The following is a 989,988-nucleotide window of genomic DNA, read 5'->3' as shown; positions in this document are numbered from 1 at the left end:
TACGTCTCCGCTCTGGCTGCACTTTCCTCTGTGTTGGCTTCATGCAAGGCTGACTCTTCTCAAGAGGTGGCATAAAGGCCACCAGCAGTTCCAGGCTCTGCAAGGCCTACAGAAAGTGGTCTTCCCTTTCTCATCTGTTCCAGCACAGTTCCCAGGTAGGGCTCTCGTCGGCCAGGCCTGGGTCACCTGATAGCCCCTAAGCCTATGATCAGGCTGGGATGGGGATTCATCCTCTGACTGGCCAGACCTGGGTTACCTGCTTGCCTCTGCAGCCAAAGGTAGAGTTAACCCCACAGAAACCAAATGGTCTGAGGGTGGGGACAGGAAGGAGCCCAAAGAAAACCTCAGGGGCTTGTTTCTAGAGGAGGAGGGCCAGAGACAGCGTGGCCAGAACCAACAGCGGGCCAGAGGGGAGGGACTCTATGTCAGTGACGCCCAGCTAGTCCAGCCTCCCCCCACAGCGGGGACCCGCACAGAAGATTCCCACGGGGCCCCCGCGGGTCTTACCCTCCATCTCAGATGCCGAGTCGGGCCAGGCACGGCAGCGGGAGAGACAGTAGCATTTCAGCTCGTCTGCCTTGCAGGCAGCCCTGTCCTCTCACTCCCACACCCCAGTCAACTTATTCTGAGGATTCAGCCTCACATCCAGAGAAAAAATTTACTCTAAAATCAGAACATTCGCTGGCTTTTCCTGATAGAGAGAAAAGCCTCCTTACTTCCTTAATTTATAATTGGTTTGACAGCCACTGATGGAGAACCTGCCATAAATAAAGGCAAAGAGCTGCTGACTGAGGCTGGAGAGAGGGTGTCACCCAGCTCATGTCCAGGCTCCAGGAAGCCAACAGGTTTATGGAGTGCCTGTTGTGTACAATCGTATCTTCACTCAACCCAGTCTAAGGAAGCTGACCCTAGGCCAGGACGTGCTGGGGACTCAGAGATGGATTGGAGGGAGCAAGTCTCTGGGCTGTGACCTGGCCAGCGTCAGGGCCACAGAACTCTCTCACCCCTGATTTTGCCTCTGGGAGGAGAGCGCATGAACCTCCACCCCAAGGCAGCAGGGCTTGATGACAGCCTGCCCCTTGCCCTCTAGTAGAGACATGTGTTCCACATACCCCAAAGTGCCCCTGGGAGACAGTGGGTGCCCTTCCCAGCTGTGTGACCTCAGGCCAAATCCTTGAACCTCACTAGGGCTCAGGCCCCTCAGCTTTAAAGGGGAGAATCAATCATCCCAGTTGGTAGAATTGTCTAAAGGGACTGAGATTATTGATACAAGAGATGAGGTGCATAATAGGCATTCAATAAATGTGAGTTCCCGTCCCAGAGACATGAACCAAGTTCAAAGGAGCAGCTCCTGTTATAGTGAGAGATAGATGTGTAGAGAGATTAAAATAATGGAGGTGTCTCAGGAAAGGCGGAAGCAAGTGCTAACTGCCCCCAGTATTCATTCCCTTTCTTTCTTTTAGTATTATCAACCCAAGTTCTAGCTAGGCACCTTGCCACCCAGCACAAGACTGCATCTCCCAGCTTCCCCTGCATCTGCAATGGCATGTAGGTGACATTAAGGTCTAGCCGAAGGACTATAATCAGAAGTGATATGTGCAGTCTCTGGGTTGTGCATTTCAGAGAATAGAGGTGTCCACCATGTCCTCTCTTCTTTCCTTCCTGGTGGCTAGAATGTTGTCACGATGACCAGCACTGCAACAGCTTCTTGGATCATGAGGTAGAATCTGTGGGCAGATAACGGCAGAGCATCAAGAATGAAGGAGCCTGGGTCTCCCATGCTGCCTCACCAGCCCTGCACAACCGAGACTTGAGGGGTTTCATGAGAGAACAGTCTCCTGGTTTCATGTTGAAGCCACTGTTATTTTGGAGTCAGGGATGGTTTCTTAACTAAAGCAGAGAGCTTCCAGGTTGTAGCCCAGGGTCTGGACTTAGGGAGACCTGATGCAGGTCCTCTCTGAACTTTAGCTTTTTCACGTATAAATATAACAGTGAATATAAAATACGTGGACATTGAACACGGCAGCTCTTTCTACCCTGCCCTCTATGCATTTATAGACCTAAAGTCACAGATGTCCTCATGCTACAGGGGTTAGAGTTAACACAAAACAGGCACTGCTTCAAAGAGTTTAGAACTGAAACCTGCAGAACTGTAAGTTCACACATAGGAAGACCTCATTCAACGTTACAAGATGGCAAAAAAAGTTTTTGGCGAAACTTCCATTTCGTACAGGCCTCAGTAAACGCGTCTCATGAGTGCACCAAGGAACCTGTCCTCTCTCCAGAAGCCTGATCCCCACAATTACCATTTCCCTGTGAAAAGGCAATCCTCTAGAAGAATTTTTAGATCACGCAGCACATTTTAGAACTTCTTCCCTCCAAATGCAAAACTCTGTCCTGGCACAGCCCTGGAGCAGGGTTTCAGATGAAGCTCGTGGGAATGTTTGTATCACTGAGTCTTTCTCTACTTCTCAGTTCTTGGAAATGTGATCAAAATTGCTGCCCCCATTGGCACCAGCTTCCATGCGCCTCTTTGCCTCATTTCATCTCCTGCTCTAGATGGTTCTCACAGATGGTTTTCAGGCCTCCCTCCACTGAGCCAAGCTGGGTTCTGGCACTGGGGCTTCCACAGCAATGGGTGCTGAGAACCTACTGCGTGCCAGGTGCTGTGCTGGGCACCAGGGAACACCACCAAGAACAAGACAGACACAGCCCTGCCCACCCCCACTCCCTCTCAGAGCTCAAGGAGACAGGTAAGGCAGTGTTTTAACTTGGGGTGCTAGAGGCTCCCACAGAGCAAGTTGAAGGGCTGCTGGCAACACAAGCGGGGGCCCCGAACATCCTAGGGTGTCAGGGAGGGCTTTTCCAAGGAAGTGATGTCTACACTGAGGCCAAAAGGATGAGTGAGAAATGGTCCAGAGAAGGTAGGTGGAGATAAAGGAGGGCCTTCTAGGAAGAGTGTATCAGCTAGCTTATGCTGTGTGACAAACAACCCCCAAATCTCATGCTTCAAACAACACACCATGTATTGTTGCTCGTGACTCTGCAGGTCAGCCAGGTGATCTGGACCAAGCTTGGCTGATCTCTGCTGGGCTCATTCAAGCATCTGTGGTCAGCTGGAGGGCTGGCTAGTTGGCCAGCTGTGGGCTGGGTGACAGGGGAGACTGGGCCATGGGATGCTCAGCATCCAGAAGCCTTGTTCACATGGGACTGGGACTGGACATCATTTCCACCGTGCAGGGTTGGTCAAAGCAAGTCATAAGGCGAGCTCAGATCCAAGGCATGTAGGAGGAGCTGCAAACTTATACTGCCAATGGGCATGGATATGGACAGGGGTGAAAAACTGGGGCCATTGTGACATCAATCTAACAGATACACACACAGAAGAAACACAAAGGGGAAAACCCAGCTCTCAACACCTAACCAGTTCCAAGAGCCTCATTGTGGTTGGACTGTGGGTTTCCGGGGGGAAGGAGGCTCCATAAGACAGAGGTCAAGCTTTCACCCATGGCGGTGGGGAGCCACGAAGGGTGCTAGGCAGGGCAGTGATACCCAGTTTCACTTTAGAACACGTTGCCTCCCTCAATCCAGACCTCTGGTGATGGAGAGTCCCCTGGAAAAATCCCAACAATAGGACTACAGAGAGAAAACTGCAAGTCTGTTCTAAACCTGTCCCCTTCAAATCCTACACCCTCCTCAGAGGTAACCACTGCTATTACCTTGGAATGAACACTTTCAGACCTTCTTCTGTGGCTTCACTTACACACACACACACACACGCACACGCACACACACACACACACACGCGAGTTCTGTCTTCTCAGAAGTGGGGACATATTCCACAGATACTTTCTGTTTTATTTCATTTTCACTGCTGTGTACTATTCCACCGTGTGAACAGATCACAGTTTATTTGTCCAATCTCCCCTTGGCGGGCATTTAGGTTGTTTTGAATTTTTGCTAAGATTGCAGTGTATCAGTGTAAGAGTTCCTCTCAGATTTATACCCAGAATGACGTGGATGGGATGTGGCACGAATCCATCTTAGTTGTATTGGACGTTACTCAATTCTTTCTATGTGGCCACCAACTTACCTTCCCGACAGCTGTGCCTTTCTTCACATCCTAGACACGCGGTATTGATGGGCATTTAAATATTTGTCATTCTACTGGGTGTGAAATACCACCTCGTCCTTGTTTTAATCCATCTCGTCATTTTAAATGGCTGCAGAGTATTCTGCGGTAAGGGTGTAATTCAGCCAGAGCCTGAGTGATTCATTTGGAACTTCTTTTTTTTTCCTTTTCCAAATAATGCAGCAATTATTTCTTTTCCGACTAATGCACTCCTAGGAGAGAGAAGTGGAGTGCTGGGCTCAAGGGAATACCTTTTCCAAGTAGGCTGCACCCAATTTATGCCCCTGGAAGAGGCAATGAGGGCCTGGTTCCCTGCATCCTTGCCAATGCTTTGTCTTCAATTTTTATCAATGTGATGAGAAAACAGTATCTCATCATTGTTTCAATTTAAAATTTCCTGAGTGTCAAAGAAGTCGAAGATATTTTCCTGTGCTTATCAGCCTTTCTGATGAATCAATATTCTTTGTTTATTTTCCCAGAGGACATTGTCCTTTTTTATGGAGACTTTTGGGAAGTAATTTAAAAATTGCTCATTCATCCCTTAAAAATTCTTTCTTATAAAACAAAACAAAAGGAGGCCACAGGTTGACCTGGGGTGTCTGTTCCAGGTAAACCCACTGGTCGGCCCCCAACTGCTGCTTCCTGAGGGACCGAGGCCAGCAGTGGCCTGGGAACAGGAGTGGACACTGGGGCAGTGGGATTGGAGGGCCTCAGCAGCTACCTCCACAGCCCAGGTGTGCCCAGTTCCCCATCAGCATTCCAGGTTCTGCTGAGCAGAGGGCGCAGGAGGGATCAAGCATCTCAGCCCCCATCATTTTGCCATGGGGGCTGAGACCCAGAGAAGTCAAGCGATACACCCAAGTTCACATAGGAGCAGGTGGCCCGGCTGAGGCATCAGCACGCAAGGCAGGGCTGCAGTGCCCCCTCTCAGCTTTCCTGCCCAATCAGCGGCTCGGAGCCTCCAGCCCAATCAGGGGCTAATTGGAGTGGTGGGGCCGGGCCTGCTGGTATGTAAGGCGAGCAGGCAGGCTTGGGGGCCTCACGCCTGGGTAGGGGGCCATCTGCATCTGCCTGTGAAATGGCTCCTGGGAGCCTCGCCTCCAGTGACACCTCCTCAACCTCCACACTGGGGTCGTCCAGGTCATCTGGGTCTGAAAAGCCAGGTAAGCAAAGGGAGCGGCTCCTCCCTCATCCGCGCGAGCCCGTTCCCTGGGTGTCCTGAACCCTTCTTCCCCCACCCTGCTCCTCCTCTCTCAGTCTGGCCCCTGAACCCACCCCAGGGGCAGAAGAGCTGATGCCAGTGGTAGCGGGGGCCAGGGAAGAGAGCAGAGGGGGGGCCTCCCCAGCTGGAGCCCATTTGCTGTGGGCGAGGGCTGGCAGCCCAGCTGCAGCTGCAGGGCAGCTAGTTGAAGGGGCCGGAGCAACGACGAAGCAAGCGTTCGGCGCTTGACTGGGCTTTGGATTTAGGGCTGCATCCCAATTTTCAATCAACAAACAACGCCTCAAGGATTCTCTGGATATGGGGTCCACTGAGGCAAAGAGACCCATTTCATTCCTTCCAGGTGCTCCCAGTCTGGTAGGCGAGCTTGCCTCATTATAGATGCCATTTGATAATGTGGCGTGTGCTTTAGTGGTGGGGACCCAGAGGGCTGTAGGAGCCCAGAGGAGTCGCCTAACCCCCTCTGGGAGGTCAAGGAAGGCTTCCTAGAGGAGGTGACTCTGAAGGAGGGATAAGCCTCACCCAGGGGAAGGAGGGCTGAGGCAGGGGAAGTGTTCTGAGTACTTGCAAAGACTCCTCTGGAGGAAGTGAGCGGTCCCATCTGCCTGGGAAGCACAGGGAGAGTTGCTCAGTTTGGCTGGGGTCCAAATCTCGGTGATGTTTAGGCCTTGAAGGATGAATGAAAGCTGCCTGGGTGGCCACGGCCGCCCAGGCCTAGGGAACAGCATGGCACAGGCTGTGGCCTGGAGGGGAGAGTGCTGGTGGAGTGCTTGGGTGCTGCGCCGTCTTCCTGCTGGCTGGAGCAGAGTTGGGGGAAACGCGGTGATGGGGGCAGGGGCTGATCAGACTGGGCCTCCAAGGCCAGGTCAGGTGTGTTGGCCCTTGTACTGAAGGTAATGGAGGAGAGGGTCGGAAAGGGGGAGGAGACTGTGCCCTGGGGATGGAGGCAGAGAAGCCTATGGGGAGCAGGAGGGGTTCCAGGATGTTCCCCGGGCGCTTGTTTGGGTGTCTGGGTAGGTATGGGGGTGGGCACATTTGTGGGAGAGAGAAGATGGGGGACAGGTTTTTGGGGACCTGTGAGTTCTGTTCTGGACATCCTGGTATACAGCAGGCATCGAATAACTGGAATGAGAAGCTGAACACAGTTGGAGGGTGGGGGTGGGGGGGAGGAAGGAGAGTTGGCGGTGGCTCTCTGGGACAGGGCATGGTTTGGGGGAGACAGGGCAAGGGTTAGAGCTGTCACCCCAGGCTAGGCCCCTCCAGAAACCCTCTAACACTGCAGCTGGGAGGGCTCAGACTGCCTTAGGGCCCCTCCCCACCGTGGGAGATGGGGGATGGGGAGAGTGAGACTCTCCTGAGGTCCCGGCTGACCTCAGGTTCTACCGATTAGCAAAACGAATATTCTCAGACACTGGGCTCCTCCTGGCCAGGAAACAAAAGAGGTTGAATTTGATGAAGTCTCTTTACAAGTTTTGCTGAGATCTAGAGTTTTGGGATGGTGGTTTTTTTCTACTTTAAAATGCGGTTTTTTAAAAAAATATGTTTTAGCCATGTGATTCCTTTTTTGAGTCTTCAGTTTTTGCAGATTGGTCAGAAATCAACGTTTCTAATCACCATGTTTAAATCAGGTTTCATATTTAAACCACTTTTATGTGCTTTATGGTGACTGACAACTGTCTCTCTCCTCACCCCTGGATCCTACTCTCTTTTGCAACTTAAAAGAAAAAAACCCAGCTTATTGAGATCCTCAATAATTCACGTAGCATACAATCCACCCGTTTAAAGTGTACAATGGCTTTTAGCACATTCACAGTTGTGTACCCATCTCCACAGTCAATTTTAGAATATTTTCATCCCTTATAAATGAAAACCTGTACCCATTAGCTGTCACTCCCCATCCCTGCCCACCTCCCAGCCCCTGGCAACCACTAATCTACCTTCTGGCTCTGATTTGCCCATTCTGGACATTTCATATAAACTAACTCATACAATATATGACTTTTTGTGACTGGCTGCTTTCACTCTGCATAATGTTTTCAAGGAAATACTTCATTCCTCCTGTTGCCTGGATGACATTGCATTTTATGGCTATACCACGGTTTGTTTATGCATTCATTAGTTTATGGACTTTTGGGTTGTTTCTACTTTTTGGCTGTTACAAATAATGCTGCTATGAACATTTGTGTACACGTTTAGGTGTGGACCTGTATTTTCTTTTCTCTTGAGTATATACCTAGGAGTGAAATTCTTTTGTTACTTTTTATGATGAAAACTTTCAAGCGGACAGAAAAGTAGACTGAATGGTACAGTGACTCCCAGCTTCCCCACCCACACATATGTTACCAACCAGCTGTTCTTGGCCTCCTTAATCAATAGAAATTGATCAGAGGCCAGATAAGAAATTCAGGCAAGGCTTTATTGAGGCCCCTGCTGCAGCAGCAGGGATTGAGAACAAGTAACAGTTTCCCTTGCTAGCTTGCTCACTCAGGTGGGAGGCAAACTTTTTCCTTCTATGGGGTGAGAGTAGGAGTGTGTCCAGGGATCAGGCCAGAGGGGTGGCCTAGGAGGCTTGCCCACCTCTGTGGTGGCGTTGTGTGCAGGGGGCGTGCCCAGTACCCTGCTTTGGCTCCTGGCTCTTCAGAAGAAGCAGTTGGGCGCCTTGGTCTTTTTGTATCTTGTTGTCTATAATTTGCCCCAACTGGGCATGCACGCAGTTATTTTTAGTCCCTTATAGTTTCTTTTTTTTTTTAACATCTTTATTGGAGTATAATTGCTTTACAATGGTGTGTTAGTTTCTGCTTTATAACAAAGTGAATCAGTTATACACATACATAAGTCCCTTAGAGTTTCTTTGTATGTCATTGATCGAGGAGACATTTGTCCAGGGGCAAGCACTGCAGCAAAGTGTCCCAGGTCCCAGCCTGTCTCATTCCCCCCTGAGGGATTCTACACCCCTTATTCTTAAAGGGTAAGGGGCCAAAGGTCTCTCCTTTTGAAACTTCCTGCTAGACGGGGGCCGCAGACCCTAGCCTACCCTAGTGGTGTAGAAATCCCTCACTGACTATTCCAAGGACCTGTATGGACGTGGGCCACTCTCCCCTGGAATGGGTTGAATTCCTTGAGACATCATGAGTCTTTACTTGAAACTGTTGGAGGCTGGAAGACACAAACTTAACCAGAAGGTTAAACAAACAAGGGCCCTAAAGGAGAAGAACAACAATAGCCATTAAAGGGCCTAGAAAGGGAAGGCACCAGGTTAACTTTGGGAGGGCTTCCTTAACTGTTGACCAGACAGCGGAGGCGATGTCGCCCCTGCCAAAATTGTGAAGCTGCTCTGCCTGGGCATATATTTCCTTAATATTAAATTCTACCTGTCCTGTTGCATTGGTCCAGGTGCAGCAGGTTGTATTAATTATCGCACAAACTCTACTTCGTTCTGCCAGAAGGTAATCAAGAGCTAGACGATTGTCAAGAACTACATTAGCCAAAGAAACAAGAGATCTTCAGTCCCGTTAAGGCTTGTCTTGTCTGTTCCATCATATAACCAAGCTGTCTAGTGAGATTTCTCAGTGTTGTTTCATGATAGGTAAAGCCTCCCCACGGAGCTGCCAGCCCAATGGCCAGCCCTGCCCCTGTTAAGATCACTTCTAGTGCTCTCTGGGTTCGCTGATGAGCTGGAGTGGTCCTGTTACCAATAAAACCCCCTCTTATCCCTATAGTCCCTAGAGTGCACTCTCCTATGAAGTGAACATTATCAATGCATTTATATGCTATAGCTTGGTTGGAAAAGGACAGGGGCCTGGCCATAATTCCATAACATCTGATGGTTTGGGTGTCCGCAGAGGAAAAACAAACACTTCTGGGGTGCAGAACTGAATGTCTGTCTCACGGTTGTTAAGAGAGGACAGTCCTTGAAGGACATAACTCTTGTTAGTACTTAAAAAATTAGGGGATAGGGCTTCCCTGGTGGCGCAGTGGTTAAGAATCCACCTGCCAGCACAGGGGACACGGGTTTGAGCCCTGGTCCTGGAGGATCCCACGTGCCACAGAGCAACTAAGCCTGTGCCAAAACTATGGAGCCCGTAAGCCACAACTACTGAGCCCACATGCTGCTACTGAAGCCCGTGCGCCTAGAGCCCGTGCTCCGCAACAAGAGAAGCCACTGCAATGAGAAGCCCGCACACCACAACGAAGAGTAGCCCCTGCTCGCTGCAACCAGAGAAAGCCTGCGTGCAGCAACGAGGACTCAATGCAGCCAAAAATAAATTAATTAATTAATTTTTAAAAAATTAGCAGACAGCAGACCCTCATGTTGATAATTCAGCACATAAAGCTCTACAACATTTTTAACAAGATGCTCGTGTATGCTCCTGCTGAGCACAATAGCAAGAATGGAAAATTGGAGCCCAGTCTACCACATCATTTTACTCATCTGTTGATGGTGCCTGTCTTTGAATAGGTATCTCACATTTTCCACTGGCTCACAGGTGTATTGTTCTGTTGGAACCTTCCAGGTTTCTGGAGGTAAAAGCTTTAGTCTGGACAAATGTACCCAACTAGATATCCCTTGCAGTTTGACAGCAGTAGGGGTGGTTAAAATTACTTTATAGGGGCTCTTCCATTTTAGCAATCGTTGGTCTTTGGGGGACCCCTCTTTCCAGTTCTAAGAAGAACCTGGTCCCCGGGGTTTATTTGTGAAGGCCCTGCTCCTTCCTCTGTAGTGTTAGTGGGGGCTGGCAGTGCCTTGTGGGCACAGTCCTGGATTGCCTCCTGAACTTGTCCTAGATTAATAATATATCTCAGGGCCTGGTTCACTTCCTCATCCAGTAGAATGTCAGTAGTAAGAAGAGGCTTCCCATAGGTCATTTCAGATGGGCTAAGCCTCAGACCACTCCTGGGGCTACATGGACCCTGAGGGGTGCAGTAGGAAGCGAGTTGGTCCAGGGTACATGAGTCTCTTGGCAGAGTTTTGCTAAGGTTTTCTTCAAAGGATGGTTCATTTTCTCTACCTTCCCTGAAGACTAGGGGTGCCAAGAGGTGTGTAGTTTGTAGTCTATCCCTAGGGCCATTGTGAGCCCCTGTGTGATTCTGGCTATAAAACAAGGCCCGTTATCACTGTGGAGGAACTTTGGAAGTCCAAACCGAGGAACTGCTTCTTTTAAAAGGGACCTACAGGCTTCCATAGCCTTTTCAGATTGGATGGGGAAGGCTTCAGCCCATTCTGTGAAAGTATTGACAAACACCATAAGATATTTATATCCTGACCGCGGGGGCATTTGGGTGAAACCTAACTGTCAGTCTTCCCCCTGATATGTCCCTCGGCATTGAATTGGCCTGAGTAATGAAGGGGGGATTGGATGGGCCTGTGGGTTATTATGGGCACATAAATCACAGACAAGTGTTGCTTGTTTTACTGTTCTTTTAAGCCCCTTCCCTGAAAAAGCCTTTTGCATCAAGTCCCGCAGTGATCCCTCCCATAGTGGGTGGCACCGTGTAAGCTCTTAGTGAGTTTCCATTTTTGGGCCTCAGGAATTAGAACCGTATCCTCCTTTCTATACCGGCCTGTGCTTCTCTTCTCATAGCCCCGTTTCTCAGCATTTTCCTGTTCCTGTGGGGAATACTGGAGAAGGCTAGGGAGTTCAGGGGGGCCAATCACTGGGGCCATAATTTGCTCAGGCTCTTGCAATTGAGCTGCCTGTTTTGCAGTTTGATCATCTTTGCTGTTCTTTTGACTTGCAAGGGATCCACCCCTCTGATGGCCCCTGCAGCGGATTACTGTTACCTGGGTCAGGAGCTGCACTGCTTCTAAAAGAGCCAGAATCAAATCTTTATATTTTATGGGGGAATTTGTAGCGATTAACGTTGCTCTTTCCAAATGGCAGCATGAGCATGTAGCACGTGGAACCCATATTTACAGTCAGTAAAAATATTTAATTTCTTATCCGTCCCTAATTGCAAAGCTCTCATTAATGCAATTAGTTCAGCTTTCTGGGCTGATGTCTGTGGCGGGCAGGGCCTTGGCTTCGATTCCGTTCATCTAGACTAACTGGCATACCCCGCCTTTTGGGTTCCCATTTCTATAAAACTGCTCCTATCAGTAAACTGTTTGACCTCAGGACTGTCAAGGGGCTCATCTATGGTCTCTTTATGCTGATGCACTAAGTCTCCACTCTAGACAGCTGGAAGCAGAGTCGCTGGGTTCAGGGTTTGACACACCTTTAAGATAATGCCGGGGGCGTCCAATAGGAGGGCCTGATATCTTATTAACCTTCCTCCAGTCAACCAATGATGTCCTTTGACTTCCAGCACAAATTGTACCTGATGAGGGGTTGACACGCCTAAGTGTTGTCCCAGGGTGGGCTTGGAAGCTCATTTACCAACAGGGATGTGGCCGCTACTGCCTGCCGGCAGCTTGACCATCCCAGGGCCACTGAGTCCAACTGTGTTGAGAAGTAAGCCACTGGTCTCTGATCCAGTCCCAGCTTTTTGGTCAGGACTCGTGGTGCTATCCCTGACCTCTCACGAACGTGTAGGGTAAGGGGCTTGTGCGAATTTGGAAGCCCCAGCACTGGTGCTCTACTCACCGCAGTCTTCAGAGTCTCAAAGGCCTGCTGGTGGTCCTTATTCCGTTGAAGGGGTTCCCTTTCTTCTCCCTTTAGACCCTCACATAGGGGTTTTGCTATAAGGCTATAATTTGGAATCCAGATACGACAGAACCTAGCCATCCTGAGAAAGCCTCAGAGTTGCCTTTTTGTGGTTGGAGATAGTAATGCATTAATTGCTGTTTTTCAATCTATGGCAAGGGCTGGTGCCCCTGGGGTCAAACCCAATCCTAAATATTGAAACTGTTGCTGGTTGAAGATACTTTATATTGGTTGAAGATACTTTATATCCCCTTCTTGCCAGAAAATTTAGGACCATAACAGTATTTTTATCTGAATCTTATTTGGTCTCACTACTTATCAATAAATCATCAACACATTGTAGCAGAGTTCCCTTCTCAAGGCTCAATTCCCTCGGTTCCCTTGCTAACGTGTTTCCAAAAAGATGGGGGCTGTCCTGAAAACCCTGCGGAAGTACTGTCCGGGTGTATTGGGTAGCCTCCAGGTGTCAGGGTCCCTCCATTCAAAGGCATAAAGGCATGGAGAGTCTGGATTTAGGGGAATACAGAAAAATACATCAGTGAGGCCCAAAACAGAAATACTGTGTGCCCCCTGGCACTTGGGTGTGGTGGGTGTATAGCTTTGACACCAGTGGGTGAATAGGGATGACGGCCTCATTCACTGCTCATAAGCCTTGCACAAACCAGTACTCCCTGTTAGGCTTCTGAACGGGGAGGATTGGGGTATTGCAAGGGGCTGGCAGGGCCTAATGAGTTTGTGTTTTAGGAATTTGATGAGCAGTGGTTGGATTCCTCTCGGGGCTTCAGGCTTTAAAGGATATTGTGCGTTTTTTTTTCCCCCATAATCAAAACTCGATTAAAAAACTGAACCCAGATAGAAGAGTGCTGTTGTATACCTTACAGAATTAAACATAATTACATTATCTTGGTAGATTAACTGGAATTACTGAACTGATAAGGCTTTCTGCGATAGAACACAAATTCAGGAAGTTGTGTGGAACATTAGTGTTGCTTTCTTCTAAATGACACCCTTCTGTGGATCTGGCCTTTCCTCCTGTTGGCCGGCACAACACTGTTGAACAACCTACGTAAAGCACCACTGTCTGAGCACAGCTGAAAACCGTGGTTATCTTGTAGCAACCTGGACATTTTACATCCATAAAATAAGAATTTGTGCTTTGAACCAGCCGTTTCTTTTTTTTTTTAATTAATTAATTTTATTTATTTACTTTTGGCTGTGTTGGGTCTTCATTGCTGTGCGTGGGCTTTCTCTAGCTGCAGCGAGCAGGGGCTACTCTTCGTTGTGGTATGTGGGCTTCTCATTTCTCATGGCAGTGGCGTCTCTTGTTGCGGAGCACGGGCTCTAGGCGTGCGGGCTTCAGTAGTTGTGGCTCGCAGGCTCTAGAACTCAGGTTCAGCAGCTGTGGCACGCGGGCTCAGTAGTTGTGGCACACGGGCTCTAGAGCACAGGCTCAGCAGTTGTGGTGCACAGGCTTAGCTGCTCTGCGGCATGTGGGATCTTCCCGGACCAGGGCTCAAACCTGTGTCCCCTGCATTAGCAGGCGGAGTCTTAACGACTGTGCCACCAGGGAAGCCCCGAGCCATTTCTTTTTATGTTTTTTCTTTTCATTTCCAAGGAAGGATCTTGGAATCGCTAGCCAAAGGCATGTTGATCCTTTCACAAGCGCAGCCCATGCAGATCTCTAAGGCCAGGCACGTGGCATCTAAAGGATATTGTCTTTTCCAGGGGTATTTTTCCCCAGGCCTTAACCATATTTTTATTGGGGGAACAAGTTTTGCCCTTCCTGGCACCGAGGTATCTCAAACTGCAGGATCTACCGGTTCTCTAATTTCCTGGGGGATGTCTTGGGGAACATTTTGATGACCAGCAGGTGGGCCATCTGGGGCTACAAATAGATGCATTCTCTGTTTGAATTCTTTACCTCCTTGGATTCCCCTGTCCTGAGAATATACTAGCTCCTAATTTATTTAGCAAATTTCTTCTGAGGAGGGGGACAGGGCATTCTGGCATATACAGAAAGGAGTGAGTAATAATAATGCACCCAATTCCACAGGCAAGGGGAGACCTAAATTGCCTTACCTTTGGCTGCCCATCGACTCCCGTCATAGTAGTCACGGTTGGAGAGAGGGCCAGCTGGCCAAATCGGAACAGAACAGGAGCCTCCAGTGTCTGCAAGAAAGTCAGTTCTCCTACCTGCCACATCAGGGGTGACCTAAGGCTCCCCTGGAGTGATGAGGATGGATCGAGTGGGATCTGGAGCCGGGCAGGCAGGCGCTCCAGCCCCCTCAGTCGGTGTGCAGGAATCTCTTATCCGAGAGATTTGCAAGGAACTGGGGCGGGGCAGGGTTGCCCCTAGGGCATCCCACAGGAGGGCCCTCAGGACATTCCCCCTTCCGGTGCCCCCTTCCAACAAAAGGCACACTGGTTCTGGCCTAGGCAGCTTCTTGGCGGTCTGTCCAGCCTTCTCGGCCCTCCAGGATCCCCTCGAGGCGGTGGATGGATCAGAGCAGCCAAAAGTTGCATTTTCTTTATTAGCCTCTTATTCTTATTGGTCTCCTCCGTTAAGTCTTGGTTGTTACAGACCTTGAAGGCCTCCTCTACCAAGATTGACAACGGGGTTTGGGGCCTGGCCTCAAGCTTTTGTAATTTTCTCCTGATATCAGGAGTAGCCTGGGTGATAAAATGCATGGCCAACAGTGTCCTCCCTTCTGTGGACTCAGAGTCTGTACTGGTGTCCTTCCTGAATGCCTCTGTTGCCCGGCTCGGAAGACTGCCAGATTTTCATCTTTTTCCTGTGTAACCTCTCAGACCTTATCATAATTTAAAGGCTTCACCATATACCCTTTCCTTCCTTCTGATAGACAAGTAATATAATGTCTCATCCTAGCTTGACCTGCACAATCTCCACAGTCCCAGTGGGGGTCATGTTCTAGGATTGCATCCCCACCCACCTGATAAATTTGGTGGTGTGGATTGGTGGCCACCAGGCCATCTGCGTGTCCCCTGGCCTTTCTCAGTATGCGCTCCTTTTAATCCAGGGTGCGACAGTGGGCCAGAATAACCATGATGTCCTGCCAGGTGAGAGAGAATGTCAACCCCAGCCTGATAAATTCGTCCCTAAACTTGTCAGAGTTCTCTGAGAACCTGCCAAACCTCTCCTTACAGATTCGCAATGGAAAAGGCCACAGGGGTCAGAACCTGAGGGCCTAGAGGTGGGAGTATTCCCACAGGGGATTTTTGGACATAGAATAAAGTGAGAGTAGTTACTCCTTAAGCTAAGGTGAAAAAAAGATTTCAAAAGTAAATACAGGAACTCATACGATCTTTTATCACAAGCAGCACTCCAGGACAATTTTGTTCTCCTAGAGAGAGAAACCAAATCCAGTCTTGCATCAGCCTCCTCTTAATAAAATCCATTTTCCTAATTAAATTTGACCCAACCTTAGAAAGTCCTGACCACATACAAAATTCTTTTTCCAATGATCCTTTTCTACAAACCTTCTGCAACTTTGTGTAGCCATATTATCCTGTCCCTTATTCTTTCCATTCAGAAATAACCAGCCCTAGGACAAAAATCACTTTTTCCTTTTAATAAAATATATTTCTGTTCCTCATATCTTTTTTTTTTAATTAATTTATTTTTTGGCTGCGTTAGGTATTCGTTGCTGCACATTGGCTTTCTCTAGTTGCGGCGAGCGGGGGCTACTCTTCATTGCAGTGCATGGGCTTCTAATTGCAGTGGCTTCTCTTGTTGCGGAGCACGGGCTCTAGGCACGCAGGCTTCAGTAGTTGTGGCATGCGGGCTCAGTAGTTGTGGCTCATGGGCTCTAGAGTGCAGCCTCAATAGTTGTGGCGCACGGGCTTAGTTGTTCCGTGGCATGTGGAATCTTCCCGGACCAGGGCTTGAACCCGTGTCCCCTGCATTGGCAGGCGGATTCTTTTTTTTTTTTTTTTTAAGTCTGGCAAGGATTTATTAGGAAGCTTATTAGTCACAGTGAATAAAAATCCATGAACAGAAGAACTGAGATCTCCAAATTGGCAACTGGGCTTACAACACTAGTTAGAAGCTAATAAATATTAAGGATGTCCCAAGAGGAATCTTATCTAAGTCCCAGTCTCAACCTGACCAGGATCCCAACAAACACAGAAACGATGCCCATGCTCTCCTCAGACTGCTTACCTGGTTAGCAGGAAAAAAGAACTTCTTCTCAAGCTATTACGCATTATCAGGAGATTCTTGCTCTTCTAACTATAACCATGGGACACTAGCGCACGACAGACAACTCCAAGCTGGGCAGCTTGACAAGAATGGAGAAAGGTGACAGGGAGAAGGAGCATGCAGGGACAAGGACTTCTAGCTCGACACCCTCCTGGTGGTTAACATGGGGCAGGCGGATTCTTAACCACTGTGCCACCAAGGAAGCCACCCTCATACCTTCTTTTCTGAAAACACACATCCTACTTTCCTTAAGCAACCATGAACTGTCTTTTACATTAGCATTCCTTGATTGGAATATCTCATAACATCTAGAAACATGTATCTTCCCAAAACACAATTTCTTTCCTTAATGTGGTGCAAGACATGTGTCTAATAAACCCAAACATCTTTAGTTTCCCTCTCACAAGAAGACAAAAGTAGGTAAATACAGACCTGTTTAGCCATTGATGTTCCAGTATTTCATCTCATTTGAAATGGCCTGGATACTCGATGGATTCCTATCATTTGCCTTAATTTAGTTTTACGTTACCAAAATTTGGAGGGACTATTGTAGATGGAAGTTTCCAAAACATAATTATTCCCATAGAGTTTATCAAAAAGCTCTTATCATAGTTAAATTTACTTAAAAGTTTAATCACATCAGGTCATTCTCCTTGATGACAGATTTTAAAACAGGAACAATATGTACTTATTGACTTTCAGTAACCCTAGGTACAAATGAAATATTATAATTAATGTTGATGACTCTAAAGACAGGTCTGTATCAATTAAACTGACAAGCTTAAGTTAGACAAGTTAATTTCTACAGAATCAGAGATCTCATAGTTTTCCCTCTTGAAATTAAAAAGGCCTCTTTTTTTCCCTCAGACTAGGGGACTACAGATGGATCAGGTAATTCTTGGAGCTCAGGCCGAATAGTTACATTGCAAAGGCAAAGGAGAGAAATGCAAGCCCCTCTCTCTCTTTTTTTTTTTTTTTTTTGTTGTTGTTCTTTAAAATCCCACCAAGTAACCCACGACTGGAGTTTCAGGCGATGTGGCTGTGTGTGTTTGTACTTCAAGGCTTAAATGCTCCACTGTGCTTTGGCAGAGACTTGCAAGAGCAGTTGGACAGACAAGACTACATAATACAAAGACACCAGTGACAAAAACTTAAACACACAAACAAGAAATCTTTAGGATTAAGGGTATGAGAGTGCAGGGCTGGGAACCGAGGGACAGGTGAAGGGAAGAGGGAAAGAAAAGACTGAAAGAGAGAGAGAGATTGCCCTTTCAACCCGCCCCCTGTGGGTATCTATTCAGGCACCAACCTGCGTGCTTCCAGAAAGAGCCAGTGAAGGAGGGAAGACCCTATCCACTGCCCGTTGCGGTGATCAAGCCTGGAAATCAGCCAGTTGTACATCATCTGTGGGAGTCTCACCCACGCATACACCAGTATATAGAAAACTGCCGCTTTAGCCCATTCCCAGTGGGACTTCTCCTTTTCCTTTTTTTAAACTTTTAATTTTCTGTTGGAGTATTGTTGATTAACAACATTGTGATAGTTTCAGGTGTACAGCAAGGTGATTCAGTTATACATATACATGTATCTATTCTTTTTCAAATTCTTTCCCCATTTAGGTTATCTTATAATATTGAGCAGAGTTCCCTGTGCTATACAGTAGATACATGTTGGTTATCCATTTTAAATACAACAGTGTATACATGTCAGTCTGAAAATCCCTAACTATCCCTTCCCCCAACCCTTCCCCCCTGGTAACCATAAATTCATTCTCTAAGTTTGTGAGTCTGTTTCTGTTTTGTAAATAAGCTTGTTTGTATCATTTCTTTTTAAATTTATTTCTTTAATTATTCATTTTTTTTCTGTGTTGAATCATCCTTGCCATGCACAGGCTTTCTCTAGTTGTGACGAGCGGGGCCACTCTTCACTGTGGCGCATGGGCCCCTCACTGCGGGTGATTTCTGTTGCGGAGCACGGGCTCCAGATGTGCGGGCTTCAGTAATTGTGGCGCCGGGGCCTAGTTGCTATGCGGTACGCAAGATCCTCCCGGACCAGGGCTCGAACCCGTGTCCCCTGCATTGGCAGGTGGATTCCTAACCACTGCGCCACCAGGGAAGTCCAGTATCATTTCTTTTTAGATTCCGCATATAAGCGATATCATGCAATATTTCTCTTTCTCTGTCTGACTTACTTCACTCAGTATGACCATCTCTAGGTCCATCCATGTTGCTGCAAATGTCATTATTTCATTCTTTTTTTATGGCTGAGTAGTATTCCATTGTACACATGTACCACGTCGTCTTTATCCACTCCTCTGTTGATAGACATTTAGGTTGCTTTCATGTCTTGGCTATCGTAGACAGTGCTGCAATGAACACTGGGGTGCAGGTATGCTTTCAGACCATGTTCTTCTCTGGATATATGCCCAGGAGTGGGATTGCAGGATCATATGGTAGCTCTCTTTTTAATTTTTTAAGGAACCTCCATACTGTTCTCCATAGTGGCTGTACCAATTTACATTCCCACAAAAAGTATAGGAGGGTTCCCTTCTCTCCACACCCTCTCCAGCATTTATTGTCTAAGGGGACTTCTCTGGGCGGCAGGAAAATAAAGGTGAGAATATTGGGATGATCGGACATCCAGCCACATGTTCAGGTTTGAACCTCTATCATTCTCATAAATCTCCTGTCAGGAGAGCCTGCTGGACCAGGATCTGCACTGTGTGAGGCGAGCCTCTCCCACCTCTGCTTGTCACCTGTCGAGGTGAGCTGTTGCCGGCCAGAGCGAGCAGGTCTCACAAGCTGAGAGGAGTGATGCTGTAGCTGCCCGATGTCCACTCTCTTGGAAAGACAGGACAGAAGTAGGAGAGGACAGAGAGAGAAGCAGAGAGATTTCAGGAGAGGAAAAGGGACAAAGGGAAAGCGGGGAGGGAAAAAGGACAAAGGGGAAGGGGAAAGAGTTGCCTGAATGAGGGTACTGAGGCCCCCAGGGGCCAGGAAGGCAGACTTACCAAATGAGGTGACCCTGAAACACGAGGTTCAGAAGCCCATTTATCACCCATGGGGAAGCTGTGTTCAGTGGTCCGGAGGTGCATAGATGCTCTTCTGGGAAGCGAACAATTGTCCCTTTGAGGTGTCACCACAAAGTATGTTACTGAACAGGGTTCTTGGCCTCCTTATCAATAGAAATTGATCAGTGGCCAGATAAGAAATTCAGGCAAAGGGACTTGCCTCGTGGGGCAGTGGTTGAGAATCCGCCTGCCAACGCAGGGGACACGGGTTCAAGCCCTGGTCCGGGAAGATCCCACATGCCGCAGAGCAACTAAGCCCGTGTGCCACAACTACTGAGCCTGTGCTCTAGAGCCCACGAGCCACAACTACTGAGCCCATGTGCCACAACTCCTGAGGCTCGCGTGCTTAGAGCCCGTGCTCTGCAACAAGAGAAGCCACCGCAGTGGGAAGCCCACGCACCGCAATGAAGAGTAGCCCCCGCCCGCTGCAACTAGAGAGAGCCCGCGCGCAGCAACGAAGACCCAAGGCAGCCAAAAACAAATAAAAAAAAAAAATTCAGACAAGGCTTTATTGGGACCCCTGCTGCAGCAGCAGGGGAGCGAAAACAAGTAACAGTTTCCCTTGCTCACTTGCTGAGGGAGGGGTGCAAACTGCTTCCGCATATGGGGTGGGGGGGAAGGGTGTGTCCAGGGGTCGGGCCACAGGGGGCGCTTAGGTGGTCTGCCCACCCCTTAGGTGGTGTGTGCAGGGGGCATGCGCAGTACCCTGCTTTTGCTCCCAGCTCTTCAGAAGTAGCAGTTGGGTTTTTGGTTTTTCTGATTCTTGTTGTCCGTAATTTGCCCCACTGGGCATGCATGCAGTTATTTTTAGTCCCTTATAGTTTCTCTGTATGTAGATGTTTGAGGAGATGTCTGTCCAGGTGCAAGCACTGCAGCAGACGGTCCCAGGTCCCAGCCTGTCTCAGAGCTGTCACGCCAGGCCAGGCCCCTCCAGAAACCCTCTGACACTGCAGTTGGGAGGGCTCAGAGCTCCTTAGGGCCCCCTCCCCACCACGGGAGATGGGGAAGTTTTTATTTGCAAGAGGAGAGTGAGACTCCAGAGGTCCTGACTGATCTCAGACTCTACTGATTAGCAGGCTCTGGCCCCAAAATGAATATTCTCAGACACTGGGCTCTTCCTGGCCAGGAGGCAATAGAGGTTGAATTTGATTAAGCCTCTTTACAATTTTTGCTGAGATCTAGAGTTTTCAGGTGGGTTTTTTCCCACTTTATTTTATTTTTTTAATTTTTATTGGAGTATAGTTGATTTACAATTTTGTGTTGGTTTCAGGTGTACAGTATACATATATCCACGCTTTTTTAGATTCTTTTCCCATATAGGTCATTACAGAGTATTGAGTAGAGTTCCCTGTGCTATACAGTATGTCCTTAGTAGTTACCTGTTTTATATATAGTAGTGTGTAAATGTCAATCCCAATCTCCCAATTTATCCCTCCTCCCTTTCCCCCCAGTAACTGTAAGTTTGTTTTCTACATCTGTGACTCTATTTCTGTTTTGTAAATAAGTTCATTTGTACCTTGTTTTTTTCAGCTTCCACATATGAGTGATATCATACGATATGTGTCTTTCTCTGTGTGACTGACTTCACTTAGTATGATCATCTCTAGGTCCATCAGTGTTGCTACAAATAGCATTATTTCGGTTTTTCATGGCTGAGTAATATTCCATTGTATATATTGTATATATGTACCACATCTTCTTTATTTATCCATCTTTCCATGGACATGTTGATTGCTTCCGTGTTTTGGCTATTGTAAATAGTGATGCAATGCACCTTGGGGTGCATGTATCTTTTTGAATAATGGTTTTCTCTGGATATATGCCTGGGAGTGGAATTGCTGGATGATATGGTAGTTCTGTGTTTTTGTTTTTGTTTTTTTTTGCGGTATGTGGGCCTCTCACTGTTGTGGCCTCTCCCGTTGCGGAGCACAGGCTCCGGATGCACAGGCTCAGCGACCATGGCTCACGGGCCCAGCCGCTCTGCGGCATGTGGGACCTTCCCGGACCAGGGCACAGACCCGCATCCCCTGCATCGGCAGGCGGACTCTCAACCACTGCGCCACCAGGGAAGCCCTATGTTTAGTTTTATAAGGAATCTCCATACTGTTCTCCACAGTGGCTGTACCAATTTACATTCCCACCCACACTGTAGGAGAGTTCCCTTTTCTCCATACCCTCTCCATCATTTATTGTTTGTAGACTTTTTGATGATGGCCATTCTGACTGGTATGAGGTGAAACCTCATTGTAGTTTTGATATGCGTTTCTCTAATAATTAGTGATGTTGAGCATCTTTTCATGTGCTTTTTGGCCATCTGTATTTCTTTTGAGAAATGTCTAGTTAGATCTTCTGCCTATTTTTTGATTGGATTACGTTGTTTGTTTGTTTTTTTGATATTGAACTGCATGAGCTGTTCATATGTTTTGGAGATTAATCCCTTGTCAGTCACTTCATTTGCAAATATTTTCTCCCATTTCATGGGTTGTCTTTTTGTTTATTTTTTCTGTGCAAAAGTTTTAAGTTTAATTGGGTCTCATTTAAAAAAAATTTGTATTGGAGTATAGTTGATTTACAATGTTGTTAGTTTCAGGTGTACAGCAAAGTGAATCAGTTATACATATACATATATCCACTCCTTTTTTTTTTTAAAGATTCTTTTCCTATATATGCCATTACAGATTGTTGAGTAGAGTTCCCTGTGCTATACAGCAGGTTCTTATAAGTTATTTATTTTATATATAGTAGTGTGTATATGTCAATCCCAACCTCCCAATTTATCCCTCCCCCCACTTATCCCCTGGTAACCATAAATTTGTTTTCTTTTTTAAAATCATTTACTTATTTATTTATTCTTGACTGTGTTGGGTCTTCGTTGCTGCGTGCGGGCTTTATTTAGTTGCGGCGAGCAGGGGTACTCTTTGTTGTAGTGCGTGGGCTTCTTATTGTGGTGGCATCTCTTGTTGCAGAGCATAGGCTCTAGGTGTGCAGGCTTCAGCAGTTGTGGCATGCGGGCTTCAGTAGTTGTGGCTTGTGGGCTCTAGAATGCAGGCTCTGTAGCTGTGGCACACAGCCTCAGTTGCTCTGCAGCATATGGGATATTCCTAGAACAGGGCTCAAAACCTTGTCCTTTGCATTGGCAGGCAGATTCTTAACCACTGCACCACCAGGGAAGCCCTTAAATTTGTTTTCTTTATCTGTGACCCTTCTGTTTTGTAAACAAGTTGATTTGTACCCTTTTTTTAGAGTCCACATATAAGTGATATCATATGATATTTGTCTTTCTCTGACTTACTTCACTCAGTATGAAAACCTCTAGATCTATCCATGTTGCTGCAAATGGCATTATTGTGTTCTTTGTTATGGCTGAGTAATATTCCATTGTATATATGTAGCACATCTTTTTTTTTTTTTTTTTTTTTGGCTGCAGCACACAGGATCTTAGTTCCCCGACCAGGGATCGAACCTGTGCCCCCTACATTGGGAGCACAGAGTCTTAACCACTGGACTGCCAGGGAAGTCCCCACATCTTCTTTTTCCAATCCTCTGTTGATGGACATTTAGGTTGCTTCCATGTCCTCACTATTGTAAATAGTGCTGCAATGAAACTGTTTTGATTACTGTAGCTTTCTAATATAGTCTGAAGTCAGGGAGCCAGATTCCTGCAGCTCTGTTTTCTTTCTCAAGATTGCTTTGGCTATTTGGGGTCTTTTGTGTTTCCATACAAATTGTAAAATTTTTGGTTCTAATTCTGTGAAAAATGCCATTGGTAATTTGGTAGGGATTGCATTGAATCTGTAGATTGCTTTGGGTAATATAGTCATTTTCACAATGTTGATTCTTCCAATCTAAGAACATCTGTTTGTGTCATCTTTGATTTCTTTCTTTTCTGAGTACAGGTCTTTTGCCTCCTTAGGTAAGTTTATTCCTAGGTATTTTATTCTTTTTGTTGCAATGGTAAATGGAATTGTTTCCTTAATTTCTCTTTCTAATCTTTCATTGTTAGTGTATAGGAATACAAGAGATTTCTGTGCATTAATTTCATATCCTGCAACTTTACCAAATTCATTGATGAGCTCTAGTAGTTTTCTGGTGGCATCTTTAAGATTCTCTATAGTATCATGTCATCTGCAAACAGTGACAGCTTTACTTCTTCTTTTCCAATTTGGATTCCTTTTATTTCTTTTTCTTCTCTGATTACTGTAGCTAGGACTTCCAAAATTATGTTGAATAATAGTCGTCAGGGTGGACTTCCTTGTCTTGTTCCTGATCTTAGAGGAAATGCTTTCATTTTTTCACCATTGAGATGTTTCCTGTGGGTTTGTCATATATGGCCTTTATTATGTTGAGGTAGGTTCCCTCTGTGCCCACTTTCTGAAGAGTTTTTATCATAAATGGGTGTTGAATTTTGTCAGAAGCTTTTCCTGCATCTACTGAGATGATCATATGGTTTTTATTCTTCAGTCTGTTGATGTGGTATATCATAGTGGTTGATTTGCAGATATAGAAGAATCCTTGCATCCCTGGGATAAATCCCACTTGATCATGCTGTATGATCCTTTTAACATGTTGTTGGATTTGGTTTGTAGTATTTTGTTGAGGATTTTTGCATCAAGGTTCATCAGTGATATTGGCCTATAATTTTCTTTTTTTGTGGTGTCTTTGTCTGGTTTTGGTATCAGGCTGATGGTGGCCTTGTAGAATGGGAGTGTTCCTTCTTCTGCAATTTTTTTTGGAAGAGTGAGAAGGATGGGTGTTAGCTCTTCTCTAAATGTTTGATAGAATGTGCCTGTGAAGCCATCTGGTCCTGGACTTTTGTTTGTTGGAAGTTTTTAAATCACAGTTTCAATTTCAGTACTCATGATTGGTCTGTTCATATTTTCTATCTCTTCCTGGTTCAGTCTTGGAAGGTTGTACCTTTCTAAGAATTTGTCCATTTCTTCCAGGTTGTCCATTTATTTGTGTATAGTTGCTTGTAGTAGTCTCCTTTTTCATTTCTAATCTTATTGAAAGGGGAAGCCTGTCCCTTTTTTCTCTGATGAGTCTAGTAAAGGTTTACCAGTTTCGTTTATCTTTTTAAAGAACCAGGTTTTAGTTTCATTGATCTTTTCTATTGTTATCTTCATCTCTGTTTCATTTATTTCTGCTCTGATCTTTGATTTCTTTCCTTCTCCTAACTTTGGGTTTTGTTTGTTCTTCTTTCTCTAGTTGCTTTAGGTGTAAGATTAGGTTGTTTATTTGAGATGTTTCTTGTTTCCTGAGGTAAGATTGTATTGCTATAAACTTCCCTCTTAGAACTGCTTTTGCTACATTCCATAGGTTTTGGATTGTTGTGTTTTTATTTTCATTTGTCTCTCTTAATTTCCTCTTTGATTTCTTCAGTGATCCATTGGTTGTTTAGTAACATATTGTTTAGCCTCCACGAGTTTGTGTTTTTTACAGTTTTTTTTCCTGTATTTTTTATTTCTAATCTCATAACGTTGTGGTCAGAAAAGATGCTTGATATTTCAATTTTCTTAAATTTACTGAGGCTGGCTTTGTGGCCCAGCATGTGGTCAGTCCTGGAGAATGTTCCATGTGCACCTGAGAAGAATGTGTATTCTGCTCCTTTTGGATGGAATGTTCTATAAATAACAATTAAATCCATCTGGTGTAAAGTGTCATTTAAGGCCTGTGTTTCCTTATTGATTTTCTGTCTGGATGATCTGTCCATTGGTGTCAGTGGGGGGGTTAAAGTCCCCCACTTTTATTGTGTTACTGTCAATTTCTCCCTTTATGGCTGTTAGTATTTGCTTTATATATTGAGGTGCTTGTACGTTGGGTGCATACATATTTATAATTTTTATATCTTGGGTTGATCCCTTGATCATTGTGTAGTGTCCTTCCTTGTCTCTTGTAACAGTCTTTATTTTAAAGTCTATTTTATCTGATATGAGTATAGCTACTCCAGCTTTCTTTGTTTTCCATTTGCATGGAATATCTTTTTCCATCCCCTCATTTTCAGTCTGTATGTGTCCCTAGGTCTGAAGTGGGTCTCTTGTAGACAGCATATAGATGGGTCTTTTTTTGTATCCGTTCAGCCCGTCTATGTCTTTTGGTTGGAGCATTTAATCCATTTACATTTAAGGTAGTTATCAATACATGTGTTCCTATTTCCATTTTCTTAATTGTTTTGGATTTGTTTTTGCTGCTCTTCTTTCTTCCCTTCTTTTGTTCTCTTCTCTTGTGGTTTGATGACTATCTTTAGTGTTGTGTTTGGGTTGCTTTTTCTTTTTTGTGTGTGTATCTATTGTAGTTTTTTGGTTTGTAGTTCCCACGTGGCTTTGATATAGCAGTCTGTATATGTACAAGGTTGTTTTATTTTTTCACTTTAAAATGTGGTTTTTTAAAAAATATATTTTTTATGGGCTTCCCTGGTGGCGCAGTGGTTGAGAGTCCACCTGCCGATGCAGGGGACACGAGTTTGTGCTCCGGTCCGGGAAGATCCCACATGCCACGGAGTGGCTAGGCCCGTGAGCCATGGCAGCTGAGCCTACGTGTCTGGAGCCTGTGCTCCGCAACGGGAGAGGCCACAACAGTGAGAGGCCCGCATACCTCAAAAAAAAAAAAAAAAAAAAAAAAAAAATATATATATATATATATATATATATATATATTTTAGCCACTTGATTCCTTTTTTGTCTTTAGTTTTTGCAAATTGGTTGGAAATCAACATTTCTAATCACAATGTTTAAATCAGGTTTCATAATTAAACCACTTTTATGTGATTTACGGTGACTGACAACTTCTCACACTGTCTCCCTCCTCACCCTTGGGTCCTACTCTCCTTTGCAACTTTTTAAAAATAACAGCTTATCGGGCTTCCCTGGTGGCGCAGTGGTTGAGAGTCCGCCTGCAGATGCAGGGGACACAGGTTCGTGCCCCGGTCTGGGAAGATTCCACATGCCGCGGAGCGGCTAGGCCCGTGAGCCATGGCCGCTGAGCTTGCGCGTCTGGAGCCTGTGCTCCGCAACGGGAGAGGTCAGAACAGTGAGAGGCCCGCGTACTGAGGAAAAAAAAACAACAGCTTATCGAGATATCTCAACAATTCACATACCATACAGTTCACCCATTTAAAGTGTACAGTGGCTTTTAGTATATTCACAGTTGTGTACCCATCTCCACAGTCAATTTTAGAATATTTCCATCCTCTCTAAAGAAAACCTGTACCCATTAGCTGTCACTCCCCATCCCTGCCCACCTCCCAGCCCCTGGCAACCACTAATCTACCTTCTGGCTCTGATTTGCCCATTCTGGACATTTCATATAAACTAACTCATACAATATATGACTTTTTGTGACTGGCTGCTTTCACTCTGCATAATGTTTTCAAGGAAGTACTTCATTCCTCCTGTTGCCTGGATGACATTGTATTTTACGTCTATAACACGTTTTATTTATCCATTCACTAGTTTATGGACTTTGGGGTTGTTTCTGCTTTTGGGCTATTATAAATAATGCTGCTATGAACATCTGTGTACACATTTTTGTGTGGATGTATATTTGCTTTTCTCTTGGGCATAGGAGTGAAATTCTTTTGTTACTTTTTATGATGAAAACTCTTTTTTTTAAATAAATTGATTTATTTATATTTTATTTTTGGCTGTGTTGGGTCTTCATTGCTGCGCACGGGTTTTCTCTAGTTGTGGTGCGCGGGGTCTCCTCTTTGTTGTGGTGCATGGGCTTTTCATTGCAGTGGCTTCTCTTGTTGTGGAACGTGGGCTCTAGGTGTGTGGGCTTCAGTAGTTGTGGCATGCAGGCTCAGTAGTTGTGGCTCACAGGCTCTAGAGCACAGGCTCAGTAGTTGTGGCGCATGGGTTTGGTTGTTCTGCGGCATGTGGGATCTTCCCGGACCAGGGATCGAACACACGTCCCCTGCATTGGCAGGTGGATTCTCAACAACTGTGTCACCAGGGAAGTCCCATGATGAAAACTTTTTTTTTGTGGTACGCGGGTCTCTCACTGTTGTGGCCTCTCCCGTTGCGGAGCATAGGCTCCGGAGGCGCAGGCTCAGCGGTCGTGGCTCACGGGCCCAGCCGCTCCGCAGCATGTGGGATCTTCCCGGACTGGGGCACGAACCCGTGTTCCCTGCATTGGCAGGCGGACTCTCAACCACTGCACCACCAGGGAAGCCCCGATGAAAACTTTTAAATGGACACAAAATTAGACTGAATGATACAGTGACCTGCACCCCTACCCCAGGCAGCCATCACCCGACTTCAACAGCTAACAGCCTGTAGGTACCCTTGTTTCACCTACTGTCTTATTTCGAAGTAAATGCTAGACTTATCATTTCATCTGTAAACAGTTCTGTATTTATCTTTTATTTATTTATTTATTTGGCTGCACGTGGTCTTAGTTGTGGCAGGCAGGCTCCTTTGTTGCAGCCCACCAGCTCCTTAGTTGCAGCACATGGGCTCCTTCGTTGTGGCATGCAAACTCTTAGTTGTGGCATGTATATGGAATCTAGTTTCCTGACCAAGGATCGAACCCAGGCCTCCTATGCTGGGAGCACGGAGTCTTACCCACTGTGCCACCGAGGAAGTCCCAGTTCAGTATTTATCTTTAAAAGATAAGAACCTCTTAAAATAATTGCAATACCATCAGCACACTGGAAACAGTATCATCCTGAATATCATGAAATATTCCAGTGTTCACATTTGTCTAGTTGCCTTTTTTTTTTTTTCCAGTTGGATTGTCCAAATCCTATTCTGAGTCTGAGCAAGGCCCCCATGTTGCATTTGGTTAAAGGGGTTCTTAGGATCTTTCCTCTCTGAGGCCCTTCCCACATTGTCTTTTCCTCCTTGCTTGTTTGTAGGAGAAACCGGGCCGTGTGTTCTGGAGCGTTCCTCACAGTCTGGGTTTTACTGATTTCATGCCCGTGGCCCTTGCATTTCCTGTAAACTGGTAGTTAGAGCTAGACAACTGACCTGGTGTAGGTTTGTTTGTTAAAGAACGCTTTAATGCTTTTATTGAGCCTTCGTGGAGGGCTGCTGCGTGCCCAGCCCCACGGTGGGCACCGGGAGACCCCGGGTGGCCAAGCAGTGCCCCCACGTCTGCTCCCAGGCCAGGGGGCAGTGGCCCTGACCTGGGGTGGGGGTGAGGGGTGTGTACTTGATCCCCCGGCCGCTTGCTCACACACAGTGGGGCCTGGCCAGCGCCTAGTGGGTGTTTCACTAGGCATGTTTGTCTTCAGCGGGGTCTGAGGGAGGTCTGGGCCCCGGGTGATGTCCTGCTGTCTGTCCGTAGGCCTGATCCGGAGCGGCGTCCGAGAGCCCCGCCACCACCCTCCGGTGCTGCGCATGGTGCTGGAGGCGCTGCAGGCGGGGGAGCAGCGCCGGGGTACCTCGGTGGCGGCCATCAAGGTTTACATCCTGCAGAAGTACCCGACAGTGAACGTCCTCCGGTTCAAGTACCTGCTGAAGCAGGCCTTGGCCACAGGCATGCACCGTGGCCTCCTTGTCAGGCCCGTCAACTCCAAGGCCCGGGGAGCCACTGGCAGCTTCAAAGTCAGGCACTGGGAATGGGGTGGGGGGTGGCGAGAGGCCCCAGGGTGCAGGTGGACTTGCCCGAGGGCTTGAACCCCAATTCCAGCTCTTTCTTCCCAGCCTCTGGGTGCTGGTTCCCTGCCCTGTTCCCTCTCTCCTTCTTTCTCTTCTCGTTCTTCCTCTGTCTTTGCCGAGACCCCCCGTCTCCCCGGGAAAGCTGAGCACCCACACGGCCCCAGTCACCCTGCTGCTTCCGCCTCCATCCCTGTCGGGTGTGTTGAGTGACCAGAGACCGTCTCAGCTGTTCCACTTCTGGGTCCTTGGCGCCCGTGACCCCTTCCTGGAATTCCTTACCACGGGCGGCACAGACCCAACCTTGGCCTCTATGGGGTTACAGAAATGGGGTTTGTTCCCCGTGCTGTCTGGCTCCAGACCCGTGGTCTCCAGACCAGGGCTGACACCTCCCTGAGCCCCTACATCCTCCTCTTTCAAAGGGGAGGGTCACCCAGAGCTAAGGGCAAATTTGGCCACAGAATTAAGCCCCAGCATCATGACTGCCAGCTGCCACCAGGGAAATCTCAGCGACACAGACATGGGGTCTGTCTTGTCACTGCTGTGCCCCAGCAAGTAGCAGTTCCTCTGACAGGCTCCATGGAACACGGTGGAACGTTCTCAACCTCCACGTTCCAATCCCTGTGGGAATAGGGTGGCTGAGCACAGGGGATCCCCCCTCCTGGAACTCTGGGTGTGTGGGTCAGAGATTGGACACCAGCCATGGCAAGGCCAGGGGCACAGGGTGGGGTGAAGGGAAGCAAGAGAGGGCACTGGGAGTGCGTGTGACTGGGAGACGGTCAGGAAAGTGGGCCAACGAGCTGGGAGGCAGGGAAGGGGGTCTTGGGTACCACGGAGTCAGGAATGTGTGTGTGCAGAGAGTGGGAGTTGATTCTGGTCTTGGTGGGTAACGGGGAGCCGTGAGGGTCCAGGGATGCTGGGAGCAGCGTCATCAGCTGGGCTCTAGAGGGGCAGGGACCACCTGTTTGCCGGGGACGCTTGCATCCTCCTGCCACTTGTACCCTCTCTGTTGGCCCCATTGTAAAGATGAGGAGACCGAGGCCAGAGGGGGAGGAGAAGACTTGGGCGAGTCGCCCTTGGGCTGGGGTTGAGGCCCCAGGAAGCCACGAACTCTCAGCCGTCTGACTTCCATGTCCGTGTCCAGCTACACAGAAGCGAAGCGGCAGGGAGACTTGGGGACACAGTAGTGTGAGGCGGGGAGGTGGGGAGTCCGAGCCACAGTCTGTGGATGGTGTTGGGGGGTCAAAGGAGATTATAGGTTAGCATCTCAGAGATACCGTTAGGGCTCAGTGTGCACGATGTGCTCCCAGAAGCCTGGCTCTGAGGCTTCCGGGTGCGGGGGTGGGAGGCGCGTGCCCGCCACCTGTGCAGGGAGGGTAGGAGAAGCTTGGGCGAGTTTTGGAGACTCGGGTTCCTTAGCTCCTAATGGCAGCACCGTTCCTCACAGTGCATGAATGGGTGGAATGCATTACTGGCAGCCGGCATTTAGGAGGTGGTTTTGCGTGCTCTCCGCAAGCCCTTGGCCGCCTTCCTCTCCCCCTCCTTTGGGATGGGGTCTTCTCTGAGCCTCATGTAGGGTATAGGGGCGTAAGACATCCAGAACCTCTGCTCTCAATCCCACCCCGTTCTCTCCTCCTCCAGTTAGTTCCCAAAGACAAAAGGAAAATCCAGCCCCGGAAGACGTCCACCATGACGGCCCCCAGGAGGCCTGGTCAAGCTGAGGGAAAGGACTCCAAGAAACCAACTGAGTCAAAGAAGAACCCACCCAACCCAGGCGATGTGAAAAAAGGATCCAGGAAGCCGGGAGAGGGGAGGACAGCTCCCCCCAAACCAGGTGCAGCCAAGAAGGCCCCCAAGAAAGGCCAGCAGACCAAGGACCAAGAGGCAAGACTGGGTGAGGCCAAGAAGTCCTCCCAACAGCCAGACAAGGCCACACAGGCCCCTCCCATTGCCAGTGGGCCCAGTGGGAAGTCAGAGGTCAAAGGTGGAAGGAGCAGCCGAGGTATGGATGTGAATGGGGTGAGAGGAGGGCATGGGAGGGGGTTTCTGGCAGCCACGGGACATGAGCTGGAATGGAGGGGCCAGCTCTGGGAGGAGGGGTTTCTAGCCAGTGTGCCCTGAGCACTTGGCTTGACTCAGAGAGACAGAGAATGCATGGTAGCTGGTGGGGGTGGGTATGGGGGAGAAGAGCGCAGAGAGAGGAGGAGGGGTCATCTCTGAGAAGGATCAGGGGAGGCTTCCTGGAGGAGGTGTCCCAGGCAGAACAGCTTGTGCAGAGGCCTGGAAGCATGAAGAAGGTGGAAAAAGTACAAATAGTTGTGTCTGTGTGCACTGGGGGAGGGGGAGGGGAGGTTGTGAAGGGCAGCAGGAGGCTGGACTTTATCTGGAGGACGATGAGGAGCCACAGAAAGACTCTGAACAGGGGAGAGCTAGGGCCCAAGGTGTTCTTAAAAATGTATCCTGGGGCTTCCCTGGTGGCGCAGTGGTTGAGAGTCCGCCTGCCGATGCAGGGGACACGGGTTTGTGCCCCGGTCCGGGAAGATCCCACATGCCGCGGAGCGGCTGGGCCCGTGAGCCATGGCCGCTGAGCCTGCGCGTCCGGAGCCTGTGCTCCGCAACGGGAGAGGCCACAGCAGTGAGAGGCCCACGTATTGCAAAAAAATAATAATAATAAAAGAAAAATGTATCCTGGCTGCCATGTGGAAGATGGGTTAAAGGCTAGAGGCAGATACACCTGTCGGGGGCATTTGGTGTGGGCAGGCGTGGAGCTGTGAACGGAGTGAGGGGTGGTCATCCACTGTCCAGTTAATCCTCCAACTGTCCGTGGGAGAGAGGCTGCTACCTTCAGTTGGCAGACTAGGGCACCCAGACTCAGAGAGGCTAAACTACTTGCTCCAGGTCACACAGCCAGCAAGTGTCAGAGTGAGGACTGGGCCCTGGGCAGGACGAGGGCTGTGGGACCCCTGAACCTTCCTGCCCAGCAGCAGCTCCTCCTGAAAGGGGTGTTTCTCACATGCCATCCCCTCTTCCAGCAGATACCAAGGCCCACAGGAAAACAAAGCCTGGGAGTCAGAGTTCCAAACCCACGGTCACCAAGGTAGGTGCCTGGGTGACTTCCTGCTCCGGGTCTCCAGCGACCAGAGCTTGGGCATCCCCACCCGGCCCCAGAGGGGTCAGCCGAGGAAGGGGGCAACTTATTTTCCTACAAAGTACAGAGCACTTTCCTCCCCTCCCCGGCCCTTCAGCGCCGTGAGGATCACCATCCCCATTTTATAGATAAGAGGCTGAGACTTAGAGAGGTGAGGTCACTTGTTGAAAGTGACCCAGCACTGGGATTTCACCCCTAAGTTCGTGGGCTCTGAGCTGTGCACCCAGCCCTGCCCAGCTCTGTCCCCTTGCTCCTGGTTTGCTTTCTTATAGGGCGAGGATGCTGCTGCTTCCCCAGCCAAAAAGAAGATGGGCAGCAAGGTCCCTAAAAAGGCTGCTGTGCAGGGGGCCGGGGAGGGGCCTAAAGCCAAGGCCCCTGTTCCTCCCAAGGGCAGTGGGTCCAAGATGGAGCCTGTACCACTGGCCAGGAAGGCAGAGGCCCCTAAAGGCCCGAGAAAGCCTGGCATTCCCACCAAGTCCTCTGCGTCCAAAGCGGCCAGTAAGAAGGCAGAAGCCGAGAACTAGAGGCGGGGTGGAGACAGACTGAGATTCTACTTTTTTATTCCCCTAAAAACTATCACTCTATTTCACTGTAACCTATTTATCAATAAAGACTTTTCCCCCCACAAATTGGTGTGGAAGGAGGCTGAGGTCTAAGGATTTGGCCATCCAGTGCTAGGACCCAGATAGAAGCTTCTGCCCTGGGGAGATGCAGACCGCTGCAGGGATCCAAAGTCACCTAGGCACCCATGGAGGCACTGGAAAGGTGTTTAATGCAGCCTGAGATCTGGGACTGCTTCCTGGAGGGGGCAGCTTTTGGTTTTAAAGGATGAGTAGGAATTGCCAGATAGATGAGGGGAAGGGCCTTGCAGGCAGAGGGCCCAGAATGTGGGGTGGAGCTGGGAGGATGGGGATTTGTGGTTTTGAGAGGAGAACAGGTGGGGGAGGGGTGGCATGAGCCCCGGGCCATGGAGATGGGGCAGGAAGGTGTGGAAGGGTGGACTAAGGAGGGCAGACATCGTCTTGGGGGCATTGGGGAGCCAGGGTGGGTTATAGGCAGGGAAGAGGCTGACGTGGTGTGTGTTGAGAAGGATCCCTGTGGCTGCGGAGAGGAGGGGTTAGAGGAGCTGAGAGGAGGTGTGGACTGTTCGACTAGTCACTGAGTAGGACTGTGGGCCCCTCGGGAATCCTCAGAAGGAAGAGAAAGCGCAAAGGCTGTGGGGTGGGAATGCTCTTGACAGGCATGTGTGGCTAAAGCCCAGATGGAGACAGAGGTGAGGTCTGGGGTGTTTTAAAAACGTATGTGACACTGTTCCCATGGAGAGCTGGAGTCTGTGCCCCTGCCCCTTGAGCCTGGGCTCGTTGATTGCTTGACCAATAGACTACAGTGGAATTCACGTTAGGACAGTTGCTGGGCTCAGGCCTTAAGAGACTGGCAGCTTCTACTTCCTGTGTGGGGGTTGTTTCTTGTTGTTTTTTCGCTTTTTAATAGTTGCTCTTAGAACTCAGCCACCATGCTGTGTGGAAACCCAAACAGCCGGTGGAGAAGAATTGAGGCACCCCAGTTGTCAGCCCCAGCTGGGCTCCCTGACCAGCCAGCACCAATTTGCCAGCCATGGGAGTGCACCATCTTGGAAATGGATCGCCTATCCCAGTTGAGTGGCCCCCCTGACACCACGTAGAACAGGGACGGGCCTTCCCTGCCGAGCCCTGCCCCAGGCAGACACATAAGCACCACAAATGTATTGGGGTGGTTTGTTACGCAGCAGTAGATACCATAACAAGGGCTGCAGGGTAGACTAGGGCAAGATCCTGAAGGGCCTTGTAAGCCAGGATAGGAATTTTGGGTTTTGTTTAATTGTGATGAACAGCCATTAGAGGCCAGTGAGCAGCGGAGTGCCTGCAGGGGGGACACGGGAAGCAGCAGGGGGCTAAGGAGGCAACCCCTGCAATGGTCCAGCTGAGGGGTGGGCCGCCATGGAGGGAGGGGTTAGAAGTAGTGGATTCTGGGTAGAGGTTTAAGCAGGGTGGATGGGATATGCTGAGGGAGTGGATGTAGAAAGGGGTCCACAGTTTGGGGTCCACACAAGTGCTTGTGTGGCGATCACCTCCTGGGGCGAGAACAGCTCGTTCAGGGGGCTGCCAAGAGGTGGTCCAGATGAGGGGTGACTGCTGAGCCAGGGAGTGCGCAGAGACGGAAGGGGTGGATTTGAAGGGAGTCAGAGGTAAGCTGGATGGCACTTGGGAAGGGGAAGATGGGACACAAAGGGAAACTGAGGCAGCCCAGCATGGAGCATCAGACTGTCCCCTTTCTGCCGCTGCTCCCTCAGCCCTGCTCTCACGTCCCCGAATCCCACGTGAGGCTTTGTCTCACTGCCGATGGCTTCCTGACTTCCCTGGGGCATCTGTAACGTGGCTGCCAGCAGAGCCCCGAGGGGCACAGTGAGCAGACGGTAGTGAGCTGGGTTGGCGCTTCCCCCTTAGGGGTTCTGGTTGGGGGAGGCACCCTGGGCAGCTTCTGGGGGGGGCGGTTGGGCATCACCGGGCATCCCACCCCCACGAGCTGGCAGCAGGCCAGTAGCCCTGAGCTGGCAGAGGCCGGACAGCACCCAGCACCCAGCACCCACGAGACTTGGGAGGGCCTCCTCCCCTGCTTGAGGACAGACATTACGCCAAAGTTTCCACCTCCTGTGACCCTCAGACGGAGCTAAGGGACACCTGTAGCTGCAAGGCAAGTCTTCAGGGCCCCAGACAAGGACTGGGGGTGGTTCACAGTGGTTGGCCACCTTCTGTGCCGAGAAATGACCCTAGAAACTAGAGATGTCCTCCCTGTGCAAATGCGTTTTTAAGCTTCAAGAAGGAATTGCATGTTAATCAGGCATTAAAACAGGCCGTGGAATAGTTAATGGCATAGGAAGATGTTGCATGGGGGACGAGGCAGCTGCGAAATGGTGAGTACATCCTGATCTCGATTATCACTCCTCAGCCTCCGACCCAGGCAGGCACACGATTTGGAGTTTGGAATGGCATGCTCTCAGATTTTAACCATGGGTGGGTTAGGGTAGCTTTTATTTTCTTCAGGCTTTTCGTACTTCCTGACAGTTCTGCAGAAAACATGTATTCATTCTAGCATCACACCCCCCCAAAAAATTCTTATCAAATTGTGTAAATAACTTAGACTAGAAAGTCTGCTGCTTAATAAAAAGGCATCAGTGATCAGAATAGAGAATTTGAAAAGATAAAGAATCTCCGCCCAGAAGGCACTACAGGAAGAGGCTATTTTTAAAGCTAAAGATTGTTTACTTTTCTCATTTTTCTGTTCTCAATTCTAGAACTGGTATTTTTGGGATTTTGTTTAAATTGTACGAATTTTTCTGTCCTGGCTCTTACTCCTGATTAATGTGTGTGTGTGGGGGGATTATTTTTCCTTCATAAAAAGAAAAAACTAACTTACGCCGCTTCTGATTTGGAGGTGGTCCTTTAGTGACCTTTCCTGGGGGTCAGTGAACCTCAGCCCCAGCTCAGGCCTAGAGCCAGCTGGGTGGGCTGGGGGTCTCTGTGGTATTTGCTGATCCCAAGTCATGTGCTGAGGTGAGAAATAGTGCAGGGTTATACCAGCCTGGGAGAAACTGTCTCTGTTTCCTCATCTGAATAATGGAGTTAATGGTATACATTTATGACAAATTCAGGGCGAGTGTGTAAACGGCAGTTCTCTTTCCAGGGTGGTCACCTTGGAGCTCCCCACACGCTTTGGGGGCCGCTGTGGGAACTCCAGCCTGGAGGAAGCATGGAACAGAGGAATGAGGGGCCCACGCAAGCTGGTTTTTGGCTTCCCTGTGCCGTGACATGGGAAATTCCTCGACTGTGCTGAGAGTCAGTTTCTACATCTGTAAAATGGGGATGATATTCTGTTCCTTATTACATAGGTAAGTAGGTTAGGAGCAGGGCCTACCCAGGGGTAGATGGCACACAGCAGCTGTGACATATTCCTGGCGGTCAGTGGATGCCCGCGTTTCCCCACTGAACCTTCTTGGAAGCGGAGTTGGTATCTGCCCACCCCTCACGAGGGGAGCCGGGCAGGGTCCTAAGCCAGGCCCCCCTCCCTCCTTTCTGCTACAAGTACAGCCATCTCAGGATAAAGGCTGGAGCCCACGGCAGGTTTTCCTATCAGGCTTTTATTATAAAGAAGGTTCCAGAGCATCCCAGCCTCCCCCTCCAGCCCAGCCCCAAGGTCTGCGACCTGTCCCAGCACTGGCTGGGTCAGCCCCAGCCAGCCGCTTCTGGCAGAACAGAAAGGACGGTGTTCTCAGGGCGCGGGGGGTCTCTGCCAGGTCTGCCTGTCCCCTGGAACAGTCATTTCCAGTGTTGCGCTGGGAGCCCCTCGGGACCCCTCCCCGGGTCCTCTGCACTAGTGGCAGCTATTCACAGTTGGCGCGCGATAAGTTTTTTAATATATAAAAGCTTTTTTTTAAAAAAACAACAACAAAAAGTGGTGCTCTCTTTAGAAACACTTCCAGCAAGATCAAGTAGCCCAGCTACAGCCTCGGTGCAACTCAGCCCCCTCCCCTCCCTCGAGACCAGGATCGCCCAGCACCTGTCCCCTCGGCCCCTGCCCGCCTGGCTCCCAGGGCAGCACAGAGCCTCCCGCGGGCGGTGGATGCTGCCCACTCAGCCAGCGGCCGCTCAAGAACAGAAACCTGACACTGCTGGATGGCGTGTGGCCAGGGTCCTCTGCAGGTGAGTAGAGAAGGGGACGACATTTTGGTGGTTGAAGAAGTGGAAACCAGCTGAGGGCTGGTTCAAGGGGCCTCCCCTCCACCGGGTAGGATGAGGTAGTGTTTCCGGCTGCGACCTCAGGGCCGGGTGGCCTGTTCGCCCATCGGTGGGTTCGTTAGCACTGGGCCGTGCAGGGCAGAGCAAGTGGGGTGCCGTCCAGGCTGTGCTGGGTGGACGGTGGGAGCCTTACCGGGGAACGGCTGCAGCATTTGAGCCCCCAGCCCAGAGCCGGGTCTGGGGGCAGGTGGGAGGGGATGGTGCCCAAGGGGCCAGGGCTGGGGGCTCCGCTGGCTGGCTCAGAGAGGCCCCTCGTGCTGCGTTGTTTCCCAGCCGGAGTCCGAGGCACTGGGGACAAAGCGAACTCGAGGGAGGGCGCCCGTCCTGCCATCCCCCAGGCTCAGGCCTCGCTGTAGCACTCGTAGATGTTGTCCTCCATCAGGGCCACCACCTGCTCAAACTTGTGCTGCAGCTGCGTCCTCCGGGCTGTGGGGTTTGCCTCCAGGGCGCTCATGATCTGAGGGGGAAGCGGAGGGAGCTGGGCCAAAACCCGGGCCCAGGACCCCCGGGTCCCACTGCACATCCTGGGGGAGAACACACCGCCTGGATTTCCACTGCTGGTGGCCACCCCAAAGCGGAAACGTCCTGGGGATATGAATGCCTGAGAGGGACCCTCACCCTGGGTTTGTTTCCCTGAGCAGGTGGCAGTGAGCAGGGCTGACATGGGGGCATCGTAGCTCCGAGGGGGGCCTCGCACTAGGGGCTACTCACCTGTGGGCGATACCTCTTGGCGTATTTATAAATCTCTGCCATGGCCACGTTGGTGTTGAACTCATTCTGGTATTTCTGTGAGGAAAGACAAGGCGGAAGTCGGAGAGAGGTTGACTCCATGGTCAAAACCAGGCCCAGCCCAGCCTAGACTCGCTGCTTAAACACAGCTCCTCGCTGACGGTCAAGTCCCGCCCGGCAAGGTCCTGCGGCGCACCCGTGACTCCTCCGCCAGGTGCGCGTTCATTTCCTGCTCGCTGAGCGGAGTCATGTCATGGATCTGTTTGTAGTAGCGCTGCACGATTTTCCGGTACTCGGGAATCTCCTTGGCGTAGAGGAGCTTGTTGGTTGGTGAGTCCTGGGCAGAGAGGAGTGAGGGATTCAGACACAGACTCGTTTTCTCCTGGATGAGCCCTCGTCTCTCCTGCCACACAAACGAGCCCATCACTGAACGTCCCCGCCCTGCGGGCTTTGGACCAGGGACCCCCACCCCTCTCCTCTCCGCCCTTGTACTTGGAACCCCTGCCCTATTTTCTACGGAAGTGTCAGGGCGATGACCTCAAGGGGGGACCGACTTCTGGGGGGAAAGTGCATGGGCTTGTGCCAGCTCTCTGACACGCAGGCTGTTTTGTTTGTATCCTTGCTTAGGGATATGGGTCTTGGTGGCTAAGATTTCTGGAAGCCTGACTGCTGTCTCAGTGGAATATTTCCCACCACATGTTTCCTACGCCTGAAAGCAAAACGTGCCAAGTATGTTCCCAGTTCTCTGTCATGGGCGTCCTGCTTTCCGAGATAGTGTGTGAGAGGTGACGGCATTTTCTGCCTCTCGTGGCCTCTCTCTGAAAGTCATGGGCTAAACACAGGGCCAGGCACTGGCCCTCCTGCAGGGGCAGGTCTAACTCTACCATTTCATTAACGCTCACAGCCTCCCTGCCCGGCCCAGGCCCTTCCCTCGGCCTGGAATGCCGCTCTCTCTCCTCCGGGCCTGCTAAAGCCAGCTGGGTCCTCTCCCTGCAGACAGATGCCTCAGGGGTCTCCCTCCTGCATGTATTCAAAGGTCTTGGTCACTTGTGCCCCCCTCTGCCCACCCCTTCACTCAGTGCCCACTGGATGGCTCTTGACCATCAGGGCTGCCGCCCGGAGCCCACAGGTCTCTGATGGTGTGCCAGACCACACAGGCTTTCCGCGTTCACTCTGGCTTCTCCCGGCCTGGCTCCACGGCCTCAGCGTTGGGAACTGGTGCGGGGCACACCTGAGGCAGCTGCAGCCAGTCTGCAGCCACGTAGTTTGACTGTGGGTGGCGGTTTCTGGGAGTCCCCCCGCCCCCGCTTCTGATGACCGCGTTCATTCCCACGTCCCCCAGATCTGAGCTCTTTTGTTTCCCCTCCCAGGAAGATCTCCGTCCCCATCAGCACCAGATGGCCTGCCCAGGAGCAGCTGACCTTGCCCAGCTGCAGGTCCGAGATGGAACAGGCGTCGATGAAGGCCTGTGCGATGACTGAGAGGCAGGCATCGATGTGGTCCGTCTTCTCGATGTCAAAGACAAACTGTGGGTTTTTTAGGATGTTCACCCAGAACCGGAGAGGAAGGCTGTGGGACAGAGAGTGACAGGGGCAGCGGCGTGAGCCCCCCCCGGGGGTGGGCAGCAGAGGCAGTGGTTGCCGAGGGGGCTTGGGACAGGCTGGCTTTGCCCCTCGAGGCCAGCGGAGACTAGTCACAGGACGGAACCTCTGGAAACCTCGGTTTGCTCCCCCACAAATGCGGCTGATGGCCATCCCCGGCCGGCTGGGGCAGCAGAGGGGCTGGGAGCCGGGTTTCCTGTGTGGAGAGGGCCACGGGCTGCGGCAGGAGCTGCAAGGCCTGACTTCACCCTTGCTGCCCGCCCCACCCCTGCAGAGTCGCCCGCTCTCACGCAGCAGCCTGGAGCCAGCGAGACAGTCCTGGTTCCCATTAGAACCCCCGCCCTGCCCCCGCCTCGCAGCCCATGGCTCCTCCTCCAGCCCCTGCATGGCTGCGGGAAGTCCATCATTAACTGGGTCACCAGGCAAACTGAGGGAGGGAAGAGGCCTGGATCCTTAGCCTCAGGGGGCCAGAGGGTTGGTAACACCCTCCTCCCCAGTGACTGGGCAGCCTGGGACATACAGACCCCCCACCCCACCCCAACCAGAGCTCTGAGCAGCCCCTGCAGCTACACAGAAACTTCTAGGTCTGCGGCATGTTTTTCTGAGCGTTAGGCTAAGGTTTTCAACAACTTCTTGTTGGGGTTTGTGACCATGAAAAGGTAAACCGTGCCTCAAAGGAGGGATGTGATCGGGGGCAGGAACATCTCCACGAGCCTCAGTGTGCTCATCTGTAAAACGGAGCTGACGGTGCCCACCGCAGAGGGGTGGAGGAGAGTGATGGTAAGGGCAAAACTTAGACAATGCTCACTTTTAGTTAATTCTTACAATTAAAGTGGGTTACTTTTACTGCCCTGGTTTTATAGCTAGGAGAAACTAAAGCACAGAGAGGTTAAGTCACTTACCCAAGGTCACACAGCTTGGAATGGCATAAGGGATTGAACCCAGGCCGGTGGGCTGAGAGACCAGGCTCTGAACCCCCGCACCACTGCTGCCCCCAATGATAGAGTGAATCACACAGCCCTCCCCCCCTGGCCTCCCACCCACACCACACTGGCCCACCACCTGTTGGTCTTCCAGATGTGTAGGGTGTCAGGGTCTGAGATCCCCCTCTTCTCTGCTTGCTCTTCCAGGAAGTCAAAGAAGTACTTGACAGCCAGTGGGGGCTTGTCTTCACGGATACTCAGAATGGCCTTGAACAGGTCATCCAGAAACTTCTGCAGCGTGCCCTGCATGGAAGGAGGTGGCCGTCGTCAGCCCAGGACCACACAGAGGGGGGTAAGCAGGCACCTCTGGCAGTTCAGGGGAGCCCGTGGTGCTGGGACTGAGCAGTGCTGGGTGAATGGGGAAGCTACGTGGCATCAGGCTGGTCATCTAACCTCTCTGGGCCTCGGTCTCCCTGTCTGTGAAACGGGTTAGTGCAACCTACCCCACAAGGGTGTTGGAAGGACTGAGACATAGAGCAGGGAATTGCTGGGCTGGAGTGTGAGCTCTCAGGCGCCCACTCTGCTGCCCCAGCAGTGTGGCCTTGGGGGCATCACTGGGCCTCTGCTGCCCTCCATGTCACACGGGCTGATAGAGAAGTTGTCATCGGGCACCCTTCATGCTGGGAGCAAACCCCTCCTCAGCTGGGACCCAAAGCCCTCAGCCTCTCGCCCCAGAGCCTGGCTGGCCCCACAGGGGAAGCACTGTCCCCCTCACTCCAAGTGTGTGCTCACAGCTGACCCACTGGAGTGAGGACACAGAGATGAGGGTGGGCCCACCTTGGTGGACAGCAGGCGGGTCAGGTAGATCTCTGGTAGCACCTTCTTGCGGTGGCTCTGCCGGTGGGACTTCTTGGGCTCTGCCAGCTCATCCGTGGGCAGCACCTGGGAGGCCAGGGCAGTGGTCAGTGCTGGCGCCAGGCACCATCCCCGGCCGCCCGTGGGCACTGGGCTCTCTTTGTGGTGCACGCGAGCTACCCTGGGTCCCGTTCCCGCTCCCCACTCCAGCCTTTCCCAGGGCCTGCAAGCACTGCCCCCAGAGGCCCAGGGTGGCAGGAAGCCAAGCCGACACCCAGTGAAGGGCGGGCACGCCCAGGGCCGGAGGCAGGGCACTCACCAAATGGAAATACTTCTCTGTGTCCAAGTCTTTCACTGCGAGAGGGAAAACACACACAATAAACGAGAGAGGAGTGGGGAGAGAGAGAAACAGAAATGGAGACCAAAAGATGGAGAAAGAAACTGAGCTCCATGGACAGAGCGAAACGGACATGTGGAGAGAACAAGGCACAGAGAGAGAAATGCAAAGTAAGAGAGCTGAGAGCGAGATCCAGAGACACACGCAGAGAATGAGGTAGAGAGAGAAAGACAGAGGCGTTGACAGACAGAAACATCCACCAGGTGACGGCAGCAGCAGGGAGACGGTCACGGCCCCTCGAGTAGGGCAGGGCGGCGGCCCTCACCCCCCAGCCCAGACCTCACTGGGAGAGACCCGAGAGCCTGCTCCTTGCCTCAGGAGGGAACCCCAAGACCCAGAGGAGCCTAGGACCCCAGGCCTGGGGCATCTGAAGGTATGAATGGGATGTTTGAGGCGGGGACACAGGCCAAAGCCCACATGGCCTCTTGGAATCACATCCCACCCTCCTGGGGCCTCTCTCTGCTGCCTGCAGGAATCCAGCGCTGAGAGGCCTGGCCACAGGCCCTGCCAAGCAGCCCTGCGGCAGGGGGGCCCGGCCCCGCCCCCAGCAGGGAGCCTCAGCCCGGCCCAGCCCCGTCCCTCCAAGCCTCAGCTTCCCCACTGGGGCCGCTCAGAAGGGGCCCTCCCCACGTCCACCAGCACTACCTCGGCCCAGGGTGTTGTCCTTCTTGTCTGTGAGGCTCATGGCCAGGGAGGCACCTTCAGGGATCTGAGGGGGAGAGAGGCCGAGGTCAGAGGTCGGAGGTCAGGGAGGTTGGGAGTGGTGGGAGGTGGGTGGAGCCGGGGCCCACCTTGTAGTGGGCCAGCGTGTTGAGCTTCTTGCGGCCGTCCTCGACCACCGAGGTGTCGTCCAGGTCCCGCAGGATGTAGCTCTGCGTGCTCGAGGCGAACCACTCTGCGGGCAGGGGGAAGGGCATCAGGGCTGGGAGCAGGGGCCACGGGGAGGCAGGCTCCCAGCGGGCCACACGGGGAGAGAACCGGGGGCACCCACACCTGTCTCTGAGCCTCTACTCGTCCATCTGGGAGACGGGGAGGGGAGAGGGTGCCGGGCGCAGAGCAGGAGCTCTGGAAAGGCCTCATCCTCGGGGCTATCACTGGGATCTCAGAGCTGCTGGGGCAGCAGCCTGCATCGGCCTCCCACCGCAGGCCCTGTCTCCCCTCCCCGCCCCACACAGAGCTCCCGGCAGCTGATCTGTCTGCACGTCCCCAGAGCCACAGCTAGCGCACATCTAATGAGCGGCGGGAGTGTGTGCGCCCAAGGCAGGAGCCTGCGCTGCTGAAGCAGCCCCACGCCTGCCGCCCCTGCCCTACCCTGCCCACCTAGGTCGACGTCCTCGGCACGCGGCCACTGGGAGTAGGGCACGTTCTTGCAGAAGGCTTCCAGGATCTTCTCCTTCACCTGCGTCAGCGTGTCTGTGTCCATGGCCCGCACGCTCAGCGAGTCCATACCGCAGCCCTGGAAGGACACGTTCAGATTCTGCAGGAGAGAGGGGGAGGGTCAGCGGGCGACCACCGGGCCCTGGAGGGGAGACAGCCTGTGGGGAGTGGGGGGGGCGGGCAGCAGTGGAGCCGGGACTCTCCGGGGGTGCGGGACCCCTCCCTGCCCGCCTGCCCGGCTCACCCGGGGCTTGGCCTCGATGTTCTCCCGCAGCAGCCACTCCTCGTTGAGCGTGTAGCGGGCCTTGCCTGTGATGGCGTCGATGGAGCCCTTGTTGATCTGCTGCTTGATGGCGCACAGGAGCAGGAAGAACGGCTCCCCCACCGTCTCCTGCGGAAGGTGCGCGCCTGTCAGAGGCTGAGGCCAGACTGCCTGGCCCAGCCCCTGGCCTCCAGCCCACACTCCAGAGTCCGGCCCCAACCTGGAATGCCTTCGCTACCCGCTTCTGCCAATACCTCCGTGGCTGCCTGCTCATACCCTCCTTTTGATCCTGGTGCCACTGCCTCCCATCCCCCACCCAGAGGTGTCTCTGTGGACTCCAAGCTCGAACATCGCCTAATGTGGGTGGCCACATTCATTTCATCCTGCCAGCAACCCTTCCAGGTATGGGGTGTCATTCTCATTGCTGAGACGCCGAGACTCAGAAAGGGCAAGCAACCTGCTCAGGGTCACCCAGCAGGGAAGTGGCAGAGCTGGACTCAAAGGCACATCAGGGGGCATATGAGGACTGAGAAAACAATCTTCTGAAACAATGCCACTGACAGAGCCTCTGTTCCGTCCTGGGCTGGCTCTGAGCCCTTGCAGGAAGTCAGGCCTTCTCTGAGCCTCAGTTTCCCCATCTGTATAATGGATCCTATGGGGCTGTCCCTGTGTCCTCTGAGCCCCCCATTCCACATCTGCACAAAGAACATGATAATCCCTTCGGCAGAGCTGGCATGAGAATAAAATGAAATCAGGTCCAGGCGGCGGCACAGCTGCCCGGCACCCTCACCCTCAGGCAGCTGTACATGCAGATGGACATCCAGTTGGTGAGCATCTTCTCGACCACGGACTCCGTGCGCCTCAGCATGAGCTTGGGGTTCTTGGCGGCCGAGGCGTCGATGAGGTCCACCAGCAGCTCCTTCATGATGCCCGTATAGTACTCGAGCTTGCCGTGGAGCGCAATGGTCATCAGGGAGGCCAGGCTGCACCTGTGGGTGGGCATGGGCTGGGGGCGTCAGCACCACCCGCACCGCAAGGCCCTGGGCTCCGAGGACCACGCAGTGGGGGTTCTGCTGCTACCTTGTCGCTGGATGGACGGGTGAGTGTGACTAAAATCTCGCTGGAGAAAGGGCTACCTTCCCTACCATGCACAGCAACCGCCATGCCCACGAGCCCTGTCCTGGCAAGCAGACCAGGAAGGGGAAGAATGGGGAGGGGGTCTCAGGACCTCCAACGCCCCAGCACCCAGGGTCTGACGCTGGGGAGATGCCAGCTGCCCCAAGGACATGGTGATTTGGAAACTGGCCCAGGCTTGGATCCAGCCAGGCAGACCCAGGACCGGCTGGGTGGCCTCCAGCAGGCCCCTGGCCTCCCCCAGAGCCTCGCAGCCTGACCTGTCCCGCACTGCGAAGTCCTTCTGTTGCTCCAGTGCGTGGACGAAGACGATGAGGAAGTGCTTGTTGTTGAGCAGCGAGGAGAACAGGCTGATGCCCTCTTCCATGTTGGGCCGGCAGCTCTCGGGGATCTGCAGAAGCATTCAGTGAGGGGGTGTCCACAGAGGTCCAGTGTCTCTGCCTGGCCTAGGAGTCAGCACTTAGGATGCCCTGAATGGCTCCTCAAGTGCTTCCTGGGAGGGGGAGCTCATTACCTTTAGTGGTAGACGCCTCCTACCTCCCTGTGAATGGGAACAGTGGCTCAGTTGAATTGAAAAGTGAGGCTCAGGCAAGGGTGCCTGAAGGCAACCCAGTATCCCTGTGTGAGGTGGGGGGGGGACCCTCTCACCTTCCATTCTCTAAGCAGCAGGGGGAGTGGGATGTCCAGGGGGACCCAATCCTCTCCCATCTCTACCTGGCCTGGGGGTCAGCACGTAGAACACCCTGAATGGCCCCTTGAATACCTCCTGTGATGGAGGGCTCACTACCATACAATGGCAGGTTCCTCCCAACTTCCCATGATTAGGATCAATGGGTCAGATGAGCTGGAAAGTGGGGCCCAGAGAGAGATGGGGTTGCCCTGAGGCAGCCCAATGTGTGTGTGTGTGTACGGGTGGAGGGCTACTCACCTTCCACTCTCCCAGCAGTGGATGGGTCTCCTGCACCAGGGAGCTGCCCGGGGAATTGAGGGTCTGGGAGGGCAGGATGTAACGCTCTTCATAGAGGGAGGAGCACTGTGGAGGCAGACCCCCAGCCCTTCAGCAGGGCCGCAGACCCCCAGCATCTCGGCAGGGCTGCACCTTCCCCTGACGCATGCAGGGGCCACTCGACAAACGCCAAAGCCCACTTTACAAAGGAAGAAGAGGCAGTGGGCCACACCCAGGTGCCATAGGACTCCAGAGGAGAGGGGAGGGGAGTCCTCGGGGGCTTCCTGAAGGAAAAGGAGCAGAAGCAGCATGAGCCCAGGTGTGGCAAAGCTCGAGTGCACGAGGCTGAAGGGGAAGCCACAGCAGCTCCGTGCAGAATGAGGGAAACAGGCAGAAATGCCTGCAGGGACCACAATATGGGCTCTCTGTGGCTGCTGCATGGAGAACAGTGTGGACAGGGCCAGCGGAGGCTGCTGGCCACTGGCATAAACACTCCTGACAGGCCAGGGAAGGTGGGGACAAGGCAGCGGCCCCTGGAGCAGCACAAGGAGGCATGGAAGGGATGGGACAGAGTCCAGTGGACAGAAGGAGGAGAGGTGGAGACCCAGCGAAGCCTCCCTGGGAAGGGGCTCAGAAAGGAGAGGGGCTGGCAGTGAACTGGTGCCTCTACTCACCCCCTGAGAGGGGAGGCATGCCCAGCACCCCAGGAGAAAAGTGGGCCTGGCCGCCAGCTTCTGTATGGACAATTAAAACATCAGTGGGCAGAGAAGGAAAGTGGGGGAAACTGGGCCCTCTCCCGCGGCAGGCCAGGGCAGGGGCCCAGGCTGCCACAGGCAGGCGTGCAGGTTTCGTACTGCTCAAGGGGCCCAGGCTGCACTTGTCAAGTTCTCCCATCAGCACAGAAGTGCCCTCTAGGTTCTCAGGGCCCAGGGAGGGGTTGAGGAGCTCCTGAAGTAGCCGGCAGGGGCCCAAACTGACCTTAGGGAAGAAGGTGCGGGTCACAAAGTGCTTGTACTCCAGGAAGGGGATGCCCTGGCTGCGGTTCAGCTCCTTGGTGAGATCCGTCATGTCCGTCTGCAGCTCAGCAAAGCCTGGTAAACAGGCAGTGGCTGTGAGTGGATCAGATGGTGAAGCTGAGGCCCAAGGTCCCGCATGGTCGCCACCCGCTACCTTTACGGATTTCCTCTCGGATCTGGGATTCCATCTCCTCCATCTGCAGCAGTGTCTTCTGCCAGTAGCGCTCAGCGCGGCGGCTCTTGGTGCAGAAGACAAACAGGGCTGTGGGCAGCAGAGAGGCGGGTCAGGCCAATGAAAGCCCTTCGGAGAGCATTTGTTGGTACCTGCCCTGTGCAGGGCCTGGGCCTGAAGGGAGAGGTCCTGCCTGCACCCCTCAGCTCCAGCTCCTTGCGGTAGGCGCCTCAGCTCATGGTCCTCTCCTCCCCAGTGGGTTGAAAACTACAGGGCCAAGGGCTTGGGAAACGGCCAGGAAGATAAGGCTCCATGTCCCATTCTTATAATAAGAAATGTGTGTTTGTTTAAAATAGTGATAAACACCTACCCTTCTGAAGCTATTCCAAAAAACTGCAGAGGAAAGAACACTCAAACTCATTCTATGAGGCCACCATCACCCTGATACCAAAACCAGACAAAGATACTACAAAAAAAGAAAAATACAGGCCAGTATCACTGATGAATACAGACGCAAAAATCCTCAACAAAATACTACAAACCGAATCCAACAACACATTAAAAGGATCATACACCATGCTCAAGTGGGATTTATCCCAATGATGCAAGGATTTTTCAATATCTGCAAAAAAAATCAGTGTGGTACACCATATTAACAAATGGAGAAATAAAAACCATATGATCATCTCAATAGACGCAGAAAAAGCTTCTGACAAAATTCAACACCCATTTATGATAAAAACTCTCCAGAAAGTGGGCACAGAGGGAACCCCCCTCAACATAATAAAGGCCATATATGACAAACCCACAACAAACATCATTCTCAATGGTGAAAAACTGAAAGCATTTCCTCTAAGATCAGAAATAAGACGAGGATGTCCACTCTCGCCACTATTATTCAACATAGTTTTGGAAGTCCTAGCTGCAGCAATCAGAGAAGAAATGGAAATAAAAGGAATCCAAATTGGAAAAGAAGTAAAACTGTCACTGTTTGCAAAGGGCATGATACTATACATAGAAAATCCTAAAGATGCTGCCAGAAAACTACTAGAGCTAATCAATGAATTTGGTAAAGTAGCAGGATACAAAATTAATACACAGAAATCTCTTGCATTCCTATAGAATAACAATGAAAGATCCGAAAGAGAAATCAAGGAAACAAGCTCACTCACCATTGCATAGAAAAGAATAAAATACCTAGGAATAAACCTACCTAAGGAGGCGCAAGACCTATACCCTGAAACCTATCAGACGCTGATAAAAGAAATTGAAGATAACACAAACAGATGGAAAATATACCATGTTCTGGGACTGGAAGAATCAATATTGTGAAAATAACTATACTACCCAAGGCAATCTACAGATTCAATGCAATCCCTATTAAATTACTGATGGCATTTTTCACAGAACTAGAACAAAAAATTTTACGATTTGTATGGAAACACAAAAGACCCCTGAATAGCCAAAACAATCCTGAGAAACAAAGATGGAGCTGGAGGAATCAGGCTCCCTGACTTCAGACTATACTACAAAGCTACAGTAATCAAAACAGTATGGTACTGGCACAAAAACAGAAATACAGATAAATGGAACCGGATAAAAAGCCCAGAGATACACCCACACACCTATGATCAATCTATGACAAAGGAGGCAAGACTATACAGTGGAGAAAAGATGGTCTCTTCAATAAGTGGTGCTGGAAAAACTGGAGAGCTACAGGTAAAAGAAAAACTAGAACATTCTGTAACACCATACACAAAAATAAACTCAAAATGGATTACAGATCTAATGTTAGGCTGGAAACTATAAAACTCTTAAAGGAAAACATAAGCAGAACACTGACATAAATCACAGCATTATCTTTTGTGATCCACCTCCTAGAGTAATGAAAATAAAAAGAAAAACAAACGGGACCTAATTAAACTTAAAAGCTTTTGCACAGCAAAAACAAAAACCCAAAAGACCATAAAAAAACAGAAACACAACCCACAGAATGGGAGAAAATATTTACAAATGAAGTGACCGACAAGGGATTAATCTATAAAATATACAAACAGCTCATGTAGCTCAATACCAAAAAACAAACAACCCAATCAAAAAATGCGTGGAAAATCTAAACAGACATTTCTTTAGGGAAGACAAACACATGGCCAAAAAGCACATGAAAAGATGCTCAACACTGCTAATTATTAGATAAGTGCAAATCAGAACTACAATGAGGTATCACCTCACACTGATCAGAATGGCCATCATCAAAAAGTCTACAAACAATAAATGCTGGAGAGGGTGTGGAGAAAAGGGAACCCTCTTGCACTGTTGCTGGGAATGTAAATTGATACAGCCACTATGGAAAACAGTAAGGAAGTTCCTTAAAAAACTAAAAACAGAATTACCATATAACCCAGCAATCCCACTCCCAGGCATATATCCAGAGAAAACCATGATTCAAAAAGATACATGCACCCCAATGTTCATTGCAGCATTATTTACAATAGCCAAGACATGGGAGCAACCAAAATGTCCATCAACAGAGGAATGGATAAAGAAAATGTGGTACATATATGCCATGGAATATTACTCAGCCATAAAAAATAATGAAATAATGCCACCTGCAACAACATGGATGGACCTAGAGATGATCATACTAAGTGAAGGACATCAGACAGAGAAAGATAAATATCATGGTATCACTTATACGTGGAATCTAAAAAAAAATGATACAAATGAACTTATTTACAAAACAAACAGACTCACAGGCTTTGAAAACAAACTTACAGTTACCAAAGGGGGAAGGTGGGAGGAGGGATAAATTAGGAGTTTGGGATTAACATACACACACGACTATATAAAACAGATAACCAACAAGGACCTATTGTATAGCACACGGTACTGCACTCAACACTCTAATAACCTAGATGGGAAAAGAATCTGAAAAAGAATGGATATATGTTTATGTATAACTAAATCACTTTGCTGTACACTTGAAACTAACACAACAATGTAAATCAACTATAATATAAAATAAAAATTAATTTAAAAAAATTACTTGAGTGAAAAAAAATAAAATAGTGGTAAACAGTGGATTTCTCTAGATGAGAGAATTATGGGTGATTTCTGTTCTTCTGCTATTTAGCATTTTCAGTTCTTTCTACAACGACGAGGTATTACTTGTGAATTAAGAAACTTTTAAAAGATTACAAAGCAGTATTATATTATAACCCCTTTCTGGGATGTAACACATCTCTATATATCTCATATAACGAGATGCATAAAATATACATGGGGCTTCCCTGGTGGCGCGGTGCTTAAGAATCCGCCTGCCAATGCAGGTGACACGGGTTCGTGCTCTGGTCGGGAAAGATCCCACATGCCGCGGAGCTACTAAGCCCGTGCGCCATAACTACTGAGCCTGAGGTCTAGAGCCCACAAGCCACAACTACTGACCCTGCATGCCACAACTACTGAAGCCTGCGTGCCTAGAGCCTGTGCTCCAAAACAAGAGAAGCCACCGCAATGAGAAGCCCGTGCACCGCAACGAAGAGTAGGCCCCGCTCACCGCAACTAGAGAAAGCCCATGCACAGCAACGAAGACCCAACGCAGCCAAAAAATATGTATAATATTTTTATATATTATATATTCTATCCCAGTTTTCCCTAAATTTTCTACATTGAATATATTACTTTTTTAAAAACAGTTTTATTGAGATATAATGCACATGCCATATAGTCTATCCATGTAAAGCATACAATTGAATGGCTTTTAGTATATTCACAGGGTTGTGTAACCATCACCACTATCTAATTTTAGCACACTTTCCCTGCCCCTTGAAGACCCATAACCACAAGTAGTCAGTCCCCATCCACTCTCCCCCTGCCCCTGGCAACCACTAATTTGCTTTCTGTCTTTATCGATTTGCCTATTCTGGACATTTCATATAAACGGAATCAAACTATGTGATCTTTAATGTCTGGCATCTTTCACTCATCATGACATCCTCAAGGGGCATCCATGCTGTACCATGTGTCAGAACTTCTAAAAAATTACAAAGCAGTACTTATAACGCCTTTCTGAGATACAATATATCTATATATATATATCATACAATGAGATGTATCAAATATATGTATTCCTTTATGGCTTAATACTATCCCATGGTATGGATAAACCATCCTTGCTTTATCCATTCATCAGCTGATGGACATCTGGGCTGTTGCCACTTTTGGTGATGAATAATGCTGCTATGAACATTCATGCACAGGTGCTTGTGTGGACATATGTTTTCATTTCTCTCGGGCAGATACCCAGGACGGGGACTGCTGGGTCACACGGTAACTTTATTTAACACGTCGAGGAACTGCCAGAGAGTTTGCCATGGCAATGGCACCATTTAAATTCCCACCAGCAGTGTATGAGGGCTTCAATTTCCATGCTACATTGAATACATTACTTTCATAACCATTATTTTAATAGTGGTATAGCCTACCTAAGAGGAAGGTTAATCTTCCTGAACAGCCCTCTTATAAGTACCTTCAGCAGGCCCTACTGACTGGAGAACAGGATCCGAATCCCTCTGCATGGCACTCAGGGCCCATCGCCTGGGCCCAGCATACTTCTCAACAGCTATTGTCCTCCACCCTTTGTGCTGTGGCCGGGGCACATTCCTCACCACCCTCTGAGCGCCTCACCCATTCCTACCTTCACGCCTTTGTTCAGTCTGCCCCGGCCCACTATGCCTTCTCTCCTACCCACTGGTCTTCAGAGGGGCTGAGGCAAAGTGGGGTAGGTCTGCCCCCCAAAACGACACGAGGGTGGGGCTCCTTACCAACTACGGAGAGCAGCAGCAGGACACTACAGATGACGATGGACACGATGATGGCGGTCTCACTGCCCCCCAGCTGCAGTGTGGCGATGGTCTGGTTGAAGTTCCCTACCTGGATCTGCACAGAGGTGGGGGGAGGGGATTGTATCTTCCCTGGACTTACGCCCTGGCTCTTCTCCTTGCTAGCTGTGCGTTCTTGAGCAAGGCACCTAACCTCTCTGAGCCTCAGATGCCACAACTATAAGACAGAGAGAGCCCCACCCATCTCCTGGGGATGCTATGAGGGCTAAATGAGATGATGCTTGTCAAGCCCTTAGTCCCGAGCCTGGCACAGAAGGGAGACTCAATAAATACAGGCAACTGTGATTATTATTACAGCCTGGGAGGAGCAGCAGAAGAGCCAGTGGCCGGGCAGTTCATAGAGCCTGGCCATGTCCTGAAGTATCTGTGGGGCTGCCCAACGACCAGGGGAGCAGGTGAGTTCTTAGGACTCAAAGGGCAGAACTGGGACTGGGGTACAGGTGAAAGGGAGCTTTTGCAGTCGGAGCCATCCTGGGTGGCATGTGCCACCCGGGAGGGAGTGAGCACCCCATCTCAGGAGGCATGCAAGCAGGTACAGTGCAGAAGAGATCCCACGTTCTAGGCCCTCTCTCCACTCCTGCTTCCCTCCCTCCATGACTCGGCATGGCAACTGGCGGCCCAGACTCTGGGTAGAGCAACAAGTGGAACGGGGACAACTCGTCATGGCCTCTGAGAGCCAGCTGGGGCCGATCACCGACCCTGAACAGATCACTAAGTTTCTGGGTCTCAGTTTCCTCATCCGCCAAGTGGGGAGGTAAAGCTCCTCTTTGCCATGGTTGTCTAAGCTTCTGAGCACGACAACGCTCAGCTGAGACGTGCCGGACAGGGGGCAGATGCTCGGGCACTTGGGACAAGACTGGGGGCCAAGCCCACCTCTGTCTCTAGTGCCCCGTCCACTCACTGTGATGGGCAGCTGCCCCTTGGCTGTGCCCAGGGACTCGTTGACCGAGCAGTGGATGACTCTCTCGGAGACGATCTGGATGTCACAGGCCACCTGGCCAATCTTGACCCGGTACTCGTGGCTCTCGAGGCCCAGGCCGTCCTGCTCCTTCTGCGGGAGCAGAAGGGCTGCTCGTAAGGCCTGTGGCTAAGCCCGGCCTGCTCACGCCCCCCACCTGGCACCCACTGGCACTCACGTGGATGACCAGGGTGAGGGGCTCCCCGGGGTGGTGCTTGATCCACTTCTCCCTCTTCGCCGTGGAGAACTGTGGGTCAGGGAGGTAGTCCAGGCGGAACCTGCTGCCCCGCTGGGCCTCCTCGGGGTCCAGGAGCTCCTCGTCCACGGCTGCCTCATCTGCGTAGGCCCGGCCGTTGAGGAAGAAGTCCACAGGGGCTGACGCGTTGCTCAGGGCCCCGGGCGATGGGCAGGTGATGAGGGTGGAGTTAAGAACCTTGCAGAGCTGGTTTTGGGGGGGGCCGGGGCCAAGGTGGGGGACGGGAGGGATAATCAGATGTGGGAAAAGAGGGGGAGAGAGGCAAAGAGACAGGAGAGGCAGAGATGAGGAGATGTGGTGGAGGGACGCCTGGTCAGCCGGGGCCACAACCAGCCCTGCCCGCCGGGGCCCCGCCCTCACCGTGGGCTCCCGGCCGATGTGGTGCACGGCCATGGACACCTTCTGCACCATGTGGAAACGCTCGCCGGCCACCGTGATGGTCCTGCCGCCACTGTGGGGGGACAGCAAGCCCCGTGAGCCCAGGTGCAGCCCGCCCCAGGGAGTGCCCTGGCCTGGGGTCACGTCCTGGTCTCACCTGACGTGGCTGCGGCGGGGACTGATGGCCGTGATGACCGGGTTCTGCTTGTACCAGAAGGTGAGGTTGCCGCGCACGCAGCCCCGGTGCTCGAAGCGCACGCACACGGGCACGGGGGCCGGCAGGGCGCCCCCAGGCACCGTGCAGGTGATGCTGGTGTCTGTGCGCCTGCGGAGGACGCGGGCCTCTTCAGCAGGAACCCGCCTCCGTCATTCCCCAGCGACCAACACCCCGTCACCTGGGGCACGTGGCCTGGGGTCCAGGCCTGCTCACCTGGCCCCCACCTCATACAGAAATCTTGTTTCCACATTCCCACTGCCGCACCTTTGCTTGCGCTGTCTGCCCCACCTTGGATGCCCTGCCTTCTCTTCTCTGACCTGCCCCATCCCACCTCCTCCAAGAAGCTTCCCAGAAACCCTCCCCTGGCTCTCGCCCCGGTGAGGGCCCCACGCCCACAGCCCTGAGAGCTCTGACTTCTCCCAATCCTGACCCTCCTGGATGTTCCTAGCTCCTGTGAGAGTGTCTGCTGTACCCTGAGGGCTGAGACTTTTGGGCTCATCTTGGTACCCACAGCAATGCCTATCAATGGCACCTGGTACACATTAAGTGCATAATAAAGACAAGTATTTCACCAAGAGCTTCTGGACCACAACCCTGCCACTAGCCACACCCCTGGGCCAGCGGCAGCTCTCAGAGTGTGTACAGTCATCACCATTTTCACTGCAGGTTAAGGTCACTTATGAAGTACCTACTGTATGCTGGGCACAGCACTTCCCACAAGTCACTGGTACTGTTCTTACCGGCTGAGAAAATTGAGGCTCAGAAAGAGGAAGGGGCTTGGCCAAGGGGACACAGCCAGTGAAGTCCCTGGTGATGGCTGGTACGAGGACATTACCCCCAGCCCCCCAGCCCCCCGGCCTACGGGCTTACACCAGCTCCATGCAGGGCTCCGTGTCATTCACCAGGACCTGGAGCTCGGAGCCCACATGGAGGTCGCTGCCGTGGATGGTGATCCTGGTGCCCCCTGCCTTGGGGCCCACGGCAGGCTCCAGGGAGTGAACCAGGGGCAGCTGTGGGGAGGAAGGCAGGCGGTCAGGCCTCAGGCCAGCCCGGGGCGAGCCTGGCAGGGTGGGCAGGGGATAGGCTGCAGCCTCCCTTACCACGTAGGAGAAGCGCTCCCGTGACCTGCCCTCCTTGGAGGCGTTCACCGTCACCACGTCTGAGAACGCCCCCGGGGCTGGCCCCGTGGCACACACGATCCTGGGGAAGGCAACTCTGGTCAAGGAGCAGCCAGCGGATCCTGGGGGCCCAGGCAGGTGCCATCTGGTTTCTCCCTCAAGCAATGGCCCCTGCTCCACCCCCAGGGTGTGTGAGCGCCCCATCCTTGCACTCAGCCACCCACCCTCCCACTCACACCTGGCGCTGTTATTTGGCCAGGACACCCAATGGCATTACCCATGTCAAGATACTGAGACAATTCCCCATCCGCTGGAAAACAGCCACTGAGACCCCCAGGAGTCACCCTGGTGCCAAGCTCTTCCCCGGGACCACCCCCGACCTGAGTTTACGACAGTTCTGCAGCTATAAGACGAGGGGATTGGATAAGATGGTCTTTGGGGATATTTGAAAGTTCTCCAACCATGAGAACATTTGCTGGGCTGGTAGACTGATGGCCTTATCTGCAAGCATGACTTACAGCCTTCGGAAAGGAAACCCAGCTCATTCCCTGCCCTCCGGGCCAGGCTCCACCGCTGCAGGCCCAGACCTCTGCGCCACCAGTGGCTCCCACATTTTCCTAACAGCAATGTTTTTCATCGGAGCAAGGCTTCCGTGGAGGTAGGGCTGGTCTAGGGGAACACGGGAGGGCTTCCCAGGGGAGCAGGCGCCTGAGTGGTGTCCCCAGCAGGAAAGGGCAGGACGCACGGTGGAAATGGCCGGGAGACCCAGGCGTGAGTGACTTCTGGGGAGCAGAAGGGTGCCAAGGAGAGTGGGATGGCGGAGGGGGGAGGGGGGAGAAGAAAAGGGAGATGGGAGGGCAGAGATGCAGTTGGCACTTCCGGGGCGCGGGTGGGGCCTGCAGGTCACTCAGAATGGCCCAAGGGACTGCCCTCTACTCACTCCTCTGACACCGTGTATCTGCCGGCCAGCGGCTCACAGGCCACGCTGCCAATCCACACTCCACGGACCACGTCGCTGAGCCGCCGGCCCAGGTTCCTGCCGCGGATGGTCAGCAGGGTCCCGCCATCCAAGGGGCCACTCAGGGGCTCAATCTGCCAGGCGACCGGAGAAAGGGGTGAATGGGGTTCAGAGGCTGGGATGGCGGCAGGCTCCCGGGGAGGCAGGGCCAGGCAGACCCATCACTCAGGGGAGGCTCTGAGAGCGCTGGCACCGCCAGCCACTTGGCAGGTCACTGGGGCTGCCCGTTGTGATACTGAGCTGGCTTGGGTCTGGGGACACCAGTGCATAGGGACAGAGTCACTGCTATTTGAGGGGTGTCTCCTGGGGACACCGAGGTCCACTCCCAGTGGCCATGTCTGACCACATGACCCTACATCCCAACCAGAGCTGACTGGGCCTGGGATGGGCACCTGACCCAGGCTAAGCTAAACCGACTCCTTCCCGGAGATTTTTTTCTTAATTAAAACTGAGGCTTCGGAGTTACTGGCAGCCCCCATTTCCACCTTATCAGCAAGGTTTCCCTGACCTCGCTATAAACTTTAGAGACCATCAGCCCCAGCAGACTCCCAATGCCCCCGCCCTGCCCTGCCGTAGCACTTACCACCTTCTCTATGTAAATTATTTCCTTTCTTATTGCTGTCCCCTAACCCCAACTAAAACATTAGCTCTGAGAAGGCAGGTACTCGTTTCCCTGCTGTGTCTCTAGCACCGGGCAGGGCCTGGCACCCAGCAGGTGCTCAGCGGGTAATACAGTGCGCAAGGGCCTGGGTGTGTGCAAGCACGTGTGCTGCGGGTCCCTGAGCCCACGTGGGGCGCTGTACGTGTGCACATTCAGGCATGTGGGTGCAACGGGCTTCCGAGGGGGGAGGTGGGGGCGGGGTGCTTACCGCTCGGATCTCGGGGGCGGGACAGGTGTCAGGCAGGGGCTGCAGGGTCCCCCGCAGGCGGCAGCCGTCACTCCACACACACAGGTGGCCCAGGTCCTCCCGGCCCAGGCACTGGGAACAGTCAGGGCTGCCCATGGCGCAGTTATAGACCTCCACTGCGGGAGACACGGAGGCAGCACAGGTCAGCAGGGTCCTGGTTCTTAGGATCAGGACCCCATGAAATTCTTAGTCTTCTCCAAACCCCCCGGGGGCTGTGCTAAGCACAGTGCAGCCACAGCCCCATTAACACTCATCCTCACTGTGAATCTATCCAGTGGGAGCTGTTTATTAGCTCCATTTGACAGGTAAGAGATGAGGCTCAGAGAGGTAGAGTGACTTGCCCAAGGTCACACAGCCTGTGAGTAGCAGAGCTGGATTCATACCCAGGCCCGAGTGGGTCTCCTGAGCCCCCACGGAGCTCCAGGATGCTAAGGAACCACTGAGCAATGCGGGTTCTGTGAGCCTCAGACCAGACCCTCAGACTGGCACAAGGAGGAGTGCAGGGCCAGTTCTCCAGGGCCTCAGGATGTGCAGGCTGGTTCTGGGGCTTCTGTCTGGGACCTTCATAGTATGGATGTGGGGGGTGCCCATGTCCACCGAGATGTCTGAGACTCCCCATGAACAGACAGGCCCTTAGAGAGTTGATTCAGTTCATATAATAAGAGCAAGGACACCAACCACCCTATGGGGGCACAGAGTATGTCCCAGACACCCTTGCAAGGCTTTGTGTGCACCATCTCAGCAAATCCTCACCACACCCTCTGTGAAAGGGCCTCTGCCCTTGCTTCATATGAGGACAAAGAGGCTCAGAAAGGGAAAGGTAAGGAAGTACCTGGGGCTGCACAGCCACTGGCCTGGAGATGCCCCGAGGGTGTGGTGCCTGCCCAGAGGAGCTGCTCGATAATCAAGTGCTGAGTAACTGACCAGGCACAGAAAAGCAGGGCTGGGATCTGAGGCAGCGTGTGGGTTAGGGAACACCGGAGCGGGAATGAGTCCCCCAAGGCTGCGTCCCACCCACCGCGCGAGGCCGAGTCCCCTGAGGCCGTGTAAGGCGCTCCCACCTGTCATGTGGTCAGGGCTGTCCAGGAATCGGGCAGGCCGCCCCTTTAGTTGGAGGCTGAGTGGAAACACCTGGCTCTTCTGGGTTGTGTGCAGCTGCAGAAAGACAGGAAAAACCATGAGCCGTGTGAGTGGTGTCTGGGTCTTTGTTGGGGGAGGGGTGTCAGGGAGACAGATGAGGGCAGGGCTACTGGGGGCAGGGGGTCCAAAAAGAGGAGGTAGAAAGGAAGGAGTGTAGGATCTGGACTTGCGCAGGCCTCCCCTTCCCCTCTGCCCCCGCCCCCCGCCATTAAAGCTACACCACTCACCACCACTTGGTTGCAGCGTACAGCTGATTCATTCACCCACACAGCCTCAAAGATCTCTTCTCGACCAAAGCTACATTCAAGCGCTGCACCCTGTGGGAGAGGGGGGTTGCAGAGAGTCAGGTCAGCACCCACTGCCCTGTACCTCCATCAGGACATCAGACACTGCTGTCCTGAAGAGTGGGCATGGTCCTACTATCAGGCCTTTGCCTGGGCTGCACCTCCTCCAGGATGTCCTTCCAGGCCTCCATGTCCAATGTTTGATGGAGGCAGGGGGTACATAAACACCTGGAACCTTGGCCTTGTGCTCTCTCCATGCCACTAAAAGTCTCACCAACATCTCCCAATGGCCTAAACCCGGGGCCTTTCACTCCGTGGGTAAAGCCCTGACTCTTCAGCATGACCGACATACAAGGTTCATCCCAGTGAGACTCCACCTGTCCTTTAATGTCAACACCCCCCCCCCCCCCCGCTTCTACCCCACAAGGCCTGGGACCAGCCACAGGACGCATGTCGACAGAGCACACAGGCTGTCCTGCCCTCAGCCTTTGCCCAAGCCCATTCTTCCACCCAGCAAAACTCAACACAACCTTCAAAATGCAGCTCAAATGTCCCATGTTCCAAAGCCTTCCCAGACTCCCCCCTCAAATCACAGGGGCACCCCTCACTTGATCATCCATCCATTCAGCAATGAACACTTGGGTGTGCGCCAGGGGCTCCATTAAGCTCCTAAAGCCTGTCCCCGACCCTGTAGGCCAAGGACCACCCTTATCCCCTGTGCAGGCTGTCTACACCTGTCCCCCCACCCATTGGGGAGGGTTGAGGCTGGGTTTCAGCCCCCCGGCACCTCCAAGGGCAGCAGATGGCAGCTGAAATAGCTCAGCTTCTACCTTACACAGGCCCCCCCAGGTTCGAATCCCACCTCTGCTACCTCCTAGATGTGTGACCCTGTGCAAGTGGCTCCTCCTCTCTGGGTCTCGGGTTTCTAAACTCTGCAACAGAAAGAGGCTGCTCTACTCTGCAGGATTCTAGGAAAACTGGAGATCATGTTATCTTTAGTGGGTTGCACACTGTGGGTGCCTAATATATGCTGGCGGTTATCAGTATGCAAGAGGTGCTCAATAAGTGCTTGCTGAAAGACTAAACAGGGCCAATTCCCCAATCCCGTCTTGCCCTCAGCCCAGCACAGGCCTCCGGGAGCAGCATCAGTAAATATTTGCTGAATGAACAAATCTGGGTTTTGAGTGTGTCAGGCCAGCCGCGTGGCAGGACTTCCTGTTTATGTCCCTGTCGCTGGCAGATGTGACACCCTGAGGAGATAGCAGGTCGGCAACTCCCCTGCCCTGCCCCCTCCCCGCTTCGTTCTGAAACTAACACAGGAAAGTGGCTGTTGACAGGGCTGAGAGCTCACGTGTCCCTGCCACGCTGAGCTGGGAGGTGGGTCTGTCATCCGAGTCCCTGGGCTCAGCCCTCCACATGGGTCCAGGCCCCTTGCTGCCCCTGGAGGCTCTTCCCAACCATTGCAGGGAAGAGCTTGAGGGCCCAGGGCAGGGCCGCCCTGCCCCTCACGGAGCTGCAGCCCCTGCCACGAGGCTGCCTGACGCATCCCAGATGCCTGGCGTGTGGCCCCCACGTGTGACAGGCGTCACGGGCCTCGGCTCCCCCATGGAAGCGACAGATGGCAAGTCCGCAGAAGCTGGGGAGGGGGTGGCTGGCATGCTTCCAGGACTCATCAACACTTCCCACCCAGGACGCTCCTCCAGGAGGGACCCAGAAAGGGGCTGTGTCCCTTCCCCCAGCCCAGATGGGCAGGGGGAGGGGAAGACTGGCTGTAGGGAAGAGCACTGAACAAGGAGTCCAGGGCTGGCATGCAAGTGCAGCCCTACGTTGTGTGACCTGGAGGCACCTGCATCCCCTTCCTAGGCCTCATTTTCCCCACCTGGACAATGGGGAGTCGGGCGGCAAAGGGGTTCTCTGGCCATTCTCCAGGGAAGACATGTCAGCCACGAACTGGGGAGGTGTCCAGGGTCACAACTCAGCCTGGGGTCTAGGGCAGGGCGGGGACGGTATGGACAGCGTCACCCATGGGCTGCGGCACTGGGCGGGCGCTGGGCCTGGATCAGGGGAGCTTTAGAGGGTAGAAGGGTCTGGGGGTCATGGCCAGGCTTTCCTGCGGGCACTGGGGGCGGCCTGCTGTCCCCGTGGCCTGGCCCTCCCCGCCCACTTTCCTGTTTCCCCAGCTCCGTGCAACCAGAGCGGGGCTTTCTCAAACATAGCCTGGAAACTCAGAGGAAGGAAACCAAAGCATGGGTGGTGGGCCCAGAGCAGAGTCCCCCCACCGGGGACGGCACTCTCCCAGCCCTCTGCCCCACCCCCACCCAGCCTTCACTTACCTGGAAGAAGGCGGCGTTGGCCAGATGCACCGGGATGCTCTGGGAGCTGCCTGTGGGCATGGGAGCCAGGGCTGAGGGCAGGATCTGCGGGCAGTCCTGAGGGCTCTGCAGTCAAAACCCAAGGAGGTGGGGCTGGCAATGGGGCATTTCGGAAAAGACGGGGTTCACGGCCACCCCAGCCAACCTGCGCAGCCCCGTCTCCCCGGGGAGACACCAGGCAGCCTGGGGAAGTGAGGAAACACTACTAACAAAACGTAGCAGCCGCACGCACCGAGGGCCGCGTGCCCACTGCCTCCCACATACCATCTCACTTGACCCTCACGGCAAGGCCTACGAGCAGGAGAAGGCATTGGCCCCATTTCGCCGACGAGGAAACTGAGGCACAGAGAGATGCAGTACCCTGCCCAGTGGAACTGGGTCCCCATGGCCGCTCCACCGCCTGCCTCTCAGAGGAAACCTCCCCGTCTCTGGGCCTCACCTTTCCCAGCTGTAAAATGAGGGGCTCTACCACTTTCTGAGACTCCACCTAGCTCTGGAGTTCTGGTTTCCAGATTAACTCATGATAAATGATTCAGAAAAGAGAAAGCCCAGACTTCTGAACAGCCCACGGGAAACAGGCTGTGAGCGCCCTGGTGCCGCCAGGCTCCAGACCCTTCCCCATTGCCCGGGCGAGTCAGGCCTCTGGGTGGAGGTGCCAGCGCCCGGCAAGTCCTGCGGAGGGCCTGGACATCCGCATTCCGCGGAGCCACGGAGGCGACTTCATAAAAGGAAGGAAGTTAGGGAGGGGGGAGGGAGGTATGAACCTGAGGTTCAGAGAGGAGGGGCGCTACCTGAGGGCAGAGGGCAGAGTTGCTCTTTGAATTCCCATCTGTCTGACTCTCGGGCCAGAGACTGAGTCCTGAAACTGAGGGCCAGGGATCAGGGGTCTTTACTCCTTATTGTTAATTAGACAGGGAGCTCCTTCAGGGGACCCTCAGGGGCCCAGCATAAAAACCAGAGCTCGAGGGATGCCAATGCCGTATTTACTATCATTGACCATGGTCATAGTGACAGAAGTAGCGGCCAGCTGACACAGCCCTCCCTGTGCACCGGGATACTTCTGAGCACTTTGCACAGTATTAATTCAACAAATCCTTCTCCCAACAGCCCTACGAGGTAGGTACCACCATCACACCCATTTTACAGACCAGGATATTGAGGCACAGAAAAACCAAGTGGTTGCCCAAGCACAGCGGGCTCTAGCTGTCCAGGATGGTTGCTGACCTCCAGGCCAGAAACCTCGCCCAGGCCAGTGAGTCTCCCTGGGAGCCGACCACAGGGGCCTTGGCCAAAGAGGCAACATGGCTGGGCCCAGGTGGGGCCTCAGCGGACCACACGGTGGGGCTGGGAGGTAGCAGCTGGTGTCCACTCGCTGTGTGACCCACAAGTCTGTCCCTCTCTGAGCTGCTGTCCTGTGCCATCCATGTGTAACCCCCCCGGAGTTTCCGGGAATGGAAGCCACATGTTTCTAATCGGGTCTCACAGCCGCTGCCAGCCTGCTTCACAGCTGGCTGGGGGCCCTGCAGCTCTGTCCTCCCAGCTGCACCCCACCTGAGGGTAGGTGGCCAACAGCGGGGGCTGGAGGGGTGAGGGCTGGGGAAGGGGGAGCTTCCGCAAGAGGAAGTGACGTGGGATCATCCCTGAGGGCCCCTACCCCCCTTGACCCTTATGAGCCACGGCCACCTGGATGCTTGTACCCATTGTACAGAGCGGGAGCAAGGCTGAGTGCGGGCGCATCTTTGCCCTCTTTCAGCACCTCCCCCAGGGTTGGCTAATCCTCCTTGGGGACAGCTGGTACATCTGCTGCCAGCCTCCAGCCCCCGACCATGGCCTCCAAGTCTGCCTTGGCCATAGGGGAATCTCCCCAACCCCCAGGCCTGTGGTTCGGGAGGGCTGACCCTACTCCCTAGCCCCAGGGATGGGCGGGTACCCAGGCCCGTCCTGGACTCAGCAATTGGTATGGGGAGTGAACGTGACCCAGTTCCCCTGGAACTTCCGCAGAATCAATGAGAAAGTCTCCTGGGGCTGCTGGGGGATCAGAAGCCTGCCCGGGGCTGCTGAGGCCATCTTGCTGCCAAGAGGGGAGGGCCTGCCTCAGAGTGGAGGCCACTCAGAGGGGTGGGGAGGCCCTGCTGACAGTGTTGGAGCCCCCGGACCCAGCTGTGCCTGAAGGGGACGCCGCCCCTCGGACTCTGTACTCACACAAGCCACATGATTCTGTTGGGGCTGACGCCAGTTTGAGCTAGGGCTTCCCTGCTCGCAAAGGACTGGGGCCTCCTGGTCCCACCCCAAGCAGAGTCGTCAATGCCTCTGAAAGATGCTAAGCAGCTTCTCCCCTTTGCCAGAGTGTAGCTGCAGGCTCAGGAAACCATGGCCGACTGACCGAACGAACTCTGCACAGAGCCAAGAAGGCGGGAGACCAGGAGTTGGGGGAACAGATGCCAGGGCGGCAATGCCAGGAGCCGCAGAAAGCCCAGATGTGAGCCCAGTGTGTGCCAGTTCACAGGGGGCCTCACCTGTCTCCACACTGGAGTCCACAGACTCCCCCAAGGTCTTTCTACGTTCAAGAGTTGAGAGCTCGGGTCCCAATCCAGCGGAGCACTGGGTGGCCCTGGGACCCTGAACCCACCTGACCTGTTCCTTCCCTGCCCTTCTGCACCGCTCCCAGCCCCTGTAAACTTCCCCCACATTCCCACCAAACTACCCTCTCCACCGGCTCCTAACCACCTTCATGGACGCGTCTACCCAGGCTCCCCACCAAGAGACCCTGCCCTTCCATCTGCCCAAACCCTCCTTGCTTCTAAGGCCAAAAGTCACACCGCCTTGGGGTGGCCACGCCCTCCCTGGACAACTGAAAGTGGAGGATGCAGCGCCTTCCTTATTCTCCCCCCCTCTGCGGAAAAGCTGGAGCCCTCCTCCTGGCATCCTGCACTCCCCGGTTTCCTTCCTCTGGGGCCCACGAGGGAACAGGAAGTGAGAGAAGACTCAGCCCCTAGCACCTGCCTTCCCAGAGACACCTCTCTGGCTTGGCCCAAGCCCTACCGCCTGCTCCCAGCTCCTGAGGGGTCCAGGGGGATATGCAGACCCCGCTGCCTGCCGCCCAATCAGAGGCATGGCGCCTCCACGGCTAACTGGCACTTAACTAAACGCCAAATTAAGCATCGGTTCAGAAGCTCCTGCAGGCCCAGCGTGGGAGCTGCCTCTTTTCCCACTGGATTGCCATAATCCTCTAAGACAGGCCCTCTCTGCACCCCCCTCAACCCTGACCTGCAGAGCCGCAGACCTGGGAGAGAGTGGTTCACGGGGGCACTGCCACAGATACACCTCCAGGCTGGTGAGCGCCTATGCATCTGTTAGGACCTGGCAGAAGGTTCCCCTCCCAGAGAAGTCCTCCCTGTCCCACCCAGCAGAGTGGCCACCTACTGTGTGTCAAGTATGAAGTTGGTACCTTACAGACAGGTGTAATTCCAGATGCCCGCCCCAGCTTTGGAAATAGGCTCCATTTTACAGATGGGGAAATAGGCACAGAGAGGTCTGGCAGCTTGCCTGGGATCACACAGCTACAACTCACACCTTAGGCTCTGGGTTCACAACGGGGAGGGCAGAACCGTGTCTAACCTGGTGCTTTCCCAGTGCCTAGGACACACCCAGGCATACAACAGGTGCTCAATAAATGAAGAGTGTTGAGGCTGAGTCCTCCTCGCCCCAGTATCCTAGGGCAGAGCACAGGAGGCAGGCTGCCGGCATGAATGCTTCACAATGACATTCATCAAGTCCCTACTGTATACACAGGCCAGGGCTGGGGCCGGAAGGAGATGTTGGCCCCAAACGAGAGCAGGAGTCCTGGCTGGCCTAGACTGGAGTCCCAGCGCCCACTGCAGAGGCTCGGAGCCTCCCCTGGGATTTCGCCACACAGCCTCTACCGGGCCTCTCTCCCAGCACTGGAAACCCCACTTTACTGCATCACTGCTTTGAGTTAAGCATTGCTGCTGCGGTACACCTCCTCCTCAAAGCAGTTCTGACGCTCAGGCAGGAGGGGCTGAGACCACAGGATTCCAGGCTCGGGCCATGAAGTCCCTCCTCAGCATTACTCGTTGGTACCTGCCATGGGCAGACAAGGCTTTGGGGATTCCTGACGAGGTTCCCTGAGCCCAGAGCCAAGAGGCTGGGGCTTCAGTTGCTCTGGGGACTGGTACTCTCTAGGGTTGCTGGAAATGTTGAAGGTAAAATTGAAAAGTAGCACAAAGTGCAGAAGGGGGCCTCCTCCTACACCTGGAGGCGTAAACTGGCTCGGGCTTTCCTGGGGGTCAGCTGAGCTAAAAGTGAAAAACACGGCCAGGCTTTCACCCCAAAATGCCACTTTGAACAACTGGTCTCCAGGGAATAATCAAGGCCGTGCACAGTGCCCTGGACGTATCAGAATGCAAAAAAGAAACAGGAAGGATCAGCATGTCCAACAAGAGGGGGTTGGTTAAATGCACTGTGATGTGACAAGCCCGGCACAGCTGTTAAATCTGGAGCGAAGGAAGAAAATTTAACGATACGGAAATGTTCTCAACATACTAAATGGGAAAAAACGGACCACTGGAGGCAGAGGGCACGCCTTGGGCCTGGCTTACCGTGGGATTCGGTGAGGCCTCACACCGAGACTGGTTGGAAACACAGGAGTGCTGCTGGGCGCACCAGAAACAGGGCCACTGTGCCGACAGGCAGCTGGTGCAGCTGGAAGACAAGGGGGGCCCTCAGCTACCCGGCTCCCAGCCCCGGTGCTCAGGAACCGGGACCCAGGGATGCAGATCCCAGCACAGGGCAAGGTCTTTCTCAACATCAGAGCTGCCGAGAGGGGCTGGGCACTCTGTTAGGTAGTGAGCTTCCTGCTGCAAGAGGTATGCAAGGAGGAAATAGGTAAGCAGGGCCTTTACGACACTAAGTTAAGTGTAATCATAGCACTTCTCTCGGCCTCTACCAGCCTGGGTGCTCACAGACGCCGGGCACTGTGCCATCTTTGCCGGGCAAAGATGCCAGTTTGCTGCACAAACATGCCGGCGAGTGAACAACCAAGAGTCCTGTCTGCCTCTGGGACACCATCATGTCTCTTCCCCGGGCTTCCCCAGGAGCAGAACCTCCTCCCGCCACCTGGAAGCGGGCCCCGCGCCACTCACGCTGTGTAGGGATACACCTGCCCAACACGGCCGCAGTCGTAGATGGTGAAACTGGCCCTGACGATGTTCTGCCCGTTGACCCTCACTGCCATCTCGACGGTTACGTGGTCTGGAACAGAGCAGGGGATCCAGGGAGAGAAGAACAAGGGAGCAGGGGGTCTCCACCGACATCAGAGGCTGTGATATCAGGACCCCCATGCCTGAGATTCCACCACCTGAGAGCCCCCATCTGGCTGTCCCCACAGCCCAGGCAGTGAAATGCTTACCTTGGTTGGGTGGGAAGGGCGGGAACCGGTTCCTCGGCAGGAGGTTGCAGTAGGCGATCTGGTGGCCAAAGGCAGGGCCCGGAACCCGAGCCACAGTGTGGATGTCGTTTCCATAGTCACAGGCCATCTCCATGCCGCTGAGGCTGGGCAGGCTCCCTGAGATCTGCAGGATCATACCCTGGAGGCCAGGGCCCTTAGCTGGGGGTGTGGGGAACGGGGTGGGGTGGGGGTGGAGGAAGGCCACTCCCCGCACCGCCCCACCCCCGCCCTGTAACCCCAGGAGAAGAGGTGGTGGGTGGTCAGGACTCCATGCCAGAGGGCTGCAGCCTACATGGGCCTCAGTTTCCCTGTTTGCAAAATGAAACTGACCATCTTACAGTAGCCAGAGGCGCTGCATGATGTGGCCCCCGTGACCTCAGACGCCATCCTCTGACACCCTCTCAAATCATGAGTCTTGGTCCCACCTCAGGGCCTTTGCACTGGCGGTTCCCTCTGCCCAGACACTCACCCTGCCTTCCTACCTCTGCTCAGATGTCGCCTTTGCAGTGAGTCCCCCACCTCGACCTGGTCTAAAATGTCAACACTGCCCCGCAACCTACTCGCTCTGCACCCGGTTCTCTGCTCTGCTTTCTTTTTCTCTGTAGTACTTATCACCATCTTGGCATTTTATCTTGCTTCGTCTCTCTCCCTGATGAGCATGTCAACCCCTCAAGGACCAGGCGTTTGTCTATCTTATTCACCGCTGTCTCCCCAAGTCTAGGCCTGTGCGTGGCACAGAGCCAGTTTGCTTGACCAGATGATGTGTGTGCAGGACTGTGACATGTAATGATGGGGAGGAGGGCGCCCAGGAGCCCCAGGGCCTGTCTGGGCCATCAGAGCCATCATCTCCCCCAGGTGACAGAGGAAGATGCCAGCCTCAGAGAAGTCACTGAGGGCAGGGCTGGGTGGGACCCAAGCCTGTCTGTCCCTCAGCCCCTGCCAGGGCCTGGAACACCGCTGCCCAGAGGCTGCCTGCTACAGGTAAGCAGGAGGCTGCAGCAGCTCTAGGCCCTCCTGGACACAGGTGAGGGGGTAGCTACTTGCCCCCATGCTGCAGATTCATGTTTCCCAGCTCGAGAAACAGCAGTCTGGCACTTGGTGGCCAGGATGTGAGATGGGGGGTGCTGGCTCTCCTCCCATCTTCTAATTTGCCCCCCCTCTTCTGTGACTCTGGAGCCCACCCACTTGAATTCAAATCCCAGCTTTGCCACTCCCTCGCTGTATGACCTTGAACAAGTCACTTCACCGCTCTGGCCTCAGTTTCCTCGCCTGTAAAATGGGGATGTTAAGACCATCCGGTCGTTATCGTTCTCGTCATCTGCCTCCAGGTCCCTGGGATGCTATGCGCAGGAGTCTCCACCTCTCAGGGTTTGGGTGCCAGGTGAAGGGCTGTTCTCCACCCGTACTTCTGAGCCCGGAGCTGGGTCCTGGCTCCCCAGAGACTCACCGGGTACTCTTGGTGCACATCGATCTCGGCCGGCAGGACGGTCATGGCGGGACAGCGGCCAGGGCCCTCGCTGGCACTGGTCCAGAAACGCGGCTGGCTGGAGTTGGCGCAGTCCTGCTGCAGGGTGCACCTGGGGTGGCACAGCGCAGGTCAGGACGCAGGGGGGCTCCCCCGCCCCGACAGCCTCCCTGGCCCAGCCCCCGTCCCAGGGGTCTCACCGCGTCTCCAGGGCACACCAGCCGCAGTAGGCGTCGGCTGCACCCACGCAGTCCCCGCAGGTGGTGTGCACAGCACACGCAGCGACTTTCACCCTGGCCATCTAGAGGCAGAGGCAGGGGCCCAGATCAGAGGGGCTGCCGGCCCCTCCCAGGGGAGTCAGCACGGCGAGGGCTGTGAGAAGCTGGGGAAACTGAGGCTCGATGCTATAATGGGGGACACACAGGGAACAAGGCTGCCCTGCAGAGGTGATGCCTGCGCTGGGAGGTGAGGATGAGCAGGCCGGGGGTAAGGGAGAAGGCGCCCCCAGCAGCAGCAGCAGCACGCACACAGGCAAGGCAAGCAAGAGAGCTCGGCTCGTCCTGGGACCTCGTCAGACCGAGGCTTGGGCCTTACCTGGTGCGACGTCATCAGATAGAGGTAGCCGGGGTCTGCGGGGTCAAACTGCATGACGTGGTGCACAGGCTCCCCGTAGGCCACCGTCACCACCTTCCTGCTCACCACCTGCATGCTCTCATTCAGGTTGATCTGGGGTGGGGGGGGAGCCGTCAGGGCACGGTGAGCCACGAAGGTGCCCGGCAGGGGGAGGCCGAATGCGGGGGACCTGCCCTGGGGGTAGGGGCTGACCCGGGCTGGGAGTCTCCACCTCTGCCCCTCTCTCGGGCCCTTCCAGGACTGGCAGAGGGTCACTCTATGCTTTTGCCTCTGCTGTGCCCCCACCAGGGCCTCCCTCGCTGCCCTTCATGGGCACATCCAACCCTGTGAATAGCTTCGGGCTTCACAGTTTACAAAACATTCTCTGGGAGGCTGTTGGGCATCATGCCAAGGAGCTGGGACTTGGGTTTGAATCCTGGCCTTGACAATTACAAGCTGCACAAAGTACAAGTTGTCCAAGTCACTTCCACTCTCTGAGCTAATGGGGCTGATGACGATACCTGCCCCGCGTGCCCACGAAGTGTGCTAAAGAAGATGCGGCGGAAGCGCTGCCAGGGCCAAGCCCGGGAGAAGCTGCAGAGCCACCCGTCTCATCCCTCCCCTCTCACGCCCATCTCACAGATGAGGAAACTGAGGCCTAGAGAAGCCAAGGGACTTGGCAAGAGTCCTAAAATGAAGATGCCTCAGGGTCGTGATGCAAGCCTAGGCCTGTCTGACCCCAGAGTCCAAGGCTGGGGCTGGGGTGTGGGGTCCAATGTCTGGGCAGGAGAAGGACCAGGACTAGCTGGGGCCTGGAAGCTTCTCTGGCTGAGGGCCCGTCTGCATGTCCCCTAGAGGACTGACAGTGCCGATCAGAGACCCATCAAACTGCTCTCTTCCGGCTGGTCTCACAATCTCAACGTGCTGCCCTGTCAGGGTCCTGCCAAGCCCTGAGCTGGGGTCAGGGGTCTAGATGCCTCCCTGGGGCCTCCTACCACCCAGCCCTCCTCGGTGGGCTCCCAAACCTTTAGTGGCTCCTCCTGCGTGTGGCATCAACTTGCTCTGGCATTCAAGGCCCTGACGATCCATCTCAGCTTACTCCACCAGCCTCATCTCCACCCACTAAACCCGACTCAACATCCCAGCCTCTGAGCCTTTTCCCATGCTGTGCTCCCTTTCTGGAACACTTCCCTCTCCCCCTTGGACCAAGATTTGTCCTCCCAAGGTCTCCAACAAAAAGGTGGGCTTCGCAGATGCCCTCCACACACCCAGTTGGAATTACTCTCTCCCCAGGTTCCCACAGGCTGCCCCCGCCCTTGTGACATCCCTCGTCCCAAGGGGCCTCTTGGCAGAGCCTGTCCCGGGCAGCTTGGCCCCATTCCCGCCCCCAGGCATCCAGCAGACATGTTTCCACTCCTTCAACAGTCTACTGATGGGACTTCCCTGGTGGCGCAGTGGTTAAGAATCCGCCTGCCAACACAGGGGACACGGGCTTCAGCCCTGGTCCGGGAAGATCCCATGTGCCGCGGAGCAACTAAGCCCGTGCGCCACAACTACTGAGCCTGCGCTCTAGAGTCCATGCTCTGCAACGGGAGAAGCCACCGCTATGAGAAGCCCACACACTGCAACGAAGAGTAGCCCCCGCTCGCCACAACTAGAGAAAGCCTGCGCACAGCAATGAAGACCCAACGCAGCCAAAAAAAACCCCAAAAATAAAACACAGTCTATTGAGCACCTAGTGTGCTCTGGGGCCTGGGCTGGGTGCTTATGATCTAAGCCCCAAGCTGGGCAAGTGGGCGGGAGATGACCCAGCACAGCGCAGCGTGGAGGGTGAAGAGGTCCAGGTTGAGGGGTGGGGTGGCTCTGTGCTGACTGGACCTGAATTCAACCAAGGCTCTCGCTGTGTGACTTTGGGGCAGTCGTTTCCCCTCTCAGAGCCTCAGTGTCCTCATCTGTGAAATGGGGATCATGGCTCTGCCTCCCTTGAAGGGATGTGAGAATTAAACAAGATGATGCCCGTGACACGCCTGTCGAGGCTGGGTAGACAGTGGTGCCTAATAACTGCAGCTTCGTGGGTGGGGGAGACTCCTGGACAGATGGGGAAATTGAGGCTGAGTGAGAAGTAACCACCCCAGGTCACACAGCTGGGAGGGGAGGATCGAGGATCCCCATCTGAGTACCTGACGCCAAAACACAAGCCCCACTGTCTGCGGACCCTCAACGGAAGCTCTGAAGGTTGAGGAGGACCCCTGCCCCCTCCCTGCTCCCACACCTGGCATCTCCCCCAGAGGGCCAGGCGGGCTGGGACTCTGACCCCCACTGCTCAACCCCAGCCTGGGGTGTCTGCCCAGGGAACTGAGGGAATTGGATTATCGGATCTGAATCAATTAGGCCAGGGCCTGGTGCCGGCTGGAGGCATGCCATGTGGCTGCCATTCTGACCAGCAGGGTGTGGTAGGTGCCTGGGGGGCAGGTTCACGCCCTCACCTGGAGGCCGCTAAGTGGGGAAACTCTCACCCCTTCCCAGCTCCAGGCAACTCAGGGCCGGGCATCATTACCTCCAGAAACCAGTCACTTTGGTTTCGGGCTGGGGCATCTGCAGAGGGCGGCCAACAGAGTGGAGGAGGAAACGGGAGGAAGAGTCCCCACTTGCCAGGCTGTGGCCTCCCCCTGCCCCTTGAAAGTCCTACAACAGTCTCAAGAGGCCAGAAGTGCAGCCCTTAACAGATGGGGAAACTGAAGCCAGGAGAGAGAAAGTTCACTGCCCAAGGTCAAACAGCCTGCAAGCGGCAGAGCCCAGAGACCTGAACTCAGATCCACCCGGTTTCAAAACCCCAGTCCTGGAGCCCTGAGAGAAGTGCCCCCTCTCAGCCCTGGTTCCCTCCTCTGCAGGACGGGTACTTACTGCTGTGAGTAAGAGTGGAAAACGCAGACGTGGAAGACGCCGCCTTATAACCCGTGGGCCCCTCCCCCCAACCCCTGCCCCCTCCCCCCCCCGGCTACCCCCCCAGCCCCAGCCCTAGCCCTACCTTCAGCAGCCGGCCACTGACTGTGCCCAGGAAGACCACCGTGTAGTTGCCCACGCTGGCCACGGCCACGGAGGAGAGGCCCTGGGCTCGGAACACGGGCGAGGCCTTCAGGGGCTGCAGGATGGATAGGGGGTGCTGCAGGTGGGCGGCCCCGCAGTCCAGCTGTTCCGGCTGCAGCTGGAAGAGAGACACATGTCAGACCTCGGCTCCGGAACCTTCTCCGGCTCCCTGCCCACACAGCCGGCTGTGGTCTCCGGCCTCAGCATCAGTGCTTTCAAAGTCCTGCTCCTGTTCTGTATGCCCAGCGCTGGGCTCAGGCCCCAACATAAGCAGGACCCCGTCTCTGGGCCCAAGTTGACCTCTGCCCTCGGCTTCAGTCACGGAGCTGCCCCAAGGAGATGGGTACGTTCCGGGTGTGCAGGAGCTGCACAGGAGGAGTCATGTGAGGAAGGCAAGAAGGCCCAGGGAGGCCAGCCTCTGCCCCAACTTACCTGCTGACACCCAAGAGGTGTCCCTCCTGTCCCGGCGAGGTCTCCACAGCAATCATGGGGTCTCCTCCCCCCAGGCCCCTGCTCTGACCCCAGCAAGCCCCTCCCAAATTCCCAGCAGCTCGCCAGACCCAGGTTGAGGGCTCCCCAAATTGAGGTCCCTCTCTCCTTTCCCAACACACGTCCCTTCATCTGCCCACATTGCAGATGGGCAAACCGAGGCCAGGTGTGTCCAAATGCACAATCCTGCCATCCACATCAGCTGCACCTCACAGGAGTGGGAAAACCACGCTGGCATGCCCAGCCCCTGCCATTCCCAGGACTTGCGCCCACCTTTTCCACCTTTCTCTGAGTTTTGTTGGTTCTTTCAAAGGTTTCTCCTGCAGTCTCCACAGAAGTACAACACAGGCCTCTAGAAGGGCCTTTCAGAAGACAACTGTGCAAACCCACAAGGATGCAGACACAAGCGTGTTTTAGAAGAGTGGGGGGTGGGGGCCACCACCTCAGTGTCCACGAGGATTGAGCACGTCATCCAGGAGAGCCACCCCAGCCCTGGGAGACACCACAAATCTGCACCGATTATGAAGAAAGATGTCTGGCTGAGAAAAGTCTCAGGATGTCGTGGGGCCTTTTTGGTAAAACTGGCACATAAACATTAAAGTAACAGTCACGACAGCAAACAATACAGGCCACGTTTACTGGGAACTGACCCTGTACCGGGCCTGTGCGTCAACTCCCTGAATCCTGGCAGCCCTCTGAGGTCCCATGTCACAGACAGGGAAACTGAGGCTCAGAGGGGATGTGGCCTGCTCCAGGTCACCAGCTGCAATATCACGCCACCAGGACTGAAGCGGCCAGCAGAACTGGCTTTAGGGCATGGCTTTAGAGAGAGGTTTTTTTCCCCTTATCTGTGCTTTTTGCAAGCCAAAGCCGCTGATGATGTGCCCACATGGGTTTTGTACAAAATCTCAACTAGTTTACAAAAGCAAACCATAAATACCAGGTCCTTCATTCTTGGGAAAATAAACAGAGCTGAGCCCTGAGCCCAGTGATGGGGTGGGGATGGGGACTGCCCTGGGCCACAACTCATGACCCGGTGGCCTTCCACAGGATGGCCAGGAGTGACCTGAGCAAGTCACTTCACTCCTCTGAGCCTCAGTTTACTCAACTATAAAATGGGTGCATCTCCAGCACCTCCCTCATAGGCACTGGGATAAGACAGTTCATCGTAAAGCGCCGGCCCGGAGCGTGGCTCACAGTAAATGCTCCCGAAGTGTCAACTGATACTATCGCTGTTTCAGATACGACAGTCACTGAAATTATTATTATAAAGTGGAATTTGGGGGCAAATCATGCCTACCTCAAAAACTTTCTAAGCTGGACCACCTGGGACCACCTTAAGGCAGCCATCCTCTCACCGAGGAGGCTCTTCCAGGCCCCTCTTCTCTGGGCCAACTCTTGCCCTCAACGTTTCCCCGAACACAGCTGCCAAGTGAGCGCTTTAAAGGTACAAAGGTCTCCTCTGCTTGAAACCCTCAGATGGTTTACACGATACTGAGAATAAACCTTGGATCCTAAACCCTCCCTTCAGGCCCCTGGGATCTTCTGGGCCCAGCCCATCCCATCCTTGCCCTCACTCCTCCACTCCAGCCACACCGGCCTCATTTCTGTCCCTCAAACAGTCCAAGCTGGGTCCTGCCACAGGGCCTTTGCCTGTGCCGGTCCCTCTGCCTGGAATGCCACTGCCCAGACTGTCTTATCACTGGCTCTTCATCTTTCAGCTTCAGACTACCCTGCCTGACCCATCCTCTGTGTTCATCTCTGCGCCCAAGTTGGGGGCCGGCCCTGGAAGGAGGCTGCTGGCCCATCTCCTCAGCGGCCTCTCCTAGCCGTGGTCCCACCCCCCCGCAATCCTGCGGCTGCAGGGAAGAGATGAGGCGGCTCTACCAGCGAGCAGGCAGGAGAGCGGGCACGTGGGCCCAAGACCTGTCATGAGGATGCTTTTCCCAGGGGTTGTCTAACTCTTCTTCACTGAAATCTGTGGATTACTTGTGTCATTTAGTAATATGTTGTTCTAAAATTAAAATAGCAAACCCTTGCCCAGGGGACAGGCGCTTCCTCCCTGAGCTGTGGGAGGGGTGGGAAGGCAGGAAGGGGACACCTGGAGGGCCTGGGTGACAACTTTGGGATTTTCTGCACTGGGCCCTGCGATGGGGGGTCCCCAGCCAGCCAGAATGGGGGGTCCTGGGAACAGCCGGACCAGGCGCCCAGATCAGGGTGATTTGTGGGCCGGGGGTGCAGAGAGGATGAGGTGGGAATGGCTGGGAATCTAGCTCTCGCCTGCCCGCCCTGACGCTCAGAGCCATTAATTCTGCACTGGAGAAATTCTCTAAAAAGCCTTTCCTCTGACTTTTTTTTTCTTATTCTAAAAATAAAATTTTAAAAAAATTTTAAAGGAGAAGTAACCCGTTGGCTGCTCTGCGTGATCTGTGCTCTGAGGGGGAAGCTGGCTCCCCAGCCGCCAGGGGAAATCACAAGGCTACAACTGACTCGAAAACGGAAGCCAGACACACGTCCATTGGGCAGGCGGGAAAGGCCTCTGCTGTTGGGGGATGTGGCCCGGGAAAGGGGGAAAGTGGGCTCGGGGGAACTGGCGGGCCGTCCCGGGTGTGCCCTCAGCCGAACCCGGTCTCCAGGGGCAGTCAGCTCCAAGGCCCAAAATACTGCTTGCCCTGACTGTGTGACACGGCCTGAAATCCCTCCATCAGCACCAGCCCGCCTTCCAGTCTCACTTGGCGTTGGTCTTTCAAAACACAAATTCCTCTGAGAGAAGGGGGAGGGCTGGACTCTCACAGTGGCCTCCTCCAACCCAGAAGGGCCACCTTCCCAAGCGCAAGACTGGAGAGCCCCTCCTTGGCTTTTGGCCGTCCTCAGGGTCAAGCCTGACATTCACGGCCTCTGTGATCTGGCTCCTGCCGGCTGCTCAGGACTGGAGTCTCACTTCTCTCTCTGCCCCGCCCTCAGCTCCGACCACATCAGTCTCTGCAGTTTCTCAAATGCGGCCACACTTTCCTCCTGGGGCGCCTGAACCTTCATGATGTTGTTCCCTCAGTAGCCAACGCCCTTCTCATACCTCTGAGCCCTCTATTTCCCCTCCTCTTGACCCACACTGTTCCCTTTGCCAGGCGTGCCCAGGTGGCAAGTTTTCAGCCAGGTTTCAAGATGCAATTCCAAAAACACCTCTCCAGCCCTCTGTGACAGCACTGTGCTGGTCACCACCTTCATTTCTCATGGTAGCGTATGCACGAGCTTCTCCAGGGTGGAGACTGTGCTCTGGGGTGAGTGTTTACTAAAGAAAGGAAACTAATTTTGACTGAAGTGTGAATGACTGTATTCAGCTTCTTCTTTTCCAAGCAGAAATAATGAGAGGGACTTCCCTGGTGGTGCAGTGATCAAGAATCCACCTGCCAATGCAGGGGACACAGGTTTGAGCCCTGGTCCAGGAAGATCCCACATGCCGTGGAGCAACTAAGCCCGTGCACCACAACTACTGAGCCCGCATGCCACAACTACTGAAGCCCACGCGCCTACAGCCCGTGCTCCGCTGCGAGAAGCCACCACAATGAGAAGCCCGAGCACCACAATGAAGAGCGGCCCCCACTGGCCGCAGCTAGAGAAAGCCCATGCGCAGCAATGAAGACCCAATGCAGCCAAAACTAACTAAATAAATAAATTTATATATATAAAAAACAAGAAACAATGAGAGCAACACTGCACTGCCATGCTGGACACTGGAGAACGGAAGGAAAAGTATGGGTCAATTGTATGTCACTGTGTGTGTGACCACACAGGGGAGCCAGGTGTTCAGTGCCAGGCGGCACCTGGCTGCTACTTTTGGTTCCTCTAAGAACCTCAGTTGATCCTTCTCTGAAATGGGATGAGCCACGGGCGGCTGCTGGTCTCAGCTCTTTTCTAAGAGCAGGACACCTCCTCCTTCTCCGCTGGCTGCCTCCGGGGGCCAAAGCTCAGCGCTGCCCACTCTCCCACTAGAACTCTGACATACTGATTTCACTATCAACTGTAATTGTGTTGACTTTCTCCCCCCGGGAAGCCAGTTGGAGCAAGAGCTTCCAGAGCCTGGCTTCTCAGCCTCCCGCCTCCTGCCTGCAGACCCCACCAAACCTCAGCCCCACTGCAGGCGGCACTCCGAGGAGGATGAGGCGTCAGTGGCAGCCAACAAGACCCGCGGTTCCGTCCCAGGTGTAGACTACACCGGCGGTCGGGGTTTCGTGCTTGGGAAGTGAGGGCACTTTCCTGCCTCAAGTTTTTGGTTGTTACCGAACCCCGATCCCGGGAAAGTGAGCTTTCACTGCTGAGGAGCTGAACGCACAGCAATCACCTTGGGGTATTAAGCAGCAGACTGCAGGGCGGCTGCCGCTCACCACACGGGGCTGGGGGCTGCACTGAGCCCCCTCCCACTCACCCTTCCGCAGCAGCCAAAAAGAGCTTTTACAACCGCAAAGCACTAAATGTGACGTGGGATCCTGGAAAAGGAAAAGGACATTCGTGGAGGAAACTCTGGAGTTTAGTTGAGAGTAAAATACTAATGTTGGTTTCTTAGTGTTGACAAATACATGTCGCATCTGTCATAACGTGTGATCTTAGCAGTGGGGAAAACTGAGGGAAGGGTATGCGGGAACTACCTGTACTATCTTTGTAACTTTCTTGTAAATCTAAAGTTATTCCAAACTAAAAAGTTGTTTTTTTCAAAAATAGAGGGCTTCCCTGGTGGCGCAGTGGTTGGGAGTCCGCCTGCTGATGCAGGGGACATGGGTTCGTGCCCCGGTCCGGGAAGATCCCACATGCCGCGGAGCAGCTGGGCCCGTAGGACATGGCCGCTGAGCCTGCGCGTCCAGAGCCTGTGCTCCGCAATGGGAGAGGCCACAACAGTGAGAGGCCCGCGTACCGCAAAAAAAAAAAAAAAAAAAAGCAAAGTGGCTTGTGTCCCTCCCACAGCTCAACAACCTTCCATAGATCCCCAGTGCCCTCAGCATAAACCCAAAATTTGCTCCTGGGCCCTCAAGGCCCTGCTCGACCTGGCATGCCCCTCTGTGGCTTCCCCCAACCCCTGTCCTGGCCAGCTCCTTCTCCCTCAGCGTGGACAGCAGAGGAGGGGCCAGGACTGGAGAACGGGGAGCCAGCAGGGCAGTAATGGGGGTCTGACAGGCACAGCATCAAAAGCCAGGCCTAGAAACAGGGCACTAAACTCTGCTTCCTGCAGAGCCTGGGTGAGTAAGCCCTCCCCCAACCTTCTCCCGAAGCTCTGAGGTTAAAGGGGGAAGTGTTCTCCAGGTCTCCAAGGGCACAGGTCAGGCCCAGACTTGAAACCACACCTGCGACTCCCAAACCCAAACTCCACCCAACCACTTCAGCCTGTGCGGGCTCTAGAAACACAACGGCTACTGGGCTACGGCTCCAATGAGCTGACCTCTCCACTGAGGGTAAACCAAGGCATGAAAAGAGCCCTGGGCCTACCGCATGCCGGTCCTGGGAGGGGGCAGGACAGACTCGGCTCTGGGGGGCCTCTGCAATGGCCCTCACACCAAGGAGGAAGCTGCCTGTTGCCAAGAAAGGAAATACCAGCACCTCCCAGTTGGTGATCAAGGTGCTCACTTCCTGAAGGGGTGGAGGTGGGGGGCAGTGGGGGAGAGAATGGCCAGCCAGGCCAGAGAACAAGTCAGCAGGCCTGGCTCTGAGTGGGAGGGGAAAAGCAGTGCTTTGGAGAAACTGAGGCACAGAGAGGGACAGAGGCTTCCTCAGGACACACAGCACAGTAATTCTCTTCCTGGCCCCAGGCTGCCTGAATCAGGCAGGAAAAACCAACAAGTGGCAATGGGCAGAACAGCTTGCGTGCACCCTTCCACAGCTTCAGAAGGGCCTGCCTTGGCTTCCCTGGCCCACTCTCTGGAGGAGGTGGATCGCCCAGCCCAAGCACTGAGGTCATCCGGGCCAGCTGGGCACCACCTGGAAGGGCCGTGTGGACCAGCCAGCCAGGCCGCCCTGAGCACAATGTGTCCACCCACCCACAACTGGCACTCCCGACCCTGCCGCCAAACAGAACACAGCCTGGAGGGACAGCCCCAGGCTGAGGTCACAGGCCGGGCTACACTGAAGACCTGCTGCGTGCAGGCATGGAGCACACACTCTTGTTGGGTTCCCATTTAACAGACAGAGAAACCAAGGCTCCTGATGTGCCAAGTCTCAGAGCTCTTAACTCACTGTGGGCTGCCCCATCCTCACTGAGCCTCAGTATTCTCACCTATAAAATGGGGGCAATAACTGCGCCCACTACAGAGGCTCAGCTCACAGCAGCCCTCAATACTGAGCACCACAGGTGCTCAATACACATTCCCAATTATCTCTGCAGGCCACTGGGCAGAGAGTCGGGGACGCCCCAGGACAGGAGGGCCCCTGGGACCAGCCGCTCCACCACTCCCCGAACGCAAGCATCTGAGGCTGGATGAGCACCGCTGCCTTCACCCGGGCTGGGGTGGCGCTGATCGGGGCCTGCCTGGGAACCGCTGCCGCAGCCGCTGGCTCAAGCAGCCATTGTTTTGTTAGCTGGACACGGCCCCCCAGACACTCAGCTCCCTCTTCTCGAAGCTGTTTCTCATTCTGGCCCAGCCTGGCCCCGTTTCCAGCCCTCCCCCCCGGGTCCCAGGGGAGCACAGTGTGGGATGGGCAGCCAGGACTCTTGCCTGGCTGGGGCGGCGCGGGTAGGGGGGTCATCCCCTCCCGCCAGCTCCAGCGGGGAAGGGGCGGCGGGCAGAACGCGGCAGCTCCGGCCCCTCCTCACCCTGGAAGAGTTTCGGTCCCAGCTTCTTCCCCTGAAGGGACGCAGGCCGGGAGAAGCTGAGAGTGCAGCTGGCTCTCCTGGGGACACAAGGCCTTCCTCCTCTTGGGGCTGAGGGGCCCTGGATACTGAATCCACACCCTCCTCCCGATCCCCTGGGGGTGCTGGCCTCGGTCCCAGAGTCATCAGACAACGGCTTCTGACCGCAGCCGAGGGGCTCCCAGCAAACATCTCTGGGCCGGGTCCCATGTACTGGAGACATGGAGGTGACATGGGGCCCTCTCTCTAGCTGTCAATGTCCCGGTTCAGAGACCATCCCCACGTGGGGAAGGGACAGCTTTATAATAGTAACAACACAGTGGAATCAGTAACACAAAAATAATAAGCAGCAATGGTTTACTTTGTGCAGAGACCTCTGCCTGTATAACCTCACTGAACCCTCGCCAGATGCTCATTAGTTGCTGCTACTTTATGGCAAAGGAAACTAAGCCACAGAGAGGTAAAGTGACTTGCCCAGGGTCACACAGCCAGAATAGGCAGAGGTGAGCCTCAAACCTAGGCCGGCTGTGGCTCCAGTACCCTTGTCCTAACCCACAGTCTCTCTGCCCCCTGCTCTGTCGGGTGCAGCCAACAGCTGCTGGGAGTTTGGCCACGTGGAGCTGGAAAGGCCCTGGGTTGCAAGCTGGGGATACTGGGGCCCATCAAGGAGCTAGCCACTTCCAGAGGGTTCAATCACCTCCAACACAGACGGTGGACGAGCTCTGAGAGGGGGAGGGGGGGCGGAGGTGACCGCCGATCGCTGTTTAGCTCCTTTCCTGGGCCTGGCCTCCACTTCAAGCCCTCTGCCCACGGCCCCCCCCATTATTTACTGATCAGAGCAGAAAGCGCTCCGTGATTAACGCCCCACTGGGGCCTCGCTGGGCCTCGTAATGGAGCTGTGAGCTTCCTCCCTCCTCCAGCGCGTGATTTATCGTGTTTCAGGGTAAAGGATGGTGGACTGGGTGGGGCGAGGCTCACTGGCCCTGCTTATCTCGGTGGCATCGGCATCGAGGATCAGAGGATCAGCGGGGCAGTGGGAGAGTGGGCGGTGCAGCGGGGCCCTTCCAGGCAGCCTGCTGGGTTCGGCCCTGGCTCAACACAGGCTTTGGAAAGAAGGAAAACAGGCGAGCTCTGGGGGGAGCCGGGATCCAAATCCACGTGGCTGGCGCCAGGAGACTTTCCGGTCCTGTCCCCACTCGGGGACCAGCTGGTTTCCATGGCAATCCCCACACCGCTGGCAGAGCTGGAGGGCCCCTTGGGAGTCACCTGGTCCAGCCCCAGCGGGGGCTCCAGGAGAGAGCGTCCTGTTCCCGCCAGCACCTGGCAGGACGAATGTGGGCCAGCAGCCACGGGGTCTCCTCTAGAACCAGATCAACTGTGTCTCACTCTTCCCCCAGGCCTTACTGGTTCCCTGCATCCCACAGCACAGTGTCCAAACCCTCGGCCTGCACCCCAAACCTCACATGCTCTCAGCTTCATCTCTGCCTGGTACCCAAACCATGTTCTACCACATCTCTGGGCCTCCGCCTCTGCCTGGAAGGCCTCCCCAAGCCCCATCTGTCAAAGTCCTGCTCCAACACCCCCCTCCTCCAGGAAGCCTTCCCTGAGTCCCTCAGACTCAGCTCTGCTTTGGCATATCTTCTCTCCTGAACTCCTCCCCGACTGTCTGGGGACTCCTGGGGGATAGGGGCAGGGTCCGATTCATGCCTTTTAACAGGCTGCCATGTAACAGAGCTGAGCCCCTCCCTGCCACACTCCAGGGAACCCTCCACCAGGAGCACAGACAGGCAGGAGATGGTGCCCAGGAGGTCTGGGCTCTGGTGGGCGAAGGTGGAGACAGCTGCAGTTGTGGGAAACAGGAGCCCTGCACCCGGGGAACCTGGCCCCAGCCTGGGACCATGCTGGGCACGGGGCTCGGCAGCTCTGCTGGCCTCACTGGGAAGTTCTCATTACTTCCCACTGCAGCCCCAGCAGGGGAAGAACATCCCTGGGCCTCAATTTCTTCAACTTTAAAAGGGACCCATTCACTCCATCACTGTGACCTTGAGGGCCTCTTTGGCTCACACCCCTCAGGTCAGCGTTTTCACAGGAACCAGGGAGTAAAGGTGATGAGCGCAGGCTCTGACAGCAGACACTCTTCCACCTTTTACCCGCCACGTGACCTCAGGCAAGTCACTTATCCTCTGTGGGCCTCTGTTTCCCCTTCCTGTAGACTTAGCATAACACTCACCCCATTCCCTTGCTGGCAGGATTAAAAGATACGCATTATACATCAAGTGCTTTTGCAAAGTGCCTGAGACAGAGTAAGTTCCCAGGACACAACAATAAAAGTAATAATAATGATACCAATGGGAGCAGTTCTGGTGACCCAGTGAGGGCTTTCTTGCCACCCCAGAGCCCAACTCAGACTGGGAAACTGAGGCCCAGAAAGGGGAAGGGATCCCTCAGGCCCTCATGCTTCTTTTCCATACACAGTGTGTCTGTTCTCCACCCTCCAGCAACCAGAACCCGGAAGCCGGCCTGTTTCCTTAATCTCCATGAAAACCGGCAGCCGTGGCAATCGGCAAATGAGACTCCTGTAGAGGGTGTTTCTGCAGGGGCTGAGCCAACTCACACAGGCCTCCGCTGAGCTCCAGGGATCCCTGTTCTTGTCTCTGCTGAGCCCACTTTACAGATGGGGAAGTGGAGGCCCAGAGAAGGTAAGTGACTTGCTGGAGGCCACAGGGAGGAGGTGCAGAGCCAGGATTTGAAGCCAGGGACTTGGTGCCAGGGTCCAGCACTGACCCGTACACCACTCTGGGCGTGTGTGGGTGTGGCAGGCTTGACTGTGGGCATGGCCAGGGCCGTGACAGATCCTCCACCCTCCTAGCAAACGCTGGACAGTGAGGGGCTGCCCTGGAGGGGAGGCGGCGGCCTGCCCAGCCCCAGTACACAGCACGGTCCGGGGCTGGGGTCAGGGTTGAAAGGGATTTGTCAAGTCATTCAAACGGACCACATCTCTCATTCACGCACCCAAAGGGCCAGGGGGTCACAATCACATTTTCAGAGATGAATGTCACTAAGTGCCTCCCTGCCTCCCTCAGGAGGCCCCCTCAGCCCCAGCCCCCACTTGTGGCGGGGCCTCTGCAGATACCCTAGCCAGCCTCAGCTGGCTCAGGAACTGAGTCACTGCAGCGGCAGCTCCCGGCTTCTACCCCGGCTTCCATCTGGGGCCTGCTGGGAGGTGCTGCCCCAGAGGGGGTTTTGTACAAAGGGCTCCACCCAAATCTCCATGGGATGGGGGGGTAACTGCAAAACCCCCAGCTGAGAGCCCACAGCTAACACCAGCGGTCACCCACGGCAGACTCCAGAGCCAGACAGCCAGCCTGCAGGTCCCTATGCCACTAGCCAGCTGCGTGGGACCCTGGGCCTCAGTTCCCCCATCTGTAAAACTGGGGATAACAGCACTTCCTGCCTCACGGGGTGGGGGTGGGGTGCTGTGAGAGCAAACACACTGGTGCCTGTGAAGGGCCCCGCGCAGCATCCCTGCTCAGAACTGGGAGGGTGGCCGTGGTCATTTTTCAGCCCCAGAGAGCTGAGAGGGCACCCAGCATCTGCACACCCTCAGGCCTACCAGATGCACAGCGTCTCACCATTAACAGAAGCGGCGCCCAGAGGCTCTCTCCTCTGCCTGTGCCTCCCGCAGCTGAGCTCGGGCTGGGAGGCACCTGACACACCTGTGCCTCACCCCTCTGTCTCGCCCACCCCCGCTCACCTTCAGGGCCTGCTTTGGTCCCATCTCCTCCCTCCTCTAAGCGCTCCCTGCCCCAACAGCTGTTCCACACGCTGAGCACACTTCTCTCAGATGTATTTCTCTTCTCCTGGTACTCATACCTCCACCTGCCATTTCCTGGGCACTTCGTGTGAGATTTCAATTCAGAAGGAGACACTGTCCCATTTTACAGTGAGAAAGCATGAGGCCCAGAGAAGGTAAGTGACTCACCCTGGGTCACACAGCTTACGGGCAGGAGAACAGGACTCACCATCAGCTCTACCCTCACGTACCTGGCAGTTGAGACTGATGACACTCCCAGGTCAGGGAGGTATGTTAACCGTCTCCTGGCCCAAGATGTGTCTGTCTCTCTAGGCTAGAAGGTCATCCCAGCCAACCCTGCCAGAGTCCCCTCTCCTAAGTGCCCCCAAGTGTCTCTTTTACCCTCGGCCAGCAGGGAGCTCACTCCCAGCCCCCAGGCCAACTCCAAATGGAAAGCCCATCTTGGAAGCTTATCTCCCTCCACCTCCACCCAGCATTTCAGCCCCTAAATTGGTTCAGAAAATGCCTTCTTGACGACGGGCACCCACCCACTGCATGCCAGTTTAAAATCGCCTGAGGGTTTTTTTTTCCACCTTTACTATAAAAAGACACCTTGAAAATGCAACATTGACATTTCCCTGTCCGTTTTCTTTTTTCTTTTAAAATACAAATATTATGGCCATTCATAGGCCAAAGGGAAAGATTCAGGGAAGGGAGTTGCACTCAGTCTGCCCTCGCCTTGCTGGGTGGCCCTGTGCCTCAGTTTCCCCACCGAGAGCACAGGCAACTTCCCAACTCACTTTCACCACATACGTGAATTGAGAAAAGGGATCCAAGCTACATGCCAGAGGCTAATTTTCTCACTTTCTCTCTCAGAATAGTCCAAAGGCCCCAAATATGCCCAAAGCAATCAGGGACAAAGTTGGGGCCCAAGGCTGGGAGGACAAGGTTCCCTGCCTCTTCACTGCCATAAAGGTGGTGAGCAGGCGGCAAAGCCTCCCAGGCGGGGAGAGGGAATGTCCAAGACCACCCCAACCGAGGCTCTGGAGCTTCAAGCCCGAGGGCCCAAGGGCAACAGCACGAGGCTGGGTATCCAGAGGCCCGGCTGAGCCACCCTTCTTGGGGGGCAGACACCCCTGGAGAAAAGATGGAAGGGCAGGGTCCTGAACCCCGTTGTCCAGCCCCACTGAGACCACCTGGTGCTGGAGCAGTCAGGCCAGACGGGGCTGGGAGGAAGAGGGACTCCAGGCCCCTGGTACTCACCCCCGCCCCCCACCAAACCCACCATCTCCCCCAGAGGCACCCCTGTCGCATCCCCGACTTCCATCCCAATGCCGGGCTGGACTGGGCAAATCCCTTCTCCATCCTGTCCGTCCCCACCTCTGGGGCTACATCCAGGCATCTGAATCCGTCCGGAACACCCCCCCCCTTCTTCTCTCTGTGCCCTCAGACCAGGCCTGTCACATCCCCCTAGAACAACACCTGGCCGGCCACCCCTACCTCTGTGCCCAGTGCCCACCACACTGTAGGTGTACACTGTAGGAGCTCAAGAAATATTTGTAAATGAAGAAGAGAACCACTTGCCTGGAAGATGGCGCCAGCCTCCTTCCTACTCTCCCTGCTTCTCCTCTCTCCTCACCAACCACCTAACGACTTTCTAAACTAGCTCCCTTAAAAACCATCACAGCAACTGCAAACACGTGTGCCGAGCACGCTGCTAACTGCTTCACCTGTAGCATCTCATTTAATCCCCACAGAGGTCCTGCGAGGTCGGTGTTTTTATTATCGTTCCTGCTCTACAGAGGAAGAAACTGACGTGCTCGTTCAGATCAGATGCTCTGGCTAAAACCCTTCATGGTTCCCCATGTCCCCAGGACACAGTCACGCCTATCCGCACCCGCATGGCAGGCCTGCCCGCCTTTCCCAGCCCTGCTCATAATTCCTGTTTCTCCTCCCCAGCCACAATGACCACCTCTCACTGCTCCAGTCCGTCTTGCTGTTTCCTACCTCCAGGCCTCTGACAGGCGAACAGCCTCTGCCTGGACCCCTCCTCTTCTCCCGCCAGCTTGGTGTGACTAACTCCTGCTCACCCACCCACCTGCGCTTTGACACCACTCTCCCCAGAGGCCTCGATGCCCTTCTCCGGGCTCTGTCTGCCAGGATGGGATCACAGCACCCATCCCTCTGGGCTGGAAGGACCGGCCACATGGTCCACGAGAGCAGACAGTAAGGGAATCACCATTGGTCCCCAGCACACAGCAACACAGTAGGGACTTAGGAAATGTTTACTGAGGCTGCCATGGGGCGCTAGAGGTGGGGTCTTCACTGTTGCAGAACAAGCCAAAATAGGTCACTGGTTGCTGTCCAGGACCAAGCCCAGACCTGTGCTAATAATGCCCCCCCGGGGTAATAATAACAAGAACAGCAGACATCTACTAGGTGCTTGCTACATGCCGGGTACAAAGTGCTTTACGTTAATTAACTCATTTGGTCCTCAGCAATCCTTAGAGATTTACTGTCCCCACTTTACAGATGAGGAAACGGAGGCTCGGAAAGGTTAAGTCACTTGTCAAGGTCACACAGCTGGGAAGTGACAGAGTAGAATTTAACCCCAGGTGCAAGGTCCAAGTTCTTAAGACTGTAACTGGGGAGCTGGCAACAGCCAGGAGCAAGAATAAGCATCACTCTCCCACCCCCGACCCGAGGCTTCAGGCCCAGACCCTGGGGCCTGTGCCCACAGCTGGGCGTGGGGAAGGGGAGAGGGGTGTGGAGGACACAGGGAGAATGGCCAAGGAGGGCCAGGAATCCACCCCACCTTGTGGCGGGGAGAAGGCCCTCGAGCACTCTGCCCCTGGGGCTGTGTCCCTGGAGAGGCCCTGCCCCCGAAGAAAAGGGAAGCCCCAGCTCCCTTCTGCAGTGAGTCACTGCACCAGGCCAGGCTGGGGACGGACCGTGGGAACGAGGACGGTTCCTGCCAGAGGGGGAGGGAGAGGGGGAGACTGTGGCGGCCTGAGGAATCCCACGGATTGCCTCTCACTGAGGGCCTAGATGGACACACAGGCCTGGAAAGGCTCGAAGAAGGCCCTTCCGACAGGGTCTTCCCTCCGTAGAGCAGCGACTGACTCCCCATTCACCTCCTCAGGCTCTGAGACCCCCGGACACAAAGCTTGTGCCCTCAAACACAGCCCACTGGGGCATGTGGCTCTGGGGAGGGGAAGAGCGCATGTCCCAACTGCAGCGCCGGGTGACCACCCTGACTAAGCTGGCCCCTGCTGGTAGCAGACCGGCTCCCGGGCCAGCCTGCCCTGCTCACCCACCGTGACCTTTACTTTTAGGGCAGCCAGCCAGCCGGGTGGTAGGCAGTGTGAGGGCCCAGCTGCAGGAGAAGGAATCTGCGTTTTCTCAAAGCCCCAGTGTTGGGCACACCCACAGGGGAATAATTAACCTCACAGCTTCTTGCCAGGGCCTGAGGATCACAGAGAAGGGATGGGGCAGAGCCACAGGGAGCCTGGCCCCAAGGAGAGCTCCGTAATCACCAGGAGAAGGCTAAGTTCTGCATTTTGAGAAGTTGAGGCTTCCTAAGGGAGTGGCCAAGTCTCCCCTGACTCAGCTCGGGATGGAGAGTGCAGAAAAGGCACAGGGGTCCACCTCCCAGGGCACTCTAAAGAAGTGACCCCTTGCTGATGCGCTTCCTTGAGTGGAACCACACACAGATCCCTCCTGCACCCCCGTGTCACGTCCACCCAGGAGCAACACACACATCGATCCCCCCCAACCTGGCTCCCTCGCTCCTGCCCTGCCCAGCCCCAGACACCTGGGCCCCATTCCCCCACCCCAGCTGCTGTGGCCCTATACCTGGCCCTCCGCATTCCCTCCAGATCCCCACAGCCCACTCAAGCGCTACATGCAGTCCTGCTCACATCCCTCCACTCTCCTGGAGCCGGCACCTCCCCACCCCAGTCGCCGGGACTCCTCCAACACACACACTCTGAGTTCCACATCTGTAAGGCGGCAAAGGCTCTACAGCACTACGAGCACAGATGCTGAGACCGGACAGCCTGGATTCAAATCCTGCCTCTGCTAGTTCTGTGGGACCTTGAGCAAGTTAGTGAATGTCTCTGTGCCTCAGTTTCTTCATCTGTAAAATGGGGACGAGAACAGAGCCTAGCTGAGAGGACTGCTGTTAAAACCTAGAGTTATGCCATGTGATGCGCTTAGTAGGCATTCCACAAGTGTGACTGCCTTCCTCGTAGCCCCCAGGCCTGGTGCATGCTACATGCTCAGTAAATGTGTGTTGGATGAATGAATAAAAAGCTGGCCTCAGGAACACACCCAGTTGCCAACCAGCGGCCTCCCCAGAGTGCCTACTGGTTCCCAAACACCTGTGTCCCCTGCCGCACACATCCCACTGTGCACCCAGGCCTGCCCTGTGGAACCAGTGTGTCCCTGCCACACGCACCGGCCTGCCCGCACGCCTGTGTGACCCAGCTCAGCGACACACAAGTCTGGGGCATACACCTTGCTTCCCCTCACCCCCCATGTGCAGGGCCCTGATGCACGCCTGCGTGCCTCCCTGCACACCTGCCACACTCATGCACACACCTGCCAACTCCCAAAAGCAGCCCTCACGGGCTCATGCAGTCGGCCCAGAACATACCTTTGGTCAGATGCTGCACTCACTTGCTGTGCACACAGCCCACTGCTGCGACCCTCACTTGCACAGCCGGGATGTATATGCACCTTCGTCTCTCTTCAGCGCACACCTGGGTACCCATCCACAACCCGACCGCCCCGCACACCTACATATGTGCACCTGTAGCCCAGCACTCATTTGAGTGCCCAACGCGCACACCTAGGCCATATTCACAGCAGTGCCCCCCACCTCTGCTGACACCTGTATCCTCGCGACTACACCTGGGTCCCCGCAAATGCACCTGTGGCTCAGAGTATACACTTGAGTCTCCATACACGCACATCTAGGTAACGACACACTCACACGTGTGACCCGCTCAGCGCACAACCTGCCCAGTTACCCGCACGCTCTCTCTCCAGCCCCCTGGGCTGGTCCCCAGCGCCCCCGCTGCCTGGGCATACCTGGATGTTGCGTTTGCGCTCGCAGGCCGGCCCGGTGCCCTGCACCACGCTGTCGAGCACGGCCACCACGTCGGGTGCGGGCTCCACGAAGCAGGCAGTGCGCGCGGCGCGGATCGCGGCTTGCACGTCGGCGAAGCGGAAGGCACAGAGCGCGGCCGGAGCCGTGCGGGCCGCCGGGGCCCCCTGCGGCCGCTCGAAGACCGCAAAGAGCAGCTCGCGCGCGGGGAAGACGGATACCAGGCGGCTGTAGAGGTCGCCGCGGCCCGCGCCGCCCGCGCACTGCAAGCCCAGCTGGATGTAGGACTCAGTGAGCTTCTTGGCGTCGCCGCCGGCGCCGCGGGGCAGGCAGATGCGCGCCAGCAGGCTCCGCGCCTGGCTCTCCTTGTCGCCCGCGCGTGCCTCGCTGTTGAGCGCCAGGTACGCATAGGTCTGGGCGCCCGGCTGCGGGTCGGGAGGGTGCAGGAAGGCGCGAACGAAGCCCAGCTTGTGCTGCTCCTTGGCGCCCTGCTTGATCTTGAGAATGTTATCGTCGGAGGGGTTGAGGTCGAAGGTGAAGAGCTTGGCCAGGTCGCCGCGCGCATCCAGGGAGCGGATGGCGATCTCGGGCGTGTTCTCGAAGCGGTGGTCCTCCAGGCTGCGGTTGCGTGGGAAGAAGGCGCTGCCGTAGCCCGTGTACGTGGCGCCCACGAGAAGGCGGCTGCCCCCGGTGCCGGCGGCCGGCGGCAGGACCAGTCCCACGGTGGACGCGTTCGGGTGGTTGGCCGCCACGTTCAGCATGCTAGGGAACACCGTGACGGGCTCGGCGGGCGGCGCGGCGGGCGGGAAGTGCACGGCCACCGCCGAGATGTTGCCCCGCCGCCGCAGCTGGCAGAAGCCCTGGTAGATGGAACCGCACACGACCACCAGGCCCTGGCCGGGGTCCAGTTGCAGGATCTTGTTGTAGTTGTCGGTGAGGCGCCGCGGGTGCTCGCAGGAGGCCTGCGGCAGCTGCGGGGCGTGACACAGCGGGCTGTCGGCCACCGGGCCCACGGCCGCCTCGGCCTCCAGGCTCAGGTTAGCGCCCGACAGCTGGTAAAGGCGGTTGACGGCCGCCAGGTACACCGTCCCCGCCGCGCCGTCCAGGGCAAAGTTGTTGGTGGGCGTGGGCGAGGGGAACCGGCGCTGGATCTCCAGGGCGCCTATCCGCGCCGCCCCCAGGAGCAGCAGCAGCAGCAGCAGTGGCGGGCACAGCGGGGCCCAGAATGGCGGGCGCGGCGGCAGGGGGCTGGCCGCGGCGGCCCGGGCGCTATGGGGTGCGCCGCCCGCGCCGCGACGAGCCATCCGGGCGTGCGCGGGCTGCGCGGCACGGCGAGTGCATGGGGCGCGGCGCGGCCGGGAGCCGGGAGCCCGGAGGCGCAGGAGGCGGGGGGCGGGCCCGGGCCGCGAGGCGCTTCCTGCCCGCGCCAGCCGCCCCCGGCCCCGGCGCCCCGGCCGGGCTCAGCCGCTCCGCTCAACCCAGGGGCGGGGCGGAGGCGGCTCCTCTGCGGACACGCCCTCGCGTCCCGCCCCCCGCCGCGCCCGGCCCGGCCGCGCCCCGCCTCCGGGGCCCCCGCTCGCCCCGGGCCCACCTCCCCACGCGCCCCGGGCCCCCGCCCCCACTGCCCGCCGGCCCCGCCCTCCGGGCGCCGGGCCCTTGCTGAGCTGTTGTTGGGTCTGGCCGCGCCCTCCAGGACCCTCCCGTGCGGCACCCGCGGCCCGCGGCTCCTTTCCTGGAGCTGCCTCCGCCTCCGTCGCTGGTTGCTTTAGTTCCTTCTCCCTCTTGGCCGCTTGGCCTGTCTCTCGAGCTTGTTTTATTTTTTCCTTTTCTGTCTCTCCCTCCTTCTCGGTAAGTGTCTCTCAGTGTCTCCCTGTCTCTGTGTGTCCCGCCCCCCACCCCAACTCCGTGCGTGCTGTCTCTCCTTTTCTCAGTCTGATTCGCTTTCGCTCTGCCGTCTGTTACCCCGCCCCTCCCCTTTCTCCCCTGTATTCTCTCTCCCCCTTCTCTCCTGTGTTTCTGCCTTTGGCTCTCTCTCCCTCTCTCCTGGTTCCCTCCGCGCCCGCCCCCTCGGACCCTCTGTCTCTCTAGATCCCTCTACCCCCTCTCTCCTCCACCTCTGTCCACCTTCCTCTCCCCCTGCCCTCCCTCTCTCCACCTGACACTCCACTCCCTGTCGCAGGACACTGTCCAGACCTTAGATCCCAAACCATGGACACCCCCAGGGTCAGCTGGGCAGGGGGCACTGCCCCCTCAGATTCCAAGATCCCCAGCCCGGAAAGGGGTCTGACAAGTGGCAGGGACCAGAGATCAAGGGTCAGACATATAAATCAGGGAAAAGTGAAGAGGAGCTTTCAGGTCTGTGCCAAGCCTCGGGGTACCCAGAGCGGAGCCTTGGTCCTGGGGGGTGATGGCCCCAGGAGGCCCACAGTTACCTCCTGTGGAGACCCAGCTGCCCTTCCACCCACTTTATTCGGGACTCCGGAAGGACCTAAAATCCTCCCAGATTTATTGAAGACCAGCCACAGGTGAGCTGGCACTGGGCCTGCTTCTCCTTTCACCTGGGAGGAGAAGGTGGGCCCTGGGGGCCAGGGCAGGCAGTGGTGCTTACAGGGTCACAGAGCTTACGTGAGGGTGCTCAAGCAGGGCTTGCTGCCTATCAGGCACTGTGCCAAGCCCTTCATGTGTTTTGACTCACTTCGCCCTCACAGCCACCTTCTGAGGCTGGTACGATTACTGTCCCACCTTACAGATTCATAGCCTGAGGCCCGAGAGGTGAATGGACTGGCCCAAGATGCACAGCTCATAAGAAGGAGAACTACAATGTTTGGAAGCCCCAGTCTGCTGGCTCTGAATCCCACCCCCAACTCTCCCCCAGCCCAGGCCTCTCAGAATGGGGGGCTCCCACATGGTGCCGTGGTCCTGGCTCTGCGGGTGGTGTGGCCTCCCTCACCTGTTCCCGCCTGGTCAGGAAGGAAGAGCAGGGGTTTCTCTGTGCCCCATGGGGGAGGTAGGAAAGGCCAAGCCGACAGCAGTCCCCCACGCCCCAGCACTGCGCCTTCCTGCCATGTGCTCATCATGCCTACCTTTCTCCACCCCCTCCGTCAGTCTGACCACTGCTCTGACAGCCACGAGTATTCAACACAGGAAATCAAAGGTTGTTTTCGGGGCCCCATCCCCCACCCCTGGGGCTCAAGGCCACTCAGGGGGCAGCTTGATAGGACCGATGTCCCCACCTCCATCTCAGGGTGGGGAGGACTTATCTTGTGCCACCTGTGGAAGCAACCTGGGAGCCCTGCCGGGGTGCACCTCACCCCACCCGTCCCCGATCATCCCTCTGTCTGTCTCCCTCCCCATCTTATCTTTCTCAGCCTTCGCCACCCCCTCTCTGGTTTTGTCTGTCTTCTTGCTCCTCCCCGTTTCTCTCTGTCTCTCTCTCTCTCCCAGTCTCTCCCCCCACCCTTCCACTGTCTGTCTCTTTGTGTGTGTATCTCTTTCTCTCTCTGTGTCTCTGCCTCTCTGTCTCCCTCCCTATCTCCCACCCCTAGCTCCCCCTCTCGCCCCTCCTAGCTTCCTTCCTGTCTCTAGGCTCATCTTGCCGCATCCTGCAGCTCCCCCCACTGAACCTTGAGGATAATGCTCTGTGTGGTCGAAACTCAGTCTGGCGCAGAGTGGATGCTTCCGGGCACTTTGGACACAAACTACCTGCCAAGCTGAGTGCTGGGTCTCAGGAGCCGCCTGGAGCTGGGGGTATGCAGGGCCAGGTTAGCCGCAGAAGACATAGCCGGGGTCCAAGTGTCTTCACATAAGCTGGCGGTGGAAGTACTGTGTGGCGTAGGGCAAGGCACTTGCCCTCTCTGAGCCTGTTTCCTTGTCTGTAAAATGAAGACAATCATAATAGCACACCAGCCCCTGGGAGGTTATATGATGTGAAGAACGGAACGTACCAGAAAGCACAGTGCTGGGCACGTGGCAGGCACTGGACAAATGCCCACTTTTCCCCTTACACTGAGCAATGGCCCATCAGGGCCTCATGGTAGCTAGCAGAGCCACTGTCTACCAAGAGCAAACTACTGCACCCAGCACTGCCCTGAACAATCTGATGCCATCCTCACAGCCAGCTGAAAAGGCAGGGGTCATCGAACCTATTTCACAGATGGAGAAACTGAGAGCTATTAGCAAGGGGAGGATTTGAACCCAGATCTGTCTCCAAATCCTGTGCTTTCTCCCCTCTGCCCATTAGTTGGGAGCTCCCTCAGGCCAGGATGGATCATGGTGGCAGCCACCCTATACCCCCGGTTGGGCAGAGAGGTGCTGATAACTTGGGCTGAGTGAATGATGGAAGGATCGAATGAATGAAAGAACCCACATCTCCCCTGGCCTTGCTAAGAGGTGGTGCGGTATCCTCCCAGAAGGGATTTTAGAGCGAACCACGGGGATATGGATGGTACCCAGGACGGCAGGTTAGGTAGCACCCAGCATCAACTCAATTTGAATTAACTAAACCAGATTTGTCAACCCTGGAGTGACTGCCGGCTTTTACACTGTGATTCAGGCCCTTTTCAGTTTTTGTTCAAGACTTCTGATTATATCAAGGAGAAGGACTCCGTTTGGGGCTAATGTGTCTTTAATGCCTCTAACATTTGTCGTTGTCCATTTTTAATAGAGAGACGGTCTCAAGCTCAGCATTCTAGAATTTACTTATAGCTCCTTGTTTTCTTTATAATATTTGCAGTTATTTTCTGGTTTTGGCAAGTGATACTACAGGCTTTCCAAGTATAATAATGATGTAAAGCTTGCTTGATAAATGCATTTATCAAAGTTTTTATTTTATTTTATTTATTTTTGGTTGTGTTGGGTCTTCGTTGCTGCATGCGGGCTTTCTCTAGTTGCGGCGAGCAGGGGCTACTCTTCGTTGTGGTGTGCAGGCTTCTCATTGCAGTGGCTTCTCTCGTTGCGGAGCACGGGCTCTAGGCGTGCAGGCTTAAGTAGTTGTGGCACGCGGGCTCAGTAGTTGTGGCTCAAGGGCTCTAGAGCACAGACTTAGTTGTGGCGCACGGGCTTAGTTGCTCTACGGCATGTGGGATCTTCCCGGACCAGGGATCGAACCTGTGTCCCCTGCATTGGCAGGCGGATTCTAACCACTGCGCCACCAGCGAAGTCCCTATCGAAGTATTTAAAATGTGAGTTAACTTAAAGACAAATATGGTCATAACCCTGGTGGTACAAAATGCCTAAAATTTGGGAAACATTGATCTAATCCGGTGCCTTTGTAGATGAGGACATGGCGGCCCAGACGGTGCAGGTCTTTGCCTGGACACCCAGGGGTAGGTGGCCAGGCTGGCCCAGAGAAGGAGGGCCTGGGCCTTTCACCGCTGCCTGGGCAGGGGCTTCCCCATCCTGCCCCGTCCATCCTCGGCTCTCTGGCTGCCCAGGGCAGAGCGTGAGGAGGAGGAGGAAATGTTTTCCTTCTTCAATTGGAAAAAATAACAGTGGGGCCAGGGCTGCACAGGGAGGAGGGGGTCCTTGCCCTCCTGTCCCTCAGGCCTGGCCTCAGTGAATGCTGCCCTTGCAGGAAGTGCTCCTGACATGCGCACTGCTCTAAGCACTGCCTTGGTGACAGGAACAGAGGCCTCTGGGACAGCTCAGCAACCCCAGCGTGGGCCCCGACGGTGCCAGGAGCTACCCCTGCAGTTCCTTGGGAGCTTTGCCCATCTCATTCCCCCTGGGAACAAGCTTGAGAGGTGGGTTTTATCAGCCCCTTTTTATAGATGGGGACACTGAGGGTCAGGGAGGTGACACCACTTGCCCACAGCTGCACAGCTCACCGGCCTCCGAACTCTGCCCTGGGCCACTGTGTCCCTCTCTACCTCTTGCCTTGGAGTTGAGAGACCTGAGCTCCAGGCGCAGCTCTGCCCCAACCACCTGGGTGAGCTTGGAGGCACCAGCTCCCTTTAAGCCTCTGTATCCTTACCTGGAAAAGGGGAGTAAAATCCACCTCACAAGGCTGCTGTGAGGATGGAAAAACACACACGTGTCAAAGGCCTGGCACGTCAGGAAGTATGGCGTCCACTGACTTTCCAGCTCTTTATCACAGGGGTCCTCTCCCCAGGGTCCTAAAATTGGTCATCTGTACCCCACTCAGGAGAGCCCCCAGACCCAGATAATTACGTCATCCTCATAGCGGCTGCCCCTGAGACGCCTCGTCGGTGCCAGTGACATTAAGGGCTCGGATACAAAAAATTGCCTTAATTAACCCTCCACCAGGTCTCCCTCCCCTCTTCTCACAAACATGGACACCAGACTCAGAGAGGCCTAGAGGCCTGCCTGAGGTCACACAGCAAATAGGTGGCCCGAAGTGACCCCAGCCCCATCTCTAGACAAACTTGCCCCTCCACACTGGGTCTCCTGTCATTGCCACCATGTCCTACAGGAGTGGCCCAAGAGGGGCCGGGTGACCCTCGACTGGCAGCACTGACAGGGGACACAGGACCCATCACACTCGTGTCTCAATTACAGACCACTGGTGCTGCTGGCGTGGCTCTGCTGGTGTTTCCCCACTGCAGACTCTGTGGAAGACCACGGGGGTTACCCCCCTTCCGAGTTCTGGAGTATTCCCTCCCCTGCCCCACTGGATACCCCTGGGTGGCAGGGTGGGGAGGGGGGGGTGCCCTTCTAGGTTTGGTATCAGGGCTCGGGAGGGGTGCCCGCCCTTGCCTGTGATGAGCTGAGCCCCTGCTCGTTTCTGTCTTTGTCTCCCCGAGGGGCTGAAGGAAATGGTTCTCATTCCTGTGTGTGACAGACGCCCTCTCCCGACTCTGGGCATATCCTTGCCCTCTGTGGTGGGGACGCAGCAGGCTGGGGTGGGGACCCAGAGCCCCCGTGCACCCATCCCGGGCGCCTGGCCTGCCGAGCCCCCGCGTGGCCCCTTTGTGCTCTGTGAGTCGGATAATGGGCGGCATTCTCAGACGTCCAGTCATGGGTCTGGGCCCGTGAAAGGACCCCGGCAGCTCCACACTGAGGCCTCTGTCCAGCAGCGGGGGTGGGGGAGGGGGCAGGGCCGCCCCCGGGGGACCCCACCCACATTCCCAGGCTGCTGCCATCTCCAGGGGACAGCTGCCCGGGGCAGGCTGGGCGGCAGGGGCAGGTGATTCCTGAGCGGAAGGTAGGGACTCCACGAAGGGAGCCACAGGGAAGCAGGGGAGGCCCAGAGCAGAAGAGGACAGGGAGTCACGGGGGCTGAGCACCTACTGTGTGCTAGACATTTCTCAGCCAATCCTTGCAAAAGCCGTCATGCTTTTGCTGATGATCCGTCATGCTGGTGATCCCATTTGACGGATGAGTAAACTCAGGCTCAGAGAGGCAAAGCAGTGGTCCTGGATTTGAACCCAGGTCTGTCTAACCTCGCTCATTCCAGCAGATACTGAGTGAGCACCTACTGTATACCCTGGGACACAGCAGCGATGATGCCCTGAGGATACACAGAGGAGCATTCCAGCAACCAGGCCCATGGGAGCAAGCAAGGCAGGCTTCCCAGGGGAAGGGGCACCTGAGCCCAGTTTAAGGAGCCCTCACAGGATTACTGATTATCCAACATAAACTTCATCTTTCACACTGCAGGGACTGTGAGGTCCATTTACAGAGGAGGAGACTGAGGCTCAGAAAAGGGAAATGACTCGCTCGGGGCCACCCAGCTGCTCAAGGTGGAGCAGGAATTCTTAGGTCTGGCTGTTCCCTCTTCTCCAGGAGTAGGGTCCAGTCAAGGCTATGGAATTGTCATCCTGTGGTCCTGGGACCTGGGTTCAGATCCCAACCCTCTGCTTCCCATCTGCATGACCCAGGTGAGTCCCTTCACTTCTCTGGGTCTCAGTTTCCGCACCTGTGAAATGGGTCTCAGAGTTCTTATCCCTCCAGGCTGTGAGGATCAAATGAAATAATCCCTAGAGAGTGTGGAGCCTCCAGCCATCCGGCCCGTGGTAAATAATCAATGACATTTATGATTAAAGTCATTGATGGGGAGGAGACGCTGCTGCTCCCACCATCCTTCCAGCTCTGGCTTCTGGAAAGTTCTGCCCCTGCCCTGCCCTAGCTGGACAGAGCTCAGAGCTGGCTTGGGTGTCACGTGCCCACAGAGGCAGCTCTTCTCCCTGTCCCTTCCTCTTCCCCCTGCCGCCAGAGCCTCACCTCAGAGGCTTTTGTCCTCTCCAGACTACACTCTCCTCTGCACCCAGGGCTGCTAGAGGATTTCCTCCTGAAACTCCAAGATTTTTATTATCAACCTTCAATAGCCTGATCTCTGTTTTGTAGCGTTCAGCCTGGTCTTGAGTGGTCTAGTCGCTGACCTTGAGTGGTCCAGCCTCTGGCCTTTGGTGGTCTAGCCCTTAACCTTGGGCAGGCCAGCCTGTGAGTATTACTCAGCCTGGCCAAAGTCCCCTCTGTTGAGGAACTTGGAGCTGGTTCTTCAGGGACTTTTGGATGACACCATCCCTCATCTTATTCAAGAGCGGCCCCCACTAACCACAGCCGGGAGTCTCAGGATGAGCCACCATCTTCTGCCTGTATTTCCCCACACACCTCCCCCAGCCCAGGTCAGAACCTGAGTCCCCAAAGCCTTGCAGTCCTCAGGGTCCTGGTGTGCATATTAAGTTTCACCATGACCCTGAACTTCCCTCCCTGCCCTGTCACCCTGGCTAAGTCCCAGGGTGTCTCCAAGACTCGGCTCTGGCCTCTCTTCTTCCAGGCAGCCTTCCCAGATCCCCCAGGCTGGATTAGTCCTCCTACTCTGGGCTCCCATGGCCCCCCTATGCTGCCGCCATCACAGCACCCACACCAGGTGACAATGTGTCTGTTGCTCTGGCTCCCCCACCAGGGGGCATCTCAGGAGCTGGATCTTGTTGGGGGCATACCTCCCCTGACTAGGCAGGAGGTTGGACTCAAAGCAGGCTCACAAGGGTGAATGAATGAATGAATGAATGGGGGAGGAGATGAACAAATGTTCTCTCATCACTTTCTTGGCTGGTACCCACTCCATACAGCTCCAGGGCCCTCCTTCCCCCCGGGATCCTGCTCATGTCCCCCCTGCTCTCACCCACCTGCCAGGGAAGGTCGACACCTGGCCAGGCCTGGCCTGGGGAGGGTTTGCGAGTCTAAAAATACAGGTTTTCCTATGAGGACGTGACTGGGCTGGGTTGAAATTTATTGGGCAATTGCACCAGCTTCACCTCCATTCCCCCAGCTTAGGGCCACAGGCAGGGGAGGCGCACTTTGGGATCCCCGTGGGAGGCCATGGGGCCAGAGTGACCAGGTTTACATCCTGCCTCACCACTTCCCAGTGGGACCTGGGACAGAGGCCTTCTCTCTCCCAGCCTCTGTTTCCCCTTCTGCAACATGGGGGTGAGGCTGCGCCTCTCTGCCTCAGAGGAGCCTCATCACCCCTTTCACAGCCCCTGGCACATGGCAGAAGACCAGGCCTAAGGCAGAAAATAAAAGCAGCTGAAGTTTATGGAGGCTGCCCACGAGGTTCACATGGATCGTGTTTATTCCTCACAACCACCCGGGAGGGAGGCCCTGTCATTACACCCACTTTGCAGGTGGGAAGTAAGGCACAGTGGAGTTAAGTGACTTGCCCACAGTCATGGACTGATGCGTCGTACCACCTGGACCCAGCCCAGGTCTCCACCGCATTGCACTCAAGGCAAAACCCAGGAGGCACCCGGACACCCCGTCCCTTCCTCCCACCTGTCCAGACGTTACCCCCAATCACCTCCCATCAGTCTGAGACTACTTCATTGGTCTGAAACTGCCCCCCCCCTTCCTGGACGCCTCCTCCTGCCTCTCCTGGAAACACTTCTCCATGAAGCAGCCTGAGGGATATTTTCAAATTGCAAATCTGTAGAATCTGTTTTTCTACAACTTGAAACCCTTCGAAAAGGGGTAAAGCCCCACCCCTTTTTCCTCATCCATAACCTCTGTGGACTCCACGGCAGGTCAGAGGCCTCCACACCCTCCCTGTAGAGGGCTCAAGGCACCTAGTTGCAGAGTTATTTGGTTAATGTCTGCAGACACCCGAGGGCAGGTCCTCATCTGTTTGTTCACTGCTGCTGCCCCATGGCCAGGCCCCCAGGGGTGCTCCTACATTCCTAAGCAAGCAATGAATGGGTCCTTGGGCTGCTTTGGCATCCAGTAGAACACAGACTTAGTGGTGGGTGCATAGGCCTGGGTAGGGGCGCGCTGTGGACACTCTGAGCAGCTGCCCGGGGAGGGAGCCCCCCAGCGCTGGCCTAGCATCCACGGGAAGCTATTTTTAGCCCCAGGAAACAGGAAGTGAGTCAGGGCCTGAGAAGGCCAGCCGGACGCTCGGCACCTCGGGTGCGATTGATGAGCGCCTGGACGGAAGGGCCGGCTGCACCTAGGGAAGCAGGAAGGAGGCCTGGAGGAAGAGGATAGGAGGGGAGACCCTCTCCCCAGCAAAACAGGCGGCCCTGTGGGGCCCCAGCGGAAGCCGGTGAGCTCAGCACAGATGGCCACCAGCCCATTGTCCTGCCACACCTGGGGTCGGTAGGTGGGGCAGCAGCAGCCCCATGCCCAAACCCCCAATCCAACTGACATCCATCCGGGGCCCACGCAGGGCGGGCCTCTACTTGTCTCATCTACTCCCCACGTGAGCACAAGGTCTCGCTGGTACCATTTTACAGAAGGCCAAAGAGAGGCAGGGGCTTGCCAAGGCCACATCAGCAGCGAGGACAGCACGGGACTTGAACTCAGCTCTGTGTTACCATGGAGATCTCTCAGAGGGTACAGCAGACTCAGGGTACACCAGCACTGACCCGGAGGCCGCCACCAAGAATGTCTGGGGCAGGCGTCTGAGGCCCTGGCTGGACTCTAGTCCTGGTTCAGTCTCTACTTGAAAAGAGGGCCAATCAAATGCCCCCTCCCTGGCCCCAATTTCCCCGTCCTCACTCAAGAGGCCTGGCTGGCCAGACCAAAGTCAGGGGTCTGAGGCTGGGATGGTCCCCCTGAGCTGAGGCTCCTTGGGCAAGGGACCAGGGGACCCGCTCCCTCCCTGCATCACAGCCCGCGGCCCCAGGATGGTTTCGGCTGGGTTTGGGGGTGGCACCACCCTGGAAACCTCCATCCGAGACAAGCAGCGGTGATGGCCAGCTGCAGTCAGCCCTGTCGGAGGTCGGGGGACTCAGGAGAACTTTCACTTCCTCAACTGGACCCATGTCACCCCATCCCTGCCCCTCCATTCTCATTTCCCCCTCCGTGCCATGGGCAGAGTTGGGCAACCCCTGCCCCTTCTGAACCAAGGGCTTCTACAGTCAGAGCTCTAATGCCAGGACATGGGCTTGGACGAGTCATGCAGCTACCAATGGGCACCCTGAGACCCCGCCACCGAGGGTGTGCACCCCGGGTTACAGGGTCGGGGAGAGGCAGAATCAGGCAGGATGAACCCTGATGCTTTGCTGGGTGGGAGCAGGGAATTCGAAGTTTTTCTTTCAAGTCTGAATGTTCTAAGTTTCATCAGAGAATGTATATTATTTGTGGTAAAGGCAACACAGGACAAGCGCCATGGGTTGGGGGATGTGGGTTCTGGTGGATTTTTGCTAGGAATCAGAGGCCAAAAGCACAGCTGCACCTACAAAGGGAAGGCGGATGCGGCGGGGAGCCTGTGGGTGGGGGGCACTCACACTGCTTCAGCCCAGCGCAGGCCCTGTCGTCGCCCCACAGCCCAGAGAGAGACTCAGCTCCACCGCAGGGGAGAGACTGAGGCTCAGGACAGCTGGCCACCTGTTTGGGGTCACCCACCCAATAAGGGCTAACAGGGTTGCCCACCCCAAACCCTCCCCTCGGACACAACTTCTAGGGCTGGACTCACCTGGGTGGCCCGCAGGCCTCCTCTGAAAGGCGGCATTGGTGGAACCCCAGCTCTGCAGCTCCCCGGCAAGTCAACGCCCAGCTCTGTGCCTCAGTTTCTTGGGCTGCCCTGGAGCATTAACTCTGAGTGGAACCAGGCAAACGCTGGGCGTGCACGCGTGCGTCTGCTATTTGACGGACAGACGGAGGCGGGGGCGGCCTCAGTGCCACGAGCATGCGTAAGGGTGGGCGGGACCGTACCATCCTGCGTGGGTGCCCATTACCTGCGAGTTACGGCCACAGGCCAGCCCTGCCTCCTTTTATCATCCAGCCCAAAGCTGCAGGTGTTTTCCCCGGTCCCTCTCTCTTTAGCCAACCTCAAGGCCTCCGGACCTCAAGGCCTCCGGACCTCAAGGCCTGGGCATTGGTAGCAGGAGCCCTGACCCTCTGGACGCCCTCGTGCCCATCCAGCGCTGTCCCCGAGTGAAAGAGGAGGCGCCGAGAGTTTAAGTGAGGAGCCTCAGAAAAGGCTCTTAAATGCTAGTCACAGCGTGATTTACTTTTGAGTCCCCACCTGACCGTAATTCACTTCCATTTGCAGGACCCGTGGCCCCCTCGCGGAGGATGCCGGGAGAAAGCAGGAGGGGGCGGGGGTCGCACTATTTTTAGCCCCAGTAGCTGAATGGGCCGCAGTGAGTTACGGGTCAGGGGCTCTGCTTTTGCCTCCATGCCCTGGACCCTCCCACACAGAGTTCCCACTGCCTCGGCACCAACCCCAGCTCCCACCCTTGCTAAGCTGGTTAAAGCACCTGCAGGGCGCCTCCTGGGGCTTGTGCTGGGGCAGTTCAAGTTAATTTCGCCAGGTGGTGCTGTTATCCCTTTTACAGAGAGGGAAACTGAGGCGCAGAGAGAACTCACTGCCCAAAGTGACACAGCGAGGGTCGTCGGAGTCCAGTCCTTGTGCACTGTCCCATCCATACCCCCTCTATGCCTGTACCCCCCACACAGAACCCCCCTGGCTTCGCATCTGAGTCTGACTCTCCCTCTGCTTTTGCCCCGGTTGCCTTCTCCTTCCCAGATCAAGACCCCTGAGCGGACAGTGAGGACCACGGTGCAGGGGGGACTGGGTCCCCCTTTCTGTGCTCTACTCAGCTGGTGTCCCCTGAGGGCCATCTTTAGGCCCTGTGCTGAGCTGAGTCTCAGGCAGAGGAGAGGGCTGTAAATCAATAGGACCAGCCCACAGTGGAAGCTGGAGTGTAATGAGAGCAGGAAGGTGCTGACACCGGTTTAGCCCTGGTGGGGGAGGTCAGGGAGGGCTTCCTGGAGGAGATGATGCCTGATCTCAAGGAGGCACAGGGCTACCCACAGGGGCAGGGGCTGAGAGCGGACAGCCCGTGCAAAGTCCCAGAGGCAAGAAGGAACACATCACTCCTTTCCCTACTGCTGGCCCTGCCTGGACCTTCCTTCCCTTTCACCTCCCCACCCAGATCCCCCCTTCCTGCCTCCCCCGCCCACGCCCATCCTCTCCTGGTGGCTCCTCCAAAGACCGGAAGATTAGGTGGGAATCCAACCCCACAGCTCTCAGATGAGGAGAAACTTCTCCAAAGAAAAAAAAAAAACAACCACCCTCACACACGTTAATTCCATTGTTTCCGCTCCCAGATCCTGCCTGAAAAACAAAAATAAAATCAAAATTAGACCCCAGCTGGGAGGCTTTCTCTGGCAGTGTTCACCTAGGGGGTTGAGTGGTGGACCAGCCCAGATCCCCCGGTGAAGTGGAGACAGGAGACCCCAGTGCCCCTTGGTGGGGGCACTGGGGCCTCCACCAGTCCCTCAGGGGGTGAGCGCTGTGGATGCCAATGCTCTTCCCTAACCAGTTCACTTAGTCCCCAAGCAGCCTCCCCTTCACACCCATAAAACTGAGGGGCTGGTTGGTCACACAGCAGAGCTGGGATTTGAATCTGGATACCTCTGACCCCAGAACCCACTAGCTTGCCCACAGTTCACAGGGTGCTAGGAGCAGTTAAAGAAGAGGAAGTGTTGGCAAGTCGCCTCCTGCACATCCAGCTGCCTGTGCTCATACGTCCAGGGATGGGGAGCTCACTCCTCACAACTAACCATTTTCACATATTTGCATTGTCAAGAATGTCTGTCCACTCCTGCCCCACCCCTGGCCTGGTTCCTAATCTCTGACAGTGACACTGGGAGGCTCTGCAGTGACAGGAACTGGACTGGAGGTGTAACCCTGTGGGACACTTTTCAGAAAATGGGAACAAGGGGCTTCCCTGGAGGCGCAGTGTTTAGGAATCTGCCTGCCAGTGCAAGGGACATAGGTTCGAGTCCTGGTCCAGGAAGATCCCACATGTTGTGGAGCAACTGGGCACGTGTGCCACAACTACTGAGCCTGCGCTCTAGAGCCTGCAAGCCACAACTACTGAAGCCCGCTGGCCTAGAGCCCAAGTTCCGCAACAAGAGAAGCCACTGCAGTGAGAAGCCCGCGCACCGCAACAAAGAGCAGCCCCTGCTCGACGCAGCTAGAGAAAGCCCGCGCACAGCAATGAAGACCCAACGCAGCCAAAAATAAATAAATTAATTACAAAAAAAAAAAGGGAACAAGAATGGGGAAGCCACAGGAGGGAGGTTCTTCTAGCACTGTGGTCCCTTGGGGGATTCCCTTGGAGCACCCTCCCCAGGCCTCTCACAGCCCTGTGGGCAGTGTCCCCCTCTTGGTGCCAGGCCCAGAGGGTGCTTCTTGCCTCCCTAGGGTCCTCTGAGATGGGTGTGATTAGGCCCCTGGTGCCTCCTTCCCACTTCCCTCCAGGGTTGACCTCAATGGCCCCTGGCTGGGCTTTTCCCAGAGCTGAGGCCGGAAGCACAGGTCCCGAGTGTTTGTTCAGGCCAGGCTGGGGCTCCGGGCAGGCGAGGCGGAAATGGCCGCAAGATGTTTGTCCAAGTGGGGGTCAGGCTCCGCAGCCAGGAGTTGGGAGGAAGGGCCGGAGGAGGAGAAGTCCCGAGTCAGCACGCCCAGGGCCTGGGCTCTGCCTCTAGGCCTCGGCTGCCTCTCCCGTGGGCGCAGCGCTGCACACAGTAGGCACCTGGTGGATAAGGAATCAAAGGGCAAGGAAGGGGAAGCTGGCACCTCCCTCAGCCAGGGCCCAGGGCGCCATCCCCCTCCTGGCCTCCCCCCTCCCAAATCCATCCTTTGGGAAACCTACAGGCCCCACTTCCCAAAGATAACAAGAGTCTGACCCCTGCTCCCCGCCCACCCTACCACCCATGTCCAGCCACCGGCTTCTAGCCTGGACTGTGGCAGTAGCTTCCTCACTGGTTTCCTCCCCAGCAGTCTATCCTTCTCTTGGCCGTGGCGCCAGAGGGATCCTATTAACAGGCAAATCAGATCTTGTCTATTCCTGCTCAACCCCTACCCAGGCCCCCACTTCCCTGAGAGCAAAAGCCAACTGTTATGGGCTGAATCGTGTCCCCCCCAAATTCATATATTGAAGTCCCAACCCCCAGTATCTCGGAATGTGACTGTATTTGGAGAGGGCCTTTCAAGGGGTGATTAAGTTAAAATGAGGTCCTATGGGTGGGCCCCAGGCCAACAGGACTAGTGTCCTTTTAAGAAGAGATTAGGACACAGACAAGTACACACACAGAGGAAAGACCATGTGAGGACACAGCGAGAAGGGGGCCATCTGTAGGCCAAGGAGAGAGACCTCAGGAGAAACCAAACCTGCCGACACCTTGATCTTGGACTTCTGGCCTCCAGAACTGTAAGAAAAGAAATTTCTGTTGTTGAGATGTGGTACTTTGTTATAGCAGCCAAAGCCGACCAAGACACCATCTGACCTGGTGCCCTCACCACCCTCGGCTCTTTCCATTGTCCCCTTTGCTCTCTGTTGCTTCAGTCCACCTAGCATGTTCCCACCTCCTGGCCTTGGCCTTTGCTGTTGCCGCTGCCTGTTATGCCCTTTCCCCAGGGCTGCTGCCTTCTTATCACTCAAGTCCCTGCTCAAATGTCCCCCCTTCAAAGAGGCCCTCCCAGACCAATGTGCTCATTGGGGGCTGTCAGCCGTCTCTCCTGCCAGACTGGGACCTTCACCAGGGGCTGGTGCTCTGTGCCAGACAGTGCCCAGCACACAGCAGATGTGCAATAAAGATGTGTTGAAGGCAGGGAGGCAGGCCCCTCCTAGCACCACCTCCCTATCTTCCAAAACTCAGATCACAAGGGGCTTCAGAGGCAGAGCCAGGCCTCTAGGTGCCCTGTGTGTTCAGGTGGTGGCCCCCAGAGGTCCAGCCATGAGAACTACTTGCCTGCCAGGTGCATGGGCTGCTGCCTTCCCTCTACATCCTCGGATTCCAAACACTGCACCTGTGTTCACTCCCCTTTCCTCATTTGTCTTTCAGTGATTCTTCCGGAGGCTCTGCTATAGACTGAGTGCATCCCCCTCAAGTTCCTCTGTTAAATCCTAACCCACAATGTGACTGTATCAGGAGGTGTGATTTTTTGGGGGTGAGTAGGTCATGAAGGTGGAGCCCTCATGAATAGGATTCGTGCCCTTTATAAAAGAGATGACAGAGAACTCTCTTGTCCCTCCTCCCATGTGAAGGCACATGGAGAATGCAGCCATGTATTGAACTTGGAAGTCGGCTCTCACCAGGCACCAAATCTGCTGTTACCTTGATCTTTGACTTCCCAGCCTCCAGAACTGTGAGAAAGAAATATCCGTTGTTTGTAAACCACTCATTCTAGGAATCCTGTTATAGCAGCCCAAGCAGACTAAGACAGGCTCTTTGTTTGGGATGGCTGAGCAGGTAGGACCCAAGTTGAAACCCAGTCCCATCCCTTTGACCTGTGGACTCAGTGCCAGCTCCTTCCCCAGGGGGCTGGGCATCTGGGAAGGACCTAAGCATAAAAAGCTTCCTGCCAGCTCAGTCCTAGGGACCGATGCGGACAGGCATCTGTCCACCCAGAGTGTGTACATGGGCTGACTCTGGCCCCTCCCTGCGCCTAAATACTGCCTGGAAGTAGGGTGAGGAAAGGCTGGGAAACTGCTGGGACTTTCTGAAGGCTGGTGTGCTCTGGGTGTTTGTTCATTTGTTGAGTCAATAATCACTCTCTTGAGACATCTCCATACCCACTCAAATGGCTGAAATTTAAGACTGACAATAGCAAGTGTTGACAAGGATGCGGAGCGACAGGAACTTGTACACACTTCTGGGGCACGTGTATGTGTGTGAAATGGTGCAGACATTGCAAAACAACATAGTAGTTTCTTACAAAGTCAAACGTAGACTTAGGCAAAACATCAATCCGACTCCTAGGTATTGACATGAAATGAGAACACACTTGCACCCAGAAACCTGTACGCAAATGTGTATAGCAGCTCTATAACTGCCCTAAGCCAGAAACAACAGTAAATTCCCACAACCGATAAATAGATTAACAAATAAGATGCAGCCCTACAGTGGAATCAAAAGGAATGAGCTATGGACACACAACACAGATGAATCTCAAAGCCAGATTCAAAAGTCTCCATACTGCAGGATTCCAGTTATGGGACATTCTGGAGAAGGCCAAGCTGTACCGACAAAGGAGGGATCAGTGGTTGCCAAGGGCTGGGATTGGGGGCAGGGACTGACTGGGGAGGAGCACCAGGGAATTATCTGGGGAGCTGGAATGTTCCGTCTTGTTCTGAGAGTTAGTTACAGGGTATAAACATGTGTAAAAATTCATTAAACTTCACATATTTGAGATCTGTCCATTTCCCTCAATGTAAATTATACCTCAATAGAAAACTAAAAACAAAAAAGTTTTTTAACCACCACTCCCTTTGCCGGCCGCCTGCGGGGCTGGCCCCTAGGGCGCCGCAGTCGGGGTCCCGCGGGGTGCGGGGGGGCGGGCGCGGCGCCCCGGCTCCGGCTCCGCACGGGGGCGCTGCCTAGTCCCGCCCGGGCCGGGACGTGCGGCACCCAAAGCAGCGCGGGCCTCCGCGGTCCTGCGTCCCGCCAACCCAGGCTGGGAAAGGCCGGAAGCGGAGCGCAGGGTGAGCGGGGCCCATTGTCCGCTTGTCCGCTCCGGCCCCGCCCGGTATTGTCCCGAGGGTGGGACCCTCCCCGGGCCTGGGCGGGGCTGGGGTCCCTGGGTCGCGGGGCGGAGCCTCCCACGGCCCACACCGCCCCTCCTCGTTTGCAAGGGGGAGGCCTGGGCTGGGGACTGAGCCCAGCGTCCCCCGCTGTGCCCCTTGCTCCGCACTGTGTAGAGCGACTGCGCTCCTGGTTCCGGCCAGCACGCTGTCCCCAGTGGCCAGGGTCACTTGAGCCATCCCCCCTCATTTCCCCCTTGGGGCTTTGAGCCCCTCAGAAACCACAGACGCCTCTGGGTGGGGGTGGGGGACATTTCCTTGCCGATGGTCACGTGGGCACAATACTGGGGAATCGAGGAGGGGGAGAACATTCCTGCCCTTGCCAGAGCCCCCGCTTTGTACCAGGCGCTGGGGACACACCGGGAAACCAGATAGGGTCCCGTCCGCAGGGGCCGCCATTCCAGTGGGGGCAGAGAGGCAGAGAGCAACAAGTAGACGACAAATAAGTGACTGCACAGTTGCACAAACGGGGAGACCAGTGAAGGAGGGCTCAGGTAGTTGGGTGGTCGCCGAAGGCTCTTGGGCAGGTGATATCCTGGCAGAAAGCACGGGAGGAAAAGGCAGCCCCGGGGGATGTCGGGGCAGAGGGACCGCGTGGACAGAGGCCCGGGGACGAGAATGTGCTGCGTGGGTGCGAGGCCGGGGGCGGGGGGGGAGGCGCGTGGCGGGCGTGAGTGAAGTCATAGAGCGGCCTCGTGGGAGCCCAGACTTGAGGCGAGAGGCCGCATCTGAGTCAAATCCAGGGAGAAGACGGTGGGGTTCGGGCCAGCAGCTTGTAGAGAACAAAGAAGTCAGGAAAACTTCGGTTCTAGCCATGATCGGCGACTTGCCCTCTCCGGGCCTCAGTTTCCCTAGTCGTAGAAAGCATCCGGGTTGGAAGCTCTGAGATTCCTACTCTCAATCCAAGATTAACGCGACCTCACCTTGGTTGCACAAGAAATGCGCCTGCAGAGGTTCACAGACGCGGGCAGACCTACGAAAGGAAAATCAAACCGGCTCAACCAGAGACGCCGTGGGCGGGAGGGGCTGATCTGCCGGGTGGCTGGGCAGAGGGACGTCGGGAGCCGCTGCCCGAGGCGGGTAGTTTAAAGGTTTCCGACACGGAGGGTGCACTCCCCGAAGAAGCCACCAGGCGGCGCCAGAGACCGGGTTTGCGGCGCCAGAGTTTGTTTTCAAATCGTTTCAAAGTTACAGAAAAATTGTGAGAATAATACAGAGAACTCTTGGACCCCTTTCTTAACTCAGATTCAAGTTTTAGCATTCTGACCCCCTCTTTGCATATTCAAGTCCCCCTCCAAGCATCGGGAGAGTAAATTGCAGACGTGATGCCCCTTGAACCCTAAATCCTTCAGAACAAGGATATCCTATTACACAACCACAGCAGAGTTTTCAAGATCAGGCGATTTAATCGTGATTCAATACTGTTATTTACGCTACAAAATATTATTCAAATATTGCCGGTTGTCCCAACGAGGTCTTTTATAGCATTCACCCACCCCCAGCCTCCATTCCAAATCTAGGATCCACTCCAGGATCACATTTAGCTGTTCATTTTTATTTTAAATGCAATTTATTCATTAGGCTTTCCCGGGCTGAAGTAATTGTAAAAGATGGATGTAAAGAGTTCCAGCTTCACCCTTCTAAACCGCATGAACCTGGGTAGGTCACACTCAGGTCTTCTCCACTGAAAGGTACCAGGTTCTGAGCAAGGGGTGTGGGAGAGGCTGGAAGGGGCAAAGAATGCACTTACATTCTGAGATGGAATCTTTCTTTCATTCTTCCTGGTCTGACCCACTTCCCCAGGTCCTTGGCCAAGGGGTCCATTACAGTCATCCACCACAGTCTTCAAATGGGGCACTGACTCCCTGAGAAAGCAGCTTCTTGCTTTGGGAAAGAAAGACAAATGCTCCCAACTGGCAAGGCCAGTTGGAAGTCCTGCTCTGGGACTGGAGAGGAAAAAGAGCTTAGAGTACTGGGAGACAAATCCTTTGGCCAGTCGAGTAGTTTCTATTTTTTGCTTGCAACAAAATTGCAGGAGGGCCCAATCCTTTTGTCAGCCAATAGAGAGTAAACATAGTGTCTTTAACTTATATTATGATAAATGGAAACATACACAAATAGTATAAGGAACTCTCATTTACCTATCACCAAGTTGCAACAAAAAATAATTCTTGATGATGGATTACTATTGATTTTGAGCATAAAACTCAAAGGGAGTTAAAATAATTGAGTAACATTGCTCCAATACTCCTTCCTTTCGTTTCTGTTCCTTATTTATGTGACAAGATTTCTGAGTGCTTATACCTGTAAAAATGAGAATGAGGAAGAAATGAAGCTGTAGAAATAAGCTTCATATTTATCCATGGGTACACACAATGGGGGAAATCCAATCAACTCATAAAAAAATGAAATATATAGTAACATTTTGTTTAATCAGTATCTATCAATATTTGTAATATTTATAGTTTTGATCAATCACATACTAATATTTGTAATCATACCTTTCCAGAATAACATTTTAAAAACACTTAGTGACTTATGATCAAAGAAGATTTTAAAATTTTAAAGCCAGTTTACATCCATAGTTTTTGGTACAGAGAAGATGGTGTGATCAATAAGAGATTTTCAGGCATAAGAATATAGTACATTAGGCTAAAACTTTGTGGGGAGAGGAACTGAATACAATTTTCAGAGATAAAAAAGTGAGGTGAAACCTCATTAATAAAGAACAGCTTGTTTGCGTGCTGTTTACATGGGTGATGATGGGGACGCAATCACTATGCTCTTTAGCTTCACTGGATGCGTCACAGAGTGACGAAACAGTTCAACCTTACAGTGTCAATATTTAAAATATCCTGGAAAGTACATCCTTTGCACCCATTTAAGCTTTTTTTAAAATTTCAATAAATTTATTTATTTATTTTTGGGTGTATTGGGTCTTCATTGTTGTAAGCGGGCTTTCTCTAGTTGCGGCGAGCACAGGCTACTCTTCGTTGTGCACGGGCTTCTCATTGCGGTGGCTTCTCTTGTTGAGGAGCATGGGCTCTAGGCGCGTGGGCTTCAGTAGTTGCAGTGCGTGGGCTCCGTAATTGTGGCACAGGGGGTTAGTTGCTCCGCAGCATGTGACATCTTCCCGGACCAGGGCTCGAACCCGTGTTCCCTGCATTGGCAGGTGGATTCTTAACCACTGCGCTACTAGGGAAGTCCTCCCCATTTAAGCCTTAATATTGTAGATGTCAACTGTAGAATGTGTGAGAGGGCACAGTGTTTCCAAATTCTTTCGGGGGGGCCACTAGCTAAACAGTTTGCAGTTCTCCAATGGGTGGATCCAGGGAGCTGGGTCTGAAGTGTGAGAACCCACCACACGCCGGCCTCCCTCCAGACTCAAGTTCCTCTGTGTACTTGTCCTGTAGCTGGGAGATTTCTATCTCAATCACTGATTGTTTCACACTTGAAACCACTGAGAGTCTGAGGTCCCCCAGGAGAGAAACTGGCCCCTCCCCTGCTCCCCTCACAGTCCAGCGGGGCTGACAGTCATGTAAACGCTCAACCACCACTCACTGTGTAGCTGTCATAGAGCCCAACTCAGCTGGCACTGGACTAGAGACAGAGAAGGAAGCGAATGTTTGGGGGATGTGGGGAGAAGGGCTGGTCAAGGAAGACTTCTGAGAAGGGGGGCTTTTTGAAGGAAGAAGAGAAATTCCCTAAGCAGACAGAGGGAGGGCAGGGCAGTGAGAACAGCACGTGTGAAGGTATGGCAGTGACTGTAAGCATGGGAACGACAGCATTTTGTCAGGTGTGGCGAAGGGTGTACAAGGGAGCCTGGCTTCTGATAACAGCAAGGCTGGTTGACGTTCACTGAGCATTTACTGCCTGTCAGGTGCTGTTCTGGGTACCTGACAACAGTTAACTCACGACACCCTCCTAACAACCTCCTGAGACTGGTGCCCTTGTTACCTCTATTCCTCAGTGGAGTTAAGGAGGTGGGGACAGCTGGAAGGATTTGCCTGAGGTCACAGGCGGCTGACTTGGGCAGAGACCTTCCCCAGAGGCGTGCTGCCCTTCCTGCCTGACCAGAGAGCCTTTGCAGGACGAACCGGGCCCTGAGTGAGCCCTGCCATTCTGTCCATGGGCTGGGCTCCCAGGAGCCGCGGGGCGGGCCTGCAGCACCTGCGGGCCCTCAGCCTCCTCTCTCACTGCCCAGGGTGCCGAGGGCAGACGGGCAGGGCGGAGGCTCTGTTACGAGACCTCCGCTCCCTGTCTCCCCTCTCTCACCCACCCACATCACTGAAAGTCAAGGCATCCCCTTGCTGTCAGCTCCACCATTTTCTACCCGGCTTCCCTCGGGCAAGACACCAACCTCGCTGGCCTCATCAGCAAAATACCATTCGTATGACACTGGGCCATGTGAAATGGCTGTTTTTATAGCTCAAAATATAGTTGACTATTGGAAATTTCACACAGTTCCACCTACTAGCATCCAGTAGGATCAAACAAGACACCCATACAACAACTAAGCATGGCTCCTGGGATGCACAAGCACTTGACATAAAGTCAGAGGTGTGTCCACGCAGGCAGGAGCCCTGGCAGAGCTCCTCACAGGTATGAATGATGCAGAAGTGAATAAGAAGTGGTTTGTGGCTTAAGACGCTTGTGGGAGACATGAGACTAGGCATATTACGGAATATGGCCTGAATTAGATTGGGCCCCCAAAGCGTGACTAGTTAGAGGCACACGGGCATGTCTTACATGACCGAACCATGGCGAGGTCTGTAGGGCCAGCATTGGCAGCTGGGCCAGGGCCCGGGGCGCTGGGGTGTGCCCTACCTCACCTCTCTTTGCCTGCCTGGGGTCTCTCCCTGCCAACAGCTCTCACGAACTTCACACTTACCTGCTCCTATGACCCAAGAACTAGGACTAACCCTCTTTCTGGTCCCAAGCTCGACAGTACCAGGCCATGAGAATATGGCTCCTCCCATGCAGACAGCTTGGCTGAAGTGTGGGGAGGTGTGGTCCTGGAAGGGAGGGTATTGGCAGACAGTCCCTTATGAGTCCACCATCATGTGTGTCTCCTGGCTGCAAGTGACAAAACCCAACTCAAAACTACCTTAGCCATAAAGGAAATTTACTGGCTCACAACACTGGGAGGTTCAAGAGACGAATCTGTCTTCAAGCATGGCTGCATCCAGGAGTCAAACTGGTTCATCAAGAACCTGTTTCTCTTGTCCATGTCTTGGCTTTGCCTCCCTCCCTCTTGACCTCATACTTGGGTAGGCTGTGCTCCTGGCAGCTCTGGGGACAAAGGGTCCTTGTAGGTAGCAAAAGGAGAAGAGTCTCTCTTTCCCAACTCAGCCAGCAAGAGCCTCAGGACTAAGTGTGACTGGACTGACTTGAATTACTTGTCCAGCTCTCGAGCCAGGATCATGGGATTAGTTCACCTGAATGATGGGGAGCGAGCATGGGGGAGGGTGTTTCGTGAAAAAGAGCTCAGTTACCACGGGAAGTGATGTAGTGTGGCAAAACCACACATAAACCAAAGAAGTCATAGTGAGGTAGGTGCTGTAACAGAGAGGCTCGCAAAGCCGGGGTCACCTGAATGTATGTGGGGAAGTCAGGGCGGGCTTCACAGGGGAGAGGCTGCCTACGTCCTCAAAAGGTTACACACAGAATGACCACGCGACCCAGCAAGTTCACTCGTAGGTGTACGCCTCAAAAGACATGAAAACAGGTACTCGGACAAGTACATGGACACCCATGTTCACAGCAGAATTATTCATAGTACCCAAAAGGTGGAAACTACCCAAATAGCCATCAACTGAGAAGGGATAAACAAAATGAGGTCTGCCCCTACAAAAGCATATTATTCAGCTTTGGAAAGGAATGAAGTCATGATCCATGCTGCAACATGGATGAACACTGAAAACATTACGCTGAGTGAAAGAAGCTGGACAAAAGGTCACAGTTTGGATGATTACATTTATATGAAACACCCAGAAGAGGCAGATTCATAGAGACAGAGCCCAGGATGGTGGTGGGAGTGTGTGGAAGGGGGAAATGGGGAGCGCCCGCTTATCAGGTATGGAGTTTCCTTTCGGGGTGATGAAGCTGTTTACACCAGATAGAGGCAGTGGTTATACAATATTGTAAATCTACCAAATGCCAATGAGTTGTTCACTTTAAAATGGTTAATTTTATGTTATGTGAATTTCACCTTAATAGAAAAAAAATGACCAGAAAAAAACCCCAAAAAGGACAAATAATGTATGCTACCTGGCATTTGTTCCAAATGGATCCAGTTTGAGGGGAGAGGAGGGCAGGTGTGGATGAGGCAAGATTGACCACAAGTTGGTAACTGTTGATTGGGGTTTATTACCCTATGCATTTATGGCCTATGTTTGAAAAATTCCTTAATAAAGAGTAAAATAAAAGAGTAAGAGGGCTTCCCTGGTGGCATAGTGGTTAAGAATCTGCCTGCCAATGCAGGGGACACGGGTTCGAGCCCTGGCCCAGGAAGATCCCACATGCCACGGAGCAACTAAGCCTGTGAGCCACAACTACTGAGCCCACGTTTTACAACTATTGAAGCCCGCACACCTAGAGCTCGTGCTCTGCAACAAGAGAAACCACTGCGATGAGAAGCCCGCACACCGCAACGAAGAGTAGCTCTCGCTCGCCGCAACTAGAGATAGCCCGCGTGCAGGAACGAAGACCCAAAGCAGCCAAAAAAAAAAAAGAGTAAGAGCTTGCCAGGCAGATAAATAGGGCGGGGGGGGGGTGGTGTCACTGCAAGAAGAGGGAAGAGCACATGCAAAGGAGCAGAGAAGTGAAGCAGTACAAGGCAGGAAGGGAGGAACGGGGGATGCGTGCGTGAGGACTTGGGCTGAGTCTAAGGTCACATGACTAGTGGGAGGCCAGGCTTCCTTTCTTCCTTCCTCCCTTCCTTCCCTCTCTCTCTCCTTCCTCTCTCTCTCTCTTTTCTTTTTTTAATAAAATCTTGGTTTTAAGCAGAAATAGTCTCAAAGCTGCTAGATCAGCAGTCACAAAGTCCAAGCACATATCTTACTTATTGTGGGGACTCATTCAGAATCCAGTTAACCTTACTTTGGATATAATTCTGACGAGCTGGGTTATATGGAATCCCAGCCCACAGTAGATGAAAAGCAGTTTTTAGTGGGGAAATGAAAGGCTTTTAGGTAAGGCAAGCACAGTGGCAATAATGAAATGTGACAGCCACAGCCTGGGTTGGGAAGATATGGATAGGAAAGCTTATGAAAAGAGATATTAGCATAAAAACACATAAAATGCAAATCAAGACCATGAGATACCACTTCACACCCATAGGATGGGTATAATTAAGACGTCAGATGATGACAAGTGCCGGTGAGGATGTGCAGACAGCTGGTAGGAATGTAAGATGCGTCAGCCACTTTGGAAACAGTCTGGTAGTTTCTCAAAAGGTTAAACATAGTTACTGTATGACCCAGCAATTCCACTCCCAGGTATATACCCAAGAGAAATGAGACAAAGGTCCATTCAAAAACTTGTACATGAATGTTCACAGCAACACTATTCATAATAGCTAAAAAAATGGAAACAACCCAAACATCCAACAACTGATGAATGGATAAAAATGTATATCCATACAATGCAATATTATTTAGCAGTAAAAAAGAATGAGGTACTGAAACATGCTACCACAGAGATGAACGCTGATAACATCCTAAGTGAAAAAAGCCAGTCACAAAGGACCACACATCGTGTGATTCCATTTACATAAAACGTCCAGAATCGGCAAACCTATAGATAGAAAGTAGACTAGTGGTTTCTTAGGGCTGAGAGAATAGGAGAGTGACAGTTAATGGGTGGAGGGTTCCATTTTTAGGTGATGAAAAAGGTCTGGAATTAGTGATGCTGGATGCACAACTGTCAATAAACAAAAACCACTGAATAGAACACTTTAAACGACTGAATTGAACGGTATCTCATTAAAGCTGGTACTTTCAAAAAAGAGTAAGTACAGTAGTCTGGGTTGTTTTAGTGTAGGGGCAAACAGCATAACATTCCAATTCTCCAAGTCAGTGTCTCTGGGCTGGCAACCTGGTCATGACGATTAAATGAATTTCAGCAGGAACTGTTTCATTTATGTTCTGGAAGATACCTACTGAAAACACGTAAGAGAGAACAAAATGCTTCCAGTGCATAAAGAAGTGTGATTGAGGGTCTCTGAGTCCAAATCCTGACTTTGCCATCTACTAGTGAAACGACTTGCCCATGGGATAAAACCCAAACACCTATCTGAGTTTGTTTTCATCTGCAACATGGAAATTACACCACCTCCTCTTCAGAGCAACTGTAAGAATTAGCAGTAAAACAAGTGGCACTGTGCCTGGCACAGACTAGGGATTCAACATGTAGCAATTTTAAAATTCCACTTTTCAAAGAGCACCCATTATGTGCGAGGCACCATTCCAGGCACTGAGGACACAGCCATGAACACAACAACGTCCTTACCTGTGGTTAAGAAGTCACCAGTAAAATCTATTGTTAGCCCCTCAGCCCAGTGTGTGTGCATCCATTAGCCAGCTTTTGTTCTCTATGGCTGGGATGCTCTCTTCTGTTGTTTCTATGGTCAGAGTATCCTTGACACATACTGATTACTTTTTGGTTTTCCAAACCAACTCAGGAGCCAGAGCTGGCTACAGACAGCCCAAACTCTGGCTACTGAGTCCTTCATCAGGTAAGAATGAGAGACACGATATAGTCTGAAGAGATTCAGATGAGTGAGACAGCTCCCTGCCCTCAAGGAATTCTCAGTCTATTAATAACAATAATTGAGACCATTTGTGGAGCTGGGTGAGGCACCGCACAATTATTTCATTTAATCCTCACAACCGCTCTCTAAGGTATAGTGGTTATTATAATTTATTTTCATCATGGTTTGCTGTACATTTTAATAGAGTCTCAATAACTACTGAAATGAAGTCTTCTAAAAGAATATTCCTTTGGACAGTTTAAGCATTCATTAAGACAGAAGCCTGAATAAATTTGTAAGCACTCTTGTTGTAGAATTTAATGCCAGAAGTGACATACATTTATATGTATGGAGTGAACTCTGAGCTTCCTATACCCTCACAACACCCTCACCTCCCAGATCAAATAAAAAGTTTAAGCTCCTTCCATTATAGGATCAAAAGGCAAAAGATCAAATACCTTGGACAGCATTTCTCAACCAGCCAAGTGACTTGGACGACATGAAAAGGAGGCTACTGGTTCCTTCCAGAAGGGCTATAATTGTCTTTAAACACAGGATGGGTCACTACACCACTCAACACCTTCCTGCAGCCACAGGGTAAACCTTCGGCATGGCATTCAGAATTTTTCACAACTTTTTTTTTTTTTTTTCTTGCAGTACGCGGGCCTCTCACTGCTGTGGCCTCTCCCGTTGCAGAGCACAGGCTCCGGACGCACAGGCTCAGCGGCCATGGCTCACGGGCCCAGCCGCTCCACGGCATGTGGGATCCTCTCGGACCGGGGCACGAACCCGTGTCCCCTGCATCAGCAGGCGGACTCTCAACCACCGCGCCACCAGGGAAGCCCTTTCGCAACTATTTTTAACTTTGTCCCTGATTCACATGTTCTTCCAGGCACCCTCTCAGCCATGTGAGGCTCTGATCCATTGCTTGACCCACTCACCTCGGCCTTTGTCACCTCCGTGGTTTTGCCAATACTGTTCCTTCAACTTGGAAGGCCCTCCTCACTCATCTTCACTCACCATAAACCCTCCTCCATCCAGCTTTTCCCAACTGCCCGGTCAGAACTGCTCCCTCCTCTTCGCTCCCACACATGGCTTCCAGCTCTATTACAACACAGGTTCCTCTCCCCTTGACTGAGCACATCTCCACAGCCTGGTCTGGTACACAGAGTGGCTCTCAAATGCTGTAGGATGAATGAAGGGCTGAACCGAACAGGTGGTACCAGCTGCTGCAAGCCCACCGCCCCACGTCCTGTCTGGCACTGGGATGGCCATCTGACCACAATGCCTAGAAATCCAGGGTGGCAAGAAAGCCCAACGGGTGGCCCAAACTTGGTCCAGAGCTCCTTCTAAGGCAATCCTAAAGCAAAAGGTGTTCTATTACAGTCTGGCATGAGTAACACTGTCATCTCTTTTCCACCTCTCAAGGGACCTGTTATTTTCTTTTTAAAAAGTGTTGATTTTTTAAAGATACACAAATACATTTCTATTAAGAGATTCATACTTTATAGGAGTCAAGCATGAAAGTCCTATTTCACCACCATTCCTCCCACTCCCTTTCCCAGAAGTAATTACTGGGGACAGTTTAATGTGGTTTCATTTCTGTATACTTACATACATATATTTATGCAAACAAACTATTTTGAACACACATAGACAATATACTATCTCACCACTTTTTTTTTTCCATTTAACACATTGATTTACACATGAGGCCAAACAGTTTCTACTGGATGCTTATTGGTGATTCATTTCTTTTTCTGTGAATCTTTGCCTATTTTCTACTTAGCTGACGGTTTTCTCGGTTTATATTAACTCTTTGTGGACACCCATCTTTTGTTACGTACATTGCACAGACCTGTTTTCCATCACATTCATTTACCATTTCTTAACAGTAAAACTTTGGGCAAGCCACTTAAGTTTCATTTCCTCAGCTAGACAATGAGGATGACAAGGCCTGTGTAAGACCCCGGGGAGAATTAAGTGAGAATTGCATTACAAGTACCAAACATTAAGCCCAGCATTCAGTAAGTACTCAATAAATGTTAGCTACTCTTCATTACCTAGATTTGGGGTCACAAGTTGGCTAGGAGTTTAGTTTAGCTCACGGAGTTTTAAAACACTACAGTTGCACACTTCAGGTGAGGCCGACATTTTCTAGTTGGCCACACACCCATCCCCTGCCTCTCCAGTCTGTTGTCTACACCACAGCTTCTCAGATTTATGTATCCAGCCTTCCACTCTCCAAAGTCTTTAATGGATGACAATAAATCAGGCTTTCAAATTATCAGCTGCGGTGAGGGCTGTTCTGGGTGCCCACTGTGCACTGTGAAACTCTAGGACGTGTCGTTCACAGTGTAGTTTTCTTACGGCCCCTTGGGATTGGCCGGCTTACAACCTGCACATCTGTACATGGCAGCCTGGTCCATATTTCAAGAAGTTTAGGGCATTCTCACAGCGAGTTTAAAAGTTTTCACAAGCAGCATCTCTTATTTTCACATCATCCACAAGGTAGGATCAAGATGGGTGTGATATCTCTAGTTTATAGATGGGGTAGGAGGCACAGAACTAGTAAGCCAGAAGTGTGGCCTAAACATCTCGACATTCAGATTGGGGGTGTGAAGGACCAAGTCATGAGGACCCTGTTTGGTACCCTGTCAAAGGCAAGATTAGGGACTTCCCTGGCGGTCCAGTGGTTGAGACTCTGCACTTCCACTGCAGGGGCCGCGGGTTCAATCCCTGGTCAGGGAACTAAGATCTTGCATGCCGCAGCGTGGCCAAAAAAAAAAAAGAAAATTACAAAAAGGCAAGATTAGAGCTTCTCGATTTCCAGAGACCTCCCAGAGATCACCAAAGAAAAGCCGTAGTAGAAACTACTACATCTATACCAAAACCATAGCTGGAGTTAGGCTAGAAGATAACCCCTTTCATGAATGTAGAACTTCAAACCTCAAATGCTTTATAAAGTAAGTTTTCACTCCCATCATAACATTGGTTTATTAACAAAGCCTTGTAACAATGGACAGGGATTATCATACCCATTGTGGGCATCAGATGCTGAATTTGGGGGGTACTGCCTCTCAAGAACTCCCTCCCAAGAACTCCCTCCAAAGCACTAAAAGGCAGTCCTACCGACCAGCCTAAAGGAACTGTGGCAAAATGCCAGTCTGAAGTGAAGTGTATACAATCCAGGGAGACGGTGACAGCTACCCAGCTATCAGCTATCGGTTACAGTTTTAAGATACTGGCTAAACACACACACACACACACACACACACACACACACACACACTCACTCACTCACTCACATACTCACAAAGTTTCTAATGCAGAAACTAGTGGAAAGTTTTCAGACTGACAAACTTGTCACCGGAACTGAATATGCAAAAATAAAGAGCAAAACAAACCCGAGTCCAACCACCTCGTTAATAGCTGAGGTCTTTATTTCAATTTGTATGTACAGTAAAAGTGCTGCTGAGAATCTGCAGCAACCAGACAAAACAAAAATGTAATTCTCTCTCAACAATTAGCAGCTTAAGATCTATCAACTACAGTGTTAATGTTCACACGTTCACAAGTGTCATTTCTGTACTTTTCAATTCGTGCAAGTGAGTTTTTATTCTTACACACTTTGATAAAACACACTTACAGTCTAGTAGTCAATCCTACTGAGGGCATCACCCAGCATACACGACACACAGACAGAAATGTTAACTCTTAGAGCCACGTTCAAAATCCCCAGCTTCACGTGGGGGTGGGAACCATAATTTTACCTGTGTCAGTTTTTTGATAATATTTGGTTTTGTTTTGGATGCACATTTTCTGAGGTTGAAAGGCAGCTCCTCACTGGAGCTCACTTGGAATTAAGCATTTCATCTGACTGTACCTCAAAGGAATATGAAATCAGAAACAAAACCAAATACAGCAAAGACCACATGCAAATTATGCTCATTGTTACGACATGGCTAGCAAGGAAGGCTTGATCTGAGTTTTTCTTCGTATCAGATTTTTACCTCAATTGGGTGGAGGGGGTACAGGGGAGAGAGAAAACCCCACCCAGCCAGGCAAGTGTAAAATTTAACCTACTTTTGCTTCTTAAGGAGCCAGTGGAATAGGAAGCCTTCCTTGCTAGGATGCACTGAATATCTTTCCAAAGAACTGAAATTGGAGCAGACAGAAGTGCTGTTCAACTATCATAAAAAAAGGTAAATGTTAGTCACTCTACAACCTGAACAGAGTCACCCAGGCTACCATAGTCAGCCTCACACACCAGCACTAACCAGTAATCCAGGAATGCTTCATTTCAAATGGAATGCTTGTAGTCTTTAAAAGAGAAGAAGCATTAGAGTGACAAGTTTCCATCCACAGAACTGTTAAACCATTAGAGCGAGGTTATAGAAGAGCTTTGAATAGATAAGAGAACCCAGGAACAGCCACAATGCAAAGAAGCTCAAAGGCAACAGGTATAGGCAGCACAAAGTGGAAGGAAGGCAAGAAAATAGATGCACGGTTACAAACAGCATTAAATGCAGACAACTGTTGGGCCTGGTGAATAATCAAGGGACAAGAGATCTAGAAAGCCATTACCGTGCCTGACCTAGCCTGGAGGTCCTTCCGAGGACATTTTGAGAATGGAGGACGGACAGTCAGCGCGGGCCTGTTTGGCTGGGAGCTCAGGGGGCTTTCCAGAGGTGAAAACCTTCCTTTGACAGAAACTGTCCCAAGGCAAATGGGAACAATTTCAATCCATCTAGCCAGTGACTTCCAGTGCCCACAATACTTCGTAGTCTCTACACAGTTCACGGGACTCAGAAGTTCTGTCTTAGAAAAACTGGAGGATTGTGGCTAGAGCATCTTTCCAATAACTTTGTGGGACTGTCTTTCCCTCACTAAAGCACAAAATTAGGAAAAACTGTGCTAGTTCGACAAGGTCATGGTGTCCTTTGGCACTTCTGCCTAAAGTCACTGCAATACCTTTAGGCAAAGTTAACATTGTAAATACATAGGCTTGAGAACAATTTGTTTTTGGCCTGAACATAAATTGGCTCCAATTATTTTTTAAAAGAAAAATCACCCCTGTGGTGCCTGCTCTGGGCACTGATTTTGAGAGGTCAACAGAGCTAACAGGTGTACTACAATCATTGGGGGATGGAGTGAAGATTGGGGTACCTGAGTTAAAATATGAAAATGATTATGGAAACAACATGCTGTTTCTGAGAAGGCCAGCCTGCCAAGCCACAGGAGGCTGGAGCTGTCATGTAAGCCATCCTCTCAGACAGACAGGCAGTGTTAACCCAGCTCCAGAAGAATTTCCTGGTATAGGGGAGATGGGCAGGGCATGCTTTGCTACTCTTTTCAGGGCAAAGTATGTGCCCCTTGCTCATCACCTGGTTGCACAGAACAGAGGCCAAGAGGCAACAGCATTTGTGATTCAATACTATGAATACGAAAAGGTTGGCCAAGCTTTCTAGATAGGCTCTAAAAGCCCAAGTTCCGCCAGGATGGTAGAACTGGTTATAGGATGGCGAAGAAGGCTCAGTCCATTTTTCTAAACTGTCTATAAAGGTCCACTGAGCATAGTTATGTTAACAAGTCAGTTTAGATGAAGAGGACGCTGACAACATTTTACACCCCAAACGTGAGTCCTTCTAACCTGACATTTGCTTTTCTGCTCTTTAGGGAGAAATCACCTTCAGTTGATTCTCTTGGGCAGACAGAATAAAGCTTTGAAATTAAAGATGCTGGGCCCAAAATGCAGACAGAAGATTCCACATCACTTTGGTTTCAGTAATTAGGGGGTGTTAAAAAATGAACTAAGAAAACACAAGGAATTATTTATGACTCTCATAGTACAGTCTCAATTTTTCCTACAGATAATCCCAGCCCAAAGTCACTGGGTAAACATATTGTTGGGGCAAAAAAAATCTCTACCCTATCATGCTGGCTTGTGGAAACAGCCTCCCCCTCTCCCTGCGCACCCCTTTCCTCTCCAACCAAGCCAAGCCCATAAAGTGGTGGTGTGGGGTGGCAGGACACCAAAAAGCAGGAGCAGCAGCCAGAGGATGGAGTTTAAGCTGGGTCTCAAAACAAGGGTGTCAGAGGGTGGCATTTACAGCAAGTGTTCCTTTACTCAAATTGTTTCAAGACAAAAGGGAGCAGCACACTTAAATATCCACACATTTCTTCATTTAAAAACATCACTTCTTTATTTCAAAGGAAAAAATAAAAGACCCTCCCAACCCTTTCCAAAAAAACCCAATAATAATAATAACAATAATAAAAAATCCTATTAGAAACCATAAGGAAGCACTGAGAGTTTGAGTATTACATTCTTCAAGTATGCTGTTCAGATTTTTTGTTTTTTAAATTGGTGACTATACACATATTTAAAAAAACCTTAAAAGTGCGGCCATGGGATTTGCTTAAAGTTAAGTATTTAGAGGGCTACTTCAAAATACTGTAGTAGGACTGTGCAGTGATCCTTTGGGGCGTGATGCTCTCACTTGTGTATCCTAGCAAAGGTTAAGGGACCAGGTTCAAAAGTGATCATACTTCCAGGGTTACCATGAGTGGCCAACTTGGGTGAGAAAGCCAGGGAGATCCATGTGTTCTTCCACGGACAAGGAAAATCCACCCTGAATCCAGAAATTCAGACATGGAATGTGGTAGGACTTCACAGTAAAGTTAGTCTGGGAGGGGGAGAGGTGATGAGCCCAGACAAGGCAGGGTGTTAGGTTTAACTGGTTTCCCTAATCAGGTTTTCGCATCTTTTTAGTGGATTTTAGTGCAGTCCTTCAAGCCACAATTTAGAATGCCCTTCAGTGTGCTCCAGATTGTTGGTTCATGTTAAAGGACTGTTTAAGATCTGCATCCCAAGGAAAATCATGCTACATAAAAATGATCCAAGATTTTTGCCCAAAAAACTTCTTGGATAAAATCTAAAAAATACTATTGCAATTGCGTCTTTTGAAGAAAAAAACATTATTCTAAATGTAAACAGATTCACTCAACTCTTTTGTTGTTGTAGAAAACTTCAGAGTAGGTAAGTTGCTGTCTAATTCTTCGCCGCATGCACTCGCCAGAGGGTAGGGGAGCACTGCCTTCTTGTGCCAGCATCATCTGGAGGAGGAAAAGAACCGTTCCACGTAGCTGAAGAGGGCATCCCAGTGCTTCCAGAGAAAGGCAATGAAAACCACAAGGAATAAAGTGCTGAACGTCCTGTTGCGAGTCTTCATGAGGGGAACCACGCAGTTGGCTACCGTGGAGACAAAGACCAGAAGGACTGCCATGACCGCCAGGAGGATGTTGATGAGTTTGCCCAGAAGGTTCCGGGCAGTGGCATTCTCCAGCCCTTCCAGCTGTACCACCTGCTGCTGCTGCTGCTGCAACTCCATCTTGGAGATGCGGGTCTGGCACGCCTCCAGGGCCTCCTGTGGGCCAGACAGGGAAGAGTTAAGCTTTCTGCTCACAAGTACTCTGAATAGCTGACATGCCCCTTGGGCAGGCCAGATGCATCTTGAGCCACGCCAATGATTTAAAATATGCTAGAGTCTTGAATGTGAGAGGCCAAATGCATAACTCACAATTCAAGTAACTATTATACACCTAAACTGCCTTCCATCGCATTCCTGTGGGACAGCTCACAGGAAGCAGTTGCCACAATTAGATTTGGTCTTGAATATTTTAATAACAAGATCTCAAATATATGATTTTCTCTTTTCTTCCATTTAAAAATTATTAAGTTGCACAGGACACACATAATTGTTCAACATAAAAACATTTCAAATAGGACACAAAGGCAGTCTCTCTTGGTATTTTCCTCAGTTCCAGTCCCTGCCCTTGACATAACTCTGTCAATTTGGTGTGTGTTCATCCTTTCACCCGTGTTTAGGTCTCTACACGTATGTCCCTAGGGATATGCGTGGAATTATTTAAAAACTGTCTGCCTTAATGACAACAGTGCCATGCCCTAGGACTGATCCACAGCTGGCTTTTTTCACTTGACAGCGGGTCCTGGAGATCTGTCCGTGTCAACGCGTAGAGGCCCACCTAGTTCTTTTTAACGGCTACCTAGCATTTATAGCTTGGATATGTCACAGTTTATTCAGCCAGTTCCCTACTGGAGAGACACAGGTTATTTCCAACTTTCCCACTATAACAATGGAGAGGTGAACATTCTTTGGACATCCCTGTACACACTACCTGGTGTTTTTCAAGTTAAATAACTCCCTGGCATCAGGGGAAAGGGCTCCCTGCTCTGTCTTCTTAAGAAGAGTTGATCTCTGTGAAGAGGACAGACACTATGCCCAAACACTTGACCAAACATTTCAGGTGATCTGCTCCTCTCAAGGCCATAATCTTGACCCATGAGTTTATATAAAATTTACCATAACACTCAGAGGACAGAACCTATTTCCTTAGCAATGGTCAGATACCCTCCAAAGCTCAGCAGTGGTGGGAGCCCTGGGTTTTTCTGATCTTGGTTTCAGTGGGCCCTGGTTTCCTGGGATTTGAGGTGAAGGCTAGGCAACTTCAGACTGAAGCTAAGCTAGAGAATGGACATACAACAGATACATTCCAGCCCAGAATGACCTTGGGGAAAAAAACTAAAACGTAAGCAGAATTCCGGGGCATGGAGAAGATGGCATCTGGGCAAATGATCTAGACATTCCCTTGATTCTTTGTAATAAAAGTTTCCCGGACCAGTTCCCTTCTCTAAGACTAGTTTATTTCAAGATGCTTTCATATGAAACCACCAACTGTTTTCTTAGAAATATCTCCCAAATGGGATGAGTAAAAGTTAAATATCGTATTTTCCCAGAGATTAAACTAGAGGAGTATTAGCCTTAAACATTATTGCCTCATGTGTTATTCTTGTAAACTGCCTGGCAATGCACCTTAAAAGGTTTGGATTTGGCAGCTAGCACAAAAGCCCCCTTTACCATAGAAGAAGATAGGTAAGATGGCCCTGAGACGTGTCACAGCAGCTCCTGAAGCAGCAACGAACAGACGTAACACATGTGCTTTTCCATGTACTGAGACAACTGTGATCCTAAGAAACATTTCCTAAGAACGCAAGCAAGCATACCACCTCCAAATGTCATACACTTTTGAGAAATGCACCTCATCTGAAGAGCAGGCGTATTACAGTTGGTATAAGCTTCTCAATATTCTACCCTCTCCATCCTTTTTTCCCATAAACATTTTTTTTTATTGTGGTAAAATACACGTAAAATTTACCACTTTAATCATCTTAAATTTACCACTTTAATCATTTAATTCTTTAAGAATTAAATGCTTTAATTCAGAAGCATTTAGTAAATTCACAATGTTATGCAACCATCACTACTATTAAATTCCAGAACATTTTCATCATCCCCAAAATAAACCCCTACCTTTTACCTATCACTCCCTTCCCCCTTCCCTTAGTTTCTGACAACCACTAACCTACTTTCTCTCTCCACAGATTTGCTTATTTTAGACATTTCTTATAAATGGAATCATACACTATGTGGCCTTTTGTGACTGGCTTCTTTCACTGAGCGTAATGTTTCAGGGTGGATCCATATCGTAGCATGTATCAGTACTTCATTCCTTTTTTTCTTTTTTTATTGTGGTAAAATACGTATAACATAAAATTTACCATCTTAACTATTCTTAAGTGTACAGTTCAGTGGTATTAAACATTTATAATGCTGTGCAACCATCACCACCATTTATCTCCATAGCTCTTTCATCTTATAAAATTGAAACCCTGGACCCATTAAACAATAACCCACCCCCCATCCCCCTAATGCCTTAGCCCCTGGAAACCAACATTCTACTTTCTGTTAGCCTTTTGCTTTTACACCTGATCCTTCATGCTAACCTGAATGTCCCGAGCCCGTTCATAGGACTGATATGCAATTTTCTCTTCCATGCTGGCCAATTCCTGCTTCAAGTTCAAGATTTCATTCTGGTGGAGCTCTGTTAGGTCATTTAGTTGTTCTTCTAATCGTTCACATCTAAGAAGGGGGAAAAGTTAAATTTTTTATGCATTCTATATTTTTCTTGGTATTGTTCACATCCAATCCCCAAAATCCATTCTGCAAAGGAAGAAAATAAAAGCACAAAGAAATTAAGTGAGTGGCCTGAGGTAACAGGGCATGCTAGTGGGTACAGCTCTTAGTGCCTGGAATGGACAGCTTGTCACAAGGCCATATCATAGCAGCAACATGGCTCTTCCACATCTCTCAACACACGGTATTTGTAGTGAGGCCAGCAGCCCTGATTAGCTTTAAGCATACCCATTATAAACGAGGCAGTTCTTATTCTGCTCTGAGCAGTACATGGGAGAGGCAAAAACTACAGCAACATTAAGCAGGTCTTATCAGAAGATAAACAGCACATAAATGGAAACTGACCTTCTGGCAATCACCAGTAGCTTATTCCAACACCCGGCAGGTCACTCACCTGTATGTTCATTATTCAGAGCCCATCATCACTATAGCCAAGCACAGTGTCTGTGACAGTGTCAACAGATATTTACTGAGAGCCTTCTGTGTGCCCGGTATGTTCAAAGTGCTGCGGACACTGTGGTAATAAGCAAGACAGAACGCCTGCCCTCAGTTTACGTTCTGCAGTCGGGGTGGAAGGCAAGAAAACCAAGATGACCGCAGGCATGGATAAGTAAACCAGGAAAGATCAGTATGGGCATATGGCAGAGTGCCCAGTGGCTGACGAAGCTGGAATGGTCAGGGAAGGCCTCTCCCCCATTCAATGCTCTAAACAATGAGAGCTGAAACCTGAGTGATGACATGAAAAAGCCCCGTGAAGCTGTGAGGGGAAGAGTATCTTAAAGCAGAAGGAATTGCAAGTATAAAGGTCTCAAGATGGGAATTAGCTTGGCAGGTTTTAGGGACAAGAAGTAGGGACAGTGTGGCTGCAGGTGAGTAAAAAACTGTGAGAATGCAGGGAGATAAGGTTACTCAGGAGGAAGGATCATTTTGTTCATCTTGCACCTCTAGCATTTAGGACTACATATGAAAAGGTTTATTCTACATAAATATGGGACCTGGGCAGGGCATCTGAGGACCAGTAGGATTGGAACAGTTTTAAAGGAAGAGATCAGAGATTCCGGGTGGAAAAAGAACACAGGTAAAGGACAGGAGGTGGAAATGTACAGGCTAACTGGAACAGTAGACCTAAGTTGGAGAAAAAAAAGGAAATCTGCCCGTAAAAGGTAGGTAGGGGAGTGGAGATTCTGGAATAGACAGTACAAGGGCCCAAAGCACACTGCTGGGCGGGGGTGGAGTACGGTGTGGTGACATGATGAACACGGTGTTTTAAGAAACTGGGTTGTCTGCTAGTGGTGAAGCTTGGGGCAGGTTGTGGGTGGAGTTCAAGGAACCAAAAAAGGAGCTAAGTAGGTAGGAGAAAGGTTGACGACTACACACTAAGAAGCCTAGAAAGGGAAGAATAAAAACAGGTCTAGCTTAGGGCTACTAGAATGGAAGCGTCTCAGTCAGACAGAGGGCTCATCCAAACAGGAGAATATATACAGTTGGGGTTCCACATCCTGCAGGTTCCACCAACCTCGGAATGAAAATATTTAGGAAAAAAAAATTCCACCAAGTTCCAAAATGCAAAACTTGAGTTTGCTGTGCGCCAGCAAATATTTACATAGCATTTCCATTGTATTTGGTATTATATGTACTCTAGAGGTGATTTAAAGTATGTGGGAGGATGTGCATAGGTTATATAAGGGACTTGAGCATCTGCAGATTTTGGTATCCATGGGGGTGGAGTAGGGGGAATGTGTGTCCCGGAACCGATGCCCCGCAGATGCTACCGCTGAGTGCTGCCCAGGCAAGCACACACCTAACACTAGCATGTGAGTCTCAGCAGACTTCGTATTAAAAAAATAAAAATGTCAGAACAAACTCAAACATTTAAAACTACCCTCCCTTTTCCTCTTGTTTTTAACCACATGTATAGTACACAAACTTTTAAGGAATACATGCAAGTTCTCTGTTCAAGGTAATTTTTATGTGGTGGCATCACCAACATTCTCCCTTCTAATAATTGTATAATGAATAATTATATATTCATTTATATCCTAAATTCCATTCCTTCTCTATGAAACAAGGATTAAAAAAAAGGTGCAGCTGACCCTTTTTACTATGTTACTGAATCCTATTTAGTTCTCCTGTGTCCTTGATAAGAATCTTTGTGCTGTTTTCTTTCCCACTGAAACTGTCACTAAAGTGACTGAACAATTGATCAGAAAGGTTTCCACTTTTTGTCCGTAACTAGGGCGGATTCTCTGTGACTCTGCCTTCTCTTTTCACTTTATCTGTGACCCTGGGCATGCTCAGAAACAGATGCCACCTCTGGAGTTGATTTTCCACCAAATTTTAAGTTCAACAAATGCCACAAGATTGTGTTAATATATTGTCTTTTTATGATTGTCCTATTAAGCTCATCGTTTGTGGTGTTTTCAGTGTTCGATGATTTCGTTATTCTTTCTCCTCACCACAGAGGGGCTAGACACTTTTAAAAAGTGGTGTTCCATTGTGTCAGTCCCTTGGGATTTAAGGGAAGGGCTGGGCCTGGCAGCAAAGAACTGTCCTAAGCTAAGGATTAATGTGGGGTGGCAGGGAGGGGAGCCTGGTGGTAGTGGCAACCAGCCTGCATGCTGATGAAAGCAGACCCAGATGACATCTTTGGCATGTGTTCCATAGGCTACCACCTCAACCCCTTAGCCCACAAATTGTATAGTCTTTCAGGCCTTTCAGGAATGTTGGAGAATCTTATTTGATATTAAACATGGCTCACAAATACCATTAGAACAAATTAAAAAGTAATAGCAGCAGCTACCATTTATTCAGTGCCTACTATGTAAATTAACTTCCACAACCCCAAGAAGGGAGTAGGTATTATCTTCACTTTACAGATGAGGAAGCTGTAGCTCAGAGAGGTAAAGAGACTTGCCCAAGGGCACACAGAAATTAAGCAGGGGAGCAAAGATTTGAATCCAGGTTGGTTTGACTTTAAAGCCAAAGTTCTTAACCTCTGTGCTATGATGCCACTTTGAAACAATTCAAGAAGCCCAGATAAACTAATTCCCTTCATAAGTAAGAAATGTGAGTCAGGTCTAAAGCTGATCCAAATCACATAGCCACAAAGGGGCCTGGACAGTACTACACTGATGTGATGGTTTGAAGCTTTATGTCAAGGTGGAGTCAATGGGAGGAGGAGTGTAAAAAAAAGATTATGGACCTAGAATAAGAAAGAAGATAATAACAAGTGTCGGTGAGGACGTGGAGATTTCGAACCCTGGTATACTGCTGGTGCAACTGTTCTGGAAAATAAATTTGGCAGCTCCTCAAAGAGCTAAACATAGAGTTACCATATGCTTCAGAAATCCCACTCCAGGTATACACCAAAGAGAAATGAAGACTTATTTCCACTCAAAATTTGTACACAAATGTTCACAGGAGCATTATTTATAATGGCCCCGAAGTGGAAACAACTATCAACTGGCGAGTGGATATATAAAGTGTGGTCTATTCATACAATGCAGTATCATTTGGAAAGAAAAAGAAACAAAGTAATGACACATGCTACAATATGGATGAGCCTTGAAAATACTATGTTAAGTGAAGCATGCCAGTAAGAAAGACCTGAAAAATGTATGATTCCATGTATATGAAATATTCAAAATAGGCAAATCTATAGAGACAGAAAGATTAATGGTTGCCAGGGGCTGGGGCAGGACTGAGAAGATTGGAGACTGATGAAAATGTCCTAAGTAGATTATGGTGATGGTTGCATATATCTATGAATATACTAAAACAATTGATTTGCGTATCTCAATAAAGCTGTTAAGAAAAATTATGGATGCCTGTAGTTTACTTTGAAATGCATCAAAAAAATACAACAGATAAAGGATGGACAGATGGAAAGATATACAATAAGACAATATTGTAAAATGTAGAATCTAAGAGTTGGGTGTATGGATGTTCACTGTACAATTTTTTTCAAGTCTGCAGTGTGTTTGAAAATTTTATAATAAACATTGGGAAAAAATGATTATAGGTGTTATAGCCAGGAGCACTTGGGTTTGATTTCTGGTTCTACCGCTCAAAGTTGCATAGCAAGTTCCTTCATCTATAAACTGAGGGTAATAATCTCTACCTTGTATATGCATTTGAGTACACAGGAGGTGTTAAAAAATGTCTCTCTCCTTTCCATCTTCACAGTCTACTAAGAACACACTGGCCCTTTCGAAAATGTTTCTACTGCATTATGAAGAAGGCATCGCGTGAGTACGTGCTCCCTGAAAGGAATTCATGGGCAATTTGAAAACCTTTTTAACTAACCAAATATTTCCTGTGGTGACTGACTCATGGCCTTAGTCTCATCTTAGGCTCATCGGCAGTCCACATCACTGTGCTAACTACAAAATAAATCCAATATCTCACACCCTGTTTTACATGTCTCTAAGATGATCACTATTTCACATACCTCCCCCTTCCCCTTTAGAGTTGTTAAAATCAGTAGGTTACAAAGAGAAATACACCACAAACAGTTAAAGTATTGTTTGAAAGATAAAAATAAGTTCCCTGACTATAAAGAATCTTAAATTCTAGGGATGAGAAAAAGCCTACTTAAATCTCTTTCCATCAAGGAACTATTTCTACAACATCCCTGACAAGCAATCTCTCTGTGAACACCTCTAGTGGCAGGGTATGGTTTTTCCTAAGGCAGTTGTTTTCACTGCTAGATAGATACAGCTATCCATCTAAAACTGAACTAAAACCTAGCGACTCATAACTCTCACCTCAAGCCCCCTCTCTCATCTACATTACCTGTGATACCTGCATTCAGCAATAGGAGATAGTTCCCTATGGATTTCCACACAACTAATCCCTAAAGTCCTGACCGCACACGCATCTGTCAGTATCATTTTTTTTTTTTTTTTTTGCGGTACGCAGGCCTCTCACTGTTGTGGCCTCTGCCGTTGCGGAGCACAGGCTCCGGTCGCGCAGGCTCAGCGGCCATGGCTCACGGGCCCAGCTGCTCCACGGCACGTGGGATCCTCCCAGACCAGGGCACGAACCCACGTCCCCTGCATCGGCAGGCGGACTCTCAACCACTGCGCCACCAGGGAAGCCCTGTCAGTATCATTTTTGAACTCAGGCTGCTGACTGGATTCTTTCAACTCATCTCTCTTGCCTTATGTTATTTGTAAAGATAAGCCTGTCTTCTATTGCACTTGTCTTCATCCTGGGTGAAGACACAAAAGGCAGGAGGTAAGGGCAAGGCCACTCAGAGCTTAGAGTTTGCTGCTAGAGAGTATCTCAGCCCCTAAGCCTGGTAACTGTCCTTGCTAGGGTGATATACATTTTGTTGTATATCATAAAAGGTCAGGTGAGAAGAAGAAAGAATAAGTCAGCCTATTTTGTAATTTTTGCCTAGGGCTCAGGAATTTCATACATAAACCTCTAATTGAAAAGCAAAATCGCATTTGCATTTGTGTTTTATTTATCCTCATGCTCTTGTGAGCACCCATCAATTTAAGGGGACAGGAATAAAGTGAACAGAAACTTGCCAGGTGGCAAGTGACAGGCAGATTAGGGTATAAGAAATGTTTTTTCTCCCAAACTTTTAACACTTTAACATTCCTTTGAAATGCAACCCTTGAATCCTATATTTTCTTCCCGAATTTTAGATCCAAATTGATGTAGACATTAAGAATTTTCAATATATATAATTTTAAGTCCCCACCTTAATTAGATTTACCAACACGCTTTATTGATTTCTTTCACCAATGGTGTGAGTTCATGTTTTTTCTTCTTGAAATATATCCTGTAGTATTTCTTTCAGCAAGGTTTTATAAGAGGTAATTTTTATCTACATGAGTCTGAAAGTGTCTTGATTTTATCCTCTTCCTTGAATAATGAATCAGGTGGACAGAGCAGCCTACATGTAGTTATTCTTCCCTAGCACTTGGAAGGTATCGTTCTGTTGTTCTCTGGCAGTATAATGTCTCATTTATTTTGTCTGTTTCACAGTGGGTTTCTTTCATCAACTAGATTTCCTTGTGACATTTGCAGCTTTTGTTTGAGAGTATTTTATGGAGTTCCCTCCTGCATGTATCTCTTTCAGGTTCCTTTTTGGGCTGTTTCATGGCTTTGGTTTGTGACAAAACATGTTTTGGATACTTACACCTATGAACAGCTAAGATGATTTATTAAATAACACCTGAGGCTGCCCCTCAGATTTTTTAACCCATTTGTGAAAGGAGAAATTCTATAATTATTTAACGCTATGCATGAGTATGTAATACTATATATAAATAATGGAGTACTTGCAAAAGTCCTCAGCACTTGTTTCTAACTCTTGAAGCTTATAAACCAATGTTTGTCATATAATGGTCATTAACATGTCACAGATTCTGGAAGCCATTTTAGGACCGAATTTTGTTCACTCCACATTATATCTAAAGGCTCTCCACCTTCACTGCTTCTGCTTTGCACCTTCTTTTGACTTAGGGATGTTTTTATGCTGTGTTATGCAGTTTGTACAAGCCGATGTATCAGCTCATCCAGGTTTTGGACTCAAATCCTGGCTCTGCGACACACTGGTGTGAGTGACCCTGTTCATCTGTTAAGAAGAAATCTATCTACTCCAAAGGGCAACTGTGTGGATTACATAGGAGGTAGATGCCTGGCAAAAAAGGCTACAACCCCTAGGTGAGGTGGTTCAAAGGCACCGCTTGTCGACTGCCATGTGATCCCAAGTACTACTATATGGCTCCACTGTTCACGGCTTCCTGCTTCTGATTTTTTCCTCTAATCCTTCATTTCTTCATCTATCTCCACATTCTCAATTTCATATATTCTGGAATTTTCATTGTTTCCAGTATATTCATGTTGTTTTTTCTATGACATCACACAAATGGGCACACATTCTGTCCTTCTCAACTCTGGGCACAAGCCTCTTCTTACTTCCTCACCAGCAGGGCCAGCACAAGCATACAAATGGCTCCTGCCATTATCTGGCTCAAGTCTGCCAGATAATTCAACTAGTTCCATTCACTGGCCTGTTCCAAGCTGTCCTTTAAATTGATAAAAAACCTCCTATCTACCTTCCTTTCATGGCATGTGTTTTGTATGTGTGTGAAGGAAAGTCTCTTAAATAAATTTTAGCTGATCTTTGCAAATCTTCAGAAAGAGTTGAGTAGAAAGTGCTAATCCTTACCATGGATTACCATACCCTTGTAGAAAATGAAGTCTTTCAGAAGTTGAACAATTTACTCACAGTTACGTGGGAATTAACAGCAAGATCTCCTCAAGCTGAGTCTTCCTAAATGGGAAAAACTCCAATGGGGTAATTATCGCTCCCAAAGATAGCACTTTATTAGCAAATAGTTAAATAGCAAAGTAGCATTTCGGTAAGTAAAATGAGCTCCATTTTCCCACAGATGAAACACAAACAAGTTAGGAGACTTGCTGAGGTGACACAAAGCTGCAGAACTCAGGGGTGAAGCAAAACCCACAAAGGGTCCAGATGAAACAGCCCCATTAATTCATCCACTAATGACTACCAGCATTTACTTCCCTCTTCAAGTCATAAGAATTACCTGGAGAATGATGGCTTTCTGAAAGAACAGAAAAGTTGAAGCTGTTATTGTGTAGCTGTAACCCTATGACACTCACACAAACAGTTGTGTTTGCGTTACCATAGTAAGCACCTCCAATCTGCAGGAAACATCAGGGAGGAGACTGAGAAAGCCATAAAATTTGAGGCTTTTGCAAAACATGATGAACAAAGAGGTTGGCAAGATGCCCCTGGTGTCCTGCAATGCAGTCTTCTGGGTTGCCTCAGTACCCTGAAAAAACTGTACTGGCTTGTCATTATTAAAACTTTCCCTAATTTTTTCACCTGGGTCACGGAAGTTTGTTCCTCAGCTCTTTTCACAACCTCACGACCTGCAAACTGAAAGCACAAACCTGACCATGCTTAGCAATTTCCAATCAAACATTTTTTCAGTGTTATCAGCCTGAGTGGCTTATGTAATCCACGTGTGAAATTACGGTCTGCAAACAGGCTAACACAAAGAGCCCAGTGAAAATGATGTGGTGTTATTTGGGGTGGAGGAGTGTGTGTGGTGGATGAATTTGGGGTTCAATCTAACCTACTTAATCACTGTAAGCATCAAAACATCAGCACCAAAAATAACAATAACAACGACAGCTACCCGGTGTCTGCCTCGGAGGAACTCAAATTCATGATGACATTTCTCCATTAATCCTCACCTCCTTCCTCTCTGGGACGTACTTCAAATTATAATTAAGAAATGGGAGACTGAGAAAAACGCTGCAACGTTCCCCTGTTAGTGAGGTGCAGGGAGGGTCTGAACTGCTTGGTTCACGCTACCTGTTTTTTGCGGTACACGGGCCTCTCTCTGTTGTGGCCTCTCCCGTTGCGCAGCACAGGCTCCGGACGCGCAGGCTCAGCGGCCATGGCTCACGGACCCAGCCGCTCCGCGGCACGTGGGATCGTCCCAGACCGGGGCACGAACCTGTGTCCCCTGCAGCGGCAGGCAGACTCTCAACCACTGCGCCACCAGGGAAGCCCAACGCTACCTGTTTTTTAGATTTGTTTTATTGTTGTCCTTTAACATCCCCCTCATTAGTCAAACGCAAAATCTGAATAACAAAAGGAAGAAAATACTTCCCACCAACTTCCTACTCCTCCCGTTTTTAATATTCTAAACTCCTTTGCTCACTTTACTTTCTAGTGGTTACTTCCTGTCTAAATTCTAAAATGGAGAAGCCAGATACCTAGGGAATTCATAGAAAGGACACCTCCATTCTCTCATTAAATATTAACACCAAACCAGCAAAGGGAAAAAAGGGAAAGTAAATTGCGTAACAGCCTTTCATATGTGATTTTTTAAAATCAAGAACTCCCTGTAAGGGATTTTAACGCCTTCATAAGACACTAATTAAAACTCTCTGGACATGAAGGGGGGGGTGTTCTTGATCCTACTAGTAGATGATTTTGACTGGCACATGCTTTCCATGTCATTCCATCTGGAACAAAAAGTAGCATGAGATTAATATTCTCATTTTGAGACTTTTTACTTAAAGGTCCTTCCTCAATCATTACAACTCAAAGGGAACATAGACAGCTAAATATTATTTGAGCTTAACTATTAGTAAACAGAAAGCTTGAACACTGTGAGATCTTTTTTAAAAAAGGAGGTTACATTATATTTGGGCAGGTGAAATTCTTCCCCCAGAAGCAAAACCTGCTCTATCTACAAAGTATTAAAACACATCCAGATTTTGTTGTAGGTTTACAATTCATAAGTGAATATGGGTCTTGGAAAGTGAAAATTCCAAATGGTCTTAGAAATTGATCCAATTTCATCCACTGGATCAGTCAACACAGTAGTCATCTTCCTAGATCAAAGATAAGCCAGGGCTCTTTTGGGTCAAATTCCTGACAAATGAGAAATTTTGGTGAGTGCACAGGTTGGGAATGCTTCACTTAATGCACCTCTGTTTGGGTGTGGCTCAAAAGTCTGCAGCCACCTCTGAGAGCCAGTGGTGCTTCCCTAGTTGGGCAATAGGTCACTAGGACAGGATGGCTGAAGAATCCTGTACAACAGGTATTGAGAGAAACAGGAAGAATTAGGTCCCAGGGCTGACTGACACCAATAGGCAACTATGAAAGCAGTCTACTGTATTATTATTTCCCAAGTGCATACCGGAGACCTGAGGTAGTTTCTGCCAGTGTTTGACCAGAATGGACAGACATAGCTGGGGCAGGAGATTATGACATGAAATGGGAGCTTGAATACACTCCTGGCTGAACTGGGGAAAGAAAGTGAATTTTCCCTCCTTACCTTTTGTTACCATATTTGTGTTGAAGCCCAAAAAGAGTCTAGTAAACACTGAACTAGCTAGCCTTCAGTTGAAAAGGAAAAAGCACAGAATCAGTCCCCAATTAACAATCAGTCCCCCAAACTTTCAGGAGAGGCAGGGCATTATCTTAAAGTCAAAAAGCAGCAGATGCCTAAAGCATATAGGGAATAAATAAAGGCTATAGGGGCTTTCTGGGCAATTTGCAGACTTGGTAATGACAGCTTTCTAATATCCTGCCACTTCTCAGACCATATCAGGTGCTTCCACAAACATTATCTCATTTAATAATCTCAACAACCCTGTACAATAGATACCATTACCCTGTTTTTACAGCGGAAACTGAGACTCGGGTGAGTTACATAAGGTCACACTGCTAATTAGTATCAGAACCGGCAGGAAAATTCAGGCTTGTCCAACCTTAATTAATTAATGAAGTAATTAATTTATTTGCTCTCCTTCTCTTCCCCTGTTCCTCCTTCCTCCCTCCCATTCTCCCTCCATTACCTCTTCAGTGGCTAAACTGGGAAGAGCCTATCTGTATGAAAGATCTCTTTGATGGAAAGTCTTACCCTTCTTATGAAGCATCTATTATGAGCACCTCTCAACTGGGCTTTTTTTCCTCTTATAAATGAAGAACTAATTTGATCCAATATTTTCAGTTTCCATTTCAAACGTATGGCCAAACTTAGTCTACATATCCTCTGGAGAGTCTCAGATCAACTTACAGTTGACAAACAGGTCTAACACACGGAATACGGGGCTAACATAGCTATATCTGACCATGTCTGTGTCTTATGCCCAGTGATAGTAAAAGTTCATACTTAAACAACAATTTCTTTAGTTAGAACTCCAATGGCCTGTGCCTAACTGGGTGAGCCTAGTTACTGACTGTTCTACTGCATGTGATGACTGCTCATGGTGACTGCCTCCTTCTGTATTTTTGCTCTTATGACTCAGTGCAATTTAAAATATCCCTGGGCTTAATACAAACAGTCTCAGAAGCCGATTTCCAAAGAACACTAATCCCCTTAAAATAGAAGCTTTCAAATGGCATTACTGTTCATCAACACCAGGAGTGTTTTCAGCCTGCCTAGCATGACACTGCTCTCTATACAGGCAGTAGCTGAGTAAAATTCCGGGCCAGATTCCCTAAGGGGAAAACTACAAAAGGAACCTGTAAAACTGTTGATGAATTGTTTTCCTAGTTCTCTCCTATTTTCAATGCATTTTGCCACAGCTGAACTTTTTCCTACTGTAGCTCAATACAGGATACCCACTTTGGGAACAGACTAATCCTCCAGCTTTTAGCAGCAAGTTAAATATATGTTAAACCATTTTACTGTGTGACCTGGCAAAAGTCACTTTATCTCTCTGGGGCTCAGTGTACTCATCTGTAGAATGAGATTAAACTAGATATCTAAGGGCCCCTTCTATCTCTGAAGTACTAAAGTGAACCCTGTTGCCACTAACAAATCTGTAATAATGCTCTAATGGGATGAAGAGATTAGCTGGATAAGGAGAATCTGAAGTCAGCACAGATCCCATCACTAAAAAAAAAATGTCTAATTCTTGTCTCCTACCTTCCCAAATTCATGATCCCACTTATATCTAAGAGTTCAATACAAAGCTCAAAGACTAAGTACCTAGTTACTGTCCCAAGGTTGAGGTGGAGTTCAGATCCGAGCTCAGCTACAATGACTTCCTGGGCTAAGTGCATGTGGGTGCTGAAGAAACACTCTTCCGTCATGGCGCAATCACGTGGGTGCTGAGAGGTTTCTGAATGCTTCTGATTATTCCAAAGTAGATGGTCTTGGGCAAAACTCTTTACCCTGGTGCTACTCACTGGGGTAGAGACCAATGGGAAGCACATTAAGTGAGTGACAGTGTTGAGAAGGGCCTCTGAAAAGGGGGAAATCAGGACGGGGGTGGAGGTTTACTTAAATAGGGGTCCCCTATTACTTACCTACACCTGAGAAAACTAGTGTAGATACTAGCTTGAGAAAACTTTCTAGAACTTGTGCATTCACAGAATTTTACAGAATATGTTAAAACAGGGACAACTTTTAGGAAAATATACACTGTGACCTGGAAAAGGCCTAATACCTCTTGCTAATAAAGTCAATGCTTCTTAGAGCTAGACTATAGGTTAGTTTTTCAATCATACAGATGTCAGGTTTGAGTTTGGGAAAAAAACTTGTTCTGGTATGAAAAGAACACAGGCTTTGGAGTCAGATAAAACTGGGTTTGATTCCTGGCTTTACCACTTAGAGAGTAATCTTTGGCAAAACTTAAAAACCTCACTGGGCCTCAATTTCCTCATCTGTAAAATGGGGTAATACAATGCACCTGCAGGGACATTGTGAGGATTAGCAAATATACATGAAGCATCCAGCACTATGCACATCATAGATGTTTAGTGAGAGAAGCTGCCAGAGGTAGAGTCCTCCTCCTCCTCATTTAATACTGTGCATGGCCTCCCTCCTGTCAACTCAGATATTAGTAAAATAAACTACAGCAGAGAAAATAAGCAGAAATGCATCTAGAGCAGCCATGTATGCGTTAACTGGTTTCTCGGTCACAGAAGAGTCCCTTAAGTCCATCCCTCCCTACTTCCTTCCTAGACAAAAAGCCAAGCCTGTAACAGAGTAGAAATAGAAATTAGCAAAGAGAGGCTGCTGCAGGCAGCTGACTAAGAGTGCGGAGAAGATGTGGAAAGGAGAAAGAACAAACTAAAAAGGCAGACGACAGAAGTTTAAAAAGCAAGCTGCCTAGGACCATTTATTGCAGAGGCATGTAAGCTGACACCCTCACTGAGCTGAGAGTATAGCTCTAAGAACACTGTTTTTTTTTTTTTAACACTACTGTTTTAAGCTATTTCCAATCATGTTAGGCTCAATGTAACTACTCTGTTAAAAGAAGGTAGAGAAATTCTGCAAAAACACTTAAAATGTTAAAAGTTTTGGTGCTTAAAAGAATAAACTACAATCTGTGGGGAAAATTTCACTTATGTAGAACAGTTCAAAGACCAACAAAATTAGATAAATATATTTACCGTGTAAAGACATATGGAACGGAGGAGAAATCCCTTACTGCTCTATACATGGAAATACTGGTGCGACGAAATAGTTGAGTAAAACAGTTGTGAGTTTTCCACTGCTTTTCTTGGGGAAAAAAAAGATTCAAGATTCTGTTTTAAGGAAAGACCATTTTCAAGCTGCAGTGATTTGACAGTCAGATTACACATCACATTATGTATCCCTCTCGCCCCCTCTGTTTTTGAAAATTCACAAGTTTCCTTTATTCTCTCTTCATTCCATAAAACAAGTCATTCACTTACTACCAAGAACCCAAAATGCAATGAAAGAAGTGCACTTCTCCTTAACGTCATACGTGGCTTGGACATGATTCTTTTATGAGGTAATAATGAGGACCTAAACTTCTGTCCTGTCTGTGAATTATTTTAAATGGATACAAAGGAGGCCTTGGGAGACTCGTTTTTCCTCCCTGATTTTCTCACACTGGCCTACACCTGACTTGAAGACGTAACAAACTCTATATGAGTTTTAAGCTCTGGAAGAATTTAAAAACTGGAATGTTTTGCTATCTTTTCAAAATAAAGGGGTCAAAACAACTGACCGTGGAACGCCCAGGTCTCCATGTTCAGAGGGGTGTATTTTAATAGCAGCAGTAGCAGCTGCTACCTAACATCAATCAAGCACTTACCGGGCCAGGCACTGAGCTATGTGCTTTCATAAATTATTTCATTGAAATGGCACAATAATCTTATGAAGGACTATTATTATTTCTATGTTAGAGATGAGAAAATCAAGACTTAGAGAAGTTAAGAATCTTGCCCAGTTTTCAAGATTAGTACGTGGCAGAACTAGAATTTGAACCCGGGAGTTAGGTTTAATGTAGTACAAAGGACCAGGTGTTTTATTTTTAGAGTCCATCTGAGTATGAGATTGCTCGCTGCTTTAGAAATTGTCTTCTGAGTATATTAAAGAATATACAACACAATGAAATAAGAATAGTCATATACTTGCTTTTAGAACTTCATTTCTCTCTCCCACACTTCTCTGTTCTTCTCCCTTAAGTCTTAAGTCAGAACCGAAGGACGGAAGAGTGAAGATAAGAGGTAGGACTGAGTGATTGATTAGCATTTTCTCCATCTGAAAACAGCTTGCTGAGGTAGCTCCTTTCAGAGCTAATTGATACACACGAAAAATTTATTTCAGGCCCTGAAATTATCTCATAAAAGTAAACTTAAAAAAAAATCACTTTTATTATATATTTTTTTACAGGAGGTAAAGGGACCTTAAGAGACTGTCTGCTCAATCCTTGACATTATAGTAAAAGTACTGAGGATTCCCTGTAGATCGTAACTGGGACAAAACCACAATCCAGGCATTTCAGGGCCTAACCTGTGGCTGTTAACAGGCTGTGTGGCTCCTGTAATATTGGCCCTTAATCTGTATCAGTGAGGTGGCCTGGCTCTGGCTGACAAAGTGTGGATCTGAATGAGTACTCCACGTGGATATTATTTCTATCTGCACGTGATGGAAGCAAGGGGAAGGGACACACATTTGGAGAAAAGCTTAGAGTGGTCTAATGTGAATACAGTTTGTAATGTGAAACACAAAAAAGAGACCAGCTTCTACCTTTAGCAGATTATGACTCAAAGCACTTAGTCCTTTGCGAATTCTCTAACTATTGTAGAACGATTTCATGTTTAAGTCCACTCTCGTTCAAACATTTGCCAATTCATAAAAGTAACAGACAGGCTTATCTGGATTTATTTCCAGTCTAATCTTTCTATACCAATTGCCCAGATAAGTGTGTTTAAAGTCAAATATCTACAAGGTTCATTACATTTTGGCTGGGCTATATCTCTGATTTCTACAGAGTTCAGAGGGCTATAGATCTTTTAAATTCAATGTATTATAACTATAGGCTGCAATTGTTTGTGGTTCTGTGATTATAAATAAGTAGGTAGAATGCCTTAGAAAGCTTGGGTTTCATTTGAAATTTGAAGACTAGAGGGCTACAGTAATCATTAACCCCTGACTGAAACACTCCACTCGTGTGTGATCTTGGGAGTCATTTAACTCTGCTTGCCTCTCTTTTGCTCTCTATGATAAGAACTCATGCAAACATCACGTAACGTATCTAAAGTGCTGTGAATACTCCAGAGAAAGACACTGTACCAAGACCTTTTAAAGCTACTCCCCAGTATCCAAAGGGAGGGGAACCTAAACATAAATAATTGAGGATTTTAATTCCACGTAGCTTACCTATATCGCTCCTCCTGTAAGGCCTGCATTATTAAGGAGTAGTCCCTCTGATAATGTTCCTTGAGGGTCTCAAAGGATTCCTCTAGTCTGGCCTGGGTCTCCCGGATCTCCTGGATCTCATGTAGTAGTGCATCAAATCCTGAGCTCTGCATGTCCAGGGTGTTTGTTTTGGAGCTGGATGCTCCTACAGCAATGCCTCCAGTGGTGCTGTTGGCTCCCACTGAGCCTGACGTGGCACTAGAACAATCTTCCTCACTACCATATTTGGGGCTGGACTGAAAGTTTGAAATTACTCCCAAAGCCTTTCCCGCATCATCCACTTGCCCTTCCTCTAAAGAGTCCTTCAGGTTAGGGATATTGTCTGCGCTGCCAAACTTATTCCGAATTAGTGAAGCGATCTCTCTGGGCTTAGAGACCACGGCCCCTGCTGCTGAATGGGTTGCCTGGGAGAAGCTGGAGAGTCCACCTTTAACACTGTCCACTACACCTTCACTGAAGCCGGTCACCTTTGCTCCCACATCCTTCAGACCCTGGTGCATGTCCCTGAAGACGTCCTTTGGCTGCCGGGGGATCCCATTCTGCTCCACCTCTCGGAGCTTCCTATGGTAGTGCTCAAGCTTCTTTTGTAGTTGGAGGATGGTCTGGGCAGATTTCTGGTTCTTCTTCTCAAAAACCTGCTTGATACGGGCGGCCTGCTGCTTGTCCGCACTGTTGGCAAGCTTCAGGTACTCGGCAACGTTGTCGTCCCGGGCTGTTTGTGCAATTTTGATTTGTTCTGTGAGCTTCAGGATCTTCTGCTGCAAGTGAGCAATAGCAGCCTTTGTGCGCTGAGGGTCTGGTGTTCCATCCACAGCGTCTGTGTGGAGGCTGCCATCAGTGCTGGAGGCCACCGCACTGGAAGTCTGGGGGAGGCTGCTTACTTCCAACCGCTCGATCTAGCATAAAAGCAAGAGGCGGATGTTAGAAGGAGCCCAAAAGGAGTAGCTCTCCAGAATCAATGGGCCCAAATGTATTGAAAATTTACTTACTCAGCACAGATAGCTGACCTAATTTCTCCTGTCCTGTACAAGCCCCATCTCCCTCTTGGATACTGTCCTCATACAAGTACCCTTTGCTTTAAGCATGAGTTCTATTTAAGTCTTTTGCTTTAAACAAAAAGACTTACACAAGACGTAAACTGGGGGTATTCTTCCTTTGCTAGAGGATTTATTACAGTATTTCTTTAAATAATAAACCTCTCCTAGTGGGTTTAAAGCATGAATTAATTCACAAACATTCAACACACATATTTTTGTTTAGAAGCATATCTATGTACAACAAGGTACATCTGTATTTCAATTTAATTATATGAATATCATCTTAGTATTCAGACATCACTGTATTCCAATTCATGCTTTCAGATTACGGTCATCTGAAAATGTTGGCAAGAAAAGGTAATTTAAGTGGCTAGATATAAAAATCCAATTGTTATCACAGTGTCTTTTTATCAAATCATGTCAAGGTTGATGCAATCATTCTCTCTGTTCTATTAGGGGCACTTAATGGGTAGCTGCAGACAGGTGAAGGAGGGAATGGGAGGGTACTGCTGAAAGGGCAAGGATGAACGTGGTATGTTCTTGAGAGTTCAAATCCCAAATCACAAGTAAATGTGATAAACTTAGGCAAGATAACATAGACAGTCAGGGACACAGACAGTAAGAGGTTAGTAATTAACAAGTCAATGACGAAGTTCAGACCTTTTGAAGCTCAAATTTTGTGAGTTCTATCTAGCAAAAGATTTTTATTAGGCAAGGGACTCCAAAACACATACAATGACTATCCTCTGGTATGCATGAGTGATCATTCAAGGAAGTTGAAGAAAAAGACAAATTGTTCAGATTTGAAAACTTACACTATAATGCTTTAAAGCCATTAGCCAAAGCTAAGGGGAGGTCATGTTTCTCTAACTCAGGAGAAAGAAGTCCTTCAAGAAGGCGCCCCTGGGTGTGGCTTGTGGTGGTGAATTAGGGAAGGGCCCATGGAAAAAGGCTTTAGAAACTTACTCTCTATTGAGTAGTAACCGAAATAAATAATAAAATAACAATTGCAGGGAAACAAAAATTCCCAGTAGGAGTGACAGTGTACAAGTTTACCATCCCGGAGACTAAGGGCACACTCTTTTCCTTGGTTCCCATCCCTAATCTGTCACCAGTAAACAATCTGCCAGGAAGAACTATATGTAGGTTACTCTCATATTTTAAAAAGTTGAATTAATTCTATAATGACAGTAATAAAACAAATCTGAAATATTCATGAAATGCTGATAATTAACTTGTCAGTCTAGAGATGCATTCTCCTTTTTTCATCTTGGCTGTATCTCCTCAGTTTTACTGTCTGAGCACGGACTATGCCGATCTCTAAAACACATTTAGTTCGTTACTGGATTCAATATATTACTACTAATGTGAACAGAAACAATATTATTTTCCTTCTAGATGAACAAACGTGAAATACTGTACATTTAAATAAAAGCAAAAGAATAATTTAAAACTGAAATGAATAACAAAAATGACATTAGGCTCCACTAATAAAAAGAATATGCAGAATAGTTAGGGACTAGCACAGTAACTGTTTTGTGTCACTTCTCCATCTGTCCTGTTCATCTTTAGGTGCGTGCTAATAAGCAGTGAAAGGGCCAGAGGGAAGGCAGCAGAAGAGAGGATGAGCCAGAGTTCCAGATAAACCAAGTCGCCAAGACTTGCAAGAGAAGCTCCTGGAAACCCACTCTCTTCAGTTCCTTCGGTTCACTCTCTTAAGCTGTACAGAGTTCCCATTGTGTGATTTTCCTTCTGAATGGAATTTCAGATCCCATAACTATAGTATGTAATATGACCCTGATTGTGTACTTATGTTTAATAGCTCAAAATCTACCACGGTATAAAAGGAAAGCAATATGAAACGTCTCTGGGCTTCCCTGGTGGCGCAGTGGTTGAGAGTCCGCCTGCCGATGCAGGGGACACGGATTCGTGCCCTGGTCCGGGAAGATCCCACATGACACGGAGCGGCTGGGCCCATGAGCCATGGCCGCTAAGCCTGCGCGTCCGGAGCCTGTGCTCCGCAATGGGAGAGGCCACAGCAGTGAGAGGCCCGCATACCGCAAAAAAAAAAAAAAAAAAAAAAAATGAAACGTCTCTAGATCTAAGACTACAAGTTTATGCATGGTCTAGTTTTCTTAGGTTCTTTCTTATTACTTGAATATCAACTTATATGCATTCTTGTTGTCTAAAGAAGTGCAGACATGGAAATCAAGTTTAACTGTTACTCTGGAAGGACAGAAATTGATCATACTGCTCAAAAGATGGCTTTGGGACTAGAATCAAGGTTTGTTGTTGTTTTCTAAATTATTATTTATTTATTTATCAAAAAATAGTTGATTTACAATGTTGTGTTAATTTCTGCTGTACAGCAAAATGATTCAGTTACACATATATAATACATTCTTTTTTTATTATATTTTTTTCCATTATGGTCTATCACAGAATACTGAATATAGTTCCCTGTGCCATACAGTAGGACCTTGTTGTTAGAATCAAGGTTTGATTACATCTCTAAAATTGAAAAAACCTGAATAAAGTTTCAATATAATTATTTACAAATCATCAGTTTAGATGTGTCTTTATTTCCCTGCACAGTAACTACAGAAATAAACCAGACTGTCTTTACTCCAACTTCTGTCCTACCTGGCTGTTCGGAGCCCCACTATGTCCTTCCAGTGTGTGACTCCCACTTAGAATCATCAATATGGCTGCAAGAGCACAGCTGACAGAATCCACTGTCCTCGGCCTTGAGAAAGAAAGCTAACCCACAGCTTCAGCAGGAGGGTAGTTTACACTTGAAACCATGAATCACTGGATTACTCAGTAACTCCTCCCAATCCTGGCAGGCACTGTTCTTAAAAAGGAAGGCGAGAGAGAGCAGGAAATCAGGAGAGGAGAGGAGGGGAGGGGAGGGGAGAGAAAGAGGAGGAAAGAGAAAGATATATTGAACTACAGAATTATAGGACAGGGGTTGTGCATACTCTCTCGGTATCTTTTGAATTATGAACCAAGTCCTTGGTGGCCTGAATACTTAGCACTGGAAGGGCCTGACTTAGCTTTGAGTTGTGAACGTACCAAGTGAAAAGTTCTCTTTTCCAATAGTCTTTGCTAGCATACTAGGCTATCCACATAAAACAACATAAAATTAGATTCCTACTTCACTCCAGACAAACAACTATTGCAAATTTGAAATGTATAATTGCAAATGTGAAAAGCAAATTTAAAACCTTTTAGAAGGCAGTACTGGAAAATAGGAAAGGGTTTTCTTATACAGGAAAAGGCATAGATCAGAAAAACAAGACTATTAAGTCTGGCTACATTTAGTGTAGCAGTGAAGCATGGATTCTGGCATAAACTGCTTGGGTTGGAAACTGGCTTTGCTACTTACTAGCCATGTGACATTGGGCAAGTTATTTAACCTCTGTCTATATCCATTTCATCAACTGTAAAATATGGATAATACTAATGCCCATTTTCAGAAGACTGTTGTGAGGAGGAAGTGGATCAATGAACATAAAAACTCTCAAAACAGTACCAGGCACAGTGTAAGCTGTTAGTACTGGCTATTATTTTTGTTCCATGTAAGCGGTTCTTTTAGAAAATTCAAATATTAAAAGATTCCAGAATATACTTCCTTCCAAGATCTTTCACATTTCAGGCATAAACTAGGGGATACGAAGAGCCTGAACCAAAGGAATAATGTAATTCAACATTACATAAAGTAACAATAGTCATCTTTCTTGACAGTTGGTCTTGTGGCTAAGCAGCTGGTTGCCTAATCTTCCAGTTCTCACAATAACCCTACAAAGTAGACACTGTTATCACTAATTTACAAGTGAACTGACTGTGAGGTGCCTCCTACTACCTTATCACTTGGCAATTTGACAACAGCAGCAGCAATATCACCTTCACAACAGGGTTTCCTCTGACCATACCCCCTGAAGGGCTTTCAAATCTAATCATACCCACTAAATAGCAAGCAGCAGCCCACTTATTGCTGAGGTTAGAATTAATTTGTATAGAAAAAGCTAGAACCAAAAGTCAGTCAGTTAAACATATTTTGACTACTTATTGTAAGTTAGGCAATATGCTACAAGCCTAGAGATATGGTCAGAAGCCACAATTAATATCTAACTGTTGCTATAACAAGCAGACTATACTGCTTTGTTTGTACTTTGTCTCTTACTATTGAGAATTCATTGTTGAAATTATCTATTCACTGATCTGAATTAACTGACCAGAAAACAGCCCAAGAGAAAATTTTCAACAGCTATACCTCAAAACACTGATTAATCAAGGACAGAACTGGAGCCATCTATGGCAGAGTTTTGATAAAGCTTTATAATGGCTTTCAATTTTCATTTGCAAATATATTAAAGATCTGTCGACTTTCTCTAAGTGGATTAAAGTGTTAGAACACGGCAGGACCCAGCTCTGAGAACAGTCATATATAAAGGCAACACGGTGGAAAGGGCAATTTCAAGAGTAAAAGGACCTGGGTTCAAACCTGACTCTGTCACCTCACAGCTGTGTGTCTCTGGGCCATCTACTAGTTCTCTTTGAGCCTAAATTTTCTCTTCCATACAATGGGGCTATCATTTTCTCATGAGATTATGTGAAAAGATGTTAAATGTGTGTTATGTCTGCCAAGCGAGGTAAGCATTCAAGAAGTTACCTTTTTCTATTCCTTACCTGGTTCATTACTCAAAATCCAAGATATGTATATTTGTAGCTAAAAAAGATTCAGAAATCCCTGACTTGACATTGCTATCTTCAATAAAAGCCACAGTCCCATTCTGCTTACTTAGTATGATGAAGTCATCTTATCTATGCTTTATAGAGTATTGTCTCTCTCAGGCAACCTCATACTCTGCACATTAAATAATCCGTATCTTTTCTGAGAAAATGAAGAAGGAATTTTATGATAAAAGAAGAAGGGGGTAGAGAGTGAGGAAGTCTTTGTAGTTAATCTGAAAACAAATACAAGCTTGACTATCTTGGTTTTTTTGAAAGTGTATCTTTTCCAAAGCCAATTTCACAGAATGGGTTGTGCCGTCGCCTGTGCAAGTTGACGCTGGGGCACCTGCAGACCACTGTTCTGCCAAATATTTTCTCAGAGATACAGTAGCCACGTTTCGAATCAAAATTGGAGTGTATGGTTCAATTCAAGTACACTTAGTGGGGGCAATAAGATAGAATATTTGATTTGGGGGAGGCCACTCCCCAAATCCAATACAAATGGTAATCCCTAGAGATTCTTAATCTTGGCCCTAAGAACCACACAGGGATGTACCTTCTAATCGATAATAAACATGAACAGGCTCTGGTTGGTCTTATAAGCTTTTCTTCTTCTGCCAGGCGGATTGTGTTGAGAACATAAAACACAAGAAAGAGTCCTGCCGTAGGTGTTACACAGCTCTGGATCTGAATTTTGCATCATCTCCTTCAGGCTTGCCTTTCCACCTCCCCCATGTCTCATCCCTAACAAAAATAAAAGAAACCCCACAGTCTATCAGCACTTTGTGAAGAAAGTATATCTTAATCATGACAATGTTTTTTCACCTATCTCCACAGTCTCACTGTAGAAACAAATGCCCTTCCCTCCTCACAGTCAGCACAACTCTGTTGAGCAAATTTCTCCTGTGCGATTCTGACCGACGTTGAGTTTGCCATGCTGTGAAATGGAGAGTAGATCTCAAGTGGGTGTAAAAAAAAATAAAAATAGACTAAATTCCACTATCCCACAGCAAGCAAGCCTTTTCTCTAAGCATTCCATATTCTGCTTTGGACCTAAAACCAAGATTCATGTCATAGTCTAAAAAACAGGCCTTTTCAGTTGTCATAAAATTTTTTCTTAATTTGATAAATAATTCTTATACAGACCGAAGAGTTTCCTATAAGTTCTAGGAATCACCTTTGTACTTTTTTTACACAGAACTTTAGTACATGAAACAACCCTAGGTTCTGTGGAGATGTGTCTGGATCACCACAAAGGGGGATAGTGAAGCCAAGTGAGCAGGACTCCTGGAACCCTGATTACCTCTTCTTTCATTTATTTTATATGGGTATCCTGGGAAATTTTTGCTTAGAAAAAGAAAAGGAAACAATGTTTTATTGCTTATTTTTAAAAAGTTTGACAGGGATGCAAGGATGGTTCAACATCTGCAAATTAATCAATGTGATAGACCACTCTAACAAAATGAAGGATAAAAATCATGTGATAATCTCAATAGATGCAGAAAAAGCATTTGACAAGATCCAACACTCATTTTTGATAAAAAATTCTCAATAAAATGGGTATAAAAGGAGGATATGTCAATGTAATAAAGATCATATATGACAAACCCACAGCTAACATCATACTCGATGATGAAAAATAGAAAGCTATCTAAGATCAGGAACAACACAAAGATGCCTACTCTCACTATTCTTATTCAACATGACATTGGAAATCCTAGCCAGACAATTAGATAAGAAAAAGAAATAGAAGGTATCCAAATTGGAAAGGAAAAAGTAAAACCATCACTACTTGCACATGATATGATTTTAAACACAGAAAATCCTAAAGATTCCAAAAAAGTACTAGAAATAATAAACGAATACAGTAAATTTGCAGGGTACAAAATCAGTATTGAAAGATCTGCTGCATTTCTATGCACTAATAATGAACTAGCAGAAAGAGAAAATAAGAAAACAATCCTATTTTCAATCACAACAAAAAGAATAAAATACCTAGGAATAAATTTAACCAAGGAGGTTAAAGACCTGTACACTGAAAACTATAAGACGTTGTTTAAAGAAATTGAAGAAAACACAGAGAAATGGAAAGATATTCCACGCTCATGAACTGAAAGAATTAACATTGTTAAAATGTCCATACCACGTAAAGCAATCTACAGATTCAGTGCAATCCCTACCAAAATCTCAATGACATTTTTCATAGAAATAGAACAAAAAATCCTAAAATTTGTACAGAACCACAAAACACCCTGAATAGCCAAAGCAATCCTGAGAAAAAAGAACAAAGCTGGACATATCACACTCCCTGACTGCAAATTATACTACAAAGCTTTAACAATAAAAACAACAAGGTACTGGTAGAAAAACAAACATACAGATCAACAGGACAGAATTGAGAGCCCAGAAATTAACCCACAATTAATTTATGACAAAGGAGCAAACAACATACACTGGAGAAAGGACAGTCTGTTCAATAAATGGTGTTGGAAAAACTGGACAGCCACATGCAAAAGAATGAAACTAGACCACTATCTTACACCATACACAAAAAATTAACTCAAAATGGTTTAAAGATTTGAAAGTAAGACCTGAAACCATAAAAATCCTAGAAGAAAACATAGGTCTTATAGTCTAACATGGGTCTTGCAATATCTTTCTGAATATGTCTCCTCAGGGAAGGGAAACAAAAGCAAACATAAACAAATAGCACTGCATCAAACTAAAAAGCTTCTGCACACCAAAGGAAATCATCAACAAAACAAAAGACAACCTAAATGGGAGAAAACATTTGTAAATGATATGACCGATAAGGGGTTAATATCTAAAATATATAAAGAACTCATACAACTCTACAATAACAACAACAAAATACAAACAATCTGATTAAAAAATGGGCAGAGTGGGACTTCCCAGGTGGCGCAGTGGTTAAGAATCCACCTGCCAATGCAGGGGACACGGGTTCCATCCCTGCCTGGTTCAGTAAGAGCCCACATGCTGCGCAGCATCTAAGCCCGTGTGCCACAATTACTGAGCCTGCACTCTAGAGCCTGCGAGCCACAACTACTGAGCTGCATGCTGCAACTACTGAAGCCCACGTGCCTAGAGCCCATGCTCCACAACAAAAGAAGCCACCGCAATGAGAAGCCTGCGCACCGCAACAAAGAGTAGCCCCCGCTTGATGCAACTAGAGAAAGCCCGCACACAGCAGCGAAGACCCAACGCAACCAAAAATAAATAAAAATTAAAAAAAAAAGTTACTTCACACCCATTAGAATGGCTATTATCAAAAAGAAGCCAGGGCTTCCCTGGTGGCGCAGTGGTTGAGAGTCCGCCTGCTGATGTAGGGGATACGGGTTCGTGCCCCGGTCTGGGAAGATCCCACATGCCGTGGAGCGGCTAGGCCCATGAACCATGGCCGCTGAGCCTGCGCGTCCGGAGCCTGTGCTCCGCAACAGGAGAGGCCACAGCAGTGAGAGGCCCACGTACCACAAAAAAAAAAAAAAGAAGAGAAATAACAAGTGTTGAACAGAGAAAAGGAAATCCTTGTACACTGTTGATGGGAATGTAGATTGGTGCAGCCACTATGGAAAACAGTGGAGATTCCTCAAAACATCAAGAACAGAACTACCATATGATCCAACTATTCTACTTCTGGGTATTTACCAGAATAATAGGAAACACTAATTTGGAAAGAGCACCCCTATAATCATCACAGCATTATTTATAAGCCAAGATATGGAAACAACTTAAGTGTCCATTAACTGACGAATGGATAAAGAAGATGTGGTGTGTGTGTGTGTGTGTATGTGTGGTGTGTGTATACACATACATATACATACACACAATGGAACACATACATATACATACACATATACACAATGGAATACCACTCAGCCATATAAAAAGATGAAATCTTAACATCTGTGACAACATGGATGGACCTTGAGGGTATTATGCTAAGTAAGTCAGATGGAGAAAATTTCACTCATATGTGGAATAAAAAACAAAATAAAACAAATAAATGAAGAAACAGAACAAAAACAAAACACGTAGATATAGAGATTAGATTGGCGGTTACCAGAGAGGAAGGAGGGTTGGGGGAGGGCAAAATGGCTAAAGGGGGTCAACTGTATGGTGCCAGATGGAAACTAAACCTTTGGTGGTGCACATGAAGTAGTGTATACAGAAGTTGAAATACAATGTTGTACACATGAAACTTATGTCAAGTTACAGACCAATGTTACAGCAATTAAAAATACACACACACAAAATCACACTCAAAAAAACTTTGAAAAATCATTGATACGCAAGTAATACTCATGACAAGAATCCTGGTCACTTGTGAATTTGGCACTACAGTCTAGTTTGTCTCAAACTTCCCTTTTCTATTGAGAACCACTTAAGGCCCCACTCTCTTTTCTACCACCAGCACTTTTCAGGTCCATCTTCATCAAAAACAAAGTTTTAAAATCACTTCACGGGTGACGTGCACTGAAATGTGAATTCTGGTGGGGTTTACTCTCTAGCTTTGTAGCTGAAGATCCTACCATGTGCAAAATTTTGACAAAAAAACTATATCATGGATCACTTGGAAATAACGGAAACTTTAAATCTATATATGCTAAGGGTCAAAACTATAATTTGGTTCTTCTGACATGGCACACTGTTTCACACTTCCAGGCTTCTGCCCACAAGGCTCCCTCGGCCAGTCCAGGGTATATTCTCCTTTCCTTTTCTGGCTGAAGGAAACCCAGTTCAGGCATAACCTCCTTCAGGAAATCTTTCCTGACAACCTCCCTCTCCCAGCTGGATTAATGGCTCCTCCTTTATATTCTTTTACCTATGTTTCTGTATCACTTGTCCCTATCACATTATGCTGAAATGACTGCTTGAGTGTGTTGCCTCCACTGACAGTTCCTGAGGGCAGGGGTCACATCACATTCATCTTTGTGCCCCAAGAAGGTACCACAATGCCTTGGACAAAGAAGATATCAAGTAAATGTTCAATATAAATGCTCACCAGCATCTCCTTAAAATGATTCTTTTAGATCTCATGTGCCATGCAGTGACTGAGCCTATGTTACTCTGAATGGAAAAAAGGTCAGAATTTTTGTAAGAAAAATAGCTTCCAACAGATGATATTCATCCCTCCAAGGCTGCTGAGGAAAAACTGCTGACTGAGTTGAATATGAGTTTAGATTATTAACATCCTAAATGGCCAACCTGTTCCAACCCCACTGCAAAATATCCATTATGGAATCTAGGGCTGCTGCTCAGAATTGCTTTGTCACAGGAGGACTGATTTCCTGGCTTACGTGAAATACATCATTGAGGATTTGCACTGCCAGATGTACTTCAGGCCTGATGTTTGGATTTAATAGGTTCATGTGAGACTGGGAGGGAGGGAGGAAAAGGGAGGAAAAGGAAGGAAGAAAGGAAGGAAGGAAGGGAGGGAGGGAGGGAAGAGAAAGAAAGAAAGAGAGAAAGAGAGAAAGAAAGAAAGAATGAAAGAAAGTCCATAAGGAGCCTACAAAATCACAGTATCGATGGTGTAAGTATAAAATTATATTCTGCTTTGTTATGGTTAGGAGTTTTTTTATAAGCACAGATTCTTTGAGCTAGAAAGGAACCAAACAGGTCATCCAGTGAGCCATGGCCGCTGAGCCTGCGCGTCCGGAGCCTGTGCTCCACAATGGGAGAGGCCACAACAGTGAGAGGCCCTCGTACCACAAAACAAAACAAAACAAAACAAAACAAAAAAACTCATATAAAACCCATGTGTGGATAAGTCAATTTGTAAAACTGCCACCAATGAGTTCCCCTTTACAAGTTAATTCCCTGCAAATACTTTTATGACACAGTCTAATTAAGACAAAAGATTTCTAAGCCTCAGCTTAATCCTATTTATTTCAAGCAATTCTGATAAAACAAATTCTAAAAAGCAATGAAAGAATTTGGAAAGCTCCATGGGTTTGTGATAATCTGGCTGTCTCTGAATTGGCTACTGTTAGGCTTGTTAGCTTGTGAAGAGTATAGGCTCTAAGCAGGGGCTGTCCAAACTGTATATCCCCAATTCCATTTTATGGCTTAATTACTATTCTTTCTCTTAAAATGGTCTTAAATATCATTTATTTGCTAACGGCTTCCAAATGCATACCGCAGCCCATACTTCCCTTAACTCTAGACTCATATATCCAACTACCTACTCAATATCTCTACTTGGATGTCTAACAATCATTTCAAATTTACTACGTAAAAAACTGTGGGGCTTCCCTGGTGGCGCAGTGGTTGAGAGTCCGCCTGCTGATACAGGGGACGCGGGTTCGTGCCCCGGTCCGGGAGGATCCCACGTGCCGCGGAGCGGCTGGGCCCGTGGGCCATGGCTTCTAAGCCTGTGCGTCCGGAGCCTATGCTCCGCAACGGGACAGGCCACAACAGTGAGAGGCCCGCGTACTGCAAAAAACAAAACAAAACAAAACAAAACAAAACTGAGTTCCTGACATCCCACAAACCTGCTTCCCCTGCAGTCTTTCCCATCTCAGATAATGGCTACTTCACTGATCCATAGGATCAGATCCAAAGCCTTAGTGTCATCTTCGACTCCTCTTTCTTTCTCATACCTTACCCAGTTAACATTAATAAAAACAGATGCTAATACATACAGTATAGTACTTACTGTGTGCCAGGCACTGTTCTAAGTTCTTTTTCAGTTTAGTAAATTGTTCAGTTCTCACAATGACACTGCAAGATGACTATTATTATTATCTCTATTTTATAGCTAAGAAAACCAAAGCATAGAGAATTTAAGTTGTCCGAGATCACAAAGTAAAGAAGTGGCAAAGCCAATGTTCGTACCCAGATAGTCTGGCTACAGAGTCTGCGTTGTTACCCCCTATGCACACTACACTGCCCCAGCAAAATGTTTTGGGCTCTACTTGCTAAAGAGATGCAGAATCTGACTACTTCTCACTATATCTCAACTGCTGCCACCCTGGTGTAAAACACTATCAGCTCTTGCCTGGACTACTGCAATGGTTTCCTACACTATTATTGCAATGATATTTTTATAATCAATTATATGAAGAGCAGACAGAGTGGCCCTTTAAAAATGTAAGTCAAATCACAACAGTCTTTTACATCTAAAACTTTCCAGTGGCTCCATAACTCAGTCAGAGTAAAAGCCAAAGTCCTTACAATGGCCTAAATGACTATGATCTGGCACCTGCCCCACATCCATAATCTCTCTGACTCCACCTCCTACTACTTACTCATCCCTTCACTCCACTGCCACCAGCTACAATGGCTTCCTTGCTACTTCTAGAATGTGCCAGGCATGCACCATTTCAGTGCTTTTTCACTTCATGTTCCTTCTGTCTGGAACGCCCCTCCCCAGACACCTGCATGGCTTACTCTATCTACCTCTTTTAAGTCTCTGCTCCAATGTCACCTTAGTAGCAAGGTCTTCCCTGACACTGTATTTAAAATTACAGCCTCTGCTTCCATTATGAACTCACTATTCTAGCTTCTAGACTTCTTTTCTCTCCATAGAACTTTTTACCTCATGACATATATTTTGATATATATCAACAAAAACTAGAATGTAAAGTCCACGAAGGTAGTGATTTTTGTGTTTTGTCCACTTCTGTTTCTCTAACACCTAAAACTGTGCATATAGCACTTAGTAGCTGCTTAAATGTTTCCCGAATGAATGAAATTATTTCCTATTCACTTATCTATTCAGAAACTATTTTGGGTACTGGCTATTTACAATTCTCTTTCATTACAACCTAAAGTGTTTTTGTTTATTGTAATACCAAGAGGTCTTAACAAGGTTATTTATAACTTTATCTGCATTATAATAGGATACTATTAAATCAAAGACTGACTTCTAACGCTCCTTGAAATATCTTACCGTCATACATTAAGAATATTTGGCTCACTATGGAAAACCATGTGGAGGTTCCTCAAAAAACTAAAAATAGAGTTGCCATATGATCCAGCAATCTCACTCCTGGGCATATATCCAGACAAAACTATAATTCAAAAAGACACATGCACCCCAACATTCATTGCAGCACTATTTACAATAGGCAAGACATGGAAACAACCTAAACATCCATCAACAGATGAATGGATAGGAAGATGTGGTACATATATATAATGGAATACTACTCAGCCACAAAAAGAATGAAATAATGCCATTTGCAGCAACATGGATGGACCTAGAGATTATCATACTAAGTGAATTAAGTCAGAAAGAGAAAGATAAATAGTGTATGATATCACTTATATGTGGAATCTAAAATATGACAGAATTGAACCTAGCTACGAAACAGAAACAGACTCACGAATATAGAGAATAGACTTGTGGTTGCCAAGGGGCAGGGAGTTGGGGGAGCGATGGAGTGGGAGGTTGGGATTAGCAGATGTAAGTTATTATATATAGAATGGATAAACAACAAGGTCCTACTGTGTAGCACACGGAACTATATTCAACATCCTATGATAAACTGTAATAGAAAAGAATAATAAAAAAATGTATATATATGTATAACTAAATCACTTTGCTGTACAGCAGACATTAACACAACACTGTGAGTCAATTATACTTTAATAAAAAATTTTTTAAAAATATTTGGCTCAGACATCAGACATTTTTCAATTCGAAAGGCTTATGAATTAAATGCCCAACATTATTACTTTCCTATGTGAACTATTTGAACATTTCTAGGATTATCTCACTAGGTTTATTCCTCAGATAGGTATCTTCTGAGGCTATGAAAGCTCAAGGTTCAATCCGCCTTATACGTAAATCTGATGATGATGGTGATAGTCTTAAATGTACTAGTAATTGAATGTTTACTATGTACCTGGTGTTGCTGTAAGTGCTTTGCTTATATTTACATAGTTAACCCTCAAAACAACCTTAGGAAATATATGCTATTATAATCCCTAATTTTACAGCTGAGGAAACTGAACTAGGAGAAGTAAAGTAACAAGGTCACACAACGGTAAGCAGCAGGGCCAGGACTTAAATCCCATAGGTTTTGGCTTCAGAGTCCTTGTCCTTAACTACTTCCCTATAATGCTTTTTGTAACAGCCACGATTACCACCAGTTGGATCAACATAAAAAGGAGGCATTGATGATTTCTACAAAGTCAGACTCCAGATGGGAATCCCATATTTAGGATTACAACCCCCTTCCTAAAGTCTATTAAATATATATATTATATATATGGAGCATGAAGTGAGGTACTACTAGAGCTATCCAGATAGTAGTAGTATGGCACTGTCCCAAAGCAGCTAACATAAAGGGAAGTACAGGCAAAAAGTAATTTAACATTTCTATGATCTTTAAAAACTGATGACTCTCAAGATATTAGATAGTTTACACAGCAGGTATTCAAACTTTATACGTGTATCTGCTTTATTCTACTGTACAAAAAAGCAGCTATGTTCTCAAAATTAAGTACAAATTCTAAGAAAGGTAAGAGCCTAGAGTATCACTTGTCAAAGATTTTATGTATTTTTTAATGAACAGAATTGATCTGAGAAGAGTTTATCAAGAGTGCAATAATGATCTGTCCCTCTGTTTAAATAAATTTATCTTAAAATAATTTTTATTTAGTTGCAAGTAATCAAATCATGGTAGAACTACAGTCATTCCTTTGTGATATAATGTTTAGAGCTGCTTAGATTTTTCTCATTCAAGATCTGTAACGACAATGGATGATATATAAACCAATGTTCTCAAATAGAACATAAGGGATACAGTCTAGTTCATATTTCCAAGTTATAATGGGACAACTACGCTAAAAGAAAGGTCTAAATTGAACACATCTATATAAAAAAAGCATAAATATGTGACTGGTATAAATTTCAGAGGGTAGTCCAATTGTCTCTCAGGTTTTTAAATGGAGGTATCTATAACTCCTAAAAGGGGTAAGAAATCACTGAAATTCAGGCTTCCAAAGAATGAAAACCAATACATACAAATATTAACTGAGATAATAGGAAGGAAATTCAACTATTTAAAGATGTCTGAAGAGACAAATTGAATGCTTAAGCCTCTGTGAAAGAATTACTTAAATGGGAAGGAGCCAACCTTCATAACTTGTTTCTGCATTTCTACACTCTGTTCCCTGGGGGGAGGCTTGCTCAACTGTGGACAGTGCTATCCTATCAGGGAGCACTAGGAAATATGTGGGTCACGCCTCCTGCAACGCACAGCCTTACCCAGTCTTAAACGCCAATAAGTGACCTCACTGAAAAAAGTACTGCATGGGTTCTAGAATTATTCCAGAGAATGGGAAAAGAGGAGACACAGAGAACAAGATCAGCTATGAATTCTGGTCCTTCCTGTCTTGGTCAATTCTTTCACGTGTGATAAGTAACAGCAAGATTTCAGCTTTTCTGATAAATTACAAATAAAGTAAAAGTAAAAAAGTATGTGATGAAAATGACTAGCTTAGGGATTTTGCGTATGAAAGGAAGAACTTTTCTACTATGTAGGTAGAAAAGTTGTATGTAGGTATCTATAAGGTACAAATGTAGGACAGCCTAGAGAAAATCAGTAGGTAGATGGACTTCATGGTGCTATGAGACTAAGGAAGCAGGGTGTAGAAAAGATCAAGGCTTCTACTATTTAATTAATTTTGCAATTATCCTTTGTTCTTCTTATCTAACGTACTGAATAAAGGTGGAATCCCTGCTCTCAAGAAACACACAACCTAGTTGGTGAGACAGAGAAATGAAACACAGGTCTGATTAAGCAAATGATATGGTAGATATGAAGGTAAAGTACTTCTTGAATACAGGAATGGAGAGGGAACAGGGAAGGCTTCTTGGAGGAGGTGAAAAACGAAATGAGCCTTGAAGGAAGAAGTTTTTGATAAAAATGAGAAGGGGTAAGGAAAGGCATTTCAGGTTGACCGCCAGTATGAGCAAAGGCCCAGAAGAAGGAAATGTAATAGTCTCTTCAAGACGACTGAATGGTTCATGAGACTGTAAAAGTATGGCACAGGAGAGGGCTATGGTGGGAGATAAGCTCCCAAGGTAGGTCTAAACTGTTTTGGACTTTATTCCGAGGATATCACTAAAGGTTTCCCAATGGTAAAGGTAGTACAATCTCCTTTGGAATCTAGATGTACAGATCCAAAGGGCTACTTGACTATATCAAAATCTACATGACCAAAACCAAACACTGTGATCCTTCTCGAAACCTGGTTCTCTTACAGTATTCTATATCTCAGGGAAAGCATTACTATCCATCAGGTTACACAAGCCAAACCAAACCATGCCAAAGCCCAGGAATCATCCTTGACATCATCTGCCTTCTACCTATATCCAATCCAATACCAAGTCCTATGTATTTTACTTTCCAAATTTCTGTCAAATTATAATACTTCCCACCTACCTCTACTTATTTCTACCGTCAAACCCTTAGGACAAAATTTTGTTCTCTCAGGACTTCCCTGGCGGTGCAGTGGTTAAGAATCTGCCTGCCAATGTAGGGGACACGTGTTCTAGCCCTGGTCAAGGAAGATCCCATATGCCGCGGAGCAACTAAGCCTGTGTGCCACAACTACTGAATCTGTGCTCTAAAGCCCGCAAGCCACAACTGCTGAGCCCGCACTCTAGAGCCCACGAGCCACAACTACTGAGCCTACATGCTGCTACTGAAGCCCGTGGGCCTAGAGCCCGTGCTCTGCAACAAGAGAAGCCCACGCACGGCAACGACAAGTAGCCCCTGCTGGTTGCAACTAGAGAAAGCCCGTGAGCAGCAACGAAGACCCAACACAGCCAGAAATAAATAAATAAATACATAAATTTATTTTAAAAAAAAGATTAAATTGAGGAACAGAAGAACTATTTAAAAAAAAATTTTGTCCTCTCTCTCCTGAATCACTCGCCCTGACTGATCTAGCTGCATTCATTTAGGCCCTCAATTAAACTAAAGAATTAAAAGAAGAAGAAAAAAAAGGAAGTCCTAAATCACCCAATGCTTAAATTATTTTAGTAGCTTTCCACACTCTTAAAATATTAAGAACAAGAATGTGAACTTGGTCTATAACGTCCTATGTGATTGATTGGGCTCTGGACCTCTCTCTAGCTTCATCTTATAGCATGCTCCTCTCACTCTAGCCACACTGGCCTTTTTCAGACCCTGCTGCTCATCCTGTTTCTTCTCACTGTGGATGAAGAATTGTTGCTCACCATCTGCCTCTACAAGGATGAAGTCACTAGCCACCATAATCGCTGACCTTCAACACACCCTGAAAGGAGCCAGGGCAGAGATCAGGAATGAGGCACTCTGTGCTCCGGGAAAAACTGGCAGAACGGGGCTTCAGATCGTTAGATATTTTTCAGATTTTATGATCCCAATTTCTTGCATCTTCTCATATTTAGAAAAGCACTTAAATCATTAATGGAGGCATCTGCTCCTTGTGACTAGTGGCAACTTTCTGTCAACATGTGTGCTTGACTGCATGAATCCCCCTTCACCAAAATCACATATATACTGAACTCCCCACCTACCTCTTTGGAGTAGTTCCTCACAGCTATCTGAGAGGCTGTCTCCCAGGCTACAGTCCTCATTTTGCCCCAAATAAAACTTACTTCACAACTCTGACGTTGTACATTTTTTTTTCAGTCGACATCAGCATAGGGTCTTTACACATGTAATACTGCCTATTGTCATTTCTTCAACTCTCAGCCAGGCGTTTTGCTAGGCGCTTTGGCATATATTGACAAAAAAATAAACTCTCTGCCTTCATGACACTTAGGGCTGAGTGGGGAAAATTGGCGGAAACAGAAAAACGGGTAATCAAATAACATAAACTGTGAAAAGTGCTGCAAAGAAAAAGAACACAGTGCTGTGAGAAAAGGAATAATGTAAGGCCGAGAAACCTACTTTAGACTGGGAGGTCACAGAATAATTCTTTGAACAGGGGCATTTAAACTGAGTTCTCAAAGATAGAAAAGGAAGTTTTTACTTTAACTGGCCCACAAATGAAAAGATGTATTAATACTGTAGGTTTCATGTGCCAAGAAAATATAGAATTTGGAATTTTAACATAATCAAGATGAAAATACACAGTTAACCCAACAATTCAATAGAAGAAAAAAGATTTGTCTATTCACTGCTTCTTAGAACTCACTTGGTGAAAGGTTGAGACTGTGTTACCAAAAACTTAAGGAGGAAGCAGAAGGGTGATGAGAAAGGAAGAGGCCAGTAAACGAGGAGGGGGCCACCTGCCCAGTAACCTAATGGAGTATATGGATAGCTGTATTTACAAGGCTTATATAACCAGTGAGTCAGCAAAAAGCCAGGTGTCAATGGTTTTCTTCTGTGCCCCTCTAAGCAGCTAGAAAACTTGGCTCTCTCCACTGGTGAGAAGTGGGGGGGCTCAAGGACAAGGTCTGAGGTAGGCTAATAAAACAGTCACCATACCATCCAGCAACACTTGCCTAAGAAAGGATGAGGAAAAGTAAACCTTCATGCTTAGAAAAACACAAGAAACAGGATCCAACTTAAGGCAGATTAGAGTAAGGTAGGATTTCACAAAACTAATGTGACTATTTCTTTAACTTGCAATAAAATGCTTATTAAAGATCCCCAAATCAAGACTCCAGAATCTGCTGAAAGCAAACCCTAGATTTTAAAGAGAAAATATCTTTACCTTTCTTGAGGTCCATAAGTATTTCAGGGCTACTTTCTACAACCATCTTTTCTCTAATAAACGTTAATATGTATTAATAATAACAGAAAAAGGCCTCATAATGATACTACTGGGCCTGGCAAAGAAAAACTGTACAAAATAAAACATAAAAGGGATTAAATCACAGTACAGGCAAAGAGATAAAGCACTAACAACCACTTGATAATGAACATCAATGCTAATGAATCTAAGATAAACACCCACCAATGCACAGCTATGAAAATAGCAGACTCCTCAACCTGCCTTCCTCCACCTCCATACTTATATTCTCAGCCTATTACTGTTCCAGCGGCAACAATTTAATAAGAGCAAGAAGACTTTATTTTTTCTTCTCCACTTCAGGCCATAGGGAAAGCTGGGGGGGAAAAAAAAAGGAGCGGGGGTAATTATGACTGTTCAAAGAAGAGAAGGGATATCTTATTGTTAGCGTTCTTTGCTCTGGAAATTCCTAGCTTCTGCCTCTTCATGGATATGGAGAAAACCTGATGATTATTTCTGAAGGTCACAAAACTGAATGACCAGAAATAATGGTTTCCTTTCAGCTCCCTTGGCTATCCCTTACCACCAAATGTGAATCTCTAAAATGTTTTAGTTATTGCTAACAGTCAATTCTATATAGCTGATACAGAAAAGTAAAACCAAAAAAACAAGAAAAGATGGGGGGCAAGGTGGTGGAGACCCAAAACACAAGCAACACATTTATCTTACCAAAACCCCCTGTCAGGCAGTCTGCTGATTTTGCTTGCCACAAAGCTCATCCTTCATTTGTGCACTGCCAGAGCAAGCTTGGATCGTGCAAACAATCACAACCTCTTTTGGCTCTAAGCTCTTTCCATTTGTCCCAGCTTCCAAACTGCAGAGGAGCTGTGGCATAGTCTGTCAAGGCTGCACATACTTGGTTTCCGAGAATAACGCTGTAAATGAGGACAGCTACCACTGGGAATGCATTCCCCCGCCAACAGCCGGCCGAAATGAAGCTTCTAGTTGATCCCTGGGCTTCTCACCTTCACAGCTTCAGAGAAGTGACTTTCACAGAACAGGCAGGTACAGCCACACCACATCAACATCCCTGCATAGCCAATCCTCCGCAGTGCCTTCCTCAGCCTTCATACAGTTCCGGTTCTGTCTCCTGCATCAACTCTTAGAGCTTTCTACATCTGGGAGCGAGGGAGGACTCTGCTGAATAAACAGAAAGCTTCTGCCAAACAAGCATCTGTGTGTGTATGTGTGTGCGTGTGTGTGTGTGTGTATGTGTATGCGCGCGCCTGGATGTGGGTGCAGTTTGCTAGAGCTGCTAATGCAAATGAATAGTTGAATAGTTTGAGAATGGAGATCACAGACAGTAGCTGCCTCTCTTCTCGAGCTGTGAGCATCTTTTATAAGAGACAAAAGCACCAAACTGGCTGAATTTAAAGCTACAGAACATTAATTCACCATCCACATTTGTATTTTCCTTTAAAACCAGATAAGGTTTAGAGAATAGCTTAAAGAAGGTTAAAAACATTCTAAATAGGATAACACTGTTTAGGTAGCTTGGTTCAATAAATACAAAGAGAAAACAATCTACCCATTTTTCGACAAAGGACTAAAAGATCGGCAGGACAAATTTCTATGCTTTTCTAATGTTTCTTCTCTTATTTTCATTTTAGGTTCACAAAGTCATTTAAATGAAAACTGAGCAAGAGAAAGACTTCAGAAAGACTTCTTGTGCAGAGCATGAGACCCTGAAGTCTTTTTCACTACGGAAAAAGGGAGAAAAAGCTTCTGAATGAAAAGCATTAAGGTCTCTGAAGTTTAAGCAACAGATTAAAACACCACAATCGTAAACCTGAGCTCAGCTTCTGTACCATCACATACTATTTATTCAATACCCACGATACTGCATGAAAGAACTGAAGAAACTGTTTCTGCACTGAAAAAGTCACTTTGGGATTTATCCTTAAACAACCTATCAGATCTGAGCTTTATTTCTTCATTTATAAAAGTAGTTTTGGGAAATGCACACAGGAATAATTTTAATGATTATAAAATATAGTGTAGCGTGTACAATGTATAATAGCTAGTAACATTTTTTTGAAGTTAACATGCACAAAGGTTAACATGAAGACAATTTGATATAGTACAGTATAGTCCTTTCTATGAGCCTAAAGCTGTGATCATTTCTATACTTAAATTTAAGTATGGGGCTGGAAGCTCAAGCCAACACAGTACCGAGAGGTCAAAGAAGGTTCTTCTATCAGCATTCACCAGCTTCCTTAGCATTTTTCATTTAAAATCAGAGAAAGTACTCTGAATGGAATCCAAAGTATCTTGAATGAATTTGAAGAAAATTCTGCGTTAAAACCATGGCTCCAGAAATTCCTCTTTTATCTCTAGAGGCACAGAACTCAGACCTTGACTCTCCAGAACAAATTAATAAAGAATTTTATGACTTAATATAAGTTGTGTCTTTGCTTAAAAATTAGGTTATAAGGTTTCAACAGAGTAAATATTTGTTTCTACAAAAACAATGACAAAAAACCAAAAAAAACCCCCAATCCTGCACTGCTAGCATCAACATTAGCAGATGTTTGCTCAATTCTGTTTATTAGCATTTTAAATATACCTTCTTTTAAGACAATTATGTTCATTGTAGAAAACTCTGAAAACACGAGTGGGCGTAAAAGAAAGCAAAATTATGTGTAACCTCATCACTTAGAAAAAACCAAACCAAACATTTCTGTCATGAGCTCTTTTATTCTCTTTTCTTCCCACTGAGATCACTGAAACAAGTGTTGAGACAAGGTGTCATAAGATCAAAACTGCCTTGACTGGATGAGCTGCCATATGTAGAGAGCAGCCCTGAAGAGTTTCCTGGGTGTGTAAGACCTTGTGTGTAAGAAATGTTCACTGTGTATTTATATGAGAGTCATGATCTTACCTTACAAAAAATTATTCTCAAACAGTTTTTGAGGTTCCACCAAGATGCTAATGAATTTACCCAAGTTGTCAGAGAAGTACCCCTCACTGGCTGCCTTAGCCTTGGTACAAGTCTTCTTGGCTCCCAAAGAAAATCTCAACTGGCAATAGAACATTAATTTTGCTACTTTCTGGTTCTTTTGATTTTTTTTCTCTTGCTGATTTTGTTGGTTTCTGCTTTATGATAAATTACTCCTCATTGATGGCAGCACAGAATGAGAATTTGATTTTAATAATTTGACCATGTGGTGGTCTCTTCAGAAAAGTGATACACAATAGATCTATTTTCTGTTGGGTAATAAACCAAAAGAGAATTCAGTTTGTTAGACTTTTCTTTTTGCCCATTTGTCTACATTGAGCTCAACTCAATTAAAAATGCTGTATATATTAGAAAGGGGAACAGCTCTTTGAGATCTGTACTGGTAAGGTTTTGCGCTTACTTTTGATTCATGGCTGAAGTTGTAGAACTGAAGCCATAGCTCTCTGTGTGTCTGTGTCTGTAATTCAGAAAGATCTTGACTTCTTGTTGTGTAAGTATAAAATGTTTTCCTATTTTTAGAAGACATTAAAAATTAATTATAATAGCTCTTAAATTAAGGGGTTCTGTTCTCATTGGTTTTATAGAGCTAAATAAGCACTTACGTATCAAATATTCTTAGAAGTCCAAGAAAACGAACTGAACATGTAATACTTCAAATATGTTAGACAAAGAAAAAAAATCCTTCTTACAGAAACTACTAGTTCTGAAACATTTAAAAAATCCAAATTCATATAATTAAGTTAAATATTTTGCAAATCAAGACTAGATTTGTAAACAAAAAAAAAAAACAAAGAAAAAAGATTAGTTTTGTCCAAGTATAATACTGCACACATTTTAATTTACTTGGGTTTGTTTTAATTCAGATTAAAATTAATCTGAACTTCCTAAATTTACTTATACAGGTTTACTAATCAAACAAGTTAATAGTATTCTTCTTATATAATGTCTGATATTTAGAAAAATGAAAATTTGTGTTCATCTAAATTGAGTCGTAATACTGAAGAACTTTTTTTTTTTTTTTGCGGTACGCGGGTCTCTCACTGCTGTGGCCTCTCCCGTTGCGGAGCAACAGGCTCCGGACGCGCAGCCTCAGCGTCCATGGCTCACGGGCCCAGCCGCTCCGCGGCACGTGGGATCCTCCCGGACCCGGGCAAGAACCCTTACACCCCGCATCGGCAGGCGGACTCCCAACCACTGCGCCACCAGGGAAGCCCCCCTGGATAACTTTTTATATCAATAGCAATTATGTGTCAGCTTAAATACCTCCAAGATCTTATGGCAATTTAAAATCTTGGACTAACGTTAAATGAAGCTAATTAACAAATAATTCTTAGATGCTCAGATAAATTTCTAAGTAAATAGAACACTAAATGTTGATTATTAAGCATAGTTTTAAGTTGATATACATTTGCTTCTTATTTCTATATGCTGTTAGAGTGGCTGTATCTTCAGGTCATATTACCAATCAGGTTCATTTTGCCACTTTAAGAAGGTGTAAGAGAAGTGTGGGGCTGTAGAAAATCTGTTATCTGTATTCAGGAGCCTTTCTGTTCTGCTAAAATCCTTGTGTGTGACAGATATTTCTTATTATCCATTCCCTCCACCTAATCTTCTCTCTGAAATATGTTATAATTGATATAAGAGGTTCGAACTACGCTAGGAGCAACAGTACAAGGTGTAAAGTCCTTTTGTTTCTGAAGGAAAAAGAGCATTTTTGTCCCAAAGTAAAGTGGCAGTTTGTTCCAGAATTTGAAAGAAAGACAAGTCTTAGAAACTGAATTTGATTTGCCTTGGTTTATACTACTGGGATCTGAAAAGAAGATATGAAATATGTCCAAATTTTGCAAAATTCAATCAGTTTTGATGGGCTAGTTTCTTTGGCTTACTGATTAATGCCTTCATCTACAATATGAAAGATTATTCTTTATCTTCTGTGTAATTTGCCTAGATAGCAGAATAACTTTCTGGCCTTACGTTGGATTTACAATGTTCTTAATGATTAAAATAACAAAACAAAACAACCAGAAAGAACAAAGGTTTTTTACTTGTGAAAGAGCTAAGTTCTTTAAAATTGCATTCCCTTACATGTTTATTATAATGTTTTATTGTCATTTTGATTAAATAACCAAGTACTGTTTCTCATCCATGCTCCTATCTTAATCAAGGGTCCAAATCTCTTTCAACAATTCTTTTGATTTGGCCTTCCCAAGACTGGCTCCTAAATATAGAAAAATGAAACTTTCAGGTTAACTGTTACACCTAAAACTATCTTTGAGAGTCTCATGGAAAGGAATGTACAAGTTACTCTACAAACTATTGCTACTCCAAAGAACAGACCCTTAGGTACATGTTTCTGAGCTGACATCACTTAGATAACTTTCAGGATTTACCAGTGGACTAGACCAGGATTTCCATGATGCTTTTCAGTCCAGAAGCAGATGTTTCATGAAAGCAGACTGCTGACCCAAGTTCCATTTGAGCAAGCAGTAACTATACAGGACGGAATGAACTGATGAAGGAAATTTTATTGTGGTTTTTTGTTTAGAATACTGTTGATGTTCTCTTAATGTTCTATTTTTTGTGGCTACATGAGGAAGCCCTTTTACTTTCTTCTTAAACTATTTCTAACTCACATTTTAGTAGACTCTGCTTTTGTGATCTAAAATAAAACATTAAGTAGTATCTGATTTTTACTGAATCAACAGCATTCAGAAACTTACTGAGTTTTCCTTAACTTTTTATGGCAATACAGTTATTTGTATAGGATCAATACTAGTATCTTATCTCCTTTTTATTAGGATATAATTGGATTTTGTAACCATACATACCTGGAATGTCATATTTGAGAAAGATTCTCATTTAATCATACATGAAAAATCATACTAAGAATAGTTGACTTTATATATGGAGCCAATGTCTAAAAAGAAGCCCTCCCAGGAAAACCGACCTGATGCCTGATTTACAGGGTCCCTGGCTTAGCGGTGGTAAGGAAGGTCACTTACTTCCTAGCAAGCCTCAGCAAATGCTGGGGACCTAAAGATGAGATTAACTCATTCAAATTCATCAGCTCTGTAGATGAAATCTAGTCAGAGAGTTTCTTAGGTGTGGTTTCCTAACCTTGGGATAGTAAATAATAGAGGTGTTTAAAAGTCCAATCTAAGATTCTTTACGAAAACTTCCATACAGAAGTTAACCTTGTAGCCTTAGTAATTGCTCAAAACTGTATCACTGTGGATTTTCAAAGAAAACTCAAGGCTGTCTGTATGATTAATTAGCACTCTTAACGCATCTATATAAATAATCAGGTCAAACCTAAAGAGACCAACTATTTTGCGATCAAGAAAAATCTTTGGAAATTATTTATGATCACAAGAGGGATGGGAGATTGTCAGCAGAAACTGTGAAAGACTAAAATGGTAAAAAATTTTACGTGCCCTTTCAAGGGAATATCTGGTGTTGTCTATTGGATATTTTGGAGTTATCTGATAGTATAAAGGTCTGCATCTTTGTCTCTGGCTAGGTTATTGTGAAACTCTGTAGAGACGGAAATTACCTTGTGGACAGCGCTGGTGATGAAATACAAATCAATTTTGTCTGGTAGAGAATATAAATTTCCGTAAGTCTAATTCTCATTTTAATATCTTAGTGGCTCCTAATAATTGGTTAATTAGTGAGTTAAATACAATCTTTGACATATGTTCATTTTGTATAAGAGTCATAATTTTACCTTTGAAAATAACCTTTAACATTTGGGTCCTTAGTTTTTATTAATATTTTGTAAAGCATCTAATTAAAAAGCAATTGTTTAATTCTGCCTGTTTTAATAAGGATCTTACAAAAGAGCTAAGAACTATTTTTAAGAGTTCTAAGAACAAAAAAACAAAGAAGAATATGTAATAGAGCACTTTTGTGGCCCTCAAAGCCTAAAATATTTACTATCTGGCCCTTTACAAAGAAAAAAAAAAGGTTGCTAACCCTTGCTTTAGATCAAAGTTATAGTATCTCAATTGGCATAGATATTTTAATAAGTGTGATCACTTGACAAACTACAAGACACCGAGGATTTAGCAGTAAAGTTAAGTTAGGACCCAGACTGAGAAAATAGGCTCCTTTACTAAATACCACCCAAAGATATATCAGGGATATTTAAACGATAACACAAAAAGTTTCCTTTACAAACAACTAAAAACGTTTAAGTGTTACTTTATAAAGAAACTGTTTAATACTATTTTTTCATTGAGTAGTTTTCAGACTTCTCAATACTGATTAAAGTTTACTGAATATGCCTTCAGATGGAAACAAAGCTGAACACAAGTTTCACTAGAATCTAGTTTTTGAAATAATTTTACACATTGCTGTATTAATAAAACAATCTGGACAATAACAAAACAAAAATAACAAAAAACCCTACTAAATTCAGAATTATATCTGACAAGAAAATATTTTTTCCCTCAGTAATACAAACCTACAATAGTATCCTTATGGTGTTCAACACTGTTGAGTATTGCGGGGGGGATGCTGAAAATTTCATAAGGAAATAGATTTTGTCCTTCCAAAATTCCTGGGGAAAAGATGTCTTTTAAAAACCTCTTTGTTATACAACATTTCAAATATATATAAAAGTAGAGAGGATAATGAATTTTATGCATTCTTTATCCAGCTTCAATTATTAATTCATGGCCAGTACTTCTTCCCTCCCTTGCAATTATTTGGAAGCAAATCCCAGACAAAAGATACTCCTTATGAAAACCAAGACTAATTCCAGAGGCTTTTCTATATTATTAAAACCTACCTCAGCTGTCAGACCTCATGGATACTACTTTATTTTTTGGATAAAATGCCTAATGTTCTCCTTCTCTTTCACGCTTTACTATATTTTATTCATGAAGGATCCACTGGGGAAAAAAGTCCGAAGACCAAGGAACTTGTTCTGTTTCTACAGACTGACCTTCTTGATGTTGATGCCTGATGACTGGCTGGATAAATTTTTCCAAAAGTGGCAAAAGATGGGGAAAAGTAAAGTTGAATCAAGGAAGAAAAATGATAAATCTAATAAATCAATTACTATCTGTACTTGTAGAAAGCAGAGAACAGATCTGCAAGGAAGGCACTGAAGTTAAAACCTGTCGCATCAGTTGGCTGTGCATTCCTCAAGGAGTCTCTTCTCTTGCCCTCCTCCAGCTGACAACCAGTTCAGCTAAAAAGTCCCTAACTGTATGAACCTCCCACTGGGATTCAATAAGTGGTAGCTTTTGACTTCAGCGGCTTTCTTTATGAAAAAGTAAACCCCCATAACCAGCCAGTGGGTGGGGGAGCAGAAAAATGACAAAGCGAGGAACTGTAAAGGAGTTTAAACTCTTTTGAGATTAGTATAGTCATATGAACCTCTAAATAAGGCAAGTACTTTATTTTACTGCTTAGAACCAATTAGTTCAGAAAGGAGAGCAACAGAAGCTTTTGCTTAGTGCCAAAGCCAATACCAGAATTATGAGGTTTTAGGAAGGAAGAACAGAGGCACTGACCTTCTTTAGAAATTAGTTAAATTACCTGCCTTCATATTCGAGACAATTAACTGAAGAAGTACAATAAGCAGTGAAGGTTGCTTATTTAGGCTCTGCCTACCTCAAAGGAATCATGTACCACCTAAGGGGCTCAAAGGTGTTGGGGAGCTATCTCACATCTGTAAAGTACCATAAAGCCCTGATGGGAATATCAGCCTCCAATCAAGGAAGGGCCAGGTAACCCCCAAGCACCACCTGCAGAGCAAGTACAGAATCATACAGCAATTTGTGTCATAAGATGAAATGGTATATTAAAATAGTATCTGTGATGTCATGAGACATAGTATAGAACAGTGGTCTCCAACCTGAGGTGTGTAAAAGGGTCAAGCTGTTTTCCAGATTTCCAAGGGCCCAATAGAAAGTGTACATTCACCCATAATGAAGTCGTACATGCAGATTAAAATGACAAATATTTAATTTTATCTGGAATTTTAAGTACTCCAGGTGGTATCATTATACTGGTGCTGCTCAAAAATGCTGACTGGCTCTTAGTTCCTAATTACTTTTCTTTTTTTCAGGAAAAATAATATATGTTGTTTGTAAACAAACATTTTCAAAATAGCAGGCTTATGAGGAAGAAAAAATATAGCCTTTAGTGGGACCAGGTTGATTTCAGTTTTCTAAGTGAGGTCATACCTTCAGTGTTTTTCAAAACATTTTTTTCTTTATTGAGGTAATATATACAAAACACAAAATTTACCATTTCAACCATTTTTAAGTGTACAATTTAATGACATTAAGTACATTCACAATATTGTGGAACCACTGCCATTATCTATTTCCAGAAATTTTTCATCATCCAAAACTGAAACTCTGTACTCAGTAAGCAGTAATTCCCCATCTCCTCTAATCCCAGATCATACCTTCAATGTTAAAAAAAAAAAAAAGGGCATGACATGATACTATACATAGAAAAGCCTAAAGATGCCACCAGAAAACTACTAGAGCTAATCAATGAACTTGGTAAAGTTGCAGGATACAAAATTAATACACAGAAATCTCTTGCATTCCTATACACTAACAACGAAAGGGCAGAAAGAGAAATTAAGGAAACAATCCCATTTACCATTGCAACAAAAAGAATAAAATACCTAGGAATAAAACTACCTAAGGAGACAAAAGACCTGTACACAGAAAACTGTAAAATACTGATGAAAGAAATCAAAGATGACACAAACAGATGGAGAGATACACCATGATCTTGGATTGGAAGAATCAATGTTGTCAAAATGACTATACTACCCAAAGCAATCTACAGATTCAATGCAATCCCTATCAAATTACCAATGGCATTTTTCACAGAACTAGAACAGAAAATTTTACAATTTCTTTGGAAACACAAAAGACCCTGAATAGCCAAAGTGATCCTGAGGAAGAAAAACAGAGCTGCAGGAATCAGGCTCCCTGACTTCAGATTATACTACAAAGCTACAGTAATCAAGACAGTATGGTACTGGCACAAAAACAAATACAGATTAATGGAACAGGATAGAAAGCCCAGAGATAAACCCATACACCTATGGTCATCTAATCTACAACAAAGAAGGCAAAAATATACAATGGAGAAAAGACAGCCTCTTCAATAAGTGGTGCCGGGAAAACTGGACAGCTACATGTAAAAGAATGAAATTAGAACACTCCCTAACACCATACACAAAAATAAACTCAAAATGAATTAAAGATCTAAACGTAAGGCCAGACACTAGAAACATAGGCAGAACACTCTATGACATAAATCACAGCAAGATCCTTTTTGACCCACCTCCTAGAGAAAGGGAAATAAAAACAAAAATAAACACATGGGACCTAATGAATCTTAAAAGCTTTTGCACAGCAAAGGAAACCATAAACAAGACGAAAAGACAACCCTCAGAATGGGAGAAAATATTTGCAAATGAAACAACAGACAAAGGATTCATCTCCAAAATATACAAGCAGCTCATGCAGCTCAAAATCAAAAAAACAAACAACCCAATCCAAAAATGGGCAGAAGACCTAAACAGACATTTCTCCAAAGAAGATATACAGATGGCCAACAAACACATGAAAAGATGCTCAACAACACTATTAGAGAAATGCAAATCAAAAGTACAATGAGGCGTCTCCTCATACAGGTCAGAATGGCCATCTTCAAAAAAATCTACAAACAATACGCTGGAGAGAGTGTGGAGAAAAGGGAACCCTCATACACTGTTGGTGGGAATGTAAATTGATACAGCCACTATGGAAAAGAATATGGAGGTTCCTTAAAAGCTAAACACAGAACTACCATATGACCCAACAATCCCACTCCTGGGCATATACCCAGAGAAAACCGTAATTCAAAAAACCACATGCACCCCAATGTTCATAGCAGCACTACTTACAATAGGCAGGACATGGAAGCAACCTAAATGTCCATCAACAGAGGAATGGATAAAGAAGATGTGATACATATATACAATGGAATATTACTCAGCCATAAAAAGAATGAAATTGGGTCATTTGTAGAGACATGGATGGCCTTAGAGAGTGTCATACAGAGTGAAGTAAGTCAGAAAGAGAAAAGCAAATATTGTATAATAATGCATATATGTGGAATCTAGAGATGATCTTATCGGCAAAGCAGAAATAGAGACATAGATGTAGGGAACAAATGTTCAGATACCAAGGGGGAAAGGGGTGGGGTGGGAGGAACTGGGAATGCACTGTGGTAACCTAAATGGGAAGGAAGTCCAAAAGGGTAGGGATATCTGTATGTATATGGCTGATTGATTTTGTTGCACAGTGGAGACTAACACAACATTGTAAAGCAACCATATTCCAATAAAAGTTAATAAAAAAGGCAAAATAAAACAACTCAAATTTCAAAAGTATATGGTAAACCATTAGAATATGTTCAAGCATATTCTATGTCTGAGAAACTACCAATTGGAGGAAATACGTAGGTAATGCTATATTGTTTTAGAAAATGTTATTCGCCACAGTAAGGAGCTGTTTTCTTGCTATGCTCCATGAATGTCAGATCTACATAAGCTATCTACTGAAAATCCTTACTTAATATCTATTTTATACCTTCCAATCACAGGTGAAGAACAGACCATACTGGGCTCTCAGGAATAAAAAAACACACATTTTTCACATTCTCAGAAAATATAAAAATTGCTAAAAGAGCAAGAAAATGGCTTTTGAGGGCTAGTTCAAGTCCATGTGAGAAGAACAAGGATTGACTCAATTTATTCTTTCCAAAATCTTACTAGCCATAGATGGCTTCGGCAGGGGAAGATATGAAGCTATTACATTTTTAAATAACCTGGCTTCATTGTTCTTTGTTGTTTAATTTCCCACTAAACTGCATACAGCCCTAGTGGTTCCAAATATTCTTTAAGAATAGCAAAATAAAAATACAACCAAGAAGCAGTAGGAAGCAAGTTGAAGACACGTATGCTATTAACTGGCTACTTATGGGAATATAATGCTCTCCAAACTTCTTAAAGTTTGTTATAAAAAAACAATTTAAGGGCCAATTTCTCATTCCTTTGCCCTTTCTCTTGAGATACCATCACATTATAGTATTCCATTGTTTCATGTCATTAAGCTTAGACAACAGGCCTTATTATATTAGTAAGATGCGGTTGGAAGGCTGCTGGTCTGCAGAAGAGGTGGAGTTGAGTCCTTGCTTTGCTATCCATCAGTTTTGGAACTTGTGTGATTTATGGAGCTTAAAATGAATCGAGGTTTAGTACCTAAGAAATAGAACTAGAGCTTGCAAGGTTGAGGTTGAAAAACTAGAGAAAGCATAAATAGGATAATTGAAGACAACACATGAATTGTCAAAGGAAAATGCAAAGACAATAAATATAATATTTAGCTATTTACACCAGAACATATACTTAATAAATACTATTAAATATTTATTAAATGAAGGAATAAATGAGTAAGTAAAACTCTGGGAATAGTTAAAATTTAGGACAAAAGACAAAGATAAATTTTACTCTGTTGCAGATTAGATGATCTCAGAGTAAATATTCACCTGTCTCCTGTTTTTTCCTGAGACATTATGTCTTAATGCATTCTGCCATCTACTTTGGTAGTTTTAACCTCAGAAGTCAAAAGCTTGAAGAGAGCTGAGAAACTAGAGGTGTTCTTAGTGAAACATGATAAGGATTGGAGTAAAGTAGTGGCAGAGGAAATGTGAAAGAAAGGCCTAGTGATTCTTCTGAAGAAGGAACCAATAGGATTTGTTGACTACATATTAGAGATGAAAGAGAAGAATGAATAAAGATGAGGCCCCTATACGGGAAAAGAATCTAAAAAAGAGTGGATATACGTATATGTATAACTGACTCACTTTGCTGTACACCTGAAACTAACACACCATTGTAAATCAACTATACTCCAATAAAATTTTTTTTTAAAGTTAAAAAAAAAAAAAAAGATGAGGCCCAAGTTTCCAGTCTAAGAGAGTGATGACGCAATAGGGAAGATGAAAAGCAGGGTTAGTTTTAGGAAGGACAATTATGAATTCAAATTTAGATATTTTGAATTGCAATAAGGAAAAGATAATCATTTAGAAATGGTCAGAAAGAAAGTGAAGCTGGTATTCTGATCCAAAGAAAAGGATCTCCTAGACATACTTCTATTAACTAGTGTCAACATTTAATGTAAGATGACAAATATGAAGCCAAATATTTACATGTTCTTCGGCCCAAGTGTGCTTACATTAAATAGGAACAGCGTATAAGGGAACAAGTCTTGCTAAGGTCAAAGCAACTAACTTCTAAATTCCAAACTCACATCAGGTTTATAGTAGTCAAAGTGGCTGAATGAGAATCTGTACTGTTCCTGAAAATATCACAAGCACAGGTTCACTAAGCTGAAGCTAGGAAACAACTCACTCCAATGAACTCACTTCAGTGAAATGCAATCAATGTATATACAACAGATATATACACACCAATAGTATACTTATGATTATAATCACAGAGGGGAAAAGGAAGAAGACAAGGAAGATAACGCACACCTTCTACTGGGGTCAATAAATATGTTCTAATATAAAAAGTATACAGAATTAATGTCCCTTCAGATGCTAACTCATTTATTATATTAAAAAAATCTTAAACTGATGTAGAGTTGATTTACAATGTTGTGTTAACTTATGGTGTACAGCAAAGTGATTCAGTTATATATATATTTTCATATTCTATTCTATTATGGTTTATTTCAGGATATTGAATACAGTTTCCTGTGCTATACAGCAGGACCTTGCTGTTTATCTATTTTATATATCATAGTTTGTACCTGCTAATCCCTAACTCCTAATTTATCCCCACCCCCATCCCCTTTCCCCCGGTAACAATAAGTTTCTTTTAAGGGAACTCTTTTTTTTTTTTTGCGGTACCCGGGCCTCTCACTGCTGTGGTCTCTCCCGCTGCGGCGCACAGGCTCCGGACGCGCAGGCTCAGCGGCCATGGCTCACGGGCCCAGCCGCTCCCCGGCATGTGGGATCTTCCCGGACCGGGGCACGAACCCGTGTCCCCTGCATCAGCAGGCGGACTCTCAACCACTGCGCCACCAGGGAAGCCCCATAAGTTTCTTTTCTATGTCTGTGAGTCTGTTTCTGTTTTGTAAATAAGTTCATTTGTGTCACAGTTTAGATTCCACATATAAGTGATATATGGTATCTGTCTTTCTTTTTGTCTTACTTCACTTAGTATGATCATCTCTAGGCCCATCTACATTGTTGCAAATGACATTATTTCCTTTTTTATTGCTGAGTAGTATTCACATTGTGTATCGATGCCACATCTTCTTTATCAATTCATCTGTCAATGGACATTTAGGTTGCTTCCATGTCTTGGCTATTGTAAATAGTGCTGGTATGAACACTGGGGTGCATGTACCTTTCCAAATTAGAGTTTTTTCTGGAAATGTGACCAGGAGTGCAATCGTATGACAACTCTATTTTTTTAAATTAATTAATTAATTTATGGCTGCATTGGGTCTTCGTTTCTGCGTGTGGGCTTTCTCTAGTTGCAGTGAGTGGGGGCTGCTCTTCGTTGTGGTGCATGGGCTTCTCATTGCAGTAGCTTCTCTTGTTGCGGAGCACGGGCTCTAGGCACGCAGGCTTCAGTAGTTGTGGTGTGCGGGCTCAGTAGTAGTGGCTTGTGGGCTCTAGAGTGCAGATTCAGTAGTTGTGGCACACGGGCTTAGTTGCTCCGCGGCACGTGGGATCTTCCCCGACCAGGGCTAGAACCCGTGTCCCCTGCATTGGCAGGCAGATTCTTAACCACTGCACCACCAGGGAAGTCCAGCAACTCTCTTTTTAATTTTTTAAGGAACCTCCATACTGTTTTCCATAGTGGCTGCACCAATTTACATTCCTGTCAACAGTGTAGAAGAGTTCCCTTTTCTGCACACCCTCTCCAGCATTTGTTATTTGTAGACTTATAATGATGGCCATTCTGACTGTTGTGAGGTGGTACCTCATCATAGTTTTGATTTGCATTTCTCTAATAACTAGCGATGTTGAGCACTTTAGATACTAATTTAGACATCAATGTTTCCTCAGAAAAATATCTTAGATGAAAAAGAGGGAATGGCACCAAATAAGTGCTGTGACAAGAGCACCAGGGTGCTAACAGCATACTGCTAACCCCTAATATCTGTACTGCTGGGGTTCTCCCTTTCCAGTGAGAAAAGAAAAGAAGAGGGAAGGGCAGAGGGAGATGAAATATGCCTGGGGGCTCTGCTTCCAACCAGGGTTACTCCTGACATTTTGGCCATTATGTCATCCATGGGCTCTATTCACTAAAGCCAGAATCACTCCCCTCTCCACATCTTTGCGACAACCAAAATACCCTCTCACACTTCCAAAAGCCAGGGTGGGCAGTGGGGTGGAGAGGTGGAGGTAGGGTAGGAGTTGATAAGTTCCTGGACACCTGAACTTTACAATTCAAGAATTTTCATGAAATATGGTTCATTCATTAAATATCTATAAGCCTTCAATCTTGATTTTACTTGTCAGAATCCAGTAATAAATGCCATCATGTTCACTGGCCTGATTTCCTTAGGCTCAACCTATTTGAAATACTTCCAAAAAAAAAATCTAATATAGCAATAAAATGATGTATTCACAGAAGAGAGAGGAAACCCTGTTCCGAGGTTTCTGTATTCTGTTAGACTACACGTAGGTTTGCTACAGTATTTGAATGGGTTAATTAACACAGGCTATCACTAAACTCTGTAATTTCACTACGGTAACAGTGAAATAAGGACTTACAGCTGCAGGTCAACAACCTGGGGTCCCAGTGAAACTACTCATAAAGTAAGGCTCCCTAAAAGTTATGAGACCAATTTATTTATAATTACATAAAAGAAGGGGGATACATATGGTGGGGCCTACATTTGCTTCTGGTTCTCCAGGACCAGGCAGACAATGTAGGCTCAATAAATGTCTGTTGAATGAATCCATAAGAAATAAGAATATAAATCATATCACCTCAAATACATGCTTATGCTATTTAAATCTACAGATAGTTGTGGCTGGTTTCTGAATTGGAATCTTCCTTTTTTTTGCATTCAATGTTTTACAGAGCCACCTCTGATTGCTAGACAGTGTTTGCCTATGAATTAATTTTAGTCCTCTAAGGACTGAGTTAGTTTCTGATATTCTACAACCACATAAAAGGTAGAGTTACAAATTTTTTTTCTCCACAGAATTCCAAGCCAGAGTTGTAACAGGCCGTAAAAGATAGTTTACCCCATGATTAAGTGAAAGCATCCACAATTAAAATGAGGAGACAAATTTCTCACATAAGACTAAGAAGCAATAAATATGGAAGACCTCTGTTTCCAAGCCATTATTTAGAAAATCAATATGGAACTGCCTCTAGTTTGTTCTTGACTTTGGCAGTCACTCAGGAAAAAAACATTTTCTATCTTCCCATGAATATTTTCTGACAAAATTACCTCTATCTCCTAATGATTTGATAAAAATTAATTTTCAAAACATTTTAAAGTTAAAATTAACTTTAAAGTTTAGATGATTGCTAAGGCTTCATAGGGTATTATAGAATTTGTAGACAATTAGTCTAGGGAGCTGGAAAGGAAAAGTCCTAATTAAAATTCCTAATAACTTAGTGCTTTCTCGTGCACATGAAGGGGAAAACTTTAATAAGACAAATTTGCCCATGATCAACTGACAACAAATGTTCTTTGTTCTTAGTGGCTCCTTGTAAACAAAACTGAGATGGGGATATTGTTAAGCATCTCTCATTCTTTTCAACTACTGGGAACTCTGTTTTCTCTCAGGGTGTTTTATGTTGTAAGTATATCAACAACAATGTTTCTGTTATAACATCCTAATATTAAGGTAATATTAATAATGCTTCTTTTCTAGAATTTTAATTTCAAAGAATGACTAAGACAACCTAATTTTTTTTTTTTTCCTTTGGCCGCGCCGCACAGCTTGTGGGATCTTAGTTCCCTGACCAGGGATTGAACCCAGGCCCTGGCAGTGAAAGCACCAAGTCCTAACCACTGGACTGCCAGGGAATTCCCAAGACAATCTAATTAAAATGTATTGCAATGTAACAAGAGCTTTGTCTAATTTAGGTTAATTAAGATCTTACCCACTAGGTAAGATCCCACAGTATCTAAAATACTTTGAGTTAAGAGATCTGCTAGAGAACCTAGTCACAGCATCTAATTTAGTCCCCATGTTTGCTTTCTCTTTAATTGAAAATGGTGTTAAGAACAGTTGATCTTTCCATAAATCACATAATGTGGTGACTTATGCTTTACGTCTGAGAATACCACTGGATTCCAACTTTACAGCTCAAAAATTTAATTATTCTTTTCAGCAGCTTGACATCTTCAACTCTAAGCATGGCAATGTCTTTAGCCAAGGATTAATGAAGAGGTTGAAAAGGACAGGAAGCAAATTGCAACAATTCATCAGAGACTGTGTTCCAGGATGATATTGTAGAACTCTTTTCACTCATTCCTTCACTTACTCAGCTATGAATAATCAGTTATAACTTCCCCCTCAAAAGATATGAAAAACTCTCTTAAATGTACTGCTGGGGCTTCCCTGGTGGCACAGTGGTTAAGAATCTGCCTGTCAATGCAGGGGACACGGGTTCAATCCATGTTCCGGGAAGATCCCAAATGCCGCGGAGCAACTAAGCCTGTGTGCCACAACTACCGAACCTGCACTCTAGAGCCCGCGAGCCACAACTACTGAAGCCCACATGCCTAGAGCCTGTGCTCTACAACAAGAGAAGACACTGCAATGAGAAGCCTGCACACCACAACAAAGAGTAGCCCCCGCTCACAGCAACTAGAGAAAGCCCGTGCAGAGAAGCGAAGACCCAACGCAGTCAAAAATAAATAAATTAGTTAAAAAAAATTTTTTTAATGTACTGCTGAAATCTAGATATTCTATGTCTTCAGAATATCCCTACTACTATAGTAATCCTATTAAAAAAGGAAATGAATTTAATCTAGGGTAATTAAACTTAGAAAATCTAATGCCCTAGGAACTAGGGCTTCTTTTGTAAAGTACTTATTTATGTACTCTTAACCTTTAATAGTAACAATTTAATGCTAAGGAGACTGAAAATTTGTCCATTTTTTGAAGAATTAATAGCAACCAGAAAATACCTTTGTACACCTAATTTTAACATTAATAAAAAAACTGAGTTCAGTTCCCCGACAGGGAGCCAAAAAAAGAGAAAAAAAACCCCTGAAGCATTACAGTTTTACCTTAAGACTCTCAATGTTTTAGAAACGTTAGATCAAGTAAATGTTTAAAGTACATATATACACCATATGGTTACACCCATTTCACTGTACATTTTTTAATTAATTTTAAATTTCTATTTATTAATTGGTAGGCTACAGAGATTAATCTCATGTAAATTAAGGTATGCCATTCTCACTTAAGGCAGATTTTGTTTCAGCAAAATAATGTGTAAATTAAGGATTTACATATAGAATGATATTTATTACATTTAAAAATATTATACTGGACTTAAAAGTGGCTATTTAAAGGAATCTAGAATGCCTGCTTTTGAAAGTAAATAATCACCCTACCAAAAGTTATAAGGCTTTGTCTAAATCCAGATTTTCCTATATACTAGTAGTTCCAGTTTAAGTCCAGTAAAATCCCTCATTTAACTTCTATGAGTACTTTGTAATCAAAGAAAAATAATCAGTTAAGAAATTGCTTTTTAAGTCTAATAAACTAGAAAGAGAAAATATGCTAAGTTTGAGACCTGTGTCTCTGTCCATTTCTGAGTCATAGGAAAATGTGTTACTTTATTTTTAAAATCAATCTATACATGTCTGTACCTGTAAATTCTGAATCTGCTAAAATCTAAAGATCTTGAGACGTTATCTTGTGAAATAGTCTTATTTTACAGGTGAGGAATAAAAGCTCTTGCATGTTAAATGAATCCCCAAGTTCCTATCTAGTTGTGATAGGGCTGGGACTATAAACCACGTCTCTTGAGCCTCAGCCTCTGGCTGATATTATTCTCCTCTTTAGAGACAACTGAGGCTCTAGTGGCACTACAGCCTAGAACCCTTGCCTCCATGGTGAAAATGTTCACTCTGATAGTCAAAACCACAACCACCTGGTCAGTGAGAACCACTAAGAGTTCTGCCTTACTCTAATCCTGCTTTCATGCCCCCAAAGAAATAATTAATTGTGTATAGTCTTTGGATCTTGCTCATTGTTTGAGGTATGAACAGCTGCCACCTGGATGTCCTGCACTTGGCTTTACTATTTCTCCCTACCCAGCTCCAAAACTCAGAGGTAATTTTTATATAATTAACTCAGTGGAGAGTAACAGTGAGTCAAATGATGCAAGCAATTTACCAGAGCTTGTACTGGGGAAACCTAAGATAAACAGACAAAAATTAGATTGTTTCATATAATAACCTTATTTGATAAATCATGTATGATAAAATGTATGTAGGATAAATGTAAATGTAATGATGTAGAATGTAAAAGCAGCATTAGTTTAGGAAGAAGTATGTAATAAAAGTTCCATCTTCTTCTACTGCTCTTGCAAATTTTGTGACCTAGTTGGCAGTTCTCTTCTTCAAAATGAAAACAGAGCTTTTAGAAATTAAAAGAATTATCTGAATAGAGAGAACAAACTACTGGTTACCAGTTAAGGAGAGAGGAGAGGGAAGGGGGAAGGGGCACCATGGGGAGAGGGGATTAAGAGGTACGAACTACTATGTATAAAATAAATAAGCTACAAGTATATATTGTACAGCACAGGGAATATGCCAATATTTTATAATAACTATAAATGAAGTATAACTTTAAAAATGGTGAATCACTATGTTATATACCTGAAACTTACATAATACTATAAATCAACTATAGTTCAATATATATATAAAAAAGAATTATCTGAAGATGCAGAATTATGGTAAACTTCCTCTAGACTACTCACTCCCCCATTTCATTCACATACTAATCCATGAAGTCTTTACTTTTTTTTTTTTTTTTTGCGGTACGCGGGCCTCTCACTGTTGTGGCCTCTCCTGTTGCGGAGCAGGCTCCGGACGCGCAGGCTCAACGGCCATGGCTCACGGGCCCAGCCGCTCCGCGGCATGTGTGATCTTCCCGGACCAGGGCACGAACCCGTGTCCCCTGCATCGGCAGGCGGACTCTCAACCACTGCGCCACCAGGGAAGCCCCCTAATAGCTCTTTTGTGAGAATTATCTTGGAGTATTAGATCTTTCTGAACACCTCATCTCCAGTGATGGCCATTATTAACAGAATAAATGAAAAGCCTTTAACTCCAGGACACTTAAAAAAATTCCTGTGAACCCACCAGATAACTGTAAAATAGGATGATATAGGATCCAATTCCCTAATAAGGAAGAAGGCTTCACTTTGGTGCAGCAGGGGATGTCAAAGACATTTAATATTGTTGAACTTCAACTGGGCATCAAAAGCTCCTTGGGACCCTCATAAGAATGTCTTCCCTGAACTTGCAATCAGTCCCTAGATTGATTAAATTAACAGGTCCCTAGATCTTTCAAATAGACAATATGTATGAGGAACCACTAAAAAAAAAAAAAAAAAAAGCCAACTTGAATTAGGCTTCTCCACTCCCCAGGAATGATTCTGTATAAACTTTTCCTCACAAGGTTCTACCGAACAAAAAATACTGTCTTCCACCCAAGTACCAATTCTAAACAGTTTGAATTCTCTATTTATCCTCAGACTTCAAACAACCACTAAACTTTTCATTAAGAGCAGATAATAATGAAAGGACATATTCTAATCATATTTCCTGGGCTTCTGTATCTCAACTTTTCTTATTTTATTTGTCTGGAAAAAGAATTCTAAATTGTTCCCCAAACTATTTAAAAATCAAAGACAGGCTCCTAAATATATCTAACTGGTAGAGGAATCCGTGTACTTTAGGTACTGAAGATGCACATGCAGTTCATACTCATACACACACATACACAAGCACACGCACACTCGTGCCCTTCCCTTGCCATCAACCCCCAACCCGCCCCTTGCATATGGAGGTTAGGACTATAAACAAGAAGATGACAATTATGGTGATTTAGAAAGGAGCATCTCTGAGGTTGTCTCTTCTGTATTAGACCTCTTTAGACTATTTATTGAAGAGAAGAATGTTTTCCTTCCTATCTCCAACCCTGTCCCCATTCCACCTTATAACACACACGCACACACACTCCTGTCCACGCTCAAGGTGAAACGTATATGAATTTAGGTACAAATGAGCCTACTTTTAGTTTAAAGGACTGTTATTTAATTAGAATCAAATTAGTGACATTCCTTACTCTCCAGCTGAAAGTAATCTCCCTTCTCTGAAGTTCTAAACTGTATCCTTTTTGTTATATATTACCTTCCTATTTTCATTTTTTTGCAAGCTTTTATATTTTCTAAAAGAGACCACAAGTCCTTAGGTCAGGGCTGTGTCCTACACATCCCTGAACTCCTTATAGCACCCACCACAGTACTTTATACTGAGTGGCCAGTCACTGTTTTCATTCTTTTTTTAAAAAATTATTATTTATTTATTTGTTATTTATTTTTGTCTGCGTTGGGTCTTCGTTGCTGTGCACAGCCTTTCTCTAGTTGCCGTGAGCAGGGGCTACTCTTCGTTGCGGTGCGCAGGCTTCTCATTGCGGTGCCTTCTCTTGTTGTGGAGCATGGGCTCTAGGTACGCGGACTTCAGTAGTTGTGGCACACAGACTCAGTAGTTGTGGCTTGCGGGCTCTAGAGCGCAGGCTCAGGAGTTGTGGCGCACGGGCTTAGTTGCTCTGCGGCATGTGGGATCTTCCCGGACCAGGGCTCGAACCTGTGTCCCTGCGTTGGCAGGAGGATTCTCAACCACTGCACCACCAGGGAAGCCCTGTTTTCATTCTTATATTAAATGAGTTCATATTTGTAAAGTGCTCTGAATAGTGCCTGCACATGCAAGTGCCACTGAAGTTTGTTAAATATTATAAATGAAAGAAACATCATTTTTCTCTTCTCTCTACTGAATTCTTCTTATGAGCATGATTTTTTTCCATCTCCCACCTTAAAGAAATTTCTTTTTGACTGCATTTCCTCTACCAGTTACTCCCTACTTCTCTGCTCCTTATTACAGTAAAACTCATAAAAATGGTATAAAACTCACTGTCTTCAAATTCCTCTCTTCCCATTCTCAAAGCCATTCAACTGGATTTTATCTCATTCTATCAAAAAGTTTTTGTCAAGGTGACCAATCATCGTCACATTACTAAATCCAAAGACGAGTTCTTAGTCCTCATCTTACTTGACCTATCGGTGTGGCATGTGACACAGTTGATCTTTCCGCCCTCCTATGAAGTCTTTCTATAGTTGGCTTCCAGTACACATACTCTCATTTCCCTCCTCCCTCACAGGCTCCTCTTCCACTTCTCAAACTGAAGTGCTCAGGGCTCAGAGCTTTTTCCTCTTCTCTTCTTTACACTCATTCTCTCTCTTGATGACTTCACCTAGTCTCATGACTTTAAATATCATCTAATTGTGATACCTTCTTAAATTTTATTTTCAGTCTCGACATCTCCTAAATTCCAGTCTCATACAGCCAACTGTCTATTCGACATTCCCACTTGGATATCTAATAGACATCTCAAACTGAACTCTTCCTCTTTCCCACAAAACCTGCCCCACCAGCAGACTTTTTATCTCAAGGACAAATCCATTCTTCCAGCTGTTCAAGCTAAAATCCTTGTAGTCATCAATTTCTCTCTTATAGCCAATCCACCAGAAAATCCTGTTGGTTCTACATTCAAAATACATCAAAAATCTAAATACTTATCATTATCTTCACTTCTACTACTTTAGTCTGAGCCATGATCATACCTCGTCTGGATTAGTACGATGGCCTCCTCACTGGTCTCCCTTGTTGCCATATAATCTATTCTCAATACAACGGCCAGAATGATCCTTTAAAAACCTAAGTCAAATCACGTCACTCCCCTGCTTAATTTTTTCTATGTGTCCTCCTTACACTCAAAGAGAAAACTAGTCCTTAAAAATGGCTTTCAGGGGCATACCTGATTTGGCCCTCTGTGTGGCAGATTAATAGCACAAATTCATCCAATCTAGTATGCCCTTCACTTTACAATTTGACTTTCCCATTCCTCCCATCAAGAGATGGAATCTATTTCTCCATCCCGTGATAAGGTCCAAGGTTTGGCCATGGACTTGTTTTGGCCCAGTGAAACATTACCAAATGTCACACAAGCAGAGACTTGAAAAGTGTTTGTGCCTAGGGCTTGCTTTCTCTTGCTATACCGAGACCTTCAGCAGGCTTTACAGCTCAGTCAACGACAACTCTATCCTTATAGCTGTTCAGGCTAAAATCCTCGTACCACAAGGAGAGAGGCTCAGCTGTACCAACCGCCAAACATGTCTTGAACGACCTAACAACTACAGTGACTCCCCAGGCAAGACCAGCACAAGAACACCTAACTGAGCCCAGTCCAAATACCTGACTCGTAGAATTATGAGCAAATAAAATAGTTGTTTAAAGTCACTAAGTTTTGGGGTGCTTTGTTATACAGCAATAGATAACTGAGGCACTCGATTACATCTTTGACACCCCAATTACTATCACTCTACACTCCCTTATTCTTACTCTAGTCACACCAATCTCTTTCCTATTCCTTGTATCCATCAGGAACACTCTTGCCTTTGTTCTGTACCCTCTGTTGGGAATGCTCACTGCTCAGACAGCTGTATGGCTAACCTGCTTGCCTCTTTCAAGCCCTTCCTCAAATGTCTTCTTTAATGAGGCTTACACTTACTATCCAATTAAAAATGGCAGCCCAGGGACTTCCCTGGTGGTGCAGTGGTTAAGAATCTGCCTGCCAATGCAGGGGATGCGGGTTCGAGCCCTGGTCTGGGAAGATCCCACATGCCACGAAGCAACTGAGCTCATGCACCACAACTCTTGAGCCTGCACTCTAGAGCCCACAAGCCACAACTACTGAGTCTGTGTGCCACAAGTACTGAAGCCCCTGCGCCTTAGAGCCCGTGCACTACAACAAGAGAAGCCACTTCAACGAGAAGCATGTGCACCACAACGTAGAGTAGCCCCCGTCTGCCGTAACTAGAGAAAGCTCGTGTACAGAAACAAAGACCCAACGCAGCCAAAAATAAATAAATAGATAAATCTATCCCCCCCCAAAAAAGGCAGCCTGCCCCCAGCACTTCCAATCTCCCTTTCCCAGCTTTATTATTTTATAGCCCACACCTAACATACTCCTAGTTAACTTAATAGGCTTATTACTTGTTGTCATCTTCCCCAACTAGAATGTAAGCTGATATACAGCAGAATCTGAATAACTGTTTGTTCAGTGAACAAATGATTGGTCTATACCATCCTCTCTTTCAGATAGGATATACTGGAGCTCTAGCATTTAATTTCTGGCGTGAATTAAAATAATCAATGACAAATGACAAATGTTTTTAAGCATTAGGTCAGAGTTCTCGACCTGTTTTCCCTCTAACAGTCTTAAGGGATATAAAACATTCTCATGAGGAGAAGGAAGGCATTTTGAGCACTGGGAGGAGGGAAACACTGCAACATGAAACAGTCTCCTGCTGCTGCCTTACCGTACACTTCTCATCCACCATTCAAATCACTATTCTAGCTAATTCTTTTGAATGAAACTCAATTAAAAAGAAATCCCACAATTACAAAATAATGTGGGCAGAACTTTGCATCGTTCCTATGGAATCTGACTTTCATGTGGCATTCTGAGCTCTATGGAGTGATGAGATTTAGGTCAAGCAGCAGTTTGAGGGTTTAGATGGGAGGGGAGTTTTATCTTTCAAAAGTTCACCATTTAATAAAGTGACAGCCCAATGTAAATAACAATTGTTTAAAAGATAGCATCTATACAGAACCAAATGATTACACATGCTATGTTCTAAATTGTCACTGTAATTTCTGTGCATTTGTACAGAAAAGCAAGGCAACTTATACAGATGAGTGGTGCTGCAGGGTTATTAAGAAAGGAAAGAGGAAATTATTCATCTTTAAAACTGGTCAACAACTGGGAATATTATCTTATGTATTTAAAATATAAATATAAGTTCAATATATATACAATGCATTCTATAATACCCCACTTCCTGAAACTCTCCATTTATTTCCTAGAGTCTGATATGTTTTCCCCTCTAGAGTTTTCTTCCTTCAAAATGTTTATTCTGTAGCTTTCACAAAGTGTGTTGCAACCTCATGCAAGGAGGTTATATGTAAACCCCTATCTAGAGCAGTTTGATGTATCCAGATAGCCATATTAAGAATTTCAGAAACTAGAGCAAGTACCTCATTTCTGAACATTTTAATCATTGTTTCAATAGGAGTATTTTAGTTCACCAGATTTGATGAATAGTTTGGGTAAGTGAGACAGAGACATGGGTAGTGAAGCAAGGAAACACAATCATTCACTCAGGTACTAAGTATACACTTTTGGCAAGCTTCCTCTACTCATGGATTAATGCAATAAATGGAGAAAATAAAATCAATTATAAATATTTAGATTATGTTTTATGTTTCCCTCCTCTTTTTGGACTGTCAATAACGGTGAAAAAGGAGTTAACTTCTGTTTTACTATCAGTCTCCACCCCCTATCCTTTTAGGGTTTACCTATGAATTCTTTCCTTTTGACCACCCCATTCAACCTGGGCTCGCATTCTTAATAAAACATAGATAAGTAAATTGACCTTTTATTACCTCAGAACAAACAGAGATGTGCCAGGGTTTTAAAATCCAAGAGACAGAACAAACAACAGAAAAAAAAGGGTACAGAGCAGGTAGGGGTACAATCTGTTAATAAAGTTGGCATTTAAATTATCAACCATAAGGAGTAAGAGGAATTTAATATCAAACTTCAGGGTGAAAAATCTGTTTGGATCTTAAATCCAATGGCTCACACCAAACAATATTAATAAACATTAGTTTTAGAATCAGGTAAAACTACAAAGAATCTGCTTTTCTTTAGCATTTATCTCAGAAAATATCTATGCATCGTTTTTAAAGCCAACACCAAAAAACCATGGTAAAATCAAGCTATAGGCAAGGTTTTGTACACATGACTATGGATGAAATGTGAAAACGGTGGTTGTGCTGCATAAAGCTGGATCACCCTCCCATCTAGCTGTATCTCAGGGACTTGCTCTGGTGATCTGAAAACATGAACTTAGCACCAAGATATGTGCATACTGCTTTACAATTCAGAAAATTGCCAAGTCTTCGGGAAAAATACACTGAAAACAAGTAGCTGAGTAATAAGAACCGTTTTTGGTTTTTTTTTTAATGTGAGAAATATTCCAAATGGTTTTAATCCAAATTCTCATTTGTTATGCATGCCTGGCATCTTCAAATTTAACCCAAGCTTTTCCCAAGCTGCCAAAGGCAAAACGAAACTCTTTTGTTCATTGAAGAAAACACTTATTTTTGGATAACTATTTAGCCTGAGAGAGTGAGGATGACATTTACTCTGCACTGAAACAGCCCATCATATGGGAGAATGGGGACACTCTGGTATGATCTCAGCATGACCACACAGCCAAAGAACACCCTGTGCATTCTGCCTAAACACCTATGGGTAAAATGAACAACTAGGAAACACATAATATGCTTCTCAGTTATTGCAGTCTCACACAAGTCAGACCCAAAATAGCAAATACCCGTGGCTGAGATCTAGTGCTGAAAAACGCTAAGTTTCAGCAGCTCACAGCATTTCCTGTGTCTGTCTATTCAACCAGCCCCCACTTAAAGCTGTAGAATTATAAGATTAAGGAAGAGATTTTTAAAAAAGACAGATACACACACATATACAACATACGGTTTCCGAGGAGAGTGAGGGTTCCATGCTTGTGAGGGAGGAGGAGGAGGAATGTGTCGAATAACCCTCGGGTTTCTCCCAGATTTGAACATGCTGTACTGTGGCATGAGGTCAGCAGAGACTGACACCAGCCCTGTGAGGCTGAATTCTACCCTGACAAAGCAGTATCACTGTAATATGAAGCAAGAGGATCCAGGGCATGTTGGCCGGTGTACAGAGTGGCTGTTCTAGAAAGTAATGGCAATTCCAAAACAAGAGATCTATGCTGTCACATGAGATAATCTTCAGCCCAGTTAAGCAATAAGCACCCAAAATACATTGAATCCCAAACACAGGCAGCTCAAAGAATCAGGAAAATACTTTTTTCATCAAACCTATTTTGTGTCTGGAGGAAATGAACAGGAAGTGGGAATCTGAAGAACTATTGGTTACTTTGTTTTGTATCACAAATAATATACTGATTCTATTCTAAGACGAGGCACAGTCTTTTGGCCACTGTGACCTAGCTGAGGAGCCCCAAAAGTTCTCTGTAACTTTACAAGGAAGAAGGGAGAATATTCTGAAAAAATATTTCTGGTAATAGATATATGCTGGAACTTAAGGTATGGTTAAAAAACTTCATTTCTCACATACACCCAAAAAGCAGAGGTTGCTACGAACCTAATGCATATTATTGTTTCTTTTTAGGTCACCAAGAATGTATACAACTGTACTGTTAGAAATTCTTCCCTGAAATAAGGGGAACACACAAAAAAACGTCCTAAATAGAAAAAGGAACCAGAAGATGGAATTTCTGTCAAGAAAAAACATAGGACAATGTATATAATCCTTTACATTTTGTGGTCTCCCTTACATTATGAAAGTTTCACTCTAGACCAAAAGTGACGCAATCCTTTTATCATTCTCAAAAAGACAAAACTATGGTGAAAAGAATGAATTATGAATTATGGATTAATGGTGGGGTTAGGTGTGACTAACAAGGCAGTCTTTCAGAGTGATGGAACACATGAACACACACATGCACATGCAAAATTAGCACACAGCATCAGCTTTCTCTCAAATGTCTCTCAAGTTTTCTTCTGAATCCCAGTTCTGCCATTTCTGAGAAGCACAACAGTATTAATGAAAACAACTCAGGCCTTCATAATTTCGGAGACTCTTACTTCCTCTTCAAGTGCTTCAGACTGCCTCACATAAAGCATGAGCCCAATGTATATTAGCTACCTTTTCTACTCATATTTGCATCACAGATGTATTCTCATAGACACCAATCACCATGGATTTCTATGCAGAAACTGAAAGTTTGCAAATCAGAATGAGAGTTCAAAGTTCTTTGCTTCCCCTGTGGCAGCTGACGACATCTCCAACAGATAAACTGCATCAAAGAGAAGCATGTCTACTGCTTGTTAATTTAGTAGCAGTAGCAGCAGCAGCAGCAGCGGCAGCAGCAGCAGCAGCATGACAACTAAAGCTTGAACTTTGCACTTGTTGTCAAGAAGAAAATGGCACAGGATAAATCAATGAATAAAAACTGTTCTGCTCGTGTATTCTTTTCTGGTCTTTCTATACTCTTTTTCTGGTCTATTAGTCTTATATTTCCAAACAGTATTTCTCAACTCAACCATGGGAAGGATAAGAAGTGTGAAAAGAGCTGAGAGATCAAAGCTATGAAGCACTCAAGACCTGCTTAGTTCCATATTTGGAAATTAATCATAGATATTTTATTGGTGGGGTGAGAAGGGTCTTCAGAGGGTATGAATATGAGAATTAATTCTAAGAAGTGACATCCTCTTGGTTCAAAGCAAAGTCTACCCATCTCCACAAACTATAGTACTATTTTGGCCTCTTGTACTCACCTCTGTTTTCCACTCAGACTTCATTACCTCACCAGTGTTCTGTCCTCCCTGTCTCCTGAAGAAAAATGTCCAAGATTCCAGAAGACACATGGATAAACTATTATATGACCGTGCTTCATAACATTTAGCTCTTCTGGGACTTACAAGTTAATCAAATGGGATATACCTATGACCATATTAACACGTGGTAGTGTTCCACCTCACCACTGAGATCACCAATCTCAGGACTTTGGAATCATCCCTTTGGAACTACATCTTAAGCTTTCATATATAATAAATTAAATCTCACTGGTGCTACCCTATTCCTTCCCCCTCCTCTGCCCACCAGGATCTACTATCTTTCAAGACAAAGTCAAGGTGGTATAAAGAAATCAGGCAGAACTGGATTAGAAACATGACTCTACTGATTCCTGACTGTGCAACTTTCATAACCACTGAACATCAGTTTCTTCATCAAAATAAGAATACAGCACACCCTTCAGAATTGTTTTGAGCACTGACACACATACTATCAGATGCTACTACTACTACAGTGAATAAAACCAAATTTCAAGAATTATCTCTTCTATGTACATGGCTCTTTATGGAAGTTTTCAAAGTAATTAATTCAATATAATCTCCATTTTAAAAAAAGGAGATTGAGGCTTGCACAAGGTCCGGAATATGGTAGGGCCTCTGTAAATATCACCTACTATTCTTTTTTTTTTTTTTTTAGATTTTTGTTGTTGTTGTTGATGTGGACCATTTTTAAAGTCTTTATTGCATTTGTTACATCATTGCTTCTGTTTTACGTTTTGGGTTTTTTGGCCCTGAAGCACATGGGAACTTAGCTCCCTGACCAGGGATGGAACCCGAACCGCCTGCATTGGAAGGTGAAGTCTTAACCACTGGACTGCCAGGGAAGTCCCTATCAGCTACTATTCTGAAGACTGACTTACTCAAGGTTACATAACTAGTGTAGGTTAGGATTAGAATGGAGGAATTCTGACTCTTCACTAACATTTTTTTTTTGTTTTTAAATTGATTTTTGGCTGTATTGGGTCTTCGTTGGGGCGCGGGCTTTCTCTAGTTGAGCAGGGGCTACTTGTCGTTACGGTGTGCAGGCTTCTCACTGTGGTGGCTTCTGTTGTTGCGCAGCATGGGCTCTAGGTGTGCGGGCTTCAGTAGCAACATGTGGGCTCAGTAGTTGTGGCTCACAGGCTCTCGAGTGCAGGCTCAGTAGTTGTGGCGCACGGGCTTAGCTGCCCCGCGGCATGTGGGATCTTCCTGGACCAGGGCTCGAACCCGTGTCCCCTGCATTGGCAGGCGGATTCTTAACCACTGCGCCGCCAGGGAAGCCCTAAAGCACCTTTTAAAAACTGATTTTTGGGGCTTCCCTGGCGACGCAGTGGCTGAGAGTCCGCCTGCCATGCAGGGGACACGGGTTCGTACCCCGGTCCAGGAAGATCCCACATGCCGCGGAGATACTAGGCCCGTGAGCCATGGCCGCTGAGCCTACGCGTCCGGAGCCTGTGCTCCGCAACAGGAGAGGCCACAACAGTGAGAGGCCCGCGTACCGAAAACAACAACAACAACAACAACAACAACTGATTTTCTGTTACTCATGGCACCCGTTTCTCTTTACGTTTTTTCTGTGTGGCCACTGGGACTCTCTCTCTTCCAGTGCCAGTGGCGGGGGTGGGGGAGGGGGAGGGCTTGCTTTGGCTTTGTGTGTGTGACATGAGTGGGACCAGGAGGATCCGAGCCTGGCAGCGAGGTCTGGGTGATGGGGGTGGTGGTGGTGGTGCAAGTTAAGAGCCCAGTCAAGGTGGGGTTGGGGTTGGTTTGCGCCGCTGTCCGTGATGACGAGTTCCTTGGCCAGCAGGACGCGGCTGTTCAGCTCCTCTCGGCCCTGGGAGGCGCCTGCATCCTGGAACCACTAAGGCAGGAGCGCCGGGGTCCCGGCTCCCGGCTCCCGGCTCCCGGCTCCCGCCACCCGCGAGTACAGGCGTCCTCTGCCTTCACTAACATTCTTTCCACTATTTTGCCATTCAGTTATTTGCATCCATTTCTGTGCTTCTGTGTTTACTTGGAGGAAATAAAATTATAAATTATATTTCTCATGCTCTAGCTCTGTCATTTATTTTTTCTACATTGGCTTTATCTTATAAATTTACAGCAGCTTTTGCATACTTAAAGTTCCCTCAAAGTTTCTCTGTACATTCATCTTAATAACTGAAGATTCCATGACTTACTTCAACAAAAGAAGTTAAGACCATCAGGTCATTTCTTTTGTTTTTTGAGGTACGCAGGCCTCTCACTGTTGTGGCCTCTCCCGTTGTGGAGCACAGGCTCCGGTCGCACAGGCTCAGTGGCCATGGCTCACGGGCCCAGCCGCTCCGCAGCACGTGGGATCCTCCCAGACCGGGGCACGAACCCGTGTCCCCTGCATTGGCAGGCAGACTCTCAACCACTGCGCCACCAGGGAAGCCCAGGTCATTTCTTGATAGACTTCTAACACTACAACTTAACTCTGTAATTCCAACACTGTAATTCCTCCTCAGCAGATGTCTCATCTATTACTTACGGTTTCCAACGGTCTGCCACGGGGAAAGGACCCTCTGATCTTTTTTTTAAAAAATATATTTATTTTACTCATTTATTTTTTTGGCTGTGCCAGGTCTTAGTTGTGGCATGCGGGATCTTTGTTGCAGCATGCAGACTTCTTAGTTGTGGCATGCATGTGGGATCTAGTTCCCAGACCAGGGATTGAACCCAGGCCCCCTGCGTTGGGAGCGCGGAGTCTTACCCACTGGACCACCAGGGAAGTCCCTGGTCTAAATATCTTGACCTCACACTCTTCACATAATTTACCTAGAAGCCAGATCAGAATTCTTTCATTTCTGCCATTTACATCTCTCCTTTTAAAACAATGCTTAAGAATCATTTCCTTTGCCAAGACAACTCAATAGTCTTTTCAACAAATGATACTGGGACAAGTGGCTATCAACATGCAAAAGAATGAAGTTGGACTCTTCCTCACACAATATACAAAAATTAACTCAAAATGAATCAAGGATCTAACTGTAAGACCTAAAACTATGAAACTCTTAGAAGAAAACATGGGTGTAAATCTTCATGACCTTGGATATAGTCAATGGTTTCTTAGATATGACACCAAAAGCATAAGCCACAAAAGAAAAAAAATAGATAAAACAGACCAAACTTCAAAGGACACCATTAAGAAACTGAAGAGACAACCCACAGAATGGGAAAAAATGTTTGCAACTCATAAGCGTTATAAGGGACTTGTACATAGATTATATAAAGAACCATTACAGCTAAATATTAGAGAGAAAACCCAATTTAGAAATGGGCAAAGGACCTGAAGAGACATTTCTCAAAAGGAGACTGACAAATGGCCAATATGCACATGAAGAGATGCTCAACATCATTAGCCATTAGCGAAATGCAAATCAAAACCACAATGAGATACCACTTCATACCTAACTAGGATGGCAATAATAAAGAAGACAGACAATAACTAGAATTGGTGAGAATGTAGAGAAAATAGAACCCTCATAGACTGCTGGTAGGAATGTAAAATGGTGCAGTCCCTTGGTAAACAGTCTGGCAGTTCCTCAAATGATTAAATAGAGTTACGAAATGATCCAACAATTCCACTCCTAGGTACATGCCCAAGAGAAATAAAGACAAATGTCCATACAAAAACTTGTGCACAGATATTCACAACAGCATTATTCATTGTATCAAAAAAGTAGAAACAACTCAAATGTCCATCAACTGATGAATATATAAAATGTGATATATCCATATAATTGAATATTATTTGGCAATAATAAGGAAATACTGATATACAACATACAGTATAATCTTATAAATTTATTTATTTTTATTTATTTATTATTTTTGGCTGTGTTTGTTCTTCGTTGCTGTGCACGGGCTTTCTCTAGCTGCAGCAAGCAGGCGCTACTCTTGCGGTGTGCGGGTGTTGCGCAGTACGCGAGCTTCTCATTGCGGTGGCTTCTCTTGTTGTGGAGCACAGGCTCTAGGTGCAGGGGCTTCAGTAGTTGTGGCTCGTGGGCTCTAGAATGCAGGCTCAGTAGTTGTGGCGCATGGGCTTCAGTAGTTGTGGCTCGTGGGCTCTAGAATGCAGGCTCAGTAGTTGTGGCGCATGGGCTTAGTTGCTCCGCAGCATGTGGGATCTTCCCGGACAAGGGCTTGAACCAGTGTCCCCTGCACTGCCAGGTAGACTCACAACCACTGCGCCACCAGGGAAGCCCCACACAGTATAATCTTGAAAACAGTATGCTAAATTAAAGAAGCTAGTCACAAAGGACCATATATTTTATGATTTGATTTGTATAAAATGTCCAGAACATGCAAATATATAGATACAGAAACTAGATTAGTGGTTGCCTAGGGGTGGGGTGAATGGGAAGATTGGGCAGTGATGGCTAAGATGTATGGGGTTTCTTTTTTGGGTAATAAGAATGTTCTAAAATTAATTGTGGTGATGGTTGCAAAACTCTGAAAAAGGTAAAAATCATAGAATTGTAGAGCTTCAATGGGTGAATTTTATAGTATGTGATTATACTTTTAAAAAACTGTTAAAACTTGTTGAAAAGCTGTTAAAACTTAAAAATCATTCTGTGATGAAATACTCCTAACAGGACTTGTGCCCTCCTCGGCCACCCCAACTCTTAAGATCAATACAGGTTTACTGCATAGATGTACTTGATTAGAGACAGCATGGTATATACCAAAGAAAGAGTCCTAGCCAGGGAGAGAAGAAAACAAACTCAATCCCAGTTTTAGCACAAATAACCTGTGCAGACAAATCTCAATTAGTCCCAGTTTCCTCATCTCTGAAGTCTCTTATGATAAAATTCTTGGCTGAATCAACTCTCTTAGAAAGATTTTCTTGTAGTTTGCACAAATTTGAACTTAATGAGCAGTTGAGAACTCTAGGGAGGCTGGGATAAGGGATAAAAAAAGAATTAAACATTCCTATAAAAGGCTTCTGTAGAAAAGTGTCATTGTACTTCATGGTATCTATTATGGTGAATCTTTGGAATATGCAGCTACTCCTCTACTGTTATATAAAGTATTCAGAGTAAAAAATTTTATCATGAAACAAGAAAAACAAAGTTGTATTTACATTACACAAATGGCACTGTGAAGTATATGTGATTGACACCAGAATTAGAAAATACTCATAAAGCTGTTACGCTGTAATGCACCATTGATTCTTTTGGATAACGAAATGTCTTTTCATCCCAAACAACATGTTACTATTTTCATTACAACTACTACTTTCGGGACTTCCCTGGTGGTACAGTGGTTAAGAATCCACCTGCCAATGCAGGGAACACGGGTTCGATCCCTGGTCTGGGAAGATCCCACATGCCGGGGAACAGCTAAGCCCGTGCACCACAACTACTGACCTGCACTCTAGAGCCCACGAGCCACAAATACTGAGCCTATGTGCCGCAACTACCAAAGCCCGTGCGCTCTAGGGCCCATGTGCTGCAACTACTGAAGCCTGTGCACCTAGAGCCTGTGCTCTGCAACAAAAGAAACCAGCGCAATGAGAAGCCTGCGCACCGCAACGAAGAGTAGCCCCAACTTGCTGCAGCTAGAGAAAGCCCGTGCACAGCAACGAAGACCCAACACAGCCAAAAACAAATAACTAACTAAATAAAAATTTTAAAAGATATATATGTATTTATATATAAACATATATAATATATACAACTACTACTATCAATAACCACCAAAAGAATAGTGACCTTCTAAGTACTAGGCTCTTCATATACATTACTTCATTTAATCCTCAAAATGCCCCACACTCTACTTATTCATTGGCCTCATTTTTAAAGATGAGGAAATTAAGGCTCAGAGAAGGTAAGCCACTTGGTTACCTTTGCTATTCGATCTATCTTCGATGTTCTCATAGAGGGGCCTACTTCAAATGACAAACCAAATCCCAAGGGACAGGCTTCATTTTATTCTACCTATCCTAAAGGAAGGTAGCTACCTTGCTAGCTTCATTTTTGTTCCTATGTCTTTAGATTCACATTGTGACAGCAGCTCAAAAGAACTGAATGGTTTGTAAACAACGTATACATTAGGACGGTATCCATCACCATTGGGCCTTGGCTCCTGAACCTCTCTCATCCTGGAATGCCCTTCTAACTCTCTCTATATCCGAGATCACCATGATCTTAAAGGCCCAAATGCCAATGCTCCCATGAAGCTTTCTCTGAGTTCCCTTTCAGGAAATCCTTTTCCCAACTCTCATAGCATTTCACGAATGAATAATAAAATACCTACTCTGAGCCAGATATTGTGATAGGCACTGAGTTAGTTATATTTACTTTTTTATTATATGGTACAGACCAAGGAAATTAACTGTATGTATGTTTCGTTCAGTGTATAAAAACTGGTAAATAGGTTAAATGGTCCGCAAAATGCACTGCCCTGATAAAGAAAAAAATCTTGATCACAGCTTCAAAAACATGGATAGGGACTTCCCGTGGTGCTGTGGTTAAGAATCCGCCTGTCAACGCAGGGGACATGGGTTTGATCCCTGGTCCGGGAAGATCCCACATGCCTCGGAGCAATTAAGCCCATGCACCACAACTACTGAAGCCCGCATGCCTAGAGCCTGTGCTCCGCAACAAGAGAAGCCACCACAATGAGAAGCCCGCGCACTGCAAACAAGAGTAGCCCCCGCTCACCGCAACTAGAGAAAAAAGCCCGTGCGCAGCAACGAAGACCCAACGCAGGCAATAAATAAATGAATGACTGACTGACTGAATGAATAAATAAAAACATAGTTAATGGAGGGTGAGAGAGGCATTTTTGAGTTCAGTTTCTAAACTCTAAGAAAAACTTAAAACTCACAACCTGGTTGCTATTTATTAACTTATTTTATTAACTTATTTAAAATTCAGGTTTTAAAAAATACTTTCACTGTTTCATAAAACCTAAATCAAAGCTTTTCTTGTACTTTGGTAGGTTTCGACTGCCAAGTTTCATTTGTTTTAAAAAACAATTACAGTCATAACAGCATCTAATGAAGCTGTTCACAGTGAAAAGCCTCTTTAATTCTAGTGACACCAAAGAGTATGACTTTTAAAAAGCTTCTTTGAAATTATCCAAATCTCTAGAGTAAATATGACTAATGTTGTGTTCCATGTACCTAATTAAATTAGGTGCAAAATGGATGCTTACATTGCTGATAAGATATTTAAACCTTAATTTCACCTTGTAACTTTAACACTGGTACCAAGTAGGTATCTAAAGGTGAGAGAGCTCTTGTAGCAACTTCAGGGAAAGAGGTAGAAGGTGGCAATGAGGCTGGTTTGTTGTAGAAGTTTTTAGAAAATCAAGTATTTTTAAGTTGAGACAACCCATTTATCTTCACTTTCTAAAAAAAATAAGAATAGCATATTATGTAATCTTAGTATACTACTATATTGAGAGTTTTACACATATTCAGTATAATCTCATAACAGCCCTAGGAGGAAGTTGCTACCACCACCATCTTCAACTCAAAGATGAAGCTGAGAGGATAAGAAACTTGCTCAAGGTAACAGAACTGATAAGTAAAGAAGAAGGGATTTGCACCTAGGTTTTTCCAGCCTATAAAGAAAGCCTATCTGTGCTTTCAACTTGTATGATAATTTTTGGTAATCATTTAGAACACAGCACGAATTTTCAAGACTTCCCCATTATCACACAATATAAAGAGAATAAAATTTCTTAGAAAACACACACTTCACTGTCATGTGTTAAATCAAATTAAACTAGATTTCAAGGTACCAGCTATTAGTGCTGGAGACACTGATCTCGTAGGAAAATTCTTCTATTCAGGAGTACAAAAAAAAAAAAAAAAACAGAGAAAAAAAATTTCCCAACAGTTTTAAACATGCATTCACATTTCTTGAAACTCACTCTTCTCTTTGGCTTGTATCATGAGATTATAAAACATTTTGTTGTCATGTCCTGCACCAACTCCACACCTTCTCTTGTGGGCTCATAATCAGAGTAACACCAACAGCTTCTCAGCCACAGTGCCAAAGCCGAGCGCTTCACTCTGTAGCTCCACCTCTTCCAAGAGCAGCTTCACATTTCTCTAACCCCAGCTGTTGCCACAAGAATCCTCCCCCTTCAAAGCAAATGCCCTGATGGGAAACCTCGTACATCTACAGTTGTGGTGTGTAGCCTCTAGGGCAGCGTTGCCAGATGTTCTGGATCCTAAGGGTATTGGTCTCTCTTTCTCCACTTCAGGAGCACAAAGCATGCATGTCCTCTCTACCCAAAGAGACAGACATGGCTGAACCTCTCTTCTTTTTGTCTATTTTTTAAATCCCAGAAAGGGAGGAAAAGAAATTAAGTACTCTTAGAGAAGATTTAATGAATATACATGTAGCTTTAAAAACTGTTTTAATTTTCAATAATATGCAGACTGATGACTACTGTGTAATATCAAGTGTTAGAAAACTTGGTCCTAAAGTGATTCCACTAATAAACTCGATGATAAGGAGACAATCATAATTACACTCAACACTACTTGTGCATTTGTATAATAAATGTTTTTTCCATAAGGATATTGGAAGGCTAAGGAAATTCAATAAAGCATTCCCAGCATTCTTAAAAGAGAAAATGGACCACTGTAAGGAATATCTGAAATACTTACATTCTCACTAGTTTTAAAATTAGATGAAGTCACACCAGGTTTATTATTCTATATACTTAGTCCCCTCACCTTCTTTTTGAGACAGAAGGGGACAGGGGCAAGTGTCTGCTGTTTTCAACACTGTGGCAACAGCATCTGTGCAATGCCCAGCATGTCACCAGTACTCAGTTGGAGATAATAGTATGGAGGAGCAGAAAGAACACCTACTTACTTTCTTATTTTGTTTTGTAAACTTGGGCAAGCTTTTTGAATTTCAGTCTCAGTTTCCTCATCAGTAAAACAGGAATAATATTTACTTTGTATAAATGCTGTGAGAATGAAATGAATTAATGTATGAGAGCTTTTTCTTCTAGGCACATAACAGGCATTCAATAAAATGTTAATCCCCCATATACTTGAAGCCTAATCTAAAATATAAATTTAACCCTGAATGCATGCTCCATTAATGCAGGCTGCAAAAGGATTCTTAAAAATGAATTTTTACAGGTTCCTCAGTTACCCACCCTCTTTTTGTTTCATTTTATTTTATAAATAGTTTATTTTCCCTACAGTTCAATTTTTTTTTTTATGGCACAATGATTTTTTTTTAACATCTTTATTGGAGTATAATTGCTTTACAATGGTGTGTTAGTTTCTGCTGTATAACAAAGTGAATCAGCTATACATATACATATATCCCCATATCTCCTCCCTCTTGTAATTTTGTTTATTATTTTATTTATTTTTCGCTGCATTGGGTCTTCGTTGCTGCGCACGGGCTTTCTCTAGTTGCGCTGAGCGGGGGTTACTCTTCGTTGCAGTGCGTGGGCTTCTCATTGCGGTGGCTTCTTTTGCTGCGGAGCATAGGCTCTAGGTGTGGGGGCTTCATTAGTTGTGGCACGTGGGCTCTAGAGCACAGGCTCAGTAGTTGTGGCACACGGGCTTAGTTGCTCCGTGGCATGTGGGATCTTCCCAGACCAGGGCTCGAACCCGTGTCCCCTGCATTGGCAAGCGCATTCTTAACCACTGCACCGCTGGGGAAGCCCCCAACCCAGTTCTTAAAAAATATTTTTAAAGATGGTTTACAATAAGAAACAGGGACATCCCTGGTGGTCCAGTCCTCAAGACTCTGCGCTCCCAGTGCAGGGGGCCCAGGTTTGATCCCCCATCAGGGAACTAGATCCTGCATGCCGCAACCAAGAGCCTGTGTGCAGCAACCAAAAGATTCCGCACACTGCAACGAAGATCCCGTGTGCCGCAACTAAAGACCCAGAACAGCCAAATAAATAAATATTTTTTAAAAAAGAAGCAAAACAAGACAACTGAAACAAGGAGAAGTAAATATGTACTACCATATAAGTAAGTAGACAAATAATTCATAAACTTAGACTAAATATTACAGCACTTGCTAAAACTAGACCTAAAGTTTAAGTCGAAGTCTTCCTGGTAGACAAAAAAAGTAAAAGCAAAACATGATGAGCAACTTTTCTCTTCTCATACATAAAAACACGGATTCTTTCAAAACTGGAATTTTTTTTTTTTTTAACTCTGTAACATTTACCATCTCCGCTGTTTGCCATACCTAGAAGAGTAGCATCATTACTCAGCCTCCACTGCTGATCAGTTGAAAGCACAGACCTGGTGATTTTCTAGGCCTCAATATAAAGATTACAAAACATTCTCTCTTCAGGCTTTAAACATGACCAGCTATCATAGTAAATTAAATGTTGAACCAAAGTTTCCCTTCATCTAGGCTTTGACAATTTCCCCAATGCCATTATACAGTTAAGCACTTCCTTTCAGTTTGGTTGTGACAACAATGGTCAAACTTCTCACTTCCTTATGATAATAATAATTCATGAGATGCTAAAGGGAAAGTAGGCTGATACAGTTCCTGCAGGCAGAACTGTAATCAACAGGTGGGGGTGAAAACTGCAAATGGGGGCTTCCCTGGCGGCGCAGTGGTTAAGAATCTGCCTGCCAATGCAGGAGACATGGGTTCGAGCCCTGGTCTGGGAAGATCCCACATGCCGCGGAGCAACTGGGCCCGTGAGCCACAACTACTGAGCCTGCGCGTCTGGAGCCTGTGCTCTGCAACGGGAGAGGCCGCGACAGTGAGAGGCCCGCGCACCGCGATGAAGAGTGGCCCCTGCTCGCCGCAACTGGAGAAAGCCCTCGCAAAGAAACGAAGACCCAACACAGCCAAAAATAAATAAATAAATAAATTTATTTTTAAAAAATCACAGCAGAAATTAAAAAAAAACTGCAAATGGAATTATAAATCATTTAGCAATTCAAGCACAAAAGAAATCATTCTTTTCAGATACTCCAAAATATTTTTTGGAATAAATAATTTTTAAATTATCTCTGGTTGGCTTGGTCCATTTTAGGTGAAAGATGGATAAAAGTTGCAGCCTGCAACACTGTACTACTGATTCAATTCCAAAATTTCAAATACTCAGGAAACAAAACAAAAACCTGGGCCTCTACTTAAAAACAGGAATTTTATGACACAGAGCATGAGTTTTAATGATCCAGCAATCCCACTCCTGAGCACATACCTGGACAAGACTATAATTCAAAAAGATACACGCACCCCTATGTTCACAGCAGCACTATTCACAATAGCCAAGTCATGGAAACTATCTAAATGTCCATTGACAGATGAATGGATGAAGAAGATGTGGTACATATATATATAAAACAGAATACTACTCAGCCATAAAAAAGAATGAAATAATGTCATTTGCAGCAACATGGATGCAACTAGAGATTATCATACTAAGTGAAGTAAGTCAGACAAATACCATATGATATCACTCATATGTGGAATCTAAAATATGACACATATGAACCTATCCACAAAACAGAAACAGACTCAAAGACATAGAGAATAGACTTGTCGTTGCCAAGGGGCGGGGGTGGGAGAGGGAAGGACTGTGAGTGTGGGATGTAAACTATTATATATAGGATAGATAAACAAGGGCCTACTGTACAGCACAGGGAACTATATTCAATATCCTGTGATAAACCATAATGGAAAAGAATATAAAAAAAAGAATGTCTATATGTGTATAACTGAGTCACTTTGTTGTACAGCAGAGATTGGCACAGCACTGTAAATCAGCTATACTTCAATAAAAAAAAAGAAATCAGGCACAAGTCTTATAATAGGTGATGAAATGGTTAGAGCCTATTATGAACAATAACTGCTTTAAAACTCTAAGAAATGGAGAGGAAAAAAAGAAGTAATGGGTAGAAAAGAATGCTTTTAATATTGGTATTTTTCAGCATAAGATCCAGTATTTACTGGCAAATAACTTTCTTATAAAAATAATTATCGGGGTGGGAACTGGGAGAGATCCTATGGTGTAAGTGTTTGTGTCCCCCCGCCAATTCGTATGTTGAACCCTAAACCCCAAAGTGATGGTATTAGGAGGTGTGTGTGGGTCTTTGGGAGGTGATTAGGTCATGATGGCGTAAACTTCATGAGTGAAATTAGTGTCCTTACAAAAGCAGCACTAAAAAGAGGCCACAGAAAGCTTCCTTGCCCCCTCCATCATTTAAGGTTATAGCAAGAAGATCCCCGAATATGAGGAAGCAGCCTCTCACCAGAAACTGAATTCTGCCAGCACTTAATCTTGGACTTCCCAGACTCTAGAACTGTGAGCAATAAATTTTCATTTTTATAAGCCACCCAGTCTATGTTTTTTTTCTGGTATAGCAGCCTGAATGGACTAAGACAGAGGGCTTTATAATCATCATCGTAGTATGCAAGATTTTTAGAATTCTAGAAAAGGAAAAGTTTACCTGACTCTTAATAAGTGACGTGTAAAAGACTGGCAAGTTTGGATTAACTATGAGTAATGAATAAAACTGTAATTTCTCATAATTCAGTAATTATCAGCACAGGCTGTGGAGAGAGGCACCTTCTAGTTGACCCAGAATTCGAAGGAATATACATATTACAGTATTAGAGCAATCTATACCAGGATATGAGGTCATCAGGATTCTAGACGGTCCTGGGTTGCAGAGCTGAACTATATTATTCGTGTATTTAGTCAGCATCCAACTAATTATCCTAATTCAACTATCTAAAAGTAAGAAGAAATTGTGACCTTCACTGTAAGAGTTTGGGAATCTCATTTCTATTCTGAAACTAAAACAAAAAAATAGAAATATCACCTATGTAGAAGATTTTGAGAGGCATTTTCCCGGACTCTGATTCAGGCATACTTGAAGCCAAATTTGTTTGGGCTAGTGTTCTCCTTAAAAGATCTACAGGAAGATTAAACCACTACTTCCAGAAGTAAATATAAAGACTGAAAGCTAAAGATGGGTTGCTGACTACTCGAAATAAGGAACAAACAGAAGGAGGGCAATGCAATAAATGCCCTCTTCTTCCTTTACTTCTGTGGAAACGGCAAAAGCAAATCAGAATAATTCTTCCATTTGATACAATCATTAATCCCCATGTGAGCTAAAACTGCTTGCTAGGTCTGAGACTAGACTGACAAAAAGAAAAGGAGAAATCAAAACTCTGATGTCCTGGGATGCCAAGCCAGAGTGCTAAATTCATTCGTTCATAAATTCATATATATAGTCATTCATCCAAATGTTTTGAGCTTATGGCATTTGTAAGGCTTTGTGCTAGTATGCATGGAGAATACAAAGATGACTGTGTTGCTGAAAAGCTGTATGGAAACTAAAACCTAATGTAAGAAAATGTAGGTTTTCAAGTATTTAGCACAATGCCTGGCACATAATAGGCAATTAACAAATGCTAGCCATTATTCTCAAAAAATCAAATGGTTATTTAGATGATATAACAATGTTCACTAAACAATTCTTTTGATAAATATTTTTTTAAATCACTTTGAGATACAATTCACACATCATTATAGTTCACCCATTTAAAGTGTACAATTCCATGATTTTCCTTATATTCACAGAAATGTGCACCCATCACCACAATTAATCTTAGAACATCTTCCTCACCTCAAAAAGGAACCCTGTACCCCTTAGCCATCACCCTCCTATTCCCCCATCTCTCCTGGCCCTAAGTAACCACAAATCTACTTTCTGTCTCTATAGACTTGCCTATTCTGGATATTCCATATAAATGGAATCATACAATACGTAGTCTTTTGTAATTGGCTTTTTTTCCTTAACATATTTTTAAGGTTCATTCTTGTTGAAGCACATATAAGTGCTTCTTTTGGATATTTTCTTAAAGTGAAGCCTTCTTTTGAAAAGCAAATAATCACTCCCTAATTTTAAGAATAAATAAATATTTCAGTTCACTTGGGGTTTGTTATAATAGATGCCAAGACACAGCTCTTCCTCATAAGTTTGAAGACATTTCATTACAAAGTAAAATTTTAAAGTCCCCATATCTAAACAACTTCTGAAAATCATTTTTTTAAATGCCCACATATTTAGACATAAGGACCTTAATGTGTCCATGAGTTTATTATAAAACAAAAAAAAAGTTTAGTGAGAGGTGCCTAGTGAGAGATAAATGATTTAAGCAACTAGGTTTAGGTATTTTGTTTTGATTTATCATAAATCCTACTGAATAGGTGTTTCTTTCCCTCTCCTATTGTCCTCTGCCCTGAGAAACTTAAACCAGCCATTCTTTTTCTAACTCAAGAATAAGATTTGAGGACTAAATTGCAAAGGAAAACGGATCTGGTTAAGGCTTTACACCACAGTCCCAAATGAAATTAATCTATCCCACAAGAGAAAATCAGGATAAAATATAACACGGCTATTTATTTAGTTCAAAGGATTTCTATTCTCACATTTAGAAGAGCCAGGCAGGCAGGATTTTTTCATCCACAAAATAAGGGGTTGAATTATGTACTCTTTAAGGTCTCTTCCATCTCTAAGAGACTATGATTTTCTCTTTAATCCTTTTGAAAACAGGCATAAGGACAGAGCTGTACTATGACTTGCCTGAGGCTAAACACAAGCTTGTCAGTATGGCTAGGGTTAGACTCCCAATTCATCCCTGCATTCACTGGGGATAAACAGAGAAGTCAGACTCATTTCTGACCTCACAGAGTTCACAGTCTAGTAGGGGAGGAAAGACAAGTAAATGGTAATGGATGTGACAGATTTTTAGATAGAGAACCAGGGGTAAGAGCTGGGAATTTTGTCCTTTCTTCTTTCAAGTACTTCACATCTCTCTGTCAAATATGATTCTTTTATAAAGCAGTCTAGATTAGACCTCATTCACTTATGTTCTTACACTAATCTCTGGAAATGATGCAAAGTTTCACATATTTACTCTTGACCAGGGGTAAAAATAAACCAAGAATAATTAAACCACTTTTCTTCTTATGGCACATTAAGTTATACTGATTTCAAGAGGGGAACAAAACTGCAAAATTTATTTTTTAAATGCTCTTTATTATTAATCAGAAACTCTGCCTGGATCAGAAGCAACAAAGAATATTTTGCCTTTAGCAATTAAAGGTCTTTCTATAAGGTGATAATTACCAAAGGATTATTTTAGCCAACATACTCTTTACTTTCTCATTTTATTATGTTTGTCATGAATTCAAATGGACCTATCCTGCACCGCATTTTTGGTTCAAAATGTAACTTTCATTTCCCTTATATTATTAAAGGGAAACATTCTGTCCTTGGCAAGCGAACAATTTTGCCTGAGGTTGGTAACTATTTGGGTCTCCAAGGGATTCTGTAATTATCTCAGGTCCAATTAAATGAAAGAGCAAAAAATTTAAAATTGTAGATGTATTTACTGAGGCATTAAGAACACAGGTTTGGGGCTTCCCTGGTGGCGCAGTGGTTGGGAGTCCGCCTGCCGATGCACGGGACGCGGGTTCGTGCCCTGGTCCGGGAGGATCCCACGTGCCGCGGAGCGGCTAGGCGCGTGAGCCATGGCCGCTGAGCCTGCGCGTCCGGAGCCTGGGCTCCGCAACGGGAGAGGCTGCAGCAGTGAGAGGCCCACGTACCGAAAAAAAACAAAAACAAAAAAAGAACACAGGTTTGAGACAATATTTTAAACACTATCAAAATACTCCTAAGCTACAGATTTTAATGCTAAAATCTATCAACTTAGAGGTTATCTCTAGAGAGTGTGAAAAATTTCCCACACCTATAGGGAACCCACTCTGAATTTGAGCTCAGGGATACTACACAGTAAAACTGAATTTGCAACTGCAATTTGTACACTTGAATAAAAAGATGGACTATAGTTAGGTTAAACCTAAAATTAAATTTCTGGTCTAAGCACTCTAACAAAAATGAAGAGATGTGGATAACAGAAGTATCACTGGCACTGCCCTTGGGAGATTAGATGAATCAGTTAAGAAAGTGTTTGTGCTGTTAGTGTTCTGTCAGTGTGATACTACCAGAATACGATTTATCAAAATCTCTGGATCTCTGATGACTCGCTCTAATACTTAATTCTAATGGTCCCCGACTAGGATACTCTCAGAAATCAACACGACTGTAGTAAGAAATGTGAGAATGGTAGAGGAGGGGTATTATAGGAAGGAAGCATCTGATCTTGGCTTAAAGAATGGGTAAGATCTGGATAAGGTGATTGGGGTGGGCTACGAAGGGAAGGGGACGATAAAGTGATCCAGGCTGTAATAAAAATCTGAGTGAAAAACAAGAGTGAACAAATATGGGAGCCTGTATAGGAAACAAGGAACAATTCAATTTGGCTGAACATTAGGCTCACTGGCTAATGAAGTTAGGTTAATTGGTGCTATGTCATGAGGGGAGTTAAACAATAAGCTGAGGAATATGAATTTCACTCCAAGTACGGAGGGGGCAAATGAAGATTGTATGGCATGATTAAGACTATGAGAGACATAGTTTAGAAAGATTTATGCGGAGCATAGGCAAAACAGATATGGGAAAGGCAAAGCTGGAGATGGGGTGGGGAACAGTTAAAAAGCTAGATTTCTCTGAATGTACCCTGTTTTGCAGATTTGACTTTGGAAGCATGTAAATGTTTTATGTGGTTATGTTAAAATCAAATTAAATCAGAATGGGAAAAGACCCTCTAAATGTAAAAAGTGAAATGAAAGAAGCCCAACAAATATCAAGTTGGTAGGTTAACAACACAGAAAATAAAATTATTTCAAGTGATTTTAAAACTTTTTTTTACCTGTTAATCACATTAGTAAAAAATATATATATATTATATATATATAATATATATACATTTTTAACATCTTTATTGGAGTATAATTGCTTTACAATGGTGTGTTAGTTTCTGCTTTATAACAAAGTGAATCAGTTATACATATACATATGTCCCCATATCTCCTCCCTCTTGTGTCTCCCTCCCTCCCACCCTCCCTATCTCACCCCTCTAGGTGGTCACAAAGCACCGAGCTGATCTCCCTGTGCTATGCGGCTGCTTCCCACTAGCTATCTATTTTACATTTGGTAGTGTATATATGTCCATGCCACTCTCTCACTTTGTCCCAGCTTACCCTTCCGCCTCCCCGTATCCTCAAGTCCATTCTCTAGTAGGTCTGCGTCTTTATTCCCGTCTTGCCCCTAGGTTCTTCAAGACCACTTTTTTTTTTTTTAGATTCCATATATATGTGTTAGCGTACGGTATTTGTTTTTCTCTTTCTGACTTACTTCACTCTGTAGGACAGACTCTAGGTCCATCCACCTCACTACAAATAACTCAATTTCGTTTCTTTTTATGGCTGAGTAATATTCCATTGTATATATGTGCCACATCTTCTTTATCCATTCATCTGTCGATGGACACTTAGGTTGCTTCCATGTCCTGGCTATTGTAATTAGAGCTGCAATGAACACTTTGGTACATGACTCTTTTTGAATTATGGTTTTCTCAGGGTATATGCCCAGTAGTGGGATTGCTGGGTCGTATGGTAGTTCTATTTTTAGTAAAACGTATTTTTTACTGTACTTTGTACCTTAAAGACCGAAAGAACTACAAAGAAATATTAAACTGTTTTCAGTTGTCATACTGGCACAACACAGAAGCAATGAGCATACTTAGTGCTCAGAATGGTCTCTAAATACTATTTCCTCCTAAAAGGAACCAGGGCTCCTTGGAAGAACATAGCTTATTCTAGGTCTGGAGAAGAAAATTTCTTGGCTTTTGTGTTACATAAGGACTGCTGGGGTCATGTCATAAAGTCTATGGGCCATTTCCAAGAATAACATTATTCAGGCCACTGATCAGTTTATCATTTAGCCAGAGGTATCAGTTTATTTATAAACTAAATATATTGAATATTATTTCTATAAAAATTTCAGTAGGCTGAATAAATTATTGTACCCCAAAATGCTATGAATGTTCTATTAATATACATTTCTTACCACAGATCACCTTCAAGAAATGTATATTAAGAATCTAGAAGTTGGAAGTATAATGGTGAACATGGAAGATTTCACCCCTGTCCTCATGAAGCTTACAGTCTAGTGGAAAACAACAGCAATTCAGAATACTGAGATAGTGGCCTGGTGGGAGGTAGTACAGGGTGCTAAGAGAACACAAAAGAGGGGCAACTGGCTTACAGCTGGTGGGTCACAAAGTTTCTCTGGAGAAATGACATCTAAGCTGAGACCCAAAGGACATTCAGGAGTTTTTATACATTTGCTTGTTTCTTGGGGATGGAAAGTGGAGAGTGAGTAGCAAGAGAATTAGGAAAAGGGAGGGAAAACAATGCAAAAACAGTCACAGCGTGGCTCACTGAGAAAAAATTAGTAATTTAGTGTGGCTGGTGGAGAGCAAGGGTGGAAGTGTGAAAGATGAGGAAAAAGAGGTGAGCAGAGGCCAGGTCATAAAAAGTCTACAGATTATGTTAGGGGAGTTTTAACTTTATCCTGAGGGAGCCAATGAAGAACTTTCAGCAGAGAAAAGCTTTAATTAAATCTGTCTGCAGCATCCAGAATAGATTAGAAAGGGGAATGATACACGATACAAGGAGACCAGTTAGAGGTCTGCTGTTGAAATTCACGTGTGACACAGGGCATGGAGACGTGCACTCAAATACTTGCAGTGTGAGAGAGATTTAGGAAGCGGAATCAGTGGCTTTTATTGGTTGGGGGTGGGTGTGCCGGGGAAAAGATAAGACTGAAGATAATGCCTAGGCTTCTGTCATAAGTAACTGGGTACATAAAGGGTGACATTTAATAAGAAAAACACTGGGAAAGAAGTAAGTTTCGGGGAAGGGGAGGGAAAGATGACTTCAGTGCTCACCATATTAAACACTGAGTGACTATGAAAGATCCCAGAAGAGACATCAAGTAGGCAACGAGCTCTTTTTCTCATTCCCCACATTTAATCCACCACCAAATACTGTCAAGACCACTTTCAAAAATCAAAATATAGTACTAATCTGTCCACCTCTCTTCATCTCCACTGTTAACCACCCTACTGCAAAGCATCAGTATTTCTCTCAATGGTCTCCATATATCCACTTCTATTATCTAGTCTCCATACTGTAGCTAATCTTTCTAAAATATAAATCAGATCACCCTTGAAGGGATTCCTATTGAATTTTAGAATGAAATCAAACTCCTTACCATAGCCCAAAAATTCCTCCATGATATGTACCCTTTTTCATCTTTTATCAACTGCTCTCACTTATTAGGCCTTACCTACATTGGCCAAGTTCTCTGCTTTTAGAATCCTTGCACTAGGGAACTGCCTCACCTCCCTTTATTCCCCTTTCCTCCCTCAACACACAAGTCCCGTTCTTTGCCTTTAGCTCTCATCTCAAATATTGATATCTCCTCAAAAAGTCCTTCTCTAACCACTCTCTACCACATTGCCATGATTTACTGGACTACAATCTGTAATCCTGTTTGTTTAACTATTCCCTACAACATAAACTCCATGAGAATTGAAATCTTGTTTATCTTTTTCACTGCTCTACTTTGTATAGATGGTACAGAGTTGCCCTTCAATAAATGTTTGCTGAATTAACAAATGAATAAACAAATAAATGGAACTGAAGCTCAGTTCAGAAGGAAAATCTCTGCTGGAGCTACTAATTTGGGCATCTTCCACATGTGCATGACAAATGATACCAAGGAAGTAGGTATTTTCCATGGGAAGTATAGAGAGAAAATAAAAGAGGGCTTAAAACAGAGCCCAGAGGAACATCAACACTTAAGGGATGAGCAGAAGAAGAGGGGTTGTACACAAAAAGGAACAAAAAGGAAGAACCAGAGATAAAAAAGGAAAACCAGAAAATATTCCCAAAATGCTGAATGCTGTAGGAGAGCATTCTTTATTAGAAAGGCAGCTTGGCATTAAGGAAAAGCATGTATCACTGAAGTCAGACATATGTTCAACAAACATATTAAGTGCTTACCATGTGCCAGGAACTATGCTAGGAGTTGGGACATAAAATTAAACAAGAAAATAGATCAAATGCTATTTGATGACTATTCAAAGACTGGTACATGGTACAATCTTCTCTAAGTGTGCTATGAGAAAGTCCCAAACTGAATCTTAATTATCACAACTGCTTAGAAGATTAAATGAGATCTTGTTGGTAAACTGCTGAGTACAATTTCTGCTACACAATAGGCACACATTCAATCACAGCTACTACTATAAAACTATCTTCCCTTCACTGATAAAAAAAAAAGTACAAAAAATTACAGCACACTATAGCAATTTACAGTAATCTTCCTAGGGGAATAATTTGATTTAAAAATTCCTATCTATTCTGAGAACACTAAAATAAGCAAAGGGACAGGATTCTTTATAGGGAAACAACTGATAAGTACCAATCCAAGGTTTCTTCCAAGATTCCAGTTTGGTTTTAGCACAGGTACAGAAGTATTTAAGTGACTTAAAAGTAGGTCAACTGACTCACTTCAATACACAGCTATGTTAAGTTCCCCACCCTTCATACACAACTCAGAGAAAGACCATATACCTGCCTTTCCCCTCAAAACACAAGCTCCTTGGGCTTATCTTATTCCAAAACAAGACTTGACTTTACTAAAACTAGACAGATTAGAAGGAAAAGTATCATAGTTCAGTTATATCTCATTTTTTTGGCTTTTATTTTGTTAGATTATATTCTTTAGTTATCCCCTTTAGAGTCAACAGGTTTGCTTGTTTTTAAATAAACAACAAAAGTCAACTGAACTGAAAGAACATAGATTCCTCAAAAACACTAAACAAGATAAAAATGCCAGAATATTTCTCACTTAAATTCCAACTGGGAACATGAGGCTGAAATACCATTGAGCAATAGGAACCTTTATTCTGCATGCCATGCAATCCAACCCCCAACCAGAATGCCTCCTTCCTACCAGCACACACTATTTTCCATTGATTTCCCTCTACTTCAGTTGTTGTCTAAACTCTAGAGATCAAGGCTTCAGTGATATCTTCCAGGCAAAGGAAAATTATTTTCCTTGCTTCTCTTTTGTTCTTCTCTAACAGACTGCTACTTCTTTTATCCAGACCATGTGGGCAGCAGGGCTAAAGAACTTCTGCCAGTCATACATGCTTAGCAAGCAAAAAGTAAACAAGACACATTCTTCTAAGCTGAAATGTTTTAAAAGCAAACTACAGCATTTAAGTTTCTGAATATTCCCAGGTAAACAGTCTATTTACTAGGGTATATTAATAGACTAAGGTGTGGAATAAAAAAAAAATTCAAAATTTAAACAGAGCAAAATTTACATTTAATATTAAGGCCAAAAGAGCATGAAATTGGAAAGTGAGACAGAGAAATCCTAATCCTGATTGTATCACTATGCAACTGTGCTTTTGCCTTTATTTGCTCATTGATGAAATAGGCTAAAGTTACTTTCCCCTTTTCTGCCTTCAAAACAGGTTGAATTTCACAATATCTGATCTCCCTGTAATACAGCATAATTGCCAGAAGTGTACTACTTTCTCAAGGTAATATGCTCCCTTTTTAAAAAGTTAATGAAACAGCCTAACTCCATTCTAACAGGGCTTTGTTTTGAGGTTGTGTGTGTGTGTGTGTGTGTGTGTGTGTGTGTTTTCTTCCGAGAATCTAGCGTCAAACAACTGTATCTTGATTTGGCAATTCGTCCGGAATTCAATGACTTTGAGCAGAAGCACAACATTCTCCATCATGATATACAGAGACTCTCTAGCAGCAGTAAATCAACTAAGAGTGGTCATGTGCCCTCAGAAATAAATTGGTAGCAGAAATTAAACACCAAGATGTAATTTCTAGCTTCAAACTCCCTTGTCAGTTTTTATTTCTAAGACATCATTGCAATATTAAAAGAATTCCTATATTTTACCTATTAATTTTCTACATAAGGCTAAAGCCTAGGAAGTCTCTTAAGATCTTTTTTTCTAATAACAACCATAATATAAATCGATATTCTGGGTCCTTAACAATCTTCAATTGTTTCTCTTTCTCCAACTTATATTCTCATTGTCTGTAATCACCATTTCAGTAAAAGTTCTTTCTAATATGACATCATACTTTAAAGCTGTAAAAAAGTATCACCTGAGGTGCCTTTTTGGAGTGGAGGGAATCAGGGAAACTTCTTCTCCCACACCCTAGCTTTACTGAGATATAAATGACATACTGAGGCACATTTAACTTACATAGTGGTTGGTTCTTTAATATCATGGGAAATATCCTCAGACTGGTGGTTAGGTAATTAAAAGTTATAAAAAAAAAAGTCCTTAAAGTATTCACACTAAAAATATGTCTCTCTGAATTCCTTTTAGATCTTAGTGGATCAAGTGGCCTGAAGAACAGGAAATATTATGAAGTCATATCTTTCCAAGTAAAATGCCAATCACACCAAAAATCAACATCTTAAACCAAAACAGAATAATGAATAACATGCAGTAAGGCATGACTCTTTTTCTGTATACACACAATCAGAAGGTTTGGTCATTAAATAGTTTCAGTAGATCTAAGGACTATTTATTTCTGGCTCCACTGATGATAATCTTAAGTCAATTACTTCATACTCCTAGGCAGCAGTAAGAGGAAGGTACGACTACTTTGTCACTTTTATCCCCTGCCTCTCATGCCAGAATATTCAGTGATATTTCTGTAACCAAAAAAACTTCGGTTTGATTTTACTGCCTCTTCCAATTGCATTCCATTTCAATCTCTTTTTTTTTCACTGCCAGCCTTCTTAAAGAAGCTGCCCACGGGCTTCCCTGGTGGCGCAGTGGTTGAGAGTCCGCCTGCCGATGCAGGGGACACGGGTTCGTGCCCCGGTCCGGGAAGATCCCACATGCCGCGGAGTGGCTGGGCCCGTGAGCCATGGCTGCTGGGCCTGCGGGTCCGGAGCCTGTGCTCCGCAACGGGAGAGGCCACAGCAGTGAGAGGCCCGCGTACTGCAAAAAAAAAAAAAAAAGCTGCCCACACTTACTAATTCCATTTCTCTATCCCATATTCCACTTTCTTATCACTGTGCTAGCTTCCAACCTGCTCTACTGAAATTATATTCCTCAATAAGATTTTCCTGTTTTGCCAACACAATGGGAAAAGGAGTAAATTGAAGGGGTCAGCAGACAATTTAGGTTCAATACTTCCCTTTGACATTTACAAGCTGTGTATATTTAAACATTTCATTTCACATCACTGAGCATCACTTTCCTCATCTGTAAATTGAATGGACTGATTAGATGACAATCTCTAGGGTCTCTTCCTCTACGACACCTATAGTTTTATGACTAAATTTAATCAGTCTTCATCTTTTTCTCTTTGGCATATGACACTAATCACCACCTTCACTCCTCTATTATTTGCTCAAAGCTCTTCCACTCATGACTTCAGGTATTATCTCTAAGCTAATATCACTACCATTGCTAACCCCAAATTCTGTTTCCAAATACACAGTCTCTCCACTTAGTCATTCTACCTTCACCAAAGACATAATATACCCAAACTTGTATTTACACCCAAACCAACAAACCACCCTTCAGCTTGCTCCAAATGTCCTATTTCCTTAATAATTCAATTCCTCATTACCCAAAGTCTTGGCTTAAAAGGCAAGTCTGAGTCTTCCTTCTTTCATCTCATTTATTAAATCCTGTTGTTCCTTCTTTCTAGATAGCAGATATTCTCCCTTTTAAAATTTCATCATTCGTGCCTGGATTACTCTAAAAGCTTACTACTTGTTTTCTTCATCCTACTCTGTTCACTCTCCACACCATCCAATATTCTCTTGTACTGTCCAATATGGTAGCCACTGTGGGTGGCTTTTTAAATTAAAATTAAATAAAATTTAAAATTCAGTTTCTCATTCACACTAGCTACAGTTCAAGGGCTCAACAGCCACACATGGCTAGTGACTATTATATTGGACAGCATACATTCCCATCCTCACAGAAAGTTCTATTGGAAGGAGATATAATCTTAGACAACACTTCTTAGCACCCTATTTACATCATGGGTTTTCTTCTATTTAAGAACATGGGCTGGATTGCTAACACAATCAAACCAGTCCAAAATCTGTATATGGGCATCTACACCTTCCAGGCTTGGCTTCATCAAACGTCTTTCTATATCTTCTTTGCCAACACATACTCTGTTGGCTAAACTGTTCTCACTGATCATGTAGGCGATAATGCTCTCATTATCACATTCATTCATTCTTCCATTCAATAAATAAACAAACTACCTGTGAGACACTTACAGGTTCCAGGAATAATGCAGAAAAGAAAAGACAGTAATCTTCCGCCTGGCTCTTTGCTTCCTCTCCTCTCACTGGCTTTCTGCCCATCTATCTGTCAAAGCCCATCTCCTTCAAGCTCTCCTAGCTTACCTTCCCCTCTCTAAGTTCTCAGAGCACTAGTATATAGCCCACATAGGGACACAATTAAATAGAACTTAGTTTTGTCTTCTTTCATTGCTTTATATTCCCACCTAGAATTTAATCTACTTAAGGAATTTGGCATTTACTACCAAAACAGGAGAAATTTCTGTGTTAATATGAATTTAACTAAAATCAAATAGTTATAAGAAACACTGAAATCTTATTTTATATATTTACTAAGTAGGACAATAACATTTGTTCTATCTAGTTCGTAGGATCAAACTAAATAAGACTGAATAACTTTGATTTTTCTTGTTGGCAAGAAGAAATCTCTAGGGATTTATTATTTATAAAAAAGCTAAAAAATAAAGACTAGGCAAAAGATCAGTTTTGCTGTTGTTACATTCAAGGGAAACGATGAAATCACTTTTAATAAGTTAAACACTAAGATTCCTGTTCGATAATAAAACACAATGATCCATGGAATATTATATTCTTAATTCAGGATGGCTCTTTTCTTTCCTTCCATTTCTTCAAATAAATGATTCATTCATGTATTCAATAAATAGGAACTAGACATCTACTATATTCTAGGTGCTGAAAATACATTAGTAAAACAGACAAAAACTCTCCAAGGAATTACATTCTTGAGGTGGGCGCGGGGAGGGGGAAAGAGAACAGACAAAATAAATTAGTAAATTATATAGTATATTAGAGTTATTATATACTAGAAGGTAATAAATGCTAGGAATAAAAAATAAAACAAGGAGATATTGTAATTTTATATTTTAGAGTGCTCAGAGAAGGTCTCACTGAGGAGATCTGAGAAGATGACATTTAAGGTAAGATTTGAAAGCCATGACCAAATGAGTGATGTAGCTACCTGGAGGAAGAAGAACCCAGGCAGATAGTAAAGTATACTGCAAAGGTACTGAGGGAGGAGAATGCTTGGTATGTTCCAGGAATACGTAGAGGGCCAGTATGGTCAGAGAGTTTAATGAAGAAACTGATTGTGTAGGGCCCTAAAGGCCATGTAAAAGTGAGTGAGAGAGGAAAGCACTGGAGGATTTTAATCATATGAATAATATCATCTGGCTTCAGTTTTATTAGTATCATTGTGTTTCTTGTGATAAGGATAAATTCTAGTGGGGCAAAAGTTGATGCTAGGACACTGGTTAGGAGGTTAATACAGTAATACAGGTGAAAGAGGGTGGCAGCAGAGAACAGATATTGGCAAATTTTAGATACATTTAAAAGTGGAGTCAAGAGGATTTAATGATATATTGGGAGTGAGAAAGAGGCACCAAAGATGACTCAAAGATTTCAGGCCTGAAGGGTGGAGGTGCCATTAACTGAGAAGGGGAAGTTCAAGAGAACCAGGGAGGGGAAAAGATACCAGAAGCTTAGTTTTGGACATATTAAGTCTAAAATGTCCAATAGACATCTTAATGGAGATGTCAAATAGGCAGCTGAATATACAGGTCTGGAATTCAAGGGGAAGATCAGGACTGGGAATATACATTTGAGAACTGTCAACATATAAATGGTATTTAACACTGTAAGACAGGATGAAATCACCAAGAAAGTAGTGAATTGGACTAAGTCTAGGCCATAGCTACATTAATTAAAAGATCAGCAAAGGAGATTGACTAGTGGGGACTAATGAGGTGGGGGAAAACCCATGAGTGTGGTATCCTGAAAGCCAAGTGAAGAAAGCGTTTCACTGAGGACAGAGTGACCAACATGCCAAAAGTTAAAATCAAGATGAGAACTAAGAACTGATGACTGAATTTAGCAACACAGAGGATGCACTGGAGATCTTGGCAAAGCATATGTGGTGAAGTGACATGCGTGAAGTTAACAATAATGCCAGAGTGAAGGTCTCTATTTCTAAGTCTTCAAAGCTATACAATTAGAGTGGTACTGACAGACACAGTCTCCCTCACTGCTTACTCCTCCTTTGACTCTCACGGGGAACTACTTTTACTTGAGTAGAAGGACTTGGGAGAAAAGGGAGACGGGCATCTATTGGGAATGTGTGCCATCTTTTCTATGACTTTTCAGGTGCTTGCTGAGTACAATTTGATTATCATATGAGCTGTAACATGTTATTACAATATAATATTGTATAGTAGTTGTAATATGTTATTTCCTTCTTTTTTTTCTTTTATTTGAGGCTAGACACAGGAAATACGAAGGGTAGTGGTAGAAAGAGCTTCCACTTATCAGCTAAAGCACAAGTATTCCTGACAACTTTAGAAGATGAAAAGTTGTTTAAAAACTCAGCTAATTTAGAGACCAGAATGGGGAATTCTATTTAGCTTGTCCTATAAGATAAGCTATTTTATAACAGCCTTTTGCCCTTTCCCTTAAATTGAAAAACAGACAAGGTGACTCTTGAAGCCACTATATATATTCAAACACAAATGTGTTTTGTGGTTAATACAACAGCTGGGTTAGGTTTGTCAAACCTAGTGACAGCTCAAGTGTTGGGTCACTATTCTCTTCAGCAGAATGAAGTATGAGTCCTTTTTCTCAGTTTAGCCAGACTGAAAGATGTCAGGTCCCTAAAAGTCTCTACATTATAATGTCTAAATACCTAAATGTATTTGTTCATTGAATAACAGAGAAAGGAAATTTCATTAGGATTTTAGTTTCTAAGTAGTGATGCTTTTATGCAGGAGTCTATATGACAAAATCTATAGAGGAACAATTTCCTAAATCTCAAAGTCTAGGAAAAATGCAGATATAACACAGAAAACTTCCCAATAGTCAGTACAGCTCTAGCATTTCTTTTGTGATCATTTTTTTCATACGATGTAGCACTCAGTAAAGGTGGCTATCACCGCTTGACACAGAGCTTTAAAAGGTGGGGAGGGAAAACCTCTATTTTCCAACATGTAATCAAAGAGAGAGAGAGAAAAAAAAAAAGACTGAAAGCCACATTAGTGGCCTTGACTATTTAGAAGTATTTGATAGTTGTAAAATGTGATTTGTAATATTACCTTATATTTAAGAGTTTTAAATACCATTTCAAACATATTCAATGTTTACTTGTTTCTATGAGGTAGCAAGAGTATCATTATGCTACTTTAAGATTCAGGAACTGAAATACAGAGAAATCAAGTGATTTGTCAAAAATCACACAGAACAGGAAACCTGTGGGTTTCTACTTCTGGGCTCTTTTCATCATATCAAAAAGATGAATTTTAAAATGTGGATACCAATAATTCAAGAACTAGAGTGAGGTTGCCAATTTATTGCCATTTCTGATTTTTAGACTTGTCTGATATCTGGGAGGGAAGGTAATATTAGCAGAGATTCATCAAATATTTAGCTGGTGTCTACTAAGTGGCAAGTCTTATCAGACATGAGATTACTCTGCAGCAGAAGGGAGGCTGGATTAGAAGCAGCCTGAGGTGGTGATGGTGGTACTAGTATGGGAAGAGATGGAAGAAAGTAGACTAGCCACTTTTTAATTATTCTTTATACTCAAATTCATTCATAAAACAAATATATATTTAGCACTTACCAAGTACCAGACACTATTCTATGTTCCTGTATATAGACATGAACAAAATAGATAAATATCATTACCATAAAGTTTACATGATTGGGGGGCAGAGTAAGAAAAATATATAGCACATATATCAGATGACAATAAATAAACTGGAGGGGTAAAAGAAAAGAAACTGAGAAGGGAAATAAGGAGAGCTGGGGAACAAGTGTGTGTGTAGGGAGTAATTTTGCTATTTTAAAGAAAACAGTCAGCCAAAGCCTTGCTGAAAAAGTGACCTCGGAGCTGAGACTTCAAGGATTTACAAGCCAATATTTCGAGAAAAAGGATTACAGGCAGAAGGAAGGACAAGTGCAAAGGACCTGAGGCTGTGGTGCATTTGAAAAAACAGCAAGGACAGGGTACAGCTCGAGCAGCTTGAGTAAAGGAAAAGAGTAGTAAGATGTGAGGGAGACGCTCATCTACATGCACGACCTCATTTACTGTGTTCCAAGTTCTCTCCAAGTTAGAATATACACAGAATTTCTACTATATGCTCTAAAATTTCTTGAAGTCCCAAACGTTGGGTGTTATCTCAATACAGTGATCAATAACATCATTTCCTAAGACTCAAAACTAAGATAAACACTCACCACTAGATACTGAATAGCCTGGGTCAGATTTTCAATTTTGTCCAAAGAGAATTTGTTAATTGAGACCAACCTTTGTGGCTAGTTTCCTAAGTCTCAACACACAGACACACACACAAACACTCTGCAACAAAAAGAGAATGGGCAATTATACTCAGGTGTTGTTTGTATCATTTCAATGTACATTTCATCAAATGATTAGAAGATGGAAAGAATGTTAGAGAAGTATGCTAAGACTCTGCAGTTAAAATTCCATACACTAAGTGGCAATATTAAACAACCCACATACATTATCTAGAAGACAGCTTCCTAGTTTTACCCCTCTGTTCACTCCACAGAAGTTATGGCATTTAGGCTGGCAACCCCCCTCATTACCTTGGTTAAATTTCCCCATGGAAAATATAAACTAACTCTTGGATTAGATTTTTAAAGGATGTTCACATTAGAACTCCCTAAAAATAACAGATATTGAATATGACATACCTCTCCCTCTCAACAAAACCATATCTGGTGATCTTGCCCCCTTCCTGGAATATTTTCCTCTTGTCCTTCATCGACATCAATGATTTGCAAAGGAATGGGTTCTCCAGGAGTATGCATCAGAAGGGTGAAGGATTTTGCAAGTCACCTTCCAAATGACTACTACCTTAAGCCTAAGTCACATTTTTTTTTCCAAAACCAAATGACAATTTTATTATAGATGCAACTAAAATACCTAGAATATATAATTCATATCAAACTATAAAGTTCAATAGAACTTCCAGGGACGTAAAAAAGACTAAGGAATCTTTTAAGTTTAGGTGATTAAAATTAATGAGAGGAAACGTTCATTTCTTTGTTCACTACAAAGAGTTATTGGACTAAGTTGCAATTCTGAAGTATGTTGGGGCTAACAGGAAGGGAAAGTCGAGAACCACTAATCCAAATCCTTTAGGTCCAGCTAAAATCCCACTTCCTCTACAGGGCTTTTCAAGCCCACCTCAGGTTCAAAGGACGAGTTAATTGGTAAAAATAAGAAGCTTCTATTAGCTTTTTACCTTTCTCCCCCCTCTCCCCCAGTTATGATTAACTTTTCCTTAAGAGTAAGAAGAGTGTGTTTTGTCCAAGAAAAAGGACTTGGATTCCAATATACCATCATAAGAAGAAAATTCTGTTGTGTATAAGGTAAATTTCCATTATAAGGAATATCTGTTTCCACAGAGAAATTTTAAATTTTCTCCTGACAAAGAAGAGGTAGAAGAAATGTACATCATCTCAGCGCTCGGTCTCTAATAAGTGTAAAACTAATTTTCTTGCTATTTTCAAATCTGAATTATCCAGAGCCGGCTAGAATCTAAACTCTAAGCCTATCCATTAGAGTCATGAATTTATTTACTTTAGCTAAGAACAACTGTGTAACATTAGATCCCTCCTGGTATAAAACTACATACTTTCCCTGGTGTTTACTATATAAAGTCATTTTTCTTAGGACTATAATCTGGCTCACAAACAGATCACATAATTTTACATCTCTCAAGGATCCTCGATGACACTTTTCAGATGAGGAGAAAGCTTCAGAGAGGTCAAATTACTTGTCTAAAGTCACACAGCCAGCCACAGTTTACTTAATTTCAATGATGAACACCTTTGGGATAAATTTTATTGAATGAAAAGGAAAGCTATGAAATGTTTATTATACGTGTTACCTTTGGATTTTAGACACTGCTGGCTTTAACATGGATTCTTCTCAAACACTAAATTTCTAATAAAGGCACACAAAGTAATCTGTTTCTTACAAAACTTTTGATGGAAACAGGTTGAAATTTAATGGCAATTTCCTGTGCTACCACAAGGCAAATTCAATTTGCATTGTTTTCTTTTTTAAAAAATATTTATTTATTTATTTTTGGCTGCATTGGGTCTTCGTTGCTGCGTGCGGGCTTTCTCTAGTTGCAGCAAGCGGGGGCTATTCTTCGTTGCAGTGCGCGGCTTCTCATTATGGTGGCTTCTCTTTGTTGCGGAGCACGGGCTCTAGGCACGCGGGCTTCGGTAGTTGTGGCTCACCGGCTCTAGAGCACAGGCTCAGTAGCTGTGGTGCACAGTCTTAGCTGCTCCACGGCATGTGGGATCTTCCCGGACCGGGGCACGAACCCATGTCCCCTGCAACGGCAGGCGGACTCTCAACCACTGCGCCACCAGGGAAGCCCCCTGCACTGTTTTCTTATTCAACATGTTTTGCAGTAGGACTGTTACAGGTCCATATATATAGCAGAGGTTAGTCGTAACTAACCCCAAGGTATCCAAAAGAGCAAATTCTTCTAATTTTCTCATGTAAGCCAAAATTATTAAGAACAAATCAGAATATTTTATTAAGTATTACATGCCACTTCTACATACAGATATAACAAGTAAAATGTCTTCTTGCCTTTATACACCATTCCCAAAATGTGCTTTCATTATAGTATGGTTAACTTACTCCAAAGAGGTCCATCTAAAAAATTTCTTAAAGGGTTGGTAACTCTATACTACAAACTTATGTGTTACATGCAAAAGTTATCTTCAGGGCTTCCCTGGTGGCGCAGTGGTTGACAGTCCGCCTGCCGATGCAGGGGACACAGGTTCATGCCCCAGTCCGGGAAGATCCCACATGCCGCGGAGCGGCTGGGCCTGTGAGCCATGGCCGCTGAGCCTGCACGTCTGGAGCCTGTGCTCCGCGACCGCGACGGGAGAGGCCACAACAGTGAGAGGCCCGCCTACCGGAAAAAAAAAAAAAAAGTTATCTTCAATCTGTGAATAACATGTATGGTTGGGAGAAAGTATCAAGCCCAGAAGAATATCATCTTCCAACCATTAACGTTTAAGTAAACTATTGGCAATGGTTTTCACTGAAGAATAATGAGTCTGAAATTCAATTCTACATTTTGATCTTTTAACACATTTGACTTAGACTATTATTTAACAAAGTGTATGTACATGGTAAATAATTTTTAGAAAGCAAGTCTCCCAGGCTTACCTGGTGGCGCAGTGGTTAAGAATCCGCCTGCCAATACAGGGGACACGGGTTTGGGCCCTGGTCCGGTAAGATCCCACGTGCCGCGGAGCAACTAGGCCCGTGCGCCACAACTTCTGAGCCTGTGCTCTAGAGCCCGCGAGCCGCAACTACTGAAGCCCGCGTGCCTAGAGCCCATGCTCCACCACAAAGAGAAGCCGCCGCAATGAGAAGCCGGCACACCGCAATGAAGAGTAGCCCCCCCACTCGCTGCAGCTAGAGAAAGCCCGGGTGCAGCAACGAAGACCCAATGCAGCCAAAAATAAATAAATAAAGTAAATAAATTTATTAAAAAAAGATCTATAACACTAAAAATGGGGATATCAATTTATTAAAAAAAAAAAGTTAGTCTCCCTCCCACCCCCAACCCAAGTCTCCCAGGTCCAATCTTCTCAGAGGCAATCAACTGCTACCTATCCAAAGATAGCCTATGTGTATGAAAAAAAAGGTGTGTGTGTGTATATGTGCATATTTCAAAGTGTAGTTTTAAAGTACAGTCACTTCTTTGCAACAATACTTACAGAATGACAGAATAATAAAAACACCATAATCTTAAATTCTTATATTAATATAGTGCTTCATAGTTTTCAAAGTGCTTTCAAGTATATCAGCTCATTGATCTTCAAAACTAACAGCCCTTGGTAAACATATTCCAACTTCAAAGAATCTAATTGAGTCATTTAATATAGCCATCTCTTTCAGGAAAATGATACTCAAGTCAACACCAAATGAAAGTTGTGTACTTAAAAAACAAAAAAGCAACACACTCCAAGGAGATTTTACTGTCTTCTCTTGGTAGCATATTCCAGTGTCTCAAATCTACAGTCAATAACTTACTGTTATTGACTATTATTTTTAAATAATAAACTGGCATCAACATCATGAAAACATTTCAGAATTACAATACACATATTTTTAAATTAGTTTCTCTATTTCAGCCTATTATTGCCAATATAATTGAATAGGAAAGCCATTCTCTATTCCTTATCTGTTCCCACCACATCCACAATATATGGAACTGATTTTACTAGGGTCTCATTTCATGTAACAGAAGAGCAGCATCCATCAGTCTTCCTATTTTGGTTATGTAATGCATCAGAATGACCTTATAACGTTGATGACATTACTACCTGACTTAAGCCTCCTAAAAGTGGGTTAATGATTAACATGAAGATGTAACATTTAACTGATAGCAAAATATAAATATAAAACATTATATTTACAAGTATGAAACGAGTTGATGTCTGAAGTAACTTATAGAAAATTAAATTTTAAAAGCTTGAAAAAGAAAAAAAAAAGCATGAAAGAAATGTTGTATACATTTTCATTATTTAAAAGCACCCATCTGGTACTGACTCCCTGGCCTATGTATTTGAGTTGTTTAATTACATAAACTACTACTTCACTGTACCCATATAGTATTTATCATTAAAAGGGTTTGAAATATTTTCTTTTTAATTGTGGTAAAAATACATAAAATTTTAGCCATCAAAATACTTTTTAAAGACCCCAATTAATGTACTTAAAATGGAAATGAGAGATCCCTATTCCTTTTACTAATAAGAGTACATTCATTGAAAGATTAAGTCAATCATGTATATTATCACAGGTCATAAACCCAAAAGAAATCAGGTGGAAATTCAAAGGAGACTACGTTTGAAAATTTAATAGTTTTAAGAATTCAGATCATGATCAACACTTCTCTAAATCTTAAGTCTCTTAAGCTGGTACCAAACTGACACCAAATAATAGGACACTATCAAATGTAGGAAGGGCAAGAGTAACCTTTTTAGACAAAAATATTTTCAAGTGCTCTACAAGTCTGAATGAAATTATTTCAGTAAGTCAACAGGTGAATTGGGGGACAAAAGTCCCACAACTCCTATTTCTCGGCCATTAATCTCTTCACAGGCCAACCCAGAATACACTGGTATGGTTTTTATATTCTATGTTTTTCACCAAATGAAAAATTTTAATATAGCCAAAGAAAGCTCTCCAACTGAGTAGGAAATAAATGTGATATGAATGAAAAAATAATCAAGTCATCATTGATTTGCTGTTATTTTAATTATCTTTGATATAGAAAGTAGATTCTGTGTGGCTATATCTGTCCTAAAGGAAGTAAGCCTCCTCTGAAAATGTGAAAATAAATGTGAACCCCAAACTGAGATAACTACTGAGCATCCATTCCTGGAAAATTAAAGTTCAAGCTATTACCTTAGAACAAACTGTATAGCCTTCATCTTTCATTTTAGAAAGGTCAGAAAATACATGTTCACATTTTCTTACATGTGAGTAAAGAAACAATGGAAGGCTAAACAAGAAACTGGTTACCTATGGAGGCAGGGATACGAAACCGTTGAAAAGACATGGAAGCAAGAGTTCACAGTTATGTAATTTCTTATTTTTGAACTACAGAAATGATTACTATTAAAAAATAAAAGAGTATAATATTCTTACTGAAACAATCTTAAAACTATTTTCTCAGACTCTCCTCAGCTTTTACCATACCTTCCAAAAAACTGAAATTCCAGAAAAGAAGAAAAAACCTGATTTTCTATTACCCATTTAAAAGATTTGAGGGGGTTGGCGGGGAGGGACAACAGAGCCAGAGTGAGTTAAAACAAGACTTTCTGAATTTTTAATTCATTGCATTTCATCCCTTAAACATTATTATAGAAACTCAAGAGTAAATTCTTCTCCTTAACAAAGACATTTTCTAAAAGGCAATACAGTTTATAAAGTTTCATGTAAGTACATGCAGTTAAGCTTCAACTACATTTAATATGGCTATCTTACTCAAATTGATGTTTCTCTGGCCAAAGAAAACAACTTTGTGGAAAACACTTACCAAGTTTGACTGATATATTCAAACCCTATCAGACATTAATTTCAGCCCTATTGAAAAGGGCTGCTCCAAAGCAGTTACCTAAGTTATTTACTACACTGTTTTCTATAAGCATGGAGAAATATCATAGTCCATGAGAGTAAACTGATTAATACACCAGAAATTTAGGGAGGCAGTTGGTGTGGGGAAGCAGAATGAGTTTAGAGTTAGACCTAAGTTTAAACCTGAGTCTGCCTCTGGCTGATCTTGGGAAAATTAACTTCTCTGAACTTTTTTTTTCTTTTCTTTTCTTTTTTTTTTTTTTGGCGGTATGCGGGCCTCTCACTGTTGTGGCCTCTCCTGTTGTGGAGCACAGGCTCCGGACGCCCAAGCTCAGCAGCCATGGCTCACGGGCCCAGCCGCTCCGCGGTATGTGGGATCTTCCCGGACCGGGGCACAAACCCGTGTCCCCTGCATCGGCAGGTGGACTCTCAACCACTGCGCCACCAGGGAAGCCCCCGTTTTTTGTGTTTTTTTTTTAAAGTAATTTATTTATTTATTTTATTTTTGGCTGCGTTGGGTCTTCGTTGCAGCGAGCGGGGGCTACTCTTTGCTGCGGTGCATGGGCTTCTCATTGTGGTGGCTTCTCTTGTTGTGGAGCACAGGCTCTAGGTGTGCGGGCTTCAGTAGTTGTGGCATGCGGGCTCAGTAGTTGTGGCTCGCAGGCTCTAGAGCGCAGTCTCAGTAGTTGCGGCACACGGGCTTAGCTGCTCCGCAGCACGTGGCATGTTCCCCGACCAGAGCTCGAACCCATGTCCCCTGCATTGGCAAGCTGATTCTTAACCACTGTGCCACCAGGGAAGCCCCTGAACCTGTTTCTTTAATGACAAAATGAAGCTGATACCACCTAAGTTTAAGGATCATTAGGCGAATTAAATGTAATGTCCAAACTGGCAGGTTTCAGACTATTTCGGCTGGCTCATGAAGAGGACTTAGGGAAGAAAGAAAAAGCTTTCCTTAGCGACTATTGTGAAGTCACATGTGAGAAAACTATAAAGGAAGAAAATAATCTAAAATGGCAAGGAAAAGGAACTTTTCTGGGAGTCAGGTAACTGGGATCTGGTCAAAAAGAATAACTGAGCATCTCGCTTTTAAAATGAAGATTTTTACTTCATCTATTTAATTTACTTCCTCCTTTTTACTTAGTTCAGATGTCAAAATACACTAGCCTGAAGGAATCATTTGAATATTCTAGGGGAAATACCCAGTGTAAGTAAACATGACTATCAAACTTAAAGATAAAAAGCAGCTAAGGACGGCTTCCCTGGTGGCACAGTGGTTGAGAGTCCGCCTGCCGATGCAGGGGACACGTGTTCATGCCCCGGTCCGGGAGGATCCCACATGCCGCAGAGAGGCTGGGCCCGTGAGCCATGGCCGCTGAGCCTGCGCGTCCGGAGCCTGTGTTCCGCAACGGGAGAGGCCACAGCAGCGAGAGGCCCGCGTACCGCAAAAAAAAAAAAAAGCAGCTAAGGAATAAAAAGAAGTTTGTTGGTGGAAAAAAAAAACATCTAAATTAGATACTGGGTTTTAAATCACTGCAAACATTTATAAATAATTTCTTTCAGAAAATTTCCAACAAAATTTAAAGATGATCACAAGAGTATTTCTTCTCATCAAAATAGGAAATTGCTTTATAAATATGAGATCATCTTAAGACAAGTCTACATTTGTGGGAGATTATCTCTTATTGACAAAAACACTTGTTCATAAAGCTGGAATCATATGAAATTGCCATTGTTCAACTGTTTTTGACCTGCAAAAAACCAATTTCACTTTAAGTGTTCCACGTGTGCCAGAAATACCATGCACTGGGGTAAAACAGGGCCTCTGTTTTCAGGTAATGTGGATTTAGCCAAAAAGACAGAATAGGGGCACAGTGCATTCACTGTAGTTAAAAAAAATTTTTTTGACATAACTATTCAGTTTCTCCTCCATATTTTAGTGCCATACAGACTGAAACAATTAAGAATATTATTTTTTCAATTCATTACTGAATTTTTTTCAATTCATTACTATGCTAAGGACTCTGGATAGAAAACAAATTTCCTTCGATTTGGTCCTGACCATCCAGTTTAGGACCCAGAAACCATGTTAAAATGGAGAGGGATGTTAGAAAAAGGAATTAAAAGAGGTCAACTCTTGGAGTCTTTTTACATAATCTGTACCTTTTATTTCTTCATGTTATAGAGAAGATGTGCTCCTAATCCCCCTAAAAGTGTTCCCCCCGCCCCATAAATCACAGTCATGCATACAGTACAGAGTGAAAAGAGTGTTAAAAGTTCACAAAATTACTGGGAGAGAAATACCTAGAAAGCAGTTATTTTCTACTTAGAAACTTATCACCTAGCTCTCACTTGTTTCAAACATCCTTATGCAGAAAGGTCACTGCCCTGACAATCTACACAACTTCCGTTTTTTAGTTGTACTATATATTTGAAAATACGTGATCAGAGGATCACGTGAAGGAGAAACAAAAATGACTCTCTTTATTGTTCAGGAGAAATGTGGAGGCCTCCCAGCCCCCTCACCCCCACCCACACACCTGGAATGAGGAGAAGGGAAGCAAGGAAAATTTATTCTAATACTCCTAAAAAGTCCCTGTTAGGCTTGGAGATGCAAGAAAAAAGACAAAATTTGACACGGGGATGAAGGCAAGAGCTTTGCTCATTTTTGCTTGAATGCACACATCCTACACTGAGGTCACCTGTGAGGAACTAAAGGTTTCCCCTTAAGACAATAACGCATTTCAGGATTTAACAATTCTGACTAACAACCAAGGAAGTGTAGAATGTCTACTGATTTACTATTTGTTTAAGCTTCTGTCTGCAGAGAATGAACTGTGACACAATTTAGCCACCAACTGCTACATTTTAAAAATAGAGCTTTTAAAAAACAGAATGGGTTTCTGAAATAAGCTCAACTCTCAGCACACCTCTTTCCAAAGTAGTTTCTGCACTCACTTAAAAAGAGAGCTCAGTGACTGCGTCAACAGAGGTCCACTGCCAAGGCTGATTCATAAAATCAGCAGCCCCTCTTCTAAGAGGGCTTTGCTTTCTTTCTTTCTTTCTTTTTTTAAATTTAAGTTTGATTTTCTTAGTTTAAAAGTTTTCCCCCAAAGCTGCACACGTGAAACCTGTTTTTGAAGCACAACTCTATAAAAATTGATTCCTGAGCCTTCAGGTACTGCTTTTCACCCACTCCTTAATGAAGGAATAAGCGAGTTTCTTAATACAACCACTCATGTTAACATTTTCAAGGCGGTCATGCTTATTGAACTATTTTATGGTAGTTTTCCCCAGTTTAATATTAAACTCTGTATGAAAGCACTGATTCCAAAGACCAATAAAGCTTTCTCATTTTGGTCAAAAGCTGCTACATGAATTGCTAATTAAACATGCACTTTTTACTCACTATTCTCTCCTTCACTCACACCCTCTGGAAACTGTAACTGAGAAGCAGACTACAACTTCCTGCAAATTCACAGATGATAGCTTTAGTTTTAGGGGAACAAAATCTGGGGTTTCCAGTGCAGTCAGCCTTAAACCTTTGTGTCTGTCTGAGGAAAGAACAAAAGGCGGCGCTTCCTCCCTCTGTCCCTCCTTAGCACCGGAGGAGGCAGGCTTGACAGAACAGTTCTAGCGAAAAAGGAGACCACGCCAAAGCTGGTGAGAGTTTCCCCTAAACACACACACAAAGCTACCCAAGGTACCCACCTTGGATAGCTGCCTCCTGAGGCTAAAGCGCTGAACCATGGTCACCCTGAGTAATCTTCAGACAAAGCAATCCACGAAGGGAAGGGCTTTTTAAAAAACAGCTTCTTGTAAAAGTCGGTGGCAAAACATTTTGAAGACTATCACAGAAGTCCAAAGAATGTGCCTGCGAGTCTTAGCAAACTTGGAAGTCCTTCATTGTTCTACGGGAGATACGGCAAAGCCCACGTAGGAGGGAGAGGGCGGCAGACGCGGCGGGGAGGGCGGAATCCTGGAGCTGCTGCGCCCAGTGCCCGGCCCTGCTAGCACTTCCTGTGAGTCAGCCGAGAGGGGTCCAGGCAGAAGGACCACCCCTTCCCTTTCCACCAAATCATTAGCCTAGGATGCCGCCGTGGTGCCACCTGAGACTCCGGGGACGGACCTGATTGTCTGTGTGGGAGGTGGACCGGAGCGCTGGGGTCAGAAGGCATCTGCCTCCAGGAGAAACTGGCAACCTCGACGATTCCTCCCACCCGACCCCTCCCAGTGGAGGGGGTCCGCGGCAAAGACAACAACCCCTACTCAACCTCCGCCGCAGGTAATCTTGCTGGGCGAAACCGTGTGAAAGAAGCCCTACTCCGAGAAGGAAACTCCTCCCCGCCGGCTCGGCAGCCGTCCGGCTTTGTCTAAGTAATTGGCCAAGCCTTTCCTCTTACTCACAGGGAGGGGTCCGGCCGGCCTGGGGCAGGAATGTCAGGTGCAGAGACGCCTATTCCGAGGGTGACTTCAACTTCGTGAGCAAGTTAAACAAATTGAAACTGTCTCCTGAGACGCTTTCCCTCTCTCATTAGAACAATGTAACTTAAAAAAATCTACACACAAAAGGAACAGCTCAGACTGAATTAATGCAGGTAAAAAAGGTATGAAAAAATGTCAATTGTGAGGGCAGTTCCAAAGATAAAAAAATATTTTGTTATCATTTACTAGTCTCTTCCTATCTATTTGATTCTGCTTCCAGACAGCAAATTTAAGGAAAAAGCTTCATTTTAATGAAACTGTCCACTCTATATGCTCCTCTCCAAATTTTTCATTACTTCTGAATGAATTTAATAACTGACCAAGGCAGAACTTTTTGGCATATATTAATTTTTTCCTGCTCCAGTGACTCTCAATTCTCTGTGAGGAGGACGACGTGTTAGGCTACATACAGCCTTTTTGAAGTGAACCTACTATATGCAGTTGTTGAGTACTTAACATCTTTCATCCCATTGATTTCTCAAACAACCCTGTGAAATATGTATTAATATCCAACTCAGATAAGCAAAGCAGGCATCTTCTCTCTAAAATCTCAATATTATAAGTAAACCATATAGTGTTACTAAATTTTTTCTTCAGGTGAGAAAAATGAATTCGAAAAGATAGATCTTGGGGCTTCCCTGGTGGCGCAGTGGTTAAGAATCCGCCTGCCAATGCAGGGGACATGGGTTCGAGCCCTGGTCCGCGAAGATCCCGCATGCCATGGAGCAACTAAGCCTGTGCGCCACAACTACTGAGCCTGCACTCGAGAGCCCACGAGCCAAAACTACTGAAGCCTGCGCGCCTAGAGCCTGTGCTCTGCAACAAAGAGAAGCCACCACAATGAGAAGCCCGCGCACCACATCGCAGAGTAACCCCTGCTCGCCGCAACTGGAGAAAGCCTGCGTGCAGCAACGAAGACCCAATGCAGCCAAAATTAAATAAATCAATAAATAAAATTTTAAAAAAAGATCTTTGAGCAATGGTTATTCTCAACTATGCCCATATCACACACTACTGTTTCCAATTATCAACAAATATGATGCACAATTTTTAAAAATTCACCTGAAATATGACACATTTCACAGTACCTTCGGAAGAGGAGAAAAGAGGTACCAAATTCAAACAAATAGCAGGATGCCAAGGCTCCAAAAAATTACTCTAACCAAAACGCATATATGAAATTTTTATTCCAAAAAACTTTAAATGGAAAAGAATTGCACATATTTAACTAAACTTTGTGAAATTCCAAAGCTTACAAAAACTACTAGATGAACAGCTCTGAATGAAAGTGAAGACTCCTTCATATCTGGGTTCAGAGTATGCAATGTAACCTAACAGTTAAACTAACTGATTGAAATTTAATTTGAAGTGGAAAGTAGGTTGACAGAAAACTTGAATTCCGTGTGTTTTCTTTTTAATGGTAAGAGTACCAGTACCTCCGTTTTTCTCCTACAAAGAAAGAAACCAAGTAATCAGAAAACTTCTCCTGGGAATGCAGAAGAATTAATGAGATGCTTTCGGCTTGCATGATCTTAGTTCCCCAACCAGGGACTGAACCCACACCTTTGGCAGTGAAAGCGTGGAGTCCTAACCATTGGACTGCCAGGGAATTCCCAAGACATAGTGTCTTTAAACATAAAAATGAGGTGTTTCTGATACAAGCAGCCAGAATCCCAGATCATTGCTGTAAGATTCTTTCTAACCCTACCCCCACCAACAAAAAAAAAAAAAAAAAAAGAAAGAGGAAACGGAATTAGAAAAAAATGTCAGAAGTCTACAGACTCAAGTACACATTAAATATCAATCATAACTGAACAGGGTATAAATCCTCAAAGTGCCATATACACATAAGAAGACTTAAAAGGATGGTGTCTTCATTCTAGGAGGAACCTACTCAGTTTTTGCCTATTAAAATAAAGATAAAACTGGAATTGTTTAAATGCAATAAAACCTGTTAAAAGTAATTCAAACACATGAATCCAATTCATTCCTTGATAAAGCAAAAAACTGAAAAGATCCTCAATAAATTGAGCTGTTAGGGGAAAGACTAGAATCTCTAAATTTCATTTATTTTGAGGAGTCTGGCAGCTTTCTGGATGAGAACAGCAGATCAAGATCAAAGGTTACAAAATAATAACAGGAAACGTTAAAATGCATAACCGAGAGAAAAATCAACAGCCCTGTAATCATTCCCTATTACTCCGGGATCCAAATATACAATGCCATTTTCAGTAGTCTGTGACTAAAAATCCACATCTTCTTTTTTTTCTTTTCTTTTTTAAAAATAAATTTATTTATTTAATTGATTGATTTTTGGCTGCGTTGGGTCTTTGTTGGCTGCGTGCGGGCTTTCTCTAGTTGCAGGGAGCGGGGGCTACTCTTCGTTGCGGTGCACAGGTCTCATTGCACTGGCTTCTCTTGTTATGGAGCACGGGCTCTGGGCACATGGGCTCCAGTAGTTGTGGCACACGGGCTCTAGAGCGCAGGCTCAGCAGCTGTGGCGCACAGGCTTAGTTGTTCTGCGGCATGAGGGATCTTCCCGGACCAGGTCTTGAACCTGTGTCCCCTGCACTGGCAGGCAGATTCCCAATCACTGCGCCACCAGGGAAGCCCCACATCTTCTTACACTCTATGCAGAAGCAGATAAGAACTGTCCATAGTGTTCTTAATACTTTTTGCATCATGTACTCTTTGTGAATCTGTTAAAACCTATGGACTCAGTCACTGGAGTGACATACAGGAAATGCATGAATGGACATACTCAGTGTTTTTGACACCATTCCAAATGGTTCATGGATTCCACTAAAGCTTGTCGACAGACGCTATATTAAGAACTCTTGGAAAAGGGAACCCTCATACACTGTTTGTGGGAATGTAAATTGGTGCAGCCACTGTGGAAAACAGTACGGAGGTTTCTCAAAAGACTAAAATAAGTAATAATAATAAATAATAGCTACTATGTAAAACAAAAACAAAACCTAAAACAAGAACTACCATATGACCCAGCAATTCCACTCCTGGGTATATACCCAAAAAACCCCAAAAAACACTAATTGGAAAAGATATATGCACCCCAATGTTCATAGCAGCATTATCTACAATTCCCAAGATACGGAAGCAAACTAAGTGTCCATCAACAGATGAATGGATAAAGAAGATGAGGCAAATATATATATTTCATTCTTTTCTACGGCTGAGTAGTATTATACATAATGGGAAACTACTCACCCATAAAAAAAGAATGAAATCTTGCCATTTACAGCAACATGGATGGACGCAGTGGCTATTAATGCTAACTGAAATAATTCAGAGAAAGACAAATACTGTATGATATCACTTATATTTAGAATCTAAAAAAGTACAACAAACTAGTGAATATAACAAAAAAGAAGCAGACTCACAGATGTAGAGAACAAACTAGTGGTTACCAGTGGGGAGAGGGAAGGGGTAGATATTTTATAATAACTATAAATGGAGTATAACCTTTAAAAATTGTGAATCACTATATTATACACCTGTGACTTATGTAATATTACTGTACATCAAGTATACTTCAATACAAAAAAAAAAAAGAACCCTTGTTCCTGTCATGACTGAAAAAGAGCTGATCATCATCAATCACTAAGCCATCTTGTTTTCTGCTTTCCCCCATAGGTAACAGTTCTTAGTAAAACTGGGAAACAGAAAGAAAAAAAAAAGCCTGTTCCTTACATTTTCCTTACTGTATGTCATAAGATAATCTACCTCCAAAGCCACAAATGGTCTTTATATGGTCTTTTATTTTGTTTTAATTTTTCTTCATTACCATTATAGAAAAAAAAAGAAAATTATTTTATTCTCCTTGTTTTATCCATCATATACAACTCCACACTGAGGATAATATTAAAACTTATTGAACTGTATGTTTTCCTGCACATGTATAAACATATTCATGTCTGTTTGTTTGACAAAACTAGGACTGTACTGTTACTACTGAAAAAAAATTCAGAAACACCTTGGATGAAAACTTATGAAATTTAAATAATTATCCCAATTTAGCTGGTTTCTATATTCAAAACACGTGCCCCTCCCTTTACACCAGCTTAATTCTTAAAATTCTCTGTAAACACATTTTAAAAATAAACTGATATTAAAGTTTTGTATTTACTATTGAACATCATGTATTACAAGTTACACTTTTACAGAGAAGGAAACTAAAGTTCAAAGAGATTTTCAAACTTGCCCCAAATCACAAAATTGGTATTAGAATTGGGACTAGAACCCCAAATACCCAAATACCCCAAATACACTGCTTTTCCCATTACATCATGCTTCCTCCTATTAGGCTAGCCCAAAAAGTTCAATCGGTTTTTTCCGTAAGATGGCTCTAGTAGCACTTAGTTGGCTCTAACTTCATTCGAAACAATTTTGTTATACTGTATTGTGACAGCTGTCATATCAGCATGCATTAAAAAAAAAACTCATCAAAACTGGTGAATTTTTGGGTAGCCATTTTAATAATGAAGACGGAAGAAAAAAAGCAACATTTTTGGCATATTATGCTTTATTATTTCAAGAAAGGTAAAACCTCAACTGAAACACACAAAAAAAGATTTGTGCAGTGTATGGAGAAGGTGCTGTGACTGATTGAACGTGTCAAGAGTGGTTTCTGAAGTTTCATGCTGGAGATTTTCTTGCTGGACAATACTCCATGGTCAGGGAGACCAGTTGAAGTTGATAGCAATCAAATCGAGACATTAATTGAGATCAACATCATACCACAGGGGAGATAGCCGACATACTCAAAATATCCAAATCAAGTGCTGAAAATCATTTGCACCAGCTTGATTATGTAAATCGATTTGACCTCTGGGTTCCACATAAGTGAAAAAAACCTTCTTGATGGTATTTCCGCATGTGATTCTCTACTGAAACGTAATGAAAACGTTTCATTTTTAAAACAAATTGTGACAGGCAATGAAAAGTGGATATTGTACAATAATGTGGGACAGAAGAGATCGTGGGGCAAGTGAAAGGAACCACCACAAACCACACCAAAGGCCGGTCTTCAACCAAAGAAGGTGATGTTGTGTACATGGTGGGATTGGAAGGGAGTTCTCTATTATGAGCTCCTTCTGGAAAACCAAACGATTAATTCCAGCAAGTACTGCTCCCAATTAGACCAACTGAAAGCAGCACTCCACAAAAAGCATCCGGAATTAGTCAAAAGAAAACTCATAATCTTCCATCAGGGTAACGCAAGATCGCATGTTTCTTTGATGACCAGGAAAAAACTGTTATAGCTTGGCGGGGAAGTTCTGATTCATCTGTCACATTCACCAGACATTGCACCTTCGGATTTCCATTTATTTTGGTTTTTACAAAATTCTCTTAATGGAAAAAATTTCAATTCCCTGAAAGACTGTAAAAGGCACCTGGAACAGTTCTTTGCTCAAAACGATAAAAAGTTTTGGTAGGATGGAATTATGAAGTTGCCTGAAAAATGGCAGAAGGTAGTGGAACAAAATGGTAAATATGCTGTGTGATAAAGTTCTTGTGCTATAATATAGGGACAGTGGTGGCACAAAGAAGGGAAAGATGAACTTTCTGTGGGACAAGAAAAATCTTAAAGTTGGAGTCTTTAAGGCTGGATAGAAATTCTGCAAATGGACAAAAACGGGGAAGGGCATTCCAGGCAGAAGAAAAAACACAAGTTAAAGACACAGAGGCGCAAAACAAGTGATGGGCTTCCCTGGTGGTGCAGTGGTTGAGAGTCTGCCTGCCGATGCAGGGGACACGGGTTCGTGCCCCGGTCCGGGAAGATCCTATATGCCGCGGAGCGGCTTGGCCCGTGAACCATGGCCGCTGAGCCTGCGCGTCCGGAGCCTGTGCTCCGCAACGGGAGAGGCCACAACAGTGAGAGGCCCGCACCCCGCAAAAAGACACAAAGGCGCAAATCAAGGGATAAGTAAAATTTAGTTTTTCCACACTAACAAGGCAACATGTTGTAAGCTTGAATATTTTTCAGAATACTTTTTCTTTGTGGAATGGGAATATAGATTACAAAAAATTCATTTATTCCTTCTTTCTAAATTGCACATGTTTTTTAACTATTTTGCTATAAACTGCCCAAATGGGTATAGCCCATCATTAACGAATAATAATGTGATAGGTTCTTTCTTTACAGAAGTTATGATTGTTTCAGTTGTTGTCTGTCTTTAAAGCAAAGAGAGAGAAAAATCTATTTTCAAAAAGTTTAGTAAATAACATCTCCAGTTTCAGGATTCCCTATGGCAATTCAGGCCCCTTGAATGATATGATCGTTCTGTCTTGCAGAAATAAATTTCTTTTGGGAATCCCACAATAGATAACAATAAGATACCATATTTTATCTACCCAAGAACAGATGAAGTAACTTGTGAAGTTATTTACAAAAGTCCAAGCCACTGTCAATATAAATAACCCTGAAAATAGTATAATTTATTAAGTAGTAAGATGTTAAAAGATATTGATGATTAAAAAAATTTGAACACCTGGGCTTCCCTGGTGGTACGGTGGTTAAGAATCCGCCTGCCAATGCAGGGGACACGGGTGTGAGCCCTGGTCTGGTAAGATCCCACGTGCCGTGGAGCAACTAAGCCTGTGCGCCACAACTACTGAGCCTGCGCTCTAGAGCCTGCGCTCTAGAGCCTGCAAGCCACAACTACTGAAGCCCACGCGCCTAGAGCCCATGCTCCGCAACAAGAGAAGCCACCGCAATGATAAGTGCATGCACCGCAACGAAGAGTAGCCCCCGCTCTCCGCACCTAGAGAAAAGCCAGCGTGAAGCAATGAAGACCTACCACAGCCAAAAATAAAATAAATTTAAAAAATTGTTTTGAACACCTACTTGTATTCAATTCCATAACTCATTGTAATGGCTGATTTAAGCAGCAGCAAACCATGTCAAATTAACATTTTTATTTTGATGAACTGGACATGGCTCTTTTAAATATGCTAGATTAAGGCTGCCTCCTTTTATTACATCAGCAATGTTTTAGGATTTGCGTTTATTTCTCCCCCAAAAAACCCATGCCATGCATCACCTGCACTGAATGCATACAAGAGGGAGAAAAGTAAAGGGAGAAGAGAGGGAGGGAGGAAGAGTTTATAATGTGCCTACTAAGTACCAAACAACCAACATGATTATTGTTTGCTATGTTGCAAAGAACACCCAGCAAGATTATGTATTTGAAATATTTAAACACTACAAAATCAAGTTCTTAAAACGGTTTACAACGTGTTTCCTGTGCTGGTCCCTGCTTTCCCTCTCCAGACATCTCACATTACTTTCAACTTAACTCCAAATCTCAGTTTAGACTTCTGCTCCTTCAGGAAAACCTTCTCTATCAACCCTCAACGACCTCTTTCTCCACCTTACTAATTGATTCTTCCTTAATACACTGTAATTTCCTTGTCTGCATCCCCTTCATCAAAACATAAGCTCCTTAGGGGCAGGGACCCTGGCACCTACTAGGCCAAATATTTATTAAATATTTACTGAATGAATGGCTTAAAAATATAATGACTCTATAAAACTTTAAAAGTTTCTAAGATATTCTGGATTTCCCTCTCTCTCCCTCAACCATCTCCCTTACCCATAAACTCCCTGATCTCCCCACCTAATTCTACTCGTTCTTCTATTCCACTTTGTGAAAATTAATTTTATTAACTATTTGTCAATTACTTATCTCCCACTTATTCTTTATAATTTAACATTTTCCAATAAAATGGTTCCTGTAAAAATTCAGAAAATACAGTAAAATATAAAGAAAATTTGTTAATAATCTCACCATACAGGAGTAACCACTAATTGTGTTTACATAAATTTTCTTCTGGGCCTTTTCTTTATTTTTAATTATACAAGTAATTTACAGATGCTTAATTGTTGTAACCACTGTTATCAGTTTAAACTTCCTTTAGTATGAATTTATATATTATTTACTTATAAAAGTATACAGTATTATTTGTAGGTTTGTTTTTAGTTTGGTTTGTTTTTTAACCCAACTAATATACCATACATATTATTTGAAACTTCCTTTGCTGTGGTCTGAATGTTTGTGTCCACCCAAAATTCTTATGTTGAAATCCTAAAACCCAGTGTGATACTATTAGGAGGTAGGGCCTTTGAGAGGTGCTACAGTCGCCATGTGGGACTAGTGCTCGTATAAAAGACACCTCAGAGCTCCCTAGTCCCTTCCAACATGTGAGGATACAAAAAGAACTCTGAGACCCAGAAAAGGGCCCTCACCCAACCACACTGGCACCCAGATCTCGAATGTCTAGCCTCTGGAACTGTGAGAAATAAATTATTGTGTTTATAAATGTCTCAGTCTGTGGTACTTGGTTATAGCAACCCAAATAAGCTAAGATATCCGTTTTTAAAAACTCAATTTACTTAGAAAATTTTGTCAGTACATAAGGATCTCCACTATTTAATTGCTACACAGCAGTCCACAGTATAGACAGAACAGTTTATTTATCCATTCTCTTTTTTAATTAATTAATTAATGGCTGCATTGGGTCTTTGTTGCTGCGGGTAGGCTTTCTCTAGTTACGGTGAACAGGGGCTACTCTTCATTGCGGTGCAAGGGCATCTCATTGCAGTGGCTTCTCTTGTTGCAGAGCACGGGCTCTAGGCGCATGGGCTCAGTAGTTGCGGCACACGGACTAAGTTGCTCTGCGGCATGTGAGATCTTCCTGGACCAGGGCTCAAACCCATGTCCCCTGTATTGGCAGGTGGATTCTGAACCACTGCGCCACTGGAGAAGCCCTATCCATTTTCTTATGACCATTGAGATTATTTCCACATTTCTGCTAGTACAAACATACTGCCTATACATGCCTGCTTTGGGATGTGTGATTTTTTTTTCCTCCAGGATAGACACTAAGATAAGATCCTACCTACTGAAGGTCCATTTTTTTGGAAGCCATTCCTGTTCAGTTCACTGTCATTTCTGCTTCTGCATAGCTCACAGTGATAGTTCTTGTACTTTTATATTTCGTATGCTGATCCTGTACTGTTAGTTTTTTATGCATTAACGTTGTCTTTCATCAAATTAAAAATGAGCACCTTGAAGGATTACATCTCATACTTTCTGTATCCCAGTTGCATAGTACCTTACACACAGTAAACGTTCAATTAAATATTTGTCAAATGCCCTGAAAACCATAAAAGAAAACATGGTCTTATCTGATAGGATTACCTTATTTCTTTATTCCAAAATAAAACATTACATAGGATAACACTGCTTTAGATTTCATCTTCTCCATTTACAGACATGAACCTCACAAAGGACAAATTACCTTACTCAAGTCCAAAATACTACATTTTTGATTCCCTTTTACCTACATGTCTTATAAAGAGAAACATTATCTGGCAGAATTTATATTTCAAAAAATGATACTAGGGAGAGTGATGTCAGCAAAATGGCAGACTAGGAAAATACAGGCCCTCCTTCCCCTACAGAGACACTGAGTTAACAACAACAGACCGACCAGAATAACCACTGCAAAAACTCTAGAGAACACTTAAGAAGCTATAGCACCTAGGCTATTGTAAATCCAACACAAGATTCCAATGAAAGGGGTAGGAAATTTTGTGATGTTTGGCATACCCGTTCATGCCGCTTCCCCTGCAGAGCATAGTGTGGAGCAACCAGGAAGAAACCCCTCATGCCAGGCTCTTCCCTTGGGAACACAAACAAAACAGACAATACATCCATTTCTGGCTGGTCTGGGAACTGCCTGAGGGACTGGCTTCTGTCTTAGGTAACTCAGAGCCCTAAGAGAATAGGAACCAGAGTTGTAAGACACTGTAAACAAGATGCAAAAAGCACCTTACAGCTGCAGTTCTGCAGGCAAATCCCAGGGGGAGCTAAGATCAGAAAAGGCTTGAGAGGTCCTAGAAGGAATCCAGTATGCAAAGGCAGGGGGTAGGTGACTGTTTTTTTCAAATGCCCCCAGCAAAAAACCACAAAGCATATAAAGAAACAGGGAGGTAGGGCCCAATTAAAGGAGCAAAATTAAACTCCAGAAACCAACTCTAAAGAAACAGATCTATGAGTTGCCTGACAAAGAATTTTAAATAACTGTCATAACAGTCACTTCAATACATGGTATTGGAAAAACTGGACAGTCACATGCAAAAGAATAAAACGGGACCACTAGCAGAAAAATTAACCCAAAATGGATTAAAGACTTGAATGTAAGACCTGAAACCATGAAACACCTAGAAGAAAACATAAGCAGTAAGCTCCTTGACATGAGTCTTGGCAATGATTTTTTGGATTTGACACCAAAAGCAAAGGCAACAAAAGTAAAAATAATCAAGTGGGAATACATCAAACTAATAAGCTTCTGCAAAGCAAAGGATCCCATCAACAAAATGAAAAGACAACCTACTGAATGGGAGAAAATATTTGTAAGTCATATATCTGAAAAGGGCTTAATATCCAAAATATATAAAGAACTCATACAACTTAACAACAAAAAATCAAACTGATGAATAAATGGGCAAAGGATGTAAACTGACATTTCTCCAAAGATGACAAAAGACAGCCAACAAGCATATGAAAAGTCGCTAAACATCACTAATCATCAGGGAAATGCAAATCAAAACCACAATGAGATATTGCCTCATACCTGTTAGGATGGCAACTAACAACAACAACAAAAAAAAACCAGAAAACAAGCGTTCGCAAGGACGTGGAGAAACTGGAACCCTTGCATACTGATGTAAAATACAAAACAGTGCAACTGCTGTGGAAAACTCATATGCAGTTCCTCAAAAAATTAAAAATAGAATTACCATATGATCCAGCAATCCCACTTCTGGGTATATATGCAAAAGAATTGAAAGCAGGGTCTCGAAACGCTATTTGTACACCCATGTTCATAGCAGCACTATTCACAATAGCCAAGAGGTGGAAGCAAACCAAATATCCAACAGATAAATGGATAAACAAAATGTGGTCTATACACACAAGGGAGTATTATTCAGTTTTAAAAAGGAAGGAAATCCCGTAACATGCTACAAGATGGATGAACCTTGAGGACATTATGTTAAGTGAAATAAGCCAGTCAGAAAAAGACAAATACTGTATGATTCCACTTATCTGAGGTACCTAGAGTAGTCAAATTCAAACACAAAGTAGAATTGTGGATACAGTGGCTGAGGGGAGGGGAGAAAGGAAGAGTTTTTAAATGGGTATAGATTTTCAGATTTGCAAGATTAAATGGTTTGGAGATCTATTTCACAACAAAGTGAATATATTTAACACTACTAAATTGTACAGCTAAATAGTAAATTTTGTTATGTGCTTTTACCACAAATTTTTTAAAGTTACACTAATTGTATTTCTGTCTATTTCCAAGTATGCTCTTTGATTCAGCACTTTTCTTTCCTTAAACCTCTCTCCTTTTCTTACATTTAGGCATGAAGATCAACCAACAGATGTCTTTTTCCATAAAAATGGAATATTCTCTAAATAACAGGACATTCTCTCCAGATAGAAATGAAGATTTTTGACAGTAACACATCACTGCAGGGCTTTAAAAACCTAATACCAAAAAAAAAAAAAAAAAAGGCTTACTAACAAGAATCCAGCTTCTCCTTTCTGATTTGTTCTTTATAGTACCTTATTACTCATAATCACACAATGTTAAAAAAGAATTCTTTGAAACATCACGTCTTTAGTCCTCATCTAAATTCTATTTCTCATGCATGGCATGTTTTAAAGGACAATAATTACATTAAAAGTAACTACAACACTAAATGAAATAATTATAATTGTGAGGCTTTGCTCTCTCAGGTGGTACCCCACACAATCGCTTACAACGCCCAGAGCATGTGCTAAAATGAACATAACCACAGTCAGACACAAAGCAACAACAACTCTTCCCTCACAGACTTCAGAAACATCTCTAGCAGTGAAAAATGACAACACTCGTGAAAAGAAAAGACCCAAACACCACACATGTATGGTCAGCAAAGCAAACAACAAGAGAAGGTTGCTTAGGATTGTTATGTCTTTCTACTGAGAGGACCATTTTAGCATTATGAAAATGTCGTTCTTTACCTTTAGCAATACTTCCTGCCTTAATGTCTAACCTATCTGATATTAACATAGCTTTAACAACAGCTTTCTTTTGGTTAGTGTTTGCATGGTCTTTTTTCTGTCTTTTTACTTCCATCTTGCTATTTGTTTTAAATTTGTCCCATGTGTTCTTTATTCTTCTTTTCTATTCATCAAGTATTTTTAATATTCCATTTAATCTCTTCTATTATTTTTTATGCATTTTGTGTTATCCTTTTAGTAGTAATCCTGTAAATTATAGGGTTACAGTCTACCTTAACCACCTTCCAAACAAACCAATCCTTCCCCCAGTCCTTTTTGCTATTGTTGTTGTATATTTTATCTCTACAATGTTTTAAATCTCACTGACAGTCATATTATCATTTTAAAGTTCAACTTTTAACTAACTTAAGGAAATACACATAAAGGTTGTATACAGAATATACAATACTAAGTGATACTATTCCAGCTAAATTGATATTTGCTGAAATCCTCTACAGATTTGTAGCCTGGCAGCCAGGTACTCAGGTAGTGTGTGTTAGTGTCCAAATTCACAGGCATCGTGTATCTAATTGGCACTCCATGGAATTTATAGCCTCCAGCCTCAGTAGTGTGGAGCTTCTAGAACACCATAGGAACCCTGATGCAACTCTTGGACGTACAGTTATACTGAACAGGGACCTCAACTCTTCCTCTTACTTATCATTTTATCTCATCCTTTCCTCCTACTGGAATATTTCCAAAAATGCTATAGAACAAATTCCTACATTGGACAGAAAGGACTGTTAACTAAACTATTAAGATCTTTTAACTTTGTTATGTTGAATCACATAAAATTACCATTTTTATAGGCTAGAACTGCTCAACTATTGGCAATTTCATATGGCTCAAAGTACTACTTAAGTATAAAACATAACAAAAACCACAGTTTGGTTAAACTTAATCTAGATTTCCTTCACCCAAATCAGGATTTCGAAAACTAAGCTTTAATACACAAATTCAAATTTTAAAAAGATTATTCTGTCTATGACACTCTAGGTCAATGAAAAGAGAATGAACTTTATGTTTAGCTGTCCAGTAAAAAGAATCTGAGACAGAAGATAACTACAAAATTGCTATAGGAATGCTATTTTTTAAGTGGCTACAGAAAGAAACAAATGGATCCTAGCCTTTTCTACTTTACAAGAGTGGGACCCTATATTTCAAAAGGCTCTGTATGTGCTGAAAAATAGACTAACCTGGATCACAACCAGTAGAAATGAAATTTTTGCTGATTTCTATTTTGAGGACAAAGAAGACTTTAGAGGGCAATTCTATATCAAAGTCCCTCACGTTTCTGTTGTAATAAAAGCTTCCTTAGAAAGGAATCATGGATTAAACATGAAGAACTGAACATATTTATCTTGGCTTTCTACTAAAATTGAATAACAAAAGGCATATACCCAGAAAGGCACAGCAAACTTGAAAGGAGACAACAGTAAATAAGAGATGTCAATAAAACTCTCTGGGAGGTGAAAAAACGATGGTCCGGTAATAAATGACAGCTTTTGGGTTTTCTCCAGTCAGATAAGTACTTGGCAGGGTAGTGGGTGGTGTGAGGAAACCAACAAGAAGCAAGCCTATTTATGCCAAAAGTATAGAAAGGTCAAGACTTAGAAGTATCAAGGGCTACTCAAAAACAAGGGCATTGGGTTGGGCCTGAAAACAGAAGGATTGGTTGTAAGTATTTATAATGAACACTTAGATCTAGATCAGCAGCTCATTCTCCTGACACACAGGAAGGTGACTGGTCCAGAGTTTTATTTTCTGGGGAAGACTGAAACAAGGGACGAGAAGGATTCTAGACTGAGAGACTCTAGACACAGCTGAGGGCTGGAATGAGGTACCATTCTAAGGACAGAAGGATTAAACTGATAAATGAGAATTTTAGTCCTCTTCCTCCTAGCGGAAGGCACTAAGCCACAAGGCAGCCAAGCTATTACCACCACCATCATTCATCCACCAGCAAATGCAAAAGTTTGAAGATTCTCTCTTGAAAAGGTGACTGTAGAACTGAAGACAAGACCTACAGATACTGACAAGTGGAGGGGTCTGCAATAAAATGGGTCTCTGCCTAATTACTCTATAGTAAAAAACCATAAACCTACAAGCCTTTCACAAAGAAGAGCTTCCCACAACATTTCAATGCCTCCCTCAAATACGAAGACAAAGCCATGGCAAGAAAGATACTTGAGAAAAGCCTGTAACAAAAAAGACAGAAACTAAAACACCCAGGAAAAAAGAAAAAGGGAAAGAAACTCTGAAGAGACAGAGACTATATAGGAAGCAAAAAAAAAAAAAAATCCTTCGACACAAAAGAAAACATAACCTATAAAAATAGGTTGTTATAAAAAAGTTTTCATAGAGGAAAAGCACTTCAAAAATTTAAAACATGATAGAAATGAAATATTTTAATGGAATTACTGGAAAATAAGTTTTAAGGAAATTTCCCAGAAGCCAGGATACAAAAGAGTCAGAAAATAAGGAAACAAAACAAAATAGGAGCTCCAACCTCTGACTGAGAAAAAGATAAATGGGGGAGAAAATTAAATAAACAGTACAAATGAACTACAACTGTATGCAATAACATGGATCGACCTTAGAAAAATATTTCTGTGTAAAAAGCAAGCCACAGAAGACTACATAAGCTATAATGTCATTTTATAAAGCCCCCAAAACAAGTATAACTAAACAGCATCACATACAATATGTAATTAAATTTTTTTTTTTTAAGTAAAGTGAGTGAAATAAAAAATTTTCAACAGTGGGAGAATCCCATACAGTTCCAAGAACATGGTGATGGTAATGTTCTAATGTTCCCATTCTGTTTTTTGCGGTACGCAGGCCTCTCTCTGTTATGGCCTCTCCCATTGCGGAGTACAGGCTCCAGACTCGCAGGCTCAGCGGCCATGGCTCACGGGCCCAGCCGCTGCGCTGCGTGTGGGATCTTCCCGGACCAGGGCACAAACCTGTGTCCCCTGCATTGGCAGGCGGATTCTCAACCACTGCACCACCAGGGAAACCCTAATGTTCCCATTCTTTACGTTACGTGGTAGGTTCACAGGTCTTGTGTGTCATAGTACATAAGTTTATTTTTATATGAATAAAATATTATATAATAAAAATTTAAAACAAAATCAGCTTTTCTCCCATCAGGTAAATGCTTGGCAGGTTAGTGGGAGGTGTGGTGAAAACAAATTTGGGAGGTTTGATGGAATAGAAATTAATATTGCAAGATAGTTTTCTAAAACTACTGTTTCTAGATCCAGTCTTTGAGTTGTCCAGATTGAAAGGACCCACAGTATACAGACCAAAAAATGCCAGGACTCACACCAAGGCACATCACTGTAAAACTTCAGGAAAACAGCGATAAAGAGAAGACTTTTAAAAACTGCTACCCAGAGGACTGCGAATCAGTATGGCACCAGAAGCTAGTAATACTAGCAGCTAGAAGATAAAGACACAATGCTTTACAAAATTCTAAGGGGAAATTATTTCCAACCTAAAATTCCACACCCAGTCAATGAAGTATTAAATTAAGTATTAGAGTAAAATAAAGAAAATCTGAAATGAGCATAATTTCTGAAAAATGATCTCCCATGCATCCTTTTTCATAAGGCTCCATGGAGAATGTGCTTCATAAAAAGTAAGGAATAAGTCAGTAAAGACAACAACATGAAACCAAGGAAACAGGGATCTTTTATTAACAGAGGAAGGAATTCTGACAAAAGGTGTGTGGTCTTGGACAGCAATCAATTCAGACTATAGGAGAAGTGAGGGCTCCAGGAGCTATACCACCAAGAAAAAGATAAAACAGAAGAACATATGATGCTTTTGAAAGTATTGAGAGAAGATTTATAGTTCTTACAGAATCTGGAGATGACCCAATTACAGCTATAAAGAACAATAAAAATCGAAGCAATTAACTCCACAGACAACAAAAAATTGTATAAAAAGGGAAATGTAATCATATACTATAAGGTTAAGGTGTAAAAAATTTAACATTGATATTGTAAACAATATATTGAAATTTAACTAAAATCTTAGTAAGATGTGAGCAGGAGAGATAAGCCACATCATCATCTTCATCATAGGAAATCAACAGATGTTATCTAAAATAGAAAAAAATAGAGTTAAGCATATTCCAGAATAAAAACTTAAAAGTTTAAATATGGTTGCCTGAGGAAAGTAGGAAATAGGATCAAGAGTTCCAGTTATTAGAACCTTGTACAGCATGGCTGTTTGATAAACATAAAAATTAAAATAACTTTTCCTTGGGTTAGATATACTGAAGAAAATACTTGTTTGTGAGAGCTCTGAGAACGAGAAAGATGGCAGTAAATGAGTCTATGGATACTTCTTCACAAAAAAACGTAAGGGAATTTCCTAGCGATCCAGTGGTTAGGACTCTGCTCTCTCACTACCAAGGGCCCAGGGTTCGATCCCTGGACAGGGAACTGAAATCCCACAAGCTACATGGAGCAGCCAAAAAAAAAAAAAGTAAAATAGCAGATTTGCAAGCAAGTAAAATATTTTATACTTCTATGTTGAAAAGCGGAAGTCTGCGACTTTTCAATTCTTGGTTTCAACAATTCTCTGAAGGACCAAAGACACAAACACATATTGAAATAAAATTAATTTTTTAAACATCATTTGTTCCTGTAGCTTATTGTTGACCTAAAGTCACAATTCAGTCTTCCTTTATCAGAATGCTTTTCAGTGTTTCCAGCTGTGATTTTAAAAATGGTAACTAGGGGGCCTCCCTGGTGGCGCAGTGGTTGAGAGTCCGCCTGCTGATGCAGGGGACACGGGTTTGTGCCCCGGTCCGGGAAGATCCCACACGCCGCGGAGCGGCTGGGCCCGTGAGCCATGGCCACTGAGCCTGCGCGTCCAGAGCACAAAAAAATGGTACTAGGACAATACTGAATTGTGAAGCCACAGACAGTGAATGACAAGAGATGCAAACTAACAGGAAGAAAAAAAATCACAAGGGTACAAATCTTAAAGAAGAGAGATAAAAGACAGTATCTATAGAAAAATATATAATTAAAACATTCAAATTACACAAAAAAGAATGGCTTTTGTTATTTTTCACATTGAACATATGATATTGTGATTTACAATACATGTCTATTTTGGTCTTGTGTCCATGGTTCCTAGATCATGGCTCCCAAGACTCTTGGAATTCTTAAGGGTAAAAGCAATGGGAGCGTCTTGTTATAATATTTGGTGTTTCGTCCTCAGTTCCTAAAATAGCTTCAGAGTATAAAGGTGAAATGGGTGTCTTATTATTCATAACAAACCCCTTTCAACTACACCTGAATTTGTGCTAATGAGGTGACTTTTATAAAGCCCCTAGGTAACCTGGCGGCTAGTTACCAGGGGAACCAAACCATGTGATTTCAGTCCATCCCATCCCACCCAACCCAACCCCTACCCCAGGGAAGGAAAGAGGGACTAGAGATTACACTCAGTCACCAGAGGCCAACGATTTAATCTATCATGCCTATGTAATGACGCTTCCATAAAAATCCCTGAACCACTGGATTTGGAGAGCTTCCAGGTTGGTGAACACACGGAGGTCCTGGGAGAGGGCAGGGAAGCTCTAAGTCTCATCCCACATACCTTTCCCTATGCATCTCTTCCATCTGGCTGTTCCTGAGTTACATCCTTTTGTAATAAAGCTGTAGTGTAGTAAGTAAAATATTTTCTCAAGTTCTTTTATCCGTTCTAGTAAATTAATCAAACCCAAGGAGTGGGTCATGTAGAGGTTCTGGAACCAGCTGGTCAGAAGCACAGGTGACAACCTGGATTTGTGATTGGCGACTAAAGGGGAATGGGAGGCAGCCTTGTGGGACTTAGCCCTTGACCTGTGGGATCTGATGCTATCCTCAGATAGTGTCAGAATTGCATTAAACTGTAGGACACCCAGCTAGTGCTGCAGAGAATTGCTTGGTGTGGGGGGAAAAAACCCACACATTTGGTAACCAACAGAGAAGTGTTCTGTATGAGTAGTAAAGTAGAAACACATAGGAATGTTTTTTCCTTTATACAAACATCAATGTCTTTTGCAAAGATTTTTTGCCAGTTTCAAGGGTAGTTAATTTTTTTTAAACCTCATTTTTAGGTAAATCCCACTAAAAGTAAAAAAATAACTACCCAGTAAAGTTAGTCTGGATGTGACAAACTGTGTCTCATCTAAATGAGGAAACTGATTTATTTTATTCAATTGATTTTATTTAGTAAAACACTAGAGCCACAAATCCTCATAATGATGAAAACAAGATGTAAAAGTCGAGGGACCTAGAGTCTGTCATACAGAGTGAAGTAAGTCAGACAGAGAAAAACAATTACCGTATGCTAATGCACATACATGGAATTAAAAAAAACGGTACTGATGAACCTAGTGGCAGGGCAGGAATAAAGATGCAGATGTAGAGAACGGACTTAATGCAGATGTAGAGAACAGAGGGGAGAGAGGGAAGCTGGGACAAAGGGAGACAGTAGCACTGAGATATACACACTATCAAATGTAAAATGGATGGCTAGTGGGAAGCTACTACATAGCACAGGGAGATCAGCTTGACGCTTTGTGACCACCTAGAGGGGTGGGATAGGGAGGGTGGGAGGGAGGCTCAAGAGGGAGGGAATATGGGGATATATGTATACATATAGCTGATTCACTTTGTTGTACAGCAGAAACTAATACAACATTGTAAAGCAATTATATTCCAATGAAGATTAAAAAAAAAAGATGTAAAAAAGTCAAGCTTATCTTGATCTCTGTACCAACCTACAAACCTCTGTATCCTAATGCAACAGAAGATAATGAGACAGAACTGTAAGCAGACAACAAGGAATACGTATCACAAACTAGTAGGTAGACCCAAGGCAGGTAATTTATACTGTGGCCTAAATTCTCCTGAGCTATAATCAGATCATAAACCTTTATTCCCACTCTCACAAAGCTAAACTTCTGATAATTAGAAAATAGGCTGAATTCTATCTTTATGCAAAGAAACTTAAGCAAGGTCACCTTATACCCTAAGGCCCTCTGGGCAAACATCCCTAGGAAGAATATATTAATCTCACGCATATTTATCTACTTAAACTTAATTTGATTCTATGTTCAGTGTAACTCATCACAATTCATGTAAAGACAAAGTATGATAACCAAGGAATATGGAAAATGGAAGAAACCTTATCAAAGAAACATTTCAAGTCATAACAATCGCACTTAACAGTAACAAAATGCGGTAGATTATTTTCTTCAGCTGTTTTGCATTCTTGCATCAGACAACAGTTCCAAGGAGTAGAAAACTTGGACCCTGTTCTTTTGCTAGAAGAATGTACAGTTGTGACCTGAACCATCTACGATCATTGAAAACAAGTCTAATGTTTTTGGAAAGCCTGTGGTAAGCTTAAGCCAGAAAGCAAAGTTTAAGATATTCTAGTCCTACAGTGGTTATTTAAATGTGCATTTGCATAACTGCTTAACAGGAGACTTTTACTAATAAACCAAGAGTATGCTCCCTAAGATTGTATATGTTCTAATAAGCCTCTATTTTGGTAAAGTCCTAGAAAACATTTTCCACAGAGCATCCATATGGGGGAGGTTATACCAATCTTCAGTTCCTCTGAAGCACTAGTCCACTATTAAACTTCTTATAAAGAAATGCGCAGAAATAAATAGATCAGAATTAGGGCTCTCTTTCACTCTTACGGCCTTTCATTCATTTCATGATTTTTACATTGTTAAGAGAAAAGTGCTGTTGAGATGCAAATCTTCTCAATAAATACAGGATCAGCCATTACGAAAAAAAAAATCTCAAGTTTTGGTGATTCCAGTATCACTTTTAGATTCACTGGTGCAGAAGGGCTTTTGCCTCTGTGTTAACAATGAGAGAGAACAGGGTATTATATAAACCAGGAAAGAAGAAATCCACCACCACAGCAAAAAAACTTCAGCAGGTACTCTATAGCACTGGAGTCACATTCACAATACTCAAATCAAGATATGTATAGTGAAGAAGTTGTAGGTTTACTGCTCACTTACCTTTGTTAGTTGCATTTCACAAACCAACCATCCCCTCACAGAAAACAAAAAAGGGAGTTTAGGGAGAAGCTAAGGTTTTTGTTTTTAAGGTGATAGAATTTTGAGGTTTAAAAGATGAAGCTGTTCAAGTTCTACTGCAGAACAGACTAACTTTAATGAAATAGTACTTATATATGCTACATGGAATTTAACAAATCGAAACATATTTACTAAGCCATCTGTGATACTATACACTTTAAAATATTTGCTCATCTATTCTAAACTTGTTTTCATTTCTCTCTCTTTGATATAATGAAGCGGAGTAAATGATAAAGTCCATTGTTGGAATCCCTTGTAGCTTATATATTTACTCTCCCATTTAGTCAGGCTATAGGCTTGAAAGAAACCTTAATACTTTTTCCTACGTAGAGATGGCTTGAGAATCAGAAACCTTCAGATTTCTAAAGGTGACAGCAGAAGAGCTGAGCAGAGGTTTGGATGAAGTTCAACAACTTCCTAGCATACTCCTGAGCCAGATCTTCATTCACAGCCTAACTTCCCCGCAGTGTTTTAAATTTAAGTGCTCAACCTATGAATTCCTATCTGTAGTCCCAGAATCTTAGAAGAAATATCAGAAGTCGTTTCGTCCAACTCTCGATTGGAGTCGTGGATTTTTCCTACAACATGCATGATGTGTGGTTCTCCAGCCTTTGCCTGATCACCCCAAGGCAGCCTACCTCAAAACTGGACAGTTCTACTGTAAAATTTGTTCTTATATTGTACTAGTGTCATATTTCTCAGACAAGTACAAATGATTTTCATATTATCCAAAAATTCTTTAGAGGGAAATTATCCTGACTTTTAATTTTGGCCTAAATACAGGATACACGCACCCCAGTGTGTATACAAGACAATCAATGAGTCATGGAAAGAAAACATTATAACTTTCATTTATATTTTTTATTCATCCCTTTCATATCTATTTTTGTGTTATATGAGATATATAATATACAGGAACAATTATATAAAATATTAAAATACATAAAATATAAAAACATTAGAGATACACTAAAAGGTGTGGGTGAGCAAAATAATTTGGAGGCCACTACTCTAGACAGTTAATGAACTTTCCGTTATTTTTTTTAAAAATTAGGTCATAGGAGGCCTACCTATATGATTATGAATTTTTAATAGATATTAAATACTCATAAACAGTGTACCACCAACCATGTATAAATAAATGTTCAGCATCAGACCTTAAGGGCACCCAAATAATCTTTCAAAATATCAAAATAATAAAGTGAGTTTCTTGGCAAAAGAGTGCAGAACTAGTGGCAAAGAAATGGACTATCCAACTCTCCATCAGGCTTACACCAGGCGTGTGGCAATTGTGTACACGTACACATACACTCATACATACGTACAAACATACACACACGCCCAGAGGGGGGATAAAGACCTGTGAGGATATCTTTCATTATCCCTCCAACCTAAATCTAAAAATTCAAACTAAGTTGACTGAATTTATCTACCTTTAAAGGCCTAAGCTGGATTCTCCAAAATCTTAATATTGGAAGTGACCCCCAGAACATACCAAGTCCATTTCAATTAACACTGAAAATACTGTTATCCTTGAAATTAGTTTTCAAGTACATTACTGTTTAGAGCACACTATCAAAATGCTTTATTATTTGTTCATGTTGTCATGAGTAGTATTCTAAAAAGAAGGCAAGGGAATAATGAATGAGTCTTTGGAAAATCACTATATCTAGCACCTTTAGAAAGACGAGCACATTTAAATTAAATTAGGTTTTCAGGGCTTCCCTGGTAGCGCAGTGGTTGAGAGTCCGCCTGCCGATGCAGGGGACACGGGTTCGTGCCCCGGTCCGGGAAGATCCCACATGCCGCGGAGTGGCTGGGCCCGTGAGCCATGGCCGCTGAGCCTGCGCGTCCGGAGCCTGTGCTCCGCAACGGGAGAGGCCACAACAGTGAGAGGCCCGCGTACCGCAAAAAAAAAAAAAAAAAAAAAAAATTAGGTTTTCACAGCACATTGTCTACTTTCTGTTATTTAAAACCAAAACAACCTTATTGACCAAAGTAAAAATCCTGAAGTTATTTACCAACCACAGGGTCTCTGCAAAAGTTCAGAATTTGTGCCAACATTTGTTAAAAATTAGCTCCAAAACCAGATTGGTAATTAAAAATAAGACTTTGGGATTATTATTAGGGTTAACCAAGAAAATTATGTTTAAAATACACTGCAGCCAGTAAGAATCACTAGTACAATGCAGAAGAATTAGCAATTTCATTAAATACTCTCAGCAGTACCAGAAGGTACCAACAGAGGGCCTCTAGAAATAGTGGTAGTAAAGCTTTCTAAAAACATCTTTCCCAAGTAAGCTAGGGAATGAATTAATTCCCTAGTACTGATTTTTGCTAAAAAGAAACTTTAAGTTCAAATTAAATTGTGAACAACTGATTAAGACTCTAGCTCAGAAATTAAATCTGGGAATTTCTCTTAAACTAAAAAAATTCACCCCCAAACCAGGACAGCAATATTCAAATGTCAAATACTGCTTTCCAGATTACAACTTTGCACTGTAGGATCAAACTTTTCTAACAGTTTAAACAGAAGTGCCAGCTCTTCAGAATATTATTTTTTAAAAAACTATGTGACATCTAAGAAGATCATAAAATCACAAATATGGTGGAAAAGCAACATTTGCTATCTTACTATCCTGAAAATAAGTAAATTGCTAACAAGAATTTCTTCCTCTTAGGGCCCTACAGACCCAGACCAATCCATATCATCACTTCTGATTTTCTGAGAGATACTTTATTACAACTTCAGAGGCTGAAATTTCTATTATTTTGAGCTGGGAATTTTTTTTTTAAGACAAAACAAAAAGTTCACTAGAAAAGTCTTCTAACATTCTCAAAATTACTGAGCATCTATATTTTTAAAGCACTATCTACAAAATTTTCAACTGCTCTGAATTAAATTCTATGATTTTCACCAGGTGAAAATCAAAGATGATATGAAAAATAAGTCAAACTGCAAAAAGGAAAAACAGCTTCAAAATAGAGCTGTGTATATTAAAAGAAGCATATAAGACCTTAGAATTAGAAAAGCAATAGCTAAGCTCTAGTCACCACTGTAACCATATATGGACGTTGTATTTTGTTCTGGAGACCATCATTTAAGAATTACCGAAGAACTAGAACAACCAAGAGTTGATGGACCAGTGTGACTAAGTATTCAAAATTACAATGTGAAAGAACACCCTAGTGCTTGCTTCAGCAGCACATATACTAAAATTGGAACACAGAGTGCAGTAACACGGCCCCTGAAAAAGGATGACATTCAAATTCGTGAAGCGCTCCATATTTTTCATGGGCCTCTAGGGTCCTTAGTGAATTGTTTAAACCACAAATTTAAATCTGTGACTGCCAAGAATCTTCCTGATTTGGAGCTTCCTGGTAGAGCCCAGGGAGATTCCAAATTCATTTGGCAGCTCAGAATCTCATAGCTAGAAGGCCATTCTTTAGGTCAGTTTTCTCTTTGAGCTATCTGCTCCAGGCCTTACTGATGGCTACAAGATTTTTCTTGGCAAGACCCACAGCAGCAAAGGGTAGTGGTCAAAAGCATGACTTTTGGAGCTAGAAAGACTTGGTTCTGATATCCAATAAACTTTTTACCAGTTGTGTGAACTTGACAATCACTTCAACCTCAATTTTTTGTTTCCTCACTTATGATATAGAGATAACTTCACAGTACAGTGTTCGCGAGGATTCACTACTGCATTCTACACTTAGAATGCTTGGATAAATAAATATTTGTTGAATTAAAAACTAAAAAAGAATATCCCAAGGACTACGGATTATTAGCCTCTAGAAGGGACTATTCAGAGACAACACACTGCCAAAGCAATTCATACCTGCAGAGGCAGTACACATTCTGATTGGCCCTAACTGGAGAAATACAAGGAACCAGATTTTGGTTTAACATGTTAGATTTGCCTAACAGAGGCATCCACAAGTAGAATGGGCTTCTTTGGGAGCCCAGACAACCACCTGGGGAGAATGTTACCAAGCTTAATGACTGCAGAAGTACCCCCCAATTTAAGATGTTGTGTTAATTCAAGGCTTAAAAAAAGAAGTAGAACTTTCTTAGGACAATGCTCCAGCACTCTTGCCTTACCCCTCCAGATGGCTATAGAAATGTGGCAGGGCAGGGGATGGCAAGAAAAAAACACAATTAAAAATAATCATTGCTACTAACTGCCATGTTACCTGCCACCAGTCAGATTACCTGGAGGCAAAGATAAATCAGTCAATTACTTCTCATTTCCTACTTTCTTTTTTTTTTTTGCATTATGTGGGCCTCTCTCTGTTGTGGCCTCTCCTGTTGTGGAGCACAGGCTCTGGACGCGCAGGCTCAGCGGCCATGGCTCACGGGCCTAGCCGCTCCACGGCATGTGGGATCTTCCCAGACCAGGGCACGATCCCGCGTCCCCTGCATCGGCAGGCGGACTCTCAACCACTGCGCCACCAGGGAAGCCCCTCATTTCCTACTTTTAAAACAGTGGAGGTTATTAAGACTGTGGTTACTTTTGGACTTTGAGCAATTTCACTGTGGTGTTTTGACATAGATATGAAAATGAGAAACACTTCTTTCTTTTAGTTAAATTCCTACTTTATTCATTTCTAACATAAGAGTTGATTATCAGACTTCAAATCTTGTTTTAATTTAATCATTAAGACCAACTGTTTAATTTTTTTCCTTAGGTGTTTCAGGAAAATTAGTCTACTTAGATGTATCTTCCAACTGGTTGGGAGGTTACCAATTTTTTGGCAGTCTAGAGCCTTCTAAGATTTTCTACACTCTATGCCCTTATATTATACTCTTCACACTAAGTACATGATAACAAACTTACAATATTAAGGCACCTGTGCTTAGTAGAGTCGAGCAAGCGACTTAGACTCAGCCATGTAAGCTCACTAGTCTTAGGCAAATTTAAAATTTTCCCTAAGCCCTACTTACCTCATTTGTAAAAAAGGAGATCAGACCTACCTCAAAAAGCTGACATGCAACTTAAATTACACAATGTGGATGTGTAATTTAAATTACACCAGATACTCAAAAAGCTGAGTATGATCTCATACAATGATATTAAAACAAAGTCACTTCCATAAAACATTCTTGCAAAGACTACTACCAACTACACGGAAAAGATTCTCAATTATCAAATGAGTCATTAAAACTCAGTATTCTTGGGTTTCCCTGGTGGCGCAGTGGTTAAGAATCCTCCTGCCAATGCAGGGGACACGGGTTCGAGCCCTGGTCCGGGAAGATCCCACATGCCGCAGAGCAACTAAGCCCATGAGCCACAACTACTGAGCCCGTGTGCCGCAACTACTGAAGCCCGTACGCCTAAAGCCTGTGCTCCGCAACAAGAGAAGCCACCACAATGAGAAGCCCGTGCACTACAACACAGAGTAGCCCCCGCTCGCCACAACTAGAGAAAGCTCAGGTGCAGCAACGAAGACCCAATGCAGCAAAAAAAAACCAAACCCTCAGTATTCTCAGGGCAGGTTTCTTGGTATCTTAAGGCCATAAGAAAGATGATAAAGGATAGTTCTCACCTTCATCCCTTAACTATAATTCTGCGAATTATGTTATGGTTAATATTAGACTTTAAGTATGAACTCTCTTTTCCACCCCAGTCTCAACCTCACAATGCAGAAATAGCTCCATGGAGGCTATTTAACTGCCTATCTAACTAAATAGAAGAGGCCTTATTTTACATACTATATACAATTAATACTTTTCCTTATTATTTTATTTAGATATCTGAGAGTCCAGAATGTCATTGCTCATATTTTAATTATAAACAGTATTAAAATAACTCTAGGGAATCATTACAGTATTCTATTTCCATCGTTACTGTAAAAGATGACAAGAGTTATTTAAAAGTATTAACATAAGAAACCAAACAAGGGTAGTGTTGAAATCAGCCTTTGTCACTGCTCTTAGATTTCTGTCCTCATTCAAAAAGCTTATCTAAGTTACCAATGTTTGGGAAAAAGGAAAAACTTTCTTGTCCCCTTTTCTTGTCCCCTACATGGCAGAACTGGTGTTCTTCAATTCTTTGACATAGTCAACAGGATAAAGAGGCGAGAATGCTGAACACAGAATCAGAAGGAACCCAGGGATCTGGTCCTGATATCACTCATAACTTAGCTGCGTTACCTCAGGCAGGTTTTAACATTTTTGGACCTGTAAAATGAGGAGCCTGATTAGGATTAGCCCAAAGGCTGAACAGTCTCTGAGTCTTTGCTAATCACCTTGCAATAGCCAGTGATCTTTTGACTGAAAATCATTTGTGTTGCAAGGGACTCATTTTGTAACCGAAGGTTTCTAAATTCTTAGCTTCCTTGTTATTACAATATCGAAATCTGTGTCAGGGCTCCTCACTCTAGTAAGATGTTACCGTGATAAAATAAAATGTAATTGTCAGTTCTTAATAAATATTTGACTTGATCTTGGGCTGAAGATATGAATATTTTTATAATATATAAACCAATAAATCCTTGCTAATCCTTTTTACAAAGGGATTTGTCATAATATTAATTTTTGAAATCAAACATTTTATATATTTTAAATGATTCTATTTAGGAAAAAAAGATGTTTTCAAAGTCTAACTATACATAAAATGAGAGACACAAATTAATGCATAATAAATATACGCTGACCCTGAAGTATGAAAGCTCAAAAGTGAAATCCGGTCTGCTCCCACTGACTGACAAGATCACAGGACATAATGAGGTAACATCAAAATAAGTCAGTTTTTAACAAACACTTACTAAAGCCCAATATTATGCTAACTGGCCAAAGTTGCCTATCTTTCTTTAGATAAAATGCTGTACTATGATCGCTGAAGAAAAACCAATCTGTTCTAGTGATTATCTTCTATAATACACAATCCTGGTCTGTCCTTCTGCCTATTTATTTACCTATAAGTCTTTGGAAGCTAACAGTCACAAGACAAATCCTTGTATCAGTGTTCTGGATAAACAGAATAGTGGATTTTGAGTGCTAAAATTCTCCCCCACTCCTAAGATTCAAGGCTATTGGTAAAGTACTCAAATCCCTTGTGAATAAAAGGGGAAAGCAGAAGTTAAGTCACATACTACAATACGTTCCTTTACAGGTCTAATTACTCTCAAGACTCTATTTATTTTGCAATATAAAGGAAAAGGAGGTTAAATTTAACTTAAAGAGTGAACTTGACTTTGCATTATGTTGAGCGTTCTCACAAAAGCTGCTGCTTGGAACAGAAGGAATACAACTCAGATTTAAAAAACAAAACCAAACAAAACTTGAGGAGGCATCCCTATGATGATAACTGTGCATGATAAACTTAGCAAGGTCAAGAACATCCTATCTATACCTTCAATTCCACTCTTAGGACAACCATATTAAAAGTCAACATAGGATCATTAAGGATAATAAACATATCTTTTAGGTCACTACATAAATATACTATATTAAAAGAAACATACACATTCTGGACATCTAAGCTAGGGTCAATAAACCTAAAAGTTACTTCCTTTGGCACGCAAGTTTTGTTCTATAAAGTACCTTTACTGGAGAACAACTAAAAAGCCAAAATACATCTTCATCTCTAACTTATTCCTACTTTTGCATTCCCATATGATTCCCTTGATAGGGAATAAAATATTCCCTTAACAGCATCAGCTACCTAACTGACACTAAATACACAAAAAAGAGAGATCTGTATTGGTTTTCATTTAAAAACTACAATTTTCAACTGTTTTTTAGGAAAACAGACATTACTTTACTAGTTCTCCCAAGCATATCTTTGGGTTTTAAATTTTGTCTTTAACTATTTTAAATTCTAACATTGTCATTAAATTCTACCTACTCTACTATTGTCTATTCCATTTCCATAGTTATCAATTCAGTTCAGTATTTTAAAAGAGCACCTACCACTATATGATAGTCACTACTCAATCCAGCCCATATCCTAACGATTCCCTGTAGTAGTTACTTCTCAAGGTATAATCCCGTCATTATTAATGGCCTGTCAGTAGGAGTCATCCCCTCACTTCCACCTACTTCTCCTGGTCTAGGGGCACCACCTTGTGGTCAGCAACAGGAATTACCCATCATCTCATTTCTTCCCCCATGGGAGAACATTACACCTGGGCCTTCTGGTTTTGCTTGCAGCTCAATTAATTCAATCTTACAAATCTCCCTTTCATTTGAACAGAGCAGAATGTCATCCTGGTGCAATTTACCACAGAGGATAGAGTTCCTTATTTATAAACGCTGGATAATTCACAAACTCTAAGTCTACAAATTATTTGTTACTGAGTAAGAATGAGAAGGAATGGGTTTTTGAGAGGTAATTCAAAGATGAACTCCAGACAGCAGCGGGTGCTGAGCTCTGTGTGCCTTTTCCAGCGTTGGCCTCAGCTGGGAAGTCCTTCCGGGCCTGCTTAGGCCCGATCCCACCTTGTGGAGATACGGGCCGATGGGGAAAGACGTCTGAAGCTCCTGCTGCTCCTGAGGTGCCAGTGTGGAAGCAGTGTAAGCAGCTGGGGCGGTGCTGCGTGGGACCTCCAGTACAGGAGGAAGGTGACAGGTGGTGCCTTTCCCTTGAGCCCTGCCCACAGCTATGTAGTCCCACTGTATGGAAAATCCACACTTAGGCCCGGAAACCATAATTCTATCAAAGGTGGTTCAGACTATTATTCAGTGTGAAATCATCCCAACATTTTGGGCTCTTAGCCACCAAAAAGTGGGAGTTACAGCAGGAAGAGTAAACCTACCTCTCTCCTTCTACCTCACCTGCCTGCCTCAACCCTTTCCTCTTTTCTCTAATCTCCAGATTCAGCCAGGCATTACCAAAAAATTCCCTTTCTTGAGAGAAATGTGCTCTCATGCACCTCAGGAGATTTGTTTGTGGCCTGTGGTTTTAAATAGCCCATTTATTTCCCAGTGGGTAGAAAATCAATTTTATGGATCTTCAAACAAATGTAATAACCATCATGAATAATAAAATTAAATATTAAAGTGGCAAAAAAAATTCCCTTTCTCTCTGTCCAAACTGAAAGCAGCCCATGAAACTTCCCTAACTGCAGCCTAATAAAGGTATATTACTTTTTCTAAATTCATCTATAAACAGGGAAGTGATACAGTGAGCTCTGAAGTGATAGTAACCTTTAAATAGAGAACCAGGATCACTAACCTCAAAGTTTCCCTTCACACTTGAATGTTGTCTTAGAAGTTGGTGGATGCTTATAATACAAGGCAGCAACTTCTTAGCTGAGCTCCCTGTTACCTCAGCTTTTTTTTCTTATTTCATTCCACCTTGAACATAACTATTTAAAAAAAGCAAATATGATATTTTCAACAAGCAACCCCCCTTTCAAAAATAATGAGGGGTCCCTATATCCAATCACATCATCAAAATTATTGTTTCCCATTCAATATGCTAAATCAAAGACCTACCCTAAACTGAAATTTTAGAAATCAGCTATATATAATCATATGCTCTTCCAATCTTATCTTTCATTACTTCCTCTAAATTTCTTACTGGTCCTCATACTGGTTAGGCCCTAGGGTTCTATGTGGGGTATAAATAAAGATAACTAGCACATGGTCCTAACTCTTGAGAGGCTCACAATTGGGGTTTCTTCTTCTTCTTTTTCTTCCCTTTTTTTTTTTTTTTTTTTGTAAAGGTCTCACATATTTATTACTGAGCCAAACACTAGTGCAGAAACACTGACACAAAGAGAAAAATGATTTTCCCAATAAAACACATCCAGCTGTTCTGATGGTAGTGATGTTTTCAGAGTGATATGGTAAGATGCAAGTGACCCTGACACAGCATAAATATGTGTGCCATCCCATGTGCGGGGCTCCTTACAGACCCAGCTTGGTTCTTCTCCTATGTCTTCTCTTGGAGACATACCTGATTTTATTATCAGCTTTCATTCGAATCCTTTGGGGAATGGGACAATTCTCTTTTGTTTCTTGGCCAGGAATCGCTTGACCCTGAAAGTTTGCGAGAAGACATGGCAAGGAGCAAATTCAACTGCACACAGGATGGCGGAGAAGAAAGAGGAATTGATTCTTCTTCTTTTTAAAAGCATATCTCAGCTATTTTGAAACATGAAATCTGCATGTATTGTGCTGTCTTACAATGGAGAAGATCTATACTGAGTGTGCTTCATACTCCTAAAACATCTCCAAGGAGCACATTCTCTATAAAGCCCCCGTCAACAACTTGACCCCATACTTAGCTCTCCCTTCTAGGAACTTCTACTGTCCTTAATTTCAGTAACAGCTGATTATAGAGTGTTCTCTAACAAAGCTTTTAACTGATGAGAAAAGGTTATAATATGCTATAGATATTAGTAGCCTCAGACCTCTTAGGTGGCCAAGTAGAGCCTACAGTGATTGGATCAACCACCTCAGTTGTAAACATGTCATCACTTTATCCTGCTTCTAATTTTCAAATTAGAAGTAACTTTAAATATTATTTAGTACAATGATCTCATCTTGAAAATGAAGGAAATGAAACCTAGAGAATTTAATTTGTTTAAGGTCACGCTGATATAAAAAAAAACAGAAATAAGGCATTCTTAGAACCCAAAACTGTACGCTCCTGACTTCTGGGCTTGATTATACCACATCACACTGCTTCTTTAATTGCCACTTAACATAAATCTTGCTGTCCCAACAAGACTGTGAGGTCTCTGAAAATAAGGTTGTAACATGATTTATATGTAGCTCTCATCTCTCTCAAAGTGCCAATCTCCAACTGAGGAGTACTTAAGGGATAATTGTTGGTGGGATAAAAGTATCTGTTGTAAAGATAGGTCTCATTTAATAAAAAAGATAATTTTAATTTACATATTTAGAAATGTGTTTGAATACTATAAACATTTGTGTGTATTCATATATGTACATAAATAGAAAATGAGAAAGAGGACAAACACACTTTAGAAGAGTGACCTGAAACTACACCTTCGACTAGGCAACTTGACTATTCTAAAAGCTACATCTAAGCACAGTAAGCTTGTTAAAAACAAGACAACAGGCCCCAAATGGAGTCACTTATGCTAATCCTCACATCGTCAAACTGAGAACTAAATTACAGTTTTGTCTCTCCCAGAAATGGACTCAAACCAGCCAATCAGGAATTGCCTGATCAGCACTAGTTAGGTAACCCCTGCCATCTTCTACAGGGAAAGTAATCTAGCAATAACCAATATACTTTTTTGCCTAGTATAACTTCCTTGTTCCTGCTCCCTTCGGCCTATAAAAGTCTTTCATTTTGTACAGCTCTTCAGAGTTCCTTCTATTTGCTTAGACTGAAGGCTGTCCAATTCATGAATCATTGAATAAAGTCAGTAAGATCCTTAAATTTGCTCAGTTGAACTTTGTTTTTTAACAAAATGAAAAGTACTAACACTTAAACCATACAACATAAGTTTAAATAATGCATACAGCTCAAATTCTCATTGGTAAGAACTATTCTAAGTATTGCTCCTCACCTATCTGGCACATGTAGACAGGAGGCTATGACTTACGGCCTTGATGTGCATTATCATTTTCTCCCCTAAACAATGCCCCCCAAAATCCAATTTCAATAAAATTTCTTTATAGTATAGGCCTTTGGGACCTTCCCCTTTGCTCTTCCCTCTGCCTGGTCTGCTCTTTCCCTAGTTATCTCCTCACATCCTTCAGGTCTTTGCTCATGTATCAGTGAGGTTTTCCCCGATCACTCTGCTTAAAATTTCCTGCCCTAGAATTCTTTATCTTCTTTCACAACTGTCATATTGTGCATTTTACTTATATGTTTTGTTTACCTCCTCTTAAACTTCACCAGGGCGAGCATTTTTGTCTGTTTTATTCACTCATATATTCTTAGCACCTAAAACTGTGGTGGGCAAAGTATGGGCCAAGGCCCAGATACTGTTCACCACAGTCAAACCCAGGCATGCCCATTCATTTACATATTATGGGTGACTGCTTTCATGCTACAACATGGTTGAGTAGTTGCAAGACAGACCACATGGTCAAAAATATTTAAATGACTCTTTACAGAAGAAGTCTGCAGATCCCTAACCTAAAACAATGCTAGGTCAAACACTCTATAAACAATATTGAACAAATGTACAAACAAACATACATAGGGGGAAAACATTTCTGATCCCACGGTATTTTATACAATATATAACAGAAGAGCATCTAAACTATCACCATGAAAGCCTTTAGTATGCTTAACCAGGCTTGCACTTTCATCTATACAATTTTTCATATTCCACATCATAAACAAAGAAAAAAATGGGCAGGAGCACTAAAGATGAGATAGTTAAGTGACTTCCCTAAAATCACTTGCTAGTAAATGGCAAATCAAGGACAGAAGCTTTTTTTTTTAACACTATTTTCCATTATAATCAAGCACATTTTAATCAATCATTTTACACTCTTCTATTTGAGAATGAGGTACAAAATCTGGCTTTATAATGTTACAAGTAACCTGAGTGTTTACAAGTTTGACTCATCATAAAACAACAATTACAATATACAAAAACTTGAGGGAACTGAACCAAATTAAACTGCCCTGAATTAGCAGGCCTCCTTTCTCCTCTAACTCTACTGTCCATTTCTCCTCTGATGACACCACGTTATTTTTAAATATAACACTAGCCTAACACTGTGGCACATTTATATACAATTGACCCTTGAACAACAGCGGTTTGAATTGCACAGGTCCACTTACATGTGGATTTTTTTCAATAAATATAGCACCTGTATTTTCATCCTACAGATCTTTAACTAAGTGTGGGGGGAAAGTCTGTGTTTGATTAGAGATCACAATAGTGAATTCAAAAGAATTAGGGTTTGAGTCCGGATTCTACCCAAACCAAACTGTTTCAGCTTCCTGTCCTTGGGTGAGTAATTTATCAACTCCTTTGGGGGTTTTATGGGGTTTTTTGTTTTGGTTTGGTGTTTTAGGCAGTTCTACACTTTATAAATCATTCCCCCCCCCCTCAAATCCTTTTCCCAATCAGGTTGCCACACAATACTGAGCAGAATTCCCCGTGCTACACAGTAGGTCCCCATCGGTCACCCATTCCAAACATAGCACTGTGAACATGTCAATCCCAAACTCCCCAACTATCCCTCCTCCCCACCCTTCCCTCCCTCCCAACCATAAGTTCGTTCTATATCAATTCCTTTGTTTTTGATGCAGAGATGGCAATATGTGGATTTTCAACTGGGTGGGGGATTGGCACCCTGAACTCCCACTTTGTTCAAGGGTCAACTGTACTACACTGAAATTTCAAAGCATTTACTTAAATAATCTCAATTTACACCATGAAATGTATACTTGACTTCTGAACCACTATGAATCTTAGCATTGCTTCAAAACATGGCCTATCTCTAACCTACTGTCATGAAAACATGTATTCAATTGCCAACTCCTTAAATTTTGATTCTTTCATTGGGCCTCTGCTGAATAATTTAGTAGTTTTTCTAAAATGTTTTATGATGTTGCATAAAATCTACATCAAAGCTCATTATTCTTTTCTTCATAGAGAATCCCTTTCTTGACATACTGTTAATTAACTCCACTTGCCTTCCAGGGACATACTATTGGGACCTTCAAAATCTTTCAAACTGACCATTGTTATTCTCTTGCTTTGATCTCTCTGACTGCTCTATTTGAGGCAGCTAAGACCCTGCTTTCAGTATCATTCTTTCTTGTCTAGATTCTACAACAGACTCCTAACAGGTCCTCCGAGTATCCACCCTCAACCCCCTGCAGTCTATTCACACAGCAGCCAGAGTGATCCTTTTTAAAAAGAAACTTTTTTTTTTTTTTTTAGATTCCATATATATGTGTTAGCATATGGTATTTGTTTTTCTCTTTCTGACTTACTTCACTCTGTATGACAGACTCTAGGTCCATCCACCTCACTACAAATAACTCAATTTCATTTGTTTTTATGGCTGAGTAATATTCCATTGTATATATGTGCCACATCTTCTTTATCCATTCATATGTCAATGGACACTTAAGTTGCTTCCATGTCCTGGCTATTGTAAATAGAGCTGCAATGAACATTGTGGTACATGACTCTTTTTGAATTATGGTTTTCTCAGGGTACATGCCCAGTAGTGGGATTGCTGGGTCACATGGTCGTTCTATTTTTAGTTTTTTAAGGAACCTCCATACTGTTCTCCATAGTGGCTGTATCAACTTACATTCCTACCAACAGTGCAAGAGGGTTCCCTTTTCTCCACACCCTCTCCAGCATTTACTGTTCGTAGATTTTTTGATGATGGCCATTCTGACTGGTGTGAAGTGATACCTCATTGTAGTTTTAATTTGCATTTCTCTAATGATTAGTGATGTTGAGCATTCTTTCATGTGTTTGTTGGCAATCTGTTATGAAGAACCTAGGGGCAGGACAGGAATAAAGACACAGACGTAGAGAATGGACTTGAGGACACAGGGAGGGGGAAGGGTAAGCTGGGACGAAGTGAGAGAGTGGCATGGACTTATATATACTACCAAATGTAAAATAGATAGCTAGTGGGAAGCAGCCACATAGCACAGGGAGATCAGCTCAGTGCTTTGTGACCACCTAGAGGGGTGGGATAGGGAGGGTGGGAGGGAGATGCAAGAGGGAGGAGATATGGGGATATATGTATATGTATAGCTGATTCACTGTTATAAAGCAGAAACTAACACACCATTGTAAAGCAATTATACTCCAATAAAGATGTTAAAAAAAAAAAAAGGTAAGTCAGATCATATCACCCTTATGCTCAAAACCCTCCAATGGCTCCCTGTCTCATTCAGAGTACAGCCAAAGTCTTTATGATGTCTATGAGGCCCTACCCCATCTGGCTACCTGTGACCTCTCTGACCCCATCTCTTACTACTGTCCCCTGCTCACTCAGCTTTTCCTCACTGGCCTCCTTGCTATTCCTTGGACATGTCAGGCAGGCTCCCATCCTGGAGTTACTTCATCTGCCTAAGTACTTATCCCCCAGAGGGCCAGCCTTGTGACTTAACTCCTTCATCTCAAGTCTGCACTCAAATGTTACCTTCTCAAAGAGGCTTACCCTTATCATCCTACTTTATACTGCAACTCACCTCCCCTCTATACACACTCCTGATCTCTTATCTTGGTCTAATTTTGTTCTTTTTTTTCTGTAATACTTATCATCTTCCAACATAACATACCATTCATTTATTGTATCTATTGTACGATATCTCCTTCAATACAAAGTAAGCTCCATAAGGACAGAAATTTTTGCCTGTTTCATTTTTTGGTGTATTCTAACTACCTAGAACATTGCCTAGTGCATAGTATGTATTTAATAAGTACTGATGAATAACTGAATGAAAGCTTACTCCATTTCAGAAACTTATCCATGTACATTCTCAAACTCACTAATTAGACATCCTTTCTTGCTCCCTATCTCTATTTACTACTAATTCATCAAACAAATAATCCAAAGGCCAAAGTATTAGGCATGGGGAATTGAAATATGAATAAGACACACTCCTGCCCTTAGGTAATTCTTCTCTCCACTCCCATCATCACTTCTTTGATCCAAACTACTGTCATCTCTCACCTGGACACGACAGCCATCTGGTTCATCTACCTGCATTCCATCTGAACCCAGTCAATCCATTCTCCATGCTATAAGCATAGTGATATTTTCTAATCACAAAGTTGAAACTGCCCCCACTTGCTTAACACATTTTTGACTGGAGATGTATTACGGCCCCAGGTGTTAGTTTCTGCAAAAATCGCCCGGTCAGTACGTGTTAAAATGCTTTGATGCTACTCATTCCTCTTAGGTAGAGAAAAACCCCTTAACACTCTCTGCAAACCTCTGTATGAACTGCTTCCTCTCTCTCTCTCCAGCCTTAACCATTGAGTGCTTCCATGTGCACACACACAGACATACACACCTGCCATCCTATCCCTCATACTCAGTAAACTTCCTTCTATCTTAGCACCTCTACACCTGCAGTTCTCATTCCATCACCTAATTACCCCAGCTTATCCTACAGATCTCTATCACTTCCTCATGGAAGTATACCCTGACTTCCTTAACTAGGTCAAATGCTCCAGTAACAGGCTCTAGTAGCACTTGTCACAGCTGAAAATTTAGATTTGTTTGAATGATTTTTTTTTAGTTTAGTTTTGTTTGTTTTGGCCGCACTGTACAGCATGCAGGATCTTAATTCCCCGACCAGGGATCGAACCCGCCCCCCCTACAGTGGAAGCATGGAGTCTTAACCACTGGACCGCCAGGGAATTCGCCAAATGATTATTTAATATGTGTACCCATCTGATAATAAACTCCATGAGAGTAAGGATCACATCTGTTTTTGTTCATCACAGTATCCACAGTGCCTAGAATATATCAATATATGTTTGTTGAATGAATGACAATGAAAGCATAAGCCAAAATATGGAAATAGGAAAAACTTTAGAGGAAGAATAAAAAGTGTGGGAAAGGAGTGCTAGTTGCTGTATGAGCTGGGAGTGGTATGAGGTAAAGAAGTCCACATGGGCTAAATCATGGAAGGTCTTGCATGTCATTTCAAGGAACATATCCCTCAGGAAATGATGGAGCCAGTGAAGGGTTTTTAAGCAGTGGAAATGACAATGATTTGTTTTGATTTTAGACAGCTCTCACAAGCTGTGCACAGCATGGAGAAAGGCTTTGAAAGGGCAATGAGATGAATGAAGGCCTAAACTAGGACACTGATTTAGGAATGGAGAATGGGGATCATGTGATTAAAGAGTAGGAGGGGTCCAGATAACTCAAAGCTTGCCAACCCGGGTGACTGGTGGCTCCAGAAATTCAGATCCAGTAATTCTTAAACTCATGGGCTGACTGCACTAGAATCATCTGACGCCTTGATTAAAAATATACATTTCTATACTGAGCCTGCGCTCTACAGCCCGCAAGCCACAACTACTGAGCCTGCATGCCACAACTGAGGCCCACAAGCCTAGAGCCCGTGCTGCGCGACAAGAGAAGCCACCGCAGTGAGAAGCCCACGCACTGCAATGAAGAATAGCACTCCCTCGTCGCAACTAGAGAAAGCCCTCACACAGCAATGAAGACCCAACACAGCAAAAAATAAATAAATAAATTTATTTTTTTAAAAATATACACATTTCTAGGCTCCATACCAGATCTTCTAAATCAGAAATTCTGGGAATGGGGCACGGAAATCTTATTTTCAACGAGTGTCCAAAGTGATTTTTACTGTGTTCACTCAAGTTTTGAAACAACTGAGGTAAAAAACACAATAGAAGGCAAAAAAGTTTATGAGAGATGATGATGATGAATTTAAATTTGTAAATGATGAGTTTGAACTGTCTATGCAGACAACCAACAGATGAATAACCAATTCCAAAGATCATATAGGATTGGTCAGGTTGGAGACCAAAATTTTGTGGAAGCATTTAAGTTCACAAAGGAGTAAAAAGAGTGGTACAGGCTATGGTTAAAACTTAGAAGGACACAACACTTAAGATATAGACAGAGAAGAGGATTTGCTCATTAGTTAGTAAATACCCTAAAATGCTATTTCTGCATGAGGTATTTGTGTGTCAAATGTTGTCCTTTTAGGTGCTCGGAGGGATACAAAGCTAAGACCTGGCGCCTGTCTTGCAAGCCCTGTGGACACTAGGCATTCTCTCAACATATCATCCAAAATGTCACAGGCCTTATTGTTCAAGTCCGTAATATACCTTGAAAGACTGTAAGTTTACTAAGAAAACACTAGTTAGTTTTATTCCAAAACGTCTTTAACGTAGAGGATATCCTTACTCCCTATTACCCCCAACAATATCCTGCTGCCCTTCCTTCAAAGCTTTCCCAGATTCCTCTGACCAATGCCCAATACATAAAAATGGAGAGAGAGTTCAGTATGATAAAAGATTTTTCGAAACAGATAGTGTCTAGCACACAGCAGTTACTAAAACATATCTAATCAAAATATAAATGGCCTAGACTTATTATTTTAGTTCTGAAACACTCTAGTTGGAAATATGCTAGCTGTGAAATCATGGCATACTTAACTGTTCTATGCCTCTGTTATTTCATCAACAAAAAAGGGAAAATACAAAAGAGAGGGCTGTTTTAGAATTAATGAGAAAATTACATAACTTGTGTAAACACACTGTCTGCCACATAATAAGCACAAGACGAATGGTAGCCTATCATTATCATCACTACCACTAGGTACTCCTAAATATCTCTTGATTAATATTTCATATAGTTTTACATAAAGGAAATCATATTGAAAATGTAAATATATTAATTTCTCCATCTCCAACTGAATATCTAAAAATGGTTAACACAAATTATGGCATTACAACAAAACATGTTATAATATTATGCAGTCAGTAAAAATCTATGAAGAATATTTATAAGTATCTAAAAATGATCACGATAGAACTTTAATAAAAAATAATAGAAAAACAAACTGTGCATTTAATAAGATTCTGGTTTTATCTTAAAATGTTAATCTTAATAAAACTAAATAAAAATAAATTTAAATTTTCTTCTATATGTTTTTCATATGTAAGTAATATATTGAGAAAAAACACCAAAATATTCGGTATTTTCAAAGTTTTCTACACTGGACATATTTCTTTCGAATTCAAAAAAATTAACTTTTTAACTTTCAAATCACAAAGCACTTATAGATAAAACTGCTTATGACTATATCAATCTGCCTGTGTAAATTTAAAGATGATCCTTTAAATAATGTAATTTGACCAAGTATATACAAGTACTGTAGCGGACTGAATTTGTCAATAAGATTTTTCTGCAAGAAAAAGATTGACGTTAGTAAACCTGAAAAGAAAGGGAATACAGAACCTTTGTATTCAACATGTCATGGCTGTTCCAACCAGGTCCCATTTCCAACATTAGGTCAAAGCCATGGTCTGCACATATTAGGCACAAATAAATACTTGCCAAATCTGATTTTTTTTTTTTAAAAAAAGTAATCCAGCTTAAAGGCCAAGAATCTAATTTAAAAACTAGACTGGGGGCTTCCCTGGTGGCACAGTGGTTGAGAATCTGCCTGCTGATGCATGGGACATGGGTTCGAGCCCTGGTCTGGGAAGATCCCACATGCCGCGGAGCAACTAGGCCCGTGAGCCACAACTACTGAGCCTGCGCGTCTGCAGCCTGTGCTCCACAGCAAGAGAGGCCATGATAGTGAGAGGCCCACGCACTGCGATGAAGAGTGGCCCCCATTTGCCGCAACTGGAGAAAGCCCTCGCACAGAAACGAAGACCAAAGGCAGCCAAAAATAAGTAAGTAAATAAATAATAATAATAAAAACAAAAACAACTAGACTGGTTATGTGGCAGATGGCTAAGGCAAAAGCAGGTAGCTGTCAAACACAATGTATACACTTGAAAATCAACTCAACATTTGTCTTCCAGTTGTGTGTGCACATGGTTACATGCACGTGCAAGTCTATAAGAATGATATTAACTCCATGGGACAGAAATAGCAGTGTACTTAAATGTTTATAACCAGTACTGAAACATTTTCATACTCAGAACTTTGACTCAAGAGAGAAAAAAATAGATATAAAAATAGAGGAGCCAATATTTAGAATTCCAAATGATCAATCTCACATACTAAGATACAGCAGAGTAGAAGTTCTCCAGACTAATCTCTACTTAACCAACTTGTCATATTATTCTTTTTTTTTTATGTCATATTATTCTTAAATTCTCTCTTTTCTTCAAAAGACATATGGACTTTATGCCCTCATGAGAATCAATGTTCATGGCTAGTACTTCTGTACATATCTTGCTCCCATATCAGTTTCTTATACTCATTATAATTAAATAGTTTAACTAAATAAACCAATCAGATATGAGTAGAAAAAGGGCTGTTGTTTCTATGAAAACTAAGTAAAGCACTTTAAGACTCAATACAGGTAAGCTGCTTTTAAAAAAAATGAATTTAAGGTGGGCAAGACATTTCAAGAGATTATTAAAACCTAAGATTCGGACCCCAACTGCTTCACAAGTGTCATTAAGATATCACTCCACTTTATAAAAATTAAATCTAGAAATTACAGTCCATACAATGAGTACAAGAACGGAACAGAAGTCCAATAGTAGATTTATGTTTTTAAAATGTTATGCTCTGGGGCTTCCCCCAGTGGCGCAGTGGTTGAGAATCCGCCTGCCAATGCAGGGGACACGGGTTCGATCCCCAGTCTGGGAAGATCCCATATGCTGCGGAGCAGCTGGGCCTGTGCGCCACAACTACTGAGCCTGCACTCTAGAGCCCATGAGCCACAACTACTGAAGCCCATGCGCCTGGAGCCCGTGCTCCGCAGCGGGAGGAGCCACCGCAGTGAGAAGCCCACGCACCGTGACAAAGAGTAGCCCCCGCTCACCGCAACTGGAGAAGGCCCGCGCACAGCAGCGAAGACCCAACACAGCCAAAAATAAATAAATAAGTAAATTTATTTTAAAAAAAAAAAAAAAATTTGGCTTTAAAAAAAAAAAAAAACTGTTATGCTCTTTGACATCAGTCTTAGCCGTATTTTTTTTTTGGATCTGTCTCCTCTGGCAAGGGCAATGAAAGCAAAAATAAACAAAAACTCAAAAGCTTTTGCACAGTGAAGGAAACCATCAACAAAACGAAAAGACAATCTACTGAATGGAAAAATATATTTGTAAATGATATATCCAATAAGGGGTTAATAGCCAAAATATATAAAGAACTTACGCAACTCAATATCAAAGAACCAAACAATCCAATTAAAAAAAATTGGCAGAGGACCTGAAAAGACATTTTTCCAAGGAAGACATACAGATGGGTCAACAGATACATGAAAAGATGCCCAACATCACTAATCATCAGGGAAATGCAAATCAAAACCACAATGAGGGCTTCCCTGGTGGCGCAGTGGTTGAGAGTCCGCCTGCCGATGCAGGGGACACGGGTTCGTGCCCCGGTCTAGGAAGATCCCACATGCCGCGGAGCGGCTGGGCGCGTGAGCCATGGCCGCTGATCCTGCACGTCCGGAGCCTGTGCTCCGCAACGGGAAAGGCCACAACAGTGAGAGGCCCGCGTACCGCAAAAAAAAAAAAAAAAAAAGAAAAAAAAACTACAATGAGATATCACCTCACAGTTCTCAGAATGGCTATCATCAAAAAGACAACAAATAACAAGTGTTGGCGAGGATGCAGAGAAAGGGGAACCTTCACGCACTATTGGTGGCAATGGAAATTGGTGCAACCACTATGGAAAACACTATGAGGGTTCCTCAAAAAAATTAAAAATTGAACTACTATACAATCCAGCAATTCCACTTCTAGGTATTTATTCAAAGAAAATGAAAACACTAATTTGAAAAGATATATGCACCCCTATGCTCACTGCAGCATTATTTACAATAGGCAAGATATGGAAGCAATCTAACTGTCCACTGATAGATAAACGGATAAAGAAGATATATACACATGGTGTATTACTCAGCCATAAAAAAGAATGAAACCCTGCCATTTGCAGCAACATGGATGGACCTAGAGGCTATTATGCTAAGTGAAATAAGTCAGAGAAAGACAAATACCATGTGAGTTCACTTATATGTGGAATCTAAAAAACAAGACAGAGAGTCCCATAGATAGAGAAAACAAACTGGTGGCTGCCAGAGGATGGAAGGGTGGGGAGGCGGGCAAAATGGGTGAAGAGGATGTAATGTACAGCCTAGGAAATATAGTTAATAACATTGTAATAACTTTGTATGGTGCCAAATGGTTACTTAACTTATTGTGGTGATCAATTCATAACGTATGTGAATGTCAAATCACAATGCTGTACATCTGAAACGAATATAATATTGTATGTCAACTATAGTTCAATTTAAAAAGGAAAATAAAATGTAAGACAACCTTAGTTTTAAGTTAAAATAAAATATTCAAATATACTTCAATAAAATTTTTAAAATAAGGGAATTCCCTGGTAGTCCAGTGGTTAGGACTTGGTGCTTTCACTGCCGGGGCCTGGGTTCGACCCCTTGTCAGGGAACTAAGATCCCACAAGCCATGCAGTGCAGCCAAAAAAAAATTAAATTAAAAGATAAAAATAAAATAAAATATTCAAAGTACATATCTTTTTAAATAATTTTTTTGATAATAACATCTTTTACTGACTGTCTGTAAGACCTATATCCAAAAGTTCATAGCAGTTTAATTCATTATAGCCAGAAAATGGAAATGATCCAAATGTCCATCAGCTGGTGAATGGATAAACAAATAGATACACAATGGAATACTATTCAGCAATAAAAATGATGCAAGAACATAGGTGAAACTCCCAAGCATTATGCCAAGTGAAAGAAGCCAAACACAAAAGACTATGCACTGTATGATCCCATTTACATTAAATTCTAGAAAAGGCAAAACAATAGTGATAGAAAGCAAATCAGTGGTTGCCAGGGGCCAAGGGTTGGTTAGAGAACAGAGGACTTACAGCAAAGGAGCATAAGAAATCATTCTGGGGTGATGGAGATGTTCTATACCATGATTGCTGTTACATGACTATTCATTTCTCAAAACTAATAAAACTGCACACTTAAAATTACTGGGTTTTATTGAAGTATATGTCAGTAAAGTTGACAAAGAACATTAAAAAAACAATTTTATTAAAAAAGATTCTCCCTTGGCTTTGTTTCTATGAAGTTTTCAAAACAATATAAATGCATACAATATGCTTTACTTATGCTTTTTCATTATAACATAAAAGTCTGTAATCCTAAAATCACTACCAATAAATTTCTTAATGTTCTCTGGTACAGATTAAGACAAATTATACAATCACATTGTTAGTTTGTATTGCCAAGTACATTGCATAATTGACAACAAATGTCCTTTTTACTTGAATTACATCATAAATATATGCTACTTTTCCTCATTTATACTTTTAATTTTAATGAAGTGAATCATTATTCTGATGATTCTGTTATTCTGGTGGATTTGCTTTTCTGACACATTTAACTTCTTAAAGTGATTTACTGTCCACTATCTGTTTGTTTCTCTTTAGTGTCTTTTTTATTTTATTTATTTATTTTATTTATTTTATTTACTTATTTTTGGCTGCGTTGGGTCTTCGCTGCTGCGTGCGGGCTTTCTCTAGCTGCAGAGAGTGGGGGCTACTCTTCATTGTGGTGCGCGGGCTTCTCATTGTGGTGGCTTCTCTTGCTGCGGAGCATGGCTCTACGCATGTGGGCTTCAGTAGTTGTGGTGCGCGGGCTCAGTCGCTGTGGCTCACGGGCTTCTCATTGTGGTGGCTTCTCTTGTTGCAGAGCACAGGCTCTAGGCGTGTGGGCTTCAGTAGTTGCGGCACACGGGCTCAGTAGTTGTGGCTCACAGGCTCTAAAGCACAGGCTCAGTAGTTATGGCGCACGGCTTAGTTGCTCCACAGCATGTGGGATTTTCCCAGACCAGGGCTCAAACCTGTGTCCCCTGCACTGGCAGGTGGATTCTTAACCACTGTACCACCAGGGAAGCCCCTAGTGTCTTCTTTAGATAGGAGAGGTTTAAAGGTCCTAGACTCAATATTTAGATTTCTAGGTTAAATATGCTGTAAAATAAACTTACTAGTGCCAGAAGGAGACACAGAATGAAAGTGATTTACTATCATAAAAGCCTTAAGGAATACAGAAAAGTAAAGCCAAAAGATAGCAAGTTGGTGACACTAAGGGACAGACCTCACCCACAAATGTGTTCTGTTTTGGCTTGCACAGTATGTTAAAAATCAAGAGATTATTCATTTAACTTTCTAGTTTCTCTTGAAAATTCAGAAGCCTTGGCAATACTGGGCTCACAGTCCTAATTTACAACAATCAGCTAAAGTTCAGAAGACACTGTCCCTTTAGACAGGGCACATACTCTTTCTTTAGTCCATCCAAGCCTCTAACACTTGAGTTCACTCATTGTCACTACGTACCTGGCTACACGTATCTGAGTTTTCAAACCCTAGTTTGAAACAATTTGAGGTTAGTGCCTCAACTAAGCATAACTGAGAGATGAAGTTAGAGTTATATGAATGGAGTTCCCATTAAATTTGTTATGCTTAGTTCTCCTTCCAGGCAGACCAAAAAAACCTGTTCATTAAGAGTAAATGATAAGAGTCCCTCCCATCAGGAAACTTACACAAGCCTCTTAGGTAGCCTCATCCACCAGAGGGCAGACAGCAGAAGCAAGAAGAACTATAATCCTGCAGCCTGGGGAACAAAAACCACATTCACAGAAAGACAGACAAGATGAAAAAGCAGAGGGCTATGTACCAAATGAAGGAACAAGATAAAACCCCAGGAAAACAAATAAATGAAGTGGAGATACGCAACCTTCCAGAAAAAGAATTCAGAATAATGATAGTGAAGATGATCCAGGACCTCGGAAAAAGAATGGAGGCAAAGATCGAGAAGATAACAAGAAATGTTTAAAAAAGACCTAAAAGAATTAAAGAGCAAACAAACAGAGATGAATAATACAATAACTGAAATGAAAACTATACTAGAAGGAATCAAAAGCAGAATAACTGAGGCAGAAGAACGGATAAGTGACCTGGAAGACAGAATGGTGGAATTCATTGCTGTGGAACAGAATAAAGAAAAAAGAATGAAAAGAAATGAAGACAGCCTAAGAGACCTCTGGGACAACATTAAACACAACAACATTTGCATTATAGGGGTCCCAGAAGGAGAAGAGAGAGAGAAAGGACCTGAGAAAATATTTGAAGAGATTATAGTCGAAAACTTCCCTAACATGGGAAGGAAATAGCCCCCCAAGGCCAGGAAGCACAGCGAGTCCCATACAGGATAAACCCAAGGAGAAACTCGCCGAGACACATAGTAATCAAATTGGCAAAAATTAAAGACAATGAAAAATTACTGAAAGCGGGCTTCCCTGGTGGCGCAGTGGTTGAGGGTCCGCCTGCCGATGCAGGGGACACGGGTTCGTGCCCCGGTCTGGGAAGATCCCACATGCCGCGGAGCGGCTAGGCCCATGAGCCATGGCCACTGAGCCTGCGCGTCCGGAGCCTGTGCTCTGCAACAGGAGAGGCCACAACAGTGAGAGGCCCGCACACCGCAAAAAAAAAAAAAAAATTACTGAAAGCAACAAGGGAAAAACGACAAATAACATACAAGGGAACTCCCATATGCTTAACAGCTGATTTCTCAGCAGAAACTCTACACTGCCAGAAGGGATTGGCATGATATACTTAAAGTGATGAAAGGGAAGAATCTATAACCAAGATTACTCTACCCAGCAAGGATCGCATTCAGATTCGATGGAGAAATCAAAAGCTTTACAGACAAGCAAAAGCTACGAGAATTCAGCACCACCAAACCAGCTGTACAACAAATGCTAAAGGAACTCCTCTAAGTGGGAAACACAAGAGAAGAAAAGGACCTACAAAAACAAACCCAAAACAATTAAGAAAATGGTCATAGGAACATACGTATCAATAATTACCTTAAACGTGAATGGATTAAATGCTCCAACCAAAAGACACAGGCTTGCTGAACGGATACAAAAACAAGACCCATCTATATGCTGTCTACAAGAGACCCACTTCAGACCTAGGGACACATACAGACTGAAAGTGAGGGGATGGAAAAAGATATTCCATGCAAATGGAAATCAAAAGAAAGCTGGAGTAGCAATACTCATATCAGATAAAATAGACTTTAAAATAAAGAATGTTACAAGAGACAAGGAAGAACACTACACAATGATCAGGGGATCAATCTAAGAAGACGATATAACAATTATAAATAAATATACACCCGATCGACAGTAACACAATAACGGTGGGAGACTTTAACACTTCACTTACACCAATGGACAGATCATCTAAACAGAAAATTAATAAGGAAACACAAGTTTTAAATGACACAACAGACAAGATAGATTTAATTGATATTTATAGGACATTCCATCCAAAAACAGCAGATTACACTTTCTTCTCAAGTGCGCACGGAACATTCTCCAGGATCGACCACATCTTGGGTCACAAATCAAGCCTCAGTAAATTTAAGAAAATTGAAATCATATCAAGCATCTTTTCTGACCACAACACTATGAGATTAGAAATGAATTACAGGGAAAAAAACGTAAAAAAACACAAACACATAGTGGCTAAACAATACATTACTAAATAACCAAGAGATCACTGAAGAAATCAAAGAGGAAATCAAAAAATACCTAGAGACAAATGACAATGAAAACACGACGATCCAAAACCTATGGGATGCAGCAAAAGCGGTTCTAAGAGCGAAGTTTATAGCTATACAAGCCTATCTCAAGAAACAAAAATCTCAAACAATCTAACCTTACACCTAAAGGAACTAGAGAAAGAAGAACAAACAAAACCCAAAGTTAGCAGAAGGAAAGAAATCTTAAAGATCAGAGCAGAAATAAATGAAATAGAAACAAACAAAACAACAGCAAAGACCAATAAAACTAAAAGCTGGTTCTTGGAGAAGATAAACAAAATTGATAAACCATTAGTCAGACTCATCAAGAAAAAGAGGGAGAGGACTCAAATCAATAAAATTAGAAATGAAAAAGGAGAAGTTACAACACACAGCAGAAATGCAAAGCATCCTAAGAGACTACTACAAGCAACTCTATGCCAATAAAATGGACAACCTGGAAGAAATGGACAAATTCTTAGAAAGGTATAACATTCCAAGACTGAACCAGGAAGAAATAGAAAACATGAACAGACCAATCACAAGTAATGAAATTGAAACTGCTTAAATATCTTCCAACAAACAAAAGTCCAGGACCAGATGGCTTCACAGGTGAATTCTATCAAACATTTAGAGAACAGCTAACAGCCATCCTTCTCAAACTCTTCCAAAAAATTGCAGAGGAAGGAACACTCCCAAACTCATTATATGAGGCCACCATCACCCTGATACCGAAACCAGACAATGATACTACAAAACAAGAAAATTACAAACCAATACCACTGATGAATATAGATGCAAATATCCTCAACAAAATACTAGCAAACAGAATCCAACAACACATTAAAAGGATCATACACCATGATCAAGTGGGATTTATCCCAGGGATGCAAGGATTCTTCAATATACACAATCAATCAATGTGATACACCATAATAACAAATTGAAGAATATAAACCATATGATCATCTCAATAGATGCAGAAAAAGCTTTTGACAATATTCAACACCCATTTATGATGAAAACTCTCCAGAAAGTGAGCATAGAGGGAACCTACATCAACATAATAAAGGCCATACACGACAAACCCACAGCAAACATCATTCTCAATGGTGAAAAACTGAAAGCATTTCCTCTAAGATCAGGAACAAGATAAGGATGTCCACTCTCACCACTATTATTCAACCTAGTTTTGGAAGTCCTAGCCATGGCAATCAGAGAAGAAAAAGAAATAAGAGGAATACAAATTGGAAAAGAAGAAGTAAAACTGTCACTGTTTGCAAATCACATGATACTATACATAGAGAATCCGAAAAATGCCACCTGAAAACTACCAGAGCTAATCAATGAATTTGGCAAAGTTGCAGGATACAAAATTAATGCACAGAAATCTCTTGCATTCCTATACACTAATGATGAAAAATCTGAAAGAGAAATTAAGGAAACACTCCCATTTACCACTGCAACAAAAAGAATAAAATACCTAGGAATAAACCTACCTAGGGAGACAAAAGACCTCTATGCAGACAACTATAAGACACTGATGAAAAATTGAAGATGATACCAACAGATGGAGAGATATACCATGTTCTTGGATTGGAAGAATCAATATTATGGAAATGACTATACTACCCAAAGCAATCTACAGATTCAACGTAATCCCTATCAAATTACCAATGGCATTTTTTACGGAACTAGAACAAAAAATCTTAAAATTTGTATGGAGACACAAAAGACCCCGAATAGCCAAAGAAGTCTTGAGGGAAAAAAATGGAGTGGGAGGAATGAGACTCTCTGACTTCAGACTATACTACAAAGCTACAGTGATCAAGACAATATGGTACTGGCACAAAAACAGAAACATAGATCATTGGAACAAGATAGAAAGCCCAGAGATAAACCCACACACCTATGGTCAACTAATCTATGACAAAGGAGGCAAGGATATACAATGGAGAAAAGACAGTCTCTTCAATAAGTGGTGCTGGGAAAACTGGGCAGCTACATGTAAAAGAATGAAATTAGAACATGCCCTAACACCATACACAAAAATAAACTCAAAATGGATTAGAGACCTAAATGTAAGACTGGACACTATAAAACTCTTAGAGGAAAACATAGGAAGAACACTCTTCGACATAAATCACAGCAAGATCTTTTTTGATCCACCTCCTAGAGTAATGGAAATAAAAAACAAAAATAAACAAATGGGACCTAATGAAACTTCAAAGCTTTTGCACAGCAAAGGAAACCATAAACAAGATGAAAAGGCAACCCTCGGAATGGGAGAAAATATTTGCAAACAAATCAACAGACAAAGGACTAATCTCCAAAATATATAAACAGCTCATGCAGCTCAATATTAAAAAAACAAACAACCCTATCCAAAAATGGGCAAAAGACCTAAACAGACATTTCTCCAAAGGAGACATACAGATGGCCAAGAAGCACATGAAAAGCTGTTCAACATCACTAATTATTAGAGAAATGCAAATCAAAACTACAATGAGGTATCACTTCACACCAGTTAGAATGGGCATCATCAGAAAATCTACAAACAACAAATGCTGGAGAGGATGTGGAGAAAAGGGAATCCTCTTGCACTGTTGGTGGGAATATAAATTGATACAGCCACTATGGAGAACAGTATGGAGGTTCTTTAAAAATCTAAAAATAGGGCGCTTCCCTGGTGGCGCAGTGGTTGAGAGTCCACCTGCTGGTGCAGGGGACACGGGTTCGTGCCCCGGTCCGGGAAGATCCCACATGCCGCGGAGTGGCTGGGCCAGTGAGCCATGGCCGCTGAGCCTGCGCGTCCGGAGCCTGTGCTCCCCAACGGGAGAGGCCAAAACAGTGGGAGGCCCGCGTACCGCAAAAACAAACAAACAAACAAAAAAAAACAACTAAAAATAGAATTACCATATGATCCAGCAATCCCACTACTGGGCATATACCCAGAGAAAACCATAATTCTAAAAGACACAGGTACCCCAATGTTCATTGCAGCACTATTTACAATAGCCAGGTCATGGAAGCAACCTAAATGCCCATAGACAGACGAATGGATAAAGAAGATGTGGTACATATATACAATGGAATATTACTCAGCCATAAAAGGAATGAAATTGGGTCATTTGTTGAGACGTGGATGGATCTAGAGACTGTCATACAGAGTGAACTAAGTCAAAAAAGAGAAAAACAAAGATCGTATATTAACGCATGTAGGTGGAACCTAGAAAAATGGTACAGATGAACCGGTTTGCAGGGCAGAAGTTGAGACACAGATGTAGAGAACAAACGTATGGACACCAAGTGGGGAAAGCTGCAGGTGGGGGTGGGGATGGTCGTGTGATGAATTGGGTGATTGGGATTGACATGTATACACTGATGTGTATAAAATTGATGACTAATAAGAACCTGCTGTATAAAAAAATAAAATTCAAAAATTTTTTAAAAAAGTAAATGGTAAGAATGCATACGTTCTACTGTAGAAAGCAAAATGTATACTGAATGCTGATAATGTGGTACAGTGTGTAATGAAATTATAAGCAATTTAGTATATTTCCATGCTAAGCACAAACCCAGATTCCAGAACTCTATTCATTATGTTCACTAATGTAAGAAAGCCAGTTCATGTGCAAAACTAAAGCAACAAGAACAAACAAAGCATCTTTATTTCTCTACCATAAAACTGAGCCTTTTCATATAATACATGAAGAGCACATGAAATATACTGAAGGTTTTAGCAAAAGGTCAAAATAAATAAAATATAGCAATATGTTAGAAAGCAAATAGGAATATAATTATAAGCATTCATTATTAGCTATAACGATTATTATTCATCTCACTTATTTAATGAAAAGGGAAACCATCTTTTGCCACAACTTTGAGGTACTTGATGAGATAGATACCTCTTTTTTTTTCTTTTTTTTTGTGGTACGCGGGCCTCTCACTGTTGTGGCCTCTCCCGCTGTGGAGCACAGGCTCCGGACATGCAGGCTCAGTGGCCATGGCTCACGGGCCCAGCCGCTCCGCGGCATGTGGGATCTTCCCGGACCGGGGCACGAACCCGTGTCCCCTGCATCGGCAGGCGGACTCTCAACCACTGCGCCACCAGCGAAGCCCAGATACATCTTTTTAGTCACCAAAGCAAAGTTTGCAGAGTCCTAGATACAAAGAACAATAAGTTAACAGATAATCTAACAGACTTACCCGTTCTGCAGATGCCTCATCCCCTGGCAGACACGCAGCAGCAGCAGCAGCAGCAGCACAAGCTATTTCCATCACAGTGGAGCTGGTAGGAGCATCAGTAGTGGATGAAGATCTGGGTCGGCCGGACTGCATAACAGTTGCCATCTCCTGGCCAGACTTCCTGTTGATTTGGGGACTTCCCTTTGGGGCCTCTGGCTTGCCCCGCCTACTATGCAAGCTCGTCCCTCTCTTCATCTTGGGTGGCACTCGGATCTGCTGCAGGACACGATTCAGAGCTGTGGGGTGGGTGGGGACACCATCAATCTCAGCACACGCGTTCTGGCTTTCTAGATCCATTTCAGGTTCTGGGTCTGCCTGAATTTGTTGCACATCATGTGGAGACACTGATGACCTCCTGCGCTGGTGCTGGAAGAGATGCTTCAAGCCTTGGCCAATCACATTAATGTTCTCCAAAGCATTATGGGTCATTTTAGACAACTTTTGTTCTGATTCTGTCTGCTTTCTGGCCTCTGCATCTTGGGATCTGCCTCCAGGATCAGGGTCCTCAAATAACTGTTCACTGCCCGAAGGCTCCATCAGTAGACTTAATACGATTATTTGCAAACTCAAAAATTTTTAAACACACCAAGACTGTCAAATTAGGTAGGCATTGCTTCAACAGTAACTACACATGCAGCTTTGAGGCGAAGGCTTCATGCCTATCTAATGTTAAAAAAGAAAAGAAAAAAAAAAAAAGAACCTCATATTATAAATCCATGCAGAAACTCCAGGGTTAAAACAAAGAAAAACATGCCACTAGCCAAACAATTAAGCAATCTTTAATCAGAAGATTAAAAGATAGTTTTCCAGATAGTGGGTAATGATTATCTTCTAGAATAGGAGAAAAAGCTCAGAAACAAGTACACAGGAAATGAAAAGAGCAACGTTTTAAAAAATCCCTACAAGTTTCAATATGAAGAAGAACTGAATACTAGAGGAGTCATCTTGGAATGGAAACCATAATATTTAAGAGAACAGCCATTACTTGGGGAATAAGAGAGAACAGAGCACAGAGCATTCAATATATATAGTCTTGCTGAGGCAATTTAAATTATTCCTCTCATTCAAAATCACAATTATCTGTACGCTAAAGCTCAGTAGAGTAAATTCAAAGAATAATAGTGAGAAGTGAATATCCCAACCTAACTATATGTGGATTTTAATGGAAAAGAGGAATTTCTGGTTAACTTTCATACTCATCAAGGTCACTGGCAACTAGAAGTGATAGTTCTGCTCTTTTGAGAAGAAAATGTAAATTAAAATCTTATAAGTTGAATTCTCTGCTGAAGCCCAAATGACCTTTTGGCACCATATGAGTGAATGATCCAGACAGAATCTGTCTTCAGAGAGACTAAAGCTTTGCTCAGTACCAGCTATCAAGATAAGATACTCAAAGAAATGCTTTTCTTTGAACAGTGTCAACCCGGACAGAGGCTTCCCATACACAGTCAGTCCTCCATATCCACAGGTTCCACATCTGCAGATTTAACCAATTTCAGACGGAAAATATTGGGGGTGGGGGAGTTCCAGAATGTTCCAAAAAGCAGAACCTGAATTTGCCATGTGCCCAGCAACTATTTACATAGCATTTACATTGCATCTATAACTATTTTCATAGCATTTACATAGTATTAGGTATTACAAATACTCTAAAGATGATTTAAAGTATATGGGAGGATGTGCATAGTTATATGCAAATACTATGCCATTTTATATAAAGGACTTGAGCATCTGAGGATCTCTGTATTTGCAGGGGTCCTGGAACCAATCCTCCAAGGATACCAAGGGACAACTGCATTCACAAAAATTCAAAAGCAAAGAAGTGACACAGTAACTGGGTATGACTGAAAGTAGAGAAAAAGAAAGGTCAAATAGCAACCACATACCAATATTAAATGCAGGAAATTAAAAGGAAGTTGAAACTAAGAGATGCAAGGTCAGCACAATTGCCATGGTTACAGGAATCACATGCCAAAAAAAGGGGGGGATGGTAAGGATGAGATTTTTCAAAGCAGAAAGTGTGTTTTTTTTTTAATTGAGTTTCTGCAAATATATAAAACAAAATTGTATTAATGTACAGAACCTGCTAGGGAGGGCAAAATATGGTGTAGGAAGGTCTTTATTTCCATATTTTACCTCAGACTTTCATTCAAACAGCTTTAAAACTCCCCTACACTACACCAAGTACTTTGAACAGTCTAAGTCACTACTAGTGAAGCACCTAAGGCGGTCACGTTCTGGGGATATGCAGACCCCTGGCAACCAAGTAGCAATCTAAAAGGCATAAATTAGCTGGATTTAAGAGTTCACTGTGACCTCTAGGCTACTAGAGGTCAAAGGGACAGGAATGCAAACCCACTAGACCTTTCTTCCTGGTAACTACTCTCAGAAGACCTTCTCATCATGTATATGGACATTGTCACTGTGGCTCTGCTGACCATATTCTTTCATGCCTATTTTCCCATCTGCTAACCTCTTCATGACTCAGGAGAGTAAACTGTGCTGACAGGGTTAAAGACCTTTGTCTCTCACCGGTACCTTCCTACTGTCTAAATACCACAAAATTCTTTGCTCCCAAACTAAGCAAATGAGTAGGAGCCATGAGAATGGGAAATTTCACGGCCTTTCACTCAAATTCTTTGTGGCCACACCGAAATCTTGCCACACCACTGGGGGCCTCCTACCTTTTTCCTGACTGTGTATTGCTTTATATTTCCTTTTCCCTTTTCAAGAGCCAAGAAAGAGGCCCTTAATCCTTACTAGATTAACAACTGTCTTGGTTTGTACTGGAGTTTTCTGTGGCTCCTTGTGGGGAAAAATGTTGACAATAGTGTATGTGTTTAATTATCCTCATCTTCTCTCAAGAGTTTGTAGCACATACTAATAGTTATTGAATTATTTTCACTCTGCAAAGCATTAAGCTTCTCAGAGAAAAAGGGCTATGTAACCAAGATAATCCAGTAACAGTGTATATCAAGTAATCTCTTCTTCCACTGTGAAAGCAGCAGGCTGATAATGAGGAAGTAATTTACTTTTTTTCTTATTTATATTGCATTAGCTAAATAATACAACTGATTTTTTTTTTGGTTGATTTTGAAAGTAAATATGTAAAATAAGCTTCTCCCATGAGAATAAAAGATACCATGAAGAGAGGAATGGTGTCAAGGTTAGCTGGAAAACCAAATGACCCACTTGTCTCATATATAAACATATCAGGAATTTATTACTCAGCAAATCAGTTTTATTAGGCAGTATTATATAAACTAATCAGGTGGTCACCTGCTTCTTATTTTTTAAAAAATGGAGAATCTGGTACATTTTAAATGTCAGTAACTTCATTTGAGATTTCACTAGCATGTCTACATTATTTATTTTCAAATAATTCAAAATGATCAATTACAAGGAAATTCCAGCATGTCTAGGAAAACCTAGAAATAAAGTGTTAATTTTCAAGCCAAAGCTTGCACAGGATATCGACATAGCTGCAAAGATTACCTAGAAGAAGAGTAATAAATTCTGGGATTTCTAAAGGCAAAACATATATTAATGATACTAACAGAAGCTTACTTAACATGGAACACTAAAGAAACTTGAGCTTTGAACATCAAGTTCTTAGACAAGAATTTTGAAAAACAACCTGTTGCACTGATTATAAAATGTAATCTGGTACTTGTACCTATCATCTGCATTATTGCTGTGATATCAACACAAACAAGAAATATTGCTTGTCCAAAAAAAAAAAAGAAAAAGAAAGAAAGAAGTATTTCTTGTCAAATACTGTGAAACTTGGTAAAACTTTCTGTAGGCCAAGAAAAAATCTTTAAGGCCACCTTTTAATTTGCGACAAATATTAAGGAAGGTCAAATGCTATGCCAAAAATACCAAAGACAGTAATGCTATAATAATTAATTATATAAAACTTGTGACAGTAAGAAAAGCAAGCACTAAAGGAATTCAATAATGTGAAAGTTTTTTAGAACTCCCCTATTTTCTTCTGTAAAACAGTAGTAAAATTCAAATCAATAATAACTGTTGCTCAGTTTATAAAATTTCTCAAATAACCATATTGGGGTCTCTGGTTTAACACAAACAAGTACAACAGTAAAGCTAAGTGTGCTTTCGAAAGAAGAAAATGTTAGCTTCTCTTTTATTCATTCAGCTTCTCTGAAAAGTAAAGTTCTTTTAGTAAACCAGAGGAAATGGGTAAAGAGCAAAGGGAACAAAAGGACATGGGAGAAAGGGGGCAGGGGGAAGGGGTGAAAAGTGGGGAAAAAAGAGGAAGAAAACTGGTAGCCACCAACAAACCAGGTATTTCAGATAACTTTGTTAAATTCTCAGAATTTTTAAGAATTTTTCTACAACAGTTTTGCAAAAAAATTCCAAATTATATATGAATTATCTTTCTTTTTTTCCTTTAAGTTTTTCTTCCCAACTGTTTAGTTTTTGTGATAGATATGATGACCAAAGCTTTCTGGTTTGGCTATGAACCAAGTTATTTCATTGATGATAAAGAGTTGGATACTTGCCTTTATCACTCTTCCTCAAGCACTTCTAAGGTGTTCTGGAATCGTTTTAGGAAAAGCTGAAAAGCAAACATTAAGAAATACAAAGTGAGAAACTTACAAGATGGAAACATCTATATAAACAAAGAAAAGTAAGTATACACATAACAAAATGTTAACATTTATCTCTCACTGGTGGGAGTAGGGTAATTTTTTCTAGTGTTTTTTAGTATTTTCTAATTTTGCAAAGGTATAATAAAAAACTGTAATCAAGGAAAAATACCTTGGGAAAAAAAGAAACTTGTCAATACTTAAAAAAGAAAGTGGCGTGTTTTATAAATAGCAATGAATATTTTTACACTATGATACTGAATTAGGAATGGTTATTCCATTAATTCTGATCTTAAAGTAACATGAAATGCAAAACAAGTACATACATGAAAAACAGCATAATTTTATAAGCAAATATTTTTCAAGTAGCTTCCAATTGTCTATCTGCATTTTATATTTAAAAGCAACTCTTAAAAACTATATCTACCCTGAACAATTGAGGCTCAAGATGCACCAAAATTGAAAATTTCCTGGAAAACAAGTTTCTGACAGCCATTACCAGAGAAGCAACTTACTTAGGCACATATTTGGGGGGCATCTGCTTTGTGCTCAGCATTATACAGACCAAATAACGTATCCTATCTTACCCTCAAGGAACTCACAATCTAGGATGGAAAGTAAGATTTACATACTTGCAACTTAAGGAAAACAGCACAAAACAACATAATTAAGTGCTAAATTGTGGGAGGAAAACTGTGATTACCATCAGAAGCAGAAGATTAGTTAGATTAGATTTGTTCAGAAAAGCTTCAAGAAGGAGAAAGAAGCTTTAATGAAGGATGAGAAGATGGATGAATAAGCAGGAAAATATAGGCCAAGATTCCCAGCTAGAGAGCAGTAAACACAGCACAGATCAGTAAATACAGTATACGTTTGGGGGCTAGTGAAGAGGCCAGATGCCTGTACTGGTGGATACTCATTTCTGAGTCATCTGGAGAACTAAGTGGCTGGTGGGCAGATGTGAATGGAGGATTTTCCATCTTTAAACTTTTTCTACCTTTTGAATTTTGTACTTTATGACTATTATTATGTTGAGAAAAAATAAACTTACATATTTGAAAAAAAGAAAGTAAATACATGTTTACATGTTTTAATCTCTAGGGTAAACATTTAAAAATAGTAGAAGAGTATATAACTACTAGGCTAATAGAAAGGAAAAGTAGAATTAAAATACCCAAATAAATGCAAAAAGGCGGGAAAGCAAGATCACAGATAAGTAGAACATATAAAAAGCAAAATATAAGATGTCAACTGTAAACCCAAATATTCCAGTAATTACATTAAAAGTAAGTGGACCAAAAGAAAAAAATCATTGTACTAAATAAAAAACAGGGAATTGGTGGTCCAGTGGTTAGGACTCGGTGCTTTCACTGCAGTGGTCCAGGTTCAATCCCTGGTCTAGGAACTAAGATCCCACAAGCTGCGCAGCATGGCCAAAAAAAAAAAATTTCAATCTTATGGTGTCTAAAAGAATCACACCAAAAATATAGAGAACAATTAAAATAAAACGTATGGAAAAGGTCACACAAACATAAACTAAACAAAAGCTGCTCTAGCTTTATTAATAGTACTCAAAGTAGATTATAATGCAAAAAGTGTTAACAGAGGAGTAATTCATAGGATTAAATGTAGAATTCATCAGGAAGACATAATTTTAAATTTGTATGCATGCAATAACATAGACTCCAAATACATAAAGCACAACTTAGCAGAACTACAAGGAGAAGTGAAATATATCCATAATCATAATGGGGAAATTTTTAACATCTATCTCAGTAATTGATAGAATAAATGACCTAAATAGGAGGAAATAAAGAGATAAATATAGATTTGAATAGCATGGTTAACAAACTGGAACTAAACAGACATTTATATAACACAGCACCCAGTAACTGCAGAATAAATACTCTATCAAGCACAAAGAGATCACTTACAAAAACTGATCCATATGCTGAGCACTAAGGCAAGTTTCACAAGTTATTCTCTGACCACAATGTGGATTCCTAAGGTTTAGAAAGAGTAGATGAAATCACATTCTCCCCACCACCCACACTGTCTCCTGACCCAACCTGTCGGCAATACAGATGGGATGAAGCAATACAGAGGCTGGACAAGCACCCAAAACCCTAAAAGAGAGAAAGCTTTCTCTCTAACCAAAGGAAATATAGCCCCAAGAGCATGAAAGAATCCCATTGCGGTCAGGAAGATTAAACCACAAATTATGATAAATTGCTGAAGACTGAATGTGGGCTAGCATGAGAGTGTAAAGTCTCTGGGGGCTGCAATCATAGGAGAGTTTCCAGCCTATTACAGGCTTTTCCTCCAGAAATCCCAAAAGGCTCTCTAATGCGGGGGCGGGGGGGGGGGAAATCTGAGAGAATGCAAAGAAAGTTCCTCATCCCTGCCCCCACCTCTGTGGAGCTTGGCAACCAATGCCAATCAGCCCAGATCTATTTCCTCTATCTCCCTATGGAATGAAAGACTTAATCTGCAAGAAAAAAAAAAATCACCAAGGCCTGTACCCTGAGAACACTGGCAGAATCTCACTATAGCTGGAAGAAAGAAAAGGAGACTACACCCAATCTTCACTATTTCTCTAAAGTAACAATCTTAATACAGGGGGAAAGGGCTTTAAAAACTTTAACTTAGGGACTTCCCTGGCGGTCCAGTGGTTAAGACTCCACACTTCCATTGCAGGGGGCATGGGATGGATCCCTGGTTGGGGAACTAAGATCCTGTGGTATGGCCAAAAAAAATAAAATAAAATAAAATACAGGGGCAGAGAAGGCTGCTTTAAATAGAAAATTCAAATAAAGAATAAACCATTATTGGTTAAAATCTATTTAAAAAAAAAACTTTGCCTTAAAAAAAGGGGGTGGTGTTGTTAGAAAACCTAACCCAGACGCAGCAGTTGGGGAAAAACAAGGACGGGGAACAACTCCACTCCTAGAAGTAGAAAGTTTTATGAAGGCCACAGCTCCGAGATCCAGGTTCTAGTGCCTGCCAAAATCTGAGGTTTAACAAACCACCACAGAACTCCCCCCACCCTCCACTACCAGGCTAATAAGCTTTGAGTAAAAATAACAATGGAATATAGCTGCAAAGGACGAACTCACTGTGTGAAACAGCACAAAGGGAAAACCCAAAGCCAAGCAGGGAGATAAGAGACACTAGGGAAATCTGAAGTCTCTGGTTTCCATGGCAACAACAAATGTCAACTCTGGTAACCATAGCAATAATAATGTTTAAACATAGCTCAACCCCTAACAGATTAATTCAAATTCCACCCTAAAGGACTAGCAGAAGGAAACTTGCAGTGTTCTCCAAGCATATCAGATATTTACCTCAGTACTTCCTGTTCTATACAAAATGGTCACGTTTCAACAAGAAATTATGAAGCATGCCAAAGGCAGTAATAAAAACACAGTTTGAGGAAACAAAACAATTATCAGAACTAGATTCAGACATGATATAGATTTTAGAGTTATCAGGGAATTTAAAACATGATTAATATGGTGAAGACTCTAATGGAAAAGGTAGACAACATGCAAGATCAGATAGGTAATTTCAGAGAGACATGGAAATCATAAGAAAAAATCAACTGGAAAAAACATGGTAATAAATAACAAATGCTTCTGACAAGCTTATTAGTAGATTTGAAACAGCTAAAAAAAGAATCAGTGAACTTGAAGACTGGCTAATAGAAATTGCTCAAACTGAAATGTAAGGAAGAAAAAGAATAGGAAAATAAAACAGAAAAAAAACATCCAAGAACTGTGGGAAAATATCAAACCGTGTAACGCTCAGAGTGCCTGGAGAAGAAAGAACAGAGCAGAAGAAATATCTGAATGGCCAAGAACTTACCAAAATTAGTAACAAGACACCAAACTACAGACTTAAAAAGGTCCAAAAACATCAAACAGGATAAATAACAAAAACAAAAAAACTAAGCATATCATATTCAAATCGCTGAAAGGCAAAGAGAAAATCTTGAAGGCAGTCAGAGAGGGGAAAAAACATATTATATACAGAGGAACAGGATAAGGATTATAATAAGCTTCTTGTCAGCAACTGTCCAAGCAAGATGATACTGGAGTAGCAACTTTAAAATGTAAGAAAAAACTGCTGAACCAGTATTCTATATCCAGTGAAAATATCCTTCATAAAGGAAGAGGAAATAAGGACTTTCCCAATGTAAGCTGGTGCAGCCACTATGGAAAACAGTATGGAGGTTCCCTAAAAAACTAAAAATAGAGTTGCCATACGATCCAGCAATCCCACTCTTGGGCATATGTCCGGAGACAACTCTAATTAAAAAAGATACATGCACCCCAATATTCATAGCAGCACTAGTTACAATAGCCAAGACATGGAAGCAACCTAAATGTCCATCAACAGATGAATGGTTGAAGAAGATGTGGTATTATGTATACAATGGACTACTACTCAGCCATAAAAAAGAATGAAATAAACTTATTTACAAGACAGAAACAGACTCACAGACAGAGAAAACAAACTTACGCTTGCCAAAGCGGAAAGGGGGTAGGGATAAACTGGGACTTTGTGCTTAACAGATACATACTACTATATATAAAACAGATAAACAAGGCCTACTGTATAGCACAGGGAGCTATGTTCAATATCTTGTAATAACCTAAAATGGAAAAGAATCTGAAAAAGAATAGATATATGTGTGTGTGTGTTTGTGTGTGTGTGTATAACTGAATCACTTTGCTGTACACCTGAAACGAACACAACGCTGTAAATCAACTATACTTCAATTTTTAAAAAATCCTGATTTCAAATTTCTTACATCATCAAGCAGTCACAATATGTCATTCAAAAGAAAAAGGAAAAAACACTCATAATAAACATATAACATATGTTACATTTCAATACGCCTTCAGAATGTCAAATTTTGCTCAACTGCCACAGAGCCAGTCGTAAATCTCTCTAGAGTAAATGGATGAACACAAAGTTTAGAAATGAAACTTCGTCATGTTTTTCAGATTTTAAAAAAGTCTCTAACTTATGCTCTTTCTCCTTCACTGTAGGTCATTTGAGATGGTTTCAATGGTAACACATACTTTATGCTTTGCTACACTGCAAATTTATTCAACAGTTCTATTCTTGAAGTCATTATTTCTTCTCATGCTTCTATTTTATAAGGGACAACATTTTTCCAGCTACCTCCTAAGGGGATTTGTGATTTAGCAACATCTTTTCCCAGCCCAGTCATTCACACTCAAAACAAATCTTTCTCTTGAGACAGAAATGAGAAAGATATAATCAAGGAAATTCAATAGACATTTACTACTTTGAAAAATGTAATCTCTTCAGTCACAAATATAGTTTTATCACACTTCCTTGAGTTTATTCAATAAATATGGCCAAAGCAAGAGGACCTTACAGTGACTACAAAGAACAGGTAGTTATAGGGCCTTAGCTTAAACTGTTCTGTGAATGAATGAACACGCAAACATGAGAATACAAAATACTAAGATACAGTGTTTCATTAAAGTGAGAAATATGGTCAAAGTGAGACTGCCCAGTGAGTAGTTGATAACTGCTAGACAGCAAATGCACTGGCAGACTCTATCTGATGTATTTTGGAACTATGGAGTCTATTTAAGGCTTGGATCTTCCAAGGGGGAAGGCTTGGACAATAAGTTGCATTTAATTTCAATTTCAACTCTTAGCACTGTAGCAGCTACACAGCTTCCTCCAGCAACATGGACGTGAGCTGAGCAAGGTTCCTACAACAGCTTGGACACAGCTTGTGGGACCTAGGGTGGGCAAAAAAAAAGACCCTGTCTTCCAAATATCACAGATCTATGCCCTGATCACTGATTATTGCTTCTGATCACAAAGTTGCAAAGAGACAGGTGCCCATTTTTGTTGCACCTTACCTCCCCACCACCCCGCACCACCCTGTAGTTGCAAGGCCCTCCCTCTCCAGCTAAGTGACTTCCAAGGGATTTATTTAAAGGACTGGTTTCCTGTTCTCCCAATCCTTCTCCCCGCCTCCTTTCCCCCCTATCGGGAGCAAGAGCCTAAAGACTAGGATGTTGGAAAGCAACTGCATACACATTCTTCTCAAGTTCACATGGGACACCTTCCAGGACAGACCATATATTAGCTAACAAATTCCTAGAAACACAAAATCTACCAAGACTAAATCAAGAAGAAATAGAAAGGGACTTCCCTGGTGGCGCAGTGGCTAAGAATCCGCCTGCCAATGCAGGGGACACCGGTTCGAGCCCTGGTCCGGGAAGATCCCACATGCCGCAAAGCAACTAAGCCCGTGTGCCCCAACTACTGAGCCTGCACTCTAGAGCCCACGAGCCACAACCACTGAAGCCCGCGTGCCTAGAGCCCGTGCTCCACAACAAGAGAAGCCACCGCAATGAGAAGCCCACGCACCACAACGAAGAGTAGCTCCCGCTCGCCACAACTACAGAAAGCCTGCGCACGTGCAGCAACAAAGACCCAACACAGCCATAAATAAATAAATAAATAATTTTTTTTTAAAAAAAAAAAAAGAGGAAATAGGAAAATAGACCTATAAAGAGTAAGGAGATTGAATCAGTAATCAAAAATCTCCAGACAAATAAAAGCCCTGACTTAATTTGTTTCACTGGTCAATTCTACCAAGCATTTAAAGAAGAACTAATACCAATCTTTCTTAAACTTTTCCAAAAAATTGAAGAGGAGGGAATACTTCCTAATCATCCTATGAAGCCAGCATTACTGATACCAAAACCAGACAAAACCACCTCAAGAAGAGAAAACAACAGGGTTATTATCATAACCCTTATTATAATATTGAGACATTTTTTGCCTTTTTCACTTTCACCCTCTCATGAGGATAACGTGACGTTCTCATGGCTCTTAGGGCTAATGGGATATAAGAATCTAGCTGTCTTGTATGAAGTCAAACACTAAAGAGATTGGCACAAATGTAAAATAATCCTACTCTTATTAAATATTATTTTAGAAAATGACGTGTTATTCATATTAACATGTAATGGGTTTATTACTTTTTAAATTAATTAAATATTCTTTAAAATCTGTTTTGATTGCTAATACAGTAAATATCAATAAACATAACCCAAATAAACAAAAGCTTTTTGGGGTCCTCAATAATCTAAGTATAAAGGAGGCCTAATACCAGTTTAATACTGGTCTAACTCACGAAAGTTAAAGAAAGACTGAGGAATCGTCCCAAATTAAAGGAGACTATACCGACTCTGCCCTAGATCTTGGACCGGGAAACAAAAGAAAAGATAATTGGCAAAATTTGAACAGGATTTATAGGTTAGATAACAGTATTGTATTGATGTTCACTTCCTGATTTTGGTAATTGTACTGTGATCAATAAAATGTGAACTTTGGGGACTCTGGGTGAAGAATTCGGGGGATTCTTTGGCTAGTTTTGCAACTCTTTATAGATTTGAAATTATTTCAAAATGAAAATTAAAATTCTTTTAATTAAATTGATTTAAAAGATCACTCAAACTAAGTATCAGAGAGGATGTGGAGCAACTGCAGCTAGTGCTAATACTAAATGGTATAACCTCTGTGGAAAACGTGTGGCAGTATGGTAGGCAGAACGGCCCCCCAAAGATGTTTCTATCCTGTGAATATGTTACCTTACCTGACAAGAGAGACTGTGCAGACGTGATGGAATCAAAGATTTTGACACTGGGAGGTTATCCTGCATTATCCAGGAGGGCTCAATGTAATCACATAGGTCCTTATAAGTGAAAGAGGGAGGCAAGAGTGTCAGAGTCAGAGGCGATGGGACACAGAAAGAGAGGTCGGTATGATTATATTTTGAAGATGAAAGGGGGCCATGAACCAAGGAGTATAAACAGCCTCTAGAAGCAAGAGGCAAGAAAATAGGATTCTCCCCTAGAATCTCCAGAAAAAATACAGCCTTGCCAACATCTTGATTTTAGCCTAGTGAGATCCATTTCAGACTTCTGGCCCCCGGAAATGTAAGACAATAAACATGTGTTGTTTTAAGCCATTAAGTTTGTGGTCATTTGTTACAGCAATAGGAAGCTAACAGCACTTTCTTAAAAAATTTAACAAACACCCTCCATATGACCTATCCATTCCATTCCAGATTTTTACCCAAGAGAAATGAAAACATACATCCAAAGACTTGTACATAGATGTTTACAGCAGCTTTATTTATAATAGCCCCCAAACTAGATGGATAACAATCCATATGATAGAACACTGCTCAGCAATAAAAACTAAAAAAAAAAAAAGATCAATACATGCAATAACATCAATAAACTTCAAAAGCATTATGCTGAGTAAAAGAAGCCAAGCAAAAATACAAGCTTTATGATTCCATTTATATAAAAAATTATATATAATATACATATATATGTATGCATATAAAATTAACCTACAGTGATTGCCTGTGCATGGAATTGGAGGGAAAGATGGATTACAAGGGACAAGGGGAAACTTTGGGGGGTGATGAAAATATTTATCTTGATTATGGTGATGGTTTCAAAAGTGTATACTTATGTCAAAACTCACTAAATTAAAAACTTTATGTGCAACTTATTGCATGTTAATTATACTTCATTAAAATTTAAAAAAATTTAATAAAGTGATAAAGAAACAAACATTAGTTTTGAACACCTACATACTCAACACTGAGCCAAGAACTGTGAAACAATCAGGAAACAAATGCAAGGAGTATGAAATAGTAGATAAGAATCTAGACCTTAGAACCAATCAGTCCTATATTTGATTGTCAGTTTCAATAATTGGTAGCAAAGGGAGTCTTGGCTTTCTAAGCCTCAGTCTCATTTTCTATAATAATATCTAACTCACATGGTTGTTGTAAGAATTAAAAGAAATAATATATGAAAATCACCTCTGCCAAATTTGGAAGTACCCAATTAATGGTAGCTATAAGAATACTATCTTTTTTCCCCCCAGAATCTGGTGAGCTGCATGCTTCTTTACAGGTGAGGCCAATCTAATTCTTGACTTACATATTAATTCTTACGTTTATTTAAATAAAAGAATTATAAGAAGCAGTGTGCACAAACAATAAGAGAACTTAGAGCAAGGGAAAAGAAAAAAAGTAGTGCATTACAGTGAAATAAATTAACTGATGGTCCTAACAAAAGCCCTGAGTTATCAAGAACAGATTCATTAGGGACTTCCCTGGCAGTCCAGTGGTTAAGATTCTGTGCCACCAATGCAGGGGGCCCAGGTTCGATCCCTGGTTGGGGAACTAAGATCCCACATGCCATGGAGTGCAGTCAAAAAATTAAAAATAAATAAATAAAGAAAGAACAGATTCATCATACACAGAAAACTGTCTTTAACAGGGTGAAAATTTTTTTCTTACAAGGCCAAAAAGGAACACACATTTCAGAAAAATTACTATTCTAAAATGGTTAATTTCTTTGAAAGCTACATTTCTTCAACAGAGGTAAACTTTACCAATCTGGAAACATTTATAACTCTTTATCCCCTTTCAATATTAAACAAATGAAATATTACCATATATGACAAAACATTTTCTGTAGCTCTAAATAATTTACTTTGTATGATTCTCAACAATCCTAAAGATATAAATTCCTCAAAGCTGAAACAAAATGGTCTACTGAAATCAGACTTTCATACAAAACCTTTCAGTATTTCTTAAATGAAGTAAAATTTTAAAACATGCAGTACATGCTATTATGGCTCACTTGCCTACTAACTGTGGGTCCTTGAGCAAATTACTGAATTTGATCTCTAAAGTGTGGATTAAAATATTTCCCATCTCATGGGGTTACTGTAAAGAATAAATGAGAAATGCATGCATGGAAAGTACTTTATATAGTGCCTGGCAAGAAGTAAGCAAATACTCAGTAAGTGTTAGCTGCTATTTTTTTTTTTAAACTACTATTAAACACATACCTCTAACCTAGCCTTACACCTAAAGCAACTAGAGAAAGAAGAACAAACAAAACCCAAAGTTAAAGTTCTCAGAGCTCCTGGTACGAGCCTCTTTCCTTGGGTGGATTCTTGGCTTTTCTCCCAGCATGGCCCCCAAACACCAGTTTTCACTTCCACCCCAAGCAAAGAAACCGAAGAAACCGAGACTGACTCCTGCCTCCAGGCCAGAGGAAATATCTGCTTCTCCGAACTTGCCGAAGGAAGAAAAAGAATAGCAAGAAGCAATTGAACATACTGATGAAGTACAAAATGAAAACGGACAGACTTGACGAACAAGCCAGTGAGGAGATTTTGAAAGTACAACAGAAATATAACAAACTCCGCCAACCATTTCTTCAGAAGAAGTCAGAATTGATCGCCAAAACCCCACATTTTTGGGTAATATCATTTGTTAACCATCCGCAAGTGTCTGCACTGCTTGGGGAGGAGGATGAAGAGGCGCTGCATTATTTGACAAGAGTTGAAGTGACAGAATTTGGAGATATTAAATCAGGTTACAGAATAGATTCTTATTTTGATGAAAACCCTTACTTCGAAAATAAAGATCTCTCCAAAGAATTTCATCGGAATGAGAGTGATGATCCGTCTTCAAAGTCCACTGAAATCAAACGGAAATCCAGAAAGGATGTGACAAAACGTTCAAGTCAAACGCAGAATAAAGCCAGCAGGATGAGACAGCATAAGGAACCAGAAAGCTTCTTCACCTGGTTTACTGATCATTCTGATGCAGGTGCAGATGAGTTAGGAGAGGTCATCAAAGATGATATTTGGCCAAATCCATTACAGTACTACTTGGTTCCAGACATGGATGATGAGGAAAGGGAAGGAGAAGAAGGTGACGATGATGATGAAGAGGAAGAAGGATTGGAAGATATTGATGAAGAAGGGGATAAGGATGAAGGAAGATGAAGGAGAAGATGACTAATGGAACACTGATGGATTCCAACCTTCCTTTTTTAATTTTCTCCAGTCCCTGGGAGCAAGTTGCAGTCTTTTTTTTTCTCCTCCTCCTCTTGTGCTCAGTCGCCCTGTTTTTGAGGTCTCTTTTCTCCTTTATACCATGGCTCACAACTTATTTTGGGGGAAAATACCTTGAGCAAAATTCAGTGAGAAAAGAATCTCTACCCTTTTCTGTTTCAAATTCATTTTTATCCCTTCTTGTCTCAACAAAAACTTTATGGAATCAACACCACCATGCTCTGTGGGAAAAAAGAAAAACCTTCTGCTCCCTTAGCTCTGCTGGAAGCTGGAGGGTGCTAGGCCCCTGTGCAGTAGTGCATAGAATTCTAGCTTTTTTCCTCCTTTCTCTGTATACTGGACTCAGAGATTGCACTGTGTCTCTATGTGAATATGGACAGTTAGCATTTACCAACATGTATCTGTCTACTTTCTCTTGTTTAAAAAAAGAAAAAAAACTTTAAAAAATGGGGTTATAGAAGGTCAGCAAAGAATGGGTTTGAGATGTTTGGGTGGGTTAAGTGGGCATTTTGACAACATGGCTTCTCCTCTGGCATGTTTAATTGTGATGTTTAATGGACATCCCTGCAGTTTAAGATGACACTTTTAAAATAAAATTCTCTCCTAATGACGACTTGAGCCCTGCCACTCAATGGGAGAATCAGCAGAACCTGTAGGATCTTATATGCAATTGACATTCTCTATTGTAATTTTGTTCCTGTTTATTTTAAAAGTTTTCTTTTTGTTTCTCTGGAAAGGAAAGATGATGCTCAGTGTTAAACGTTAAAAGTGTACAAGTTGCTTTGTTACAATAAAACTAAATGTGTATACACTCACACAAAAAAACCCTAAGTTAGCAGAAGGAAAGAAATCATGAAGATCAGAGCAGAAATAAATGAAATAGAGACGAAGAAAACAATAGCAAAGATCAATGAAACTAAAAGCTGGTTCTTTGAGAAGATAAACAACATTGATAAACCTTTAGCCAGACTCATCCAGAAAAAAAGGGAGAGGACTCAAATCAATAAAATTAGAAATGAAAAAGGAGAAGTTACAATGGACACCACAGAAATACAAAGGATCATAAGAGACTACTACAAGCAACTATACACCAATAAAATGGACAACTGAGCAGAAATGGACAAATTCTTAGAAAGGCACAACCTTCCAAGACTGAACCAGGAATAAGTAGAAAATATGAACAGACCAATTACAAGTACTGAAATTGAAACTGTGATTAAACTCTTCCAACAAACAAAAGTCCGGGACCAGATGGCTTCACAGGCATATGCTATCAAACATTTAGAGAAGAGTTAACACCTACCCTTCTGAAACTCTTACAAAAAATCGCAGAGGAAGGAACACTCCCAAGCTCATTCTATGAGGCCACCATCACCCTGATACCAAAACCAGACAAAGATATCACAAAAAAAGGAAATTGCAGGCCAATATCAATGATGAACATAGACACAAAAATCCTCAACAGAATACTAGCAAATCGAATCCAACAACACATTAAAAGGATCATACACCATGATCAAGTGGGATTTATCCCAGGGATGCAAGGATTTTTCAATATCTGCAAATCAATCAGTGTGATACACCACTTCAACAAATTGAAGAATAAAAACCACATGATCATCTCAATAGATGCAGAAAAAGCTTTTGACAAAATCAACACCCATTTATGATAAAAATCTCCAGAAAGTGGGCACAGAGGGAACCTACCTCAACATAATAAAGGCCATATATGACAAACCCACAGCAAATGTCTTTCTCAACAGTGAAAAACTGAAAGCATTTCCTCTAAGATCAGGAACAAGACAAAGATGTCCACTCTCGCCACTTTTACTCAACATAGTTTTGGAAGTCCTAACCACAGTAATCAGAGAAGAAAAAAATAATAATAAAAAGAATCCAAATTGGAAAAGAAGTAAAACTGTCACTATTTGCAGATGACATGATACTGTACATAGAAAATTCTATAGATGCTACGAGAAAACTACTAGAGCGCAACAATAAATTTGGTAAAGCTGCAGGATACAAAATTAATACACAGCAATCTCTTGCATTCCTATACACTAACAACGAAAGATCAGAAAGAGAAATCAAGGAAACAATCCCATTTACCACAGCATCAAAAAGAATAAAATACCCAGGAATAAACCTACCAAAGGAGACAAAAGACCTGTACACAGAAAACTATAAGACACTGATGAAAGACATCAAAGATGACACAAAGAGATGGAGAGATATACCATGTTCTTAGATTGGAATAATCAATAATGTCAAAGTGACTAAACTACCCAAAGCAATCTACAGATTCAATGCAATACCTATTAAATTACCACTAGCATTTTTCACAGAATTAGAACAAAAAATTTTACAATTTGTATGGAAACACAAAAGACCACAAATAGCCAAAGCAATCCTTTTTTTAAATTTTAACATCTTTATTGGAGTATAATTGCTTTACACTGTTGTGTTAGTTTCTGCTGTATAACAAAGTGAACCAGCGATATGTATACATATATCTCCATATCCCCTCCCTCTTACATCTCCCTCCCACCCTCCCTATCCCACCCCTCTAGGTGGTCACAAAGCACCAAGCTGATCTCCCTGTGCTATGTGGCTGCTTCCCACTAGCTATTTTACATTTGGTAGTGTATATATGTCAATGTCACTCTCTCACTTCGTCCCAGCTTACCCTTCCTCCTCTCTGTGTCCTCAAGTCCATTCTCTATGTCTGTGTCCCCAAGCAATCTTGAGAAAGAAAAATGAAGCTAGAGGAATCAGGCTCCCCGACTTCAGACTATACCACAAAGCTACTGAAATCAAAACAGTGTGGTACTGGCACAAAAACAGAAATACAGATCAATGAAACATGATAGAAAGTCCAGAGATAAACCCATGCACCTATGGTCACCTAATCTATGACAAAGGAGGCAAAAATATACAATGGAGAAAAGACAGTCTCTTCAATAAGTGGTGCTGGGAAAACTGGACAGCTACATGTAAACAAATAAAATTAGAACACTCCCTAACACCATAAACAAAAATAAACTCAAAATGAATTAAAGACCTAAATGTAAGACTGGATACTATAAAACTCTTAGAGGAAAACACTCTTTGACATAAATCACAGCAATATCTTTTTGGATCCACCTCCTACAGTAATGAAAATAAAAACAAAAGTAAACAAATGGGACCTGATTAAACTTCAAAGTTTTTGCACAGCAAAGGAAATGATAAACAAAACGAAAAGACAACCCACAGAATGGGAGAAAATATTTGCAAATGAAGCGATCAACAAGGGATCAATCTCCATAATATACAAACAGCTCATGCAGCTCAATATCAACAACAAAAAAACCCAATCAAAAGATGGGCAAAAGATCTAAATAAATATTTCTCCAGGGCTTCCCTGGTGGCGTAGTGGTCAAGAATCCACCTGCCAATGCAGGGGACATGGGTTTGAGCCCTGGTCTGGGAAGATCCCACATGCCGTGGAGCAGCTAATCCCGTGCGCCACAACTACTGAACCTGAGCTCTAGAGCCCACGAGCCACAACGACTGAAGCCCGTGTGCCTAGAGCCCGTGCTCCGCAACAAGACACCTCAGTGAGAAGCCCGCGCATCACAACGAGTAGCCCCCGCCCGCCACAAATAGAGGAAGCCGACGCGCAGCAACAAAGACCCAACGCAGCCAAAAATAAACAAATAAATTAAAAAACAAAAAATTTCTCCAAAGAAGACATTCAGATGGCTAAAAAGCACATGAAAAGATGTTCAACATCAGTAATTATTAGGGAAACACAAATCAAAACTACAATGAGGTATCACCTCACACTGGTCAGAATGGCCATCATCAAAAAATCTACAAACAGTAAATGCTGGAGAGGGTGTGGAGAAAAGGGAAACCTCCTACACTGCTGTGGGAATGTAAACTGGTACAGCCACCATGGAGAACAGTATGGAGGTTCCTTAAAAAACTAAAAATAGAGCTACCATATGATCCAGCAATCCCACTCCTGGGCATATATCCGGAGAAAACCATAATTCGAAAAGATACATGCACCCCAATGTTCACTGCAGTACTATTTACAATAGCCAAGACATGGAAGCAACCTAAATGTCCATCAACAGAGGAATGGATAAAAGAAGACATGGTATATATACACAATGGAATATTACTCAGGCATAAAAACAGAATGAAATAATGCCATATGCAGCAACATGGATGGACCTAGAGATTGCCATACTGAGTGAAGTCAGAGAAAGATAAATATCATATGATACCACTTATATGTGGAATCTAAAAAAAGGGTACAAATGAACTTATCTGCAAAACAGAAATAGAGTTACAGATGTAGAAAACAAACTTATAGTTACCAAGGGGTAAGGGGGAGAGGGATAAATTGGGAGACTGGAATTGAGATATACATACTACTATATGTAAAACAGATAACTAATAAGGACCTACTGTGTAGCACACAGAACCCTACTCAGTACTCTGTAATAACCTATATGGCAAAAGAATCGGAAAAAAAAAAAAAAATATATATATATATATATATATAAAAAAAACTGAATCACCTTGCTGTACACTTGAAACTAATAAAACATTGTAAACCAGCTATAAAAAATTCAATAAAAATTATTTTTTAAAGAAATGTACCTCATCGTGATCATAAATTTAATAGTAAGATTTAAGAAGGATTACATTTAATGCAAAATTGTAAACTCTTTTCTAATTAACACTCAGATTAGGTCTCATCTGAAAACTGTTAGTACTTTACTGAAATGTCTGCATTTCTTTTGTAAATATAATTGCATAATCTGTAACCAAATCTAAATCCTGATAGTCAAAAATGTAGAAGGATACAATTACCTCATCAATTCATGTTCTTCTACTTAACACTGTTCAAACACTGAATGTCCTGTTCTTCTGTCTATCCTTTTCCCACAATTCAACTAAACAAATGTTTGAATGCCTTAAAAATGCAAGACATAATATCCTAGCTGGATCAACAGAAATTAGAAAAGAATCCTACGCTTTTTTCCACTATGCTTTCCTGAAACCAGAAGAGAAAGCTTATGTTATATCCAACTCACTCATGTTTAACAATATCTACTTAGGCCAGAGCTAAGATATATTTAATTTCACGTTTTGTCTTCCTATCACACAAAGTCTCTTCCATGAACTAACTTGCGTCCAAAAAACTGGCAGTTGCTGCTGAGATGAGGCAAAGGTTTAATCACTGGACGGCACTCACAGAAAATTAAACCAGTGAACCCAAGACCTGTTCAACAGTGGGGTTCCTCGGGTGGGTTTTTTTTACTTCCCTCAGCAATCGATACAACAACTTTCCAAACTGTACTCATAATGTATTCATTCCCAAGATCACTACTCAGAAGCATATAAATAAACCATGGCACAGCCAGAACCAACCAAACCTGTTTTGACAGATCCAGGCCAACCAACTGCACAGCTTCTGAAATATGCACCCCCACAGGCCTATGCAACATCAGCCTTTGGCTCCGGAATACGTTCCTTTCCTTCCTGTAGGCCTAGTTCTGGCTTTTGAGGAAAGAAAAATAAAGCTGTCAGCTGAGTGGATCAAACTTCCAGCAGGGTAAACAGAAAAAGCTTGTCATTTAAATCCCTTCGAGCAAGCATCTGCTCAACAGAAATGAAGGCAACTTAGTTATAAAAGACAACAACGAGGGGACTTTCCTAATGGCGCAGTGGCTAAGAGTCTGCCTGCCAATGCAGGGTACACAGGTTCGAGCCCTTGTCTGGGAAGATCCCACGTGCCGCGGAGCAAATAAGCCCGTGCACCACAACTACTGTGCCCGCGCACCTAGAGCCCGTGCTCCACAACAAGAGAAGCCACCGCAATGAGAAGCCCGCGCAAGGCAATGAAGAGTAGCCCCCGCTCACCCAACTAGAGAAAGCCTGTGCTCAGCAACAAAGACCCAACGTAGCCAAAAATAAATTAAATAAAATAAATTAAAAAAAAAAGACAACAATGGGGCTTCCCTGGTGGCGCAGTGGTTGCGAGTCCGCCTGCCGGTGCAGGGGACACGGGTTCGTGCCCCGGTCTGGGAGGATCCCACATGCCGCGGAGCGGCTGGGCGCGTGAGCCATGGCCGCTGAGCCTGCGCGTCCGGAGCCTGTGCTCTGCAACGGGAGAGGCCACAACAGTGAGAGGCCCGCGTACCGCCAAAAAAAAAAAAAAAAAAGACAACAATGAAAATTCAATACAGTTTTTTTAATGATCAAAAGAATAATAAAATAAATTTAAAAAAAAACAATGAATTCAATATATTTTAGTTTTTTTAATGATCAAAAGAATAAGAAAATACTCAAATATGCTACTTTCATCAAATTATAAACCAGCTAGCACAAGTAGAGAACAAAATAACTCAAAGCTAAATAATACCATGCAGATAGCTATTTTTAATTTTCTATGTTGATTCCATTAGGTAACATGCTTCTGAGCAATCAGGTCATGGCTTATGGAAGGGGAAGGGGTTGTTGGGTAGGGAGAGTACACTATTATTAAGTGCAAATATCAATTAATAATGCAGCCTTAATTATTTGCCAACATGAGAAACATGAGCAGGAGAACACTATTTCTGGAAAGCATTAAAATTACTGATCTAGTCATTCATTCAGGAAATATTATCCAATGCCTACTCTTTGGTTAAAACTGCAGTACAGGCTTCCCTGGTGGCGCAGTGGTTGAGAGTCCGCCTGCCGATGCAGGGGACACGGGTTCGTGCCCCGGTGCGGGAAGATCCCACATGCCGCGGAGCGGCTGGGCCCGTGAGCCATGGCTGCTGAGCCTGCGTGTCCAGAGCCTGTGCTCCGCAACGGGAGAGGCCACAGCAGTGAGAGGCCCGCATACCGCAAAAAAAACAAACCAAAAAACAAACCACAAAAAACCTGCAGTACACATCAACACGTGTAAAAACCTACAGGACGGAGAAAGCACTGATAAGCATACCTGTATGGAAAAGCAATTCTCACATATGTATTTATTTGTATCTTAAGAACAAAACTATCGAACTAAACACAATAAGAGGGTATATCTAAATTTAACCAATGAGTTCTCTCCTGCACTAAGACATCTCCTTCTGTTTGTACTTTTTCACCACCTTCATCCAATTCCCCCTCCCCCCACCTCTGGTAACCACAAATCTGATCTTTTTTTCTATAAGTTTGTTTGTCTGTTGAAGTATAGTTCACCTACACTATGTAAGTTCCTGGTGTACAACATAGTGATTCGATGTTTCTATACATTACAAAATGATCACCACGCCTCCTAAATATTCCTGAATTAATTCCTTTCTATCCTCTCCACCAACGCCAGTCTTGTCTAAGTAAGTCACCACTATCTCTCACCTGAACTAGTCTAAGTTCCTAACTAGTATCTCTGCCTCCACTCTGGTGCACCTCAATCCATTCTCTGCCTTGAGGTAAAAAATGCTCACATCAAAAAGCAAGTCTGGGGCTTCTCTGGTGGCGCAGTGGTTGAGAGTCCGCCTGCCGATGCAGGGGACACGGGTTCGTGCCCCGGTCCAGGAAGATCCCACATGCCGCGGAGCGGCTGGGCCCGTGAGCCATGGCCGCTGAGTCTGCGCGTCCGGAGCCTGTGCTCCGCAACGGGAGAGGCCACAGCAGTGAGAGGCCCGCATACCGCAAAAAAAAAAAAAAAAAAAAGCAAGTCTGGGGAGTTCCGTGGTTGCCTAGTCATTAGGATTCCGGGCTTTCACTGCGGTGGCTCCAGGTTCAATCCCTGGTTGGGGAACTGAGATCCCACAAGCCATGTGGCACAGCCAAAAAGAAAAAAAAGAAAAAAAACAAGTCTGACTTTGTCCTTTCTTGCTTAAAGCCCTCTAACGGTTCCTTGTTCCTCTTAGAATAAAGGCAAAAACTTAACAAAATCTTTAATAAAAACCTGCAAGAGCAGGCCTATCTCTCCACCTCAAACCATTTCATTCTCCCTCTAGCTGTCACTTCTCAGGCCACACTAGCCTCATTTCACCATTTTCCCTTCTACCACAGGGCCTTTGCACCTGCTGTTCCTTCTGCCTGGACAACCATCCTTCCTCTCTTTGCCAAGTCAATACCTACTCTTCCATCAAATCATAGCAGAAGTACCATTTCTTGAGGATGCATTTTCTAACCTGGTCAAGTTTCACTAATATCACTTATACCACTGCTGCAGTTATAATTTTACATTTAATTTAATATTAATATTTATTTCCTCCACCAGCCCACAGGTTCCATGGGGGATGGTATCACATCGGGGTTTCCTCCACTTTATATCCTCAATGCCTGGTTACTTCAATAAAAATATGTTGCATGAATGATCAAATGCATGAACCATGCTCAAGAACCATCAAACATGGTCCACATTGCCTAGGTCAAAGTTCAGGTGCCTGAAATCACAAAACGTTCAATACTAGGTCAAGCTCCCAACATCATGATCTTTACTACATCTAATTTCCTTTAACAAGGTCCCTTTAGCAGAGATAATGAAGTTTATTCATCACAGGCCTTCTTCTGCTGGCTTCCTATTTACATGAGGAAACCATCAAAAAATCAAACTCCATTGAATACTCTAAAATAAAGCAATCTAAATCTAAGTTTGATTACAATTTTCAAAACAAAATTATTATTTTTTTAATATCTCGCTGTCAAGTCCCAAAGCAAAGATAAATCCCCGTTTGTCTTGGAATCTGAACCTCCTACTCAACTTATCTCAAAACAAATTACTGAAAATAAAAGTCTACCAAAAAATAACATTTAAACAAGTTTACCCATACAACTATGGTCAATTAATCTATGACAAAGGAGGTAAGAATATACAAGGGAGAAGAGACAGTTTCTTCCATAAATGGTGGGAAAACCGGCCACATGTAAAAGAAAGAAATTAGAACACTAACACCATACACAAAAATAAACTCAAAATGGACTAAAGACCTAAATGTAAGACCGGATACTATAAAACTCTGAGAGGAAAACATAGGAAGAACACTCTTTGACATAAATCTCAGCAATATCTTTTTGGATTCACCTCCTAGAGTAATGAAAATGAAAACAAAAATAAACAAGTGGGACCTAATTAAACTTAAAAGCTTTTGCACAGCAAAGGAAACCATACCCAAAACAAAAAGACAACCCTCAGAATGGGAGAAAATACTTGCAAAAGATGAGACTGACAACAGATTAATCTCCAAAATATACAACAGCTCATGCAGCTCAATATCAAAAAAACAACAGCCCAACCAAAAAATGGGCAGAAGATCTAAATAGACATTTCTCCAAAGAAGACATACAGATGGCTAAAAAGCACACGAAAAGATGCTCAATATCACTAATTATTGGGGAAACACAAATCAAAACTACAATGAGGTATCACCTTACACTGGTCAGAGTGGCCATCATCAAAAATCTACAAACAGTAAATGCTGGAGAGGGTGTGGAGAAAAGGGAACCCTCCTACACTGTTGTGGGAAACTGGTACAGCCACCATGGAGAACAGTATGGAGGTTCCTTAAAAAACTAAAAATAGAGCTACCATATGATCCAGCAATCCCACTCCTGGGCATATAACTGGATAAAACCATAATTCGAAAAGATACATGCACCCCAGTGTTCACTGCAGCACTAATTACAAGAGCCAAGACATGGAAGCAACCTAAATGTCCATCAACAGAGGAATGGATAAAGAGGATATGGTACAGGGACTTCCCTAGTGGTGCAGTGGTTAAGAATCCACCTGCCAATGCAGGGGACACGGGTTCGATCCCTGATCCAGGAAGATCCCACATGCCGCGTAGCAACTAAGCCCGTGCGCCACAACTACTGAGCCTGTGCTCTAGAGCCCACGAGACACAATTACTGAAGCCCGCGCGCCTAGAGCCCATGTTCTGCAACGAGAAGCCACGGCAAGGAGAAGCCCACGCATCGCAACAAAGAGCAGTCCCCGCTCACCACAACTAGAGAAAGCCCACAGGCAGCAACAAAGACCCAACACAGCCAAAAATAAATAATAAATTTTATTTTAAAAGAGATGAGATGTGTATATATATACAATGGAATATTACTCAGCCATAAAAAAGAATGAAATTATGCCATGTGCAGCAACGTGGATGGACCCAGACATGATCATACTAAGTGAAGTCAGACAGAGAAAGACAAATATCAAATGATATCACTTATATGTGGAATCTAAAAAAAATGATACAAATGAACTTATTTACAAAACAGAAACAGATTCACAGACTTAGAAAAGAAACTTATAGTTACTAAAGGGGAAAGGAAGGGGGGAGGGATAAATTAGGAGGTTGGGATTAACATATACACGTTATCATATACAAAACAATCAACGAGGACCTACTGTATAGCACAGGGAACTCTACTCAATACTCTGTAATAACCTATATAGGAAAAGAATCTGGAAAATAGATGTGTGTGTGTGTGTGTGTGTGTCTGTGTGTATAACAGAATCTCCTTGCTGTACACCTGAAACAGTGTAAACCACTGTGTAAACTACTATACTCCAAAATAAAATAAAAATTAAAAAAAATAAATTTTTAAAGAAGTTTAAATCTCTAGACATAAAAAAAAAAAAAACCTCAGTAGGAAAAGGAAAAAACACTGGGGCAATGTTTGGATGAAAAACCCTCTTCCACCATACAAAACAAGAAGACAACGTCCCCATGAATTCTGGCAAAGTCAATACTCAGCCTTATTCACAAAATTCTTGGATAGCTTCCTTGGCCTAAAAACCCCAGGCTATTTCAGTGACTGAGTAAAGCCTGTGTATAGATATGGTTGCTTAGGGGAATTGCCTGTTTTGACGGTAAGCAAACAGTTCTCAATGGTGTTTCAATAATTCAAAGTCATTAAAAACAGTGGATAAAATAATTCATGACAAAATATTAGATGTAAAAAATAAGGTTAGGCCTTGTTCACAGGGTTACACAATGGCACACGTAGAAGGAAGACTGGAACTCACAGACCTTGAACAACTTCTTCATTCATCTGCCCAAACAACTTTCCTTTTCCCACTTACTTACAACTTTCCAAATAAACTGACTTTCAGACAACCCAAAAATTTTCAGGAAAATGTCTACACAGAAAAGAAAATGCTGGTAAATAACACTGCCCCTTTATCAGTGTAAAACTACTCCCTCTGGGAACATCCCTGGCAGTTCAGTGGTTGCGACTCCCCCTTCCCCTGCAGGGGCTGTGAGTTCAATCCCTGGTCAGGGAACTAAGATCCCACATGCCTCACAGCCAAAACCCCAAAACATAAAACAGAAGCAATATTGTAACAAATTCAATGAAGACTTTAAAAATGGTCCACGTCAAAAAAAAAAAAAATCTTAAAAAAAAACTACTCCCTCTGTAGCCTGGATTAAAATTTTATTAGAAAAGCATTTTTACACAATTATGCCTTATCTATTTCTAAAAGGCTAAAGACCTTACGATCTACAGATCAGACTTTATTACAGGTTTCAAGATTCAAATTACTGATGAAACATAAAAGATTTGCCTTCACTGGCTTTCTTTTTCTTTTTTTGCGGTACACAGGGCCTCTCACTGTTGTGGCCTCTCCCGTTGCGGAGCACAGGCTCCGGACGCACAGGCTCAGCGGGCATGGCTCACGGGCCCAGCCGCTCCGCGGCACGTGGGATCTTCCCGGACTGGGGCACGAACCCGTGTCCCCTGCATCAGCAGGTGCACTCTCAACCACTGCGCCACCAGGGAAGCCCCTTCACTGGCTTCCTAATATGAATAATAAAGCACTCAAAGTGTTCAAAAAGAGGGTACTGACTGGAAAGGGGCATAAAGGAATTCTAGGGGGAGGAAAATGTTCTACGCCTTGGTCTGACTGGTAGTTATAATTATACACATACAGCAGCATACATATGTAAAAATTCATTAAGCTATATATACATCTTAGATTTATGCATTTACTAGAAATTGTACATCAAGATTTTTTGGGTTTTGTTTTTTGTTTTTGCAGTACGCAGGGCTCTCACTGCCGCAGCCTCTCCCGCCGCGGAGCACAGGCTCCGGACGCACAAGCCCAGCGGCCATGGCTCACGGGCCCAGCCGCTCCGCGGCATGCGGGATCCTCGCGGACTGTGGCATGAACCCGCATCCCCGGCACCGGCAGGCGGACTCCCAACCACTGCGCCACCAGGGAAGCCCCATTAAGTTTTTTTTAATGAAATTTTTAAAAAGGTTCCAAAGAATTACCTCATTATCCCAAAGCACATAATGTAAGAACAGTCAGATTTCGTCTTCTATTAGTAAAAAGAATCAAGCATGGAGAAGTAAAGCAATTTGCTTTGTTAACTCAAAATGAAGAAGGAAAACAAGTCTCCCAACTCTTTTCTATCACTGATCTAACCTATGTGTGTCACAGACAATGAGACTGAATCTCGAGAGCCTTCTACTGAGAGTAAAAAAAAAAGTCAGAGAAAGAAAGAGGACACAATCAATCCTAGTTCACCAAGTTACCCAGAATAAGGCTAGAAAACTGAGGAACCAAATCAACATCCTCTCTATCCCCAAGTGACATATTATTATTCACAAACAACATAATTATTTTAATCTAGAACTGGTTATGAAATAATGCAAAGAATGCAAAAGAAGTTTCAGCTTCATACTTCCTCTAAACACTATCACAGTGCTACCTCTTGCTTCATTCTGTAGTTTTTCTAAGGGTCTGAGGCACTATACTCCCCGGCCTTTACTTTAGGCCATTTACATGTCTTGAGTGAGATAGTAAGAAGTGTATACAGTTTAGGCTTCAATGGACCAAGGTAAAGTATGGCTCTTATTTCATAGTCACAGAGTTTTAGAGTTGGGCTAGATCTGAGCAGCCAGTTATTCACTTAATGAATAAAGAAAGTAAATCTTAAAATGGTTAAGGGACTTGCCTAATATCTCAGAGCTAATAAGTGGCAGAGTCAAAATTGAATCCTGGGTGTTTCAGTAGTGAGCAGCGGGTGAGCCAGAAGGGCTTGAGGGACAGGTGGAGAGCAGAGATCGGCTTCTCAGTTCATGTGAAGAAAGCAAAATTGAAGGCTGTGTAATTGAACCTGAGGGTCCCTCTTGTATATTCCTGCCTGTTTCAGTTTCCAGCGGCCCTGGTTAAAATCTACAAAAAGCCAACCTAGGGCCACAGGATGGGATCAGTGACATTCCAGGATGTGGCCGTGGACTTCACCCTGGAGGAGTGGCAGCTGCTGCGATGTGCTCAGAGGAAGCTGTATTGGAATGTGATGCTGGAGAACTTTAGAAACCTCATCTCAGTGGAAGTTATCTGCTTACTTGATGACGAGCTAGAGGGACAGGAAGGAGAAGGAAGCAAAGACAAATTTTTAAACCAAGGTATGTTCACCTTCAAGAAAACACTGACCAACAAGACAGTCCAAAATTGTAAACTGAGTATAAATTTTATTTCTTCAAGACAAAAACAACATAAGTGTGAATCAAATGGAAAGTGTTTGCAACCTAACATACTTTCTTAGTTAGAACAAAAGTTGTATCAGAGAAAACTCATGAATACAAGGAATGTGGAAAAGCCTTCAGAAACAAGTTGTGTCTTATTAGACATGAAAAAAAGCACAGAAGGAAAAAAACCTTTGGGTGCAGTGAATGTGGGAAAGCCTTCCAAAAAGAAGTCTCGTCTCATTAGACATGAAAAAAGCATACAAGAAAAAAAAAACACCTTTGAACGCAGTGACTGTGGGAAAGCCTTTAACAGTAAGGGACACCTTGCAGCTCATCAAAAAATTCATAGTGGAGAGAAACCCTTTGTGTGCAGTGATTGTGGGAAAGCTTTTACGCATAAAGCACAACCCGTGGTCCATCAGAGACTCCACACTGGAGAGAAGGCTTATGAATGTGGTCAATGTGGGAAATCATTCACCTGGAACTCCTCCTTTACTCAGCATGTGAAATCGCACACACCTGAGAACTCATTTGAATGTAGGGAGTGTGGGAAAAGCTTCAAGTATAGCTCATCCCTTTATAAACACTCCAGAATCCATACAGACGAGAAACCATACCAATGCAGAGAATGTGGCAAAGCCTTTGCAGACTCATCAGTGTTGATCATGCATCAGAGAATTCATACAGGCGAGAAACCCCACGGGTGCACTGAATGTGGCAAAGCCTTCATCAAGAGATCACATTTCCTTAAACATTACTCAACTCACAGCAGAGCAACAAAATAAATGCAACACATGTGGGAAATCTTTTAACTGGAAGATACATCTCAATCTCCAACAAAGAAGTCATAAAAACAAGGGAGCTTTGTTAAATGTGGGAAAACTTAAAATTAGCCTTTTACTGAAGCAGCAGCAAAGAATTCATCATGAGAAAAACCCTATCAGTTAAATAAATGTGGAAAAGCATGTTCTGAAATTCATGTTCTATAAGTGATATTACTAATTTTATTGAAAAGATTACAGGAAATTTTGAGCTACAGACAACTTTACAGTAAAACTGAGGAAGTTGTGAAAAAATTGAATTAAGGCATCAGACTGACTATAATTGCATGTGTACACTGCCCCTAATTTATGATTTTTACACAATTTATACAAATGTCTGCATTGCTTAAGAAATTTGTATAACTGTGGGTTTGAAATATATGCTATGCACATTATACAAAATTATATCTGTTATAACGATGGTTGCACAACATTGTGAACGTACTTAATGCCAATGAATTGTACACTTAAAAATGGTTTAGGGCTTCCCTGGTGGCGCAGTGGTTGAGAGTCTGCCTGCCGATGCAGGGGACACGGGTTCGTGCCCCAGTCCGGGAAGATCCCACATGCCGCGGAGCAGCTGGGCCCATGAGCCATGGCCGCTGAGCCTGCGCGTCTGGAGCCTGTGCTCCACAACGGGAGAGGCCTCAACAGTGAGAGGCCCACATACCGCAAAAAAAAAAAAAAAAAAAAATGGTTTAGATAGTACATTTTACATTCTGTATATTTTACTACAATAAAAAATGTATAAAAAAAAAGTTGAATCCCGCCTTCTATTCACCACACCACACCTATATCGCTGCTCAAACAGAACCTGGATACCACCTTATCTAAAGGAATAATTATACTCTGGAGAAAAAATGGTTCATATTATCCAAAGTCTCACACTCATCTGTCCCACAGCACTATTATTTTAATTTATAATCAGAATTATAACTGTCAACCAGTTTACAGTCAGTACCTTCTTTTCTCAGCAGTAAAATCCCTGGTAATTAACTGGTAAACTGAATTAATACCAAAACGTTACTTGGTAAATGAATAATCAAAGCAAACAGAGATAAGTGGTTTTAAAGAATACATGCGGCAAGTTCTTTTCATGGCAAACCACCTTACTTCATCTAAGACATTCATACGGTCATTCATCCATTCAGCAAACACTGAAATGTCCACTAGGTGTCAGGCACTGTTCTGGGCTCAAGGAATACAGAGACAGATACGGGGGACTTTGGTTTAAGTAGACAAACAACGGAATGCAGTAAGGGCCATGATGGGACAACCAGGGTGCTGTGGAAGCCCAGAGGAGCAACATCTACTCTAATCTAGAAGGTCAGGGAAGTCAGACCAGCTTCTTACTCTCTCAAGCAAGCAGGCTTCTCATCATTCTTTTTATTTATTTTTTTTGGGGGGGGTACGCGGGCCTCTCACTGTTGTGGCCTCTCCCGCTACGGAGCACAGGCTCCAGACGCGCAGGCTCAACGGCCATGGCCCACGGGCCCAGCCGCTCTGCGGCACGTGGGATCCTCCCGGACCGGGGCACGAACTCGTGTCCTCTGCATTGGCAGGCGGACTCTCAACCACTGCGCCACCAGGGAAGCCCCTCATCATTCTTGAAATATACCATTTTGGGAATTGCCTGGCCGTCCAGTGGTTAGGATTCCACCCTTTCACTGCCAAGGGCCTGGGGTTCAATCCCTGGTCAGGGAACTAAGATCCCCCAAGCTGTGCAGTGCAGCCAAAAAAGAAATATACCATCTTGAACACTGGTCTCTTATTGACACAAAAATCTCCAAAACCTATGTCTGAGGCAAAAGAAAAACAGCATTATAATATTATCCTATTTGTGTAAAATTACTTCATATTCATACATCTATATGTGTAGATACATTTTCAAAGACACATGTATGGAAAAATATTTACAAAACTTTTAATGGTAATCATCCACATGAGATGGAATTTCAGATTGTTTCAACTTCTTTACACTTTTCTGCTTTAATTTTTAAGAATACTCCTGTAATTTTTTTAATTTTCCTGTAAACAAGGTGAGTGGGAGAGGGCAAGCACACAAAAGAAAACTGAATAAACTATTAGTGTACTTGTATCAACCTGTCTCCCCTATTTGGAGTATTATTTGTCACATGGGGGACACTAATGCAGCACACTTGAGATCTTTTATTTACACTTGTAAGAAGGGCTACTTCTGGGAAAGTTTCTAGAGAAACAAGAAAGTGAGATGGTAGAAACCTAATGGGTGGTAATCACTACGTTAAGGTGTTCAGACTTCATTCTGTGGATGAGAGAAAAACACTGAGGGGTTTTTGAACAAAGTAACAATCAACTGTTTTTTAACAAGATATCTTTGGTAGCATTTATAATACAGACAGACAAGAAAGGGAGTAAAGGCAAAGAGATGCATTAGAAAGTTTTGGTTACATTGTTTTTTCTAATCTGGAGAAATGGTACCAAATTTTTATCACTGGTATCTCTGGTAGATGAAAATATAGGGAGTCTCCCCCTTTTGGTGTATATACATTTCAACAACTCTTGCACTTCTTAAAATAAGAATGTATTATACTTATAATCAGAAAAAATAAGAATGGCTATCACAGAAACTCAAAGAGGGTGCAGGGGAAATGATGAAAGCTTGGACTATAAGCTCTAAAAGGGCAGGAAACTGATCTGTCTTATTTATCACTATATTCCTAGTACCTTGCACACTGCCTAGCACATATGAGGTGCTCAATAAATGTGTCAAAATAAACAAAAGAGTGAATGAGTGAACAAATGAATATCCTGAAGGCTCAAAGAAGAAGACACATTTCAGAAGTAAAATATACGTTTGTTGATCAACATAAAGGCCAGCAATAGGAAGAAATCAAAGATAACCCTAAGTTTTTTGGACTACTTGGCTAAGAGAATGATGAGCCATTAATCAAGATAAGTAAATCTACAGGAGGTATAGGTATAGAGAAAAGCAAAGAGATCATGGCAAAATGCCAATGAACTTGGAAGACATTAAGTTTCAGGAACCAGTGGGGAATCTACCCTGAAGATACAGATTTGGAAGTCACTCCTAGAAGTTTATATCAGAGATCAGAGCTACCACACACCATAGTTTATGGACCCTCATGCTCTTTGTCGATGACAGAGTAGAACATGCAGATCAAACGGAATACACCACTCTTCTGGGTGCCCTGATGCCCTAACCTGATCTTTTTGCCTCACCGATTTTTAAACGCAGATTATGAATAAATATACTTTATAGAGTCTTCATCTCTCATTTGCTTCCTAATAGGATACAAAGGCCCACAGCTATATTTCATATTTTCACTATTTGCTACAGACAGAATTCTGGGTTCACAGATACAGGAAACATAAGAAATTCAATACACATGGTATTATTTACCATAAACATACAAAATTTATATACTAGTTTTATTCAACATTATTCACTGGCAAACTGTCATGATACAATAATTTTCCACATACTACTGACTTTTTAAAGTTTCAGTTTGAAACTTGAAATACTTTTGAAAAAACAAGTGTTTTGAGAGAGCATCCTTTATCAATAGACCATGTCTTTACAGATGTTTATTCACATGATAGGGCAGGAAAAGGGTTTTTTTGATACTTTTTTCCAACTTATTCCGGGATTACAACATGATACTTCCAACTATCCTCACCTATGCGAGTCTCTTCCCCTCCAATTCATTCTACCTATGAATTGAAAACAAAATCAAAACCTTCTCATTTCCTTTGTTCCAACTCTACCTCTCAAAATCCATCCTTCATATTTTAAACTGACCTTACTCTAAGCTCAAAAGGTCAACAAGTAGGTTAGGCTATACTCTAAATGCAGAAACACACAACGTAAGGCTAATCTGAATTGGAAACGAAGAAGTAAAACTATTCATTGTTTGCAGAAGACATGTTATTATACAAAGAAAGTCCTAAAGACACTACTAAAAACCTACTAGAGCTCATCAATTAATTCAGGAAAGTTGAAGGATACAAAATTAACATACAGAAATCTGCTGCATTTCTATACACTAACAACTATCAGAAAAGAAATGAAGGAGATAATCCCATTTACAATCACATCAAAATGAATAAAATACCTAGGAATAAGGAGGTAAAGACCTGTGCTCAGGAAACTTAAGACACTGATAAAAGAAAATGAGAACAACACAAACAAATGTAAATATATACAGTGTTCATGGATTTGAAAAATAATGCATAATATGCATAATAATTTGATTTACATACATCATGAAGTGATTATTACAATAAGTTTAATAAAAATCCATCATCTCATATAGGTACAAAATTAAAGAACTAGAAGAAAAAAATGTTTTTCTTGTGATGAGAACCCTTAGGATTTATTCTCTTCACAACTTTCATATATAACACAGAGCAGTGTTAATTATATTTATCATGTTGTACATTACATCCCTGGTATTTTGTAACTGGAAGTTTGTACCTTTCGACTGCCTTTATCCAATCCTCCCTTGACCCACCCCATCCCCCCACCTCTAGTAACAACAAATCTGATCTCTTTTTTTATGAGCTTGTTTGTCTGGGTTTTTTTGGTTTTGTTTTTTTTTTTTAATTTATTTTTGCCCTGCGCCGGGTCTTAGTTGTGGCCTGTGAAATATTTTAGTTGCCGCATGCGGACTTCTTAGTTACAGCATGCATGCGGGATCTACTTGTCCGACCAGGGATTGAACCCGGGCCCGCTGCATTGGGAGCGGGGAGTGTTACCCAGGGAACCACCAAGGAAGTCCCTGTTTGTCTGTTTTTGAAGTATAATTGACCCTTAATACTATGTTAGTTCCTGTTACACAACATAGTGATTCAATATTTCTATACATTTCAAAATGATCACCACAATAAATCTAGTTACAATACATCACCATAAAAAGATATTACACAGTTATTAACTATACTCCCCATGCTGTACATTTCACACCCAAGACTCATTTGTTTTGCAACTGGAACTCTGTACCTCTTAATCTCCCTCACCTATTTCTTTCTTCCCTCCGCCTTCTAGTTTACTTTTTAAATGGCCAAGTCCATCATCTCATTTTAGGACCACAAGAAAGAAAAGCCTAATTACCAAACCACAGTAAAAGAAACAGTTATTTCTGCAAAATAAAAGAGAAAAAGGCAATTCTTATTTCAGAATACTTGAAAGAGCAATGCAAATTCTCTAGGTACATAAAGAAATTAAGCAGCAGAGGGCAGACAGCAGAAGCAAGAAGAACTACAATCCTGCAGCCTGTGAACAAAAACCACATTCACAGAAAGATAGACAAGATGAAAAGGCAGAGGTTTATGTACCAGATGAAGGAACAAGATAAACCACAGAAAAACAAATAAATGAAGTGGAGATAGGCAACCTCCCAGAAAAAGAATTCAGAATAATGATAGTGAAGATGATCCAGGACCTCAGAAAAAGAATGGAGGCAAAGATCGAGAAGATGCAAGAAATGTTCAACAAAGACTTAGAAGAATTAAAGAACAAACAGAGATGAACAATACAATCACTGAAATGAAAAGAACACTAGAAGGAATCAATAGCAGAATAACTGAGGCAGAAGAATGGAGAGGTGGCCTGGAAGACAGAATGGTGGAATTCACTGCTGTGGAACAGAATAAAGAAAAAAGAATGAAAAGAAATTAAGACAGCCTAAGAGACCTCTGGGACAACATTAAACACAACATTCACATTCTAGGGGTCCCAGAAGGAGAAGAGAGAGAAAGGACCAGATAAAATATGTGAAGAGATTATAGTCGAAAACTTCCCTAATATGGGAAAGGATATAGCCACCCGAGGCCAGTATCACAGAGAGTCCCATACAGCATAAACCCAAGGAGAAACATGCCGAGACACACAGTAATCATACTGGCAAAAATTAAAGACAAAGAAAAATTATTAAAAACAGCAAGGGAAAAACGACAAATAACATACAAGGGAACTCCCATATGCTTAACAGCTGATTTCTCAGCAGAAACTCTACATGCCAGAAGCGAGTGGCATGATACACTTAAAGTGATGAAAGGGAAGAATCTACAACCAAGATTACTCTACCCAGCAAGGATCTCATTCAGATTCGATGGAGAAATCAAAAGCTTTACAGACAAGCAAAAGCTAAGAGAATTCAGCACCACCAAACCAGCTGTACAACAAATGCTAAAGGAACTCCTCTAAGTGGGAAACACAAGAGAAGAAAAGGACCTACAAAAACAAACCCAAAACAATTAAGAAAATGGTCATAGGAACATACATATCGATAATTACCCTAAACGTGATTGGATTAAATGCTCCAACCAAAAGACACAGGCTTGCTGAATGGATACAAAAACAAGACCTGGGGCTTCCCTGGTGGCGCAGTGGTTGAGAGTCCACCTGCCGATGCAGGGGACACGGGTTCAGGCCCCGGTCCGGGAAGATCCTACATGCCGCAGAGCGGCTGGGCCCGTGAGCCATGGCCGCGCGTCTGGAGCGTGTGCTCCGCAACGGGAGACGCCACAACAGTGAGAGGCCCGCGTACCACACACACACACACACAAAAAAAAAACAAGACCCATCTATATGCTGTCTACAAGAGACCCACTTCAGACCTAGGGACACACAGACTGAAAGTGAGGGGATGGAAAAAGATATTTCATGCAAATGGAAATCAAAAGAAAGCTGGAGTAGCAATACTCATATCAGATAAAATAGACTTTAAAATAAAGAATGTTACAAGAGACAAGGAAGGACACTACATAGTAATCAGGGGATCAATCCAAGAAGAAGATATAACAATTATAAATATATATGCACCCAACATAGGAGCACCTCAATACATAAGGCAACTGCTAACAGCTATAAAAGAGGAAATCGACAGTAACACAATAATAAGTGGGAGGCTTTAACACCTTACTTACACCAATGGACAGATCATCCAAAATGAAAATAAATAAGGAAACAGAAGCTCACAACAGAACAGATAGATTTAATTGATATTTATAGGACATTCCATCCAAAAACAGCAGATCACACTTTCTTCTCAAGTGCGCACGGAACATTCTCTAGGATCGATCACATCTTGGGTCACAAATCAAGCCTCAGTAAATTTAAGAAAACTGAAATCATATCAAGCATCTTTTCTGACCACAACGCTATGAGATTAGAAATGAATCACAGGGAAAAAAAACGTAAAAAACACAAACACATGGTGGCTAAACAACACGTTACTACATAACCAAGAGATCACTGAAGAAATCAAAGAGGAAATCAAAAAATACCTAGAGACAAATGACAATGAAAACACGATGATCCAAAACCTATGGGATGCAGCAAAAGTACTTCTAAGAGGGAAGCTTACAGCTATACGAGCCTACCTCAAGAAACAAGAAAAATCTCAAATGAACAATCTAAACTTACACCTAAAGGAACTAGAGAAAGAACAAAACCCAAAGTTAGCAGAAGGAAAGAAATCATAAAGATCAGAGCAGAAATAAATGAAATAGAAACAAAGAAAACAATAGCAAAGATCAATAAAACTAAAAGCTGGTTCTTTGAGAAGATAAACAAAATTGATAAACCATTAGCCAGACTCATCAAGAAAAAGAGGGAGAGGACTCAAATCAATAAAACTAGAAACGAAAAAGGAGAAGTTACAACACACAGCAGAAATAAAAAGCATCCTAAGAGACTACTACAGCAACTCTATGCCAATAAAATGGACAACCTGGAAGAAATGGACAAATTCTTAGGAGGGTATAACATTCCAAGACTGAACCAGGAAGAAATACGAAATATGAACAGACCAATCACAAGTAATAAAATTGAAACTGTGATTAAAAATTTTCCAACAAACAAAAGTCAGGACCAGATGGCTTCACAGTATCAAACATTTAGAGAAGGGCTAACAGCCATCCTTCTCAAACTCTTCCAAAAAATTGCTGAGGAAGGAACACTCCCAAACTCATTATATGAGGCCACCATCACCCTGATACCAAAACCAGGGAAAGATACTACAAAAAAAAGAAAATTACAGACCAATATCACTGATGAATACAGATGCAAAAATCCTCAACAAAATACTAGCAAACAGAATCCAACAACATATTAAAAGGATCATACACCATGACCAAGTGGGATTTATCCCAGGGATGCAAGGAGTCTTTAATATATGCAAATCAATCAATGTGATACACCATATTAACAAACTGAAAAAGAAAAAGCATATGATCATCTCAATAGATGCAGAAAAAGCTTTTGACAAAATTCAACACCCATTTATGATAAAAACTCTCCAGGAAGTGGGCATAGAAGGAACCTACCTCAACATAATAAAAGCAATATATGACAAACCCACAGCAAACATCATTCTCAATGGTGAAAAACTGAAAGCATTTCCTCTAAGATCAGGAACAAGACAAGGATGTCCACTCTCGCCACTATTATTCAACATAGTTTTGGAAGTCCTAGCCACGGCAATCAGAGAAGAAGAAGAAATAAGAGGAATACAAATTGGAAAAGAAGAAGTAAAACTGTCACTGTTTGCAGATGACATGATACTATACATAGATAATCCTAAAGATGTCCCTGAAAACTACTAGAGCTAATCAATGAATTTGGTAAAGTTGCAGGATACAAAATTAATGCACAGAAATTTCTTGCATTCCTATACACTAATGATGAAAAATCTGTAAGAGAAATTAAGGAAACACTCCCAATTACCACTGCAACAAAAAGAATAAAATACCTAGGGATAAACCTACCTAGGGAGACAAAAGACCTCTATGCAGAAAACTATAAGACACTGATGAAAGAAATTAAAGATGATACCAACAGATGGAGAGATATACCACGTTTTTGGATTGGAAGAATCAATATTGTGAAAATGACTATACTACCCAAAGCAATCTACAGATTCAATGCAATCCCTAGCAAATCACCAATGGCATTTTTTACGGAACTAGAACAAAAAATCTTAAAATTTGTATGGAGACACAAGAGACCCTGAATAGCCAAAGCTGTCTTGAGGGAAATAAACGGAGCTGGAGGAATCAGACTCCCTGACTTCAGACTATAGTATAAACCTACGGTAATCAAGACAATATGGTACTGGCACAAAAACAGAAACATAGATCAATGGAACAAGATAGAAAGCCCAGAGATAAGCCCACGCACCTATGGTCAACTAATCTATGACAAAGGAGGCAAGGATATACAATGGAGAAAAGACAGTCTCTTCAATAAGTGGTGCTGGGAAAACTGGACAGCTACATGTAAAAGAATGAAATTAGAACATGCCCGAACACCATACACAAAAATAAACTCAAAATGGATTAGAGACCTAAATGTAAGACCGGACACTATAAAACTCTTAGAGGAAAACACTGGAAGAACACTCTGACATAAATCACAGCAAGATCTTTTTTGATCCACCTCCTAGAGTAATGGAAAATAAAACAAAAATAAACAAATGGGACCTAATGAAACTTCAAAGCTTTTGCACAGCAAAGGAAACTATAAACAAGATGAAAAGACAACTTTCAGAATGGGAGAAAATATTTGCAAATGAATCAACGGACAAAGGATTAATCTCCAAAATATATAAACAGCTCACACAGCTCAATATTAAAAAAACAAACAACCCAATCCAAAAATGGGCGGAAGACCTAAACAGACATTTCTCCAAAGAAGACATACAGATGGCCAAGAAGCACAAGAAAAGCTGCTCAACATCACTAATTATTAGAGAAATGCAAATCAAAACTACAATGAGGTATCACCTCACACCACTCAGAATGGGCATCATCAGAAAATCTACAAATGACAAATGCTTGAGAGGGTGTGGAGAAAAGGGAACCCTCTTGCACTGTTGGTGGGAATGTAAATTGATACAGCCACTATGGAGAACAGTATGGAGGTTCCTTAAAAAACTAAAAATAGAATTACCATATGATCCAGCAATCCCACTACTGGGCATATACCCAGAGAAAACCATAATTCAAAAAGACACATGCACCCCAATGTTCACTGCAGCACTATTTACAATAGCCAGGTCATGGAAGCAACCTAAATGCCCATCAACAGACGAATGGATAAAGAAGATGTGGTAAAGATATACAATGGAATATTACACAGCCATAAAAAGGAATGCAACTGGGTCATTTGTTGAGATGTGGATGGATCTAGAGACTGTCATACTGAGTGAAGTAAGATAGAAAGAGAAAAACAAATATTGTATATTAACGCATATGTGTGGAACCTAGAAAAATGGTACAGGTGAACCAGTTTGCAGGGCAGAAATTGAGACACAGATGTAGAGAACAAACGTATGGACACCCAGTGGGGAAAGCGGCACGGGGGTGGGGGTGGGGGTGTGATGAATTGGGCGATTGGGATTGACATGTATACACTGATGTGTATAAAACTGATGACTAATAAGAACTTGCTATATATAAAAAAAAGAAATTAAGCAAACTCTCAATAAAATCAAACTAGAAATCTGACAATCATAATACTACACTTCTTCAGTACACTTATATCCATTGTCCAAAACATGACATATTTAAACATGGGAAAAATGTCTACAATTCTTTAAAAAGTTAGGTCAACTGGCTAGATTTTTCTAAACCTACCTTAAGAAAACAATTTAAAAAATAAAAAAATAATAAAAAAGCTTAAATAGTATTCATCTGAACCCGAACTACACTGCACACAGCACCATTTAGGGTTCTATATGACTGGAAAAATGATCAGTCATTTTACGAAGCTCCCATTCCATCCTCTTTGGATAGGTGCTAAAAAAAATCTAGTTATTGATAAATACCTAGTCCCAACTGAGTATGAGCAGAAAATCTAAGGTAACTCTACTAAAGAAAGAACATGTGGCCAAGCAAATACGTGAAACCACAGAGGGTGTGTAATTTCACAACACTTCCCAGTTCAGCCTATCTGGTAATTCTGTGTTTGCTTGTTTTCAAGAAACTGACTTCAAGGCCATACTGAAACTAAATTTTTAAAAATAAGGTTAAGAATAAACTGAGTCGCAGAATCAGAGCTAGAAAGGATTCTAATGACTTTAAAGATAAAAAATGATATTCTACTTAGTTTACACAGGTAGTTGGTAGCAAAGGTAGAACTGAGGCTTCTAACTCCTGGAAGAGCAACAGGTGTATATTGAGTGCCTAATACCTGTGGCGAACTCTGCTAGGCACTGTGTTAGACCACTGCCCACTACTGTATATCAAGATACCTCCTGGAGACGTTCAAAAACATTTAAGGGTTACATTCTCTCTAAGTAAATTTCTCTATAAGGACAAGGCCAAGCATATTAAAATAAGCAGACAGAGGGGAAAAAAACCTTTAAAGTAGGAACGAATTTGGAACTCAAACAATTTACCCTTCCTTCCTGGCTACGAAAGTTCACATGCTGTTTACCACTAAAAAGATTAAAACCATCAAAAGACATCTCTACCCAAATTTCATGACCCAACAGTCTAAGAAAAATGAGCCTTATTCCTGTCAGAAAAATGATCTGTTTTTATCACACTAAAGAATTAGCTCTGTCACAGGATTAGAGTACAGCCATCTGAGGACAAAAGTCTAGGCAGAAAAAGAACTGATACTGGAATTTGATAAAGACCCTCCGGAAAATGACATTTAGCTGTTTCAATGGCACCTTTCATCTAAGGTTCTCAAAACAAATGTTATTTATATTACCAAGAATCAAAACGGTGGCTCCATGGCCCAATAAAGAAACATATCAATGACCTAGAGGTAATTCAATACTGATGTTCTGAAACTCAGCCTTCTACTCTAAAAACAAAATCTAGTTTTACGTAATCGTACTACGATTGAAATCGTACTATGATAAGAAATACATATTTGGTCTTTGTCTCCAGTTCCTGACACAGAGCTCCTGAAACTCTTGGAATTTCCTGAGTTACAGCAGTGTCTTTTGTTATTCAAAAGAAGTCTCTTTCAACCATACCTGAGTTTATGCTAACAAGACGACTCTTGGTGGGAACCCTAGATAGCTTCCAGATAGAAGCTGGTTGCCACAGGAACTATCCCTGTGATTACAGGTTTGGAACTTTCAGACCCTGACCCCAATCTGTGGAAGGGAGAGACTGGACACTGAGTTAGCCACCAATGCCAATGGTTTAATCAATCATTCCCAGGTGATGGAAACTCCACAAGACCCCCTAAACAATGGGGTTCAGGGAGCTTGTGGATGGGTGAACACATCAAGGAACTGGGAGGGTGATGCACCTTCAGAGGGCACGGAAGCTCCCCATACCGGCCTTATACATCTCTTATATTTGGCTGTTTCTGAGTTGTATCCTTTATAATAAACCTGTAAATGTAAGTGAAGTGGTTTTTCTGAGTTTTGTGAGTCATCCCAGCAAATTATTGAACCTGAGGAGGGGGTCATGGGAACCCTAGAATTTGCAGCAAAGTCAGAAAGGAGTACAGGTGGCCCAGGGCTTACAACTAGTGTCTACATTGGGGGCAGTCTTATGAAACTGAGACTTTTAACTTATGGATCTGACACTAACTCCAGGTAGACAGGGTCAGAATTGAATAGCTGGACACTCAGTTGGTGTCACAGAATTGAACAAATGGTTGTGGTATGGAAAAACCCACACAAAAGTAGTTAATTCCTAGCCTATATTTGTAAAGCTTGAAGATACAACTGGATTTGTTGATATAATCTCCCAGCTTACCTTGCTGCACACACATGAACAGAAAACCCACAAAGTTAAGCAATGTTGTCAGAATAGTTGCTACTAATAATAATTAGCAGTAATTTTATGCCATCTATGTGCTTTGTACCAGGCATTAAACTTAGGATAAATTATTTCCAGTGTATGCAATTCTGAAAGGTAGACATGGGCCCCAAAAGCAGATAAGAAAATTAAATCTCATCGTTAAATTTCACACTGTACACAGCAAGTGGCAGAGATGGGGGCGAAATCTAGTTTTAACACACACATCCCTGCCTTCTTCTACACTATAGCAGCCTTTACTTTTTATTATGCAGAGTAAAATTATAAACTCTCTAACAATCCTTGAGGATAACATGTCCCAAATTATGCCCTTGAAAGACTAGTCTTAAGAGATGCTCTGTTGAAAAAATAATTATAAAGTAAAAATGAAATTCCATGTACAGATCTAGTATTCTACTTTACACACTTTTTAAAAAACTGCCTTTTTAAACTGTACTCTCTTGCTGGTTGGCAAACATTTCATTTTTTCTTTTCTTCCCCTTATTAGGGAACTAAGTCAGTAAGACTTTTTATTACTTTCTCATCATTACCGATATTAGCACTAAGGAAAGAGACCATTTGAAATTAGAAAATCTTAAGAGCTCTGAGGGATGAGAAAAACCATGCAGTCCAAACTCTTGCAGGAACTCCTCTCATATTATCTCCAGAAGACAAGCATCCAGCCTACATCTGAATATGTCTAATGACAGAGACCTCATAATTTAGCTATTCCATTGTTGGACAGATCTTATGTTTGAAAGGTCTTCCCCACAGCAGGATGAAATTCACCTCCACTGATGTAGCTTCTACCTGATGTCTGTCCTCTGGAGCAATACAGAAGAGAAGTCTGTTCCCTCTTGCTTAAAACTCTACAAATATATCTAGATAGTTAAGTTTCCAAGTGTTATCTTCTACAGCAAAATAGCTCCTGACTCTTCCACTGTTCTTCACTAGATAAAGGTAGCTAGAGCTCTCAGTAGTATTCTGTTCACTTTAATCTGGACAATTTAGATTATCATTGTCCCACTGAAGTGTAGAATCCATAGGTGGACACAATACTCAAGACATAATCTGACAGTACAAGAACAAAGGGACTATTACTTCTTTTAATCTAACACTACATCTATAAATGTTCATCAATGTTAGCCTCTTTTCACAGCTACATCATACAACTACTTTATAGATTATGGTGGCTTTCAAATGAAAAACAAACTGTTTGGGACCAGATCATTTCTGTTAAAGAGTAGGACCTTCCATTTCTATCACACCTATCTTGCCACTTTCATACTGCATCTTGCTTAGATCACCTTGATTTTCTTTGATGCAACATATTAGATACCCTCAGAGTTTTAGCATCATTTACAAAATTTTTGGTAAGCATGCATGTTATAGCACTATATTCAAATCCAAATCCATATAGGTTGGCAAAAGCAGAACTTACAATCCTGTGTAATCACTGTGCTTTGTAACAAAATAAATAAGCAAATTAAGTTTAAAAGACAAACCAGGAAAAGATATTTGCAATACATAGTAATAGGCTGATTTCATTACCAAAAATGGCTCCTACAAATTCATAAGGGAAAAAAAATCAATTAATCAATGAAAAAAGAACCGGGACTTCCCTGGTGGCCCAGGGCATAAGACTCCGCGCTCTCAATGCAGGAGGTCTGGGTTTGATCCCTGGTTGGGGAAGTAGATCCCACATGCATGCCGCAACTAAAGAGATCGCATGCTGCAACTAAGATCCCGCTTGCCGCAACTAAGACCCAGCACAGCCAAAATAAATAAATAAATAAATAAATATTTTTTAAAAAAGAAAAAAGAACCGAAGTCTAACATGAACAGCCAGTTCACAGAAAAGGAAATACAAATGATTATTATATAGATGAAAAGATCTTCAACCTCTCCCCTCAAAAAGGGCAATGTAAATTAAATCTATCAATATAATGTGATACCATTTTTTACCTGAGTGGTAAGATCAAAATGTCTGATATTGATAACACATCTAATTTGTAAGCAGTGTGGGGAAACAAGCACTCTTACAGATTGCTGATGGGAATGTAAACTGATTCCAACTCTTTAGAGTACAATGTGGAAATATCTATTAAAAACTTAATTACACCTATCTTTTCTATGGAACATGGATATTCAGCACAGCATTATTTGTAATAGAAAAAGTGCTAGACACTGTTAGTGGTCCACCCAACATCCATTTTTCCCTTCTACCTCCTTAATCAGAACTCAAATTTTGTTCAGGGTGGTTATTTGCCCAACCCCAAAAGATGACTCCTAATTGGCTGAAGCCAACTATGGCTATCACATTCTCTTTGCCAGATAATCACTTTCCAAAACACGCTGGAGGTCAGGGGCAGCAACATGACCCTCACTGAAATGTAAGAAGATGGCGTACACAGCAGTGCTACTCAAACTATGGTTTGCTGATACACAGCATCAGCATCACATGGGACCTCATTAGAAATACAAATTCTCAGGCCCCACTCTAAACCTATAGATTTCAGAATCTCTGTCAGTGGATCCCAGGAATTCATATTTTAACAAGCTCCCTAGGTAAGTCTTACACACACTAAAATTCATGAAACACTGTTTAAGAGACTTCTGGGAATTATTTCCTTCCCATTTAAAATGACAGTCTTGGACTCCCCTGGTGGTGCAGTGGTTAAGAATCCGCCTGCCAACGCAGGGGACATGGGTTTGAGCCCTGGTCCGGGAGGATCCCACATGCCGCAGAGCAACTAAGCCCGTGCACCACAACTACTGAGCCTGCGCTCTAGAGCCCGCGACCCACAACTACTGAGGCTGCGTGCTGCAACTACTGAAGCCCGCACACCTAGAGCCCGTGCTCTGCAACAAGAGATGCCACTGCAATGAGAAGCCTGCACACCACAACAAAGAGTAGCCCCTTCTTGCCACACCTAGAGAAAGCCTGAGTGCAGCAACAAAGACCCAACACAGCCAAAAATAAATAAATAAGTATAAAAAATTAATAAATAAAATGACAGTCTTCCCAGGAGAAAAATATTTTGTCCTCCATTCCCTTTCTTTAACTGCAGCTAGTTGTACTGCTTAGAGCTGAGGTGGCCATCCAACAACCATGAGGCTACACGGGAAAATGGAAAAGCCAACCTACTGAGGATTAACTGAGTTAATGACTGGAAAAATGTTGGTCCTAAGTATTACCAAACTATTGAACTAGCCCTGAGCCACCTATCTCCTTACTTCTGTTTATATCAGACAATTTAAACTTTTTACTGTTTAAGTCAGTGTTAGATATTCCGTTACTTTTACAACTGAATGTATCCTAAATGATACACTTCATGTCTATCCATGGAAACTAATGGAGCTTAAATACTTGTGGAAATGAAGTAGCAGATTTGGGGCCAAGACTTGCTAGTGGTCTCAGACTAGTCCTGGTTGTCTTAATGTTGGGCACATGGGAAACCGAAAGAAATAAAATTATAGTAAATACATGACATGGAACACTATGCAGCTGTTAAAAAAAATGACAAGTTTTTAAGTAGTGATATATTTTATGAGAAAAAAGCTCTGCACACAAAAATGGAACTGTTGGAATAGTAGGGCTCCATGTGAATTTTTAAAAGGTGAGATATAAATAAATACATATACAAACATGCATGTAAAATATCTCTGGAAGGATATACAAAAAACTGGTAAAAAAATAAATGGTCGCTTCTAAGGAGAAGAACTGGGGGTTGGCCATCAGAGATTAAAGGGACATTTTTTTTCATTCCTAAATTGTTGCAACATTTGAGTATTTCTATTCAAAAAATGTTTGAAATAAAAAAATTTAAATTGCTTTTAGACTTACATTATGCAAGAAAAAAAAAGAATTTAAAAAGCGGGTCAGGGGCTTCCCTGGTGGCACAGTGTTTCAGAATCTGCCTGCTAATGCAGGGAACACGGGTTCAATCCCTGGTCCGGGAAGATCCCACGTGCCGCGGAGCAACTAAGCCTGTGCACCACAACTACTGAGCCCACGCACCTAGAGCCTGTGCTCCACAACGAAAGAAGCCACCGCAATGAGAAGCCCGCGCACTGCAACAAAGAGCAGCCCCCACTCGCCGCCAACTAGAGAAAGCCCGCGCATGGCAACGAAGACCTAACACAGCCAAAAATGAATAAATAAAATTTAAAGAAAAAATACACTTTACTTAAAAAAAAAAACGGGCCAGAGTAGTGACAATGTCAAAATGGAAGTCAGATCATGTCATACCACTGCCCAAAATCCTCCAAAGGCTTACTTCACTCAACATAAAGCTAAAGTCTTGGGCTCCCCTGGTGGTGCAGTGGTTAAGAATCCACCTGCCAATGCAGGGGACACAGGTTTGACCCCTGTTCCGGGAAGATCCCACATGCCGTGGAGCAACTAAGCCCGTGTGCCACAACTACTGAGCCTGTGCTCTAGAGTCTGCAAGCCACAATTACTGAAGCCCGCGCGCCTAGAGCCTGTGCTCTGCAACAAGAGAAGCCACTGCAATGAGAAGCCCATGCACCGCAAAGAAAAGCAGCCCCCACTCGCCGCAACTAGAGAAAGCCTGTGCACAGCAATGAACACCCAACGCAGCCATAAATAAATAAATAAATAAAGTTATTAAAAAAAAAAAAAGCTAAAGTCTTAGAAGGACCAACAGGACCAGCAACAACTGGAAGCTTAGAAATGGGCCCCACCTCAGACCTAAAAAATCAGAATCTGAAGTTTAACAAGAACACCCTAGGTAATTTATGTGCACATTAAAGTTTGAAAAGCACTTCCATAAGGCACCATAAGATAAGAACCTACCCTCCCCAACCCTTGCCATTCCTCATGCAAGCTTGTGTCTCAGGACCTTTACACTTGCCATTTGCTATGCCTGGAATGCTCTTCTCATATTTCTGCATTTCTCTCTCACCTCTTTCAAGACTTGACTCAAATGTGACCTTCTCTGTAAGGTTGTCTGTGACCACTAAATCCCTCCCCTCAATAAGCCCTATTCCTCTTTCCCATTTTTACTTTTCTCATCAGAACTTGTCATCATAGGTTAAAAAAACTACATTTTTACTTATTTATTTTGTTTATTCTATCTCCCCATATAACATATAAAATAAGCTCTATAAAGGCAGAGATTTTTGTCAGTTTTCTTCCCCAGTGCCTAGAACACAGTAAGCACTCAATAAATATTTTTAAGACATAAAATAAACAAATGAGGTCTCTCTTCAAAACACTACCCAAAAGATCTTGTAAAATGGTTCCTTACCATACAAACCAACATTTTCTCAGCATTACATTACACAGATCCACTTTTTATAATATAATGAGCACCTACTATATAATTAGGCACTATAAACACTAATGTCCAACCATGATTAAAAATGGAGATTTAAAAATCTGATTCATACAACCTAAGTGTCCATTATCGGATGAATGGATAAAGAAGTTGTGGCACATATATACATGGAATATTACTCAGCCATAAAAAGAAACGAAATTGAGCTATTTGTAATGAGGTGGATGGACCTAGAGTCTGTTATACAGAGTGAAGTAAGTCAGAAAGAGAAAAACAAATACCGTATGTTAACACATATATATGGAATTTAGGGAAAAAAATATGTCATGAAGAACCTAGGGGTAAAACAGGAATAAAGACACAGACCTACTAGAGAATGGACTTGAGGATATGGGGAGGGGGAAGGGTAAGCTGCGACAAAGCGAGAGAGTGGCACGGACATATATACACTACCAAACGTAAGGTAGATAGCTAGTGGGAAGCAGCCGCATAGCACAGGGAGATCAGCTCGGTGCTTTGTGACCACCTAGAGGGGTGGGATCGGGAGGGTGGGAGGGAGGGAGACGCAAGAGGGAAGAGATATGGGAACATATGTATAACTGATTCACTTTGTTATAAAGAAGAAACACACCATTGTAAAGCAATTATACTCCAATAAAGATGTAAAAAAAAAAGAAATTAAAAAAAAATCTGATTCATGACTGGGCTGTACCATCAAAAAGTTTGCAGAAATAAAACCTGAGTCTTTGAGTGAAAATAAAACAGATATGCCTACAGCTCTCTCAATGCAATAACAATCCTTTATATTGATAAAACAGTCTTCCAAATTTTTTCATCTGATTCTCAACAATCCAATAAGGTTTGTGTAAAGCAAGCACCGATAACACATTTTAGAGATGAGAAAACAAACACTCTTTAACTCTCAAAGTATGGCCATAATAATGTCAAAACTGGGACTGAAGTCTCTCAATATTTAGTCCAAAACTCTACAATATCACACCTCCTCTTGCAAATGATACTGAACGAGACTTTAAAATCATATAGCCATATATTATGCTGAAGACAGTGAGCTTTCCCAAACCACCCAGTGCCTATGCAGAATGGGAGCAAACAAACTCATTAAAGTCACAACCTCAAGTTGAGGAATAAGGATTCGGACTGCTTCTTCCTGTTACTTTATAAGGTTAACCCAGAGTCCAATGACATTCACCAAGAATATAAGAAATGAGGGGCTTCCCTGGTGGCGCAGTGGTTGAGAGTCCGCCTGCTGATGCAGGGGACACGGGTTCATGCCCCAGTCCGGGAAGATCCCACGTGCCGCGGAGCGGCTGGGCCCGTGAGCCATGGCCGCTGAGCCTGCTCATCCGGAGCCTGTGCTCCGCAACGGGAGAGGCCACAGCAGTGAGAGGCCCGCGTACCGCAAAAAAAAAAAGAAATGAGCTTGTTATATTGCACATCAAGAAAGTTATTCCTGGGACTTCCCTGGTGGTCCAGTGTGTAAGACTCTGTACTTCCACTGCAGGGGGCAAAGGTTCAATCCCAAGGAAATAAGATCCCGCATGCCTCGCGGCGCAGCCAAACAAAAATAAAGTTATTACTGAGCTATGATGACTGCTAGAATAAAGGAAGAATAGGAGAAAGTAAGATGGAATAAATGAGAACTGAGTTCTACTGAGGAAAGAGTCAGCGTTATAATATGATGTCATACTGCTGAGTGCCTAAGTGATGCAATTTTGCAACAGAAGAAAAAAGACATACCTCCTCAAAATCCCAGCACAATGACTTTCTTTTCTTTGCATAGATGAGGATCAACAGTTGTAATCCAATGTTTCCCAAAAATTTATTTTTAAAAAAGACAGAGAAGGCTTCCCTGGTGGCGCAGTGGTTGAGAGTCCACCTGCCGATGCAGGGGACACGGGTTCGTGCCCTGGTCCGGGAAGATCCCACATGCCGCGGAGCGGCTAGGCCGGTGAGCCTGTGCGTCCGGAGCCTGTGCTCCACAACGGGAGAGGCCACAACAGTGACAGGCCCGTGTACCACAGAAAATAAATAAATAAATAAATAAAAAGACAGAGAAGTAGAAGATCCATATAAAAAGAAATTTAATCTGGGAAGATGGAGACTGTCTTCTAAATCTTATGCTCAAGAGCAGCTGTTCACCAACTGTCAGCATCTTAATAAAGTGCTGTCGAGTAAAGAGAGTAATACCTGCTGGAACAGAGGAGCTAGAAGAGAGTCTTAAGAGTCTATTACTCTCAAGAGAGTAATACCTGTTGGAACAGAGGAGCTAGAAGAGAAAAAAATACTACTGAATGCAAACGTCTGGCTAGCAAACAATTACCAGTTGTTACTCTGCAACATTTTTCAGGTTGACATAGTGAACATCAGAAGATCACATGGAGGTAACACAAGTGACCTAGTCCAGTCAGACTGGGGTTATCAATGACAGCAGCAATCCAGCTCTCTGATTAATAATAAATAAGCAATAAAGAAAATATAGAAATCTATTTCATGTTTTTTATTGCAAGATGATGGTCATATCATACAACCAAACAAAGGCAAATAATATTGCCAAAAACACCAAAGCACTCTAGTGCCTTATAAAACAAATACTGTAGAACTACCAATGCAGATGTCTATGTCAGCAAAAAATACAGAATAATCATGCAAAAAATACATATTTAGGTCTCACAGAAAAGCAAAGTTAATGTGGAAACTGAGGGACATTAAAGTTAATTTAACACATAGGGTGATTTTGTGTACCCCTGTTAGGTATCTTACAGAATTTGTTATATTTTGGCGGCAAATTAAGGTAGTGTTTCCTAATACCTGCCATATCACCACATTTCTATCACACTACAAATTATAGAATATATAGAAGGCGGAAATGAAATACAACTGACCCTTGACCAACATGGATTTCAACTGTACAGGTCCACTCATACATGGATATTTTTTGATGGTAAATATTACAGTACTACGCAGTTCACGGCTGGTCAAATCCAAGGATGCACAGGAACCTTAGATACAGAGGGCCAACTATAAATTATATGTGGATTAACTCCTGCACTGCTCAAGGGTCAACTGTACATTGAATGGCATTAACAGAAGATAGGGACAATGCATTAGAAAGGATTAGTGAATGTAAAGACATAACAACAGCAACTATCCAAAATGAAACCTGGAATACAAGAAGAAGAAAAAGAGCAGAGCATCAGTGACCTATGGGACAAACTCAAGGAACCTAATAATATACGTATAATTAGAATCTTGGGTGTGTATGGGAGTGGAGGAAGTTTGAAAAAATAATATACAAAAATTTGCCAAATTTGATGAAGACCATATACCCACAGAGCCAAGAAGCTCAATAAACACCAAGTACAAGAAACATGAAGAAAATGAAAATTCCAACAAGGAATAACCAAAGTCAAAATGCTTAAAATCAGAGATACAGAGGAAAAAATCTTAAAAGCAGGTAGAGGAATACAAAATGGGAGAAAACATTTGAAAATCATATATCTGATAAGTAATTAATATCCAGAATATAGAAAGAACACCTACAAATCAATGATCATAAAAAAAAATCCAATTCAAAATGGGCAAAGGACTTGAAAAAGACATTTATCCAAAAATATATGAATGGCCAATTAGCACATGAATGATGCTCAACATAACTTATCAAGAAAACACAAATCAGGGGTTCCCTGGTGGCGCAGTGGTTGAAAGTCCGCCTGCCGATGCAGGGGACACGGGTTCGTGCCCAGGTCTGGGAAGGTCCCACATGCCGTGGAGCGGCGAGGCCCGTGAGCCATGGCCGCTGGGCCTGCGCGCCCAGAGCCTGTGCTCCGCAACGGGAGAGGCCACAATGGTGAGAGGCCTGCATACCGCAAAAAAAAAAAAAAGAAAAAAAAGAAAACACAAATCAAAACCACAATGAGATACCACCTCATACTCATTAGGATGGCTACTATCCCAAAACAAACCAAACAAACAAAAACAGAAAATAACAATGTTGGCAAGGATGTGGAGAAACTGGGACCCTTATGCACTGTTGGTGGGAACATAAAACATTCCACCTTTCCACAGCCGCTATGGAAAACAGTATGGCAATTCTTCAAAATTTAAACACAGCATTACCATATGATCCAGCAATTCCACTTCTGGGTATAAACTCAAGAGAATTAAAAGCAAGATCTGAAATAGGTATCTGTACCTCTCTGTTCACAGCAGCATGAAGCACAATAGCTAAAACATAAAAACAAGCCAAGTGAAAACAAAACAAAGAACAACCCAAGTGAAAACAAAACAAACAAACAAAACAACCCAAGTGAAAACAACAGATGAATGGATAAGCTAAATGTGGTGTATACCTACAATGGAATATTATTTGGTCTTAAAAAAGGAAGGAAATTCCAACATATGCTATAACATGCATGAACTTTGACATTATGCTAAATGAAACAAGCCAGTCACAAAAGGACAAATACTATATGATTCCACTTATATGAAGTACTAAGAGTACTCAAAATCATAAAGACAGAAAGTAGATTGGCAGTTGCCAGGGGCTGGAGGGAGGGGGGAATGGGGAGTTATTGTTTAATAGGTATAGCATTTCAGTTCTGCAAGATGAAAAGCGTTCTGGAGATAGATGGCTGTAATGTTCACAAAATGATATAAATGTACTTAATACCACTGAACAGTACTTAAGATGATTAACATGGTAAATTTTATGTTATGGTAATTTTATGTTATACCAGAATTTTTAAAAATTGAAAGAAAAATGAAAGGTAGCCAGAAGAAAACAATCGCACATTATGTACACAGGGATAAAGACAAGAATGACAGCCAACTTCTTATTGGAAAGAATGCAGGCCAGAAGACAGTGAAGCAACATCTCTAAAGTACTGAAACAAAAAACAAACAAACAAAAAGACTGCCAGCCAAGAATTCTATATCCAGCGAAAACAGCCTCTATAAATCAAGGCAAATTAAAGACTTCTTCAGACATACAAAAATCCATGAAAGGATTCATTGCCAGCAAATCTGCACCACAAGAAATGTTAAAAGAAGTCCGTCTTTCAGAAGGAAAATGTACCAGGTAGAAGTCTATAACTACAAAGAAAAATGAAGAGCACTGGAAATGGTAAATAGAATACACATACAGTACTTGACAAAGGCTTTAATTACAATGAGATACCAGATTCACCTACATTATTAAAATAAAGGGTTAGGGTTAACACTAACAAGATACACATATCATAATACACGTATCTTCCAAAATGCCTGTCTCCCAAAATAAAGTACCTTGATTAACCAAACTCATTTCCCATCACACATTTCTGTAAATTACAGAGTCAATATTATCTTTTTTATAAAAAGAAACCCCAAGGTACAAGTTATTTGTCCAGTAATAGTGAGTCTCTTAGAGAAGTGAAATTAAAATATTCCTGGTTCCAGTCCAGTGTTCTATTACACAAACCCTTTTAAAGGGCCTGCCTACAGACAGTTCCCTGGAATAAAGTATGATGGCAGTTAATATATAATTTATCTATTTTCCATCATCTCCAGGGAACCCCAGAGTCACTTAGAAGCTACAAAGACAGCAAAGAATGTTCCTTGCTTCCAAGAAGTCTGAAAAACAATATTAGCTTTTAATAAATTGGTCAGGTTACCCCAAATTGGCAAAAGAAGAAAACATTTGCCAAGTCTTCTTGAGGAAAATGAATTTATCAAAGCAAAGGTGTCAAAGCAGTAACAGCAAAACAAAGCTTCAGGGTTGGGTGCTGAAATAGGAAAAAGAAAACACTAATATTTAATGCCACTCTATTATAGTCCAAACCTCAGAGGGAATGTGGTTAGTAAGAATAAAACCTCTGTAAAATCACTGATGCCAAACAGACTACAAAATGGGAATCTTGCCTACTATCCCTCTGAATACAAAATGTTAAACACAATTCATACACTCAGATTCCTTGAGACCACAGGCAGCTCTTATAATCCAACTTCACAGTGAGTGAATCTCACTCTCAGAAAGACTAAATGGTACACAGCATAATTCAGGATATTCCTCTAACAGAATTCTAGGGGAAAGCTACTGCTGTTACCCTATCTGGACCAACATTCTTTACTCTGTAAAGACAAAAGGAAAATTATGTGATTTCATAATGAATATCATGCCAAGAGAAAGTAGCATTCTTTCAGCACTTTACTCCAAGTAAGCCAACAGGTAACTGTCCTCCTAATATAAAAATAAAATTTATCAAAAGAAATATTATTAGTTATAAACCCAAGAGAATTTAAAACTATGTTCAAACAAAAACTTATACACGAATGTTCATAACAGCATTATTCATAATTGCCAAAAAGTGAAAACAATGCAAATGTCCATCACTGATGAATGATTCAACAAAATGTGATCTATCCATACAATGAATTATTATTCAGCCATAAGAAAGACATTAAGTACTGAAACACGCTACAACATAGATGAACCTTAAAAACATTAAGTAAAAGAGGGCTTCCCTGTTGGCGCAGTGGTTAAGAATCCGTCTGCCAATGCAGGGGACATGGGTTTGATCCCCGGTCCGGGAAGATCCCACATGCCGCGGTGCAACTAAGCCCGTGCACCACAACTACTGAGCCTGAGCTCTAGAGCCCGCGCGTCTAGAGCCCGCGCTCTGCAGCAAGAGAAGCCACCGCCATGAGGAGCCCGTGCACAGGAACGAAGACCCAACGCAGCCAACAAAAAATAAATAGTAAAGATAAATAAATTTTTAAAAAAGTAAAAGAAGCCAGAAACAAAAGGCCATATGTTATATGATTTCATTTAAATGAAATGTACAGAACAGACAAACCAATAGGGACAAAAATCAGACTAGTGATTGCCAGAGGATGAGGAAAGGAACTGCTTAACGGATACGAGGTTTCATTTTGGGATGATGAAAATATTCTGGATCTAGACAGTGGTGGTGGTGGTGGCTGCACAACATTGTGAATGTACTAAAAGCCTCTGAACCACACATTTTAAATGGTGAAAATGATGAATTTTATGTTATGTGAATTTTACCTCAGTAGGAAAAAAGAAGTATTTTCTAAGTGTTAGTTATTTAGTACCTGTATCTCTCACTACTTAACCAAATGCTGTGTTCATAAAAATCTTTCAAAAACACTTTTTAAAAATTTAATATACTGACATTCTAGAAAAGAATAGAGACAGTACACGGATCACTGGTTGTCAGGGGCTGGTGAGGGGGGAGTTAAATAGGTGAGGCACAAGTTTTTTAGAGCACTGAAACTACTCTATATGACACTGTAATGCTGAATATAAGATATTAAAAGTTTGTCAAAACCCATAGAACTTTAAAGCACAAAGAATAAACCTTAATGTGTGCAAATTTTGAAACAATCATTTGAGAGATAAAGAGATCTCAGCATGGAATGTAGAATGCAATAAAACAATCTAAATCTATTACACATATGAAACAACCTCATTTGGGGGTGGAGGAATAAGGTGCTGACCCCTAAGTAATGATGGAAATAAGTGGAGTCTATCAGTCTAAAGGCAAAAGGAACTATCCATAAGCACTGTACTCTAGTTGATAAAGTGTTTTCCCACAGGGGGACAGATTAACAATTCTCAAACCACTTCACATGAATACTGGAACTGAAGAATTAAGTAAATGGATGCCAGAGGGTGGGAGCCAGGTTTCTCATTGGTGGAGTGGAAGAGGTTACAATGATCCATGTGGTAAGGAATTAGCGTTGGAAATATCAGTATGAATTCATGTTTAGCTTAATAGATAAATGGCTACATACAGAAATATTTATAGATATGTGTATATACACAGCTTAATATATACACCCATCTCCTTGCTCTGTCACTCAGACTGCCTAGAAGCAACAACACTCTGGTAGCAACCAGCACATCTAGCACCCAAATCTTGGTTTCAAATACCATTTTCCAACACAAGGAACTAGAGCTCCTTAGAAAAATGACTGTACGACTGAGGAATGACATATAAAAGATGAGCCTGAAGCATTTTATGTTGCCAAAAAGAAAGTATTCACACACAAAGGGGAGGGATACAGGAGCCAACTGAAAGGGCTCCCAGTGGCCAAAGCTGGACAATTTGAGCAATGATATTTATGTAGATACTCTACCTTTAAGGAGGTAGAGCATAACTCATCACTCACCAAGTGTGGGCTATGCATAGTGACTTTCTTCCAGAGTATAGTATAGAAAGGGAGGCACAAAAGGGTAGCTTTACAGTGGAGAAAACAAACACTAGCAGAAGTTAAGTGATGAAGGTTAACAGTAACACTGATAAGTCATATGTACTCTTGATATGTGATGAGAATGGCACTTTACCTCTGTGGTCTTCCTTCCAAAATCATATTACATCAGTCTAACCATTAGAAAAACATCACACAAATGTCCAATTGAAAGACATTTTACAAAAATACCTGATCAGTTATCTTCAAAATTGCCAAGGTCATTAAAAACAAGGAAAGTCTGATATATTGCCTCAACCAAGAGAAGCTAAGGAGACATGACTATTAAATGTAATGTGGCATGCTGAATGGGATCCTGGAACACAAAAAAGGACATTAAAGAAAAAACTGTGGAACTCTGAATAAAGTATAGACTTAGTAACAATGCATCAATATTGATTAATTGTGACATATGTAACACATTAATGTAAGATGTTAATAATTGGGTGTGGGAAAGACAGGCACTCTCTGTACTATCTCTACAATAATTCACTAAATCTAACACTGCTCTAAATAAAACATTTATTATTTTTTAATTTTTTTTGCGGTACGCGGGCCTCTCACTGTTGTGGCCTCTCCCGTTGGGGAGCACAGGCTCCGGACGCGCAGGCTCAGCGGCCATGGCTCACGGGCCCAGCCGCTCCGCGGCATGTGGGATCCTCCCGGACCGGGGGACGAACCCGTGTCCCCTGCATCAGCAGGCGGACTCTCAACCACTGCGCCACCAGGGAAGCCCCTAAAACATTTATTTTTAAAGTTTATTTTTATAAAGTTGTAAACATTTATACATGGTCTTGGCCCTCAAGAAGCTTGTTGTCTCATTGTGAGGTAAGATACATGCTCATGAAAGAAGTATAAAATACAAAAGTAAGAAAATATTAAATTGAGAAATACAGATATAAGTATTTAGGAATATGGAGAAGGTCTACAAGTGTAAGGGAAAACTTCATCAAGGAGGTAAAACTTAAGTTTGTACCTTAAAATGTACTTCAGGGTACCAAAGTAAAAAAGAACGATGATAAATTGGTACACTTACAAGACACAGAAGGGTGAAGAAGCAAGGAAAAACTAAAAGAAATGAAAGTATTTAGCCCTGAAAAGTGAAGACTTAAATAAGAGGCATAAGAGCAGTGTTCAAATACTTCAAGGGTCATGTAACAGAACTAACAGAGTTACATCATATGCCCATTTAACTTACTAGCTGACCTCTGGTAAAATGTGACCAACACTCAAGGACAAAGAGAGTGACAGCTGCTCTACAGAGCCACAACAGGAAATGCCAATTTGGAAAGACAGGAAGCAGGTGGCCAAGTTCTTCTCTACAACTTTCAGAGGACAGTGTGCATGTGAGCCCAATGAAGCAGAAACTTCGATTCAAATCCTGCAAACATTTATTGACCACTTACCATGTGCCAGGTGCTTCCATACATATTATCTCATTTAATATTCATAACATAGCGATAAACATTTATTAATGTTTTGTATTTATACATTAACAGCCTCAATGTACAAATACAGTAAAATTAATCCTGCAAGAAAGCAGGAACACATTAAAATTCTCCACCATCCCCCACTCTCTGATAAGCATTTGATAGCTCTTAAAAGGCAAAATTTTTTTGAAGGCCTACATATCTACATAATTTTCTCCCTCTTGCTCCTTCCTTCAGTCAAGCTTAGTGGCTCTCGGTCTGTAAAATGCTTAAGAACTAAATAATTATAAATGCAAAAACATGCACACTGCGCTTTTTAAACAATTTAAGGGATTTTCAAATACAGTTTTCATCTTATGTAATTTTTGTCTTAAGCACTGACTTTAGAGCCAAATCCTGTGGATGAGGTGCAGCCCCATCTCAGGCTTATTCCATGGGCACTGTAAGGCAGCATCAGGGAAAGGAGGTAGAGAGGCTGACTCCTACTGCAACATGAAGAAGAACATTCTAACAACAATTAGAGCTATCTAAAAATGGCACGGGCTACCTCAAAGTAATGAATTTTCTGTCATCAAGGGTGTTCAAACAGAGGCTGAAAAATCACTGAGAACATTTGAGAAGAGAGCAATTGGGTAAGAAGCTAAAATCTCTTCCAAATCTTAGATTCTATAATGGGGAGACTTTTAAAACCTGACAGGTGGGCAATCTAGCTGAGAACAACAAAATGAAGAAAGACACCAAGGCAAGAATGACATGGTATGTGGAAAAGCCCAATGCTGGGGAAACACAGAAGCTCATTTCCATCAGCAGATGCCTGTATTTGCTATTTCATCTGCCAGGAAAGCTCTTCCATCTCTTAGGCCACAGCTCAAATATCTTCTCCTCTTTGAGGCCTCCCCACCACCCCCACCAGTCACTCACTTGTCACATCAGCTTGTTTTATTTTCTTCATGGTTCACATTAGGAGTCAGCAAACTTTTTCTTTAAAGGGCCAGATCACAGGCCAAATCCAGCTTGCCCCATGTTTTTGTATGGCCTATGAGCTAAGAATGGTTTTTACATTTTTAAATGGTTGAAAAAAATCAAAAAGCAGAATTCAAACGTTTTGTGACACGGGAAAATTGTATGAAATTAAAATTTCAACGTCCAAAGTTTAATGAGAACACAGACACACTCGTTCATGTACTGTACTGCCGGTGGCTGCTTTTGCACTAAAACAAGACAGTTGAGTAGCTGCAACAGAGACTGTATGGCCCATAAAGCCTAAAATATTTAGTTTCTGGTCTTTTACAGAAAAAGTTTGCTAATCACTAATTTGTAGCATTACCTGAAATTATCTCTATTTGCTTATTTGCTATCCTCATTCTCACACACACAGAATAAAGCTCCATGAGGGCAGGGACTCTGCCCCCCACTGTTGCTCAGTACTTACCTAGAAAAAAATCCTGGAACAAAATAAGGGCTCAACAAATACTTGACTGATAAATTAATGAGTGATCCATAAATACCACTCTGAGGAGTTCAAACTTAAGCCTTCAGCCATTATAGGTTTTGTACATATATGACAGGCAAAAGAAAAGGGGAAATATTCCAGTAGAGGGGAGCAAAGAGTTTAAAGTAATGGTGGTCATCAATTAGTCCAGGTTATTGGGTTTCTTCATTAAATTGTACAGGTTTTTTGTGCTCATAAAAGATTCTCTCAACTACTGTAAGGTGTCACAACACTGTCAGCTGACTGTGCTTCTGTTTATCATAAGATGCAAATACTCTGAGAAATCTCATTTCCTATACCTGGTACACAGCAGCCACACCATGCCAAATCTTAATAAGTACTCATAATTTTAATAGATCTAGATCACGTGCTAATGAATTTGTAATATCTGAATCCTTCCTATGCTGCTGATCATCAATCTATTCTGTAAGCAGCTGAAAACTCTTCAGAAATTAAAAGGTTACCGCCCACAGACCAGAAGCAGCTTTATAATCTTTCTATACTAGCCAGAGAGTGGGTGTGTGATTTCAAAAAAAAATACAAGTCAACTCTGTCGGTAGAGGACAAGGTATTGTTGCATTAAAATCCCACCCATAAGCATCATTTGTTACACACTAGTAAAACTACCACCAACTCATAATCTGAGTCTCACTCTTCCAATACAAGTGGAGAAAAAAATGTATCTACCTCCTGGAGGAATCTTGTCATTAACACATTAACATTTTCATAAGGTTCTCTCCTTCCAGGCTTTGCAACAATTTCCATACACAGGTACTTCAAAGACAAGGATTTGGTTTAGTCAATAACTGCCAAATGTAAGATACTGGTCAGACGGCATAAACAAATCAAAGTTTTGCTTTATTCTAAAGCAGCTACCTGCTTTTTAATTTAGGAATTCAGACCTTTCATAGAGATGCTTATGGTACAGGTACCTCTGATAAGTATGTCAGACTTAACAGCAACCATTTTGGATTAAGACAAGTGTGTGTTCATCTTCCTTTCCTCTATGACAAGTCAGGATGAAAAGGCAGCCTGCAAAAGCACTGGCTAAGATCTACCAAGACTAATGTGTAAAGTGTCACCAAAGAAGAGGGGGGAAATCAGCCAACAGTTTAAGTGGGCTGCTTCAAGAAACTACTGCAGATTCACCTGGGGGATGTTCACCATCAATGTTAGCGATGAACCAAACCAACCCCTGGACAAACACTACACATACCTTTGCTTAAGCTGAAAAAGCTGGGGTCTGCAAGCTATAAATGGATCTCTGGCCCTTTAGAGAAGGTGCAACTCACTGAGCCCCTCTTCCCTTCCTAAAAGGGTTAATAAAAGGCACCTGGGACCCAGCCCAGACTCGCATGCCACCGCGCACCACCAATTCCCCCCGTTCCCAGAACTGCCGGCTCCCTCCTCCCCTCAAACGACAAGTTCAAAATCAAAACAAAAGGTGCAAAACTGCTTTCAGGTGGCAACGGCTAAGCCCCAGTGGCCAACTTCTAGGGACGCCAGGGCAAGCGAGGGCTCGTAGGATCCCCGACCCCCTAGAGCCAGCTTCCAGACAGTCCTTCGGGCCTCGGCCCACCTCCTCACACGTCCCTCCCTCCCCGCGGCCCTGGATGGGGTGCTGGGAAGGGGGCGAGGCGAAGGGGAGGGGAGAGAAACCCCAGGGTCAAAATGACAGCGGAACGGGCCAGGAGAGGAAAGAGGCCCGGAGGGATGCTGGGGGTCGAGCCCTAGGCCCAGGGCTTCAGCCCCGAACGGTGGCGACCAAGGGTCCCACCCGCCCCAGGCCGCGAGCGGGAGGCCCGGGCCGCGTCGGCGGCGCCGCCCGGCCACGCTCCCCTCACAACTCTCCCCTCCCGGGCCACAGGGGCCGTTGAGGGGCCGCGGCCGCCGCCAGCGTCGGAGGCGGGGGCACTCACTCACCGGCGGGGAGGGGAGGAGCAGCCGGCGTCTCCGCCAGCGCCGTCGCTCGCGCTCAAGCACCGGCTCCTGCCGCTGCGGCCGCCGAGCCCGGTCCATCCCCCCACAACCACCCCCCTCCCGGCCCTCCCCCCGCGCCGCCTCAGCCGCCGCCTCCGCAGCCGCCGCGGTCGCCACAGCCTCCTCAGTCCCAGCACGGGAGCGCGAACCGGCGCGAGGAGGCGAGAGCGCGCGCGCCCGCCGCCACCACCCACAACCTCCGCCCCCGGCAGGCGACGCACGCGCGAGGCGGCGGCGGGCGCGCGCACGCTGCAGGGGGGGCACGGCCCCGAAAGACGTGGCCCCGCCCACCCACGCGGTGCCGGGGGCCTGGGCTGTTTCGCTGCAGGTTAGCTCTTCACCGCCTAAAGCTCTGGGAACCGAGTTCCTCTGGCCTGGCCCCGATTTCTGAGAGCGAAGGGCCACGGCAGCTCAGGTGTGAGCGGATTTCTGACCAATGCTCCGGGTCCCTCACCTGTTCTGCTTACCTTCAATCGTAAGGCCTTCTTTCCTCCTCGGATCCAGCAGGTTTTCGGCCGCTGCTGGCAGGGGCTTATTACTATTTCACGTCCGCCTTTACCACTCAAGGGAACACAAGCAGCTATCAGCCTACCCCTTTATTACTGCATTTTCCTAATTCATTTATTCGTTCATCGCTTATGTATTGAGGCTCCTTCCGTGTGCTAGGCCCTGTATGAGTTACTGGAAGTACAACGTGGGGATAAAGAGTCATGAAGTTAGAACCCGTGGAGAAGGAAAACGTTAAAGGGAGGATCACAAAAAAATTAAAATTTGCAAATAGTAAAATCTCTTCTGAGAGGTGCATGGTGCTAAGAGAGCCTGTATTAGGGGGAGGAAGGAAGGAGATTGATTCAGGCAAGGATTTTCCAGCTGGAATCTGAAGGCTGACTTGGAGGGACTTAATTATGTCCAGGGGATGAGAGCTTGGCGTGGCCGGAATGGGCCCCTGAATGTGGAGTGGAGTGTGAGTCGGGGCAGGGGACCAGTTAGGAGGCTGCCTTAACAGTCAAAGCAAGGTAGACTGGTGGTAGAGAAGAGTCCTTTTTAGGGAGTTAATGGACAGGACTTGATAGATTGATTAAGATTGAGGCCAAGGAGGTGGCAAGGTTGACTGTTAGATTTGAGGTTGGTGGGGATGTATCTCTAGATCTCAGGAGCTCTTGAAGAAGGCCGTTGAGGAAAGTAACTCAGAATGGATGATAAATGTAAAAGCTAAAACTATTAAGTAAATTTCTAGATAAAAACATACAGAAAAAAGTCTTTGTGATTATGACATAGGCAAAGATTTCTTAGGACACAGAAAGCATGAACCATAAAAGAAATGATTCATAAGTTGAACTTAATCAAAATTTTAAACTTTTGTTCTTTGAAAGACACCATAAAGAAAATGAAAAGGCAAGCCATAGATGGCAGGGGGGATTTGGAGTACAATATATTTGACAAAAAACTTGAATCCAGAATATATAAAGAACTCTTATAAGTGAATAGTAAGACAACCCAAAAAACAATGGGCAAAAGATTTTAATAAACACTTCACTGAAGAAGATATAAAAATGGCAAGTAAGGGACTTCCCTGGTGGTCCAGTGGGTAAGACTCCAAGCTCCCAATGCAGGGGACCTGGGTTTGATCCTGGTCGGGGAACTAGATCCAACATGCATGCCGCAAGTAAGAGTCCACATGCCGCAACTAAGAAGCCCACGTGCCGCAGTGAAGATCCCGCATGCTGCAACTAAGACCCGGCGCAGCCTAAATAAATAAATATTTTCTTTAAGTGGCCAATAAGCAACAAAAAGACGTTCAGTATCTTTTGTCATCCAGGGATTTGCAAACTAAAACCACAAGGAGATGCCTCTACACCCTCATTACAGTAGCTAGAATTAAAAAGATTGATGACCCAGCAACCACATTCCTACACATATCCTTAACTATACTTAAGCTCCAAATAAAGATAATAACAAAGTCATACTTCCACCTAACATGACACAATTAACCTGCATACAACCAAAACACATATAACACTTTCCACAAAAGAGGATGCAGCACTTTCCTGGTGGTGCAGTGGTTAAAACTCCGCCTGCCAATGCAGGGGACACAGGTTCGAGCCCTGGTCCCGGAAGGTCCCACATGCCATGGAGCAACTAAGCCCGTGTGCCACAACTACTGAGCCTGTGCTCTAGAGCCCACAAGCCACAACTACTGAGCTCTCATGCCACAACTACTGAAGCCTGCACAGCTAGAGCCCGTGCTCTGCAGCAAGAGATGCCACTGCAATGAGAAGCCCGCACAACGCAATGAAGAGCAGCACCTGCTCTTGCTGCAACTAGAGAAAGCCTGCACGCAGCAACGAAGACCCAACACAGCCAAAAGTAAATAAATTAAAAAACAAAAGAGGATGCAAACTTCTTGGGTGATATTCCCTTTCTGCTTTTGACATCCTGTAACTTAGTACTGTGCTATAAAGTTAACTGTATTATTAATACATCTCCGTTGTGCAGCAGCAATCAAATCTTTGCCTGTTGATTGAGAAGCATGAGATTCCCCAAAAGACCAAATGACAACCTCAACTTCCAATTTAACAAACATTTTTGTGTCTCCTAATGGAAACATTTTTCCCTTTGGAACTAAGACCTCTAGACTAGCAGAGCTTCTGGCCATTTCTCCTTCCAGGCAAAATGAGCAACCAGGTGCACTGCTTGAGGTTTTGCCAAAAGGTAGGCTATTCCTTCACTGTTACTCTTCAAGAGTATCCCAGAAAGGGGCTGCAGCGCTGCAGCAGTCTGTTTTCACCGAGCCTGCATATTGTACGGGACCTGTGTAAACCAGGCTGTAAACCACGACTGAATTTTCTCTTCCCCAGTCTGCTGGTCATAGAGGATGCCCCATGAGACTGTAGGTGTGGGCTGAGAGAGAGAAGACAGTGCAGCAGGAGCAGTGGCCGTGGGCATGTGGGCCACTTCTTCACACAACTTACTTGTGCCTTATGTGTGCTCATTCAAGCCCAGTCTCATACATGCCACTTCACTGAAAATGGAGCGCAGCTGGGCATGCACAACTTTATAGCTTGTGGATCAGACAACACCCAGGTCATTCGTGATGGGCAGCTCCAGTCACATGGTAACTTGATGGCTCATGGTTAAGAGTTCAGTCTCTGTTAAGGCTCTGTAGCAAGCCAAAGGCTGTTTCTCAAAAAGAGAGTAGTGGGACCTCCCTGGTGGCACAGTGGTTATTGCATATATAGTATACCCTAATGAAGTTATTGTTAAAAAAGAATTCATTTGATGGGATTTATAGCAGGTTAGAAACAGAAGAACAGAGGATTAGTGAACTAAAAGACATGCAGCAGAAAGTATTCACATTAAAGCACAGAAAGGGACCTCCCTGGTGGCGTAGTGGTTAAGAATCCTCCTGCCAATGCAGGGGACACGGGTTCAATCCCTGGTCCAGGAAGATCCCACATGCCGCAGAGCAACTAAGCCCATGCGCCACAACTACTGAGCCTGTGCTCTAGAGCCTGCGAGTCACAACTACTGAGCCTGTGTGCCACAGCTACTGAAGCCCGCGTGCCTAGAGCCCAGGCTCCGCAGCAAGAGAAGCCACAGCAATGAGAGGCCCGCACGCTGCAACGAAGAGTAACCCCTGCTTGATGCAACTAGAGAAAGCGCACGCACAGCAACGAAGACCCAATGCAGCCAAAAATAAATAAATAAATAAATAAATTTTAAAGTTTATACAGAGAGACAAAAACCCAGAAGAGTCAACACAATATTGAAGAAGAGCTTAGAGAACAGACACTATCTGACTTTAAGCCTCACTATAAAGCTACAGTAATTAAGATGGAGTGGTATTGGTGAAAGAATGGACAAATAGATGAATGGAACAGAATACAGAACCCAGAAATAGATCCATATAAATATAATCAACTTTTCTTTGACAAAAGAGCAAATTCAACGCAATGGAGAAAAGCAATCTTTTCAACAAATGGTTCTGGGACAACTGGACATTCATATGCGAAAAATGAATCTAAATACAGACTTTATAGCCTTCACAGAAATGAACTCAAAATGTATCATAGGCCTAAGTATAAAAGACAAAACTTGAAACTCCTAGAAGATAACATAGGAGAAAATCTAGACAACCCTGGGTATTGTGATAAGTTTTTAGATACAACACAAAAGCATGACCTATATGTCTTAGTCCATTCAGCCTGCTATAACAATGTACCACAGACTGGTTAGCTTGTAAACAGCAGAAATTTATTTCTCCCAGATCTGGAAGCTGGAAGTCCAAGGTTGTAGTGCTGGCATTGTTAGGTGAGAACCATCTTCTGGGTTTCAGACATCTTGTATCCTCACATGGTAGAAGGGGCTGAGAAATCTCCCTGGAGCCTCTTTTATGAGGTACTAATCCCACTCCTGAGGGATTTAAAAACCTCTTACAGGCCCCACCTCCTAATATCATCATCTTTAGGGGTTGCATTTTGAGGGAACACAAACCTTCAGACCATAGCACCATGAAAGAAATAATTGATAAACGGAACTTCATTAAAATTAAAAACTTCTGATCTGTGAAAGACACAGTCAGGAAAGTGAGAAAACAAGCCACAGACTGGGAGAAAATATTTGCAAAAGACATACCCAAAATATACAAAGAACTCTTACAACTCAACAATAAGAAAATGAACAACTGATTAAAAAATGAGCAGAAGATCCAAACAGACACCTCATCAAAGAAAATATACAGGTGGCAAATAAGCATATGAAAAGATGTTCCACATCATCTGTCATTAGGGAAATGCAAATTAAAACAATGAGATACCACTACACACCTATTAGAATGGCCAGAATCTGTAACACTGACAGTACCACTCTTGAGGATGTGAAGCAGCAAGAGCTCCCTTTTTATCGCTGGTGGGCATGCAAAATGATACAGCCACTTTGGAAGAAGTTTGGTGGTTTTTTACAAACCTAAACATACTCTTACCAAACAATCCAATAATTGTGCTCCTTGGTATTTACCCAAAGGAGATGAAAATTTACGTTCATGAAACAAACTGCATACAGATATTTATAGCAGCTTTACTCTTAACTGCCAAACCTTGGAAGCGACTAAGATGTCCTTCAGTAAGTGAATGGGTAAATAAACTGTAGTACATCAAGACAATGGAATATTTTTCAGTGTTCGAAACGAATGAACTGTCAAGCCTTGAAAAGACATGGAGGAACCTTAAATGCTTATTACTAAGTGAAAGAAGCCAACCTGAAAAGGCTATACATTGTATGATTCCAACCATATGACGTTCTGAAAAAGGCAAAACCATGGAGACAGTAAAAGGATCAGTGGTTGCTGGGGGAAGGGGGAGAAGGAGCTGAATCTGCAGGGCACAGAGGATCTTTAGGGTAGTGAAAATACTTTATATTACACTATAATGGTGGATACACGTCATTATACATTTGTCAAAACGCATAGATTGTACAACCCCAAGAGTGAACCCTAACATGAACTATGGACTTTGGGTGATAATGATGTGTCAATACAGGTTTATCGGTTGTAACAAATGTACCACTCTGGTGGGGGATGTTGATACGGTGGAGGTTGGGGGTGGGCAGGGAATATGTGGGAAATCTCTGTAACTTCTCCTTAATTTTGCTGTGAACCTAAAACTGTGTCAAAAAATAAAATCTATTTAAAAAAATACATTAGCACAGTGACACATAGTAAGTATTCAAAAAGTGCTAGCTATTATGATTATTCCCATTATTTCATATGTCCTATCCAGCACTGACATGTAATGATTCTATGACAGTAAACAGGCGAGCACAGTAAGAAAAATAACTGTAAAAATATGTCTGGTTCCTATTTTAAATCCCCAAGTTTAAATCCCCAAGTGTAAACTGACAGAGAAGGGGACACTGGAAAACATAAATACTGAGCACTTATTGAGTACCTACTAGGTGCCAAACAGCTTTATTTATTTTTTTGTTTTTGTTTTTTTTGCTGTACGCGGGCCTCTCACTGTTGTGGTCTCTTCCGTTGCGGAGCACAGGCTCCGGACGCGCAGGCTCAGCAGCCATGGCTCACGGGCCCAGCCGCTCCGCGGCATGTGGGATCTTCCCGGACCGGGGCATGAACCCGTGTCCCCTGCATCGGCAGGCGGACTCTCAACCACTGCGCCACCAGGGAAGCCCCAGCTTTATTTATTTACTCATATCACCCTCACAATATCTGCTGATGTAGCTTCTGAGAGGCAGTAGAATCCCTCTGCTGTTGGGCTGCATGATTTTGAACACTGACCCTGCCACTTACAAGCTGTGTGACCTTGGGCCTCAGTTTTCTTTCTCTCTTTGTTTTTTTTGACCATGTCGCATGGCTTGCAGGATCTTAGTTCCCTGACCAGGAATAGAACCCCGCCAGGGCCCCGGCAGTGAAAGTGCCAAGTCCTAACCACTGGACCACCAGGGAATTCCCAGTTTTCTCATTTGTTTAAAATAAAAGGTTTTCATACCAATCTTATAGGGATGTTGCATGGATTAAATAAAGCACATAAGACAGGGACTGGCACATAGCAAGCATTTTGTGTTGCTGATACTATTTTAGAGATGCAGAAACTGAAGCACAGAGAGGTTAGGTCACTTGCTCAGGGTCACACAGCTGGGAAGTGGCAGAACTGGAATTTAAACTCAGGTATTCCCTGATGATAAACAAATGTAGAGGCAATTACAAAGGTACTATAAGTGCTGTGATAGGAGTTACCTTGTAATTTGTGGCAGCCCCAAGGAGGCCTTTAGGCAGGTCTGGGACAGGACTGGAAGGCTTCCAGGAGGAGATGGTGCCTGAGTTGTGACTTAAAGGATGGGCTGAGGTTTGCCAAGTGACCTGGTGAAGAGGTGGAGGATAGCAGGGGTTATGTGCAAAAGCCTGGGATGAGACAGGCTGGGGGAGCTGCAAGGTGTTTAGGGCAGATGGATTGAGGGGTGTAACTTGGGTGTGACAGCAGCTGAAGCTAACCACAGACCACGGGAGCCAGAAAAAACCTTCACACCCTTGAAACCTCTCTATTTTAGTAGCAGAACCCTTTTTCAGATGAAACCTTATGATTCCTAGGACAGAAAATAGGTGAAAGAAGAAGAGCTTCAGGTGAAGTGGGGATGGTTCCCAGGGACCCCCCACCCCAGCTTTCCTGCCAACTTCCCTCACATCTTTGCAGAATCCCACAGGGCCTCACCCCTCACTCCTACACCTGAAGGAACTGAGGCCCAGAAGCAGGTGACAAGTGAGGGCCCACCTCTCCTGGGAGACTGGAGCCAGGACTTTGAACTCGCAGTGCAGCCCAGCCCGTGGACTTTTCTTCTCAGGATCCTTAGAAGCTTTTGTGGGAGATAACAGCTTTGAATAAAGTTGGGAAAAGGCAGGGCGGGGCGGCGGGGGGGAAGGCAGTGCAGGCAGCTCAGAAAGCCACAAAGCCTCCCCTTTTGGGGACTCATCGTTTCCAACTCTACAAAGGGGAAGGCTGGCCAAGATGACCTTGGAGACACTGTCCATCCCTGGATCCCGAGGCCATCGGCTGGGCCTCAGCCCCTCTTTAGGAGACCCCCACCCCTGAGCCCCAGATCTCAGGCTCTGTCTCTCCAAATTCCACTCCCCAGTGTCAGAGTGGGGAGTGGGTGCCCCAGAGATGCCAGTGAGTGAAGCCCACACGGAACGCCGAGCAGAGGCCGGGCAGCCTGGCGGCCAGAGGCTGATGTGATCCAACCTGGTGGCTCACAGTATTTTTAGGCCTCTGTGCCCCTGTCACTGGGCTGGAAGCATATTAGAGAAAAACAAAAATGGAATGACCTCTGCCTGACCTGACAATGCCACCAAAGGGAAGGAAAGAGTTTGAGAAAAAGCTAAACACCTTTTTTTTTTTTTTTTCTCCCTCTACTCTCAGCAGTACGAGCAAGGCTGGGACACATGATGGGGTTCAGGGGCATGGGGAGAGCCCCTCACTCCTGCAGATACCTCTCTGGAGACCAGGAATGTCCTCCCATCTGCCCTCAAAACCCATGCACCTGCCTTCACTCCCCTTTGCTTAGGGCCTTGGGTGGGTCTCCAGTGGGACTTACAGGAGCCTCTGTAACCTGCCCACACTCCCCAATCTCGCCCTCACTCAACACCATTTATTTACTTCACAAACACATACATCCCAGGCTTTACACTCTGCGCTTCCCACTACCCACTCATTTAATCCTCACACAGCCTCACTTTGACAGACAAGCAAATTGAAATCAGAGGGAGATGGACTAACCTGCGGAGTCAGGCAGCTTGGCTGCAGAGAACCCTGTGAACATCCACGCTACAACACTTCTCCAAAGTCTGATTCGCTCCAGGCTGCAGGACACCAGGCGCCCCACCTCTGAAGTAGCCCCGAGAACCCTCCAGCCCCCCACCATGACCCCTAGGGTCACTCACTCGCAGTGGGAGCCTGTGGTCCCAGAGTCATCGTGAACAGATGAATTGCTTGTTCACCCCGTCCATCAGCTGCCTCTGACCTGCTGCTCTGGGCTGCCGGGCAGGTTGTTCTGGGACCTTCCCACACTGCTCCTCTCCAAATTCCTCTGAGGAGCCCGAGTCCAGCCTGGAGTCCTTACACAATCTTGCTGAAAGCCCAAGGGAGTGAAAGGAAAGCTGAAACCCAGTCAGTAGATATCTGCCCTGGCCAGCTCCTGCCCTGGAGAGCCCTGCCCTGGGTACCCCTGCTGGCTGCTTCTCTCCTCAGCCCTTTGCCTCGGATTTTAGTGAGCGGCCACGCCATCAGAATCCCTTGTTCTCTTCCCAGAGTCTAGGAATCCTCACTTCCTAGGCCAGGCCCCAGCCAGAGCAGTAAACCAAGAAAAAAACCCAACAGTCTCTTCAAAGTTGCCGCCTCCTTGCTCTGGCAGAACTCTGGGGCCAAGGTTACTTCCTTCTAGAAGAGGGATCTCACTTTATCTTAGATAATAGAAGGGCCCTTGGAAGTGCTTTTCCAACTAAAAGAGCGATCTTTGCCCAAAGGGTAACTCTAGTGCCACCAAAGAAATGGGCCCCTATTAAGAACAGCTTTTCCCCTCCACTCCCTGACAAAATACAGGTAACAGCTGTAACGACTCAGCAATCTACTCATGAGGTAGAATCACAAATGTTTATTTTGCTTCCCATTACCTTTGTAAAAGGCATTCAGTGGAGGAAGCTCTACCCCTGTCCCTGAGTGAAAATGTGGACACTCCCGGAGGTTTTCTGATCATTCCCAGGTGTGATGGTTCATTTTATATGTCAATTTGGCTGAGCCACTGAGCTCAGATATTTGGTCAAACGCTATTCTGGGTGCTTCTGTGAGACACCCAGATGAGATTAACATTTGGATGAGATTAGCATTAAAATCAGTGGACCCTGAGGAAACAGATTGCTCTCCAGAATGTGAGTGGGCCTCACCCAATCAGTTGAAGACCTAAATAGAACAAAAAGACAAGCCTTCCCTGAGCAAAAGAGAATCCCCCCCAAAAAGAGAGAGAGAGAGAGAGAGAGAGAGAATTCTCCAGCAGACAGCCTTGGACTCTAATTCCTTATAATAAATTTCTCTCTCTCTCTCTCTCTCTCTCTCTGTCTCTCTCCCCGTAGATAGATAGATAGATAGATTAATTGATAGATAGGCAGAGAGAGAGAGAGAGAGGGATTTTGCTTCCCTGGAGAGCCCTGACAAATACACCAGATTAAGCAAGCAAACAAACAAAACTCTATTCATTTTAGGTTTGTAAACACAGCCTTAGTGCAGAAGTTAGAATGTCCGGTATGGGGAATAGCCAAAGCTTCCAACTTTTTGAAAAGTTACAGATGGCCCCTCCCCCTACTAGCATGTGGATGGATCCTTCTTTCTCTTTTCCCACCTTAAAGCCTCCTCTATCTTGCTCAGGTGGTTTCTAACCCCTGCCATGGGACAGGGGTGGAGAGGCAAGGAGGAAGGAAGGGAGGAGATGTTGGGGAGCGGAAAAGTCCTTACCTGCCTGATGCTGCTACACAGGATGGTTTTGTCCTGACCTGTGTGTAAAGCTGATCCCTCTCAGGGGGTGCTTTCGTAGATTCTAGAGACCCTTGAGAACATTTCATTTTACCTTTTTGATTTGGGCAACACATTTACCTCCTGCTGGTGACTCTCAGCTCCTGTTTTTATTCTTCCCTCCCCACAACCTGGACATAAACAACATGGAATCTCTGTTAACATGACATCATTCCTTAGATGTCCTCTGGGGCATGATCAGGTCAGCTCTCCTGAGGGGCCCACATCTCATGTAGGGGAAATCCTCACATTTGCTCATTCTTCTGACAACCTGGAAGGCAAGGCTTCCCTCTCAGCCTCTTCTCTGAAGCTCTTTTTCTCCAGCCCTTTAGAGTGCTCTCCCTGTGGGTGGGGCAGGGCTGAGGAAGAGCAAAGTCAAAGTCCTATTCTCTCCAAAGAAGTTCTCCTCACAAATTTATTTAACCTCCAATAACTACATCATTAGATCCTCAAAGCTGGGAAGACCTTTGCAGGTCTTATAATGGGTTTTTGCTAATTTCCTCTGAACATTTACGTCTTGGTCTGGAATGTCTTATCTATTTTATCTTGGTGACTGAGTAGGAAGTTGCAATTTAACATCCTGTTACACACACAATTACATGTGCAAAGAGATAGAGAACAGTTTATACTACTGAATTTTTGCAGGGAGACCTCCATGTGTTTCTGTACAGGGGCAGGAAGGAGAGTTGGCTTGGGGGTAGAAGTTGAGGGCTCTGCACACTCTGATTCTGGTGCCTTCCCTTCCCACCCTACCCTTTTACAACTTCCCTGCCCTACCAGCCCCCACCCCTAGCTCCCAGGTCAAGAAGGTGAGAGAAAATACTTTGCATGATGAAGAAAGAATTTGAAGAGCAAAAGTAGGGGAGGGGAAACAGAAGCAAGGGGGAAAGTGCAGTGCAGAAAATGTGAAAGATGGCCTGATACCTAGAACTCTCTCCCTAACGCCAAAGCCTGACAAAATTCTTCTAAAACTCACAAGCAGAATTCAGCCCCTCCCCTGTGAACAGATGCCGAACCATTGCTTCTCATCCCTCCTGTGGAGCCTGCAAAGGCAGGGATGACTGGGTCTGCCTTGGCCACCACTAGATCCCCCAGAGGAGATGAATAAAGGTCAGATGATTGACTAGGGAGCCAGGGCCGGAACCGAGCTTTGGGATGGGCTGAGATTGCCGAGCTGTGTGCCCAGAACGCCTATATATTTCTGTTCCCTCCCCTTCTTTGTTCTCCTATGGTCACACAAATTATAGCTTCATGTATTATAAACTCATCAACACAGTCTTATAATTATTGTTTTATGCAACTGTTTCTTAAATTAGACAAAAGAAAAAAAGAGCTTACAAACCAAAAACTACATTTATGCCATCTTCTATATTTACCTATGTAGTTGCCTTTACTGGTGCTCTTTATTTCTTCAGGTGGATTTGAGTTACTCTCGGGTGCCCTTTGATTTCAGCCTCAAGGACTGCTTTACGTAAGCATTAGGCAATAACTTTCTATTAGTCCCTCCTCCCTGCATCTGGGAACCTGTAATCTACTTTCCACTCTGTGAATATGACCACTCTGGGTACCTCATATAATTGGAACCCTATAATATTTGTCCTTTTGTACCTGGCTCATTCAGTTAGTATGAGTTCAAGGTTCATCTGTGTAGTGACACGTGTCAGTACTCCAGACCTTTTTATGGCTAAGTAATATCCCATGGTATATATATATCACATTTTGCTTATTGATGGACATTTGGGTTGTTTCCATCTTTTGGCTATTGTGAATAATGCTGCAATGAACATTGGCATACAAGTATCTACTTCATTTTTTTAAAAAATTACTTAATTAATTTATTTATTTTTGGCTGCATTGGGTCTTCATTGCTGCACGCAGGCTTTCTCTAGTTGTGATGAGTGGGGGTACTCTTCGTTGCGGTACGTGGGCTTCTCATTGTCATGGCTTCTCTTGTTGTGGAGCACGGGCTCTAGGCACACAGGCTTCAGTAGTTGTGGCACGTGAGCTCAGTAGTTGTGGCTTGCAGGCTCTAGAGCTCAGGCTCAGTAGTTGTGACACATGGGCTTAGTTGCTCCACAGCATGTGGGATCTTCCCGGGCCAGGGTTCGAACCCATGTCCCCTGCATTGGCAGGCGGATTCATAACCACTGTGCCACCAAGAAAGCCCTATCCGATTCATTTTTGAAGGATAGTTTTGATAGGGATAGAGGAGGGTAATCAAATAGTCCAGAAATCCCACTGGGGGATTGTAGATAGAGAGGGAACTTTAGGGGGCTTTGAGAGACCACAGTAAGTTAATGATCACTCAAGAAAGCAATGGGAGGGGACTTCCCTGGTGGCCTAGTGTTTAAGACTCTGTACTGCCAGTGCAGGGGGTGTGGGTTCGATCCCTTGTCACGGAACTAAGATCACGCATGTCATGCAGCCAATAGATAAAAAAAAAAAAAAAAAAACCAGCAATAGGAAAATCCTGAAACAATGTGGGCTTGCTTGACTCATGAAGCAGAGCAAGTTGCTTAGCATCAGAGCCAGACAGGCTTGCGTAATAATAAAACCAAGCTCACTTGCTTAGCAACAAAGCCATGCAATGAAGGCACGAGTCATGCCTCAAGATAATAAAACAATAGTGGAAAAATAAGGTCTACATCCTGCCCAGTGATATCAACAAGTTAATGACCCTTAGGAAATTCTTTCTGCACACACAAAAAACAATAATTTAGGGAAACGTGAAAGACCCTCATTACACTGAGACCTGAACTAATTTTTCCATAGCACCATGACCGTCCCAGATGAGCCATATAGGGTCAAAAACTCCCCTGCCTGACACGTAGGAAGAGTTAATGATGGAAGACTTGAAGAACAAGGAAGAAGGTGGTCTTCTCCCACTGCCCTCTTTTCCTTTGATTTTAAAAATGTAACCCACTAAGTACTCAGGGCAGTGCTGAGCTTGTTTGCCTGCCTGCTTGTAAGCCTCACAAGCATCCTATTCTAATAAATCACTTCTTATCTGTCATTTTGCCTCTTACTGAATTCTTTCTGAGCTGAGACGTAAAGAACCAGAGCTCCTCAGAGCCCTGTGCAAGGCCACCCAGTGGTTTCAGCTTTGCTAGGTATAGAATTCTTTGTTGACAGTCTTTTTCTTTCAGCACTTTGAGCATGTCATCCCATTGCCTTCTGTTCTCTATAGTTTCTGAATGAAAAATTATCTGTTAAGCTTATTAAGGACCACTTGTATGCAATGAGTCACTCTTCTCTCTTGCTGCTTTCAAGATTTTCTCTTTGTCTTTCACCATTTTGATTATGATGTATCTACGTGTGGATCTCTCTGAGTTTATCCTACTTTGGTTTATCTCTTTGAGTCTGTTGAGTTTCTGTGTCGTGTAGGTTACTGTTTTTTCATCTAATTTGGGCATTTGACATTATGTTTTCAAATATTCTTTCTTCCCCTTTCTCACTCCCCTTTCTTCTACTTCTGGGATTCCCATTAAATGTATTTTGGTGTCCTTGATGGGATGTGTCCTTGATGGTCTCTAAGGCTCTGCTGCTTTTTCCTCATTCTTTTTTCTTTCTGTTCCTCATTCTAGATAATTGCAGTTGATCTATCTTCACATTAACTGATTCTTTCTTCTGCCAAGCTCAAATCTACTGTTGAGCCCCTCTAGTGATTTTCCATTTCAGTAATTATACGTCTCAATTTCAGAATCTCTACTTAGTTCTTTTTACCTGTCTTATTTTATCATTTCTAACTCTTTATTTATATTCTCTGTTTGGTGAAACATTATTCTCATGCTTTCCTTCACTTCTTTTGACATGGTTTCCTTTAGTTCTTTGAATATATTTAAAATAGCTGATTTAAAGTCTTTGTGCACACTACCATATATAAAATAGATAACTAATAAGGACCTGCTGTATAGGACAGGGAAATCTACTCAATATTCTGGAATGGCCTATATGAGAAAAGAATCTAAAAAAAAGAATGGATCTATGTATACGTATAACTGATTCACTTTGGTGTACACCTGAAACGAGCACAACATTGTAAAACAGCTATACTCCAATAAAAATTAACAAAAAAATAATAGTCTTTGTCTAGTAAGTCCACAGTCCAGCGTTCCTCAAAGACAGTTTCAACTGGCTTCTTTTTTCCCTGTGTATGGGTCATACTTTCCTGTTTCTTTGTGTGTGTTGTAATTTTGCTGCAATGTTTACATTTTAAATAAATGTGGCAGTTCTAGAAATCAGATTTTGCCCCCTCCCCAGGGTTTGTTGTTGTTGCTATTCATTGTTGCTGTTGCTGCTGCTGTTTGTTTGTTTGGTGACTTTCCTGAACAAATTCTGTAAAATCTGTATTCTTCGCCATGTGTGGCCACTAAAATCTCTTCCTGGTTAGCTTAGTGGTCAGCTAATGATTGAACAGAGATTTCTTTAAGTTCTTTGAGCCAATAAGTCTCCCAGACTTGGATGAGAGGCTGTGTGTGTGTTGAGACATGCTTTTAATGTTCCATCAGACAGTTTTGCAACCTTCACTTTCTGCTTCAGCAGAGCCTCAAGGTCAGCCAGAGGTGAGGGATTAGGGCCATCTCAGGTATTTCCTGGGCAGGTGCCCAGCCCAGCCCATGTGCGTGGCCATCTAGATCCCCAAAAATCTATTGGAGCTTTTCAAAGCCCTCTATGGATATCCCATTCCCCAGCTTTTCTTTTAAATTTTTTTGTTCAGCTTTCTTGTTTGTTCCATCTGTTATCAGTGCCTCAGGCAGCTTCAATGTTAAATTATTGCTGCTGATCTTTTTTTTCTTTTATGAAAGAAGTCCCCCAGGGAAAAGGCTGTTCACACTGACAGAGATAAGTCAGGTCAAATAAAGACAAACTCTGGGAGTGGGGATTACCAATTAACTTCCAGCAGGTCATATAATGACAATGCTCTGGAGATAGGGCATTTTAGGGAGCACCAAAGCCTTCTTCCCCCTCCAGATGCTGCTAAGTTGCTGGTTTTCCTAGCTATTATGATCGTAAAGCTATTGGTTTTCAAGGCTACTGCAGAGCTAGGAGAGGAGAATGGAATAGGATAATAGCCACAAAGCTCACTGTTCTTACTGAGATTCAGTTTGTTCTTCTGAAAGTAAATGTTCCTGGGATTGTTGTAAGCCTTTGGTTAATTTCCAGAGTACTGAAAAAGTTAATTTTGACTATTTTTGCCAGCATTCTCATTGTTCTTATGGAGGACTGGATTTTCAGAGGTCCTTACTCCGCTATTCTGGAAGGGCTCTCCCCTCCCACAAAGACTTTTAAATTAAAAAATGTTAAATGTGCATCCCAAGTTAAAGAGCCTGCAGGTTGAGACGGTCTGTGCGCCATCAGATTTGTGGTCTCTGGCCCCTAAAATAAACCCTCTAATGTTTATTTACTTGTACAAAGTTGTAACACTTGGGGTGGGGGGGAGCAGTAAATGATTTCATAGCATGTGGTCCCAAGACTCCCTATGTCCCTTCCCACCTATCAGACCACACGCCTGGCTGTTGGCTGGGATCCATGACAACTGTGGCTATTCCCAGTGGGCCTGGGCCCTGCTCCATCACTTTTCAACCCAGGACTTTTCTCAGGTCCCCCGAGGTGGGCAGTGAGGGGGCTGACCCCTGAGGGGAACACTTTCCAGGGGAGATGCAGTGGGTACAGAGTCTGGCAGAGTCCAGAACCTGTTCTTGGGCAGTTTCTCATCATTTGATCAACACACTAACTCCATGACACAGGTGGCACAGAAAGGACCACAAAGGAGATGTCTTTTGGATGCTACTGACTGTTTAGACAATTGGGCACATCTCCCTTATATGAGTGAGTATGTGACCTTGTAAATTTTTGTGTATATGTAATTATGTGAATGTGTGAGTGTATGTGAGTGTGTGTGTATAAATATGTGAGTTGGAGTATGAACATGTGTGAGTGCTCGAGTGTGTATAACTGTATGACTCTGCATGTAAGTAAACATGTCGGCAAGTGTGTGTGAATGTGCATATGAGTGTGTGCAGGGATGGCTGTGTGGAATATATGTATATTAGGGAATGCAGCGTAGGTGTGTGAAAGTGTGAGTGTAAGTGTTGTGAATACGAATGTGTGTGAGGTATAGAACATTTGAGTATATGCGTAAGTGTATGAGTGTGTGTTAATTAAATGTGTGAATCAATGTGTAGATATATCAGCATGTGTGAATGATTGTGTGTGTGTGTGTGAATGAGTATGAGTATATGTGAGTGGAAATGTGTGTAAATGCTTGAGTGTGTATGTGTGGGAGCAGATTTAAGTATGTTTGAGTGTAAAATTGTGTGACTATATTCTTGAGTGTGCATTTAAAGGTATGAGTGTATAAGTGTGAGTGTATATGTTTGAGGGTATGTAAATATGTGGGTGAGTGAATGGACACGTGGATATAAAGTCTGAGTGTGTAAGGTATGAGCACATGTGTAAGTATATGTGTTTGAGCACATGAGTCTGAGCAGGTGAATCGTATGGGGGTGTGAACATGTGGATGTAAATGTTTGGGTGAACAAGTGTGTGCATGTATGAGTGTGTGTGTGTGTGTGTGTGTGTGAGTGAGATGAGTGTATGTGCAAAGGGTACCTGCAGGTCTGGAGAAGCAAGCAAGTGGTCAACCACAGCTTGGGGATAAAGCCAAGCTTCTCCCCTGGGATGTGCAGGGCAGCTGTCCTCAGGCAGTGTCTTAGGTCACACTGGGAAGAAGTTCACCTGCCCAGTGCCAGCCCCTGTATTGGACCCTAAGGCCCCTGGCCTCCTGCTCCCTCCTCACTCACACTCCTGAGGGGCAGCAGGTCTCCCAGGCACTGGTCTCCTGGCTGTGGCCTCGTCTGCCCCCTCCGAGTTGAAGAAGTCTGGAGTTTACAGGTCACTTTTGCCTCCAGGTTTGTTATCTGGGTAATGTAGGTAAAGCACGTCTTATTGGCACTGTTATACTTTTCCCATCAGCCTCATTGCAAAGGCTCTGAGGCAGGAAAGGCAGATGTGATCTGGAGGTTGCTTTTAAATTTATTTATTTATTTAATTTTATTTTTGGCTGCATTGGGTCTTTGTTGCTGTGCGAGGGCTTTCTCTAGTTGCAGCGAGCGGGGGCTACTCTCCGTTGTGGTGCACAGGCTTCTCATCGCGGTGGCTTCTCTTGCTGTGGACCATGGGCTCTAGGCACGCTGGCTTCAGTAGTTGTGGCACACAGCCTCAGTAGTTATGGCTCGCAGGCTCTAGAGCACAGGCTCAGTAGTTGTGGCACACGGGCTTAGTTGCTCCGCAGCATGTGGAATCTTCCCCAACCAGGGCTTCAAACCCATGTCCCCTGCATTGGCAGGCGGATTCTTAACCACTGCGCCACCAGGGAAGCCCTGAAGGTTGCTTTTAAAAGCCTGCTTCTATTTGAGGAATAATAGGGTAGCTCCATTTTTTAGAGCCAGACACTGTACGGAGGGCTTTGTGTATATTACCTTATCCAATCTTCCCAAATACCCATTAGGAAGCCCCATTCAGATTCAGACAGACCTGTGATCCTGGTAGTAGTTAGCTGTGTGACCTTGACAACCAAGAGTCCCTTCTCGATCTGGAAAAGGTTGCTGGGGTCCTTCTGGAGGGGCGCAGCCTGTTCTCATCTGCCAGGCCTCCCCCCAGAACTTCACCTCCTCACCTAGTTCCCTCCCTCCATTTTCTCCATCACATAATCCTGTTTGTTTCCTAGATCACACAATCTACAATTATCTTAGTCTTTTATTTGTCTGTTGATGTTTCCACCTCCAAACTCCTCTGAGGCAGGTACTAAATCTGTCCTGGTCACAGCTGAATCCACAGCACTTAACACAGCTTGTGGCACATAGTAGGAGCTCAATGAATAACCTCACTGACTGGCAAGGAATTAACTCATGTATATGCCATGGAGGTAAACACCTCTTGAAACCAGTTACCCACTGGAACCTCCCATTCGCAGAGCTCAGGTGTGGCATTTCCTTAATTTTCGAATTGGCTGATCCTAAGATTCTAGAATTGTACTTTTACACATTTCAATTATTTGAAAACTCCAGTTCTTGGTCCTGGGTCCACAGGCCACTGTCTGGCTATTTCTGGCACTGCAGTGCCACCTACTGGTTACAGATGGATCTGCAGTCTCTGGAACAGTCCCTACCCTGCAGTCTTCAAACTAGGAATGGAATTGTGAGGGTGGGGGGGACTGAAACTGATGAGAAACTGATAAAGTGAAGCAATGACCATGGAGAATTCTGAAAAGCAACTTGACGGTAAAATATAGGAAACTTCTCTTCTCCCTCTGTCCACTTTCTTGAAACATTAAATTCCTCTTAAGACCAATTCTCAGGTTCCAGGGACCTCAGAATCCAACAAAACTCCTCCCCCTCCCTTCAAGTCGGCATCCCCGAAGCCTTCCCCATCTCACTAATTGCTCTGGCCAAACCACTGGAGAGATCCTGGGAGAGTCTTTGACTCCTCCCTTTCTCCCATGCCCACGTGTAGTCCATCAGCAAACCCTGTCAGCTCCATCTTCAAAAAATATCTACCTTCCCTGATCTTACTCTGGTCTGAGCTGACAGCATCTCTCTACTGGAAATGACTCCTCCATAGACGTTTCTCCAAAGAAGATACACAAATGACCACCAAGCACGTAAAAAGATGCCCAACAACGTAAGTCGTTAGGGAGATGCAAATCAAAACCACAGTGAGATACCACTTCTCACCAACTGGGATGGCCATTATAAAAACCAAAAACACAAGCGTTGGCGAGGATGTAGGGAAATTGGAACCCTCATGCACTGCTGGTGGGAATGCAAAATGGTGCAGGCACTGTGGAAAACAGTCCGGCAGTTCCTCAAAAAATTAAATATAAAAGGTTAGTTCTTCCTCTCACCACAGTTGCTTGGAGTTTGGATTTTTCTCGCTCTTTCTGGGCTCTATAGTTCTTTCCAGGCTACTTCGTAGCAATTTGAAGGTCTTGAGCGTCACCTTCTGGGGAACCCAAAGATCCAGGAGGAGTCAAGCTGTGACTAGCCTTCCCATACACTCATCACAGAAGCTGAACCCAACCTGGATCCTGGCGTCTTCTCAGATGCCCAGTGAAGAAGATTCCTCACAACGTATCTCAGGAGTATTAATAAAGAAGCTTAGTAACTTTACTCTCAACCCTAGTACCAAATTACCTTCTTTTCTACTGCAATGTCCACCCCAGCAGGGCGGACAAGACAGAAAAAAGAACTTACGAGGGTTTGGTGGAGACACAGTCTACAGGAGGAAGAGTGGGGTAAGGACAATGATAAGTGCTTGGAGAGAAAGTGTGGAAAGGATGATACAAATCCAATCATTAAATACCACTACCTCAACCAACTTCCTCCACTTCAGAGAACTGCAGGAGAAGGAAGTGGATGTAAGTAGAAATTTTATGTGGGTGGGTATCTGGTTTGCTTTTTTGGAGACGAGGAAAGGGGAATTGTCTTGGACTTCCTGAATCTCCAGGAACTCTGGAGAAATCAGTTCATGTTTGCAATTTAAAAAAAAATAGTCTATTTTTCTTAAAGAGAAGTTTTAGGTTCACAGCAAAATTGAGGAGAAAAGTGAAATAGCCATGTACCCCCTGGCCCAACACATTCACAGCTTCCCCACTATCAACATCCCCCACCAGAGTGGTACATGGTTACAGCTGATGAACCTACATCGGCACATCATCACCTAAAGCCTATAGTTAACGTTAAGGTTCACTCCCGGTGTTATGTTTGTACTTTTTTTTAAAATTTATTTATTATTTATTTATTTATTTTTGGCTGAATTGGGTCTTTGTCGCTGCTCACGGGCTTTCTCTAGTTGCAGCGAGCAGGGGCTTCTCATTGCAGTGGCTTATCTTGTTGCAGAGCATGGGCTCTAGGTGCGAGGGCTTCAGTAGTTGTGGCACGCGGGCTCAGTTGTGTGGCTCACGGGCTGTAGAGCACAGGCTCAGTAGTTGTGGCGCATGGGCTTAGTTGCTCCGCGGCATGTGGGATATTCCCGGACCAGGGCTTGAACCCGTGTCCCCTGCATTGGCAGGTGGATTCTTAACCACTGCGCCACCAGGGAAGCCCTATGTTTGTACTTTGTCATGTCCTGTCACAAACATGATGCTCGTGACAATGCCATGTAGTAAGGGAACAAATACCCGAGCACAGAATGTCCCGTAGCTGAATGAGTCACATTTAAGGCATTTAGAGAACTGATACTAAGAACATTTCTATGGACTGACAATCGGCAGCTGTTAACCATTACAAAATGACCCACAATTTGGCATTCTTTGGTACCCATACATTTCAATCCTGCCTCTTCTTTTTCACCAAAACGTTTTGGTTTTGATCTTTTTTTTTTTCTGGTGTTCTGTGTTCCAAAGGTTACTCTTTTTTTTTAATTAATTAATTTAATTTATTTATTTTTGGCTGTGTTGGGTCTTTACTGCGCAGGGGCTTTCTCTAGTTGCAGCGAGCGGGGGGCTACTCTTCGTTGCAGTGTGCCGGCTTCTCATTGCGGTGGCTTCTCTTGTTGCAGAGCACGGGCTCTAGGCACGCGGGCTTCAGTAGTTGTGGCATGTGGGCTCAATAGTTGTGGCTCATTGGCTCTAGAGCGCAGGCTCAGTAGTTGTGGCGGACAGGCTTAGTTGCTCCGTGGCCTGTGGGATCTTCCCGGACCAGGGCTCGAACCCATGCTCCCCTGTGTTGGCAGGCGGATTCTTAACCACCACGCCAGCAGGGAAGCCCCCAAAGGCTATTCTAATAACCAACATTAGATTTGAGGATTGTTATATCTCTTTGGGGTAAAATCAATCCATTTCATTATTTTAATTATTAACCCAATTTTTTCCTGACAATCAAGAATGGAAAGATTCAGAAGTGGCTGTCATTAGTGCCTTTATCATAGAGGTATCTCTGAGAATTCTGGTATGGAGAATAATGATGACACAGACTCTATTTAGCCAAAATCCTTATTCTTGTACTGTTTTTTCTTGCTAGCAATTTTAGGATCATTATGGAGCAGCCTGGGCAAGCTACTCTATGCTAGAACAGACTGTATACCAATATTTTGATAACCTACAATATAAGTTCTGTGATATTTTTTTTCCTGCATCTTCTTTCTACCTTGATACCAGTAACTTATAAGGAATCTATGTAGTTTGCGTTTGAATGACTTCAAAATACTGTACTTCCACTTTTTGATTTGACCCAAAGAAACACAATAGATCTCAACTATTGCCTGTTTTAGAAGACTGAAATCAGTAAGTAAGATGAAACCAAACACCAAGAATTTGAAGCAAATTCTTAATTTGTGTGGAGGGAATGTAAAGAAAACATTGGGTGGTTTGGCTAGAACATAATTAGGGCAGGGTGCATTAACTAGATTCTCTGCTTTCAAAAATTTGAATTGCAATAAAAAACTTTGATGTGCTATTTCACTTTTCAGTAGCAAATAAATGCGTGTACAGAGGATCTTATTAAAATTTGAGACATATTAGAGTACTTTTAAAAATTCTTGTTCTTATTATTTTATATTTGTTTTTGATAGCCATGTATTCAGTGAACGGTAATTCTTATTTTCATAACATTTCTAGTATATAATTGTCTGGCACTCTAATATTTCATGATATTGTCCTACTGGTATGGAACTTTATGCATTTGGGTTAGGAAACAAGGGCACAGGTATTTGCACATATCAACTTCCTGGAAGAGATGTCAAAAATGGAGGGAGGTATGGTATATATACACAATGGAATGTTATTCAGCCATACAAAAGAAAGAAATAATGCCATTTGCAGCAACATGGATGGACATAGAGATTATCAGACTAAGTGAAGTAAGTCAGACAGAGAAAGACAAATACCATATGATATCACGTACAGGTAGAATCTAAAAAGTGATACAAATGAACTCATTTACAAAACAGAAACAGACTCACAGACTTAGAAACAATCTTACAGTTACAAAAGTGGAAAGGTGGGGTACATAATAAGGGAAGATGCAATCCAATAGTGTTTTACTTCAGTAATTTTCTCTTATAACCCATAATATACACAGACCTGAATTTCTTTGTGGAATACAAAAGATATTTGAACTTTATCTTCTATCCTCCAAAATAATTAAATATAGAATTACCATATGATCCAGAAATTTCACTTCTGGGTATACACATAAAAGAATTGAAACCAGGGAATCAGAAACAGATACTTAGATCAGTATTCATAGCAGCATTATTCGCAATAGTCAAGGATAGAAACAATCCAAACGTCCATCAGCAGATGACTGGATAAACAAATGTGATATATACACACAATGAAATATTATTCGGCCTTAAAAAGGAATGAAGTACTGACACATGCTACAACATGGATGGGCCTTGAAAATATTATACTGAGTGAAATAAGCCAGGTACAAAAAGACAAAGATTGTACGATTCCACTAATAAGAAATATCTAGGATAGGCAAATTCATAGAGACAGGAAGCAGATTAGAGGTTACCAGGGACTTGGGGGTGTGGAGAGAGGTATGGGGAGCTATTGGTTAATGAGTACAGAGTTTTTGTTTGGGATGGTGAAAAGTTCTGGAACTACATCGTGGTGATGACTCCAGAACACTGTGAATGTACGTAATGCCATTGACCATACATTTAAAAATGGTTAAAATGGATTATCAGAAAGACAAGAGGGGCTTCCCTGGTGGCGCAGTGGTTGAGAGTCCGCCTGCCGATGCAGGGGACACGGGTTCGTGCCCCGGTCCGGGAAGATCCCACATGCCGCAGAGTGGCTGGGCCCGTGAGCCATGGCTGCTGAGCCTGCGCGTCCAGAGCCTGTGCTCCGCAACGGGAGAGGCCACAACAGTGAGAGACCCACGTACCACACACAAAAAAACAAAAAAACCAAAACAACAACAAAAAAAAGACAAGAGGTAACAAATGCTGGTGAGGATGTGCAAAAATGGAAACCTTGGTGCACTGTTGGTGAGAATGGAAATTGGTGCAGCCACTGTAGAAAACAGTATGGAGGTTCCTCAAAAAATTAAAAATAGTACAACCATATGATCTAGCAATCCCACTTCTGGGTATATATCTAAAGCAAATGAAATCACTATCTGGAAGAGATATCTGCACCCCCATGTTCACTGCAGCATTATTCACAACAGCCAAGACATGGAAACAACCTAAGTGTCCATTGATGAATGTAAAGAAGTTGTGATATAGGGAATTCCCTGGCGGTCCAGTGGTTAAGACTCGGTGCTTCCACTGCCGGGGTCCTGGGTTCAATCCCTGGTTGGGGAACTAAGATCCCACAAGCTGTGCAGCGTGGCCAAAAAAAAAGTTGTGATATATGTGTATCCATGAATATTATTCAGCCATAAAAAAAGGAGGAAATCCTGCCATTTGCAACAGCATGGATGGACCTTGAGGGCATTGTGCTAAGGGAAATAACTCAGAGAAAGACAAATACCATAGGATCTCGATTGTATGTGAAATCTAAAAACAAAACCCCAAACTCATAGAAACAAAGAACCGGTGGGTAGTTGCCAAAGGCAGGGATTGGGGGGTGGGTGAAATGGGTGATGGTGGTCAAAAGGTATAAACTTCCAGTAATAAGAGAAATAAGTCCTGAGGATGTGATGCACAGCATGGTGACCATATAGTTAACACTTCTGTATCATGTACTTCAAAGGGGCTAAGAGAGCAAATCCTAAAAGTTCTCCGTACAGGGAAAAATAATTTTTTGTAACTCTGTGAGGTGATAAATGTTAACTAAACTTGTTGTGGTGAGCATTTTGCTATATACACCTATGTCATTATACTGTACACCTTAAACTTTCACAGTGTCAATTATATCTCAGTAAAACCAGAAAAAAAATGGTTAAAATGGTCAATTTTATATTATGTATATTTTACTATGATTTTAAAAAGTGGGGGACAAGGGGAAAAGAGACTCCCCTCTGGTTTCCCTCCTTGCCCTCCCTTCAGCCTCTCCCCAAGTAGGAGCCACAAGGCTCCTGTGAAACCCTGTTGGGTCACCTCCAGCCTCCACTCAGAACCTCCCATGTCCCCCCCTTCCTCAGAGTAAAAGCCAAAGTCCCCACTGTGGCCTGAAGGTCCCATGTGACCTGGTCTAAGGTCACCTCCTGACCCCCTCCCCACACTGGCCTCCTCACCGCTCCCCTATCTAGCAAGGCGCACTCTCTCCCAGGGCCGTTGCACTGTTCTGACCTTTATCGCTGTAAATGAGTTAGGCCACTTCTGGAATTCCACACAAATGGGGTCATGCGATAGGTAGTCCTTTATGTCTGGCTCCTCTGCTCAGTGTAATGGTTCTGAGATTCAGCTGTTGTATGAATCAGCGGTTTGCTACTCTGATTGGATGGACGGTCACTTGTAGATAGATGGTGGGCTGTTTCCAGGTTTGGTAATTATGAAGAGTCCGTCACAAACCTTGCTGTCCAAGCCCCCGGTGGCCCTGAGTCCTCGTGTCTGGGGACATCTACCTGGAGCAGAATGCCTGGTCAAGTGCAGGCTTACCTTCCATGTCAAATGGCAGAGGAAGAGCGGCTGGACTTTGCATTTTCCCTCCCTCTAGTAGCCCAGGAGGGTTCCAGGTGCTTCCCATTCTCACCAACAAGTGGCATAGTCAGCCTTTTCGACTTTACATTGTCTGCACAATCAAGGCTTGTTGTGGCTGGAGATTCTGCTCACCTGTCCAGCCTTGGTCCCCGTCCTGCTCTTAGACCTGTCCCTGTGCTTCAGAGGCTCCACACTGGAACCTTCTCCAGGGGCTCCTCCCTCCACAGGGCAGGGAGTTCGTACCCTGCCCGCTTCTAGGCCACACCGCAGGGCTTCAGGGCCTGGAGACTTCAAGGCTTCTCTGTCCCAAGGTCCTGGAGCCCATTTCCAGGGCCTGCGCTTCCCCAGGAGGAGCGGGTGGTGCAGCTGCAGCAGGATCTGCTCTGGAGAAAATGGAAGCTGAAGAAGCTCAAGAGAGCCAAGCAGATGTTACAGAACCAAACTTGGGTCTGCTCGCCGTCACGCAGTAAAGCCAATCTACTGACACTGGGTTGTGGCGAAGGAAAGCTCAGCATTTATAGCAGGGTGACAAGCAAAGAGGCCAGGCGGCAAATGCTCAAAAGGCCCAAACTCCCTGAAGTCTTTCAGGGAAAGGTTTTTAAAGCCAGGGTGAGGGAGGAGTGTGTGTGATTAGCTCATTGACATTCTTCTGATTGGTTAATGATGAGGTAATTGGAAGTCAACATCATCAACCTTCTGGTTCCACCTGGTCTGGGGTGCTTGTGGGCAGCAGACAGTTAACTTCTTCCACCTGATGGGGTTTTCAGTATCTGCAAAACAGCTCAAAGGATATGGCTCAGCATGTTACCTATAGCCCTTGAGGAGGAGCTAAAGGTCCTCAACTTTGTTTTATGGCTAAACTATTATTATTTTTTTCTTGCTTGACTGTTTTCCTTTCTTTCTTCATTCTCTCACTTCTCTCATTAAATTTACTCTTTGGAACTCGGAGAAGGCCTAGGAAGCAAAAGTTTTTCCACAGACAAGAGGCAGTCAGAGGACATGGGGTGGGAGGATGTGCTCTAAGAAGATCCCATAGGGTCCTGCTTGGTTATACAGAGGGCGAGCGCTGGGCTGGGCCCTAAGATGACACTTATTGGCCTTGTGACCGAGCAGCACCATTCCCCTCTCTGGGACTCAATAGCTTTGTCTGTAAAATGTGAGAGTTAGCTCCAGAGGTCAAAACCTGGCTGTTGTTTTCCTGACAAATCTGCCCCCAGACATGCTTTGCTTGACCCGCATAGTAAGTTATGAACTTTGAATTAGTTGTCTACCTGTAGAAATAGGGACGTTTCATCTAAAAGCAAGACGTGGGCCTCTTGAGAAATGAGTCCTTCCCTCATGGCTGTGGTGGACTGGGTGAAGTGGAGGCTACCCCTTTCAGAGGTCTCCTGTCAGCCTCGGGGGCTCAGCCTATGTAACTCCAAAGGCCTGTCTGAAGAATCTACGCTTCTATGAAGAGGATCCTGAGGTGGGGTGGGGATGAGGTGTTAGGTTATCAGATTTAGCAAATAAAAATATAGGACATCCCGTGTGGCAGCCCCAGGCTACTTGGGCTTTTGCCCTTCCTGGGAGCCTGCCTGACTGCAAGAAATGCTGCAAGGTTAAAGTGCAATTCTGATTCTTACCACCAGGGGGAAGCAGAGCTGCAAAGTTGACCTGAGTCTTCCAGGCTCAGTTTTCCTCTGCTGGGGGGTTAGCGGCGGGGGTGGGGGGGCCAGAAGCTGAAAGGAGAAGGAGGAGGGAGGAGCCGGGGACTGTGCCTGACCCAGTGTCCAGCAACAAGGGGAGGCCAGAGCGGGAGAATTAGTAGTGGGTGTGATCAGTGGAAAAGGAGACTGGAGCCAGGCCTGAAAGACAGTCAAGGTTTGGATAGTAAAGAAGGGCTCTGTAGCAGGGAGGCATGGCTTGAGCAAAGGCATGGAGGGAGGAATAAGTTTGCGCAGGGAGTGTAGCCTGGCTGGAGACAGTATGACAGTGTCAGAAATTCTGAAGTACTTCAAGCATTGTTTTAGTCATGATTTATGGATACAAGTGATAGAAACCCACCTCAAACTGACTTAAGAAAAAAAGAAAAAATTATGCTCTCATGTAACTAAAAAGTCCAGGCGAAGGAAGACTTCAGGTATGGCTGCCTCCAGGAGCTGAATCTAATGATGTCATTGTGCATTTGCCCCTATCTCTTGGCTCTGCCTCTCCCTGTGGTGGTTCCATTCTCAGGCAACCTGCCTTCTCCGAGTGGCAGGATGGCTACCAGCAGCTCCAGGCAGGCCCCCTAGAACATTCTAGCAACCACAAAGCAAGGAGAAAACTTGATTCACAATTCCACCAGATGTGGAATTGTGAATTGCCCCACAATTCCACCTGGGGCTTACTCTGATTGGCCTGGACTCTGTCATATGCCCATCCAGAAACTAATTGCTACAACTCTGATTGACATGGTCTGAGTCAGAGGCCACCTCTGGCATGAGGGGTGGATCCTTCTACCTCCAGGAATTATACTGAGGAAGGGGATAGTCTCCAGAGGAAAAGCAAGAGGGCTTTCTCAGAAGATGGGACAATGGGTCCTGGGTACCAGGTTCTCATCTGAGAGATGGTAAATCAGAAATTGTGGGGCAAGGAGGGGTGGGGCATGAGATTCATTTTTGTTGTCTGTTTATTTGTGGTTTTTTTGCTTATTAAAAGCATGGTTGTTTCAAAGCCATGTCTACAGCTTCCTTCTTGGCCCAGACCTCCAGTGTGCCTTACCTAGAGAGCTGCAGCCTGAACTCACTCATGTTATAACTAGTTAGTGGAATCCACCATGTGCCAGGCACTGTGCCAGAAGCTGAGAGGGCAGAGCAATGGACAAAAGAGATAAAGTCCGGGCTTCCCTGGTGGCGCAGTGGTTGAGAGTCCGCCTGCCGATGCAGGGGACACGGGTTCGTGCCCCGGTCTGGGAGGATCCCACGTGCCGCGGAGCGGCTGGGCCCGTGAGCCATGGCTGCTGAGCCTGCGCGTCTGGAGCCTGTGCTCCGCAACGGGAGAGGCCACAACAGTGAGCGGCCAGCGTACTGCAAAAAAAAAAAAAAAAAAAAAAGAGATAAAGTCCATGCCTTGCTTTCCTGGAGTTTATAATGTGGTGGGAGAAATGGATAAAAACAGAGAGACAACTAAATACATATGTCCACTGCTGATTAAATGCTGTGAAGAAAAATAAAGCAGAGTAACGGAAGGTCGACTGGTGTGTGTGTGTGTGTGCATGTGTATGTGTGTGTGATATTTCATACAGGATGGTCAGGGGAGGAATATTTAAGCAGAAATCTGAAGGCAATGAGGAGTGAGTCAAGCAGAGATCTGGTGATGAGTATTCCAGGCGGAGAGAACAGCAAGTGCAAAGCCCCTAAGGCAGGAATGAGTTTGGTGTTTTCAAAAAACAAGAGGGACTTCCCTGGCAGTCCAGTGGTTAAGACTCCTTGCTTCCACTGCAGGGGCATGGGTTCCATCACTGGTCAGGGAACTAAGATCCACATGCCGCCCGGTGTGGCACCCCCAAAAATGAAACAACAAAAATCCTCAAGGCTCTAAGTGATGGGGAGAGCAGTAGGAGGGGAGGTCAGAGGAGTGGAGGAGACAGAGGCAGGAGGTACAGGGCCTTGTGGGCCACAGTAAGAACTTAGGTTTTTACTCTCCCTAAAGCACGGAGCCATGGAAGGGTTCTGAGAAGCAGAGGGACATGAGCTGACTTTAATTTTTAAAAGAACCATCTGGGGACTTCCCTGGTGGCACAGTCGTTAAGAATCCGCCTGCCAATGCAGGGGACATGGTTCGAGCCCTGGTCTGGGAAGATCCCACCTGCCACAGAACAACTAAGCCCGTGCGCCACAATTACTGAGCCTGCGCTCTAGAGCCCGCGAGCCACAACTACGGAAGCCCGTGCGCCTAGAGCCCGTGCTCCGCAACAAGAGGAGCCACCGCAGTGAGAAGCCTGTGCACCGCCACGAAGAGTAGCCCCCGCTCACCGCAACTAGAGAAAGCCCGCATGCAACAATGAAGACCCAATGCAGCCAAATAAATAAATAAATTTATTTAAAAAAATAAAAAGGACCACCTGGTAGGAGATAGTTCACAGGGGACCAAGGTGGAAGCAGGGAGACCGATGGGGAGGCTGTTGAAGTTGCTGGGGTGAGAGGAGATGATGGCTGGACCAGGATGAGGAGGGGGGATAGGGTGGGATTCTGAGTACATTTTGAAGGATGAGACAATAGGATCTGCTGCTAGATTGGTTGTGGGATGAGAGAGAAAGAGAAGAGTCAAGACTGACCCCGAAGTTTTTGCCCGAGCAACTGTTAGGAGAGGGTTGCCTTTTCAGAGACAGAAAGCCCGCAAGAGAGCAGTCAGCACGTGTTAGAGAACCCACTGTTTGCGGCCAAGCCAGCCTTGTCCTGGAGACTGGTGAGAGAGACAGACAGTAACCTCTCACAAGCAAATAAAGGAAGATGCCAGCTGGTAGGAATGGCCACACAGATCAGAACAGTGTCATGGAGTCTGCATGCTATTCGGAGAGCAGCCAGAGACCACTGGATGTCTTTCAGCAAGAGTGACAGGGTCTGCTTGACACTTTAGGAGACCACTCTGGCCACCTTGGAGAGAACAGAGGGCCTCACCTTTGTTCACTTAGAAAATAGGGGTTGTAGACTGTGTACGTTAGGGAAAGGTGAGGATTCAAATAATTCATATTCTTGGAACAGTGCCTGACACACGGTAAGTGCTTTGGAAATGTTAGCTTATTAGTAATTACCTCTGGGGCCACGGTGGGTGTAGCAGAGTCTGAGAACCAGCAGGGCTCAGTCTCAGCCAAAAGACTGGCCCCTGCTCATGGCCTGGCTGGTTCAAAAAAACCTCAGAAGGTTTAATTCACCACCAACAAAATTGCAGAATGAGCCTTTTAAGGCCATCCAATCCAAGTCCTCTATGGCCATTTTGCAGGTGGGGAAACTGAGGAGCAGCAAGACACTTACCCAAGTAATAAATGGGAGGCAGCATTAAGAGAAATATTTGGGAACAGACAGATGTGGGCTTGAAGCCCAGCTGAGTGACCTTGGGTCAGTACATCTGCCTCTCTGGGCCTTGGGTTTCTTTCTTTTTTTTTGGCCATGCTGCTCGGCATGAAGGATCTTAGTTCCTCAACCGGAGATCAAACCCGTGCCCCCTGCAGTGGAAGTGCAGAGTCTTAACCACTGGGCCTCCGGATTCTTGTCTATAAAATGAGTCATTGCTGCACCTATGGTTGAACATTAAATGAGGCTCTCTAAATGCTTATTAAATGTCAGCTCCTGTGTCACATCGACATTATCATGAAACATGGGCGCTTATGTGGTCATTCTGGAGGGAGGGGGCCTTCCTAGCCCAGGCCTCCAGGACCCTGGCCCGGGGGGGCTTCAGCCCCAGTCTTTCCTCCTAGTTCTGGCCCCGCACGCTATCTCCCATCTTAGCAGAGGCCCCCGCCGGCCTGGGCTCTGGTCCCACCAGGAAATCGATCCTGGTTGTCTGTCACTCACCTCCCCAGCACCACGGAGCTGCTTAATTGCATAGATGGTGGTGCTGTCGCCAAGGCCTCATTCGTCAGAGCCACGTGGTCACAGCCGTGCTTGGCTGAGAGGTACATTCATTATGCAGACAGCTTTTATCGGGACTTCCAGACGGACGGGCCGAGGAGTGCGGCGAGCAGGCGAGCTCCATCCCTGGGCGCAGCAGGCCTCTCATCCAGGCTGCTGATTGATGCTCACGTGGGCCCACTCTGTGCCAGGCGTCATCCTAAATGCTTCACGAACAACACCTCACAACAGCCCTATGAGATAGGTATGTCCCCATTTTATAGATGGGGCAACTGAGGCCCAGAGAAGTGCAGTGATACGTCCAAGTTCGCTCAGATAATAAGTGGAGCCAGCGGCTCCAGGGTGGCCTCTCAGTGACACGGGTGTTGATAAGTATGACATCACTGGCAGCTTCCAGGTACTGGGAGTTAGCAGGAGCCAGGGGTGGTGCTAAGCACCTTTGCGGACCTGCTTTATTTTATTTCACTCGGACTCTCTGAGATAAGGATGAACAGCCCTTTTTATAAATGGCTGCGGAGGGTGGAGGAACTTGCCCATGACCACACAGCTGGTACAGGAAACAGCTGCTTTGTCTTGTTAAATGAGGCAGTTCTGGCTCCAAGTCTCAGCTTTAACCACCCCCTCTTGTGTGTGGCTCTGGTGAGGTCGCTGACCCTCTCTGGGCCTCAGTACACTTTTAATCCGTCAATGAGTCTTTACCAAGTTCCCGAGACTGGGGTTGGGGCAGATACAGAAGAGGGAGGGGACGCAAGTCTCTGCCCTGAGGGTGTCAGGTACCTACTTCCAGCCGCAAGGAGCGTGTCACCAGCGTTTCTCTGGGTGGGCACAGACCACCTGCAATGCCGTGATGGGGGGAGCTAATTGGTAAGATGGTGTCAGCCCCAGAAATTCTGATTCAGAAGGCATAGGGTGGGACCTGGGAACCTGCACTTAAAGAAACTCCCACAGGCTGCATGGAAGCAGATTCTGCACTCTCTGCTCTTAATCAAAAAGGCTTATGAAGAGAAGGCATTTTCTATCCAAAGCCTCAAGAAGGTTATTTGAGTCATTTAACCAATTAATATGAAATTAAACAAGTTTTAAAAATCAGAAAAGTCATAAGTATACATGTTAAAACATTCAAACAGCACAGGAGGGTGAAGGAAGAGCTTCAGCTGCTCTCCCTCCACTCTGCACCCCCAGGCCTCTCACTGTTGTGGCCTCTCCCGCTGCGCAGCACAGGCACCAGACGCGCAGGCTCAGCGGCCATGGCTCATGGGCCCAGCTGCTCCACGGCACATGGGATCCTCCCAGACTGGGGCATGAACCCGTGTCGCCTGCATCGGCCGGCGGATTCTCAACCACTGCGCCACCAGGGAAGCCCCCCTGCAGACACTATCGATCACCTTTTCAGAGCCAAACACTGAGCTGGGCATTGGGGACAGCAGGGGACCAGACAGACACAGTCCCTGCAGAACCAATGACAATGACCTTGGCAGTTGAAGTTTATTGAATGCTTGCTTACAGGGGCCAGGCCCGATCCTGATTCTTATAACGGTGCTATGATTATTCTCCTTTTATAAAAGAGGAGAATGGAGCATTTTGTCCAAATCATGATATCCCAGACTTTGTCTGAGTTCAGCCTGTATCAGAAGCACTTGGATTGGCCATGTTGAAATGCAGATTCCTGGGCTTGCACTCACCTGCTTCCTGGAGTGGGGCCGGGAGCCTGCATTTTACGCACACACCCTGGGAGTCTCTGACCCCTGTTTGATTTTGAGAACCACTGCCCCAGCTGTCCTGGGAGGTGGCAGGATGAAGAGACCACGGAGGTGGTGGGACTCTGAAGAGGAGGGAAGCAGCCCCTGAGAGGGTGCACCCAGGGCGACGGTGCCGAGCGGGGTGCGTTCACCTGCTGCGTATCTCTCAAGCTGAGCCTCGTCCACGTCTAACCACCCCCCCACCAAGGCTGCCAGCCCCCAGAAATCTCTCCCGCTCCTTCCCAAGATGTGCAATTATCCCAGCCTCCAACCCCCAGGCAATCCCAGCTGCTTTTTTATATCTTATTAGTCAAGTGGAACATTAATTAAATGTGAGAATAATAGACCCAGAGATTAAAAAAAAAAATTGTAAAGCCCAAGAAAGAAAAGAAATCCATTCACAGGGCTCTGTGGTAGCTGGAACCCTTAACTTTGTGGCAATGAAGAAAGCTATCACCCTGATGTTCGCACTCTGCCAGGTGACTCAAGGCAGCACCTTTAGGGGTGTGTGTGGGGAGGTGGCAGGCATGGAGACGGTGAGTCCAGGGAGCCTGCAGAAAACAGGGCTACCCAGGCCACCATGAGGCTCTGTGAGGGAGGGGCACAAGGTGGGCCACCACACTGGGAGAAACCAGACCCCATGGGAAAAGAAGTCCAGCTGCCTCCCTTGACCCCATCCTCACCCTCCTGCTGGCTTCCCCTAGTGAGCTCCTATTCATTCTTCAAGGTCCAGCCCAAAAGTCCCTGCCTCTGGGAAGCAGAGTTAATCGTTGCATTTCCGGGGCTGTGGCAGCACTCGGAGCAGCTCTGTCACAGTTCAGGTTCCTATTCCCATGTCTGTCTCCCTTGGGGTCCTCAGAACAAGGCCTGGCCCTTAGCAGGTGTTGATGACCATGTGTTTTGGTAAGACATGGGGCTGGAGCTGGTCAGTTCTGGTTCCAGACTCCTCCTTTCAAATTAAGTGTTGTCCCAACATCCAGCCAGTACAGAACAAGTAGACTAGAGTTGTGTGGACTTCTTTAAGTAACATTCAAGGTCCTTTGTGACCTCAGCCTCACCTCCCTCTTCAGCAGGTCTTCCCAAGCATGTTCCTGGGCCACCTGCGTCCGAATCACCTGGGGCCCCACCCTGGACCTACCGACTCAGAATCTCATGGAGTTTGAGGAGCCCCAGTCTGCAGAAGGCACTGGGCAGGGGACGAGATGGTGATGGGCAAGGTCACTGGAAACCAAGTAGACTCGCCTCTTGCCAGCCCTCACCCCCACCCCTTTGGCAGTTCTCCTTTGCCAAGCAGTACAGTTATCTAAATTAAACACATTGCTCCTAATGAAACAATGAGAGTTATTACACACTCCGCTACCTCCTGGCAAAGCCTCTAATTGACTCAGCCACCCCAAGAAGGCACCGAGAATGGGAGTGTGGTCCACCCGCACCCTGCCAGAGGGAAGGGGCTTGGAAGCTGGAAGGCAGCTCAGCAGAGCCTGCCTACCTGCTTCGTTCACCGAGGTCCTAGAGCTGCAGCGCCCGCCCTGGGGGGACTGGGGTGTGGGGAGTTCAAAGTGGACCCATGGAAAAAGTGGACTCTTCTCTAGCCTTCCTTCCTTCCTGGCTTTGTGAACAAACACTGCCATGGCTGGGCAGCTGGGGGCTTCCCAAGCAGTCCCAGCCTGAGGCTCGGGCCCCCCCTGGGCTGAGTGACAAGATGCCCTGCGTACTCTGCTACGTGCACCCTCACACGCTCACACCTTTTCCCGTCTCTGTCCCTTGGCAGCCCCTCCTCTCATTCCCCCAGCTAATAATATCCAGAGTCCTCTCTAAGACTTGCTGTAACCATTCCCACACCCCCAGCAGGAGGAGCTTGCCCTCCCCGTGCTCCTGTGGTAACTTACAGGGATCCTATGAGAAGAAGCTAACACTTACTGAGCACTTACTCTATGCCGGGCCTCTGATTCCTCTCTGGACTGTCACTGCAACAGGACTTGAGGCCCCAGTCTTTCCAGCCTGGGGAGGGAGTGGAAGAAACGGGGAGAGGGGTTTGGGTTCCGAGGTGACCTTGTGAGGTCCCTGGGTGCCCCTGTGTGGTGTGAGAAGCAGCAAAGCGATGCCCACATTCCAAGAGACATGGTGTAGCCCAAGAGGCCCAGGCAAGGGGATCTTGCAGTGAGGACCCAGGGGTCTCAGACCATGTAGACCGTGACTACAGAGCACATGGGGACACGGCTGGCGCAAAGGAGAGAGTGTGTGGAGGATTCTTCCAGACGGCCACAGGCTGGCCCATCCCCCAGGCTTATGTTGTAGGATGTCAACACCTTCCATGGAGAGGGGGACCTGGCTTCCCTCCCCTTGAGTGTGGTGTGTGACTATAGCTTGTGACTTCCAAGGCCATCATAAAAGGTGGCACAACTTTGGCCCGGTTCTTTTGGGTCACTTGCTCTTGGCACCCGACCACTCTGCCGTGAGGGAGCCCAAGGGGCTTGGAAAGGCCACGTGTAGGTTTTCTGGGCCACAGACCCAGGTGAGGTCCCAACCAACAGCCAGCATCATCTGCTAACTGAGGGAAACTTCAAGATACCTCCAGCCCCAGCCACTGTCTGACTGTAAGAGCACAAGAGACCCTGAGCAGGAACCACCCAGCTGAGCCCAGTCTGTCCCCAGAACTGTCCAGAGTATAACAGACTATTCTGTTATTCTGTCAGTTATTGTTTTAAGCCACTAAGTTTTGGGATGATTCCTTGTGCAACTATAGAAAACCAGCGCAGGGACTTCACTGGTGGTCCAGTGGTTAAGACTCTGTGCTCCCAATGCAAGGGGCCCGGGTTTGATACCTGGTCAGGGAACTAGATTCCGCATGCAGCAACTAAAAAGATCCCACATGCCGTAACAGAGATGTGGCGCAGCCAAATAAATAAATACTTTTTAAAAAAACAGAGAGAGAGAATACCAGCACAGATGGGGACTCCTGGGATTGAGTAGTAGGGGTGGAAGATTTTGAAACGACTAAGATTAAGTTTCCACTTCTTAACAGAAAGAGAGCTTGCGATGGAAATGAAGTGCCAATTTGGAGAGTCAAAATTTTTGCACATTTAGCGTTCAGGCTTTTAGACACAGAAGTCATATCCTTCATGCCAGCTGTGTGACCTTGGGGAAGTCACTTTCCCTCTCTGAGCTTCAATTTTATGAAGGACATGATGTGCTTGGCACTCACCTGGCTCTCCATGTGTGCTCATCCCTGCTCTCACCTCCACGGGGGATTGGGTGTCCTGTACATTTCTCTTGCCACCCTCCATCTCCACTCTCAGGTCATGCTGCTCCTGGGGACACACACACTCCCCCTCCTGCTTCCCTTGGTGCTGGAGTGAGCTGTGAGCCAGGTGACAGATAGCCAGACCTGCCTGGATGAGTTCTCTGCTCATTAGAAGGGCCTGCCACCTCTGCATCCCTCCTTTCCATCTCAGCAGGTACCTGATTCAGGGCAGGAATAAAACAACTAGAACTCTGTTTCTCACCCATCCCCTTCACCCCATCTGCCCAGAGCCAGAGACCTGGCTGCTTATCCTGGCCCCCTGTGCCAGGGCAGGGCTTGGATGGAGACATAGACCTTCTAGGGGATTTTGAGGCTTCTGGCCATTTACCTGCCCCCCTGGTCATTAAGCCTAAACATTTACCATTAGTCCAGATAGCAAGACCTGTTTATTGAGCATCAGCTGTGCATATATATATATATATATATATCTCAATCATTCCCAACTGAATCTCTGTGATAGGCACTATGATGAGGTCAATTTGATGGAGGAGAAACCGAGGAGCAGATTAGTCAATTTTCCTGTGGTGCAGTTGGCTAGAATCAGGCCCGTCTGACTCCCAAGGCTCCCTGCGCTCAAGGGCTATCAAAATAGCCTCCAAATTCAAGCACCATCTTGTCCAGAGATCAAAGGAAGAAATCCTGTGGTTCTGATGAAGAGATAGGCAGACAGGGACTGAGAATGGGAGTGTGGTCTGCAAATAAACAAATAAACCTATTTGTTTATTTGAGGACCTATTAAGTACCTGGCTCTGTTTCAGGGGAAGGGATAGAGCAATAAACAAAAGGAAATTCCTGCCCTCACAGGATTTGCAATCTAGTAGCCCAGGGAGGTGACATCACTTGTCTGAGGCCACACAGCCTGCAAGTAGCCATATCTGTGGGCTAACCAGAAGCAGGGGGGAGGAGATCATGGGAAGAAGTCCCATCTGATGACCCAGGGTCAGGCCAGCCAAAGCACAGAGAGCAGGAACTACTTTGGCAACAGACCAGCCAGAGTCCCAATCCCACTACTGCCACATCCTCCCCTTGCAACCTGAGCAAGTCACTTCACCTCCCTGAGCCTCTGTTTCCGCCCAGGTGAATGGGGATGGTGAGGCCCATGGTGAGATATTTGGGAAGGTGAAATGAGAGTTGGCAAGTGCTTGGGACTGGCTCATCCTCTTCCCCTTCCAGTGAGGATTTCAGGCCTCTTCTAATTCCTCTGTATGGGCCACCTTGGCCTTGGTCGACCCTCATGAACTTGGAAGAGATCTGAGCATACTATGGCCTAATCAGCCACCGCTACTTCCTGTATACTTTCAGCGGTTCATTCATGGGGTCCTGGGGCAGAAGGCGGCAAGGCCTTGGTGTGGGTAGGCAGATTAATGGTAAAAAGTTACAACACAGAAAGCACAAATTATAAAAGAAAATATTAAAAAGATAACTCCATCAGTGTGTGGAGAATAGATTAGAGGAGGGTGTATCTGTCAGCTATTGCCACAATAATGCTGCATAAAAAACCACCTCCAAACTCAATGGCTTACAACAATCATCATGTATTTTCACAGGCCTGCAGTTGGGCGGCTCTGCTCCACATGCCTCCACAAACCAGTTGAGGGATGTTCTCATGTTGATGGCAGAGGCACAAGAGGGCAGGTCCCAGGCTTGGAACTGACCCACTTCTGCTCTATTCCATTGGCCAAAGCAAGTCAATGGCCAAGGCCAAAGTTAAGGGGCAGGGAAATCCATTCCATCCATGATGAAGCCTTGGCAAAGGTGTGGCTGGAGGAAGGGGAGAAGAATTGGGACCAATTCTCAGTATACTGCAGGAGGAAGTGGGGAGTAGAGTATCCAGGTGAGAAGCCTCTGCAGACCTCCAGCTGAGCAATAACGATGACACAGACCAGAGTGGTAGCAGTGGAGGTGATGAGAAATATCTCTTGGGTGAATGAACGTTCATATACCTTGCTATGGTCTGAATGTTTGTGTCCGCACTAAATGCATATGGTGAAATCTAATGCCCAGTGTGATGGTATTAGAACGTGGGGCCTTTGGTAGGTGATTAGGTCATGAGAGTGAAGCCCTTGTGAATGGGATTAGTGCTTTCATAAAGGAGACCACACAGAGCTTCCGTGCCCCCTTGCACCATGTGAGGACACAATGAGAAGTCTGCAGTCTGGAAGAGGGCCCTCACCCGACCGTGCTACCACCGTGATCTGAGACTTCCAGCCTCCAGAACCTTGTGAAATAAATTTCTGCTGTTTATAAGCCACCCAGTCTGTGGTGTTTTACTATAGCAGCCTGAACAGACTGAGACACTCCTTGACCAATTAATGGTCACTCCTGAGAATTAAGCTAAAGACATAATCTAAAACATGAAGATATTTGTGGCAGCATTGCTTAGAATAATGAAGCGCTGGAAACTATTTAAATGTGCATGAAATGTGACCCCTGATCTCTAGGGCCTTAGAGAGTATAGCAGAAAGAGACTGGGCTTTGGATTCAGATAGACCTGAGTTCAAATCCCAGCTCTATCACTGTTGAGATAGGTGACCCTGGGCAAGTCACTTCACCTGTCTGAGCCTCAGGTGTGAAGGAAGGAAAGGAAAACGTAACTTTGTAGAACAGGAAAGAGAGAGGTCACTGGTGTCAGGAAAGGCCTCCCGGATGAGGAGGGCTCAAGTGTGGGGGAGGGGGTATGGTTTGCAGAGGCAGAGGGAGAAGGCAGGCACTCTCAATGGAAAGGATGACACGGCTAAAGGCTTGGTGGCAGGAACGACGTGGCACATCTGGGGAAGCGGGAACACTGCAGGATTGGAGCTGAAGCTCCAAGAGAAGTGGTGGAGATGGGGTGGGGTACGGTTGAGGGGCACGACTGCAAGAGACTCCGAATTCTGGGCCTGGAGACAGAGGATTGGGGGGTGGGGTTGAATGAATTGTAAGTATGACCCCACTTTGGGCTTGACCCTTGCTTAATGGGCTGTAATCCAACAAGTGCCTCTCCTGGGAGAGTCCCTGTTGGACCACTAGACACCCTTTTGTTTAAAATACGGTTTGCTATGATCTTATGGAAAAAACTGGAACAAACTTTTTGGCCAACCCAATACATAGTCCATTATGTTGTTAATGGACCACCCTTCCTTTCAGTTTTAGGGAACCAGCAGAAATTGGGTGCCCTGCCCATTAAACCCCTTACTTTGGCTCTTGATATCACTGTCCCGGTTAGTCTCACAGTGTGTCTCTCTGAATGTACAACTTTGTGTGTCCATGTGTATCCTTGATGTGTGTTCCTGTGTGTGGGACTCATGTCTCTCTGTGTCCTTGTGAGTGTCCCTGTGTGTGTCTGTATGTCTTTGGTGTCCTTGTTTATGTCCCTCGGTGTGTACCTGTGGGTGTCTGGCCCTCTTGGTGTCTGTGACTCTGCATGTCTATGTGTGTCCCTACTGAGTGTTCTTGTGTGTCTGTCTTCATGTCTCTGTGTCCTTGTGTGTGTCTGAGTCTCTGTATTAGTCTGCACATGTGTTCATCTGTGCGTTCTGAGCGTGTGACATTTTCTGCACCACCTTCCCCACGCCCCACCTCCTTGTCCACTCTACCCCATCTTAGGAGCTGGCAACCCTGACCTCTGTCCACCATGGACTTCTGTCTACCTGGTGGCTGTGACCTGGCCAGTCTCAGCACTCAGTCTTCCATCCCAACCCCAGTGGAAGTGTCAGACTTTGCAAAGGGTGCTTGAAACCCAAGCCCCCATCATCCTAACCGCTGATGTGTGACTCTCTGGATACAGACTGAAAAATGACTGGTGATAATTGCAAGAGGAGGGCGTCTCTTTCTTCTAGACTCCAGCTAGAATTTATTAAATGTTCTTCTTACAACTTCTTTTCATTTCCCTACCTGTTGGACTCAAGTGGCTCATCAATCACGGGACGTCTTCGGTGTGAAGTGCATCCTCAGTGTTCCCACTCGACATCCGGCCCTGCCCATTCCTGCAGAGCAGGGAGCGCCGTGTCCCATTTCCATTCTCAGGCTGCGTCCCTGAAAAGACCAAGCTTATCCTTCATCAGAATGTTCTCATCATTGCATTCCTCTCTCCACACTGAGGAACACTGACTGTGATTGCAATTGGAAGAGGGGGGCTTGAGAGCACATTTATGGGGAGGGGTCTCCAAGTTTCTTATCAGCAGGGCATTCTGAAACCCCTTGACTGGATCTCTCTATTTGACCATCTGGATCCACTCTCCCAACTGCCCCCCCTGCTCCGTGCTTGGGAAACCAGCCTTCAACAATGGCTTCCTTGGCCCCTGGTTTACTTTTGGGTTCAGCCAATGGCGAGTCCCAGAGAAGATCAGAGGTTGGGAGAAGAAAGAGGCCGTGGTGTCTAATCCCCTGGCTTCTCTCTGTGGGGTCCCTGAACTGAAGGCTACAACTCCTGCCAAGACCCTCTCCATCCAGCCCCTTCCTTCTCTGGGCTCTGATGACTGCTGCCTACTCTCCCCTTTTAGGCTCAGAGGTACTATCAGGTGTCCTCCACCTTCCCTGGGTGCAACACTATCCCTTGTACACTTTGCCCATATTTTTATAAATATTCCTTTTATTGAATTATCCTCAAACTATCCAACTAGAAGATGCCATCTATTTCTTGGCTTAACTCTGACCTATACACTTTTTCTACACAGACCATAAGCAGATACACTTCTGTTGTTTTAAATTTTTTTTTAATTAACTATATTTTTTTCTGATAATAGAAGTGCCCATTGGGGAAAAGTCAGAAAATAAAAAACTATCAGCCGCATAGCACAGGGAGATCAGCTCGGTGCTTTGTGACCGCCTGGAGGGGTGTGATAGGGAGGGTGGGAGGGAGGGAGACGCAAGAGGGAAGAGATATGGTAACATATGTATATGTATAACTGATTCACTTTGTTATAAAGCAGAAACTAACACTCCATTGTAAAGCAATTATACTCCAATAAAGATGTAAAAATACAAAAAACAAAACAAAAAAACCCTATCATTTTCCAAATACCTGCTCTGTTTCAGGCAAACATGGTGCCGGGAACATTCCACATCACCTCCATGAGGTATGTTTTACTACCCTTGTTGTACAGATGAGGAACCTGAGGTTTGGAGAGGTGATGCTACTTGCCCCAGTCACATAGCAAGGTAGTAGTGGGCTGAGGAATGGAAACCAGGTCTATGATATTCCAGAGTGCTTTGTGCAGCCCTGCTCCCCTCCTCAGAAGCCCTTGTTTATCTGAGCATCATTCAAAGTGTCCTGAATAGCTCTCTGGTCCCAAAACCAATAAAGGAAAATCTATTTGCTGCAGCCAGCTCAGTCCTCAGAATAGCCCTGGAGATGAGGGCAGTCTCGGCCTTTGGTACGGCCAGACCCAGGATGATTGTTATGGACCGCTCTGGCTCACCTCTCCACCCCAGCTGTGGGCTAGTGTTAAGAGAAGCCCTTCGTTGTTATCTCTCCCCCCAGAACCCAAGTCCTAGATCTGCACCCACAAATTACTCCTGGATAATTGTTGATAGAGGAAACAAGTGCTGAGGGCTCAGTGGGTCTGCAGGGAGGGAGCAAGTCTCCTGCACTTGGCCAGCTCCACTTCCCCACCTGCACAAGGTGACCTCTCCTGGTGCCTTACCGTCTTTTCTCAAGCTTTTCTAATATTACCCATTCTTCAGCACCCCAGTCAGCCCCATCTCACACTTCAAATTTGACTGAACATCTCCAGTCCATAGGGGCATCTTCCCATGAGACACATCATTGGTGCTATGTGTCTTGGCACGTAATTGTTCTCTAGTTGTTTATACTGTTTTTGTCTTATCTCCCAGTTGCCCTAGGATCTCCATAAGGCAGGAAACCAATTTACTTCTATCTCACTCACTTACTCATTCACAGATTTACTCACTTATTTATTCACTCCTTGACTCACCCATTCATTCATTCACTCAATCACCTAAAACTTTATTATCCTTAAAATTTTCTGGTCTCCCTTTGGCTACATACGAATGAAACCACTGGAAATGACCCATCTTTTGAAAGTGCCGGTCAGATGTTGTCCACAGGGCCAAGCTGAGTCCCACAACCCTGACCTTGGGAGCACAGAGTCTTTTTTTTTTTTTTTTTTTTTAGTACTTATTTATTTTGGCTGCACTGGGTCTTAGTTGTGGCATGCGGACTCAGTTGCAGCATGCATGGGGGATCTAGTTCCCCAACCAAGGATTGAATCTGGGCCCCCCGCACTGGGAGCACGGAGTCTTACACACTGGACCACCAGGGAAGTCCCACATCATTCAGTTTTTATGAGGATTTAACATAATAATGCATGGGAAAAATAATTTGCGTAAGGACTAGCATGTAGTAACCAATTAGTTGGCTGAAATCTTTTTATTATTATGAGTGCTCAAGCATTATTTTCATCTTCATTTTACAGAAGAAAAACTGAGCCCTAGAGATGTTAAGTAGTGTACCTAAACCCCCCTCCCCTCCAGTGAATCAGTGGCTGAGCTGGTACTTGAATGCACGCCTCCAGAGTCTGAGGCAAAGGCTAAGACGGGGAATTTGCTCCAGTGCAACATGGTCCCTCTTTCCTGTCCTGGGATCCCTTTACTTTTTTTTTTTTTTTTTGCGGTACGCGGGCCTCTCACTGTTGTGGCCTTTCCCGTTGCAGAGCACAGGCTCCGGACGCGCAGGCTTAGCGGCCATGGCTCACGGGCCCAGCCGCTCCACGGCATGTGGGAACTTCCCGGACCGGGGCACGAACCCGTGTCCCCTGCATCGGCAGGCGGACTCTCAACCACTGCGCCACCAGGGAAGCCCCCCTTTACTTTTTGAGTTTCATCTGTTGTCATTAGGTTGCAAGTGACAGAAAGGACAGCACAGACTGACCAAAACAGAAAAAGAACTTATCAGCTCTTCCAGTGATATGTTCAAACAGTGTCATGAGACACCAATTTACTTCCAAGTTCTTGGTTCAACTACCTTTGTGGTGGCAACATTCACAAGCAGAATCTTTCCATCAGGTGGTAAGTATGGCCCCCAACAGTTCTGGGCTTACGTCCCACAACCCCAACCTGAAAAGAACACCTCTTACTTTTAGTTTCAGTAAAAGTCTCAAGTGTGAGTCTCATTGGCCCAGCTTGGCCATACCTCTGTCCTTGAACCTGGGGCGATTCACACCCTGATTGGCCAGGCCTTGGTCACGTGGGTCTCAAGGTGATGCTAGCCCTACCCAAACCAACAGGCCCGAGGGCAGAGGAGGGTGCTTCTCCTCTGTAAACCTGGGGTCCTGTCATAAGAAAAAAGGGGACCGGAGCTGACCATTTGAATATAATAGCCGCCTATACAAATGAAATAAGACTTTCTTTCAAGTTTGTGAGAATTATTTATGATCATGCTGAGAACATTTTTGGCACACCTTTGGGCCCCTGCATGGGATTTTTTGTTTTCTTGCTGTCCTCGACCTCCATTTGACCCAGCTGTATCCCCTTACCCTTCCCAATCCCCAGCATTCCTCTTCCCTCCTACTAGCTCTCTTTCGTGAAATCACAGCAGAATCTCGAGAGATCCTAGCACAGAAGAGGAGGCCTTATCAGTCAGGATTGCAAACAGCAGACCCCAACTCTAGCTAAAGGGGGATTTATTTCTCAGCAGGAACACTAAAGGCTTGAAGCAAAAAGGAGGGCCTTGGAGGGTCCAGGCAGCAGAGACTTTCCAAACATCCTATCCCAGCACTGTCGCTGCTACTGATATGAATGCCTCCCTCTCCCCAACAACTCTGCCATCTCTCCACCCAGGAGTCCAAGTCCCAGGAGAGACTGGGTTCCACAGGCCAAGCTTGGGCCACATGCCTACCCCTTGCACTGAGACGGGGTGGTTTGGCTTGTATCCCATCAAGGCCACGCTGGATAGGGATAAGGCAACTCCCCAGGAGGAAAGATGGCTCCTTCTGCTTACTGGAAGTCAAAGGATGGATACAGGAGGCCAAAGCGCAATGGCGTCCACTCCAGACTCACAAGTGAGTTCTCATGGGGCAATGAAAAGGAACACGACTCTTAGAAGGGGCAATGGGCATCTCCTTGGGCCAGAGTAACCAGAAGTCTCCGTCAGCACCTGCTGCGGCCCTCTCCCTCCGTCTGTTGTCACCCTGACTCATGGCCTAGTGTTAGTAGCAGATTAATACCTGCTCCCCGACTTGCAGTATTCAGGGTTCAGACTCCATGTATTTTGAGGACAAGCTCTAATTAGCCAGGAACATTGGGATAGAGGCTGCTTGTGGCTGACAGCAAGATAAACATACCTAAATGGCCAAGGTGATTTGCAGTTGGTTTTCATTTTTCTCCTGTAATAAGAGAAGTGATGGCAGGGGTGGGGGCTTGTTATCTCTGGCAGGCCTGATGGATGATGAGGTGTCTCACCACCAGTGATGGTGGCTCACAGACAGCAAGTGGTTTATCACCCATCCCCACCCCACCCCGCCCAAAGCGCTTCCGTCCTCATCAGAATCAGCAGCCTGAGAGGATCCAAAGATAAGCTTCATGATATTTCAAAAGTCAGAGTCTCACTCTTTATTATGGGCCTTGAGACATCAAATAATACTCCCTTTAATGTGGTGAGGAGAAGAGGTAAACAAAACATCAAATAAAATTCTGTAAAAGGAAGAAAAATTCTCCGTATTCGTCAGCATCCTAACTCTAGCTATTTTCTTCTGGGTAGATTCCCTTCCAGTGGGATAAAGTGGAAAATCTTTGGAATAACGCAAACCTGAGTTCAAATCCATGTTCCTCTATTTCCTGGCTGTGTAACTTTGAACAAGCCACTTCACCACTCCGAGCCTTGGGTTCTTTAAAGAGGCAGAATAATTTTGACCTCACAGGACTGCATGCATTAAATGAGAAAAAACGTGTGCAGGACACCCAGGCGTTGGTTCCTACACACAATCTCTTTCTGCTGTCCCTCTCCATATTCATCTCCTCAGCACCCACTGTGTGCTAAGCTCTCTGGGAGATGAACACACTCTGTCCTCAAGGAAGTTCCTTCTGTTACATTGACACATGTTAACTTACCAGACTAGCTAGCAAAGAACAGAGAATGAAAGAGTAAACAGGTCAGTGCTGAAGGAGGCAACGAGGGTGGCTTATTCACAGGAAGAACGTTGGATCTAGAGCCTTGTGCCTCCATTGGATGGGCTCACCAGGGACCAGCTGGACCCTAGGATGATCACTAGACCCTGTCCCAGACTAGGCCACAGATAGGTGTGCAACACATGTGCACACTGACCGGTACACCTGGGCACAAACACACATGCATACATGCACACCATACAGACAAGGACTGCACATATATACATATACACACTCAAGGTGCACGTGTGATGCAGAGACATGCGCGTAAACACATATGTGTATGTGCTCCATGTCACCTAAATGCATCAGATAACACTCCAGAACCGCCCACGTGCATCCAGCTCCATGCCAGCTCTGCCGCTGGCGGCATCTCAGCAACCACCGGGCCCTCCCTGAGCACAAGCTCCATTCAGCAAGCTCCAGCTGGGCAGAAAATTGCTCTTTGGAAACAATCTGGACCACACAGATTTGCAATCGGCCTCTCGGCAGGAATGTAAGACCTCATAGGGGCACAGGGCCTCGGCTGGTGGGGCTCAAGCCTTCAGCTTGTCAGTCTAGACTGTGAGTGCAGACTCCTGGACTGGCCCTGAGCCCAGACAGGACAGACTCTGCCTGGCATCTCACAGTGAGTGGGAAACCTCAACAGTCCCTGGACATTATCCATCTCTGGACCATGCTGCTCTGGCGAGGGGAGGTTGGGGAGAAGTTGTCCCTGCTTAGGAAGGGAAGAAAAGCAGGTCCTCGAACAGTGTGGGCTCACCTGTTTCCAGTTCTGCTTGTCCTGATTACCCCCATTCTCCTGCCCATCCACCTCCGGGAAGCTTGCCCTGATTGCTCTTGCCTTCGGGTCACCTCCAAAACTGCTCCCCACCATGTTTGTTCCTCCTTCTGCTAAATGTCTTGACCCTCTCGTGCGTGTCCAGAGATGATGCAGGGAGGCTGCCTTTGTGCCACCTCAGCCCGAAAGACAGGGCCAGGCATCTTGTGCTCACCCTCTCTGGGCTGAACGCATTCATTCATGCAGTCAGTCACTCAGTAACTCTTTACCAAGTGCCAGCTCTGTGCCAGAAACTGAAAACAGCAGGGAACAAGAAGTTGTGCTCATGAAGCAAGGTTCTGGTATGGGAGGCAGACAATAAACAAGGGGCAAGGAAATAAATACCCGGTGGCACTTAAAGATAAAGGCTGGCAAGGAAGAGAAAGCGAGGTGGGCACCTGTTTCAGCCAGGGTGGCCAGAGAAAGCCTTCTGGCAGGTCCTTTCATCCAAAGTAACTCCAAGTCTTGTCCAACACGCCATCCCTGACCCTATGGGCTGGATCTCTGACCCCACTCCAGGGCTTCTGAGCACTTGGTACCCTGCAATGCAATCTATGTGGACACATTCTCCTCCCCTCCCAGACTGCTAATATCTTCAGAACAGTGCTCCTTTCGGGACCCTCTCAGTGACCCTAACAATCAACACATGACTTGCTTAGGAAATGTTTATTAAATGAGCAAATAAATGGATGAATTGATGAATAGGCATTTGCAGTAGGCGCTAAAGCTTAAGTGAGTGGCTCATAGGTGACAAGGGGTAACATGGAGGTGTGAAACTGCACAGCGTATCTGTAAAATGGGTTCCATTGCTTGATGTGGTGGGCAGTGTCTGGACGTGGAATAAAAGGAGAGCTGGCAGGGGAGGAGCTTAGATTGTGCCCAAATTATAAAGGGTCTTGAATGCCAGGCTAAGAATTTAACCCTACAAACAGAGAGAACCATGTAAAGTTTACCCTTCCCTGCATTGTCTACATGGAGGTGGCACTCAATAAACGTGTATGGAATTGAAGGGTTCTGGACAGAATGGACTGAGGTAGCTCTTCTTTGCCGGCAGCTGTGCAGTGACCAAGGGTGGCTTAAGTGGAATAAAAATAGCAGCTGTCAGGAATCCTCCTGGCACAGAAATACAGCTCTTTTCCCATCATGGTGTCTGAAATCCCTCCATTAGAGAGTCATTTATTAGGGGCTTAATGTTTTGGGGAGCTGGGACCCCCAAAGTTTCCAGAAAAGATGATACTCATATTTTATGTTTTTTATTCAATAAAGTGTTTATTGAACATCTACTATATATCAGGTCCTCTTCTCAGTGCTAGGGATAGAGCAGTGAACAAAATAGACAAATATTTTTAAAAAGTCATTTATGGGGCTTCCCTGGTGGCGCAGTGGTTGGGAATCTGCCTGCCAATGCAGGGGACACGGGTTCGAGTCCTGGTCTGGGAGGATCCCACATGCCGCGGAGCAACTGGGCCCGTGAGCCACGACTATTGAGCCTGCGCGTCTGGAGCCTGTGCTCTGCAAAAAGAGAGGCCGCGACAGTGAGAGGCCCGCGCACCGCGTTGAAGAGTGGCCCCCGCTCGCCGCAACTAGAGAAAGCCCTCGCACAGAAACGAAGACCCAACACAGCCAAAAATAAATAAATTTAAAAAATTAAAAGTCATTTATGGATTTTATGATGCATAGCTTAGAAGGTTCTGCTGTACGGTCCTCACTGTAGAATGCTGGCCTGGGCTTTCTCAACATTGCTTTTGTTGAGTTCAGAGTAGATGATACTCTTTTAATGGCAATTTGCTGTCAACAAAACCAGAACAAGATCCTGGGGGTGGGGTAGGACGTGGGGTGGAAGGCTGAACCCACTCTGCCAGCCAGAGTTTGGTCATTTCCAGCTCCTTTAGAGAAAACCCTGACCCAGGCAGCGTGAAGGAAAGACACTGGGTAGAACAGTGGTCTTGAGGTTGTTGCTAATTCACTGAGGGACTCAGGTATGCCTTTCCCCGCTCTGAGTTTTGGTTTTGTCATCTGTGCAATGGGGACACAGAAGACCTGTGTTGTCTTATTGTGTGTATTTTTTTGTTTTTGGGGGGTTCTTTTGGCCTCGCTGCATGGCTTGTGGGATATTGGTTCCCCGACCAGGGAATGAACCCAGACCCTCAGCAATGAAAGCGCCAAGTCCTAACCACTGGACCACCAGGGAATTCCCTACCTGCATTTTAAGAGATAATACAAAGAGGTCATAGGTACCCTTTCCCCAGCTTCCCCTAATGGTTAAAATTGGAAAATTATAGTACTATATTCCAGCCACTGATACAATCCACTGAACTTTTTCAGATTTCCCATTTTACTTGTACTCATGTGTGTGCATGTGTACAGACAGTTCTATGCAATTTTATCCTGTGTAAGTCTTTGTATCCACTACATGGTGGCTTTTTAATTACAGAAAATGGTAACTTTTATATATTCAGTTCTTTCCTTTGTATTCTGCTTTTGCTGTCAAAATAATAAAGGTCCTCTCTTCCCCAAGATCATAAAAATTATCTCAAGGATTCCAGGAAGAAGAGTCCATTTAGTGTCTGTCTTTTCTCCATATAAATTCACTCCAGAAACCCCCCTAATCAGATTCCATTGGAGATTTTTGACCCAGTTGATCGATGACTTTGTTGATGATGAATCCACTGCAAACTTTTCAGTTCTTAATTCAATCATGGATTTATTTCTTTATTCAACAAGTATTTCCAATATATGTCCAGGTGTCCAGCACAGTTCCAGCCCAGGCACACAGTGGGTATGGGGCGGGGAGAGGGTCATACACAATAAGAGAAAGGGGGGAAGAGGTCATTTTAAAGCAGCGACCCAGCCGGACAACAAGTTAGGGTCCTCCTTTCTCTCTCATGGAGCTAAGAGTCCAGTCATTATATTGCATATACTCTTCTAACTTGGTTTTTTCTTCATCTGATGACAAAAATGTGCTTGATTTCAAGACCCTGCCTTCCCTGAGTTCCTCTGTCCTCCTCTCTCAAAATCCCTCTGCTCCCTGTTCAGAGATGTCCCACAGATATTGCAGGGTCTTTATCAACCCTAAGCTGAAGAAGGTCTGAAGCAGCCTCACCCAGCCTACCTTTTCATTTTTTAATGAACATATAACTTTGAGTGAGGCTGCTTCAAACCCTCCCAGGGACTCAATAGCCCTCGTTCAGGAAGACGTATGTGTGTGTGTTGGGGTGGGTGGTGGTGGTAGTTGTAGGCACTGGGAGTCAGAAATAGCATACAAACTCCATTAAATTATCCCATTATTCATTTTCACAAGCATAGCCATATTAATTTGATAAGCAGCTACAGTTTTGAAATCAAGCACATTTTTATCATCAGATGAAAAAATAAAGCAAGCTAGAAAAATATATGCAATATATCGACTGGACTCTTAGTTCCATGAGAGAGAGGAGGTCCCTGACTTGTTGTCCTGGTGGGTCTCTGTTTTAAAATGTAATTTTTATCATTATTCAGGTATGGTAAGGCCAATAGATCAGGAGACGACTGTCACTGAATTACTCACAGTTCCCAAGAGGGGTGCAGACCACACCATGCAGGGCCGCAAGGGGAAGCACCAAGGTCCATCAGGAGGCAGAGGGATCAGGGAGTGGGGGAAAAGTGGGCAAGAGCCTTTATTGTGGTGTCTCGGGATGGAACAGGTGAAGTGGGGTAAACAGGTTTAGGATTGGCTAGTTTGAATAATACTAGTGAGCTCTGGGGCATCAGGGCTGTCCCTACTGGTCTGGCACCTGACCCTGGGGGATTAGGGCTCTGGATTGGTTAGTTTGTATGTGAAAGGTGTTCTCATGGGAGTTCTTTACTATCTCTAGGAACTGGCTACCCAGGGAGGGGCAGGCCCTCCAGAGTCAGCAAGACCCCAGAGGTCAAAACATCAGAAACACATCATTAATACAGTGCCCAAGGTCTTGAACAGGTCCTAGTACCTACTAAGGGCTCAGTGGATATTTGCTGAAAGAAGGAAGGGAGGGAAGGAGGAAGGGAGGGAGAAAGTTGGTTTGCTGAGGACACCTCAGATGCCTGTACTATCCTCTCTGGTCCCTTGCGCTATGTGGGAACTCCTTCCCCACGCCCCAGCCATCCAGGAACTCTCCTCCTAACAAGCATCTCAGATACCTGATTGTAGAAATGCATAGAATGGGCTCACCAGGGGGCAATGTTCCAGCCACTTCACCCTCTGAGAGGCAGCTTTTCTATCCATCCACGCATCACTCCTTTCCAGTCTCAGACTTGCACGAGATTTTGTTGTTTTGTGTTTTGGTGCTGTTTGTTGGTTTGTGGATAGGTAATCCTGCACTTAGAAAAAATCCAAACACCACTAAGGGCTGCCAGTGAAAGCAAGCCCCCAACTGCCCTCCCCTTCTCTGGCTCCCCAGCTTGCTGGCGCTGTACTCTTGCATCCCTCCGGAGGGAGTCTCTGCATAACAGCATCACGGTCCATCTCCTGCACCATCACACAGTCCATCTCCTGTACAAATTGTTCTCTTTTTCGCTTAACTTCCCTGGTGGCGCAGTGGTTAAGAATCCACCTGCCAATGCAGGGCACAGGTTCGAGCCCTGGTCTGGGAGGATCCCACTTGCCACGGAGCAACTAAGCCCGTGTGCCACAACTACTGAGCCTGTGCTCTAGAGCCCGAGACCCACAACTACTGAGCCCACACGCTACAACTACGGAAGCCCGTGTGCCTAGAACCCATGCTCCGCAACAAGGGAAGACACCCAATGAGAAGGCTGTGCAGCGCAATGAAGAGTAGCCCATGCTCGCCGCAACTAGAGAAAAGCCCATGCGCAGCAACAGACTGAACGCAGCCAAAAAAAAAAATATATATATATATCCTGGAGCTTATTACACATCCACACATGTGACACTGCCTCGTTCTTTTATTTATTTATTTATTTATTTTTGCGGTATGTGGGCCTCTCACTGTTGTGGCCTCTCCCGTTGCAGAGCACAGGCTCCGGACGCGCAGGCTCAACGGCCATGGCTCACGGGCCCAGCCGCTCCGCGGCATGTGGGATCTTCCCAGACCAGGGCACGAACCCGTGTCCCCTGCATCGGCAGGTGGACTCTCAACTACTGTGCCACCAGGGAAGCCCCCTCGTTCTTTTAAAAGCAGCATAGTACCCCATAGTTCTGGATGGGCCCTAGTTGACTTAAGCAAACCTCTCCTGATTGACAGACAACCAGGCTGTTTGCAGTTCTGGCTTCTATAAATCATGCTGCACTGAATACCCTGTGTATACAACCCATGCACAGGTGTGGGTATCTGCAGGATGAATTCTGGGAAACGCAATTGTCTTGTGGAAGGTACGTACGTGTTAAATTTTCAGGTTGCCAACGAAAGAGATGGTATCGATTTACACCTCCACCACTGTATATGAAAGATAGCAGGTCTATGTGTCTGTCTGATTTAATGCTTAGCTAGGGTGGCAATTCTTCAAATCCTGGGGTCTGGCTGTGAGATCAAGCCTGGGGACATGAAGTGTGCCTGGGAGTTGGGAAGGTGATAAGGCCATCTTGCCAGACTTCAGTTTCCTCATCTAAAAACAAGGAGCGGACTATAGCTGGTGATCTGAAAGTTCCCTTCCACCTCTAGCCTGCAGAGTCTTTCTGCCTCTCCAGGCCTCTGTGTCCCAATCTGTAAAGTGGGACTAATAGTCCCTACCTCATTTATCTTGAGAGGTAAGGATGGTGTAAGGGTGATGTAAGGATGCAGTGAGATGGTGGAGGTAGCTGGAAAGTTGGGTGCTCTGCCAAGGAAAGGAGTAACAATGAAACACTTTGGGTTCCCTTGCCAAGCCACCGGCGTGGTCTGAGACATACAACAGGTACTGAAAATTTTAGGCTGAAGAAGTATCGTATGGGGAGAGAGAATAATGTTGAGACTGTCCAGAGGTAGGAGATGCCTTCACTGATGTTGTTCGCTCTGCCTAAAATGTCGTCCCCTCTAAGTATGCCTGGCACACTTCTGTCTCTCCAGGAGGGACCAAGGAGCCTGGCACACTGTGGGTGCCCATTAAATGTTTCAGTACGGAGGCTGTGCCTAGTACTAGATGTGGCAACGCTCTCCTCCAATGCATCATCTGACTTTGGGAACTGATTGGTGGACAAGTTCCTCGGCATCTATGCTTTTCTCTTCCCTGTATCCTCTCCCCTCTTTTGCCTGGGTGAGGTAGATCCAAAAACACTTCTCATCAGGGAGTCACAAACTCCAGTGTTCCTCCTCCGTGACTAGAGCACACATTGGAAGTAGAAAATGGTGGAGAGGGTAGTGACCAGGATCAGCCAGGCTCAGCTCCAGCTGGCTGTTGTCAGGAGGAAATGCAAGACCACATTTTTCCAAGAGATTTTCAAGAGAAGCCATAAATCCATATTTTTCCTGAGTTCTCCTGGTTTTAAGATGTTGGTTATTCAGATTTTTTTCAAAAAACACTATGGTACTCAAACAAAACCAGCTATGAACTAGTGGTAGCCCATAGGCCATCAGTTTTGGAACTCTGAAAACTGTCTCCCTCTCCCACTGTACGGATGAGGAAATTTGGCCAGAGAGGGGGAGGCATTTTCCAGAGGTGACAGAGTCAAGGTCAAAGCCCAGGTCCACTTGTCCACTTTATTCATCTCTCAGTCTCTCCTATACTCTCCCTCCCTTCGCCACCTCCCATCCTGACTGTCTCTGTGTCTTTGGGTCTCTCTGGTGTGTGACTGCTCTGTATCTCTCTCTGTATGCATCTCTCGGTCTCTGTCTCTATCTCCGATTTTCTCCTGTGTGCATCTTTGTAATTGTGTGATTCTCTCAGCAACTCTCTGTCCCCTACACGAGTGTTCTCGAAGACCTTCGAAGCTGGGTGCAGAAACAGCCCACCACCAGCCCCCTATTCTGCAGCTTGTGCCTCCTCGCTCCCCCTCCCACCCCCCGCCGCCCCCGCCGTCCCCGCCCCATAGTTCCGGCGGAGCTGGCTGGCAGGCGGGCGGGCAGGCAGGCGGGCGGGCGGGGTACCCACGGGGCCGGCTGCCGTCAGCGTCCCTTCCCGGCGGCCGCGACCCCTCCCCGCTGACCTCACCCGCGCCGCCGCCTCGCGCAGATATAAGCAGCAGCCCCGCCGAGAAGCTGGCAGCCGGCGTCCCGGGTCTTGCGAGCGCTCCCCGACTCCTGACCCGCCCACTCCAGACCCCAAAACTCCGGATCGGAGCCCAGGATCCCGGACCAGTCCGCGGAGCTCGCGCCGGGCAGGTAACTACCTCCGTCCCTTCTCGCCCGCAGGCCGCGTCGGTAGCCCTGGAAAGGGGGCCCTCCGCCCGCCTTCGGGTGCGCCCCGCGGAAAGCGGCGGCTTTCGAGCCCGGAGCGCGCCCAGGAGGTGCGCTGCGCTCGTACCCCCGGATCTTCCACAGCTCAGGCCGGGGCCCGATGGAGGCACGGCGCGGGCAGTGGTGGCGGTCCCTCCCGGCTGGGCACGCATGTACCGGCCTCTGCAGCGCTCGCGCAGCGTGTCGGGGGAAGGTTCGCATCCTACCCCTGCCGGGGGGCCAGCTGGAGCAGCGCTGGGCAGGACATCGGCGGGAGATCTTGGGAGTTAGAATTCGAATCCGGACGTTAGAAACAGAATTTTCGCGGTGGAATCGAATCTCAGCCTTAGAATCTCACTCTCAGCGCTAAAATAGGATTTTAGAGGTGGAGTTAACGTTGAAATTAGGATTTTAGCGTTAGAATTAGATTCGTAGCCTAGCCATAGAATCTTAGCATTAGAAATAGAGTCAGCGTTGCAATCAGAACGTTGTAGGAGTATTGGAATGAGAGCGTTGCGCTGGGAAACTTGGGGAGAATTTTAGCCTGCGACGCTGCAATTAGCATCCTGGCCGTCGGACCCGCGCTGCAGTCTTCGTGGTTACACTCCTGGAGAGTCAGCCCCAGCGCTGGCTTCCCCAGCTCCGCGTAGCCTTGAGAAGTGGCGGTGGCGATGGGGCTCCCACGGCTTCCAGGCTCGCGCAGGCAGAACTGAGCGCGGGCAGGCTCTCCAAGCATCCCTACAGGTGAGGACGCCCAGGACCCGAGGCAGACCCTCCGGCTGTCCCCGCCCCGCCCCCCGTAAGGTGGCAGGTGGTCCTGCTCCGGAAGGGTGTTTGAACGGTTGGTTCCCCCTGGCCTAGGGAACCAACGGGAAAACGGGCGATAGAATCGGCTGGGAGGGGAGCGCGGGGCACCTATGCTCTCTCTCCCTGTCCTCCCTACCCCAGGCGCCGCGATGTCCGGCCCTTGGTTTCTGCTTGCCATTGTTTTGACCCTGACCCTGACCGGTGTCCCCGGCGGCCGTGCACAGCCGGAGGTGGCCCAGCAGGAGGCGGCTATGGCCGCCGAGCAACTGGGCCTGGACGACCTCCTGCGGCAGGCGGAGCCCCTCCTCCTCCTCCGGGAAGACCTCCAGCGACTCCGAGAGGACCAGGAAGATAGCGAATCAGGTAAGGGGCAGGATTGTGTGGGGCTGCGGGTTGAGAGGAGGATGCCCGAGAGGTTTAGGGGAAACTCGGTCGCAAAGGGGAGGGAGCGACTTGGTCATTCAGCCTCTTGCCTTTCAGAAGCTCAGAAACTCCCACTGGCCACACCCTCGGCAGGTGGTGAGTTGACCCTTTCCTGGGACCAGATTCCTTTTCCATCGCAGTTTCAGGAATATTTCAGAGGGCAGACCTTCAGTAGGAAAGATTCTGTGCCAGGGAGAGAGAGTCTTTTTGTGTGTGACAGCGTTAATTACAACCTACTAGGCACGCATATGCCTGGCACTGTTCTAAGTACTTCAAACACCTTATCACACGATGGGATCTTCCTAAGCATCAGATAAGTACTGTTATTACCCTCCCACACCCCATTTTACACAGAAGAAAACTGAGGCTCAAAGAAGTTAAGTGAGTTGCTTACGGTCACACAGCTAGGGAGTGGCAGAGCTGAGACTGGAACCAGAGGCCATGCCCTTGACCATCTGTGTGAGTGTCTATGTGTCTGTGAGATCTGAGAGGCAGGTGCAAGGCCATGCATCTGGGTGAATGCTGTGGGGATCTGCCTTGACTGGGAGGAAGGCTGAAGTGGGCATCTAGGAGTCAGGGGGTCCCTCACTGGCCTCTTTCCTTCCCCAGAGTCCCAGATCTTTCAACCGTATTGGCTCTCCAAGCGTCAGCATCCAGGCAAAAGGGAGGAGGAGTCAGAAGAGGGAGTGGAAGAGGAAGAGGAAGGAGGGGCCGTGGGACCCCACAAACGGCAGCACACTGGCCGGCAGGAGGAGGTGGCTGCATGGCCAGAGGATATAAGCCAGCAGAAGCGGCAGCACCCTGGCCGGCGCTCCTCCTGGCTTGGGTACACTTTCACCAAGAGGCAGCACCCAGGCAGACGGCTGGCAGATCCCCAGGCCCAAAGCAGCTGGGAAGAGGAGGAGGAGGAGGGAGAGCTGATGCCGGAGAAACGCCAGCATCCAGGAAAGAGGGCCCTGGGAAGCCCATGTGGGCCCTGGGGATCCTGTGGTCAAGCCAGCCTCCTGCTGGGCCTCCTGGATGACCTGAGCAGGGGCCAGGGGGATGAAGAGAAGCGGCAGCACCCTGGGCGGCGAGCGGCCTAGGCCAGGGTGCCCCTGGAGGAGTGAGCCCCGTTTCTTGTAAAATCAACTTGGGGTCTAAGAATGTCTTGAGCCCTGTATGCCCTACCCCTTTGTGACCCCCTTTTTCCGTCCTCCTTAGATGCCTGATCATACATACCTGAGCCCCTGGTATACATACACATCAAACCCCCCTGGCCTCACCCGCCTACTTCAGGGATGTGAGAAAGCCAGCCTATGAGTTAAAACCTCATATTACTCCACTTTGCGCCACTGGCAAGGGGGCAGATCCCAGAGTCCCTCTCACCCCCGCCCCTGCAGGCCTGCTCCCCTCCCTAGCCCTGGCTAAGATGACCCTGCTGTGTCTTCTAAGGCATCCCCAGAGTGGGGCAGGGTGCCTCTGGTGTGAACAGGCAGTGAGGGTGGGTGGGATTGAAGCCATGATGTCCAAATCCAGCTTCCATCCCTTGCCCGTGTGTCAGGGTTTGCCATGTGTAAACTTCACCCCCAGTACCCGGGTCTCCTCCTCTTCTTGGGCATCCTTTTGTGGGTGGGAAGAGCCCTGACCCACAGCTGTGTGGGGGGAAGCATTGTAGGTGCTGCTTTGTTGTGTGGTGGCTGTGGGAATAAACATGTGCAGGAATTTGTAAACATCACCTTGGAAGTCACGCCTTGTATGTAACCCTCTAGGCGCCTTTCCCCATCAATGATAATAAAACCTGCATCTGGATAACCTTGGTTCGTTGCAGTTCTGTCTCAGCTGGGATTTCTCTTTTCAGCATTGAGAGGGGACAGGCTGAGATCTCCCCAGCTCTGCTGAGAAGGGAATCAGGGACCTTGGCAGGGTGAAAGGTCCTCTTCACTGTCCCCATCTCAGAACAAGCTTGGGAGGTGCACTGGAGCTCTGGAGCCCATTTGACACCGGGGGAGACTGAGGCCTGGAGATGAGGAAGGGCTTGCCAGAAGACACACAGCTAGCTGAGGTAGAGCCGTGGGTGTGAGAGGCAGCTCAGGACCCTGCCTTGAGTTTGCCTGATTGTTAGAGGGCTGGTCTGGCTCAGGTTGGTGATCGTCATTGTCCTGTGGCAGGAACCAGCAGCCTGTGTCATCTGGCAGGCACAGTGAGGACAAAGGAACAGGTTGCGGTTGGCAACTCTAACCGGGGACCTTCTGGGGCCAGGCAGGGAGGCAGGCTGGGTGTAGGATAACAGGGAGTGGTGGAGACTTGGGCTAACATGAAGAGGCCATCTGAAGACACTTGAATCCAAAAACTTTGACATCATGTGAATCAAATAATAATAGTAGTAACATATAGCCAACACTTATTATGTGTCAGGCAGTTCTTATGCACTTTACATATATTAATGCTTCTACTCCTCACAATAAACCTAGGCATTACTACGATTATGCCAAATTTCCTGACAAGGAAACCAAGGTACAGAAAGGTTAAGCGACTTGTCTGAGGCTGAGTTTGGCTCACTCATTTCCACTTCGCTACCTCTGACTCAAACTCTGAAATTTCCTCAGGCCTTAGACTCTGCATTGGACACCCTCTTTTTGGTGGGCAGATGGGCTATTTGGCTTTTCTGCAAATAGCTTTTGGTCACCTTCTTGGGGAGGGAGAGGAGGGGTTGGAAGAGTGTCTGAGACTCTGCTCCTCTCCTCAGGGAACCGCAGTTCAGGTGAGGTGGGGTTGGAGGGAGACTCGGGGCTTATAAAATACACTCACACCCACCATCTCCATTAATATTCTCAGAAGCCTGCTGAAAAATTGAGCATTCGGTGGATATTTCTATTTTCTGATGAGGGACCCGGCAGAGAGGTTAGGTGCCCCGAGGTGCCTGAAGGTAGAGCTGACCTTTCCTCTAGGCCCTCTGGCTTTCTTCACTGGCACCATCAAGGCAATCAGGGCCCTAGCAGGAAACCCTCTGCTCACAGACCCCCCCTGAAGGCGGACACCCTAATACAGGTAACATGGGCCACTTACAGAGCACTTCTTAAATGCTCAGTGCTTACAGACACTTTCTCATCCAATCCCATGGCCACCCCAAAAGGCTGTCATGTCCTTTTGAAGTTGAGTTGCAGTTGAGTGTGGAGAAGTGAAGTACTTGCCCAAGAATACACCCTACCCTCTTCTCCTTCCAAACTTGCTTGGTGTGGCCACTGTTGTTACCTCCTCAGATATGGGACAATTTGAAGAGTGAGAAGGCCACTCCCCCAGCCATTTAACATTTCCCCTCTGCCCCTGAGAGTGATCAGACCAGTGCAGCATGATGGAGAGGGTCTGGGCATTGGCTTCAGTCCTGGACAAATGATTAAACCAACTTGAGCCTCAGTCTTCCCGTCTGTAAAATGGGCACAGTAATCCCTACACCTTTCTCAGAGTTGTTCAAAGGAGTAAATGAGATGGAGCAACAGGTGTCCAGCTCCAAGCATAGTGCCTAGCACCAAGTAAACCCTTACAAATGGCCTCTTTAGCTCTAGTGCTCCAAGACCAGAAGGGACTCAAAACTGAGCCTTGCAGACACACTTGTTCCTTCCTTCGTTCATTCTCCAATCACACACACAAAAAAGAAAAAAAGTAAAAACCCAGACACGGGGGTTTTGATGCGAGTTCTTGTCAGGCACTGGGGCTTTATCCTTAATAAAGTCTGCATGCTGCTCCCCAAATACCTCTGTCCTTCCCCCTCTCACACACATGCCTTTTGCTTGGCCTAGGATGCTGTGGCAGAGATGCTGCATGTGCTTCCCTACATTTCCCAGCCTCCCTTGCAGTTGGCATGGAGTCATGTGACTAGTCCTGGCTAATGGGCTGTGAGCTGGAGTGTCAGTCTGGGGCTGTGGCAGTTAGAGCCCCTTAACCCTTTTATTCCTGCCAAGGAAGGCTGGGAGGCTACCGGTTGAGAGAGCAGAGCATGTGAGGGAAGGATTCTGAGCCCTGGCGTCACCAGATGGAAGTTAGATCAGACTTCTCACATGGAAGAAATAAACTTGTGTTGTATTAAGTCACTGAGATGTCAGGGTTTCTTTGTTACCACAGCAAAACTTAGCCAATTCTGACTAACACAGATGCCTCCCACCTTGTTCTCTCTTCACTGAAATCCTTCCCATCTTTCCCTTCTCATATGTGTCTGCTTTTATCAACGCTGCCTAAATAAGGGCCTGGCATGAAGTCGGTGCTCAATATATATTTGTTGAATGGATGTTGCAAGCTTCAGGTCACTTCCATTTTAGTTTTCCAGACCGACTCCCAGCCCTTAAGGGGCTCCCCATCCAGTGGGGAGACAGACGACCACTTTGTAGTTAGCAAAGCATGCAAGGTAGACACAGATGGCAGAACAAATTGGTCTGGCTGGGCAAAGCAGGCTTCCTGGAGGAGGAAACATCCAAGCTGAGTCAAAGGATAAATAAGAGATACAATATTTCAGGCAGAAGGAAAGAGCATGAACAAAGGCTCAGTGGGAAGAAATCAGTGTCCTTAGAGTTGTTAACACTGGAAATCTGGGGTGTTTTGGCCCATTCCTTTCCTCCTTCACCCTATCTTCTAGCCCTGATTGCCAACCCTTAGAAGTGTGAGAAAGCAGTGCAGTTTGGGGTGGAATCAGGGAAGCCTTCCAGGGGGAATGTGCACTTGAGGTCAGCTCTGAAGGATGAAACAAAAAGGAAAATTTTCCTAAGCACTTACTCTGGGGCCAGACATCAGGAAAAGCACTTTTATCCCACTGCCCAGCACATAGTAGGTAATTTGTAAATATCTGTTGAATGAATTAATCACTCATCATAGTCAACTCCAGTTCAGAGAAAAGGAAACCAAGAGAGAAGTAAGGTGACTTTTCTCAGCTCATAAGGCTGAACCCTGGAGGTCGTCTCTATGCCTCCCCTCCCCTAACATCCAATTTTTACCATGTCCTATAAATTTTACCTCCTGGATATATCTCAGGTCCACCCATTTTCTCCCAGTTCCTCTGCCACCACCCAGATCCTGGCCACCATCATTTGCCGGCCTCAGGCTTCCACCCTTGTCCCCCAAGCCCATTTTCCACATAGCAACCAGAGGGAAGCGGATCTGACCATGGCAACCACCCTGCTTGAGACCTGTCAGCAGCTTCCATGTCACCTAGAATAAAATCCAAACTCCTTACCATGGCCTGCCCATTCTGTTTCCTGAACACACATCAGGGCCTTTGTCCATGTTGTTCCCTCTTTCTGGAGCCTCCTTTTCTCCTACTCCTCACATTCCCTGGGGTCACCTAGGGTGCTTCCTGAACTGTGGAGGTTGGAAAGCAAAAACTGCATTTCCAAGGCTCCCTTGCAGCTAGAGTTTTGGAAGCACAGTAAGCTCTTGTGTGAGACTGGGAAGGCCACTTTGACGATTCCTGCTGGAAAGCAAGGTGATAATGGTTTGTTTCTGCGCCAAACTCCAGCTCTTAAGTATCTAGAGACAGCTGTTTAGAGTGGCTTTCTGGCCAGGTTCATAACTATGGTCGTATGTTCTTTTCTCTTTTAAACAACTTTATTGGGGGTATATTTTACATATCATAAGATTTATTCATTGCAGGAATACAATTCAATGGTTTTTAGTAAATTTACCTAGTGGTACAACCATCAGCATAAATCAGTTTTAGAACATTTTCAGACTCCCAGTAAAATCCCTGTGTCCATTTACAATTAATCTCTCTCCCCACTCTCAGCCCCAGGCAACTACTAATATACCTTCTCTCTATCAATTTGCCTTTTCTGGATATTTTATACTACTAGAATCTATAATACGTGGTCTCTTATGCCTGGTTTTTGCCAATTGGTGTAATGTTTTTGAAGTTCATCCATGATGTAACATGTTTTGTTACTTTGTTCTTTTTGATTGCTGAATAGTATTCCAAGTAGTGGGTTCTTTTTTAAAAAATATTTAATTATTTATTTGGCTGTGTCAGGTCTTAGTTGCGGCATGCGGGGTTCTTCGTTGCAGTGCACTGGCTCTCTAGTTGCGGCTCACGGGCTTAGTTGCCCCACAGCATGTGGGATCCCCGACAAGGGTTCGAACCTGCGTCCCCTGCATTGGAAGGTGGATTCTTAACCACTGGACCATGATGGAAGTCCCCAAGTAGTGGTTTCTTAACTTGATGATTCCAATGGCAGCCTCCTCGTTTCCCAGTTTCCTGATTAGAAAACTGGGAAACAGCTTCCCTGGCAGGGCACTTCTGCGGTATTTTTCTGCAGGACAGCTCCCCAAGCTCTGACAATTTCGTCAGCACTTTATTCCAAGAGTGATATTCAAGATATTCAACAACTGGTACAAGACAGGCTTCAGCCAATCAGGGCGCATGTCCAATCAGAATGGACAGATTCTGACAAATCTGTGAGGCCACAGCAGTGCAACTAGCTGAACGCCAGCCCTGCTATGTTAAATTAACTTTTCCACTTAACATCCCTAGAGTGAGCGATATCTATTTGCTCTGCTGACGCCTGATGATTCACACTAGGTAACTCCTCCTCCTTAGCTGGCATTTCAGACAGCACTTTGCTGGATGTGGCACTGCACCTCGCTCCTTCCTTGCAGCTGTCACAGTTTGTAATTTTATCTGTCTTAGGCTGGTTCCCCCAGTACCTAACGAGGTACTGGTTCCCCCAGTACCTAAGACGAGGACTTGAGTGCGAGTGGTTTCCTTGGAGGGTGATCCCAGGAAGCAATGGTCTCGGAGTGGGGGAGGGATTTGGGAAAGGGAAGGAAGTGAATGTAGATGCATTAGTGAGCAGGGTTTCCTTGAGAAACTGTAGAAGAGGCCTCAGTCTCCCACTTGACAGGGTGAGGAAGCTGGAGATTTTCTTCTGATTCCCATTGATCAGGGGTTGAGGGCTGCTCCTAGGGATGTTAACTCCCTGGAACTTCCAGCTTGCCCCAAGCACTGACCACTAGAGGCCCTTAGGTGTAGAATCTTAGGATGCTCTTGTGTGTACCGCAAAGGTGAGCGCTGAGGGGATGGAGTGAGGGACCAGCAGCGTCTGCCAGTCTTCTTGGGCGATTTTTTCATAAATGCCTCCTCCTTCACCAAACTCTGTGCTCCACGAAGCAGGGACCACTCCTGTACCCCCAGCACCGAGGACAGTGCTGGCACAGGGCACACGTTCAGCAAACATTTGTCGAATGTGTGAATGAAGGTGGAGATGGGATTTGAGATCAGGCCTGCCTGAGCGGGAGCTGGAGACGCAAACCCAAATGTTGCAGGGTGCTACGCAGTCGCTACAAACCTGTGAGCCCAGCCTCAAGGATGACCCCGGAGCTGAGAGCTTATGTTGTGACCCAGTGTAACATCTGCCTTTTAAAATGCCTTAGAGGAGGGCTTCCCTGGTGGCGCAGTGGTTGAGAGTCCGCCTGCCAATGCAGGGGACACGGGTTCGTGCCCCGGTCCGGGAGGATCCCACGTGCCGCGGAGCGGCTGGGCCTGTGAGCCATGGCCACTGAGCCTACGCGTCCGCAAACGCAGCCTGCACGTCCGGAGCCTGTGCTCCGCAACGGGAGAGGCCACAACAGTGAGAGGCCCGCGTACCAAAAAATAAATTAATTAAAAAAATAAAATAAAATGCCTTAGAGGACATTTAACAGCCCTCTGCAGGTGCCGGTTTTTACCTCTACACTGTGCCACCAAGAACCTCCTTTGTGCGGGGACTTTCCACTCACGATTTACACCCCTACTTTATGGGTGAGAGATGCCTGGTTTGGAGAGGTGAGGCAACTCGCCCAAGGCCACACATCTCACGTGGGTGATACCACCAGGCTCACCCCAGTTCTGTAGACTCCAAGGCCAGTGGTCTTTCCTCTACCCCTGCCGTCCCTCGCTCAGGCAGCTTTAAAAGCTGGGGAACATTCTTTCAAGGAGCTGCCTCTCACAAATTCAGTGAAGCCTCCTGTCCTGCTTTGCTGTGAACGGTCCCGATGTCACGACTTCCTCTGATATGTTCTTTAATTAATTCTCTCTGCGAACCTTATTTTGATTAATTAGATGCAATCAGAGGACTGGTTTGCCAAGAGACTCAGTTCCTGCTCAGGCCTCTTGGGTGGTGGAACATGTGGGGCTTCTTACCTGAAGGATGTTGGCAATTAGAGCCCATTTCAATCGCCCGGGTATGAGCTAACTGCCTTGGAACATCAATTAGCTCAGTGGCTAAACTGTGCTGAGAGTTATGGGTTACCAAGGGGACCTGTGGTCAATGCCAGGATTTAAGTGGCTCTAGCCTTTGGGGATCATCTTTCCTGAATCGCAGCCACGTTCTGGGCCTGGTGATTATCGGCAGGCTGATTAGACCCCGTCCATTGCGGGGAGTGACTTCCTAATCACCAGCTGCCGAGGAGGAGAGCTTCCCGGCACCGACGCAGGTACACCCTGTTTGACGTGCCACAGGCTGACAGGCCCGTGGTGGCCGCTTTAGGCCTATGGCCAGAGAGGTGGCACAGGGCACATGTCAGGCTCAGTCCGGTGCCCCCTGGGAGGAGTGTGGTGTCTCAGGGCAACCCTGGAGGACATGGAACCCCAGGCCATCCTTGGGAGGTTGAACATTATCTCTGAGGAGATGCCCAACCTAGGAAGAAAAGGGAGCCCCTGCTAGTGCCAGGCTCTGAGCTAATAATCGTAACGGTCAGTGTTTATTGAGCACTTACTATGTGTCAGGCACTGCTCTAAGCACTCCACAGGAAGCAGGGCATTCAACGCTCTCAAGAAGAAAACAGAGGCATAGAGAGGCTAGGCCACTTGCCCCACATCTGATATTTACACCCAGCCAGTCTGCTTCCAAGCTGAACAGCGATGGACAGAATGCGGGCTCTCATGTGACACTGCTCTGATGACCCCTCAGGTCCTAAAACCCTTTCAGGGGAACCACGAGGTTTTCACTTTCCTGACTACATATCTGTGTGAGGCTTTCATATGCTTCAACCAAAATTTAATCTGTTGAGTAAATGCAGAAGCAGATAAGAGAATCCAGTTGTCTTCTATTAAGTCAGACAATTAAAAAAAATTGTAAAAATGTAAACCAATGCCACTTTTCTCACAAAACTATATTTTCCATGAAAACATTTTAGTTATGTTAACACATCATGGATTTACCAGTTATTTTAAAACAAACAAATGTTAAAAAATTCTCATTTTAATTTCTAATATGGGAAATAGATATAATCAAAATTCTTTGAGGGGGGTGTCAATAATTTTTAAGTGCATGAAGGGGTGCTGAGAGCAATGCGATTGAGACACACTGATACACACATACTGTCTTAAGAAGAGCTGGACTTAGCACTCTTGTGTGTTAGACACTGTTCTAAGGGCTTTACGTATTTTGACCTACTTAGTCTTCACACCCAGGAGGTAACTATTACAATTATCCACATGGGGCAACTGAGGCACAGAGCGGTTAAGTCTCTTGCCCCAAGGCTACAACCAGGACAGGGTAGAGCCCAGCTGCCAACCTAGGTCTCCAGGCTCCAGGTCTGAGCTCTTGGCCATGGCTCTGCACCCTACCTCCGGGCAGCATTGCTCACCCTGGCAGGGGGCGTCAGCATGGAGCTCAGGGCTTACTGCTTTTAATGGAATCATCCTAAGTTCCCCATGATAAGGACATTTCTGCACAAAGAGATACAGCGCTTTGCCTGGATCACACAGCCAAGGGGAAAGGGGGTTGCTCCTGACTCCCCAGTTCTGAGCCGGCCCCAGGCCCCACCTCCTCACTGCCTCAACAGTGACCGGCTCAGGGATGGGCCACACCAGGCCGATGAGAGCCGGCTTCAGGGCTTCTGTGGGAACTTTGGTCCAGAGGCTCTCTTTCCCCTCACAGCTTGCTAAGCTGGTAGGAAGTTAGCCTGGAGCTGCAGGAGGCCACCTGGCCAGGGCAAAGCAAGAAACTGGCTGAGAATCTTCACGACTCAGAAGACAATCAAGAACTGGAGAGACAGACAGACGTCTGGTGACTTTGAGACCCGATCCAGCTGTACCTTACATCTTTGGCCTTTTCGTTTACATGAGCCAATAAATTCCGTTTTTTCTCAAGTCATTTGCGTTTCAAATATAACACAACAAGTTTAACGTAATCTATAAATGTCACCCTCTTTGAGCACAGTTTTAAAGACAGCCTGGATGCAGCTCTTCAGAGGTTGGATGTCTGTGCTTCCCTTGAGCCCAGTAATTCCTGGCGATTCTATATTTTAAAGATCTCGGGAGATTTCTGGCTGAAGGTGGACAGTTGACGCACAATTAGCTCCTCTCTTTCCTGAATGAATAATCAAGAATGTTCTAAATCAGCGGTCCCCAATCTTTTTGGCACCAGGCACCAGTTTCGTGGAAGACAATTTTTCCATGGACGGCGGGTGGGGGACCTGGGGTGGGGTGATTCAGGCGGTAGTGCGATGGGAGCGATGGGAAAGAGGCACACGAAGCTTCACTTGCTCACTCGCCCTCCGCTCACCTACTGCTGTGCGGCCCCGTTCCTGACAGGCTGAGGAGTCCGTGGGCCAGGGTGTGGTGGGGGACCCCTGATCTAAGCATTTCAGGAAAACGTGCAACCTAAACAAGAGACTAAGAGAAACAGAAAAAAATGACCCCAGAGGAAACAGATAATTCTGAAAACAGAAAAGGAGAAATAAGACGAAATACAGCATCCAGGGAATTCCCTGGCGGTCCAGTGGTTAGGACTTGGCGCTTTCACTGCCGTGGCCCAGGTTCAATCCCTGGTTGGGGAACTAAGATCCCGCAAGCCGAGTGGCACAGCCAAAAAAATAAATAAATAAAATAAAATACAGCATCCATAAAACGAGTACAAGATGATACAGAAACGGATCAGTCAGGGAATGAGAAAAAACTCGGAAATTAAAAATATGATTGCTAAACATCTTAGAAATGCATCTTTTTCTTTAATCCCACTACCCCTGCCCTAAACCTAGGGCTGTTCTTCTCCTCCCTTACCTGGTCTGTTGCTGTCTCTGTTTCTTCATCTCTTCTGACTGCTGAGTATCCTTCTTTTTGGCCAGCATGGTGATCTTTTAAAAACATGGACTTCATTATATGTCCCTGCTTAAAAACTCTGATGAGTCTTCATTTCCTTCATAATAGAAGTCATTCATGGGACTTCCCTGTGGCGCTGTGGCTAAGACTCCCAATGCAGGGGGCCCGGGTTCGATTCCTGGTCAGATTCCACATGCATGCCGCAACTAAGAGTTTGCATGCCACAACTAAGGAGCCCACGTGCTGTAACTAAGGAGCCTGCCTGCTGCAACTAAGACCCGATGCAGCCAAATAAATAAATATTGTTTTTTAAAAGTCATTCATGTCCAGAACGAGTGGCAGACACTGTTAATTGCCTTCTCTACAGACATTTCCCCCATTTCTTCCTGGTCTTGTTCAGGAATCAAGCAGCCACGTGTCTCCAAAGAGGTGAATCTTCATTGGTCTAAGCCAATCATGAAAATTCAATTCTCTTGCCAGTGATCTGTTTAGGGATGTTTGTGTCACTTAGTGAAATATGAGACGTCAGTGGGGGAAAAATGGCGTCCTTGGAGAAAGGTTTGTTGCTGATAAAACAGATGCACCATGGGAAAAAATAAGCCCTCTTCTTCTACTTAATGTCATAATGTTCTCAAGTGATATCTGGAACTCTGGCAGCCATTTCATGACCATGAGGGCAAAGCCTGAGATAGAAGTCAACCCACCGGGAATGGCAGAGAGGAAAGATGGGTACATCTGAGTCCTTGACAATGTCATTGAGTCACGTAGAATTCACCAACCCTGGACGCACCACATCTCCGAACATCTTGTTACGTGGGATAATAAAACTGAATCATTGTTTAAACCACTTCTACTTGGGGCTTCTGTTACTTGTGGCCCAAAGCATCCTAACTGCTATAGAACCTGACATTTTAGCTTCGTCATCTGCCACGTCCCAGCTCTCATGCTCCCCCACACTTTGCTGTCGCTTGTCTTAGCAGTGCCCCATCCCCAAACATGCCACACTCTTTCCTGACTCTAAATCTTTGCCCCCATCATTCTGTCTGCTGAGAATGCCCTTGCCTACTCATCCTTTAGTACCCAGTGACTCAATGACACTACTGCCTTTGGGATGTTCCTAACACCCCTGGTTGGGTTGGATGACCCTCCTCTATGCTTCCAGCTCCCCCTTCACACCACTGACCACCAGGGAGCATGTCTATTCCCCATTGAAGTGTGAGATCTTTGAGGGGGGGGTGAAGAATTGTGTCCGTAGGACTCAAGAAGGATGCTTCTCATGTCCTCTGCGGTAGGAGGAAATTGCCTCCAAATTTATGCTCGTGTTTATGTGTTTATGTGGTAGAATGAGCTGGTTAAAAGCCAGGCTTTGGAATCCAGCAGACCTGGTTCTGAGTCCGACCTCAACCACTCACCAGCTGTGTGGCTTCCGATGGCTAACAGCCTCTCTGTGTCTCAGTCCCCCACGGCCAAGTGAAGATGGCAAAACCTAGGGAGTCGTGAAGATTTAATGAGATGAGGCATGTAAATCATTTAACTTAGGGCCTGACACATAGTAAATTATTCGCAAATGCCAGCTCTTGGGATTACCACTTTATTAGTTGGTATTTGGTTTTGTTGGGGGAAGAGTTTTGAGCTTTCATATAATTCTCAGAGGGGTCTACAATCCAGGAAGGTCAAGAACCGTTGGTTTGGGAATAAAAGGAGCGTGGGTCTGCCTGCTGGGGTGGGGATATTATGATAAATGTGCACGTCTCGCCTTTGTAAAGTCCGCCGGGATTGCGCCGTGTGATTGCCTCTGTGGGGTCAGGATGCCCGACCTAGCCAGGATGAGTCCCCCGCCTTTATCATCCCTCCCCCAAGGCCCCAGTCCCTGTGACCTCAGAGCTCTCCAAATGCCTCATTAGCGCCTGCTGAGAGCAGAGCCAACAAGTGGGGCTGCCGTGGCCTCTGCGGAGCACGCCCCTCATTAGAGCAGAAGGAAGCAGCAGCTCTGACAGGAGGGTGGGCAGGGCCTGCAGTCCCTTTGTGTCTGGGCCTGATGACTCAGGGAACATCGCATTTCTGAGGACATTATTGTCAGCACAAAGCAGTGGCTTCGGCCCTCTGGACCAGCACTGGTCCTCCCCCCCCACGATTCTCCAGCCCACTTTCTAAGCTGCCACAGCACCAGCCCTGAAGCCGCCTTTATAATAAACTAGTTCTTTACTAATCGGTCCTCCTAGTGGCCAAGAGAGGGTGAATCAGAACATGAGGCTCCAGTGAGGGGGGCAGAGCCAGGATTCAGACCCCGTGTCTCTGCTCCAAACCCTTGAAGTGGGGGGCAGACTTGATGTCAGGCAAACATCGTGGCTCCTGGTTCTGCCACTTTCCAGCCATGGTGTTAGGCAAATCATTTCTACTCTCTGCACCCCACTGTCCTCATCTGTAAGAAGGGGATGAATAATCACGCCTGAACCCCTACTCCCCTATCCTGCAGACAACTCATTTCACAAGTCAGCTCTGTTCACGTTTCTCTCCTGCTGACATCCCTTAGCAACGCTAACCCCGGCCCTCAGGACACAGGCCAGTTCCTCAGCCTGCCGTTCAAGGCTCTTTGTAAGCCGGACCCTGCCCATTGCTCCTGTCTCAGCACCCACCACCCACCTCATCCAGTCACACTGTACAGACCAAATGATTTCTTCCTGCCTTTCTTTTTGAAGTTGGAAAATCCCAACTTCAGACTCAGCTCAGGCACCTCCTCCTCCAGGAAGCCTTCTGTGACCTCCTCCCATGTTGCATCAGGCAACTCCTCTGGGATCCCACCTGCCAGAGTTAGATAGACCTGGCCCCAGGATCCTGGGGTCCATCTAGAACAGTGCATCTCAAAGTGTGGTCCAGCATCATCTGGAAACTTGTGAGAAATGTGACTTCTCAGGCCCCACTCCAGACCTTCTGAATCAAAACTGGGAGCAGGGCCCAGCCATCTATGTTGTAAAAAGCCATCCAGGGAATTCTGACGTTCAGGTTTGAGAACCACCAGTCTAATCCAGGCCTCTGCAACCTGTTATATTTCGGTGTTTGAAGTGCCTCATGACATGGTCCCGACTCCAGCACCTGCTGCAAGAGGGAGAGGCCTAGGCCGAGCGGTCGTCTCCTCTGGGTGCCACCAGCTCATGGAGTTGTTACGAACAAGAATTTTCCCCATCAAGTCCCCTTCTTCCACTTCCTGAAGACCCTCAACCAATTTCAAATTGTAACTTCCTTTTATTAACAAAGAAGAAATTTCAGCACCTGTCTCATTTATTTCTCATTAGCTTCTCTTCCATCCTAATCCTGCCAGGCTGGGGCCTGCTGAGCTTGAGAATCAAACCACTGGTCAGCTGCCTCTTCAGGAAAATGATGTCAATTTCATGTGGATCCTCTCAGACACACCAAATGTTGTCTGGAAAAATACTTCTTTTCTCCTCTTCTCTTGCCCAACACGCCACCAGTGTGGTTCAGAAAGCTGGGAAGGTCTCAGCAGACCAGACGTTTTCTGCACCAGGTTCTTCTCCCATCAGAAGAGTCATTTCCCTCAATCTAATCCCCTTCCTCCACTTCAGGAATCTGCTAACCTGAAGTTTTTCTTGGTGTCTAACCCAACTCTTTCTTTTTTTTTTTTAATTTTTTTTTTTTTTTTTAATTTTTGGCTGTGTTGGGTCTTTGTTGCCGCACGTGAGCTTTCTCTACTTGCGGCGAGCAGGGGCTACTCTTCGTTGCGGTGCACGGGCTTCTCATTGTGGTGGGTTCTCTTATTGTGGAGCACGGGTTCTAGGCGCGCGGGCTTCAGTAGTTGCAGCATGCAGGCTCAGTAGTTGTGGCTCGCGGGCTCGACAGCGCAGGCTCAGTAGTTGTGGCGCACAGGCTTAGTTGCTCTGCGGCATGTGGGATCTTCCCAGACCAGGTCTCGAACCTGTGTCCCCTACCTTGGCAGGTGGATTCTTAACTACTGCGCCACCAGGGAAGCCCCCCGTAGTTGTCCTTTGATGATGGGCTTCTGAAGCTGGAAGGAAGAGGAGGAGGAGCTGAGAGCAGTGGGGCAGATGCTGGCATCCGGGCAGCTAGTGCCAACAGGTCTGAGAAAAAGTCCCCTTTCCTTGCACCAGGCTGGGGATCCTGTTAGAGCAAAGCTTCAAAACCAGTGACAAGGGCTTCCCTGGTGGCGCAGTGGTTGAGAATCTGCCTGCTAATTCAGGGGACACGGGTTCGAGCCCTGGTCTGGGAAGATCCCACATGCTGTGGAGCGGCTGGGCCCGTGTGTCACAACTACTGAGCCTGCGCGTCTGGAGCCTGTGCTCCGCAACAAGAGAGGCCGCGACAGTGAGAGGCCCGTGCACCGCGATGAAGTGTGGCCCCCACTCGCCGCAACTAGAGAAAGCCCGTGCACAGAAACAAAGACCCGACACAGCCAAAAATAAATAAATAAATTAATTAATTAAAAAAAAATAAAACAAAAACAGTGACAAGCAGCAAAGACAGAGCTTGTCCCCACCAATGCCTCCCCACCACCCTGGCAAAACACGTGGCTGTTGAGTTAATGTGTCTCTTTCTTTCTTTCCCCCAAACCTACCATCATTTTTAATTTTTAAAATTTACTCAAGTAACAAATGTCAACGTAAAAAAAACAAAAAACTACACAATGTAAAAGCTGTGAGTCGAGTTTGTTCTGTGCTGCTCCGAGGACTACAGCCCAGGGGACAGCCTCTCAGGCTGAGGAACTGTCCCGAAGAGGTAAGTGGGGAGACCAGTATATATGTGATTTTGGCGAAGTGGGTACAGGCAACCGAGCACACATCTCAGTAGCAGGAACAGATAGCTTAGTTAACGGTTTTAGTGCTTTCTCAAAGTGTGGGAAAATGCAAGAGTTTAGGTTCATAAAATTTTCTCCTGAAAATATCCAGCTATCTGAAGGCCTGTTCTGCCAGTTTTCCCAGAGCACAGAGAGCCTCATTCCTGATCTCCACCCTGAACTCCTTTCAGGATGTGTTGAAGGTCAGGGACTGTAGTGGCTAGTGACCTAATCCTTGTAGAGCCGGATGGCAAGCGACATTCTTCAGCTGGCATAAATTAATACATTATTGTTTAAAAATTCATGTATATACAGATCTGCAGAGCAAAAATTAGAGTCTCATTTTGTAACTCCCCACCTCCCTGCATCCCTCTGAAGACATTATCACCGTTCACAGTTTGGAGGTAGCTGGCCCAGGGCATTGCTGCCAGGAAGTGGAGGGGCCTAGGGAGTTAATGAGGAGGGTGTGTGACCCTGTGGCCATTGCTTCATGGTAATCCTCCCAGACTGCTCACAGGTGCCACCATTTCACGGGTAACATCTCCAGACGGACTGCAAGCCTGGAGGGATCTGGAGTACCTGGAAGTCACTGCAGAGCACACCGAGGGGTGGTCTTTCAGGTAGGGAGGTGGGGGAAGGTTTTTAAACATAGATTTTGTTATTGTTCAGGTGTGGTGAGGCCCACGGGCCAGGAGACCACAGCCATTAAAAAGAGAGCTTGGAAAAAAAAAAAAAAAGAGAGCTTGGGAATTCCCTGTGGTCCAGTGCTTAGGATAGGATACGGTGATTTCACTGCCGAGGGCTTGGGCTCAATCCCTGGTCGGGGAAATAAGATCAAAAAAAAAAAGAAAGGAAGACGGAAAGAAAGAAAGAAAGAAAGGAAGGAAGGAAGGGTGGGAGGAAGGAAGGAAGAAAAGACAGTTTGTTTCCCACAGCTCCTGAGTGGAGGGGACTCACCACTCACTCCATTGCAGGTGGGGACCCAGTAGGAAGCACCAGGCTTGCTGGAAGGCAGAAAGAGGGAAAATGTGGGCAAGAACCTTTACTGTGGTTTCTGTAGGAAGGAAGGGGCGAGGCAGGGTAAGTGGGTTTGAATAATTCCAGTGGGCTCTGGGGAGGAGGGGCTGTCCCTAGCTGTCTGCAGCCTGGCCCTGGGGTGCTTAGGGCACGAGGGCTGGGGGGCGGTAATGGCTCAGGGTATAAGAGCTCCAGAAAGGAGATGATGGGGGTGTTGTCTCTGGATGGGTTAGTTTGCTTCTAAAAGTCACTCTTCCAGGTAATCCTTTACTATCTCTAGGAATTGGCTACCCTGGGAGGGACAGCCTCTCCAGAGCCTGCAAGGCCCCAGAGATCAAAGAAAGCATCAGAAATCAGAGAAGGTAAAAGGCACAGGGAGGAGCCAGAAACTCTGGGCTTGAGGCTGGTAGGCCAAGGGGGAGGGTCTGTGACGCACTTCCAGGGCCTGTGACGGATTCGCCAGCTGGGACAGGATGTGCCCCAGAGGGACGTGCTCAATGCCAGTTGTGACTTCCCTCCCGGGAGTGTTTGGAATAGAGGAGGTACAGGATCTGACTTCTGGCTTGTGTGTTGAGGAGAGGTGCAGAGGGCAAAAATGCCGAATGTGCTGGGCATATAGTAAACCCTCAGTAAGTGTCAGTTGAAAGGATGCTCAATATGTATACATATAGCTGGTTCACTTTGTTATACAGCAGAAACAAACGCAACATTGTAAAGCAATTATACTTCAATAAAGATGCTAATTAGGGCTTCCTTGGTGGCTCAGTTGTTAAGAATCCGCCTGCCAATGCAGGGGACATGGGTTCGAGCCCTGGTCCAGGAAGATCCCACATGCCGCAGAGCAGCTAAGTCTGTGTGCCACAACTACTGAGCCTGTGCTCTAGAGCCCACGAGCCACAACTACTGAGCCCACGTGCCACAACTATGGAAGTCCGTGCGCCCAGAGCCCATGCTCCGCAACAAGAGAACCCACTGCAATGAGAAGCCCACGCACCACAACGAAGAGTAGCCCCTGCTCGCCACAACTAGAGAAAAGCCCATGCGCAGCAATGAAGACCCAATGCAGCCAAAAATAAATAAATAAATTTTTAAAAATAAATAAAATAAAGATGTTAATTAAAAAATAAAAAAAATAAACTGCCAAAAAAAAAAAAAAAAAGAAAGGATACCCATTGAGTCTCTGGAAAGAAACACAAATCCTAACCATAGTAGCCCCTGCATTTGCCTATTTGCACACATCACATGTGCGCTCACACACACGCACTCTTGCAACTTGTTTCCTCTTATTTTGCATAAATGTATCGTCCCTCTACTCTATTCCTCGTCCTCAGCTGCTTTTAGCACCACATGACTGTGCCATTAGAGATATCCCCTGGGTTTTTTTGTTTTTGTTTTTGTTTTCCGGTACGCGGGCCACTCACTGTTGGGGCCCCTCCCGTTGCGGAGCACAGGCTCCGGACGCGCAGGCTCAGCGGCCATGGCTCATGGGCCCAGCCGCTCGGCGGCGTGTGGGATCTTCCCGGACTGGGGCACGGACCCGTGTCCACTGCATCGGCAGGCGGACTCTCAACCACTGCGCCACCAGGGAAGCGCCTCCTGTTCTTTTTAATCACTGCAATGGTTGACGTATGGAGGCGCCATCATTCATTTTCACACTCCCTTATTGCTGGATTTCTAGGTTATTTTCAGTGCTTCCTGATGACAAACCATGCCGTGATGAGCAGCCTTGTGCAGACGTGAGAGTTTCTGTGGAATAGAACACCTAGAAGGGAAATCTCTAGGACAAAAGTCATGGACAGATACAATTTTTGTAAATCCTGCCAATTGTTCTACAAAAGGCTGTACACAACTTATACTCCCACAAGAGTGCAGGAGATTTGAGAGTACGCATTTCCCTTCACCATTTCCAACACTGGATATTATGAGTCGCTAATATTATTTATTTATTTGTTTGTTTGTTTATTTTTATTTTTGGCTGCATTGGGTCTTTGTTGCTGCACGCAGGCTATATCTAGTTGCGTCAAACGGGGGCTGCTTTTTGTTGTGGTATGTGGGCTTCTCATTGCAGTGGCTTCTCTTGTTGCAGAGCACGGGCTCTAGGTGCACAGGCTTCAGTAGTTGTGTCATGTGGCCTCAGTAGTTGTGGCACACAGGCTTAGTTGCTCTGCAGCATGTGGGATCCTCCCGGACCAGGGATTGAACCCATGTCCCCTGCGTTGGTGGGCGGATTCTTAACCACTGCGCCACCAGGGAAGTTCCTAATATTTTTATTTTTTAATTTTTTATTTTTTTGCGTTAGGCGGGCCTCTCACTCTTGTGCGCCACAGGCTCCGGACGCGCAGGCTCAGCGGCCATGGCTCACGGGCCCAGCCGCTCCGCGTTATGTGGGATCTTCCCAGACCGGGGCACGAACCCGTGTCCCCTGCATCGGCAGGTGGACTCTCAACCACTGCGCCAGCCGGGAAGCCCCCCTAATATTTTTAAAATTAACCTATTTCTAGTATACATTCTACTTGATTCCCAAAGTGGTTCAAAGCAGCTTTTACTCAAAGATATGGGAAGGAAGCATTCTAGAATCGGGCTCAAGTTGTGTGGGCTCTAGAATCAGACCACTTAGGTTCAAATCCCAGTCACAACACTTGAAGGCTGTGTGACCTTGGCAAGTTTCTTATCTTCTCTGTGTGTTGGCTTCTTTGTGGTAGGATGAGAAAAAGAGGTTGTGGTAGATGGTAGCCATAAGAATGCGCCCCTGAGGTTTCCAAGGATGGGGTGTGTCACTGACTGCCTCAGCTGCCTGCACTGAAGGAAGGACACAAGACCCTGCCTCGGAGACCAGGTTCTCATGGCCTGCTTCCAGCCAGTGACTGAGCGCACCAGGCCCTTCCCAAGGGACAGGACACCCTAAGGGCCTGGTGGCCACACCTTTTACTTCCTCTTCTGACTCGCTTGCCTCTCTTTGCAAGCGAGGCAAGAATGCTTGTGATTACATTTAGGGCCCACCTGGATAATCCAGGATCATCTCCCCACCTTGAGATCCTCCACTCAATCCTATCTGCAAATTCCTTTGGACACATAAGGTAACAGTCACAGGTTCTGGGCATTTTGGGGGGCCATTATCAGCCTATCGCATTACCCACTTGCCCTCTTTTCCTCTCCTTCCCAAGGCAGTGAGACCTGCATTGTGGTCGGATGCCTCTCCCAGTTGCCTCCAGGGGAAGTACAGGATGCCCAGTTAAAAGTTGGGTAAACTATGAATAAATTGTTTTAACTCAGCTTCTTGAGCCATTTTATTTTATTCGTTTGTTTTGGCCACACTGTGTGGCATGGGGGATCTTAGCTCCCCGACCGGGGATCAAACCCATGCCCCCTGCAGTGGAAGCCCAGAGTCCTAACCACTGGACCGCCAGGGAAGTCCCTATATTTTTAATAGATATATGGATGGGACATACTGCATAGAATGTACTTCTACTATAAAATTGTTCATTGTTTCACTGCCATTCAAATTTAACTAGGTGTCCTGTACTTTTTGTTTGCTTAACCTGGTGACCTTACTCTGGCTCCTTCCCCACTTTCCTTCGCAGGGACGGTTGTGCCCTGGCTGAGGCCTGAGGACGCCTACATGTCCCATCTAGAGTGCAGTGGGTGTCTGGGGACTAAAACACCAGGCGTCCCCACCCTGACTCTGTGTCTCTCCTGCCTGGACAGGGCTGGACATTCTCAGCAAAAGTCAGGGCTCTGGCACTGGCGTCTCCATCATGGACACTTCTTTCTGTTAACCTATTCTGTATCTTTTCAAAAATGATTTATTGGGATTCCCTGGTGGTCCAGTGGTTAAGACTTCAGCTTCCATTGCGGGGGGGGGGGGTACAGTTTCGGTCCCTGGTCGCGGAACTAAGTTCTGGCATGCCATGTGGTGTGGATCCCCCCCAAAAAGATTTATGTTTAAAAGTGAAAAAAAAAAGTCCAGAAGTTCCAGAAGTAGCTACTTTTACAAGTTTCTTGTGTGTTCCTCTAGAGGGATTTTAAGCATTTTCAGCATCCCTGTGCTGTCCTGGACTTGGGAGTTATCCCCGCCCCCTCCTCTCCCTCTCCGTGCAAGCCTGGAAGGCAGCCTCTATTCCGTGATCGCACGTGCCCTGGGTGTTCCTTCTCTGCTCCCTTCCTGGTGTGGTGAGTGTGCCCCTGGCTCTGAAGAACATGATTTGGGTTGGTATATGGCTCAAAGTTTTAACAGTTTAGCTTTTATTTAAATGTGTATTAAAGAAAACAGACTAGTACATCCAACTCATAATTTCACATCTGCCTAAAATGTGGTTAAAATTTTAAATAAATAAATAAAATTTATTTACCTTGTCTTCAAGGTAAATAACAGGCGATTTGTAAAAGGGGTGAAATTGTACAGGAGGCACAGGGACAGCTCAGAAGCTTGGAAATGCTGCTGCCTATAACAGGTGGCTCAAGAAAGTGAGACGGATGCTTTGTGCCTAGAATGAGCCCACCCAGCAGCTGGTAGAGGGAGGCAGAGGTCCTGAGCTGTGATTCTCAGTCTTGGTTGAACATTGGAATCACATGGGAAGTGTTAAAAACCCCAGAGTCCAGGATGTGTTTCAGATCAACCTGAGGGTTCCGGACAAGCATCAGAATTCTTTAAGTCCCACCAGGGACAGGGGAGTGATTCCCAGAGCTCCCCTGAGCCTCTCAGGAGAAGAAGATGTTGGGCAGCCCCTGCTGGCGGGAGGAGCCGCTTGTTCCCCCTCTGGTGGGATTTGCTGGGAGACTCGGGGTCTCAGCTACATGGGGGAGAGTTTGGCCGGTTTACATAAACAGTATTCCAGGCTGCCTATTCACAGTTAGCCAGAGGAGGCTATTTAAAGCAGGAGGCTGGGAGGCACATGGGAGGCCACTAGGCCTGGCGCATGGGCTCAGGTCGCAGGCAGAAGACATGCCCCAAATTCTGATTCTCAAAGTGCCACCAAAGTCAAACAAAAATAAGAGCAGAAGGCAGCGGCCAGACAGCACGGGGGCGGGGAGGAGGCTCTAATTAAAATGCTTAATATGCTTGGTGAGAGTCTATTTTTTCTCCCAGCTAAAATCTTACCCATTTCCATGCTCTGGCTTTCTGCTCATAAAGTAGAAGGTCACTCATGATTCAGCAATTCATTCATTCAGCAACTATTTCCTGGGCCAGGTCCTTTGCAGGGCACTGGTGGATAATAACAAAAATACTAAGAGCTCACAGTTATTGAGCACTTACTTTGTGCCAGGAACTGTTCTACGTGCTTTGCACAAATTAACTCATTTGATCCTCATAGAATCCTATGAGGGGGGTCATTATCCCCATTTTACTGGTGAGGAAACTGATACATAGAGAGGATAAATAACTCACTCAAGTTCTGACAGCTAAAATGTCCTGGTGCGTGACTAAGACAGCGTTTCTTCCTTGAGAAGCTCACTGTGTCTGGTCCGGTGACAGGCCTGGGACTCACAAGAGATGAAATGCCACCTCCGTCTGGGAGGGGTTAGGGAGAGCAGGCCCTTGAAATGGGTTCTAAAGGTTGAGGAGGAGTTAGCCAGTCTTAAAGGGGGTGGGGGAAAAGGGAAGGGCACTTCAGGTCACGCATTCATTCGCTGAGTCCTGCAACAAACATTTATTGAGGGCCTATCACGTGCCAGCCCGTTTGGAGGCTGGGATGCAGCAGCAAATGAGGCAGAGTTGCTACCACGTGCAGCTGGCATCCAAGAGGGAGAGAGGGGAGCAATAAACACACGCAAATTCAGAAGAGATGAAGGAAGTGAATGCAGGGCACAGCCACAGAGGGAAAGGGGTCAGGAGGTGGGTGAACAGCCAGGAGCAGGTGAGGTGACTGAGGCTCCCTGAGTGCAGAAGGGAGGCCCGCGGTGCACCGTCTGAGAGCGAGCGCCCCCTTCAACTTTGTACCATGGGTGCCTCACCCGGTCCCAGCTGTGGCCTGGGATGTGCTGCTTTGATATGATGGTCGGGATGAGGTGACGTTAGTGCAGAGGCCTGAAGGAGGTGAGGGACAGAGGCATTTAGGAATCTGGGAGAAGAGTGTTCCCCGCACGGGACCAGCAAGTGCAGGTGCCTGGAGGTGGAGCATCCTCCCCAGTGAGGGCAGGAGCTGAGGCCGCTGTGCCTGAGCACTGGGGCAGGGGAGGGCGCCAAGCGATGCATCCGAGGGGGACCGGGGTCCAGGTGAGGCAGGGTCCTGTGGGCCATTGGGAGGACTTTGGTGGGAGCCTCAGGAGGGTGCCCGGCAGAGGGCCTGACCTAACTTTGGTCCAGTTGGATGCCTCTGTCTGCGAGGGGAGCAGAGGCTGTAGGGGTGCCTGGGGCTGAGCAGAGGCAGGAGGGGCAGGGAGGAGGCCACTGCCGTCATCCAGGCCAGAGATGGCGGTGTGGCAGCGAGGTGGGGAGAACTGGGCATATTCTAGATCCGTTTCAGAGCAAAAGTCCACGGGACTGGCTGATGGATTCCGAATGAAGTGTGAGAGAAGAGGGGTCAAAGACAACCCCAAGGCTTTGGGCTGGAGCACCTGGCTAACGGAGGTGCCATTTACTCCCATTGACAGGCTGTGGAAAGAATAGATTTGGGGGTGGGGTCCCAGAGAAAAAAGAACCCATGAGCTCTGCTGAAGGCATAAGGACGGTCCAGAACACGCTGTGCGACGGGCCGTCTGAGCTCCATGCTGTCGTCAGCTGCTCAGTCAAGCCCCTGCAAGAGAAAGGGGGTTCACGTTCAGCGGTGCACGGGCCTGGTCGCGGAGCAGGAGGGGGGCTGACTCTCTCGCACCAGGCCACTGGGGTGCTCACCCTCCGCTGCTGGGCAGCAGGGGGTAGCCTCGGAAGGCCTAAGATGGGGACCAGCCCACGCTGGCAACCTGGGCCGTCTGCACGGCTCGACGTGGCCGTATGGCGCCCCCTGGTGGCTGTCTCGGCTCCTCTCAGCCCTCTGCTCACCCTGCAAGCATAGCCTACAAAGAGCATGCTCTGTGAAAAGGTCTCCTCCAACCCAGCGCCCCTCCCCAGAGGCAACTACTGCCAGAATTTGCTTCCTTCCAGAGACTCAGCATGCATCCTTTTTTTTTCTTTTTTTTTTTGAATTTTATTTATTTTTTACAGCAGGCTCTTATTAGTTATCTATTTTATACATATTAGTGTATATACGTCAATCCCAATCTCCCAATTCATCCCACCACCACCACCCACCCTACCACTTTCCCCCCTTGGTGTCCATACGTTTTTTCTCTACATCTGTGTCTCTATTTCTCAGCATGCGTCCTTTACACTGACACTCATCAAGGGTTTACTATGTGCCAAGCACACGTGGCATTTCTGTCCTCTGCCTCTGTTCCCAGGACAGAAGCCAAAAGGCAAATCCTGTTCCTCTCCTGCTCCAAACCCTCCTCCTTCCCCCACCTCACTCAGAGTAAAGGCAGAAGTCGCCATAATAACCATGACCTGCCCTCTCGCCTCGAGCTCTAGGACCCAAGTCCTGTCGCTGTCTCCCTCGCTCCGTCTGTTCCAGCCACATTGGCCTCTAGTTTTTTTACTTATGGTAAACATATACATTATATTTATCATTTTAACCCTTTTTAAGTGTACAATTCAGTGGCATTAAATATACTTACAATTTTGTGTAACTAGCACCACTAACTACTCCCAAAACTTTTTCATCACCCCCCAAAAACTCTGCACCTATGAAACTCCCCCTCCTTCCCTGTCCCCAGCCCCTGGTCACCTCTATTCAACTTTCTGTCTCCGTGAACTTGCCTAATCTAGGGGCTTCATAGAAGTGGAATCATACAGAATTTGTCCTTCTGTGTCTGGCTTACTTCACTAAGCACGAAGAAAATGGTCCATCCATGTTATAGCATATGTCAAAAATTCGTCCCTCTTTATGACTGAATAATGCTCTATTGTACGGCTAGACCACATCTTGTTTATCCGTTCATCCACTGATGGATACTTGGGTTCTTCCCACCTTTTGGGTACCGTGCACAATGCTGCTATGAGCACGGGTGTTGGCCTCATCATTCTTTTTTCAACCTGCCAGGCCCACCATGCCTTAAGGATTTTGCACTGGCTTTTCCTTCTGCGTGGAATGTTTTTCCCCAAGAGATCCATGTGGCTCATTCCTCACTGCCTTCAGTTCTTTCTTCTTCAAACTGTGCCTTCTCAGTGAGGTCTACTCTAAGCACCCTACTAAACACTGTGACCTGGCCCGCCCCATCCCCTTTACTCTATTTGTTTCTTTTTTCTATAGCACTCATCACTTTCCAACATACTACATAATGTACTTATATAGTATATTTATTGTTTAGTGTCTGTGTCTGTCCACTAGAATGTCAGCTTCAGGATCTGAGTTACACATTTCAAACTGGAGGCGCAGGCCTGATGTGTTAGATGCTCTACGTGCCATACTCTCTTAAATACCTCAAATACTTAACATACCACATATTATATACAGATTACTTCAATTCTGGGCTGAAATTGGGATTAACTTCTCAACTGCCTGAGCATACATATCTCCAGAGATTTATGTCAGAGGAATGAGATCTGAAGCTGCAGACAACAAGTGTCATTTTTTTCCCCAACCTGAGGACCATGTTGACCTTTAATCTCACCTCTGTCCCTGGGACTGTAGTGCGGGTTGTGTATAGCACAGTTCAGGGGTTGAGTGGGAGCAGAAATCCAGGCCTCGCCCCACTCGCCAAGCACAGGGCTTGAGTCCTGGCACAGGGCTACATCTGCTGGAGGGAGGGGGGCATCTTTCTCATTCACCAAAGGTCCCTCTGGGTGGGTGGTGGCCCTGCTTTGTCAAAGGAGATGCCGGTCCCTGACCTGCAAATTGGGTGGCCTTGCAGTTCACGTGCCCCCAAGTCAATTCCATATTTCCTACTTTTCAGGTCTGCAGAGGCTGCCACTCCCCACCCCGTCATGGGATTCAATGAATGTGGTTACTATTTAATTCTGTTCTGAGTTCCCATCTGGCAGGGCCATGAGTCTCAAAAATATTGCCACGAACCAGACTGGATCCTCACACCTCCTATAGCACAGCTTGATACAACTGCCAAGGCATTTGAATGACGCCTCCCTTCTCTGTATTTAACAAACATTTATTTAGTCCTTCCTGTGTACCAGGCATTGTTCCAGCACTTTCCAAATATTAACCAACTTAATCCTCCAACCTAGGAGGGAGGCACAATCATGATCCCATTTTACTGATGACAAAACTAAAGCTCAGAGAACCTAAGTGACCCACCCGGGATAAGATTACAGGGCTGGGATTCAAATCTGGGTCCACTGGCTCTGGCATCTGACAACTACGATGGTTCACTACCCCTTCAGTTTTTTCTTGTCATTTTTTTCTCCCTCTTTCCCTGCTTGCGCCTCTCTCTTTTCTTCCCCTTCCTTCCCTCTGCCTGCTTCCTCCCTGACCCAGAGCAGCCTTCATCTGCCTCCCCTGGACACCACCCAGACTGGCACAATATCTGCCGATTCTCCAGACCAGGCCCTACCCTCCTGTGGCCCTGCTAGATCTTCCGTCACGGCTCTCATTTCCCTGTGCCAGTGGACGGGGTGTGCCAGCCCTCAACCCACCTGCTCCCAACCGCAGTGGCAGGTGGCAGAGGCCTGGGAACTGGGGCCTGGGCCAGCCTGGAGGGAAGCCAAGTGTCTGGGGAGTTGCATGGCGTGCCACACACCCGGCCCTGACGTACAATGCCCACATCATGAGCTCCCTCTCCTGATCAGCGATTTCACTGTGATGCCCACACATCGCGCTGCTAGGGATGGACTTAGACACTAAGGGGCCACGCGGCCATTGCTTTCTTGAGCAAATGAAATGGTGAATGTGACACTGGCTTTTGTGAATGTTAGAATAACAGGCAAAATCATGATGGTTTAATAAAAGTTTCATCGCCTGATCCCAGACATAGTCCTGCCTGGGAGCATGGCTTGCGCTGGGACTCCTCTGACCCAGGCATGAAATAAGGTGTTTTCATTCCCCAGTCCTGGCTACCAGGACCCAAGGCAGAGGCCAGTAACAAAGGCAGATCTGGGTCTGTTGCTTTGCTTCTGACAGGTTGGCAAGTCTCTTCCTTGTCTGTGCCAGTACACAAGGGGAAGTCCCTGTCCACGCCTCCCAACCCTGTAAAGTGAAAAAAATGGGGTCATCAGGTTGAAAAAATAAAAGAGTTTTGGAATCCATTTTATCTGTACAGATGGGAAAACTGAGGCAAACTAAGGGGACGGGACTTGATCAAAGTCACAAAGTAAGAGGCAGCCTGGGCTCTGGACACCTATTTAACTGCCCTTTCACTGGTGATTACCCTCCAAAAGCTCAACGTTCTCCATGCTGGGAGCCTCATGTCCTTAAACAGAAGGCTATGGAGGCCAAGTGCTAGTTGCAGAATCAGTGCTCCTGTCCAGAGTTGGAGCCACTGTTAAGACCACTCCCCATACTCCCCCCGCCCCACATAATCTCACTCAGTCTTCACAGTCCTATGAGGTAGAAACTATTTTATCCCCATTTTACGGACTGTGATACTAGGAGTCACAGCAGTCAAGTAACACTGCTGGAACATGAACCGAGGTCATCTTCTGACCCCAAAGCTCAGGATCTTCCGATTATGCTCTATAGCCCTTCCCCAGGAGCCCAGGCCGGTGCTGAAGGCTGGCACTTAGGCAGAGTACAAGCCAAGTAGCTACCAAAAGCTGGGGTGAGGTTTTGCCCCTGTGTACCCTGGGGTACCCAGGACAGTGCAGACCATGGACTGGTGCTCACTGAGAAAACTCTCATTTTTTTTTAAGGTATACTTCACATATACCATTATATCAGTTTCAGGTGTACAACATAATAATTCGATATTTACATACACTGCAAAATGATCACCACACTAAGCCTAATTAACATCTGTCACCATATATACTTACGAAATATTTTTTCCTGTGCTGAGAACTGTTAGGATCTACTCTCTAAGCAACTATCAAATATGCAATACGGGAATGTTAACTTAGTCACCATGGTGCAGACTACAACAAAAGGACTTACTTATTTTATAAGTGGAAGTCTGTACATGTTGACACCCTTCCCTCATATCTACCCCCTTACCCAGGGAACACCAATCTGTACTCTATATCTAGAGCTCGGTTTTGTGTGCGCCTATGTTTACATTCCACATATAAGTGACATCAAATGCTATTTATGTTTCTCTGTCTGACTTCCTTCATGTACTATGCCCATCTCCATGTCCATCCATGCTGCTGGAAAAAGCATTATTTCATTATTTTTCATGGTCAAGTAATATATCATTGTATATATGTACCACATCTTCTTTATAAATCCATCTGTCAGTGGACATTTTGGTTGCTTCCATGTCTTGGCTATTGTAAATACTGCTGCAGTGAACATCGATGTGCATGTATCTTTTTGAATTTTGGTGTTTTCTCCGTATATAGGCCCAGGAGTACGATTGCTGGATCATATGTTACATCTATTATTAGTTTCTGAGGGAACCTTCATGCTCTTCTCCATCGTGGCTGTTATCAGTTTACATTACCAAAAACAGTGAAGGAGGCTTCCCTTTACTCCGAGCCCTCTCGCGGATGTACTGTTTGGAGACGTATTAATTATGGCCATATTCACTGGCCCAAAGTGACACCTCTCTTTAGTTTTGATATCCATTTCTCTAATAATAAGCGATGCTCAGCATGTTCTCGTTTTATTTTTTTAAAAAGTGTGCATAAAATTTACTTCTTGAAATTGGATTCTAAAAAGTTGGCCCTGTTTTGAATTCTTCTTCGATTACCTACCCCCAGTATATTTCTTTTTTTTCTTAATTAACTAATTGATTACTTAATTTTTGGCTGCGTTGGGTCTTCGTTGCAGTGTGCAGGCTTCTCGAAGTGGTGGCTTCTCTTGTTGCGGAGAACGAGCTCCACGCGTGCCAGCTCAGTAGCTGTGGCTTGCAGGCTTAATTGCTCCACAGCATGTGGGATCTTCCAGGACCTTGGTTTGAACCCGTGTCCCCAGCATTGGCAGGCAGATTCTCAACCACTACGCCACCAGAGAAGTCACCCCCCAGGACATTTCTTGAGGGCACATGTCATTTATGGCCCCCCAGGCCTTGTGACTCTGCAGTGCCCATAAGCACCGGTTTTCCAGGTGTTGTTACGGGAGATGCCCACAAGGTGGCGGCACTTCTTCAAGTCCAACTGCGGTTACTCGGGTAACCAGAGCCATAGAGAAAGTCGTGTTCCCGGGTTAGGTAAGGGTGGAATGTGCAAGAAGAAACAGCTGAGGGCTGGTGTCTCATTGCTCCTTCGCTTTAACCTTCAGCCCCAGGCAAATCCCAACACCTGCCCACAGGACAATGCTGAGGAGGCTGTAGTACGGAGGGGGGGATTCCGAGGAAGAAGGCTACCGGTGGGAACTCACCAACAGGAGACTTGGAGACCAGGTGACTTCTCAAAACTCTTCCAGGCGAAAAACTCCACCGGGATTTGGGTGCACTCGACTTGGTTGAGCTGTACAACGGCCCGCCTGGATCTGGAGATGGTGGTCCCATCCCCAGGGAACCTGGCATTGCAGGTGCAAGGGGGGCTCATTTGCTGGCCCATTCTCCCTAGGTCATTCAGCTCCGCCACAGTCCAGCCTTGAGACACAAGTCGGCTCAGGTTCCAGGGATGTGATACCAGTCCAGGTCACTGAGGCCTGTGAGGAATATCATTGGGATTTCTTTTCTTTTCTTTTCTTTTTAAGTTTAATTTTATTTTATATTAGGACAAAGTGGATTTACAGTGTTGTGAATGTGTTGTCTGTGCAGCAACCTGATTCAGTTATGCATATACAGATATCCATTCTTTTGCCGATTCTTTTCCAATATAGGTTATAACAGATTGGTGAAGATATTCCCTGTGCTCAGGAGTAGATCCTTGGTAATTGTCGAGTGTACATATATTATTGTGTATATATTAATCCCAATGGTCTAATTTCTCCCTCCCTTCCCCCTGCCTCCCTTTCGCCTCAGGTAACCGTAAGTCATTTTCTAAGTTTGTGACTCTGTTTCTCTTTGGTAAATGAATTCATTTTTATTGCTTGTTTGATCCCAGCTCTAATTGGTCTCCTATGCTATTTGTCCTTCTCTGCCTTACGTCCTCCGCTAAGTATGATCATCTCCAGTGCATCCATGTTGCTGTAATTGACATGATTTCATCCTTTTATATGGCTGACTGATATCTCATTGTATGTACGTACCGCATCTTCATTAGCCACTCATCTGTCGAAGGACATTTTGGTTGCTTCCAAGTCTTCGCTATTGCATACCGTGCTGTAAGCAATGTTGGTGTGCATGTGCCTTCTCGCATGATGATTTTCTCCGGATATAGACGGAGGAGTGGGATTGCTGGATCAGGTGGTAACGCTAGTTTTTAGTTTTTCTCTTCAGGAACCTCCAGACTCTAGTACATAGCGCCTGTCAGCAATTTACATCCCCACCAACAGCAGAGGAAGGTTCCCTTTCTTCCACGGCCTCTCCCACACTTATTGTTTGTAGACTTTTTTTTTTTTTTTTTTCGGTATGCGGGCCTCTCACTGCTATGGCCTCTCCCGCTGCGGAGCACAGGCTCCGGACGCGCAGGCCCAGCGGCCATGGCTCACGGGCCCAGCCGCTCCGCGGCATGTGGGATCTTCCCGGAACGGGGCACGTGTTCCCTGCATCGGCAGGCGGACTCCCAACCACTGCGCCACCAGGGAAGCCCGTTTGTAGACATTTTGGAGATGGTCGTTCTAACCGCTGCGAGGTGACACCTCCTGGTAGGTTTGAATTGCGTTTCTCTAAGAATTAGCGATGTTGCGCTTAATTGCAGGTGGTTTTGTTTTAAACTTGTGAGTACAGTTTCCCTCTCGAAATTGGCTGCGTGAAGGTCGGCCCTGTCTTGAGTTTTTTTTCGATAACCTCCCCGAGGATGTTTCCTGAGGGCAGGTGCCTTTTCCAGCCCAGCCAGTTTTGTGAAGAAGCAGCGGGTTTAAAGTTGTTGTTACGGGAAAGGACCACAAGGCGGCGGCATTAACTCCTGCCCAACTCTGGTTACGAAGGCTACAGGAGCCTTAGCAAAACTCCTGTTCCTGGGTCGTGAATTAGAGTGGAAGGTGCCAGAAGAATCACCCACGGGCTTGTGTTCCATTTCTTATTCCCCCTTGTCAGCCCCTCAACTTCAGACAATTCCGAACCCCTGTAAAACCACCATGCTGAGGGTGCTGTCGTATGTACATGGAGAACGACTCTAAGGAAGGAGGCTGCACATGGGAACCCCACGACCGGGACACGTGCAGAACAGGTGACGTTTCGAAGTTCTTCCAGCCCAGAGGGCCCACCATTCTTTGGGTGCACTAGGCTTGGCTGACGTGTAGGAGGGCCCGCCAGGATCTAGAGATTGTGGTCCATGCAGAGAGGACCCGTCACCACAGGACCACGGGGGCTGCTTTGCTACCACACCCACCCCAGCTCCCTCAACCCCAGGACAGTCCAGCCTTGGGACCCAGGTCAGCTCAAGCTTTAGGTATGTGAGCCCAGCCCCAGTCACAGAGGCCTGAGGCGAAGAGAGTGGGCATTTCTTTCCTTTTTTCTTTACTTAATTTTTGTTTTCTGTCGACGTATACTTGATTTACTATTATGTCGTGTTTGTTTTAGGTGTCCAGCAAGCTGATACAATTATATATATACACACATGTATACTTTTGTGGATTCTATTCTCGTATAGGGTATATCAGAGTGTTGAGTAGATTTCCCTCTGCTGTACACTAGGTCCTGGTTGGTTATCTATTTTATACATGTTGCAGTGTATATGTGAATCCCAACGTCCTAACTGATTTCTCCCCCCACACCTGTCCCTTGGGTAACCGGCAGTTTGCGCCTCGTTGCACGTGGTTTTGTTTTAAACGGTGTGATGAGTACAGTTTCCCTCTCGAATTGGCTGCGTGAAGGTCGGCTCTGTCTTGAATTCTTTTTCCATTACCTCCCCGAGGATCTCACTTGAGGGCAGGTGTCATTTATAGCCCCCGCAGGTCTTTTGAATATGAAGTGCCCTTGAGCACCGGTTTTCAAGTTGTTGTTATGGGGGACGTCCACAAGGTGGCAGCACTTCTTCACGCTCAACTGTTACACGGGCAACCAGAGCCAAAGAGAAAGTCTTGTTTCTGGGTTGTAGATTAGGGTGGAATGTGCCAGAAAAAACAGCTAAGGACTGGTGCCCCATTGCTGCTTCCCTCTTAACCTTCAGCCCCCAGGCAAATCCCGACCCCTGCCCACACGGCAGTGCCGAAGGTGCTGTCCTTTGTAGGTGGGGGGATTCCGAGGAAGGAGGCTGCCGGTCGGAACCCACAATGAGAAGACTTCGAGACCAGGTGACTTTTCAGAGCTCTTCCAGCCGGAAGGTCCGCGGGCCTTTGGGTGCACTCGGCTTGGCTGAGCTGCAGCACGGCCCACCTGGATCTGTAGGTCGAGGTCCCATCCCCAGGGAAGCTGGTACTGCAGGCGCAAGGGGGGCTCTTTTCTGTCACATCATACCCAGGTCCCTCAGCTCCGCCATAGTCCAGACTTGGGACACAAGGCTGTTCGAGTTCCAGGGATGTGACAGTAGCACAAGTCACCGAGCCCTGTGGAGAATATCGTTTGGATTTCTTTTCTTTTGAAGTTTAATTTTATTTTATATTGGAACAGAGTGGATTTACAGTGTTGTGCTTGTGTTGGCTGTACAGCAACCTGATCCAGTTATGCGTATACAGATATCTATTCTTTGTCCAATTCGTTCCCCATATAGGTTATAACGGATTGGTGACTGGAGTTCCCTGTGCTAAGCAGTAGGTCCTTGGTAATTTTGGAGTTTACATATATTCGTGTGTATTTATTCATCCCTCCCTTTCTCCCTGCCTTCCTGCGCCCACCTTTCCCCTCTGGTAACCAGAAGTTGTTTTCTACGTTTGTGAGTCTGTTTCTCTTTTGTTAATGAGTTCATTTGTGTCGATTGCTAGATTCCACCCCTCTGTGCTCTCCTATGCTATTTGTCCTTTCCTCTCTGACGTCCTCCTCTTCGGTTGACCATCTCCAGTCCATGCATGTGGCTGAAGAAGGCATTATTTCACTGCTATTGTGGCGGAGTCATATTCCGTCGGGTATATGTACCACATCCTCTGCATTCGTCCATCTGCTGTGGGACCTTTGGTTGCCTCCACGTCTTGGCTCCTGTTAATACTGCCTCAATGAACATGGGATTAATGTATCTTTTCGAATTTTAGTTTTTCTCTGCATAGACGCCCAAGATTGGGATTGCCTGCTCATGTGGTAGCTTCATGTTAAGTGTTTTCACAAACCTCCATACTGTTCTCCCCCGTACCTGGTACCAATTTACCTTGACAAAAGCAGTGCAAGAGGGTTCCCTTTTCTCCATGCCCTCTCCATCCTTTGTTGTTTGTAGACTTTTGATGATGGCCCTTCTGACGGGAGTGAGGTGATACCTCGTTTTGATTTTGATCTTACTTTCTGTAATCATTGGCAATGTGGATCTCTTTCCATGTGGTTACAAACCAAAACAAAATTAACAAAAAGGTGTCCGTCAAATTTCCCTCTTGAAATGGTTTCTGGCAAGTCGACCCTGGATGGAATTCTTTTTCGATTACTTACCCCGGGACGTTTCTTGAGAGCAGGTGTCATTTACAGCTCCCGCGGGCCCGCTGGGGCTATGAAGTGCCCTTGAGCACCGGTTATCCAGTTGTTCTTAAGGGAAACGTGCACAAGGGGGCGGCACATCTTCAGGCTCAACTGTGGTTACTCGGGCAACCAGAGCCAGAGAGAAAGTCCTGTTGCAGGGTTGCAGGTTAGGGTGGAATGTGCCAGAAGAAACAGCTAAGGGCTGGCGTCTCATTGCTGCCTTCCCCTTACCCTTCAGCCCCAGGAGAATCCCAACTGCTGCCCACATGGCAATGCTCAGGGTGCTGTTGTCCACGGGCGGGGTGATTCCAAGGAAGGAGGCTGCCGCCAGGAACCCACAATCAGGTGACTTGGAGACCTGGTGACTTATCCAAGCTCTTCCAGCCGAAAAGTCCACCGGGCTTTGGGTGCACTCGGCCTGGTTGAGCTGTACGACGGATCTGGAGATAGTGGTCCCATCTCCAGGTAACCTGGCTTTGCAGGGGCAAGGGGGGCTCATTTGCTGGCCCATCCTCCCTAGGTCCATCAGCTCCGCCACAGTCCAGCCTTGGGACACAAGGCTGCTCAGGCTGCAGGGATGTGACATCAGCTCAAGTCACCGAGGCCTGTGCAGAATATTGCTGGGATTGCTTTTCTTTTCTTTTTAAGCTTAGTTTGATTTTATATTGGAACAGAGTGGATTTCCAGTGTTGTGTTTGTGTTTTCTTTACAGCAACCTGATTCAGGTATACAGATAGCCATTTATTTCCGATTCTTTTCCCATATAGATTATAACTGATTGGTGACTAGAGTTCCCTGTGCTAAGCAGTAGGTGCTTGGTAATTGTCGAGTTTACATATATTATTGTGTATTGTTAATCTCAATAATCTAATTTCTCCCTCCCTCACCCCCACCTCCCTTTCCCCACAGGTAACCATAAGTCATTTTCTCAGTTTGTGAGTCTGTTTCTCTTTGGTAAATGAATTCATTTTTATCACTTGTTTGATCCCACCTCTAATTGGTCTCCTATGCTCTCTGTCCTTCTCTGTCTGACGTCCTCCGCTAAGTATGATCATCTCCAGTGCATCCATGTTGGTGTAATTGGCATGATTTCATCCTTTTATATGGCTGACTGATATCCCATTTTATATACGTACCGCCTCTTCGTTAGCCTCTCATCTGTCGAAGGACATTTTGGTTGCTTCCAAGTCTTGGCTATTGTATATCGTGCTGAGAGCAATGTTGGTGTGCATGTGCTGTTTCGAATGATGAGTTTCTCCAGATATAGGCCGAGTTGTGGAATTGCCGGATGACTTGTTCTCTGTAATTTTACGTTATTTTCTTCAAAAACCTCCATACTGCTGTGCATAGCGCCTGTTAGCAACTTACATTTCCACCAACAGCAGAGGAGTGTTCTGTTACTTCCACGGCCTCTCCCGCACTTACTGTTTGTAGTCTTATTGGTAATGGCCGTACTAACCGCTGGAAGGTGACACCTCGTTGCAGGTTTGAATTGCGTTTCTTTAAGAATTAGCGATGTTGCGCATTGTTGCATGTGGTTTTGTTTTAAACGGTGTGAGTACAGTTTCCCTCTCGCAATTGGCTGCGTGAAGGCTGGACCTGTCTTGAATTCTTTTTCGATTACCTCCCCGAGAATGTTTCCTGAGGGCAGGTGTCTTTTCCAGCCCAGCCAGTTTTGTGAAGAAGCAGCGGGTTTAAACTTGTTGTTACGGGAAAGGGCCACAAGGAGGCGGCATTTCCTCCTGCCCAACTCTGGTTACTAAGGCTACAGGAACCTTAGCAAAAGTCCTGTTCCTGGGTTGTGAGTTAGAGTGGAAGGTGCCAGAAGAGTCACCCAAAGGCTTGTGTTCCATTTCTTTTCCCCCTTGCCCTCCCCCCAAATTCAAACTATTCCCAACCCCTGTCAATCTGCCGTGCTGAGGGTGCTGTCATATGTATATGGAGAACGACTCTAAGGAAGGAGGCTGCACGTGGGAACCCCACGACCGGGACACGTGCAGACCAGGTGACGTTTCGAAGTTCTTCCAGCCCAGAGGGCCCACCATTCTTTGGGTGCACTAGGCTTGGCTGACGTGTAGGAGGGCCCGCCAGGATCTGGAGATTGTGGTCCATGCAGAGAGGACCCGTCACTACAGGTGCAAGGGGGCTGCTTTGCTACCACACCCTCCCCATCTCCCTCATCCCCAGGACAGTCCAGCCTTGGGACCCAGGTCAGCTCAAGCTTTAGGTATGTGAGCCCAGCCCCGGTCACAGAGGCCTGAGGGGAAGAGAGTGGGCCTTTCTTTCTTTTTCTTTAATTTAATTTTTATTATCTGTCGACGTATAGTTGAGTTACAATTGTCGGGTTTGTTTTAGGTGTCCAGCAACCTGATACAGTTATACATATACACACATGTATACTTTTGCGGATGCTTTTCCCATATAGGGTATATCAGAGTGTTGAGTAGATGTCACTCTGCCGTAGTGTAGGTCCTGGTTGCTTATCTATTTTATACATCTTGTAGTGTGTATGTGAATCCCAACGTCCTAACGGATTCCTACCCCCACATCTTTCCCTTTGGCAACCAGCAGATTTTGCTGTAACCCTGTTAGTCAGTTTCCCTTTTGTAAATTAGTACGTTTGCATCAGCGTTCCATTCCATCTGTAAGTGATACCATATGAGATTTGCCTTTCTTTGTCTGAGGTATTTGACTTACTCTGATTACCTCTAGGTCCATCCATGTTACTGCAATTGGCATGATTTCATACATTTATATGGCTAAATTATATCCCACTGTATACAACTACCGCATCTTTGTTAGCCACTCATCTGTCGATGGACATTTTGGTTGCTTCCAGGTCTTGGCTATTGTATACTGTGCTGTGAGCATGTTGGTGTGCATGTGCCTTTTCGCATGATGATTTTCTTCGGATATAGACCGAGGAGTGGAATTGCCGGATCACGTGGTAACTCTAGTTTTAGTTTTTCTCTTCAGGAACCTCCGTACTCTTGTGCATAGTGCCTGTTAGCAATTTACATTCCCACCAACAGCCGAGGAAGGTTCCCTTTCCTCCACGGACTCTCCCACACTAAATATTTGTAGACATTTTCGTGATGGTCTTTCTGACTGCTGCGAGGTGAAACCTCGTGGTAGGTTTGAGTTGCATTTCTCTAAGAATTATCGATGTTGCGCATCGTTGCAGGTGGTTTTGTTTTAAACGGTGTGAGTACACTTTCCCTCTCGAAATTGGCTGCATGAAGGTCGGCCCTGTCTTGAGTTCTTTATCGATTATCTCCCCGAGGATGTTTCCTGAGGGCAGGTGTCTTTTCCAGCCCAGCCAGTTTTGTGAAGAAGCAGCGGGTTTAAACTTGTTGTTACAGGAAAGGGCCACAAGGCGGCGGCATTTCCTCCTGCCCAATTCTGGTTACTAAGGCTTCAGAAACCTTAGCAAAAGTCCTGTTCCTGGGTTGTGAAGCGGAGTGGAATGAGCCAGAAGAATCACCCACGGGCTTGTGTTCCTTTTCTTTTTCCTCCTTGCCCTCCCCCCAAATTCAGACAATTCCCAAACGCTGTCAATCTGCCGTGCTGAGGGTGCTGTCATATGTATATGGAGAACGACTCTAAGGAAGGAGGCTGCACGTGGGAACCCCACGACCGGGACATGTGCAGACCAGGTGACGTTTCGAAGTTCTTCCAGCCCAGAGGGCCCACCATTCTTTGGGTGCACTAGGCTTGGCTGACGTGTAGCAGGGCCCGCCAGGATCTGGAGATTGTGGTCCATGCAGAGAGGACCCGTCACTACAGGTCCACGGGGGCTGCTTTGCTACCACACCCACCCCAGCTCCCTCAACCCCAGGACAGTCCAGACCTGGGACCCAGGTCAGCTCAAGCTTTAGGGATGTGAGCCCAGCCCCGGGCACTTAAGCCAAGGGGAATAGAGTGGGCCTTGCTTTTTTTTTTTTTTTTTCTTTAATTTAATTTTTATATTCTGTCGATGTATAGTTGATTTACAATTATTGCATGTTTGTTTTAGGTGTCCAGCAACCCGATACAGTTATACATATACACACATGTACACTTTTGTGGATTCTATTCTCGTATAGGGTATATCAGAGCGTTGAGTAGATTTCCCTCTGCTGTACAGTAGGTCCTGGTTGGTTATCTATTTTATACATGTTTTAGTGTATATGTGAATCCCAATGTCCTAACTGATTTCTCCCCCGCACCTGTCCCTTAGGTAACCAGCAGTTTGCGCCTCGTTGCACGTGGTTTTGTTTTAAACGGTGTGATGAGTACAGTTTCCCTCTCGAATTGGCTGCGTGAAGGTCGGCTCTGTCTTGAATTCTTTTTCCATTACCTCCCCGAGGATCTCACTTGAGGGCAGGTGTCATTTACAGCCCCCGCAGGCCTTTTGAATAGGAAGTGCCCTTGAGCACCGGTTTTCAAGTTGTTGTTAAGGGGGACGTCCACAAGGGGGCAGCACTTCTTCAGGCCCAGCTGGTTACTCGGGCAACCAGAGCCAAAGAGAAAGTCTTGTTTCAGGGTTGTAGATTAGGGTGGAATGTGCCAGAAAAAACAGCTAAGGACTGGTGCCTCATTGTTGCTTCCCTCTTAACCTTCAGCCCCCAGGCAAATCCCAACCCCTGCCCACACGGGCAGTGCCGAGGGTGCTGTCCTTTGTAGGTGGGGAGATTCCGAGGAAGGAGGCTGCCGGTCAGAACCCACAATCAGAAGACTTCGAGACCTGGTGACTTTTCAGAGCTCTTCCAGCCGGAAGGTCCGCGGGCCTTTGGGTGCACTCGGCTTGGTTGAGCTGCAGCACGGCCCACGTGGATGTGTAGGTCGTGGTACCATCCCCAGGGAAGCTGGTACTGCAGGTGCAAGAGGGGCTCCTTTGCCGGCACATCCTACCCAGGTGCCTCAGCTCCGCCACAGTCCAGACTTGGGACACAAGACTGTTCAGGGTCCAGGGATGTGACAGTAGCACAAGTTACCGAGCCCTGTGGAGAATATCGTTCGGATTTCTTTTCTTTTTAAGCTTAATTTTATTTTATATTGGAACAGAGGGAATTCACAGTGCTGTGCTTGTGTTGGCTGTACAGCAACCTGATTCAGTTATGCGTATACAGATATCTATTCTTTCTCCGATTTTTTCCCCATATAGGTAATATCTGATTGGTGACTAGAGTTTCCTGGGCTAAGCAGTAGGTCCTAGGTAATTTTGGAGTTTACATATATTCGTGTGTATATATTCATCCCTCCCTTTCTCCCTGCCTTCCCGCGCCCACCTTTCCCCTCTGGTAACCAGAAGTTGTTTTCTAAGTCTGTGAGTCTGTTTCTCTTTTGTTAATGAGTTCATTTGTGTCGATTGCTAGATTCCACCCCTCTGTGCTCTCCTATGCTATTTGTCCTTCCCTCTCTGACGGCCTCCACTTCGGTTGACCATCTCCAGTCCATGCATGTGGCTGCAGAAGGCATTATTTCATTGCTATTGTGGCGGAGTCATATTCCCTCGGGTATATGTACCACATCCTCTGCATTCGTCCGTCTGCTGTGGGACCTTTGGTTGCCTCCACGTCTTGGCTCCTGTTAATACTGCCACAATGAACATGGGGTTGATGTGTCTTTTCGAATTTTAGTTTTTCTCCGCATAGACACCCAAGAGCGGGATTGCCTGCTCATGTGGTAGCTTTATGTTAAGTTTTTAAACAGACCTCCGTACTGTTCTCCCCTGTGCCTGGTACCAATTTACCTTGACAAAAGCAGCGCAAGAGGGTTCCCTTTTCTCCGTGCCCTCTCTATTCTTTGTTGTTTGTAGACTTTTGATGATGGCCCTTCTGACGGGAGTGAGGTGATACCTCGTTTTGATTTTGATCTTACTTTCTGTAATCATTGGCAATGTGGATCTCTTTCCATGTGGTTACAAACCAAAACAAAATTAACAAAACGGTGTCTGTCAAATTTCCCTCTTGAAATGGTTTCTGGCAAGTCGACCCTGGATGGAATTCTTTTTCGATTATTTACCCCAGGATGTTTCTTTCTTTTTCTTCTTTTTTTTTTTTTTGCGCTACGCGGGCCTCTGTTTTGGCTTCTCCCGTTGCGGAACACAGGCCACGGACGCGCAGGCTCAGCGGCCATGGCTCACGGGCCTAGCTGCTCCGCGGCACGTGGGATCCTCCCGGACCGGGGCACGAACCCGTGTCCCCTGCATCCGCAGGCGGATTCTCAACCACTGAGCCACCAGGGGAGCCCCCCAGGACGTTTCTTGAGGGCCGGTGTCATTTACATCTCCCGCGGGCCCGTTGGGACTATGAAGCGCCCTTGAGCACCGGTTTTCACATGGTTGTTACGGGAAACGTGCACAAGGGGGCGGCACATCTTCAGGCTCAACTGTGGTTACTCGGGCAACCAGAGCCAGAGAGAAAGTCCTGTTGCTGGGTTGCAGGTTAGGGTAGAATGTGCCAGAAGAAACAGCTAAGGACAGGCATCTCATTGCTGCTTCCCCCTTACCCTTCAGCCCCAGGAGAATCCCAACTGCTGCCCACATGGCAATGCTCAGGGTGCTATCGTATGGTGGGGAGGGGATTCCAAGGAAGGAGGCTGCCGCTGGGAACCCGCAATCAGGAGACTTGGAGACCTGGTGACTTACCCAAGCTCTTCCAGCCGAAAAGTCCACCGGGCTTTGGGTGCACTCGGCTTGGTTGAGCTGTACGACGGCCCACCTGAATCTTTAGATGGTCGTCCCATCCCCAGGGAACCTGGCTCTGCAGGTGCAAGGGGCCCTCATTTACTGGTCCATCCTCCCTAGGTCCCTCAGCTCTGCCGCAGTCCAGCCTTGGGACACAAGGCTGCTCAGGCTGCAGGTGTGTGATACCAGCCCAGGTCACCAAGGCCTGTGGGGAATATCGTTGGGATTGCTTTTCTGTTTTTTTAAGCTTAGTTTGATTTTATATCGGAACAGAGTGGATTTCCAGTGTTGTGTTTGTGTTGTCTGTACAGCAACCTGATTCAGTTATACACATATACATTTTTTTCCGATTCTTTTCCCATATAGGTTATAACTGATTGGTGACTAGAGTTACCTTTGCTAAGCAGTAGGTCCTTGGTGATTGTCGAGTGTACATATATTATTGTGTATTGTTAATCTCAATAATCTAATTTCTCCCTCCCTCCCCCCCGCCTCCCTTTCCCATCAGGTAACCGTAAGTCATTTCCTAAGTTTGTGAGTCTGTTTCTCTTTGGTAAATGAATTCATTTTTATCGCTTGTTTGATCCCACCTCTAATTGGTCTCCTATGCTCTCTGTCCTTCTCTGTCCGACGTCCTCCGCTAAGTATGATCATCTCCAGTGCATCCATGTTGGTGTAATTGGCATGATTTCATCCTGTTATATGGCTGACTGATATCCCATTGTATATACGTACCGCATTTACGTTAGCCACTCATCTGTCGAAGGACATTTTGGTTGCTTCCAAGTATTGGCTGTTGTAGTCGTGCTGCGAGCAATGTTGGTGTGCATGTGCATTTTCGCATGATGAGTTTCTACAGATATAGGCCCAGGAGTGGAATTGCCAGATCACTTCTTCTCTGTAGTTATATGTTTTTTCTTCAAAACCCTCCGTACTGCTGTGCATAGCGCCTATTAGCAATTTACATTTCCACCAACAGCAGAGGAAGGCTCCCTTTCTTCCACGGCCTCTCCCACACTTACTGTTTCTAGACATTTTGGTGATGGTCTTTCTGACCGCTGTGATGTGACACCTCGTGGTAAGTTTGAATTGCATTTCTCTAAGAATTATCGATGTTGCACATCGTTGCAGGTGGTTTTGTTTTAAACTTGTGAGTACAGTTTCCCTCTCGAAATTGGCTGCGTGAAGGTCGGCCCTGTCTTGAGTTCTTTTTCGATTACCTCCCGGAGGATGTTTCCTGAGGGCAGGTGTCATTTCCTGCCCAGCCTGTTTTGTGAAGAAGCAGCGGGTTTAAACTTGTTGTTATGGAAAACGGCCACAAGGCGGCGACATTTCCTCCTGCCAACTCTGATTACTAAGGTTACAGGAGCCTTAGCAAAAGTCCTGTTCCTGGGTCGTGAATTAGAGTGGAAGGTGCCAGAAGAATCACCCACGGGCTTGTGTTCCATTTCTTTTCCCCCTTGCCCTCCCCCCAACTTCAGACAATTCCGAACCCCTGTCAAACTGCCGTGCTGAGGGTGCTGTCGTATATATATGGAGAATGACTCTAAGGAAGGAGGCTGCACGTGGGAACCCCACGACCGGGACACGTGCAGACCAGGTGACGTTTCGAAGTTCTTCCAGCCCAGAGGGCCCACCATTCTTTGGGTGCACTAGGCTTGGCTGACGTGTAGGAGGGCCCGCCAGGATCTGGAGATTGTGGTCCATGCAGAGAGGACCCGTCACTACAGGTGCAAGGGGGCTGCTTTGCTACCACATCCTCCTCAGCTCCCTCAACCCCAGGACAGTCCAGCCTTGGGACCCAGGTCAGCTCAAGCTTTGGGATGTGAGCCTAGCCCCGGTCACATAGGCCTGAGGGGAATACAGTGGGCCTTTCTTTTTTATTTTGTTTCTTTAATTTAATTTAATTTTCTGTTGATGTATAGTTGATTTACAATTATCTCGTGCTTGTTTTAGGTGTCCAGCAACCTGATACAGTTATACATATACACACATGTATACTTTTGTGGATGCTATTCTGTTATAGGGTATATCAGAGTATTGAGTAGATTTCCCTCTGCTGTACAGTAGGTCCTGGTTGGTTATTTATTTTATACATGTTGTAGTGTGTATAAGAATCCCAACGTCCTAACTGATTCCTCCCCCCACACCTGTCCCTTGGGTAACCAGCAGTTTGCGCCTCGTTGCACGTGGTTTTGTTTTAAACGGTGTGATGAGTACAGTTTCCCTCTCGAAGTGGCTGCGTGAAGGTCGACTCTGTCTTGAATTCTTTTTCCATTACCTCCCCGAGGATCTCACGTGAGGGCAGGTGTCATTTACAGCCCCCGCAGGCCTTTTGAATAGGAAGTGCCCTTGAGCACCGGTTTTCAAGTTGTTGTTAAGGGGGACGTCCACAAGGCGGCAGCACTTCTTCAGGCCCAGCTGGTTACTCGGGCAACCAGAGCCATAGAGAAAGTCTTGTTTCAGGGTTGTAGATTAGGGTGGAATGTGCCAGAAAAAACAGCTAAGGGCTGGTGCCTCATTGCTTCTTCCCTCTTAACCTTCAGCCCCCAGGCTAATCCCAACCCCTGCCCACAGGGCAGTGCCGAAGGCGCTGTCCTTCGTAGGTGGGGGGATTCCGAGGAAGGAGGCTGCCGGTCGGAACCCACAATCAGAAGACTTCGAGACCTGGTGACTTTTCAGAGCTCTTCCAGCCGGAAGGTCCGCGGGCCTTTGGGTGCACTCGGCTTGGTTGAGCTGCAGCACGGCCCACGTGGATGTGTAGGTCGTGGTCCCATCCCCAGGGAAGCTGGTACTGCAGGTGCAAGGGGGGCTCCTTTGCCGGCACATCCTACCCAGGTCCCTCAGCTCCGCCACAGTCCAGACTTGGGACACAAGGCTGTTCGGGTTCCAAGGATGTGACAGTAGCACAAGTCACCGAGCCCTGTGGAGAATATCGTTCGGATTTCTTTTCTTTTGAAGTTTAATTTTATTTTATATTGGAACAGAGTGGATTACAGTGTTGTGCTTGTGTTGGCGATACAGCAACCTGATTCACTTATGCGTATACAGATATCTATTCTTTTTCCGATTCTTTCCCCATATAGGTAATATCTGATTGGTGACTAGAGTTTCCTGGGCTAAGCAGTAGGTCCTTGGTAATTAACGAGTGAACATATATTCGTGTGTATATATTCATCCCTCCCTATCTCCCTGCCTTCCCGTGCCCACCTTTCCCCTCTGGTAACCAGAAGTTGTTTTTTACGTTTATGAGTCTGTTTCTCTTTTTAATGAATTCATTTGTGTCGATTGCTAGATTCCACCCTTCTGTGGTCTCCTATGCTATTTGTCCTTCCCTCTCTGACGGCCTCCACTTCGGTTGACCATCTCCAGTCCATGCATGTGGCTGCAGAAGGCATTATTTCATTGCTATTGTGGCAGAGTCATATTCCCTCGGGTATATGTACCACATCCTCTTCATTCATCCGTCTGCTGTGGGACCTTTGGTTACCCCCACGCCTTGGCTCCTCTTAATACTGCCGCAATGAACATGGGGTTGATGTGTCTTTTCGAATTTTAGTTTTTCTCCGCCGAGAGGCCCAAGATTGGGATTGCCTGCTCGTGTGTAGCTTTATTTTAAGTGTTTTCACAAACCTCCATACTGTTCTCTCCCGTGCCTGGTACCAATTTACCTTGACAAAAGCAGCGCAAGAGGGTTCCCTTTTCTCCGTGCCCTCTCCATCCTTTGTTGTTTGTAGACTTTTGATGATGGCCCTTCTGGCGGGAGTGAGGTGATACCTCGTTTTGATTTTGATCTTACTTTCTGTAATCACTGGCAATGTGGATCTCTTTCCATGTGGTTACAAACCAAAACAAAATTAACAAAACGCTGTCCGTCAAATTGCCCTCTTGAAACGGTTTCTGGCAAGTCGACGCTGGTTTGAATTCTTTTTCGAGTATTTACCCCGGGACGTTTCTTGAGAGCAGGTGTCATTTACAGCTCCCGCAGGCCCGCTGGGGCTATGAAGTGCCCTTGAGCACCGGTTATCAAGTTGTTGTTACGGGAGACGTGCACAAGGGGGCGGCACATCTTCAGGCTCAACTGTGGTTACTCGGGCAACCAGAGCCAGAGAGAAAGTCCTGTTGCAGGGTTGCAGGTTAGGGTGGAATGTGCCAGAAGAAACAGCTAAGGACAGGCATCTCATTGCTGCTTCCCCCTTACCCTTAAGCCCCAGGAGAATCCCAACCGCTGCCCACATGGCAATGCTCAGGGTGCTATCGTATGGGGGGAGGGGATTCCGAGGAAGGAGGCTGCCGCTGGGAACCCACAATCAGGAGACTTGGAGACCTGGTGACTTATCCAAGCTCTTCCAGCCGAAAAGTCCACCGAGCTTTGGGTGCACTCGGCTTGGTTGAGCTGTACGACGGCCCACCTGGATCTTTAGATGGTCGTCCCATCCCCAGGAAACCTGGCTTTGCAGGTGCAAGGGGCCCTCATTTGCTGGTCCATCCTCCCTAGGTCCCTCAGCTCCGCCGCAGTCCAGCCTTGGGACACAAGGCTGCTCAGGCTGCAGGGATGTGATACCAGCCCAGGTCACCGATGCCTGTGGGGAATATCGTTGGGATTGCTTTTCTTTTCTTTTTAAGTGATTTTATATCGGAACACAGTGGATTTCCAGTATTGTGTTTGTGTTGTCTGTACAGCAACCTGATTCATTTATACAGATATCCATTTTTTCCGATTCTTTTCCCATATAGGTTATAACTGATTGGTGACTAGGGTTCCCTGTGCTAAGCAGTAGGTCCTTGGTAATTGTCGAGTTTACATATATTATTGTGTATTGTTAATCTCAATAATCTAATTTCTCCCTCCCTCACCCCCACCTCCCTTTCCACACAGGTAACCATAAGTCGTTTCTCAGTTTGTGAGTCTGTTTCTCTTTGGTAAGTGAATTCATTTTTATCGCTGGTTTGATCCCACCTCTAATTGGTCCCCTAGGCTCTTTCTCCTGCTCTGTCTGACGCCTCCAGTAAGTATGATCATCTCCAGTGCATCCATGTTGCTGTAATTGGCATGATTTCATCCTTTTATATGGCTGACTGATATCCCATTGTATATACGTACCGCATTTACGTTAGCCACTCATCTGTCGAAGGACATTTTGGTTGCTTCCAAGTATTGGGTATTGTATGTCGTGCTGCGAGCAATGTTGGTGTGCATGTGCCATTTCGCATGATGAGTTTCTCCAGATATAGGCCCAGGAGTGGAATTGCCGGATCCCTTGTTCTCTGTAGTTTTACGATTTTTTCTTCAAAACCCTCCGTACTGCTGTCATAGCGCCTGTAAGCAATTTACATTTCCTCTAACAGCACAGGAGTGTTCCGTTTCTTCCATAGCCTCTCCCACACTTATTGTTTGTAGGCATTTTGGTGATGGCCGTTCAGACCGTTGCAACGTGACACCTCGTTGCAGGTTTGAATTGCTTTTCTTTAAGAATTAGCGATGTTGCGCATCGTTGCAGGTGGTTTTGTTTTAAACGGTGTGAGTACAGTTTCCCTCTCGAAATTGGCTGCGTGAAGGTCGGCCCTGTCTTGAGTTTTTTTTCGATAACCTCCCCGAGGATGTTTCCTGAGGGCAGGTGTCATTTCCAGCCCAGCCGGTTTTGTGAAGCAGTGGGTTTAAAGTTGTTGTTACGGGAAACGGCCACAAAGCGGCAGCATTTCCTCCTGTCCAACTCTAGTTACTAAGGCTACAGGAGCCTTAGAAACTTCTGTTCCTGGGTTATGAATTAGAGTGGAAGGTGCCAGAAGAATCACCCAAGGGCTTGTGTTCCATTTCTTTTCCCCCTTGCTCTTCCCCCAACTTCAGACAATCCCCAACCCCTGTCAAACTGCTGTGCCGAGGGTGCTGTCGTATGTACATGGAGAACGACTCTAAGGAAGGAGGCTGCACATGGGAACCCGACGACTGGGACACGTGTAGACCAGGTGACGTTTCGAAGTTCTTCCAGCCCAGAGGGCCCACCATTCTTTGGGTGCACTAGGCTTGGCTGACGTGTAGGAGGGCCCGCCAGGATCTGGAGATTGTGGTCCATTCAGAGAGGACCCGTCACTACAGGTGCAATGGGGCTGCTTTGCTACCACATCCTCTCCAGATCCCTCAACCCCAGGACAGTCTGCCTTGGGACCCAGGTAAGCTCAAGCTTTAAGGATGTGAGCCCAGGCCTGGGCACATAGGCCTGCAGGGAATAGAGTGGGCCTTTCTTTTTTTTTTTTTTGTCCTTAATTTAATTTTTATTTTCTGTCGATGTATAGTTGATGTACAATTATGTCGTGTTATTTTTGGGTGTCCAGCAACCTGATACAGTTATACATATACATACATGTATACTTTTGTGGATGCTATTCTGTTATAGGGTATATCAGAGTGTTGAGTAGATTTCCCTCTGCTGTACAGTAGGTCCTCGTTGGTTATCTATTTTATACATGTTGTAGTGTATATGTGAATCCCAACATCCTAACTGATTCCTCCCCACACACCTGTCCTTTGGGTAACCAGCAGTTTGCTCTTCATTTCAGGTGGTTTTGTTTTAAATGGTGTGAGTACAGTTTCCCTCTTGAATTCGCTGCGTGATGGTCGGCTCTGTCTTGAATTCTTTTTGCATTACCTCTGCGAGCATCCCTTTTTAGGGCAGGTGTCATTTACAGCCCCCGCAGGCCTTTTGAATATGAAGTTCCCTCGAGCACGCGTTTTCAAGTTGTTTTCATGTGGGACGCCCACAAGGGGGCAGCACTTCTTCAGGCCCAACTCGTTACTCGGGCAACCAGAGCCATAGAGAAAGTCGCTTTCCCGGGTTGTAGATTAGGGTGGAATATGCCAGAAGAAACAGCTAAGGGCTGGTGCCTCATTGCTGCTTCCTTCTTCCCCTTCAACCCTCAGGCAAAACCCAAGCCCTGCCGACACGGCAGTGCTGAGCATGCTGTCGTTCATAGGTGGGGGATTCCGAGGAAGGAGGCTGCTGGTGGAAACCCAGAATCAGGAGACTTCGAGACCAGGTGACTTTTCAGATCTCTTCCAGCCGGAAGGTCCCCCCGCCTTTGGGTGCACTCGGCTTGGCTGAGCTTCAGCTCGGTCCACCTGTATCTGTAGGTCGTGGTCCCATCCTCAGGGAACCTGGCACTCCAGGTGCAAGGGGGTCTCATTTCCTGGCCCATCCTACCCAGGTCCCTCAGCTCCGCCACAATCCAGACTTGGGACACAAGGCTGTTCGGGTTCCAGGAATTTGATAGTAACAGAAGTCACGGAGCCCTGTGGAGAATATCGTTCGGATTTCCTTTCTTTTTAAGTTTAATTTTATTTTATATTGGAACAGAGTGGATTCACAGTGTTGTGCTTGTGTTGGCTGTACAGCAACCTGATTCAGTTATACATATACAGATATCTATTCTTTTTCCGATTCTTTCCCCATATAGGTTATAACTGATTGGTGACTAGAGTTCCCTGTGCTAAGCCTTAGGTCCTTGGTAATTATCGAGTTTACATATATTCGTGTGTATATATTCATCGCTCCCTTTCTCCCTCCCTTCCCCGCCCACCTTCCCTGTCTTGTAAGCAGAAGTTGTTTTTTAAGTTTGTGAGTCTGTTTCTCGTTTGTTAATATGTTCATTTGTGTCGATTGCTAGATTCCACCCCTCTGTGGTCTTGTATGCTATTTGTCCTTTCCTCGCTGACGTTCTCCACTTCGGGTGATCATCTCCAGTGCATGCATGTGGCTGCAGAAGTCATGATTTCATTGCTGTTGTGGCGGAGTCATATTCCGTTGGGTATATGTACCACATCCTCTTCATTCATCCATCTGCTGTGGGACCTTTGTTTGCCTCCACGTCTTCACTCCCGTAAATACTGTCACAGTGAACAGGGGGTTGATGTGTCTTTTTGAATTTTGGTGTTTCTCCACATAGAGGCCCAAGAGTGGGGTTGCCCGGTGATGTGGTAGCTTTATTTTAAGTTTTTTAACAAACCTCCATACTGTTCTCCCCTGTGCCTGGTACCAAGTTACCTTCCCAAACCAGCGCAGGAGGGTTCCCTTTTCTCCATGCCCTGTCTCGCCTTTCTTGTAGACTTTTTGATAATGGCCCTTCTGACGGGTGTGAGGTGATACTTCGTTTTGATTTTGATCTTTCTTTCTGTAATCATTGGCAATGGGGACCTCTTTCCATGTGGTTACAAAACAAAACAAAAGTAAACAAAACGGTGTCCGTTAAATTTCCCTCTTGAAATGGCTTATGGCAAGTCCTCCATAGTTTTAAATGTTTTTCGATTACCTACCCTAGAATGTTCCTTGAGGGTTGCTGTCATTTACAGCCCCTGCAAGCCCTTTGAATATTAAGTGCCGGTAAGCACAGTTTTTTTTTTTTTTAACATCTTTATTGGAGTATAATTGCTTTACAATTGTGTTAGTTTCTGCTGTATCACAAAGTGAATCAGTTATACGTATACCTATATCCCCATACCCCCTCCCTCTTGCGTCTCCCTTCGACCCCCTCCAACCCACCCCTCTAGGTTTTCACAGAGCATAGAGCTGATCTCCCTGAAGTACTGGTTTTTAAGTTGTTGTTCAAGGAGTTGTACACTAGGCGGCAGCACTTCTTCAGGCCCAAGTCTGGTTCCTGGGCAATCAGAGCCATAGAAAAAGTCCTGTTTCTGGGTTAGATATTACAGTGGAATGTGCCAGAAGAAACAGCTAAGGGCTGGCGTCTCATTGCTGCTTCCCCCTTACCCTTCAGCCCCAGGAAAATCCAACCCCTGCCCACACGACAATGCTGAGGGTACTGTCGTATGTAGGTGGGGGGATTCCGAGGAAGGAGGCTGCCTCTGGGAACCCAGCACCAGGAGACTTGGAGACCTGGTGACTTATCAAAGCTCTTACAGCTGTAAGGTCCACCGGGCTTTGGGTGCACTCGGCTTGGTTGAGCTGTACGATGGCCCACCTGGATCTGGAGATGGTGGTCCCATCCCCAGGTAACCTGGCTCTGCAGGTGCAAGGGGGGCTGATTTGCTGGCCCATCCTCCCTAGGCCCCTCAGCTCCGCCACAGTCCAGCCTTGGGACACAAGGCTGCTCAGGCTGCAGGGATGTGACACCAGCCCAAGTCACCGAGGCCTGTGGGGAATATCGTTGGGGTTTATTTTGTGTGTGTGTGTGTGTGTGTGTGTGTGTGTGTTTTCTCCACACATTGTTCTTTATCCATTCATCCGTCGGTGGACACTTAGGTTGTTTACATATCTTGGGTACTGTAAGTGATGCTGCAGTAGATAAGAGGATGTAGATACCTCTTTGAATTAGTATTTTTCTGTTCTGCAGATAAACACCCGGAAGCGGATTTAGTGAGTCCTATGTTAGCTCTGTTTTTAAATTTTTTGAGGAACCTCTGTGTTTTCCGTAGTGGGTGCAGAAATTTACATTCCCAGCAATAGTCTACATGTGTTCCATTCCCATCCTCCCCAACACATTTCTTTTGTTAACGGCCACTATAACAGTTGTAAAGTGATATCTCATTACTGTCTTGTTTGTATTGGAAAACTTCACAGATTTTCCTGAGCACTCTGTACCTGTTTTGGATGTATACTTCCTGTCATTATAAGCCCACTCTCATGCTGTTATATTCCAGACTCTCCACATCCTCCAAGCCTCTCAAATAATTCCTTTACTCTCTAGCGCTCAGGAAGTTTAATTGACTCTAATTAATTTAGAAGTGTTCGTTGCCTCATTCACTGCGCACCTCGGTCAAGGAGCAAAAAAGCACAGGCTTCAGTTTTCCCATACTTAACAGTGGGGTGGAGAGCAAGGGGCGTGGTTCAACTTCGCTGGCGGAACTACCAGAGTCGTCAAAACGTCGCAAAATTACCCAGCCTCGCCTGGCCGGTTTTTCGTGCGCCTGCGCAGAATCCGCCGCTGGCCTGCGCTTGGGGATTCCCTTCCGTGCCCTCGAAGACTTGGCGCTCCTCCGTGGTCCGTCTGCCTTTCTTTCGTTTTAGGCGTCGACGCAGGCGCGGCTGTTGAGCGCCGAGCAGTCGATGGAGATGGTGGCCTCGACCGCTTGAGGGGTCGTGGAGGCCCCGAGCTCGGGTCGGAGAACTGGACAGGCCTTCGCGGCTGTGGGACCGGGAAAGGTACACGGGGCTGGGCGTGCCTGCGGGGCTCTTGTCAGAAACCGGGCGGGCGGGCCGTGCGGGCGTGGGATCCGTGTGTGGTGGGTGTGACGTGCGTGGTGGGCGCTGGGGCTCTCGGGCCGCGCGTCTCGCTCGTGTGCCCGGGGTGTTTTTACTCCGTGGTTGCTTGGGGTTGTGTGAGCTCTGTAGCGTTACGCGGCTGGGGCGGCGGGGGGCTGTCTCCCAGGAGCGTTTTCTGGGTCTTCTGTGGAGGTTTAGGCGTTTGGCTTCGGGGTTTGTGTGGTGCCTATATGAAGTTGTCGTGTGTGCTTTGTGGGGATGAGCCTTTTCACCCACCGCACTGTGGGTGCGGTGATGCGGCGCGTGCACGTCACGTTGAGTTACGTGGAGGGTGGTCGGGCGGCCGGGGGATGTGTGGTAGCTGCGGCGTGTGGCCGGCAGCTCTCACGCTAGACGTGGAGTTGCAGGAGATGTGGGTTTTATTTGGACTTTGGACGTGATTTAGGGTGCGAGGGTCTCGCATATGTTGTGGACGTGGGGCCTGGCTTGGTGGTTTGTGGTGGGTATTTGGTATATGATTGTAGGGCTCGTCCGTTCATTCATTTATTCACCCTTGGAGCGTTGTTGAGATTTTCGGTGTTTTGTGCCGGGCACTGACCCGGGGAGTGTGGTGTTGGGAACGAGGACGTGGCTTCTGCTCTCAAACAGCTTACAGGCTGTTGGATTAAGTCGCTTTGTGTACCTGTGATTACAAATTGAGATAAATGCTATGAGGAGAGGTGCAGGGCTGCCCGATGGGAGAATGCGTCAAGCAAGAAATTCTCGAGGAAGTGAGGGTGTCTTGAGATATGGGGAGTGTGTGTTGGTAGCGTGAGTGCGTGGGAAGGAAGGGGGCTCGGGTGAACCCCTGGCTGGGAGGGGCCGGGAGCTGCTTTATCAGCGACGGTCTGGAAAAGGGGCTGAGATCTGAATGTATATAACCATTGGGCTTTTTAGCTAGAGGAAGAAAACAGGGACCTCGTGTTTCATTTGTTTATTTCCTGGGTCACTGCCACTCTTCAGCTTTGAGGGCTTAGGCAGTTCCTCCTCCGTGGCCCTGTTAGCAGGTCCATCCACAGCTCAAAGATGATGGTCATACATTCTCCCTGACTCTGTACTGTGGTTTGTGGCCTCAGGTTCTTGGGGAGAAATTTCTCTGCTTTTGTGGATTGGTTTTGTCTGCATTTCCCTATGGCTATGCATCTTTCTGAGGTGACATTGGAAGTGACTTTGCCGTGGCCTGATAAAACTGAAAATGTAACTTATTAAGCCCTGAATTGTATAAGCATCAGCTTCTTTTATTTTTGAAGCAGTGAGAACGTTAGGCTTGCTGGTTTATAAAGTCTAGTAAGTTTATTGGAGAAAAAGTACCCTACAAACGTAAGACACAGAATAGATTTTTCTTTTTGATCACTACGTTTCTAATGCTCCTCCTTAGACTGAAGCTGGAATTTTGTTTGATTTGGTTTGGTTTGATTTTTAGCGCAGGTGCTATCCCTTTTATATCAGTGCCTTTTTGACAGAGGTGCAAGAGCTCCATATATGTAGTTGAATAAATGGTCAAGGTAAAGAGAGTCAAATAAAAATTTGTGCTTGTTGATAACTATTTCAGACATTTCCCCAGCGGCTAAAGTGGAATACAGATTATGAAGCTAGATCATTGGAATGAATGTTAGTGAATTGCCTTGGTATTGTGTTTACTGTTGAAGTTGTATTTTCCTTTCTTCAAGAATCTGTGCTTTCCCTTTCACTGAGTTGCCATTGTCCAGTGATGTTCTCATATCTTAGAAAGTTTTGTGTTTTGGTCTAAGGATTCGAGAAAGCAGTTTGTGTTCTCAAACTTGCACTGAAAAATGTTAAGTACCCTTCCTGAACTGTGAAAAGGACAAGGAAAATTCTCAATTGCTGCTAATTTGCCTGAATTGGTTTCCCCCCGCTTCTTTCCTTTCTTAGGACTCCTACTCCAGAGAGGATACCTCATCCAGGGCCGTGATGCCACTTCCCCATCACTTGTGTGCTGCTTGGTTAAGCTAATGCTGCGGATCCCTTGTCTCTTGTGGAGGAATCAAGCTGACTCTTGGCATGAGGACCCTGCCTTGCGGGGGTTGAGAGTGACACTGCCATGGCTTCTCTGGATGACCCAGGGGAAGTGAGGGAGGGCTTCCTCTGCCCTTTGTGCCTGAAGGACCTGCAGTCTTTCTATCAGCTGCAGTCACATTATGAGGAAGAGCACTCTGGGGAAGACCGTGATGTCAAAGGGCAAATTAAAAGTAAGAGACAGGGACTCTCTGCTTATCTCATTCTGTCACTGGGAGCTTTAACTCGTGGGATGGTTTTCATCAGCTACCATGTTGCCACTGTAATATGATAAACAATACGAAATTAATAATAATAATAGAGAACATATTTCTAGTGCTTTCCATGTGCCAGGCATTATTCAAAATCTTCCCAGTGTATTAACTTCATTTAATTCTCACGATAACTATGTGACTATGAGCCCATCTTACTGATGAGGATACCAGACACAGAGAGATTAGACACAGAGATAACTTGCCTGAAGCTGCAAAGTGAGGTAGAGCCCGGCTTTGAACCTAGTAAGTGTAATTACTGTCCTCTGCTGTCTCTTGCTAGAATGTTTGAATTACCTAACTGCCAGCCTAAGAGGGTTTGGGGTGGAATTCCTTTCCTTTGCTCTGTAAGTGGAGGCACATTGTACACCCATTTACCTGTCACAAATTCAGGCCTTCCTGCCATCCTTCCTTCTTCAACTAGACCTTGTCCTCTGCAGCACAGGAAAAGGAAGATTATGGTTGAAATATAAGGAGTTAAACCCAAAAAGTTAAAACTTGGTTTTTGAGCTTCCAAGGACCCTCAGGTCCTGGAGGTTTGCAGAAAGAATTTTTCAGATTTTTGCTATACAGATTATTCATTTCCCGAACTTTAGATTCTAACCCCTAAGTATGATGCTGGTGCTCTGGAAATCACTTTCCTAGTGATTCAGTTAATAGCTGGCCACATTTCTGAAGGCAATGAGATTAAAAAGGTCTATTGCTGTATTCACAATTCTTTGTTGGGTGGGAGAGAAAGGAATGATCCATGTATTCCTAAGCGGACTCTGGTCTCCACACGTGTGAGTCACATGCCCCTTGTAATCAAAGTCTCACTCCATGTCTCACTTTTCAGTTCAGAAAAAAAGAGTTGTTGAAAGTATTAACATTTATAACTTCTGTCAAAAATATGACAAAGTCAAACATTTTCAAAATCCTGAAGGCTGCAGTGGACTAGGTGGCTTCTGGCTATAGAGGCTGGAGCAGAGTCATAACTCTGAGGAGACCCAAAAGGAAAAAAAAAGAGAAATGTATGTTCTTTCACATACATTGTTATTTCATTTGACTCTCCCAACAACCCTGCAGGAAGGTGTTGGTCTCATTTTATAGAGAAAAAGTGAGGCTCAGAGATGTGGAGTGACTTATCCAAGGTCAGATAGGAATTGATGGAGGTAGGCCTTGACCCCATGTCTTCCATCACCTCTAAGCCTAATGCTCCTCTTTGTGCGTGGCATCACTGATGAGGTGAGGCCCTGTATTCCAGTCACAGCATGCACTGCAGCTGGAAAACTAGCAAACGAAGGGACTGATTGTCTAAGGGTCCTTTGGATAACTGAAGGGCCTCCATGATTTTCAGTGAGCATCTAGTCTTAGTGCCAGCTCAACTGAGTCATATACCGTGATATCACTAAAACCTTGATGCCGGTGGGTGGAGAGATTAGAGAATGTCCTCACATTCCTGTGATGACTGCCCTTGTATTAGGGGAAAAATGTGTAAGATTATCGAGGGAATAACAGATATAGGACCTTCTGCTGCTGACTGAATTGAAGTGAGGGTTGATCCTGAGTAGTAGCTGGAGAGAGACCGGGAGTTATCAAATTTAGTTTCTCTTTTCTGTCAGTGTCTGTTTCTCTCTGCTTTTCTGTTTCTGCCTCCTTTGAGAGACAGTGAATTTCCTGCTCCTTTGGCTGTGAGGGGAAGACAGGCAAAATGAATAAGGCACCTAGATTTTAGTCCCCTTTTCTTTCATGTAGCTCATAATCACAAAGTCAAGAAGTCAAGACTTGGGCTTTCTTTTCACTAATGAAAAGGAGAAACCTGGTACTGAGTTGAAGAAATGCTTTGGGCCGATCAGATACTGGAAACTACCTCTTCAAGTGGAGTTCTTTCCTCCTACCTCTGCTTCCTTTACTTGGCTTGTTTTGGGCTCTTGGAAAACCTGGGACTGGAAATAACTCTCAAAGATGTTAGCTAAGGGGCCGGGCTGCAAGCACTAAAGCCCGCTTTTATTAGGAAGGGCATTTCTAATTCTCTGTTTAGTGTCCGTTACAATGGAAGGCTGCAAGAAGGTCCTTCTTTGGTTGGCTCAAGCTTTGGTTCTAACTCTAGCATAATCTCTTAAAACTAGCCTCACCATCCCTGACAAGGGCAGGTTATGGGCTACTTTCTCTCCTAACTCACAGTATCTCACATCAGAGGGAAACTATTTATGTATATAGCCCATTGTCTTCCTGGTGCCTTCACTAGGCTTATTTATAGCTACCTTCTGTTATAAAAAAGCCATCCAAACCTTTCAGGAAGGATTCAGTGTCTAGTGCATTTTGTGTCTAGGACATTTGCCTTATCTGAGATGCATTTTTTTTAACAAAGCCTTTTCAGGACACAAGGGCTGTCAGTTGAATTTAACTTTCCTCATTTTCTCTGTTCCTCTTAATCAGCCTCTTTTTTAGGAAGCTTGAAATTTGGGAGACACTCTGGTGTTCATTAAGATTCTGATTCCATTTGTCTTGCTGGAATTTGGGAGGCAAGACCCAAGGCTAGGGAATGACTTACCGGGGGATAGACTGTACTATCCATAATGTCCTCGGGACTCCCCTGGTGGCGCAGTGTTTAAGAATCCACCTGCCAATGCAGGGGACATGGGTTCGAGCCCTGGTCCGGGAAGATCCCACGTGCGGTGGAGCAACTAAGCCCGAGCACCACAATTACTGAGCCTGAGCCCTAGAGCCTGCAAGCCACAACTACTGAGCCTGCGTGCCACAACTACTGAGCCTGCGTGCCACAACTACTGAGCCTACGTGCCTAGAGTCGGTGCTCCGCAACAAGAGAAGCCACCACAATGAGAAGCCCGTGCACCGCAATGAAGAGTAGCCCTAGCTCGCCGCAACTAGAGGAAGCCCGAGCACAGCAATGAAGACCCACTGCAGCCAAATAACAAATAAATAAATAAAAACATAATGTCCTCATATTCCTGCTATTTAGCTCTCTCTCTTTACCTTTCGAGCTCTTGACTTGGTGTTTTTGTCCTCATAGAAGCACATAGTTCCTCTTGTGTACTTCCTTGGCCCCGAGCTGTTACAGTCCTTGAATTTCTTTAATTTTGTCTGAAGTAGTCTCTTTTATATTTTATGGCCCTAGGATTTTAGACTAGAGTTAATCATAATAATACTGCTGAAATCACAGTCTGCGGCTTTCTTATGGGACCCCAGACCCAAGAGTTCCCTTCCGTACTACATATCTAAAGTACAGATCTTTGAATTCAAGAATCTCTAGTTCAGAACCAACTTACTGGTACAGTTTGCTGATGTTCCTCAGCCTGCAGTTGAGTCTCTCCTTAACTTTATAATTGATTTAAGCAACAAGATCCCTGTGATGTATATGGGCTGGAGGATGGAATTGGACCAGTAAATGGGATTGTGACAGTGATTCTAGAAGTTTTCCTCCTTCCCCCATACTACTTATGTCCTCAGAAAATGAAAGAACCCTGATACAGGAGAAGCCATGAAATGCATTGGGACCCTGTTGATAGGTGAAATCTAAGTGCTTTTCCTATAGGACCTTGACTCTCTACTGGGTTATCTTCGTGGATTCATATGTTGTTTGTTCCATTTTTCAAGGTCTTGTCCAGAAGGCTAGGAAAGCAAAGAACAGGCTGTTGAAACGAGAAGGAGATGACCGAGCTGAATCAGGGACCCAAGGATATGAGTCTTTCAGCTATGGAGGGGTTGATCCTTACATGTGGGAACCCCAGGAGCTTGGTAAGAAATTCTTTTCATTCGTTCATTCATTCAGCAAATGTTTATTGAACATCTATATGTTTTAAGAGTTGGCTGAAGAGACACCAGTAAATCAGAATGGTTGTAAGCTTCTGAACCTTGTGTTCTAGTGGGGGGAGAAAATGGACAAGAATGAGCTGGGCCTCTGCTTTGTGTTAGGCACTGCATTAAATGCTTAAACTCTCGTTTAATCCTTACTGAACTCCATGGGGACCTCCCAGGGTCAGACAGCTAGGAAACTGCAGAACTGGGGTAGGGATCCAGGTCTTTGACATCAGCCCAGGTGCAGTCCATTGACTGGGCTGTCTCTTCTTGTGTAGACATTGATTACCTCCCTACTGAGAAGCACTGGTTCATGCAACTTAATTTTCTGAAGCATGTAATTGTGTTATCATCTGCTTCCTTTCAAAATTACCATCTTTTCGGGATGATGAAAATGTTCTAAAATTTATTTTGGTGATGGTTGCACAACCCTGTCAATATACTAAAAACCATTGAATTTGTATGCTTTAAATGGTGAATTGTATGTATTTGAATGATAACTCAGTAAAGCTTTTACCAAAAAGATCATGCCACATGGAGTTGAACTAGCTAATCTTACATGTCCTTTAACTGTTGAATGATAGTGATCATTAATATAGTATTTTCTATCCATGCGATGGGTAAATAATGATTCTTTCGTAGTAGTTTATTATACTTTGTTTTGTTTTGGGGCTGCTCTGCATGGCATGTGGGATCTTAGTTCCCCAACCAGGGATCGAACCCATGCCCCCTGCATTGGAAGTGTGGAGTCTTAACCATTGGACTGCCAGGGAAGTCCCATAGTACTTTATTATACTTTGATACTCATTATCTTGTTCACCTTTCACAAAAGCCTTGTGAGGTAGAAAGGGTAGTGATGCTCATTCCATTTATAGATGAGAACACAGGCTCTAAGAAGGGAAGTGATATTTACCCTGGGGTCATCTACCAAATAGTGCTGCTGCAGGATGTGTCTTTTATTTTAGTTTTTAAATAAATTTATTTATTTTATTTACTTTTATTTTTGGCTGTGTTGGGTCTTCATTGTCGCGCACAGGCTTTCTCTAGTCGCAGCGAGCAGGGCTACTCTTCCTGTGGTGCACGGGCTTCTCATTGCAGTGGCTTCTCTTGTTGCGGAGCACGGGTTCTAGGCGTGCGGGCTCAGTAGCTGTGGCTCGCGGGCTCTAGAGCGCAGCCTCAGTAGTTGTGGCGCACGGGCTTAGTTGCTCTGCAGAATGTGGGATCTTCCCAGACCAGGGATCAAACCCGTGTCCCCTGCCTTGGCAGGACGATTCTTAACCACTGCACCACCAGGGAATCCCAGAATGTGTCTTTTTGGAAGAGGAAAGTCCTAGAATTACACTATCCAATATGATAGCTACTAACTGTATGTGGCTATTTAAATAAATCAAAGTTAAATAAAATTAAAAGTCAGTTCCACAACCACACATTAGCCACATTTTAAGTGCTCAGTCTCCATGTGTGGCTAGGGGCTACCATGTTGTAGAGTGGAAACATTTTATTTTCATTATGGCAGGAGAAAAATGGCTTAAAAATAAGATTATATGCATATATTTATTAGTTACATATGAAAGACAGAAACATGAAGGAGACTTTTCAAGCATATGAATTATTAGCTTTTTGATAGCTTATTTCATGATTGCCAGTGTTAAATTATCAAGGTGATTTACTGATTAACTTACCTGTTTCAGCAACTGAAGGAAGTCACAAATTACAAAAGGTCACGTGAATGGCAAATTTTAAAAGTTAACGTGTATTGTCACTCCTAAAAATTCGAAACTAAAATTTAATTAGGTGTTAAAGTTGATTAGGGAAGAAGAAAAGCGTGGATGCTTAAGAGTGTAGCATAAAGATCTAGATATGGTAAAGCAGCAGTCCCCAACCTTTTTGGCACCAGGGACCAGTTTCAAGGAAGACAGTTTTTCCATGGACGATGGTGGAGGGTGGATGGTTCAGGTGGTAATGTGAGCGATGGGGAGCGATGGGGAGCTGCAGATGAAGGTTTGCTCGCTCTCTTGCCTTCCACTCACCTCCTGCTGTATGGCATGGGTTGGGGACCCCTGTGGTAAAGTACCTAAATGAATAGGCCATCATTGGGTGGAAGAAATGAAATGAGTGCTGGGAGGGTTGAGGGGGCAGGGCCGGCTTTCAGAAGAGGTGAGATTGAGCAGGTTATATTTCAGATGCACTGAGACAACAGGCTACTTGGTTCCATTTGTGTGAGGAGGTTTGTCCTGGGTCTTGGCTGCTGGACTGAGAAGTTACCAGTTTAACTAGCCCCCTCCAAGGGCATCTATTAGCGTTTACATTTGGGGGCTATTTTGAGAAGGATTGTTTTTATTCTGATGAAAAACTATATTGTACCAGCTTTGAAAAGTACAGAAAAGTATGAGATGTTTAAAAATTGCCCATAATGTTACTGCTTTTTTATTTAACAAAAATTCATGTGCCAGGCAGTATTCTAAGGATTTTATAAATTTTAACTTCTGTAGTCCTGATAACAGCCCTGTGGAGTAGGTACTACTGTTTTCCCCATTTTATAGCTGAGTACTCCAAGTTACAGAGAGGTTAAGGAACTTGTCCAAGGTCACACAGTGTGTGGCAGAATTGAAACTTGAGCACAGGCTGGCCCCAGAGTTCAACCTCTGTCCTTAAGGTCTTTCCTATCATACTTTGTGGCCCCAAGGTGACCACAGTTAACATTTTAGCAAATTTCCTTCCATTTGCTTTTCTAGTTTTTTAATTTTTAATAAGACTCTAATGGACTTCCCTGGCAGTCCAGTGGTTAAGACTCCACGCTCCCAACATAGGGGGCCCAGGTTCAATCCCTGGTTGGGGAACTAAGATCCCACATACTGCATGGTGTGGCCAATAGATAGATAGATAGATAAATAAATAGATAAATATAATAAAATCCTAGAATGTTTGAAATTCAAGGTAGAGAGGCTCCCTCAGGAAAACGACAAGTCGTTTATGTCACCACCTCCCCTCCTAGGTGCTGTGAGAAGCCATCTTTCCGACTTCAAAAAACACCGAGCTGCCAGAATTGACCACTATGTCGTTGAAGTCAATAAATTAATAATCAGGTTAGAGAAGGTAAATCTTTTGTTTTAAAACACTTTTTTTCTGCAAGTATAAATCTTCTGGGGGGAGAATTACATTTCTGTAGCATGTGTCTTGTATATTGTGTATATCCAATGCTGGCAAGGAAGCACCCCACCTAGAGCTGTGCTGAGGACGTGGTGGATGGTTCTAGCCTGGGCTGGCTTTACTGAAGGTGGTGGCCCAGGTTGATGACTGGCCACATATCCCGCTTCCCTTTTTCTTCCTATGAAGGCCACTTGGCTGCTGGACAGCCTTTCTGCCTTTAGATCCTTTCCTCGTTTGGGTGTCCCAGGGACAATCACGCAGTGAGGCATAGTGTGTGATACCATGTGATGGCAAACAGAGAGGCTAGTAACCAGGCGTGTGAGGAGTACCCTGCCAGGGCCAGTGTGCAGTGTGGGAACCTCTCGTCCTGTGGTTGGTTTAAGAGTGTGTCTTCAATACCACGATCGCTCTGTTTACTTTAACCCTGGAAATGCTTGTTGTGTATAAGCTGGGTTGTGTGGTGGGCATGGCAGCAACCACAGGGGTTCAATTCTTTATGTGTACTTCGTAGGGCAGAAATATGTGACCACTTTCATTGTCCAGGAGGACTGTGGCGAATCGGGGGGTTCCCATTGCTTTCAGTAGCCACCCCACCGTGCGCTTGCCTACCCCTGGTTACTGCTTAAGCGGGTAACTGACAATAAAGAGATTGGAATGGGTCATGCGAAGGGAGGTACCTTCTGGATGCAAAGCTAATACTGTATCCCCCACAAAGTTGTTTTTGTGACATTTTGGGTTTGGAGACGACAGATAAGACTTGAGCAATGCTGGTGTGCTCATTCCCACTTGATGCTTCTGCCTGTAGAAAGTGTATACACCACCAGATTAATTCCTTCTGGCACTTTTTTCTCCTTGTCAGCTCACTGCATTTGACAGAACAAATACTGAGTCTGCGAAGATCCGAGGTAACTCTAGAACTTTGCTCACATTCCTTCTATTCTTTATCTTTCTTCTTGACCAGATCTCCTTTTTAAAATGGCCTACATTTATGTTTGTTTGGTTTTTGTTTTGTTCTTCCCAAAGCAATAGAAAAGTCCGTGGTGCCTTGGGTCAACGACCAGGATGTCCCCTTCTGTCCAGACTGTGGGAATAAGTTCAGCATCCGCAACCGCCGCCACCACTGCCGCCTCTGTGGGTCTATTATGTGCAAGAAGTGTATGGAGCTCATCAGCCTTCCCTTGGCAAGTAGGTGATGGGGAGGCGGGCCCTGGACCCTGATCTCCTTTTGAGACTAACTTGTTTACTAATTACCACTGGGTGATTTGGGGGACTTTTTAAAAAAATTAATGGCCCATGGGATCTTCATTCATTTACTTGTTTATTCCTTGAAGCCCATTACAGCCTAGACCCTGTGTTAGGGACCAGTGATTCAATGGTCTGTAACAGAGGTTGGCAAACTTTTCCCATAAAAGATCAGGTAGTAAATATTTCAGGCTTTGTGGGCCACATACGGTCTCTGTCACATTTCTTCTTCTGTTTTAAACAACCTTTTTGAAGTGTAGAAACCATATGTAGCTTGAGGGTCATACAAAAACAGGCTGGACTTGGCTTGCAGGTTGTTGTTTGCCCATGTCTGGTCTATAAGCATCAGCCATTCCTTCAGGGAGTCCAGCACCCAGCAGGGGAGACACAGTGACAAACAAGTGCTTTATAAAGAGGCAAGTATGATGAGAGAATTTGTGTCAGGCACATGGGAGAGTTGACGGAATCTTTTTTTTAAAAATAAATTTATTTATTTATTTATTTTTGGCTGTGTTGGGTCTTCATTGCTGCCAGCGGGCTTTCTCTAATTGCGGTGAGCGGGGGCTACTCTTCGTTGTGGTGCGCAGGCTTTTTTCATTGTGGTGGCTTCTCTTGTTAGGGAGCATGGGCTCTAGGCGTGTGGGCTTCAGTAGTTCTGGTGAGCGGGCTCAGTAGTTGTGGCTCGCGGGCTCTAGAGTGCAGGCTCAGTAGTGGTGGCGCACGGGCTTAGTTGCTCCGCGGCATGTGGGATCTTCCTGGACCAGGGCTTGAACCCGTATCTCCTGCATTGGCAGGTGGATTCTTAACCACTGCGCCACCAGGGAAGTCCCGAGTTGATGGAATCTTTGTCAGCTCTGCTTGAAGTGGCAGGTGAGGCTTTGAGAGGAGACTGTAGGAGGTGGTCTTAAAACGAGCAGCGGGCTAGTCCTTTCCTTTGAGCAAAGAGTCACAGACAGCTCACCGTCATATAGAATAGGCTGTAATGTCGTAATATGAGAGCCACTGAGTGCTGCTGAGGCCGCTGCAGAGGCTGAAGAAGAGTGAGAGTGTGGGTGCTCAGGGTCAGGAGGTGACGTTTGAGAGCAGCCTTGAAACACAACTGGGACTGCAGAGAGGTGGGGCAGGCAGGCATCCTGGGGAGAGTGAAGAGCTGGTGCTTAGGCGTGGGATGTGGAAGGGCCTGGGGAAGGTTAGTAGATGAGCAGGTACAGTAGTTGGGGGTGTGAAACACTGCTTGAGAATGTGGGAATGAGGCTGTAAAGGTTAGATGGAACACAGTGTCCCAGTGGTCCAGAACATTGAACCTCAGCTGGTTAAAGGTTGCGAAAGATGATCTCATGGGGTTTTGGCTAATTCTGGGACTTTTGGGGTGATTTTGCAACCCTGGAGAGTTCTGCTGACCTGCATGTACCGTTGGCTGCAGGATGTCTGGATAACATGGGACAGAAGCAGATGCTTCCTCTGTCGAGCTCTGATGTCCAGCGGGCTCGCATTACCTTGATACTTCCCCTTTCTCCCTGAGGCGACTCCCTGTCTTACCTGAGACTTTATAAGCTATGTTTTGGGGACACTCTTCACCTTCCTTCTTTTGAGCTAATTAACTGACATTTACTGGGCAGCTGCTATGAGGTGGCCCTGTTGGAAAAAATATAGGGCTGCAGCTATGAATAAGACAGTTTCTACCCTCAGAATCACAGATTCCTAGGGCAGCTCTGGGGTGTACATAGAGCTATCACTACAGGGAAAAGTGGGAAGTGCTCCACAAGGGGTGATGTAGTAGAAACTGATAGAAAGGCAGATTGTTTTTGCCTCAAGGAATTGCGGGGGGGGCTTCCGGGAGGATGTGCCATTTGAGCTGAGCTTTGGAAGGGGTAGGAGTCGGGCGTTTGGGCATGGGGGAAGGCCGTGGAGGGTAGCCCAGGGAGAGCCTGGGTTGTGTCTCAGGCACGGGGCAGGGCAGTAGGTGGTAAGGCCGGGTTAGGGGTGGGCTTCAGAGCCTCAGAGACAGACTGTCGTAGGCTGCCTGGCTCTTTGGCAGCTGCACTGGGCATCCATCCCACCTCAGAGCCTGAGCCCGGAAGGCAGAGGTGTGGGTGCTTCTCGCCTGTGGGCAGAGCCTGCTCTTGTGCCACCCCCACCGTTGGACTCCACTGCTGTTGTGGCTGGTGGGGTGATTGGAGGCTGTGGGCTCACTGCTGCCTGTCCTGTGTTGTGCTTTACAGACAAGCTCACCAGTGCCAGCAAGGACTCCCTGAGCACTCATACCAGCCCCAGCCAGTCACCCAACAGTGTCCACGGCTCCCGCCGGGCCAGTATCAGCAGCGTGAGCAGCGTGAGCTCTGTCCTGGACGAGAAAGATGACGACCGGATCCGCTGCTGTACACACTGCAAGGACACACTACTCAAGAGAGAGCAGCAGATCGATGAGAAGGAGCACACCCCTGACATCGTGAAGCTCTACGAGGTGATTCGTGTGTGGCCTTGAGTCTGATTCGAGAGATCTGGCTGTTGGTTATATACATGCCTGCAGATTTTGGAGAATGCTTTGGGAAGTCATTCCCTTGAATCATTTTTAGTTTTTGCCAAAGGGCACTAGCTAGGGCCCTGGGTGAGTCGCAGAGTCACTGGGTATGTTGCAACAAACTTGTTCCCTCACCCTTTCATGCCCACTTGACAGCGGGGTGGGGGGGTGGTTAGGGGCTTCTGTGGCCCAGGGGCAGGAGGAGGAAGGGTGGTTGCCATGCGGTGTGGACAAGTTCTGTGGGTGGGCAGGAGCTGGAGCTGGTGGTGAAGAGTGGGCTGGAAGAGTCCTGCCACACTCACTTGGGAGTTTGAGAAACTGCCCGGAGGCTTAGAGCTTCCTCTTTTAAGTCCATTCAAATGCCTCAGCTCTCATTACCACCAGCAACCCTGGAATGCCTTCAGTAGATGCTGCTTTAAAGGAGCAGAGTGTGGTGCCAGAAGCTGGGATTTAGAGTCAGACTGGGTGTGAGCCTGGCTCGGCCTCCTAATGGCCAGGTGAGGCCTGCAAGATGAGAAGGATGAGCCAGGTTGGGGTTGGGCAGGGAGGTGGTAGGAAACGGGGAGAAGGAAACCCGCCCAGGCATCAGAAGCAGTTTGTGCAAAACTGAGCAGAGGAGGGGTGTATCCTTTTTTTTTTTTTTTTTAATAGATTTTATTTATTTATTTTTGGCTGCGTTGGGCTTCATTGCTGTGCGTGGGCTTTCTCTAGTTGCGGCTAGCAGGGGTTACTCTTCGTTGTGGTGCGTGGGTTTCTCATTGCGGTGGCTTCTCTTGTTGCGGAGCATGGGCTCTAGGCACGCGGTTTTCAGTAGTTGTGGCACGTGGGCTTCAGTAGTTGTGGCTCGCAGGCTCTGAGCTCAGGCTAAGTAGTTGTGGAGCACGGGCTTAGTTGCTCCGCGGCATGTGGGATCTTCCTGGGCCAGGGCTCGAACCCATGTCCCCTGCATTGGCAGGCGGATGTTTAACCACTGCGCCACCAGGGAAGCCCCAAGGAGGGATGTGTTTTTGTCTGATGATCACTGAATGGTCACTGGTAGCAGTTCTGTAGGTCACAGTGGCTGTATTTCTGAAACCACCATGAAAATACTCAGGCTACTAGAAATGGTGTTAATTAAACCCTTGCTGAGCTGCAGATGTAGCCATTGTCCATCCTTTATGTGGAGCTCATGATCTGACAACTCATTTTTGTAAATAGCTGCCACGCTTTTGGCTTCCTTCTTTTTTGAAGTGAGCCCTGGCAGTGCCTTGTGCTGCTATCTGGCATCACCTGGCAGATACAGGACATAGCAACTAATTTCTTTTCTCTACCTTGGTAAACTCAGATGACTTGTGTCCTGGAAGGCCTTGCTCCTCTCAGAAACATCCGGTCAAACATCCGGGCTTCCCTGGTGGCACAGTGGTTAAGAATCTGCCTGCCAGTGCAGGGAACACGGGTTCGAGCCCTGGTCTGGGAAGATCCCACATGCCGCGGAGCAACTAAGCTCGTGCTCCACAACTACTGAGCCTGGGCTCTAGAGCCTGCGAGCCACAACTACTGAGCCCGCGTGCCGCAACTACTGAAGCCTGTGTGCCTAGAGCCCATGCTCCGCAACAAGAGAAGCCACCGCAATGAGAAGCCCGCGCACTGCAACGAAGAGTAGCCCCCGCTCGCCGCAACTAGAGAAAGCCCGCGCACAGCAACAAAGACCCAACGCAGCCAAAAATAAATAAATTTATTAAAAAAAAAAAGTTCACCCTCGCTTTCTTTCCTTCCTGCAAGCTTTTCTTGTAGAGTAGGTCTAAATCAGGAAATTGATAACAACAAACAACACAAAACAGAGCTAAAAACCACTCTCTGCACTTTTTTCATTTTATAAAACTGCACATTTTAAATACATCTGTTGATTCAACATAACCTCTGGGTAGGCTTTTCTGTACCTTGAGAGCACAACTCACCTCTTCTTTTTTGTTCTTAGAAATTACGACTTTGCATGGAGAAAGTTGACCAAAAAGCTCCTGAATACATCAGGATGGCAGCATCATTAAAGTAAGCTATTCCTCTCTGTTTTACTAATTTAGTGGTGACTGTTTTCTGGCATTTTAGGTCAATTCTTTAGTAGGTGAAAATGAAATTCCTAACTCTGCCCAGGCTTTTCTTCTGCCACTGACTGCAGAGAATCTTCGTCATATCTGTATTTCTTTGGGCTGCATGTTACAGTCCTGTGTAGTCATGTTCAGTCATGTGACCCCAGCTTTTCTGATTGAGCGGGTTTAGGAAGGGCCTTGGACGATAAGCACCACTGCCAAGTGCAGCATCCGGAGGTGAGCAAGGGCACTGTGCCTCATGCTTGTGCCTGGGTAGATGCCATTCAGGGTGACACTGAGGTGTCAGGGCTGAGAGCAGACATTTCCTTTAGGTCAGGGGTTGGCAGACTTCGGCCCTCGGGCCGCATCTAGTGTGCCATCTCTTTTAAAATTAAGATTTAATTCACACACCATAAAATTCACCCTTTTAAAGTGTACAGTTCAGTGGTTTTGGTACAACCATCACATCACATTTAGTACAACATTCACAAAATTGTACACCCATCAGCACTGTCTTCATTCTGAAACACTTTCATCATCCTAGTAAGAAACCCCATACCCGTTAGCAGTCCCTGCTCCATCTCCCTTTCTCTGGCAACCACTAGTCTGCTTTCTGTCTATGGATTTGCCCAGTTTGGATATTTCATGTAGATAGAATCATAGATATATGATCTTTTGTGTCTGGCTTTTTTCACATAATGTAAAGTTTTCAAGATTCATCCCTGTTGTAGCATGTGTCAGTGCATCATTCCTTTTGTGTGAAGGCACCGTGTGGGTAGACCACATTTTGTTTATCCATTAGTCCCTTGGTGAACATTTGAGTTTTTCCACTTTTGGCTATTGGGAATAATGCTTCTATCAATATTCATGTATAGGTGTTTTGTGGACATATACTTTTATTTCTCTTGGGTATATACCTAGGAGTGGAGTTCTTGGGTCATATGGTAACTCTGTGTTTAACTTTTTGAGGAATTGCCAGACAGTTTTCCAAAATGACTGCACCATTTTACATTCCCATCAGCGGTGTATGAGACTTTGAATTTCTCCACATTCTTGCCCACACTTATTTCAACATTATAAATTCAATGTTATTGGGACACAGCCATGCCTGTTTGTTTGATTACTGTAGCTGATTTTGCACTACAGCAGCAGAATTGAATAGTTGCAACAGAGACTGTATGGGCCGCCATAGCCAGGGGGGAGCTACTGTTGCTAAGCATGTTTCCAGGTGTCTAACTCTTACGCCTCCAAAGACCAGTTCTGAAGTGCTTTAAGTAAGTGCCTTTCAGTCTGTCACTCATTCACTCAGTGGATATTTAGCAAGCACGAGTTACGTGCCAAGTGCTGTTCTGGGTGCTGGGGCTGCAGCAGTGGACAGTGGAGACAGCTTCATTATCATGGGAGTGCAGACCGTAATCAAGTGAACAAGTAACGCACATGATAATAATGCCAGGCATGATAGGTGCTCCGAGGAGATTATAGTTGGTTGATGTGACTGAGACCAGGGCAGTGATTTCGGATTTGGGCCAACCCTGTTATTTTCCACATGACTTGGCGTTATCAAGACAAAGTGCAAGTCTTTTTAGTTCTGATCTGATGTTCTTTTTGCAAACTGTGCAGTTAGAGATGATGAAACAACTTTATTGAATCTGCAGATTACAGCACACACCAAGATTTTTCCAGCTAGGCCTGCCTTATAGATGGAAAACAGGTAAACACAGCAGTTCTTTCTGTTTATTTAACTTAAATTGCTGTTGCCTCAGGAAGAGAGTTGAGTGGCCATTGCTGAGGCTGGATTAATAGCTTGGAGATCATTTGAAATGTTTCTCTTCACAGTAAACATTGTTTAAGCTTGTCCCATGTGCTAGTTACTAGGGGTATAAAAATGAAAAGCCATGATCACTGCACTTGGAGTTCAGCAGTCTGGTGGGAATGGCAGACTAGTAAAGGAACAATTCTAAGACCACATGATAACTGTTGCTGTTCCTCTGAGACTGGGGTTAAGCCACCTCTGGCCTTCCCTGATGTCCCATCCTCCACCCTGGGCAGAGTTACTCCCTCTCACCTCCTTCCTTGAGTTGGAGTCCAAGTGATTTTCTCACACAGGGAGCAATTGTTCGTGAGACCTGGGAGCATGGGGCAACTGACAGTGCCACGTGGGCCGTGGCTTGGATTCCTTGGTCAGCTTTCCTATCATTCCTCCGCTCCCTGGGTAGTCTTTGAGTGAGAAAAGAAAGTGCCTTCTCCTCTTACGTGGTCTGACCAACTCATTTAGTAAACCACTTCAACTGTCTTACTAGATGCACTGAAATTGTTCACGGAAAGTAGGCTGAAGTAGATTCAGTCACATTTATTTTGGCAATGAGCTTAGGAGCTGGTCCTCAAAGACCTCGGCACTAGTGTGTCCCTATGGTGTCTGCAAATTAAAAGCAGTTTCTAGTTGATTAGCACTTATATTTTGAAAAGGAATGAGCACTGCAATATATGCAAGAGTCTGAAATGCCATTTGGAGAGAATTAACTGTCTACCCCTCTGTGAGTCCTTTTACACCACACTGTCCGTTCAGTGCGATGACATTTAGATCAAACATCTCTGTGATTTCTCCCTAGTGCTGGAGAGACAACCTACAGTCTGGAACATGCCAATGACCTTCGAGTGGAAGTGCAGAAAGTGTATGAGCTAATAGACGCTTTAAGGTAAGGTCTGTTAGGTGATGTCTTACGTGCTGCCTTGAGTGGAGGAGGTGCTTTGTTAATGAGTGGTGGGCGGCCAGCAGACCTGAGCTTACCCAGTCCTGGTGATAGTGGGAGTGTGTGAGGAGGAGGCTGAGGGAGTTGCCAGCTCTGGCACTCAGTGCATCTCAGTAACTTTCGGTTAAGGATTTCTATTGTTCATTATTATTAAAGGAATAGGAGTTGATTGACACCAGCTGTGTGCCAGTCACTGACTACTTCCACACAGAGTAGCTCCTTTATTATACCATGGTTACCCTGTGAGGTAGAGATTAACATCCCCATTTTATAGGTGAGAGAATGCACCACAGCTAGAAGAAGGACTGGAGCCCAGATGGAAACACAGATTCTTTTCTTCAAGTTGACTGCTGCCTTGGTTTTTTTTTGGCCGCGCTGTGCAGCTTGTGGGATCTTAGTTCCCTGACCAGGGATCGAACTGAGGCCCATGGCAGTGAAAGCGCCAAGTCTTAACCACTGGACCACCAGGGGAGTCCCAGTCGCTGCTTTTTTTTTTTTTTTTTAGTCGCTGCTTTTTAACTGTGGATTGGCTGTTGGGGTTACATCAGCCCTTTGCAGTGTAGGAAGTACTGTGACTCAGAGATGCAGAACTCTTGTCCATCTGTACGTGCAGGGCTAGCTACGTGGTTTAGGGTCTGCTGCAAAATGAAAATTCAGGTCCCTTGTTCAAAATTAAGGATTGTAAGACAGTGATAGCAGAATATGAAACCAAGCACAGGGCCCTTCTGCTGTGCTGGTCACTCACCCACGACGCTGGCCCTGCACCAGTGGTCAGTGCCTCGATGGCTGAGTGTTTGTCGTTCACCCTGTGCTTGTTTGGGGTCTTGGGTACAGCCAAAGGGTAAGAAATGGGCTTTGCCTGCAAGGACATTTCAGTGGAGTCTCTAACCCATTTCTCTACACATGTTGCTGGCATGCAAGCCTGGTGACTCGGGACTTTTCACCCATGTTTCTGAGGCTGGCAGTGCCTGTTACAGTGATGTATTTGTTCCAATTCAGTAAGAAGATCTTAACCTTAGACTTGAAGCAGGACCCTCCACCACATCCAAACACTTTACGGCTACAGAGGATGATCAGATACTCAGCTACGCTTTTTGTGCAGGTAAAGCCATCCTGGGGTGGCAGAAACGCCGCACTCGCCTCCCCTGCTCTTCTACCACTCTGAAGGCAGATTGGGCCAATGGCTTGTTTATTTTCTGTTTGTACATTTATTACTTTTTAAGGTTATAAATGTGTCAGTCACACCTAGAGAAAAATCTGGATGTCAAAGAAAAGTAAATATTCCTTTTAGTCCTATGTCCTTAACACCATCCTGCCTCATTCTGATATATTTTCTTTTTTATTCCATTTGCACTGGTTATATAAAGTAGTTACATATGCTACTTATAGTAACTTATATAAGTAGCATATTTGCAAGTTTAGGCCTTCTTATTGCTGAATTTTATATCATAAGCCCTTTTTTTTTTTTTTGGTGGCGCCACACGGCATGCAGGATTTCTAGTTCCCCGACCAGGGATCGAACCCATGCCCTCCGCAGTGGAAACACCAAGTCTTAATGACTGTAGTGCCAGGGAAGTCCCATGAGAACTTTTTTATGTGGTCCTCAAACAGCTCTTGTTTGAATGACTACAGAATAGTGCTCTGTGTACACTATCCTTTAACTATTCCCCTTTCACTGGGCATTTGATAGATTCCCATTTTTTGCTGTTGAGGATTGCCTGATGGACATACTTGCACATAGCATTTCCTCCTTGGGATAAGCTCCTACGGGACTCTTCCTGGGCCATTGGTTTGGAGGAAACAGGTGACAAGGGCGCTCTAGACGTAGGTGGTTGGATCTAAGTTGTTTCTACCTCAGAAAGCCCTTGTGAGAGTCACAGTCAATCCCCTGTGGGGCTCCTGACAGAGATCTAAGCGTCCTGTTGGGTTAGTTTCCCAACATCGTAATGCAGAGAATGAGGCCCTTCCTGCTTTTGATTAGTGGCTGTATTCCACAGTCATTTGATGAGTGCCTGCTGAGTCCCAGGCAGTGTTCTAGGTGCTGGGTATCCTGCCATGAGTAAAGACAGACATTCCTGTTCTCATAAAGCTTGTATTCTAGAGAGGGGAATAGAAAAGAAACAACTAAAAAGTATAGCTTAAGAGGGTGGAGAGTGCTGTGGAGAAACGTAAAGAGCGTGGGGTTGGGGCTTTGACGGAGGCTTACGGATGTAGACAGGGAGGGCAGGAAAAGGCCCCACTGAGAGGGCAAATAACTGGGATGTCTGGTGTTGATCATTTCATCAGGAAAAGGCTGGCCTATTTGGAAGTTGGCTCTGCTCCGATTTCAGCGTTAGGTCCTTCCCTGCTCTGCTCATTAACGTGATTGTCCGAGAGTGGGGTAGTTTAGCTTAAGTGGGCTCTCACTAGAGGGCTTCACGTTCACTTTTTCTCCTAAAAGGGTTTAAGTGTAAAATTGCCTGTGACCCCCTACAGGAAAAGTTGCTTGGTTTGATGTCACTGCCAACCAAAGAACAGTTTGAGGAACTGAAAAAGAAAAGGAAGCAGGAAGTGGAGAGGAAGAAGATCCTGGAGAGACGGGTGAGTGAAGCTCAGGGATGCTGGCGTCCTGGCTTCTTCCCTGCGGCTCCCTTGAGCGCAGAGGCTTCCTCAGGCTCCCAGGAGGTCCTGTGAGGTTGTCGTTAAGTCAGAACCTCTCACTCTCTCTAGTTTGCATTCTCCTTCTGTTCTGTTTCTGGCCTCTCTCATCTTCAGAGGTCAGGGTAATTATTTTTCTCTCCAGGTCCTATTTTTCTTTCAGAGGTTCTACTGATTTTCTCCTGTCCAGAATACCATAGAGACTGGCAATCCTCCCCCTGGTACAAGCTGCAGAGGACCCAGACACCAGGGAGTTCTTTCTAGAACACTTTGGAATATGCAGTATTAAACAGAATAATATGTGTATTTAAGATTGTGTGAGGTTCTAGTGTAGATGAATGGTAATAGACCTCAGAGATTTAAGACAGGTACGTGGCCAGTGAATCTAAGATTGAGAAAAGCTTATCCCTTACCTTACTGTTATTTGGTATTTTAATTTTGAAAATCAGGGTGTGTCCCTCCTTCCCTTCTGATAAAAAAGCCTGATTTGATTTTAGCAGTTGGATATCGTAGTCCTGAGGTGGAGAATTGGAGTCTCACTGACACAGGGATAGCGGGACCGCAGAGGGTGGCTGGCGGTGTGGCTGTTGGCCTGGTGACCGTGTTTCTTCTCTTTGGCTTTGGTGTCTCCCCAGGCTGCCCTGGAATCCCAGCGAAGGCTTGAGGAAAGGCGCAGTGACCTGGTGTCTCATGCGACCAACGGGGAGGTGGTGTCCCTTCGCGGGGGCCATGCCCCGTTGAGAAAGGCTGAGGGCTGGCTCCCGCTCTCTGGAGGTCAAGGGCAGGTCGAAGACTCGGACCCACTCCTCCAGCAGATCCACAACATCACATCCTTTATCAGGCAGGCTAAGGCCGCGGGCCGGATGGATGAAGTGCGTACGCTGCAGGAGAACCTGCGCCAACTGCAGGACGAGTATGACCAGCAGCAGACAGAGAAGGCCATTGAGTTGTCCCGGAGGCAGGCCGAGGAGGAGGACCTGCAGCGGGAACAGCTGCAGATGCTGAGGGAACGCGAGCGGGAACGAGAACGGGAGCAGTTCCAGGTGGCATCTCTGCACACGCGGACTCGGTCCCTGGACTTCCGAGAAATCAGGCCTTTTCAGTTGGAGCCAGGCAGAGAGCCTCGCAACCACCTTGCTCATGCCTTGGATCTGGGCTGTTCCCCAGCTCAGAGCAGTGCGGCACCCAAGACCCCTTCACCCAGCTCGGCTCTCGAGCCCATCAGACTGTGGTCTGGGCCCCCAGCCCTTGGCCAGGAATTCTTCCCCCAGAGCACCACGTCGCAGCACAATGAGGTGCCCTCCCTAAATCCCTTTGATGAGGAAGACCTCTCCAGCCCTGCAGCAGAGGGCACGGCCAGCCCTCCTGCTGCAGAGCCTCCTCTCGGCCCTCCAGCCTGTGTCCTCAAGGAGTACAATCCTTTTGAGGAGGAGGAGGAAGAGGAGGCAGTGGCAGGGAATCCCTTCACTAGCCCAGACAGCCCAGCCCCCAGCCCCTTTGACGAGGAAGATGGGCATCCCCCTCAGAGACCCTCAGGACCTCCTGTTCCTGGCAGCCCCTTTGAGGAGGCCCCCTGTACTAACCCGTTTGAGATGGACAGTGAGAGCGGGCAGGAGGGCGAGGAGCCCATAGAGGAGGAGCTCCTCCTCCAGCAGATCGACAACATCAAGGCGTACATCTTCGATGCCAAGCAGTGCGGCCGCCTGGACGAGGTGGAGGTGCTGACGGAGAACCTGAGGGAGCTGAAGCACACCCTGGCCAAACAGAAGAGGGGCGCCGACTGACCATGATGGGCAGGGCGCCTTTGGGGCCTGGCAGGAGCCAGGGGAGCAGGAGGGAGGGCTGCTGGAGTTGATGGACAAGGAGGAAGGGCGAGATTTAAGCTGCACGCAGGTCAGCGGGGGAGGAATCTGCTGTTTCGTGCTGTGCACTTGGAGCTTTTTCCATGATAGTTGAATAATAAAATGGGAACTAGAACAGGAAGAATCAGCATGCATTTGCTGTTTTTCCTGTTTTTTTTTTTTTTTTTTTTATAATTGGGTTTTCCCTTTAGAAGGGAATTTAAAACTTCACTGCCGAGATATAACTAAGCGCAGTTCTGTTGGGCCCTGGGCAGAAATGGCTACTGTGTACCTCTTGCAGCCATTTGCTCCTGCCTGGTGTTTGGTCATTATGCAGTATTATAGGGCAGCCTTATATAGGGCCCTTCCTTTAGCCAAGACAGACAAGATAGAGTCCTGTAAATTTTACTCGGCTCTGGAGGAAGTCTGTCCCCATTAGGGTATTATGTTGCTTTTACCTGGGACTTCCACTGCTCTACTGGGCACATTCTGCCTGTACAATGGAAGGGGAAGGTCTTGCTATGAAGGCAGTATTTAAGACCCAGGAAAGCCCAGCACCTCTTCTTAAGAGTGGGTAATGGTGGTGAGGTTTCACCGGGGTCTGTTTCCCTCTTTGACTTCTTGTTTGTCTCTTTCAGGAAGTTAAACTCCCAGTGCAGGGGTATCACTGTGAGTCTGATCGTGAACTTTTTACAAAACAGGAGTGGGTAACTTTTTGGTTGATGGAGGTGGTATAATTTGGGAGAAGAGTCTCTATCCAAGTGTGGCTCTGTGGAACTGAATGACCGCTGGGACAATTGTCTGTCCCCAGAGAAAGCTTCCTCTAGAGCTTTGGCAAAATAACTCTGAGCTGGGCTTTTTCAGACTTTTTCATAGTTTAGGAATTGGTGACCAGGAAGCTCTTGTGGAACATTGTCAGAAGAGTTAAAGCTCCCCTGAGTCAGAAGGTCAATTAAAATAACTTCCAAGGCTAGTTGATGAGCCTTCTTCCCTTTTGGTTCATCTTGTGCTGACCGTGGACACTGGTGAGATATTTTTTTACCAATGTTTAGTATTAAGAAACTGAAATGGGGAATTCCCTGATGGTTCAGTGGTTAGGACTCGGCGCTTTCATTGCTGACGGCACGGGTTCAATCCCTGATCAAGGAACTAAGATCCTGCACAGTGCACCGTGTAGCTGGGGAAAAAAAAAAAAGAAACTGAAATGTTTGAAAGAGGCACAACCCAGGATCATTTTGGTAGAATCGCAGTACTTGAACTCTTCACCAATTAAGGGCAAAAAGGGAAATTGTTAATTTAGCTCTGGTGCTTAGGTTTACAGGAACATAACCCTTAACTGACATCTGCCATCTTGATACCCAAGTGTGCTCAGCTCTGGGTAGAGTTCCTGCAATTATGCTTGTTAACTACTGAACAATAACTGACCACTAGTCACTTTATACCCCTTAACTAACTCTGGGTCATACTCTCAATGGTTAATGGTGTGAGAGTTGAAATTCACTTTGTTACATTCTGGGACGACCTCTCTTGATCTTGGGAAGGTCTGAAAAACATTGTGGTGTAAAGGTAATCTGTTTTTCTATTGACACTATTCACATTTCTTTAGCACCTGCTGGATCTTTGGGCTGAATGAGGGGGTCCTGTATGGGGATGTGGGAATGGGGAGTGGGTGGGTGGAGGGTGTGTGGAGGACCCCTCGAGTCTGGGTTCTCTTCACAAAGGAATGTGAGTGGGTTTGAGGTCAGCCAGTTACCAACCTTGCTGATTGTCATGGTTTTGGGAAGTTGGCCGTCAGGCATATAAAATGTTGCCCGGTACAGGCATTTTTTCTTCCTCAGGGTCATTGCCCTTCATGCTGTTACTCTGGAGGGATTTATGGATGGCTGCATGCTCCTCCCTGCTCAGTCTGTCTTTTCTCTTTGACTGAAGAGAAGGAAGCTCTCTGTGCCGAAAAGCAGGTAGTTCCAAAAGCTAAATGCTGGTCTCCCTCATGATTACTTTTCTAATGAGAATATATCTCTTTTAGTTAGCTGGTGGTTTCAATTAAGACTAGTTTCCAAACATACCCTTTCTCTGAAATCAATTGCAGGTGGCAATGTATAAGTAACTAAGAGCATTGAGAGCCACTAATATAAGAAACATGTTTTTAAGCTAAAAAAAAGAAATTTTTTAACTGAATATACTAAATCAAACTAAAACCCTCTGATGTGATTGAATTCTTCCACGGCTGTATGTTTCCATTTAATTCTTCCATGGCTATATTCTCCTATAATCACAGACATGACCGGAGTTAGAATTCTCTATCCCTCGGAATTCACACGGGCACAAAGTTGGATTTACAGGGATGGGTTAACGTCAGGGAAGAGATGGCCTATGAATTGCAACCACAACTTCAGGTTTTTGCCTCGTGTGAATAGTTTCCCCGTCCTGCAGTCCTTCATCGCAAACAGCTCCATCTCATCAGAAAATGGGCAAGTCCTTGATACGGCGTTGGCAGATGTCCCTAGACACAGATCATGTATGCAAGAGACTTTGGGGATTCAGGCATCAAATGAAGCTGGCTTTTCCCTGTTATGCCTTGTCTGTATTTTCCCTTGTCTAATACACTAAGGACGCTTACTCGTTATGCTTGCTGCTCAATGTGTCTCTTCTGTTCAGATACTAAAATGTACCTGAATCAATCAAGAGCCACGTGGTAGGTTGGACGTTGGCATAGGTGATGGGACTCAGGGTGAGAAGCTGGTCTCTTTACCAGGTCACAGACTGTGGTAGTAGATTATGCTGGTCATCTGACAGTGACAGACAGTTTGAAGGTCATTGATTTGCATGCACTACTCTGAGGCCTTGTATTGGAACCTTTTTTAAAAAAATAAAATAACATGTTAGTGGTTGGGGGTGTGTGTGAGTATGTGCACACATGTTGCGAGTAAGAATTACCAGATAACATCTCTCCGCTCCTTTCTTAATAACTTCTGAGTATCAGAAGACAGCCCAGCTCCTGTGTTACCTGTGTGGTTAAGGCCTCCGGACAAAATCAAGGTCACTGGGCTCTTAACAGGGGTTAAGTATGGGTTCAAGTTCTGTCCTTATCTTTAGTTATTCCTGCAGTGTTGATTAAATGAACTGTCTTTGGCAGGTGTCGTGCAAAACCCTTTGAGGTGGTTAATCAGGTGTTCAGCTGACAGATGAAGAAACTGGTTGAGAGAGATGAGCCTGGCTGGGGTCAAAAAGCCAGTCAGTGGTGGAAGGAGGATTTAAAGCCCAGTCTGCCTCACTCGCTTGCCCTATGTAGCAAGGAGGGTTCCACGTGGGTCAGGTACAGTGGGAGTGCTCAAGCAAGGTTTGTGGCCCAAAGGTAGCGGAAGTGGGCGACGGGGAAAGAGATTGGAAGCTGCTGAGTGGATCTCTGATATTGCCATCACTTGGACCTTTGAGACCTCCCAGGACTAAACCAGGAGGAGGTAATATTTGGCGCTCACTCTGGGTCAGACAGAATGCCAAGTATTATGTATGCGTACCTCATTTAATCCTCTCAACAGCTCCAGTTTACAGATGAAAAAATGAGTGTGGTGAGGTTAAGCCTGCTCAGGGTTACACCGCTGGGATTCCAGCCCAGGTCTGTCTGCCTCCAAAACCCAAGCTGCCCTGGCCTGCTTCGTGTATGGACACTCAGGTTTCTCACATGGGGTAGGATATTTCATCCATAGGAAGCACCTCCTCTGAACTTTAAGGTCAAAAGCTCTTCTGACTAAAACTCTTCAGTAGCCTAGCATGGTTTTAAAAAATACTTCAGAAAGGACTTCTGGCTTCAGCTCAGGCATACAAAGAGTTTGGCAGTTGTCACTCCTGTCCTTACCGCAAGGAAAAGCTGGGCAAACTGAAAGTCAGTGACTCTTTGGATCCATCAGAGAACTGAGTTTGCAGGGCCTACTGCCACCTAGAAATGTGGAGAGGTGAATGCAGAATCGCAGCCAAGATCTGCTTACCTGAAGCAGAAGCCACTGGAGCCAGAGCTGCTAGGAAAACTCGCTGAATTGCTGGAGGCTGAGTGTGGACTAGCATGGGAGTAAGAAACCCCTGGGGGTCAGCCTAAGGACACCCCACACTCTCGGGTTTTACATCCTGGAACCCCACCTGGTTTTCATAGCTAATTGCTTTGGCAGGGAAAGGGGGAAGAGTTACCTTTGTAAAATAAACTCAGCATTCTCCATAACAAAGGCCTGTTGGGGGGCTGGGAGGTTTACCAGAGTCTAACCCCACGTGGGGAAGGGCATTTCACACTAGTCCCCTCTAGCCTTCCTGTCTCATCCAAGTGTGGGGAGGGTAAAATTGAAAACTCATGTTTTTCTATACATTCTACTCACACACTCTTCTGACACTAAATACGGGGTTTTTGTTTTTGTTTTTTGCGGTACGCGGGCCTCACTGCTGTGGCCTCTCCCGTCGCGGAGCACAGGCTCCGGACGCGAAGGCTCAGCAGCCATGGCTCACGGGCCCAGCCGCTCTGCGGCACATGGGATCTTCCCGGACCGGGGCACGAACCCGTGTCCCCTGCATCGGCAGGCGGACTCTCAACCACTGCGCCACCAGGGAAGCCCAATACGGGACGGGTGGGGTTTCCACAACGACCAATTCTCCAACACCAGCTGGGTGTCCAACAATTCAGTTCAATTCTGACACTGTCTACCTGGAGTTACCATCAGATCCCACACGTTAAGGGCTCAGTCCACCAAGACTGCCCCTCCACTTCAGATGCCAATCACAAGTGCGGGCCTCGGGTACTTCTGACTTTCTATGAATCAGGGGTTTCTACAACTCCTTGGTTTCGATAATTTGCTATAATGGCTCACAGAACTCAGGGAAACAGTTCACTTACTAGATTATTGGTTTATTGTAAAAGAAGACAACTTAGGAACAGCCAGACGGAAGAGATGCATAGGGCAAGGTATAGGAAGGGGTGTGGAGCTCCCATGCCCCCCTCTGGGCACATCACTCTCCAGCACCATGGTGTGTTCACCAACTTGGAAGCTCTCCAACTCCCTAAATTAGGGTTTTTATAATGAAGGCTTTATTACATAGGCGTGATTGATTGAATCTTTTGGCCATTAGCGATTAACTCAACCCTTAGCCCCTTACCTTCCTGGAGGTCAGAGGTTGAAAGGGGCTTGTTATGAATAACAAAAGCCACTCCTTTCACCTTCATCTTTCCAGAGCTGTTTCAGGAACAGGGACAAAAATTAGATATGACAAAAGAAGCTCCTATCACTCTTATCATTAAGGAAATTATAAGAGTTTTAGGAGCTCTGGCCAGGAGCTGGGAACAAAGACCAAACATATTTCTTATTCTTTATCACAGAGGGGGATTCAGAGACAGGAAGGTCATAGCCCAAGGACACAGACCCACTAAAATACTGAAATTTCACCATAAAATTACAGAATGCTTCCCTGCTACCACACCTTACTACCACACCAACAGAACTCCAGTATAAGGATGCATTACAGCTAAAAGAGCTACAAAACACAGACTCTAGGGAAGCCCAAAGTCAAGAGAGACAAAAACAGACACTAGAGGAATTTGAAGCCTCTGGGGCCTACAGCTACAGCAAACAAACACAGCTCTACTTCTAGCCAGAATAACATAACCCCTCATAGTAGAGGCTTATTTACCTCAGTTCCTATTACCTAATACAGCCAATAATGTCTCACTTCCAACAAAAAATTTTAAGTGTGCTAAAAAAGGTAAGGGAAAACCCCACAGTCTGATAAGACAAAGCACATATCAGAACCAGATTCAGATATTACACAGATGTTGGTGTTATCAGATAGAAAACTAAATGATTAATATGTTAAAGAGTCCAGTGGTAAAAGTAAATAATATGCAAGAACAGATGGGTAATGTCAGCAGAGATAAGGAAACTCTAAGAAAGATTGAAAGGAAATGCTAGAAATAAAAAAGACTAACAAACAATGCCTCTGATGAGCTCATCAGTTGACACAGCCAAGGAAAGAATCAGTGAGTCTGGAGATAGGTCAATAGAAACTTCCCTACTGCAAAGCAGAGGGAAAAAAGAATGAAAAACAACAAAAACACCGAATAGAACATCCAAGAACTATGGGACAATTTCAGAAGAGGTAAAACATGCATAATTGGAATACCAGAAGGAGAAAAAAAATGAGAGACTAAAGAAAAATATTTAAAGTAATAATGGTCAAGAACTTTCCAAAATTAATGACAGTCACTACACCACAGGTCCAGGAAGCTCAGAGAACACCAAGCAGTATAAATACCAAAAATATACACCTAGGTATATCTTATTCAAACTCTATAAACCAAAGACAAATAAAATCTTGAAAGAAACCAGAAGAAAAAACCATCTTACCTATAGTGGAAAAAAGAGAGCTGACTACTCATCAGAAACCATGCAAGAGGAGAGTGGAGTGAAATAAAGTGTTGAAAGATGCCTCCCAACCCCCAACCTAGAATTCTATATCTGGCAAAATTATCCTTCAAAAGTGAAGGAGAACGTTCTCAGATCAGTAGGAAATGCATCTCATCCACCTTTTGCTTTTCAAGAAATTGAGGTCCAGAGCTCTCAAGTGGCTAAACTAGAAAGGAGTGGATCCCAAAATCTTTTTTTTTTTCCTTTTTGCAAGTCAGGTTTTTAATTTTGTTTTTTTTTTTTAAGTCAATGTTAGAACTTGCTTAGTTCTAACCCTTCACTTTAAAACTGGAGAAGTTGAGAGAGCAAAACTGACATATTTGAGGTTGAACAGAAAGTTACTAGCCGACTTGGTGTTCAAACTCAGCTCTCCTGAATTATTTCCTACTGTAAGTTTGTTGTCTGAATGATTGAGTTTGAGCCTATATAAAATATTTTCCCTTGGCGGAGGGGAGAAAGACTTGATTCACAAATCGTGAAAACCTTAACGTTCCAACAGGAGCTTTAACGCTTAGGCGTACGTGCCGGCTCCCACCGCCCCCGCCTAAGGAAAACTCTGCCAGCCAGTACTACAAGTCCCAGGCCGCTCCGCGGCGCGCGCGCTGCCCGCCGGGAAGCGTCTCCTGTGAGTCTGCGCGGGAAGTGGAAATCGGCGCTGAGGAAAAGCGGCGAGAGGGCCGCCCGGGCGGCGTCAGCTTAGCTCGTCTCTACGCGCTGCTGGGCTCGCGGCCGGCGGTCCGGCCCCTCCGCCGCAGCCGCCATGTCCATGAAGGGCCGCTTCCCGATACTCCGCACCCTGCAGTACCTGGGCCAGGGGGACATAGTGTTCAAGGAGTCGGTGAAGGTCATGACGGTGAACTACAATACGCACGGGGAGTTGGGCGAGGGCGCCAGGTCAGTCCGAGCCGCCGGGTCCCACCAATAACTTGCGAGTCATTGAGACCTGGCGCTGCGCTGGCGCCAGGGCCCCCATTGCACGGACGGGCAGCTGTCCCGGGTTCCACAGCAGAAGAGGACCTCAGGGCCTCGTCGCGCCGGGTGGGGGCGGCGCTGACGGGGAGGCCGAAGCCTCCTCAGCCACCCGTGCCCCGCGGGCGGCGCGCGGTCCGGGTGGAACCCAGCCCGGGGCGACCGACCCGCTGGGGTCCGGGCTCTTACACCTACTGGCTTTGGGAGAGTTGCTTTTCCTCAGTGTTGCGACCGGGGTGATACCTATGTCTCAGGGCCGATTTGGGGGTGCAGTGGCAGGGGTAACAGCTGCTGGCAGTTATTGAGTCCTCGTACGTGCAGCGCGTTTCTGAATGCTCCTCGTGCACTAGCTCGTTTGATTTCTACAGAAACCTCGCTGTTCTCTTCACTCCAGGGATGAAGGAACGCAGGAGGTTAAGGAACTGGCTTGTCCAGGGTACCATAGTCAGCTGGTGAGGGGGCGGTTCTGAAAGGGGGCTTCGTTCTCGAAGGACTCGTGACCCTTAGAGTGAAGGGACTGTGAGCTGCGCAGCGGCCCCCGCCCCAACTCCTTAATGCTTTTCAGCCCGCAGCAGAGTCGGGATTCATTGAATGGATCTTGCAAGTGAAAGGTTTGAACTGAACCTCGAGGCAGCAGCAGTGCTTTGGGCTTTTCAGGTGTTAGGCATAAATTTACTGAGTGCCTCGTGCTGTTGCTGGGAATTCAAGTCCTGTCTTACAGAAACTTTGGGATTGGGTGTGTGGGATGGATCAGAGTGAGCCTGGAGAGCAACTCCCTGTGGAGGGTGGTCCCACCATGGCGCGGCCTTCAGTGCAGGGCTGTTCAGGAGAGCCAGCAGGTACCCCCTAGCCGTTTGCTTTCCACAGGTCAACGCAAGAACTTGAACCTACTTGCGTGGGGTCAGCTGGGATGAGGGTTTCGTAGAAGACTCAGTCTTAGGGCTGAATAGGCACCCAGATACTCCTGCATAACCAACTTTGCATCCATCCATCCATCCATCCATCCGCACCAGGAGTCACAGGGCAGAGGCCAGGCAGGTACAAACAAAGGAGAGAGACAGTCTGGATGGGCCTGCAGTAAACTGAAAACGTGCCCTGCCTCACGGGGCCATTCACTGCTTGGCTACATCTTAGCTCTTTGGGCTCCATGGAGAATTTCTGACCTGTCAAGGAGCCAGAAATTCAGATTTTTATGTAAATCTTTGGTTTTTAAATGGTCAGCCAATCAAAATAGGCCTGCACATACTCGCATGCTCAAGTATTTTCATACTCTCTGGGTAAATAGGAGCCAAACAGCCATTCTGTGTTTCACTGTTCCTAGTGATAAGGGCTTGACTGTCCCACCGGTGCCCTTCGGGTTTGAGCCTGTCAGACTTGCTCTTTGTAGCCCCACCGGCCTTTCTTTGCTTGTTCATGTGCCCTCAGCACTTCATCTGGCCCTCCATTCCAAGTGCCAGTGGCCAGTACAGCACCGGGCTAGCAAGTCTTAGGGTATTTGCTGGGTGTGTGGGGAGCTGCCTTATTCAGAGTCTGAGAGCTAAGTTCCTCCTCACCTCTGCCAGGTGTTCTTGCCCTTAAGATGCAATGGGAGAAGTAACAGCTGCTGGAATTTATTGAGTTCTGTGTCCAGCCTTGTGCCTCAGGATCCAGGTGAATTTGATAGTGATGGAGCCCAATGCTCACAGCCCTGATTGTTTGACTTACTGGTCATGTGACCCAGGGCAGTTTACTTTTCTGGCCGTTTTTAAAAAATTAATTAATTAATTAATTTTTGGCTGCGTTGGGTCTTCATTGCTGCACGCGGGCTTTCTCTAGTTGTGAAGACCTGCATATGTCTTTTTGAATTATGGTTTTCTCTTGGTATATGCCCAGTAGTGGGATTGCTGGGTCATATGGTAATTATTTTTAGTTTTTTAAGGAACCTCCATACTGTTCTCCATATTGGCTGTATCAATTTACATTCTCACCAACAGTGCAAGAGGGTTCCCTTTTCTCCACACCAGCATTTATTGTTTGTAGATTTTCTGATGATGCCCTTTCTAACCCGTGTGAGGTGATACTCATTGTAGGTGATACCTCGTTGTTTTTTTAAAATTTATTTATTTATTTATTTTTGGCTACGTTGGGTCTTTGTTGCTGTGCGTGGGCTTTCTCTAGTTCTGGGGAGTGGGGGCTACTCTTCGTTGCGGTGTGTGTGCTTCTCACTGCAGTGGCTTCTCGTTGTGGAGCACGGGCTCTAGGCGCACAGGCTTAGTAGTTGTGGTGCACGGGCTTAGTTGCTCTGCGGCATGTGGGATCTTCCCAGGCTCGAATCTGTGTCCCCTGCTTTGGCAGGCAGATTCTTAACCACTGTGCCGCCAGGGAAGCCCCCTCATTGTAGTTTTGATTTGCATTTCTTTAATAATTAGTGATGTTGAGTATCTTTTCATATGCTTCTTGGCCATCTGTAGTCCATTGATTCGTTTGCAAATATTTTCTCCCATTCTGAGGGTTGTCTTTTCGTCTTGTTTATGGTTTCCTTTGCTGTGCCAAAGCTTTTAAGTTTCATTAGGTCCCATTTGTTTATTTTTGTTTTTATTTCCATTACTCTAGGAGGTGGGTCAAAAAAGATCTTGCTGTGTTTTATGTCCAAGAGTGTTCTTCCTATGTTTTCCTCTAAGAGTTTTATAGTGCCTAGTCTTACATTTAGGTCTTTAATCCATTTGGAGTTTATTTTTGTGTATGGTGTTAGGGAGTGTTCTAATTTCATTCTTTTTTTTATATATAAATTTATTTTTTTTTAATTTTTTAATTTTTGGCTGTGTTGGGTCTTTGTTGCCACATGTGGGCTTTCTCTGGTTGTGGTGAGCGGGGGCTACTCTCGGTTGCGGTGCACAGGCTTCTTGTTGCAGTGGCTTCTCTTGTTGTGGAGCACAGGCTCTAGGCACAGGGCTTCAGTAGTTGTGGCACGTGGGCTCAGTAGTTGTGGTACGTGAGCTCTAGAGCGCAGGCTCAGTAGTTGTGGTGCACGGGCTTAGTTGCTCCGCGGCATGCGGGAACCTTCCCGGGTCAGGGCTCTAACCCGTGTCCCCTGCATTGGCAGACAGATTCTTAACCACTGCACCACGTGGCAAGCCCTAATTTCATTCTTTTACATGAAGCTGTCCAGTTTTCCCAGCACCACTTATTGAAGAGGCTGTCTTTTCTCCATTGTATATCCTCCAGAGGCAACAACTTTCAACTCTAACCATTTGATTAGAGTTTTACTCCCATATAGTTAAATACCATACTTAGAGAGCTCCTTACTTTCTTAGCTTTAGGCTTTATCTGTTGACTTGTCACTGTGGAAGACAAGGATTTAGCTCTTCAAGAAGCATTGCTGTTCCCTACCGCAGCACATGCATACTACTCGACGCCCCCCCATCCTCCCAATATAGTCATTTAAGAATTTTGGATAAATCAGTATTCACTGTTAAATTATTATGACTTTGTAAACACTGTACACAGTTGAGTCAAATACTTTGATTATTTTTCCTTTTTGTTTTTGCAGTTTTTTGTTTTCCCTGGAGTTATTGTCATTGCTTTTGTTTTAACTGCAGATTCTGCCCCAATTATGGACATCTCCCCAAGCAAATGTCACACAGTCAGACCTTCTGTTGATCCTATCTTTTTCTTCTTGAGACTAAACTACAAGCTGCTATCTGGACTGGTTGTCCTGCGTTGCCATCATGTTGGCATAAACACTGAGGCACACAGCAGTAACTTGCTCTGGGTTATATACAGCTGGGAAGTGGTGAAGCCAGGCAACCATGCTTCTACCCGTGTACCACTCGCACCTTTCCATCGTCTGGTATGGGGAGCAGGGTGGCAGCAGGAAGCAGAGAATGCATTTAAATTCGGGTCATTGGGGAGGCTTTAATCAAGAGACTAATTGCAAAGGTGCAGGCAGAATCTTAACCACTGTGCCACCAGGGAAATCCCTTGCAAAGGTTTTAATGTAATCAAATTTATCTGTGTTTTAAACCTTCTGAGTTTAGAGGTTTCTCCACTCCTTGATTGTAAAAGTATTCCCCATGTTTGTTTTCATGGTTTCATTTATTTTTAAATTGTGGTATAATTTACATAAAGTGCTCACCTGTAGATACACAGCTTCTCATATGAGTACACTGTGCAGCTGTCACACCAATCAAGACCGAGGACATTTCATGGTTTCATTTTTATATTTATACTTCTGTTTTGGTGAGTTTTAGGCTAATATGCAACATGAGGTAGGAATATAGATTTCTTTTCCCTAAAATGACAAACCAAGAGTCCCAACACCCACATTCAGACAACACGTTAGTGGATTCCTGAGACCTGCTTTTCCTACCTCCACCTTTTCGCGGGGGGGCAGGGTCCTCTTAGAATCTGATGAGAGTTCTGGACTTTCTCTTTAGAAGAACATACAGGTGCATACAATTTTAGGTTAAAAACTCTCATGGGTTTAATTTCTTCTGTTTTGCAGGAAATTCGTGTTTTTCAACATACCTCAGATCCAGTATAAGAACCCCTGGGTACAGATCATGATGTTTAAGAACATGACGCCAACACCCTTCCTGCGGTTCTATTTAGGTGAGCGCAGGGCCCTCTGCCATGGCCCAGGCCTGACTTGCCTCCCATGTTCCTCCTGTGTGGCAGTCAGCGGGGGCTGAGATGGGAGCACTTGTAAACCTACGTTGGTCCTGTCACCTTGGCTGTTATACCTGGCACACAGTGACTGCACAGATCTGGTCTGTCCCTCTCCAGCCGCATCTCCTGTTGCTGCCACATCTCCTACATATGCCTCATGTCATATGGGCTAGTCTTTCCAAATTCCCTTGCTGCACTGTGCTTTGTTGCCTTTGCTCACGTCGGTTCCTTTGCTGGAAATCCCCTTTCTACTTTTCTTTGCTTAATTAAAAAATAAATCCTTTGGGACTCAGCTTGGGCACCATTTTACTCAGGAAACCTTACCTACACCTTAGATTGGACTCTCCCTTCTCTCAGGGCACGTCTCTCAGTGCTGGCCACATTCTCTTGAACAGTGTATGTGTCTGCGTGTGTCCTCTATGGACCATATGCATTTACATGATGCTCTCCTGTCCCTGTGAGGAGCAAACATGAAGATGTATTCAGGTAAATTGGGCTCAGTGCCTGGAAGTCAGAAGACCATATATTCTAGCCCAACTCTCTACTCAGTCATTCTGATCCTGAGCGAGTAATGTTCCCACTTACATATTTCTAGGGGAAGGCAAAACATCTTCCTTACACGGTTACGAGAATCAAATGAAGTATAGACTGGGAAATTCGTCAGGAAAGAAAATGATGATGTTCTTTCATTCGTTCAGCAAATATGTATCAAGTTCCTGTTAGGACCCAGGCACTGTTCTAGGTGCTTGGGGTGTCAGGGGGCCATACAAACAAAGATCTCTAGCCTTGTAGAGATGATATTCCAGCAGGAGGAGATAGAATGAACAAGAAACTCAATAACATGGTTTGTTAGAAGATGAGTGCTATGGAGAAAAGAAAAATAGAGCAAGGTGGAGGCGAGGAGAATGGTGGTCGTTGGCAATTTCATGTATATATTTCGTGTTGGCGTTTTAAAAAATTAACTTTATTGAGGTATAATAAAATGGACAGGTCTCACGTGCATGGAGTGATGAGTTCTGATAGATGTGACGGGCCTGTGTCACTGTTTCCCAGTGAAGACCCAAAAAGTCTCCCAGTACTGCTTTCCAGTTCCCAGTCCCAAGAGGGGCAACCACTGTTAGCAGTTCTTTTTTTTTTTTTGGCCGCACTGTACAGCTTGTGGAATCTTAGTTCCCCGACCAGGGATTGAACCCAGGCCCTCAGCAGTGAGCACAGTCCTAACCACTGGGGCCGCCAGGGAATTCCCTCTGTTAGCAGTTCTTTCACCATAGACTAGTTAGTTTTGTTTCAGAACCTAATATAGAATCTCACAGTATACGTTCTTTTGTGTCTGGTTTTCACTTGTCTTTTTGAGATTCATCCACGTTATGTGTATCAGTAGCTTACTCATTTTTATTGCTGCATAGTGCTCCATTATCAGAACATACCACAGTTTATCCATTTATTTGTTGATGAACATTTGGGTTTTCTATAGATGCCAAGACAGAGCTACAAGTATGAGGTTTATTGGAGATGGGGGGCAGGCAGGGAGTCTTCAGATGGCAAAGCACGTCTGACATCTCTGGAAGGAGGTCTGGCCAGGAGACGCCTCAGATGAGAAAGTCGGGGCTGGTCGGTAGGAAGCTCTGGCTGCGTGTTGGGCAGAAGCGGCAGGTCCTGGACGTGGACCTGGGAGAGCCGGGTGGGCTTGGCTCTGCTGCTGCTGCAGCGGGTCTCAGAGACTCCTGCAAGGAGGGTCTTGCTCGAGGTGGGTGTTAGCGGCTGCCTGCCGAGGGTGGTTTTGGGAAGGTGCATGTCGCTGTGGACCTAGGTGTTCAGTTCTCCTGGGCACAGGCTCAGGATGGGCTTGCTGGGCCACAGAATAGGCACGTGACCTTAGAAACCACCCAGACAGGCCTCCAAAATGGTTATGCCATTTGTCTCTGCAGTCCACAGGGTGAGGGGTCCTGCTGGCCCCCCATCCTCACCCAAACTGGTCCTATTGCTCATCTGCATTTCCTGTGGCTGCTGTAAGATCACCACGAGGTTGGTGGCTTAAAGCAATACAGATTTCTTATCTTAGTTTTGTAGGTTTGAAGTCCAACATGGGCTAAAATCAAGGTGTTCGCAGAGCCTTCCTTCCTGGAGGCGCTAGGGATGAATCCATTTCCATGCCTTTTCCAGCTTCTAGAGGCCCCCACATTCTTATTTATTTTTAAATTCTTTCTTTCTGTCTTATTTTTGGCTGTGTTGGGTCTAAGTTGCTGCACGTGGGCTTTCTCTAGTTTCGGCGAGTGGGGGCTGCTTTTCTTTGTGGTGCGTGGGCTTCTCATTGCGGTGGCTTTTCTTGTTACGGAGCATGGGCTCTAGGCGTGCGGGCTTCAGTAGTTGTGGCTCGCGGGCTGTAGAGCACAGGCTCAGTAGTTGTGGTGCATGGGCTTAGTTGCTCTGCGGCATGTGGGATCTTCCCAGACCAGGGCTTGAACTCGTGTCCCCTGCACGGGCAGGCGGATCCTTAACCACTGCGCCACGAGGGAAGCCCGAGACCCCTACATGCTTTGGCTCGTGGTCCCTTCCTCCATCCTCGAAGCCAGCTGTGTTCGTGTCTGGCCCTCTCCAACAGTCACACGTCCCTCTGACCACAGCCCAGGAGGGTCTCCAACTTTAAGGACCTTGTGATTAATGGGACTGTAAGATTATCCAGGAGAATCTCCCCATTTCTGGGTCCTTAGGTATAATTTCTTCTGCAGAGGCCCCTTGGCCACGTCAGGTGTCATATTCACAAGTTCTGGGGGACTAGGTGGGGGTATCTTTGGGGGCCATTCTTGTCATCACATAAGTCTTTTCAGCCATTCCAGTGCCTGTATATCTCCTTGACATTTTAATTTGCATTTCCCTGTATCTTTCCATGTGCTTATTGGCCATTCATTTATTTCTTTTGTAAAGAGTCTGTTTGGATCTTTCGTCCATTAAAAAAAAAAAAGTGGGGGGCTTCCCTGGTGGCGCAGTGGTTGAGAGTCCACCTGCCAATGCAGGGGACACGGGTTCGTGCCCCGGTCTGGGAAGATCCCACATGCCGCGGAGCGGCTGGGCCCGTGAGCCATGGCCACTGAGCCTACGCGTCCGGAGCCTGTGCTCCGCAACGGGAGAGGCCACAACAGTGAGAGGCCTGCGTACCGCAAAAAAAAAAAAAAAAAAAAGTGGGGGCTCTTTTCTTGTTGAGTTGTTCATATATTCTGTATTCGGTTCCTTTGTGAGATGTATTGTGAATATTTTCTGTCTGTGGCTGCCTTTTCATTTTCTTAATGGTGTCTTTTGAAGAGCAGAAATTTTAATTTTGATGAATTCCATCTTATCAGTTGTTTTCTTTTATGTTTAGTACTTTTTATGTCCTGTCCAAGAAATCTCTGCCTACCCCAAAGTCACAAAGATTTTTCTCCTGTGTTTCAAAACTGGGAGAGTCCTAGATTTACATTTAGGTCTATGATCTCGTTATTTGTGTATTAAGTGAGATAAGGATTGAGGTTCATTTTAGGTGTTTCAGATTTGGGATATTCAGCTGTTATAGCACCATTTGTTGAAAGACAGTGCTTCCCCTTATTTAATTTCCTTGGCACCTTTGTCAGAAAAATTGACCATGAATGGATAAACAAAATCCGTATATTCACTCAGTGGAATATTATTCAGCCATGAAAAGAAATGAAGTACTGGCGCATGCTACAACACGAATGAACCTTGAAAACATGCCAACGGAAAGAAGGCAGATGCAAAAGGCCATATAGTGTATGATTCCATTTGTGTGAGGTGTCCAGAACAGACAAAGCCATAGGGATAGGAAGTGGTTGTCAGGGGCTGGGGCTGGGGTGGTGTGGGGAATAGGAAGTGACTGCTTAATGGGTACAGGGTTTCTGTTTGGAGTCATGAGAAAGTGCTGGAACCTAGATAGTGGTGATGGATGCACAACATTGTGAAGGCATTAAAAACCACCAAATTTTACACTTTAAGCTGGTTAAAATGGGAGAATTCCCTAGAGGTCCAGTGGTTAGGACTCCGTGCTTTCACTGCCAAGGGAGCGGGTTTAATCCCTGGTCAGGGAACTGAGATCCTGCAAGCTGCATGGCACAGCAAAAAAAAAAGAAGTATAATTGATGTACAGTAATATTATGTAAGTTACAGGTGTACAATATAGTGATTCACAATTTTTAAAGGTTATACTCCATTTATAGTTGTTATAAAATATTGGCTATATTCCCCATATTGTACAGTATATCTTTGTAGCTTGTTTTATATATAATAAATATATATATAATAGTTTGTACCTCTTACTCCCCTACCCCTATGTTTCCCCTCCCTCCTTCCCTCTCCCCACTGGTAACCACTAGTTTGTTCTATCTGTGAGTCTGCTTCTTTTTTGTTATATTCACAAGTCTGTTGTATTTTTTAGATTCCAAAAATAAGTGCTATCATACAGTATTTGTCTTTCTCTGTCTGACTTAATTTCACTTAGCATAATGCCCTCCAAGTCCATCTATGTTGCTGCAGATGGAAAATTTCATTCTTTTTTATGGCTAAGTAATATCCCATTGTGTGTGTGTGTATAGTACATCTTTATGCATTCATCTGTTGATGGGCATTTAGGATGCTTCCATAGCTTGGCAATTATAAATAATGCTGCTTTAAATATTGGGGTGCATGTATCTTTTTGAATTAGTGTGGTTTTTTTCGGGTATATACTCAGGAGTGGAATTGCTGGGTCATGTGGTGGTTCTATTTTTAGTTTTTTGAGAAACCTCCATACTGCACCGGTATACATTCTCACCAACTGTGTACAAGGGTCCCCTTTTCTCCACATCCTCACCAACCTTTGTTATTTGTGGTCTTTTTGATGAATGCCATTCTGACAGGTGTGAGGTGATATATGTCATTGTGGTTTTTTGAGTTGCATTTCCCTGAGATTAGGTATCTTGAGCATCTTTTAATGTGCTTGTTGGCCATCTGCATTTCCTTTTGGAAAAATGTCTATGCAGTTCTCCTGCCCATCTTTTAATCAGGTGAAGTATTTATTTATTTACTTGGCTGTGCCAGGTGTTTGTTGCCACAAACTTTTAGTTGCAGCATGCGAACTCTTAGTTGCAGCATGTGGGCTCTAGTTCCCTGACTAGGGATCGAACCTGGGCCCCTTGCATTGGGAGCACAGAGTCTTAATCACTGGACCACCAGGGAAGTCCCTCATTTTGTTTTATGTTTTCCTTTGCTGTACAGAAGCTTTTTTTTTTTTTTTTTTTTTTTTTTTGGCGGTACACAGGCCTCTCACTGTTGTGGCCTCTCCCATCGCGGAGCACAGGCTCCAGACGCGTAGGCCCAGCGGCCATGGCTCACGGGCCCAGCTGCTCCGCGGCATGTGGGATCTTCCCGGACCAGGGCATGAACCCATGTCCCCTGCATCGGCAGGCGGACTCGCAACCACTGCGCCACCAGGGAAGCCCCTGTACAGAAGCTTTTAAATTTAATTAGGTCCCATTTGTTTATTTTTGCTTTTATTTCCTTTGTTTTAGGAGACAGGTCCCCCCAAAAGATTGCTGCGATTTATTTCAAAGAGTGTTCTATGTTTTTTCTAGGAATTTTATGGTAGCTAGTGTTTATATTTAGGTCTTTAATCCATATTATTTTTGTAGATGGTGTTAGAAAATGTTTTAATTTCATTCTTTTACATGTAGGTGTCCAGTTTTCTCAGCACCACTTATTGAAGAGAGTGTCTTTTCTCTATTGTATGTTCTTGCCTTCTTTCTGGTAGATTAATTGACCATAAATGCGTGGGTTTATTTCTAGGCTCCCTGTTCTGTTCCACTGGTCTATGTGTCTGGTTTTTTTTGTGCCAGTACCTTGCAGTTTTGAATACTGTAGCTTTCTGGTGTAGTCTGAAGTCAGAGAGCATGATTCCTCCAGCTCTGTTCTTCTTTCTTAAGATTGTTTTGGCTATTCGAGTTTATTTCTGAACTCTTCATCCTGTTTAACTGAGCTGTATGTCTGTCCTTATGCTACCTTATGCTACCTGTGCTATGCTACTGTCTTGGTTTTTGTATTTCATAATATGTCTTAAGATCAGGAAGTGTAAATCCAACTTTGTTCCCCACCCCCCCTTTTTTTTCCAAGATTAATTTGGCCCTTGTAGGTTCTTTGCATTTCCATTCTGACTTTAAATCTGCTTGCCAGTTTCTAGAAAAAAAGCTTGCTGGGATTTTGTTCGGAATTATAGATCACTGAGGATAATGGACATTTAAAAAAAATAAATTTATTTTTGGCTGCACTGGGTCTTCGTTGCTATGCACTGGCTTTCTCTAGTTGCGGCGAGCGGGGGCTACTCTTTGTTGTGGTGCGTGGGCTTCTCATTGCAGTGGCTTCTCTTGTTGCGGAGCATGGGATCTAGGCACGCGGGCTCAGTAGTTGTGGTGCACAGGCTTAGTTGCTCCGTGGCATTTGGCATCTTCCTGGACCAGGGCTCGAACCCTTGTCCCCTGCATTGGCAGGTGGATTCTTAATCACTGCGCTGCCAGGGAAGTCCCTGGACATTTTAATAATATTGAGTATGTTTTGTGACTACTGTAAATGGTATTTTTAAAATTTTCATTTTTCAGTTCTTTGGTTAGCACCAAACAACTTTGTAGAAGTACCGCTGATTTTGTACATGGGCCTTGTGTCTTGCAATCTTGGTAATTCATATTTCTAGAAGTTTTTATTTTCTAAATTCCTTAGGATTTTCTACATACACAGTCATTACATCTGCAAATAAAATTCTTCCTTTCCAATCATTTAATTATTTTTGTGTGTGTCTTAATTCACTAGCTGATGTGGCTGTAAAATTTTGCATTTTTACTAGTAATTTAGGAAAGTTCCAGCTACTCTGCATCCTCACTAGCACTTGGTATTGTGTTTAAAAAAATTTTAGCCACCTTAATATCTCACTGTAGTTTTATTTTGTATTTTCCTAATGACTGATGATATTGAGTATCTTTTCATGTGCTTATTATTATCCATTTTTGTTGTTGTTAAATGTTTATTCAGATATTTTGCCCATTTTTTCTTTGGATTGTCTTTTTGACATTGAATTGTGAGAGTTCTTTAGTCAGGCTACAGGTCCTTTATCAGATATATGCTCTTCTTCCTCACTGAGTTGTCTTGTCATCTTTGCTGAAAATAAGTTGACCATAAATTTAGTAAGAGTTTATTTCTAGACTCAGTTCAGTTCCATTGCTCTAGGCTGTTCTTTTGCTCAGTACCACACAGACTTGATTACTGTAGCCTGTGGTTAAATTGAAATTGGGAAGTGAATGTTTGCCCATTTTCTTGTTTGTCAAGGTTGTTTTGGCTGTTTTGGGTCCTCTGCATTAATTTTAGGCTCAATTTTTCAGTTTTCTACAAAAACACCTGCTAGGATTTTTGATAGGGATTGACTGAATCCATAGACTGATTTGGGGAGGATTGCCATCTTAACAATATTAAATTTTTCTATCCATGAACATGGAGTTTCTATTTAAAATAGTATGCATGCTTTTGTACATACCTAAAGTTTATGTGTGCTCACATCTAAAGAAATACGGAAAAAGGGCAGCATAATTGGTTACATAAACACTTGTTTGACCATTAAAATGTTTCTCCTCTAAAAGCAAATCCCAAATCACCACCATTTGAGGCCAGGGAGTGCCTTGCTGTGTTCTCAGCTTTCTTTCCCTCTTCCTCCTGTTTCCAGATTCCGGGGAGCAAGTCCTTGTGGACGTGGAGACCAAGAGCAATAAGGAGATCATGGAGCACATCAAAAAGATTCTGGGGAAGAATGAGTGAGTTGTTGGGCTTGACCTGGAGAGGTGCAAAAGTCTTGGCCCAGAGATTTGAGAGGGAGGAGATGGGCGTGCTGGGAGGGGTGTTGAGAGGGCGGACTCTGGCAGGAGCCTCGGATGCTGACCAGAGAGTGGGCCGGAGTCTGTGCGCCTGAACCTCTGAGCTGCAGCTCCCTGCACCGTGAAGACAAAGATGGTCCTTTCCTCCTGGGTCCACGGGAAGCTGAGAGGCATCTGAAATGTGCGCCCTTGTGGCTGTGACCATGTCCCTCTTGGGGAATCTCAGCTTGGAGCTAGTGGGTGACCAACCCCAGGGCCTGCTGTGACACATTCCTTTTCTTCCCATGAATGGAGGGAGGGAAGATGGGAGTCTGTCTTGAGAAAGCGCACGAAGGCACTTCAGGCCCCTTGGTCCTGATTGCCTGTCCTCAGAGCTGGGGTCACCCCTTGCTACCCTTCACCAGGGTGCAGGCCTTCCTGCGCACTCCCAAGCCCCGGAGGCCCGGGGGGAGTAGGGAGCAGCGTAGGAGGTCTCCCTGGCAGATGCTGGGGCTCACGGCTGAGAAGTCCCCCACTTCCCAGCAGCTTGGAGCTGTGTCACCCACGCCTTGTTGCTGTCTGTGTTCTTTGGCAGGGAAACCCTCGAGAGAGAGGAGCAGGAGAAAAAACATCTTTCTCACCCAGCCCACTTTGGCCCCCGAAAGTATTGCCTGCGGGAGTGCATCTGTGAGGTGGAGGGGCAGGTGCCCTGCCCGGGCCTGGTGCCATTGCCCAGGGAAATGACAGGGAAGTACAAAGCAGCTCTGAAAGCCAGTGCCCAAGACTGAGGCCCCAGAAAAGCCCCTGGTCCTATTCCCCGAAAGACTGAAAATCTCTTTGCAATAAAAGGGTCTCCTTTACACACTTGTGTAAAAGTGTATGGGGGGGAGGGGAGGAGTTGGGCTGTAGCCAAGCTGCCCAGTGAACACCCTGCGCCATCAGGGCAATAAATGCTTCAGGATCACTGAGCAGTGTGGCATGAATCCGGTCTGATAGGCCTTTGTAGGGAGGGAAGGTGTAAGGCCGCAGCCTGGTGACATCTCGTCTCAGTCCTGCAGCCCTTTCCTGGTCTCTACTGGCTTCGACTCTTCTTCCAGGCCTTGCTCTGGAGAATAATGAAGAACTGCCGCGTCGCGGTCTGGCCGGAGCTGTCTGGCTGGTGGTATAGACGTCCTCTCCAGTCAGGCTCTTTGGGATTTTTCAGAAATCCCAGGGCAAGCCTGTGTGCAGCGCTCGCTTTTTAAACTAAAGCCAACTGACCACTGGGGCGAGGCTGTGCCAGAGGCCAAGAGGTCCCAGTGGAGGCTCAGACCTGCCTCCCTGGCAAGGAGAGGGCGCCCCCTGGTGGAGGGCGCTACCCTCTGGCTTGGTCAGCCTTCATTTACTGAGGTTTGGAAGAGGGTGTGAGGTCTCACTGGGGGTCTGCCTGGGAGTTCTTTCCTCACAGGACACTGATGTTGCTGTCACTTCAGTTGTATTGGTTTCATTCCTCAGGAGACACCAGGGCCCTCTAGGGTCACCTTAAGATTAGGTTTACTTGGTCAGGAGTGAAGGACTTGGGCTGAAGCCAAAAGCTCCCTGTGAGATGGGAAGAAAGGTAGTCCTTGTCCCAGTGTGCGACTGGGATGTTTTATATAAGTGTTGCAGACTACCTCATTAAATTGGGGGAAGTTTGGCTCCTTTCACATATGGTGCTCAGGTTATGTGATTTTGTACCAGACCTGTGTTCGGGGTGATGGTGTAAATGTTGGGGTTGGGGGGAGGTGGGCATGTGGGTCTGATGTATAATGGGTAGCTGTCCTGAATGACCACAGGCTTATGAGGGTTGTTTAACTGAAATTCAACACTTTGGTGCTCTCTCCCCCGTCACCATTTCCGAGGGCGGCTAGAAAAACCTGTCCCCCATCCTAATCCCTCCCTGGGTGCTGGTCTCAGTTCCTGCCATGTTTCTGATACTGCTCCCAGCTGGTGGCAGCCATGGCCTTCACAGTGGCTGACTGGGCTTTTCAGAAAGAGTTGGTTCCTCTTGGCCTTGTCTCCAGAGCTAGTGAGACAGAAGGACTTACAGAAATGGCCCTTCCCTCCATGGTCCACAGGGCGCCCCCAGGGTTGCTAAATAGGAGGATGGCCCTGAACTAAGCTAGTTTTTGACCCCTCTTTAGAGAGAGAATAAATGTCCAGTGCCTGACACGATGGTGCTGCTGTTACTGTTTGCGTGGACTATTTTATAGGTAGCAGGTAACATGCATGGAGATAAACACCACTGGGGGGCATTATTCCTTTGTCATCTATTTCCTACTTTATTAGTGGTAAAAAGATGGGTTTAAATTTACAAAAATGGGAAGAAATTAGTAGAGAAGATTGCTATGAGGATCTTTTTTTTAATTTTATTTTTTTATATAGCAGGTTCTTATTAGTTACCATTTTATATAAGTGTATATGTCAATCCCAGTCCTCTCATATGAGGATCTTGTAATTGACACATTTTCTTAATTCTGTCTGCATAAGCAGTGTTCACCAGATGGTTTTTGGCCTTGTTCTACTGAAGTGACCAGTTTTCTTCTCATCTTGAGTTCTACCTGGCAAAGCCACTTAAAGCTATTTGGCTGCCTGTGGGTTCTGCCATGAATCTGACTTTGGACCTTAGAATCCTCATCTGTAAAATGAGAGGTCAGATGACATAATGAGCAAGTTCTAAACTTCTGAAACTTTAAGAAGACGTTTTTACCCTGGATAGCAAATATCCTTACAGGAAGCGTCTGCCGGTTTGAGCCCTGGCTCTGTGCACATTTGTCTGTGCCAGCGATCTGTGCGTCCGGAGGCCCAAGCTGTGCTCTGCTCTGCTCCAGGAAAGTCTGCGTGGCTTCTGGACACCATACCAAGGAGTGGCTCCACTGGGAGGACGCAGAGGGGATGGTCCCGCCAGCATTTTCGTTAAAGGTATTTACAATCCAGTGGACCAATCAAATGGACCATCAAGGGCTAAGTCACTTTAGGGCAAGGCTAAGGTGGGATGCAAGCTGTAGGGGTCTGACGACCAGGGTGCCTCCTTGCCACCTACCTGGGTTTCAGGCAGAGCATTCTGGGTGCCTCTGGGGGTCAGGCGTTACCGATGTTACTATTACGAGGAGAAATGAGGAGCAGGATGCACATTAGTTTTTAATTCACTTTAATAGTATAAACCTCTTTTAGGTAGTAGTATTAAGCCACAACAATAATGCCACATTGAAACAGCATTTAATAAAATGCATAAAGCTAACTCATGCACTGCAATACTCTATATACAAACACAACAATGCAAATTCTTCGAGACTGAAGACATTGATTAGATATAAAATTCAGTTTAAAAAGAACATGCTGTTTTTTAAATGCCATCGCATAAACAAAGCTGATTTCAAGCTATACAGCTTTCGACAGATTTTAAACCTGGAATTAAAATGTGATGGCATAAACAATATTTTCTATATTGTGAAGGGCAGAGGTTACAGAAACGGTCCCAAAAATCTAACACCCAAATTTTCCTTTAACACACTTCTTTTGAAAGGGCTGGTAGTGCAGCTACATTTTAACAGACAGCTCCAAACTACAGGTAAAAACTATGGTTTGTACTATGAAAATGTGCAGTTTTCAGTTATAAAACTAGTTGAACACTGGTTTACAAGATAATTGGGAGAACGGAGAGAGTGTAGAAAAATACTCCAGCACTTGAGTTGTGTGTGGCAGCAGCATTTAGAATCCATGAGTGCTCTGGTTGTTAAAATGATAATTGACTACACTTTCCTAAAGAAAAGCCATTTTTAATGTAAAGACTACCATTTCTAATTGTTATCCAAGTGTTAAGCTTTATCACAGTCTGTCAATCGATAAATATTGCTGAGCCTTTTTTCCCAGCATTTCAGAATTATTATTGGCTTCTTAACTGAAAGTATAGCTGGGCATTAAAAATATCTCAGACATTCCTCACCCCCAAGATACTTTTTTTAAACTCACAGTTTAATTATTCTTAGATTAAAGTTAAGGTAAATAGCCCCAAAGGAACACTTTTAAAGATTCATTTAGAGACTGTCAGGCTTCCACTTGTTTTAACTGGAGAGCCACGTTCAAATAGTGCGATTGTCACGACAGGCAAGGACACGGGAAAGGTCGAACAATCACTGTGGGATGAGGCCAGTGAAGTAGCAGGAGCTTTTGTCACATCAAAGCTATGGGAAGCTGAAGGCTAAACGACCCACCATCTCACAAAAGGCACCGAGTACTGTGGTCTCAATGAAGTATTTTCAAACATTTCAGTAAGCTTATTTTTTTTAAAAAGTAACCTGTGGATTACGTGAGTTTTTGCAGTTATCCAGTGATTTCTTTCAGCAGGCCAGCTTTCAACCTTCCCACCATTCAGGTCTCTGCTTACCAGGTGCATGAGCAACTATTGCTGGGCTGGGCCCTGGCTCCTGAGTGCTGTATCTCAGTTAAAGCCCGATTAATGGGAAAATTCCTCAGAATAGACCTGGACAAGGAAAATTTGGCATTTGTAGCTTTAAGGGTATACATCTGTATAAAAATGCAATTTTTATCTGAAATTTAAAAATTTTAGAATCATAATTCATAGAAAGGAATAAGGTCAGTGGATTTCGTTCACATGCTATATATACAGTTAGATAATTTAAGATTTGTAATTTGTATACCATAGAAATCAACCATCAACATTCATGCTTCCTAGAGAATAGAAAGCAATGTTATCCTGCCAGGGCCTTTCTGTCTGGAACTTGCCCTGGTGCAGAGTGGACACTGACCTCAGGGCCTTTCCCAGCCAGGCTCACCCAAAGGAAAATGGAGTTAAAGTCTCAGCAAATCCATCCTGCTGAGGGGACCATGGAACACCCACATCAATTTACTGTAGAAACTCTATCATAGATTCTCTGTAAAACAAAAGGGAAGTCTGGATACGTGGCTACATGTCTGTATACATAATATATACATCTATGTACACATACGCTATATACACTGTACATATAGAGAAGGTATAAACACATGTACATTCAGTCAGTCACACAAGCCTATAAATCTGTACACACACAATGCCGCCGAAGGGACCCCAGGGCTGAACACACAGAAGTGCCTGCTGGTGGGAGGCACAGGTGAGGAGGCCCAGGACTCTGTGTACAAAAGACTCATCCCACTCGGTCATGATGCGGAGCTAGCTTTGCAAATTTACATCAAAGTTAAGACATTTTCCAAGAGCCGCACAACCTATGGAGAATGGAAGTGGGACAGTGAAGGATGTGAGTGTGTGCCCTGCTTTCTCCGGCCTTTCCAGGCTTTGAAGGGCACCATCCTCCAAAATAAAGGTGAGCATCAGAAGATGCCGCCTTTCATGACCTGGACTCAGAAGAGTTGTAATGTCACCTTCAGCCCCATTGCACGTAAGGCCACTTCCACTGGAAAGTGGGCAATGCGTTTCCAGGCTCTAATCTGATCAGGCCCTGGAACTTGGATCCCCATCCAAAGGCTGCTTGTCAGGCAGAGGGCAGGGCTGGGAGCAAGACTGCTCTGCTTGGTGTTCCCTCAAAGGATCAGGATAAAGAGCACTAGGTACAACGAGAGCCCTTCTAGTTCTTGGCTCCCTGCCGTGGCTACCCCCAAACAAGCTAGAAAGCCAGTATGCAGTGTGGCTACAGCCCTGTGCCCCAGCGAGGGTGCTGCCGCCACATCGATCAGGGAGCCATTGGTAGCCGTGTCCATTGCCACCACCTTGGGAGAGAGTCTGCATTTAATACTGACGCTGACAGGCTAGAAAACGATCCCTCTTGAGGGCGATTACATAACATCTTACAAGTGACTACACCTGAAATTAAATATAAAAACTCAAACAACAAAAGAACCCTGACCACAGCCTCAAGGCAGAGGTTAGACAATAAATAAGGTAGCCTCCCCGCCCCACCCCAAACACACACACACACACACACACACACACACACACACACACACACACACACACACAAATCAGAAGGGTGGTAACATACTTCCTTAAAAATACTTTCAAGGAATAACATGGAAAATATTTGCTTGAGTAATTTGGTCTTTTTCTACATCTCTTCCGGTCCTGTTTTATGATTATATGTAATGAACTCCACAAATTTCAATAGATAACTGTCCAACATTATCTGAAATACCGATGGAAAAGAGCCCACTTCGTCAAGAAGCAGTGGTGTACGTCTGTCCCCACCTCCCTTAGGTACCTTCCTCACGGAGGGAGGGGTGGCTGGGCCAGGATTTTCGTGGCAAAGAATCCTGATCCTGGCTTATTTCACTCAGATGCAGACTACTCAGGGCTGGTCTCACTGTACTAAATCAGAGTTTCAAAAACTACTAACAAGGGTTAAAAGCCTGGTCAAAGTTGAGCCCAAATATTTACTTGCAAATCTCTTTAAATAATTCTTGACTCTGGGTTTCTTTTAACCAGTTTGACAAGAGAGAATGGACCTGCTGTCAAAGGCTTGAGATGATCTGGAGTGGCGAGAATTCAGGTAGTGTGGAGCTGATTTTTACGGAAAAGTCCACTTCAAAGTAAGGCCAAGGGGATCTAGGAAACTAATGAGGAGTGTTCAAAGCCCAAAATGGTCCACTAGAATCAGCCATCAGCAGTGAAGGGACTCAGGGAGCAGGACCAGCTTAGAATCAGCTTTTCTCCCGAGCTGTCCTGCTGGAGTGGGGCATATGCTTATCCAGGTGTTCACTGGCTCCCTGCTGGTACCACCTTCTGTTCCCAGCAGAGACTTCAGTCTAGGTCTTGGCTAAGCTGCCCTCATACCTTAGCAACCTGAGTGTAAAAGCCTCACAGACACAGGACGCCCAGGGCAGCCGGCCAGTGTGGACCTTTTCACCATCACCAAGAGCTCAGACCTGAAAGATGTGTGACACAATACGTGTTCCCAGGGAGCTGCTACAGGATCAACAGACATGCTTATATCCAAAGTCAAAAGAACAGAAGAACAGGCAACTCGCTATGTAAGATGCACACAAGTGCTACAAAATACCCTCTGCGAAAATCCTTAGCCACTTTTTGCCTTAATTTTGAAACTTAAATCACTTCAAAGTTAGAAAACCAAAAATTTAAGCTGTCAAAATTAAATCCTTCCCATTATTTTATAACAGGTACCCCCACTATTCTCCAAAATTTGCTCCCAAGGCATGAACGATAAATGACATAATCAGATCCAAACAGGAATTTCCAAGTTGGAGACACTGTTCCCACTGATTCCCACTAATGACTTCCATAAGTGCCGCCGCCAACTGCGGAATAGAGTCCTGTCTTGCCATAAGCCCGTGGCGGCAGCCCGGCACCCACCTTGCTCTCCTCAGCTTTACACGGCCGTGGATGCCTGGAGGCAGGGGAGTGAGTGCACTGGGGTCTTTTGGGGTATCATCTGATCAAAAGGTTCCAGAAATACAAGTTTAGCCTCACACTGTATTTTCTTAATCTGGGCTACACAGAAAGAAAGTACAGGTACCTGAGGCAGCCTTGCTACTTTTCCCAAATGGAAATGTGAGCTGCTGCTTCACAACCAGGGGAACTATGGGCGCTTTTCTCCGACTAAACTTCCCAATAACCGCATTCTGTTCTTGTAAACAATGGTCACTATCACTTACAAGGAGAAAGAAGATGATAACTTTGGGGATTAAAGGTTGTTTTTAAGGAGCATGCAGCCTGCTTCTACATCCATCATGTAAAACGCTCCAGAGTTCGTCTGCTGGCACAACCGGGGGAACCCAAGTGCGTGGTACGCCAGGATCATTGAGAGACCTGCTGACAGAGGTGCTGAGCCTGGAGACACTGAGAAACATGCCACTCAGCTCCACCACACCTGCTGCCTGGGCAGGCAGCAAGACCCGCACCACAGTCCACCTCCCAGTTCGGACCGAAGTGCAGGAACACAGGCCCTTCCCGAGGGTTATTTGGGATGGAAACTGCTGAGAAGGGAGCCCTCGCACTCCTCCACCTGAAAAACATGCAACCCCCCGCCACACTGTAGTCGGGAGGTCCCGGCAAGGGTTCAGAATGCTCACCTTGCACTTTTTGGTCAGAACGCTCCAACTGCTGTAAGTGATGGAGGTGATTCGTGGATGTTTTCAGTTGCTGCAGGAATTGGCAGTTAACATCTTACTGGTTTAATCCAATTCTGAGAACCAGTCACCAGAAGAGGCCCGAGTTCAGAGGAGCCTGCAGATGCCCGTCACAGACCAGGACCAGAGGTCAGGGAACCTGACAAGCATCAGCTCTGGCTGAGGAAACTTCGAATTCAGGTCACCACGATTGTGCCACCACACTCCCCCTGACTGCACGTACAATAAGCTGCATCTTCATTCATTCCCGGGAATTTAGCTCTACACCAGCAACATGTGCGTACAGTTAGGAATGACGCCTTCCTTCCTTAAGCATAAATGATTGTCTCCTGTAACCCTATTGCATTTTCACAGAAATCATTAGTATTTCGGCAAAAGACATACACAGTTTTCCATTTGCCCTGCACACAGGCAAGATGTTGCTAACATTACACATTGATAAGAAGTGCTTAGAAAGTGCTAATATCATTACCCTGGTAATTAGTAGCTATTATTTCCAAGGACGTTTTTAATATATACACACATACTGTTGTTCTCTTAGGTTCTTTTAGTTTTCTCTAACTAGTCTCTGACATTATAAAACTTTGCTTTTTTTTTGCCCTTTGAGAATTTCTAAATAAAAACTGAGTTAAAAGATTGTTCCAAAATCTGCTGCTTCATCAAAAGGCATTAAAACATTTCTTATGGCAGGAAAGGATCCTACTAGTCTTTTAGTTGCTACTGTCTGGGATTAACAGATAAGAAGAAACCAGGTAGGAAATAGCTAAGATACTGGAAATATTTGCACATACCAAAATACCACTACTTATTTTCTTTGTATTTGAGCGGTCCTGGGCGGATCCTGTGCTCCTCGGCAGGTGTGAGGTGTGCGCTATAGGCTGGCTCCGGTGATCTGGCCGTTATACTCTGCTGTCTCCATCTTGAGGATGTAGGGGATTATGCTGTCTATTGAAACATTGCCGATGAGACCAGTAAAAAAAAGTTCTTCTGTTATGTTGGAGCTCATCAGCCTGAGTGCTGGCAGGCGGACGAGAATCCGGGCCAACCTGTAAGAGGAAGGGTCATTAGAGAAAGGGGGGTTCGCTGCACTTCAGACTTCACCCTGGATAGGCTCCCAGGGGCCCTGTCTGCACTGCTCGGAACTGAACCAAACAAACACATTCACTGTCCCACCCTTGCTTTTCTGATTTCAACAGTTCCTCTTGTAGGAGTTTATCATGAGTGCAAAGATTATGTACAGATATGTTCCCTTCATTGTTTATAACGACTCTCCTCAGCCCCACCAAAATGAAAAATCTGAAAACCTGTCAGTGGAGGGTAGGTTAAAATAAAGTATGGTGCCTCCATATAATGAATCACTACATATTCATTAAAGAGGATAATAAAGGTCTATATCCACTGATAAGAATTCCATGACATACAGCTGAATAAAAACTTAAAAGAAGGATGTGAGGGCTTCCCTGGTGGCTCAGCGGTTAAGAATTCGCCTGCCAATGCAGGGGACATGGGTTCAAGCCCTGGTCCAGGAAGATCCCACATGCTGCAGAGCAACTAAGCCCGTGTGCCACAACTTCTGAGCCTACGTGCCACAACTACTGAAGCCTGCGCGCCTAGAGTCTGTGCTCCGCGACAAGAGAAGTCACCGCAACGAGAAGCCTGCGCACCGCCACGAAGGGTAGCCTCCGCTCACCGCAACTAGAGAAAGCCGGCGCGCAGCAACGAAGACCGAAGGCAGCCAAAAATAAAAAAAAAAAAGAGGATGTGAAACAGCAAGTACAGCGTGACCTCACTTGCGTATATTCCTTTGTACGTATGTGTGTAAATAAAGTACTTGGAAGGATGGTCACCAGAATGCTAATGGTTGACCTCTGGGTACTGGGATTTGAAGTGATTATATCAATTAAAACTTTTTCTATATTGCTCTAATTTCCAGTGTTCTTTTAGCATTGTAATTAAAAATAAAGCAATAAGATTTTTATTTGGAAGGAACCCCGGGAGGGCACACCATGACCCTGTCCTGGCAGGTCACTGAACACTATCTGAAGCATCTCGTGGATGGGCCATTTCCATAGCCAGCACCCAGAGCGGTGGGCACCAGGACGCAAACTGCAGGCCAGCCCAGTCTTGAAACGACTGATATTTTCATAAGTAGGGAAATGATGAAATTATGGCATCTCCTTAGCCATGGAAAATGATTTAGAAGAATGTATACATGCCCACTGAATATTAAGTGAAAAAAAGGTCACGAAACCTTATTTTCTATTTTCTGATTCCAGTTGCACATACTAAGAAATTACTGGAAGTAAATACATAAAACGTTAACAGGGAAGTGGTATTTACAAAGAGCTAAAAGTTTTCTTTTTGCTTTCCAGAATGTTCTAATTTTTTCTACACTGAACGTTATTTTTGAAAGGGGAAAATATATTTGTATTATGAAAGCAGTATTCCAGCACCATCATCCATTTGCCCAGCCATGGTGTCTGGCAGGGCACCCAAAGGTGCCAAGGGGCCGACAGGCTGAAGGGTCTCGGGAAGTCAGCAAAGCCCAGTCAGGGAGGATATCTAGCTGGGCCTTAGACGCTGGCTAAGGTTCCTATCAGCAGAGATGCAAAGGATGGGAGAGGATTTCAGGAGGAACAAACAGCATGAGAAAAGGCCTAAGGATGGGACAGAGTAAAGCAATGACTGTATAAACAGGACGCAACCATTCTAGGGCCTTTTCTTTGGGAACTGAGTGTTCCCGAGTGCTATGAGAGAGCGCCCCTGCTCTCATTTCTGGCCCCAAATCACCTACCTGGCTTGCCCTCTTCTCCCCCAGGGTCCCTGACTGGACCAGGAGTAGTGATTCAGGAATTTTTCAGAAACATGTACTTTCAAAGGCCAGAGAGCTGCCATCGTCAAGGCAATTCTTGTGTGCTGGTGCTCTGCCAGCAGCCCCAGAGGAGCTTTTTCAGCCTCTTCTGGCCACAGGCTCTGTGTGGATTGGGCCCAGAGCCTCCTCAGGGGACAGCACGCCCACACGCCTGGCTGTATGAGCTCTGGTGTGGGTGTGTTGCCACTTTGTATGCAATGAGACAAACCATTCTAGATTCATTGTGAGGTCTTCAGTGACTCCAGTAGAAAATGGATCCTGCTTTGGCAAAAGCTGTGTATGGCCATGGCGGCGTGCCTAAAGCAGAGGCAGGCTCTCTGCCAGCCAGGCCCGCCACAGGCCCCCAGTCACACCAGAGAAACTGTCCCCCTGGGGCTGGGGCACTCAGGCCCACAGGGCACCTATTGACTGAGGTCTGTCTGCAGAGGACATGATGGGGGAAGGTGGGGAGGGAAACACTATGCTTGACAGGCCCCAGAAGTTCACATAGCCTCCAGTGGGTTAGAAGAGGTCACGAGGAAAGAGCTCTTCCACTCCTCAGCTGGAGGGAAAGCCTGCCAGCACATTCTGCCCTATTTCAGAACAACTTTCCTGGTCAAAGCTGCATGAGAAAGGCATACAGATAACATTTTTTTCCTGCTGCCCAAACATCATAAATTTTCACCCAAATAAAGGAACTTGAAAAAATCAGTTTATGTGAGGATTAAATTACTACTTTGTCCAACCCAGTCACTCTTTCTAGGGGTCAGATTTGGCTTCTGTCAAGGAAACCCTTTTGTCTAGCACCGTCTCCTCAGTGAATGCGGGGCAGGCGGGCAGAGCTGCCGACTGTTCTGGGCAAGCGGAGTCTCCGTAAGAACTCATCTCACACACAACATCAGCCCCAAAGGAGATCACGGCTCCCAACCCCTCAAATTAAAGAGCAATAACCCAAGGTCTCACCCAGTCACCCAGCAACACTGGGATGGCCTAGGACTCCTGACCCTCCCCACTCCATTTTCAGCCGTAAAATGCAAGAATTAAAGTGTGATCAAATGGAGGCTCTACCAGGCTGCCAGCAATGGGAAGGCCAATGTAACTGATATCTGCAGCTACAGATCCAGCCTCGCCCCCATTGTGCCCGTGTGCCTCACCGGTAGGTGTCTTCCGAGTAGGTTTTCTGAACATAGTCCTGCAACTCCATCTGTGCCTTTTCTTGGAATTTTTCAATCTGGCTTGTGCTGGTCAAACCTGGATGATCTGAAAAAATAAAAGTACCCCAAATTGTCTTCTGTATTTGGAAAGCCTCATTTGCAGACGTCTCAGTACTTATTTTTAGTAAAACTTCTGACAAATTTCTCAAGTGCAATAGATTGAGCTCTGAAGGCTGGTGTAGTTTGGATACTCTTGCTAGAACACTGGCTCTTCCTCTGTGCTCTGCCACACCTGAAGGTTCCCAGGAGAGGTGTGGCCCCTGGGTGCTCACACCAGCCTCAGCAGCCCCACTGGGGCTGGTTCTAGACCTGTGGCTTCCTTCCTTACTCCAGACAACATATACCACATGAAATTAGAAATTATCATCTGCTCTCTAGATATTTAATCACATAGTGTCTCCCACTTTTATTAGCTATTTTGTTATTCATGAGTAGGGGACCAGGGCAGTGGGACAGAGAGGTTAAGCTGGGTCCACCCCTGCTGTCAAGGACAACAGTCACCAAGTGGCCTCTCAGGTGGCTCAGAGAGAAGAGCTGACGGGGAGTGAGTGAGGCCAGCCCGGTCGACTCTTACTTTCCACCAACAGTCCCGCTGCCTCTTCTTCATCTGCTGTGACCACACCTTTTGGCATGCCCTGCAGCTGCTGCTGCTACTGCCCTACAGAGACTGTGGGTAAACTTGTGCAGTTTCAATCTGTACTGGATTATAAGTGCTAACATACCTAAAAATTAGCAAAGAGCAAAACAGAACAAATCAAAACAAAAAAAGGACACTGGGTGGTAGTATAGTCATCCCTCGGTATCTACAGGGGATTGGTTCCAGGAACCCCCCATGGATACCAAATCCACTGATGCTCATGTCCTTTACGTTAAATGGTATAGTATTTGCATATAACCTACACGTATCTTTCCGTATACTTTTAAATCACCTCTAGATTACTTCTAATACCTAATACATTATAAATGCTATGTAAATAGTTGTACCTAGTTGCTGGTGCGTGGCAAAATAAATTTTGCTTTTTGGAACTCCTGGAATATACTTTTCCTTGAATATTTTTGATTCATGGTTGTGAATCCACTGATACAGAACCCGTGGATACAGAGGGCCAAATGTGTACTCAATTTTGTTTGCTGTAGTCTTATTTAGCCAATGGCTTAGTTAGGATACAGATGATATCTATTTAGCATATGAAGTTACCCGGCACTACAGCATATTTCTTTGGGAATATAAAGACAGGACTTTAAAAGAACGTATGTATTTATGTTAGCTAGCAAAACACACATTACAGGAACATTCAGTCACACACAGTGTGGCAGGGCTCTCTCTACACTGCTGATAACCTGACAAACATGCTCATGTTCAGAAATATCAGTAGACACAGGTGGAAAACCGTCGTTGAGTGACCGTGACCACTGCATATCTTACCGGGGCTAAAGAGAACTATAGCTTTAAGGTATGCATACTCATAGCCGTCTATATCCAGCTTCGCCATACTGTTACAGAACTCCTGAAGCTTCCAGATGTGCTCCATGACTTGCTTTATCCGGTCGCCAGAAAGTTTATCTAGAAATCAACATCACAGATCCTCTGAGAGAGGCTAATGAGAGCAATAACATGAGCTGCTTTGAGGGGCCACATATTGAAAAAAATGAGAGAATAATTTCACTTTTAAATGAAAAACCAGTTATCTCAAGAGCCTCATTTTCCAGTTATAGGTGAAATGACAACAGGCACTCAGATTCCACTCTGTTAATATTCTGCCTCAGTAACGACCTCCAAGACCAGTGATTCTCCCCGGCCCCACCCTGGGCAGCACCTTTGGCCTGCAGGTGCTGAAGGCCCACATGCCAGTTCTTATCAAGGTCAATTCTTTCCAAGTCTCTGCAGGAACTGAATAAATATTTGTCAACCTGAACACGTTGGCATTTTTTAGTTGTCAAAATAATTTTATCCGTTGTCTGATTTAGTCTTCATGACAGTATCTTGCTGAAGGCAGTATTCTTATATTCAGTTAAAAATAAAACTAAAGCTCGTTTGCGAACAAACCTAAAATTCAATAAAATGTTACAGGGTTTTAAAAATCACCATTATATAACTATTCCAAAGGAATAACTAGAAAAACGAAGGTGTGACTAGGTGACTCACACTCCTAGGTCTCAAACACTGGGATGACTGATTGAAAAAGCAATTCAACTCCACCTCAGATGCAAGTGTGATCTGCAGGGATAGTCTAGACACTGGGCAGCGTGGGCTCCCTTGACAGTGTCTTCAGTGTGCTGCGGATGTGCAGCTTGTGGAGACCACCCCGGCTACTCCCCAGCCCTGATACGGCTGGGACCTGACCACCCGATGTCAGGTGGTTGCACAGATCTCATAATAAGAGACTCACTTGTTCATTCATGCTCTGGACTAGGGGGTCACATGACCCAGGTCTGTGCCCCAGTCCCCAGCTCTTCCACTTGCTGCTTTATCCCGGGCAAGCCAGGGACCTTACTGGGACCTGGTCTTCCCATATGTAACCCTGACATAACAGTTTCTACTGTACAGGGTTGTGAGGATTTGTGAGATACATGAAAGGGCAACCTGTCAATGAAGCTGAAAACAGAAGCTGTGACTGTTCTGCAAACATCACTCAATGTCTGTATGTCGGAAATCAGCACCTTTTCCCAATTATTTTTTTCCTTTCCTCTTCATTATATGAAAAGAAGGCAGTCGGGTAGAAATTTAAACATTCTGACGGGTAAGGGACGCTGTGGGACACAGGCTGGCTATGCAGAGGGCCAGCTGAGACGGAGCCGTCCTCACCCGCAGCCCCTGCCCTACCTTCCTGGATGCTGTTCTGCAGGTGGTTGACAATGGCGGCCAGGATGGTGGAGAGGCTCATGACCTGGGCGCACTGGGCCAGGCCGAGGGTGAAGAGCTCGTTCCAGCAGGCCCGCACCAGGCTGGTGTTGCAGTCCTGCCTGGGGACACAGAGGCGTGGTGGGTGCGGGGGCCGGTGGCACTCCTCCAAGCCCCCGCGTGTCCCAAACAAGTTGTGTCACCATGTATTTGCTGAAGGCCTATGGAATGCCCAGGATTGTTCTTCACAAACACCACTGTCTGTGACTGCCTTAACTGAAGTCCCTCTGAGGAGAAACTATTCCCTTAACAGCCCTGGTATGGTTCTGTCACAAGAGGCTGCAGCGATCAAAGGACTGAGAGCCCGAGGGTGGGCTCCAAAAGGTAGAGACACACCCAGCCTGCCAGGGAGGAGCTGGGGCTGCAGCAGGGAGGAGGGGGGAATCTACGCTCAGGACAGCACGGCTGATGCACCTCGAGACAATCTGTCTTCATCTCAGAAGCCCCCAGACGCAGTACCCTGTATTTGTCTCAAGATCACAGGACGACTCCTGCCTTCCATTCCAGTCCATCCCCTGCTCCTAGCACCAAGTCCAAGGCACATGGAGAAGGCACAATAAAGGTCTGAGGAACACTGCAGCCTTGGCCACCAAGGTTGTCCCCTTGCTACCAGTCCACCAACTGTATTTAACAAGCAAATCGGGCCAAAGGAACAAACTGGAAGGGCCCTCAGAGATCTTCCAGGCCATTCCTAGAGCAGGAAAGGCCCTGCCCAAGGATACACACAGAGAAAAAAGCCACTTACCCAAGTGCCTGAAAGGCCGGGATGGACCTGGCCCAGTGCATGGAGAGGAAGAGCAGGCGGGACGCGGACTCGCAGATGTAGTGCACGTTGAGGTACTCGGGCATCGGGCTGGGCATCGTGAGCTGCGAGAGAGAGCACACAGCACGGGGGTGACCAAGTGACAGGGGCAGCTCGTCAACACCAGTCTCTGACACTGAAGCCCCCGTGCAGAGCATCCTTGTGAAACATATGTCCTCTGCAGGGGGGCCGGCACTGACTCCCTGTGGGGTCCTGCCCAGTGAACTAGGGTCTGATGGCCCCTAGAATGTGGGAGGACGGGGACCTCCCAGCTTATCCTCACAAAGACATACATCTCAACTCTGCTTCAACTACACTGGTACTTGTTCTAAGGCAATTCCATTTTGAGCCATGGATTCAAGTCTAACTCAAAGTCGGGGACGGGTCGGCTCCACAGGCTAGCAGGGATTTGGCAGGTGGCCTCAGGGAACAGTGAATGAGAGCTGAGCAGGAGCCCAGATGGCAGGAGGAGGACACACCACCACCAGGATGTCGGGCTGGGTTCCGGGAGCCCCACTGTCTAGAAGAGGCTTGAATGCCTCTGAAGCTGGAATCCCACTGGTGACCTGTGTTCTTGGCACCCTTGGACAACTATGGCAGGGACTCAGTCTTCCTAAGTGATTGGCCAGATCTCTCTAGTGGAGAATACGAGGGGAACTGAAGACTCAATCTGCAGACCTAGAGACCAGGGGCTCAGGGAGGCTGGCAGTGTCCTGGAGAAGTGAGGCCGGGGAGGTGAGTGCAGGGAAGACTGTGGGGACCTGACCCAGTCTTCAAGTATATCTGAGATCTACTTTCTGTGGCTCTAGAGGGCAAGAGGTCAGGCCCAATGGCTGGGAACGCCTGCTGGAACAGACAAAGGGCCTGCCTGAGCCTATGCTGAAGCCAGGTCATCATGGGAAGGCGGACGGCAGAGCAGCCCGCATCAGCCTGTCTTGGCCATGACAGGTGGCCACGCCTGCTTCAGGGTTACCGGCAGAGCCAAACAGCCAAGTGAGCAAAAGACAGTGAAAATGCTTCATAATGGGAACATTGTTCTGGAACACAAGATCCTGATCAAACACAACCGTATGAAAAATGAGCTCACTTCAAGGTTTCTTTTTTTTAACTGAGACCAGCCTGGGCACAGAGCTCCTCTCCCAGCTACACACACTCACCTTAAATGTGACGTGAGTGTCTGAAAGGAGGGGGCCTTCGACCTCAATGATGGGTGTGGACTGGTCTCTGCTGATGACGTGGATGCTCCCTCCTCCACTGCCGTCTATCCCATCCGCCAGGCTTGGAGGTGAGGAGCTGTCTGTGGTGTTAAGTGCTTTAGCTAAGGTGTCGAATGCCCTGCGAGCAAAAACATAGCAAGCAAGTGTTGTGAGTCCACAGCTTCTATGAGGAGAAGAGCTCTAGCTGAGACGTAATTTAAGGAACAACACACTGGGGAAAAGATAATTAACTCTGACATGCTGAGAGGAGGGGCGGCGGCTTCCACATGCTGTCTCCATGGTGCCTTGGGTGCTAAGCTAGATATTTATTTTCACATGTAATTTGTTTTTCACAACTACTCTCCAAGGTAGAATTCTCTCCATCTTACAGATGTGAAAGCTAACTTTTCCAAGAACACCCAACTAGTAAGTGGTAGAACCAGAATTCGACCTAACTCAAATCCCATCCTCTTTCCACTGGATCCAGATTTTAATTTTCTACCAGACCACAAGTGAACATGAGGACTGGTGCACCTGAGTGGCCCCGGCCATGCACCTGCCTGGCCTGGCAAGAGGGGCAGGAGTGGCTGGCCCAATAGGAAAGGAGCAAACCTAGCGGCCCAGCTGCAAAGAGAACACACCCTTGGCAGCGGGAACAGGTGTCTGGACCAGCTGGTGCCATCTAACAGCTCATCTCTGTCTACCCTGATGAATCGATTTAAGCTCTAAACTCAATACTTGGAAAAAAGATACATAATATAAACAGAAGTGGGAAAGGGGATGCACTACTGATGTTTAGGCACCATAAGCAGTGACCAATACAAGTAACATCTCTTCCCCTGCTTCCACTGAGTTACTCAATTTAGTTTATTATCTGGAATGAAGAGTTTTTAGACTGTTTTATGTCATGTAATAAAATGCATCCACATTCCCATAGTTAAAATTTGAAAGAAGACAGACATGCAGGGGCACTGGGACAATTTTGCAATCCTTGATTAAATACAGGGTGGGTGTCAAAATGCTGCCACCCACCCTCACAACGCCATGCCTGTGTGTATGTCAGGAGGGGCCTCCACCCTCATGGGTTCGTACCGAGTAATCTCACTTGCAGACTGGTCCTCTGGCTGCATTTCTGAAGTGTCACCATTGTTAAGGGATTCACTTAGGTTGGCAAGGGAAGTTACTACATTTGCCAGTGTGCCCAGGGCTCCCTGGCTTGTTTCAGCCTGTTAATCAGAAAATAATAATATTAAAGATGAACACATATACCAGACTCTCAGGGCAATGAAGGTTTAATGTTGCTTTAAAAACAGCTTCTATGGGGGTACGGCTATGATGGGGCAGTGAGAGGAAGAGCTTTTTGGTGATGAAACAGTTCTGTATCTTGATTGTGATGGTAGTTACACAAACCTACGCATGCGATAAAATGACAGAACAAAAACAGATAAGCTGGATGTCACCAAAATTTAAACTTTTGTGCTTCAAAAGACATTATCAAGAAAGTAAAAAGACAATCTCTCTCTCCCCACACACAAAACACAACCCAGAGAATGGGAGGAAATTTTTGCAAATTATACATCTGATAATGGTTTAGTAGCCAGAATATCTAAAGAGCTCTTACAGCTTAATAAGAAAAAGACAAATAAGCTAGTTAAAAATGCAAATAAAAACCACAATGAGATATCACTTTATACCCACTAGGATGGTCACAGTCAAGACAGATAACTACAAGTGTTGACGAGGATGTGGAAAAATTGGAACTCTCATACACTGCTGGAAGGAAAGTAAAATGGTGCAGGTGCTATGGAAAACATTCTTCAAAAGTTTAAACGTAGAGCTGTTATATGACAACAGCAATTCCATTCCTAGGTACATATGTAAGAGAAATTAAAACATATGTGCACAGAAAACCTTGTACACAATGTTCACAGCAGCATTATTCCTAATAGGGAAAAAGTAGAAACAACTCAAATGCTCATCAGCTGACAAATGGATAAATAACACATGATATAGCTATTCAATGGCATATTATTTGGCAATAAAAATGAATAAAGTACTGATACAGGCCACAACATGGATGAACCTTGAAAACATTATGATAAGAGAAAGAAGCCAGTCACAAAAGGCTACATATTGTATGATTTCCCCTTATATGAAATGTCCAGAATTGACAAAACCATAGTCAGAAAGTGAGTGGCTGGCAGGGGTCAGGAGTGGGAAGAAGGGGCAGTGACTGCTTAATGGATTCAGGGTTTCTTTTTGGGGTGATGAAAATGCTCTGGAATTAGATAGTGTAATTAGATAGAGGGGATGGTTGTAACAATCTTGTGAATATACTGAAAACCACTGAATTGTACACTAAAAGGGTAAACTTTTTGGTATGGGAATTACATCTCAACTAAAAAAAAAGAAAGCCAAAGATATACTCAAACAAATAAACCAAGATACGTATACAAACATGTCTGCTGTATCTTGATTATAAAAATGAAAAACTAGAATCAGTAGAAAAGATCATAAACAGAGATGTGGTTAATAAATCACAGAACCACCACAGCAGAATATCATGCAGCTGGTAAAAGATGTAGGTCGTCATGATAGATATGTTGAAGGGAAAAAGTTGAAGGGTGAAAAAAAGAAAAAGAACGATACCCACCCCTGTCCCCATATCCTGCCCTGGTCCTGATCCTGTGCTATGGCTCTGCAAGACACGGCCTCCGGGAGAGACTGGGTGAAGGGAGCATGCAGCACTGTGGTATCTTTGTATTTATTCAAAGTAAATGATTTTGAATGTATAATTGTTTCGTAGTAAAAGTTTAAAAATCAGCTTCTGAAAATAGCTACCTTTAAGGGGCTCTGCATATGTTCTATTATTCATGACAAGCTTCTGGGGTGGGTCCTGTCACTTCCACGTCCTGGAGGAGCGGCGGGCAGGGCCTGGCTATGACCTGCAGCTGCTGCCTTCACTACAGCTCACTCACCACCGCACAGCTTGGTGCTCCTTCTCCTCGGTGCAGCGACCACAACAACTCCTAGCAGCCAGCGTTTACGCAGTGGGCACTGCATGCTTTACCAAATTAACTTACTCAGGTTTCCCAACACCCCTGCCTGGTGGGCGCTGGGGTGGGGACGGGAGGGCATGGGGTGGCCGGCTCAGTACCAGCCTCTGTGCGGGTGGCACACGGGACAGGGGCTGCGCAACCCCCTGCCATCAGGAGTTCAGGGTGCTCAGGCCTTACTTTCGGGCTTACGGTGTGTCCACCCCACCAGGTGGTCAGTCACTGTCCTGCACGTCTGCCGGGTTAAGGCAATGAGCCAGGCATGATTCATCACCACCGCCCGAGGACAACAGGCTCAAAGCCCAGCCAGGGACCAATGGGTGGAGGGCAGCTGTCCATCGGCTCTCATTTTTGCCTTTCCTTTCCCAGAAGAGGACGTTCCTTAACGTGCCACATGTGCATGACAGCAGATGAGAGGGGAGCCTGCAGGCCCAGCTCTGGCTCTGAGGGCGGCAGCAACGCCAGCGCTGTTCTAAGTCGCTCCTTCCAGAGCAGAGACTTTGGGGCTCAGTGGGGCTGCCGCCGCTTCATCGTTGCTCGAGTTATATCAGGGACAATAAGGTGAGAGAAGCAATGGGCTCCCTTGCCTGGATAAAACCCCCTCTCCTCACGTATCTCCACGGGAGGCAGCCAGCTGTCTCTTTCTTGGGATGACAAACATCTCTGTCCGCAAGTTGGATTCCCTGTAGCTGACCTGCTCTGTCCGGGTTGGAGCTGCCAGAATCCTGGCTGGACTTCTTCCTGCAGGTCATCTAATAAAAAGGAACCAGGGACTCCTGCAAAAGGCCATCTTAGGATAAGGAGCTCTTCCTCAGCCTGCCCGTAGTTTGCCAATGTGCGTCACTAGGGGGGAAAATCTTAGAAGTGAACCACAGAATTTTCACCAAATTGAACTCTAGACCCTGACATGTTAAGTGACCATGACCAGCCAGCTCTGACTGAGTTGCCAAAAAGCCATTGGCATCCCTGAAACGAATCACAGCACGGCTGTATCAGAAGTAAATGGAGATGCAGAAGGCCACGGCCTCAACTTAGTCTGAAGGCCAAGAAGAAGGTGGGTGCACACATTCAGAGAAGCAGCCTGCACTGAGACATAAAAGTGGAGAAGGCATGAGGAGAGAACATCACCTTGGAATCTGTGGCCAGGAGAACCGTACCATCCTCACGTATCAAAGGCTGCTGGATGTTCACAAGCATCCCTGGATCAAGAAGACCTGTTTGTCTATTTAAGACATAAAGAAACCCAGAGTAGCTTCCAACATTTAATGCACAGTGTGATCAGGCTGCGTTTACCTGTCCCGTCTACATCTGCAAGGCTGAGCAATAGAAAAGCTCACTAGACTCAGCCACCGAGTGACTCACCAACCCCCTTCTCTCTACAATGAGATGTGCAGAGCCGGGTCTGCAGCCTGAGACAGGATGACACAGACCGCACATCCCCCCAGGCTTCCACGTCCACTGCTGTGCCAGGAATGCTAACCTGATCTCAGAGTATCACCAGGGCATTCCCAACTCTAGCGCTTGCCATGATACATTTTGGATTTCTTGTTTCCCTCTTTCTGTTCCTTTAAGTTTGATAGATTACATTAAAAAAAAAAACACATATAAATTGACTTGTGGCACCATCTAGACCACACCTGGGTCTTAGGCCTTTTATCTCTACTGCAAAAAAGCCCCATTCCTGAGTGATGGAACAACTGTTTTCCTGCAAGAATGATGCCTGAACTACAGCACATAATCCCAGCACCTGGGAGAGGAGACATTCTGACCCCATCCTAAATCAACCATCCTCAGGCCTGGACAGAGGTGTGACTAGAGTGGCTCCAAAAAGGGTGGGATAAGGCAAGACAAGACTCAAGGCTGTGGCCCTCAGGTGGGGAGCCACATAAGCCCCCTTTCCAAGGAATATCTGTGCTTCCCCTAATCAGCTCCAAAGGCTGATTACAGTGTCGCCCTTTGTCAACACAGGGACTGACCTTGCTCCATCTTTATCTGCCACAAATGTTGGTGTGGCTATCAGAGGACTTCTCAGGTCCTTCCGGATATAGATTTTCTCCGTTGAAGCAGCACAATTGCTTGGTTTCTCCCGCTGCACATCAAAGGGCTTCCGTTCACTCTGCACAGCTTAAATCACAACAGAAATACCCATGTTTAAAAACCACATCCTTCACGGGAGAGGTAGGAGTCCTCTTGACTAAGCCCACTGCTGTCGGGATAAGCTCGGTGCTAGACACGCCTGGCTCAACTTCCACAGTGGATTTTGCAGCCAAAGGAGAGAAAGGCTCAAAGCCAAAGTGTTGTCAAATCTAAAGGAACTCAAGATGGCGGGTGCCATGGCCAAGAAAGGACCGAGTGGTGTTTGTGTGGGTATCATTCTGTCACTTCCTGCTGCTCACAGGACTCTCTCCAGGAGGAGAAACACCCCCTCAGGTGGGCCCTTAACAGAGAGCTGCCCATGCCCCACGTGGAAAAGGAAGCATCCTAATGCCCAACTCGAGCTGGACAGCTTCTGCTAACTGTCAGTGGGGCTCCATTTTACGTGACACCAGTGACCTCTTCCTTCAGCATCTGGTACAAGAGCAAGAACACATGCCAGAAACAAATGAAGAAAACAGACCTTTGCAGAAGAAAAGAGGACCCCAGACACATCATGTAAGGAAGGCAAGGGTGCTATTTCATGGATGGGGACCTGTGGCTCAGAGGCCACATGACTTCCCAAGGCCTCCCGGCTCCTGGGGGCAGGGCTGGAGCTGACGTGGTATCAGCTTTACCCCAAAGCCTGTGTTCATCCCACTCCACATGCTGCCTCCCAAATTATCTGGACTAGGTTCCCACTGTGGAAACCAACCAATCCTAGTGGTATCAGCGCCGCATCACTGAGCTGACCCTGAAGGTGAACCAAAATGAAGCCTCAGCAGATACTGTTAAGAGTATTTTAAGGCCAGGCATGGAAACCTCACTTTTGCCCTCCTTATTAACTCACGTGGTTTTTTAATAGTTACTCACATTCCATCTTCATGCCCATCTCTAAGCATTTTTTCAGCCGGCAAAACTGACAGCGGTTCCGGTGGTGTTTATTGATGATGCAGTCTTGATTGCTCCGGCAGCTGTAGGTCAAATTTTTCCTTACGCTCCTTTTGAAGAAACCTTTGCAGCCTTCACAACTGACAGCCCCATAGTGACGGCCTGAAAGAGAAAGGTAAGTCTATCGGGGACTGGTGTGCACGGTCAGATGCCAGCAGCCATGGGCCAACCACAGGCCTGAGTGCTAAGCATGGCACCCAGGGCCTTCACATTTTTCTACCATCTTTAAAGTAGCCCTGTGAGGTCATGATGGACAAATGGAAGCTCAGACAGGTTATGTGGCCGCTGGTAAATGGCACGACCTCGGTGCTCCGAGTGCACAGCAGGAGCTCGCGGATGATGGCTGGGCTGCATCATCCGTTGTACTCACCGGGCCCGGCTCTGCAGACCTGCCTGGTGAAGGCCCTCAGCTCCCCTGTCCCGTCAAGTGTCAAAGAGCAAACACAAGCTTGTGTTTTGTTAGCCCAAAGAGTCTCATCCCGCATTTACTCCCTCTGTGTGCGTCACGTCCTGGGCCCCAGACTGACCCGGGGTCGGGGGCATGACTGTGTGAGCCCAGGCCAAAGGAAGGCCGCCAGTTCTTTTTTCTAAGCTTGTTTACTTTGGGGGTCTCTAAGTTCTAATTCCCTCCCACATTAAAAAGAGCTGTACGTGAGTTTACCCTTCCTCACGTTCCCAGCTGGGACTGTCCTCGCGTATGCTCTCCTGGTTTGGTCTCATGTAACCCAGGGTCACAACTACACTGCAGGGTCAGGGTTCACAGGGTCACTGTGGACGGCGGCTGCAGAGCAACCCATGGCCCTAAGCCCTAAGCTTTGGCACGTGGAGCCGTTCTCCAACTCTGCACTTAGAGGGTCTCAATTGTGTGCCTTTAAGAAGAGTCATGCTGAAATGACTCTGTGGACATCATTCTTCCTTGCTTGCAGTGGATTTCCTTGGGCTCTCTAGGCCTTAGAGTGATCTCTAATATCTGGAGGCAATGGCACTGCAAGCCTGTCATGAGCTTTACGCGCAGAAGGGTAAGCCAAGCAGATTCTGTGGCCTCTGCTATGCACATGCTTCATTCACTTGTTCGAAAGTCTGCAGAATGTCTCTCCTTGCTGAGCAACAAGATGCGGATATAGAGATGAAGGGGTCAGACACGGTTCCTGCGCTAAAAAAAAGAGCACATTCTGGAGGGGAAGACAGGCCTGTAAGGAAGCAACTAGAAAAGAACACATCCAGTGCCCAGAGATCTGAACAAAAGGGTGATGAGGACAGAGGCAGCGCTGGCCCCTGCCTGCTGGGGCAGATGAGGGCTTCAGAGAAGGGGCGAGAGCACAGCACCTGAGGCATCAGCGGGCGGGGCTGGAGCTTCCGGCCTTCAGCTGGTGCTTGCCTGGGGTTGTCTTCCTCTTAAGAAGCTTGGCTCAGCACTTTTTTCTTTTTTTTAAAACCAGGACCACAAAGTATCCAAAGTTCCTACGAATGTAGTGACCACAGAATAAAGCAGAACCAAGTGGTCATCTCAGAACTCAGGTCAGTGTCCCTAGCATCACTTACCCTCTATGGCTCCCACTGTTAGCAGGCTGAAGTCTGAGCTTTGGGGCCAGACATCTTCTTTAGTCTCCTTGTACCCACCTCCTAACCATGGAAGCCCAGGAGTGCTTCCCCAGAGACATGGTGGGTATGGATGTTAAACTCTCCAGGCCCTGGTCCCGCCAGCTGGAACACTAAACTCTCCAGGCCCTGGTCCCGCCAGCTGGAACACCCTTCTGCTTTACCTGACAGCACACACTCAACCATCAAGGTCACCAATGTGACTTCAGGCCTTTCCTGACCCTGGGACTCCAGCCAGAATCGCATGCCCCCTCCTATTTATCACACTGGGTTACACTGGGGGCATGACAGAGGCAGCTACAGTTAGGACAAGGGAGGGAGAGACAACAAACACATCTTGTGAAACAGCAAAGAACTGAGCCGATATTAACCAGACTAATGAAATGATTGCTCTTTTTTTTTGGGGGGGGGCAGGTGCGTGGCATGTGGGATCTTGGCTCCCCGACCAGGGATTAAACCCTCACCCCCTGCAGTGGAAGTGCGGAGTCTTAACTACTGGACCACCAGGGAAGTCCCAATTTCTTTCTTACTAGTACAAAAATAACTGACACCCAACCAAGATTTACAAATCACAGAAATAATTTCTTGGTTTTTCCTTTTGATTCTTATAATCTGACAAACTGATTTGCTTATTTACATCACCACCCCAATAAGAAGAGTGGAGTTCATGTTTTGAAACCTACAACCCTCCCCCGCCCCAGATTTGGTGCATGATGTTGGCCCCTGATGTGCACCCAGCATGGCCTTTGGTTACTCACCTGAGGCTTTGTCGCCACACACCACACAGTACTCTACCACCTGGGGCCGCTGGACGTCGGCCTTCCCCAGAAGACGCTCCACAGAAGCAGAGTCCGTGACGATCTAAGAAGAATCAGGAAATACGCAGAGTGCTGATGAAAAACCAGGGCACTAAGCAAAGCCATGTTGAACTGTGAATTCCTAATCTCAGGTTTCTAAGAACTCTGGGCAGAACTGGGAAAATGCCATGTGACAGCTGAATATGCCACCAGGAATGGCGTGGCCGCTCATCTGGACCAAGCCCCTTGAGCGGTGGTGGGTGGCGGTGGGCTTGTCCAGGGTCGGACACTGGTTTTCAGGGACCTACCCTCCTATCTGGCCACCCCAACCACCTAGGAGTAGGGGCCGTGTGGGGACTCACAGGCGGATGCTCCAACATGAAGATACTCGAGGTCTTTTTGGTTGCTTCTCTATTCTCATGAAACAGCTTGAAAGTACACAGAGAGGCTTACTTGGCAGAGAAGTAATTAAGCTTTACTGACTAAATAACTAGCTCTCTCATGAGGCAGCTGGCAGTGGAGGGACTAGGATAGGTGGCCTCTGAAACCTGCTATTTCTCCTTCATTTGTAGGTGACTTTCTAGGTGACCCACAGTGCTGCTCATCTGAAGAGTAATGTAACTGGTTTCAACATGAAAAAGTGAAAAATAGCTGTTATTAAATCATGTACTAACAATAAGCCTTAAAATGATTTATGTACAGTGAGAATATATACAGACATCATTATGTGCAATGACCTCTTATAAGACATGCAAGAGAATCACCAGCCATCCTTTCAAAAACAAGGAGTCGAAGCAAGCAGGGAGGAACTCTGATTCCAGATGATCAGAATGTACACTAGGAAGTATTTACTAATGGCATTATGAGGTGTCTCAAAAGTACAGCTCTGGAAGCTGAACATATTGGTGTTCTGAACCCAGCTGCAGCGGAAGGAAAAAAACCCTTTCCTTCCTGAATTTTCTCCATAGTAGAAATCTCCCTGCAAAACACATGGATTCTTAGCAGCATTATTCAAAGTAAAGGTCGAAGCAACCCAAGTGTCCACTGACAGATGAATGGAAAAACCAAGCGTGGTCTATACATACACTGGAATATTATTCAGCCTTTAAAATGAAGGAAATTCTGACACATAAGACAAAACACAGATGAACCTGAGGACATTGTGCTCAGTGAAATTAGCCAGTCACAAAAGGACAAATATTACAGGATTTGACTTATGTGAGGTCCCTAGAGTAGTCAGACCCATAGGAAGTGGAATAGTGGTAGCCAGGGGCTGAGGGGTGGGGAACGGGAGTTGTTCAGTGGGGACAGAGTTTCAATTTGGGAAGATGAAGAGTTCTGGGGATTGGTGGTGGTGATGGCTACACAACAGTGTGCATGTCCTTAATGCCCCTCAACTGGACACCTAAAAACTATTAAGATAGTAAATTTTATATGTTACCACAAATTTTTAAAAAACTTAAAAACCAGAACCAAACAAGACCATGGATCGCACCCTGACCTGGACTAAACATGCTCCATGCTTGGCCACCATGGGACATTGGCCTTGAGTCCCTGCTTCTCTGAGTGTTGGACTTGGAAGTTCAATGCTTCCCAATAACCCTGCTCTTCTTCCAGCCCTTGCTCTCCTCCTTCCTGTACCTGCCCCAACCCCATCCCGCCTGCCAGAGTGGAGAGAACCAGGGCAGAACGGAGGGGCCCACAGGCAGCAGTTCACAGGAACAAGATCAGAATAAAGAGCCGGGCTAGTCCGAGGTAAGAGAACAAGTCGGTCCTCATCTGACTGTGGTCAGCCCTTGGTGGTGCCCCTAAAGCATCACAGGCCAAGGGCTGCCACCACATGGTCTTGGTTGAGAACCATTCTCCAGTGGCTCATGCCAACTGCTCAGGTGAGTCTCCTGTGGGACCGCTGATTTGCCGGCTCAAATTCCATCCATCTGAGCACTGCAGCGGCTGCCTTCTGGGCCTCGCCACTCATTTGCTGGTTTTTTACTTTAGCCGAGGCAGCAACCCACCATGTTTGCAGGTCCCCAAAGGACCCACTAGAGATGGATTTGGCCTCCACGGTAGAGGTAAGAGTCAAGAACAAGTGCAGTAGCAGAAGTGCTGAAACAAACACCTGTCAACAGGTCTTACTTGGATCCTGCCAGGGACAAGGTTGTCCGAGGTGGTGAATATGAGCTGCTTGGCACTGGAGGTCTCCGGGGAAGCCAGGATCACCTTCCCAGTTCCAGCTCCATCTGGGCTGGTCAGGATGAACTGCTGCTTGGGGGATCCGGAGGCGTCCACTGCGGTGACTATCTGGATCTTCTGTCCTGTCTGCTGGTCTGTCACGATCTACAAGACACAACACGGAGGCTGCTCTCACGGAGCATGTGCAGTGGCTGCCAACGCCGGCCCGGAGTCAGTGCTGGTCCAGGACAGTTTCACCAGTGCCGGTGAAATGGGAAAGAGAAAACAACAGGGAGCTTTTCAGAAACTGGTTTTCATACAGCTAATTTTATTCTAGGATGATATCATCCCTCCTACTTTTAGAATTAAAATGCCCTTTGGAAGTGGAGGGAAGGGAAACTGTATGAAGGTGGTCAGCTTGAAGGTGTCCGGAGAGTAAATCCTTAGAGTTCTCATCACAAGGAAAAAAACACTTTTTTCCTTTTTCTTTTTTCTACATGTATGAGATGGTGAATGTTAACTAAACTTGTGGCAATCACTTTACCATATATGTAAATCAAGTTATTATGTTCTATACCTGAAACTTAGTGCTGCATATCAATTACAGTTCAATAAACCTGGACAAAGAAAGGCCCTTTCTGTTATGAAATGAAGACAGTAATAAATAGTAGATGATAGGTTTAACTAAAAAAACAAGAAAAAAAATTCTTGTCCTAGGCATAATAAGAAATGTGGGCAACCCTAACTTTGTTTTTTTTTGGGCCATGCTGCACAGCATGCGGGATCTTAGTACCCCGACCAGGGACCGAATCCAGGCCCGCTGCAGTGGAAGCGTGGAGCCCTAACCACTGAACCGCCAGGGAATTCCCTACCCTAACTTTTTGAAACCCCAAAACCTGAGAATGGCTGCTTTAAAGGGCTATTTCTGAAGGGAAGGTCCTATAAATAATTCTGCCTTGAAGTGACAGAATGCAGGGAGTCCCTTGCTGACACACATCCAACTTCTCCCACCTCTTGACTCTGAGGTCTCTAAGCATAGAGATAACACCTGTTTCAGGGCTGCATCCCCAGGGCCAGCACAGGGCCTGGCACATGGAGAGAAGATGTGAATAAAAGACTGTGGAAGCCCTGGAGGCAGTGGGCGCTGACTCCGGAGAAGCCCTGAGCCTCATTTCTCCAGGGACGGCCACCAGTCATGAGCCCCACTGCCATAGCTCACCTCTTCCCTGCATCCCTGCCTAAGTGCATCAGTCACAATTAAGATAGCTGCTACGTTAGAGCAACTTCTCTTATTCCTGCTCGTGAAGTTCTTTGAAGCTGTTCTAGCCCATTCCTGTCTCTCTTCCAGGCCAAGTGCCCAACTTGGAGCATGGGGCCACCTTTTCCCTGAGGACCCCCAGCAGGCCCTCACTGCAGACAGGACTCTTGCGGTGCGTGCGCTGGGCCTTGGGAAGGGGAGACATACTGTGTCTCTGGTTGTACCCCAGCTCCCTACAGCACATTTATGGACAACATATCTGGAATCTGTGCCACCTCTTGATAGAACTGCTTTGGGTCATGGCATCCCAAGGTTCAGACAGCAAACTCACACAGAGTCCTACAGCTTTGCCAACAGTCCAATACGGAAAATCCAACAATGCTGGTAGGTTCAAAAGAAAATGACACAAGCAAGGAAAGAGTCAATTACTTAACACGTGTTTACTGGGCACCCACTAGGTGACCAGCACTATTCTCGGTACTAGAGATGGAAGTGTGAACACGGCGGGGAGCTCGCCTGCTAGAGGAAAGACAGACTGTGCACCCCGACATGAAGAGGCAGGAAGGAAACACAGAGGAAACAAAAAAGCAGGATAATGGACAGAACAAAATATGGGGAAGGAGGCAGGGGGGCAGCTTCAAGAGCAAAGACCTCTCTGAGGGAGTGACGGTGGACAAAGACCCAAATGAGGCAAGAGAGGAAGCCGTGCAGAGCTGTGACAGAGTGGGTTGCAGGCTGAGGGCCCAGTGAATGCAAGACCAGAGAGCCACAGGCTGGACACGAGTCCCAGCACATCATCGCTTCCAAGTGAATGGCCAAAAGACCTTTAAGGGGATTCCCTGGTGGCGCAGTGGTTAAGAACCTGCCTGCCAATGCAGGGGACACAGGTTCGAGCCCTGGTTCAGGAAGATCCCACATGCCACAGGGCAACTAAGCCCGTGTGCCACAACTACTGAGCCTGCTCACCACAACTACTGAAGCCTGTGTGCCTAGAGCCTGTGCTCCGCAACAGGAGAAGCCACCACAATGAGAAGCCTGCACACCGCAACGAAGAGTAGCCCCCGCTCACCGCAACAAGAGAAAGCCTGTGCGCAGCAAAGAAGACCCAGCCATAAATAAATAAATTAAATTTAAAAAAAAAGATAGGACTGCCGAAAAGAAATAGAGTAATCAACCATTATAGTTGGAGTTATCATCACTCTTCTGTAAGCAACTGACAGATCAAGCAGGCAGAAAATCAATAAGGATATAGTTGACCTGAGGAGCACTAGCAACCCCCTTGATATAACTGACATGTGTAAACTCATCCATCTAGCAACAGCAGAATATACATTCTTCTCAAGCCTGCATGGAACATTCACTAAGACAGACCACATTCTGGGCCACAAATATATGTATCAAACACACATATATATATCAAAATATATAGCTGAGTGTGTAAGGAAATGGGCACTCTCATACCAGGCTGGTGGGAGTATAAGTTGGTGGAACCTCTTTGTAAGGCAGTCTGGCAACTACTGTCAAAACTACACATAAGGGACTTCCCTGGTGGCGCAGTGGTTCTGAGTCCACATGCCAATGCAGGGGACACGGGTTTGATCCCTCTTCTGGGAAGATCCCACATGCCGTGGAGCAGCTGAGCCCGTGCGTCACAACTACTGAGCCTGCGCTCTAGAGCCCGTGAGCCACAACTACTGAGCCGGCGCGCCTAGAGCCCGTGCTCCACAACAACAGGCCACCGCGATGAGAGGCCCGCACACCGCGGTGAGGAGTGGCCCCTGCTCGCTGAGGCTAGAGGGGAGCCCGTGCAGCAACGAGAAGACCCAATGCAGCCAAATCTAACTAACTAAATAAAAGATAACATTCCTTCTTAAAAAAAAAAAACAAACAAAATAAACAAACTACACATGACACACCCTTCCAGCAATCCTACTTTGAGGAACGGATCCTACAGAAATACTCTCACATGTCTTAAATTAAGCAGGTAAAATGTTATTTATTGCAGCATCCAAAAAATGGGATATCAAACTGCCACTCAAGAGAAAGAGGCAGCTTATTTGTACCACAGGGAAATACCTCCAAAAGAGAGTGAAGTCCAGAGCAGTGTGGGCAGAATGTCGACAGGAGTGTAAAAATATGCTGTATTGTTTACATGTATGCTTGCAGGTGTAGATGCACAGCCCATCTCTGAAAGAATGAATATGCAATATGGTAACAGTGGCTTTTCTTGGGAGAGACGTGAGTGACTCCATGAAGAGGGAGGGAGGGAGACTCGTCTTTTACTCTGTATGGTGTGACTTTGTTACAGTGTGCAACTACTACCCAGTCAGCACGTACAAACAGACAACTCCTACGAGTACCTGAGAGGGGCCACTAGAATATCAGAGCAAGAAAGGAAATATCAGATGGTTGCGGATGGAGAAAGGACAGAGAACAGGTACTGGCTGCTCAAGAAGGGTGTGCAGAAATAAAGAGCTGGTGGAAGAGAGACCTAGGGAAGGAGGATGCTACAAGAGCCCAAGATGCAGTCCCCTGGGGAATGTAGTAAGGATTTCAAACTTTTAAAAAACATATAAACAGCAGAAGTCTTTTCTAGTAACATGTGAAACCTCAAAAAATAAAGTAGATAAAAAAGCACTGTATTATATAAATGTATTTTATAAGCTCAAATTTAAACATTTCCTTCAAACAATAAGTATAATTATGCTCTCCTGAAAACATAAATGTGAAATGGGGAGTGTGGAGGAATAGCTCTGGAAAACCTTAAAATCCATGGAGATGGCAAAAGAAGGTTTAAGCCAAGATCTGCCCCAAAGGGAATGAACACAGATTACAAGTGAGTGCACCAGTGACCTCCAGCATGTCAAATTTGGTATGTGACCATGTTCAAGTGTATTTTTCTTTTAATCTACTTTAATTGCTTTGAAAGCTGGACTAAAAAATGAAATTTGAACATAATGTTTGTGTAATCTGGGAAACAGTAAAGAACACAGTTTGAAAACCACTGGCCTAAAAAGACTACATATGATGAAAACCCATGAAATTTACTGAGAAGCTAGATTTTGTGATGGCATGGCTCCGACTAAGCTTCATTTTCAGACAAGCAGGTGTTCTCCTACAGCTTTTCTTATCTCCATCTCCTTCCTCCCATAGTTTCTGCCCTAGACCTCTGTACCCCAAAAAACAACAGCTCTCAACCCCAGTCACAAGGCTACCTCTCCTGCTCTGAGGACCACCACCCTTCGCACTTGGCCCCAAAGCCCTTTTGCTGCCATTAGGATGACATTATACTGATGAACACAAGTCCATCATCAGATCAGCCCTCTGTTGGTCTGCACAACTAGATATGTTGGGCTTGTGTTGACTGACACCTTAATTTTTGCTTTCATTATTTATTTATTTATTTATTTAATTTAATTTTAAGAGACGGGGTCTCGCTATGTTGCCCAGGCTGGAGTGCAGTGGCTATTCACAGGCGCGATCCCACTACTGATCAGCATGGGAGTTTTGACCTGCTCCGTTTCCGACCTGGGCCGGTTCACCCCTCCTTAGGCAACCTGGTGGTCCCCCGCTCCCGGGAGGTCACCATATTGATGCCGAACTTAGTGCGGACACCCGATCGGCATAGCGCACTACAGCCCAGAACTCCTAGGCTCAAGCGATCCTCCTGCCTCAGCCTCCCGAGTAGCTGGGACTACAGGCGCGCGCCACCACGCCCGGCTTTGCTATCATTATTAAAAACAAAAATAAATCCTGGAATGGGAAAAATAGTTATAAAGGATTTAACTGGGAAAACTGATGAAATTTTAGAATATGGACTATGGACTAGATAATGGCATGTTTCAATATTAAATTTACTGATTTTGATAACTGTATTGTAATTATGTAAGAGAAAATACATGCTGAAGTATCCAGGGCAAAGAGGCATGATGTCTCCACTTTATTCTCAAATGATTCAGAAAAAACACATTATACATACATCCAGAATGTTACAGCAAACAACTGGTGAATCTGTGTAAAGGGGACACAGGATTTATGTGTATTATTTTCCTTAAGTTTGAACTTATATGAAAATAAAACATTAAAAAATTATATAACACAGATGCTAACATTTATTGACATCTACTTCCTACAGCTTTATAGGCAGTATCTCTTAATCCTTTTACAATCCTATAAAACAGGTACTATTACTGCTGTCACTTTACAATTATAGATGTTACAGAAACGTTTCCCAGGGTCACAGTGCTGAGTGGAAGCAAGATTTGACCCTAAAATCTGTTCCATTCAGAGCCAAAGCTCCTAAATATTGCATAGCTTGCCATCCTTACTGAATAATCTTTCCCTCCCAACCTTATCACACAAGCCACTATTTGAGTTCAGAGCACTGTTGTTATTAAAATATCAGAAAATGTATTCTTTCCCCACACCTCAGGGGATCAGAGATCCATTACTGAAGTCAGGACTAGAAATGAAAACTTCATCAAAGCCACAGCACCAACATCAAGAACCCAGAAACCAACCTATGACCTATAACTTTCCTTCAAAAAAACCAAACCTTGAAAAACAGTCAGTTCTGTTGCACCGAGGTAGGTCTCTTTTTTTTTATTTTTTTTTTTGCCCCACAGCACAGCATGCGGGATCTTAGTTCCCCAACCAAGGATCAAACTCGTGTCCCCTGCAGTGGAAGCATGGAGTCTTAACCACTGGACCGCCAGGGGAGTCCCAAGGTATGTCTAATTTTATTGACAGTACACAATGAAAAGATTTTCAACTATACTTACTTTACATAAAACTCTTGCTAATGGGTTATCTTCCCTAAAGAAACTGAAAGCTCAACGCCAAAGATCTATTCTACAAGACTGCTGCTCAAGAATCTTACTGCATTCTAGCCAGGACAGTGGTGGAACCATGGGCCAAGCACCAGGGCATGGGAACAGCCCCACTGTACGGAATGGGATGCCTGAATACCCCTCGGGAAAACAGAAAGATCCTTCTTATACCAATACAGGGGGCTGTATACCCTCTCTTGAAACACAAACTAGCTACCGATGGAGTTTTCTGGAAGAACTTTCTATGTTCTCATCTGCCCTCAGATGGTTGTGAAACCATAATATAACATCCATGGTTAAACGTACAAAGTTAGTTCCTAGTTAGTTAGAGTTGGGAGAGTTATGTAGGCAGGATCCTAACACCTGCTACATAAAACTATAAAGGACTCATTTTCAAGTCACAATCAGCAAATAAGAACAAAGCAAAAGAGAAAAAAATAACTTAGTTATATAAAGTTTCTAATTCTGAGGAATAGTAAAATCTCATTAACGTTGGACCAATTATCTGAATTTCTAGACACTCAGATATGTGTTTCCTACTTGGTGTGAAGAAAAGAAGTGTATGAACTTCGTTATTTATGATAAAATATTATGTAATTCGGACATGATGGAAATATAATTTTTATCAACTCATTTCACTTTATTAGAACTCTTCTATGCTTAGTTTATAATAATCCATAAAATCACTTTTAAGAATGGGTGAACACTATGGAAGTCATCTACTTATTACAGCATACTACTCACTTAATACTGAGTTTTAAAATAAAGAAACTGTAAATGAAAGCAATCCTTTACTTATTCACTCAAATACCTGTCCACCTGCTATTCTCTCAAACTTACGTTACATAACTAGAGTTTTCTCTGCCGTTCATTTCCGTGCATGTGTTTTGGTTTGGCCTTCTGAGATAACTATGAATCTCTTCTTTTTTTTTTACATCTTTATTGGAGTATAATGGTGTGTTAGTTTCTGCTTTATAACAAAGTGAATCAGTTATACATATACATATGTTCCCAAATCTCTTCCCTCTTGCGTCTCCCTCCCTCCTACCCTCCCTATCCCACCCCTCTAGGTGGTCACAAAGCACCGAGCTGATCTCCCTGTGCTAGGCGGCTGCTTCCCACTAGCTATCTATTTTACATTTGGTAGTGTATATGAATCTTTAATGTATGTGTTTCATCAATAATTTTCCCTTCTTCTTGCTTGTTGATCATGATACATGTACCTTCTTTTTGTTCAGTGGGAAAGAGGCAGGTTCAGAGCCCTGGGAAGACTAAACCTCCCATAAGTGAATATCATCAATTAGTTAACAACAATACTAGCAATAATAGTTATTATAGATAATTAGTACATACCGAATGTTATTATGTGCCAAGCACCGTTTCAAGCATTTTACAAGCAATAGTCACTGATTCTTCCTAATAACCTTATGAGATAAGTACTACTATTATGTACATTTTCTAAATGGAAACAGTGAGACATTAGAAAAGCTATAAAATGGGGCACTGGATTTGACTTCAAGTGGAGGTCCACACTCTTAACGACTAAGACATACTACCTCTCAATTTTGAAGCACATAAGTAATAAATGGTACTTCATTCCAATAGTTTGAAGTGACAGTTCAGACTTTTAGATTGAAAGTAAGTCAGCTTAGTAAATGTAAAATCTTTCTTCTTTTATCTTTTAAAAAATAAGTGAGATTGTACTATACTTGATGCCTAAGAAGCACAGCTCCTTAGTGAAACCCTTAGGCAGGTTTGTTTTCAGAAACGATTCAGGGAAGGCAGGTCTGCCCTCAGGCAGGTGGCTGGAACCAAGTGGGACTGGTGCAGGTACCTGAATGCGCTGAGGTGAGGCTACCGCAGAATCAGTGGAGATTATCTGGATGCGCGGGGAGGGGCTGGTCATCCCTGGAGATTCCGGCCGAGAAGTCTGTGTACGTGGTACCTGCGGGTGAGAAGAGGGCTGCATCACAAGGGGGCTTAGAAAGATGCCCAGTGGTGGTTTGAGGACCATGCCTCTTGCTTTCACTGTAGCTTTTTGAGTGATAAAATTGTATAGTTTTCGATGACAAAGGAATCAATGAGATATTTCCACAGAATGATCCTAAGAAACAGCTACAATAGCTGTTTCTAATGTTGAAAATGCAAGAAAAAAATGAAAGGTATTTTCAGGTCTGCTCTGCACAGCATCAATAAAATAAAAAGCTACCAAAATAACTTCTTAGAGATCATCTTTGAATTTTTTTCACTGTCTCTAAGGCCAGCTATAAAGCACTCCTTTAAGATGACAGGTTCCAGAAGACAGGCTCTCACAATACTGTTGAGGATGGCAAACAACCAGAATTACACTGGAAACTACTGGGATTAATACTTGTGAAAGAGTCTGGCAACCTCCCATCCTCACTGGGATGAAATCGGAAAAAGCTCATCAATAACACAAGGTCAATACCCACTAAAGCCAAGGTTCAAGGTTCTGAATGGTCACTTGGGCACCTGAAGTGAGCAGATATTATTTTTCCTTGAATAAAAGTATATCATGAACCAATGCTTTTCAAACTTCAAAAAAACAAAAAACAAAAAAAGGAAAAAGAAGAAGAGGAGGAGGAGGAGGAAGCAACACTTCCCAATTCATTCTATGAGGCCAGGATTACCTGATACCAAAACCAGACAGACATCACAAGAAAACTACAGATCAATATTCCTTATGAATATAGATGCAACAATCTGCAACAAAACCCTAGCAAAATGAATCCAGAAGCATATAAAGAATCATACACTATGACTAAGTGGGATTTATCCCAGGAATGCAAGGTTGGTTCAGCATATGAATCAAACAATATAACACACCCAAGAACAGAGGACAAAAGCCAAATGATCATCTCAACGTACAGAGGAAGCATTTGACAAAATTCAACACTCTTTCATGATAAAAACACTAACGAAAATAAGAACAGAAGTACTAGGCTTCCCCGGTGGCGCAGTGGTTAAGAATCCGCCTGCTGTGTCTGAAAGGCGGATTTTTGACAAAAGTGGCGTGCCAATTCAATGCGGAAAGAACAGTATTTTCAACAAATGGTAATGGAACAACTGGACACAACATAGAAGAATGAAACTGGACCCCTCCCTCCTACTATATGGAAAACAATTAACTCAAGAGAGAGAATTCTGGGAAGATGGTGGAGTAGGAAGCACCAGGAATCTCTTTCCCTACCTAGACCACAATTGCACTAGTGGAATCTGTCTGATGTAACTATTTTGGAACTCAGGAGTCTACTGGAGGCTTGCAATTTCCAGGGGAAGCCTTGGACCATAAATTGCAGTTAATTTTGGTCAACTCCAGCTCCTAGCACAGTAGCAGCAGCTACCCATTCCCCACATCTACCCTATAACAGGCACCTGTGCACATGTTCCAGAAGCAGCTTGCACACAGCTTGTGGGAGCCAGGGTGGGCTCCCACAGGGTGGGGATCTGTGCTCCAATCAATGATTGCTTCCTCTGATCCCACAGGTGCAGACAAAGAAGGGGTATCCATTGTCTTTGTACTTCTTCCTACTGTTGCAAGCCCCTCCATTTCTGCTGAAGTGATTTCCAGGGGACTTAAAAGACTGGATTGCTTCCCCCACCTCCCCATTTTTCTCTTTATCCTCTATTGGGAACCAGACATTAAAGACAAGGACATTCAAAACTAACTGCATATACAGGGACAATTAGAAAGTAAATACACATGCTCAGAGAAAGGCACAGGTTCAGAAAAGACCCTAGAAAAGACGTTAAGTTTACATGTCAGGATGCTCCTTGGAAAACAGCTTACAACAAAAACAATAAAGTAACAAAAAACAGGAGATATTTGGAAAGGGAGAGAATCTGATTTCCACAGTTACCACATTATTAGATTTAAATGTCCAGATTCAAATGTTGTTTCAACAACAACAAAACCACATGGCATACAAAGAAACAAGAAATTATGATCCATTCAAAGGAAAAAAAAATCAATGTAAGTTATCCCTGGAAAAGATCTCATGTCAAATGTATTAGACAAAGACTGAACTAAAGGAAGACGTGGAAAACTCAACAAACGATGTAAGAACAAAATGGAAATACCAATAAACAGATATAAAACCTAGAAAGAAACCAAAAAAAATTTTTTGGAGCTGAAAACTACAATAACTGAAATGAAAAATTCACTAAAAGGATTCAAAGGAAGATTTGAACAAGCAGAAGAATCAGTTACCTTGATAGAAAGTAGTGAGTCTGAGGAACAGAAAGAAAAAAGATTGAAGAAAACTGACCAGTGCCTGTGAGGCCTACAGGATACCAAAAAGTAGACCAACATAGCATTGTGGGAGTCTGGAGGACAAAAAGGGGGTGAGCAAAGAATATATGAAGAAATAATGTCTGAAAACTTCCCAAATTTGATCAAAGACATGAACATAAACATCCAAGCCCACCAAACTCCAAGTAATAGGAACTCAAAGAGACCGAAATCAAGACATTATAATCAAACTTTCAAAAGACAAGAAGAGAACATCTTGAAAACAGTAAGAGAGAAGCAAACTATCACATACAAAGGACCTGCAATTAGACTATTTGCAGATTTCTCAGGAGAAACTTTGGAGGTCAGAAGGCAGTTGGCCAATACAGTCAAAGTGCTCAAAGAAAAGAAACCTGTCAACCCAAAATACCATACCCGGCAAAACTATCCTTCAAAAGTGAGGGAGATTATAATTAAAACGGCAAAAGTTAAAGATAAAGAGAGGACTCTAAACGCAGCAAGAGAAAAACAAAGAGTTAATTTTATAAGGGAACCCCCATAAGGCTATCTGGTGATTTCTCTACAGAAATGCTGCAGGTCAGAAGGGAGTGGCAAGATAAATTCAAAGTCCTAAAAGGGAAAAACCTGCATCGTAGGATACTCTACACAACAAGATTATCATTAGAATAGAAGGAGAGTCAAAGAATTTCTCAGACAAGCAAAAACTAAAAGAATACAGCAATACTAAACTTTTAACCTGAAAGAAATATAAAAAAGTCTTCTCTAAATAAGATAGAAGCAAAAAAAAAAAAAAAAAACAGCAGCAGCAGCAGCAGCAGCAGCAGCAAGAATCTATAGGAAAGAAAAAAAAAAAAACCCACAACTGGGGCCTTCCCTGGTGGCGCAGTGGTTAAGAATCCGCTTGCCAATGCAGGGAACAGGGGTTCGAGCCTGGTATGGGAAGATACCATACGTCGCAGAGCAACTAAGCCCGTGTGCCACAACTACTGAGCCTGTGCTCTAGAGTCTGCATGCCACAACTACCAAAGCCCATGTGCCTAGAGACCATGCTCCTTAACAAGAGAAGCCACCGCAATAAGCCCACACACCGCAACAAAGAGTACTCCCCACTTGCTGCAACTAGAGAAAGCCCATCTACAGCAATGAAGACCCAACACCGTCAAAAATAAATAGACAGATAGATAAATAAATTACTTTAAAAAAACATAATTGAAAAGTATATCACTTAAATAAGCCAGTATGCAGATTAAAAAATTTAAAAAAAATTTGGGGGGTGAAAGTGATAACTACAATGAACAGCAAAAGCATAAACATGAAGATATAAAAGAGGACATAGGGGCTTCCCTGGCGGCGCAGTGGTTGAGAGTCTGCCTGCCGATGCAGGGGACACGGGTTCGTGCCCTGGTCTGGGAAGATCCCACATGCCGTGGAGCGGCTGGGCCCATGAGCCATGGCCGCTGAGCCTGCGCGTCCAGAGACTATGCTCCGCAACGGGAGAGGCCACAACAGTGAGAGCTCCGCGTACCGCAAAAAAAAAAAAAAAAAAAAAAAAGAGGACATAAAAATCATAAAATGTGGGGAAGGGAGTAAGAAATTGTAGATTTTTTTTTTTAGAATGTATTTGGAGCCTATATGACAACCAGTCTAAAGCAAGTAGATAACAGTAATAGGTTAGCATACCTGAAAAACAGGGTAACCACAAATCAAAAACATTATTCACAAAAACTAAAAATAAGAAAACACAAGCATAATATAAAAGAAAACCATCAAACCACAAAAGGAAAAACAAAAAAAAGGAACGAAGAAGAAATATAAAATCAACTGGAAAACATTTACAATCGCAATAAATATATATCTATTAATATTTACCTTAAATTATATGCCCCCATCAAATGACACAGAGTGGTAGACTGGATAATAAAATAAGAGCCTACAATATGCTTCCTACAAGGAACCCTTTAGAGTGAAGAACACACATAGATTGAAAGTGAAGGGATGGAAAAAGATATTTCATGCAAACGGAAATCAGAAGAAAGCAGGGGCAGCAATACTCATATGAGACAAAACAGACTTTAAAACAAAATCCATAAAGAAAGACAAAGAAGGACACTATATAATGATAAAAGGATCAATACAAGAAGAGGCTATTATGCTCATTAACATATGCACCCAATATAGGAGCACCTATATAGATAAAACAAATACTAACAGATATAAATGGAGAAACTGATGAGAACACAGTAATAGTAGGAAATTTTAACACCTCACTGACATCAGTGGACAGATCGTCCAGACAGAAAAATCAATAAAGCAACAGAGATCCTAAATGACACAACAGAACAGTTAGACTTAATTGATATTTTCAGGACACTACATCAAAAAAACCCAGAATACATATTCTTTTCAAGTGCACATGGAACTTTCTCTAGGATAGACCATACACTAGGACACGTAACAAGTCTCAACAAATTTAAGAGGATAGATATCATTTCAAGCATCTTTTCTGACCACAATGGCAGCACGAAACTAGAAATCAACCACAGAAAGAGAAATGAGAAAAAAAAAAAAACGATTACATGGAGACTAAACAACATGGTGCTAAAAAATCAATAGGTCAACGATGAAATCAGAACATATGTTGAAATAAATGACAATGATAACACAACCATACAAAATCTATGGGAGGCAGCAAAAACTGTCCTTAGAAGAAAGTTCATAGCAATACAGGCTTTCCTCAAAATACAAGAAAAATCTCAAATAAGCATCCTAACCTGCCATCTAAAAGAATTAGAAAAAGGAGAACAAACAAAACCTTAAGTCAGCAGAAGGAAGAAAATAATAAAGACCAGAGAGGAAATAAACAGAGATTAAAAAAACAACAGAAAAAGAACAATCAAACCAAGAGCTGGGTTTTTGAAAGGGTAAACAAAATCTACAAACCTCTAGCCAGGCTCACCATAAAGAAAAGAGAGAGGACCCAATAAACAAAATAAACGAAAGAGGACAAGTAGAAACTGATACCACAGAAATACAAAAAAAACATAAAAGAATACAACTATATGCCAACAAATTGGACAACCTAGAAGAAATGGACAGGTTTCTAGAAACATACAGCCCACCAAAACTGAATCGAGAAGAAATAATTTGAACAGACTGATTACTAGACGTGAAATAGAATCCGTAATTTAAAAAACTCCCTGCAAACAAAAGTCGAAGACCAGATGGCTTCACTGGGGAATTCTACAAAACATTAAAAGAACTTACACCAATCATTCTCAAACTCTTCCAAAAGAGTGAAGAGGAGGGTACACTCCCAAAGTCGTTCTAGAAAGCCACCTCACCCTGATGCCAAAACCAGACAAAGACACCACCAAAAAAGAAAATTACAGGCCAATATCTTTGATGAGTACAGATGCAAAAATTCTCAACAAAATATTAGCAAACTGAACCCAACAATACATAAAAAAGATCATACACCACAACCAACTTGGATTCATCCCAGGGTCACAAGAATGGTTCAACATACATAAATGAATCAGTGTGATACAACACATCAACAAAAGAAAAGACAAAACCACATGATCATCTCAATATACGCAGAAAAGGCATTTGATAAAATTCAACATCCATTCATAATAAAAACTCTTGCCAAGTAATAGAGGGAACATATCTCAACATAATAAAAGCTATTTATGACAAACCCACAGCCTACATAATACTCAATGGTGAAAAGCTGAAAGCCTTCCTGCTAAAATCTGGAATAAAGCAAGGATGCCCACTCTTACCACTTCTATTCAACAAGTTTTGGAAGTCCTAGCCACAACAATCAGACAAGAAAAAGAAATAAAAGGTATCCAAACGGGAAGGAAGAGGTAAAATTGTCATTATATGCAGATGACATGGTACTAAGATACAGAAGACCCTCAAGACTCCACATAAAAACTACTAGAAGTGATAAGTGAATTCAGCAAGGTAGCAGGGATACAAGGTTAACATACATAAATCAGTTGTATTTCTTTACACTAGCAATGAAATATTAGAACGTAAAAAAAAAAACCCTTTAAAAATTGCATTAAAAAGTAAAATATTTAGGAATAAACCTGACCAAGGAGGTGAAAGACTTACATGCTGAGAACTATAAAACACTGATAAAGGAATTTGAAGATAATGCAAAGAAATGGAAAGATATCCCATGTTCTTGGATTGGAAGAATTAATATTGTTAAAGTGGCCACACTACCCAAAGCAATCTACAGATTTAATGCAATGCTTATCAAATTACCCATGACATTTTTCACAGAACTAGAACGAATACTCCTATAAATTTTATGGAACCATAAAAGACCCAGAGGGCTTCCCTGGTGGCGCAGTGGTTGAGTCCGCCTGCTGATGCAGGGGAGACGGGTTCGTGCCCCGGTCCAGGAGATCCCACATGCCACGGAGCAGCTGGGCCCATGAGCCATGGCTGCTGAGCCTGCGCATCCGGAGCCTGAGCTCCGCAACGGGAGAGGCCACAACAGTGAGAGGCCTGCGTACCACAAAAAAAAAAAAAAAGACCCAGAACTGCCAAAGCAATCCTGAGGAAAAAAGAATAAAGCTGGAAGCATAATCCTCCCAGATTTCAGCCAATACTACAAAGCAAGAGTAATCAAAATCTCATGATATTGGCACAAATGCAGACATATGGATCAACCAGAAATAAACCCACACACCTGTGGTCAATTAATCTTCGACAAAGGAGGCAAGAATACACAATGAAGAAAGGACTCTCTTCAGCAAGTGGTGTTGGGAAAACTGGGCAGCCGCATGTAACTCAACAAAGTTAGAACACTCCCTCACACCCTACACAAAAATAAACTCAAAATGGCTTAAAGACATATATAAAACATGACACCATAAAACTCCTAGAAAAGAACATAGTCAAAACATTCTCTGACATAAATCGTAGCAATGTTTTCTGAGGTCAGTCTCCCAAGACAATAGAAATAAAAACAAAAATAAAACGTACAAGCTTTTGCACAGCAAAGTATACCATAAACAAAACAAAAAGACAACCTGCGGACTGTGAGAAAATACCTGCAAATGATGTGACTGACAAGGGCTTAATTTCCAAAATATACAAACAGCTCATACAACTCAATAACAGAAAAAGGCAAACAACCCAGTCAAAAAATGGGCAGAAGACCTAAATAGATATTTCTCCAAAGAAAACCATACAGTTGGCCAATAGGCACATGAAAAGATGCTCAACATCGCTAATTATTAGAGAAATGCAAATCAAAACTATAATGAGGTATCACCTCACACTAGTCAGAATAGTCATCATTAAAAAGTCTACAAATAGAAGCCCTGGTGGCACACTGGTTAAGAATCCGCCTGCTAATGCAGGGGACATGGGTTCGAGGCCTGATCCGGGAAGATCCCACATGCCTTGGAGCAACTAAGCCTGTGCGCCACAACTACTGAGCCTGCGCTCTAGAGTCTGCAAGCCACAACTGCTGAGCCCACGTGCCTAGAGCCTGTGCTCCACAAGAGAAGCCACCACAATGAGAAGCCCGTGCACTGCAATGAAGAGTAGCCCCCGCTCGCCGCAACTAGAGAAAGTCCCTGTGCAGCAACAAAGACCCAACACAACCAAAAATAAAAATAAATTAAAAATTTTTTTAAAGTCTACAAATAATAAATGCTGGAGAGGGTGTGGAGAAAAGACAACCCTCCTACACTGTTGGTAGGAATGTAAATTGGTGCAGCTACTGTGGAAAACAGCATGGAGGTTTGCTAAAAAACTAAAAGAAAGAGTTGCCATATGATCCAGCAACCGCACTCCTAGGCATGTATCTGGTGAAAACTCTAATTCAAAAAGAAACATCACCCCAATGTTCACAGCAACACTATTTACAATAGCCAAGACATGGAAGCAACCTAAATGTCCATCAACAGATGAATGGATAAAGAAGATGCAGTGTGTGTGTGTGTGTGTGTGTGTGTGTGTGTGTGTGTGTGTGTATAGTGGAATACAACTCAGCCATAAAAAAGAATGAAATAATGCCATTTGCAGCAACATGGATGGACCTAGAGATTATCATACTAAGTGAAGTAAGTGAGAAAGAGAAAGAGAAACAGCATATGATATCACTTATATGTGGAATCTTTAAAAAAAATGATACAAATGAACTTATTTACAAAACAGAAGCAGACTCACAGACGTAGAAAACAGACTTATGGTTACCAAAGGCGAAGGGGATAAATTAGGAGTTTGGGATTAGCAGATACAAGTGTCGATGAAAATAATCAATAAAGAATCTATAGTAAGAAGAGTTTTATTTGAGCCAAACTAAGGACAAGCCCAAAAGCCAGCTTCCCAGATTAGTCTGAGAAGCTCCTCTGGAGAAGCATGGTTTCCAGCAGTTTTATATCTTGTCAGAACAAAGAACATTACATTTCTTCAAGGTTTAAAAACAAAAGACCCCACAAAGATCAGTGATCAGTAGGTCAGCATGGCCTTGGCACCTGGGAAGGGAGTTTTATCATCAAAGAAGGCCCAGCATTGGCACCTAAGGAAGAGAGGAATCTTTATTTTTGACATGGACATTCTTTACTTCTGGTCAGTGTGCCCTTTTCTTTAATAATTAAAGCATATGTACAATGTATGTTTGATACGCCACAAACAGGCTATTTTAGTTAGCATAAAATTCAGGTTAACTCATGCATAAGCCAGAATGACTTCCCTGTATCTCAATACGTGAAAATTTCTTTTATCGCAAACTATACACACACACACATATATATACTACATATATTTACATATATAAAATAGATAAACAACAAGGTCCTTTTGTATAGCACAGGGAACTATATTCAATATCCTGTAATAAACCATAATGGAAAAGAATATGAAAAAGAATATATATATAAAAAACTGAATCACTCTGCTGTACGCCAGAAACACAACACTGTAAATCAACTATACCTCAATTAAAATAAACAGATAAATAAATACATATTTTAAAACAGAGGGAGAAACCAAGACATTCCCAGATAAACAAAAGGTAAGGGAATTTGTGATCACTAGCTTTGCCCTGCAAGAAATGCTCAAGGGAGTCCTGCAAGGTGAAAGGAAAAAACACTAGGACATTGGAGAAATAAAGATTTCAATACAGGTAAGTACGTGGGCAATTATAAAAGCTAGTATTATTGTAGTGATGGTTTACAACTATACTTTTTTTTTTCTACAAATACATTTAAAGAAAAAAAAACCCTCAATTATCAGTGTAAAAGCTAGTACTGTTGTGACTTTAACTCTTGTTTTCTACATAGGAGACTAATGTATTTAAAAGAATTATTAGCTTATGTTTTTGGGCACACAATGCATAAAGATGTAATCTGTGACAACAACAACTGAAAGGGGTGGGGACAGAGCTGTAAAGCAAGAATGTTTTTCTGTGTGATTGAAGTTAAGTTGGTATAAATTCAAACTAGAGTGAATCTGTAACTTTAGGATGTTATATGTAATCCCCATGGTAACCATGAAGAAAACAGCTATAGAATATATACAAAAAAATGAGAAATGATTTAAACATTTCAATACCAAAAAAATCAACTAAACATAAAGAAGACAGGAATGCAGGAAATGAAGGACAGAAAAAGCTGTAAGGCATATATAAAACGAAGAGCAAAATGACAGAAGTCCCTCCTCATTAGTAAATATTTAAATGCAAATGGATTAAACTCTCTAATCAGGAGATAACGGCAGAATATTATAGAGAAACTGTGTTCCAACTGTATGCTGCCTATAAGAGACTCACTTTAGAGCCAAAGATACAAATAGACTGAAAATGAAAGGAAAAAGACCATGCGAATAGAAACCAAAAGACAGCAGAGGTAGCTGTACTAAAATCAAACAAAATAGACTTTAAATTTCAAAAGGTTGTAAGAGACAAAGAAGGATACTAATAAGAGGATCAACAGAGCAAGAAGATATAACAATCACAAACATTTACACACCTAATAACCAGAAAAATATGTGAAGCCCAAACTGATAGAACTTAAGGAAGAAATGGACAGTTCTGCAATAATAATTGGAGACTTCAATAGCCCAATCTCAGTAATGGACAGAACCACTAGACCGAAGATATATGAGGAAATAGAAGACTTAACACAATAAAAACTAACTAGATTGAACACACTATACAGAACACTCTACTCAGAAACAACAAAGACACATTCTTCTCTAGTACACATGGGACACTCTCCAGGACAGGCCATAAGTTCAGCCACAAATTAAATCTCAACAAATTTTAAAAGACAGATACCATACAAAGTGTCTTCTCTGACCATAACAGGATGAAGTTAGAAATCACCAACAGAAGGAAACTGCAAAAAATTGCAAATCTGTGGAAATTAAATAACACATTCTTAAACAGCCAATGGATCAAAGAGGAAATCACGAGGGTAATTATAAAAAACTTAGAGATGAATGGAAACGAAAACACAACATACCAAAACTTAGGGGACACTGCAAAAGTGGTGTTAAGTGGGAAATTTATGAGCTCTAAGTACTTACACTAAAAAAAAAAAATCTCAAATGAGCAAACTAACTTTTACAACTAGAATAAAAAAAGAACAAACTGAATCCAAAGCTGGCAGGAGAAGAGAAAACAGAAATATAGAAAACAGAAAATCAATGAAACTAAAAATTGATTATTTGAAAAGATCAACAAAATTGACAAATCTTTAGCTAAACAGACTAAGGAAAAAAAAGAGAAGACTCAAATTACTGAAATCAGAAATCAAAGTGAGGACATTATTAACAATTCTACAGAAATATAAAACATAAGAAAGAGTAATTGTATGCCAATAAATTGGACAACCTAGACAAAATGAACAAACTCCTAGAAACAAAACATACCATGAGTAAATCATGAAGAAATAGAAAACATGAAGAGACTTATAACTACTAAGGAGACTGAATCAATAATAATAAAAAAAATTTTCCCATAAAGAAAACCCCTGGACCCAAAGGCTTCACTGGTCATTTCTTCCAAACATTTAAAGAAGCATTCTCAAACTATTCCAAAATACTGAAGAGTAAGGAACACTTCCAAACTCATTTGAGGCCAGCATTACCCTGATACCAAAGCCAGGCAAACACACTACAAGAAAACTACAGACCAATATCCCTCATGAACTCTGATACAAGAATCCTCAGCAAAATACAAGCAAACTTGTATCAGCAGCATATTAAAAAGACTATACTCCATGACCAAGTGGAACTTATTCCTGAAATGCAAGGATGAATCAACACGTAAAAATCTATCACTGTACTACACTGCATTAACAGAATGAAGGAAAAAACCCCACAATATCATCTCAATAGAAGGAGAAAAGGCATTTGACAAAATTTATCACCCTTTCATGATAAAAACACTCAAGGAATTAGGATAGTAGACTATCTCAACATAATAAAAGCCATGTATGAAAAACCCACAGTGAACATCACAGTCAATGGTGAAAGACTGAAAGCTTTTCCTCTAAGATAAGGAACAAAAGCAAGGATGCCTGCTTTCACCACCTCTACTCAACATTGTACTAGAAGTTCTAGCCAGAGGAATTAGGCAAGCAAAAGAAAGAAAAGGCATCCAAATTGGAAAAGAAGAAGTAAAAGGTAAAAGATCTGTACCTTAAAAACTACAATACATTGCTGAGAGGAATTAAAGAATAAATGGAAACCTTTTCCATGTTCATGGGGTTGGAAGACTTAATATTGCTAGGATGTCAATATTTCCCAAAGTGATTTATAGATTCAATGCAATTCCTATCAAAATTTCAATGATTTCTCTTTTTTTGCAGAAATAGAAAAATCCATCCTGAACTTCATGTGGAATCTCAAGGGAATCCCAAATAGACAAAACTACCTTGATAAAGAACAAAGCTGGATCACTTCCTGATTTCAAGACGTGCTACAAAGCTATAGTCACAAAACTGTGGTACTGACATAAAGACAAACATACAGACCAAAGGAAAAAAGATTCCAGAAATAAATCATTGCATATAACGTTATGATTTTTTGACAAGGGAGCCAAGACCATTCAATGTGGAAAAGATATTCTTTTCAACAAATGGTACTAGGAAAACTGGATATTCACATGCATAAGAATGAAGCTGGACTCTTACCTCACACCATACACAAAATTTAACTCAAAATGGATCAAAGACCTAAAACTATAAAACTCTCAGAAGAAAACATGGGAGAAAAGTATCACACATTGGATTTGGTAATGATTTCATGAATATGACACAAAAGGCACAGGCAACAAAAGAAAAAAAACCACACACAACATGAACTTCATAAAAACTTTTAAAATTTGCGCATCGAAAGACAATATCAACAGAGTAAAAAGGCAACCTACAGAATGAGAGAAAACATTTGCAAATCATGTATCTCATAAGGCATTAATTTCCAGATTATATAAAGAACTTCTAAAACTCAACAACATTAAAAAAAAAACTCAACCTGACTAAAAAATGGGCAAAAGATTTGAACAGACATTTCTCCAAAGAAAATACACAAATGGCCAATAAGCACACGAAAGCCTGTTCAACATCACTAATCATTGGGGAAATAAAAATCAAAACTACGAGATACCATCTCATACCCATTAGGATGGCTACTATCAAAAAACAAACAAACAAAACCAAAACCAAAAAAACACACCCCAGAAAATAACAAGTGTTGGTGAGGATGCAGAGAAATTGGAACCCTTGTGCACTGCTGGTGGGAATATAAAATAGCACAGCGGCTACAAAAAACAGGATTGTGGTTCCTTAAAAAATTAAACTAGAATTACCACATGATCCAGCAATTCCACTTCTGGGGATATACACAAAAGAGTTGAAAGCAGTGCCTCAAAGAGAGATTTGTACACACATTTACAGCGGCATTGATCGTAATACTCAAGGGGTGGAAGCAACCCAAGTGTCCATGTACAGATGAATGGATAAGCAAAATGTGGTATATGCGTTCAATGGAATATTATTCAGCTTTTTAAAATGAGGAAATTTTGGCACATGCTACAACACAGATGAACTCTGAGGACATTATGCTAAGTGAAATAAGCCAGTCACAAAAAGACGACTATTGTATGATTTCACTTATATGAAGTATTGAGAGTAGTCAAATTCATAGCAATAGAAAGTAGAGTGGTGGTTCCTAGGTACTAGGAAAAGTGGGCAATGGGAATTAGTGTTTACTGGGTATAGAGTTTCAGTTTTACAAGATGAAAAGTTATGGAGATGGATAGTGGTGAAAGTTGCACAACATTATGAGTGTATTTAATACCACTGACCTGTATACTTAAAAATAGTTAAAATGGTAAATTTTATATGTATTTTATTACAATTAAAAAATGGGAAAAAATTAACTTAAAATGGATCAAAGATTTAAATGTAAGAGCTAAAACTATAAAACTCTTAGAAGAAAACATAGGTATAACTCTTCGTGAACTTGGATTAGGTGATGGTTTCCTAGATATGATATCAAAGCATAAGTAACAAAAGAAAAATTAGATGAAGTAGCCATCATCAAAATTAAAAAGTTTTGTGTTTCAAAGGACATCATTTAGAAAGTGGAAAGACACCTACAAAATGGGAGAAAAATTTTGCAAATCATGTATCTGATACATGGACATGCACATATAGACTATAAAGAACTATTATAATATTTAAAAAAAAACAAAGAGGCAAAGAAATTGAGTAGAAATTTCTCCCAAGAAGATATACAAATGACCAGTAGCATAGGAGATGATCAACATCATTAGTTATTAAGGATATTCAATTTAAGCCCACAATGAGATACCACTTCACACCCACTAGGATGGCTACAATCAAAAAGATGAGACTATCACAAGTGTTGGCAAGGATGTGGGAAAACGAACTCTAATACACTGCTGGAGGGAATACAGAATGGTACAGCATCTTTGGAAAACAGTGTGGTCAGTTCTCAAAGGTTACACAGAGTTGCCATATAAACCAACAATTCCACTCCTAGGTATATACCCAAGAGAAGGACAAACATATCTCTACAAAAATCTTGTGTAGAAATGTTCACATCAGTATTATTTGTAATAGCCCCAAAGTAAAAACAATCAAATATCTATAGACTGATGAATGAATAAAGAAAATGTGGTATGTCTATGCAATGGAATATTATTTGGCAATAAAAAGGAATGAAGTACCGATACATGCTACAACATGGATGAAATCAGTCACAAAAGACCATATATTGTATGATTTCATTTCTGTAACATGCCCAGAATAGGCAATCCATAGGGATAGAAGGTAGATTAGTGGGTGCCAGGGACTGAAGGGATGGGGGAAAGGGGGGATAACTGCTAATAGATATGGAGTTTCTTTCTTTTATTTTTAGCCGCACCGCGTGGCTTGTGGGATCTTAGTTCCCTGACTAGGGATCGAACCCACGCCCTCACAGCGAAAGCGTGGAGTCCTAACCACAGGGCAGCCAGGGAATTCCCTGGAGTTTCTTTCTGAAATGATGAAAATGTTCTAGAATTAGACAGTGGTGATGGCTGTACAACCTTGCGAAACTGCTAAACTGTACACTTTAAAAGGGTGTATTTTACGGTAAGTGAATTATATCTCAATTTTATAAAGCACAGCATGAGGGCTTCCCTGGTGGCGCAGTGGTTGAGAGTCCGCCCGCTGATGCAGGGGACACGGGTTCGTGCCCCAATCCAGGAAGATCCCACGTGCCGCGGAGCGGCTGGGCCTGTGAGCCATGTCCGCTGAGCCTGTGCGTCCCGTGCGTCCCGCAGCGGGAGAGGCCGCGACAGTGAGAGGCCCGCGTACCTCAAAAAAAAAAACAGACAACAGAATGCAATATTCTCATAGTGACTTTTAGTTTACAAAATGCTTTGTATATATTAGTTTTCTCTTGGTTAAGAGATACGCAGAATAGGCACAAACCATTTTAGAGAGGGTGTGATGAGGCTCAAATCTTGCAGAATATATCTCCCAGCATCCATGTACATATATTTCTTAGCTCTGTTTATTTGTAATTAAGAAGAAAAGGCTGGCCAGTCATTTTATCAGTGCATAGGCATTAAATCCTTCTTTAGTAATGAACGTTTAGAATTCTGGTTGAGTCTATTATTACTCTGCAAGTTAATTCCACCCATTTCAGATATTCTGAATTCTTAACTGATAGAATAATATTCTGCCTTTCTGACTCACTTTATTTTTTAGAAGTTTTAAAGGAATCAACATTATTTGAGTACCCATAGGCTATGGAATCAGATAGACCTAGGCTCTGAAACACATACTGTCACCCTGAGAAAGTCATTTAAACCCTCTAAACTTCGGTTTTCTCAAATTCAACATAGACATATTGTTACTACTTTATGGGATTGATGAGAGGGTTAGTAAATAATATGTTAAGTATTAATTCTATTCACCACATAGTTACTATTAATACTATCACAAACTTCTGAAAATTTTTTCTAAAGCCTGAGTTATAAACAGTGTATAAATATCTTTGTTACCATGATTAATTGTACTAGTGAGATGCTTCTTGAATGGAAAATTCTTATTTTCTTTTTATAAGAAAGAATACCTCACATTATACACAAAAATTAGAAAACACAGGTGTAAATCTTCATGACCTTGCCTTAGGCAATGATTTCTTAGCTATTACACTTAAAGCAAAATAAAGAAACGAAAGATAAAACGAACTTTGTCAAAATTAAAAACTTTTGGGACTTCTCTGGTGATCCAGAGGCACTCCCAATGCAGCGGACCCGGGTTCGATCTCTGGTCGGGGAACTAGATCCCACATGCATGCTGCAACTAAGATCCCACGTGCCGCAACTAAGATCTGGTGCAGCCAATATAAATTAATTAATTAATTTTAAAAAAAGGTCATTTTTAGGGAGCAGAGTGGGGGCAGTGATTGGGAGAGGACAGGAAATTCTGTTCTTAACCTGTGTGGTGGTTACATGGGAATGTTCCCTCTATGATAATTTACTGTGTTACACACTTATGAATTGTGAACCTATGTATGTTATACAATAAAAACTTTATTTAAAAGAATAACAGTATTCAAAAAGTATTTCACAGGGACTCAGAGAAACTTTCTAAGTCAGTAGGCCAAAGTGACCCTTGTCCACGCTTCACTGGAACCTGCTAAGCACTGACCCTGTGCCACCCTGGGGCTGCGCACTGGGTGTGCACAGCAACCAGAAGTGGCCCTGCCTTCCAGCAACTGCGGCGGTGGGTGGACAGCTACAGGGGAGGAAGTGCGGGTTGGGTGCCAAGACTATTTGCCAGCTTTCTTACCCTGCCTGAGCTCCAGTTTAAACCCCCTGGACTCTGGTTGCCCCACGTTAAGGAATACACTTGCAAATTTTATGATTACTTTTATATGAGAATCCCAAAGACCTCCACAGATTTGCTGAGAGGGGGCAAGGGTCATGCTGGCGATGGGCTCAGTAATAAATTTATTTTAAAAATATTTATTTATTTATTTAGGCTGCACCGGGTCTTAGTTGAGGCACGCAGTCTTCTTAGTTGTGGCATGTGAACTCTTAGTTGCGGCATGCATGCGGGATCTAGTTCCTCAACCAGGGACGGAACCCGGGCCCCCTGCAGTGGGAGCGCGGAGTCTCACCCACTGGACCACCAGGGAAGTCCCTCAGTAATAAATTTAGATTGGGTGAACAGTCTTAAATATCCCTGGGATTCAAGGGAAGGATGCTTAACTCCAGAAGTGACAAGTAAGTGGGAAAATACCTGGGATCCCCTACTCCTGTGGCCTTTAGAAAGAAGGTGTGTTCTACTGGCACCACGGGCAGTTTAGATATGATCTGGCTTGAAGGCAAAGTGATATCTTGATGGGATCGCCCAGAAATTCTTGCAGCTGTGTGAACTTTGAGCCTAATATTATGAACAGACATCAAAGCAGGAAGTCCACTTTTTTTCCTGAAGCATTCTGTTGAATATCATTTAGCACAATGATAAAAAGTCAATGACAGGGGCTTCCCTGGTGGCGCAGTGGTTCGGAGTCCGCCTGCCGAGGCAGGGGACAAGGGTTCGTGCCCTGGTCTGGGAAGATCCCACATGCCGCAGAGCGGCTGGGCCTGTGAGCCATGGCCGCTGAGCCTGCGCGTCCGGAGCCTGTGCTCCGCAACGGGAGAGGCCGCAACAGTAAGAGGCCCATGTACCGCAAAAAAAAAAAAAAAAAAGTCAATGACATAAAAATATTAGATGCATTTCTGACCGGCAGAAGCATCTCCTTTCCATCCTTTCCTGCCTACCTTTTCAGTGCCTGAAGTAGGTCTTGGCCCTCTGCCTTAGCTTACTTTCTACCCCTTCAATTTGCTCCAGCTGCAAAGGACACGCTCATTTAGTTCACAGTGAAGTGTAAACGCCCAGCAACACCCAGGTGTGTATTATACCTGGCCAGAGCGCTTGCACTTTGACACGGAAACAGCTACTCCAAAGGACTCAATTAAAACATGAGCAAGCAGAGTGTGAAAATACATTTGGATACAAGTCTTCCAGGGCATGGTGTCTGACTCACACTTAAAGGGTAAAATCGGCACTTCCATTTCACATCCTTTCTAAAGTTAACCATGCTTTACCCAACACACAAATGTTTACTGTCTAAAGAGTTCATGAAAGACCAGCTCGTCTGGTCAGCTGTCTCTGACCCCCCGGATTGGTGCACGAGTCCTGCTTTGGGCTCCCAGAGTGCCTGTATCTTAGCACTCTCCACAGGGCCCCTCATAGTACCTGCTCAAGTCTACCTCAGAGGGCAGGAAGGAACAGTTCCTTTTACTCCTAAGGCCAGGCACATATCAGGCCCAAAATGACTAGTTAGAGAATGAGTACTTTTTAACTTCAAGAATAAAGAAGTCGTCTTTTTTACAGTCCTGATGCTGGGACTCTGCCTAGACCTCTTTTTGTTTTACTCCACTCTTGTAACTATCTGCTAGTTAAACATCCTGCAGGTATGCACAACACCTGCCTTGGCAGTTTATCATATAAATAAACCAAGGCATATTGCCTCCACTGACACACGAGTATATGTGGCTGATGGGAAAGTACATACCTTTTTAACCTGGAGTGAGAACCTTCTCTATTTCACCATAACATGCCACTGCCTTGGCAGCATTTTTGGGGGAATAATTTTTAGGAAAAATTTCTGTGTTAACATGCAATCATTCGGTAAAGGATGAACATCTAGGTTGAACAGAATGCCCAAAGCATTCAGCTAATAAGCAAAAATTAAGTTTCTAAATCTATAATTTATTCTGATTCTGATTTTTGGCTGCAACATTCCCATGGGTTATTAATAGGGCAACAAAGTTCACACCCTGTGTGTGGGGGGGAAATAACAGATCCTGCAGACTCAACATGTTAGGATCTCAATCAGGAACTTCCACTTCTCCTTAACATTCCTAGTGAAATAATGAACAATGTAAACAACTGCCTAAGTGGGTAAAGGGCTTCAGGCAGGGGACACCTCCAGCCTGAACTGAAATGTACCACACCCTCCTTTTATTTTTATTTCAAAGGACCACCAAATAATAAGTGTGGTGAAGGGTCAATGGGCAAAGAGTTAACCTCTCTTTGTGCAGCAACTTGTACCGCAGAGGGAGGAAGCCAGAGGAGGCTGCTGGTCTTGAAAGTGCTCGGCCGCTCACCTCATACAAAGGACCAGAACCTTATACTGCCAAGTGTCCATGTTCCTAAAGAATTACTCCTGTTGAGTGGCAAGGGCAGCTCTTCGTTATACTAACGCCAGTGGAAGAATCAAACCTCAATATTAATAAATCCACCTCACTTAAATCAGAATTGATTAACCAGTTTGAAAATTTTCAAGTTGATAGTATGTTTAAAAAGATAAAACTACAGCCCTAAATTTCTTGGCACAAAAACAAAGATCCAAAATCAATGACTACTACCCCCAATTATATAAAACAGAGAGGTATTTAAGAACAGGTTCACATACTCTGTTCAGAGGCAGGTTAACCTACTGAAAACAACAACAACCACCACAAACAAACAGCTCTTGCTCCACTTGGGTCTACTCAGCACACTCAAATACAAGTTCCCATGAAGAAATAATTTGCTAGGTGCTAAGCATAGCAATAGACACTAAATTGATTTCCTTCAAATACATATTAGGCATCTAAATCCACTGCTTTTTACCACCTGCTATAAAAATAACTGCCTATGAAATATACTGCATTACAAGGAGACTTGCCTCCAGAAACAGAACGAGAAAAGGCTTCAAAATTAGTCTTATTTTTCTGCAGAACACTACACTTACCATGCCAGTGGCTCTCTGCAGCTTTATTTACATTTTTTCTCAGCAACTTGCCCAGCCAGAGTCCAACCAAAACAGCCAGGGTTGGTGGGGGAACTCATCGGCATGTGCTTTCAAACTGCCAGTGCAGATTCCATTCACCAAAACCAGACAGAGCTGTTTAAAGATGCCCTCTCTATGACCCTGCTCTGCTGAAGGTCAAGTACACTATCACTCCTTGTAACTAAGGAAGCAAAATTGTCATGTTCTTGCTGTTTCACCAGCTGCTGAGGCAGTTTGTCTAATAATATGATTAATTGTTTCCAGGGAAGATGTAACTTTGCTTTACCAAGTTCTCCCTTCACCTAGATTGTTGCCTTTACTAAATGCTGGCCCCCACCCCAGACCACCTTTCCTGAACTGAGAGCTCAGGAGAACGTTACCTTGGAGTACAACCAACTCAAAACAGTTTTAAAACTATAAGGAGTAAAGGGAAGATTTGGAGAACTCAGAAATACCACATTCTGCATATAGCATTTTCAACTTCACAGTACATTAAGTCAATATTTTTAAAGACATGGGGTCTTTGCAAGTTCCTCCTTCATTGAAAGGGAAGGCAACATCATAACCATCTGCATTACATATAAAAACACCCATAAGAATAACAGCACCAGGCTCCTTTAACATTTTACTACATCCACCCAACACGTAACAGGCATGTGAATACAGGTCAGAACTCTAGCCTCCAAAGCCTCCTATTCTGGTGAGAAGATGAACACGGGTAGTCAGGGCAAATGAGAGACTGTGGAATGGCTTCAAATCTAAGCCCTCCCCCCTTTCCCCAAGGCCACAGAGGAAAGGGAGCTCCTGGGGGAGGTCACAGAGAGGTGGGGCTGGGAGATAAGAGCACTTGCCTCCTGTTTGACATGGAGTGAATGCTGGTCAATCACCCTAAACCAAACAAAACAAATCAAAGCCTGGGGGAAGAGTAGGAAGAAATATATGGATATTTACTTTTATGTAGGATGGGAGGAGGGGATTGAAAGAGGAAGGAAATTAAAAAGAAATAAGTTCACACTGCCTTAAGTAATGAATTTCCACTCCACAAGTTTGTGGAGTGGAAACTTAAAACAATCTAAGTTAAAAGAATATGCCATCCATTTTTCAGATTCTAGCACAAACCTAGGCACCCCAACCGAAAGGGGAAAAATTAATCAAGAGTAAAAAAGATGATTATCCTTTTTTAAAGCAGTGACTAAAAGTCCTTCCACCTCAACAACTACTTAAAGTCCTAAGAAACATAACACTCTATTCACTAAGTACAGCCAGTAAATGACATGTTAATGGAAAGATTAATCTAAGGAAGCAAAAAGCTCCAAGGCCCAACTGTTGAGGTCAACAGGTCTGCTCCTCTCATCAAAAAAATTTGTTCATGCCCTCTGGCTTGGTAATTCTACTTTCAGGAAACCACCTTACACAAACTATCCTAAATACAGAAATGGCTTTATCAGTGTGTAATCCTAAATTATTTTTCTAGGGAATATGGAATCTCCTCTCTCAGGGGTTCAGATAAGGCAGAGCCCATCTCCAACTGTAGAGGCAGAAAATGCCAGATACTTGCAGGTCTGGCCTCCCTTGGAGGAGGGCAGGGCTTTGATCAGATGTGGAGACTTTGCACTAGCAGCAGAAGCCCCATGTCTGGCCTTGGGGTGTGGTGTGCAGCCACAGCTTCAGACCAGCTCTTCAGTGAGATCTGGGTGCAGTTCCTAGATGCAAAGCTAGTTCTCCACCTCTCCTGGTAACTCTGTCAAGTAAGTTATCTATCCATCCATCCATCCATCCTCACATATATTTTAAGTCAATGTTTTTTAAAAATCTCATTTCTCTTTACATCAGCAACAGTTGGTTTCTGATGTTATTTGCTATTAGATTCCTTGACTGGTAAAGCATGGATATATTTATCAGTGTTAATTTATAATACAGAAAGGTCAAAAGCAACTTAAATGTCCTAAACTAGGAGATGGGTTAGTAAATTATGCTATGCTCCCTTGATACAAAGTTATGTAGCTATGAAAAATGATGGTCACGTAGGCTATGTAGTAACCTGTGGAAAGGATGATGACATTTAGTCTGTGAAATTAACATTCTGTGAAATCAAAAGATACAAAGTTGTATGCACAGGATGATTACAACTGGATGACATGCATGTGAAAAAAAAGACCAAAAAAGAACATGTTTATTCATGTAATAAAGAAAGGTTGGGCTTCCCTGGTGGCGCAGTGGTTGAGAGTCCGCCTGCTGATGCAGGGGACACGGGTTCGTGCCCCGGTCCGGGAAGATCCCACATGCCGCGGAGCGGCTGGGCCCGTGAGCCATGGCCGCTGAGCCTGCGCGTCTGGAGCCTGTGCTCCGCAACGGGAGAGGCCACAGCAGTGAGAGGCCCGCGTACCGCAAAAACAAATAAACAAACAAAAAAGAATCCGCCTGCCAATGCAGGGGACACGGGTTTGAGCCCTGGTCTGGGAAGATCCCACATGCCACGGAGCAACTAAGTCCATGCGTCACAACTACTGAGCCTGCACTCTACAGCCCGTGAGCCACAACTACTGAGCCTGCACGCCTATAGCCTGTGCTCCACAACAAGAGAAGCCACCGCAATGAGAAGCCCAAGCACCACACGAAGAGTAGCCCCCGCTTGCCGCAACTAGAGAAAAGCCCACATGCAGCAACAAAGACCCAATGCAACCAAAAATAAAATTAATTAAAAATGAAAAAGCATGTAGCAATATATACATAGGTGGTAAAGTCATAGACAAAAGGAAATGGCTCCATAAAATTCAGGACGACAGCCACACACTGTTACTTCAGAGTAGATTTCATTTGACCCTTCAAAGAGAAACTAAGACAAAACACTGGAGCTAATTCAAGCCCTCTCCCTCTGTTCCTGACTTTCCCCCTCTCCACAGCACCTTCCCCACCCAAAACCAATCCATGTGCGTATCTGAGAGCCATGGGCTTGAACCCCAAGAGATAACTTATTCAATTTCATAGGGAAAATGAGTCAAATTAATCTACTTACTGAAAACTGAAGTTTATATCCCCAAAATGGGACATGCCAGATACATATTAAATAGAATTGGGAGGGTTTGGGTGCTTTTGTCAGTGACTAGTTACAAATGACACTCAAACTTACTCAAATGAAAGGGGAAATTTGTTGGAAGGACACTCACAGAACCCAGTCTCAGGATGTACGACTGTGCTATTTGGGAAGGGGAGAGCTGTGAGGCAGCTTCTCTCTTTCTCAGGCCACCTGCTCATTCCCCCTTTGCTTTTTTCTGAGAGTCTGAGAGTCACTCTCCGGCTTCTCTCTGAGGACCACCTTTCTCTGCTTCTACGTTCTGCAACAACCTGGGCTTACACATGGCATCACCTCAAGCCCTGACACTGTATGATCTTTTAACTCCAGGGTCTAATGTCACCTTTTACTGACCATATGCCAGTAGACACGTTATTTAACCCTCTCCTGTGCCTTAGCTTCCTTAACTATGAAAAGTGAGAGCACCATTTCACAGGCATTATGTTAACATTAAGCAAGATGATACAGAGCTTATGTGCAGTACCTGGCACATAGTAAGGGTTCAACAGGTATCATTGTTAGCAAAGTATGTTCTGTTGCAACGTTATTTCTGTAATGCGATTCTGATTCTACAAAATTGTAAACAGAGAAATGATGGCAGTATAACACTTGAAATCACACTGATTTACAAGTGACTGCTCCCAATTCCTTAATGCTTTGTATCACAGTGTAGAGCCACAGAATGCAAAGCCCATCGGCATCTAAGCTAACAGGAATTCAGTGTCATGCACGATGCCTATTCATAACCAGGTTCATCCTCTTGTCTCATTCTGGCCACGTGTTCTGTGTCTTGGAAAAGCTCATTGCATGGTTCTCCCTAATCTTTACGCATTTATTCAATAATTCACCATCTTTAACCCTTCCTCCTTATATCCTCTTCCATAAAGCTTTCACCTTGTTTTTAAGACAAAATCCTATACTTACTCTAATGTTTGATTATTAGGAATTTAACATGTCTTTTTAATTATACTAGCATTTTTATTAGGATTGTTATTATTTTTGTTAGTGCTCTGGGCCACGCTGAATGCTATTTTTCCATAAGCTCTGTTATTTATTTATTTATTTTTATTTTTGGCTGTGCTGTGTCTTCGTTGCTGTGCACAGGCTTTCTCTAGTTGCGACGAGCCGGGGCTACTCTTCATTGTGGTGCGCGGGCTCTAGGCGTGCGGGCTCAGTAGTTGTGCCTCGTGGACTCTAAAGCACAGGCTCAGTAGTTGTGGTGCATGGGCTTAGTTGCTCCATGGCACGTGGGATCTTCCCAGACCAGGGCTTGAACCCGTGTCCCCTGCGTTGGCAGGCAGATTCTTAACCACTGCGCCACCAGGGAAGCCCAGCTCTGTTATTTTTAGTGTGTAGAACACAAGGTTTTCCAGAAACGCATATTTCGTGTAAAAACAAAAATGCTTGTTTTCCAATTCTTAAGAGTAGGAATCTTATCAGCTCAATCAGTCCATCAGGGATACAGGTTGGCTGAATCAGCTGTAGACCAAGGAGACCAGGGGTAATGTGCTATGGACATGGCCACGCAGGTAATTCCACAGCAGGGACTATGGGTAGCCATGGTTTAAAACCAGGGAGTACCTCAAACTGCCCACCTTCAATGAAGAGAGTATGGTCTGTCAGGTCAGGGTCTGAGTGCAGCAGTTTGCACAATCAGCAGGCTCCTAGTTCAACCCTCAAAGACAGGCCAATCTCCTTCTCTAACTCTCCAATGGCTCCCCAATGTACATAGAATAAAATACAAATTCCTGACCATAGCCTATATAATCCAAGAAGACCTGGCCCTACCTACCCCACTGACCTCATCTCCCACCACGTTCTCCCTCGCCCCCTGCACTCCTGCCACACAGGTCTCTTCATGGTTCCTCTACTGTGCCAATGCTCAGTACGTTGAGCTCCCCTCTCCCCTACGCTCCCCTCTCCCCTACCTGGAATGTCATTCAGGTTTCCATTTAAATGTCACCTTCTGGGACTTCCCTGGTGGTCCAGTGGTAAAGAATCCGCCTTACAATGCAGGGGATGCAGGTTCAATCCCTGGTCAGGGAACTAACATTCCACATGCCACGGGGCAACTAAGCCCACGCGTCACAACTACTGAGCTCGTGCACCTCAACTAGAGAGCCTGCGTGCCGCAAACTACAAAGCGCATGCACTCTGAAACCCGCGCACCACAACTACAGAGCCCACACGCCCTGGAGCCTGCGTGCCACAACTAGCGAAGAGAAAACCTGCACACCACAACTAGAGAGAAGCCCATGTGCCTCAACAAAATATCCCGCATGCCTCAACGAAGATCCCACGTGCCACAAATAAGAGCTGACACAGCCAAAAATTTTAAAAAATAATTTTTAAAAAAATTTATGTCACCTTCTAAGAAGTCTTCCCTGAATGTGCTTAGATAATACTCTTATCACTTTCTATCTCTTCACTTTTCTTTATAGCACTTACTGCTCTCTTGACATTTTTCATTTGTTTAGATGTTGATTGTTTCCCAATAGGATAGAAGCTTCATGAGAGCCAAGTATCTTAAAAACTAGAACAATGTCTAGCACACGGCACACAGTAAGCCCTCCTTAAATACTCGTTGAATGGATAAGTGCATACTTATGAAGTACCTTGAAGTCTATCAGTGAACAACTTTAATTTGCTTTACTAGTAAGACTTTCCCTTACTTCCAGTTAAACATAGCAAACACATGCATTTATTATCTCTATTCCTTTAACAAATCACATTTAAGCATGAGTAAAGGATTAAGAAAATGTACAGATCCACAAGGACAAAAAGAATAGTCAAGGAGATGACAGTGGATCACAAATACTAACAAACGCTAGGAACAGGGAAAGTAGTTGGTGGAGTGGAAACTGACTCAGCAGGATGAACAAAGCTGAACTCCAAATGACTATAGAGGGGAATACTAATGAGAAACAAGCTAATTCCCCCCCACCCACCCCCAGAACCCTGGAAGGGCTCAGTAAGATCCCTCAGTTCCACAGAAAGCTGGGTTTAGAAATAGGCTGAAAACCAGAGGCTGGCTGAATACCTGTGGTGCAGCCATGTGACTCATCACATGACCACCACTTCCTCATTCCCTTGCAGGGAAAGTGCAGCTACCAGGCCCCAGACCAGAGACATCAAAACATCTTCACAGCGAGGAGGGAGCCACCCTTCTTCAGTTTGCAAAGAGTAGATTAAATATTGAACCTCAAACCCTCACTTTGTGCCATAACTTTAAAATCAACAACAATAAAAATACTGGAGAAAAGGCATAAATCACACCCACCCCCAAAGAATTCTTGCCTCCAAAACCTGAATGGCCCCAGAAAAGAAACCTATGGATAGTGACACTTGGAGCACCCTCCAAACAAAATGTGTGGGTGCCTATCTAATCACCCCAAAGTAAAATCAAACCAAAAGTTGACAAGCCTTACTCCTGTACAAAAAACATTTGTTTTTGTTTTCAGTTTTAAGTGCTTCATTTTAAAATGTGAACCAACAATAAGGATCATTAGCCATTTGAGAAAAGCTTCCTTATGAAGTAAAGGAACTAAAAGAAACAAGAAGGAACTTGGATAAAACAACACCTATGGAAGCAGCAAAAGAAAACTAAAAACAGCAAAAAACTGCAATTATCACCCTCACAAAAAGAGGACAAACTACTGCATACATGAGACAACAAAAAGTTGCCACACGGTTTGGTCTGGTTCTCCCACCGCTCCACGTCGGGTTGCAAGGCCTGGGCGGAAGAGGGCAGGAAGGGACAGCGCAGGGGGCCCAGTTCCTCGGGGATCTGGAGCGGCCCAGGCTCCACCCAAAGGAAGGGCAGCTCTCCCCAAGGGGCAGGGATGGAGGTACCCAAGAGATGGGCAAGGTTATCAGCTAAACCTGCTCCTGCAAAAGTGGAAACAAAGCCAAAAAGGGAAACGAGAACAGGGGAGCAAAGGGAAAACAGGCCAAAGTGGCTCAAGAACCAAGAAACTAAAGAAAGTTTACTTGCAGAAAACAGAACGGAAAGGGGGAGAGTCCAGCCTCTGATGAAGCAGGAGAGAAAGAAGCCAAGTCTGATGAATATCACACACTAAGTCTTATGAGTGGTCCCTGTCTCACTTCTTGTACAACGCGGAGGAATAACGTTATCAACTATTTTGTAAACACAAGGTTTTTTTAAAGTATATCTAGAAACATTTCTAAGGAGGAAATCCCACCACATCCAATTTTTCAAGACTCAATTTTTTTTTTTTTTTGAGAGGTGAGTCATTTGCTGTTGCTTATTTTTCGATACAACCAGAAAATAGTGGGGTAATTGAGTGCAGGAGGCTTTGATTGTCTTGGATGTTCAGCTTAACATGCCATGGATGGGGGTCCTTTTCATTTCCTATTATACAAATCATACTAAATGACAACTTGCAGTCCCAGTCGTGCATTTAATACGCCTTGAACATTTAAAATTACTTCTGTTCTCATGTTGTTTTCAGTAAAATTGTTTCCTAAAGAAAACCACCCCTTGATCTTGGCCCTGCCTGTTAGAACTGCCTGCTCTCTGTAACATCTTTCATCATGCTAGTCCATCTTCCTAGTAACTTTGTTAATGTGCTGTGAAAGACTGAAAATTGGAGTATGTATATGATATTAAAAATTGTGAATTAATGGGACTTAAAATGTAAGTTTATCAACACTTGAAGATACTGGTACTTGATATCCTCTTACAGAAAAATTTGCTGCCAAATTTTAAGCTGCAATAACTTTAAGAAAGACAACTACATGGTTTTTTAGATGTTCGGTACATATGTCACAAATTGCGTACAAACTGAAATGTCTGTGTACTGATGCTCAAAACAACCAATAAAATTTCAATTAAGAAAGGAAAATAAAAGAAAAAAAAGTTGCTATAAAAGAAAAACAGAAAAAAGTTTCTAAAATGAAAAATAAGATAGCAAAGAAGAAAACAATGTTGAAGAAACAACAGCAGCAACAGCAGCAGGAGCTGGGCAGTGACTACTCGCCACACTGTATTATTACTATGTGACATGCTTTAGACACACTAACTGAATTCTCACAATAATCCTCTACAATAAGTATAATCATTAACCCCATTTGATAGTTGGGGACACTGGCACAGCAAGGTTAAATAATATGCTCAAGCAACTGGTAAGACCTGAAGACAGATCTAAGTTGGAAATCTCCCTGAAAGTAGAAGCAGCAGAAAGAGCTAGAAACAGAAGAGAAAAAATGAAGAAATGATTAGTTCAAGAGCTCCAGTATCCAATTAATTAGGAGTTCTGGAAAGAGACTGGAAAAATACTGAGGGAAGATATTATCAGAGAACTACTGTAAAACAATTTCATAGAACAGGAGGTCATGAGTTTCTAGATTGAAAGGACCCTCTGAGTGCTCAGTATAATGTATAAAAGAAAAACTACACTAAGAGACATTACTATGAAATTTCAGAACAAAAGGGATGAGGAAAAGATCTTTTTTTAAAAAAAAATTAATTTATTTATTTTGGCTGTGTTGGGTCTTCATTTCTGTGCGAGGGCTTTCTCTAGTTGCGGCGAGCGGGGGCCACTCTTCATCGCGGTGCGCGGGCCTCTCACTGGCGCGGCCTCTCTTGTTGTGGAGTACAAGCTCCAGACGTGCAGGCTCGGTAGTTGTGGCTCACGGGCCTAGTTGCTCCGCGGCATGTGGGATCTTCCCAGACCAGGGCTCGAACCCGTGTCCCCTGCATTGGCAGGCAGGTTCTCAACCACTGCGCCACCAGGGAAGCCCCGAAAAGATCTTAACCATGGAGGTAGGGGACAGAAAAGGGAAGAGAGAAAGAGGGAGAGAGACACTTAAAGAGAATCAAGAATGTAAATGGCCTTCTCAAAGCTGGAAGACAATAAAATGATGCCTTGAAATTCTGAGGTAAAATTATTATTTTCAACTTAGATTTCTATCCCCAAACTATCACTCAAGCATGTGGGTGTAAATAAAGACACGTTTAGATATGCAAGATCTAAAAACAATTCATCTCTGATGCACTCTTTCTTAGGACGTTTCTGGACCATGTTATTTACATTTTTTAAAAAAAAGGAAAAAAACCCATGAATTCAAGGAAAGAATCCCAAACAAGAGACAAATAAAGGATGACAGCTGTGCAGCAGGCTTAAAAAGCAATCAGTAGGGACTGGAGCAGGTCAGAGGACTTTAGGAGGAATGTTTTCACAGGAAAATAAAGGAAACTGAAAATTCCTCTGATGTATTTGTATGAAGAATAGTATTCAGAGGGTTCTACAACTATATTGGAGATACTAGGAAGTATACGTGATAATGTCATAGTTAGGTAACAGAACATTAATTTATGCAAAGAGGATACACTTTTATTGGGAGAATGAAGGGAAGATATGGGCGTGTGAGGAACTGAATGAAAACTAAAGTTTATTTATATACTAAGTCAAAAAATGTCTAATACCAGAAATGAACTTATTACTGATTTTGCAGAAATAAAGAGGATTTTAAAAGAGTACTATGAACAACTGTATACCAACAAACTGGATAACTGAGATGAAATGGACAAATTCCTAGAAACATACAACCTACCAAGACTGAATCATGAAGAAATAGAAAATCTGAGTAGACCTATAACTAGTAAGAAGATTGAATCAGTAATGAAGCCTCCCCATCCCTCAAAAAGCCCTGGAGCAGCCCTAGTGAATTATACCGAACATTTAAAGTAGAATTAACACCATCCATCTCAAACTCTTCTGAAAGACTGAGGAAGAAGGAACACTCCCAAACTCATTCTATGAAGCTAGCATTGCCCTGATACCAGTCAGGCAAAGACACTGCAAGAAAAGAATATTGCAGATCAATATCCCTTACGAATACCAATGCAAAATTCCTCAACAAAATACGAGCAAACTGTTATCAGCAGCATATTAAAAAGATTATACTGGGCTTCCCTGGTGGCGCAGTGGTTGACAGTCCGCCTGCCGATGCAGGGGACACGGGTTCGTGCCCAGGTCCGGAAAGATCCCACATGCCGCGGAACGGCTGGGCCCGTGAGCCATGGCCGCTGAGCCTGCGCGTCCGGAGCCTGTGCTCCGCAGCGGGAGAGGCCACAACAGTGAGAGGCCCGCGTACCGCAGAAAAAAAAAAAAAAAAAAAAAAGATTATACACATGACCAAGTGGGGTTTATTCCTGACAAAATTCAACACCCTTTCATGATAAAAACATCCAACAAACTAGGAATAGAAGGAAACTATCTCAACATAATAAAGGTCATTTGTGAAAAACCCACAGCTAACATCACATTTTGTGATGAAAGACTGAAAAATTTTCCTTTAAGATCAGGAAGCCAAGAATGACTGCTTTCACCTCTTCTACTCAATATACTAGAAGTTCCAACCAGAATGATTAGGCAAGAAAAATAAGTACAAGGCATCCAAATTGGGAAAGAAGAAGTAAAATTATCTTTATTCACAGATGACATGATCTTCCACATAGGAAAATCTAAAGATGTCTCACACACACACACACACACACACACACACACACACACTCTCTAGAATAAACAAATTCAGCGAAGTTGCAGGATACAGAATCAACACAAAAATCAGTTGCATTTCTACACCGTTAACAATGATGCTCAAAAAAATTAAGTAAACAATTCCATTTACAATAGCCTCAAAAAGAATAAAATACTGCAGGGGTAGAGGGGAAGAGGGAATGGATGTTAGTGTTTAAAGGGTAGAGAGTTTCAGTTTGGGGAGATGAAAAGTTCTGATGATGGGCAGTGGTGATGGTTACAGAATAAGGTAGTTAATGCCATAGAACTATATGCTTAAAAATGGTTATAATGGCAAATTTTATATTTTACCACAATTAAAACTAAAAAAAACCTCTCTCCCAAAAAAGGGCAATGTCTAACACTGATTAAAAAAAAAATTGGAAGAAAAAATGTTTTTAATAAAATAAAAAATGAACTTACTGTGTAGTGTAAAAGTCTAGGCTCTTAAGTCACTCAGATATGGCAAAGTAATCTCTCTACCTCTCAGTTTCCCCCACTTAAAGTGGGGAAAATAATACTTTCCTTATAGTGTTAACTGAAGTATTAAATGAGGTGATGAGCTGAGCATAACACCTGGCACACTGTATTATGTAGCTACAGATACATCTGAGAAATAAATACCTTACAAAACTGGAATCAAACTGTATATACTGCATATGTAATCATGCTTTACTGTTTTAGAAAGTATATAATTCTAATTAAAAAGTAGAAGTCACAAATCCCTCTAGTTTTTTTTTTCTCCATTTCTTTTTGTTCTTTTATTTTGGAAAATACCTCTTAATTTTGGTAGTGGCATCTGGTTGCTGTTATGTATTGTTTTTAAAAAATACTTTTATTGAGCTCTAATTCACCTACCATACATTCTACCCATTTGAAGTGTATAATTCAATGGTTTTTAGTATATACACACATATGTGCAACCATCACCACAGAAAATTTTAGAAAAATCTCATCCCCTCAAAAAGAAACCCTGTACTCTTTAGGTATCACTTCCAAAATCCAGCCCTAGGCAACCACTATAACCTATTTTCTATCTCTATAGAGTTCCCTGTTCTGGACATTTCATATGAATGGAATAATATAATATGTTGTCTTTTGTGACTAGTTTCTTTCACTTAGTATAATGCTGTCAAGGTTCATCCATGCTGTAGCATGCATCAGTAATTCATTCCTTTTTATAGCTGAATAATATTCTACTGTCTGGATATACCACATTTTGTTATTCATTTGTCAGTTGATGGACATTTGACTATTTCTACCTTTTGGCTATTTTGAATACTACTACTATAAACATTGGTGCACAAGTTTTTGTGTGGACGTATGTTTTCATTTCTTTTGGGAATATAGCTTGGAATGGAATTGCTGGGTCATGTGGTAACTTCATATGTAACTTTCTGAAGAACTGCCAGACTGTTTTCCAAAGTGGCTACACCATTTTACATTATTACCAGTAATATAGGAAGTTTCCAATTTCTCCACATCCTCACCAACACTTGCTATCTGACCTTCCCCCCACCCCACCCCCCGCCATTCTAGTGGATGTAAAATGGTTATCTCATTGTGGTTTTGACGAGAGTGGAAATTAATGAAACAGAGAATATAAAAACAATAGAGAAAAATCAATGAAATCAAAAGGCGGTTCTTTGAAAAGGTCAACAAACTGACAAATCTTTAGCTAGACTGACCAAGAAAAAGATTCAAATTACTAAATAGAATCAGAAATGAATGAGGAGAAATTGGTACTGACCTTATTAATAGAAATAAAAAGGATAAAAGAATACCGTGAACAACTGTTGTGACAATAAATTAGATGACTTAGATGAAACAAACAAATTCTCAAAAAGACACAGACTACTGAAACTGACTCAAGAAGAAAAAGACAATATGAACAGACCTATAACAAGTGATGAGACTAAATTTGGAACTAAAAAACTACCTGCAAAGAAAAGCCCAAGCCCACATGGCTTCACTGCTGAATTTTACCAGACATTTAAAGAAGAATTAATATTAGCTCTTCATAAACAATTCCAAAAAACAGAGAGGTCACACAGTTTGCAAGTGGCAGGATCAGGATTTAAACCAGGCCATCTGGCTCCAGAGTCTATACTCTTGACCACTATATTAAACTGTCTCTGTGAATAACTGAATAAATCAGAGCACATTATAGGACATCAAATTGTTCGTTTGTATGATCCAACTTTTGTAGTTTATTTTGGTAATGTGACTTATCTGGTCCATAGGGAAAAAGGTTGTCCTGGGGACTTGAAAGAAAATCATTTACACTATTGACAATGTTGCTCTATCTCATTTATGGAGCAAAAGCGTGGGACCTGCTAAAGCTCCTTATACGTTTTTTTTTGTTTTTTGTTTTCTGTTTTTGCGGTACGCAGGCCTCTCACTGCTGTGGCCTCTCCCGTTGCGGACCACAGGCTCCGGACGCGCAGGCTCAGCGGCCATGGCTCACGGGCCCAGCCGCTCCGCGGCATGTGGGATCTTCCCAGTCCGGGGCACGAACCCGTGTCCCCTGCATCAGCAGGCGGACTCTCAACCACTGCACCACCAGGGAAGCCCTCCTTATATGTTTTTATTTCAATGACTTCTCAAAACAATCCCATGAGATAATAGGTTCTAGTACTACTCCCATTTTCTAGATGAGAAAACTGAGGAACAAGGCAGTCACCCAGATAGCAAATGGCAGGACCTGGATTTAAACCCCAATCTGTCTGATCCCTAGAGAGCCCCCTTTCCACTATGGAGAGCCTGTCCTCTGGTGTAGCCTGTCTCATGCCTGATCCCTGCAACACTGAGCTCTGGTGAGCAGATCCCCAGTCCTATTACTCACCTGTGTGTGCTTCTGGCAAACAGGCAGGGAAGAGGTATGTTTCTTCACTGTCTGCTGACTGAATAAACAACTGTCCCCAAATGACTGCTAATAACCCCTAATTTAAAAACTTCATTCCCACTCAATAATTGTTTAGCACCAACATGATGAACTGTAGGCTCTCTTACTCATTTCGCTGATTTAATATTATATACAGCTACCACATGTAGTTTAAAGTCATCAAACTTGAAATTTCAAAATAACAGCATGGAAATCTAGGGAATATTTTAAATAGGAAGATTGCTTTTGTTCTCCAAATTAATAATGCCTCCTACTATTTTGGATGTCTCCTCAAAATGTGCTTTTCGCCATGGGAAACAATAGTTGCACTAAATTAACACATGAAATTCCATTTCTTGATGGAAGTAAGGCATCTGACAGAAAATTTTACCTAGGAAATTTTCTGAATACATACACAAAACTTGTATTGTCCTATAAATTACTATAGGTCAGTACTATAGGTTACTTACTATACTAACCTCTTCTCCTAAAGAATTAGTGATGACTTCTTAAGGCAGTGATCCACATACTAGTCTCCAAGTCAGTCTCAACTGGAAACTGTATTAAATGCAAAATAACCCTAAATATTTGAAAAGCCAACAGTGATTTTCAAGGTAATTGTTCCTAAGACAAACTATAAACACAAGCATTTTAACCCCAATACTTTCACAGCTCTTTAGCTCTTCCAAAAATATATTTAAAAATTTGTAAAATCTATCTGCTTTCATCTTCAGTTAACACTAACCCTTATTTGCCGGGTGAAAGGGATGATTATTATACTGCTGCCTTAAAGTCAATGGTTGATTTAAAATCTGAAAAGTCTGCTCACCAATTTTACTGGTATAAACTGGCATTCGTGTACTTATTTTTTATTTTAAAAAATCCTTTCTTTAAATGTCCATCCTTTGATAAATCTGTGTCTTCACCTTAGAAATACGATTATTGGTTCAAAAACACAAATCTGAATCCTTCTAATGGCTCCTGTTTGCAGCATGATGCATGGTTTATTGGAGGAGCTCTGGAAGAAGTGAAACAGAACTGGGTCAGTGTGCCCTTGGCCAGTTACTTGTCCTTGAGCCTTGGTTTCCTCACCTATTAAATGGGAATTAGCGATCACACCAAACCTCAAAAGGTTGTTGAGGACTGAAGCCCTTGCAGAGGGCCTGGTACAGACTGAAAAGATCTGGCCCTACTTCCCTCCTTTACACCTCGAGTTGCCTGAACATTCCAAGCTACTTCATGTCTCTGTCCTGTCTTTGCATAGGTTTCTGACTTAGGATACCCTCCTCAGCATCTGCCAGTTTCCAACCCTGCTTCCTTAGGTCTGCCTAACAAATGATTACTTGCAATGCAAGACCCACCTCCAGGATTACCTTCTTCACATGGAGTTTCACGTCTTACCATTTTATAATTACTCCTTAACCAGGCCCAGAGAACACTAAAGGAAGGACCAATGGCTCATTCACCTCCATATTTCTTAGCACTTAGCAAAATCCCCAGTACATGGAAGAAGGTCAACAATGACTGTAGAATGCACAGAATCCGCTTTCCACCATACACAGTATTAACAGAGTATCAACTGTGCAAGAAACTAAGAGCCTTTGACTTAAAACTATACTCACAAGCTTGACAAGCATCATTAGACTCTTAGTTTTTGTTCAAAGTAAAATGTTTAAAGTCACCTCATCGTATGCAGCTAGGCCACCCTATTCATGCAAAGAAACTTTAGGAGCAAATGTTCTTGTCATTTTCATTTTTCTTCAATGGCAGCATCCTGCTTTGGATCTGGCTCACATGCTGACTTCATTGGGACTGTTTTGAAAGAACAGCACACACTGATGTACTTTTCCTTTTAAAAGCAAGGGTGCCAGCTATTTTGCTAGCCCCTGTCACTCACCTCAGCCACCTGCTGGGTCCCCACTCTGTGCTGAACCAGCCCCTCCATATTTGTAGCCATGGTGAAGCAAGATCATTAGAGAACCTGTTTGAAAAGATGTAGCAACTTCTATCAGGTGGAGAGAAACCAGCCTACTTGAAAAACATCAGTAATCAAAATCCTTTTTTGGTACCATCTGGTGCAGATTTTGCCCTCCACAGACAACGAGCTAGCAGACTAAGCATATCTGGATAGGCTGCACCGGCTTCTTCAATTACAGGTACTAATATTAATCAGTAGTAACATTTCAACTGGGAAACAAGACTTGCCCTGGTAAATACAGACAAGATGAATCTGGAACTTTATCAGTTCTCTTGGGTTCTAACAGCTCAGTTCACCTCTCAGGCAGGTGGGAATCGCACCTTTTTGGATAGCTCCTTGTCACAGTGTGCTGAATAAGAAGGTGGCTATCTGAGAAAGGTGTAAGATCAACTTCAATACAGAGCATTAGATTGCTATCAGCAACTGTACTTCTGTTACTAGTGACCAAGCAAGGAGCAAAACCCTGCCCAGGTGCTAACACACCTCACTCATGGGTTTAAAGGCAAACACTATCACTAACAAAGTAAGAAAAGAAGTAAGGAGACTGCATTACTAAAGTGGGCTAAGAACACGGTACTCATAAATTTATCAATTTATATTTTTAAGTCCTCATTAAATTAGAAACCCAGATAATTCAGCTTTATATTATTAGAAAAATTATGCCATCATTTGCCTTAAATTGAGGAAGTTCATCTAAAGTCCAAAAAGCATGCTAGTCTCCTGGGTCAGAATCACTTGAGTGCAAGCAGTGTTGATGAAACAGACCCCCTGGTCTCTTCAGGTCATGACATAAAGATCCCCTGAATAGTCCCTAAACCTTTTCCAATTAACTCTACCACAAAGAATTCAGGATAAAGGGATTCCACTTTGGACCTAATTCCTAGACAAAGCAAAGACTTCATTATTGACTGCACAGATCCTATGGTTAATAGGAGTTTAAAGCTCTTGTATAATTTATTTTCAGCATGTATACAAAAAATCTATATAGTCCTTCCAAGTGTGTAATGCATAAAATGCACACACAGTTTACTTGCTTGGCCCCTCCTCAATCACAAACTGGACTATTCTGCAATGCAACTTTACAAAACACTTTCCTATAGTTCTCACCTAAAGTATTATATTTATAAGCACTGATGTCTATAAACTTTTTCACTCTCTGGTAACTTTCTACGTTATTCTATCCAGTATTAGACAGCCACTTCTATTATCATTATTCAGATTATTTTATTGGCAAAATGGTAATGACAGAGAAATGGGAAACCCTGAGTGACAAATATAAAAGAAATATAAATATATAATATATAAATATATATATTTATATATAATATATATAAATATATATAAATATATAAATATATAAATATAAAAGAAATCGGCTCTGCCTTCAAGGATCAATATCCTCTAAGAGTACATACTGCATCAACTGCTATAACGATACCAGGTCACCAGTGCCAGTGAATCATCTTCTAAGAACAGGATTAGGACCAAGACTGGGGAGGCAGTGTTTCTGGCTATTTATTCTTTTAATAAGTCTTCAAGACTTTTAACTTTTGTTTACTTTTCTTTGTTTCTAGAAGAAAAAGCACAGAGAAACACTGGTCTTTTCCCCTACTCACAGTTTGATTCCAACTAATAAGGCATAGAGGAAAAAAGCATCACTTCACATGTACCAGAAAAGTCAATCAACTGTTGTTAAAAACACAACTATTGCATGTGAAAAGTCCAGAGTTCTAATCTTTTTTTCTCAAAACAGTAAGTAAGAGCTCTCTAAAGAATCAAATGGATGAAGATAGCAAATAGATTATATTAAGAAATAAAACCCAAATATGCAGCTGTGACTATTAATTTTATCACTTTTAGGTGTTATTAGCATTTCTATTGCTGTTAACTGCAGTTTTATGCAAGAAATACATGAACTTGAGTATTACAAAAATATTGTTAGGGAAATATTAGTGAGTATTAGAGTACAGAAATAACAAAGTATTAGAAAGGCATATCTTTCTATTGGGTTTCCCTAAAAGAGGTGCTTGATCCTCCAAGTTTTAAGGTATCACAATGTAAGAAGTAAGTAAAACAACATCCTCTGGTGATGTTAAGAAGGGAGGGAAAACATTTAACAAAGACTATGGGTGTCTGGATGTCAGGATATCAGGGAGTAAGATTCACCTGAGAGCCTGTTTTACTGGCTACCGCAGTCATAGGCTGAGACACATAGTGAGAAGGAAGGGTAAAGCTTTGGAAAGGGTACTGGGAGGTGGTTATCAATGAGGGGGTGTCCTTCAAGAATGAAAAGCTCCAGGGAACAGTGGGTCGTGTCTACATATTCACTAGCACAATATAATTTTGCATTTGAAATTTGAAAAACAAAAAAATCCTATTGTTTTGCCAGTACAAACTAGACAAAGCACTTCAAAACAGCCTTGCTGGTAGAGCTGAGCAGGCTAATGTAAAGAGTAACTAACACTTACTGAGTGGTTACTATACCCCAGGCACTGTATTCATAAGTACTCTGGACTGAACACTAAAGCAGCTCTGGGAACAGAAACCTGAGTCTGGGAACAGAAACCTGAGTCTTCAAAGGCTGGTGCTTGACCCACTCAGCTCCTAACCCTGAAGGACTGCCCCCAACGACCACAATGTTTCCCAATTCATTAACCAAAGAGCTATAAAACCAAGTACCTTAAGTTAAAACAAAACAACAACAACAAACACTACAGAATATTTTCCTATGGTGGTTTTAAACTAATCAAGTTCAACCACCATCAACCCTTTAAAAATAACTAAGCAATAAGTTGGCTGCTGAGAATTAGTAACAACAATAAGAAGGAAAAGAGGAGGAAGAGGAGGAGAAAGTCCTTGTCCTTGAAGAACTTAAGAAGGAAACTACTAAGAGCTGTGCCATGTAGATGCTACAGAGTGTCCGAAGGAAGAAGCACCTCTGAGAGCAATGACAGTTTCACAGGACAGGAGCTGTTTAGACTGGTCTTGAAGGAAAGTGGGAATTTAGCAAGCAAACAGAGGGCGGATGGGAGAGAATTCTAAGCAGAGCTCAAACTGCAGGTTATGAGAATGGCACAGCAGAGGAACAGCAGGCAATCTGGTGGGGATTGTTGGAGAGGTCATGGGAGGGGAGAGGCTGACACTGTAGACAATGAGAACTATCAGAAGTTTGGTAGGGAAATGTAGTGATCACATCTGGATCTTCAAAAAAAAAAAAAAATCCTTTGGGCGACAGTGTGGAGATGATAGAAAAGGACGGTCTATGGGAGGCCAGTTAGAAAGTGGTGGCAACAAAGACTATGGATGCAGGCAGACTCTTAAACTTAACCTGAACTAGTGAGTCCTTGCTGTATAGCACAGAAATGACAACAAGGCACAGTATATAAAAACTGTCATACAGACCACAGAATGGCGCAAGTAAAACTATTATTGCTTGGCCTCATGTGGCAGTAGGTTTTATAACATAAATTCTTTCAAATACAAGTAGATCAATATAACTCTTAACAGCAAAGATACAGAGAACACAATGGTGACTTTAATCAACTCTTCCAGACTTACGAAAAGTGTACAGCTGACCAAACTTTGCAAACTTTTCAGCGGAGGGCTACAAACCCCAGTGACCTGCAGTGAAAGCTAGGCTCGGCCCAGGAGCACCTGAATCCCAGTGAGTTAGAGAACAGCCCAGCTATGCTCTCCACAGGGGCAGGCTGAGAGGCCAATGTCTCAAATAACAATAAACAAATCCTGGGACAAGGAAACTCTGTCTTCACTGACAGGAATGGGTGAGCCTACCTTTCCCTTCACAATCAACTGATTCACATCATCCTTATTTACGTATTACGTGGCCCATAATCATATAACATTCAAAATATTTACTGCCTTGGTAGTTTCTCTTCTAAACAAATATACTGGGTTTAGAGGCTCTGGCAGGCACTAATTTCTCTGATACTGAACTGCATGAAGTTATCATTAAGAATAGATCTTAATACATGGGGCTTCCCTGGTGGCACAGTGGTTAAGAATCCTCCTGCCAATGCAGGGGACACGGGTTTGAGCCCTGTTCCGGGAAGATCCCACATGCCGCAGAGCAACTAAGCCCGTGCGCCACAACTACTGAGCCTGTGCTCTAGAGTCCACACGCCACAACTACTGAAGCCCGAGCGCCTGGAGCCCATGCTCCGCAACAAGAGAAGCCACCGCAATAAGAAGTCCACACACCTCAAAGAACAGTAGCCCCCGCTCGCCTGTGCGCAGCAACAAAGACTCAACGCAGCCAAAAATAGATAAATAAAATAAATTAATAAGGAAAAAAAAAAGAACAGATCTTTTTTTGTGTGTGTGTGTGGTATGCGGGCCTCTCACTGTTGTGGCCTCTCCTGTTGCGGAGCACAGGCTCCAGACACACAGGCTCAGCGGCCATGGCTCACGGGCCTAGCCGCTCTGCGGCACGTGGGATCTTCCCGGACCAGGGTACGAACCCGTGTCCCCTGCATCGGCAGGCGGACACTCAACCACTGCGCCACCAGGGAAGCCCAGAATAGATCTTAATACAATGTAAAGGGCCTAACACTGTGCCTGGCACACAGCAGGCATGCAATGCATGGGAGCTACTACTAGCACAAATTTCAAAGACATTTGAAAGCAACAACAAACTGTAAAATGCATATTATAATTAGGAATATGTCTCTCATTTTGACATAAGATCCACATGAAATTTAACTACATAGTATATGCATTATATGCTCATACAGCATTTATAACTGATTCTATTAAACTGCACAACTGAGTGAAATGAAATGGCTGAATTAGGATAAATCTCACAAATATTTAAAAAAAAACCAATACCGAATAACTATTTGCAAAATACTACTGGGTACAGAACTTCTTGATAGGCACAAGGTATTCAGTGTAAGTTTTACTATGCTAAGATTGTCAGAATTCTCTTTATACTCATGGGAAAATAAAAACAAAAATATAAATAGCCTAAGAATTAAAAAATGAGAAATACATAGCTCAAGACTTGAAATCATAGATCAAGACTTGAAAACAGGAAATGGAAATCAAGTGACAGATTTAGTATAATTTAGTAGATGTTCATCAACATAAAAGATGCTTACGGGGATGTCTCTAAGGTCAAGTTGAGATATACATCCTGTCTGTCAGAAACCCTGACACTAGTTAGACTCAAAGATTACTTACCTTTTGGGTAAGGTGATATCCTGCCCCCACAGGAAACTTGTTTCTTCCATATTACAAGTCTGGGCTACGAGAAAGGGGCAGCGATGGTATGTGGGGGCTGGGGAGATGGGTGAGCAGTGACTTGCAGGGAAGAGAAGTGGCTCTCATCTACATGGAGTTCCTAGCTACCAGAGCAGTGCTACAGGTCTGTGTGTGGAGACCTTTCCTAAAATATCATTGTACAGTGTGGGTAGCTTTCCTGTTTCACCAAGGGCCCAAGTGTAAGGGTGAAACGCACCTTCTTTGTTTCTATTAGTGTGACCCAGGGGTAGACGGATGGAAGGAAAGCAGGACAGATTTTCTGAGAACCTACAACGTGCCTTATATCAAACTAGGCATCGTTTAATCCTTAACATACCTTCTGAGTAGGTATTATTAGCTGCACCAATGCAGACAGAAAAAAACGGAGACTCAGAAGTTTAATCAACTTGTTCCAAGTCATCCAGCTGGAAAGAGGTAAACCTGGGATTCTAACTCAGGTCTCTTTGACTCTAAAACCTCTGCACCAGGGACTTCCCTGGTGGTCCAGTGGTTAAGACTCTGTGCTCCCAATGCAGGGGACCCAGGTTCGATCCTTGGTCAGGGAACTAGATCCTGCATGCGGCAACTAAAGATCCCGTACACGGCACCTAAAAGATCCCGCATGTCGCAATGAAGAACCCCCATGCCACAAATAAGACCCGGCGCAGTCAAATAAATGAATGAATGAATGAATGAATGAGTGAATAAAATAAAAAATAAAATAAAAAATAAAACCTCTGCACCACAGCACCCTTCAAAATAGTTTCCCAGAAGAGGAAGTCAAGAGAAGAGAATTTTAAAGAGTGACAGGAGACCAATTAATTATCCAAAGGAACAAGCTGCTTCCATCAATAAGCTTGATGATTTAATAACTCATTTATATAACCACTAATTCCTAAATATATGATTGATGTTTCAGTACTACTCACAGAAATTTCTGATCTAGCTCCACCAGGACAGTAACATGACAGTTCCTTTAGAACTTGAACACACCTTTCCCTTACAATTTTACCTACATAATAATCATATTGATTCAAACAGTGAGGATAATTTTATCATCATTTTTAAAGTAAAATTTTTTACTGAAGTATAACATGCAAATACAAAAGTGTACAAATCATAAATGAAACAGCTCAATGAATTTTCATTCAGAGAACACCACTCACATCAGAAAATAGAACATTACTAGCACCTTAAAAGGCTCCCTTGTACGCCCTCAGAGTCCCTTACTTCCCTTCTCTCCTGACTTTCACTATCATGGATTCGTTTTGCTTGTTTTTGAGCTGTATGTTAATATATTTTTTGTGTGTCTGGATTCTTTTCCTCATTGTTGTGATAACCATGAGTAGTCAGTGCATTTTCATTCCTGTATAGTATTCCAACATATGACTATGCCACAATTTACTTATCCATTCCATAGCTGATGAACATTTAGACTGTTTCTAGTCTGGAGCTCTTATTACTGGTGTTCCTATGAACACTCCTGTACCGATGGTCCCTGACTTAGGGTGGCTTGACTTACGATTTTTCAACTTTATCATGGTGTGAAAGTGATATGCATTCAGTAGAAATTGTACTTTGATTTTTGAATTTTGATCTCTTCCCGGGCTAGCAGTATAAAGTTACGATCCTCTCTCATGATGCTGGGCAGTGCCAGCTACAGCTCCCAGTCAGCCACGTGATCAAACAACCACTACACTTACAACTGTTCTGTTTTTCACTTTCAATATAAATTACTGGAGATATTCAATACTTAATTATAAGATAGACTTTCTGTTAGACGATTTTGCCCAACTGCAGGCTAATGTAAGTGTTCTGAGCATGTTTAAGGTAGACAAGGCTAAGTTACGATGTTTGGTAGGTTAGGTATATCAAATGCATTTTCGAATATATTTTCTTTTTTAATTAATTAATGGCTGCGTTGGGTCTTGTTGTTGCGCGTGGGCTTTCTCTAGTCACAGCGAGTGGGGGCTACTCTTCGTTGTGGTACATAGGCTTGTCCTTGCGGTGGCTTCTCTTGTTGTGGAGCACAGGCTCTAGGCGCACAAGCTTCAGTAGCTGTGGCACACGGGCTTCAGCAGTTGTGGCTTGTGGGCTCCAGAGAGCATGCTCAGTAGTTGTGGCGCACGGGCCCAGGTGCTCTGCAGCATGTGGGATCCTCCTGGACCAGGGCTCAAACCCGTGTCCCCTGCATTGGCAGGCGGACTCCTAACCACTGCGCCACCAGGGAAGTCCCCTTGACATATATTTTCAACTTACAAATAACCCCATCATAAGTCAAGGAAGATCTGTACATGCCTTTTGAAAATTTTCCTACTTTAAAAAACTGTCTTTTACCTCTTCAGAAAAGAGACATATGTTATAAATTTAAAATTTCTTAAAAAAAATCTGTACTGTATTAATTATGTCATCAAACATATCCTAATTACCACTCTTTTCAGCCAAAGGCTGACATGCACTTTGAGATTTGTGCTTTTAATCTTGGTAAAAGGTGACTTTTCAGTAATTCCAGGCTTATTCACCTCATCAACCTAGTAGAAGGAAGCATTATTGCAGAAGCAATGGATGAGTGGAGAGAAAGAGAATGAGGGCAGTACAAATGACATTTCTGTAATGTTCTACAAATAATACATAATCAGATTCACTGTACAATAAATACCACCAGGGGAAATGCATCCTGAAGCCTGCTGGCATTGTTTAACTTCTTAAGAGCCATCCAATCTCAGCTGTCTATCTTTCTCAGTGGAGACCTGCCTGCCACATAGAGGTAGGCAGTTATTGGAGTTTTTATTGGAGGTGCACGTGTGGGCAGCCAGGTAAGAAACTTTTTTTTTGGCGTAGCTTCTATTCAAACATGAACAATAAAGGTAAGTAAGGTGGCTCCCAGTAAAACCATAAAACCTTCAAGTTTGTGTCTGGCCCTGCCAGCCTCTCATTTCTCTCCCCACTCTTTGAATAGCATTCACTTCATTTTCCAGGCCTCAACACCGTCTCTCATACCTTCCACTAATCCAGTGAGAGAATGATATGCTCTTCTATCATTGGCAGAAATTCCCCCCATCAACATGTTAACACTTCCAGGGATTAGAATCATCAGGGTTACTGTCGATAATTTTGGAATGAAAGGTTTCACCTCCTATTATGGACTTCAGGCCTCTTATTAGAGTGGAAGAGGTATCACACTCTGTCCCTGAGGCTGGGTTTCATGATTATAGGCTACCTGGAGCCCAGGGGTAATCAGAAAGATAGCTGAGCATCTGAGCTAGCCTGTTCCTTTCCCATCCTTAACAATTCCCTTCCCATCCCTCTGCTCCAAGACTCCCAGATGCTGGGGTATGAATCTGCTCTTTCTGTCCCCCTAACAGTACCCTATGCCAATGCCCTGATCTGGACTTTAATGTCTTCTATCCACTCCCCCCACCATCACTGTGAGCTATGCTAGTTGACTGTTCCCAGGGAGTCTTGCCTTTTTGTACAGAGCCACTGCCGCTTAAAGCTCTAGCACTCAGGGCACCTGAAGAAAGAATGGGAAGCAAGTAGCAGCAGTGCGTGACAAGGGATATGGGGAAGGAATGGCAGGATGGGACAGAGTCACAAAGAGAATCTCAGCCCCCAGGCCTATTAGGTTGAGGCAAGTGAAACTCCAACAGGTAAGAGCGTATCTTTTACAACGTGTGACAGATTAGGTTAAAGATAATAATACATGGAGGGAAAAAGTCTACATCTAAGCTGCTCATAACCAGCAATAAAGTGAAAAGAGATAAACTAACCTCTGACAGGTGAGTTTTGCATCAGGTGTGAGGCTAGACTTGATGAGCCTTAAGACTGATTCCTTCCCAAATTCCCCCTATGCAGTATTGATTAAGGGGGACTAGTATCTGCTCTAGGAGGTGCTTTGGGACTAAAGGAGCACATGGCACATAGGTAAGCAAACTCAGGGATAAAAATCCCAAATGAAAGCCCTTAATACGTGGAGACAGTCAGGCAGCTAGACACATGAGGCCAGTGTTCAGGGCCAACGTTGAAGGTGGGCTGATCCACACAGGCCCACCTGCCTTGCTCTCTATGCCATCTGGATAACAAGTGGTCCCTGTTTCTGACCCAAATCTCAGTGTTGGCTCCCCGCCTCCCCATTTTACAACTGGGGAATGTATAAGCCTCAGAGAGGCTACCCACTCAAGGTTCCAGAGACAGGCGATACACTGTCACTTGACTCCTTGGAGACACATGCTAAAACTTCCCAGAAGTCCTCATGAAGTGACGTTATTACACATAGGTTTTCCTTCTTTCTGTAAAGGCATGTGCATGAAAACAAAACTTCAAGGTCACCATAAATACAACTGTTGAAAGCAATAAATAAGTAATTTAATGTTATAAGATAATATACACATACATATAAATATATATATATATTTAGCTTTTTCATTAAACTATCAGTTCTTTGGTTACCCTGAATTAGGTAGTTCAAGGAATCAAAAGTGTTGGATTGAACAAGTGATACCAAAAAATCCTTCAACAGGATAGAAAAGAAACATCCAAAAATAAATAAATAAAAGGGTGGCTGTTGTTTTAAAAATACCACAACACTTTATTTGTAAAATCTGTATTATATAAGTCAACAAAAATTTTCTATTTACCATGCTTTTAAGCAGAAGCTTGATATATACCTGGCAAAATGTGCTTTTAAACTTGGTAAAGCAATCACAAGGTGATTTTCAATAATTCCATTGCATGAATCAATTTATCTTTGGAAAGATTTTTTTTCTTTTTTGCGGTACGTGGGCCTCTCACTGTTGTGGTCTTTCCCGTTGCGGAGCACAGGCTCCGGACGCGCAGGCTCAGCGGCCATGGCTCACAGGCCCAGCCGCTCCGCGGCATGTGGGATCTTCCCGGACCGGGGCACGAACCCATGTCCTCTGCATCGGCAGGCGGACTCTCAACCACTGCGCCACCAGGGAAGCCCAAGATAACTATTTTAAATTAATGGCTACAGAGGCTGAACTCCCAACTCTCTGCAAACCCATTAAGTTTTCTTCTCTGTTCTTTGATCTCCTGTGATAGAATAAGACCAGCATTTTTTATTTCAAGAAAATCACACTGGTGCTTTGATTTTTCAGTTAAAGTAAATGGCATGATTATTTTTGGCTGTTTACTAATGAGTTCCATGCGAACTCATTAACTTTCATGTAATTTACCTTGTAATACAACTAATTATTAAATTATCTATTTCTTGTCTCAAAAAGACCGCCCATAAATCAACATATTAAGTGTGTAAAAAAGGATTTATGTGGGTTATCTTACCCATATTCAAGTTTGCAGGCAGTGCCATATCTGTGAGGAACCACTTCCTGAATTCATCCAAATACCATAACAGATATTTATTTTATTGCTGGCACTGCTTCTGAATTGCTAACAAGCCCACATAAAAAGGCACCATCAATGAGCAGCAACTTAGTTAGCAGTGATATCATAAATTATAAACTATTCATTCACTCAACAAGTAGTGCCAGGCACTCTGCTAAGTGCTGGAAATATAATGGTGCCCAAAATGATTCCTGCTCTCATAAGGTAAGGGGAACAGGTATCAATCAAACAATCACATTATGGAGTGTAACTATGAAATGAGATAAACGTTAAAAAGGAAAAGAAGGGCTTCCCTGGTGGCGCAGTGGTTGAGAGTCCGCCTGCCGATGCAGGGGACACAGGTTCGTGCCCCGGTCCAGAAGGATCCCACATGCCGCGGAGCGGCTGGGCCCGTGAGCCATGGCCGCTGAGCCTGCGCGTCCGGAGCCTGTGCTCCACAACGGGAGAGGCCACAACAGTGAGAGGCCCGTGTATCGCAAAAAAAAAAAAAAAAAAAAAAAGGAAAAGAACACAATGTAAAGAAAAAGAATCTGATCTAGACTGGCATTGGGCATCAGAGAGCGATTCCCTGAGGAAGCGATGCTTAAGCTGACATCTGCAGGACTAAGGTGTATGGGGGGCGGGGGGGCAGGGGGCAAATGAGGACTGCAGGCTGAGGGAACATCATCTGAAAGGGCCTGGGGTAAAGGTAAGCCACACTTTCAAGAAAACTGAAGGCAGGCCAGTGTGTTTCATGCACAGGGAGCTAGGGATTCAGGGATAAGAAAATGACGTAAAGTCTTAGAAAGGTTTTAAAATACGGAGCAGGCAAAGGACCTCTACCATTATATCCTGCTAGGGCTTTAACACTATAATGCCTGTAAGAGAATTCTGTAAACTGTAAAGCACCCCACACTTTTGTTAATAGTATTACCTACACTACTTTGTTTTCTAAATAAACTTTTGGTCTGGATGCCAAGTGACTAGCTGAAAGCAGAAGAGCCAAAACTAGTACCCCAGTGTTCTAATGCAGTGTTTTGCCCCTACACCACACTGCCTAAAAATCTCATTGTTTGCATCACTTAACCAGTCCAATGTCTTTACCAGACAGCTAGTGCTTCATGACAACAATAACTCCAATTGTGAGCATTTACTATACGTCACTTTTCTAAGCTCCTTATTTACATTAAACTCATTTAATCCTCAATTCTAGAAGGAGGGTTCTATTTACTGTCCAGATGAGGACAATGAGCCTCAAAAAAGTTAAATAACTTACTCAGAATCACAGGGCTAGTAAATATTGGCACTGTTACCCACAACACTATTTAGCTTCTGCCTACATTTGTGTGGGTATGTGTATGTATGCAGATGTATTAGGGAAAGAGGGAGAGAACAGAACTCAGGTGTATAGAACTATATTCACATACTTGACACCCACCAATGTCTTAGTCAACTAGCGCCTGGGTAATAGGGGGGTTCAGGAAATATTTGAGGAATTGAGGATGAACACAAGGGAATGACAAAGGATTTGAATCTGGAAGTAAAGTGATTTTCTGAGGCTTTCCACCAAGTCATGTATTCAACAGGTATTCATTTCACGGCTATATTTTCCTCGACTCTCTCGTTGATTATTAAATTAGAGATTTATTCTCCACCACCTTTGTCATATTTCACATACCTCAGCCTGGAGGTAGAGGGGAATAATGGACGGGACAACGAACGAGCTCTCCAGCCTCACTCACACCAAACGCCTTCCCTCCTGGGGCTTTCTTTGCATTTGCTGTTTTCTCTCTCACGCTAGTCCTTCCTTGGGTTCCTCCATTCAAACATCACGTCCTCACGGAGCCCTTCCCCGACCATTCAATCGCAGCTGCGTCAGGCTTTCAACACATCCAGTTTCACTTCACTTACTTCACAGGATTTACCACTCTCCGAAATCACCTCTTTAATTGTCTATTCACCCTACCCCCAATTATAGGAGGGCAGGGGCCTGGTCTAGCTGGTTCTCTGGATGTATCCCCAGTGCCCCAGACTAAGCAAATACGTATGTAATCAACGAATGATAAGAGAACACTCCAGATTCTCCTCTGTTCTCTCAAGCCCTCAATACCCTTAGGCTTTCCACTCCGGGTGGCTCCACACTCCATTTTCAACAACAACACCATTTTTCCATTACTCTGAGGTTCGGAAAGTAGCCTGGACTCCATTTTCTGAGTTGAGCCCCTCAAACGATCTGAGAAGGGAGGTCCGGCCTGGCAAGAACGCCCATCCTCCCATTTCACAGTCGATGAAATTGAGCCTCATACGGGCAGGAGCCCTAACGTGTCCAGATTCCAAAAAGCCCTTCCCACGAGCCAGCGCCCTGGGTTCAGGATGCTTCAACACCTTTATTACTATTGTTCCACGGCACTCATTCTGGACGCGTTCCACGCGGAGGACGCGCCCGGGCCCTAGCCGCGCGCCTCACGCTCACCCGGCCGCGCCCCCGCCCCGCCCCGCCCCCGGCGCCCTGGCCCCACGTCGCGCCCCGGCTTCTGTTCCCACCCCGCCAGGGCTCCCGCGACGCGCGGGGACCGCCCCCTGCCGACAGATCCAGTCAGCAAAGCCTCGGGGGGCGGCGCCGCGGGGCCCCGGCCCTCCTATCTGGGCGCCAACTGGCCCACCCAGCTGTCGCTCACAAGCTCGCGCCCGCACCCGCCTTCCTCCCTTTCCTCCACCCTCCCCTTCAGGAAAAAACGGCGGTTGGGCCGCAGCGGCCGCCAACTGCGGGCGGGAAGCGGAGGGTAGAGGAGCCGGGGAGCGAGAGAAGGAGGGACTGCAGAAAGGAGGAGGCGATAGAGGAGGAGGAGGGGAGCGTGGCCCAGCAGGAGCCATCTCCGCCGAAAACAAAATGGCGGCGTTGGCGGAGGGCCAACTGTGAGGCGGGGCCGCGGCCATCCCCCTCCGCCCCCACCCTCGTGCCGGCCGGGCCGGACAGGGGTAGCCCGCTCGCTCCGCCGGCCGCGGGCGGGGAGGGGAGGGGAGCGGCCCGGCCCACTATGCAAAGCGGTTGGCGCCGGCGCCGCCGCCCCGTGGCAAAGGTAAAAGGGTCGGGTTCAGCCGCCGCCGCGGCGCCTCCATGTCCGCGCGCCAGGACCGCCCCCTCCGCCGCCGGCCCGAGCCCGCCCCGGCCTTTTTTCAATTTTACCTCAGGATTTGGCGCCAAAGCGACCTCGAAGCAGGTCCCGTGTCTGCGGCGGGCGGCCCCCGGCGCGGAGGGCAGGGCGCGGGGAGGCCGGCTTCCCGGCGTCGGCGGATGGCGGGAGCCCCGGGCCGCGGGCTCGCAGGTCAGCGGGCGAGAGACGAGACGCCCAGGTGGGAGTGGGGCGGCGAGGGCGGGCCCGGAGGCGCCGCCGGGGTCGCGGGGAAGGAGGGGTTTGTTATTGTTTTTGTCAGTGAAAGGTCAGAGTTCGTGACCCCGGTGCCGCCGCCGCCGCCGCCCGCGCGCTGGTAGGAGGGCGAATGTTCTTCTTCCTCTTCCCAGAGCCAGCCTCGCTGCGGCCGCGGGGGGCGGGCGAGCACGCGATTGGCTGAGGCGCGCGCGCGCAACGGAACGCGGCGGTCGCGCTGCTCCGTCCGGCCCCTTGGCGGCCCGGCGGCGGCGGGCGCAGGGCGCAGGGTTTCGCGCAGTCGCCGGGGTGTGTGCCCCGGCTGGGTCCGCACCGCTGCAGGGCCACCATGTAGGTTAAATGCCGAGGTCGTCGGGGTAAGGGGTTGGTTGGTCGTTTTCGAAGGCCAGGAACGCCGGGTACCGTTATTCAGGGGCCAGCCCGTCCCTCCCAGGGGCCCGCGAGCTCCTCGAGGCCGGGTAGGGGCTGTGTTCTCGCTGTGACGTCCTCCACCCCGGCCCCCGCCGAGCTGAAACCTCTGTGTTGATTGAGGAAGCAATGAGAGAGCGGAGAGCCTGTAGGTCGGAAGCGGGTGGTTTGTTGGGTGGGTATTGAACTGTTTGTGCCCTACTCGGTATAGATGGTCCGAGGAGGCACCAGTTTCTGAGAGTATCAGGTCAAGTGCATAAAGAGTATCGCGATTTGAAACGAGTAAACCATGCTTAAATGTGTATTAAAAAACTCTTTGCAGGATTGCTTAAATTATATAAATACAATTGTTTTTCTTGAGCCTATGAATCTTGGGTTGTAGGTTTTCATTAGCTACTTCTCTCTTTTAAGTGGTTTTGACTTGCTTTGGAAGGTGTGGGCCACTGTTTTATCAGGGATGCCCTGAAGTGCTTAGGCCAGACTCCTTGATCACCATGCTTTCTCTGTAGGCCGAAGATCCTCTGCTAATTGATTTTTTTCCTGCACTTTTCATCTTTATTATGATTACTGACTCCAAGGTGGATGGTTTAAGCTTTTTTCTTAAACAGTGGCCATTTGGGCTTTTATCAGTGTGACCCCAGATTTGAGTATTTTGTCCATAATCTTGTAAAATTTTTATTTGATAGGAAATGCTTTAAACATTTTCCTTCCTTGTTTTCACCTTGCAAGGAAGTAAGTGGAGAAAAGAGTTAAATTTATAATGTCGTGGTGAACCACAGATCCTGAAGCTGGAAGGGGTCTCAGAGATGATATGGTTGAATCCTCTTCTGGCAGAAAGATTTTACAGGAGAGGCAGATGAGACCAGAGAGGTCAAATGATATGCCTAAGGGAACACAATGCTTTGATGGTAAATCCTTGTAAACATGGACTGCTTTGTAATTGTGTACTTTTTTCCCCAAAAATTGTTTTTAATGTTATATAATACTTACAGATATAGTTTTAAAATACACACTTAAATAAGTTTTAAGGGTTTTTTTGGCAAATTATAATTGTTCTAGATTTTTAAATGAATACTAAAAATAGTTAATGTTTCTATGATGGCTTATAGTTTTCTTAATTTTCTCCATTTAATACTCAGCAATTCTGGAGCAAGGCACTGTTATTTCATTTTACTAAGGCGCAGGAACTGACACCCAGATAAGTTAAGCAACCTTCCCAGTGCTACAGGTGCAGAAAGTGAAGCCAGGGCTCTAATCTAGTCCTTTTCACCTTAAGGTTTATGTTGTAAACCATGCTGCATCAGTTTGCTTTGTTTGTAGTAGTATTCAGTAAAATTTCCAGTTAAAACAGGGATCCTCAACCCCTGGGCCATGGACCAGTAGCAGTCCATGGCCTGTTAGGAACTGGGCGCACAGCAGGAGGTGAGTGGTGGGTGAGCAAGCGAAGCTTCATCTGCCGCTCTCCACCGCTCCCCACCGCTCTCCGTCGCTCACGTTACCGCCTGAACCACCCCGCACCCCTCCTTCTGTGGAAAAATTGTCTTCCATGAAACCGGTCCCTGGTGCCAAAAAGGTTGGGGACCACTGGGTTAAAAGGTTAGTTGTTCAATATTAAAAGTAATAGCAAAGTTCACAATCTTGATGGGCTTGAGCTCTTTTCGTCCCCTGAAGGACAGAAGCACATGTACATACACACACAGATTGCAAACAGTATCAGCAGGTAAAAGGCTTCTGCAAGCTGAGGGCACCACTGCCATAGTGCTATTTTTTGTTCCATTGTGTTTTTGGTAGAAGCTTTTAGTGAGAACTCTTAAATGGCTTTGTAACACTTGATGGACTTTATAATCACAAAAATATTATACATTTTGTGTTATACTAGCTATACTTTTTGACTGTTAATATGATGTATCCACATTTGCATTAACAGTGCTTTTAACGTTTTATCAGCCTTTAAAATAAAGTGTTCTTGGGCTTCCCTGGTGGCGCAGTGGTTGAGAGTCCGCCTGCCGATGCAGGGGACACGGGTTCGTGCCCCGGTCCGGGAAGATCCCACATGCCGCGGAGCGGCTGGGCCCGTGAGCCATGGCCGCTGAGCCTGCGCGTCCGGAGCCTGTGCTCCGCAACAGGAGAGGCCACAGCAGTGAGAGGCCCGCGTACCGCAAAAAGAAAAAAAAAAAGAATAAAGCTGCCATAAACATCTGCGTGCAAGTCTTTGCATGGACATATGTTTTTAAAAAAAATAAATAAATAAAGTGTTCTTAATTGCAGAGTGTACTTCAGAACTGCCAGGCCCCCCGTTGGGTCTGAAACTGTAAGCTTTGGGTGGGGCCTGGCATCAGCACTTGTACTGAGCATCACAGATCATTCTGATGCACACTACAGGCCCAAATCACTGATCTAATTCCAAAAATGTGTGGCAGAAAAAAGAGACAAAACTTTTTGTTTAACCTTTTAAAAGAATCTTTTTTAACTCCTTAACTATGCCTGAAGATTACTCATTGACAGGGCCAGTGGCTCAGTGGGAATGATACATCCAGCAGTACCCAGCCCTTGTGTGTGCATCGCCTCAGCACCTACCCATCCTGAGCCCTGTATCGAAATGTGCCTTGTCCTGCTCTGTCTCAAATTTTTAAAATTACTATTATCTAGTAGAGATTTTTTTTTTTTACCTGTAAGGGTATGGCTTTTGTGATAGCATAAGTAATGTTTTTTTTTATTTTCATAGACTAGGAAGACAATAATTACCTTTGTAAGTACTTACGTACATCTATATGTCAATTTTTCTATAATAGCTTGTGCTTTATTACTATATACAGTAATCAGTTTCTGAAACTTGTTTCTCATTTGTATAATTGACATGTTTATAAAATAAACTTTTAAACCTCACGTAATTGTTGCTAGCCTTTTTTTTTATGAATTTGGTATCTGAAGAGACATAATCATTGAATACCAGATTGCACATTCCTTACACTTACACATTATCCTGTTTAATCTTCATAATAACCCTGTGCAGTAGATAGTGTTATCTTTTTTCTCTTTTTTACAACTGAAGAGGCAGAGGCCTTTAACAGAGTAAGAATAACTTCTCCAAAGTCACGTGGCTAGCAGGTGGTGGAACGTTTATTAATAGTTATTTCTGCTTATTTCTTCTCTTTTGTCCTTGAGGACTTCGAAAGGAAGAAAACCCTCTTCTGCCCACCTCTGTGATTCTGTCACAGTCAAGCTCTGTCACAGTAGAAGGTTACTTGCAGAGGTCTCAACCTCTGTATCAATGGCCCTTGTTCTTCCCAGGAAGAGAAAGACCGACCCTGCGGTGGATGGATGGTTCTGGAACACTGCCAGAGTCAGTCCTGAGCCCCTCCAGAATGGCTTTCATTGAGAGTTATGACCATTTGGTTTCTGACCTGGGGCTTCCCATGCCTTAGTAAGTTGTACTTGGCTCAGGTATCTTGGAAACATGATAGAAAATCAGATTATCAGAAAAATGCACCTGCCCTTAGTCCCATTTTAGAATATGCTCAGGAGAATGTCTTGTTTTTAAATGTCCTCTAATTGGGACTCTCAGTGTTTAGGCTGTGGCCTCTCCCGTTGCGGGTGCTCCGGACGTGCAGGCTCAGCGGCCATGGCTCACGGGCCCAGATGCTCTGCGGCATGTGGGATCTTCCCGGACCGGGGCACGAACCCGTGCCCCCTGCATCGGCAGGCGGACTCTCAACCACTGCACCACCAAGGAAGCCCAGGCCTGGGGTTCTTTACTAACCCAGCACCACCTCAAGAGCTAACCCACTTGGGACTACCAGCCTTTCACTGATGAAGTCTAGAAGTTAAATAGTAGCATTCCTTGAGTTTCTTAAAGAAATTATTTCCACCCCACAGCCTGTTCACTGCAGGCCAGGGAATGCACCTCAAAGCAGAAGTTCTTTGGAAAAGCCTCTCCCTTAAGTGCTTTGCTTTGGATCCTGCCCTTTCCCTTGGGGAGAGATGGGATGCTGCCTGAGGCTTCTGGCTTTCAGGAGCCTCTGGTTACACTGTTAAGACTGAGGGTCTAAACAACAAATCCCCTTGGTTTTACCCTCAAGTTTGGCCCCTCCTCTACTGGTCCCTAGTTTAGGTCTTATCTGCATCTCTATGCCGCTGTGTAGTTCCGCTGTGTAGTTTCCTAGCCTTCCTAACCAGTCTAACTAGCTGCCTTCCTCATTCATTCATCCTTGCTCCCTTTGTGCTGCTGCTGAAACAGAGCCTCTCCTAGCCCTCTTCTATTTATGAAGGTCTTTAATAGTTCTGCATTGCTTAGGGCTGAAGTAAAACCTCAGATGCCTCAGGTGGGGCCTTGGGGGAGGGTGTAGGAGTCTGGCAGACAATCTAAGGGAGGTTAATAAACTGATACAAACACAATTAGTATGTTAAATGGTGGTAGTGACACCTGGAGAGCTCAGTACCCACTTAAAGGGGTAGAGCCCCTCATCAGCTCATGGAATGTGGTCCAGAGATGACGCATCTCAGATTTCTCAAGAGAAACCAGAAATCCAGATTTGTAAACATAAAAATTTCTTAACTTTAAAATGTTAGCAATTTGCAAATGGTTTTTAAACTGTGCAGGCCAAGCAGCGTCTCTTAAGCATGGTTCTGGGCCTCAGAACCAGTTTAGGACCTTGGACTAATCAGATAAAATACAGACTCCTCAGTCAGGGCAAATGAAAGTCCTTCATAATGGGTCTTTTCAGCCACCTTCAGATTAGAGCGTCATTCAGGGGTAGTCTCCCAACAAAAAAAATGTTGAACTCAAGAATTTTGATTCCTTCTATTGAGCACACATTTTCATCTCAAGGAGCGGGAACTTCGCAGGCAGGAAACAGGAGCCCCCCGTTTAGAAGTTGAATCCAGGGACTTCCCTGGTGGCACAGTGGTTAAGAATTCGCCTGCCAGTGCAGGAGACACCGGTTCGATCCCTGGTCCAGGAAGATCCCACATGCCGCGGAGCAGCTAAGCCTGTGCGCCACAACTACTGAGCCTGCGCTCTAGAGACCACAAGCCACAACTACTGAAGCCCACGCGCCTAGAGCCAGTGTACCTCAACGAAGAGTAGCCCCCACTCACTGCCAACTAGAGAAAGCCCGAGCGCAGCAACAAAGACCCAGTGCAGCCAAGAATAAAATAAATAAAATTAAAAAAAAAAAAAGTTGAATCCAAAGTGTGTGTGTGTTTCCTGTCTCCTTCCAGGGCAGTCACTTGTCTGTAGGGTGGAGTCAGGGGATGAGGGTCTCATGACTCCTTACAGAGACTCCACTGGTGCTCCTGTTGAGTCCCACCATGGCCTTGAGTCCCACCATGGCCTTCCCAGATACGGTGCCTCCGGCTTCCAAGCCTCTCCGGAGGCAGGGGCTGGTATGTCTCACTGGCATCTCTCCCAGGGGTCACTATGGTATTAGCTTTCTCCTCTGCCAAGTTAGCTGCCACTGTCCACGCATGTTATATCTTCCAAAAATGAGCTGACCATTTCCATACCCTATGCCTCTTGGATTTTCTTTGTCCTTTAGGTTATATCTCTTTATTCATTTACTGTCCTTTTAGTAGGTTTTGGGAGGAGCCAAGAAATGCATGTTTCGCGATTATCTAGGTGTTTCTTGAGACTCAGGTTTCAACGTGAAATTTGACTTGTTCACAGACGTTTCAGAAATGACTTAGGTAAATCAGCATTTCTCTGTATTAGGAAAGTCATTGTTTATGAGCGTATCAGAGTTTCAATCAGCAAAGTCTGTCTTTTCACCACAGGATGTAAAGTCAGTTTCCAGAATAACTGAAAGAATCTGGGTAGCTTTTCCATGAATTTTATATGTTTTCCTCTTTGTAATATTTTGAAGCATTCAAAAAATAAAACTGGAAGTGTCATTACATTTGAATATGGGTCTTTAGTTCTTCTGCTTTGGCTCATTATGTGTCTGACTGCAACTTTGTGCTCTTTATTTTTTTTTCCTTACCTGATACTCTTAGGCTAGTGGTTTAAAAATTTTTTGACCATGATCTATAAGTATAAATACATTTTTATCAACAAGCAGCATATCACATATAGTATATACATAAACGTATGATTGAAACAAAAATGTCATAAAATGGTCCTTAAGGATGATGGAATATTCTGCTGCCTTCTACTCCGCTCTTTGGTGTGTGGGGCAGGGGTCGGGTCCTGGTTGTGACCCATTACATTGATTCCATAACTCACTTGGAACTTGGGGGATACTGTCCAGTTTGAAAAACAAGAATAAAAGAAACTCATTTATGGTGCTTTCTTCCTTTTTTCTTTTTCTTCCTTTTCTCTTTTGTCTTGTGCTTTCTTAATACAGATTTTCTCTTGTCCAAGCCTCTCTTTTGCTCTCTACACTGGCTCTAGTTTAACGGCACCCTTGAAAGATGATCAAAGTAGAGAAGAGGACCGCCGTCATTCTGCTCTGTCAACACAGAATGCCCTTCCCTGTAAGACATCGTCAATTATCTGTGCACCGAAAAGACCCAGACCATGTAGAGAACTCGTCTGCAAAATCACTCCAAGATCACCAGGACATTGTGAGGGTGGCCACGGGGCCTTAAGCTTCTCCAGAGAGAGATCTGGTGGAAGGGGGTGTTGTGATGCTGGGCACTGCCTCTGTAGTCCGGCGTCTGGCTCGGTTAGGCTGGTTTCCCCTCAGATGTTCACTACCTTAGTAGTGTATTCCTCCTGATAACGTTTGGCACAGTGTGGAATTCTAAAAGGTGCCTTGCAGTCCTGTCTGACGATAACTAGTGACAGCCCTTGTGCCTAAAACATCATTTCAGACACTCTCGGGTCTCATTTTCTTCAGCTCAGGATCTGACTATACACTGCAGATAGACCCTGTACACTGGTACCACAGACTCCAAGCCTGGCCACAAGCTGAGGTCCCTGCCCACGGACTAAGTTAAGTTTTTACTCTGAAAACCTTCCCAGACCCTCCCAACCCTGGATCCCCAACTTGCCTGTCCACAGTTTCCTGAGGGCAGTTGTAGACCTAGAGAGGGGCACCCCAGAGGAGAGGGGTGGGCCGCAGGAAGAGCCTGAAGCCACCCACACATGCATAGTGGGGCAGCCGTCTCAGACCACAGAACCTATGCAGCTGTCCCCAGGGCCAGCTCTCCCTCTGCTGTTCCCTGCTGCACCCCAAGGGGGCAGCCTTGGTAAAGTGGCCCAGGTTCTGGCTGCAGCAAGTTGTACATTTGTGGTCTGTCACCCCGACACACTGCTCTGGCTTCACATGACCAACACACCCCGGGCTGTGCATTGCTTGCACTGGCTTGATTTCACTTCTGGAAATAGCCCCCTTCCCTTAGGGGTGCAACCCCCCAGGACACAGAAGTGTTCTGTGAACACGTGCTCTCTTCCCCTTGGAACCGGTGTGGCAAGGATATGATGGCTTCCTTCCCAAAATAAGACTTCTTGTCCATTCTTATAGGACACGTGTTAACTATAACCTTCGGGCTTGTCTTTTCACCACAGGACGTAAATTCATAAAGGGTTTGAGAATAGCAAGTAATTGATCAATTTTTAGGTTATTATTTATAAATCCATCATAGGAATTCTAAGCTATTCCATTATGTGAGAGAAATGTGCTGAATCCCCAAGGTTACTTACCTTAAAAATCCCTCATATTTGAGTATGCATTCTAACATGTCAATTATTGAATAACCCTAGAAATGTGAAATGTTAAATTATTTTTAAAGCATGTGTACTTTGGGTTTTAAATATCCAGATCCCCATTTTAAGTTGAGGTAAATCTTGTGCATATGATTGCAGAAAAAACAGAACTGTATTCATTGTTGCAATTAGTATATCGAAAACACTGGATTATGTACATGGATGGTACCTTACGTGACAACATCTAAGGATTCTGCTTGGAGAAAAAAATGCACAATTTTTCTCTGACTCAACATTGTGTTTGTTATACCGTTGGAAAAAAGGTCCTACTGATTGGTCCTGGGCAGTTAGAGATTTCTGTTGATTTTAGGAGGGACTTCATGTTGCAAGTGTCAGAAAATTGCCGAGTATCAGCTCACACACATTCGAGGGAGGCACCACAGGGGAGCAGTTACAAGCATGGGTTTGCCAACTGTGAGTGTGTGACCCCGGGCAAGCGACCTAACATTTCTATTCCCCAGTTTCCTCATCTGCAAAATGGGGATAATAATAGAAAAACAACTCACCTCAACAGGTCCTTGGGAGAATTAAATGGAGGAGCGGGGTTAAGGTGCTTAGAGCCCTTCGTGCCGAGATGTTTGCTATCATTTGTTGTTAATCACACAAAGGTCTTCTACGAGCCCATAAGAGATCAGTGCTGTTTGGCTGCTGATTTAATAATTGTGTTTATTAGGGGCTTAAAATACCAATAACATCAAACCAGCCTCCCCAATGCCACTTACAGTAATATTCAGCAAATATATAATAGATGCCCCAATGATGGCTGTGTAAGTTACTCTATCACAGAACATCCCCCAAATCCATGGCAAGGCACAGCCCGTGCACTACACTAATCCAAACCATAGTCTTCTTTCCAGAAGATGTGGTCCAGAGAGTGGCCACTGTGGGTGAATCCCCCCAGCCACCTCCACCAGCTCCCTCTCCCCCAGCTGACTGGTCTCTGCCAGTCATAGTGGTGCCCTTGGCAGTGACAGCTCAGTAAGTGTGGTCCTGGAGCCGTGTGGAGGGTCTTCTGGGTGCTTCTAAGAAGAAGCTACAGGGAGCTGGGCCCCCTCCTTGGGGGCTGTGAATAGGCCAGCGGTAGCTCCCATCACTGGGGGCGGTCACCGGTCAGCCTCTTGGGAACCAGCCCTGGAATCAAGCTGACAATGGACGACAGGTCAGTAACCCAAAGAGCTTGGAGCTTGGGGGATACTGTCTAGCCCTGAACCTGCCCTGCTTTCCCACTTCTTGTTGAGGTGATTTCCTAACTGTCTAAACCAGTGTGAGGTTGGTTTCCCTTTACTTGCTATTGGAAACAGACATCTTAGTGTGGATACATTTGTCCTCTTGACTGACACTTAATACGTGGAAGCACAGAAGTTTCCCTGCTCACAGCAGCCGCATATCACAGGCTGAATCCGTGAAGGGAAGAATATTCCAGCATGTGGTTGACTTTGCCCCACAGCAGAAAGAAACTCGGGGGCTTCCCTGGTGGCGCAGTGGTTAAGAATCCGCCTGCCCATGCAGGGGACACGGATTCGAGCCCTGGTCTGGGAAGATCCCACATGCCACGGAACAGCTAAGCCTGTGCACCACAGCTACCGAGCCTGCACTCTAGAGCCTGCGAGCCACAACTACTGAGCCCTCATGCCACAACTACTGACCCGCGCGCCTAGAGCCCGTGCAACAAGAGAAGCCACCCAATGAGAAGCCCACGCACCGCAACGAAGAGTAGCCCCCGTTCACCACAACTAGAGAAAAGCCCGCGCACAACAGCAAAGACCCAATGCAGCCAAAAATAAAAATAATTTTTTTAAAAAAGGAAAAAAAAAGAAAGAAACTCGGGTTCCATCAGCTCCTACCACTCCCACCCCAGGTGGCCTCAGTCCCCACGTAGAGCCTCAGTGTTCAGTGATGCCATTTATACTGTCAATCAAACGAGAGGCTGAACTAGATGGGAAAAGGACTCTGACCTGGTTCTGGGGCTACAGCAGGGCCGTCAGGGTCGGTGCACACCAGCACACCACCTGGGCATCAGCCCCTCACGCCTCACCTGCCCAGGCTGCATCCAAAAGAGAACGAGTGGTCAGGGAATCTATCAGCCTCAGCAGAACAACTCAGAGTATATTTCTGACATGTATTAATAGAAGACTTATTAGGACCCAGGAGCTCAATCAGTGTCCCGGGTCACTACCATGTTCCAGTGTGCTCTGCGTTAGTGACAACGAACAGAGTTCTTCCTGCTTATGAGTCCAGACTGGAGAGACACATCCAGTCTCAGGAAAGCTGTGAAACCACCAGAGTGTAAAGTAAGTGCTACCTGCTTTCCAGTGTCACAGCCTTCGGTCCACTTCTACAAACGCCCGGTGTGCGCTGTGTCCCCTGATCTCTTTGAGAAGCTGGAAGGGTCTCCGGGTGACAGGTGAAGGCACCGGGGATCAGGGCTCCTGGAGTGTGTTCTGGTTTCTAAGCCACAGCACAGCTTCCTCTCTAGAAACACAGCCTCTGCTAGGGATGTGCCCAGGGGCTTCCCTGTGCCTGGGGAGAGCAGGTATCATGGGGCCTTGGGCAACTACTCCTCCAGCCTCTGGGCCCGAGTTACTCTGGGCTCACCCAGTGGACAGACGGTGACATGAACATGTAAGACGAGCTGGCCAGAGAGAAGGGCAGGGGAGGGACAATGAACCAAATCAACCAGTAGAAATCGGATGAAATGAGTCCACGCAGAACCATGGGGAGGCCAGGTGAAAACAAGGCCCAGGTAACCAGGCAGATCCTCACCCAGTCACACGCGAGCTGTGCAGGACCTCTGTGGCTACTTCTTTGACAAAACCCAACCAGTATGTTTTAGCTACAACCCAGGTGTTTTTCTCAGGGTTAACTATTCACTGAGAATAAAAGCCCTATCACATCTTCTTTACGGAGTATCAGAAGTAGGATGTTATACAGTAAAAGAGGCCTTCCAGATGACTTCCAGACATAATTCTACCCGGAGCTCAGAAACTGACAATGGGCAGTGGCACGGGCAGGTTGGAGAAGCGCCCACTTCCTTGTGCTGAAGTCTTGTTGTGCTTTCTAAAGGCTCAAAGGGTCTAGAAGGCCCATTTCAATATGTCTGATGATGAAAATGAAAGTCCTCAAAAATTAATAAGAAGGCCTCTCTAATCACTTACTTTGAATCATTAATTAAATGTTTGACCAAACATTTTAAAAGAACTGCAAACTAGAAAAAAAAATTCCCCTAAAAATATTTAATGTAAATAACTCCTGGAGATGGTGCTTTTTACAAAATGTTTGTCAGCAAATGCCTTTTTCAGGGGACAGGGCAGCAGGAAGATGGGGACAGGACATCAGAAAGTGTGATGATGGTTTTTTATTTCGATGAGAGTAACAAGGAGTCCCCCCACCACTCTGCTTTATGTAAAAACACGTCCAGCATCGTGAGCAGCAGTCATCAGCGGGGAGGTGACTGAGCCCCAGGCGCCCAGAGAGGATCTTCAAGCCACTATTTCTGTGCTCCCTCGCTGTGTCCAGAGCCACTGGCCAAGACCACGAATTCACCTTCTGATTGCATCTTGTTTTCTCTCCTTTTGTCTCTTTCAAGGCTTCAGGAATACAGCAGAAGGATCACCGTGTCGAAAACAAGAACAGTTCTCACAAGCGTAACGACGTCAGCTTGTGCGGGGTAAACTCAGGAAGGCACACAATAAATTAAAGCAGACCTCTGTCTCTTCGGAGGGTCTGCAGTGACCTCTGGGGGCGGGGGCCGGATCTGCCAGCAGCGGAGTTTCCCGCACTACTCTGGTGTTGGGACTGCCGTGGGGAGGAAGGAATATCTCCTTTCGGAAGCCCTGTCGGTCTGCAGGTCGAGTGGGCGGGCGGGCACTTGGAGGAGAGAGTCCTCCCCTTGTGCTCCAGTGCCACGTGGCCCTGCACCCTCCGTGGTAAGGGAGACCCTCCTGGTGTCGCCTCCTTGCGCCACAGCCAGTACTGGTGGCAGATTAGTCCACAGGACTCCATCTACCATTTACTTAAGTAAATCCCTTGGAAAAAATAAAACTGGAGGTTGTTGCTCAGTAAAACAATAAAGTGCTTTTGATGAGAGTAGCTGTTATTTGCTGGTTGTTTCTCATTTCACCTGAGGCACTGACATCAACAACGTGAAAGGTCATCATGTTTACCAGGAGTAAAAATTGTAAAAGCTTGTTTCTACTAAAAAGCTTGCATTTCTAAAATGTACTTCTCTATTGGTTTCCACGTCTTCATGTTACTAAATTTTAACTCACTACTGGAAAAGGAAATAGTTTATGCCTGGGGCGGGGGTGGAAAACACGAAGACAGAAAAGGTCCATAAATATCCCTTAAGGGTTCCACTTGTGAAGGTGTGAGAGAGGGGTTACAGCAAACAAGGTCAGCCCCCATGCTGAATCGAGATGTGTGTCCAGATGAGTGGAGACACAGATTGGCTTCTGGAAGGGTCCACGCATCAACCTAAGAGTATACTCTGAGTCCACGTGCTTGATAACTGCTATAACACACTCGCATCTTCCATGGCTTCGATCCACCTGCAACACAGAAGAGAGGGAACACTTGGTGTTGAGGCTCTGCCTGGAACCCTGGTCACGGAACCCATGAATGATGAGACTACGTTATTATTAGCCTGAAGTCAGCAACCGTGTCCTACTATATTTGTTTCCCTAGCATTTAGCAAAACGCCTAGAGTACAGTGCAAAGGTTGCTGAATCAATGCACACCTGTGTGAATGAGTCATAATACAGGCAGACCTCATTTTATTGTGCTTTGCTTTACTGTGCTCAGAGATACTGCATTTTCTATAAATGAAGGTTTGTGGAAACCCTATGTCCAGCAAGTCTAGCAGCACCATTTTTCCAACAGTATTTGCTCAGTCTGTGTTTCTGTATCATATTTTGGCAGTTCTCACAATATTCCAAACTTTTCCATTGTTACTGTATTTGTTACGGTGACCTGTGACCAGTGATCTTTGATGTCACTATTAGAAAAACATCATGACTTGTTAAAGGCTCGGATGATGGTTAGCATATTTTAGCAGTAAAGCTTCTTCAAATCAAGGTATGTACATTTTTTTTAGATGTAATGCTATTGCAGAGGTAGCAGACTACAGTATAAACATAACTTTTTACGCACTGGCCAACCAAAAAGTTTGTGACTCGCTTTGCTTCAACATTCGCTTCACTGTGGTGGTCTGGAACCGAACCCGCAATATGTCTGAGGTCTGCCTGTGAATTTAAATCTGCTGTTCTGCTGTGGCCCGAGGGGACTTGAAAGGACAGGATGGATGGGGAAGAACAGAAGCCAAAGCCCAGGGCGACAGCTCGTTCCCTTCTGAGAGACAGGCAAGGAAACGCACGACTAGTTATTTTGGTACCTCTGAGCCGAATTGGTATCCTCTGCTTTGAAGCTATAAAATACGGTTTTCTTGTGGTAAAGGTGAAAAATAGGTCCTACTTCGCTGCTGCCCTCCTCCTTTTCTGGCGCAATGGTGAAACCTAGGAGGGGCATGCTCTCCAAGGCCACTGTGTCCTGCAGGGAGGCAAAGGGAAAACTGATGTTAAACACGGCAAGATACCCAGTCAGCAGCTTAGCAATCACTGATGCTTCCAATGTAACATGCATGATGAGCCCCTCTGTGTGGGGCATCTCTGGCAATGGTGCAATTATCACACACATACTCTTCACTCCCACTTCCCCGCCAGCACCAGTCACGAGGAGGAAAAGAAACTTAAAACATTTTGTGACAGCATTCAGGGTCCAGGCACTTTCACTTTCACATTATCTTGTTTAATCTTCGTACCAATCATAGAAGGTGTCACCCCCATTCTAAGAAGAAACTGAGGCTCAAAGAAGGTAAATAACTCCCCAAGATCACTCAGCGAGTAAGGGGCAGAGCCAGTGTTTGGACTCGAGACCACTTTCTAAAACCCCACATTCTTTCCACTGACTGGATTTATCAGTGACTCAGATTTCTAGTGTTACCCTCGTTAACGTATTCTGTACTCATTCCCCCAGGTCCTCTTTCACAGCGCTTCAATATGGAGCACTCAGGGTGTCCGTGCTATAGAGCTGCTTACAATTTAGTGAGATGCACCCAGAGAACACAGATGAATCTTAAAATCACAGTGCTTAGTGGAAAAAGAAAGAGCTTTTTATATATAAAGATATTTTTATACACACATATTTATGTAAAAATACATGTTCATAAAGAATACAACTTTATAAAATCACATATAAACAAAGATATATAATTAGTTAAGCACATTAGAATGATTGTGGGAGGAGGGGGTGGAGTAGAGTTTGTGTCTAAAAGGGAATCAATTTTCAAAGACTGCTAGATCAGTGCTCCTTTGGCAGCACATATACTAAAATTGAAACGATAAAGAGATTAGCATGGCCCCCGAGCCAGGATGACATGCAAATTTGTGAAGCGTTCCATATTTTTATTATACAGCAGAAACTAACACACCATTGTAAAGCAATTATACTCCAATAAAGATGTTTAAGAAAAAAAAGACTGCTAGATCAGAAAAAACTTTTGACAAAATTCAACATCCATTCATGATAAAAACTCGTAGCAAACTAGGAATAGAAGGGAACTTCCTTAATCTGACCAAGGGCATCTATAAAATACCTACCAGTAACATCATACTTAAGAGCGAAATAGTGAATCCTTTTCTCTTAAGATTGAGACAAAGCAAGAGGACGCTCACCCTTACCAATTAAATTCAAAATTGTACTGAAACCTCTAAAAAGAACAAAGTTGGAGGACTTACATGACCTGACTTAAGGCTTACTATATAAAGTTATAGTAATAAGACAGACAGTATGGTATTGGCATAAGGTTTGGTAAATATATCAGTAAAACAGAATAGGGAGCCCAGAAATAGACCCACACTTCGTCATTTAATATTTAATAAAGACACCAAAATAATCCAATAAGAAAAGGAAAGTCTTTTCAACAAATGGTGCTGGAACAACTGGATATCCACAGGGGAAAAATTGAGCCTTGGCCCCTATCTCACACCATACACAAAAATTAATTTGAGATAGACCTAAATGTAAAAGCTAAAACATTAAAGTTTTCAAAAGAAAATATGGGGAAAATAACTTTGTGACTTACAGTAGTCGGAAGTTTCTTAGGACATGAAAGCAACAGCCAAAAAAGAAAACATTAATTGACCTCATTAAAGTTATAAACTTCTGTTCACCAAAAGATTGATTGATTCATTCATTCATTTAAAAAAATGAACAGACAAGCCACAGACTGGGAAAGAATATTCACAAAACATCTATCTGATAAAAGACTGGTAGCCAAGGTACAGAAAGAATTCCTGTAACTCAATAACAAACAATCTACTCTAAAAAATGGGCAAGAGATCCGAACAGACACTTCTCAAAGAAAAAAATATATATAGCCAACAGACACACGAAAAATATCATTAGTCACTAGGGAAATCTAAATTAAAACCACATTAAGATACTACCACACCCTCACCAGAATGGCTAAATTAAAGACTGACAATACCAAGTGCTGACAAACACATGGAACAACCAGAACTCCCAAATTTACCTACACTGTTGCAGGGACTGTTAAATGCTACACCATTCTGGAAAAATGTCTGCTAATTTCTTAGAAGCCAAATATATACCCTTCTGTGATCCAGAAATTCCAATCCTAGGTATTAACCCAAGGTGAAATAAAAACTATTTTCACACAAAAACCTGCATGCAAAAGTTTAAATTGGCTTTATGCATAACCGCCTCAAATTGGAAACAACTCAAATGTCCCTCAACTGGTGAATGGACAAACTGGTATATTCACAGAATGGAGTACTACTCAGTCATAAAAGAAATGACCTACTACTGAATGCAACAACATGAATGAATGTCAAAAACATGCTGAGTGGAAAAAGTCACACATGATTCCATCTGTATGAAGATCTAAAAGAGATAACTAATATACGGTAGGAAAAAAATCAAAACAGTGTGCTGCCTCTGGGGATAGGAGTGAGGTGGGGATTTACAGGGATATTCATTAGTCAAAACTCAACAGATAGTATCCTTAAGCTTTGTGTACTTCATTATATATAAATTGTACCTCAAAAGAAAAAAAAGATACAGAAATATTGAACTCTTAGGAGGAAGTATACTTGAAAAGCATCAAAAAGTAAGACGGATGAGAGATGAATAGATAGATATTTGTTCAAGGAAGTATAATAAAATGTTAATTGTATAATCTAGTTGATGGTTATAAGACGGTTCACTGTAAACTTCCTTCAACATTTCTTTATGTTTGAAATTTTTTAAACATAATAATAAATATATTAACTAAATAATAAAATATTGGAAAAAATTTAAAAGATTCCTATGTATTTCTGATAGTCACTCTCTCCCAGGACTGTTACTGACAGCAAGTTACATCTGGTTTGGGTTACCTCAGGGTACATGACGGGGCTCATGGTAGTGTAGACAGTGAAAACCGGCTATCCATTTTATCAAATTTTTTTCTTTGATGAAATTTGAAAGCTTGGTCCTGTCATTGGTTTAGGCTTTGTGAGAAACTGTACAAGTTCCTCTCTCTGAAGAAGTGGCTTTGGAAGCATACTTAAATCCGTCTTTTAAAATTAACCCACACTCTCACTTCCATGACAACTGTTGCTCAGGACCCGGGGCCTCTGGGTTTTCCATTCTCAAACAGGATCCACTCTCTTTGGTGGTTGGTTAATTATCACTAGCCTTTGTTCATCTGTCTAAGCCAGTATTTCTTCCCCAAGTGTGTTTTCCATGAGATGCTCTGTGAGGAAGGGCCTGCTGTCAGGCCACCTTGGGACTCTCCACATCCTGGGGACCCACAACACGCCGTTGTTCGTTAGAGACTCAAAAGCACTACTGTGAGGAAGTCCCACAAACTGTCTACTCAGGGTTCTCTCAGAACCCAGTTCTCAGAGGGCCCCTGCGAGTGTCCTGTGGAATGCCTCCTTAGGAAGATGCCGCTCTGGGTTGCAGCACATTTCAGATTGTTCCAGAAAGATCCACATTCTCCTCAGCACGGAGAGCCCCATCTGTGGACCCATAAGTGAAAGGCCCCCTCAGGGGAGGGCTTGCCTCACACAGTGCCCGAGTCACTCAGGCCCACAGTGGGTCCCCTCTGTGTGTCTGCGTCCCTCCTGGCCTCTGGGATCCCTGAAGATGGGGAAGACTGCAGCCGGCGCAGCTGCAGGCCCCTCATGAGGGAAGCTTTATGCCCGGAAGAAGGCAGTGCCTTCTGCCCGGATGCCAGCATCTGCGGTCAGGGGAGAAGGGCCAGCCCTGTGCTGATGTGCACATCCTTGTGGGTAAAGCACCTACCCTGTGCAGCTGGGCAGAATGCATTTAAGTCCCATTTTCAAAGTGGATTTCGCCTGTGGAAACCATCAGATGGTGGGGCCTGGACATGGAAATCTTTCACATTATCCCACAGGTTCAGCCTGGGCCAGGACCAGAGCGCCCCCTGCTGTACAGCCAAGCTCACACCTATCTACTCCAGAAGCAGGCTTGACCAAGGCCCTCTCTCCGATATTTTAGTAGACGTAAATGTAAGATGTTCCATGATACATATATATATACACATAAACTTGAGTTTTACTTAGCAGAAGAGTTACCACGAGGCAATATAGTTCCCTGACAAATGCACAGACAAAAAGTAAAGTGGGACTTCCCTGGTGGTCCAGTGGTTAAGAATCTGCCTTCCAATGCAGGGGACGCGAGTTCGATCCCTGGTTGGGGAACTAAGATCCCACATGCCATGGGGCAACTAAGCCCGCGCGCCACAACTACTGAGCCCATGCGCCTCAATTACAGAGCCCAAGCACTCTGGAGCCCATGCGCCACAACTAGAGAGAAGCCCATGTGCTGCAATGAAGATCCAGCATGCCGCAACTAAGACCTGATGCAACCATAAATAAAAAAGTAAGTAAGTATGGTAGCTTCCTCCAAGCTGCTGAATTTTGTCTCAAACAACTGAAGCGGAGAACACAAAGGCGCTCTCTTTTAGGGAGTGCCAGCTTGTCCTGGATGCTGGGGCTGTGATACCCAAATGCTATGCTGCACAGGCCTGCCTGCTGTACCGCCTTAGCCCCACAAAGAAACAGTAAATTACTCAGATTGGAAATAGACGCATGGCTGCAGTAAACAGCTGACCGACGTGGGAACTGACGTGGGAACCAGATGCTAGACTCACACCGCCCTCTGGTGAGGCACAGTGCACACCCCACATAGACAGTCTGAGGCACAAGCTTAACCCACGGGCCCTCACGAGAGAGGAGAGAAAGCAGGAACCACACTACCTCACTGGCCATGTAGGTGTAGAGCACTTTGCCTTTGATGACAAACCAGAGCTTCTTCCAGTGCCTCTTCCCTTTCTTACAACGGCTGAGATAACCGCTGATGGCGGAGCCCTCTCCGGAGGCGGCCACCTGGCAGACGGAAGCAGGGCGGTCAGGGCACCAGGTAGTAGACACGGTTTACACAGAGCCAAAATGACACTGCGAACCCGCTGGCAGAGTGTTTATACTGCTTTGGAATCTGAGACTTGGATGATCTCGGGATCCACCCAGCACCTCAAAGGCAGCAAAACTGTACCATATCTGAGAGACAGGATTTACTGACCGGATTTGCGGATCCTAGACACTGGAATCAAAAACTGCCTGCAGGAGTGCTGCCCCCTGGTGGAGATTCAGATTCCTGGTTCCCTGCCCTCAACCCCCAAGCCCCCAAATTACAAAACTGCAGATATTTGGGGGAAAGTTTCTTCCTTCTAAAATTGATTCTTATACTTTTCAGCTTATTTCTTTCTTATATTTAAGAGGGGATCCCTTTTGTACTGTTTATCTGAAAGGTTTTATGACCTCCTGCCTAATGAGTTTGTTAACTCCTCTAAGTAGTAGTCGTAGTGGTTGTGGTCTGTTGAACAGGCTTCATATGGGGGCTAAGAACACAGGCTTGGAGTAGGACCAATCTAGGGCTCCAGCACAGGCTCTACCAGCTACTAGAAGGGTAATGTCAGGCCACTTACGTCCTCAAAGTCTCAGTGTCCTTACTAGTAAAACTGGAATTAAGTGACATAAGACGGGTACCTGTCAGGTACAGTGCCTGACCCACAGTAAGTGCTCCATAAATATTCACCCTACTATGAGAGCAATAAAGCCAGGTTTTGAAATCATTTCATCTTTCTCATTTTACAGGTGGGGAAACTGAGGCCCAGAGGAATGGAGGGATCTACCAAAGGTCAAATCCTGACTTAGTTGAAGAGAGGGTAAGAACTCAGATCTCTCAGCAAATGTTCTGAAGGTCAGCTAACTTCAGTGTAGGGAGAGGAAGCTACAACCAGCCGGGTGTTTTGAGAAGTACCAGGAAAGGAACCTGCCCCTCTCCGGGTCCTAGGACTTCTAACACCAGACTCGACTTCGCTCCCCACACTTGACCTGCTGGAGCAGCTCCAGAGTGAGAAAGGCAGAATGTACAGAACACATCAGGGAAATCGACTCTGCGGTCTCCCTCCCTGACAGATGCTCCAGAGGCAGCATTCCTGCAGACCTTCCCATGGGAAGCAGATCTCACTGCTAAGGTGGAGCTCCTGGGGGAAGAGGAGAGGGCGGAGAGGGACGGGCGCCCATTTCTTCTGGGGCTGCTGCAGAGCCCACGGTGTAGTCTCCGCTGAATAACAAAAAGGTTGTCACTTTGGGCAAAAACTGCCAACCTGGCTGGGGCAGATCCACACACCACCAGGATCATAGTGCCCAGATACACAAAGAGTGAGAATGGTTCTCGAACTCTGCACCCACAGAACACTCAGGTTCTATGAGCTCAGCTCATGCAGACACCACAGTGTGAGTGAGAGGGTGATCTTTTCTCAATTTGTGGAAAGGGACTAGTTAAATAAATGATGAGACAGCCACACAATGCAAGAAGTGTGAGATTTATGTGTATGAACTACTGTGAAATAATAGTATCGAAGATATTAATCGATAATAATATCGAGGACCCAGTATATCATCTTTTGGGTAAAAAAAGGACCTATGATCGTCTATCTTTATTACGTATATGCACAAAAATTTCTGGAAGGGTCCATAAGAAACTTGATGGTGGTTACCTTTGAGGGGTGGGACTGAAGGAGTCTGGGGAGGGAGAGAAACTCACTTTTTATCATATAGTCTTCTGTGTTATGAAAAAATTTTTATCACATATGTGTTATTTACAAGATTTTTAAAATGCAAAAGGAATTAAGTTAATGGACAGAACTGTACTCATTTAAAATTTGCATCCCCAACACTTTTTTATTACCACTTGCTACTCAATAATGAATATTAATGAAAAAACTTGGAAACAGCTGATCACTCTTCTTTTGACAGCATGCATATTCATGGCACACATTTGTTTGTGGTTGTGATTAGAATACAGACATGTAATCTGGTCCTGTTTCCAGAATGGAATTTAGTTTAGCTAATTCTGAGGTTTCCTGCAAAGAGCCCCACGACCCTTAGAAGGCTCACCACCTGAGCCCGTGTGGGACCTCCAGGGTGAGAGAATGGTGCAAAGCTCGGGGGCGGGGGGAGGGGGCAGGGAAGGGCTGATGTGGGAGACCTGAGCCAGGACAAACGGCTTTAGACCCAAGTGCCCGGGCGATCTGTGCAGTAACCTTGGGGACTAGGTCTAGGCTGGGGGGACAGGTGCAGAGAAGGATGGGAGAGATGTCTCCTAGCACCACCTACAACCACTTGGGCTCCTGTCCTCTGCAACCAACAGGTGTCTTCTCGGTCACCCAGGAGACGGGCCTGTGCTTCAGGGCTGCCTTTGTTAGCGTGAGTCAGGACACCTCCCATTAGGGATCCTCTTTGTCCTGAAGAGCCTGGTCCGGCTTGGGCAGGGGGTCCGTCCCTGTCCACTGAGAAGGACCGAGAAACGTCTCAATCCCCAGCCTCCCATGCAGGTAGCCCCACCTGCCTCACCTCGGTCAGTGCCGAAGGGACTTTCTTCTGCTTCTTGAAGGCTGAGGGGTTGATGCTCTGGAAGACGGATGAGAAGGCGCTACTCGAGAAGCGGGTGGAGGACAGGGGGAAGCTCATGCTCACGGGCCGCCCTACATCAAGACAAGCGCCGGAAAGGGAGGTGAGAGTCCACACGGATGGGCACAGAAGCCACGTGTCTGTGAAATCTGAGCTCCCGTCCCTCCCAAGATGGGACCCAGCCTCACTGGGGTGGTTCAGTGTGACTAGAAAGATGGGCACAGCCCCCTCTGCTAACACAAAGGCGGGGCTGGGGGCAGGCCTTCCCTGAGTGCTGGTTAGCCCCTCTTCTCCAAGTCTCCATGAGGCTGGGCTGTCCTCTCCGATGGCCTCAGGTGGTCCCGGGGGGTGGGGGAGGGGGAGTCTAGTTTTAGGCCCAGGATCCACCTGCTTTCCTTCCAGCTGACCCTGCTCTGCCGAAGCCTGTCCCCTGCGCAAGGGCTCTCACGGGCCAGCTCAGCTGCCTCGGGCTCCTTTACCGGAGGACCCTCAGCCCCTCCGCGACCATGACACCTCTGCTCTCCATCTCGTCATCCTTATTGCAAAAAGGCCCCACGGAACACAGGCCTGCAGAGAGGGCCACTACGCAGAGCAGACGTGAGCGCCGGCCAACCGTCCTCGCCACAGACGCGTGCACCCAGCGTTTCCCAAACTTAGCTGTCCATGGAACCCTTCCCCTGGGTGCACCTATGCACTTTCTACAGAACCAACGTTTGCAGAAATGGTTTCCTCCTTGAGGGCTGCTTTTGTTCAGAGCCTCCCCAGGAAGGTGGTTGGGAGAAGCCACGTGGGGAAGAAAGGGAGGGTGGTCCCCGGTACCTCTCATCAGGCCTGGGATGTCCCCGCCCCTCTTCTTCAGCTCCCCGTAGCAGCCGTCACACACCTTGGCCATGCGGTCCTTGAGGTACTTCAGAGGGTACTTGTTCCTTGAGCAGTTCCGGCAGACGATCTGGTGGGGTGATGCATGTCAGAGGGTCTCACCCTCCCAGCACGCACACAGCAACGCGTCCGCGCCCCCTGCCCACTCGCTCCCACCTCCTCCAGGGCCCCGTGCTCTGAGCACAGTAATTATGTTTCTGTGCAGCTGCTTATCTGTTTTTCTTTTCTAAAAATTTCTAAAATACATAACATTATTTTAGTTTCAGGTGTACAATGTAATGATTCAATATACATATATACAGTGGGCCCTCCATGTCTGTGGCTTCCATATCCATGGATTCAACCAACTGTGGATCAAAAATATTAGAAATATTCCAGAAAATTTCAAAAGCAAAATGTGAATTTGCCGTGTGCTGGCCACTGTTTACACGGAATTCATGCTATGTTTATAACTATTCGCATAGCATTTACACTGTATTAGGCATTATAAGCGATCTAGAGATGATTTAAAGTATACGGGAGGATGTGCGTAGGTTATATGCAGCTACTACACCATTTTACATAAGGGGCTTGAGCATCCTCGGATTTTGGTAGCCACGGGGATCCTAGGATCCTAGAACCAACCCCCTGTGGATATCAAGGGAGACTGTACGATGAAATGCTCACCACAATGTCCAGCTAGCATCCATCTACCACATACAGTTACAATTTTCTTTTCTTGCATGAGAACTTTTAAGATCTACTCTCTTAGCAACTTTCAAACATACACTACACTTTTGCTAACTATCATCACCATGCTGTAAGCTGATCTGTTTTTCTGATGAGCCCGTGCCCTTAACCATGACAGGATGCTTTTCATCCCAGGAAAACCACCACATCCGCTACGACTTCCTTTTGAGAGCTTGCTGGTGTAGTGGGATGGACCTGGGATCTGGAGTCCTGGTGGGAGGGTATCAGTAAAAGGGGAATTAACTTCACAGGGTTGGTGTGAACATGCCCCACTCTGGGCCCGACACGCAGCAGCTGCTGGACGCCCCCCGGTCCCCACCCGATGCCGCCGCCACGCCCACGGCCCCCGACGGGGACTCACCTTGCCGCAGGCGTGACAGTGGTGGCGCCTCAGGGTGAGGGAGAAGTCACAGCCACAGTTCATGCACATCATCACGTGTGTGACAGGCACTAGGGTCGGGGGCCTCTCCCCCAGGCTGACCCCCAGCCTCTCCCGTATCTGGAACAGCGGAATCGGACAAGCAGTGGGGTCAGGAGACCAACTGGATGGACACCCCCCTACCCCGTACGGGGTGTGCACGTGTGTGGGCGGGGTGGACTCCTCTTCTACAGGCTCCCCTGCAACCCCCAGGGAGCTGACCTCAGTTACAAACGGAGCCGTAGGTGCCAGGCTCTGGGCTGCACAGTGATTATCCTGAGCCGGGCACGGGGAGGACCCAGGGCCCTGATGGAAGGAGATGCGAGGTCTCGTGGGTGTGCAGGGGCCCCAGGGAAACCCAGGTCTGTGAGACGGGTGCCCCAGAAACCCCGCTCACCTCCACGCTATGCTGGAAGGCAGCCAGAGCCTGGGCCTTGGAGTCCTCAGGGAGGGCTCTGCTCAGACAGCTGTGCCACTCGTCCCTCTCTGCACAGGAGCTGTGGGCATGAGCTGGAGTGAGCGAGGGGTGCACGAGGGCTCTGCCTTCTGCCCTCTGGGGGTGGACCACGCCCTGGTGGCCCCGCCCCTCCCCCACACCAGAGTCTCTCTCCCCCACGCCTGAAACCCCACTGGCCAGCCCAGCCACCTGCCAGACGGGCCAAGGCTTGCACCGCGGCACCTCTGCTTCCGAGCAGGCGGCCCCAAATGTTACTTGTATTCGGGCTCTGCCCGTAACAAGGGAACATCCAACACTGCTCCTCTAACTCCCAGGGCTGTTGTAGGGACCAAATGACACGTGTGGTGTGGAGGACTCTGTCGAGGACACAGCACCGTGCAAAAGCAAGGGGTCCCACACTTTAGGGGGGCAGGCTGGCAGGGGGATGAGGGCCGGGTACCACTGCGAGGGTGGGTGGATAAATGCTGGCAACGGTCACCGTCCCACTCTCTCCATCTTCCTCCTCAGTTTCCCACACAACTTCCCACTCACTCATCCAAAACGAAGACTTCCCATCCCTGCTCCGAGCCTGGCGGGGTCTCCTGAGTGGTGAGAGCCACACCTGGCCTGAGCTGCCCCAGAGCAGCTTCAGAGTGGAAATTCTCACAGAGCCCCCTAGATGTCATTCCCACCCCGTACTAAGTGTGCGGACTCAAACTAGAAGAAGGGACCAGTTTGGCCTGGGAGGGAGGGTGGTGGGCAGCCAGATGCCACATCCCTAAAAGGAGATGCATGAGTCCCCTGGAAGCTTCAGCATGAAGTAACTGGGGCTAGCAGGAAGGTGACTGGCCTGACAGTGACAGTGGCTCCTTGAGGCCACTGGCCAAAGGGCAGTGCCTCTGCCTAGCAGAGACAGGCAGCCCCACCTGAAGGGCTAAGCGTGGCCTGTCACTACCCTCACTTCACGGTTGGGCAAAATGAAACCACACCCTGGGCCTCCTCATGCCCCTGATTTTACCTAGAGATAAGGAGAGGAGAGGCCATGGAAACCTACCCAGGCATCACCTCCTCCAGGAAGCCTTCCCTCACTTCCCCAGATGGAGGGGTCACTCCTTAGAATCTCCAAGGCTACTTTTTCCCCCTCAGGCAGTAGATAGTAGTGGAGAAGTGCTCTGGCTCACACAGTCCTGCGTTTGAACACCAGTTCTGCCTCACATGGATGTGGAACCCCTCTCTAGGCCTCAACTCCCTGCACACGGGAGGAGCTGCAGGCCCCACCTCCAAGGGTGGTGCTGAGGATCCGAGGAAGCGCCTGACACCTGGCAGGTGCCCAGTGTATGTCACCTTTGTCATCACTACTATTACAGCAGTTATGCTCTGCTAGGTCATAACTTTCCAACCCGTAAAGTGGGCTCTTCTGAGCAAACCAAGGCTTAGACAGTTTGCATCCTCAGCACAGGACTGGGCACTGAGGACGGGAAAGCGCATCTATGACAGAGCGTGTGCGTCAGGCCGGAAGTCCCATCTCACACCCAGAACCACGCCCACAAAGGGACCTGCTGCCGCCCGGGTCACACGCTGGCTGGGAGGGAAGACACTCCAACCTGGGGAACTCTGTACCCCTACTCTGCCCAGAGAGGCCCCTGGCAGGAGCCCCCGCTCCCTGGTTTCTGAGCCCCTCCTCCACACCCTGGCTTGACCTGGCATTGCCCCGAAAGAGGGAGGGGGGAGCCCTTTCTCTGCCAGAAGCCAGCGAGGAGGGGTCCCCGGGGCAGAGCTCGAGGGCCTAAAGAAAACAGCCATCTCTGATAGAAAGGCCTTACCCCCAAACAGGGAAAGTAAAATGATGAATGCTCACTATTTTTCTCTTGCTCTCCAGACCTGGAAGCCTAAACGCAGACCATTTTGTAAACTAAGGTGCACTACGCACTTTTCATTGGCTGTAACTTTTCTTACTGCTGCAAAGACCCAATAATCCTTAGGGTTTTACAACGATGAGATATTTTTATATTTAAGCAACGGGCTCTGGAAACCCCCGAGATTCTATGTAAAGTTTTATGTGTATGCTCATTTTTTTTTCTGGGGAGAGAAGCCATAGTTTTACCAGATTCTCCAAGAGGTCTGTGATCCCCAAAAGGACAAGAAATAATGAAAAGACAAAAGTCCTTTACCCAAAAGGATACCGAAATAAAAATGACAACACTTCCAGCACCTGTTATTCCAAATGTTCCCACCAGCAAAATCCTGCCCCTTCTGCCCCAGACCGTCCCTCCTCTCCTCTCCTCCTACCTTGCAGACAGGGTCAGGCAGGACTCGGAAGTCTCGATCTTCAGGGCATAGGGCACTTTCTCCATCACAGGGCGGCTGACCTGGAAACCAACAGCGGCCCCTCAGGATGGGGGCAGGAGGGGTTCTGCCACTGCCCCACTCTGAGCCTGAGTTTCCTCATTGTAAAGGGCAAACCTTTCTTACGTGGAAGATGGAGGGGTGTGTGTTTGTGTGTGTTTGTGTGTGTGTGTGCGCACAGGCGTGCGGTGAGGGCTCGGCTGCCGACTCCAACTCTGTGGCCACCAGCCCATACCCAGGAAGGCTACGAGCATCCCTCTTAGAACCCATCGTTCTGGACAAGTACCTGTCCAATGGCCACCCTCCCTCACGGCCTCCGTCACAGACTCCTGAGCAGAAGCTTTGGTTCAAAAAGGGAAGCCGCCTCCCAGCTGAACAAGGTGCTTCCCTTCCCCTTCTCCAGGTTAGGAGCCTCAGGAGCGGGAAAGCCCCTGCAGGGCCCCTACAGCATGTTCCCTCCCGTCCCTCCGCCCTCCCAAATGACACCCCACACCCAATTCCCCCACTTGAGTGCTCGCCTCTCTGACCCTGTCCCCACGCTGGGCTGGAATTAACTTCCTAAAACTTCCTACTCATTGAGAATCCCCTTCAGCTCCCAACCAGCCCCGTATTCGGGACCCAAGTTACAGCAAGTGAGGTCACAGCTGTGTCACCTTCCCTTCTCTCCAAGCTCACCCATGAGAATGTCCAGCTGGGCTGGCATCTCTCTCACATTTAAGAAATACCTGCCACTTGAATAGGTATTTGCACTCCCATGTACATTATTCACAGCAGCCAAAAGGTGTAGGCAACCCAAGTGTCCATGGATGGATGATGGGTACACAAAGTGTGGTCTACACATACGACGGAGTATTGTTCAGCTTTAAAAAAGGAAGGAGATTCTGACACTTGCTACCACATGGATGAGCCTTGAGGACATTATGCTCAGTGAAGTAGGGCAGTCACAAAAGGACAAACATCGCATATGATTCCACTTATATGAGGTCCCCAGAGTAGCTAAATTCACAGAGACAAGAGAGTAGAATGGTGGCTCCTAGCGCCTAGGGGAGGGGGGATGGGGAATTAGTGTTTAATGGGGACAGAGCTTCATACTGGAAAGATGAAAAGAGTTCTGGGGTGGATGGTGGCAGTGGCAGTACAACAACGTGAATGTACTTGATGCTGTCAAATTGTACACTTAAAAATGGTTAATTTATATTATGCATATTTTACCACAATTAAAAAAAAACACCTGCTTGTTTCCTCCCTCCAAGCCTTTCCTTATGCATTTCCCTCCTCCTAGGACCCCCTCCTTCTCTCCCTTCCCTATTTGTCCAAATATTATCCACTCTAAGCTCCCCCGCCCAGGAGGCCTCCCTCAGCCTCACTCTCCCTGAACTACCTACAACAGAATCCTGCTGTAACTCACAACCCAGGCTCCCTCACCTCCGCTGGTCTGTGAGCTCCACAAGCAGGGCTGTGTCTCCGCCTCCCCTGGGGTCCCCCCGCCCACCCCAGGGCACCCACCCCAGGTATCTACCTTCATGCTGGCCACTGCCAATGCGTTCTTCAGCCGGTACTTCCCATCCTTCTGGGGATACGTGTACAGGAGCACATCACTCATCTGGGGAGAGGGGAACCCCATCAGACATGTCTTGGCCCCAGAAGGCTGTGCTGGGTGTGTCCTGGAGCATCACTGAGCAGAGGCATCTTGCATTCCCCGTGACCCACACAGGAGAGCAAAACCACTCTGGAGTGAAACGGGACACCCTTCCCCACAATTCCACTCTGACATAGACACCCAGGAGGAACAAATGCAGATGCCCACAAAAAGTCAGGTATGGGGGGCTTCCCTGGTGGCGCAGTGGTTGGGGGTCCGCCTGCCAATGCAGCGGACACGGGTAAGTGCTCCGGTCTAGGAGGATCCCACACGCCGCAGAGCGGCTGGGCCCGTGGGCTGTGGCCACTGAGCCTGCACGTCCGGAGCCTGTGCTCCACAGCGGGAGAGGCCGCAGAGGTGAGAGGACCGCGTACCACAAAAAAAAAAGTCAGGTATGGGAATGTTCCTAGAGGCTTATTCATAACAGCCCCAAAAGCAAACAACCCAAACGTCCATCAACAGGTGACTAGACACAGAAACTGTGATTCATCCACACCTCACAGCCACACAGTAACCACAGAGCAGACAGATACATGCCTGATGACAGGGTTCAACCTCCAACACATGCCAGGGAAAGAAGCCAGACTCTGGAGTACACGCTGCTTCATAACATTTACATGAAGCTCCAGAGCAGGCAAAACTAATCTATACTGATGGAAACAAGGCCAGTGGTTGCCGGGGGTGGGGGTGGGGGAAGGTGCCTGACAAGGGGCACAGGGCAACTTTCTGAGGGCTGGATATGTTCTGTACCTTGACCCAGGTGGTGGTCACACGATGATATACAATTGTCAACACATACTAACACGTACACTTAAAACTGATGCATTTAACTCTATATAAATTAAGCCTCAGGGACTTCCCTGGTGGTCCAGTGGTAAAGAATCCACCTTCCAATGCAGGGGACACAGGTTCAACTCCTGTTCGGGGAACTAAGATCCCACATGCCGTGGGGCAACTAAGCCCGTGCGCCACAACTACTGAGCCCACGCGCCTCAACTAGAGAGAAGCCCGCACAACTAGAGAGAAGCCCACGCGCCGCAATGGAAGATCACGCATGCCGCGACAAAGATCCCACGTGTCCCAACTAAGACTCAACACAGCCAAAAATAAAAATAAATAAATATTTAAAATTAATTAATTAAGCCTCTACCAAGCAAAGTGAAGGAAGGAAGGGAGGGAAGGGGGAAGCTCCTTGGAGACAGGGAGCTGGTGTGTTCTATTCACTGCTGTACCTCCAGCAATGCAGTAGGTGCTCAATTAATATTTGTTGAATGAACAACTGAAGCTTCCTGCCCCAAAGAAGGGCAGAGATGAAGAAACATAAGGAAAGTCACTTCTCCTCCGGAGAGAGTGCTTCTGTTTGGCTAAAAGTTTACAGCTTGAAGAGCCGATGTCACGCTCTGGGTGGGGCTGTGGGCCGTCAGTCCTGACCCTGCTCTGCAGCAGCTCTGTGAATTTGGACAAGCCGTTGCCCTCTCTGAGCCTCAGCCTCCTCACCTGCCAAGCAGAGGACAACCCTACCCCCACATCACTACAAACATTGAGAGTGGTCCCCAGTGAGCCCCTATGCGTGGGAGCCAAGGCAGACTAGGGGTGTCCTGAGGATAGAACAGGACAAGGCATCTCGGGGTCTGAAATGGAGCAAGAACTCAGGATTTACACTCCTCTCCCTGCAGACAGAGTCTGCTGAGGGGACAGAATGGGTGAGTTTTCCTGCCACCAGCTCTCCTGGCGCTTCTGGCCAGGGTGGTGCGGGAGACCCGGCCTGGGCACTGAGCTGCTGTGTGACCTCAGGCAAACCCTTCCTCTCTCTGGGCCTCACTGTCTAAACAGAGTTGGAATAGACCAGGGTTGGCAATTTTTTTCGTAAAAGGCCAGATAGTAAATATTTCAGTTTTTGTGGGCCAGATGGTCTCTGTCGCAACTGCTCAACTCAGCTGCTACAGCCTAAAAGCAGCCACCGACAATCATAAAAGAATGCATGAGGCTGCGTTCCAATAGAGCTTTCTGAACAAAACAGGCAGCAGGCCGACCCCTGGGTCAGAGGAACCTTCAAAGCCCCTTCTGGCTCTGTTCTTCTAACACTGACAAGAACTACTGGCCATTCCACATGCACTCCTGGGCAGGCCAGGTGCTGGGCTAAGCCCCCGGAATGATCTCAATTCATCCCCCAGCAATTCCCTCAGGCAGGTGCTGTTATTATCATCCCCATTTCACAGAGGGAGAAACCGAGGCACAGACTGGCTAGACAACCTCCCAGGATCACAAAGCTCATCAGCGGCAGAGCCAGGGTCATGAGTAAATGAGGGTGCCTCCAAGTGTGTGCAGGGTAGTGTGTTGGTGGTGGCCACACCCCGCCCACCCTGGGGAACCCTGTGTCACTACCACAGCAGTTCCAGCCTTCCTGCAGCTGCCCCTGGAGCCCCTGTTGCCATGGCAACGCCACGAGCACCCAGGGCTCTATGAGTGGTCCAGGACCACGCTGCCTGCCTTGCACTGCAGCACCAGTCAGCCAGAGGGAGGGGTTCTCACGGGAGGTGACAGGTAGCTGCGAGGAGGGAACAGAGGAAGAGCCTCTAAGCTCGGCGCCCCTTGTGCTCTATGAGGAGTGGAGTGACCCACTGAGGTCGGGCTGGGGCCTCGGGACACGTGCCACAGAGGCTCCCCAAACCCTGATGGGCAGCTGCAGACGTGTCGCTTCGGTCAGGCTCAGGATTCCCCTGCTCAGGACCATGAGCCCTCTCTGGAATTCAGTCCCCAAGTGGCAGAGGGTCTATCTGAGGCCTGGTGTAGACCCAGCTCGTGAGTGGAAGACCCCATCTGCAGCCAATGACTCCACGAGATTCACAGAGGTCCGTCCTCCAGACACACCACGCTCCTCCCGCCTCTACGTTTGCCCATGCTGTTCCCACTCCTCCAATGCCCTTTCTTTGTCGGCCTGTTCCTACACACTGACTCAGAGCCTCTCTCCTTTTACTCTGCACACAATTGTAACAAAGTGTAAGGAGGCTGTTAGGGCAGCCACAACTGACAGTAACAAGAGATGACAGCTAACGGCGAAGGAGCAGAGAGAAAAATTACATCCAGCAGAGAGAAGAACTTAAAAGGCAAAACTACTCGCGGGGCGGGGGGGCATGGGCCGGGTCTCAGGACTGGGGCAAAGAGCTGCTTGTAGCTCAGTAGTCACTGAGGTTGATGTTACCATACCCCAGGCCTGGACACTCCCTGGTGTTCCAGACTGTGGCGGTAAATCATCAAAAATGTTACGTATATCCCATCCTGTGCACAGTGGAGAAAGGGCTGGGCTCGGGTCAGAACCCTAGTTCCCTTCTGGACCTCTGCCACCGACCTGCAAGGAGATCCGGCCAAGTCAACCCTCCTTTCTGGATCTCAGTTTTCTCGCTTGTTAGATAAGGCAGTTGAACAGCTATTCCCGGTTTAAGAACTTCTTGGTTTTAGGATGGGCACCTGGGTAATTAAATTTTGGCAACATTCCCCTCAAAATCGTTCAAGTAATACATTAGGGATGGGTTGTAAAGCCCTCAGCTTTCTGGAAAGCTCAGCTATTCAGAATGATCCGCACCCTAAGGATTAGGCTCTGGTCTAGTCTCCCCTTTGCTTGCAGCTGTCCTTGAGTACTGCCCCAGAACACTTTACAGAACTTGACAGTCCTGGGGCCTGGATGGGGGCCAGGTACTTACCAGAAACAGGTGTCGGGGGCGTCTGTTTTTCCCTGTTACTTTCATCAGTGTCCCTTCTTTCAGAAACTCCTGTGGGGAGAGAAGCAGACCTCCGTGGTCAGGCTGACACCCCCCTATGTCCTGGAGAAGGGTGGGGGGAGGCCCTTTAGTGGGAAACAAATTACGGCACCTCCCAGAGTACCAGAGAGCAACTCGTGGGAGAATTCCCAGCTTAGGAGACGGGCCCCGTGTTTGGCAGAGCAGCTCTGCGGACAGGCACCTGGCCTTTCAGGAGCATCCACCTTGAATTACACCAACCCCAGACACCGTTCTGGCCACAGAGTGGTCCAGACAATGACTCGCTTGCTGGTTCGCTACCACAAGGGGTCCAATTGGAACAGAGCCTTTGAAAGTTTGCTAAAACGGCTGAAGACCTGTGAACAGTTGCTACAGCCCCCTCAATTCTGGAGGATACAAATAGATGTTTAATAAATATTCACTAAACTGATGACTCGGGCCAAAACATTAGGTGTGACTTTACACCTAAGTACAATCTCTCATTCCTTTGTTCCTTGTCCTTCATGGACTGGAACAGGTAATAAACATATTTTTGACTATTCTTGAGCTGAGTTTTTTTTTTTTTTGCGGTACGCGGGCCTCTCACTGTTGTGGCCTCTCCCGTTGCAGAGCACAGGCTCCGGACGCACAGGCTCAGCGGCCATGGCTCACGGGCCCAGCCACTCCGCAGCATGTGGGATCTTCCCGGACTGGGGCATGAATCCGCGTACCCTGCATCGGCAGGCGGACTCTCAACCACTGCGCCACCAGGGAAGCCCTTGAGCTGAGTTTTACGTTTTCCATTTGGAAGCTTAAAGTGGATAAATTTGTCTCTTAAAAAATGTTATTTCTAAATTTATTTATTTATTTTTATCTGCACTGGGTCTTCTCTGCTGTACACAGGCTTTCTCTAGTTGCAGCGAGCGGGGGCTGCTCTTTGTTGTGGTGCATGGGCTTCTCACTGAGGTGGCTTTTGTTGTTGCAGAGCATGGGCTCTAGGTGCACGGGCTTCAGTAGTTGCAGCACGCAGGCTCAGTAGTTGTGGCTTGCGGGCTCTAGAGCGCAGGCTCAGTAGTTGTGGCACACGGGCTTAGTTGCTCCGTGGCACGTGACATCTTCCCAGACCCGGGTTTGAACCCGTGTCCCCTGCATTGGCAGGCAGATTCTTAACCACTGCGCCACCAGGGGAATGCCCAAAAATGTTACTTTTAAAATGCTTTGTTGGGGTTCCTGAGAGATAGTTTCCCTGATTTCCCAGCAACTGGACTAAACTAAGAATACTGGTGTCTCTTTTTCTCAGAGGGACACGGAACCCAAATGGCACTGTTTCTTTAAAGGCCCTGAAAGCGGAAAAGCTCAGGGGAGGCAGCTGGGGGACCTGGGGAGCCCAGCAGAGCCCTTGCCCTCCCCCCCACCCTCCTGGGTGAAAGGCACCTGCAGCCAGGCCTGCCTGGGGCCAGCCCAGCTGAACAATGGGGCTTATCAAGGCCTCGCCTGCCTGCCCAGCTGCCCCTTGCCCTTGCCCTTGCCCTTGGCAGCGGTGGTGGCACTCACCCTTCCTGGCTGGAGGAGATCCCCTTGGCCCCGAACGCTGTGCTCAATGTGGACCAGCTTCTGTAGGTTTTCCTGCGGGCGGGAGCAGGGCGAGGGGGAGATGGTCAGGACGCCTCATCTCCTCTGTAAGGAGTGGCATTGTTTCCACTTCAAAGAAGGAAATGCAGCCCAGAAGGGACTTGCTTCCAATCTGACCTCCTGTCGGTGGCAGGACCAGGAGTTGAGCCTGGGTCTGCAGGATGCCACCTGTGTGGACTGCCTACAAGCAGGCTAGTCTCTCTGGGCCTGGGGTCTGACACTGCCATCTTTCTGCAGGCCATGGAGATGGTCACGTGGCCTCGCTGTGCCGTCCGATACCTGTTTGTCTCCCGGCCTCTGCTCCTACTCTAGCCTGTGTCCCATGTAACGCCTGGAGCATCCGGACCTCAATAACCCAGAGGTGACAGATGTCCAAGGCCGGACTGGCTCTGTGGGCTTGCGCCCTTTGGGGGGGTGAGGGGCGGGCAGGGCCTGAGAGAGAATAACCAAAAAACCGTAGCACCTGTGGAGGAAATGCTCTGTACTCCCTCAAGAAAAACAAGTGTGCCGGGAGCTCCCTGTCGGTCCCTCACTGGGAATCCACAATACCTAAGGTGACATGCCCCCAGGCCTATGCACACCATCCCGTAAAATTAGAAATGACAAGCACCTAACCCATGGGGCACATGCCCTTTAACCTTTTGCAGAGTTGTTTCTAAAGCCAATGAACAAGGTGAAAATTGTGTGTAGAGAAACTGCCTTGAATTTCAGGCCTTGACACTGTCCCCAGTTTAGGGCATAAAATCCTACCCATTAGAAATGTATATAAGTTGTTCCACTTCCGCTTATCATGTAGGAGCTGCAAGGAAACCATGCCCCCAACCTAACAGGGAGAAAAAGCCATATCATCTGCAAAAGCATAACTCTTCTTATGCCTATGGGAGAGGTGGGGTCCCAAGGCCACTGGGTGAACTGAGTCCCAAAGACGGACCACAGCCCCACCATGGAAACACAAGAGGAACGAGCTATTCTGCCTTTGGCAACACATGGGGGAGGAGGTGGTCTGCATAAAAAAGGTGAGAAGAAAGCAGCTAAAATGTTGATAGATTCTTAAAGGTCAGGTGTGGGCTGGTGGGACAGCTCAGAATAACAGGGAGCCCCAGACACAAGGGGCATCTGCAGTCACTTGTAAGCTCTTTTCCAGGAGTTTCTGCCAGATACTTATAAGGAAGACTGGGGCCAGAGAGAACCCCCTCTTGGTGGTGAAGGCAAGCAGGCTACCACTGGGGGCTGGAATAAAACCCTGCCCACTTCCACAGGCCCCTCTCTGGTACAAAACCCTTCAGTCACTGGGGGAGGTGGGGCAACCCTCCCACTCCCAGAGCCCAGGCAAAGAGCCACCCACTGCTTCTTGAGAAAGGGCAGAAGCAAAAGATATCTGTTCCAAGAAGAGGTGGGTAACCTCTCAGGCCCAGGATTGTGCACCAACACAAAGCAGAAACCTGTCAAAGACCCGCCACAGACACACGGCAGAGTTTTGCCACCATGCAGAGGAGGGGCAGGAATGCTGAGAGAGCCTGGCTCACAGGCCCTACTTAAGACTGAGGCTTGTCCAGGAGAGCTGTGACCTATGAGCCTAGCACGGAGTAACAGGAAACAGTGGTCTGCCCCTGAGAAGGGGAAGGGGCAAGAACAAGGAGATCTCCAAAGATGGAGCAGGAACATGAGAAAAACCCTCTAGCACCTCAGGCCCAACACACAGCATCAGGTAACAGCAGCCCCCTTCTGGAGGAGCGTGAAGTCTGTGGGGCTCTGAAGGCGAGGATGGTGACAACAAAACCTAAACCCAGCTCAACTACTGACTGGATTGATGCAACTCCCACCCTCGACATGAATGGCATGAGTAAAAAAGAAGCATGTCCACTTCTGGAGGCAGACACTATTTCCCCCAGTCTCTACGGTTCTTCTACACATAATGTCTGGTATTTGATTAAACATTACGGCAAACACAAAAAACAAGAACAAACCCCAACTCATTTTCAAGAGATAAAGCATTCAAGAAAACCAGAATGTGAGGTGACACAGATGTTGGAGCCATCAGACAGGGACATTAGAATGACTATGATTCATATGTTAAAGGAGCTAGTGGAAAAGGTAGACAGCATGCATGAACAGACGGAAATGTGAAAAATAAGAAATGTGGTATCAGAAATGAAGAATTCCTTTGACAGGCTTAACAGCAAACTGAACACAGCTGAGGAAAAAAGAATGAACTTGGAGATAGGTAAGTTGAGATTCACCAAACTGAAACACAAAGAGAAAATAGAGTGTGGGGGTGGGGAGGAAGAACAGGGCATTCAAGAGAATTTTCCAAAATTAATGAACAACAACAAACCACAGGTCCAGGAAGTTTAAGAATCACAACAGGATAAATGCCACACCCCTCCAAAACACACATACTTAGATATCATAGTCAAACTTCTGAAAGTCAAATGTAAAGGGAAGATCTTGAAGGCAGCTAGTGAAAAAGGGACACTTTACATAAAGAGGATAAATATAAACATTGCAGCAGATTTCTTATCAGAAACTAGGCAGGCCATAAGACAGTGGCATGGCATCTTTAAAGTACTGAAAGAAAATATTGGTCAACCCATATTTCTATACCCAGGAAAAATATTTTTCAAGAAGGAAGGTAAACTGATCAATTAAATAAATGGATGTTGGATGGCAGGAGCCAGGTTTCTCCCTGTTGGAGTGGAAATTTACAGATAAGCCAGGGAAAGAGGCTGGAATGATCCATTTGGTAAGAATCAGAGTTGAAGACTTCAGTAAGAACTTATATCTAGCTTAATACAGGTGGTTATATATAGAAATAGCTATAGATATGAGTATATACACAGGTTGGTATATACACAGTTATTACTTTGCTCTATAGCTAAGAGAATCTAGAAGAAATGATACCCCAATAGCAATGAGCAAACCTGGTGCCCAGATCTTGGTTTCTAATACCATTAACCAATTAAAGGAACCAAGCCTCCTTGGAGAAATAGCTGATTCTAGGACTGGGGCAGGAAATATACAACATGAACCTGGAGCATCCTGTAGGGCCAGAAAGTAAGGAAGTGCTCAAAAAATAAATAAACAAAATAAAAATCCCCACCCAAACCCACATCAGTGGGGGTATATGAAAGAGGCACAGGAACCAACTGGCCAGGTTCTCAATGGCCAAAGATGGAACAATTTGAGAAATAAAATAAAGTAGATGGGATTAGAACTCAAACATAAAATAAATATATGTGAATTCTTACTGATATAAATAATTTATTTAGAATTAGTGAATACATTAATAAATGAGAGAGAAGAGACAAATCTCCCTTGCAGAAGAATTCCAAATAATTTAGGTAGATACTCTGCTCTCAAGGAGAGGGAGCATTATTCCTCACTCCTTAAATGTGGGCTGTGCATAAGTGACTTTCCTCCAAAGAGTACGGACAGGGCAGGTGGGGGTGGAACTTTACATGGAGAAATCCGACAAACACAACCTTGGCCAGGTGATCACGGTCAACATCAACAGTCATACAACAGGTTGCCAGTATGTACCCTTCATATGCTATGATGAGAATAGTACTTTCTGTGATCTTCCGCCTAAACTACAAACCTAGTCTAATCATGAGAAAAACATCAGACAAATCCCAACAGAGGGCATCCTACACTATAACTGATTGGTATTCTTCAAAACTGTCAAAGTTATCAAAAACAAAGAAAGGCTGAGAAACTGTCACAGTCAAAGGAGCCTAAGGAAACATGACATCTAAAAGTGACGTGACAAATATCTAAAAATCTTATATGTTCTGGTATAATGTTTAAGTCATAATTCTAGCTATTACTTTAAAATGTATATCTCAGAAACAACTAAATTTCCTTGTCAATTGCATTATTACGAACTTTCATCAAATCTTTAACCGTGGTCATTTTTAAGTCTTTTGTCATTTACAGACAGTTCTGGGTATACTCTGATGCTTTTGCAAAAATGTTCCTATAAAAGGGTTTCATCTTCAAGGAATTCATGGAAAAGACTCTGACAAGTACAGGTTTCTGGTAACTGACCATACTGCTGAACTGGAAGAGTAAGCATTTTCAGAACTCTAATGGAAAACTGATGAATTCATAAAAGTGCTAACAAAAGATCAAGAATGAAAAAGAAATTAATTACATGGGACTGAGTGAACTGATGAGGATGATTATAATTTTTGTGACTTTCTGTTTGAATAAAAAAAAAATCCCACAAGGACTCAGAGGCAAAAAATATACAAATCAATTTTCACTGCAAAGTAAAGGAGCTCTTACAGTGGAGGATTACTGGACTGAATGTCAATATTATGACATAGTGTGAGTGTGTTTCATGTTCGGTAATTGCAATCATTGTTGCTTGCTTTTGTTGTGGTCACCCATTTACAATGCTTGGTGTCAGTTTATTTATCTCTTGTAAAATAAAATACAGTGTGTGTGTGTGTGTGTGTGTGTGTGTGTGTGTGAAAAAAAAACCAAAACAAACAAAAAAAATAAAAATAAAAGTGATGCGATATCCTGGATGACAACCTGGAGAAAGCAAATCTGAATGGACTATGGTCTTTAGTTAATAATACTACATCAATATTGGCTCTTTACTGTAACAAATGTACCACGCTAATATAAGATGTTCGTAACAGGGGAAACTGTGGCATGCGTGCGAACTTTCTGTATAATCTTCTCAATGTTTTCTATACATTTAAAACTGTTCCCGAAAAAGCTCTATTCAGAAAGCAGAATGGTGGTAGCCAGGGGCTGGGGAGAGGTGGGGATGGTGGTGTTTCACACTGTGTGTTGGATGGTATGTGGGTCCCATTTTGGATTGGCGGGGTGGTGGGATCTGGCTTTTCCTGGAAACCATACCTCCAGCTATGACCTTTGTAAGGAACTGTGGTAATGGTTTGATGTGAGCATAAACCCCAAACGAACGCTGCCTCCTCCAAGTAGCCTTCGCTGGTCCTCACAACCAATAAGTACTTTCCAGATTCTACTGAAGGCCATCTAGATTCATGGAAGACTTTGCAAAAAGGGGTTCTGGCACCATCAAACATATTTTAATAGGATCACTCTGGCTGCCAGATGGAGAATGGAATGGCAGAGCTGGGAGGTGATGAGGCCTGAGCTGGAGGGGGACCAGGGGGGAGGGAGAGGCAGAGCCCCAGTCCATCTTTCAGGAACACTCACAGCCACTGAGCTCTGCGTCGGGGTTGGGTTATCTGGACCTGCCCGTCCATGGCTCAGGCAGAGTCCTAGCCCGATCCCAGCAGGCGTGAGGTGGAGGCCACTAGTCCAGAGCAGGCCTGGTGCAGTGTCCACAGGCAGCTGGAGAGACAACAGCCAGCCTGCATCTTGGCGTAGCATCAAGCCTGGCCCTTGGAGAAAGCCAGGAGGGCGTTTGGCCGTGGGCTACTCCAGTTGCTCCTCCAGGCAGGGGCCATGTGCAGGAGCTCACCACAGGAGGGAAGACACAGCCCTTCCTGACCTAGATTGTCCCTTTTGGAAGCAGAGGCATATCCCTCCTAAAGGGAAGTGTAGGCAGCCCAGCCCATCTGCTGCTACGTCACGACAGGGCGCCGACTCCAAAGCACCTCTGTTTTTTGGCTACAGTGAGGGAAATCTCACTGTGTGTACAAAATGCCAAAATGCCAAAATGCCAAAGAGCAGGGAGCCCACGGACACCGGAGAGGGGGGTGCTGATGACAACAGCGTGTCTGACCCCCTGGATTTTGCACCCAGCTGTCTTCAGCCTCCACACTTGCACACGTCTCCACCAGCCACCTTGACTTCTCCCCTCAGACTCTTTTCCGACCGCACCTATGCTGTTCCCATCTTCCAGCCACGCTGGGTGACCCTCTGAACTCTGACATGTCTGGCACTTTCCCATCTCCATGCCTGTGCCCAGGCCAGGCCCTCTTCCTGGACCACCCTTGCTCCCTCTGCCTTCATGGCACACGCACATTCCTCCCTGTGTGGGCTCCTCCTGTATCATTGCTTCTCAGTGATCTCCCTGCTGGAGAGATGAATCCCTTCTCTGAACCTTGTAGCACTTTCTCTCTCTCCCTCACGATGTTTATCATGGTTCTTCATGTCCACGTATTTACTGCTCCACTAAGCTGTGATTTTCTCAAGGGCTGGGATTCACGTCTTAGCTCTGCATCTCCAGACCCCAATACAAGACGTGACATGCAGCAGGGGTCCAAGAGACGTTATTCCCTTTCCCCTATTTCTATCTGCTGATGACTGATTATATGGATGCTCTGCATACCTGCCACAGCAAAGCTGAGCAACAGCTCGGCATACACACCACCATCACTCCCACTTCTGCCTGTGGAAGACATCACTAACCGATCACTGAACTCTTTCCCACTGGCCTAGGACTCGGCCTCAGAATCGTTCTTAACACACAGCTCTAGCATATTTACTGCTTAGAGGAGCAGAAAATACATGGATACAAGTAACTGTGGTAACCACTGGAACAGAGTTGGGAGGTGGGATAAAACTGGCCATCCTGGACAGAAACGCAGTAAGCATCTGATCACCTCCCGAATGCAGAGTTATACACTGTCAGAACCAGGCGTGCTTTAGAGCTCACATGTTCTCGTGGATGAACGGCTCTCAAACTTTTGTGGGCCATTTATTTGGGGTGCTTGTTAAAAATGCCTATCTCTGGACCCTATCCCAGAAGTTCCAACTGGGAAGACGTAAGGCGTGCCTAGGAATCTATAGTTTACAGACCACTCCAGGTGCTAATGCAAATGTTCTCAGACTACAGTCTGGGCACTACTTATCAGGTCTGTGCAAGTCTGCAGCCTCCCTCACTATTCAAATAAATGGTGAACTGGAGACCCAGAGAGGGACACACAGTACCTGAGGTCACACAGCACATGTCAGCGCCAGAACCCATGGCTTGTTGCAAGATCCCATGAGATAAATGGTTGCCTGCGCCCCACACCAAGAAGTGGGGTATCACAAGGCAGACCTGTGCAGGGTGGAGGGGCTCCTGGAACCTGCAGCCAACGGACGCTGCCCAGGGCTGGACTTACCCCTTGCTCCATGCTGTCATTGGCGCGGTCTGTGACCTTGGAGATGAGGGTCAGCGAACCTACAGAAAGAAGCAGAGCCGAGGGCTGGGCCTCCTGGGGCGGGCCGGGCTAGCTGCCACCTCCTCGCCTCTCCCCACGCAGGACCCCTGCAGGGCCTTGTGTATGGGTGGCACCAATTCTTCCCATGGCTGGGTCAGGTCACTGGCCCAATCCCAGCTTGGCCACTACCACCTAAGTGACCTTGACAGTCACGTGACCACCCCATGCCTCAGTTTCCTTGGCTGTAACTAGAATATGTTAAAATAGGGACTGCCCCGGCAGGTCGCATGCAGGGACAGCCACACAGAACTGGGAGGAAACAGGGAGTCTGGGTGAGATTTTTAGACCTGGCACTACCTCCTATCACTGAATTCTGATCACCTCCTTCTCCTCCTCTGACTGGACGTCAGCCCATCCCAGGGAGTCCCCATGGTTGAGGTGAAGGGGAGTCACTTGGCAGCCCCGGAGGCCTCATGTCCCCTGCACACCCAGCTGGGGGGAGGGGGCTGTGTTGTGTGCCTGGGATCTGGTGTAGAGTCCAGAGTTGGGGAGAGGGACCAAAACAGGAATGTATCCCCTTCCTCTGGGTTCACACCGGACTTACCCTGTGTGTTATCGTACTCAGCCGAGTCCGGGCAAAGGTTATTTAAATAGTCTGCAGACAGAACAAGAGCCAGGAGTCAGTTTGCCCTGGGGAGGCCAGCCCCTCGTGTCCACAACAGGAGCCCCTCTGTCTCCAGAGACGGAATGAGACTTCCAGAAGAATGAGGTGCCCACCCTCTCTTCTGTTAGCCCATCACAAGAACACAATGGCACAAAACCGGGCCCCCAGAATCACCACCAGCATCACGCCCACCACCGCTAGTCATTCATTCACTCATTCCACAAATATCTATTCAGCACCTGCTGTGTGGCTGGCACTGTGCTATGCCAAAGAAGCACACAGTCGGCTGGGGGAGACAGATGTGGCCACCAACATGGTAGAGTGGGAATGTGTCAGACCCTTAACACATTTACACGCGTAAGGCTCGACACGGGCTGGTCTTGCTCCAGCTACCTCTCCATGCCTCTCGTTTAGTGGGGCAATGTAGGCATTCTTGCTACTTCTTGAACGTGCCAAGCTTGCTCAGACCCCAGGACCTTTGCACTTACTATTTCCACCACCTGGTACTCTCTTCTTCCAGATCTTCATATCGCTCATGTCCTCACTTCACTGATATCTCTGTTCAATGTTACCTCCTCAGACAGGTCTTCCCTGAGGGATGGATCTAATACAGCATCCCTGTTCCCCTGAATGTCCTTAATCTGCTTTATTTTTCTGTAAAGCTCTTATCACGGACATATTATACTTTTATTTCCTTATTTGTTTGTTCGAGTATAAGCTCCATAGCGTCACAGAGTTCGTTTAATTCACTTCTACCTTTCCAGCATCTAGCACAGAGCCTGGTACACAGTAGGTGATTAATAAATACTGGTTGAATTAGATGAAAAAATCCTCCATCTCCTGGCCCTAATGTCTTTTCTTACAGCCTGGTTGGTCCCTGGAGTTACATGCCTGTCTCTATGTGTGTAGTTCCATCTTCCCCACCAGAGCACCAGCTCCTGAGCCAGGGGTCTCTGTCCATTTAGAAGGCAGTTGCTCAGGACAGAGGTAAGAGTGTTTCTGGCAGGCAGAGGTAGGGGAGGGGATGACACTCCTGAGGGAAGTTTGTATAGAAGGAAGAAACAAGGACCTGGGGCAGAGCCCCAAGAATCACTGACATTTATGGGGCCGTGGAGAGTGGCCAGTAGAGATGGAGAGGGAGCGGTCAGAGGGGTCAGAGGGAGGCAGGGAGAGAGTATACCACAGAAGCTCCGGGAGGAAAGGGCTTCGAGAAGCAGGAAGTGGTCAGCGGCAAAGCCACAGAGAGGGCCAGCAGGTCCAAGGGGGAAAACATCCGCTGATTCAAGAGGGCTTTGGTGATAAGACAGCTTTAGGGAAATAAGACCCACTGAGCCAGGGAGGAAATGCAGCCCAGGGGAAGGTATGAGTTCCTGTGTGTTAGGACGGGAGAGGCTTAAGGGAGACGTAGCAGGTGGCCACTCGGGCAAGTTTCCACGTGGCAGCAGGGGATCCAAAGCTCAGCCGGAGGGAAGGTGGTGGCTGGGCCTGGCACCTCTGCAGGGGGTGACGGCATTCTTCCTCTCACCCCTTCCTGCTACAGTGGGAGGGGAAGTCTCATCGCATACCTTGCCAGGCCTCCCCCACCCCTCTGCAGGTGCTTCCCCTCCCCACACCAGCTCGGTACACCTTGACCTCCTGTGGGGCCCACCTGTGAGGAGCACTTGGTACTGGAACAGGCGCTGAACCACCCTCAGCAGCCGGTGCTTCACGTTCTGGCCACCTCCTTGCTGATTCTGCTGCTCCCAAGAGACAGGAGAACAAAACTCCATCAGAGACCCCTGCCTGAGGTCTCCGGGCTTACGGCATCCCACATGAGCCCATCCACACATGTTCCCTCCATGCCTTCTCCTGCCAGGCTGAGCATCTCCAAAATCAGGTTCCCCTCCTCCAGGGTGTCCTCCCAGATTAGCACCGCCCCACCCTGACAGTTCATTCTTTCAGGCTCACAGACTGTGCTACACTCAGTTATACATCGCTCCCAGACCCTGCTTTGCACCTAATGTTAGTGGTAGAACAAAGTCCCTGATTTTGCTGCCCAGTAACTGGATCCCCAGTTGGTGGTCATTTGTTGGGCACTCCAGTGGCTTAGGGCCCCAGCTTGCTTTGTGCTTCTCTCCTGGACAGAGAAACAGCTACAAAAACTCTCCCCATGGCTGGTGCTCATGGAGTTGTCATCAATGGCCCAATAGGGGATGTTCTGGGTTTCCCCTCCTGCTGGGTCACCCTCTCCACCCTACCCCCAGGGCTGCCCGTCTGCCCCACTAAGAAGCCCCACTGATTTGCATTAAGCCCTTCCATGCCCACCCCCACCCCTGCATCCTTAGAGCGGGTTCTTGGACTACCGACAACCCACCTCAAATTCTCGGACGGCAGCTGCTAGCCGGGGGGCATGGAGGCAATTCTCACCCAGCAGACTCAGGTACCTATCAAACTGCTGGATGTGAGCGGCATGGTGCTCAAACTCCCGCTCCCGGGCCAGGAAGACATCAGCCACCTTCTGCTGGCTCTCCCTGCAGCCAAGGAGGGGGCGGACAGGACAGCAAGAACTCAGTCTTGTGACCATACGGTGTTGGACGGTGAAGGTTGGCATTGCATCCCCGGTCGACTCTCCCACGGTTGTTTTACTTTGGGTGAACGACCTAACCCCTCCGTGTCTCAGCTTCCCCACCAGTCAAATGGAGACACCATTTCACATGGTGGGATTTTTACCCCACCTCCTGCATTCCCCAAGGCAACGAGGTGGGGACGGGGGTCCGGGGCCACTCACCAGTGTGACAGCCTCTCCTCCAGCTCCTCCAGGATCCCCTGGTGAAGGTCGCGGATGGGTGGGAGCTCACTCAGGCCACGTCGCAGCTCCTCCCTGGCCAACGTGTCCTTGCCCTCTTGGTCCATCTCATCCAAGGCCCCCATGACAGCTCCATGGAAATCCTGAAACCCCGAGAGGCCTGTTATGCATGAGTCGACTGGACTGAGCACAGTCCCCCAGGCAGCTCCTCCGCGGCTTTGGAGCCCTGGGTACATACTGATGGCACGGGACCTCACACCTGTGTCTCAGACCCTGTGAAATGGGGGTGACAACATGCACCTGGTGACCACAGGTAACTGATGCCCAAAGAGCCCCCCACAGCTCCCAGTATGGAGTAGGTTTAAAGCATGCTCATTCCTCCCCTTCCTTGTGGGACCTTGGGTGCATACTCTTCTTTTACAAGATGGGTAAGAAGTTGGGTAATTCCTTCTCTGAAGAAATATACAGCTCTTGCTTTACAATTATCCATCTCTGAAGAGGTTCATGGGCTGTTCTTTCAAAACAAAGTCTAGAGAAACTATAGGCATCTGCTCCCTGGTGTAAAAATGGTGAAGATGATGACTGTAAAAACATTCATGCGTAGTGCTAAGAAATCAGGAAGGGGTACAAAGCTGTCTTCCTACCCTAACACAGCTGTGTAAAAAATGAATAAAGGAAAAAGCTGAAAGGGAATGAAATGTAAACAGTTACAGTGTCAGGGGTATAGAATTAGGAATGATTATTTTCCCTTGTTGCCTCTGTTTTCTAAAATTTCTGTATCATGATTACATACTTTAACAATTAAAGTAAATTTAGGGAGTTCCCTGATGGCGCAGTGGATAAGACTCTGCGTTCCCAATGCAGGGGGCCTGGGTTCGATCCCTGGTCAGGGAACTAGATCCCACATGCATGCCGCAATTAAGAATTTGCATGCCACAACTAAGGAGCCCATGTGCTGCAACTAAGGAGGCTGTGAGCTGCAACTAAGAAGCCCGCCAGCCACAACTCAGGATGTCACATGTTACAACTAAGGAGCTGGTGAGCCACAACTAAGGAGCCCAAGAGCCGCAGTTAAGGAGCCTGCCTGCCACAACAAAGATGCAGTGTAACCAAATAAATATTTTTTAAAAATTAAATTTAATAAACATTAAGATTATAAAGAATGTATGACTTCTTTCTCACAACAAAAATGTCTGATCTTGGGTTTCCCTGGTGGCGCAGTGGTTGAGAGTCCGCCTGCTGATGCAGGGGACACGGGTTCGTGCCCCGGTCCAGGAAGATCCCACATGCCGCGGAGCGGCTGGGCCCGTGAGCCATGGCCGCTGAGCCTGCGCGTCGGGAGCCTGTGCTCCACAACGGGAGAGGCCACAACAGTGAGAGGCCCGCAAAAAAAAAAAAAACGTCTGATCTTCAAATACACATGCTCTTACATGAGGCCCAGCACTACGGTTTTAAATACATGGACTATCCTGAAACCACCTTGAATCCTGAAGCAATGCACATCAGGTGAATCTCAGCATCAGCAGCCATGGTCCGGCCCAAATCCAGAAGGTGACATCACCTTGTCAACATTCAGGAAGGACAACCACCCTGCCTCGTTCAACTGCCTCCCTGATGGGGAACTCATTATGGGCAAGACAGTTAATCCCATTGCTGAACAGTTTTTACTGTTAGAAAAGTTTCTTTACATAGAGATCTGAAAAGGGAAAGTGCCTGAGAGGCAGGGAGGTGGATGGGGCAGACGGAGGCAAAGGTGGAGAGGGAACGAAGAGAGCAAAGAGAGCAGAGGGAGGGGTGCTGATGGAGAGAGCGAGACAGAGAACGGGAGGGGCAGAGACCCGGGGAGACTCTCTGGCTGCCCCGGAACATCTGTAAAGAGGCCACTGTGCTCCAGGAAGGGCAGCAGATGTGGAGGTTGCAAAGGTCCCCACTTCCTCAACACCTCACCCCATCCTGCGTCCGGGAACGGCAGGGGGGACACGGGGAGGGCGGCCACCCTGGCTTGCACTCCCAAGGAGCGGGGATGAGTTGGTCCTGTCTGAGGCCGGCCCTAGCCAGCCCCAACACTCAGGTCGGAAACTGGGTGGAGAGAATGTGTGTCCTTAAGTGGAGGCCACACTCTTGAGCCATAATTAGAAACCGAATCGCATTGTACCTGAGCTACCAGAGCCTTTCCTGAAAGCAAGTTTAGGAGGATGGAGAAAGTATGAATGACAATGAGAGGGCAGCTAGGTGGGGACGGCAGCCAGCAGGTGGTGCTACTGAATTCTTATTTCTGCCCACAGCTGGCTCTGGGACACTTGGGGTCATCCTGAACCTGGAGGGGAGGTTTCTCTGTTGACCTTGACCTGGCATGGGAGGGCCCACCCACTCCTCCCTTCGGCATCTCTGTGTTCACTAGGACCCAGTCTCCAGCCCTGCAGGGTCTTCTCAGCTGTGGCATCCCACAGAAAGAGAGAAAACGTGCTTGATGAGGCTGATAACCCCTCCTGCCTGGCAGCTGGTGGACAGAGGACTTTAACACACCCCCTTATCGGCTCAGTGCCAGGTTCCAGCCCAGCTACCCCAGAAGCGATCACGGGCAAGCTGTCAGCCTATCTGAGCCTCAGTCTCCTCACCTGGAAAATGGGGATAACAGTACCACCAGGTATCTACAAAGTGAGGCTCCTGAGAGGCTCATCCTGATGTTTGAAACTGCTTTCTAAACTATAAAGCGCTATTCCTGCGGCAGCAATGGTTCAATTTTAGATATGACATCTCCAGAGCAGGGCCACATCTGTTGGTTTCCTCCCATGCTTCTGAAGTCCAGCAAAGCATGCGACACAGAGGTGTTTTATAATACTTGCTGATGGATGCACTGCAGCGCCCTTATTTACCAGAAAAGGAGAATGAGTCACGGGGGAGCCAAGACCCGAATAGGGTCACCCTGATACGCAGACCACAGTACACAGAAGGGGGTGGAGAGGGAGAGGGAGTGGGAACACGAAGGACAAGCAAAGACAAGGCTGATGGCTGCATTTGCATCACACTCCAGGGAGCTTAAATATTAATGGCTTTGCAAGCTGGCTTCTCATCTGTAATTAATTCTCACTCAATTGACTCAGTCCCAATGGGCAGGACGGCCACCAACAGCATGACTCATTCCTTGAACTAGAGCACAATCGGAACCGTACAGACATCCTTTCTGCAAACTCGCATCGGCTGGAAGCGTGAGGGCCCGCCGCCCCATCCATTGCTCCCTGAACGGTTTCTGCCATCACCGCACCTGGGGGCCTGGCAGCCACCACAGAGGGAGGAAAGGGGTAGAAGATCCGTGGTCCTCATCTCCTTATCACTCAACAAATATCCTGAGCGCCTGCTCTGCCCCAAGCCCTGAGGGGACAGTGGGAACAGGAGAGACGCTGTTCTGCCGTCAAAGAGTTTGCAATCTAGGGGAAAAGCAGTGAGCAAAACGATGACGTCAACACAGGGGTGTAACTGCTGTGACGGGAAAAACACAGGGGCTGTGCAGACCACGGGAAGGAGACCCGGCTTAGCACCAGGGAGGCAACGCCCACACTGAGACAAGAGGGGGAGTGTTCCAGGTGTGGGGACAGCACATGCAAAGGCCCTGAGGTGGAGGAGGAACCGAGTTGGGTGTGGTTTGCGTGCCGTGGTGTGTGCACGCATGCCGCATGCAGGATTGGAGCATGATGAAGCTGGAGGGTCAGACAGGACCCACCCCACAGGGCCCTGCAGCAGGCTTAAGGGACTTGGGTTTCATCCTGGGGTGGTGGGGAATCACTGAAGGTGCTAAGCAGGGGAGCAAAGTGACCAGGTTATCTGTCTTTAAAAGTTCACTTTGTTGGGAGAACAAACTGGAGATGGCTGGAGTGGGAGACCAGTGAGAAGGCCGTTCCAGTCGTCCAGAACAGGGGAGAGGCCAGGACCCAATGGTGCCATTGTGGGAGAGAGTGCACGGACCAGAGTCGGTAAGGAGTACGAAGTGACTGGACCCCATGCCTGCAGGGTCCAGCCCAACCCCCTGGGGCACCGGAGGCCTTCCTGACTCGGTCTACCCTCTCACATACACGCCTCCCCCGCTCTGTGTGGAGTTCCTGTCCCAACCCTCGAGGGCTCTAGAGAACGAGGACGAGTCCTTGTCTATCTAGACGGTTGCCTCCATGTGACCTGGGGCAAGTCACTCCATCACCATGGACCTCAATCTCCCCCTCTGCTAAATGCGGACACACGTACCTCTGCACAGGGTTTGTGCAGACCTCCTTCTGTCATGTTTTAGGAAGATTCGTTTCTGGGCCTTGCTTCTCCCCTAGACTGAGTGGTACTTATCTCTGTGCCCTGAGCACCCAGCCCAGGGCAGGTGCTCAACAAACAGCAACGCTGATGGTTACCGAACGCTTGCATTATTATTATTTCTATTTTACCAATAAGGGAATTAGGCCCAGAAGGATTAAGTAACTCTCCCAAGGCCACCAGATGGTGAGATTTGAGCCCACGTCAGCCTGACTCCAGAACCCTGGCTCTTCCAGCTGCTTCACGCCAATTCCTCCTCTTATGACTGGCCCAGACAGGTAAGTGACTTGCTCAGGTCAAGGAGGGAGACTGGAGCCCAGATCTCCAGAATCCTGGCCAGGGCTCTGCCCAACCTCAGAGACCCTGGGGCAGCCTGGGAGAGAGGCAAGGACGGCCTATGCCTCTGGAGCCCAGACGAGTCTCCTGGGAGCTCACGGGGTTCCCAGGACCCTGCTCTGGACATGCCTGCAGTGGATGCAGGGACCTCACATTCAGGGGCCTGGTCCTCTGGCTCCTTTCCCCTTCTCCAAACCACTCATTGCATTTTCTGGGTGACATGGCATCTCCATTCTCTGGGCTAAACAGTTAGTGGGTGGCCAGAATGTCCTGCTCCTTGCAAGTGGTCAAACCACTGATGGTGCTGCCAGAAGTCAAGTGGACGCACTGGAATCCCATGAGTCCAAACGTACACCAACATCAACCTTGACCCACCTACGTTATAACTGCGCCCTGGCAGAAGCCGTGAGCTGTCCAGGGCACATGACTTCATTTGACCTGGCCAATCACCGGAGGATACTTTGGAACCCTGAATATGTTTCTGTGGGGCACGCAAAGACTTTTTAAACCGTATACAAAAAGTACTAACCATACAGAAAAAAACTGTTAAATTGGACTTCACGTTAGAAGATGAATATGGAAAAATGGAATTTGGTTGTTCTGTGTACTACTCCTAATCTTGTTACTTTTCTATAAATTTTACTTTTCATTTCATTTTATTTTTTGCCATACCACAAGGCATGCGGAATCTTAGTTCCCCAACCAGGGATCGGACCTGTGCCCCTTGCAGTGGAAAGACACAGAACCTTAATCACTGGATCGCCAGGGAAGTCCCTTGAATTATTTTAAAATAAAAGGCTAAGAATAATTTTAAAAGTAAATAAGATGAGAAAGAACAAAATGCTTAGGAATAAATTTAACAAAAGAGGCATAGAACATGTACTCTGAAAACAACAAAACATCACTGAAACTAAAGAAGACCTAAGTAAATGGAAAGTGTCGCATGTTCACAACTTAATATTGTTAACAGGTCAGCACTCCCGAGTTGAAAGACAGATTCACATCAACCCCTATCAAGACCCAAGTTGCCTTTTTTACAGAAATTGACAAGCTGCCCTAAAATTCATATGGAGATGCAATAGCCCAAACAACCTTAAAAAAAGAACAAAGTTGGAAGACTCACACTTCCTGATTTCAAAACTTCCTATGTGGCTATAAGAATCAAGACTGTGTGGTAATGATGGAGGGACAGACATTTATATTAATGGAATAGAAATAAACCCTCACATTTACGGTCAACTGATTTTTGACAAGGGTGCCAAGAAAATTCAATGGAAGAATAATCTTTTCAACAAATGGTGCTGAGATATTTGAATATCCATATGCAAAAGAATGAATTTGGATTCCTTCTTTAGATCATACACAAAAATTAACTTAAAATCAAAGATTAAAGGTAAGAGCTAATACTATACGGGACTTCCCTGGAGGTCCAGCTGTTAAGACTTCACCTTCCAGTACAAGGTGGGTGGGTTCGATCCCTGGTCGGGGAGCTAAGATCCCACATGCCTTGTGGCCAAAAAACATAAAACAAGCAGTACTGTAACAAATTCAATAAAGACTTTAAAAATGGTCCACATCAAAAAAATCTTTTAAAAAAAGAGATAATACTATAAAACTCTTTAAAAAATGAGAGTAAATCTTTGTGATTTGGGGCTAGGCAAAACTTTCTTACCTATGACACCAAAAGCACAAGCAAGGAAAGAAAAAAATAGATCAATTAGAGTTCATCAAAATTTAAAACTTTTATGCTTCAAAGGATACTATCAAGAGAGTGAAAAGACCACCTACAGAACAGGAGGATATATTTGCAAATCATGTATCTGATAAGGGACTTGTATACAGAATTACAATAAAAAGACAACCTATTGAAAGATGGGCAAAGGATTTGAAAAGACATTTCTCCGAACAATATATACAAATGACCAAGAAGCACATGAAAGGATGCCTAACATATTAGTCGTCAGGGAAATGCAAAATCAAAGCCACAATGAGATACCATTTTGCACCCACCAGGATGGTTATAATTAAAAAGACATATAACAACAAGTGCTGCAAGGAAGTGGAGAAATTGGAAACATCATACTACAATGGTGGGAATGTAAAATGGTGCAGCTAACTTTGAAAAACAGTCTAGGAGTTCCTCAAAAGGTTAAAGAAAGGTTACCATATGGTCCAGCATACACTCCAAAGTATATACACTCCGAAGTATATACCCAAGAGAATGGAAAACGTGTTCATGCAGGAGTTTGCACATGGATGTTCACAGCAGCATTTTCATAACAGTTAAAAAGTGGAAAGAACCCAAATGTCCATCAACTGACGAACGGATAAACAAAAATATGGTATATCCACTCAATGAAATTTTACTTAGCCATGAAAAGGAATGAGTCAATGACACACACTACAACATGGATGAACCTTGAAAACATTAAGGTAGATGACAGAAGCCAGTGTCAAAAGACCAAAAATTGTATGATTCCGTCTATATAAGATGTCCAGAATAGGCAAATCTATAGAGAAAGAACTGCACTGGTGGGTGCCTAGGGCTGAGGGGGGTGATAACTCAGGGGTATGGAGTTTCTTTGGGGTGATGAGAATGTGCTAAAATTGACTGTGGTGATGACTGTATAACTCTGAATATATTAAAAAGTATTGAATTTTATGCTTTAAACAGATGAATTATATGGTTATGAGATTTATATCTGAATTAAGCTGTTGAAAAAACTGAATAGGGAAGCCACAGATTGGGAGACTATTCACAGTACACATATCTGAAAATGGACTCGTGTCCAGGATACTTAAATAGCTCCTACAAATCAAAAAGAAAAAGACAGACAACTCAATTAAAAAATAAGCCTAGGACATTTTTCAAAAGAGGATTTCCAAATGGCTAGTAAACAGAGGAAAGATACTCAATTTCATTAATCATCAGGGAAATGCAAATTGAAATCGCATGAGAAACCACTACATGATCAGCAGAATGGCCATGAGTGAAAGGACTGACAGTGTGGGTATGCCGGCCAGTGCGTGGAGAAAGCGCTAGTCCTACACATCGGGAGTCGGGGTATACATTGCTTCGACCATGCTGTAAACCTATTTGGCAGCTTCTAATAAAGCCAAATCTATGCTCACCCTATGACCCGACAGTTCTACTCCTAGGTAAATATTGAGGAGAAATGAGTTCCCTAGAACATTCATAGCAGCTTCGTAATAGCCTCAACTAGAAACAACCCAAACGATCTTTAACAGGAGGATAGATAGACCAACCGTGGGAGATCCATACGAAAGAACACTGATAAACGGAAAACTGGTATGTATCTCACATTACATTGAGCTAAAAAAAGCCAGAGACAAAAGGAATACATAATTCATGATTCCATTCAGATGAGGTTCAGGAACAGGTTAAACCAACTGAATGTGATGGAAGGTAAAATCGTGGTACCCTCTGGGGGGATGACGTCGACTAGGGCAGGGCACAAGGTACCTTCTGGGATGATGGGGATGGTCTACCTGGGTGGTGGTTACAAGTGTGCACACAGGCATGTATTAAAAATTTGACCCCCACCCTTGAGATGTGTGCACTTACCTGTAGGTAAGTTACAAGACATTTTTTAAAAAAGCAAAACAGTTCTCTGAGGTCCCTGGGGGAGTGAGGACACGCAAGAGCTCCCCACTGCTTTCACGCTCCTCCAAACCCCTCGCGGCCTCTCCTGCCCTCACAGCCAAGTTAGTCTGCTTGGCCGGTCGCTGACGGCCCTTCAGGAGCTGGCCGCACTGGTCTCTGCAGCTGACGCTCATTCCTTTACACCAGTGGGGCTCCAAGCAGAGTGTGCATCCAAATCTCCCGCCCGGCTTATTCAAACCCAGCTTGCTGGACCCCAGCCCCAGAGTTTCCATTCAGCAGGTCGGGCGAGGGGTTGGATAATTTAACATTTCTTCCACGTTCCCTGATGTCGCTGCTGCTGCTGCTGGTCCTGGGGCCACACTTTGAGAACTGCTGCTTTATAAGAATCCTCTTTCCCAGCCTCTGTGTGTTTGTTCTGTGCCTCCAGCATCTGATCCATATCTTGCTCATCTTTCTTTCTTTCTTTAATAGACCTTCATTGGAGTATAATTCCTTCACAATACTGTGTTAGTTTCGGTTATACAAAGCTGCTTTCAAACGCCACCTCCATCATGAGGCCTTCCTGGGTTACTTCAGCAATCAGTCTAAGGGACTCTCAAGTGTCCTAGGGCCTCCAGAAATCTGGGGTCACAGCCTGAAGGGAGCCACCCCGATCTCAGAATGTCTCTGAAGTCTCATATTTTAGCTTAAAAATGAATGCATATTTTACATTATTCTCCAAAATATACCCAATTTAATTAATTTAAAATTTCACAACTAGAGCAAAGCGGAGGCTCTTAATAAATGTGCCGTGTTTATCCCGTGGCCTCAACTATGCCCCAGGCACCTACTGCATACCTGGGGCAGTGTAACCTGTATCCCAGCCTGAAAAGTAATGGCTTTACAAGGTTTTGCATCGTCAGGCTATTTACCTGCTCCGCATGTTTCTATTATCTTCCCTCCAATTAAGCAGAGAGCAGGACTGTGTCTACCCACTTTTGTTTCACCCTTGGATTGACCCGGCTTTGTTCACAACTGTGCTGAACAAAGCAACATGTTTGCTACTTTCTCACTAGGTTCTCCATTTCAGGTGCAAATTGCAATCACCTGGGGAGCGTTTCCACTGGTTTCCATGACCAGGCTGCACTCCAGACCAATTAAACACAAATCTCTGAGGGTGGAACCCAAGCATCCATAGTTTTTTAAAGCCGAGGGGCCTGTGCGGAGGGAACTTGCAAGATCACCCATCTGTGTGTCTCAAATGTTAGTACTGCCTGGAGGGTTCTGAAAACACAGATGGCCAGGCCCCACCCCCAGAGTTCCTGACTTAGCAGATCTGAGGTTCTGAGGTGGGATCTAAGACTATGCATCTCCCACAAGTTCCCGGGTGATGCTGATGCTGCTGTTTCGGGGACCACACTTTGAGAACCACTGATGTAGATGAGTCTTTCTCACACTGTACTCCGTGGAGACCCAGGGCCAAGGAAGGTGGAGTCAGAGCCGACTTTGGCCTCCACCTGCCTCTGAACAAAAGTGCCTCCACTTTCATCCACTCTTCATACTGGCATTCTGAGTAAAATTCCTTTGAAAACAAGCTTCCATGGCTAAAAATGTCTGAGTCCCATCAGCCATCTCAGGGTGAGGCATCAAGGAGAAAGAGACTTTCCAAGGTCACACAGCAGTTTCTTTTCCTGAACTGAATGAAATACAGAGGGAAGAGCCACACGCCTAGCACAGGAAACTCCTCTACTGAGATGCCCCCAACAGCCACCAAATTCGTACCTCCCAAAATGGGGAGCTCACCAACCCCCCCCGGCACTTCAGGGGGAAAGCGAGCACATTTTCTCACACGCAACTAAAATCTGTTTCTCCCAAAGATCAATGTGCTCTCTGCCAGCTAGGACTGAGAAACAGAACCCCCCCAACCCCCGCCAACTTGATTAAAAAGTATTTCTTAGTGGGCAGGGGCTGCAAAAATAAGTAAGAGACAACCTCGTTCCTGCCCCTGAAAAACAGAAAATCTTCCTGGCTATACATCAACTTCCCCAGCATGAGGCCGTCTGGGGGCTTAGTCTGGGTTAAACTTGTGGTCCTCCAGCATCGCCCCCTCCCACCAAACCCACCAGACCAACCTTCCCTACAACTCCCTCACTACATCTGCCCTGCTCGAGTCCTCAGGGCTCCCCAATTCCTATGTCTCCTTTTTGAAACACGACACATCCTGGCATTCAGGCTCTGCCTGAAGACCAGCTCTCCAGACTCTTCCTGTACACCCTACACTCCCCAAGCCCTCCCATCTGTGCACTTGTTTCTGTGGCTCCTACCTGCCAGAAGGCCTGTTTCTACTTCCTGTCCATCCATGTCCATCGCAACACCTCCTCTTCCAGGAAGCCTTCCTTGACTTCATTCCTCCCGCTCACACTGACTCCTCCCTCCTCGGGCTCCTTGCCACCTCACTGGACTGTTCCACATTTATTTGTCTCCTCCCCCTTCTCAGGGCTCTGGAGTCAAACAGCCCTGGCTCCACTTCTCACTGGCTGTGTGACTTTGGGTCAGTCACTCACCTTCTCTGGGACTCAGTTCTGGATCCATCCAACCACGTGAGAAATATTTACTGAGCACAAACTATATGCAACTAAATGAGCTAATGTATGTAAATTGCTAAGCACACATAGGAGCTCAACAAATGCTCCATGGCTGGGTGAGAAAAGAGGGGACTAGGGGGGCCAAACTGACAGCACACCAATTTAGGTAAATAAACTCAGAAAGTCGCCGAAAAGTCCCTCTAGATCCTCTGTTTGCCCCAGTCATGTCAGCACCGAGGCCGCAGCCAAATTAAACTCCTATGTGCTGATAAGGAAGGGCTTCTGAATGACTCTCCTCTTTCTCCGAGCAGTCTGAGAAGTCGGGCTGTGTCCTGGGGTGCTCCTTACGCCCCTGACACCCTTTCCAGCAGTTACCACCGCTGAGAAAAGCAGGCAGTGCTGTCAGTGGGAGGGGCACAGGGAGGATCCATGAGCCTCTCCCTGCCCTTCTGTACCGTGTCTGCCTAATACCCCTCTCCCAAAGTCCTTTCGCCCCTTCATAAAAGCCTGCCAGTCGGCAGGCTCCCCCCCTCCAGGGCACCTCCCTCCTCCCAGGGTCCCTGAGAGCCCTCTCCTGACACTGCACCCTCTCTTGGGGAAATCTGAGCCTCTCCTGGAGCTTCAGTTAACTTCTCTACACTTGACCGCTTCTGGTGCACATCCCGCACCCAGCTGACCACTAGCACGTCCTTCCCCAAGACCCCCTCCCTCGACTTAACCCATCATCTGCCCCCAAGCCTAGCCTGACCCCCTCCAGCACTTGCTGTCTTAGTGAGTCAGCAAGTCAGCAAGCCAGAAATCTGGGGTCAGCCTGGAGCCTGCCCTCCCCCTCCCACACTCGACGGCCCATCAGTCCCAGGCACACAGTCCTCAAATCTGCCTGCAGCACCGCAGCCCACTCTCACTCTTGCTAGAATCACCCAACGGCCTCCCACGGACCTTCAGCGGATCAAACCCAAACCCCAAGCATGCCTCGCGGGCTCTCCGGGCTCTGCCCCGGCTGTGCTGGCCTCAGCGCTCACCGCTCTCTTACTCACAACGCTACAGCCAGGCTGAACTTCTTTCCGTTCCCAATCACACCCTTCTCCAGCTGGCCTCTGGGCCTTTGTACATGCTGATCCCTTTGCCAGGTGCAAGCCTTCCTCACTGCTCCCCACCCAGCTAACTCATCCCCATCCTTCACGTCTCAGCTTAGACACGTCTCCTCTGGGAATCCTTCTTGGACCCCCCAGAGGCCTGGGGCGGGTACCTCCCCTGAGCCCCTGCAGCCTTTGGGTGCCCCCCACCACTGTATTAATATTGTTTCCTTCATGCCCACTTCCCTCCTGGACTGTCAGTTCCTGGAGGGCAGGGCCCTCCCTCTTGTCATTCCTCCATAAGTCCCCCGTACCCACCCCACAGGAGGTTGCTCAGGAAATAATTTTGATTGAAGAAATGGTAAGACTGTTGGAAGAACTGACCCCGCCATCATTTATTCATCAGGCATTTACTGAGCACCGACAGCATCCCAGGCATCACAAACCACTGGGGATGAGATCTGACAAGAGCTTTGCCCTCAAGCAGCTCCAAGTCTAGTGAGAGAGGCAGACAATAAGCAAGCACCTAAAAGCCCTGAAATGCACGAAGCGAAGCAGACAGAACTGAAGGGAGACATGGAGGACGCAACACCCACAGGTGGAGACTTCAACATCCCACTCTCCGGGACGGACGGAAGACGAGACAGAGAATCACAGGGTGCAGCAGACTTGAAGAGCGCTACCATCACCCTGACCTCAGTGACATCTACAGAACACCCCCACACACATCCTTTTCAAGTACACACGGAACATTCTCCAGGATATACTATATGTCAGGCCATAAAACAAGTCTCAATAAATTTAAAAGGGCTGAAACCACACAAAGCACATTCTCCAACCACAACGGAATTAGAAATCAGAAGCAGAAGGAAACGGGGGAAATTCACAAATATGTGGACACTAAATAATTTTAAATAACCCATGGGTCAAAGAAGAAAGCACAAAGGGAATTAGAAAGTATGTGAAAGTGAATGAAAATAAAAACACAACATAACAAGTAAACAAACAGATAAATTCGATCATTTCAGATAGTAAAAGGTGCAGTAAAGAAAAGAAAATGAAGCAGGAGGGAGCACAGAAGACAGGAGAGCTGCGGTTCCTTGCCCTCTCTGCATCCCCACCCTTGTCACGGCCTCATCGCAGGGGAGAGCACATCCCCGTCCCTTGCCTCTGGGCCTGGCCATGACACTTGCTCTGTCCAAAGCCACGTGGGAAAAAGCGACAATGCGCCAGTTGTGAGCGTGAATTTTAGGAGCCCTCTGGTGTTTCTACTTGCTCTCCTACCATCACTCTGGGAATAGCCTCCCCCGAGGAACCTGCTGTACCTTCAGACTGGGCCCCAGAATAAACACACAAGAAATACAGCTGCTGACTTGAACCCAACTTTGACCAAATGACTCCCAGTTGACCCAGTTTCCCTTGCAACTAGGAGTGCCAAATGAGATGAAAGCAGAAGTTGTCCAGCGAGGCTTTCAGGAAATTGGTCTCAAGTAGACTAACTCTGCCAGGAGCATAACCTTTTGATTCCCCCCATTTCCTTCTTCCTGCCTGGGACATAGATGTGATGGCTAGAATACAGCAGCCATCCTGTATTCATGATACTCCTCCCACTGAATGGTGAAGACTATGTTCCCTCCCCTTGAGCGAAGGTGGACTTTTGTGACTGTCTCAACTAACAGAGTGTGGTAGTAGTGGTGCTACTTTTATGACCTGGCTTTGTCCAAGGCTACATCATAGAAATGTCACATACTTCCTCCTGGCTCCCTCTTGGGACACTCATTCTAGGAATCTAACCACCATGCTGTGAGGAAGCCAAAACCTGCCCAGGCAGAGAGACTACCAGTAAGTGTTCTGGCCGCCAGCCCAGCTGGGGTCCCAGACAACACCCAGCACCGAGCAGCAGCTGCTGGTGTGAAGGCACCTCTGGTTGATTCCAGCCCCTGGTCATCAAGTCACTCCTTGATTTTAGTCTTCTCCAGACATCATGGAGGACAGACACACTCTCCCCACCTTGCCCTGTCCAAATTCCTGGCCCGGAAAATCTGTGAACATCATAACATGGTTGTTTTATGCCACTAAGTTTTGGGCACCACCTTTGAGAAGGTGACACTTGAACTGAGACCAGAATGAGAAGGAAGAACTTGGCTGTGAGAAGAGCAGGGGCAGGACATGCCAGTGGAGGAAAGGACAAGTGCAAAACCCATGCAATGTGACTGCGTTTGTAGCACCTGAAGGACAACAAGAAGGCCAGTGAGGCTGGGGTGCAGGAAGGAGAAAGTGGTCAGAGGAAAGGGCGCAGACGTGGATGAGGATCAGATCGCACAGGGCCTCTTGGGTGAGGAACCTCCTCCTGGGGTCTCAGATGGTGACAGCTTCCACAGTCACCTCTCCCAGTCAGCAGACTGGCTTATGCACAGGCCTACAATGCTTCGGCCCAAAGGAGGGACCCATGGTAGGAATTTTCTGCAACTGCTAGTGACACGGAGCAGGACCCTATGGTCCTTGCCCACCCCCTACCCCACGTCCTCAGTCTGCCTTTTGTCTGTGGAAAAATTTTGGCCAAAGAATAAGTTTAATGAGAGAAATGAGAAAATGCAGAAACAAATGAAAACAGTCAAAGGAGACCGAATAATAATAGTTTAGTCATTAAACATAGTCAAGGACCTTTAGTTCCTTTAGTTCCTTAAGGGCTATAGATAATATCCTGAGCCATATCCTGTGAGCTGTCTTATAGACACTAAAATGCCCACCAGGTGGAAGAAGTGAACTACATCATGACCAGGCTGTAGCCATGACATAAGCTGCCACAATTCCAAAAACTGGCCTCAAAGAGATGGAAACAAACCGAACCTGGAACTGAAGATTAACTGTACCTAATACAATCAAGATGCTGCTGGTCAGACCACTGAAGACCAATTTCAAGATGACTGTCAGAGCTGACTGTGCTGTTTCTGCGTATAGCCCCCTCCCTGTGTCTATAAAAGCTCTTGCCCCCGACTGTCAGTGGTGGGGAGTCGGCCTTTGGATAGGCGTCCGCACTGTGCCACTGCCCACCCCAGTTGCCAGCATCCAAAATAAAGCAAACTTTCCACCAACGCGGCCTCTTTACTGGCTTTTGAGTGGCGAGCAGCCAGACCACACTTTTGGTTACACTAGGAGAGGGATTTGTTTTAGATGACAAAACAAGAGAATTAAAGGTGTCTAGGGGCCACACCAGTTTAAAATCTCCAATGACTCATTATATGCAAGGAAAAGCAGGAGGCTTCTAGCTTGGCATTTTAGGTACATCTCAGTTTGGTCCTAACCTTGGTTTTGGACCCATCACTTGACCCACTTGGAAACCTGCCTTTCCAAACGTATCCACGTTCTAACAACGTGTGATGGTGCCCTGTTCTCCACACATATCATGTTCCTTTAGGCCTGTGAGTGTTCTTATGCTGACGACCTGCCCTCCTCTACCACCTTGGCCTGGTGGCTCCCTCAAAGTCCATGTCAGTGGCACCTCTTCTGCCAACTTTCCTGGATACCCCAAAGGGGAATAAGCCTCTCTGCCCCCCATGCTCGTGCAGACTTTTGCACAAATTATACTTACCACAGAGTAGCACAACTGTTCACATATATAGTTCTCCTCCCCACCTCCAACCTTTCCCTCAACAGAAAAAGGAGACCTACTCAAGGGCAGGTTGGGGGCCTTTTCCCTCTTTGGGGATCCAAGGCCTATCTCAGTGTCTACGGTGTTGTAAACATCCTGTGATGTTCTGTCCAGAAGGAACGGGTAAGTCAGATAGATAGATGGATGGATGGATGAACGGATGAACGGACAAATGGATGAATGGGTGGACAGGGAGTTTGATGAATGACTGGCTGGCTGGATGGGTGGATGGACATATCATTAGGTGCATGGACAGATGGAAGGACAGATGAGTGGGTGAAAGCCTGGCTAGATGAGTGGATGAGAGATTGATCATATACACACAGGTGGGCAGGTGGATGAATACATTTATGACTGGGTTCAAGGAAGGATAGAGCAAGTCTTTAAACCAGAAGTCAGCAAAATTTCCTGTAAAGACATGATAAGTATTTCAGGCTTTGTGACCCACATATGGTCTCAGTCATATACTCTTCTTTGCCTTTTTTTCCACAAGTGTTTAAAATATGTAAAATCCATTCTTAGTTAATAGGCTGTAGAAAAACAAGATCTTGACCATGAGAATGCACTTCTGGATGACCAGAAATTTTATGAATCCCTGAGGTAGCGCTATCTACCATTTGACAAACACAAAGTTGAATCCCTAACACAGAAGGCCAGAGGCCATCTCTGTCGCCCTCTCAACAAAAGCACAATGGAGTCAGGGACTGTTCTAGCTGGGGAGGTTTGAAATGCACAGTTGGGCCCTTCCCACCACCCGGCAGCCTTGGAATTTCAAAAGCAGCGGATCTCCACAGAGAAATTCTGAGAGTACCTGCCAACCTTAGCAATCAGACACAGACCCAGGGAGGGGAGTGGTGGAGAACGTCCCAAAGTCTGTGGTCTCCTTTGGACTAGTGTCCCTGGCTAGGACTTGGAGTCACATTGGGGCATTTCTGCCACTTCTATCCCCATAAGCACTAACATCACAATGTAGCTCCAGGCCACAATTTCCCACAACTAGCTTCTGAGTTGTGATTTTTTTTTTTTATGGGCTCTTTTTTTCCCCTCCTCAGGATATTATTATGGATTACCAGCGGCTTCAGCATCTTTCCAACTGGCAGGAAGCAGTGCAAACAGAGATGGAAGTTTCCCAGTTAGAATCCTCTTAACAAAGTCATAAAACAAAAAGGCGCAGCCCCTCTGTCAAGCTGCCAGCTCAGAAGCAAGGGAGAAGCATTACAAAAGGGAGAGTGATGCTTCCTGCAGTGCCTGGGCCACTGCGCTTCACACCTGAGGGCTTTTGGGTTTAATCACCCACACAAAGTTCTCAGCCTGAAGGGCGAAAACGAGGGGCTGGGAGTGCAGGGCCAGAGCAGTGCTCTATCCCCCCTCTCCCCGGGACCTGGGTGCCTCTGTTCACATGGCAACACGACACCAGGGTGATGTCACCGAGAGGGACCTCCGCAGGATTCGACCAAAGACCTGGCTTGGTGCTGGTGCTCCGCTGCCGGCAGGAAGGCCCCTGCCCCGAAGAGCTCCAAAGGCGGAGGGGACACGTGACTAACACAGGACGGCAGCGCAGCAGGAGTCAGGAGACCTGGGGCTTCCTCCTGGCTCAGCCAACGAGGGGCACTGGCCTTTGCATCACCACCGACAAAACGCTCAGGATGGACATTCCCAGCTCTGACATTCTTGGAAAGACACAAAGACGAATCAAAGCAGCACGGGACCAGGTGCCAGCCTACGAGGAGACTGCAGATGGCTTAGACAGCCCAGCCGAGCAGGGAGCAGTCACGAGGGCCTTTATGGGACAGATGCCCTCACTTCCCACATCTTTGCTGCACCCTCTTCCCTTGCCCCTCCTTATGACTCAGCCCCAAAGTCACCCCCTCCGGGAAGCCTGCCTAGATTCCCTGAGGTTGTCAATCACTCCCTTTTGCTCTGGATAATTACTCATTCACCAATCTGTCTCCTTCGCTGGCCAGATTGCCCCTGCAGAAGGGACCTGTCTGATCCGACTTTCCATCCCCAGCTCTTGTCACACAGCAAGTGTCCAAAAACCGTTCACTGAACTGAATTGAACTGACTGCACAGGGAGACCTTCCAGGCAGTCTGGCAGGTTGTGAAGGGTGGCAGTGCCAGAAATCCAGGCAGTCCCCAGTCTGGCCTCTTTTCCTCTGAAAAGCCAGAGGATTCCCCTGACCCCACCGGCTCAGGTGTTATTGTCCCAATACCAAGGTGACTGAGAAAGTCTCTTGATACCCCAGCTGCCTGGTCCTTGTGCAAACACATCATCTTCTCCACATAGACCTAAACATACAATGAGCGCACACACCTGTACACACACACACATGCACATGCATGTCCCCACCCCACACACCTGAACTTGCACACACACAGCTACGACCCAGAACTACATCTGTCCTCCTTCTGTCTTCTTCAAGGAGAGGGTCGAGGAGACCGCAAACATCCTTCCAGAAACCTCAGCACGTCCCCTATGTACCCTCCACTCAGGCAGAGGGTAGCTCCATGGAAAGAGTGTGCTCTTCGCCCCCTGAAGCACACGAAGCAGGAGACAGACTTCGCTGAAAAGCTTCGGTGAACAGGTGCCTCTGCTTGTGGAAAGCACCTCTGTCTCCTCATTGCTTTTCTGCCCCTTATATCACAGCCTTGTAAAAGGGCGATTCGTTTTGGACAATTAAAGTGATTAACTCACCAGATGTAGGTGCTGGAGCATCTCCACGTATCTGCAGGGGGAAAGAGGTTTGAATGTGCATTAATTCTCATTCTGTAGAAGCCGGGGAGGGGTGATGTTCTGTTAACAAGCTCAAGGCCACAGGCAGCTGCTTGGGGACTCACGCTTTCTCTGAAGACAGCAGTTCCTGTGCTATGACGTGGGCTCTGGACTGTCCGTCCACCTGTGGGAGGAAACAGAGCCATCAGGAGGGACGGTACCCATGGGGGCAGTAGAAGGGGAATCCCAGCTCCACAAGCATCAGTCAGGTTTATAGAAGGACCATCACGCTGCCGGAGGTGAATTCCACAGGCTTCTCAGGCCACCCCGGCACTCACTACCTGTGTGATCTTCAGCCTCGCCGCACCCCGGCTGCCTCATCTGTAATGTGGACATTAACAGCATCTACTGCTCAGCCCAGTGCCTGCTGCAGCCTGCATGCTCAGCCGCCCTCACGCCCACGCAGACTCTGCCCACAGCCCGGCAGGTTTTGAACAACCTGCGGTTCTCTGCGCCAAGCGAGCTCTCCTTGCTTTTTTACATGCTGTCACCTCAGTGTACTCTTCCTTTCTCTGCCTGGCCACCTCCCAGTTATCCTTGGAGACTTAGCCATGATGTCTATCACTTCCTCCGAGGAGCACTCCTGATCCCCTCCCCGAACAGGCTGGATTAGGTGTCCTTTCTGAGCAGCCCCCTCTCAGGACACCGATTACATCTCCCCCTGCAGGCAGGCACCGGGAAGTGCACCTCTGCAGGACAGTGCCCAGCCTGGGGTTGGTCCTCTTTTGTTACTGAAAGAATGAACGAGTGAATGAATGAATGAATGAATGTTCATACCACTTGGGAAGCACTGACTCTCCTGGCTAACCTCAGAAGGTGAGCCATTTAACCCATCTGAAACCCAGCCTCCGCACCTGTGAGATTCGACAATAACTGAGATTTTGTCTATAAACAGGAAGGATGAGTGGGGGCCGAGGCAGAGGCCCGGGCCTTCTGCCACGAGCAACGCTTGTGGCCCCAAACCTGCCGGATATCAGACACACCGCAGTGTATCCGGAAGAGCAGAGACACTATGGGGCAGTGACAGGACAGATGGGGAAAGACACTGGGCCTGTGCAGGCGAGGCTGGGCGGGGTGGCCGCCGCGGAGAAGAGGGCACTGACGGGACGCATGGCTCCTGGTTTCCGGTCTCCTGCCACCTTCCCTTGCAACCCTGCAGAAGTCACTTTCCGAGGTCAGGCCTTAGCTTCCCAGGTGTGAGTAGAGTGGCCTCTGAAGGCCGTTCTCTGCTGAACCTGTGTGTTATTAAACTTGAGATGCGATGATCTACTCCAGTGGCCAGAAACGCACTGCCTGTTGAGGGAGCAGCTGCATGGGGCTGTGGCTAAGAGCACGGACTCTGGAACCAGGCAGTCTGGGCTCAAATCCTGCTTCTCCCTTGTTAAACAAGTCACTTAACCTTTCTGTACCTCAATTTCCTTACCTGTAAAATGGGCACAGCAGTATAATGGTATCTCACACACACGCATATTGTGAAGATTAAATGAGTGTGTATATATACAGATAGAGACCTCTCTGTATCTGTATCCATATCTGCATCTCACAGTTGGAACAGTGTCTGGCACACAGTAAACACTACACAGTTAACCGCTATCATTATGCTTGTGCTTTTTGTACCCTGAGGAACAGAACCAGGTGCCCAGGGATGGAATAAGAACAAATAATTTACAGGGTCAAGTAGGGAAAGGCCTCAACTGCAGAGTAGAGGCTGAGCCACTCCTCTGATAGCAGTTGAGGCAGAGGAAAGCAAATGGACCGTGGAATCAAGCACACCTAAGTACCAATCCTGGCTCCAGCATCGTGTAATTGTGTCACGGCTGGCAAACCATGACCTCTGAGCCTCAGCTTTTTCACCTGAAATACATGGAGAATGACCAACCCGGTCTCACACACTGCTGTCTGGGATGATGCACTCTTAACTCAGGCTTTGCATTTGCTGTTCCCTCTGCCTGTGATGCTCTTGCCCAGATCTTCTTCTCATTCTTTTTTTTTTTTTTTTTTTTTTTTTTGGCGGCACGCGGGCCTCTCACTCTTGTGGCCTCTCCCGTTACGGAGCACAGGCTCCGGACGTGCAGGCTCAGCGGCCATGGCTCACGGGCCCAGCCGCTCCGCGGCATGTGGGATCTTCCCGGACCGGGGCACAAACCCACGTCCCTTGCATCCGCAGGCGGACTCTCAACCACTGCGCCAGCAGGGAAGCCCCTTCTTCTCATTCTTACTTTCTGACGTTTTCAGGTCTCTGCTCAAAAGTCACATCCTCAACGTGGCCATCCATGACCACCCGACCCAGAGAACTCCCAGAGTCAGTCTTACTCCGGGGTTCTCAGCCTTGGCACCACTGACATTTTGGGCCACACAGCTTTCGCTGCAAGGGCTGTCCCACGTGCTGCACGACTGTTAACAGCATCTATGGCCTCTACCCGCTGGATGACAGCTGTAGCCCCACTCCAAGTTGTGACAACTGAATGTGTCTCCAGACATTGCCAAATGTCCCCTGGGGGGCAAGAGCTCACCTTGGATGAGAACCTCTGCTCGAACCCTGTTTCTTGCTGTACTTTTCTTTATAGCAGTCACACTACCTAATGTTACCCTTGTACACGGGAGATGTTCAAGAAACGTTTGAATAAACGGATGGAATTGAGATACAGTGCCCAGCACATAGTAGGTGCTCAATAAACGAGTTCCCTTCCCTAGCTGGTGTGTCCCTAATAGCTTCTTGGCTAAGAGCACAGTGTTTTGGAGATTTCAGTCTCTCCAAGGCCACCCAAATTCAGCAAAACTTGGGCCTACGGTCAGTCTTCCTCCTGCCTCTCACTGCCACCTCTGTGGTGGGTGATGCTGTTACACCATCCACAGAGCAGGAGGGAAACTTGTGAGGCCTGCAGAGGCCTCCAGCCTCACCTGGCCTCTCACCCTCCCACGGGTACCGCATCATGACTCCCGGTCTGCCTTGTGCATCCACAGGGCTAGCGTGGGGCTCTGCAGGCAAGAGCAGCTCACTTCCCAAGCAGGGGTTCCTGCAGAGTACCACACGCAAAAAGACTTCGTAAAGAAAACCCTCACAACGGAAACGTATTCTGCCAGGACAGGCCTCAACAGTTAAGAAAACCCTGTGGTCAAGCTCCCGTAAAGAGAATTACTTTGTAGAGAAAGGACCGGGGTCAGGAAATTGGCCCTATAAGATGAAGACGAGAATCAAGATGACGTCCAATCTTCCAGGGGCCTGTGAGTCAAATCTCGTTTGTCATCCAGCTTGATGCTGAGACCTGTGTTCTGGGGTCGGAAGGCCTGGGTTCAAGTCCTGGGCTCCACCCCTTCCTACGCTTATGCCCTTGGACAAGTTATTTCTCTTCTGAGCTCCCTCTGTAAAACATGGATGATGATGATAATAATACCACCTACCTAATAATATACGAGCTAGCATTTATTGAACACTTAGTTTGTGCTAAGTATGGCTCTAGGATTTTCACATGTATTATCTCACTGAATTTTCCCAACAACCTAGGAGGTAGATGCTATTATTATGATCTCCATTTTACAGATGAGGAAACTGAGCAACAAGTTAAGTCCTACCCTTTGCCCAGAGTCACTGCTAGTAAGTGGCAGAGCCAAGGTTCAAAGCCAGGTCGTCAGCTCCAACCTTGAAGCACTTGGCAGCGTGCCTGGCACTGGGCAAGTGCTCAGTAAATCGTGTCTCTGCTCATTGGAGGAGGTGGGCTTTCAAGCTGGGAGACACCTACTGCTCTTCACCTTCACTGTGAAGGAGGCAGCAGGAGTCCAGCACTCCAGGGCACCCAGGCTAGTCCTCCCGCCACAGCCCTTTCTGATTCCCAGCCCACAGAGCAGCACCCACCACGGCACACAGCAACGGGAGCGGTGCCGGAAGCGAGGACGCGTGGATCCACACCCCAGCCAGGCCACGAGCACCTATCTGACCGAGTGCAAGCCCTCCTCTGACGCTTGTCTTCTCATCGGGAAGATGGGGGTCAGTGTTCCCCCACTGCAAGGACCAGATGATGAGACGATGGATGGAGTGTCCCCGCCCCACCCCTCCGAACTTCTGAAGTTGTCCTCATTACCACTGTCACAATCTTGAAGCTGTCAGGAGGGACTTCTGTGCACGGGCCACTCTGCACGTCCCTCCCAGGCCCTCCAGCCAGACGGGCAGACTCTGGGCAGGATGCACAGGCTGTCCCGCTTTAGTGACTCTGCTGATGATGGATGTGTCTTCGCCAGCCAGAGAAGAAGGCCTGGCGGGCCATGTGCCTGGGGCTCTCCTCAGAAGCTGCTCCTGGGCGTTGCCCAGCCGGGCCATTTAATATACATGTTTGTTTAACCAGGAAATGAACTCCGCGGTTGACGGCAGTGTCCAGGGACAGACTTCTGGGAACAGGGTTCCTCCCCGGCGTGTGGGGGCTGGGCCCGTGCTATCGCGTTTCTCAGGCTGGCGCTGTGAGGGTTACATCAGGTAGCCGCCCTTCTGTCCGAGGTCCAAGCCCAAGCGGCTTATCTCCCCTGTTCCCCTGGGCCGCCCAGCCGCACTTCCTCCCCAGGCCCCAGGCAAACCTGCCGGCTCAGTGCTGGCTATTCTGGGAGCAGCGCAGGGCGGGAGGAACAGTCCTCCCTTAGGGACCCCCCTGGCTGAACAGACCCCAGAAAGAGCTGGGAGTCCTGGTCCTCTGCCTGGGACTCAGTTTCTCCAGCTATAAGACGGGGCTTCCTAGGCCCCTTCTAGAACAGCGGTTCCCCAAGTCTGCTCTGAGAAGTCCCAGGGTTCTGCCTCCCCTTCCCAACTACGTTATCTGTGTGAGCCTGGATTTTCACTAAACTTGACCAAAACAGCATTTTCAACAGACGGAACCCGAGAAGAATCCAGGCGTCCCCTATGAAGCCGGAAGTTAACACTGTTCGCAAAAATGTGAAACCTGGTCACTCTTGTCGCTAAATATTTTGCAAAACAACTATTTTTCATAATAAGTGTTATCTATGTTAACATATAATGGTCTATTGTTGTTATTTTTAAATGAATTAAAAGATAGATGTTTTAAGTTTTTCTCAGCGTTACTTTCTCACGTGGTAACTATGGATAGATATAACTTATAGAAATAAAAACTCTTAGGGGTCTTCAATTATTTTTATGGGGTTAGAGGGGTCTCAGACCAAAAGGTTTTGAGAACCACTGTTTCAGAGGCTGTCACCCTGATTATGTAGGATTGTGGACGGAAAAGCTCTTCATTCTCAGTGAAGATCCGAAGAGGAGGCATCACTGCCACTGTATTATAATAACAATCACCATTACGGTTATTGTGAGAAGTAGGGTAATGAGCCCCAGGCTGTATGGCCTGGCCCTCAGCATGGCCCTATGTATTCCCAGGGGTCACACCATCTCTCCACAGCGTCCTGTCCTGCAGAAGAGGAAGAAACCACCTCCAAAGCTCCTGTTTTGTCACCTCTCTCCCTGCTTGCAGGCCTCCTGGGTTGATACCTGCTCTGCCTTTAAACAGCTGCCTCTTTCCTTTCACCCTCATCTCTGCCAGCTCCGGGCCAAGCCCCATGTCCGGACGTCTTGGTGCCTGGCTCAGTGCCCCCTCCCTAGTTCACACCTGTACCCTGGCCTGTGGTCACCTGGGAACTCCACCCTCCACGCCGTAACCCTCAGCCTCTCACCTCCTTGAGACTCCCTTCCCTCTCAGACGACTTTCACCTACTTGTATGTCTGCTCCACCCACCTGGGCCTTGTCCCCGCTCAGTGCCCTGCTCTGAGGTGGTGGGGACCTAAGCTCCCGAGCTCCCCTCCACCCTCAGCTGAACTCGCCTCTTAGCTCATGACAGCTGCAGCCTTGGACCTACTCCAATCCACACAAGGTTGTGGGAACTGCCTTCTGCTGTCACTTGCAGTCCCAAGTGGCTCCCCAGGACTTACAGAAAGAACCTGTCGTCCAGCTTGATGCTGAGACCTGCACTCTGGGGTCAGAAAACCTGGGTTCAAGTCTTAGGCTTCAGCGCTTCCTAAACCTATGCCCTTGGACAAGTTACTTCTCTTCTCTGGGCCCCATCGGTAAAAGAGGGATAATAACAATACATACTTAATAATATAACAGCTAGTGTTTCTTGACCACTTAGTATGTGCTAAATATGGCTCTGAGCTTTTTACATGAATTACCTCACTGAATTTTCCCAAAAAACTACGAGGAACTATTATTATTACCTTCATTTCACAGATGGGGAAACTGAGGCACAAATAAGTCCTACCCTGTACCTGTGACTCCACCTAAAGACCCTTTCCAGGCACGTACCTGCATTCCTCGGGGCCTTTTGGCTCACACAGATGCCTGTGTCCAGAACTTCCCTGTGATCGAATAAGTGTCTCTAGGTTACACGCTTCACCCCAGTGAGGCAGAGCGCCAAGGCAGGCCCCCGATGCTCCACGTCTGCCAGCCGCACATCCCGTGGGCGGGGCGGAGGGGCACATCCGCAAAGAGGGAAGGGGCTGCCGTCCAGGGCTGCTTCAAGCCCTGGGGAAATACTCCTAATGAGCCCTTGCTACTTTGAGGGTCCCAGCGAGGGGCCTTCCTGGGGTCTCCCGAGGCCACAGCTGGAGCAGGGAACGTGCTCAGAGAGCCACACTCACGGGGTGGCAGGGACCCCAGGAGAACGCTTGTCTCCAAGGCCCCTCGGGGCACCACCTGCACTGACAGTGGCCACCTCCCCCTTGGAATGCAGACCGGGGCTCCCAGCACAGCCTTCAGCGGCCACTCGAAAATTCAGACAGGCGCTCAGGGAGAGACGGCTCATCTTTCATCCCAGCTGTTGCCTCTATTCCCACAGGTGGCAGAGGAGGGATGAGGAGGGCAAAGGAGAGGCAACACCTGCAGGACAAGGGGGGAAGAAGGAGGGACCAAACACAGCCCCTCCTCCCCTCCTCCCCCAGGACCAAGTGGTAGGCTTCGCTTCCTGCTGACATCCAGCCTTATTCTAGTTCCTGAGCACAGGCTGGTGTGAATCTGGGTTTGGCCCAGATACTCTAGAAAACTTTCAGTTGCAAAGAATCTTTGGTTCCGGATGCAGTTTGTAATAGAGGACAGCACGCTATCTTGGAACACCCCGCATGAGGCATCAGGAGACCTGGCGCCTACTCCTGACTCTGCCGCCAACGTGCCAAACAGCCACGAGCGAGCAGCGGCCTCTCCAGGAGCTGCAGTCTTCCCTCCCGTGAGACGAAGGGATCTCGTGCATCACAGACTCCACACCCAATTCCCTCTGCCCCCGGCCCCTGGCAACCACCATGCTACTCTCTGCTTCTATGACTCTGACTGTCTTAGATCTCTCCTGTAAGTGGCATCAGGCAGTATTTGGCTTTCTGTGACTCCCTTGCTTCACTGAGCACCATGTCCTCCAGGTTTGTCCGTGTTGTACCACGTGACAGGATTTCCTTCCTTTTAAAGGCTGAATAACATTCCATTGTATGTGGAGACCACACTTTGTTTATCCATCCATCCCTCGATGGACATTGAGAGGGTAGATTTCATGTTAAGTGTTCTTACCACAATAAAAAAATAAAATGAAGTGACCTCTAAATGCCTCCCTCTGTCAGCTCTCTCAGCTTATAGGAGCCTGAGTGTGGTGGCAACTGTGACCAGGCCAGCTCTCACTGAACAGGCCAGCACACGGCTCGTACAAGACACAGGCTTCCTGTCCTCAGCATCTCACTTCAGTTCGGGAAAGGACCAGCCACAAGTCAAGAAGCCAGTCAGTGACGCGGCTGCATGCCTTCGTGCTGCCTGCTTTGGCCTCCCACGTACCCTCTCTCTCCTTTCTACTTAGCCGCATCCTACTCTCCTTCACAGAGCACTTATGCCTCACCTCCTCCTGGAAACCTCCCTGATTGTCCTGACTTTTGAGACTTGGGATAGTCACACTGCTCAGGGTTTAGGTCACAAAGCTGAGGCCGCCATGGCTGCCCCATAATTGTTCCATCTCACGAGCAGCCTTTGTCTTGTAAAAAACTGTCAGACGTAACCCTCATAAAAGTGTATAAAATGTAAAGTTTAGAGATTATCACATAAGGAGCTTTCTCAGTCTCCAGCCTGACAGTAAGTCCCCACGGTCAGGCACCCCAGAGAGCTGGGGGCACTGTGGGTGCTCCATACAGACTGGACGGCTGACATACAGACCAGAGTTCAAACCTGAGTGAGCATATGAGCCACCGCGGGGGGATCCTGTAAACATGCAGATCCTGACTGGACAAATGTAGGGGGGCCTGGGGTGCTGCTGGTCCACATGTCCAACTCTCAGCAGCAGGGCTGTAGACCAGGCACAGAGAGCGACTATCACGAAGCTGGGAAGGAGAAAGTGAGGGCGAGTGTGACCCTGTGGCCCGAATTCTAAACTGGTCAAAGGGGCACGTTTGAGGGCTTCCCTCGTGGAGCAGTGGTTGAGAATCTGCCTGCCGATGCAGGGGACACGGGTTTGAGCCCTGGTCCGGAAAGATCCCATATGCCGCGGAGCAACTAGGCCCGTGCGCCACAATTACTGAAGCCTGCGCGTCTGGAGCCTGTGCTCTGCAACAAGAGAGGCCGCGATAGTGGGAGGCCCGCGCACCGCGATGAAGAGTGGCCTCTGCTTGCCGCAACTAGAGAAAGCCCTCGCACAGAAATGAAGACCCAACACAGCCAAAAATAAATAAATTAATTTTTTTAAAAAAGGGGGGGCACATCTGAGACTTGGCAGAGAGGAAAACCAGCCACAGAATAAGCTCTCACGGGACCAGGGTATCCCAACGGCCCCCATCCCCAGCTTCTTGGCTCCTGACAGCCTCAAGCCCTCCAGGGCCCTGAACAAGGGGTGTGAGACAGGCGGGTACCCAAGATGCCTCCCGGACCTCTGAGCTCCTGTTTTCTCCCTTCCCCTTTGGGTTCTGAGAGTCTGCACCCTCGTCCTCCTCCGCTCAACACTGCCTGAAAATGTCTCTGCGTTACTCTGCTGAACTGCTGTGCCCTCTGCGTGGCTGCTGTGGGGCTGGTGACAGGCAGGCTTGGTTCCCCACTCCGTCCCTCGCTGTGCACTGTAAATGGTACAGGACCAAACGAGTGTTTTTGTTTATTAAACTGTCGTTCATCGAAGTTTGTTTTCCTTACTTAAACGCAGGAACTGAGTCTAAATGCATTCACTTACTTATTCGTTTTTTGGAGGATATTTACTCAGTACTATTTTATGTGCCAGGCAGCAGGGACGTAACTGTGAATAGGACAATCATGGTCTCTGCCTTCCTGGAGCTACTCTGAAAGGGGAAGGCAAACAATATGCAAGTAAGCAGAAAAATAAAGAACATAATCACAGCTTGGGATAAGCATGAGAAAGGAAATGACAGGAATGAGCAGGGTGAGCAGGGGAGGCCTCTTTGAGGAGGTGACATCTCATCTGAGACCTGCAGCCAGCAGTGCAAAGGGCAGGAAGAGCATCTAGAGTGGAAGCAAGTGCAAGTGCAAAGGCCCTGGGGTGGGTTTACAGAACAGACTGATTCGTTCTGTAGCCTTCGAGGCTGAATTTCATTTGATCCATAATTAAGACATGGCAACAGAAGATGAAATGCCAGGGATTTAAAATCTTTCAAATCTGGTGCCAACCGCCAGAATAGCAAACTCAAGTGGAGAAGCAGGCGGGCGGGTGGTGGGGAGCATGGGAAAATGGCGAGTTCAACTTGGGATGTGTTGAGTTTGAGGTGTCTGCAGGGCTTCCAAGAAGGGCCCCAAAAAGCAGTTCGTAGATGGAGTGCAGGGTCGCAGGGAGGGGTGGGGCAGAAGGTCGGCTCTGGGAACACACCTGAGAAGGGCTGGCCGCTGGCCCGGAAGGGGCTGCCTAAGCAGAGGACACAGGAGGATAGCGGGGCTGGAGGAACCCAGGCCCTGGGACGTCAACGCCTCACATGGAGGCGTGGGCAGAGAGGATGGTCAGGGGAGTAGGGAGAGAACAAGGAGAGAACGGAGCCAGAGAAGCCGAGGCAGCTCCCCGGGAAGGGAGACCACCAGAGCGGGGGCTTGGGATCTGAGGTGGACAGTGTGCAGGGCGAATGACTGCAGCAAGGGGGGCAGGACAGCAGGGAGGAACATGTCTGTGGGCGGAGCCAAGTCCTGCAGAACCCGTCCAGCCCAGCCCCTTCTCCTCTGCTCCCCCAACGCTGACCTCGGCTGTATAGGCTCATTCCCACCACCCGCCCCGCCTCTGCGCTGCTGCTCCTGGCCCGGAATGCTCTGTCCCTAGACCTTCCCGTTTCCTCCTCCCTCACAACGTTCAGCTCCCTGCTCGAAGGGTGCCTCCTTATCACAAAGGCCTTCTCTGGGAAACTGGAACCCACCTGCATCTCTGGAGGGAAAGTCAAATGGGGCAGCTGTAAAATAGTATGGCAGTTCCACCCCCAAATTAAAAATAGATTGACTATGTGACCTAGCAATTCTACTACTGTGTACATAGACAAAAGAATTGAAAGCAATGTCTTAAAGAGATATCTGTACACCCATGTTCACAGCAGCCTGATTCATAACAGTGGAAAAGTGGAGGCAACCCAAGCATCCATCGATGCAACAACACGTGATACGTACACATAATGGAATATTATTCAGCTTTAAAAAGGAAGGAAATCCTGACACCTGGAACAACATGGGTGAACCTTGAGGACGTTCTGCTAAGTGAAATAAGCCAGACACAAAAAGACAAATACTGTACGATTCCACGCATGAGAGCAGTCAAAATCACAGAAGCAGAGAGCAGAGCGGTGGGTGCCAGGAGGACTGTGGTGGGGAGTTGCTGTCTAAGGGATACTGAGCTTCAGTTTGGGAAGATGAAAAAGTTCTGGAGATGGGTGGTGAGGATGGTTGCACAATAAGGTGAACGTTTTGTTTTTCTTTTTTTTAATGTAAGTTTACTGTTTTCTCTCTCATTTTTTTCAATTTATTTATTTATTTATTTATTTGGATCTGTTGGGTCTTCGTTGCTGTGCGCAGGCTTTCTCTAGTTGCAACGAGCGGGGGCTACTCTCCTTTGTAGCGTGCGGGCTTCTCATTGCAGTGGCTTCTCTTGTTGCGGAGCACGGGCTCTAGGCGCAAGGGCTTCAGCAGTTGTGGCACGCGGGCTCAGTACTTGTGGGACATGGGCTTAGTTGCTCCATGGCATGTGAGATCTTCCTGGACCAGGGATCGAACCCACATCCCCTGCATTGGCAGGCAGATTCTTAACCACTGCACTACCAGGGAAGTCCCAACGTGAATGTTCTTAAGGCCACTGAATGTTCTTAAGGCCACATACTTAAAAATGGTCAAGATGGGGCTTCCCTGGTGGCGCAGTGGTTGAGAGTCCGCCTGCCAATGCAGGGGACACAGGTTCGTGCCCCGGTCCAGGAAGATCCCACATGCCGCGGAGCGGCTGGGCCCGTGAGCCATGGCTGCTGAGCCTGCGTGTCCGGAGCCTGGCTCCGCAACGGAAGAGGCCACAACAGTGAGAGGCCTGCGTATCGCCAAAAAAAAAAAAAAAAAGGTCAAGATGGAAGATTTTATGTTATGTGTATTTTCACAAAATTTTTAAAAATGGAAAAAAAAAAAAAAACCCCAGCATTCTCCAGCCTCCCTGTCTAAGTTTCCTCCCTCTCCTCACCCCCAGTGCTCTGTCCTCCGCCACCTTGGTCTGCTTTGTTTGTTCGTTGTTTATAGCACTTTCACCACCTAAACCCACCTTGGGAGTTTTCTGGATGATTGTTCATCCCCTTCTAGAATGTAGACTCTAGCAGAGTCTTGACTTGTGGCTGCTGTATCTTCAGCCCTTAGAAGGGTGCCTGGCACATAGTAGGTGCTCAGTAAGTACTCAGTAAATAAATAAAATTCTGTTGAAGAAGAGGAGGGACGGGTGAAACTGGGTGAGGACACAGAGAGAAGAGGTGCAGATGGGGGGGAGTTCACATCGACAGGAGAGTGTTTTCTGGGAAGGAGAACAGGCTGCAGGAGAGGAAGCTGCAGCAGGTTTGGAATGGCCTCCCCGGGGCCCAGAGGAGCGCGTGTCTGCAGTGGAGCCAACGCGCAGCCGGAACGGGGGTTCAGGGTCTCCAGCATGGAGAAGGCACAGTGTGACATTTAACACAGGCTGGAGACTCGCCCAGTGGAAATGACCAGGGTTCAAGTGGATCCTTGTTTTTGGTTTGGTTTGGTTTTTGGCTGTGCCACACAGCTGGTGGAATCTCAGTTCCCTGACCAGGGAGGGAACTTTCACCCTCGGCAGTGAACGCACAGAGTCCTAACGAGTGGACCGCCAGGGAATTCCCCACGCAGATCCTTTAACCCAGGCAGATGGTCAGGCAAGGCCACAGGTGCAAGGCTAGGGTCACGAGGTCAGCAAGGAGGCCCGGGCCAGGCCGCCAGGACCTTGGGTGCAGCCAGGGAGGGGACGTCCTGAGTGGGCGGGGACCAGGGAGGGCGTGAAGGCAGGATGGGTCTGCTCCAGGGGACAGGGCTGGGCTCAGGGGTGGACCCGGCCAGGAAACAACGTCCATGGTGACAGCGGGAGCCCGGCCAGGGAGGAGGTAGCCAGGAGGGGCTGCCAACTCCTGGGCTGGTCTCAGGGGAGCTGGTATCTCGCCTGAAAAGTCGCCATCAGCCTGAAAACCGGGCGCATTGTCAGGGAGGGGCAACTCGCCAGCCCGCCTTTGAATGTCTCCTTTCATTGCTAGATCTATTTTTAGGTCCCTCTTGATTCTCCTTTTTTGCCCCCTCTTTCCTTCAACCCACACCCTTTGTACGTCTGCGAGTGGGAGAGAGAGAGGTCAGACAGGTGGGTGGACCAGCTGGGCCCAGCATCCTGTCCTGCTCCAAAATCCTCTCCCCTCCTGACTCGGTCACCCCAAAACATCTGGGAAGGGTGGGGCTCAGCACTTTTAATTTATTGTTACATAAACCATATCACACTGAAAGAAGGGTGGGGCTCACCACTACACCCCCAAACACGCCTCCCAAGGCCCCGGGGAGGCAATTCTATGATCACGCACACTTGGTCCAGGTCTGCCCCTTTGAGACGGTTGGAGATGGTAATCTGGGTCCCACTTCCCCCAGGACAAGACGGAGGCGAGGTCTGCCTTTTGAGAAACAGAATTTTCGGAGAGAATGGAAGGCAAAAGAATAAGAAGCAAATGCCCCTCCTCCCCACCCCTGCCCCACCAAACCGTCTGCAGCAGAAAGGAGCCAGGAAAGATTGCTCAGTCCGGAAAGCTCCCAGCAATCTGGGAGCCCTTCCACCCTGAGGGCTGCCAGGGAGTATCTGTAACAGACTGGGGCAGGAGATTTAGCAGCAGGTATGAAGACTGATTGAAACTGCAAGTGTTCTCGGATCCCCTCCTGGGATCCACCCTCTGCAAAAACGTGTGTGTAAGGAGGGGTATGAACAGGTGCCCTGCAGTGCTGTCCACTGAGCAGAAAAAAGAGACATTGTAAATGTCCCTCAGCAGGGGGAGGGCAAAGTAAATGACAGCACATCCAGACACTGGAATACTATAGGGCAGGAAAATATTAAGTTAGAGCTCCCTGTACCGATGTGGGAAGATCTCTAAGATACTAGTGAATGAACCCAGCCGAGTTACCCCTCCACCCCCGTTTCTTATAGTTTGATGTGGTTTACGGGAAAAAAAAAAATCAGAACTCCACAAACAATACCATCCATTTTCCACGCATAATGATGATATATGTAGGTGAATACAGGGAAAAAGTTCTAGAAGGATACACACCAAACTGCATACCGGTTACGTCCATAAGGGCACAAGGACCAGGAATGAGTGTCCCAGGGCACGGAACCCTGCCCCGTGATGACTTCATACATGATGAGGACCATCTAGCACAGCACGCCTCGGGCAAAGAGAACCTGATTGCTAAAGGCCATTTTACCTCTGCTACATCATGAAGGCCTCATAAGGAGGAAGAGAGCATGGTGGGGGGTCGGGGGTGGCAGTCAGTCCGCTCGGCAGCTGAAGAGGCTGGGCTCCCGAGACTGGACTGACCTGCCGTGAGGAGTCTGGACCCACACTTCTCCCTCTGTGCTCTCAGGATGACAGGACCGTCCTTCTCAGGATGGGAAGTGACCAGCCAGTGGTAACACAGCTGGAGGGGGAGATGCACGTGGTCCCAGAGGAAGGTTTAACAGAGAAATCAGTGACTGGTCGGAAATCATCACGAGGTACAGAAAGTTGCACATGGGCCCCACTGCCCTCTCAGCCCTTCAACTCTTCTGGGCCTGGGATCCAGCCCCAGCTCCCAGCTTCAGAGAAAGGACCAAATCCCCGATGACAGCTATGTCTTTCTGCTCCCAGGCTCCATGACCCCAGGGATGCCCAGAAAAGCCAAAATCATCTCTAAATGGGCACCACTCACTGAAAGCTTGCCTCCCTTGTCACCCTCTCCCCACTCCAGGAGCCAATAGCTTCTTCTTGGGTGAGGGGAGGAAGTGGAGAGATAAGAGGAGGCTACCGGGACTGCAGTGGAAAAACAAACAAACAAGACTGGGTTTGGAGTCAGACCCGTTTTCAAGTCCAACCCCTTCAACCACTAGCAGTGTGGACTTGGGCAAGTTACTTAACCTCTCTGAACCTCTGTGTCCTCGACTGCAAAACAAGACAACGGTACCGGCTTCAAAGTGTTTGTAAGGAGTGAAAGAGCAGACGAGGAAGCTGGGAGTGCCCAGCAGACAGCTCGCCATCTAGAGAGGGAAGGGGAAGCGGGTGCAGACGAGCCGGTGGGAAAGCCCCCTTCACCACTCCCACAGCACTGTGTATATGGGCAGACAGGAGAGTGAATTTTTAAAAGAAATCGAGTGTACGAAACGAAATCAAAGACACGCCCATTTATAAAATGCTTGGTAGGGGCCAGGCACCTGTACCAAGTGCTCCCACAGGAAGAGTCTGTAATCAGAGGGGCCCACCTCACCTAAGCTGGGAGGGGAAGATGCCCAGAGTGGGAGACAGCCAGGAACAGGGGCCCAAGGGCACTTCCTCTGCCACCCCGGCCCCTCCCTGGCAGATGGCAGACGGGAGCGGGCCCGCGAGATGGGGGAGGGGGAGAACTTCAGGCTGGCCTCAACCTTCCGTGCAGCTGGGGTGTCCTCCTGGTCTGAATTCCTGGCCCCCAGCACCTTGTGTTGTCTCCTGGGTGACACTAGTAACAGCCATGTGGCACTGGGCAAGTTCTTCCGCTCTGACAGTTTCTGCAAACGGGAAACACGGGAGACAGCCCGTGCCTCCTGGAAGGGGTAGGGAAGGACGAGATCGGCCGAGCAGAGGTAACCACGTCACACCCAATGCCCGACACCCAGTGCGAAGGTCTCGGCCTCCACTGTGACTTGGGCCGCAACTCGCCATCTGCCTCCAGAGAAGTAACAGCCCTTCTCTGAGCCCCACCCCCTCAGCATCACTGCAGGGAACGGGGACACCAGCTCTCATTCTGAAGTTTTCACTTCACGAAACTTGCTCATAACCCTTTTAACTCATCTTACCCTCACAATTCCCACTTCACAGACGAGGTAACTGAGGCTGCCCAGGGGACCAAGGTCATTGGAATCCAGCCCTGTTTGGATTCAAATCAGGCGGCTCTATTCCGCTTCATCCCCAGGCTTCCTGGGACCCAGGAGGATGTCAGCAGTCACCCCCGCAGCATCAGCGCCCCCGTGTCTGCCACGTGCCTTCAGGCCGCAGCCCCAGCCGCCCTGTGACTCAGCCTCTGCATCCACCTTGGCGTCAGCTGTTTGAAAACAGCTCCCTCCGCACGGAGAAGGGAAGGAGTGGACCCTCTCTCCACTTTCACATCTCTGACGCCCACCTCCCACCGGCCCCCGGCCTGGGGTGGGGAGCCCTACCTTGTGGGTGAGGCTGGGGTCTCTTGGAGCACTGTCCTCCTCCTCCGAGCTTCCCCGCTCTTCATCCGACGTGAGGTCCTCCTTGGGGGCCACTGCCGAGATGGGACAGACCTTATAGGGCTCTGTGTAGGCGCTGGGGTCAGAGCAGAGGAGAGAGAGGGTTAGAGCTCCCTGTCCAACAAAGGGAAAGCGAACAGGCCAGGGGCCCTACTAATGTCATGAGCCGTTAATGAGTGCTCTGTGCTTCCATGAGGACCCAGAAGTGAATAAGAACCTCCTTCCTGCCCTCACTCCAGCCAGTCTGTTCTCCTACTAGTTCCTTGAACATTCCAAGCTCTTTGCTGCCTCAGTACCTTTACACATGCTGTTCAAGACAGACTTGTCTCCCTTAGACACGAGGTAGGCTGTGATGCTGAAGGAAGGTACAAATAATTACTATGAGGGCAAGAGATGTTCATTCTGATCAGTCTGGCAGTCTGGACTGGCCTGGTTGGGCGGCAGGGTCAGTCCTCAAGGTGGCCGTGTCCTCTGGGCCTGAAGAAGGGATGCAATGATGTGGCAGACAGAGTCTGGGATGTGCATTCGAGCCCCTCGCCCGAGCCCTGCTGCCAGCCAGATCATGGACAAGACACAGCTCAGGGTATCCGTTTCCACCTAGGCTACGCTGGAATAATGATTCCTATTCTCATTTTCTTGGCAGATGCTGTGAGGATCAGTATGTAGAAAGCTTATTCAGGAGTGATAATCTCATATCTACATAACTATGACTATTGTGTAGCCAATGTCATTAACTGATTAAATAATACATTCATTCAATAAGTATTCATTGATTGCCCGCTTTATGCCCGGCACACAGCTAGGCAGTGGGTAAAACACCGGTGAATAAAGCAGATATGGTCCCTGTCCTCAAAAAGGGAAAAGCTAATATATGATCATACATTGTGACACGTGAAGGAGAAGGATGTGCTCTCATAGAGAGTAACAGGAGGGGGGCTGTTGAGATAGGTCAGGGAAGGCACCTCTGAGGCTGAGACCAGAAGGAGGAGAAGGAGCCTTGCGATAGGAGGGGAAGTGTTCCAGGCAGGAAGCAGCACGTGTAAAGGCACCGAGGCAGCAAAGAGCCTGGCATGGGACATAAGCCGACCTAGAGCACAGGAACCCTCCTTTCTCTGCCTTCTAAACCTTCCTCACAGAGGATGCTCTGGCCCCATCACAACAGCCTCCTTGCTCTGCTCCTTGCTCCCAGCCTCCCTCTCCACACAGCACAGTGATTGTTCTGCAACAGAAATTGGGCCACATCCCCTTCTTACTCAAGAACCTTCAATGGCTCCCTCCTGCCTTTGGCAATGTGGTCCCAGACAACTTCTCACAAAACTTCTCTTCATGCTAAAAATCCAGGCATCTTATCTTATTAAATTCTTATCAAATACTGATTCCTGCCCTCTGGGAATGATGGATGGATGGATGGATGGATGGATGGATGGATGGATGGATGGACAGACGGAGGAGGGGCGGCAGGGAGGGAGCCTCCATCCTCTGGAGTGGCCCTGCCAACTCTAGCCCAGGCCTTTGGCGGGCAGGTGCAGGGCCCTTGCCTCAGGTCTGGTCCAGGCAGGGGGAAGCATGGCCGGGGTGGGTACATCAGGAGAGGAGAAACTGAGTCTTGGGCTGCAGTGCAAGTAGAGGCCCTTCTTGGAGCTCCTTCCTGACTATGATAGGAGCCAGACCACGGACACCTCTCTCCAGAACACCTGGAGCCCAGGAAACAAGGGTCCGCCTGGAGCAGAACGGGCGTCCCCTGGTCCACACACTGGCGAAGAGGCTAGAAAGATCAGCAGCCTGTTCCTGCCTGGGCTCTTGCTGTGTGTGTGTGTGTGTGTGTGTGTGTACGAGTGTGTGAGAGTGTGTGTGTGTGACAGTGCGAGTGTGTGTGTGTGTGTTGAGAGTGGTGAGGGCTTGGAGCTGTGCACTTGTCTGCAGAGGCACAGCCCTGATCCAAGCTGCGCCACAACCCGCTCTGCCATCCAACTGCACACCCTTCTGGCCACTCCTCTTTCTTCCTCTTTTTCAAGATTTACTTTGTTCTTTTCTTTCAAACTACGAGAGCAAACAAGTACTCTGCAACAAGCCATATACCATGGAGGTGTACAAAGGCATGCGAGAGCCTCCCCTCCTGCTGGGGCCACCAGTTCCCTCCTCTAAGGAGCTGTCCCCTGGCCCAGAGGTCAGGAACGCTGCAGCTGCTGAGGGAGCTCAGAACCATGCTCAAGAAAGTGATGGCGTGGACAGTCTCACTGAGCTACAGCTCCCCTCCCTCCAGAGCTGTGCATGTCCTCAGACAGGGAGCCGAGCCCTGCTCTCCCTCCATGAGGAATGGCCACATTAGGCCCCAGCAGGAGCCCATTAGGCATGTGAAGGATGGCCAGGAATGGTGAGGCAGGGAGCAGTTAACTGTGCCCCGGGACCATTCCTCCTCCTTATCAAGGAAAAGCCCCGGGACCATTCCTCCTCCTTATCAAGGAAAAGCAGGTATACGGCAGGCCTTTCCTAGAACGTGCTGTGAAGGCGGAAAGGATTCCCAGCCAAACCTCCCGCCGGGTAAAGGGTGTCTCCATCCTCCCAGGCAGCAAGCTGGAAACCCGAGCATCTTCGCACAGCCAGCCACTGCTTGAATATTAAACCGCTCCCAAATTCACCTTCAAATCTTCCCCGACTCTGCTGGCATCTCTATGACAGCCTGGTGGTCCAAGCCATCTCTTGCCTGGATGTCTGTAACACTTGCTTCCTATTGGCTCCCATTCCCCCCGACTGCCCTCCGATCTGCTCACCCAGCGGCCAGAGGGACCCTCTCAAATCCAATCTGATCTTGTCACCGTCTTGCTCAAATTGCTCAGGGATATTCCAGTGCTGTTGGGATTTGGCCCCAACAGCCCAGCCTGCCAGGCAAGGCTCCACTCAACCTGGGGCTGGGGAAGTGGGCATCCTTGGGCCCTGATGCTGCCATGAAGTCTGCCCAGCATCAGACTCCACCAGGCATCCAGGGGCTCTGCCTCAAACCAGGCAAGGGCTGGATTCCTCGGAGCAGAGCCATGGGTGACACTGGGGAGAGACCTCATGGACACCAAACCTCCGGAGAGGCGGAGAGGCTGGCTCAAGGTCACGGGGCAAATCTGGACCAACACTCATCGCTTCGGAAGATGCCCCTGCCTATGCCTGATCCCACTTTAGAGACATGAAAACAGAGGCCCAGTCGGGTTCCCTCGGTGCACTGACGTGCGGGGTTGGGTCTCAGGTTGCAAGGGCAAAAGGAGCTTTGCTTTTGTTGTCTGTGCTCTTCTTTTATTTCCCTTCTGAGAAGCAGCAGAGTGCAGCGGTTAGAGCTCACTCTTGGGTGGGACTGCCTGGGTTCAAACCCTGGCTCGGCCACTTAATGGCCATGTTTAACCTCCCTAAGCCTCAGCAGTGCCCAATTCACTGAGCTGCTGGGAGGATTCAATGAATTAAATAATGCAAGACACTCAGAACAGTTCCCAACACTTGATAACTCAATAAATGTGAGCTCTCCTCCTTACCAGCTTGGCCTGGCTGTGCACGGCTGTTCCATTATTGACCGACTGTCGTCTAATGTCAGCTCGTTTTTAACATCTGAACTATTCTGACCTCATCCTGAGTGATAATACCCATGAAGTCACAGTACGTATTCTTCTAACACTTTAAGATAAACCATACAATAATTAACCTATAACACGTTTGACTAAAATGATCTTGCCCTCCATTGAAGATGCACAGACCTTAGAGACAAACGTGGTTACTGCTGACCCACCAACCATCTGTCCTCAATCCAACCTTAGCTTCTGGCTAGAAATGTGGCTCAGGCTCTTTTTATTCTCCTTCTTCCTCTCACTTGTTTTCTAGAAAGATCTAAAAGGGAAGTCAGGAGACAAGGGTTTGGGTTCTCTGATGATATTCTGGCTCATTTATTTCACTGTCCTATTGAGGGATTGTGAGCACAGCAGACGGGGACAAACTGCCATTAAAAACATGCTTTCAGGGCTTCCCTGGTGGCGCCGTGGTTGGGAGTCCGCCTGCCGACGCAGGGGACACGGGTTCGTGCCCCGGTCTGGAAAGATCCCACATGCCGCAGAGCGGCTGGGCCCGTGAGCCATGGCCGCTGAGCCTGCGCGTCCGGAGCCGGTGCTCCGCAAAGGGAGAGGCCACAACTGTGAGAGGCCCGCGTACCGCAAAACAAACAAACAAACAAAAAGCATGCTTTCACAACATAAAAGAGCAAGTATAATCCGAGGCCTTAACAGATTCAGTGGAAGCTATAGTGACAGACCTTATATTGGACCAAAGTCATTTGTTAAATAAGGAAATCAAGACAGAACTGCCTCTATAGACCCCTGATGATATTTGCTACCAGGCTGATCTTCAAATACAGGGGAAGATAAACATCTCCAAATGTTTTCTTAATAACTTCTGCCCAAATGCTCTGACAGGCCCTGGAGAACTCGTGTCCTGGGTGAGTAACCACTTCCTCCCTCGGAGGACAGACTGGGAACCCTCACATAGCCCATCCATTGCCCTAGTCTGTCAACATAAACCTGTGAGGTGGGTCCTCTACACAGTATGCCCTAAGGAAGGCTGCAAGGTCTGTATTTTCATCTATCTGGTTCCTATCTGCTTGCTTTTTGGTCATTCAGACTCTGTACTGTAGGTACTGGTAATACAGTGGTGAACAAACACATTGTCTGTTCTATGGCCTCTCCAGTCAAAATGCCCATTATAATCATAACTAGGTGAGGTGTTGTCTCTAGACACCTTTTTTTTTCTTTTTTAACATCTTTATTGGAGTATAATTGCTTTACAATGGTGTGTTAGTTTCTGCTCTACAACAAAGTGAATCAGCTATATGTACACATATATCCCCATATCCCCTCCCTCTTGGGTCTCCCTCCCACCCTCCCTATGGTCACAAAGCACCGAGCTGATTTCCCTGTGCTATGTGGCTGCTTCCCACTAGCTATCTATTTTACATTTGGTAGTGTATATATGTCCATGCTACTCTCTCATTTCATCCCAGCTTACCTTTCCCCCTCCCCGTGTCCTCAAGTCCATTCTCTACGTCTGTGTGTCTAGACACCTTCTTTGAATATACCAATAGATTACGTGTGAGAAAGCCCTCTGATCCAAAACCTACCCGTCTACTCACTCACCCATCTATACACTTTTCCATCCACTCGCCCATTTAGCCACTCCTCCCTACCGCCCTCCTCTCCATCCACTCCTCTACCCATTCATCTATCCAATTACCCATCTACTTAGCCATCCATTGCTGCATCCATTCATCCACGCACCTACCTGGCCAGCCTTCTATCCACCCACTCAACTATCCAGCTACGCAATCATCCGTCCTCCCATCCATCCACTCCCTCACTCATTCAACAAACACAAATTAGCACCTACTTCAAAGTGCAAACACAGGGAGGCCTCAAAGATGATTAAAGCACTCTCCTGGCCTCACAGAAAGCACAGTGCAAAGTATTAGTTAAGAGGATGAGCTCAGAAGTCAGAACACTTGGTTTGAATCCCAGCTCTACCACTTCAAGCAAGTTACTTCAACTTTCCATGGCTCAGCTGTTGTTTTTTTTAATCTGTAAATCAAGGGTAATGACACATGCTGGGAAAACAGACAAAATGCCACGTGGTCAGCACTGTAGGTTTAGAGACCAAGTGGTATAAAACTTTGGCATCAGATCAAGGAGAGTCACTGGGTGACCTTAGGCAAGCCACCCACCATCTCTGTTTCTTATCTGTCAAGTGGGGATGGCTGTATAGGTTCATTGTGGGCTTCAATCATGATAGTAAAAGTAGCCATTGCCTAGAACACAGTAGGTCCTTTTTGGCCAGCCTGCAGAGGGGCCAAGTTCTAAACCCCCAGACTAGTCTTCACAGAGCTGGTCTCCCTCCCTCTGGGTTGACTTGTGCTTTAAAGGGAACATAAATTACAGCTGCCCAGAGCTCGTGACCTTAAACGACCCTCCAAATGAGCACAGTCCTTTCCAGCAGCCTAGAGTCATAAAAGGACATGTGCACCCACATGCGGGGAAGAGAACTTTGTAACCTGGTCCAGGGCTGTCCGGCTCTGCCCATTAAATGCCGTCCCATGTGACACTCACTGGGAGCCATAACCCTGAGCACAGCCAAAATGGCCTCATAACTCATAAAAAGGGAACGCTTTCCTCACTGGGAGCCCTTCAGTGGGTGCTCTGGCCCCTCGCTCCACCCTTGCCGGTGCAGTGACATATGCATGGAGGAGGCCAGATTGCAGATGTAACGTCCTCTGGCTCCTCTGAGATAGGCTGGGGCCTTCCCGGAGCTCGCCAGCTCGGCGGGAGGGGCAGGGAGGCCTCGGGGCTGTGATCTCTGGGAGCTGGAAAGTTTGAGATGGAGGAGACAGGAGGACGGACTTGGTCAATATGACTATCCTAATTAATTAGCAGGGCAGCTGGAAGAGCATGGAAGTGGATGGAGGAGAGGGCTGGGCGCGAAATGAGGGATTTCCAAATCCTCAGACATTTCATCTTGTCCTGTGTCTCCTCCCCCATCCCTCAGCACCTGCAGAGGTCACTCAAACGTCCCTCCAGACCTTCCCCAGGTGGCATCTTCTGCCCTGATATTTCCTCGTCACTCAAAACTGACCCCTCACAGATCCCCCTCCTTCAAAGGCACATGCGATTTTCTTGGATACCACCCGCACTGTAACTGGGAACTTTCAATCTCAGACAGTGGAAACTGCCCAAGAAGATGGGGGTCAGAGACGGGGGAGTCCTGCATTCACTGCTAACCCACTGCATGGTCCTCCTGGTGGGCCTCCACACCTGTAAAGTGGAGATGGAGAATAAGACACCCACAGACGTGAAACTGCGCGTTGAGACCGGACCACATGCATCCGATGGCCTGGGGGCCAGGCTCTGAGAGCAGCTGCTGCCTGGAGTCTTCTCTCTGTTTCATTCCTTCTTGGAGAGAATGCATCTTACACCCAGGGTCAGCCAAGGGATAGTGCTTGTAATGCTTCCCAGAAACATGACTGAAGGAGAGGCTTTTTAAAAAATTCAATTTCCATTTTTCACTAAGTAAAAACAGAAGTGCATCCCTGCTCTCTGTCCTGTCACATCCACACCCCTCTGCTTAAAGCACAGCCTCAATGGTTTTTTACAGGGATTTGTTTTTTTGTTATAATAGCTTTACTGATATACAATTCATATACCATAAAATTTACCCTTTCAAAGAGTACAATCCAGAGCTTTTTAGTATAGTCACAGAGTTGTGCAACCATCACCACTATCTAATTTAGAACATTTTCGTCACCCCCAAATGAAACCATGTACCATTTAGCCATCAATCACATTCCTCCCTCTCCCCAATCCCTGGCAACCACTAAATTACTTTCTATCTCTATGGATGTGCCTATTCTAGACATTTCATATTAATGGAATCATACACCATTTGTCCTTTTGTGTCTGGCTTCTTTCACTCAGTACAATGTTTGCAAGGTCCATCCGTGTTCTAGCATCAGTACTTCATTCCATGTAATGGCCAAATAATATTGCACTGCATGGCTGTGCCACATTTTGTTTATCCGTCCATCTCCTGACGGACAGTTGGACTGTTTCCACTTTTTGGCTTGTATGAACAGTGCTCCTAGGGGTATTCATGTAGAAGTGTTTGGGGGGACATACATCTTCATTTCTCTTGGTATACCCAGGCGTGGAATGGCTGCGCCATGTGGTAACTCTACGTTTGACATTTTGAAGAACTGCCAGACCATTTTCAGCCGCACCATTTTGCATTCCCACTGGCAGCGTTGAGGGTTCTGATTTCTCCATATCCTCATCAACACTTGCTATTGTCTGTCTTTGTTATTTTAGCCTTCCTAGTGGGTTTGAAGTGGTTCTATAGGGATTATCGAGGAATTTTGTTCTCCTTGATTACAATTCAGCCTCCTCCCGCCCCAAACAAACACTGCCTGTTTCCTATTCAGAGAGAAACTGTGACTATGAAGGCTTTCTTTTCAGAAAATCAGTTGAGGTTCAGAGGTCCAGGGAGAAAAAATTAATACTTTTGGGAGATCTGCAGAAGCCTCATGAAATGACAGACTAATATAAAGAGGTAACATACGAGAGAAAAACCATAAGCCACAGTCCCAGTCTCCCCAGTGTAATGGTCTCTCTGACCCCGGCTTCAGTAACAGTATCTGCCTCATGCAACTCGGGCCACCAGCGAGGACAGCAGAGGAAGAGTCCTGAGCTTCTGGCCCTTAGCAGCAGCCACGCTGTTAGCACATGGCCCTGGCCCTGCTCTGACCACTGCCCCCAGCACTGTGGCCCTCTCTGGGGCCACAGGAGAGGATAATGTTAAAGGGCACAGTGTCAGAATTCCACCTCCTAAGGTCAGGACCCAGCTCTTCCACTCATCAGCCCAACGACCCAAGGTCAGCTGCTTACCTGCCTCAGTTTCCCCATCTGTCAAATGGAGATGATACAGCACTTACCCGCCCAGGGTTTGTAAGACGGTGTGTATGAATGAGGCGGGTGGACTGCTTAGCACAGTGTCTGGCAGGTGGATTGACTACAATCAGTGTGAGCTACAGGCCACAGACGAATTAATCAGCCAGAGCTCCTCGAGGTCTCACAGAGCTGGGTTCTAATCCCACCTCTGCCACCAGCTTGCTGTTGACCCTGTGTGGGCCCTCTCCTCTCTCTGGGCCTCAGTTTCCTCATCTGTAAAATCAGGGAGTTGGAGGACTTCTGAAGGCCCCTTCCACCATGATGTTCTGTGAGTCTGTGTCCAAAGGGGTCCCCTGCAAACCTGAGGAGTTCTGTCCCGGTGATTCCCGCCACAGATCTGCTGCCGTCAGCCGTCACATGCGGCCAAACCACCACCTGCCTGACCCTCACACACCTTTGTACCTCCCCATCTCTGTGCCTCTTCCAAGGCTCCAGCCGGATGGGGCTCCCCTCACCACTTACATGTTGAGGCTGCAGAAATCTGTGTCCCTGTATCGGCTCCCCTGTCAGCCACCAGTTCTGAGGGCAGGAATCATGGGCTCGGTATGCGTTTCTGTGCATTCCATGAATGGCATATAGTAGGTATATGACGAGCACGTGTTGAGTGACCGTCCTATGCAGCTATTCTTCTGACTTCCATCAGCCTGTCAGTGAGGCCCCCTCCACTTCTGCACATCCGGCAGGAGCCTGGCGCACAGCAGGTGCTCACACCTCTGGTGGAAATGGCACTGGCAGGCACTGCGACCACCGAGGATGCTGTGGCGTGGAGTCTTAATGGATAGATGAGCTTTTTTGCTAGTTAGGCCGTAACTTTATATTGCTTCAAATACAGCTGAAGGAGGGGGGTTGGGAGAGGCACCCCCATGAGCTGGATGTGGTTCACCCACAGGTTCAACGGATTCTATGCGTTCAGTTTCCTCATCTGTAAGATGGGCTCCACAGCCCTCACTCCTGAGCAACAGCCCAAAGCAAGAGCGAACTCGGACACATCTTTGTCCTGTCATCTCTGCTCCAGATTCAGAAGCCAGAGCACAGGGGAGATGAGAAGGGCAGGGGAACCACAGCTGCACCCCCAGCAGCTGCAGATTCATGAGGGGCGCTATAATTCTAGAATGGCACACCACATCTGAAGCTGCCAGGAGCTATGAGAGAGGGTGTTTGCGGCTTGTGTGCGTGGTGGTCTGAGAAACAAACAAGCCCCTTTTCCCACCCTTCCCTGCCACATGGACACAGCCAGCCAATAACAACAGCAGCAGCAGCAACAGTAGGAGAGGCAGAAGCCAGTGATCTTGAGTGCTGAGGACGTGACGGGCACTTGAGAAATGCTTCTCAATCACTGTATCCTGTAGGTATTAAGGTGCCCATTTTATAGATGAAGAAATAAGCAGGGACACGATATGTGCAGAGCTGGGATCTGATCTGAACACAGGGACCTCGGCTTCAGAGCCTGTCCTTGTAACCACTCACCTACACTGCTTCCACCAGCAGGAGCAGCTAACGTGTGTCAGGCAAGGAGCTGCACATGCCTCAGGGATCATCCCTTGTGACCCTCTCAGCCACTTAGTGGGACAAGCCCCACTACCATCCCCATCCTGCGTCTGGGGAAACAGAGGCTCTGCGAGGCTGAAGGACTCGCCCAAGCCCACTCTGCTCTGCCCCTCGCTCAGCTTCTCCCACACAGAACCACAAACAGCTGATCCGCACCTGGGCCCACTCATGAGACATGTTCACTCATCTGGTTCACTGTTGCCCCCTCTGTGCTGGGGAGACAGACGTGAAAACGTGCGAGACGTGCCCAGACACACTGGGGGTCCTCAGTGCAGTCGGCACAAGGCGGGTAGGAGGCGGGGCCTTCCTGACACGTGAACAAGCGAGTCACGTGGGAACAAAGTGGGACGCCTGGATGGGGGACACGGAGTCCAGACAGAGACGGACACCCCAAGGCTGAGACCCAGAAGGGAAGGTGACACAGGCAAGGGCAACAGGCCTGGACCCAGACATCCAACATCGCACATACTCTTGTCACATGGCTCATCTGTGGTCGTGCCCACTCCACCAGCCTCCTTTCCCCCAAACAGGGAAGAAACATTTCCAGAGAAATGCCATCCTTTGCCAAAGGCCTGTAAGAGCCTATGAATCCACCCGGCTTCTTGAGGGCAGGGCTGCTGGCCGAGAACAGATGCCTGGGAGAGGCCCAGTGTCTCCAGGCCGATGGATTCGCCCCAGACCCAGCTCCGACCTCACCTCCTACTCCAGGAAGCCTTCCCTGACCACTGAGGCAGGTCTACCATGAACTAGTGAGGCTTAGGCTTCAGGCCCCACACCTGCACAGGTCTCTCTCAAGGCTCTGCAGATTATTTCCTATCCTTCGTTGTACATTCTTCATCTTAAAGAGACTCCCCAGATTACATAAGCTTCAGAATCTGCCCCTGCTTGGACACGCCTCCCTGCAGAGGGCCTGCTCCCCTCTACACGGCCCTGTACCCAGGGGCTCCCCTCACCTGGTTGTGGTCTTAGCTCTGCACAGTTTCCTCTACCTCACCAGCCCCCAGGGCTGAACTCTGCACACAGCAGGTGCTCAACTAACCTGCTGGTTTCAACGGACTCCAGGGGAAGCACCTCCAGCCAGATCCGTGTGTGCATCCGTGTGTGCTTCTGTGAGTAGACACGGATGTGGGGCATCCCCCGGTCAGAGCTGCCCCCAAGCACAGACACAGCAATTTCCTGCAGATGGAGCGCCTGCTGCCTGCACTCTCTTGCCCGACACACCTCACACGTGCTGACTGTCCACCCCACGCCTGAGCGGGGGACACAGAGAGGGAGGAGATACCCCTTCTCTGCCCCTGAGGCACCCACAGCCCAGCGGGAACACAGACGGACAAGCAGCGGACAAGAAGGGTGGTGAGGGCTACGAGCACAGGAAAGGGGCCCTAAACTTGTGCGTGTGGGTGTGTGTGTGGGGGTAGGGGGGCGGTTCCAGGCCAGGGGAGACCTGAGACAGTCTGAAGGTTGAACACGAGACAGACAGGAAAAAGAACGTTAGGGGAGAGATCTCAGGAAATGCTCAAAGGCACAGAAGGGAGAGACGTTGGGGTCTGCGTGCTGTGGGGTGAGGAGGGCTGGGACAAGGGGCTGGCCAGGCAGCGGGCTCTCAAATGCCCCTGGACTGTGTATCCTGGGCGGGATGGGGGCTAGCAAAGGTTCTAGCCAGGGGAAGGACCCGAGCAGTTGTGCTCCCTGGAGAGTTCACCCTGGCCACCTGGGAGGAGCGGCGGGAGGAGACACAGTGGGAGCGGGGGAAGGGCGAGGCGTGGGCTCAGGCAAGTCCGTGGGCCCGACAGGGAGGTGTGGGAAACAATAAGCTCTTATCCTCATTTCACAGATGAGAAAACTGAGGCTCTGAGACGCTGGGGGATTTGCTCAGGGTGACGCAGCGAGCGAGAGGCAGTCCCAAGACTTCATTTCAGGTCTTCCTGCCCCAAATACAACCCCTGTCTCTCAAAGGGTGAAATCGGGGATGTAAAAGCAACAAAAACAGTGCCTGAAACCTGGCACGTACTCAGTGAATGCTAGTCTCCTTTCCAGTTCTTATTCAGGCTTTTAAACATAACCCGTGTGGGACTTCTCTGGTGGCACAGTGGTTAAGAATCCGTATGGGGATTCCCTGGTGGCGCAGTGGTTGAGAGTCCGCCTGCCGATGCAGGGGACACGGGTTCGTGCCCCGGTCCGGGAAGATCCCACGTGCCGCGGGGCGGCTGGGCCCATGAGCCATGGCCGCTGAGCCTGTGCGTCCAGAGCCTGTGCTCCACAACGGGGGAGGCCACAACAGTGAGAGGCCCACGTACCGCAAAAAAAAAAAAAAAAAAAAAAGAATCCGTCTGCCAACGCAGGGGGACACAGGTTCCATTCCTGGTCCAGGAAGATGCCACAGAGCAACTAAGCCCGCGAGCCACAACTGCTGAGCCCGCGAGCCACAACTACTGAAGCCCATGCGCCTAAAGCCCATGCTCCGTAGCAAGAGAAGCCACCGCAATGAGAAGCCCGCGCACCGCAATTAAGAGTAGCCCCCGCTCGCCGCAACCAGAGAAAGCCTGTGCACAGCAACAAAGACCCAACACAGCCACAAAATAATAATAATAATAATAATCCGTGCTTCCAGTATAATCAACCCAGGGCCCATTTTCACAAAATTTCAATTCACACACACTTCTCAGGCACATTTCTGTGGCAAAAGTGAGGCCACCCTGCACTTCTTGGGTCACAGGGCTGAGTGGGGCTGGCCTGCCCTTCCTTCCTCTCACAGCTGGGCTGCAGGCTACACCAGGGCAGTGAGTGTTGCTGTGCCTTTGTTAGCGCTGCAGCAAGTCACCCATTTAACAGGTGGGGAGACTGAGTCCAGAGCAGAAGGACTAGGGGCAGATCTCCTGTCGCCCAGCTCAGTGCTCTTTTCAGGCTCCCAGGAGCCTCCCTTGGGAGGAGGGGTGGGCTGGCCAGGGATCTGGAGGCTTGCAGGGTGTGGCGTCCTGGAGGAAAAAGGCAGGGGAGGTGCAGGACTGCCTGGGAAGTGGGACCTTTCCCTTCAACAGCAACGAAAGGCCTCATCCTTGGGGCGGGAAGAGGGGCACCCGCCCTCAGCCCCACTGCCAGGCCAAGACACATCTTCCACTCCTCCTCCACCCACCTCCCAGGCCTTGTCCTGCATTTCCTGTAAACACGGGCACTTCCTCTGGCTGGCGGGGGGTGGGTGTGGGTGGGTGGGTGGGTGGGGGTGCTGGCAGTGCTGGGGCCACGCCCGGTGGCCTGCCAGCCCCGCACACAATGGCTGGCCCGGGGCTCTGGCTGGCCACTCCACACCCCAGGCCTTCCCTGGGACCCGGAGAAATGCCATCCATGGCTAGAGCTGGACAGTCCAACGCTCCCCTGCCACTGGCGGGCAGAGCAAAGCTAGGGGTGGTGGTTGCCCCTGGCCGCACAGCAAGTCTGCAGGGCAATGCAGGGGCACCTCGCTCATCTCTATAGCAGCACCTTCTACCCTCACTGCCACGTGTTCAGTCCTAGAACTGAGGAAGCTGGTTAGGAGCACAGACTCTGGAGCCAGCACATCTGGGTTTCCAAAACCTGGTTCTCTGCCACTTACCAGCCTTGCAACCTCAAGCAAGTTTTCTGTGCCTCAGTTTTCTCATCTGTGAAATGGGGGAGAATAACAGTACCGATGTCATTGAGTTTTTAAGAGGATTTAGTGAGTTGACATATATATAAAAAGCACCCAAGACAGTGCCTGGGACGTAGTAGCTATGTTACTGTTGCTGTTTTTAAGTGTTTACTGAACATTCCATCCAGGGCAGACCCACGTCTCCAGGCTACAACCCACCACGGACGCATTTTGGGGTTGGATATCCAACTTCAACACAGTTCGAAGTTAGAAGGGCGATTCTGGGAGTCAGGAGACTCTTGTTCTGTCAGAAACTCACTCTGTGACCCTAGGGAAAGCCACTTCCCTCCACTGTGCTTTCGTTTTCTCACCTCTAAAAATTAAAAATCCCTGCTCTGCCCACCTCCTGGATTGCTGGGAGATCAAATGAGACAGTGGGCAGGAAACCAAACTGACATGTGTTCGGTGTATAAGACAGAAGCCGGCATTCCCAAGCAAATCGTTCCCAAATCTCATCTTTGATGATAAACTCTGAAAACTCCTTCCGGGCAGAGTTAACGTTACGGCTACAGCGAGAGCTTCCTGCGCACCAGGACCCGGCTGAGCACCTACCCTGCGTGACCTCCCACTGACTCCCAAAGACGGGCCTCTGAGTGGGTGTTACCATGCCACGTCACGGATGACAAGACTGAGGCTTCAACCTAACACCCTATGCCTAAAAATGGGCTGCACAGGACTCGCTCACAGCCCAGCTAAGATCCACATAGCACTTTACAGTCTACAAACACCTCCCCATCTTTCATCTCAGTGGACTCTCCCCACAAACCTGTAAGGTAGGCATCATCACCTCCAACTAAGAGAGGAGAAAATGAGGACCAGAGAGGCCCAGTGACCTGCCCAGGGTCCCACAGTAGAGAGGAGAAATGGAGACTAGAATGTGTGCCTGGCCCAGGCTGAGAAAGGTCTCCCCCATGCATGACAACGCCTGTTCCCCGGATGGCAGTGGTGGTTCCTGACACTGAACCAGCCCCATAGACCCCGGGTACCGTGTGAGCAGTTTTAGAGGCCTGTGGCCTGGTGTCTGGAAGTATTTATGAACCATGCAGCTAAGCTTGCTGTGTGTGTGTGTGTGTGTATGTGTGTGTGTGTAACTGCTCTGAAATATGGGTTCTGAGATTTGTGCTACGACGCCAGCTGGCACAGCCTCGCCCTCACACGCCAAGGACAGACACTACAACAGTGGAACGCTGGGAAAACCACCATCACACAGGCCATTCTGGCTCGGGATGAAAGAAAGGGCCGGAAAAGAGGCAATGAACTGGAAAACAGAACCCTTGAGGATGGCATGGCATGGCGCCCTCCTCCCTCAGCCCCATCCTCACGAATCGGTCTTTCAGTCCTCTGTGAGGGGCCCTGAGCTCCCAGGCCAGTTGAAACATATTCTTCCACATGAAGGTCAAACTGCACACCCAGGTTCAATGATGAGTTTGCCCCTAGTTAGTGATTCAGGTGAAAAGTCTTATGTGAAATGAGCTAGAAGTACCATCGACCAGGGAAGAGTTTTCCAAAGAGAGTCGGTCGCCTTTACCTAAAGAAACCACAGGGCCTGGGGGCTGAGTTCTTGATAGACAGTCCTCGGTATCTATCCCAGCCCCAAACCCAACCTCCGAGCAGCCCAACTCCTCATCCCCTCACCCTTCCTCTCTACCTGCTGGACCACCTGGCTGCCAACTTCAGTCTTAGCCTCTCTCCAGATTCTGGATTCATTCCGCCACTAGTCAGGGAGGCGCTGGGGAACTTCATTCAGCTCCACAGCATCTGAACATAAAGCGCATCAAGGCAGTGTTCCTACTGTAGAGTCTGTAAGAGCGGGCTGGGTGATCGCCGCTCCATGGTCTTCCTCAACCATGCTGTTTCTGATACGAAGCCCACCTTGTAACCCCACTCCAGGGTCTGGGAACCCATTGTGATAAACCCTCTCACATCCCAGCCTCAGGAGTCCTGCTACCTTCATCCCACCTGCATCGCTTGTTCCCAGACTCCCTGGTTCCGAGGAACTTCCTGAACCTCTGAGAGCAGGAAGAGAACTAACAGATAAAAGTGCAATGTTGCCACAGCCTTGTGTGGGGGACGAAAACCCTGTTCCTGGAGGTACTCAAACACCAGCTTGTTGAGAACAGAAGCGTCCAGTGAGCAGCAGGGCGTCCGCATCTTGAAAGTCCTTTCCAGCCCCAAACTGACTAACGTCATTAGTTTTAATTCAAACTTCCCAGAGTAAAATAAGTTATGGGTTGATGTGGCTGGCAAGTTGAGGATGACTTCAGAATGCAGCTGGATGAAACCTTTCCTGCAGTCCACCCCAATCCACAGGGTGGAGGAGGAGAGTTGATGTCTGCCTTCAGAACACTTACCATGGAAAGGACCTGGGGTGGGATGAGGGGAATCAGGAGGGGTTTGTTGACATGTACAAGTGACAGAAAAGGAACCCCCACACACACACACACAAAAAGTTCTAGGCATCTTCTGATCTAAGGCAGAATTTCTGTTGGAACCTGGGCTGAGGCAGACACCTGTCTTTTCCTAGCTACTCCAAAACTCAGGCGTAGGGACTTCCTTGCACACCTTAGGAGGTAATGAAACACCAGTCACGGGCTATTGCATCTGACCAGACCAGCACTATCCAGTTAAGAGGACAGATGAGGGAAGGACTTTCCAGGAAGGAAAAACAGCACAAACAAAGGCACGGAGACAGGCATGTGGCCTATTTAGGAGATTTTGTATTCAAGCACAACACTGTGCTAGCCCTTCAGAGACAGTCATTTAGTTCCCTCAGCAAGTCAATGCAGCAGGGCTCTCAGCTCTAGGGCACAGAGACATGAAACCACTAACCTCAGACCACACGGCTATGAAACTGTGTAGCCAGAGTTTTAAACCAAGTCTGTCTCATGGAAAGGCAAGATGCTCACGCACTGCGACCTGTATCTACCTGTCCAGGCCGGCCCTCCCGAAGGGACCCTTCTCTTGTCCTTTCCTTTACATAAATACAGGAGTGTCAGCCAGGTCCCAGGCCTGCCTGCCCTCAGGAGTGGACCTAACGGAGGGAGAGGAGACTTCTTCATGCAGCTAGTTAAGGAGAAGTCAGACGGTTAGGGGAGTGTTTCTCTAAGGTGCACTGGGGTACCTGGGGGAAGGTCTCTTATAAATGCAGATCCCTTGGCCACACCCCATACCCTGTGGATCAGAATCTCAGGGTGCAGGTCCTGGAAACCTGCATTTTTAATTTTTTTTTTCAAAGTCACAGTAAGAGTTGAGACATGCTATAGCTAAAAGGGTCAGGAGACTCTGGTTCAAATCCCAGCTCCCTTAGCTGTGCGACCCTGGACAAGCCACTTCTGTTTCCTGAGCCTCAGTTTCTCCATCTGTCAGGTGGGAATCCCTTCCTTCCAACCCACAGGGTTGCTGTGAGGATCAAAGGACGTTAGAAGAGTTTTCTGGGTACGCACAGCTGTGGACCCCAAGAGACCTGTGCTCCTTCCAGCCACCCGACTGGTACTTTGTCCTGATGGGGAGGGGCTGGCTGTGACCTCATCAGCGGGGAGGTTGGGGGTGGCAGGGTGGACCAGGCACATCCCCAGTCAGGGCGGGCAAGCTGCTTGGCATCCACATGGCGCTCTGCAGGCAATGCCTGCTGCAGAGCCCTGGGGTGGAGGGCTGTCTGCAGCCAGGTCTGACTCAGCCCTCAAGAGAGCGTCTACAAAGGGAAGGGGGAGCCCAGTCCCAGCTTTCAAGGCCAAGAGGAAAAGACCACAGCAGGGAGGAATTCTGGCACAGCACATCAGCCTCACTCTCCTCCCAGCTCAAACTCCCTTGTAGCACATGCACGGGACGGTCTCTAAGCTGCAGAGACCCCAAGAGTTCCTTGGTTGTTGAGCATAGTACAACTCAGTTCATTTTTGTGCAGTTCACATTTACAGAGACCCTGCTGTGTGCCAGGTGCTGTGCTAAGCTCTGGACAGGGACCCTCCCTTTCATAGAGAGGCAGAGTCTAAAAAGAAAATAAATAAATCAAGCAAAACGTCAAACATGAGAAAAAGGCAACTTGATTTAGATTCTTGTTTTCTTGAAGAAATATCAAGTATTCAATTCTCAGGATTTTTAAATTAAGAATAAGAAACATAAGACTGCATTTGATAAATATAACTAACTCTTAAAAAGAGAATTCTTTCTTAAAAATTTTAATAGTGGGGAGGAAGACGGTGGGGAGAAAGAACAGCACAGAGGTCTTGGGGGCAATCCGTCTTGGACAAGGTGACACCATGGACAATGGGACCAGTGTTTGACACCCAGCCTCCTACCAAGTACCCACCCATCTGTTTGCCCACCCAGCAGCCACCCATCTTCACGTCCACACACGGTACTGCACACGCCAGATTCCTGACAGACATGGGACGAGGAGGAGAAGCGCCTGCTCACCAGGAGTTCGTGCTGTAGGGGAGCTACAGCCAGTAACAGGCACACAGCTCCAAAACAGGGAAGGCGGCAGAAAGTTCTAGGAGCCATAAGAGAAGGAGGGAGAAGCTACTGGGAAAATTCAGATGACATCAGAGACACCACTAATTGCCAAAAGATACAACGAAGGCTTCAAGCAGAGGGTGGTACTTAAAACAGGTTGAACCGTGCCCTTGGGAAGGATGTGAACCTGCAGAAAGAGTGACAGAACAGCTGGGCAAAAAGCAACAGCGTGGGCAAGGGCTCAGGATATGTAATGGGACAAGACGGAATTCCGATTGAGGGATGGAGCAGAGAGATGTTGGGAGAAATGGGTCCCGACAAGTGTGCAGGGCCTTGAGGGGGCTCTGGGGCCGCCGGGAAGAGCCGGGTCGAAGAAAGAGAGGCGGGCCTCCCAAGCCTCAGGTCAGTGCACGTGGCCAGCCTCTGTGACCGCCATACCCGCGCTCTGGCGATGGGGAGGACGCCACTCCTAGAAACGCCTGACCCTCCAGGAAAGCACTTCCCAGCCCCAGGGAGCAGCAGGTCTCCAGCTGACAGGTGAGGGCTGCCTGTGATGCTGAGGCCGGAGGTCAAAGGAGAAGCTCCCTGGGGCTCCCTGTGGGGAAACTGGCAGCGGGGCTGCTGCGAACACTGCTCCAGGGTTGAGGACAACGTGGGTTTACAATGTGGAGATATTTCTCTGGATCCCAGAAAGCTGCAGCTGCCCGAGCCAGATGCCTCTCCAGGAAAAAAGCTCACCCGACTCAACTGTCAGGCTGAGCTGCGCCAAGCAGAGATGGAAGCCAAACGCCCAGAGTTTAGCAACCGCCTGAGAGTCCTCTTTGGGGAAAAGGACTGGCAAGCCAGGGTCTGGGACCCTAACAGACTGTGGGGGTAGGTGGGGGGGATGTCTGGGACCCTGGCACACTGCAGGGGTAGGTGAGGGAGGGGTTCTAAAGCCCCAGGAAAAGCACACTCAGGTGACTGAGAACTGTGGGAAGCCGGCAGGAGACCGCTGTTTGGGGGGCAGGTACCCCTTAATCTTACCCATGAGGTCAACACTGTCTGGTGCCTGGTGACTTTCCTTTCACACCCAGATCCATGGGAGATGACTTGGGGGCCCCATCCCCCCGCCCCTTGTCCTCTGGATAAGGGAGAAAGGACAGTTGTGGGTTATAACCATGCTCTTTGGTGCCTGACTTTTCCTCTATCTTTTCTGAAATCTTATCTTAAAAAAATATGTCTTCTCCTTAACTAAGCCTGTTCATCTCCTTCCTCCCTCCAGCAGCCCCTTCTGAGTCTCAGAATCTTGAATGATTCACACCGACCGTAATCTGATCCCAGTCAGGGCAGAGCAGCGTTTAACCCAGCCGCCTGGGCACTCAGTACCAGAGGCCGCCGCCCCTCCTGCACACGCGGCACCTCCCACCCAGCTCGCACTGTCTCGCTTTTATTAACAATCATCACAACCATCCCTCAGTTCCGTCTTAGATGGGACCAACGGGGCAGGCCCAGGCGACCGCTGGCACAGCCCTCTGGACAGCACCTAGGCAACAGAGCACACCCGTTCCCCGACCGTCTCTCCTATGGAAATGACCCCAAACGCCAAAAAAGCTTTCATTACAAATACATTCACCTGAGTGTGTGGTACAACGCAGCAAGATATCACCAAGGCCCTAAATGGAGCTCCAAATGGGGCATTTGTGCAATCACTTGGTACTACTGTATCCGCAAAGCCCAACAGACTGTCTCCTCGCCAGTTTTAGTAATTCAGTAAGTTATTTAATAATGTAGGCAAATACTCACAATATGCAGTTAAATAAAATAAGCAGGATAAGAGAGTTTACGCACAACATGAGTACATCCTCGTTGAACGCTAGATATATTCACATAAGACAAGGACGAAGTACAACCCAATGCTAGGAGTGATTATGTCAGTACTGTGGGATTGTCTTTTTTTAATTTTTTTTTAAACCTTCACGTATGTTTGTAAAAGTGTGCACATGTGTATGTAAAGTTATTAACTGTAGTATTTTCAGAGGCGTATAAGACTGGAAACAACCTAGCTATCCATCAATAGGTGACCAGATACTGGAGCTCCCTGCAGTCATTAAAAACAACGGGGGCAGATGTATGTGCCTTGATAGGGAACAATGTCTAAAGTAACGAAGCAGGGTCAGGAAGAGTGTGTTCAATACACTTCCACTTATGTCTAGAAGTAGTCAAGGATCGGGGGAGCGTGTGTGTGCGTGCCCCTGAATGCACACCATAAAGCGTCTAGGGAGGGGCTGGAGAACAGGTTCAGTGGTGTGAGATTTGATTTTTTGCTGCAGATCTGATTTTTTTAAGTGCATGTCACCTTCTACAAAGCATTTTAAAAATGGTTTTTGAACCAAAATGAACTGGTCAAATTTCTCTCCCACTGGACTACCCCAAGAGCACAATTTCCTCCTTGTGGCCAGAATTCTGGCCATTGTAGTGACCTCTGTGACCCTGTGCTGAGCCACCCAAGGTGGGATCCTGCACCTCTTGTCCTCTAACCACCGGTCAATTAATCAGACTGGCATGTGGTGGGGAAGGGGTATTCCAAATGAGGAGAAGGTCCGTGGCAGTCTAACCTCCCTGGGGCAGGGGTCCCAGGGCACAGCAGGGCCCAGACCACAAATACGGCTACTATTTGCAAACAGTTCCAAGTCAACAAAACACTTTTCACATATTATTCCCACTGGACCTTCACAACAAGTCTATGGGGTACATGGTAATAGCGCCACTTCACAGCAGAGGAAACTAAGGCGCACAGAGGTGAAATGAATGTCCTCATTCTACTCAGCTAGAAGGTGGCAGATCTAATGTGAGAATCTGTACGTTTCCCACTTCCTGGTGTTGAGGGAAGGGAAGGGGGAGTGCTGGAAACACATGTTAACAAACCCTTCTCATATCAAACATCACTCCAGTCCTACCTAAATCCTTTTTGCTGTATTTCAACTAAATTCCCTATTGCTCCTAACCAACTGACACAAAGCTGTGCAAATGTATTCTCCCAACATCCCGAAGACAGGGCCAAAATATAGTCAGCCACTGCAGAGGTGAGGGTGTGGGTCTGGGGGGCTGGTGCTGTTGTGTTTTTCCCCATAGTTTTCGGAGACAGATATGAGGTTCCCTGGAATGTCATATGATTCCATTTTCCATTCTCTCCCTGTTTGAACGGGAATACCTATAACTGCTCCCATCATTGTTTTAGGGGAGCAGATAACTTCTTTAGGTTCCTAAGTTCACAAATGGAGAGGAATTATTCCCCAGGATGGATGATACCCAGAGCCTCACCCACACCCAATGAGAGGATTTAGATGATGAGGTCTGGGATTTCTGAGCTGATGAGATTCAGATGAGATTTGCTGAGCTGATGCTGTCATGGGATGAGATCTTTGGGGGCCTTGGGATGGAGTGAACTTTGCATTTGGGATGGACACAAATCTTTGGGGGTCAGAGGGTGGACTGTCACAGGCAGAATAATGGCCCTCAAAAAAATGTGCAACTCCTAATCCTGGGACCTATGGATATTTTGCATTACATGGCAAAAGAGACTTTGCAGATGTATTTAAGAGTACAGACATTTTAATAGGGAAATTATCCTGGGTTATCTGGCTGGCCCAATCTAATCACAGCAGTCCTTAAAGCAGAAAACTTTCTGTGCTGGAGTCAGAGATCCAAAGTATGAGAAAGGGTCAACCCACTGTTGCTGGAGGGGGCTCCATGGAAAGCATGAGAAAGAATGCAGGCCACCTCCAGGAGCAAAAACAAGCCCCGGCCGACAGCCAGCAGGGAGTAGGGACCTCGGTCCTATGTGGATCTGAGGTCAGCCAACAACCTGAGTGCCCTTGGAAGTAAATTCTCTCCCACACCCTCCAAATAAAAGCCCAGGGCAGCTGACACCTTGGTTTTGGCCTTGTGAGACCCTAAGGGGAGTACCCAGCCCAGTCTACTAGACTTCTGACCTACAGAACTGTGAGATTTAAAAAATGGGCATTGTTTTAAGCCAATAGATGTGTGGTAAATTGTGATGGCAGTTAGAAATAGAAAACTATATATGTCATCTCACAAGGCACTTCACCATTACCTTCATTTTTGCAAATAGGCAAACTGAGGTCCAGAGAGCAGAAAGCAACAAACGGTTACACAGCAAGAGGCAGAGAGCCCAAGAGCCCAGATATCCTGGGCTGGCTCTGGTTCTCAGAAGGAGAGATGCAGGACTCTATGCCCCAAACCAAACTGTGGACCATGTGAACAGCTTTGTGAATAACCATGATCAACCACTTCTGACGTGATGATTCACAGACAGCCCACAAGTAGTCCCAGCCTGCCTCCATCTCTGTGGGAGGCCGAGTCCACCCAGGCTTGATGTCATTTATACAAGACCCACCTGCTCCTCAGGCCAAAGAGACAGGGATGGGACAGGGCAGAGGTCGACTCAGAGACCAGGATTCTGAAAAGCCACAATCTAGAGAAGGCTACTCCTCAGGGGAAAGCCACCTAAATATATTTTTCCCACAGTGATTAGCTCTAAGTGGCCTATTCAAAGGACACTAACTCATGCATGTCACCAGGGCACCATGGATTGGAAGCAACTTGAGAATGAAGTCCCTATGAGCCGAGTAGTGGCCCATAACTGGGAGGCAGACCCAGCCTCAAAAAGACATTGTTACATCTATCCCCTTCCCTGCTCCAACTGCAGGGGGAGGAAAGTCTCATATAATCCCAGGTGGTTTCAATGGAGGCTGGAAAAGGCAGTCAGGGCAGGGAGAGCCCAGGCTGGGAGACCCCCCCCCCCACAACCTGCACTCAGCCTCTGCGTCTACCTGCTGCCCTTCAGAACCTCAAGCTTTCAGTCACTCCCTGAGCAGACAGTCTGGCCACCGTGCCCATGTCCTGTCTTTGGACACTCCAGGCCCTTTCTGACTGTGTGCCTTTGCACATGCCGTGCCTTCTTTGGAAAGCCCTTCCCACACTTCCTCACCTTGCAAACGCTTACTCTTCAAGCCCAGCTCAAATGCCCAATTTGAACCCTGCAAACTCCTCAGGGAAGCCTTTTCTTCAATGCACTTGGCTGCTCCTTCTGTGCTGCCAGAACATTGTTCATTTTCCCACTGCACTTATAATCGCATTCAGTCAGCTGTTTATGCATCTGCATCCCGCTCCCCCCCTCACCCTGAGACCACAATCAAAGCTGCACCTGTGACCCCCAGCTCCCAATCCTGCAGGGGCTGCACGTAGTAGATGACCAGTGGATGCTCCTTAAATTGATGAATATTTCTCTCCAGACGTGAGGCTCACAAATGGTTCCTAAGGTCAGAATTACATGTACTAGGGGCTTCCCTGGTGGCGCGGTGGTTAAGAATCCACCTGCTAATGCAGGGGACACAGGGTCATGCCCTGGTAGGGAAAGATCCCACATGCCGCGGAGCAACTAAGCCCGTGTGCCACAACTACTGAGCCTGTGCTCTAGAGCCCGTCAGCCACAACTACTGAGCCTGCGTGCCACAACTACTTAAGACCGCGCGTCTAGAGCCCGTGCTCCGCAACAAAAGAAGCCACCGCAATGAGAAGCCCACGCACCGCAACGAAGAGTAGCCCCCGCTCGCCGCAACTAGAGAAAGCCCACGCACAGCAACGAAGACCCAATGCAGCCAAAAATAAATAAATAAATTTAAAAAATTATATGTAGTAAAATCCCAGACTCAGGAGCCTGAGAAAGTTGGTTACCTGATCCTCTCGTTGTACAATGGAGGGAATAGAGACCTGGATCACACAGGTGATGCCAAGACAGATGAGATGCAGAACAAATGAGAAAAGGAAGGAGCCAGCGGCGAGGCCGGGGGGTGGTGAGTTCCCAGGTGCGGGAAGGGAGGAGAGCAGTGAGTGTGCACAGGCCAGCCTTCCCGTGGGAAGTGAGGGCTTTGGCCCAGCACACTGTGATGTCACCATGGCCAGCTGGAGCATCCTCATTCAGAGCAGAGCCAGCAGGAGAAAGGGTAAGGGCTCTGGAGTTAGACGGACCTGCATGCAAACCCCAGCTTCTCCTCTTGATACCCCTGTGGCCTTAGGCAAGTAAGGTTCCTGCTCTGAGTCACAGTTTTCTCATCTGTAAAACGGGCAAGATGACCTTCCTCACAGGATCCTCCCCGCCCCTCTCCCTCTATCAACTTCCTCTATCAAGTTAATTCCTCATCAGAGTTCAGGACTCATAAGCCCCAGTCTCATTTTCTCAGAGGTCTTCTCCAGCCACAAATAGATCAGGGCACCTGTCAGAAGCTCTCAGAATTGCCCGCACTTCTTTGGAGCACTCAGAACAGGTGAATTTAAGTAATTAACTGCGCAGTCAGGCATTTCCTGTCTGAGTCCCCAAGCTGACTGTCAGCCAGCCTTGTCTCTCCTGTTGTCCCAGCACCCAGGGCACTGATGGGGCTCAGGAAGAATCTGTGGGAAGCCGGATCTGGTGGTGTCCCTCGGAGATAACAGTGTCCTTCAGCCTCCAGAAGATATCCCTTTATTTAACATACTTATTGAGCATCATCTGGGTACCAAGCTCTATGCCAAGTGCCAGGGACACAGGGATGAGCTGCGGTGGTGATGCCCTGAAGGGGCCCACAGTCTAGTAAAGGAGACAGTTCCATAGTCAACACAGGTGGGCAGACTCTACAAAGAGGCACAGCAGAGAAAGTGACCAGCCCTGGGGAGGGGAGGGACGGAGGGCAGTGCTTACCTGCTGGGGTTTGGGGAACACCAAGAAGGCTTTCTGTTCCAGAATCTTATCCAAGCACGTAATACAATGTCTGAAATTCCCTCATCAGAGTGTCACGCCCCTCCTGCACGCCCTCACCGTCCTCCTTTCCATCATTACCTTATGCATTTACGCGGGTGGCAGCTGATCCAGTGGAAGGAGGAATGGAGGACCCGAGCCCCCTCTCTGGGCCTCGGCTTCCCCCTCTGTAAAGCCAGGTGGTATCCCGGACCTCCCTCCCCAACACTGGGAACAGGGGAGGGTAAACGAAAGACCAGAAATTGGGGCAAAGGCTGCAACACACAAATGTCTCTTCAGCACGGTGCTGCTGGTCGGCCTTGGATGAGACCTCAGGACCTCCTGGGGTCTGAGACTGGGTTTGGAGAGGAAGGGGCTCCTTATCCCAGAGGCTGAGCAGCTGTCTAAATTCTGGTCTCTGCTAAGCCACTGACTCACTCCATGGCTCTAAACCCAGCCTTGACCTCTGGCCTCAGGCCGGCAAGGAAACTTGGGTTTGGACCAGGGACCTCCCTGGAAACCAGATGTAGCGTCTGCAAGGAGCTTCCCAGGAGGGGAATGCAGGCCCAGAACAATCCCTAGCCTGTGACACCACCTCCTTCCTCCTGTCATCACCCAGAGCAGCTCCAAATGCGCCCAGGACCTGACACTGCCTGTCCAGGGTCCGTGCCGGGACCAGCCTTGCTCAGCTCAATTCATCACGGAACACGTGGCCAGCGGCTTCGCAGCAGGTACCCCTGAGCCCTATGGCTGGGCTCTGCCACTTGCCAGCTACGTGACCTTGTACAATACTCTTCCAGCCTCCAGCTCCTTTTCTGCTCTTCCCTGGCATTTTCCAAACCCTCGGTCTTACAGGGACCTTCTCCTCCTGCCTTTCCTCAGATCCCTTCTTCATATTCAGTACAATCATAATAATAACCATAATTGCATTCACTGAGAACCAACTTCATGCCAGGCCCTGCAACAAGCACTTGGTGTGGGTTACTCTTAACCATCAGATACCTGTCACTCCACTGTCCCCATTTTTCAGTCGAGGACACTGGGAAAACATTCCAGGAAAATGGCTAACCGCAAGCCCCACAAAGAAAACAACTCTGCCTGACTACCTTCTGTCCTCTTTCAGGTCTTTGCTTAAATTTTGCTTTTAATTGGTGTCTTGCCTACTCTAGACAGAGGTTGTTGGAAGAATCGATGGAGCTAACAGGCATGGAAAAGCTTTGTAAACTGTAAAGCGCAGTGCACACGTATGTGGCTGCCACATCGAGGTTTCATGACTTTCCGAACGTCCAGCTTTCTGACCTACAAAAGGAATCCGCAGGACAGCCTCTCTGGCAGGGGCTCAGCCAGCCCCTCTGCACACACCCACAGTGAGGGCGAATCAGTCTCCTAACGTGGGCGCAACTCTTGCCAGGAGCAAGCACTGCTCAGTGGAGCTGGGACCCCTCCGTGTGCCCACCCTGTGGGTCCTAGCTCTGTGCTCTGCATTCTCAGACCCTGTCTGTTTGCCTCCTCTGCCACATGATGTCTGGGCACCTCAGTTTTCTTACCTGTAAAATGGGGCCAATAATCAATGAGATAATGTGTATAAAGCAGCGGGGTGCACAGAGGTATGTGAAGTATTGGCAGACAGTGGAACCCACTGGGGGTTGTCTCCTTTCCCCACTCATATCATTAATTTCATTTCCATTCTTGTAAACCAGATGGTGAGGGGGTTATTATAATCCAGGAGTTTATGATCCAATAGTTATTTACCCCTAAACTGCTTCTCAAACTGCTACACCTTCCCTTCAACAAAACCAAAGCCCTGCTTTTGAAAGGTGGGCAGAAACCACCATTTCTCCACCTCCCCTGCACAGGGGTCTGTAAACCACTGATCAAATTCTCAGTGAATATGACTTATAACTATGTATATTCAACAGACAGCACTTACTAAAAGAAGCCTGCCCAGAGTATCTGGGATGAGGTGGGGTTTTCAAACTGCATTGCTCAGAAACCCTAAGCCCTTTTTGGCAAGGATTCACAAATATCTGCTTGGAATTTCATGGGTACAGACACTGCTAGAGTATCAACAGCTGGAGTGCACTGAGGACTTCCAAGGACCAGACTCCAGCTAAAGTCTTTGCAAGTGTTAACTTATCAAACCTTGAGACAATCACTTGAGGTTGGCAGTACCACCTTCCCTGCTTTTACAGATGAGGCTGCTAAAGCACAGAGAGGTTAAGTAATTTGCCCAAGGATACACAGCTAGTAGCTCATCGATTAGGGATTTGAACCCAGCCATCTGCCCTAGAAAACACATTCTACACACATGATACACCCACCACTTTGCACAAACAACACCCGTCATTAGGCCATAAGAGCAGCACTGTAATCCATAATTCCCAATTTCCAAGATTTCTATTCATTATGACAATCTTGTTAAATTAACTTCCTATGAAGTATTAAAAATTTTGAACTTGTGAAGGAGAATTATAATAATAAAGCTTTGCCTTCTATGCTGGGGTTCCGAGTAAGATTTCATTTAAAAAAGGATCCTGCTGCAACAGAAAGTTTGAAAACCACTGAGATGAAGTGTGTGAGGGAGCCCCCCCAAGGGGCACCAAATAACCAACCTTCCCATCTGCTTCAATGCAGCTGGGCCCTTGGCTCCAAGAGGGGGCCTTTTGCCTTCCCCTGAGGCAGGCCATACCCCAAAGGCTACCACCCCCCAGGTACTGCCTCTTCAGCATTTCAGAGGGTTCGGATGCAGTGGGCAGGGGGTATGAAAAACATGTTTCTCCGTAACAGGAGGTGCCTTCTGGAACCAGGCTCAGAGCTGCTATTGAGTCTTCCTATAGTCTTCTGGGGCCTCTCCAGCCCCGGGGCCTGGACACCTTTTAGCACCTGCTTCCTTGGGACTCGACCTGCCCAGCCAAAAATGACCCCCAGAGTTCAGATTTCCTGGCCTGTGTAAGTCATGATCAATTCCTGTATCCTTTCCACTGATGCTTAATTACTGACCATGATGAAGGCTCACGACCCCACAGGACAACCCTGCTGGACACCTCTTTAAGTGTAGGGAACTCTCATCCTAACAGTACAGCAGGCCTTAAGGTCTCTGAGCAGATTCTGCTTTTGTTTGGTTGGGTTTTTTTTTTTGGGGGGGGGTGCGTATATGTGTGTATCTTGTCTTCTTTATTAAAATCATGCAAGCAAGCCTGAAATGTCAAGTTCTCGGATCGTGCCCTGACCTAGAGAAACTTCTCTTGGGCCCTATTCAGGGCTCCAGATCAACCCCACGCATGTAGAGAATGGGTCTGTTTACATAGAGACCAGCCACATCATCCCCCAAAACAAGCTCAACCCTAAGACATTCGTTTTACAGGAAAACAGCCAAAGACAGAGGCCTCTCCAAGAGAGGGAAACACTGCAATTCTCAGCTGCAAGCTCAGAAGTCCCTGCACACAGCTGAGTGGCTGCCTTCATATCTGGGAGGCCGGACAGTCTTGGGACATTGTCAAGGAGCCGGATGAAACATCAATTCATCACTAAGAAATTATTATCAGTTTTTTGTCCTGTTCACCTGGAGTACTGTGAGCACGGATGATAAATTCCACAACGGCCCTTCCTGAGCCCAGCTAGGCAATCTAAGGAAGCGTTAACCTCCTGCACAATATCATCCCTTTGACTACTAACGCAACAGTGTGCACTACTCTCTTTATATATAGTTTTTACATCATCCCCTGGACATGTGGATCTAAGCAAGGGGACAGTCATTATACTGTCCATTCTGAATGCCTACACTAAGGACATTTCCGTTCTAAAGATTCATACCCCATTGTGTGTCCTCACCTTTGACATCCGGAGGGGGGTCGATTCCAGTTGGGAAGTTCTCAAAGGGGGTGAATCAGAAAAAGGGAAGAATTTATACCTAAAGATACCTTCCTTCCCGTCCTGGCTCCATCACTTACTGGCTTACAAGTCATGTTACCACTCTGAACCTCAGTTTCCTCTTCTATTAAAAAAAGTGAAATTGGATAACTACTCCCAAAGGGACATCTAAACAAATTAAATGTAGTGACGCACACAAAGTGAGAGGGAACCTCACAGCATAGTTGAAAGCACAGTTGCTGGAAACTGCCTGGGTTAAAATGCTGGCTCTGCTGCTGACCAGCTGTATGACCTTGGGCCCCTTATTGAACTTCTTTGTACCTTAGTTTCCTCATCTGCTGAGTGTAGATTTTTTTTTTTAAAGTATCTATGTGGCAAGTGGGTGTTTCGGATTAACTGAGTTAATACATGTAAAGGGTCTGAGACAGTATCTGGCATCTAGTGAACACGCAGCAAAGCCTCATCAGCTGTGGTGCACACAGCTCCCAGCAGCAAAGGCCAAGGCTGATGGTATTATTTTTTAATACCTGAGAAAGCCCTTGTGTGAGTATTATCTCTGACTCCTCAGGACAGCTCAGTGATGAAGGGACCATCATACCCCTGGAACCGGTGAGAAGACTGAGGCTCAGATGGGACAGGGGCAGAGCCGGACCCGACCTCATTCTCTTCCGGCCCTACTGCCGCCTCTCTGGTCCTGTCAGCTGTGTTGCCTACACGCCGTCAGGCACCCTGAGACCCCCACGCTGGGGAGATGCAGGCAGCCAGAGCCCTGGGTCACTCTACTCTGAGTGACTGTGCAGCCGCCGTGACTGGGGGCCATCACATTACAGAGGCTGCAGAGCGAGGCCTGTCATCATGCCTCGATCCCTTGATATTCAGACACCTTACTGGTGGGGCTTCTCTTCCCCCATTCGACCCCTCATGGCTGACAATAACTGTGCTAGAGAACTAGCTGATGACGCTCCCTTACGCTAAAACCTTCAATAGCTCCCTATGGCTCACAGATCAAATCAGTTTATGCAGGGAGCACAGGTCCAAATGTAGCACATTCATTTTCAGGAATTTTCCCAGCCTTATCACCTCTCGGCCTCCCTCTGCTGGGCGCATGTCCTCTCGGCTCCCTGGACCACCACCATTTTCTGTAAAGAGCACTCAGGTGTGGACTCAGAACCGCTGGCTCCAAGCCGGTCCAGAGCAATCACAGGTGGGAGAGAGACAAGACCCAGATGCTCAAAAATCACATAGCCAGGGGCAGAGCTGGGGCCCAAATTCAAACCTCCTTATACTCCCAGAACCATTCTCAATAGCAAATATTCTTTGCTGCATTTTCAAATTATTTGCTGATGACTGTAAACATACAAGTCTTAAAGAGTTCAGATAACGCCAACATTTTGGATCCTAACACTTCCTTCCAATGGCGTCTTATTAAAGTAAAATCCAAATCTTTTACTAAGGCCCCTGCCCACCCATCCCTGGTCACTCTCCCCACTGCGTTCTGCTCTCCAGCCACGTTGGACTCCTGGCCTCTCTACAAACCCCCAAGGGCCTCCAGCCTGAGGGCCTTTGTCCCTGCTGTTCCTCTACCTGGAACGCCCTTCCCCCTGATGAGGCCTGATCACCATTCAGGTTTCACTCCATGTCACCTCCTCAGAGAAGCCCTCCCTGACCACCCTGTCTAAACCGTACCTTCCACCAGTCACTTTCTATCACTCTGCTCTTTTTTCTTCTTTTTCACAAAAGAATAACCTCACTTGATATGAATTCAGTGAAGAAATGCACAAACTACAGAGATGACTTTTGCTCTCTGGCTGCATCCTTTGCATGGTACGCTTATCCCCAGTCCACGGGCCGGAAGACTGAGGCCCCGGATGTCAGCACCATCTACACTCAGGCTGGAACAAAGACTCCATGCCTCCTCTGGGGCTCAGCTGGTCAAGGAGACCAGCTGCTGACATTTCACCAAAGAACCATGCAATAAGTCTGTCTGCTATTAGTGAGAATTATTCTCACACCTCCCACAGAGGGAAACCCTGACTTTATGAAGGTAAAACCACATTGTGATTAACAATCAGGATTTCATCTGCATTATAGCTCTGTGAGGGAAAAAAAAATAGCTGGGGCTTTAATCTCATGCTAATAAATGTTCCAATCAGTGTGTTCCTGACACAATTTTCTTATTAGGGTCCTTCCATGTAAATTTTATTGCGTTTAATTAAAAATTATTGCTAAAAGAAACAGCTGCAGATGGTCTTATTTTAAGTCAGAAAATTAAAAACTGAATATTCTCATCAGTCAATTTCAACAAGAAGCACAGCCGCACGCAATAGGAATGTGATGGTTTTGAGATTATAATAATTTTTATGGCATTTCCAGGTCCTTTCAATGAAACTTAATGAAAGCTCTGCATGAGTTCATTTGTCAAAAACGTAATAATAATAGGAAAGCTCCCGGCTTGCAGACCAATAGAAAGATACCAAGGAACACCACTGCTGGGCTGTGCCCAAAGCCCAGCGACGCAGCTCTCAGCACCAATGCAATCAGCCAGCAGGAGGCCTGGTTGCAACTCTGCCATATACCCACTCAAGGATGTGTAGCTGAGGCCGTAAATCACCTTTGTTTTACAAGGATGCATATTTTTGTTGCTGCAGCACTGTCCACGGTTGTAAAAAAAATAAGTCAGCTTTTGCTGTCTCAGGGAGTCACTTCACCGAAACATCTACTGCATTCTAAAGATGCTGGGGGCCAGGGAGGTAAGAAGGAGGGGCCCTCATGCTAGAGTCTGTGCTGGATTTCAGAATTTTAATTGCAGCCGCTGTCCTTGGTCTGGATTGTCCGTACAATTACCTCCCCCACCTTTGTTACTCGGCTTGTATCCTTTAACTTTTATTTTAGGGACTAAATTCTTATTATTTCTTGCTATGTCTTCGATTGGAAACCAGCGCCAGCCTTTCTATTTGGGACCAGACAGACTGTAAAAGGTAAACAACAGATTAAGAAGAGAAAGGCAAAGGCAGATACAGCTAGCCCTGGAGTGAACTGACACTGGAGGACTGGGCTGCTGTGCGCATTCTAGAGACGGAACACCACACGTCCCACTCCCTGCCCCACGGGGTCTTCGTTTCCTCTGCAGGGGCCGGCGCAATGGCCTCCTGGCTAATGTCCCTGCTTCCCGTTGCTTCATCCCCTCCACTCTCTATCCTGCCAACAAGGCGTCCAGTGCAATGCAGCATCCCCACCACGGCCCTGCCCTGCTGAAAACCAGCCAGGGTCTCCCCGCTGCCCTGGGATATCAGACAGGCTCATGGAGCCGAAATGTGAGGCACTTCCCGGCTGGGCCCCAGGCTGCTTTCCCAAGTTCACCTCGCAGGCGTGGACACTGAGCTCCACCTCAACACTTCATGGTCTTTTCTTACCCCCGACTCCTGCCCAGGCTTGTGCTCCTCCCTGACTGTGTGTCTCCATCATGAACACCTTGCTGTGCCTCTGGCAATACCCGCGGATAGCCCAGACAGTGAGGGCTCCCCGCTGCCCCTCCTCAGAGCTGTCTGGATGGACCTCTAACAGGACCTTTATTACGCTAGGTTCTAAGGACCTCGGTCTGCCTTTCTCCCCAGCCAGACGGAAACACCCTGAGGGCAGGAACCGTCACCCTCCAGTGCTAAGAACAGCAGCCGATGTTTAGTGGTTGGCCAGTGAGGGAATTGGCTGAGCCAGTGCAACCTTCTACCACCAACTGGGGACGAGAAAAAGATGGTGCAAGTTTAGTACTTGAGGCTTTCAACCCAGTCTCCCCGATGCAGTCTCCGTGTCTGCAGATGATGGGAACTGTTTTCCAGAATAAAGATATCGAAGGACATGCTGAACTAAGGTTAGGTTATTTTCACTGCAGCTTCACCTGCTAAAAACCACAGTCCTGCGTGTGTCTGTCTGTGCTCATACCTTCTTCTACCTCCATATGTGGAAACCCTACTTTTCCTTCAGTGCCTGTTCAAATGTCCCCTTTTCCATGAAGCTATCCCACCCTCGTCTAGACTCCTAGTCTCTGGGTTCTGAGCATCTCCGATCTTGCATTTCAGGGACTTGGGTCTAAGTCCTCTTCCAACCACCCAACTGTACCTGCGCTGAGGCCAGTGACGGTACTGGGTCCACCTCTCCACCTCCTCCCACACATCACTTAGCACAGTTCCTATTCAGAATTGCTCATTTCTCGAATGGTCGTCGTCGGCAAGCCAAAATATTCAATCCCCTGGATGCACCCACTGCGGGTCCTCATCTCGCGCTGTATCACGTGGCCAATCCACAAACTCCACAAAGCATGTAATTCGAGCTGCATTCCAACAGGGAACAGCTCTGGAGGAGAGCCTGAAATGCTGGGCCTCGGCCCATCCACAGCTCTCTCTGGAAGGCACTGCTGCTCGGGGCTGCATCGTCTGAAGCTCCCCTTATGAGCGGTACAGACAGCTGCTCTAACCCAGAGCTCCTCCTGGCTGCTCCTCGGGCACAAGGGGCCACAGGAGGGCCAGGGTCCCCCCGAGGCCCTGAGGGAGGGAAAGACATCTAAGCACTGCATTAGCAAGTCCCAGGAGAGGCTGTCAGTCTTCTTGATGAGTTGCCAAGAGAGAAGTAAACCCACCAGCCTTGAGAAAAGAGAGTGTCCTTCTGCTTCTCCTCTGGACCAACAAGCAAGGCTACCCCAGCCTAACTCCTGCAAGCAAAGACACTTCACAGCGGTTGGATGGAGACCACCAGCTAACGTGGCATTTTTCAACCAAAGAAAATAGGACGTAGAAAGAGCATTCGGTCGAGAGGCAGAAAGACTGGGGTTTGAAGCTTGGTTTGGCTACTTACTACCTGTGTGACAGAGGATGGTTTATACCACTTCCCTGGGCCTCAGTTTTCTCATCTGGAAAAATAGGAACTGGAAATTCCTAAGGTGCCTAACTAATCCTGAGTTACAAGTGAAATAATAGCTACAGTCAGAGTCACAGAGTAGGCACCTCTGCTAGCGAGATTCCGGAATCAAAAAGCCCTGGTCCTGGGTCCGATTCAAGGCTGCTTAGGCTGTTGCCTGCAGCCCCAACTCCATCTCACGCAGAAGGCAGAGGCAGTGCTGACACCACACGCCACCACCGAAGCTCACCCCTGGTCCTGGTTTATGGATGGGAGGTCCTGAACATTGAGTCAAACACATGCAGAACAGTCGTATGTGAAAGAGACAGAGAGATACTCCCTCAGTGAAAGGGACCCGATTCCCCACCTGCATCCACTGCTGTGTGACCTTGATCATGTCACTCGATAACAGCTAGTGCCTAGTGAACATTTCACTCTGTGCTGCATTAATTCATTTCGTCTTAATGACATTGTGAGGCCAGTACTACTATCATCGCCTTTTACAGGTAAAGAAACTGCGGCACAGAGAGGTAAGTCACAGGAAGTGGTGGAGGGCAGACTGAAAGCCACGCAGCCTGGCAGGAGCCTGCACGCTTAGCCACCGTGCCCTCACAGGCTCTCCCTGGGCTGCCGTGTCCTCATCTGTAAACATAAGCCACCAGAAATGCATCAGCAACAATATGCATCAAGAGTTGGAGAGGGCGCTGGAAAGGGATGAGAAAAAGCCAGTGCAGCAGTACGTTAATGTAAAATCTAGGAGGTGGGTGTATGGACATTCACTGTTAAACTCTTTCTACTTTCCCGTAAGTCTGAAAGTTTTCATGATGAAATGGGGAAAAGGGGCCTCGGGGATCTGTGTTGAGGTAGCGATCTGTGTTGAGGTATAACACTGAGTGATTAAAGGGGACTCATCATCATGCAAAAAGCAAACTTACAATTATGGAGATTTAAATGAGACACTCAGGACAAACCAGTGTGTGGTGTTTTGCATCAAATGGATATTGAATAAGCGTACACAAAGCACCCCAAACTGTGTTTCAGAGTATACTTAATAAATGATAGTTCTTTCCCCCAGTGAAGCTCAAAATCACCAACTCATCGACATGCATTTATTAAGCTCCTAGTGCATAACCAACATACTGAGGTCCTGCAGGATATTCAGAAGTAAAGACTGGGTTCCCCAACCAAGAGTCCTGACTGAGGACATAAAACGCCCTATTTGAAAAGGATGAGTGTTGGACTGAAAACATTTTTTGTGCGTATGAGAGTCAATTCAGGAAAAAAAAGAATGCTTTGGGGATACACTTTAAACCAAAGGATGACGAAACCTCTTTTACATACGGGGGTGGGGGAGTGAGGACTGTACATAGGTAACAATGTATACGCTTTTATTTTATGAGATAGAAAACGGTTAATAAGAATATTGTTGTAGCTCCTAAAATGCTATTATCTGTGTATACAAATCTCAAAGGAAGTAACTGTGTAGAAGAAACTTTATAATCATCCATCAGACCCGGAGCTGCTGCTCAGATTTAGGGATCTCTAAGGGCTCTCGGAATTCTATTACATACTCAAAACATTTCTTGAAGGGAGGCACTGTCAGCGGAAAAAGGACTTGGATTTAAATAACATTGAATCACACCACGAGAGAGTTATTCCCTTCTCAATCCACCTGAATCCTTCTGATTATGCCAAGTAGAAAGTCTCCGTGTGGTGCCAGGATGCCTTTAACACCTCTCCCTGTTTAACAAAGGGACCAACCTCCCGCTCACAGCCTTGGCAACTAATAACCTCAAGCTAGACTTTACCCGTGCTATTTTAATTTCTCTTTGTATCCTACTTTTACAATTGCCTTCTTCTATTTATGACACCTAATACTGCTTTTCCATTTCCCAACAGTGGCATAAAATTTCCTTTTTAAATATTTTTAAAGTAAAAAACATGGACTGATTTAAAGAAAAGCAGTGAGTGATAGCGCAGGTGGTTGAGAAGTACAGATGGGCTCCAATCCTACCGTTTTACAGAGAAGCGACCGGGGCCCAGCCTCCTCCAGGATCCCACAGCAAGTCAGTGATGGGGTGGGCTCTGAACCCGCACGTCCTGCAGCACTGTCCTGCGCTCTTTCAGGACTGTCAGTATTTATTTTGGCTTCTGCCTCTGATCTTCACACTGAAGCAAGGTCTGGGGCAGGACAGGCAGCGGAAGGAGGAAGGAACTGTCTCCCACCCTCTCGTCCTGTCCTGTCCAACCCCAAGCACCCCTGGGCACGTGTCTCAGGTCAGCGGCACCCCTCCGCTCGGTTCTCAAAGCCCTTATTCAGGCGAAGAAGCATGGCTCCTCACCCCGTGGCAGTTCCCCCTGCCTCTTAATTTTGCGTATCTGAAGCCGCCCTTGCCCAGACGTGTTCCCGCCCAGGGTGGGGATGTCTCTCTCCCTCTGCTTCCATCTGTTTCATGCAGGGAAGCGGAAGAAAGCTTTGCTCACTGATTGATATCCAAGAGGATGTGGTTCCTGCACGGGAGATTCATCCCAGTCAGTCTGGCCTTCAGGGAAATAAATTCAGAGTGGGGCAACAGTGCTTTTGAAATTCAGAGTCTGACGGTTGAGTCAGACCCTAGGCCAAGGCCCTAGGCTGTAGCACCAAATGTGAGATAATACAGGGAAAGCACTAGCACGGTGCCTGGCACAGTAAGCAGTCAGGATACGGTAAGTATTAGCATTTTCTTGGGTATTTTATTCCCTTAATGTCATTATAGTTTGGATGAAGGGAGCTTTTTTGTTTTTTGGACTAAGTACAGATCAAGGCAACAAGGCCTTTGCATATGGCCAAGTAGCCTGTGCACTGCACAACCCCAGGGGCAGCATATTAGACGAAAAGATGAGTGGGACCCTGGGGTTGTGCAGTGGGCAGCCTGAACAACCAGACCTGGCATCCTTCAGCATAATGCACTACAAATTCCTGAACCAAGAGTCAGGAAATCTGAGTCCTGACACTGATTTCTCCACTAAATTGCTTAGAGATTTTAGGCAAGTCTCTTTCCCTCTCTGTGCCTCAGTTTCCTCCTCTGTAACGGGACCAAATGTTGGCTGAAGTTCCCTTCCAGCTATGAAATTCTGTGATTCAACAGAAGCAGGTTTCAATTTCCGAAGGACAGTCATACAAAAGAGGAAATGAGCTCAGCTGCCTGGCTTGAGGGGAAAGAGCCAGCATGAGTGGTGTAGGGATATTAGAGAGAATAGCTTCTGCCTCAGTGGGATAGGGACATTAGGGAGAGATAGCTTTTGCCTCAGGCAGAAAGAAAAACTTAATCAGAGTACCTAGCAACAGACGAGGCACCTCTGGGAGGTGGTGAGTTCCCTGTGGCTTGAGGAATTCAAGCACAGACCCAGTTAAGAGAGGGACCTATCAGACATGGGAGGTTTGACCGTACACTCTTTGAGGTCCTTCCCAGCATGGAGATTTCATGGTTTCAAAGCCTGGTTCTATTTTCATTAGTGCTGGAGGCATTCAGCTAGGGTTGGGTCTTGTCAAACCCCGCTGATAACTATTAACGCAATGAACTTGTCTGCTCTCCCGCTCCCACCCTCTTAAAGTTCGCACACATCCACATTCTCCAAATTAAACTGGATCCCTCCGGTGGCACTGATGTCTACCTTTGCTCTGGCAAACAAACCTAGGAAGAACCAATTCATAGCCTTACCCAGACTTGGGGCAGGGAGAAGATGGAGCCAGTGTGGGGAACCACGTGAAAAATTCAGGAGAATAAACCACACAAACACTTCTAGTGTCTACACTCCAGAGAAAGCTAATGCTAATTGCAAATCATTATCTATTCATTACTGCAGGTCCCCTGGGAATTCCGAGCAGCAACAGCTGTGCCTGGCTGTGATGAGTTACTGCACACGACGGGAAAGAATCAGGGTTTCCTTTAAAATCACCACCATTCTGACTTTTCATTAATTCAGATCAGGTGCCCCCAAGTGTGTAAATGGTTGAGGCTGAATCGCAGTGCCTTTAAGTTGCATCCATGGTGCATAAAAAACAGCAAGATTTGGCAATTATCCACCTGGGATGGTCAACAGGACATTCAGTCAGTCTCGGGAAGGTGGGGTCAGAAAACCGCCACTGTTGTCAATAATTGCAGTGTTTCACGCTCACTTCCAAGGTGACTGAGTCCAAAAAAAAAAAAAAAAAAAAAAATCAGCCTGGACGTACCTCTTAAAGACCTCTATTCAGAAATTTAGCTCAGGGCACCCTTAGCTCTTTAAACAATTTCAATAAATTGTCTTTTCTAGTTCCTTTGAACAGAGTATATATTGACACAATAAAAAGGTCTCAATCTCAATTTAGGGTATTTTCCTGATGGTGAAAGATGTTTAGTTTGACAAGATTCCAGAACCTTCTCTTTTGGTGACTTTCCCAGAAGGGGCTAGTAAAGCCATCTACCTAGGAGATGAGAAATGTACCCCAAATAATAGAAATACATACACTCACATGGGCACTATATTTGGCATCTTAGCCAAATACTTTCAAACAGATTAGGTACTCTCATCTTTTCAAACACTCTGCCTAGAGGTAGCACAAATCCATTTCCCAGATGAAGTAACTGAAGCCACTCACCCCAAGCCACAAAGCTCGAGAGAAACAGAGCCTGAGGCTAAAAAGCAAGTCCGTTCTGTCCCCTACACCTACGCTTGCCTCTCGGATAGTTACACCTGGCGAACAGCAAAGGAAATGTCATTTCACGGTACCTTTCTGCCTCCTGGTCTGCACTCTGCTGTTTGCTCTCGAAGGCGTTGAAGCTGCTCATGTCCACGTAGCCGTCATTCTCGTTTGCTGTGGACAGGGCTCTGCTCTGATCTTCAAACAGCTTCGTAAACGTCCCGGCCCTTGGGGGCCTCCGAGGTGGAATCTGGATATTTTCATAGTCCGAGTTCATGGCCGGGATGTTCTCGTAGTCCGAAGTGTCAGCATTGGGGAATGAGATGGAGCGCGGCTTGGTCAGGGGCAGGGGCAGAAAAGGAGGCCGGGAGCGGTCCTCGAAGGACTCCACCCTGGACACCGTCCTGCTGAAGGGGACGCCCTTCCTCTTGCCGTCCCTGTAGAAGATGAGGGAGGAGGGCGAGTCGCAAGCCCGGAGCTTGCCGGTCCTCGCTCTGAGCTGCGGGGAGTTGCTGAGGCTCCTCCGGTCCATCTCCAGGAGCCGGGCCGGCCCATGGTAGCTGGACTCTGAGGAGGACCTGGACGAAGACACGTTGACGTCCACGTGCACCTTGCTCTCTGTCTTCTTCTTAAACGTCAGCGCCAGGAACCGCTTAAAGGACGGCTTCTTCTTCTTGGTGTGCTTGTCCGGGGGCTCACTCTCCACCAGGAGCGAGGGGGAGCTCTTTGTGATGGGCTTTTTGGTGATGCAGGCCAGGTCAAAAGGGGGCGGGATGTCAACCACGGAAGACGGGGTGGAGGTGCCACTGGATGGGAGGTGGCCCCTCTGAGAGAAGCTGCCAGAGGAGCCAATCACACAGGGCAGAGAGAGGTTGTCGTCCTTCCTCTTGATCCCGTGGCCGTCTAGGCCACACGCCTCGGGCTCCCGGCACAGGGACATGGGGATCTCTCGGCCTTCCACGGAGAACGATCGCGGGTACAGAGTGAAGGCTCTGGGCTTTGCTGGCAAGGCCCTGCCGACGTCCAGCGGCTTCCCCTCCAATGACAGGACCGCCTTCCTCGCCTCCTTGGTGACACCCCCAATGCCAATGGCTGATGAGCCAGCTTCCGGTCCCGTTTCTTCCGGGACAGTTTCTGGGACGTAGCCAGCCATCTTCCCGGAGTGGGGCCTGGCCCTCGTGGTGACATTCTTCCTGTCGATGGGGACCAGGCTGCCCTCCGCATCAGAGCTCACCTCTTCCTTCAATCCACAGCCATTCGCGGTGCCCGAGGCAGCCTGTGCCTCAGGCTTCTCCTCCTCCCCAGGGTCCACCCCACACGCCAGGCCAACGCCCATCTCATAGGGGTTGGCGAGCGCGTCGTCCACGGCATCCTCCTCCTCTGGCATGACCACCACGTCAGGGACAGAGGGTCCCTCCCCGGCGCCACCCTGCAGGGAGCCACGCCGGCCACATCCAGGCCCAGCCACGGGGTCCTGCTGCGCCCGTTCCCCTGACCGCGGCTCCTGCTCGGACTCTAAGCTTTGTGCTGACTCGGAATAAGGAGAGCAGCTCTCGCTACAGAAAGAGGTGCTCTCGCTTGGGAAGAACTCGTAGGGACGTCCTGAGAGTGGAGCCACAAAGTCGTCCACACAGTCCCTCTCGAAAGGAATGATCTGGCAGCTCTCCTCAGCTCCTTCATCCTGCACAGGGTCCTCACCTTCTTGAGGGTCCCCTCCTGCCTCCTGGGTGACCACTGCTGTTGCTTCTGGGTCAGGTTTCTCTTTCTGATCAGCTGGCTCATCCTGACCATCCTGGCCACCACCTCCTGGGGCATCTTCACACGCCTCCTGGGAGATGTCAGGGCTGTCTGTGGCCACCTCCGCCTCCGGGACACCGGGGGCCAACCCCTCGTTCTCTGGGGGCTCCTCGCTGCCATCGGCAGCGTCCCGCTCAGGGGGCCCGTCAGAGCCCACACACTCGTCTGATGCCCCCAGTTCTGTGTTGGTGCGGCCTTCCTCACCATCCTCCTCTGACTCCCCGGGTGTCACAGGCGGCCCAGGCTCCTCACCACGAGCTGCTGGGTCCTCTGCATCTAGGTGAGTTAGAATGATATCGCTTGGAAGGACCGCCTCTCCATCCCCAGCACCCCCGTCCTCCAGGCTGTACACGCTGTGTTCTTCCACCTGCTTCTCCTCATCGTCACTTGTGAACTTCTGCTCCTCTGCCCCCGGGGCACAGGCACAGTCCTCCACCTCCATGTTCTCAGGAGTGGGGGTGACGCCTCCATCGTCCTCTCCACCCAGCACCGCTTCAGCCGGGGCTGCCCAGTCCTCTGCAGCTGCTGCCCCTTCCTGCTCACACTCCTTGCCTCTCTCTTGGCACTCCTCCCCACCGCTGGCCTCTGGAGGCACCGTGACTGCATTCTCCACGGAGCCCCCATCCCTGGGTCCGTCCTCTGCTGCCGGAGCCCCGGGGGCCACGATGTAATCCTCGTCTGCCTCGGGCTCGGAGCATTCCGGGGTGGACCGGTGCTCGTCGTAGAGCCCCCTGTCTACGCAGGGCAGCTTCCCATTGCTGCATTTGTTCAAGCTGTTGATCATGTAGATGCTGGCCCTCCACTCACTGGGGGTAGCCAGCCTGGGCTTTGGGGCGATGGGGGGTTTCGGCCCCCTGGACATGGAGTTGGGACTGTGAAGACACTCGGGCCGGGGTGACGAGGAGAATTTGGGTGCCGTCACTGGCGTGAGGGGACTGGCAGCCTTCGGCTTAGGAGCAACTGGTGGTTTGGGTGAATCTAAAGGATGAGAATAAGAAAAGGAGAGAGAGAAGGTACAGTTACCATTATTTCCTTCCACTCAGAGTCTCCTACTTACCATTCACAAGAGAACACCGAAGATGGTTTCCCAACCCACGTGAACCCAATCTACCATGTTCTGTCAGGTTTACACCCTCCACCAACATCTTTAAAATCCCTCGACCTTCCAATAAAGATTCATTCTGTAAACAAGGTGAAGAGATCTTTCTTCTATGCACAGGCCAGCTAACAGAGCCCAACTGAATGACACCCTGTGCTCCTCAAATAAAGGTGTCCAGGTCGTTGCACTCATCCACTCAACAACGACGCAGTGAATGCTTTCGATGTGCACCGGCCCATGAGACACTGCTGGTCCCAACAGTCAGATCCCTGCTGCCCTCGTGGAGCCCACAGTCATTCCACCATTCATTCATTCTTCTATCTATATACGCAGCACTGTAGATGGCAGAGGCTTCTAGGACCAAGAAGAGAAGAACACCTCTGCTGAAGACTCACAATTGAATCAGGGAGACAAGACTAACAGAACAAGTGGAGGACTGAGCCACAGACCCTTGGAATATGATGACTGAATATCTCCCTCCCTCCAGAATGATACACCACAGGCTTGGGATGGTGGCATATGATTCTTCTGAGGGTCACCTCTGAATTCTACATGCTTCAAGACTGGTTTCCAGCTAGCTGCCCTGCCTCCAAATTTCACAGGAGAAATTATATGGTATTTTCCAACATGGGATATTTGCAAAAGGCCTTATCCCCTGTGGATGTTGAGGATCTATCAGCCATGGCAGAATAAAAGATGTCGCACAACATGCACGTGTGACAGGAGTTAGGAAAGCAAGAGTTGCCATGGCTAGGGAAGACCTCTCGGAGAAGGTGAAATTTCAGCTCACTTTTGCAGGACTGGAGGGACCTGGACAAGCAGAAGGAGTAAGGGAGGAGTCGCCCACTTCCAAGTTCAGCATCTCTCCTGCCACAGCCAGCCCATGCCTTCACACCTCCTGCTGTGCCTCCGAGCCCCTGTCCACACTGCAGGCAGGGTGAGGAATGCAGATTTTCATGAAATGCAACTCCATCCTGCCAACTTCACTTCAAAAGCACTGCCTGGCTGTTCACTGCCCAGGTTTAGGATGTACAGGTCCCCCCTTCAGTCCAGTCTCAACTCCCAGTTCCATCCCCACTAAGCCTTGGGTGTGATACAAAGCAGCCCCAGCATGCCAGCCCGGCTTGTGACAGAAGGAAGACTGAGCACAGGGTCTGGAGGTCTGTCAGCAAACTCTCCTCCTCCCCACACATTTGACTCCCAGCTCAATCCTTGCAGCATCTAACCCTGGTCATCTCTAATCCAGGGCTGTCTGACAAATATAAATGTGAGCCCCATTTATCATCACACACGTAATTTTTAATTTTCTCATAGCCACATTAAAGAGTCAAAAAGAAACAGGTGAAATTAATTTTAACAGTACATTTTTCAACTCAATATATCCCAAATATTATCATTTTGGACATTATCATGTGATCAATGAATCATGTTTGCATCAACGTGTAATCAATGCACAAAAGTCATTAACAAGATATCTGACACTCTTGTTTGTCCTAAGTCCTCGAAATCTAAGGTATATTTCACACTTGAAACACGATTCAGACCAGCCACACTGCAAGTGCTCAGTGGCCACGCGAGGGTGGTGGCTATGGGGCCAGCTAGCACAGCTCTAACTGATTTTAACCCATCTCCATGGGACTGTCCCACTGGCCCCTCAGTTTCAGTATATCTGAGGCCAAAGTCAGTATCATCCCCCCCAAACTGGCACAGCTATGCAAAATTCAGCTGAGGAGCCCCAAAGGAAATAAAAAAGGCCCAGGACAGCAATAATATAGGGTTATAAAGCCCATGCACTCTGGTCCTGGAAGGGCCTGATTCCAGAGCCTCTGTACATTGCTCATAAATCTAATGAACTTAGTTGTATGGTTTCCCAGGACACAGCTAATTAGTGGGGGGTGGAGGTGCAGGGAGAGCAGCAACACTGCCAGTTGTAAGATATGGTAGCAAACAGCAAGAAATGGAGAGAAGAGGCACAGCTGTCAAGACTTTAAAGGCTAAAGCAACCACTGCATCAACGCCCTAACCCACACCTACATTCATCCGCACTAACGCCCAGGCCAGCCACTGGCATCCGGATAATAACCCAGAGTCTTCAAGATAAAAGAAGTGACTTCCCAACTTTTTGTTTCCATATGCAATCAAATATATCCTAATTTAGAAAAATTTCTGTCCAATTTAGTTTAAAACAAACTCGAATATTTGAAGCTTAAAGAGCTACCTGTCAATGTGGAGTAACAGGGTAATAATAAGCCTTTGGAGCCTGGTGGTCTGGGTTCAAATTCCGCCGTCGCCACATATAAGCTATGAAACTGACTCTCAGATTCCTCATCTGTAAAATGGGTTCAACAGTAACACCTATTATGAAGAGGTTGTTATGAAGATTAAAAGATATATATTAGCAGGACTTTGCATAGACAGGTGTTCTCAATAAGCAGTAGCTATTATTGTTCTAATAAAGTCAGTCCTTCCCTACCCCACATCTTCCCCTGGTATAAGTCTTGCTCTACACAGATATATGATGTAATACGAGCTTCACGCTCTCAATATCAGGTGTCAGGCATTGGCATGAAATTATTCTTTGGGGGTGGGGACTCTCACTTCTCATCCTTAACAGGTGGTATTTCACATGGGCACCACGAGACCTGACAGAGGTCATGGAAAATGACCGTCACCTAGGCTGCATCACTCCCACCGCCCCCCATCCTTCATCCAATCAAGCTATTGATCTGTGGGCGCCATCTCCTCAGAAAAGATTACAGTGGGTGTCTGAGGCGTGATCCTGAAAGAAAATGCCTTCCCCACAGGAGCCCCTAAGGAGTGACAGGTACACAGTGCCCATGCCCTGCTCCCAGCTCTAGAGCTCAGGGCGTTTCATCCACATCCCCTCTGAGATCAAAGGATGCCAGAGTCAGAAAGGCCTCATCTGACACCTCATTGAAAGATGAGGAAACTGAGGCACAGAAAGGGTGGGTGACTGGCCTGGAATACTCAGCGAGTCCAGAGCAGGGCCCCAGTAGATTTTTTTTTTTTTTTTTAATAATAGGATTTTTAAAATATATACTTATTTATTTGGCTGCGCCGGGTCTTAGTTGCTGCATGCAAGATCTTCCTTGTGGCATGCGGGATCTTTAGTTGCGGCATGCGGGATCTAGTTCCTGACCCGGGGTCGAAGCCAGGCCCCCTGCACTGGGAGCGTGGAGTCCTAACCACTGGACCACGAGGGAAGTCCCAGAATTGGGGGTTTCTTGCTTCCTGGTCCACTCCCTTGAACCTCTGCCTTCACCTTTCTGCCACTGAGCATTTCTTCTACAGTGCAGACTCAGGGCTCCCAGCAGAGAAGGGCAAAACGCAGGAAAACTGAGGCCAGGGAGACCAGGGACCGCTAACCAGGTGAGAAATTCACATAAGGCTGAGTTAGAAGGACTAACTGTGACCATAAAGTGAATGACTGGCTTTCCTTTGCTCCTATCCACTTTTCTTTAATCCAACTCCATTAAATAGGTATTTAACGAGCACCTACTATTTGCCAGACACTCATCTAGACTCTTTAGATACATCAATAAACAAAACACTGTGTAGATGCTGCTTAGCCTTGAGCAGAAGGCCATGCACACTCCAGCTAGTGTGATGAACAAACCAGAAGTGGTGAGGATGGAAGGAGGGAGAGCAGGGAGGAGGCGCCTGCGATAATCCAGGCCAGAGAAGATGGAGGCCTGGACCAGGCTGTAGCAGTGGAAGTGGTAAAAAAAAAAAAAAAAAAAAAGAAAGAAAGAAAGAAAAAAAAGGTCAGATTCCAAATATGAAGGTACAGCTGGTGGGATTTACAGACAGTTTGGATTTGGGGTGTAAGAGAAAGAATAATAAAGGACAACACGAAGGTTTTGAGTCACAGCAACCAGAAAAGTGAATTTGTTACCAACTGAACTGGGGAAGGCTGCAGGTGCCAGGGGAGGAAACCAGAATTTCGATTGGCACGTGTAACATCTGAGTTGCCTATCACAGCCCCGGGAGGAACTGTCAGTGGGCTCTCGGATGGACCAGCCTGGGTTCCCGGGAGAGGCCTGGAGGCAGCCATCACAGAGACAGGATTAAGGCATGAGCCGGGTGAGCCCACCAAGTGACTGAGCGGGGGCAGAGACAAGAGCAGGGCCCAGGAGGGAGCCCCAGTGGCCCAAAGGTTATGAGAAGGAGCCAGCAAGAGAGACAGAAGAGGGAGGAGAGAAAATGAAGAGTGTGAGAGCTTCCAGGTCTGCTCCCTCCCTGCTTCCCTCACAAAGAGGAACCACATAGAGCCCCTGCCCTCAGTACAAGGGTCTCAGACCAGTTCTGCCCAGAGAAGACCCAGGGGACAGATAGCATCAGGGTGCATGCTGAAGGACAGGGGGGATTTTAATAATCAAAAAAGAGGTTGGATATGATCCAGCAATCCCACTTCCTCAGCATATATCCAGAGAAAACCTAATTTGAAAAGATACATGCACCCCAACGTTCACTGCAGCACTATTTACAATAGCCAAGACATGGAAGCAACCAAAATGTCCATCGACAGAGGAGTGGATAAAGAAGATGTGGTACATGTATACAATGGACTATTACTCAGCCACGAAAAAGAATGAAATAATGCCATTTGCAGCAACATGGATGGACCTAGACATGATCATACCAAGTGAAGTAAGTAGGACAGGGAAAGACAAATATTGTATGATATCATTTATATGTGGAATCCAAAAAAAAATGATACAAATGAACTTATTTACAAAACAGAAACAGACTCACAGAAAACAAATTTAAGGTTACTAAAGGGGAAAAGTGGGGGAAAAAATAAATTAGGAGTTTGGGATTAGCATATACACACTACTATATATAAAATATATAACCAACAAGGACCTACTGTATAACACAGGAAACTCTACTCAATATTCTGCAATAACCTATATGGGAAAAGAATCTGAAAAAGAATAGATACATATATATTGTATAACTGAACTGCCTTGCTGTACACCTGAAACTAACACAACGCTGTAAATCAACTATACTCCAATATAAAATAAAAATTAAATTAAAAACATTTTAAAACAAGAGGTTGGGTGTTCCAGGCAGAAGGAACAGAATGTGCAGAGGCCCAGAGGCAGTTAGATGCAAGCCCTTTGGGAGTAAAGAGTCCAGTTTGGCTGAGCTTTAGAGAATGGCAGGGATGGGGCAATTACAGGATAAATCAGAGCAGGGCTTTCCTCCTCTGGGCTGAGCTTAACTTTCTGACTGTCCAGAACCCAGAATGGACGGAACTGCTGGACCCTCTGGCTGCTGCATGAACCTTTTCTCTCTCTGTAACACAGAGCCTGGGGGGGCACAGCCTCCCCACCCTGAGGTACCAACTCCCAAAACCTCCTGGCAATTTGCTACACCTGAGGATGACTCGAATGCAGAATACCCTTTGAGCCAAGAGGCCAAGAGTTAACTGGGGGTGGGGAGTCACAGTGACAGGAGGAACAGATTTTTAAGAGCTTCTGGTGATAGAAATCATCCCCAGCCAGGCCCCTGGTACCAGTTTATATTTTCTCTCTCTATTTTAATTAAATATCTGCCACTCACACATCCATGTTGCTGTTCCCTTGCCGGCTCTGCAGAGTTTAAATCAGAAGAGGTACCGAGAGGGGCACTGGACTGGGAGTTGGAGCTCTGATCTCCACTCCTGGCTCTGCCTTTAACTGAAGGGGAGACCTTGGGCAAGTCCCCTCCCCTCTTTGAGCCTCAGTTTCCACATGTGCAGAGTGAGGGGACTGCACCAACCAGTCAGTAAGTGCCTTCTGCTTGCTCTGGCCGACAACAGCCATTTAAACTCATGGCTTTTCTGATGACGTCCCCTGACATTCCCATCTTCAGCCCCTGTGTCTGTTTCAACTGCAGTTCACCATACTCCCTCTGGAACTCTCATAACCGTATGTTCCAAGAGTAATTATCTTCCAATTTCACCTTCCAATTGCATCTTAATTTAACTTTCATTGCTGGGTGCCTGCTGGAATGTCCCAGCGAAGCCTGATGATTTCTAATTAGGCTGCTGTTAGGCTAGTCCAGTGATGCACGACAGAGCGGGAAGAGCATGGGTCCCCAGCTCAGACAGACCTGGACTCCAACCCCAGCTCTGCCACACACTGGTTGTGTCACAATAACTAAGAGGATGGTGGTTACGAGATTCAGTCCCATGGAGTCTATGAACCACTATGCTGCATGATCGGGAACTTCAGAGCCTGGCACACAGAAATCATTATATGAGGTCTAGGACTGCCGTCACACTGCAAAAGCAACCAGGTTTATGCTGGAGGCAAATGACTGGATGGCAGATTTCCTGGGACCAAACCTGCCTTTACGTGTATTCCGGCTCACTCCATCCCCCAGATTCTCAGAGAAGGGAGGGCTTGCCCAAGCCTCATGCAGGGAAACGTGGGAATACCGGATCGGCTCTCACCATTGTTTTAAGCGAGTTTTATTAGGAGTGTAGGAAAGAGCTAGCCTGGCTCTGTCCAGGCTGTGCCAGATCAGGCAGCAGTCCACCTCCTTCCTACAAGGAGTGGCTTGCTGGGCGCTGAGACCCTGCCCCAGCCTTTTCCACTACTCAAAAGGGGAATCCCTGCTCCCACTCCCACCTCCTACCCTGCGACCAACACTCACTCACTGTCCAGGTGCGTACACGCCCAGCAAAACAGGGCCTGGACACAGGGAGGCGGCTACCACACTCCCAGGCCCCCAAGTCTCTCCTTTGTCAGATCAATCCAGCCAAACGTCTCCCATCTGCACCTCACTCCTAAGACAATGACTTTTTTCATCAAAAAGATTATACAAAGAAAAAGCCCACAACACACACACAAACACACACTTTTTACACATACTCAGGGCAGCAGGATATGGTTCTAAGACAGCCAAAATGGTGGCTTCCTGTTTCTTCAGGGATGTGTGTTTTGGAGTACGGATTCGGACAAGGGTGTTGGTCGGCGAGAGAGCTGCCTTCTGCTAAATTCTAAGAGAAAAATATTAAAAGAGCAGTAATCGCTCCTTGTCAGGCAAATGAAGTTAGCTGGGGCTGCTGCCTTGCAAACTCACCTCTAGGAGGAAACTTTCTGCCCTCCCCGCGGAGGAGTCAGGAACCCGAGAACTGGGTTCCAGGCACCGCCCATCTCTGACTCTCAGTTAATAAACCTGTTAAATGTCACTCCTCTGGAGGGATCATTATCTACTGTCAAACGCGTTCTGGATTTCACGGAATCCCTGGCCTAGCAAAGGCAGATATGGAGAGCAGAGAAGCAAGGGCTTGGGAGGGAACGCCTGGAGTGCGGCTCAGCCTTGGCGTCCCCTAGGCGTTCGGTCCCCTGGGGGAGGCACAAAGAAGGCCCCGGGCCACGGCACTGCAGGAGGTTGGGGTGCGCTGCGGGTGTGTGTGTGTGTGTGTGTGATAATCTAGGGCTTTTTAGTTCCTTCGGAGAGCGAGCTCCAAGTCTGGGCGTCTAGAAGAGAGAAGGGAGCAAGAATCCGCTAAGGGCGCGCCTCGGAGTAGCGAGGGACCAGGAATAGACCCCGCAGTGGGGAAGACCTCAGACGGTTCCCGTGGGCCAGGAGGGGCCTCTGAGGGGCCAGCGAGGGCCTGGCGGGGACCCCGAGGAGCAGGAGTGAGAATTTAGGGTCGCGACCAAGTCGCCTTTGCGAACGGAGCGTCATTCCCCGCTGCGAGGGGACCCTCAATACCGGGACCGCGGTGGGAGCGGGATACGGCCGTACGTGGCCAGGGTGCGGCCTCGCCGAGACCGAGGGTGCGTCCCCGAGGCTGGGCGTCTCGGACAGGGGCAGCGGCCCCCGATGTTCTCGTCCTCCTCGGCGAGGGCACTCGTGACCCGCCCATACCTCGGCCGAGGCAGAGCAGAGTGGGAAGGTCGAGGGTTTCTCGGCAGCTCGCTCCCGGCGCCCCGCGGGCTACAACTTGGAGCGCCTGGCGGGGGCCCCTCGCGCGCGTCCCTCGGCGCCTGAGGTCGCGCGGAGCCTCCTACCTGCTCTGTTCATCTTCCAGCGCGCGAAGCCAGGGACCGCCCGTCGGTGCGTCCGTCCTTCCGAGCACGAGTCCGCGCGCCGCCTCACTCCATGGCCGCCCCGCGGGGCCCGCACCCCGTGGCGCCTGCCCCGCCCCCGGCGCGCGCCGGACTTCGCGCAGCGCGCAGGGCAAGTGGGGGCTTGGGGGGTGCGAGCCTCCGGGGCTGGGCGGGGCTGGGCGGGGGCAGGGAGGGGAAGGGGCGCGAACGTAGGGCGCGCGGCGTCGCGTTCACTCAGGACTCCGCGCGGCGCGCAGGGCCAGGGGGGAGCAGGGCGCGAGCCTCTGGGGGCGGGGCCGGGGGCAGCGGCCGGGACAGCGCGCGGTGTTGCGTCCGCTCCTGGCTCCCAGCTCCGCGCGCGCTGCGCTCTGGTCGCCGCGCCGCTGCCCGTGCCGCCGTTGCCGCCGCTGCCCCTCCGCCCCCTCCTAGACGTTTCCTCCCGCTCCCGGAGAGGAAGACTTTTTTTTTTTCCTCTCCCCTTTCTGCTCTGTCAGGGATCAAGGGAGCCGAGGGGCGAGGCGTCCCCGCGCACATTTAAAGGGGCCATGGCCGCGGGGACTCGGGGAGCTGCACGAGGTTCAAGGCACGAGGGTGGGAGGGGCGGGGTGAAGCTGGCGAGTTGGGCTTCTGGGGACTTCCTGGTCCCTTCGCCCAGCGGACCGTCTATCACTTTATTTTCAACCTCGGGCGTTCATTCAGTCCTGGGCCCAGCACCGTGCTGAGCGCAGAACAAGACAGCCCCAAATTCTTGCCCTAGTGGAGCTTAAATGGGATGTCAGTGGAGACACAAGACAAATAAGCAATAAACATCGTTTCAGAGAGTGATGGGTGCCTTGAGGGAGATAAAACAGGGTCGTGGGGCAGAGTAATTTTTAAAAATGCAAATTCTCAGGGCCCGCCCCAGACTTAACTGAATCAGAAATCCCGTGTTTAACAAATCCTTCAGGTCCTTCCGATGCAAGCTAGTTTGAGAACCTCTGGAGTAGAGAACAGGTGATCAAGGAAGGTCTCCCTGAGGAGGTGACATTGAAAGGGAGACCTGGTAGATGAGGAGCCTTTGTCCACTCAGCGCTCACCAGCCAGCACCTCGCTGGGACCAGGCCTGGTGCTGGGTGACATGGATGACTCAAGCCTTCACCCTTGAGCACCCGTTGGATTGGCCACGCAAACATAGGCAGTTCTGCTTCCCTGGACAAGTGCTGGGATGGGGACAGGAGCTTGTGGGAACTCAAGAGGTGGCCCCTGAGTGGAGAGGGTTCCAGCAAAAAAAAAAAAAAAGGCCTTTCAGATGGAGGGAGTAGCTTGGGCAGAGACTTAGATGTGTGAAAAGGCATGGCCTGATGGAAGAGCCGTGAGGGGTTTGGCAAGGCAGGGAAATAGAGGGTGGCAACATCTGATAAGAGGCACAGAAGGTTGGGGTGAGGCGTGCTTTGAAAGCCATACCAAGGGCTTCCTTCCATCAGCTATTGAAGGCTGAGGGCAAGGGTCATGTCTCTCATCTATAACTGGCAGCCAATACTTATAGAGCACCTACTGTGTGCCTGGCAAGGTGTTAAGCTCTGTACCTGCATATTTACTCGTTTAAGCCTCACCACAACTTTATGAAGCTGGTATCAAAATTCTTCCCATTTTACATTTGAGGAAACCGAGTAAACTAAGAGTTCACATGAGCTTTCCTGACTGTTCTTGCCCTGGCTGTCCCATGTCTGCATCTCCAGGACCCAGCTCAAGGTGTGGCTTGGTCATTTAGTAGTTTGGTTGTGAGCCCACTACGTGCCAGGGTGTAGGCTCGCAGCAACCCCAGCACTCTGTGGGAGGGTGTGGGGCTGGGGCATCTCAATTCATTCAGGCGATTCAGCCAATGTATCTACTATGTGGGAGTAGGTGTGGGGGGGACATGGAACATATCCCCCCGCACCACCACCATCCCTTCCTGTCCCTCATTTGGGGACAAGAGGCCCAGAAATGGCCCCATGCCAGGGTGATGACTCCAGGGCAGGGGCTGTGTCTGCTCTGCTTACCGCTGCAGCCCTGGCATCTAATAAAGAACCCAGCACTTAGTAGGTCTTCAAAAAATATGTGCTGTCTGCAGAAATAAAGGCCTGGGACAGAGGTTCAGACTATTGTTTGGGATCACTTTGGTTTTCTGGGACTGAAGGTGGCAGAGGCTAGAATTTTTGTGACTTTGACCAGCTGTGCTGGGAGCTTGTGAGGAGGCAGAATTCCAAATGGCCACGAGACATTTCGCAGCCTTGGCTGTCCTCCCTGAACCTAGATGCCTTCGGTCCAGCATTTGGTCCAGGCAGTCCCAGACAACCATATGTTTTCATTGCACAGATGAAACACTTCTCTGAGCATCGTCTGTGGAGCCCAGCAACAGCAGCACTCAGAGGCTTCTTAAGAATGCAGAATCCCAGGCCCCACCCCAGTCCTACTGAGCTAGAACCTGCATTTTAACAAGACCTCCAGGTGATCTGTTTATACATCTGGAGAAACACTGCCCTGGATAACTCACCCCATTACTTTTTGGCCAGATGTGCTGCCAAAGTCCACAGAAGTAGAGAAGAGACTTCCCCAGGTTCTCACTGGGGTGAGAACTTAATCCTCTGACCTCTGTCTCCTTATTAATACATTATTGGAAGGTGGGTAGGTTTCTGGATATCTGGGGGCCTGCACCCAGCAGAACTCCTGGTGCATATTAGGTGCTCACTAAAACTATAAAACTTGTATGAAGGTCTGATTTGAATTGTTTCAAGAGCCAGTTGGTGCCTGACACAGAGGATGTTCAATGCACACATACTGAAGACAGGAATCAATACATTTCAGTTAGATAATGTGGAAAGGCTCTGGGGAGGTGAAACTCTTGTTTCCCGTCATTATGAAAAATCTTATGTTTTCACACTCACCAAGCACTTCCATATACCTAACCAAGTTTGTAGGTTTTGTCTTGTTTTTATCTTTTAATGCCCACAGTATAGAATCAGAGTATGTGCATTTCAGGCAAGGGCCTAGGGTGTACCTCAGTTTCTCCAAATTCAGAAATGAATTTGATCCTTTCAAAGGATTTATTCATCTCTGAACCGCTACAGAGTCCTTAAGCATCCAGCCTTTTGCGGGGAAAACCTTTTGCCTCTGAAATAGGAAATCAATGGCAGAATTTGTGTTACTTAGGCCCTTCATAAACTTTATGGATCCCTGCGTGGAAGCGGTGGAGAAGATGATGGAGGTGATGGCGGAGGTAGGAAAGGTCGTGTTGGAGGCGAAGGACGAGGGGGAGGGGGAGGTGGTGACAGGATAGAAGTAGCTGTGAACATCACGGTTAGGGTGGAAGGCGTGATGTAGTCGGAGGTGGTGGAGGACGAGGTGCATGGAGGTTATGGTTTTGATGGATGTGGTGGAGATGGTGGCCTTGGAGGAAGTGACGGAGGTGGAGGTACAGAGGGTGGGAGGTGTCCGTTTGAATATGGGTACAAATGAGTGAGTGGATCAATCACTTCAATATTTGATGCAAGAAGAAAATATGTTTTAAGAGTTGAGATCATTTCCGGGAATTAGCAATAAAACCCAAAGAACCTAGGACCCCCAAGGCAGGAGCAGGAGAGGGAGGCTCAGATCATTCAATCAACAGCCAGCTTACCCTTTGCTGTAGGGCCTGTGGAAAGAAGCAGGGAGGGCAGGAAGGGACCTCAGTGCTTGGCTAAGACCTTGCCATGACTGTTGAATTTGGGATTTGAGGCTAAGCAAAGTCTACTTTAAAAGATCATAGCACCAAGGGCAGTTGGGAAAAAAACCCCCAGGTCTGAACTTGTTTAGCTGAAACCACACGGTGGTGTGGAGTGATGGGCCATGAAGCTGAAACGCTTATTCCTTTGTTTGCTTTTCCTAATACGAGAAAATGGATGGGAAAGACCAGAGGGCTTTCCAAACATTAGGAGCTGATACTGGTGGTTGGACTTGCTTAGTCCTTATGGAATTGAGCTATAACCACTCACTGAGCTCAGGGATGCGGTCAATAACCATGTGGGGGGTGATGACCCATCATCTCTCTGGGTTTGAGCCTTTCACACACATACTCTTCCCAAGAACCCTATAAAGTGTTTCTTATCTCCCCATTTCACACTTGGGAAAACTGAGGCCCAGACTGGGGAAGTGACTTGCCCTTCCAGCCCAGCCAGGACTCACCCCCCCTTCACTCTGAGAACATGTTCTTAACTACCAGGCTACACTGATTTCTCTGTGATGGGCACAAAGTCTGCCTAGATTTCATGCTTTCCAAATCACTCACCATCTTACTTGCTCCTCTCAGCAGACATGAGCCACCCAGGGTAGGTGTTATGCCCACTTGACAGACACGGAAACTGAGTCCAGAGGGAAAAATAACTGGCCTGGGATCCTACGGTAAGTCAGGGGATTCCAGTGCTGGGATCCACACCCCCTGACATCCAGGCCCAAGTCGGAATGATGTGGAGCTCTGCATACAACTTAAGTCACCTCAGATCAAAACCACTGAAATTCAGCTCCCTGTTCCCGCCTGCCTGAAACCTCGGCAAAGTGCAGAGCCAGCACCAAAGCTGGATGTGATCTCCAGAAACAGAGAGCGCCCAGGCTCTGTGAGCTCCCCGGCCAAGCCTCCCAGACAGGCGGTAGAGTGCAGTGGTCAGGAGCCACACTGACCTGGGTGTGACCTGGGCGGGAGGGCAGGTCCCAGCCTCAGCTTCCCCATTGGTAGCTAGTATTTGCTGAGCGCTTATTTGGTGCATTCAGTAAGTCTTCTGCATATATTAGCTCATTTACTCCTCCCAACAAACAAACTCCTCCTGCCCCTGAAGTAGGCAATGTTATTACCCCTGTGTTACAGACAAGGCTACCAAGGCACAGAGAGGCTGAGGCATTCGCCCAGGGATACATAGCTAGTGAACAGTGGGGATTCCACCCTGGCTCTGGGGCTGGCTTTCTTACCCACTTCAACACGCTGCTGCCCTGTCAAGGATATGATAATAGTGTCTGCTCATTAAATGAGATGAATTATCTAAAGCATCCAAGAGGGGAGAGGGGAAGACAGGAGGTGCTCAAGAAATGATCATTATCATTTAAACATCTAGTACAGAGTTGGTGTTCAATAAATGCTTACAAACAAAGTACACCGGGAACTGGGCCACGCACACCCCACGATCAGAGCAGGAGAGGGATGGGAGAGAGCATTTACTGAGCAGCCTCTGTATACTGGGATGGGTGAGAGGGGGCAACAGGGGAGCCCCTCAGGAGCACGGGGAGGCAGACTGGACCCTGCTTCCTGGCCCCGGGGTGGGGGAACGATCGGGGTTTTGTTTACCGCTGAGATGGGGGCGCTTCCATAAAGCTGGGGCCCAAGACCAGCTACCTTCGCATCCCTCTCTATAGCAGAGTCCCCCTGGTTTCCCGGTTTCCACGAGGAGCAGCTCTATGCCTTTTGTCTCCGGGGATAAAATGCATGTTACGAAAACGGAAATGACCCCGGCTCTGCAGCCTCTTTGTGCTTTTGGACTGCTCACCCCACAACGCCACGGCTGCGACATCATCAGCTTCAGGGCTTATCTCCCCCTGGAAAGTAATTGAGTTGCCTTCCTGGCTCCAGGGGTGGGCAGATCTGAGCCAGACACCTGCCGGGGTGGACTCGGCTTAGCAAGGCCGCCCCTCCCTTCCTGTGCCCCAAAGACCGGGCCCTCACCCCCACCCCACTGCACACACCGGGCCAGGCACGAGCAGAGGGAGAAGCGGGGGTCCTGAAGGCCCCTGGTTTCACCAGTCGCTGGTTCTGTGGCCTTGGGGGGGGGGTTTCACCAGTCACTGGCTCTGTGGCCTTGGGGGGGGGGTTTCACCAGTCACTGGCTCTGTGGCCTTGGGGGCAGGGACACTTTGCCACTGTGCACCTCAATTTTGTCCTCTGTAAAATGGGAACAATGAGACCTTTCTCTCGGGGTCATGGTGAGGATGAAACGATGTTATTTCCCCTCTCTCTTCCCTTTCCTGTCCTTGAAGAGCTCATGGCTTGGTCTGAGAAACGGGTCTGGGTCAGCTAACAGTGACACAGTAGAGCTAGGGGTGAAGGCAGAAGATTGAATGGGCTCATTGGGCTGGGCTTTACAGTGTCATTTACAGGTGGAGGGGTAGGGTTGCCGTTCCAGGTGAGGGTACAGCCCGTGGGGATGGAAGAGGAGGGCAGGATTGGGGCAAGGTGAGAAGTGTGCTCTGGACAAGCACTCCAATGGCTGGCCAAAGAGTTTGGACTTTACCCTGCTGGTGATGGGGAGCCTTAGAGTGTTTCTGGGGGAGGGAGTGACATGGCCAGACCCGTGTTGTAGCCGGAGTGGGAGGGGAGCCAGAGGGACAAGTCCAGAGGTAGGATGGCCCGAGGAGGCTGGGGCAGGGACCCCAAGAGAGATTAGGTCTAAATTTATGAATGTTCCTGACCCACAATCGCAGGGCTCAAACGCATGCTAGGAGGGCTTCCAGGAGGAGGCAAGCTTTGCTCTGCACCCTGGAAAAAAATCACACAAGCAGAGGGGAGCAGGAAAGGGCCTGCCACACAGCGGGTGGGAGTGGGAACTGGGGGTCAGTGGCCCAGTAGGCTGATGTGTCCAGTGTGCAGGGATGGGTGAGAGGGACAGGCAGGGGCCTCAAAAGCCTTTGTGCAGCAGGCCTTTGACTCCCCAAGGAAGGGCTGAGCTCTGGGGGAGGGGAGTCTGAGGCTGGGCAGGGCCACTCGGAGTTTTTATCACCACTGGGTGGGATCCAGGGTCTGTGGAGGAAGTGACCGCCCTCTTCCGGCCAGCCATTTTTTTTCCTTCTGCTGCCCGTTTGGCTTTTTCCTGAGGCCGCATTTCCACAACGGCCCCTCCTGGCTGGCTGGGTGTGGGCATGGCTCCACCACACACCCAGCATTAGGGGTGGCCCGGCGCTAGGCTTCCTGTCCCTCTTTGGGCAGGCTGATTGGAGGAAAACAGCCCTCGAGCCTTCTTCAAAACAGGAAACTGCTCTCCCTGCTTCCTGAAGGACAGGAACTGTCCCCATGGCAACCATGGGACAAAGAGGCCATGTTAACCCTTCTGAGGTCAGGCCTGGCTGAGGCCCTTTCTTACCAGGCCCTCGTGGGTGTGGCACTGTACAGGTGACATCCTCCAAGTCTCACCACCATTCTGAGGGCAGGGCAGGTTGGGGACTTCATACCCATCGGATGGATGTCAACGTGGAGTTCAACTCCGAGGGCAAAGGCGTGGCCACACCGCGAGCACACGGTGGGGTCTGAGGTCAGCTGTCTCCGTTGAAATCTTGGCTGTGCTGGCTGTGTACCTGGGGCAGGTGACTGAACCTTCCAGCCTCAGTTTCTCTACCTGTGAAACAGGAAACAGCGCGGGGCTGTTGTGAGCGTCCGCTGAGTTCACCGCTCGTCCAGCGCGTACTCGCTTGTGCTATGAGCTGTTCTATGCCCTGATGGCAGCGACAATGACACGAATGACAACCTCCTGCCTCGTGGGCTGAGTGTGTAGATGGGGGTCAGGAGGTCAATAGGCCCACATGTCCGTGCAGACCAGAGACTTGCAGGGAATGACCTGCAAGGGCTGCGGGTGGGGGAGGGGAGCATTCGGGCAGCGGGGCGGCAGGTGTGCTATCTGGGGATCAGCGAGGCACAGGGGCGGGCGAGGGGGGGAGCAGAGAGCCTTTGGGTCTATCCTCAGAGCAAGGCGGAGCCAAGGAGGGTGAGGCAGGCCGGACATGTTCTGATTCGCATGTTTAAAGACCTGCCTCTGGCTGTGCGGACATGCAGAGTGACAGGGACTGTGAATGGTGTGTTTCCTGGGGGGACCTTGCCCAGGACCCTGGAGAGACCTAAGTCATGGGGAGACACCATCTGTGCTGGTGCTGGGGAGCAGGGCAGAGCGGGGACTCCATGACCTGCCCCCAGTGCTGCCACTGTTCAGGGGCCCAGCCTTTTCCTTGACGGCGCACCAGGACACACCCAGCCTCCCTCCCTCCGACGCCCAAGGGCTGATGCGAGGAGGATGCGGTGGACGCAGCTCCCGCACTGTGGCAGAGGCTGCTCTCCTCGCTGTGGCCTCCAAGATCCCACACTCCCTGCCTCACCACGCCCCCTCCCCACCCCATCTCCCACCACCCTGGGCTCCGGCCACACCGGCCTTCCTCTCCATCCCAGACCCTGCCCGGCTCCCTCCGGCCCCTGGGACTTGTCCTGCTCTCTAAAATGCCTTCCCAAATGCTCACGTGGCTGGGCTGACCCCCTCATCCGCCAGGTCTCCAATGTCACCTCTTCTCAGAGGCAACCCCACCCCTCCAGTCCCTCAGCATCCCCTCACCCAGTGTCTCTTCTTCACCTGCACTTACCTATATCTGAGATCGTCTCAGGATTTATCTGTTTCCCTATGTGATGTCCGTCTCCCCACCTGGTACGACAGCTCAGGGAGGGCAGGGCGCCCGGAGCAGAGCCTGGCACACAGTGAGAGCCACTCTAATATCTGCTGCGTACCGAAGGGACGATACTGACAGAGGCCCCCCTTCCTGGGCCTTATCACCAAACCCCTGCTCACTTCCACAGTCTGAAGAGATGTGGTCTCTCGGCCAGGAAGGCAGCTCTCAAGAGGAGTTGGTTGGAGGTGAGGGGAGCAAGGGTTAAATGCCTGCCCTGTAAGGAACTAGTTTTGTTCACAAATGTTAACAATCACCAAGAACTGTGTAGGGGACTCGTGCACGGGGAGGGATGTATCATTATCCGCATTTTTCAGATGAGGTAACTGAGGCGCAGAGAAGCAAAGTCTTGAGCCCAAGACCACACGGCTGGGAGGGGGTGGAGTTGAGGGGAAACCCAGGGGCCTGTGCCTTTCTCCTTAGTCTTCCGAAGAGCTGAAAGGGGCCTCGCACACAGATGAGAAAAGGTGATTGACTTTCTGAAAAATCTCCAAGGCTTTGTCAAGGCCACTGCCATCGGCCACATCATTGGGTTAACGTAGGTGAACACAAACTTCCTGGACTGAAGCACCCTCTGCACTGGTTAAAGCGCGAACTCCAAAACCCCATTCCAGGCCCAGTGAGTTAAGCCTCCCTGAGGTTGAGGTGGAGAGTCTTCATTTTGGGAAACACGGGATTGAGGCTGTGGAGGCCGCACTGTGAGTGGAGACTGGGCTGGGAGGAGCACAGGGATCCTTTCCAGCCAAAAAGCCTGAAGTTCCAACTGGGTCATCAGCTGAGAGCCTGTCCATTGATAATCTCAGGGTGTGGAGGAGTGTCTGAGGGGGCATGAGCATGTCCACACCCTGCCCTGCCAAGCTGGGGCAGCCCTGGGAAGGCCTGCCAGGCAGTCGATTCCATTCTCCGACCTCTGACCTCCTACCTGCTCTTGACTTACCCCAGGGACAGGGAGCTCATGTCCTCACAGGGCTCTCCTCCCCTTGTGAGACATCTTTGCGGAATGCAGGTGGCAATGTCACCTTCCAGGATGCACCAGCAAGGCTGGCGATTTTAAAACAGGCATTTGGATGAGCCACCAGGCCTGACTCCTGATTTATTTTCCGGAATGGAGCTCTGCCCCTCTGCCGGCTGGTGGCAGAGGTGGGGGGAGCAGCTCTGCAAGGACCATGTTAATTAGCTCAATAAGCGCGTGTGCACCCGTGCGGAGGGACCCAGAGGCAATGTGACCGCCTGTCATGGACACCATCAACTTCTGGGGTGAGCTTCCTCTACCTGAAATCCAGACACTTAGAGAAATGAATCCGACACCATGAAAACACTCAGCACCCTGGGCACCAGTGCACTGCCCCACAACTGGGGGTCTCCATCCTTCTAGAAGAGGCTGCAGTCAGCACGCATGGTACCCCGCGGGAGCTGCCTCCTAGCTGCCTTCTGGCAGGGGGGCTACAGGCTGGAGCCTGATCCTCTCCAGCTCAGGGGAGCCCCTAGGGAGGGGACAGCGTGTGAGGGAGGGGACCTTCAGCACATGGTCTGACAAATTCTGATGATCTCACAGTGTGAACTGGGGACAGAGCCTGACAGCTCAGAGTTTGGGACGAAGGTGTGGACTACACACTGGGGTTTGAGCCCCAACCCCCGCCCCATCTCTCAGCCCTGAGCTCCTGGCAAGTCCTTGTCCCGCTGGGTATCCCCCTCATTTATAAGATGGGGCATTTCTAGCACCTACCGCACGTGCCCACTAGGGGAGATGAAGTAAGATGATGACCCTGCAGTGCTTAGCCCGGTGTCTGTTATGTAACATGCGCTCAGAATGTTAGATATTATTCCTAAGTATTACTAGTGAAGAAGTATCTGGCACAAAGCAGGCCATCAGTTAGAATTTGATGTCTTTTATTGTTTGTGAAGGTCTAACCTCACTGACTTGACAGTTTAATGTTTAACTATAAATAAAATTTGTTCCCACTTTACTAATGAACAGGCAGCAGCATCCAGACTTTGCTCTGGGGTCCACTCAAACTCTTAAAGTCCGAGGATGATTTGCCTCCCTCAGGTTGCAGACACTCCTGCCTACATAGATGTGGGCTCGGTGCCTCCTCAAACTGGTGGAGCTGTGGTGCTTGACATGTTATGTTTAATCACCACAGGCACTCTGTGTGGCAGGTATGATTATATCCATTTTACAGATGAGGAAACTGAGGCCCAGAAATTTGCCTGGGAATACATAGGCATCGAGCAGCAGACGGTTGTGATCCCAGGTCTGTCGTAACCACACGGCTGGTGCTTTTCCCATTGCACTTAACTCAGGATCTCCCCAACCAAAATGGAGATGATTTCCCCCCAAACAGTGGCAGTCGCAGCACTGATGAGGGTTTGAGGGGTTCCCTGTGACCAGGGCACATGTGGGGCGGGTGGTAGAGCAGTATTTATAACCCCCGGCCTTTCCTCTGACATTCATTTCAACCCCATTTATGGGCACCCTTTTTGTGCCAAGCCTTGGAGGGAACCTGGGGGGTCAGACACACTCAGGGAGCAAGCGAAAAGCATCACAGCTAGGACCGGCCGTGCAATTGTGGGGCCAAGTGCAAAGCGAAAATGCAGTGCCTCTCGTCTAAAAATTAAGAATTCCAAATGGTGACAGTAGAACATGGGGGTTTAAACCAAGCACGGGGCCCTCCTGAGTGTGGGTCCCCATGTGGCTGTGATGGCCACACACTCGTGAAGCTGGCCCTGTGCACACCAGCACTGCAAAAACAGCACCTCCGAGTGCCCAGCCCACAGCCTGGCACAGAGTAGGAGCCAAGTACACATTCATTGAGCAGTGAGTTCTCCCAACTCTGTGAGATGGACACCTGATCATGAATTTGCAGCTGGGTAAACTGAGGCTCAGGAAGGCTCCCGCCTTGCCAGGCCTCACCAAAGCCCAGGTCGTGGCTTCCTGCTTGGCGTGCTGGCCCACTGTTCCATGTTGACCCCAATCCTGACCTTTGTTTTCCTGATCCCTGAAAGAAGGGGTAATGTTTACCACAGGCTGAAGTTTATTTTATTTTTGTGTTTCCCAATAATTGATTCCAACAGTTCCTACAGACGTCCTGCCGAAGGAAAACATGTTTTGCTCACTCAACCTTCGACTTCCTCGCGGCGCCAACGGTGGTGGGGGCCCACGGCCACAAGGAAAGCGTGGGGTGACTTTTCCCTTGGTTATTTTATTTTTTTTCCATCTCGCTGTCGGGGGACAACAAAACATGTTTTCCTTTTTCTCCAAAGGAAATCGGAACTTTCTTATTGACTACTTGTTGCCTAAATTTCATCTTCCTACTCCTGTGATTACCTTGGACTGGGTGAATTTTGTGAGAAAACTTCAAAATAAAGGACTGTCTGTCACTTTACTGAAAGGACAACCATCACAACCAAAATTTTCATTCACATGAAGCCACTGATGCCACCGAAATTCACCTTGCCTTCCTCATCAGTGTCTGTGCATGCTCTTGAAGTGGCTTTATTATTCCAAGTTCTCACATTTTCTCATAAGGTTACCTTCTTCAAAGTGCAGGACTAGGGAAACTTACACAGATCCAATGTTCTGGTCAAGATGATGGCTGCCTGGAGTTCACTGAAGCAGATATGGGCGTATGGTGTGAGGTAGGGGTCAAGGATCTTTTCTCCCTCATGTGCATATTCAACCAATCCAGCAGCATTTATTTAAAATTCATCATCCTTATTCCACTCCACTGCAGTGTCTCCGTTGTCATAAATCTGGTGATGCCACCCATGTTGGTCTAGTTCTGGACTTTCTATTCTGTTCTCTTAGTCTAGTTGTCTATTTCTGTGCCAAGGCCACCTGTCTTAATCAATGTTGTGTCCACTGAAATAGATAATCATGGTTTGCTTAATAACTCCTCTACTACTGAACATTTAGGTTGTTTCCAATGTTTTATTTTTATGACTTGCTTGTACTAAATCATGGTAATAAAAATAGCAATAATAGCTGAGACAGTGTGCCAGTCTCTGCTCTAAGTGCTGTCCATATATTAACTCGTTTAATCTTCACAACAAGCCTTGGAGGGAGGTGCTCTTGTGATCCCGTCTTTGAGAGACAAGGCCCTTGTGGCGCAGAGAGGGATGATGGGGCTGGAGTCTGGACCCAGAAAGGCTGGCTCTGGGACCTGCACTTTCATCCACTTCCCCCTAGAATCAGAGAGTGGATGAAAGGGGAGTGTTGAAAGGGATGAATCAAATGTAGGCTGTAATGCCTTCCTCGTCTTCTGGAATTAATGAGGTGGCCTAGTGGCTGTGGAGCCTGAGAGCCCTGGGACCCCTCCCAGGCTGCACCACTCACTGGCTGGGTGACTTTGGGCAAGTGATGACTCCTCTTTAAGCCTCGGTTTCCCTGTCCGTAAAATGGAGATACTAGGTCCACTTGTCTGGGCTATCGTGGGGCTCACGGGAGGTTCCCAGTCCTGTCTTAACTGCCTTGACTGATGGCCCAGGAGCCTCAGTGGCCCCAGAGGGCTCTCCCCAAAGAAGTTTTTGATTTGCAGGCATTCTGGGCTTTCCTGTTTCCTGGAGCAGCTGAGGGCATGGCTGGTGGCACCCCAGAACCTGCTTCTCGTGGCCTCTCTCTGCATTTGGAGATCTGAAGCTCTGGGCTTTCCTGACCATCAGCTCCCCGAGGTGGGTGCTCTCCTGAACACCCCTCCCCATTCATTGGGTGGCAACTCCTCCCCCTTTAAGGACTGCTCTCCTGACCTGCAGGCCTGAGTAAGCCTCTGATGATGTTGCCAGCCTCCTGCAGCTGGACCGTGAGCTCCGTGAGGCTGGACCTTGCCATGGCTCCACTGACAGAACCAGGCACACGCTCACAGCAAGTGGTATTTGCTGAATGGATGAATGAACCTTATCAAGCAGTTACCAGCCACCAACCATCCTGGTTTGCCCAGAACCAAGGAGTTTCCTGGAAGGCAGGACTTTCAGTGCTAAAACCATGGATGACTTGGTGAAACCAGACAAGGTGCTCACCCTGAGTTACCACCGCATGGCAGGCCTTGGGTCCAGCCTTTACAGTCACTGCTGGATCTATCCTCGTGTCTTAGGTTGGGGCCCCTAGAAGCAGAGCCCAAGTCAGGGATCCAGGTGTATGTGAATTATTGAAGAAGTGCTCTCAGCAGGAGTGAGGGATACAGGGAGGGCAAAGGCAAAACGCCAAGCGAGGCTGTGGCCCTGGCTGGAGACTGGCCTCGGCGCAGCTCTGGAGTGCCAAGAGCACCACAGAGTTAGCCCCACCTTGAGGGGAGGGGGCCCTGGAGAAGGGTGGCAGCCAAGGGCAATGCCCAGGAGAGGGGCAGCAGCTGTCAGCCATTAGGAGCCATTATCACTGCAGCTGAGGGACAGGGGGCACTGTCCTGAAACAGGGATCAGACCGTGGCACCCGTGTCCACTGGACTTCATAACAGCCATGGAGGGAGGTCAAGTATGGGTATATCCCTAACAACTCTTTTAACCTAAAACCAGCCAGTGGAATGAAATCTGAAGTCCTTACATCAGCTGCTGGCCCCCGTCTCTCTCCTCCCCACCGTCTCACTGAACTCCCAGGCACCCCGGCCTCTTCTCTTGTCCCCGTGCACATCTTTGCCCGAGCACGGCTAGTGTCCTTGCAGTTTTCTCCCTCTCCCTTGGCCCAGCTCTCTCCCTGGCTGCCTCCTGCCCGTCATTCAGGTCTCAGCTCAAACGCCACCTTCTTGGAGAGGCCAGGGCACCCCACCCATATCCCCTCAACGCTGCTAGTGACTCTCCACCGGGCGACCCAGGTTATTTTCTTCCTGGCACTCGCCACTATCTGAAATGACTCTATTTATGTTCCTCAATTGCTTTATGCCTGTCTCCATCTCCAAACACAAATTCTCTGAGGGCAGCAAGTCTTTCGCTTCTGTAGGGACTCAATAAATATTAGTCTAATGAATGAGCATGTCCCCACTTTACAGATGACAAATGGAGTCTCTGAAAAGTCACAAAACTTAAATGAAAGGTCACCTGCTGCTGAGTGGCAGAACTGGAGATCAAACCGGGCAGACCACAAGGCTGGGCTCCCAACCACCAGGTTGTCCCACCTCCTTTGCCTCCTTTGCCGTGATGGTGGAGACGGGGTCAGATTGTGCATCCCTGGCGTCCCAGCTCCCGGCTCAGAGCCTGGCCCAAAACACGGGCTGGCAGATGTGTGGGGAGCAGACGAGTGACAAGCCACTGATGAGAAACCCTCCTTGCCTCTTAGAAGGGGCAGCGGAGGTGGCTGTGCTCCACCTGCATTTCCTGGGGACTCGGGAGTCTCCCTAGCCACAACACCATCCTGTGATCAGAATGCACTGCGGTTCCAGGGTGGGGTGGCAGGTGCTGTCTGCTGGGTGATCAATGTGAATAATAAACTTGTAGACTTAATAAGCTCGAGTTAACTTCTCTCCCTTCAGTGACGAATGGGCTTCCCGGAGCCCATAACTCATGCTGTCGGCAAGCCTCCCATCCAGCCCCAGCCTGTTGTGAAACATTGCCCAGGGAAGGGGAGGGACCTGGGTGCAGCCGGGGACTTATTTATGGCAGGGAACACAGGGCTTTCAGGGAGCAGCAGGGTCTTTCTGGGTGGTTTCTGGCTCCAGAAAGGAGATGGCTGGGGGTGAGGGAGGTGGGCGATCAATCTGCCACCAGTGGCTGGGGGACCATGGGTGACTTCTTTCCCCTCCCGGGCCTCCTGTTCCTCATCCGTCAAGGAAGATAATAATAACCTGGGCTGTTCCAAGAATCAGAGATGTGATGGATATAAAAAGTGCTGGACAGGGCTTCCCTGGTGGCGCAGTGGTTGGGAATCTGCCTGCTAATACAGGGGACACGGCTTCGAGATCTGGTCTGGGAAGATCCCACATGCCGCGGAGCAACTAGGCCCGTGAGCCGCAATTACTGAGCCTGCGCGTCTGGAGCCTGTGCACTGCAACAAGAGAGGCCACGACAAAGAGAGGCCCGCGCACCGTGATGAAGAGTGGCCCCCGCTTGCCGCAACTAGAGAAAGCCCTCGCACAGAAACGAAGACCCAACACAGCCAAAAATAAATAAATAAATAAATAAATAAATAAATAATAAATAAAGTGCTGGACAGTGGGGGTGGGTTTGATCACTTCTGTTTGCAAATGTGTGAAAACTTGGGGGAGAAGATCAGGTAGCTGTGAATGGAGATTGCAAAGATCCTTGACCTACACTCCCCAAAGGGCGGTCCTCGGACCAGCAGCCCCGAATCTCCTGGGGGCTTGCTAGAAATGCAGACTCTTGGATCCTGCCCCAGACCTGTTGGACCTGAATCTGCGTGTTAACGAGATCTCTTGTGATTCCTGTTCATGTTTCAGGCTGGGAATCACTGGCCTAGACCAAGCATGGACCATCAGTGACTTTGGTGCTTCCATTGACCAGTCCCCTGACAAGAGCAGACATTGCTAATCAATCACAGCACCCTTGCCAGTGGAGCCTAGAAACGGCCTCAGAATCCCTTTCTGCATAGCAGCCTCTGCCACTGCTCAGAGCTGGCATGCAAGGTGGAAACTAGTTGTTGTCCTGGTCTCCCAAATCTTTAACCAGGATCAGGAAACCCAGCCCAGTCCCTTCGACACAGTTTCTGGAACCAGCACTATTCACAGAACAGGGAAGGTAGCATGAGGCACGGAAGAGGCAGATATGGGAAACTGAGGCAGGGAGAACCCACAAGGCTCAGTGAGCAGCGGGATGCCTGCTCATGTGAGGTGAGGCGTGGACACCGGAATACTCCTTGGAGGGTCTGCCAGACTCCCAGCTCGGCAGAGAGACGATGACCTCCTCTTATGGGCAGACCTTCATAAGAACCTCTCAAAATGGCTTTTAAGAAAAAGTATTTACTACTTAAATTATTGGAGCTATAAAAACTGACTGTGAAAGTCAAACAATACAGAAGTGACATAAAAATATAACAATCTTGCCCTTAACGATCCTCTTGCCCTGGGGTAAACAATGTTAGCAGTTTAGTGAATAGTTCTTTCCATTTTACTCTTTGCTCTTTCAAAACATGTTTACAAAAATAGATCACACCATGTACCTGACTTTGCAACTTGTTTTTTGTCCAGTAATATACACAAACACGGTTCCAGGTCCATACATATGGCTGCCAAATATTTTATAGAATGAATGTCCCAGGATTCATTCAAGCATTGCCCTATTGATCAACACTTAGTACGTGCCTTTTTTCGAACAAATACCCTTGTACCTATCACCTATGTGTCTGTATGGTTTTGCTGGATCAAAGGGCACACACATTTTAAACTTTAATAGAAACTGCAGATTACTGTCCCAAAAGACTGTGGCAACTCACACTCCCACCAGCAGTGTCAAAACTGCTTGACTGCCCCCCTCCTTGCTGGCACTGGATGTTATCAATATTTAATATTGTTTTCCAGTCTGATGGGAGAGAAATGGCATCTCACTGTTCTTTTTGTTTGTGTCTCCACCACTGCCTGAGCGCGGAGCGGCTCTGCATTCATTTATTTATTGGCCATTTGCATTTCTGGAGCGAATTGCCTGATCAGAGTCTTTGCCTGTATTCCTTCCTCTATTTTTGTTGTGTATTTTTAGGCACTCTTTGTATGTTACTATTAACTCTTTGCCTCATAAGTGGTCCACCTCTGTGCCAAAAAGAATTCCACAAGAGGAAGCAAGAGGAATAAATGCAAATCCTTCATCTTGGGTGGGCACACGCACAGTACCTTGGACAGAGGAGGCACGGCTTCTTGGCCGCTCACGGCGTCAGAAGTCGGGGGGCTCAGGGGGAGGTAACGGGGGACAGCTTCTAAAACAGCTAAATTGGGACAGAGGTGCATTCATAGAGGGAAGGGATTTAAAGTGCTGTTCCCACTTCTGGGGAAGGCATTCAGCTCTGACCCGCTGCAGAGGGGGGAGGAGGGGGCTGGAGCTCCCTTCCCATGAGTAGCTGGCCCTGCTCAGCCTGGAGCAGAGCAAGGCTATCCCAGGACTCAAGGAGCAGATGGGCTATGGGCCCATCAAGGAGCAGATGGGCCCAGGGGCAGGGTGGGGGCTGGTCCCAGCTGAGAGTGAGGAGGAATTTTCTCTTTAACCCCCTATTTTTTCAAATTGTATCTCAAGCACCTCCTGCTCCTTTCCCTGCTTTATCTTCTCATGGTGCTTATGATTTCTAACATGCTATAAACATTATTAATTTTTTATATTGTCTATGTCTCCTCACTAGAATGTCAGCTCCATGAGCACACACATTTTTGTCTATTTTGTTTACCACTGTGTCTCCTCCAGAAGCATTGCTATTGTTTCTCCCAGGCTGAGCCATGCAGAAGTGGGTTAGGCTGATATTAGGTAGTGAGCGCCCCATCGGAAGAGGTGAGCAAGTGGAATCTGCCTGGCCACCTATCAGGCTTTCTGTGTAGGGGATCCCAGTATTCATCTGTGATCCTCTCATCAAGGTGAGAGCCAAAAGGGCCTCTAGATCAATGGGAGACCCCCTGGGTCTCCCAGGGCTTCGAGGGGCCTGCATGTCAGCCAGCTGGGACACCAGAGCTCTCCAACTGGGTCAGCTTCTGTTTATGTCCTCGTCCTGGCCCATCCTGAGCCTCGCCCCACCCCCGGTCAACCCCTGTCCAACCTCAACTCTCCCCCCCAGCATGAGGCCCTCATGTTTTGGAAAATCGACCGGCATCACACCAGACTGAAAATATCTCAAAATATCGCTTGTGACTTCCTCCTGTTCCTGAGGCCCCCCGCCTGGGCGGGCAGCAACCTTTCCCTCGCTGTTGATTTTCAAGAAAGGCTCTTCCATCGCTGGGACACAGGGAATTTCCAGTATTTTTCTTCCTCTGCTCTTTTTTTTTTTTTTGGCCTTCAGACTCTTACATTGTGTTGTCCTGACGCAGCTCAGGCAGTGTTTGGCCCCAGAGGCCTGGGCTGGGTCAGCGAGGCTGGACCAGCAGCCCCGGCTCCTTGGGCGCAGGAACAATGCCTCCATAATTCACTGAAAACTCCCCTTGGATGACTTTTTCCTGTTGCTGATTGTCTCCGTGGTCCAGGCCCGCACAAACTGCTTTTTCCTGCAGCTAAATTTAAAAGAGCCAGACCTTGGAAACAGTGCCCCGGGCTGGCCTCGCTGTAGGGGCAGAGTGGGGGGAGGCTAAGTAGACGCAGAGCCCACCAGCCTGAAAAATACACATCGACAAGTGGCCGCAGCCCTGTCCTCATTTTATTCTGCAAACCACCTTAGAGCCTCTCCAGCTACAGTCACAGACCTTGGAGTTCAGAAAAGCCTCCTGGTTCTGTAGAGGTCAGAGAGGCCCCAGGTGCTATCCCAGAGCAGGGCAGCAGGCAGGTCTGGGGGTCCACAGGGCAGCGTCAGACCTCGCCAGGCGTTGGATTCACAGGGTGAGGAAGAGGAGCTTTGTCTCAGGCAGAGTGGAGCAGGGAGGGCACAGGCGGCCAGGAGGAGTGCGCCCCTTACCACTGGGGGTTGCAAGCAGAAGGGGCATGGCACCCCCGTAGCCACGGGGTTGGGAAAGGCACAGTTCTGAGGCCCCCACCTCCGTTCATCTCCCCCGCCCTTCCCACGTGGTTCTTTCTTGAGGCCTGGGGGCCCAGCCCGGCACCACTATCAGTGTCACCCTGGATCAGCTGCCCGTCTGCCAGGGGACCTCACCAGCCCTGTCACCTCTCAGTGTCAGTCCCCATATCCCAGGGCTGCTGAGCAGCAGAGGGCAGACAGATGGCCCGCAGAGGGGGGCCTCGACGCGGGAAGCCCTGGCAGACGGGCAACTACGCAGTGCTGCTCCGGACCCCTAAGGACCAGGGTGGAAGGAGTAAGGTCAGTGTGAGTGTGGGCAGGTCGCGCCATGTGGAGACGCCCCCCAGTGGATTGGGGACCACAGGACACGGACCTGAGGCTCTCAGACGGTCCAGAGCCCAGCGAAGTTGGCGGTGGGGGGAGCAAAGGTTGGATCCCACCTGTTCCTACTTCCTAGAGGAAACGGCCAGGTGATGAGAAGGAAGAAGGGAGCAAATATCACAGACAGAGGCAGACACAGCACGTGCCCCAAACAAAATGACAAACCTCACAGCAACCCTACAAACACACTAATTAAGAGACGTTTCCCAATTGCTGGGTATTTACACATCACCTCAATGATGTTTGCCACGTTTATTTATTGAATGCCCATTACTAGACCCATTCACATTTTCAACTTAGATGTATTTAAAAGAAACTTCGATCACTGTTTAATTTGCCACACGTACAAGGTCACAGTAGACTGGAGAGACAGAACGTAAAGCGACATTGCTAAATTCTAGCCAAACACTGTTGCCTGCAAAGGCCCTGAGCTTCAGACCCTGTCCCTTGGTTAAGAAGGGAGATTAGCAAGTGTCAGAGAGGTTTTAAAGATGGCGTAGCACCCACCCAAGACTCTCCTTGATGTAATGGGAGGGCAGGAAGAGGATGGAAGGAGTACCTTTCTCACGCTGTGCCCTGTCTGCTTCCACCTAAAATGAATTGCTTACAACTGGTGACACAGCTGACAAGTGTCCTTGAAAGTACTAGCGAGGTGAGAATCCCAGCCATCCTCGGGGAGTCCCCTCCTGACCTCCCTCCCCACACAACCCCCAGGCCAGCTTGCAGAAGGGTCCCGGGTCTCAGGCTGGGAAACCCCAGGATCTGATCATACCCCAGCTGTCAAGGTATGTGATCCTTTCTGGAACCTCCTTTACAGCTTGCACCTCCAGTGCCTCACGTCTCCGAAAGCTCCTCCCTGAGCAGAGAGGTCTCCTTCCTCCTTCTTTCACCTGCACAGGTGACATGCCGCACGGGAACCTGGGGGAGGTGGCATCAGTCCTCTCCACCTGGGTGACTACAGGGCGTCTTTAATGAACACAAACCTAACCAGTTCCTAATCCCCACCCCCAGGCAGGCTCCTCTTGCAGCCTCCCCCACTGCAATAGCATCTCCATCCTTCCGGAACACTGGAGTCATGTCCACTGTCCCTCTTCTCTCCTCAGCCCAAATCCAATCTGTTAGGAAATCCTGTTGGCTTCCAGATCTTCAAAACACATCCACACTCTCCCTGCGCCCACCTTGCCCCCAGACTGTTCTTCCCAGCTTTGGAGGAGGAGAGACCCAGGTTAGTATTTGTGGGGAAAATTGTTGCTTTTTATTTTTTCTGACATTCTCCTCTCCTTCCCTGTTTTTTTCTTTTCCCCTCTGTCTGTCTTTTCCCATTTCCAGTGTTTTAATCTCTGTCCTAAGCACAAGCTTTGTAGTCAAAAGGCTTGAGTTCAAATCCTGACTCTGCCATTTACTGTGCATTTTGGGGCAAGTTACTTGACTTTTTGGTGTCTCAATTTCCACTTCTAAAAAATGAAGAGAATAGAAAAGCAAAGTCAGAGATACTACCCAAGGTCAATACTTACTCTAAAGCTACAGTAATGAAGACAGGATGGTACTGGCAAAAGAACAGACAGATCGGTGGAACAGAAAAGAGAGCCCAGGAACAGACCCACAAAGATATAATAAACTGATCTTTGACAAAAGAGCAAAGGCAGCACAATGGGGAAAAAACAGTCTTTTCAACAAATGGTGCTGGGACAACTGGGCATCTATGTGCAAAAAAAAAAAAAAAATCTATACACAGAGCTTACACCCTTCTATAAAAATTGACTCAAAATGGATCACTGACCTAATGTAAACTGCAAACTATACAACTCCTAGAAGATAACACAGGAGAAAATCTAGATGACCTTGGGTATGGTGATACCTTTCTAGATACAACATTAAAGGCACTATTCATGAAAGAAATAACTGATAGGCTAGACTTCATTAAAATTAAAAACTTCTGCTCTGCAAAAGACAATGTCAAGAGAAATGAAAAGACAAGTCACACTGGAGAAAATATTTGCAAAAGACACATAAAGGACTGTTATCCAAAATACACAAATAACTCTTAAAATGTAACAACAAAATGAACAACCTGATTAAAAAATAGGCAAAAGACCTGAACAGACACCTCACCAAAAAAGATATACAGATGGCAAATAAGCATATGAAAAGACGCTCAAAATTATATGCAAATTATATGAAATTATGAAAGCGTAAATTAAAACAACAGGGACTTCCCTGATGGCGCAGTAGTTAAGAATCCTCCTGCCAATGCAGGGGACACGGGTTTGAGTTCTGGTCCGGGAAGATCCCACATGCCGCGGGGCAACTAAGCCTGTGCGCCACAACTACTGAGCCTGCGCTCTAGAGCCCATGAGCCACAACTACTGAGCCCGTGTGGCACAACTACTGAAGCCCAAGAGCCTAAAGCCTGTGCTCTGCAACAAGAGAAGCTACCACAATGAGAAGTCCGCACACCGCAACGAAGAGTAGCCCCCACTCGCAGCAACTAGAGAAAGCCCGCACGCAGCAACGAAGACCCAACACAGCCAAAAATAAATAAATAAATAATAGATTATGATTATATGAAGGAAATGATTAAAAAACAGCAACAATAATGAGATAATACTTCACGCCTGTTAGAATAGCCAAAATGCAAAACACTGACAAGACCAAATGCTCCACTAAATATGGAGCAACAGGAACGCTCATTCATTGCTGGTAGGAATGCAAAACAGTACAGCCAGTTTGTAAGATAGTTTGGTGGTTTCTTACAAAACTAAACATACTTTTACCGTATGGATTAGCAATCACACTCCTTGGTATTTTCACAAATGAGTTGAAAACTTATATTTTCAAAACATAAATGAAAACCTTCACATGGATATTTATAGCAGCTTTATTCATAACTGCCAAAACTTGGAAGCAACTAAGTCCTTCTTGGGTGAATGAATAAACTGTGGTCCATCCAGACAATGGAATATTATTCAGTGCTAAAAAGAAATGAGCTACAGGACTTACCTGGTGGTCCAATGGCTATGACTCCACGCACCCAACTCAGAGGGCTAAGGTTTGATCCCTGGTTAGGGAACACATGCCGCAACTAAAGATCCCGCATGCTGCAACTAAAAAGAAAAAAAGGAAAAATCCTGCATGACACAACTAAAGATCCTGCACGCCACAAGTAAAAGATCCTGCATGTCGCAGCAAAGCTCCCACACACAGCAACAAAGATCCCACATGCCACAACTAAGACCTGACGCAGCCAAATAAATAAATAAATATTTTTTAAAAATAAATTTAAAAAATAAAAAGCATTAGTACATTATAGCATTAATACCATAGTTAAACTCTGAACAGCAGGGTCACTGACATAACAAAGAGTAAAAAGAAAAGAGATGAGCTACCAAGCCATGGAGGAACCTCAAATGCATATTATTAAGTGAAAGAAGCCAATCTGAAAATGTTACAAACTGTATGATTCCAACTATATGACATTTTGGAAAAGGAAAACCCCCAGACAGCAGGGCTTGAGGGGAGGGAGGGATGAACAGGTGGAGCACAGAGGATTTTTAGGGCAATGAAACTACACTGTGTGACACTATAATGGTGGATACACATCATTACATCTTTGTCCAAACCGACAGAATGTGCATCATTGAGAGTGAACCCTAATGTAAACTACTGGCTTTGGGTGATAAAGATGCATAAGTGTAGGTTCACCAATTGTAACAAATACACCACTCTGGGGGCCGATGTTGATGGTGAAGAAGGCTGTGCTTGTGTGTGTGGTGGGGACCGGGTGGGAATAGGGAGTAAATGGGAACTCTCTGTACTTTGGGCTCAGTTTTGCTGTCAACCTAAAACTGCTCTAAAAGACAGAGTCTATTTTTTTAAAAATTGGAGAGAATGAGAGCCCCTTCCTTCTGGGCCTAATGTCAGGCCTTAAGGGGGGCATATGAGGACGGCTCCCAGTGCAGAGTCTGCAAGAAGTTCATTAATTTGGAGACCAAAGGAAACACAGGGTGGGGGCTTCTGATTGGGCAAAGTCATCCTCAACATATGGCGGGAGGTGTAGGCTGTGGAGGGCTGTGCACACACGGACCTGCCTCTGGGGACTCTGGCTTTTCCTTTTCCCCTCAGGATCCTCTCTTCTGATTTACTAAGAGCAGGCCCCCTGCACCCCGAATTCTTGCTGTAGACAGGTCCTGTCCCAGTCCTCAAATCCAGTGGCTTTCAGCTTTTTGTGACCCATCTCCCAGGGAAGAAAGACGTTTTACATGAGGATTAAAAGAGCCAACAGCCATGGCGGCTCCACATTCCCTGAGCTCTCCCGAACCCCTCCTTCGTCTCTCACAATGACCGAGGTGTGGGTGCCACTCTTCTCCACGAACAGATAAGGAAACAGAGGTCTGGAAGGTGGCACAATGCATCCGAGGTCACGGGCCCGGGCAAGTGGGCTCTGGCCCAAGGCCCACCTTGAGTGCAGTTTTTGGCCACTGCACTCAAGGTGACTGAAATAAAGCTTGTGGCTTTATTATCTGCAATGCACCCTATTTTCTATTCCAGTTCTCTTTTTAAAAATGCAGAACACAACTCATTAAATGGCTTTCACAGCTCACTAGTGGGTGTTCACCTGCAGGTCCTTGGCAGCATGTGTTGGTTCTCTGAGACCCCAAGTGCCTGGGGTGCACCCACTGGGTCCTCCCCAACCTGTCAGCACCCCTCCCAGCTCCCCCCTCCCCACTTCACTTTCCTCCAACCCCACAGGGCCAGGAACAGAACAACCCAACTTCTCTCCCACATGTGAGCTGACAGCTCCGGGGCAGCTCACCACCCCTGTAGCCCCAGAACTGGGGAAGCCAGGGAGGGCGCCTATCCCCACCTCCCTGGTGGGGAATGTCATTGTGATGCAGCTGGCGAAGGAGCTTCTGCCTAAAGGGGCTTTCATTTCCGCAGTCTCAAGCTGTGGGGCGGGAGGAGATGGCTCAGAGATAGGGAGCTGCTGCTGGGCTGGTGCTTTATTCGTGCTCCCCAGCAGCCAGCCAAGCTCCTTAACCCTTGATGGAGCTGGAGACTGGGAGACAGCCAGCGGTGGGCCTTGCACTGGAGCTTGGCATGGGGTGGGGGCTCTTCAATCACCTGGTTATTAATAAATAGTTATTCTCATTCACGTTTGCTGAGCATGAGCTGAGTCTTTCCTCTGCATTATCATACAGAATCCATCCACAGACCTGGAAGGTTGTTACTGTGATTATCCCCACTTTACAGAGGGGGAAGTGGAGGCCCAGGGACCAAAGTTGCTTGCCCACTGTCCAAAGGCTTGGACGGGAGGAGCACAGGGTTTTGTTTTTTGAAGGGGGAGACACTTTCAGGTTCTGGGGGAGGGATGTCAGGGGCCTCAGCAACTGGGAGCCTTGGATTTATCCTGCATCTTCCAGAGAACTCCTGGGCTCTCAGCAGAGAGGCCCCATCCTCTCTCATGCAAACCCCCTGCTCTGTCTTTCTCCTGCCTCAGTTTATTCCTGGCATTAATGCCGCTGTGCTGTGCATCTCATGCTGGTTCTCATCCACTCGAGCTGTGTGTTTATGACCCCCACGTCGCTGTGCGTGCAACCTGGCCCACTGCTTCTCACTGTGAGAAGTTGACTTTATGTGTTGTTCCTGTGTCCAGCATCTTGGTGAATCCATATTAGTTGTTACTTGTCTATTGATTCTTGGTTGGTTGTTCCATGCAGATGACTGAATCACCTGCAAATAATGGATGTTTTTATAATTTCCTTTCACATCCTTGTATCTCTTTGCTATGGACATTTGTGTTTCTCCCCAAAGTTTATACACTGGAGCCCTAACCCACAATGCAATGGTATTTGGAAGTGGGCCTTTCAGAGGTAAGCAGGTTTAGATGGGGTCATGAGGGTGGAGCCCCCTAAGGAGATTGGGGCCCCTGTGAGAGGAAGAGACCAGCGATCTCTCTCTGTGCGCACACACCAAGTAAGGCCAAGCCCAGGAAGAGGGCCCTCACCAAGAACCCAACCATGTTGGCACCCTGACCTTGGACTTCCAGGCTCCAGAGGATGAGAAATAAATGTCTGTTGTTTAAGCCATACACTCTGCGGTATTTTGTAAGAGCAGTCTGAACTGACTATGACACTCTTATTTCTCTTTCTTTCCACATAGTGTTCAGGATTTCTAATACAGTGCTGTTGACTGTAGTATCCTTATCTTGTTCCTAACTTTACGGAGAATGCATTACAGTGTCTCCACTAAGAAAAATGTTTGCTGCACGATTAAAAATAATTTTTTGAGGTAAAATACACATAAAAGTTGCCATCTTAGGCATTTTTAAGTGTACAGCTCAGTGGTATTAAATACTTTCACATTGTTGTGCAGCCATTTTCACCATCCATGCTCATAACTCTCTTCACCTTGTAAAACTGAAACTGTCCCCGTTAAACACTAACTCTCCATTGCCCTCCCCACAGCCCCTGGCAACCACCACTCTACTTTCTGTCTCTACCATTTTGATTTCTCTGAGTACCTCATATAAGCGGAATCATGCAATATTTGTGTTTTTGTGACTGGTTCATTTCACTCAGCTTAATGTCCTCAAGGTTCATCCATGCTGTAGCATATTGCAGAATTTCCTTCCTTTTTAAGGCTGAATGATATTCCATCATGTGTACAGACCACAACTTTGATTATCCATCACCTGTCAATGGGCCCTGGGGTTGCTGCCACATTTCAGCTATTGTGAATAATGCTACTATGAACATGGGTGTACAGGTGTTTTTTGGAGACCCTGCTTTCAATTCTGTTGGGTATGTACCTAGAAGTGGAATTGCTGGAATATATAATTCTATTTTTAATTTTTTGAGGCACCACTATACTATCCCATAGCAGCTGTACCCTTTGACATTCTCAACAAGAGTAAACAAGGATTTCAATGCTTCCACATCCTCACCAACACTTGCTGTTTTCTGGCTTTTTGATAGTAGCTCTCCTACTGGGTGTGAGGTGGTATCTTGTTGAAGTTTTGATTTGCATTTCCCTAATGATTAGTAAGTTGAGCATCTTTTCATGTGCTTATTGGACATTTGTATGCCTTCTTTGGAAAAATGACTATTCAGGTCCTTGGTTCAATTTTGAATGAGGTTCTCTTAGATATTCTCTATATATTCTGGATATTAATCCCTTATCGGATATATGATTTTCAAATATTTTCTCCCATTCTGTGTACTGACTTTTTACTCTGTGAATACTGTCTTTTGATGCACAAAGTTTTAAAAATTTTCATGAAGTCTGATTTGTCCATTTTTGCTTTTGTTACGTGTGCCTTTGGTGCCATATCTATGAAATCAGTGCCAAGTCCAATATCATGATGCTTTTGTCCTGTGTTTTCTTTTAAGAGTTTTATTTTTTTAGGCCTTACATTTGGGTCCTTGATCCATTTTGAGTTAATTTTTTAGTATGGTGTTATGGAATGGTCCAACTTCATTCTTTTGCATGTGGATACCCAGTTTTCCCAGCACCATTTGCTGAAAAGACTGTTCTTTCCCCATTGAATGGTCTTCGCACCCTCATTAAAAATCATTTGACCATATGTGTGAGGGTTTACTTCTGGGATTTTCTACTCTATTCCATTGGTCTATATGTCTATCATTATGCCAGTACCACACTGTTCTGATGACTGTAGTTTTATAGTAAGTTTTGAAATCATGAAGTGTGAGTCCTCCAGTTTTGTTCTTTTTCAAGATTGTTTTGGCTATTCAGGGGTCCTTTGAGATTCCATATGAATTTTAGGATGGGTTGTTCTATTTCTGGAAAAATGTCATTGGGGTAATAGGAATTGCACTAAATCTTACATCACTTTGGGTAGCACTGACATATTAAGTCTTCCAATCCACGAACGTGGAATGTGTTTTCATGTATTTATGTCTTTAGTTTCTTTCAGCAAGGCTTTATAGTTTTCATTGTATAGGTCTTTCGCCTCTTTGGTTAAGTTAATTCCTAAGTGCTGCATGTTATTCTTTTTAATGCTATTGTAAATGGAATTGATTTTATAATTTCCTTTTCAGATTGTTCATTGTTAGTGTATAGAAATGCAACACTTTTGCATTTTGACTGTATCCCGTTCCTTTGATAAATTCACTAATTAGTTCTGAAAGGTTGTTTTTTCTGGTAGAAGCTTTAGGATTTTCTACATACAAGATCATATCATTTGTGAACAGAGATCATTTTATCTCTTCTTTTCCAATTTAGATGCTCTTTATTTATTTTTCTTGCCAAATTGCTCTGGTTAGAACTTCTAGTACTATGTTGAATACAAGTGGTGAGAGCAGACATCCTTGCCTTGTTCCTGACCTTAGAGGAAAAGCTATCAATCTTTCACTATTGAATATGTTTTCTGTACATATGACTTTCATTATGTGGAGGTAGTCTCCTTCTATTCCTAGTTTGCTGAGTGGTTTTTTTTGGTTTTTTTTTTGCGGTACGCGGGCCTCTCACTGTTGTGGCCTCTCCCGTTGCGGAGCACAGGCTCCGGATGCGCAGGCTCAGCGGCCATGGCTCATGGGCCCAGCTGCTCCGCGGCATGTGGGATCTTCCCGGACTGGGGCACGAACCTGTGTCCCCTGCATCAGCAGGTGGACTCTCAACCACTGCGCCACCAGGGAAGCCCTTGCTGAGTGTTTTTATCATGAAAGGGTGTTGAATTTTGACAAATGTTTTCTCTGCATCAATTGAGATGATCGTGTGGGTTTCCCTCTCCTTCATTCTGTTAATGTGGTGTATTACATTGATTGAGTTTTATATGTCAAACCATCCTTGCATTCCAGGAATAAATCCCATTTGGTGTCATGGTGTATAATCCTTTTGCTATGCTGCTAAACTTTGTGTTGCTAGTGTTTTGTTGAGGATTTGCATTGATGTTCATAAGGATTTTTTTTTCTTGTCATTTCTTTGTCTGGCTTTGGTATTAGGGTAATGCTGGCCTTACAGAATGAGTCAGAAAGTGTTCCCTTTTCAGATTTTGGGGAAAGTTTGAGAACTACTGATTCTTTAAATGTGTGACAGAATTCACCACTGAAGCCATCAGGTCCAGGGCAATTGTGGTCCAGGTGGGGAGACAGATTCATGGTTCTTCCTACTCGGTCTCCTTCCATTTGTGTCTCCTATTAATTCTTACCTTATCAGTATACTTACCTACTCTACCTCCTAAACAGCTAAATATTTTGTCACATGAGCATGTCCCTTTAGTTCATCTACTCTTACCCTTAAGTACTTTACCTTCAAGTCTTTAAAAAATATCACTTCATTCTTCTTGCATCTCGTGTTGCTGTGAAAAATCTGATGTCAGTCTGATCCTTACTCCTTTGTAGGTGGTCTTCCTTCTCTACCTGGTTTCTTTTAGAATTTTATTTTCTCAAATTTCACTCTGATATGTTTCTGTCTGGGATTTTCCTCATCTCTTCCATTTGGTACTCTTATTCCTTTCATTCTAAAGTCTTTCATTTTTCTTAAAGATGGTATATTAATCTTCATTATTTCTTCAAACAGTCCCTCCTCTCAACTTTTATTTTCTGTTATTTTCTCTTATTTTTTAACATCTTTATTGGAGTATAATTGCTTTACAATGGTGTGCTAGTTTCTGCTTTCTAACAAAGTGAATTAGTTATTCATATACATATGTTCCCATATCTCTTCCCTCTTGCATCTCCCTCCCTCCCACCCTCCTTATCCCACCCCTCTAGGTGGTCACAAAGCACCGAGCTGATCTCCCTGTGCTATGTAGCTGCTTCCCACTAGCTCTCTATTTTATGTTTGGTAGTGTATATATGTCCATGCCACTCTCTCACTTTGTCCCAGCTTACCCTTCCCGCTCCCTGTATCCTCAAGTCCATTCTCTAGTAGGTCTGCATCTTTATTCCCATCTTGCCCCTAGGTTCTTCATGACCTTTTTTTTTTTTTTTTTTTAGATACCATATATATGTGTTAGCATATGGTATTTGTTTTTCTCTTTCTGACTCACTTCACTCTGTATGACGGTCTCTAGGTCCATCCACCTCACTCAGTTTTGTTCCTTTTTATGGCTGAGTAATACTCCATTGTATATATGTGCCACATCTTCTTTATCCATTTATCTGTTGATGGACACTTAGGTTGCTTCCATGTCCTGGCTATTGTAAATAGAGCTGCAATGAACATTTCATTGCGGTACATGACTCTTTTTGAATTATGGTTTTCTCATGTTACTTTCTCTTATAATCTGGGTTTTGGCACTTTTATCCTCCACATCTTTTCAATGGGTTTTATATATCATCAGCCTTCCCTGATGCTTTCTTGGAGAGTTCCTCAGTTTGATCTTCCAACCTGTTAATTGGTTCTTCATCATTTATCTTATACATGTTCTTCATTTTAACTATCATACTTTTTTTTTTTGCGGTACACGAGCCTCTCACTGTTGTGGCCTCTCCCGTTGCGGAGCACAGGCTCCGGACGTGCAGGCTCAGCGGCCATGGCTCACGGGCCCAGCCACTCCACGGCATGTGGGATCTTCCTGGACCGGGGCATGAATCCGTGTCCCCTGCACCGGCAGGCAGACTCTCAACCACTGCGCCACCAGGGAAGCCCAAACTATCATACTTTTTAAACTTAGAATTTACACTTTTTTTGTGTGATTTCTTTTACTTATTTCATATTGCTAATACATTTCCCTATGTACTTAGGTATACTGACTGTGCTTACTTTTTTCTGGTCTTACCAACAGTCCTGCTTCAAATGGTATTTCTTGTCCAGTTTCTCATCTTCTTTTGCAGTAAATGATTCTTCTTATATATTTAGTTATCTTGGCCTTTGAGCTCAAATTTCCTCGATCATGTCAGCTACTCTGATTATGTGTTTTGGGAAGTATAAAAGGACAGGTCCCATTACATCAGAGTTGTAAAGGGATGAGCCACACATGCCACAGAACTTCAATACTCAGATTTGCTGTCACCCCACCAGGCAAATCCTCTGGATAAGTTATGACCTTAAAAACCCCTGGGGGAAGCAGCACCATCTAAGGGGGCTTTTCCTTGCCTTGTAACCAGAAGCCCCTGAAGTCTAGAGGGGAACGGGAGAAGGCATGAATGACCAAAGGTACCTGGTCAGTCAGCATCTGACACCTGGCCAGTTAGCACCAGCTTTCATCAACATCCTAATGGACAAGGCCTTTACACTCCTTCAATATCACCACCTGCACCTGTACTAGTGGCCTGGCCTATTGCTGTTGTTGCTACAGTGAAGAAGCAGGTGAAGACTGTCCCAAAGCTATGTTGAGGAGACGCAAGACAGAGCTGAAAGGATTCCACACTATCCTCCATTGCCACCTCCACCTCCTGTCCTCCTCAGGCTGCAGCCACCCACATTACCCACATAAACCACTGCAAAACATGTTTAGCCTTCTGGGGTTTTCTCAAAGGATTTAGGTCTTGGTATCCATGCTTTTCTTTTGCTTCCACAGTTTCTCTGGGGTTGATTTGCAGGGAAGTAGCCAGCAGTCCATGCCAGTTTGCCATGTTGACAAGAACCAGAATTGCTCTCAGTGGATGTTTATATCTTGAGGAGTGGACACCTTGCTGGCTCTACCTCTGCTCCCATTGGTCTTTGGACAAAGAGGCAGATTTCTCACTATGTTTTTGGGTTTCAGCCTAAGAAACACCACCTTATTTCAATGGAAAGGTGCTAAAAACTGTCTGACTTCTCTTTTACGGTCTCAGGCCCTGGGACAGCCCTGCTGAGATGGAGACAGTGATGAGCTTCCTTGAGGCTTTGGGTTCAGGATGAACCATCCCAGGCCCTCCAGCCACTCCTCACCGATTGGGGTCTGCAGCCCACTCCTCAACCTGGCTCCTTCCTCTGGTCATATAAAAAGTGTGACTTATATGTGCCACATCTTGTTTATCCATTCATGGAATATTACTCAGCCATAAAAAGAAACGAAATTGAGTTATTTGTAGTGAGGTGGATGGACCTAGAGTCTGTCATACAGAGTGAAGTAAGTCAGAAAGAGAAAAACAAATACCGTATGTTAACACACATATATATATGGAATCTAAGGGAAAAAAAAGGTCATGAAGAACCTAGGGGTAAGACGAGAATAAAGACACAGACCTACTAGAGCATGGACTTGAGGATATGGGGAAGGGGAAGGGTAAGCTGTGACAAAGTGAGAGAGTGGCATGGACATATATACACTACCAAACGTAAAATAGATAGCTAGTGGGAAGCAGCCGCATAGCACAGGGAGATCAGCTAGGTGGTTTGTGACCACCTAGAGGGGTGGGATAGGGAGGGTGGGAGGGAGGGAGACTCAAGAGGGAAGAGGTATGGGAACATATGTATATGTATATCTGATCCACTTTGTTATAAAGCAGAAACTAACAAACCATTGTAAAGCAATTATACTCCAATAGGGACGTTAAAAAAAAAAAGTGTGACTTTATGAGAAATCTTTTCAATAAAGTGACTCCCAAAGTTCTTGTACCATTTGACAATCCCACGAGCAATGTATTGAGTGGGCCAAAAAGTGCCTTTGTTTTTTTAAGTAAAAATAAAAGACATTTTTCATTTTCACCAAGAACTTTACTGAACAACGTATTCACACTTTTGTTCCACTACCTTCTGCCATTTTTCAGGCAACTTCATAATTTCATCTTCCCACAACTTTTTATCTTTTTGAGCAAAGAACTGTTCCAAGTGCCTTTTACAGTCTTCCAGGGAATTGAAACTTTTTCCATTAAAAGAATTTTGTAAAGACTGAAATAAATGGAAATCCGAAGGTGCAATGTCTGGTGAATACGGCGGATGAATCAGAACGTCCCAGCCAAACTGTAACAGTTTTCACCTGGTCATTAAAGAAACATGCAGTCTTGCGTTATCCTGATGGAAGATTATGCATTTTCTGTTGACTAATTCTGGACGCTTTTCGTCGAGTGCTGCTTTCAGTTGGTCTAATTGGGAGCAGTACTTGTGGAATTAATCGTTTGGTTTTCCGGAAGGAGCTCATAATAGAGGACTCCCTTCCAACCCCACCATATACACAACATCACCTTCTTTGGATGAAGACCAGCCTTTGGTGTGGTTGGTGGTGGTTCGTTTTGCTTGCCCCATGATCTCTACCATTCTACATTGTTGTACAGTATCCACTTTTCATCATCTGTCACAATTTGTTTTAAAAATGGAACATTTTCATTATGTTTCAGTAGGGAATCGCATGTGGAAATACCATCAAGAAGGTTTTTTTGCTTAACTTATGTGGAACACAAACATCAAAGCGATTCACATAACCAGGCTGGTGCAAATGATTTTCATTGCTTGATTTGGATATTTTGAGTATGTCAGCTATCTCCTGCATGGTATAACATTAATTGTTCTCAATTATTGTTTCGATTTGATCGCTATCAACTTCAACAGGTCTACCCGACCGTGGAGCAAAGTCCAGCAAGCAATCTCCAGCAGGCAACTTCGCAAACCATTTTTGACACGTTCGATCAGTCACAGCACCTTCTCCATACAATGTACAAATCTTTTCATGTGTTTCAGTTGCATTTTTACCTTTCTTGAAATAATGAAGCATAATATGCCGAAAATGTTGCTTTTTTCCCCCCCATCTTCAATATTAAAATGGCTACACAAAAATTCACCAATTTGTTTTTTGAGGGGCCTGCAGTAAGTCTCTAAATGCCAATAATGACTACAACTTTTCCTCTAACTCTTTCCTTTTCCTTTTTCATTCACTCTTTTCACTGTATGCAGCCCTCCCTCTCTGTCCACTTCCTACCTAAGCTTCATATGGTACTGCCGGATTGGTGCTTAACTAAAAGAAAGATTCTCAGTAGCAAATGAGGCATAAGTTACATTATGTGCATAAAATAAAAAATTCACCAATTTTGATGTCTTTTTGTAAATGCTGTCACATACAATCATGGCTGTCACATACAATCTAACAAAATTGTTTTGAATGAAGTTAAGGACAACTAAGTGCTACTAGAGCCATCTTACAGGGAAAAAAACGAACGAACCTTTGGCCCACCCGTATGACAGCTCTGGTTGCTCCATATACTTGTCAGTACCTGGTATTTTCAGTTAAAAATTTTTTTTGGTCATTCTAGGAGGTGTCTAGTAGTATCTCATTTGTGGGTTTTATTTGCATTTCCTTAAAGACTAATGATATTAGGCATCTTTTCATGTGCTTTTTTTACCATCTATATATCTTATTTTGCAAAATATCTATTTAAATATTTTGTCCATTAAAAAAAATAGGGTTGTTTGTCTTCTTCTTGAGTTGTAAGAGTTCTTTAGTTATTCTAGAAATTTATATATTTTTCTACAACTTTGTGTGTTTTTTCTTAAAGTTTTTTTCCCCCCAAAGAACAGAAGTTTTTAAATTAGGTGAAGTACAGTCCATTATTTTTTCTTCTATTTTTATTTTCATTATTTCTTATTGTTATAGGAAATCTGTGTCTGCCTCAAAAATCACGAATATTTCCTCTCCTATGTTTTCTTCTAGAAGTGTTTAAGTTAACATCTATGATCCATTTTGAATTAATTATTGTTAATTAATTATTGTTGCTGCAAAGATCAATTCTATGTTTTCCCCATATGGATATTCAGTTGTTCCAGCACCATTTGTTGAAATGACTATCCCTCCAAATTGAATTACCCTGTCATTTGTTGAACATCAACTGACTATATGCACATGATTCTGATCCTGGACTCTATTCTGTTCCAGTTATCTATATGTCTGTCTTTCTGCTGATAATAAACTAGTCTTAATTACTGTAAATTTATAGAAAATCTTGAAATCAAGTAAAGTTCTCCAATTTTGCTATTTTTCAAAAAATTTTGGCTATTCTAGGTCTTTTGCATTTCCATATAAATTTTATAATCAGCTAGTCAATTTCTACTAAAAGAGCCTACTGAAGTTTAGATTGGGATTGCACTGAAGCCATACATCAATCTGAAAATAACTGACATGTAACAATATTGAATCTTCTAAGTGGGAAAATTTCTAGAAAGATACAACCTGCCAAGACAGAATCAAGAAGAAACACACATTGAACAGAACACTAGTAGTAAAACTGAATTTGTAATTTAAAAAATTCCCAGCAAACAAAAAGTCCAGGTCTGGACAGCTTCACAAGTGAATTCTATTAAACACATAAAGAACTAATACCTATCCTTCTCAAACTATTCCAAAAAAAATGGAAGTGGATGGAACATTCCCAAATTCGTTCTATGAGGCCACCATTACCCTGATACCAAAACCAGACAAAGATGTTACAAAATACAGAAAATTACAGGCCAATATCTTTGATCAATATAGATGCAAAAATCCACAACAAAATATTAGCAAACCAAATCCAACAATATGTAAAAAGGATCATACACCATGATCATGTTGGATTTATTCTAAGGATGCAAGGATGGTTCAACATTCACAAATCAAACAATGTGATACACCACATTAACAAAAGTAAGGTCAAAAATCACATGATCATCTCAATAGATTCAGAAAAAACATTTTGACAAAATACAATATCCATTCATGATAAAAACTCTCATCAAAGTGGGTATAGAGGGAACATATCTCAATATAATAAAGGCCATTTATGACAACCCACAGCTATCATCATACTCAACAGTGAAAAGCTGAAAGTCTTTCCTCTAAATTCAGGAAAAAGAGAAGATGCCCACTCTCACCACTTGTATTTAACATAACATTGGAAGTCCTAGCCACAGCAATCTGATAAGAAAAAGAAATAAAAGGCATCCAAACTGGAACAGATGACATGATACTATATAAAGAAAATCCTAAAGTCCCCATCAAAAAACTATTAGAACTAATAAATGAATTCAGTAAAGTTGTACAATACAAGATCAATATACAGAAATCTGTTGATTTTTTATACACTAATAATGAGATAACAGAAAGAGAAAGTAAAAACGCAATCCCATTTAAAATCACATCAAAAAGAATAAAATACCTAGGAATAAACTTAACCAAAGAGGTGAAAGACCTATACTCTGAAAACAATAAAATACTGATGAAGAAAACTGAAGATGATACCAAGAAATGAAAAGATATTCTGTGCGCTTGGATTGGAAGAACTGATATTAAAATGGACATACTACCCAAAGCAATCTACAGATTTAATGCAATCCCTATCAAAATACTCATAGCATTTTTCACAGAACTAGAACAAATAATCCTGAAATTCATATGGGACCACAAAAGACCCTGAACTGACAGTTGAAAACAAAGGTAAATATTATCTTAAGGAACATTACATCATCCAGAGCCACAAATAATCTCTATACTTTTTCATATACAATGTGTGGCATGCACAAAACATCAAATATTTTAAAAGTCAAGGACCAACTGAAAACTATGAGAAACATCTACAGGGATATAGATATTGGAGATATCTGATACAGACATCAAAGTAGCCATGATTAATATATACAAGAAAATGGGAGATAAGATGAAGAATTTCAGCAGAGAATAAAATTCTAAAATAATCAATTAGACATTCTAGAATTTAAAAATAGAATAAATGAAATCAAGAACTCAAGGGATAAGTTTTATCAGCATATTAGACACAGTTAACAAGAACATTAGTAAACTGAAAGTCAGGTCAGTAGAATATAGACTAAAGTACAAAGGATGGAAAATATAGACTCGAGAAAAAAAGATGCATGGAACGCACTGAAAAGGTATAACATAAACATACTTGGAGTGCCAGATGCAGAAGAGAGGAAAAGGAGGAGGAAAAGAGGGGAAGGAAGAAGGGAGAGAAGGGAAAGAGGATAGAGTGAATATCGCATGAATTAATGGCTGAGAATTTTCCAAAACTAATGAAAGCCACAGATCATGAAGTGCTGCAAACAAAGGAAAACTCAGAATTTCAGGAATTAAAGAATAGCAACAGAAATGACAAATAACAAATAACATAATACACTTTGTATTTTTTCTTAAGTTCTTTAAAATATGTTTGACGGTTGAAAGTAAATATTATGATGTTGTTGAAGAGTTTAAATATATGTACATGTAATACATATGATAATAGAAAGGAAAGAGGGTAAAGAGACTTATGATTGTAAGGCTTCTACATTTCCCTTGAAATGGTAACTATTAGGCCTAAACATACTGTGAAAAGTAAGGCATGTATTGAATAGAATGTATATGCTAAGGCAAACAATAACATAAAAATTACAAAACAAAGAGCTATAGCCAAAAAGCCAATAGATAAATTAAACTGGAATACTAAAAATATTCAAACAATACAAAAGAAAGCAGGAAAGGAGACAGAGGGAAATAAAAAAGCAAAGGATACAAACAGAAAAATAATAAAATAGCAGGCAAACTATATCAACAGTTATATTAAATGTAAATGGTCTAAATATGCCAATTAAAAGACAGTGTCGGGGCTTCCCTGGTGGCGCAGTAGTTAAGAATCTGCCTGCCAATGCAGGGGATGTGGGTTTGTGCCCCGGTCCGGGAAGATCCCACATGCTGCGGAGCAGCTGGGCCCGTGAGCCATGTCCACTGAGCCTGCACGTCCGGAGCCTGTGCTCCGCAATGGGAGAGGCTACAACAGTGAGAGGCCCACGTACCACACACAGAAAAAAAAAAAGACAGTGTCAGGGACCTCCCTGGCAGTCCAGTGGTTAAGACACTGCACTTCCAATGCAAGGGGAGTGGGTTCGATCCCTGGTCAGGGAACTAAGATTCCACATGCCACACAGCACAGACAAAAGATTAAAAAAAGAAAAAAAAAAAAGACAGTGTCAGACTAAACAAAAAACCAAGACCTAACTATATGCTGTTTACCAGAAACCCACTTTAAATATAATGATATAGATGATTAAAAATAAAATAATGGGGACTTCCTTGACGGTCCTGTGGTTAAGAGTTTCCCTTCTAATTCAGGGAGTGTGGGTTCGATCCCTGATTGGGGAGCTAAGGTCCCACATGCCTCGTGGCCAAAAAACCAAAAACATAAAAAAAAAAGAGGCAATATTGTAACAAATTCAATAAGGAGTTTAAAAATGGTCCACATCAAAAAAAAAAAAGTAAAATAATGGAATAGTTGTATCAAGCAAACACTAATCAAGAGAAAGCTGAATTGGGCATATTATCATTAGACAAATTAGACTTCAGAACATAATTATCAGGTATCAAGAGAGATGTTACATAATGACAAAAGAGTTAAATGTGCTGTACCCAACAACATAGCTCCGAGATGTATGAAGCAAAAAATTGATATAGAATTAAGGTAAAATAGACAAATCCATAACTGTATTTGGAGACATCAACATTCCATTCCTACTACTCAACAGAACAAGACAGAAGATCAACAAGGATATATAAGACTTTCACAACAATATCAACGAATTTGACTTCATTGACATTTGTTGAAGACTCCACCCATCAAGACCATGAATACAGACATATATTCTTTTCAAGTGCACAAACAGCATTCACCAAAACAGATTATATTTGGGGTCATAAAGCAAACTTTAATAAATTTAAAACAATGGAAAGCAAACAAACTACATTCTCAGACTATACCAGAAATAAACCAAAAATCGATAACAGAAAGACATCTGGAAAATCCTCAAATATTTGGAAATTAAATACCAGACTTCCAAACAACCTGGGTCAAAGGTGAAACACAGGGAAATTAGAAAATATTTTAAACTGAATAAAAACGAAAATCCAACATACCAAAATTTGTGGGGTGCAGGCAAAGCAGTGCTTAGAGAGACATTTACAGAAGGCACATTTACAGAAGAGACATTTACAGCCAGAAGGGAGTGGCATGATATACTTAAAGTGATGAAAGGGAAGAACCTACAACCAAGATTACTCTACGAAACAAGGATCTCATTCAGATTGAGGGAGAAATCAAAAGCTTTACAGACAAGCAAAAGCTAAGAGAATTCAGCACCACCAAACCAGTGCTTAGAGAGACATTTACAAAATTAAATACTTATGCATTAAAAATATAAGGCCTCAAACCAATAATCTAAGTCACAACTTAAGGAACTAGAAAAAGAGCAAATTAAACACAAAACAAGCAGAAGGAAGATAAAGAGCAGAAATCAGTGGAATTGAAAATAGAAAAACAATAGAGAAAAATCAATGAAACCAAAAAGTGATTCTTTGAAAAGATCAATAAAATTGATAAAACTGTAACCAGACCGACCAAGATAAAAATGAGAAGACATAAATTACCAATATCATAAATAAAATAGGGAATATCACTAAAGACCCTATGGACAGGGACTTCCCTGGTGGTCCAGTGGTAAAGAATCTGCCTTCCAATGCAGGGGGCATGGGTTCGATCCCTGGTCAGGGAACTAAGATCCCACATTCCGTGGGGCAACTAAACCCACGTGCCAAAACTACTCAGCTCGCAGGCCTCAACTAGAGGCAGCGTGCCGCAAACTACAGAGCCCACACACCCTGGAGCTTGCATGCCACAACTAGAGAAGAGAAAACCCACACACCCCACTAGAGAGAAGCCTGTGAGCCACAATGAAAGATCTCACATGCCTCAAAGAAGATGCTGTGTGCCGCAACTAAGATCCGACGCAGCCAAAAATAAATTAAATAAATAAATAAATAATAAATCTTAAAAAAAAAAAGAAGGAGGGGAGGAATCAAGATGGCGGAGTAGAAGGACATGCTCTCACTCCCTCTTGTGAGCACATCAGAATCACAACTAGCTGCTGGACAATCAACAGGAAGACACTGGAACTCATCAAAAAAGATACCCCACATCCAAAGACAAAGGAGAAGCCACAGTAAGATGGTAGGAGGGGCGCAATCACAGTAAAATCAAATTCCATAACTGGTGGGTGGGTGACTCACAGACTGGAGAACACTTATACCACAGAAGTCCACCCACGGGAGTGAAGGTTCTGAGCCCCACGTCAGGCTTCCCAACCTGGGGGTCCGGCAACGGGAGGAGGAATTCCTAGAGAATCAGACTTTGAAGCCTAGTGGGAATTGATTTGACAGGACTGGGGGAAACAGAGACTCCACTCCTGGAGGGCACACACAAAGTAGTGTGCGCATCGGGACCCAAGGGAAGGAGCAGTGACCCCAGGGGAGACTGAAACAGACCTACTTGCTAGTGTTGGAGGGTCTCCTGCAGAGGCGGGGGGTGGCTGTGGCTCACCGTGGGGACAAGGACACTGGCAGCAGGAGTTCTGGGAAGTACTCCTTGGTGTGAGCCCTCCCAGAGTCTGCCATTAGCCCCAGCAAAGAGCCCAGGTAGGCTTCAGTATTGGGTTGCCTCAGGCCAAAAAACCAACAGGGAGGGAACCCAGCCCCACCCATCAGCAATCAAGTAGATTAAAGTTTTACTGAGCTCTGCCCACCAGAGCAACACTCAGCTCTACCCACCACCAGTCCCTACCATAAAGACTCTTAGATAGCCTCATCCACCAGAGGACAGACAGCAGAAGCAAGAAGAACTACAATCCTGCAGTCTGTGGGAAAAAACCCCACATTCACAGAAAGATAGACAAGATGAAAAGGTAGAGGGCTATGTACCAGATGAAGGAACAAGATAAAACCCCAGAAAAACAACTAAGTGAACTGGAGATAGGCAACCTTTCAGAAAAAGAATTCAGAAGAGTGATAGTGAAGATGATCCAGGACCTCGGAAAAAGAATGAGGCAAAGATGGAGAAGATGCAAGAAATGTTTGACAAAAACCTAGAAGAATGAAAGAACAAACAAACAGAGATGAATACAATAACTGAAATGAAAACTACACTAGAAGGAAGCAACAGCAGAATAACTCAGGCAGAACGGATAAGTGACCTGGAAGACAGAATGGTGGAATTCACTGCTGTGGAACAGAATAAAGAAAATAGAATGAAAAGAAATGAAGACAGCCTAAGAGACCTCTGGGACAACATTAAATGTAACAACATTCACATTACAGGGGTCCCAGGAGAAGACAGAGAGAAAGGACCAGAGAAAGTATTTGAAGAGATTATAGTCATAAACTTCCCTAACATGGGAAAGGAAATAGCCACCCAAGTCCAGGAAGTGTAGCGAGTCCCATAGAGGATAAACCCAAGGAGAAACATGCTGAGACACATAGTAATCAAACTGGCAAAAATTAAAGACAAAGAAAAATTATTGAAAGCAGCAAGGGAAAAGCGACAAATGACATACAAGGGAACTCCCATAAGCGTAACAGCCGATTTCTCAGCAGAAACTCTATAAGCCAGAAGGGAGTGGCATGATATACTTAAAGTGATGAAAGGGAAGAACCTACAACCAAGATTACTCTACGAAACAAGGATCTCATTCAGATTGAGGGAGAAATCAAAAGCTTTACAGACAAGCAAAAGCTAAGAGAATTCAGCACCACCAAACCAGCTTTACAACAAATGCTAAAGTAACTTCTCTAAGTGGGAGACACAATAGAAGAAAGGGACCTACAAAAACAAACCCAAAACAACTAAGAAGATGGTAATAGGAACATACATATCAATAATAACCTTAAATATGAATGGATTAAATGCTCCAACCAAAATACACAGGCTTGCTAAATGGATACAAAAACAAGACCCATATATATGCTGTCTATGAAAGACCCACTTCAGACCTAGGGACACATACAGACTGAAAATTAGGGGATGGAAAAAGATATTCCATGCAAATGGAAATCAAAAGAAAGCTGGAGTAGCTATACTCATATCAGATAAAATAGACTTTAAAATAAAGAATATTACAAGAGACAAGGAAGGACACTACATAATGATCAAGGGATCAATCCAAGAAGAAGATATAACAATTATAAACACATATGCACCCAACATAGGAGCACCTCAATACATAAGGCAACTGCTAACAGCTATAAAAGAGGAAATTGACAGTAACACAATAATAGTGGGGGACTTTAACACCTCTCTTACACCAATGGACAGATCATCCAAAGAGAAAATTAATAAGGAAACACAAGTTTTAAATGACACAACAGACAAGATAGATTTAATTGATATTTATAGGACATTCCATCCAAAAACAGCAGATTACACTTTCTTCTCAAGTGTGCACGGAACATTCTCCAGGATAAATCACATCTTGGGTCACAAATAAAGCGTCAGTAAATTTAAGAAAATTGAAATCATATCAAGCATCTTTTCTGACCACAACGCTATGAGATTAGAAATGAATTACAGGGAAAAAAATGTAAAAAACACAAACACATGAAGGCTAAACAATACGTTTCTAAATAACCAAGAGATCACTGAAGAAATCAAAGAGGAAATCAAAAAATAACTAGAGACAAATGACAATGAAAACACGATGATCCAAAACTTATGGGATGCAGCAAAAGCAGTTCTAAGAGGCAAGTCTATAGCTATACAAGCCTACTTCAAGAAACAAGAAAAATCTCAAGTAAACAATCTAACCTTACACCTAAAGGAACTAGAGAAAGAACAACAAACAAAACCCAAAGTTAGCAGAAGGAAAGCAATCATAAAGATCAGAGCAGAAATAAATTAAATAGAAACAAAGAAAACAATAGCAAAGATCAATAAAACTAAAAGATGGTTCGTTGAGAAGATAAACAAAATTTATAAACCATTAGCCAAACTTATCAAGAAAAAAAGGGAGAGGACTCAAATCAATAAAATTAGAAATGAAAAAGGAGAAGTTACAACAGACACTGCAGAAATACAAAGCATCCTAAGAGACTACTACAAGCAACTCTATGCCAATAAAATGGACAACCTGGAAGAAATGGACAAATTCTTAGAAAGGTATAACCTTCCAAGACTGAACCAGGAAAAAATAGAAAATATGAACAGACCAATCACAAGTAATGAAATTGAAACTTTGATTAAAAATCTTCCAACAAACAAAAGTCCAGGACCAGATGGCTTCACAGGTGAATTCTATCAAACATTTAGAGAAGAGCTAACACCATCCTTCTCAAACTCTTCCAAAAAATTGCAGAGGAAGGAACACTCCCAAACTCATTCTATGAGACCACCATCACCCTGATACCAAAACCAGACAAAGATACTACAAAAAAAGAAAATTACAGACCAATATCACTGATGAATACAGATGCAAAAATCCTCAACAAAATACTAGCAAACAGAATCCAACAACACATTAAAAGGATCATACACCATGATCAAGTGGGATTTATCCCAGGGATGCAAGGATTCTTCAATATATGCAAATCAATCAATGTGATACACCATATTAACAAATAGAAGAAGAAAAACCATATGATCATCTCAATAGACGCAGAAAAAGCTTTTGACAAAATTCAACATCCATTTATGATAAAAACTCTCCAGAAAGTGGGCATAGAGGGAACCTACCTCAACATAATAAAGGCCATATGACAAACCCACAGCAAACATCATTCTCAGTGGTGAAAAACTGAAAGCATTTCCTCTAAGATCAGGAACGAGACAAGGATGTCCACTCTCACCACTATTATTCAACATAGTTTTGGAAGTCCTAGCCACGGCAATCAGAGAAGAAAAAGAAATAAAAGGAATACAAATTGGAAAAGAAGAAGTAAAACTGTCACTGTTTGCAGAAGATATGATACTATACATAGAGAATCCTAAAAATGCCACCAGAAAACTACTACAGCTAATCAATGAATTTGGTAAAGTTGCAGGATACAAAATTAATGCACAGAAATCTCTTGCATTCCTATACACTAATGATGAAAAATCTGAAAGAGAAATTATGGAAACAGTCCCATTTACCATTGCAACTAAAAGAATAAAATACCTAGGAATAAACCTACCTAGGGAGACAAAAGACCCTTATGCAGAAAACTATAAGACACTGATGAAAGAAATTAAAGATGATACCAACAGATGGAGAGATATACCATGTTCTTGGATTGGAAGAATCAATATTGTGAAAATGACTATACTACCCAAAGCAATCTACAGATTCAATGCAATCCCTATCAAATTACCAATGGCATTTTTTAGGGAACTAGAACAAATCATCTTAAAATTTGTATGGAGACACAAAAGACCCCGAATAGCCAAAGCAGTCTTGAAGAAAAAAAACGGAGCTGGAGGAATCAGACTCCCTGACTTCAGACTATACTACAAAGCTACAGTAATCAAGACAATATGGTACTGGCACAAAAACAGAAACACAGATCAATGGAACAAGATAGAAAGTCCAGAGATAAACCCATGCACCTATGGTCAACTAATCTATGACAAAGTAGGCAAAGATATACAATGAAGAAAAGACATTCTCTTCAATAAGTGGTGCTGGGAAAACTGGGCAGCTATATGTAAAAGAATGAAATTAGAACACTCCCTAACACCGTACACAAAAATAAACTCAAAATGGATTTGAGACCTAAATGTAAGACCAGACACTATAAAACTCTTAGAGGAAAACATTGGAAGAACACTCTTTGACATAAATCACAGCAAGATCTTTTTTGATCCACCTCCTAGCATAATGGAAATAAAAACAAAAATAAACAAATGGGACGTAATGAAACTTCAAAGCTTTTGCACAGCAAAGGAAACCATAAACAAGACGAAAAGACAACCCTCAGAATGGGAGAAAATATTTTCAAATGAATCAACAGACTAAGGATTAATCTCCAAAATATATAAACAGCTCACACAGCTCAATATTAAAGAAACAAACAACCCAATCAAAAAATGGGCAGAAGACCTAAATAGACATTTCTCCAAAGAAGACATACAGATGGCCAAGAAGCACATAAAAAGCTGCTCAACCTCAATAATTATTAGAGAAATGCCAATCAAAACTACAATGAGGTATCACCTCACACCAGTTAGAATGGGCATCATCAGAAAATCTACAAACAACAAATGCTGGAGAGGGTGTGGAGAAAAGGGAACCCTCTTGCACTGTTGGTGGGAACGTAAATTGATACAGCCACTATGGAGAACAGTATGGAGGTTCCTTAAAAAACGAAAAATAGAATTACCATATGACCCAGCAATCCCACTACTGGGCATATACACAGAGAAAACCATAATTCAAAAACACACATGCACCCCAATGTTCATTGCAGCACTATTTACAATAGCCAGGTCATGGAAGCAACCTAAATGCCCATCGACAGACGAATGGATAAAGAAGTTGTGGTACATATGTACAATGGAATATTACTCAGCCATAAAAGGAATGAAATTGAGTCATTTGTTGAGACGTGGATGGATTCAGAGACTGTCATACAGAGTGAAGTAAGTCAGAAAGAGAAAAACAAATATCGTATATTAACACATGTATGTGGAATGTAGAAAAATGGTACAGATGAACCGGTTTGCAGGGCAGAAGTTCAGACACAAATGTAGAGAACAAACGTATGGACACCAAGGGGGGAAAACCGTGGCGGGGTGGGGATGGTGGTGTGCCGAATTGGGCGATTGGGACTGACATGTATACACTGATGTGTATAAAATTGATGACTAATAAGAACATGCAGTATAAACAAACAAACAAACAAACAAACAACAACTAACAAACATTCTTTGGGTTATTTGTATGGAAATATGTTAACATAAATGTTTCAGACATTACATGAAATTTCTAAAAATCTTATATATTCTGGTATAATGTTATAAGTCATAATTCTAGTTATTACTTTAAAATGTGTATCTCAGAAATAACTAAATTTCCTTGTCAATTGCATTATTATGAACTTTCATCAAATCTTTAACCATGGTCATTTTTAAGTCTTTTGTCATTTACAGACAGTTCTGGGTGTACTCTGATGCTTATGCAAAAATGTTCCTATAAAAGGGTTTCATCTTCAAGGAATTCATGGAAAAGACTCTGACAAGTACAGGTTTCTGGTAACTGACCATACTGCTGAACTGAATGAAGAAGCATTTTCAGAACTCTAATGGAAAACTGATGAATTCATAAAAGTGTTAACAAAAGATCAAGATGAAAAAAAAATTAATTACATGGGACTGAGTGAACTGATGAGGATGATTATAATTTTTGTGACTTTCTGTTTGAATAAAAAAAAAATCCCACAAGGACTCAGAGGCAAGAAATATACAAATCAATTTTCACTGCAAAGTAAAAGAGCTGTTACAGTGGAGGATTACTGGACTGAATATCAATATTATGACACAGTATGAATATGTTTCGTGTTTGGTAATTGCAATCATTGTTGCTTTTGTTGTCGTCATCCATTTACAATGCTTGGTGTCAGTTTAGTTATCTCCTGTAAAAATCAAATACAGTGTCTGTGTGTGAAAAAAAAAAAGAAAAGAAAAACGTTTTGGAGGTGGATGGTGGTGATGGTTGCACAAACAATGTGAATGTACTTAATGCCACTGAACTGTACACTTAAATATAGTGAAGATGGTAAGTTTAAAAAAAAAAGACGCTACAGACATTAAAAAGATAAGGGAATACTATAGACAATTCTGTGCACATAAATTCAATAATTTAGATGAAATAGGTCAATTCCTTTAAAAACACAAACTATCAAAATTCACTCAAGAAAAATAGATGACCTGAACAGTCCTGTATTTATTAAAGTAATTAAGTTTGATTTTAAAAAGCTTTCCACCAAAGGAAACTCCAGGCAAGACCATTTCACTGGTGAATTTTACTAAACATTAAAGGAAAAAAATAATATCAATTCAAAACAAAGTAGAAGAGGAGGAACTACTTCCCAAGAAATTTTTAAGGCCAACATTACGCTAATAAACCAGACAAGGACATTGCAAGAAAAAACACTATAGACCAATAACCCTCATGACTAAGGATGTAAAAAATTTCAACAAGATATTAGTAAACTGGATCTAGCAACAGAGAAAAAGAATAATACATATGACCAAGTGGAGTTCATTCCAGGAATGCAAGGCTGGTTCAACATTTGAAATCAGTGTAATTCACCATATTGACAAAATAGAGAGTCCAGAAAGAGACCTACACAAATATGGGCAATTGACTTTTTATAAAGGTGCAAAGGCACTTAAGAGAGAAAAGGATATCTTTTCCCCAAATACTGCTGGAACAATTGGATATCCATATGCAAAATAAATAAATAAATAAACTTCAACCCATACTTTGTACCTTATACAAAAATTGACTCAGAATGGATCACAGACATAAATGTAAAACATAAAAATATAAAACTTTTAGAAGAAAACTTCTGTGACATTGGGTTAGGCCAGAGTTTCTCAAATGGTACTACTGACATTTTGGACCATATAATTCTTTCTTGTGTGTGTGTGCGCTGGGGGGGATCATTTTGTTCATTGCAGGATGTTTAGCAGCATCTCTGACCTCTACCCACTAAGCAGTAGCATCCCCTCCGCAGTCATAACAGTTAAAAATGTCTCCAAACATTTTCAAATGTCTCTTGGGGGTCAAAATCATCTCTGTTGAGAACCACTGGGTTAGGCAAAGAGTTTTTAGACATGACATCAAAAGCACAATATGGAGAAGAAAAAAAATATGATAAACTGGACAGCATCAAAATAAACTTTTCTCCACAAAAGCACTACTAAGAGAATGAAAAGTGCAGCCACAGACTGGGAAAAAATATTTCAAAGTCCCATTTCTGATAAAGTACTTATATCCAGAGTAAGGAACTCTCAAAACTCAACAATAAGAATACAAATAACCCAATTTAAATATATGAAAAGATTTGAACAGATACTTCACCAAAGCAAATATATGAATAGTAAATAAGCCCATGAAAAGATGTTCAACATAATTAGTAATTAGACAAATTCAAATTAAAATGATATTGAAATATTACTACACATATATTAGAATGGCTAAAATTTAAGGGGAAAAAAAAGCTGACAATATCAAGTACTGACAAATATTTGGAGGAACTGGAACCCTGATACATTACTGATGGGAATGTATAATGGTACAACGACTTGGGAAGACAGTTTGGAAGTTTCTTATGAAGTTAAGCACACCATTTACATGCAACCGAGCAATCCAACTCTTAAGAATTCACCTAAGTGAAATGAAAACCTGTGCTCACATAAAAACCTGTTCTTGAGTATTTGTAGCAGTTATATTGATAATCACTAAAAACTGAAGACAATTTAAATGTCTTTCAATGGGTAAATGGATAAATAAATTTTTGCCCACCTATGTCACGTAATATATACAGAAGAGAGTTAACATAGGAGGCCTGAAGCTGCTGTCTTTAGAAGGACCTGCCTACAAGGTTGGCCCCTGGCTGGTGTCTGGGAACTTGGCACTTGAACCATTTCCTATACTATGCCTACACTGTTTATATAAATAATGTGATTTATGCTAAACACTTGCTTTCCTTCTGGCAGTCTGCAACTTTGATATTTGTTAGGCAGAGAGTATCTACATGACTGCTACCCAATAAAAACCTTGGGCTCTGAGTTGCTAATGCGCACCCCTGGAGAGAAACATCACACATGTTACTGCAAGTTTTCACTGCTAGAGAATGAAGCACGCTTGGTGTGTCCCGTTACAGGAGGGAGAGCGCATGGGAGAGTCTGTATATGGATTTATCCAGATTCTATCTGTGTCTTTTACCCTTGCTCATCCTATCATGTATCCTTTCACTGTAATAAACCTTATCCATGAGACAACTATATGCTGAATCCCATGCGTACTAGTATCAATAGGTCTCTAAATGTGGGGGTGGTGTTGGGGCTCCCTGAAACAGAATACTATTCAGCAATAAAAAGAAACCATTGAGGGGCTTCTCTGGTGGCGCAGTGGTTGAGAATCCACCTGCCAGTGCAGGGGACATGGGTTCAATCCCTGGTACGGGAAGATCCCACATGCCGCGGAGCAGCTAAGCCCATGAGCCACAACTACTGAGCCTGCACTCTAGAGCCCACGTGCCACAGCTACTGAAGCCCGTGTACCTAGAGCCCGTGCTCTGCAACAAGAGAAGCCACCACAATGAGAAGTCCTCGCACTGCAATGGAGAGTAGCCTCCGCTCACTGCAGCTAGGGAAAGCCTGCATGCAGCAACAAAGACCCAACGCAGCCAAAATTAATTAATTAACTAACTAAAAAAAGAAACTATTGATACATGCAACAACATGGATGAATCTCACATGTCTTATGCCATGTGAAAGTAGCTAGACTCAAAAGGTTATATACAATATAATCTCATTTATGTGACATTCTGCAAAATGCAAAACCATAGCTACAGAAAACAGATCAGTGGTTGGTAGGAATTACAGGTGAGGGAAGAGTTTGACTACAAAGGGGTAGCATGAGGGAATTTCTTTTTTTCTTTTTTTTTTTTTTTTTTTGGTCGGTGGGGAAACTGTTCCGTATCTTGGCTACAGTGGAGGTTACACCACTCTATGCATTTGTCAAAACTCATAGACTTTTACACAAAAAAGAGTAATGTTTACTGTAATTAATTTAAAAATAAATTCAACTGAAACAAAATCAATTGCCTTTCTATAACCAGCAACAAATAGAAAAATTAAATTAAAACATAATTTATAAGAGCACCAAAACTATAAAATATCATAGAATAAATCTAATGAAAGACATATAAGACCTCTATGCTGAAAATCACAAAATATTATGGAGAGATTAGAGAAAACATAAACAAACAGATATACCATATTCATGGACTGAAATACTCCAATATTACAAAGACATTAACAATCAAATTGAAATCCCAGGACAATGTTTTAAATCTACAGGATGATTCTAAAATTATATGGAAATGTAAAGGGCTAAGAATAGCAAAACAGCTTAGCACACAAAGACTGAGTACTTACTCTGCTGTATGTCAATATTCATTATAAAGCTATAATAACTGGGTCTTTCCTGGTGGTCCAGTGGTAAGACTCCACATTCCCAATGCAGGGGGCCCGGGGAACCAGATCTCACATGCATGCCACAACTAACAGTCCACATGCCACAACTAAGAGTCCACATGCTGCAACTAAGAAAGTCTGCATGCCACAATTAAAGATCCTGCATGCTGCAACTAAGACCTTGTGCAGCCTAAATTAATAAATAAATATTTTTAAAAGTTTTTTTTAAAAAAGCTATAACAGGGCTTCCCTGGTGGCGCAGTGGTTGAGAGTCCACCTGCCGATGCAGGGACACGGGTTCGTGCCCCGGTCCGGGAAGATCCCACATGCCGCGGAGTGGCTGGGCCCGTGAGCCATGGCTGCTGAGCCTGCGCGTCCGGAGCCTGTGCTCCACAACGGAAGAGGCCGCAACAGTGAGAGGCCCGCGTACCACACAAAAAAAAAAAAACAACTAGACTGTTAAGTGTTGGTAAAAGTTTTAACAAATAGGGAACAAAATAGGGACTCCAGAAAAACGACCCTTGATTTAAACATATAGAGCCCTTTGATTCATGGCAGAGTTTGCACCAAAGAGCTGAGGGAAAATTACAATCGTCTCAATAGGTGATGCTGGATCAGTTCAGTATATACATGGGGGAAAATAAAACTTGGCCCCTACGTCATGTCATACACAGAAATCATTTGCAGGTGGAGGATGGATATAAATGCAAAAGTTAAAAGAAAAAACTAACAGAAGGCAACTTTGGAGAATACCATCATGTTGTCTGAGTACAGAAAGTTCTTAAATAGGTTACAAATAACTAATTACAAACAAAAAGACTGAAAACTGGACATTAAACTTAGCAACTTCTGTGCATCAATAGATACCACTGCCAGAGTAGAAGTGGGAGAATCATTTGTAACATGTATAACTGACAAAAGTCTTGTATCCACAATAAAGAACTCCAAAATATAAATCAAGAAAAGACAAACAACCTGTAGAAAAATGGACAAGAGGACTCAACAGGCACTTCGCAAAAGAGAATATCCAAAAATGTCAATGAACAATCGAAAAGGTGCTCAACCTCTGTAGTCACCAGGGCAATGCAAATTAAAAAACATTTCATCATTATAGAATGGCTGTAATTTAAACGATGGACAATATCAAGCACTGTGAGGATGTGGAGCAACTGGAATGCTCATACACTGCTGGTGGGAGTGGAACTTGAAACCACCATTTGGAAAACGGAGTCTCACCAGAACTACAGGATCTAGCATAACATACACATACTCTATGACAGCAATTTCTCATCCAGGCATATCCCAACCAGAAATAAGGACATATACAAAAACCAGCACAATTTGTCATTACCAAAATTGTAACCAACCCAAATATCCATCAACATTAGAATGCAAAAAATTTTTAGTTTAGTCTTACAATAGTTTATTACATAGCAGTGAAAATGAGCAGTGGTTCCGCCACACGCAGCAACATGGATAAATCTCACATTGTAACCTTGAGCAAGAGAGGCCAGACATCAAAGAATACATACTGAATAGTTCTATTTAAATAGTTTAAAAATATATAAATCTATGATGTGAGAAATCATCCTGTTGGGAAGGAGGGTGGGATTATTGATAGGGAGGGGACAAAAGAGAATGTCTAAGGAGCAGATAATGCTCTGTTTCTTGGGGCCTATAGGGTATGTTCAATTTGTGATACACATTGAGCTATATAAACTTAGGATTTGTTCATTTTCTATATTTTATAAATTTTTTAAGTTAAAACACAAGAGATATATATCTTATCATTTTTTTCAGTTTTCTAAAAACCTCATGAATCACATGATGTCACTTCCTGCCTTGCAGGTACAGAACGGCTTCCTCTATAACACTCACAAGGCTACCTGATCCAGCTCCTGCCTACCTTTCTGTCCTCAATTTGCATCCCTCTTCCCCCTTCCTCACAATGCTCCACACTGGTCTTCTCACTTTTCCTCACACATACCAAACTTGTTCTTATCTCAAGGTATTTGTACTTGTTCTGTCCTCTGCCTGATGATCCTTCCTGATCCTTCTTTGTGCCTATTTCTAATCCTTCAGCCCTCCATTAAAATATCTCTTCAGAACTGCTTCCCCGACTGTCTACCGAGTGTACCACATCCCACCCCACTTTCCAGTCACTCTCCATGCCTGGGGTCAGTCAGCATTTTCTACAAAGGGCCAGACAGTAAAAACTCTAGTCTTTGCAGGCCAGGTGGTCTTGGTCACAATGACTCAAAATTTCCATCTTAGCAGGAAAGCAGCTACAGACAACATGTAAACGAGTGGGCATGGTTGTGCCCCATCGAAACATTACTTATGGATCCTGAATTTGAATTTCATATCATTTCACATGTCACGAAAAACCTGTCTTTTGATTTTCTTCCTCCCAAGCATTTAAACATGTAAAAATGGGCTTCCCTGGTGGTGCAGTGGTTAAGAATCTGCCTGCCAATGCAGCGGACACAGGTCCGAGCCCTGGTCCGGGAAGATCCCGCATGCCACGGAGCAACTAAGCCCATGCGACACAACTACTGAGCCTGCGTTCTAGAGCCTGCAAGCCACAACTACTGAGCCTGTGCTCTAAAGCCCATGAGCCACAACTACTGAGCCTGCGCTCTAAAGCCCGTGAACCACGACTACTGAGCCCACGTGCCACAACTAATGAAGCCTGCGCGCCTAGAGCCCATGCTCCGCAACAAGAGAAGCCACCACAATGAGAAGCCCGCTCACCACAATGAAGAGTAGCCCCCGCTCGCAGCAACCAGAGAAAGCCCACGCACAGCAATGAAGACCCAATGCAGCCAAAAATAAATAAATAAATTTATTTTAAAAAATAAAAACATAAAAACGACTTTTAGCTCACGCATAAAAAAGGCAGGCAGTGGGGCCAGATTTGGCCCCTGACCACAGTTTGCCAGCCTCGGCTCTAACCCATGTCCCCGGTCTGCTTTCTTCCCAGCCTTATCCCTAACTAAAATAGTTCAGCTCTTCACATGTTTATCTTCTATCTTTCCCCACCCCTAAAATTTCAACTCCAAGAGGGAGGGGCCTCATCTGTTTTGTTCACCATCGCGTGTTTACTACCCATCTCAGCATCTGACACACAGAAGCTGGAAGAAGTGAAGGCCCAAGCCCACCTGGGTGTGACTGTGGCCTTGGCCTGGACCTTGATGGGTTTCTTCCGAGTGGTGCTCACAGGAGCCAACACAGGCTCCTCCTTCGAAGACTCTCCAATTGAGGATTCGGGTCGGGCTGACTGAGATCGTAATAAAAGGATTTCTCCTGAGTATAAACTCAGCTTGGTGGCGTGCTCAGGATAGGGCCCGGACCTTAATCTGGTCCGAATGATTTCTGCCTCTTCCTTTACCGGATATTCTACGGTGAACAAGCCTCTGAACAGAAGACACTGGTGTCACTCCCCGGCGTGGCCTGGCCGCCATGCCCTGCTGTGAGACTGCACAGCTCCCCCTCCAGGCCATTACTCTCGCAGTCTGCTGCCTCCCGTTGTCTGGCCCAGTGCTCCCACCCTAGTGCAGCTAGTGGATCAGTAAGTGCTAGCTGAATGGAAGAACAAATCAATCTCAGTTCTGGCCATCTGTCAAGACCCAGCTTTGATCCATCCTCCCCCACGGGCCTGTGTTTCATTCAGCTTTGTGTCCTTTATAGCACTCAATGTAGAGGCTGGGTACACTATGCACTCAATGTAGAGGCTGGGTACACTATGCATCCATGTTGTTCCCTGTGCCTCCAAACTTAAGTCATTTCCATCTATGTTCTTTGTTTTATTTTTCTTTTGCTTTCTCTGCTAGACTGGCCAAGGGCCTCTCATTTCTTCATTCACTTACCAAACATCTACTAAATGTTGGGCATTGGTCATAAAGATGACCCCATACAGGAGTTCCCTGCCTCTGGGAACTCCAAGCAGGAGTGCGGGGCGGGGATGGGAAAACAAAGAAATATTTATAACGCTAGGTAGTAAGATTTATAATCGTACTATATAGTCTCCTTACCTGCCGCCAGCAGGACGGAGTTCATGAACTGGGACGCTGTCTTCTGAAACCGCCTCTTGATCTCTGCCAGGGCCCGACTCATCTTAGACATCTTTTCATCCATGCTGCTGATTCTGCGGGTCATCTGGGGAAAGGCCGAGGGGAAGGGCATTGTCACCTGCCCCGCCAGGAGCCGTCTGCCCAGCCCAGTGACCACAAGGCTAAGCCCTGGCTTAGAGGATGTGCCGCTCCTGCCTGGGACCCACCTCTCTCCCCTCAGCCCAGTGAATCCCCACACACTGACCCAACCCACCTCAAACGTCCCCCCCCAGGGAGGTTGGTTGCACTGGGCAGAACTGTTCCTTGCCTTGGACCCTCACCACTTTCTCTATGCAGCCTGAAGACAGAGGTTAGCCCTTTGTGAAGTGATCAGTTGCGTGGGAGCCTGTCTCCCCAGCCAGACTCTGAGCTCCTAGAGGACAAGGATCGGGTTTTGGTCTCCTTTGTGTCCAAGTGCCCATCACACAGAAGGCACTCAATTAATGCTTGTTGCGCTATGAATAACTGGATGGACAAACGCCTCTCTGGACGTTTGCTGCCTGTCTCCCTCTATCGCACGACCCACAGAACCCTCTTCACCCTGCTGGCCACTCTCTGCTGAGAGACTCCCCTAGGCCAGGGTTACACAGATTGACTGGTTCCCATGGGCACCAAGGCCCAGGCCTCCGGCCTCAGTTCAGGATTACTCCGAAGGGCCACACTGGCTCCGGAGCTCCTATGGGACAGTGAGGCCGCCCTGCAGTTCAACCTCTGCCTCTGCCGGGGCGGAACTAGGTTCAGATTCTGAAGTTAATGGCAATCAGGGTGTGACTTTTTCTTCAGGAAGGCGTTACAGACTTGCTAAGCTACCAGCAATCACTCCCCACATTGAGCTTGCACATCTGCTCATTCCTGTCCTTCTTGCCCTGGGTTCTGGTCACTTTTTACTTTCTTTATCCCTAAACTTCGTCAGCCCTGAAGGCAGGGTCCATGCAGTCTATATCTCCCACTTCACACAGAGGAGGTGTGAAATAATTTTTCCTCTGCAGAATTGAAGCCTCAGGTGGAGAGAGCAGGGTGAGTGGTGGACAGACTTTCTGAAGAGCGATAAAGTCAGCCACATATCCCTCTTTGTCCTGTAGGCAGGGCTTCTGTAAACGATGCTCCAATTAATAGCAAAGCCTCAACCATCCTTCTGTTTGTTGGCCCCAACCTCTGCCTCTGGGCTAATTTTATTTATTTATTTATAATTTATACCCAGTCTTGCTTCCCAAAAGGATCTGAGGCAGCACTGGGCTAATAAAGCATTTAAATTGAGGCATTTCCTTGCTTCCAAAGCGCTGTCTTGATAGAAAATTTAGTGAGGAGCCTGGCCGCAGGGCTATAAAAGCTGGGACTGCCATTCTGCCTATCGCTCTGATGGGTGGTTCCTTCCAGGGTGATGGGTTTAACAAGTTTTCCACTGACAGGGAGTGTGAGGGAAGAAACCACCCTACTCCCACCCCTCAGCTTTCCTAGATGGCCACAGGTTTGCTGATGAGTGGGTGACAGCCAGCTCCAAACACACACACACACACACACACACACACACACACACACACACACACGATTGCAGTTGAATGGATTTTTAAAGTCCCAGGAGAGAAGTGTGGGATAGCTGGGTGGGCCTTTACACATCACTATACAAATTGGGAAACTGAGGCCCAGCAAGGAAAGGGAAGGCCTGAGGCCACCTCCTAGCTGAGGCTCTCTGCCAGCCTCGAGATTTCACATAAAAATATTCCAAGATGTTTAACCTGGAAGCTAGGGTCAACATTTGGAAATCCTGTTACCCACAATAAGTCTTCATTTGTTGTTGTTTATCTAGTCAGAAGGTTGTAATATACAGTACACCACCCTGCTCTCTCAAACAGAAGAGGTTAAGACGAGGATGCTCTGGGGCAAGTCAGTCTCCTTGGTCAACATCAACAACTATCCTCTAGAATGCGGTGGTTTTCAGAAGCTGTTTTAATGTATTTGTCTGTTTATCCCTACGCTAGATGTCTCCAAGATGGTTATGCTTTTTGAGTTACAATGTTCTTTTTAATAGATAACTTCCAGCCTCCTTCCGCACTGTCAGCCTCTGCAAGCTTCCCTTAATGAGGATTCCACCTTTAGATCCCCACTGTTCACTAAAAATATAATGCGAACTGCATGTGTGGCTTTGAACATTCCTGAAGCCACATTAAAAACATTCTCAGGCTTCCCTGGTGGCGCAGCGGTTCAGAGTCCGCCTGCCGATGCAGGGGACATGGGTTCATGCCCCAGTCTGGGAAGATCCCACATGCCGTGGAGCGGCTGGGCCCGTGAGCCACGGCCGCTGAGCCTGTGCGTCCGGAGCCTGTGCTCCGCAACGGGAGAGGCCACAACAGTGAGAGGCCCACGTACCGCAAAAAAAGAAACAAACAAACAAACAAAAAAACATTCTCAGGGAACTTCCCTGGTGGCGCAGTGGTTAAGAATCCGCCTGTCAATGTAGGGGACACGGGTTTGAGCCCTGGTCTGGCAAGATCCCACATGTCGTGGAACAACTAAGCCCGCACACAGAAACTACTGAGCCTGCACTCTAGAGCCCGTGAGCCACAACTACTGAGCCTGCACTCTAGAGTCCGTGAGCCACAGCTACTGAAGCCCGCGCGCCTAGAGCCAGTGCTCCACAGCAAGGGAAGCCACTGCAATGAGAAGCTCGTGCACTGCAACAAAGTGTAGCCCCCGCTCACCACAACTAGAGAAAGCCTGAGCGCAGCAACAAAGCCCCAACGCAGCCAAAAATAAATAAATAGATAAAAACATTCTCAGAAGATGAAATTAATTCTAATAACATATTTATCTAACCCAATACATCAAAAATATGATTATTGCAACATGTAATCAAAATAAATGATCAATAAGAAATGCTACATTCTCTTTTCACACTAAGTCTTTGAAGTGCAGCGTGTGCGTTCACTTCCAGCCCATCTCAGCCTGGAATTGTCACATTTCAAGTGCTCAAGAGCCATTTGTGACTCCTGGCTACCATATTGGACTGCACAGCTCTGGACCTCTGATTCTAGCTCTCTAAGGCTGCATTTAGCTAAGAAAACATAAGATGTTAATGACTGAGGGGCTTTCCTAGGCCAAGAGGACATGTTCGGTACATGGAACTTAGAGTGATTTCTCTCAGCTGTTCATGGGGGCCTTCAACTGCTTACGTCCTGGTTCTTAGCCATGTTCCAAATTTCAGAGATTACCAGACAAGAGGTTGCCAGAAAAACAAAGCATTACTGCAATTTTATGTGAACAAAAATTTTTCTATTATCTATTGCCTTTGATAAGTAAATGCACATTTTTTAAAATACAAATTGACAGAATGGACTCATTGTCATACAAATTGACGGAATGGACTCATCAATCAGCAGTCATCTCAGCCCTGATGGACTCAAAATCCTGGCGTTGTTTTGCTCTTTGGCATGAGGAATGTAGGCTGAAGTCACTGGTGTCTGAGTTTCCTGGGTGCTCAATGAGATCCCTTTAACGAACCCACCAGCTCCCACAGCGCCCCTCTCTCCCACACACCACACCAGTCAAGCTGGATCACAAACCTGTGTTGATGCTTTTGCCCCTTCCATTAGAGTGAAAGTATTTCAGAGACTAGAGGGAGTGAGGCTTCTTTCACTTCGACATCCCCAGCAGCCAATCCGGCACATGGCAGGTGCTAATACATGTTTTTGGGGGGTTTTTTTTGCGGTACGCGGGCCTCTCGCTGTTGTGGCCTCTCCCGTTCCAGAGCCCAGGCTCTGGACGCGCAGCCTCAGCGGCCATGGCTCACGGGCCCAGCTGCTCCGCGGCGTGTGGGATCTTCCTGGACCGGGGCACGAACCCGTGTCCCCTGCATCGGCAGGCGGACGGACTCTCGACCACTGCGCCACCAGGGAAGCCCACTAATACATGTTTATTGAATTAGCTAATGAACTAATGAAGTTGAAACGCTGCTGAAATGTAAGAGCAGTGAAAAAAACAGGTGCAACGCTTCCCTCCAGGAAAAACACAGGTGTTCTCTGTGTCTTGTTTAGATAACATGGGTCTCCAACAAATGCCAGCCTCGCGTGTCCCCATGTAAAGGGGAGACGTGGGGCTGGCTGCTCCTATGGGCTCTGTCAGCCCTGCGAGCCTGTTGGCATGTGGTGGCAAATGCCCTCACAGTGCAAACGCCTCCTTCAGAGTGACTATAATTTATCAGCCAAACTGGGACACTTCTAAGAGGGATGCTACTAATAACTCCTGGGCTGATAGGCGTAAACCGGGACTGGCCCCGGGAAGACTGGGAGGTGTGGTCCCCCCGGCTCCCACTCCAAGGAGGCTTCTTGAGTGAGCCAATCCCCTGTGTGTAATGCCAGCGGTCAGTGCCACCAAGGAGCCCATGGCCACCCCAGTCTCATGGTGAATGTCAACTATTCTCTTCCAGACTATAAACTCCTCAGGGATCAGGGACTTTGTCCCCTCATCCTCTCCATCTCTTTCCACAATGTTGACTCTGGACCAGGCACACAGTAGGATCCACAAAGACCCAGTGAATGAAGAACTGAGTTTCCAGACTCCAACATTGGCTCACCTACCCCCTTAGCAAGTGCTTCATTTGAAGCAGTCCCTGTGCTTCAGGGCAACAGTACCTGTAGGAATCACAGGGAATTCCCACTTTGGTAGAGAAGGCTGGCTTGTAAATAAAGCAGTGTTGGAATGGAGGTGAGTCACTGCTGGGAGGGCTGAGCAAGGGGACAGGCAGACTCTACCTGGGATGGGAAAGGGGGTGGTGGAGAGGGTCATCAATACATGGGCAGTTACTCTATCCGGCATCATATCTCCCTTTTCTGGTAACAGCACCGTGATTTTCCTTTATGGAACACACTCCTGCCTAACCATTTGCCCGAGTGGTATACCTGGGGCTGATCACACCCCTCGGCTCCTGGGATGGACATGACTACTCGAGCCTGGCTAGTAAGAGCAACACACATACCTCACCACAGAGAACATTTCAGGTGCAGGAAGTAGATGGAGCCAATGATGTTGGTGTTGGCACCTCTACTGAAGTGCTTAGCAAAGAGAACTCCTCTTTTTCCTGGGGAGACCAAAGCTGGTAGAACAATAAGCCTGGAGAGGCTAATGACCATCTTGTCACCATAATAAGAGAAACTCCTTGGAAACAGAGCCAACGAAGAGGAAGGCAGAGCCAGGAGATGGGAAGATCTGATGAAATCCTTTGAGGGCCTGGATCCAGCCATGCCTGATGCTGCCTATCTACAGACTGACTTTTCAGTTTATTGAGCCAATACAGTTTCTTTTTTTTTTGCGGTACGTGGGCCTCTCACTGTTGTGGCCTCTCCCATTGCAGAGCACAGGCTCCGGACGCGCAGGCTCAGCGGCCATGGCTCACGGGCCCAGCCGCTCCGCGGCATGTGGGATCTTCCCAGACCGCGGCACGAACCCGTGTTCCCTGCATTGGCAGGCAGACTCTCAACCACTGCGCCACCAGGGAAGCCCCTGAAAGACTCTTGATAGAAGTTTCACAGAGAAGGTGGTACTAAAGTCAGACAGTGAACGATGAGTACAAGTCCATTAGACAGGTAAAGAGGTGGGGCCTTGTATGGGTAGGGGAGGCAGGAAGAACAAAGGCATTCCAAAGTGACAATCCATGTTAAAACACTCCGGGGTCAGGCCTGGGTGACTGGTCTGTGTGCCTTACCCGTTTATTGTGCGATGTCCCATGTGGACAGCTGTTGGCCGATATGGGGAGTGTTACTGTCTCATTCAGGGAAGTAAAGGTGGCCATGATAGAATCCTGTCCTAGCACCATCAGCTTCATTTGCTCATTCACCTGTGGATGAAGAAACCAGGACTCAGTGGATCCCTGCTTCTGTTGTCCCACCTACCCGTTCCTGACCGGGTAGGGGGGGACAACAGAAAACCACAAAACACAAAACCCCTCTTGGCTTGGGCCTAAGAGAGCTGTAAGATCTTTCTGGTTATTATGCTAGAATCCTGTTTTCAGGGAGAACACATAAGAATTCCAATTTTTCTTTGAGGGATAAGCAGAAAAAATAATGATGGTTCTTTACCCCTGCCCTTTCCCTTTCCAACCCAAACCTGTAACCAACTGTGAAGGAGACACAGGGATCCAACAGGCGAGTCAGCTTTGGCTCTGGTAGAGTTGGATAGGAGTCAGAAGCCAACACTGTCCCTGAATCTGATGCTGGGTCCACCCAGGCACCAGGTCTGACTAGGAAAGCACGCAGAGCTACCTTGGCAGGGGGACCAGACCTCACCCCTCTGCAGGTGGGTGGGCAGATGGCAAAAGGGAACCTAGCCAGGGCCGTGCCACACATGCTCATTTCCCTCTCCTGCAGTCACCAAATGTGTCACCACTCCTCCCCTGAGGAGGGGCCACCCTTTTTCATCACTTCCAAAATGGTGGGATTTCCTAGGTAGCAGTCCCAGAGAAGAACACAGGGAGGGTGAGTTGCCCTTATAGCAACTCACTCCTTACTAAGAACTCTGTGGCCTGGAGTGAGTCCCAGGTCTGCCTCTGGTTAGCAAGCCACTGGGCCTCCCTGAAGCTCCCAATCTTCAATATCAGAGTCAAAATGCTCGTGTTAGGTTCAAATAAGATAAAGATTATGGAAGTGGCTTTCTAAATCACAAAGGCCCACACCAAAGACGAGCAGATATTGTCAGGATGTGGCAGAGCAACGTGCACGTAAGGCCCTGGATGGTTCAGGTGTGCAGAGAGTTATTTATGCACAGTGGCCCCACCAGGGCCTGGGCATCTGTAGCTCTACAGCCCCTGACCTACACGTGCCCCAGAACTCCTCGGAACTAAGAAAGTGCTCTCCATCTTCACTCCTCCCATTTCCTTCTAGGATTCCACTTGCTGGTCCAAAGGTCCACACTCAATTTCCTCACCATCCAGCCCCTTCCTCATTCTCTGCAGCCTGGATGCTAGTCCCCTTCCACACTCTGAAAACATCTGATCCATGACCATCTTCCTGCCAAGTGTGTGACATCTTCAAACTTGTAGATCACTCTCACTTAAGAGAGACACTACCTGCTCCAGTTCTCCTTCTAGAGACTGTAGAACAGAGCTGTGAGCTGTGGCTGGGAGCTCAAGCACTGTGGTTGGACACTTGAGGCAGGTTGCTTAGCTTCTCTGAGCCGGGGGACAATAACAGAATCTTTCTCTGGGGCACTAAGCAGATTTCACAGATAAAATAAGCAAAGGGCTTAGCTTGGTAGAGCTGTTTTTAATTATCTTGGCCCCTGGGTAGTTTCTCTTCCTCTTCCCAATGTCCCAACGATGGTGCTCTGTGAACTCAGCCACTGCTCATCTTCCTGGGAGTTCGTGAGCCACATGTATATGACGTGCATATCATCCCCAATCTCTCGTTCTAGGTGAGGATCCCTGTCCAGAGAGAGATGTCCACTGAGCCCAATTAGCACATCAAAAACCATATGGGTCTCTGAGCCTCTCAGAAACTGCTTTGTTTCCACCCAGACACACACACTCCATGTGGAGTCATCTATAATTCCCTCCTCCTCTCATTTATCCCCTACAGCCCATTTCTGAATGCCACTGATTTATTTTACTGAAATGGCCCCTTTAAAAAATATTACTAATACCCTCCATCATGTCAAGTCTGGCTAGTAACTCCTTAACTAGTCTTTCTACTAGCCCCATCTGCTGATCTTTCCCTCTCCAGTCAACCTTCCACATAAATGCTGGATGGAGCATAGCAGCCCTCAGCTTAAAAACTAACCAGCTGGTTATACTCCCACTATAGCTGAGTCAGGTCCTAACAGGCTGATCCTCCCACAGAACTTGGAAAAAATACAAAAAACAACTACTCAAAGGCTCAGAAGAATAAGCAAAAGCAGGCAGATTTCGAAGAGTCAAAACTTAAAAGGATCAACATGGGATGAGTTCTTTCTGGCCCAAAGAACCAAAGGACAAAACCTGGGGTCAACTACAGTCACAGAAAAGTAAGGAGAGAATTACAGAAGGGACAGAGAAGTAGAGTCCCAAATGCTATGATTAAACAGTCCACAGCTTTGGCTGATCCCTGAACCATGTGTGAGCAGTGAAAACTCAAGGCAGTTTACTTCCAGGGAAACAGAAAACTGAACTGAGATTTGAGCTGCTGCCCACTGCGGGTGAGACAAAGTTTGCATTATGAGTCTAAACAAGCCCATTGCCTATTAAAACAAAAAAAATCAACACTCTTCAGAGAAATACATCAGAACTCAGAGACTCTAAAACATAACATCCACAATGTCAGCAATCCAAAATAACTCAACATGTGAAGAGCCAGTGAAGTGTGAGCTGTTCTCAAGGCAACAAATAACCAATCCTGTCTGATATGTCCCAGATGTTGAAATTACCAGACAAGGCTTTATAGCAGCTAACTTAACTATGCTCAATGAGGCAAAGGAAAATATATTTGTAATGAAAGAAAAATTAGGAAATCTCAGCAGAGAAACAAAAAATATAAAAAACAACTAAACAGAAATCATAGAGTTGAAAATAAATATCTGGAATTTTTAAACATCACAGGATTAGCATAACAGCAGAATGGAAATGACAGAATAAAGTCAGTGAATTTGGAGATAGATCCATGTAAATTATCCAATCTGAAAAGTAAACAGAAAAATATTGAAAAACAACAAAAAGAACAGAGACTCAGGGACCTTTGGGACAACATAAAAGGTCTAAAATACATGTAATTGGAGTCTCAGAAGAAAAGGAAGGAGACTGGAGTGCATTCTTCCCCTAAAACAACAGCAGAAGACTCCCCAAAATTTGTTGAAGGATGTGAATTTACAGATTAAAGTAGCTCAGTAAACCCCAAACAGAATTTATATGAAGACAACCACATGCAGACACATCATAGTCAAACTTAGAAAACTAAAAGAGAAAATCTTGAAAGGAATGAGAGAAAATGAACAATGATTTGAATAACTACAAACTTCTCATCAGAAACTATGGAGGACAGAGACAGTGGAACATCTTTAAAATGCTGATAGAAAAAAACGTCAACCAGAATTCCATATCTGGCAAAAATATTCTTTCATAAAGACATTTTTCACATGAAAGAAAACAGAATTTGTTGCCAGAAGATCTCCATTTCAAGAAATGCTAAAGGAAGTTTTTCAGGATGAAGAGAAATGATACTGGAGGGAAACTGGATTTTCAGAGAGGAATGAAAATGCTGGGAACGATAAATATCTGGGCAGAAACAAACTTGCCACTGCAGCCTCCAAGACAGCATGCAAACTCCTCAGCATGACATCCAGTGCCTCTCACCTCCACCCCCCTGACACATACAGCTCTTCCCTACTTTTCTTTCATGAGAAGCACTTGTGAACTTTTAACGATGCCACCATGAGTCCCAACTCCAAGCCTTTACAGATGATATTCCTCTATCCAGAATGCTCTCCCTCCTTCTTATCTGTATCTATGAGAATAATATGCACACACACTCATGTTACAACTCAAGGCCACTTGTGTTCCAGGCCACTCCTGACTGTACCAGCCCCTGTTGTGCATTTCTGTATGCAGCTCTAGGGAACAGAACAATGAACTAAGACACACTGCTGAAACACTTTAGTGTGTCAAAGCACCTTCCCCACCACTGTTTCATTTAGTTCTCACAAAAGCAGTGTGAGGCAGGAGGGAGGCTCTTGTGACCCACCTTGTATTGATGAGCCACCAAGACTCAGAGAAGCTGAGTGGTTTTCAGAAAGCTGCACACCCAGGGTTTGGCAAAGCTGACACTAGTACGTGGCTCCTCAGACCCTCATCCCAGAGTTCTCTGTCCACTTGGCCATACTGACATATAACATATGGTGTCTGCCTGCAACCAATTTATAATCTTTTTGGATTGTAAACTTTCATATAACTACAAAAAGTTAAATAGTAAGGCAATAACTCAATACACTCCTGGACTGGAGATCTTGGACCTGGTCAAGCAATAGAAAGACTTGTGAAAACTACAAACTCCAGAACCCATGACAGACCAACTGAATCACAATCTCTCTAGGGCTGTGCCTGGGATCTATATTTTTGTTAAAGTCCCATGGGTGATTCTGATATGCAGCCACAACTGAGAACCTCTTCATTACATGACTAATTGTACAATGACTGAAATTTGTCATTTCAGTCCGGATTACTTTTTAATCCAGACAGTGGGCACTGGGAGAAGAGAGAAATGGGTGTGGACTGGAGTGCCATGAGAACAGGAAGTCTGAGTAGGGCTTTGAAGGAGGGAAAATTTGGATTGGCAGAGAGAGAAGATGTATTATATTTCAGGACATTGGGGTAGGAAGGGTGATACACGTTCAAGGAATTGAATGTTTCTGAGCAGTGGTATGGTCTACAGGAATCGAGATATAAGAATGAGAATCCAGTGGTCAACATAGAGGATGAACAGGAAGGGCATGAGACAGGATGCTTGAGCCCTACCATGAACTCTAACAGTGCTTCTGTCTGTAACTCTTACCTAGGGTGGATTCTATGTTCTGTGATCTTTCTCTGAATCCCAATCCTATGAGCTTGTCCTTCTCTCACAGCCCTTATACTTTTCTACCACATATTCTTATTATTCCCCTAGATTTCTGAGTTCCTTGAGGGGTATTGTCTATCTTTCTATCCCCTAGATTGGTGATTTTCAACAACAGGTGATTTTTGCCCCCCAAAAACATTTGGCACTGTCTGGAGATATTTTTGGTTGCCACAGCTAGGAGAGGGGGTACTCCTGGCATCTAGGGAGATACTGGTAAATATCCTACAATGCACAGTTATTAAAAGGATTATCCATCTCAAAAAGTCAGTAGTTCCAGGGATGAGAAACTCTGCCATAGGTAAAGTGACAAGCACACTTAATTGCTTTATTAGTATATTAAATGTATTAAGTTATTATTTAATATTAGTAATTAAACATTTATTATTTAATAACTCTTTGATGAATAGCTGAACAACCAAATGAATGAAAAAAGGATTTGTGTCTATCAGCTTCCTTTACCTCTCAGATTTTTTTGTTTCACAGATAGTAAAACTATAAAAACAAAAACTGGGGAGACCAACATAGAATTACTTTTCTTATTGCCACACATAGGCATTAAAAATAAAACTATCAACTACTGTAACAGTTACTTCCTAAAATGAAGGACATTTTAACTATAAAATATAATATCATTAATAATAAAAATAAAACAGGAAGCATATTACCAAGAAAGGTCAGTACAGCAGCCAACAGTTGCTGTAGGCTGGTGAAAAGTTCACTTCAGTCAGCCCTGGACCACTGCCCATCAACGTGGGAACCTCTGATATTACAAGCTCCTTGAGGCTAGGGCTCCTGTCATACAGGTAGCCCTCTGGCTCTTAATGCTGGACAGCCCAGTGGCAAGCCCCACCTCTGCTGCCCACCCCTACCTTGTATTCCAGAGAGAGCAAAGTCTCTGTCTTGGAGGTCCAGCTCCACTTGTGGACTACATAGCCGTTGTAGTCGTTGGCGGTCCCACCTTCTTCATCCAACACCAAGACGTATGGGCAGCTAGGAGAGATTCATAAATGAGGAGCTTCCTCCAGGACCTGGAAGGAAGCCCCCATCACTACAGGCTATAGGCAGGCAGGGCTCTGAGACTCTGCCCCAGGTGGAGGAACTGTGGACTCTTGCAGGTGGCCCTACTTACCCAACCTAACATGGTCTGATGTCCCCTCACACCTCTTGATGCTACTGGGGAGTCTGCTGGGAAGGTCAGATCTGAAGGAGATGGTGGAGGCTCAGGCCTAACCCAAGGGGGAGAGAAGTGGAACGTGTGCCCGTAGCCCAGGAGCCTGAGCATATAAGATCTCAGGCACCAAAATGGGAAACGGAACAACCGTCACATGAAAGTAAGTCAATCCCTCCTAGAACAGTTCCTTAGGAAAATCAGACAAAATCAACGTTTGGCTACCAAGAATATGTGCTACCCATGGCCTCTCCTACACTGCTTCCTAGTATAAAACACTTCTCTTCCCTAAAGAATTCTTCCATGAATCTAGCTAACAGTGAAGATCTCAGTGCTCTGGCGGGAACAAGTGGAGTAGGACTTGGGGAATTTCCCTTCTCATTGGCTATGACATGAATCCAGCAAGTAAGGGCCTCAAAGCACCTATGTCCCTACAGGCACTGCTTTGGCCCTGCCACACTGTCTTCCTAGATCTCTGGACACTGCCTGGTCCATCTTTTTCCCAGGGGCTCCTACTTTGCACCTCGGTGCCCCACTTTGTCACCCTCAGAGATACTTCCATGGGGCCAAGATTCCCCCAACTGACTCACCAGGCCTTCAGGTTGTAGTGAATGCAGCCCTGGCCTTCAGCATTGAACACGGCCAGGAAGGAGAAGCTGGGTGTGTCATTAAAGAGGCAGGTGATGGCTCTCCCTCTGCAGCACATGGGGATCTGACACACGGCGATGTGTCCAGAGGGATAGCTCGCAGAAATTGTTAAGTAGAACTAACAGAAAACTCTCAGAATTCTGCTCTTAGGTGCCTCATGGAAAGCAAGTCTACATGTCAGTGTTGTAGCTGTTTGGTACATCATTCCCAGTCTTCTGCACTTTGCATAAGTAACAACTAAATGACTATGGAACCAACCATGCCCTGGGTGCTTCCCTGTATCCTCTTTCTACTCCTCACAACCACCCTGTGGTAGGTACTATTACCTTCATCTCACAGATGAGTAGGGTTTCCCTGCATGTAAGGGGTTTCCTGAGATGCATTACTTTCAGTGATAAAACCAGTAAAGTCCCAGACAAACCAGGGTAAGTTATTCACCCAACAGATGAGGAATCCAAGGTGCAGAGAAGTGATCTGCCTTACATCACATCACAGGAAGTGGCAGAGCCAGTATCTGAACTCTGAGGCCAGGATATTTCTAATGCTGTTAGGCTGCTTCCCCTTCTTACCAATCTAGAAGAGTAGACAATGTCTCCCTGTTCATTTCCTACTTAGGAGGCCGCAAGGAGCACTGGTCCTGACTAAAATAGATATGGTGTGGGCAGCTACTATCCTTTTTGCCAGAATTTCAGAAGTGCCCCAGACAGGAAGAATTTCAGTGATCCTACAATCCCACTCCTGGGCATATATCCAGAGAAAACTATAATTCAAAAAGATACATGCACCCCAATGTTCACTGCAGCACTATTTACGATAGCCAAGACATGGAAGCAACCAACATGTCCAGCAACAGATGAATGGATAAAGAAAATGTGTTATACACACACACACACACACACACACACACACACAATGGAATATTACTCAGCCATAAAAAAGAATGAGATAATGACATTTGCAGCAACATATAGGACCTAGAGATTAACATACTAAGTGGGTAAGTCAGAGACAAAGACAAATATCATATGATATTGCTTATATGTGGAACCCTAAAAAAATGAACTCATTTACAAAACAGGAATAGACCCACAGACATAGAAAACAAACTTATGGTTACCAAAGGAGAAAAGTGAGGGGAGGGATAAATTAGGAGTTTGGGATTAATATATACACACTCCTATACGTAAAATAGATAACCAACAAGGACCTACTGTATAGCACAGGGAACTATGTTCAATAATTTGTAATAACCTATAATGGAAAAGAATCTGAAAAATAATATACATATACACATATAACTGAATCACTGTGCTGTATACCTAAAACTAACACAACATTGTAAATCAACTATACTTTAATTTATTAAATTTAAAAATAAATTAATTAATTATTAAACCAAAAAATAAATAAAATTCATTAGATGGATTTAGCACTATGCTGGAGCAGGAGAAGAAAAAAATCAGTGAACTTGAAGACAGAACAACTGAAATTATCCAGCCTGAGGAGCAAAAAGAAAAAAGAATGAAGAAAAATGAACAGAACCTAGGAGACCTGTGGGACACCACCAAGTAGACCAATATATGCATAACAGGAGTCCCAGAAGAAGTGAGGGGACAGAAAGAAATAATGGTTGAAAACTCCCCGATTTTTATGAAAGATATGACTCTATACATTCAAGAAGATCAACAAACTGCAAGTAGGATAAATTCAAAGACAGCCACGTTATTATCGAACTGCAAAAAGACAAAGAAAGAATCTTGAAAGCAGCAAAAGAAGAGACTTGTCATGTACAAGGGATCCTTAATAAGATTAGTGGCCAAGTTCTCATCAGAAACCAAGAAGGCCAGAGGCACTGGAATGAAATATTTAAAAAGCTGAAAAAAAAAAAGCTATCAACCAAGGCTTCTATATTGAATAAAACTATTCTTCAAAAATGAAGGAGAAATTAAGATTTTTCCAGATAAACTAAAGCTGAGACAGTTCACCACTAGTACACCTGCCCTACAAAAAATGCTAAAAGGATTCCTTAAAGTTGAAATGAAAAAACACTTGACAGTAACTCAAAGACAAAGGAAAAAAGAACACCAGTAAAGGTAACTACATAAGTAAATATAAAATTCAGTATTATTATTTTGTTTATAATTCCTTTTTTCCTATATGATTTGAGAAAACAAATGCATAAAACAATACTTGTAAATCTATATTAATGGCAATGTATGTATAAAGAGTTAATTTCTGTTAACAACAAAATAAAGGAGGAGGAATGGAGCTGTACAGGAGCAGAGTCTTACATGCTACTGAGGCTAAGTTGGTCTTAACTCAAACTAATACGTTGTCAAATGTAATTAGTTTCTTCAGGCTGCTGTAACTAAGTACCACAAACTGGGTGACTTGAACAGCAGAAATTTATTCTCTCACAGTCTGGAGTCTAGAAGTCTGAAATCAAGGTGCTGATAGGGCCATATTCTTGGAGGCTCTGGGGAAGAACACTTCCTTGCCTCTTCCTATTTTTCTAGTGGTTACCAAGAATCTTTAGCATTCCTTGGTTTATAGATGTATCATTCTAACGTCTATCTCAGTCATCACGTGGTGTTCTTCCCTCTCTGTGTGTCTGTTTTCTCTTCTTATAAGGACATCAGTGGATTAGGGCTCATTCTAATCCAATATAACTGCATCTTAATAATTATATCTGCAAAGACCCTATTTCTAAATATGGTCATATCCTGAGGTTCCAGGTAAACATACATTTTTGTTAGACATTATTCAACCCATTATACCAGGGAAACCAATAAGAAAATAACTAGAAAGTGTGGAGAAAAGGAAATCAGAGAGCTACCATATAATCCAGCAATCCCACTCTTCAACATATACCCAGAGAAAAACATGGTTCGAAAGGATAAACACACCCCAATTGTTCATTGCAGCACTGTTTACAATAGCCAAGACATGGAAGTGACCTAAATGTCCACTGACAGATGAATGGATAAAGATGTGGTACATATATACAATGGACTATTACTCAGCCATTAAAAAGAATGAAATGATGTCATTTGCAGCAACATGGATGGACCTAGAGATTATCATACCAAGTGAAATAAGTAGGACAGGGAAAGACAAATATCATATGATATCACTTATATGCTGTATCCAAGAAGAAAAAATGAAAGAAATGAACTTATTTACAAAACAGAAATAGACTCACAGACTTAGAGAAGGAACTTATGGTTACTGCGGAGAAGGGTGGGAGGAGGGATAGACTGGGAGTTTGGGATTGACATGTACACACTGCTGTATTTAAAATAAAATGCCTTGGGACTACCCTGGTGGTGCAGTGGTTAAGAATCCACCTGCCAATGCAGTGGACACAGGTTTGATCCCTGGTCCGGGAAGATCCCACACACCACGGAGCAACTAAGCCCATGTGCCACAACTGCTGAGCCTGTGCTCGAGAGCCCGCGAGCCACAACTACTGAGCCCATGGGCCACAACTACTGAAGCCCTTGTGCGTAGAGCCTGTGCTCCACAATGAGAGAAGCCACCATAATAAGAAGCCCATGCACCACAACAAAGAGTAGCCCCCACTTGCCACAACTAGAGAAAGCCCGTGCACAGCAACAAAGACCCAATGCAGCCCCCATACATACATACATACATAAAACTAAAATGCCTTTCCATGAAAAAGAAAGAAAACAAACAGCAAAATGGCAGAATTCAGTCCTCCCCTATCATCAATTACTTTAAATATAAATGGATTAAACTCTCCAAAGGCAGAGATCTGCCAAATGGATAAAAACAAAACAAAATATATTACTCAACTATATGCTATCTACAAGAGACTCACTTTAGATGCTAAGACACAACTAGGTTGAAAGTGAAATGATGGAAAAGGATATTCCATGCAAATAGTAACCAAAAGAAAGGTGGCTGTATTGATATCAGACAAAATAGACTTTAGTAAAAATTTTTACAAGAGACAAAGAAAGACATTATGTATTGAGAAAAGGGCCAATACCTCAAGAAGATATAACAACTATAGACATATAAACACCTAACAACAGAGCCCTAAAATATATAAAGCAAAAATGCACAGAATTAGAGGAAGAAATAGTTCTACAATAAAAGAGACTTCACTACCTTACTTTCAACAATGGCTAGAAAAACTAGACAGAAAATCAGAGGACTTGAACAATAGTATAAACCAACTAGAGCTACCAGGCATATACAGAACATTCCACTTGACAACAGGAGAATACAAGTTCTTCTCAAGTTCACAAGGATTGTTCTCTGGTTTACACAGTATGTTAGGCCACAAAACAAGTCTCAATAAATTTCAGAAAACTGGAACCATAAAGAGTATATTCTCTGACAACAGAATGAAACTAGAAATCACTGGCAGAAGGAAATTTAGAAAATTCACAGACAGTGGAAATTAAGCACACACTTTTAAACAACTAATGGATAGAGAATAAATCACAAGGGAAATCAGAAAATACTTTAAGATAAATGAAAACAAAAACACAAAATACCAAAACTTATGGGATCAGGTGAAAGCAGTACTCAGAGAGAAATTTACAGCTATAAATATTCACATTATGACAGTCTCTAGGCCCAATCCATGTTGCTGCAAATGGCATTATTTCATTTGTTTATACAGTCTAGAGATTGTCATACTGAGTGAAGTAAGTCAGTCAGAGAAAGACAAATATCTTATGATATCACTTATATGTGGAATCTAAAAAAATGGTACAAATGAACTTATTTACAGAATAGAAATAGAGTCACAGATGTAGAAAACAAACTTATGTTACTAGGGGGGAAAAGGGGGGGAGGGACAAACTGGGAGATTGGGATTGACATATACACACTACTATATAAAAAATAGATAACTAATAAGAACCTACTGTATAGCACAGGGAATTCTTCTCAATACTCTGTAATGACCTGTATGGGAAAAGAATCTGAAAAAGAGTGGATATAGTAAATCAACGATACTTCAATTTAAAAAAAGATAAAAAGATTAAAAATTTAAAAAACTATGAGTGGATATATGTATAAGTGATTCACTTTGCTGTACAGCAGAAACTAACAACATTGTAAATCAACTACACACTAATAAAATTTTTTAAATATTCATATTAAAGGAGAAGAAAGATCTCAATTCAATAACCCAACCTTCTACCATAATGAACTATAAAAAGAACAGTGAAGTAAAACTAAAGCTAGCAGAGGAAGGAAATAATAAAGATTAGAGAAAAGAAAAACAAAACAGAGAACAGAAAAAACAATAGAGAGAACTGGCAAAACCCGAAACTGGTTCTTTGAAACGATCTGTAAAATTAACAAAACTTTAGCTACACTGACTGAGGGGGAAAAAAAAGGAAGACTCAAATTCCTAAAATCAGAAATGAAAGTGGAGACATTACTACTGACCTTACAGAAATGAAAAAAGATCATAAGAGAATTATATGAAGATCTGTACCTCTACCAGTTAGGTAACCTAGTTGAAAAGGACCAATTTCTAGAAACATGCAAAGCAAAGTTGCAGGATACAACACCAACACATAGAAATAAGTTGTCCTTCATGAACATGGGATGTCTTTCCATTCATTTCAGTCCTCTCTACTTCAGCAATATTTTGTAGTTTTCAGTGTACGAGTTTTACACCTCCTTGGTTAAATTTATTCCAAAGTATTTTATCCTTTTTGATGTTATTGTAAACGGTATCATTTCCTTTTGTTTATTACTTTTCTATTGTAGTTGTTGCTCATATAGCATTTCAGATCATTTGTTCCCGGTGTTCATGGATTGGAAGAATTAATATTGTTAATGGCAATGCTCCCCACAGTGATCTACAGATATTGGGTTGGACAAAAAGTTTGTTTGGGTTTTTCTGTAACATCTTAGGGTCTTTTTGGCCAACCCAATACAATGCAATCCCTAACAAGCCCATCAATCTTTTTTGCAGCAATGGAAAACTTGATCCTAAAACTCGTACAGAATTGCAAGGGTACCCAAATAACCAAAATAATCTTGAAGAAAAGAATAAAGATGAAGGACCCACACTTATTGATTTCAACACTTACTACAAAGTGATAATAAAACAGTGTGGTACTGGCATAATAGACATATATATCAACAGAACAGAATTAAGAGTCCAAAAATAAGCCCATGTATCTATGGTCAATTGATTTTCAACAAGGGCGACAAGACCATTCAATGAGGGAAAGAATAGTCTCTTCAACAAATAGTGCTAGGACACTTGGGAACCACATGCAAAAGAATGAAGTTGGACCCTTACTCATACTATATGCAAAGATCAACTGAAAAATGGACCAGAGATCTAGACCTAAGAGCTATAACTATAAAGCTCTTAGAAGAAAACAGAGGAATAAGGAATAGTTTCTTAGATATAAAATCCAAAAATATAGAAAAACTGGACTTCATCAAAATTTAAATCTTTTGTATATCAAAGGATGCTATCAAGAGTATGAAAAGACACCTCACAGTACAGGAAAAATATATGTAAATTATATATCTGATAAGGGTCTAGTATCCACAATATAAAAAGAACTCACAACTTAATCAAAAAATTGGCAAAGGACTTGAATACACATTTCTACAAAGAAGATTATACAAAGAAGGCACATGAAAATGCTCCTAATCATTAGTTATTAGGGAAATGCAAGTCAAAACCATGACAAGGTATCACTTCACACCCACTAGAATGGCTGGAAATTAAAAATTGGAAAATATCAAGTATAGTCAAGGATGTGGAGAAATTGAAACCCTCACACATTGCTGGTGGGAATGTAAAATGGTGCAGCCACTTTGGAAAACATTCTGAATGTTTTCATAATAAGTTAATAAGTTAAATATAGAATTATCATATGACCCAGTAATTCCACTCCTAGGTATAGACCGAAAAGAAATGAAAACAGTGTGCAAATAAAAACTTCTCCAAGAATGTTCATAGCAGCATTATTCATACTAGCCAAATGGTGGGAGCAATCTAATGTCCATAAATGAAAGAATGGATTTTAAAAAGTGGTATATCCATTCAATAGAATATTAGTCAGCCACGAAAAGGAAGGAAATTCTGACACATGCTACAACATGTATGAATCTTGAAAACATTAAGTGAAGGAAGCCAGGCATAAAAGGCCACATACTCTAAGATTCCATTTATATGAGATGTGCAGAATAGGCAAATCCATAGAGACAAAAAAACAGATTGGTGGCTGCCCCTGGGGGTAGGCAGAAATGAGGAGTGACCAATTAATGGGTATAGGGTTTTCTTTTGGGGTGAACTCAATAGAGGAGTTGGTTGCACAACACTGTAAATGTGCTAAATGCCACTAAATTGTACACATTAAAAGGACTGACTTTATGTCATGTGAATTTCACCCCAATCAAAAAAACAAAAGGAGGGAATTCCCTGGAGGTCCAGTGGTTAGGACTCTGTGCTTCCACTGCCAAGGGCTGGGGTTCAATCCCTGGTCGGGGAACTGGGAGAACTGATGCATACTACAACATGGAAGAACCTCGAAAACATTATGCTAAGTGAAAGAAGCCAGATAAAAAGACCGCATACTGTGTGACTCCATTTATATGCAGTGTCTGGAATAGGGAAATGCATAGAGACAGAAAGGAGATGAGCAGTTGCCAGGGACTGTGGGGGAGGGGAAATGGGGAGTGACTGCTTATTAGGTACAGGGTTTCCTTCTGAGGTGATGAAAAAGTGCTGGAAACTAGATAGTCGTGATGGTTGTACAACACTATGAATGCCACTGAATTGTACACTTCAAAATGCTTAAAATGGTAAATGTTATGTGCATTTTACATATTAAAAAAAATGTGCACCTCACACAGCAGTTCTGAGTGCTCAACAAATCCCTAAAGGAACAGCACTTAGCACAGTACTGGGCACATGGTGATTATGGTTTGTTTTTAATGTGGTGAGTTGTATCTTTGTATGAAAAAAGGACTTGAGGGAAGTTTGACAGGAGACTCAGCAATTGAGGAGAGAGGTCCAAGGAGATGCTGACAGCCCAAATGAAAGCGATGCCGGGGATGGTTCTGGGGTCTGACACTGACCAGTGCAAACCCACTGGGGCTTGGAGCTTTTTGGCAATCCAAGGGCAGACACATCACTTCTACCTGAAAGTTTTGCCCAGCAGTCTCCGTGAAGACAGAATTAGCTGCCAAGTCCAGGGTTCTGTGGAACCCATGAGGGAGGGAAGTGTCTCCCAAACATTTTCTCTAATCCAGAGGGATCCAACACCTGCACGTGTGTTTTGGCCATTTGATCACAGTAACGCAGATGCTGTCCTTCAAGATCACTGGGTCCAACTTTCTCACCTTATAATGGAGAGAAGTGAGGCCCAGAGAGATGGAATGGCTTATGCAGGGTCACCAAGAAGAACTGGGCCTAGAATCCAGGCCTCTTGGGACTCCCACAGCAGAAATACATTAATGACCAAGATCACTGGGGTCTGAGTCAAGCGCACCAGCATCGATGGCCTGAGGTCTCGGGTGGTCCCAGCAGGGGGTCCTTGGGATTCTGTGGCAGGGAAGGGAACATGGATCCCAGCAGGCTGGTCTGCAGTACCTTGATCCCCTGATCTACACTTGTCCACCCCTCTCTGGTCCTGCCAATAGCAACCTAATTCACGGACACAGCTTCACGAGTTCAGGGTGATGGTCCCATTCAATGCAGTGTTGAGGAAGAAAAGCGGGGAGAGGGAGCCCCATGACCCCTGTGAGCAGCAGCTGCCTGGGAAGGTGTGTGTTGAGTTCAATGCACAAGGTGCCCTGGAAGCAGGGCTGAGCAGAGGGTAATGAATGCACTCATTTATGGTCAGAGAAACCATAGGACTCCTTTGACAGGCACTGCAATTCTGAATTCCCAGTTCAGTGGAGAGGAGGCCAAAGGAAGCGAGGGAGGCCATGGCCAGAAAGGCCTGCCGAGCCGCCTGTTGAGACGGCTCAGAGAGCCACCTCCCTCTAAGGTAAAGTGGTACATTCACTCCATTCCATTAATCATTGCATTTAATACTCGATAAACATCTGTGAATGAAGAAAGCAACCTGACTCCATTCATGCTAAAATATGCATAACTCTCAGCCTTTACCCTGCATGTTAGAAATCTTAGTTTTCCTCAGTCTAGGGTTCTTGGTGCATGGACAAGCTTTGAAGGTCTGCAGACCCCCTGCAATCACAGGAAATGTTTTACATGCATGTGTATCAGTTCATATTTCTGGGAAGAGGGTCTATAGCTTTCACCAGATTCTCAACGAGAAAATGTGTCCCCTTGTGCCACTCACACACCCCGAGGTTGGGACCCAGCTGCCCACATTCTCATGAATACCGCCAGACCTCAGCTGCAGATCAACCCGAGCATGTGCCAGGTGGGGTATGTGCAGTGCGGGTTAGACTCCAAATACAGGGATCTTGGGGGCAAAGTATGCAAGAACCACAGTACTTACCCATTGAGCCTGGGACAGAAGGACAAAGACCCCCCACCCCAGGATGGAGGGTCTCCTATCACCTTCTCTCGGCTAGAGATGAATTGTTCTGTGTCTCCAATCTCTTCCCACCTGGGACAGCCTCGAAGGCAGGAACTGCTGCTGCACCCCCAGCCCGCACTGACACGTAATCACAGATAGTCGGGTTCAGTACGTACTGGTTGATCAGGACTGAATTTGAGGCTTGACTCTTGGTACTTCTTCTCTGACCTGAACAAACTCTTAATATCCCAGAGGACCCGTCACCAGACTTCTCTGACCAAATGAAAAGCCAAAGGAAACACTCTGGCTTTGTCAAAGCCTGGAGTTCTCTGGGCTGAGCTGCTGGGGAGAAAGGGAAGCACCAAATAAAAGGATACTAAACGAAGAAGGACCCATCATAGAAGGTGTAATGCAACTTGATGGCCTTCTTGGGTGCCTTCCATTCCTGAGAATGCCGGTCCAAGTGAAGATGATGGGCAGGAGGTTGGTGAGGGGTGGGAGTGGAAGTCTGAGCACCTGGAGGGTGCGGATGGTGGGAACTTGGGATCTGAGCAACCCCTTTGGGGGTAGACATAGATGAGGGGGCATCTTTGCCCTGTAGTTGCGTAAGATCATGGGTAGAAGATATTCCTCCCTTTCCACGAGACCCTTTCGGCTTCTCTGCAGGGAAGGAGACCAACATATTTTCTAGCCACTTGCCTCTCACTCACCAGGCTCTCTACAGCCCCTCCCCAGCTCCCCAGACTCCCATTCCATTTCCCTGTCCCCAAAGTATCTGTCCCTACCCCAACCCCTCATCCTTATAGGTAATGTTTTTAGGAAGAACTGGGAAGGTCCCCATACCCCTTTGAGACTGGCCCTGGCCTGATTTCCACCTTTTGCACAGGAGTGGGGACCCATGGAGTGGAGCTGCGTGTGGAACGGGGTGGCAGAGCTGGAGGCTTTGATCACCTCTCAATCCTGAGCTTACAAAGGAAGACAGCTTCCTTCTGGAATGTCACAGTAAGGAGCAAACTGGGTGGCTGCCCTCTACGCATATTCTACAGCTGCAGTGACAGTGGCCTGTGAGGCCCAGGACACATATATGCTTAGATGTAACTAGGTTTGAAATCCTTTATGGCCCATGGTCCAGGCCTTTGGAGGAACGCAGATTCACTTGCTCGGACTTGTGGGACACACAAAATCATAAATACCATTAATCACCCATGTCAGTGTTTTTTGTTTTGAGAGCTGTTCCTTTTTTTCTAAGAGAACATCTGACAAATTATGTCAAGAAATAAACATTCTTAACTGTAAGGGTGTGTAAACTTTAAGAAGCCATGCAAAGGGGTCTCACTGGTGAGGAGGCAAAGAACATTGCCCTGGGACAGGCCCATTGAGCTGTGGGACCTCAGACAATGCCTTACCATGTGCTCGGGGTACCTCAGTTTCCTCATCTGTAAAACGGGAATAAACCTGCCTTCCTCATAAGGTCATAGTAGGACTGAAAATGACTGTGATTGTGGAAGGACTAGGGACCTGTGTGTGAGGGACAACTATCACCCTGTCACTGTGGCTGGGGGCACGGGGTAGCCAACATGTCCGTGATCCCCCTCCACGCACACACAGGCTGTGCCCTCCTCTCCCATACACCCCCAACCACTAAGGTGCTCACACAAGGCGACACATCTCCTGCAGCTTCTCCCGGGCTTCAGGGCAGGGGTCGCTGAACTCGATAACCTCAGAGGCAGAGGTTCCCGCTCCTCGTTGTGGGGATGTCAAGACTACTTCTTCCAAATTTGGGGGTTTGCCTGTAGCTGGAGATGAACAGGTTAGGGAGGGTTTTAGAAAATGGTTTCTCAAGACGTCATGTTCACCTGGGGTGAGGGGGTGGGGAGAGCAGGACAGCTGCATCCCTTGAGAATCAAAATAACTGTGGGAATCATTTATGCTTCCAGGGATAAGCATCCCCAGCAGGTCACTGATGAAACAGAGGCGGCACTCTGTGAGTCAACCGAGTGTGTGTCAGGAACACTCATGCAGAGTGGTGAATCCAGCCACATTTCCCCAAGGGCGGCCTGGTCCTGGGTAGAGACAGCACACACATGGCTGTGGTGGATGCAGAAGGGATTCCCTTGTGACACTTCTGACTTAAGACAAAAAGTCCCAGCTCCATCTCAATGGCTCAATGGCTCAAGGGCTTCAACACTTCTCTGATGCTGGCTTACCTCGGCCTTCGGCAGAGGGCAGAGTATATCAACTGAGACTCAAGACTGTGATGTTTTGCGGGCTTTTGTGTGTGCTTGTGGTAAAATACGTATAACAAAAATTTACCGACTTAAATTTTAAGAGGCAAGTTCAGTGGTATTAAATACATTCACAGTGTTGTGCAACCGTTATCACCATCTATTCCCGTAACTCTTTTTATCTTATAAAATTGAAACTCTGTAACAATACCCCCCATTCTCCCCTACCCCCAGCCCCTGGCAACTGCCAATCTACTTTCTATCTTTATGATTTTGACTACTCTAAGTACCTCCTATAAGTGGAATCATACAGTATTTGTCTTTTTTGTGACTGGTTTGTTTCATGTAGCATAATGTCCTCATGTTTCACCCATGTTATAACATATTGCAGAATTCCCTTCCTTTTTAAGGCTACATAATATTCCATTATAGGTATAGACCAAATCTTTCTTTTCAATTTTTTAAAATATTTATTTATTTGGCTGTGCCAGGTCTTGGTTGTGGCACTCGGGATCTTCATTGCAGCATGCGGGATCTTTTAGTTGAGGCATGTGGGATCTCGTTCCCTGAACAGGGTTCGAACCAGGGCCCCCTGCATTGGCAGCATGGAGTCAACCACTGGACCACCAGAGAAGTTCCAATGATTGAGTTTTATATGTTGAACCATGCTTGCATTCCAGGAATAAATCCTGTTTAGTGTCATGTTGTATAATCCTTTTATTATGCTGCCGAATTCTGTTTGCTAATATTTTGCTAAGGAATTTTGCATCAATGTTCATCAGGTATATTAGTCTGTAGTCTTCTTCTAGTGTCTTTGGCTCCAATATCAGGGCAATACTGGCCTCACAGAATGAGTTGGGAAGTGTTCCCTCTTCAATTTTGGGGAAAAATTTTAGAATTGGCATTAATTCTTCTTTAAATGTTTGGTAGAATTCATCACTGAAGTTATCAGGTCCAGGGATTTTCTTCGTTGGGAGATTTTTGATAACTGATTCAATCTCTTACTATTTATAGGTCTAGTTCAAATTTTCTATTTCTTCATGATTTAGTCTAAGTAGGTTTTGTGTTTTAGGAATCTGTCCACTTCATGTAGGTTATCCAATTTGTTGGCATACAGTTAGTTGTTCATAGTACTCTCTGATAATCCCTTTTATTTCTGTAGAATCAGTAGTTGTGTCCCATTTTCAATTCTGATTTTAGGAATTTGAGTCTCCTTTCTTTTTTTCTTAGTCCATCTAGCTAAAGATTTGTCAATTGTGTTGATCTTTCTGAATCATCAACTTCTGGTTTCATTGATTTTCTGTTGTTTTTATATTCTCTATTTAGTTTATCTCTGCTCTAACCTTTATTTCCTTCCTTCTCTGGCTTTGGGTTTAGTTTAAAGTTCCTTAAGTTGTAAAGTTAGGTTGTTTACTTGAGATCTTTCTTGCCTTTTAATGTAAGCATTAATAGCTATAAATTTTCCCCTTAGCATTGCTTTCATTGTACCCCATAAGTTTTGGTATGCTGTTTTCATTTTCTTTTTTTTTTGCAGTAGATGGGCCTCTCCCTGTGTGGCCTCTCCCATTGTGGAGCACAAGCTCCGGACACGCAGGATCAGCGGCCATGGCTCACGGGCCTAGCCACTCCGCAGCATGTGGGATCTTCCCAGACCGGGGCACGAACCCGTGTCCCCTGCATCGGCAGGTGGACTCTCAACCACTGTGCCACCAGGGAAGCCCGCTGTTTTCATTTTCTTTTGTCTCTAGTATTTTATAGTTTTCCTTGTAATTTCTTCTTTGATCCATTGATTAGGTGTGTGTTATTTAATTTCCACAATTTTGTAAACATTCCAGTTTTCCTTCTGTTACTGATTTCTAACTTCATCCCATTGTGGTAAGATAAGATACTTTGAGTGAAATCTATTTCTTTTAATCTACTGAGACTTAATTTGTGGCCTAACATATGATCTATCCTAGAAATGTCCCATGTACACTTGAAAAGAATGTGCACTGTTTTTGTTGTTTTGTTTGTGTTCTGCATGTGTCTGTTAGATCTAGTTGATTTATTGTGTTGTTTTTTATTTTCTTACTTCTGTCTGTTATTCTATCCATTATTGTGAGTGGGTTATTGATGTCTCCCACTATTACTGTAGAACTACTTGTCTTCAACTGGTCAGGTTTTGCTTCATATATTTTGACAGCCTGTCATTAGGTGCGTAAATGTTTATAACTGTTGTATCTTCTTACTGTATTGAAATTTTATTATTATAGAATGTCCTCCTTTGTCTCTTGTAATCTTTTTAAATTTAAAGTCTATTTTATCTGATATTAGTATAGTCACCCCTGCTCTCCTTTGGTTACTATTTGCATGGAATATCTTTTTCCATATTTTCACATTCAAACCCAATTGTGTCTCTGGATCTCAAGTGAGTCTCTTATAGCGTATAGTTGGATCATGAGTTGCTATTCATTCTCCCAATCTCAGTCTTTTGATTACAAAATTTAGCCAATTTACCTTTAAAGGAATTACTGATAAGGAGGAACTTGCTTCTGTTACTGTGTTTTTTATTTTCTATATGCCTTATTAGAGTTTTTGTTCTTCATATCCTGCATTACTGTCTTAATTTGTTTTAATTTTTGTAGTGAAATTTTAAAATTTCTCATTTCCTTTTCTGTATATTGTAGTTATTTTCTTTGTGGTTACCATGGGGATTACAACTTCAGTAACGTACAAAACTTCAATAATGTACAAAAACTCTCCTCCTTTACAGCATCATCCCCATCACTGTCAGTTGTTAATGTCCTAAAAATTACATCTTTTTATATCGTATGTCCCAAAACATAAATTAACATTTCTTTTAAATCTTTCAAATTATGTAGAAACTAAGATTTGGAGCTACAAACCAAAGTTAACAGTAATACTGGCTTTTACACTAATTTTTTTCTTTAAATATATTAGTCTCTTAAATCATGTAGAAAAACAAAAAGTGCAGTTACAAACTGCTGTTACAATAATACTAGCTTTTATTCTTTCCTATGTATTACCTTTATTGAGGTCTTTATTTCTCCATATAGCTTTGTGGTTCTCTCTAGTGTCCTTTCATTTCACCTTGCAGGACTCCCTTGAGCACTTCCTGCAGCACAGATTTAGTTGTCATGAACTGCCTCAGGTTTTGTATGTCTTAATTTCTTGCTCAGTTTTGAAGCACAGTTTTCCTGAATTCAGGATTGATTCTTAGCTGACAGGTTTTTTCTTTAAGCATTTTGAATATATTTGCCCTGTACCTTGTATCCTCCAAATTCTGATGAGAAACCTGCTAATGATCTTATTGAAATTCATTGTATGTGAGGATTCACTTCTCTCTTACTGCTTTCAAGATTCTCTTTTCGTCTTTGTCTTTTGAAAGTTTGATGATTAATGTGTCTTGGTGTGGGTTTCTCTGAGTTCATCTTTCTGGGAGCCTGCTGAGTTTCTCTGACGTTTATATTCATGTCTTGCATCAAATTTGGGAAAATTTCAGCCATTATTTCTTAAATATTCTCTCTGCCTCTTTTGATCTCTCTTCCTCTTCTGGGACTCCCACATGCATATGCCACTTGATGGTGTCCCACAGTTCCCTTAGGCTCTGTTCATTTTTCTTCAATCTCTTTTCTTTCTGTTCTTCAGACTCAATAATTTCCATTGTCCTGTCTTCGAGCTGATTCTTTCTTCTGCCTGCTCAAATCTGTTGTGGCAATGTTTTGTGCTTATTTCCATTATTTTCACAGTTATCCCCCATGGCAAGTCTTAGGTGGTATGAGGATATGATGACATAAAATTGTGGAGGTGATCATCCATGGCTGAATTTCCAGAAGCATCTATTCAGGTCCTGCCTGCTTCTGAGCCTCTGCTGCCTACTCAGCTGGAGCCACATGCTCTTCCTTGATATATGTAGGCTCATCTTCACCTTGGACTCAAAAATAAAATGAGTCTTCAGGCCAGGGGCATTGCTTAGGCTCCAACTGAGCCCTGAAGGCCTCAGAATGGAGTCTTTCTCACTGTCAGCCAAGCCTCGAGGTTTCTGGTTGGTGCTTGGGTACCATGTCTGATATCTGTCACCTTCAGTGGTTCCTGGTCCCTTTCCTGACTCCTCCAGCCATGAGACCAGAGACCTGACCCTGAGGCCCACCTACCTGCTGGCTGACCTCCTGGAACATCTGCTGGCCTGAGCATCCATTTCTGGCCTGCCTCTAGTTGCTTTGGGTCCCCAAGTGTGACAACCAGGAACCACTGTTGACAGATTTCTCTCAATTCTCTGCCTGTAAAGTTGGGCTATGCTTCAGAAATAGCTGTTGTCTGCTCAGGGAGTAGGTCCAACTCCTGGAGCCTGTCTGCTCCAAGTCTAAATGACCCTAGAACTGCAAAGGGGGCCAGCTGGCAAGGTGTGACAGCACGTGTACATGGAACAGATAGCAGAGGTCCCAAACCCAAAGTGACTTAAAACCACAACGACTCTACAATATGTTCTTTAAGCTAGGGTACCTTGGAGTGAAGGTGGGTATAATTAATAGTTATGCCAGGACAACAGCATAAACTGGGACTTTCCTGGGCAAGCTAGGACACACGGTTACTTATAAACTATTAGGGAAGGTTAACCACCCATCCTAGCACGCATGTGTGAGAATAATTTCTAAACAATATCAGGAACCTATAAGAAATGCAGCAGCGTTGAACATCCTAGTGAGAATGATGCAATATCATGGGGTAATCACATCCTCGGGTGGCAGAGGAAAACAGCCACATAGACAAAGAGACCAACAGACATGTCACTTTTGTTTTGGAACAACCTTACTCAAGGCATCACCCCTGAGGTCATTAGGAAGAAAAATCATGAAATCACTGGGTGTCCTGAGGATACTTTGTTTCCCCTCAAAGTGACTGCATTGATTTAGGGCCAGCTCAGGAGAAGATATGATAAACCAGGAGCATATAAAGAGGGATGGTGGAAGTGATGCTCACAGTGACAGAAAATGTGTCATGAGAGGTAAAGGAACAGGGGAAACAAGAGTCTGAGGATGTCACCTCCATCAGGGAAGGTGTTCCTTGTCTTAAAATCCACACATGTACCCACAGCATTCAGAACAGTGACTGGGGCTTCCCTGGTGGTGCAGTGGTTGAGAGTCCGCCTGCCGATGCAGGGGACACGGGTTCGTGCCCCGGTCTGGGAAGATCCCACATGCCGCGGAGCGGCTGGGCCCGTGAGCCATGGCCGCTGAGCCTGTGCATCCGGAGCCTGTGCTCCGCAACGGGAGAGGCCACAACAGTGAGAGGCCCGCGTACCAAAAAAAATAACAGTGACTGGCAACTAGCAATTGTTCAATAAACATTTGTTCACTGACTGAAAGGCTACGGGATCAACTTGATACGGAGAGTGAGGCCTGGAAGAAGGCAAATCTCATAGCAATCCGAGGTGGGCTCAGGAATAAAATCCAAGCTTCTCAACTTCTAGTCTTACCTCCAGTGTCTGTGGGTATCACTGGACAGTCTTTGAGCATCCCAAACTTCTGTGGATCCTCCCACCACCACTTTGCAAATACAGTCCCTCCCCTACCCCACCACTCTACCACCACAGCCTTGGGGGCCCTGGAAGTTCCACGAGAGAAAGTTCCTTCTCTGCCCTCTCCAGCCCCAACTCATCTCTCCTCCAAGCTCTGGCTGCACAGTCACTGCTACCCTGTTTGGTCTCACCTGCCACCAGTTCTTTCCTTTAAGCCTTTCCTTCTGCTCTGTGTTTTCTGCAATAGAATAGAAATGGCCTCTATGTCTGTTTTCTGCCCACATAAACTGACCCAGCTGGGGACACACGGTTAGGCTTGGTATCCAAATACGTCCGTTCAGGTACTGGTTCCCCCACTTGCTGGGTGAGTATGGGTAACACAGGTCTCTCTCTGAGAAGCGGGGGTGAGTATGGGATAACATAGGAGGTGGAAGATGTGGGTTTGCTAGGGGTGTTGCCCCAGGTGAGAGGAACCGCATTAACAGAAATGGAACACTTGTAAACATTCAAACGATGAGACTGCAAAGTGGAGTGACTTGGTTGAGATACGTTACCTTTTATGGGACAGAATCTGTCAATAGCTGCTGGGTCTCCAGCCAGGGCAGCTATATATCCTTCCTATCAGAAAACCAAATCAAATCATCTCATCAACCTACACAGGAAATCTTCTATCCTCCTCCCCATCCCACCCCCACCACCAAAGGTAGGTCAAAAGGTCTTGCTGGGAATCACTGTTACCTGTTTTCTTCTTGACTTCCCTTCTGGTTGAGAGGGAAAAGCTCAGATAGCCAGTAGAGGACTCGTAGACAAGCTGGTAAGGTGAGTTCACTCCCATGGCTGGGATGTTTGTGGAAGAATCTGGAGTGGAACAGATGGGATTCTGCTTTCAATTTTTTTATTTTAATTTTTTTAATCAAAAGTATAATAATGAAGTTTTTGTCCTAGTTGTATGGTAGACCAGATATTCTAAAGTGCCCTGTTGTTACAAAACAACCAATTTCTGGAAGAAAAAGATTTTTTAATGCTGGAGAAGACTCAGAGTAATTAAGAGAAATCTTTAAAGTTCTCTTCTACGGTGTTCTCCCAGCTCTCACGACTCTCCTGGTTCTGGCTCTGCTTGGCTCTGTCTTGCTACCCACCAACTGGCCCTCCCGATTTACCCCCTCCTCCTGGGTGCTGCCTCTCTCTACCTTGGCATCATTTCCACAAACTCCCCCTTTCAACACCTCACACTGTTCTCATGGCCAACCTCTCAATCTGGGCTCAGCAAAGCTGGAGGGATGGGAGGACAAAATGGAGAACGGAGAGGGGTGAAAGGATGATTCTTGGGGGTAGTCTCAGGAAGGAGCTGAGTTGCAAAGCGGACCCTTGGCTGCCACCTTTTCACGGCGCATTCTTGTAGACCTGTCTGGGGTGGGTGCAGTGGACACATACACACATGCCCAGGCCAGACCCTTCCAGGCCTAGAAAAATGAGCCAGGATCCGGTGAGCCAGACTTCGCTGACTTACTGGACATGGACTCCAGCATGGCCTTCACCTTCAGGGTGAGGAGCTCGGTCAATAAGTGGATAGACTGCCTCTGGACCTGTGCAGGGTCTCCTGGCTGGATGGCCCCGTTGGCCGTGGGTAGGAGAGTGTGTAGAGAATTTGGCCAGCCCAGTGGAAGCGGACAGCATCGGCAGTGGTAGCACTGGCGGAGGTGGCTTGTTCTGGACAGGGGCCTGCACAGGGGCCGGTTCCATAAGCACCACGGGCGGGGCTCCAATGCTGATCTCCAGGCCCAGGATCTCAGAAGGGGTAGGGATCATGGGGTCAGTGATCAGCTCCTCCCAGGTAAACTCAAAGATGTTTCTGATGCCCTTGGGTACAGAAATGCCTGCACCCTGGCAGACGATGAGCAGCCTGGAGATGCGGGCCAGCACCTTGGGGTCCGTGGCGGTGTATTGCTGGTATAGTTCTCAGTTAGTCTTGATGTCATTCATGGTCCTAGAGCACGCATACTACTAGGTAATACTGTCCATCTCAGACAAGAAGGACCTTCAGCTGTGAGGAGGCAGACACCCTGAGAGCTGAATGAGAGCCAAAGTTCTCACCTAAGGTGAGGCCTTGGGGACAGATGGAATGGCAGTGCTGAAATGGCCCTTACAGGTCATTAAGCCAGGGCATCCTATGCGGGAGGATAAATAATTGGTCACTCTCTCCCACAAAGGGATGCCTCCCCGTCACCCCACTTCCCTTCCTGGGGATGCGTCAGAGACCACGTTAGTGAGTCACTTTGGGAGGGGCCTGGGGATGAGCAGGTTCCCCAAACAGACCCTGGGCTGGAGTAAGGAAAAGGATGGGGAAGGGGAAAATGTTCCATCGCACCTTTTGTAGTCAGAGATCTGAGGGTGGAAGATCTGCTTGTGGTCTCTCAATAAAAACCTGCAAAAACAAAAAGATGTTTCATTGGTTCCTTCTGGGGGAAGGTGATGTGGATGGAAGCTCCTGGTTGCAACGCAAGGATGGGCCTGGATTCAACATGTACATCCAAGGGCGAATGGGAAAGGAGGATGATGAATTTTTTTAGTCCAACGACTAATATCGTTTACCACATTTCCTCAAATCTAGAACTTCTGACAACTCCTGCTACCGCAGCCTTCCAGTCATCAGTTCTACCTGACAACCACTCCCCATGACAACCATCCTGACAACCACTCCCCAAGACATCCATGGCCCTCTTCTCCTGCCAGACATTCCTCTTTCACTCTTCAAACTGTGTCCTCTGGAGCCACCCCAAATTTGCCATTCCAGAACTGCACCCCTGGTGCACACCCTCAGCATTTACAGTGCGGCTGCCCTGGTGTGAAAAGGCTATTATCTTTCTGGTTTCACTGATGAGGAATCGAAGGCTTATAGAGACAGTCACCAGTTGCCTGCCTGCAGACTCTTGACATAGAGACCTTTCCAAAGACAACACGACTTCCTCACGGGCTTCCAACTGAACTGCCCATCCACCAGCAAAAAAATCTCCTAGGAACAAGAGTCCCACAGAGCAACCCCTTCAGACATTCTGCTGGTTTGCAGATAAACTGGCTTTCTACATCTATTTGCTAACTCCCTGGCATCTCTATTCCTCAGCTTTGGAGACTCAGAAAAATAGGTTCGTTTTTGAAATGATAAGTCTACAGAACAAAGACACCACTCAGAATCTTGGTCATCTGGGCAACCAGCCAGAGGGATCTGACCCTGACCATGCAGGGCAGATCTGTTTTAAAGCCAGGATTCAAATGAAGAGAAGACTAATACAATCCTTTAAATGTTAACTGGTTTGAGGAACCCCACCCCACCCCCTACCAGTTCCTTTCTTGTGAGGTTAATTTTGAAGATATGCCTTACAAACAGATAAAAGCTGGGTTTTAAAACAGCTTTATTGAGATGTAATTCACATACCATACAATTCACCCTTTTTAAAGCGTACAATGGTTTTTAGTATAGTCACAGTTGTGCAACCATCACCACTATCTAATTTTAGAACATTTTTATCACCCCCCCAAAAAACCCATTAGCACTCACTCTCCATTCCTCCTCCCCCCAGGCAACGACTAATCTGCTGTGTGCCTCTATCTATCTGCCTGTTCTGGACATTTCATATAAAAGGAATCACACACTGTGTGGTCTTTTGTGACTGTCTTCTTTTACCATCATGTTTTTGAGGTTCATCCAAGTTACAGCATGTATCAGTACTTCACTCATATACTTCATTATATGGAAAGACCACCATTTGTTGATCCATTCAGTATTGTTTGGACACTTCGGTTGTTTCCACTTTTTGGCTATTACGATGGAACATTCAGGTACAAGTTTTTCTGTGAATGGATGCTTTCATTCTCTTGGGTTGATACCCAGGAATGGAATTGCTGGGTCGTATGATAACTCAATGTTTAACATTTTCGGGAACTACCAGGCTGGTTTCCAAAGTAGCTGCACCATTCTACAGTTCTTTTTACAAAACCTGTAATGTATGAGGTTTTAAATTTCTCCATGTCCTTGTCAACACTTGTTATTATGTCTTTTTGATTTTAGTGCCATCCTAGAGGGTGTGAAGTGGTACTTCATTGTGTTTTTGATTTGCACTTCCCTAACGACTAATGATGTTGAGCACCTTTTCACGTGTTTATTGGCCACTTTTCCACTTTTATATCTTCTTTGGAGAAAAGTCTTTTCAGATTGAACAACTGTTTTTTTTTTTGAAAAGAAATGTCATTTTAAATTAAACGCACAAATAACCTCTATTTGTTACCATGTATTTATCTCTGCAAAACTCAGCTAGAGGTGACCACGTGACTCCATTCTGGCCTATGAGATGCAGGTGGAGCTGTTGGGTGGGATCCTGGATATCTTTTCAAGAAGTCTGTCTGCATGGAGAGAACACTTTTTCTTTACTCACTGCCCTTCTCTTTCTTCTTGTCTGGAATAGATGAGATGGCTGTAACTCTGGCAGCCATATGGAGCCATGAGGTTACCTTGAGGAGGGAAGCCATGCATGAAAGGTGGCCGAGCAGAGGCACAGAGCCTGGACTCCTGCTGACATTGTGGCACCCACACACCGGCACTTAACCACCTGCCTCCAAATTTGTTTCACCTGAGAGAACGAACCCCTCATCTCTTTAAGTCCCTTTATTCAGATCTCTGTTCCTGCAGCCAAATGTGATTCCTGACAGACAACCAGCCGTGTGGGAACAGCATCACTCCCTCCTTTCCATATATCTAATTTTCATTGTCACTCGTTCATTTTTCCATCACTGAGACACAGGCCTTGCCCTCAAGTAGCTCAATGTTCAACAGGCAAAACAGACTTACAAAACTGATATAAGGGTCACACTGCCAAAAAAATGTACAAAGGCCATGAAAACCCAAAGCCAAAAGTCTAAAGGAAGCTGCACTGAAGGCTGTCATAGAAGATGAATAAGAAGTCACCAGGCAGGTAGGAGGGAGAAGGCATTCTTGGTAAAAAGAAGAGTATGTGCAAAGGAACAGAGACATTTAAAGCATGGCAGGTTCAGGGAACCACAAAACACATCAGTATGGTTGGGGCCTTGGGGCTCTATGGGAAAGTAGCAGACAAAGCTGGAAAAGTGTCTAGAATCAAATCGTGAAGGGCCTTGCATGCCATGCCAAAGAATTTGCATGCTATGTAATCATATACTCAGTGAAAGTACTCAATGTATCGTCTTTAATTGCTAGTTGCATCTCATGTGGTCTCTGCAAACAGAGGGCAAGCATCACGTCTTCTCCCCCTTTTACAGCCTCCACGACACTAAGACACCAAGTAAGCTGCCACATGCCAGAAAGTGAAAAATACTTATAGCATGAAAATCCGACAGATAGCCCAATAGGCCCATGTAGATGGCTATAAACAAAGTTTCAATTAACAATTCCCACAAAGAAATAAAAAGAGCATGGAAGAAGTTTATAAAGGATATGAAAAATGACGACCCTCATTCCAACATCTTCAAAGTTTTGCGGGCTGTCTCCTCTTGGGGGCAGGACAGAGATGAGGGGAGGAGTGCACACGCACACAGGCTACTATGCCAAGTCTGAGTGCTCTCTGCCAGGCAGAGGGAAATCCAGAAAAGGCAGTGTCACCTGGCGGCTAAGAACTCAGGCCATGTGACCTCGAGCCTCGCACTTGTGGACACTAGGCCCTGCCTCCCAGGACTGTGAGGACTAAATGAGGGCATATGTGTTAAGGATTGGCACAATGCCTAAAAGAGGTAAGTGCTCAATGAATGCTAAGTAGAAAAAGATAATCATTTGAAGTGGTTGAAGAAGGCTGTGCAATGGAAATGACAGAAACTGGTTCAGACGTAGGTGACTAGTGAACAAGGACAGGAAGAGCACTCCAGGTGATGAGAACAGCGCTTGCTCAGGTTGGAGGCTCTAAATTGCCTGGCGAGTTTGGGGAACTGCAAGTAACTTGAGGATGCTACAGGTTACTTGGGGGGGCGGGGGGATGTGTGGGAGGGGTGGGCAGCAGCCTGCTGAGAGGAGCTGGTGTAAACCGCTGAACCCTGACTTCATCTTGCAGATGGGAAACCACAGGACTGCTAGCAGAGGTGGCATCTATATTGTAGGGCGCTCCTCCCACGGGCCAGCAGTGTGGTGGGAAGGAGTGTGAGAAATACGACTGCAGTGGGATTAGCCAAGGAGGAGAGCTGTACCCACAGCACCCCAATTTCTGCCTACAGTAAAAAAGCAATTTCCAGCCCATGCACCTGAAAGAGTACTTCAAAAGGCACAGACCCAGCAAACTCCCAGGGGTACACCGTGGGGCGCAAGCAGAACAAGGGTGAAAAGTGGGAAAGTTCTAAACAGGCTTTGGGAAAATCAAGGGCACCCAACGAAGAAGGAAGCTGAGGGGGAAATTCAGGCATGGCTTTGAAAAAGAGAAAAGGGCATGCTTCCTTCTCATACTGGCACTGATTCAAGAATCCATTTTTGGGTAGAAGTTGTATCCAACTGTATATTTAAAACCAAAATTAAACTGTGCTCCCTCAAGTAATCTGGTCCTGATTTTCTTTGCTATTTTCTCTAGTCTCCAGCTCTCTCTGGTTTTAACCAGAACCTTTTGGTAAGGACAGTGAGCAGGCCAGATGTAACCATGTGACTGCCATCTGTGAGTAAGCACAGCTTCAGGCTGGGACAGGCAAGAGAACAAGCCCGCACCTGATGCACGAAAGACGTGGAAATGGAATTAGAAAAACTAATAGACGCTGTCCTCTCCATTCAATATATAAAGAACGTTCTGGACAGATGCTTGAATTCTCTAGCAGATGAGAGGAAGAAGGGCTGAGCTATGGAGAGGAGTGGATCTGAGAGGAAGGAGAGGGGGGGTCATGTGCATACGATCAAGCTTAACTGCCTGCTGCCCAGCAAGGTTTGCTCTCGAGACTGCAACCTCAGTCACCGCTCTTCCTCGAGTTGAATCCACTTGCAAACCACCTGCATCCTCCACCAGGGGGATCCACTGTGGCACCAAAGGGCCATTAAGCTGAGTCTCCCAGCAAGACCCATCGAGAGACAAAAAAATGATCAACGCTTTGACCCAGTGATTTTAGTTCTGAAAGTAATGCCCAAGGGAACAGTTTTAAAAGGAGGAGGGAAGATAGTTCTTCAAATGTGGTCAAACCGAACAAAAAGATGCTTATAGCCACTTCATTCCTAACAGTGAAATAACGTAGCCAGCCAACAACTGAGGAACTGTTTGACAACGATGCAGATTAATATGAAGTATTAGGCAGCAAAAAAATAACTTGCGCTCAGTTTTGAGAAATGTTAAATTAAAAAAAAAAACCACACAAATGGTAGGTCTACATTGATTACACATCCCATAAACACCTATGCTGATCATAATTGGAAGCAGAGATACAAAGTCTTTCAGTTTTAAGGTAAAGATGACACTTTAGGAAAGAAGACAACAAACGAGGGCCCCTGAAAAAAAAGCAGCATGTTCTCAGACAGGATTGTGACCTGGGAGACCTAGGCTGGGAGCAGGGCCCATTCTTGTATTTCCTGGTTTCCATATCAACCCTGAACAACCGAGACTGTCTGCGCAGAGAGGAGTGGTGTGGGGACTGAGAGGTCAAGAGCTACACCCGTGTTCAAGCTCAGGGAAGCTTACTTGCTGATAACGACCAAATAGAAACAGAACACATCGTACCCCAGGGAAGGTTTTTACAACGGGGCAAAACCACCACCTAGCAGATGAGCTTAGAGTTAGAGAGAACATGGCAGTTAGAAATGTAGCGGGGAAAGATGCTGTTTAAATGGAAGGTAGAAAACAAGTAATATTTGTGACCACTCCCATCACTGGACAGACGTACATTTACTGGGCATGGTTACATGAACAGCTGGGATTTACCGAGAAACGGTAACAGAAGATCAATACTCAGCCTGGGTGACAGGTTTTCACCAAAACACCCTGATTCTTTCGATTGTTCTGGTTTTCCCATCTTCCTAGACAATGATCTACACCATCCCACCGTTCTCCCCACTCTGCCCTGCCCCCCACACATGCTCTGAACGTTAAGCCAATGTCCGGGTCCACACCAGCAAATGCCTCACCACCTACCAGCAGGGCAGGTGCCAGGACCACAGGAGTTTCATTTTCTCTCATGGTTTTCAGCAGGTTAACAAATTGTTTTCAGTTATCACGACTTACCTTAGCCATATAGTTTTTTACAGGAACTGCCTGACGTATAACTGACTTAGTTCAATTCACTGGCTGAAAAAAAATTAAACACATATGGCGTGGCTGCTCTGTGTTGTATTAACTGTAAAGACCAGTACCCACGTCCATTCCAAATTCTAAATTCTACTGCCTCATCTGTGTGTCACAAAAAGGTCAGCTGATAGCCATCTCCCAGGCTGCACTATGGCTTTAAGAGGAAATAAATTATCCCACAAGTCTTCAGCAAATGCACCGCTAAACATAGCAGGAATCTCATGTATATGGATTTAAAGTTTCTCCTTTGGGAATTTTGCAAGCAAACAAAATGTTTTATTTAGCCAATTCAAACGAACTGTATCAAAACACACAAAGGCATGGAGAAAAGATTACAATGAAAACAAATAATTCAAAGCAATTTCTGATCCAAAATATTTCGCTTAGCTCCACAATGCCACGAATGAGGTGTGGTCATGCTTTCTGATAGATTTCAGCACTGCTAGCTCCCAAGTCAAACAAGCCATAGGAGTAGCATGAATGCTTAATGTATGCTTGGAAGAGATGTGTTTGCCAACCCTTTAGTTACTAACAGGAGAGTTATGTACAGTCAGACCACAGAACATGTAAAAACAGATCATTTAGAGTTGTGCTGTGCATTCAGTAGCACTAGACTTGTGTCTTTTGAGCATCTGAAATGTGGTGTAGTATGACTAAGGAACTACATTTTATTAAACTTAAAACTTGATAATTCAGTTATTGGCAAACTCTTAAATGTTTTCAGTATATTTGGATGAACCTGGGTATGTGAATCTACTTTCAAATGTATTTTATGAAATCTAAATACAGATCAAGTATTCCTCATGAAAATTTAGCATCTGAATTAAGATGGGCTGTAAGTGGATACACAGATTTTGAAGACTTGGTGTGAAAAGAAATGCAAAATATCCCATTAAACGTTTTGTATATCGATTAAATGTTGAAATATTTTGGATATACTGGATTCAATAGAGTTGACCCTTGAACAACATGGGTTTGAACTGTGAGGGTCCACTTATGCACGTATCTTTCAATACTACTACAGCACTACAGGATCCACAGTTGGTTGAAACCAGATACAGAACTGTGGGTACAGAGGGCCGCCTGTGGAACTTGAGCATCCACGGATTTTGGTTTCCATGGCAGGTCCTGGCACATACAGAGGGATGACTGTATACCACAAAATTAATTTCACTTTTTAAATGTGGTTCCTAGAAAACTGAAACTGACACACACAGCTTATACCTCATTTCTACTGGGCAGTGCTACCAGAGCACGGGTCTGCAGCCTAAGAACTCCAGTGCCATCTGCTGGACACACTCCTACAAAACAGGCCCACAAGAAACACTAAAACTGGAATTGTGTTAACGCTGAAGGACCCTGAGTCCGAAATGGAAGAGGATAAAACAACTGGGCTCATAAAACACTCAACATATGCTGTTAAAATGAGATTAGAAAAAGGCTTATAGTCTTTGAAATCCTAGAGAATATCCAACTTACAGTTATTAGTCGACAGTGACCCTGAGCCAGCATGCACAGGCTGCTCTGCCGTCCAACGTGGGTGCCCTGGGCAAGGACAAAAGGTTATTTGGGGGCCCCTTCCGTGACCACTGCCTCCTATACTCATGTGCTTGTTGCTGCCTGCCTAGTCTTCCCATCCCTTCTCTACACTATGCCTCTCGAGACCTTCTGCTCTACCTTATAAACACAACCTCTTCCCATCTTTCTCTAGTCTATTATTCACCTTCTCTTTTCTTCTATTTTTCCTTATGATTCTAGGATATCTAATAATATCTAATAATTGTTTTTTCCTTTTAGTATTCCAATTTTTCTTTTTGTCTCCTCTCCTTTTGTCCTACAAGCTGTTTCAGTTGGTTTTACACTTTTACATTTAAGCCTTTGGTCCATTTTGAGGTGCTTTTGTTTTTTATGTGGTGAGACGTATGAGTCCAAGTCCATTGTTTTGCATGTGGCGAGTCAGCTGTCTCAGAACCATCTGTAGAAGACTGTTCTTTCCCTACTGGATGATTTTGGCACCGTCAAAAAATTAAGTGACCATAGATGTATGGGTTTATTTCTGGACTCTCAACTCTGTTTCAGTGATTTATCAATATGTCAGTACCACATTGTTTTTTTTATAAATTTATTTATTTATATATTTTTGGCTGCGTTAGGTCTTCGTTGCTGCACGCAGGCTTTCTCTAGTTGTGGTGTGCAGGCTTCTCATTGTGGTGGCTTCTCTTGTTGCAGAGCATGGGCTCTAGGGGCCCGGGCTCTAGAGTGCAGACTCAGTAGTTGTGGTGCACAGGCTTAGTTGCTCCGCGGCATGTGGGATCTTCCCGGATCAGGGCTCGAACCCATGTCCCCTGCATTGGCAGGCGGATTCTTAACCACTGTGCCACCAGGGAAGTCCAGGACCACATTGTTTTGATCCCTGTAGCTTTGTAGTAAGTCTTGAAATCAGGAAGTGAGTCCCCCAACTTTGTTCTTATTCAAAATTGTTTTGAATATTTGATATTCTGGTCCCTTTTCTGCAGAAAAAGGCAGCTGGGTCAGTTGGTTTTCATTTTTGTTAGGAGAGATATTTGCCTGATCAGGCTGACAAAATGACCATTTAATAGGTCTCGCAACTCCACCCTTGATCTGGACTTCAGAGGTTAAGTTTGCAAGAATTTGGAATTTTGTCTATTACTGATCCATACTGGGGCAAAAGACTGAGAGCAGAGGGTGATGAAGAAAACATGAGTCTGAAGCAAACATGCACCTAAACAATCTGCCACTTAGATATCACGTGACTAGTCACGGACCCTCTCTGTACTCCCATCAACACCACTGTGCTGTGGGAACAGAGACCACAGGCTCCAGCAGGTGCTTTGAGGACCTGCTCTAACACCTTCTTACAAGACTCACTGGCCTGGGAGGCAGCTGTAACAGCCCTGTGGACCTGGTGGTCAACTTCTACTGCTTGTCTGCAGCTGTGAAGAGAACATTGAGGTGTAGTAGGTAGAGGACGGGAATGGTACTCAGGCACAGGAAGTCCTTCTGGAGTTCTGCTCACCCACTTGTTAGTAAAGACAAAAGGACCTTGCTGTCCCTCACTCCAGCGCAAGTCCATCCTACCCAGGCTGAGATGACTCAGCTCCCAAGAGAGATCAGGGCCCAGAGCGGGAGAACCAGGGAGGCAGGTGGAGATGAAAATCCAACCCTGGTGGCCAAGGAGCACAGCTCTTACCATGCCCAGCAACCTCCACATGTGCCCATCACTCAATACACACTTAATGAACGCCCACTAAGCGTGGCTGTGATAATCGCCACTCAAAAAGGAGTGATAGTAAGAGCAAGTGACGTCAATGTCTACCTTTCTGGACTGTGAAGTCCTCCCTGGTCTTCCTGTTCATTTCAAATGATATGCTTAATTCTCCATTAGTGTCAGGGTCCTCCTGGAGACTAGATCACTTTGCCTCCCAGTGTACCCTCATGTGCCATCATTTGACAGGCTAAAATTCTTCCTGACAGATGCTCCACCAAATGACCTGGAAGCTGAATGCTTGGAACAAAGACACCTACAAGCTAGTACTGGCAAAAGGAAAGGAGTGGAACCCTTAAATCTGAATAAGTCTTGGGAGTGGGTATGAAGCAGACAGGATTGCAAACACCTTAGTATCAAGTATTACAGAGTATGTTTACTCTACCTCAGCTCACATGTAAATCCAGATGAACTGGTATCTCCATACCAATGAGAATGAAATGAACAGCTAAGTGGCCGGAGTTCCCACAGTACCATTCACTTTCTTCCCTGCTGACAAATACAGCCTGAAGTCTGGATCTTCAGGGAAAAGACAGGAAGAGAAAGTTACAGTTCAGTCCCTAAAGTTAAGTTATTTTCTCTGCTCTGGGAGAGGAAGGCACCATCAATAGTACAGACCCAAGTTATAGTGTTTTTAAGTTCATGTCACTTGTTTATAGTATGAAATCATATCATCCAGAGTTTCAAAAGTGACCGCCTGGGCTTGTGGTAGGCCGCTGGGGGCTGGAGTGGATGATGTATGTGAAGAGCTGGGGTCATGGCTCTGGCCAGGGTGCTGCCCCGGGTCACTCTGTGCAGGTGCAGGTCTGTTCCATGCCTGGCTACTCAGAGAACCAGTTCTTTTTTGGTCCACAAAGTAATTCGATGGTGGGGCAAACTCAGGGTCTCTCTCAGCCCGGAGATCTGATTGCCTCTTCAACCAATACCCAAAGGAAAAGTCTAGTAAAAATAAGAAAGAGTATTATTAGAACTGATGATTGAATCATTGAATGTTTATTGTTATTACTTTTTAATTATTGTATATACTTCTTAAAAGCCACCTTAAATTCTCTGGAGAACAAGGACAGTAATAACAGAACTATAATACAAGGTATATGCGATGCCTACAAAGGATAAGGAACCAGGCCAAGAAAAAGGAGTGAGAACTTCCATGTGGAGAAAGGTTCAAGGAAGGTTCTGTGGAGAAAGAAGGCTGGCAGGCTCTAGAGACAATGCCAAAAAAGTACTAAAATTGCATGTGAGAGACAAACATAAAAAATCAAGCACTTAAATCATTTGCTTGACATAATGTTACAGGTACTTCATAGCAAAACACAAGTTTTGTCTTTTATTGAGTTTTAGAAGACACAAAAGGCACCTGTCCAGATCTATCTTGGTATTCCATCTCTATTTCTAACAGTAGCACTAACCAAAGGCACTCACCCATCTGCATATCTTTTACTTTAGTCGTGGATCTCATCAGTTCCAACAATTCACGCTAATGTACCACTGAAATGATCTTTTTCAAAAAGACATAAACCAGAGTCTTCTCCCAAAGAGAGGCTGCTGTAGGGACCGTGATGTATTTACAGAAAAAATTTACAGACAATTCTGCATAACCCAATGGAACCATATGTGAATCCGAGTTAACACACTGGGACACAGACTGTTTTCAACTGAACATAAAAGAGACTGCTAAAAACACGGAATACATTAAAGTACCAAACCTTCATAAGGTTTTAAAAACTGGTTCCTGAAAAACAGCATCCCAGGGGCTTCCCTGGTGGCGCAGTGGTTAAGAATCCGCCTGCCAGTGCAGGGGACACAGGTTCGAGCCCTGGTCCGGGAAGATCCCACATGCCGCGAAGCAACTAAGCCCATGCGCCACAACTACTGAGCCTGCGCTCTAAATCCTGCGAGCCACAACTACTGAGCCCACACGCCACAACTACTGAAGCCCGCGTGCCTAGAGCCCATGCTCCACAACAAGAGAAGCCACTTCAATGAGAAGCCCATACACCGCAATGAAGAGTACCCCGCTCACTGCAACTTGAGAGAGCCGCGCAGCAATGAAGACCCAAAGCAGCCAAAAATTAAAAACAAAAAACAAAAAAAACACAGCATCCCAAAGCTGTAAGACCACATGGGGGCAGCGGGAATTTCAGAAACCTTCCCCCAAGTGCTTCTCAAAAAAAAAAAAAAAAAAAAAAGAAACTAATCCTTTAGGCATGACGCCTTGTAGACCCTGGTCTTTTATAATCACACTGTCTAATGCTCCTGGGTATTGAGAAGAAACAAGTTCAACGATGTGGAGAATTCCTTAAGCTTCCAAGGACCAGTAAGACTCACCAGAATCACACTCTGTTCAGGAGAACTGACCCCCTTACCTTTTCCTCTGTCCCACTCCCGGATGTGTGGCACCCCAGGCCGGGTATCCTTCCTCTCCTGAACGATGACTTCGACTTTGCTACTCTGGGCAGCTGTATGAGGAGCTGGCATGACCTCTGGTTCTGGTGGCAATGGCCCAATAACATCTCCATCTATTTTTGGCAATGGAATAAGACTTCATTATAACAAAGCTTAAAACTACTTTAAAAAATTAAATAGAACATGCTCATCCTGAGAGTACAAACAATAACCGGTATTTATTGAGTATCTATCATGTGCCAGGCAGTGGGCTAAGTATTTTGTATACAATAGTTCACTTAACCCTGTAATAACCCTAATAAAGTCAGGACTGGTATTCCCACTTTATACCCATTTTATAGATAAAGAAAATTAAGATCAGAAATGCTACACAGGTGGACAGTGACAAGGGCCAGGATTCAAACCCAGGATGGATGGATTTCCAAGTCTCTGTTTGCCACTATGCCACCCTGCTTCCCCTGACCAACAATCGAAGGACCAGAAACCCCCCAATTACTCAACTAAAGTAAGAGTCTCCGACTAAGCAAGGGGACTGAGGGTGATGAAGAGCTGGAGCCTGGCGACAGGCTGTATGCTATTCTATTTTGGCCATATTTTAAAAGAAAATAGATTTTTAAAAAGCACTGGTGGCACTTTACATCTTGTGGAAATGACAGATGTTCAGGAGTACAGCAAAAACAGAGAAACAAAACAGAGTTTAACATGTCACAGGGAGACAGCATTTATACAAAACTAAATGGACCATTTTCCGATTCCCAAGTGTTCTGATCTCCTTCCAAAGCTAAACTGAAGTGTGTTCAGAATTAGAAAATGGCCCGTGGCTTAGCACAGGCTTCCGGGAGAGCTGGAGAAGCTTCTATGTGCCCCTAACACCCACACCCCCTTCTTCCTTTTGGGACTACAGTGCCCCCCAGCTTCAGCTGGATATGTGTCACCTCGTCAGAGAGGCCATTTCCCAGCCTCCCCTGCAGCTAGGGATGGCCCGTGGATTCTGGCCATTGGGATGTAAATCCGTAGGTTGTGTGTGATCCTGACTCACATCCCTAGAATGGAAGCTGGGTCCCCGCCCCTTCTTCCCCAGGGCTGGATCATGAACAGGTGCTGGGGAGCTAGCGACCGTGCAGGTGAGAGGAACCCTCTATGGAATGACAGAAGGATTAAGATAGGAACAGGCCAGGGAAAAGGTGACCGTACAGGGCAGAGCTACTACCTGCCCTGGACACCCACCACCTCTGAGGTGTTAAACTAGAGAAGCAGACGTCCACCTGGTTTGAGCCAGTCTCTGCAGTGTCTCTGTTGGGGAGTTTATCCCAGTCTAGCATAACTCTCACAGTGAGCAAGTCTGACCACAGTACTGAACGGTGCTCCCAGCATTTCAACAGTCCCTTGGTAAGCTGTCTATACCCATATTTGTAAATCCTTTATTTTATTACTTTCTGAATGCACGTCTTCTTTAAAATACATTACTTTATAATAACCAACAAAAACCGCAGCCATAGCAAATGAAAATAGGTCTAAAACATGTACGTGCACAACTAAATTTTATCCTAAAATAGCTTTTAATTATTTTACTTAGGTATTTTACTCCTAAGTCTCAGTTACTAAACCATGCTGTTCTATGAAACAACACAATATACTGCTAATACCCTTGTCTACAGCCTAAAATTTTCTTTGGAGTGTAATTCCATGCCACTTTGGTTATAAAAACTGTTCCTGGCAATATCTCCAAGGTGCACTGCTTGCTTAGAGAATAAAACTAGATGGCTGATTTCCACATTGCCAGTCCTATTATTGAGACATCAACAAAATTTTTCCTTTTGTGGTTTAGACACACGAGCCAAGATATACCTCTAATTTCTTCCTCTGCTCCATCCTCTTTAGATGTTTTCATCTTTTTTTGTCGGAGTTTGGCAAGTCTTGCTTCTAACATAGCCTTTCTCTTTTCCTTTATATTTTCTCGTTTTGTTCTCTGATCTGTTGTCTGAACAGAACAGAAAATTAGAAAATGATTAGCGTATTCACAATATTTCTGTTGAAAAGGATGAAATAATTAATTTTATTCTAAAAATAGACTAATTGATTTTCATGCCACCTCTAAGAAGCCATCCTTGAGATCTTCAACATGAAGACCCGTTAAGTCCTCTTACACAAGCCCTCTGATGTCTTCTGAAGTTTAGTAAGAGTTCAGAGTATCCTGGAAGGCTTCCCATTCAAGAAAATTCTGTCCTACTCCTTAACCACCCTCTAATAACTTTCTATTTTCTCACCCAGGCCGCTCCAAAAGTGCCATATTTGAAACCAAGTTTAAAACATCAAAGTTATACAAGTTACTTTTGAACAACTATAATCTTAAAGTCTGAAACACCAAAATAATATCGCAATTACCTTTATGAAACCGATAATTGCATTCTGAATAGCAATGTAAATTTCTAATTAATTTACTAGATATTTTTGCAGTACGGTACAACAAGAAACCCAACCGCTCAAATCCTTAACATCAACTGAGTTTAATTTGTACCTGCTCACGCAGCATTTCTAAAGTTTTCATCTGCTTGTTTCTCAACTCTTTATCTCGGGCAAAGGCAAAGTATCCAACACCAAGTTGCCGGGCCTCTGAAATAAGTCAAAATTATCCAAAAGGTTAGATTTCCCTGATCAGTGAATTAAATTCAGACCAAATTCCTACCACAGCAAAAAGTAACACAATGATGTCTCACACATTTTGTTTTGTTTTTTCTAAGAAGCAGCTAAAACAAAAGTTAGAAGTTGTTTCCATCCTGTTTGCCAAGTGACAAATATTCATTAACATTTTAGTCATAGGCTGTCTCCACTTCTCTTGGGGAGCAAACTCGGATTAACAGACCCTCTGTTAGGAAGATACTCCCAATATGAATATTTTTAGGCTATGAAGTGAAAAAAGGGGTATTTTCAATTCCAAAAGCAGAATCTTTTATTTCCACATAAGAGCTGCTGCTTCACGAATACTTCCTTTTATGCTTGTCATTTGTTCAAGATAAAAAAATGATTTAAAAAAGCTGCCAGATGGGGGCTTCCCTGGTGGCGCAGTGCTAAGAATCCGCCTGCCAATGAAGGGAACACAGGTTCGAGTCCTGGTCTGGGAAGATCCCACATGCCGCGGAGCAACTAAGCCCGTGTGCCACAACTACTGAGCCCATACGCCTAGAGCCCGTGCTCTGCAACAAGAGAAGCCACCACAATGAGAAGCCCATGCACCGCAACGAAGAGTGGCCCCCGCTCGCCGCAACTAGAGAAAGCCCGTGCACAGCAACAAAGACCCAATGCAGCCAAAAATAAATAAATTAAAAAAAAAAAAGCTGCCAGATGACTATACCATTTTCACGAATGTCTTCGTAATGTACGGGTCCCATTGGTCTTCTCAGGGACTCCCTCTCTTCTTCCTCCCATTGCTGGCGCTGGAGTTCTTTTCTCATATCTTCAGATAGTAAGGTTTTTTCATTTGCAGGACTAATGAAACTAGGAAAATCGAGCAAAAACCATCTTAGATAAGAGTTGTGACACAGCAATGCTTCAGTTCAGGAGTGCGATCATGGATGAGTAACTCTAGTTATGAAGAAGACAGTTCCTTACAGAGGCTTCTGACCCACAATACCACTGGGAACCTGCAAAAACTATTTTCACCTTTCTTTAATCAAAGCAAGCAACATGTTACATTAGCATAATGAAATCTTGCCTCACCACTCAGACAAATTACTTTCCTTCCCACCCTGGTCTTGGGCTGAATGGAGGGGGCAGGAGAGGCAGAGAGGAGGAACTACGGGCCTCCTGTGGACGGTCTCCCGTGCAGGACCTCATGTCCTGTCAGGTGGCTCAGGGCTTCTGCACTTTCTTCCCTGTGCCAAGCCCAGGCCTACCTGAACCTGGATGATGTGGACAAGGTGGACCTTCTCCCAATACTTTCCACACAACAGCTGCCCTTGGTTAGAATTTTATTCCCTGGGATGTTTTAGCAAGTTACCTCTTGGGTGTGTCTTAGGCACCACAGAAAAAATTCTAGCCATAAAGCCCTTACTTCAAAATGCAAAGGTGTATAAACAAAAAGTTAAGCTAACTACCTGCCTGCCCCCACCTGCTGTGGGATAACCAAGAGTATATTCTTAAACACTTTCTCCGCAGTGGTTTGTTTGTTGGCTTGGTCTGGGCTCATTCTCTATTTGTTACTCTGTAGGCAGACATCCTTCCAAGTAAACAGGTAGGCTCTAACTCATCCCTTTTAGTAGCTACACAATCTGGATGATCAATCGCTCAGGTTGTTCCCTGAGTGTGGACTATGTGTGTATGTGTATGCTAACCCCAAAAAAGTGCTTCCACTAATATTCTTATACATTAAAAAAATACTCTTACAGCAGAGCACCAAAGAAAATAAACTAAAAACAGCCTTGCGCACAAAACAATCCCCGTGTCTGCATGTCATGGGCAAAGCTTTGCATGTCACACACTTACAGCCTCCCCTGAAGATTTTTATCCATTTCCAGCAGATGTGGCAAATCCTTTCTCATACAGCGCCGGGATCGCCCTAAAGAATCCACATAATCCACCCTGAAATAAAAGTGAAAAGACGTGGAAAATTGTACATGACATATGGTTCCGTAAGTTAGGAAGTTGGTGCACAGTAAAAAGTTAATTTAGGCCCCATCACCAAGAAAAACCCTCAACCTGAGAGACCACTACCATTGGTAAGAACATGTTTTTCAAAGTTAAAAGTTGACACACAGTAAGTTCATTGAGCCCTTTATTAAATCTTAGTTTTAGAAACTGTAGAAAATGATCATGTACATCTCTGACCTCAAGACAAATACGCCACAAAGACCCCTGCTGCAGCATCTCAGAACTTACTTTAATTTGGTTTAAACAATTCCAAATATTTTATCAGCATCATAATAACTTTGCTCCGTACCATATTCTCAACTTGCTCACTTCCTTACAGTCTTCCCAAATTTGACTTTTTATTCTTTCCTGTATTTCTTCAAATTGGTACAATTCTTCCCAATGAATTAGAACTTTCTTAATATAAGTATTTTGAGAGACTCTTTTTGACTAGGAGGAAGCCAAGCAACACACATTTTATACCAAAGAAGCACCTCAGCAGTGGGCCAGTCTGTTATCTTTCACCCCTGTTCCTCTTTCCTCATCCTGGCCCCAAGTACCTTTGTCCAGGTATGAGGCAGGGGAGCCAGGCAGCCGGCAAGGCCAGTGAAATACTGAGACTCCCCCATACAGGAAAAGGGCAGGTTTTCATGAGTAACATTTCATTTGCATTATGATGCGAAACATTTTAAATTTTTTAAATTATGGGCAAGGACTCCCTCACAGCCTTTGGCAGGAGGCTGAAGAAAGCACAGAAGGGCCAGCGCTGCTGCTGGACCAACTCAAGGTCAGATTACCATGCATGTGGCTTTGCTTTTGTTAGCCTTTTCTTTTGTCTCACACCTGCCGATTCCAACTGTCAGCCTATGATTTAAAAACTGAATGTTTGGGAATCCACAACTATAGTCCTAAAACTGATGACCACAGAAATAAAACCTCCAACAGCAGAGAGCAGGTTCTTTCTCCCTTTTCTTCTTTTCCTTTTTTCTTCTTCTATGAATGGAGAACAAAAAACATTGAGCCAGATGGTCTGAGTAGTTATTTACAGTATTTTTGTGGAAAGATTTTCCACCACCTGGAACTTAACTACTTAAAGGATTTTACAAGCAGTTACAATTCTGGAACCTAATTTAAAAACAAAAAAAGTGTCAGAACTGCTTGCAGTGCATCTTCCTTCACCATATGGTGGCATGTGACACCTTCAATTGCCCTCCAAACTCTTCAAATCAGTAACAAATTGATTGTAATCATACAGGCATTAATATGAGGGGAAAAAAAAGACATTAAACCTTTCAAAGGAGATTGAGATTTCTCCTATGAAAAGCAATCACAGGCCATTCTGTCTCTGGAGAAGGCCTCCAAAACATTCAGATCCCATCAAAAAGAAGTGGCAGAACAGCAGCCAGCAACTGCCCCATGTAATCAGCAATCACTGAGCAAGCTCTCAGAGAAACAATTACTCGAGGTACAAGGGGGACACAGGAGGGCTCGGAGTCATGCCCTCTTCACAGGGCTCTAGGGGGAAGTTAGGGCACACGCTCATGAAACACTCCTAACAGGAGCAGGCAGGGTGTAAAAAGTACCAGAAGTTTGCCTCAATCTTCTTCTGGTAATGAGGCCAGTTATGTGTCAATATAAATAAAAGGTAAGACCCAAAGGAGCAGAAAGTATGTTTAAGTGCTACCAGAGTTGAGATGAGGGAGAAACCACTTAGACTAGAAATGATGAAGAGACCATGACAGAAGGGATGGCATCATACAGGCTCCTCTTCTGGTTGCTATAGCAAGTGTGTGGCCACTTAGCCCACCCCAAATATAAGTGTTTTAGAAGGTAGGTAAGAAGACCCCTCCACAGCATGAAGATGCACGTTCTCTGTGTTCCCAAGCAGTAAGACTGCTCTCCTCACTCATAAATGACTCCTGCCCACAGGGGCAATGGCTGACAAAAGGTCAACGAGTGCTGCCAACAATCCTAAGCAGTTCCTAACAAACACCCCCATAAAGAGGACATTTGAGCCTTGAAGTGGGGGAGGGGTGGGCTCTGCACCAGCAGGAGGGGAACAGGCAGGGTTACTCCCAGGACACAGCATCAGTGCATCTCCATGCAATTTCAAGCCCTTTTGAACAAGTTTCTAAACAATGTCTTAGGTACAAAAAATCATAATGGAATTTTCATTCTGGTCTCTTTGTAAAGAAAAGACTAGTTTAGTTTCCCCATCATTCACCTACTAGGCATCACCATCCCTGTTCTACAGATGAGGAAACTGAAGCTTAGAGAGGGTAGGAACTTGATCACAACCATATCACAAGTGAAAGGCAGAGCTACTGCTGTCCAGATCCAGGTCATGATGCCTAGACCACACTGCCAGAAAATGTCACAGCCAGAGTAAGGCTCACTGGATCAGCTCTGCCAGCCTCTTTTCACTGGAAATAGAGATAACACTATCTACGTGATGACTCTCCATGATGCCCGAATAAGGACATGGGTAAGGTAGCATGGGTAACAAAGGAACATTCTTCTGCCTAAACAACTTTTTCACATCAATGAAACAGGCCTATCAATGCCTCCATACCTGGCACAGTGCCTGGCACATGGCAGGAGTTCAGTCTATCTGTAATTATTTCCTTATTGGAGCTACTCCTTCTATACCTATAAATCCAATCCTATTTAAAGTGGAGTCTCTAAAGAAAGAAAACTGATTAAGAACAGAGAGAAAGGGACTCCCTTGGTGGCACAATGGTTAAGAATCCACCTGCCAATGCAGGGGGCATAGGTTTGAGCCGTGGTCCGGGAAGATCCCACATGCCATGGAGCAAATAAGCCCATGTGCCACAGCTACTGAGCCTGTGCTCTAGAGCCCGCGAGCCACAACTACTAAGCCCGCATACCTAGAGCCCGCGCACCGCAACGAAGAGCAGCCCCTGCTCACTGCAACTAGAGAAAGCCCACGCACAGCAATGAAGACCCAATGCAGCCAAAAAAAGAGAGAGAGACTGGGACTTCCCTGGTGGTCCAGTGGGTAAGGCTCAGCACTCCCAATGCAGGGGGCCCGTGTTCAATCCCTGGTCAGGGAACTAAATCCCTCATGCATGCCGCAACTAAGAGTTCACATGCTGCAACTAAGAAGTCTGCACGCCACAACTAAAGAGCCCGCATGCCTCAACAAAGAGCCCACATGCCACAACTAAGACCCAGCACAGCGAAAATAAATAAATAGTAAATAAATAAATATTTAAGGATAGAGAGAAATGGCTTGATATCAACCAAACAACATAACTCTCAAAAACTAAACGCAAGTCTGACAATGTTAACATGACCAAATGGCATAATATCACCAACCATTCTTCACTGGGATCCTGGGGAGGAGGGATATCTTTTTCAGAAACGGTTTCTTCATCATCATCTCTTTCTGTCTTTCTATAATCTCTATTGGCACCAAGCTCTTCCATTTCTTTGCGTTTGTCTATGATCTTCTGTGTGAAATCCACAAGGTACATATCCTCCACTTCTTCATCTAGGACATAAAAAATAATTTTCAGATTCTTGACATCAAAGAAGAAGACCACACGTGGAATTGACAGGAAGCAGTCACATTCAACACTAGGCGGCTATATTACCCGACAATTCAGTAGTTGATGTCTCCACCCACCCCCTAAATGCTCACAAAGACACAGAGCCACCTCGAGACTGACAGGGAAGCTGTAAATAGACCACTGGACACATGTACCACATAAAAAAATCTTTAAAAGCCTAATGTTTTCTGCTGCCTTGTCAATAACAAAAGGCTTTAAGATAACAAAACCATTTGATTTCAAGAGACTCATATAGCCAATTACATAATACAGAAGCAGAACTGTATTTCTCAGTAGTCTTTGTGGCTATCAGTAATACCCCTCTCTAATCATGTGGGCCATATCCCATAACCCTAATTATACTGCTACAGTATGGCAAATGTTTGAAGGGTCATAACACAAGTAAATGAAGTCATCTGAATTCTTTTCAATCCAAAGAACGCCACTTTCAGGTAAGGCACGGTGCCAGGATCTGCAGGGCATACAGAGATGTGTAAAGTGCCATCTGCCTGCAGGCTTCATGATCTACTTGAGCTAAAACATACACTGAAAGTTAAACAGCAATCCATGATTTTAATTTAACACAGTATAGTGGGTGTATTCACAATGTTTCATGAAGTTTCACTCTGCTAGATTTAAGCTCTAAAGAACAGATAGTAGGTTCCCTACTACCAGGGGCTGGTGTTACCCTCACTGTACAGTGGAGAAGAGCTGAGGCTCCAAAACTTGACTAGCCCGAACATGCTGGTCCAATATGCCTATCAGGAGGTGGGCCTGCCGGTATGGACAGAACCAAATCTCCACGTCTACACACTCCTTTGGACTTGATTTCTATATTAACAATATAAGTAAAGTTTGAATCAAACGAAAAAAGACCTTATTTTTTAAGCCACAAAAACATGTAACTCAAATGGAAAAGAGATACACGTTCCCAGAACTGAGGTGTAAGACCATGTAACAGTGAGGCCTCCTGCTGACTGACACCCTGCTGCTTCTTTAGGAGGAAGGCAAAGCCTCTCCCAGGGCCCTCAGCTTTGCGCGCACCCAACCTGCCCAGGCTGGGCTCCCCACCACACAGGGAACAGGCCTCTGCTGTCTGGGCCGCCCATGACCAGGGTCCCGCCCCGCTACCCTCCTGCTGCCCCACTACCCCCTCTCCCTGCCCCTCTGACCCAGCCCTGCTAGTCGGCTCTGCCAGCTCTGGCGCTCTCCTCCCTCCGATCTGCTCTCTCCATTCTCCCCCTGCAGAATCCCTTTCTCCAGTTTTCCAACACCTTCAAGACCCCCATCAGAGGCACCTTCTCCCTAGAGACTTCCACACATGCCTTTTAAAGGCAATAAGATATGTACTGCCTTGTAAAATCTCTTCTACTGCTGTTGAACTGTAGGTTGGGTTTTATTTTTCTGGGGCAGGTATGAGTAAAGGGGGATCTTTTTATTATTATCTTAAAAGCAACTATAAGCACATCACAGAAAAAAACTAAAAACAGAGAAAAACAGGGGAAAAGGAACCATAACTCCAGTACCCTGATATAACCATAATTCCTCCCAGTTTTTTTTAACATAGCAATAACTGTAATTGTGGCCTATTTAGACCTTGCTTCCTAAATTTGTTTTGTTCTGTGCCATTTTCCTCCACTGATGATACCCCCCCTTGAGGGCAGAGGCAGAGAATCTGGCTTATACCGTACTAGCTTGTCCCTTCATAGCACCTATCATGGAGCCCAGCACCCATGGGGCAACTGAAAAACTATTGCTGATTTTCTTGTCTCTGTGCTGGCACGGAAAGTAATCAATTTTATTCTTTAAATTTCTCCCTATTCTTACAATTATTTTAACAAATAATAAAATACCACAGAGGTATATGAATTACAGAAAATAAAGATACATAAATAATCATATTTACCTATAAAGGCTCCTTTAGTCATTTTTTCATATAATTTGGCTTTTTCTTCCAATTTCTCCCTAGTAGTAAAAAAAAAAAGCAAGTATTAGAAATGGTCTTTATCACTGCAACTCCTGGTAAGTCTGCCCCATCCCCAGCCTTACTGCTGCAACCTGCCCAAGGGACCTAGCCTGACTACAGCTGAAACCCCACCCTGAGGGGACCCTCAGGCCCAGCCAGGTCTGCTCTGCCAACCAAACGCAAGCTCCGTGAAAGCCTAGCCCATGTTTCTCTCATTCATGACTGTATCCCAGGGCCTAAAACAGTATCTGGTGCATAGCAGATGCTCAGTAAGTATTTGATGAGTGAATACATGAATGAATTAAGATTCCAATTTAATTTAAATGCCAAATGTAACTTAAATACCAAAAAAAGAGAGATGTTTAAACAAAAACATTTTCTATTTGCAACCTTCCAAATGGATCAACAAATTCTATTTGTTTTACAAATTCCTTGTCTTATACAAGGGTCCCTGGTCTCCCTTGGCTCATCAGGCCTAAGGGAGGTAGAGACCGACTTCTTGGAAGTCTGTTAAAAATATATCGTGTCTATTTTATACAGAACATGAATAATGTATTCATGACAAATAGCTAATAAAAAACAAACATCAACCCTGGTATTTCAATACAGCAGTCTCCCTGCTCATGTTAATTCTAGAGACATTTATTCTTTCGTGGGTAAAACAGCTGACAATTCTTTTATTCTAGAAATACCTATAATGGTAAAGAGCCCCAAACAAGTCATCTGAGTTTTTGCTTGTGAAGGATCACACTTAATCATAATAGAAAATTTCATTTCTAATGGTGTCCCAAGGGAATTCCCTAGTGGTTCAGTGGTTAGGGTTCTGTGATTCCACTACAGGGGGCATGGGTTCGATCCCTGGTTGGGAAGCGAAAATCCCACATACCATGCAGCGCAACCAAAATAGTATTAACAATAATAATAATAATAATGGTGTCCCAAGGCAATGAAGTTCCTTGGTCACACTGCTGTGTGCTCTGGAATAAGTGACTTAACCTCTCACACACCTCAATTCCCACATCACAATAGGAAAGATAGCACTGCCTCTTAGGGTTGTAATGAGAATCAATTAGATAATACACGTAAAGCATGCCACCAGTTACAGCCTCTTCACGTCTATGTCAGAAAGATTCCTCTTTCATTTTACAGATTCATTCGCAAGCACTGACTACATAAGTGCCAAGCACTGTTTTAGGTGCATAAGACAAAGTTCCAGCTCTCATGGGGGTCACACTCTAGAGAAGGAGAAAGACAATAAATAAATCAATGAAAAAGAGGATTTCAGACAGTGAGAAGAAGGGAAGGAAATAAAAGCAGGTTATCCCAATAGAAGCCCTTTGTCATGCATTGATGGAGTGCTCTGTGGACCAGCTTAGTCATATCAACTTCTAAGAGGTTAAGTTGCTCTTTTTCAGATGGAACTTAATGTAACAAGCAGTCTTGTTACAGAATCTCATCTTAGTAAAAATAAAACTTCAAAAAATTTAGAAAACAAAATACACTGTCTGGACAGAGAAAATGGGCAGGACACTAAGATAGGGTAGTCAGGGGAAACCTCTCTGAAGAGGACGTTTGGCCTAAGGCTTGCATACCAAGAAGTCAACCATGGAAGGAATCTTCAGGGAGAAAGCATGTCAGGCAGAGGAAAGATGAAGAGGGAATGAACTTGACATGTTCAAGGAGACATCAGCGTGGTAGAGGGTGCTGAACAAAGGGGAGACTGGTACAAAATAAACACAACAGAGACAGGTGGGGACAAGAGTGCAAGGGAAAGGATAAGAAGTTTGGATGCACTGTAACAGAAAGAAGACAGTTTTAAGATGGCAGGAAGAGTCTTCAGATGAATAATGGAGGGACTTCCCTGGTGGCGCAGTGGTTAAGAATCCACCTGCCAATGTAGGGGACACGGGTTCGAGCCCTGGTCCAGGAAGATCCCACATGCTGTGGAGTAACTAAGCCTGTGCGCCACAGCTACTGAGTCTGCGCTCTAGAGCCCGCAAGCCACAACTACCAAGCCCGCGCGCCACAACTACTAAAGCCTGCGCACCTAGAGCCCGTGCTCTGCAACAAGAGAACCACCGCAATGAGAAGCTCGCGTACCACAACGAAGAGCAGCCCCCGCTCACCACAACTAGAGAAAGCCCGTGTGTAGCAACGAAGACCCAATGCAGCCAAAAAATATACATTAATTAATTAATTAATTAAAAAGTAATGGAGATCAAGGAAGATGTCAGGGAAATGGCCACTGGATTTAGTATATGAAGAAATCATTGGTGACTGTAAAGAACATTTCTTCAGTCAAGTAGTGAAGATGGAACTCAGAGGGCAAGCGTATGGGACACTTATCTGGAACCCACTATGTGCCAGACACTATGTAACTCCTTTAATCTCTTAAAGGGCTTCATGAGTTAAGTATTAACCACCACACAGCACAGACAAGGAAAGCGTCTCAATGGAAAAGTAACTTGCCTGAGGCCTTACATCCTCATGGACCTACCTCGGCCTGCTGTAAGCTCTGGAGAGATGCAGAAGTCCTGCAGATCATGGGGAGACTTGATTCCCCATGAGCACAATGAACGTATTATGTAAAAAGTTACTGGATAGAAAAATCACAGCAAAGTACCAAGGAATACTCTGTTATGCAGAGGAAACTAAAAAAGATCATGCCCATAGTTAATACTCAATGGTGAAAAGGTGGAAGCTTTTACTCTAAGGTCAGAAACAAGACAAGGATGCCTACCCTTAACATTGTTATTCAGTGTAGTATTGGAAGTTCTAGCCAGAACAATTAGGCAAGAAAAAAAAAAAAAGGCGTCCAAATCAAAAAGGAAGAAATAAAACTATCACTATTTGCAGATGACATAACATTATATACAGAAAATCCTGGGCTTCCCTGGTGGCACAATGGTTAAGAATCCACCTGCCAATGCAGGAGACACGGGTTTGAGCCCTGGTCCGGGAAGATCCCACATGCCATGGAGCAACTAAGCCTGGGCGCCACAACTACTGAGCCTGTGTGCCTGGAGTCCATGCTCCGCAACACCACTGCAATGAGAAGCCCGCCCACCGCAACGAAGAGTAGCCCCTGCTCACTGCAACTAGAGAAAAGCCTGCACGCAGCAATGAAGACCCAATGCAGCCAAAAATAAATTTAAAAAAAAGAAAATCCCAAAGACTCCACCAAAAAACTGTTAGCACTAATAAATGAACTCAGTGAAGTTGCAGGATACAAAATCAATACACAAAACTCTGTTGCGTTTCTATACACTAATAATGATCTATCAGAAAGAGAAAATAAGAAAACAATCCCATTTACAATTGCATCAAAAAGAACAGAAGAGACTTCCCTGGCTGTCCAGTGGTTAAGACTCCATGCTTCCACCGCAGGGGGCGCAGGTTTGATCCCCGGCTGGGGAACTAAGATCCCACATGCCATGTGGCACAGCCAAAAAAAAAAAAAATCATAAAATACTTTGAAATAAATTTAACAAAGGAGATGAAAGACCTATACACTGAAAACTACACAGCACTGATGAAGAAACCAAAGATGATGCACATAAGTGGAAAGGTATTTACAGATTAGAAGAATACTGTTAAAATGTCCATGCTACCCAAAACAATCTACAAAATCAAAGCAATCCCTGTTAAAACTCCAATGGCATTTTTCGCGTAAATAGAATGAACAACCCTAAAATTTGTATGGAACCACAAAAGATCCCCAAAGAGCCAAAGCAATTTTGGAAAAGAAGAACAAAGCTGGAGGCATCACGCTCCCTGATTACAAACTATATTACAAAGCCATAGTAATCAAAACAGTATGGTACCGGCATAAAAACAGCCACATAGATCAATGGAATGGAAAGAGAGCCCAGAAATAAACCCACACACATGATCATTTAATTTATAACAAACGAGCCAAGAATATGCGATGGGAAAAGGACAGTCTCTTCAATAAATGGTGCTGGGAAAACTGGACAGCCACAGGCAAAAGAATGAAACTAGACCATTATTGTACACAAAAACTAACTCAAAATGGAATAAAAACTTGAATGTAAGACCTGAAACCATAAAAATCCTAGAAGAAAACACAGGCCACAAGTTCCCTGACATCCGCTGTGGCACTGACTTTTTTTGGATTTGACATGAAAAGCAAAGGCAATAAAAGCCAAAATAAAGAAAAGGGACTATATCAAACTAAAAAGCTTCTGCAGAACAAAGGAAATCATCAACAAAATGAAAAGGCAACCTATTGGATGGGAGGAAATATTTACAAATCATTTATCTGACAAAGGCTCAATAGCCAAAATAAACAGAGAACTTACATCTCAACAGCAAAACAACAATCCAATTTAAAAAATGGACCTGAATAGATATTTTTTCAAAGACATACAGATGGCCAACAGGTACATGAAAAGCTGCTCAGCATCACTAATCATGAGGGAAACGCAAATCAAAACCACAATGAGATATCACCTCATACCTGTTAGAACAGCTACTATCAAAAAGACAAGAAATAACAAGTGTTGGTTGGTGAGGATGTGTAGAAAAGGAAACTTTCATGCACTGTTGGTGGGAATGTAAACTGGCATAGCCACTATGGAAAAAGAGTATGGAGATTCCTCACAAAATAAAAATAGAACTACCATATGGGGACTTCCCTGTCAGTTCAGTGATTAAGACTCTGCACTTCCAATGCAGAGGGAAGGGGTTCCATCTCTGGTTGAGGAACTAAGATCCCACATACCGCACAGCATGGCCAAAAAAAAAAAAAGAACTACCATATGATCCAGCAATTCCACCTCTGGGTATTTATCTGAAGTAAATGAAAACACTAATTCAAAAGATACATGCACCCCCATGTTCATTACAGCATTATTTACAATAGCCAAGATAAGGATACAATCTAAGTGTCCACTGATGTATGAACGGATAAAGAAAAGGCGTCATACATACACAATGGAACACTATTCAGCCATAAAAAGCAATGAAATCTTGCTATTTGCAATGCTATGGATGGACCTTGAGGGCATTATGCTAAGTGACATAAGTCAGACAAAGAAGACAAATACCGTATGATTTCATTTATATGTGAAATTAAAAAAACAAAAACCCAAACAAACTAACAAAAAAGCCCTAAACAAAAAAACTAACAAGTTCATAGATACAGACAACAGGATGGTGGTTGCCAGAGGGTGGGGAGGAAATGGGTGAAATGGGTGAAGGGGGTCAAAATGTACAAACTTCCAGTTACAAAATAAGTAAGTCATGGGGATGTAACATACAGTATAATGACTGTATTGCATAGTTGAAGTCTGTTAAAAGAGTGGATCTCAAAAGTTCTCATCACAAGACAAAAAAAACTGTGTGGTGATAGATGTTAACTAGATTTATTGTGGTGATCATTTCACAATATATACAAATATCAAGTTATTATGTTGTACACCTGAAACTAATATAACATTATACTTCAATTATATCTTAATAAAATACATATATAAAGCATTAAAAAGTTATAGCATCTTTCAACAAAATTAAAATTCTAAGAATAATGTCCAGTAGTGAGAAAAATGTCTCAAAAATGAACATACCTTTAAGTCAAGTCTCATGTCTGTTGAGGATAGGCCAAACATTAAGAAAAACAATCCCCCAAATGGGCTAATATTCTGCCCTTTATTCTCAGACCCAGAAGAGCTGAGGAGCCTTAGCAACCACTGTTTTCAACTTTCATTATGCAATAGATCCAAAAGCACATGTGGCAGTCATGACAGACATTAAAACTTGGGATTCTGAGTCCAGGGTGATACTGCAAATAAGGGAAGAGCTCTTCTTTACAGAAGAATGCCAGCTAATAAACAGAATGAAAAAATAATAAACATGGAAGGATAGAATTAGAAAAATCCTAACTTTGAAATCATCACTGTAATAACTGACCCATCAGTGATGACAAAACCGTCGCATGAAAACATACTGGCAAACAGGATATTCACAGTCTCAGTTTCCCTCCTTAGATTATTATTAATTACAAATGCGGAAGAGCATCTTTACAGTGGAAAAATCTAGCAGACCTATCTTAACTGAGTGATCAAAGTTATCATCACCAATAATGACTTAAACTGACATCATGAACCTCCCGATGTGATTCAATGGGAGGACATATCATTACCTATATATTCAATAGTATTCTTACCAAAAACAGTTAGTGTGACCCTAATCAGATTGTGGGACACTGTAGAAACAACTGGGCTGGACTCTTTAAAAAACATTAACGGCATAACAGACAACAAAAAGGCAAGGGAACTGTTTTAGATTAAGAGAGACTAAAGAGATATGAAAATTAAATGCAATATGTACTCTTTGATTGACTCTTGGATTAAATGTTTTAAAAAACAATAAAGGACATAACCTTTATTTAGGATAAATGGTGAAATCTGAATATGGACCATATGATAGTACTATTTTATCAGTGTCAAATTTCTTGGGTATGACAGCAGTATTGTGATTATGCAAGATAATGTCCTTATTCTTAAAAGATATATACTGAAATATTTAGAGGTAAAGTATCATGATGTTTAACGAAGTTTCTCTACACACACTGGAGAGAGGGAGGGGGAAAAAGAAAGTAAATTTTAAAAGATGTTAATTGGTGAACCTAGGTGAAAAGTATTAGAATATTCACCACACTCTTCTTTCAAATATTCTGTCGGTTTGAAGTTTTTCATATTAAAAAGTTGAGGGGGAAATTCACTTTCTAAATGCTAATAGCATGCCACCTAGTAGCCCCAAACCACACCACCATGGGGACACTTCTTAAACACTTGTTGATAACCTCAGTGCCTAACAGGGGCTCAAAGTGGGACTGTTTCATCTTTTAAACTGAGGCTTTCTCTTGTCTTCTTATAAGACTATAAATATGTCTGCAAATTATATTATTTTCAGAGTAATAAGAGTATTTGGCTATAAGGATGATAAAAATTAAAATTGTAAATCAAAAAGAGTAAAAGTTGAACTTTCATTCCTTTGCCTGGGTAGCCACAACAGCAGCTACATTTATCAGAGCGAAACTTTACCTCGCTTTGTCCAAAGTCTTCTGTTCCTCAATCTTCTGTTCAGCATCCTTCTCAGCTCGATTCGAAACTCCTGTGTTTTGTCTGCTCCAGATACTTGGTTTCTGGAGAATAATTTAGAAAGACAAGACAGAATCACCAAATGATCGCAAGAACGCTCTACTTGTCTTGTACATCAGAAGGAAAAAAAAGATAATTAGATCTTATGAATCAGTGGAAATAACTAGACTTCTGACAGCCAACCTATGTCCTGTAAATACACTGTCCATAGCAAAGCTGGAGCTGAAAAAAAAAGCCCTAATTACATAAAAAAAAATTTCTTTATACAATTGCAGTTACTTCTCTTTTATCTCCTGAATGATTACAACCTAATTCAAGACTAATGAAAACATATATAACAGAGATTTAGTAACACAAGTAACAGATACCATTAGCTATAAAATTGTAAAAACATTCACAACTCTTAAAGACCCAGCTATATTTCTGCTATATTTCTATATTATCTAATTGTTTATCTCTGTTTGGATTTATAACACCTGTAAAACTAGATCATCTTCCATGGAAATGTAAATAAACACATTCTAACAGCATGTACTATTCCAAAAGAAGTGGCTAAAGAATTAGATCATTACAATGCACTTTTTTTTTCTTTTTTTTTGCGGTACGGGGGGCCTCTCACTGTTGTGGCCTCTCCCGTTGCGGAACACAGGCTCTAGACACGCAGGCTTGGCGGCCATGGCGCACGGGCCCAGCCGCTCCGCGGCATGTGGGATCTTCCCGGACCGGGGCACGAATCTGTGTCCCCTGCATCGGCAGGCGGACTCTCAACCACTGCGCCACCAGGGAAGCCCATAATGCGCTTTTAAATCTTACCAATTTCTATCTTAATATTTAAAACATTTCATGCATATGTTCAAATACAAGACAGGGATTTTTATGTAGCAGACACCATGAACACTTTCAAAAGACCTAAGTACAGTGTAATTTCCCTATGTTTGGAATTGATGGAGATAATTAGATCTTATTTTTACCTTAGTAGTTGGTTTTGGTTTCCCCAAAACTCCAGCATCTTTTAGAAGTTTTTCTTGTTTGAATTCTTCTTGTTTTCGGAAGAGTTCAGCCTTAAGGTCTACCAACTAAAATAAAACCAATAAGCAAACAAAAACAATTAATTCTAATGAGTGACTGGATTTCTAAGTTTTTATAATTCTCAAAACAAGATTACAAGCTCCTATAAATGGACAAAACTGGATATAAAACTAAAAGTTTAAATGTAGAATCTAGTACAAAATAAAACCAAGTCATATTTCATTCCAGCTCTGTTGTAAATGCATTTAACTTTCAACACTTCAAGGCTTTCCTCTGGGCAAGGGGAGAGTGATAAAGCAAGGTAAATGAAATCTGCATCTTTTAGATTCAGATTCAACTAACATTATTAACCACCTTCTGTCTGACTGGCACTGTCCTTGGCTTTTTCTTGTAGTAATTTCACTTAAACATCACAACAATTTATTATTTCTATAGGAAAACGTCTTTGTTCAGCAACAATCTGAGCACCAGTATATGTCTGGCACTTAACATTGAAGAGCAGGATACCAACATGAATTAGACATAAAGCTGCCTCAAAGAGCCTACAATCTCCTAAGAAATGTAACTTACAATACCAGTCCGTTGTAAAAAATGACGTGAAGAGTGGAATTAAGTAGCAAAAAGTTCAGATAAAGGAGTATTTCCTTCTGGCCAGAGTGATCAGAGATGGCTTTGAAATGAAGCTTAAAGGATAGGCAAGATTTCAATAGCTAGAAAGAAAATGGACTGAGTGAATTTTGTTTCAGCGTGTTTTGGAAACTGCAAGTTTAGCTGAACAACAGGGTTCAAGAAGAGGAAAGGCCAGAGCAAAGGGTACAGGGGAGTTGGATCAGTCACCACTATCTACTCCAAAAAAGGATGTAATGACTGCTTCCTTTTTAAGGATCCAAGTACAGCTGCTTATACACATGGTCATTTATAAAGCAGATACTTATAAAGCCCAGCATCACAAACTGACTTTTAAGGTAAATCAAAATGACTGAGCTCAATGATTTCTATTTTGGAAGGAAGCAATTTAAAAACAGGCTTGGCAGGGTTTTCAATAATGCCAAGGGCAGGTTCATTCTAGGGCCTAATACTCTAAATTTAAAAAAAAAAATTTAAAACTTAAGCCTTGGGACTTCCCTGGTCGTCCAGTGGTAAAGAATCCACCTTCTGATGCAGGGGACGTGGGTTTGATCCCTAGCCGGGGAACTAAGATACCCACATGCCACGGGGCAACTAAGCCCACGTGCTGCAGATTACAGAGCCCACGCTCCACAACTAGAGAGAGAAAACCCGCACACCACAATTAAGAGAGAAGCCTGCGCGCCACAACGAAAGAACCCGCGTGCTGAAACTAGGACCTGACGCAGCCAAAAATTAAAAATAAATAAAGTTACATGTATCACTAAAAAAAAACTTGTACATTTAAGGAAAAAAACTTAAGCCTGTTCTTCTAAGCCGCCTTTTTTTTTTTTTTTTTGATGTGGACCATTTTTAATGTCTTTATTGAATTTGTTACAATATTACTTCTATTTTGTCTTTTGGTTTTTTGGCCCAGAGGCATGTGGGATCTTAGCTCCCCAACCAGGGATCGAACCCACGTCCCCTGCATTGGAAGGCGAAGTCTTAACCACTGGACTGCCAGGAAAGTCCCTCTAAGCCTTCTTAACTACATTAATTTTCTAGCCAGACATTTTCCTATTAAACTTTTGAACTTTAAAATGAAGATGCTCAGAAAAGTGTCAATTCCCAGATGGGATTCACATTATGATTATTGCTAATTTTAACCCGTCAGGAAAGGATAACTTTAATTTTACAGCTTTTTGATTCCTAATCCTCAAACATAATAACTAGTACCAATTTTCAGTATTAGACGGGGGAAAGGAGCTCAAATATTGGGCTACTTCCATCTTTTCCTTCATATCGCTTGCATCCTAACATTCTGCAGTAAATCCGAGATTAAACCAAAGGTTAGGCAATTTGCTCTGATACAACGGAAAAGACAACAGCTTTGGAGTCAAACAGATGCAGTGAGCCTAGTTCTACCACTAAGAACTCAGTATGTAAGCTGGAGAAAGCCACTTCATTTTCGGAGCCTCAATGGCATCACCTATAAAATGGGGATATTACTAGCACCTGCCTCCTAAAACAGTCAGGAAGATTCAATGAGGTAGTGCATACAAAGTGCTGGCACAAAAGTACTCAGAACAGGTTTTCTTCCTAGAAGCAACTAACTTAACAATGCTGTTTACATTCTGTTAGACCTTACAGCTTCCGGGCAGCGCAGCCTACGGGTGTATTAACAACTGTTTAGTTCCTGGTGGGGACTCTGGGCATCTCGGACCCTGGGGAACAAATCACACTAATGTTCTGGGGGGACCATGCCCGTCCCTGAACTAAAGGGAGACATATCTGCACAGCTAGCAGAGGCTGCGTTCCCCCTCCGACGGTAACGAAGACAAGGCTGGCAAAGAGACCTGGCCTGTTGTCGCGGAGGGGAGGCAGGGACATTCCAAACCCGGAAAAGACACCAGGTTCTGGTCCGCGTCTGAGGGGCAAGCCTGGTGCCGGTGCACGGCGGAGGGGAGACGTCACGTTCAGGGTTCTACAAGCAAGAACTGGGCCCTGGCTTTTTCTGGGAGAAAAGCCAGGTACCGGGGGTCCTGTCTGAGGGGAAGCCAAGTTTGGGTCCCCGAGTGACGAAACAAACGAGGTCGAGATTCCTGTCCGGCAGAAGCGAGGAGACGTGGAGCCCGCAGCATCATCTACACCCGTACTCACCGAGGACGCCGTGACGTCCAAAGGCTTTTTCTTCCGGTCCATGGTCGCACTAGAGCGCCCCAGCACAAAGTGAACGCCTCACCGGGTCTCCGCAGGCCTCTTATACAGGCTTCCGGCGTAACCGGAAGTGTCCTCATGAGAGCGACGCTGTTTACGACGCTGGCGCCATCTTGAGAAGGTCAGGATGTGGTGCGCGCTGTGTCCTTCACCATTTTGAGAAGATCAGCGTACCCAGGAGTGAAGCTAACTGCTAAGGCCATCTTGAAGAGGGCGGAAGGTAACAGGGCTAGTATTGTCGCCATCTTGAGAAGGGCGGCATACGTCTTGCAGAGCAATGCACGCCAGCTTGAGTGGGTCAGTTGCGCGGGGCGGGTGTGTGTGGCGATGGCGCCATCTTGGAAGGGCAAGGGAACTGAAATGAATGTCTTCCAGTGACAAGAAAGATAGGTTAATCGGACTGCAAAGATCTACCTAAATACCATTTTAAGACCTGATGTATGCTGGGCACTGTTTGGTGCTTCTCAAAGGTTAATTTATTTAAATTCTCACAAGAGTCATATGAGATAAGGATTATTATATTAATTTTAGTAAAAATAACAACAATAATAACAATATATATATTATATATATATATAACAACAATAACTAACATTGATATAATGCTATATATGTATAGTGTGTCACTTTACATATTTCAGCTGGTAAGAACATGAACTCCAGAAGCCAAGTTCCTCAGCTGGAATCACTGCTTCACCACTTATTGACTGTGTGACCTTGCAAAAGTTACTTACTTGGTGCTTCAGTTTCCAAATGGGAATAAAATAGTATTTACTTCATGGGGTTCAGTTAGTGTTAGATGAAGTAAATGAGCTTGGTAGACAGACCAATGACACGTGCCCCCCCCCACACACACACACACATACAAGATGTCCATCTTCTAATCCCTAGAACCTGTGACTGTGTTACCTTATATGGCAAAAGGGAATTTGCAGATGTGATTAACGATTTTGAGATGAGATTATCCAAGTACTGTAGGTCCAATGTAATCACAAGGGTGTTTATAAGAGGGAGGCAGAAAATTCAGAATCAATGAGAGATAAGAAGTAGCTACACTGTGGGCTTTGGAGAGGGAGGATGGGACCACTGCCGAGGAATGCAGGCAGCTTCTAGAAGCTGAAGAGACAAGGAAATGAATCCTTCTCTAGAGCCTCCAGTGTAGCACTGCTGACACTGAGATTTTAGCCTTGTAAGGCTCATTTCAGACTTCCCACCTCCAGAACGTTAAGAGAATAAATTTGTGTTGTTTTAAACCACTAAGTTTGTAGTGATGTGTTACAGCAGCAGTAGGAAACTGATACAAATGATAATGATTGCAGCAATAGCATATGTGTGTACCTCTTTTCATGGATTATCTCATTTAATCCTTGCAAGGATCCCAGAGGTGGGAGCTATTTACACCATGTTACCGAGGAGAAAAGTGAGGCCCAAGAGGTTAAGTGACATGCAAAGGACATTTGCCAGCTACCAAGTGATGGACCCTAGGGTCAAAAAATAACTCAAAGGCATTGAGTTAATTATTTGCATGCTATTTACTTGTAAAGAGGGGAACCCATATAGATTGACTTCATCTAATAAAGGCTAGAAGAGTATTTATATAAAAGAAAGAGGGGAGAAGGAAAAGCCATAAATAGATTGGAAACCATGAACTTCAGTTTCCTTGCCTAGTTGGCCACTGGTAATGAGGCCAGTCAGTGTACTGATCTTGGGCTGCTAGAAAGCAAAAACTTTCAGTTGTTTATGGATGCCGCAGAAGACCTTGAGAGTTTAGCTTTCTCTGTATAATGCCTGTCAGTGTCCTGGCTGTCATCTCCACGTTCATTAGGCAGGTTTGTACCAATACCATCCTCCGAAGTTCTCGCTCCCGTGGCATCCAGCTGATTTCAGTTACCTACCAAGTCATTTAAATTACTGGGAGCAAACCAGTGAGTCTCCTCTGTTCCCCCAGCCCTCGCACACACCCAGGTCTGGAGAAGCACAGAAAGCTTAATCCTGGATTGGCCAGCATGCCCTCCTGGCACATCAACCGTTTTTCACATATTCCGTTCCTCAAATTCTCCTCTTCCTTTTATACTTTCCAAATGTCTGGGTCTGTCTGGAATTGCCTTCCTCTACCAGGTACGAAAATTGAGGCCACAGCCCTCTGTTCTTTACCACACCATGCTCTCTTCCTGGGGTGTCATCCTCTAAACCAGATCTCAGTCCACTGGGTCTCCTACACAGACCTGGGTTTGTTCTGGAAGAAAGGGGGTGGTCAGGACCCTCATCTGCTGAAAAGCACAGGATTTCCTCCGAGATCAGGCTCAGCCGAGCTGCACCCCTCTGGTTACCTTGAGAACCTCACATCAGCCCCCTCTGAGCCTCACTTCTCGCACCCAGTTGGGTGCACGGATGTTTGAGATAAAGAGGAGTGTGGAAATGGTCTTCTGGCTGAAAAGTGCTATGCATGCATCTCTCGAGGAATAGAGAAGTTCACTCAGCGCCAGTTTTCTCGCCGCAGAAGGCACGTGCCTGGCGACAGTCTGTGTTATGATGCTGCCTGTTTTGCAGCGCTATGAGCTCAGCTTGTCCCCCTACCCCTGTTGGGTCCCACAGGGGTAAGGCTGGGTGGCAGAGCTAGTATCTTCTTCCTTTTCCTCTCCTATTGGCCTTTAGTTGTCTGTCAAATCTCCTAGGTACTTTAAATAAAGGTGGAGAGAGGCGGCCTTTGGAAACACACAGCAATTATTTCCCTGTGAGCACGGCCACCCAGGCATGCTCTTATTTTAAAGGGGGACCCCGCAGTCATTTTCTGGCATGAAGATTCATAGCGACAGGGTTGCAAGTTGTAGCCTGTGCTGCTATTGTAATGTTTTAATTGGTAATTAAGTCAAGAGGTTTAATTCAGCCCAGGCTCCTTTTGGCAAGTGAATGATTTCTCTCCACCCCGTATCCTGTTTCCTCAAACTGAAAATGTGTCTCTCCCAGATGTGTCCAGCCTGCAGTGTCTTAACATTTGTTCAGTCTCCAACACACTGTCTCTGATAATAAATTACGCAGCAGTGGATGAATTAGCCAAGTCCATTGTGTGAAAAAAGATTAGGTCGGATCTAAGGAAATTTAGGTTCTAAGTATGAGCATAGGATGAGGTATAAAGATACCGAGCCTCGTGCCGTGGATGACAGAGAAGCTAACATTTATTAGTCTCAGGCACAAAATCAGTTATTGGCATTATCTCATTGAATCCCCACAACAGCCTCAAGGGTGGGTGCTATTATTATTTTATTTGGCAGATGAGTAAAATGAGACACAGAGAAGTTAAGTAACTAGTCCAGGGTCACACAGCTAGTCTTGGCCCCAGGATTTGAACCCAGGCAGCCTAGTGCCAGGACCTCACACTGTCCTCCCTCTGTGGATCTGAGACTATATTCGCTTTGCATTAATTAATTAATTCATTTATTCATTCATCCATTCAACTTTACTGGGGAAGGGGCAAATTTTTATAGGAGCTGGCCCCAGAATATTTCTGCAGGAGGGACCTGTCATTAGGTCATTGCAGTCAGAAGGGACCCACTAGGTGAACGCCAGGAGGCCTGATGGGGCAAGCTGGGACCGGACAAGGACCACTTGGTGCCCTGGAAAGCCCAGCTGAGCTTGCAAATGTGGAGTAACTGGATGCTGAGTGGGGCTTTTCCTGCAGCCTGGGAAACTGGTGCTTGAAGCCATCACTGAAAAAAAGAGGTGCTAAGAACTCTACAGCCTTGAGAAAACTGCCAACAAGTAGGGCCCAAGTGCTGTCTCCCAACTTCAACCGAGCAGATTATTATGAGCAGGGGAAGATGCTTCACTATGTTCAACCCCACCCAGGCCCACTGCATAAACAGAGGCAGCTGGGAGGGTCAGAGGGAGCCTGAAGCCCAGTGAGGCCCTGCAAGGGTGGGGCACAGAGGGCAAGTCAGGGACCTGGCAAGGCCGGGGCGGGGGTATCCCTCAGAGTGTAACCGAGCAGGACACCATAGGGCCTTCCCAGGACAGACACCCCCCACCCCCAATGTACTCTGCCTACCTCTTGCCTGTAGAAAAACTTTAGCCTCCTAGGTCTTCCCTGAGTTCCAAAGAATAAATTTAATCAGAGAAGTGAGAAAATGCAGAAACAAAGGAAAACAGTCAAACACAACAAAATAATAATACTTTGGCCATTAAACAAAGTCAAGGACCTTTTCTTCCTCCTCAAGGGCTATAGGTAACATGCTGAGCCATATCCTTTGAGCTGTTTTACAGAGACCCCCCACCAGCTGGAAGAAGTTAAATGTATGCTGCCCACAAGCACGTAGACCACAGGATGGTTGGAACCAGAAGGTTGATGAGGTTGACTGCCAATTATCTCACCACCTACCAATCAGAAGTATGTCTATGAGCTGATCACACACCTGCAACCCTCTCCTCAGCACCTAGCCCCTTCCTCTTTTCCGTACATTATCTCTGAGCTAAACCTGGGGTGTTGGGGGTTGGTTCTTTGGGATATGAATCCACCTTCTCCCCAGGATTGCTGGGTTCCTCAATAAAGCTGTCTTTCCTTTTACCCAGCACTGTCTCTCAGTATTGGATTCTTGAGCCACGAGCAGCTGAACCTGAGTTCGGAGACAAGAGGGTCTTGAAGGCCACGAAGTGGGGAAAAGCAGAGAAACAAAGGCTGCTTTTGCCCTTGCTCCCTGCTCCCCCCTTCTGGTCCTGAGTTATGTTCCTAGGGCCAAACTAGGGTACTTAAAACAACGGAAACGTATGGCTTCACAGTTCTGGAGGCTAGAAGTCCAAGGTCGAGGTGTCGTCACTGATATTAACATTGATCACCTGGCTTGATGCAGGATTTGCCAGGTTTCTCCACTAGACAGTTGTCTCAATCCATGCTCTTTGGAAGTACGTCACCTGGATCAGCCCACCCTCAAGTGGCACTTTGCGTATTTTAACTCATTTAACTTTCACAGTAACCTTACCAGGCAGGACCTATCATCATCTCCATCTTACAGTGGAGGGGTCCGAGGGAGGTCAGGTGGTGACGGAGGCCATGGGAGCTCTCCTGCCTCTCCAAGCAGACGGGGCGCCTGCACCCATCTCTTGCCAAGTCTGCCACCTTCTCTGCATCCTGCCTGCAGTCCTCACCCATCACACATCCAGAGGTGGAAACAATCCAAGTTTCTTTGTGGCCCCAAGTCTGGTGTGAGACTGTACCTGAAAGAAAGAGGCCCCGAACCACATTCCTTCCTGTCGGCACTCTTGGGTTCTGGAGTCTGGAGCCTGAGCTATTTATTGTGGACACCATGCTGCCCACTTTCATTTCCGGCATGGTCTAGATGGACACAGACAGAGACAGAGCGGGGGAAGCGTCCTCAGCGGATGAGCTGTGAAACTCACAAGAGGGACTCTAACAATGGCTGCGTCCCTCCTGGATCCTGCAAGGGAGAGGCAGGCTGCAGGGAAGCCGGGCGTCAGCCGGGACCATGATTTTGGCATGAGGAAGCTAGGATCATGGTCTTGGAGGGTGGGGGAGGAATCATCGAGACAGGGAGAAGCAGAGGCTGCCTGGGGGACTAGGGCTCTGTTTGGGAGCACACGTGCTCCATCCCTTCATTCCAAAGAGCCTCCCCTGCACCCCAACTCCATCTTCTTCCTCCCTGAGAATTCACCCTCAAAACGACTCACACAGGGAATCGACTGTCATGCTTTTACTCAAGCATTCTGTACTCAACACACAGCTAACAAGAGCCTGCTCTGTCCTGGGAATCGTGCCAGGGGTTCTGCACATGCTCTCCCCCTTTATCCATAGAGCGGCCTGGGGGCTGGGGGAAGGATTTTCACACCCATTTTACAGATAAGGGGACAGAGGCTTGGAGAGTGAAGGTGACTCACAGCTGGTGTTGGAACCAGAATTCAATTCAGGGTTTGTTTGTTTGGGGTTTTTTTGGCCGCACTGCGCAGCATGCGGGATCCTTGTTCCCCAACCAGGGATGATCAAACCCAGCCCCCTGCAGTGGGAGAGCGGAGTCTTAACCACGGGGCTGCCAGGGAAGTCCCTCAATCCAGGGGTATTGACTGCAAAGACTCCGCTCTTGCCACCCATGACTCATCCACTCATTCATTCAAAAAAGTTATTTTTGGCCCGTGCACATATGCCAGCTGTTGTGCAAGGCACTGGAGGTACAGAAATAAATGAGACGGACATGGTGCTTGTCCGCGTGTCCTCACCTTCCAGGGGGAAGACAGACCCCTCCCTCACCCGGCAAGCAGCACATCAGCTCATTGTGAATCACGGTCATTACCATGGAAGGATGATGGTGATGTGATGTGAGAACAGAGACGCATGAGGTGGTGGGAGGGGATCTGATACAGACTGTGTGACCAGGGAAGCTATCTCTGGGCAGGTGACATTTAAACTCTACCCGAATAATTGGAAGAGCAGCAGGAAAGGTATTTAAGGAACATCAAGAATGAAGGCCGTGGGGTCTGAAACAGGACCAGAGGGAAGGCAAGAGTGAGTGGAGTAAAGTGAGGAGGCGGAGAAGGTAGGATGTGCAGTCACAGAGGTGGCCAGGGTCCAGGTCCCGCAGGGCCTTGTAGATCAAGGTAAGGGGTCCAGAATTTATCCTGGGTGTGACAGACGCTGTTGGAGGGTTTTAAGGCAAGCAACGAGTCCCTTCTTTCAAGATGCCCGTATTTTAGAGCAGAGGTTCTTAACCTCAGTGCTGCTGACCTTTTGGACTGAGTAACTCTTTGTGGTGGGGCCTGTTCAGGCTTGTCTGGAACTGGAGGATGTTTAGCAGCACCCCTGGCTTCTCCCCACTAGATGCCAGTCACCCCTCCCCACTCCACCCCACCCTTAGTCATTACAATCAGAACGTCTTCAGATGTTACCAAATGCCCCGCCCCCCACCTTGAGAACCAATGACTTAACATATTAGTGGTTTACTTGCTGCTGTCACAGCAAGGAAGGGGCTGGATCTGCAGGAGAGACCACCTGTAGACCCAAAATGCTTGGGAATGCCAGACTTGGAGGCAGGCAGCTGAGCTCCAGGGCAGCTAGAAATTGTAATCTCTCTAATATCAGGACAAAGTTGCCTGACAGGACACCTTGACTTAGAAGTCCAAACAAAGAAAATAATATCCAACACTGTTCTGGCTTATGAATCACTAACCTAACCTGACCACAACCCTGAGAAGCAGTTACCTCTGAGATCCCCATTTTACAGGTGAGGAGGCTCAGAGAGGTTAAGCGACTGACCCAAGGTCACCCAGCTAGAGATGAGAGGACTGAGACCCAAAATCAGATTTCTCTGATTCTACAGCCCATGTGTTGCTTTATGTGTGTGTATGTTTACGTAACAAATTCTAATATCTTTCCCGAGCTTGTTTTAAAAAATAAAGCCAGGATAGCCTTTTGTTTTCATCCAAGCCTGGGATTTATCAGGCTGTCTATCCAGGTCACCCAGAGAAGGCTTGCGAAAGCCAGAGTACCCCTCCCTTCTCCTCCCTCCTCGGGTCCTGTGTTTGGGTAACTACGCCTTCCATAGAGAGTACATATTTAAGCATTTCCAGGGCCCGGAACATCTGCTGCATGGGATGCTCGCGTTCCCTCCTGCAGGTGCATGGTTCTGCGTGGGCGAGACCGAGCGTGTAGAAGACGTGCTATAAATGTCAGCACGATATTCACACCCGACTGTCTAAGAATTAACAAGCCTTTGCCGAATGGCTTCTGTCGGCAGCCCCAGGCATGGGGGACACACCCACTTCAGGGACCATGCGTTCATGGTTTGTGCCGATGGCATCGCGAACGCGAACGCGTGGGGTTGTGTTTTGGAGAGGTGGGAGCACACGCACGTTCATGTTCACACAGCCCGGCCAGAACCCAACCAGCCTGGTGGAGCCCAGCCAGTGAGTCAGCCGGCTGCCGCCCAGGGAAGGGAAGCAGGGTGGTGGTGATGTCTTCAGATGGAATGCTGCTTCCTGCCACCAACGGAAGAAAAAGAGTCTTCCTGGTAATTTGGAGGAAACAACCAACCAAATCAAACCCCGACTCTTAACCAGCTCTAGGGAGACTCATTAGTGTGAGAGGTACTTTATCACAAAGGAATTGGGCTTCTCTTCACAGAAGTAATCAACGTGAAAGCCTGTTTCTCACAACCAATTTTGAAAACAAGCCAGAGTGAGTTTTACCAAGGCTTCTGTTTCTTCCTCCCTTGCATCATTAGGCAGACAGCTCTTCATTCTCAGTGTCCTTACCTGAGGTGTGTGCCCAGCCTTTGGTCTATCACATTGTCCTGGGATGAGACCAGATGGTGGGTGTCTTGCTAGGGCATTGGGAATAGGGACAGACTCCTGGTAGCCAGGTCTAGGGGGTCCAGTGGACACCTGAGGTCTCTCTCTATCCTGTGTCCAATCTCCCTTCTGGTGAGAGCACCCCAATTTATTGTGGGGAACCACCATTCCCTCACTCTAAGTCTACATGGTTTGGGAGGAGCTGGCCCCCTCCTAGTTCTGAAGATGAAGATGTGACCCAGGCCCAGCCAATCAGCAAATTCCATTGCCATGGGCTCAGTCATTGGTTTAAGGATGGGTACATGACCCATTTAGTCCAGTGAGCGACAAGTCTGGGACCTTAGTTGGAACTATTGGGAAAGGGAAGTCCTCTTTTCACTGGTGTTGCCAACAGCAAAGAGAGCAGGCTGGGGCTGCTCAAAGTCATCTTGCCACCAAGAGGGGAGGGTCTGTCACAGACTAAAGCTGACCTAGAGGAAAGTAGAGCTCAGAATACGAGCAATAGAAAGCTTCCAGATGATATCTCTAGGGCACCTAGGTCCACCCGTGCCTGAAGCTATCATGGCCCTGGGCTGTATTAGATAAGTGAGGCCATATATCCCTCTGTGCTCAAGCCATTGTAGATTGGGTTTCTAACACTCTCCACCAGGAGATTCTTAACTCACACCAGACATTTACTTAACCAAGGGATCTGATGCTCCCAAGAAATTAGGGCAGGGCTCAGTTCAAGGGCAGACTGAGGGTGCCTGCTTATAGCTAAGAAGCTTGAGTCTGGTAGATGCTAAAGGTCCAAGCCCAAGACTAGGAATTTTCCTCCATGTTGTGTGGTAATCAAAACCAATCCTCTGTGTAAAGATGCCCAACATCATTAGTTATCAGGAAAACATACGTCAAAACCACAATGAGATACCACTTCTCACCCACTAGGATGATCAGAATTTTAATGGAAAAAAGCACATCAGCAAGGGTGGAGAGAAAGTGGAGCCCTCATGCGCTGCTCTGGGGAATGTAAAATGGTGCAGCTACTTTGGAAAGTGGTTTGGCAGTTCCCCAAAAGGTTAAATATAGAGTTACCATATGACCCAGCAATTCCCTTCCAAGGTCTATACTCTAGAAAACGGGATACATGTTCACACAAAAACTTGTACACAAATGATTCATATCAGCACTATTCACAATAGTCAAAAGGTGGAGACGACCCAAATGCCCATCAACAGATGATGGGTAAAAAAATGTGGCCTATCCATGCAATGCAATATTAATCATCCATAAAAGGAACGTATGTTGGTACGGCTACAACACGGGTGAGTCCTGAAACACTGCACTAAGTGGAAGAAGCCAGACACAAAAGGTCACATATTATGTGATTCCATTTATAGTTAATGTACAGAATAGGAAAATCCACAGAGACAGAAAGTGGATTAATAGTTGCCATGGAATGGGGAAGGGAGAAATTTAAACTAACTGCTAGTGGGTATGGGGTTTCTTTTGTGGGATATGGAAATATTCTGGAATTAGATAGTTGCACAATATAGTGAATATACTAAAAAAAATTAAAATGTATACTTTAAAATGGTGAATTCTATATTATGTGAAGTGTTATCTTGAAAAATGCTATATAAGAGAAGAAAAGAAAAAAACAGCTCTGCTGGGAGGAGCTGAAAGAAACCAGGCAAGACCTCGTTCATGAGAAGGAAGTTGGTTAGAAGGGAGTGGCCCAAAGATGAATAACTAGGTAAGAGTATAAGGAATTTTAGACCAAGCTTATTTTTTGTACAAATATCCCACGTCTGCATGGGTTGAATGCCCAGCACTCAGCCACCGAGAACCCAGCGGTGGCTGCTCCAGGAAGTTAACCTGCCCCTAGGTTTGCCTCAGTGGGCGGAAGTGAGCCGGCCTCCAGCCTGCCCATAGGTGTCGGTTCCCCGAAGAGCTGGGGCATTGCCCAGATCAAAGATTAGGAATGGCGTACTTGGGTCCCAGGGGAAAACAATCATGCATGGCAGATGAAAGCTGAGGTCAAGAAACAGTGGGGAAACGGGGTGCCAGGATTTGTGGACTGAAGAGTGTGAGGACCATGCCACGCAATTCCAGCTCCCCTAGAAAAGATGCTTTCTTAAAACCATCCCTTATGTGTACACAGGGCTCTATAGCTTACAGATACTAATGATAACATTTGCAGCCCACACTGTCCCTGCCCTCCTGCCTGTGGCTTCTTGCTGCAAACACCTGTGACTCTGCCTGCAGGTGCTTCTCTGGCCCCAGGAGTAAACTTGGACCAGGCGCAAGGCAGGCTGGAAATGCCTGGGAGGTAATGCCCAGAAGCAGCCCTCAAACAACTACCAGTGGCAGCTGGTGCATCAATACCCCAGCCCTCTTGCCCCCTGGGAAGCGTACAACTCTTGAGCTGCATCCTCAGCCATCTCTCGGAGTTCCCCAGCAGCATCGAGTCCCATTGCCCACAGCCTGCACATTATTGCACCTCCTCTTCCCTGTCTCACACCCCCGTTCCTTTACATTAACAACCTGGATTACCTCCAAGTAAACTACTCGCGTGGAAATCTTAAGTCTCAGAGTCTGCTTTGGGGGAACCCAAACTGATAAGAGCTCACATTTATCGAATGTTTAGGAATTAAGCTAATTTTTACACAGATTATCTCACCTACCCTTACGACACCTCTGAGGTCAGCATTGTTATACTCACTTACCACATGAGAAAACTGAGGCTCAGGAAGGTGAAGCAACTTACCTGCTGGCTGACAACTCAGATTCAAACCCAGGCAGGCTGAGCAGTTTCCAATAAAATCACCTCTTTCTTACACCATGAACCTCCCTGTGGTCTTGATCCAAACATCAAACTGACTTTGCCTCGAGAGCTGACTCTTGTCACTGTGTTGAGAAGGATTCCGAGGCTTCATCTAGGCTCTGTAGTGAGGACTTAGACCTTCATCACTGGTGTCTGCCCAGCTTCTCTTTCTCTTTTCATCAGGAGGATGGCTCCTTCCCGACTCTTTGTGATTCCGTGGGCTGCCAATCCTGGTAACCAACATCCAGCCCCACCACTGAATACATGACTCCAGCTGGCCAATCTGAGACCTTTCCTGAAATTTTCAAATTGGAGGAAGAGGGGCATGCTCTCAACCTTTCCTCCAGGTTAGGAAACAGAAAGGAGGTAACCTCAGAGCTGCCAGCTGCCAGTCACCAAGAGCCTTGCCTGAGAAAATAATGCCAGCAAACATCCAATCACCTAGACGAGAAATGAGGAGGTGACGGAGACCTGATGAGGTTCCCAGGAGGGCCCAGAGCTTCCCTGCTGCCTGCAGCTCCTTCTCTGGCTTTCTGAGCTACTCCAGTAGCTGTACAACAAACCCCTTTTTGCTTAAGCTGGGCTGTCATTTCCAACCAAAAGAGTCCTAACAGAATGCCATGATTGATTAGTAATGTCTGCCTTTGGGAAGTGAGTGGGGAGCAGAGGTTCATGTGGCAGATATATCCCATTCCTGGCTAAGGGTTTGTTTGAGACACTGAGCATGAACCATGACTAATACTCTTAAAGCAATAAGAATATTAGTCATCAAACCATTAATAAATACTTATTGAGCCCATACGCTTGCCTAGTCTGGTGCTAAGTACCCGGAGACCATAACATGAGAAGGGTGAACAGAATTAGCATTGAACATCTACTGTACGCTGGATGCTTTATGTGTGTGTCCTCTAATTTCGTTTCACCATCATAACACCCAGTCCTGAACGATTTTATTAGCCCCATTTTATAGATGGTGACCTGAGGATCAGAGCTAGTCAAAGGCAAATCCTGGATTCAAATCCAAGCCTGTGATCTCTGCTCTGAGGCTCTTTCCACCACACCACTTCCTTATTGCACTCTTTCATTTATTCCATGTACAGTGATTTGGCTAAAAGCAACAACAACAGCATGACAACACCATCATAGCAGCTACACTTGCATAGTCAGGCATGGCTCTAAGCACGTATTATACTTAATTCACTTGCCAGTTCCTATGTTAACTAGAAAGGCAGAAAAATAGGTGAATAGGTGTTTCCTGCCCTCAAGGAGCTTGTTATCCAGCCAATGACACAAACACTTAGGTGGGTAATTAATAATTTCATGTTCACGTCCACACTCTCAACCTAACGATGTCAAGACTCAACTTAGGCATCACCTCCTCCAGGAGGCCTCCCTGGATTCCCCCAGCCTCTAGGTGCTGGGGAGTCCTGGGTGGTCCATCTCTGATCTCCAGTTCCCAACACCAGACCTTTCCCAGAGTGGGTGCTGGGGAGTATTTGCTTCGTGAACATACACATAGAAGTCTCTGGGGATGGATGGATGAGGGAAGGGGATGGATGGATGACTTTCCAGGGTCAACAGGAAAGCAAATCTCTGGGGCCTTTCAGGGACCAGGACGCTAAGCCAGCCTGATAGACTAAACAATGAAGAAATGGTGTCACAAAGTAATATATTTTGGGCTTCCCTGGTGGCGCAGTGGTTGAGAGTCCGCCTGCCGATGCAGGGAACACGGGTTCGTGCCCCGGTCCGCGAAGATCCCACATGCCGCGGAGCGGCTGGGCCCGTGAGCCATGGCCGCTGAGCATGCGCGTCCGGAGCCTGTGCTCCGCAGCGGGAGAGGCCACAACAGTGAGAGGCTCGCGTACCACAAAAAAACCCAAAGTAATATATTTTAAATTATTCGAATGAAAGAATGAACATTTTAAACAGCACAACGCAAAAAACACAACGAGGAGTGTGTGAGGAATGTGTTCCGGAAGACCGTGCATAATTCAAAACTCTCATAATTCAAGACCCCCAAGCACCGGACAGAGGCAACTTGTTTATGGTTTGAGTGGCGCCACCGTGTGGCAGCAGTGCAGTATGACTTAGAATTGTGGAGGCCTGCCTGCTATGAAAATGCTTGACACTTGCATTTCCTTCCACTCGCTGGTGTGTGGGTGTGTGTGGGTGTGTGTGGGTGTGTGTGGGTGTGTGTGGGTGTGTGTGGGTGTGTGTAGGGGGCAATATTTGTATTACCTTCAGTTTTGCATTTAAAATAGGGCTTTGTTAATGTTGTACAAAGCACTGCCTCAAATTAACATAGAATGTGACCCCTCTGAAATGTCACAGTCTGAATGTGTGAAGCCCCAAATTGCTGCTCCCTGACTGTGACAGTTTCCACAAGGCACCACGGTCAGTGGACCATTGCCTCTCTCTCGGGTCCAGAACCCAGGACATGGAGGCGTGAAGCCAGGGTGGCTACCCAGCCCCAAGGGGCACCATCCACACTGTAGAAGTGCCCCTGCTCAGAGGCAAGCCCGTTGCTCTCAGCTCTGGGGTAGCCCCACTTTAGTCTTGAGTTTGGGATTCAAGACAACGTCTCAGACTATCCAATCACTTGTCCAATAAGTGAATATGGATTGGCACTTACGATGTCCCGGCTGCTGCGCTGGTGCAGAGGGGGTCCCTGTTCTCACTGAGCGCCGTCCAGGAGGCTGCTTTCCTACCAGATCCCGCTCTTGACAATCTCCATCTTATGCCGGCTATGTGGTATTCAGGCAATTCTGGTCCTGTACTTTCTTGGGGGCAAAGAGAAATCATTCAATGTTCAATAATATTGCAAGAGCATCTATTGTTGCCGGCCACCTACCCCTCGGGCTCCTCGGGCTCTGGGAATGAGGCAGGTGGCTGAGCTGCTCCACCATTAAGGGTCTGGGATGGCCCCAATTTCAGATATTTTGGTCTGTGATTCTACAGAGTAGTTCCCAGCTTGGGAGGACAAGGGTCCCAGCAGCCTCTGTCAGTGTCCTGCGAGGGCCCCTGGCTTGTCCATCTGGTGGGGCCTGAGGCCTTTTTCTGGCTGCCGGACATGCTGGCAAAGCACCGCCCCCTGGGAACAGCCCCAACCAATGGCTGCAGAGAGTCGGGGTGTAAGCATGCCAGCTCCCTCACCCCTCAGGTAGGACAAATGTGAGCTACTTCCTCCCTGACCCTCAGCCAGTCCCCATGGCTTTCCGCTCCAATTGTCCCCAGCAGTGTCCACATCTGAGCAAGTTTCACTGGCTGCTTTCCTCTCTCTGTCTCACTTGGGCTCTGTCAGCCATGCACCCTGGATCCCCTCCCAAGAAAAATGCATGCACTTAAATTCTCCACTCAGGGTCCGCCTCTGAGGGAACTCAAACTAAGACAGAGGAATATTTTCAAAAAGCCCCAAAGGTGATCCCAAGATCCTTCCCTATGTCCCCCTGAATTAACAACCCCTTCAGCAAACCATCAGAAACTCTTGGAAAGTCAGCTTGCCTGGGATTAACTCCCAGCAATGCCACTAGCCAGCTGTGGTACCTTGATAAGCTACTTAAGTCATCTGGGCCCCAGTTTTCTCGCCTGTCAAGGAGAGAGTCTCCTTTCCCAAGTGTTGTGAGGATTCCACGAGAGGCATATGGACTCACCCTATATGGACACGGACACTGAGAAAACACTCAATTTATGATGTTTTAAATGTCAGGAAGTATTACCTTAATATACATGTCACAAAAATCTTTGTCAGACTCTGTTCTGATTTACTTGCTATGTAGGTCACATAGCAAGGAAATGCCTAAAACGTACAATTTAATGGCCACTTAATAAGCTCTTCTTCCCTTGGACTGGAATGATGTTCTGGAATTATAAATGAGAAGGACCCTTGTTCCCTACCAGCTGGCGGACAGACATATGAACAAATAATTGTACAGTGTGAAAAGGGCTCTAAGAGGCGTCTGTGGTAGGCACTTGTGGGTTCTGGCTGCTGGGTACCCACTTGGCCTCAGGTTCCAGAACCATGATTTTTCCCTCCAGAAGCTGCCCCTCCCCATTCTAGTTCCTGGACTCCAGGGGTGTCATGCGACTCAGGCTAGGCCAATCAGAGTTGTCGATCCCCTGGCCACAGTGACTGGTTCAAGGACCAGCACATGACCCAAGCCAGACCAATGAGACTCAATTCTGGGACTTTTGCAAGGCTGCTGGGAGATAGGAGCCTTGGGCTGAACTTCAAGCCCTGGGCTGAACTTCCCACACAAAGGAACTCAGAGAGCTTCCCTGGTGGTGCAATGGTTGAGAGTCTGCCTGCTGATGCAGGGAACACGGGTTCATGCCCTGGTCCGGGAAGATCCCACATGCTGTGGAGCGGCTGGGCCTGTGAGCCATGGCTGCTGAGCCTGTGCGTCCGGAGCCTGTGCTCCGCAACGGGAGAGGCCACAACAGTGAGGGGCCCGCGTACCGCAAAAAAAAAAAAAAGGAACTCAGAGCCAGTCGATGCTAGAAGCAGAGTCTCAGAGGCTCAGTTTAACCCTTTGTCTCAGCTGTGTTCAAAGCAGTTCTACCACACGGTCATTTCCATTAAATAAACCAATGATGTAAAAGGAAAAAATCTTTTATCTTAAGCCATCTACTACCAAGAGTCATGCTAAGGAGTGTGCAAGACACAAAGGAGGCACAGGGCAAGAGGTCAGCCACTGCATGAAGGGTCTGGAAAGCTTCTGAAGAAGGGGGCCTCTGATCTAGGTTCTGAGGGATGAATAGAAGTTTGTTCTTCGATGATCAAGGCAGGGAAGGGCATTTGAGGCAGAGGAAGTAACATGGCAAAGGCATGGAGGTGGGACTTGGGAGTCCTTCAGTATGGCTGGAGTATGGACATAAGAAGATGAGGCAGGGATGTTAGAAGGGGCCAGATCATGGACAGTCAAATGCCAGGCTACCAGGCTGGTCTTTTCTCCTGTGGGAGTCCAGGGGAGCAGAGGGTAAATGCCTGTGTGTGGTAAGCACAAGGGAGGGTGGATCAGGCCTCACCAGAGCTGTAGAGACTTACTGAACATCTCTTGTAGAAAGTACCCTCCTCACAAGCAGATATCTTAAGGGCTTAATATGCTAAGATTTCAGTTTGGGTCACACCCAGTGAACATGGGTCAAGGCTAAAGTCTGAGGGACCCTGGACAAGCTAACTATCTCCCACCTCAGTAGCCAAGGTTAATGAAATAGGTGTTTGGCATTCATGTGGCAGAGGGGCAGATGTTGTATGGGAAGGGGAGAGGAAGATGTGGGTGGCAGGTTCAACCTCTGCTCCCCACCCTGAGCAATTCCACTCTGGCCCCAAACTTGCATCCCCCTGCCTCAGTAAAACAGAGCCCTGCAATTATGGGGCCACCCTTCTTAAAAGGCACGAGGGCCCAAACTCCTTGGAGCCTCCCACTAGGGCAGCCTCTTCAAGAATCTCACCCCCACCTCAGAGGCTATGCAAACCCACCCAATTTCCTAGTGACATTTTAGCAGCACTTACACGTTGGTGCCTTGGGCACCTCCTATTGTCTGGCTCTTTAATCCAGTCTGGGGGTCAACAGAAGACCCTTGAGCACCCGGACTCATGGACTGGGGCAAAAATGCTGAGTGGGTTGCCTAAGGCCACACAGCCTGCAGTTGACCTCAACTCTGCATGGTCTGGAACGGCAGTGGCATCTCCCGCAAGCTTATTAGTAAGGCAGAATCCAAGTCCCCACCCCAGGCCTACTAAGTCAGAATCTGCATTTTAACAAATCCCTGGGTGAAAAGCACTGGGCTACATGCTGAACGAAACTAGCCAAGGAAAAAGAGGAAAAATAATACCCAAAACTAACTTTTTCAATTTGGGGTTGAAATGAGGGAATTATAAAGGGTTATCTTTTTTCTCTTCTGCACATCCCAAAATGTGGTTATATTACTTTCATAACGAAAAAAAAAACACTTAAAATTTAAGATAATCTAAAACACAAAATTACACAAGGTTATAAACTGTAAATTAAGAAATGGTTATTTACATTTAAAAATAGGACTCATTTTCGGTCTGTTATTACTTTTTTTGTTTTAATTGTCCCCTCCCTTAAAAATTTTCTTTTTCTGCCTCCAAAGCAGAAGTGCTTTTGAAGGCAGGCATGGACCTTGTCCTCTGGGAATGTCTGTGTAGGGAAGGGTATCTTTTTGTCTGCAAAGGGAACTCATTATAATATAGGTCTCAGCAAAAAGCATTTCCATGTTTGTTGAAATGAAAGACAACAAATGATTTAAGTATAAGTGTGATTCGGGACTTAACCTTTTCCCCATGATGATCTCCCCTCATTTGTCCTTTTTCTGCCTGCACAGCATGAAGGCTTCTCCCCTTTCCTGAATTCTCAAGGGTTTCAAGCCAAAGCTGCTGACTTCAGACTTGGCCTCTTTGTCTAGTTCACTCTTACCCATTCTTCAGCAATCAGAGTGAATGTCACTCCTCAGGGAAGTCTTCCAAGACCCATTAGTCCTGTATTAGGCCAAACTCTCAATTGCAAGTGGTGGAAAAACAAACTTAAACTAACTTAAGCCAAAAAGGGTGATTTTTGGTTCAGATAAAGCCTGGGGGGTAATGGCTTCAGGTATAGCTGGATTTAGAGTCTCAAATGACATCACCAGGAAGCTGCCCGATATCAAATCTCTCAGGCTTCCTCTAGAGAACTCCAGGTTTAGGCAGGCTGTGCCTGGGGCGCCCATGGAAAAGCCAGATTTTTGATCCTCCAATTTAGAAACCCCAGCAGAAAGAGAACTGTCTTTTCCCAACTGTCCCTACAAAAGTCCCAGAGTTGAACGTCATTGGCCAGATTTAGGTCACAGGTATATCTCTGACCAACCATTGAAGTGGTCAGGGAATGGAATGCTCTGATTGGCCAGGGTCATGTACCTACCCTAAACTCACCATCACCACCTGAATCATATGGACTGGTAGAAGGTAAAAGTGGGTCCCCAAGGGAAAATTGAGAAAATGAGGGCATGAGGCTGGGTGGGCATTAACTCCAGTAGTTTACAACAGACCACCTGTTACAAGTTTTCATGGCACCCTGCAATTGCCTTTGTAACATTTGCTGGGTTTTAAAACCTATATATTAATTTGAGGGGTTACTTGATTCATGTCTGTCTCCCTAACTAGACTGAAACTGTAAGGGCAAGGATTATGTGTGCTCAGAGATAATAGTATTCACAATGCCCCACACATAGTAGGTGTTCATCAAATATTTATTGAATGGGTGGATTCTTTCCAGCTGCTTTAACAACAGCTATGTTTACTCACATTTGCCAGAGGCAATTCTGGAATGCATGGTAAACACAGCCAGAACCTCTGTTCTACCTGTGCCCTAGGACAATCTGTGACACAGAAATGCTGCCCTGCAGAACTGGGGACATCTGCCGTGCAGCCAATGGCAGCTAGAGACTGTTGTCAGATAGTACAGACCGTGGGGTGGGTTGGCAGCAGACAGAGTGGGGAGACTGGGGTAAGATTTTGAATTCTGTTGCACTGTAGCACCTGACATCTCAAAGTAGACTATCTCAAGCTTTACAGGCTTCCTGTATGGTAATATGATTACATCCATTTATTTTGAGCAAGAGACTGAGGTTCAGAATAGCCCACAAGGTCTGCGGGCTCATACCCAACAGAGCCTGTACTTGAACCAATATTTGTCAGTACTTGGTGTCTTCCTGACATCAGCTCTGCCATTAGCTTTTTGCGTCACCTTCAGCAAGTCTCTTTACCTCTGGGAGCCTCAGTATGCTCATCTGTAAAATGGGTGTGGTTATCCTCACCTGAAAGGGGTGTTGTAAGATGAGATGAACTCTTATACAATATGCAGAAGTCCTGGGCACATAGTGGGCATTGCGTTCCCCTTCCTTTAGACATTTCTCCAGCTAAGTTGTGTATCCCAAGTGCCTCCCTAGCTGGACCTGAAATAGAGATGTGAGCTAATGGGGGGAAGCCACCAGGGGGGGTCTTCTCTGGGTTCAACTAGACAATGAAATTCGTATCTGACCATAGGTCGCTCAAGACACAGTCCAAGAAACAGCCTGCCTGAGGGCAGCACCAGGCCTTTCCCATCCCTGCGACTTCCCACAGCAGCTCAGCAGCTCAGGAGTGTCTGGTCCTCAGGTGACGACTTAGGTCCAGGAGATGAAGTCCACACTAGGCAAGAAGTGTGGATCTCAAAGACTCATGCCTCAGGAGTCAATGTCTTTTTTAACAAAAACTCCATATGCAAAGTTTCCAGGGAGCCTGCAAGGGACACGCCCAGTTATAAGACTCTTTGTACACGGGGAAGCTTAACATTTTGGCGTCCCCATCGGGCATTTATAATTCATTCATGGTCCTTCCAGTCCAGATGCAATTTACCAATCAAGAGTCATTTTTAACATAAGCAATGTTGCCTGGCAACACAGCTGACATGCCACCTGTCTCCGGTTTCTAGGGTTAACAGAGATAGTAAGTGAACCCAAGGTCGGATTTGTTCTTAAGAGAAGGAGAAAGGGTTTGGTTAACCCTTCATGCACAGGTATTTACTGATGTTCCTCCCCACACATATGAACACACACACACACACACACACACACACACACACACACATACACACACACACACAGAGCCGCCCTTTCCCCAGTCCTTTGCTCTCTCCCATCTGACATTGTTTCAGAAAAAGAATGATAAACAGAAACACGGCAGGGGCGGGAGGGCAGGGCGGGTGGTGGTGGGGGGAGTGGGGAGAAGCTTTGAGTTTTAAAAGCCTAGACTTTTTGGATTCAAATGCCAAGAATTTCAAAAGCAAACACTTTCTAGTTTGAAAGTTAAGACTTTTGAGTTTCAAATGCTGGGAACTTTGAAATCCAAGGCCAAGACTGATAAGTTTCAAACGCCATTTTGATTTTCCTGAGTTTGGCCTTTTGGGTGAGTCAGTGCACAGGCTGGTTGGTGTTCTAATCGATAGATTTGGGAAGAACAGATGAAAAGCCAGGTGACCTGGGCCTCAGAATTTTGAACGGTTTTCTAGATTGAGAAAAGGAGCGGAAGACGAGGCATGAGGGGCTGCAGACAAGGGGCCCAGGGCTGAGGGGGTCTGCCTGTCCTCTTGGGCAACCAGTAAGGACCACTGCTGAGAGAGCAGCAGGAAGGACCTGTCTGGTTCCATCTGACTTACCCCGTGTGCACAGCCCCTGCTCATCACTCCATCGGAGATGGTGAAGGTGCCTGGAGCTTGGCAAGGTGCTGGTGGCCTGGAGGGAAACCTGTGACCAAGCCCTTTGATGGTTCTGAGCAGAGCCCACCTGTGGTCTCCCGGCCAGGTGAAGCAGCAGGGGAAACCCAGCCCCACCCTCCTGGAAGCCCACATCCCACGAAGATGAGAGCAATGAGCCCTGCTGCCATTGTGTGTGTGAGGGAGGGGATGGGACTCTTGACCCCAGTTCCCCTGTGTGAGCTGGGAAAAGGTCATTGATTCATTCAACAAATTGTCTTTCCTCTCTGAACACAGGTTTGGGGGCCAGATTGCCTGGGATTCCCAGTTTTGCTACTTCCTTGAGCAAGTTGTTTCATCTCTTTGTGCTTCAGTTTCCTCACCTATAAAATGGAGACAAAAAATACTACCCAAGTTTTTTTTTGGCGGTATGCGGGCCTCTCACTGTTGCGGCCTCTCCGGCTGTGGAGCACAGGCTCCGGCTGCGCAGGCTCAGCGGCCATGGCTCACGGGCCCACCCACTCCGCGGCATGTGGGATCTTCCCGGACCGGGGCACGAACCCGTGTCCCCTGCATCGGCAGGCGGTCTCTCAACCACTGCTCCACCAGGGAAGCCCACTACCCAAGTTTTGAAGGGTCATTTTGAAGTCTAAAAGGATTCGTATATCGAAAGAAATCACAAAAACACCATGCAGCTGGTAAGCCCTCCACAAACGTTTAGTACTATTATTACTACGTGTCAGACCTTTTTCTATGAACCAGGGGTACAGTGGTGACAAATCAAAGCATTGGCCTCACGGAGCTTAGTGAGGGAGACAGGTAGTAACAGACACAAAACTAATGTCTGTGTTTGGAAGTAAGATAAAGCAGGAAAAAGCCAAGGTGGGCCCTTTACTCTGAGTGCTGGCCCCTCTGGTGTGGGCAGCAGCACCCATGCACCTGGACTTACTAGCACCCAGGCAGTGCTCACTGAAAGGGGCCCCGCCCTCCTCGCTGCTGCCCAGGCGACCAGCCGGAGGGCTGGAGAGCCCTGGCCCTCAGGAGCACCAGGAGAGATGACAGAATCACAGATACAAAGGAAATTCCCGGAAGCTCTATTCCTGCCAACCAGATGTTCCCACGCCTTTCTCAAACAGATTAGTGTCCTAGCAACTGGAAAAGGGGAGAAAAGGTCTGTTTCTCTCTGGGAACAGAATGGACAAAAGACATTTGTTTAAGTTCAACCTCTGGGAAAGACCCCCGGGGGTGGTGGGGGGTCGGTGGAGGGGAACGCACTGGGGACGGGAGAATTCAGTTCAGGATACCCCCTTCCTTCCCGTCCCAGGTCACTGTCCTGCTTCGAGAGCCCTCAGTGACTCGCTGTTGTCCTTCAGAGCGAAAAGAACGGGACTTCTGATCCTCTCCACAGACCTGCTTCCTTGTTAGCCTCCAAAACCCCTCTTCCTTGTCTTTATTTAGGGGATGCCATCTACCCAGAAAACTGGGGTCCTCCAGACTCCCCCCACCCCTCACTCTCACATACAAACCTCAGCAAGGTGGTCTGGTTCTATCTGCCAACCCACCCCAGGGTCTGTACTATCTGACTATCTCCGTAGTCCACCCCCCAACCCAGCCGCGGTTTCATTTTCCTTGGTTTCAGTTACCTGGGGTCAACTGTGGTCTGAAATTTTAAGTGGAAAATTCCAGAAATAAACACTTCAGAAGTTTTAAATCGCTTACTGTTCTGAGTAGTGTGATGAAATCTCACGCCGTCCTGCTCCCTCCCACCTGGGACGTGAATCATCCCTTTGTCCAGCACATCCACACTAGATTCGCTTCCGGAGTTAGTCACTTAGCAGCCGTCTTGGTTTCAGATCGGCTGTCCTGGTATCACAGTGTTTGTGTTCAAGTAGCCCTTCTTTTACTTAACAATGGTCCCAAAGTGCAAGAGTAGTGATGTCAGCATCTCAGATATTTTCTCTGACTGTGCCTAATTTCTAAGTTAAATTTTATCATAAAAGAAGCATAGTCTATATAGATTTTGGTACTGCTTGTGGTTTTAGGCTTCCACTGGGGGTCTTGGAATGTATCCCCCAAGGATCAGAGTGGGGCTCCTGTACTGCTGCGTAACAAACAACTCCAGACCTCAGGGAATCCAATGATAGCATCTGTTCATGTGCCCAGGATCAGCTGGGGGTGGGCTGGGCAGTTCTCTGATCTTGGATGGACTCTCATGTGTCTGGGGGTTGCTGGCTGGCCATGGATCTAGGCTGGCCTTGGCCTGGGGCAACTGCACACGTCTCCCATCCTCCGCCAGGCCAGCCCAGTGCATAGTGATGGCAGAGGCTCAGGGTGAACATCCCCCAAGTGCATGGGCCTATTTTAGGCTCTGCTGTGGTCACATCTGCTGACATCCCATTGATTGGAGCAACTCACGTGCCAAGTCCACCACGAAGGAACAGGTGCTGCAAAGTTAAAGTGCAAAAGGGTAAGGCCTCACGAGGTAAAGAGTTAGGACCAGGTGGTATAGCTTCCACCACCTTTTCTGCGTCCCCCTGCTTTGCCCCAGACCACCAATTAGCTCAATTTTTTCCCCAGCCTCTGATGACCACCCCTCTTTCATCCCCTCTTGAAGTCCATTCCTTTGCAGAATGGACCTTTGCACGCCATCCCAAAGGAATTTCCAAAAGAATCCCAAAGGAACTTCTGGCAACGTGAATCTGACCATGTCTTTCCCTATCAGAAACCCTACATGGCTTCCTGTTGCCCTGAGAGTGAAATCCAAACTCCTTACGGGACCACAGAGCCCTTGGGATAAGGCTTTGCCATTTTTCTCAACCTCATTTCTGACCATGGCCTCCTTTCCTCTAAATCTTGCAGCAGCCAGAGTCCTCATTTAGTGCCTCCAACTGGCTCAGCTTGTTCCTCTCTTCTGGGCCTAGAACATGCTCCCCTTACCCTCTAATGACTGCCTTCTCCTTGGCATTTAAATCTCAGCTGAAGGGCCACCTCCTCAGAGGAGCCTTCCCTGATCTTCCTCTCAAAGTAGATTCTACTTTGCCTCTGTCACAGCCTGTTTGTTTTCTTCTAACCACTCATTATATCTCATTATACCTCATAACTTTCCCCCATTTCCTCCCTTCCCTCTAGAATTTAAGCTGCATGAGGGCAGGGACTTTTTACACCTCATTCGCCCTTTATGCCCTGCACCAACACCATAGATGGTGGCTATGGACTTAACTGTGTCTCTCCAAAATTTATATGTTGAAGCCCTAACCCCCAATGTGATGGTATTTGGAGTGGGGCTTTTGGGGGTGATTAGGTTTCGGTGAAGTCATGAGGGTAGGGCCCTCAAGATGGGATTAGTGCCCTGATAACAAGAGGAAGAGACACCAGAGGTCTCTCTCTCCATGGGAGCATGAGGAAAGGTCACATGAGGATGCAGTGAGAAGGTGGCCGTCTGCAACCCAGGGAGAGAGCCTCACCAGACACTGACCCTGGTGGTACCTTGACCTTGAACCCCCAGTCTCCAGAACTGTGAGAAAATAGATTTTGGTTAAATCCTACCAAGTCTGTGGCATTTTGTTATGGCAGCCCTGGCTGACAAAGACAGTGGTCACAGTGGATGTAGAACCAAAGCACACATTTCTCATTCTAGCACCCAAGGCACTAAATACCATGTTCCTACAAAGACACCAGGGATGGGGGAAAGGGGGAGGAGGATGGCTGGGGTCTGGCATCAGACCTGTCTACTGGGGTGGGGACCAAGGACAGGATGGCAGCCCTGGGGTCTGTATAGACACATTCCCTAACTCAGCGTCCAGCTTAGCCACAGTGAAGAGTGAACAGAAAACAATTTCTGAGCCCAAATCCAGCCCCGGGGACAGCCACTTCACAAATTCCTACTGAGCACCTTACTCTGTCAGGGATGCAGCAAGCCCTTGGAGACCTGGGGGGACTGGGAAGGACATTCTTCTGTCATTCACCAAACACTTAGCCCCTCTCCTACATGAGCACAAGGCCAGGTGCTGGGACTACTCCTGGGGTATTTTGGCCATTCTTGTGACCCATTTGCCTACATGTTTGTGTCCCTCACTTGTCCCCCAGCACCTTGGGGATTCTGGCACCTGCGGGCCTGGCACACAGTATGGAGCTGGAGAAAGGGGCACTGGTCGAAAGCAGATGGACCCAGAACTTGCCCTCAGAAGGCCACACACAGTCCAGGCAGGAACAGACACTCACATACAGGATGGCAGGGCTGCCATCCAGGGACAAGACAAGCCCAGATGTGGGGAGAGCACTTGGCTCACAGTAGGTACCAAATCAGTATTTTTAATTCCCCGCTCTTGGAAAACTCTTATTTTTTGTGACCCTGGTCAAAAACCTCTCCTGCAGGAAACTTTTCTTTCTCTCCACTCATAGTAGATGCTGCAAGCGCTCCACCCAGATCCCTGTCACCAGACGGTGCACCCACCTCCCAGCTACTGTGTGTGTTGGCTGCTAACAGCTCTGGCTGCACCTTCTCCTGAGAATGGCTTTCAGCCAACAGGAGCCTCCTGGGGGTGTGCGGGGTGGCGTCTGGGATGTTACACTCTTCCCGTGGGATGGGGGAAAGTATTGTTCCCTCAAGTATTGTTCGTGCTCCAGAGCAACCTGTGGGGTCAGGCTGAGGCCAGACTTCTCCTGAAACCACCTCCCTGCTTGGTTTCTTCCCTGCCTCATCCGGCTTCCCTCCCTCCCTTACCAGGTACTCCTGAGCTTTCCCTAAATAAATGCTTGCACCAAGCGTCCCTAAGGCTTGGTCTAATCTAAGACAGTGTGTGTGTGTGTGTGTGTGTGTGTGTGTGTGTGTGTGTGTGTGTGTGTGTGTGTGTGTGTGTGTGTATTGATACTATATATCTATATCTGTATCTTTTTTTCTTTTGCTTAACGTTAGGTTTATTTTATTTTTTATTACTTTTTAACATCTTTATTGGAGTATAATTGCTTTACAATGGTGTGTTAGTTTCTGCTTTATAACAAAGTGAATCAGCTATACATATACATATATCCCCATAACCCCTCCCTCTTGCGTCTCCCTCCCACCCTCCCTATCCCACCCCTCTAGGTGGTCACAAAGCACAGAGCAGATCTCCCTGTGCTATGCAGCTGCTTCCCACTAGCTATCTGTTTTACATTTGGTAGTGTATATATGTCTATGCCACTCTCTCACTTCGTCCCAGCTTCCCCTTCCCCCTCCCCATATCCTCAAGTCCATTCTCTACGTCTGCGTCTTTATTCCTGTCCTGCCCCTAGGTTCTTCAGAACCATTTTTTTTTTAGATTCCACATATATGTGTTAGCATACGGTATTTGTTTTTCTCTTTCTGACTTACGTCACCCTGTATGACAGACTCTAGGTCCATCCACCTCGCTACATATAACTCGATTTCGTTTCTTTTTATGGCTGAGTAATATTCCATTGTATATATGTGCAACAAAAAGAATATATCTATATCTGTATTATGTGACGTAAGCCTCTTCCAGGCCTCTCAAACTTCCATGACTCCTGTTTCCCTTTTCACCAGCTCAACTTATATAACCATGTGGAAATAGTGGGGTCACAACACAGAAGAAACTTGATCTCTGAATCACTGCATGGAGAAGGTGGTTTGGGACTTCACATGAGTTAAGAAACAAGCTTATAGCATATTTGAGCCACTATGCATTTGGGGGTCTGTTGGATGCAGCGGTAATGTTCTTGTAATTAATACATTTGGGTCGAGTCATTTGTAAGCCTGGTTGATGCTGCGGACCAGTGTGAGCCTTGTAGTAGTCAAGTTGGGGCTCCAGCTCTGCCACACTTTGCTTCCCTGGGATTCAGTTCCCTCGGCTGCAAAGGAAAAAGCACAAACCCTCCTCTGAGCGTGATCAGGAGCATTAAATGAGATCACTCCTAGCCGTGCTGCTTAGCCTGGCGCAAACTTGCCAGAGGCTTGATAAACGTTAGCTCCTTTCCCCAGAAGGTTCACAATGCCATCACCTTGAGTTTGGGGGCATGATTTCACACTGTGTGCTCTGGCCTAGGCTGGCCTCTCCTTGAGTGTGCTGGGTAGAGGGGCCTATGGCTAACGTGGCGTGATGGTTAACTTCATGTGTCAGTTTGGCTGGCCTTAGGGCGCCCAGATATTTGGTCAAACATTACCCTGGGTGTGTCTGTGCGGGTGTCTCTGGATGAGATTAACATCTGAATCAGTAGACTGAGTAAAGCAGCTTGCCTTTCCCAGTGTGGGTGGCCCTCACCCAATCCACTGGAGGCCTGAATAGAATAAAAGGCTAAGTAAGAAAGAATCCTTTCTCTCTGCCAGTCTTTGAGCTGGGACACTGGTCTTCTCCAGCCTTAGGACTCGAACTGGAACTTACAACATTAGCTTTCCTTGGTCTAGACTTCTCAGTCTCCAAAATCACGTCTGCCAATTTCTTATATTAAATCTATCTATCTATGTCTATCTATGTCAATATATCTGTATATCGATATATCAACATCTATCTGTCTGTCTGTATGTATACACACACACACACACACACACACACACACACACACACACATACATCCTATTGGTTCACTGGAGAACCCTGACTCGTTCACATGGGGTTTTCAGCCAGCCTTCATTGCTGGAGCACGGCCACATCACACAATGTCACCCATATGTGCCTCTTCCCCTTCAGCCATTTCCAGGATCCCTGCCCCAGGGCAGGGCCCCTCACCCTCACTTGGACCATCACACACCCCTCATTGGTCTCCCTGCCTCTGATTTTGCCTCTCCAATCCATCCTCCCCAAGGGCCACAAGAATGAGATCTCAAAAACCCACATCAGTCCATGTTATACTTGTACTAGAAAGCTTAATAGTTGAGCTTACAAGCCTCAATTTGCTCATCTGTAAAATGGGAAGGTTGACTAGATGAACTCGATGCCTCCTTCCAGCTATTTGTTTTCATGGTTTGGAAATGTGGTCCTTACTCCCTGGGCTGGACTGAAGGTTACTCTTCATCTGGCCCAATGGGTCTTCATTACTTTCTCTCCTATGAGTCACATGTGTAAACATTCTGCCCCATCCACACTGTTCTGCTCCTCTGACACCCAGGGCTCCTTACTGCCACTGGCCATTTGCCCACATTGCCCATGTCCTCCTACCAAGCCTGCTCTACCTCTTGTGAAAAATCTTTCCCATCCTTAAAGGCCCAGTTCAAATGCCACCATCTTCATGAAGCCTCCCTTGAATTTCAACAGGAGATGACAAGACTGCTCCCTCTCCTTAAAATCCCAACTAAATTGCATGGTGGAAGGGACTGTGATTTAATTGTCTGTGTGTCTTGCACTGAGCACAGTCCTGCACTTAGTAAGTATTTTTACAGTATCTGTTGCATCGATTCTATTTTACATCTACAATGTCAACATTTGTTTTCCATCTGTACCACCCACTTTATGTTTTGTTTCCTCTCTCCTTGTCTTGGACTAATCAAGAACTTTTTATTATTTCATTTCCCCCCTCCGTTAGATTATTAGTTATATATTCTTTGCTGATTAATTTAGTGGTCACCCTCAATATTATGACATGCATCTTTAGAAGAGTCCAATGTAAATTAGTACTTTTATCACATTAGAGACCATGCTAGGACCTCACAGTATTTTACCTGGCCCGTTGTTTTCATGCATTTTAATGCTACATGTATTTTATTGTGTTTTGTTTTGTTTTGTTTTGTTTTTTGCAGTACGCGGGCCTCTCACTGTTGTGGCCTCTCCTGTTGTGGAGCACAGGCTCCGGACGCGCAGGCTCAGCGGCCATGGCTCATGGGCCCAGCCGCTCCGCGGCATGTGGGATCTTCCCGGACTGGGGCACGAACTCACGTCCCCTGCATCGGCAGGCGGACTCCCAACCACTGCGCCACCAGGGAAGCCCCTGCTACGTGTATTTTAAACCCCAGAAAACATTATAGCTTTTTTGTGCAGTCAAGTTCCATTCCAATTTACTCCAAATTTACCCTTCATTTCTTTCTGCATGTTCATATTTCCATCTGGGATTATTTACCTTCTGCTTGGAGAACTCCCTATAGAATTTCTCTTAGTGTGGTCTGTGGGTAACATCTCTTTCAGTTGTATGTGTCTTTATTTTGCCTCCTTTTGGAAGGATATTTTCTCTGTGTACAGAATTTTAGGTTGGTAGTTGATTTTTGTCAGTACTTTAAAGATGCCATCCATTGCCTTCCACCTTCCAATGTTTCTGTTAAGAAGTTAACTGTCGGGCTTCCCAGGTGGTGCAGTGGTTGAGAGTCTGCCTGCCGATGCAGGGGACACGGGTTCGTGCCCCGGTCCAGGAAGATCCCACATGCCGCAGAGCGGCTGGGCCCGTGAGCCATGGCTGCTGAGCCTGCGCGTCCGGAGCCTGTGCTCTGCAACAGGAGAGGCCACAACAGTGAGAGGCCCACGTACCGCAAAAAAAAAAAAAAAAAAAGAAGAAGAAGTTAACTGTCAGTCTGACGGCTGTTGCTTTGAAGGTAATGCGTCTTTTTTCCTCAGACTGCTTTTATGTCTTTTCTGCTTGTTTGTTTTTTGCCTTTGGATTTTTGCAATTTTACTCGTACGGGCTTAGGTGTTGTTTGCCTGACATTTATCCTGCTTTGGGTTTGTAGTATTTATTGGAACTATGGCTTGATGTCTTTTTATCAGTTTTGGAAAATTCTTGATCATTATCAGGACTTCTGCTTCTGTCCCATTATACTTCTCTTCCTCTTCTGTGACTCCAGTTCATGTACGTTAAACCTTTTCACTGTGTGCCGTACATCTCTTTGCTGTATTTTCCATCATTTTTGTTTTTTATATTGGAAATATTTTTCTACATATTTCTACTGACCTACCTTCCAATTCACAAATCCTCTCTTCAGAGGCACACAGTCATCTGTAAACCCACCCATTGAGTTCTTGATTTCAGTGATTGTGTTTTTCAATTATTGAATTTCCAGTTGGTTATTTCTTGTAGATTCCAATTCTCTGGTGAAATTCAGCATTTGTTACATATTCTTGAACATATCAATCACAGTTGTTTTAACGTCCACAGCTGATGACACTAAAATCTGGGTCACCTTTGGGTCTATTTCTATTGGCTATTTTTTTTTTCATTTTGGTTCCGCTTATTGGTGTGTCTGGTTTAAAACAATTTTTTAAAATTGAATGCCAGACACCGTGCATGAGAAGTTGAAGATGGTCTTCATGCTGTTAGCTTCCTCCAGAGAAGACTTGTCCTTTCCTGTGACATAGCTAGAGTTAGGGTATATTGCCTTAATCTCATCAGGGGCTCAGCTGATACAAGCCTGGGTCGCTATATTTGTAAGTCTTGGCCTACCTGTGGTTCCCCCTTACTCCTGTGCTATAATCCCCTCCTCCCCTGCCACGGTCCCAACGAAAACCTTGGATGGTTCCTAGAGCTTCTCCTCTCTGATGGGCTCCAAACTGCAACTTTGTCTCCTAAGTGCTGTGAGACTGGAGAACACTTCAATTCTGCTTTTCAGTAGCAAATGCCTGTGGGAAAAACTGGTAGCGAGGGTTGGGCTTACTTCTCTGTGCCTCCCTTCTCTCTAGGATCTTCAAGTCTTGGTGGCTTTGGTAGCTCTGAACTTCGAACTTTGTCTAGTCAACTCCAGGAAACTACTTAGAACTCATTTGGCTTCTCCACCTCCCCGCACTGTGCAGATGACCCAAGGGAGAATGTTGGGCTCATCTCAGTGAGCTGCCCTCTGTCTAGGATCTTGACCCCTCGAGTCCTGGATGCCTGTGCAGCCCTCTGATACAAGCTACATATGGAATGGAGCGATTAATATCTTCCCTTCTCATGGTTTTTGAAGAAGGGACAATGATTGGTTTAAACAAACAAACAGACAAACAAACAGAGCTTCCCTGATGGTGCAGTGCTTAAGAATCTGCCTGCCAATGGAGGGGGCATGGGTTTGATCCCTGGCCTGAGATGATCCCACATGCCAGGGAGCAACTAAGCCCACATGCCACAACTACTGAGCCCACATGCCACAGCTACTGAAACCCGCATGCCTAGAGCCCGTGCTCTGCAAGAAGAGAAGCCATAACAATGAGAAGCCCGCGCACCACAACGAAGAGTAGCCCCCACTCACTGCAACTAGAGAAAGCCCACACACAGCAACAAAGACCCAACACAGCCAAAAAATAAATAAGTAAATACATAAATTTATAAAACAAACAAATAAAAAACCTAACTGTGCAAATGTGACAGGGCAAACAGAGATGGTTTGGGGCAGTTCTGGCCACATCTCAAGTATGGAATCTGCTTATTTAAAGACATTTCTCTGGAGACGTTTAGTCCAAGCCCATAGACAGTGACCTGGATTGAGGGTCAGGCAAGGAAGGCAGTTTCCTGGTCCCCCAATCTTAGGGTGTAAAACATCCCTGCAAATGTATCAAGATGGAGAAAATTATATATCCCAGGGCTCTGGAGTAGGGTCCTCTGTGGATTCAATGAAATCATCCTTTGGTGAGCCCCCATAGCCAGAGGAAGGGTGAGAGCATGCCCACCGACTCGTCTTCGGACAGGGATCAGGCTTTAGTTTTCCTGGGTAAGATGTGCTGGTTTGTGGTTGGAGCTGAGCTCCTGGTGCTGCGCGTGCCTCCTCACCCTTCCCCACGCTGTGCTGGGCCTCTTCCCTGAGCATCTGAGGCTGGACTGGTTTTTTGTTTTTTGCTTTTTTTTTAATTTTAGAATTTTATTTATTTTTTTATACAGCAGGTTCTTTTTAGTTATCCATTTTATACATATTAGTGTATATATGTCAATCCCAATCTCCCAGTTCATCCCACCACCACCTCCCGCCACTTCCCCTCTTGCTGTCCATACATTTATTCTCTTCATCTGTGTCTCAGTTTCTGCCCTGCAAACCGGTTCATCTGTACCATTTTTCTACGTTCCACATATATGCATTAATATACGATATTTGTTTTTCTCTTTCTGACTTACTTCACTCTGTATGACAGTCTCTAGATCCTGTGGTACCTATATACAATGGAATATTACTCAGCCATAAAAAGGAATGAAACTGGGTCATTTGTAGAGAAGTGGATGGATCTGGACTGGTATTTAAAGAATAGTTTTTGCCATGTGACTCAAAGGCTGGACTGCCTGGGGCTCCCACGGGTTTTTCCAGCCCAGACACTTGAAGTTGCTGTTTCTCCAGCGGAGCCGGGGTACGTTTCCCCCATGACCCCTCGGGGGGTAGAGTGAGAGGTAAGAAGTCGGCAGAAGCAGTCAAAGTGCTTTCTTCTGCCCTGGAATATCATGGGCCTCAGTCCTGGCTGGACCAGGCAGATAGCCTCAGACTGGAGGAAAGTACAACAGATGACCCCTCGGCCGTTCTTGCTCTGCCCCCACCTCACTGAGTGACCTTGGACAAGTCACTACCCATCACTCATCTGCTTTTCTCAATAGCTGCAGAATAGAGGGTTGGGCTGAGGTTCCTTCCAGGTCTAGGCCCCTGACATGACATCCCTCGAATGCCCCAGACTCCAGACCTCCTTTCATCACAGCTGTACTGCAAGATTGGGGGTTATGAGCCGCACTTCACAGATGAGTAAACTGAGACTCAGAGAGGTACAGTGACCCTGCCTGAGGTCATGCAGCAAATCAGCTGTTCTCTTAGGATGTAAGCTGTAAGAGCAAAGATTTTGTCCAAGTGGCTGATCTATGCCTGCACAAAGTGCAGTGCCTTGCACATAGTAGGTGCTCGGCAAGGATCCACTGAGTGGAGCTGGGATTTGAACCTAGGCCTGGGTGACTCAGAAGCTTATGCTTTTTCCAGTGCCCAATGCTGCGTCTTGGCAGTCCGTCTGGAAATATTTGGATTATTTTCTCAGAAGGGGAAGGACATATAAAAATGTAGAATGCCAATTTTTTGATGGCAGTAATCAGGGAAGGAGTGAAAGAAAAGCTCAGGACAATGGGGAGCCCAGCCCTAGACTCAGGGCTTAGAAAGAGAAGCAAGGCCCACAGAGGCCTTGGATAGGCGCTCGGAGCCCTGCTGGGGCTCTGCAGTAATTGCAGAGCAATTGTTAGGGCGTGACTCCACGCAAACTCCCCGGAGGGCTGGCTGGCTCGGGCATGATTACCTTCACACACGGTTCTCTGAATTTTGTGGTCTCAGCCCCTTTTGGTAAAACAATTTGGGAGCATGTACCCCCTAAATATGTACATAGTATAAATTAAATATATGTGCCATGCTCAATCCATGTATTAAATACCAGTAAAGCTTACTTTCTTTATATTTTCAACGATAAAGAGAAAGATAAGTAGTAATAGTTCCTTCCTGCAGCCAGTGGTTTGCTCAGCCCCCCCGCTTCACCGGATCAGATTGTGCCGGCCCCTCACCAAAGATTGGCTGGTTCCCAGGAAGTGCAGGCAGAGTCTGGGGTCACGAATGTTCTAGGGCACCAGCCCTGAGCACCTGGACCCAAACCTTCTCTCCTTCTCCCCAGAGAGCCCTGGCCTGCGGCCTGGAGGCCTGGGTGCGGCCTGGGTGCCATCCCTTGGTGAGTGACCTTGGCTGAGTTCTGCCCCGACTTGTTCTCCGTGGCAGGGCTTACAGTCCTCATTCTGCTGGTCCTGCTTCCCTGACAGGCCCCCCTGCAGCGACTGTCGTGGACTCGGGATACCTCTCCCATTTCCGTGGTCTTAACGGAACTAGTAACAGTAGCTAACACTTACACAGACCCCGTATAAGCCAGGCACTAAATGCGTTACACAAATTAACTCATCAACCCTCACAACAGCCTCATCAGGGAGGTGTGATTACTATCGCCATGCCCATTTTACTGATAAGAAAACTGAGGTAAGGTTCAGAAACTCACCAGAGGCCATGCAGTTTGGAGGTGGATCTGAAACCAGGCACCTGTTTCCAGAGCCTTCTGGGTCCTAAACCACTCTTCCACACCACCTCCCGTTACTGCTTCTCCCGCCCTCATCATGCATTCATTTCTCCCACCCTATTGCTCCTCTTCCCTTTTCTCCTCCTCTGCTTACAACGTCCCATTACTACTACCTTCCTCCTCTCGTCCTGTTACATTGCAAGGTTATTCATTTGCTGCCATTCTTATTACTACTTCCTTGCATCACTCCCCAAATATTGCCCTGCTGTTTGCACAACTTCGCTTTCTCCTCTCCCCGCCGCCCCAGGTATAATGGCCTCTCCTATTTTAACCCTCCCATTCCTACTACAGTTCCTCCTGTTCAGGCTGCTACTGTTTTTCTTGTCACTATCCTTAATGTTACCTCTCCAAGCATCACTCATCTTCCTATTACCACTACTTCTCTGATCACTCCTCCTGGCAAATGACTTCCTCCGCGAGTCTTCCTCATCCCTCTTACTTTTTCTTTCTTCTCTTTCAGTTAATAGGATTTCTTCTATTACTCTTCCTCCTCTTCTTTCCTCTGACATTTTTTCCCTTCTGCGGGTTTCAGAAATGCTTGCAAATGCTTTGACATTCCTCCCACAAGAGGGGGAGTCTGTGCCTGGAATTCGGAAGGCTTGTGACTGCTTCGAGGATTAGCAGGAAGTGATGCTCGTGACTCCTGACGCAGGGTCATGAAAGTGGAGTGGCTTCCACCTGTCCTGCTGGCACACTTGCTCTGGGACCTCTGAGCCCCATGTGAGAAGTTCAGCTGCCCTGAGGCCGCCATGCTGTGAGGAATCCCAGGCCACAGGGAGTCATTCCAGCTCGGGCACCAGCAAGGCAAGAAGCCTCCAGATGATTCCAGCCCCCAGCCTTCCCAGCTGAGGCCCAGATATCATGGAGCTGAGACATTCCATCCGCCCTGCCCAAGTTCCTGACCCGTAGAACTCACAACCATAATAACATGGTTGCTTTATGCCACTTAAGTTTAGAGCGGCCTTCTATGCAGCAGTAGGTAACTGGAACACTGTCCCCTCACTCACATGGCCCATCGTCCTCGTATCACTCCTCTTCCTCTCCCGCCACTGGAGGGGTACCAGGCCTCTGTCCTGCCTTCCTAACTGACCTTTTCTGTCAGAGCCTCCTGACCTGGGCACTGGCACCTTTGCCTGTCCCATCAGTGATCCCAGCCCTGTCGTCCTCTGAGCAGCGGGCATCCTGACTATGAGGCCATCAATCTGGATGCAGACAGCAGTGATTCACAGTTCTGCTGCGGGGGGAGACTCACTTCCTGGTCAAAAGCTCACGGCCATTAAGACAAGTTGTGGAGTCAGCACTCTGCAAACACGGGCCTGCGTACTGATATGCCCGTCCCTCGCCCCAATCCCCTGGGCCTGCTCCCTACTTACTGAAGTGATTAATAATTCAAGATTAATATGGGGCTGGGATGTGACCCGTCTGAGGGTCTTAGGAGCACAAATAGGCAACAGTTATATCAGATAGACTGTGTGGGCAGCGCTATCTGGGGGTGCTTGGAGCTGGGCAGATATGGGTTTGAATGCCAGTTCTGCCAACTCCTGGCTGTGTGACCTTGGAAAAGACACTTAAGCTCTCTGGGCCACATTGCCCTCCTTTGTAAAATGGGCTTGCAGATGTATCGGGGATCTAAGATCACATAAGAGCCCACCCTTACCTTACAGAAGGGGTACTTCTGAAGGCCAAAGTTTAGGTGGCTTCCTTGACAGGATCAAGATGCCTGGGTTCCACCATTGGACTCCCTTTTGGAATACAAGCACCTGGCTCCAGCTTTCCTGGATCCTGTTAGGACATTATGATGGTCCCTAGTTTGCAGGTGGGGAATCTAAGGCTCAAAGAGATAAAGTCGTTTGCCCAAGGAAACCTGGCTCAAAACAGACTAAACCAAGATGCAAGCAGAGGCCAGTTGTTTTCCTCCCAGCACTCATGCGTGGTAGCGTGCTCTACACTGACCCCCACGTTCATATTTCACTCTGCTGTTGACTAGCAAGACCCTCTCCCTCCCACAGCAGGAGGTGGGAGGGAGGGCATCCAGGCAAACAGGCTTACTTGATTGGGCAGCGGGGAGGCAGCATTTCCTGAGGTACAAATGCTTTTTCATATTGTCATAAAATTTAATTTATTTAAAAACTTTACATTTTAGATGGGTAATGCATCTCCAGGGTTCAAAATTTCAAGAGGCACAAAAGAGGATTCAATGAAAATCGAGTCTCTCCCACCTGCCCCCAGCCACCTGACTCCCCTTGCCAAGGGCATCGGTGTGTCCACTGGAGATAATTTTCCACACACTAGAGGAAATATGAAGGTAGAGCCTACCCCCCTTTGTTCTGCGCATATTATAAACACGTACTTCACTTTGCCCTCTTCCAAAGAGTACCTTCCTCCTTTTTTTATAGCTGTGTAGTACTCCTTTGTCTGGATGGCTCACACACCTCCCCTCCATCCCATTCTAATGGAAGAAGCAAATCTGACTTCCAAGGATAGGACCCACTGTGCCCCTTCCCTGCCTGTTCTTCCTCAGAGCCTCTGAGACCTGGTGAGCTCAGTGGCTGCCGTGCTGATGGAGGGGAACTGTGATGGGGTTCAGTGGACAAAGCTTGCAGACAGACACACCTCCTCACCACCAGCCTCCAGCCTTTGCTGGCTCCACGGACAGGCCCTGCCCTCTCTGAGCCCCCTGTGCCTCCTCCACAAGATGCAACTGGAACACCCCACTCTCAGGGCAGGGGTGAGGGCTCCTGTGGAAGGTCCTTTGCCTCGTACAGGCCTGAGGCCTGGGAGCACTCCCTCACTAATTGATTCACCCATTCATTCATTTACTCAGTCATTTATTTACATATTCCTTCACCCATTTATTCACTCATTAATTTACATAAATCATACATCAATTCACTAACTCATTCATTCAGTCAGTCACTCAGTTATTCATTCATTCATTCCGTCACCATTTTCTCACTCATCCGTACACCTGCTTATTCAACTCATTCATTCACTCATTCATTCCCTCACATATTCACCCATTTATTTAATCATTCATTGTTTCGCTCGTTCATTAACTAATTCGTGGTAATTAGCGTTATTGGGACGTGCTGTGGGCTGGGCAGTGGGAGGCTCGCCGGGCGAGCCGGCTCAAGCAGCTGCAGGTACCCCACGGTCTCGCTCCGCGCCGCCCCCGCCCGCGCCCGCCGCCCCGCCCCCGCGCCCGGGAAAGCGCGCGCTCTCCGGCAGCGTCTGCTCAGCCGCGGGCTCCGGAGCTGAGCCGAGCGCCTGGCGGCCGCCCGGACCCCACGACCCTCGGCAGCCGCCCATGCCCGCCGCGCCCTGGGCCCGCGGCCCTCCCCAGCGCTGCGCTGCGCCGCCGGGCCCGGCGGGGGCGGGGCCGGGGCCGGGGCCGGGGCTGGGCTGGCGAGGCCGGGCCGGGCCGCAGGGCGGCCGCGGGGATGCGAGGCTGGCGGAGGAACCTTGCGCTCTGCCTGCAGCGGCTGCCGGACGAAGGTAGGACGCGGCCGCCGCCCAGGCCGGTTAGCACCGGCGCGGCGAGGCAGGGGGCGCGGAGGGCGGGCCCAGCGCGGGGCTGACCGCGGGCGTCCGCTGAGGGTCCCGCGTGAGGCGAGGGGGCGGGCGTCCGCCTGCCTCCGAGGCGCGGGAGGGGAGCGCCTTAAGCTGGGAGCTCGAAGGGTCACCGCAGGAAATGCGGTGCGGAGCGCATCCAGGCCGGGGGAAGCCGGCAAGGGGGCTGCACGAGGCGCGCGGAGGTGGGACCCGGGCAGTGCGACCGCGCGGGGCTGCGGCGAAGGCTCTGGACGCTCCAGGACGGGCGCGCGGGTCCGGTTCCTGGAACGGCCGGGGCCGGCTCGGCGACCCCGTGCCTCCTCGCCCCTCGAGAGTTCGCCGGCGCTTCGAGTGTGCGGGCGCTCACGGCGAGGGCCTTGGGATCCCGAGGCTGCAGTCGCTGGGACCCAACTTTCCTTCGCACGCCCTGCAGCAACCCCGCCCCGACCCCGGAGTCTGCAGTTGCTCGAAGTTGCAAAGAGGCCAGAGGCGGGAGCGGGTGCGGGGCGGGCGAGGACCCGGCCGCACTGCCCCCTGCGCGGCCTGGCCCTGCAGCAGCGCTGCGGCGCAGCCCCCTCCGCCCGACCGCCTCCGGGGCTGCTCCACTGCTTACCTGTCGTCTGAGCCGCTGGCCGCGGAGGGAGGAAGAAGGACCCGCGCCCAGGTCCTGCCACCGCTGAGGGAAGTTCGGCTTCGGTGCTGATTGAGAATTGCCAGCACCGCGTCGGGGGCAGAGTGAGGTGGGGATGGCAGCTACCCACCCTCTGCTCACTTAGTGGGCACGATGGCGGACTTACAGGCAGTGGGCACTGTAAGTACCCAGGCCCTCACTTCCGCCTGTGTCTTTAACCTTCAGTTCTACGCCTCAGGAGGGCGCTATTCTTTCCACCTTACAGGTGAGGGCACTGAGCTTCAGAAAGAATGCCTCTTGAGCAAGGTCACACAGGCAGTAGGCGGTAAAGCTGGGAGGTGAACCTAAGTCTATGTTACCGGCAAGATTTTGGTAGTGCCAGTCCCCCGCCTTCCCATCTGCCCCCCGAGCTGGGCCTGGCTCAGTGCATGGGAAAGGATCCATTTACAAACGAGGCCAGAAGCTCCTGTTTAGGGCATGGGGGGAAGGGAGGAGGAGGACAGCGAGAGCGGGTGCCTGCCCCTCCTGTCCTGTTCGCAAGGCTAAGTCAGGTGTGTAACTCCTGCACAGGGGGTGCCCAGGTTTCCTTCCTTTCCGGTGAGTGAGGAGGCAGATGGACAGGGCTGCCAGTCAAGGAATGGAGTAAATTAAGAAGGAAATCTTGGGCTTCCCTGGTGGCGCAGTGGTTGAGAGTCTGCCTGCCGATGCAGGGGACACGGGTTCGTGCCGCGGTCCGGGAAGATCCCACATGCCGCGGAGCGGCTAGGCCCGTGAGCCATGGCCGCTGAGCCTGCGCGTCCGGAGCCTGTGCTCCGCAGCGGGAGAGGCCACAGCAGTGAGAGGCCCGTGTACCGCAAAAAAAAAAAAAAAAAAAAGCAGAGCCAGGTGCCCATCACCAAACTTCAGAAAATGCGGCAGGCAGTCTGCCACAGGCGTGCTCTATGGTCTTGGACAAGTCATTCCCTCTCTCTCCGAGGTTCACTTTCTGTGTCTGTAAGGGAAGGGCCTAGGGAGGATGAAATGAAGTCTTGGCCGGGGCACAGCGCACAGCCCAGAGCAGGCTCAGAAGTGGGGGCTGTGATGTCCCGAGAGGGAGGTTGTTGCTCTCTTGCTTCTGATCCCCACTTCCCATGTGTGTGTGGCATGGGTGGCGCATGTGGGTGGTGTGTGTGTGTGGTGTGCGTGCAGGCACGTGGGTGGCATGTTTGAATTCATGTGGGTGTGCACGAGGCTCAAGGGTGACACGTATAAGGTGTGTGGGTCTTGTGATGCCTGCAGCCCTTTTGCCTGCCACTGGCCACATTCTTGAGAGGAGGCCACTTCTCTCTCCCTCAGTGCCATGAGGTACCCAGCATTTGAGTTTTCCTTGGAAAATCTTACTTGAGGTTGATCTTTGACCTCAGCACTAAATCAGAGGGTGGCTGGTGCATCCACCCGTGCCAGTAGGGAATTACTTTTTTAAACAGACAAAATCCCCAGCTTTCTCTGGGCCATGGGAAAATTGTATCCCATGGGCTGGGTCTCACATGAGAAACTCTGAGATGTAGATGTGGGTCCAGCTGGATGAGAGGCTTGTGGTGGGAGGTCATCCAAGCTTGAGTGTGACAGAGAGAGATGCAGAGATAGGGGCACAGGCCTGACATCCTCAGAGGAGAGCTTCGGCCAGCAGGACATTTTGAACAAGACCAGCTTATCTGCTTATCATGTGGTGTAATTTAAGGCCCTGGGGAAAGAAGAGTGGACTTGGAGACCAGATTTATGTTCCCATCTGAGCCCCTCTGCTAGCTAGCTGTGTGACCTTGGGCACACTACTTAATTCTTCTGAGCTTCAGGTTTTTTCATCCATAAAGTGGGAAAGATAACCTTGCAGGTGGTCTTGAAGAGTCAATGTTAACAGGGCCTAGCACGTAGTAGGTGCTCAAGAAATACTAATCCTGCTCTTCCTTTCTGGATCTTTACATCCACTTCAGAAGTGATCTGGTGTACTGGTCATTGGAGAACTCAGGACTCGGTGCGTTTCTGGATTCTGAATGATCAGCTTAAGGCTCCCCACTCCTGGGGTTTGGGGGGTCCAATCTGGGTTGTGCCTACCATGTGGCTACTTGAATCCATCTCCCAGCCTTGCCCAGTGAGGTTGGCCAAAAGTGTGGTTGTGCTCAGCACACACTTACACAGCATATGTGTTTGGATCACTGCACAGTTTTTAGGACCTTACGTAGTAGTCATGTCCCTTGAAGAGAAACACATGCAGCCACGGGGATTGGGGAACTCTGTGATTCTAGCTTCATGATGCTTTTGAGTGTGTGTGTGTGTGTGTGTGTGAGAGAGAGAGAGAGAGAGAGACTTGTGTTCTAATGAACCTCCACCTTGAGGCTTGTGGCCCTGTAGACAGTGACACCTTCTCTTCTATTCACTACAGTAAATGCTTCTAGAGGGCTCCCTCCCCCTCCCCCAGGCTCTTCCTGGTCTCTTTGTGGGATCAGAAAAATAAAACCCAGTCCTCAGCTTCAAGTTGCTCCCAGTCCCTCAGAAAACAAAAGTTCAAGGTGCCCAGTGCCTGGGGAACGTGAAGTTGAAGGCAGCAGCCAGTTCCTGTCAGGGAGGCCACTCGGGAGGAGAGCGCCGTGACCCAGTGGAGAAGGTCAGCTCTCCACCGGCAGGTTCTTCCCGTGGTGTGGCCTGATTAATTTTCCTCCTTATGCCAGTCCTTTCTGCTCTCTAATGGACTCTTGGAATGTTAGCCAGGAGGCTTAATAGAAGTCATCACGTCCAGCTCTCTTATTAGAGAGAGGGGGAAATATAGAAGCAGTCAGGAAGAAATGACTTTTTATTCATTCAACAAATATTTATTGGGTCCTGTTCTGGGGGCTGGGGATACAGCCATGAACAAAACAAAGACCCTGCCATAACAGACTGTACATTTTAATGGTGGAGACAGAACAAGTAAACAAGTAAATAGGAATGGGATCGTTTCAGAGTCAGCAGTGTAATGAAGACGACACAGGAACATAAGGTGATGTGGTGGAGAGTCCCAGGGGAGGGGACTTCTTCAGGTAGAGTGGCCAAGGGGGTCAGGGGAGGCCTCTCTGAGAAGGTAACTTTTGAGCCAAGACTAAAGAACAAGAAAGCTCAGCCATGCCAAGAGCAGAAGGAAGAGCTGTGTAGGCAGAGGGAACAGCAAGTACCACGAAGAGCCCTGGTCTGCGGGGGATGATGTGGGGAGGGCCGATGTGACCTGTTGGAGGAAGAGAAAGAAGGAGTGAGGGAGGAGAGTGATGAGCGAGGAGGCTGGAAGAGCCAGATCATGAAAGGCCAGCTCACCACAGGGGAGGAGCGTGGATTTTATTCTGTGATGGGAGCCATCGGAAGTCTTGACCAAGGACTTGGGCTGGATCCGAAGATGAGCAAGGTTTTGAGTGATGGAGATGGCAGTGGGGAGAGGCATGCCCGGCAGAGGAATGGCATGCATGCGTAAAGGGGCGGAGGTGGGAAAGCTGTAGGAGCTGTGGCTGCCGGGTGCGCAGGAACCAAAGGCATTGAATACCTTTGGGGAACTGTCCAGGGTTCTGACAGGCACATTCAGCGGCTCTGCAATTAGGGACTTTTAGAGGATCGTGTGTGTGTGTGTGTGTGTGTGTGTGTGTGTGTGTGTGTGTGTGTGTGTGTGTGTGTGTGTGTGTCCCAGTCCCTGTGGTATCCAGCTAGCTGATGTGGCCCTTTGCCTGTTACCTAGGAGACAGCGGGAAGACGATGGGGTGGGATCTGATTGGCTATTTACTCCCGCTGCTCATCTCTGTGTCAGAACTGCAGGCAGAGGTTACACATGGTCCATGCTGGCATGCCAAGTGCTGGCAGGGGAGCTGCGAACGTTTGCTGCCCCAAGTCCTCCGTGTGTGTGTGTGTGTGTGTGTGTGTGTGTGTGTCTGTGTGTGGTGTGTGTGTCTGCCAGTATATATATGTGCAAGTCTAGAACAAAGCGGCGGCATCTGGAGCTAATGCGCTTCCTGCTGTGAAACATCTGCTCATTGCCTTAAATCAGGTAGTGGGGGCCCAGATAAATTTAAGAAGAACCAGCCAGACTTGGGAAAGGATCTTTTGTTTGGTTTTAACAACTGCAGTGTCAACACTGAAGCCGATTTTAAACATTTCCCTGTACCTTCAAAAATGCACGTAAAGCTTTGAGTGGCGGAAGTTATGTCCCGTGACACAGACTATGATGTCAGTGTGCAGAATCGCCTCCTTCCCCTGGTGCAGCCAAGAAGAATGGTATAAGATTGTAGGGTTTCTCTCCTCTCCTCTTTTAAAACAATAGTATCTCTTTTTCTTTTACTTTGTGGGCAAAAGGACAAGGAATCTACCCTTTAGTTTTGCTTAGAAAGGGGATGGGGAGACAAAAAACCAAAACCCCATCAAAGTGTTTACTTTGCAGTTGACTTTCTAAAGCAGCAGCCCAGGTAGGCTTGGGGGAAAAAAACACAACAACCACAGCAAACAGCTCCAGGGCTGCAGGAGATTTATCATTATCTGTCTCTCTCCTCCCACCCCTGCTTCCCACTTTGCAGGGCTTGGCAGGTGATGCAGCTTGTGAGGAAGGAAATGGGGATTTCCCTGCTCTCACTCTTGGCTTCTCTGTCCTGGGCTCAAGTTTGAATGTCCCACGTACGATGAACCTTCTCTGCCTTTTCCTTGTCATCCTATTACTTTTTTCCAACGGGAAAAAACCATGCAATGCCTTCCACCCATATCCCTATTTCCCATGCCTCCCTCACTACTGGTCAGAAGTGTTTTATCTGAAACATGCATCTGGGGGTGGTTTACACCTGCTTACCCATTACCCATTATGCTCCATTACCTAGAGTAGGGGTCTCACACTTAAGTGCTTAAAGGGGCAAGGCAAGTGACCCAAAAGATGAAGGAGGCCGCAGGGCCTTTGTATTCGATGATCCTTTTTCTGGGTTGATCTTTCATCTTATATGGGCATGGTTCACTCACTACATTTAGATCTGCACAACTGTCTCCTCCTCACAGAGGCCTTCCCAGCCATCCCATCTAAAATTGCACCCTTTAGTCCTGTAACTTTCTTTTCCTTCCCAGCTCTTTGTACTGCCTGACCTTATGTCATGTTCTTGTTTATTGCCTTTCTCTCCCACCAATATGTAAGTACCATGAGGGCTATGACTATGCCTGTCTTATTCTTCATTGTATCCTCAGGAACTAGCACATTGCCTGACACGTAGTAGTTGCTGAATAAATATTTGTGGGCAAAGGGAGTGAAATGGGCCTGGGGGACAAAGTTGAACCAGAGAGTTAGACTTTATAGGAGCCCTGGCTCAGCCCACCAGATCTTCTGATTTTTTTCTAGAGAAGCTAAAAAACCAGAGTTTGACGTACTACCTCCCAACTTTAAAATGCTGAACACCAATGCAAACGCACTCTGAGGGGTCCAACGACACTCGCTTTGAAGCTGGAGACCTCTGATATTCAAAGCCCTCTGGGATCTGGCTGCAGTAACCTTTCTTTCCTCCTTAATTGTGCACAGACCTTGCTCTGCCCCGGACCTCTGAGTCTTTGCTCAGGCTGCTGCCTCTGCCTGGAGTGCCTCTCCCCTATCGTCTCCTTCACCCAGCAAATTATCGTTTCCTCTAGTTCCGATCTGAGACCAGGCCAAGGTGCAGCTTCCTGTTGCCCCCTCCCCCTGTCTCCCACCATGTTTTTGTCCTGGCCCCTCTCCTGTTGGAGGATAACTGTGTGTTTGTTCATCCGTCTCCTCCACTAGATTCAGAGCTCCATGGGGCAGAAACCCCATCCCATCCATCTGTGGGTCTGCAGTATCCAGCCCAGGGACGCCAACCTGGGAGCAGGCCAGCAGAGGCCTGAGTGTGGAGGCGGCAGCGACCCCGCTCACGGGGAGCTGCATTTGTACGGCAGTTTATGCTTTGCAAAGCATCCTTATTTGTATTATTTAAGTAATAATCCATTCAGTTGGCAGACACTTTTTGAGCACCTATTGTATGCCAGACATGAGCACACAGTACTGAAGGCCAAGAAGGCCTCTCATCTCACGGAGCCTACAGATGTGGGGCTGAGCCCTGTGGGCTGCTGCCTCTTGCTGTGCTTCCCAAACACCAGCGGCTTGGATGTGCCCACTCTTCTTCCTTTGGCTGGTCTGCCTCAGTTTACACTCCAGGGACTCAGTCCTCTGCAGTCCTTGGCTTGAATGGCTCCTCAGAGTACATGCCACTGAGGGCTAGGTGGTCCACGGCCTTCTCTGAAATCAGGAGATGGCAATAAAGGGCAGGCACAGGAGTTTAGATAACCCCCAGGCTCCATTCCGGAAAATTAGCTAACTTTTCCATGTGCTGAGTTCAGAGCATTCTGAGGAAATATTTGTTCCTTTTTTTTTTTAAATATGGAACGCTTCACGAATTTGTGTGTCATCCTTGTGCAGGGGCCATGCTAATCTTCTCTGTATCGTTCCAATTTTAGTATATGTGCTGCCGAAGCGAGCACTGTTTGTTCGTTTTTAAAGTTTATTCTTTCATTCCGCAAACTATTATTAAGTCCCTACTATGTGCCGTGTCATTCTCTTATACCGTTTCATTTTCTCTTCCCAGAAACCCAACCACGTATAGGGCTCATTATCTCTGTCTCACAGTTGGGCGCCTGAAGCACAGAGAGGTTAAGTCACTTGCCCAAGAATGCACAGCTGGGACGTGGCAGAGCAGGAATTTCATCCCAGGAATGTCTTTCTCCCGAGCCAGGGCTCTTTCTGTGACCCCAGGTTGCTCCCTTTGGAATTCCAGTCCCAAGAGTCATGAGTGATGGGGTGCTCAAGGAAGGAGCATGGAATTCTGTCTGGGTTGGGGAATTGAAGTTGACACCTGACTTGAGTTTCAAAGAGCAGTGTTTCAAAGAGCAATGATGAGTTATCCAGGAAGGAAAGGAGCAGGGAAGGGCATTTCAGGCCAAGAGATCAGCATGTGCAAAACAGAGTTCAGAAACACATGCTGTGTCCACAGCTGTGCAGTGTGGCTTGCATGTCAGCTGCATGAGGTATGTGTACGTGCGGGGAGTGGGGCACAATTCGGGAACGGTGGGTTGGGGCTAGATTGTGAGGGTAGAGATGGCCACATCCAACTCGTAAATAGACCTCGCTTGACGCTGGCAGTGGCTTAAAAAAATTAGTTGCCATTAAATTTTAAGTGTGTGTGGGAGAAGGCAGGGGGAGATTTCACATAGGAAAAACAGATGTGCAGCTTTCTTCAGAGGATCTGGCAACCCTGGACTTGCGTTTCTGCTGTTCCTTGTGGAGCGTGGTCACCACAGCCCCCATCCCACCGATGACACATTCACGCACTTGCCCAGTGCATGAGACCTTGAACTCACCCACTAAAGGAGTTTAAGCATCATTTCTTTAGGTAGCTGAAAGGTTTCAAGCAGGAGAGTGATTATCTTCAAAAAGCTCCTGCTGGCTGTGAGGGGGCTGGGAGGCAGGGTGAGGCAGGGAGACCCCCCACAAATGACTATCCTTGTCATTTGCTCAGCATTGCTAGATGCCTGATTCACTCCTTGTATCAACCCTGCAAGGCCAGGTTAGCAGATGAGGAGATAGAAGCTCGAAAAGCAGATGCCATGAAAGGAAGAATGGAGAGATTGGACCACATAAAAATGTAAAACTTTTATATGACCAGGGAAACCATTCACAAGGTTCAAAGACAAGCCACAGACCAGGAGGAAAAGTCTTTAAAACATACACCCCTGATAAAGAATAGTATCCAGAGTGCAAGGAGGTCTGCAAATCAGTAAGAAAAGATAAGCAGTCTAGGAGGATGTAATGGATGCAAGCAGGAAGTTACTAGATGAAGAAACACAAATGGCCAGAAAGTGAATGAAAAGATGGTCAACCTCACCACCTCAGGGGATGATTCTGTTAGCATTAGGAAAATGCTCATAGAAACCACAGCACAATATCAATGTTGAGGGGAAATGAAAAAATGAGTAGTGTCTACTGTTGGTGAGACCATGGGGGAGCAGAGACTGACGTATGCAACAAGCGGGTAGGGTCATTTTGGGGGCCAGTTTGACAGTTACCTGTCAATATGGAAAGTGCTCATATCCTTTGAACCAGCCATCCTTTTTCTAAGTATTCTCGAGACAAATCTAACATAGATGCATAAAGCAAAGTGGATAAGGATGTTCATTGCAGTGTTAATGAAGAAAACCAAAGGGCATAAACCAGCTGTCCATCAACAGGGGACTGGCATGAGAACTCAAGGGTCACATGGTTCAGATAAAAAAAACAAAAAACACCCCGAAACATCAGCCAAGAGTCATTCTGCAGCGTCTGTCTTCTGTTTGCCAAGTCCCCGCCTCTCTCACAGGAGGTAACCACCATCATCTGTTTCTAGCGTATTCCTCTAGAAGTTTCTTCTATGCATAATAAGCAACTGTACATTCCTATTCTTTCCCCTTGTTTTACACAAGTGGTGGCTTGCTACCATGCATTTCTGCACTTTGCTCTTTTATTAGGAGATATATTGGACACAAAGAAGGGTGACTCAAACATTGGTACTTTTAAAAGATCAACATAAAGCGATCACTGATACATCGGACTGGGGATGAGAAATAGATCACTCCCAGCCCCGAGGCCACGAGGCTTTCCAAAATGGCTGTTCTGACTTACACTCCCTTAGGGAATTTGTGTAATTTTACAAAAAAGATAAAGATTTGAGGTGGTTTTACTTGTTCAAGGTCCCCCAAGCTAGATAGGTAGCGGCTTTGGTTTGGCCTCAGGCCTGTCTGTCCAGCGGGGTGGAGGCTGGAGCCCCAAGCAGAGGGAAGCAGGCAGCGGAATAGGCCAGACATGGCAGAGGACCGTGCGGGGGACCTGGCCGACCTGGTGACGCTCAGGGTTTCCTGACAGGGATTCCTCAGGGCCTGGGGGGTTACGCCGGTATCTTTCACTGCGCTGGGGGATGTGCAGGAATGCGTTTTAGGGCGCTGAGTGAGAGGGGCCTGCCGAGAGACCCCAGTCCTGGAGGCATCTGGCTGCGTAGCCCTGGGAGCTGGCAGCCCCGTTGGGGAGCCCCATGGGGGTGCCCTTCAAACAACCATTTTTTTCAACCGAATAAACAAATTCTTCACCTCTCCCCTCCAGCAAGGGTAATTTATCCTAGGGTGAAAAATGAATTCTCCCAGGAGGGTCTGCTGCCAGAGGCCCTGGAGCCATGAATTTACTGTCTGCCTTCTGTCCTGATGGAACTGGGTCTCGAGATTTACGTCTGGGGTTTATGGGCAGCTGGCTCTGGGTTGGCAGGAGTCCTGGAGGGCAGCTGTATTTTATAGTGAGGCTGGGCCCTATGAGGGTGTAAATCACTGTGGCCTCCCGGCCTCCCAAGAGAGGCCACCTCCTTCAAGTGGGTGGGGAGGGGCTGGGGGAGGGGTGATACCTGGGGACAGCAGGAAGGACCCCCCTCAGAGATTACCTGGTCCAGCTCTCTCAGGTTCTTAGTGGAGGGGTCAGATTCTGGTTTGAGTGATTTACTTTTTGCGGTTGTTTTGTTTCTTTCAAATGTAAACCAGCCTGAACCCCCCTCCAAACTGCTCTCGAGTGAGCATCAACAATTTGCTGGGACGATTTGCTGCCTGAGCCCTTGGTGACCTCTGCCCTGCAGGAGCTCACAGGTTCAGCTAGTGGTCCCCATAGCGGGGTGTGGCTGCCACACCCGGGACATTTCTTGAGGAGGAAGATGGAGAAAATATTAAGAGTTTTGCTTTACGTTTATGTTTTATCACAATTTAATTTTTTCTATGTGTGTATCGTATGATGTGATACACAGATATAGTGAAACATGGGTATTACATACATAATATGCATATGTTACTGCAGAGGAATGTACATTTTCTGTAGATGGGAGTGCAAGATCAAAAGGGTTTGGAGACCACTCCCTGCCTACCTGATGGGAGTGGAGCAGTAGGGAGGACCCTGGCTGGGGTCTCCCTTGCTTGGAGGGCAGAGGGCACCAGCATTTACTGAGCACCTGCTAAGTGCTGGACATGGGCACACCACTTCTCTAGAGGCCTGGATCCTATAGCAACAATGGGAGGCAAAGATGGTTAGCCCCATTCTACAGACCAGGAGACTGAGGCCCAGAAGGGAGAAGGCCCCACTTGGTCCCTGAGCTGGGACTGGCCTTCTGTTGACCAGTTTCCTGGTTCTTCCTTTGTCTATATTTCCAAAAAAGAAATCTTGTAAAATGTTTTTTGGGCATTCAAACTATTTAAAATAATTAAACACAGCGATATCAATTTAAAAAAAGATATTGCAGAGCCCCCCACCCCGTGCAGCACTGGTAAGTGCACACTCCTCTGCCGTCTTGCTGTCATTAAAAAAATAATAATAAGAGTATCGTTTTAAATTAAGTTACTTTCTCCCTGATTAAGCATGCAATTATTGTTAAATGTAGACCATTTTGAAAAGAAGGATAAAGACCAAGAAGAAAACTAAAATCATCCTCCATTAACTCATTATCCAGGGACGCTTTGGTGCATTTCCTTCCAGTCTTTTTTCCACTGTCTATTTTTGTTTAGATCATATGACATATACCATTTTATGTTTTGCTTTTTCTTCACTTAGCTTTATAGGGTCCCCATCTCCCTGGATTATTCTAGCTGCAGAATGCCCATCAAGTGGCTGTATGGGGCGTAGTTTATTTACCTGCTCCTCTCCCCTGCAAGTTGGATAACAAAGTTGTTTCCAGCATTTTGCTGAGGCGCAGTGAGACTCAGCTTACTTGTGGTTGTCATCAGCCTGTAAGGCAGTTCCACTTGGGCTTTTTCCTCTGCAGATGTTATTTCTCACGCTTGTCACTTTTAATGGCTACATAATCTCCTGGAGTGTTGCTATTCCTCATGTTCTAGACCATTTCTCCCTCTCTGTATCCCATGAGGTCTCCCTGCTCCCTCTGGGAAGCCACCCCCTCCCCTGAGCACCTTGGATTCAGGGAACTAACCTTGGGGGGGGGTGGGGGCAGGGAAGGGGCTGTCGTCATCTTTCAGGACCCCAGGCATTTGCTGCCTCCCTCCTGCCTGTGTCCTGGCCCCGGCACCAGACCCCGTGTGGGCTGATTCCTTCCTTCCCTGCTTTCATTCATTCTTCAGTTGTTTAACCACAACCTGTTAGGTGCTAGTCACTGCTCTAGGTGCTGGGGCTACAGCAGCGAACGAGACAGTCTTCATCCTTACGGAGCAGGGGCGCTGGGCCATGAATAGGTGAGCAAATAAATAAGAGTTCACAGAAGCAAAGGAAGACAAGGAAATGGGATGAGATGATAAAGGGTGACGAGGTGGTCAAGGAGGGCCTTCTGGAGGAGATGACATTTGTGCTGGGACCAGCCAAGGGAAGACCTGGGAGAGAAGCTCTGCAGGCAGAGGGAAGAGCAGGGAGAGGCCCTGAGGCAGGAATGTGCCTGGTGTGTTTGAGGAATGGAGGCCAGCGTGCAGGAGAGTGGAGCGGGGTGAGGCCAGAGGGCTCAGAAGGGCCCCGCAGGCCGAGGGGAGGAGTCTGGATTTCTTCAGAGAGTCCTGGGAAGCCTTTGCAGGGCCTGGCCCACATTATGTGCCCAGTTGAACAACTGCTGTTACTGTTGTTCCCTCCTCGTGAAGGAGTCGGAGGGCTGAGACTTGCTCAATGCACAGTGCACCAGGGTTGCTGTCTGGCCTCCTTCGAGTCTGACCTGTTTCCTTCCTGCTGCATCTCACACCTGTTCTCTCTGACAGTGGCCCTAGGACAAGCTGGCTCTGCGCGTCTGCAGCTCCCCACCCCCTAACTCCCTCGGCCCAGGAACTGGGCTGATTCTGCCTCCTGGGGCTTTCAGGGGGCTGTGCTGGCACCTAGTGGGGGCTCACTAACATCAGCTGTGAAGATACTAAATCAAACATCTTAAAAAATTATTTTTTAGGGCTTCCCTGGTGGCGCAGTGGTTGAGAGTCTGCCTGCCGATGCAGGGGACACGGGTTCAAGCCCCGGTCCGGGAAGATCCCACATGCCACGGAGCGGCTGGGCCCGTGAGCCATGGCCGCTGAGCCTGCGCGTCCGGAGCCTGTGCTCCGCAATGGGAGAGGCCACAGCAGTGAGAGGCCCGCGTACCGCAAAAAAAAAAAAAAATTATTTTTTATCTAGAAATCTCTGTACTGTCTGTGGGGTATGTGTGAGTGCCCTGCAGCAGCCCTGGCCCTGCGGGCACCCTGGAGGGAGGTGGCAGGTGGCCACTTGGGGAAAATAAAAAGCAATTGCATTGGATTCTGCACTTAATTTAATGAAAAGGGCCTGCAGGCAGGCAGAGGCAGAGGCAGTGAGGCATAGCTTGCGGGTTGCGGGCAGGAGTGATTCTGGAGAGATTTATGGCGCTTCATAAAACATTCAGATCCAGGCTGAGCTTGGATGGTGCTGGGCTCAGTGCCCTGGGCTGTCTCCGCAGCCTGGGAGGCAGATGGTCTGAGACTCCCCATGGCTGTGATTGCTGTGTGGCCCTGGGCAAGTCACAGCCCGTCTCTGGGCTCTGGAGCACCATCAGGCATTCTGGGTTCCCTCCTGCCCCTCTGTCCTTGGCCCCAGCCTGCTGCCTGCCTCCACCAGGCCTACGAGGCTTTCCATATCCATGAGATCCTCTTCCCCACAGCCTGTGCCCTCCCCAACCCAATTGTTTTTCCATTTTACAGAGGAGAACACTGAGGCTCTGAGAGGTTCACTGATGTGCCCAGAGCTGTACAGCAAGTCTGGGGCAGGTGTGGGGGGTTGTCTGGCCCCTTTAAGTGTGGGAAGTCAGGAGCCTCCGTGGTGTGCTTGAAGGCCACTCAGGTTTTCAACGGCGGGGCGGGGGGGCGATTTGCCTTTCCCCCATGTGAAGTCTGTCCTATTGTGTTTCATTTTCCCATTCAACAGAGAAGGGCCAGGAGAGTTAAGGGATCAGGCTGGACCCCACAGCAACTAGCAACAGAACTAGAATATAATTGCCTCCTGGTCCAGCCTTTCTCCCCAGTACAATGCAGAAGTCTTTCAGCCTCCCCTGTCTTGAGCTCAGCTCCTCCACTCATTTGCTGTGTCACCCTGGGCAAGTGACCTGACCTCTCTGAGCCTCCATGTCTTCATCTTTAAAATGAGGATTACAGTATGCCCACCTCCCAGGCTTGATGGGAGGATCAGCTATTGGCAAATGGCCTAGAATAGTACCCGATATCAATTTCTTTTCAGAAAAATTGTAATTCTAGGGCTGTTCAAACTCTGGAGAAAAATCTTACTAGAAAGGAGCCCCTTCTTTACAGGACCTGGGCTTTGCTGGTGTGGCCCCTCCCGAGGCGGAGGAGGAGGGAGGGAACTTAATGTGGGCTGGTGGTTGCAGATGGCAAGCAGCTAATTTATTTACTTCTTCCTAATAAATATGCACGACACATACATAAAATATCTCACTTGTACCGTTCCACCCAGATCCCGGCAGACAGCGACAGTAGGCAGCGTCGCTCTGAGGCAGGCTCTGTGTGTGTGTGGAGTCTAGCAAGGGGGCTAATGAGCTGATTGTTCCTGCTTTAACCTAATTTCTTGCCATGTGTCCAGCAGCGCTCAGAATTCCCAGTTCAGGAAGTGCTGGGCATCCCCTCCAGGCTTCCCAGCTAAGCTCAGGTTAAGGAAGGCCCCAACACCTCTTGCTCCCCTCTGAACTGGTCCAGACTGACCTGGGAGGGGGTGAGCTCCCCATCAAGGCTGGTGGGGTTTGGGCTGGGGGACTCCCGGGGCATCTCTGGAGATGCTTTGGCCACTCTGGTGGGCCGAGTTTTTGCATACTTGACCTGTTTCTGGTTCGTGCACTGGCGTCTTGACGGGCCCCAGCCTCACACTCTCCCCGCTGCATTCAGTTCTTCTGTTCCCCTCACCCAGCTCATCTGGGAGCCAGGAAGTCCAGTTATAAGACAGGATAACAATTCAGGGAACTGCCACCCCCAGAGCTGAAAGAAACGTGGAGAGGGGCGGGGGCAGGGGCAGCCTGCAGACTCAGAAGGACTGGGATTCCCCTCACTCCTTCTGAGACCTTGGACAAATTACCCGACTCCTCTGAGTCTCAGTGTCTTCACCTGTGAAATGGGCAGTGTTGGTATTTACCTGACAGGTTTGTCATGAGACTTGTTCATTTGTTTGTTCGACAAATGTTTGCTGAGCAACTGATATGTGAAGACACTGCCTCAGGCCCTGTGGGTACAGTGTGAATAAGACAGACAGGACCTTGCCCAATGGATCTTATGTCCTAGTGTGCGAGCCAGCCAAGCGCCTTGTCAACAAATGGATGTCCACTCTAGTGACAGGCCGTGAAATGAGAATGTAGCCAAGGCAGGATGTTCAGGGAGTGGAGACCCCCCTCAGCTGTGGTCCTCAGGAAGGCTGCTCTGAGGAGGTGATGGTCAAGCACACACTTGGATGATGAGAAGGAGCCCACTCTGCAGGGAATTGCACAGGCAGAGGGAATAGCCAGTGCAGTGGCCCTGAGGTGCGGACAGGTCTGCATGTTCTGGGAAAGCCAGGGCTGCACAGGCACATGAGGCGAAGCAAGTGACACCTCTGGCATAGGGCCTGGCCCAGGGCAAATACTTGTTGGTCCTCTTCCTCCTTCCCCGGCCCTCCTGCTTTCTTGCTCTCCCTGGCCTGTGCTTGAGTCCTTCATGTAATCAAGGTGTGAGGGTCAGAGATTCCTAAAATATCTAAGCTTTGCAACTTGACCTCTTTTAGACTCATCCTGAATAAGCCTGAGTCTCTTGAATGGCCTGTGGTCTCTCTCTGTGCCCACCTTGCAGTCATATGTATCATGTATTGCCAGCAGACAAAGGACTCATCCAGAATATATAAAGAGCTCTTATAAATCAACAAGAAAAGGACAGACAACCTAATAGCAAATTGGCCAAGAGACCTGAACAGGCACTTCACAAAGGAGATCCAAATGATCAGTAAATGTGTGAAAAGGTGCTCAGCAGCATCTCACAGAGGGAAATGGGAATTAAACCACAGAGAGGTACCCATCAGAGGGCCCATGTTGAAAAGGCTGAAACTGCTGAGTGTCTGTGTGGAGGTGGAGCAGTGGGACCATCATGCACCGAGGGTGGGAGTGGAAACGTCACTTTACTGCAGGTTCCCTGGAGAGAGGAAGTGCAGGTATATCACACCCACAGCAACACGGGATAAATTCACCAACTGCTGTCTCCTGTCTCCCAGCCTGTCCCCCTGGCAGCCCGGTGCTGGGTCTCTTTTCCCACTCCTCCCTCCTCAGCCTTCCCTTGGCCGCTCTGCTCATCAGCTCTGCTTCAGGCTTGCACACACCAGGGTCCAAAACAAACCAGGCCCTCTCAGCTGAGCCATGGCCACCTGCTCACTCTCAAGCCTGCAGAGGAGGCAGTATCAGGCAGGAAGCTTTGGGTTATAAGTGACAGAAACCCAACCCCAACTGGCACAAGCAAGAAAGAGAACTTACATGCTCATAACAGCTTCAGGAGGGGCTGAATCCAGGGGCTCAAAGGATGACATCAGAGCTCTGTCTCTCTACTCCCTGTCTTTCTTTCTCTGTGCTGATGGCTTTGCTCCAGACCCATACCATTCTCCAGTCCGGTGGAAAAAGAATGCACAGATGGCTCCAGCAAAAGTTCTGGGGCCGGGCTTCCCTGGTGGCGCAGTGGTTGAGAGTCCGCCTGCCGATGCAGGGGACGCGGGTTCGTGCCCCGGTCCGGGAAGATCCCACATGCCGCGGAGCGGCTGGGCCCGTGAGCCATGGCCGCTGAGCCTGCGCGTCCGGAGCCTGTGCTCCGCAACGGGAGAGGCCACAACAGTGAGAGGCCTGCGTACCGCAAAAAAAAAAAAAAAAAAAAAAAAAAAAAAAAGTTCTGGGGCCGTCCCCCACTGGACAGTGTTGGGTTACATGTCTTTTCCTCAGCCAGTCACTGTGGCCTGGAGAATGAACTGCTCTGACCGGCTACACCTGGCTATGCCCGCCTTGGAGGCAAGGTCAGCCCCATGAACTGCATGGACAGAGGGTGGGGGAGGGCATCTCCCCAGAGCAAAATTAGAGTGTTGTTACCAGAAGACCAGAGTCTAGATGTTGGATGAACAGAAACAACTGACATCCACGGTGGAGGCCTCAGTTCATTTGGATGAGGTGAGTGGGCTCGGAGTGTATTAGTTCCAGAGAAACAGAATGGATAAGAGATCTATCTATTTATATATTTATCAGAAAAGCGATTTATTGTAAAGAATTGGCTGACATGATGGTGGAGTTGGCATACAAAAATCCATAGGGCAGCTCAGGCAGGCTGGAGACTCAGGCAGGGTTTCTACGCTGTACTCTTTAGGCAGAATTCTTCTGGGGGGAACCTCGGTCTTTGATTTTAAGATGTTCAATTGATGGGGTGAGGCCCACCCACATAATGGAGGGTCATCTGCTTCACTCAGAGTCAGGTGATTGTAAATGTCAATCACATCTACAAAATATCTTGACAGCAATGTCTAGACTGGGGTTTGACCAAACGGCTGGGTACCATAGCCCAGTCAAGTTGACACATAAAGTGAACCATCACAGAGCAACAAAGGTGCTTATTTAAATAAGCACCATGTGGCAATGTAAAGATGTATTTGTCCCCTTCTCACCTGAGGCTGGGAGAAACCACTGAGGGAAGGTCAGGAGAGGCCACATGACCTCAGCAGAAGGAGAAGGGAGGAGAACCTTTTGGGGCCACTGGGAATTGCGTGTGGTTTTCATTCCCTACTCATTAACAGGTGTTGGTTCACATCTGCTCTGGGTTCTGGGGTGCAGGGGTGGCCAGACCAGCTCTGTCCTGCAGGGTCCTCCAGCTGGCAGGGGACGCAGTTCACCCTATGAAGTCCCCCAGGCTGCTCGGGAAGCAGCTCCTGCATCGGCATGAAGTCCCATGGTGGGGTCAGCAGCTCTCTGAGTGTCCTGCCGTGAGGTGGTTTAGCCATCAGCCGCTATGCTGGAGGAAAGGGGGATGCTGTGACACTGACAGGAGAATTACGGTAATTAGTGGCAGAGGAGACCATTATGCATGCGATGGACAGGCCTGCCTCACTGCCCAGAGGAATGGTGTGGAAGAGCTTCTGGCCACCTGTGCCACTGTGGAGCTGGGAGCCTCTGGGGAGGTGCTCCCTCTCTGTGCTGGTCTCCTGGTTTAGATGAGGGCTGACTGCATGCCTGGTGTTCAGCCCAGAGCCAGGAGCTCTGTTCACCTTGACCCAGAGGAATGTTCCAGAAACTGAGACTCAGGAAGAGAAACTGCTTTGCCCCAGGTGGCATAGCAGGTTGGTGAAGGCGGGAGGCTGGATTCCAGTCCATGTCAGCCTGATCCCAGAGCTGTGGCATTGTCACCTTCATGGGGGAATCCCAACACAGCCGCCACCCTGGGCTCCTTTTCTGGTACCACCCAAAGAAATGCCCCCAGTCCCTCCCACCTGTAGAGGTGGTTGCAGGGTGCAGCCTGTCCACTGTCATGTGATATCCGATCACAGACCGGCCCAGGAAAGTTTGCAAGAAGGTTGTCTCGGGAACCTTCTTAAAATTAACTGTATTGAGGTATAACTTACATACAGTAAAATGTCCTCATTTTCAGTGTACAGTTGGAAAGTTTTGACAGTTGTATACACCTGCATAACCACTGCCCCAATCCATGCATAATTAGAGTGTTCCCATCACCCACCAAAGCTATCTTGTGCCCCTCCTTTTCCTGCCTCTCCCTGGCAAGCACCCATTTGCTGTTCATCAGTATAAATTTGATTTGTCTTTAAAAAAATATATTTATTTATTTAGGCTGCACCGGGTCTTAGTTGCAGCACATGGACTCTTAGTTGTGTATGCGGACTTCTAGTTGCGGCATGCATGCGGGCTCTAGTTCCCCAATCAGGGATCGAACCCTGGCCCCCTGCATTGGGAGCACAGAGTCTTATCCACTGGACCACCAGGGAAGTCCCGATTTGTCTTCTTTAGAGTTTCATAGAAATGGGATCATACGTGTATAGTTTTTGCACATTCAGCATGTCTTGAGATCCCCACATGCTGCTTTGTCTCAGTATCTCGTTCTTTTTCTTGCCAAGTGTATCCAAGGACTGTCTTTATTCAGTCTCTTTTTCGTGGGCATTTGGGTGGTTCCTGGTCTTGGGTTGCTGTGACTTAAGCTGCCAGGTGCCCTTATAGAAAAGGGTTTGTGTGAACACATGTTTCCATCTCTGTTGGCTAAATACGCAGGAGTGGGATTATGGGGTTGCAGGCCAAGCGTATGTTTAACTTATAAAAAGCAGACCCATTTTATGGATGAAGAAATCGAGGGTCAGAGAGAGAAAGCAGCAGACGTGGCTCACCCAATGCGAGACAATCCAGCCCAGGGCTCTCTTACCTCATCATTGACTCACCCAATAAATAAGAAAGAAAAAAACCCTTTCATTCATAATGTTTATTAGCACCTATGTATACACCATTTATTTCACTTAATGTTCACAACAGTTCCCATGAGACCAATCATAGTATTATGCCCATTTCCCAGATGAAGAATGGAGGCCCAGAGAGGTGACGGTGTGGCTGAGACTCAAACTCAGATCTCTAGGCCCTTGGTCTTTCATTGCACCAACTAGAGAAGCAGAGAACACAAGACCCCACTGCCCAGCCCATTGCCAGTTGATCACTGGAGTCTTTCCTGCTGACTCAGCCTCGGAGGCTTTTTTAACACAGCTCCACGCAGCCACTCATGCTGGATCGGGAAGGCAGGCAAGAGAAGAGCTACCACAACCGGCCCTGGCCCATCTCAGAGTCCAGGTCTGCCCGGCAGAAGGGCCCTCCCCAGCCAAAGGCTGAGCCAGAAAGGACTCCAAGCTCAGAACCTCTTCGCCCCACAGCCTGGGGCGAGGAGGGGGCTGTTGCTCTGAAGCCAGAGCTGTGCGGGTCTGCACCTTCCCAGCCAGGCCAACTGGGTGGGGGCTGGAGAGGGCGTCCAGGCAGAGGGGCCTGTTGTGTGCTTCACATGAGGCCCAGGTCTGACATGCGCCCTGCAAGCTGGATGTTTATCTCCCATTCTCAGATGAGGCAGCTGAGATCTGAGGCCTAGAAACCGAGAAGAGACAGACTCAAAGCCAGGCCTGCCTGGCCCAGCGCCCAAGCTCCCTCTGCCACATCCACAGTCCTCCTTTTGCTGGGACTTCCCTGGCTCCAGGCCAAGGGCTGGACCTGGTTTTATTTATTTATTTATTTTTTTTTATTTTTTTATTATTAATTAATTTTATTTTTGGCTGCGTCGGGGCTTCGCTGCTGCACGCGGGCTCTCTCCAGTTGCGGTGAGTGAGGGCTACTCTTTGTCGTCGTGCGTGGGCTTCTCATTGCGGTGGCTTCTCCCGTTGCAGAGCATGGGCTCCAGGTGCGCACGCTTCAGCAGTTGTGGTTCGTGGGCTCCAGAGCGCGGGCTCAGTAGTTGTGGTGCCCGGGCTTAGTTGCTCTGCGGCATGTGGGATCTTCCCGGACCAGGGCTCGAACCCATGTCCCCTGCATGGCAGGCAGGTTCTTTAACCACTGCGCCACCAGGGAAGCCGTGGACCTGGTTTTACTTGGACCTGGGATGTTGTTAGCTGGTCAGTATCTGCCCAGAGGTCCTCCCTGCTGGGATACAATCCGAGTGACCTTGATTCTTACTTTGATAAAACTTTACTGAGAAGTGGGATGAGCAAACCCTGAGCTGAGTGTCAAGAAGGGAAGGGCCTCCCAGGCAGGACCACAGCCTGGAGGTGGGGCTGTTCAGACTGGGGCTAGAGAGGAAGCAGGGCAGTGTGGGCTGCTGGTTATGACTCTGCTGAGCTGTCAGGAGCTAAACTGTCATTTCACGGGTCTCCCTCCCCCTCTTTGTCTCTGTTTCTGTGTCTTTCTCTCTCTTCCTGGCAGCCTCTACCTGTGGTCTTTGTCTGGGTCTGGACCTCTCTCTCTGTCTTCAGAGTCCTTTTCTTTTTCTGGTTTGCAAGCATGTTTCCACTTGTCACAGATTCCCTAAGAAGGAATCACGGACCATTTGTCTCCAATCCAATCTGTCATGAACATCACCAGTAGAAATAACCAACACAAAATAAAACTGACATTGGCTAAAACCGTGCACAGTAAAAATAGTTATTGATCTAGAAATTAACAGAAGATTCAAATCTCCATGCCAACATTAAGATCTGCAAAAATCTGATCCGAGAGAATTGAAATTGACAGAAATCACGACTGGAACAGGGAATCCATGGTGGCAGAAGTTGCTGCAATTGGTGGTGTGTGTGCTGTGGGCAAAGGAACTGATTGATGAGTCAAATATTCATTGCAAATTTTAATTAGGAAAGACTCCATTTCAGTGAAATCGACCTCAATAAAACAAAAACGGCAACGGAAACCGTGGAAGTGGCTTAACTGCACTTTGTAGAGGATTAAACAATGGCTTAAATGGGGTCTTTGGGGCTCGTGCCAGAAAGTGCTTCCTCGCGTTCATCAAGTTGTAAAATTTGTGCATTTGTATTCAAGATGTCCTTGCCACCTAACAGGGGTCAATATAGACCATGACATCTGTAGGAAAGACCATGGTGCCTTCAAATGCTCAGTTAATGCAGAACGAGAGAGGAGGTGTTTGTGAACGGTCCAACGTTGCTCGACTTTGGCTGTACCCTGGCCAGACACCACCTTTAAAACCTGTGTCTGATACCCTCACTTCCTCCTGTCTTCAGTGACTCCTCACTGCTGCCAGGATCAAGGTCAGCATCCTTCCATGCGGCCCACCCTTACCACCCTCTCCACCCTCCCTCTTCACTGCTTCCCTCTGCCATCTCTGGGCTGCAGCCACACTGGCCTCCTGTCCATTCTTGCAGGAAAACAGCCAAATGAGAGGCAGCATAGCACGGGGGGTTCAAATTCATTCTCTGCTCCTTATGAGCTGTGTGACCTTGTGCAGGTTACCTAACCTCTCTGTGCTGCTTCTTCTGTAAAATGGGAATAGTAGAGCTTGCCTGAGAGTGTCATCACGCGATAAGCTGCGTTAATGCAGGAAAGCCACAGAGCCGAGCCTGCCTCAGGGGAGCACTCAAGGGTGTTCATTCTTACTCCCATCCCAGGACCTTGCCCACGCTGTTCTCTCTGCATCGGGGGCTGGTGGGGGCTTCTCTGGTTACTCCCCACTAATCCTGTGGACCTCAGCCCAGCATCCTCTCTGTAGGAAAGCCTCCCATTGCTCCCTGTTACACCCTCTCACGCCCTGAGCCCTACAGCTGCTGGCTGGTTCTGCCATCCTTCTATCCCCAGCATTGCCCCAGAGCCTGGCACTTAGCAGGCGATCAGCAATTCAGGGGCTGCTGGGCGGTAGCCCACTCCCTCTAGTGTTAACGGGGGTGGATTTGAGACTCGCCAGCGCCACCCGTGGCTGATAGGATTCATAGCGTCCATGCAGCTCTGTCTTCCGAGGCCTCTCACACACAGGGTGGGCCTGAAGCTTCCCCGGTACCGTCCCCCCACCCCGCCCCCCTGCCACCTGGGCTCTGAAGAGACAGAATGAGTCTCGGCAGATGCCTGAGCAGATGCCAGCTGCCTCCCTGATGACAGCCTCTTAATTGCTTCCACCCCATCCTTTTTGTTTTCCTTAAAGGGCTGTCGCCCAGCGCGGCCCCCAGAGTGGACACAGTAGGCTGCTAGCCCCTCTGCCAGCCCCTCAGTGACTCATCAGCTGTGTCCCGCCCTCCCTTCCAGTATCACCCGCATCCAGAGTGGCACCCACAAGTAGGAATTCCTTCGTTAAGCCCACAAGGCCATTCTTTAGGGCACCGGCATGAAATGGACCTGCTGTGGGCCGGCCATGGTGCTGGCGGTCCTCTGGGTTCTTACCAGCAATGGTCCAGCTTGCCAACTGGAGGCTGGCTTTCTGGACTCCTCATCCCGACACATGCTCAGTGGATGTTTTAGACCCTGGTGTAGCCACAGGGCCTTGGGAATCAGAATCTCCAGGGGGTGGGGGTTGGGGGGGTGGGGGGGATGTTTAAAATGCTTGTCCCCAGGCCCCAACCCAAGCCTCAGGAATCAGCATTGCTGGGAGTGGGACGGCAACACTTTAGTTTCCCTTCAACTTAAAATCGTAAAATAGGTACTTCCCTGGTGGCGCAGTGGTTAAGTATCTGCCTGCCAGTACAGGGGATACGGGTTCGAGCCCTGGTCCGGGAAGATGCCACATGCCGCGGAGCAACTAAGCCCGTGTGTCACAACTACTGAGCCTGCACTTTAGAGCCTGTGAGCCACAACTACTGAAGCCCATGCACCTAGAGCCCATGCTCCACAACAAGAGAAGCCACCGCAATGAGAAACCTGCACACCGCAACGAAGAGTAGCCCCCACTCGCCGCAACTAGAGAAAGCCTGCGCGCAGCAACTTAGACCCAACGCAGCCATAAATAAATAAATAAAATTGTAGAATAAACATCTGGTTATAACACAGAGGAGGAGTATAAAGATAAAGAAAAGTGAACACCCTTGTAGCTACCCAGGTTAAGAAATAGAACACTGCCAGCCCCTTAGAAGTTCCCTGGGGTTCATCTCAAACGGCGTCTCCCTTACTCCTCCACCCAGAGGTACCCACAGTCCTGACTTTTTGGATGATCATTCTCTCTGTTTTCTTTATGGTGTTACCCCCTTGTATCAACATATATCACTACACGACAAAGTTTGTTTTTGCCTGTTCTTGAACTTCACATAAATGGAATCTCATAGTGTGTAGTCTTCTCTGTCCAGCTCTTTCCCCTCACCACCATGTTTTTGAGCTCCATCCATTGTGTTGTGTGTAACAGCAACGTGTTCTTTTTCACCGCTCAGTAGTATTCCATTGCACGAATGCACCACCATTTCTTTTTTTTAAAATAAATTTATTTATTTATTTTATTTTTGGCTGCGCTGGGTCTTCGTTGCTGCGCTCGGGCTTTCTCTAGTTGTGGTGAGCGGGGCTACTCTTCGTTGTGGTGCACGGGCTTCTCAATGCGGTGGCTTCTCTTGCTGCAGAGCACAGACTCCAGGCACGCGGGCTTCAGTAGTTGTGGCACATGGGCTCAGCAGTTGTGGCTCACAGGCTCTAGCGCGCAGGCTCAGTAGTTGTGGTGCACGGGCTTAATTGCTCTGCGGCATGTGGGATCTTCCCAGATCAGGGCTCGAACCCATGTCCCCTGCATTGGCAGGCAGATTCTTAACCACTGCACCGCCACGGAAGTGCCTGCACCACCATTTTTATTCATCTATTCTACTATTGATGGACTTCAAGATTGTTTCCAATTTTTGACTTTTATGAAAAATGCTGCTCTGAATATTCTTGAACCTGCTGCCTCCTGGTAGCCAGATGCACACATTTCTGTTGTGTGCATACCTTCAAGTGCAGTTGCCAGCCCGTAGGGTAAGCATTTTTTTTAAATAAATTTATTTATTTTATTTTATTTATTTTTGGCTGTGTTGGGTCTTTGTTGCTGCATGTGGGCTTTCTCTAGTTGCGGCGAGCAGGGGCTACTTTTCATTGTGGTGGGAGGGCTTCTCATTGCGGTGGCTTCTTTTGTTGCAGAGCACAGGCTCTAGGCACGTGGGCTTCAGTAGCTGTGATTCGCCGGCTCTAGAGCGCAGGCTCAGTAGTTGTGGTGCATGGGTTTAGTTGCTCCGCAGCATGTGGGACCTTCCCGGACCAGGGCTCGAACCCGTATCCCCTGCATTGGCAGGTGGATTCTTTTTTTTAAATTAATTAATTTTTTTTGAATTTTATTTTATTTATTTTTTTATACAGCAGGTTCTTATTAGTTATCTTTTTTATACATATTAGTGAATAAATGTCAATCCCAATCTCCCAATTCATCCCACCACTACCACCAGCCCCCTGCCACTTTCTCCCTTGGTGTCCATACATTTGTTCCCTACATCTGTGTCTCTATTTCTGCCCTGCAGACCAGTTCATCTGTACCATTTTTCTAGGTTCCACATATATGAGTTAATATACAATATTTGTTTTTCTCTTTCTGACTTACTTCACTCCGTATGACAGTCTCTAGATCCATCCACGTCTCTACAAATGACCCAATTTCGTTCCTTTTTATGGATAATATTCCATTGTATATATGTACTATATCTTCTTTATCCATTCGTCTAAATATCCTAAATGTCGATGGGCATTTAGGTTACTTCCGTGACCTGGCTATTGTAAATAGTGCTGCAATGAACATTGGGGTGCATGTGTCTTTTTGAGTTATGGTTTTCTCTGGGTATATGCCCAGTAGTGGGATTGCTGTGTTATATGGTAATTCTGTTTTTAGTTTTTAAGGAACCTCCATACTGTTCTCCATAATGGCTGTATCAATTTACATTCCCACCAACAGTGCAAGAGGGTTTCTTTTCTCCACACCCTCTCCAGCATTTGTTGTTTGTAGATTTTCTGATGATGCCCATTCTAACTGGTGTGAGGTGATACCTCAATGTAGTTTTGATTGGCATTTCTCTAATAATTAGTGATGTTGAGCAGCTTTTCATGTGCTTCTTGGCCATCTGTATGTTGTCTTTGGAGAAATGTCAATTTAGGTCTTCTGCCCATTTTTGCATTGGGTTGTTTGTTTTTCTAATATTGAGCTGTATGAGCTGTTTATATATTTTGGAGATTAATCCTTTGTCTGTTGATTCGTTTGAAAATATTCTCCCATTCTGAGGGTTGTCTTTTCTTCTTGTTTATAGTTTCCTTTGCTGTGCAAAAGCTTTGAAGTTTCATTAGGTCCCATTTGTTTATTTTTGTTTCTATTTCCGTTACTCTAGGAGGTGGATCAAAAAGGTCTTGCTGTGATTTATGTCAAAGAGTGTTCTTCCTATGTTTTCCTTTAAGAGTTTTATAGTGTCCGGTCTTACATTTAGGTCTCTAATCCATTTTGAGTTTTATTTTTGTGTATGGTGTTAGGGAGTGTCCTAATTTCATTCTTTTACATGGAGCTGTCCAGTTTTCCCAGCACTACTTATTGAAGAGACTGTCTTTTCTCCATTATATATTTTTGCCTCCTTTATTGTAGATTAGGTGACCATAGGTGTGTGGGTTTATCTCTGGGCTTTCTGTCCTGTTCCATTGATCTGTATTTCTGTTTTTGTGCCAGTACCATGCTGTCCTGATTATTGTAGCTTTGTAGTATAGTCTGAAGTCAGGCAGCCTGATTCCTTCAGCTCCATTTTTCTTTCTCAAGATTGCTTTGCATATTCAGCATCTTTTGTGTTTCCATACAAGTTGTAAAATTTTTTGTTCTAATTCTGTGAAAAATGAGGTTGGTAATTTGATAGGGGTTGCATTGAATCTGTAGATTGCTTTGGGTAGTATAGTCATTTTCACAATATTGATTCTTCCAATCCAAGGACATGGTATATCTCTCCATCTGTTTGTGTCATCTTTGATTTCTTTCATCAGTGTCTTATAGTTTTCTGAGTACAGGTCTTTTGTCTCCTTATGTAGGTTTATTCCTAGGTATTTTATTCTTTTTGCTGCAATGGTGAGTGGGATTGTTTCCTTAGTTTCTCTTTCTGATCTTTCGTTTTTAGTGTATAGCAGTGCAAGAGATTTCTGTGCATTAACTTTGTATCCTGCAACTTTACCAAATTCATTGATTAGCTCTAGTAGTTTTCTGGTGGCATCTTTAGGATTCTCTATGTATAATATCATGTCATGGCAGGTAGATTCTTAATCACTCTGCCACCAGGGAAGTCCAGGGTTAGCATATTCTTAACAGCTTTATTGAATTATGTTTTAGGATATGCATATTTGGAGAGATACTGCCAAACTTCTTTCTAAAGTTGTTGTACCATTTTATATTGCCCCAAGCTGTGTATGAGTTCCAGTTGCTCCACATCCTCACCAATACTTGTTAGACTTTTTCTTTCTTCTCCTTCCCTCCCTCTCTACCTGCTTTTTCTTTCCCTCCTTCCTTCCTTCCCTCCTTCCTCCTTCCTTCCTTCCTTTCTTTCTTCCTTCCTCCCTCCTTTCCTCCCTTCCCTCCCTCTACCCCTCCCTTCCCTCCATCCCTCTTTCCCTCCCTTCCCTTCTTCCTTTCTTTCATTTTTATCAACCTTCCCAAGGGATTCTGATGCCCTCAGAGGGAGGTCTCAACTCTTGCTGTGCATCTAAATCACCTGGTGGGCTTTAAAAATGCAGACCCTGAGGCCCTGCCAGGTCACTGTGAATCAGAGACCCCCAGGTTAGAGCACACACACCCAGGTCACTCTGAATCAGAGACCCCAGGCTGGAGCACAGACACCTGTGGTTTGAAAGCTGTGTTCCCCGATGTGTCCTTAGGAGTTTCTACTCCACCAGCCCCCTTGCCAGGCTGCCATCCAGCTTGACCAATGGTTCCCAAAGACCACTTCTCTCGGTCTCAATCTCTGACTGAAGGCGATGGTTTCTGTCCAGCTGCTGATCTATTGCCCCTGGGCTCTGGGAGCTGAGGTGGTATAGGAAGCATTAAAGGCAGCTTTACTCCTGTGTGGACTGCATCTCTGAGGTTCCCATGGCAACCTTCTCAGACTGGTCCTCAGTGGTAGCCATGCCTCATCCATGGGCCAACTTTAGGGAGGGGAGATCCGACAGGCAGCCCTTAGAATAATGGGTGACACTAGGGGTTGCAGGCTATAGGGGCCAGGCAGGCTGGCCCTGTGAGTGAGGAAGGGGTGCCAGGGGTAAACACATACACACACACACACACACACACACACACACATGCATACATGTGTACGCAGAAGCACAGCTACACATACAAACATTCACCTAGATGCGTGCGTGTGCACACACACACACACAGAATCAGAACATCTAAGCCAGCATTTCTCAACTGGGGACGATTTTGCCTCCTTGGGGACATTTGGTGATGGCTGGAGACATTTTTGGTTGTCATAACCGGGGAGGGGTGTGCTGACGTCCAGTGGGTAGAGGCCATGGATGCTGCTAAACGTCCTAGGATGCATAGGACAGCCCCACCACAAAGATTTATCCAGTCCAAAACATCAGTAGTGCCACAGGTTGAGAAACCCTGATCTGACAAAGCTACTTCCGTTTCAGCACACATAAAAGTTTTGTGTCATTTCAAAACCTAAACTTTTATTTTGCAACTTGACTTTATGTTGAATTACACATCGGGCTAGGTGCCAGCTTCTTGTCACTGGTTAATTCCTCCAAAGCGCTGCTTCTCGGACTGTCTGTTGAAGGGCCAGTATTTTATTTTTCTTTTTTATCTACTGGAGACTGATACACTTGAAAAGTACACTAGCAATGAATTCTTGAAAAACGAAGTAAAACAAGAAGACATGAAGAATACAAGCCACTGATCAGGAGCTTGGGTATCGTGGCAATGTCGAATTGCTAACCGTTTATTGTTTCTGAACTTTTCTGTTGCTGTCCAGCAAGAGATAGTGCAAGGGCAGGCCTGTGTCCTCAGGCTGCACTTTGCATAGCTCCACTCTCGATGTGGCTGAGGCTGTAATTGCCTCAGCATCTCCAATCCCAGCCCCATGTGGTCCAAATACCCTCCAAGATTTCTGTGCACCCAGGGCAGCCTCCCTCCACAGCCCCTGGCTCTGTCCTCGTGCTATTGCTGCTTTAGTGTAAGAGTCACATCCCTGCCCACTTGGTTGGTCTCTGCCCACACAATGCCCATCTGGGTTCAGGCTGAGACACAGCCTTAGAGAGTGACATGGAACAGCAGACTTGACTAAGATGCTGGCCAGGAGGAAGCAATGGAGGGGGTTTCACTGCACAAACTCACATATCTTCTAATTGAATGTCAGACACCTTTGTCCTTAAAGTCTTCTCCCCACCTTCACCCCATTGCCACAGCCCCTGTTCCTCTGCTCAGCGCCCTCCCGTGGCCCACACCTCCCTCAGAGGGAAAGCCACAGTCCTCCCTGCAGCCACCCCAGCCTTCTGCAGTCTGCTGTATAACCTCTGATGTCCTGAGACATCTACTCCCTTGCTCACTCATCTTCCAGCCACATTGGCTTCCTTCCTGATCCTCAGACACACCAGATGCAGTCCTGCCTCAGGGCCTTTGCACTGGCTGCAGCCTCTGCCTCACTCAGAGATCTGCATGGCTGGGTCCCCCACTTCCTTCCTTTGTGTGAAGATTTGCTCAGAGAAGCCTCCTCCCCCACACAGTCCTCTCATGCTACTCTTTTTTTCTTCAGTGTGCTTATTTCCATCTACATTATATTGTTTCTTTGTTCTGCTTTTATTGTTTTAATAAATTTATTTATTTTATTTATTTATCTTTTGGCTGTGTTGGGTCTTCGTTGCTGTGCGCGGATTTCTCTAATTGCAAAGAGTGGGGGCTGCTCTTCATTGAGATGCGCGGGCTTCACACTGCGGTGGCTTCTCTTGTTGTGGAGCATGGGCTCTAGGTACGTGGGCTTCAGTAGTTGTGGCGCTCAGGCTCAGTAGTTGTGGCTTGCGGGCTCTAGAGCGCAGGCTCAATAGTTGTGGCGCAGGGCTTAGTTGCTCCGCGGCATGTGGCATCTTCCCGGAACAGGGATCGAACCCGTGTCCCCGGCATTGGCCACCACTGCGCCACCAGGGAAGCCCTGTTCTGCTTATTGTCTTTGTCTCCTAGTGGAATATAAGGGCTACAAGTTTTATTCCTTGCTGGCGCATAAGAGCTACTCAGCATCTCTTCAGTGAGTGAATGACTGCTGGGGTATGACCAAACGCATGGGGTCTGGGCATAAATGGTACTGGGTTATCACTGTTGTTGTCCTCATTATTTTTTCTCTCATTGCCTCTGCTGCCCAAGCCTCAGGCAGAGAAGAGGCCCCGGGCAGCTCCAGGAGTGTGGTGACTTCACTCTGACTCCAGGTGTTCCTTATGTCATCCCTAACCTCTTGCTGTCTCTCCTGGTTCCCAGGACACATGTGACACCTCAGCCCAGAGGCTCGCCTGTCCCCAGGGAAGGGTCTGGCGCTTAATAGCCTCACTGTGGCTGACTGCCTCCCAGATGGAACCCAGCTGAATCACTGAATCACGGGGAGGTGATTTTTGAATGAGGACCTAAAAGGAAGGGGGAGGGAGGGAGCTGTGCAGACAGCAGGAGTGGAGGGTAGAGATGGGGTGTGTTCCAGGCAGAGGACACAGCAGGTGCAAAGGCCCTGTGGTTGAGAAACAGGGTTGCGGGGGGAGGCCAGTGTGAAGGGAGTGGCAAGAGATGAGGCCAGAGGTCACGGGGGACCAATCACATGGGACCCTGTAGGGCTTTTGAGGAATTTGGGTTTCATCTAGTGTCCTGGGAGCCATGGGAGGGTATAAGCAGGGGAAAGATGAGATCTGATTTCTGACTGCCATGAGGAGTGTGGGTTAGGGAAGGTGGGGGTGGAGGCAGGGAGATCTTTGAGGAGGCTGCTGTTGCTCTCCAGGAGAGCGAAGCTGACGGCTGGACACTGGTGGGGGAGGGAGTTGTGGGGTCCCAAGGAGTGTTCAGTTGTTCCAGCAGTGCGGGTAGAGAAGTTAGCCAGGGCCAGAGGAGTCAGGGAGGGCTTCCTGGGGGAGGTGACCCATGAATAGGCCGGCAGAGTCTAGGGGATTTAGGAAGGTGGAGAGGAGGCCTTCCAAGGAGGTGGCTGTGCAGTAAATGAAGGAGAAAAGCAGAAGGATGTGGTTTATCTAGGGGACAGACAGTAGAGGCTGAGATCCAGGGGCATGGGAGGTGAGCCCAGATAAGCACAGTGGTCATACTTCAGGAGGGTGCCTTGTCCATTCATTCATTCACTCATTCATTCATATGAGGTCCCTTGGGAACCACAGAAGCTTATCCAAAGGGAGAGAAGAGTGATGATCATTTCATAGATTACTGGTGGTGAACTGACCCTAAGAGAGGACCAACTCCCTAATTTTACAGTGGGGGAAATGGCCCAGAGCAGACAGGAACTTGTCCCAGGTCACACAGTGGCCATGTGACTGCCTCTCTCACCCAAAGCCCTGGGAAGAGGAGTTTAGTGGGACTGAGGGCAAGGTTGGAGGGGTCAGGGGCTGTGGAAAGGAACTTTGGGGAGATTATAGTCGGCTTGGCAAGAAACCAATAACTCATGCTGTCCCTTTGGACATGGCCTGGGGTCCCACGATGCCATCCTCTACCCTGTCCCCACCCTAAATTTGATGACTTGTAGCTTGGGTTCACTCACCACCGCGGCTTCTGTGTCTGTAACTCTGACACTGTCTGCTGCTGTTCCAGGGGCCTGTGGTCAGGTCCCAGTGTGGTGTGGTCCCATGATAAGTGCTCTGTGGCTCTGGACCCACCATCCTGGAGCTCCGTGAGACTAACATTCTGGGGCTCCAGGGTTTCAATCTAGTGTGCCTTCATGGACGATTATCCAGTCTCCTGTGGCTGTGTGGCTTTGTGTCCCCATCCTTGGGAGCTCTGTGCCCTCGTGGGCTATCACCCAGTTTCCTACTGGCCTGGGCTCTGATTCCCACACTGTGGTGGCTTGTTTGAATGGCCAGCATCCCAAGACTTAGTCTAGATCGCTGACACTGCTGCCCTGAGGACAAGTGGACAGATAGAGGCCATCCTGCAGCTGGGCCAGTCTCTCTGAGGAGAGCCCAGAGGGCTCCCTTGGGACACATTCTCCCTTTCTTTATCTGGGGCCCCCGGCAGGGCCACCTCTGGGTGCTGGAGCATGTGGGTGCTGCCTGCAGGGGTTGGGGCGGGGTAACAGGCATTGGTATATCTGGCCCCACTTGTGCCGCTGTCTTAGTTCATTCCGACTGCTGTTAACAAAATACCCGGACTGGGTAGCTTATGAACACCAGAAATGTATTTCTCACAGTTCTAGAGGCTGGAGGTCCAAGATCAAGGCACCATTGTGGTCAGGTTCTGGTGAGGGCCCACTTCCATAGCTGGCGCCGTCTTGCTGTGTCCTCATGCAGGGGGAGCGATAAGGGACCTCTCTGGGGTCTCTTTTATAAGAGCACTAATCCCATTCATGACAGTCGTCTCCTGAAGGCCCCACCTCCTGATAAGAATTTGGGGGGACACAAGCATTCAGTCTGTAGCTGCCACTAACGAGCTATGCAGCCTTGGGCCTCCTCCTTTTCCTGTGCTTGACGTTGGGGATTTGGGGTGAAATGCACAGCAGGACGGGGACTGTGCCGGTGATGAGGTGGATGGGTACAAGCCCCTGTGCTTGTACCCAGCAGTGTTGTGAGGGCTCCTGGTCTTCTATGTGCCCGGCTGGGGGATACAGACCTGCAGGCCACCCCAGGAAGGGTGATGCTCGGACATGGCTCCCTCCGGGGGCCTCCCACTGGCTCCCCCAGGCTGTGGTGTTGTCCACCCTGCAGCCTTGTGTCCACTTAAGGAAGACAGGCAGACCCAGGCGAGCTTTCCGAACCTCCCGAAATGCCGGGTGATAGCCCCACGATGGCCGAGGGGAGGTGGAGCTGAGGGTCACACGGCTGGTCAGAGCCCTGGCCGGCCCGGCCCTGGTCTGCCTCTAAGCGCAGGCCCCGGAGCTGCCCGCCTGCAGGGATGGCCACATGGTAGAAAACAAGGTGGGAAGGGCACAGAGGCTGGAAGCTCGCCCAGGCCCTGGTGTGGGCTGTGCCCCTGATCCTCATTTTCCCACATTTGCTGTATTTAATCACACGCACCCACACACTCTCACAGGGACCACAACAGAGGCATCTGTGTTTGGAAGGAACAGCGGAGTGGGTGTGAGGGTGGGCCTGGAGCCTAGCTGTGGGCTTCAGGCTCAGAGCCATGCACCCCTGGCCCTCCGCCCTGCTCCACACGCCTAGGTCTATACCAGGTACATGGGATTAATCATAGCCCCACGTCATGGGGTTATGGGGCGGGGGTTGCTGTATGCAAAAGCTGGGGAGTGTCTACCGCAGAGGAAAACTCAAACTTTAGTTATTTTTATCCCAATTTTTCAGACAAGGAAACTGTAGTATGAGAGAAAACGCCTGGCATGTAATAATAAGGCAGGTCCCTTTCACAGAGCCCTGGCCAGCCCCAGACCTGCGTTATTTCGTGAAGCTGTTACAACCATGGGATGCTTGGGCGATGTCATACCCACTTCACGGATGAGGGAAGTGCAGGATTTGAACCCAGTGCTGTTGGACTCTAAACCTCCCTGCTCCAGGCCGTCCCCTCCTGGGGACTCAGTGGGCAAGAGGTCTGGGGGTCAGAGTGGGGAAGGCGTGGGTGCAGGCGTGCCTAGTGGGGAGCCCCTGTGGCACATGGGCCCTACTATAATTGCAGCATTTCCGTCACCTCCACCCAAGGGGCCCACGACTTAATCTGCATACTCAGTGTGCCTGCCCAGGCGTTTGCTCCTAATTATTGCGCCGTGAAGGCAGTGCCAGGACTATTAACAGGCATATGCCCCCTGTTTCCTGGCAGGTGGCCCTGTGGGTGCACCTGTCGGACAGCCATCCTGGCCCACTCGGAAAATGCTTGGTGGCATTTTGTTTCTGGCTCAGGAAAGTTTCAGAACCATCAGATGGACAAGCTGCTCGCCTGGTGGCCTTTGAGCCTCCCATGGGGCTGCTTCTGCTCAGAACGGCTCTGATGAGGGTGGACGGCAGGGGATGGGCAGAGAGGGTAGTAGGCTGGGCTGTGTTGGAAATCCCTCCTCTGCCACTTGGAAGCTGTGTGATGCTGGAGCAGTCACTTTCCCTGTCTGAAAACCCGTGCCCTGACTTTGTTACAGGGTGGCAATGAGACAGCGATTCTCCATCCTGGCACCCGAAATGTCTCTGATTCAGCCATAGTTGTTTTAAGCTCCCCAGGTGATATCACTTGTCATAAGGTGAGGCTTGATGCCTTCGGAGCCCTGAACTCTGTGCCGGGCACCTTGTAAGTGCCCAATAAAGGCTGTTTCCCTCTTGGCAACACATGCCCAGCCCTTACCAGCTTGCAGGACATTTTCACCTCGTTTATCTCCACAGAGCAGCTTAATGATTGTCTGAGTTCTTAATCATCCTCCTCATTATACTGATGGGGAAACTGAGGCCCAGAGTGGGGAAGCAACCACGCGAGAGTAGGGGGAGAGCTGGCCTCTGAGCCAGGCCTTTTGGACCCCAGAGCTCACACTCCTAAGACTGTTTCCCATTCTGCAAATGTTTAACCCTGGCAGACAAAGGCTTTTTGACTTTCAAAAGATACCAGATTCCACCCATCTCTTTACTTCCTCTGTCCCCACCTGGGGCCAGGGACCCTTGGCCCTCCCCCAACGTGTGCAGGGACCCCCTCCCTGCCCTCCCTACCTACACCCTCGCCACCTGGTGTCCCTTCTCCCTCCAGCAGCTAGAGGATGCTGTTAAATCACAGGTCAGGCCACATCCCTCCTCTGCTCGGTGCACTACAGTGGCTCCTGCCTTCCCCAGAGGAAAAGCCAGAGTCCTTAGGAGGCCCAGCTTTACACCCCCTCTACCCCCCGGTGCACCCCCTCCTCCTTGGTTACTCCAGGCTGCCTCTGGCCCCTCCCTGCTGGAGAGCCCCCCATGATCCCCTCCTTTTCAGCCTTTCTTCAAATGCCCCCCACTAGTGAGGCCTTTTAGGACCCCCCTATTTCTTTTTATTTTATATTTCAATGTTTCATTTACTTCTAAATGGCACATGTAACCCAGGAATACCCCTGAGGCATTTTAAGGGCAAATCGTGAACTTTTTTTCTTTCATCTGTATCTCCAACAGATAAAGACTTTTTTATATATATAATTAAAATAACAGCATCAACCCAACAGAATTCACCATATTTTTAAATCTTGCCTCCTATTCAGTCCTTGTGCAGTTTCCCCCGTTGTCTCCCAAAATGTCTTTTCACACTTGGTTTTGTCAAATCAGGATCCAGCCAAGGTCCTAGAACTGCATTTGGTTGATCGGTCTCTCAAATCTCTCTTAATCTGTAACAGTGCCTTCTTCCTCTTTTTTTCTTTTTTTCCTCTCTAATTATTTGTTGGCAAAACCCGTCATTTGTCCTGTGGAATGGCCTCACGGTGTCACTAATACATTCTTCTGTCCCCTGTACTTTCTGTCCACTAGGATTTGGATCTAGAGCTGGATTTAATTCAGGTCCGATTTTGCAGGCAAGGCTATGTCACAGGTGGTGCTCTGGGCTTCCTTCCACATCCTATCAAGACGCACATGTGCCAGAATGTTCCACTTTTGGTGATGCTAAGATCAGTCCAGGGGTTCAAGTGCGGTCTGCCTGGTCCCTGTGTCATATAGTTCTGTTCAACATTCCATTGATGTCCAATGCTGGATCCTTTATTTCATTAGGATTTCCATTCTGTTATTTCTTCTGCACCTATTTGCAGTGGTTCTTCTATAAAGAATGACTTTCCCTTATTAGGTTCCCCTAAAATACTGTTCATACAGGATGACAGGATAAATGCTTCATTCTTTACCTGCATTTTCTGCTTATAGAATATTCAGTTGGTGCCTGGACTACCTCCAAAGGAACCAAGGAGGTTTTTCTTTCTTTTGAGAATTTTGAACACATGGATTTTTACAGTTTTGCAGTCATTATTCTTTCTGATGCTCAACTTGGCCCACATGTGGCCAGTGGGAGCCCTTCAAGCTGGCTTCTGTGTCCTTTCAATCCTCCCCATCAGCCTTCAAGCATGTCCTTACTCTGTGGGAACACAAGTTGTGCCAGGCTCGTCTTGTACGTTCCCTGCACCAGTCCTGGAATCAGCCTCTTCTCGGAGGAGCCCTGGGGACCCTTTTAGTGGGAAAAGGTATTTAGAGACCACCGTCTGGGTTCTGAGGAGACCACCCCCTTTAGAATTGGCAACATCTCCCTCTGTGCTCAGATACCCCTCGCTCCGCTCCATTTATTTCGAGCATATTTCACCTTCTAGCATCCTGTGACATTTACTTGATTCTTACATTGGTCATCTACTCTCTGTCTTCCTACTAGAATATCAGCACTGTGACGGCTTGGTTCTGTTTGTGGCTGTACCTTCCAGCCTGGCATACAGAAGGCACTTAATAAAACATTTGTTGAGGGGCTTCCCTGGTGGTGCAGTGGTTAGGAATCCGCCTGCTAATGCAGGGGACAGGGGTCCCAACCAAGCAAAAAAACCATTTGTTGAAAGAGTGAATGGATGGATGGATGGATGGCCATTGTCCTCTCCCTCCCAAAGCCTGGAGAAGTGGTTAAGAGAGGTCTGCCCCCACCCCCTCTCCTCCACCTGTAGAGCCTGGGGCCTCTGTCTTATTCAGATCAGCAGAGCTAGGCGGCAGAAATGTCACACCACTTGGCCCCTGGGGAAGAAACGGCCAGGCTGAGAAGATGAAAGATATGTCTGATGAGATGCAAATTTGTTTCAGGAAGCAGGTGGGGGTGGCAACAACCCGTGGCCTCTGGGGCTTTGTGAGGCTGAGGCAGGGATGGAAAAGCAGAATCCAGGGTGGAGCCCGGCCTGGATCCCTCTGTGATTGGTTTCCTTCTCTTAGCCCATCTCCTGGGCTCTGTCACCTCATTTTGGAGGGAAGTCAGTTGGCCCTGTGTTTGAATCCTGACCTGGCTGCCTCAGTGGCTGTGTGACCTTAGGTGATGGGAGGAACATCTCCGGGCCTTGGGGCAGAGGAAGTGAGACTCACAGGGAGGGTGAACCCAGGGAAGACCATGGACTATAGCCCATGAGGCCAGAGAACAGCAGAGACTTGCTTGGGGCTACCCTGTAGCCCAGGGCTGGCTGGGACCTGGACTCAGGCCTCCTGGCTCCCTGCCTGGGCTGATCTGCTCTTTCATCCCTGGTCTCATCTCCTTGATGGGGTCGTGTGCTCTCCCACACTCTCCCTGAAGCCACCATTTCTGCAGAAGGAGTCCTGTGAAAATCTGGGGACCATGGAGTGGAGCACCTGGCAGGTGCAGCTCAGATAACAGGCAAGCTCTCGACGGCTGGAAACCAGAATCCCCAATCTCCCTTCTCAAGTCCTGACAATCAGGACTCCTGTGCCAGCAAGGAACCCATCATCCAGCTGTGGCCTCCTTCAACTCAAGTCCAGGGTTTGGGACCACCACTAAAGGCAGAGTTTGAGGAGCATATCAATCTATGTTCTGTTTGCTTGTTCGTTCATTCATTCATTCATTCTGCATTTGCTGAGCCCCTGTTCTGCACTGGAACCTGAGATGAGGAAGACTCTTTGGGGGTCCACGTTACCAAAACCCCAAACCAACTGGCTTAAGCAAAGAAGGGAATTTATTGGCTACAGTAACAGAAAAGGGATATTACTGACATCAGGCACGGTGGGCTCCAGGTGCTGAGGTGACCTCATCATCAGGATGTGATCATTCTCACCACCCCCCTTCTGTTTTGGTGTCACAGTGGCCACTAGCAGCTCCAGCATGACGCCACTTCCCTGCACCCCGCAGTGGACAGAATTCCCCTTCCCAGGCGTTTGGTTGAGTCCCGGGATCGTCTCTCACTGGGTTGACTTGGGTTGTGTGCTTGTCCCATCACCGTGGCCGGGCTGGGAGTGTGCTGGTTTGCAGGCTCTGGGTCAAGGGCCCTCCCGGAGCTGGGGGGCTGAGCTCCACCCAGCCTGAGTGCAGGGGAGGAGCAGCTCCCCCAGGAAAGTGGGATGATGCTGCCAGAAGAAGAGGGAACAGGAGGCAGAAAGAGCAGGGGTCCGTGCAGGTGCCAGTTCTCGGAGAGCTCATGGTCTAGAGGAGAAGCTGGACTGCGCGTGGGGAGAGGAGGTGAGCGCTGAGCACCTACTGTATACAGATGCTCCAATATGTAAAATCATCACGCAGTGCAGATTCTTGTCCCCAGGGTGCAGATGGGGAAGCTTCCTGAGCTGGGAGCTCTTAGAGGACAGGGACCACGTCCTCCCCGCTCTGCTCCTTGGGTAGCACCTGACACCGTGCCAGGGAGCTTCTTGGTAAGACCTGGGTCTTCTGGCACCCAGGGAGCCACCTCCCAAATCAGTTCCAAGTGGCTGGACTTGAGTGACTTCTGAGTGGATCCTGTGCCCCTTTAGATGGAGACAACCCACGGCACTTTGAACTTGGGAAGAGTTGGGAAACAAGCCAACTGAAGCTCAGTGGGGCACACTGAGTCAGGATTCAAACTCAGGCCTGCCCATCCTCGAAGGCTTGTGTTCTCTGATTTCTCCCCTCACTCTGCACAGCTCTCTTGGAGATTTGCTGTTCAGCGAGACGCCGGGCCTCCCTTCCCTTGGGAGGGCTTGCAGTGGAGTGGGTAGGTTTGGGATGGGGGTGGCCCACACCCTGTCTCGTGTCTCCGGAACGAGCTGTGTGATCTCTCTCAGGTGCCCGCTTCCATCTTTCTGGGCTGCCCCCTAGTGGCCTCTGCCACCCTCGCCGTAAGGATGAAGGGACAGAATTCCCCACTGGAGTCAGTAGAAAGGACCCAGGAATGCTGGCCTCACTGAGTCGCCCCAGCAGGGCTTTCCCAAGCCCGACCTCTGCCAGCAAGAGTGTCCCGATGCATATGGCTGGAATCCACGCTGGGGAGGCCCTCTGAGCCTAGGGCCTGCCCTCTTTGTTAAATCAGGTTGATCTGCAAACTTCAGGGCGGCATTATGACGTGACAGAACCAAATGGAGACTCCTGGGTGGACTCAGAAGGACTGGGAGATCAGTGAGGAGGGAATCAGTGTCTCACTGTGTAATTCATTTCTAGTAACTGCTGGATCTGTTTACTTGAAATTGCCCTGCACTCCATCCATAGTGGGAAGCCTGCTCCTTGGTGAACACGGGGCCAAGGCCTGGAGGTGGGATTATTGCAGAATGACAGGGATTGGCAGGAAGTCTGCGTGCGGGAGAAACCTCCGACTTTCTGAATGGAGGCCCAGCTGCTGGTTCAAGCACGAACTCTGATTTGTGTGGTGCTGTGATTCCCGAGAGGGTATCTGGCCCTCCCCGTGAAGGTGTTCTGTGGCCTGATCCATTGTTGGGGCCTCAGTGGTTTGGAGAAAGGACGAGGAAGCATGAGCTGCCCTGGTGGGGAGGGACCAGAGCCTAGCATCCAGTCCACCTCTGCCACGCACCTGCTCCGTGACCCTAAGCCCCCTGCCGCCCCTGCGTGTCTCTGAGTGTAATGCTGCTTGTCCTGCCCACCTCAGGGGCTAGGCGGGGGGGTGGGGGCTAGGGGGGGATCAGAAAGGAGGCTAGCTGTGTGTGAGACAGGAAGGGACGCCAGATACATTTATTGAGCACTTGTTGGATGCCTGGAGCACTCATAGGTATCCATCGACTCCACCCACCCAGCCACTTGGGTGGAGATTCTCTCATTATCCTGTTTTACAAACCGGGGTAAGTGTGGCAATTGGTGTTGAAGCGGGAGGGCCTCGGACTCAGCATTCTACACTGATGGCCCCTGAGATGCCTGTGCTGACCTCAGGGGACCCTGTCCTTGTCTGCAGTGGCTTCCAGGCTTGGAGGGGGTCGATCTCAACCTAGTATGAAAAGCATTACTGAGACCCAGCAGGCGAGGACTCCAGCAGGCAGGGATGTCTGAAGGCTGAGCAAGCCTCCTTGTGCAGAGAAATTCGAGGCGTCAAGCCGGAGAGGAGGCGCATTCCTGGGGGAGGGCCTGCAGTGCAAAGGCCTGGGGGCATCAAACAGCCCAGCCTAGGGAGGAGGGAGGGGGATTGGCAGATTTTTGGCAAAAGAAGGGGTGGGCGAGGCCAGCACTCTGGGAGGAAGAGGACCAGGTCGGGCGGTGGAGGCTTACCACCGGGTCTGGTACAGCCGGGAGCCGGGAACCGCACTCCCCAGGCCGGGGCTGTGGGGGAGGAAGGGCCCTACTGATGCCACCGCTGCTGGCTCCAGGGAGGATTATCTATTTTAGCAACTGGGGAGGGCGGAGCAGGGAGTGCCCAGCCTCTGCCAGTAGCGCAGGCAGCTCCGAGGAACGCGGCGCAGCACCGGGCGGCTCAGGCAGCCGGCCCTGGGCCCCAAGGGCAGGCAGCGTGATGCTGGCTGTGTCGCTCAAGTGGCGGCTGGGCGTGGTGAGGCGGCGGCCCAAAGGTACGGGGCCCCGGGGACTGGGGCTGGACCCGGGTCTGGATGGAGGGCGGTGGCCGAGGGGCCTTGGGGAGTCCCGGCTTCCCGTCCCCGCCCTGTTACCCCTTGCTCCGCCTCGACCCTATCTGCCTGTGTGCCGCTGGGTTCTGGGTCTCTGTCCCTGAATCTGTGCGTGTGACTCCTTTCTCTGCCCTGGCCGTTTCCCCACGTCTCCATCTCTTTGTCTGTCTGAGTCTCTCTAACTCCGTCTCTTCATCTTTCCCTCCACCTCTGTCTCTTTCTGTCTCTCTTTGTCTGGTTCCCTCTCTCCTCCCTCCACCTCTCTGCCTCTGAGCTGACCTCTCTGCTCCTTGTCTTCTCTTCTGCTCTCTCTTGCTCTTTTTGTCCCTGTCTGTGTCCTCTCCTGCTTTCTCTGTGACTGTCTCCCTTGCTCTCTACTTTTCTTTGCCACCGTCTCCTTCATCGCCCCCTCACATGGCATGTCCCTGGCGGCCTTTCCTTTTCTCCTGATTCAGGGCATGGGGCTGTCCGGGTGGAGCTAGTGTGTGTGTGTGTGTGTGTGTGTGTGTGTGTGTGTGTGTGTGTGTGTGTGTGTGTGTGTGTGTGTGTGTGTGTGTGTGTGTGTGTGTATGTGTAGGGCGAGGTGGGGAGCTGGGGCAGGGGGCCATGGGCAAATGCAGGACTTGGACCTGGGTGCCTGAGCCCCAGAAGGGGGCTCCTGAAGGAGGCGAGGCTGTGGTGGGAGTCGGGGGAGGGAGGAGTGTCTAGAGCAGGGAGTCCAGGCCTCCAGGCCCTGTGACCCCAGGTCTCAGCTGTGGCCTCCCTGTGTTGCGGTCTCATCTGCAGCATGGGGTGGCAGGAGATGGTGGATTCGCAGCCTCTATGCTTCAGGCCTCAGAACTAAGAATAATTGTACTGTTCATAAGAACAAGAGTAACTGACATTAATTCAGTGCTACTGTGTGCCAGACATTCTGCTAACTCACTGATTCCTCACAACAGCCCTGCAAGGTTGGCCCTGTCCTTATCCTGAATGTACACGGGGGAAACTGAGGCACAGAGAGGTTAAGTAACTTGCCCATGGCCACACAGCTGACATCCAGATGTTTTCTGAAGCCAATTCTTATAACTGCCATGAGCATTTTCTAGACACTGAGGGACCTACATGGGGGGAAGTGCTGCTTCAGGAGCGGTCAAGAGGTAGCAGGGTCTGTGGGATGACAAAGGGCTCTAGACCCTGCACTGGCCACGGACAACTGGTGGTCTGACGTCCCAGAGGTCCCTGGAAGCCACTTCCCTGGGGACAGAGTAGCATTAAGAACAGTATTTCCCTTGGGGCTTCCCAGGGACCCCTGTGCTGGGACTGTCCCCAAGGGAGAATTCCCCTCCCCCAACAAGACTGTTATCCTCCTGTTCAGGTCCACAGCCCCAGAGAACCCAGTGGAATCCTCCCATGCTGGAGGGATAGACAGACACATGCAGGGATAGTCTGACCTGCTTCTGATTTGAGTGTTCCCCAGGATATGGAGAACAGCCAACTACATGCCGTGAATCAGGTTCTGGGTCTTGGAGATTCAGGAAGTGCCTGTATTTTCCCCGACAGACCTGGATTCAAATCGTGCCCCTGGCTCTTTCTTCCTGTGTGGCTCACTCAGAACCTCAGTTTCCTCATTGGTAAAATGTACCCAAGACAAGCCACCCTCCCAAGATTGCAGTGACGGTTAGGAAAGATTGGGGGAGGGACTGGCACACGGTGGACTCCTGGTAATCTTGATTTTCATCTTCCCATCGGCAGCTGAGCTTCCTCTTCCCCCTCAACCCTCCGCCCCCACCCTACAAACACATGGACCCCAGGCTGCTTGTGTCTGGGACCAGCAAGCCTCTAACAGGAAAGAAACATAGAAAGCAGAAGGGAGCACGGCCTGACTGTGAGGGCACACTGTGTGCTGATGGCTGCCAGGTACCATGGCATCTCTCCACTCCTTTAGGGGGGCTCGAAGGGAAGCACAGGGACCTTGTTCGCCCGTATAGTGAGCCTGCACATCCATTTAAAATGGGATTTATCGGGACTTCCCTGCTGGTCCAGTGGTTAAGACTCTGTGCGTCCATTGCAGGGGACACAGGTTCAGTTCCTGGTCGGGGAACTGAGATCCTGCATGCTGCACAGTGGCCAAAAAAATGAAAAAATAAATAAATAAAATGGGAATTCTCAGGGGAGAGGGATTCAAGAGGCTGGGGGAAGGGGAGGTGTTTCTTCTTCTTTGCCAAAGTATTTTTTTTAATGCGTGAGGACACATCTTCCCACTTCTAGCCCATATTTTTTAATAGACAAACCTTCCTGTTTTCCATCTTTTCTGGGTAAGACCCCCAAGTTCCTCACCCTGTGACTGCTTAAGTGGGGGGTCCCTGGGCCCCATAGCTATCTGCAACCTCTCCCGTGTCCCCCAGACTGGGATTTGAGGCTTTGCTTAAATCGAGGAGCAGTGCTTCCTGCCCGGGGCTGGAACTGGAGAAAGGGGTGCAGACCGGCTGGCCTGCCAATTTCTGCCACAGCCCAAGAGGCCGAGGGAGCCCCTGCTGTGTGCACACGGCAGTGGGAGCACTTCTACCGTGCTGGACACTCAGTGTCTACCCCTCGCCCACTTCAGTCCTGACAGTGGCCTTTTTTTCCACATCTGGACAGTAGGGAAGCAGAGGCTTGAGGAGGGGAGGGGCCTGCAGAGCTGGACCGACTCTAACACCCAAGTGCTGCACCCCTGAGCCAGGCTTGGGCCTCTGGAGGCATAAAATGGTTACATTCAATTCAAAGAGTGAGAGATTTAATTTGATGCGTGCTGATGTGCCAAGGCAGGATACACAGGTCCTGGAGCCAGTGGCCGAGTGTAAGTCCCAGCTGTGCCACCAGGGCAAGTGCCTTCACCTCTCTGGATCTCTGGTTTCCCATCTGTGAAATGGGATTAATACTGAGTGGCTGCGAGGACCACTGAGATGATACTTTCAAAGTGCTAGGTGTCAGAGCACCAGAAGGGGACCACCTGCAGTTCCTGACCCAAAGGGCTCAGACCCGGGGAGAAACGACTTGTAGATGATGTCAGGGCATCAGGGAGGTGGGCGGACAGAGTCCCATTGGCGCCTGGAGAAGGAAGCAATGATTTTGCTTGCAAGAGGTCAGGGAAGCTCCCAGAGCAGGGTCTTTAAGGATGAGTAGGAGTTTTCCAGGCAGCTAAGGGAGGAAGAGAGCTTTTAGGCAAAGGGAACAGCTTGTACCAATGCCTGGAGATTTAAAAGAGCTGCCTTAGAGAAGCGGTCAGCTGACTTTGGCCAGCATGAAGGGTTTGGCACAGAAGGGAACCAGGGCAGAGGAGGTGGGAGACTGTGGAGCTTGGACTTTGTCCTGGGGGCAGTGGGAGCCGTGGAAGGACTGTGAGCAGCAGGGAGTGGAGGACAGTTCTGAGTGTTAGAATGGGCTCTGGCTGCTGTGCTGACCACAGGCAGGGATACGGGGAGAGACTGGGCTGGAGTCCAGGTGAGAGGTGAGGAGCTGGGGCTCAGTCGATGTTTGTTGAGGCAGGAGAATACCCTGTGCCATCCACTCATTTAAAGGATACCTACTGAGCACCTGTTACGTGTCAGGTACTGTTCTAGACCGTGAGGGTACAACAGGGAACAAGATGGACAAAAATCCCTGCCCTCATGGAGCTGACCTTCTAGGAGGAGTGACAGCCAAGGGACAAGACGAATAAGGGTAATATATTTCCCTTATTTGGTAGTGACACATGCTGTGAAGAAAGATGAGGCAGGGAGAGGGCATGGGGTGTGTGAGTAGTGGGGTACAGTTTCAAATGGGGTGTTGAGGGAAAGCCACACTGAGAAGGTGACATTAGTGCAAAGCCCTGACGGAGGTGGGAGAGGGAGGCAGGTGGCTATCCAGGGGAAGAATGCGGCTGGCAGAGGCTACAGCCAGTGCAAAGGCCCTGGGACGGTGGACGTGTTGGGTGTCCCCAGGCCGGCAAGGCTGGAGCAGGATGGGTGAGGGGCCTCTGGTCTGGCCCCTGTGCTTCTGGAGGCGCCACGGGCAGTCTAGGGATGACGAGATTTTTTTTTTCTTTTTTAATTAATTTATTTATTTTTGGCTGCGTTGTGTCCTCGTTGCTGCGCACGGGCTTTCTGTAGTTGCGGCGAGCGGGGGCTGCTCTTTGTTGTGGTGTGCGGGCTTCTCATTTTGGTGGCTTCTTTTGCTGTGGAGCACGGGCTCTAGGCGTGCAGGCTTCAGTAGCTGTGGCACACGGGCTCAGTAGTTGTGGTGCACGGGCTTAGTTGCTCCACGGCATGTGAGATCTTCCCGGACCAGGGATCAAACCCGTGTCCCCTGCATTGGCAGACGGATTCTTAACCACTGCACCACCAGGGAAGCCCAGTGATGAGGTTATTCAGGATAGTAATCCCCCCGCCGGCTGAGTGCGGCCTCCTGCGCGGGCCCTCCCAAGCTTTCTCCTTCTGCCCCCACTCTGTGGCGCACCTCTGTGATGAATTATTCACTCCTTCCTTCCCCTCCATAATGAGACTCTCCTCTGTCTGCCTCTCTCCTCCACATCCGGCTCCCGGCATTTCTCACACTGCGGCAGCTGCGCTGGGGTCTCAGATCTGACTCTCGATGTGGAAATGAGCCTCCTCCCACCAGTGCCTAGACAGCAACCACTTCCCCGGCCTCTGCCCTCCTTGATGCTGGGAGCACCAGAATTTCAGATCACCTATGGTGTCTAGAGACCCCGGGGCTTCTCCCTTTATCAAGAAGCCGAGGGTAAACTCTCATCCCTGGAATAATTCCTGGAATCCCAGCAGCCTGGAGTGAACCTCTGGACCTGTTCTTTGTTTCCCAAGCATTTGTTAAGCACTTGTTGTTTGCCAGGTGCTGTGCTAAGTACTTCATGTGTACTTTCTCATCCTCACAACAGTCCTGTGAGCTATGAACTAAATCGCCCCATTTTACAGGTGAGGAAACTGAGGCTTAAAGAGGAAGTGACTTTCCAACTTTCCAAGGTCACACAGCCAGGAAGGAAATGGTGGAGCCTGTGTACTGGCCCCACCCCACCCACCCACCCACCCAGGCCGTCTGACTTCCAAGTCCAAACATCTCACTATGGGCATATTTCTCAGTGGTCAGTTATCTGGCCTCCCCACCAGGAGCAGGGGACCCCTCTGTTGCGTTCCCAGCGTGTAGCTACTGGTCTGTTTTCTCCAGGCTCCCCCAAGTTATCCACCCTTCCTCTGCTCCCCCCCGCCCCAGGACAGCCCTGCAGAAACAGTGATGGGGTCCCCCAGGGTTCCCCCTCCAAGCTGAGCAGCGTGTCATCCACCAGCACCAGTGCTGATCTTGTTAGCCAATGTCCCAGCATTGTGTCCGTTTGTTGGCTTGAATGTTCAGTCCAGCAGGACCATCTGCCTGTCTTAATTGCCCAGATAATTGTGAAGGCTGCCGGTCCTGTCTCCTCCCTGGGGAGATGGGCTGATGGAGCAGAAAGAACATCTGTCAGGCAGGGCTGGCTGGATAACCGCCCTCTCCGTGGTCCTGGAGCAGTTCCCTGCTCCTCCTGGGAATTGCCCCTCAGTTTCCCTTGTGTGCCCCCACCTTGCTGTCCCGTAGCTGGAACCCTGCTCACCCTCCCCGCCATCCGCCCATCGACCTTGTCTCTCCAGCCCCTGCATTTCGCCAACTTGGCCGAGGTGACGGCGACTCATAAGCAGATGTGTGGGCAGGTGAGCGGACAAGGGGAGCAGGCACCTACCCAGCAACCTCTTACAGCCACACAACTGGGGCAGCTGGGGTCCCTGCAGGTAACCTTAAGGACAGTCCCTGCCCCTCACTGAGTCTTGGTACCCCATTTGCAAAATAGTCTGTTGAGGAAAGTTTGTTTGAGGTTTGGGTCGTTTGGAGCCCAAGCTGGGGACGGAGGTGAGGGTGTCCCAGGCTGGCAAGGTTGGAGCTGAAGCAGCCCCCAGAGACTACAGGTCCTGCTCCTGCCCCAGCCCACGCATGTACCCCCATTTTATACATGAGAAGGTTGAGGCCAGTTTTTTTCAAGGTCACCCAGCCGGTCAGGGGTGGAGATAGGACCTGAACCCAGGGTCCCCTCTCAGGCCCCCATGCTGCCACTGCTGGAGGGGGCGGTGCTGGCAACGTGGAATGTTCATCACCTCTTAGGAGTCAGGCTTATCCGGGGATGGAAGGGCAAGGCAGAGGGGGATGTCCGGGGAGGTGAAAGTGGGACTGAGGGATGCCTGAGGGCTTTGGAAACGCAGATGGGACACCAACCAGCTAGAGTATCCCCCAGGAGGTGACAGTGGGCAACCCTGGGGGACTTGCAGGATTTGGCCAGGCAGAGGAGGGATTAGGGCCAGCGCATTCTTGGGTTACTGAGAGTGTGACGGCTTGGAGGTGGGAATGGGCTCAGGGTGCTGGGAATGGTGGGAGACGAGGCTGCACAGGAGGATGGCCAGTTTTGGGCACCGGTTGGCGACCTCCCAAGGATTCTTCCTAAATGGTGCTGAGGGGGCTGTGGAATGTGGGGTACCTCAGGTAGCAGGCGCTGGCCCAGAAATCTCAGTGCCAAGCCTTGTCCTCAAATAAGTGGCCTCTGCCAGGGCCCACCCCAGCCCTGCAGCCCCTGCCCCCCACCTCCCCCAGTGGGGTCCTTCTGCCTGGATCTCATTGGTATAGTCTCAGCTGGGCTGTACGGGCTCCTTGGATGGGCCTTCGCAAATTCTCTCCCTGCTTGAGCTTCTACCACTAATGAGTCCACAACTGCAGGGTTCTCTTTCAAGTAGTCCACCAGGAGGACAAAAAGTAAGACTATCACACAAAGCCCTTTTGAGAATGTGTGTCTGTTGGGCTGGGATTAAGGCTTTGGAGCCAGACACCCGGGTTCTTGTCTCCTGCCCCTCTGGACTCCAGTTTCCTCGTCTGTAAAAAGAGGTGATTGTGCCAACCTCATGGGCCTGAAGCAAATGCCACTGGAAGTTAAAAACACACTGATGTCCAGTGTGGATTAAAGAGCCTGGCCCCAGACTTGGGGCGGGGGACGGTTTGGATGGCCACCTGCTCATTCCAGCCACACACCCAGGAGAGGGCCTCAAGGTAGGAGGGGAGCTGATGGGACCCCACTGGAGCCACATCCAGACTCTGAACTGTGGCCTCTCCCTACAGGGCTCAGATGCCATGACCTGGGTCCAGGCACGGCCGCTGGGTCTCTGCAGGCTGGTCCTGGGGCAGGGGCCTGGAGGAGCCACAGGGAGACAGGCTCTAGCTTAGGATAATGGAGTGACTCCAATCCTCATGACTGTTCAGGAATAGGGTGGGCTGCTCAGGAGGTGGTGAGCTCCCTGTTTGTGGAGGTATGCAAGCTCTACCAGACAGCAGAAAGGATTCCTGCGTCAGATTGTAGAGGGATGAATTATTGGTTTCTTTCTGGTATAGCAATCCAGAGGTGATGTATAGTCATCATTTATTTCTCATTCATTCATTTGGCAAACACTTATTTAGCGCTTACTGTGTGTGAGGCCCAGCCCTGGGCATAGGGTCAAAATCAATGAGCAAGACAGTTGAGGGTCCCCTCTTTGGTGGAAAAGAACAGGTGAGCAAATGCATTGGAGGAAAGGCTGGGAGAGGGTAAAGGGGACCCACCTGGTGTGGTCAGGGCAGGCTTCTTGGTGGAGGTGGCATTTCGGTCAGGCTCTAAGGATGGAGGGGGAAGGGGGTTCCAGGAAGAAGGAGGAGCCCATGTAAAGGACCCAAGGAGGGAGCATCTGAGTCTGACGATCTGACCCTCAGCCCATCTTAGCTGGGGGCCTTGGCCAAGTCCCTTCCCCTCTCTGGGCCTCAGTTTTCCCTCTGTAAGACAGGAGCAGCAATGCCTACTCAAAGGGCTCTTGAAAGATTCCATGAGACACTGTACTCAATAAAGTGGTAAAACCTTGTGTAAATACCCTTTTTCTAGGGCATTTACACATAGAGGGTAATGCTTTTTTTTAAAAATTTATTTATTGGGCTTCCCTGGTGGCGCAGTGGTTGAGAGTCCGCCTGCCGATGCAGGGGTCACGGGTTCGTGCCCTGGTCTGGGAAGATCCCACATCCCACGTGCCATGGAGCGGCTGGGCCCGTGAGCCATGGCCGCTGAGCCTGCACTCTGCAACAGGAGAGGCCACAACAGTGAGAGGCCCGTGTACCGCAAAAAAAAAAAAAAATTATTATTATTATTGTTTTGGCTGCATTGGGTCTTCGTTGCTGTGTGCGGGCTTCTCATTGTGGTGGCTTCTCTCGTTGCGGAGCACGGGCTCTAGGCGTGTGGGCTCAGTGGTTGTGGCCTGCAGGCTCCAGGCTCAGTAGCTGTGGAGCATGGGCTTAGTTGCTGCACAGCATGTGGGATCTTCCCAGATCAGGGATAGAACCCTTTTCCCCTGCATCGGCAGGTGGATTCTTAACCACTGCGCCACCAGGGAAGCCCCAAAGGGTAATGCTTGATCAAGAGGGTGGGTGGTGGGAGTCCAGGGACAGTATTGGCCACAGGCTGAACCTGAGTCCAACCTCCTGCACCACTTGGATGCCGAGGGCACAGGATGAGGGGCTGCGCCTGCTGCTCCCAAAGCCTCATCGATCACCAGCCGCGAGGGGGCGTTGCTGTCCTCAGGCTCCTGTGTGCTCCACTCCTGCCCTGTTCCCGACAGCTCAGTCGTGTGGCTGCCCAGGCCCTCCATGTGTCACCCTGCCAGCATCTTATCGAGGGGGCTCAGGAGAGCCCGCCCCTCCTTAAATGTCATCCATGAGGCGGCCACAGTGCCGGGACGCCCCATTCAGTGCATTCTCTCCCCCGAAGCAGGTCACCATCTGTCAGGACCCACCCCCTTGCCTGCCCAGCCCACCTGCTCCTGCGGGACCTCCGACCCCAGCCATGCGGGCTGGTGCCTCTCCCTACTATACTTCGCACCTTCCCCCTCTCACCCTTTGTCCAGGCTGCTCCTCTGCCTGGAATTCCCTCCCTGCATCATCTTGGAGGGTTTGGTTCCTATGTCCATCAAGACTTAGCTTAGATACCGCCTCCTCCGGGCAGCTTTCCCTGATGCCCCTGAGTGGCCTGACTGTTTGGCCCCCTTTGTTTTGTTTGGGCTCGTAGTGAATCCTTGTTGAGTGTAGTCCTTTCCACAAGAGACACTGATGTTCTGCATCAGGTGTAATGTTCTTGGCACAGAGTTGGTCCTGTGTGGGCAGTAGCTGGGCCTTGAACCTGGGTCTCTTGACCCCCAGCCCAGGGTTCTCTCTAGGGCTGGACGTGTGGGGGGGTTGGGGAGGGCACTGCCATGGTGTCCTTGGCACCCTGAGATGAGGACGCGTGATGGGGCTGAGCCCTGACAGCCTGCCCACTTATTTTCCCGTTTTGCTCAGGCCCCAAGAGGGCAGGTGGGCAGAGTCTGAGTGGTCCCCGTGGGGAGGAGGGTCAGCCAAGGCCCCCACCCCCACCCAGGGGCCCTCTCAGCACCCAGTTCAGTTATTTTTCTAAGGAACGTAGATTGTCCTCATTCCTCCCTCCCTCTAAACCCTTCCATGGCTCTCCAGTATCCTCGGGAGAGAGCTTCGACTTCTTAACATGCCATTCAAGGCAATTATTTATTTTTTATTTTGAATCCCAGGCTCTGGGGGGTGAGCTGAATTCCTCAGTGTGTGACACACCTGGTCCTGAGCCAGCTGGCACCTGCTCTGGCTGTTTTATCTTACTTTGTCTCCTTCATGCCCTACCCCCACTCCCAGTTACCTCCCTCGAAACCTTCACTCTGTGAAACAGATCTTTACACATGTATGTGCCCTTATAGCACATGTAGTGCTTTATGTATGTTTTTAGTTTACATAAGTGATAGTACAGGGAAATATCATTCTCTTTCCTGCCCTCTCCCTGCCTCCTCTCTTCCCTGCTCTGTCCTTCCTCCCTTCTCCCCACCCCTTCACCTTCCTCCTCCCCCCTTCCTTTCTCCCTTTAACTCACACTGTGTCTCTAAACCTATTCACACGGCTGTGCTTCTCAGCCGGGTTGTCCTCCATGGGGTGTGGCCATCGCATTACCTGTCCCCTCCCCCAGGATGGAGATGCAGGTCATCTTCACCAATGACATTCCTATTCCCGTTTAGGGATCCGTCGGGGGGTGGGGGTCACCCAAGGGTAACTACCAGGAGGGAGGGCGCTGGCTCTCTCATGCCTGCCTCAGTTTTCTGCCCCCCAGCAGTGCCTCTGCCTCTCCATCTCCGCGATGCTCACCAGCGCCTGGTCTTGCCTGCATTTCTCATGTTTGCCACCCTGAAGAGTCAAGTGGGAGAAGCATCATTTCCCCTTCACTTCTCTGCTTACCAGTGAGTGGAGCGGCTCTGCATGAATTTGGGGCCGTTTCCTTCACGCCTGGTGCCCTGCCTGTTCATCATCATCCCCGTTTTCCTTTTCTTCTTGTTTTGCATCGCGATGCATCCTGACTCCATGCTTTTGACCTCTAACCCTGGCAGGTCCCCAAACTCGCACTGCTGGCCCTCGTCATCAGAAGGGAAACAGGCTCAGAGCAGGAAGGGACAGGCCCGAGGCACAGAGAAAATTGGCTTCCAGGTCTCCGGCCCCTGAAGTGCCTTGCGCTCCCCCCTGCCCCTGGTCCCCCCCATGCCGTCTGGACCCTTGCAGCCCATCCCCTTCTGTTGCCATTTGGAAACAAGTCAGATCACATAGGACCCAGTTTAAAACCCTGCAGTGTCTCCCCTGGTGCTGCATCTGGAGCAGAATCCCGACTTCTCTCCTCCTCCTGCCTGCTCCCCAGACAGCCCACGCTCGCCTGGAGACTTCTCCCTGCAGCCGCCCTAGGCTCCTTCCCATCCTGTCTCAGCCTAGAGGCACCTCCTCTGAGAGGCTCCCCGACCCCCCACCTCGTGTTGTCCTGGCCCCCCTCGCCCTCCTCACCGTCTCGATGACTTACCTGTATTTGCAGGGTTTTCTCCTTTGATCTCTGTCCCTCTGCTAGACCAGCAGCCTGAGAGGCAGGCTCTACATCTGCTTTGCCCACTTGGAAACCTCGCGCCCAGCTGAGTTTCTGGCAGGTAGTGGGTGCTTTTGTGTGACTGAGTGACCGGAGAGGTAGGGCCAGGCCGTGTTCACACTGACCACCACCACGGGCACTGCACTCTACAGTTTTTCAGGCATTTTGTTTATTCACAGAGTTTCTCAACAAAACCCTGTGAACACAGACATCTTCATCATTAAGAGGAGGGAGCTGAGGCTCAGAGAGGCCCCCTGCACGGTTATGGCCCCATGTTTCTCCTCCAGGAGGGAAGCCATTGCAAGTGTCAAGCGTGGAGGCCAAGAGGGAGCCCCAAGGAGCTGCCCCATCTGTGGCCAGGCCTGGGCCTGTGGCCCCTTGGCCGTCCCCAGTCAGAGGATTTAGAGAGACTCCCCAGGAGCAGCAGCTTGGGGACCCCGCCGCCCAACAGTCCCTCTCTTTCTTCCTGTATCCGTGAGTGTGCATTTCTCAGGGGGCTGTGGATGGGGTGTTTGTGTATGGCTTAAATCCCTGCTCATGCCTCACACTCTGTGTGACTAAGAGCAAGTGGCTTCACCTCTCTGGGCCTCTGTTTCCTCGTCTCTGAGGTGGGGATGCAATGAGAAGATACGTGTAAAATGCTGAGAACACGGCCTGGTGCAGAGGTTCTGTGCAAAGAACCAGCTGTGGGTCCTCTCACCTCCCCCCCGAGCCTTGCCCTTCCCTGGTCTCTGCACACAGCCTGTTGTTCTTTGCTCTTGCAGCCCCCTGCTACCCCGTGGCCCTGCCTGCCCCTGTGCCCTCCAGGGCCAGAGGAAAGCCGCGGTGAAGGGCGCTGGGAACTGGCAGGTGTGGGCCTGGGGGCCTAGCCTGGGTGCAGCCCACTGGTGTGGCATTACCCCTGAAGTCAGGTGACGGCCCATGGGGCTGGGGCTATGGGGCAGCTTGGCGGAGTGGGGCGCCACAGCCAGACAGCACCCCCTAAGGCGGGGTCACCTCGTGGCCCTCACCTGTGGCTGGTGGCATCACAGACTGGGTTTCAGTGTCCCCGTCTGTAAAATGGGGGCAACAGTGCCCACCTTATGGGAATGTCTTACAACCAGGAGAGGGGAGGGATTGTCCTGGCCTGGCCCTCGGGGTGGTGTGAGGCGGGAGGGAGGGAGAAAGGGACGAAGGGAGAAGCAGCAGAACAACAACAAAGGGTTTATATCTTGTTATCGAATCGCCATCTCTGCGTCCTTCCCACCCAGACTTCATTTCCGGCTGTCACTCAGGGTCCCTGGCAGTCTGCTGTGCTTATGACTAACCAGCCCTGGGGCCTGAGAGGAAGGAAAGAGGCCAGGGTCCAGGCCCCTCTCTGCTCTGGGGGGCCTCAGACACCGTCCTCTCTGAGTCTCGGTTTTCCCATCTGTGCAGCATGGGGGTGGTTCCCACTTGTGGGGGTCACTACCCCTGGGTGGCCGGGGGCCAGGGATGCCGGTGTCCTGCAGTGTGAGGACAGCCCGCTCAGCAGTGGTGCCAGTGGCTCCCCATTAGGAGACTCTGAGAAGGCCCTGCAGGCCTGGCCGCACGTGGGGAAGAGGGCAAGAGTGTGTGCTGGGCAGACCTTCCGAGGTCTGTTCGCCCTCACTCCTCACGGGTTGGGAAGCAGAGGCTCAGGCAGAAAGAAGTGAGTTGCCCGGAATGACAAGGTTCTTGGGTGGCAGGGCTGGGGTTTGAACCTGGGTGCATCTGGCCAGTGCGCTCGTCTACCTTGAAGTTCTGCCTTTCTGGCCTGGATCCATGCAAGGCATTGGTGTGAGACTCTTGGCAGGAAAGTGGATGGATAAATGCTTCCTGACCCAATATGTAGACTCCCTAACCCTAGAAGGTGGTGCTTTTGTTATTCCCATCGTGCAGCTAAGGAAGCTGAGGCCCAGAGAGGTTTGGACACATGCCCCAGGTCATACAGCAATCCATCTTTCAGTTGTCTCATAAAACCTGAGGACGTGGTGTCAGGGCCTCTCCTGACCATGGAGGGGCTGCCTATCAGCTCAGTGGCCCTGCCACCTTCCCCAGGCGGCCCAGCCCCCATCACTGTCATCCACAGTGTTGGAAATGTAGAACACTCACACTCTGTGACCAGCAGCTGCTGGTAGGCCGGGCCCCTAGCAAACCTGGCTTCTAGCCACAGTGCAGGCCCAGCAGTCTGTCTCCCTTTCCCTCTGCTTCCCCAGGGTTTGGCCGCATTGGGAGAGAGGGGTCGTGTTTGGAGCAGGGCCCAGCAGCAGCTTCACCCACTCTCGGCTCCCAGAAGGGACTCTTGCTGCTCATCCCAGGTCCTCCTCCCTTCTCTCTCAGAGACGCTCTGTGTCTGAGGTCCTTGCAGAGCCTCTCACACCCTTGCTCTGCAACCATCTGTGGTTCCCGTTGCCTGCAGGATAGAAGCCAAACCCATAACACAGCATTTCTTAAACTTCGTATGCATCCTCTGGGGAGCTGGTGAAAATGCAGCTTCTGGTTCAGCAGGTCCGGGTGGGGCCTGGGAGCCGGAATTGCTGAGGAGCCCCTGGCAGTGCCGGTGATGCTGCTGCTGCTGCTGGTTGTCAGACCACACCTGGAGGAGCGAGTGTGGCCAGGCTGCCTGTGGCCTGGCTCCAGCTGCACCTCCTGCCTGGTCTCTTCCTCACTTGTCACTTGGGACTGTGTTCATGGCACCTTCCTTCCCATCCTTCAAAGTCAGGCTCAAAAACACCTCCTCGGTGGACCCCTGACAGAGCTGATTGCCCCTCATCTGCACTCCCAGACCCCTTTATCTTGAGAGGCACATAGCAGCGCCTTTAAGAACAGACCTCTTAGGTGTGAACCTGGCTCCACACTTACAGCTGGGTGACCTTGGGCAAGTCAGTTAACCTTTCTGTGCCAAATATTTATTTAAACCCTACCTTGTTCCAGAATGGAGCAACAGTTGCTTCCAAACCCACCTTTGGATAAAATGAATGAAGTGAAAATGTGCTTGGCGGGCTGACAGGAACAGAGGACAGAGGGAAGATGCTGATCCTTGCCTGTCTCCTGGTGTCTGAGTCCCCACTGCCTGGCACAGCAGGTGCGCAGAGAAATGCTGCGTGGAAGCTCTCCCATAATCCATGGCATGACCTTTCCAGGAGCTTCTCGTCCACAAAAGTAAATTCCAAAGGAGCAGCGAGAGAGACAGAACCACGGCAAGGTTTTGGATCTTCCGTCTTAATCGCTCATTTAAATGCGTCTGTACAGAGAGCAAATATTTTCTACGAGAGGGGGTGGACGGAACTCCAAAGGTCTGTGCACCACACAGCCCTCCTCCCTGAAGGGGCTGTAAATGGGGGGAAAGAGGGCGAGGGTCTGTTAAGAGCCGTGTCCCTTTCTGCCTGGTATGGAGCTGGGACTGCTCCAGGGTGGCTCTCAGTGCCCTGGGGATTGTCAGGGTCTTCATCAACAGCCTTGTTGTGACCGTTGCAGGGCACCGTGGACCACACTGAGAGTCTACATTCCCTTCCTGCCTGGTCCGATTCTCCCAGCAAACGCCTCCCAGTTCAGGTCCCCCCAGTCTGACCCAGTGCTCACCATCCCTCCCATGGCTGGGACCTTTGCATCTCTCTTTGACCTTTGGCCTCACTACTGGCCCAAGGGTCCCTGCCCCTGAGACATACCTAAAGTCATCCAAAGAGGACAGCACCCTTGGGAGGGGGGCAAGGAATATGACCTGTGGATACAGGCATACAAGTGACCCCACCCCATACTCAGAGCCTGGATTGTTCTGAATGTGCCGTTAGTGGGGCTGGCAGGAGCCAGCATGGGCAGCCCAGGAACTGTGGGCTGGACTCTGCGGTGGGCATCCCCGCTGAGGAAGAAACTCAGATGCAGTCCCTGGTCCTTAACCACGGGGCTGCACCCTCCCATTTGCTGCAGGACAGAGGTGATTTTGAGCCCCCTTGTTCCCATGCATCTGAGAGCTTCCATGGGAGCCGGGACCTTATCTGTCTCGTTCTCTGCTGCGTTCAGCTGGATGCAATAAGTCGTTAGTTGTACAGGCTGTTGACACCCCGAGTCACTATCGCCCATCCTTCTCCCCAGCACCTCTGCGGTGTCTGGCTCTCAGGTGGTAGCAACACGCACTGGTGGGTGGAGAGCAGGAGCAGCTAGAGAGCTGGAGGAGGGGCCCTGGGTGTCCGTCAGGGTCATCCTGAGCTGGTGCGGAGGAAGCTAGGAGTGTGCCGGGCTGAGGCCCAGCCGGGGCTGGAGTTGTGACCAGCTGCCCCTGCCCATCAACCCGGGATGCACAGCTCGCTCTGTCTTCCCACAGAGCTGGGGGATGCTCTGGATAACAGGCTGCTGGGCTGGTCTTCCCCAAGTCCCACCTTACAGGAAAGGAAACCGAGGCCTGGGAGCAGTAGCTGGAACTTCAGTGGAAGGGCCCAGGGGACTGCGAGTGCAAGGATTTCTAAACTGAGACACACCCTGGCGTCGTTCCACGGCTGCGTTTTATCCGGCTTATGTCCTGGGAATTCTGTGCAAGACTCTGTTGGAATCTGCTACTTAAAAAAAAGAAAAAAAAAAGTTTGGAAGGCCCTGTTCCTCTTTTCCAGGTAGAAAAACTGAGTCTGGGCTGGGAGGCAATCGTTTACCAAAGACCCAGGGCGAGTCAGGGGCAGAGCTGGCCTCAGGGGTCTGTCTGCCTGGGGACCCTGGGGGAGGCCTGCCATCTTCAAAGACCCCTGCCCAGACTCAGGCTGGAGGGGGGGGTGTTGAACCCCATCCAAGGATCAGCCGTGACAAGGGCCGTGTCCCCTTTAAGCAGAGAGCCGCCCGCTGCAGTGGGTGGACTCTTGCCCAGCCAGTGGGAGCTCTGAGCTCCCCTCCCATAGCCCCTCCCTGGCTCCCAAGGGAGTCAGTGGCACCGGGGAGACGAGCAGACATGCTGTGTGGGCTCAGCCGGGAGACCCCTGGAGAGGCGGGTGAGTAACGGGGACCAGTAGGCAGAGTGGCGGGGCCGAACCCTCTGATCCCTCTGGAACTGCCACCCAGAGAGGGGCCTGGGATGGCAAAGCCTGGGACAGCCACTCCCAGACCCAGAGCTTGGAGGGAGGGCAGGCATGGGACACCTGGCCGGTGGGCAGGGGAAAGGGCTGTCTGTCTGACCGTGGCTGCGGGACTGAGTCCGCTGGGCTGTCCTGCATGGCACGGCCGGAGGGCAGCGCTCCTGCCTCAGGCGTGCCCCAGGGAGACGCATCCTGCCCCTGCGTGAGCTGTGGGCGCCGGCTCCCTGGTCAGGGTGCTTTGGGGGGAGCTTCTACATGGGCTCATGGCAAGAGGCAGAGGCCCCGGCGTGGTGCTGTCTGGTCGGTGAGCCTCAGGCTCTGGGAATGCAGAGGGGACAGGTGTTGCTCAGCTGCCACATTCCTGGGTGGGCCCGGGGCTGGGACCCTGGGAGGGGCTCTGGGGCTGGCTAGGTCACCCTTCACTCCATGTCCTGGCCGTCCTGTCAATGCCTTCCCATAGTCGATGTACTCCTGGTGTTACGTCCTTGCAGCAGCTCCAAGGGTAGGGACTGTGGTCCCAGTGGACAGACAGATGGGGAAGCTGAGGCTCGGAGGGGCCAGTGGCTGACCAAGGCCCATAGTGGCTGAGCCGGGATTGGCCCCCTGATGACTTTCATAGCAGAGCTCCCCCAACCATGCTTCCGAGGGCCCGTGAACTTAGGCTCCCACCTCCCCGCCTGTCGCAGAGGGCAGAGACAGGGTTACCCCTAGGTCCCCAGATCATAATAATGTGGTTAATAATAGTAGCTTACAGCTGTTGAGACCTTACTCCGTGCCAGGCTCTGTTCGGAGCTCTCTCTGTGCATTTTCTCATTTAATCCTCACACCACTGTGTATTCAGCACTGTTATTCTCCCCATTTTACAGTTGGGGAAACTGAGGCACAGAGGTGTTAAGTGACTTGTCCAAGGCTAAAGCTAGAAGTAGCACAGCTGGGATTCGACCCCATGCGGTCTGCCCCTGCCACCTCCTGGCGACTCCACTGCCCTCCTGGCTTGGGCACATCTGTCCTCTCAACATCAGGCCCAGGAAGTGGGGTCACCTGGTCCTGCAGTGGTCAGAGCCACAAGGGCAGCAGTGCCCTGGAGACCTCATCTGGGGCACCGCCAAGGAGGTGTCTTCCTCTTCCTCATGGAGCTGCCCCCTCTACCCAGGCTCAGGCCTCAGCATCGCCTGCCTAGACCTTAGCCCCAGTCTCCTCCCTGGCTTCCTGGCCCTCATCCCCCACCGCACCCCACCCCCTCCATGCTGCTGTAGGAGGGAGTTTGCTAAAACTCAGGTTTGATCACAGCTTCTTATCCTGGCATTCAAGGCCCCTCATGATCTCCCTGGCTTTTTCTCTCTCTGATGACTTCCTTGACCCCCACCCTCACCCCTGCAGCCCCCACCCTAGTCTCCTCCCCAGGTCACAGAGCTTCATGATCACACGTGTCTCACTTGGTGTCAACACTGAGGCTTTTTTAAAGAAAAGTCTAAAGAGGGAGCTTCAGGCACAGTGGGATCCAGCTGCTCAGTTAACATGATTAGGACTCCAGGTCTCTGCTTCTTTTTAGGTGAGCTTTATTTCCACGCAGACTCCTCTCCTTGAGGCTCCCAGAGGGCCCCTAGTACCTTAGAGCTTATGGTCAGACAGCTTGATCCTCCTCAAGGAAAGAGAACCTGTTTCCAATAGTTTCAGCAAACGTCCCCAACAGGTGGCCACTCCCTGCACCCTCCACATTTCACAGAGCAGGCTGCGACCCTGAGCAGTCAGGCCACATGCAGTGCTCCTCAGGGAGAGCCAGGCTGGGGTTTGGGGCCAGTGGGACACAGTGCCCAGGGCCCTTTCTCCTCCCCGATGGACTCTGCCAGCACGAGTCCTTTCTCAGGCCCATGCCCTGGCCATGCTGTCTTGGTCCTGGGAGCCTTGTTCACCCCACTAACCCTGAGCCCCTGCAGGAAGGGATGTGACTGGGCCTGGGGCACACAGTAGGCTTGAAAGCAGATTCGGGCAGGAAACTCCCATGCCCCACAGTGTCCACCCTCCTCTGACTCCTGGCCACCAAGTGGTCTTTGTTCCCAGCTCCTGGGAAGGCTCAGACAGGGTGTGTGTGTGTCGGGGTGGGTGGGAGGGTACTTCTGCCATGGCCTGAGCTGCCCACTCCTCTGGGGGGCCCTCACCAGAACCACCTGGATCTTCTGTCAGGCCTGACCTCCTCAGGGCCATGGCTGTGGGAAAAACCCCAGTTCCCAGACCACGGAGGCCAAGGTCTCCAGACCCAGGGAGGCCTGGGTTTGCATCCTATCTCTGCCTCTTCCTGATTCTACGACCTTAAACAACTCATTCCACCTCTTTGATCCCCATTCTCCTAATCTGTAAGTGGGAATTGAATTTCACATGATTTACTGAGAATTTACTGTGTGCCAGACTCTCTATGCCAAAAACAGCAGTGAACAGACAGGCAAAAAACCAGCCCCCCAGGGCTGACATCATAGTGGGAAGGGGCAGATAGGAAATAAGATCACTAAGTTAAAAGAAAAAAAAAGTGAGGTCTGCTAGGTAAGGAAGGCGATGGGAAGTGCTGGAGGTGTTGGGAGTGTAGGTGTAAGTTCAAACAGGCCGCTTGGGAAAGATGAGAAGGTGAAGATTCCACAGGTTCCTGAAGGAGGTGAGGAAGGGGGTTTTGTGGGTGTCTGGAAAGGAGCATTCTTGGCAGAGGGAACAGCCAGTTCAAAGGCCCTGAGGTGAGCCTGAGTCTGGTGTGTGGAATGGTGAGGAGACCAGCGCACTGGAGTGGAGGCAACCCAGGAGAGAGCATTAGGAGGTGAGGTCAGGGAGGCCTGGGGACTGTCAGTTGTGGGGAGAACGTTTGCTTTCATTCTCCGCCGGGTGGACTGAGTCCTCACTGCTCCGCTGGTGACCCAGTTTTGTGGGTTTGAGAGGGACGTGGGAGAGCACAGACCCAGAAGGCCACGGCCCCTCTGGAGCCTGCATCCCTGCCCCACATGACGTTGGGGCCATCGTGGTCCCATGGAGGGGGGTGTCAGCCCAAGCGTGGGCTCAAGGCCCAGTGCCAGGGGCCCCGCACACCTTGTGGAAGAGGGATTGCAGGGCTGGCAACCTCTCTGGTCGTGTCCAGCCTGTGGGTGCCCGAGCGCTAACGTGGGCCTCCTGGGCGCCGGTGCTGCCTCCCTGGGCGCCCCTCTTTTGGGGTCTTTTGCCCTTGTGTTTGGAGGGAGAGAGCAGAGCTGAGGATTAAGGATGTGGTCTGCTGGGGGCCAGACAGACCAATTCCAGTCTGTCTTCTGCAGCTCCCCAGCTGAGTGGCCTGTCTGGGCTTCAGTCTCCTTGTCTGTAAAATGGGATTGTTAGTGAGCTCGCAGAAGAGTTAAACATGTCAGTGCCGGTCAACATGTCAGTCCTCAGTCACCCCAGGACTGTCATGGGGTGAGGGGAGAAGGCAGGAGGGGGCCCATGGCTCTGCCGCTTAGGAGCTGTGTGACCCCAGGCAGTTCCCTTAACCACCTCTCTGTGCCTCAGTTTCCTCATCTATAATGTGGGGATGATCGTGACACCCACCACATAAGATTATCATGAGGATAAAGTGGTAATAATTTAAAATTTCTTAGAATATGGCCTGGGTTCAAATCCTGACCCTGCCCCTTACAATGGGAAGTCGCCTAACCTGCCCGTGCCTCAGCTCCACCATCTGTGAAATGGAAATAACGATCATCCCACCTCAGAAGGTGATGGGGATACGTGAGGCAAAGCTTGTGAAGCACCTAGCACAGCACCTGGCACTTAATCAGGAGGAGTTGTTACCATTACTAATGGGAAAATCTTTCTAACGAAGTGAGTAGAAGGGCCGGGGAGAGAACTTCCATGTGTCCTGGCTCTGTGTACCACATAACCTCGCTGATGCCTCCCACCAACCCACGAGGTGGGCACTGGCTCCTCCACTGTGCCGAGACTCAGAGAGGAGAAGCGACTTGTCCCAGATCCCTTAGCCAGTCGGCAGCAGATTTAGGATCCAAAGCCCATCCTACCCTTTCCATCGAGCCAGCGATGCCTTCGGAGGTGGGGCCGACCCATCCAGGATTGGCCGATCACTTGTCGGAGTGCAATCAGCAATGGGCCGCTGTGTGCAGTTGTGGTTGGACCCAGGGGCGACTGGGGGCCCCCTTCTCCTCAGTGGCACTTGGGCCGGCTGGCCCTGCTGCTGGCTTTCTGTCAAGCGGTTATTTTCTCTTCAGCCCAAGTTGAGCCTCCGGGCATTGGTTTTCCCAGTGGCCCCTCTCTGATGGTGAACGCTCCCTCCTGGAGTCCCGCAGAGCCAGGCATCAGTCACGCCCCCATCGACAGCCCTCCCCAGCCCCCGCTTCCCAAGGCCCTGTCCTGCTTAGGCGGGACCCTGACAAAGGCAGCCTGGCCAAGGGCTGACTTCCTTGTTCCCTTTCTCAAAGCTCAGTGGCTCCCTGGGGCTCCAGAGAAACGGAGGTAATGAAGGCAAATTAGCAATGCTTTCAGGAGAAATAAAATAAAAAAGAAACCCATCCACCCGGGCTGCAGCTTGGGGGCCGGGGACCAGGTGTGCGGTCTGTGCTCAGCACGGTGTCTCTCCCTCCTGCTCCCCCGACTTGCCCAGCCTGAGTCGGCCGGATGGTCTGGCATTGCTGCGAAATGAATTTCCCTCTGAAGCGAGTTCTTACAGGACAGATTGACTGAAGGAAAAAGCTCATAATTGCCCATTGCTGGAAGGAGGAGACAGGAAAAACACTCGGATAAAAATATCTCTGTTTTTTGTGCACTTTTCCAGCTGAAAATTGGTGGGAAAGATGTTTTTGAAAAGCCTTCATCTATAAGCATATAATTACCAGGTCCCAGAACAAAAAATAGAGAGAGAGCGGGAGAGAGCAGGCATGTTCTCCGAGGGAGGAGGACTGGGGTCCGAACCCTCCTGGGGTTTTCTATAAATAAAATAATTCCCTCAAATTCTCATGCCTGGGCTGGTTGGAGCCAGCGATAGGGGGAGACACCCCCGTTTTACAGATAAAGAAATAGAGACTCAAGTCACACGGTTAACTAGCAATTCTGTCCTTGCCTTGGTTTTTGGTTTGAATGCTGCCTGTTTCCCCCTGACCTGAGGATGTTTGTGAGAGTGGGGCACTGTCCCCTCTGAACAAGCATCAGCAGACATTGTAGCATTCCTTATGGGTGCCTTTCTGAATGTGGCAGGGGTCTTAGATATCCAGAAGCCCCGTATCTGGCCATCAGCTATCCTGAGTGGCCTCCACCGCCGAGAGAGGTCATCAAGGCCACACCCTAAAATGCACGTGCGTTCTCTACAGACGAGTCTCTCAAGTCCTCACTTATTGCCCGCTGACTCTGCGCACAGTTGTATGAGTCTTGGTTTGCATCATCACACAGTCAGGCCTGTCTGACAGCTGAGCCCAAAGGCAGCAGACCCCCACCTCTCAGCTGTGCCAAGTGTGCCATCGCAGCCCAGTTTGGCACCGTGTCATTCACTGGATCAAAATTTGAATATTGGGATGAGGAAAGGGCAGAGAGGTAGTGTTGAAGACACACCACAGAGACACCGCAGGAAATGGGTGTTCTGCTTCAGCAGCCAACATCCCGCACCCTCTGCTTCAGAATCAGCGTTAACCCACCGCTGTTCCACTCCATTCTTTGGGATTCTACGGCTCTGAATTTGGCAAACTTGATTCTCTGTTTTCTTGTCCGTAGGAGATAATCTTCCCCCTCCCCCACCTCCAGACTCCTAAACTTGGAGCCAGCAAGCTTATCTCTGGTCTTCCCAGGACAGCCCAGGGAGAGAAGGATTTTCCAGTGGCAGAGTCTAATTTGCATGGGATAAGACAGATTTTAATTCCAGAATTGCCCACATGAAATACCAGAGATGTTCACTGTCACACAGTTGATAGAACCCAGTCTTTTTAATTTTATTAGCTCAGAAACGTCTTGTTGAATCTAAATTAAGTGCAAATTAGGGAACCGTAATAGGAGGCTTTATACTTAATGGGGTGTTGCCTGAATCCGTGGCTGTGGATGTGAACACAGGGCCTAGGGGTGGGGGAGGTGAGCAAAGCTGCTGGGGGCCAATTCCCGGGGCCCTGGAAATGATTCGTTATTTCCCACCTTCTGGCAAAGCTAAGGGAACCTATCCCTGGTCTGGAGAAGCCATTTCTCAATGGTTAGAGCTGCAGGTGGTGAAGGTTCTCAGGCTTCCTTGGACCCAGGTTGAGCTACAGCCTTGACCCCAAGCTGAACCTGACCCCGACCCAGCCTGAGCCCCACCCCTGACTCTAAAGCAGTGATTCTCAGTGAGGGGCAGGGCGGGGTTGGGGGCGACAGTATTGCCCCCCCTAGGGCACATGTGGGTTGTCTAGAGTCATTTTTGGCGTGGTGACTGGGGTGGGATGCTACTGTCATCTAGTGGTTAGAGGGCAGGGATGCTGCTAAACATCGTACAGCAATCCAGCAAAAAAAAAAAAAGGCAATAGTGCCGAGGTTGAGAAACGTGCTGTAGATTGTAGATTTCTGGTTCTGACTGAGCCCGGACCTTGGCCAGGCTGTGGCCCGATCTTGACCCAGGTTGACACCACCTCTGGCTGAACGCTAATCTGAGCCCCTCCCCACCTCGTGAAAAGGATGTGGCTGGGATGGGATAAGAGGCTTCTGCCCCCAACTGGGGCTGATTTCCTCCCTAGCCCCCTCTCTCCCCCTCCTCTGAAGAGTGAGGAGGGGGACAGTCCTGTGAGAGGCCTTGCTGTGGCCAGGGGGCTGGGGAGGGAGTGGCCTGCCCACAGCTGGTGAATGGGCGTGGGGGCAGAGCAGGGAGGGGGGCGGGGTGTAGGCTTGGGTGAGGCCTGAGACAGCTGCAGAAGCCTGGGGGGGGTGTACAGTGCCTGGAGGGGCAGGGGTGGCCCCAGAGGCAGCATGGGAGAGCCGGCCCGCTTGACGGTTTGCCAGTTGACCTTACCCATCTCAGTCCAGGGCTGAGAACGGACTTGGAGAAGGAATGTGACAAAAAGAACCTGGTCAAGGGAGCCTGGAGCATGGGGCAGGGTGGGCAGAGGCGCCTGGGGTCTGGTCCTGGCTATTAGCAGAGGCTGTCGTGGCCAAGGGTTGTGTGACCGTGGGCACAAGTTGTCCCTCTCTGAGCCTCAGCTTCTTTCTGTATATGTGGAATGATAGTTGTGGAGATGGTTAATCACTGGACCATCGCGCAGAGCCCAGTCTGTGGTGGGTGCTCCAAAGAGCATTACTCAAGAGCACAGACAGAGTTGCCCTTGCGGGGAGAAGCCATGAGGCTCCCCCAGCGGAGACTCAGGTGGAGCTGGTGGCAGGAAGGAACCCCTCTAACAGGCCACATCCACGAAGCAGAAGATTCCCAAGGCAGGAGCGCTTTGCCTGATGGAAATGACAGCGGAACTCAGGGCCTTTCTTTCTCTCCTGCAGACGATGGGCCTTACTCCAAAGGAGGCAAGGACGCAGGAGGGGCTGATGTGGCTCTGGCGTGCCGCAGGCAGAGCATTCCAGGTAACCAGCCTCCTCTCCTTCCCCTTCTCTGTCCTGGAGCACAGAGAGCTCCGGGTGGGGGTCAGACAGCATTGTCTCTGCAGCTAAATCACTTTGTGACCTTAGACTAGTCACTTAACCTCTCTGATCCTCCTTTGTAAGGAGGATTTCACCCAGTGTCATGCAGCCAAGGGTACTGAGGGGACTTACCAAGTATTGGCCTCACTTGTCCTGGAGCTGGGGGCCTAGAATTGCCCCACGCTGCCCACTCACCCCCTATCTGTCAGCAGAGGAGTTCCGAGGGGTCACCATGGTGGAGCTGACGAAGAAGGAAGGCAGCACGCTGGGCCTGACCATCTCGGGTGGCACCGACAAGGATGGGAAGCCCAGGGTCTCCAACCTGAGGCCTGGGGGGCTCGCAGCCAGGTGAGAAGTGGGCTCAGTGGGGGCAGCAGGAAGGGGGTCAGGGGGCAGTGGAGGAGGGTACTAGGGCTTTCCGCAGAGCAATCAGACAGCTGCTTCCTGGAGCACCTAAGATCTTGGTGTCTGTGGAGGGAAGGCCCCCAGTGGAGGCTGGGATTCTAGGCCCCGGCTGCTTCTTTCCCTTTACACCAGAGCTGACTCGGCTCGGCCACAGCATCCCATGCTCACCGCTCTCGGGCCCTCCAGGCCTTTGCATCCTGTTCATCCCCCCCCGCCACTGCCTCTGGGAAGCCCCCAGCACCCCAGGCTGAGGCAGGCGATGGGCTCTGCTGGCACAGCCCTGTGTGCCACTTCTGCACACACTGCCTGCACCTATTATTTTACCTCTGGGGTCCCTTGGACCATGAGTTCCATGAAACCTAGGAGTTAGCCTCTCTATCACTGCCCCTCTGGGCCCAGGAAGAGCATTAAGGAATAGCAAAGGGAGTGATGATCTGGCCACTCTGTGGGCTGTCTGGGGCCGGTTAGAGCTATGCCTATGAGGGTGACACCTCAGCAGGAGGGAAAGCGGGCAGACCAGCATCAGGGGAAAAGCTGGCCTGGGTGTCGGGCAGGTCTAGGTTAGAATCCCCACTCTCCTAACTCACTCGCTGTCTGACCCTGGACATGTCTGACCTCTCTGAGCCTCAGCTTGCCCATCTGTAAAATGGGGATCCAGAAACCATAAGGATTCAGTGGGAGGGGGGACATGAAATGCCAGCACCTGTCACCACGCGTGTGCTCTGGCCTCCTTTCTCCCAGGAGTGACCTGCTGAATGTGGGCGACTACATTCGGTCAGTAAACGGGATCCACTTGACCAGGCTCCGCCACGATGAGATCATCACTCTGCTCAAGAATGTGGGAGAGCGTGTGGTGCTGGAGGTGGAGTATGAGCTGCCCCCGCCCGGTGGGTGCCCTTGGACCGGGAACTTTCTCCACTGCCTTGGTCATGGGTGGACAAAGCTGCCTCCTTGCCAGCACCTGGGTGGTGGGTGGGCATCATGCCAGCTGGGGTGGACTGGTCCTGGGGACTGGCCACAAACACCCATGCTGCACCTGGGGCCTTGCCTACAGCTGCAGTACGCTGTCACCAGGAGGTGGTAGGGACCTGCTTATAACCCCGTGTCATCCTGCATATTTAGTTTCCAGATGCTTCTCCTTTAGGAGGGAAGGTTTTAGGAATGTCACTGAATAAATTGTTCCCCGCCCTCCCATGCTGCACTGAGTACAGTGGCCTAGTTAGCTTAGCTCTGAATTTTCAAAGTTGGTCTGAAGTCTTGAAATTTGAGTAACTGTCTGGAATTCAGCTCTGGCCTAAGACTGTGAGCCATGGACTCAAGCCTGAGTTCTACTGTTATCTCTGTGGGAGCATGGGCTGGCCCTTTCCCCTCTCTAAGTGGTGGACTGAGTGGGTTTTAGGGAAGAGTGTGCCTCTAAGCTTCACTTGTCCTACCTGTAAAATGGGGCAAGGGGAATTTACCCTTCCTGTAATGTCTTTGACTGGTCACCCAACTCTCCTGGAATGAGCTTTGGGGACATCTGCCAGCTTGGTGATGCAACTGAAGGACTCAAGGAGTCCTCCATTTCTCCCCAGCCCCTGAGAACAACCCAGGGATCGTTTCAAAGACAGTGGATGTCTCCCTCTACAAGGAGGGCAATAGCTTTGGCTTTGTCCTCAGAGGTCAGTGTAAGAGTCACATTTGGGGTCAAGGGACGGGAAGGCTAATGCCAATTCTATGTATGTTCTATTTTGCTCTAATGAATTACATACATGTATAATCTTCCTTCTGACTTTTAAGAACCATTAAAATCAAGTATTAAACGGAAAAATTGGCCAAGCAACAAAGTGGCCAAGCAACCATTAAAATCAAGTATTAAATGGAAAAAGTGGCCAAGCAACAAATGACTGGGGGGAGCGAGAGGGAAAAGTTGTAACAGAAAATGAAGTTTGGAGCTGCCTAGCAACGAGGGGAAAAAGGGAAATAGGATGAGGTCGCAGGAAAGGAAGCAAGCTGTTTAATAGAGAGAGGACTTTGGTCCTATTCCCTACTTTTTGTCCGAACTCTGGGTGGGATTTGCAGTTGATATCTCATAGGAGGGACTATGAAAAGCAAGCACAGAGTCCTCAAGCAGATTTAATTAAGGAAGCCTGCTTAAGGTCTGGGTTGGGGCCTCCGGGCGCCAGGGAGGGAGTGGATAGATGACTGTCGAATTCTGTCCAGGAGGTGCTCATGAAGACGGGCACAAGTCCCGGCCGCTCGTCCTGACCTACGTGCGGCCCGGCGGCCCTGCCGACAGGTGAGCCTTAGCCGGGATGCAGCTTACAGCCTCACCCTGCACTGCCCTCCCCCAGCTCCCCTAGGAAGAAGTCAGAAGGGACATCATACACATTCTCTAGATGAGCAAACTGAGGTCCAGACAGGGGACACCCCTGCCCAGAGTCGCTCAGCAGATTATTGGTGGAGCCAGCACTAAACCCCAAATGAGAGCTTCCCCCAACCTTTCTTCCCCAAGGTCCTGCTATCTCGAGGCGGTGGGGGGGGGGGGGGGCGGGGCGGGGGCGGGATGGGGATGGAGAGTGAGCTTTAGTGTCATATTACCCCTTCCCTGGCCTTCATTTTCCTGTCTGTGGAGTGGGTCCAATAGTGCAGCCCCTAAGAGCTGCTGTGAAGGAAGTGTGGGGCATGGTGACCAGCGTCACTGTGGTTCTCTGTGATGCAGCTTCCCCAGTCCTGGCTGCGCTGCCAGCCTGGCCCTGCCTGAGCCCCGCTCAGAGGCTCAGAAGCACCAGGAGGAGAGAGTGTGGAGTAGGAACACACCCAGCTTCCAACTCCTGACCCCATGACCTCCCAGCGGGAGATTCCTGGCCATTTTAAGAAATGCCTGGAAAGGCCTTGTCAGAAATCTAAACCTGACCTTGGGACGGGTCTGTGATGAGTTATTCATAGAACCTCCCAGAATAGCTTTGGCCACCTGTTTGGGCAGGCATTCCAGAGCTGGGATGTGACCCAAACCAAGGTGAACACCTCATGCCCCTCCCCTGGGGCCCAGTGGAATTCCTTCCCAGGCATGTTTCTCACCAGCCCAGAATCACTGCTGAGAACCAGGGTGGGGACCTGGGCAGGGACCGCTGTGCTGGCAGCTCGAAGCCTCCAGACTGCCCGCCCCTGATGCTGAGTGGCCCGGCAGGGCTGGGACCCTGCCGGGGCCCTGGTGGTGACCTCGAAGGGCATCTCCAGCTCAGACGCTGGAGGGCTGAGCTGGGACTGAATTTATTAAGCGCCTCTGGGGGGGGTCGGAGCTGACCCGACCCCCGTCTTCAGTGCCCGCTTCAGTTACTCAGCTGCTTCCACACAGCCTCCCTGGGTCTTTCACCCACATGTGCATTCCTTCCCTCACCCGCTCTGTCCCTTTCTCCTTCTCCCGCACCCTGCCCTCCCTCTGTTCTCTGGCTCGCACTGGGTGAGGCTGACTGACCGGGCCCTTCCCCACAGGGAGGGCTCCTTGAAGGTGGGGGACAGGCTACTCAGCGTTGACGGGATACTGCTGCATGGGGCCAGCCACGCCACTGCTCTGGCCACCCTGCGGCAGTGCAGCCACGAGGCACTCTTCCAGGTGGAGTATGATGTGGCCATTCCAGGTGAGTTGGGGGCCTAAGGGCTAGGGTTGGAGCAGGAAGAGGCCCAGGGATAGAGGGAAGGGGGTAGCAGGTATAGATCCTCACCACTGCAAAGGCTGTGTGACCCTGGCCCAGTCACAGCCTCTCTGAGCCTCTCTGGGTAGTAATACTCTGCCAGGTGTTGTTTGTTGCACTGGGGATCCACCTGAGAACAACACAGATGAGGTCTCCATTCGCATGGGATATTCTGGTGGAGAGAGACGGACAATAGATGGAATAAATCACATATAGAGTGTGTCAGATGATGATAAGTGTGTAAAAAAATCAGGGGGAGAGATGGGAAGGCTGCGTGATGCCCTCTAATCTGCAGCTGTCCAGGTGAGAGAAAGGTGATGGTGGCTGGGCCAGGGGCTGAGCTGGGGGATAGACGGGGTCAGATTCGGGAAGTACAATGAAGGTCCACTGGCCTGGTTTGCTGATGTTTGGACATGGGGGTGGGGGTGAGAGTAGGAGGAGCAGGGTTTTGTTTTCCAGCCACTGGGTGGGTGAATGGGATGCCGTTTTCTGAAAGGGGGAATGCTCGTAGTGAAACCCACAGTTCCGTGTATTCAGTCGGCTCTCGAATATATGCGAGCAAATTAGTATTGTCCAGCAAAGGCCTGGGCTCAGAGCCCCTGAGACCTGAATTCCTACCCCTCATCTGCTTCTGAGTGGCTGTGTGACCTTGGACGAGGTCTTTGCCTCCACGCACCTCAGTTTTCTTGTCTGTAAAGTGGGTGCAATGATCCCTCCCTGGCAGTGAGGGTTAAGTCGAGATGGAGAAAGGTGCTCAATATTTGCATCTCAAACTCTTCTTTCCTTCCACTTACCAGACACAGTGGCCAACGCTTCAGGGCCCTTGATAGTGGAAATAACCAAGACACCAGGGTCCACCTTGGGGATCTCGCTCACCACCGGCTCCCACCGGAACAATCCAGTCATCACCATCGACCGCATCAAGCCGGCCAGTGTGGTGGACAGGTGGGCACCCACTGAGAGCTGCCACGGCGTGGGGGCTGCAGGGGGAGAGCTGCCCAGAGCTCTGTCCGGCTGGACCAGCCTCCCCCTTTGCTCCCTGACCTGGCCAGGAGTGGGGCCCTGCATGCCGGAGACCGCATCCTGTCCATCGATGGCACCAGCACTGAACACTGCTCGCTGCTTGAAGCCACCAAGCTCCTGGCTAGCGTGTCGGAGAAAGTGCGGCTGGAGATCCTACCTGCGCCCCAGAGTCGGCGGCCCCTGAAGCCCTCAGAGGCAGGTGGGTCCCCTTGGCAGACCTCAGAGCTCAAACCTGAAGGCTAATGGACCAAAGCCTTGGGCAGGCTAAAATTTACTGGAACAAATGTCCATTCCCACAGGGAAGCTCGAACTGTCAAGTGCAGCAGCTAAGGGTGGGGAGGTGGGGCGGATAAACAACTTGGGTGTTTGATTTGACAGCTTGCTGGCATGGTTGGCCCAAAAGCTAGTTCCATCACTGGTTATATTAATAGAAGTATAAGGGCTAGAACAAGGGAGGGGACAGTCTTCTGTGCCCTGTGCTACTCAGAGTTTGGACCCTGGACTCAGCTCAGGGCCCTCGGCAGGTCCAGAGGAGGCAGCCAAGCAGTCACGGAGGGCCTAGAGCCACCCCTGTGAGGGGTCGGGGCTCCCAGCTTGGACCAGGGACCTAGGCGCTGGGCAGTTCTAAGAGCAGAGGGAGCAGATGGTCCGGGGTCCCAGAGGGCAGAGCGGGGGCCTGGGGCAGGCTGGAGGGTGGTCAGAGGAAGGCAGCTTCCTGCTCAGGGCAGGCAAGTGCTTCCAGCAGCCTAACCCTTGGGTTTCGAGTTCACATCCCAGCTTCGTCCCTAACAGCTGGACAGGTGCTTTGCCTCTCTGAGCCTCAGCTGCCTCATCTGTAAGTAGGCGTCAAGACCCCGAGTGCACAGGCTTGGTCAAGGGGGTCAGGCTGTGAATCCCAGCCCTTGGGGCACAGTGGGGGAGGGGGGCGAGGATGGAGTCTGCCTGCCCCACCCTTTGCAACCCCAATCTTCCAGAAGAGAAAAATTCTGCAGATCAGATGTGTGAGGACCGGCATCTCTGGTCTCTGCCAGGGTCGGTAAGGACCCCGACAAGCCACAGCAGGGGCTGATGGAGGAGGCTTTGGGGCTTGAAGTCCCGTCCTCTGTTCCCCTACCCCCTGCTGTGGTGCCTGGGCTTCCCACGGGTCATGTGGGTTCACCCACATGACAAGTCTACAAGGTTGGTACAGAGGTGCTGAGGCGCCCAGTAGGGCAGGTCCTTCCAAGAGCACACAGCTGCTGACAGTGCCCCTGGCTCTCACTGAATAAGCCTCTGCTAAGCACCCAGCACTGCTGTAAGCACATCATACGTGCTAACTCATTCTGATCCTCCCAGCTTCCCTAGGGATTTGTCCCATTTTACAGATGTGACAATGAGGCACAGGGGGGCTAAGTGACTTATCCCAGTCCCACAGCTGGTCAGTGATGGAGCCAGGATTGGACCCGGCTGCTAGCCCCAGAGGTGGCCCAGCCCCCGGGTGGGGTTGGAGTCACCAAACAGGGAGGCAGAGTCAGTGGGCTGAGATCACCGGGAGACCTCACCCATCCCTCCAAGAACATGTTGCACCAGGCTGGACATACCCCCACAAGTCCTGCAGCAGAAGGAAGAACCAGTACAGGGCCTGGGGCAGTGGGTAGGAGGGGGATGCTGGGGATGTGAGGGGGGCAGGATCTGGTAGAGGGTCTGCGGGGTCCCCTGGGAAGCAGATGCTTAGCTGGAGTAAAGAGTTCGCTGGGGTTGATGCCTGTGGAAGGTGGAGGGGAGGAAGCGGGAACAGCCTCAGACTGCGATGCAGGTCCGGGCAGGCCTGGGCCAACCCAACAGGGACCCAGGTGGCCCCCGAGAGCCCAGCGCGGGGCAGAAATGCCAGGCCCTGGTGCCCTGCGTGCCCAGCCCCCGGCCCAGGCTGCAGCACTGCGGCAGACTCCGAAGGTGCTGCAGCTGGTCATCGTCGGCAAACTGCACTCCTTGGAGCTGACCGGTCAGTTCTTGAGCTCCAAAGCCAGTCAGCCTGGTTCACATCCTGCTCCTCCAGCACCTCCCAGCTGTGGGCCTTGATCTGAGCCAGCTTTCCCTCTCCTGTCCCTGCCTCTCGGGCTGAGCCCTGAGCACAGTGCCCGGCACACTGTGGGCATCCAGGACGTGCCGGCAAAATCTCGAATGCCTGGCTTGGCTTGGGAAACTCTGCATCTTCTCTTCCTGCTCTCCTCCCCTCATTGTGCGGGCAGGAGCTCATCCTTCATGGGTGTGGTGATCCAGACCTGCTCAGCCCCCAACGTCTGTCTCTCCTCTTTCTCCGCCACAGTGAAGGTGCAGAGGAGCGAGCAGCCACATCGCTGGGACCCCTGCATGCCCTCCTGCCACAGCCCCCGGCCTGGCCACTGCAGGACACCCACCTGGGCCACCCCTGCCAGCCAGGACCAGAGCCGATGTAAAGTGCCCTCCCCGCTGTCACTCTCCCCTATTCCTAGGGAGGGGCTGGAGCCTGCTTTATAGGGAAGGAAGCCAAGACTCAGAGAAGTCAGGGGTCCTCACAGCATCACCTCACACATTAGTGACGAGATGGGCCCCTGTCTGGAAGCTGGGTTTCAACAGGTCTGTGAAAACCCTGCAAGCTTTGAGGCCCAGAGTGGGAGAGACTGGCTCGCAGAGGTCACACAGCGAGCACGGTGGAGGGGGGAAGGCATCCCTGTGTCTCCCTGAGGCAGGGTGAAGGGCTCTGCTAGGGCTCATTGTTCTGTGCTCTCATCTCCCCCAGCCTTGTCCTCATCTCCCTTTTCCTCACCGACCATGAACCACGCCTTTCCCTGCACCAATCCCAGCACCCTTCCTCGCGGATCCCAGCCCATGAGCCCCCGGACCACAATGGGACGGAGGAGGCAGCGAAGAAGAGAACACAAGAGCTCATGTAAGCCATGGTCTCTTCCCTCCCCTCTGGGCTGCCTCTGTGCCTGAGAGAGAGATTTGCCAAAGGGTATGGGGTATTTGGGGCAGGGCTGGGGGTGGGTGGGGGGCATTAAATAGCATGCGTGGTACGCCAGGCTGCTGCGGATGGTTGGGCAGGTTGTGCACTGCACAAGGGCACACCTGAGGGGTGACAGTTACTTTGTACACTTTGTCTTGTATTTTTATTATGAAAAATTCCCAGCAGGTGGTGGCAAAGTGTCTTGAGGAAAGGATGCCTTTTCAGATTTGCACGAAGGTCTCACAGTAACTCCATTTCATTTTTCTCTCCTTCAGCCCTCTGATCCATTCCAGGGTGTGGTGTTACTTTGTCTTTACCACCTCTCTGACATTTGTTAATTTTCCCTAAGACAGAGACACACAGGCCTGAAACTAGCCATCCAGAATATAGTAATTTTTAGTTTTATTAGATATATATTTCTACTTAACTTTTGCTTATAAACATTTCTCTTTATTTATGATCACTATATATAGTTCCTTTTGAAATGAAGGTATTTAAGGGTTTTTTTTTTTTTTTTTTTTTTTTGTGGTACGCGGGCCTCTCACTGTTGCGGCCTCTCCCGTTGCGGAGCACAGGCTCCGGACGCGCAGGCTCAGCAGCCATGGCTCACAGGCCCAGCCGCTCCGCGGCATGTGGGATCTTCCCGGACCGGGGCACAAACCCGTGTCCCCTGCATCGGCAGGCAGACTCTCAACCACTGCGCCACCAGCGAAGCCTGTATTTAAGTATTTTTAAAGATGAATAAATGTAAAGACAAATAGTGATGAATGATAATGCAGGAAACATGTGGAAGTAGCAAAAGTCACAAGAATGCCCAGAATTTTGAAATCTTTCCTGGGAAGAATCTTTCCTTTGTTGATGTTGAAAGTGTTCCCAGCCTCCTTCCATGTGAGTTGGGGAGGCCTCCAGAGAGAACGGAAGGTCAGGCTGGGCCATTTAGGATTGAACCAGGTGAGGGAAAAGAGAAATATAAGTCATCTGGCACCTGAAAGGAGCGAAATATGGATATGAGCTTCCTGGCAGCCAAGGTGGAAAGGGAAACAGAATTCAGAGTCAGATGAGAGATACAATACCCCTTTACCAGCACCTTTGTCACCCACTGAAGCAGGGAGTGTGTAGGTGAAAAGATTCAGAAGTGTCGTTCACAGGCAGGAGCTTGTGGAGCCTGGGAACTCTTGGGACCCCTTACCTGTCTCCTTCCTTGATGATAACAATTAATTAGTTAAATAAAATTTTTTGAACACCTCCAATGTTCCAGGTACAATCTTATCATTGAGGTGAAAAAATAATGAAATAATGAAAAAATCAATAGTGAAAAAAATAGTGAATATAAATATAATAACACAATATACCCCACAATAAAGTGTTACATGTATTGTAATGTATATATAATATATAAGAAAATAATATATAAAGACACAACAGCATAACTAATAGAAAGAAATATAATAAGTTTTATTTAATAATTGATATCCTTATCGATATCCTTATCCATATTAATAATACAAATGTATTTTATATATGGAATATAAAATAAAATATATTAAATAACATATCAAATAGTTAAACAGAGTTATCATATGACCCAGAAATTCCACTCTTAAGTAAATGCCCAAGAAAAATGAAAACATATGTCATGTTCACCCAAAAACATATTTACACATGTTTATACAGTGTTATTCATAATACCCAAAAGGTGGAAACAACCCAGATGTCCATCAATGGATGGATTTTAAAAATGTGCTATCATCATACAGTTAGATATTAGCCAGCTTCAAGAAGGAAGGGAGTTTTGATATGTGCTGCATGGATGAATCCTGAAAACATTATGCTAATTGAAAGAAACCAGACACAAAAGACCGTGTATAGTATGATTCCATTGATATGAAATGTCCTGAATAGGCAACTCTAAAGACATTGAAAGTAGATTAGTGGTTGCTTAGGGCTGGAAGAGATGGGAGGATTTGGGTGATTAACTAAAGGCAACAGGGTTTCTTTAAGGGATTGAAAATGTCCCAAAATTGAGTGAGAGGATGGCTGTACAACTTGAACGTACTAAGTATTCAATATACTAAAAACAGAGTGTTGAATTGTACACTCTGTGGGTGTATACTGTGGTAGCCAAATTGTATCTCAATAAAGCTGTTACCAAAAATGGCATAATATATACTATCGTATCTAACAGTAATATAATGTGATATTTGGTATATGATATAATAATAAAACAAATTGAAATATAACATCACACAACATGACATGACATAGTATCACCGACCCTCAGAGCCTCTGTTTTACAACACGGCAGTCCCGAGAGCTGTCTTCCTTAATCCTTGCCACAGCTCTGCCAGGTGGGACTCGTGATCTCATTGCTCAGGTGAGGAAACCAAGGCTTAGAATGGGCCTCGACTTTGCCCCGCCCCACCCCGGGCCAGTCAGGCCTCCCGCTCACTCACCTCTCTGACTTCAGGTGTCTGGGCCGAGGGAGGATGGGCTTTGGCAGGAAGGCGTCCCTGGGGCTGTGCCTTGAGCGCCGTGCCTGCCTGCCCCGCAGTGTCGCTGGCCTCCAGCACCGTGGGGCCAGGCGGCCAGATTGTGCACACAGAGACCACCGAGGTCGTGCTCTGCGGAGACCCCCTCAGCGGCTTCGGTCTCCAGCTGCAGGGAGGCATCTTCGCCACCGAGACCCTGTCCTCCCCACCCCTCGTGCGTTTTATTGAGCCTGACAGCCCGGCGGAGAGGTGAGCCTACTGCCCCCAACCCAGTGGGCCTACCACTCTCCAATTCAGGGGTGGGGGGCTTACGGGCAGCCAGGGAAACCAAGTCATACACCAAGCCTGGCTGCACAGTTGTATCTCATCAACTATCACGTCAACCCCGTTACCAGCCCCATTTTGTAGATGAGGAATCTGAGGCTCAGAGAAGCTGATTTCACCTGCCTAGGGTCACACAACTCGAGTGACCCAGGACGTGAACCCCTGTGTGACTGAAGTCAGAGTCCTCTATATACATCTCCTAAGGCATGGCATCATCCGCATTGGACAGAGAAACTGAGGCCCAGCAAGGTCACACTTTAGCCAGAGTCCTGTGGTAAATTGCCTGAGGATCTACAGCTGGCACAGGGTGGAGCTGAGCTTTCCACCCCCGCCCGGGAGGCGGGGCCCAGGTTTGGGCCTGGCCCTGCTCCTGCGCAATGTTCCTGTCTCCCAACGGGGCCTCTTCTCTCTGCCGGGCTGTCCGGTTCAGGTGTGGGCTGCTGCAGGTAGGGGACCGCATCCTGGCCATCAATGGCGTTGCCACCGAGGACGGGACGATGGAGGAAGCCAACCAGCTGCTGCGGGACGCGGCGCTGGCCCACAAGGTCGTGCTGGAGGTGGAGTTTGACGTTGCCGGTGAGTGGGTGCCCCGAGCTTCCTGCTCTCCTTCGGGACCCTGTGCTCCCTCCTCTCACTACCCTGCTCCCCCCAACCTCCCGCCCTGCCCTGATCCTTCTCCCCGCATTTGCAGTGTGTCCCCAGCACTAATGGTGGGAGAAAGGCACTCGCCGGGGTGGAAGGAATTGCACATGCCAGTGTGAGGGTTGATGAGGGTTTTTGCAGTGGAACAGGAGCTGGGGGGTGGGGTGGGATGAGGGTTTACGCAAAGAACCCCAAACAACTCGGTTAGAATTCTGGTTCTGTGATTTGGACACTGTGTGACTTTGGACAGGACCCTTCCTCCCCCACCCTTAGCTCCCCCCAGTGTAAAATAGGGAATGGAATCCTCTATCACAAGGGGTGTTGTTCAGACTAGACGAGATAAAGCGTGTGAAAGCACCAGCTGAGGCCCGGCCCATGAGAGGCGTCCAGTAAGTCATTGCTGGATCCGAACGGACTGGGCTGGGCCATGGGGCCCCCGGAGAGGCGGCAGCCGGAAGGTTTGGGTTCTAGTCCTGACTCTGCTCTGACCTGATGGGTGCTTGTCCCCGACAAGTCAGTGCACCATGTCTCAGTTTACTCTTCTGTGGGTGCAAGAAGCAGGATGGGGTTGTTTGGGGTCCCTCCCCACTGGGCCAGAATGGATGTGGGGCAGGGACTCCCCGAGGCCCTTCCCTTGAGTCTCACGCGGGTGTGTGTCTGTTTGCACCCAGAGTCCGTCATCCCGAGCAGCGGCACCTTCCACGTGAAGCTGCCCAAGAGGCGTGGCGTGGAGCTGGGCATCACCATCAGCTGTGAGTCCGCTCCCCGCACGCTCTCCGCCTGCCCCGAGAAAACGCCCAGCAGCTGGCCGGGCGGGAAGGCTCTGGGTGGGAGGGAGGGCTGTCTGACGTGGCTTCCCTCCACCGCAGTGCCCGGTTGTGTGTCCTTAGGCAAGGCTTCTCAAGGCCTCGGTTTCCCATTCTGCACAATGGGAATCTCCTGGCCTTTTTAGTCTCCGGGGGTAGTGAAGTGGTTTGTAAGGCGCCAGACATACAGGCCAGGTTTAGTTTTCTGTTTGCCTCTGTGTTCCCAGGGCCCAGAAAAGGCCTAGAACACAGTAGGTGCTTAATTCATGTTTGTCAAAGGAATGAAAGTGAGGGACTGCAGAATGGAAAGAGAAAGGTAGAATACATAAGCATGGGAACAGTCAGAGCCCTCCCCAGCCTGCATCTCACTCAGGAAAAGCCGAAGTCCTCTGATTTCATCTCCTGCCATCTCCTCGTCATGCCCCGGAGGGGTAACTGTCCAGAAGGGCTGCTGCCGCAGCTCCTTCCTGCCCTGGACCCTGCAGTCAGTGGTGGTGGGAGTTTAAGCAATCGAGGGGGAGAAGCTTCTTCCAGCCCAGGAACCACTGGGCAGGGCAACCAGGTGCAGTTGCCCAGGTTGTACAGGACACAAGGTGCCCATTCAAGGTACACTTACAGTTTTCTAACATTTTCTCAACAGACTAATTAGAAAGGGCACCTTTGTCTCATTTGCAAAGGTGCTGCATGGGCTAGAAGGACCGCCTTACACCTGGTCACTCATGGAAAAACCCATTAGCCCAAATGGATTCTTTCTGCAGGAAAACTCAGCCACCCATTGTCTTAGATCGTGCTCCCTGGGAAACAGCTTTTCACGCTAGGAATTACCTGCAGGGACCTTATTGAGGAGGGCTCTCAGGGTCAACACCTGTGGGCGGAGGAGGCCTCAGGACCAGGCAAAGGGAGGAGCTGTGCTGCGATGTAGTCCCAGTAGAGGGCTCGGCCAATCCCACGGGGAGCTCTTTGCTGGGGAGGCCACGGGAGTTGTCCTGAGCCGAGGCTGGGAGCCTTGCCTTGGCACCACTACGTGAACCAGTCATTGGGTGCAGGCATTTTATTGGGTGAGGCTGCTCCCTCAGCCAAAAGCCATTCCCCAGCGGGATCCTGCTGTGAGCTGTGGCAGCCAGCATTCCCTGCAGCAGGGGAAGGAAGAACTCAATTGTTGAAGTCACCTAGTTCTGGGACCTGGCCCTGTGCCAGGTGCTGGGGACACAGACACCAGCTAGACACAGCCCCTCAGGGAGCTCCGTTTGCTGGGAGATGGGCTGAGCGTGGGAGGTGTTGTCGCACTTTGTCTAGTTAATCTCTGATGTCCCCGTGAACTCTGTGGCCTCATCCCCATTTTACAGAGGGGAAATTGAGGCACAGAGAGAGGAGCTGATTTGCCCACAGTCAGCCAGCCAGGGAGCTGTGGGAGCAGGGCGCGTGGCTCCAAGTCTACGCCCAGCTCCTGGGCCCCCCAAGGCTGAAGTGACCAAAGGTGGGCTTCATGGCTCCTTCCCTCCAGCGGCCAGCAGGAAGCGAGGGGAGCCCCTGGTCATCTCCGACATCAAGAAAGGCAGCGTGGCGCACAGGTAGGGGAGCCCCTGGCAGGGCGGGGGGCTGGCCCACGAGGATGGGCTCGGGGCCTGCGTGTGCCAGGCTCCTTCCTGTCCTCACCCTGCTTCTGCAGGACGGGCACCCTTGAGCCGGGTGACAAGCTGCTGGCCATCGACAACGTCCGCCTGGACAACTGCCCCATGGAGGACGCTGTACAAATCCTGCGGCAGTGTGAGGACCTGGTGAAGCTGAAGATCCGCAAGGATGAGGACAACTCCGGTGAGGGCCCTGACCGCTCCACCGCCAGCCCCCGACCCTGCCCGTGCAGACCAGACAGTGCCCAGCTGGCAGTCCGGGGCTCCCTGCGGCCAAGGAGGGAGCGTGGTGGGTGCCACCCAGGGGCTGCTGGTGGAGACCCCTTGAATGAGGATGCAGTGGGGTGGATGGCAGATTCCTCCCTACCCCCGGGTCTGGGCTTCTCCAAGGGCCCTTGCGAGGTTGGCTGGAGTTTGATGGCAGCTTGGATCCAACAAGCCCTGCGCAAAGCCACTGTGGGCAAATGATTGGATGGGATGGTGAATGGGTGGGGGTGGGAGATGTACCGCTCCATGGGTGGCTGTGAGTAAGCCGAGGCTGCAAACTCAGACACATCTGAGGCTGGACAGCTGACAGGAGTGAGTGAATTGGGCTGAAGGTAAGAAAAACAATACAGTTTCGATAGACAGAAGGAAGGGGAGAGAATCTCTTGTTCAGACGGGCAGCTGCTGCCAGCTCCTACCCTGGGAAAGAGGATCACTTGTGGGCAGCTTTCAAATTTTTTTAAGAAAAACTGGAAATCTGGGGTTTTCTTACCGTCGATATTATCATCACCACCATATCCTTGTTATTTTCTGTGGTGTGTGAAATCTTTATTATTAAATGCTGCTTCCACATTTCTGTCCTTTTTAGAATAGCTGTTTGAGTGGAAGGAGACATTTCTGGAAGCAGAAGATGGCCTCAGTTGGTGCTATCTGAAGTCCTGGCATGGGGGAATGGATGTGTTAATGCGGGAGGAATGGGTGAATTAATGACTGATGGAATGTTTGAACTAATGGCTGAGGAAATAGGTGTATTAATGGCATGAAAGAATGGGTGTATTAGTGGCAAAAGGAATGGATGATATAATGGCTGAGGGAAAGGGTGGAGTAAGGGCATGAGGGAATGGCTGAATTAATGGCTGAGAGAATGGGTGAATTAATGGCTGAGGTAATGGGTGAATTAATGGCACAGGGAATAGCTGTATTAATGGATGGAGGAATAGGTGTATGAGTGGCTGAGGGAATGTTTGTATTAGTGGCGGAGAGAGTACATGAATTAGGCTGATTGAAAGGGTGTATTAATGGCATCAGGGAATGGTTGAACTAATGGTAGATAAAATGGGTGCATTAATGGTTGAGGGAATGGGTGTATTAATGGCTGAGACAATGGGTGTATTAATGGCTGAAGGAATGGATGAAATAATGGCTGAGAAGAGTGGTGTATTAATGGAGAGGGAATGGGTGAATTAATGGCTTAGGGAATGGGTGTATTAATGGCATGAAGGAATGGGTGAATTAATGGCATGAAGGCATGGGTGAGTTAATGGCTTAGGGAAAGGCTGAATTAATGGCTGAGGGAATCTATATTAGGGCTGAGGGAATGGGTGAATTGAAGGCTGAGGGAAGGGGTGAACTAAAGGTGGAGAGAATAGGTGTTTAAATGGCAGGATGGAATGGGTGTATTAATGGCTGAGGGAATGGGTGAATTAATGGCTGAGGGAATCTTTGGATTAGAGCTGAGGGAAAGGGTGAATTAATGGCATGAGGGAATGGTTGATTACCGGGCTAAGGGAATGAGTAAACTACAGGCTGAGGGAATAGGTGTTTTAATGGCATGATGGAATGGGTATATATATATATATATTTTTTAATTTATTTAATTTATTTAGTTTTGGCTGCGTTGGGTCTTCGTTGCTGCACGCAGGCTTTCTCTAGTTGAGGTGAGCGGGAGATACTCTTTGTTGCGGTGCGCGGGCTTCTCATTGCGGTGGCTTCTCTTGTTGTGGAGCATGGGCTCTAGGCACATGGGCTTCAGTAGTTGTGGCATACAGGCTCTAGAGCACAGGCTCAGTAGTTGTGGCGCACGGGCTAAGTTGCTCCGCGGCATGTGGGATCTTCCCGGACCAGGGCTCGAACCTGTGTCCCCTGCATTGGCAGGTGGATTCTTAACCACTGCGCCACCAGGGAAGCCCGGAATGGGTATATTATTGGTTGAGGCATTGGGTATATTAATGAGTTCAGGAATGGATGAGCTAATGGCTGAGGGGAGTGGTGAATTAATGGAGACGGAATGGGTGAATTAAAGGCTGCAGGAATCTGTGTATTATGGCTCAGGGAATGGGTAAATGAATGGCATGAGGAAATAGATGAATTAATGGCTTAGGGAATGGGTTACATAATGGTCAAGGCAATGGCTCCATAATGGCATGAGGGAATGGATGAACTAATGGCTAAGAGAATGGGTTTTTTAGGCATGAGGGAATTGGTGTATTAATGGCAGAGGGAAGAGGTGAATTAATGGCTGAGTGAATGTGTAAAGTAATGACTGAGGGAATGAGTGTATTCATGGCTGAAGGAATAAGTGAGTTAATGACTCAGGGTATGGGTGAATTAATGGCTGAGGGATTGGCTGAATTAATGGTGGAGAGAATGCCTGAATTAATGTCTCAGGGATTGTCTCAATTAATGGCTGAGGAAATGGGTGAATTAATGGATGTGGGAATGTATGTATTAGTGCCTGAGGGAACTGGTGTATCAAAGGCTGAGGGAATGGCTTAAATAATGGCTGAGGATTAGTGGCTAAAGGAAAGTGTGATTGAGTGCCTGAAGGAATGGGTATATTAAGGGATGAGGCAATGGATAAACTAATGGCTCAGGGACCTGTGAACTAATGATTGAGGTAACAGTGAACTAATGGTTGAGCAAATGGGTTTATAAATGAGACAGGGAACGGGTGTATTAATGGCATGAGGGCATGGGTGGACTAATTGCCAAAAGAATGGGTATATTAGGCATTAGGGAATCGGTGTATTAATGGTTGCCGGAATAGGTGAATTATGGCTGAGGGAATGTGTGAAGTAATGACTAAAGGAATGAGTATATTAGTGGCTGAGGGAATAGGTGAGTTAATGACTTAGAGATGGGTGAATTAATGGCTGAGAGAATGCCTGAATTAATGGCTGAGAGAAAAGGTGAATTAATGGATACGGGAATGGGTGAATTAATGGACGTGGGAATGTGTGTACAGTATTAATAGCTGAGGGAATTGGTGTATCAAAGGCTGAGAGAATGGCTGTATTAATGGCTGAGGGACTAGCTGAAGTAATGGCTGGAGGAATGGGTGCATTAGTGACCTAGGTTATGGGTGTATGAGTGGCTGAGGGAATGGGTGCCGGAGTGTATGATTTAAGTGAAATGGAGAGGGACTTGCCTGACAGTCCAGTGTTTAAGACTTCGCCTTCCAATGCAGGGGGTGCGGGTTTGAAACCTGGTCGGGGAGCTAAGATCCCACATGCCTCGTGGCCAAAAACCAAAACATAAAACAGAAGCAATATTGGAGCAGTTTAAAAAGACCTTAAAAATGGTCATCATCAAAAAAAAATTTTTAAACAATAAAATAAAAAAATGAAATGGAGAAATGTGTGTATTAATGGCTAAGGGAATGGCTGAATTAATGGCCGAGAGAATGGTTGAATTAGTGCTGAGAGAATGGGTGCATTGAAGGCCTAGTAAATGGGTGTATTAGTGGTTGAGGGAATGAGTGAACTAATGGCAGAGGGAATGTGTGAATTAATGCCTGAAGGACTGGGTGGATTAGTGGATTACAGTATGGGTGAACTAAGGTGGAAAGAATGGGTGAATTAATGGTAGAGGGAATGGGTAAATTAATGGCTGAGGAAATGGATGAATTAATGGCTAGGGATGGGTGAATTAATGGATGGAGAAGTGTGTGTATTAATGGTTAAGGGAATTGCTGTATCAAAGGCTATGGGAATGGCTGAAATAATGGCTGAGGGATTGGCTGTATTAATGACTGACACAGCGGGTAAATTAATACCTGAGAAAATGGGTGCATTAATGGCCGAAGATGTGGGTGTATTTGTGGCTTAGAGAAGGGGGGAATGGCTGAAGAAATAGTTGAATTAATGGCCGAGAGAATGTCTCAGGGATTGGCTGAATTAATGGGTGAGAGAATGGGTGCATTATTCGCCTGAATAATGGGTGTATTACTGTTTGAGGGAATGGATGAACTAATTTCTTAAGAAATGGGCGAATGTAGCTTATGGAATGGGTGAACTAATGGCTGATGTAATAGGTGAATTAATGCTTGGAGGAACTAGGTTCATTAGTGGCTTAGAGAATGACTGAACTTGTGGCAGAAAAAAATGGGTGAATTAATGACTTACGGAAATGGTGGGTTAGTGGCTGAGCGGTTGGATGAATTAATAGCTGAAGGAAAGTTTGTGTTAGGCCTGAGGGTATGCATTAATTAATGCCAAGAGGAAGTGAGTGTATTAATGGCTGAGGGAATAGATGAATTAATGGCTGAAGGAATGGGTGTATTAATGGCATGAAGGAATGGGTATATTATAGATAAGGGGATAGGTGTATTAATGCCTCAGGGAATGGGTGTATTAAAGGCTCAGGGAATAGGTGAATTAATGGTTGAGGGGATGGGTAAACTAATGGCTGAGAGAATGGATAAACTAATGGCTGAGGTAGTAAGTGAACTAATTCCTAAGTAAACTAGTGAATTAATGGCTGAGGGAATGAAGGAATGAATGGCTGCAGGAGGTGTATTAGTGGCTGCAAGAATGGGTGAAACTGGATGAGAATATGGCCGGCTTAATGTTGGAGAGAATGGGTGAATTAATGGTGAGGAATGGGTGATTTAGTGGGTGAAGGATTGGCTGACTTAATGGCTGAGGGAAGACTGAATAAATGGCTGAGGGAATGGGTGAATTAATGGAGGTGTGAATGAGTGAATTAGTGGATGGGGGAATGTGTGTATTAATGGTTGAGGGAATTGGTGTATCAAAGGCTTTGAGAATGGATGAAATAATGGCTGAGGGACTGGCTGAATTAATGGCGGGGATATGGGTGAACTAACTGCTGAGTGAATGGGTGTATAGGAATAAAACAATTGGTGTATTAATGGCTGATGGAATGGGTGAATTAATGGTTGAAAGAATGGGTGCATTAGTGGCCTAGAAAATGGGTGTATTAGTGGTTGAGGGAATGGTTGTATTAATGGCATGAGACAATGGGTATATTATAGATGAAGGAATAGGTGTATCAATGGCTCAGGGAATGGGTGTATTAAGGGCTGAGGGAAAAGGTGAATTAATAGTTGAGTTAATGGGTGAATTATTGCCTGAGGGAATGGGTGAACTAATTCCTACGGTAATCAGTAAACTAATGGATGAGGGGATGGATGAATGAATAGCTGCCGGAAGAGATGTATTAGTGGCTGAAAGAATGGGTGAAATAATGGGTGATAAAATGGCTGACTTAATGGTGGACAGAATGGATGAATTAGTGGCTGACGGAATGAGTCATAACAGCTGAGGGAATGGGTGAATTAATGTGGAGGGAATGGCTGTATTAGTGGATGAGGGAATGGGTGAACTAGTGGCATGAGGGAATGGGTACATTAGTGGATTGAAGAATAGGTGTATTAATGGATGAGGGAATAGCGGAGGGAAAGGGTGAGTTAATAGCTGAGTGAATGGATGTATTTGAGTCTAATGGAATGGGTGAACCAATGTCTTAGGAAATGGGTGAATGTGGCTGATGAAATGGCTGAACTAATAGCTGAGGGAATAGGTGAATTAATGCCTGAGGGAATGGTTGAATTAACACCTGAGGGTATAGGTTAATTAATGGCTGAAGGAATGGATGAATTAAAGGCTGAGGGAGTACTGAATTAATGACTGAGAGAATGGGTGTATTAGTTGGCTAGGAAATTGGTACATTAGTGGCTGAGGGAATGGGTGAACGAATGTCTTAAAATGGGTGAATGTTGCTGATGGAATGGGTGAATTAACAGCTGAGGGAATAGGTGAATTAATGCCTGAGGGAATGGTTGAATTAACACCTGAGGGTATAGGTTAATTAAAGGCTGAGGGAGTACTGAATTAACGACTGAGAGAATGGATGTATTAGTGGGCTAGGAAATGGGTATATTAGTGGCTGAGGGAATGGGTGAATTAATGTCTTAGGAAATGGGTGAATGTAGCTGATGGAATGGGTGAACTAACGGCTGGGGAATAGGTGAATTAATGCCTGAGGGACTGGGTGCATTAGTGCCTTAGAGAATGAGTGGAAAGACAAACGGTGGATAGAATGAGTGAAATATGGCAGAGGGAATAGGTGAATTAATGATTTACGGAAATCGTGTATTTGTGGCTGAGAGCATGAGTGAAGTAACGGCTGAGAGAACAGATGAATTAATAGGTAGCAGAAAGCTTGCTTGAGGGCCGAGGGAATGGGTGAGTTAATGGCATGAGGAAATGGGTGAATTAATGGCTGAGAGAATGGATATATTAATGGCTGAGGGAGTGGATATATTAATGGCTGAGGAAATGGCTGAATAGCTGAGGGAGTCAATATTAGGGCTGAGGGAATGGGTGAATTACTGGCTGAGGGAATCATTATTAGGGACAAGGGAATGGTGAATAATGGCATGAAGGAATAGGTATGTCAGTGGCTGAGGTTTATCAACAGCAGAGGGAATGGGTGAATTAATAGCTGAAGGAATGGGTGAATTATTGCTGAGGGAATGTGTGAAGTAATGGCTGAGGGATTGGCTGAATTAATAGCTGAGAGAATGGGTGAATTAATGGGTGTGGGGATGTGTGTATTAAAGGCTGATGGAACTGGTGTATCAAAGGCTGAGAGGATGGCTGAATAAATGGCTGAGGGAATAGTTCAAGTAATGGCTTGAAGGAATAAGTGAATTAAGGGCTGAGGTGGTGGGTGAATTAAGGGCTGAGGTGGTGGGTGAATTAAGGGCTGAGGTGGTGGGTGAATTAAAGGCTGAGGAAATGCATGTATTAGTTTTTGAGGGAATAAATGAACAATGGCTGAGCGATGGGTGTATCAATGTCATGAGGGAATGGATGTATCAGTGGCATGAGGAAATGGGTGAATTAATGGCCAAGGGAATGAGTGAATTAGTGGCTATGGAATGGGTGTATTAGTGGCTAAGGGAATGAGTAATAACGACTGAAGGAAAGGGTGTATTAATGGTTGAGGGAACGGGTAAATTAATGGCAGGAAACAATGGTTGTATTAATGCTGAGGAAATAGATGAATTAATGGCTGGGAGAATGAGTGTATTAATGGCATGAAGCACGGGTATATTAATGGGTGATGGAATGGATGAATTAATGGCTGAGAGGAGTGGTGAATTAATGGAGAGGCAATGGATGAATTAAGGGCTGAGGGAATGTGTGTATAAGAGCTGAAGGAAGGGGTAAATGTCATGAGGGAATGAGTGACCTAATGACTAAGGGAATGGGTGTATTAGACTGAGGGAATCGGTGTATTAATGGTGGAAGGAATAGGTGAATTAATGGCTTAGGGATTGGGTGAACTTTGGCTGAGGGTATAGGTAAATTAATGGCTGAAGTAATCGGTGAGTTAATGGCAAGGGAATGGGTGGATGATGGCATAAGGAAATGGCTATATTAATGCCTGTGGGAATAGATAAATTAATAGCTGAGGCAATGGTTGAATTTATGGCTACGTGAATGCATGTATTCGTTTTTGAGGAAATAAATGAACAATGGCCGAGGGATGGGTGTATCAGTATCATGAGGGAAAGGTGTATTAATGGCTGAGGGAATGGATGAAATAATGGCTGAGAAGAGTGGTGAATTAATGGAGAGGGAATGGGTGAATTAATGGCTTAGGGAATGGGTGTATTAATGGCATGAAGGAATGGGTGAATTAATGGCATGAAGGCATGGGTGAGTTAATGGCTTAGGGAAAGGCTGAATTAATGGCTGAGGGAATCTATATTAGGGCTGAGGGAATGGGTGAATTGAAGGCTGAGGGAAGGGGTGAACTAAAGGTGGAGAGAATAGGTGTTTAAATGGCAGGATGGAATGGGTGTATTAATGGCTGAGGGAATGGGTGAATTAATGGCTGAGGGAATCTTTGGATTAGAGCTGAGGGAAAGGGTGAATTAATGGCATGAGGGAATGGTTGATTACCGGGCTAAGGGAATGAGTAAACTACAGGCTGAGGGAATAGGTGTTTTAATGGCATGATGGAATGGGTATATATATATATATATTTTAATTTATTTAATTTATTTATTTTTGGCTGCGTTGGGTCTTCGTTGCTGCACGCAGGCTTTCTCTAGCTGAGGTGAGCGGGAGATACTCTTTGTTGCGGTGCGCGGGCTTCTCATTGCGGTGGCTTCTCTTGTTGTGGAGCATGGGCTCTAGGCACATGGGCTTCAGTAGTTGTGGCATACAGGCTCTAGAGCACAGGCTCAGTAGTTGTGGCGCACGGGCTAAGTTGCTCCGCGGCATGTGGGATCTTCCCGGACCAGGGCTCGAACCTGTGTCCCCTGCATTGGCAGGTGGATTCTTAACCACTGCGCCACCAGGGAAGCCCGGAATGGGTATATTATTGGTTGAGGCATTGGGTATATTAATGAGTTCAGGAATGGATGAGCTAATGGCTGAGGGGAGTGGTGAATTAATGGAGACGGAATGGGTGAATTAAAGGCTGCAGGAATCTGTGTATTATGGCTCAGGGAATGGGTAAATGAATGGCATGAGGAAATAGATGAATTAATGGCTTAGGGAATGGGTTACATAATGGTCAAGGCAATGGCTCCATAATGGCATGAGGGAATGGATGAACTAATGGCTAAGAGAATGGGTTTTTTAGGCATGAGGGAATTGGTGTATTAATGGCAGAGGGAAGAGGTGAATTAATGGCTGAGTGAATGTGTAAAGTAATGACTGAGGGAATGAGTGTATTCATGGCTGAAGGAATAAGTGAGTTAATGACTCAGGGTATGGGTGAATTAATGGCTGAGGGATTGGCTGAATTAATGGTGGAGAGAATGCCTGAATTAATGTCTCAGGGATTGTCTCAATTAATGGCTGAGGAAATGGGTGAATTAATGGATGTGGGAATGTATGTATTAGTGCCTGAGGGAACTGGTGTATCAAAGGCTGAGGGAATGGCTTAAATAATGGCTGAGGATTAGTGGCTAAAGGAAAGTGTGATTGAGTGCCTGAAGGAATGGGTATATTAAGGGATGAGGCAATGGATAAACTAATGGCTCAGGGACCTGTGAACTAATGATTGAGGTAACAGTGAACTAATGGTTGAGCAAATGGGTTTATAAATGAGACAGGGAACGGGTGTATTAATGGCATGAGGGCATGGGTGGACTAATTGCCAAAAGAATGGGTGTATTAGGCATTAGGGAATCGGTGTATTAATGGTTGCCGGAATAGGTGAATTATGGCTGAGGGAATGTGTGAAGTAATGACTAAAGGAATGAGTATATTAGTGGCTGAGGGAATAGGTGAGTTAATGACTTAGAGATGGGTGAATTAATGGCTGAGAGAATGCCTGAATTAATGGCTGAGAGAAAAGGTGAATTAATGGATACGGGAATGGGTGAATTAATGGACGTGGGAATGTGTGTACAGTATTAATAGCTGAGGGAATTGGTGTATCAAAGGCTGAGAGAATGGCTGTATTAATGGCTGAGGGACTAGCTGAAGTAATGGCTGGAGGAATGGGTGCATTAGTGACCTAGGTTATGGGTGTATGAGTGGCTGAGGGAATGGGTGCCGGAGTGTATGATTTAAGTGAAATGGAGAGGGACTTGCCTGACAGTCCAGTGTTTAAGACTTCGCCTTCCAATGCAGGGGGTGCGGGTTTGAAACCTGGTCGGGGAGCTAAGATCCCACATGCCTCGTGGCCAAAAACCAAAACATAAAACAGAAGCAATATTGGAGCAGTTTAAAAAGACCTTAAAAATGGTCATCATCAAAAAAAAATTTTTAAACAATAAAATAAAAAAATGAAATGGAGAAATGTGTGTATTAATGGCTAAGGGACTGGCTGAATTAATGGCCGAGAGAATGGTTGAATTAGTGCTGAGAGAATGGGTGCATTGAAGGCCTAGTAAATGGGTGTATTAGTGGTTGAGGGAATGAGTGAACTAATGGCAGAGGGAATGTGTGAATTAATGCCTGAAGGACTGGGTGGATTAGTGGATTACAGTATGGGTGAACTAAGGTGGAAAGAATGGGTGAATTAATGGTAGAGGGAATGGGTAAATTAATGGCTGAGGAAATGGATGAATTAATGGCTAGGGATGGGTGAATTAACAGACGGGTATGGGTGAATTAATGGATGGAGAAGTGTGTGTATTAATGGTTAAGGGAATTGCTGTATCAAAGGCTATGGGAATGGCTGAAATAATGGCTGAGGCATTGGCTGTATTAATGACTGACACAGCGGGTAAATTAATACCTGAGAAAATGGGTGCATTAATGGCCGAAGATGTGGGTGTATTTGTGGCTGAGAGAATGGGGGAATGGCTGAAGAAATAGTTGAATTAATGGCCGAGAGAATGTCTCAGGGATTGGCTGAATTAATGGGTGAGAGAATGGGTGCATTATTCGCCTGAATAATGGGTGTATTACTGTTTGAGGGAATGGATGAACTAATTTCTTAAGAAATGGGCGAATGTAGCTTATGGAATGGGTGAACTAATGGCTGATGTAATAGGTGAATTAATGCTTGGAGGAACTAGGTTCATTAGTGGCTTAGAGAATGACTGAACTTGTGGCAGAAAAAAATGGGTGAATTAATGACTTACGGAAATGGTGGGTTAGTGGCAGAGTAGATGGATGAATTAATAGCTGAAGGAAAGTTTGTGTTAGGCCTGAGGGTATGCATTAATTAATGCCAAGAGGAAGTGAGTGTATTAATGGCTGAGGGAATAGATGAATTAATGGCTGAAGGAATGGGTGTGTTAATGGCATGAAGGAATGGGTATATTATAGATAAGGGGATAGGTGTATTAATGGCTCAGGGAATAGGTGAATTAATGGTTGAGGGGATGGGTAAACTAATAGCTGAGAGAATGGATAAACTAATGGCTGAGGTAGTAAGTGAACTAATTCCTAAGTTAACTAGTGAATTAATGGCTGAGGGACCTCAATGAATGAATGAATGGCTGCAGGAGGTGTATTAGTGGCTGCAAGAATGGGTGAAACTGGATGAGAATATGGCTGGCTTAATGTTGGAGAGAATGGGTGAATTAATGGTGAGGAATGGGTGATTTAGTGGGTGAAGGATTGGCTGACTTAATGGCTGAGGGAAGACTGAATAAATGGCTGAGGGAATGGGTGAATTAATGGAGGTGTGAATGAGTGAATTAGTGGATGGGGGAATGTGTGTATTAATGGTTGAGGGAATTGGTGTATCAAAGGCTTTGAGAATGGATGAAATAATGGCTGAGGGACTGGCTGAATTAATGGCGGGGATATGGGTGAACTAACTGCTGAGTGAATGGGTGTATAGGAATAAAACAATTGGTGTATTAATGGCTGATGGAATGGGTGAATTAATGGTTGAAAGAATGGGTGCATTAGTGGCCTAGAAAATGGGTGTATTAGTGGTTGAGGGAATGGTTGTATTAATGGCATGAGACAATGGGTATATTATAGATGAAGGAATAGGTGTATCAATGGCTCAGGGAATGGGTGTATTAAGGGCTGAGGGAAAAGGTGAATTAATAGTTGAGTTAATGGGTGAATTATTGCCTGAGGGAATGGGTGAACTAATTCCTACGGTAATCAGTAAACTAATGGATGAGGGGATGGATGAATGAATAGCTGCCGGAAGAGATGTATTAGTGGCTGAAAGAATGGGTGAAATAATGGGTGATAAAATGGCTGACTTAATGGTGGACAGAATGGATGAATTAGTGGCTGACGGAATGAGTCATAACAGCTGAGGGAATGGGTGAATTAATGTGGAGGGAATGGCTGTATTAGTGGATGAGGGAATGGGTGAACTAGTGGCATGAGGGAATGGGTACATTAGTGGATTGAAGAATAGGTGTATTAATGGATGAGGGAATAGCGGAGGGAAAGGGTGAGTTAATAGCTGAGTGAATGGATGTATTTGAGTCTAATGGAATGGGTGAACCAATGTCTTAGGAAATGGGTGAATGTGGCTGATGAAATGGCTGAACTAATAGCTGAGGGAATAGGTGAATTAATGCCTGAGGGAATGGTTGAATTAACACCTGAGGGTATAGGTTAATTAAAGGCTGAGGGAGTACTGAATTAACGACTGAGAGAATGGATGTATTAGTGGGCTAGGAAATGGGTATATTAGTGGCTGAGGGAATGGGTGAATTAATGCCTTAGGAAATGGGTGAATGTAGCTGATGGAATGGGTGAACTAACGGCTGGGGAATAGGTGAATTAATGCCTGAGGGACTGGGTGCATTAGTGCCTTAGAGAATGAGTGGAAAGACAAACGGTGGATAGAATGAGTGAAATATAGCAGAGGGAATAGGTGAATTAATGATTTACGGAAATCGTGTATTTGTGGCTGAGAGCATGAGTGAAGTAATGGCTGAGAGAACAGATGAATTAATAGGTAGCAGAAAGCTTGCTTGAGGGCCGAGGGAATGGGTGAGTTAATGGCATGAGGAAATGGGTGAATTAATGGCTGAGAGAATGGATATATTAATGGCTGAGGGAGTGGATATATTAATGGCTGAGGAAATGGCTGAATAGCTGAGGGAGTCAATATTAGGGCTGAGGGAATGGGTGAATTACTGGCTGAGGGAATCATTATTAGGGACAAGGGAATGGTGAATAATGGCATGAAGGAATAGGTATGTCAGTGGCTGAGGTTTATCAACAGCAGAGGGAATGGGTGAATTAATAGCTGAAGGAATGGGTGAATTATTGCTGAGGGAATGTGTGAAGTAATGGCTGAGGGATTGGCTGAATTAATAGCTGAGAGAATGGGTGAATTAATGGGTGTGGGGATGTGTGTATTAAAGGCTGATGGAACTGGTGTATCAAAGGCTGAGAGGATGGCTGAATAAATGGCTGAGGGAATAGTTCAAGTAATGGCTTGAAGGAATAAGTGAATTAAGGGCTGAGGTGGTGGGTGAATTAAGGGCTGAGGTGGTGGGTGAATTAAAGGCTGAGGAAATGCATGTATTAGTTTTTGAGGGAATAAATGAACAATGGCTGAGCGATGGGTGTATCAATGTCATGAGGGAATGGATGTATCAGTGGCATGAGGAAATGGGTGAATTAATGGCCAAGGGAATGAGTGAATTAGTGGCTATGGAATGGGTGTATTAGTGGCTAAGGGAATGAGTAATAACGACTGAAGGAAAGGGTGTATTAATGGTTGAGGGAACGGGTAAATTAATGGCAGGAAACAATGGTTGTATTAATGCTGAGGAAATAGATGAATTAATGGCTGGGAGAATGAGTGTATTAATGGCATGAAGCACGGGTATATTAATGGGTGATGGAATGGATGAATTAATGGCTGAGAGGAGTGGTGAATTAATGGAGAGGCAATGGATGAATTAAGGGCTGAGGGAATGTGTGTATAAGAGCTGAAGGAAGGGGTAAATGTCATGAGGGAATGAGTGACCTAATGACTAAGGGAATGGGTGTATTAGACTGAGGGAATCGGTGTATTAATGGTGGAAGGAATAGGTGAATTAATGGCTTAGGGATTGGGTGAACTTTGGCTGAGGGTATAGGTAAATTAATGGCTGAAGTAATCGGTGAGTTAATGGCAAGGGAATGGGTGGATGATGGCATAAGGAAATGGCTATATTAATGCCTGTGGGAATAGATAAATTAATAGCTGAGGCAATGGTTGAATTTATGGCTACGTGAATGCATGTATTCGTTCTTGAGGAAATAAATGAACAATGGCCGAGGGATGGGTGTATCAGTATCATGAGGGAAAGGTGTATTAATGGCTGAGGGAATGGATGAATTAATGGCTGTGGGAAGAGGTCAATTAATGTTGAGGGAATGGGTGAATTTTTTTCTTGGAATTTCCGAATTTAATTTTTTATACAGCAGGTTCTTATTAGTTGTCTATTTTATACATATTAGTGTATATATGTCAATCCCAATCTCCCAATTCATACCATCACCACCCGCCACTTTCCCCTGCTTGGTGTCCATACGTTTGTTCCCTACATCTGTGTCTGTATTTCTGCCCTGCAAACCGGTTCATCTGTACCATTTTTCTAGGTTCCACATATATGAGTTAATATACGATATTTGTTTTTCTCTTTCTGACTTACTTCAGTCTGTATGACAGTCTCTAGATCCACCCACATCTCTACAAATGACCCAGTTTCGTTCTGTTTTATGGCTGAGTAATATCCCATTGTGTATATGTGCCACATCTTCCTTATCCATTCGTCTAAATATCCTAAATATCGATGGGCATTTATGTTGCTTCCATGACCTGGCTGTTGTAAATAGTGCTGCAGTGAACATTGGGATGCATGTGTCTTTTTGAATTATGGTTTTCTCTGGGTATATGCCCAGTAGTGGGTTTGCTGGGTCATAAGGTAATTCTATTTTTAGTTTTTTAAGGAACCTCCATACTGTTCTCCATAGTGGCTGTATCAATTTACATTCCCACCAACAGTGCAAGAGGGTTCCCTTTTCTCCACACCCTCTCCAACATTTGTTGTTTGTAGATTTTCTGATGATGCCTATTCTAACTGGTGTGAGGTGATACCTCATTGTAGTTTTGATTTGCATTTCTCTAATAATTAGTGAGGCTGAGCAGCTTTTCATGTGCTTCTTGGCCATCTGTATGTCTTCTTTGGAGAAATGTCTGGTTAGGATTTCTGGCCCATTTTTGGATTGAGTTGTTTGTTTTTCTAATATTGAGCTGCATGAGCTGTTTATATATTTTGGAGATTAATCCTTTGTTGATTCGTTTGCAAATATTTTCTCCCATTCTGAGGGTTGTCTTTTGGTCTTGTTTATGGTTTCCTTTGCTGTGCAAAAGCTTTGAAGTTTCATTAGGTCCCATTTGTTTATTTTTGTTTCTATTTCCATTACTCTAGGAGGTGGATCAAAAAAGTTCTTGCTGATCTTGAGAACGAAAAACAGAGCTGGAGGAATCAGGCTTCCTGACTTCAGACTATACTACAAAGCTACAGTAATCAAGACGGTATGGTACTGGCACAAAAACAGAAATATAGATCAATGGAACAGGATAGAGAGCCCAGAGATAAACCCATGCACATATGGTTACCTTATCTTTGATAAAGGAGGCAGGAATGTACAGTGGAGAAAGGACAGCCTCTTCAATAAGTGGTGCTGGGAAAACTGGACAGGTACATGTAAAAGTATGAGATTAGAGCACTCCCTAATACCATACACAAAAATAAGCTCAAAATGGATTAAAGACCTAAATGTAAGGCCAGAAACTATCAAACTCTTAGAGGAAAACATAGGCAGAACACTCTATGACATAAATCACAGCAAGATCCTTTTTGACTCACCTTCTAGAGAAATGGAAATAAAAACAAAAATAAACAAATGGGACCTAATGAAACTTCAAAGCTTTTGCACAGCAAAGGAAACCATAAACAAGACCAAAAGACAACCCTCAGAATGGGAGAAAATATTTGCAAATGAAGAAACTGACAAAGGACTAATCTCCAAAATTTACAAGGAGCTCATGCAGCTCAGTATCAAAAAAACAAACAACCCAATCCAAAAATGGGCAGAAGAACTAAATAGACATTTCTCCAAAGAAGATATACAGATTGCCAACAAACACATGAAAGAATGCTCAACATCATTAATCATTAGAGAAATGCAAATCAAAACTATAATGAGGTATCATCTCACACCAGTCAGAATGGCCATCATCAAAAAATCTAGAAACAATAAATGCTGGAGAGGGTTGGAGAAAAGGGAACCCTCTTGCACTGCTGGTGGGAATGTGAATTGGTACAGCCACTATGGAGAACAGTATGGAGGTTCCTTAAAAAACTACAAATAGAGCTACCATATGACCCAGCAATCCCACTACTGGGCATATACCCTGAGAAAACCATAATTCAAAAAGACATATGCATCCCAATGTTCATTGCAGCTCTATTTACAATAGCCAGGAGATGGAAACAACCTAAGTGTCCATCATCGGATGAATGGATAAAGAAGATGTGGCACATATATACAATGGAATATTACTCAGCCATAAAAAGAAACGAAATTGAGTTATTTGTAGTGAGGTGGATGGACCTAGAATCTGTCATACAGAGTGAAGTAAGTCAGAAAGAGAAAGACAAATACCGTATGCTAACACATATATATGGAATCTAAGGGGGAAAAAATGTCATGAAGAACCTAGAGGTAAGACAGGAATAAAGACACAGACCTACTAGAGAATGGACTTGAGGATATGGGGAGGGGGAAGGGTAAGCTGTGATAAAGTGAGAGAGCGGCATGGACATATATACACTACCAAATGTAAAATAGATAGCTAGTGGGAAGCAGCTGCATAGCACAGGGAGATCAGCTCAGTGCTTTGTGACCACCTAGAGGGGTGGGGTAGGGAGGGTGGGAGGGAGGGAGACACAAGAGGGAAGAGATATGGGAACATATGTATATGTATAACTGATTCACTTTGTTATAAAGCAGAAACTAACACACTATTGTAAAGCAATTATACTCCAATAAAGATGTTAAAAAAAAAAGCATGGAAGAATGCCAAACAATGAGTTTAAACAATTAAAGCAGCTAAAACTCGGGGGAAAAAAAGATCTTGCTGTGATCTATGTCAAAGAGTGTTCTTCCTATGTTTTCCTCTAAGAGTTTTATAGTGTCCGGTCTTACATTTAGGTCTCGAATCCATTTTGAGTTTATTTTTGTGTATGGTGTTAGGGAGTGTTCTAATTTCATTCTTTTATATGGAGCTGTCCAGTTTTCCCAGCACCACTTATTGAAGAGACTGTCTTTTCTCCATTGTATATCCTTGCCTCCTTTGTCATAGATTAGCTGACCCTAGGTGTGTGGGTTTATCTCTGGGCTTTCTATCCTGTTCCATTGATCTATATTTCTGTTTTTGTGCCAGTACCATATTGTCTTGATTACTGTAGCTTTATAGTATAGTCTGAAGTCAGGGAGCCTGATTCCTCCAGCTCCATTTTTCTTTCGCAAGATTGCTTTGGGTATTCAGGGTCTTTTTTGTTTCCATACAAGTTGTAAAATTTTTTGTTCTTCTTCTGTGAAAAATGAGGTTGGTAATTTGATAGGGGTTGCATTGAATCTGTAGATTGCTTTGGGTAGTATAGTCATTTCCATAATATTGATTCTTCCAATCCAAGAACATGGTATATCTCTCCATCTGTTTGTGTCATCTTTGATTTCTTTCATCAGTATCTTATAGTTTTCTGAGAACAGGTCTTTTACCTCCTTAGGTAGGTTTATGCCTAGGTATTTTATTCTTTTTGTTGCAGTGGTGAATGGGATTGTTTCCTTAATTTCTCTTTCTGATCTTTCGTTGTTAGTGTATAGCAGTGCAAGAAATTTCTGTGCATTAACTTTGTATCCTGCAACTTTACCAAATTCATTGATTAGCTCTAGTAGTTTTCTGGTGGCATCTTTAGGATTCTCTGTGTATAGTATCATGTCATGTCATCTGAAAACAGTGACAGTTTTACTTCTTCTTTTCCACTTTGTATTCCTTTTATTTCTTTTTCTTCTCTGATTGCCGTGGCTAGGACTTCCAAAACTATGTTGAATAATAGTGGTGAGAATGGACATCCTTGTCTTTTTCCTGATCTTAGAGGAAATGCTTTCAGTTTTTCACCATTGAGAATGATGTTTGCTATGGGTTTGTCATATATGGCCTTTATTATGTCGTATATGGCCTTTCTATGCCCAGTTTCTGGAGAGTTTTTATCATAAACGGGTGTTGAATTTTGTCAAAACTTTTTCTGCATGTATTGAGATGATCATATGGATTTTATTCTTCAATTTGTTAATAAGGTGTATCACATTGATTGATTTGTGTATATTGAAGAATCCTTGCATCCCTGGGATAAATCCCACTTGATCATGGTGTATGATCCTTTTAATGTGTTGTTGGATTCTGTTTGCTAGTATTTTGTTGAGGATTTTTGCATCTATATCCATTAGTGATATCGGTTTGTAATTTTCCTTTTTTGCAGTACCTTTGTCTGATTTTGGTATCAGAGTGATGGTGGCCTTGTGGAATGAGTTTGGGAATGTTCCTTCCTCTGCACTTTTTTGGAACAGTTTGAGAAGGATGGGTGTTAGCTCTTCTCTAAATGTTTGACAGAATTCACCTGTGAAGCCATCTGGTCCTAGACTTCTGTTTGTTGGAAGATTTTTAATCACAGTTTCAATTTCATAACTTGTGATTGGTCTGTTCATATTTTCTATTTCTTCCTGATTCAGTCTTGGAAGGTTATACCTTTCTAAGAATTTGTCCGTTTCTTCCAGGTTGTCCATTTTATTGGCATAGAGTTGCTTGTAGTAGTCTCTTAGGATGCTTTGTATTTCTGCAGTGTCTGTTGTAACTTCTCCTTTTTCTTTTCTATTTTTATTGATATGAGTCCTCTCCCTCTTTTTCTTGATGAGTCTGGCTAATGGTTTATCAATCTTGTTTATCTTCTCAAAGAACCAGCTTTTAGTTTTATTGATTTTTGCTATTGTTTTCTTTGTTTTTATTTCATTTATTTCTGCTCTGATCTTTATGATTTCTTTCCTTCTGCTAACTTTGGGTTTTGTTTGTTGTTCTTTCTCTAGTTCCTTTAGGTGTAAGGTTAGATTGTTTATTTGAGATTTTTCTTGTTTCTTGAGGTAGGCTTGTATTGCTCTAAACGTCCCTTTTAGAACTGCTTTTGCTGCATCCCATAGGTTTTGGATTGTCATGTTTTCGTTGTAATTTGTCTCTAGGTATTTTTTGATTTCCTTTTTGATTTCTTCAGTGATCTCTTGGTTATTTAGTAATGTATTGTTTAGCCTCCTTGTGTTTGTGTTTTTTACGTTTTTTCCCCTGTAATTGATTTCTAATCTCATAGCATTGTGGTCAGAAAAGATGCTTGATATGATTTCAATTTTCTTAAATTTACTGAGGTTTGATTTGTGATCCAGGATGTGATCTATCCTGGAGAATGTTCTGTGTGCACTTGAGAAGAAAGTGTAATCTGCTGTTTTTGAATGGAATGTTCTATAAATATCAGTTAAATGTATCTGGTCTATTGTGTCATTTAAAGCTTGTGTTTCCTATTAATTTTTTGTCTGGATGATCTGTCCGTTGGTGTAAGAGAGGTGTTAATGTCCCCCACTATTATTGTGTTACTGTCGTTCCTCTTTTATAACTGTTAACAGTTGCCTTATGTATTGAGGTGCTCCTGTGTTGGGTGCATATATATTTATAATTGTTATATCTTCTTCTTGGATTGATCCCTTGATCATTATGTAGTGTCTTTCCTTGTCTCTTGTAACATTCTTTATTTTAAAGTCTATTTTATCTGATAATGAGTATTGCTACTCCAGCTTTCTTTTGCCTTCCATTTGCATGGAGTATCTTTTTCCATCCCCTCACTTTCAGTCTGTATGTGTCCCTAGGTCTGAAGTGGGTCTCTTGTAGACAGCATATATATGGGTCTTGTTTTTGTATCCATTCAGCGAGTCTTTGTCTTTTGGTTGGAGCATTTAATCCATTCACGTTTAAGGTAATTATTGATATGTATGTTCCTATTACCATTTTCTTAATTGTTATGGGTTTGTTTTTGTAGGTCCTTTTCTTATCTTGTGTTTCCCACTTAGAGAAGTTCCTTTAGCATTTGTTGTAGAGGTGGTTTGATGGTGCTGAATTCTCTTAGCTTTTCTTGTCTGTAAAACTTTTGATTTCTCCATCGAATCTGAATGAAACCTTGCCAGGTAGAGTAATCTTGGTTGTAGTTTCTTCCCTTTCATCACTTTAAATATGTCATGCCACTCCCTTCTGGCTTCTAGAGTTTCTGCTGAGAAATCAGCTGTTAACCTTATGGGAGTTCCCTTGCATGTTATTTGTCATTTTTCCCTTGTTTCTTTCAATAATTTTTCTTTGTCTTTAATTTTTGTCAATTTGATTACTATGTGTCTCAGCATGTTTCTCCTTGGGTTTATCCTGCCTGGGATTCTCTGCATTTCCTGGACTTGGGTGGCTATTTCCTTTCCCATGTTAGGGACGTTTTCAACTATAATCTCTTCAAATGTTTTCTCGGGTCCTTTCTCTCTCTCTTCTCCTTCTGGGACACTTATAATGCGAACGTTGTTGCGTTTAATGTTGTCCCGGAAGTCTCTTAGGCTGTCTTCATTTCTTTTCATTCTTTTTTCTTTATTCTGTTCCACAGCAGTGAATTTCACCATTCTGTCTTCCAGGTCACTTATCCGTTCTGCCTCAGTTATTCTGCTATTGATTCCTTCTAGTGTATTTTTCATTTCAGTTATTGTATTGTTCATCTCTGTTTGTTTGTTCTTTAATTCTTCTAGGTGTTTGTTCTTTAATTCTTCTAGGTCTTTGTTAAACATTTCTTGCATCTTCTGAATCTTTGCTCCATTCCTTTTCTGAGGTCCTGGATCATCTTCACTATCATCATTCTGAATTCTTTTCCTGGAAGGTTGCCTATCTCCACTTCATTTAGTTGTTTTTCTGCGGGTTTTATCTTGTTCCTTCATCTCGTACAAAGTCCTCTGCCTTTTCCTTATGTCTATCTTTCTGTGAATGTGGTTTTCGTTCCACAGGCTGCAGAATTGTAGTTCTTCTTGCTTCTCCTGTCTGCCCTCTGGTGGATGAGGCTATCTAAGAAGCTCGTGCAACCTTCCTGATGGGAGGGACTCGAAAATGGGTGAATTAACGGCAATAGGAAATGGCTGTTTTAATGCCTGTGGGAATAGATAAATTAATGGCTGAGGCAACGTGTGAATTTATGGCTGTGTGAAGGCATGTATTATTTTTTGAGGAAATAAACAATGGCTGAGTGTTGGGTGTATCATTATCACGAGGGAATGGTGTATTAATGGCTGAGGGAATGGATGAATTGATGGCTTAGGGAATGGGTGAATAAATGGCTGAGAGAATGGTTGCATTAGTGGCTGAAAAATTGGTGTATTAGTGGTTGAGGGATGGGTGAACTAATGTCTTAGGAAATGGGTGAATGTGGCCGTCAGAATGGGTGAACTAATGGCTGAGGGAATAGATGAATTAATGCCTGAGGAACTGGGTGCATTAGTGGTTTGGACAATAAGTAAACTAATGGCAGAAAGAATGGGTGAATTAATGGCAGAAGTAATGGGTGAATTAATGACTTCAGGAAATGGTGTATTGATGGCTGAGAGAATGGGAGAACTAATGGCTGAGAGAATGGATGTATTAATAGCTGACAAAAAGTTTGTATTAGGACTGATGGCTTGTGTGAATTAATGACATGAGGAAATGGGTATATTAATGGCTGAGGGAATGTGTGAAGTAATGGCTGAGGGAATGAGTGTATTAATGGCTGAGGGAATAGGTGAGTTAATGACTGAGGGAATGGGCAAATTAATGGCTGAGAGATTGGCTGATTTAATGTCTGAGAGAATACCAGAATTAATGGCTGATGGAAAGAGTGAATTAATGGATGCAGGAATGGGCGAATAAATGGATGTGGGGGTTGTGTGTTAATGGCTGATGGAATTGGTGTATCCAAGGCTGAAGGAATGACTGAGGGAATAACTGAATAACAACTAAAGGAATGGGTGAATTATTGGCTGAGGGAATGGGTGAATTAGTGGCTGAGGGAATGAGTGAAATAATGACATAGGAAATGGGTAAACTAATGGCCAAGCTAATGACTCTATTAATGGCATGAGGGAATGGAAGAACAAATTGCTGAGGGAATAGGTGTATTAGTGGCTAAGGAATGGGTGAATTAACGTCTGAGTGCAAGGGTGTATTAATGGTTGAGGGAATGGGTGAAAGGATGGCAGGAGGCAATGTGTGTATTAATGACTGAGGGAGTGGGTGAATTAATGCCTGAGGGAATGAGTGTATTAATGGCTGAGGGAATAGGTGAGTTAATGACTGAGGGAATGGGCAAATTAATGGCTGAGAGATTGGCTGATTTAATGTCTGAGAGAATACCAGAATTAATGGCTGATGGAAAGAGTGAATTAATGGATGCAGGAATGGGCGAATAAATGGATGTGGGGGTTGTGTGTTAATGGCTGATGGAATTGGTGTATCCAAGGCTGAAGGAATGACTGAGGGAATAACTGAATAACAACTAAAGGAATGGGTGAATTATTGGCTGAGGGAATGGGTGAATTAGTGGCTGAGGGAATGAGTGAAATAATGACATAGGAAATGGGTAAACTAATGGCCAAGCTAATGACTCTATTAATGGCATGAGGGAATGGAAGAACAAATTGCTGAGGGAATAGGTGTATTAGTGGCTAAGGAATGGGTGAATTAACGTCTGAGTGCAAGGGTGTATTAATGGTTGAGGGAATGGGTGAAAGGATGGCAGGAGGCAATGTGTGTATTAATGACTGAGGGAGTGGGTGAATTAATGCCTGAGAGAATGGGTGTACTAATGGATGAGGGAAGGGGTAAACTAATGGTTGAAGGAATGGGTGTATTATTGTCATGAGGGAATGGATATATAATGGCTGTGGGAATGGGTGAATTAATGGCTGAGAGGAGGGATGAATTAGGGCATGAGGAAATGTGTATATTAATGGCTGAGACAATAGATGAATTAACGACTGAGGGAATGGGTGTATTAATGGCATGTGGGAATGGGTATATTAATGGATGAAGGAAAGGTTGTATCAATGGCTGATAGAATGTGTGAACTCATCGGTGAGGGGAGGGGTGTATTAGGCATGAGAAATTGGTGTAAAAATGGCTGAGGGTATAGATGAATTAATGGTTGAGGGTATAAGTGAATTAATGGCTGAGGGAATGACTGGATTAATGATTTCAGGATTGGCTGAATTATGGGCTGAGGGAATGTCTGAATTAATGCCTAAGGATCTGGTTGCATTAATGCCTTGGACAATGAGTAAACTAATGACGGAAAGAATGGGTGAATTAATGACTTCCAGAAATGGTGTATTGGTGGCTGAGAGAATGGGTGAACTAATGGCTGAGTGGATGGATGTATTAATAGCTGACAGAAAATTTGTATTAGGGCTGACAGATTGTGTGAATTAATGGCATGAAATGGGTATATTAATGGCTGAGAAATGGGGGAATCATGGCTGAGGGAAAGGGTGTTTTAATGGCTCAGGGAATAGCTGAGATAGTAGGTGAATTTATGGTGAAGAGGTTGGGTGACTTAATGGCTGAGGGAATAGGTGAACTATGGCTGAGGGAAAGGGAGAAATAATGACTGAGGAAGTGGGTATATTAGTCCCTGGGGTAATGGGTGTATTAATAGCTGAGGATATGGATGAATTAATGGCTGGGGGAATGCGTGTTTTAAACACTGAGGGTATCCATAAACTAATGTCTGAGGGAATCTGTGAAGTAATAATGGAGAGAATGGTGAACTAATGGCTGAGAGAATGGAAGTATTGATAGCTGACAGAAAGGTTGTATTAGGACTGAAGGATTGCATGAATTAATGGCATGAGGAAATGGGTGTATTAATGGCTGAGGGAATGGGTGAAATAATGGCTGAGGGAATGGGTAAATTAATGGATGTTGGGGATGTGTGTATTAATGATTGCGGGAACAGGTGTTTCAAAGGCTGAGGGAATGGTTGAATACTGGCTAAAGGGAAGGGAGAATCAGTGGCTAAGGGAATGAGTGACTTGACAGCTGAAGGGATTGGTGATTTAAATGCAGATGGAATGGGTGTATTAATGACTGAGGGATTAGCTGAATTACTGGCTGAGGATATGGGTGAACTAATCAGTGACTGAATGGGTATATTAGGCTTAAAAGTATTGGTGTATAAATGACTGAGGGAATGGGTGAAATAATGGCTGAGGGAATAGGTGAGTTAATGACTGAGGAAATGGGTAAATTAATGGATGGGAGGATGTGTGTATTAATGGTTGCGGTAACTGGTGTTTCAAAGGCTGAGGGAATGGTTGAGTAATGGCTAAAGGAAAGGGGCAATCTGGCTGAGGCAATGACTGTAATGACAGCTGAAGGAATTGGTGATTTAAATGTGGATGGAATGGGTGTATTAATGGCTGAGGGAATGATTGAATAATAGCTGAGGCAAAGGGTGAAATAATCGCTGAATTAACAGATGAAGTAATGGCATGAGGGAATGGATGTGTTAATGGCTGAAGGAATGGGTGAACTAATCGCTGAGGGGATGGATGTATTAGACCTGTGGGAATTGGTGTATAAATGGCTGAAGGTATAGGTGAATTAATGGCGGAAAGAGACTTGGTGAATTCATGGCTGAAGGGAAGGGTGAATGAAAAGCTAAGGGATTGCCTGAATTCATGGCTGAGGGATGGGTGAGTTAACAGATGAAATAATGTGTGTTTTAATGGTTGAGGAAATTGGTGTATTGAAGGCTGGGGGGAATGGCTGAAGTAATGGCTGAGGTTGGGTGAAGTAATTGCTGAGGAAATGGGTGTATTAGGAAAGAAAGAATTGGTGTATTATTGGCTGATGGAATGGGTGAATTAATGGCTGAGGGATTGCCTGAATTAATGGCTAAGGAAATGGATAAGTAATGGATGGGGGAGTGTGGTATTAATGGTTGAGGGAATTGGTATATCAAATGCTTTGTGAATGACCGAAATAATGCTGAGGGATTGGCTGAATTAATGGCTGAAAGAATGGCTGAAGGAATGGTTGAAATAATAACTGAAGGAATGGGTGAACTCACGGCATTAGGTTGGGGTAAAATAATGGCTGAGCTAATGAGTGAACTAATCGCTGAAGGGATGGGTGTATTAATGGCTGAGAGAATGGGGGAAAGGCTGAAGAAATAGTATAATTAATGGCCGAGAGAATGTCTCAGACATTGGCTGAATTAGTGGGTGACAGAATGGGTGAATTAATAATTGAGAGAATGGGTGCACTAGTCGCCTAGAAAATGGGTGTATTACAATTTGAGGGGATGGGTGAACTAATTTTTTAGGAAGTGGGTGAATGTGGCTGATGGACTGGGTGAACTAATGGCTGAGGTAATAGGTGAATTAATGCCAGAAGGACTGGGTGCCTTAGTGGCTTAGAGAATGACTGAACTAACGGCAGAAAGAATGGGTGAATTAGGACTTCGCTGGTGGCGCAGTGGTTAAGAATCCGCCTGCCAGTGTGGGACACGTGGGTTCGAGCCCTGGTCCGGGAAGATCCCACATGCCGCGGAGCTACGATGCCCATGCACCACAGCTGCTGAGCCTGCACTCTAGAGCCCAAACGCCACAACTACTGAGGCCTAAGCGCCACACCTACTGAGGCCCGTGCGCCTGGAGCCCGAGCTCCCCAACAAGAGGAACCACGGCGATGAGAAGCCCACTCACCACAACGAAGAGTGGCCCCCACTCGCCGCAACTACAGAAAGCCTGTGTGCAGCAACAAAGACACAAAGCAGCCAAAAATAAAACTAATTAATTAATTAGTTTTTAAAAATAGCCTGATAGAAAGTTGGTATTAGGGCTGAGGGTATTTGTTAATTAATTCCATGAGGAAATGGGTGTATTAACGGCTGAGGGAATTGATGAATAATGACTGAAGGAATGGGTGTATTATAGGTAAGGCAATAGGTGTATTAATGGCTGAGGGATAAAGTGAATTAATAGTTGAGTTAATGGGTGAATTATTGCCTGAGGGTATGGGAGAATTAATGGCTGAGGAAATGGATGAACTAAAGGCTGAGGGAATGGGTGAATTTTGGCTGAGGGAGTGGGTGAACTACTCCTAATAGAATTAGTGAATTAATGGCTGAAGGAATGGATAAATGAATAGCTGCAGAATAAGTGTATTAGTGGCTGAAAGAATGGGTGAAATAATGGAAGAGAAAATGGCTTACTTAATGGTGATGAGTATGGCTGAATTATTGGCTGAGGGAATGTCTGAATTAATGTCTGAAGGAACGAGTAAATTAATGTCTGAGAGAATGAGTAAAATAATGGATGGGATATATGTATTAATGGCTAAAGGAGTAGGTGATTTAATGACTCAGGTAATGGGTGAATTAATGGCTGAGGGGTGGGCTGAATTAATGTCTACGGGAAAGGGTGAATTAAAGGCAGAGGGAATGTGTGTATAGGGCTGAGGGAATGGGTAAATTAATAGCATGCAGAAATGGGTGTATTAATGGCTGAGGAAATGGGTGAATTAATGGCCGAGCTAATGACTATTAATGAGGGAATGGGTGAACAAATCACTGAGGGAATAGGTGTATTAATGACTAAGGAATGGGTGAATTAATGGCTGAGAGGAGTGGTGAATTAGGGCATGAGGAAATGTGTGTATTAATGGCCGAGGCAATAGATGCATTAATGACAGAGGGAATTGCTGTATTAATGGTATGAGGGGATGGGTATATTAATGGATGAAGAAATGGGTGTATCAATGGTTGAGAGAATGTGTGAATCAATTCCTGAGGGGATGGGTGTATTAGGCATAAGGAAATTGGTGTAAAAATGGCTGAGGTTCTAAGTGAATTAATGGCTGAGAGAATGGCTGAATTAATGAATTCGGGATTGGATAAATTATTGGCTGAGGGAATGTCTGAATTAATGTCTGCGGGAATGGGTAAATTAAGGGATGGAGGATGTGTGTATTAGTGGTTGTGGGAACTGGTGTTTCAAAGGCTGAGGGAGTGGTTGAGTAATGGTTAAAGGGAAGGGAGAATCAGTGGCTGATGGAATGAGTGAATTAACAGGTGAAGGAATTGGTGATGTAAATGCAGACGGAATGGGTGTATTAATGGCTGAGGGATTAGCTGAATTAATAGCTGAGGATATGGGTGAACTAATCAGTGACCGAATGGGTAGGTATATGAGGCATAAAAGTATTGGTGTATTAATGACTGAGGGAATGGTGTAATAATGGCAGAGGGATTGGCTGAATTAATGACTGAGGGAATGGGTGAATAAGTGACTGAGAGAACGGTTGCAATAGTGGCTGAAAAATTGGTATATTAGTGGTTGAGGGAATGGGTGAACTAATGTCAGGAAATGGGTGAATATGGCTGTCAGAATGGGTGCACTAATGGCTGAGAGAATGGGTGAATCAATCCCTGAGGAACTAGGTGCATTAGTGGCTTAGACAGTGAGTGAACTAATGGCAGAAAGAATGTGTGAATTAATGGCAGGGGTAATGGGTGAATTAATGACTTCCTCAAATGGTATATTGGTGGCTGAGAGAACCGGGTAAACTAATGGCTGAGAGATTGTATGTATTAATAGCTGACGAAAAGGCATTAGGACTGATGGATTGCATGAATTAATGGCATGAGGAAATGGGTATATTAATGGCTGAGAAATGAGTGATTTCATGACTGAGGGGATGTGTGAAGTAATGGCTGAGGAAATGAATGTGTTAATCGCTTAGGGAATGGATGAATTGATGGCTGAGGGAATGGGTGAATAAATGGCTGAGAGAATGGCTGCATAGTGGCTGAAAAATTGGTGTATTAGTGGTTAAGGGATGGGTGAACTAATGCCTTAGGAAATGGGTGAATATGGCTGTCAGAATGGGTGAACTAATGGCTGAGGGAATAGATGAATTAATGCCTGAGGAACTGGGTGCATTAGTGGTTTGGACAATAAGTAAACTAATGGCAGAAAGAATGGGTGAATTAATGGCAGAAGTAGTGGGTGAATTAATGACTTCAGGAAATGGTGTATTGATGGCTGAGAGAATGGGAGAACTAATGGCTGGGAGAATGGATGTATTAATAGCTGACGAAAAGTTTGTATTAGGATTGACAGCTTGTGTGAATTAATGACATGAGGAAATGGGTATATTAATGGCTGAGAGAATGGGTGAATTCATGGCTGAGGGAATGTGTGAAGTAATGGCTGAGGGAATGAGTGTATTAATGACTGAGGGAATAGGTGAGTTAATGACTGAGGGAATGGGTGAATTAATGGCTTAAGCGTTGGCTGGATAAATGGCTGAGAGAATACCACAATTAATGGCTGAGGGTAAGAGTGAATTAATGGATGTGGGCATTGTGTGTATTAATGCCTGAAGGTACTGGTGTATCAAAGTCTGAAGGAATGGTTGAATAAGTGGCTGAGGAAATAGTTGAATAACAGCCGAAAATGGGTAAATTAATGACTTATGGAATGGGTGAATTAGTGGCTTAGGGAATGGGTGAATTAATGGCTGAGGGAATGAGTGAAATAAGGACTGAATGGATGAATTAAAGGCTAAGGGAATGTGGGTATTATGGCTGAAGAAATGGGTAAATTAATGGCCTGAAGAAATGGGTGTATTTGTAGGTGAGGGAATGGATGAATTAATGGTGAAGGAATGTGTGTAGTAAGGGCTGAGGCAATGGATAAACTAATGGCTCAGGGAATCTGTGAATTAATGATTGAGGGAATGGTGAACCAATGGCTTAAGGATTGGGTTTATTAATGACATGAGGGAATGGGAGTATTAATGTCATGAGGGAATGGGTGAACTAATCACTAAAGGAATGGGTTTATTAAGCCTGAGGGAATTGGTGTATTAATGGCTGATGGAATAGGTGAATTAATGGCTAAGGGAATGAGTGTATTAATGGCTGAGGTAATAGGTGAGTTAATGATGCAGGGAAAGAGTGAATCAATGGCTGAGGGACTGGCTGAATTAATGGCTAAGGGAAAGGGTGAATTAATGGCTGAGAGGATGGGTGTATTAATGGCATGAGGCAATGGGTATATTAATGTGTGATGGAATGGATGAATTAATGGAGAGGGAATGAGTGAATTAAAGGGTGAGGGAATGTGTGTATAGGGCTGAGGGAATAGGTAAATTAATGGCATGAGGAAATGTGTGTATTAATGACTGAGGGAATAGACGATTTAATGCCTGAGGGTATGGGTGTATTAATGGCATGAGGGATAGGTGTATTAATTGATGAAGGAATGGGTGTATCAATGGCTGATGGAATGGGGGAATTGCTGAGGGAATAGGTGTATTAGTGGCTGAGGGAATGGGTGAATTAATGGCTGAGAGGACTGGCGAATTAATGGCATGAGGAAATGTGTAATGGCTGAGGAATAGATGAATTAATGACTGAGGGAATGAGTGTATTAATGGCATGAGGGAATGGGTATATTAATGGATGAAGGAAAGGGTGTATTAATGGCTGAGAGAATGTGTGAAATAATCATGAGGGGATGTGTGTATTAGGCATGAGATATCGGTGTAAAAATAGCTGAGGGTATAGGTGAATTAATGATTGAGGGTATAAGTGGATTAGTGGCTGTGGGAATGGCTGAATTAATGGATTCAGGACTGGCTGAATTATTGGCTTCTGGGAGTGTCTGAATTAATATCTGAGGGAATGGGTAAATTAATGGTTGGGGGGGATATGTGTATTAACAGTTGTGGGAACTGGTGTTTCAAAGGCTGAGGGAATGGTTGAGTAATGGTTAAAGGGAAGGGAGAATCAGTGGCTGAGGGAATGAGTATAATGATAGCTAAAGGAATTGGTGATTTAAATTCGGATGGAATGGGTGTATTAATGGCTGAGGGAATGGTTGAATAAATAGCTGAAGAAATGGGTGAAATAATCACTGAATTAACAGGTGAAGTAATGGCATGAGGGAATGGGTGTATTAATGGCTGTGGGAAGGGGTGAATTAATGGCTGAGGGAATGGATGTATTAGACCTGTGGGAATTGGTTTATTAATGGCTGAAGGTATAGGTGAGTTAATGGCTTAGGAAATGGGTGAATTATTGGCTGAGGGAATATGTGAAGTAATGGATGAAGTAATGTATTAACTAATGGCGGAGGGAATGAGTATATAATGGCTGAGGAAATAGGTGAGGGAATGGTGAATTAATGGCTGAGGGGTTGGCTGAATTAATGGCTGAGTGAAAGGGTGAATTAGTGAATCCAGGCATGGGTGAATTAATGGATGTGGGAATGTGTGTATTAATAGCTGAGGGAATTGGTGTATCAAAGGCTGAGGGAAAGCTGAATTAGGGGCTGAGGGAATAGTTGAAGTAATGGCTGAAGGCATGGGTGAGTTAGTGGATGAGGGAATGGGTGAATTAGTGGTCGACTGAATAGTTGAATTAATTACTGAGGGAATGCATGTATCAGTGGTTGAGGGATTAAGTGATCAATGGCTGATTGATCAATGATACACCCATACCATTGATCATCACTGATCAATGGCATGGGTGTATCAATGTCATGAGGGAATGGGTGTATTAATGGCTGAGGGAATGGCTGAATTAATGGCTGTGGGAAGGGATCAATTAATGTTGAGGGAATGGGTGATTTAATGGCTATGGGAATGGAGGTATTAGTGGCTGAGAAAGTGCTTGAATTAATGGCTGAGGGAATGGGTGAACTAATCACTAACAGGATGGGTGTATTAGGCCCGGGCAAATTAGTATATTAATGGCTGTGGGTTTAGGTGAATTAATGACTCAAGAAATGGGTGAATTAATGGCGGAGGGACTGGATGAATTCGTGTGTGAGGGAATGCCTGAATTAACAGCTGAGGGAATGGGTGAATTAATAGATACGGGAGTGCGCGAATTAAACCAGATGGAGAAATGTGTGTATTAATGGCTGAGGGAATTGGTGTATGGCAGGCTGAAGGAATGACTGAGTTAATGGCTGAGAATATGGTTGAATTAATGGCTGAGAGATGGGTGCATTAGAGGCCTAGTAAATGGTTCTATGGTGGTTGAGGGAATGGGTGACTAATGGCTGAGGGAATGGATGAATTAATACCTGAAGGACTAGGTGAATTAGTAGATTAGAGAATGAGTGAACTAATGGTGGAAAGAATGGGTTAATTAATGGAGGAGGGAATAGGTGTACTAATGAGAGAGAGAATGGGTGTGTAATGGCTGAGAGAATGTGTAAACTGATGATGAGGGAATGGGTGAATTAATGGCTGAGAGGAGTGGTGAATTAGTGGTTGAGGGAGTGGGTGAACAAATCGCTGAGGAGGTGGGTGTATTAGGCGTAGAGGAAATTAGTGTAAAAATGGCTGAAGGTATAGGTGTATCAATGTTTGAGGGTATAAGTGAATTATGGCTGAGGGAATGGGTAAATTAATGCAAGGGGGAATGTATGTATTAATGGTTGCAGCAACTGGTGTTTCAAAGGCTCAGGGAGGGCTTCCCTGGTGGCGCAGTGGTTGAGAGTCCGCCTGCCAATGCAGGGGACACGGGTTCGTGCCCCGGTCCAGGAAGATCCCACATGCCGCGGAGCGGCTGGGCCCGTGAGCCATGGCCGCTGAGCCTGCGCGTCCGGAGCCTGTGCAGCGGGAGAGGCCACAACAGTGAGAGGCCCGCGAACCGCAAAAAAAAAAAAAAAAAAAAAAAGCCTCAGGGAATGGCAGAATTAATGGCTGAGGGAATGGTTGAGTAATGGCTAAAAGAATGGGACAATCAGTGGCTGAGGGAATTGGTGATTTAAATGCGTAAGGAATGGGTGTATTAATGGACGAGGGAATGGCTGAATTAATGGCTGAGGGAATGGTTGAAGTAATAGCTGAGGGAATGTGTGAAAAAATCGCTGAATGAACGGGTGAACTATAATGGCATGAGGGAATGGGTGTTTTAATGGCCGTGGGAATGCGTGAGTTAATGACAGAGGAGTGGGTGAATTCATGGCTGAGGGATTGCCTGAATTAATGGCTTTGGGATGGGTGAATTAATGGATGGCGGAATGGGTGTATTAATGGGTGAGGGAATAGATGAATTAATGGCTGAGGCAATGGGTATTTCAATGGCATGAGGCAATGGATATATTAATGGGTGAAGGAATGGATGAATTAATGGCTTAGAGGTGTGGTGAATTAATGGACAGGGAATGGATGATTTAAAGGCTGAGGGAATGTGTGTATTAGGGCTGAGGGAATGGGTAAATTAGTGGCATGAAGAAATGGGTACATTAGTCACTGAGGGAATGGGTGTATTAGCTGAAGGAAAGGATGAATTAATGGCTGAAGAATGGGTGTATTAAGGGCTGAGGGAATGTGCGGTTTAACGGCTGAGGCAATGGGTGAATTAATGGCTGAGGAAATGCATGTATTAGTTTTTGAGGGAATAAATGAACGATGGCCGAGCAATAGGTGTATCAATGTCATGAGGGAATGGGTGAACTAATGGCTGACGGAATGGGTGAATTAATGGCATAATGGCTGAAGGAATGGGTGAATTAATGCCTGACTGGATGAATTAAAGGTTGACGATGTGGGTGTATTAATGCCATGAAGGAAAGGGTGAACTAATGGATGAAGGAATGGGTGTATTAATGGCTGAGGGGATGGGTTTTTCCTGGCTAAGGGAATGGGTGAACTAATGGCAAAGGGAATGGATGAACTATGGCTGAGGGAATGGGTTTTTCATGGCTGAGGGGATGGGTTTTTCATGGCTAAGGGAATGGGTGAACTAATGGCAAAGGGAATGGGTGAACTATGGCTGAGGGAATGGGTTTTTCATGGCTGAGGGGATGGGTTTTTCATGGCTAAGGGAATGGGTGAACTAATGGCAAAGGGAATGGGTGAACTATGGCTGAGGGAATGGGTTTAATTTCCTGAATGAATGGGTGAACTAATGACTGAGGGAATAGGTGTGTTAATACTTGAGGGAATGGCTGAATTAATGCCTGAGGGAATGTTTGAAATAATGACTGAGGGAATGGCTCAATCAGTAGCTTAGGGAAAAGGTGAATCAATGGCTGTTGGAATGGCTGAATTAATGGCTGAGGGAACGGGTGTTTTAATAACAAAGGAAAGGTTAACCAATGGCTGACGGAATAGGTGAATTAATGACTAAGGGAATGGGTGAATTAATGGCTTAGGGATATAGTGACTCAATGTTGGTGACATGGGTGAATTAATGGCTGAGGGAATGTGTGTAATAATGGGTGAATTAATGACATGAGGAAATGGATGTATTAATGGCATGAGCTAATGGATATATTAAAGGAAGAGGGAATGGCTATATTAATGCCTGAGCCAATGTTTTAAATATGGCTGAGGGAATGGGTGAATTAATGCCTAAGGGAATGGGTGCATTAATGGCAGAGGGAATGGGTCTATTAATGGCATGAATGAATGGGTGAACTAATGGCTGACAGTTGGATATAACAATTTCATGAGGGAATAGGTGAGTTAATGGCTGAGGGAATAGGTGAGTTAATGGCTGAGGGAATGGCTGAATTAATGGCTGGCGGAATGGCTGAATTAATGGCTGAGGTAATGGTGTTTTAGTGGTGGAGTAAATGGAATCATTAATGGCTGGGGAAATGGGTATATTGGTGGCTGTGGGAATGAGTGAATTAATGGCTGAGGGAAGGGGTGAATTAATGGGTGTATTAATGGCTGAGGGAATAGATGAATTGATGGCTTAGGGAATCATTAATAGCATGGGGGAATTGGTGACCCATTAGGGAATGGTTCATTAATGGCACGAGAGAATGGGTGAACTAATGGCTGAGGCAATGGATGTATTGGGATGAGGAACTTGGTGTATTAATGGCTGAGGGAATAGGTGAATTAATCGTTTAGGGAACAGGTTAAAAAGCTCAGAAATAAACCCACGCACCTATGGTCAATTATCTACAACAAAAGAGGCAAGACTATAAAATGGAGGAAAGACAATCTCTTCAATAAATGGTGCTGGAAACACTGGACTGCTACATGTGCAAAAATGGAATTAGAACATTCTTTAACACCACACACAAGAATAACTCAAAATGGATTAAAGACCTAAATGTAAGACCAGATACCATAAAACTCTTCGAGGAAAACATAGGTGGAACACTCTGACATAAATTGCAGCAATATCTTTTTCGATCCATCTCCCAGAGTAATGGAAGTAAAAACAAAAACAAATGGGACTACTTAAACTGAAAAGCTTTTGCACAGCAAAGGAAACCATAAACAGAACAAAAAGACAATCCAGAGAATGGGAGAAAATATTTGCTAACGATGCGACTGACAAAGGATTAATCTCTAAAATTTACAAACAGCTCATGTAGCTCAATATCAAAAAAACAAGCAACCCAATCAAAAAATGGGCGGAAGACCTAAAGAGACATTTCTCCAAAGAAGACATACAGATGGCCAACAGGCACATGAAAAGATGCTCGAGGTCGCTAATTATTAGAGAAATGCAAATCAAAACTACAATGAGGTATCACCTCAGACCAGTCAGAATGGCCATCACCAAAATATCTGCAAACAGTAAATGGTGGAGAGGGTGTGGAGAAAAGGGAACACTGCTACACTGTTGGTGGGAATGTAAATTGGTGCAGCCACTATGGAGAACAGTATGGAGGTTCCTTAAAAAAACTAAAAATAGGGCTTCCCTGGTGGCGCAGTGGTTGAGAGTACGCCTGACGATGTAGGGGATATGGGTTCGCGCCCCGGTCAGGGAAGATCCCACATGCCGCGGAGCGGCTAGGCCTGTGAGCCATGGCCGCTGAGCCTGCGCGTCCGGAGCCTGTGCTCCGCAACGGGAGAGGCCACAACAGTGAGAGGCCCGCGTACCGCAAAAAAAAAAAAAAAAAAAAAAAAAACCCTAAAAATAGAGCTACCATATGATCCAGCAATTCCACTCTTTGGCATACATCCAGTGAAAAACATGGTTCGAAAGGATACATACACCCCAGTGTTCATTGTAGCACTGTTAATAATAGCCAAGACATGGAAGCAACCTAAATGTCCATCAGCAGAAGAATGGTTAAAGAAGATGTACATATATACAATGGAATATTTCTTAGCTATTAAAAAGAATGACATAAAGCCACTTGCAGCACCATGGATGGACCTGGAGAATATTATACTAAGTGAAGTAAGTCAGGCAGAGAAAAACAAATATCATATGATATTGCTTATATGCAGAATACAAAAAAAGATACAAATAAACTTATTTACAAAACAGAAATGGACTGACAGACTTAAGAGAATGAAATTATGGTTACCAAGGGGGATGGTGGGCAGGAAGGGATAGATTGGGAGTTTGGGATTGACATGTACACACTGCTATATTTAAAATAAAGTGCCTTTCCGGGCTTCCCTGGTGGCACAGTGGCTAAGAATCCGCCTGCCAATTCAGGGGACACGGGTTCGAGCCCTGGTCCGGGAAGATCCCACATGCTGCAGAGCAACTAAGCCTGTGTGCCACAACTACTGAGCCTGAGCTCTAGAGCCCACGAGCCACAACTACTGAGTCTGCGTGCCACAACTACTGTAGCCCATGCGCCTGGAGTCTGTGCTCTGCAACAAGAGAAGCCGCTGCAGTGAGAAGCCCGTGCACTGCAACAAAGAGTAGCCCCCGCTCACCACAACTAGAAAAAGCCCACACGCAGCAGTGAAGACCCAATGCAGCCAAAAATAAATTAAATAAATTTTTAAAAAGTGCCTTTCCATGAAAAAAAATAGAAGTGAATATTAGATTATTTCTATTTGACAAGGGAATATTACTGTTGAGATTTTCAAAAGTGATGTGTTTGGAAATGTTCTTGTTTCTCCCAGTATATGTAATTGGTAGATATACCTATTTACTGCTCTGAAAGGCAAGCCATTCTGTCTGACCAGATATTTTCTAAGTTATTAGTGAAAATAAGACATATTTAGGTAGGGGCACTAATGAGGCTGTTAGGCAGGGCTGGACCCAGCAGTTTTCTTGTGTTACTCTGCTGATTTGTGTTTGTTTGGTTAGGTGTCTTCTCACTGCTGTTCCTGGCTCTGTATCCCAGGGGACAGTTGCTTTTTTGTCTCTGTAAGAGCAGGAACAATGGATATCAGTAGATATTCAATGCAGCTTTGATAAATCTGATCCTTAGAAACTTTAAAAACAAAAAAACTCAATTTTACCCCAAAAATGACATAACTTGACATTTTCACCTAATGTAAGAGCTCCCAGATTACATATATTCTAGAAAGGCAAGAGTCTTCTATTTCAGAGCACAGAATCTAGAGCCAGATTGCTTGTAACTGCACCATTTACTAAGTTGTCACTGTGAACAACTTACCTCAGTGTTTCAGTTTCTTCATCTGCAAAATGAAGGTTAAAATAACACCTGTATCTAAAGTTGTTATGAGAGTTATGTGAGTTTAATAAAAGTAAAGTGCTTTGGAAAAAAATCATTGAGAGAATGGGTGTTTTAGTGGCTGAGGGAATGTGACTTAATGGCTGAGGGAAAGCCTGAAATAATGGCTGACAGAATGTTTGAAATACTGGCTGAGGGAATGAGTGAATTAATGGCTGGGGGAAAGGGTGAATTAATAGCTGAGGGAATCGATGAATTAAAAATGCTGAGTGAATGGGTGTATTAATGGCATGAAGGAAAGGGTGAACTAAAGGCTGAGGGAATGGTGAATTAATGGCGAGGAAATAGGTGAATTGTTGGCTGGGGGAATGGCTGAATAAAGGCCGAGGGAATGGGTGAAATGATGGCATGAGGCAATGTGTGTATTAATGACTGAGGGAATGGGTGAATTAATGGCTGGGGAATGGGTGAATTAATGGCTGGGGAATGGGTGAATTAATGGCTGAGGGAAGAGGTGAATTAATGGCTAGGAGAGGTGTGAATTAATGGCATGAGGAAATGGATGTATTAACGGCATGAGGGAATGGATATATTAAAGGAAAAGGGAATGGGTGTGTTAATGGCTGCAGGAGTAGGTGAATTAATGCCTGATTAAATGGGTGAATTAATGGCTGAAGTAACTGGTGAAATAATGGAGTGGATTAATTACGGCTGAGGGAATGGGTATGTTAATGGCAGAGGGAATGGTCTGTTAATGGCATGAATGAATGAATGGGTCAACTAATTGGTGAGGGAATGGGTGTTAATGTCGTGAGGGAGTTGTATTAATGGCTGAGGGAATTAGTGGCTGAGGGAAGAGGTGAATTAATTGCAGAGTGAATGACTGAATGAATGGCTGAGGGAATGGATGAACTATGACTGAGGGAATGGGACTATTAATGGCATGAATGAATGTGTGAACTAATCCGCTGAGGGAATGGGTGTATTAATGCCATGAGGGAATTAGTGTATTATGCCTGGTTGATGGGTGAATTAATGGCTGACGAAATGAGTAAATTAATGGCTGGGGGAATGGGGGAATTAATGGGTGATGGAATGGGTGAATTGACGGCTGAGAGAATGGAGAATCAATAACTGAGGGAATGGATGAATTAATAGCTGAGGGAATTGGTGTATTAAATCCATGAAGGAATGGGTGAATTAATGGCTGTGGTAATGGGTATGATAGTGCCTTTGGGATTGGATGCGTTACTACCATGAGTGAATGGGTGAACTAAAGATTGAGGGAATGGGTGAATTAATGGCTTAGGGAACAGGTGTATTAGTTGCCGAGGGAATGGTTGTATTAATGGCCTGATGGAATGGGTGTATTGATGCCTGTAGGAATGGATGAATTAATGGCTGAGGGAAGGGGAGAATTAATGGCTATGCAATATGTGTATTAGAGCTGAGGGAAATGGGTGAATTAACAGTATGAGGAATTGGGTGTATTAATGGCTGAGGAAATAGGTGAATTAATGGGAGAGAGTGTGTGAAGTAATGGATGTGGAAATGTGTGTATTAATAGGTGAGTGAATGAGTGAATCAATGGCATGAGGGAATGAGTGTGTTAATAGCTGAGGGATTAGGTGATTTAATGGCTGAGGGAGTGCATGTATTAATGGCATGCGGGAATGGGTCAATTACTGGATGAGGGAATGGGTAAATTAATGGATGAGGGAATGGGTGTATTAATGGCTAATAAAATGGGTGAATTATTGGCTGAGGGAATGGGTGAATTAATGGCTAAGGGAATGGGTGTATTCATGGCATGAGGGAATGGGTATATTAATGGCTGAGGGAATGTGGGTATCCAACACATATTGTTGGATGAGGGAATCAGTGATTTAATGTAAGAGGAAATGGAGGCTTAATGGTGAAGAAATAGGTGAAGTAATGGCTGAGAAAATGTGTGTATTAAGGCTAAGGGAATGGGTGTATTAATGGCATGAAGGAAAGAGTGAACTATTGGCTGAGGGAATGGATTTGTTAGTGGCTTAGGAAATGAATGAATTAATGGGTGACGGAATGGGTGTATTATTGGCATAATGGAATGGGTGAACTAATAGCTCAGGCAATGGGTGTATTACTGGCAGAGGGATATAGGTGAATTAATGGCTGAGGGAATGGCTGAATTAAATCTGAGAGAATGGTTGAACTAATGGCTGAGGGAATGGGTGTATTAGTGGCCTAGGGAATTGGTGTATTAGTGGCTGCGTAAATCAGTGAATTAATGTCTGAGGGAGTGGGTGAATTAATGGATGAGTATGATGAGTGTAAGTGCATTAAAGCTTGGCGGGGCTCTGGGAGTGCCCATTCCTACGGCCTACCCCTGATGGGTGTCCCCCAGCCCTGATGCTTACCCCCCCTGCAGATGAACAGGAGACCACAGGTGCCATCAGCTACACGGTGGAGTTGAAACGCTACGGGGGCCCCCTGGGCATCACCATCTCAGGCACAGAGGAGCCTTTCGATCCCATTGTCATCTCAGGACTCACCAAGCGTGGCTTGGCTGAGAGGTGAGCCGGGGCTCTGTGGGGACACACAGGTGAGCCCAGGGACCCCATGGGGCAGGAGCTGGGCTTTGGGATCAGCCAAACTGGATCTTACCTTTGTTCCAACATCGATGGCCTGGGTGACCTGGGGCCTGTCCCATCCCTCTCTGCGCCTCAGTTCCTCAGATGCGGGCCAGCCCCTGGCAGACCTCCTGACTTCAGGTAACTGCTGGATAAATGTATGCTCATCCCTCTGCTCCCCCAAACCTGGAGATCACCCCATTTCTGGAAAGTCAGCATGTGAGTCTTTTTGGAGCACCTGCTATGTGCCTTCATAGTACAGGGGCCATGTCCCTCGTACCTGGGTCCCAGCGCAGCCTGTCACCTCTCTTGAGGCATTGGGGCAGGGGTCCCTGCTATCCTCTCCCCTAGAAAGTTTCTCTGAAATTGTGGCAGAAGGGAGAGATGTGAGAAGAAGGGTGTCCAGGCTGTCCAGTTTGGAGGGGGAAGCAGGTGGATCTGGGCCCAGAAGTGGAACTGGTCCCCACGAGGGTCACAGGGAGGCAACCCCAGTGTGGGTGAGACAGCCTTTCTCTGGACAGCTTTGCAGTGAGCTCCAGGCACTGAGAAGAGCTTTCTGTAAAAGGGAAGCCTCGCCCAGCCTGGCGGGCAGAATGGCCCCTTGGAGGAGGACACAGCACAAGGGGCGAAACCATGGTGGGGTGGTGCAGGCGGATGGGAGGGATTCTGGGGCTGAGGCGTCAACCTGTTGGCGTCTGTGCTCCTGGATCGCCCCCTGCTGGGTGTCCAGCAGACTGCAGAGGCCAGTGGGACCGGTTCTGACCTCAAATGTCTTCATCCACTCTGGCATTTTCTGAGTACCTACTGTGCGCCAGCCCTACAGGGCACAGTAGACAACCTATCTGCCTTTGCCTGGCCGATCCAGGTCAGCGCTGTCTAACTGAAGTATAATGTGAGCTACAAATTTATTTATAAACTTTTTAGCAGCCACATTAGAAAAGTAAAAAGAAATTTTTTAGATCTTAAATATGTACTTATTTCAACATGTAATCAATATAAAAATAATTAACAAAGTATTTTACATTCTTCTTTCGTATTATGTCTTCAGAATCTGGTGTGTATTTTACACCTCCAGCATGTCTCCGTTCAGGCCAGCCACAGTTCAGAAGCCCAGTAGCCACATGTGGCTGGTGGCCATCGTACTGGACGGCACAGCTCTGGCCTTCCCCCCAAATCCACCATATTCTGACTCAGTCACTCCCCTAGGCCCTCAGGGAGCTTGCTGGGCAATCCTGGGCGTGGAGGGGCTTGACCCTCCGTGAGCTCCCACCTGGGGGCAAAATCTACATTTAGAGTTTAAGACCCCCCACTCCAGTCCACTGCTTCCTTCTCCCCCACCCAGGTCAGGTGCATTCTCAGCACCTGCTGCAACCCCCCTCCCCACCCTCAGCCCTGGCTGCTTCTCAGAATTATCTTCCCTGGCCCTGCTCCCAGAGTTACAATTTCATTGGTCAGGGGGAGGGGCCAGGCATCTGCACTTTTTAAAAAGCTCCTTAGGTAATTCTAATAGTATCCAGGTAGAAAACCATTGGACTAGTACACTGCTACTGCTTGGCCTTTTCATCCCCCCCCCCCATAGCCCTCTCTGAAGTCAGCTGGACCCTGGGGCTTAGGCTTATTCTCTAGGTGGGGAAACAGACCCAAGGAGAGGGAAAGGCTACACATGGATTTCAGCTGGAGGGAAACGTGAATTCATTCCACCCATCCATCCTTCAATTATAATTTGATAAAATACGTATTATCACCCTTACTTTACAGATGAAAGAACTGAGACTCAGGGAAGTTAAAGAACTGGCCTAAGACCACATAGTAGTTGTCAGCTAGTATGTGGCATTCAAACCATCCTCAAAACTCATGCTGGACACTGGTTCCAGAACCTAACTTTTACACTTGAGCAGGAAAATCCCCTCCCAGATGCTAGACTTCATACTTCTGTTAATACAATCACACTTGCTTTCCCCCCCACCCAGGGTGGGTTTAACTGGGGTCAGCCAGGCTTGTGCTTTGGGGTTCCTGAGTTCCCCCAGGGCAGACCCCCACTTCAAGGCCCTGTCTAACTCCCATCCTCTACCCTGTGCCCCCTCTCCAGGACTGGCGCTATCCACGTTGGGGACCGTATCCTGGCCATCAACAGTGTTAGCCTCAAGGGCCGGCCACTGAGTGAGGCCATCCACCTCTTGCAGGTGGCTGGTGAGACCGTCACCCTGAAGATCAAGAAGCAGCTAGACCGTGAGCCTCACCCCACACCTGGGCGCCGTCCAGCCCATTTAGGAAGAGAGATCCCTCAGCCTCTGTGCCAGGCTTTGTGAGGCCCAACCTCACTGAATTGTTGCTCACCCCGTGGAGGTGGGAGGGTACCTGGGACAGTGGAGACAGAGGAGACAAGGCTCAGAGTGATGGGAGCGATGGGCCTGAGGTCATCCAGCCAGTGTGGGGCCCTCTGGGCCTGAAGCATGCTCTTCATCACCTCCTGCCTCTTGAGGTGCCTACTTGTTTTGCCTTGTGGCCGTCACTCATACATTCCTCAGTTTCCCCTGAATCTGTCTCCCATGCTTTGGTAGGGAGTGGATGGAGCCTGAGCTTTAAAGCCTTCCTTCTAACCTGGGCTCCACTGTTGCTCACCGTGTGACCTTGGGCATGCTGTGCAGCCTTTCTGAGCCTCAGTTTTCACATCTCTGAAACGGGTTTGCCTATTGGCGTGCCTCCCATCTCACCTGTCAGCTTGCCCAGCAGGAGGCTCAGGGAGCCCAGGGCCTGTGAGTTCCCAAACCAGGGCGAAGTGGGGAAACTGAGGCTGGTTGAGCACCTTTGTCTCCAAGGTCAGAAGCCAGTGGCAGTGACACCCGCTTTTCCTCCCAGGCCCCCTCCTACCCCGCAAATCGGGCAGCCTCAGCGAAGCCAGCGATGCGGATGAGGACCCGCCAGAGGCGCTGAAAGGCGGCCTGCTGGCAGCCCGATCCTCGTCCACTGTGCCCAGTGTGGACAGCGCAGTAGAGTCCTGGGGCAGCTTGGCCACTGAGGGTGGCTTTGGGGGCCCAGGTAACACCTCGGGCCCCTGGACAAGCACCGTGTTCTCCGTGGGCCCTTGTAGGGGCTGTTCCCTCAGCCTAACCCTTCTTGCTCCCCTTCTGCTGGCCCCATCCTTTAGGGGCACTTCCTGAAGGCAGACCTGATTGGGCCCCATTAGCCATTCTGAGGGCCGCTCACTCCTGAGAGTGTGGACTGCAGGCCTTCCTGGGCTTTGATCGGCACCCACAGCACTGCAGCTGCCCATTCAGATGCCCCCCACGAGGCCTGGGACCAAGTGGTCTTACTTCTGCCTCCTTCGTTCCCAGCCCGATGGCCAGCACACAGCAAGTGCTCGGTGTTGATTGCATCCCGTTGAAGGCGGGAAGGCAGAAAGCCCCCTCCCACCCCATCCTCTGAGACCCTCTTGGGTGGACACCCCCAGGGCGCCCCCAAGGACACAAGCTCCCCTGCCCATGCGTGTTGAGACCCATGGGTGCCCTTGGGGGGCATCTGAATCTGGTGGCTGGCCTTCTGGCCTCTGGGACCCAGAACCACAGGGACTCCCCAAGGCCCAGCTCAGGGAGTAGTGGAGTGAGGCCTCTAGGTAGCCTCAGGTGGCCCTTGGCCCTGGTCCTCACTCACTGGATATCTGCCCGATCTCAGTCTCAGCTTCTCCATCTCCAGAAGTGGGTCAGCATCTCTCAGCATCACCCCCTGGGGCAAGACCTTCAGAGCTGGCAGGGAGAAGGGGATGGTTAACACAGTGGACCTCCCTCTCAGGCAGGGATCGGCCAAGCCGAGCCCCGTGGAGCTGGGACAGGATCCTGGAGCCCCAGCATTAAGTCTGCTGTTGATCAGGAGATCAAGGGGGTTCTGGGGTAGGGGTCCGGGTGGCAGGGGTCCTCAGGGGACTCTGGGTAGTCAGACAGGCCCAGAGAGGGCAAAGACCTCTCCTGGGCCACCCAGCTAGAGATGGGGCAGGAAGGAGGGCAAGCTAAGGGCACAGAGAGGATATAGGCGCCCGCTCTGTCCACCTGCCAGGTTCCTACACTCCACAGGCTGCAGCCCGGGGCGTGACCCCCCAGGAGTGGCGGTGCAGCCGGCTGAGAAGCAGTCCCCCACCCACCGAGCCCCGGAGGACGAGCTACACCCCAGCCCCTGCCAACGAGAGCTTCCCCGAGGAGGAAGAGGAAGACGACTGGGGGCCACCAGCTAGGTCTGTGGTGGGGACTCCACGGGGGACACCGGCTCGCCCTCTTGGCCAGGACGGGCGCGGGGAGCCAGTCCCTGTGCCAAGGCGATGGGGGCGATGGGCAAGTCTTGTCTGGCCTCAGGAGGGCACCTCCTGGGAGAGGAGAGGAAGTGTGGAGCAGAGCCATCTCAGAAGGCTGAGGCGGGGGAAGGGCACGCTGGCTGGAGGGCACAGCAGGGGCAAAGGTGTGAGGCTGGAGAGGCAGCCTGGCCAGCCCTCCCCACACCTGGTGTTCAGCTGTTCCCAGACACTGAGGGCTCGGACCCACACCCTCCCGACTCGGCCCAGATGGTCATGGCCTCCTGCAGTGGCCCTCGGGTCATGGTTACGAGCGCCCGCCCTGGGCTGGGGACGTGGTGGTTTCTGTGGTGAATTCAGATGCTCCTGCGGGGAGCACACCCGGTGGAGAAATGCTGGTCCTCGTGCGGCCCCAGCCACCAGCTTCCCACGGCTCTGCTCTGGTCGGGCAGTTCCTTCTGCCTAGAATGCTGTCCCCTCCCCTCTCCTGGCCGATGCCTACTCATCCTTTAGACCTGCCTCTGGGAGGCTTCCCTGATCCTCCCTCCCTCTGCTGGTATCCACAGCTGCTCACGTGAGCCTCCTGGTGGCACTGGTGGTCTACCTGTTAATCACCTGGCTGTCGTGTCTTCTACTTGGCATCCCAAGCTCAGCCCGGCATCCAGTAGCTGCTCACACGTGCTCCCTGAGGGACCCTCAGATCCTTAAGAACAGGGCCTTCCCCTTATTCCCCTCCATAGCCCTGTGCCCAGGCTCAAAACGTTTGTAGAACTGACTTGAATGGAGCAGATGGCCTTCAGTCTCAGTCTTCTCATCTCTGAAACGGGAAGGGAAGGAGGCACCTAATTTGCGTCACTGTCCTGGCCGCTCCCTTTGAGAGGAAAGCCTGCATGCCTTCGTGAGAGAGAGTGCTTTGCACACCACAGCACGCTTGATAACGTCCAGGGCTTTGTAGACGGCAAAGGGCTTTGTAAACAGTGAACGTGAAAACGTGGCTTGTTACCATTCTGATGAGACCCGATTTTAGAGCTGGTAACGGGCCATACCTCCCGTGATGGAACTTATAGGGCGGCACAGCCCTTTCCCCAGCCCTAATACTCCATCGTCTCCATCCATCTGTGTCCTTGCCAGCTCCAGCTCTGTCCCTGTCACTGTCCTGCAATGCCTTGTGTCTGGGTGGGGCCTGGGGTTGTCCTCTGGGGCTGCACCATGGATCTCCTGTCTGTCTGTCTGTCCGTCCGTCTGTCTCTCTTCCCAGGCGTCCTGTGTCACTGCTCTCCACCCCGTCTCATCTGCCCCTGTTCTAGCTGGCCATCGACAGTCCTGGTTGCCCCTAACTGCGTCTTCTCCCCATTCCGTGTCACCAACCACCACCCCGGGCCCCCGGCACTGCCACCGAGGACGCCTGCCTTCCTGCCCGCCCGCCCGCCCACCCAATGGCCCCTTGAGCTCAACGCAGGGCCCCAGGGCCCGGAAGACTCCTCAGGCCCCAGCCCACCCGCCAGGAGCTGACGCTTTCTGGTTCCTACGTTACAGCCCCGCCCCTGGCCCCACCTGCGAGGAGGGCTTCTGGCGCATGTTCGGGGAAGCCCTTGAAGACCTGGAGTCATGTGGTCAGTCGGAGCTGCTGAGGGAGCTGGAGGTACGCCCTGCCCCCCCCCAGGCCCCCGTGGGAGGTGGCACGTTGATGGCATTGTGCTCTCGTGTAACACGTACAAGGGTACTCTCCTGGCACCCTCTGTGTAAAGGTGCCTTCACGTGCATACAGACTGTGGATGGACCCGTGTGCAAGTGTGACTGAGCACCGTGGTGTGGCACGTTAATTGGGGTGTGTGCACATGTGAGCATGTTTGGCATAAAACGTGTGTGTGCGCACTGGGAGCATGTGTGTGTGCATGCAGGTGAGCACGCTCGTGCATGCACAGTGCTGAGTATTGTCAGAACACGTGTGTCAGTGTGCACATTTGGATGCATAAGGGCAGTTTTGGTGTCTGTGTGTGCATGTCGTTAGCATGCCCAGTGGAAGCTTGTGGATGTCAACATCAGTAACAGCATGGGATGTGAGAGGCCGAGAGGTGCATGCGGCTTTCTGTGAGGTCAGCCTTGCCCACGATGGAAAAGGCTGCCTGGGGAGACCTAGGGAGGATCTCATTGGGTCAATTCTGAAGCTCCTTCATATTCTGAGAGCAGTAATTTACACTCTGTTTATCTGTGCTTTTGCCCTATTTTTGTTCCTAAAATTATTGATTGAGCCTTTTTTTCTTCTCTATCAGCCTTGCCAATTACTAGGCTCATCAAAGAACCAAGTTTTGTTTTTGTTAACTATGTCTCATATTTCATTGTTTCCTATCTTACTCTTTTGTATGTCTAGCTTCGATATTCCCTTCCTTCGACTTTGTCTTTAAATCTTGATACTTTTCCTGGTTTCTTAACTCCTTAGTCTTCAGTCTTTCTTGCTCCCTAACATCGTGCATTTAAAGATAGGAATTTACCTGTAAGCACTTACCTGCCTCCCACAGGGTTTAAGTTATACTTTTATGGTCTATTCAATTCCTAACACTGTCCTCTGGGGCTGCACCATGGATCTCCCCCCCGCCCCCCCCCCCAGCCTGTCTCTCCGTCTGTCTCTCTTCCCAGGCGTCCTGTGTCACCACTCTCCACCCCATGTCATCTGCCCCTGTTCTAGCTGGCCACTGACAGTCCCGCTTGCCCCTAACTGCGTCTTCCCTCCATTCCGTGGCACCAGCCACTGCCCTGGGGCCCCAGCACTGCCACTGAGGACGTGCTGCAGGGTTAAGCCTCTGCCCTCCCAGCCCCATCCTGTGCACTCTCTCAAATGCAGGGCCTCCGTCCACATCTGTCCATTGCTGGGGTTTTGCACATGCTGTTTCCTCTTCCTGCCGGGGATTCTCCTTCCTCATCGTTCAGATCTCGGCTCTAGAAGCTTTCCCGATCCCTCATACTGACCAGTTTCACTGTTCCAGCCTCTCACATTCTGTGTACCTTGGTCTCTGTGACATTTACTGCCATGTGTAATTTCATCTTCTTTATTTTTGTGACTAGCAAGTTAGCAGAGTGGTTAAAGACCCTCGACCCTGGAGCCAGACTCTGAGTTCAAATCTTAATCTTTCTAAGCCTCAGTTTCCTCTTCTGTAAAATGGGCGGGGGGGGGGATGTTATTTGCCTGGCTCATAATATTGTAGAGCATAAAATGAGTTCTGTGTGTCAAGTGCTTGGAACTGAGTCCAACGCAGTATAAGTGCTAATAATTCAGTGCCAATGATTATTATTCTGATTGCTCATCATTGGGCTGAGAGCCCTAGGAGGGCAGGGACCTCATCTATTCTGTTCACCATTGTGACCTTGAAGGCTGGCACACAGTAGGTGTCCATAGATGTTGACCGCACACAGAGCAGGAAGCAGTGAAGAGCTGTGTCCCTACAGGCATCCATCATGACAGGCACCGTGCAGAACGTGGCCCTCGAGGGCAGGCCTGGCCACCGGCCCTGGAGGAGGAACCAGGAGATACGAGCTTCCCCAGAAGAAATGCAGGAGGTGCTGCTGCCGACACCCTTGGAGATGCACAAGGTGGGTGCTGGGGGAGCACAGGAGGCCTGGATGCATGTCCTGATGCCGTGGGTATTTGCCATAGCTCCAGATGGGCCCCGCCCCTCTCTGGGCTTCATTCTCCTCCACCAATAAAACACAGATTTTATAGAAGGTAGAGTTTTCCAAAACTCCTGCCATTTGGGCGACACACACACACACACACACACACACACACACTCACACTCACACTCTCACACACTCACACACTCTCACACTCACTTGTGATACTTTTCTTTAAGTAGACTCACTTTTTCCCCACTTAAGTTATCGTGTGCGTGTATAATATAAAGGCTTCTATATGTGTGTGTGTATATATATATATATGTGTGTGTGCGTGCATATCAGTACCTTAAATGAGAGGCCAGCGTTTTTGCCATCTATAGGCTACTGTCTAGGAAAACAAAACACAGAAGAGAAAAAAGACGTCTCGGCCCATAATAACCTTCAGAAGGCTCTGAGCCGGAAGCCAGCTCTTTGGTGGACGGGGAGATGGGAAGTGTCAAAGGGTGGTGAAAACACATGTCCACCCCACTGAGACTTTCTCCTGGAATGGAAGCAGGAAGATTGAAAAAGAACTGAAAGGAACTCCTTTTCCTACAGCTTCCACTGTGACTGAGTGCTGTAGATGGAGGGTCAGTGGAGGTGGAGGGGAGGGGGTGCTCCAGAAGCCAAGGCTTGGGCACGATGCCGAGGCAGTAACACACGTGGAAGAGCAGCCAGGTGGCTTAGGGCTGGGTCCCGGAGGCATCAGATGCCAGACCAAGGGGCTTAGGCAGCTGTGGGAGGCTAGGGGGAAAGATCGGGGCTCCAGAGGTCTCCTCCTCCTGTTCCCAGGTGACACTGCACAAGGACCCTGTACGGAGTGACTTCGGTTTTAGTGTCTCAGATGGCCTCCTGGAGAAGGGCGTCTATGTCCACACTGTGCGCCCTGATGGGCCAGCTCAACGTGGGGGTCTCCGGCCCTTTGACAGGGTCCTCCAGGTAATGCTGGGTGGTGGCACTATCGATGGAGTGGCTGTTCCTAGCCCCATAGTGGGGAGAAAGCCTGACTTCTACGTTGGCTGAGTGGCCTTGAGCAGGTTGCCTCCTCTCTCTGAGCCCCAGGTTTCTTTTTTTTAAAAAAAAATAATCCTGTATTTTTTATAGATTTAATTAATTAATTAATTAGTTTGTTTGTTTTTGGCTGTGTTGAGTCTTCGTTGCTGTGCACGGGCCTTCTCCCGTTGTGGTGAGCTGGGGCTACTCTTCGTTGTGGTGCGTGGGCTTCAGTAGTTGTGGCTCACGGGCTCTAGAGTGCAGGCTCAGTAGTTGTGGCGCACGGGCTTAGCTGCTCCATGGCATGTGGGATCTTCCTGGACCAGGGCTCAAACCCGTGTCCCCTGCATTGGCAGGCAGATTCTTAACCACTGCACCACCAGGGAAGCTCTGAGCCCCAGGTTTCTTATCTGAAAACAGGGAATGACAACACAGTTGTATTGGTGAGGTTAGGCTAAATTATGCTGCAGGAACAAACAATCCCAAATCTCAGTGGTTTAATACACATGAACATTTATTTATCACTTATATGATATGTCCACTGTGGGCCAGTGTGGGCCTTGCTCCACCTGGATTGGTGGAGGCTCCACCCTCTAGTAAATGCCTCGGACTTCATGGCAACTAAGTCATGTGATCTCACTAACAGCAAGGGAGCCTGGGAAATGTGAGTGGGCAGATAGAAGCTGTGGGGCATCCCTGGCACACCCTTTCCCATGCCCCACATTCTAGGCAGGAGGCTCAGCGTGTGGTCTGCTTGTGATGTTAAAAAATGGAGACAGTCTCTAGGTCCATCCACGTCTCTGCAAATGGCACAATTTCTTTCCTTTTTATGGCTGAGTAATATTCCATTGTATATATGTACTACATCTTCTTTATCCATTCCTCTGTTGGTGGACATTTAGGTTACTTCCATGACCTGCCTATTGTAAATAGTGCTGCAGTGAACATTGGGGTGCATGTGTCTTTCGGAATCATGGTCTTCTCTGGGTATATGCGCAAGAGTGCGATTGCTGGGTCATATGGTAACTCTATTTTTAGTTCTTTAAGGAACCTCCATACTGTTCTCCATATTGGCTGTATCAATTTACATTCCAACCAACAGTGTAAGAGGGTTCCCTTTTCTCCACACCCTCTCCAGCATTTGTTGTTTGTAGATTTTCTGATGATGCCCATTCCGACTGGTGTGAGGTGGTACCTCATTGTAGTTTTTTTTTTTATATATATACAGCAGGTTCTTATTAGTCATGAATTTTACACACATCACTGAATATGTGTCAATCCCAATCACACAATTCATCCCACCACCACCACCACCCTCCTGCTGCTTTCCCCCCCTTGGTGTCCATACGTTTGTTCTCTACGTCTCTGTCTCAATTTCTGTCCTGCAAACCAGTTCATCTGTACCATTTTTCTAGGTTCCACATATATGTGTTAATATAAGATATTTATTTTTCTCTTTCTGACTTACTTCACTCTGTATGACAGTCTCTAGGTTCATCCACATCTCAACAAATGACCCAATTTCGTTCCTTTTTTGGCTGAGTAATATTCCATTGTATATATGTACCACATCTTCTTTATCCATTCGTCTGTCAATGGGCATTTAGGTTGCTTCCATGACCTGGCTATTGTAAATAGTGCTGCAATAAACATTGGGGTGCATGTGTCTTTTTGAATTACGGTTTTCTCTGGGTATATGCTCAGTAGTGGAATTGCTGGGTCATATGGTAGTTCTATTTGTAGTTTTTTAAGGAACCTCCATACTGTTCTCCATAGTAGCTGTATCAATTTACATTCCCACCAACAGTGCAAGAGGGTTCCCTTTTCTCCACACCCTCTCCAGCATTTGTTGTTTGTAGATTTTCTGATGATGCCCATTCTAACTGGTGAGGTGATACCTCATTGTAGTTTTGATTTGCATTTCTCTAATAATTAGTGATGTTGAGCAGCTTTTCATGTGCTTCTTGGCCATCTGTATGTTGTCTTTGGAGAAATGTCAATTTAGGTCTTCTGCCCATTTTTGGATTGGGTTGTTTGTTTTTCTAATACTGAGCTGCATGAGCTGTTTATATATTTTGGAGATTAATCCTTTGTTGATTCGTTTGAAAATATTTTCTCCCAATCTGAGGGTTGTCTTTTCGTCTTGTTTATGGTTTCCTTTGCTGTGCAAAAGCTTTTAAGTTTCATTAGGTCCCATTTGTTTATTTTTGTTTTTATTTTCATTACTCTAGGAGGTGAATCAAAAAAGATCTTCCTGTGATTTATGTCAAAGAGTGTGCTGCCTATGCTTTCGTCTAAGAGTTTTATAGTGTCCAGCCTTACATTTGGGTCCTTAATCCATTTGGAGTTTATTTTTGTGTATGGTGTTAGGGAGTGTTCTAATTTCATTCTTTTACATGGAGCTGTCCAGTTTTCCCAGCACCACTTACTGGAGAGGCTGTCTTTTCTCCATTGTATATTCTTGCCCCCTTTGTCATAGATTAGTTGACCATAGGTGCATGGGTTTATCTCTGGGCTTTCTATCCTGTTCCATTGGTCTATATTTCTGTTTTGGTGCCAGTACCAGACTGTCTTGATTATTGTAGCTTTGTAGTATAGTCAGGGAGCCTGATTCCTTCAGCTCCATTTTCTTTCTCAAGATTGCTTTGGCTATTTGTGGTCTTTTGTGTTTCCATACAAGTTGTAAAATTTTTTGTTCTAATTCTGTGAAAAATGCTATTGGTAATTTGACAGGAATTGCATTGAATCTGTAGATTGCTTTGGGTAGTATAGTCATTTTCACAATATTCTTTCAATCCAAAACATGGTATATCTCTCCATCTGTTTGTGTTGTCTTTGTTTTCTTTCATCAGTGTCTTATAGTTTTGTGAGTACAGGTCTTTTGCCTCCTTAGTAGGTTTATTCCTAGAGACTGTCATATAGAGTGAAGTAAGTCAGAAAGGAAAAAACAAATATCATATATTAACACATATATGTGGAATTTAGAAAAAAAGGTAGAGATGAACCTGTTTGCAAAACAGAAATAGAGACACAGATGTACAAAACAAACATATGGACACCAAGTGGGGGTGGTGGTGGGATGGATTGGGAGATTGGGATTGATGTGTGTACACTACTATATATGAAGTAGATGGCTGGTGAGGGCCTACTGTATAGCACGGGGGGAAAAAAAGGTCCAGTCTGTTTGCAGGACATATATTAAGTTAACCTTAAAAATGCATTCCAATATACATGATGTGCAGACAAATACCGTTTTTTTTTGTTTTTTTTGTTTTTTTTTTGGTCTGTATTCACTTCTAGTCCTTGAAGGATGTGGAAGATGGGTTTTTTTTTTTCATTTTAACATCTTTATTGGAGTATAATTACTTTACAATGGTATGTTAGTTTCAGCTTCACAACAAAATGAATCAGTTATATATATACATATGTTCCCATATCTCTTCCCGCTTGCGTCTCCCTCCCTCCCACCCTCCCTATCCCACCCCTCCAGGCGGTCACAAAGCACCGAGCTGATCTCCCTGTGCTATGCGGCTGCTTCCCACTAGCTATCTACCTTACATTTGGTAGTGTATACATGTCCATGCCTCTTTATTGCTTTGTCACCGTTTACCCTTCCCCCTCCCCATAGCCTCAAGTCCATTCTCTAGTAAGTCTGTGTCTTTATTCCTGTTTCACCCCTAGGTTTTTCATGACATTTTTTTTCTTAAATTCCATATATATGTGTTAGCATACGGTATTTGTCTCTCTCTCTGACTTACTTCGCTCTGTATGACAGACTCTAGGTCTATCCACCTCATTACAAATAGCTCAATTTCGTTTCTTTTTATGGCTGAGTAATATTCCATTGTATATATGTGCCACATCTTCTTTATCCATTCATCCGATGATGGACACTTAGGTTGTTTCCATCTCCTGGCTATTGTAAATAGAGCTGCAATGAACATTTTGGTACATGACTCTTTTTGAATTATGGTTTTCTCAGGGTATATGCCCAGTAGTGGGATTGCTGGGTCATATGGTAGTTCTGTTTGTAGTTTTTTAAGGAACCTCCATACTGTTCTCCACAGTGGCTGTATCAATTTACATTCCCACCAACAGTGTAAGAGGGTTCCCTTTTCTCCACACCCTCTCCAGCATTTACTGTTTCTAGATTTTTTGATGATGGCCATTCTGACTGGTGTGAGATGATATCTCATTGTAGTTTTGATTTGCATTTCTCTAATGATTAGTGATGTTGAGCATTCTTTCATGTGTTTGTTGGCACTCTGTATATCTTCTTTGGAGAAATGTCTATTTAGGTCTTCTGCCCATTTTTGGATTTGGTTGTTTGTTTTTTTGTTATTAAGCTGCATGAGCTGCTTATAAATTTTGGAGATTAATCCTTTGTCAGTTGCTTCATTGGCAAATATTTTCTCCCATACTGAGGGTTGTCTTTTGGTCTTCTTTACGGTTTTCTTTGCTGTGCAAAAGCTTTTAAGTTTCATTAGGTCCCATTTGTTTACTTTTGTTTTTATTTCCATTTCTCTAGGAGGTGGGTCAAAAAGGACCTTGCTGTGATTTATGTCATAGAGTGTCCTGCCTATGTTTTCCTCTAAGAGTTTGATAGTTTCTGGCCTTATATTTAGGTCTTTAATCCATTTTGAGCTTATTTTTGTGTATGGTGTTAGGGAGTGATCTAATCTCATACTTTTACATGTACCTGTCCAGTTTTCCCAGCACCACTTATTGAATAGGCTGTCCTTTCTCCACTGTACATTCCTGCCTCCTTTATCAAAGGTAAGGTGACCGTAGGTGCGTGGATTTATCTCTGGGCTTTCTATCCTGTTCCATTGATCTATATTTCTGTTTTTGTGCCAGTACCATACTGTCTTGATTACTGTAGCTTTGTAGTACAGTCTGAAGTCAGGAAGCCTGATTCCTCCAGCTCCGTTTTTCGTTCTCAAGATTGCTTTGGCTATTCGGGGTCTTTTGTGTTTCCATACAAATTGTGAAATTTTTTGTTCTAGTTCTGTGAAAAATGCCAGTGGTAGTTTGATAGGGATTGCATTGAATCTGTAGATTGCTTTGGGTAGTAGAGTCATTTTCACAATGTTGATTCTTCCAATCCAAGAACATGGTATATCTCTCCATCTATTTGTATCATGTTTAATTTCTTTCATCAGTGTCTTATAATTTTCTGCATACATGTCTTTTGTCTCCTTAGGTAGGTTTATTCCTAGATATTTTATTCTTTTTGTTGCAATGGTAAATGGGAGTGTTTTCTTGATTTCACTTTCAGATTTTTCGTCCTTAGTGTATAGGAATGCCAGAGATTTCTGTGCATTAATTTTGTATCCTGCTACTTTACCAAATTCATTGATTAGCTCTAGTAGTTTTCTGGTAGCATCTTTAGGATTCTCTATGTAGAGTATCATGTCATCTGCAAAGAGTGACAGCTTTACTTCTTCTTTTCCGATTTGGATTCCTTTTATTTCCTTTTCTTCTCTGATTGGCGTGGCTAAAACTTCCAAAACTATGTTGAATAAGAGTGGTGAGAGTGGGCAACCTAGTCTTGTTCCTGATCTTAGTGGAAATGCTTTCAGTTTTTCACCATTGAGGACGATGTTGGCTGTGGGTTTGTCACATATGGCCTTTATTATGTTGAGGAAAGTTCCCTCTATGCCTACTTTCTGCAGGGTTTTTATCATAAATGGGTGTTGAATTTTGTCAAAAGCTTTCTCTGCATCTATTGAGATGATCATATGGTTTTTCTCCTTCAATTTGTTAATATGGTGTATCACGTTGATTGATTTGCGTATATTGAAGAATCCTTGCATTCCTGGAATAAACCCCACTTGATCATGGTGTATGATCCGTTTAATGTGCTGTTGGATTCTGTTTGCTAGTATTTTGTTGAGGATTTTTGCATCTATGTTCATCAGTGATATTGGCCTGTAGTTTTCTTTCTTTGTGACATCCTTGTCTGGTTTTGGTATCAGGGTGATGGTGGCCTCGTAGAATGAGTTGGGGAGTGTTCCTCCCTCTGCTATATTTTGGAAGAGTTTGAGAAGGATAGGTGATAGCTCTTCTCTAAATGTTTGATAGAATTCGCCTGTGAAGCCATCTGGTCCTGGGCTTTTGCTTGTTGGAAGATTTTTAATCACAGTTTCAATTTCAGTGCTTGTGATTGGTCTGTTCATATTTTCTATTTCTTCCTGATTCAGTCTTGTCAGGTTGTGCCTTTCTAAGAATTTGTCCATTTCTTCCAGGTTGTCCATTTTTTCCAGGTTGTCCATTTTATTGGCATAGAGCTGCTTGTAGTAATCTCTCATGATCTTTTGTATTTCTGCAGTGTCAGTTGTTACTTCTCCTTTTTCATTTCTAATTCTATTAATTTGAGTCTTCTCCCTTTTTTTCTTGATGAGTCTGGCTAATGGTTTATCAATTTTGTTTATCCTTTCAAAGAACCAGCTTTTAGTTTTATTGATCTTTGCTATCGTTTCCTTCCTTTCTTTTTCATTTATTTCTGATCTGATTTTTATGATTTCTTTCCTTCTGCTAACTTTGGGGGTTTTTTGTTCTTCTTTCTCTAATTGCTTTAGGTGCAAGGTTAGGTTGTTTATTCGAGATGTTTCCTGTTTCTTAAGGTAGGATTGTATTGCTATAAACTTCCCTCTTAGAACTGCTTTTGCTGCATCCCATAGATTTTGAGTCGTCGTGTCTCCATTGTCATTTATTTCTAGGTATTTTTTGATTTCCTCTTTGATTTCTTCAGTGATCACTTCGTTATTAAGTAGTGTATTGTTTAGCCTCCATGTGTTTGCATTTTTTACAGATCTTTTCCTGTAATTGATATCTAGTCTCATAGTGTTGTGGTCGGAAAAGATACTTGATACAATTTCAATTTTCTTAAATTTACCAAGGCTTGATTTGTGACCCAAGATATGATCTCTCCTGGAGAATGTTCCATGAGCACTTCAGAAAAATGTGTATTCTGTTGTTTTTGGATGGAATGTCCTATAAATATCAATTAAGTCCATCTCGTTTAATGTATCATTTAAAGCTTGTGTTTCCTTATTTATTTTCATTTTGGATGATCTGTCCATTGGTGAAAGTGGGGTGTTAAAGTCCCCTACTATGAATGTGTTACTGTCGATTTCCCCTTTTATGGCTGTCAGTATTTGCCTTATGTATTGAGGTGCTCCTATGTTGGGTGCATAAATATTTACAATTGTTATATCTTCTTCTTGGATCGATCCCTTGATCATTATGTAGTGTCCTTCTTTGTCTCTTCTAATAGTCTTTGTTTTAAAGTCTATTTTGTCTGATATGAGAATTGCTACTCCAGCTTTCTTTTGGTTTCCATTTGCATGAAATACCTTTCTCCATCCCCTTACTTTCAGTCTGTATGTGTCTCTAGGTCTGAAGTGGGTCTCTTGTAGACAGCAAATATATGCGTCTTGTTTTTGTATCCATTCAGCCAATCTGTGTCTTTTGGTGGGAGCATTTAGTCCATTTACATTTAAGGTAATTATCGATATGTGTGTTCCCATTCCCATTTTCTTAATTGTTTTGGGTTCGTTATTGTAGGTCTTTTCCTTCTTTTGTGTTTCTTGCCTAGAGAAGTTCCTTTAGCAGTTGTTGTAGAGCTGGTTTGGTGGTGCTGAACTCTCTCAGCTTTCGCTTGTCTGTAAAGGTTTTAATTTCTCCATCATATCTGAAAGAGATCCTTGCTGGGTAGAGTAATCTTGGTTGCAGGTTTTTCTCCTTCAACACTTTCAATATGTCCTGCCACTCCCTTCTGGCTTGCAGAGTTTCTGCTGAAAGATCAGCTGTTAACCTTATGGGGATTCCCTTGTGTGTTATTTGTTGTTTTTCCCTTGCGCTTTTAATATATTTTCTTTGTATTTAATTTTTGACAGTTTGATTAATATGTGTCTTGGTGTATTTCTCCTTGGATTTATCCTGTATGGGACTCTCTGTGCTTCCTGGACTTGATTAACTATTTCCTTTCCCATATTAGGGAAGTTTTCAACTATAATCTCTTCAAATATTTTCTCAGTCCCTTTCTTTTTCTCTTCTTCTTCTGGAACCCCTATAATTCGAATGTTGGTGCGTTTAATGTTGTCCCAGAGGTCTCTGAGACTGTCCTCAGTTCTTTTCATTCTTTTTTCTTTATCCTGCTCTGCAGTAGTTATTTCTACTATTTTATCTTCCAGGTCACTTATCCGTTCTTCTGCCTCAGTTATTCTGCTATTGATCCCATCTAGAGTATTTTTCATTTCATTTATTGTGTTGTTCATCATTGTTTGTTTCATCTTTAGTTCTTCTAGGTCCTTGTTAACTGATTCTTGTATTTTGTCTATTCTATTTCCAAGATTTTGGATCATCTTTACTATCATTATTCTGAATTCTTTTTCAGGTAGACTGCCTATTTCCTCTTCATTTGTTAGGTCTGGTGGGTTTTTATCTTGCTCCTTCATCTGCTGTGTGTTTTTCTGTCTTTTCATTTTGCTTATCTTACTGTGTTTGGGGTCTCCTTTTTGCAGGCTGAAGGTTCGTAGTTCCTGTTGTTTTTTGTGTCTGTCCCCAGTGGCTAAGGTTGGTTCAGTGGGTTGTGTAGGCTTCCTGGTGGAGGGTACTAGTGCCTGTGTTCTGGTGGATGAGGCTGGATCTTGTCTTTCTGGTGGGCAGTTCCACGTCTGGTGGTGTGTTTTGGGGTGTCTGTAGACTTATTATGATTTTGGGCAGCCTCTCTGCTAATGGGTGGGGTTGTGTTCCTGTGTTGCTAGTTTGGCATAGGATGTCCAGCACTGTAGCTTGCTGGTCGTTGAGTGAAGCTGGGTGCTGGCGTTGAGATGGAGATCTCTGGGAGATTTTCGCTGTTTGATATTATGTGCAGCTGGGAGGCCTCTTGTGGACCAGTGTCCTGAAGTTGGCTCTCCCACCTCAGAGGCACAGCACTGACTCCTGGCTGCAGCACCAAGAGCCTTTCATCCACAGGGCTCCTTAATTTGGGATGATTCGTTGTCTATTCATGTATTCCACAGATGCAGGGTACATCAAGTTGATTGTGGAGCTTTAATCCGCTGCTTCTGAGGCTGCTGGGAGAGATTTCCCTTTCTCTTCTTTGTTCTCACAGCTCCCAGGGGCTCAGCTTTGGATTTGGCCCTGCCTGTGCGTGTAGGTCGCCGGAGGGCGTCTGTTCTTTGCTCAGACAGGACGGGGTTAAAGGAGCCGCTGATTCGGAGGCTCTGGCTCACTCAGGCCGGGGGGGGGTGGGGGGGGGTGGGGGTGGGGGGGGAGGTAGGGAGGGTCACGGAGTGTGGGGCGGGCCTGCGGTGGCAGAGGCCAGCATGACATTGCTAGCCTGAGGCGCGTCCTGCGTTCTCCCGGGGGAGTTGTCCCTGGATCCCGGGACCCTGGCAGTGGCGGGCTGCACAGGCTCCCCGGAAGGGGGTGTGGATAGTGACCTGTGTTCGCACACAGGCTTCTTGGTGGCGGCAGCAGCGGCCTTAGCGTCTCATGTCTGTCTCTGGGCTCTGCACTTTTAGCCGTGGCTCGCGCCCGTCTCTGGAGCTCTCTTAAGCAGCGTTCTTAATCCCCTCTCCTCGTGCACCAGGAAACAAAGAGGGAAGAAAAAGTCTCTTGCCTCTTCGGCAGGTCCAGACTTTTCCCCAGACTCCCTCCCGGCTAGCCGCGGTGCACTAACGCCCTGCAGGCTGTGTTCACGCCGCCAACCTCAGTCCTCTCCCGGCGCTCCGACAGAAGCCGGAGCCTCAGCTCCCAGCCCCGCCCGCTCCAGCGGGGTGAGCAGACAAGCCTCTCGGCTGGTGAGTGTCGGTCAGCCCGATCCTCTGCGCTGGAATCTCTCCGCTTTGCCCTCCACACCCCTGTTGCTGTGCTCTCCTCCGCGGCTCCCAAGCTCCCCCACTCCGCCACCCGAAGTCTCCGCCCGCGAAGGGGCTGCCTAGTGTGTGGACACTTTTCCTCCGTCACAGCTCTCTCCCGCTGGTGCCGGACCCGTCCCTATCCTTTTGTCTCTGTTTATTTTTTTCTTTTGCCCTAACCAGGTACGTGGGGGGTTCCTTGCCTTTTGGGAGGTCTGAGGTCTTCTGCCAGCGTTCAGTAGGTGCACCGTAGGAGTTGTTCCACGCGTAGATGTATTTCTGGTGTATCTGTGGGGAGGAAGGTGATCTCCGCGTCTTACTCTTCCGCCATCTTCCCGGAAGTCCCCGACAAATACTGTTTGACTCCACTTATATGAGGTACCTAGAATAGCCAAATTCATATAGTCAGAAAGTACACTGGTAGATGCCAGGGGCCAGTGGTTGGGGGCGGATTTCAGAGTTAGTATTTAATGGGGACAGAGTTTCAGTTTAGGAAGGTGAAAAATTCAGGAGATGGATGATGGTGAGAGTTGCATAACAATGTGAATGCACTTAGTGCCACTGAACTGTACAGTTAAATATGGTTAAAATAGTGTTTTATGTGACTTTTACCACAATAAAGAAACATTTAAAAAATAAATAAATAAGGGGCTTCCCTGGCGGCGCAGTGGTTGAGAGTCCGCCTGCCAATGCAGGGGACACGGGTTCGTGCCTCGGTCCCGGAAGATCCCACATGCTGCGGAGCGGCTGGGCCCGTGAGCCATGGCTGCTGAGCCTGCGCATCCGGAGCCTGTGCTCCGCAACGGGAGAGGCCACAACAGTGAGAGGCCCGTGTACCACAAAAAATAAATAAGATTTTTCAGATGAGAAAAAAAAATGGAGACATGCAGGTGCTGGAGGGTGAAGGATGCATGGAAGGGTTGAAAGACTTGAAATGAGAGTGCCTTCCTCTGTGTGAGTGTTAAGATTCACCCTGTGTCTGGGCTGGGCAGGGTCTGTATTTGAGGAAATTCTCACCTACTTCAGTGCATGCTGAGCTGACGCCATCTGCCCCATGGCTGTGCATGTGCAGGTCAACCACGTTCACACGCGGGACCTTGACTGCTGCCTGACGGTGCCGCTCCTGGCCGAGGCGGGCGATGTCGTGGAGCTGGTCATCAGCCGCAACCCGCTGGCCCAGAGCAGCCGGGCCCCACGAGCACCAGGCCCCAGAGGCCCACGGATGCTTTGAAGTCAGCACATGGTCTGGACACGTTGGAAGATCCTGGCGCCCACACATGCAGCCAGGCTGAAGAAGTGGCCACCCACTCGTCCATCTGTCATCTGGCAGGCTCTGACCAGACTCTTCTCCATGTCTGCGGCAACAGGGGGCCGGGCCCAGTTGCGGTGATATCGAGGTCTTTCTCCAGTTGGACCTCCAAGATGCCCAGTGTGGGGCCTGCCCAGTAGGGGTCAAGGCAGGCTGCTCAGCTGGGCGTACAGGGGCTGCCCCAGGTACCTCCAGAACCCCTGGGAAGAGCGTCTAGTGCGGGGACAGCTCAGCTCCACGTAAGGAGTGTTCTCCCAGAAGAGCCATGGAGCCTGAGTGCTGTGAGGGAGGAGTGAGCGCCCTGTCTCAGGAGGTGAGCAAGGCGGGACCTGATCCCACCTGTGCGGTCGCGGGAGGGTGGGGGCTACTTCATCTGGACAGCCTCCCACCAGGAAGGAGGCTGCTCAGCGGAAGAGTCCAGCCACTTCCCTTCTCCAGAGTCTGGTGTTCAGGGCTCACCAGCATCCCCACTTAGGAGACTCTGAACTGGGGTGTCTGGATTCCCAGGAAGCACTGGCCCTTTGAGGGGTTCTTTCATTTCTGAGACTCTGGTCGAAGCCTCTGTAGTTTGAGACCTCAGTTCTGGGCCCATTGGGCGAGCTTGGTGTCAGGCTTTGGGCTGTCAGCCCCTCCTGCTGCTTTAGTAGGACGTGTGGCCACTGGACCATATGAGTACACCCGTCTTAGCCCAGGCCCCTCAGGGTGGGTGGGAGTCATTTCAGGACAAAAGACCCAGGGGGTTCCATTCAGCTGCTATTACAGTGAAGATGGGAAAACCATGGAAATAAGTAGGATATGTAAGATGATAGAGCTCCTAGCCTAATAAATCAGTGAAGGAGGAGAGAGAAGCAGAGCCAGACAGACAGACAGGCAGGGGAGACAGGCCATCCTTTCTCACACCCAGCAGTGACAGTGTCCAAAGTGGTCATTCAAGGAAGTTGATTCTCACTTGAAATCTGGAAGCACCAGTATCCCTTAACATCGCTTTCCTCATTTTCTGCAGTCCAGAAACCCTTCTGGTTTTGAGAAGGGCCCGGGGTCTCCACCTGGTGGTCTGGGCTGTGGCCCCTGAGATGGAGGTGGGCAGAAAGGATTCAGCCAGGTCTTGGGACCTGTTCTGCCCCTGCCCAGCTCTTAACAGTGTCTCAGGAAAACGGGGTGCCCACTCCCACCTTCATCCTCCTCTACCCCTGAATCCCCTGGAGGCCTGAAAAAGGCTCTTCCACTCAAGGGACTCGATAGGGAGTCAAGACATCTCTTCCTTTCACCCTGGGTCCCTTCTCGTTGCTGTCTGAACCCCTCTGGTCTGACCCCCTCTGGACAATTAAGGGGTTGACAGTCTCTGAGTAGGTACTGGCCTGCCTGTCAGGGCAGAACCATGTCTGCCCGCTGGGCTTGGGAAAGCTACGCTCGACAGCAGCCGAGGACGATGCAGCGACCCTGAAGTTTTCTGCCCTCCTCGGGCTGAGGCCTCTGCGGTTCCCCCAGATGTATGCAACCAGGCCCGGCGGGTGGATCTCCTGGCCACGCCGGCCTTCTCATATGCAATATTCCTCTGTCTTCTCATGGGGATTGTTCACCTCCCAGAATTGACACCTCCTGACACCTGTCCCCCAGTGAGCGTCCTGCCTGCCTATGCATTTTGGGTACAGCCCCTGGGACATGCCCCTTCCACCCCCTAAAAGCTGTATTTTTCTCTGGCTGAGATTGGAGCATATTCCTTGTATTTTTCTATATGGGGTTTTCTTAGGGCTCTCGGGAAGCACAACATGCCAAGGGGTGGCACTGTAAAGGCCACTTGGGGTCTCCTTGGGGCCCACGTGTACATTTGCCCTACCGACTTGCAGTGACGTGGGAGTGGGGGGCGGGGGGTGCTGTTGGGATGATCTTTTTAAATAAAATTATTTAAAAGCACTTGGATTAGTGTGTCTTCTTTTTAAAACAAAAAAACATAGGCTGGTGATACCTATCTAATTACCCATGACAGTTTTCACAAAACTAGGACAAATAATCCTAAAATTTCTATCGAACCACAGAAGACCCAGAATTGCCAAAGTAATTCTGAGGAAAAAGAACAAAGCTGGAGGAGTAATCCTCCCAAACTTTACACAATACTACAAAGTTACAGTAATCAAAGCAGCATGGTATTGGCACAAAATGGACATATGGATCAATGGAACAGAAATAGAAAACCCAGAAAAAAACCCACTCACTTATGGTCAATTAATTTTCGACAGAGGAGGTAAGAATATACGAT

At 46.3% G+C, this 989,988-nt stretch overlaps 11 protein-coding genes, 3 long non-coding RNA genes, 3 other non-coding genes and 2 pseudogenes across 47 annotated transcripts; 11 read left to right on the top strand and 8 right to left on the bottom strand.

The window, feature by feature from the left end:
• Window positions 1-12,836: 12,836 nt before the first annotated feature.
• On the bottom strand, window positions 12,837-13,641 carry LOC117198288 (40S ribosomal protein S27-like; annotated as a pseudogene).
• Window positions 13,642-28,547: 14,906 nt separating this feature from the next.
• Window positions 28,548-34,544, top strand: LOC101285317 (histone H1.8). The gene is made up of 4 exons (XM_049715733.1): window positions 28,548-28,829; window positions 30,522-30,882; window positions 31,913-31,977; window positions 32,301-34,544. The coding sequence occupies exons 1-4, from the start codon at window positions 28,548-28,550 to the stop codon at window positions 32,550-32,552; spliced, it is 960 nt and encodes a 319-aa protein (XP_049571690.1). The 3' UTR covers window positions 32,553-34,544.
• Window positions 34,545-36,181: 1,637 nt separating this feature from the next.
• On the bottom strand, window positions 36,182-88,157 carry PLXND1 (plexin D1). Of its 3 annotated transcripts, none has more exons than XM_049716002.1 (37): window positions 86,662-88,157; window positions 70,395-70,571; window positions 67,349-67,480; window positions 66,955-67,055; window positions 66,737-66,866; window positions 65,251-65,428; window positions 64,985-65,093; window positions 64,442-64,544; window positions 59,784-59,888; window positions 57,394-57,483; window positions 57,088-57,181; window positions 56,859-56,945; window positions 55,988-56,142; window positions 55,041-55,192; window positions 54,083-54,182; window positions 53,853-53,992; window positions 52,923-53,090; window positions 52,748-52,838; window positions 52,310-52,573; window positions 52,075-52,224; window positions 51,096-51,210; window positions 46,255-46,362; window positions 46,063-46,175; window positions 45,067-45,171; window positions 44,399-44,529; window positions 43,795-43,993; window positions 42,987-43,133; window positions 42,686-42,842; window positions 42,157-42,260; window positions 42,011-42,074; window positions 41,288-41,322; window positions 40,951-41,055; window positions 40,253-40,416; window positions 39,011-39,158; window positions 37,786-37,926; window positions 37,572-37,646; window positions 36,182-37,317 (listed from the first exon to the last, which is right to left on the bottom strand). In XM_049716002.1, the coding sequence occupies exons 1-37, from the start codon at window positions 87,979-87,981 to the stop codon at window positions 37,201-37,203; spliced, it is 5,874 nt and encodes a 1,957-aa protein (XP_049571959.1). In that variant the 5' UTR covers window positions 87,982-88,157; the 3' UTR covers window positions 36,182-37,200. The 3 variants fall into 3 exon arrangements, with proteins under 3 accessions (XP_049571959.1, XP_049571960.1, XP_004284354.1); XM_049716003.1 differs by having other exon boundaries at window positions 65,251-65,413; XM_004284306.4 differs by lacking the exon at window positions 56,859-56,945 and having other exon boundaries at window positions 86,662-88,156.
• A 28,678-nt stretch (window positions 88,158-116,835) lies between these two features.
• On the bottom strand, window positions 116,836-337,904 carry TMCC1 (transmembrane and coiled-coil domain family 1). 13 transcript variants are annotated; one of them, XR_007479719.1, is made up of 7 exons: window positions 337,785-337,904; window positions 281,254-281,313; window positions 276,693-277,390; window positions 138,645-139,579; window positions 136,403-136,511; window positions 134,994-135,192; window positions 123,357-123,432 (listed from the first exon to the last, which is right to left on the bottom strand). XR_007479719.1 is itself a non-coding variant. In XM_049716022.1 (6 exons), exons 3-6 carry the CDS (start codon window positions 277,266-277,268, stop codon window positions 120,544-120,546), a joined length of 1,962 nt encoding a protein of 653 aa, XP_049571979.1. In that variant the 5' UTR covers window positions 277,269-277,390; window positions 281,254-281,313; window positions 337,785-337,904; the 3' UTR covers window positions 116,836-120,543. The 13 variants fall into 13 exon arrangements, 12 of the variants coding, with proteins under 12 accessions (XP_049571979.1, XP_049571980.1, XP_049571981.1 ...); XM_049716022.1 differs by lacking the exons at window positions 134,994-135,192; window positions 136,403-136,511 and adding an exon at window positions 116,836-120,858 and having other exon boundaries at window positions 123,297-123,432; XM_049716023.1 differs by lacking the exons at window positions 134,994-135,192; window positions 136,403-136,511; window positions 337,785-337,904 and adding exons at window positions 116,836-120,858; window positions 289,002-289,064 and having other exon boundaries at window positions 123,297-123,432.
• On the top strand, window positions 225,639-226,942 carry LOC117198286 (uncharacterized). 2 transcript variants are annotated; one of them, XR_004479379.2, is made up of 3 exons: window positions 225,641-225,775; window positions 225,900-226,088; window positions 226,573-226,942. It is a non-coding gene; the product is annotated as an uncharacterized LOC117198286 (long non-coding RNA). The 2 variants fall into 2 exon arrangements; XR_007479720.1 differs by lacking the exon at window positions 225,900-226,088 and having other exon boundaries at window positions 225,639-225,775.
• LOC117198304 (U6 spliceosomal RNA) lies at window positions 249,433-249,536 on the top strand. The gene has a single exon (XR_004479398.1). It is a non-coding gene; the product is annotated as a U6 spliceosomal RNA (small nuclear RNA).
• On the top strand, window positions 291,402-292,410 carry LOC101285574 (protein SET-like; annotated as a pseudogene).
• A 22,717-nt stretch (window positions 337,905-360,621) lies between the features above and the next one.
• On the top strand, window positions 360,622-550,107 carry LOC125965624 (uncharacterized). Its single transcript, XR_007479725.1, has 2 exons — window positions 360,622-360,686; window positions 549,958-550,107. It is a non-coding gene; the product is annotated as an uncharacterized LOC125965624 (long non-coding RNA).
• Window positions 390,103-393,425, top strand: TRH (thyrotropin releasing hormone). Of its 2 annotated transcripts, XM_049716032.1 has the most exons (4): window positions 390,103-390,345; window positions 391,348-391,569; window positions 391,687-391,725; window positions 392,239-393,425. In XM_049716032.1, exons 2-4 carry the CDS (start codon window positions 391,356-391,358, stop codon window positions 392,712-392,714), a joined length of 729 nt encoding a protein of 242 aa, XP_049571989.1. In that variant the 5' UTR covers window positions 390,103-390,345; window positions 391,348-391,355; the 3' UTR covers window positions 392,715-393,425. The 2 variants fall into 2 exon arrangements, with proteins under 2 accessions (XP_049571989.1, XP_004284357.2); XM_004284309.4 differs by lacking the exon at window positions 391,687-391,725 and having other exon boundaries at window positions 390,116-390,345.
• Window positions 441,619-467,329, top strand: RBSN (rabenosyn, RAB effector). 2 transcript variants are annotated; one of them, XM_004284311.3, is made up of 12 exons: window positions 441,621-442,049; window positions 444,042-444,358; window positions 448,034-448,174; window positions 451,230-451,330; window positions 452,244-452,289; window positions 452,408-452,569; window positions 454,849-455,090; window positions 457,105-457,175; window positions 459,823-459,909; window positions 460,963-461,065; window positions 462,439-462,543; window positions 463,236-467,329. In XM_004284311.3, the coding sequence occupies exons 2-12, from the start codon at window positions 444,211-444,213 to the stop codon at window positions 464,382-464,384; spliced, it is 2,355 nt and encodes a 784-aa protein (XP_004284359.1). In that variant the 5' UTR covers window positions 441,621-442,049; window positions 444,042-444,210; the 3' UTR covers window positions 464,385-467,329. The 2 variants fall into 2 exon arrangements, with proteins under 2 accessions (XP_049571978.1, XP_004284359.1); XM_049716021.1 differs by lacking the exons at window positions 451,230-451,330; window positions 452,244-452,289 and having other exon boundaries at window positions 441,619-442,049.
• Window positions 471,506-494,394, top strand: MRPS25 (mitochondrial ribosomal protein S25). 3 transcript variants are annotated; one of them, XM_033414104.2, is made up of 6 exons: window positions 471,506-471,775; window positions 476,334-476,440; window positions 484,224-484,311; window positions 487,200-487,290; window positions 490,808-490,871; window positions 491,981-494,394. In XM_033414104.2, the coding sequence occupies exons 1-6, from the start codon at window positions 471,642-471,644 to the stop codon at window positions 492,025-492,027; spliced, it is 531 nt and encodes a 176-aa protein (XP_033269995.1). In that variant the 5' UTR covers window positions 471,506-471,641; the 3' UTR covers window positions 492,028-494,394. The 3 variants fall into 3 exon arrangements, with proteins under 3 accessions (XP_033269995.1, XP_033269994.1, XP_004284360.1); XM_033414103.2 differs by having other exon boundaries at window positions 491,500-494,394; XM_004284312.3 differs by lacking the exons at window positions 487,200-487,290; window positions 490,808-490,871; window positions 491,981-494,394 and adding an exon at window positions 484,946-485,212 and having other exon boundaries at window positions 471,511-471,775.
• On the bottom strand, window positions 493,045-569,433 carry NR2C2 (nuclear receptor subfamily 2 group C member 2). Of its 3 annotated transcripts, XM_033414101.2 has the most exons (15): window positions 569,155-569,433; window positions 555,285-555,368; window positions 520,063-520,173; window positions 512,106-512,306; window positions 509,931-510,033; window positions 507,496-507,675; window positions 506,466-506,613; window positions 505,618-505,711; window positions 502,526-502,659; window positions 501,395-501,572; window positions 500,181-500,302; window positions 499,358-499,497; window positions 497,960-498,097; window positions 496,474-496,579; window positions 493,045-493,514 (listed from the first exon to the last, which is right to left on the bottom strand). In XM_033414101.2, the coding sequence occupies exons 2-15, from the start codon at window positions 555,342-555,344 to the stop codon at window positions 493,340-493,342; spliced, it is 1,890 nt and encodes a 629-aa protein (XP_033269992.1). In that variant the 5' UTR covers window positions 555,345-555,368; window positions 569,155-569,433; the 3' UTR covers window positions 493,045-493,339. The 3 variants fall into 3 exon arrangements, with proteins under 3 accessions (XP_033269992.1, XP_004284362.1, XP_049571985.1); XM_004284314.3 differs by lacking the exon at window positions 555,285-555,368; XM_049716028.1 differs by lacking the exons at window positions 512,106-512,306; window positions 520,063-520,173; window positions 555,285-555,368; window positions 569,155-569,433 and adding an exon at window positions 510,332-510,649.
• An 11,373-nt stretch (window positions 569,434-580,806) lies between these two features.
• FGD5 (FYVE, RhoGEF and PH domain containing 5) lies at window positions 580,807-703,852 on the bottom strand. Of its 5 annotated transcripts, none has more exons than XM_049716007.1 (21): window positions 703,603-703,852; window positions 685,603-688,288; window positions 647,082-647,214; window positions 631,271-631,329; window positions 631,128-631,158; window positions 612,869-613,029; window positions 612,455-612,611; window positions 611,750-611,837; window positions 610,042-610,092; window positions 609,399-609,457; window positions 602,269-602,340; window positions 600,679-600,747; window positions 596,858-596,941; window positions 595,282-595,361; window positions 592,954-593,053; window positions 592,500-592,637; window positions 591,350-591,479; window positions 590,474-590,604; window positions 587,813-587,941; window positions 582,859-583,013; window positions 580,807-582,016 (listed from the first exon to the last, which is right to left on the bottom strand). In XM_049716007.1, the coding sequence occupies exons 2-21, from the start codon at window positions 688,170-688,172 to the stop codon at window positions 581,980-581,982; spliced, it is 4,434 nt and encodes a 1,477-aa protein (XP_049571964.1). In that variant the 5' UTR covers window positions 688,173-688,288; window positions 703,603-703,852; the 3' UTR covers window positions 580,807-581,979. The 5 variants fall into 5 exon arrangements, with proteins under 5 accessions (XP_049571964.1, XP_004284363.2, XP_049571962.1 ...); XM_004284315.3 differs by lacking the exon at window positions 703,603-703,852 and adding an exon at window positions 696,446-703,595; XM_049716005.1 differs by lacking the exon at window positions 703,603-703,852 and adding an exon at window positions 696,446-703,595 and having other exon boundaries at window positions 611,750-611,834.
• LOC117198303 (U6 spliceosomal RNA) lies at window positions 583,827-583,929 on the top strand. The gene has a single exon (XR_004479397.1). It is a non-coding gene; the product is annotated as a U6 spliceosomal RNA (small nuclear RNA).
• A 42,347-nt stretch (window positions 703,853-746,199) lies between the features above and the next one.
• C10H3orf20 (chromosome 10 C3orf20 homolog) lies at window positions 746,200-791,561 on the bottom strand. The gene is given in 14 exon segments (XM_049715732.1): window positions 746,200-749,161; window positions 749,782-749,905; window positions 755,558-755,689; window positions 761,297-761,417; window positions 762,186-762,338; window positions 772,127-772,304; window positions 772,307-772,363; window positions 772,366-772,409; window positions 773,404-773,539; window positions 780,231-780,350; window positions 781,003-781,082; window positions 781,084-781,562; window positions 781,861-781,917; window positions 791,431-791,561. Coding segments are annotated over 12 exon segments (1,899 nt in total). The 5' UTR covers window positions 781,476-781,562; window positions 781,861-781,917; window positions 791,431-791,561; the 3' UTR covers window positions 746,200-748,799.
• Window positions 788,014-814,669, bottom strand: CCDC174 (coiled-coil domain containing 174). Its single transcript, XM_004284316.4, has 11 exons — window positions 814,535-814,669; window positions 811,711-811,815; window positions 810,683-810,783; window positions 803,556-803,614; window positions 801,417-801,591; window positions 797,934-798,029; window positions 796,804-796,946; window positions 795,970-796,064; window positions 795,300-795,432; window positions 793,412-793,564; window positions 788,014-791,984 (listed from the first exon to the last, which is right to left on the bottom strand). The coding sequence occupies exons 1-11, from the start codon at window positions 814,574-814,576 to the stop codon at window positions 791,686-791,688; spliced, it is 1,401 nt and encodes a 466-aa protein (XP_004284364.1). The 5' UTR covers window positions 814,577-814,669; the 3' UTR covers window positions 788,014-791,685.
• A 36,460-nt stretch (window positions 814,670-851,129) lies between these two features.
• Window positions 851,130-989,636, top strand: GRIP2 (glutamate receptor interacting protein 2). Of its 5 annotated transcripts, none has more exons than XM_049716019.1 (24): window positions 851,130-851,370; window positions 914,692-914,772; window positions 915,042-915,177; window positions 915,976-916,121; window positions 916,809-916,895; window positions 917,437-917,512; window positions 918,709-918,854; window positions 919,706-919,853; window positions 919,961-920,130; window positions 922,237-922,362; window positions 922,690-922,839; window positions 925,448-925,634; window positions 926,140-926,285; window positions 927,023-927,103; window positions 928,662-928,728; window positions 928,827-928,972; window positions 967,429-967,573; window positions 969,720-969,859; window positions 970,490-970,669; window positions 971,681-971,855; window positions 973,446-973,551; window positions 975,354-975,497; window positions 976,353-976,499; window positions 987,495-989,636. In XM_049716019.1, exons 1-24 carry the CDS (start codon window positions 851,316-851,318, stop codon window positions 987,651-987,653), a joined length of 3,144 nt encoding a protein of 1,047 aa, XP_049571976.1. In that variant the 5' UTR covers window positions 851,130-851,315; the 3' UTR covers window positions 987,654-989,636. The 5 variants fall into 5 exon arrangements, with proteins under 5 accessions (XP_049571976.1, XP_049571975.1, XP_049571977.1 ...); XM_049716018.1 differs by having other exon boundaries at window positions 915,039-915,177; XM_049716016.1 differs by lacking the exon at window positions 851,130-851,370 and adding an exon at window positions 890,809-891,123 and having other exon boundaries at window positions 915,039-915,177.
• LOC117198301 (U6 spliceosomal RNA) lies at window positions 858,462-858,568 on the bottom strand. Its single transcript, XR_004479395.1, has one exon. It is a non-coding gene; the product is annotated as a U6 spliceosomal RNA (small nuclear RNA).
• LOC117198283 (uncharacterized) lies at window positions 932,892-942,971 on the top strand. 2 transcript variants are annotated; one of them, XR_007479722.1, is made up of 3 exons: window positions 932,892-934,644; window positions 934,880-935,741; window positions 941,970-942,971. It is a non-coding gene; the product is annotated as an uncharacterized LOC117198283 (long non-coding RNA). The 2 variants fall into 2 exon arrangements; XR_007479721.1 differs by lacking the exon at window positions 941,970-942,971 and adding an exon at window positions 935,790-938,860.
• Window positions 989,637-989,988: the final 352 nt, after the last annotated feature.

This window comes from Orcinus orca, chromosome 10, assembly GCF_937001465.1.
Source record: "Orcinus orca chromosome 10, mOrcOrc1.1, whole genome shotgun sequence".
NCBI classification, from domain to species: domain Eukaryota; kingdom Metazoa; phylum Chordata; class Mammalia; order Artiodactyla; family Delphinidae; genus Orcinus; species Orcinus orca.
This window is presented reverse-complemented; position numbering and strand designations above follow the sequence as displayed.

Bases quoted from the DNA above. Each gene is read 5' to 3' on its own strand.
- LOC101285317 (XM_049715733.1), top strand. From the start codon at position 28,548: ATGTCCTGCTGTCTGTCCGTAGGCCTGATCCGGAGCGGCGTCCGAGAG. The intron at 28,830-30,521 runs GTCAGGCACTGG...CTCCTCCTCCAG, and splicing joins GAGCCACTGGCAGCTTCAAA to TTAGTTCCCAAAGACAAAAG. The intron at 30,883-31,912 runs GTATGGATGTGA...CCCCTCTTCCAG, and splicing joins AGGTGGAAGGAGCAGCCGAG to CAGATACCAAGGCCCACAGG.
- PLXND1 (XM_049716002.1), bottom strand. From the start codon at position 87,981: ATGGCTCGTCGCGGCGCGGGCGGCGCACCCCATAGCGCCCGGGCCGCC. The intron at 65,094-65,250 runs GTAAGCATTTCA...GCTCTGTTCCAG, and splicing joins GCCCTTCCCACCCAACCAAG to ACCACGTAACCGTCGAGATG. The intron at 55,193-55,987 runs GTAAGCACCCCG...GTCGCCTGGCAG, and splicing joins CCGCCCCCGAGATCCGAGCG to ATTGAGCCCCTGAGTGGCCC.
- TMCC1 (XM_049716022.1), bottom strand. From the start codon at position 277,268: ATGGAGCCTTCGGGCAGTGAACAGTTATTTGAGGACCCTGATCCTGGA. The intron at 123,433-138,644 runs GTAAGCTACGTG...CCCCCTTCTTAG, and splicing joins TTACAGGAGGAGCGATATAG to ATGTGAACGATTAGAAGAAC. The intron at 120,859-123,296 runs GTTAGCATGAAG...TCTGGCCCACAG, and splicing joins AACGGGCTCGGGACATTCAG to GAGGCCCTGGAGGCGTGCCA.
- TRH (XM_049716032.1), top strand. From the start codon at position 391,356: ATGTCCGGCCCTTGGTTTCTGCTTGCCATTGTTTTGACCCTGACCCTG. The intron at 391,570-391,686 runs GTAAGGGGCAGG...CTTGCCTTTCAG, and splicing joins CCAGGAAGATAGCGAATCAG to AAGCTCAGAAACTCCCACTG. The intron at 391,726-392,238 runs GTGAGTTGACCC...TTCCTTCCCCAG, and splicing joins GGCCACACCCTCGGCAGGTG to AGTCCCAGATCTTTCAACCG.
- RBSN (XM_004284311.3), top strand. From the start codon at position 444,211: ATGGCTTCTCTGGATGACCCAGGGGAAGTGAGGGAGGGCTTCCTCTGC. The intron at 444,359-448,033 runs GTAAGAGACAGG...CCATTTTTCAAG, and splicing joins TGTCAAAGGGCAAATTAAAA to GTCTTGTCCAGAAGGCTAGG. The intron at 452,290-452,407 runs GTAACTCTAGAA...TTCTTCCCAAAG, and splicing joins TGAGTCTGCGAAGATCCGAG to CAATAGAAAAGTCCGTGGTG.
- MRPS25 (XM_033414104.2), top strand. From the start codon at position 471,642: ATGTCCATGAAGGGCCGCTTCCCGATACTCCGCACCCTGCAGTACCTG. The intron at 476,441-484,223 runs GTGAGCGCAGGG...TCCTGTTTCCAG, and splicing joins CTTCCTGCGGTTCTATTTAG to ATTCCGGGGAGCAAGTCCTT. The intron at 484,312-487,199 runs GTGAGTTGTTGG...GCTCTGCTCCAG, and splicing joins AAGATTCTGGGGAAGAATGA to GAAAGTCTGCGTGGCTTCTG.
- NR2C2 (XM_033414101.2), bottom strand. From the start codon at position 555,344: ATGGCTACAAATATGGAGGGGCTGGTTCAGCACAGAGTGGGGACCCAG. The intron at 510,034-512,105 runs GTAAGACCTGTT...GATTCTTCTTAG, and splicing joins TTGTCCCTGGCAGGATCCAA to ATCGTCACGGACTCTGCTTC. The intron at 507,676-509,930 runs GTGAGTAACCAA...TTTCTCTTTCAG, and splicing joins GTGTGGCGACAAAGCCTCAG to GCCGTCACTATGGGGCTGTC.
- FGD5 (XM_004284315.3), bottom strand. The intron at 609,458-610,041 runs GTAAGTCCGGTG...TTCTTTCTGTAG, and splicing joins TGAGTACGATAACACACAGG to GTTCGCTGACCCTCATCTCC. The intron at 602,341-609,398 runs GTAAGTCCAGCC...TCCCGCCCGCAG, and splicing joins ATGACAGCATGGAGCAAGGG to GAAAACCTACAGAAGCTGGT.
- CCDC174 (XM_004284316.4), bottom strand. From the start codon at position 814,576: ATGGACCGGAAGAAAAAGCCTTTGGACGTCACGGCGTCCTCG. The intron at 796,947-797,933 runs GTAAGTGTGTGA...CGATTTTCCTAG, and splicing joins AAAAATCTTCAGGGGAGGCT to TTTCATTAGTCCTGCAAATG. The intron at 791,985-793,411 runs GTAAGGGGGTCA...TATTTTTACTAG, and splicing joins GGAGTGGGACAGAGGAAAAG to ACTTTTCCTTTGGGTATTGG.
- GRIP2 (XM_049716016.1), top strand. From the start codon at position 890,904: ATGCCACCGCTGCTGGCTCCAGGGAGGATTATCTATTTTAGCAACTGG. The intron at 919,854-919,960 runs GTGGGCACCCAC...TGACCTGGCCAG, and splicing joins CCGGCCAGTGTGGTGGACAG to GAGTGGGGCCCTGCATGCCG. The intron at 926,286-927,022 runs GTGAGTGGGTGC...GTTTGCACCCAG, and splicing joins GGTGGAGTTTGACGTTGCCG to AGTCCGTCATCCCGAGCAGC.